The sequence below is a fragment of the Microcebus murinus genome, chromosome 2, assembly GCF_040939455.1.
Source record: "Microcebus murinus isolate Inina chromosome 2, M.murinus_Inina_mat1.0, whole genome shotgun sequence".
Taxonomy (NCBI): domain Eukaryota; kingdom Metazoa; phylum Chordata; class Mammalia; order Primates; family Cheirogaleidae; genus Microcebus; species Microcebus murinus.
The window spans coordinates 90,343,646-91,497,078 of record NC_134105.1 but is presented as its reverse complement, the minus strand read 5'-3'; the positions used below and the strand labels follow the sequence as shown (position 1 = coordinate 91,497,078).

The following is a 1,153,433-nucleotide window of genomic DNA, read 5'->3' as shown; positions in this document are numbered from 1 at the left end:
ACCAGCCTGAGCAAGAGGGAGAACCCGTCTCTACTAAAAACAGAAAGAAATTAATTGGCCAACTAAAAATATATAGAAAAGCAGCCGGGCATGGTGGCGCATGCCTGTAGCCCCAGCTACTCGGGAGGCTGAGGCAGCAGGATCCCTTGAGCCCAGAAGTTTGAGGTTGCTATGAGCTAGGTTGATGCCACGGCACTCTAGCCCAGGCAAGAGAGTGAGACTCAAAAGAAAAGAAAAGAAAAGAAAAGAAAAGAAAAGAAAAGAAAAGAAAAGAAAAGAAAAGAAAAGAAAAGAAAAGAAAAGAAAAGAAAAGAAAAGAAAAGAAAAGAAAAGAAAAGAAAAGAAAAGAAAAGAAATAGCCAAAAAGCATAGGAATCTCACTGTGGGTGAAATGGAATTTTAAAATTACTGCACTTGGCCGGTCGCAGTGGCTCAAGCCTGTAACCCTAGTACTCTGGGAGGCTGAGGTAGGTGGATCATTTGAGCTCAAGAGTTTGAGACCAGCCTGAGCAAAAGCGAGACCCTGTCTCTACCAAAACTGGAAAGAAGTTAATTGGACAGCTAAAAATATACAGAAAAAATTAGCCAGGCATGGTGGCGCATGCCTGTAGTTCCAGCTACTCAGGAGGCTGAGGCAGTAAGATTGCTTGAGCCCAGGAGTTTGAGGTTGCTGTGAGCTAGGCTGATGCCATGGCACTCTAGCCTGGGCAACTAAGTGAGACTCTGTCTCAAATAAATAAATAAATAAATAAATAAAATCACTGCACTGTAGCCCAGGAGGACAAAGCCAAGACTCTGTCTTAAAAAAGAAACAAACAAAAACCATGCACAGGAATAACAAACCCCCAAACCAAAATCAAAACTACTGTGGCCTCTGTGAGAAAATATGGAAATTGAGTTCATAAGTGTGCATGTGCACGCACGTGCGCGTGCGCGCGCATGTGTGTGTGTGTGTGTGTGTGTGTGTGTGAGAGAGAGAGAGAGAGAGTACATGCTTCGGCTTGTCTTGATAGGAGAAGAAATCAGCCTCTGCATGTGGACCTCCAGAGAGGGTAGCAAAATCCCATGAAAGACCCTTTCTATACTTCTGTTGGCTTATGAACAGTATTATTTACAATTCAGTTTGAATTTAGTCTCCTTCCCTACACTATAATTTTTTTCAAGTTATCCTTACACATACCACAGTGGGTTTTTTAATTCTACCAAGTATCAGAATCACCTGAAGGACGTGTTAATATACAGATTGTTGGGCGGGCCCTCAGAGTTTCTGATTCAGTAGGTCTAGAGTACGACCCAAGAATTGGCATTTCTAACAACTTCCCAGGAGATGCTGAAATGGTTGGTCCATGCACAATACTTTTGAACACTCTACTTTGAGACCTACAGTAAAGTTTACCATTTACAGCACGTGTTTTTGTGGTTGCAGAGAATTAAGAGGTAAACCAGTGAAAGAAAACGTGGTATTCTCCACATTCACTTTGGGCAGAAGCCAGCACAGAAGCTCATAATTCTAGGTGGTAAATAGGAGTATTAACAGTGCAGCAGATAGGAGCCAGATGTCAGCAGAATGAGCTTGGTATGAAATCCCTTTCCCCCAAATATATGCTTCAGGAGGTATGGACAATGGAACTGGCTGAGAAAATCAAACCATGCCCCCTCACACCCTCACACCCTACCCCAGCCCCCATCCTTAGCACTAACTGGTTTCGTGTCCCGACAGGAGAAAAGAGTCGAAAATGCTGACCTCCATTCCATACCCAACAAACCAACTTGTCCCTGGGCTGCTTAAGCTTCTGAGCTAACCTGCAGCTAATCTCATTTTCTTGTTTGCAGCTAGCTCAGCCACTCCCAGACCTGCTCCTTTATCTTTCCAAGGTTGGGAGGAAACCAGCTCTCACTCTAGAGAGGCATTTATGATGGTTTAATGGGCTCTTGGGAACCTCAGAGTTTGGTTATTCTCAGCAATCAGCAGGGGCGGTCGTGCGTTTCTGGGCCCTCCAGCCTCACTCTGTTCACCAGCCTTCCAGTCCGGGAATGTACCCACAAACTCGTTAGCTGACCGAAAGCCCAGAGAACTTGGGTGTGTGCCTCCTGACTCTGTGTGTGTGCATGCCCAAGGGGGAGCCGAAGGCCAGTGCTAGAAGGCCAGAGGCCGCAGGCTGGTCATTATCTCTAGGCCAGAACCTTCCTGTCCCTGAATGAGACCTTGGTGCTCTGCCAAACGGCCAGATTCTCACTCTGTATAATGAAGTTCTCACTGATTATTCTGATGTCCTAGGAGACCTGGACCCAGGGAGGTGCATCCACTGCCAACCCTGGTTCCTAGTTCCACTCTCCTGTGGAAATGAGGATGTCCCTGCAGCTCCCCCACAATCTCACTTTCCCAACATAATGCCTATCCTCAAGGGACCCTGATCCTGGGGCTGAACTGAAATGACAGCAACAGTTTAGTAATTGGACTAATGAGAGGCCCGAGCAGGGACAGACAGAGAAATTGGAAGAGTGTGAAGGGGATGAAGACAGGAACATCCCATAGCACAGGAAGACAGGACTGGATTTCAGATTAGAACCAGTAGCTTACTGAGTGTTTGGGAAGGGGAAGGGGAATGGAGCTTAGAAGATGGTTTTACAAAATTCATATTCTTTATATGAAACATGTAATTTTTCATCAGCACCAAATTATAACAGCCTAATTTCCCAAATGCCTATGTTCCAGGTACTTTACTGTTGTACATGCATTATTTCAGTTAATCTTCACAAGATCCATAAGAGATGGGAATATTTACTTTGTTGATGAGGAAGCTGAGGCCCAAAGAGGTCTACCGATAGTCATACTTATAATAAGTAACAGAGGCCGGGCGCGGTGGCTCATACCTGCAATCCTAGCACTCTGGGAGGCCGAGGTGGGCAGATTGCTTGAGGTCAGGAGTTCAAAACCAGCCTGAACAAGAGTGAGACCCCGTCTCTACTATAAATAGAAAGAAATTCATTGGCCAACTAATATATGTAGAAAAACTTAGCCGGGCATGGTGGCGCATGCCTGTAGTCCCAGCTACTCGGGAGGCTGAGGCAGGAGGATGGCTTGAGCCCAGGAGTTTGAGGTTGCTGTGAGGAAGGCTGACGCCACAGCGCTAACTCTAGCCTGGGCAACAAAGCGAGACTCTGTCTCAAAAAAAAAATAATAATAATAAGTAACAGAGCTAGGATTTGAACCTAGACAATCTGACTCCAGAGCCCAAACCCTTAACCTCTGCCATTGTGGGGAGTGATAGGAAATGAGCCTCACTACAAATAAATGTAGCACTTACTGCAGCAGTCCCCAAACTTTGTGGCACCAGGGACCGTTCTCATGGAAGCCAGGGATCGGATAGGTGGGGGTAGAGGAATGGTTTGGGGATGATTCAAACACATTACATTTATTGTGCACTTTATTCCTATTATTATTACATTGTAATATATAATGAAATAATTATACAACTCACCATAGGTTGGGGACCCCTAACTTGCTGAACATTCCTCTATGTCAGGCAGAGAATAGTAAACCTTTTACAGGTAGCAGCATCTCCAACCCTCGGAGGCAGGTACGTTTATTGTCCCTATTTTACACACTTTTTTTTTTTTTTTTGAGACACAGTCTCACTTTGTTGCCCTGTCTAGAGTGCCATGGCATCAGCCCAGCTCACAGCAACTTCAAACTCCTGGGCTCAAGCCATCCTCCTGCCTCAGCCTCCCAAGTAGCTGGGACTATAGGCACGTGCCACCATGGCCAGCTAATTTTTTCTATATATATATTTTTAGTTGCCCAGCTAATTTCTATTTTTTTTTTTTTTTTTTTTTTTTTTAGTAGAGACAGGGTCTCGCTCTTGCTCAGGCTGTCTCTAGAACTTCTGAGCTCAAACGATCCGCAGGCCTGGGCCTCCTAGTCAGCTAGGATTACAAGTATGAGCCACCTCTCCTGGCCAATTGTCCCTATTTTGTAGATAAGGAAACTGTAAAAGGTTTATAAGAGGTGAAGTAATTTTCCTAAAGCCATACAACCAGAAAGTGTCAGAGGAGAGATATGATATCTATCTGACTCCAGAGCCATTCTTCTTACCTTATTTCATGCCTCTCTTATGAAGAATCTCCCTTTACCCTGAGCTCCTATGACATATTGCTTAAGAGAAGGCTTGCTGGTGAGGCATTTTATTTTTCCACAGAAGAAGCTCCAGTGTGACATAAAGGATCAGGATCGACATGGGGTTTAGCCTGTGGAACTCAAGCCCTAACCAAGTGTGGGGGGCAAGCTGCCAGGACGTGGGGCTGGAAGTTCATTACATGCAACTGTAAGGATTCCTTCAGAGCAACCCAAACCCAGCTCACCGCCTGAGCTAGGTAGAGGCGTGAGGGAGTTGTTAATAGCATGAAGTTTTCCTCAACATTTCAAGGTTTAAAGTTTTTTTTTTTGTTTTTTTTTTTCCTGTAAGCAAATGGGGTAATCTGCACTGGTAGCTGTGTCCTTCCTGTTTGTCCTCCTGAACCAGTTCCAGCTGATCAGCCACAGGGAACCTGCTGCTTAAGCAGCTGGTAATGGACTGCAAAACAGCACGAGGAGAGCCAAGCAGGCAGGGGTCAGAGCCCTCCTGGGACTGCAAGCCAGTCTTTCAGAGAGGAGCCAGGGATTAAGGACACAGGAGCACAGCTGATGTGAGCATATCTATAATAACTATTCTCTGCTCTGGGCTTATTTCATTTTTGTAAAAAAAAATAATGAATGCCTGTAAACAAGTTCAAACTATACAGAAGAATATAAAGCATAAAGTAAGAAGTGAAACTTCCCCTCCCAGATACTCCCAGCCACCAGGAAAAGCCACTGGTAATTTAATCATTTGCCATTTATCTTTTTTTTTAAAAAAAACAACTCATGACATGTGGTGATGTTCATCTTTTCGTACCTTTTTCTGTGTAAATCTTGGTATAAATATGAGCTTAAGTTTGTTATTAATACAAAATGGGATTGATATGTCAATCTTCAATTTTATAACTAGCTCTCCAAAATTTTTACCAATTTACACTCCCACTAATGGTATATAAAAGTGCCCATTTCCTCCTACCCTAGCCAACAGTGATTTGTTCTGTAGTTAAAACAAAAACAAAAACAGCCAGGCATTGTGGTGCATACCTATAGTACCAGCTACTTGGGAGGCTGAGGTGGAAGTAACTTTTGAACTCAGGAGTCCTGGGCTGTAGTGCACTATGTTGATGGAGTGTCCGTGCTAAATTCAGCATCCATATGGTGACCTCCTGGGAGTGTGGGACCTCCAGGTTGCCTAAGGAAGGGTGAAATGGCCAAAGTCAAAAACAAAGCAGGTCAAAACTCCCATGCTGATCAGGAGTGGGGTAGTACCTGTGAATAGCCACTGCATTCCAGCTTGGGCAACTCCAAATATATATATATATATATATATATATATATATATATATATATATATGACATATATGAGCAAAAAATTTTGGAGAGCTAGTTATAAAATTGAAGATTGACATATCAATCCCATTTTGTATTAATAACAAACTTAAGCTCATTATTGTTATATATATATATGACAATATGTAAATTGTAAAAATGCCTCTCCCATTCTTTCCCTTCCCTTCTGTCCTTTCCCCTTCTTTCTGTTAAATTTATAACCGTTGACCCACGCTCATTGCACAGAAATCAGGAGTTTGTCAGTAGATAAGAAATAAGGGAGGAAGGTTTATGGCTCATCAACACGGAGGTGTAGAGATGAAACATTACTCTGTGAAAGGTGATGCCAGCACACATCAGATACGTTTACCATAGTTACTAGAGTTTATATATACATCTCATTAGCTGGCAAAAAGAATGAATGTGTAAGACTCCATGCTAAGTGTAAGATCTCATTTGATCCTCAGATAATTGTGCAGTTAGAAAAAGCACTCATTGTCTCCCCATTTTACATGATTAAAAGGAAATTCAAGCACTCTGGGAGGCCGAGGCAGTCGGATTGCTCAAGGTCAGGAGTTCGAAACCACCCTGAGCAAGAGCGAGACCCTATCTCTACTATAAATAGAAACAAATTAATTGGCCAACTAATATATATAGAAAAAATTAGCCGGGGATGGTGGCGCATGCCTGTAGTCCCAGCTACTCGGGAGGCTGAGGCAGGAGGATTGCTTGAGCCCAGGAGTTTGAGGTTGCTGTGAGCTAGGCTGAAGCTATGGCACTCACTCTAGCCTGGGCAACAAAGCGAGACTCTGTCTCAAAAATAAATAAATAAATAAAAAATAAAAGGAAATTCAGGCCAGATGTAGGGGCTCATGCTTGTAATTCTAGCACTCTGGGAGGCCAAAGCAGGAGGCTCACTCAAGGTCAGGAGTTCAAAACCAGCCTTAGCAAGAGCAAGATCCCCGTCTCTTCTAAAAATAGAAAGAAATTAATTGGCCAACTAAAAATACATAGAAAAAAAATTAGCTGGGCATGGTGGCCCATGCCTGTAGTCCCAGCTACTCGGGAGCCTGAGGCAGCAGGATCGCTTGAGCCCAGGAGTTCGAGGTTGCTGTGAGCTAGGCTGATGCCACGGCACTCTAGCCAGGGCAATAGAGTGAGACTGTCTCAAAAAAAAAAAAAAAAAAAAGGAATTTCAACAAATGTGGCTGTAAGGACACAGTGCTAGTCAAAAGTGGGAATTCTAGGCCGGGCGCTGTGGCTCACGCCTGTAATCCTAGCACTAGCACTCTGGGAGGCCGAGACAGGCGGATTGCTCGAGGTCAGGAGTTCGAAACCAGCCTGAGCAAGAGCGAGACCCCGTCTCTACTATAAATAGAAAGAAACTAATTGGCCAACTAATATATATAGAAAAATTAGCCGGGCATGGTGGCACATGCCTGTAGTCCCAGCTACTCGGGAGGCTGAGGCAGGAGGATCGCCTGAGCCCAGGAGTTTGAGGTTGCTGTGAGCTAGGCTGAAGCCATGGCACTCACTCTAGCCTGGGCAACAAAGCGAGACTCTGTCTCAAAAAAAAAAAAAAGTGGGAATTCTAAATCAGTGTTCTCTCCCCTACATTACATTCACAACTTTTATATGTGTGTAAAATATAGGTGTGTGTTTATATATATATAAACTCAAAGTGCACAATATATATAATAATTTGTGAACACATTTAGATCACACCCCATTTTATACATGTAGCTATATACTAAGTGTAATCCAAGTGTGTGCAATACCACATAAATAAAATGTGGTAGATGGTGCAGAAGGCACTAAAAGGTGGTTTAAAAGCAAAACCCCACCTAAATGTGACCTGGCATGCCTTGACAAATGCACAGGTGTGTCAGGGGCAAAAGAGGGTTGGGAAATGTTGAATTCCAAATGAGATCTCTTATAGTCATGGTTCTGGAACAAACAATGTGTAACAGGGATTAAGTGCGTGGAATTTTGTAGTCAGATACATGTGCATTCAAGTCCTACCTGAACCACACACTAGACACGTGGCCTTGGACAACTGAGTTCTCTGGGCCTCAGTATGAAAAAGAGTTAATATTTTCTATTTCATAGGATGAGATGAAATGAGATAACATATGTAAAATACCTTGCAGCATGCCTGGAACATATAAGTCTCAGTAAGTTTTAGTTTGTATTACTATTTTTATTATGCGTATGCCTATATTATTTTTAATTGTTTAGCTTCAACGCAGTGTACGGTACATAAAACTAAGCATATGACTGAAATGGCAGTAATGAAAGATTAACACAGTGATTCTCAGCTCTGGGTGCCCATTGGAATCACTTGGAGAACTGAAAAATACCGATATCTAGGCCAATGAAATCAGAATCTGTGAAGATGTTGAGAATCACTGGATTTTTTTGGGGGGGAAGAGGGACACAGTCTCACTCACTTTGTCACCCAGGCTAGAGTGCTGTGGCATCGGCCTAGCTCACAGCAACCTCAAACTCCTGACCTCAAGCGATGCTCCTACCTTGGCCTTCCAGAGTGCTAGGGATTACAGGCATAAACCACCGCGCCCGGCTGAAAAATCACTGGATTAAACAGGCTTTGTGAGTGAAATTTCCAAGAGCTAATAAGACTTAATGAGTAAGGTTATGCGAAAATCAAGGCTTTAATTTAGCAAGTCCTCTGAATCTTTGTTATATGACTGTAGAGGATGGTTAGTGTTTGGCTCTTTTCCACTTTCCCAGTAGTCCTGTTTTACATTTGGAGATCCATGCAGCCCTGGGGAAGTTAAGTCCTTCCCTGACTTCCAAACAAACAGAGCATTGACTCTTCTTCTTTCAAAGACATACATAGTTTGAACTCAGGGTCTCTTTGAACTGTGGCAAAAGTCTTAGCTTCTCTGCGTTAAGCTGATGGGATGAAGTCACATGCGCATCATTGCCAAGGCTCTGCCCTGTTTGCCATGCCTCCTCAATAGCCATCGAGGCCTCTCATGATCTGGCTCCATTCTCACTTCTCACTTTTCCACCCTATTTTCTCTTCAAATGATTTGCTTTTCTCCAGATTTGACATGCTTTCATGTTTCATTTTCCAGTACCTTTTGTACATGCAGTTCCCTTGGACTGCCATATTCTTTCTACCTTCTCTACGTGGCAAATCTCACCTGTCCTTCCAGGTCTAGCTCAGATGCCACTTTCCCCATTTTGTCCAGGCAGGGCCAGGAGCCTTGCTTGGTCCTTTCATGGTACTTGTACATGACTTCATTATAGTGCTTTTCACATGATAAGGTCAATATGTTTCTGTACCAATTTCCCCCCACCAAACCATGAGCACCTCAAGCAGGGCCTTTGTCTTTTCATTTTACTACCCTAGAGAGGCAGGATAGAGTGATCCACTACTTATTAGCTCTGTAACCCAAGGTAAAATACTTCTCTTTGCCTCAATTTCCTCATCTTACAGATGAGGACTAAAAATAATATCCATAGCATAGATGACTATTAGGATTAAACAAGATATTCCATCTAAAGATCTCTAGCAGAGTGCCTTGTACAAGTTAACTATGATGATAATGATTACAATGACAATTACTACAAGGTGCACAAGTTAACTATGATGATAAGGATTACAATGACAACTACTATGAGAACAATCAGTTTCCAACCTAGTACCTTGCGTGTTCTAAGTGCTAAGTACATATTGAAAGTAAACAAAAACCAGATTTCTTAACCTAAGGACCTCTATTTTAGTCCTAGAGAGGCAGAATGCTATTCTCTGATTACTGCTGAGTCCTGAAGACTTTGACCCCAAGGGAAGAACATAAGGAAACCTTTGAGAGAGCTTACAGCTCAGCTTTTGCAGTTCTCAATAATTAGGCCTCCTCTGAACATTCCTCCCTATGACAGCATTTTTTTTTTCTACATGCAACCCATTTTGAAAAGTTTTTCCAAATCCATTAATTTTTAGGCTCAAAGCAGCCTAATTTTTCTTTGCCCATGTGAATTGTTTTATTTTTAAAACGTCTTGCTTTACTTTTTATTTTTTCATAAAAAATTTAAATAGCGTAAAAAAGGAAAATAAAGTCATCCCTTCCACGGTCCTAACTTCAGAGGTTATTGCTTACAGTTTCCTGTATTTCCTTTCACACTTTTTTTTAGATTTCAGCTTTATTGAAGTGTAATTGACATGCCATAAACTGCCTATATTCAAATTATACCATTTGATGAGTTTTGACATACGTATAGACCTTGAAACCATAACCATAGTCAAGATAAAAAATGAACTATCCATCACTCCCCAAAATTTCCTCATGCTCCTCTATAATCCATTCCTCACTCCCCATCCACCAACCTTGTCCACAGGCAACCACTGATCTTCCTTCTGTCACTATCAATTAGTTTATATATTCTAGAGTTTTATATAAATAAAACAGCACAACATGTACTCTTTTTTCCCTGGCTTTCTCATACAATATAATTATTTTGAGATCCATTCATGTTGTTATGTGAATCAATAATTCATTCCTTTTTATTCTTTTGTATTTCCATGGTATGGATATACCTCGATTTAGTTATCCATTCATTACTGATGGACATTTGACACATTTCCAGTTTTTAGTTGTTTATTACAACTAAAACTGCTCTGAGTGTTCATGTACAAGTCTTTGGGGACACATATAAACCAGTCTGATTTGAATAACTGTTAAAACATCAACAGCAACAGCTGTGAGTGACTGAGGAGAGAACATGGGTACAGTGATAGTGGTAGCATGTGAGCTATTTCTTTTTCAGTGTGTGTGTAGCTAATGTTTGCATAAAATCTCAAACATCCAAGTATCCACATGTTTACAAATAGGAATCATTGAGTTGATTTCAAACTTAGATTTGACCAGTCCAAGTTCCTGTCTAGTATAGGCTCAGCTCAAATGTCATCACTGCTGGGAGGAATCCAGAGAGGGTCACCAGCCATCTCTTCCCTGAATACCTAGAAACACTGGCAAGAAACTCCCTGAGTGCAAGGACTTAGGTCACCTAAGGGCCTGGACATATATATTAATACACACAGATTTTTTTTTCTAAGCAATTCCTTCCCTTTTTGGAGAGTTCTAATGATTACAAAGTCTTTCCTTATGTGGAACAGATAATCGATCTACTTTTTTACCCTGATTATGCCCTCAGGAACCATATTTTCTACATGAAGCTTTAAAAATATTTGAAATAGTGACAACACTTTTGTTTCTCTAAGTTAAACAGACCCTGGGTCTTTAATCATTTGTGGTAGGGCACAGTTTAACTTAGGACAGTATTGACCAAGTCTTCTTTCTTCTGAAAAGTGGTCTGCATGGTGACTAAACATATAGGTGGGAAAATCTGCCAGATCTGCATTCAAATCCTGATTATAGCTGTACGATTGGGGAAGATTCTTAATTTTATTATGCCTCAGTTTCTTCATTTGTGAAATGAGGCTGGTAATAGCTACCATACAAGATTGTTGTAAGAATTCAATGAGAAAATGTGTATTAAAGCTCCTTGCACAGTGTTAACATCATTAAATATCCTCTAGTTATTTAAGGATCCTACTAAAGTATGGTACACTCGCCCATAGACAGAGCTCCAGGTGTGGCCCACCTAGGGAAGGTTTTTCAATTTTTTTCTTATTATATTTTAGCAGTTATATTAAAAATAAAGATCTCCCCCCTCAGGGTTTTTCACAGGCATTTCTACTGAACCATTCTTCCATGGCTCATACTTGTTCAATTGGTTTCTTGACTTATTGCAGGACACAGTAATATTCTTATTGGTTTGGGATAATTATTCCAAAAAAGATCTTTTTGGATATTAACTCTGTTATCTAATAATTTATTAAATATTGCTACCAAATTCACCATCTACAAATTTAATTAAAATACTTTCTTAAGTCCTTGATAAAACACAAAGCAGGCCAGATTCAAAGAGCCTTGAATCAGTTCACATTGACACAAACTATTTAACCCATACGACTCAGCAAACCTTATTAGAATCCTGTCACATTTTTCATCATTCCAATAATGATAGCAAGAGAGTCTGTAAATGTCTTGCTGAAAGCAAGATACAGTATAACTATTGTGTCACCATAATTTACACTTCTAGTAACACCATTCAAAAATAAAATATAGATATTTTGACATGAATTATTTTTGTTTCTCCACTACTTTTAATTTATTTATTTTTTATTTTTATTTATTTATTTTTTGAGACAGAGTCTCGCTTTGTTGCCCAGGCTAGAGTGAGTGCCGTGCTCACAGCCTAGCTCACAGCAACCTCAAACTCCTGGGCTCAAGCGATCCTCCTACCTCAGCCTCCTGAGTAGCTGGGACTACAGGCATGTGCCACCATGCCATGGCTAATTTTTTCTATATATATTAGTTGGCCAATTAATTTCTTTCTATTTATAGTAGAGACGAGTCTTGCTCTTGCTCAGATTGGTTTCAAACTCCTGACCTTGAGCAATCCTCCCGCCTCGGCCTCCCAGAGTGCTAGGATTACAGGCGTGAGCCACCGCCCCTGGCCTCCATTAATTTTTAAACTCGATGATTTAAATTTATTCGTGAAGTATCTGATGTATAATTTTTTTAACCTATTTGATTATTGACATTTAAATAAATAATGGCATGTTAGTATCTGGTGACGTTTCAAAATATGTTAACCATGACTCACCTTAGGCAAATTATCCTCTCTGTGCCTCATTTTCTTCATCCATAAAAATGGAATAACAATGTCAACTTCATAAAGTTGTTATAAGGATTAAATAAGTTTATGTATGTAAAGTACTTAGAATAGTGTGATGCACAGAAAGTATTACACAAGTGCTTATTTTCTTAGTTGTTAGCCCAAGGCATTAGTGTGTGTAGCAGACCCTGGGAGAGGGAAGGGATTTACATTGTAGAAACATAAACAACTCAAAATTGAACGTGGCCATCATTTCTTTCTGACAGACTTCTTGCTTATTCAATGTTCAGGTGCCTCTTTCCTCTTCCCTTGACCTCCCTACAAACTCAATTCCCCTCAGTTCTGTTATGCAAACAACTGACCTCTCTATCTGTTGCTCAACCCAGGGCCTTCCTTGCAGAGCTGGCCTTGTGACTGAGCACAGCCACCCTGTGAGCATTTTCCCCCGATCCAACCCCTCAGGGATGCTTTGAAATCTCTTTTCCTCTTCTTTCCTCCAATAGCTTCTGGGAGGAGCAGAGACAAACAGAGATTTATTTTCCCATCAACCAGTATTTTGTCAACTCTCTTAGAAGGCTGCAGCAGCAATAATCAAGTCTTGTTTTAAATGGCAATTTTAATTATTGTGGCTTATAAATAAACATTTCAAAATACATATGCAAACACATTTTAAAATACACATTTTAAATATATTTAAATATATTCGATCCTAGAATAAATATATTCTATCTATTTAAATATATTCTATTCTTCCTTAATATTAAATTTCATTGGTGTGTTAACTAGGTCTTGATATTCAAATGGCTGATATCTATGAAAATGAAGTTCTGAGTGCTAATCAGGGTTTCCTCATTCTGAGAAACAAGTCAGAAAGGATGTAGTTAGCTTATCTAACCACAAATACAGCACTGATTCTGCCTGGGTGGGGAAGGAAACAAAGCAGAACTTGAGCAGTGTGGCTTTCTCAGCCTCAGTGAACACCAGAACATGTCTCCTCCACTCTTTCCCAAGGGCCTGACCAGACACGCAGAAGCCTCCTGTTCTTCAGTAATTCAGAGGGCTGGTGGGAGGGTCTCCAGGGAGATATTGAACTTGCTGTTATTAAAGGCAGTTGGGGTCTTAAGTGATACATGGGAAAATAAAAGACGACACTATATTTATATCTTAAGCCATAGGACATGTCATACCAGTCACACCTGATTATACAACTAAGTGTTCCAAAACTTCATTAGCCTGAGACTACAGAATCAGGTCACACTTTGTTTAATATGCACATTTCAATGAATCCAAGTCATCTTCTCTGGAATATGAGAAGCTGATTCTTATCAGACTTCCCTTTCCTGTTTGTTCATGGCAGGAATCCTGGAAGAAAGCCAATATGATCCTGGCATTTACAGGTTTTCTCCCCAAATACATTTGCCACCTATGCTGCAGCTTCACAGCTCTAAGGACACCGGATGTCACCTGGGGACTGGCTCCTCCCTGATACTGCTGCTGTCCTCCCCCAGGTGTTTCTACCCAAGCCTGGACACAGGCTCCACCTTTCACTCCCCCAAAAGCACTCAGGACCAAAAAGTATGTGTCAAAAAAAAAAAAAAAAGCTGACAGAAGCCTTCAGGATAACAGATGAGAATAAGACTAAAATGGAAGAAAACCTAAACTGGAAGGAATGCACCACTGTTCCTTGAGTCTGTAAGCCCACACTGTCCCTAAGGGATCCTCCACCAGGGCTGGCTTCGTGAGCCCACAACCTATGCCATCACACAGGTTCCCACTTTTAGAAGGGGCCTCACACTTAATGTTTTGCTATCACCATCTTGAAATTCTTAATAATCTTTGAACAAAAGGTGCTGTATTTTCATTTTGCAGCAAGCCCTGCATATTATGGAGCTGTTTACACCTTCCAATAACCATTCTTCTCCTTAGCCCCCTGCCTGCCTGTGTGTGGAGAGATCCATCACCTCTTGCCAACCAAAGTGCCCACAATTATGCCCCTTCTGCTTGGAGTTATGGCCAACTTGAAGCACAGAATTGCTCCCGAGATGCAACCTTGCTCACAATGAAGACTTGCAAGAGATGAAATTGTCCTTCCAGTACCATAACCACAAGGTAGTGTATAAAATGCTTTGATTTTAATACAAACATAACCACTATATATTTGGGGCCATATAAACAAAACTGTCCAAATATGGTTATCTAAAGATTCAGATATTCGGTAATACAAACATAACCACTATATATTTGGGGCCATATAAACAAAACTGTCCAAATATGGTTATCTAAAGATTCAGATATTCGGTCTCATGGAGACGAAAAATCAAGCAAATACATTTTTATCTGAAGATGTTTGTTTTGGTTAAAGGGCTTGGCCTCACCTTGTACATGCAGGTGTTTGGGGAAGAGAGTAGTTCATGACACCAGAACATTCTCCTCCCCACGTGCACTCTCTGTCTCTGACTTTCCACCTCTGACTCTCCCCCTCCCACACCCCTCCAGCCATCCCACTCCAGTTCTTTAGGTAGTTGATGTTACCAGAGTCTGGTAAGTGATTTCCAGACTCTGAAAGTATCTCCCCTGCAGGAGTGCAGGGGGGTGGGGGGGGTGGGGGGGTGGGGGGGTGTGTAAAGGCCTTTGGTGATCAGCTGTAGTTTGAGCTGGGAAGGGACAAAAGCAAGAAGCAGGAGGAAATGGGTCACTGCCTGGGGTTGGCAGGAGCAACTGCTGTGCCTGAGCTTTTATTCTGGGAACGAATCTTTGCTCTCTCCACCAGTGACCCACATGAACCATCATTCCCAACAGCAATAAACTGGGGCAATAAAGTTGGAAAGAAGGGCTGACTCCACAGCTATGGGGTAAGAGTTCCCTGGCAGGAGAAGAAAGACTGAAAGATACAGTGCTTTCTTGGAGACAAAAGAAGCAAAGAGAGTCTGAGGAAAGGAGATTGTAAAAACAAAATAAAACCCTCTGAGCCTTGACTAATTGCCCCTAAATGCCTCACTCCAAAACGTTTTTTTTTTTTTTCTTGTATTGCTCTTTGTACTTTAAACACCCTTTCTGTACACGTGAGGTGCAGGCGAGAGGGAGATAGCAGCGGCAGAGCCTAATGGAGCTGGGAATCACAAAGACCGTGCGTGGAGATCTTGGACTGAATCCCACTATTTGTCGGATGAGTCCTGGAAACACCCACTGAATTGGCTGTGTCATCCTTCCCTGCAAATGACATTTTAACAAGATTCTTCTACAGCCTGAAGTGGTGACTTTGTGATCTCTCAGCCTTAGTCACGTCCTCTCTCCCACCCAAGCCCCAGAGACTCTTCCTCTTTTCCTTGGCAGTTTCAGAGTCCCAGAATATTATTTATCAGTCAGCAGCAGAGGGCGATCTGGTCCCGGGAGGATGACCTGGTCAACTCCTGCCGTGTGCCTGGATTGCTAATGACTTGCAGCTCCATCAACATAAAGCTGAACTCTTCACAAAGGAACATTGTCACTAAGCATTTTCCTTTTCATTCTTGAAAGCTCCACTGCTTTAGCTAACCCCTTCCCCCTCCCTTCTTCATTCCTGCTCTCTTTCCTCTTCTAACCTCTTGGAAGCAGCAGGAAATGAGCAAGGTCCACAGTGGAGAAAAACAAATCCTAGAGCCCTGCTGAGGGAAAGCACAGGAAAATGACCAAGAGGCATTAGCAGCTGCAGGAGTTGTAGGTAGCCGTGTGTATTTGGGTGTGTGTATGTGTGTGTCTGAGAGAGAGAGAAATAGAAGAGAGAGGGAGAGAGGGAGAGAGGGAGAGAGAGAGAGAGAGAGAGAGAGAGAGAGAGAGAGAATATGTGTATGTCTTCTACACAGCAGTACCTTTCAAACTTTTAAACTTTAGCACACATAAAAATCACCTGGAGAGCTTGTTAAAACACAGCTTCCTGGGCCTCACCCAGGAATTCTGATTTACAAGTCTGGAGTGGAGCCCAAGAATTTGCATTCTTAACACTCCCAAGGTATTTTAATGATGCCAGTGGAGGACCACGTTTTGAGTAGCACTGCTGTACACAAATGCAGTGAATGGACTGTATAGATCTGGGTCAGGGGTTTACTTGGATAAAATCCTGATAATATGACCTCCCCCAGAACAGTCAGTCCAGATCCTTCTAATTCCAGACCAGAAGATTTCATAGATCAGCCTACTGCTGTTCCCTCCCCTTGGAAAAGCAGCAGAGAAAGTATCAACAGGGCATTGTTTGGAGGGGGCTCAGTTCAGATAATAGGCTGGTTCTCCATTGACTGTTTCTTTCATCCCAACTGGCAGGAGAAGCACAGAAGGCCCCTCCTTTGCCCCTGGGCAGGGATGGGTTCTCTATCTACATAAAAATCAACAATTCTTCCTAACCCTGTGTTCAACAACTCCTGCCCAGAGGCCTCTGTCCTCTCCTCCTCTCCAGACCCTAGAACCTCCAGAGTCATAAAGGCTGGCAGAATGAGCTGGTAATCCTTGAGATACCCAAAGCCACGTAGGCTGATTTAAAGAGACTCACTCTCTTCTGTTTATACTCCCAAAGATGACAAGACAGAGAAAAGCATTGCTGTGATCTAAATGTTGATGCATGCCCCCTCCAAAATTAATCTGTTGGAATTTAATCACAAAAGTAATGGTATTAAGAGGTGGGATCTTTAGAAGGTTATTAGGTCATAAAGGCAAAGCCCTCAGGGGTGGGATTAGTGCCCATATAAAAGAGGCTTGAGGAGGCCTGCCCGGTGGCTCACGCCTGTAATCCTAGCACTCTGGGAGGCCGAGGCGGGAGGATCCATCTAGGTCAGAGTCTGAGACCAGCCTGAGTAAGAGCGAGATCCCATCTCTACTAAAAATGGAAGGAAATTCATTGACCAACTAAAAATATGTAGAAAAATCAGCCGTGCGAGGTGATGGTGCCTGTAGTCCCAGCTACTCGGGAGGCTGAGGCAGAAGGATCGCCTGAGCCCAGGAGTTTGAGGTTGCTGTGAGCTAGGCTGACGCCAAGGCACTCTAGCCCAGGCAACAGTGAGACTCTGTCTCAAGAAAAAAAAAAAAAAAAAAAAAGGCTGGAGGGAGCCTGCTTTCCCCTTTCCACCATGTGAGACAAATAAAAATTGTCATCTATGAGGAACCAGCCCTCACTGTACACCAAATCTGCTGTCTCTTTGATCTTGGACTTTCCAGCCTCTGGTAACTGTGAACAATAAATTTCTACAGTTCAGAAATTACCCAGTCTGTGGTATTTTGTTATAGCAGCCCGAACCACTACAAGTGTCAATGGATACTTCTTATCCTCTCTTCATTCTCATTTATGACATACACCAAAATCAGTGGAATTCTCATATTTTTTCACTCTACATTTCTCCAAATGGCATGGCATTCAGGTCAACAAATATCCTTTGAGCACCTATTCTGTCTAGGCCCTGTGTTAGACACTGGGGATGCACAGTCTCTGACAAATCTAGTCCTAGACCTTGCAGGGGAGAAAAATTATTTTCTCTACCCTTTGTGTTTCTTAACTAAGACTACCTGTAACAAAGGACAGATTAACGGAAGAAAAACAAACAAGTTTTTTAACACATGTATTTTCATATATACATGAAAGGAACCCAGGGAATAAATAAATCTCTAGAGTGGATCTCAAAGAAAGTGTTTAAATTTTAGGCTTAAATACTGACATTCTGGCCAGGTGTGGTGGCTCATGCCTTTAATCCTAGCACTTTGGGAGGCCAAGGTGGGAGGATTTCTCAAGGTCAGGAGTTTGAGACCAGCCTGAGCAAGATCGAGACCCCATCTCTACTAAAAATAGAAAGAAATTAATTGGCTAACTAAAAATATATAGAAAAAAATTAGCTGGGCATGGTGGCGCATGCCTGTAGTCCCAGCTACTTAGGAGGCTGAGACAGAAGGATTGCCTGAGCCCAGGAGTTTGAGGTTGCTGTGAGCTAAGCTGATGCCACGGCACACTAGCCTGGGCAACAGAGTGAGACACTGCGTCAAAAATAAATAAATAAATAAAATACTGACATTCTCTGAAACAAAGAAAAGTATGTGAGAAAAGCCCTAAAACAAGAAGGCCGGCAAAAGCACCTTATACAAAGCTAAGGTTTGTTAAGCATATTTAAGTCCATGCCTTCTCCATTCATTAAGAATCTCTAGTTGCCAGATTCATATTTATCCCTAAAGTAAAAAAGAAGAATGAAGAATTAAAAATAAAGAAATTTAGAATAACATAATTATAAAAAATTAAAAACAAAACAGTCTCTAGTAATTTAGTCTTCCTTCTCTTACTGGTGCAGAGAGGAAGAGACCCTTACAAATGGAGATTTCCTTTTTAGATGTACAGTTGGCCCTTGAACAATGTAGGATAAAATGATGGCAGGAGTTAGGGGCATCAACCCTACTCCTCACTCCCAGAAAAAATCCACATATAACTTTTGACTCCCCTAAAACTTAACTACCAATAGCATACCATTGACTAGAAGCCTTACCAATAATGTAAGTGTTGATTAACACATATTTTTATATTATATGTATCATTACTGTATTCTTATAATAAAGTAAGCTAGAGAAAAAAAATGTTATTAAGAAAATCATAAGGGCCTGATGCAGGCCGGGCATAGTGGCTCACGCCTGTAATCCTAGCACTCTGGGAGGCCAAGGCAGGAGGATTGCTCCAGGTCAGGAGTTCGAAACCAGCCTGAGCAAGAGCGAGACCCATCTCTACTAAAAAGAGAAAGACATTAATTGGCCAACTAAAAATATATAGAAAAAAATTGGCCAGGCAAGGTGGTGCATGCCTGTAGTCCCAGCTACTCAGGAGGTTGAGGCAGGGGGATCTCTGGAGCCCAGGAGTGTGAGGTTGCTGTGAGCTAGGCTGACACCACAGCACTCTAGCCCAGGCAACAGAGTGAGACTCTGTCTCAAAAAAAAAAAAAAAAAAAAAAGCAGTCTTGAATAACTGGAACCTTTTTGCCAGATTGTCTAATGTCAATTTGTTTTCAGGCACTGCTTCTTCTGTGTTTTCTTCCTCATTGTCTGGCACTGGTTCTGAAGGACTCATCTTCATCAAGTCATTTTCTGCTAATTACGCTGGTATGGTGTCTAGTAGTTCTTGAATTTCTCCAAAAGCCATATCTTGAAACACTTTACCCATCCCACCTTTCTTGCCATATCCACAATGTCTTTCATGATTTCCTTGATTGGCTCTGTCGTAAATCCTATAAAGTCAGGCACAAAACCCAGACCCAGTTTTCTCCAGTGGGAACTTATTGTTCCAGTTTTGATGGCTTTCATGGCTTTTTTATATAACAACGATGGCATCTTCACTGGTGTAATCCTTTCAGACTTTCATGGTATTCTCTCCATTGGGGTTCTCTTCTATAGCGTTGACAATCCTTTCCATAGAGTACTGTGTGGAATGAGTTTCAAAGGTCCTTACGATCCTCTGATCTAGAGGCTGAGTTAGAAGCATTGTATTTAAGGGTAAGTAGATCACTCGGAGGCCTTTAATGTAAAACTCATGGTATTGTGGGTGGCCAGAGGTATTGTCCAATATCAAAAGAAGCTTAAAAGGTAGTTCCTTAATGGCAAGGTTATTCCTGACTTCAGGGACAAAGCATCAATGGAATCAATCCAAAAAAAGGGTTCTCTTGTCCAGGCCTTCTTGTTGTACAACCAAAAGACTGGAAGTTGGCATTTATTTTTTCCTTCAAGGTTTAGGAGTTAGCATCTTTATAGATAAAGGCAATACTGACCATAAACCTGACTGCATGTGCACAAAACAGTAAGGTTAACCTATCTCTTCCTGTCTTTAATCCTGGTGCTTGCTTCTCTTCTTTACTATTTAATAATAAATGCTGGCCAGGCACGGTGGCTCCCGCCTGTAATCCTAGTTCTCTGGGAGGCCAAGGAAGGAGGATCGCTCAAGATCAGGAGTTCGAAACCAGCCCAAGCAAGAGTGAGACTCCGTCTCCTCTAAAAATAGAAAGAAATTAATTGGCCAACTAATATTTATAGAAAAAATTAGCCAGGCATGGTGGCACATGCCTGTAGTCCCAGCTACTCGGGAGGCTGAGGCAGAAGGATTGCTTGAGGCCAGGAGTTTGAGGTTGCTGTGAGCTAGGCTGATGCCACAACACTCTAGCCTGGGGAACAGAGTTAGACTCTGTCTCAAAAAATAAAAATAATAATAATGATGATAATAATAAATGTCATTCGTGGCTTCTTTCCCTCCAGAATAGGGCAATTTTGTCTGCACTAAAAACCTGTTCAGGCAAATATCCTTACTCCTCAATGATTTTCATTTTCATTTCTCTTTTTCTTTTTTTTTTTTTGAGACAGAGTCTCACTCTGTTGCCCAGGCTAGAGTGCCATGGCATCAGCCTAGCTCACAGCAACCTCAAACTCCTGGGCTCAAGAAATCCTGCTGCCTCAGCCTCCCGAGTAGCTGGGACTACAGGCATGTGCCACCATGCCCGGATAATTTTTTTTCTATATATATATTAGTTGGCCAATTAATTTCTTTCTATTTATAGTAGAGACGGGGTCTCACTCTTGCTCAGGCTGGTTTCGAACTCCTGACCTCGAGCAATCCGCCCGTCTCGGCCTCCCAGAGTGCTAGGATTACAGGCGTGAGCCACTGCGACCGGCCTCAATGATTTTCTTAACAGTGTCTGGGAACTTGTCTGCTGCCTCTTGGTTGGCAAAGCTGTTTCTTCTCTTATCTTGACATTTTTTTTTTTTTTTTTTTGAGACAGAGTCTCACTTTGTTGCCCAGGCTAAAGTGAGTGCCATGGCGTCAGCCTGGCTCACAGCAACCTCAAACTCCTGGGCAAGCGATCCTTCTGCCTCAGCCTCCCGAGTAGCTGGTACTACAGGCATGCGCCACCATGCACAGCTAATTTTTTCTATATATTTTTAGTTGGCCAATTAATTTCTTTCTATTTATAGTAGAGATGGGGTCTCGCTCTTGCTCAGGTTGGTTTCGAAATCCTGAGCTCAAAGGATCCGCCAGCCTTGGCCTCCCAGAGAGCTAGGATTACAGGCATGAGCCACCACTCCTGGCCGACATTTTTTGTATATATATAAATTGTTTGGCTAATTTCTTTCTATTTTTAGTAGAGACGGAGTCTTGCTCTTACTCAGGCTGGTCTTGAACTCCGGAGCTCAAGCAATCCTCTCGCCTAGGCCTCCCAGAGTGCTAGGACTACAGGTGTGAGCCACCGCGCCTGACCCTTATCTTGACATTTTTAAAGCCAAATCCCTTTCTGAAATTATCAAACCATCCTTTGCTGGCATTAAATTTTCTAGGTTTAGATCCTTCATTTTCCTTTAGCTTTAAGTTGTCAGATAATGACTTCACTTTTTCTTGTATCATATTAAAGTCTATAGGTATGCCTTTCTTATAGCAAACCTGCATCCACATAAAAACTGCATTTTCAATACGAGACAAAAAGGCATTTTGCAAAAAGTGCAAGGTTTTTGCACCGGTTGGTGTAGCTTCAGCAACAGCTTCACAAATTTCCTTTTCTTTTTTATAATGGCTCTTACAGTGGATTTATTGATCTTGAAATAGTGGGCAACTGCAAGCTGCAGACCTCAATCTATGGTACATATCAAGCAATTCAACTTTTTTTTTTTTTTTGAGACAGAGTCTCGCTTTCTTGCCTAGGCTAGAGTGAGTGCCGTGGCGTCAGCCTAGCTCACAGCAACCTCAAACTCCTGGGCTCAAGCGATCCTCCTGCCTCAGCCTCCCGAGTAGCTGGGACTACAGGCACGAGCCACCATGCCCGGCTGATTTTTATATATATATATATTAGTTGGCCAATTAATTTCTTTCTATTTTTATGGTAGAGACGAGGTCTCGCTCAGGCTGGTTTTGAACTCCTGACCTTCAGCAATCTGCCCGCCTCGGCCTCCCAGAGTGCTAGGATTACAGGCGTGAGCCACCGCGCCCGGCCTAAGCAATTCAACTTTTTCTTGTAATGTCATGACTTTTCTGTTTCTTAGAAGCCCTTCCGGCATCCCTAGTGGTGCTTTGTATGGATCCCATGGTGTTATTCAAGGTTTTCGATATTGCACTAAACATAATGAAAAATATGTGAGAACCATGAGAGAAACTGCTCACATGGAGATGATTAATGCCACACCATGTTTTAAATAGATACTTTCAACACTTGAGCTCACTGCAATAGCCACAGGAGGTGGCTATGAAATTATTCCTATAGTACAATATTACTAGTTAGTTTTATGCTGTTATGATGTAATACTGCCTTTATGTTTGTTAACATTTCTCTCCAATCATTGTCTCCCCCCACAACCACGCTTGACTAGCTTTAAAAAAAAAAAAAAAAAAACATTTCTCTCCACTGTGAATGGTACCATGTGTGGTCTATGTTTGCCTACTGTAAGTTTTGATAAATTTTAATATTTTGTAATAGATGTGTGTATATTTTATGGTAGTAAATGATAAGATAAACTATTATCTACATGTATTTTATGCACTCATGACATACCTTTTTCTTTTTTGTATATTTCTAGGCTATGCAGATCATCTGAGAGTTTTTTTGCAAAGCTCAAAAAAATTGCAAATCTCAAATTGTTGCAAAGGTCAAGAAAATTTCCCAATATATGTATTGAAAAAAAATCAGTATATAAGTGGACCAGTACATTTCAAACCTGTGTTGTTCAAGGACCAACTATAAATTTCTCTTACAAGAGTAACTTTTCTGAGCTTCTCCTAGGTCTGCAGTTTCTCAAAATAGCCAGCTTACAATAATAAATGTCAAAAAAGCATGTTTTGGGGTGGCATATTCTGGTCTCCTGTAGTCATCTTTTGGGGTGGTGTGTCCTTAGTTCCAACACACTCAAGAAGCCCTTAGTCTAATTGAAGAGAAAGACTAACAAGCAAATATGTAGTAAGAGGAAATGTACCAAAATGTAGTAAAAGCACACAGAAAGCAGAAAACTCTCAGGGCCATCACAGAAATGGAAAAGCAAGATTTGAAGGGTGAATGTGAGTCCACCAAGGAGACAAAAGGGCAAGGGCTTGATGGGGAGCCTTTTTCGTCTTGCAGTATGAAAAAATTAGGCGTTATGCTGAAAATTAAAGTGCAGTTGGGATCAGAGGCCCCTTTTATAGCACCTGGTACTTCAGCCCACTTGGAGCATTTATCACCACTTCTTAACCAAAAGGGAGACCAAATAGGAAGATTTCTTTCACAAAACCCAGTAAGAACTGTCAGCAGGAGGTGCTTTCCTTGCTAAATCCCCTTCACTTTAGCAAAGAATACTGGGTGGGGGTGGGGGACATTTTTCCCCCTGGAGGGTCAGTGCACCAGAAAAGCCCCAAAGGTCTGAAGCTGGGTTTCCTCTTACTGAGCAGTCTATTAGGCTCAGGTAGTTAAGGAACTAACAGCTTTGCTGTGCCAAGCTATAGAAGATGAATGAAACAGGCAGAAACCACAAAGAGGGGACCAGTTTGTGAACATAAGAAAACCACCCCTAGAGACTCCAGAATGACTCAGAAGGTCACTGAAAAGGCTATTGGTTGTGTAAATCTGGTGGGGTAAGGGACAAAGAGCACTGCATGGTTATTGCCACTGTGACCCAGTTTCTCCCCATAGGCAGGTGTGGCAGAGTGGGGTGGGGGAAGGACAAAGTTAACATGGACACCAATAGGGCTGCAAGGGGTTAGAGTTGGTATGTGCATACTTTCCAAGGGGTACAAGGCTGTGGATAGTTTCACAGGAATCAATGTCTAGATCTTCAATTTCCATTTCTGAGGTAAAATTGATGTACCTCAGAGGGGGTTTGTAGCCCTGATTTTTTTCCCCCCATCTCATTTTCCAATTTGCTCTCTTCTCACTTTACAAAAAAAAAAGGCCGGGCGTGGTGGCTCACGCCTGTAATCCTAGCACTCTGGGAGGCCGAGGCGGGCGGATTGCTCGAGGTCAGGAGTTCAAAACCAGCCTGAGCAAGACCCCGTCTCTACCAAAATATAGAAAGAAATTAATTGACCAACTAAAAATATATATACAAAAAAAAATTAGCCGGGCATGGTGGCGCATGCCTGTAGTCCCAGCTACTAGGGAGGCTGAGGCAGTAGGATCGCTGAGCCCAGGAGTTTGAGGTTGCTGTGAGCTAGGCTGACGCCACGGCACTCACTCTAGCCTGGGCAAGAAAGTGAGACTCTGTCTCAAAAAAAAAAAAAAAAAAAAAAAGTTTACTTCTTATCTTTTCCTAATCCTACTAAATGATGCATTGTGATAACCCAATCCTTCTAACTGATATACTGCTCTGGTTTGTAAAAACCTTTGGAGACATCAAAGGAACAATCCCACAGTTATTTTAGTCAAGAAATCATAAACACCACCCACTTCTTCCATCTCCTTAAGAGTCAAATTTCCAATAAAATTTCACTACTTAAGCAAACATTAATGTTTACTAATTATAAAAATGTATATCTGTTGTTGGCCAGGCTCAGTGGCTCACACCTATAATCCCAGCACTCTGGGAGGCTGAGGTAAGAGGATCACTTGAGCTCAGGAGCTGAGACCAGCCTGAGCAAGAGTGAGATCCCTGTCTCCACTGAAAACAGAAAAAATTAGCTAGGCATGGTGATGCGTGCCTGTAGTCTCAGCTACTTGGGAGGCTGAGGCACAAGGATCACTTGAGCCCGGGAGTTTGAGGTTGCTGTGAGCTAGGCTCATAGTACTCTAGCCCGGGTGACAGAGTAAGACTGTCTCAAAAAAAAAAAGAAAATGTATATCTGTTGTTTTTATGAATACTACTAATAACAGTAATATTTTTAAAACAATTACAGACTTATGGTCACTGGAAACTTTTTTTTTTTTTGAGACAGAGTCTCACTTTGTTGCCCAGGCTAGAGTGAGTGCCGTGGCATCAGCCTAGCTCACAGCAACCTCAAACTCCTGGGCTCAAGCAATCCTCCCACCTCAGCCTCCCGAGTAGATGGGACTACAGAAATGCGCCACCATACCCGGCTAATTTTTTCTATATATGTTAGTTGGCCAATTAATTTCATTCTATTTATAGTAGAGAAGGGGTCTCGCTCTTGCTCAGGCTGGTTTCCAACTCCTGACCTTGAGCAATCCACCCACCTCAGCCTGTCACTGGAAAATTTTGAAAAATCTATTTCAATATATGTATTCTTGTTATAGAAAAGTATGCATAATAGGATAATCAATAAAAAGCTTTCATCACTGGAGTTGTAACAGTTAAAAGAAAAATTAAAATAAAAAAATAAAAAAGCTTTCAATCACAAAATTATATCTGGATAAGATTATATAGAAGTAGAATCAAAATATGATTTCAAAGAAAAAATTGAACAACGTAAAATTTCTAATGTAAAGAGTGTAGTCATAGCCTGCACAGTGGCTCATGCCTGTAATCCTAGCTCTCGGAGGCCGAGGTGGGTGGATCATTTGAGCTCAGTAGTTCGAGACCAGCCTGAGCAAGAGTGAGACCCTGTCTCTACTAAAAATAGAAAGAAACTAGCTGAACAACTAAGACTATATAGAAAAAAGTCTGGGCACAGTGGCTCACACCTGTAATCCTAGCACTCTGTGAGGCTGAAGTGGATCATTTGAGCTCAGGAGTTCGAGACCAGCCTGAGCAAGAGCAAGGCGCCGTCTCTACCAAAAATAGAAAGAAGTTAATTGGACAGCTAAAAACATACAGAAAAAATTAGCCAGGCATGGTGGTACATGCCTGTAGTCCCAGCTACTCGGGAGGCTGAGGCAGTAGGATTGCTTGAGCCGAGTTTGAGGTTGCTGTTAGCGAGGCTGACACCATGGCACTCTAGCCCAGGCAACAAGAGTGAGACTCTGTCTCAAAATAAATAAATAAATAAAAATATATAGGAAAAAAAATTAGCTGGGCATGGTGGTGTGTGCCTGTAGTTCCAGCTACTCGGGAGGCTGAGGCAATAGTATTGTTTGAGCGCAGAAGTTGGAGGTTGCTGTGAGCTAGGCTGACACCATGGCACTCTAGCTTGGGCAACAGAATGAAACTGTGTCTCAAACAAACAAACAAAAAAAGACTATAGTCATGAATTTTCTAAATCAATGATAGTAACATCAAATTATTATGATATTTACATTCCTTTAAAACTGATTTTATAGTTTATTATATTAATATTCACAAAAAGCCAATAATTATATTTTACTACTCTAAACTTATGAAAAATGTTGGATGTCAACTTTAAAATGTACAAGGAGATACATGGTTTTTCAAAACTCTTGCAAAATACAAGAGCAAAAACATTTATAAAACTATGGCTCTAGGCCAATGAAACCTGTAACAGCCAAGACTTGCCTTTCCCACTCAGCACCATTCCATGACTCCAGGGCAGAGCCAGAATGGTCTTCAGCTTCCTCTTCAACCACTTTTATCCCTATTCCCAGCAACCAGCACAGGTGACTCACCTGGAGTCACACAGCCTCAGGTGGTTGTCTGATTCAGTCATGAACACAAATACCTGGGCACTCTTGGGCAAAGTACTTAACCTCTCTGTGCCTCAGTTTTCTAATATATTAAATGAGAACAATGTTTTATAAATTAAAATATTCTTCTTTTTCTACTACTGCTTGTTTGTTTGTTTGTTTGTTTGTGATAAGGTCTCACTCTATCACCCCAAATAAAGTGAAGTGGAGTGATCATACCTCACTTGCAACCTGAAGCTCTTGGGCTCAAGCAATCCTCCTGCCTCAGGCTTCCTACAAGCTGGGACTATCGGAGTGAGCCACCACACTCAGCTAATTTTTCTATTTTTTTGTATAGACAGGATCTCACTCTTGCTCAAGCTGGTCTTGAACTCCTCAGTCTTAAGTAATCCTCCTGCCTCAGCCTCCCTAATGACTAGGGTTATGGGTGTGACCCACTGCACCCAGCCTCTACTACTACTTTTTAATTTATGTAAATTGTCTTAAAAAGTGCTTAGCAATGGAAGCTACTATTGTGTGCCTGAGTGCCCATTTAATACAAAAGGAAGAATGAGAAACAGAGAGGTCAAGCTGGATGTCAAAGGTCATTTGACTGGTCATTTGCTAAAGATGGGAACCCTGGAATACAGGCATTTAGGCCACTTACCTTTAGATTTCCAGGCAGGGATTCAGAGTTTGTCCAAGAATCTGGAGGGATGGATTGCAATATCTTTTTCTTCACAGGCCTTAAGAACAGTCCATTCTTTCAGGGGTTTCCACTGAGCACTGTCCAGAAGCATCCGGAGCTCCAGAGCCAGAGTAGATGGCCTAGGCCTATACAATAAGACATCAGTCCCCAACCTTTTTGGCACCAGGGACTGGTTTCATTGAAGACAATTTTTCTACGGGGTATGGAGGTGGGGAGGCGGATGCGGTGATGCCAGCGATGGGGAACAGCTGAAAATACAGACAAAGCTTTGCCGGTGCTCGCCTGCTGCTCACCTCCTGGTTCTGAAGTTTCATGGAAGACAATTTTTCCACAGATGAGGTTGGTGGGGCGGTGATGTGTGCAGGGTTCCTAACAGGCTGCTGACCCAGTACCGGGCTACGGCCTGGGGGTTTGGGACTGCAGAACTAAGGTATTATTATACCTCCTTGTCCCAAGGCTGGGCTCCCCCAAAACAAATATGGCAGGTATCTGCTCAAATCTCCTATCACTTCTCGTTTGTTTGTTAAATCCTAAAAAATCTTAGTTTTTAAGAATCTGATAACCAGAAGGGACTTTAGAAATAAGATTGTACTTGCTTTGAGGACCAGACCCTTTCCATTAGTCATTCTTCATCAGGGTGTCAAAAAAACAGCTCTATCTCCCTCTGGTTAGATCTCCCTGGCTGGCTTTGTCGCCCTGAAACAAAAGCCAGTGATTAGGGTGGGAGGAGAGAAGTGGGAAATAGGAGGCACTTCTGAATCTACTATTATAGTAATTCTCAAACTTTTAAATCTTAGGTTCTGGCCGGGTGAGGTGGCTCACGCCTGTAATCCTAGCACTCTGGGAGGCTGAGGCAGGCGGATTGCTCAAGGTCAGGAGTTCGAAACCAGCCCGAGCAAGAGCGAAACCCCGTCTCTACTATAAATAGAAAGAAATTAAGTGGCCAACTAATATATATAGAAAAAATTAGCCAGGCATGGTGGCACATGCCTGTAGTCTCAGCTACTCGGGAGGCTGAGGCAGGAGGATTGCTTGAGCCCCAGAGTTTGAGATTGCTGTGAGCTAGGCTGACGCCACGGCACTCACTCTAGCCTGGACAACAAAGCGAGACTCTGTCTCTAAATAAATAAATAAATATTATGTTCCCTTTGATTTAAAATAATAATAATAAAGTTTTATACTTTCCTTTAATATGAAATGAAATAATGGTTTGGATTAGAATAGATGTTTTCAATTTATACAGGGATCTATCCCCCTAGAAAGACTTGGGCTCCTGCAGAGAATCAGGGCTGCAGACTTTATCTACACTCTAGCTACCCCTTTTTATCAACTCCTCCCACATACTTAGACTCTACATTCCAGACACACAGTTGGCTGCAAGAGTGTGGAGGATACCTGCAAAAATGAGCAGAAAGAGGTGTGACTCCAACACCCAGTAGTAATTAGGCCTGGGGCCTGCATATTTGTGTGGGTGCTCAGGGATGGGGGTGGGGAGGAGTAGGGTAGGGGCTGGATGAGCATAAAAACTATACATAATCAGAGGAGGAACAGGGAGGGGGTGGGGCTGGAGGGAACAGCTCCAAGAAAATGCAATGTTCCTTCCAACTCAGAGAAATAAAGGCAATCGACAGGTCAGAGATTTAAGGCCCAGAAAGGTCAGGCCAAACTGATCAATTCTCTTAAAGGAATTTCTGCTTTTTCTATTTCTATTTTTTACCTTTTTGGTGCTCTTTTCTCAGTTCTTCCTGTTCTGTAGTTTTGCTTCCTGTTTTGAACCATTCTAATTTCTCTATCTTCAATTCTGCCCAGTCCTTCTATTTTAGGTGGTTATATTGCAGTCCTGCCAAATTCACATGGTTTAAGATGAGAGAGGCCTCATTTATCATCTAGTCCAATGTCTTTTAAATTTTTTGACTGACACACAGAAACAAGTGCATTTTACACTATGCCCCAGTATCTGCATATATAAAGTATAACCAACACCAAGTTTCATGAAACAATCCTTACCTTACTACAAATTATACACTCTGATTTCAATTTCAAAATACCAGTTGCAACCCAGTAAATCGATGACACAACCTACTAATGGATCACAATTTACATTTTTAAGTACAGACTCATTTTATGGATGAACGAACTGAAACAAAGGAAATGCACCTGAGTTACTATCAAAGTCAAAATCAAAGGTAGAACTCTCAACTTTTCTTTTGTGGAGCTAAACTGAATGCAGAACAAAGGCTTTGGGACTGGAAGATTTTTAAAATATGTTATTTTGGTGTCTGTTTTTGTGTAGACTCTTGGCCATTCTTTGTTTTTGTTTTTTGAGACAGAGTCTCACTCTGTTGCCCAGGCTAGAGTGCCATGGCGTCAGCCTAGCTCACAGCAACCTCAAAGTCCTGGGCTCAAGTGATCCTCCTGCGTCAGCCTCCCAAGTAACTGTGATTACAGGCATGCCCAGCTAATTTTTTCTATATATTTTAGTTGGCCAATTAATTTCTTTCTATTTTTAGTAGAGGTGGAGTCTTGCTCTTGCTCAGGCTGGTCTGGAACTCCTAGCTCAAACGATCCTCCCACCTCAGCCTATCAGCCTGCTAGGATTACAGGCATGAGCCACCGCACCCAGCCTCTCGGCCATTCTTGATGAATTGGAAATTCAACATACATTCTTCATTCAACATACATTCAACATACATTCAAATACAATATACATCCTTCCTTCCTTCCTTCCTTCCTTCCTTCCTTCCTTCCTTCCTTCCTTCCTTCCTTCCTTCCTTCCTTCCTTCCTTCCTTCCTTCCTTCCTTCCTTCCCTCCCTCTCTTTTCTTTCTTTTTTTTAATGTACAGAAACCTCCACTGGTGCTCCTGCCAGGTGACTGAGGGAAAAACTGTCCTGTCCTTAAGCAGATCATGGTAGAGAGGTAAGGATAGAGGGAGTAGTGGAGTTGAGAGTTTAAGATAGGATTTCCTCCCCCACCTCCATCCCTGCCTCCCCTCCTTCTTTCCATGAGCAAACTGGTATGAAATACTTATTATATACCAGATTCTGTGCTAGTTTATATGGATGGGGTAAAAAAAAAATCTCTTGAGATACATATGCTCTGTAATCAGTCCATTACAATGCTACACAAGAGGTTAAGGCAGTGTGAGAAAGTTTTAAGCCTGCACCTAACCCAGATTGGTGAGGAAAGAGGTGATGGACAGGCTTCCCTGAAGAGAGGATGGCTGAGCTGACTGTAACCAAGTGAGGAAGAGGAGGATGTCTCAGGCAGAGCCCCTGCCTATGTGGGTCTTGCTGTTTCACTGGGTTGGTACAACAAGCTCCTGACCAAATTTAGCAAAACTGCCAGATATTCACTTATTTTCAACTTCTGTCTCTGGAATATGCTTCAAGTGAAGACAGGTATTTGTCCTCCCCCACCTGGCCAAACCAGTTTCCCACAGGAGAGCCCTCCAGGTGGGGCAAAGAAGACAGCCAGTACACACCTACCTTGTTTATTCTTTGAATTTTGAAATTGGTTATAATGAAGGTGGGTTGTTTTATTTTATCTTATTCTTTTTACAATTACAGGACTCAGAAACCCAGAAAGAATATTCACTGGGCCCAATGGGTAGCTCACAACTGTAATCCTGTTACAGCAAGTGTTAACGGCGGGTGGTCCCGAGGACAAACCGAGTGGCACATGGACAGTCGGAGAATCAAAGTTTGTTGAAATAAAGTCACTTAGTACATTTTGGTGATCTTTATGGTGACAATAATTACTTCCCAATTTAAAACTGATCAAGATGATATTAGAAAAGCCAAATGAAAAATTCTGATAATTTGTTGGCTTTGTTAACATTCTATCTTCCCTAAGGATCAGCAAATTCATTAAGGTCATGCTCTTTTGATTGGCTGATACTTTGTCTCAACTAAAAACATCTGAGGTCTTTCTGGTTCATTTCGTAAGACAGTGAATTATGCAAGTCGTGTAATTCTGAGGTTTTGAGGTCTTTTTCCTTTTTCTTTCTTTCTTTTATTTTTTTTTGTGACAGAGTCTGGCTCTGTCACCTAGGTTAGTGTATGGTGGCATCAGCCTAGCTCACAGCAACCTCAAATTCCTGGGCTCAAGCCATTTTCCTGCCTCAGTCTCCCAAGTAGCTGGGACTACAGGCAAGCGCCACCATGCCTGGCTAATTTTTCTATTTTTTTAGTAGAGACGAGGTCTTGCTTTTGCTCAGGCTGGTCTCAAACTCAAGACTTCAAGCAATCCTTCTGCCTCGGCCACCCAAGTAGCTGGGACTACAGGCACATGCCACAACACCCAGCTAATTTTTCTGTTTTTAATGGGGGGGCATCTCACTCTTGCTCAGGCTGGTCTCTGGTCTCGAACTCCTGAACTCAAGCAATCCTTCCACCTCAGCCTCCCAGAGTGCTAGGATTACAGCCCTGAGCCGCCAAGCCCAGCCCTGAGGTCTCTTAAATCAATACAAAATGGTAGCGTTCAGACAGAATAGGAGACTTTTATTCAATGGCTACTAATGCCAGGAATGTTGTTTTAGATATTCTATGTCATAGTTATTTTTTTTATTGTTCTATATGGGATAGGATATGCAAAGAAACCCCAAAACATTCCTGGTATTAATAGGCATATTCAAGACACTCAAGCACTCTAATAGATAAGGTTAGAGTTGAGATTTCTAATGTGGGTCCTGAACGCCCAGGGCCAATACCCTGGAGGCTCCTTGGGGGTGTTAATGAAGGTGTGAGAGCTATTTTTTCCATTTCAAAGAAGCCTAACAGAAATTGTCAATTCTTTTTAGGCTACTCAAATTGCTTTGCTTTTGTCTGGAGCCCTATTGACTCAGTGTGGTAGGCCTGGTTGTCTTAAAAGAAAACAGATTAATTAATTAATGATATTTGTCTGGCAGGCTGAAATCTTTCGAAACATTGAGATCCACCCCCCCTCCCCCTCAGAGCTACTTAGTGGTGAAAAGGTTAGGGATTTGGAATTTAATCTCTGGGCACAAAGGTTTAAACCAAAGGGATAAACCCTTTTTATTTTTTTGCTAATACATACATATATCTCTTTTTTAGTTGTCCAGCTAATTTCTATTATTTTATTTTAGTTTTTGAGACAAAGTCTCACTTTGTTGCCCGGGCTAGAGTGCCGTGGCATCAGCCTAGCTCACAAGAAACCTCAATCTCCTGGGCTCAAGCAATCCTCCTGCCTCAGCCTCCCCAGTAGCTGGGACTACAGTAGGCACCTGCCACCCATGCCAGGCTGATTTTTTGTATATGTATTTTTAGTTGGTCAATTAATTACTTTCTGTTTTTGTTTTTGTTTTTTTTTTTTTTGAGACAGAGTCTCACTTTGTTGCCCAGGCTAGAGTGAGTGCTGTGGCATCAGCCTAGTTCACAGCAACCTCAAACTCCTGGGCTCAAGCAATCCTACTGCCTCGGCTTCCCAAGTAGCTGGGACTACAGACATATGCCACCATGCCTGGTTAATTTTTTCTATATTAGTTGGCCAATTAATTTCTTTCTATTTATAGTAGAGACGGGGTCTCACTCTTGCTCAGGCTGGTTTTGAACTCCTGATCTCAAGCAATCCACCTGCCTCGGCCTCCCAGAGTGCTAGGATTACAGGCAGGCATGAGCCACCTGCCCGGCCAATTTCTTTCTATTTTTAGTAGAGATGGGGTCTCACTCAGGCCGGTTTCCAACACTTGACCTTGATTGATCCACCTACCCTGGCCTCCCAGAGTGCTAGGATTACAGGTGTGAGCCACCATGCCAACCAGGATAAACCCTTTAAATACATAAACATTCCATCCCACAACAGTGCTATTTTGTTTCAGGAAAAGAGTATGGATGAATTGAAGTATTAAAGATGTATTGACTCTGATATCTAGCTTCTTAATGTAGAACCAGTAGTCTTCAGTGGTTAAAATAATGGACTTTTGACAGCAAGGAGACACAGTTCAAATCTGGACTCTGTCACTTGCTATGAACCATTAACCAAATTATTGAACTTCTCTGAGCATCAGTTTTCTCATCTGTAAAATAATAGAAACTACCCCATAGGATTGCAGACTGGATGCCATGAAATAATGCATTTGAACCCTTTTTTTTTTTTTTTGGCATACAATAATTTGGCATACAACAATACAAAAAGATGTTTGGCATACAATAATTGTTCAGCAAATGTCATAAAATGTTTTTTGTAGGACCAGAACCTGAATGTGTCTTACACTATGACACAGGCATATGTCCTCATCCCTTACCTGCCACTACCAATGAATTCTCCTTTTTTTTCCTCCTCTGAATTAAATTGAATGTTAAATGATGTTGAAAATGCCTGAAACAAAAGCAGAGGGAAAGTGTAGACTGGGTCCAAAGGTCACTTATCAGTCTATTCATCCTGAGTAAGGCTCACTGCTAGGCTGACCACAGCCAGAGCATTTGAGCTTTTGACACAAAGGGAGGGAAGCTGAACAGAACAAGTAAATGCCCTGTTCTCGGGAAGCTCACCCTCTAATGGGGAGCCATGACTAATGCTTGGAAAAGAAAGGAGACCCAAGAAAACATATTTAAATATAAATATCGAGTATATAAGTGTGAGGAGGGAAGTCCTCCCTTGAATAGGATTGGCTGCAGAGATTTGTTTTTGATCACTGACTGGTCAAGGAAGACTTTGTGATACTCTGCCATCACTCTCCTTGAAGCACCTGGGTCTTTTATCCCTCCAATCTGTTCCCACCACCACTACAGTTGCCATATTAATTGCTCTGAAGCACTACTTTATTTTTTTTATTATTCTTTTTTTATTTTTTAATTCGTGCCCCAAATGCATTCACATGAAGCACTACTTTAAACATGTCACTCCTTGACTAAAACGCCACTCTGTTATCTATGGAATTAAGCACAGGCTTCTTAGCCTCGCCAATGTGAACTCAATTTATCACCCATTGTTCCCTGACATGTGCCAGATTGCTACAGTCATTGTTCTCCGAGTACATCCTGAACTTTTGCTGTTCTATACCTGTCTTTATCTTATCTGGAATGTCTTCTTGTCCCCTTTCATCTCAAATGCCACTCCCCCTTTTAAAGCTTCCCCTAATACCCTCCTAACTCTCTCAGTCTTCTTTCAGTCCCTGAAACTTGAGACTGAAACCCCATTTGCTGCCTAGGGTTATGGTTCTCCATAAATTTGTCTTTTACCAGTTATCAGATTATAAACTTATTAAAGGCGGGTAAAATGTCTTGTTCCAGAAGGTATCTTCTGCCAGCATCTAATATTAACATGCACTCAAGAAGTGGTTGTTGAATTGAATCAGATCTGAATTAACCACCCCACACCCCCGCATGGTCTTATTCATATCTATCACATTTATTTTCCTAACAATAACCCCCCAGGTGAAATAGAACTCATCCTTCCTATTATACCCAACAGAAAATTGAATACTGGAGAATAAAAATAATTGGTCTAGAGAGTGTTAGGGGGTTGGGGGTGTGATAGTGGCCTGTGTGGAAACTTCCAGACCAAAGTAAATCCACTGATGACTCTCCTTGTCATTCTCTTGTCTGTTTAGTCTTTTTCATCTGGAACCCTAAATGGCAACTGCAGGTCTCTGGGCTTGGGCGGAAGTAATGCATCCCTTTAACTCTCTCCTCAGATCGTTTTCAAAAATGAAAACAAAGAGGAAAAGGAAATTTAGCTCCCAGAGAAATTTCCTGCAAACTAAAATCATACACAGCTTTAAAATTCAATGTTTTTCTTCTCTGAAAATACACAAGACAGACTGTCTCTCCTGTTTTTCATCACACAAATTGCTTTGCTTGAAAGGCAAGTAGGGAGTAAATATAGCAGCAGTATCTCTGATGTAACATTCTCTGACCTGGCCAGGGCATGTCCTTGACATTGTCCTTTAAAAAGGAAAGAGAAGGAGAGAAAGTGTGTCCCTGCTACTGTGCATAAGAGAAACTCCTATTCCCAGCCATTATCAGAGCACAGGAGGACTGATGAGCATAAAGAATAAAGATAAAGAAGCAAAAGACACTGGAGATTTGTCAGGTCTCCTGTGTTTGGCTGTCTGTGACAAGTGGGCCAGAGCCAGAGCCAGTCACTCTGCAGTATTTACTGCGGTGAGGATGGCCAGATGCCCTGCCCTGGAAACCACGCGCCGCTCAACTTCCAGGTCTGCTCATTGCCTTTTGGAAAGCGTCCTGCCTAAAATGCTTTGTAGGTTACTGCATTCCACTTTCTCCTCACTCTTTCCAGAGTCTCTTTTTTTTTTCTTAAGGGAACAACTTAAAGGTAGCAAAAATGAAAGTTTAATTTGAAAATGCCCCGGAATACACATCAAAATGACAATTGTTATCTCTGGAGAGGGGTCTGGCTGGGTGGGAGAATGCGGGAGGGGCTGGGGCTGGGAGGAAGGCAGAGGGAAGAATCACTCCTCAGTCTCTGCTCTATGGTGTTGACTCTTTTACAGTGAGAATGATTTAGTGAATTCCATAAGTAATTTTTTTAAGTAGGGAAGGAAGGAAGTCATATATTGAGAAATAGCTCACCTGTTATTTACACATGAAGTTGATTTAGACATATTATGTACTCTTTTGCTACCAAGTGAAATATCTGTTTGGTAGGGTAACTTGATCATCTCATTTTCAGTGTCTAGTACAATATCTCAATCCTCTTTAAAATTTTGCACCCCTAATGTAAAATTGTTAAAATTATGCACCATTTATGCCTACCGTTTCTTTTGATTACTTTCTTATTTCCCTTTTTTTTTTATTTTTTGAGACAGTCTCACTGTGTTGCTTGAGCTAGAGTGCCATGGCATCAGCCTAGCTCACAGCAACCTCAAACTCCTGGGCTTAAGCGATCCTCCTGGCTCAGCCTCCCGAGTAGCTGGGACTACTATAGGCATGTGCCACCATGCCCAGCTAATTTTTGTGTATGCATACTTTTAGTTGTCTAGCTAATTTCTTTCTATTTTTTTAGTAGAGACGGGGTCTTGCTCTTGCTCTAGCTGGTCTTGAACTGCTGACCTCGAGCAATCCTTCCCACTTTGGCCTCCCAGAGTGCTAGGATTATAGGCGTGTCTTGTTTCCTTGATAAGATAAAAATAGAAGGACCTTGTGATGGTACCCCTGTCATGTGCGCCTTTTGAAGACCGTTAGTCAAATGAACAGAACGATATTGTGCTAGGAATCAACATGTACATTAGTATAAAGTCCTTTGCACAGTGCCTGACATAGGCTGGTTGCTCTATAAAAACTAAGACCTTTCTTTTCCTCCTTCTTGTTCAAGCAAGAGGACAGGGTTGACACTAGAGACTTTCAATTTGTAAGCATCTGGCCTAGGAAAGTTAGAGCTAGGAAATATGTTAGATATTATCTCACCAATTGTCCTCATCCTAAGATAGAGAAACTCGGGGTTATTTGTTTAATATAGCTTAGAAACCCACTGAGTGGCAGGGCCATGTATCTTAATGAATTCTTCTAAACTTCCACGGAAACCACTGGCTCATTTCTAAACTAATTAAAGGACTAAAATTACTAATTTTCAGGTTAACTGTTTCTCTCTTCTTCTCTCAGTGTGGCTGGTTAAAAATTTTATTTTACACCTAAATGTGCCTGCAGGAGTAAAATTTCAGAGGAGATAGTCTAGGGGCCAAGGGAAAATTTCACCTTTGCCCTCTGAAGGGTCACTGAAAAATCAGCTCACAAAAGGCAGATTAATTGGAGAAAAGGTTTACAAATGTTATTAAGGGAGCCTTCAGAATGAAGACCCAAAGATACAGGATAAATTATCCATTTTTATGCTTAGTTCCAACAAAGTACGGACAACCATATAGAAGTATGATTGGACAAAAAGGATATGATCTAATCATGATAGACAGAGTGGGGAAACCCAGCAAAGTATCTCTGTCTAGAGTCTTCTTGGCCTCTCTGAGCATGCATTCCTTCCCTCTGGGGATAGGGCAGGACCCTATCTGGAATGGGGGGGTCTTATGACCTACAGTCAAACAAGGTAGGTCAGATAATTTCTTTCTGGCTAGGTTTTATACATAAAGGCAGAGGGAATATTGGAGTAGTATTTTTAGGTTTTATGGCCGGCTTTGGGGAAAAGTGGTTCTTGTTTGTATGACTCACCTTGGAGAAGAGGGATCCTAGTTTCTGTGGCTTGCCTCTGGGGAGAATGGGACTCAGAGACAGGAGGGAAGAGAAAGAGAAAAATGTTTGCTTCTGAGGCTGCTTTTGAGGCCTTCATTTTGGGGTATTGTTTTCTGAGCCCCAACAATAGAAAAATGCAACAAAATCTTTCAAAATCAAAGTACTAGTCTTAAGGCATTCTGATCTCTCTTAGACCACGCTATTTGAACAGCAGGTGTGGTTCATTATTATTATTATTAGCATCATCGTCCTCTTCAGTTTTGGCTTCCCTGGGTGAGTGGATTTTCAGTAATATGTTTCCAAGGCCTGAGCAGCTTCTCTCCTCCTGAGGGAATGAGCCAGCAGCCTCGTGTCCCTGAAGAACAACACCCACCCTGGCTTCCTAGGTGGCTCTGTGTTGCAGCCTCTCAGTGCAAAGATAAAGAGGTCTTCTGGAAGGGAAGCCCTCAGCCCTCACCCTGCTGGCTGGGGTGAGCTCCAGGAAAAGTCTGCCTAATTCCCACCCTAGAAAAACAGAGCTCTTCTCTGGAATTCAAGCACAATTTAGAGAGGTCAGAGAAATTCACAGCCTGGGGCCCTTTGCCTGCCCAGTGCCAAAACAATCACACCTTCTGCTTTCTGCTTTATAGTTTTGAAAGCGCTCTGAGAGCCAGGGGATCAGCATAATAGGCGGTTCACCATTCCCATTTTACAAAGTGAAAAACAAACAAACAAACAAACGAAACCAAAAGGTGCAGAGAAAGGAAAAGACACTACCAAGGCTTAAGCACCCACAGATCCTACATACCAGCCATTTTACTTATCTTATCTCACTCTGGCAACCTCCCTGGAAGGAAATATTATCCCCATTTTATAGAAATTGACGTTCACAGGGCCAAGCAGCACGCGTCCAAGTTCACGCAGCAACAAAGTGGCAGAGCCAGAAGCTCAGGCACATCGTCCGACCTCTGATCTGGTGAGTGCACCCTTCACAGCCCCACAGGAGGAAACCCAATCTCACTCGGGGCGTCTGCATGCCCTGCGGAAGGTCACGTAGCTAGAAAATAGCAGGGCTGGAATCTGACTGTAATTCTGATCTCAGGCTTGAGGTGGATAGTCTCTGTTTTAACAAGATGCTTTGTTTGCCGGGTGGGAAACAGAGCATGTGAAAGAATATGAGATGTCATGCATAAATTGACCTGTTTAGATTAGATAACTTGGGTAGGGGGTGGAGGTGGGGGGGGTTGGGGGGGAGCGGCTTGCCGGGAGAGGTTCCTAAACTGAAACTTCACAGCACAAAAGCACAAATTAAATGAACAAGTTGGGTATGAAAGGACGTAGATCCAGGAGGCTGTGCCGACCAGAGAACTAAATCTTAAATTTCACTTCTTGGCCTTAATCAAGTCTTTGACATAACAACTTAATTTTTTTTAATAAATAATACATATCCATAATACAAAATTCAAAAGGTGCAAAAGATATGATGTGAAGTCACTTTCCCTCCCTCCGTGACCTCTTCCAACCTGATCACCACAGAGTATCCAGAAACCTTGATTCAGCCTAAATAAAGAGGACCGTAGGTACGATAATAGAAGAGGCAGCTATTTACATGGTGTGATCTGAGAAGTGTAGAAAGATCCAAGGCTTTGTTCAAATCTCTCTCCACTAGCTTGGTCCCACATTCCCTTCCTTTCTGGCAGGAAATTCCCTCCTGTGAGCGGGTAATCCTTACAGAGATGGGGACGTTACTTCCAGAACAACACAGGAGAAGCATAATTGTCAAACTCAGTAATTTTGCCTCAGGGCCTTTCTGTTCATCAACTTAATCATTATTTTCTCTTGTCATTTTTATTCTCTCTACTTTCTTCTGCACTCATCTGAAGGCCCTAAGGGACCCTCACTGAAGCTAATCTGATTTCAGGATTTTAAATGTATATTTTCCCACAAGCCCCACATTTTCCAGAAGAGCCAGCTTGACACAAACTAGATTTTGCTTTGGGTGAAATGTGAAGATTTTATAATCAAGTGGATTCCTCCTCTTCCCAGTGCCCTGTCAATGACCCCTCAAGAACATAATTTATGGGGACCCTTCCCCATACTCCCTTTTTAGAAAGTAAAATACCAGAAAGAAGGCGAAGAGGTTCTCTTAGGATTCTACCAACTCTACTGTTAGGTCTTCTCTAAGTTTACAATCAAAACAGTTAAGGAGGCAGAGCTTATACCTATTTTGTCTGTGTCTTTCCAACCCTGAACGAAACATTTGTTTAACTTTGTTGCTCTCTGAAGATTCTGTCCTGTTTCTACCCTTTTTTGGCAAACTCCTCTAACAAATTATCTGCACAGTTATCTTCACCTCTTAACTTCAGATAATTTGGTTTTAGTCTCTATTGAAAATGTAATTAAGGGCCATTATCTACTCCTGAATAGCCAGATTCAAATGCTTCTTCTTAGTCTTTACTGACTCCCAGAGTTCCCCACTGAGTTTGTTGCTACCAACCGCTCCCTAAGGAATGGTTCCTCTTTTTCTTCTTTTTTTTTTAATTAAAAAAATTACATCAACAGTATAGCAACATTAATAAAGTTCTAGATTAAAGACGGAAAAAGCCACCCACCATGCTGCTACCTCCAGAAGAGGTAAACATTTTTTAAAAGTTATGTTTATAGGGCACTAGCTCAGTACACTTAGTTCATCCTGTGGAATGTTCTGCAACATTTGAAACAATGAGATAACTCTAGAGTCATGAAAAAATATCTTCCATAATAATTACAAAGTAAAAATAGCAAATTTATAACAATAAATAGCAAGATGTATAACAATATGCATAATACAATACCATTTATATAAAATACACAAATTCCGCCGGGCGTGGTGGTTCCCGCCTGTAATCCTAGCACTCTGCGAAGCCGAGGCTGGTGGATCGTTTGAACTCAGGAGTTCCAGACCACACTGAGCAAGAGCGAGATCCCATCTCTACTAAAAATAAAAAAGAAATTAGCTGAACAACTAAAAATATATAGAAAAAATTAGCCAGGCATGGTGGTGCATGCCTGTGGTCCCAGCTACGCGGGAGGCTGAGGCAAGAGGATCGCTTGAGCCCAGGAGATATAGAGTGAGATTGTCTCAAAAAAAATAAAATAAGGCCGGGCGCGGTGGCTCACGCCTGTAATCCTAGCACTCTGGGAGGCCGAGGCGGGTGGATTGCTCGAGGTCAGGAGTTCGAAACCAGCCTGAACAAGAGCGAGACCCCGTCTCTACTATAAATAGAAAGAAAATTAATTGGCCAACTAATACATACAGAAAAAATTAGCCCGGCATGGTGGCGCATGCCTGTAGTCCCAGCTACTTGGGAGGCTGAGGCAGCAGGATTGCCCAGGAGTTTGAGGTTGCTATGAGCTAGGCTGACGCCATGGCACTCACTCTAGCCTGGGCAACAAAGTGAGACTCTGTCTCAAAAAATAAATAAATAAGTAAAATAAAATAAAATACACAAATTCAAAAGGCACAAATGATATGATGTACAAATGGTGTTGTAACATGATGGGATATGTATGCAAATTTTCTGGGAGTATGTACAGACACTGTCAATAGTTGTTGCTTCTAGAGTCTAGAGAATGGAAATGGCCAATAGGAAAAAGGATTTTCCTTTTCTATTTATACTTTCTTGGATTGATTGATTGATTGATTTGTTTACTAGGTGAATGTACTATGTTTAATTTTGTTTTCTTTTTTTTTTTTTTTTGAGACAGAGTCTCACTACTCTGTTGCCCAGGATAGAGTGCCAGGGCGTCAGCCTAGCTCACAGCAACCTCAAACTCCTGGGCTCAAGCAATTCTACTGCCTCAGCCTCCCGAGTGGCTGGGACTACAGGCATGCGCCACCATGCCCAGCTAATTTTTTCTATATATATTAGTTGGCCAATTAATTTTATTTCTATTTATCGCAGAGACGGGGTCTTGCTCTTGCTCAGGCTGGTTTCGAACTCCTGACCTCCAGCAATCCACCAGCCTCAGCCTCCCAAGTGCTAGGATTACAGGTGTGAGCCACCGCGCCCGGCCTCAATATATTTTTAATTGGCCACTTAATTTCTTTCTATTTATAGTAAAGACGGGGTCTTGCTCTTGCGCAGGCTGGTTTTGAACTCCTGACCTTGAGCAATCCTCTCGCCTTAACCTCCCAGAGTGCTAGGATTACAGGCTACAGGCGTGAGCCACCGTGCCGGCTGATATTCTGACACTTTTTAAAAATTAAGATTTCTAGTCCTCAATACTGAAGATACTGAAAGAAATTGCCAATGTGATTGCAAACCACAAATAGAAATATTGTGAAAATTATTAACAGTGAGGAAAGGACCAGAAGGTGAAATATTTTGATTTTCAAATGTGAAAAAGGACCTCTTTTAAAGATAGAGATTGACCAAACCTGCTTAGCTTAAAGTAATTGCATATCTAGAGAGTAAGACTGGGGAATAGAGCAGAGATTTTCTGTTGTTGTTATAAATGTTTGGTACTACTTTAAAATTATGTCAAGGGGGGGAGGGGAGCATGGGCAATATATGTAACCTTAACACTTATACCCCCATAATATGCCAAAATTAAAAAAAAATAAAAAAATAAAATTATTTCAATATAATACAGTAATTAAAATTTACCAAAAAATGTTCTTTATGTGGAAAAAGTGAGATCCTGAAAACTAGTTTGAAAATCTTCAATGATCCCTGGAAGACTTCAGCATGGATTATTAAAAGATGTTTTGTGAGCACTTAAAGAAATTGACCCTAGGCTAGGTGCAGTGGCTCACGCCTGTAGTCCTAGCACTCCGGGAGGCCAAGGCAGGAGGATCACTGGAGGTCAAGGGTTTGAGACCAGCCTGAGCAAGAATGAGATCCCCATCTCTACAAAAAAATAGAAAAATCAGCCAGGTGTGGTGGCATGCTTGTGGTCCCAGCTACTTGGGAGGCTGAGGCAGGAGGATCACTTGAGCCTAGGAGCTTGAGTTTGAAGTGAGCTATGATGACGCCACTGTACTCTAGCCAGACGGATAGAGTGAGAATCTGTATAAATAAATAAATAAAAGGAAATTGACCCTAGGTGCCAACATGGGTCCACTACCAGCAAGTTCATTCATTCAACAAATATTTGTTGTGCAACTTCTGGGTTCCAGTTACTGTGCAAGGTACAAAGGATAAAGCAAAAAACAAAACAAGCACATTCCTGCCTCTTGTGGAACTCTGGTGAGGAAGACAAATAACAAAAATTACAGCATAATTACAACTCATGATAAGTGCTATGAAAAAAACAGGGATTTATGTGAGCACATAATTAAAGGAATTAACCTCATTGGGGGAGGAGATTGCTAGAGAAACCCTCTGTGAGGAAGCAGCATTTAAGCTAATACCTGAAGGATAAATAGAATTTAGGTAGTCAAAGTGTGGGGAGTGCCACAGAGAATACCTGAAAACCCCATGTAAAAAAAGGCATGAGACAGCAACAAACTTGCCATGCTAGAGGAACTGAGCAAAAGCTGAGGTGGCTGGAACAGTAAACAGGAGGGAGAGTGCAAGAATGAAACTATCCAGGTAAACAGAAGCCATATCACACAAGGCAGAAACTCATGCTACTTTCTTTTTAGACGTGATTGATTACTGGACAGGTAGATCAAAGACATAAAAAGTTACTGTAGGGGAGAAAACATGATTTCTTTTTTTCCCTCTTTTTAGGTTTGTGGTTGAGATACAGACAACAAAGCTCATATTTACAAAAGAAAAACAAACAGAAGTTTATTAGCATGTGCTGTACCCATCACGTGGGAGAGGCCTCAGTTCAAAAGCAATTCTTTCTTAAAGGAGAGGCTTAGGGCCTTGTTTCAATAGTTTTTTTTTTTTTTTTTTGTGAAGAAGTTGTATTTCACATAGGTGAGGAGACACTGTCACAAAATGCTAATGGGATGGTTTCTGTCACTCATGCTCTAACTTGAGGGTCTTTGCAACAAAAGGGGGCCTGTGAAGGTGCCTTATTTTTTCTCTCTCTTTCAGGGTTCACAGTTGTTTCTGTGTCAGGCACTAAGCAATCTGATGGCTTTTGGTCCAAACAGGTATTTTAGTTGTCTCTTTGCACCTTTTAATCCCTCTTTGAAGAGCCAAGTTCAAACGCTGGAAACTGTGCTGTCTCTGGTCTCAGGATGTCGGAGAGAAAGTGAATGGTGCCAGCCATGCCTTCAAAGAGGGAGTAGGGTCTGTCAGGAATGCGGCACCCATGTGCTCCATAATCTAGACACCACTCTGCAAACTTGCAAGCTCTGTAGAGGTACTTCTTATCCTGCGTGAGTTGGTAAAGGGACAGGAAGGAGTAGCCGTTACCAGCAGTCCCGTGGCAGATCCCATAGCCCTTCTGCAGCAAACCGCGCTGCCAAATCACGTCACTGCACTCCATGGCCTCTTTCAAGTATTTCTCCTCCCTAAAAACCTTATACGCCTGCATCAGCATGTGGACCACACCTGGGGCACCATGGCACCAGTGGACCAAGCAATCGGTTTCATTGCTTAATGATGACGGATAATTCCCAGATCGGAATTTTTTGTGGCGCACATAATCAATACTGGTTTCACCATTTCTGTCAAGGTTTCATGATCCACTTTTGCTGCTGGCTGCATTAACATATAGTAGATTCCAGCCATGCCATGAGCTGCTCCAACATACTGCTTCCTGTGCCACTGATATAACAGGGGGCAGCGCTCAGTTTTTCTTTCTTCTCTTGATAAAGTCTTACCCGATTCTATAATAGCATTTACTACCTCTTTAATAGCTGACTCACACACGGTGCCTGGCCCGATCTCTATGTTCAGGTACATTAAGGCATATAGATAACCTGCCCGTCCATACAGCAGCTCATCAGGAAGGTCTGACTCTTGGCAGACAATGGCCCTCTGGAGCTGCAAAAGTTTTGTGATGCATTCCTGGGACTCACAGTCACTTTTGAGCTTATGATACATCACCCACAGCAAGGGGCCCAGCATCTCCGCAGAGGAAGGTGACCCTGCGGCCGTTCAGATTCCTAAGTGTTCTCTTTACGTAATCCAGGGACTGGAGCAGGTAGGTCTGGTCACATGTGACCCGGTACAACTGCAGGTACAGAAGGGCTATGCCTGTCCAGCCAGTGTAGGCAGAGCAATCATGTGGATCTGCTGTCTTCAGCCCTTCTTCCATCTGCTGCAGAAGATCTTTGATTTTGGTCTGGATCCGCCTTGTGAAATTATGAATGATCTTTCCGTCACTGTGAAAGGGGAGGCCGAGCTCGTCCGTGGTGGGCGAGTGGCGAGCAGAGCCCATCTCCTCTGTCGCTCCAGCGGCGAGCACCGCGGAGGCTGCGGCCTTGTAGTCCGGGAAGGGGTTGGCGAACGCACGCTCCTCCATCTCTGCCTCCCCTCCCAGGTGCAGCTTCAGTCTCTTCGACATGGTCTCGTTTCAATAGTTTTTAACGAAGAGCCATAACTAAGATGAGAATATCTTTAGGCTTCCAAAAGGCAGGAAAATGTGGAAAGGTAAATTTACAGAAAGGGTATGTCTGCTCCCAGATCCTCCGGCACCACTGTCTCTGAGCTCTGTTTCTGAGCTGATAAAGGCAGAGAGGAGGGGCAGAGTGTGTCCCTGTGTTTTAACCTTAAAATACCCAGAATTAGGCCAGGCGCCATGGCTCATGCCTATAATCCTAGCACTCTGGGAGGCCGAGTTGGGTGGATGGTTTGAGCTCAGGAGTTCAAGACCAGCCTGAGCAAGAGTGAGACCCCATCTCTACTAAAAGTAGAAAAAAATTAGCCAAACAACTAAAAATATATAGAAAAAATTAGCTGTGCATGGTGGCACATGCCTATAGTCTCAGCTACTCAGGAGGCTGAGGCAGAAGGATTGCTTGAGCCCAGGAGTTTGAGGTTGTTGTGAGCTAGGCTGATGCCATGGCATTCTAGCCTGGGCAACAGAGTGAGATTCTGTCTTAAAAAAACCCCCCAAAACCCCAGTATTTTAGAGAGGAATATTTTGGTTTCTTTCAACTCTCAAAATTTGTTTTCAGGCTGGATGCGGTGGTTCACGCCTGTAATTCTAGCACTCTGGGAGGCCGAGGTGGGTGGATCGCTCAAGGTCAGGAGTTCAAAACCAGCCTGAGCAAGAGCAAGACTCTGTCTCTACCAAAAAAAAAAAAAAATTGAAAGAAGTTAATTGGACAGCTAAAAATATATAGAAAAAATTACCCGGGTATGGTGGCACATACCATACCTATAGTCCCAGCTACTTGGGAGGCTGAGACAGAAGGATTGCTTGAGCCCAGGAGTTTAAGGTTGTTGTGAGCTAAGCTGACACCATCCTACTCTAGCCTGGGAAACAGAGTGAGACTCTGTCTCAAAAAAATAAATAAATAAATAAATAAATTTGTTTTCAGCATGATAGTTGATCGAAATGCTTGGGATGTATCAGTTATCAGCTCTACAACTAAATTCTATCCAAAATTTGCCCACTTCCCCCTATCTCCTTCCTAGATCAATGCATCACCATCTCAACCCTGGGCCACTGCTACTGGTCTTCTTGTTCTCACTTTTACCTCTCACAGTCTATTTTCTACACAGCAGCTAGAGTAAAACCTAAATCTAAAACCTAAAAACTAAAACCTAAATCAGACCATATGAATTATTTGCTTGAAATCCTTCAATGGCTTTCTATTTGTCACAGGTTAAGTTTGCACACAGCAGAGATGAAGTTTGGGATTCAAGATGTTTATTGAGGGCCGGGTGTAATCCTAGCACTCTGGAAGGCCGAGGCGGGTGGATTGATCAAGGTCAGGAGTTCGAAATCAGCCTGAGCAAGAGCGAGACCCCGCCTTTACTATAAATAGAAAGAAATTAATTGGCCAACTAATATATATAGGAAAAATTAGCCGGGCATGGTGGCACATGCCTGTAGTCCCAGCTACGTGGGAGGCTGAGGCAGGAGGATCGCTTGAGCCCAGGAGTTTGAGGTTGCTGTGAGCTAGGCTGATGCCATGGCACTCACTCTAGCCTGGGCAACAAAGTGAGACTCTGTCTCAAAAAAAAAACCAAAGATGTTTATTAGGCTTTAACGTCTGTGAAAGGGAAGGAGGAGAAATTAGGATTGGGCAGAGAAAGAAATCAATGATGCATGCACAACAAAACCTTGGCCAATCCATTATGGAGCTCTGATGGACTTTGTCTATCAGAATTGTACCATTAAAATGAGGTGGGCTTTCTACCGCTGCTCATTTAGTCTCTAAATGTAGTCTGCCCCAGGAAGGGTATGCCCTCAAGCGGTTGGGCAATTTTTTCTATATATTTCTATATATTTTTACCTGTCCAATTAACTTCTATTTTTTTTTTTTTTTTTGTAGAGATGGGGTCTCACTCTTGCTCAGGCTGGTCTCGAACTTGAGAGCTCAAACGATCCACCCGCCTCGGCCTCCCAGAGTGCTAGAATTACAGGCGTGAGCCACCAGACCCGGCCTTGTTCACTTGTTTTAACCCTAGTCAGTACCTGAAACATGGTAGGCACTCAAAAAATATTTGTTAAATTTAATTGGATGAGGTGCAGAAATGTGCATTGAATGATACTGCAGATAGCTACAGTTTTAGCTAACAGAGCAACTTTGTCCAGATAATATTTATTAGTGTATTAAGGTTAACCTGAAGGGAGATCCATAGTTGGCTGATAGAAGTCTGTCTGGTCCTGTCAAACAGTTAATAGTCAATGATTTGTATCATAAATGTTGTAATCATCCAAATTTCTGATGACACAAAGCCATGTTGGCGGCTAATATATTGGATGATGGGTTTCAGATTCAGAAGGGCCTGAAAGTCCATCAACAGAAGGGGTAAATACATTGTGGTATGTAATTCATACAATGAACTGAAAGTGAGTCAACTACTGCTATCTGAAACATGGAGAAATTTCACAAAGATAAAGTTGAGGGAAATAAACCAGACATATACAAAAGAATTTAAGTTGCATGGTTCTATTAACATATATTTGAAAACCAAGCAGAACTATTATGTGGTATTAAAACTCAGGACTGTGGTTCTCTTTATTTAGGAAAGAGGAAGCGGTTAATGATTGGGAGGGGCTTTGAGGAAGGCTTCTGAGATGCTACACATCTATTTCTTGACATGGGTGGCAATTATATGGATTTTTTTTTTTTGAGACAGAGTCTCGCTTTGTGAGAGTGAGTGCCATGGCATCAGCCTAGCTCACAGCAACCTCAAACTCCTGGGCTCAAGCAATCCAACTGCCTCAGCCTCCAGAGTAGCTGGAACTACAGGCATGTGCCACCATGCCCGGCTAATTTTTTTTATATATATTAGTTGGCCAATTAATTTCTTTATATTTATAGTAGAGACAGGGTCTCACTCTTGCTCAGGCTGGTTTTGAACTCCTGGGCTTGAGCAATCTGCCTGCCTCGGCCTCCCAGAGTGCTAGGATTACAGGTGTGAGCCACTGTGCCCGGCCAATATGGATGTTTTTATTTTGTAATAATTCATGGATCTGTGTACTCATGATTTGTGTACATTTTATGTGTGTATTATAAATCAATTTTAAAGTTAAGAGGAAAATATAGACTTGGGAGATTTATTTAATTAAAAGGTCATGTGTAATTCCTGACTTTGAAAGAGTTTTAATATTATGTCAGTTAGGATTATATTAATAGTTGCCGTTAATTTGAAGTAAATTATCATATTTATGTAGTTTCCTTTGATCTCTCATTTCACAAGGTTTTTATTAGAATGGCTGCTGAACACAGACTATAATACCTATTGCTATAGGGATGTAAGCTAAAGGATATTTTTATGTGCTGCTATTGAAATATAAAGTGTTACAGCCTTCTTGGAAAGCAATCTGGCAACAGCCATTATTTTGCATATGCAATTTCTGTCCTGGGAGTCTATACTATTGAAATAAAACCACTAGTTTCAATAAAACTATTGGAGTAAAAACACTATACGGCATATATACAAGGATAGCTGTTGCACCAGTGTTTTAAGTGGCAACACACACACACACACACACACACAAATTGTAAATACTATGCATGCCCCTCAAAAGAGTAATGGTGGCAAAAATTATAGTACATTTTGGAACATCAATGAAAAGGAATAAATTTGTACTCTACCAGTTGACTTAGAGGAGTTTTACACACACAAAAAAAATGTTTTGAGTAAAAGAGGCAAAAATGTGGTCACTTTTCAAATGACACAAAACTCTATATTGAGTATGTGTGCATTTGTATTTCTCTATATGTGATTATATGAGCACAGGGAAAAACATGAACAACTAGGTTGATAAATTGGTTAGTTGGGGTTGGGGGAGAGCTCATGGGGTGGCAGAGGAGGGGAAAAGGTGGAGTCAATGGAGGAAGAAAAATAAGAACCAGAGAATTTTTTTTGTAAGTTCTACATGAGCCAATAATCTGATATCACAAGTAAAAAATCAAATGCAATCTTAGGGGCATTGATAGATTGTACTGTGTCCAAATCAAAGGATGTAATAATCCCAGTGTGCTTTATGTTGTTCAGATACAATCTACAATATTGTATTAATTTCTGGATAACACACTAAACACAAAACCAAACAACTCCCTAGCCACTGCTAGGAAGTAAGTTGTTTTTCTTATTGTAAGATGAATGGTTAAGAATCAGGCAGACCTGGGTTCCAATTTCTTTTCAGCCACTTACTAGGCTGTGTGACATTGGGCAAATTACTTAATCCTTCTTTGCCCCAGTTTCCAAATTTATACAATGGGGATAATTACAGTTTCTATCCCTTGGGGTTATTATAGGATACTTACATATACATGCCAGGGATTGGCATCTAGAAGAAACAAAAAAAAGTGTTTTCATTGTTGTTCAAGTAAATATTTATTGTGAAAATTAGAATTTACATGTAAGCAAGAAAATAAAAACATAATCTTACCTTCCAGAGTTAACTAACCATTGTTAACTTTTGGATGTTCATGCATTTGTTCAATGTGATCTGAAAAATTACTGAGACTCGGTGATAGTTTACTTGGGACAAACTAGCAGCTACCAAATGTGTGAAGGGTTGTCATATGGAAGAGAGGTAGACATATTCTGTGAGGCTCCAAAGAACCACACAGCAAGAAGCAAGAGTTATGATGAGAGCTGTCCAGCAATGGAATGGGCTGCCTAACACTACAGGGAGCTCCTTGTTATGATAAAAAAAAAAAAAAAAAACCAAGATTTGGTTGGTACCCATTGTCAGAAAAGTTATGGAAGAAATTCCTGCGTGGAAAAGAAGTCAAGCTGAATGATCTCTAAAACTCTTGCTAACTGTAACACTTTATCATCAAGAAATACTTACTGGTTGTATACATATATTAGATTTTTTTTTTTTTTTTTTTGAGACAGAGTCTCACTTTGTTGCCCAGGCTAGAGTGAGTGCCGTGGCGTCAGCCTGGCTCACAGCAACCTCAATCTCCGGAGCTCAGCGATCCTCCTGCCTCAGCCTCCTGAGTAGCTGGGACTACAGGCATGTACCACCATGCCCGGCTAATTTTTTTTTTTTTGTATATATATTTTTAGTTGGTCAATTAATTTATTTCTATTTTTGGTAGAGACGGGGTCTCGCTCAGGCTGGTTTCGAACTCCTGACCTTGAGCAATCCGCCCGCCTCAGCCTCCCAAAGTGCTAGGATTACAGGCATGAGCCACCACGCCCGGCCTACATATATTAGATTTACAGCCCACATAAGACCATTTGTGTGGTTCTTACTTAGTAAACACTGGGTAAGGAGAACAGTTCCAAATTTATCCCATGAAAGTTAATAGAAAATTCCTAGCATGGGTCAAATACAGGATCTCTCCCTCACACAAAACCGAGGACGTGCAATTCCACCAATTAAACCCATTCAATCTGGAGAAAGGAATCAAAAGGAGGGGCAGGCTTGGAAAGCGTTTACATCTTATCTTCAGGTACTGTTTGTTTGCTTTTTTATTACTTGAGGTTTATTCCCAGAAAAAATTCCTGACCTGGCAAAAATTCATAGTAATTACTCATGGAAAAGGAAAAAGAGAAACAAACAAACAGAAAATACATTAATGTGGTTGGGAAAAAAAATCTAGGAATTCGGTGTTGGTGGGAGAGAAGACTAAAGGTTTGGGGAAGACCCACCCAAGTGCTTTTGATGTTTGACCAATTATTATCTTATTATTCTTCCTGCTATAGATACACAGCTGCAATTTATGTAACAGGATGTTTAAAAAGATTAAAGAGAAGCTGTAGTAGAGTTCTGAGGTGATAAGAGTCCCTAGAATATGTATTTATGGACGTTTAGAATATAAGTTCCGGTACATTCTTAGAATAAACCATCTATTTGTTTTTCTTTTTTTAAAAGAAATAAGTAAAATTTGTATTTCAATATGGCTGCTTCCTTCCAGCAAGTGATATAGGAATAACAGACACAGGGAGCAAATAAATAATACAGCAAAGGCAAGGTGGTGGTGGTTCAATCTGTGGCCCATGCTGGTTCTTCTTTTTTTTTTTTTTTTTTTTTTTTTTAAGATGCAAGAGCTCTTATATATGCTGGTTCTTAATTAGCTTTGAGCTTTGGGTCCAAAATGTTTTATCTCTATGTTATACAAATGTTTGGAATTTATTTGGATTCATTCTGTTCCTCAGAAAATGGATTATCCTACATTGCTCAAGCAGAAGAGTTGTGTGAAATTTGTGACTATCACCCAATTTGAATCTGAAAGTTAAAGAAAATTTTTTGCCATAGGAGTTTGTGGAACTGAAGTTGAAATGATTTTAATTGACTTTGGGCTAGAAGAGTGTTCTACACTCTCAAACAAAGAGAGTGACTCACTGGGATTCAAGACTTTCTGCCATGTGGGCTGCTACCTTATCTTATGTCATACATTGGCACTGGGAACCCAATAAAACGGCATTGGGGCATGTTCTCCAATTTCTGATGTCAGACATGAATTAATTGCTTGTTAATTTTGGTTATTTCTCCTAGCAATCTATGCTAATACCTAGTACATACTTGTGCATGTGCGCTCTCTCTCTCCCTGTATTTATGTGTGAATGTGTATATAACTTTTCTCTGCTTAAGTTGTAGACATGAATCCCTTTTCCCCTAGTACTTCAGTGTACATTTCCTAAAAACAAGGACATTCTCTTTCATAACCACAATATGATTGTGAAAATTAAGATATCAATATTGATTCAATAATATTTTCTAATCTATGAAGTCCACTCACATTTTGCTCCATTGTTCCAATAATGTCCAATATAGTAAGTGAAATTCCAGATCATACAGTGCATTCAGTTGTCAAGTATCTTTAGCCTCCTTTAATCTGGAATAGATTTTCTACATTTTGTCTTTCGTGACTTTAACATACTTGAAGAGTTATGGACACAGATGTTTTGTCATGTATTCTCAATTTGGGATGTCTGGTGTTTCTTCACGATTACATTCAGGTTATGCATTCTTAGCAGGACTACCACAGAAGTGATGTTGTGATCTGTACATAATATTAGGAGTTGACTTGTTCCATTACTGTTGAAATTAGCTTTGATGATTTGGGTAAGGTGGTATCTGCCAGGTTTCTCCACTTTATTATTATTTTTTTTTATCTTTTTTTTTTAATCCAACAAAGCCTCCAGATAATCTCCACTTTAAAACTACTATTTTTCCTTTTATATTAATTGTTAACAGGTATCTTGTGGGGAGATACTCTGAAACTATGGAAATATCCTATTCCTCATCAAACTTCTACCCACTAATTTTAGCATCCATTTATGATTCTTGCCTGAATTTATTATTACTATGATGATTGCTAAATGGTGATTTTATTTTATTTATTTATTTTAGCATATTATGGGGGGTACAAGTGTTAAGGTTACATATATTGCCCATGGCCCCCCTTCCCCCTTGAGTAAGAGCTTCAAGCATGTCCATCCCCCAAATGTTGCACCTCTCACTCATTGTGTTTGTATATACCCATCCCCTCCTCCCCCCTCCCACCCTCCCGACACCCGATAAATGTTACTCCTATATGTCCACTTAGGTGTTGATCCATTAATACCAATTTGCTGGTGAGTACATGTGGTGCTTGTTTTTCCATTCTTGAGATACTTCACTTAGTATAATGGGTTCCAACTCTATCCAGGAATATACAAGAGGTGCTATATCAATAGTGATTTTATAATTCTATCATTCCTTCTATATTTTTTAGTTGGCATTCTACTAAGAAAAAACTTTCTTTTCCCCATGGTTGGTTTGAATATTTATTTATACCAGAATGGATCCATAGATTCCTGTTTTATTCAATGGTTCTAATCTGTTGTCGACAGTATTTATTATGATGCTCAAATTGTCCGTGATTTAGACAATGGGAGTTCCTTCAAATTGTCCTTTTGACATGTTCCCCAAATTCCTTGAGCTTTCTTTATGACACCGTAAGATATCCCAGTCTTATCTTGTATATTCGTAGTACTAACCCTGAAGCCACCTTTCTCTAAGAAGCCCTAGTTCCTTTAGTGGAGAATAGTATTAATATTGAGAAAGACCTGGATTCTAGGTGTGCTAATTTGTACTGGGGTGTCATTTCTTGTAGGCCCTCTCAGAGAACAGACCACCACACACTCTCTCTCTCTTTCTCACACACACACACACACACACACACACACACACACAAACACACACACCTTCTACAACCATGTGCTCATATTGATATTTCCAATTACCATCCAGTACTGAAGAGTTCATTTTAGCCTCCTCCCTTTCCAGATTTCTAACTCCCTTCCGTCACAGTGAGAAATCTGTGGAACCACACTCTTTACTATACCCAACCACTCATACATGTTCCTTCTTTCCTCTCTGGTTCACTTCAGTGTAGTCCTTTGTCATCCTGAAACCAACCTGTACACACATACTGGTGCTAGGGCTAGAACACCTGAAGCCACTGATGTCTGTGCTACGTGGCCAAAGCTCACTCAGATGTGATGCTGCCCTGTTTCCTTTGGGGCCATAACAATGGCTGTTTTCAGTACGTGATGTCTTCAATAGAAATTCCAACTGGCAAAAGCACTCTTCACCCCAACTTTACTCCATACAGTGACACAGCCAATCTGAAAAGGCTGCTTTGAAGTCCTGATGTCTCACAAGATTTAATAAGAGACATGCCCTTTGTTTTAGTTCCCATTCCCTAGGATCAAACACAAATCTGGTTTGTGCCCAGAATCTCTTCTCTCTTCCAACCCTGTTTTGTGGTCCTCTCTTCCCTTAGGACGAGCTCTTTCTTAAGCCTTCACATATGTGGAACCTTGGCAGGCAGGTTCTCCAGGCATGTTCAAACACCAGAGTGTATCAGCTTGAATTCTCAAAACACCTCCATCACATTTATTAGTCTCCTAATTATCTGTGTTAATAGTGTAATTCAGAAACCCTCTTGAAGACAGAGGACTGTACCACAGCAGCAGCACAAAAAGGACTGCAATCCCATCCCAAGAATTTTATCTAAGGAAAAGAATTCCTTTATGATCCTCCTGACTGGAGGAAAGAGAAGGGAGCCTGAAGAGCTTTCAGTTTGAAGACTGACCTGAGCCACATTTGCTCATAATGACACTATTGTCTAGGATACCTCTTTAAACATCATAAGCAGGATGTAGATGCTGTTCTTCCAGTGGTGCTAATTGACAGCTAACATATCATTCCCTGATTTCTCTTGTTTCTAATTGTGTGCACCTGAAGGAGGACAGCCAGGGTAAGCAATGTGGCCTGTGGCTATGAGACAGAAGGGTATTAACTTATTTATACATAGAATAAGAGTTAACAACCTCGATGCCATTAATCTCTTTGCCTATCTGTTGAGCTAACTAGTTGAAGACTAGTTACATTGGAACATTTTACTACCTAATGGATATTTAACAATATGCAATTAATTTACTTGAGATAAAAATGTCCTGATTATATGAAAGATGTGTATGTAAGATTACATGCAAGACAGATAATTCTGAATTAAAGCCAGAGTTTATTAAATTTTCAGCATCCCAGACATTAAAAGCAGGCAGTCTACTGTGGGTAGTGAAATTGTTTCCTTTACTAGAATATAATTAAGCTTCATGAGGAAGGGAGCTTTGTTCTGTTCATTGCTCTACTCCCTGTATCCAGAACATATGGCTGACACATAGTAGGTGGTCAATAAATATTTGTTGAACAAATTCAAATGTTTGGTCATACAATAGGGAAAAATTAAAAATGATTAAATTGGCCGGGTGTGGTGGCTCACGCCTGTAATCCTAGCACTTTGGGAGGCTAAGGTGGGTGGGTCGCTCAAGGTCAGGAGTTCAAACCCAGCCTGAGCAAAAGTGGGACTCCGTCTCTACTAAAAATAGAAAGAAATTAATTGGCTAACTAAAAATATATAGAAAAAAAAATTAGCCGGGCATGGTGGCGCATGCCTGTAGTCCCAGCTACTCCCAAGGCTGAGGCAGAGGGATCACTTGAGCCTAGGAGTTTGAGGTTGCTGTGAGCTAGGCTGACACCATGGCACTGTAGCCCAGGCAACAGAGTGAGACTTTGTCTCAAAAAAAAAGAAAAGAAAAAAAAAAGAAAAATGATTAAATTAGGTTGGACTCGGTGGTTCATGCCTGTAATCCTAGCACATTGGGAGGCCAAGGCGGGTGGATGGCTCAAGGTCAGGAGTTTGAAACCAGCCTGAGCAAGAGCGAGACCCTGCGTCTACTAAAAATACAAAGAAATTAATTGGCCAACTAAAAATATATAGAAAAAATTAGCTGGGCATGGTGGTGCATGCCTGTAGTCCCAGCTACTCGGGAGGCTGATGCAGGAGGATTGCTTGAGCCCAGGAGTTTGAGGTTGCTGTGAGCTAGGCTGACGCCACGGCACTCTAGCCTGGACAACAGAGTGAGACTCTGTCTCAAAAACCAAACCAAAACAAAACAAATGATTAAATTAAATCATGAAGGAATTATTGCCCGATTATCAATATTCCAAACAGTAGCCGGGAGTATTAATGCTAAGGAAGGACTTGGAAAATGATTACTACTAATATGTGGCTTGAACAACCTCCCTTCCATCTCCAGTAGCTCTAAGGCTGGGGAAGAGGATAAGTCTTGCTAAGAACTGACCTAGACCCTTAAATAAACATTTGAAAATCTCACGTGATTTGGCAATAGTCAAGGGAGTGGCCTATGACCTGAAGATCCAAGGGGCACAGTTTAAAAGCAGAAGGAAAGAAAGGAAATATATTGATGTACTGCAGAGCAATTAGGAAAGTATATATTTTCCTTCTACAGGTTTAGGTTTAGGGATCTCAAATTCAAACGCTTTCAGAGGACAAGCCAATGCTGTAAATGGGTGAAACAGTTGGATATAATACAATAGGGAGGAGTAGAGACTGGGGGGAAATGCCCCTTCTAAAGACATTAAAAATAATTTTAAAACAGCTCCAACAAAAACAACAGCAAAACACCATGCTAATCAAGCTGGATTCACTTCACAGGCAGCTATCATTTGAGAGCTTTGGTTTAGATTTTATATTGTCTCTGTGAATTAACACTTGTTCTTCAGAGGTGTGTCTGTATGTGTGCACCTGGGTCAGTGTGTTCCAACAGTTCTAAATTGTCCAACCGGCTGGACAATTTTAAGAATAAAAAGGTATATTTGCCACTCGCAGTGGTGAGAAGACTTAAACAGGGATCACCCCTGAGGGGCCCATGTACCCACCTGGACTGTTCTCAGAGACTGGAACACCAAAGGCCAGGACCGGTTTGTGAGAGCTGTTTGAACATTTGAGGTTTTTTGACTAAATAACTCAGACTTGGAGAATGAACCACTGGGAGAGGCAAGAGATAGTTCCTAGGATGAGACCATCTCTGTGGGTAATGACTAGGGCCTGGGCAATGGCAGGGTGTAAATGGGAAGGGGATAATGTCTTGTTGGCTTTCCTTAAATCAGAAAAGTCCATTTAGCAGGATTACCATTGATACACTAAAACTTGGGTGTACAAAAAGTATGTATAACTTGATCAATGAGTGTCACTAATGTTGCTCTGTTCTCTAACACTTCACTTCCTCTTAGGGTGGTGGTTGGGGGGCAGGAGACTGATTTTTCTGGCCTCCTCTGTAGAGTCTTTTGGGGTAAAAGTTCACCAGGCTGAAACCATAGTGACTTGAGGAATTTGAGACTGGAATACGGACTTCACTCTTGAAGCAGTGGGTCTATGTGGCTGTGCCTGCAAGTTCCTAATTAATGAGATTAAGTGGAAGTCTTGATGGGACTTCTAGGAAAGCAGTGTAACTAGAGCACCTACCTATCATACTGCAGTGTGAGTTGTGCAATTCTAGCAGATTTTGTGTTCAGTTTGTTTTCCTCTCCCTTCATTGTGATTTCCTTAAGCTACTTGAATAATTCACTAAGTCAAATAGTCCTACACTACCTTGTGTGGTGGAGATGTGGAGAATAAGGGGATGAAACTGGAAAGAGAAGTGTGCCCTGCCTCACATTAACACTTATGCTACACCCATGACAGGGCACCGTATCCTAGAAAAGAACTGTGTCCAGGAGTTTGGGACAGCGATCTACAATTGAGCGAGAGGGAACCCATGATGGTGCTCTTGGCTGTAGGACAGCATGCCATGTAGCAGGCACCTGGGAAGAGCATGCGATTTCCAACTACTAGGGAAACAATTCACAAAGGACATAGACCAATACTCCCCTCCTTTTTTCTCCACCTACACTAGAGTAAGGAGAGAGTCCGGCTAATTCTAGCTGTAATGATGATAAGCCCTATTCTTTTAGTGTGGGTTAAAATCATATAGGGGATATGACTGTAATTATGTTGGTAAGATGTTATAAGGAAATGGAAGATGACTATTTGTTCTTCAACAACCTTTACTCAGCCAAAAACAGCTTTGCTCATCAGTATTGTTAATAGAGCGTATGAGGCTATAGTTAAAATAATATTTTCCAAACTGAAAAATTTCTGAACTTCATAATCTGAGGAGTAAAGGACTTGTGAGACAAAATATGTGACATTTAGACCTTCCTAGATAACCCAGGGCATCTGGTTGCCCTAATTGATACACATAGGCAAACTCATGGGCATGTAATACCTTTACACTCTTGAAATAGTAGTTAATTTTGACCTGTTCTAATTTAGAGGCTCATTAATGAAGGATTGAGTTTGTTTTTCTATCTCTTAGACTAAAGGTTAAAACGTAAGGTTTAAATTAGGAGATGAGTCAGAAAGGCAATCTTTTCTTTTGCAATTCTTTTATCAGTTCTTTTTCAGTTACTACAGTTTTGATAGTAATCTGTAGCAAGATGGATACAGAGCCATGGGAATGCGAAAGTTCCTCCTATTTTTTTCCTTTTGCTTTTTAATCATTAAAGGTGATTTAGGAGGTCATTAGCCAAGTAAAGACCAATCTCCTGAAATATGTTCCCAGTTTTCCTAGACCTAGATAAATGCCCAACTCCTTAACATATTATCTTCTAGTCAGCTGCTCTAATATCACAGATCAACTTGCAAAATACTGTGAGAGGTGAGCCAAGCTCTGTCCATGTTCTCTCGTGAAGGAGGCTAGCAAAGGTGAAGTAAGACCCCGTCTTAAGAGTGACGGCCATATTCCATTCTCAAATGTTTTCATTATTTCAGCCTAGTGAACTTTCACCCACAAAAGACTTTCTTTGAACAGTCTTATCAAAAACATTTTTTTAGATTGTTTACTTACAGCTAAACCTTTAAACAGGAGGCCAACTCTCAGCGGTCAGTTTCAAATAGGTTAACTTTGGACTGATAAGATTTTTTTAAAAAATCCACAAATTTCAAATAGACAAGTGAACGATGCCAGTATTCCTGACTTTACGTGCTCTTCTCAAGTATTTCCTCTTTCCCAGGGAACACCTTACGGGAAGTACTATGCGTTGAAGAGAATGACTTTAAATGAGGACTATTTGTCCAGTCCTGAGGTAAGGAGTGCAATTGATTGGGTAGTGACCAAAAGATTTGAGTTGGCATGATTATGTCTGCAGGTGGGAGAAGGAGAGAGAAGGGCAGGAAAATTCAGCACAGCCATGTTAAACATGTCTTCATGTTCCTTTATTCACATAGCACCTTCTCCTTGTGGATCACACATGCATGTTTATCTACTGCTTTTTCAGTATAAAGTTACAAGGGAAAAGCAATTACTATCTAAGAAGTCTTATTCTTGTGATTTACGGATACTCATCTGCTGGGCTTTCCTGAGAAAGCAAAGTTCAGGTGCCCATTTTGTCCAAGTAAGTCCTTCAGTATTTGAAGAACAATAAGAGAAGAATAAGGATTTTTTCTTTTTTTTTTTTTTTTGGACAAAATGGGTTGTAGAACAAAGAGAAGAGCCTTTGTAAAATGATGTTTGAAGATGATCATCTTATCTTCAAACGGCTGGTAAAAATGGCAGATTAATTGATTTTTGTAATGTCACATTTGCATGTACGCAGAACTCCCAAGTATCTGCCACACAGTCTGGGGCCTAGATATAAATAAGTAAAGAGCCATCAAAAAGCACGTGTACTTTATTCCAAAGGAGGCTTAAGTGCCCTTACCTGGTCATTCAGTTGTGTATAAATGAAAGGATCAAGTATATAAGCCAGAGAAACAGAGAGCACAAGAAATGATAGCAGACAGCAGAGTCCGTGCAGATGGTTTGATAGGCAGTGCAACAGGCCTGCAACTGGCCATTTGGCTCAGACAATAACTCTGGAGGTTATTAACAACAATAAAATTCCTACCATTTATTATTTATTGAGTGCTTGTTATGGTCTACTGGGCACTACCCTATATAATAGGTACAAATATCATTCCCAATTTACAGTTGAGAAAACCAACACACAGATAAAGTAATGTGCCAAAGGCCATACATGCAGTAAGTGACAGAAGCAATCTCAAACCTACCTCTGTCAGACTTCAAATTTTAACTCTTAACGATTTTGCTTTCTTGTCCTATACTGCAATTCTAATTACTTCCTGATATATTACTTAAAAAGGGAAATCTATATTCCATATTGTTTAATAAAGAACATAAGGCCAGGCGTGGTGGCTCACGCCTAGCACTCTGGGAGGCCGAGATGGGGAGGATTGATTGAGCTCAGGAGTTCGAGGCCAGCCTGAGCAAGAGCGAGAATCTGTCTCTACTATAAATAGAAAGAAATTAGCCAAACAACTAAAAATAGAAAAAATTAGCCAGGCACAGTGGCGTGTGCCTGTAGTCCCAGCTACCTGGGAGGCTGAGGCAGGAGGATTGCTTGAGCCCAGGAGTTTGAGGTTGCTGTGAGCCAGGCTGATGCCATGGCACTCTAACCCAGGCAAGAGTGAGACTCTGTCGAAAGAAAGAAAGAAAGAAAGAAAGAAAGAAAGAAAGAAAGAAAGAAAGAAAGAAAGAAAGAAAGAAAGAAAGAAAATAGAGAACTATGTAATATGTTTTAAGCCATTTTAAATCTAATATATATAAATTTGTTGGCATTTAAAGAGTGAGCCTCAAATTTATCTAGAAATTTCATTTATGTGGGAGAGAAAAATTAGCACCTTCATTTAATCATGTGCTGGTTCAAAGAATGTTTAGTTGTATGTATATCTTTTTATGTTGTTTCAAACATGCCTTAAAGGACCTACTTTATTTAAAATACCCTTAAGTCTGGTTTGATCAACTCAGTACGGTTTGCATGGGATTCTCCCAGTTTTAACACTAGAAAATCCCTCTGTCCTGGAAAAATCAGGATGGTTGCTCATCCTAGCTTTACAGCTCTTATGGGTGCTTTAAGGTTGCTTTTAGATAATGGTAATGGTTATCAATAGGATCTGATAGGCTCTACCAGCCATCAGCTTCACCAAGGCTTAAGTCATCTCTTGGGGAGAAAGATGGAAGTTGTTTTTTTGGGAGCATCTCAAATGATGGGGAAAATCTTTTTCCTGAAACTTCATTGAGTTTTAGTTTTCTGTCACTATTACAGTTTTTTTTTGTATTCTGATCTAAAATCTATCTCAATGAAGCTTCCACCCACTTTTCTTACCCTATCCCTTGCTATGCTATGGAATGAACTGAATTCTTTCCCCATGTGATTGAACCTTAAAAATTTAAAGAGATCTATCATGTGCCCCAATTTTTTTTTATCTTCAAACAACACATTTCCTACCTATTCAATATTTCTCATATTCTTTTACCATATGATTACTCTCTTCTGAATACATTTCAATTGACCATACCCCTCTTAAATTGTAGTTTCTAGAAATAACCAGCAGACTAGAGTGGATGATGTGTCACCTCCTTTTTTCTGGAATCTATGCTCCCTTTAATTTAGCCTAATAGCTTGGTATTTTTCTTGGAAGACATTAAGTTAGATTAATTTCTCATCTACTAAAAGTTACAAATTTTTTTCTGATGTTGTAGGCTATATTGCTTATACTTGTACAGCTATTATTTCTAGTTTGAAGTGCAGGATTTTATATTTAACTCTGTTAAACATAATTTTCAATCTCTCTCTCTCTTTTTCTTAAATCACTCACTCCCAACTTTGTTTGATTCATAGGTTTGATCAGCATACTTTCTAGGTCTTCATTTGTGTCAATGACAGAATTTTTAAAAGGACAAGGCCTTCATTAGAAACCTTTCTTTATGTTTATATTAATACATTAATTAATCTCTAGTTACAGTAATTTAATGTAATTCTAGTTAACCTAATTTACTAATAACAACACATATTTCTTTACTTTATCCAAAGCCAATATGATAGGAAAGTGAAGCCAGCAACAACAGGTATTGCTTTCTGACGATGAAGTATTTGCTGCTTCTGTCAAAATCATGGAATTGCTTCCTAAGCCACATTTTTCCACCAAAAATGATATTTCTTATTGCTATGTTTGAATATGTTCCCCCAATTTCACATGCTGGAAACTTAATCCCCAGATTCATATGTTGATTGGAGGTGGGGGCCATTAAGGGGGTAATTAGGATTAGATAATAGATAAGGTCATCAGGGTGGAGCCCCCTGATGGGACTGGTGGCTTTGTAAGAAGAGAAAGAGGAGCCTGAGCTGACATGTATGCTCTTTCCTTCCCACCATGTGATGCCCTCCGTCATGTTATGATGCAGCAAGATGCCTCACCAGATGCTGGTGCTATGCTCTTAGACTTCCCAGCCTCCAGAACTGTAAGAAAGATAAATCTCAGTTCTTTATAAATTGTCCAGTCTCAGATATTCAGTTATAGCAACATAATATAGACTAAGATACCTATTGTGACTTTCTACTTTATTTACTGTGCTTGTCACTGAGCAAGTCGTGGTTATTAAGGAAGATCAAATCTTAAAGAACAAAGATTTGCCCTTGTTAAGGATGTTCAAAAGAGGAGTTCCAAATAGGCCTAGGAATAAGTACACAGTCTTCCAAATCTATTTCTTTAAAAGGGACAACACACTATTTGGAAGTACAAGTTTTGCTGTGTTTGTTAAATCATCAGAGACAGTTTAACCCACTAGTCAAATACATAAGCTTTGGCCTGGTTCAACTCCTGGTTCTACCACTTCCCAAGTATTTATCTTGGAGTAAGTTTATCAGCGTTTAGTATAATACCTGGCATCTATTGAGAGCTATACAAAAAGAAATGTGATATTGTAAAATATATATTTGATCTTTGACCTAATTTCCTGGCCTACAACTCCTAAAGTCCTTAGACTTTCCAAAATGACATCTTTTTGTATGTTAATGAGATGACTGGTAGATGGGGACCCCTAGGTAGCTTCAGAATGGGGGCCGGTCACTGGAAAGACCAAGGCATGATTAAAGGGGTAGGACTTTCAGCCCTATCCCCCAACCTTCAGGGACAGGACACAAGCTGATGGTTAAGTTACTCACTAATGGCCAATGATGACATCAATCATGCCTGCACAATAAAGTCTTCATAAAAACAAAGGGGTTGGGTTTGGAGAGCTTCCAGATAGCTGAACATATGGAGGTTCCCATAGATGGTGTGGCTGGGGAGGGCATGGAAGCTCTGCAGCCCTTCCCGTACCTCACCCTATACATCTCTTCATCTATGTCTTTTGCAATAAACCAGTAAGCATAAGTAAGTGTTTCCCTGAGTTCTGTAAGCCGCTCTAGCAAATTAATGGAACCTAGGGAGGGGGTCATGGGATACCTTATTTATAGCCAGTTAGTCAAAAGCACGGGTACAACAACCTGGGGCTTGCAATTGACATCAATATAGGGGGCAGTCTTGGAGACTGAGTCCTTAACCTATGGAATCTGACACTATCTCCAGGTAGGTAATGTCAGAATTGAACTGAATTAGAGGACATCCAGCTGGTGTATGGGGCAGAATTGCCTGTTTGCTTGGTGTGCAGGGAAAATTCCCCACACCTTTGGTCACAGAAGTCTTCTGTATTGATTGTTGTGATGTGAGAGCAGAGGAAAAACAGTTTGGGTTTTTCTTTTTCCCATTCAAGGAGAAACTAGCATTTATTGAGCGTCCATTTATGTTAGGTACTACACGAAGTACTTAACATGTTGTCTCATTTTCCCTAAAAATTCTATGAAGTAGACACTTTTGTTATTCTCAATCCACAGATGGGAAGAGTGAGGCACAGAAAGATTAGACAATTTACTTAAGGCAACAGTGGAAGAAAGGATATACACCAGGTCTATGTGACTCCAGACCAGGATCCCAAATATAGTTCTATCCTGCTAGTCCCTGAATACAGATATAACCTTCAGTAGGCCTGATAACTTTAGAAATCTGAGTAGGAAGGATACTGATAACCAGACAGAGAGGTTTTGGAGACCCAAAAAGGCCTCTATGGCATGGTCTTACCTTGGTGATTCACCAGGGTGAGGTTCTTGTCCTCAGCCAGATAGACTTAGAAATGTAATTGGCTAACACATAGATTGTGGATTTATCTTCCAAAGTAGACTCAACCACCCAGAGGCTGGTATTCAAAACCATAATATCACAGTTTATGTATAAAATTTTGAATAGAAATAGAAAGAAATATAATGGCCAAGGGCCAAAACATTCAGGTCCTGTGACCAGCACTTGGGAAGTCAGATGGTAAGAGTATGTTGCTTACAGAGTACAGAATCAGAAACAAGGGAGTCTTTTTTGTTATATATATTTACAGGCTATGACAGAATCAAATCCATTCAACTCCAAAGCAGCTGCCTCCAGAACGCAACAGGCTAGTGCAACCTCTTACCTACAAACACTTGGATAAACAGCACCAGGATTTGCCTCTCTGAGACCCTCTTTCTTCCTAAGTTTTCAGGGCTGACTAGCCCTGCTTCTGAATGATACCTTCTTTCTTGAATTTAGGTAAGAGCATAATTTTGCCTACCAGGGAGACCATTCTTCCTCTTTACTAAGACTTTGAATACCTATCCTTTGATCCATTATGCATGGATTTCAAGGTTTAAATCTGAAAGGGCAGCTTTAGTTCCAAGTTCTTGGCGGGGGAGTCCTCTCACTGAGCCCAAAGTACTGAGAGTAGCAATAAGAAACAGGACCCATCTGGTCAAAGCTGCCTTCTTTCTGAAGCTTTTGCTGATTGGCTTTCCAGCTTCAGAAACAAAGACTGTCGCCATCAGATTTTTGCCTGTCTACTGAGAACTAAAGGATAACAAACACTGTTTCTGTAGCTACCAAAGAGACAGACTGCTTGGAGAAAGATTTACATGGCTCTGCAGACACCGTGGCTGTGCCAGCTCTGGGGGAGTCAGTGCACACGGTGTGAAGCAATTTTTTTTTCTTGGCTCTTTGCCGTAGACTCAGGCAGCTACAGTAACAGCAGCAGTTCCTACTCCCATGCAGAACTTCCAGAATGCCTGGGAGTCTTCTAATGATAACAACTAGTGAAAGAGAAGGTTACAAGTCCTCCCAGCTAAAGCAGCCAAGACTTAAAGGAGGATAGTTGCCCCTAGAACCTTAGTGCCCAGGGTAACTATAGAGATTAAGTCAAAAAAGGAATATCTCTCTGCCTGCACGTGCTACAGGACACCTTGCACAGCAGATCATGAAAGAAAGTGTGGACAAACTCTGCTCCTCTCCTTCTGTATCTTCAGGGCACAGGAAAGAGGATAAGGGTCATGCAGGAGCAGAATTATTCCAGAACTATCAGGCTGCCTCATTGGGAAAGCACAATGAGAATGGAAGCCCCTGCATTTTGAGGCCTAGTCTTCCCAGCTCCTTTCAGAAGATGGAAACAATCTCAGGTAGACCCAGAGCTCTTGGTGCGTGGACACAGAACACTAGATACACTTGATTATATCCACAGCCTCTCCTTAGAGAGATCTCTAGATGATGCTGGGAGAAAGGGATAGGGCTGATCAGGGCAGTCAAACTATAGTTACTGATTCTCTTCACTGAAGGCCAACCGGGGTTCTAGACTGCCCAGTCCACTCACTCAAGGTATTGTGATTTCTTACCATATCCCACCTCTCTCCAACATTCACATATTTAAGGAAAGCTTCCACCAGCATTCAGGGGTTAACTGAGTAGTAAGACTTGGCCCCTTTATGATTCCAGATTCCTGCAGGAGGTTTGTTTTCTGAACATTCCCCTCTGTGCACTCCCCTCTTGTCTTAATTGGCCCTACCCATTGAGGTAGATTCCAGATCTTTTTACTGTATCTTTGGCTTGGCTCAAGCCTCTGACCCCTCCACTGTGAAATCTAAAAGCAGGGAGATGGCCAAAATAGGCAGTCAGGGAAGAGCACAGGCATTCCTATTGCATCTGCTCAGTCTCTCAGCAATCCTCATGTCAGGGAACCTCTCTGGGTTACAAGCTGGGTAACGAGAGTCTCCCCTTCCTCACTCACTGCATAAGGACAGGATGAGACAGAGCAAGATCTCTCAGAGACTGTCTGCTGGGTGCTGAAAGATAGTTCTGTTGAATGTGGATGTTCTCGGAAGTTTCCATTCTGGATGTAATTCCTCAGGTCATTCCCTAGGTCTGTTTGAGCTAAGGTCTGGATGGTTATGCCCCTCAAGTGACTCCTTGCTGTTCCTCTGGTTATCACTGGCTCTCAGGGGAGTGGCCATTCATGGTTGTAACTGTAACTGTTGTCACATGTAACTGCTACTGTTGTTATTTTTAACACTTAGAGAGCTGGTATTCAGAGTCGAAGGAATTCAACAAAGCCAGGCAATAGTGATGGGCTACCACTTTGGCAAGAATTGATTGATTGATTAAAAAAACCATTTGTTGAACTTAAGCAATGCACCACTTGATGATGTGAAGGGGAACAAAGATAAATAAGAAAATGAATTCTCTCCTCCAGGAAGCTACATTGTAATGGAGATATAGGTGCATACATAAATCACCAGAATATAAATGAGGATAGAAGGACGGGTCATAGTGATAATGTCTTTACCTGGTATGATAAAAGAGCATTTTCACTTACCAGGCCATCAGGCAAATGCTTGTTGATCTGGAGTAGCTTGATCCTGTTTTTGCTGAAGAAGCCAACACCAAGATTAATAAAGGCAATTGTAACACAGTAAGCATCATGAAGTAAATACTTGGTAATGCTCTATGTGCATATAACAGGAGCTCAGTGTGTTATCACTTCCTTTTAAATGGATCTCTTTTAAAGTAGTAAAATTGATTGATCAGCATTCAATCACTTCTCTTTAAAAGCAAGAGAAGCAGAAGTAGCATTTCTCTTCCCTGTTCCTCAGGGCAACTAACCATGAGAACAAACAGGGGTCAGTACCAGGAATAAAGTTGACTCATACCCTTAGGCTTTCTCTCCTTTTAGAACCATTGAATGAAGACTTGGAATGGGATGACATTCATTCTCATAGGGCAACAGATGGAGTTGCCAAAGGAGAGAGGTTAGGGAGGGAACAGGCAGGGAACATGAGGTGAAGGGACATGAGGCAGTGACTATTGCACTGCTTTTGACAAAGTCTCTTCATCTCAGAAGAAAAGGCTGTTCTGGGAAGATCATATTCTAGGTAGAAAGATAAGTATGAGTAGAAATCATATATGTGCTGGCCCAACATCCCAGGGAAGGAGAGTAACATGTTGTGACAAAATGAATAATATCTTTATGACCTGGTACTAGTCCCTGGTTCCCAGGTCTAGAAAACTTAAAAACAAAATCATCAAGAGCATAGGTTTTAATGTATAGAATTAGCTGTAAAGAGACAAGGTGGACTTTTCCCAAGGCAGGAATGGTGCCACATCGAAAATGGTGACAGGAAGGAAAACAGGGCAAGGTGAGCTATACTGAGTTCTTGGCCTTCGAGATAAAAGAGGTCGAATTTATCTCTCTCCTCCCAGTGAGGTTTTTTGTTGTTGTTGTTGTGTGTTTTGTTTTCCTGAGACAGATTTTCATTCTATTGCCCGTGTTGGAGTACAGTGGCATGATCATAGCTCACTGTCACCTCCAACTCCTGGGCTCAAGTGATCCTCCTGCCTCAGCCTCTGGATTAGCTGGGACTACAGATGTGTGCCACCATGCCCTGATAATTTTTCTTATTTTTTTGTAGAGACAAGGGTCTCACTATGATGCCCAGGCTGGTTTCAAACTCCTGGCCTAAAGTGATCCTACTGCCTTGGTCTCCCGGAGCACTGGGATTACAGGCATGAGCCACAGCGCCTAGCCATCTCCGATGACTTCTTACAGGCATTTTTCCCTATGTCATGCTTTTGTTATCTCTTCTACTATTCATAATTGTCACTTAAGTCTCTATCTGCTATTTAAATATTTATGGTTGTTTCTGTATGAACTTTTAACTACCCGAAGGCAGCAATCATGTCTTCATACCTTCAGTGGCAACTGGCTCAGTGCCTGCTCTCATTAGGTCATTAAGAAACACTGCTGGATTTGATGTTATAGGAGAATTGGACTTCAAGGGTTGACAGCTGCAAGGTCTGGCAATCCATAGGTCTGGCCAAGAATTTCCATGAGGCAAGGCAACATTTGGCAATTACAAGGGCATTCCAGTGAAGTGAAGAGGAGTGTCAGATTTTGCAATAGTTCTGCAAATAAAATAGATTTTTCTGGAGTGGCTGAGTTCTCGGAAAAACATGTGCTGATGGCAAAAAGTAACCTGGGTCCTCACCAATATGAAGATCATGCAAGATATAACCTCTGCCAGATTCAAATAGGAAGAGGTGACATTAATAAACTTTCTGAGTTTTACATGGCATTATGCTAGGTATTATATATGCTGAATACTTTAAAAAAGTAAGATACTGTTAGTGCCCTTACGCTGAAAATCATAATGAGGAGTCAATGTGCGTGTATATAAAATAATCAGAGAATGATATGAATGTTACATTGAGTTACAAGTTGAACATTACAACATCGCTGTTGAGGAAGGTGTCCTAAAGAAGGGAGCCTTGAGATAGGTCTTGAGAGTTCTCAAATTTTTATGGGTCTTTCTCCTTCTAGCCCAAGATCATTTAAAACATAATAAAGTTTATGGTTTCATACACCCCCTCCACCTTACACCTCCCTATTAATATTTCAAGATAGCATTTAATTTGCTTGGTATAATAATGTGCCTCATATTCCTTTAGCTTCTGAGCGTGGATCTATAACCCTAACTCACAGATTAAGCTTCACTCCATTCCAAGGACTCTATCTAATTTTCCTGCTAGAATAACGTGAGGAGACCAGGTCATTAGTTCAAAGAGTCCATTTCAAAGGTAATCAGGCTTTTGAAGGGAGCAGTTCCTGTCTTATCTTTCTATTTTCTTAGACCAAATTTCTTACCAGTGACTTCTCCTCCCATGAACAGAGCTACAGCCCCCCAAATGATCTCCTTGTCACCGGGGCCTCTGGTTTCTGTTGCTAGGATTTTTGTGATCAATTAGTTGTATTTTTTTAAGGCTAGTCAAATGAAGCAGTGGGAGTGGAGAAAGAACAAACAAATCTGTAACTGGTTGTGATCGATTAGTTGTAAACACAAGTGCACTCAGACCAGCTGATGGCCAGGTATTTTGTATGCCAACTTTCTGTGCACTTGTATCTGTATAATTGTCTAATGCCAGTTTAGATCAACACCCTGAATCTTGGATTCATTTTAGACTTTTTTTTTTCCTTTTTTTGAGACAGAGTCTCACTTTGTTGCCTGGGCTAGACTGCTGTGGCATCAGCCTCGCTCACAGCAACCTCCAACTCCTGGGCTCAAGCGATCCTCCTGCCTCAGCCTCCCAAGTAGCTGGACTACAGGCATGCGCCACTACGCCTGGTTGATTTTTTCAATATATGTTTTTAGTTGTCCAGTTAATTTCTTTCTATTTTTATTAGAGATGGGGTTTTGCTCTTGCTCAGGCTGGTCTGGAACTCCTCAGCTCTAGTGATCCTCCTGCCTCAGCCTCCCAGAGTGCTGGGATTACAGGCGTGAGCCACCACGCCCAGCCTCATTTTGGACTTTTTACCATAAGTAAAAACTTTCTGCCACAGTCCTGGGGCTAGTTCTAATATAAGAATCAGAGAGAAGGCAGTACACTGGTGGCCCAAGGGTGTCTTATGTCCAGTGTGTCTGGCTAGAAGACAAAGAGTGAATGAGAGGCTGCAGCTTTGTGATGGGCTCTGCCATAGTGTGCATATGGTTTGTTTAGCCCTGCCAAGTCTCATGTTGAAATTCAATCCTCAGTGTTGGAGGTGGGGCCCGATGGGAGGTGTTTGGATCATGGGGGAGGATCCTCAAGAATGGCTTGGTGCCATTCTCCCGGGAATGACTGAGTTCTCTTAGTTCCTGTGAGAACTGGTTGTTGAAAAGAACCTGGCATCTTCTCTTCTCTCTCTTGATTCCTTTCTCGCCATGTGATCTCCACACACTGGCTCCCCTTTGCCTTCTGCCGTGAGTGGAAGCCCTCACCAGAAGCAGATACTGGAGCTACGATTCTTGCACAGACTGCAGAAATGTAAGCCAAATAGATCTCTTTTCTTTATAAATTACTCGTCCTCAGGTATTCTTTTATAGCAGCACAAACTGACTAAGACAGGCTCATAGTCATCAACTTCTTTGTGATACAAATGGTAGCCACAGAAAATTTCTGCTTTAAGTCATGAGGCAATGAAAGGGATGTTTCAGGAGGGAAAAAACAGTATAGGATGGATTAGCTAGCAGGGTGACTATCAAGAAACTATATGCCTTAGCATTTACATCAAATCAAATGACATAAGGCATACCCAGCCCAGTTCCTGGCACTAAACAAATATTAGTTTACTTGCCCTTGAATATAGATTTTACAGTTTACAAAGTGCCTTTGCAACTTGAGGGGTGGGGGGGGGCATGGGCAATATATGTAACCTTAACATTTGTACCCCCATAATACGCTAAAAGAAAAAAAGAAAAAAAAAAGAAATTTGGATAAAAACCAAACAACAACAAAACAAAGTGCCTTTGCCTACATTAAATCCCCCCCAAACCTTCTGAATCCCAAAACATGACACATCTGAAAAACTGCAAGGCTGATCTGATAGTCAGACCCAGGTTTTCAAACCCCAAAGCTAGTTCTCTTTTCCCTATACCCCAGAGATCTTCCTATTGCCGTGTCCTAGATTTAAGATGGCAAAGGCTTGTGCTAACAGTGTGATGGAGATGAAAGAATGAGCTGTGAGTTCCTGGGTATCTGGGGTTCTCACGGCCTTATTATTATATATCCTTATTTGTAAAATAACAATACTGTTTTATTTTATCTATTTTATATTATATTATATTTTATCTATTCCAAGACACATATGTTGTCATATTTTAACACCTCTGAAACCAAGACGTGACTTACAATTGATGGTGTTTTACAGTTGTTTCTGCTGCTCAGCAGTTTTGATGTAGTGATTGTCTGTCTGCTCAGGCACAAACGTGGCTGTTTTTCCGGTGGCATGACTGGAAAACTGAAACCCATGAACATTTCAGTTTATTGACTCAACTACCATTGGAGCAAGTTATATGAATCCTAGCTGTTGCCTATCAACACCTTCTGGAAAGATCAAGAAAGTACTTGTATCAAAATTTACACAATGAATGTCAGAGATTTGGAAGAAAACCTCAGAAAAAAATGGTTGAGACCTGCCTAAGGAATGCTGCATCACTAGTGCTCTGATGCAACTCTGGTAATGCTGTGTTGAGAAACACAGACATCAATGACTCAGAGTCAAAAGTGACTCAGAAGACAAACTCTGTTCCTTTATTTTTATTTATTTTTTTGAGACAGAGTCTCGCTGTGTTGTCTGGGCTAGAGTGCTGTGGCATCAGCCTAGCTCACAGCAACCTCAAATTCCTGTCTTCACCTCCTGAGTAGCTGGGACTACAGGCATGCACCACCATGCCCAGCTAATTTTTTCTATTTTCAGTAGAGCATGGTCTCACTCTTGGTTAGGCTGGTCTCAAACTCTTGCGCTCAAGATCCTCCTCCTGCCTCAGCCTCCCAGAGTGCTGCCACACCCGGCCAGAAGAAAGACTCTGAATGTGAAGATATTTTGGACTGCCTTAACTAAATCATTTCCTTTATATTTTCCTTTTTATTAATGCACAAGTGTGATATATGATAAAAATCCATGTTTAAATAAATCTAAATAAGCCCTTTGAATGAGGACATTGGGCCACAGATTAACTTATTTTCTTTCTTAGTGGTATATAATAAATGGTGTTCCTTACAAACAGTAGTATCTTAGATTCAATGAGGATAGTCATATTATATTTGCCCAAATGATTCATAATGTATATAGTCACCTCATTTTGATCATCACAATAGCCTTGTGATATTACCAGCGAATACTATCCCCAATTTTACCTATGAGAAAAATAAGGCATATAAAATAATCTACTAAGATAGCCATAGAATGATAAGAACTCATCCTAATTTCAGTCCTCTAGAATAAGCCTTAAAGTCTTCCTTTTCCCTCTAAAATTTCAAGAATTGTATCAATCTTAGAGCTACTGCTAAAAAAAAAAAAGAAAGAAAAAGGAAAAAAAAGGAGCGTATCTGGTAAGATTGAATATAATAGTTCAGAATGAATATATATATATATATATATATATACATATATTTTTTTTTTTTTTTTTTGAGATAGAGTCTCCTTTTATTGCTCAGGCTAGAGTGAGTGCCATGGCATCAGCCTAGCTCACAGCAATCTCAAACTCTGGGGCTCAAGCAATCCTGCTGCCTCAGCCTCCCGAGTAGCTGGGACTATAGGCATGAGCCACCATGCCCGGCTAATTTTTTCTATATATATTAGTTGGCCAATTAATTTCTTTGTATTTATAGTAGAGACAGGGTCTCGCTCTTGCTCAGGCTGGTTTCGAACTCCTGACCTTGAGCAATCCGCCTGCCTCGGCCTCCCAGAGTGCTAGGATTACAGGCGTGAGCCACTGTGCCCGGCCCAGAATGGATATTGAACATGATTCTCTAAAATGAATTGTCAGAGTTTTAACTACAACAAATCGCTATTACACATAGCCTAGTACTATACCTGACACATAAAAGGTATTAAATAAGTAAATGGAGTTGTATTACTCAGGAGCATTAATACTGGCTATCCCAGCATTCAAACCCTGAATTCTCAGTAGCTTAAACCACAAAAACTTATATCTTACACATGTCATGTACCTAGCAGAGGTTGGCAAGCAGTGAAAGTTGAGTGTTGCTCTATTCCTCACCTTCACTCAATCTTCTCGTTTCAACGTCCCCTCTGAAATTCATGTTGGAATTTAGTCCCCAATGTGATAGTATTAAAAGGTGGGACATTTAGGAAGTGATTAAGTCATGAGTGCTCCACTCTCATGAATGGGATTAATGTCTTACAAAAGAGGCTTTATACAGCATTTCTCCCTTTTTGTCTTTCCGTCCCTTCCCCCATGTGAGGACAAGGAACCATCTTGGAAGCAGAAACAGGGCTCTAACCATATAGGCACTGCTAGCGACTTAATCTTAGACTTTCCAGCCTCCAGAATTGTAAGAAATACATTTCTATTCTTTATAAATTACCCAGTGTCAGGTATTTTTTGGTAGCAGCACAAAAAGACTCAGAAATTGGTAATGAGACTGAGATGTTGCTATAATAAATACCTGAAAATGCAGACGTGGCTCTGAAACTTGGTGATTTATAGAGCCTGGAAGAGTTTGGAGGTGCATCTTAGAAAAAGCCTAGATTTCCATGAACAGAGTGGTGTATATTAAGGGCAGTTCTGGTGAGCTGAGAAGAAGAGAGCTATAGAGAGAGGCTAAATCTTAGAGATCACTTATGTGGTCATGATCAGAATGCTGGTAGAAATATGGACAGTAAAGGCTATTCTGATGAGGTCTCACATGGAAATTAGGAATGTGGTATTGGAAACTGGAGGAAAGGCCATTCTTGTTACAAATTGGTAAAGAATTTGGCTGAATTGTGTCCATGTCCTACTGCTACGTGGAAGGCAGAACTTGTGGGTAATGAACTAGGATATTTGGTAGAAGAAATATCTAAGCAAAGCATTGAGGGTGCTGCATAGCTACTTTTGACTGCTTATAGTAAAATGTGAGAAGAGAGAAATGAATTAAAGATAGAATTGGAAGGGAAGGAAAAAATTCAGAAAATTCTCAGCCTGGCGTTACAGAAAAATCTGAGGCACAATAAAATTTTAAAGAGTTGATTTGAGTAAGAAGCAATTCATCAACTGGAGAACACCAGACCAAAAGAGGTTTAGTGTTCCAATGACAAAATGTTAAAATATTTATTGGGAAAATGTGGAGGCAAAATAAAGAAATTATTGGAATGGTTTGCAATTACAAAATTGCCTTTTTAAGGTACTTTGTTGGAAAGTCCCTAATCACAGAGTTAGTCCCTAATCAATATGTTAGTTGATTGCTTGTGATTGGTTGGGGTTAAGTTTTAGTTTTGTCTAACATAAGCATTTACCACAAATGACCCAAGTTATGTTTTATTTATATTTACAGTTTAAGCAAGATTTAGGCTATTTTTAAGGCCTTTGGTTTGGTATGCTCGGCAATTTTTCACACCTGGTCTCCATTTTAACTTTGTTTTAACACTAGCCAGGTTGTCAAAGCATGTTTGGGAAAGAATACTAAGGATGTGGCCAAGTGACCACTTGATAAGGAGATTAGTCTCCATAGAAGGAAGCCACATGCTATTCATTAGGACAATGGAAGTATGACCCTGAAAGGCATTTCATAGATCTTTGAGTCTGCCATTCCCAACACAGGCCCAGAGTGCCAGCACCTTGAGGACAGAACAGTTTTGTGGGATCTTGGGGCTTGCTGCCCAGTGCTGCCTCAAGTCTCTGTTCCCTGTATCACAGCACTCTTGACTGCCCCAGCTGTGATTCAGGCTGCTGCTCCAGAAGGCACAAGTGGTAAACCTTGGTGGCATCTCTGTGGTGCCAACTCTGCAGGTGTGCAGAGTGCAAGAGCTGTGGATGCAGTGCTACCTCCACCTAGATTTCAAGGGCTGCCTCAGAAAGCCTCAGGACCTAGGCTGAGAGCCCCTACTAGGCAATGCCCAGCAGAACTCTGGGGTCAGGGTAACTGCAGAAAGTCCCCACAAGGGCAATATCTAGTGAGGTTATGGGGAAGGGCTACCCCTGAGACCCCAAATCTGTAGAGCCACCAGTGTGCAGTGCCAAGCTGGAAGAACTGCAGGCACTCGACTCCACCTCCTGAGAGCTGCAGTGTGGGCTGTGCCCAGTGATGCCACTGGAGTGTGCTGTCCAGGGTCTTGGGGGCCCAACCCCCACCCAGTGTGTCTGGAAGGTGGGCCATAGAGTCAAAGGTTATTTTTCTGAAGCTTCAATATTTAATGTTGTGTGCTCTGTTCAGTTTTTGGACTTACTTGGGACCTGTTACCCATGTTTTTCTTGTCTATTGCTCCCTTTTAGAGTGGGAATGTCTATCCTATGCTTATCCACCATTGTGTTTTGCAAGCACATAACTTGTTTGATTTCCACATGCTCACAGCTGGAGAGGAATTTGTCTCAGGATGAATCATACCTTGAGTTCACCCATATCTGATTTAGATGATATTTAAATTTTTAAGGGGGGCCATGTGGAGGGAGGTTCAATTTCCTTTTTTTTTTTTTTTTTGGAGACAGAGTCTCACTTTATCTCCCTGAGTAGAGTACAGTGGCATCATCATAGCTCACTGCAACCTCAAACTCCTGGGCTAAAGCGATCCTCTTGCATCAGCCTCCTGAATAGCTGGGACTACAGGTGTGTACCAGGACACCTGGCTAATTTTTCTGTTTTTAGGAGGGGTTTCACTCTTGCTCAGACTGGTCTCGAACTCCTGAACTCAAGCAATCCTTCCGCCTCAGCCTCCTAGAATGCTAGGATTACAGGCATGAGCCACGATACCCCTCCAGATTTAGATGACATTTAGACGAGACTTTGGAGTCAGATTTCAAAGTTGACACTGGAACAAGTTAAGACATTTGAAGCTACTGGGATAGCATAAGTATATTTTGTACATAAGAAGGACATAAATTTGATGGAACCTGGGGTAGAATTCTATGGTTTGAATGTCTGTGTTGCCTCCAAAATTCATGTTGAAACTTAATCCTCAGTGCAATAGTAGTAAGAGGTGGAAACTTTAGGAAGTGATTAGGCCGTGAGGGCTCCCTCCTCATTAATGGATTAGTGCCTTATAAGAGTGCTTGAGGGGGCGAGTTTGCGCCTTCTGTCCCTTCCTCCCTGTGAAGACACAGCTTTTGTACCCTCTGGAAGATGCAGCAACAAGGCACTGCCTTGGAAGCAGGAGAGCAGCCCTCAACAGACACTGGACATAGCAGTGCCTTGACTGCACTTCCCAGACTCCAGAACTGTGAGAAAGGAATTTCTATTATTTGTAAATTACCCAATCTCAGGTATTTTGTTATAGCAGCACAAGTGGACTATGAGATTCAGTAACCAAAATAACTGAGATTATACCTTGTAATGGAACCGTGTGGAACATACAACCTCTGGCGTTGCTGCGACAGGCAAAAAGAGGGCCAGGGGGAGCACATTAGCTTATACCTTCTCCAGCCTAAAAATCATACATCTCACTTCCTTCCTAGGCCATTAGCCGGACGTTGTCACGCAATCTCAACCTAACTGCAAGGGATGCTGAGGAAAGCAGGGGAGCAGTGGAATATTAGGTGAGTACTGTCTACGCCATATCAGTCCTATAATTATTTCCTTGAGGGCAAGAATATTTTATTTACTGATATTCCCAAACGTCTAGAAAAGTGCCTGACATTTAGTATTCACTAACAATCGCCGAATCAACACATCGATGAATTCATCAATGGCAACTGAAGCTGGTATGAATCTACTCTGAACAGTTTCTAGATCAAATTAGATACTCAAGCTCACGTTAATATTTCAGAAATAACTAGAGTTAACAACAAGAGGTATTTTGGAAAGAATTTATTTGAAGTTGGCAAACTCATTCTCAAATGTAGTTACAGGTTACATAAAATCTTTTTTACAGGAGCTTAATGATTCTTTAAATTGACTAAAGTGTGAGGAAAAACAACACTCAACTCTCAAAACCAGCCTGAATTTTTGGTTTCATTTAAAAAATTAATAGACCGCAGTCTTCCTAGAAACGATTGCTTGGGGAGTTGGGAACAGTTTGCCATGATGAGAAGAATTTAGATTGTGGTGATATGAAAAGGCAAAGAGTACTGAGGCACGGGGAACTATCTATTCAGTAAGTAGCAGTCCTTTTGGCTCTAATTCAATACCTGTTCTCAATTTTGCCAGCATTATTAGGAAGGTACAAAGAGTTCAATATTGGTTTTTTTCACAAAGGAATCTCAAAGTGATTATGAGATATAATTCATCATTGATTCAACAAATGTTTATTAAGCACCAAATATGTACAAAGCACAATGCTTGGTGCTGGAGATTCAAGGTGCAAAAGATAGATATAATTTCTACCCTAAGGGAACTTACAGTCTAATAGGGAAGATGGACACTGAACAGCTATTATAGTGTGACATTCATCGCAAAAATGGAAGTGCCAGGTGCCTGGCCTCCTCCTGGTTTTGAGCAGCAGAAAAGTAAAATCAGGAAAGATCTCCCCAAGAAATTGATTTTTCAACTTAAATCCAAATGATAAGAAGGATTTGGCAATGGAAAAGTGAGGGCAAGAGAATTCCAGATGGAGGGAATAGCTTGTTCTCACAATACCCTGCTGTGAAGCCACACAGGATTATATGCTTAATTGTACAGCTGGAGAAGTTGTAGAAGAAGAAAGTAACTTGTTCAAGGGATACTGTTTAACAAGGTGGTTAATTAGAACCATAGCTGTATTTCTAACCTTTCAGGGCACACAATTCTCTTTCTAAGGGTGACTGTCTTTCCCGACTGAAACAGTAGCTATGCCAGTCAACTCCTCTAGCCTATCAGGCACATCAACCAACCAAGAACTATACTGATGCAACAGATATCAACTTACAGCCTGTTTCACAGCCTGGAGGATGAGAAGAAAGAGCCCTAAATGGGTCTCATGCAGGAAGAGGGTGGTGCACAGTGGCAGAGGGGGAAGCTTCATCAGTGAGAGCCAAGCACTAAAAGCAGCTGCGTGTGACATTTCCGTCAGCAGTCCTCCCTCCTGCATTGTGTATGAGACACACATCAGATGTTCTGGTTTATGATTTCAGCTTCAGAGTACATACCCTTTGAGATCCAAGCTCATGTATCTCTTCCAGTGGCATGGTGCCTGCTCGTTAATTGGGCCCCAAAGCCCATCTGAGAGTGATAACAAACCAAATGGTGAGAGTATTGGGACTCTGTTCTCCTACCCTCAAGGAAGTCTAAAAACTTGTACATTGGTTGAGTCTCAGGCTCCAGGTGCCTTGGCTCTGTACTGGCTAGAAAGTGACAAAGCACAGGCTACCAAAGATTCTGCACAGATGCCAGAACCATGTCAGAACACAGGTCATGTACAGCTACTGTCTGCCCCTGTTTATATCAGCCTGGAGGACAGTCTTTTCTCTTTCCTTTGGAAGACACACTAGAGGCTAACTCTTGGAGGTCCCAGGTAAGCACCACTTTATCTGTTAGGTAGAGCAGACCTAAGAAGGGCCAAGTCTTTGCCTTTTCATATTGTGTTTACCTCCTGAGGCAAATTAGATTAGAAAAAATCTATTATTTACAGGGGAGATAACAGAGGAAAGTGCTTATAGGCTTTTGCTTCTTTGATTTAAGAGCAAAGATCCTGATTTCACTGAGATGTCAGCAAATGAAAAGATATGGATGCATACCAGTCAATCTCCAAAACTTTAAAAGTCCCTGATATTCTGGTCATTTTAAAATTTATTACTTCAGAGATTTCTGTTCAGTATTAGTGTTGAAATCCGTTACTTCCTTGCAAAAATGCTAGGTCATATAATCTCTCAGATTACTTCCCCAAAATATCTTGTGTTTATGAAAACTATTAGAAAATAAATGTCAAAGGGTTTTCTTTTTAAAGAACAAAATTATAATAATGATGATAATAATCTGTCCTAATTTTGATGATAGCAGTATCTGAGCATCAAGGCTGCTTGCTTTATCATTGTCATTGGGTGGCCACATTTTGTTTTGTGTCAGAAATTTTTTCATAACCAGATCTTAGACCCAATTTTGTATGATTTGAATGATGGCTTGGCTTTGGAAGGAGCACGACAAAGTTCATTAAGAGTGAGGTTAAGGCTGGGCGTGGTGGCTCACGCCTGTAATCCTAGCACTCTGGGAGGCCGAGGTGGGCGGATTGCTCGAGGTCAGGAGTTCAAAACCAGCCTGAACAAGAGCGAGACCCCATCTCTACTAAAAATAGAAATTAATTGGCCAACTAATATACATAGAAAAAATTAGCTGGGCATGGTGGAACATACCTATAGTCCCAGCTACCCGGGAGGCTAAGCCAGTAGGATCGCTTGAGCCCAGGAGTTTAAGGTTGCTGTGAGCTAGGCTGATGCCACAGCACTCACTCTAGCCTGGGCAACATAATGAGACTCTGTCTCAAAACAAACAAATAAAAAGAGTGAGATTATATCAGGGCTTCTTAGTCCATATTATTTCTCAAACCCCTGTAAGTACATATGTCAGAGTAATAAATAACCACTTCTTGTGGCAAAGTAACCCCTGGTAAAATTCATTCATCTAGTCTACAAATATTCAAAGAATATTTCTATAGTATATAGAATACTTTATTAATTGTACTGAGAAATAAGACCTGATTCCTGCCTATATCTATAATTTAGCAGAGACCATTATACACTAGACTGAACTTCAAAGTCAGAGTTTGGGTCTCTTTCAAATGCCCTTTTATATCCAGGGAGAGCACAAATTAGTCTCATGATAGGAGCTCAATAAACATTGGGTGAATGTCCAAATGTATGAACAAAAATGTACGTGACGTTACCTTTCTAATATAAGGGTATATCACATTTTTTGATAACTATTTTGTTTGTTGATCAAAATTACATCAAACATTTCTAATATCAGACATTAGTAATTCAGATTCTAGCTAGGCCTGTGGGAAGTTAATTTTAACTTTTACTTTTTATAATCAGTCTGTGGTCTTCAGGGAGTTTAACAGCATGGGCTGGGGAGAAAAGGAGGATCTTACAAAGAGAGGGATGTTTAAATTAGCACTACGAAGTTGTATTTAGAGGTTTTATTTCAAATGTGCTATTCTGAAGATAACTACAAAGTGTGTGCATGGCTTTTTTTTTTTTTGGAAAATGCCAATTCAAAAAAGGGAAAAAGCCATGTTATTTAAGACATAGTCTTTTTTTTCTAATCCTAAAATGCTTCTACCTCTTTTTTCAGAGTTAAAAGAACTCTACTTGCCAGATACTGAATTATACATTAGTAGAAAGGAAGAAAGATGAGCTAAAGATCTTGGGAATTAGAAAATCTATTTATTGTTTGGATTCTAAACACTATCTGTGTGGGCCTGGATAAATGTGAATTTTTTCATCTGTAAAATAAAGGGAGTTGAATTAAATTATTTCAATTTGAATATTTTATGATTTCATCTGACAAACTCTTTCCTTTTTCATCTTTGTTGTTATGTGGAATGCTTAATCATTTCTAGTTTTTGAAAAAAAATCACATACCACAGATGCTTAAAATAAAGTAGCTCTCTATAGAATGCCCTTTTTTCAGGTAGTCATAGCACCACTTTAGAATTATTTTTAAAAATCTAAATAAAGGTATGAAGATGAAAATAATCCCACCACTGAAGGATAAACATCTTTAACATTTTGAGTTATAGTCTTATAATATTACTTTTGTGCCTATATTTTTATGCATATTTCCTCAAAAAATAAAATTGTGATCACTTTGTATTTAGTGTTTTGAAACCTTTATTATTTTGAAAACTTTATTCTTATTTAACAATACATTGTAACTATTTCCCCATATTTACTTAAAGCATGATTGTTTTTCATGACTGTATTTGTAATTCATTATTTGAAAATACTACATATTAACTCATCTATTATTGTTTGCCATCTAGGTTATTTAGAGTCTCTATTATAAATAACACTGCAGTAAACAAACTTGTACAAAAATATGATTTTTCCTAAAGATAAATTCTCATAGCTATGATTAGTCCTACTAGCAATGTATGAATATGAGTATGCTGTATGCTGTGTTTCCAGATATCCTCGAGGTATTAGGCTTTATAGAGAAACCCTTGTCAATATGCATTGTTTGATTATTACTGAACATATTTTCTTATTTTGTTTTGGTCATTTACATTTTTTTTTTTTTTTTTTTTTGAGTCAGAGTCTCACTCTGTTGCCTGGGCTAGAATGCCATGGCATCAACCTAGCTCATAGCAACCTCACACTCTACTTGCCAGGGCTCAAGCAATCCTACTCCCTCAGCCTCCTGAGTATCTGGACTATGGGCATGTGCCACCATGCCTGGCTAATTTTTTCTATATATTTTTAGTTGGCCAATTTATTTCTTTTCTTTCTTTTTTTTTTTTTTGAGACAGCTTTGTTGCCCTGGCTAGAGTGAGTGCTGTGGCGTCAGCCTAGCTCACCGCAACCTCAAACTCCTGGGCTCAAGTGATCCTTCTGCCTCAGCCTCCCATGTGCCACCATTCCCGGCTAATGTTTTCTATATATATTTTTAGTTGGTCAATTAGTTTCTTTCTATTTTTAGTAGAGGCGGGGTCTTGCTCAGGTCGGTTTCGAACTCCTGACCTTGAGCGATCCATCTGCCTTGGCCTCCCAGAGTGCTAGGATTACAGGCGTGAGCCACCATGCCCTGCCTCAAAGGAGTAATAAAATCTTAACCATTAGAAACTGTTACATGAAAAAAGAGGTGCAGGCCGGGCGCTGTGGCTCACGCCTGTAATCCTAGCTCTTGGGAGGCCGAGGCGGGCGGATTGCTCAAGGTCAGGAGTTCAAAACCAGCCTGAGCAAGAGCGAGACCCCGTCTCTACTATAAATAGAAAGAAATTAATTGGCCAACTGATATATATATATAAAAAAAAAATTAGCCGGGCATGGTGGTGCATGCCTGTAGTCCCAGCTACCCGGGAGGCTGAGGCAGAAGGATCACTGGAGCCCAGGAGTTTGAGGTTGCTGTGAGCTAGGCTGACGCCACGGCACTCACTCTAGCCTGGGCAACAAAGCGAGACTCTGTCTCAAAAAAAAAAAAAAAAAAAAAAAAAAAAAAGAAAAAAGAGGTGCAGAATAATGCTACCAGCATATATAAAAACAATGTATTTATGTATATACTTAATATATATAGAATATCTCTGGAAGGAAATAAAAACATTAATAACATAAATATGTTACTGGTAATATTATTGACTGTGGAAGTGAGTTAAATGGCTAGGGAACTGGGGTACAAGATTTCCTTTTCACTGCCTAGTGAAAGGAATGTAAAGGAATTAATAATTTAAAAATATAATTTAATTATAAAAATCTTACTAATTAGTAGTCCAATGTTGAATAAGACTGGAGTGCCTGAACTACACATAGTAGGTATTCAGTAAACATGCAATGAATGAACAAATACATGGATGGATTAAGTGAAATGAGTGAAGAATATATATATTTTTTCAGACAGAGCCTTGCCCAGACACTCTCTTGCCCAGGCTAGAGTGCCGTGGTATCAGCCCAGCTCACAGCAACCTCAAACTCCTGGGCTCAAGTGATCCTTCTGCCTCAGTCTCCCAAGTAGCTGGGACTACAGGCATGTGCCACCATGCCCAGCTAATTTTTTCTATATATTTTAGTTGGCCAATTAATTTCTTTCTATTTTTAGTAGAGATGGTGTCTCACTCTTGCTCAGGCTGGTTTTGAACTCCTGACCTTGAGCGATCTGCCCACCTCAGCCTCTCAGAGTGGTAGGATTATAGGCATGAGCCAACTCGCCCAGCCCATTAGTCTTTATTATACCATAAGGGATAAAGAAGTATATTTATATATATGCTCATATTTGCTGAAGAGGATGATCCTGATCAATATTTTTCTGAAAAATTATGAAAGGCAGAGCAGACTTCAACTCAATATTTTTACTGCATCTCCTATTTCAGTGAAATTAACATCAAGGGCTTATACTAAGTGTAAAGTTACCTTACATTTTGTTTACTGCTTTATGTCCTAAGATAAGCAAAGCAGATACCTGCTGTGTATTCAGATCAAGCCTTGGGGACTAGCATGGATCTAAAAAGTTGACAGTTTCTTAGACTCAAAATAATAAATGGAAAACACTGGAATTCTAGTTATTCTTGTTGGGGAGGTAAAGGCTGAGTTGTGGAATTTATTACAACATAGATTCTTAAGAGTTTTGCCAGGAAAATAAAGAGAACCAGATAAAAGTGGTTTTACACCGAGCAACTCTATGTAAAATGCTTACAATAGCGCCTGGCACAGAGGATGTGCTCTTAGCTACTACTTTTTATTATCATTATTGTACTGACACCCAACCCTTTATAGGAACAAATATTTAATAGCCATACATGTACATCTATACAAATCAATCTGTATGATACAGAGAAGAAACAGCCTGTTCATAAAAAATTTTAGTGATATATTTTCAAGGATAAAAGAAAGTTAAATTGTTAAAGAAAAAATAGGCCAGGTGCCATGGCTCATGCCTGTAATCCTAGCACTCTGGGAGGCCAAGGCGGGTGGATCCTTTGAGCTCAGGAGTTCAAGACCAGCCTGAGCAAGAGCTAGACCTCATCTCTACTATATAAAAAAAAAAAAAAAAAAATAGAAAGAAATTAATTGACCAACTAAAAATATATAGAAAAAATTAGCAGGGCATGGTCGCGCATGCCTTTAGTCCCAGCTACTCAGGAGGCTGAGGAAGAAAGATCACTTGAGCCCAAGAGTTTGAGGTTGCTGTGAGCTAGGCTGACACCACGGCACCCTTGCAGGGCAACAGAGTGTGACTCTGTCTCGAAAAAAAAATAGACAGTTTCTTAGAGGCAATGTTGTTTGCTAGTTTAGCTGGAGCTATGCGTCAAAAGTTAAGAAAAGTTAGTAGCCTATTGTTTTCTAAGCACGTTAAGAATAGAAATCACTAATATTTAAGATAATAAACAGAAAACAAATTACACCATAATAATTGAGTGCTTTTCAACAATTCTGGTGTCATAAAATTTAACAGAACCAAATTCCACATATATTTTGAATGTGAGAATCCAACTTCTCAGGGAAGTCAGGCACTTCAGTGAGGGCCTATAGCATAAGCTCCTTTTACACTTTTTTCTAGATGAAGGTAAAATACCAAGAGAGAGTGACCAAGAGAAAGGCTAAATAACAGCTGCCTAGAGAACTGCCTTCGTGGGAATGTCCTTAGTTGTCATCTCTGTGTGCCTCCATTTCTGAACACCTTTATTTTTGGATACCTTCCAGTCTACAAAAACAAAAAGAGGAGGGATAAAAGGAATGGTATTACAGTTGTACTGGATAATTGAGAGATAGAAAATGTTCTGTAGTGAGTTAAAATTGTTTTGCAATCTCTTTGAAAAGGGGTAGGCAAAATTCTTCTTGAAAAGAATGTCCCAATTCCTAGTAGATATTGTTTTAGAAAGATTAACTTTTCAAGTTGGCAGGAGTTCATACCAAACAATAACACAAAAATTTCTTTCCATTATATAGATAAAAAATGAATCTTTGGGGCATTAGGTCTTTCTTCCTTAAAATATGCTGTTTTCCTCCTTCCTTCCAGTTTTCTCTCCTAAGAAGAGAAAAGAAGAAATTTCCTTTGCTAACCTGAGAAGAAGTTTTCCATATGGATAATGTATAAATTAGATCACAAAATGTTAATATGGCTATCCAATACTCTTAACATAATTTCTGAATTCTACAGATTTTCTTTTTTTTTTTTTTTAAGAGACAGGGTCTTGTTCTGTCACCCAGACTAGAGTACAGTGACGTGATGTGATTATATATCACTGCAGCCTTGAACTCCTGAGCTCCAGAGCTCCACACTGTAAGGCTTAGGCAGGAGGCCAGGAACATGAAGCCAGGAGTTCCAGACCAGCTGAGCAAAAGCGCGCCCCCATCTCTACAAAAAATAGAAAACTTAGCAGGACCTGGTGGCACATGCCTGCAGTTCCAGCTTCTCATGAGGCTGAGGCAGGAGGAGTCCAGCTGAGGCAGCTGGAGCCCAGGAGTTTGAGGTTGCTATATGAGCTATAATGATGCCACTGCATCTTCCTGCCTCAGCCTCTGGAGTAGCTGGGACTGCCACGACATCTGGCTGTTTTTCTGTTTTGTTTTGTTTTTAGTAGAGACAGGGTCTCATTATGTTGCTCAGGCTGTTCTCAAACTCCTGGACTCAAGCAATCCTCCTGTCTTGGCCTCGCAACGTGCTGGGATTACAGGTGTGAGCCACTGTTCCTGGTCTGCGTTTTTTTTTTTTTTTATTTTGAGACAGAGTCTCACTCTGTTGCCCTGGCTAGAGTGCTGTGGCATCAGTCTAGCTCACGGCAACCTCAAACTCCTGGGCTCAAGCAATCCTCCTGTCTCAGCCTCCCAAGTAGCTGGGACTACAGGCATGCACTACCATGCCTGACTTATTTTTTCTATATATTTTTAGTTGTTTGATTAATTTCTTTCTATTTTTAGTAGAGATAGGGTCTTGCTCTTGCTCAGGCTGGTCTCAAACTCCTGACCTCGAGCAATCCTCCCGCCTTGACCTCCCAGAGTGCTAGGATTACAGGTGTGAGCCACTACGCTGGTCTGCATTTTTGATAGCAGATCAACACATTAGGAGTTTGGAATGCCTGAATTTTAAAGTACAAAGATTGTATACATTTTTGCTTGAGGTCCTTCATACTTCAGCAGATCCACAAATAGCCTAGAGGAATCCTTTCCATAGATTGTTAAAACTTATGAATATGCAATGTCAAAAAACATAAGAAAGAGATGTAGGTTTTCTGGAGGAGGCAGGGCAAGATAAAGAATTTAATTTGCAAGCCAATTCTTTTTTCAAAATAATCATGCACCCCTAGGAAAGAAATAGGAAATGAAACATTTTATATAAAATTTGGAATTGGAGGTGGCCTTCCTAACCAATTTATTAGAAGGTAAATAATAATTATGTAGAAATAACTTGGCTGATAAATATGATAATTATGAAACCTTATTAATTCACATTAATTAGTGGGAAAGCTAAATTTAATCAAGAAGAGGTTTGCATTATATAACAGAATTATTATTATTTTTTTGAGACAGAGTCTTGCCTTGTTGCCCAGGCTAGAGTGAGTGCCGTGGCGTTAGCCTAGCTCACAGCAACCTCAAACTCCTGGGCTCAAGCAATCCTACTGCCTCAGCCTCCTGAGTAGCTGAGACTACAGGCATGCACCACCATGCCCGGCTAATTTTTTCTTTATATATTAGTTGGCCAATTAATTTCTTTCTATTTATAGTAGAGACAGGGTCTTGCTCTTGCTCAGGATGGTTTTGAACTCCTGACCTTGAGCAATCCGCCCGCCCGCTTGGGCCTCTCAGAGTGCTAGGATTACAGGTGTGAACTACCTCGCCTGGCCTGAATTTTCCTGACTCTTCCTCATCCCCACCCTTCCCTATGACCTCAGGATTTTGAATAAAATAAAGGAATGAAAATAGTCTAGCATTAAGAACATAGGCTATGAATTAAGTAGACCTAGGTTTAGGTCTGTTTTATAGAATCTATATGCTAAAAATTGCCTATTTTATGACTAAGCATAAGAATTACTTAGTGGCCAGGCAAGGTCGCTCATTCTTGTAATCCTAGCACTCTGGAATTCTGAGGCAGTAGGATCGCCTGAGGCCAGGAGTTCCAGATCAGCTGAGCAAGAGCGAGACCCATCTCTACAAAAAATAGAAAACTTAGGACGTGGTGGCGCAGGTCCTAATTCCAACTGTCTGCTGCTGCTGTTGGGAGAGGACCATAAAGTCTAACTTCTCACAGTGAAAGACCTCATAGCAGGGACTATGGATGCCAGGACACCCAGAATGTCCTAGAAAGAGGTGATCTTAAAACATCAACACCTCAGTGGACATATAGGAATAACATTTATCGCGTGTTGGGCTGGTGGGAGGGGGGAGGAGAGGATGGGTATATAGAAACACAATGAGTGAGATGTGCAACATTTGGGGGATGGTCACGCTTGAGGCTCTGACTCAAGGAGGGAGGGGGGACATGGGCAATATATGTAACCTTAACACTTGTACCCCCATAACACGCTAAAAAAAAAAAATTAAGCCCAGTTTCTCAGGAGGCTGAGGCAGGATGATTGCTGGAGCCCAGGAGTTTGAGGTTGCAGTGAGCTATGATGATACAACTGTACTCTAGCTGGGGTTCCAAGAGGGAGACCCTGTCTCAAAAAGACAAACAAAAACAAAAAAACTTAGTGATACTCCTGCAAGTTTTGGAGGATGGAATGGGAGTGCTCTAGGTTTTTCGTAGAAGGCCTTTGTTTAGGAGAATGTTTGCAGTGACTGGGAGTTCTTCCAGTAAATCCTGGAATTAACACATTTCGCATTCTACTGGATTCTATAAAGTGGTCTTAGTAGCCATTGTAGCCTGAATTACATACTACCATGTTATGGTTAAAGCACTCTTGGGCTCTTTCATGCATGATGTGGTCTTATCTGGGCTGATCAAATGAGTGACTAGTGAAACAAAGGGGATACATGTGATGGAGTTAGAAGGCTCCCAGATTGACTAATCTTTAATTGGAAACAGGAGCAAAAACCTATTATTGAGCATGTCTGGGTCTGATGGGAGCATGAGATGAAGATCATACCTAGTCCTCTACTTGGATGGCCACATTATGTGTTACCCATTTGCAATTTGTTTTGTGCCCCTTATTGTCCTCTTGTGTGGCATGTAACTTCTCCAGATTCTAGTTCCTGCTGTGGCTGTGTCAAGCGTACATTGGACAAGATAATGAGGTGTGGGAGCAGAGAGGAATGAGGGAGTGGTGAAAACAATGGCTATAGTATATTGGTGTACTCTGAGCTTGGTGATTTACTATACTTTTGGTTTTGGGATAACCAAGTAGACCAGCTGTCCATGGGATAGGTAGCGTAGAACAAAAGTTATTCCTCTCCTGCAAGATTTTCCATTTTCTTTCTTGCTACCAAATTAGAGGTGATAGACAGTGAGAATTATAGGTACATGTATGACTTTAAGGAGGGCTCTTCCAAAGCACAATAAAATTAAACACCCCGGTCTCAGACCATGAGTTCTAAAGAGAAAAGAACTTGCCCATTTGACTGTGGGGTCTGGAGATGAAAACTGTCTATCTAGTGCAAAGGATGAAGTGGGCAGTTTTAGTCACTGTGGCCATGGTGACTAAAATGGAGCCATGGGTCTGAGATAGGGGAAATTGTAAAGTTGTAAAGAAATCCACCTGGTCTCTTAAACTTGAATCCTGATCAGGCAAAGGTGGAAACACGAGAATCTCCACATAGGGAGGGGACTGCCAAATCTTGACCCTTGATCTGAGATTAAACTTTTCTTTGGATATCTTTTTTTTTTTTTTTGAGACAGAGTCTTGCTTTGTTGCCCAGGCTAGAGTGAGTGCTGTGGTTGGTGTCAGCCTAGCTCACAGCAACCTCAAACTCCTGGGCTCAAGCAATCCTGGTGCCTCAGCCTTCCAAGTAACTGGGACTACAGGCATGCACCACCATGCCCGGCTAATTTTTTCTATATATATTAGTTGGCCAATTAATTTCTTTCTATTTATAGTAGAGATGGGGTCTCGCTCTTGCTCAGGCTGGTTTCAAACTCCTAACCTCGAGCAATCCGCCCGCCTTGGCCTCCCAGAGTACTAGGATTACAGGTGTGAGCCTCCACGCCTGACCTGGATATCTTTTGTAAATCACCACTGGCACCATGAGGAGGACTCAGGGAAGAAGAATTCTTTTTGCCTGTCTCTTTTTTTTTTGAGACAGAGTCTCACTCTGTTGCCTGGGCTAGAGTGCCATGGCATCAGCCTAGCTCACAGCAACCTCAAACTCCTGGGTTCGGGCCATCCTCCTGCCTCAGCCTCCTGAGTAGCCTGGACTACAGGCATGTGCCACCATGCCAGGCTAATTTTTTCTATATATTTTTAGTTGGCCAATTAATTTCTTCCTATTTTTAGTAGAGACGGGGTCTCACTCTTGCTCAGGCTGGTTTCGAACTCTTAACCTTGAGTGATCACCTGCCTCGGCCTATCAGAGTGCTAGGATTATAGGTGTGAGGCACCACGCTCGGCCTGCTTGTCTCTTAAAATACTGCAGCAGAGACCATACTGAAACAGATTGGTCTGCTGCAGTGTCTTGTCTGCCATACTCTCCCAATCTGCCTGCCCATCCTTCACTTCCTAACCCCTACACAATTTTCTTATTGCTTCTCCCTTCATATTGATTAAAAATAACGTGTTAGAAGTTTTAAGAATTCTATTTTTTCTTTTGAATTAATGAATAAGGTATATGTAGAGATGTCAAGCAAATGTAGACTGTAGTTAGTGTTGTACAGGGAAATGTACATCATGTAGTATATTTTAAACGTTTCAATTTGGATGCCTAGAAGGGTATAGGACTCTTTTCCCACACTGCTCAGTACTCCTTACTAACTTATATTAGGCTGATTAACTTTTTCTTAGTCTTTGAAGGCTTTTCAGTTTGGATCCTTGATTTAGATTAAATTGGGATGGAGTTCATGAATAAGTTGATAATACACTGATAAACAGACTTAAAAATATGAATGCATTCTATTAATATGCAGCTTAGAAGTAGGTTTGGTAGCCCCTGGACCTCACCTGGGTATAGGTGTCAGAGGTACTGTGTGGAACAGGGCATCATGGCAGATTTGGGGCTCTAAGAGGTAACCACAAATTGAGTCCTTTGCTCTATTTAAGCCTCATCTTGTTTACCAGTGTAGCAGTATCAAAGTCCAAGTAGAACACTCAGATTGGCTCCCTAGGCAGCTGGATACTAAAGCTAGTCATTGTGATCTAAGAGGCCTCCTTTGCTGTATGCAGCCACCTCCTGAGTCACAGTAAGCTTGATGTGCAGGTGTTCAGTAATTCCAACTGTCTGCTGCTGCTGTTGGGAGAGGGCCATAAAGTCTAACTTCTCACAGTAAAGATCTCACAGCATGGACTACAGATGCCAGAACACCCAGAATGTCCTAGAAAGAGGTAATCTTAAAATGACGCTATTGAAAAAGCATGTCCCCAAATCTCTGCCCTCAACTTAGCTACTTAGAGATTCACAACTACCCCAAATTCAGATAAACAGGAGATAGTTCAATGCACTTGTAGTTTCAAAGGCAGCTTTGGGGCCACTTTCATAATTGTTTTAACTCTACCAAGGGTAAAAGGAACCCAGAATAGGATCTTTCTAAGTCAAGATGGCCTCAAATTCTATATATTAATCTCCTATGGTATTAATAGTTACAAATGACAATTTCTACGCACGTGTTTTTGGTGAGAACTAAATGATTATTTCTTGATGACTCCAGACAATACTTATGTGATCTTGTAAAACAGGGATTATAATAGTTCCTAGTTTATAGCTTTTCTTTTTTTTTTTTTTTGAGACAAGGTCTCTATCACCCAGTGCAGTGGTGTCATCATAGCTCACTGCAACCTCAAACTCCTGGGCTGAAACGATCCTCCTGCCTCAGCCTCCCAAGTAGCTGAGACTACAGGCCTGTGCCACGAAGCTCAGCTAATTTTTCTATTTTTTTTTTTGTAGAGATGGAGTCTCATTATTACTCAGGCTGTTCTGGAACTCCTGGCCTCAAGCGATCCTCCCAAAGTACTAGGATTACAGGAGTGGGCCATAGCAGCTGGCCAATACAGCATTTTTTTTGAGGAGTTAATAAGTTTATATGTATGAAGTGCCTGACATATAGTGAGTATTCCATAAATCTTAGCTGTCATCAACTTATTTATTACTGAACCCCCCATCTACCTAAAATACTTTATTCAAGATAGGAAGGGAGGGAAGGAGGCAAGGTGTTCAGGGGTAGGACTTTAGTAGCCAGGGTCAAGGAAGAAAATAGGTCTGGCAAATATGTAGGACCATTGTCTAGAAGGAATGCTTCCTAGGGGAGATCTTAAACAGTGACGGTGTAGGTTACAAGGAGCATGGGCCCAAACCATCCCTATTTTGGCGTAGATGAGGAACAGGAGACAAGCTATATCAAATTACAGAATAGAGTAAGGGTATGGGAACTGGACTGCCATAGATACAGAAACCCTCAGGTGATACAGCAGAAAACAAATGGAATTAGAGGATAAATAGGTCAAAAAGGAATATTCTCAGTTACTTGTTTTCTATATGGATTGTTTTGCCTTTAAGCATTATTGTAAGTTTATCATAGAGTTTATGTATGTATGTTTCTAACGTGAGCTTTTTTTTTTTTTGAGAGACAGAGTCTTGCTTTGTTGTCCAGGCTAGAGTGAGTGCCGTGGCGTCAGCCTAGCTCACAGCAACCTCAAACTCCTGGGCTCAAGCGATCCTACTGCCTCAGCCTCCCGAGTAGCTGGGACTACAGGCATGTGCCATCATGCTCGGCTAATTTTATATATATATATATCAGTTGGCCAATTAATTTCTTTCTATTTATAGTAGAGATGGGGTCTCGCTCTTGCTCAGGCTGGTTTTGAACTCCTGACCTCGAGCAATCCGCCCGCCTCGGCCTCCCAGAGAGCTAGGATTACAGGCATGAGCCACCACATCCGGCCCTAACGTGAGCTTTTTAATCTAAATTAATTTTTGGAAAATTATTAAGAAACAATGTAAATGTCCCCTACAATCAAGCCATTGTGAATATTAAAAATGTAATGTAAATGTCCCCTACAATCAAGCCATTGTGAATATTAAAAAATGTAGTAAACAATATGTACAATATGATTCCTTAAAAATATATATATTTATATGTATGTGTACCAAAACAATTCTCAAAGATCCAAAGAAGTAGCAAAGCAAATCCTTGACCACCAATATGACTAAACACGTAAAAAACTAGTAGTCAATAATTTTTGACTAATTTTTCATGTTGAATAAAGTTTTATCACAAGCAATTTGTTTTCTACCAAACTGTTTTGGCCAAATCATCTCATGCCAGCAGAGAGCCTGAGAAGCAATTGATTACTGCTACTCGGGAAGTAGCAGGACTACATTTGACATATAACATGAAATTAGATGAAGATATTCTGAATGAGAGGACTCTCAACTTAAAGAAGAATGTTTATCTCCTTTAGGTAATTGCTTAGCAAACCCTTTTTCCATACATGGTTTAAAAGCAAATTTCATTTTCCATATTCCCTATTAAATTATTATAAATTGTCAATGTGGGAGAGTATTCTTAATTGATTAAGTATTATGTTTAAAAAGAATCCTTTCCTAAAAGAAATCGAGAAAGCAATTCCATTTACAATAGCTATAAAAAAAAAAAAGATACTTAGGAATCAACTTAACCAAGGGGTTGAAAGATTTCTACATTGAAAACTATAAAACACTGATGAAAGAAACTGAAGACAACACAAACGGAGAGATAGCCCATGTTCGTACATTGGAAGAATTAATATTGCTAAAGTGGCCATACTACCCAAAACAGTCTACGGATTTAATGCAATCCCTACCAAAATACCAAAGCCATACTTCACAGAAACAGAAAAGACAATTCTAAAACTCATATGGAACCACAAAAGACCCCGAATAGCCAAAGCAGTCTTGAGCAAAAAGAACATAGCTAGAGGCATCACGGTACCTGACTTCAAAATATACTACAAGGCTATAAGACACATAGCCCAATGGAATAGAGAGCCCAGAAATAAATTCACACACCTACAGCCAACTGATTTTTGACAAAGGTGCCAAGAACACACATTGAGAGAAAGACAGTCTCTTTATTAAATGGTTCTAGGAAAACTGGATAGCAACATACAGAAGAATGAGACTACATCCCTACCTCTCACTGTATACACAAATCAACTCAAAATAGATTATAGACTTAAATGTAAAACTGGAAATTATGAAACTACCAGAAGAAAACAGGGGAAATGCTTTATGACACTGGGCTGGGGAAAGATTTTTAAAATAACACTTCAAAAGCACAGATAACAAAAGCAAAAATAGACAAATGGGATTACACCAAACTGAAAAGCTTTTACACCCACAAAGGAAACAAATTAACAAAGTGGAGACAATTTACAGAATGGAAGAAAATATATGCAAACTATACACTTAACAAGAGGTCAATATCCAGAATATATAAAGAATTTAACAACAAAAAACAACGTTGATTAAAAAATGGGCAAAAGACTTAATAGACATTTCTCAAAAGATGACATACAAGGGCCAACGTGTACATGAAAAAATGCTCAATATCATTAATTATCAGGGAAATGCAAATAAAAACCATAATGAGATACCACCTCACTCCAGTTAGAATGGCTATTAATAAAAAGACAAAAGAAAACAAGTGTTGGCAAGGAAATGGAGCAAAGGGAACACTTAAACATATTTACTTTATGAGCTAGAAATCTCACTGCTGGGTATATATTTGAAGGAAATGAAATCAGTATGTTGAAGAGATATCTGCACTCTCATGTTTAATGTAGCATTATTTACAATAGCCAAGATATGGAATCAACCCAAATGTCCAACAGTGAATGACTGGATAAAGAAAATGGAATACTATTCAGCCATAAAAAAATGAAATCCTGCCATTTGTGACAAGATGAATGAACCTGGACATAATGTTAAGTGAAATAAGCTAGACACAGAAAGACAAATGCCATATGATCTCACTAATGTGGAATCAAATTTTTAAAAAAAGAGTTTATATGCTAGCAGCAAGAGAACAGTGGCTACCAAAGACTGGAGAGGGGAGAGGGTTGGGGAGGATGGGAAGAAGTTGGTTAACGGATACAAAGTGACAATTAAATAGGAGGAATAAGTTCTTGTATTTTATTACACAGTAGGGTTGATAATGGTAAACAGTAAGTTGTTTTTATTTTTGTTTTTGTTTTGAGACAGAGCCTTGCTCTGTTGCCCAGGCCAGAGTGTCATGGCATTAGCCTAGCTCATAGCAACCTCAAACTCCCGGGGCTCAAGTGATCCTCCTGTCTCAGCCTCCCAAGTAGCTGGGACTACAGGCGCTTACCACCACACCCAGCTAATTTTTTGTTTCTGTTTTTAGTTGGCCAGCTAATTTTTTCTGTTTTTAGTAGAGACGGGATCTCACTCTTGCTCAGGCTGGTCTTGAACTCCTGCCCTCAGGTGATCCTCCTGCCTTGGCCTGCCAGAGTGCTAGGATTATAGGCATGAACTGCTGCATCCAGCTAACAGAAGGTATTGTATATTATATACTAGCTAGAAGAGAGGCTTTTGAATGTTCTCACCACAAAGAAGTAAATATATGAGGTGATGGATATACTAAATACCTTGATTTTAACAGTATACAACATATATATGTGGAGACATCAAACTGTACCCCACAAATATGTACAAAGTGTGAATTTAAAAAAAAAATCCTTTCCTGTATTGTTTATTGTTAGTAAAATGTTACCTATTTCCTACATCATAAAAATGATGAATAACAAAGGGAATGTAAATGAAGTAGGTGAATTCCAGAGAAAACACATTGTAATTTTGTTTTTTTTCCAAATAAAGCAATTGAGTAACTTACTCAGCTTGAAGAGTAACTACATTGTTATGATTTTCAAATTTTACATTTCTCATTCTATAACTAATTTCTGAAATTATAATTCTTCCCTTGAAATCTTCACAAGTTTTTCTCACTTAACAGGCTTGCAAACAAGTGTATAGCATCATCCAATCTATCAACCTTTAAAACAAATGTGAATCCTGGGAATTTTGTGATAAAGCTAAAAGCCACCGGAGAGCACCATGGCGTCTCTGGTTTTAATGTAATGATTCTGAAGGACCACCATGACAAAATGCTTTTCTCTTAAAAGATTTTTACTTGGTACAGTAAGAACCTGGGGCTTCATGATCTGGCTCATCTGATCATGCCATTCATTAAATGGGCGGCCTCAGAAAAGTTTTTTTTTTTTTTTTGAGACAGAGTCTCACTCTGTTGTCCAGGCTAGAGTGCCTTGGCATCAGCCTAGCTGACAGCAACCTCAAACTCCTGGGCTCATGCAATCCTTCTGCCTCAGGCTCCCCAGTAGCTGGGACTCAGGCATGTGCCACCATGCCTGGCAAATTTTTTTTTTCTATATATTTTTAGTTGGCCAATTAATTTCTTTCTATTTTTAGTGGAGATGGGGTCTCACTCTTGCTCAGGCTGGTTTCCAACTCCTGACCTTTAATGATCCTCCCGCCCGCCTCAGCCACCCAGAATGCTAGGATTACAGGGGTAAACCACCAAGCCCGGCCCAGAAAAGTATGTTAGCTCTTCTTGGCCTTATTACCATTTTGGTAAAAAGTGAGAGGTGTGCTAGATGATCTCCAACCTCCTCTCAGCTCTAATTTCTGATCCTACGCCTCCTAGTTTATTTCTTCAACATCTCATGGCTTAAATCAGAAAGAAAACCTGGCAGAAGAGCAAAAATTTTACCTGTATTTCATCATTTTCACCAGCTCACCCACCCGCCCCGTTTCTACTTTTCCAGCTAAGAGCTTTGGAATTGCTTTTGATTTTTTCCCTCATATGCATTTATAGACAAATTATAAATTCATAAAACCTTGCAGAGCACTTTCTTAGTTTTACCAATCACTTTTGCAAATATTTCATTTGATCAACACAACAGCTCAGGCCTGTGGGTGTTTATCTTCAATTTACCCAATTAGGGAACTGAAGCCCAGAAAAGTTCAGTGAATCAATTGCCCAGAGTAAAACGGACAGTAATTATGGGATCAGGTCTTCTAATTCCAAACTCTATACTCTTTTTCACAACACTAAAATCCTTATCAGAGATAGATCAAGGGTTTGTAGGGCCTACTGTGTCTATGATTTTGGTGGCTATCTTCAGGAAAAGGAGTACAAAATTACAACTTAACACAAAATATGACCTTGTGAACATACTGTTACGACCCCTCTCAGGGCCTTGGAGGATATATTCAAGTGAAAGGACTTTAGGGTTAAGTTTCATGGAAAATCTGCTTTTTCCATGGTTATACATTTAGTGCTTACTATATATTAGACACTGAAATAAATGCTAATTTTATTATCACAATAATTTTATGAGATAGGTATTATTAGAATGGAGAGTGAGGTTCAGAAAGGTAAAGGGCACAGAGCTAGTAGGCAGAAGTATCAAAATTGGGACTCAGGAGATCTGGCTCCCAGGTCCATATTGTGAATCTACCACACTAGGGTGCTCTATGAGCCTTCTTTTGAGGTGTCCTGGGAACCATTTTATTTTACCATTTTCCACTACATTCCATAGTGCAGGCCCTAAGAAATTCACACCTGAATGAGTCTCCTATGCTCTCCCTAACTTGATTCTCCTGACCATCTACTTGAACGCTGCTGCCACTCTTATCTTACAATGCTTAAGCACTCCTAAATCCTGGCTATCCCAGTGACCTGAAATGACCTCCCCTTCTCTGCATTTATCAGTTGTAAAAAGTAATTACTGTATTACTCATAAGCAGCACTTGGCCATGGATTCTATACAATCTTCTACTAACATATCAAATTGTTATTGGAAAGGACCTGATCCTCCTCCAATCCTCACTCCTCGTCAATCTCAGGTTCTCCATATGCAAAACGGAAACTATAGGGCTTAATTATAGGGTTGTTGTGAGAATTAAGTGTGCAGCCAAGGGGAGAAGGAGTACTTGGGGGGGCAGGCAGGGTCCTGGCATGCAGCAAGTGCTCAATAAATGTTGGTTGATTTGTTCCTAACTCAATCTCCCCTGAAAACTTGTAAGCTCTTTGAAGGCAGTGACCTTGATACATACTTTTTTGGTTATTTCTCAAAAGTCCTGGGCATCAGAGAGACTTCATGATTATTTAAACTTTGACACACTTTGGTTATCTGATCACAATGGCTCTTATGACAAAAACAGGCTCTGGAGTCTGACTTCGAATGTTGGCCACTACTAGCTCTGCAACGTCTGGAAAGTCACTTCACTTCTCTGAGCCTCAAGTCCCTTATTTATAAACTATTCGTAACAGTACCCACTTCATAGAGCTGTGAGGATGATACAAGATAATTCAGGCGAGCGTGTCATCAGCCCAACGCTGCGAGCTATAATTCTATCTTGCCCTCAACGAACCGTCCATCAACATCTGGCCTCTCCGCAGCCTCCTGGCTCCACGTTCCACGCGCACCGCCTACCCGGGCGGCCGCTCCCCCACCCTCTTACCTGCTCTTCTTTCCCGACTAGTCCTTAATCCCCACCATTCACCAACGCCACAGGCCAGGCTCTGTGGTGACAAAGTTCCACAGTCTCTCCTCAGAACCTCCTAACGGCCTACGAAATCGGGTCTACTACTCCTGCCACGTTAGAGATGAGGAAACAGGCCCAGAGGGCTTGAGTAACTTCCCCGAGGTCAGAGAACTAAAGCGCCAGGCCCGGACTGGAATCCACACACGTCCGAGTCCGCAGCCCGGGCTCTAAGGCGCCGGCCGCGGGGCGCCTTCCCGGGTCCGAGCGGCCCCGCGTCCCTTCAAATGCTGCCCCGTCCTCCTCTTCAGCCGCTTCCCGGCTCCTCGGCGCGCCCGTCGCCCCCCACATCCCAGGGTCAGGCCTCCCGGCGGGTTTTCCATTTCTCTGCCAGAAACCGAGGGGTGAGACCGACGCTCGTGCCGGAACGCGTGCAGGTCGCCGCGGGCTCCTCCGACAGGGGCTGAGAGGCCAGCCTGGCGGAGCGTGGCGGCTCGGAAGCGCAGAGCAGGGGCGCGGCGCGCGGGTCTGGCGGGGCTGCAGGTCACGTGGCGGGGAGGGGGCGTCTGCGCGCACGGGCGGGCGGGCGGGCGGGCGAGCGAACGGGCGCGCGCGGCGGGGAGCTTGCGGAGGCGCGAGTTGCAGTTCGGCTGTATGTATGGCGGGGAGGGGCCGGCGGCCCGGAGGGCCGGCTCCGCCCCCTGTGCGCATGCTCCGGCCTCCGCGGGTTATAAGGCGGCCGTGCCGGCCGGAGAAGACAAAGTGGCGAGCTGGGACGTGACTAACCGGCCGGCCAAGTGGGTGCTCGAACGCGCGAACAAGGCAGCGGGCGAAGAACGCGAGCCAGACCCCCGGCCCCGCGGAACTCCAGCCTGCTCCGCAGCGTCACGCACACGCTGGGCGCCGCGAGCCGCGCACATAACGGTCAGTTGGGTAGCAGCCGGCGGGGTTCGGCGTGGAACCCGCGGTGCCCTCTCCGCCCTGGTGGGGTAGGAGAGACCTCGGGAGCGGGGAGACCTCGCCTGTGGGGGAGGGAGGTGGCCCGACCGACGACATCGTGGCCACGGGCGGCCGCGTGGCCCCAGCGCGCCGCGTTGTTGAAGGGGACCTTGAGGCGCCGGGGACAGCGCTTCTCCCGGGCTAGCCGCGGGCCCGCAGTCAGGTGCCTGCCGCTGACTGGCCTGGCTGAGGAGTTGGGTCGCGGTGCCCAGTGACCTTGGGGATGTCGCTTCCCCTCTAGTCTTAAGCAAGCTCCCTCCAGAGATGCTGTGATCTTGAATAGGGACGACGTGGGGCTGCTTCACGTGTACCTCCAGACTCTCCTGGCCGCTTTCTGCTCCAAGGGAAGGGACTCAGGGCGGGATTATTTTGGATTCCTGGCGAGTCTGCCCCTGCCTTCTCGGCCGCTGATCCTTGTCCCACCAGGTGACTTTGGAGAGTGATAAGGGAAGCCGCATTCCCCGCAGCCGAGGCGTGACTGCAGGGTTCGGAGGGACTCCGCGGAGGGGATGTGGCAGCCTCAGGCTCCCGGGACTGGCGCTGACGGGGGCTCTTTGTCATTCAACCTGTGGCTGCCGAATGTCCGCCGCTGTGCCCTCCAGCTCCTGGACTTAGAGCGGCCCTGTTGAGACGAATCTGAAGGGTAGCGTTACACCGGTCAGATGCACGCTTTTTGTTCCAAGTACATCTTTTTTCCCCGCGTGCATTTTAACATTTCGTTTCTTTGTCGGGATATATTTGGTGCAAGAAGCAGTTGCCAAATTAGTTTGTAATTAATCTAAACCAGGAAACAAACTTGTTACTACTTTGGTCTTTCCCCGGGTTTCCATTGGGTGACTGTAGAACTGGGTTTCTACTGATAACAGTAAAATGTTTACAAGCTACTTTATTTATTATAACTAGTTTTGAAATTTTTTCAAAAAGTATTCTGGCTTTGAGATAAAATGTGTACACATCATTCCCCCAATAAAATAAGTGTGGGATTAGTAACTACTGGAATTTTGTGTGAGTTGTGTGAGAGTTTGGAAAAGTATGAGAGGAATTACGCCATTAATAAACAATTTTTGTTCTCAGCTACCAGCTCAGCGAGGTGAAGCATAAACTATGTATCTTAAGTTTTTTAATTAGGTGTTAAATAGTACCCATAAATACAATGTTATACCCTGGGGTACAACTTTGCCTTCAGATTGCCATAGAAATGATCAAGAATCCAAGACATCTAGCACTTAAAACATGTAGTGCTTAGATTTTTATTTAAACAAAAATTGCATATATTCATTTTAGTAATTCATTCTGGGTTTAGATAGATGCTGTTGTCTCATGAGATTACAGTGACCCTTGTTGAATGTACAAGTTAATGATCTGAGGAGCATTTTATGAGATATTTATAGCTGAATAGATTTAAAGATTTAGTTGGAAGCTTAACATAAAATAGCCTGTAACATCCCTAAACAGATTAACAAGGAGAAAAGGATCATACCACCATAGGATGAAACTAACTGGTTAGTGTTTCAATAGTTTGTATATCTTTTGGCCTTTTAAATATTAAGACATATAATATTAGCTCTGGAAAGAATATAATGACCAAAATAAAGGTCAGGTTCCTTTATTTTACAGATAAGGAAACTGAGGCTGGAGAGGTTAAGTGACCTACCCTTTTAGGTCTGAAAACTTGTTAAGGATTGGGTGGGAACTATGTGTGTTATTTGACTCCCATTTTTGTAAGATTGGGCACTCCTGAGTTTTCTCTAAGATTGTAAATATGGATACAAATGATCTCAGTCTCAAAATAGAGTTTTACTTTTTATTTTTTCTTTTTACCAAAGGTTCAATTAATCTGTAATGAAAATAAATTTTAGAGTAATAACTTTTCTCAATTTCTTATGTCTGTGCCTCATTCCCATAGTGTTTTCAGTTCACTTAATAATGTGCATTCCTATTATACAGGATTGGACACTCCTGAGTTTTCTCCAAGATTGTAAATATGGATACAAATGATCTCAGTCTCAAAATAGAGTTTTACTTTTTCCTTTTAATTTTTTCTTTTTACCAAAGGTTCAATTAATCTGTAATGAAAATAAATTTTAGAGTAATAACTTTTCTCAACTTCTTATGTCTGTCCCTCATTCCCATAGTGTTTTCAATTCACTTCATAATGTGCATTCCTATTATGCAGGATTCAGACTCCGTATAGATGTCTTCATGGCTGTCTGTTTTTGTTGCAGATGAGGAGGACTAGGAAGATGGAATTTGTCTTTCGAGAAACTAGTCCAGAAAGTTGTAAATTTTATATATTCAGCAATTTCTTATTGGCTACCTGGCACTATGAGAGACTTAGGATTCAGCAGTGAACAAATTCTAGGACTTGCTTTCCCAGAGTTTATAGTCTAGCTGGAAAACAGATAAATATATAACTATCACACCAGGTACTCTTTATAAACAAGTATGGAGTGTTATGATAGAGTAGGTATAGGTTCCTGTAGGAACAAATATTGTGTAGGTATGAGAAGACATCAAATTAGTATAGAAGCAACCTGGGTAGACCTCTCTGAGGAAATGCTATTTAACCTGAGACTTGAAGGATGAGTAGGAGCTAGCTAGTCAAAGGAGTGATGGGTGGAAAGAGCATTCCAGACATGAGTACTGAAACTGTAGTCAGAGTACAGGGTGCAGTACAAGAGCTGAAAGAATTTCACCAAAGCTAAAGCATAAAGGGGTCAGAGAGAATGGGAAGAGATGGAAATTCAAAAGGTAGAAGATAGAGAGCGCTGCAAGTCATTTTAAGAAATTGGGGAAGAGACTAAAAAAATTTACAGGAACACTCTTGAAAGTTACTGAAATCAGTTTAAGGATTTTCAGTGGGGATGGTAATAGCCTGATCAGAGTTTGCATTTTGGGAACATCGTTCTAGATACAGTGTGGAGAACAGGTTAAAGGGAGGCTGTTGGAGTGGAGTGAGACCACAGTGATGGACAAGATGGACAGTAGTAAGAAGATGGGAGGAGAAAGGGAAACAGGCAGGATTTGGTGGGGAACCAGATGGAGACGGGAAGCCAGAGGAGTTAAGGATATCACCCAGATTTCTAGCTTGAGCAAATGTGAATTTATTAAATGGTGTGTGTCTCTTTAATCAAAGGGGGACACTAAGAGGTGTGGCCTTTGTGTGACTAGATCAGGGCTACTCAGTTTGTAACACTTAGAGACAAAATTCAAATTCATTCCTGTTCTCTGTATTTGTTGGTGACACTGAGAGTAGTGTTTTTTTTCTTAATTGGTTCCCTTCTGAACAATTTAATATGGAAAATTTCAAAACACAAACAGTTGAGCCACATATTTCTTCTCTACCCCTACCTACTTTCCTCAGTTCCTACTGTATTATTGTGAAGCAAATCCTATATATAATTATTTCATTTGTAAATATTTCAGCATATATCTCTGAAAGGTGACTCTCAAGAAAATTATAATACCATTATCCCACCTTTAGAAATTAACATTACCAAGTATTTTTTATTTCAGCTTATTATGGGGGTACAAATGTTATGTATATTGCCCATGCCTCCCCTCCCCCCCAGTGAATATTTAAATTTTCTTAGTTTTAAATAACTGGTTGGTTTCATTTGGGATCTAAACAAGGTCACACATTACATGCATTTGGTTGGATGTCTTTTGTAATCTAGAAGGGTCCCCTTTCTCTTTTTTCCTCATAATTTATTTGTTGAAGGAATCAGGTCATCTGAGCTTTGATGAATATGTCCCTTTGGTATAGTTTTAACATGTCCTAGTTTAATATGTCCTTCCGTTCCTTGTATTTCCTATAAATTGGTAGCTAGATTGAAGACTTTGAGCAGGTTTGATTTCTGACTGAGGGTACAGGGGTGGCGGGCAGCTATAACAGGCAGGTAGTAGTGTGTACTTCCTTAAGGAGGCGTATGATATTTGTCCCTCTTTCTGCTATGTTAACAAGCTATTTCCATTATTTCACTAGTGGTTTGCAGATGGAAATAATTTAACTATGCCTTTAATTCTACTATTCTTTCTTAGTTTATTAATTAAAATACTTCTATAAAGAGTACAGTTTGAATAGCAAGGTCAAGTTAAAGTTTATATGATATATGTGATTGAAAAACTGTCTTTTTCTAGAAATGTATTTAAAGGTATCAAGGTATGTTTTCTTTAAAAGCCACTCTTTTAAGTTAAAATGTTTTTACCACTTGATGTTGACATTGCAAATGGTTTTTAGTATTTGGAATATTTTTAAATTCTGTTCTTAAATTGATGGGACTTTTTGTCTTCTCTTCTTGGAGAAGACTTCTTTTTGTCTTCTCTTCTTGTCTGTTCCCCCAGCTATTAGGGAATACCTGGTAGAATCACTACTAAATCTAAATCTCTAGCTATAACGAGATTCCAGATTTTAAATTCCCTGAGGACAGACGTTGACTGGTTTTATTGAGGATCTGCTTTTCCAGTTACTTCCTGGGCATTTCAGACTTACTGTAGCACTTTTAAAGCTCATCATCTCTGTTCTCAACTTCCCTTCATCCCCCAAACCTAGTCTTTTCTTCTTACTCTACCATTCTTTCAGGTAGCCAGGCTTAAAACCCCTGAGTCATCTTAATACTACTCTGAGTAGGGCCCCTGCCCTACCATATGCAGATAGGTGCCAATCCCTTCTACCCTTTGTTACCTTTGCTTCCACTCCCTACACCCTTTTTAAATTCATACAACTGCTACCTAGTTTAGGCTGTTGTTACAACTAATGCAGTGGCCTTTTACCTACTATCATTGTCACACCCTTCTCCAATTTGTCCTACAATGTGCTGCTAGTTCCTAATCATATCATTTCTCTAATCAACTTCTCATGGCTTTCCAGTGTCTACCAAATTAAGTAGTATTTGTGTGAATAAAATTAAGGAGTCTGTGAACTTGTTTGGGGAAAAAAAATTACATCTTTTCATTAACTTCGAACTAAAATTTAGCATTTCTTTCAACTACAAATATAGGCAACAAACCATAGTTATATTAGTAGTACCTGTGACTGTGACACCAATAGAAACCACAATCATATCATAATAAAATTGTCGTAGCTATCATGAAATTAAGCTAATCACTATTCCAAATGACTGTGGTTAGTAGACCCACTGTTAGATCTTAATTTGTTATTTTAAAAAAGCACATTATTTCCAATTAAAATATTTTGATAGTTGTACCTTTGCATTTTATTTATATACTTAAAAACATTATTCTGACAAGTGTTCCATAGGTTTACCAAACTGCCAAAGGAATCTGTAGCACCAGAGAGAGGCTAGGGACCCCAGCTCCTAACTCCTTTACTTATGTTCCAATGTGAGAATGAAGTTAGTCAGAACCCATGGTGGAACATAGCACACAGATTATGATGTCACGGGATTATGTAATCATGATATCATAGGTCAAATAAGAGTCTTTGGCTATTGACTGACTTTTATTTACTAATCATCATAAATTTTGACCTCACAAATGACAGGAAGTAAAATGCTTGTGTTATGTCCTAAGGGAGATTTGACTTTCACAAATAAAAGCAGAATAATTTTCCTTTCTATTCAGGATATATATGTTTATGTTTCCAAAAGACTTCTATTTTAAGTGCCATAAGTTGAATGGAATAGTGAATGTCTTCATTGACTTGAGATATTTTCTTGCCCTGTTTGGGTGTATTCACATCAGCAAATGCACTTAAAACTGCTTCAAACCTTGTCTTCAACAGCTTAGTGTATTATTAGTGCAGGCCTTTGTCTGGCTTAACTTGAATGACCCCTAAAGAGGTCAATGAATCTCAGGTTTGAAATACTTGCCCTGCAGATTAGAAATGTACATCATTACCTCAGTTTATTGGAGTAAAGGGAAGGGCATAGTTTAATAATTACTAACATCTACTGGAAAATAAAACACTCATTTGAAAATTGTATATTTCTAATGAATGAACGAATAATTATCTTAATGACAACAGTCTGAGATTTATATTGTCAGCAATTAAAAAGACTGAGTTTAACTGTAGTGTATTTTGAGGTAATAATGCTGATTTCTTTTTGATAGATCTTTAATGTCTAGAATGTCTTCTAAAAAGCCTTGCAATTTGAGAAGTTTCTCTTTAGATCTCATAAATTTTTTGCCTTGTACTGAAGAGAGAGAATGGTGAATAATACTCTTTAATGCCAGAGAGGCAGTACTCAATTTTAATATTCTTTTGTGGCTTGTCTGGCACTAGTGAAACAAACAAGAAAACAAAACAACTTAGTTTTCTTATTGGAGATAATTTCATAATGAAATTCAGACTCATTCAAGGGGTTTTTATTAAATAATTACTGTTGTGTACAAGAAATTATTAGAAAGAGATGAAGAAATATATATTTTAAAATATGGCTTGAAAACTTATGAGAATAAAACTTTAAAATTAAACATTATCATATCACTCTGTTGTCTCTAGTCCTCAAAGATGTTTTTTATATGAAACTATGTATGATGTTAATTATTTATAGGAGTGAATAGCTCAACCCAGCTTTTTGCAAGAAAAGGAAAAGCTTTCTGTGTTGCTTATCTTTCTCTTAATGAATTGTAATCCACTTATTCACCCTATTTGGATTCAGAATACTGGCAGTAAAGTAGATTGTAGTAGAAATACCACCTATTGTATTCAAATACTCATTTATATTCAAAGTATTAAATAACATGATAAAACCCTGATAACACACTTGTTTGTAATTTTAATCCAGCCAGTACATTGCTTCTTCAGATTCTGGAACAAGGTAGGTTATATATTAATAAATTGAAACTGCCCACATAGATCTTGTTTTGTTGACTATATTTTGGGTTGCTATAGAAAACAGAATATATACAGTTATTTATTCCAGGATATAACCTGGAATTCTGCCAAGCAGAACCCATCATTGGTGGATATAACCTCTGACTTCCCTTTCTTCATTACTACTCACATTGTTATGTTTTATAAAATGTCCAGTGGGCCTATATTTGACCAAGCAAAAAATCAGTTAACATGTGAAAGGGACATAGGACTCTCAACATAGACAAACAATAGCCAGTTTTTCAGTCCGTGAGAAGGCAGCAAAAACGAAGCACTAAAGAAGTCAATTCGAAACCAGCCTGGGCAAGAGCAAGACCCGTCTCTACTATAAATAGAAAGAAATCAATTGGCCAACAAATATATATATATAGAAAAAATTAGCCAGGCATGGTGGTGCATGCCTGTAGTCCCAGCTACTCGGGAGGCTGAGGCAGCAGGATTGCTTGAGCCCAGGAGTTTGAGGTTGCTGTGAGCTAGGCTGATGCCATGGCACTCACTCTAGCTTGGGCAACAAAGTGAGACTCTGTCTCAAAAAAATAAAGGCAAAATTCAGTGAGGTAGTAGTAGCTCCAAAAGGGAGACTGATCAGACAAATTGTGTGCCAAAAGTTGTATTCAGTAATTTTTTTTTCTTTATTAGAACAAAACAAAACCTTAAGTTTAAAGCATTTAGAGTTTTCAAAGTGCTGCCAAGAAGCATTAAGTAAGATGTCATGGAGGAAATTACACTGTGTGGCAAGGTGTACTCAGAAAAACATTAAGGATATTACCTTAGTGTTAGAGAAAATTAGAGAAAGCATCAGTTAATGAAAAGCCATTTCATTTTTACAATTTACTAAATGCTTATCTTGCATCACATTAATTTGCAAGTTTGGAATAAAATTGTGCTATCTTTATACCTTTAACGTGGTTTTTAGGACTAAAATATCCTAAAGCAATTGCCCCTTGATGACTGGCCAGTATGTCCTTTTCTCCCCAGGGAATCATGCAGTTGACTTTCTCGTCCCCTCTTTGTCCACTTAAAACTTACATTGCCTGAAATGTGATTATAATTTGAACTAATTATACATACTTTTTTTTTTTTTTTTTGAGACAAAGTCTCGCTTTGTTGCCTAGGCTAGAGTGAGTGCCATGGCGTCAGCCTAGCTCACAGCAACCTCAATCTCCTGGCTCAAGCAATCCTTCTGCCTCAGCCTCCCAAGTAGCTGGGACTACAGGCATGCGCCACCATGCCCGGCTAATTTTATATATATATATTAGTTGGCCAATTAATTTCTATTTATAGTAGTGACGGGGTCTCGCTCTTGCTCAGGCTGGTTTCGAACTCCTGACCTCGAGCAATCCACCTGCCTCAGCCTCCCAGAGAGCTAGGATTACAGGCGTGAGCCACCACGCCCGGCCTATACATACATTCTTTAAAAGTTCTTTACCTTATCCTCCTCTACTTCCATTCCCTTTACAGTGGGCCTTATCAGATTCTCTCTTATTTTTTCCTTACCTCCTTTCATATGGTTTTTGAGACACACAAAAAAAAGCCTCAATCTTTGCTAATAAATATGAGAAGCACTAGTGGTACACAGTATCAAGGAAAAGGAAACTTGTAAGTATACTAGTGACTTGTAAGTATGTGACTAATGTAATAAAGAATTGGCTCTACTAACCTCTGAAAGCTTTGAAATATCCATAGAAGTTATTTTCCAATCTCTAAACACCCTTGTCTGCCTCCTTATCACCATAAATGAGTATATTTATCCTTTATCCAAAATATTAAAGAAACCTAAACTAATTTGATTTCATAGTTTTTGTTTTAGTTAATTATGCTATTATTTTCTACAGTGTATTAAAGACATTTATGTATGTTCTTTGTTGCATGACTTTGAGAAGTACCTCAGGTGCCTAATTGAGGTGGGAAAATGCTCTGGAAATCAGGAATTCAAAGTGAGAAGTAAAAATGAATTTGCCACTACTTTTGACCAGGTGTCCACCTTTTACCCAAGAATCTTAATGCTCAGTCCTAAATAACCCACAGTCCTGTTACATTGGAGAGTGAGCCACTTTTTATTCACCTGACATGAAATACTTGATGAACTTAATGTAGACAAACTACAAATGTTGATTATTGTCTACCTTAAAATAAACCATCCTTAACATATACTGAGAATATTGGCACTTTATCTTCTTAATATTGGTGTGGTTCTTAGTTTAATACATTTGCCACAAAGTGCTATGGAAGAGTGAAAAAATAGGCCCCTTGTTACACTACAGTAAGGGAGTAGGAATTGGTAGAATCTTAAGGGCAAGTTGGCATTATGAGTACAAAACCATAGCATTTTGCAGAAATTGTATGTCTAAAAATGTATCCTAAATTTCTCATTCACCATAGTAGTGTTTATAAAAAGAAAAAACACAGAGAAGCAACCTAAGTATGCAATAGTAATTTATTAAAGTATGGTACAGCTATAGAGTAGAATACCACTATTGAAAAACAGTATTGTAGAACTAGACACATAGAAAAATGTTTCTGATATTAAATAGAAAAAGCAGGCTCTTAAACAACATAAATATACACACACATACATAAATATCCCATATATATGTTTATACTTACGTATGACTATCCTAGAAGGAAGTCTAAGGCAGTGGTCCCCAACCATTTTGGCACCAGGGACCAGTTTCATGGAAGACAGTTTTTCCACAAACAGGCGGTTGGGGGGATGATTCAAGTGCGTTAGATTTATCATGCAGTCAAACCTGTCTGCTAATGATAATCTGTATTTGCAGCCGCTCCCCAGTGCTAGCGTCACCGCCTCAGCTCCACCTCAGATCATCGGGCATTAGAGTCTCAAAAGAGCACCGCAACCTAGATCCCTCGTGTGCATGGTTTACAGTAGGTTTCTCACTCCTATGAGAATCTAAGCTGCTGCTTATTTGACAGGAGACGAGCATATGTGGTGATCTCAGCGACTGGGAGCGGATGGGAAACTTCACTAGCTCCCTGGTGCTCACCTGCTGTGCTGCTGGGTTCCTAACAGGCCAGGACAGGGATTTGGGGGTGGGGGTTCACTTAGGGACCACAGGTCTAAGGAATTTACATCAAACTGTGAATAACTTATATGAGGATGGTAGAATGACAGGTAAAATTTATTTTCACACATGTGTATCTTCTAAGATTTCTGTGATTAACATGCATAATTTTTCATCTTTTAAAACTTTGCTACTTGTGTTTTCCATCCCTCCCTCCCCTCCCTCCCTTCCTCCTTTCCTTCCTTCCTTCCCTTCCCTTCCCTTCCCTTCCCCTTCCTTCCTTCCTTCCTTCCTTCCTTCCTTCCTTCCTTCCTTCCTTCCTTCCTTCCTTCCTTCCTTCCTTCCTTCCTTCCTTCCTTCTTTTCCTTCCTTCCTTCTTTTCCTTTCTTTCTTTCTTTCTTTCTTTCTTTCTTTCTTTCTTTCTTTCTTTCTTTCTTTCTTTCTTTCTCTCTTTCTCTCTTTCTCTCTTTCTCTCTTTCTCTCTTTCTCTCTTTCTCTCTTTCTCTCTTTCTCTCTTTCTCTCTTTCTTTCTCTTTCTTTCTCTCTCTCTCTCTTTCTCTCTTTCTCTCTTTCTCTCTTTCTTTCTCCCTTCCTTCCCTTTCCTTCCCTTTCCTTCCTTCCTTTCTTTCTTTTTTTTTCTTTCTTGAGACAGAGTCTCACTCTTGCCTGGGCTAGAGTCTGTGGTGTCAAGTAGCTCACAGCAACCTCAAACTCTTGGGCTCAAGCGACCCTCCTTCCTCAGCCTCCTGGGTAGCTGGGACTACAGGCACACGCCACCGTGCCCCCCTAATTTTTTCTGTTTTTAGTTGTTTGACTAATTTCTTTCTATTTATAGTTGAGATGGGGTCTCGTTCTTGCTCAGGCTGATCTCTAACTCCTGAGCTCAAGCAATCCTCCTGTCTCGGCCTCCCAGAGTGCTAGGATTACAGGTGTGAGCCACCATGTGCCTTTGTGTTTTCTTAATAAGAAAGTAATACATGTTCATTGGAACAAGTTTTTCAACATAGGTATATTGAAAGAAGATATTATCTCCCCCTTTCATCCTCCAGCAATGTAATATCTTGTGTGTGCTTATTAGAGCATATTTATTCAGTTTACTTTTACTTACTTATTTTCTTTCTTCCCCAGAATCTAAGCCCCATGAATGCAAGGACCATGTCTGTCATTGTATACTGCTTTCACTCCAGGCACTCAAATTTTGTTGAGTTGAATGAATGGGAAAAATGTTTAGTGTGTATCCTGATATACTTTTAAAAAATGATTGTACAGGTCTATGATGTATAATTTAAAAAATCTTGCAATATTGATTGCAAAAATAATCAAATGGAATTTGATATTCAGGACATTGACAGTCGATCTTTTGCTGTCATGATCCTAACATACTGCTTTTGTATGAATCTATCTTTATTAGCTAATGAAGTACACCCCGTTCTTTATTGCATTAATAAAAACTAACCCTTGTTCTTTGGGATTATAAGTCTCATAAAGAAATTTATACCGTAGTTTGTAGTGGGATAGTAAAAAGGAAGGATGAAATGTCTAAGGAATGCAGTATGGTACTTAAGAAATTGTTATGGCCAAGAATAGAGAATTAATATGTTATTATAAGACTGTTCTTTTCCACCTTGGATGGTATATTTAATTGCTTATTGGCTTTATTTTTTTTTTTCTTTTTGAATTAGTATTCACTAGTAGCATGTGAAACTGTTTCATGCTGTGTCTCCTTGGAAGAATTAGAGCCATAATCCTAGTAATAAAAGATGTTAACTTGGGTTTCATTGTTTATTTTTGTTTGCTATTTGTCAGATGAAGTAAAAATAGTTACTATTTTTATAATAGTAAAATTTTAACAGGCATTTCACAATTTTTCATGTAGGCTTGAGGTTCAAGTTGAATTATTAAAGGGAGAAATATTTTTTATTGGAATTTGTGCATGTAGTTTGTAAATCAGACTTAAAAGTAAGTAGAAGCTTGATTTTCTTGCTTTGAAAATTCTTATTTTCAATTTAAAATGCATATTATTTTGGCTGGGCACAGTGGCTCACACCTGTAATCCCAGCAACTCTGGAGGCTGAGGTGGAAGGATTACTTGAGGCCAGGAGTTCAAGACCAGCCTGGGCAATATAGCAAGATCCTGTCTCTAAAAATATGAAAAACAATTAGCTGGGTGTGGTGGTGCATACCCGTATCCTAGGTACTTGGGAGGCTGAGATAAAGAGGATCACTTGAGCCCAGACTCACAGAGTTCAAGACTGCACAGAGCTATGATCACACCACTGTACTGTAGCCTGCCTGGGCAACTGAGCAAGACCTCACCTCTTAAGTAAGTAAATAAATAAATAACATGCATATTATTTAATATCTGTCAATAATCTTATCTTTTCTATAAGTCCACAAATTGATGAATTAATTTTGAGAGAAAGTACACTGAGGTGGGAAGAAGAAGAGGTAAATATTAAAAGAAACTGGCCGGGCGCGGTGGCTCATGCCTGTAATCCTAGCACTCTGGGAGGCCGAGGAGGGAGGATTGCTCAAGGTTAGGAGTCTAAACCAGACTGAACAAGAGCGAGACCCTGTCTCTACTATAAATAGAAATTAATTGGCCAACTAATATATATAGAAAAACTTAGCCGGGCATGGTGGCACATGCCTGTAGTCCCAGCTACTCGGGAGGCTGAGGCAGAAGGATCACTTGAGCCCAGGAGTTTGAGGTTGCTGTGAGCTAGGCTGATGCCATGGCATTCACTCTAGCCTGGGCAACAAAGCAAGACTCTGTCTCAAAAAAAAAAAAAAAGAAAGAAAGAAAGAAACCCTCAACATGGAAACCAGAACCCGCAATTGGTAGTTTCCACATACTTTCATACAAGTACAGTCTTTTTTTTTTTTTTTGAGACAGAGTCTCACTCTGTTGCCCTGGCTAGAGTGCCGTGGCCTCAGCCTAGCTCACAGCAACCTCAAACTCTTAGGCTCAGATGATCCTCCTGCCTCAGCCTCCCCAGTAGCTGGGACTACAGGCATGCGCCACCACGCCCAGCTAATTTTTTCTATTTTTAGTAGAGATGGGGTCTTGCTCTTGCTCAAGCTGGCTATCTTTTATACCCCCTCACCTTTCTTCTATAAAATTATGCTTAATTGGTTGAACAGGTGCCATAAGTCATTGTTGTACAAGAGAATTAAGAATGTTTGATACAGGCTGGGTGCGGTGTTTCAGGCCTGTAATCCTAGCACTCCAGGAGGCCGAGGCGGGTGGATTGCTTGAGGTCAGGAGTTCGAAACCAGCCTGAGCAAGAGCGAGACCCCGTCTCTACTAAAAATAGAAAGAAATTAATTGGACAACTGAAATTATATACAAAAAATTAGCCAGGCATGGTGGCGCATGCCTGTAGTCCCAGCTACTCAGGAGACTGAGGCAGGAGGATTGCTTGAGCCCAGGAGTTTGAGGTTGCTGTGAGCTAGGCTGATGCCACGGCACTCACTCTAGCCTGGGCAACAAAGTGAGACTCTGTCTCAAAAAAAAAAAAAAAAACATGTTTGATACAGATTCAGATTATTGAACATGACATTGGCTGAGATTGACAAAAGAAGATTAAGTAAATACACACGTGTGTGTATATATATTCACTTTAAGTTTGTTTAAGTTTGCATGTTATTTTGCCCACTTGTAAATATGGTCAACTTCATCAGTTCTCCATACTACTTTAATCCTCATTTCTAAAACAACTACTATATAAGAAAATTTGGATTGACATTTGTAAAATTGAGATCACAATGATAGCATCATGGGTTTATTATAGAATATTAGACAAAGTCAAGGTAAATTAATTGGAATTATACATTAACATAGGTCCAGTAAAGAAGAAATGTAAGTGAAAATTGATTCTTACATGGGTATAGTGTAAGAATTTTCTTAATGAACTTTAGTTGAAGTTGCAAATAGAAAGCCAGAATTTTCCATTTATTTATCATTTATTGAAATTGCTTTCCTGGCTTTGTTCACAGTACAACCAAAGTAGCTCTAACTGCTGAAATGTGGATTGCCAGGAAGCCATCTAGGAAAACTTAACTAGTTTCATCAAAAAAGCTAGGAATATTTATAATGCACCTAATTTGGTAGTAGCACTAAATTCCGTTCTCTGGCAATTTTCTCAAGGCTGGTTCTTTATGTCCACATGCCTTCATGTTAGTTGCAACTTTGTGTTTCTGCCTTTTCAAAAAAGTTCAGCCTTGTGGCTTACTTGTCTTAGCTGAGCAAATCTAGCTGGAATAATATTTAGCAAAGATCCTTCAGAAACTCATTCACAAGGTAAAAAAGTGTTGTACTTGAACAATATGTACATAAGACTGCAGTGCACAGAGAGAAGTGTCAGGCTGGGAATTAAGAGATATTAATTGTTTATGCTGGAGAAACCTTCCTTCTCAACCTCCTATACCTCCTTCTGTCTTATTTCAGGTGGTGAAAGGGCCCTGAGATCTAACAAACACCCTCTCTTTCATCACATATCCTGTAGCACATGATATATTTACTTCAAACGCACAGGGCTTTTCTAGATCACAGTAGAAATGAGGACAGTTAGAAATGTTAGCGTTCATCTGTTTTGTGGTGCTCTAGACTCCTGACAGATGTGCATTGTGAGCTTTCTTGGTAAAAACTTTGAACAAATCCTGATTTTGGATAAAGAATGTATTCCAAGAAAATATATGGTATTTAGGACTGTAAGAAAATGTGAGAACTATAGGGAATAAACCTGATAACCCAAGAACTCTTAGAGGAAAATAAATTATTATTTTGAATCATTGCATGTTCTTTTAACTGACTATTAATAGTAAATTTGACATCCTTGATCAGAATTATTTTATTAAGTGAGAGGCTGTATATATACATAATTTTTATCAAAGCATAAAATATGTACAGTTTAAGTAGAATTTAAGTGACAGTGAAAAATAGTAGTGCATTCTGCACCATCTCACACCATCCTTCCCTGTATACATGTGCGTCAGCTTTTTCTATAGTTAATAAATCCATGTTGTACATCAGAATTTATTGTAGCACTTGAAAAAACGTTGCTTAACCCACAGAGATCCTGATTCAGTTGAATGCACCAAGATGGTGTGCAATCTGAATAAACCACTAGGTATCAATTTAGTCACTTTTGTGATCAAATAGAATTAATGACTTAAAACAGCCATTCTCAAGCTGAGCACACATGGTGGTGCATACCTGTAATCCCAGCACTTGGGGAGGCTGAGGCAAGAGGATCGTGCTTCACGCCAGGAGTTAAGAGTCCATCCTGGGCAACACAGTGAGACCCCCATCTGTACAAAACATTTTAAAAATTTAAAAATTAGCTGGGCTTGGTGTCACATGCCTGTAATCCTGGCTACTGGGGGTGGGGTGGAGAGGTGTTGCAAAACGCTTAAGTCTAGGAGTTGGAGGCTATGATCAGGCCACTGTACTCCAATCAGGGCAACAGAACACGGCACTCTCTACTAAATAAATACATACATACATTCATACATACAAACAAACCATTCCCAAAGTGTGGTTTGTGGACCCCCTCAAGGACCTCAAGGCTCTGTCAGGGTTGGGATCCTTAGATTCTACCTTGTAACTAATCATTAAGAAAAACTAATCATTAAGAAAAAAATCACTTCTGAAGTTTTAGTGTGGTATCAAAGCAGAATATCCCCAATTATCTGAAAAAGGCTATTAAAACAGTCTGCTTTTCCAACTGCATTTCTGTTTAAGTTTCCCTTAGACCAAAACCTTTTTGAGATTTGCTGGTTAATTGGGGGCGGGAGGTGGGGTTGAAGGGAGCATGAAAGTGAGTTTTTATTTAGAACAAAAAGAGAAATAATAAATCACTCATTTTAAAAAGCCGACCCAGTGAACAACATAAAAACCCAGGAAAATAAGGTGATTTTATGAATTTGACACGTCTCTGTCTCTAATATTTTTATCCCATGATGTTTGCATACTGTCATCTTTCTTTTTAAACTGTTTTATTTAGGTATGATTGACACACAAAAACCTGTGGATATTTAATGTATACAACTTAATGTGTTTGGAGATAAGTGTACACCTGTGAAATCATGATCACTGTAAATACCATAAACTTATCACCTCCAGAAGTTTCCTCTTACCTCCTTTGGTGGTTTGTTTTGTTTTGGTTTTTTTGTCTTGTGTTAAGATAACATAGATCTACATTCTTACCAAATTTTTAAGAATTCAATACAATATGGTTAATAATAGGCCCTATATTGTATAGTATATCTCCAGGATTTATTATTATTATTGCATTACAGAAACTCTGTGCCCTTTAACCAAAACCTTCCCATTTCTCTTCTCCCTATCCCCTGGCAATCACCATTCTACTCTATGCTTCTGTGATTATTTTAGATGACACATATGACATCATTCAGTGTTTATTTTTCTGGGTCTGCCTTACTACACTTAACAAATGTCCTCCAGGTCATCTATGTTGTCAAAAATGGCAGGATTTCCTTCATTCTTTTTTTATTTTAGCGAATTATGGGGGTACAAGTGTTAAGGTTATGTATATTGCCCATGCCCCCCTCCCCCCTCAAATACCCATTCCCTCCTCCCCCTCGCCACCTGCGTGACACCCGATAAATGTTATTCCTATATGTCCACTTAGGTGTTGATCTGTTAATACCAATTTGCTGGGGAGCACATGTGGTGCTTGTTTTTCCATTCTTGAGATACTTCACTTAGTAGAATGGGTTCCAGCTGTATCCAGGAAAATATAAGAGGTGCTATATCACCATTGCTTCTTAAAGCTGAGTAGTACTCCATGGTATATATACCACATTTTATTAATCCACTCATGAATTGATGGACACTTGGGTTGTTTCCACAGCTTTGCAATTGTGAATTGTGCTGCTCTAAACATTCGAGTGCAAGGATTTCTTTCAGTTTTAAGGCCAAATATTAATCATACTCCACTGTATGTACTACGTTTTCTTAATCCATTCATCTATAGATGAATATTTAGGTTATTTCTATGTCTTGGCTATTGTGCATAATGGCACAAAGACCATTAGAATGCAGATATCTCTTTGAGATCCAGATTTCAGTTCTTCTAGATATGTACCCCAGAGTATGACTGCTGAATCAAATGGTAGTTTTATTTTTAATTTTTTGAGGAATCTCCATATTTTCCATAGGAGCTGCACCAGTTTATATTCCCACCGACAGTGTACAAGGGTTTCCCTTTCTCTACATCCTCACCAACACTTGTTGTGAGATCCACAGTCTTAAAAAAAGAAATACACATGCTATTTATTGGTAGGATGATTTGACCATGTAAATAATTAAAAACTGGAAATTATTAACTAAAATGTTTACATTTTTAGAGATTTAAATGTGAGCTAAGCAAGATCTAGAATCAATTTTTATATACAGACTTAAAATCCTTTAAGCATTCTAATTAGCAAGTTGTTAATTTCTCTTAAAAGGGTAATATATTTAACTTACTATAATGTGGGTAGGATTTTCCCTGAATGATGGGGTATGTACACTGTCAGGTGGAAGTTTGTAGAGACAAGTTTACATTTTTTTAAATTTTCTTTATTGCAGTTTGATCAAAATTACACATTTCATAATTGCTGAGTATTTGGCTAGCCACTTCCATTATTATTATTATTATTATTTTTTTTTTTTTGAGACAGAGTCTCACTCTTTTGCCCAGGCTAGGGTGCCATGGCATCAGCCTAACTCACAGCAACCTCAAACTCTTGGGCTCAAGCGATCCTACTGCCTCAGCCTCCTAAGTAGCTGGGACTACAGGCATGCGCCACCATGCCCAGCTAATTTTTTCTATATATATTAGTTGGCCAATTAATTTCTTTCTATTTTTAGTAGAGACTGGGGTCTCGCTTTTGCATAGACTGGTTTCCAACTCCTGACCTTGAGTGATCCTCCCGCCTCAGCCTCCCAGAGTGCTAGGATTACAGGTGTGAGCCACTGTGCCGGCCTAGCCATTTCCATTAGTTATATTTCTATTTTCACTGGTACTTTCTGTTTGATTTTTTTATTGTCATTTCTTCACTGTATTCAGTTTCAAAGTGGAAAAGAAGGCAAAAGAAGGTAAGGTTTCCTAGCCCTTGAATTTGGAAAGTTAACTTGGTGGTTCTGTAGGCCATAAAGCTGGAGTAAGGCTAGTTTTAAAGAGCAGGAGGTTAGCTACTTTAGAAACAAAAGTTTCAGTAAATCACCCTTTCTGGATTTGAATGTTTCCATGTGAATTTGAAACCTAAAACTAGTTTACACGTAGTAACAGATTCTTTCAAGATTGTTAATTTTAGATACTTTCTGCCTCTTTTAAATTCACAAATTGGCCGTTGTCATTTTAGGAAATGACAGTAGCTTTGTTTTAAATGTTGATGGGGACAGTGTAGGGAACATAATGAATACTGTTTCCAAGGGCTTTTGTAGCTCTTCTCTTCTGGAGGAAGGCCAGGACTTGGGGGGTATAGAGCACAACTTTGGCTTTCCAGATTAGTTTACTAGCATAATTCCTAAGAGTTATGAGAAAAGGAGAAAGGTCAGAAAATCTAGAAGGTGATTCTTGTCATCACCATCATTACCAAGAAAAATTAGGGTTATTGTTTCCTATTATCCTTTATGAGGTGAATTGAGAACTTTTCTCATCAACCTATCACTGTGTTTTTTAATCCCCTCATCACTTTTAGGCAATAGTGGCTAAGCTGATAGGAAGGCTACAGTGCACATTGTTAGGATTAAAATCTTAAACTTTAGTCCCTTTTAGCCTCTGGACTTTAGCATACAAAGAATGCATGTGCTCTCATTTCTCAATGAGACTGAATGCTGTGAAAGGGTGCCTGCTCTGGTAATTTACTTTTTGAATGGGCTCTTCTGTTTATAGCTGAGACTTGCTATAAAGTTTGAAAGGAAATAATGTGCTTAATGATATTACTGATTTTTTTCCTATTATGTACCATCAGAATTTTTCAACTAAACAGGGATAACCATTTGTTAAATGGTGGCAAAATTGTGTTAAATCTTTGTCTGGTTTTTTGAAGTGTTCTTTTTTTCAAAATTATTTTGAATACTCTTATTTCTTACACTTTCTGCTTATTTTCCCTTTTGAGTCTTTTTAAAGCTTCTTGATGTTTTAGATCTAATTTTGACATTATGGAATGAGGTATTGTTAACTTGATGAGGCAAGTCTTAGTGACTAAAAATTTTAACTGCTTTAATTGGGACAAATCATAGCTGGCAGCTAAGCTCAAAGTTCAATCACGTCCAGCACGTATTAGCTGTTCCAGTCAGAGCTTGATGTGTTAAACAGCTCTACTGTCTGTGCGTGGGTGTCGTTCCGTATGCGTAAATATTCTGAGATGAATTAATCTTTTTAGTGGTTCTTTGATTGAAAACTTTCAAATGTTCTCTTTTTTTCAGACTTTAGCTGAAGGAAAAACTCACAAAATTCATGCATGGAGAAGTTCTGTTTAACATAATTTTAGAATCCACGCTGTTTCCATTAGCAGAACTGACCTGTTAAATGGCTTTTTATTATATTCATTCCAGTAAAAATTTTAGGAAGTCCTAACTTGTAAATATTTTTATCTTACCTGAATCACAGGACAAAAATCTTTACTCTTTAAGCTGGATTATATTTTTGAGGAAATTATTCTTCAGATCCTCAGAGTGAGATGTAATCTTAATTTAAAATCATCTCTCCTGAGAATGAATGCCTCAAATGTTCTACTTCTCCCTTTCCAGTTTGCCTTATCCAAAAGACTTTCCTCCCCACTACAAAAGAAAGATACCTCTCCTTAATCCCATTTCTTCCTGTGGTTCGCTGCCCCAGGCAACCAGGGCCCCAAAGGAAGGGAAAATTAAGAGAGAATCCCATGACAGAAATCCAAAAAGAGATTAGGTCAGAAATATTGGAGAGGGCATGACCTTATTCCATTTGGACAGCAAACTACTTTCTCTGTTAGAATTAGTATTAGAAAAATGAGATAATTATTACAGAGATGATATCAACACATTTATTCCAATTAAAATGAAGGGTGATTTTGTTTGACAGAAATCTATTTTACTTGATTGGTTTGAACATGAGGATGGGCCAATTAGGTTATACGGTAGGTATTTTTCATAAATTGAATCGGTTTAATCTTTAGTGCCAAACACAGCTAAGGAGAGAGCCAGAAGAAACCATCCAGAATGAATTACAGAGAAACAAAACAATGGAAAACACAGAAGAGAAAAAAAGTAGAGCTGATGACATAATATTATACCTAGAAAACCCCAAGGATTCAACCAAGAGACTCCTTGAACTGATAAATGAATTTGGTAAAGTCTCAGGATACAAAATCAACACACAGAAATCAGAGGCATTCATATACGCCAGCAACAGTACAAGTGAGAACCAAATCAAAGACTCAATTCCCTTCAAAATAGCAACAAAGAAAATAAAGTACCTAGGAATATGTTTAACTAAGGAGGTAAAAGACCTCTACAGGGAGAACTATGAAACACTGAAGAAAGAACTAGCAGAGGATGTAAACAGTTGGAAGAAAATACCATGCTCATGGGTCAGCAGAATCAACATTGTTAAAATGTCTATACTACCCAAAGTGACCTACAGAGTCAGTGCAATCCCTGTTAAAATACCATCATCATTTTTCACAGATATAGAAAAAATAGTTTTACGCTTTGTATGGAACCAGAGAAGACGCCATATAGCAAAATCAATCCTAGGCAATAAAAACAAAACCAGATTTCAAACTATACTACAAGGCTAAAGAAATTAAAACATCTTGTTATTGGCACAAGAACAGGGACATTGACCAGTGGAACAGAACAGAGAACTCAGATATAAAACCATCCTCATATAGCCAACTAATCTTTGACAAAGCAGACAAAAACATACACTGGGGAAAAGAATCCTTATTCAATAAGTGGTGCTGGGAAAACTGGATAGCCACATGTAGAAGACTGAAACAGGACCCACACCTTTCACCTCACACAAAAATCAACTCACGCTGGGTAACAGGCTTGAACATTAGGTATGAAACTGTTAGAATTCTAGAGGAAACGTTGGAAATACTCTTCTAGACATTGGCCTAGGCAAAGAATTTATGAAGAAGACCCCAAAGGCAATCACAGCAGCAACAAAAATAAATAAGTGGGACCTGATCAAATTAAAAAGCTTCTGCACGGTCAAGAGAGCAAACAGATAATCCACAGAATGGGAGAAAATTTCCGCAAGCTACACAACTGATAAAATGGCTAATAACTATAATTTATTTAGAACTCAGGAAAAACAGCAAGAAAAAAATCAAACAACCCTATCAAAAAATGGGCAAAGGTCATGAACAGAAACTTCTCAAAAGAAAACAGAGTAATGGCCAAAAAACATACGACAAAATGCTCAACATCTCTAATCATCAGGGAAATGCAAATCAAAACCACAATGAGATATCACTTAACTCCAGCGAGAATGACCTTTATCAAAAAGTCCCCAAACAATAAATGTTGGCGTGGATGCGGAGAGATGGGAACATTCATTCACTGCTGGTGGAACTGCAAACTAGTGCAACCTCTGTGGAAAGCAACATGGAGATACCTTAAAGCGATACAAGTAGATCTACCGTTTGATCCAGCAATTCCACTACTGGGCATCTACCCAGAAGATCAAAAGTCACTTTATGAAAAAGACACCTGCACTCGAATGTTTATAGCAGCACAATTCACAATTGCAAAGCTCTGGAAACAACCCAAGTGCTCATCAATTCATGAGTGGATTAATAAAATGTGGTATATGTATACCATGGAGTACTATTCATCTTTAAGAAACAATGGTGATAATAGCACCTCTTGTATTTTCCCGGATAGAGCTGGAACCCATTCTAAGTGAAGTATCTCAAGAATGGAAAAACAAGCACCACATGTACTCACCAGCAAATTGGTGTTAACAGATCAACAACTAAGTGGACATATAAGAAAAACATTTATCGGGTGTCGGGCGGGTGGGAGGGATCAGGAGGGGATGAATATATACAAACACCATGAGTGAGATATGCAACGTTTGGGGGATGGTTACACTTGAAGCTCTGACTCGGGGGAGGGGGAGCATGGGCAATATACGTAACCTTAACATTTGTACCTCCATGATATGATGAAATAAAAATAAATACATAAATAAAAAAGGAAAGTAGATACCATGGGAAGGTTCAACTCACAACCAAGTGGAGTCTCAGGAGTGGAAAGAGAGAACGGGGAAGAAGCAATATTTCAAGACAGTAGCTCAAAATTTTTCAAGATTGATGAGAAGTTTGTTTTGTCAGCTGATTATCTGTTAGTACTGTAATCTGTATTTTCTAAATAGTTGCTATTTAAGATGTTTCTTGTTTCCTCAAATGAGAATCCTTATTTATCAAATTTGTAATATTTGTAGCCAATTAACCCTTGAAAATTGCCTCTTGTTCACTCTCTATTCTCTTCTTACAAAGTCCCATTAGATAAATGTCAGATCCTCCCATTCTAAAGCCTTTTCTCTTATAGCTTCAGAATGAAGCGTTCCCTTTCTGCTGCATTCTGCCTAATTTCTTCAAACCTATTCCTCAGGTTTACTGATTCTGTATCCAGCCACATCCAATCTGCTAGTTAACCTGTTATTAATTTCATTAACTGTACTTTTCATTTCTAGAAGTTGTTTCAAATTGACTAATCTCTTTTGGTTGTATCTTGGTATTTTTCTAATGTTTTAAATGCCTTATTTCATGCCTATAGTCATTTAAATATTCATATTACAATATCTATAGTCCTCAAGTATCTAATCTGTTAGATTGGCTTTACTCATGGCCTTTGTCTATGGGAAATCTTTGCTAGCAAAATCAAAGATGGTATATCTTTGGAAGAACAACAAAGGTTTCCCACAGATAATCTGCCAAGCATGAGCTCCCAACTGGCCTGTAGTTGTGAATTCTCAGAAGAGAGAGTCTTCTATCTATCTTCTTTGCCACCTCTGCTTTGTCTTCTTCCTCTTTCTTTTCACCATGCAGATAAAGACAGAGAAATTTGCCTGCCATCTCCTTTTACTTCTGTGTTGTCTCCTTGTGTCACAGAACAAATATTATCCCCCTTGGCACTGTCCTTGAACTTTTTTGTATTTGATCACCCTTAGCTATAATTTACATACAATAAAATTTACCAATTTTAAATGTACAGCTTGATGAGTAACTACTGTCATCATAATGATATAGAGCATTTCCATCACCCAAAAGTCCTCTCAATGCCCATTGCAGTCAGTCTCCTCTTCCCAACCATTGGTGGCCACTGATCTGTTTTGTCCCATCCAAGTGTTAACCAGGCCCAGTCCTGCTTAGCTGCTGAGATCAGATGAGATCCAGCACATTCTCATCTCTGGCCTGTATTTATTGCTGTAATATGATCTGTGTGAAAGTAACCCAAAATGGATATGCTGATACACAGGATGAGTTTTAATATGGGGTGGAAGTTGGGTTAAATAAATTAAATGAGCGCTCCATGAAAAAACAGATAAGCTACCACCAAACATTCACTCCCATCTGCTCCTTATTAATAATCTAACAGAAAGTTTCATTTTCTAACCATGCTAATTCCTTAGTACTAGGTGACTTCAAGAAAAAGGAATATTTTTTTATTTCAAACTACTGTCTTTTGATATCATAATTCAAATTTGTGAATTTTAACTGTATTGGTTAGCTTTTTGCCTTTCTTGTCATATAATGGAGAAAAAATACCAAGGATCTAAGTAATTAGATAAAAGGAAACTTTTCTGACAGTTTTTCAGCCCATTAAATGAAAATCTTATGTGTTCAGAATTATCTTCTATTTTGTAAATTGCTACATATCTGGTGAGTCAGGTACCTATTTTATAATACTTTAATTCAGCCATAAATAAGAAAAGGTAAAAAGAAAGTATTGAAGAATACATTTTGGGAAAGGGGAAAAACGTATAATGGCTGTATTAAAACCTGACGTGTTTGTGTGTTACATAAATTTTACAAGTAGATAAGTCAAGTGAGACATTTAGTTACCTATGTATAGTAAGTTGAGGAATTGTGATTTTTTTTTTTTTTTTTTTTTTTTTTTTTGAGACAGAGTCTCATTTTGTTACCCTGGCTAGAGTGCCATGGCATCAGCCTAGCTCACAGCAACCTCAAACTCCTGGGCTCAAGCAATCCTCTGCCTCAGCCTCCCAGGTAGCTGGGACTATAGGCATGCACCAACATGCCTGGCTAATTTTTTCAACATATTTTTAGTTGGCCAATAAATTTCTTTCTATTTTTAGTAGAGACAGGGTCTTGCTCTTGCTCAGGCTGGTTTCGAACTCCTGACCTTGAGTGATCCTTCCGCCTTGGCTGCCCAGAGTGCTAGGATTACAGGAGTGAGCCACCACACCTGGCTGGAATTGTGATATTGACTGCCAAAATAAGTAGGCTTATTCAAAGTACAAAGGGTATATTTACTAAAAGGGATTTATCTCAGTTGTGGTTTCCTAAATGGTGAGAATCTATTTTCTTTTAAGCTACAGAAAAATTACAGGCAATACCATGACTCTAAGACCTTTATGGATAATGTCTTTATGATGTCTATTGGACAAGTAACATTGAAAAAACAATTCATTTATTCATTTACTTGAGATCTAGGTATAAAGTCCTGAAGGAAAAAAAACACTTTTCTTCTCTTAAACAGTTAACACTCACCCATATCACAGAACACTATGAGACAAGATGTGTGGGGTTTTTTTTTTTCCCCTGCGCACACCAAGCAATACAACAACAGACACCAAATTGGAGTATATATCCAGTAATCCAACACAATTCTGAACTTAACCACCTGAGTTAGAGTCAGATCCCAGGTTAAAGGCTCAGTTCCACATGACTGCCCCCCCTTCACACGCCAATCATAAGTGGTAGGTTGTCACCTATACTTCTGACTGACCAGTTATAAATTGGGATTCCTGCTACTCACTCTTTGGATTTGATTAATTTGCTAGGAAGGTTCCCAGAACTCAGGGAAATGCAGTTACCAGTTTATTATAAAGGATACATATGAATAGCCAGGTGAAGAGGTACGTAGGGTGAGATTTGAAAGAGTCCCCAAGTGCAGGAGCTTCTGCCCCTATGGAGTTAGAGTGTACCATCCTCCCTACACATGGATTCAATTGGTTCAAGAGTTGTTTTCTTTTTTGTTTTGTTTTTGAGATGGAGTCTCGTTGTGTTGCCTGGGCTAGAGTGCAGTGGCATCATTGTAGCTCACAGCAACCTCAAACTCCTAGGCTCAAGTGATCCCCCTGTCTTGGCCTCCTGAGTAGCTGGGACTACAGGCATGCATGGCTACACCCAGCTAATTTTTCTATTTTTTGTAGAGACAGGCTCTTGCTCAGGCTGGTCTCAAACTCCTGGCCTCAAGCGATCCTCCTGCCTTGGCCACCTCACCCAGCCCTGTTCGAGTTTTTATGGAGCTTAATTTCCAACTACCACCACCCCCTTCCTGGAGATTGGTAGATGGGGCTGAAGTTTCCCTCCTGTAATTACTTGGTCCTTCTAGTGACTGAAACTATCTAGGTCCCTTACCTGAAGTCAACCTCTTTAGCATAAACTCAAGTGTGATGAAAGGGCTTGTTATGAACAAAAGACACTTCTGTAACTTGGGAAACTCCAAGGGTTTTAGGAGTTCTGTGCAAAAACCAAATATTATAAAAAAGATGCTCCTATAATCTTTATAACTCAGGAAATTATAAGGGATTTAGGAGCTCTGCCAAGAATTGGAGATAAAGACTAAAAAATGTGTATTACTTCACAAAAGAGTTTTTGTGCTGATATACTAATTTAATTTTATATCTTTCAGATATTTGGATTTGAATTGCATTTTGGAATTCATCTACACTTAAAATGCCACCGGCAATTGGAGGTCCAGTTGGATACACCCCCCCAGATGGAGGCTGGGGGTGGGCAGTGGTAGTTGGAGCTTTCATTTCCATCGGCTTTTCTTATGCATTTCCCAAATCTATTACTGTCTTCTTCAAAGAGATTGAAGGGATATTCCATGCCACCACCAGTGAAGTGTCATGGATATCCTCTATCATGTTGGCTGTTATGTATGGTGGAGGTAAGTACCCATTAAAGCGTGCTATTTTAATTTTCTTTAAGCAGCCAGAATCTCTGTACCATATAACTTTAAAAAAAAACTTATTCAGGCCAGGCGTAGTGGCCCATGCCTGTAATCCTAGCACTCTGGGAGGCCGAGGTGGGCGGATCGCTCAAGGGCAGGAGTTGGAAACCAGCCTGAGCAAGAGCAGGACCCATCTCTACTAAAAATAGAAAGAAATTAATTGACCAACTAAAAATATAGAAAAAATTAGCTGGGCATGGTGGCACATGCCTGTAGTCCCAGCTACTTGGGAGGCTGAAGCAGAAGGATTGCTTGAGCCCAGGAGTTTGAGGTTGCTGTGAGCTAGGCTGACACCATGGCACTCTAGCCCGGGCAACAGAGTGAGACTCTGTCTCAAAAAAAAAAAAAAAAAAAAAAAAAAAAAATTCAGTGAGATGTTTTGAGTGTTATTTCTCAAAGTTTTGTGTTTAGAGTCACATTTTTCATTTTTGATAACAATGGCAACTCTTGCTGTGTTTGTTCCATTATAGTATTCCAAAACAGAGATGAGAAATGTGAGGAGCCCTGATTTACTTCAACTCAAGTATCATTGAGCTGAAAGAACTCTCATAAACATGATGTGTGGGCCGGTCACGATGGCTCACATCTGTAATCCTAGCACTCTGGGAGGCTGTGGTGGGCTAATTGCTCAAGGTCAGGAGTTTGAAACCAGCCTGAGCAAGAGCGAGACGCTGTCTCTACTAAAAACAGAAAGAAATTAATTGGCCAACTAATATATATAGAAAAAATTATCCGGGCATGATGGCACATGCCTGTAGTCCCCAGCTACTTGGGAGGCTGAGGCAGTAGGATTGCTTGAGCCCAGGAGATTGAGTTTGCTGTGAGCTAGGCTGATGCCACGGCACTCACTCTAGCCTGGACAACAAAGCGAGACTCTGTCTCAAAAAAAAAAAAAAGAATGTTGTGTGCACAACTAGTTTTTCTTGTTCTCTGCTAGACTCATGAAATGTAAACATACATATAGATTTTTAAAAATTGATATTGGAAGAATTAAAATAAATCAGTCTATCTGAATAGCAAAGTTCAGGGTCTCAGGTAAAATCTGTATATGCTGTTCCTTGTGATTTTGTGAGTCCTAAAAGGATTTCATTTATTTCCCTTCTGTTTCTTTGGCATGTTGTGAAGGAAATTCAAAGAGTAAGTTGCTCACTTAACATCATTTAAAATACTGTTTATTCAACAAGCCATGATTTTGGAAAAAAATAAAAAAAAATAAAAATAAAAATAAAATACTGTTTGTTTCACCTTGGGATATCAAACCACAATTTAACATGTAAAAGTCAAATCGTATCATAATACTATTTTTTTTTTTTTAATTTGGTGAGACAGAGTCTTTGTTGCCCCAGGTAGAGTGCAAAGGCATGATCATAGCTCACTGCAACCACAAACTCCTGGGCTCAGGCGATCGTCCTGCCTCAGCCTCCCGTGTAGCTGGGACTATAGGTGTGCACCACCACACCTGGTCAATTTTTTCTATTTTTGGTAGAGATGGGGTCTTGCTCTTGTTCAGGGTGGTGTCAAACTCCTGATCGCAAGTAATCCTCCTGCTTGGCCTCTTAGAGCACTAGGATTACAGGCGTTAGCCACTACACCTGGCCATCCTATCCTACATATTAAAATACATCCTACATATTAAAATATTAATCCTACACATTAAAAATCCTACATCCTACATATTAAAATATTAATATGTAGTTGGATAGTTCACAGAGATTCCAAAGCCAAGTATATTCATTTACTATACTGGGATTGTCAGTGGCTCTTACTTATTTAGCCATGCTTTCACTTCCGTTAATCTTGTTTTTGGTGGCAGTTTAGTACTTGAGATTATTCTCATGTAGCTCTTTAATAGCTCATGTAAGGATTCTGCATTTCCACTGTAAATAACTTAGCCTTAGGCTGCTAAGATGCAACCAATTTTTTTTTTTTTTTTTTTTTTTTTTTTTTTGAGACAGAGTCTCAGTCTGTTGCCCTGGCTAGAGTACAGTGGCATCATCATAGCTCACAGCAACCTCAGAGTTTTGAGCCAAGTGATCTTTCTTCCTCAGTCTCCTAAGTAGCTGGGACTATAGGCCTTTATTACCACACCTGGCTAAGTTTTTTCTGTTTTTGGTAGAGATAGAGTCTCACTGTTGCTCAGGCTGGTCTCGAACTCCTGACCTCAAGCAATTCCTCCCACCTTGTCCTCTCAGATTGCTAAAGAATGGGCCACAACACCTGGCTTTAGTATATCCTTAAGCTGACTACAAACCAGAGATTCACATGTTCCAATTCTGTGCCATCAAAGAGCTTTAGAGCCACTTGAGTTTTGCATCAAAAGTAAGTGATGTCAGTTGTGCTAATTGCACATGACACTTTCCTTGGGGGAAACAGTTCCTTCTTTGTCCTTACCCTGTTAGTGAGATAACTAGCACATTTCTTTGAGTTTGTGTTACAATAGACCTATAAACAGTACCCTTTATATTTTTAATGATAGTTAATTAGGGCCATCCTTCCAGAAATAACTCTAAAAGACAAATTGCCTATCATGAGCCTTATTGCAGAATTTTTACTAAATGGATTATTTTGTTTTGATTGGCTTCTAAGTAGTATGTCCCCTAAGAATTTTCATCAGTAATGTTTTGAGCTATGATTGGTTTCATTTTCTTTATTAGTGCTTTGGATCAGAGATATATAACTGATGATTGTTAGAGCATATTTTGGGGGGAGGAGAAATTAATTGCCTACTTTTGGTTCATTTTTCCTTTTTTTTTTAACATGAAAGTATGAATTTACATATTTTTAGTTCCACAGTGTTCATCTTAACATTCCTGGTTTGAAATTTCAAATATTGCAACATTTACAGCGTTAACTTCTATTAATACATCACAGAGTCAACAGTGTGGCAGTATTGATCTTTGTAATTCTGATTGTACAAAATCTCATGACTAATTTATATGGAAATATTTCATAAATATTCTTTCACTATTCATTTCTTTCATCTTATACAAACTATAAAATCAAATTGTTTTCAAATCAGCTGTGACCTAATATTTTCATAAAGTGACTGTCTTAGTCTGTTCAGGTTGCTGCAATAAAATATCTCAGACTGGGTAATCTGTAAACAACAGACATTTATTGCTCACATTGGAGGCTGAGAAGTCTAAGGTCAAATTGCCAGCAGATTCACTGTCTAGTAAGGGTTCATTCCTCATAGATGGTGCCTTCTGTATGTGTCCTCATATGGCGGAAGGGAAGAAAAATTCCTTCAAGCCTCTTTTATAAGAGCACTGATTTCATTCATGAGGGCTCCACCCTCATGACCTAATTACCTCCTAAAGTCCCTACCTCTTTTTTTATTGGTTTTTATTTTAGCATATTATGGGGTACAAGTGTTAAGGTTATATATATTGCCCGTGCCCCTCTCCCCCAAGTCCCTACCTCTTAATACTCTTATATTGGGGGTTAGGTTTCAACTTGTGAATTTTGGAGGGATAGAAACATTCAGACCATAGCAGTGACTTAGAAGGTAGCAATGAATAATGTGTTATGCACATCCTGGGTTGAGCCTCAAGTCTCTCTTGGCAGTCAGTTCTTGATCTAGCACCTTAGAGAGACTGGGTCCCCTGGAATACATGGGTAAATCAGAAGACTTAATTCCTTCATACAGGCTTATTTTATGTATCTATACATACATATATCTATATCTATACCTATATAGATGGGGGGGTGGAGAGAGTACATGAAACCACAAGAACATACACTAGTATCATTATCCCTGCCAATATTTATCGAGGACCTGCTAAATACTTCACCTATGTTCATTTTTTATTCTTCCAACAACCGTATGAGATAGATTAATAATAACCTCTGAAGAACAAAGAGAGGAGAGTAGTATGATCATAATTTGAATTAGGATTCCCTGGGGTCAGAACCTGTCCTTTTAATATTAATACACCATACTACAACTCTGAATAGTAATACTAGAATATAAGTAACTTCAGAATTTTGCATAGTGTTTATAGAAATAGAATATGTCAACATATGATCATTAGTGTATTCTAAAAATGTACATTCAATATGTATTTTTAAAAATCGAGGCCGGGTGTGGTGGCTCACGCCTGTAATCCTAGCTCTCTGGGAGGCCAAGGCGGGCAGATTGCTTGAGGTCAGGAGTTCAAAACCAGCCTGAGCAAGAGTGAGACCCTGTCTCTACTATAAATAGAAAGAAATTAATTGGCCAACTAATATATATAGAAAAAATTAGCCGAGCATGGTGGCGCATGCCTGTAGTCCCAGCTACTTGGGAGGCTGAGGCAGTAGGATCGCTTTAGGCCAGGAGTTTGAGGTTGCTGTGAGCTAGGCTGATGCCCCGGCACTCACTCTAGCCTAGGCAACAAAGCGAGACTCTGTCTCAAAAAAAAAAAAAAAAAATCGACTTACTGTCTTTGAATAAGACTTTCTTAAAATTAAGATTTATAAATTTGGGGCCAGGCATGGTGGCTCATGCCTGTAATCCTAGCACTCTTGGAGGCCAAGGTGGGAGGATTGCTTGAGCTTAAGAGTTTGAGCACAGCATTAGTGAGAGCAAGACTCTATCTCTACTAAAAATGGAAAAAATTAGCCAGGCGTGGTAGCATGCACCTGTAGTCCCAGCTACTCAGGAGGCTGAGGCAGGAGGATCGGTTGAGCCCAGGAGTTTTAGGTTGCTGTGAGCTATGATGATGCCACTCTACTCTAGCCAAGACAACAGGGTGAGACTCTTTGTCTCAAAAAAAAAAAAAAAAAAAAAGATTTATAAATTTGGAAAAGGCAAATTACAGATTATAACTGTTTGTAGCAAGTAAGAAGAGAGAGCCCATTTGTTTTTGTTTTCAAAACTGATACATGAAATACTTAAAATCTTCTCCTGGTTTTTATAAGGCTTTTCATTTATTTCCTTTCTCTCATATTCAAGAAAAACTTATATTATTTAATATGCATCTATTTAGCTGAAGAAATTTAATCTGGTTTTCTTGGATAATACTCCATTTTCTATCTACTTTTTGTTTGTTTTTTTTTTTTCTTTTTCTTAGAACCTTGGTCACTCTTTGATCTATCTACTTTTGAGTTGTTAGATCCAAGGTTATATTGACTGTTATCTGACTTAATCTTCTCTTGCAAGCATTTTTTCACAGTATTGCTACCATGAAACATATTTATATAGGCATGAAACCAAGCAATTCTAAAAGATATATTTGGTTCAGTACCTGAAACATCTAGCTGTAACTAGGAATAATTTTTTTTAATCGAAATGACCTAATTGCAAAACTACTTAAACTTGGAAATAATGATTGTGTATATTTGTCTTTTTTCCCTTCTTTTTAAAAAATATGGCACAAACCACATTTATGATACTGCATAAATACTCTCAAACCCATTCAGATGGTGTTCATACATCTTATACGTGTCTATCTAAAAATTAAAACAGAGCAAACTCTTTATATCAAGAACCCTGTGAACATTCATTACTGAGGTGTTTTCAGGCTTTCTTGCCTTAAAAGAGGAAGATAATGGATAAATTCAAGTTTTGAATATTTTAGTAAAATTCCATCCATTTCTAGATATAGAACATGGACAATTAAAGTTTTCTAGTATCTTTATTTTCCAATATACATACTTAGAAATTATTATTATAGAAAGCAACATTATCATTGCCTTTTGTTTACTTCAGAGGACTTGTGATTTACTGTAATTCATGCCTTGTATAGATGTGAAGGAATAGATTCCTTTATACTACTAAAATTTGGGTTATCTCTTAGGTCCCATCAGCAGTATCCTGGTGAATAAATATGGCAGTCGTCCAGTCATGATTGTTGGTGGCTGCTTGGCAGGTTGTGGCTTGATTGCAGCTTCTTTCTGTAACACTGTACAGGAACTTTACTTCTGCATTGGAGTCATTGGAGGTGAGTTGCTATTGATTCATTTTCAAGTATTAATTTATTGCTGGCTATTTGGTATTCACTTGTATTCTTTTTTCAGATCTTTTGAGTGAAATTCTTTCCATATAGAAATTATTTGACTATCATTTTGAAGAGCTATAGACAAATTAATTTAAGAGTACTAGAAAAGAAACTTTTAAAGAAATTGCTATAATATAATAGGTGTTTATTGTTTGTTGAATGAATGAATTGAAAGAGATGATTGCATTACTTATCCTAATAGATAATGGTGTTAGATAAACAATATATAGCAACTTATTCTCTTTGCCTCTTCCTCCCAAGGAGAATAGGCTTCCATTAGAGCAAGAGAGAGTGTTAAACATAAAAGCAGAAATTATTGGATAGAATGTCCAGATAACATGTCTGAGGGAATAGAGGATATATCCGTCCCCTCTTTGTCTCAAAAAAAAAAAAAAAAAAAAAAAAAAAAAAAGAGGGGACGGATTATCAGAGTCTCACTTTGTTGCCCAGGCTAGAGTGAGTGCTGTGGCGGCAGCCTAGCTCACAGCAACCTCAAACTCCTGGGCTCAAGCGCTCCTTCTGCCTCAGCCTCCCAAGTAGCTGGGACTACAGGCATGTGCCACCATGCCGGGCTAATTTTTTGTATATATTTTTAGTTGTCCAATTAATTTCTTTTCTATTTATAGTAGAGACGAGGTCTCACTCTTGCTCAGGCTGGTTTCGAACTCCTGACCTGGAGCAATCCGCCTGCCTCGGCCTCCCAGAGTGCTAAGATTATAGGTGTGAGCCACCGCTCCCAGCCCCTAATTGATTTTTGATGTTGAATTTTGTTTAAAATTATTTTTAAAGTTGTTTTTTCCCACTTTTCCCCATCATTCAATATCTAAAGTTTTTGTGTATTCAAATTTCTCAGTCTTTTATGGTTTCTGTCTCATGTATTATCCTTATGAAGTTGTTTCCCATTGCAAGATCATGAAAATATTTGTCCACTTTTTTTAGTACATTTAATTTTTACATTTAAAAATTCTGAATGGGCCAGGCGCAGTGGCTCACACCTGTAATCCTAGCACTCTGGGAGGCCAAGGCGGGCGGATTGCTCGAGGTTAGGAGTTCGAAACCAGCCTGAGCAAGAGCAAGACCCCATCTCTACTATACATAGAAAGAAATGAATTGGCCAGCTAATATATATAGAAAAAATTAGCCGGGCATGGTGACACATGCCTGTAGTCCCAGCTACTGGGGAGGCTGAGGCAACAGGATTGCTTGAGCCCAGGAGTTTGAGGTTGCTGTGAGCTAGGCTGACGCCATGGCACTCACTCTAGCCTGGGCAACAAATCGAGACTCTGTCTCAAAAAACAAACAAACAAAAACAAAATAAAAATTCTGAACAAGTGAAAACATCTGACAGAAAAGAAAAAATAATACCTATATTCTCACATGGTTAATAAGTTGGTTCATTTTACCTTTTATTAATTTATTAATCAAATATTGATTGAACAAGAATACTATGTATGTCAGGAACCATTTTAGGTACTGTGGAGATAGAGCAACAAGTCAGGAAAAGTCATGCTCTTTATTGAGAGAAGGCAGACAGTACAACTCACAAATGCATGAATAAATAAGAAAAATATTAGCTAGGCATGGTGGCACATACCTGTAGTCCAAGCTACTCAGGAGGCTCAGGCAGGAGGATTGCTCAAGCCAGGGCTTGAAGGTTACAGTGAGCTATGATTGTGCCACTGTACTCCAGCCTGGGTCACAGCGAGACCTTGCCTATAATAAAGAAAAAAGAACAGAAAAATATCGAGGGGTTATACATGCTATACAAAGCCTTAAATGAAGTGTTATAATAGGGAAGACCTGGGCAGGCTCACCATATATGAGCTCCCTAAAGAGATGACTTTAAGTTGAGATCAAAATAACAATAAGGAACCAGTTTTATGAAAATCTAGGGGACCATAGACCCTAGAGCTTATCAGCACATGTGAGAATGGTCAGATAGGCAAGTAAGGGCCAGGGCAGAGGTTGTAGATAGGAAGTCGTGGAGGTTTGAAGTAAGGGAGTGACCAGCTTTATTTTAGCTCTGTTCCTGGACTTTCTGTCCACTCTCATTGATGACTGTTTACCTATTCCCAAGATAGGGCCACACTGTTCTAAAGATTGTAGCTTTTATAAAGCCATTTAAATATCTGATTTGGGCCGGGCGCGGTGGCTCACGCCTGTAATCCTAGCACTCTGGGAAGCCGAGGCGGGCAGATCGCTCGAGGTCAGGAGTTCGAAACCAGCCTGAGCAAGAGTGAGACCCCATCTCTACTATAAATAGAAAGAAATTAATTGGCCAACTAATATATATAGAAAAAATTAGCTGGGCGTGGTGACACATGCCTGTAGTCCCAGCTACTGGGGAGGCTGAGGCAGCAGGATTGCTTGAGCCCAGGAGTTTGAGGTTGCTGTGAGCTAGGCTGACGCCATGGCACTCACTGTAGCCTGGGCAACAAAGTGAGACTCTCTCTCAAAAAAAAAAATCCAGTGACATTTTCATTGGATTACATTAACTTAGTGCATTCATTTGGGAAGCTTTGACATCTTGACAGTTTTGTGTTTTATTTTCCTAAAACTTTGCGTGTTATTTTTAAGTCACTGACTTTTCAGGAAAATTTCACAATTTGGGCCCTATAAATTGCATGTTTTTTATTTTTTGGTGCTATAGTGAATGAGATCATTTAGTATTGTGTTTTCTGTTATAAATCTGTTTTTATCTCTGTCCGATAATTATCTACTTAATGATTTTTATGATTATAAAAATCATTCTGGTGATCTTGTTAGATTTGACAAAATAGTTATTCATCTTCAAATAATAAAAACAGCTATAATAAAATAACTAACATTTATTGAGTGCTTACTACATGTTGGGCACTGTTCTAAGTGCTTTACAAAACTTTTCTTCCTCAAACCAGTGCCCTGTGCCTGTTCTACATATTAAGAAACAGTCATAAGAGGGTATACACATCTGAGATTTCACAGCCAGTGTGATGCTGAGATTGAAACCCATATAGTCTTTATTAGAACACAGTCTATAAACCACTAAATAACATCTCCTCTAATAATGAGGATTTTTGTCTCCTTTCCATTATTTATGCCTTTAAGTTTTATTGTCTGGTTCAGTAATTTCATAGATATTTCTGAAGTATATTACAGTATGTGGGATTTTTTTTCATGTTCTTCCACAGGTTTTGGACTTGCCTTCAACTTGAACCCGGCTCTGACTATGATTGGCAAGTATTTCTACAAGAAGCGACCACTGGCAAATGGACTAGCTATGGCAGGAAGCCCTGTGTTCCTCTCTACCCTGGCCCCGCTCAATCAAGCTTTCTTCGGTATCTTTGGCTGGAGAGGAAGCTTCCTAATTCTTGGAGGCTTACTACTAAACTGCTGTGTAGCTGGATCCCTGATGCGACCAATAGGGCCGAAGCCAACTAAGGCAGGGAAAGATAAAAGTAAAGATTCTCTTGAGGAAGCTGGAAAATCTGATGCAAAAAAAAGTACAAGTGATGCAAATACAGATCTTATTGGAGGACACCCCAAAAAAGAGAAACAATCAGCCTTTCAAACAATTAATAAATTCCTGGACTTATCCCTGTTCAGTCACAGAGGCTTTTTGCTGTACCTGTCTGGAAATGTGGTTATGTTTTTTGGACTCTTTACACCTTTAGTCTTTCTTAGTAATTATGGTAAGAGTCAGCATTATTCTAGTGAGAAGTCTGCCTTCCTTCTTTCCATTTTGGCTTTTGTTGACATGGTTGCCAGACCTTCCATGGGACTTGTAGCCAACACAAAGTGGATAAGACCTCGAGTTCAGTATTTCTTTGCTGCTTCTGTTATCGCAAATGGAGTGTGTCATTTGCTAGCACCATTATCCACCAGCTACGTTGGGTTCTGTATCTATGCGGGATTCTTTGGATTTGCCTTTGGATGGCTCAGCTCCGTATTGTTTGAAACACTGATGGACCTCGTTGGACCCCAGAGGTTCTCCAGCGCTGTGGGATTGGTGACCATTGTGGAATGCTGTCCTGTCCTCCTGGGGCCACCACTTTTAGGTATAGTATGTCTCCCTACCTCTGTAGTTCTGTTATCATAAAACAGACATATAAGATTGGCAAGGTGATAGAAAGCAGAGATTGGTGAACTGTTTGACTAAGACCAGCTCTTTCTCATTTCTGTACCCTTAGTGTTGATACAATGCTTAACACACTATAATTGCTCAAATACTTACAGAATCAAATTAAATTGAACCATCAAGCCAAAAAGGGATCAAATATTGTTACAGATATCAATGGTTTTTAAAATTTGTTTATTCTTTTTTCCTTTTTTCTTTTTTTGGGTTTTTTTTTGGTTGTTTTTTTTTTTTTGAGGCAGAGTCTCACTCTGTTGCCCTGGCTAGAGTACAATGGCATCATCATAGCTCACTGCAACCTCAAACTCCTGGGCTCAAGTAAATCTCTTGCCTCAGGCTCCCAAGTAGTTGGGACTACAGGCACATGCCACCATGCCCAGCTAATTTTTTCTATTTTTTAGTAGAGAATGGGGTCTTGTTCTTGCTCAGGCTGGTCTCTAGCTCTTAACCTCAAGCAATCCTCACACCCACCCTCCCAAAGTGCTAGGATTATAGGCATGAGCCACCTAAAATTTGTTTTTCTTGATCATAAAACTAACAGGCTTACTATAGAAAAACAACTCTACCTTTAACATACTGGTAATGATTACATTTTAATAGTGGAGTTTATTTCAGTAGTAACAGTATAATAATAGCTACCACATAAGCTCACAGTGTACCAGAGACTGTCCTAACCATTTTCTATATCCTGTTGTATTTCATAAGGCTATCAGATAGGAGGACTGTTGTAGTCTGCATTTCATAAATGAAGAAATAGAAGCATCAAGAGGTGAAATAATTTGGCTAAGATTATGCAGCTAGTAAATCAATTATAATTTGGGAACTATTCCTTAACATTACTAAATACTCCATCTTTCAATTAATAGCCCAATAGATAACACACAATGAAAAAAATAATTTGACCCTCCTTATAGATGTGAATTATACTTTGGGAATTTTGATTTGGGGAGTAAGGTTACATAATAGAAGATCTGCAGCTATCTTTTGATATTGCTCTCTTCCTTCCACCTCATAACCCAATGAGTTGCCAAGTCCTGTCAGTTTTTATCTCCTATGTCTTTTTCTAATCTGTCCATTTGTCTCTATCACAACTACCACCTTTATCCAAAGCTCCTATCTCTTATTTGGGCTGCTCCTAACTTGTTTACCTATATCCACTTCAATCTCTTCAAAGTCTCCAGTTCAGAACTCTTAGAGATTTCTTAAAACTCTCCAGTTGCTTCCCATTGTTCTTAGGGTGAAGATCAAATTCCCTAATGTGGCTTGAAAGGCACTGCATGGCGTGGTCTCACCTGTCTCCCAGCCTCATTTCCTTCAACTGGCCATTTGCTCGCTCTGCTTCAGCAACCTGGCCCTTCTTCCTTCCCCTCTCACACTTTGCTTCCTCCTACCACTGTGCCTTTGCACTGCTGTTCTGCCTGGATCCTCTTCCCACCCCCCCTTTTCCTAAATAACTCCTATCTTCCTGCAAATCTCAAGGTAGTTGACACTTTAAGAGAAGCCTTCCTGATCCCACTTGCTGGTCCCAACTGCCTATTATTTGCTTTCAAAACCCTCCTTGTAACACTATCACAGTTTGTGTAGTTAAAATATTTGATTAATATCTCTCTTCTCCACTGACTGTAGATGTTATCACCTCTGCTCATCCTTGTCCTCCATGCTTAGCAGAGCCAGTGCCTGGTATATGCTGTTTAAGTGTAGAGTTTTCCAAAGTTTATTTCAGGTGATACTAGTTTGATGAGAGGCTAATAAATTTTACTCTAACAAGAGTTTCATGACTAAAAAAAAGTATGGAAACACCAAGTTTATTAAGTTTCTTTACTATAGGACCTCACAAAGCTTTTTATGGTAGTGTACATCGTGAATATTTAATAGAAAAGAATATGATACTACATTTCCCAAATTCATTTGACTTTTGAAACATTAGAGTAGAATCCTATAGCACAGTAGTTAAGGGTGCAGACTTCAGAGTCAGACTTCCTGGGTTTACAGACAAGCTATTTCACTTTATTAGCTTTAATGTCTCTGTGCTTCAATTCTTACATCTCTCCAATGGGGATGATAAAATCTGTTTAAGGATTAAACACTTAGAATGGTATTAAGGTATTGCTGATACATTTTTAGCATAGGACAAACGTTCACAGGAACACTCTTTGGAAATGCTGATAGGGAAACAGCATTTGCCTGGCTAATTGGAATAGGTCTATGGTCTTTTTTTTGTGTGTGGAGACAGAGTCTGCTTTTGTTGCCTAGGGTAGAGTGAGTGCCGTGGCGTCAGCCTAGCTCACAGCAACCTCAAACTCCTGGGCTTAAGCAATCCTGCTGCCTCAGCCTCCCAAGTAGCTGGGACTATAGGCATGCGCCACCATGCCTGGCTAAGTTTTTCTATATATTTTTAGTTGGCCAATTAATTTCTTTATATTTTTTTTTCAGTAGAGGTGGGGTCTCACTCTTGCTCAGGCTAATTTCAAACTCCTGACCAAGTGAGATATTATAAACAGAAGACCAGATAATTTTTAACAGTTCCTTTTGATACTAATTTGTCATTTGTGGGCTCTGTGATGATTGGATTGACATCTTTCTGAGTGGATCTTTCAGCTTTGTTTGGGAAAACAAACCTTGTTTACTCTTACCCACCTAACTATTTTTTTTTAACATGTTTAGGTTCTCTCAATGACAAATATGGAGACTACAAATACACATACTGGGCATGCGGTGCAATCCTAATTATTGCAGGTGTCTATCTCTTCATTGGCATGGGCATCAATTATCGACTTTTGGCAAAAGAACAGAAAGCAGAGGAGGAGAAAAAGGAAAGTAAGGAGGAGGAAACCAGTATAGATGGTGTTGAGAAGCCAAAAGAAGTTACTAAAGCCGCAGAATCTCCAGACCAGAAAGGCACAGAAGGAGGCCCCAAAGAGGAGGAGAGTCCAGTCTGAACCCATGGGGCTGAAGGGTAAATGGAGCAGTTCATGACTCAAGATATCTGAAAATATTCTACTGGCCTGTCATCTACCAGTGGTGCTTAATGCAGATAGTGGACATTTATGTGAAAATCATACCAGGTGTTCATTGATGAAATTTTTGTTTCACTCCTTACCAATAGCCTGAATTAAATATGCCATATTCTTTGGGGAGGGAGTGGTTGGTGGCAAAGGATGAGGGAAGGAAGTAGGTTTTGTTTTGTTTTGTTTTATTCTTAGTTTTCAACAGTGTCATGAAGATTATAATATGTGCCTTAAGTTTTAGTCTCTAGAACTCTTTAGAGGGCCTTAACTTTTAAAACCATTCTGTTGAATTCATCAATTTTGAGTATCATGTTAAAAGGAAAAATAACTAACTTGTTTGAGGCAAATCTAAAATTTAAAATTAATCTTGCTTCCTTGCTATTTGTAAATATATTCTCAGACATTTTCACTGGAAGATTTATGAATAGAAATATTGGTTGAAAGTTGGAGGTTTTACAAAATGCAGACTCATATCTTCTAGCAGCAGTAGTTGCCTGGCATATGTGCCTGCTAGCTATGTATTTGCAAAATTTAAAGCATAAAACTTGGGGAACATCTTGGCTGCTCTAGCCACATTGTGCTTGTTAACACCCCTCAGGTACCTTTTCTTGGGATGCTTATTAGAAGCCAAGTAAGTGCTTGAAGGTTGTTTTCATTAAATTACTACTTTTGCTCCCCTGTTCAAAGACACATTGAGTAGTTATAGATCATTGCCCTTTTTGAAATCATGTGGTATTATTTTTCAAACTGTAAAACTTAGTATTAAAATCCGTTAAGCTATATATCAAAACTATCTGTTTGTGCCTCCTCAGTAAATATAACACATATAATTAAATGTAGACAGATATTTCAAACATCAGCTAAATTCAGCCTAGGTTTTTCCAAAACCTCCGTTAATATGTGAGACTGTTGGAATTTTTTTTTTTTTCCTGGAATTTTTCCCCTTTGATTCACAGTGGTCCCATTTATATTTGCTTCTAGCTTAGAGCTATGTGTGAGATATTCAGTTTGTATGTGTTTGGTATTTTTTAAATTTTTTTCAATGTTTGCAAATTAAAGAGGGCCAGAAAAATTTGGCACCAGGCAAACCAATAAAGATAAGATTGGGAGGGAAGCTACTAAGTGTGCTTAGTTTGTTTTTTTTTTGAGACAGAGTCTCGCTTTGTTGCACAGGCTAGAGTGAGTGCCGTAGCATCAGCCTAGCTCACAGCAACCTCAAACTCCTGGGCTCAAGCGATCCTCCTGCCTCAGCCTCCTGAGTAGCTGGGACTACAGGCATGCACTGCCATGCCTGGCTAATTTTTTTCTATATATATTAGTTGGCCAATTCATTTCTTTCTATTTATAGTAGAGATGGGGTCTCACTCTTGCTCAGGGTGGTTTCAAACTCCTGACCTCGAGCAATCCGCCCACCTCGGCCTGGAGTGCTAGGATTACAGGCATAAGCCGCCACGCCCAGCCTGTGTGCTTAGTTTTGATAAGTAATTCCCTTTCTGTTTTCTGCGAAGGCCTTAAAAAAATTGTTATGCTTAGAATTACTGGATACATTCATACTCTCCACACAAACCTAAAAATTCTGTGACCCTTTTCACTTACCTGAAAAGTAGAGAAATGGGTTCACTATAAGTATAGGAGGGAGGGTGGACCAGAATGAAAACTGTAAATATTTTTTTAGTCTAATATCTTTTAAATTGAGGTAGAAAGATATAGTCATTCAATAAATTATATTCAATGCATTTAAAATACCACTGTAATTGACAGAGTGAAAGTATAGATACAATAACCTTGTATAAGGGGCTAAGTTTTCCAAATAAACTTTTTTTTTTTTTTTTTTAGAAAATGTTTCTCCCTCTAAATGTTTATTTTATTGAAGAAAATATTGCCATGTCTTCTTCATGTTCATTATCAGATTTCAGTTTGGCCCTTGCTTGTATTAAATCATCCAGTGTATATACCTTGAGATTTGTATATATGGTTTGTTTATTTTTTAATTTTCTCCCTTCCCCTCCTTTGCTTTAAGATAAGCATGGGGGAAATTTATCTACCATCTAATTGAAGTCCAGAGCAGTTAACTTTAAGGACATAATGAAAAACTCCCTTTGTATGCCTGAGTGTTATGAAAGGTGGAGGAGGAGTTTTAAGGGAGAAGCCTGCTGAGACTATTGGTAGGCTTGGCCCCATTTTGGACTCTGCCATTTTCCTTGGACCCAAATCTATACTCTTTGTACCTCTTTTCCCTTCTATAAAAATGAGAATTACTGTTGGTAAGGGAATGTAACTAAAGGAAGTGTAAAAAGAAAAAAAAGTAAAGCAAATAAGCAAGTGTAAAGAATTATTTTCCGCCATTGTGACTGTAGAAGCTACATCCACATAGTAGACCCTGCTAGTTCTGTGTTCACTAGTTGAATCTTAGTGGCATGAGGGTTTTGTGATGCAGATTAACCACCACTCATTAGAAGGAAGGGTTCTGAAGTTGCTGAATTCAGAAGCAAAAGATAGTACCAGGCATTCCCCCTTCTATTGTACTTAGCAGATATTGCTTTTTTTTTTTTTACAAATTTGATTTTGGTGCCATTTTTTCTGACAGACTGTGCTCACTTCATTAGCATTTTTTAGCAATATAGTATTTTTAAGTTAAGGTATGTACTTTTTTCAGACATAATGCTATTGCACACTTAGTAGATTACAATATAGTGTAAACATAACTTTCACATGCACTGAGAAACCAAAAAGTTTGTATGACTTGCTTTATTGTGATACTCACTTAATTGCGGTGGTCTTGAACTGAACCTGCAATATCTCCAAGCTTATATAACTGGCTCAAAGTTCAAACTATACTTCTTATCACCCTTCGATCCTGACTTTTCCTTCCTGAATATACAGGCTTAAGAGATTTATTCAAGATCAGTATTGGCAACAGAGCAAACACTAAAACTCAACACAGGCCTACTCTGTGCCATCTCTTCCTTATTAACAATCAGCTTATCATCTCTGTGTTTCAAGTCAACACTGGGAGCAACTGGGCTTTCTGATCCTGTCTGTTGTCCCTTACTGCATCTTAAGACTGACTCCATTTGAAGTTTTCAGTTCACATGGTTTCAGTGTCTGCTTTGGGAAAATAGATGTATGCATAGAACACCTGCCTATCTCCTCCTTTTCTCTGCCCCACACCCTCTGTAAGTCACAGAGAGAAGTTATTCAACTCTTAGGTAGTTACAGTGCCCAAAAAGGCGTGAGACTGTTCAAGAGTACACACTCTGAAACGGCTCCCAAGTCAAAGCAGGGGAATTATTTGAGAAACTGATAAGTTGGATAATTGCAGATCATGGTAACATAAACTGGACCACATTATCATGTTATACTCAAATCTATTGATAATTAAACTATCTTAACTAGCCAAGATAAATGAATAGTTTGTATAAAAAGTACTAATGAAAGGATGATGGTAAAACAAATTATGGGAAATTCAGAGGTATTTTATCCCTGATTTAGTCACATCAATGAAGGATTCTCTGTTTGGATTCTTAGGTTGTCTGAATTTAGTAGTCTATGTCTATATCAAGATATATATGTCAATATTAAAATGTTACCCTGTATTTTGAAAAGGAAGAAAGTTGTTAAAAGACATTTAATATTTTTGTATGAAGTAATGTTTTATTGTGTTGGATTTCTGATTGATAAATTGGGTATTGGTTGCATGTCTGTATGAAAAACGTAAATGTCTGGGTTTTACCTTCCTTAGGAAATGGTTCCCAGTATAATAAATTTAATCATCAGTGCTGGTATTCCCCTCCCCTCCCCCCACACACATACACTTTTGCTTAGAAAGATGAGGAAATTATCAGTAAATTCTCACCTTTGCAACATGGTTTGTTTTAATAATCAAGGCAGGCACTTACCTAGAAGGAATGAAGAAAGAGGTTAATGATAGACTTGTATAACTACGATCACTATTTCAGTGCTTGACAGGAAGTAACAACCCAAGCTTGCCTGGCTTGCCCAGATATGAGCAACTGGGCCAAGCTACTTCAGAGTTTAGAACCATCTGGATGGGGAGCAGTGGCAGTTCAAGTGCATCACTCCATGAAATGTGTTCCATCTTTAGAGTTTCAGATTCAGTCACCCTTTTCCTCCATTCAGTCTAGACCATAGAGGCAATATCATTAAAATGTGAGCAGTTGGAAACAGTAGCATGTGTGAGTGTAGAGTATCTTTCCCAGCTCAAGAGCATGAGTTTATTTACTTTTTTCTCACTTGCCTAGAGGAGATAGCAATAGCTAGCAAAAGAAATTATAGCCTACTGGTTGATTAACAAGGTAGGCTGTCTGGGTTCAAATTGAGGCTGTGTGACCTCAAACAGGTTACTTAGACTCCCTAAACATTAGGGGTTTTTTCTCCTATAAGATGTTAATAATTAGTATCCACCCCTAGGGTTGTGATGAAAGTTAATTGATAGGCCAGATGAGGTGGCTCATGCCTGCAATCCTGGCACTCTGGGAGGCTGAAGTGGGAGGAATGCTTGAGCTTAGGATTTCTAAACCAACCTGAGCAACTCTCTACTAAAAATAGAGAAATTAGCTAGGTGTGGTGGTACACGCCTGTAGTCCCAGCTATTCAGGAGGCTGAGGCAGAAGGATTGCTTGAGCCCAGGAGTTTGAGGTTGCTGTGAGCTAGGCTAATGCCATGGCACTCTATCCTGGGCAATAGAGTAAGACTCTGTCTCAAAAAAAGGTAATTGATATGTGACAGCGCTTAATTAAGGATAAGCACCTGACTAGAAAAAAGTTAATGTTTATGGAAAAAAATGGGCCTTTGTAGTTCCTAAAGTGGATCCTTACTTGTAGAGGATGGTTTCAGAGTGACTCTAAAGAATATTAGCCAATACACTTTTCAAGTTTGATAGAAAATAATGCTATGTGTTGTAGGATACAGATGTTCTTGCTTACAAGCATCATACCAGCCTTTAAAGTGAATTTATACAAGCATGGACATTAGTTTCAATAAACTTTTGTTTTGATACTCCTAAAAAAAAAGAATATTAGCCAAATGATCAAATTCTCCTTTTAGATCAGATTTTCCTTTTGGACTTACAAATATATTGGTCTTTTGTAAATGAATGGAGCTAACACTTCACCACATGGTTGGTGCGTGTATGTCCAGCTCTTTGTGTTAGATGTATTTGAATCCCAAAGCCCTTGGTCTTTCTACTCTTAACAATTTGCTCCCTCCATAGGAAAGAGATGCCCTATTAGTAGCAGATAAACTTTTCTCCCCAATAATTGTGATGATTCTATAAGAGAAGAAATATAAATAGTAACTAATCATGGTTAAAGTTCTTTATCCCTAGCAATGTCTTTAAATGCAAATTGAAAGGTTGATGAGATTTCATTTTTCCTACTATGTCAATGACGTAGTTTAAATTATCAGTTGGTGGCTGAGTAAATTGGTACTTTTTTTTTTTTTTTTTTTTTTGAGACAGACTCTCACTCTGTTGCCCAGGCTAGAGTGCCGTAGCGTTAGCCTAGCTCACAGCAACCTCAAACTCCTGGGCTCAAGCAATCCTGCCTCAGCCTCCTGAGTAGCTGGGACTACAGGCATGCGCCACCATGCCCAGCTAATTTTTTCTATATGTTTTTAGTTGTCCAGCTAATTTCTATTTTTTGTAGAGATGGGGTCTCACTCTTGCTCAGCCTGGTGATCTCGAACTCCTGACTTCAAGCAGTTCTCCCTCCTCGGCCTCTCAGAGTGCTAGGATTACAGGCATGAGCCACTGCTCCTGGCCTGATACAACATTTTGGGAAAGCAATTTTGTAATATGTACCCAAGCACCATGAGCTCACATGTTATCCTTTTCCCTAAAAATTCCAGGTTTGGGTATTTAAGAAAGTTTGTCTTTGTAATTATCAATTTCTTTGAAAAATCCTTACTTGGGAGCATTTAGATGGATAATTATGAAGTCCTTATGATATAAACATGGCATAATGCCATGTGAAAAAACACGAACTAGCATATGTGTACATATATGCATAATGCATATATACATGCACAGGAAAAGAAAACACACTAATTGTAATTTTGTGAGTGTGGTAAATTTAATTTTGTCTTAATGTGATGGTTACTGGCTGGACACGGTGGCTCACACCACTGTAATTCTAGCACTGTGGGAGGCCAAGGCAGAAGGATTGCTTGAGCTCAGGAGTTGGAGAACATCCTGGGCCGGCCGCCAGGGCCTCCTTCCCGCAGGCAGTGCTCTTGGAGATAGTGTTCCTGTGGTTCCTCTCCTGATCACCACTGAGCCGCAAGTGAATGTGTAGCTCAGGAAGCCGGAGTGTTCAGCACTCCCCACTCACCCACGCCACAGTGTTGTGGTGGTTCTTGAGAATTTTCTGACTGAGATCAGCATCAGGAAAAAATACACTGATGTCACAAAAAGACGGGTAGAATTTGTCCACACAGCTATTATTTGTTTGTTCAACAACAGATATTTATTGGGCCCTTACTATGTCCCAGCATTGTTCTAGACTTTGAGAATCCATCAGTGAACTAAACACAATAATATGTTTTCACAGGTGTCTTATATTCTAGTAGGGGAAAATAGGCAATGAATAGTAAGTTACAAGGAAAACAGTTGTTTTCAGAATAGAGCAATGGATATAAGGTCAGCCATCATTCATTCATGTCACCTAAATAGTATTTTTTTGGAGCATCTTCTATATGCCTGGCTCTATTTCCTGATAGAAGGGATATAGCAGTGAAAAAAATATAGGTCCCAGCACCCATAGCTTCTAGTCTAATAGGGAAGACCATGTAGTAACTGCTGTGGCAGGGTAGCACATGGAGAAACCACTAAGCCAACCTTGGGAGAGCATAAAAAGATTAAAAGGTATATTTTTGAGCAAGTTAATTTCTCTGAGCCTCTTTGATAAATGTGATAACATTATTGTGAGGATTAAGTGTGAAAGTATATAGCAGACTGTTGAGTGCATAGTAGTATTAATGTACTGAGTACATAGTAGTTTAAAAATCTGAATGTTTGAATATTCTGCAATGTAGTATAGCAAGTATCAGTTAAGTCATCAACCAGAACAGCAGTGAATAAAGAACAGCTGGTAATTGTATAGCTCACCAGAGTTTACAAAGGCCTTTCAAATTCTATCACCTGATCCATGCAAAATCCTAGGGATGTGAGTATAATTAAAAATACTCTAGGCCGGGCACGGTGGCTCACGCCTGTAATCCTAGCACTCTGGGAGGCCGAGGCAGGTGGCTCACTCAAGGTCAGGAGTTTGAAACCAGCCTGAGCAAGAGTGAGTCCCTGTCTCTACTAAAAATAGAAATTAATTGGCCAACTAAAAATATATAGAAAAAATTAGCCTGGCATGGTGGCACATACCTGTAGTCCCAGCTACTCGGGAGGCTGAGGCAGAAGGATTGCTTGAGCCCAGGAGTTAAAGGTTGCTGCAAGCTAGGCTGACGCCAGGGCACTCTAGCCCCAGCAACACAGTGAGACTCTGTCTCAAAAAAAAAAAAAAAAAAAAAAAAACACAAAATACCCTTTCGCAGGGCCTTTGTCCTGGCAGGGTGTCTCACCTGCTGTCAGAAGAGCACAACAGCAAGACTACAGACAGCTTAGCTACTAAAGCTGAAGGTTTTGCTGGGTGGAAGCTTTGCAACCGTGTAAGAATGGAAGAGGCCAAATCCGGGTGACCCCAGGGCGAATAATCGCCAAACCAATCACATGGGTCTCGTACCAACGTGAGTAAGTGGTTCCTGTCCCCAATAAATTCACAATCTAATTTACAATTCTTTCCCTTGGCTTTGAAATGCAGAATGTGGATTTTTTCACTGTGGATTTCCTTTCCTAATATGCTTTGCTGATTTCAGAATTAAAACTTTGCATTTCCTGAGCTTACTCTGGCCAGATCCCAAGAGGAAGTGGCCAGAAGCCATTAAGAGGGCCAGGAGGGGAACTGGACTGGGATTAAAAGTCACCTGGTGTGCCTACAATCTGTATGTGCATAATTATCAAGAGAAGGTTCATAATTTGTGATTCATCTTTCTTTTCCTTTCTCCTCATTCCTTTTTTTTTCTTCTAACCACCTTGAGGCCAGAAAAGCCTGAGTGCTTCTGGTCATGCTCTTTTTGTATATGCTTTTTAGAATGGGAGCAGTACAGACTTTTGATAACAGCCCTTTTCCTTTTAAATTCCAAGTACTATCTCTGTTCTCAAATGCTAGGAATGAATAAACAGGCCTGCAGTTGGGAGTTCCTGAGCTAGGCACTTTGGAGGGCGCTGCCTGGCCCCTCCACTAGCCCCTCCTGCTGCCCTTTCCCGCCCCCCCACATACCTCATCAGTTGCCAAATCACATAAGTTCAACTAGTTCACTGTTCCTCCTTTCCATCCCCTCCTTTTATTTTTCCTGCCATTGGCTTGGTTCCTAATAGCCTCCCTGACTTTCTTCTCACTCACCATTTCCAATCCAGCCTCAACACTGCTGTCAAAATGATTTTTCTAAAGAGGCCAAATCTCTCAGCATTGTTACTTTAAAAATAATAATAAGCCTCTACCACTTTTAGAACTTCAAACAAAAGCAATAAAGATAAAAATAATAAAACTCAAATCTAATCATATCATTCCTCTGTCTAAAATCCTGTAGTTTGAGGATAAAATCCAAACTAGTTGGCTCGACACGCCAGGCCCTCCTTTATCATCACTCTTCAGCCGTATCTCTTGACAGTCCTTGGCCCACACTTTGCTCTCCAGCCCAACTGAATTTCTCAGTGCTGACCTGTACCTAGAAACCCCTCCCTTCTTTCCCCTCTGCACCAACTCCTCATCCTTTGAAACTTGGTTCATGTCCCCTCTTCCAAAAAGCCTTACCTGATCCCACAATTTTATTTTAATTGCCCTTATGTCTAAAGTACAGTTAGAGTATAAATCTTTGTGTCAAAGAGTTGTACCCAAAGGTCTCTGGGTACAAATTCCAGATATGCCAATATGACTGTGAGTCCTTAGGCAAGTTACTTAACATATAGGCTTTGGTTTGTATATCTGTAAAATGGGACTAATAATAAAACTGACCTTACCAGGTCGCCATGAGGATTAGTTAAGATATAAGCCATAAAACCTTTAGCATAGTACCTGACACAGAATAAATGTTCAATAAGTATTAATTATCACTTCATCTATCATAGATACCACTGTTAAAGGATAATTTTCCAAATGATGAAATCATGACTCATACAGATATAGAATAAACATATGTTTCTTCAATTCATTAATTAAGGAGGGAATCAGTAGGATTTTACAACTGTTTCAAATGAAATTGGGGCCAGTCGCAGTGGCTCACACCTGTAATCCTAGCACTCTGGGAAGCCAAGATGGGAGGATCCCTTGAGCTCAGGAGTTCGAGACCAGCCTGAGCAAGAGAAAGACCCTGTCTGTACTAAAAATAAAAAAAGAGCTGTGCATTGTGGCCCATGCCTGTAGCTCCAGTTACTGGAGGAAGGCTGAAGCAGGAGGATTGCTTGAGCCTAAGAGTTTGAGGTTGCTGTGAGCTAGGTTGGTGGATGCCATGGCACTCTTCTCAGGCAATGGAGTAAGGCTCTGTCTCAAAAAAGAAAATTGGCCTTACAAAGATTTGTTCTCTGCTGGATAAAATTCATTCGCATTGCCATGAACAGGACCTATTTGCATCTTGCACTGTACTTAATACAGAAAACATCTGCATCTTCACCAGCCCTCCCCAAGTTAACTTTCATTTCTGCAGAGTTGTAAAATAGTCCAGCACTTTTGATCCCTATAGAATCAGATAACCTGGAACCCTAATCAATACACACCATTCCATTGAAAGGACACTCAGTAATCCTTTGCCCATTTAAAAGTCTTTCACAATTTTCCCTAGCACTACAAGGCATTGTACTCATTAGTATGCCCTGGTAAATCCCTACCAGACTCTGAGCTTCTTGAGATGGGGGTGGGGGGGTGGGGGGGGACACATCATGCAAACTGAGACATACCTTTTGATTTTAGGCCCTGGGGAAGCTTCTGCAGGAGGTGACATTTGAGCTAGGTAGAGAAAAGTAAGGCTGCATTTCTCTTGGAGAAAAGCATCCAGAGAGCTGTGTGGGGGCTATGGTAGAACTGACTGGCAAGCATTGTAAAACACAGACCATGTTCCAGGCTTTGGGCTAGGTTAGAAGCATAAAAAGCGAAATAAATCCTGGTCTTCATTTTTAAGAAGCTTTCAGTCCACTGGGGGCAAAAAAGGAAATCAGTGCTTACCACAGTGTGTTATGAAGACCCTAAAAGTCCACAGGCCAAACTTTGGAGACTCGAGTCAACCTAGGGCAGAGTGTTTCCCAAGCCCAGAGGTCTGATGAAAGGCAGAAGACAGGGGAGATCCCAAAGGGCCTGTAGGCTGCTATATAGGAAAAACAAATTATTTTCCTCTATACCCACACTCAACACAATATTTTTTTTTTTTTTTTTTGAGACAGAGTCTCGCTTTCTTGCCTAGGCTAGAGTGAGTGCCATGGCGTCAGCCTAGCTCACAGCAACCTCAAACTCCTGGGCTCAAGCGATCCTCCTGCCTCAGCCTCCTGAGTAGCTGGGACTACAGGCATGAGCCACCATGCCCAGCTAATTTTTATGTATATATATATTAGTTGGCCAATTAATTTCTTTCTATTTTTATAGTAGAGACGAGGTCTCGCTCAGGCTGGTTTTGAACTCCTGACCTTGAGCAATCCGCCCGCCTCAGCCTTCCAGAGTGCTAGAAGCGTGAGCCACTGCGCTCGGCCATCAACACAATATTTTTATGACCAATGTGGTAGGGGTTTTCTTCACACCAAGCAATTCTCTAATTTTCTGTGCACACCAACTAGAAATCCTACACCGAACTCAATTCTGACACTATCTATCAGGATATAATGTCAGATCCCACAGATTAAGGGCTCAGTCCCATAAGACTGCCACCCCCCTCAACTTCTCATGCCAATGGTAAGTAGTAGGCCCTCAGATTACCTAAAACTTCTCTTGGCTACAAATTAGAGGTTTTCATGACCCCCTTCTTGGGTTCAACAATTTGCTAAAGTGGCTTACAGAACTCAGAAACACTTTATTTACATTTACCCATTTACTATAAAAGTATTGAATAAAATTTATGGGAGCCTATTGTTTTGGATGAGCTTGTACACCAGGCCCCAAGAGAACAAACCAAAATGGAGTTACTCATGCTAAGTTGGCATACAATCAAACTGAAATTTCAAGGAAGCAGGAAAATTTCCAGATAGACCACTTTTTCCTAAAAACAGGAGATTCATAGCAACAAATTAGAAGGGGACCAGTCAACCTGAACCAGAATGATGAGAAGTCCCCTCTGCTTTGACTCTTACAAGGAATGTAACCTGATGTTAACCAATCTACGTTTTGTATTATTCTGTTTCCTCATGCCTGCTCTAGCTACCTTATAAAAACCAACTGTTTTTATAAGTCCAGCAGAGCACTTAGCTATTCTATAGATGAGATGCTGCCCGATTTATTAACTGCTAATGAAAGCCTACTACATCTTTAGACTAAATTTGTTGAAATTTTGTTTTTTAACAGTTCTGGCAACAATGAAGGGCCCTAATGGAGACTGCTGACAACCCCAAGAACATTGAAGAATGCAAGTGAGGTGCTCCTGACTCCTTTAGAGTCTTCTGCTGTCTTCCTTATGGTGTCCCCAAGGTCGTGAGTAAGTTCCTTTTAGGTCCAGCTCTTTGCCTTTGAGCTCCTGATTTTTTTGGCTTTTGGGTGCCAAGGGTTGTGCTGTGACAGGGCACATGATATCTGGGGGTTCACAGTTACTGGTGGGTTACTGCCAAGAGCCAGTTTCAAGGCAGTTGATTAACTGACAGCGATTGCAGTGAGTGGCAATTACTGCAAGGGGTGTTAGACACTATCTTTTGGAAATTCCCAAGAATTTGGGTTCTCTTCTTTGTTTCTTTCTCTTGCACACTAAGATAGGGAAAGATCGTTGGCTAAGTTGGACAAAGGAATCTCAGAGCCAAGCTGCAACCTGACTGGTGTGTATGGGAAGAATACCTATAAGCTGTTAGAGTACCTGCAACCTAAAAAATAAGACTCCTGAAAGGAAAAGCTGGTCATAGAACAGGTTATTTTGACAGTACGTCATCCATCAGCCTCAAGAAAATTTTTTTGCAAAAAGGGAACACTGTGAAAACATCACATTCTAAAAACAGGATGTTTTCACAGTGATATTTCATGACATTTTCCTCTTAGGCTTTTATCTCAGCTCTGAGAAACCCAAGATCCTAAAGAACTGAGTATGCCACCTTCTAGTATGCCTACCCTTTAAATAATGTATAAAAATTATTGCCCTGGAAGATGTAAATATTTACAAAAGTGGCAAAATTTTATCAAAGATAATTTAGAATTACAGTGGCCATCATGGAGAATGTTCCAAATAGGCAAGATAGTCCATCTAAGAGGTGCATTTAAAAATAAGGACTGCCATATTAGACAAACAGATGGGATGCCTATATTTGATATGGAGAAGCTTCTAGAAAGATTTTAGGATTCAAAAAATTATCTCTCTAGAGGCCGGGCGCGGTGGCTCACGCCTGTAATCCTAGCTCTTGGGAGGCCGAGGCGGGCGGATTGCTCAAGGTCAGGAGTTCAAAACCAGCCTGAGCAAGAGCGAGACCCTGTCTCTACTATAAATAGAAAGAAATTAATTGGCCAACTGATATATATATATAAAAAATTAGCCGGGCATGGTGGCTCATGCCTGTAGTCCCAGCTACTCGGGAGGCTGAGGCAGAAGGATCGCTCGAGCCCAGGAGTTTGAGGTTGCTGTGAGCTAGGCTGATGCCACGGCACTCACTCTAGCCTGGGCAACAAAGTGAGACTCTGTCTCAAAAAAAAAAAAAAAAAAAAAAAAATCTCTCTAAAAGTCTCCTTAGAAAAGACAAATGAAAAGTTTAAGCAACTAATTGATAAGAAAAATTGAATCTGCTAACCTGTTCACTTAATTACCATGCCACCCCAAAGAAAAAATGAAAGCTGGATAAAGTGTTTATAAAAGTTAAGGCTTCAGGTTGAGCAGATTTGTTTCTTTAACTACCTTTATGCCCTAGTCAAATTCTTGGGCTAAGAGCTATACTTGCTTAGTTAGGCATATAAAATGCTTTGTTTGCCCTATTTTTGTTAATGGGCTTTGCCCTTAATTTAGTAATCTGGTAAAAAACAGAAGCTAAATTGGAAGTAACTAAATTAGTAAATTCAAAATTTTCAGATCTTCACTAGAAAGCTTGGTCTGTCTAAAAAATGGAGGAGCTTTTGTTGCCGATAGTGCTCATGTAAACATAATAAACGTTCCTAAAACCTGCCGGACTTTCTTTAAGAAATGTGGCAAGCACAAACCCCACAAGTGACACAGTACAAGAAGGGCAAGAATTCTCTGTATGCCCAGGGAAAGTGGTGTTATGACAGGAGGCAGAGTGGCTGTGGTGGGCAGACTAAGCCGATTCTCCAGAAAAAAGCTAAAAGTACAAAGAAGATTGTGCTGAGGCTTGAGTACGTTCAGCCCAGCTGAAGATCTAGAGAATACTGACTATTTAGAGATGCTAGCATTTTGAACTGGGAGGAGATAAGAAGAGAGAGGGCCAAGTGATCCAGTTCTAAGCATCTTTTGTTTTATTATGAAGACAATGAATCTCGAGATTATGTTCATTTCATTTGGTTACAGTTGGTCTTTTGGGAAGAAATAAACTAGAGCCATCAATAAAATTCCCCATGTTGGGAAATATATGTTTAAAAAAATGGAGGAAACTATTTGGAAACTGACAAATGAAAAATCTTAAGTCTTTCCCACAAATATCAGTAAAAAAAATTTTAGTCATGTGCATGTGCAGGTAATCTTAAGGTGCTTCATTTTTGTCAGGAACACAATTTGAATAAAAATATATGTAGAGATAAACCAGTTTGTATTATTGATTTGTGACTAAAATTTTAGAATAAAAGCTATAAGATCTTTGTGTTTATCTGTATGTTTATGTATATTTAGGTATGTATGTTTGTATGTTATGTATATTTGGTAATTTTTTTTTACCTCCAGATGGTATTAGTAAACTAATTTATGAAGTCTCTTAATGAAGTTATATTCAAATTGGCATTGAGATAAATGAGTGCTAATATAAATTAAATATTCCTATAATGCTCAGAAATATAGACACTATATTTCCTTTTAGTTCATATGATCTGGGGCAAACTTTGGAAAATAAAACTAGGTTTTACAGTGTTGGTAAAATAAAAATAGAAATGTTTTCATAATTGTTAGTCTTTTTGCCTAGGTTTACTGGTCAGACAGGTCTGTGTTGTCTCTAATAGATGTTTAACACCATAAAAGTATTAATTCGACCTCAGAGTTGAATGCACTGTAAATATAATTGCTTGATTCATGTCAGTCCTGGAAGTAAAGTTTAAAGAAAAGAGAGAGAAAGGGAAGAATCATGTTTAACTTTTTAGTTTCTTTTTTCTGTGATATTTTTGACACTTTTCTGATTTGTCAACAAAAATAAAATAACTTGAGATGACGGCTGGCCTTAATGTCTCATGAAATTTTCATGAGCAGTTTAATAATGATGGTTAAAAATAAGTGAATGAATTATGTGAATATAAGTGGGATTAATGATTATAAGTCAGCTTGTCAGTAATAATTATGTGTATAAAATATGTCTACATAAAATAATTTCAAAAAACCTTTCTTGGTAACTTACAACCTTAAAGTTATGCTAAGTTAAAATTGAATAATAGATATTCATTAAGTGTCTAGATCATTTCCAAATAAGATAGAATGCTGAAACATTAGTTACTGAACATAGGTTTAAACTTATCTATTTTTGGCTTATTACAGAAGAACTAAATATACTTAGGTCTGTTGGTAAACATGTCCTGAGTCACATTGAAAAGCTGTACTATGAGGAAGCACATGTTTCTAGAGATTACAAAATGGTATTAATCTACAGAATAATGATATATGACAGTCAATTCACATTAAAGATTAAAGAACTTAAGAATTCTAATTCATATATTGCAATTAAAACTACTAGAAATAACAAGGGGAACAATTTTGTATGCAAAATATGCAAGAAAAATAAGGGTCTGGGGGAGGTGGGGTAGGGAAAATTACAAGATATAAAGGTATGGTTTTTTGTTGATTGTTAAGGGAAAAAGAGTAATTTTTGCCTTAAAGTAGAATGGCAGATTGTTTTAGAATGAAAAAGAATAAAGGGCAAAACCTGAATAGGTATAGAAAGTTAAGAAGAGAGAGAGAGCAAGAGAGAATCTGGTGTGGTCAAACCAACTAAAATGAAATTAATTTATTATAAGTGTTTTTAAAGTAAGTCTTAATATCAAAGTTATACTAATACAAAACTATAATTGGTCTTCTCTTTTAAGACAATAGGATTTCCTTGGATTGTTGATAAGAAACTATAAAAGGGATTATTTACCTTTTAAGTGATCTGTGTAAGGAGAAAAAAAGAGATCCTGTGTTTTAGCAAGAAAATTTCTGTGTTGCATATTGTCTTGTGTTAGGTCTTTTGATTACTTAAGAACTTAGTCTTCTCAATATTAAAAAAGCTAAGGTTTTTTTAAACTATGTAACTTTTCTAAATTTGCCTTTGAAAGCTTTTGTCACTTTGGTATTTTTTCATAATGATCTGTGATCCTTTTAAATCAAGTGTTTCAAACCTTTGACATTTTTTTAAAAACTTCCTCAAATCAAATTCTAAATTGTCTTTTTCTTGACTTCAAATTAACTTTGAGATTTTCAAGATGGGACCCTTGAGCATCTCAAAAGAATTTGTCCTCTCATCATATAAAAATAGAGATATTAAACCAATTAGGCTTATTTTAAATGTTAAATTATATGGGAAACATTGTCAAATGATAAGTGATGCTAAACCTTAGTGTTCCAGAAATTGTATGAAATTCCTAAAAATCTGATATGTCCTGGCAAAATGTTACCAGTTATAATTCTGTTTATTGTGTTAGAATGTTATAGATCAGAGAAATAATTAAATTTCTGTGTCAGTTATATCATAATGAAATCTCATCAGATTTTAAACCATTGCCATTTTAAGTCTTGTAACCCACAAAAGTTAATTATTTTATTCTGATACTTTCCTGAAAGCTTTTGCAAGCAACTATAAACTATAATCCTAAAGTGTTTCATCTTCAAGGAGATTTATGGAAAGGACTCTGACAAGTATAGGTTTCTAACAAATTTTGGATTATTCCATTGGACTGGATAAGAATTTTCAGAACTCTAATGAAACTGATGGGTTCATGAAACTGCTAATTCAACATTAAAGAGAATACGAATTAATTACCTGGGACTGAAGGAATAAACTGACAAGGATAATTTTTATGACTTTTTATTTAAAACATTGTTTCTTTAATGTTTGTTTTCCAGATTTAAGAAAACTTATTTTATTTTGGGACAGTGTCTCACTCTGTTGCTGGGGCTAGAGTGCAATGGTGTGATCACAGCTCACAGCAACCTCACATTCCTGGACTCAAGTAATCCTCCTGCCTCAGCCCTTCGAGAAGCTGGGACTACAGGCACACACCACCACACCTAACTAATTTTCTATTTTCTGTACAGATATGGTCTCACTTTATTGCTCAGGCTGGTCTCAAACTCCTGGCCTCAAGTAATCCTCCCAGCCTAGCTTCCCAAAGTGGTAGGATTACAGGCATGAGCCACCATGTCCAGCCAAGAAAACTTTTCTTTTCTCTTAAGCTATCTATAGCTTACAGCAAATTTGATAAAGTATACTTTTATGAACAAAAATGGAAATGTTTACTTTTTTTCCCTATCTGATCCTTCCAAAATTATAAAACTATTAGTGAGTAGTCTTATTTTTATGGCGATATAGTTGTTTGCATAAGTTCAATAACAATCTTTTCTTGTTGTAATAGGACATAATTGGAAACACTGGTTAAATTACCAAGGCTTTTACTGGAATGTCATATTTTCAGCTATAACCAGGAAGCTTTAAGGAACTAAGGTTGACTTTGTGGAGCCAATGCTAAAACTGGCCGGGCTTAAAAGGGTTTCCAGCCTTATAGCTCTGCAAACTGAAGCTGGAAGACTTGATATAGACTACAGAGAAATCATCACAACAGCTCATATACAAACAACCTTCATGCCTGTTGCTATATGGACTACTCAGAAAGTTCACTGGAATACCTGCTGCAAACTGCAAACCAAAACAATCTGCCAGATTGTCCCTGTTCTACCTGAAAATGGTTTGAGACCAACATCTAGAAATCTTCTTGACTGCCCTGGGGACTCAGAGAATGAGTTTATAGTTTGCTCTAGCCCTGCAGTCCCCAACCCCCAGGGCTCCATGTGTACCCTGTCCCCTACCCCAGTCCAGGGAAAAATTGTCTTCTATGAAACTTAGGAGGGGGAGCCAGAGCACGAGGTGAGCAGCAGGTGAGCCAGAAAAGCCTCATCTGTATTTACAGCCACTCCCCGTTGTTCACATCACTGGAACTTCATCTGTATTTTTTTTTTTTTTTTTGAGAGAGAGTCTCACTCTGTTGCCCAGGCTAGAGTGCCATGGTGTCAGCCTAGCTCACAGCAACCTCAAACTCCTGGGCTCAAGCAATCCTTCTGCCTCAGCGTCCTGAGTAGCTGGGACTACAGGCATGCGCCACCATGCCTGGCTAATTTTTTCTCTATATATTTTTAGTTGGCCAATTAATTTCTTTCTATTTTTAGTAGAGACAGGGTCTCACTCTTGCTCAGGCTGGTTTCAAACTCCTGACCTTGAGCGATCCACCCGCCTCGGCCTCTCAGAGTGCTAGGATTACAGGTGTGAGCCACTGTGCCTGGCCTCTCTCGGGGTTTTAAATACCTGTTTTCTGTCATCAGTGGAATATCAGAAGGTCTCACTGTGATTAAAGCAACAAAAATGAGATGAATAACAAAAGGAATATTTTGCCCATGAGGTTGATGTTGTGACCAGACAGCCTGGCTCTCCCAGGCTGCCTCCTTGTCCTGCACATCCCATCTAGGGCATCCCAGCCTCTGGGACCTTCCCCAAGAAACTGAGCAGCTGGTGCTGCTCAGGAAGGGGCAGACACCTTAGAGACCTGCCTCAGGACCTGCCTACACAGGAGTCAGCCCAGCCATCTACCTGCATGCTCTCTGAGCCTCCTCCCACACCTGGCACACAGCAACACATACTCCCCAAGGTATTGAGTATGGTGGGTGCTGGGCTCAGAAAGACTTGGGTTCAAAGCCTGGCTCTACCACTTACTGGCTGTGTGACTCTGGGAAGATTACTTCACCTCTCTGTACCTTACTTTCCTGTTCTGTAAGATGAGGATAATGATAGTTTTATGAGTCAGCAGAGATTAGTGCAGGACATAGGAACCAGCCAAGGTATTTGGAACAGAAAGTGACTTGAGACAGGGGTTAGGTGCTTATGGGATGGTTGGAGTGGCTGGGTGGGGAGAGGGGAGGAGGTAAGGCTGAGGGTCTGCCCCCTCTGCCTGAGCAGGAAGGAAGGTGGGGCACCTAGAGGTTGCCACTGGCACTGCTGCTCCAGCTACACTGGCGTGGCTGTGTCCAGGGAGCAGACAGGGCTCCACTGCTGCTGCCCACTGTCCCCTGACCCCCCAAGGGTGGTGACTGGACACTGGACACTGCTGCAGGAAACAGTGTGCACCTGCATGGCCCAGCCTGCCAGGAGGCACCAGCTAAAGCAGCAGGAAGGTAGCCTCTGCCTCTCTTCCACCTTCCAAATCTCACGTGAGGGTCTAAATGTTGGATCCCAATATTCATTCATCACCCTCAAAGGAGTCAGGCTGGGAAATGCAGTTTTCAGCTGTGTGCCTCTAAAGGACAGGAGATTGGTGGGGCTGGATCCGGGTGCCACTCAGGCATGTGAGGATTAGCCAAGTTATGCCTGGAGAGCACTCTGAACAGTTCCTGGCGCACAACAGCATGTGCTGAATACATATGCGCTAGGGGCTATGGTTAATATCACAGTCGCTATTGCTACATACCTGCCATGTGACTGCACTGTGCTAGGCCCTAGGAGACACCATGGCAAATAAAACAGGTCCCTACCCTGCAAAAGTGTACAGACTCAAGACTCAAGGGGAAGCATAATGTAAATTGATACATGTAAAAAAACTACATCACAAAAGCCTCAGGAGCACAGGGAGCTGTGAGAGCTGGGGGGGGGGCACCCAGGCTAGTCTTGGATGGGAGAGGTGGGGAGATCAGCAGAGACTTTCCAGTATGAGTGAAGTCTAATATGAAGCTTGAAGGAGAAGTAGAAATTAACCACATTAAGCAAAAGGAAACAAGGGTTGTGTGTGTGACAATGCTAATATCCACCTTGGGGAGCATGCACCTATAAGAAGCCCTGGAAGATGGAGGGAACCTGGCATTTGCCAGGAGTGGACAGTTCAGTCTGACCAGTGCATAGAGTGATGGGGGAGGGTAGTAGGTAAGAAATGAAGCTGGAGAGGAAAGCAGGAGCTAGGAATCCCATGGGGCATTGTGTGTCATTTTAAAGAATTTGAGCTTTAGCCTGTGGACAATGGGGAGCCATAGAAGGTATTTAAGCAGGGAAAAGGCTCACAATTAGGTTTCAGAAATATCACTTTGATGTGGTTTGTGCAACAGGCTGAAAGAGGGCAGGACTGCAGGCAAGAGAATCAGTTGTAATTCTGGGCTGGCCATAATGGTGGCCTAGAGGAGGACTGGAAGAGGCAGAGCCAATGCAGGGAGCTGAGGAGGAGGCAGAGTGAGCAGGAGGAGTGTGGGGTGTGGGCAGGGAGGAAGCTGGGGTGGCCATCAGGTTTCGGCAACAGGCTCATCTGGTAGGGTGGGGCCCCATCAGATGCTGGCACTTGATACAGGGTGGTGCCCACCCACAGGCTCCCTGTCCCTGGACTGAGTTCACAGAAAGCCCCTTCTCGTCAACGTTATGGCCTGCATGCTATTCAGTCTCACCAACAATCAGTAAGGACTTTATGTGCCAGGAATCAGGGAGGCTTCTCCCAGCCTCACCTGAGGGAGCTTAACTGCATGACTGAGGCTTTGCAGCAGAGTGGGAGGTTGAGGGGAGGCGAGGGAGAAGGGAAAAGCCTTTATGGGCCTTTAGCCCATACTCAGGCCCTTTATCCTCCCCCAGCTTCACAGGAACTTGACCCGACTTCTCATCCACGTGATAGGAAAGGTAGGAGGACATCACCAGGGCCTTAGACAAAACCTCTTATCTAAGAGGCAGCCTATTGGAACAGGCAGCCACCCCAGCCTCTTTCTGCTCAGAAAGTTTGAAAGTTCTGTGTTCCTACTCCTGTGAGATCCAGCAGGAAAGGAGAGACTCCCATGGCCCTCCACCCACAGAACCTGCTGCCCATCATCCAATAAATTCACTCCTTGGAATCAATCTTCCCAGAAGTCTCCTGTTAACAGGGAGACATTAATCCATTACTGCCTGGATGACACATTAACTTATTACTGATTCATTATACACTAGTGCAGGCAAATAATAGGATTGTCCTTCTTGGAACCTAGAAGAGATGCCTGTTTTTTAGAAAGGTCAGAAGCCCAGGGCCATCCTAGGAGGGATCTGGGTACTGGAAAATAATATAGCAACAGTATTTGCTATTGATCAGGAGTTTTACCTTCTGAATTTCTAGGCCTTCACACTTCTGCAAGGTAATTATTGTTCCCATTTTGTAGATGAAACTGAAGTTGAGTCAGGTTAAGTAATTTTTGCTCATGTAAGGTCACATGGCTTCCAGGTGGCTATACTGAAATTTGAGACAGAATCTCCTAGGCTAGAGTGCCCAACCTCAGCAACCTCAAACTCCTGGGCTGGGCTCAAGCACTCCTTCTGCACAACTGTATTAACTCCCCTGAGAGGCAAAAAAGAAAAAGAAGAAATGAATATTATATTATTTTTTTAAAAAGAAAAGAGAAGCACTCCTCCTGCCTCAACCTCCCGAGTAGCTGGGACTACAGGCATGTGCCACCATGCCTGCCGGCTAATTTTTTCTACATATTTTTAGTTGTCCAATTACTTTCTATTTTTAGTAGAGATGGGATCTCGCACTTGCTCATGCTGGTTTTGAACTCCTGACCTCGAGCAATCTACCCACCTTGGCCTCCCAGAGTGCTAGGATTACAGGCGTGAGCCACCGTGCCCGGCCAATGCTTTCTTCTTAATGACAACATAAAGCCTTTCTCCCTGAATCCCCTGCTCCCTGTGGGAACTCCTACTCCTAGGAGTAGTCAGGTCTACTAGGATGGTTTTCTCTCACACTTGTTTTGGTCGTGTGGCTGGGCCCGGGAATTGGAGCTCCTGGGAAGTGTGGGGAGCACAGAGCCAACGCCAGGCTGCTGAGGGGAAGGGTCTGCCTGGGGTGACGACAGGGGAAGTCTGGACAGGGATAGAGAAACCAACCAGGGCCATGTGAGAGTCCTTAGCTGCAACGGATCTTTTCTCATCCTCTCCCTCCCCAGCTGACACTCTCCTGGGCCCTACAGAGCCCTGTTCTTGTCCCCAACACATTTCAGAATCCCGGAATTCCTCTGAAATTCCCCCTGCCAATCTGGCTCTGAGAAGCCTCAAGATTTCCTCTTCCTCCTGCTCTGGGACCCTATCCAGGACCTCAGCACACTGGCCTGAGGCTTCCAGCCTAGGTTTAATTTCCACCAACCCTAATGCTTTCAAATCCCCAGCTGAGACACCAGGCCAGGGTACAGCCCGCAGATCTCACTCATGTGAAGCAGCTGTCTGGTGACCGTGGCAGGAGCGAGAGAAGCCTCTAGGCCCCTGGCAGCTGCCCCTCCCATCCCCAAACCTCGGCTCCCTGCCACTGCCCTGCACAGCTTTCAGGGGGAACAAGTTCTGGTCTAAACTGAGACTACTGGTATTTCTTGGGTCACAAGACTTCTGTTGTAGCCCTCGGCAAAGCTTGGTGACACGGGGTCCTTGAGTGGCAGGACTGGCCAGGCTCCAGTGCTTGGCTGCTGCCATGGATCCTAACCTTTGCCAGGCAACTAGCCACCACTAGAAGGCTTGGAGGTTGGCAGGTCCACGGAGAAGCTCCCAATATACAGTCCTGCAGGGCCAGGGCAGGGGGGGTGCCCACCACTGCCACGGCTTGGCTGGAGGCAAAGACTCATCCCTCCTCTTTCAGACCTGGCCCTGCCTCCATGGGAAACCTGTCTGAGTCCACTGGGCTGGATCTTGTCTCGGCCCCCCTCCTCCTCGGCGCCGGCCCCAGCCCTCTGGAACCGGGAACATGCCCCTCCCCACCAACCCCACCCACACTCCACTATATTCCTGGAGAAACCTACACACCCACACCCACACCCACGCTCCTGTCTACACACGGCCACTCCCAGCGCACGCAAACCGCACACGCCTCAGTCAACAACAAGCATCCTCCCTCCCCTCACGCAGACCGCCCTGACACACACGCATGAATGCCTCAGGGCCTGAAGGCCGGCTGTGTTTCCAGTTGCCAGAGGGACCTCACACCGACCTCCTTCAGGGAGCCTGGAGAGAGGGGTCAGTGTGTGGGCGCACAGGACAGTCCCTGCCCAGAAGGCCGCCTGCTTCGCGCCTTCCCTCCACCCGCCCAGGCGTGGCGGCGCGGCGCGCCCCCGTGTGGCCGGAGCGGCCCTGCAGCCCCGACACCGGGATCCCGGGCCCTTCGGTCCCGCCCGCACCCAGCGCCCGTCCTCCCACCGCGATGTCAGGGCGCCACCGCCGCTACTTCCCACTGGCCCCTCAGCCGGATGAGACTAACAGGCCTCGTTCGCACTGCGAGGATCTCCTGGGAGCCCTGACAAAGAATCCTGCTGCACGGAGCAGATGTTCACTGAGCGTCCGTTTCCTTTCTTCTTGCCCTCCCCGCTCTGGAGCTGCTGCTTTTAGAAAGTGGAAGAAAATGAACCAAAAAACAAAAACAAACAAACAACACCCCCCCACACACACACACACACTCAAAGCCAAGCTCCCAAGTAAATCACGGTTCTGATCTCCGCCATCACTAACAGAGCATTAATTGTTTACCCACATATAGTGGATGGCCTTCTGTGTGTTAAATAAAATGTATAGGAGGCCATTGGTTCGTTTGCACTGCGCTCCTGCACGGGCCGGCAGGCCAAACCAACTCGTGCTGAAGTTCCACACCACCAAACCAACACTAATTTATTTATCTGACCTTCCAAGAAATCAGGAGAAAGGGAGATGATAGCCAAATCCACAAACAGGCCAGTTTTAGCCAGCCTGGTAAGGAAGTTCCCTCAGAGTCACGAGGAAAGTAACTCTGAAACAACCAATCTGCTTTTTGTTCTTTGTTTCTGCTTTCCTCAGCTCTTTTCATGCCATAGAGCCAAACTCGCCTGCTCAACTCATTGGAACGTTCATTCTAATTTTATGGAACAAGGTGTTGACTGATTCATGAATCTTGAGTAAAAGCCAATTCAATCTATAACTAAATTTGTGGTAATTTTGTCTTTTGACACATGGAAATTTGAAAAAGGAAATAGGAGTTTAAAATTTAATTAGGGGCCCTTGCATGGTAGGAATGGGAGAGAGCTAGTATCTCTTGGAACTTTTTGTTGATAATAAAAGCAAGAACTTCTGACTCAGTATTCCCCTCCCTCATCCCCACTGCATAGCCACTGCATGGCCACCGCCAGCCTGGACCTTTGATCAGAAGAAGGCAGAGAAGACTCTGGCTGCCACTCCTCAGGGTCTGGGCAGTCAATGACCTAACAGGGAGCTGCTCGTGAGCAGTGACTTCAGATGCACTGGCCTGGATCCACTGCTCCCAAACCCCCTTCCTCCCCTGACTCGATCACCTAGGCCTCCACTATAGAGATTTTATTTACTGGGCTATTCCAATGCTGTGGGAAGGGATCCATGCTAAGCAATCAGTAACTTACAGAAGGCAATTCCCTCCCGATTCCAGCCATCCCAGCTTAGCATCTGACCCAGCTAGTGGGGCCTCGGCTTGAAATCTGACTGGGACTCATCCTCTGACCAAGCGGCCCTTTTGACACCTTGACAGCTCCCACTGCCAGAAGGCTCTTACACTGGTCAGCTCCTGCCAGACAGGGCCACAGAGCAAGGGTCTGTGTGGGTGCCAGGCCCGTGCCAGGCTGTGGGGCATACAGGATGGTGCCGAGCCTGTCCCTGCCCTCCGGACGGACCAGGTCCAGAGTGGGGGTGAGGGCAGGGCCCTGGCTCCCAGCACTCTCAGGAGTCCTGGGGACATGCACTTGTCCCACACTCAAAGTTCTGCACCACCCCCTTTGTGCTCCCTCAGGTGCACAGTAGGACAGTCACCCAGTGGCCTGGACACTGGCTCTGTAAGCAGCCTGGTCACAGGCAGGCTCATGCCAGACACTTCCAAGTTCCCTCTGAGGTATCCTCAGCCTGACCTTGACTCTGTGGGCTCCCTTCCAGCAGCCCAGCCCCCAAGCTGGAGCTGTGTTGCCTCCTGGGTGGCAGGAGCGGCTGCTGATTTGCTTGGGAATTAGCCCAGTGGTTCTCAAACTTTAAGGGTGCAAGAATCAAGGACTGTTGAAACACAGATGCAGCCCTGCCTGGATGTGAAATTTTCCTGCCCTGCCTGGAGGTGACAGACTAACAGGGAAGACAGAAATAAATGTAAATTTATACACCTAGGGAGCGCCCCAAAGGACCAGAATAGGATGCAGGGTGGGGAGAGGGGTGTTGGACAGGCCGTCCTGCCCTGCTCTGAGAGCCCAGGGGCAGCTCAGAGAAAGTGGCGTCCGCACGGAGGGTTGAAGGCAGGTCAGAGTTCACCAGGCGCAGGAGGTGCCGTGGGGAGGGCTCCTGCGAAGGCTGGGAGGGGGGAAGGAGCCACCCATCCCTCACTCCCGGGCTGCAGGTCCCACTTCCCTCCACAGCTGGCAGAGTCTGGGGAGGTGAGCGAGGGACAGCCCAGCTGTGGGACTGAGCCCTGGGTGAGAAATCAAGTCCTGGGGCCCAGTCCCAGCTGGACCATAACCTGCGTGTCTCGGCTCTCCAATGGGCCGGGTGGAATTTCAGACTCAGAGACGCCAACTTCTGTGGCCCTGAGAGATGATGCCACCCTGCCAACTTGCAGGTGGCACATGGAGGCCAGCAGGGGAGCCCCCAGGAGAGCAGGGCTCAGCACTCTCTCCTCTGTCGGGGGCATCGGGCTCCTGGATCCCCAGAGGTCTGAGGGATTTCCCAGGGCGGCGGAGGACTGAGAGATAAATAAAGGACAGGGCAGTCTCGGGAAGCTGGCCCGGCCTTACCGTGGGGTGGGCTTTGTCTCCTCCCAGCGTACAGTGGGGGTTGAGCTGTGCTGGGAGTGAGACAGTGTGGGTCCCCGTCACCAGCTGTGACACAAGCCCTGTGAGGCTGGGCAAAGAAGAGGCTGCATTTTTGGGGAAGAAACTCTGTTGATGCCATTGTAGAAAAAGATTTCCCTTTTTCTAGTTAGGACACATCAGAGTCAATCACCAGGAGCCACAGGCAAAGGGAAAAGCAGTCAGAGCAGAGTTTACTCTCCTTCTGAGACCTTTCTGGCTTTAGGCAGGGGAGAAAGTGGCATGGACAAGACAGAGGGCCAGGCCTATTTAAGGGATTAACGGTTTCATGGCTGGTTTGGGATAGAAGCAAAGGAAGGCTAAGTAGCGCAGAAGGCATGTGGAGAAGCCGCTGGTGCTGGCTGAGGTTCGTGCCTGGCTGGTCTCAGAGCAGCATCTGCAGCCTCCCGGGAGAACGAGCACCAGGGGGTCGTGATCGGTGAGACAGAGGCAGGAGTGACCGACACCAGCCTTTTTTTTTTTTTTTTTTTTTTTTGAGACAGAGTCTTGCTTTGTTGTCCAGGCTAGAGTGAGTGCCATGGCGTCAGCCTAGCTCACAGCAACCTCAAACTCCTGGGCTCAAGCAATCCTTCTACCTCAGTAGCTGGGACTACAGGCATGCGCCACCATGCCCCACTAATTTTTTTTTTCTATATATATTAGTTGGCCAATTTCTTTCTATTTATAGTAGAGATAGGGTCTTGCTCTTGCTCAGGCTGGTTTCGAACTCCTGACCTTGAGTGATCCACCCGCCTCAGCCTCCCAGAGTGCTAGGATTATAGGCGTGAGCCACCGCACCGGCCGACACCAGCCTTAAGTACAGCTCAACTGACTTTGTTTTCAAGACACTTGTATTAGTTATGTACAGCTGTATAACCCATACCCCAAAGCTTAGTAGCTTAAAATAACAAACATTTATTATTTCATACAGTGTCTGAGGATCAGAAATTTGGGAGCTAAGTTGCTGGGTTTTCTAGCTCACAGCCTCTCATGAAGTTTTAGTCAAACTGTCTTTTGGGGCTACGGTCATCTGAAGGCCTAATCGGTACTAAAGACATGGTTTTATTTAATGAACCAAAGTTATATTGGTTTTATATTGGCCCTCTGTTGTTTATTTCTTTACAGCACACTACTACTGTTGCTTCAAAAGTTTACCAATGCCAAACTCAAACTTTTATACACCCAATTGTTTTAAATGTATTTCCAATAAACAGATTGTTAGTCATTAAGAGCCTGCCTGCTTTGCAAACCCAACAAAACAGCATCCCACATCTGCTAGCCACAGATACAATAAATGCTGGTGCTATAAAATGCCCCAAACCACTGCTGCCCTTTGGCACTCACTGACCCAGAGACTCCACATGCTGCTGCCAAGGGACATCATCTAGACACCCAAGGGTGCTCTCCAATCTCCCTTTCCCCCAGGAATTCCTCCGCCCTCCTCCTCCTCTAGGTGATGGCCTCACCCATTGCCTGGAAGCTCTCAGGCTGTGACAGGATCCTCCAGTAGGCAGGCCTGTCGAAGCATGAAGCTCACTGTGTGGCAGCAGCCACCTCTTGGTCACATCTTTTTCCTTGATCAGCCCTGGAATTCACTACCCATGGCTGTTGGCTGGAGGCCTCAGTTTCCCAAAAGGAGGGCCTCTCCACAGGGCTGTCTGAGTATTCTCAAGGCTAACTTCCCCTAGAGTAAGAAATCTAAGAGAATGTAATCAAGATGGAAGCCACAGTGCTGTTATATAGCCAAGTCTCTCTCTCTCTCTTTCTCTCTCTCTCTCTCTCTCTCTCTCTCTCTCTCACACACACACACACACACACACACACAGCATCACTTCCATTTTATTCTGTTTGTTAGAAGTGAGTCACTAAATTCAATCCACACTTCAGGGAAGGGAATTAAGCTCTACCTCTTTAAGTCTCCATCTCTTGAAGGGAGGGGTATCAAAGAATTTACCGCAGCACTTTCACAAGCCTCCTCTCTCACTTCATGCTCACAAGGTCCTGTGAGGTCAGCAGGGCAGGTAAGGAGACCTGGGAGGCTGACCCACCTGGCCAAGCTCACATGCCTGGTGTGCGAGGCCTGGAGCCCAGGGCCTCAAAAACCACCACAGCCCGGGCTCACCTCTGCATGGCGTCATTCACTTTCATACCATTTTCTCTTCTTTCTTTCACCTCCTGCTCCCTGGGATAATCCTGTGAGATGTATATCAATGCTCACTGAGCCAGGAGTAACCAAGAAAGACCTGGGGTTTGAGTGTGACTTTGGTACCACTGAGCTGTGGGGTCTTGGGGAAGTCCTATCTCCTCTTTAGGCCTCCTTCTCTTCCTCTGTAAGGTGTTAAAGGATTAATATTTAAAGAAGATACAATCACACCTGTTATACATATATAGATGCAAAGCATTTAACTCATTAACTAATGAGAAAACCCTATGATATAACCAATTCTAAATAAATCTCACAAGTGTAGAGTCAGTAAGGAATGTTGAAATGAATTTACAAATGGATGCAAAACTTGAACAACTGACAAAACTGGTCAATATTTATAAGGGCGAAAAAGTATTATCTTTTCTATACTCATTTCAAGGTTCCTAGCAGTGACCCCTATAACAAAAGGCAGATTAGCAGGACAAAGCAGATTGATTGATTGATTGATTGAGACAGAATCTCACTCTGTTGCCTGGGCTAGAGTGCTGTGGTGTCAGCCTAGCTCACAGCAACCTCAAACTCCTGGGCTTAAGCAATCCTGCTGCTTCAGCCTCCTGAGTAGCTGGGACTACAGGCATGCACCACTATGCCCGGCTAATTTTTTTTTCTATATATTTTTAGTTGGCCAATTAATTTCTTTCTATTTTTAGTAGAGACGGGGGTCTCGCTCTTACTCAGGCTGGTTTCGAACTCCTGACCTTGAGCGATCCGCCCTCCTTGGCCTCCCAGAATGCTAGGATTCCAGGTATGAGCCACCGCACCCGGCCCATTCTCATTTATTTAATAAAGTTTTATGTGACACATGAGCCTTCAGAAATGAAGACCCAAAGGAGCTGGGAAATCTGTGTATTCTTATGGGCAGTTATGCAGAAGTATGACTGAAGAACAAAAGGGTTTTGTAGGAAAGTTTAAACTTTCCCTCTGAAGGTTTGATAATTGAGTCTTCTGAAAATAACTGACAATAGTCAGATTAATAGGAGAAAAGGCATATGAATTTATTAATGTGCAAATACATAGGAGACACACAGAGTACGAAACTCAAAGAAGGGCCAGATGGTGGAAGCTTAAATACCTTCCTAGTGGAGAGGAAAGTGGGGGTGTAGGCAATTTTAGAGGAAGAGTAAATTATTTTTAGGGGAGAGGAATGGGCCCAAGAACAGACAATAGCCTGGGACAAAGGTTATCTGGGAGTCTGGATGTGGTTTCAACTCTAGCCTTCTTTCTTGAAAGTTAGTCTTCTCTGTTTGGTGAGATTGTAGGGTGAGGGCCCAAAACAATTGCATTCCTTCTAGAAAAACTTCTCTTAGAAAAGAGAACTTCAGAGAAAGCCCCTGTCTGTGCCCGGGGAGAGGCAGAGGGGCAAGAGACAGGGAAGCAGAAGAAGGTCAGAGAGAACCTGGATCTGAGGCTACTTCTTTAGTTTAAAGTACTCAGCACCCCAAAGCACCATACTTTGGGGCATTGTTTTTTGAGCCCCAACAGTATGATCTAATGGTAATGAATTGGGGGGAACTTAGCAATTCCTGTCTGTTCACATTCTTCTTGGTGTCTCTGTATCTTCATTCCTTTTCTCCAGATATAACGGGGGGGGGGGCCTCTGTGGAATGAGGATTTTATGACATCTTTCAGAGAAAGTTCAGCTAAGTTTTAGGGTCACTATAGGGGGGATCAGTGGGAGAAAGTCACAGAGGGCTTCTGGCTTCTGCTGTTTTCTCAAATGCTAAGGTGCCACATTTTGGGGTAGTGTCCTGAACTCCATTATGTCCAAAGGAATAGAATCAATTGCATTCCACTGTGGAATGGACACATTTTGCATTTCTTTATATATAAATGAATTGCCTTACTATCAGTTATTTACAAGTTACCTTTGATCTCTATGGAGTTGTGAAATATCCTAATCAAAGACAAACCAAGGAGAGATAACCAGGATGGATAAGGCCACTTCATTTCAAAATCTCACAATTTTTTCTCACGAGGATGAAAGTAGGGGCATTGGTCTCTGATCCCTTCTCATGCCCCATATAACAGATCAGACGCTGAGGCTCAACTTGTGGGTGGCAGCATACTGGGAGTGGTCTCCTTCCAGTTGCCTCCTACCAGGGTCTTCCTCCTGCCTCTCCCCTTCCCTCAGCTCCACCCAGCAGCAGAAGACTGAAACATCCTCTGTCCTTTCTGGACACCAGGGACACCTTTTGAGGAGAATTGGGTTTTCGGGTTCTTCCCCGTCCAGAAGCAGGACTCTAATCCATATTGACTGGAAGTATTTAATGAATATCACATAAGAACCAACCTCACAAAAGAACCAACCTCATTAAGCCTGCCGCTAATATGCAGGCAGGCTTCAACCCATGCAGGCAGCTAACCCACTCAGAAAAAAGAGGGAAGAAAAGCCATTATCTTGAAACGCCTGGGCTTTTACCTGGCTGAACCCTGTGAAGTTATTATGGGTAATTATGGGCTATCACGCCCTATCACCTTGGCAGGACACCCAGCCCCAACTGCTTACAGTTAATACCTAGGGCAGCACATGCCCCTCTGAGGCAGGGAAGTTAAGGGCAACTTTCTACGTCAGGGGTCCTCAAACTTTTTAAACAGGGGGCCAGTTCACTGTCCCTCAAATCATTGGACAGTGCGCACTGTGGGCACTGGGACCAGTCGGCTGCTAAGCAGGACAGGAGTGGTGGCAAAAACACCTGGCAGGCAGCATGTGGCCCATGGGCCGTAGTTTGAGGATGCCTGTGCATGTTTAGTTCTATTTTGTGGGTGCCCCACTCCCACCCCTTCCCCCACCCCTCCACACAATCGTTGAGGTTTCACCCCAACTATGTTATCCCAAGTTTCCTTTTGCTACTGGGAATGCTAGAAGCCTCAAGGAGCTTTCATAATTCTTGGCTCAACTCACTCTGAGCTGGCTTCTCCTTCCCAGGGGGAGATTTTGAGGAGGTCTATAGAGCCTGAGGTAGGGGAAGAGCGGGTGGCTGAGTTGCAGGGCCAGACAGGAAACGTAACCTGCCCAGGGTCATACAGCTTGGCTGTGCCTGCACTGCAGATGAGGGGGGGGGGAAGGAGAAGCAAGAGAAACCAGGAAAGAGGGGCTCAAGGTAAACATTTAAAGCCTTGGCAGGGCTGAGCATGGTGGCTCAAGCCTGTGATCCTAGCGTTCTGGGTGGCTGAGGTGGGAGGATCACTTGAGGTCAGGAGTTGGAGACCAGCCTGACAAAGAGTGAGACCCTGTCTCTACAAAAAATAGAAAAAAATTAGCTAGGTATGGTAGCACACACTTGTAGTCCCAGCTACGAGGGAGGCTGAGAAATAAGTATCGATTGAGCCCAGGAGTTCGAGGTTGAGCTATGATCACATTCTACCCAGTGCAACAGAGTGAGACTCTGTCTCAAAAAAAAAAAAAAAAAAGCCTTGGGCAGATGCCTTTCTAAAGGACTTAAGAAGTGTGGTGGCTCCTTCAAGACTCCAGTTCAGTGAAACAAAGGGTACGTCCCCTTCACCTACCTGATATTCTGGCCAAACTCTTTGTGGTAGAGTTTGAACATGGCCACAATTCTTTTGCTGTTCTTCCCCTCAAAAATAGAGTCTATTTATGCAAGCTTTGAATCTGGCCTGCTTTTGTGACTCGCTTGGACCAGAAGAATGTAGCAGAAGGGACACTGCATGGGTTCCAGGTAATGGAGTTCAGGACACACTACCCAACATATGGCACCTTGGTGTATTAAATATTTTAAGCTGAAGGAATTGGAGAAATGGCATGTGCAGGAGTCCTGCACAGGACAGCTCTGACTGTCCCCTGTCCCTCTCCCCTGAAGCAGATCATAAGACCTAAGAAGGATATTCTGACCTTCCCCTGAGGCAGGTTGTAAAACTGCCATGTGACAAGTGCCCTCTGTATACCCAGAGGAAAGAAGCACCCTTATCTCCAAAGATGAAGGGACACAGAGAGGAATCTGAACAAACAGGCCTTGCTAAGTTTCCCCCAGGGTATTAGCATTACATCTTACACTTTTTGTCCTATCATATTTTCTGCATGACTGTCCACTCTTCACCAAACCTGACATAAGAGTGCTTAGGTTTATCTGTTTCTTTGGGTCTTCATTTCCTTATGAAATCTCTGTGTCATGTAAAACTTATATTGAACATATTTGCATGCTTTTCTCTTGTTAATCTGTCTTTTGTTATAGAGGCCTCAGCCATGAACCTAGGGATAAATGAGGAAAAGGTTTCTTCTCTGCAGTTTATATCAATTTAACAAACTGAGAAAGGGGATTTAAGACTCCAGTGGGAAAGTATGGAAAGTTGTATTGGCTTATATTTTTATTTCTTTATTGGAGATAGAATCTCACTCTGTTGCCCGGGCTAGAGTGCTGTGGCATCAGCCTAGCTCACAGCAACCTCAGTCTCCTGGGCTCAAGCAATCCTCCTGCCTCAGCCTCCCAAGTAGCTGGGACTACAGGCATGCGCCACCATGCCCGGCTAATTTTTTGTATATATATTTTTAGTTGGTCAATTAATTTCTTTCTATTTTTAGTAGAGATGGGGTCTCGCTCAGGCTGGTTTCCATCTCCTGACCTTGAGTGATCCTCCCGCCTTGGCCTCCCAGAGTGCTAGGATTATAAGCATGAGCCACTGTGCCCAGCCTCTATTGGCTTTTTAATGCTAAGGGAATGGTCAGTCTGTCTCTCTGGTAGCCGAATTCACAGGAAACTCTTTTAAAAATTATTTGTACAAATTTATGTGGTACATGTGAAATTTTTTTTTTTTTTTCCAAACAAGTCAGTTGTCTGAACATGTGAAATTTTGTTACATGCATAGTCTACATAGAGGTCAAGTCAGGGCTTTAGAGTATCCATCACCCAAATAATGTACATTGTACCCAATAAGTAATTTCTTTCTTCCTTTTTTTTTTTTTTTTTTTGAGATAGAGTCTCGCTCTATTGTCCATGCTCCACTGCCGTGGTGTCAGCCCTGCTCACAGGAACCTCAAACTCCTGGGCTCAAGCATTCCTACTGCCTCAGCTTCCTGAGTAGCTGGGACCACAGGCATGTACCACCATGCCCAGCTAATTTTTTCTATATATTTTTAGTTGTCTGGCTAATTTCTTTCTATTTTTAGTAGAGACAGGGTCTTGCTCTTGCTCAGGCTGGTCTCGAACTCCTGAGTTGTCCTCCCGTCTCCCAGAGTGCTAGGATTACAGGCGTGAGCCACTGTGCCTGGCCACCAATAAGTAATTTCTTGTTATCCACCTGCCTTCCACCTCCTTACCCTGCTAAGTCTCCATTGTCTATCCTTCCATTTTCTACATCTGTACACATTTCATAGCACCCCTTATGAGTGAGAACATGCAATATCTGACTTTCTGCATTCATAGGAAACTCTTTTGGAAGGGGGTTAATGGCAATTGTATTTGAGGGAGGCTTGCATTAGTCAGGTATGGGAAGTTCAGATAAGATTTCTTTCTGCATCTTCTGTAGCTCAAAATGGAAAAGAAGTCACAAAGCTAATAAAGCATAAGCTCCAGGGACCCTCAGAGGTGCCTCCAAAGCTCTGTACTTATTTGTTATTTTATGTTATTGTTCTAATCTTCGTCTGCCCTCCACTGCCCACAATTTTATCTAAGCTTCAGGGTCTCCCCCAGATCTGGGCCTGCCCCTGGGCTGGAGCACAGAGGAGGATAGAGGTAGATGTCTTCAGAGAAGAACACAGGGACTATGCTTTGCAGTACTTTGTGAGCAAGGAGAAAGAGTTTGGATTGTATTCTAAGGGCAATTTGAACCCATTAGAGAGCTTTATAGCAGAAGTGAGATATAAACCGGTTGACAGTTCTCAAATTTGACTCTGGCTGCTCTGTGGAGAATGGATTGCAGGGAGGCAAGAGTGAAAGCTCAGAGAGGTGTTAGGAGGCTACCAGAAGAGAAGATTGTGGAGTAAAAATGAAAACTTAAGTCCCCTTGACCAACTGAATGGACCCCTCTTTGCCAAACAGATTCCAGAAAAACTTTAAAAACTAAGCTCCTCATCCATGATGAGACAGGAGGTTTGTAATGCCTCAGTATACCCCCTTCCTCACTGTCACTAGACATTTTTCCCCTAAGAGTTAAACAGAAACCATCCTTGGAGGACAAAGAATGGAATACTCTTCCACTGCTTTCAGCAAAGTGCCTGTTGCATTGGCCATAGTCCTCTCCCTTTCACGATTTTTTTTTTTTTTTTTTTTGAGACAGTCTCACTCTGCTGCCTGGGCTAGAGTGCTATGGCATTAGCCTAGCTCACAGCAACCTCAAACTCCTGGGCTCAATCAATCCTCCTGCCTCAGCCTCCCGAGTAGCTGGAACTACAGGCATATGCCACCATGCCTGGCTAATTTTTTCTACATATTTTTAGTTGGCCAATTAATTTCTCTCTATGTTTAGTAGAGATGGGATCTTGCTCTTGCTCAGGCTGGTCTCGAACTCCTGACCTTGAGAGATCTTCCCGCTTCGGCCTCCCAGAGTGCTAGAATTACAGGCATGAGCCACTGTGCCTGGCCCCTTTCACGATTTTGACATGACAACTGACCAGTTTACAAAGCACTACTCCCTGATAAATGACCACTGACTATGAGCTGGTTCTGGGCCAGTTTATGGAGACTGTACACAAAGAGCCTTGTGTCCTATGTTTCACCTTTGGATTTATAGAAACTAATTTTACTGCATTTTAATGCTAAATCTCCACTCCAAAGTGAACATGGGAGGTATGTAACATATATGTCTGATTATGCATGTGCATAACCTCTCCTTCATGAATTTTTATAGCACCTCCTATAATCTGTTAAATATGTATATTTAGCCAATCTGTTTCGCATCAAAGTCCTGTCCCATCCTTCCTCTGAGGAAGTGCCTGCTTTCAATCTCAGCCGGTGGCTCTGCTTCCCAGCCTGCAGGTTGCAACCCATCATAAGAAATAAAGTTTTCCTTTCCAAACTTATAGATCTTGTGATTTTAAGGATGGTGTCTTGGACTAGAGTGCAAGCATTAAAAGTTATGAAAAATAGTCAGAAGTCAAATGAAAACTATGATCACACAAACATTTCACACTGTTGTAAACCAAAATGTGCCACCTAAAATATGATGGAAAAGTTACCCTTTTGTAAAAGAAATTTATATCTACAAAGGAAATCTCATTTGCAGATCTCTCCCTCTCTGTACCAGGAAGAGAAAGAAGATTAAATCATTAGAGACTCTTAAACAATAGAGAAGGCATGGACTTGAATCTGCATAGGAAACCTCATCTTCGTTTAAGGTGCATTTCTTGGCCTTCTCATCTTAACTAGGCCTTTCTCCACACCATTTTATTGTTTGTTTTTTTGAAAAAATGATGGTACTTATGCCTGAAGTTTAAACTCCCAGATCTATTCCAGAGAATTACTCATTTCTCTGGGTTATCTCCCATTTATACAGAAAGTATACATGTTATTAAAGTTCTTTTCATTTTTCTTTTGTTAAAATCCATCTTTTTGGCCGGGCGCGGTGGCTCACGCCTGTAATCCTAGCACTCTGGGAGGCCGAGGCAGGCGGATTGCTCAAGGTCAGGAGTTTGAAACCAGCCTGAGTGAGACCTCATCTCTACTATAAATAGAAAGGAATTAATTGGCCAACTAATATATATATAGAAAAAATTAGCCGGGCATGGTGGCGCATGCCTGTAGTTCCAGCTACTTGGGAGGCTGAGGCAGTAGGATTGCTTGAGCCCAAGAGTTTGAGGTTGCTGTGAGCTAGGCTGAAGCCACGGCACTCACTCTAGCCTGGGCAACAAAGTGAGACTCTGTCTCAAAAAAAAAAAAAAAATTCATCTTTTGTTACAGAAAGCTCCACATGATAATTATGAAGAACAGACAGAAAATTATTTTTTCTCCCCTGCAACATGAATGTTGATAGGGACTCTATTTGTAATTTGCCCAAATTTGAAACAGCCCCCAATGTCTCTCAATTGTCTCTCAATGGATGAACAAATTGTGGTACACCCATGCAATGGAATACTACTCAGTGATAAAAAAGAAAAAATTACTGATATACACGGATGGTATACATGGATGAATCTCAAATTTATTATGCTAAGTGAAAGTAGCCAGACTAAAAAGGTTTTATATGATTCCATTTATATGACATTCTTGCAAATACAAAACTATACGGATAACAGCTCAGTGGCTTCCACAGGCTGGGGATGAGGGAAAGATTGGCAAACAGAGGCACAGGGGAAGGTTTTGAATTAATAGGACTGTTCTATATCTTGATTGTGGTGTGGTTACATGACTATATAAGTTCGTGAAAACTAGCTGTACTATATCCTAAAAGGTATAAATTGTTCTATCTTGAACCTGAAGAATATTATAATAGATAAAAGAAAAAAGAATAAAGACTAAATTGTTCTGTGTATAAATTATACCTTAGTAAATTAAATGGAAAAACATGGCTAGGTTTAAGATACATTTTGAATGTAGAGCAACAGGACAAGCTGATAGATTGAACTAAGATGGGGGATAATGGTGACACATCCCATTGCTTGAGCAAAATATGTCCAGAAATTTGTTTATACTCTTTCCTTCAAAAGAGTATAACCTAATTTCCCTCCCCTTAGGTGTAGGCTAAATTTGACAACTCACTTCTATTGAATAGAATGTGGCAGAAGTGACAGACATGCCAGCCCCAAATATAGTACCTTGGCATTTGAGAAAACAGGAGAAGCAGGAAGTTTCTCAGACCTTCTCCTGCCATTCTCCCCTGAAGGTCAAAAGAATACTCTGACCTTCCTCTTGATAAGGGAAACCATCTTTAACTTGACATCAGCCACTGGAGATCCCCACCACTCAGGGAAGACCGGTATCAGCATAACACTAACCTATTACCTGGCGCATCAACATAATACTAACCTATTACCTGACACATCAACTAACCTACACCTGATACGCCACCCGTCAGAATTCCCCAACTTAATAAAAGTGGGACAAATTGGGTACACAGGGCTCAGAATTTGGTGGCAAGACCTCTCTGAGCCCACCTGCGAAACAAACTTTGATTCTCCAACTCTCCATGTGTCGCTCAGTTTGTCCTTGGGACCACCCGCTGTAGCACTTGCTGTGACACTCTACAGGAGATCACAGAGAGACTCATTCCAGAGGGGTCCTCCCTAAACACAGAAGAAAGGAATGAAGACACAAAGATGCCAAGAAGAGTATGAAAAACAGGCCTGGTTAAGTCCCCCTGTTTAGTTAGTACCATCAGATCATACTCTCTTTTGGCCAATCATACTTCTATATAGCTGCCCACTCATCATCACATCTAAGCATAAAAATACAATTTTCTGTTTCTTTGGATTTTCATTTCCTTGTGAAGACTCCTGTGTGATGTAAAACCTCCCCCCTCCGCTACAAAAAGGGTCTATAAGCTTCTAGATTTCATTGGGTTATTGGGCACTCACTTTTCTTTCCTGTAATGTTCCGCAAGCATGTAATCCATTCATATCCCTTTCTCCTGTTAATCTGTTTACTGTCAATTTATTTCATAGACTCTATTATTGAACATTTATGGATACCTCCTTTGGAGAAATATCTATCCTGAATTTAATTTTAAATGTAAATTTATACAGTGGCATATGTCAGCATTTTCTCTGACATCATGTAACCTGAGGAGATCATACAAACAACTGAAAGCAGTTTCATGATTTGTATATAATTGAAAACTCCTGTTTATGCAGTCTATCACTGTATCTTCAATTACGAGGAAAAATTAATTTTAGACTTGTCTTCCTCATTAATAATTGGTTCATCCTATGTTTCATATGACAACAGTGTTCTTTTATTGTTATGCTTTATTGCAATGTCTTTGTGAGTTTGGATTTTTATCGTAAAACTTTAATGACAAAGTGGACTGCCTGAGTGCTGGCAGTTCCTGTCCCCTCCAGAGCAGCCAGAGACGACAAGACTTTGCTTTTAATCGCTGATTTTTTAAAAAATTGAACTGCTAATGAATGAATATCAATGATCTTTTCAGAAAGAGCCTTTAATTAAATGCACAAAGAGCGTTTAATAAAATGCACAAAGGCAAAAAATGGTTGTAATTGTAGAGATTAGTCCTTTAAGAGATGAGAAGGGGTGCTAGGGGGCGGATGGATGCATTAATAGAACTGGGATGGGGTGGGTGTTTGGTTTGTGCAGGTGTGTCGGGAGGGGTGAGGCAGACGGAGGGATGCGGGGGCGGAGCGTGCGCATTTGCACCCAGTAGAGAGCTGGCCCCTGTCTCTGGGTGAGCAGTGCGGACTCCCACCCAGGTCAGTTACTCCCAGGGACTCTTCCCCCTGTTTACTCAGAGAAGTGGGCAGCTGCGAGCGTCCCCTCTTCTCCTTCCTTCTGCTCAGGGGAGTGGCACGTCCGAGGACCACAGGGGACCGGCTGCGAAATGGGGAGGGTCTGGCCGCGCCCCTCCGGGAGCCGCGGCGCCCGCAGGAGATTTGGGGTGTGGAGGCCTCCGAGAGAGCGAGCTCCAGTCGCGCCCAGTGTCCACAGAATGCGCCTCAGCGGGCCACAGGGGCACGGCGGGACCCGGGAGGCTCTTGGGCGATTCCGAGAGGGTCGGGTCCCCAGCCCTGGGGGGGGGGGGGAGGGAGGACTGTGCCACCTGCTAACGACTCCCTGGGCGACTCCAGCACAGAAAGCCGAGGGCTGGGCCCTAACGCTGATCAGCCAGACTCGACAGGTCCTGGTGGGTCACCCGCCTCCGGGGGATGCGGGTTGGGGATCCTCCCCACCAGTCCCCATGTCCGGTGAGGCTTCGCTTGTCCAGCGCCCCGCAGGCTGCTGCCGGCTCCCGGTGCCCGGCGGCCGCGGTCCCGCCGAGTCAGGTTAGTCCAGGACGCAGACGCAGCGGTTCCTGCGCTCGGTGCAGGCGCTGAAGAGTCGGAGCAGGAGGGGAAGGACACGTGTCCGTGCAGTGGCCTGAGCCTCCAGCCGCTGGACCCGCAGCAACCTCTCGAAGCTGGATCGGCCTTGAGCCCCAGCCCGAAATCCCGCAAAGGGCTGCCGCCAAGGTTTGCAAGCGTGACCGCACTTGCACCGCCTCCGCGGTCCCCAGTCCACCAAATGGTGGTAATCCTGGACTCCTCTCAATGCCGGGCCCTGTGGCACCGGGGAAAGTCTCCACACAGGAAGCCCGGGGCTCGTGGGTGCAGTCGTGCTGCGGAGAGGTAAGGTGCAGAAATAGTTTAATTTGAAGTCCACATGAATGCAGTGTCACTCATATCTGGGTTTGCAAAGATGTGATCGCCTGCTCAGAGTGAGTGCGAGGGTGACAGGCAGAACGACAGCTCCCTGGGCTCTCAGAGAAAGCCTCTTTTAGACCTGATTCAGGAGGAGGTTCCCAGAACTCAGTGCTTTCCGATACTTCTCCGTAGAGAAGGCTTTGCACAGTCTGGAGTTTCCAGTGAGGTTTGCAAAGTCCTTGGTGATTTTAAAAAATATTACTATTAATATATCCAGCATCAAAACCACTGGTGGTGGCGTGGGAAGCCCAGGTAACTCAAGTGTGCAGACCTGGCTGACTCATTGATGAGTGAATTAGTTGATAGCCAAGGACAACATGACCCAATGGCAGGGGTAGGTGGTAGGCGGTGAGTGGGAGTGGGTAGGGGGAGGCCAAGGTAAATGGGTGGACAAAGGGGAGTTTTGTAATTTGGCAGAGTTTGAATGGCATCCAATTTTCTTTTTCATCAGCACCAGAAAAAGTTATTATAAACCTATTATCCAGAGGTGGGAACTTGATCAGCTCAAAAATGACATAATGGCTGTTTTTTGTTGTCAACTCATCCAAAGATGATCAGAAGGCCTGTTAAGGAGAGCTAAGTTTATGAGACCTACTGCAATAAGGGAGAATATTGCCTTGACGGAATCTTAAGAGTGTCTGAAAATGAAAGGTCTGAAAGGAGATACAGATACACACACATTTGATAGCAGAAACATCTTTATTCACATTGCCCACCCAAATGATCCCCTCAGTCCAGGCCTGGGACTGGTGAGAGGGGCCTGCAGAGGGGCTGCCTCAGGCAGGCCTCAGAACCCCACACTGTGGCCCTCTGGAGCTGCGTCTTTACTGTTCCTGCCTGCCCACCCCACCCTCTGAGGTGGGTAGCACTCTGGCCCCCGAGGAGCAATCCGAGTGTTGCAGGTCCTGATTACACAGAGGTGTTAATTATGTATCATGCAAACTCTAGTCATCATATTCTAATCTGCTCTCCAAAAGGAGGAACAGGTAAGCATTATTTCACCTGACAAGAGGGAAAGATATTTATAAGGTTTTGGATTCTGGCATCAAATAGTTTAAAACCATTAAAGCTGGCTGGGACTGGGCAAAGGCGTGACTCCATAGTTCTGGATTAATGGACACAGCAAAGGTCTCAAAATGAGTCTTGGTAGGTAAATTTTTTTTTTTTTTTTTGAGACAGAGTCTCGCTTTGTTGCACAGGCTAGAGTGAGTGCCGTAGCATCAGCCTAGATCACAGCAACCTCAAACTCCTGGGTTCAAGCAATCCTCCTGCCTCAGCCTCCCAAGTAGCTGGGACTACAGGCATGCGCCACCATGCCCAGCTAATTTTTTTTTCTATATATATTAGTTGGCCAATTAATTTCTTTCTATATTTATAGTAGAGATGGGGTCTCACTCTTGCCCAGGCTGGTTTCGAACTCCTGACTTCGAGCAATCCACCCGCCTTGGCCTCCCAGAGTGCTAGGATTACAGGCGTGAGCCACCGCGCCCGGCCGTTGTTAGGTAAATTGCTTGATAAGCAAACTGTTTTCCTAGATGAACAACTTGTCTAAAAAATTGGTTTAAAGTAATTTCATAACAAAAACACTGAAGTTATTTGTTTGTAGTTTAATGCTCCTGGGCAAGAATTCTAGTTCTTAACAATTAGAGTAAAAGTATATAGCTTGGCTGGGTGCGGGGGCTCACGCCTGTAATCCTAGCACTCTGGGAGGCCAAGGCAGGCAGATTGTTCGAGGTCAGGAGTTCAAAACCAGCCTGAGCAAGAGCGAGACCCTGTCTCTACTATAAATAGAAAGAAATTAATTGGCCAACTAATATATATAGAAAAAATTAGCCGGGCATGGTGGCGCATGCCTGTAGTCCCAGCTACTTGGGAGGCTGAGGCAGCAGGATTGCCCAGGAGTTTGAGGTTGCTGTGAGCTAGGCTGACGCCATGGCACTCACTCTAGCCTGGGCAACAAAGCGAGACTCTGTCTCAAAAAAAAAAAAAAAAAAGTATATAGCTTTATTTGTAAAGGCATCAATTGATTTTAGGTCTTATTCTGGTTTTGTTCTAAGCCTTTTCAATATTCAGTAACACACCCACTAAAATGGCTGTAATCAAAATAATAAGTGTTTGCAAGGATGTACAGAAATTGAACCCATCTACACTGCTGGTAGAAATGTAAAATGATACAGCCACTTTGAAAAACAGTTTGGCAGTTCCTCAAAAAATTAAACTAGAGTTATCATATAACCCAGCAATTCCATTGTTAAGTTTCTACCCAAGAATATTGAAAAACATATGTTTAAACAAAAAATGTGTATATGAATGTTCATAGCAGCATTATTCATAATAGCCAGAAAGTGAAAATAGCTCAAATGTCCATCAACTAATAATGGATAAATGATGTGGTACATTCTCACAATGGAATACTACTGCGTAATAAAAAGGAATGAACTATTAATACATGCAACAATGATGAATTTCAAAATAATTATACTGATTGAAAGAAATCAGACACAAAATGCCACATATTATATGATTCCACTTATATAAAATGTCTGAAATAGTCAAATCCATAGAGACAGAAAGCAGATTCATGGTTTCCAAGGACCAGAGGGCATGGGGAATCGGGAGTGGTTGTAATGAGTACAGGGTTTCTTTTTGGGGTAATGAAAATGTTCTAGGATTAGATAGTGGTGGTTACAGTCATACAACCTTGTGAATATACTAAAAACCACTGAATTGTATGCTTTATAAAGATGGATTTTATGATATGAAAATTATATATTAATTTCTTAAAGTGTTTAACGAGAAGTTGGAGATCTGACAATGGGCTTTTTCCATTCATAGTTTGTTTACTAAATCCCCTATGTCTAGCCTATGTCACCCTTAACAAAAGGTGAAGAGAGAGCTAGAATCATATCTGCCCCAGGATTTACTTCTGAATGCTCTCTCTAGGCTCCAGGATCCTCTTCCTGCCATCTCTTTTGGACGTACTCTTTCTTGGCTTTCAGGACTGAGTTAGAATTTAGTATGTTCTCACAGGAAAAACTCTGGGGATAACTTCCCAAAGATCTTGTCCAATATCTACAGTTTTTCTAAACTCCTCTGTTTTCCTATATAAATTACAGTCTCTTAGATGACCCTCAGAGTCTATCCACTCTGCCTTTTCTACCTAATAATTTTACATCTGTAGTGAATATTAACATCTGAGCCATTTGCTATAGATCTGGCATCTTGGGTTACATGTTCCTGGAACTATTCTAAATTCCTTGATATAAAGTTCGTTATATTTTCTTAGGCTTTGGAAAGATCCTGATGATGATTCTCAGTGGAGTTTATAGTATATTGCTTAACCCTCATTTTGTAAGATTCTCTAAGGAAAGAGGCCAGAGTCCTGAGAGAGCTGCTCCCAGAACTTCTATGAAGCACATGGTGCAAGGATGGACTGCAGTGTGCAGCGGAGACTCTCCGCTCGGGGAGGAAGCGCTCATTTGCCCAGCTGCTGAGAGGGTGAAAGGCTGACATTTCAGGTAAGTCCCTCTCCGGGAATTGCCCTCAGCTGAAGAAACCTACCTCCCCCAACGTCTTATTGTTCTTGGTGGCAGCCTGCATCCAATGACTGGTTGCTGAGGAAGTACAAAGGACCGCTAGCCTCAGCTCCAGAGTTCACCCAGGGATTGGCTCAGGCCTTTGGTATGAGCACATTGTAGTTCAACTTCTCCCTGTGTCTGACACTGCTTTGTTTATGCTCCCACAGGGAGGTGTTCCTCTGAGATGGTATTCCAACAACAATAAGCTTCTTGCATGCAAATCTCTGTCCCAAAGTCCATTTCCTGAGGAAACTAACCCAAACCAGAGGCAAACATAAACTTAGAATAGAGAGAAGGTCTTTAGGATTAACATAGTGACCTTCCTGTTTACTATATACTCTCATCCATTAATTTCCACTCAAAAAGATACAGCAGGCCTTTGGCATGCCTAGTCTGGGACAATAATAAAACAACAATGATAGCAGCAATGCTTACAGAGTGCTTACTATGTTCGGGGCACTATTCTGAGTTCCTTAGATAAATAAAGCCATTTACTGCTCACTATAACCTTATGAGTCAGGCACTTTCATTATCTTCCGTGCCCAGCAGAGGACACTAAGGCAACAGGCAGGTTCAGTGCTGAGCCCAAGGTCACATAATGAGAAGTAGAAGTTTATAACCAAACTGACTCAAGTTGTCTCCATAAGCAGCCCTCAAAGCTTCTGGGACAGAGTTTGGGGAGAAGGGAGCAACGAAGGGGGAAGTTCAAGTGGACAGGATCTCACTGAACTTACTGGTCAGCAGGAAGTCTAAACTGAGAGTAGCAGGTTAGGGAAGAGGGAATCAGCCGCCCCTTCCCCCCACTCCTGGATGCTCTTGTAGGCTTTTAGCCTGTTTCTACGTGCAGGTGATAATGTGAGGTGGACACTGTGTAGGGTCATGAACTTAGAAACTATCCCACTCATTTTTTTAAAAAATTACCTTTTTGTTTATTTATTTATTTTTTGAGACAGAGTCTTACTCTGTTGCCTGGGCTAGAGTGCTGTGGCATTAGCCTCGCTCACAGCAACCTCAAACTCCTTGGCTCAAGTGATCCTCCTGCCTCAGCCTACCAAGTAGGTGCGACTACAGGCATGCGCCACCATGCCCGGCTAATTTTTTCTATATATTTTTAGTTGGCCAATAAATTCTTTTCTATTTTTAGTAGAGACAAGGTGTCTCTCTTGCTCAGGCTGGTCTCGAACTCCTGACCTTGAGCGATCTACCCGCTTCGGCCTCCCAGAATGCTAGGATTATAGGCATGAGCCACTGTGCCTGGCCAAAATTACCTTTTTTATTGGAGTAAAATGTATATAACGAAATTGAAAATTAATCATTTTAACCTATTTTTAAGTGTTCAATTCAGGGGCATTAAGTACATTCACAATGTTATACAACTATCACTGCTATCCATTTCTAGAATTTTTTAATTGTCTCAAACAGAAACTCTGTACTCATTACACAATAACTCCCCATTCTTTTCTGTCCCCAGTCCCTGGAAACCACAATTCTGCCTTCTCCATCTATGAATTTGCCTATTTTAGGTACCTCAAATAAGTGGAATCATACAATATTTGTCCTTTTGTCTCTGGCTTATTTCTGTTAGCATGTCTTCAAAGTTCATCCATGTTGTAGCATGTATCAGAATTTCCTTCCTTTTAAAGGCTAAATAATCTTCCATTTTATACACACACACACACACACACACACACACACACACATATATATATATCCCATTTTGTATATCTACTCATCTGTTGATGGATGTTTGGATTATTTCCACCTTTGGCTATGGATTATATCCACCTTTTGTTGGATCATATGGTAACTCTATTTAACTTTTTGAGGAACTGCCAGACTATTTTCCACAGAGGTGCACCATTTTACATTCCCACCAGCAATGCACAAAGGTTCCAAATTCTCTACACTTTCACCAACATTTGGTATTTTCTGTTTTTAAAATAATAGTCCATCCTAATAGGTGTGAAGTGGTGTCTCATTGTGGATTTATTTTTGTTTTTTTGGGGTTTTTTTTTTTTTTTTTTGAGACAGTCTCGCTCTGTTCCCTGGGCTACAGTGCCATGGTATCAGCCTAGCTCACAGCAACCTCAAACTCCTAGGCTCAAGCGATCCTTTTGCCTCAGCCTCCCAAGTAGCTGGGACTACAGGCATAAGCCACCATGCCCAGCTAATTTTTTCTATATATATTAGTTGGCCAATTAATTTCTTTGTATTTATAGTAGAGATGGGTCTCGCTCTTGCTCAGGCTGGTTTCGAACTCCTGACTTTGAACTATCCGCCCGCCTCAGCCTCTCAGAATGCTAGGATTACAGGCGTGAGCCACCGCGCCCAGCCAATATTGTTTTCTTTTGATGAAATAATCACTACCCCTTTGAACACCCAGATAATGAAAGTATTAAGCATCATTTTAACAAACATTAGCTATTCCACATGACTTCCATTCTTTTTTTTTTTTTTTTTTTTGAGACAGAGTCTCACTCTAGAGTGCCTAGCTGTCAGCCTAGCTCACAGCAACCTCAAACTCCTGGGCTCAAGCAATCCTTCTGTATCAGCCTCCGAAGTAGCTGGGACTATAGACATGTGCCATCATGCCTGGCTAATTTTTTCTATATATATTTTTACTTGGCCAATTAATTTCTATTTATAGTAGAGACGGGGTCTTGTTCTTGCTCAGGCTGGTTTTGAACTCCTGACCTTCAGCCATCCTCCCGCCTCGGCCTCCCAGAGTGCTAGGATTACAGGCGTGAGCTAGCACGCCCTGTATGACTTCCATTCTTAAAACCTATTCCTCTTTTAGGATAAGATTAGTGGAAAGGTAAATTAGATTCATTATCCTGTTTCTTTTGGCTGTATTTTACCACTAAAAATTTTTAAATTTTTGCCAAATTATTTTTTCTATAGATTTGAAGACATTCTCTAATACAATATTCAAGTTGCCTTATTTTTTACTTTGTTTGCTCACAGTTTTATAAATAAGCTGATTTTTCATCTTCCTTTTCACCCTATCCTTTTCAGATGGTAAAATTTGTGACAACAATAACCACAACAAAATCAACCCTATAAAGGTAAATTTTACATTAAACTTGCTGGGGCCTCAAGTCAAGAGAATGAAAAACATTTAAAGATGATATTTTTGACCATGTGTTATTCCTATTTTCCTACAGTATATCATAGCTTAAGCACAGCCACAAGCAGTTCATTTTTAGGTTATTTACCAAAAACACAGCAAAATGATACAGTGTTCCCTCTAACATAGCTTAGAAAGAAAAGAAGGCTCCGTAATTAAGTTTCAGCAAAAATGTGGCCATGTATTTTAAACCATGTAGCTAGAATTTAAAATCATAAATAACATGTAACATTTCAGTACTTGACAACATTATGGTATTCTAATGGAGTAAAATATATAGAGAAAAATTTGTTAACTTGAAGTGTATGATAGGAGAGGCTCTTAGAAAATTATTTTACATGAATTCACTTATATTTATTAAATGACAATAAGGAATTTGTCAACTGTATCAGAAGAGGAAGTCAAGGAAAAAGAGGGAGAGGGGAAGGGAAAGGGGAGACAAGGAATGGGAAGGAGAAGAGGAGAAAGAAGAGAAGGAAGGAGAGGAAGAGAAAGTGGAGGTGGGGGAGTGAAGGACCAGAGGAGAACCTGGCATTTGAGAAAACAGCACAAGAAGGAAGGTTTCTCTTTGTCCCCTGCCATTCTCTCCTGAAGCACGTCATTAAAAGAATTCTTTGATCTTCCCCTGAAGCAAGCGCTTTCCCGTAGAGGAAAGGAGCTCAAAACAGACACCAAGAAGAATCTCAACAAACAGGCCTAAGTTACCCCCAGTTTATTACCATTTGATCATAATCTTTGTTAAATTAAACTAATTTGGTCTGAGCACGCTTCTGTCCTTGTGTAACTAATTATAACCTAACTTAGTACTTAAACTGAAACCTTAACATAGGAATATACTTTCGTAAGGAACAGCTGAGTCTCAGCCAATCACAGTAGCCACGTTCAGGCAATCACAGGCAGCCAACTGAGCAGACCATGTTCAAATAAGGCAAACTTTAAGTTATAACCAATGAAGGTGTCTCTGTACCTCACTTCTGGTTCTTGTCTGTAAATGCTGCCCGAACATGTTGCTGGGTGCAGATCTCTGATATCCTCTGCTGGTTCTGAGGGCTACCCAATTCACAAATGGTTCTTTGCTCAGTTAAACTCTGCTAAATTAATTTTTTTGTTTTGTTTTTCAATTTCAGTGAATTTATTTTAGTGGCTTTTCAGGCCCCCGAATGAGCCTCTTTTGATAAGGCTGTCACCCAGTCAACCATCTTCACTGTGGAGTCCTAAGCACTTGATTCTGTTTTGTAGATCACAAAGATTCCTTCAAATGATCTTTCTTTCCATTCCTTCATGTTAGGTTACACATTCTGAAAGTACATCCATCTTTCTCTAATACTTAGAGGTGGCATAGTCTGGTCTCCTACATTGTGTTCAAACCAGGTTGCTTCTGCTTCTCCATTCTCATTAATGTTTTCATTATCTTCTTATTCCTCTTAGCACAGTCAGGGCATAACATATTATCTTCTAGGCCCGGGGATGGGAAATAGCAGGCTGGTAACAGGAAGAGAGAAACCATCTTCCTGGGAGTGGCAGGCAACCCAGGCCTGACCTGCATGAAAGTACAGGCAAACCCAACCCTTTGTGTCTGCTGAGAGAGCGTCTTCGCCATGGACCACACACCACCTGACGCCAGAATCTTGCATCAAAAAGGCCTCAACAGAAGCAGGAATGGGACATGAATTCACAGCCTTAGGCTGAACAGCTCTTGGAGAAAGCCTTTCCCACGATGCCAATGAAGATTCCTGAGATGACAATATCACTTCAAACACATCAGTCTCCTCTGCTTTCTCATTTATCTTGCAACTTTCCTGAAGCCTTGCTCTCTTGGTCCCTGTCTTGTGTTTCCTTGAATATGACCATAATCTGGCCTCCTTTGATGTTTCAGGAATATTATGTTTCTGTTCAGGGTAAGCATGCGGCTGAAGCCTCAGAAAAACTTCCATTTTCTTGCCATTAATACTCAAATTGAGTTGTTGGCACCAGTTTTGCAAGTGTCTTGACACACGTTATTAATGGGAGGCAAAACAATTGGCAAGGGAAGAATAGGTGTTTTACATCTAGCTTTTGTGGGAGCTTTGAATTGTTCATTTGTTGGAGGTAGATGAACTTGATTTTGTTTCCCAGGCTTGCAGAAAGAAAACTGTTATTTAAAAGGATATAAATTCAATATTAAGTGTGGGCGCATTATGCGCACAAATGGCTCCCTGGTCTTTCCTGAGTCCTTAAAGCTTCCGTTATTAAAACTTCTCTACTTCTTAACTCATCATGGAGTAGACAAAATGATATAAATTGTAGAAAAATAATTGGTGTGGTGACTGTTCTAAAATTGTTAGAAAGGTTTATAACCAATGTTATAAACCTGGGAAGATAATCAAAACTTCAGCTGGTACATTTCTGCTACTTGATGGGCCATTTGAACATTTTTTTAAGGTGGGGTCTCCCTATGTTGCCAGTAGGTCCCGAACTCCTGAGCTCAAGAGATCCTTCTGCCTCAGCCTCCTGAGTGGCTGGGACTACAGGTGTGTGCCACTACACCTGGCCCCCATTTGAGCATTTACAGATTGTTTTCATTCAATTGCCACCTTCAATGGGATATGAGTATGTTCTTGTAATGGTCTATGTTCTCTGGTTGAAGCTCACCATGCAAAAAGGCCAATACAGTAACAACAGCTAAAAGTTTATTCAAAAGTGTGTTTCCTTTATGGAGCATTCCTGGAGAAATGTCCAGTGATAGAAGTACTAATTTTACTGGAGAAATTATAAAGCAATTAAATAAGGTGCTAAGAATATAGTAGCATTACCAATATCCCCTTCCCCCATCACCTTCAGTCTTCTGAAAAGGTTGAAAGGCCAATTGGCATCATAAAACTGAAAATGGCAAAAGTGAATTGATTGTACTGCTTTACCTGAAGGTATTACTATTGACTTTGATGGCAATCAGATCCACCCCTAGTTGAAGACATAAGTTGACCTCTTATGAAAGAGTCACCGGAAGGCCTATGTCCCTCATTATAGAACCCCATGTTATCTCCTGCTCTTCTAAACTCTCATATGATTGAATGATGCAAAGCTTTGATGCATTTTGCCAAAGTGTATTTTCAGCAGCTAAAGAAAGCTTTTCATGATCCACTCTTTTTTGTTTGTTTTGTTTTTTGTTTTGAGACAGAGTCTTGCTTTGTTGCCCAGGCTAGAGTGAGTGCTGTGGCGTTAGCCTAGCTCACAGCAACCTCAAACTCCTGGGCTCAAGCAATCCTCCTGCCTCAGCCTCTTGAGTAGCTGGGACTACAGGCATGCGCCACCATGCCCGGCTAATTTTTTCTATATATATTAGTTGGCCAATTAATTTCTTTCTATTTTTAGTAGAGACGGGGTCTCACTCTTGCTCAGGCTGGTTTCAAACTCCTGAGCTCAAATGATCCACCTGCCTTGGCCTCCCAGAGAGCTAGGATTACAGGCGTGAGCCACTGCGCCCGGCCCATGATCCACTCTTGAGGATAATCAAACCCTTCATGATACAGAACCTGGACATTGAGTATTCTGGAAACAACATCACAGAAAGACTGCTCTTGAACCCCATTGGAAGGAACCATATGAAATTCTTCTCACCACCCACACTGCAATAAAACTTTGAGGCCTCAAAAACATGTAGACCTAGAGTTACCATATGACCCAGCAATTCCACTTCTTGAGTATATACTTAAGAGAAATGAAAATATACATTCACACAAAAACTTGTACATGAATGTTCATAGTAGCTTTATTCATTATGGCCAAAAAGTAGAAACAGTCCCAATGTCCATCAGCTAATGAAAGGATAAACATAATATATTCATACAATGGAAACTTATTCAGCCATAAAAAGGAATGAAGTACTAATGCATACTACAATATGGATGAACCTTGAAAATATTATGCTAATAATTCCATTTACAGTAGTACATGAAATATCCAGAATAAGCAAATCCATAGAGACAAAATTATATTAACAGCTATCAAGGGACAGAAGAGGGAAACTGGGACTAACTGCTAATGGTATGCAATTTCTTTTGGGGGTATTGGAACTGTTCTGAAATTAACTAATGGTGATGGTTGCTCAACATAGGGAATTTACTAAAAACCACTGAACTATACATTTTAAAATGGTGAATTTTATGTAATATTAATTACATCTCAACAAAATAAAAAATACTTTTGTTTTATTATTAGTGAAATAGGGTTAAGAGTGCCTTCCTCTTTCTTAACTCAGAGAAATAAATGCTGGAAGAAAAATGAGGGAATTGAAGTGAGGCAACTGATTTGTCAGTGAAAATACAATGGAAAGTTATTTTCCTGAAAAATATTTGGGCATGTATTCACCATAAGTGATAACTGTAACATGTTTCCAATTTTGCATTTATAAAATCTCTCCTCACCTTTTTCTTTAATGGTTTTTCTCCTCCTTGTCCCTAATTTCTGGTTAAAACCCTAACTTACTTAAAATCCTTCTAAGTTTTGCTTTCTAGAGTTTGCAAATAACTGTAGGGTATTTTCCTAAGGCAGACTACTTTACAACATCTCCAAATGTTCTCAACCTTTAAAACAAGAATGTGAAGTGATGGGGATTTGTAAAATTAAAAAACAAGCCACTAGAGGGCACTGTACCCTCCAAATTGCAGTAAAGATTTCTGTGAAGAAAAACTTTTTATCTTAAAGATTATGCTTCATACAGTGAAGCCCAGAGAGCTGTTTATGCACCTGATCAAATCATTCATCACCTGAGTGGCCTTAGGAAAGTCTTCCACTCTTTCTGGTTTCAGCTTTCACATCCACAAAATAGGGGCGGGGGTGGGGATAGGGGTGGGAGGCAGCATTCAGCTACATGATTTTCAAGCTCCTTTCAGCATTAAAATTCCCATCTTGCACTTGCAATGGCTTAAAACCAGGACGAAATCTGGGAAAATGGTAAACATTGTACCTGCTTTATTTTAATCACCTTCTCTAGCTCACCAAAACTGGTTCATGTTCTCACCCTCCCTACTTCTATTTATTTATTTGTTCGTTCCAGTTCTGCCTAGGCTGGACTCAAATTCCTGGGCTCAAGAGATTCTCCTGCTTCAGCCTCCGGAATAGCTGGAACTACAGGCATGAGCCACCGTGCTGGCTCTCCTAGTTCTATTTTTCAGCTAATAAGCTTAGAGTCACTTTTGAACTTTCCCTCCTAGCACCCTCTATTAACAACTTATAATAACATGATACATGAACACTCTTAGAACACTTTCCAAGTTTTACCAATCATTTTCTCTTTTAAATGTCACAACAGATCAGTTTTGTAGGTATTATCTCCAATGATCCTAGTGAAGAAACTAAAGCCTGTAAGAGTTCAGTGACTTGCCCACAGTAACACAGCTATTAAGTTATAGGACAAGGTCTTCCAGCTGGAAAGCCTGAACTCTTCATAACAATACTCCCTATCAGTGAAAGATACAGGTTTTGTGGGAGCCTGAAGTATGCACATCTATGCTGGCTGTATTAGTTTTCTATCACTGCTATAACAAATTACCACAAATTTCATGGTTTATATTATCACAACACTAATTTATCGTACAGTCCTGTAGTCAGAAGTCCTACACAGGCCTCACTAGGCTAAAATTAAGGTGTCAAGAAGTCTGTGTTCCTTTCTAGGGGCTCTAAGGACAGAATCTGTTTTCTTGACTTTTCTAGCTTCTAGAGGTCACTTCCACTTAATATATTTTCAAGGCTCATCTACGTTGTAGTATTTATTAGTACTTCATTTCTTTCTATGGATGAATAATATATTTGTTTATCCATGCATCTATTGATGGACATTTGGATTGTTTCCAACTTTTGGCTGTTGAGAATAGTGCCAAGAAAATTCCCATACAAGTATTTGTTTGAATATCTGTTTTCTTTTGGATACCTAGTAGTAGAATTGCTGGGTTATATGCCAATTCTGTAACTTTCTGAGGAACCCGAAAACTGTTTTCCCTAGCAGCTGCACCATTTTATACCCTTATCGGCAATGCATGAGGTTTCAAATTTTTCCACATTCTTACCAATACTTGTTTTTTCCCTTTTAAAAGAATTGTTTTGTAGTCATACTAGTGGGTATGAAGTGGCATCTCATTGTGGCTTTGATTTGCATTTCTCTAATAACTAATGATTTTGACCATCTTTTCATGCACTTATTGGGTATTCATAAATGTTCTTTGGAAAAATGTCCATTCAAGTCCCTTTGCCAAAGTTTTTAAATTGAATTGTCTTTTTGTTATCAGTTCTTTATATATTATGCATATTAGACTCCTATTAGATACATGATTTGCAAATATTTTGTCCCATTCTGTAGTTTGTCTTTTTATAGTGCTGACTATATCTTTTGATGAACAAAAGCTTTTAATCTTGATAAAGTTCAATTTATCTATTTTTTCTTTTGTTGCTCCTCTTGATGTTTAAGACTCCATTGTCAATTCTGAGATTATAAAGATTTATCCCTATGTTGAGAGTTTTATAGTTTAGCTCTTTTGTTTTTGATTATGAGTTAAATTTGTAGAACTTTATTATTTTGCATATGGATATCTGGTTGTCCCACTATCATTTGTTGGAAAGACATTTTCCATTGAATGGTCTCAGCAGTCTTTTCAAAAATCAATTTGCCATAGATATATGGGTTTACTTCAGGAGTCTCAATTCTATTCTGTTAGTCTATATGTCTGTACTTATGTCTGTAGCACACTGTTTTGATCACTGTAGGTTTACAGTAGGTTTTGATATTGGAAAGTGTGATTTTTCCAATTTTGTTTTTCTTTTTCAATACTGTTTTGACTAATTTGGGCCCCTTACAATTCCATATGAATTAGAAAGCCAGCTTTTCCACTTTTGCAAAGAAAGCCATTGGAATTTTAATAGGGATTGCACTGAATCTGTAGGATCACTCTGGGCAGTATTGCTATTTTAATGATTATCTTCCAACCCATGAATATGAGATGTCTTTCTATTTATTTAGAAATTCTTCTATTTCTTTCAGCAATGTTTTATAGTTTTCAGTGTATAAGCCTTTCTGCTTTGTGTAGAAAGGAATTTGGCCTTTGTCCCAGATTCCAGGAAGTGACTCTTAAAATTTCCCAAGTGATAGGAGTGTGTTTGTAATTCATGGTAGGCCCCTCAGACTACAGTTGACAGTTTATACTAAGGAGGTAAATTCACAGTGGGCCTCTTGTGAATTAATGTAATACAATGACTATGGTGGGGACTGGCAATGCCAGAAAGACTAATCATGTAATTAGAAGGTTGGGGCCTTGAGCCACTTGATAACATTCTAACCTTCAGAGAGGGGAGTGGGGCTAGAGAATGAGTTCAACCAAGTGGGCAATGATTCCATTAATCATGCCTACCCAGCAAAGCCTAAATAAAGTCTCTGGACACCAGAGCTCCAGTGAGCTTCCCTGGTTGGCAATACTCTTTGAGCATTGTCACACATCATAGCCTGGAGGAGGTATTGCTATCAGGAATCCATGGAGAACAGAGAATGACTAGAGGTTTTGCATTTTTCCCTACACTACTCTTTCCTTTGTCACTAGTGTAAAGGTCCTTGCTAACATGTGGAAAGGAATTTCAGGGCATGCATACAACCAAGTGACAGTGGCAAGTTTATTGAGTGAAAGCAGGCAGGCTTAGGAAAGGTTGTGTAAAAGTGAAAGTGCACTCTCAAGAAGGAGAGAGGGAAGTCTTTTTTTTTTTTTTTGGAGACAAGAGTCTCGCTTTGTTGCCCAGGCTAGAGTGAGTGCCATGGCGTCAGCCTAGCTCACAGCAACCTCAAATTCCTGGGCTCAAGCAATCCTGCTGCCTCAGCCTCTTGAGTAGCTGGGACTACAGGCATGTGCCACCATGTCCAGCTAATTTTTTCTATATATATTAGTTGGCCAATTAATTTGTTTCTATTTTTAGTAGAGACGGGGTCTTGCTCTTGCTCAGGCTGGTTTCGAACTCCTGACCTTGCGCCGACCTCGGCCTCCCAGAATGCTAGGATTACAGGCGTGAGCCACCGCACCTGGCTAAGAGGGAAGTCTTGAAAGGAGCAACTGACCCGAAACCCAAGTGGTTGCTGTTTTTATTCTTTAAAGTCAAAGAAGGTTGGGCAGTAAGTGTTCATTCTGTCCAACTTTGGTCTTTTGTTTAGGTCCCTTCCTTATTTGGTCAATGTTCCTGTCAGCCATCTTGGTTCTTACCTATAGTTCCCCTGTTTTCCCCTCAAGGGAGGTCAAAACCACAATGCTAATTTATCATAACCATGGTATAATGAGGTTTTGGGTCCTAATTTGACTTGGATGTGCATTCTAAAAGGATTTTTCTGTTGCCATTAGAAGATTAATCAAAATTAATCTCAATTGGCTTGTCTGTATAGTTGTGTAAGGGACTAACTGTGCTTGTTGTAGATAAATGAGAGACCAGGTTCCTCAGCTTCAAAGAGAAAGGCCATTACTCCTCCTAGCCAAAAGGCACCCCTGGGTGATCAGGGGCCTGAGTGGGAATGCCTGGGAAGATTTCCCATGGCATGATGTGGCCCTATAGGGAACCCCACAATAAAAATAATTAAAAGAAGGGTCATCCAGAAAATGCATATAAGAGCCGATCACTTGGTGTTTTGAGTCCTCTTGGAGGTGGTAGACTTCCCCAAAGAGAGAATCTGAGACATATAACAGGGTGGGAAAAACTCAGTGGTGAAACACTGTGGAGTTCCACACACAATCAGCACACTCTGATCCATTACACTAAACCCTGTAGTTTGGTTCCTTCTTCTAAAGAAAAATGGGAAATAAATCCCATAAAAAATGAGGAAAGGCAAGGAAAATGACCCCCTTCAGGCACCCCAGCTGGTTTTATGTTTGATAATTATGGCGCCTCTACTTGCAAGTATTTGTGTGAATGGAAAGATCTTACTAAGGATCATCTAGGTCTGAGGTTTCCAAAATGGGGAACTTTCAATATTCCCAACTTGGTTTTTCTGTGTACTAAACTAGAGAAATTAGGCTCCTGAAGCAAGGAAAATGAATGGAGGTCATACTATAGCTGGCACTTGGAATCATCCAAAAGAGGAAATGATAAACTTGCCTCCCTCCAGGAAGTTAATGAGAAAATATTTGAGACTGTTGGAATTAAAAAACTAGCAGAAGCTATTTCTGAAATCAGGAAGGCACCAAAAACTCTCTCCTTTTGCTTTTCCTAACCCTCTGCTCTTCCTAACTTTCTCTCTGAATTTCCTTGTGCAGACAATTTCATTTTTCCACCTCCTCCTTCCCCTATTCCCTCACCTCAAACCACAAAAGGATCAGAAATAGCTAGAGGAGGAGAAAAAATAGTAGTTGCTCCTTATAGAATAAAACCCACTGGGACAGGAGATTTAAACATATTGCATACACCCTGGACCAAATCAGAGTTAAGAGCCCTGGTATCTAGATTCCCCCACCCAACTCGAGACTCCCTTGGGTTTGCCAAAAAATTTCATTTAAAACCTATGATCCAGGGTTTTCCAACCTATGCCAGCTAACTGAATTACTGGTCCTCAAAAACAAAGCCAAAGAATGGTTTAGGGTAGCATATTGGAAGTAGCCTTTAGAAGATTTTGACAAAATAAATGCAAACGGGGGAGAGAAAAATGCAGGGAGCTTCGCAACCACCTCTTTGAGAACTACAACAGATACCCTCCAAAGTTCTAGACTAGGCAAAGGTATAACAACGTAAAACATGCCCAAATGAAACCATACCTGTTTTTTATATCAGGTTTGAAAACACATTCAAACAACATTTTAGGGATACCTCTTGAAAACTTTGAGCATGGTAAAAAGTGACACTTTACTAAATTCTGGATTTGTGCAAGGCTTAGATGATGAATTAGTGACCTTGATAAAGAGAAATAATGTGGCTGGGGCTTCTCTGCCTACTAGCAATCCAGTCACTTTAGCTGACAAATTGTCACAAATGATCACTAAGAAGCAAAACTACGCAACTTAGTAACCAAGTTGGAAGGTCACAAGGCTTCTGTTCCCGCCCCCCCCTCCACACACACACACACACACACACACACACACACGCAGATCACAAACCAAGGAGGAAGCAATTTGCTACTATTGTAAAAAGAAAGGACATCTTAAAAAGGATTGCAAGAAACTTAAATGAATGCTTGCACAAAGGGGGCTGAAGGCCCCAGAGAAAGGCACCAGAACTGTAAAATCAGAATAGGGATGCTCTGAGGGAATAGAGAGGGTTTGCCCTCTACTTCTAACAAATATCTTAGGGGAAATAGAAATATCCACAAATGGGGAAAATAGCAGAGCCCTTGTAGACACTGGTGCTATACTGTCAATCCTCAACCCTACCTTGATTAAAAACCCTCTCCCTCAGAGAAAAGCAGAAGTTCAAATGGTAGGAATTTTGAACTCCTCAATTACAGGTTTTAAATCTAATCCCCTCCAATTTCAATTAGGAGGACTTATATGGCAGCATGTTTCCTTTTTTTTTTTTTTAACCTACAATTGACCAAGGCACAAACCATTTTCCTTATAGTAGTGTCACCCTGTAGAGGATATTAGAAAAGGATATTAGTAAAGGGACTATGAGAAAGGTGGAAATCTGGAAGTCCTGCAAACAGGACTTGGATAAATGTTTATCAGCCAGCTGCATTCAGCAGGCTTTGGAATGCATAGGGAGTGTGACTGATTTTGGGCCCCTGCCCTTTTCTTTACAGCCTTATGGAATCACAAGGAATCCCGAGATAAATATGGATATGTTGCATATCACTAATAGATTTTTTTAGAATAATGTGCTCATTGGCACCAGAGATTTTCACGTATATGTTCTTTCCGAACATTCTCTCTGTATGTTCTTTGATTTGACCTTGAATGCCTTTCTCTGCAGAAATACAGAGGTTGGAGAGGTACAAGAGCTGTTTGAAACAAAAAGAGTCTCTCCTCCTCCTTCAGCCTGAGAGTGGTCTGGAGCATTCTTCATTGCGCCGTAACACTGGTAGAGACTCTGGATGATCTCTACAATTGGTAACCCCGACGTGATGCGGCCAACTCACGTGTGGAGAAGTTTCCATGGACTAACAGGGAATCCTGGTAAGAGATAGTTCTAACTCTATAAGAGGAAGGGGCCAACATGTGTAATACTAGAGGGGGATTTTATTATTTAATTGTGAATCATGGGTCAGGAACTCACTAAAGAGCAGAAATTATACTTTAAGACTCTACAACAATTATTAAAAGCAATTCAGTGTACAATGGAACCAAGGGCATTACAATGATTACTTTTGGTTTGTGAACATTGTCCTTGGTTTCCAGATGCCGGCACTCTCGATCTTGAGCTCTGGGAACAGGTAGGACGAGTTTTAAAGAAATGATTTGAACAGGGTCTTATGACTAATGTTACTGTACTAACAACCTGGAACTTAGTACCTAATGCTCTTTATCCATTATACATTACAGATCGTAAAGATCCAGATCGCTCCCTTTTAGCTAAAGTGGAGGGTGCACCTCATGAAGAAGCAGGGGAGCCTATTGATAAACTGGAGCCTTTTACTGTCTTTTGATTCTGATGAGTCAGATGAAAAGGAATTGCCATTTCCATAGCCATTAAAGAGCAGGATGAAACACAGCCACCTGTCCCTATGGCTTACCCTCCTCCTCCACCCTCCTGTGCCACTGTCAGGAGGTACTTATCGTGAACCACCTCCATGGAACCCACTCCCACCTAAAGTATTTTCAGAAACTAATTCCCAGGCACAACCCTCCTTGATGAGGACTGTCTAAAGGAAGGGTTAAAATTAGGAGACCCTGACACCTTTATGGCTGTATTCCCTGTTGTGGTAAGAAATAATAGGAGGCAATATGAAACTCTTCCCTTTACTGTGTTTAAGGAGCTAAAAAAGAGTATCCGTGATAATGGCTCTCAATCTCCATTTACCACTGGTATGGTTAAGGCATTGGGAAATAGTCATGAAATGACTCCTTTTGACTGGAAAACATTAGTTCGTGTCCTAGTTTCATCAGCAGAATATACAGTATTGCTTACGGAATATAATGACTTAGCTATTCAACAATCCTTACAAAATTTAGATAATGGAATACCAATTACTATCAAAATGTTACAAGGGAGTGGTGCCTATGCTACAGTTCAAGCTCAAGCTCAGGCTGATGCTAGACTATTTGTTCAGTGTTCAGTCTTAGCCATTCAAACATGGAAACGTATCCCTATTAGTCAAACACAGGGATCATTTGTGACTATAAGACAAGGTGCTACTGAACCTTATACAGATTTTATCAATAAACTGCAAACAGCTGTGGAAAGACAAGTGCCTAACCAGGACACCGCCAAGCTTTTCCTAATTAGCTTATAAAAATGCTAATAAGGACTGTCAAACAGCATTAGCTCCCATTCATACCTCCTCCTCAGATGTAGGAGCTTTTATTAAGGCCTGTCAACATGTGGGTACTACTACTCATTTAGCTCAAACCTTTGCCGGCATGATGCAAGGTAGTGCTTGCTATGATTGTGGAAAATCTGACCATTTAGCAAAATATTGTAAACAATCATGGAACAATAGTAAAAGGAATAATTTTGGGAAAGAAAAACAGCCTTTTAAAACCCGTCTGAAGTGTGGAAAGGGCAAACATTGAGCTAATCAGTGCTGATCTAAATTTGATAAGGATGGTAACCCCATACAGGGAAACTTGAAGGGGGGGTGCTCCCTGCAGCACCCCAAAAAATGTCTGGAGGGCATTGGCCAGTTAGGCTCCTCTAGCCCTGGTCAATGAAATACCATTGCAGACCTCTCTGCCATAATAACCAGTAGTGCAGGGTTGGACCTCTCAACAATAGAGGAGATAGTTCTTAAGGAAGAAGAAAAGGTGTACCTATTGTCACAGGAATTTTGGGGCCACTCCCAAAAGGATTTTTTGGGCTGTTATTAGGAAGATCTAGTTGGACTTTAAAAGGAATACAAGTTTTACCTGGAGTAATTGACTCCAATTATCATGGAGAAATCAAAATAATGGTAAAAGCTGTAGGCCTTCATATTTTACCAGCAGGAACATGAAGAGCCCAACTCCTTTTAATTCCCTACCTTCAGGGAAATGATCAAAATAAACAAAGAAACAATGAGAAATTTGGTCATTCCAGTTCTATTGCCTTTTGACCTGCTCCAGTAACTATGTAAAGGCCTCAATTAATAGTCACAATTAAAGGAAAACAGTTTCATGGAATTATAGATACAGGAGCAGATTTATCTATTATAGCTTCTCAACACTGGCCTATTGAATGGCCTATAATTAAAGCCCCTGTCATGGTTCAAGATGTCAGAGGTTTTCAAACACCCAATTTAAATGCCTTTCATCTTACATGTGAAGGGCCAGAAGATAAATAGGCCAATATTCAACCTTTTGTTATGGGTATTCCCTTCTCCTTATGGGGAAGAAATTTACTCAAACAATGGGGACTACAACTTTCTATTTCCCCATTTTAGGAGAGGCCACTGCTTTAATCCAGCCTTTACAACTATAGTGGAAAACAAATAAACTGATATGGATTGAGCAGTGGCCCATTAAAGCTGAAAAACTTTCACATCTCAAGGAACTCATTCAAGAACAGTTAAAAGAAAGCTGCCATAGCTTGGAAAGATACCAAATGAAATTAATTTTTATAAGAAAGGTTTCGGCCGGGCGCTGTGGCTCACGCCTGTAATCCTAGCTCTTGGGAGGCCGAGGCGGGCGGATTGCTCAAGGTCAGGAGTTCAAAACCAGCCTGAGCAAGAGCGAGACCCCGTCTCTACTATAAATAGAAAGAAATTAATTGGCCAACTGATATATATATATAAAATTAGCCGGGCATGGTGGCGCATGCCTGTAGTCCCAGCTACCCGGGAGGCTGAGGCAGAAGGATCACTCGAGCCCAGGAGTTTGAGGTTGCTGTGAGCTAGGACGCCACGGCACTCACTCTAGCCTGGGCAACAAAGCGAGACTCTGTCTCAAAAAAAAAAAAAAAAAAAATAGAAAGGTTTCCAATCCACTCAACAAGCTGAAATTGGAGCATTAATACTAGCATTAAATACCTTTCCTAACATCCCTATCAATATCATCAGTGATTCTCAGTATGCTGTACATGCTCTACAAAACCTTGGTTATTTCCTTCATTAAGGACATACCTAACAGAACTTTATTACAATTATTTATTAATTTACATGCTGTATTTTCTCAGTGATGTCATCCGATTTTTATTACACATACCTCCTTACCTGGGCCACTTACAGATGACAATAATTTTGTAGACAATATTGTATCTAGGGAGTCTTTCTAAACCCATTCTGGTTCACGGAGCTGCCCAAAAGAAACAAACAAACAAACAATATTGTATCTAACCAATTATGTCTCCTTGCCCAAGATACAACAGCCTTTCAGCAGGTACACTTAGATCATGACTTCTTTCATCAAAATGCTAAGATACTGAAAAAACTTTATCCCATTGCTGTAGCTCAAGCAAAACTTATTGTTAAAACTTGTCCTGGGCTGGGTGCAGTGGCTCACACCTGTAATCCTAGCACTCTGGGAGGCCGAGGGGGGCAGATCACTCAAGGTCAGGAGTTCGAAACCAGCCTGAGCAAGAGTGAGACCCCGTCTCTACTAAAAATAGAAAGAAATTAATTGGCAAACTAATATATAGAGAAAAAATTAGCTGGTCATGGTGGCACATACCTGTAGTCCCAGCTACTTGGGAGGCTAAGGCAGTAGGATGGCTTGAGCCCAGGAGTTTGAGGTTGCTGTGAGCTATGCTGACACCGTGGCGCTCTAGGCTAGGCAACAAACTGAGACTCTGTCTCAAAAAAAAAAAACCAAAAAAAACCTTGTCCTGATTGTCAACAATTCTCTTTGTTTCCTATAACAATGGGTCCTGGAACAAACTCACGAAGACCTTATTTTGGATGTCTCAAATACATACATGTTACTAATTGATATACATTCAGGCTTCATTCCTGCCATGCCCTTGTCAGGGGAAACTAGCCGACATGCTATCCAACATTTATTGGAAACACTCAGGTTTAGGATTAACCAAAATTATCAAAATGGACAATGGCCCTTGCTATTTATTGAAAAAATATAATTCTACCCTTCAAAATTTTAAAATTAAACGTATCACAGGTATACCCTACAATTCTTCCAGACAAGCTCTAGTAGAACATGCACACCATACCTTAAAAACTTATCTATTAAAACAAAAAAGGGGAGTATGGGACTATCACCTAGAGAACAAATAGCTAAAGCTTTATTTACTTTAAATTTTCTTAATATTGGAGATGAGGGCTATACTGCTATGGATCGTAGATTGAGAAAACATAATTCTAATCAATTAAATCAAAAGAAAGTGTTGGTTAAAGATGGATTAATAATTTATGGCAAGGACCTTTTCGTATATTGACATGGAACAGAGGTGCAGTTTGTGTCTCTCGAGAAACAGGTCCAGAGTGGGTCCCTACAAAAAGGGTGAAACTATACCATGAGCTGGAAAACACCAGACAACCCTATCCCACAGATGATGAATCTGATCCTGGAGTAACAAAGGACAACATTGACCAGGACGAGACAAGCTCCTGATGTGACCTGGGACAATTGAAGAGGCTTGATCAAAAGACGGTAACAATAATTAGAAAGGCGGGGGCTGCCCCGACAGCAGAAAATAGATATTTTTGGCATATTTGGCCATCATAGGCTAGGCTTCTGAACAGATAGGACGATGGTTGCTACTCCTTCTAGGATGGTTATTGCTGTCTTCAGCAGGTGCCATAGATTATTGGAGTCATTTATTAAACTCACCTTTATTTCATGTGCTTACATGGTGGGATGTTGGTCCTCCTTTGTCTTCTAATGACACAGGGTGGACTGGTGGTGTTTGGCTACCACTATCAGGACCATTAACGTCACATAACTGAATGGTTACATAATAATGATTCCATACTATTTACTGCCAGCGACCCTACTATTTGTTTTTCCACCTTACCAAATGTTGAGGGTTGTATACAAATTATTCCTCAAGAATATTTATATTATCAGCCTAAGAGTGGCAACAATACAGCTAATTTAGCCTTTTATCTCTGCTTTAACTGTAAATACAGCCATAAATATCTATGTTACAACTTTTACTCCTCACTTGCCCATTTGCAGACCAAAAAGAGATTGGAGATACAAATTTTATTCAGTACACTGGGTCCCATGTACAGGAGAATATCCCAGAGGATTAACTGTGTTTAATGATGGAACTTTATGGGATTGGGGTCCCCATGGGAAACTACATTCTTCAGGTAAAGAACTGGAATTTGGCAGTCCATCTAATTATTCCATTACTTGGAGTGAACATGGATTATCGGGTCCTATCTTCAACTCACGGACGGCATTCATATGAGTCCTATCCATCCTAAAATATGAAGAATGCTATTGCCATTTTTAAATCATGTATTATTCCATGGCAATTATACTAACTGCACTGGTACCTATATACTATCTTTAAACAATAATGTCAGTGATTCAGTAATGATATATACCACTCACCCTTATGTTTTCTTTTTGGAACAAAAACCTCCTAATATAACTCAACTTAATATTTATTATAATATTTCCTGTGAGAGTCCTTCTTGGTATAGTTCCTGTATCACTTTGCAAAATGTTACTAATCATATTTTTTTGTTTTTTGAGACAGACTCTCACTTTGTTGCCCAGGCTAGAGTGAATGCTGTGGCATCAGCCTGGCTCACAGCAACCTCAAACTCCTGGGCTCAAGCAATCCTCCTGCCTCAGCCTCCCAAGTAGCTGGGACTACAGGCATGCGCCACCATGCCCGGTTAATTTTTTCTATATATATATTAGCTGGCCAATTAATTTCTTTCTATTTATAGTAGAGACAGGGTCTTGCTCTTGCTCAGGCTGGTTTCAAACTCCTGACCTCGAGCAATCTGCCCACTTTGGCCTCCCAGAGTGCTAGGATTACAGGAGTGAGCCACCACACCAGGCTGCAAAATGTTACTAATCTTAATATCACTTATATATTTATAGTAAAAAGACAAGCACAAGCTTGAGTTCCTGTTAATTTTACAAGGACACGGCAAGGAGAATCTTCCTTACAGGTCTTACAATCTGCCTTAACAAAAATTAGACCCAAAGGCTTCCTGGCTACTCTTACTGCTTTCTCAGTTTCAGCTATTATTATCCTTGCTATTGCAATGGTGGCTGCTGTATCTCTTACTGAGTCAATACATACAGCAGCCATAGTGGAAGTAGTTCTAGTAAACATTACACATCAAACACAAGAAGAAACTGAAATTGATAAAGGCATACTGGCTAGACTATAAGCACTTGAAGTGGCTATAGTGGTTGGAGACCAACAATAAGCATTTATTACTTGTCAAGGCCTACAATGTGATTGGGAATATTGAACACAGTGCATTACACCCTTACCATATAACAAATCCACTTATCCTTGGAACATGGTAAAATCTAATCTTTACGGGGCCTTCAAATCTCATTTATGTCCTGGCCCGCGGGACCTTCTGTTACTCGCAGGGGGGCGAGGGGGACCGTGCCTGAAAGAGATGGGCGAGAGAAAGGAACGAGACCAAGCAAATGGTTGTCAAGGTCTACTTTACTTAGATTTTCTGCTGGTTTTATAATCATACAGAAACAAGGAAGTATGAACAGAAAAATAGAGTGGGGGGATGATGAGGCTCGAGTTTGGGCTAATCAGCCCCAATCAGTATCTTATCGAGGTTGTTTGTGTCTGGTTACCCAACCCCAACCTGGCAGGTGGTCGGGAACAATTGCAGTTAGCACACCCTGGAGAATTCCATGGTCAGCACGTCATGGGATGCATTCTTCTCATGCATTCTTCTCGGAGCTATAGCTGGAGGGTGGGGTGCTGTTTATGTCCTAGGAATTTTTCTAGGGCGAGGCCCGTGCGTAGGACAAGTCATTGGGGTGTTGAGGGTCTTAGTCTCTAACATATTTAAAATCTCAAGTACTACAATTGGAAAATCAACTACAAAGTCAAATACAACAACTCCATTCAAATTTACAAACAGTTACTTTACAAAAGCTACAAGATAGCTTTACTTAGTTAGGCCTCAAACAATGGTTTACAGGACTTAATATTAGAATTTAGGTCATGGCTGGAATTATCATATTCTTTTGTTTTCTGTTTCTAGCAATCTGCAAACAATTGATTTCTATGACTCAATGCACGGCTGTAAACAAGTAGAAGCTGGATGCTTTATGTGGCCTTCGATAGCTATCATCAAGAACAATCTGATCATATTAAGAAAAGGGGAGATGTAGAGGATGTTAGAAAAGGCATAAAGTCCTGACTATGAGAAAGGTGGAAATCTGGCAGTCCTGCAAACAGGACTTGGGATATGAATGCTTATCAGCCAGCTGCATTCAGCAGGCTTTGGAATGCATAGGGAGTGTGACTGATGTTGGGTCCCAGCCTTATGGAGTCACAAGGAATCCCAAGATAAATATGGATATGTTGCATATCACTAATAGATTTCTTTAGAATAATGTGCTCACTGGCACCAGAGATTTTTATGTATATGTTCTTTCTGAACATTCTCTCTGTATGTTCTTTGATTTGACCTTGAATGCCTTTCTCTGCAATAAATACAGAGGTTTGGAGAGGTACGAGAGCTCTGAAATGAAGACTCTTTCCTCCTCTTTCAGCATGAGAGTGTAGTCTGGAGCAGTCTTTGTTGTACCGCCATAAAACTGGTAGTAGAGATGCTGGATGATCTCTGCACCCCTCTATATCTGCTGGGATGGGATTTCCTAGAGACCCATAATGCCCACATCTTATTTTCACAGAAAGGAGAAATGATTTGCAACATGGGACACACAGAAGAATTATAAAAGCCAACATGTAATGTTATGCTTACTAAAGTTAATCAAGGATTTGAACAGGGGGAGTTAGAGCCTTTCTTATCTAAAATATCAGATTCTTTTCTCTTTTTTTTGAGACAGAGTCTCACTTTGTTGCCCAGGCTAGAGTGAGTGCTATGGCGTCAGCCTAGCTCACAGCAACCTCAAACTCCTGGGCTCAAGTGATCCTACTGCCTCAGCCTCCTGAGTAGCTGGGACTACAGGCATGTACCACCATGCCTGGCTAATTTTTTTGTATTTATATTTTTTAGTTGGTCAATTAATTTCTTTCTATTTTTAGTAGAGACGGGGTCCTGCTCTTGCTCAGGCTGGTTTCAAACTCTTGACCTTGAGCGATCTGCCTGCCTCGGCCTCCCAGAGTGCTAGGATTACAGGTGTGAGCCACCACGCCCGGCCCCAAAATATCAGATTCTTTATGGACAAGTTCGACCATGGATATTGGAAGAATTAAGTCAGCAGTTTCTATAGAGATAACCATAAATAAGTCTAAACCCCTGCCAAACATTAAGCAATACCCTCAAACAGTAAGCTTCCATATGAGTTTTCCTAAAGTAAGACCTGAAGCCTTACTAGGAATCAAACCATTTAGGACTACTTAAATAACAGACTCATAATACCCTGCACTAGCCCTTGCAATACATCAATCCTTCCAGTCAAAAAGCCAAATGAAAAAGGTTTGAGGTTTGTTAAGGACCTAAGAGCCATAAATAAAATATAATTTGTAGGTATCCTGTTGTCCTTAACACCCAGATCTTGCTGTCCAATATTCCTATCACTGCCAGTCACTTCTCTGTCATTGATTTATGCAATGCTTTCTTCAGCATACCAGTAAAGCAAAATAACCACTATCTTTTTGTTTTCACTTGGCTCACCAATGTACTGGACAGTTTTGCCCCAGGGTTATTCTGAGATTCCTACTTATTTTTCTCAAATACTAAAAGCAGATTTAGATGATATGATATTCCCAAATAGATTCACCCTAATTCATGTGGATGATTTGTTATTGTGTTCATTTTCCCTGACAGAATGCAGAGAAGACACTGTATATCTGTATATCTGCTGCAACAGCTTGCTTTGAAGGGACACAAAGTATCCAGAGATAAATTACAATTTTCTCTCCCTTAAATACTTAGGACACATGATTTCCCTCAGAGGACTACTAAAAAACCCTGAGAGAATCTCTTCCCTCATGACCTTTCCTTTGCCCCAAATGAAAAGACAATTAAGAGGGTTCTTAGGGTTAACAGGCTATTGCAGAAACTGTATTCCAAATTACTCATTAATGGCTCAGACCTTTATACCAAAACTAAAACAGACCCAACCAGACCTAATCCGCTGGGAAGAAAGGGAAAAACAACACATAGAAGATTTATAACAGGCTCTCACCCAGGTATCTGCTTTAGGCCATCCCAACTATACATGACCTAATTGGAAATGCTCTAGGAGTATTAACTCTTTATACATGACATAAATGGAAATGCTCTAGGAGTATTAACTCAAAAACATGGTGACAATCACAAGCCAATTGGTTATTTCAGCCAACAGATCCAGTAGCAAGAGGATATCCCCGCCCCACCCCCATATAAGGGCTATATCAGCTGTGGCCATTTTATGTAAGAATGTTAAAGAATTTGTCCTGGGGTCCCCACTAACCATTTATGCCCCCCGCCCCCCATTCTATGGAATCCCTCTTAAATTCTCACTACACTCAACACCTTCTGTCAGCTGACTCACCTATGAGGTGTTCTTGCTTTCTGCCCCAATATCACTTTGAACATAACCCTCCTACCCCACTCCCTCTTCCAGGTGAGACTGCAGTCTACTAACTGATATCTTACTCTCCCCTAGGGCAGATTTACAGGAAACTCCTATCATAAAAATTCCTGGGCATTCAAAAGTTAACACTGAAGAAGCTAAGGGAAATAATTTAGCTTATGCTGCAGCAAAGAATGCTATTCAAGGAAAGATGGCCTGTCCTATAGGAGAATGTACCTTCTGTCCTGCCATTATCCTAACATTCTTTCACAATACAACAGATACCAACCCCTCAAGAAAAACAAATCTGGCACCAAAAGGGAAGTGTATTTGACCCAAATAGAGAATTGTGGCTAGGTCCTAACAAGAAACCCACAGTTCCCTTAGGTGCACAATTACTTCTCCTTCAGTTCATTCATCAAATGACTCATCGGGCCCCTGAGAAAATGATATCATTGGGGAAAACATTTCTGGAAACCATCCCCTATAATAGCCCAAAAGGTATACTCTTGATGTACTATATACCCAAAATATACCCCTGGAAAGCCCTTATAAAGTCATTTTTCTGTGCATTTGAACCATTTGAAGTATGGCAATTGGATTTTATCCACATACTGCCATCTCAAAATTATAAATATGTATTGGTCTTGGTTTGCATGTTTTCTCACTGGGTAGAAGTATTTCCTTGTCAGAGGGTGACTGCCTTAGCATAGGCAAAATATTGTTAAAGAATCATTCCAATTTGGGGAATCCCTTCTGAGTAACAGAGTGATTGTGAGACTCACTTTACTGGACAAGTTATTCAATCCATTTGCAGAATCTGGTCCATAATACATTTTCATTATGCCTAGCCTCCCCAGTCCTCTGGGTTGGTTGAATGTACAAATGGCACAAAAAAAATTAGTTAACCGAGGTTTTTAACCTCCCTTGGCCAAAAGCCCTCCCACTGGCCTTGTTTGACCTTAGATCCACTCCTTTAGGAAAACACTATCACCTTATGAAATGATAACAAGAAGACCTATGAGGCTGGATGAAGGCTTATACAAGCCAGCCTTACTCACTGGGGAAATACTACATTATTGTCAAGGACTACTTAAAACTTTTAATAAATAATACAAAGCTGGTCCAGATTCTTTCCACAGTGAGCTCCCAGGGGCCAAAGACTGCAAGGATCACGGATTACAGCCAGGTGACTTTATTAGAAAATGCACCAACCAAAGGACTCCTTACAACCCCACTGGAAGGACCTTACCAGGTACTTTTAACTAACTTTTGTGCTGCAAAATTAAAGGGACTTGCTTCTTGGATTCACTTCTCACACCTAAAACAAAGACCTGACTGACCACATTCCTGACCATACCTGGACCTCTAAACCAGTCTCTGACACCTATCATTTTGGAAAAACATCTGAGGCTCAGCCAGTCTCCAAAGCAACAACCAAAGAGACAACTGAAGCAGACATTTTCCAGAGACATTAGACCAGGCCAGTCATGAACCCTGAAATAACTCTCATTTTTGCCTAACTTGCTATAGGATATATTATAGAAAACTCTGATGCCTTAACCAAGACCCTAAAGAAGTTGTTTGGGATTTTATGGATCTCCCTTGGTATAACATTCTAAATGGTTATGAATTTCCTTGTTAAAATTTAAAAAATGTTTTACCTGCTCACCTTCCTTCCCATAATTTCCTCTATTTGCCTGCTCTGCACTCCTTCTCTCTTCAAACCTGAAAACTTGTCCTGATTCCCTGCAAACCTCACCAATTTCCCTGTTGATAGAACCAACATCGTTTGGTATGACATAGATCAGGATGAAATGAAGGCCAGTGAATATTCTCAGAGGTTCTCCCTTTTCAGGGTATCTCTATTATAAGGCTCTCATCAAATGTGATGCCCTTCAGGAATATTTACCCATCATGCCTCAGGATGATTACTGAGGGGTTCTAATCAAATAGAATATTTTATAATATAGATATATTGGTGATGACAAGCTCAGGCAATTGCCTGGGTATGATGGAAGAAACCTAGCTACCTCTTGTGTAAATTGCCACACCATAAGCTGCCAGAATGACAACCAGCCCAATGCTTGTGGCTGGATGCCCTTATCTAGCACCAACCACATTGACATTATCCTTAAAGAACTATTTATGGGCCGGGCGCGGTGGCTCACGCCTGTAATCCTAGCACTCTGGGAGGCCGAAGTGGGCAGATTGCTCGAGGTCAGGAGTTCGAAACTAGCCTGAGCAAGAGCAAGACCCCGTCTGTACTATAAATAGAAAGAAATTAATTGACCAACTAATATATATATAGAAAAAATTAGGCAGGCATGGTGGCACATGCCTGTAGTCCCAGCTACTCGGGAGGCTGAGGCAGGAGGATTGCTTGAGCCCAGGAGTTTGAGGTTGCTGTGAGCTAGGCTGATGCCACGGCACTCACTCTAGCCTGGGCAACAAAGTGAAACTGTCTCAGAAAAAAAAAAACCAAAAAAAAAACTATTTACAGGAGTCAGTTGGTGGACAGAAGTCCCTGACAGCACCAATTCCACTCTAAGCCAAGGGTTCCTCTGGGAAGCCTTATGGATTACCCAGACAAGGGCATACTTAGGTGTAACTTCCACTCACTTGACACTTGTTTGGGATCCCCAGTGGTTCTGGATTGACCCTATTTACCCAAATTGCAGTGGGCCATTAGTGTACAAAGGCAACAGCATTCCTGGTGGATATACCAAAACTGGCCATGCAAAAGACAAAAATGTGACCTCATTGGAGGAACTGGAACTGGCTCAGTATAAATTGTTCCAGGGCTATCTGAGCTGATGACTAACTTTTCCTTTCCCTTCTCCCTTGCTCATACCTAATTGACTGCTTACTCTAACACCTTGGCTAATTTTAATGTACCCTTTCCCTATAATGAACATGACCAGAGTATAATAGTTTTCATTTGGTTTTGTGACATCTTCTAGCAAATTATTGAGCTGGAGAGCGGTTGTGAGAATCGCTAAATTTGTAGCTAGCTGGTCTAAAGTAATGATGGTCTTGGGGACCCTTGAACTTGCTGCTGGTATCTAAAGTGAGGATAGGCCAGGCGAGGTGGCTCAAGCCTGTAATCCTAGCACACTGGGAAGCTGAGGTGGGCAGATCGTTTGAGCTCAGGAGTTCAAGACCAGCCTGAGCAAGAGCGAGACCCTATCTCTACTATAAATAGAAAAAAATTAATTGGCCAACTAAAGATATATAGAAAAAATTAGCCAGGCATGTCAGCGCATGCCTGTAGTCCCAGCTACTTGGGAGGCTGAGGCAGTAGGGTCACTTGAGCCCAGGAGTTTGAGGTTGCCGTGAGCTAGGCTGATGCCATGACACTCTAGCCGGGGCAATAAGAGTGAGACTCTGTCTCAAAATAAATAAATAAATAAAATAAAAATAAAGTGAGGATAGTTTTGGGGGGACTGTTCCTTCAGACTGTACAGTTGCCTTAGCTCTCTGCAACCTCCTTGATTAAATATTATATATCCCTAGGTATGTTATTCTTTTGCTTGCTAATGTAAATGGAATTGTTTCCTTAATTTTCTATTTATTTGCTTTTTAACAAATACTTATTCAGCACATGCTATGTGTCCGGCTCTGTCCCTAGTGCTTTACAAACACTAATTTTATTCCTATAACAACCCTATGGAACACTCTCCTTGTTTTGGAAACTGGGTAGTGTGGCTCCTGAGTCCATATTCTGATCCACTGCAAAATACTACTACTTTATAGACCTTCTTTGAGAATTTTCCTGGGAATCACTTTCTTTACCTCTTCCCACGGCCATTCCATAGTGTGGGCCCTTACAAATTCACACACTGAACCAATCTCCTATTATCTCCCTAGCTCTCTACCATCAACCCTGAAAGCTGCTGCCACCCTTACAATGCTTAAGCACTTTTCTAAATTCTGGCTGGCATAATGACCTGAAATGCCTTCCCCTTCTCTGCATTTATCAAACATAAAAAGCAATTATTGTTCATAAGCAGTACTTGGCCATGGACTTCATACTGTTTTCTAACATTTTGAACTGTTACTGAAAACTTTTGTTGTGTGAAACAGAAGGGGTGAGATTAAAGCACATGGGACCTCTTAGGACATGCTTCCTACCCTTCCTAATCCTTACTCTTCAATCTCAGGTTCTTCATTTGCAAAATAGAAACTATAATGCCTACCATACAGGGTAGTTGTGAAAATTATTAATAAGTGGGGGGCCAGGGGGAGAAGGTGGAGAGAGAGGAAGACATGAGGGGAAGGGCAGGGTCCTGGCATGCAGCAAGTGCTCAATAAATGTTGGTTTATTTGTCCCTGACTCAATCTCCCCCCAAAACTTGTAAGCTCTTTGAAAGCAGGGGCCTTGATACATACTTTTTTTTTGGTTATTTCTCAAAAGTCCTGGGCATCAGAGAGACTTCATGATTAAACTTCGACAGACACATTTTGGTTATCTGATAATGGCTCTTATGACAAAAAACAGGCTCTGGAGTCTGACTTCGAATGTTGGCCACTACTAGCTCTGCAACGTCTGGAAAGTCACTTCACTTCTCTGAGCCTCAAGTCCCTTATTTATAAACTATTCGTAACAGTACCCACTTCATAGAGCTGTGAGGATGATACAAGATAATTCAGGCGAGCGTGTCATCAGCCCAACGCTGCGAGCTATAATTCTATCATGCCCTCAACGAACCGTCCATCAACATCTGGCCTCTCCGCAGCCTCCTGGCTCCACGTTCCACGCGCACCGCCTACCCGGGCGGCCGCTCCCCCACCCTCTTACCTGCTCTTCTTTCCCGACTAGTCCTTAATCCCCACCATTCACCAACGCCACAGGCCAGGCTCTGTGGTGACAAAGTTCCACAGTCTCTCCTCAGAACCTCCTAACGGCCTACGAAATCGGGTCTACTACTCCTGCCACGTTAGAGATGAGGAAACAGGCCCAGAGGGCTTGAGTAACTTCCCCGAGGTCAGAGAACTAAAGCGCCAGGCCCGGACTGGAATCCACACACGTCCGAGTCCGCAGCCCGGGCTCTAAGGCGCCGGCCGCGGGGCGCCTTCCCGGGTCCGAGCGGCCCCGCGTCCCTTCAAATGCTGCCCCGTCCTCCTCTTCAGCCGCTTCCCGGCTCCTCGGCGCGCCCGTCGCCCCCCACATCCCAGGGTCAGGCCTCCCGGCGGGTTTTCCTTTTTCTCTGCCAGAAACTGAGGGGTGAGACCGACGTTCGTGTCGGGACGCGTGCAGGTCGCTGCCAAGTCCCCGGGAGACGCGCGGCAGGAGAGCACGTCGGTGGACGCGGCTGTGTGGCCCCTGCTGTGGCCCCCGCGACCGGGGTTCGCGCGTCCATTTAAGGGAAGGGGCGGCGGCCGGGAGGGCCGACTCCGCCCCCGGTGCGCAGTGTCCAGCCCCGGGAGTTAAAAGGCAGCGACCCGAAGTCCCTTCAACCCAGTCGGGCGAGCCCAGCCGCCCGGGCCGCGTGCTGCCTAGAGCGTAGCCCCGCCCCCTGCCCGCCGCGTCACGCACGCGCTCGGCGCCGCGAGCCGCGCGCATAACGGTTAGTCGGGTCCTGGCTCGCGGCGCTCGGCGCTGTCCCTGCGATGCCCTTCCTGCTGTGGTGGGGTCGCAGGGACCTACCTCGGGGTGGAGGAGGGACCTCGCCTCTGGGGGAGGGAGGCGGCCCGACCAAGGACTTCGTGGCCGCGGGCAGCCGCGTGGCCCAGAGCGCGGCGTTGTTGAAGTAGGTGCGGCCATGGGTAGGGGCCTTGGCTGCGGAGAGGAATGTGGTCGGGTGACCTGGCGTCATCCCGTCGTCCCACCGGAGATGCTTTTGATCTGGCAGGACAGTGACTGGCCTGTAAAATCGAATGGGGTTGATTAGCCTCATGCCTTCCAGGCGCTCTTGGGGGTCTACCCATGGGAGGTGCTTTGGAGTGAGGGTGTTTTGTGTTTTTTGGCGTCATGGAAAGCTACCTGTCGTTAGGGTGGAAATGCTAGTAGGTGCTCATGGCGCGATGGAGAGATGTCTCACATGGTAAATAAAAGTAAAAAGTTAATGTTATCCTTTAGAGGAGGAAGAGAGGGAAAGCAGGGAGGTGGCGTGACATCCCAAAGAAAGAGAAGGGGCTGCCAGCAGCGAGGCCAGGTGGCTCGCTGATTGTGAGGGGAACGAAGAGAAAAGATAGTGCTGGCTGTCACTTGATAACAAACACAGCAGGAAGTGGCTAACAAAAACTGCAAGGATGTCAAAGTCCACGACTTGGTTTCCTGCCTCTTCTTGGAGAAGGGATCCTCATAGGAGATGTGACTCTGTCCTCAAGATATGGTGGAGGCTGTAGCTCAGTTCTTCTGCTGTTTACACGGGAACTCTGTCAAAGCAGATTCTGAAAAAAACAATTTTGAAAGAGAGAGATTTACATCTCTTTTCCATCCATTCAGCTTTCTTCAGAAGTTGTGCAAAACAGAACCGCAGGGTACCTGTTAGTGAGGGAGCTCATAGGATTGATCTTTAACTGTTACTGGGGAGATGGTGGGATTAAGTATTCTCCTGTTGTTTTGCAAGGCTGCCTCTTTTAAGTATTTAAATATTCTTTGATAAGGTTCACCTGTAAGTGTATATTGAAGTAACAAAACTTCCTTTTTTATACTTTTAGTGTCAAAAATATGCCCTCTAAAACAGCTTTGTAAATAACCATTTATCTGTGCTTAGTGTTAAGTAATGCTATGCTAGACAAACAATACTCAGTTTATTAGTGTTTTGTGGATTGTCAAGTACTCTACAAAAACAAAACTTTGTTCCTTTGAGGTTTGAGCTCAGATATAGCAGTAATAATGATGTTCAGATTCATTTATGAAATATTAAACACCTATGTATAAAGGTAAGCACTAGGGGGAGACAAATTTAAGAGTCTCAAATCTGAGATGAGAACTTTCATAATGAGAAATAAAGCTTTGAAATAAAACATTCATATGTGGTCCTAATGATCAAAACCTATGAAATATTTTCATAAAAGTAACCATAAACCATCAAACTTAAAAAACTTAACTATAAAACTAATAGTGTTAAATATTTCTGTAAGCGGTTCAGTCATACTTTTTTTCCAAGAAACGAAACCCCTTTTTCTCTGTTGGCTTCTTTATGACTACTTATTTTCCCAACGAGGCCTCAGAGAAATGGGTGTGAAGTGAATACTATCAGTGGTATGCATTTCTGTTCAAAAGCAGTAATGTAAATGACCATAACCTTAACACTAGTTTGTTGTTTTAAATGAGCCAGTACATTTCTGCTACAAACCCTGGAACAAGGTCACACATACATTAATAAATTGAAATAGTCTATATAGGTTTTGATTTGGGTAATATACTTTTTATCGCTACAGAAACCAATGTTTATAGATTATATTCTAGAATATAATCTGTAAATTCTGCCAAGCAAAACTCTCCTATATAGTGTTAAGGTCTTTGAAGCACATGGTCTCTAGCTTACCTTTCGTCATTATGACTGCATATTCTTTTGTCCATTTTTTAAATGTGGGGGAAAAAAAGGTCTGTATTTAAAAACTCATACCAGAGTAAGAAATTTCAAGTAACAAAAACAGCAATTTGGCAATATGGCAGAATTGTGTTCAGTCCATGTCTGGGTTTTGATTTTTTCCCCCATAATTCTTTTGGATGCTCTTATTTCATTCACTTTTTTTTTTTCCTCAGTCTAAATCCTAGCAATTTTAAATATAATTCTGACACTGTAGAATAAGGTTTCAATACAAGAAAATGTTACCTAATAAGACTGTGATTATATAGTTCGATGACCAAAAATTGACTTTTTTTTTTTTTGAGATAGAGTCTCACTGTGTTGCCCAGGCTAGAGTGCTGTGGCATCAGCCTAGCTCACAGCAACCTCAAACTCCTGGGCTCAAGCGATCCTTCTGCCTCAGCCTCTTGAGTAGCTGGGACTACAGGCGTGTGCTACCATGCCTGGCTAATTTTTTTTTTCTATATATTTTTAGTTGACCAAGTAATTTCTTTCCATTTATATAGTAAAGACGGGGTCTCGCTCTTGCTCAGGCTGGTTTTGAACTCCTGACCTTGAGTGATCCTCTGGCCTTGGCCTTCGAGAGAGAGCTAGGATTACAGGTGTGAGCCACCGTGCCCAGCCTTGACTTTTTAATAAATTATGATAAATCATAACTGGCAACTAAACTTAAAGTTTAATCACATTGAACATGGATTATATTAGCTTTTCCAAGTGAACTTTAATGTATCAAACAGCTCTACTGTAATTAAAGTAAGTTTAAGTGTATGTTCTGAGATAAATTAACTTTCATCATTTTTCAACTCTTAATTCAGAGAAAAACTTTTATAAATTCATGCATTGGACTTTCTATTTAATTTTAGAACCCAGATTGTTTCCTTTCAACTGAGATTGGGGCTTCTATAATTCAAATGGAAATTTTAGAAATGCACTAGGATAAGTAATCTTCAGTTTGAAATGATGATATAGTTTTCAGGAATTATCTGGCAAATCTTTAATTTCATATGTACCCTAAATTTAAAATGATCTCTCCTGAGATGAGAATGGGTGTCCCAGGACTTCTTTACCAACTCATTCTACACAAATCCTCTTCTCCCTCCTTATAAAAGAAAGACTACCTCACACATGATATAAAAACCTTTGGGGGCCTGGCGAGGTGGCTCACGCCTATAATCCCAGCACTCTGGGAGGCCAAGGCAGGTGATCTCGCTCAAGGTCAGGAGTTCAAAACCAGCCTGAGCAAGAGCAAGACCCCATCTTTACTATAAATAGAAAGAAATTAATTGGTCAACTAAAAATATATAGAAAAACAAAAATGAGCCAGGCATGGTGGCACATGCCTGTAATCCCAGCTACTCGGGAGGCTGAGGCAGAAGGATTGCTTGAGCCCAGGAGTTTGAGGTTGCTGTGGGCTAGGCTGACGCCACGGCACTCTACTTACAGGAAAGAGTGAGACTCTGTCTCAAAAAAAAAAAAAAAAAAGGGCAGGGGGAACCTTTGGGGAACAATCCAAACAAAGGGAAAAGTCTAGAATGAGTAGCTCCATGCTCCAGATAGAGAAATAGTAAAGGAGGCAGAACCTTATTTCACCCAGGCAACAAACTTCTGCCTTTTATGCCTGATTGTCTTCTGTCAATCTTAGACTTTGGAAGAGTGATAATAGGAATGTTTATCAACTCACTGCTTTGGATTCAAATGAAGTCAAATGAGTATATTCCCCAAATCAAACCAAGTTAATGGCCATTTTCTATTAATATAAACCAAATGAGCCAAGCATTGAGGTTTTGACAAAGATATATTTAAAGCACATAGAGCACAATATTCAATATGCCAGAAATTATGCCTTTCCAGCAATAAACTTACACATTTTAGTAATCAGTGTGTAAGGAGGGATTACATATTATACCAAAGTTGTTTTGGGGACAAAACAGTTGAAGACCACAGGCTTGGTAGTCACCTTTACACACACCTAGTTCTTTTCAAAGTGAATCTGAAATGTTAGGTTAAGAGAAGATAGGATGGTATATATAAATATGGACTTTATATCATTTGGGTTTTCTTTTTCCTGAAAATGAAGTAATTTTTAATCTTTAGATAAAAGGCTTTCAATGATATTCAGGATACATTACAAGTTTGGTTTTAAAATAGATTTAAATTGATAATAGGTCTTACAATTATTTCTTTTTTTTTTTAATGACCCAAGCTGTGGTAATTACAATTATTTCAATAAATCAGGCACTCTAGAATACAATGGGGAGTTACAACCGTTATCTAATGATATCTTATAGTAATAGTCCAAGAGCATAAGATCTTTTTCGAATATGGAAAGAAATTAGTCTTTCTACAATGTTAATCCCTAAGAGTTTATTCTCCTTTATAGGCTACGGTATTATTATCAGTTTCATACACTTTTGCTTTATAATGAACTCTTACAGGAAGAAATTTCTGGTGGTTTTCCCAGATATATACAACTACATTTTGTGTCATGCTTAAAACATCTGCAAAGTGTGGCACATCCAGATTGAGATTCTTATGATAAAGGGGCTTCATAATTGCTTCTTCCGTATACCTTATTGAGGTCTGTCAAATTCATAACCATTCCTGTAACTGCATCAGTCTTTCCATGTACTGTCACGACAACTTTATAATCATGCCCATGGACATTTGGATTGTTGCAGTTCCCAAACAGTTTTAAGTTTTCTTCATTGCTCAGAGATTTGCCTGCTGGCTAGTGGTTGGGCACTGCTGGAGTCAAGGCTGTATGCTGTCACCTGGTGGCGAGTCTTCAGGTACTTCTGGCTCATGGCTTTGGCCAGCAACTCCCTCCTCAAGTGGCAGGGTGAGGCGGGGCTCATCTATTATTTTATTTGACTTTTTTCCTGCCCTCCCACCATGTGGATGTTATAAAAGCCTATACTTGTGAAAGAAAATTAATTTGATAGCTCTATCTAAAAAGATACCAGGCAAAGAATATTATGGGATGTGATACAGCTATCTATAGCAGAAACAGAAACCAAGTTAGGGACCAAGTTCCTGCATCAGAGCCAGCCAGTGTCAGCAGAAACCTTTATCAAGGATGACTTAGGCTGTGGGAGATTGAAGCCCAGTGGTGTTAGGGAGACCTTGAAATGATCCTACACCAATCATATTTCTTGCAGGGTAAATAAAAGGTGTGTTCTGTATTCTCTTAAGAACTTTACTTATCCTTGTTTACTCCATCAGTGAGTGGGAATGGGTAGAAAATTGTATTTCTAAGAATTTCATGGCATAATCTTACCCCTTCTGTTGAGTAATTAAAATAGTAGGAGGGAAATCTCTGAAGGAAATGAATCTGTAATTGTCATCAGGCCCTAGAACAGCAGTGGCCTCTTGTTCAGATTTGATCCTTACCAGTTTCTGGGCTAGCACAGCTAGTGGAGAAGTTATAAATGTTAGGAAGAAATGTAAGATATGCCCCTACCTAGAATGTTCCTGGGCTATTTTTCCCACATCACTTAAGAGGACTTAAAGCAATCTGATGGGATTTGGGTTCCTGCAAATAGGGCTATTCCAGTGGAAGTTGCTGGCCCTGGGAGTATCAGTCCTGTTTCTCTGCCCAGGAAACCTGGGGAAGTTTGGAGCGAGGCAAGAGCCTCTCAAGGACCTCTTTGGAAGAAGTCTTGAATCTTCTGGAGAACAGGAACAATCTAAAGAGTTTGCCTAGGTCTCTGGTTTTTGTGGTGGTATCGCCCTGGGGTGTAAGTGTGTGGTCATGTGTGTTTTATTGAGTAGATTGCAAAATAAGTTAACATTTCTTAGATATCTGTGTATATGTATACACATTATTAGGAGTAACTAGCTCTACAGGAGAATTTTTTATATCTTGTATTTTTTTTTTTTCTTTTTTGAGACAGGCAGGGTCTTGCTCTGTCACCTAAGCTAGAGTGTAGTAGCATTATCATAGCTCACTGCAACCTCAAACTCTGAGGCTAGAGTGATCCTCCTACCTCAGCCTCCAGAGTAGTTGGGACTACTAGTGCATGCCATCATGCCCAACTAATTTTTCTACTTTTTGTAGAGAAGAGGTCTCACTCTTGCCGGCTGGTCTTAGACTCCTGGCCTCAAGCGGTCCTCCTACCTCAGCCTTCCAAAGTGCTAAGATTACAAGTGTGAGCCACCATGCCTGGCTTATATCTTGGATTTTTAAAATTAATAATCTATTTTAGATAAAGCATTTTCTGGATATTTTGGATGATAAATTCTTTTAAAAGTAAAGTACTATATATTTGTATTTGATTAAAATTCTGATACCAAATGGTATTAATTTACTTGTGTGAGTTAGTAAAGAACATAAGAGCATACTTAATATTTAAATGATAGGTTTACACAACTGAAGACCAGATGTTTTTATGCCATACTTTAAACACTGTAAAAGGAACTTTCATTTTAGTTTATACAGCATATTATAGTATATACAGTATATAACAGTATATAGTATACAGTATATAACTGTATATAATAGTATATAACAGTATATAATAGTATACAGTATATAATAACAGTATTATATACTATTAATACTATTATATAACATTACTACATATATAATAAGTATAGTATATACTTATATAAGTATAGTATTATATAATGCTACTTATATAATACTACTACTTATACTTATATATATTACTTATAAGTATAATAAGTATATAATTAGTATAAGTATATAAGTATAATAAGTATAGTATATACTTAGATAATAAGTATAGTATTATATAATACTGTTATTATTAACAGTATTATATACTATTATATAATATAACTAGTATATACTATAACTGTATTATATACTATTAATAACAGTATTATATACTATACCAGTATATATACTATTATAACAGTATATAATAGTATAGACAATATACACTATGACAGCATTAATCTGGTTATTGCAGAACATTATCCATCTTATAAATTAATGTTCATTTGCAGTGATTTTGTTTAGTAGTGCTGTACCTAATATGTACCTGTATAAGTAGCATTATAATTAAAATCATCAACCCAGTAGTCTTATAAGAGTTTTTATCCCTCCCCTTTAAATAAGAGTCTGTAGGGCCAGGCGTGGTGGCTCATGCCTGTAATCCTAGCACTCTGGGAGGCCGAAGCAGGTGGATTGCTCGAGGTTGGGAGTTCGAAACCAGCCTGAGCAAGAGAGAAACCCCATCTCTACTATAAAATAGAAAGAAATTAATTGGCCAACTAAAAATATCTATAGAAAAAATTAGCCGGGCATGGTGGCGCATGCCTGTAGTCCCAGCTACTTGGGAGGCTGAGGCAGAAGGATTGCTTGAGCCCAGGAGTTTGAGGTTGCTGTGAGCTAGGCTGACGCCACAGCACTCACTCTAGCCTGGGCAACAAAGCGAGACTCTGTCTCTAAATAAATAAATAAATAAGAGTCTGTAAACTAAAGTTTATGTGTTTTGGAACCAGACATACTTGGATTTGGATATGGACTTTGCCACTTAACAATTGTATGTACCTCTTCTTCTATAAAATGGGGCTTCATTTAATTTAACAAATATAAGTGCCTACTATCTGCCAGATGCTTTTCTGGACAATGGGAGTATATCATTAAATACAATGGATACAGTCTCTGCTCACAGAAGCACGTGCAGTTTAGTGGGAGAGAGAAGCAAACAAATTATACTACAATGTAGGTGTTATGAAAGGGGTTAAGACTAGGGTTCTATGGTGCATGTAGTAGAGATGTTTAGCCTACCTGTAGCAGTTGAATAAAAAGGAGATCTGAAAGACAATAGCAGTTAGTCAAGTGATGGGAGAGCCAGTTCTAGGCGCAAGGAACAGAAATATGTGAAAGGCAGATGAGAGGGCATGGCACTTGAAGAACTTCAAGAATTCCGTTATGGCTAGAGCCTGGTGTCTGATAGAAGTCAGGAAGAGATAAAGTGGGAGAGGCAAGCAAAGGGAAGATTAGAATAGGTTTTGAATAGTTTGTTAAGAAATTATTCTGAAGGTAGTAGTATATCTGGATGTATAGAAGGGTTTTAAGAAAAAGGCACAAAACGATGAGGCTTTACTCTCAGAAGATCACTTGGGCCGCCATGTGGAGAATGAAATGGAGAGATATGTGGAAGGCAGGGAAACGACTTATGAAGCTGTTGCATTAAACCATGGGAGATGGTAACTTGATCTAAGGGGTAGTGGCTGTGAGAGTGGAGAGGAGACAGGTTTGGGAGCTGATATTGGTTAGATATGGGGCATGAGGGCAATGAGATAAGGATGGCTCACAGGCTCCTTGTTTGGCCAGTGATTTGAGCTGGAAATATGTGATTGAGTCATCACATAAATGGTAACGAAGCCACTGAAGTAGATGAGATCTGAGCGCATAGAGTGTTAATTTAGGAGGGTGTGTGTGAGGTACATATTTAAGGCCTGCCCAGCATCCATTCTCCATTCTCGCTAGATTGCCCTCCTCCTTTATTCATTCATCAAATATTTGTTGAATATTATTACATGCTGTATTTAGTCAGGGTTCTCCGGAGAGAACCAATAGGATGGACAGATAGACGAGAGGGGGTTTATTGGGAGAATTGGCTCATGCAGTTCTGGAGGCTTTGGAGTCCCAGGACAGACCATCTGCAGGACAAGGACGCTGGGATGCCAGTAGTCTGGCTCAGTGCAAGTCCCAAAGCCTCAGAAGCAGGGAAGCTGATGGTATAATTCTGCGTCTGGGGCAAAGGCCTGAGAACCTAGGGGGACCACTGGTATAAGTCCTGGAGTCCAAAAGCTATGTAGCCTAGAGTTCCGATATGCCAGGGGAGGAGAAGAGTGTCCCAGCTACAGGAAAGAGAGGGAGACGAAATTACCTTTTCTCTGCCTTTTCTTATCTGGATCCCCAGCTGATTGGATGGTGCTACCCACACTGAGGGTGACTCTTCTCCACCGAGTCCACTGACTCACATGCCAGTCTCCTCCAGAAACACGCTCACAGACACACCCAGAAGTAATGCTTTATCAGTTCTGTAGGTATCTCTTAACCCAGTCAGGTTGACACCTAAAATTAACCATCACACATGCCAAAGGGCTAGGGATAAAGCATTATAAAAAAGGCCCTGTTTTAATACAGCTTATTTTTTTGGTGGAGGGAGACTGACAACAGCAAGAGGCAACATAGTCTAGTGCTTAAGAGCACAGACTTGGGCACCATTTGAATCCCAGCTCCACCACATCCTGAGAAAAGTTAAAGTTATTTAGCCTTTCTATTCCTCAATTTGTCCAATTGTATTTTGCCAATAGTAATAATACTTTATATGGTTGTTAAGAACATTAAATGAGTTAATCAAGTACAGTGCTTAATCCAATGCTGCCTCATAGCACTATGTGAGTGTTTACTCTTATTTAGATAGTCTTTTAAATAGATGCTATGGAGAAAAATAAAGCAAGGTAAGGAGTGGGAAGTGAGAAGTTGCCATTTGATCAAGGATGGTCCAGAAAAGCCTCACTGATATGTGAACGTTTGATTTGAAGTGATATCTGGGTAAACAAAAATTCCAGGCAGAGATAACAGAAGGTTCAGAAACCCTAAACAGCATGCTTGACATCCTCAAAAAATAGTAAGAATGTCAGTATAGTATGAGCCAGGAGGGACAAACGTAGGAGATGGAAGTCAGGGCAAATCATGGAGAGCCTTTGTAGCATTTTAAAGATTTGGCTTTCCATTCTGTCCACTCTATGACTAGACCCACCCTTTCAGAGTAGGCATATGAATTAGATCCTGCCAATCAAAGCTTACACAATGATTAGCCTAGATTGAACCAAGTATTTAAGGGTAATTCTGTTGTCAGAATGAACATTCTGTTGCCTGGAAAGAACCTGGGATTGTTATAGGAGAATGCATAAGCTTGGAGTCACTATTGTGTCTTGCCTCAACGAATTGAGGTCCTGCCTGAAAGTGGAACCAATAAATAGATATCCCTGATGGCATCATTTGGTCGTTTCATCCAACTGTGTCTGAAGCCAGAACCCCTACTTTAGATTTCTTAGTTACATGAGCCCAAAGCATTTTCTTTATTCAAATCAGGTCAACTTATGTTTTTGATCACTTACCAACCTCATTAATACTAAATAGGCTAAGAAATGAAGTCACTGAATCAAAATGAAAAAGAGTAAAGAGCCAGCATGAAAAGAAGAAAATACAGAGAAAACTCAAGGGAAGAACATATAAGAATGCATTTTCAACAATTTGAACACCGAGTAAACGATGGATGTTAAGGATACAAGAAGCTTATGAAAGTATCCAGCATAAAATAATTAAGAAATAGTATCTAGTGGTATGGCATGGAATACTATTTACCCTTAAAAAAGAAGGAATTCCTGTCATTTGTGACAACATGGATGAAGCTGGAGGACACTATGTTAAGTGAATAAGCACAGAAAGACAAATCCTGCATGATCTCACTTATATGTGGAATCTAAAAAAAGTCCAACAAATATAGAATAGAATGGTGGTTACTAGAGGCAGCGGGGTGGGGAAGGAAAGACTAGGGAGATAGTCAAAGGATACAAAATTTAAATTAAACAGGAGAAATAATTTCAAGAGATCTTTTGTATAATATGGTGACTGGTTGTTACTAACATGTAGTTAATAACAACATGTTATATACTTAAGAATTGCTAAGAGAATAGATTGTAAAATGTTCTCACCTCCCAAAATAAATATGTGAGGTAACACATATATTAATCAGCTTGACTTAGCTATTCCACAATGTATACATATACCAAAACATCATGTTATATACCATAAATATATACAATTTTTGTTTATCAATTTAAAAAAACCCTAAAGAATGTCAAAAATTTTAAAATGGTGGAATAAGGCCCTCTGAAAATCTCTTTTCTTTTCTTTTTTTTTTTTTTGGGACAGAGTCTCACTTTGTTGCCCAGGCTAGAGTGAGTGCCGTGGCATCAGCCTAGCTCACAGCAACCTCAAACTCCTGGGCTCAAGCAATCTTCCTGCCTCAGCCTCCCGAGTAGCTGGGACTACAGGCATGCGCCACCATGCCCAGCTAATTTTTTGTATATATTTTTAGTTGGCCAATTAATTTGTTTCTATTTATAGTAGAGACGGGTTCTCTCTCTTGTTCAGGCTGGTTTCGAACTCTTGACCTCGAGCAATCTGCCCGCCTCAGCCTCCCAGAGTGCTAGGATTACAGGCGTGAGCCAACATGCCCGGCCAAAATCTCTTTGTTGAAAAAACAATGAGAACATTGGCAAAAATTATCAAAATCAAAGGCTTGCAATAATCCAAAGAGAATGTATTCAAGAAAAACAGCCGAACTCTCAGTAAGAACAGCAAAGTATGTGGTGTTTTAACAAATAAAGGAGAGATTAAGACATTCCCAGATAAACAAAAACAGAATTTGTTGCCAACAAGCCTGCCCTCCAAGAAATATGAAAAAGCATGTCTTTCAGGCTGAAAGGACACTAAACAGTAACACAAATTCACAGGATGAAATAAAGAACAGTAAAGGCAACTACATAGGTAAATATAAAAGTATCAATGTATTTTTTTGTTTGAACTCTTTTCCCTCTTATCTGATTTAAAAGACAACTACATAAATTAATAATTATAAAACTTGGGATTATATAAAGATGTTATATATATATGACAATAATAGCATTAAAAAAGGGAATTGTATAGGAGCAAAATTTTTGTATACTATTGAAATCGAGTTGGTATTAATCCAACTTAATTAGATTATCTTAAATTATGGTGTTAATTGTAATCCCCAGAGCAACCATGAAGAAAATAACTCAGAAAATAAAAGAAATATCAAGGGAATTAAAATAGCACACTAAAAAAATCTACTTAATGTAAAGGAAGGCAATAATGGAGGAATAGTGAAACAAAAAATACATAAGACATGTAGGAAACAAATCACAAAATGGCAGACTTAAACCCTACCTTATCAAATTAAATTAAATGTAAATTGATTAAACATTTCAATTAAAGGCAGTGGTTGACAGAATGGATTTTTAAAAAATAGTTCAACTATATACTTTCTGCAAGAGAAAACACTTTAGATTCAAAGACACAAATATGCTTAAAGTAAATGGTTAGGCCGGCGTGGTGGCTCACGCCTGTAATCGTAGCACTCTGGGAGGCCCAGGTGGGCGGATTGCTTGAGGTCAGGAGTTCAAAACCAGCCTGAGCGAGACCCTGTCTCTACTAAAAAAAATCAAAAGAAACTAATTGACCAACTAAAAATATATATACAAAAAATTAGCTGGTCATGGTGGCGCATGCCTGTGGTCCCAGCTACTTGGGAGGCTGAGGCAGGAGGATCGCTTGAGCCTAGGAGATTGAGGTTGCTGTGAGCTGGGCTGATGCCATGGCACTCTTGCCAGGGCAACAAAGTGAGACTCTGTCTCAAAAAAAAAAAAAAAAAGGAATTTCAACAAAAAATAAAATAAAAATATAAAGTAAATGGTTGAAAAAGATAAACCACACAAACAATAGCCAAAAGAGAGCTGGAGTGGCTATGGGAATATCAGGCAAGATAGTCTTTAAGACAAAAATTTTGTAACTAGACACAAAATAGTACATTTATGATAAGAAGACCAATCCTCCAGAAAGATATAATTATAAACATATATGTATACACATACATATATGATTAACAACAGAGCTCCAAAATATATGAAGCAAAAACTGATGGAATTAAACAGAGAAATAGACAATTCAGTAATAATAGTTGGAGACTTCAACAGAACTTCAATAGGACACCTAGATGTAAAATCAACAAGGAAATGGAAGACTTGAACAGTACTATAGACCAGCGAAATCTAACAGATATTCACAGAACACTTTATCCAACAATAGCAGAATACACTTTTTTCCCAAGTACATTGGACTATTTTCCAAGATAGATCATGTTAGGCCAAAAATAAGCTTTAATAAATTTAAAATGATGGAATTACGTTCTCTGACAAAAATGGAATGAAATTAGAAATCAACAGTAGGGAAATTAACAAATGTGAAAATTAACATGTTCCTAAGTAAACAATAGTTCAAAGAAGAAATCATAAGAGACATTAGCACATTGAGATAAATGAAAACAAAAACACAAAATCAAAAATAATTATGGGATACAGCTCCAAAAAAGTTCTTAGAAGGAAATTTATGGCTGTATATGTCTATATTTAAAAAGTAAAAAATTTCAAATCAATAACTGACTTTCCCCTTAAGAAACTAGAAAAAGAAGATTAATGCAAAGCAAACAAAAGGAAGGAAATAATAAAGATTAGAGTGAAATTTATTGAACTAGAAAGTACAAAAACAATAATCAATGAAATCAAAAGTCGATTCTTTGAAAAGACTGACAAAATTAACACTTTTAGCTGGACTAATCAAGGGAAAAAAAGTCTCAAATTACTCAAATTATTCATGAAAGAGGGGACATTGTGTGTATTGAAGAATTGACCTGACCTTTGCCTTTGGCTACTGGAATGTGATCTTTAGGCCTCTGGAATGTCCTGCCTAGTAGGAGTGTCTGTGTTTGTCTGGGGACTTTGACCATGTATCATTTCCGATCTCCACAGGAACTATAGGCTACAGGTATTAGCCTATCCTCTGGACAGGGCTGGAGACTAAAGGTCAGCCACGTGGACACTATGTGATCTAGCTCTAATAAAAACTCTGGACACCAAAGGCTCAGGTGAGCTTCCCTGGCTCACAATACTCTGTGTGTATTGTCACACATTGTGGCTGGGAGAAAGTAATGCTGTCTATGACTCCATAGGAATAGGGTGATCAGAAGCTCTGCCTTTGGACCTCTCCCACACTTTGCCCTATATGTTTTCTTTCTTTGGCTAATTTTAACCTCTATCTATCTATCTAATCTATTTATTTTGAGACAGAGTCTCACTTTTGTTGCCCAGGCTATAGTGAGTGCTGTGGCGTCAGCCTAGCTCACAGCAACCTCAAACTCCTGGGCTCAAGCGATCCTCCTGCCTCAGCCTCCCGAGTAGCTGGGACTACAGGCATGTGCCACCATGTCCAGCTAATTTTTTGTATATATATTTTTAGTCGGTCAATTAATTTCTTCCTATTTTTAGTAGAGATGGGGTCTCACTCTTGCTCAGGCTGGTTTCGAACTCCTGACCTGTAGCGATCCACCCGCCTTGGCCTCCCAGAGTGCTAGGATTACAGCCGTGAGCCACCGTGCCTGGCCAACCTGTATCCTTTCCCTGTAATCACAAGTATAATAACTTTCAGTGAGATCTATGAGTCCTTCTATTGAATTATCAAACCTGAGGGTGGTTTTGAGAACCCTCTCCAACTTGTGAACTTGGTGTCAGAAGTGAGGGTGTTTCCTGTAACTGTACAGTTGGTTAAACTCATGATACATTACTACTGACCTTACAGAAATAAAAAGGGTCATAAGGAAATATTATCAACATGTGTATTACCACAAATTAGATAACCTAGATGAAATTGACACATTTCCAGAAAGGCACTACCAGATGGACACAAGTAGATATAGACAATTTGAATATACCTATAGCAAGTAAAGATATTGAAGTAATCTTTAAAAACCGATCCACAAAGAAACCTTAAGCCCAGGTGCCTTCATTGGTGAATTCTACAAAACATTTAAAGAATTAATACTGATTCTTCACAGGGTCTTTCAAAAAATAAAAGAGCAGCAAATGCCTCCCAACTTGTTGTAATGCACTATTATCCTGATTCATAACCAAAGATAACACAAGACAAAGAAACTACAGACCAATATCTCTTATATAGATGTAAAAATCCTCAACAAAATGCAATCAAATCGAATCCAGAAACATATAAAATGAGTTATATACCATGACAAACTAGGATTTATCTCAGGAATGCAAAGAATTTATGTTTCAACATGAAAATCAATGTACCAAACCATATTAATAGAACAAAGGCCAAAACCGCATGATCATCTTAATAGACACACAAAACATTTGACAAAATCCAACACCCTTTCCTGATTTAAAAAACACTCAGTGACTAGCAATAGATGAAAAACACCCCAAACCTAATGAAGGGTATGATGCTATATACATGTTTTTTGGCCATGGGTCCTGGCTCATAACTCTTAGCCCTTGTTAGTCTTTTGTTATACTGTTAGGGCACTTTAGAGGCTCCAAAGCAGGCCTCAGAAAACAGAATCTCTCTCTCAATGACCTTCTTCTCTCCTTTCACAGGTCCCATCTTGCCCTGCCTTTCTGATTATGGGTAATAGACCCTTATTTCAGAAGGGGTTCTGCCCTTTCCCTGGAGGAAAGCATGCTACACAGAGTCCAAGAAGAATCTGAACAGACAGGCCTTGCTGGGTTTCCCTACTCAGTCTGTTAGTATTAGATCATACTCTTTTTGTCCAATCACATTTCTACACAGTTGTCAATCATGATCCAAGGATACCATGGCCACCTGACTGAATTAATGAAGTTAAATTTGTGGGAAAGTACATGGCATAAACATTTTTTTTTTATGAGAATTCCAGCTGGAAAATGAGCAGAACAGTTATCAAGGAATAAGAAAATCTTATTACAGTCCAGTCTTCATACAGTTCAGCTTCCCTGCAGTGAGCACAAACTGCTGGTATAAAATGTTTGTGAAACCAACAGAAAAGATGTCTCTGGTGATCCATGCCTTTTTGTTAGCATGATATTGGGCTGGAAAATATTCACTCCTTAAAAACAGCTGGGATGCAAGGCTTTACCCATCATAGCAAATCTGTACTTTGTGTGCCTACTCCACCCCAGCACAGTTACCCCCTCCTTGGCACTCTTAATTCCTGTAAGGGCTCTCTCTCAGCTGCTGTCAGGGTCTTTCTGGGGCAATAACACCGAAACAGTGATGTTTCATCAGCATTATAGACTTTTTCTGGTGTCACATTTTCATTAATGATCACCTTGGCAAACTCATAAATGAATTTCTCTACTAGTTTGTGATCATCAGATGCTTTATCCCTACAAATCTTTAAAATTTAATGCAATGTCTCTTCTTAAATTTGAGCAACTAGCCTGTTGAATTCCCTTCAATTTTCAGTTCATCATGATCTTTGCTTGTTTCATGATCAGCAAATGATTAAGTGGCATGTGTTCACTATGATGCTGACAGATCCACTCTTTTAATACACTACTGAGGTCTTCATTTCTAGCTTTATGCAGTGTTTTTCTATTTTTCATTAACGTCTATTCATCACTTTCAACACAGAACTTCAACAGTTTATCCTGTTTCTTCAGGCCATATAGGGTGTCATTCCAACAGCATACTTTTCTGTAACATGTTTCACACATCGCTGTTCAATTTCTGCACCAGCTTGACTTTCCTTGCTATAGATAAACATAAATGCTTCCTCTTTTTCTTATTACTGTTATGCATAGGGGTATCTGCAGGCCTTTTGGACATCTCCAACATTATCTTTATACCATTGAGCAGACAATAAGCAAAAACATGCAATGAGGAATGCATGTAGGTCTTGGCCCCATGTGGGATATCCTGGGGAACTTGCTGTTGGCCTGCACGCATGCCATTTTATCACTCTTTGTGGATGTGCTTGTGTGGGCGAACCTGGGAATGCATGAAAAGATACATTGCACCTGAAGGGCTAGTGGGGTTTTTTTGCCTTTGGAGATGCTGAATAAACTGCGTAGTTTGAATGTGACCCATCACTTGGTGTCAAGTGTGGAATTTTCCATTTATGGCATCATGTCAGCATTCAAAGTTTTGAACTTTTAGAGCATTTCAGATTTTATATTTTTGGATTAGGGACACTCAACCTGAAAATGATGCTCACCATCATTAGTTGTCAGAGAAATGAAATCAAAATAACAATGTGTTACCACTTCATACAAACTAGAATGATTAAACATAAAAAAAAGATTAACAAATGTTGACAAGGATGGAAGGATGACAAGAAAAATTGAAACCCTCATCTATTGATGGTGGAGTTGTAAAATGGTACAGCCACTTTGGAAAACAGTTTGGCAGTTCCTCAAAATGTTAAACAGAGTTACCATATGACACAGCATTTCTACTGCTGGGTATATACACAAGAGAATTGGAAACTTATGTCCACAGAAAAACTCGTACACAAATATAGCAGCGTTATTCATAATAGGACAGAAGTGCAGAAAACCCAAATGCCCATCAAGTAATGAAAAGGTAACCAAAATGTGGTGTTATCTATAAAATGAGTATTATTCAGCAATAAAAAGGAATGAAATGCTAATATATGCCACAACATGGATGAATCCTGAGAACATTATACTAAGTAAAAGAAGTTAGTCACAAAAGATTACATATTATATGATTCTACTTATATGAAATGTCCAGATTGGCAAATTCACAGAAATGGAAAGTAAATAGTGGTTCCCAGGAGCTGGGGTGAGGGGGAAATAGGGTAACTGCTAATAGGTATGGGGTTTCTTTTTGTAGTGATTAAAATGTACTGAAATTAGATAGTGGCCATAGTTGTATTAATACAATTGGGTGAGTATACTAAAAACCACTGAGATATATACTTTCAAAGAGTGAATTTTATGATATGTGAATTATGTCAGTAAAGCTGTTATTTAAACATATTAATTGTGTCTACTGACCAGCAACTAACAGAAAATGATGGTTTGTTTTTGTTTTTTTGAGACAAGAGTCTTGCTCTGTTGCCTGGGCTAGAGTGCTGTGGCGTCACCCTAGCTCACAGCAACCTCAAACTTCTGGGCTCAAGCAATCCTCCTGCCTCAGCCTCCTGAGTAGCTGGGACTACAGGCATGCACCACCATGCCCGGCTAATTTTTTTCTATATATTTTTAGTTGGCCAATTAATTTGTTTCTACTTATAGTAGAGACGGGGTCTCGCTCTTGCTCAGGCTGGTTTCAAACTCTTGACCTTGAGTGATCCACCCGCCTCAGCCTCCCAGAGTGCTAGGATTACAGACGTGAGCCAGCTCGCCCGGCCAGAAAATGTTTTAAAATTACACATTTACAAGACTAAGAAAAAATACCTTGAAATAAATCTAACAAAAGTTGTACAAACTCTAAGAATTTTGTAAAGCTTTTAAAGTTTTTTTTCTATCACTGCAGGATCACTTTCTAATTTATATTTGAAGTGTTTAGATTGGTTAGCAGCTGAGCTATTTAAAAGTTGACTTCTTTCGTAGTCCATTTCTGACGAAAAAAAATAAAAAATAAAAAAAATAAAAGTTGACTTCTATGGATAGGAAGCAAGGATTTATACACTAAGCAGTATAACACTTAAAAAATGGGATTGTTTGACATGTACAGTATTAATAATGTAGTGCACCACGCCAGGTGGCCAGAAATGGCCATGGTAACATAGTGGTACAAGGTTAATTTGGACATAAAATTGAAGTTGGCTTAAGTAAATCAGAGAGGAAAGGGTACTTTCTCTAAAGTAGACTAGTAAACCTGTTCCCAACCCCTCCCACCTGCTACTAATTCATAATCTTATAGTATATTTTCTTTTCTAACTCTGCTCTTCACTAGTACTGGGTGACTTAAGAAGAAAAGGGGAATCTTTGATTTAAATCTACCAGCTTCTCCTGGTTCATTTTAAAGATTTTAACTATACTGGTCAGCTATCATTTAGGAATCTTTCTAGTTACAGAAAAGAAATACCTTAAATCCAAGCAGCTAGATCAAAGACAAACCTTATTGAGATAACTTTTCAGTCCATTAAATGAGAATCTTATATTTGGAGTAATCTTTTATTTTGTAAATTGCTATGTGTCCAATATGTTGCAGATATCACTATAGCCTTCCTAACATTTAAAAATTAACCTATAAGTACTAGAGGAAGTAAAAACTAGGTAAGTATTGCAGGATGTATTTTGGGAAAGGAGAGAAACTATAAGGGAAATACTAAATTGTGAAACTTATAAGGTGTGTATTATGTGACTTTTGCAAGCAGTTAAGTCAAATGAGTCATTTGATTATCTTTGGTATTGTAGAAAATTACTGTTATCAATTATTGCAACAGGTATGCTTATGAATTTGAAGAAAAAATACTACATTCATTGAAAAGGATTTTAGTGTACAGTTCAAGTGTTGGAGAGTTTTTAACTTGAAGCCTGTAAAAGTTATGGGCAATCCCATAACTCTTAGGCGGTTTTTCTACTGTATTCATGGAGGACAAGTAACACTGAGAAATAATTCAGGTATTTGTAACGTCGTGTTAGGGGTTTCGTGGGAGTGCTTTGTTATTGACCTACTTGATTTGTACTATGTTAATTTTATATCCTTCAGATATTTGGATTTGAAGCACATTTTGGAATTCATCTTTACGTACAATGTCACCCTCAAATGAAGGTCCAGTGGTTTATGCACCCCCAGATGGCGGCTGGGGGTGGGCAGTGACAGTTGGAGCTTTCATTTCTATCGGATTCTCCTGTGCATTTGGCAAATCTATTTCTGTATTTTACAAAGATATTGAAAATACATTTAATGCCAGCACCAGCGAAGTATCATGGATATCCTCTATCATGTTCTCTGTTATGTATGGTGGAGGTGAGTACCCACTTAGGCCTGCTCTTTTTCAAAAGCTCTATATTAAATACTTTTTGTTCTTGATGACTTTATTAGTGAAGTATTTGAAATGTTGGTTTTTGAAGCTATGTTTTTCATAGCTCTTATCCATAAAAGCTACATAGCAACTATGTGCTCTGTTTGGCCAATTAAAATATTATAAAACAGGTATCATAAAGGATAACAAAAAAATTGTGTTTTCTGTTTGTTGCTAGTGTATAGAAAGGCAATTGATTTTTGTATTTTATTATATGTCCTGTAACCTTGCTAAACTCTTTATTATTTCCAATAGTTTATTGATAGATTGTGTCAAAATTTTTAGATAAATAAAACTGTCTTCTGCAAATACTGATAGTTTGGTTTCTTCCTTTCCTTATACCTTATTTTCCTGTCTTACTGCACTGGCTCGGACATCCAGTATAATGTTGAAGAAAAGTGGTAATGGTAGGCATTCTTATTTTGTAGTTTTGTTTTGATTTTGTTGTTGTTGTCTTTCATGAGAAACAAGACACATTTAAGCTAGTTTGTAAATATGCTCTGATGTCAGAAGTTTGATCAGATTTGTTCATACATCTTGTCATAGTCATGGGTCTCCACTCCAGATGCCCATCTAAAAAATGTGAAACAGAGCAAACTTGCTACACTTATGTAGATACTATTCTAGATACATGAAGAGCCCTAGAAACACTTATAATCAGAATATTTGTAGCCTGGTCTGCCTTAGAAGAGATAAAGATCTTTTATACTTTAGTTAAAATCCATCCAATATGTTCTAGATGTATAGATGTACACTCGATGCTATTTTTTTCCATTACATAAACTTATGACTCTGAAATGATAGAAAGCAACATTCCTTACCACTGCCTTTTGTTTCATCTGTTTATTTTGGGGGCTGGGGGATTGTTGTCTTGGCACCCTTTCTTGTCAGTAATGAGGGGTATGGGTGTGAGGAGTGGGCTTCTGCTGTGTATTACTGAGTCGTTTGTTCTCTCTTAGGTCCCATCAGCAGTATCCTGGTGAATAAATATGGCAGCCGTCCAGTCATAATTGTTGGTGGCTGCTTGTCAGGTTGTGGCTTGATTGCGGCTTCTTTCTGTAACACTGTACAGGAACTTTACTTGTGTATTGGAGTCATTGGAGGTGAGTTGCTAGTGATACAAATTTAAGCATTAATTTTTCTGAGGAATATTTATAGCAGTCATGTGCCAAGTCTTTTGAGAAATTAAATTTCTTTATTAGAAAGGTATACTATTGTTATTTTTAAGAGCTATAGATATGTTAATTTAAGAGTACCAGAAAGGCAAGCTTTTTGTTTGAGACAGTCTTACTCTATTACCCTGGATAGACTGCAGTGGCATCATCATAGCTCACTGCAACCTCAAAGTCCTGGGCTCAAGCCATCCTCCCGCCCCAGCCTCCCAAGTAGCTGGGACTACAGGTATGCTACCATGCCCTGCTGATTTTTTATTTTTAGTAGAGATGGGGTCTCGCTCTTGCTCAGGCTGGTCTTGAACTCCTGAGCTCAAGTGATCCTCCTGCCTCGGCTTCCCAGAGTCCTAAGATTATAGGCGTGAGCCACCACAGCCAGCCACGGCAAGCTTTAAAGAAAGTTCTGATACTTAATTAGTGATTATGGGGCTGGTCTGAGTGCATTGGTATTTACAACTAATTGATCACAACCAGTTACAGATTTCCTTGTTTCTTCTCCACTCTTACTGCTTTACTTGACTAGCCTTAAAGAAAAACATTGATTATTATTTGTTGAATGAATAAGTTGAAGGAAAGACTTTCTTTTCTTTCTTTGGTCTTAAGAAAGCTAAAAACAGTGGTGGTAGTAGGGAAAGGATGAGTGGCAAGATGTTGAAAGGGTAGTCATCAGTTGTTCCCATTCATAACAAACCCATTCATCCAAGAAGAAATTGGAGTAGGCAAGAACATCAGATACAAAGCAGGAATTTTCTGGCAGAGAAGCCAAATACATTTTCAAGGGGTAAAGGGCAGATAGGAGAACTCTCCTTCCCCCTTTTAATAGCAAAATGAAGAAAATGAAACAGCTAATGAGTATAAAGAATATAGATCACCATTTAGCTCTGTAATTTGAAGAAAATCACCACTAATATTTTTATGCTATCTCCACTCATATGTTTTTCTATGCACATACACATAATTATTTTAGAACAGAAAGATGAGATTATGGGTGATGTTTGTAATCAGAGTTTTTAACTTAATGCATCATGCATAGTTCCCTATCTCAGTAAATATACTTTAACAGCTATTTTTTCCACTGGGTAGACCCATAATTCATTTCACCATTCTCTAGTTGATGGACTTTTAAATCGTTTATATTTTTTACTATTGATAAACAGTATTTGTATGATAGTGCTACTCTCTACATCTTTGTGAAAATGATTATTTCCTCAGGATGAATTTTTAGAAGTGTAATTATGGGGGTAAAAGGTTTTTGATATGATTAGCCAAATTACTCTTTTAGAAAGATTATACTAATTTACAGTCCCATCTACAAGATATGCGCGAATGCTGATAACAAGTATTATATTTTTGGATCTATATTTTGACTACATTAATTATGCTTCAAACATTTAAATAACATTTAAATGCTTTAAACATTTAATTCATCTAGAATATTTTAATAACCTAAGAAGGAAGGAACATAACTTTATTTGTTCCCACATGGTTATGTAGCCTGTTCATTATTTCATTTATTAGATCATCCAACAAATACTTATTGAGTTCCTACTCTATGCCAGGCACCGTGCCAGTCATGTTCCCGGCACCGTGGGGCTAGAGTCCACGTGATAGGCAAGATTCCTGCTCTTAAAATAGACCAACAAATAAATAAATAAACAAGAAAAATACCAGGTAGTCATAAATGCTTTGTAAAAACAGAGTTTTGGTGGAGAAGGATTGATAATCCCTAAAGAAAAGGCCTCTCTGATGTGGTAACTTTGAGCTGAGACCTGAATAATAGCTCAGAGCTGCCTTTGTGGACATCTAGGGGAGCAGCTAGTGTGAAGGTTCTAGGGCAACCGAGACAAGAGCACAGAGGTAGATAAGTGCCAAATAAATCAAGCAATACTGCCTCAGACTCCTGAGTAGCTGGAACTACAAGCATGCACCACCATGCCTGGCCAATTTTTTCTATATATTTTTAGTTGTCCAATTAATTTCTTTCTCCTTTTAGTAGAGACGGGGTCTCGCTCTTGCTCAGGCTGGTCTTGAACTCCTGACCTTGAGTGATCCTCCCGCCTCAGCCTCCCAAAGTGCTAGGATTACAGCTGTGAGACACCACACCCAGCCAGTTTTTCTATTTTTGAATAAATGCCACATTGTTCTAATTATTGTAGCTGTACAATGTATTTATATATCAATTAGAGTTGGTCCCACCCATTAAATATTCCCTTTCAAATATTTCTATTGTATTTATTCTCTAGGCGTGTGTGTGTGTATTGACATTATATATATAGATATATTTATTTATTTATTTTTTTTAGACAGAGTCTCACTCTGTTGCCTGGGCTAGAGAGCTGTGGTGTCAGCCTAGGTCACAGCAACCTGAAACACCTGGGCTCAAGCAATCTTTCTGCCTCAGCCTCCCAAGCAGCTGGGACTACAGGCATGCACTACCATGCCCGGCTAATTTTTTCTATATATTTTCAGTTATCTAGCTAATTTCTTTTTTTTTTTTTTTTTTTTTTTTTGAGACAGAGTCTCACTTTTGTTGCCCTGGCTAGAGTGAGTGCCGTGGCATCAACCTAGCTCACAGCAACCTCAAACTCCTGGGCTCAAGCGATCCTCCTGCCTCAGCCTCCCAAGTAGCTGGGACTACAGGCATGCACCACCATGCCCGGCTAATTTTTTGTATATATACTTTTAGTTGGTCAATTAATTTCTTTCTATTTTTAGTAGAGACGGGGTCTCGCTCAGGCTGGTTTCGAACTCCCGACCTTGAGCAATCCGCCTGCCTCGGCCTCCCAGAGTGCTAGGATTACAGGCGTGAGCCACTGCGCCCGGCCTCTAATTTCTTTTTATTTTTAGTAGAGACGGGGTCTCGCTCTTGTTCAGGCTGGTTTCGAACTCCTGACCTTGAGCGATCCTCCTGCCTTGGCGTCCCAGAGTGCTAGGATTACTGGCGTGAGCCCAGCCATCTATGTATATTTTATAGTCATTTTACCTCATTTAAAAAATAAAAAACATTGACAATTTCATAGAAATTGCATTAAATTGTCTGGACACACTGGCTCATGCTTGTAATATTAGCACTCTGGGAAGCTGAAGTGGGAGGATCGCTTGAGGCCAGGAGTTCAAGTCCAGCCTGAGCAACATAGTGAGATGCCTGTCCCTGGAAAAAGTACAAAAATTAGCTGGGTGTGATGGTGAGCACCTGTATTTCCAGCTTCTCAGGAGGCCGAGGCAGGAAGATCACTTGAACCTAGTCATTTGAGGTTGCAGTGAGCTATGATGATGCTACTGCACTATAGCCCAGGCAACAGAGCAAGACCCTGTCAAGAAAGAGAGAGAGAGGAAAAGGAAGGAAGGAAAGGAAAAGAAAGAAAAGAAAGAAATCGCATTAAATTAATAGATTTACTAGGGTAGTATTGGCATCTTTGACGATGTGTTTTTACCATCCAAAAATATTTTGGCTCACTCACTATCTTACTTTCTGAACTCACAAGATTTATTCTTTCTCTTTTTTGTTTTCAATTTCCTGTTCTTCAGAATAGTTAATACTATGAAACTAAATAAATATAGGATCTTACATTTATTATTCTTTAGTTGCTAGTGTGAAAAGAATTATTTTCATGTTATATTATAAATCAGGTATCTGCTACCTATACTTATGTCTATGAGTGTTTATTTGTTCACCTAATGATCTACTAATTATAATGGCATCTCTCATAATGATTATGATTTTGTCCTCATTCCAGTTTGTCTAGTTAATAACAAATATGTTTCTGAAATTTATTATAGTATGTAGTTTTTTTCCCTCCCTTCCAGGTCTTGGGCTTGCCTTCAACTTGAACCCGGCTCTGACCATGATTGGCAAGTATTTCTACAAGAGGCGACCATTGGCTAATGGCCTGGCCATGGCAGGCAGCCCTGTGCTCCTCTCTACTCTGGCCCCGCTCAATCAGGCTCTCTTTGATATGTTTGGCTGTAGAGGAAGCTTCCTAATTCTTGGAGGCTGCTTACTAAACTGCTGTGTAGCTGGAGCCCTGATGCGACCAATAGGGCCCAAGCCAAGCAACACAGGGAAAGATAGATGTATAGAATCCCTTCAGGAAACTGGAAAATCTGATGCAAAAAAAGGTGCAGGGGATGTAATTGCAGAATTTAATGGAAGAAACCCCAAAGAGGAGAAAGAATCTGTTTTCCAAACAATTAACAAGTTTCTGGACTTATCCCTGTTCACTCACAGAGGCTTTGTACTATACCTCTCTGGTAATGTGATACTGGCATTTGCACTGGCTACACCTTTAATCTTTCTTAATAGTTATGCCAAGAGTCAGCAGTATGCTAGTGAGAAAGCTGCCTTCTTGCTTTCTGTTTTGTCTTTTGTCGATATTATAGCCCGACCTTCTATGGGACTTATAGCCAACACAAAGTGGATAAGACCTAGAATTCAGTATTACTTTGCTGCTTCTGTTATCGCAAATGGGGTGTGTCATATGCTACTACCTTTAGCCACCAGCTACGTTGGGTTCTGTGTCTATGCGGGATTCCTTGGATTCGCCTTTGGGTGGTTTAGCTCCGTGTTGTTTGAAACACTGATGGACCTCATCGGATCTCAAAGGTTCTCCAGCGCTGTGGGATTGGTGACCATTGTGGAATGCTGTCCTATACTCCTGGGGCCACCGATTTTAGGTATAGTATGTCTCCCTACCTCTGTGGCTCTGTTATCATAAAACAAACGTATAAGATTGGCAAGGCAATGGAAAGCAGAGATTAGTGAACTGTTTGACCAAGACCAGCTCTTTCTCATTTCTGTACCCTTGGTGCTGGTACAGCATAACTGTTCAAATACCTACAGAACTGAATGAAATTGAACCATCAAGCTGAAAGGGGAATCAAAGCTATTACAAACATCAGTATTTCTTAAGATAATTTTTTTCTGATCATAAAAATAACATGGCTATTATAGAAAAATGTTTAATATACAAGTTTACCTTTAAAGTACTAGTGGTGATTTCATTTTTTCTTTTTTTTTCTTTGAGACAGTCTTGTTCTATTGCCCTGGCTAGAGTGCACTGGTATCAGCCTAGCTCACAGCAACCTCAAACTCCTGGTCTCAAGTGATCCTAACTGCCTCAGCCTCCCAAGTAGTTGGGACTACAGGCATGCGCCACCATGCCCAGCTAAATTTTTAGTAGAGACGGTGTCTTGCTCTTGCTCAGGCTGATCTCGAACTCCAAACCACAAGAGATGCTCCTGCCTCAGCCTCCCAGAGTACTAGGATTACAGGTTTGAGCCACTGCACCTGGCCTCATTTTAATCGTGGAATTTATCTCAGTAGTAATATTTAAAATATTATTAACAACAATAGCTCTCAGGTGAAGGGCTCATAGTATACCAGAGACTGTTCTAACCATTTTATATATCCTGTCATATCTCACAAGTCCACAAGATAGGACTGTTATTGTCCCACTTTATAAATGAAGAAATAGAGGCTTCTAAAAGTGAAATAACTTGCCCAAGATCACACTGCTAGTAATTAACCATAAAACTTGATGGATTATGTTCTAAGAATACCACATTCTCTATAATTAGAAATTATTCAGCCTGAGCAACATAGTGAGACCCCATCTCTACAAAATATAAAAAAATTGGCTACATGGTGGCATGTACCTGTAGTCCCAGCTACTTAGGAGGCTGAGGCAGGAGGATTGCTTGAGCCCAGGAGTTTGTAGTTGTGGTGAGCTATCATTGTGCCCGGGCAACAGAGCACTCTAGCCTGTGCATCAGAGAAAAACCCTGTATCAAAAAATATATATTAATACAAAATACAATAATAATTTGGCCCTCCTCTGGATATGATTCATGCTTTTGAGATTATGCATTATAAAGTAAGGAAGGATACATAAAGGAAGATCCACTACTGACTTTTCAAAACTTCCCCTCCCACACTACTCCCTGTACCCAATGAGGTACCAAGTCCTGTCAATCTTTTTCTAATCTGCCCATTTTTCTCCATTATAACTACCACCATTATCCAAAGCTCCTATCTCCTATTTGGGCTTGTCCTAACTGGTCTACCTATATCCACTCTAGCTGTTCTTCAATCTCTTCGAAGTCTCCAATTCAGAACACTTAGAGATTTCTTAAAACTCTCCAGTTGCTCCCCATTGCTGCTAGGTAAAAATCAAATTCCCAAATGTGGCTTTCGAGGCACTGCATGGTCTGGTCCTACCTGTCTCTCAGCCTCGTTTCCTTCAACTGGCCATTTGTTCTCTCTGCTTCAGCAACCTGGCCCTTCCTCCTTCCCCTCTCATACTGTGCCTCCTCCTACCACTGTGCCTTTGCACTGCTGTTCTGCCTGGATCCTCTTCCCACCCCCTTTCTCCTAGATAACTCCTATCCTCCTGCAAGTCTCAGCATAGTTGACACTTTAAGGGAAGCCTTCCTGACCCCACTTGCTGGTCCCAACCATGTATTTTTTGCTTTCAAAACCCTCCTAGTAGCACTTTCACAGTTTGTGTAGTTAAAATATTTGATTAACATCTCTCTTCTACACTGAACTGTGGATGTCATCTCTCCTGCTCATGCTTATCATCAGGGCCTAGCACAGCTGGTGCCTGGTATATGATAGAGGCACAATAAATATTGCTAAATGAATGATGCCCTGGGCTAGAGAGCCATATGGAATCCCATTTGAATTGGTTGTAGTAGGTCCTATATAAGTGTAGAGTAGAGTTTTCCAAAGTTTATTCTAGTAGATACTAGTTTGATGAGATGCTAATAAATTTTACTGTAATAGGAGTGTCATGCTCAAAACGAAGTTTGGAAGTATCATGTTAAATAGGTTTCTTTACTACCAGATATCACAAAGTCTTTAGGAAAAAATAATATGCCATTTCCCAAATTCATTTGACTTTTGAAACATGAGAGAAGTAACCTGAAGCACAGTAAGGATGCAGACTTCAGAGTCAGACTTCCTGGGTTTAAAGCCAAGGTATTTTACTGACTAGCTTTGTGACCTTGGACAAATTATTTAATGTCTCAGTATTTCAACTTTTACATCTATACCATCAGGATAATGATAGAATCTGCCTGTTGTTAGCATTAAGCACTTAGACTGGTGGTAAGGTATTGCTGTGAGTTAAATTTCTAGCATAGGACAAATGTTTTCAGGAATACTCTGGGAAATGCTGATAGAGAAAGAGCATTGGCCTAGGTAACTGGAACAGCTCTGTGTCTTGGACAAGACTCCTAAACCTCTTTTAGCAACAGTGTTTTCCATAGTGTATCGATTCTAGGTGATCCTTATATCTTTTCCAATTCAAATTTGCCAAGAGTTAATTATTCTTAAATTGCTAAAAATAACAGAATACTCCAGGTGGCTGAAAATTAGTGTGACATTATAAATAAAAGATCAGATAATTTTTAACAGTTCATTTTTTATACTCATTTGTCATGTGTGGATTTTTGAAGATTGGATTGACATCTTCTCTCTGAGTGGCTCGTTAGGCTTTCTTTAGGAAATGGTATCCTTGTTTACTCTAACTCATGTAACTTTTTTGTTTTTAATATGTTTAGGTCGTCTCAATGACATGTATGGAGACTACAAATACACATACTGGGCAAGTGGCATAATCCTAATTATTTCCGGTGTCTATCTCTTCATTGGCATGGGCATCAATTATCGACTTGAGGCAAAAGAACAGAAAGCAGAGAAGCTGAAACAGGAAGGTAAAGAGGAGGAGCCTAAAAAGGGTACTGAAGCAGCAGGCAGCCGTGGCTGTAGCGTATAGTCCCAGCTACTCCGGAAGCCAAGGTGGGAGGAATGCTCCAGGCAGCAGTGAGCTGTGATCGGACCCTGCTAACTAATGATGTTGACCATTTTTGCATGTACTTGTTATCTGTATAACTTCCGTGAATCTTTGTTTTGTAATCATGACATTTAACAGGGTCTTAATGATATTAAGTACCTAGAGTTTTTGTTTTTCAAACTCTCTGGGTGACTTTTCCTGGCATATCTGACATGAAAATGAGTAATATATCTGAAAATCCTTAAATGTATGGCCATGCATTTAAACAGATGGTTATGAAGTCCAATAGCACAGAAATATACTTATGTTATAAGCATAATATGATGTTAAATGAAAAAATCAGAACACAAACTAGTTAAATCAGTATATATTAACATACTTTCAGGGGAAGGAAATACAAAATTCCAAACATACTTGTGTTGGGATGATGGGTTTTTTTTTTTTTCTATATTCTAGTTTTCCTTAATGTGACTGTGATTGTTACCTTATCACTAATAAAAGACCAAAAATGAATAGATTTGAAATAGAAGGGTTCTGGCAAGAGACATTTGACTCCTAAGAAAATGCAGCTAATGACTATTACAAGCAGGTTGCTTTTTACTGCTTCTGCAAGAGTTTCACTCTGGCAAAAGGGAGATGAGTGTGACATGGATCTCAAGAGCACAGTGGTCTGAGGTCATGATTTCCTTGTGGTGGACCAAAGCTGCAGAGTGTGGAGTCCATAGGCCACCTGTGCAGCCGCCAGGGCCTCCTTCCCGCAGGCAGTGCTCTTGGAGAAAATGTTCCTGTGGTTCCTGTGGATCACCACTGAGCTGCAAGTGAATGTGTAGCTCAGAAACGCAGAGCATTCAGCACGCCCCACTCACCCACGCCACAGTGTTGTGGTTGTTCTTGAGCATTATTACACTGAAATCAGCATCAGGAAAAAATACGCTGATGTCACAAAAAGACAGGGTATGTTGGCCAAAAGAAGAAGTCGACATTTCCACATAGTCATTCAGTGCATATTACTGACACTTACAATGTGCCAGTTTCTTACAAGGCCGGTTCCAGGCATTGAGGATTCAGCAAGGAGCAAAACACAACTGTCTGCACTCCATAGATCTTACCTTCTGGTAGGGGAAGACAAACAATGAACTATAAGTTATAAGGAAACAGAAGTTTTCTGAATTCAGCATTAGATACAGGACCAACTTTGATTGATCTAAACAGTACTTTTTTGAATATATTCTATATGCCTGAATGTTGGATAGGAAGGATAGATCAGTGAACAAAATGAAGTTCCTAGCACCTGCAGCTTCTAGTGTAACCAGGACTGTATAGTAAGTGCTATGATGGGGCAGCACATAAAAAGGCAGCTGACCCAATCTTGGGAGGACCTGAAAAGGTCTCAACATATATTCTTGAGCAAGTTAGGTAACTCCTATGAGTCTCATTGACAAGCATAATAAATTGTTGTAAGGATTAACATGAAAGTACACAGCTATTGTTTTAAAGTAGTTTTAATAATGAAGTCTTGCTCTACTAACATCCTGCGGCTTAGTGAGGGAAGCCTCAGTAAGTTTCATAATTAACCAGAATGACAATGAATAAAGAAATGCTGGTCATGTTTACATAGTTCTTCAGTTTACAAACCCTTTTACATCTAATCTGTGCAAACCCCAGGTGGGTAGGTATAAATAAAAACGATGACCCTTCTAACTGCAATGTGGTATACTAGATTGGATCCTGGAACTGAAAAAGGGCATTAGGAGAAATGCTGATCTGTAGTTTAATAATAGTATTGCACAAATGTTAACATATTTCTGGTTACCTAAGATTAACATCAGAGGAAGCTGGGTGAAGAGTATACAGGAACTCTCTGCGATATCTTTGCGATATTTTCTATAAATGTGAAATTCCAAAATAAAAAGTAAAAAACCACCCATAGCACTGACTCCTTAGCTGGGCCTTCATCCTAGTGTAACAGAGTAGTTCCCCTCCTCCCATAGATTTGGAAGCACAAAATTGAGAGTGGGGAATATGTAACAGGGAACGGCATAAACATTTTTTTTCTGTCTCTTTAAACTTCCTCCACCGTTTTGAGAACTGCAACCTGCATCCCTGCCTCAGGCCAGTGGTTGGGAGGAGCAGGGAGAAGGCCTTTTTGTTTTTGCATCCAAGTTCCCCAAGTGGGCCCAGGTGGGGCTTTGTATTTGGCAGAAATATAAAGCTTAAAATAGTTAACCACAAGAGCCTACAACTGAGGGGCCCTCCCTTTAACCACTTCCGTACTGCGCTCACCTTGCCCACCGCCGGCACTCATAGTCCCCACGATGGTTTGTGCTGTGCATGGATGATGGATCTGTTTTGTTCTTGTGTGATGAGGAAAGCTTTAAAGCACTGAAAGCTTGTTCTACTTTACAGGCAGCTTTACTTGTAATGTAAATCAGAATAGGTAACATATACATATATGTTTTCATTACATTATTTTTAAATGTTCACAATTTTATTTTGATAAATGAAAAATTAGAAAAGTCATATCACGGCTGTCGGCTAAAGTCACTGTGTGCATTCATCTGTGGCTGTCGACTATAGTCGACACTCATATTGAAGTGTTTAAAAGCTCTGTATTTCTGTTTATGTTCAGGAAATCTGGAGTTTGAGATGACAAGGTCTACCGTTTTTCCTCCTTTGCTGGCAAAGTAATAAACTCCTCTTTCCTTCTCCTCAAACCATTTGTTGTCATTCTTCTGATGGGGCCTCGAGAACAAGTGCCCAATTTTCAGTAACAATAGCAGTACATCTCCTTCACCATCAGAAGAGGGCAAAGCAAAAACATTACAACCGGGCTGGGCGCGGTGGCTCACGCCTATAATCCTAGCACTCTGGGAGGCCGAGGCCAGTGGATCATTTGAGTTCAGGAGTTCAAGACCAGCCTGAGCAAGAGCAAGACCCCGTATCTACCAAAAATAGAAAGAAGTTAATTGGCCAACAAAAAATATATAGAAAAAATTGGCCAAGCATGGTGGCGCATGCCTGTAGTCCCAGCTACTCGGGAGGCTGAGGCAGGAGGATTGCTTGAGCCCAGGAGTTTGAGGTTGCTGTGAGCTGGGCTGACACCATGGCACTCTAGCCTTTAGCCAAGGCAACAAAGTGAGACTGTCACAAAAAAAAAAAAACAAAAAAAAACACACAAAAAATTATATCCTAGTGGCTAGAGCTGAAGGTTGGAAACTTGGAAATGGAAGAGGCTGAGTCCTGGGTGAATAGTGCCAAACCAATCACTGGGTCCTGCACCTAAATGCGTAAAATGATTCCTGTCTTCGGCAAATTTACAACCTAATTTACTGTTCTGTCTTTTAGCTTTGAAATTTATAATGTGACATTTTTTTTTAAACTTGTGGACTTCCTTTCCTAAAATGATTTGCTGTCTCAACAATTAAAAGAGCTTGCATTAGCTGAGCTTACTGTTGTTGGGTCCCAGGAGGAAGTGGCCATCACCATTAAGGAGCCAGGAGGGGAAGTGGGCTAGGATTAAGTCTCTTGGTGTGCTATCTCTATAATTAAGAGAAGTTTTAGGCTAAGGTGTTTTCCTCCTGTTGCTATGTTTTTATTTTCTGTGGCCTCCCACCCCCCCACACACACACTTTTTTTTATTTTAAGAAGAGGGCTTGAGCTCTTTTCTATCTGACTATAATTCTGAATGCTTTTCACATTAGAAGGTATAGAGACATTTGATAACAATTGTTGCCCATTCCTAGAACTGGGTAAATTCTAAGCATCGTCCAGTTTCTTAAATGCTAATGGCAAGCACAAGATAAGCACAGCAGAGCAAGACTTGGGCCTGCAGGGGATAGTTTTCTGAGCCAGAAGCCATGTGACAGGCACCTACCCTCCTGCCACCCACACAAGCGCCCACCTCATTCCTCCTGCATGTTTCCCATCACTTGCCAATACCCGTAGGTTGCCCTGCCTCAGTGTCTCCCCATCCACACCCCCCTTGCCTTTCTTCCTGCTAAGCCCTCACATGGCCTCACCAGGATTCCTGAAATAGCCTTCTGAGGACCCCAAGCCTCACTTCTCACCCACTACTTCTAATCCGTCCCCAACACTGCTACTGCCACAGGATAATCATGCAAAGGTTAGAAACATGCCTCACAAATATATAGTAAGCATATGACAAAGATTTATTTACCCCAGTGAAGAAACCAACACGTGGTAAATCTAGTTCAAAGGAAAATACAAGAAACTAAATGTTTATAATCAGTAAAAAACAGGATGCTGCAATAGGATTGCAAACTTATAGATACACTAAAACCACTTTTTGCTCTTTCACAGATTTGCATTCCTAGCCCCAACAGCGCCTTCATTCCGAGGTGTCTTTGTCGGAGACTTTGGGCAGAGGTCCTCTTCAGGCCTCCTTATAGGGGAGGAGGCAGAAAACCTAGAAGATGCTTCTCCCCACTCTGACTCAGCACCCAGGGCTTTTCCACTGCTATTCTTCCTCCACCCTAGAATCCAGAAAACCATCAGAGCCTTTTGTTGGGGGCATCCTGAACAGTGAGGTGATGTCTGTGTGGACTCACCTGACCCTTGACTGGTGAGCTCGTCCCTGGCCAAAGTTGGAACAGGGAGAGTGAGTGCTTCCTCTGGTTTCAGCCACTTGCTTATACCCTTGCAGTAAATGATGAAAGGCGTAACTCCCGGTTTTTGCTTGTTGTAATTGGCTATTCTGACACTTGGCAGCTCAGCTCTCTCCAAGTCAGCTGAACTCCTTACAGGGTTACATTTCTTACAGGACAAGAGAACATTTGCATCTCTGCAAGGCAAAAATGTTCAAGGGATCATGTACTGCCCCGGGGTCTGGGCCCTAAACAATTGTAAATAGATAACAAATGTTTATTCTAGATTCTAGAACCTAGGAAATTAAATAATCTTTCAGCGAGTCCATAGGACAAGGCTCCATGCAGTATGAAGTTGAAAAGACACACAGTCATCCTTTGCGTTATTGCTAAGTTTTAGATAATTGTGTGTAACGCTGCCAAAATTAGGTGCTGTCGCAATGTTGTCACTTACCTGCTGTCTCAGTTTGTTAGTGTGGTGCAGCAGCCAGACACACAGTTCTTTCGGCTTCCACCACGTTCCTCCTCCGAGTCCTGGGCCAGCTACCTTTGCAGCTCCGTGTCAAAGGCCACCAGCTTCCTGTACAGGTCATCTGGGTCATCAGCACTGGAGGGATGAGAGCAGACATGGGTTCTCATTTGTCCCCACAGAGTAGTTTGTGCCTTTTCTCCCCCACGTCACCTCCAGCCTTTCTTCCCACTGCTGCCCCCGCAGGCCCACACAAGATGCAAGGTCAGTACCCTGCCATAGAGTTCTTCGCCAGTTCCCACGATCACATAAGCTCTCATTTCTATAATAAGTCACCTGTTTCATATTGGTTATTCTGCTTCTCTGCACAAATGCTAGCTGATAAATTCTCTGACTTATTTCAGGGGCCATTTTTGGATTGTTATGTCTCCTTGTGGCTAGAGTGTAATGGTTATTAAGAGAATGAATGAATGAACCTTAAAATCTAGCTGTGACTGCCCAGGAGCATTATTTAGCATCTCTAAGCCTCAGTTGCTACATCTGTAAAATGGGAATTGTTAGGTTTGTTCCGCATGGAAACCTGAAAAGTATGTATAGGACAGAATGTGGTTAATGCAAAACTTAGGCTTGTAAAACAACAGCCACAGGAGTCTGGAGAGTCCTGGGACTTTGTAGATCTAACAGACAGCTGCAGCCAGCATCCCTTCCCCCTCCCTCCCTGATTGTGATGCAGGCTGTCCCTCTCCAGCTCTCCTCATAGGAACAACGCCAGAGCTGAAGGACGGATGTGACTGGGGCAGGGGTCCGAGGAGTTGGTTGTTTGCAAAAGAATTAATTACAATTAGCTGTTCTGGCTCACTTACTACCCCCTCAAAAAGCTCTCTATAAAACCCAAGGCTCTCCCCTTTTCTCTCGTGGACGCTTTTTCGCCTCCACCCATCTGCACCCAGGTGCTCAAAATAAACAGCATTTTGCTACTCGTGAGGCTTCATGTGTCTCTCTCTCGGCTCCGGACCTAACAGGAATAATAACAGGCGCCTCCCTCACAGGGTTGTTATGAATGTCTGTATTCCCTGAGCTCCAATCTCCAGGAAGTAAGGTACTGGTGGCAATCAGAGGCTAGGGTAGCACATCTAAAGTTACTGCAAAGAAAATGGAATTCACCTGCCTGAGGGTGACGTGGTGAAAGGGGCACTCGTCAACAAGGAAACGAAGGAAAGTGTGTTCTACCCTGGAATGCAAGCTCCACGAGGCAGGGCTTCGGCAGGTGTCCTCAAACTACTGCCCTGGGGCCAATGCGGGTATTTTTGCCCGTTTGTTTTTTTACTTCAAAATAAGATATGTGCAGTGTGCATAGGAATTTGTTCATAGTTTTTTTTAAACTATAGTCTGGCCCTCCAACGGTCTGAAGGACAGTGAACTGGCCCCCTGTTTAAAAAGTTTGAGGACCCCTGGCTAAGAGTATCCTCTCTCTGGCATGCAGCCAAGGGGCTGGGATGTGGTAGCACTCAAATATTTTTTGAATGAATGGGAGCTCACGAGATGGATCTGACATGGGGCAGGGACTGGTCCACACGGCGGCCCTGCTCAGTGGCCTCAGGTGTAGTTAGCACAAGGTGTGCCATTTAAACATTGGAAGTATCAACCAACTCCCTCAATTTACTTTTCTCCTCAGCACACAACACTTGCCCCACGTCCCCCACCCACCTTCTATCAGTCTGGAAGGACAGAGTGGGTTCAGCATGCAAGAAGGAACATTCTAAGCCAGGTAACCGATACTTTTTCTGCAAATTCACTACTTGGTGACCTGGTATACAGCCTCAAGTGAGTGAAGGGCCAGTGCCTGTCAGGCTCCCCAGCTCCATTCCACCCTGGGATGCTGACCAAACCACTGTAAGTTCACCAAGTTGGTGCTACCCAAGTTCACCCCCTGATCCCGGGGCCTGGTGGTACCCCCATCTCACCACTTGCCTCTTTTGACTTTCACTGATCACTGAAGTGTTTCTGCAGTCACTGTGGCTCTGGGTGGACAGACCCCGGCCCCAGCATGAGAAGTGGTGCAGTGCCCAGACAGCCTGGCTCTCCCAGGCAGCCTCCCTGCCCCGCACATCCCATCCGGGGCAGTCCAGCCTCTGGGACCTTCTCCAAGAAGCTAAGCAGCTTGTGCTGCTCAGGAAGGGGCAGACACCTTGGGGCCTGCCTCAGGACCTGCCTACACAGGAGTCAGCCCAGCCATCTACCTGCATGCTCTCTGAGCCTCCTCCCACACCTGGCACACAGCAACACATATTCCCCAAGGAGGCGAGAATGGGGGTGGGGGGGTGTTGGTGTCAGAAAGACCTGGGTTCCAGACCTGGCCACATTTACTGACTGTGTGGCTCTGGGAAGATTACTTCACTTTCCTGTGTCAGTTTTCTGCTCTGTAAAATGATAATAATAGTTGCATGAGTCAGTAGAGTTCAGCTCAGTTCAAGACATAGGAACCAGCCAAGGTATTCTGAGTAGAAAGTGACTTGAGACAGGGGTTAGGTGCTTATGGGATGGTTGGAGTGGCTGGGTGGGGAGAGGGGAGGAGGTAAGGCTGAGGGTCTGCCCCCTCTGCCTGAGCAGGAAGGAAGGTGGGGCACCTAGAGGTTGCCACTGGCACTGCTACTCCAGCTACACTGGCGTGGCTGTGTCCAGGGAGCAGACAGGACTCCACTGCTGCTGCCCACTGTCCCCTGACCCCCCAAGGGTGGTGACTGGACACTGGACACTGCTGCAGGAAACAGTGTGCACCTGCATGGCCCAGCCTGCCAGGAGGCACCAGCTAAAGCAGCAGGAAGGTAGCCTCTGCCTCTCTTCCACCTTCCAAATCTCACGTGAGGGTCTAAATGTTGGATCCCAATATTCATTCATCACCCTCAAAGGAGTTAGGCTGGGAAACGCAGTTTTCAGCTGTGTGCCTCTAAAGGACAGGAGATTGGTGGGGCTGGATCCGGGTGCCACTCAGGCATGTGAGGATTAGCCAAGTTATGCCTGGAGAGCACTCTGAACAGTTCCTGGCGCACAACAGCATGTGCTGAATACATATGCGCTAGGGGCTATGGTTAATATCACAGTCGCTATTGCTACATACCTGCCATGTGACTGCACTGTGCTAGGCCCTAGGAGACACCATGGCAAACAAGATGGGTTCAGCCCATCCACAAGCTCCCTGCCCCTGGACAGCGTCCGTGGAAAGCCTCTTCCTTCTGTAGGGGCAGAAAGGTGTCATACCTCTGCCTGATTCATCATAAGGGTCACCGCTAACACTTGTATAACAAAAAAACAAGAAGAGAAAAGCATAATAAATTTATTTAATCAAAGTTTTATGTGACATGGGAGACTTCAGAAGTGAACAGAGACCCAGGGAAAACCATCTGTTTTTATGTTTAGAACAGACAGCTGCGTAGAAACATGATTAGACACAAGTGTGTGATCTAATGGTTATGGACTGAGCTGGGGACGCAGCAAGGCCTGTTTGTTCAGATTCTTCGTGACCTCTCTGTGCAGCATTCCTTCCTCCCGGGTATGGGGCAGGACTCCTCCGGAATGGTCTTCAAGAGAGAAGGGAGAGGAAAGAGAGTGACCTTTCTATGTTCTGTGGCTTGCTTTGGGGAAGAGGGGTTCTAGTTTCTGTGACTATCTCAGGGAAGAGAAATTCTGGTTTCTAGAATCACATCAAAGGAGCATGGGGAGAGAAAGATGGGAGGCAGGAGGACAGAAGGTCAGAGAGAGAGAATTTCTGAGGCTCTTCCAATGTCCTTCAGTTGAAAGTACAATTATGCCAAACATAATGATGCTTTTGGGGTCAACAAGGGACTGTCTACATAATGGTGGTCACCATAATACCACATTTTTACCGTACCTTTTCTGTGTTCAGATAACTTACCATTTTGTCACAATTGCCTACAGCATTCAGTACAGCAACATGCTGTCCAGGTTTGTAGCCTAGGAGCGAGAGGCTGATAGCCTAAGTGTGTAAGTACAGTCTGCGATGTCTGCACAACCATGAAATCGCCTACGGAAGCATTTCTCAGAGCTCCCAGCATGCCCTAGCACCGCACTCTGGGGTATTGTGTTCTGAGCCCCAACACCTCCCAGCACTCTCATGGCCTGCATGCAATTCAATTCCCCTAAGCGCTACAGCTGGGCAGGCGCAGGTGGGGAGGGGAGAAGGGAAAAGCTGCAGACAATTTACACCCTGGTCCTCTCCCTCCCCGGAGCAGTAAGGGTCAGCAGCCCAATGGAAAGCCCCCCAACATGCACAACGGAGAGAGGATCCCTAAGTGCCTGTTTCCCTAGTCCCACGCCCCAGCACACACACAAAACACCCACTCGATCAATCACAGCACAACTACGCGCTAGGGCTGACAGTCCCTACATATAGTTGCGGGAATTCCTCACGGCCTGAAAGCCGCTGTTTCTAGTTGCCAGAGGGACCTCACACCGACCTCCTTCAGGGAGCCTGGAGAGAGGGGCCAGTGTGTGGGCGCACAGGACAGTCCCTGCCCAGAAGGCCGCCTGCTTCGCGCCTTCCCTCCACCCGCCCAGGCGTGGCGGCGCGGCGCGCCCCCGTGTGGCCAGAGCGGCCCTGCAGCCCCGACACCGGGATCCCGGCTCCCCACTGTTTCAGGGCGCCACTCCCATTACTCCCAAGTGGCCTCCCTCCAACCCAGATTCCCCTCCTTCTTTTGCCTCTGAATATTTCTCCACTTATATTTTAAAATCGAATATTCTGTGCATATCAAAGATTATGTATTAGTTATCTAATCCTATGTAACAAGTTACCCCCAAAATGTGGCTGCTTAAAATAGCAAATATCTGTTATCTCCCATGGTTTCTAAGGGCCAGGAATCCAGAAGCAGCTTAGCAGGTGGCTGTGGCTCACGGTCCAGATGATGGGCAGGACTGCAGTCATCTGAAGGCTGGGAAGGATTGACTTCCAAGCTCACATCTCTGTCCATGGACAGGAGCCCTTAGTTTCTGTCACTGGGGCAGCCCCTCCCTCCCCTGCCCAACACACAAGGCTGCTAGGAACACGGCAGCTGGCTTTTCTTGGAGCAAATGCACCAAGAGAAAGAGAGCAAGAGAAACCAAAACAGAAGCCACAGTATCTTTTAAAACCTAATTTTGGAGGTGACATAGTATCACTTCTGCTATATTCTATTGACCACACAGGCCAACCCTTGTGCAGTGTGAGAGAGGGAATGTGAATTTCAGGAAACAGGGGTCATTGGAGTCCTACTTAGAGATGAGCTGCCACAAAAGATATTTGTTAAATATTAGTTATGAAACAAAATACAATCAACACCCATGAGCCCATCACTCATGCAAGAACTAGAACATCACCTAATAATGCATCTTCCTGTATGTTTCTTTTCATCTACCCTTCTGCCTCCCCATGTAAGAGGTAATCACCTTGCTTTTTACAAAGTTTTGCCATCTAGACACATATGTCCAAATAATACATTTGTTTAGTTTTGGTTTTTTGGTTTTTTGACTTATAAAAATGGTTGGCTCAGGCTGGTGTGGTGGCTCACGCCTGTAGTCCTAGCACTCTGGGAGGCCAAGGTGGGCGGATTGCTTGAGGTCAGGAGTTCAAAACCAGCTTGAGCAAGAGGGAGACCCCATCTCTACTAAAAATAGAAAGAAATCAATAGGCCAACTAATATAGAGAGAAAAAATTAGCCGGGCATGGTGGCGCATGCCTATAGTCCCAGCTACTCAGGAAGCTGAGGCAGTAGAATTGCTTGAGCCCAGGAATTTGAGGTTGCTGTGAACTAGGCTGATGCCACGACACTCACTCTAGCCTGGGCAACAAAGCAAGACTCTGTCTCAAAAAAAAAAAAAAAAAAAATGGTTGGCTCTAGGTAGTTGGGTGGTGCCCCAGCCTCAGAGGTCTGAGCCCCAATTCCTCAGGACCCTCCTTCTATCTCCAAGCTTCTATAAAACTCTTCCCTTTTATTCCCCAACCCTGGAGAGGGGTAGCTGCTTCTTACCAGTCTTATTTCTGGGTTACCTCCAGTGTTCTTTATTTATCCATTCTCTTGTCCATGGATGTTTGGGTTGTTTCTCCGCCTTTGCCATTTGAACAATGACGCTAAATACTGTTAGTACATGTCTCCTTGTACTCATGTGCAAGTTTCTTCCCTGTTTACCTAAGCATAGGATGCTGGGTCCCAGAGCATGCATATGTTCCATTTTCCAAGAAATTGTTTTCCAAAGTGGATACACCAATTTATACTCTCACATGTGTTAACACTCAGGAAAAAATATCCCAAAATGAAGGCTTCAGAAACCTAAGTGTTTCTCTGACCCTCTTTTGCCCTCCTGTCTCTCAGTCCCATTCTCCCTGGGGGCTGGTCATAGAAACTATAATCCTTCCTCCCTAAGGCAAGTCATGGAAACCAGGACTTCTTTTCCCCAAAGCCAGCCATAAAACTCCAACAATATTACTCTAACTTTCCCTCCACTTTTATGTGTAAACACTGGCCATCAAGAAATTATCTGACCTCCAGCCTGAGCAAGAGCAAGATCCTGTCTCTACTAAAAAAATATATATAGAAAAAAATTAGCTAGACAACTAAAAATATATAGAGAAAAAATTAGCTGGGCATGGTGGCGCATGCCTGTAGTCCCAGCTACTCAGGAGGCTGAGGCAAGAGGATTGCTTGAGCCCAGGAGTTTGAGGTTGCTGTGAGCTAGGCTGACACCATGGCACTCTAGCCTGGGCAACAGAGTGAGACTCTGTCTTAAAAAAAGGAGAAAGAAAAGAAAGAAATTATCTGACCTACCTTGTTTGCCTGTAGGTCATTAGACCCCCATTCCAGAAAGTGTGCTGCCCCAAACTCAAAGAAAAGAATGCATGCTCAGAGAGGCCAAGAAGGATCTAGATAGACCTTGGTCAGATAGACCTAGATCTAGATAGACCAAGGTCTAGATAGACCTTGCTGGGTTTCCCCACTGAGTCTATTAGCATTAGATCGTTACAGCCCACTGGGGTTATATTGCCCCCTGCACAGAGAAGAGCCAATACACTGGGACAGCCGGAGCTGCAGTGGAGAAAGTGTTTAATATTGCAGAGTGCCAAGTGAGGAGACGGGGAATTTCTCTAATCCGTAACACCAAGATAATTTGGCAGGCAAAGAGCTAGGCAATTGGGTCTGCTAATTGGCTAGGTTCAGGGCAGAATTACCGGGTGTAGAAATTGTCTTCTTGTGCTGAGTCAGGGTGGGAGTCACAATACCAGTTGAGTCAGTTCCTTGGTACGGGCCACCGGTCTGGGTGGGTCAGCCGTTCCAACTGGAATGCGGGGCCTGCAATATATCTCAAAACTTGCCTTGGGTTTCACAAGGGTGATGTTCTATGGAGAAAGTTAAGAATCTTTATGACCATTAGCTATGTGACTCCTGAGTAGCAATTATAGAAAAGCAAGCTAGAGGACAATGGTTAGTTATTATTAACTATGCCTGTGCCTTTGCAGAGTTTAGGCCCTTACCTTGCACTTCTTTCTTTATTTGTAAAGGGCGGTTTCAGTATCCTCCTCTTTTTGCCCAATCATTTCTACACAGCTTTCCATACTTTGTTGAACTTAAGCATAAAAATGGACAATTTTCAGCCGGGCGAGGTGGCTCACGCCTGTAATCCTAGCACTCTGGGAGGCCGAGGCGGGTGGATTGCTTGAGGTCAGGAGTTCGAAACCAGTCTGAGCAAGAGGGAGACCCCGTCTCTACTAAAAATAGAAAGAAATTAGTCAAACAACTAAAAATATATAGAAAAAATTATCCGGGCATGATGGTGCATGCCTATAGTCCCAGCTACTTGGGAGGCTGAGGCAGTAGAATTGCTTGAGTCTAGGAGTTTGAGGTTGCTGTGAGCTAGGCTGATACCACGGCACTCACTCTAGCCTGTACAACAAAGCAAGACTCTGTCTCAAAAAAAAAAAAAATGGACAATTTTCCCCTGTATTGTTGGGCCTTCATTCTGAAGGCTCCTGTGTACACATTTAATAAATCTGTATGTTTATTCTCCTGCTAATCTGCCTCTTGTCTGTTATTCAGGGAACCTTCAGAGGGTGAAGGGGAAATTTTCTCTTGGTCCCTTTACCTGCAATTTGTACAAATCCTGTTGATCCTAATCCTCTCCCTGAGGCATGGGGGTGGGTTGGGGGAGGGGGGCGGCTGAGTAGTGTAGGAGTTGGGCAGTGGGAGGGCCCACAGGCCCAGCATCCCAGCCCAGCTCAGCCCAAGGTGCTTGTGTACCCTGGGGACATTTTTGGCTGGGCCCTTCTCACTTAGAAGAGGGCACTTCTTCACCTAGCTGCTTCTGTTGGTCCAGGGAAAGCCATTTATGCCCTTCGCAAGATAAGGATTTCATGTCGTGAGGCCCTTGCCAGAGCCCTAATGCAGCCCCTGCTGCACCCACACGTGTTCACGGCAGCATCTTTCCTGTCCTCCCCTCCCTCCCCCACAGAAGCCAGTGCTTCCGGAAAATGGAAGTAAATGAAAGAAACAAACTCCCAAGCAACTCACAGTGCTCTGATCTCCAGCGTCATGAACAAAGCATTAATTAATTGCTTATCCACAGAAAGGGAAAGTTAATTACCTACCATGGAAATTTTAAAAGAAAAAAGGAAACATTTACATTTTAATTAGGGCCTCTGCATGGAGGGAATAGGAATGAGCTGGTTTTTCTCAGCTCTGATTGTGGGCAATTAAAGCGAGGGCCTCTGGTCCCTGGGCACCTCCTGCTCCCACCACCCCCTCCTCAGACCTGCAGCCTGCACCCGAGGGGCAGAGCACCCCCGCCAGGACTCTGGCCATCGCCCCTTAGAGCTGCTCAAGTGCTTCAGAAACACAGGACAGGGTCCACTGCCCAAAACAACCTCCCTCTTCACTGCTGCCTAAAATGTCACCACCGGAGGAGTGGCGGATGCTGCGATGAGCAGACCTCCTCCAGGAAATCGGGACACATTCCACAGCCAGAGGGAGTACTGCCAGCCCCACGCATAACTGCCCTCGGTCATGCCGCCTTCCCAGGCCAGCCGGCACCCATGACAGATGGGGATGGAGTATGAAGGCGCAGCCTGCTCACCCCCATTTGGGACAACTCTGAAGGTCATTTGAGCTGCCGAGCTCCCTACAGGGTCAGCGGGGCTGTTCAGACTGCAGTGCAAGCAGCTTCTCCCTCTGCCCAAACTTGGTGCCATCGTCCCTCTCTTCCTGAGGTGTCACCCCAAGAGAAGTCCCTAACAAATGTCCCGATTGCTTATCTCCACCTCAGAGTTTGCCTCCTGAAGGTTCCAGCTTGTGAGATGCAGAGCTAAACTGAGCAGTGTGAGAACGCTGCGGAACGATAGCCATTCAGCAGCTCAGTCCAGCCTCCCTCCCGACACAGCAACCCCAGCTCAGCATCGGACCGGCTAGCGGGGCCTCGCCCTCTCACAGAGCGGCCCTTTTGGCACCTGGACAGCTCCCACTGCCAGAGGGCTCTTCTCATACTGGTCAGCTCCTGCCAGACAGGGCCACAGAGCAAGGGTCTGTGTGGGTGCCAGGCCTGTGCCAGGCTGTGAGGAATACAAGATGGTGCCGAGCCTGTCCCTGCCCTCTGGACGGACCAGGTCTAGAGTGGGATGAGAGCAGGGTCCTGGCTCCCCACACCCTCAGCAGTCCTGGGGACATGCACTTGTCCCACACTCAAAGTTCTGCACCGCCCCCTGGATGATGGGGCCATCAGTGCACAGTAGGACAGTCACCCAGTGGCCTGGACACTGGCTCTGTAAGCAGCCTGGTCACAGGCAGGCTTATTTCTAGGTACTTTTGATAAGTCCAGTACCCACCTGGGGCTCATCTGAAGGCATCACCAGCCTGACCTGAGGTCCCTGATCTGGGGACCAATTAAGCTGAGATTGTGTCACCCCTTGTGTTGCAGAAAAGGCTGCCGGTTTGCTAAGGAGTTAGCCAGTGCCCAGGGACTCCCTGGATGACATCCCTTTGACCCAGCTGGCTCCGGGGACCTGTTGTTGCTTTGGCCCCGGCTGCAGCTAGATGGCACTGTCCCATCATGCCAGGCACCTGTCTTGCCTGGCCAGCCTGGCTCATGAGCCCCCAGCCTGTGACTATATGGATGCAGAGGGGTCCCACACTGGACCCTAGTGCTAGACTTTGGCTAAGGCCATGGTCACAGTCCTTTGGAGACACTGCCTACCCTTCCTCTGGGGCTCAGAGAATTATTTGTTTATTCAACAAATATTTACTGAGCTCCTACCCTTGCTACTACTGCTGGACTCCATGCCAGGTGCAGGAGATACAGCTGTGAACACTGAGGATCCTACCCTGCCCTGCCTGGAGGTGTCAGACTAACAGGGGAGACAGAAATACAGGTAAATTCACACACCTGGGGAGCTCCTCAAAGGACCAGAATAGGATGCAGGGTGGGGAGAGGGGTGTTGGACAGGCCGTCCTGCCCTGCTCTGAGAGCCCAGGGGCAGCTCAGAGAAAGTGGCGTCTGCATGGAGGGTTGAAGACAGGTCAGAGTTCACCAGGCGCAGGAGGTGCCGTGGGGAGGGCTCCTGCGAAGGCTGGGACGGGGAAGGAGCCACCCATCCCTCACTCCCGGGCTGCAGGTCCCACTTCCCTCCACAGCTGGCAGAGTCTGGCGAGGGACAGCCCAGCTGTGGGACTGAGCCCTGGGTGAGAAATCAAGTCCTGGGGCCCAGTCCCAGCTGGACCATAACCTGCGTGTCTCGGCTCTCCAATGGGCCGGGTGGAGTTTCAGACTCAGAGACGCCAACTTCTGTGGCCCTGAGAGATGATGCCACTCTGCCAACTTGCAGGTGGCACATGGAGGCCAGCAGGGGAGCCCCCAGGAGAGCAGGGCTCAGCACTCTCTCCTCTGTCGGGGGCATCGGGCTCCTGGATCCCCAGAGGTCTGAGGGATTTCCCAGGGCGGCGGAGGACTGAGAGATAAATAAAGGACACGGCAGTCACGGGAAGCTGGCCCGGCCTTACCGTGGGGTGGGCTTTGTCTCCTCCCGGCATGCGGTGGGGGTTGGGCCGTGCTGGGAGTGAGACGGTGTGGGTCCTCGTCACCAGCTGTGACACAAGCCCTGTGAGCCTGGGCGAGTCATTTATTTAATCTCTGAACCTCAGAGAAAGGAAGGAAGCTGCGTTTCCACGGGGGAAACTCCAACTCCACTGCGGAGGAAACGAGAAGGGTGCGGATTTAAAGTGCACCAGGAGAGATTCCAGTCAGATGTGTGGAGGGACAGCCAGGCTGAGAGTGGTGAGCCCGAAAGGGTACGGGGGCATCTGCCAACTCCGCAGTGTCACCCCCAGCTCTGAGGGTGGAGAGGGAGGGAGGGCACAGGGTGGGCTCTGGTGGCCTTCGACATGCCCAGTGACACCGGCTGAGGCTGGCTGTGCCATTTAGGGAGACAGCATGTGAGCTGCGGGCGGGAAACTGAGGCTGGGAGTTGCCCAGAAGAACAAAATTGGGAGTTGGGAGAGGGGATAGAGCGCTCCCCTCCCTGGGCCCTGGGAGAGCCAGGTTGTGTTTTCTGCTGGCTGGGCCCAGAGGCCAGGCAGGGAGTGGAGAGGTGGCGGCACTGCGGCCCCACAAACAAGCACAGGTGAGAGGGAGACACAGAGCAGGATACTTGATCCTCCGGGTCCCTGAGCACCCAAGGACTTTTCCTCCCCTGACACCCCCACCCCATAATGGTCCCCCCACTCTCTCTGGGTGGTTCCTCTGTGGCATCTGCCACAGCCAGCAGCCTCCAGGCAGTGCACACTGGTCTGCCCAGGTCTGCTGGGGGCTGGAGGTAGGGGTGAGGGCAGGGGCAAGCCACGGCCACAGGGAGAGGCTGCCATCTGTCGTCTCTGGAAGGGCTGGGCACCAGCCTGGGAGTAGGGGAAGAGACAGAATGACCTCCTAGGGAGCCTTACAGCCTGGCACTGCCATCAGCTAGCTGGATCAAGGCTATCAAATATTCAGCAAGTGCTCAGTGGGGACAGATGGAAGACCCACAGCCAGGACCCAAGTCTAGGGATGGGCTGAGGGCAGGGCCTCTGCCTCACCCTGGCCAGGCCTGATCCCCAGCTAGTACCCAGGCAGGGTCCATTTCTATGAGGCACAGCCCAGGGGAAAATGAATCTGCGTGGAGATCGCCTCCTCCGAGACGTTCTGGCAGGGGTGGCAAGGAAATGTGGTTCTCAAGCCAAGGCCAGGCCTATTTAAAGTTTTAATGTTGTCGAAGGTCCGGAGAATGGAGGGCTAAATAATTCAGGAAGCAAATGGAGAAACGGCTGCTGCTGGTGCTGGCTGAGGTTCGTGCCTGGCTGGGCTCAGAGCAGCATCCCCAGTGTCCTGGACAAAGAGGCGAGTGGTGATGCTGGGAGACAGAGGTGGGAGTGAGCACAAAGGTACGCTGCTGTAGGACAGCTCACCTGGCTTCGTGTCCCCAGGCGCTTTCAGGGGCCTCCTCTCTCACCTCACCCCCGCCTCCCCAGGGCCCTGCGAGGTCAGCAGGGCAGGTAAGGGGACTCAGGAGGCCAACCCACCTGGCCAAGCTCACATGCCTGGTGCCTGAGGCCTGGAGCCCAGGACCTGAGCAACTGCCACAGCCCAGGCAGGAAGCCCTCACCTCTGCATGGTGTCATTCACTTTCACACCACTTTGTCTTCTTTCTTCCACCTCCTGCTCCCGGGGATAATCCTGGGAGATACATCAAGGATCACTGAGCCTGGAGTAACCAAGAAAGACCTGGGTTTTGAGTGTGACTTTGGCACAGCTGGGCTGTGGGATCTTGGGCAAGGAATATCCCCTCCCTGGGTCTCCATAGCCTTCTCTCCTCTTCTTTAGGATAAAAATGTGAACATTGATATGTGAGGTCCCTTCTACCTCTGATAGTCTCTGGTTCTAAGCCCCGATTAACAGATAAGAAAATCAAGGCTTGGCTTGCGGGTGGCGAGAATGGGGAAAGGCCTCTTCTAGTTGAGGGACCTGCCTTCTGCCTCCCGCCTCCACCCGGCTCAGCCCAGGAGCAAGAGAGTAACGTGCCCCCTTGCCTTTGGTGCATCCTGGAGGCCCATTTGGAGGAGAATCCTATTTTCTGGCTCCTTCCCTTTTCTGCACCCAGAAACAGAAAGCTGATCAGTGTTTAATGAAGCTAGGACCAAACTAATTATCAGAGGCACTTGTGTTAATAGGCACCTTTCAATCCATGCAGGGAGCTAACACACCCAGAATAAGAAGAGAAGAGAAGCCATTACTTGAAATGTCTGGGCTCCTACCTGGGCTGAGCCCGTGAAGTTATGATGGGTAATTATGGGCTATCACCCCAGTACAGCACACAGTCCCAATCAGGCAATGACAGGGTAGCGAGTGGCACCTCCAAGGCAGAGATGTCATCAAAAAGGCAACTTTCTGTTTTCAGCTCTCTCCACCTTGCTGCCTGTAAGTGCCCCCACGAGCCCCTCCACTCCTCAGTTCTGGCTCAGTCCCTACCAGATTTGTGACCCTCTCCTTTCCTTTAGGGAGAAGAGTCACTGTGCTCTGAGATTCTGTAATGGAGTATTCTAGAAGCCTTACTTAAAGAGCTTTCCTAATTCTCCGCCTGACTCACTGTGACCCGGCGGCTGCCTGACTAGGATAGAGCAGCGAGGACGGTGGAAAGTCAGCTTAGACTTGCTGATGGGCCGGATGGGGGTGGGGGGAGCTGTGAGGGCAAAAGAAGACTCTGGGAGGACCCTGGGATTTGGGACTTGAGCAGCTGGTTGGATGGTGGTAGCATCTATTACGATGAAGAAGACAAAAGGAGAAGCCTGTTTGGAAGAGGAGAAATCAAAAATTATGTTTGGCCCTGTTAAATTGGAGAGGCCGATGATGGACCTAAATGTCTAACGCTTCACAAATGGAGTATAGGGAAGGATCGGAACCAGAGATACAGAATTGAGAGTCATGGGAATATATGGCACAAAGTTTATAAATCCATAAAGTAGTGAAATCATTTAGGGTGAATATACATAGAGACATGCTGAGCATGCTGGACTGGCCCTGGCCCTGGTGCACCCAACATTTAGAAGTTGGGCAGAGGAGGAGTAATTGCAGATTGAAACCAGCTGCTCCTACTGGCCTGCACTGCCTCTGCCCTGCTGGAAGCAAAGCAGAAATGTGATTTCCAAAGTTCTTGCCCCGGCACCACAAGGCAAGCGTAGAAGGATGGGTTTGGAGCCGAGAGACAGTGGCTGAATAACTGGCACATATGTTAAAGTATTTGCAGACTGCTGAAAGCCAGTCAGAGTCGGGGGGCTTTCTCCCCCACCCACCTCCTGGCCTCTGAGAGATGAGAAGTGGCTGCCAAGTGCCATGAACATCAGCTGGAGCGTCAGTGGAGACGGAGCTGCCATATTGGGGAAAGTAGATGGTTTCATTAATACTAGCTCTGAGATTAGAACAAAGCTGCTGGGAACCAGCAGTGAAAAAACCCATGGTGAGAGCTCTTGAATGGGTCTGAGCCGACAGAAGGATGGGAGGAGTGGCAAGAGTGAGGGGCGGTCAGCATTCCCTAAGAAGAGAGAAGATGACATTAAACTTTCAGCAGTTCAGAGGGTAGAGCTGAGAGCACCACTTCCTTCTCTGAAGCCTCCTGTCCCCACATCCGGGTCTCGTGGGGAAGTGGAAGACAGGGAGGCCTTAGTGGTACTCAATCACCCAGCCCTTCCTTTCAGATCCCCTCAGGCTAGGTCCTAATGGATTCCATGTGGGCAGGGCAGGGTGGGACACTTCACAGATGTGGGCGGGGTGTGTGCTTTCAGGTGATGAGGAGCCTGGGCAAATCACTTGTCTCTGCAGAGAGCTCCCCACATCCACAATTCTCTTCCTCTGACTTAATGTCCTAAAAATTAACAAAATTGGGGGAAAGGAGCCAGGAAGTACTCCTGACCCACTGGGCCCAGATTTGTTCCTGTCAGCTCACCTCTCAGATGCTTCCCACACTCACCACCTGCCAGTCAGGATCACAGCTCCTCAGACATGATTTATAGACACGTCAACCGTCTGTCTATTGACAGGATAGCTGAGCTCAGCCTTCTCAAATCTCCAGCTGCTCAAAGCTTCCTGTGGAGGCCCTTCCTGCTTGGTAATTTGAGCCCTACTCCCAATCTATATGGTCACCTTCCCACGTTCTCTTACACAGCTTCCAAAGACTGGAAGCATTTTCAATGCTTATCATCAAGGACTGGGGAAGACACCCTATAATGCCCTGATCTGGCTTCCCATGACCAAATGAGCCCTGAGTCCTTCAGTGTAGCTAGTGCCAGTCTTGGGACAGGACCCAGGAATCCTGGACCCCAAGCAAAGCTCTGGCCACTACCCTCATCACGTATTCCTTTCCCCACAAAACTCTCTACCTTCTGTATAGGATCAGCTGTCTGGTGCCTCTTCCTGGAACTTTCAGCCTGCACTCCACATCTGATATGTGCAAAAAAAGATAATAGAACCTAAGCTCACCACTGATTTGGACAAAAGCCCTCGTGACTATTTAAACTGAAATGCATTAATAGCTCTGAATATTTCATGCCAGGTACATTAGAACAACCAGCATTATTTATTGAAGGCTGATCGCCCATCGTGGGTATTAATACACTTTGCTGCACAGTGTCAGCCAAAGAGAAATTAGCTTTAAGGGGCAAGGTGGGAGGCATTTGGTCTCCTAGGTATCCTTTTGTCCCAGGAAATACATCTTGCATGCATGGAAGTTGTGGCCCAGTGGTGTTATCCAACCTCACTCTGGCTTCTGACGAAACTTTTGGAAGGCTCATCAGGAGGGCCTTTCAGTCACCAACCAGTTTGCGAGCAGCAGTCCCAACGTTGTATCCCAGGCACGGTCGGGCCAGGCAGAGGCACAGCTTTCTCTAGCAGATATTAATGCCCCAATGTCTTGCTCTTCTGGTTTTCTGCAGAGGATGGTAAAGGAGTCATTGGTTGGGGAAGGATTTGGTTGAAACAAGAGAGAAACCCACAGCAATGAGCAGCTCTAGTCTCTCTTGCTGGCATGGTGAGTTTCTGATACTGCTCCCATTGGCCTGTTCTCTCAAACTCATGTATCAGTCAGGGTCTGTGCAGGAAACAAACCACTCTACCTATTTTAAGCTTTGAGAAATGTACAACAGAGGATCAGGTGCTTATAAAATTGTCAGAAGGGTTGGAAGAATGGGCTCTAGTGTAAGCCTCCATGGCTAACTCTTGGAGCTTCACAGAATTGACCTCTCAGTCTAATCTTCTTTTTCCCTTTATTTTTTGGTTGTGTTGATGTTAATTTACTTAAGAAAATTAAGAAACTGGCCAGGCGCCGACCTCATGCCTGTAATCCTAGCATTCTGGGAGGCCAAGGCGGGTGGATCGCTCAAGGTCAGGTGTTTGAGACCAGCCTAAGCAAGGGTGAGACCCCGTCTCTATTAAAAGTAGAAAGAAATTAATTGGCCAACTAAACATATATAGAAAAAATTAGCCGGGCATGGTGGCGCATGCCTATACTCCCAGCTACTTGGGAGGCTGAGGCAGGAGGATTGCTTGAGCCCAGGAGTTGGAGGTTGCTGTGAGCTAGGCTGATGCCACGGCACTCTAACCCGGCAACAGACTGAGACTCTGTCTCAATAAAAAAAAAGAAAGAAAGAAAGAAAGAAAGAAAGAAAGAAAGAAAGAAAGAAAGAAAGAAAGAAAGAAAGAAAGAAAGAAAGAAAGAAAATTAAGAAACTATAAAGAAAATATAGTTTGGCATTAAAACAATGTAAAAGATTTTAGTGGTATCCCTAATTTTTGTCATGAATAAATGCCTTTTCAATTCTATGGGGAGAGGTTCAATTAGAAAAATTTCCAAAGCATTTCATGGGCTCTTTTCCTCCCAGGACAATCTCACGTGGGCACTGCTTCTTGCCTTTGGTCACTTCCCCTGTGCTTCTCCCCTCAGCATTCATTCAGCCCCTCCACACGTCCAGACTGTTGACATCATTCAGATCACACCATTGGTCCTGTGCTGATTTTATTCTTCTCTGAAAAATGTCTAACATCTTGCCTCTGCTTCTAGAATGTGAAGTCCTGGAGGGCAGGCTCTTTACCATATCCTTTTATTGTATAGAACAAGTTATATTTAGCCACAGACAGGAAAAGCCACTAAAAAATAAGAACATTTTTTAGGTGGTATCAAATGGTGAAAGGGCAAAACACAGAGACAAAGAACAAAGTGGTTCATGACTCTTGACACACACTGCCATGTTGGTTTTCAAAAGGGTTGCCCCCAATTTGTGCTGCTACAGCCTTATATGAGTGTGCCTGTTTTATCCTAATTTCACCAGAATTGGGTGTTATCATTAACATTGCTTCCTAAGTACGTTTTATCTTACGAGGCTTAAAATGCTATTTCATTTTCCTATTTAAACATTTTCTCTAATCTCTTCCATGAGTTTAATTTTTATTGTAATTTTCCCCTTCTGAGTCATCCCTTTTTACTCTTGGAGAGCCAGTTGTTTTTAAAAATAACTTTAAATTAGGTGTTTATGTAGTGTAGATTTTTCACTCTTTGAATCCTCTTCATTTTAGGAGTATTACTGCATATATATTTTCTCCAAACAGATTGCAAGCTCCTTTCTTTAAAGGTAGTTCCCTAATTCAGGGCTCTACACCTGTCAATTATGTAAGTATTATACAATTAAAATAATATTAGCAACTACTGTTTTTCACTTTGTCATCTGAACGAGGCTCTTTGCATTTGTTATGGTACCCCATTTAATCTCATAGAAGAGGAAACTGTCTCTGAAAAGTTAAGCAAGAGACAGACGCTATATTTTGAATGCAGTTCTTTTTTTTTTTTTTGAGACAGAGTCTCACTCTGTTGCCTAGGCTAGAGTGCCATGGTGTCAGCCTAGCTCACAGCAACCTCAAACTCCTGGGCTCAAGCAATCCTCCTGCCTCAGCCTCCCGAGTAGCTGGGACTACAGGCATGTGTCACCATGCCTGGCTAATTTTTTTTTTTTTGATACATATATATTTTTAGTTGGCCAATTAATTTCTTTCTATTTTTAGTAGAGACAGGGGTCTCACTCTTGCTCAGTCTGGTTTCGAACTCCTGACCTTGAGCAATCCACCCGCCTCAGCCTCCCAGAGTGCTAGGATTACAGGCATAAGACACCCTGCCTGGCCTACACTTCTTTCTCAGTCTAAATTTCATGTTTGATTCACACATTCTAGGCTATCTCTCTAGTTAAACCCATCTTCCTTTAATTTTTGAGCCTTGGGCAACTCTGTCCCCACAACTTTGCACCTTCCCACCCTGCCCTTTTGCTCTTGCCATGGTTACCATGGCTACAGCCCCAGAGCTGAGTGGCCCATCTAGGCAACCTGCCTTCACTGCCTCATCTGAAGAAGAGGGAGAGGGAGGAGGAGGGGAGAAAGCAGGGAGAGGAGGTGAGGTTGAATGAGGAAAAGGAGAGGTGAAGGGGCAAGAATGAAAGAAAAGACAAGGGGACTGTGCTTTTACAACCGGATTAGCTCCTAATTCAGTTGTTAACAAGTTCACTTAACATTCACAAATCGGCCTGAGAAAGATATAAGAGGGGAGGCCTGCTGGGTATTAAAGGGATGAGGCATGTCTGTGGAGAGGAGGGGAGGAGGCAGATTACAGGGGCTGAGACACCATTTCAGGTTACTGACTGCTGACTCCAGCTCCGTCCTGGGCTTGGCCTGGTCAGGGAGCAGCTCTGGGTTGGTTCTGGGCAGCAGAAGTGACCAGAGGCTCCGAGGACTTGGTTCTCTGACTTCCACTAGGCACGTCTTACCGCTCCTTCCCACACCGGGCCTTGCGACCCTGACCCTCCCTAGCGCCGCTCTCCCATGTCCCAACCCCACTCTTGGCTGGGGAGAGGCCCACTTCCAGAGTCTGCCCTTCCCAGCTCCTGGCCTCCCTCCTGTATCCTGCCTCCATATAGAAGCTCCCTGCCTGATATTGCTGTTGTCCTTCATCCTGTCAACAAATGTTTATTGAACGACTGCTCCCTTTCAGTGATGTTCTACCTGACCAGGACAGACAAGGTCCCTGCTCTGCTAAGAACATTCTAGCATAATTCATTCTCCCCTTTGTGTGAGCCTAACCCTCCCCATCCCTCGAGGCCCAATCCCATCTCCTCTTTGAAGTCTTCTTTGTTTACTCCAGTCTTTAAATAAGTAAACAAATAATATATACAAGAAACTTTGATATATTTTCATATTTCATCTTCACACATTAGCCCTGTGAGGTGGACACCATCGTTTCTATTTTATAGAGGAGGCAAGTGATTCAATTAAGAGTCCACAGCTAGCACATGGTAGCCGTGGGATTCAAAAACAGTCATCTGACTTCAAGATTCATGGCCTGTGCATCACTTCACAACCAAGCTCTCCTTGGGTGGGAATCTCTATGGGGTCTACAGTCTCTGACACACATCAACAGAGCTGGGCCCTTAATTTGTAGAAACCAGCCCCAAATGAAAATTTAGGGCCCCTTGTTCAAAAAGCAGGTGAAAAGTATCATTAAATGTACTCAACAATAGAACCCTTTCCTTTCTTCCACAGGTTGTCTCTTGACTTGTTGTGATGTTCATTTGTTATTTAATGTCATTCTAAGTAAAAAAACATAGTTTTGAATTATTAGCATGAATTTTACTGTTCATCTTTATATTGTGCAATTTGAGTTTTGTGTATAAATATAGGAGCATTTACTTCATGTGCGGAATCAACAAAGTTGTACAATTCATATTGTATAGCTTGTACATCCAAGTGTATTTTGCTCTTACCAGAATACTGAAAATGGTGCACAAAAATAACTACTTCACTTCTAGGTATGTGTGAATCCTACCAACACTTACTGATGACTAAAAAAGGCTGAAAGCAAAAGCAACTATGGGTTGTCCTGTCTTTCCCTGTCCTATGTCATCCTGTTCAGTGTAAGTGGTCGGCTAATATAAGGAAGCAACGAGAGTAAGAAAAGAAATAAGAGGGTTGTTTGGTCATTAGTGTTTCTTAGAACTCTTTGCTTTCCTTCTGGCTTGAAGCAAGTTCTGGTTTGTACAGAAAGTATGGCCTCCATGAGCCACCAGTGCCCTGCCGTCACTTGTTCAGTCTTGTATGTAACACATCCAAGGGGTGCAGGAAATGGTACTCCAGAATATGGCACCTTAGCATGTGAGAAAAGAGCAAAAGCAGGAAGGTTTCTCTGACCTTCTTCTGCTGTTTTCCCCTGAAGCAGGCCATAAAACCTAGGAAGGTTACTCTCTGACTTCTCCCTCCCTTCTTCCATGAAGACCCTCGCATGACAGGTGTCCTAGTCTATCCCTGAGGGGGAAAATGTCACACAGAGACACCAAGAAGAATCTGAATAAGCAGGCCTTGCTATGTTCTCCCTTGCTATGTTCTCCCAAGTTTATTGCCATTAGATCACACCCTCTTGTCTTCCAAACATACTTCTACATGACCCTCCATAAAAATACACAATTCATTTCTGAAGGCTTCCGTGTCACATACAACATATATTAAAAAAATGTGTATGCTCTCCTCTTGTTAATCTGTCTTTTGTTATAGGTGTCTCAGCCATGAACCTTGCAGTGGGTGAGGAAAAAATATTACTTTTCTCACGTACAGTTGGGACTCATACTCCATAAAGTTAGATGTTATCTTCCAAACAATTGCTAAGTTGTAAATAACTTTTTGTCCAGTTGTAGTGCAAATGAATTCTGCCCAGTAGAAAAGATAGATGAAAATGTTATAGTTTTATTGCCCTGTAGGATATTAACCAAATTTTATAGTTAACTTAGCAATTTTTATTTCTCTGGTGATGTATACATATCCTTCCTTGAAATGGCTTTATTATTCTGTCTATTCCCTCATTAATGAGTTAAATAAATGCTCACCATATATTTACATGAGTCATCTTTTAACTTTTTGAAATGTATACCTTAACTTCCCCTCACCTGCAGTTTCAATTTCCTCTATGACCCCCTCATAGACAACCACATCATCTAAATACAACCAGAGAGGGAGACCACGGGATGTTTGAGCAATGGTAATTGGTGGGGGTAAAGAGGGTCTTCCAAGGTGGGCTCCTCCCATTTTACTGGGGCATAGGTCATCTTCCCACACCCTCTCCCAGCAACCATTTTGATCTGAAGCCTCTGAATTCTGCAGGCCTGGGCCTGGGTGCACAGGATGAATGAGATGCCCAAGGAGCCTAAGCCTGAGCTCTCCAGCCTTCCTTGAGTGGTCCCTGCTTCACCAATCTATCAGTTGTAATTATAATTAGGCCACCTATTCTAGCTTTCTATTGTTTCCTCCTTCCACTGGGGTAAAAGGGTGGAGGGAAAGGTGAGCGAGAACACTTCAACAAGTCAGTCAGTTCACCCACCTAATTTCCATTCATAAGGGGCAGTTTTCCTTTATGCCAGATTCCCCAGTGTGAATCTCTCTGTACCCAGCACACAATCTCTCTCTCTCTCTCTCTTTCTCTCTCTCTCTCTCTCTCTCTCTCTCTCTCTCTCTCACACACACACACACACACACACACACACACACACACACACACACCTAGCTCTACAGGTCCCTGCTCCACTTTTCTCTCTTCCTGACCTCCCTCCAAGTGCTCTTCCTCCTTTTTTCCTAAATGCACTAGGGGACTTAGAGTTAGCATGAGAATGGTACAAATGGCAAGGACCCAAAGCCAATTTGTTTTAATGTGCTAATGGAGTGCGGTGCTGAAATGTGTTATTTTTGCATACATTACTTTGTAATGCAAATTACAAGAACTGTCAGTAACCATCTCTCTAATCTCATGGGGTTAAAAAGCAAAGGGGAGAAAATTATTTGAAATGAAAACTTATTTGCCAACTCTTTTGCAGCAGAGAAACCTCATCTGTTCCCCAGGGCTGTCTTCTGCTCCCACTAAACAGTGTGAAGGCCTAGAGTCCTCTTCACTCTGACGTGAACGTGTTACTGTCATAGACAGTGGGCCTTGCAGATTACTGAGGCAGGGGTGTGGGGGGGTGTGGACAGGGCTTTGTAGAATGAAAATAAAAATAAATTGCCTTGTTTCAGTTTTACTTTCCTCTCTGTAACACCAGTTAGGATCCCAAAAGACAAGAGACCAAGGAGAGTCGTTGAAGAAAAAGTCTTGGTGAAACTGTTCTCATCTACAAAGTTAATTAGAACTCCTAACTTCAGAGCACAGCCTAATTCATTCATGTCACCGTGCTTCTGTCCCTAACCTTGTATTCACTAGCTGGTTTTGCCTTGTAGGAAACATTACTGGCCTGACATTCCTTTATCATGGGCCTTCCAAGGAGTCTGTCTCCTGGTAAAAACCTACATGTGATTTTTCACACTTGACCATAGGCATTTGCAGGACAGTTCTCGGAGTGGCCTTGAACCAACCCGCTCTTGCTTGCGGTTTATAGAATGTGCTGGCAGTGCAATCTCCTGAGATAAGGGAAGTTGGCCAGAACAGCCTGGGCTCTGTTCCAGTACCCCCTAGAGCAAGATGTCCTTCAACACTTTAGTCCAGTGTGTTATGTGACTCCAAGGTATATGAAGGCTGTCAGAAAGTATCCAGCCATTGTTAATAATATTAATGTAACAAGAACGGTTTGCACAGCATTGATGTAACCCGGCAGCCAAAGAGAGTGGACTGAAAATGCGCATGTATGAACATGATGACTTCACTGTGCTAGTCAGTGGGGCGCTAGACGTCACTGAGTGAGCTTGTGTACTGTGTGTGGCCGTCACATGCAAAATGACTGAGCAAGTAGAGCAACCAATCTGTATCAAATTTTGCATTAAGTTTGAGCATTCATCCTTGGAAACTGTTCAGATGATTCAGAAGCCCTTCAGGGACGATGCAACGTGCAGCTCAAATGAAAGTGTGGCACCAATGCTTCAAAGATGGCCAAGAATCTGTTGAAAGTGATCCACATTCTGGAAGGCCTGCGACAAGCAGAACACCTGAGAATGTTGGACGTGTATGAGTTACGTTAAGAGACACTAGAACAGGCTGGGCGCAGTGGCTCACGCCTGTAATCCTAGCACTCTGGGAGGCTGAGGCGGGCGGATTGCTCAAGGTGAGGAGTTCGAGACCAGCCTGAGCAAGAGCGAGATCCTGTTTCTACTATAAATAGAAAGAAATTAATTGGCCAACTAATACATAGGGAAAAAATTAGACGGGCATGATGGTGCATGCCTGTACTCCCAGCTACTGGGGAGGCTGAGGCAGAAGGATTGCTTGAGTCCAGGAGTTTGAGGTTGCTGTGAGCTAAGCTGATGCCACGGCACTCACTCTAGCCTGGACAATAAAGCGAGACTCTGTCTCAAAAAAAAAAAAAAAAGAGACACTAGAATTGTGTGAGGTCCCAAGGTGCCTGCTTTGAAGGGGACTGAGGCGTCATTGTCCTATGTACAATGTTTTTTGTATCTTGTATCTTCTTCAATACATGTCCGTATTGTTCATATTAAATGGCTGGATAATTTCCGGACAGCCCTCACACAACCTGGGCTGGGCTGCCTTTCAGAGTCCCTCGTCTGCGGTGTAAGTGGGTCCCATGCAGTGGCGACTCCGTCCACCTCGGGCATCTTTCTTAGCCTTGGGGGACTGGGTCGCAGTGAATCCCAGGCTTCTGCTGTCCCTTGCTGCCTATCTGTAAGTAGCCCTGCTTCATGTAATTTGCATGTGTGCACAGTGAACCTGCTTCTCAGCAGCAGCTGTGCTCCGAGTCGGGGTGGTGAGGGCCCTTTCCTCTGAGAGTTGCTGGGTAAAGCCTTTGTGATTGCTCTGAAGCTCCCTATTCCCACCTAAGCAAACTGAAACCCAGGTTGATGTAAACCGTGAAGTGAAACTTAACCAATCAGAAACCTCTAACTAACCTCTAATAGAGACGTTATCAATCAGAAACCACCGACGAACCACTAACGAGGGACTTTCCACTTTAGGCAATCAAGTATTTTTTTTTGTCTTGCCCCTCAAACGCCTTATAAAAGTTTTCCCCTCCCAACCCCATGGTGGAACCCAAACTGCTTGTGGTTTGGCACTGCCAGATTCATGAGTCACTGCCTACTCAAATAAACGCCTTACATTTTTAATGTGCCTAAGTTTTTCTTTTAACAACTTTACGTGCATTATCTTGACTAATAATCACAAAAATTGCCTTTATTACTGACAGTTATCTACCAGACACACTCCTGATTGGATCAGCATTATCGGACAATTAAATTTGGTAGAGTGGAGAGTGACTACCCTGTCATCCGTAAGATATCCCTACTTGCCAGTTGTAAGCTACAGGCAAAATCCTAAGCCCCCAACCAACTGAAAGAACTCCTTCTAGGCCAAGGGAACCCCAGAGAAACCTGAAAAATGGAGTTACTGGCCATGACAAAGTGGGTCGTCAGACACACCTCATTATACCCCCCTCCCTTTTAGAGTTAAGACACACACAACTGACCAACATTAATGCTGGAATAGAAATCACAAGACTGATGGAACAGACTCTTTGTGGCAATAAGATACCAAATTACAAACGGGACCTAAGGCCATGCCAGGCAAGGATCAAGTCGCACACCCCTATGCTTAGAGAATAAACTGTGTTCTAACTGCCACAAGGTTTTCCTTTTTCTCTAGCAGCCAAACAAGCACTGGCCTTGAGATAATTAATATTAAATCAATTTGCAGCTCCTCCAACAGACACTGACCCCCACCCCCGTTCCTCAAGCAATAACTACAGCTTTCATGGGACAAGAGACTGGTTTCAGTAACTTTCACCTGATAAGAAGACCACCAACTACAGACTGGTTCTGGCCAGGTATACAGTGGCTGTACACCTGAGTGCCTTTGTGTTCTGAAAAGACCTTTTGCTGTATGGGGCCTAAATGTAACACATTTAAATGTTTAAATGTTAAGTCTCTGCCCCAAGGTGAACATGGGTCATAAGTAACATGCATGTACTTCAATATGCATGTGTCAGGACTACTTTCATGAATATTCATAACTTCTCCTGTAACCTGTTGAATATGTATGCTTGGCCAACTCATTCAGCTTCAATTCCTGTCTTAACCCTCCATCCTTTGAAGTGTCTGTCTCTGGTCTTTGCTGGAGGCTACACATCCCAGCCTGTCAGAATGGCCACCTTGCAGGCTGTAACCCTTTAAGAAAAATAAAGCTTTCCTTCCCAAATTTATAGATCCTGTGATTTTTAAGTTAACACAAACCAGGCCACTCTTAGTCCCATCCATCAGTGGGACCCCCATCAGCTTTGAAGCCAGATCACAAGGAAGGGGTGGTGGAGTGAAGGCCTGAGAATGGAGCCTCAGGAAAGACAGGTCTGTGCATCTCTTGGGGCTCCGAAACCACTCCCCTGCACCAGCCCGCAGTGTCTCCTCTCCCATCCTAAGATCAGGGCACGGGCATTTTAAAGATGATATCCATCAAGATACACGAAGCCTTTGCAGAGTATTGTGTAAGTTTACACAAATCTGATTATCCCCCCAGTGAACTGAATTACAGTAAATTTTTCCAACAAGATTAGTGTCAAGTAGATTTGCTGAATTTATTGCCAGCAGCCTTGGCTGGAATTAGGGAAAGGGCAGCATAAACAGAGACTTCTGTCCCTTTCTTAGCCCTTTCTTTCCTTTTCCTTTCCTTTCCCTACTTTGAACCTTCTAGATCTTCAAAGGAGAGAGCTTATAAATCCATTCGATGATCTTACATCTAATGGGGCAGAATTTCACCTGTTCCCAACCACATTCTGCTCTGTCCTTTCCTCCTGCAGAATGGTAAACAAGCCTCATTACCTTAGCAGCTTCTTCTCTTTTCTCTGGAAGTTCCTGCCCATGAGGGAATAATAATTGAACTAAAGGTTGGAGCTCAGAAGAAAGTGATTTTTCCTCCCTGAGGTCTGGGCGTGGGCTGGGCGTGAATCGACCGGTAATTGGGTGCAGCCTGGGGAGTCCCTGCCTCCATCATTACCCAACTCGGAAATTTCATCAAGATCTAAATCTAAAGCCATTTCCCCTAGAGTCAACCTGCCTGGCTCTCTCATTGGCATTTGATTTTAAATCTCTCTTTAATGTGCCAGGAGATGGGGAGTTGTCATCAGTCCTAATTGCCAATCGTTGTCCTCCTCTTTCACCTTACCAAGTGGTGTCACATACCTTCGTCTCCTCTGGCCTCACCACAGCCCAGCGGGGAGGTGGATGGTTACCTTCCTCTTACAGAAGATGAGGATGAAGCTCAAATGACACTGACCCAGGATGAAATGACCCGGATGAAACCTCAGTGGGCCCTGCCTGGGTCCTGCCCACATGCCCTTGGCATTCACCTCTGCACATCCAAGGCTGCCTGCTTAGCACATCTGCGTGCCTGGCACCAGAGGTGCCAAGAAGTTGAAGGCCCCAGAAAAAGCCCTCAGCAGGGCAGCAGACTAGAGCAGGAGTTCCCAGCTTCCTCACCTCGTTGACTCCACAGCATGTCCCCCTGCTGAAGTCCCCCAGCAGGGTGGGGTCCAGTAGCCCACAGTGGTAACTGGCTTGAGAGCATCCCTGTATTGGCTTCCTTCCCTTCCTTCTCTTACTTCCCCACCCCTGATGGGTGTTTCCTGGGATCACTTCCCAAAAACTCTTTGCACTCACATCCTTATCTCTGGATCTATTTCAGGGGAACTTAAATCAACACAAGACATTTCAATTTTTGGTGCCCTAACTTCTGGCCCTGTGGTGGCAGCAGTAACACCAGTAGTTGATGGGCTTTTCTGGAGCTCCCACTGGGGAACAGCTGGGGTCTACACAGTGGGTCCAGGGCAGATGACCCATCCTCACCAGGAGGTGCAAATCCCAGTACTGGGCAGTGTGCAAGCCCTCAGATCACTGGCACCCTTTTCCTTTGCCCTGCTAGAGGGATTTGAGAAGTTCAGGAACCATGCAGGCTACAGGCCAGTCTGAATGCACATGCAATAAACATAATCCCACGCAAAGGCATTAGACAGCTGATAAGCACTTTAGAGTGATTTATTCAGCATGTTTTTATTAAGCTCCTACTATGTGCCAGGGGCTCTCCCAGATTCTAGGAAGACAACAATGAACAGGAAAGACAAGTCTGGGAGGGTCTGATGAGTAAAACAGGCAATTTCCAGAACTATACTACATGCCCCCAACAGACACGTGAAGTACACCAGCCTGAGATCCCTTTTTCCAATCTATAAACGAGGAAACTGAGACCCAGAGAAGAGCAATGACTTGTCCAAAGTCATAGCTAGATCTTGGTGGTGCCTGGGCCCACGAGAAGGTCCCACTCTGACTCCCAGCCATTGTCTTTCCGCAGAGATGACCACCATTGTCGTCCCAGAGATGATCAACTCAGCCTGACCAGAGTTAGGATGAAGGAAGCCAAACTGGGTCTCAGAAGGTGCCAGGTAAAAGGGAGAGGTGGGCTTCTGAGCGCCCCGGCAGGAGGCCCCAAGGAGCAGAGGTGGAAAGAACAGACAACTGGGTTTGGACATCTCTGGGCCTAAATTCCAGAAGGCCTTCATTGTTCACGTTAAATCCCTTCCATTGCCTCCAGCCCCCCCACCCCCATCCCCATAAACCTTGACTCAGGTTTCCTCAGACACAAATTAATTTGTTCTGAGAGAAATGCGTCCTTGTGTTCCCACTGTCATCCTGGCTCCCTCCGGCTCCCATCTGTTTCCTCCACACCTAGAAATAAGGAGACGGAGGAGGATAAAACCGAGCCCGCAGAGAGGCTGCTGCTGGCCTGACCGGTCCTCATCGAAATCTCCCCTCCAAATGCAGCTTTGGGGGCGGGGTAGAAAGCTTGCGAAGCCTCTGATGAAATTCCAGCAGCTGTGGGAGGTGGCTTTAACCGGACATGCTGAATGGGAGTCATTAATAATCCAGCATTTCATTAGGCAGAGCCAGATGTTAGGGCCGGAGGAGGGGAGGTGTGGGCAGCAGGAAAGAGGAGAGATTGGCAACCTCTTTCTGGAGTGGGGAGCACAGGTTTCCAGCTGTGGCGAGAAGAGCCCAGGCCAGAGCCTGGGATGCGAATGTGGGGACGCCCTGTCCAGACAGCCGAAGCCCTTAGCTAGAGAAGCTCAGTAACCTATTTGTTCATGCAGCCACCGGCCAAACACTTACTGTGCACCGGCCAGGAACCAGGCACTGTACTCAGTGCTGGGAAACAAGGTCAGTGAGACAGTCTTTGTGGCCAAGGGATTTATAGTCTCGGAGGGGAGACAAACGGGTTAATTAATGAGTGAATAGAATGTCGTAAATCTCTGCTGAAAGCCTGCAGAGTGCGCAGTGGGGACACGCAGAAGCAAGGGCCAGTTCTACTTGGGGATGTCTAAAAAATCTTTATGGTAAGAGGGCGAGTCTTGGAAGATGACTAGGGTTTGCTAGGCACGGAGGGAGGAAAGGCCTTCCAACATCGATGGTGGTGGTATCTACATTTACTGAATGTCTGAACGTGCCAGATGTGATTCTAAGAGGTTTACATATATATTTCCTTTCATTTAGTGTTCGCAATGACCCTCTATGGCAGGTTTTGTTGTTTTTATTCGTTTGTTTGTTTGTTTGTTTGTTTGTTTGTTTGTTTGTGACAGAGTCTTGCTCGTGGTATCAGCCCAGCTCACAGCAACCTCAAGCTCCTGGGCTCAAGCAATCCTCCTGCCTCAGCCTCCCGAGTAGCTGGCACTACAGGCATGTGCCACCATACCCGGCTAATTTTGTTTTCTATTTTCAGTTTTTTCTATTTTTAGCTAAATTTCTTTTTATTTTTAGTAGTGACGGGATCTTGCTCTCGCTCAGGCTGGTCTCGAACTTCTGAGCTCAAGCAATCCTCCTGCCTAGGCCTCCCAGAGTGCTAGGGTTACAGGTGGGAGCCGCCAAGCCCGGCCTGGTTTTATTGTTATCCTTATTTTATGTGCGAATGAGGAACCTGGAGCCCAGAGTGGTAAGGAAACTTACCTGAGGTCAGCTTGGGGAACTGAGGTGACACAGTGGGACTTGAGTTCTGAGGTAAGGGTGTGCCTTGAATGGTGAGGCCAGAAAGGTGGGCAGGGGTCTGGCCATGAAAGACCTCAGCAGCTTTAGCTGAACAGTGTAGACTTGACGCTACTGGGCAGGGAATGGCATGACCTGATTCCTGCTTTCCAAGATCACTTTGGTAGCAATATAGAGGTGGAATTGGAGACAGCAAAGCAAGGAGGCCGATTAGGAGGACATTTCAATGGTCCAGGGGAGAGATAATGAGCTTATGACTAAATCAGTGACATTACCAATGGAGAAGACGTCAACAGCAGAAGATAAAAAGGGCAGGAATTTCTGGCCACCTAAAGGAGAAAAAATATGCTTTGTAGAGTCACACAAACCTGAAGTTGAGCCCCAGTCTTGCCACTTACCAGGTTTGGCAAATGGTCCTTTTATAACTGCTCCTATAAAATGGAGAAAATAAAATAATAGGTGATCCCACTGGACTGTGTGTGTAACTCTATCATAATTTTCCACTGGCCTTCAAGCTCTTTGAGGACAGACACTGTGCCTGAATACTTGTTGCATTGCTAGCACCCAGCACCGTGCCTGGAACACAGTGGGTGCTCAATGCTCTTCTCTGAATGAGTGTGAAATGGTTTGGGTTGAGCAAAGGAAGGAGTCAGGTAACATCAGGTTTCCCCCTTGGCTGACTGATGGATGGTGGTGCCACTCACTGAGAGAGAGCGAGGGAGAGGGAATGGAAGGAATATGGCACACTGGAGGGGGAAGATCATGGACCGTGCTTCTAACAGAAATGGGCGGGAGCCTTTGCTGTGACGAGAGTGCAGGGAATGCTTGAGAGTGAGTTGGAGGCTGAGGAGGAGTGGGGAGCTTTGAAGTGCTGGAGAAGTTGTTCACACGGATGTTGAATTTTCTTAAGTTAGACACTCATTATCTCTCACTCGGACATATAATATTTCTTCCTGCTGCTGCCTCCAATTCGTCTCTCTGCTGCCAAATTGATCTCAGAAACCAGGTCACGTCAGACTCATGTGGACTCTGCAAAGCACTGAGCAGTGTGACTAATATGCTACGATTTTGTGTAAAAAGGTATATATAGGGGGGTGTCGTTGGTTGAACTGTGTCCCTCAAAAATATATGTTCAAGTCCTAACCCACAGTACCTGTGGATATGACCTTATCTGAAAATAAGGTCTTTGCAGATATAATGAAGTTATGATGAGGTCATACTGGATTAGGGAGGGCCCTAATTCAATGACTCGTGACATTATAAGGAAGAGGGAAACTTAGACACAAAGACACAGAAGGTGGCCATGTGATGATGGAGGTAGAGATTAGAGTGATGCAGCTGCAAGCTAAAGAATGCCAAGGGTTGCCATTCCTTCTGGAAGCTAGGAAGCTAGGAAGAGGCAAGGAAGGATTCTTCTCTAGAGCATTCAGAGAGAGCATGGGCCTGCCAACACCTAGATTCTAACTTCTAGCCTCCAGCATTGGGAAAGAATAAATTTCTGTTGTTTTAAGCCATCCAGTTTGTGTCACTTTGTCACAGCAACCCTGGGAAAATGATAAAGAGGAAATATCAATGCATATATATAATTGCTTATGTTCTCAATACTAGGTAATGGAAGAGCCAGCTGGCTGTTGGCTGATCTAGGATAACCACACTGGAGTGGCTGGGGGGCACTCAGCTCTGCTCCATTTGCCTCCAAACAAGTTTATCCAGCATGTTCTCAGGGTCTTGGCAGAGGTGCAAGTGAGTAAGTAGAAATAGCCAAGGATGCTTAATGCCTGTGCTTGGGCCTGGCATGCCATCACTTCTACTTCATTCTTTTGGCCAAAGCTTGGCACAGGCCAGCCCAGATTCAATGGGTAATAAAACAGACTCAACCTCTTTAGTGAGAGACTGCAAAAGACACATGGCAAAGGGTATAAATGCAGAAGCAAGTGAAGAATTAGAGCCATTGATGCAGTCTACCACACTAATATATATGCACATATACATACATAGACACATATATATGTATATATGTAGCAGGATAAAGCAAGAAAGTCATTATATTCATGTTTTTAAGATCTACTTATCTACTTTTTTTTTTTTTTTTTTGAGACAGAGTCCCACTTTGTTGCCCAGGCTAGAGTGAGTGCCATAGCGTCAACCTAGCTCACAGCAACCTCAAACTCCTGGGCTCAAGCAATCCTGCTGCCTCAGCCTCCCGAGTAGCTGGGACCACAGGCATGCACCACCACGCCCGGCTACATTTTTCTATATATATTAGTTAGCCAATTCATTTCTTTCTATTTATAGTAGAGACGGGGTCTCGCTCTTGCTCAGGCTAGTCTCGAACTCCTGACCTCGAGCGATCCTCCTGCGTTGGCCTCCCAGAGTGCTAGGATTACAGGTGTGAGCCACTGCGCCCGGCCTACTTATTTACTTTTTAAGATCTATTCATGTTTTACAGAATAAGAGATGAGATACAAAACAGTGAGATGCAAATATTTAATACTAAAACCAAAGAAGTACAAATTCTATCATATATATTTTGAGTTGCAAATAACATTATGAACTCAGAATATACATTTTTTTCTTTCTGAGAAATATGTATTTCTCAGCTCTGTTCACCAAAAAGGCCTAGAACCAGTGACAGGCTTATAGCAATGAACACTGCTACTGTGCATGTTGTGATCTCGAATACCATTTCCCACTAACAGGAACCAGGGCTGTCTGGAGAAATGGTTAATTCCAGGCGAGACCTAGAAATGTCCAACTCTGGGTGTTCTTGTAGTGTCTGAAATCCCGGAAACTCTTAAAGACTTTTGGGATGATGTCAAAAGGACACAGCAGTCAATGTGATTTGGCTCCACTAGCCAAAGCTGGGAAAACATGAGCATCAAAAAGAATAATGATAGCAATGGATCATAATGCATTAAAAATATAAAATCTGGGAGTTCATAATTATGCTTTTTAAAAAAAACTATCATTTGTCACCTTTGGAAGTTGCTGGGACAACAAATTTCTCTAAAAATCGACAAAGAGGAAAAAAAATCAATGAAGTATTTATCTTGTCTTTCTTGTAAAAATTGTGTTCAGATTAACTGAAGAGATATAGAGTTATTTTTAATAGAAGAATCACAGGTAATAATTTTGGGAGGAATTATTGAAATAGAAAACCACCATCATTATAATTCATGATGAAAATAATGAATTTAGGCAATATTATCCTTATTGGAAAATTTATCATAAATGGATCAGGCTGACATTACTGGAACCCTGTGATCAATCTTGACTTTAATAAAAGTGGCACAAATGAACATCATGTTCCCCCTGATATGAGGCAATAGGAAGAGTACAACACAACTTTCGCAGCAGTCATTCAAATAATGCTAACCAGAATCTAGTTGTCTTGGTTTATGTAAGCCTGACCCCAAGACTAGGATACACCTTAAGTACCATGTTTCCACAAAAAAAGGACCTACCCATAAAATAAGCCCTAGCAGGATTTCTAAGCATTTGCACAATATAAGCCCTACCCCGAAAGAAAATGAGACCTAGTGATGGGGGTGGCTACGCAGCATATCTGCACAACCCATGTATTTCTTCTCCGAGCGGTAAAGACCAGCAGCCCTTCTCACCTGCCCCAGGAGAGCTCTATTGCTGGACATGAGAGATTGGGGTCAGTGGTTCTAAAGGAAATAGAGTCGCAAGAAATTCAGGATGGAATTTGAGGTTTGGAGAGTTATGATGATGTTCCAGAAGAAGACGACTTAACTATATTTGAATAAATGGAGATTGTTGTACAATCTACTTAAAAAAAATAACACATCCTCTGAAAATAAGCCCTGGGGTGTCTTCTTGAGGAAAAATAAATATAAGACCCTGTCTTACTTTCGGGGAAACACGGTAGTTTATTTGGAAGGTGATTCCAGAAAACTACAGCCAGGGAGTAGGAAAGTAAGACAGGCACATTACGGGCAACTGGAGCTCCGCCTCACTGGGACACTTTGACAGATAACGCAGAACAAATTTCAGAGCTATCTCAACTGAGCGACGAGGAAGCTGGGGTATTTACCTACCAAATCTCTGGCCACTCATTGAGGGTTGCTTCTGAGGACATTAATTCTTCTGCATTTCTGGCTTGCCCATAGCACAGGTTAGTAAGCTTCACAGTGAGGAAAAAAGTCCTTAGGCAGCAAATATGCCCACATTTGGCATGTAGCACTGAATGCCCAGGGAGACAGAGAAGCATCGACAGTGTGTGTTACATTAATCAGTACTCTAGATCTAACCATTGATACAGTAGAGTAAACATTACACAGTATCACAGGAATACCATCAGCCAAATCCAGAATGGGAGAAATACTGCAGGACCAATGATCGAGTTTCTTCCACAAATTCATTAGTTTAGAATAAAAGGGAGGCGTGTAATAGATTAAAACTTAATCTATAACTTAAGACTTAACAGATGTATCAAAATGCAACGTGTCACCTTAGGACCCTGATTTAAAGAAAAGAACTGTATTTTTTTTTTTCCTTTTTTTTTTTTTTTGAGACAGAGTCTCGCTTTGTTGTCCAGGCTAGAGTGAGTGCCGTGGCGTCAGCCTAGCTCACAGCAACCTCAAACTCCTGGGCTCGAGTGATCCTTCTGCCTCAGCCTCCCGAGTAGCTGGGACTACAGGCATGCGCCACTATGCCCGGCTAATTTTATATATATATATCAGTTGGCCAATTAATTTCTTTCTATTTATAGTAGAGACGGGGTCTCGCTCTTGCTCAGGCTGGTTTTGAACTCCTGACCTTGAGCAATCCGCCCGCCTCGGCCTCCCAAGAGCTAGGATTACAGGCGTGAGCCACAGCGCCCGGCCAAGAACTGTATTTTTGATACTATCAGAAAAAAATTGAACAAGGACTTAGTATTAGATAATATGAAGAAATTCCTGGTAATTTAGTTGAGTGTAATCATGATATTGTGGCAATGCTATTTTAAAAAAATCCTTATCAATTAGAGCCTTTAAAAAATAGATGAAGCTAATATGGCCAAATGGTTAACAGTTGTTAAATTGAAGTGATGGGTGTATGGGAATTCATTATACTATTCTGCCTACCTTTCTGTCTGTTTAAAACTTTATAAAAGAGGAGGAGGTGGGGAGAAGGAGTGAGGGAGGAGAGGGAACACCAGACTCCCTGTGTTTGAATCCTGGCTCTGCCGCTTTCTAGCTAAGTGAACTTGAGCTCCCTGTGCCTCAGTTTCTTCGTCTGCAACTTAGTCTAATAACAATGTCTTATTCATAAGACTGGGTTAAGGATTAAGTGAGTTAATATCAGTTATGTGCTTAGAACAGTGGCTCAATAAATATTTGCTGTTATAACTCCATCAGGAGTGAATTCCAACTTATAAAATCCCGGGAATGCTGACTTCTGGACCAATCAAATCTGGCTAGGGGGGTACTATTAGGTAAGAACAGGACAGCTCTCCCTGAAAGCATGCCTTTGGGAGTGAACCAGTGCGCAAGGCAAGGATGGTCCCAGGAGGAGGAAAATATAGTACTGGACAGATAAGACACTTGGAAAGAAGGTGCGACTTCCTAGGTGCATTTTATGACCAGGAAAAAGGTGGCTTTTAAACTGCAAAGAGCAATTCAGACACACAATGCAGCGTGGAAGGAAGAGTGTGGCAAAGCCCAAAGGTGTACCTCGAGTGTCAGTCTGGGAGACCACTGGGGGGAGGAGTGGTGTTTTATATGATGATATATGTTTTATAAGTTAAGATTTATAACACAATAGTCCCCCTTATCCATGATCTTTCTTTCTGAGGTTGGTTTCAGTTACCTGTGGTCAACTGTGATCCAAAAATATGAAATGGAAAATTCCAGATATAAACAAATCATAAGTTTTAAATCTAGTGCTATCCTGAGTAGTGGGATGAAATCCCACCCTCCTGCACCCTCCTGCTCTGTCCTGCCTGGGACATGAATCCCCACTTTGTCCGGCATCTCCACACTGTCTACACTACCTGTCCATTAGTCACTTAGTAGTCATCTTGGTTATCAGGTCAACTGTCATGGTATTGTAGTGCTTGTGTCCATGTAACCTTGATTTTACTCAATAATGGGCCCAAAGCGAAACGGAGGTGATTCTGCAATTAGGGTATGCCAAAGAGAAGCCATAAAGTACTTCTTTTAAATGAAAAGGTGAAAGTTTTCAGCCTAAGGAAAGGAAAAAAAAAAAAATCAAACGCTGAGGTTGCTAAGATCCATGGTAAGAATGAATCTTCTATCCATGAAATTGCCAAGAAGCAAAAAGAAATTTGTGCTAGTTTTGCTGTCACACTGCAAAATGAAAAAGTCACGGCCACATTGAGTAATAGGTGCTTAGTTAAGATGAATGTATAGTGTTTGGTACTATCTGTAGTTTTGGGCACCCACTGGGGTCCTGGAACATATTCCCCTCAGGATAAGGGGTGGGGGACAACTGTACTAATGTGTTAAAGTCAATGACCATAATGATCAAGAGGTTGCTTTGATGAACAGAAAATTGTAAAACTGAGATGTTGGATGACATTTGAAATCTCATGTTTAGCTACTGTTGACTGAGTGTCTACTATTTATTAGGTGGTAACATTAGTCTGTTTATTCTGAACTTAATTTGGTTACTCAGAACAAAAATCCTGATTCTGACAGGGTGTGGTGGCTCACGCCTGTAATCCTAGTACTCTGGGAAGCCGAGGAGGGCTGATCATTTGAGCTCAGGAATTCGAGACCAGCCTGAGCAAGAGCAAAACCCCATCTCTACTAAAAAAAAAAAAAAAAAAAAAAAAATAGAAAGAAATTAGCTGGATAACTAATATATAAGAAATTAGCCAGGCATGGTGGCACATGCCTGTAGTCCCAGCCACTTGGGAGGCTGAGGCAGGAGGATCACTTGAAACTAGGAGTTTGAGGTTGCTGTGAGCTAGGCTGATGCCACAGCACTCTAGCCCGGGGAACAGAGTGACACTCCGTCTCAAAAAATAATAATAATAAAAATTCTGATTCCACAAATAAGTAGTTGTAAATCATAGCAGTGTTTAAAACCTTGCAATCTCGCAACCTTAGGATCCTCTTTACTTATCTTAATTCCAGAAGCTTCAAAGAAGAATAGTGGAAATTTCCCCCTCAAACAGAATCAGTAACAATTTTCAACAGCAGCCCAAATTCTTTATTTCAATACAAGATAAACCCCACAGCTAACAATTATGTCATGAGAAAAATGTGCTCCCACCAGATGTGCTCCAAACCTCATAGGGCTGTGGTGAGAATTTTCCAAACCATCTTGTGGATCACCTAATGCCGAACCTCAAAAATTATTGCTTACCTCTGAACATAATATACCTCAATAGAAGACAAGTCCTTCAAAATATGTTAGCAGATACCAGGAGTAGGGGGAGGAGGAAAGTGTGAGCAACCATGTAGGTGGACTAATGTTACCACCTAATAAATAGTAGACACTCAGTCAACAGTAGCTATTATTATTTCATTTTCAGGAATTGAAGGGAACCTGAGAAGTCATGTAAGCAGGCTCAGAATAGAAGAAACTTTACTCAAGTGATCCACAGAATAGAGGGAAATCATAAATGTTTGTTTTAAGCCACTAAATTTGGAGGCAATTTGTTACAAGGTAAAACGTAATACAACGTGTAATGGACACTTCATTCTTGCCTCCCTAGCGTCCATTTTCCTTTTATGCTTACAGCAGCCAATTTTCTTCCACCATTTTCAGTCCACGTGACTGTGGGAAAGCAGAGTCCGTTCCAGAGAAGGGCTTGTGAACCAGGCCTGGCCAATCAGAGCATTGCATCTGTGACAGACACCATTGATTGGCTAACTCAATTCCCATTCCCAATGCCTTCTCCCTAACCTACTTCAACGAAAGACTCTAGAGGAGCAAAATGGTTTTCCCAGCCTATCTTTTTGTTTGTTTGTTTGTTTTTAGAAATGGTACAGTAGTTTAATATCTAGAATCCTAGACAACAGATGTGAGGTATCCATTCCTACAGGAATTGGTTGTGTTTCCTACTCGGACTAAAAAAGATTTGTTCGCTTAGAGACAACAAGGCTAGCTTTGTACTTACAATGTGTATGCATATGCACACACACACATATCCACACACACCTATGTATTTATTCCTTCATTTGGTTTTCTAGCATTTCCAAGTTTGCAGTAAAAGTTTCAACACAAATTTTTTCTCCAGGGAGGGGAGGGGAGCGGATAGGTATTTTCACACTTAATGGGTGTGGTGCACTGTCTGGGGGATGGACACACTTGAAGCTCTGACTCGGGTGGGGCAAGGGCAATATATGTAACCTAAACATTTGTACCCCTGTAATATGCTGAAATTAAAAAAGAAATTAAACAAAATTATTTAAACATTTTTTTTCCTCCAGTCTGCAGTGGGACAGACATCACGCTTGTGCAACTTTAAGGAGCCCATTCAAAGCTGAGGAGAACCAGACACATGTCCTAAGGAGATACAAAGAATTGCTGATACTCTCACTGTTTCTGTGTTAAAAAGTTTAGAAGGCGGAAACTTAGTTCCTAAAACTGTATTCAGAAGACTGCTTAGGAAGGTCTGCCGGCTTCTCCCTACGGGAGATTCAGCAGTGGGTGAGCAGAGTAGGTATGGAGATAACCACTTCTTCCGGAAGGGGACAGCCTTAAGCAGAATGGTGTGGAATTCACCAGTAGCTCTTTTATGTCAGACTTTTATCAGGATCCAGCTGTATAAATAAGCCTGTTGCTTCTGAGTGTAGGGTCTTCTCATCAGCACTTTGAACATTACCGGAAACAGAAACTTTTCTTCCTTCAACTTTATCAACTTGGCTATTTATCACAACAACAGAACAAAGAGGGATAGGTCTTTTGAAATTGATGTTGAGATTTGCAGTCGTGACAATTCCCCCAGCTATTAGCGCAGACATACCAAGAGTACTATCAGTCATGGTTGCAATGTCACCTCCATGAAGGAATCATGAAAAAAGGTTTTGAAGTCTTGTATCCTTTGAAGGGATCCATGTTTATATAAAGGCAAACATTTCCAGGAGCCGTCTTCACATTTCTTCATAAACTGGTCAAAGAGGAGTCTTAGGTCCTTACTCCAGCTGGGATTGGGGATAGAAAAGTCCTTATAAATGACTTTCTCAGAAGAAAATGCAGAGCGGCGGGCAGGCGCCTCCCCACGGGCCGCGCAGGGCCCCCAGTGCGGGCAGAGGCTCGGCATGTCCCAGCCTATCTTAAAAGTAGCAGTGGCTTTGTGACCCAGTATGGCCAGTAGGTTGTAAACAAAAGTTTGCCAAGAACCTCTGGGAAAACTTTAACTTTTCTCCCAAAGAAACAATTGGTGCTAGTGCCTTCTCTTCTCTTCTCTTTGAACCTGGTCGTGATTTTTGGAGCTGTAGCGGCTATTTTGTTACCATGAGGCAAAAGCCAAGAGCATTTTCAAGATGTTGCTCCATTCCTGAACCACTAATTCAACAGCAGCAACTGCCTACTTTCAGGCTTCCTATTATACAAAAAAAAAATAAGTATTTTTGAAACACCTCTTATCTTTGTGTTGGTAGTCAAGTAGTCTGTTTCTTACAGTTGAAAGCACTCCTACAGAACATCTCACTAGCTACAATAATCATCAAAACCATAAAGAAAATATAAAGAAGAAAATGGAAATCACTACAAATTACAAATGATTTTTATATTCTTTGTAACTTTCAGTATTTTTTAAATGCCTTTTAGTAAGCATGCGTCTCCTTGGTAATCAGGGGGAAGAAATGGAGATTGAAATAATCTGAGAGCAACAAACCAAACTTCCAAGACCCAAAGGATAGAAGCAGGCTGATCCACTGTCAGGAGACAGACCAAGTGTGACCTTGTGATGTTCCTTGTCTATAAAATGGAGATAGTGTTTCCTAGGTGACTACTTCCTATGGCTAATATTAGAATAATAAGATAGTATTTATAAATGTATCTGTTGCTAAAGATTCCTTTTCTGTGCTTCCTAATAAAGTAGGCATTTAGATATGAATGGCAGGGGGTTAGTGGGTGCAGGGAAAGAAGATTGGGGTGGGAGCTTGGGCAGCTGCCCTCAGGCCCGATCCCACATTCCCAGTGCCTACTGCACTCCATCTGTGTGGCCTCTGTCCTCCTTGTGCGGGGACGGCCCAGCTCAAACAACTTTATTTGCCTCTTTGAAAAGAGAAATCCCCATGCCAGCTGCACCTCTCATCCTACTGACTGTCCTCTGGGATCGGATCCTGTTGCTGTTGGTCCTTAGTCCTTCTCACCCTCATTAGGCATGTGTATCCTGGAGGTGTTTCACAGAATTCAAGCAGTAACTCCCTTTCCCCCTCCCGCTCTCCCTGCCGCACTTTGCCCTCCCCTGCTCCCCCCTCCCTCTCTCTCCGGAGGCTAATTAGCATTCACAGACACGCTCTGTGCTCTTCTCGCTGCTCTCCGCTGCTCTTCGGGGGTTGTGTCTTCAATGTTAGAAAATGTGAATGGCAAGTGAGGTTTCTAATTCTGGAGTTTCTCCTTTGAAGTCTTTTAACGAGTCATCAGGGACTGTCGGAGGCCTAAGGACAGTAGTCACTGCAAAGGAAGGGATGCGGCGGCGGCCCCCGCTGTCCCCAGACAGGCCCGAGGAATCCTCTCCCACACTTGCCTGGAGACATCTGCAAGAAGGCTGGGCGATGCAGACTTCGTTCGCCACAGAGAGGCCCCCGCCCCACGGCCTCTCAGAGCTCCGTCCACACCCAGCCACATAGCAACGCTCGCCTCCCGCGCCCGGCACTGACCGCCCCGCCCCCATCGTGCACACGCCTGTATTCTGCTCCACACACCCACGCACAGGCCTGTGCTCACATCAGCCCACACGCCAGAGAAACATGGCAACCATAGTATCTACCCCGTGCCCACTACATATGAAGATGTCTGAACATTGTTTTCATATCACAATACTAATTCTGCATAGTAAGAGTTATTAACTACATTTTTGTGGATGAAACTGGCTCAAAGATGTGAAATCACTTGGCCAAAGTCACAGAGCTGGTAAGTGGCAGAGCCAGATTGGAATCCCAAGTGAGTCTGCTCCTTCTGCCTCGCCGTGCCAGCCCCTGCGGTAGCGGGTAGCAGGGTGCTGGCATGACCAGTCTGTGTGAAGGAGAACGCCCCACCGGGTGGACCTCTAGGGAAGAAGCTGTTTTCCTCTGTCAGGCAGTTTGATTTTCTGCAGGAAGGAAGCTTGGCACTTAAATGAACTTGATCAATGTTTTACACCCTCTTTTTCCTCCCTTTCCTACTTGCAGGAATTGAGTTTGGGTTGAAAAATAAGCTTTCACCATTGACTCCATTAGTCACTGGAAATCATTTTCAGGCAAATGGCAGAGAAAACATCCAAGGAGAAAGTCAGAGCTGAGCCACTTCCTTCATCTCCGCGCTCAGCTAAGGGCAGTTCGGGCAGTTCGAGCAGGAGCCACCCACAGGGGAGGCACGACTTTCCCCAGCCGGCAGCAGTTACATTAAATCTGCCCGAGTAAAGGGAGTTACATCCAGCCCGAGACTTGGGGAAAGTCATGTTTCAGAGGTGAAGAAACAGGCATGTTACTTAATTCACTTTCTAATAAAATGAAGTTTATTACAGGAGGATAGAGAAAAGAGCAGCACATCCAACATGTTACCCCCCGCCCCCCAGCCTTCCACAGCTGCCTCCCTGGAAGTCCTAGGATGGAAGAAATGGAAGGCATCTATCCAAGTGGCCGGTATTAGAGGAAAGTCTCCTGTGGCTCAAACACCCTTGTCACCTGCAGACCTGGCCACATGTGCACACATTCACACACACAGAGACATATATGCATAGTCTTCAAAAAGACACACAGAGCCCTGGGGACACTCCTCAAAATATGATACTGATTCAACAAGCATTTCTTGGGTTAGACTCTGTCTATAAGGAAGAAAGCAGAGTGAAAGCAAGAATCCATTTTATTTGTTGAAAAAAAATACATGATCACATAAACAGATGTTTCTGTAACAAATATATATTGAACAACTACTGCATGTGAGGCTCAGTGTTCAGGGTTAGGGATACAATAGTGAGAGAGAAATGATAAATAAAGCATAGCCTTTTGCCTTGATGTGTTGACAGCCTTTTGAGGAAGAAAAACAAGTAAATAGACAATTTCAAACCCCTATGAAAAATGCTGTAATATCAACTTCATTTAGGCTTTCATCCCTATGTTCCATCTAGCTGTCCCCAAATTGACCTACAGATCAAACACAGTCCCACACAAAATCCCTGTAGAATTTTTTGTAGAATTAACAAGCGGAATTCACATGGAAATGCAAAGGGTCTGGAATAGCTAGAACGACTTTGAAGAAGAACTTAGTTGTAAGACCAGCTCTACCTGAATTCAATACTTATTATAAAGCTAAGGCAGGACGGCTACGGTGGCTCATGCCCGTAATCCTAGCACTTTGGGAGGCTGAGGCGGGCGAATTGCTCAAGGTCAGGAGTTCGAAACCAGCCTGAGCAAGACGGAGACCCTGTCTCTACTATAAATAGAAAGAAATTAATTGGCCAACTAATATATATAGAAAAAATTATCCAGGCATGGTGGTGCATGCCTGTAGTCCCAGCTACTCGGGAGGCTGAGGCAGGAGGATTGCTTGAGCCCAGGAGTTTGAGGTTGCTGCGAGCTAGGCTGATGCCACGGCACTCCCTCTAGCCTGGGCAACAGACTGAGACTCTGTCTCAAAAAAAAAAAAAAAAAAAAAAAAGCTGAGGCAATCAAGACAGTGTGCTACTGGCATGAAGTACACCTGGGGACAGAATATGAGTGGTCACAGAGAAAAAAGAGGTGTGACAGGCAAGTGAATGCCACCGTCTGGGACTGGGGCTTGATTCTGTCTCCAGCTGGCTACAGTCTCTGGGCTGCAGAGCAGGGCAAGTTAAATGGCATTTACATGTTCCCTCGGCTCCGAGAGGCTCTCTCTGAAGGGGGCCAAGCGTACAGTCTATGCCTGAGTGGAGCACTCACGGCATCCACAGACAGAACTGCGTCAGCAGTACTCTGGGTGCTCACGGCCAGGGGAAGGAGCCTACATCTCCACCTGACAGACAGGTGAGAGAAGGGGAAAGGAAGCAGAATAGATTCACAGTGTTTACTTCACATCACACCTCTCTCTCTCTCTCTCTCTCTCTCTCTCTCTCTCTCTCTCTCTCACACACACACACACACACACACACACACACACACACACGCTCAGAGCCAGAGGACCAAGGAGGACATAGACCAGCGCCTGCTCAGATCAACAAGGATTGGCCAATTCCCTCTTCCTCGGCAGCCTGAATATCCAGCTGACCTCCCAGTGGTCTCCTGGGTCCTCTCCACTTGGACTTTCCCTCCCCCACCCCTTCCTTGGCAAGCCACGACCTTCCCTCCCAGAAGCTCTGAGGGCAGCTGTGTGGGAGAGATGGAGCCAGCCTGGTCCCAGACCTTCTCGTCATGTGTCTTAGGCAAGTCCCTTAATTTCTGTGTGTGGCAACATCCTGCCCTGGGCAGTGGGGGTAATCATCCTCGAATTCCCAGGGTTAAGGGTGTGGTGGGAATTAAACAGTTCCTCCAAGTAAGGTGCCCTAAACAGTGCCTGGCACGCGGTAGGCACTCTGCAAGTGTTGCCATTATTGTCGTCTTGTTTGTTTCACTCCCCAGACTGGGCGTGATGGAGACCGCTGTTTCTCTCTGAGGGCCCAGGAGTCCACTGGGAGGGATCAAAGCAAGATGTAGGAGGAAGTCGTGGGGCCACAGTGCTCAGCAACCCTCTCATCCACCCCGTGTGCCCAAATCTGTCTTTCCTCTCCTCCACCTGCCTGGTCCTCCACCCGCCACTGAGTTATGGAAGGGACGTCTGAGGTCTGGGAAACAGGGAAGGGGAGGGGGAGGAGGAGGTGGTGAAAGATGGAGAAGGAAAAGATGAGGAATGGAGATTTCTTTTTCTTTCCTTCTCTCTCTCTCTCTCTCTCTCTCTTTGGTCATACTTTCAGAAATGGGCCTAGATCCACTCTAGCCCTACATGTTGGTAGGAAGAACCCATTCCATATTGGGCAGGGTCCTTGTCCTCAGGGTCACACAGCCAGATGCTAGCCCAGGTCCTGGCCCATCCTCCCCCAGTGGGCTCCAGGGCCTGCCTCACTTTCCCCCACCCACTACCCACACCCAGCAGCCTGGCAGACCTGCCTCTCCGCTAAAACAGCATGCCTTGCTCCATGCCTCTCCCCAGCCCCCACTCTGCCAACTTCTCTGTACCCAGTTTTTAGACCTTAAAATGAGGATTACATTTTCAACCAGCAAACTGCAATGTTCACTGAGTTCATGTCTTTGGTAAATGTCACCCGTGGAGTCCATACCCTGCTCCCATCTCTCCCCCACAGTAATGAGCCTGTGTCCATGGGGAGAAGAAGGTCCGGGGTGCGGTGGGGCCTCCCAGTGGCTTGAGAGATTGTGTCCTTTGAGCGTCTTCCTCTGAGCACAGGGCAGGGTGTGGCTGGGGTGAGCAGGGGCTCTGCGGGTCCTCCTGCATCGTTCTGGTAACTGAATCGCAGGTGCTGAGGGGACCCCCAGACGCTGAGGCTACTTGCCTGCCCTCTGCAGTGCTAATGGCGCCTGCATCCTACTACTGGGGCTCATTTTCTCCTCTCCTCTCTTTTTCCTGGGTCAGAATGCTATGATGTCTCTCTCTCTCTCTCTCTCTCTCTCTCTCTCTCTCTCTCTCTCTCTCTCTCTCTCTCTCACTTCCCACCCCCAGGCAGGACTAGCATGCAGAAGCCCAGGGCAGGAAGTGGAATGGGAGGGAAATAATGGAGAATAATGGACATGGTTCCTGCCCTCCCAGGAGCACGCCCTCCCACACCCACACCTTGGGGAGGGAAGAAAGGAGGCTGCTCTTGCTCCCAGGGTTCTCATGATCTGATCAGGAGACAAATCCCCACCTCCAAGCACACATCTGAGGACCTGGAGGCCACACAGGAACATGCTCAAGAGCTAGCAGGCCAGCATGTGCCTGAGGGCAGCGTCAACCCAAGAGAGCAGCCAGTGGGAGGGGTGCGTGGGGGTAGGAGAGAGAGGTGGGGCTGCTCTGGAGCAGCAGCCACAGGAGGCAGGAGGAGGCTTAGCAGGATCAGCCGTGCTGCATCTGCATCCCCCCTAATGAAATATTTGCCAGAGACTAATTTCTCTTCAAAAGAAACTCAATTCTCAGGCCCTCCATCTGTGTATTCATTTCAGAGCAATTTAGTTTTCCCCGTTCTAGGGAAAGGAGGAAATACTGCAGAACAGCAGCCCAAATGGGGTTTATTCTTTGGTGGGATAGCAGGCTCCCTCCAGCTCACATCCCCAACCCTACCCTCTCCCATCGCAGGAGATAAGAAGAGCAAATGAACTCAGCTCATGCTGAGTGCTCTGCACAGACTCAAGTATTTCTGGGAACATCACTGCAAACATACTATAATTAGCCCTACTTTACCTATTCCAGGGTCAGGAGGAAATACTGCAGAACAGCAACCCAAATGTGGTGGAGAAAACTGAGACACAGGGAGGTTAAACAACTTGCCTAAAGACACTAAGCAAAGAAGTGGTGGGACCTGGTTCTCTAGATAAACCTCAAGTCTACTTCCTCTACATAGAAAAGTTGTAGCACAGCTCTCTCTGGAAGGGCATTAACCCTTTCCAGGATCCCTTGAAAAGACCGGGGGAGGCCAGGACTCAGGTCTAAGGCACAGTATAAGAGTAGAGGGGCACCTGGAGCAACTGGACTCAGAGCCACCAATAGCACTAAGGTACCAACCATGGGGCATCAGCCTAGAAGAGCCACAGGAACTGTTCTCTCTGGCCATTCATTTCTCAGACAAAGACTCCCAGTCCAGAGCAGAAGTAACCAGCCCAAGGCTGCCCAACATAGGGATAAGGTATGACTCTGGGCAACATGGCTCTCAAGAGAGTTCGCTAGGGTCCTCTCTGACCCTTGATCTCTTCACTGCTGCTCTCTGCTCCCTTCATGGTGCTTCCTCTGCCTAGAGAGTAGCTCTGACAGCATGGGACAACTGTCCTTTCCACCCTCCAGTCTCTATTGAGGGCCACTTTGATCACCCAGAGGAAGGAAGCCAGTTCTGATCTGAGATACCAGCAGGCAACAATGTTGAAGGGAGATAAGCTATTGCCCAGACAAGGCTGCTGAGAGATTTGGTAGAAGCTCAGCCCAGAAGACCCTGGAAATTGGGGATCAGAAAGAGTCACACATTAAGTGGGATGCCTCGGGTTCCTTGGTCTGTGATTTTTACAGGGTTCAAGTCTGCAGCTATTCCCGAGGCCCATTGGCTGAGCACCAGGTCTGGATCAAAGTACTTAATAGCTGTATGATTTGTAAGCAAGCTCTGTATCATTATCTTAGGAATAGAATTGGGAGGAAGGAGGAGGGAATGGGTGAAATCATACTTAACAGGTACAAAGTACACTATCTAGGTGATGGGCACACTTAAAACTTTGACTCAAGCAGTGCAAAAGCAATCTGTGTAACCAAAACCTTTGTACCCCTGTCATATTCTGAAATTTAAAAGAAAAAGTCATATGCAACAACAAAAAAAAGAATAGGATCATAATAATACTTTCCTCAAAGAAAATTATATGCTGACACTCACACTTTGGCAAGTCACAAGTTTTGCTAATCTTCTCCATCTCTTCTCCCATGTCAGGCCCCCCTCTCGCCTTCCTCATTTTTACTGGCCTTTCAACTAAGAGTTAGTCAGGTTGTAATCCATAAATTACTCAGGTACAAAGCAGTTCCTCTGCTGTCTGCCCATTCTCCCTCTCATTTGTTGCAGAAACTAAAGGAGACAAAGTACTATATAGAAATGCTTTGGTGATGGCCAAATGTTTTGCAAATGTTAAACACATATCCAGACCCATGCAAAGCCTTTTCTACAGAGAGTGTCAGGAAACTCATGAGTTCTCAACTCTTTGCCTTAACCACCAGAGGTGGACTGGAGACCTCCCCAGAGAGGGCCTACATGACATGGGCTGCTGGTCTGTTGTCCAGTACTAACTTCAGGCTCTACAAGCCAAACAACCAAAAAATAAGAACTCCCTAGTTCATCTGGCCTGGATGAGCACATCACTGCAAACCTAGTTTTTATTTTTTTATTATTATTCTTTTTTTAAATTTTATATTTTACATTTTAATAATTTTTCTTCTTTTTTCTTTTCTTAAGAACCATGGGTGTCTAGTTTTTAAATGGAGCACAGAGACTTCTGCTTCTTCCATGAAAGATTAAATGCTATCGCAATTGCCCTTATGCCAAAAATAACTAAAAAAACAGACAACATATATGAAATAGCTATTTTAAGACATTGAGTAAAAGTCAGTACGGGACATTTGCAAAAAGAGTTTGACCCCATTTTTTGATGTTTGACTACTGACGACTTTCAAATCTCATCTCTTCCCTCTTTTTTTAACCAATCTTGACAAGCCCATAAGAAAGCCACCTGCTTCCTCCCTTAGCACCAGCAGGAAAAGTTCAAAAGCTGGCCTGTGTGAAAGAACCCTCACCCTGGCCCCAACCACATTAAAAACATTAAAAGCCATTCACCCCTCCCTTTGCTCAAGTCATTCCAGATAGCTTCGATACCCGATGTGCTCTCCCCAGAAAGTCTCATTATGTGAGCAATAAATATTTTCATACCCTATTGGTGCATGTATGGTATCATCAGTCTCAACATCCAAACCAATTTTGGGTGTGGAATTGATCTATGGAGAGACCATAGAAAGGCTACATTTTAGAAATGAGACTAAATAAGTCCTAGAATAAAGGCTATTCCAAAACCACAACAAAATAAGCCTCCAAAGGAAAAAACTAACCACAAGTAACTTATCTGCCAGTAAAAGCCTAACAATTTTCAAAGAAGTACAACAAAATGCTAACACTCAATAACATAAAATTTACAATGTCCAGCATCCACTCAAAATTTACTAGGCATTCCAAGAAGCAAGAACATGTGATTCATAGTTGGAAGATAAAATCAGTCCATACAAGCAGACCCAAAAATGATAGAAATGATGAACTTAGCATATATTAATGTTAAAACAGTTATTATAAACATATTACTAATGCTTAATTAGGCCATGAAAAGGAGAGAAATGAAAAATATTTTAAAAAGAAAAATGGAACTTCCTGAGATGAAAAATATAACAACTGAGTTGAAAAATACATTGGATGGGATTAACGAATATTGGACACTAAAAAAGAAAAAATCAGAATAAAAACTATGCTGAATGATGCAAAGACAGAAAAAAGACTGAAGAATGATATTGTTCCTCAAGGATTTGTTGAACAATATCAAGTGGTCTTATTTTACATATTATCGAACATGTACAACATGTACAGGATGTACATGTAATTGGGGTCCCAGAAGTAAAGGAAAGAAAGGAGAAAGAAGAAAAAAATTATGGCTGATAATTTTCCAAATTTGACTAAAACTATACTCACAATGATCTAAGAAGCTCAACAAACCCTAAGCAGGTTAAATATAAAAATAAACAAACAAAATCCCCACACAAGAGAAATAATAATCAAATGTTGAAAACCAGTGATAAAGAAAAAAATCTGAAAAGGAGCCACAGACAAAAAGGCACTTTACTTTCAGAGAAAGTAAGATAATAAAGAATGACAGCAGATTTCTCATCAAAAACTATGCAAGGCCAGGCACAGTGGCTCATGCCTGTAATCTGAGCACTTTTGAAGGCCAAAGTAGGAGGATCACTTGAGGCCAGGAGTTTGAGACCAGCTTGGACAACGTAGTGAGACACATCTCTAAAACAAATTTAAAAATTAGCTGGGCATGGTGCATGTCTGTATCCCAGCTACTTGGGAGGCTGAGGCAGGAGGATAGCCTGAACCCAGGAGTTCCAGGCTGCAGTGAGCTATGACTGCTCCACTACACTCCAACCTGGGCGACAGACCAAGAGCCTGTCAAAACAAAGAAACCAAACAAAAAGTATCCCAAAACTATGCACACCAGAAGGCAATATTACAATATCTTTAAAGTACTGAAAGAAAGAAAACAAACAAAACACCTATCAAGAATTCTCTACTGGATGAAAATATGTTTCAAAAATGAAAGTAGGCTGGTTGTGGTAGCTCACGCCTGTAATCCTAGCACTCTGGGAGGCTGAGGTGGGCGGATTGTTTGAGCTCAGGAGTTCAAGACCAACCTGAGCAAGAGGGAGACACCATCTCTACTAAAAATAGAAAGAAATTAATTGGCCAACTAAAATTATATATAGAAAAATTAGCTGGGCATAGTGGCACATGCCTGTAGTCCCAGTTACTCGGGAGGCTGAGGCAGGAGGATTGTTTGAGCCCAGGAGTTTGAGGTTTCTGTGAACTAGGCTGACACCACAGCACTCTAGCCAGGGCAACAGAGCAAGACTCTGTATCCAAAAAAAAAAAAAAGAAAAAAAAGAAGGAAAGTAAAATAAAGATTTTTTCAGACAAAAGTTGAAAGAATTTATTTTGAGTGGCACTATACTAAAAAAAAATATTAAAGGAAACACTTCAGGCATAAGAGAAATGATGCCAAAGCAAACCTGGATTTACAAAAAGGACTAAATAACACCAAACATGGTAAACATGTGGGAAACTATAAAAGAGATCTTTCTCATTTTTAATCTATTTAAAAGAACTGTTTAAGGCAAAAATAATAACAATGTTTTGTGGAGTTTATAGTATATGTACAAATAAAATATATTGCCACAATAACACAAAGAACAAGAGGGAAGAAATTGACCTATACTACTGTAAAGATATTACACTATACTATAGTGGTATACTATTATGTAAAGATAAACTATAAGTTAAACAGGCATATGATAAATCTTACATCAACTGTTTCAAAATAAAATTAAAAGTTTTAATAAGCTAATTGTGGAGACAAATGTTATTCAAATATTTATTTCATTAGAAAGAAGGCAAGAAAAGGGGGGAAGGAAAAATAAACAGATAAAGCAAATAGGAAAAAAAAGTAAGATGTTGGACTTAACCACATCAATAATTGCCATAAATGTACATGCACCAAACATTCCAATTAAAGACAGAAATTTTCATATTGAATTTTTTTTTTTTTGAGACAGAGTCTCACTTTGTTGCCCAGGCTAGAGTGAATACTGTGGCATCAGCCTAGCTCACAGCAACCTCAAACTCCTGGGCTCAAGCAATCCTTCTGCCTCAGCCTCCCAAGTAGCTGGGACTACAGGCATGCTCCACCATGCCTGGCTAATTTTTTCTCTATATATTAGTTGGCCAATTAATTTCTTTCTATTTATAGTAGAGACGGGGTCTCACTCTTGCTCAGGTTGGTTTTGAACTCCTGACCTCAAGCAATCCACCCGCCTCGGCCTCCCAGAGTGCTAGGATTACAGGTGTCAGCCACCGCGCCAGGCCCATATTGAATTTTTTAAAAAGCAAGATCTAACTATATGTCTTCTACAAGAAATCTGCTTCAAATATGAACACTGGATTAAGTTAAAAGTAAGACAAAAGATATACCATGCAACTATATCTAACCAAAGAAAGCTGGAGTAGCTGTGTTAGCATTAGATAAAGTAGACTTTACAACACAAATATGACAAGGTATAAAGAATAACATTTTACATTGATAAAGGGTCAAGTTATTGAGAAGATATTATAGTCTTAAAACTATAATTAACTAATTAGAGAGCTTCAAAATATAGGAAGCATAACCCAATAGAATCAAAAGGAGAAATAGACAAGCCTAAAAGTGTAGTTGGAGATGTCAAAACTACTTTCTCAGTAACTGTAAAAATAGACCAAAAAACAAGCTATCAAGACACAAAAGACCTGAACAATCCTATCTACCAACTTGATCTAATTGAATTTATAGAACACTCTGCCCAAAAGGCAGGGGAATACACATTTTTTCAAATGAATACTAAACATTTACTGATAGACCATATAGTGGACCAAAAAATAAGTCACAATACATTTGAAAGGATTAAATCCATACAGAGTATATTCTCTGACTACAACATAATTATATCCAGTAACAGAAAGGTATGTAGAAAACTCCCAAGTACCTGCAAATTAAGCAATATGCTTCTAATGACCTATGGGTAAAAGAAGAAATCACAAGGGAAATTAGAAAATATTTTTAATTGGATAACAATAAAACACAACATATCTCTTGGGTGCGGTGGCTCACACCTATAATACTAGCACTCCCTACCAAAAAATAGAAAAAATTAGCTGGGGATGGTGATTTGCGCCTGTAGTTCCAGCTACTCTGGAGGCTGAGGCAGGAGGATCACTTGAACCCAGGAGTTTGAGGTTGTAGTGAGCTATGATGATGCCATTGCACTCTAGCTGGAGCGACAGAGCAAGACTCTGTCTCAAAAACAAAAAAGCAAAAACCAAAAAAACGCAGCACATCAATCTGTCAGTAGCAGTTAAGCTTTCAAGGATATTAAGAGCATCGAATGCTTATAAGTAGAAAAGAATTAAGACTCAAATCAGTGACCTAAGCTTCTACCTTAAGAAACTAGAAAAAGAACAGCAAATTAAACTTTGTTATTTTTTTCTAGTTCTTTTCTTTATTTTTGCTTCTTACCCAAAGTATGTAAAGGGAAGCAAAAGTAAAGATAAGCAAAATAAATTAATTAGAAAAGACAGAAAATAAAGAAATCAATTACTCAAACCTGATTCTTTGAGAAGATTATATTGAAAAACTTCCAGTTAGACCAAATAGGAAAAAAAAAAGAGAAAAGGCAAACTTACCAATATTAGGCATGATAAAGGAAACATCACTACAGATTGCATGGATAACAAAAAGATAATAAAAGAATAGTCTAACAAATTTATGTCAATACATTCAATAACTTAGATAAAATAGCAAAAAATACTTTGAAAGATTGATGCTTACTTAAGAAGAAATGGACTGAATATTCATGATAACATTATATAATATATAATATTCTTATTAAAGAATTTGAATTTGTGGTTACAAACCTTCCCACAAAGAAAATTCCAAGCCAGATGGCTTCACTAGTGAATCCTACCAATCACTGAAGAAAGAAATAGTATACTTTCCTACTCATTATATGAGGCCAGAATCACTTTGTTCTAAAATAAAGAAAAATTACAGCATATTGACCTGCTGCAAAAATAAAATAAAATAAAATAAAATAAAATAAAATAAAGATATTATAAGAAAAGATAACTTCAGACCAATAACCGTGTCTTCAGACCAATATATCCCAATATATTAACAAAATATTAGCAAAACAAATCCAGAAATATAATAAGAAAATAATAAAGAAAATACATCATGTTCAAGTAAGGCTTATTCCAGGAATGATGTAAGATTCATTTAACATTTAAAAATCAATATTATTAACTTATCATATTATTCAACTGAAAAAAGAAAACCATAGGATCATCTCAATAAATGTAGAAAAGCATTTGACAAAACTCAACAGCCGTTTATGATAAAATTTCTCAGCAAACTAGGAATATAAGGGAACTTCCTCAATCTAATAAAGAATACTTATGAAAAACCTACAGTTAACATAATATCTAATGGTAAAGACTGAATGTTTCCCCCTAAGATCAGGAACAAGAGCAACCTTGCTCTTCTATTTAATATTGTACTAGTGAAATAAGGCAAGAAAAATAAATAAAATGTTTCTGAATTAAACAGAAGAAGCAAAATTATAATTATTCAAAGACAACATGATCACCTATGTAGAAAAGCCAAAGAAATCTTTTAAAAAGTTACTAGAATTGAGAAGCGTATTTAGAAATGTCACAGGATAAAACATATCGACTATATGTTTATATATATACTAGCAACAGCCAGCTATAAATAGAAATTTAAGATAAGAAATACTTAGGGGTAAGTTTTACAAAATATTTGCAAGACCTAAACCTGAACACTCAAAATTACAAAATAATCCTTAGAAATTTTTAAGAAAACCTTCATAAATGCAGAGATACTCCATCTATTCATAGATCATAAGACAATATTGTTAAGATATCAGTTTTTCCCAAATTAAAACTATAGATTCAATGCAAGCCCAATCAAAACCTCAGCAAGATTTTTGTAGAAATTTACAAGCTAATTCTAAAACCAATATAAAAAGACAAAGAACAAATTTTTTTTTTTAGACTGAATGGGTCTGTGGAACAAATAACAATTTTTAAACAAAATAATATTAGAGGGCTTTAAAACTTACTATAAAGCTACACTAATCAAGACAGTTGGTATTGGTGCAACAAAGACGTATAAATCTATGGAACAGAATTAAGAGTCCAGAAATATAGTTTCTATAGATCAGGAATTCAGAGGCAGTTTAGATGTGTGGTCTTAGTTCAAACTGTCTCATGAGGTTGCAATCAAGATGTTGGCTGAGGCTAGTTATCTTAATGCTTGACCGAGGCTGGAGGGTCTACTCTCAAAATGGCCCACTTACCTGTCTGGCAGGTAGATACTGGCTATTGGTAGGAGCTTCAGTTCCTCACCATATAAAACTCTCAATAGAGTGGCTTGAGTATCCAGCTGGCTTCCCCAAGTTAGTGATCCAAGAGAGCAAAATGGAAACCAATGTTTTTATGACCTAGCATTGTAAATTTTACTCCCTTATTTCTCTAAAATTGTATTGGTTACACAGGTCAACCAATGCCATGGGAGGGTACTACACAGGGGCCTGAATACAGAAGATATTCATTAAGTTCCATCTTACATTCCAGCTACCACAGGTGCCAAGGTAATTTAAAGGAAAAAGAGTAATCTACTCAATAAATGGTGCTGGAACAATGGGATATCCATATAGAGAAAAATGAACCTCAACCTTTATTTCATGCGGTATATAAGATTAAACTTTAAATATGTCATGGACCTAAACATATGGCCTAAAACTATAAAACTTGTAAGAAGAAAACAAGAGAAAATTTGGCCAGGCGTGGTGGCTCATGCCTATAATCCTAGCATGAGGTGGGAGGATCTCTTGAGGTTGGGAGTTCAAGATCAGCCTGAGCAAGGGAGAGACCCTGTCTCTACAAAAAATAGAACAAATTAGCCGGATGCAGTGGTACACACATGTAGTCCCAGCTACTCAGTAGGCTGAGGCAGGAGGATCACCTGAGTCCAGGAGTTTGAGGTTATCGTGAGCTGTGATGATGCCACTGCACTCTAGCCAAGTAACAGAGTGAGACTTTGTCTTAAAATAAGAAAACAAAAACTGTTCAACCTTCTGTAAGGCAAAAGATTTCTTAGATAGGACCCCAAAGTCATGAACCATAAAAGAAAATAATGATCATTGTACTTCATCACAACAAAAACTTTACTCTTTGAAACAAAGAAAGAGAAAAGGCAAGCCAAAGACTGTGAGAAAATACATGCAAAACATATATTACGCAAGGGACTTACATCCTAAATATACAAAAAATTTTATAGCTCAGTAATATAAAACAAATAAAAATAAACAAAATAGTTGAATAGGCAATGCACTAATGAAGGTAGATGAATCTTTTAAAATGAGCCCTTGAAAAGATGCTCAACAAAATTAGTTATTAAAGAAATGAAGTTTACAAATACAAGGTACCACTGGGTACTACTAGAATAGCTAAAATTAAAAAGATTAACAATACCAAATGTTGGTGAATGTGTGGAAATGACTGGAGCTTTCATATATTACTGGTGGGGGTGCAAAATGCTCCAACACTTCAGAAAACAGTTTGCACACACACCCTCATCTCCCCCGACCCGAAGGCGCACACGACACACTCCTGCAGCCCACCCCTACCTGGGCTCCACTCCTCCTCCCTCTCTCATATCTTGTAATTGATGAATGTCTACAATTGTAACCAATTGTTTCTATGTAAACTCAACTAAAAGATTTTTCTGGAAAGAGTATTAATGTTCAGTAGGCTTACTAGCAGCTTAATCATTAGCAACCAGCAACTAAATGCAAACAACGTTTGCACGTCTCACTGACTGGTCCTTAGCTACCCAGCTAGTGAACAAGCATGGGAGGAGTGGGGCCAGGAGAGACCTTCCCAGGTGGGAGTGACAGAATGAACCTTGACACTCTGGCCTTGGAGACTGTCCCAGGTATCACTCCCAAGGGGGGAGAAAAACTTCAACGCTCTGCTCCGTGCTCTCAGCTACCAGCTACCGCTGCCTCCTGGGGCTCAATCCTCAGCGAGCTCAGTCCCTGGCGAGTATGGGATGGGCTTGGAAGACACTCACACTCATGCTGCTCCTGCTTTTTGGCCAAATTCTGGAGCTCTGAGAGTCCCAGAGTTGTCCCCAAGCGCCCCTCGAGTCTGAGCGAGCCACCTTTTCAGCATCCACCTCTCCGTCCCAGCTGAAAAACCCACCAGAGGAGATGCTCCATCACTTGCTGTCTACAGGTGCGCGTAGGCTCCGGCTGGAGCACCAGGTCGGGGCTGGAGATCCATGTGCCTACAGAGAACTTAAAGAGAAACTTGATCCTGCACCAGAGTGAAAGAAAAGACCAAAGTCCCCCAAATCCCTACAGCCAAAGGGTGGGAAGTATTTAGGACAGGGTACTCCCTGCCCACCCCAGCGTCCCATCCCTTCTAGGTACTGTGGCTTCTTCTCTTTCTCCAGAATTCCTAGACATCTGGTCCTCCATAATTGTCATAGTCCATCTCCAAACTCCACTTCCAGCTTTTCCTTACATTTGGCTAATATTTATAGTGGTCCCTAAAAACAGCATTACTGAAAGCATGCAGTAAGTGCTCAGCGTTTGCTTTTGTGTGACTATAGCCATAAAAGGGACTCTAGTGGAGGGGGTCACAGGCTCCAGAGAAGGCAGCATGTTGGGATGCTGTGCCTTCAGTGTCCTTCAAACAACACATAAGCAGTCGCCTGCCTAGGGTATGGGGTCAGTGCTGCCACGCATGCCTCTTTGATTGCGGGAGAGAAAAAAGCAAGCACCAATTAAGGAATGAAGAGAGAACCCAGAGCTGGAAAATATCCTCATCTTGCTCCCTCCTTTCTCTGCACCCTCAGATAACCACTGCTTTCGGCTCAAGGGCTTATTAATTCTTACCTGGGCTATTGTCAAAACTTCGAATTGCCGAGTCTATAGTTTCACTCCTTCATCTGGCCTTACAGCCCTGTCTCTAAAGTGGCAATCTGCCTCTGTCTTTGCCTTTGAGCCTTTGCAAGGTTCTCCACTGTCTTCAAGATAAAACCCAAACTTCACAGCATCCTGCTTCTTTCTGAGTTCACCCTTGGCCAACTTTCAACCTCATCTCTCGCCATCTCTCTTTACCCCTTATGCTCTAGCCAGAGCTAACTGCTTACTTGAACTTGTCTCAAGCCTTTGTTGCAAATGCTTTCCCTTCAGCCTTTGCTCTCCTTTCCCTCCAGCACACATGCGCGTGCGCTCTTTGACTGGCTGATTCCCATCCAACTCTATTTATTTATTTTTTCACTCTGTTGCCCCAGCTAGAGTGCTGTGGCGATAACCTAGCTCACAGCAACCTCAAACTCCTGAGCTTAAGCGATCCCCTGCCTCAGTCTCCCAAGTAGCTGGGACTACAAGCATGTGCCGCCATTCGTGGCTAATTTTTTCTATATAATTTTAGTTGTCCAGCTAATTTCCCTCTATTTTTAGTACAGACAGAGTCTCACTCTTGCTCAGGCTGGTCTCGAACTCCTGAGCTCAAACAACCCACCCGCCTCAGCCTCCCAGAGTGCTAGGATCATAGGCATGAGCCCATCCAAATTTATTTATTTCATTTTATTTTATTTTTTTCAGTTCACACAATATTATTTCATTTAAAAAATACTTTAAGACAGGGTCTTGCTTTTGTCCAGGGTGGTCTCCTGGGCTTGAGAGATCCTCCTTTCTCAGCCTCCCCAGTGGCTGGGGCTACAAGCGCACCTGACTGCCTGGAAGGCTTTATAGGGCAGCCAGCAAGGTAGAAACCAAGAAAACCCAGGTCAGAGCAGACGTGAGAGCAGTAGGTGGGGTCAGCAGGCTGTCTGGAGGAAGGACAGTTAGTGAATCCTAAATGGAAACAAGTTGCTCTTAAGACACTTTCTCAAACAGTGTCCATCCAACTTTAAAGACCTCCTCAGCATGACTTCCTCTTGCTGGATTTAGTTTCCCTTCCACCCTTTCCCCACCGCCCACAGCACAGAGGACATACCTCTATCATGGCACTTAGTACCCAGCCTATTCCCTGGCCCCTCTCACCTTCCCTGGGCACTAATTGTGAAGTGCTTGGACTCTGGGCAGTTCAGAACACAGCCCATGTGTGGTGAAAGGATGTGAGCTTTAGAGTGGAGCAGATCTGGGTTCAAACCTTGGTTCTTCTGCTTGTTGGCTGTGTGATGTTTGGCAAATTACTTAACCTCAAAGTCACAGACTCGTTGTCTGTAAAATGAGAATAGTAATGTCTACCTTATGGAATTAGTGTGAGGATTCAATGAGACAATGCACAAAGAAATGTCTGCCCCTCAATTCTCCTTACCACCTGCTTTTTCCTGGTCCTGGACTTCCAGCCAGTGAGAAAACTATTAAAGGCCCTCAAACTTTTCCTCTTTGAGTGCCTGTATCTGTAAACTGGTGTTAATAACACTTAGCTCACCGGTTCTTGTGAGGATTAAATGATTCAAGATATGTGTAACCAGTTTATTGAGTTACAATGCTTGGTAGGGCTCAAGCAATCACACCTTCACCTTTAACCCCAGCACGTGGACTCATTTTGTGGTTCTGGATGGAATCTCAGACATCTTCTGTATATTTTTCTGGTTACTTTCAGATAATAGTCCTGGTCACTTTCATGAATGGGAAGAAGGAAGAAAATAATTTGTTAATATTTCTGTTATAGTGCTTCCACAGGGGGCTATATTTCAACACCCCTGGTGGATACCTGAAACTGCAGACAGTATTGAATGTTATGAATATATCCTGTTTTTTCCTATATATGCATACTGATGATAAAGTTTAATTTATAAATTAGGCACAGTAAGAGATTAACAACAATAACTAATAATAAAATAGAACAATTATAACAATATACTGTAATAAAAGTTATATAAATATGATCTTTCTCTCTGTGTCAAAATATCTCATTATACTATACTCTACTATTTTTAGACCTTGGTTGATGCTGGGTAACTGAAGCCTCAGAAAGAGAAACCAAAGAAAAGGGGAGACAACTGTAACATATTTGTATTAATGTAAGGAAAAATACTTTTTAACTACTACAGTCCTCATTTCTATAACTGGTCATGTGGTCCTAACTGGTAATTTTAACTTCATTCTCTACTATTCAGTCCATATGCTCTTTGCTTTCAGGAAACATCTCGCCTAATACAGTCACCAAAACACATTTTTATCATATATTATATTTATAATTAACCTAGGCAAATAAATTCCCTTCTAAACCCACAGAGCCCAAAGCTGTGGGGCTAGAAAGCAAAAATTTCCATAGTGGATCACTAAGAGTAACAACAAGAGGAGCCAGTCCCCTTTAACCCCTTAATTTTCAGACTCAGGAATTCTAACTATGGGAACAACAGCACTATGTATTGGTCACTGATTCAGGCTGTATACAGCATCGTGGAGGACATGGCCCTAACCCTGCCCAGGGTTAGCACTTAGCTGGTCTTGTAACTGAGTCTCCAAAAGATCATTCCACCATGCTATTAGGTCATTTGCTTCAGGGTAATCAGGTACTTTGTAAGACCTGTGAATTCTATAATCAGGAGCCCATTGCCATATTTTATTTGTTATAAAATGAGTTTCTTGGTCAGGAGCTATACTTAGTTGAATGCTATAACAATGAATAAGATATTCCATAAGTTGTCATTTTGCAGCAGCATGTGGACAGGAAAGGAAAATCCATATCCAGAATAATTGTCTACTAGCGAGAAGCAGCACTGTCTTTTATGACAGAAGTGCAATAAACCTGCCACCAAATGGCTGGCTGTTCACCGTGGGCAATGGTGCCATATTGAGGGTTCAGTGGTGGCCTCTGCTGTTCACAGGTTGGATGCTCAGCAGTGGCTGTAGCCAGATCAGACTTGATGAATGGAAGCCCAGGTTGCTGAGCCATGCATAACTTCTATCCTTGCCACCATGCACACCTTGATCAAGAGCCACTGGACAAAGACAGGGGTAGTTGCAGAAAATGATTGAGAAAACAATGTGGCATCTTGGTGTCCTGATTAAGGTCCTTCTCTAATAAAGTTGCACTTTGGTGAGCATTCATGAATACATGAATATTTCCACACTTTGTGTCACTTCATGATGGTTCATTCACATACCTATTCCCCAGACTTCCTTATCACCAATTTTCCAAATGCATTACCTCTAATTCCCTAAATATCAAGTCAAACCTTTAGCCACAGAACACATCTTTTTAAAAAATTTTTAATATATATCTGTACCTCTTGCTATCTCTCCTGCCAGGCAAAATGAGCAACAATGCATACTTCTCAAAATTCTGCACATCGATGGAATTTTCCTTTACCACTAACCTCGAGATCTTCTCTGAGGGGGGCAGTAGTACAGCAACTATCTCCCATGTAATGGACAAAGCCCTGAGGAAGGAGACTGAAGGTGTAGTGCTGGCCCTGCCAGTTGAAAGCAAACTGCTCAGGTGATCTTTCCTAACAGGCATAAAGAATAAACATTTGCCAGGTTAATAGCTGCATACCAGATACCAGAGGATGTTTTGCTCCAGTAAAAAAATCACATCTGGAACAGAAACTGAAATTGGAGTCATCTTGATTAAGTTTGTGATAATTCATTGTCATTGTCCAAGATCTATTTGTAATTCTGCAAGTTGAAATAGGCAAGTGGAAAGAGGATATAGCAGGAATCACCACTACTACATCCTTCACGTTCTTATGATGGCACTAATCTCTGCAATCCTTCTAGGAACAAAATTGCTTTGGGCTTTCTGTTCTAGAGGCTTCCACTTGGCATTTCCCACCGTTATGGTCCTTATTGGTTGGGTCAGTGAACCAATATGAGGTAGAAATGGGAGTGACTCTTCTCACTGTTATCCCTAATAATTATCTTAGCAAAACAGTACTTCCTGTTCCCAAAACTTAGGTTCTGCAGTTTAGAGGTATTGGGTTCTAGGAGAATTATGTCTCCATCAAGGCACACAACAGTGATTCTATTAAACTGAAGTAGAGACTGGCCACTTAGGGTTTGTTTTTCAGAAATCTCGCCCCTCGAGCTACAAGAAATAAGGATTTCTTTTAAAGCAACCAGAAGCATCCTGCTCCTGTACTCAGATGCTGAGCTAGGAATTAAAGTCCTGCGCTTATCATTTTCTTTCTCCAAGTTCTTGAGTATGCTTAGAAGCAACTACCTATGCCCCTATACTCTATTTCGATTAAAATGTTCAGTAGGAGCAACCACTTGGTCACCCAAAACCTTGCCTTTATAGGCTTTCTTTTTTATTACAGGTGACTACAAGTGATTTAATATACCTGTCTTGCCACTGCATGCCATGATTTACCAATGTCACCTTTACCATTGGCAACAGGGTCATTAATATTTTTAAATCTAATCAGAGAAGGTCAAGATTCCTATCCTTAAGGTTCCATTTCTTTGGACCCATTTCCATTACCTATTTGATATTTTTTTTTTTTTTTTTTTGAGACAGAGTCTCGTTTTGTTGCCCAGGCTAGAGTGAGTGCCATGGCGTCAGCCTAGCTCACAGCAACCTCAAACTCCTGGGCTCGAGCGATCCTTCTGCCTCAGCCTCCTGAGTAGCTGGGACTACAGGCATGTGCCACCATGCCCGGCTAATTTTTTTTTTTTTTTTTTTTTTTTTTTTTTTTTTTTTGAGACAGAGTCTCACTTTGTTGTCCAGGCTAGAGTGAGTGCCGTGGCGTCAGCCTAGCTCACAGCAACCTCAATCTCCTGGGCTTGAGTGATCCTTCTGCCTCAGCCTCCCGAGTAGCTGGGACTACAGGCATGCGCCACCATGCCCGGCTAATTTTTATATATATATATCAGTTGGCCAATTAATTTCTTTCTATTTTTATAGTAGAGACGGGGTCTCGCTCTTGCTCAGGCTGGTTTTGAACTCCTGACCTTGAGCAATCCGCCCGCCTCGGCCTCCCAAGAGCTAGGATTACAGGCGTGAGCCACAGCGCCCGGCCTAATTTTTTTATATATATATCAGTTGGCCAATTAATTTCTTTCTATTTATAGTAGAGACGGGGTCTCGCTCTTGCTCAGGCTGGTTTTGAACTCCTGACCTTGAGCAATCCGCCCGCCTCGGCCTCCCAGAGAGCTAGGATTACAGGCGTGAGCCACTGCGCCCGGCCCACCTATTTGATATTGATACTAATGGCATTGGTTAAGGTTCCATCAGGGAAGGAGAGACACTAAGAGTTATTGTATAATAAGAGATCTATTATAAGAATATGGGTTTATAGAATTTTTTAAGAACCTGGGAAAATATGTTTCTGAATGAAGAAGTCGGAGCATCAGATAAAAGCTGCTAATTAAACTCTCAGCGCTCAGGCATGCTAGTCACAGAGCAGGATCCTAGAGAGGAGTTTATAGAAGTCTGTTGCCTCTGCATCTGGGTTTGACCTGGGCTTTCTGTCGGTCGGAAGGGCTGGAGTTGCTGAGTAAAGCTGGATGTGGAGTTGGGGAGGTAAGTGCAGCCTGCAACCTGCTGACACCCTAACCATGACAACTTTCAGAAGGTAACTGCTGCTGCTGCTGCTGCTGCTGTACTTCTCTGCCTTTCGAATCATTCACAAATTAATCTTTTGGCCGACTCTAAACCAAAACCATGCAGGAAAGAGGATTCTGGGAAATGCAGTTCCGGGTTACCCAAATCGACACAGTACAAAACCACTACTTGCCATTTATTAGCTACTTGATATAGAATGAACTTATTAAATGTCTGCGAGTCTAAGTCTCCTTCCATTGCAGCCTTTAGGCACTGTTTTGTGGGAGGACATTTCCTGGATTTCTGGAAGATGTCCTGTTGCCTCGGATCGCCCACTTACAGGTCCCTCGGCGTGAATGATGCTTCCTTCACTGGCCTCTTATGACCCCCTCTCAGACTCATGGCTTCTGGTAGTCTTTCGCTAGCTTGGATTGCCTCTCTCTTGCAGACAGCCCTCTTGGGCAGTCTACAGCTGGCTCATGGAAAACATGCAAACATCCGTGTTCTGCTAAGCTCTGAGGGGCAGCTCACTCTCAAGGCAGTCCGCTGGACTCACCGTCCAGGGCAAGCCAGCCACAGACACTCGACTTCGGATTATTTTTAGGCCTGAGTCGCTCAGTCCCTCACCGTCCACTCAATTCAAGTCAAACTCTTGGAGTTATTCTCTGAAATCCTCCTCTAAGTGAGTTACAGTAAGAAAGAATCACACCTTTGACTGTCGGGGGAAGAAATTGACCATTCTTTCCAGACAGATCTTCATTACCGCCGCCCTTTAACCTTAACTCTTAGCTCCTTCTGCCACAGTCTGGAGGTGGGTAATGAGCTACTGACCATCCCTTTTGCAAGTCTGTAGAAATAGTGTAGCGTCTTGATTTAGAACATGCGGGTAGTTTAGAATAGTTGATACCTATATTTCTTTTCCTGACCTTTAGGGCCTCTGTCCAAATTTTGAGATGGGAAGAGCCCTATCTAACATTCTGTTGCCTATATGAAGAGCCTGGCATGGTGCTTGCCAAGTGGTAGGCATTCACTAATGGAAGCAATGGCGTGTTGCCAATCATCCAACCTATAGGTCAATCCAGCCTTCGAAAACGGTTGGGATCCTCTTCCTGTAATCAGACTAAAGGAGAGTTTGTACCCTCATGCATGGTTTGAAAGGCAGTTGCCTGGTGCTCCTTATGCCCAGTCCACATATCTTTTCCAAATACAACATTTACAGCCATCGAGGCCAGTAGCTGCTGTGCCCATGCCCATCCAGACTCACACTCAGTGACAAATCACAAGCCCAAGGTAATCAGGAACCAGCTTAGCAGTTCACACTGGGAGAAGAGGGAAATGAACCCTCCCTTGATCTGGAGACCCCTCTCAGCCACAGCAGGCAGAGTGGGAATGTATAGTCGTGGGCTGAGCTGTGTGCAGCCAGCGTGCCCTGACCTGGCACCTGTCTCCACCAGTCAGTCTCTGTGCTGAAGTGGTTTTTATGTATTTTGAATATCGTCCTTGCCTGTGGGCATGGAGATACTCAAATCCTCAGACACACAGAAACACCAGCGGCATACATGTATGCACAATTGCATCTTTACATATGAGCACACATGCAGTTACTTTCCTGAAGTTTACAAGTAGAAGTTACATAAATTTGGAAAATATGAACTGATCTGAGGTGTGCCAACATATTAGGGAAGTAGCTGTCTGCTCCAAGTCTTTCTCTTGGCCTCTGTTTTAGTCATTATGTCTTCATTTCTTCGGTTGTTAGATATCACAAGTGGCATTAGAAGGGATTAAAGGGAATAGGGGCACAGCCTCAAAAATATATATATCCCCAAATGCAAGAATATAATGCAGAGTCATTATTTTCCAGATTGCAAGAGTGTATTGAGAAAGGTTCAATTAAAATACTATGGCAGCAGTTGGCAAAAGTTTTCGATTAGTATAAAGGGTCAGATAAATATTTTAGGCTTTGTGGGCCATATTGTCTCTTCACAATGACTCAACTCTGCTGTTGTAGAACAAAAGTAGCCATAGACAATAATAAACAAATAAACACAGTCATATTCCAATAAAATTTTATTTACAAAAAAAAGCAGCAGGCCAGATTTGGCCCATGGGTTTTAGTTTAAAGAACCCAGAAGCCATCAAAGCTAGCTTCACAGATTTTTCAAAGGTTGATATGGACTCCATTATAACTCCTCCAGAAAGGATAAGAATAGATTATTTGGATGTGGCATCAGTTTTGTTCTAATTATTTTGTGCTATGCTTTGGTATTTTGATGTTCTCTTTCCATGCATTTATCTCTAAATGCTTCCCATTCTTCATTCTGTTTCCTTGTACTCACGGGGTTGGGTGATTTTAGAATAAGCCTCTTTCAGATTCATCCTTTCTAAAATCCCACTTATTTTCAGATCCCTCATCTGTACTGGGGTAAGATGTGATGTACAATAGCAAAAAGAACACTTCTCTGGATCACTGGACAGGACATGACACCAACTTGCTGTGTATCTTTGGGAAAATCACCTAACATCTCTGAGCCTCCCTTTCCTCATCTGTCAAATGAGGGAGTTGCCTAACTGGTCTCTAAAATCTCTTCTAGCTATAAGCTTGTGATTTTAGGAAGTTGTAACCTCAAGCCAGGCAACTGTCTGGGCCATTAATTAGGATGTCACTCACAGACCATGAAATTACTAGGAGGCCAACAGAAATTAGCCACATGATCTCCTATAGTTGGCAACCTTCCTGAGGCCTTCACAGCTGAGGGCAGTGGGGGTACCAGCTAACTTCAGAGAATCTGAGATCCTATCCCACTAAGGGGAAAAAAGAAGACAAATGACTTCAGAAACCCTATGCTCCAGGAAAATTAGTTTACATTTCTAAATTGTCATTGTAATAGCTACAAAATGCACACAACTGTTGTTTGGAATATCAGTGGGAAACAGGATGCTAGGATGCTACGGTGGGAAGATGGTACTCTTTCCCTTCCCCATCAGACCCTCCTATATAGGCTCTTCTGGCCATGTAAAATGTACTCTTCAAAGCCCGCCCAATAAATATATGAATAGGGAATGAGGAAATGGAGGCTTTGAGGAGCTGAAAAAAGAAGTCTTCTCTGTAAGCAAGGATGAGGGAGGTCAGGGAAGGTCCAGGAACCCAGACTTTGGCTGCATCAGGGGCTGGCCACCGCCCCTTTGGTGGCTCAGAGGAGAGTTCATATAGTATCATTCCCACTCTTGGGCTCATTCCCCAGCTCATAGCCCAGTGGCTTGTGGACACAGCAGATGAGCAGGGGCTGGAGCCCTCTCCCTCCATCCTGGACACAGGCTCCAGGGCAGGGAGGGAGTGGAGAAGCCCACATTCTGGCCTCCAGGAGAACAGGCACTTATTGCCTGACTCTGCTAAAGCGGTCTCATTTGTAGCCTAAATAATTCACTCACCATTCTCTCAAGGAGCATTAATAGAAAAACAAAACCCAACCCAGCCCTCATGCTCAGGTTCCCACTGCACGGAAGGCAGGCAGGAGGCTGGAAGGCAGTCCCGAGCCGCACAGCTGGCCTGCCTTCAAAGGTTCGCTGGGCTTGGCAACTTGCCGAAAAAGACCCAGAGTTGGATTTTTCCCAGCCCTCTAGCTAAGGATGGTTTTTACATTCTTAAAAGGTTTTTTCAAAACAAAATGAAACAAAACAAATAAACATCAACAACAAAAACAAATAATATGTAACAGAGACTATACATGGTATGCAAAGCCTAAAATGTTTCCTACCAGCCCTTTCAGAAAAAGTTTGCCAACCCTTTCATCCATTCCCCAGCCTTGAAGGAGGCAATGACATCCTTTGACCACCTCCATGGCTACTCACCCCCTGATTCCACCATCAGCAGAGATTCAAAGTTGTCAGAATTCTGATATTTACAGTCTAGTGAGAATCTGGCATCACTGTTCACTCAATTACCAAAAACAAAACAAAGCAAAAACAAGAAGACAAACTGGACTGGACTGAGGAAGGGGGAATTTCAAAGTCTTGGTTCTACTACATGATGAGAGAGGGAGGAACTGAGACTTGGCCCCAAGCCATCATCTGATTCAGCTTCTCTGAGGGTCCGAATTCAGCATCATCCAGCTTGGTCTCTACTGATACTCCTCTCCCTAAGGCCCTGGGCTATCCCAATCACAGCTGTCATGGAGGCTGCAATTGTCTTACTGATAAGATATCTAAGTAGCCAATGGCTCTGAGTCTCTGAAGCCTGTGTGTCATCCCCAAGCCATCTTGGGTGTCAGCCTAACTGTGCTGACCCTCAATCCTAAACAGAGGCTCCAACCTGCCACCTGTCCTGCCTTGCAGGAGCCTTTGAAGAGAGAGGACCCTGATCAGCTCTACAGCCTACCCAGACTCTCTCCTGGAGCCAGAGCTTCTGAGAGTTATAGCTTAAAGACCTCAAAAGAGAGGGGTGCGAGTGGCCAATGGAGATGCCAGCTCAGAGTGCCCCAGATGTACCTGGGCTGAATGACCCCCAGGCTGTCATGGGACCTATTTGGGATTTTGGGGGTTGAGGGCAGAGTGGAGACCAAAATGGCCCCACATCCTAGTGTGTGGATATTCTGGATGATTTCAGACCAGAACAGTGACCTTAGCATCTCCCAAGAAAAATGTTGCTGCTGTCCAGCCAGTACTTTGCAGGTTTCAGTAACTTGAGACAAGATTAACATGGAAGGCCCAGGTTGGAATCCCAACATTCAGGCTGGCAGGTCAGCAGTCTTAAAGGTTTGGGAGCCCAGGCTGTGAGATCTTGGGCAAGTCACACCTCACCTCTCTGGGACTCAGTTTCCTCATCTGTTATTATAAAACAAGCAAACAAAAACCCAAGGTGCTTGGATGGGGGTGATTTTAAGGTCATGTTCAACCCATACCCAATGAATAGCCTAAACCAAGCCAGGCCTCTGCAGACGCTCAGCTGGGAAGTTGTTCGGGTTCATTTTTGCTTTCTTTCCCCAGATCAATCCAATCCCATCCAAATGAGATACCATGGTTCCGGCATACGAAGAGAGTGTTTTCCTTCAACATGTGAGCAGCTTGCTGGGGATTCAGGACTGATGTGAAAGAGGGAGGTCGTGGGTGGTGAAAGTGACCTCTTGTCTTTGTGCCCTGCGGCCCAAAGCCAGAGTCTCCTCCTGTACACTTTAAATTATCTAAATTGTCTGTCATCAACTCCCCAACTCGATTGGACATTCCTTAAGGGCAGGAATGTGTCTTGACCTTCTTCTGTGTCCCTGGAAGAGCCAAGCTCAGCACTAGGTATGTGTTTGGAGATCCATCCATATCTGCTGAGCTGCTTAATGGAAAGGCTCCTGGAAAGACTGATGGTGCATTTGTCATGGGACATGTGTCCAGGTAAGTGAATCCCCAAATTTGCTGGCTAATGACAGGATACCATTCTTCAGTCCATGACTCAATCAAGCCTGTTCTGTCCAGGCCATGACCCCCAAGAGCTATCGTGTGACCTGGAGAGCAAAGCAATGGGCGTAAGGTTAGAGAAGGGAATGCTTATTCCCATCCCAGCATGCCAGAGATGTCCAGGATATGCAGTCACTTAGAGGTCACTGGTCATTGCTGCTGATCCCCTCCCCCAAAGCAGTCCAGACTGGGAAAGCATGGCCTCGTGGTCCATGCAAACATAAATCAGGCAACCCTCACAAGTTGCTTCAGAGTAGCTACCCAAATTGCAAGCACAGTGATCAGCCTTATGGGCCACAAACCCAAACCTATAACATGATGACAAATATCACAGGCTTTGTGGGGGATCTCATTCTCTTCTACTCTTAAATATACTCAGAATGACTGTCTCCCTTTCCTGCCTACAGACAGGAAGTTCTATTTTATATCTAGCCCAACTTTTTCCTGCTGTAATTCCTTTTATTCTGTGCTCTATGACAATGGCTGCTGTCTTTAGAACCCTGAAGGCTGCCTTTCCTTCTCTATTTTTTAGTTTGTTTGCTGTGTGTGGTGGCAGGACAGAAAAGCAGAAGGCAGAGCTCTGGTCTGCCCCACAGTGTCATTCTTCTGTACAAACAGTGATGACAGAGTGATGCAACTGATTAACCATGACACACATGGAATTGCTAATGAGTTTGATAAAATTGTAATTAACCCTTGTTCTGTGGGGCAGGCAGCAAACCATGAAAATAATAATCCTCTTGGGTGCTGTCACAGCAGACAGAGAAACTGGACTACAAGAAGGTGGGATGAACTGTAGGGAGTTAATAGTAGTAGGAGTTGGGTGGGGGTGGAGGGACGGTCTGTGGTACAGGTGGGTGGGCAGAGTGGTTTCTGTACCTGGAATTCAGGTGGAAGCAGAGACTCCTGCCTGAATTATCTGGATAATTTTGTCAGTTCTCTACTTTGTTTTTTATAGACCTGATATATTCTGGAGGCAAACTCACTCCAGGCAAAGAAGAGGAAACTAAGGCATATGGAACATCAAGAATTTGCCCAGAAGGACACAGTGGCTTTCAAATGCAGAGCCCCTAACTCCTGTCTGCAATCAGGACAGACCCGGGAGAACCGCCTGGGGCATATTCTCATGGTTCACACTCTCACCTTGGGGCACTGACGTCCTAGACTCCCAGGGCTCCGGTGCCCCTTTTCTAGCCCAGGTGAAGGGGGAAGTGAGGGGTGGGATGAGGTGTCCACCCAGATACCTTGGTGGTTTTGACTTTCTGTCCACTGCTGCAGCTCCATCCCGAGAGGTCTGGAAGCACCTTACACTCCTCCCCCGGCAGGCAGGGCTCCATCTGACACCACCACCTCTGCAGGACGATGGAGGCTGTGGGAGCAGGAGGCGGGAGCGCAGCTCTAAACTCTCTGCGAGCACAGCAGGCAGGCAAAGGGGGTCTGTGAATGGAGTGGACGCTTCCACACACCCTCGGGTTGGAGCCCCATGTTTCCTTCATCTTTCCCCTACTCCAGGCTGCTCAGAGACGCAGCACTCAGGCTGAGGCTTGGGGACTTAATTCTATCAACTTTAGGCCCACCGATCCCTGCATCTCCCCAAAGACAGCAAGAAGTGAAGGCAGGCGACGTTGTCTCTAAGGAAACCATGTCACTAGCATAGAGGCACCGTCGTCAACATACCCCCTTGGTGTGTATGAGCAAGTGCGTGAGCTGTTCCGAGGGGTCCACAGCCCGGCAGGGCACAGCTGGCCTGTGCGTGGGCACAGTGGGCAGGTCTGCGGGTGCCAGTGGGTGTGAGAACACCAGCGTGGGTGGGGCATGGGAAAGCAGGCGGGTGTGGAGGAGCACACGTGCGCATGCGAGGGGAGAGTAAGGGTGTGGCTGAGAATGAGAGGAGGGCGTGTGGAAGAGGCCAGGGAAGGGGCAATGAGCGACGAAGCCCGCGTCCGCCGAGTGTAAGGCGAGAGGAGTCTGAAGGCGCGGAGGAAGGCGTCTTCGTATGCACCCGGCAGTGTGTGTAGGTGGTGGGGTGCACGCTTAACAGCTTTCCTTATCTATGACATGGAGACGGACACATCTGCCCTCCTGCCCCCAGAGGGTGCCCTATCATTGGAGACTCTGATCATGACAGCCCTGGGATGGGTCTGAAATGTATCCCCAACAGATGGCGAGGCCTGAACAGAGCTCCCTATTGCTCTGCGCAGGGCCTCCCTGCCCAGGGCCTGGCCTCTCACTCACCGTCCACACAGGAGGGCTTTGCCCGTGTGGTGCCGGCCACCTGGCCGGAAAAGCAGGAGCATTTGACAGTCTGAGAGCGTTCCTCGATGCGGTTCCGGTTGCAGCAGCGGTGAGCAGCGATCACCTCGCAGGTGCCCTGCTGCACGAACACTGAGGGGCCAGCAGCACGGGATCAGGCCCCCAGCCCAGGCCTCCAACCCTGCTCCCCCCACCCACCCTGCTTGTCCTCCAGCCCAACCTCCTTGCTTGGGGCAGGGCTACGGAAGAGATTTCCAATGGCGGGGAGGAGCAAGCCGGTGACATCTCCCTGCAGCTTCCCAGAGCTCCTGTTCTTCCTTCCTCCCCTGTGAGGCCACGCTCATCCCCCTTCGGCAGAGCCTGGCCCTTGTGCGGGAGAAAGATGGGGTCCCACACTGGCCCCCACCTCTCTAGCTTCCTCAGGGTGAGGGCAAGGGCCCCGGAGCTTATAGTGCGTGGGGAGGATCATCCGCTTACACAGGCTTTAGTCATCCCAGAAGGAAAACCACAGAATTAGGCCAGGAGGCTAGACTCAAGCCCCCACTGAGGGCCTCTCCCTCTGCAGAATACCTTCCGGCCTGGAAGCGAAGGTGAGCAATGGGTCTGCCCAGGCCTCCTCTGGGCTGGGACAGAATGGGGGGTGGGAGGATACACAGAGTTCCCTGGGTGAAGAACCAAGGAGGAGGAAGCTGGAACCCCTGCCTGGGAGATCTACCTGCTGTGGCACAGGGTGGAGTGGTGCCCAGCTCCCCAGGTGTCCTGGGAAACCCCCTCCCCAGGCCCCGGCACCTCCCCCAAACCTGTGGCAGTTGGAGGCTGTGAGGCAGCCGTGGCCAGGCGGGTCCACAGCCAGGCCAGGCACAGTGCCAGCAGCCAGCCGCCTGTGCTCCAGTTCCGCGAGGCCCTCTCACTCATCCTGTGGAGAGAAACGCACACCCTGCTCAGCTGCAGACAGGAGCTCCTCCGTGCCCAGCTCGAGCACCTTCTCTGGGCCATGAGCTCTAGGAAGCACAAGGGTGGGTGGGATTGACACACACACACGCATGCACATGTTGTTCACGGGCAGCTTTCAGTCTGTCACAGAGTCACTGTAGGCGTGATGAGTGCAACAGGAGGAACGGGGAGCACGAAGGGAGAGCCTGGGAGGAAGTGGCACTTAAGAGGGGTCTTGGGGGACAAATTAGATATGGCCCCATGGAGGGCTATGACATGAGAGATACAATAATGTTGACTCCCAATTTTTGAGCACTTTTTGACCCAGGCACTTGGCATGCATGCTCTTGAATCCTTCATGACTGTCCTACAAGGTAGGATTATTATTACCTACTTCACAGATGAGCAAACCAAAGCTCAAAAAGCTTGGACACAGCCTAAACAACCATCAGTAAAATACTGGCTAACTACATTGTAGAGGAACTACACAAATACAGTCCCATCCAGACAGCTATAAAAACAAACAAACAAACAAACAAACAAAAACAATGGGAAAATGCTTTATGTACTGATGCATGCATTGATATTCAATGATAATCCACTGTTAAGGAAAAAAGCAAAGTATAGAAAGGTCTGTCTAAAATGTATGAAAGGGAAGGATTATCTATGTTGCCCGAATATATATAAACTAGCTCTGGAGAATGTATAGAAAAACTATTAATATTGTTTGCCACCAAGAAGAGGAACTGGTTGGCTGGGAGATGGAGGTGGAAGGGAGACTTATTTTTCTCCTGATTTCTTTACTACTTTTTGAGTTTCCAACCATGGGAATGTAATAGCAATTCAATTTAAACAAAATTTAAATTTAAAAAGGAAAAAATAAGCCCAAGGCTAACAGAAGCCAAGTGATTTGGCCAAGGCCAGGCAGCATGTAGCTGGAAGAGTCCAGAGCCCAGCAGCCTGCCCTACACCCACTGCACTGCTCATGCCTTCTCATCCTTTCCTTTTCCTCCTCCATCCTTGATAGTTCAGGCCTCCCAAATCTATCCCAGAGGGTAGGCTAGAAATAGAAGGAATCCCAGGGAAGAAGCACAGAGTGGCTGGGAGTTGCCCAGCCACGGAAGGGCAGGAGCAGCCCAGGAGGCATCAGGGCTGCAGGCTCAGGGGTAGGCCTGGGCCACTGCCTCTGTGCTCAGCTAGCCCCTGGGGGCACTCCTGGTCTCCCACAAGTACCAGCACAGTTCTGAAAATACCAGAGGCCAAACCAATGCCAGGACTCAGCTGCTCCCTCAAATGGGGTGCATGATCTCCATCTACCCCTCTATCCCATCTTCAACTGTCTCCTCACTCACCTTTTCGGGGACCTTTCAGTTCTGTCTGCTCATCTACTGGCCTCAGACTCACGCCACCTGTACAAGTAGGAAAGAGTCTTGAGGAGTTGCAAAGGACAGATGGAGTCCATGGCCCTGCAGGGGGTGAAGGGGGACCTGGGAGAGGGCAAGGGGCTGGGCTGGGCACTGAAGCCTGCCCCAGGTGCCTGGGCAGGGGACAGTCTCTCTCTCTGCCCTGGGAATTTAGAGGGGCCCTCACAGACTCTAGGAGCATGTAGGGTAGTGAGCCTGAGGACAGTGGCCTGAGTGGGTGATGGTCCGGAGGTGCCTAAGAATCAGTGCTGTCCCATCTCTGCTCTTGGGAGGGAGCTGAGGATCAGGGAAGGAGCAGAACCTGACAGATTCCTGTGGAAAGAGGCCCCTGGGAAAGATTCTGAGGCCCTGAATCCTCTTCACTTCCTCCTCCTGCCCCCATGGCACTTGCTTCCTGGACTTGTGTGGAGCTGGCCCAGCTCTGCCCCCCTCACTCCCATTCCTGCGGCAGAGGGCTAGCAGGAGGGCAGAGGGCTAGCAGGAGGGCAGAGGGCTAGCAGGAGGCCATTCCAGGTCTCCGTGCCTCAGAGGCCACACCCCCAAACAGCTTTCCATTTCTCCCCAGGACCTCTCCTTCCTCACCCTCCAAAGAGGGGCAGAACTGAAACACAGGATGCTGGGGCCCAGGAAGGACAGAGAAGCCTGAATCCTAGCTCCCAGAGTGGGAGAGACAAGAGGACACTGTGGGGGAAGATGGAGGAAGAAGTGCCATTACCCCCAGGTGGGTGTGCTCCGTTGGAGGAGAGATCCCCACTCTGCCGGATGTATTTCTTTTCTGAGTAGGTCCTCTCCTGGCTCCCATCAGGAACCCTCATTTTGACCATTATAAACACAGCTTTGTCTTCTCTCAGGTGATCCTATTTCTCTCCGAGCTACCACATCCTCCAATCCAACTCACCCCTCTCTCCTGTGAACCCCAAGAAGTTGACAGGGAAACTCATTGAGCCTGGATCTCTGGTATTTATTGTTCCCTCCCTCAGGAAGAGCTGGAGAAAGAAGCTTCTGGGATTTGTTCTTCGGCTTCCATGCTCCTGCCTCAGTTTCCCAGCCTGTTTTCCCCAAGCTCCAATCCAGGCTATGGTGAGTCTGAGTTAGCAGCTTGCATACCAGCAAGGGTTTGAGGATGCGAACCACAAGAACCATCAGCCTTTCTCCACCTTCTCCCGCGCCCCTTCCCGGCGCCCATTCACTCCTCCAAATCCTGAGACCACACCTGGGACCTACCTGCCCCCCAGCGGCGCCCACTTCTTCGACTTGCTGGCCTGAAGTCCTCCTTGCCCCTGAGCCTGGGACCAAGACTCCGAAAGTCAGACTGCAGGAGGGAGCGGCCAGCTTGGGTGCTGTCTAGCCCGGAGCCCTGTCCCCCTCACCAAGTTGCTGCATCCCCGGGACCGCGGGGCTTTGGCCAAGCTGGCATCACCGGCAAGACGGGCCCGGCTCCGGGCACCAGGGATCTACGAGCCCGGCCCCGCCAGCTCTGCAGAGCTCAGCCGGGGTCCCTCTGAGGATCCTTCCTGCAAGCCGGGGAGCGCGCAGCCGCCGCCGCCTCCTCCTCGCCCGGGGCCTCCCCCGCTCCTCCAGCCCCGCGCGGGCGCCGCCGCCTCCTTCGGGACAGCGCTGGGCGCTCGGCCGGCCGGGTCCGCACGGCCGGGACGCAGCGGCCCCTGGCGGCCAAGGGCAGGAAGAGGGACGGAAGGACATCGGTCCCGCAGGTTCCGTTCGCCTGGGTATCTCACTGTGCCAGACCCTGGCAACTCCGAGGAAGTCCATCAAAACACTTGGCGTCTCGTGGCCCCTAGTCCTGTGGCTCAGGGCAAGGAGGAGGTGTGGGGGAAAGGGCGCTGGGAGTGAGGAGTGATTGCCCAGACCCTCAGGGTTTTTGAGCTTTGAAGATTCTGGAACTGCACTGTCCAATACAGTAGCCACACGCAGTATGTTGCTATTTAAATCTAAATTAATTAAATAAAACTTAAAATTCAGTTCCTCATTAGCACTCACCATATTTCAAGTGCTCAATAGGCACGCGAAGCTAGGCACTACCGCATTGGACAGAGCGGATGTAGAACATTCCCACTGTTGCACTAATGTCTGTTTGACAACACTCTTCTAGATATTTAGGAGGGAATAATAAATATCTCTACCCCTGGAGAGGTGCCCTCAGGGTGGAGGACTAGGGAAGTCAGGAGTGTGGGGGCCCTGGGCAGGAGGGCTGCAATAGGCTGGTGAATGGTCCCTATGGATAACATGTGTGAATCCCAACTAGGGAACAAAACTCTGAGACATAGTTTCTTCATCAGAAAATTTGTAAAGTAATAAAATACAATTGTATAATTCTTTACAGGGCTCTATTTTGCATGTGAAAATATTAGACAAATGGGAGGGAAAGGTATTCTGTGAATTTGTCTCTTAACAGAAGGGACACTCCTCCTCTTAGAGGTTGGGGTAACATGGAGGGGAGAAGCCCAGTGCTGGGCCCTGAGCCACTGGAGCTCCTCTGGCAGCACCAGCCAGTGAGCAGAGTCTCAGCTCTCAGCAGAGAAAAACACCCCACAAGTCTCTCTTCTCACCCCATCCCCCTTTCCCTCTCACTTTCTGCTGCCTCAGGGATGAGTAGAGGCCATGACCTTCTCACCAGGCTCTGGGGCAGTGTGAGGATGGAGGCGGTGTGATTTGCAAGGAACAGGAGGTGAGAGGTTCAGGGAGAGGAGAGCCTTAGGGTTCCGATATGGCTGGGGGCTGTTCTGGAGCCCAAGGAAGCCAGTGACTTCTCTCTGACCTTCTGGTGCTAGAGCTGGGGGGAGGGTCTCTGGGCCCTGGCTCTGCCTCCCACTTGCAGCCACACTTGGTGGGTGCTGTGAAGAGCAGGGCATACAGAGCTGGGTGACATGGAGAAGTGGTAAGCGAACTGTCCCAGAAACACTGAATAATAAAAATAATCAGGAGTTCTATTTTTTTCTTCAGTCTTTGGCTTCTCACTGTGATTATGCCATTTATCTGAGAGCTGGGTCCAGTTTTTCTCAAATAGGAGGGAAAACCCATAGCAGCAGCCTGTTTTTTGTTCTCATCTGCCTTTGCTGCTCTATGTATCTTTGGGTCTGATTTTTTTTTCTCTTTTGTGACTTTTTCTCTGGCTGTCTCTGCCCAAGGCTCAGACATAACATAGCAGGCATAGCAAGTTTAAAAACCTGAATGACCATTGTGGGATTTTTGTTTGGAAGCTGCCAGGAAAGCCATCCGTTTGGGGGGAACAGGTTAGCCCCAGGAGCAGAGGGAGGTATGCTCAGGAAGCACCTGGCAGACAGAGCCCAGAGGTGGAGTCCCAATCATGAACTGGGTGCCACTGGTCCCTGATGGCTACACTCAACTTGCACTGGGCCCACAAGGGCCTTGTCCCCATTTGAACTGTGGTGTGTGGTATCTCTGGAGACCTAGTGACCAACTCCCTGATAGGAGGTTTAGGGACAGAGCTCTACTGGCATCAGGTCAGTACCACCCTCCCCCAGAGGAGAGAAGACAGAAAGGCAGCCCACCAGGTGGCAGGCCCAGTTCCCATCTTCCAGCAGGTGGGCTTTTCCATCTCTTAGGCAAGCGCTTAGCCTGGCCTCTGTTTCCCCCTGGTGGCAGCCACAGAACTTGCTCGGCATTTCTGGACTGCTCTGAGCCTGGCCCTAAGAAGAGAAGTATGGGAGGGGAGGAACCCCTACCTACCCCTCAGCCATTCATCTTCTTCCTAACCCTTCCTCCCTGATCTGGAGAAATCAGCTTGGTTATTAAGACAGACCGGGTTTGGGCATCAGAGGGCTGATATGAATGTGAATCTGTCACTGGCTGTGTGACCTTTTGGGTCAAGTCACATAAAATGACAAAGAGCATCCAGTTCTGCCTCATCAGTAAAACTGACAGAATCAAACCCACCTGGGAAGGTTGGTGTGCGGTAGAAGAGACCTAATGTATGAAACGTGCTTTGTAGAGGGCCTAGTATGCAGTGAGTCCCCAGTGATAGTCACTTCCAATGTTATTTAGGTCATTAAATATAAAAAGTCCAACTTTGAATCAAAAGTATAGTTTATTATATCTCAAACACGAAGCAGTACAATTAATCAAAGTGTGTGCCTAAACTATTGACACAGTTTTGCCACCTTAATGGTAGCTTGTTTATGCCAGAAGTGAAGAAGCCTGGAGAGCAAGTGGCAATGAAATCGTGAAAGGCATTTTCCACAGCTTATTGAAAATTGAATATTTTTCCTTGTAAGAAGTGGTAGCCAGTTGGTGCAAGTTCTGGTGAATACGGTGGATGACAGAGAGTTTCTAAGTTCAGCTTCTGTAGTTTGAGCAGTGTTGTTTTTGTGACATGTGGTCGAGCTTTGTCTTGCAAAAGGATCGACCTGTCTGTCTCTGTGGACCAATCTCAGCTGCTTACTCACAAGCATCCCCATCGCTTCGTCCAACTGATTGCAGTAGACATTCGCTGTAATTGATTGACCAGGTTTCATGAAGCTGTAGTGGAGAATGCCAGCCCTGGACCAAACAGACACCATTACCTTTTTTTGATGAATATTCAGTTTGAGACTGTGTTTCGGCACTTCATCTTTATCCAACCATTGTGCCAAACGCTTGCGATTGCCAAAAAGAATTCATTTTTATCTCAGGTACCAAAACAGTATAGAAATAGTTTGCCTTTATGTCATGACATCAAGGAAAGGCAAGCTTCCAGACGATTTCTCTGCTGGTGCTCATTTAATTCATGCAGCACTCATCTATCCAGCTTCTTTACCTTGTCCATTTGTTTCGAATGGTCCAACATTATTGTTAGTAATGTTAACCCTTCCTGCTAATTTACTCACAGCGTAGATTGAGATGGACTGGCTTCCATTACAGGTTTCAGCTCATCATTATCCGCCTTGGTGTCAGGTAACCCAGGGTGGCTTATTTTCAAGATGCATTCGTTAACCACATCCTTCCCAAACACTTTGTTGATATTTCGAGCTGCCTGCACTGCATTGGTTTCACAACAACTCATATTCGCAAATAACACTTATTTTTGACTTATCCATGGTTTCACAAAAATTGCTCTAAAAACATTTTGAAAGATAATCACAAGCCAAAACATGTGTTTGCAAGACTGAGGATGTACCTTCACAATAAAAATAAAACAACAAGTGTCAAAGTGAAAGGTCAGAGATATCAAATGTCAAACTTAGTACTTAAGGTAATCAGACATTTCATACTTAATAACCTAATATGTTATTATTCTTACTAACTAGTCCTGCTGCGGTCAGGGGACCTCTAAATGTGGGGCAAAACCGGGTTCTGAGAAGTTAAGGTGGAAGTGGCAGCCCTGCTCCTACATCTATAAGTGGTTTCCATGGGAGAACAGCGTCGTCGTCAAGGAGCCTAGGAATTGACCCCGGCTCCCTGACTCAGGTGGTCGGCTGCAGCCTGCGTTGTTGCCACCCCAGACCCCCCCCCGCCCCCCGCACCAGCTCGGCACCTCTCACTCCGGCAGCCCAGCCGCAGCCAGAGATGGTGTCACACTGGTGCTTCACACCCAGCAGCTCTGAAGCGGCTCTTCTCACTCTGAGGTCATCGGCTCCAGGGCCCTCCGGGCAGGCAGGCCGGCCGCCTCGAACCGAGAGCGGGGAGACCGCACCCCAGCACCCCGTCACAATGGGGAAGTTCTGGCTGATGTCTATTCTAAACCTGAAATCAGGTTTTATTCTCTCAGCCCCCTGCAGACAGGGGACCCTCCCTAAGAAACTGAGGCGGGGCCAAGCCGGAATGGGGCGGGGCATAGGCGGGGCTGTTCCCGCGGTGGCCCCGAGCAAGAGGAAGTTCTGTCCGGGACCGGCCCAGCTGGCCCGGAGCCAATGGCCTGGAAGGGCCTGCTGGAGCGAGCACCGCCCACCCGGTGCCCTAGGGGCGGGGCCTGGTCGGGGGCGGGGCCACGGCCGAGGGCGGGGCAGTGAGGCAGCATGCTAAACCGGGTGCGCTCGGCCGTCGCGCACCTGGTGAGCTCCGGGGGTACTCCGCCTTCGCGCCCCAAATCCCCGGACCTGCCCAAAGCGACCTCTGCGCCGCCCGCCGCTGCTCCAGAAGCACCCAGGAGCCCTCCGGCAAGAGCCGGGGCCGGGAGCGGGGCACCTGCGAGGGTTGTAGAGGCTCGAGCGAGCTTCTCCAGACCGACCTTTCTGCAGCTGAGCCCCGGGGGGCTGCGACGCGCCGACGACCACGCGGGACGGGCTGTGCAAAGCCCCCCGGACACGGGCCGCCGCCTGCCCTGGAGCACGGGCTACGCCGAGTGAGCGCCCTTTGGGGCACCCAAACCAGAATGGGACTCCCACCCCCCTCCCCAGCTCGGCATCCCCGGCGCTAGGATGCGTCCCCCACGCCGCGCTCGGTGCCAGGCGCTCCCTCTTCCCAGGACCTTGGCTATCCTCCGGGCTTCGGGCCGCACCCCCTCCCAGCCCTCGCCTGTCGCGTGCAGCCTGAATCTCCTTCTTCAGGACCTTCCAGCTCATTGACTACCCTCACCCACGCCGCCCCAGGACCCCGTTCCTCCCCACAGCCCGGAGGGCGCAGGGCCCCGCAAAGGATGAGTTGGCCAGTTCTCAGTCGCGGCCCGGCGCTTTAAAGGCTGAGGGAGGAGGGATCTCAAGAAGGAGCGGGATTCCTTTTGATAGGGGAGATAGAGGTTGGGAAGACGCGCTCACTGGCTTCCCAACCCCAGCGCCCCAGTTCCCTGTCCCTCTTACTGTAGTTCCCTTCCCCCTCCACACCCAGAAATAGCCCGTGACACCGGGAGGCCGCCAGCGTCCTCAGGGGTGGGGGAGGCGCCGCCTGGGGTAGAAGGAGGGTCCCTTTTAGCCGCACCTAAGCTGGCCATCTCGCGCCGGCCGTGCGATGAAGCTGACCCCGGGTCGGAGCGGACGGCTTGCTCCCAGGCTGTGGGCTCTTTTCCTTGCATCTGCCGGCAAAGCGGAGCACCGAGGGAGACAGGGGCCCTGAGGGCGCTGAGGGCGGTGGCTGGTGGCCCCGTCCCCCTCCCGACCACCTCCTTTAGCTTCCTCCAAGAGAGGAGTTTGTGGTTACAGGGGCTCCTGCCCAGTCCAGGTGGGCTTCCACTCCCACTCTATTTCAATTCCTCTTTCCGAGTCTGGGCTGGAGTACTTCCTCGTTGCCAACGCAGCAGAAACTTTCGCTGGATAGTTTTAGGATAAGGGTGGGTGTGCCCCTAAAGGTGAGGTGCTGGAAACAAGGCACTAGCGGAGTTGACTGGGGCTAGGCGTGGGATGTTGGGTCTTGGATAGCAGGAAAGTGAAACTTCATGCCCCCATTTAGCTCTTTACCCCAGCAGCACCACCAGGGACGCCTCCCTTTCCAGGGATGGGGGAACTGAGGCAGGCAGGTGCTGCGCTGGCCTTTCTGTGAGGCGATAGGGCCTGCCACCCAGACAGTAGTCCTTGGGCCTTGCCCGCCCTCCCTTCTCCTTCTTCCTCTGGCCTGGATCCCAGGTGGCTGTGACCTTTCTCAGCTTGGCCAGCCAATAGCAGAGGATGTGTGTGTCTAAGGTGGGGGTTATTCCAGGACCTGGTCTGGCATCCAACCTGATGTGGTCATTCTGGCCCGGCAGGGTCATCAACGCTGGCAAGAGTCGGCACAATGAGGACCAGGCTTGCTGTGAAGTCGTGTACGTGGAAGGTCGGAGGAGCATTATGGGGGTACCTAGGGACCCTAGCCGAGGCCAGGTAAGCCCCCACTCTCTTCCTTAGCCTCCAGAGACACAGTGACACCTCTCCCCAGAGACTTCATGCATCTGGTTTTAAATCTGAGACGTGTGGAAGACCTGTCTCCTAAGTCACTAGCTTTCTACCTTCTGGCACAGAACTCTTACCTGGCATCGATCAGTTAGATTCTACCATATCAGTATGAATGTTTACTTTTCTGCTTAAAAGGTAGAGACTCTCATATTTATGGATGACTTAATTGATTACCAATGCTGATTTTTGCCTCTTTTATCCCCTGAGAGTGGCTTTCCTGAGGCTTTCCCTTTCTTGACACATAGTAGGTCCTATGTGAATAAGTGAATAAACCCAATTTGCCTTTAATACCAAGCACTGACTTCCTCTTTGATGTTTTATGGATGCTCAGAATCCTGTTCTTCTCCCTGCATCTCTCTCTCTCTCACCTTCAACTTTTCCTCTGTCAGGGACTCTGCTTCTACTACTGGGGCCTGTTTGATGGGCATGCAGGGGGTGGAGCTGCTGAAATGGCCTCAAGGCTTCTACATCGCCATATCCGGGAGCAGCTAAAGGACCTGGTAGAGATACTTCAGGACCCCTCGCCACCACCTCTCTGCCTCCCATCCACTCCAGGGACCCCAGGTTCCTCCGATCCCTCTCACTTGGTTAGTCCTCAGTCCTGCTGGTCTTCACAGAAGGAAGTGACCCATGAGAGCCTGGTAGTGGGGGCCATTGAGAATGCCTTCCAGCTCATGGTGAGTGGGTGACCTGGGCCAAGGGGCCCACTAGGCCAACACTCTAGTCAACTCTGTGTGGGAGCCCGGTGGCCTGAGGGGAGTGACCCCAAGAACCCACAGCACCTTTGAAAGCCTGAGCAGAGCTTGGTTCCCAGGGGAGGGAGCAGGGGCGGTTACACCCATGTCTTCCTTCCTCTCCTGCAGCATGGCGTGGCTGGTCCAGTTGAATTCTGCAGATGGGGTGGGGGAGGGAAGAGGGTGGCTGTGTGCCTGAAACCTCTTCTTCTTCCACCCCCTCTGACCCTTATGTGGCAGGATGAACAGATGGCCCGGGAGCGGCGTGGCCACCAAGTGGAGGGGGGCTGCTGTGCACTGGTTGTGGTCTACCTGCTAGGCAAGGTGTACGTGGCCAATGCGGGTGACAGCAGGTATGTGGAGGGGGGCTTTGAAATTCGCTGCAGGGTCCACATTCTCTAGGATGGGGGAATAGAAGAGAGTGGGGTGGTGGGGGTTGAAAACTGAAGATTGGAGGGCATCAGGAGGGATCACAGACAAAAGGAAAAGCCTGAAATATCCAGGAGGGGAGGAAAAATGGGGTCTGGGTAAGGAATCCTAAGGGTCATTATGGGGAGGGCCTGGAATTTTCCATGAGAGGTCTGAGGAGAACCAGGCCCAAACCTTTTTTCTCTGGGCAGGGCCATCATTGTCCGGAATGGTGAAATCATTCCAATGTCCCGGGAGTTTACCCCGGAGACTGAGCGCCAGCGTCTTCAGCTGCTTGTAAGTAGGAAGCAAACTCTCCACCCCCATTCTTTGTTGGGTCTTGCGCCTCTCTGCACCCAATGTCCCTGAGAACTCTCACACCCCCACCACATGCACAGAAAGCTCCTTCCTGGGAGCTGAGTGGGAAGGCTGCTGTACCAGCTGAGTGAGGGCTGAGCTGGTGGAAGGAGGCAAAAGGAAGGAGCCTGGGCTGGTCCAGTGCTCCCACTGCAGCCCCAGCTGAGGCAGGAGGTAGAGTCAGAGGTGGGGGAAGGGAACAGCAAAGGCCCTTGAAAGGCAGTATGGCTTCCTGTTGAAACGCATGGGCTCCGGAGCTGGACTGCCTTGGGATATGTTCTGGTTTGAGCACTTTGTTAAATATCCGACATCAACAATTCCCTCAACCTCTCTGTGCATCAGTAGTTTCTCGCTTAAGGGCTGTTGTGAGGAGTAAATGAGTTAATATTAGAGCAGTGTGTGGCACATGCTAAATTATATTTAAGGGTCTGCTATAAACAACATGGTCTGTATACCGGGGTGTGCTGTGAGCTTAATGCCCCCTGGCCCTTCACTCTATCTAGCCATTCCCCACCCTAGGGCTTCCTGAAACCAGAGCTGCTGGGTGGTGAATTCACACACCTTGAGTTCCCCCGCAGAGTTCAGCCCAAGGAGCTGGGGCAGAGGATGCTGTACCGGGACCAGAACATGACTGGCTGGTAACACTTCCCTCAGAGCTGGGGCCCGTTCCCATGGCAACGCAACCAGTCCCTCACCAGCTGTGAAGTGGAAGCTGGAGGCTGGGCCAGGCTGGGAGTTGGGGGGATGTGGTCCTGCTAATGGGTTTGTGTGAGGGTGTGCCACTCCCAGGGGAAGAGGCTTTGATACCTGGGTGATGCCTCCTCTACTCCCCCCTCCCCAGGGCCTACAAAAAGATCGAGCTGGAGGATCTCAGGTTTCCTCTGGTCTGTGGGGAGGGCAAAAAGGTAAACTCCATGGTAGAGGTGGGAGAGGGCAGGAGGACCCACTACAACTTATCTAGGGAGGTGGAGGTTCTACCTGAGGGTAGGGGTGGGAGGGGTCTATTGTTGTAGAGAGTCTGGGAGGGACTATAGCAGCAGCCCCTCCTCATTTCCTTTAGGCTCGAGTGATGGCCACCATTGGGGTGACCCGGGGCTTGGGAGACCACAATCTTAAGGTCTGCAGTTCCAATTTGCCCATCAAGCCCTTCCTCTCCTGCTTCCCTGAGGTGAGCTGTATGGGAGTCCCCTTAACCACACTGTCCCTCCTCTGGGGGTCTCTGAGTGGTTCTTATCCCTCAGCTCCCTGTCCATCAAACCTACACACCAGTCCTCTCAACCCTTTTTCCTCGCCAGGTACGAGTGTATGACCTGACACAGTACGAGCACTGTCCGGATGATGTGCTAGTTCTGGGAACAGATGGCCTGTGGGATGTCACCAGCGATTGTGAGGTAGCTGCCACTGTGGACAGGGTGCTGTCAGCCTACGAGCCCAATGACCCGAGCAGGTAGGAGTTGTATGGCATGGTGGTGAGGGGATGGCACTGGTGAAGGAAGGGGCAAAGGAAAACAGTGCCTGGGGACCCACATGTGGGTCTGTGTATCTATCTTCCCATATACACGATGGAACATGAATGTGCACATGTGCTCCTGGCAGGTATACAGCCCTGGCCCAAGCTCTGGTCCTGGGGGCCCGGGGCACTCCCCGGGACCGTGGTTGGCGTCTCCCCAACAACAAGCTGGGTTCCGGGGATGACATCTCAGTCTTCGTCATCCCCCTGGGAGGGCCAGGCAGTTACTCCTGAGGGGCTCATCTGCATTCCTTCCACCACCATCCCAGCCTCTCCATACTTATCCCTCTCCCAGCCCAAATTCTGAAGTTGTCTCCCTGACTCTTCTTTAGTGGCAATTTAACTAAAGAAGGGATGTCCACTAGATCCAAAATTTTAGCTATTGGCAAATAAAACAGATGGATAAAGATGTGTGTCTTTATTTGCTTTGGGTAGAAACCGAAAGGTAAAGAAAACTCTTTGGGGTGGTGGAAAGAACACCAGAACAGTCCTACAAATGTAGCATTCCCAGGTTCTTTCTTCTTCCTTCCACTCTTCTCACTCCATGCACTTGCCATGACTGTTCTCATTGACTACTGTGACATCATCCGTCTACTCATGTCTGTTAAGTCCGTGTTTTTCAGCCCAGACCGTTCCCGAGCTTTGGACACATACATCCCAGTCATCTCCCAACCGTCTCCTAGACAGCCCTTCGGCACTTCAACTCAACATACCTCAAACTGAATTCACCGTTTCCCCCCGTAATATGTTCCTTCTCCTGGTTCATCAGTCAATGGGCATCAGCTCCACTGCTCAAGTTAGAAATCTTAGAATTGGCCACCCTTGGCTTTCATTTCTTCCTCATCAAGCTAATGGATCACTAAGTATAGCTGATTATATATCTTAAAAAACATTTCATATTTGTCTTCTTCTTCCACGCCCACTGTCACCACGTTAGTTCTTTACTATGTCATCCTCCTAACTTCAGTGGCTCCTTATTGTACCTAGAGAAAAATTGACATTCAACTCCTGAGCATGGCATATGAGGACCTTCACGATCTGCCCACTGCTGCCTCCTCCAGCCTCATCTTTTACCACCACCACCGTCCCCCTCCTGGATTCCCATTAACTCTGTGAGCCTCTAGTAGCACCAGCTAATTATTTAAAAATCTACATATCACTTTGTCTTGAACACTTCACCTGTCCCTCAGCCCATGCATGCCCCACGACAGCGATGGCCTCCTGTGTTAGAACTGTCCATATTAGGAGTCGGTAGCCAGTAGCAGTTAAGAGCAGGGGCTCTAGAGGCCAGCTGTTTAGGTTCTGGTGCCAGACCTAACCCTAGGTCTGTAACCTCTGCGGGCCTCAATTTGCTTATCAGGAAAATGGAGATATAACAGTACTACCTCCTAGGGTTGTTGTAGTTAATGTATGTAGAGCCAGGTCCATGTAATAAGGGTTCAATAAATGTTAGCTCTCTTGAAATTGTATTCCTCATTTAGACCATAAGTTGTTTGAAGGCAGAAATTGATCTTCGGCACACAGCTCCCAGTTGACAATAAATTTTTACTGATTGAGTTAAGAGGCCTGGGAACAAAACTGCTGTAGACCTCAGTTTCCTCATTTATCAAATGTCTGAGTTGTACATCAGGTCGTTAAAGGCTATATGAATTCTAACATTCATTCATTCAGCAAATATTTGTTGAAAACCTATTTTGTGCTACACACTGGGCTGGACAGTGGGGGAAGGGACAGGTTGGAAGAACCTGGGAGGCAGCAGCAGGGAGAGACCACCAACTTTGGAGTCAGGCCTGACCCTCCGAGTTCTTGCTCTGTCACAAATCTCAAAACATCTGTGCAAACCACTTAAGTTCTCTGAGCTCAGTTTCCTCACAAGCAAAAGGGGATGGATATACTTATCCCAAAGATCTGTGATGAGTCTTAAAGGGGTTGAGGGTATTTAGTGTACCAAGCACAAGCCAGTGAAATGTTGGTAGATTTCCTCATTTTACGTTCACTTCCTCAGTCAGCCACCTTACAGGGAAGGAGACGTACATGTAGGTAAATATCTTATGTGCCCAGGTCAGTCCTGGCTGAGTGTCTCTAACCACATAGAAAGATATAATAGGAGAGGGAACTGAATTCCTAGCTGGGGATCCAGAAGCATTTCTAGGAGAGCCCCTTGAGGGGTAGGTAGGAATTGGAGTCGTGGAAATTCCAGGCCGGGAAGAAAGGGAATTGTGAGGTGGAAGGGTGGTCTGGGTCTGAACGGTCTGAAAAGTCTTCAAGGCGAGGGGATGATGCTGGGCAGTACCTGCTCCGCAGTGAGTCTAGGAGCAGAGAGTGGGCATTTTTGCACCCTCCGCCCCCTGGGCGCCCCGAGGCCGCCGTTTCCCCATCCCGCCAGGTCCCCAAGTGGGGCAGGAGCGCGTGGCCGGTTGGCCACAGGAGGGCAGCAGCGGCCCTTCCGGACCCCACCCCGAGCGCCTCTCAACTTTCCCGACGCCGGTCCTCCCCTAGGGGCTGGAAGGTGGGGCAGAGCCTGAGTCCTTGGGGTCCCGCTCCTCTGCAGTCCCGGAATCTCCCGGCGACTCCCCTCGGCCAGGCGGCCGGCGCCCACACCTCCGGCCTGCCTGCGGCTGGGGCGAGCCGCCGCTGCCCTGGGCGGGGGCCGGGGCGGGCCGAGCCAAGGGCCGCCCCCGGGCCGACCCTCCCCCTGCCCGGCCCGCCCCTCCCCGCCGCCCCGCAGGAGGAGGGCGGGGCGGGGCCCCCGGGGTCAGTCTGAGCCTCCGGCACCGGCCGCGCAGCTGGAGGCGGCGGAGCGGAAGGTACCCTGGGCTGGGGCTGTGGGCGGCGGGGCGTCCTGGGAACTCGTCCCCGGGAGGGCACTTTCCCCTCTCCACTCCCCCGGAGCCGGGGCGCGGCTGGGGAGGGGATTTGGCCCGAGCGTGCGCCGCGTTCCCTTCCTTTGGACGCGGCGTCCGGGCTGGGCAGGGGTCCGGCCGGGTCGGCCCCTTCCCGGGCTGCAGCGAGCGGCCCCCGGAACTGCCGGGCAGGACTCTGGCCTCCTGGGTCCGAACCAGAGCCCTTTCCTTCCCCTGCCGGCTTCTCGGAACCTGCCCCGCCGGGCGAGGGGCGAGGGGGCGACTTGGATCTTCGCGAGGGAGCCTCCGCCCACACACCGTGGCTCCCAGGCCTGGCGGCCCGCGTGGACCCGGAGTGCGTGGGGGTGGGAATTCCCCCAGGCCAGGAGGGTGGAATGGCGGGAATAGGGGCGGGATGTGACCGTGGGAGCTGCCGCTGTTCGGCGGGGCCGCCTTAGACGGTTCCTGGAACCTGCCTGTGTTACCGGGTAGGGAAGGTCCGCGAAAGATCCAGCTCCTGTGTGTGTGAGAGAGAGGGAGAAAGATTCTCCCCCTCCTCCCACCCTGGAAAGAAGCATGATAAGATTACTTTGGGGGTTGGGCTGGGAGATCCTAGGCTGAATCCTGCCCGCAATTCTGGTTTTAAAGTTGAGGATGAGGTATTTCCTGAAGACTGATTCCTTCCCTAGATCTCGGGGCAGGGGGCGAAAGGGTCAGCAGCATCAGCTGGCCCCTCTGGCTCATCTGGGAAATCAAGAGAACGACTGAGGAGAGGTCTGGTGTAGCCGCAGTGTCTTGTGTAGCGAAGAAGGCCCCAGAAGTTCCAGGCTGCATTCCAGGCCCTTTGTGGGGTTTGCTCCTCTTAGGGTCAGTGGGACAGTTCCTCTGGGCCTACCTCTTACAGCCAGTTGTTGTCCGTGCCATCTTGGCCTTGGCTGGGCCTGGTGTCCTGGCCTGGCCTGGGCTGCCTGCTCTTCTGGCTCAACCGGAGCCTGGAGGGCAAGTCTTCTAATTGAGCTGGAGGCTCAAGGTCCCCGAATGCACCCCCTAATCTGAAATTCTGGCCTCTGCCCCCCACCATCTATCTGGTGCCACCCAAACTGCCCTGCTGGGGCATAGCAGTGGCATACACATGCCTAAGTGGCTGGTATTCATCCCAATAGTGGCTGCCCTTGATCAGCATTGCCCACCCCGGTTGGGGCTACTCCAGCCTGTTTTTATACAGTGGGACCAGCTGAACTAATTAATGGGAGTGGGTGGGGAAGTTGGAAGAAATCCTAGTGTCAGTCACCTGGGTAGAATTCCCAAAGAACCTCCTTTTTGGATGATGATTCCCATTTTTGGAGGGGATCTGCTGAATGCCTTCTTGCCTGTCTTTTAGGGTATCAGGGAGAGCCCCTTTTGGGGTAGGGAGAATGTGGCTGTGAACTCCTATAAATTCTCTCTGACTCATGTCCACTTCTCCCACATCCCGGTTTTGTGAGTGTGTGGTGTGTGTATGTATGTGTGTGTGTGGAGGGGAGGGAGGGGCCACCCGGGATCCCACTGTTGAAGAGAGATAGCCTTGGGCTAGAGTATTTGCCTCCTAAAAGGCAGACCTAGGCCGGGCTGTGAGGTGGTGGTATGTGGGGAGTAAAAGAGTTCAGCTCAGTTTGACAGGATGTGGCTCTGAGAGAAAAAGCCAGGTTTGGGGCAGAGATCAAGTTACCATCCCCTTCTTAACTGCTTCTGGCCTGGTTGGTGCTGCGCCTGGCCCTCATTTTTCTCTCCTTTTGGGGCTCCTCCCAGCCCAGGCTCTAGCCCCCTCCCCCTTCCCAACAGCCTTGACTTCTTCTCAGCCCTGAGCCCGCCCTCTCTTCCTCCCAGGCTGTAGGCCTGGGAACTTCAGCCGGCTGGAGGTCTGCTCCCCTCCCCAGGGAAGAAGGAAGTGAAGGAAGCTCCGAAGGTGTGATGAACTGGGCAGATGCTCATTCATGTGTGTTGGGGGTGGCGGACACACAGAAAGCCAGGGAAGCTGACTCCTTGCCCTGAGTCACAGGGAGGGGTGGGCAGGGCTTTTGGGTGAGCTGGACAGAGGGAGGAAGGGGTTGTTACAGAGAATGGGTGGAGGTGAATCCCTAGTGGATTATTCTGTTGCTCTGCTGTGGTGGATGTGTGGCTCTGTACAGTGTGGTCATTGTCCCCTGCCAGGAGCTGAGTGGCCCAGTGTTGCTGCCAGGCCCAGGAGAAAGGGGGGAGGAGGGCAGACTGCCCGAATGAGAGCTGTGGGCACTTCAGGGACTGAGCTTCCTTTGTGTGACTCCAGGCTTTGGGGACCAGGTGGGGTGGGCCAGGGAAGCCAGCCGGCTACTGCCACTGTCGTCTGTCTGGGTTTCCCTGCTTCTCTCCTTCCCACCTCTGGGGTGATATGTAGAAAAGGCATAGACTTGAGTCACACAGGCCTGCTTTGAGCGATGTCCCTGCCACTTATGTGCCATGACTCTGAATACATGTCTTAACTTCACTGAGCCTTAGTTTCCTCGTTTGTCAAAATGGGAAATGCACCATCTACCTTCCAGGCGTCTAGGGAGATAATTTATGTCATAATGCCAAAAATAGTGCCTCGGATCTATAAGTATTCTTTCCCTTACGCATCTACCATCTGGTAGCTGGTGCCACTAGTCTGTGGTCTCACAGAGAGGACTCTGCATTTGAGACTAGGCAAGTGTGACTCGTGCAGAGGGACAGTCTGTTCTAGATTGGACCTTTGTGATTATTAAACTTTAAATACACCAAAATCCTGGTAACAAATAAAGTCTGACTTGAAATCCTGATATGTAAAGTAGATAAAAGCTAGACATGTCCCGGATCCCTGAGCATGTCTCTAGGTATCTGGGGTCCCCCAGTTGGTGAGTGGATTAGATTGAAACTCCTGTTTTCTGGCTCCCAAGTGGGTTCTTCCATCTCCCACTGCTGTACTTCAACCCATCTGGGAAGACGTGTCCCTGACCCAGAGATTAGGAATTTTAAACTCTGTTGCCAGCACAATTGGTTCTTGATAGGAACATGCCTGAGCAAGCTCTCCCTTTCCTCCCTTTGCTGGATGCCTCGGTTTCCAAGAAGGTTTGAGGGGCTCTAGAGAAGTGATGTTGACCTTACTGGCTTTTCCCCAAATCCCCACTGCCTTTTGCCTGCCAGCCCCAGCCATGGCTGCAATCCGAAAGAAGCTGGTGATCGTGGGGGATGGTGCCTGTGGGAAGACCTGCCTCCTCATCGTCTTCAGCAAGGATCAGTTTCCAGAGGTCTACGTCCCCACCGTCTTTGAGAACTATATCGCAGACATCGAGGTGGACGGCAAGCAGGTGAAGCCGAAGAGCCCCTTCCCAGCTTGCCTTGGGGACCGATCACTTAGAGACCTAGTGCGTCTTTCCCCACCACCCACCCACGTCCTTGCTTCATTCTCCCTGCTAGGACCAGTAAAGGTTAGGAAGTGAAATTGTGGTCTTAGGAAACCTGGATCTACCTTCTGATAGAAGGGCTACTGCTTACTAGCTCTGTAATCTGGGCTGAAACTCCCCCAGCTGCAAAACAGGATGACAGTAAGACCTCCCCCCTCAGAGAGTTGTGAGAATTAACCAAAATTACGGTGTTCACAGTGACAATTCATATACCATGCAAAGGTCAAACATGTCTTAAGATTTAAAAAAACAAACAAAACCCTAATGTGACCTAATTTGTGTGATAGTGATAAATACAATGCCTGGCACATACCAAGTGCTCAGTAGAGATGTTCAGTGAGCCTAAAGGACTGGCGGTTTCTGAGCAGACCTCTGGGTGGCAGGGTTGGGGACCTCAGGCTAGCTACTCACTGTCCTGTTTATCAGGTGGAGCTGGCTCTGTGGGACACAGCAGGGCAGGAAGACTATGATCGTCTGCGGCCTCTCTCCTACCCGGACACCGACGTCATCCTCATGTGCTTCTCCATTGACAGCCCCGACAGCCTGGGTAAGGGCACCTGAGGGAGGGTGGGATCAGCGGAGGCCTCTTGCCTTGGCTTCAGATGCGGGGTGCAGGCAGCACTGCCTCTGCTGGTCTCCTGGACTGTGGTAACCCCAGTACGGGCGAGGAGGAGGGGTTTTGGGCCGTGAAAGGAACTATCATGCCCAGTGGCCTCTAAGACTCCTGTGGGAAGATGAGGGGGCCCCCAGGGGAGCTTTCTAGCCTAAGTGGAGGCACTGATACCTGTTGGGACACGTCTGTGCAGAAAACATTCCTGAGAAGTGGACCCCGGAGGTGAAGCACTTCTGCCCCAATGTGCCCATCATCCTCGTGGGAAATAAGAAGGACCTGAGGCAAGATGAGCACACCAGGAGGGAGCTGGCCAAGATGAAGCAGGTGGGTGCAGCTGTCAGCTTGGAGCCCTTGGGGAGGAAGGCACCCTCAGAGGGGGTGCACAATGGGAAAGGGGGTGTCTCTTGGACACTTGCCCCGTTAGAGGAGACGGTGATGTCCACCTCCTGTGTGTCCGCACCCTGGTGAGGGAGACCCAGAAGGGTGCTCAGTGTCTGACAAAATTTCTGATCAAATTATTAGAGAAATATGAAGTGACTTGTCTAAATCCGCTTGGCATTTTTATTCCAGTTTATTGCCCATCCTGTGTTTGGAATTAAGACAAATAGGAAAATCTCTGCCCTCAGGGAGACAGCTTCTTGTATTTCACCTGGGAGACGTGCCCTGCGCCATCAGGGTTTCTCTGGGGAGGTGTGGGCTGACATGGGTGCAGGAGGGAGGGCACTGCAAGCGGCTGGAGGAAAGGCCAGGAGGGTGAGAGAGCTGGCTTATTCAGGGGCCTGGTGTCTCTCTGGCCAGAGGGCTAGAGTTTATTAGAGAAAGCTGCCAGGACAAGGAATGCAGGCTATCTTGCAAGGATAATTGCGGCAGGGTTTTAAAATGGGGATAGATGTCAGGTCTGCATGTTAGAAAGGTAATTCTGGTGGCTACAGAGGATGTCATGGAGGAAGGTGAGAGTGGAGGCAGGGAGGTCAGGAGGTGGCAGCGCTCACTCAGGCAAGAGAAATTGTACTGTGGGGTGCAAGGCTGCACGGGAGAGGAGGGAATAGACTGGAGAGAATTTTGAATGTAAACATAAGAGTGCTGGATTCCTGACCATGAAGCTGCCCAGGGTAGCCTGGGGTCTGGGTGCTTTGTGGGGTCAGGGCTGGAGGTATTTGTTCTAGTTTCTACTACGCTTATGGGTGAGGTGGGAAGAGGTACACAAGCCACTAGCTTCCTCTGACCCCTCATCTTCTGTCTTCTCAGGAGCCCGTTCGGTCTGAGGAAGGCCGGGACATGGCGAACCGGATCAGTGCCTTTGGCTACCTTGAGTGCTCAGCCAAGACCAAGGAGGGGGTACGGGAGGTATTCGAGATGGCCACTCGGGCCGGCCTCCAGGTCCGCAAGAATAAGCGCCGGAAGGGCTGTCCCATCCTCTGAGAGCCCCAAGGCTTCCCTTACATGCCCCACTCTCTTCACAGGGGTGCAGAAATTCCCCAGCCCCCACCCCAGCCTCTTAGGACTCCATGCTGAAGGCTCCCTTTTCAGTCCCCTCCTGCCCAGGACTGCACCTAATTTCCCCAGCCCCAAGGTGGTGGTGGTGGTGGTGGTGGGAGGCCCTGGCCCAGGCCCCTGGGAACCCAGGCCTCTGCCCCGCCCTTCCTGAGCAGAGCTCCTGAGGCTCTTGCTCCCTTCGACCTTCCCCAGAGGATGGTCACACACCAGCACTTTATATACTTCCGGCTCACAGGAGAGTGCCTAGGGTGGGGACTTAGAGGGCATAACCCAGAGTCCCAGGCCCCTGGGGTTTTCTGCTTTGGGCAGGGGCCGTGTCTCTGACTGCACTTGGTGGGGGGCATGAATAAAGACCACAGGTTCCAATGTGTGTGGCAATTTCCTGTCTTTCTCTCCCTGTCTGGGCTGCAAGCCTGGAGTCCCATCTCTCCCCATTTCCAATTTGCTTGCCAGGCTGGCCCCCTGTCTGTCAAGGCAGGACTCCCGCCAGCAGGGTGGAGTCTTAGAGTCCAGGATGAGGTCATGGCTGGCTCCGGGCCTAGGAGGCGGGTTAGGGGAGTGGTCTGTAGCTGGGACTAAACTTAGAAACCTGTGGGTGGCTTCCCTGCCACCTCCCACTGGGTTTCCTCCCTGGATGTGGGGGCTGGGTTTTCTCTCTAGCTGGGAGTGGGTGTGACAGTCCCACCCTCCCACGCAGGGTCAGCTTGGGGGCTCAGGAACCTGGGGCCAGTCTGAGGAGACATCAAGGCTTTTGCATAGAACAAGATTTTGTTTTCAGAGTTTTTCTTCCTCCCCCTTCCCCCAATTGTTAGCAGCTTGATGTGTCATTCTCCCCAGGAGGGGAGGGGGTGGAATGGCTTGGGTTTGTACACTCCCGCCCCCAGCATTCCTGTCCCTTGGAGGGGCAGCTTGGCTGGGTCTGGGGTCAGGCAGGGTTCTGGTTCAGGGTCAGGCAGGCAGTTAAGGCTTGGCTGGTGCGAGAAGGCCGGCTGCTGTGTCTTCAGAGCTCATTCCTCCACTCTGGCTCCACTTGCAGGGACAGGCCCCCTTCACCCTCCTGCTCCTGGAGGAGGAGGTAGTCGTGACTTTGGGGCCCTAGAAAGAAAAGAGGTACGCTTTGTCTTCCTTTCTTCCTCCTCCAGCACTGGCCCTGACCTGGCCCGAGGCCCTGCCATACCTGAGGTAGAGGGGCTGAGCTTGCTCAGACCTTGGAGTAAGTTCTGTCCCTGCTGCAGGTCCAGCTTGGCAGGGAAGGGGCACCCGGTGTACCCTCCATTTTCTTTACAGAACTCCAAGAATCTGTGGGGTACAGAGAAGCATCAGCAGAGGCTAAGCCTGGGTCCTGTAACATCTGTGCTATACTTGCTTAACCTCTAAATATCAGTTAACTTACAGATACAGTGAGGGTGTTGTGAGGATGGACAGATCTGAGGATTAATGAAACTATAAGCAGGTGTTTAATAAAGATACGTCTGCCCTAGGCTGGGGGTTGGGGCCACCCAGAGGGATCCCGGTGGGAATGCTCACACTTTCCAGTCGGGGTCATGGCCCAGGAGAAGGGGGTTGCCCACTATGATGAGCAAAGCCTTGGCCCGGGTCACAGCTACGTTGAACCTCTGGAAGGAAGAAGTGGCGGGGTCAAGGGAGGGAAGGGCCTAAGGAAGAAGTGCTGCCCACCCAACGGCCCTCAAACCTTGGGGTTCTTCAGGAAACCCAGGTTAAAGTCCAGATCCAGCTGCACAAAGCTCTGGCTGCTTCGCACGGTGGAGATAAGGATGACACTCCGTTCTTGGCCTTGGAATTCTTCCACAGAGCCCACCTAGATGGGAGAGAGGCAGGGCCTGAGACCAGGGGTGTCAAAGGGGTACCACAGGGACGTGTCCTGCCCAGGGAGCTTGAGTTCCAAGAAGGGTACAGAAAAGTCACCAGGCAACTATAGATCAGTGGTTCGAGTAAATGAACATTGTGACAGTGACCAGGAAAAGAGGACAGGAGGTATGCTGTGGAAGCCGAAACCTGAAGGATGAGTCCAGTTAAGGGGGTGGGGCCTGGAAAGTGTTCTGAGCAAAGAAAACAGCATGGAAAAACATGGTAACTCAGAGCAGTGTTTTTTGTTTTTGTTTTTTTTTTTTTTTTGAGACAGAGTCTCACTTTGTTGCCCAAGCTAGAGTGAGTGCCGTGGCGTCAGTCTAGCTCACAGCAACCTCAATCTCCTGGGCTCAAGCGATTCTCCTGCCTCAGCCTCCCAAGTAGCAGGGACTACAGGCACGCACCACCATGCCCGGCTAATTTTTTTTTTTTTGTATATATATTTTTAGTTGGTCAATTAATTTCTTTCTATTTTTAGTAGAGACGGGGTCTCGCTCAGGCTGGTTTCGAACTCCCGACCTCGAGCAATCCGCCCGCCTCGGCCTCCCAGAGTGCTAGGATTACAGGCTTGAGCCACTGTGCCCGGTCCAGAGCAGTATTTTTTAAACTTTCCTGAAAATAATCTCTAAGTACTTGTTAAGAATATACAACCCTGGGCCCTAACCCAGACCTCCTGATCAGAATTACCAAGAGAAGGCCTTTAAATCTTAAAGCAGTGGTTTTCAACCCTGGCTGCACATTATCATAGAATCACCTGAGGAGCTGTAAAAAATGCCAAAGCCCCAGCCCTGCCCTGCCCCTAGACAGCAGTGTTAATTGGCTGGCTGGGGTCCTGGCACTGGCAGGTTGAAAAGCTCTCCAGGCGATTTTTATCTGCAGCCAGTGTTGAGAACCACAACCTCAGAGAAAGAGTCAAGCTACTGAGGGTAGGGCTGAAGGTGACAGCATCACATGACATATCCCATAAAACCCGGAAATTGAACTTTATCCTGAGGGCAGAGGCCTCAGACCTGCCTAACCGTAAGAATGACACGAGGCACTTATTAAACATGCAGGCTTCCTGACCCCACCCTAGACCTTTAAGTTGGAATCTCCAGGAGTTGAGGCTTGAGGAGAGCCCCAGTTCCATCTCAAGGCAGTGGGAATAGGATGGGGACATGGGCTGGACAGGAGCAGAAGCCTGAGGAGGTGTCTGAAAGTGGGTAAGTGGGGGTAAACAGAGGGCAGGGAGCGAACGTGGAATAGTGTGTCACCTTCAAGTCCTTGATGTCATCCAGGCCCCGAAGCTCCTTGTCAAGTTTGGTGATGCAATAACGGATTTTTTCCACCTGGAAGGAGGGGACAGATGCCTTTCTTTCATGCCATTACCCCAATGCAAGAGTGAGCCAGGCATGAGGCCAGGGAGCTGGGGGACTAGGAGAGGGCAGCTGACCTCTGTGCTCTTCTGAGATACGGGGCCAGCAGAGGCCTGAGCTCCTGGAACCTCTGCCTGGATATTAAAGAGGTACCATCTGGGGGGAGGAGTCCCATCCTTTCTGGGAACTGAGGGCCTGACCTGCTTGCGGTATGGGGAGATGACGCCCACACTTCGAGGGCTCAGGCGGACTTTGCCCTTCTTGGAGGAGGGGGCCAGGAGCAGCTTCAGGTAGGAAGTCACTGTGGCGGCCTCTTCGGGGTTGAAGAAGGATGGGCTGTTGCCCTCACGCTCATCCTTGCCCATCACGCCGTGAAAGATGATGGGAAAGCCCTGGATGTGGGGTCAGGGGAAACGCTCAGCTGGACCTCCCTGCCTCCTTTCCCCCCAACCCCAACCCTTCCAGAGAATAAGGGATCCCAGGCCAAGGTGATCAAGGGAGGGGCCCATGGCTTCCACTCGAAGCATTCCTCCTGCCTTGCAGCTTCAGGAGGACAGAGGTTGGGGTACAGGGGTAGGAGCCCAAGCCCCTGCCCTGCTCAGCCTTACCTTTCGGGGCAGACCCTCCCAGCGGCAGAAGCGCTCTCGATCGATGACGTCAGCACAGGCCTGAAGCTCCCCTTCGTAATACAGCTGGTTAGGAATGTCCAGGATGGTGGGATGAGACCTGGGAGGCAGGAGGAGGAAAGAAGAGCAAGACCAAGGGTCAGACTACTTCTGCCCCACTCTGGGGGACCCCCACTCTACCGCTCTGGGCTCCCACACATTATCCCTCTGCCCTCCTCCCTGGATCCACATCCATCCACAACGTCTGCTGCCAGGCACTGTAAACCACAAAAAGCAGAACCAAATGTAGTTCCAAAAAGAATCTAGTCCAAGGATTTAATAGACCCATGAAATTTTTTTTTTTTTTTTTTTTTTTGAGACAGAGTCTCACTTTGTTGCCCAGGCTAGAGTGAGTGCCATGGCGTCAGCCTGGCTCACAGCAACCTCAATCTCCTGGGCTCAGCGATCCTACTGCCTCAGCCTCCCAAGTAGCTGGGACTACAGGCATGCGCCACCATGCCCGGCTAATTTTTTGTATATATATTTTTAGTTGGTCAATTAATTTATTTCTATTTTTGGTAGAGACGGGGTCTCGCTCAGGCTGGTTTCGAACTCCTGACCTTGAGCAATCGCCCGCCTCGGCCTCCCAAAGTGCTAGGATTACAGGCGTGAGCCACCACGCCCGGCCTACCCATGAAATTTTTTAAACAAAAACTAAAAAGATAGGGTAGCTGGGCACAGTGGCTCACGCCTGTACTCCCCACACTTTGGGAGGGTGAGGCAGGAGGATCACTTGAAGCCAAGAGTTTGATACCTGGGCAACATAGTGAGACCCTCATCTCTACCAAAACAATAAAATTAGGGACACATTCTCAGGTTTAAAATTTGCCGAGGAAGGATAGTACCAAAACAAATTATCCTCTATTTTCACTTATTTGATGAGATACAATGCATTAAATCCAATAATATTAAGAAGCAGTGACACAACAGCTAATATTTATTGATCTCTTAGGACAGCCTGAAACTCATCTGGGCATTTTAGAATAACAATAGGTTTATGAAAAACTGTATTCTCCCTGTTTTTCTTACTTATCCTTGGATTGCCTGGAAACTTCATCTGGGACTCACACCAGACACATCTTAGTCTCTGGCAACCGCTGACCACCCCCTAAGATAAGCCGGCTGATCCAGAGAGAAACCACCTGCTAAGTCACACAGACAGCAAGCAGCAGCCATGGGGCCAGAAAGGAGACGTCCTACCTTCCGGATCCTACAGCCTCTGAGCAAAAGGGCTGCGAGCAGATCCACCAGCTGGGGCTGCACGGAGGGTGTGCGGGCGTGGGCTAGCAGGAGAAGCAAGGGGGCGGGATACCTGTAGTTCCGTAGCAGCTTGGTTATAAACTGGGGGTCATAACCATCGGCACCCTTCTTGTACAGGGCATTGAAGGTGAGCAGCCGCTCCAACAGCGAGTACCCCAGCCCGTGCCTCTGGGTCAGTGGGGAACGCAGCACAGGCCCCAGCTGCCGAGGGTCTCCTGCCAGCACCAGCTGCCCTCCTGGATTGCCTGTTTCCTTTACTTCCATCAGCCCTGGGAAGCAGGGGTGGTGTGGGGAGAGCAGTAAGGGGCAAATTCTCCCTGAACCCACGCAGGGTGGCACACCTATAGCCCACCTGAGTCCCTCACCTGCTATGGCCACCAGACTCTCGGGCTCCATGCAGTGGCCAGCCTCATCGATGAAGATGTGTGTGAAGTGATCAATGGGAAACTGGGCTGAGACCAACCTGGGAGGTGTCAGGCCAGGCATGGGTCATACCCAGGCACCCAACTACCAACCCTGAATGCTCATCCAAGCCGGCCCCTCGCCTCACCCTCTAGTAGCCATTCTTCCCATCTCCCAGCCCACTACCCCTTTACTTACACTCACGATTAAGAGACACACGCCCCACCTGCTGGCAGTGATGAGGGTGGTAATTAAGACCGGATATTCCTGTAGCTTCTTCTTGGTGGGAAATACATACTCCCCCTTCTTTGCATCCCAGTTACAGCAGGGCTACAGATTGTGCAAGGACCAGTGGAAGGAATTAGCTTGGCTCCACGCATTCTAACCCTGACTCTGGGGCTGGGCCCCTCAAACAATTTTATCCACCTCCCTCACTCTACAGACCAAACAACTGAGGCCCAGAGAGAGGTCCTGACCAACCCAGGGTCACACAGCAAGTATCAGAACCCAGCAGAGAGCCTCCCCTGCACTCGCCATCCCGTGGCCCTCTGCACTTCCCTAGGTACCTTGATGTCCTCGGGCACCATGCGGATGTCCCTGCTGGGGGCCAGGAGGCGGTAGATGGAGCTGGGCAGGTGGACCCGGAGCCGCTGACAGAGGAGGTCAGCCCCCGAGTTGGATGGAGCGCAGGCCAGGATGTGGGCTTTGGGCAAGTGCTTCACCACCTGAGATGCGGATAAGCATAGTGAGGGAAGCAGCTTCCTGAGACTCAGCCGTATCTCAGGCTGGGGAAGTGCAGCAACTAGGCCTCCCATAGCTGAGGGAGGCAGTGACATAAAAAGGAAGTTCTGATCCCCATGTCCCTGCTAGTCCAAATAGGACTTTAATGCTGAACAACTGCTGCAGTAAATATACAAGTCTAGGATGACTGAAATGTGAATGGTACTCTAAGAGTTGTGCAGTGCCCAACTCACACAACAGTACTCAATAGCCACACTGACCCTAATCCCCTCCCTCCCTTTTGGTGGCTGCTCAGAAGCAGCATTCAGGCAACTGGAGGGAACTAGAGCCTCGGAACAACTGCTTGGTGCTGGGGAGTCAGCATGCAGGGCCCCAGGTCTATGTTCCTGCCCCACCTGCTTAATGGACTCCACTACTGTGACAGTCTTGCCGGTGCCTGGAGGCCCAAAGATGATGTAGGGGGCTGGACGGGTGGTCCCCATAACAATGTGCTTCATGGCCTGCAGCTGCTCTGGGTTTGACTCCAGACTCCGGTCATACAGCCTGGCAGAAGGGCCGGGAATGTGAATATGGAGTTATCCAGTGACCCAGGCCTCCCGACTCCATCCCCCATGCCCACACCCCAAGTAGCCCAGAGCCTCCCTGCCCACAGTCTCACTTGAGCTTCACATCTGAGGGCAGCAGCGGGACCCCACGGGAGGCCACAGGAAAGAGCATGGGCCACAGCAGCCAGCGCCCTGTCAGCTCCAGGGCTCGGTGCTGGACCCGCAGGGGCTGGCGGTTGAAGGTAAAGTTCACTTTGAAGGTCAGCCCATCCACAAAGCGGCTCAGGAGGCTTCGGGCAGGGAGAGAGAGGAGGAAAGAGATTGTTGAGTAGGGAGGCGATAAGAGGCCAGGACCCTCTCCACCTACCTCTCGGCTCCACCCTCTCTTCCCAAGACCTGTATGCAAAGCTCGCTAGGAGAGGAAGCTGCCGAGGCATCTCGGGGTGCCCCTAAAGAAAAGCCTCCTGCCCTGTCCCTGGAGTCCTACTCATCTCAGGGAGGAGCACTCTTCCTCCCCTGGCCTCAGAGAGCAGCCTACAGAACCTTCTGGCAGCTTAGAGTTCCGCAATGCCCACCTTGTAGAAAAGCTCAGCTTGACACGGTCCAATTCCACCTTGTGCACAAAGCCCTTGTAGGTGATGGAGTCCTCATGGTGTGTCTCAGAGGACAAAAGGGCAAACAGATGGTCACCCCGTAGCACTGAGGGACGGCTCTCAGTCACCCCGGGAACCTATAAGGTATGAACACAAACCCTGAGAAGCTCGACCCCTAGGCTCTCCAGACCTCTGAGGGACAGGAAGTGAGGGCTTTCTAACCCAAGACTCAGGGAGCTACGATATTCCTGCATCCCTCCTTCCTCTCCCACCAGACAGGACAGGAGTCAGGGGAAGGGGAAGGAGAAGAATCCTGCAGAGTCCAAGAGCCCAGAACCTCCAGTGCAGCTACCCTCTTGGCCTATTCTATGTTTGTTGGTTCATTCGTTCGTTCGTTCATTCATTCATTCATTCATTCATTCATTCATTCATTCATTCATTCATTCATTCATTCATTCAGACAGGGTCTTGATCTGTCACCCAGGCTGGAGTGCAATGGTGCAGTTATAGCTCACTGCAACCTTGAACTCCTGCACTCAAGCAATCCTCCCGCCTCAGCCTCTCAAGTAGCTGGAGCTACAGGCATGTGCCACCACGCCCAGCTAACCTAACTTAAAAACATTTTTTAGAGATTGGGTCTTGTTACATTGTCTAGGCTGTTCTCAAACTCCTGGCCTCAAGCACTGGGATAACTGGCATCAGCAATTGCACTCAGCCTTCTGCCTTTAAAATCTTGTTTGAAACTCACTTCCTGTAGTAATCTTTCCTTGATCAGCCTCACCCTCTCCCTTCTCACCTGCACTTGTGTGCAGAAATCCATTCTCATGTGTAATTCTGGGCTTTAATGTACACATTCAAAATCTGAGAGCTAGAAAGGCTCTAAGAATTATCTAGTCCAGCTCTGTGCTTTTTCAGATAAGGGTACTTGCTCAGAGAAAGCAAGGGACTTGCTCAAGGTCACAGAGCTGGTGGTAGTAAACAACTTCCCCGTTGCCCTGCTCCAACACCACTCTGGGCACAAGATGCCCATCCTGCTTCTTGCTAAGCCCTTTGGGGTAGGAACCACTTCATTCTTCCTCGTGTCTTGCCCTGCTGTCAGGAATAGCTCTGCTCACAGCCTGTGTGTTGGCTGGCTTGGGCCCACCTTCCCCGCACCCGATCCGAGCCCCGACCTCCAGTGTGAGCAGCCTGGGGTTCTGGTCTACGGGGTCCCAGGTCATGGGCACTGACTCCAGGTCATAGTGCCGGATGTCAAGCTCCATCTGCAGCTCCTCCAGGTGCAGCAGCAGTCGGAGCTTCACCTCGTAGTTCCTCCACTTCAGGGCTGTCTCCAGCTGGGCCCTGGAGTGATGGTTGGGAGGGGTGGGTGGGGGCAGGAACAGGGCAGGTCAGACAACCCCCATGTCCGGGAACATCCAACCTCTCACCGAAGGTCTGGAACTAAGAAAGCTTTGAAAAGCAGGGAAGACCAGAAGGGCAGAGAAAGGGATGGGGGTCAGAGGCCTCGAAGAAGGGAGCCCTGGCTCTTGCTTCCTCAGATGTCCTTGCCCCAACCTCACGCCTGACTCAGCTTTTGCATGGTGGATCTTACGGCCAGAACACTCTCCCCCAGATCCCTCATGACTCCCATCCTCACCTCATTCAGATGTCCTTCTCTGTTCAAATGTTACCTTCTCAAAGAAGCCAGGACTAACTGCCCTCTGCAAAGCAGCACTGACCCATCCCCTTACTTTGCTTTGGTTTTAATTTAGCATCAGTTTAGTTCTTTACAGCATTCATCACTCCACGAAATGTACAATAAATGCTCATTGTCCCCCACTGGAACAGGCAAGGCTCTTGTTTGACTGGTTCACCTTGACCAGTGCTTGGCGCACAGTGCGTGCTCAGGGAATGAATGAATGGGGCCTGGGAGGCTGAGGACAGAGGTGTCAGGGCAATGGGAAGCCAGTAGGGAAGGGACAGCAGGCACGGGAGAGTGTAGGGTGCAGGGAGGTGGTACTTACTTGATCTCAGCGACCTCCTTTGGGGCAGTGAAGACACTTGCTCCCTGAAGAAGCATGGGGAGCAGCTGCCTGAGGCGGGGGGGTGGGTAGTATGTCCCCAGCGCCATGCTTAATTCCAGATCATAGCCTTTAGCACTGCAGGAGTGAGGGAAGACAAGCGGTCACAAACACAGAAACATCTCACTTCCAAAGACTCTGAGAGTGCCCCTGCGGAAAGCCCTCGTGCAGTGCTTTTGCTGAAAGGTGGGCAGCAGTTTTGCCCAAGGATGTGGAGCTTACTGGCTCCTGTGGCTGCCTGCTCCAAGGTGGGACAGTTCTCATTTTTGGAAAGCGTGATACTTGGAAACATTTAAAAAGTATTATATAAGTAATACATGTTCACTAGAGAACAAAAATCAGGTAATAAACAAATTTCTTACCATCCAGGGATAACCAATGTTCAATTTTTGGTATATAGCCTTCCAGACTTTTTTCTTTGCACATTTGTATTCTACACATACGTAGTCAACAAAAAGAGCACCATGGTCTATGAAGGTCCTATTACATAGTTTGCTTTTGTAACTCGACATTTTTGTGAACATCTATTATAGCAATAACAAAAAGAGCTGCCTACACGTATTACACTAGGATTCCAGTCACACGACATGTCCCACATGGAGAAATCTACAGAGATAGAAGGTAGATGAGTAGTTGCTCAGGGATGAATGGGGCTGGGTGATATAGCTAAAGGGTACAAGGTCTCTTTTTGGGGTAATGAAATATTCTAAAGCTGTAGTGACAGCTGCACATATCTATGAATGTCCTTAAAAATCACTGAACTGTATACTTTCAATGTGTGAATTGTATGTTCTGTGAATTATCTCAATAAAGCTGTTTAAAAAAAAGAGAGATGTCTACAATGGGTTGCCTAATAATCCGCCATACAGTGAAAATACCTAAAATTTTTCATGCTGTCCTCATACCTGAGGCTCATCTGCAACTTTCTTCCCAGACAGAAAAGGTCTCTGAGCCACAGAGGGCCGAGGAGCCTGCAGTCAGGAAAGGGGTCTCTGGCCCTGTGCTCTTCCCAAGAGCCCACACCGAGGCGGTCGGGATTGTCCCAGCCCACGAACGGGCTGGAGGGAGGAGTTACCGGTCAGGTCTTTCTCCTTCCTCTATCCGGCTGGTCACCACAGGGTTTCCAGGGATCCGGGTCCTCTTGAAGGGAGCCGTGGGCTTCAGCTGTGCAGCCAGCGGGCTGTGGGCGACGGCAGCCAGGAAGCGGGCGATGTAGAAAGTGCCGGCTCCTTCTGAGCCTGACTCCCCAGGTCCTAGCAGCTCCCAGAGCACTGTGGCTGGGAAGTAGCCCACAAAGCCGGTCTTACAGTGGACGTGGAGCTCATAGCTTTCACCTGGAGGAGGACGGCCGGTGAATGGGGTTTCGAGGAGCCCTCTCACCAGCATCCTGACCCTGGGCGCTCTCCGAGACAGCCCCAACCCGAGGCAGAGCCACGGCGTGCGTCCCAAAGCACCAGCACTGCCCAGCGCAAGGCCTCGTCCACCAGCAGCGGCTCTTTCCGCCGGAAACCCACTCACCGGGGCCCAGTGGGCAAGGCAGCTCCTGGTCTCCATTGTAGAAGGCAAACTGGGGTGTCCGGCAGAGGGGGAAGAGATGAGTGAGGGTGACAGGCTGGGTTCCTCCATTCCGAAGCCTCAGGGTCAGCACCTCCTTGCGGTTCAAATCCAGGCGGATAAGGAGCTGCCCATCTCGGGCTTCATGGGGCCCCTGGACTTCCACGTCCACCCCATGTTTCCCGTGAAGATACTCAGCCCTGGGGAGAGTGGGAGTCAAGGGGGGGGCTGGGGCGGGAGGGGCCTGGACTGGGGGTTACCCCGGGGGAGGAAAGTTTTAGGCTTAGGAGGCTGGCAAAGTGCCAACTGTGCTCAGGAAACTCACCCCCTCCCTCGGACCAATGCCCTGCCCTTCCCTATTCCTTGAAGGAGGGGGCCCTACCCACCTCCCCCAACCCACTCTTTCCTTAGCCAGACAGCCTCCTCCCCCATGCCCTGCCGGCCCCCTTCACACACACACACACACACACACACACACACACACACACACACACACACACACACACACACACACACACCTGTCATAAAAGATCTTGGCTAGCAGTGACTTGTGGTGTTTGCTGATATCTGACCCCAGCTTCATTCTCCTCTTTTCTGGGAACCGCACGTCAGCCCAGCGGTCGAGTCTGAAGAACCTGACCCGAGTCTTGGTGACGTAGGCCAGATTTGCAATCTTCATTCCATACAGCATGGAGGAGAAGCCAGGGGCGGGGGTCCCAAAGCTGCCAGAAGCAGAGGAGACTGGGAAGTGAGGAAAGGCAGGGCCTGTGGGACGCGGACACAGGCGGCTGGCGGGGGAGGGTGTCTGCGGGTCACTCTGCTGGGGACACACCAGCCCCGCTGCAGAGCAGGACGGGACCCAGCAACAGAGACTCAGGCCGGGCGTGGGGGAATTTTTTATGTTTTAAGGGAAGGCAATGAGACTCCCCAAAACAAAATATAGTTGTTTTAGACAGTGGGTTGTGGATTGTGCATTTCTGAGGAGTAAAGTCCAATCATAGGCTTTAATTGGGAGGACTAAGGGAAGAGAGAGAAAGAAATGATAAAAAAAAAAAATTTTTTTTTTGTTTGGAAAACTATTTGGGATAGAAAATAAAACAACCCAGCGGAAAGAGCACAGGCTAAGGGGAAGCAGAATAAGTTGGTTCAGAGGGGAAGCTGTGGGGTCCAGCCTGTGGTGAGGAGAGAGGGGATCAGAGACAGCACAGATGTCCAGAGTGTGTGGGCAAGGTGGCTGATCAGACAGCAGTTTCCACCTGGAGTCAAAGGGTGCAGGTGGAACCAAGCAGGAAGGGAAAGGATCCTTCTCCAGAGATCAAATAGCATGGCTTTGTGCCTAGAGGTGAAGACAGGGAAAACTGGTCAGAAGGACAATAACCTCAAGGTTCAGCGCCTGGAGTTCAGTTTAGTCAACTCAACAAACACTTACAGAGGCCTGTTATGTGCCAGACATTGTACGAGATGCTGGAGGTTCCAAGATGCAAGAGACCCAGAGCCTGCCTGGAGGAGCACACACATTCCAGCCTGGCGCCCAGAGCACCGCCACTGAGGCTCCCAGGGTAGCTCCTAGGGCCAAGAAGGGGCACTGAGTCCAGCCTGGGAGCAGGGCGGGCATCTGCAAGGGCTTCCCCAGGAGACAGCGTCACAATCAAGTCCTGAGGACGAATGGGCATCACCTAGCAAAGGTGAGGGGTATGCAAGAACATGTGCGGTAAGGGGTGAAGGGGCTGCCCACTCGATCCAGCCAGGTCATCGCAGGCTATATCACCTCTTGGAGCCTCACTTTCTTCCTCTACAACATGAGGAAAGCAAGACTTGCCTTGCAGGGTAGCTGAGAGGCTTACACGAGATATCCACACTGCAGTGGACCACGTAGCCAGCCCAGTGCTTGGCACATACGAGACCTCAGTAAGGGTGAGCGATGATTAGTTTCACACTGTTTGGTTGTACTAGAGTGAAAAGCACAAGGGAGGGAGTGGCAGGAGGAGCAGAGGTGGGCAGGGACCAGAATCACGCATGGTTTTGCATGTCAGGCCAGGAAGCCTGGACTTGACCCTGACCTCCACTGACCGCCAGCAGTCCTCCTCCCTCCTTTACTGGCACCCAGGAGCCTGAGGACTTTCCCATGTGTGACACACTTCATAGACATTTTCAAGATCTGGATGACTGACACACGCCCTCAATGTTTTGTAGAGAATGAAAGCGAATCTTTGTTCATAAGAACTATGGTTAATTCCTATTTAACTTTTTTTTTTTTTGAGACAGAGTCTTGCTCTGTTGCCTTGGTTAGAGTGCTGTGGCATCAGCCTAGCTCACAGCAACCTCAAACTCTTGAGCAAGGTGCCCTACTGCCTCAGTCTCCCAAGTATTTGAGACTACAGGTATGTGCCACAATACCCAGCTATTTTTTTCTATTTTTAGTAAAGACAGGGTCTCGCTCTTGCTTAGGTTGGTCTCAAACTCCTGATCTCAACTGATTCTCTTGCCTTGGCCTCGTAGAGTGGTAGGATTACAGGCATGAACCACCATGCCAGGCCCCTATTTAACGCTTAAAGCTAAGTCAGCATGGTCACTCGCTAGGGTATGTGATGAGATCATTTATGGTTATGAATGGGTATGAACACTTCCCTGCTACCCTCTGCCTGTAGCTCTGCCCCTCTCCTTCACCCCAAGCGAATGAGAGTGGGACTATCCGGAAAACACTGAATTGGCTATGATTTGTTTTAAAAACATAATAAATCATTTGAAAGTATAATAGAAAATGCTCAGTAAATGTTAGCTACTATCATTAGTATTTATATTAGTAGTAATAGTAGTGCTAATAGTAGCAGTAGTAGTAGGAGTAGTAACAACTTACTTTGAGCCCACGCCAGAGGCTACACTGTGGTTACAGAACCACTGTAGTTGGTGGGTTTTAAGCAGGGGAGTGGCAAGATCATATTTGCATTTCAGATCACTCTGGCATCAGGACTGGAGGTTGGATTTGCTGGAGGCAAGACTGTAGGCAGGGAGATCAGTTAGAAGAAGGCCCTTCCACTTGTCCGATTAAATGACAGCAAAGGCCTGAACAAGGCAGTGGCAGACATAGAAGAAAACAGGCCAGATCCACTAATATTTAGAATGTAAATTTCACAGAATTTGGTGATTGGCCAGAGGGGGAATGGAGGCTGGGAAGAGGAAGGAGTCTAGGATATTCAGATCAATGGCTTGGCTTCAGGGACTATTCCTGAGATAGGATGTAAAGACAAGGGGAGGAGGGATTTGGAGGGGCTGACCATGACATCTGGATTTGGCCATGCTTGGTTTGAGATTACTGTGGGCCAGAGGCAGCCAGCTCCAGGAGTCCAAAGCAGAGAACTCGGGCCAAAGTCAAGGTTAGAGCCAAATATTAGAGAGTCCTCAGGTAGTAGTTTAAAATGAAGGAAGTGTTGGGATCTCCCCAGGGAGTATGAGTAGCCCGAGAACAACAGCCAGGACAACACAGGGAGGAAGGGAAAGCAGAAGAAACGGTCAAGAGAGGAAGGAAAATCAGGAGAATTCTCAAAATCAGTTATCAGGATCAAAAGTTGCTGAGGGGTCCAGTAATAAAGGAAGTGACATCAGGAGGTCATCAGTAACTTTCACCAGGGCCCTTTATAGTCCATAGTCACTAAGTCCCATGGATCGGGCATAAACTCAAATGCCTACAGAAGCCAGGTTCCACAGGTATCTTGATACCTGCAGCCCTCCCAGATATCCATTTATTCCCATTTTTAAAAGTCATCAGTTTAAGAATACTACACATGCCACATAACTCTACTATAGGAGAACAACAGTGCAGGTTTCATGAAAAGTGGCTCCAGGCTTCCTGGCACAGTGCTAGGGAGAAAAGAGGGCTTTGTGGGGACTGAGCAAACTGGGCAGTGCATGCCCTATCTAAAGGGGGTAACTGCGCATTTCCAGAAAAATGCTGCCAGCAGGGAATGTAGACCCAAGACGGCCAGATCTTCTGTCTTTTAAGAGAAGACAAAATAAAAATTTTATGTGAAATCTCCTATCTTTGGAAACTTCTGCATGAGCACACAGGCATGCAAAACTCATCTTTGCAAGTTTTGCAACTTTTACTATGGATGCTACCCCCTAAATATTTCTCAAATTATTCTCTATGTTTGTTACCACAACCCAAATTCACCTAACCCTGGTCTAAGGGGACAGTCATAAAAAACTTTTTTTTTTTAAATTGCAAACATTATTATTATACATTCTTGTTAAAAAAAGCCCGAATCCTTGTATTATATGTCTAGTCACCTATATGTCTTGGTAAAACTTTCTATTCCAAGATTGGAAACCTACAGCTATAAAAGAAAGCACCCATTTTTGATTATTAAAAATTATTTTGTATGGCAAAAAGTAACATAAACAAATTCAACTGATAAACACCAGAGAAATGTTTGCAATGCAGATGACAGGCAAAGGGTTAATTTTTATAATTTACAAATTGATAAGGAATGATAAACGATTCAATATAAAAATTAAATATTTAATTTATAGAACAAATCCAGATGACCAAAAGAGTATGAAAAACTTCTCTAAACATAGAGAAATGCAAAGTAAGGTAAAAAAAGAGATATTTTATGCTCATTAGCCTGACAAAAATGAACAATAGCTCTAACGTATATTGCTGTTATGGATGTATGGAAAAGTGAACTCATAAATTGCTGGTAGAAAAGTAAAGTGTTATAACCCTTTTGGAAAACAATCTGGCAACATCTACTGTGATTCCCTCAAAATAAGACCTACCCATAAAATAAGCCCTAGCAGGGTTTCTAAGCATTTGCACAATATAAGCCCTACCCCCAAAATAAGACCTAGTGATGGGCGTGGTTATGCAGCGTCTCTGCCACAACTCATGCATTTTGTTGCAGAGCAGTAAAGAAGATGAGCAGCCCTTGTCATCTGCCCCATCATGACAGCTACTATCCCAGAGGTGAATGGAAAGGTGTGGGCAGCCGCACCAACAAGGTTGGCTCCCCCTGTCAGGTCCTGCCATCCTGTGCATGCTGCAGGCTGAGGCTTTGAGGGGAAAATAACACATCCCCTGAAAATAAGCCCTAGGGTGTCTGCAAGCTGAGGCTTTGAGGGGAAAGTCTCCTCAGTGAAGTGAGGAGTACTAGGCTCCGTTTTAGGTACTGTGTGTCCCCAGGGGGAAGAAGGAAAGCTGTGGCTGCCATTTGTGATGCCATTTATGATGATGTTCCAGAAGATGACTTAACTATATTTGAATAAATGTAGATTGTTGTACCAAACTTAAAAAAAATATATATATATATATATCCCCTGAAGCTAAGACCTAGGGTGTCTTCTTGAGGAAAAATAAATATAAGACCCTGTCTTATTTTTGGGGAAACATGGTATAAACATTTACAACACAGGTATCCTTTAAAATCCTTAAGTCCCATTCCTGTTCTGGATTGTATTCCATGGAAAGAGAAATACCAATGTACAAGGACACACATGCAAGGATACTTACTACAGAGTCATTCACAGTGGCCAAGAATAGGAAAGAAATAAAGCAAATGCCCATCAACAGAGATGTCTGAGTAAGCTGTAAACACTCATATCATGGAATATTATGCGGCCAATAAAAAGAATGTGCCATATTTATTCAAATGGCTAAAATTTAAAAGACTGACAATAACAAAGATTGATAAAGATTTAGAATAACCAGAACTCTCATGCATTGTTGGTTGGTGTGTAAAATGGTAGAATCACTTTGGAGAAAGGTCTGATAGTTTCTTGTAAAACTAAACATATGCACTCTCTATGACCCAGCAATTCCACTCCCAGGTATATCCCCAAGAGAAATGAAATTATATGTCCACAAAATGATCTGCACAAAATGTTCCTAGCAGCTGTTTTCAAAGTAGACCTAAACTGAAAACAATGTCCATAAACAATGAATGGTTATATACACTGTGATTTGTATGCATACAATGGAATACTACAACTCAGTGATAAAGATGCCTTACACAAGAGTATGGTTCCATTAAATGAAGTCCTACAACAGATACTCTTGTGAAAAAAATCAGGGCAGTGGTTGCCTATAGATGAGGACTGACTAGGAAAGGGCATGAGGGACCTTTCTGGGGTGATGTAATATTCTAGATCTCAATAGGGGTTTTCACACAGGTATATGCATTTGTTAAAACTCATAGAACGTACATAGAACAGTACTTAAAATTTATACATTTCAGCTGGGCATGGTGGCTTGAGCTTGTAATACTAGCACTTTGGAAGGCTAAGGTGGGAGGATCATTTGAGACCAGGAGTTCCAGACTAGCCAAGACCCTACAAAGTATAAAAAATTAGAAAATTAGCTGGGTGTGGTGGGATGCTCTTGTAGTCTTAGCTACTCAAGAGGCCAAGACAGGAGGATTGCCTGAGCCTAGGAGTTTGAGTTTGCAGTGAGCTATGATTGTGCCACTGTATTTCAGCCTGGGTAACAGAGTGAGACCCTGTCTCTAAAGAAAGAAATAGTACAACCTCTATGGTTGTATGGAGATTTCTCAGAGAAATAAATATAGACATACCATTCAACCCAGCAATCCCACTACTGGGTATCTACACAAAGGAAAAGAAACTATTTTATCAAACAAGACTCCAACACTTGAATGTTTACTGCAGTACAATTCACAATCATTAAGATGTGGAATCAACCTAAGTGCCCATCAATTCATGAGTGGATTAACAAAATGTTGTATATATATACCATGGAGTACTACTCAGCCATAAAAAGGAATGCATTAATTTCTTTTGCAGCAATTTGGATGGAACTAGAGACCATTATCCTAAGTGAAGTATCCCAGAAATGGGGAAAAAAACCCACCACATGTACTCTCTAATAACTTGGAACTAATCAATGGGCACAGAGAGAGGTAAAAGGCATTGGAAGTCAAAAAGGGGGGAGGGAGGGGTCATAACCTACCTAAGAGGTACAATGAATACTATTTGGGTGATGGGCACACTAATGGCCCTGACTTAAGTATTATAAAAGCTATACATGTAACAACAAAAACATTTATACCCCCTTAATATTAAAAAAAAGAAGAAGAGAACAAGAAATAGGCTGGGAGCAGTGGCTCAAACCCAATCCTAGCACTCTGGGAGGCCAAGGTGGGAGGACTGCTTCAGACCAGGAGTTAGAGACCAACCTGAGTGAGAGCACAAAAAATAGAAAAATCAGCCGGACATGGTGGTGTGTGACTGTAGTCCCAGCTACTTGGGAGCCTGAGACAGGAGAATTGCTTGAGCCCAGGCCCAGGAGTTTGAGGCTGCAATGAGGTAGGATGATGCCACTGTACTCTAGCCCAGGGCAAGAGAGTGAGACCAGGGCTCAATAAATACATAAATAAATTTTAAAATTTAAAAAAATAAAAAAGATTTGTACATTTCATTGTTTTACTTAAAAAAAATGAAAGCAAATTTTGAACTCTACTTAATGATAATCATGCTGAAGTATTAAAAGCACTCATATCTATAACTTACTTTGAGGTACGTCAGAAAAATTAAGATGGCTTGCTAAATGGATAGAGGGATGGATTGATGGGCAGATATGTGTAAAATGTTAGTTTAGAAATCTAGGTGAGGGTATACGGGTGTTTACTATACAATTATTTCAACTTTTGTTTATATTTGAAATTTGTCATGGTAAAATATTGGGGGAAAATATCCCCAACAACGCATTAGAGGTTAGACATACATATGAGACGATTCGGAGTGATTTCCATGACACAGTTGAGTAAAAAAAATTGGATATGGAATACATGAATTATATGATCCTTTTTTTTTTTTGAGACAGAGTCTCGCTTTGTTGCTCAGCTAGAGTGAGTGCCATGGCGTCAGCCTAGTTCACAGCAACCTCAAACTCCTGGGCTCAAGTAATCCTGCTGCCTCAGCCTCCCGAATAGGTGGGACTACAGGCATGCGCCACCATGCCCGGCGAATTTTTTTCTATATATATTAGTTGGCCAGTTAATTTCTTTCTATTTATAGTAGAGATGGGGTCTCACTGTTGCTCAGGCGGGTCTCGAACTCCTGACCTCGAGCAATCCACCTGCCTCGGCCTCCCAGAGTGCTAGGATTATAGGTGTGAGCCACCGCGCCCGGCCAGCAGAGAGGTTTGACTACACAATAAATGTAATGCACTTGAATCACCCCAAAACCATCCTTCCCACCCAGTCCGTGGAAAATGTGCCTTCCAATGAAACTGGCCCTTGGTGCCTTTTAAAAAGGTTGGGGACCACTGATTTACTGTATACTGTTCTAAGTCCCTACGTGCATTATCTCATTTAATCCTCACGACAACACTTTGAGGTAGCAACTATTATCATCCCATTTTAAAGAAGAAACTGAGGTGCAGATCCTCACTCACATTGGGCCTCTAGTCAAGCCATCCTCATCTCAGCCATTCCCAGCTACTCGTATCACTGTGCTCCTCTGCAGACTTTCCTGCTGCTGTGGACATCCTCAGTCTGCCTTGCCCTGCTCTTGGCCCTTGTTGTTTGTTGAGTGAATAATGACTAATCTTTTTAGACCCAATTCAGAAAAGCCCCAAAGCTAGGGGAATGGTATTTCAGAACATATTATCAGATTTGGAAGTGATCTTAAAGGGACATCTAGTTCCACGTTTTGGAACTATGGATTGCAACTCTCACTAGTGGGTCAAGACCAGGATTTTTATAAGACTGAAATAAAATAGAATACAAATATCAGAGGCAGGGAGTGAGGCTATGTATCATTTCAAGGGCATGTATCATTTTGCAAAAGTTATATACACTAGGCCACACGGTAAAATGTGCTTTTTCCTGTGGGTAGAGTGTCCACCATACCACTTCCCATGCCAGAAGCCAGAATGATACTTTCTAAATCCCTGATTTTATCAGTCTCATATTTTGAAACTTTCTGTGCTTTCCCATTTCTGTTACTACTAAAAACAAAACAGAACACCTCACAATGCCTCCCCATGGCTCTGCTGATCCAGCACCCCTCTGGCCTCATGTTACCAGCTTCTCCTGAGGTTACCCCAAGCCTCTGAAGGTGCTGCTTGCTCTGCCTGGAACACTCTCCCCTTTCCTCCTACATCTGCTAACTTTGGTCAATGTCTCAAGATTCAACTCAAATATCACTTTCTCCCAGAAACCTCTAACTTCTAGAGTAGGTCAGGCCTATAAATTATATACTTTCAATGCATACTGGACTTTTTCTTATAAGCACTCAACTGTAATTAAACTGTAATTAAATAATTATCTATAATTAAATAATTATCTGTTTAATTGCTGTCTCTTTCCTTAGTTAGGTTCCTTCTGTGTAACTCTAGCAACTCACACTTTTGCTTTGCTATTCATAGGAGGCACTCAGCCAATATTTGTTAAATGAAAGAATGAATCTCCTGTCCAAAGTGAGAATCATCTCTCAGAAACCTCTCATGACACCAGTCCTTACTCCATACAACGGACTCCTAATCATTATTATACTAATGAGAGCTACGACTTACAAAGCCTGTGCAAAATGCTAGACACATAGTGCAAACTCTTTGCCGACGACAGATCATTTTGGCCTCACACAACCCCAAGAGAAAGGCATTACTTTACATACTCTTACAACTGAGGAAATGAAAGATTTAGACAGTTGTTCCAAGTTAAATGCAACCACTAAGTGGCAAAGCCAGGATTTGAACTCCAGCTATCTTATCTTTATCACCACACTAGCACCTGTAATACTGTATTGCATGTTTGTTTACACATCTGCCCTAAGAGATTATACTCTTTAGAGGCAGGAACCAAGGCACAGACACATAGTAGAGCCTCGTTAAGTGCACTTGCTAAATGAATAAAGAAAGATGGGAAAAGGCAAGACCCGAGAACAGAGCATTTCATAACATAAACAAAATAACCTCGTTGGAAGGGACCTATCCCCTCCCAGTGTAGGAATCTCCCTAAAACTCCTGAAGAGGGTGACTTGCTATACCCCATACTATAGTCCATTCTGTTGTCAGTCAACTCTGCTTACTAATTGAATTAGATTCTTCAAGCATTTATTAAGCATCTGCTACATACAAAGCTCTTTGCTAGGGAGTGAGAGCAGATGCAAATATGACTAAAGGTAGAGGATCTGAGAGCCTGGTATCCAGGGAGACAACCACGTACTAAAGGGGCAGAGTGTAATGCGGCTAAAATCAGGCTATATCCACAGTACGAAGAATGAGCTATGAGAGCCCAGAGGAAGAAGCAATCGATTCCTATTGGGAGGATGAGGGTTGATTTCACAGCATTCCAGCCTGGATTTAAAGGATGCATAGAAAAGTTCTTTCTAATCCAAACAGAAATCTCCCCCACCTGGTGAGGGTGTGTGTGTGTGCAACATGTTGACGAAACCTACTTCTGCCTTCTGGAGTGAAATGGGAGTATAATCCTCTCTACCACAATAGTGTAACATATTCTAGGATAACTACCTTGTTCTCTCTGATTTTTCTCTCTTCAAGGGAAACATTTCTGTTTCTTTGACTGAGTCTCATGATAGAATATGAACCCACGGAGTCCCTTCATCCTCCTCCATGTACTAAAATTTTATCTACCCTTCAAGGCCAAGGTCAATGCCACCTTCTCCATCACATTCCCTAGTAATTACAGGGGAGTGCCACTTTTTTTTTTTTTTTTTTTTTGAGACAGAGTCTCACTCTGTTGCCCGGCCTAGAGTGCCGTGGCATCAGCCTAGCTCACAGCAACCTCAAACTCCTGGGCTCAAGTGATTCTACTGCCTCAGCCTCCCAAGTAGCTGGGACTACAGCCATGCGCCACCATGCCCAGCTAATCTTTTTTTTTTCTATATATTTTTAGTTGGCTAATTAATTTGTTTCTATTTTTAGTAGAGATGGGCTCTCCCTCTTGCTCAAGGCTGGTTTCGAACTCCTGACCTTGAGCGATCCTCTAGCCTCAGCCTCCTGGAGTGCTAGGATTACAGGCGTGAGCCACCGGGCTGCCACGAGTGGTGTCTTATTTGCATAAAAAACAAGTGCAGGCCGGGCGTGGTGGCTCACGCTTGTAATCCTAGCACTCTGGGAGGCCGAGGCAGGCGGATTGCTCAAGGTTAGGAGTTCAAAACCAGCCTGAGCGAGACCCTGTCTCTACTATAAAAATAGAAAGAAATTAATTGGCCAACTAATATATATATATAAAATTAGCCGGGCATGGTGGCGCGTGCCTGTAGTCCCAGCTACTCAGGAGGCTGAGGCAGGAGGATTGCTTGAGCCCAGGAGTTTGAGGTTGCTGTGAGCTAGGCTGACGCCACGGCACTCACTCTAGCCTGGGCAACAAAAGCGAGACTCTGTCTCAAAAAAAAAAAAAAAAAAAAAAAAAAAAAAAAAAAAAAACAAGTGCATACAGTAAATTCACCCATAATGTACAGTATACATGGTTTTCTGTATGCAATCCAACATAGCCAGCTTTTCCCTACTACTGAAACATACCGTTATCTTTGGTTTACAATGGACAGACTCTCACCTTGAACAAACTTTCTTTAGGCTCCCCTAAGCCCTCTTCTTGACTAGGCCTTAACCTTGGTTCCCCCTACCCTCCAATTGTAGGCCTGCCTCTGTTGGTTTTAGCAAGAATACTGCTGAATCAGTTTAGTGAGATTCTCTCCACCCTTGATACATGATCACTCTTAATGTCTGATCAAGTTCCTCATCCCCCATCTTGGATATATAAATCCTTAGTCTGCTAATCTGCCTTTAATAAGAATCCTGCTGGGTCAGCTTAGCAAAAATCTCCTCACTCTTGATGTCTCCTTAGTCATTTTCTATACATTCACCCCCTCACTCTGCTCATTGGCTATAAATCTCCAGCTGTATTTGCTGTAATCAGAGTTGAGCTCCATCTCTCTCCCCTAGTGAGTGCAACAACAGCCCTATTACAGTAGTCTTTAGTAAAGTCTTCCTTACCGTTTTAACAAGTGTCAGAATTACTTTTTATTTAACAGCCCAAAGAAGTAGGTGACATGTGTTCAGAGCCACGCTGTACTCTGTGGAGACAGGTGAATTCATGTCCATGAAGTGCTGATATGATGTGATGCAATGGCAATGGCTCTTTCTTTGCTTTCCTCTACCATTTTCCTGTCTCTAGTATAATCCTCCTTTTAATTTACCATGTATTATAATGTATTGTATACATGTATACTGTATGCATAGCATAGCCTCTATTGCTCCCCTGGAATTGTGTAGTTTTCATCTTTACGGTCCCAGAGTGCCCAGCGTGATGGCACAAAACAGGTCTTTTTTATCTTTGTCCTTTCTTTAGATATTGCTCAAGTCTGTTAATGCCCCTCTAAAAAGGTGATATCCATGGCTAACAACGGTATTCCAGACATGATCTGGTCAATATGCAGAATCACTACCTTCTCCCCACACCCCATACCATGCTTCTAGTCACTCAATCGAAGACTCCTTTAGCTGTTTTATCAGCCATATCTCACTCATACTGGCCTCCTGGTCTGCTAAAATCCACGGTCTTTTTCAGGAGGTCTGTTATTAAGCCCAAATTCCCACCACCCCATGTTTATTTGTACAAGTCTTTACATTTATCCCTGTTAAACGGTTTCTTGGTTTTCCGACTGAGGCAGCAGCCTGTTGATAAAGGTGTTTTTGAAGCACAATTCTGTGGTTTGACAGAAGTCTGATTTTTACTTGGGTGGTAACAGGAAAAGGAGACCAAACAGCCTTCAGCCACAGGGTGAAAGGGGCCTCCAGGAAGCAGTGCCTGGCCCTGGGTCTCCATGGAGAAGCCACAGGTGCTAATGGAGGTTTGGTACATACGTAGTTTGCGTCTTTTTCTTCTTTCCAGAGCTCCCTGAGATTCTCCCTCCTACACTCGGCCTCTTCAGCTCTCCCAGATAGTGGACCCCCCCAAGACAGCAGCCCCTCAAAAAGGTGAAGGGGGTCCCCGTAAAGCCGCGCCAAGGCTTGCAGCCCCCAGCAGGCAGCTCCTTCCCCGCGCTCCCGCGATGCCTGGGCCCCCTCTGGAGCCTCCCCTCCCCCACCGCGAGCGCTGTCCCCAGCCTGCGCGAGCGGCGCGTGGGCACAGGACCCCGCTTCTCGCCCCGGGCCTGGCCGCCGCGGGAGCGGGCAGCCCGAGAGGATGTCCGCTGGGACTCGGCGCAGGGGCCCAGAACGGGCGGGCTCCGGGCAGCGCTGGCGGGGCGTGGGCAGGCGCAGGAGGCGAGATCTGCACCGCCCCAGAACGGGCCCGAACCGCTGGAGGAGCTGCGTCCCTCTGCGCCCCGGGGCGGGAAAGGTGGCCCCGGCGCGCGAGTCGTGGCGGCGAGCTGGGCCCGCGCGATTCAGGGCCGGGAGTGGGCCGGCCCGTACCTGATCTTGAAGTCGCGGTTATAGATGGTCCGCAGCCGCTCGCGATCTGTCTCCATGTCCAGTCCCCGAACGACCAGGAAACTCTCGAAGCACTGGCCCGTCTCCCGGAGCTGCCGGCAGCTGAACTTACTGGGCATCGCGGCGGCGGCTGCGGCCCAGACAGGAGGGTCCGTGGAAATGAAACTGAAAGTCGCCGCCGCAGCTAGAAGTTGGCGGCCCTGAGATAAGGGTACAACAGGGGAGAAGCCCCTTAACTCTTTACCGCTGATCCTTCGGGCTCCCTTCTCCCCACCAGGCTTCTCTCCTCTTTTCCTACCTGAACCTTCCCTTTGGTTTCTTCGTCCTATCCCCTCCCCCTCTTTGCATTAACTCTTTCCTAAGGCTTCTGACCCCTCCCTCAGGGCCCTCCCCTTACCCCAAGCTCCCTCCCCTGGCTTCTAGCCAGTATCAGAACGTGGCTACCGCTTGGGGCCCCCTGAGCAGCCTGGGAGGACCTCCGAGCCTCAGCTAGGGCTACTCCCACGCCCACCCTCCTTGGGACTTGCAGAAAAGCAGGGGAGCAAAGGGCAGGGCCTGGGACCTGGGTTGGCTGTAACTGGACTAGGGCAGCTCATCCAGCACCTCCCCCAGCCTTTCAGGGACATATACCAGTACCAAACCGCGAGGCACCCCCGCTCCCGCCCCTATTTTCCCTTCTCGGGCTTTCAGACACAGGGAGATAAGAGTCAAAGAAGTTTGGGGGAAAGAACTAAGCGTCTCTGAGATAAAGGTGTGTATGTGTGGGAGGGAGGGACAAGGGGCTCTGCCAGGACAAAGTTATTACTTTGCTCCACCAAACAGGCCTCATTATGTGGAAAGGCTGGTGATCCTTACCCTTGAGCCACATATTTGGGCACTTAATTGCATTCCAGTTTGTATTGCTCTTTAATGTTTACTAGTATGTAAGGGTGGCCATCATCATCAAAATATTAGCTTCTTGAAAGCAAGGTACTGTTATGTTAGGCAATAAATGGTTAATAGCTACAGCATCAGTACTGGGAAGAAAAGTAAAAGACCAGTGTGCTTCAGAAGAAACTGTTTAGACAAACTAAAGGGGGTGGGGTTACCACAAAAACAAACACACAATAACAAGCCTTTGCATCTATTTATCTTCCAGAATGAAATAACAAAAACACAAACTAGAATGGGACAAAGATAATAAGTTATATAAAAAAAGTTTTAAATCAAATATACCAGGGTTCCAAATATATCAAAGCTAGTGTTGTTCTCCAAAGTTTACCAGTAGGAGGCCACACACTCAATCTAAGGAATTGAAGACTGTCCAGAACCAAGTTATGCTCCAGCTGCGCTACCCTTGTACCTTCTCCCAGGCCAACAACCAACTAAAGCCAGGAATAACACTTTAGCAACAGGAAATGCAATGTCAGTGGGAACCAGAGCTACAGGGATGGGGGAAAATACAGCAGGGGAAAACTTTATGTCTTAGAAAGTGATGATGCAAAGTAGAGGAAAAAAGTAGGAAATTTACCTACAGATTTTACCTTTTTCTCCCTCAATTACCTGATGAGGCCCCAGAGGAGTAAAGAGGGTGAACCCCTTAAAATTGCCGTTACTTACCATCTCAAAAACCTACCATTTACCATACCCAAACTGAATGTCTGGATCCAGTCTGACCAGCAAATCTGTCTCCATTATTCTCAGACACATGACCTCCCCCCTAATCTGGTCAGGCTTCTCTCCTGGATGTTCTCGAAACATGCACAAGCAGCTGTAGTATATAGTAAAAACCTGGGTAAAAATGTGATGCTGTGTGGCTTTGGTTACAGTGGAACTTCTTGTAACCACTTTTATCTGGAAAAATCTACTTCACAAGGATTGTTCTTGTCATTTCCACACATGCTGTTGTGGATGTCTACAATGGTATTCTTTCCCACCTTTCACATCCAGCTCAGGTCTCACCTCCTTGAAGCCTTCCTTTATTCAGTCTGCAATTGTAAGAATCTGACTTCAAAGTAATAAAGTTGATTTTAGTATGAGTCCAAACAGTACTGAATGAAGGGTGTCTGAAATTTACCTGTGGCCAGTAGTATCACTAGAATAAACCCATATCCTCCCAAGATCACTGAAATACTAAAATTAGTATACTGTGACAGGTACAGTTGATCCTCCTTATTTTCAGATTCTATTTTTGCAAATTCACTTACTAAAATTTGTAGCCCCAAAATCAATAGTTGCAGTATGTATATAGTCATTCATGGACATGCAGAGCAGTGAAAAATTAGAGTTGCCCAATGTGCATGTTCCCAGGTAAAGTTGAATACAGTGATGCTCTGCCTCCTTGTTTCATATTATAAACAAGTGCCCCTTTCGGGGTCTATTTAGTGCTGAGATTTTTTTGTATTTTTGTACTTTTTCCTGGTGATTTTACTGCTTAAAATGGCCCCCAAGTGTAGTGTTTAAGTGCAGTCTAGTGTTCCTAGCCATGAGGCTTTACAGGGAAAATTCCTATTAGATAAGCTTCGGAGTATCTGCTAATTCAGTGTTCCAAGTGACTAACCTGAATAATGAGAATCAACTGTATATCTTTATACATAACAGAATGCTTTTTGATATCTTGGATTTGAAGAGGTGTGAGATTGATTTCTGCCCTCAAAGGGCTTAACACTGACGCTATATATTTATATATACCCTATCTAATCAAAGGAGAATTTAAGTTAGCTCAACTTAAACTATAGAACCAACCAGTTTTGCCCTATATTCACCAACCTTCCTTTCTTTGGTTTTCCACATAGTAGGTAGCTGAAAACTAGAAAGTGGTCATGAGAATCTGGTTCACTTGATAGTTCTATATAAAATTGTAAATTGGCATTCACATATTTATCAGTCTTTTTTGAGTTTGGAGAGAATGTACCAAGGTTTGCCAAATAACTCATGAATCTAGATGGGTCCAGCATCAAAGTTCTAGATTATAAAATGAAGAACAGGCACTGGCACTAGGCAACCAACAGAAGGCCAACCACTGAGGCTCATGAGTCAACTCCTATCCCATCTGGCTGGGAAACCTTTGTCCTAGGATACCATAGGCTGACTTCAGCAGCATGTGATAAAATAGACACAATTCAAGCAAATATTCTGCTGGGGGAGGTTAATAAGTTGGGGTTTCTGAAGGACCTTGGCAAGGACAGTTGACTTTCACCCAACTATACAAGTAACCAAGGGATTTAGATAGTCATGAGATTAAGAGTTTAAACAAGTCTGCCTGAGCTAAGGAAATAAAAGGATAGCCTGGGGGCAAGATGACAGAGTTAATAAGTTAAAGGCAAGAATGTTTAAATCTATTTGTATTACAAGTAGAATGAGGACAGCTAAATGGCCTCGAACAGGAGTTTGTGCTGGCCGTGGATGGTGAACCACACAAACTCCCTCCGGTTTTCTATGGTAAACCAGGATAAAAACCTTTCCCACAAGTCTGTAGCTAAGCCAGCTAAAGAGAGGAAAGCAGCACTTAGAGTTAAGCCAATATGAAATATTAACAAATTCAAAGTGCAGGGATTCTTTCATTTCTACTTCCTGCCTAGTGACTACAACTGTACTTATTATCCCTTGCTTTCTGAATGACAGGTAGAGAAGATAACCAGATTTTCCTTTTTGACATTAAGAAAACAAAACCTGGTAGCCTTTGAAACACTGGTAGCCTTTGAATAAAGAGCAATATGATCCACAGAGACATTGCTCTTCTCTTAAAAAAAAAAAAAAAAAAGCTGTTCTTTGCAAGTCTTTGGATGTTCACTGAGTCTATATTAGTTGAATAGGAACCAATTTAGGAAACCCTAAACATTCTCAACAAATAAGATCAAATATAGTTGAGTATCTTACCTTGGGAACAAAGGCTGAAGAGATGAACCAAAAAGGAGAGACTCAGACAATTTTAGAACAAAACAGGTATATTTCTATTGGACTACCTGATACAGAAGATAGTGTGGTATGGATGGATAGTATGAATGACAAATAATACAAATATATTTTATTTGAAATAAACAAAAATGCTTATACAGCTCAATGGGTCACTTGGAAACAAACTCTTGTTTGACTGTATTACTGAGAAAAACAAAGTTTAAGCAGAAACACCCTTCTTTTTTGACATGTATTTGGAGATAGATAAGAAGACACTACTTGGTTTTTTAAAAAACTGACCTTCCCTTAAGGCCTGGTCATAGAGTGTAAACAATGTAAATGAATCCACCATTACCAGCTGTCATATCATATCTATGTCACCTGTGTATTCTGAGATCACACACATACCTGCCAATATACCTGGGAAGGGTTGCTATATATCACAGTTACACTTGAGTTCTTGGCAGGCAGGACTGAGGAAGAGTAATTTGGAACAAGTTTTACATCTATTTAGAAGAAATCACTAGTATTCCCTTAAATAACAGGTTACAATAGAAAGATACTGCCTGGACGTTATCCTTTTCACTTTGGTTCATTTTTAGTTTTTGTTTGTGATTTACATAGTTGTTTGATTCACTTGCTTATAGCACAATCCTGCCACAAAGTATTAAAGCACAAGATACTTATTCCTTCAACATCTGCATTTTTCAAGTTTTATACTCTACTATATCCACAGTATGTTAGTAGTTCTTAAATGTTTAAAAAAAATAAATGGGTAAAACTCTTCTAAAAATGCAGATGTCTACAACTACAATGGTACTAGATGGGAAGAAGACAATGAGGGAAGGGAACAAAGCAAACATGTTCGTGTGCAGGGAATGTGGTTCAAGTCTTTGGATTTAAAAACAAGTTCCCCAGAAAAGCTGGCTATAATGGAATTTCCAGAAAATTTCCTCCCCGCACCCCCCCACCCTGACACCCCACAAAAGGACCTGAAAAGTCCCAATCCAAACTTTGGAAAACTACAGTTATAAGATGCTAATAAATGATGATCAAAGCAGTTGGAGGAAGGAGGATGAATGTGTCTTCAATTTAGGTATAGTTTATATAGCATAGCCTCTTTAACTGCTGTTGGTGGGTAAGCAAAAACCACTGAAGTACCAGAAGTTCTTTGAAGGACAGGGGTAGAAAGTACTGAACATATTACTTTATCTAAATCAATAACAGGGCTTCATGGCTAGGAAAATTTTCTAAACAGTAAAATGACTCCAGGATAGATCTCTCTCTCCAACATTAAGTGTAGCAAAATTAACAAAAAAAAATTTACAAGTAGATATAGTGATAACAGAAAATTACAAGGCAGAGAACACAAAAGAATCAAGACAATGTTATAGGTTCAACAGTATTCCATGAGGCTAGAAAACCTATTAACTTTGAAAGCCCTAGCAAAATATCACTCTTGTTTATAAATCACTTATTTATCATATGACCATACGTTGAATCCTTTTCTTTCCACATACTGAAGAATCCTACATTCAGCCTTTAAGCATTCTGCATTTCTTTGCCAATCTTGTAGCTGAGTATCTTGTTCCAGTCGATTTTGGTGCGCGTAACTGGAAGCTGCCGGCGCAAAGCCTTGAATGTGGTATCTGACATTGTTTGATAGTTTTCACTAATTGCTGTCTGCAATAGATAATTGAAAATGAGTTGCTCAAACAGAAATGGGATTGGTTGTGAATAGCAAAGTAATGCTGTAGTCAATGAATATGAATATGCTTGAGTCCCCTATGAAGGAGAGATAGGATATATTTCTAGTGAGTTCCTCTCCAATCTCTGAAGTAGGTCAAGAAGCTCACCTTGGCTGGGCGTGGTGGCTCATGCCTGTAAAGTAATCCTAGCACTCTGGGAGGCCGCGGTGGGAGGATCACTTGAGCTCAGGAGTTGGAGACCAGCCTGAGCAAGAGCGAGACCCTGTCTCTACTAAAAAAATATAAAGAAAATAGCTGGACAACTAAAAATATACAGAAAAAATTAGCTGGGCATGGTGGCACATGCCTGTAGTCCCAGCTACTTGGGAGGCTGAGGCAGGAAGATCACCTGAGTCTAGGAGTTTGAAGTTGCTGTGAGGTAAGCTGATGCCAGGCACTCTAGCCTGGGTAACAGAGTGAGACTCTGTCTCAAAACAAAACAAAAAAACAAAGTAGCTCACCTTTATTATTTCTAAAACTAGAGCTATGGTCCTTTTAATCCTAAAACCCTGACTGTAAGCAGAATGCCAAGTTGCTGCAAAGTCTCTACACTTAGTAGCACTGAACAGCATGTATATCTACATTAAAGGACACAGGTCTAACAAACTATGTTAACAGCAAAATAATAAGATAGTAGAACTAGAAAAATGAGTTCCAAATCTTCTTACCTGATACTCATTTTCTGCATTCTCTATGATTTTAATAAACTCCTTGGCAGTTTGGACTTCATTCTAATGGAGGAAGAAAAAGAGGAAAATAAGAATTTTTAAAAATGTATAAACAGTCAATAAAAAGATACTGAAAAGTAAATCTATCTTAACTAACATTTGTTTAACAATTTCTGGTTTACCAAGTGTTCCCATGCACTTTACCTGCTTTGATTCCCACAACAACCCTGTGAAATAGATACATTGTAATCATCACCTCCATTTTGCAGATGAGAAAACAGAACCCTCTTAAGGGACTTGACCAAAATTATACAGCTTTTGAATGACATATATGGGATCTGAATCAGATCCTCACCAAAAAAACCCATGCTCTTTCCACTTTACCACAATATGCTGAAAAGACATCAAGTCTTCAAATCTTGATTCCTTGAAAATATTTATTGTTTAAAATGATATGAACAATGCCCTCAGACATATCAGTCATATATGTAAGCTCATATCCTTTATTTGCCACTTATGATGTTAAAGCAGCCAATCACATTTTGTATTAATACATGATTCAGGTACAAAATGAAGCTCTCTCTTCCTCTCACCATTACATATAATAGAATTCAAGGGAAGGTGGCAAGATTTAATGACTAGAGCAGCAGTCACAAGAGAGACTGTGAAGAAGTCAAAACTATTTTCCATTTTTACAATAGTACTAAGACAAAGTTATTTGCCCATTTCACTCTCACTCTGTAATGCTTGTACAATGCAGTTTCCTGGAGGCTACATGACATATGATGACTTTATCACTTTGAGGGCTAACGGAATATATGAGGCAGATATGAGAATTCTTCTGTCTTCTATTAAGCCAGGCATTACACAATTTGTGAAGACATAAATTATTGCCATTCCTCTAGTTTTTTGTTGTTGTTTGGAAAATATAGTTACTCATAAAAATGTTACTTATGTTAACAAGTAATGAGTTTGTTTTCAATATTTTTAACATTTCTCAGTTTTATTTATTTACTTTTTGAGACAAGGTCTCACTCTGTTGCCTGGGCTAGAGTACAGTGGCATCCTTATAGCTCACTGCAACCTCAAACTACTGGGCTCAAGTGATCTTTCCCCTTTAGCCTCCCAAATAGGTGGGACTACAGGCATGTGCCACCACATCCAGCTAATTTTCTATTTTTTGTAGAAATGGGGTCTCGTTTGTTGCCCAGGCTGGTCATGAACTCCTCAAAGGATCTTGCACCTCAGTCTTCCAAAGTGCTAGGATTACATGCATGAGCCACTGTGCCTAGACCAATTTTTAATTTTTAAGAAGGTGAATTTTGATAGATATAACACACATAAACAAAAGCTCTTTACAGGTACTCAGTAACTTCTGAGACTGTAAAGAAGTAATGATACTATGAAAGAAAGAAAAGAAATTATGTCTCGTCTTTCAAGGTATAGAACAAAATACTTTCTAATTGAATACTCCTAAAAATGTTGTTTCTTTAATGATAGAAATGCAATCCTATTAGGATTTAGTTTGGCAAACTTTCCTTGCTTCTGGAATTTATTGATTCTGGTATTTATTACTGTCCTTAAGCAAATTTTATAATTGGGAGAAAGTGAGAATGAAGGAAGTTTCTCTAAAGCCATAATCTCTATTTTGAATCAAAGACTGGGTGGACTAATATAGCTGGTTGGTAGTAAGAGGGACTAATAGAGGCTGCCAAAATCAAAGTGTTGAAAACAAACTGAATTTCTACTGGCAGAATCAGCACTCAGGCTCAAAATGAATTTTTTTAAGAAAAACAAGACACAAGTCAGACATTAAATATTCCATACTCACCGAAACAGTTACTGAATCCTGTACATCTTTATGACTAACCAACTGAACATTGCCATCTTCATAATAGTGAACCTGTATGAGACAATGTTTTAGCAAGTTTATGTAAACTTCATATATATCTATTGCTTAGGATACATCTGTGCTATAAGCCATAAGATGGTAAGCCATCTTTATGAACTCTGAACAAATTAATATAACCAATGGTAATTCGCAATGGTGGTTATTTTTATTTATTTTGTTAATTAAAATCCACAGAACACTTAATTCCTTCTTTCCTTCCCAATGAAAACTGATAATTATAAGTTCAACAAACATATTATGTGCTTATTACACTCCAGGCACTGTACTAAGCATTATGAACATAAAAATGAGTAAGATCCCACTCCTAACAGTACTAAAATAATTAAAATCATTGAACAGTTTTTCTTTGTGAAAACCAATGAGTTTTAATTCATCCTAATACCTGACACATCTCTCCATCAATATTGAAAAGTAGATTCGACCAGGTGCACAAAAAGCTTAATTAAGGGTTAAAGACAAGATTGAAAAATTAATATTTTATTGGTAAATTAGACTACCAAAGTAGATTTGTTAAGTTAGATTACCAAAGTAAGAAAAAAGCAGTTCTGAAAATGTAAGGTCAAATGAGATGCTACAATTATCAAAACACTTAGCAAAAGGAGGAGTACATAAAACACAGACTAACATATCAATGACACATAAGGCTTACAGGAAGTTTTGGCAATTTACAAGATAAGTTCAATCACCCTAACATGGCTACCAACTGGCCATATACAATAAGATGAGGGTATCTTTTTGTTAAGTGCATTTGAACACGGTCTTGAAAATAGGAGTTGTTACCTAAGGGGACAAGGGAGAGAAGGGTATATAGCAAGGAAACAAAATGTATTAAGAGAATGGAATATAAGTGGTTTAGTTTAGAGAAGAGCAAAGACCTCATTGCATGTGTGTAACAGACAGTGAGGCAGGAGACATTGCTAAGAAGTAGGAGACAGACTGTGAAGAATAAAGCACCTTATAAACCATGTTAAGAATTTAGACTTTATCCTATTACCAGTGATGGGAACTCAGGAAAAGGGCATGTTTTAGAAAGATTACACTTGTGCTATGAAGAAAATAAAATGAAAAGATCTGAAATTGGGGGCCAGAACAGTAGTTTAGGTAATGCTGTTTCCTACATCTAGTGCCATGGTCTTAATCAGTTGGTGTTTTCCCAAAATTCTTATGTTGAAACCCAATACCCAATGTGACAGTATTAAGAGGTGGGGACTTTGGGAAGTGATTAGTCATAAAGGTTCCACCCTCATGAATGGCATCAGCATCCTTCTAAGAGGCTCAAGTGAGGACTCTTGCTCCTCTCCCACCATCTAAGAACACAGTGCTCACCCATTCCCATCGTGAAAGGGCACAGCAAGAAGTCATCATCTATGAGAAACAAGCCTCACCACACACTGAATTTGCTGGTGCCTTGATGTTGGACTTCTTAGCCTCAAGAAGTGTGAGCAATAAATTTCTGTTGTTTATAAATTTCCTAGCCTAAGGTATTTTGTTATAGCAGCCCAATGAACTAAGACATCTTAGTTTTTTGAACAAAAAGGAATGTTAGAGATAAAGTAGAAAAGGGGAAGAGAGGACTAGTGATCTTCACTACTACAGCTATTATTCATAGCTTAACTATGTTAAGCTAAGTTAACTATGTTAACTATGTTAAGCACTATGCAAAACACTTATCTCATTTAGTCTTTACAAAAACTCTATGAGATAAAGACTACTACTATTTTTTTTATAGCTGAGGAAACTGAGGCTGTAAGCAATTAATAACTTACCCATGATCACATACCTACCGAGAGGAAGAACTAGGATTTGAATTAGGTCAAATTCTAGATCTAAAACCTTATCCAACATGCACAATACCTTCTAATGCTATGTTTCGTCAAAAAGTCAGAAATTCTTCAATCTGGGTAGAAATAAAGTGCCTCACTAGGGGCTTATCCTTTTGGGATATCATTAGAAGGAGATAATTAACAGCCTAGCTTCATTTAGGCAGAATCCACAGTACTATTCACAATAAAAGGACTTCCCTGTGGGCAACATGAACTACTATATATCCATGTTTAAGGGACAAAAACAGGTATCTTCTTTAATGGGGACAAACAAGTAGCTCCATCTAAATGGGAATGAGATTTTAGATTTTCCATACTCTCTCCAAACCCTGAAATTTCATCTTTTGGCTTTCTAAAAGAGGTTAAGGAAGGAAAGAAGGGAGATGATAAATGACTCTAATACTTACATGCAAAAATCAGAATAGCAAAGATGTGGGCAAAAAAGATTGGACTAAATAATGACGACACATAAAGGCTAAAATCCCAACAGACAAGGACAAGGATATTCAAAATACAGGTTGGTCACACCTAAACACTAGTTTTATTTTTCAACTAAGAAACTAGAAGTCAACGGGCTCAAAAGAACACTGGGAAGGGGAATGAGTATAAATAGGATGGGGTATATTTAAAAAAGGGGGGGGGAGAGTTAGATAGATACCTGGCCAGAGAACAAAGACTTAATATATTTCTCAAAATCCATCTAAAGAAAGAAGGCATGCAGGGCACATTCATTTTTGTCCAAGAACAAAGACTATGCAATTGGTATGAATTTCCATTATGTTTCTTAAGAACTAGGACATGGATAGGTATATAGGATAAGGCCAATAAGTCTGTTTATGAACTCACCTGAAAATTCTAAAAATATTAATTTCATTATCTAATACACTAATGATATAATAATTGTTAGAAATTAAGTTTAAACTCTGCCTGTTCCAAAACAAAACCTTTTCTAGGCCTCATCTGCTAATATGAAAATGGTTCAGTTAATACAGAGTTCAATATGACTGTTATCAACACAAATCCTCAGACATTGTTGCCTTCTCAGAACTACCCTTTTGCCTATAGACTAGCCTAAATATCTTAATGATTCTTCCAAATAATTCTCCCTCCAATTTTTAAAAGACATATGAATGAAGTAAGCCTTCCCTGAAAGTCTGATCAGAAAATATGTGCTTAGAAAGGTATAAATGAGGTTCTGCACACTGGGGTCTCTTATAAAACTTCTACTAGAAATTACCACCCTTTGTGATGAATGCTCTTACTTCATAGGTTTGCATTGGCAAAGCTAAAATACAAATAACTATTTCTGCCTGTAAATGAAGTAAATGCACTCACATAACTTTATGGTAAGCTACCAGGTTAATGCTGATGCCATACAAAAGTTTTAGAGCTGTGGCCACTTATTCCTGAGCTGCGAACTGGTACCGGTCCATGGCCTGTTAAGGACCAGGCCACAGAGCTTCCCTGTCCACTTCCCTTGTGGAAAAATAGGAAGTGGGGAAGCACACAGCAGGAAGTGAACGGCAGGAAGCCAATGCCCCATTGCTTGCATCACCACCTGAGCTTTGCCCCCAGCCCCCACGGCCTTTCATGAAACCAGTCCCTGGTGACAAAAAGGTTGGGACCGCTGGTCTAGAGCATTAGGCTACTAATAGAGTCGGTTAACAGAAACAGAACAGTATACTGTTTTAGCAGACCCCAAGCTAAAGATTTAAGGGAAAATAACTTATTTGGGAGCTAATCTCAGGAAGCTTGATCAGGGGACTGAGAAAGTGAGACATGAAAGAGAAAGTAGCTTTACAAGTGCATTAATGAACAGGTTGCAGCTGTGGGCCCTGGGCTCTGGAAGACTAAGTAGAACATGCTTCAGAGTTGTCTCACTTGAGGAGTGAGGAAGCTGGCATATTTATTTACTAACTCTTACATAACACTGAGGGCTGCTCCCAGAACTGTGAACACTTCCCCCAGAACTGCTTCACCTGGGGGATGCTACTTGTAGCAGGAAGCTAGAGGTATGTATGAAAAGAGGATGCAGACAGCATTTACTAACTACGGATCTGATTAAGATACACCATTAAAAAAGATCACTCTTGCTAATTGTTATTAAAGCAAGAGTTAACATGATATAACATGGGTACAATTAGATACAGATCTTCATACTTATCTGTAACTGTTTAATCTGACCATAAGAGTTAGTCAGGCTTAAAAATTAAATCACCCTGAATTTAGAAAGTGAAATCTCTGCTAAGATATTAGAAGGTTTCAATCCAGATAGGCATCGAATGAGTTAAGAGGTATCTTATTCAGCTGCTTGTCTGCCCTGACACCAGTATTAGAAATCTACTCTGCCTGGCTATTTATACTCTAACAAGATGACATCTGGCCATTCTCTCCAGTTCCTGTTTTATTCAGTTTAGTTTAATTTAGTTTTATTTATTTTAAAACCTTCTGTCAAAAAAACAAAAACCACCAACAAAACCATTCATATAGCTTTTCTTCAGAAGTTTTATATACACACACACATAAATGAGATAATATACATAAAAGACCCTAAGTTACAGGGTCTTAGGGTAACTGCTATTTAGTAACTTCTTTTTTTTTTTTTCTTCTCGAGACACAGTCTCACTCTGTTGCCTGGGCTAGAGTACTGTCATGTCAGCCTAGCTCATAGCAACCTCAAACTCCTGGGCTCAAGCAATCCTTCTGCCTTAGCCTCCCGAGTAGCTGGGATTACAGTCATGCGCCACCATGCCAGGCTAATTTTTTCTATATATTTTTAGTTGGCCAATTAATTTCTTTCTATTTTTAGCAAAGACAGTCTTGCTCTTGCTCAGCCTTGAGCGATCCACCCACCTCGGCCTCCTAAAGTGTTAGGATTATAGGCATGAGCCACAGCACCGCGCCTATATAGTAACTTCTTATTACTTATTTTATTCTTTCCTAAAACTGCTATTTGGTAATTTCTGGAAAGATCTTACATTATTTTTGAAAGAAAAAAATAACAATAGTCATGTTGCAGTACACTCTACATGACTATTCTTTATCAACCCAGAATAGCTCTGTTTATTCCCCAGGAAAAGGGTTTCTGTTTCTATTCACTGCCTTTGATCTTCCTTTGCATCTACATATAGTTTGTCCTTATTTTTACTACTAGAACAAATATCAACTTGCATGTCTGTTTTAAAGACGTGAATTTTAGCACACTGCCACACTAGGAAAAAAGTGTTTTTCCCTGGGGCCATGGTGTTTTATTAAGAAAATAAAATAAAAACTTCGAAAACAAAACGATCCTTTCTAATTTAATGAAAAATTTATTTTTTATTATTTTCTGTACATGAGTTATACGTAACTTGATAAATAATTCTCATAGCCTCCAAGGTGAAGAGATGTGTGAATTACAAATGCTTCATGAGCATGGCTCAAAACTAGCATGAGTTAAATACAACCCACATGGCAGTTCATGGGTTAAACCACAGTCTATAAACATGTTGGAATCTCACCTGAATCTTAAGCACTCCAACCACCTGGGCTGTAGGTGGTGTAATGGTGAACTTCCACTCTGATCTCCAGCGACCATTCCTATTAAAACACACATATACAATCCTTCAGAATTAGCAATAATCAATAAGAAAGGTGATTTGTCACTGACTCAGAAAGCTGAGGGAAAAGAAAAAGAGTCATTTCCAGTTTGACAAACTCAAGGCTCCATTTACTTAAATATAAATCTGGATCCAAGAGGTCCGCCCATAGACTTTTAAAAGTTATTTTGACTTCCATTTTTCCTTTTCTTCTCTTGAAGTAGAAAACTCTGCCTATTCTGTTCATAGGCGACTATTCCAAAAATGGATGGATAGGCTGCTGAGTTATGCAATTAATTCAAGTATTATTAACCCTAACCCAAGTATAACTTGGATTTTCAACTGAGCACTTTATTAATTACTTGTTCTCACTCAGTAAGAGTTTGTTTGTTTTTTTAAACATGATTATAAAATCTTAGAATTGGAAGGAGTTTAAATGTCTAAATCTCTCATTTTATAGTTGGGGAACTGAAGTCTATAAGTTAAATAATTTATTCCAAGCTAGTTAGATTAAAAACCATGTCTCAACTGCTGGTTTCTTTCTAATATAAATTAGATACAAATAGAAGGGAACATCTGTTTCTTACCAGAAGTTTTTAGGTTGAAACTGGTGGCTTTCAATACATGCAATAATAGTCTGTTGCCCATCTATAGTTTTAGCATAAACCTATTATTGGAAAAAACATAGTTAGACTCCAAAAACATATTTAATCTAAACAATAAACACTGTACAAAAGTAGTGTGCTAAATCCTGGAGACAAAGAATTAGACAGAATGAGATTATGACACAACAGAGTTCATGGGATATGAACACAGCAGAACATGTTAGGTAGCAGACGTAGTAGTACAATGAATACAGAAGGAATTATTGCTCTTGGTTTAGAGCACAAGGGAGGTGCCATTTAAGCTGGGCTTTACAAGACAGATGAGATTATGATAAGCAAAGGCTGAGAATAAAGATGAGTAAATAGTGTAAGCAGGAAACTGAGGGCTTGTTTAGTTAATGGCAGTTCTCTCAGGTTAGAGGGTGTGTGATGTAGACTAGTGGGAGACAAAACAGGTCACGTAATAGCAGGCAATGGAGAGACAGCAAAACAAGGCCAAAACTAATATTTTGGGAGAATAATCAATATTGGTGTGCAAGGCCGGGCGCGGTGGCTCACGCCTGTAATCCTAGCACTCTGGGAGGCCGAGGCGGGCGGATTGCTCGAGGTCAGAAGTTCGAAACCAGCCTGAGCAAGAGCGAGACCCCGTCTCTACTATAAATAGAAATTAATTGGCCAACTAATATATATAGAAAAAACTAGCCGGGCATGGTGGCGCATGCCCGTAGTCCCAGCTACTGGGGAGGCTGAGGCAGCAGGATTGCTTGAGCCCAGGAGTTTGAGGTTGCTGTGAGCTAGGCTGACGCCATGGCACTCACTCTAGCCTGGGCAACAAAGCGAGACTCTGTCTCAAAAAAAAAAAAAAAAATTGGTGTGCAGGATAAAATGGAAGAAAAGCTGAAGGTTGGTTAGGAGGCCACAGAATTAACCTAGGCAATAAGCTAGGGTGGTGTCTACAGGAATGGGAAGGAGCAGTTGCATACAGAATGCACAAGTATGATAAAAAGTTTAGCAATATACTGCAAATGAAGGGCAAAGGAAAGAAGGAACCAAAAGATGACTAGAAAGATGGTGTATCATTAACAAATTGGAAATCTAGATGGAGATGTCTAGTTAGTAGTTAGAAATACCAACTCTTCCTTAGTGTGGGAGAAGTGAATGGGAACGCAATCGCCAAGAGAAAGCAAAGAAAAGAAATAGTGATTTATAGCTGTGGTCCACAACCTCTAGGCCAGTACTGGTCGGTGGCCTGTCAGGAAACAGGCCTAAGCTCGGTACCACCTTTACCTTCACCTTCACCCACAACACCCCACCACCCCCTACCCTTGGTCCATGGAAAAATTGTCTTCCATGACACGAGTCTCTGGTGCCAAAAAGTTTGGGGACTGCTGCTACAGTCACAAATACGTTTTTACATGTATTTTCCACTTATTCTAATAAATCTAGTGAAACACATTGTTATCTACAGATGATAGAGGTGAAGTTCACAGATCTTCTTGCCTAAGGTCACTCAGAAAGCAAGTGGTACAGGCTCAATCCAAACCCACTGTTTTTGTGACACAAACATCTGTTACTCTCCCTACATTAAATGGACTATGAGCTTTCAAGAGAGAGAAATGTTTCTTTGGGGAATGCCTATATTTACAAAGGCAGGGAAGGAAAAAAATAAGTACAAACAGAATAATTAGAGGGTGCTGACATAGAAGCCTAAGCAAATCATAATTTCTAGAAGCAGCTTGTTGGCCTCAGTGTGAAATGCCATACAGAAGTCAAAGACTAAGAAAAGGACACTGCCATCAGGTAATTCAGGAACCATTAGTAACCTCAGAGAACAGTTTCTGTAGAATGGGGAATAAAGTGAAAATCCGAAGGGTTCAGAAGTGGATAAAGGAAATGGCATTAATAGGGGAAGAATGCTTGTTGGTTTGGTGGTGATGCAGAGACAGAGATGAGAAAAGGGAGAAAGTGGAGGAGAAAGGGCAAGGTAGATAGAGGAGATAAAGAAAGAGAAATGACTCACAGGAACTATGACTGAGGAAAGTTTTTTCCCCTTAACGACAAGAGAAACATATCAGAAGAGAAAATAAAGTCACAAGAGGATGTCTGGAAGCACATGGGATAGTATGAAGTCAAGAATAAGAACCCTTCTTCCTCAGATTTAAGTACAATTGAAGCAAGGGAAGATTTCTGACTGAATAAAAGAGATAAAAGACTTCACGTCAGTCTTAATCTTAACAAAATGTGAGGGATTAGATGTGCATCTGGGGACAATGAGAAATGTTTGGAACATGCTATATAGAAAATGTGATAGGGAATAAGAAGATGAAATTATAGACTACTAAGCAGGACAGCTAAGGATATAGAACACTTAAGTACAGTAGCCACCATCAGAACAATTCCATGACTACTTTCTGTAGCTCCTTTGATAGTTAATAGAAATGACAATAACTGAAAATAATTGTTATGTTTACTCTGTGTACAACATGATGTTTTGAAATATGTATACACTGCAAATGGCTAAGTAGAGTTTATTAACATGCATTACCTCATATACCTTATTTGTGGTGAGAACACTTAAAATCTATCACAGTGGTTTTCAAGTATACATTAACTAGAATATCAAGGACACAGTAGGGTTACTTGGTGCTGGGGCTTATTGAATTAGGAATGGATAGTAATAAACTCTGAATAGGTAACAAATGGTAAATTGAAAGTGTATTTAGGGTTTAATAGTCAATTTCTTTTTTGTTTTGTTTTTAATTGAGACAGGGTCTTGCTCTCTCATCCAGGTTGGAGTGTAATGATGCAATCATAGCTCACTGTAGCCCAAACTCTTGGGCTCAAATAATCCTCCTACCTCAGACTCCTGAGTAGCTGGGACTACAGGTGTGTGCCACCATGCCTGGCTAATTTCTAAAATTTTTTTTGTAGAGATGAGGTCTTGCTATGTCACCCAGGCTGGTCTCAAACTCCTGGCCTCAAGCAGTCCTCCTGCCTCGGCCTCCCAAAGGGCTGGGATTACAGGCATGAATCACCACGCCTGGCCTAAATAGTCAATCTCTAAAAGGCAGTGTTATCATGTCTCCCTTTGCAATACTGGCTTCCAGAAAGGAATTCTGTACTTATCCACCATAATGGGTTTTCTCCATTATTTTTTTTTTTAAAAATCAAACATATGATGACATCTAACATTTATGCATAGCTTACTTTGTGCGAGGCACGATTCCATGCACTTTATATTTTATATACGTTATTAATTCACTTAAGCCTCACGACAATTCTATGAGGTTAAAAACTATTATTTCCGGTGGCTCACGCCTGTAATCCTAGCTCTCTGGGAGGCCGAGGCGGGCGGATTGCTCAAGGTCAGGAGTTCAAAACCAGCCTGAGCAAGAGCGAGACCCCGTCTCTACTATAAATAGAAAGAAATTAATTGGCCAACTGATATATATATAAAAAATTAGCCGGGCATGGTGGCGCATGCCTGTAGTCCCAGCTACTTGGGAGGCTGTGGCAGAAGGATCGCTGGAGCCCAGGAGTTTGAGGTTGCTGTGAGCTAGGCTGACGCCACGGCACTCACTCTAGCCTGGACAACAAAGCGAGACTCTGTCTCAAAAAACAAACAAACAAAAAAAAAACACTATTATTTCCAGTTTACAGATGAAGAAGTTGAAGCACAGAGATATTAAGTAATTTACCTAAGTTCACACAACTAGTTAGTGGCAGTGCTAGGAGTCAAACTAGTTAGTAAGGCTTCAAACTAAGTAAGTGTGCATAACTAATATTCTACATTTCCATGTAACTCATCATTACATATTTAAAATATTCCAGTTAATAACAATGTATTTTATTACTTGAAAACCACTGTGATAGATTTTAAGTATTCTCATCACAAAAAAGGTACATGAGATAATGCATGTTAATGAGCTCTATTTAGCCATTCCACAATGTGTACATATTTCAAAACATCACATACACACCATAAACATATACACTGTCAGTTAAAAATAAATTTTAAAATGCAAAAATAAAATATTCTAATCAATATTTTTCTTAATGTCATAATTTATTTTTATTTTTTCTCTTCCTCCTGTGAAGATAAAAGTCATAATTTTATAAGGAGAAATCAAGTAGAGCTAAGTTCATCATTTTTTGAGTCAAGAGGTAGTAAAAGATAATCAAACTACTCTTGATTCTTAAAAAATTGTTTAGTTCTAATAATTTTGATTATCCAATGAAAACACCTAAATTATGCAGAAGTAGCTTTTTGTAAAAATGGCTACATGGAAAATTCATAAATGTGAGCAACAGCTCTTCTGACAATCTTCATTTATCATTTTTTCCCATGTTGAAGCTTAAGACCTTTTTTTGATGGTTATAAGAGGCAATTTCTCATGAGTATATAGAACCAATGTGAAATAGAATACACTGAGATTTAAATGTTTTATGCACTGGGATTTTAAAAAGGAATTTCTCATATAAAATTTTCCACTTATTTATACCCCTTTCAAAAATGATTTAGGGAATAAAATGCAGAGACCACAACAAAGAAGAAAAAGTGATATTTGGCAGGCCAAAGCCCCCAAAAGGTAAGGTAAACAAAATATAAGAAATAAAACCCTCTAATTATGAAGTAAGTAGATACTTAACAGTACAGAAGCCGTTGGAATAATGATCTTTCACATAGGCTCTTAAAGCACTATCACAGGATTCTCTCCAAGACTTCAGACTTCCATCTACTTCCTCTGGTTGGGGGTCACTGGCTTCTTTCCGTAAGTGATCAAACTTAAAGGAAATTTTGTTTCTTGGATCTAAAAATCTGCTATTACCCAGGTCACCGTGCTCTGTAATTAAGACCTTCCAAAGAGTAATTACAAACATTAGTAACTCTGTAAAAAAGACAGTTTTTATCACATTTTCCTAAATAAACACATAAATACAAATTCTGAGGAAGACAGTTAACTTTTCATTTAGTCAGATTTCTTTCATATTGATTTTCAACCAAATATCATTTTTATTATTATAAAGAATATTATATTTATGGGTAAGTCAAACTTCTCCCATCTTAATAATACACATCATTTCTTGGTTACTATCTAATATATAAGATTTATGTTGCAACACAGTTGCAACTTTTATATTCTTTTTTTCACCTATTTTTCCAGAGTCATTATACTTAGTATTTAAAATAGGTAATAGATTCCACCATGGTTCAAAAATGAAAAACACATAAAGTGGAGTTTTTATCACCCCATCTCCAAACCATCAAATAAGTAATAAGTAGTGTAAATTTAAAGTAGTCTAAATTTCAGTAGGAATGCCTGTTTTTCCATTAAATATGGTGTCTCCTGTTATTCTTATCAAGGAGAATTAGAGACAGCTGAAAAACCTGTAAAACTCAAATCCTTTTATTTTCACTGTTCTTTTTGGAGACCATTCTCCTTTCTTATCAAAGAAACTACTAGTGTTATCATAGAGAGGAAGAATTCGCTAATATGTAGGATATTTACAAAAACTATGAAAACTAAGACATGAATTTATTCAGCACCTGGTTCAGACATCTGCTTTGGTTTCTAAGATCTCTATGACCTGCTAGGCATATCCTATCTAACAGGCAATTATTACCTGATCTTCATATCCTTCTATCTTCACAGGCGTGAACTGATCCATGTTATACTGGGCAAACGCACTGTTTTTTTAAAAGTTAAAAAAAAAAAAAGGAGGAAAAGAGAAAATAATTATGTGTAAATAAACATGAAAGTAGTTCACATCACAGTAAAAGGGAATACTACATGGTGCCTTTTCCCTTTCTCCCCAGACATCCAGTGTTAACATAATACCTTTTAGCTTTCTGAAGGGATCACTCTGCAGAGATCTTAGAAGCTCCTCAAACTCTGAAATTACCTTTTCCTGTTCACTCCTAAGCTCCAAAAAACCTTAGATAATTCCAAAGTACTTTTCGTTGTTGTTTTAGAGATGCGGGTCTCTCTGTGTTGGCCATGCCAGCCAGGGCTCAAGCAATCCTTCTGCCTGAGCCTCCAGAGTAGCTGGGACTACAGGCACACACCACCATGCCAGGCTAATTCTAAAGTTTTAAAGCAATCTGATTACTGTGAATCACCAAAAGCTTTAATCATTTAGGCCCAAACTTTCAGTAATTCAAAGAATCTTCAATACATATATTATTTTGGAAATGACTTTTTAATTTATAGCTCTCTGAGGTAGGACAGGGTAGGAAAAAACATCATTAAATGACAGAGGCATTTGACCTGGGAAGAAAGTGGAAGATGAGCACAAGTCAAGTCTCAGAGTAGAGCCTAAGGCACAGAGCACAAGTCATTTAAAAAAGGGGTATGCATAATAAAGTACATGCCTCACATTATTATTTATTTTTCCAGTGCTCGATTTATAAAATCAGTATTTCTTTTTAAGAGACAGGGTATCCCTCTGTTGCCCGGACTGGAGTGCAGTGGTGTGATCATAGCTCACCACCAGTCTTGAACTCCTGGGCTCAAGCGATCTTCCTGCCTCAGCCTCCTAAGGAGCTGAGACTATAGGAACACACCACCACACCCAGCTAATTTTTTAATTTTTTTTTTTTGTAGAGACAGAGTCTTGCTATGTTGCCTAGGCTGGTCTCCAATTCCTGGCCTCAAGTGATCCTCCCCCCTCAGCCTCCAAAAGTGCTGCAATTACAGGCATGGGGCCACCACACCCCACAGAAAATTCTGCATTTTTAATGGCTCTCTAATACATTTTACAAAGTAAGCTAAAGTAAAAGGTGAAAGATATAAATAAGCTGCACTGAGAGAGCATAATACACTTATATTATTGAGAAGTATCAGTCTTCTCACAGAATTCCCAATTTCAACCTTCTGAAATACCTGCTAGACCACTAAGTCTTAATTTTAAATTACATGCCCACATAGCAGAATGAGTCTCAAACACACTAACTCTTCAGAAAAGAGTACAAATTAATTGTTCATGGAAAGTAAATTTTTTAAAAAAGCTTAAGGAGTAGGAATTAAATAATATTCCATTCCAGTGTATGTCCTAAGACTGTGGTTTACAAACACCAACACCAAAATTTGCTTACATTTCATTCCATCTTAAGTAAATAGCTACTCAAGCTAAACTTGAGGACATCCTTGGCTTTTATTTCTCTCACACTTTATATCTAAACCATCAGTAAATCTTGTAGGCTCTACTTACAAGCCTATTCAGAATCTGACTCCTCCCCACTACCCCCACCTGCTACCACTCTAGTCTAAAACTCTACCATCTATCCTTAACTACTCTAATAGCCTTTGCCTCCCCTACACAGGAGCCAGTGATTATTCTAAAATATGTCTCATCATGTCATTCTCTGCTCAAAACACTAAATAACTTTCTCTCTCAGAATAAAATTCACTCTTTAATGTGACCTAATACACCCTACTTATTCCAGAGGTGCTGGAATCGTCAGGGAATGGTTATGGTAGTCAGAAACATAGGTAGAAATCCAGGAGAGGGTATATTCTAGGTCTTTCAGGCTTTCTTCATTTTATATAGACAGAAGGCAATAACGATGTTGATTACTGAAATAACATTTACTGAGGGCTTACTAGGAGGACTATGGCCAAGGGACTGAAGCACTTCAATATAGATATAAAACTGAACTCTTCATCCCTATGAAAAATCAAATATTTGGGCCCAGGAAAATTCTCCTTTAACAAGAAGGTTCTCCAAGAACCTAGAGTTTATAAGAACCAGAATATTTATAAATACAAAGCCTTAGTGTCAGTGCAATTGAAGCAACTAAAGCATATGAACTACATACCAACTTCTATTTAGTCCTAATTGGAAATGGGATAATAGGCTTAGATTGTAATCATGCTTGAGTAACATTTAACCCCTACCCCCTTCAGCAGTACCTTATCAAGTGAAGTACACAGATTTATTTTGGGTACCTTTCAAGGATAAAACTAAGACCAACATGGCAGGCAAATTGAAGAACTTGTGAGACAGGGAATTCCTTATTACTGGAAGCTTTCAAATTGGATAACCATATGCTCATAGAAGTAGCTGAGATTCTTTCAATGAAAAAGAAAGGGTAGAGAGGGGGTTGAACTAGCAAATCATGAATGTTTTCTTCTATGACAAAGTCTATGAATCTAAGAGAAACCAGCATTAGTGTATCTTTAATGTGTGCCTAGCTTTCCTAAATCAATGCATTATAATTTGGATATCATCCAAGATAACAATTACAATGACACTGCAAATTCCAGGTTTCCCAGAATCTAGTCCCAAAATGGCTTCCAAAAAAGCAGGATGGACCTTATCCCCCCACCCCCTCCCACCAATCCCACACCAGCCATTATCCAATTCTGGTTTCCTCTTCACATAGGAACTCTGGGCCAGCTGCATAGACAATAACTGAAATAGAACTTTGTGTTGAAGAGTAGAGGAGAGTAGTGATGAAGCCAGACAGATATCAGGGGGCCTTGAAAGTATATAGAATTTAGATTTGATTGTAGGAGATAAAAAATAAAGCACCACTAAAATGTTTTTGAGGCAAGGACAAAATGAAAATGTTATTTTCGAAAGATAAATTAGCTTGACAGTGATAAGGAGTCAATAACAAGGTGGATTAATCATGCCTTTATCCTATGGTTGGTTAACTCTCACTATTAAAGCACTTATATCTGCTATCATTTGGCAATTTGTGAAACAACATCATTCCTCAATAGCAGCTTAATGTTTCTATAACTAGCAGTTAAAAAAAATTCAACATGAACTAGAAAAACTATAAAAGAAAACCTAACTACTAATGTTAAACCATTTTAATGGGGCAAATCTTGGCAAAAACAAAAGTAAATAATTTCATATATGGCCGGGCGCGGTGGCTCACGCCTGTAATCCTAGCACTCTGGGAGGCCGAGGCGGGCGGATTGCTCGAGGTCGGGAGTTCGAAACCAGCCTGAGCGAGACCCCGTCTCTACTAAAAATAGAAAGAAATTAATTGACCAACTAAAAGTATATATACAAAAAATTAGCCGGGCATGGTGGTGCATGCCTGTAGTCCCAGCTACTCGGGAGGCTGAGGCAGGAGGATCGCTTGAGCCCAGGAGTTTGAGGTTGCTGTGAGCTAGGCTGACGCCACGGCACTCACTCTAGCCTGGGCAACAAAAGTGAGACTCTGTCTCAAAAAAAAAAAAAAAAAAAAAAAAAAAAAAAAAATAATTTCATATACTATAATAAGCTTTGAGAAAGTAAACAACATTTGGGGAGAACATGTTTTCTCCAAGAAAAAAACAACAACTAAAATGCTAACATCAAGTGCTCTATTCTGATGTATTTTAAACTTAGCTTTCAGGATACTTGTTTATTGTCATCACAGTTTATCCAATGTTAGAATAATATCATAAGTGGATTTAGAAAGATACTTACTGTGCTGCCCCTTCCCTGAGAAGATTGTCATTATTAAGTAGTAGCCGAACATCTGAGGAGGAAAGAATGTTAAAATGTTCAGTAGAAGACAAATTTGAGAAATTTTAGCAGATTTCTAGATTAAATTTTTTAAATTCAGCCTTTGCAAGATTAGTCTTTGGGTGTACTGTATGTGTAGAAATTCTAAAAATGAAAATGAACAGATGTTAATATTCATAGATTTGCCATTAATGTGTACTGTAATAATTCAACAATAAATTCTCAAGGAATTTCAAAACAAATGAAAAAAATGGTTGATAGAAGGCTACCATTAGGACTGTTAATTTTGTATCTAAATGAATCTTTTAAAATGAGCTTAGATTAAGAATCGCAGGTTCTTCTACAACATCAGATCAAGAAACTCAGGCACAATTCAGTCAGTGGCAATGAAATTCTTCAACACATTTTTCTTTTGGAGAATCTAATGTGATGGTCTACAACATTTTAAAAAAGCTGTGTGTCAAAGAGTCTAGTCACTTTTCTTTTGGAAGAAGACAATCTTTGTTACTAAGAAACTACCAAGCATTAACTCCAAGAGGGAAGGCTAATTACAAGGCATAGGTCATTGCAATAAGCTTTGAGGCTCTCAGAGCTTCTGAAAGAAGGGCCTGGCAGAGGCCAATGTGTGCCAATAAAAACCAGCCCTCATGCCACTAGTATCTTGTAAATTCCTAATCCAATGCTTTGCTATCGGTTATTCTCATGATACTCCTATAAAGTATATTCAGTTGTTAGAAATAAAACAACAGACTTCTAATTACAAAGGACATTAATTTTGTTAAGTCAAGAATTTATCTGAATTATAAAGTTTAAGAAGAATTTTCTAAAAGTTCAATTATTGAAAATTTACATTTGGTCAATGTGGAAGAAAGACCAGAGTAAGGCTGCATTTGTTTCCTTTGCTGTTAGAGCTCAAAATCCACAAACAATTTTATAAAGAATATCTTGGCCAGGTGCAATGTTCATGCCTGTAATCCTAGTACTTTGGGAGGCCGAGGTGGGAGGATTGCTTAAGCCCAGGAGTTTGAAAGCAGTCTGAGCAATATAGTGGGATCCTGTCTCTACAAAATATAAAAAAAATTAGCCAGCATGGTGACATGTGCCTGTAGTCCTAGCTACTTGGGAAGCTGAAGCAGGAGGAGTGGTTGAGCCCTGAAGTTTGAGGTTGAAGTGAGCTATGATGATGCCACTGCTCTATAGTCAAGCCCATGAAACAGAGCAAGATCCTGTCTCAAAAACAAAAAAATCCTTCTTGAAGTAAATGTTTATGTTTGTATGTTTCTCCTAGTTACTTTTTCTCTGCATCATTAATTTTACTAGTGAAGATTACTGATTGTTCCACCTGTGGGACTCTGGACCAGGTACACAGGAATATCACACAGTTCCTCTCAAGTAGTTAATCTTCTAATATAAAACCAGAATTTCAAAATATATGTTTGCTCAACTGAACCAAGATGCAACAAAGATCATGATTTTACTTAAGAGATCTTTGAGATGAATTAATGTAATAACTAAAAAGAGGAGTATGATGATTGATTTAATCATGAAGTTTAGGATGCCCCATCTATATTTTTTAATCTTATTATAGTTGTGCTAAGGCCGGGTGCAGTGGCTCACGCCTGTAATCCTAGCACTCTAGGAGGCCGAGGTGGGCGGATAGTTTGAGCTCAGGAGTTCGAGCCCAGCCTGAGCAAAATTGAGACCCTGTCTCTACTAAAAATAGAAAGAAGTTAATTGGCCAACTAAAAATATATAGAAAAAATATAGCCAGGCATAGTGGCGCATCTCTGTAGTCCCAGCTACTCGGGAGGCTGAGGCAGGAGGATTGCTTGAGCCCAGGAGTTTGAGGTTGCTGTGAGATAGGCTGATGCCATGGCACTCTAGCCTGGGCAACACGAGTGAGACTCTATCTCCTAAATAGATAGATAGATAGATAGATAGATAGATAGATAGATAGATAGATAGATAGATAGATAGATAAGTAAGTAAGTAAGTAAGTAAGTTAGTTAGTTGTGCTAAGACAGCAAATAGTATGGAAGGTTGTAAACGAATTAGAATAGTGGTTCCCAAACTGGCTGTGATTCAGAATCACCTGGTAAAGAACTTGATCAGGCCCGGTGCAGTGGCTCATGCCTATAATCCTAGCACTCTGGGAGGCTGAGGCGGGTGGATTGCTCGAGGTCAGGAGTTTGAAACCAGCCTGAGCAAGAGTGAGACCCCGTCTCTACTATAAAATTAGAAAGAAATTAATTGGCCAACTAATATATATATAGAAAAAATTAGCTGGGCATGGTGGCACATGCCTGTAGTCCCAGCTACTTGGGAGGCTGAGGAAGGAGGATTGCTTGAGCCCAGGAGTATGAGGTTGCTGTGAGCTAGACTGATGCCACGGCACTCACTCTAGCCTGGGACACATAGCGAGACTCTGTCTCAAAAAAAAAAAAAGAACTTTATCAAACACAGACTGCCTGATTCTGCCTCAGATGTAATGAATGAGAATCTTGAGGAGACAATAAAGCTGAATCTGTACATTTAATAAGCTTCCCAGATACAGTCAGTTCAGCACCACTAGTCCTAGAAAGTGTCCTATTCTACTTCCTGAGTGAAAGCACTGAAGAAATTTAAGCTATGATTTATGATAAAAACAAAACTATGAAAATAATTTAATATTGTTTCTACATTTATTGATATTAAACTACCTTAAATCTTTTCTCACATTAAAATAGGCATCTTAATTTATGGGTTAAGAGCTTGCTTTTGACTCAGACCTCAGTTTAAATCCTTATCCTGACACTTAGTAGGTGGGTGACCTTGGACAAGTTCTTTTAATCTCCTTGAATCTTGATTTCTTTAGCTATAGCTATAACATGTCATAAGAATTAAAAGAGACAGCAAACACTCAATGAATAGCAGTAATTAAGAAGGGATTAAAATAACTAAATACTTATCTTTACTCACCATTGAATACTTCATTAAATTCCCCTGGGGGTGCATGAGTGATGAATTTAGCAGCTATGCGTACCTAAAAAGAAATAAAATTGACAATAAGAAAATTCTGAAAAGTCATATATAAAAGAAGAAGGGATTAACAAATTACAAAATTTTCATCATATCCCTTAAGGAAAAAAAGTTCTGTTTAAACCTTTCCTGTATAAGGAGCCTTTATATTTTCTTTTCACAAAACACCCCAAATTTATTACTATCAATATAGGTGTATTCTGATTTTGGAATATACAAGATGTTTTGATCATTCTGAATTTTTCTTTAAAAAGCCGAATAATCAGTTTTTGGTCAAAATGTACAACATTCACAGAAAGAGAAAGCAATTATCGTGATTATGAACATTTAAGTGAAACACATCATTAGCAAGTTAGGTAGTATATCAATATCAAATAGTGTTTATCCCAATGTTTCAATATTAATAAACTGGCCGGGCGTGGTGGCTCACGCCTGTAATCCTAGCACTCTGGGAGGCCGAGGTGGGAGGATCCCTCAAGGTCAGGAGTTCAAGACCAGCCTAAGCAAGAAGGAGACCCCAGCTCTACTAAAAATAGAAAGAAATTGGCGGGGTGCCGTGGCTCATGCCTGTAATCCTAGCACTCTGGGAGGCTTAGGTGGGTGGATTGCTCAAGCTCAGGAGTTCGAAATCAGCCTGAGCAAGAGCAAGACCCCCGTCTCGACTAAAAAAAAAAAAAAAAAAGAAAGAAAGAAATTAATTGGCCAACTAATAAATATAGAAAAAACTAGCCAGGCATGGTGGCACATGCCTGTAGTCCCAGCTACTTAGGAGGCTGAGGCAGCAGGACTGCTTGAGCCCAGGAGTTTGAGGTTGCTGTGAGCTAGGCTGATACCACAGCACTCACTGTAGCCTGGGCAACAAAGTGAGACTCTGTCTCAAAAAAAAAGAAATTATCTGGACAACTAAAAATATACATACAAAAAATTAGCCGGGCATGGCAGCGCAATCCTATAGTCCCAGCTACTTGGGAGTCTGAGGCAGAAGGATCGCTTGAGCCCAGCAGTTTGAGGTTGCTGTGAGCTACGCTGACGCCACAGCACTGTAGCCTGGGCAACAGAGCCGACTCTGTCTCAAAAAAATAAAATAAAATAATTAATTAATGTAACTTACAAATTAAAAGAGCAAAACCATGTATGTCACTAATTAAAAAAAAAAAAAAAGGCTGGGTAAACTGGCTCATGCCTATAATCCTAGCACTTTGGGAGGCTGAGGTGGGAGGATCGCTTGTAGCCAGAAGTTCACAACATAGCAAGACCCTGTCTGTACATAAAATAGAAAAACTAGTCAGGTGTAATGGTGCACACCTGTAATCCCAGCTAATCAGGAGGCTGAGGCAGATGGATTGCTTGAGCCCCTGAGTTTGAGGTTGCAGTGAGCTATGATGACACCACTGCACTCTAGCCTAGGAAGCAGAGTGAGACTCTGTCTCAAAAAAGAAATAAAATAAAATAAAAACAAGACAAAGATGACTCCTATCATCTCTACTATTCAACATTGTACTAGAGATCCTAAAGAATGCTATGGAAAATATTTCCTCTGTTATTCATCCTCCTACCCTCTACTACCACTCTCCCTTTCTGGATATCCTATTATAAATGGCTGCTAAAATGTTAGGTTCTAACAGCGTATCTTGTTTGTTTTTTTTTTTCTCCTATATTTTTTGTCACTTTATGCTTTGTTTGGGGAGAATCCCTCAGCTCCATTTTTCAGTTCACTAATATGCTCTTCATCTGTGCCCATATTGCTGTTCGCACAATTATTTTGGTTGTTCTATTTTTAATTTTCAAGATTTCTGGTAATTTGTATGTATGTATGCATGCACAATCATGTCTATGAGAACATTAACTACTTATTTTAAAGTCTTGTTCTATTGACTGTTTCCTAAAAATTTAGATCTTCTGTCTGTTGTGTTTGTTTCTTCTCTTTCATGGTACTGATTTTCCATTAAGTGTTTGGTTCTCCTCTTTGAATTTAATTTGGCTTGCCTATTGTGTTACCTGTAGCTTGTCTCTAGCACTTGTAGGGGAGGGGAGCTCTTTATCAGGGTATGTGAGTAGTTTATCCTCTGAGTGAGTGCCCAAGGGCCATAAGTTCCTAAGGGCACTGCCCTGCCTTTCTGGTCCCAATGCTCATTCTCAGTTCTGTATTAGGAGGACAAATGCTGTTTCTGTCTGCAGTTTACCCCAAATGGGAGAAAAGGGAGAAGCCAAGTGGTCCAGCTGGCTAGAGAACAATTCCCCAATTAATCTACTCCAAGACCATTCTGGGTCCCTTCCTTCATGTTCCTTAAATTGATGTGAACTCTCCAGAATAGCTCCAATCTATCAGGCAATGCTTATATATAAATATTTGGAAGTATCTATATATAATAATGATATTAGTAATGATAACAAATAGGACTGACCTCAAATGGATCTCTCGGTATAGTTCTAACTTACTAAGAGAAAAAGAATGTTGAAAATTCTCTAATATTTGATGTGATAATGAGCATGAAGATGATTCAACTCCCTCATGTGGGGCAAAGAAGAACACAATGTACCTAACAATAAACTGAGTCTTACTTCCAGATAGATATCCTTTATTGATTTCTTCATTTCTTTCAAACAATCTTAAGTTCTTGATGACCCCCATCAGATTCAAGCCATTCTTTTTTTTTTTTTTTTTTTTTGAGACAGAGTCTCACTCTGTTGCCCTGGCTAGAGTGAGTGCCATGGCGTCAGCCTAGCTCACAGCAACCTCAAACTCCTGGGCTCAAGCAATCTCCTCCTGCCTCAGCCTCCCGAGTAGCTGGGACTACAGGCATGCGCCACCATGCCCGGCTAATTTTTTCTGTATGTATTACTTGGCCAATTAATTTCTTCCTATTTATAGTAGAGACAGGGTCTCGCTCTTGCTCAGGCTGGTTTCAAACTCCTGACCTCGAGCAATCTGCCCGCCTCGGCCTCCCAGAGTGCTAGGATTACAGGCGTGAGCCACCGCGCCCGGCCTCAAGCCATTCTTAACCAGGAAAAAATTATTTTCAAGCGTCTTTTGAAAATAAAGCTGGGACTGAGAAAAGAATTCGAAAAAACAGAAACATTTTCAATTTTAGTATCCCTAGGTTTATACAAATGATCTTATTGTGACTTGGCTCTCATTCTAAAAAGGACAAAAAAAAAAAAAACAAAAAAACCTGTTCCATAGTGAAATTATTGAGTCAAGAAAGGCCTGCTGATCGACAGAGCAAGGCAGAATGGAAAACCTGGGTTCTAATAATTGTCTCTGTTGGTCTATTAGCTAAGTAGATTTGTGATTCTGGAAACATTACTTTTTTGGTCTTGAATTTTCTCAATGTAACTGAACTAACCCCCTCAAAGAGTTAAATTAGAAGATCTGCAAAATTTCTTTTAGCTATAAAATCCTACATAATTTTTTTAAGACTTGGAAGACAAAATGTGGTATGTGAACTACCTGGAAACGGACATCACCAATCCACACCACAAATATACACGTTAGAATATTCTTATTCAAACATAAAAGTATGATGCTGGGTACAGTGGCTCATGCCTATAATCCTACCACTTTGGGAGACTGAGGTGGATGGATCACTTGAGCCTACCAGTTAAAGACCAGCCTGGGCAACACAGCACCCCACCACTACAACAAAATTTAAAAATTAGCTGGGTGTTGTGGCATGTGCCTGTAGTCCTAGCTACTTAGAAGGCTGAGGCAGGAGGACCCCTTGAGCCCAGGAATTTGAGGTTATATTGAGCTATGATTGTGCCACTGCACTCTAGCCTGGGTGACAGAGTGAGACCCTGTCTCAAAAAAAAAAAAAAAAGTTTGAGAACCGCGCCACAACATGATAATTACATGTTATTATTTTTGGGGGATGTAAACTGATAGATATTTACAGGAAATAACTCCATAAGGATCTATTAACTGAGCAAAAATAAAAAGAGAGATTCTAATTAGGAAGAAATGCTACTCAACTCATGAAAATTATACTATACAGGACTAACAGTTACAATTTGGATTTCCAACTATGTATATTTTCCTTGACACATATACTTAAACATATTTCTGTACTTATCAACTGTTGGTATCAATCACTTATTTAAGAAATTAGTAAACCTATTTTAAAAAATAAACTTTTTTGATTTGTGGCAAATCTGCCAAGTGGGCTATGGTTGCCCATAATCCTTACATAATTGGGAAACTCCCCTCAGTAAAGTGTGTGGTACTCCAAAATACATATATACATATTCACACATTAAGAAAAAAAGCACCTTTCCTAAAAGGAATAAAGCCACAGCCATATTTTATATACTATTTATATAACAATGTTTGAATGTATAAATAGTAAAAGTTATCAAAGTGAAAATTCAAGATTCTAATATTCCCAAGTTTCCCTTAAATTTTCAAAAGTTACAAAATCTCATGGAATTGGTACAACTAAAAGAATAGCAGTTTGGATAAAAGATGAACTGACACTGCATATAAAAAAGTAATAGTTCACTCATTCAGCAAACTAGGAAGAGAAGTATCAGTAAATAATGACTGAAGACTGAATAAGACATTGTCACTGACCTCAAGGACCTGACACCTAGATAGTTATGTAGTAAGCAGGCATTAAATGCAGAGTGGGGCACAAAAGAAAGTACAATCAACTCTATATATGTACACAGAAAAGGGGGGTGGCCTTCAAAGTCAATGATATTTGAGCTGGTTTCGAGGATGAGTAGGTAAAACCAGGAAGGGCATTAGAGGCGAAGAAACAATATATATAGGCCGGGCGCGGTGGCTCACGCCTGTAATCCTAGCTCTCTGGGAGGCCGAGGCGGGCGGATTGCTCAAGGTCAGGAGTTCAAAACCAGCCTGAGCAAGAGCGAGACCCCGTCTCTACTATAAATAGAAAGAAATTAATTGGCCAACTGATATATATATAAAAAATTAGCCGGGCATGGTGGCACATGCCTGTAGTCCCAGCTACTCGGGAGGCTGAGGCAGAAGGATCGCTCGAGCCCAGGAGTTTGAGGTTGCTGTGAGCTAGGCTGACGCCACGGCACTCACTCTAGCCTGGACAACAAAGCGAGACTCTGTCTCAAAAAAAAAAAAAAAAAAAAAAAAAGAAACAATATATATAAACTCAGACAACTTTATAAGAAACCAAATGCAGACATTAAAATACCTGCAATGCTACTCATCACACTAATTTCTTTTCTGTTTTGGAAAATAAGGTTTAAAAAATATATTTCCCTGGTGGTCTAGTGATTAGGAGTTGGTGCTCTATTCGCCACAACCCAGGTTCAATTCCCAGTCAGCAAGCCAAAATTTTTTAAAACAATAAAGAGTTATCATTTTTATTAATAAATACTAATCATGTATATAAACATGTAATAGATTTATTATCATTGTTTTAAAATTAGTTACTTTAAAAATTTCTCAAGTTTTAATATCTAATAGATATAAGCCATATAAATAAAAATTCAATTTTTAGAAGTGTAAAGGAGTCCTCAGAGCAAAAAACTTTGGAAAGTGCTCTATTTGTTGACATGGATAGGTGTTTGGTATGTTGAGTGAAAAGGATTTTCACTCCTTTCCTGGTATCTTAAAACTATATATAGGCCGGGCAAGGTGGCTCATGCCTGTAATCCTAGCACTCTGGGAGGCCCAGGCGGGTGGACTGCTCAAGGTCAGGAGTTTGAAACCAGCCTGAGCAAGAGCAAGACCCCGTCTCTACTATAAATAGAAAGAAATTAATTGGCCAATTAACATATATGTAGAAAAAATTAGCTGGACATGGTGGCGCATGCCTGTAGTCCCAGCTACTTGGGAGGCTGAGGCAGAAGGACTGCTTGAGCCCAGGAGATTGAGGTTGCTGTGAGCTAGGCTGATGCCACGGCACTCACTCTAGCCTGGGCAGCAAAGGGAGACTCTGTCTTAAAAAAAACAAACAAAAAAAAAAAACTACATATATTTACACATATGTATAGCTATTAAATTTTAACTAGGTCTATACCTCTAGTAGTGGTATTACAAAAAAAATTTTCTTCCTTTTTTTTTTGCTTTTCAAAAAGCAAAAAGTTCAAAAAGTCATACAAAGAATATAAATTACTAGAATGAGGAAAATTTTCATAAAACATTATAAAATTCAAAGTCTGTTCCATGGTCTACAAGGCCTTCTACAATTTGGCTTCCCCTTCTCTAAGTGAATCTTCTACCACTTAGCTCCTAGACCCACAGCTATAGTCCTGCCTCAGGGCTATAGTATTTCTTGTTCTCATTGCCAGAAATACTCTACCACATGATTCACTTCCATCTTCATTCAGGTCTTTGTTCAAATATCACCTACTAAATAAACTACCCTTCCTTGAATTCCATATATATATTAACTTCTGTACCCTCCCTACGATTCACAATTCTAGCCCCTTTACTCTTTTATTTTTCTTCAAGGAATTTGCTACACTGAACATATACTTAAATGTTTACTGTTCAACACCCCCCAAAGAAGTCCAAAGCACAGAGCAGGAACTAGTAAACTGCTAATGTAAAGGGCAGATACCAGTAGTAAGTATTTTAGGGCTTTGTGGGTCACATAGTTTCTTTCTCAACTGTAACCAAATGAGCATGATTGTGTTCTAATAAAATTTTATTTTAAACACTGAAATTTGCATTTCATGTAATTTTCACATGCCATGAAACATTCTCCTTTTGATTGTTTTCGACCATTCAAAAAAACATTAGCAGGCCAGGTGTAGTGGCTCATGCCTGTAATGCTAGCACTCTGGGAGGCCAAGGCAGGAGGATTGTTTGAGCTCAGGAGTTCAAGAACCCCTGAGCAAGAGCAAGACCCTGTCTCTACTAAAAATAGAAAAAATTATTCTACAAATAGCCAACAGATATATGAAAAAGTGCTCAACATCTCTAATCAGGGAAATGCAAATTAAAACTACAATGAGATATCACCTCACGCTTGCTGGAATGGCTATTATCATAAAGACAATGATAACAAATGCTGGTGAGGATGTGGAGAAAAAAGAATCCTTGTACGGTGTTGGAATGTAAATTAGCACAGCCATTTGGAAAATAATATGGAAGTTCCACAAAACTAAAAATAGAATTACCATATGACCTAGCAATCCCACTTCTGGGTATATCTCCAAAGCAATTGAAATCAGTATGTTAAATAGATAGCTACACTCTCATGTTCATTTCAGTATTATTTACAATAGACAAGATATGGAAGCAACCTAAGTGCCCATCAATGAATGAATGGATAAAGAAAACATGGTATGCACACAGTATAGCCTTAAGAAGGAAATTCTGTCATTTGAGACAACATGGATATAACTGGAGGGTAATAAAGTAAATTTAGCCAGGCAAAGACAAATACTACATGATATCTTATCTGGAATCTAAAAAAGTCAATCTCATGAAACAGAGAGTAGAAAGGTGGTTACAAGAGGCTGGGGGGTGGGGGAAGGAATGAAAAAGGGAAGATGTTGATCAAAGGGTACAACATTACAGACCAGAAGAATAAGTTTCAGTGCTCTACAAAGTTTCAGTGCTCTACTGCACAGTTAAATAATAATGTATTGTGCACAGCTCTGGTTTCACTGAATAAAACTTACTATCTTTAGGAATGTTTTTTAAAATTTCAAATAAGCTAAATATTATTTTCCCAGTTTAGAACTGGAGGCACTAGAAAGACTCAGAATGATTTTAGAAATAAAATTTTGAATGTATAGTTTATTATTATCAGCCAAAGCTAAGGCTTGAAAACCATAGACACGCCTTAAATTAGGATCAACATTATAAAAAATAAATAGTGGCATTTCCAAGTAATATGTTTTACATTCACTCTTTCAAAACTCAATATAAGTAGTCTTTAGAAATTGTTTCCTCTAATAGTAACCAATTATAAGTTTTGTCAGATATAGACAAGTAGGGAAAGCAGACAAGGTTAAGTAGACCAATTTTACTTTTAAAAATTCTACCAACTCTAGGGAATAAATGTTTTTCTGGCATGTCTTAAACACTTGAATATTTACTGAAGTAATTACATATATAACACATACAGAGTGGCAAAGACTCTCTCCTTGACCACACTTTTTTTTTCTCAAAATATTAAGGGGGTTCAAATGTTTAAAGTTACGTGGATCATTTTTGGAATGCTGAGTCCTGGCTATAGGTGTGCCTGCCACCCAAATAATGTTCATAGTATTCATTGAATGATCTCCAGTACTATCCAGATTGTTGCAAAAGGTACTAGTTCACCTTTTTATGACGGATTAGTACTACACAGTATACATATATCACATTTTATTAATCTACTTATGAACTGATGGGCACTTGGGTTGATTCAACATCTTTGCAATTGTGAATTGTGCTGCAATGAATATTTGAGTGCAGGTGTCTTTCTTTTGAAGAGTCTTCTTTACCTTTGGGTAAATACCCAATAGTGGGACTGCTGGGTTGAATGGTAGGTCTACTTTTAGGAGGAATCTCCACACTGTTTATCATGGAGGTTGTACTAATTTGCAGTCCCACCAACAGTGCATAGCATCCTTTCTCTCTGCAACCACGACAACATCTATCGTTTTTGGACTTTTAATAAAAGCCATTTTAACTAGGGTAAGGTGATCATTGTGGTTTTAGTTTGCATATCCCTGATGATTAGTGACATTGAGTGTTTTTTCATGTTTACTGTTCTTCTTTCTTCTTTTGAGAAGCTTCTCAAAGCTTCATGTTTATTTACTGTTCGTCTGTCTTCTTTTGAGAAGCTTCTTCAAAGCTTCTCAAAGCTTCAAGTCTTTTGCCCATTTTGCCTATAATAGAGTTTTTTTCCCATGCTGACTTGTTTGAGTAATTTGTAAACTCAGGTTATTAGCCTTTTACTGGATGTGCAGCTTGCGAATATTTTCTCCCATTCTATAGGTTGTTTATTTGCTCTGATTGTTTCCTTAGCTGTGCAGAAGATTTTTAGTTTAATCAAATTCTATTTATTAAGTTTTGTCGTTGCCATGATTGCCATTGGAGTCTTAGTCATAAATTCTTTGTTTAGGCCATTATCTAGAAGAATTTTTCCTACATTTTCCTCTAGAATTCTTGTGGTTTCATGTCTTAGATCTAAGTCTTTTATCCATCTTGAATTAATTTTTGTGACTGGTGATAGGTAGGGGGTCCTGTTTCATTCTTCTTCATGTGGCTATCCAATTTTCCCAGCACCATTTATCAAATAGGGCTTCTTTTCCTCAGTGTACATTGTTGTCTGCTTTGTCAAAGATCAGTTGACTGTAGGCAGATGGTTTTATATTTAGGTTCTCTATTCTGTTCCATTGGTCTATGTCTCTAGTTTTGTACCAATCCCATGCTGTTTTGGTTAGTATAGCCTTGTAGTATATTTGAAGTCTGATAATGTGATGTGCCAGATTTGTTCTTTTTGCTTAAGATTGATTTAGCTATTTGGGCTCTTTTCTGGTTCCAAACAAAGCATAGAATTATTTTTTCTAGATCTGTGAAGTATGACTTTGGTAATATAATGAGGGTTGCGTTAAATTTGTAAATCACTTAGGGACATTTTAACAATGTTAATTCTATCTATTCACGAGTATATGTTTTTTCATGTATCCTCTGCAATTTCTTTCCTTAAGAGTTTCATCATTTTCCTTGTAGAGATCTTTCACCTCCTTGGTTAAGTATATTCCTAGGTATTTTATTTTCTTTGTAGCTATTGTGAATGTTACTGAATCTTTGATTTGATTCTCAGCTTGTTATTAGTACATAGAAATGCTGATTTATGTACACTGATTTTGTATCCAGATACTTTGCTGAATTTATTTACCCATCCCAGGAGAGTCTTGGTGGAATCTTTGGGGTATTCCAGATACAAGATCGTATCATTAGTGAAGACTGATAGTTTGACCTTCTCTCTCCTAATCTGGAAACCCTTAATATTCTTCTCTTGCTTGATTGCTCTGGCTAGGACTTCCAGCACTATGTTGGATGCAAATGGTGACAGTTGGCATCCTTGTATTGTTCCAGTTCTTAGGGGGAATGCTTTCAACCTTTCCCCATTCAGTATGATGTTGGTTGGGAGTTTGTCATATATGGCTTTTATAATTCTGAGATATTCTTTTTGTGCATAGTTGGTTCAGGGTTTTTATTATGAGAGGTTGCTGGATTTTGTCGATGCTTTTTCAGCATATAGTGAGATGATCATATGGTCTTTGTTTTTGCTTTTATTTACATGGTGAATCACATTTATTGATTTATGTATATTGATCCATCTTTGGGTCTGAAGTCCACTTGATCCCAGTGGATTATTTCTTTGATGTGCTGTTGAATTTGGTTTCTTAGCATTTTATTGAATATTTTTACATCTATATTCATAAGGGATATTGGTCTGTAGTTGTCATTTTTTGTTGTGTCCTTTCCTGGCTTTGGTATCAAGGTGACACTGGCTTTGTACAGTAAGATGGGGAAGATTTTCTCCTTCTCAATATTATGGAATAATTTCTGTATTATGGGTATCAGATCTTCCTTGTAGGTCTGATAGAATTCATTTATGAATCGATCTAGTCCAGGTCTTTTCTTTTTCGGGAGGTTTTTTATTACTGTTTTGATCTCACTGTTTGTTACTTATCTATTCAGCAGTTCTATTTTTTCCTGGTTGAGTCTTGGGAGGTTGTGTGTTTCCAGGAACTTGTCCATTTCCTTTACATTCTTTAGTTTATGCACATAGAGATTTACATGGTATTCATGATGTTTTGTACTTCTAAGGTATCAGTTATAATGTCACCTTTTTCATTTCTGATTGAGCTTATTTGGGTCCTTTCTCTTCTGTTCTTGGTTAACACATTAACTGCCATGTGAGTTGTATTTAACTCACGCTAGTTTTGAGCCCAGGGCCTTGTGAAGCAAAGGCTCCATAAAAAAGGCTAAATAAAAATAGACAATGGACTGGATGGGTCATGGTTTGCCAACCCTACCACAGAACACAGAAAACAATAAAAAATAATAAACTTTCATTACATCAGAAAGGATCATTATGTTTTCAAAGTTTTATTCTATTTTTGTTATAAAACACTGTAGCCTCAAGGAAAAAAATGTTTTTTCTAGTGTGACAATGTGTTAATCTAGGAAGAGGAATGTCAATTTTATTTTTTCAAAGAACCAACATTTTGTTTTGTTAACCCTTTATATATTTTTTTCCAATTCCTTTAGTTCTGCTCTGACCTTCATTATTTCTTTTCTTCTGCTGGCTTTGGGTTTGGTTTGTTCTTCTTTTTTCCAGTTCCTTGAGGTTTGACATTAGGTTGTTAATTTGTGATCTTTTTGATATAGGCATTTAAGGGTTTAAATTTTCCCGAGTAATGCTTTTGCTGTGTCCCAGTGAAAATTAAAAAAAAAAAAAAAAAAACACAAAAAAACTTAAGTCTTATCTTAGATACAAAATAGCATTGATATATACACAGGAGGGAAAGGACCCTATTTAGTTTAATTAGCAGAGTTGCCTATATGTCTAGATCAAGAACTAGAGAAATAGAAAAGTCTGAGATAAGACACTCAGATGAGTCAGAAAAAAAAAAGATTAAAATGAGTGAAAAGATCACATAAACAACTTGTTGTTTAGGACCTTAAATGTGTTGAAATAGTCAGAACTAGGTTAAGAAATCAGGAAAAAGTCCACACCAAACACCTTGAGATTCATGTTTTAGCAAGCAATGATGCAGATGCCAAGTTCAAAAGGGTAGAGTTTGGCAGTGAGAACCTATGCTGGATGGAAACAGAAGCAGTGGGAAATAAGGATTTTTGCCTTTAAGATCTGGTATATATCTGGCATGTTATGGCATTCTAACTTAAAGGTATATCTTTTTATCAATTTTATTTTTTCTTCAAAATCACTGGAGTCAGACCTAGTTTCACATGCCAGCTTTACCACCTAATTTTGGGGTCTCAGTTTCTTCATTTGTTAAGAATAATACCTGCTCAGATCTAAGACTGTTTTAAGAATCCAATGAGGTAACACGAGATAGACTTAGACATAATAACTTAATGTTTTTCCTAAGCAAATGCCTCGATGTTACTGAATTTGGAGTAATGAGTTATCTTAAAAAATTTAGATCTTTGTGTTTAGCAATTTGTTCATTTACTCAAAGCAAAACAAAAACCAATTCCTTTGGTCCTAGGCAGTAGGGTGGATACTAAAGACAAAGGCAAAAAGGAGAACAGTGAAAGAAGTAAGCCAAGAAATTCTTTTGCCTTAAACCAGTGATTCTGAACATTGACTGCACATTAGAATCACCTGGGGAGATTTAAATATATTGATGCCTGGGCTCTATCTGCAGAGATCCTGATGTAAAATAGATCTGGCATAGGGCTTGGGCATCAGGACTTCAAGAGCTTTCTTAGGTGATTCTAACATACTGCCAAGGTTGAGAGTCACTACCTTAAGTTAATATAAAGTGTAAATCATAATGGCGAATATAAATAACTTAAGACAAACACACAGTAAGCACCTTAGCTTTCCAATCTTAGCATACTTTACCACTGTTAGCAAAACATTTTATACAAATGATAGCCCTCAGTAAGGATGTGTCAACATTTAAAAATAACTATAATGCAAAGCAGCAAAACTGCCAAATCAGTAGTACCAATAATATATGGCACAGAACTCAACAGGAAGTAGATGGATATGAGCTGGGTTGGTGAAAGACAAATATAAGGAAAAGGAGAAGCTGGGCTCTGCAAAGGGCTTTAGATATTTGTGGGGTGGGGAGGAAAGCAAGGGCACTATAAGTGAGAGAATAAGAAGAACCAAAAGGGGGGGTCTTTTGTAAGCAGATCAGTTTGGCAGAATAGAGGAATTGGAGATAATAAAAGAAAGGGTGGAGTAAGATAAAATTAGTCTGGTATGCCTTGATAAACTAATATTAAGTATAATTTTATTCTGTAGGTCATAAGTAATGGACACCTGCTGAAGCTTTCTGAGTAGGAACCTCCATTAATAAAATTTAATCTGTCATCAATGCACAAGTACTGGTGTCCTCAATATGGCTTCACAAAACCTGGAAATCAGACTGCCCTGTGAGAGGTAACTATGAAATCAAGACAGATGGTATCATAGCTAGATTCATTCACAAATTCATTCATTCAAAATATCTGAAGACCCAGTATGTTTTAGGCATTGGTTTTACTAGCATACTGTCCTCATGTAGCTTACAGTCTAGTGGGTAGTGACAATATATGAGATTGAATAACTAAAATATATATTATAATAGTGACAAATGCTAAGGAGTAAACATAAGGAAAGGAAGGGGGTATGAAATGTTAGGATATGGAAGTGGATAGGATAACCAAGTAACAGGCTTCACTGAGGAGGTGACTTCTGGTTAAATGAGGGATAGAGAAGAGAACTTCAGAGAAAAGAGCAAATGCAAAGCCCCTGAGGTGAGAATGTGTGGATGGAATAGAGAAGACCAGGGGAAGAGAAGGTAAGAGATAAAGTCATAGAGGTAAATTGCAAGGAGGTAAATTCTTAGAACATGTAGGGACTTGACAGAGAAAGAACTTTTACTAGGGAATGGGCAAAAACCTACCAAAGGAGTACAATGAACACTATCTGGGTGATGGGCATACTTATAACCCTGACTCAAGTGTAACATAATTGATTCATGTAACCAAAAGCATTTGTTCCCCACTCCCTGTAATATTTTGAAATTAAAAAAACAAAACAAAACTTTTATTCTGAAGAAGATGGGAAGCCACTGGAGGGTTTTGAGCAGGAGTGACATGTTCTGACCTACTTTTTAACTAGATCATTCTGAGTGTTTCATTGAGAACAGACTGCTAAGGGGGAGGAGAGTTGGGAAAGTGTGATCAACAGTAGAAGCAGGGAGACCAGACAGAAGGCTATTGTAATAATCTAGAAATCATAGTGGCTACCTCCAGGGTGGTTGGAACAGGGTGTGGGTGAGAAATAGTCAAATTCTGGGTTTATAGTAAAGACAGCCTACAGGATTTCCTAATGTGGATTGTAAGAGAAACAGGAGTCAAAGATAACACTCAATTTTGGGGCCTGAGCAACTGAAAAATGGAGATGTCATTAACTAAGGGGGAAAGACTGCAGAAGCCGCAATATGCAAACGTTTGATACTTAAAGGCTTCCTTCTAGCCCTATCCCTGCAAAACTCTCCTATTAGTAATGTGACAGCATATGAATCTATCCACAGAAAAAATGTTCACTGCTGTTACACAAAGACCTGACTTGGTCTTGGTGTTGGAGAAAAATGCCATTAAAATTTTAGACCATATGGTTAATTTCCCTGGTCCTAATTTCATGCTCAAACTGTTAAAAAAAATTTGTAATTTGAAGGCAGGGCACAGGGGTTCAGGCCTATAATCCCAGTACTTTGAGAGCCTGAGGCAGGACAACTGCTTGAGCCTGGGAGTTCCAGGTTGCAGTGAGCTATGATTGTGCCACTGCACTCCAGCCTGGATGACAGAATGAGACACTGTCTCTAAAACAAAACAAAACAACAACAAATATATATACATATAAAATTTTTTCACCATGTGCCTGACCTATCTGTGAAAAAGAATCTAGTTCCTTCTATATTTAGTAAATTAGTTATTAGTCTATTTTTATACATTAGTTTCATCAGCCCAGCTAAAATGAATTTGTCCCTGAGAGAGAGAGAGAGATTTGGGTTTAGTATGCTGATGCTTCTGAGTTTAACAGGCAGAGGACCAAGATTTGCACCACTGCAAGTTCACTAAGATAAGGATTCCTGAGATGCCCAAGAATTATTGGGAAGCTTATTAAAAATTGATTCCTTACCACCAGTTCCAAAAAATTCTGATTCAGTAGGTCTAGGATAGAACCCAGAAATCTGCTTTTGAAAGACACACATTGACATTCTGCTGCAGGCAAGAATGTTCTAAGGTATTGTCATACCATAAAGTTCTTAAGAGAGGAAGCCAGTCCCCTTGGCCTTGTCACAGGTACTTTCATGATCTTTAAACTTCTAAAGCCATGTTTCTCAACATATCTTTGTAACACAGTGTAAATACTAGAATTCCTGGTGGCTTGCTTAAGCTCAAAAGAACACTAAGCTAATTCAGCAACAATTATAATGCAGCCATGACCAGAGAACATCAATGTCATTGTGTCTATAAAAGCATCCATGTTACTACATCAATAACTTGGTTGCTGTTTAGGACTGTGTCATATTTCAGCAGAATACTAACTGTCTACTATCTACTCAAAGGAATCAAAATGGGTAAGAGCAAAGGGTCTGGAAGCAGACTGTCAGCATTGTATCTGCTCTACTATTTATTAGTTCTGGATGCTTGGTCATATTTTTTAACCTCATATGTGCCTCAGTTTTGCTCTATGGCAAAATGGGGTTAATATAAGTATCTACCATGAAGGGATGTTTTAAGATGAATACATGTTAATACATAAAAGTACTAGCTCATAATCAGCACTTACATGTTATCTAGATGCAAAACAAAGAAAGAATCCACAAGGCAAAGTTCTCTCATGTTCCAATAAACCCACTACCTTTCTTTGGTGCAGTCTGGCATTATGCTGGGTTTTTTTTCTTTTTGTTTTTTGAGACAGAATCTCACTCTGGTCCCAGGCTAGAGTGCCATGGTGTCAGCCTAGCTCACAGCAACCTCAAACTCCTGGGCTCAAGCGATCCTCCTGCCTCAGCTTCCCAAGTAGCTGGGACTATAAGCATGTGCCACCATGCCCGGCTAATTTTTTCTATTTTTCGTTGTTTGCTAATTTCTTTCTATTCATAGTAGAGACGGGGACTCGCTCTTGCTCAGGCTGGTCTCGAACTCCTAAGCTCAAGCAATCCTCCCGCCTCCGCCTCCCAGAGTGCTAGGACTACAGGTGTGAGCCACGAGGCCTGGCCTGCATTATGCTGTTTTCTTGCTTTTGTAGTATGTTATACCATGGCCTACCTATAGTGTGTCATTTCAACCACTCAACCAAACGTTCCATCTCACTGACACTGCCCTAACAATCATATGTGCAGATATAGCAAAGATAAATTTTACATACTGCTTAAGGTTTTGTAATACATTATATTTGTGAAGAATTTGTGGTAAACCAGCGAGAATGTAGGAAGGAGAGGCTGGAGGCAGAGAGAACAACTGAGAATTTTAAAAACAATTCAAGCATAAGAAAAGGTCAGGAATGAAGACAATGATAGAAGGAACATAAACAGGTTAGAGATATTGTTAAGTGACAAGTATATTTGGTTGTTGGTACATGCACAGAATATAAAATATACAAAAGGAATTGGTAATATTGGCTGCCTCTCAGGGAAACTGGGTAGCTGGAGAACAGGGTTGGGAGGGGACTTTTTACTCATGCCCTTTCCTACCATTTTAAGCCTGTGATTGTAGTCCCTATACAACTAAAGTAAAAAATGTTTTAAAGTTAATGGAAATGGAATAACAGAATCTGACAACAGGAAGAAAGAATTTACAGGACTTGAATCCCGAATGAACATGAGAGGAGAGGCTAAAGGTGAAAAAGATGATGCCAGTGTTCTTACTGTGCAATTAAGAAAATAATGGTTGGATAAACGGAAATGCAGTGGTTGGCTGGAGGTTCTGATGACAAGAGAAAATAATAATAGCAAATGGATATTGGAATTATCATCTAGTTCAAAAATTCCAAAGTAGTCATTTGTCCTCGGCATCATGTCTAATTTCCCCTATTCAGGGTTTTTATATTCATAAACATATAAGGACTTTATTTAATTTTCTGGCAAGAAGATGAGAGAAACCTGTGCACAAGAGAGAGAAAAGAGCAAATAATATCTGGTCCCATAGTGTGTGTTTTTCTGAGCAGTTCTTTTCCTAAAAGAGAGGATTTACAGCAAATGAAGAAACACTTTCATTAGGGGCTTTGCAAAGTTTGAAGTATATGTACATGGTCATTTTGGTATCTATAAGGCTTTGCAGTTTTATGGGACCTGTAGGAAAATGCACCCTGGGGGATCAAATGTTCCCAGCAGTGGCATGGCAAAGCACCAGCGATGGCAGCATATGCTCAGACACAATGCACAAAGAGGCATCCAAAGTGTAGTTAACATTCATAAACACAAGAAATATCTACAGATTACCAGAAATAATTGGGGGTAGGGGGTGTTTTATAGGGGATGAAGGAGGGTGAGCTGGGGAAATATGAGAATTAATGAAGCTGTGATCTCTTTCATACCAATACATAGTACCTACACTGTGTACTTGGTACTAGGCTAGGCACTAGATAAAAAGATATGGTTTCAGTTACCAAAGAACTCAGTCTTGTTATCAGGGCAAATGTAGGAAGCAAACAATGAGAGAACCTCCCAGAACATTTCAATGTTTCAATTTTTAAAATACAAATTTTTTTATGCAGTTCAAAAAAGTTCACTAAACTTCCTTGGGTCGGTTTGATCCAACTTCCCCCCTCCACTTTTAGAAGAAAACTGAGGCCCACTCATACATACTAAGTGATTTTTCCAAAACCACACAAGTGGCTAGAAGTACAGCAGGGAAATGCCAAATCTTCTAACATTCAGAATTATTTGTTTCTTCTACATCACAATACCTCATTTATACCTCAATAAGCAGATGCCTCTATTCTGGCTTTTCATTTATGGTTACATGGAAAAAAACTGTAGTGACAAAAGCATGGCTCCAGAATCAGACAAACCTGGGATCTAAATTTTCTGACAAATTACACTACTTTAATATTAAGCTGTTCCTAATAGTTAAATGTTCTGGAAGAAATTATGATAAACCTATTCTTTTTTTTTTAATAGAGACAAGGTCTCACTATGTTGCCCAGGCTGGTCTTAAACTCTTGGCCTAAAAGATCCTCAGCCTTCCAAAGTGGTGGGATTAGAGGCATGAGCCACAGCACCCAGCCAATAAACCTATACTCTTTTTTTTTTTTTTTTTTTGAGACAGAGTCTCACTTTGTTGCTCGGGCTAGAGTGCCATGGCGTCAGCCTAGCTCACAGCAACCTCAAACTCCTGGGCTCAAGCAATTCTCCTGCCTCAGTCTCCCAAATAGCTGGGACTACAGGCATGTGCTACCATGCCTGGCTAATTTTTTCCATATATTTTTAGTTGGCCAATTAATTTCTTTCTATTTTTTTTTTTTTTTTTTTTAGTAGAGACGGGGTGCTGCTCCTGCTCAGGCTGGTTTCGAACTCCTGACCTTGAGCGATCCTCCCACCTCCGCCTTCCAGAGTGCTAGGATTACAGGCATGAGCCACCACACCCAGCCTAAACCTATACTCTTAACAAAAGATTGGGCATCTGAGTTTGCACCTGCTTATTAGGCTTTATGTTCCTGTTCCAGGATTTTGTAACAGATTATATGAATACTATTCAGCAAAGCTAACTCAAAAGAACAGTAATATTATTAGGTAATATTATTACTAATCAATGACTTGTTAAAAAACAGCCACACCAAATAAACTTTAGGGCTTACTTCATCCTAAAAGGGTAACTAGTAAATTAAGGAGGTAATACATAATCAAGGAAATGGCAGTTCAAAAGTATAAATATTTTTCCTGTGTTGTAACAGAGCCCTCAAATTTCTGCATCTATTTATACCATTTTCTACATCTCTACTAAATAATTTTGATAAATCTGTTTCTCAAAAAAATGCCTTCAAATGGAAACCACTGTCTATACCACAAGCATGTACTTTTTTTAATATAAAAAATTGTTTATTACTGAAAACATTGCCTAAACTGAAAGTACAACTTCTCAATTCTGGTATTCTAGAAATTGTACACAAATATTCTACTAGTTAGGTTGAAAGGAAAAAAAATGCCAACCATATTTTTCAGCCCTAAAATTCTCTTTGCATTCATGTCTTAAAAATGCTGAATTAGGCAGGGCACAGTGGCTTAGTCCTACAATCCTAGCACTTTGGGAGGCAGAGGCAGGACTGCATGAGGTCAGGAGTTTGAGACCAGGAGGGAGACTCTCTTTTGTCTCTACAAATAATGGAAAAATTAGCAGGGCGTGGTGGTGGGTGCCTGTAGTCCCAGCTACTCTGGAGGCTGAGGCAGGAGAATTGCTTGAAAGCCCAGGAGTTTGAAGTTACAGTGAGCTAAGATTTCACCACTGTACTCTAGCCCAAGACCCTGTCTCCAAAAAAACCAAACCAAACAAAAAACAACAATGCTCCATCAAGCCAGGTGTGGTTGCTCACACCTGTAATCCCAGCACTTTGGGAGGCCAAGGGTTTGAGACCAGCCTGGGCAACATATGAAGACCCCCCTCTCTACAAAAAATTTAAAAATTATTTGGGTGTAGTTGTGCACACCTGTAGTCTCAGCTACTTAGGAGGTTGAGGCAGAAAGATACCTTGGACCCAGGCATGTGAGGCTGCAGTGAGCTATGATCATGCCACTGCACTCCAGCCTGGGCAACCCGGTCTTTAAAATAAGAAAAAAAAACAAAACAAAAAACCCAAACCCAAAACTGCTGAATCATGAAATAAAGAAAACACACAATTCAAGTAGTTCATCTCAAATTTCAAGCTTCCTAAGTGTGATATCTATGTCTTGCTAAGCATTTAGAAGTAACTGAAGAGTCAAGCTCATTCTCAGAAACTGTGAACTCGAGGGTACAACTAAAAGCACTTATTTCTGCAAGTTATTACACTTTCAACTTCCTGTTTTATTTAGACAGCTCATCATGACCATTTCAGGTAATGATGAAGAAGTTAAAAAAACCCAACTTCCTCTTTATAAAGTGATAAAAACTTCAGCAGTTAGTTATGAGAATGGATGATTTTACTAGCTTGTACATAATACTTGCAAGGAAATCATAGACCATCATCACCAAATTCACCTCATGGTTTACTGCTTTAAAAAATGTAACAAAGATAAAAAGCAATATTAAAATATATTTGGCAACAAAAATAATATGCTAGAAGATAAGAAGAAACTGGTCACAGATCTTGTTATAAAACCAAGACTATTGATGTTATTAATTAAAACACTGTAATATCTAAAGCTATCTTAATTGGCACTTTGAAATTCACACATATTTTCCCAAGTTTAACTAAAAAGGTATTCTAACCTAATGTCAAAGACAAAAATCCAACAACCCTGGTAATTGTGTATGACTTGGGAACAACAAACTTCAAAAGTTTATTATCTAAATTCTTTGTGAAATTTAGTTAAAATAGAAGAATTTTTTTTTTTTTTTTTTTGCTTAAGATAGAAGAATTATCAGTTGGGCTAACAAATATTAGCCTAGTATTTTCACTGTATTTTAATCTTATTTGAATCATAACTGTTTACCTCAGAACAAACATTTTATTATAGTTTTCTTTCTAGCATAAGCTCACAGGTCTTTTTTTCCAAACTCTTAAACATTTATGACAATCAGTTTATAAATAAGAGAAAAACTAATGCTGAAGTGTTGTTCAATGACTGGTAAGTAGAGCAATTCACCATTTCAAAATGGCATGCCATATGTAAGTATATCAAATTATTGTGTACATCAGACTCTTGGATCATACAGTCCCCTCCCCCATCCCAATCTCTTATTTAAAAAAGAGCCAAGACAGGTTTACAGAACACTCAAGGGTGCACATTTTGCAATAGGCACCACGGGAAACAAAAGACATAATTCTTGTCCTATAATAAGTTACCTAGAGAGGTCATTCTAATTTCTACCGGCCCCCTAAAATCACGTATTTACTGAAAAGCCTGTTACGAAAGGTGTGCAATTGTCAGGAAAAAAAAAGTTACTACACCTGAGATTATGCTTTTGTATTTAAGACACTTTTCAAGAAATAAATACACAAACTGTACACTGACAAATCCAGCTATAATCAAAGACTCCACAGCGGAGTATCAAAGAAGGCAGGATGCTTTGTTCAGACTTGAATGTGTTAACATGAGATTTATGTGTTATATAAAACCTTCTGGAGATTAAGAAAATCCATTGGCTATTACTGATTTGATAACAAGAAACCGAAAAGTAGTTTTCAAAAATTACAGTTAAGAGGATGTAAGACCGGGGTCGGGGTCCGGACGGGGGTGGGGGTCGCGGTATATGTACACACAATCAATCAACGGAGTGTCTATGGGGAAAAGGCTGGTGTCCAAACTCTGAAGCAAATGCCCTGAGGCTTACACATTAATTATAGAGAAGAGGCAATAAACAGTACGTGAGAAAAGAAGTGGATGTGCAGTGAGGTGGACAGCACTTAGGGACCTTTCTCCCTGTCGAGGAGTCGTGACAGCAAAATCACTTCCTGAGGAAGGAGGAGCAAAAGGGAAGTTAAGAGGCCACCCTGACCAGGAAGTGACTCGCCCTAAACTAACCCCAATCACACTTAAAAATGGGGGGATGGGTGAGCCCCAACAGCTAAAGGCGGCAAAATAACCGCTTTTAGATACGCCGCGACATAATCAACGCCCTCTCTCATAATTACAAAAAGGAGTCCACAGTTACCATTCAATAAGGGAAAAGTCTTTTCTCTTGCAGGAAGGCCACTGGGCTGTGCCTCGGGCCCAGAAGGAAAAGAAGAGAGTTGAGGAATGGGAAACTGGGGCCACCGTGAGGCAGAGGAAAGCCCCTTAAGAGCGAAGCGTCCCGACTGCAGAGACAATATGTCAGCACAGGCCAAGAAGCTTCTTTTTCCTGGGGACACTGCCTGGCTTCCTACCGCAGCCGGGTCGGGCCCCAGTTCCCTATCGGGGGAGGAGGTAACAGAGAGAGGCGGACCCCTTACCTTCTCCTCATCCGACACCCGATCCTCGAAGTCGGCCATCTTGGGCTGCTCTGGCCCAGCCCGGCCGCAGGCGCGAGGCAGGCCGGGAAGGAAGCAGAGTGATGGAATCACCGCGGGGGCAGTCGGAAGGACCCGCCCGGAAACGCAGATCAAGAGGGCGCCATGTCAGTTACGCGTGGGGTGACAACTCCCAGCGCCAGTGCCCTGGGACGTCGGCTTTTCCTTAAGTGACTTGAAGTCTAATCTCTTTCTCACTGAGTTACAATCATTTCCCCATTCATCTGTTGGACGCTGGCAGCTCGTTTCGACTGTTCTTGGCGCCTGGGCTCCATCCGACCCAATAGCAGTTGCTACTCCTATAAGTTTTCCTGGTACCAGTGATTTCCATGGCAGCCGAGTCCAAAGCACTAAGAGCTGCTCGGCCTCTGGAACAATCGGTGGCTTTTCCAGTCCCAGGAATGGGGTGAGTGGAAGCAATAACGCTTCACTCCGGGGTCACATCTCAGTCCAGTTCCTTCAGAGCAGACGCCGCAATCTGTCCTTCCCCGCCCCCCGAAGGAATAGGTAGCCCCAGTCCTAGGACTCGCTTCTCCACCTTCCAATCTTCTCGGTTCCCGTTTCCCAGGACTCTCAGCCTTCACGGAGGCCAACTTCAGATCCGCCACTATCCCAGGATTCCCGACTCCGGGTTTCCTGCCCTTCCCTCCCAGCTCCTGGCGCCTGCGAGAGCTGCAAGATGGCGGAGCGCGGCGGCTTCGGTGAAGCCGCAACTGCTGTATCTCTTTCTGCACCTGCTCCTGGCAGGAGCCCGCCGCTAGGCTGGAAGGAGCGGCTGCGGGCCTGGCTGGCAGGGGCTGGGGCCTCGTTGTGGTTCGTGGCTGGGCTGGGGCTGCTTTACGCTCTGAGGGTCCCTCTGAGGCTGTGTGAGAACTTGGCAGCGGGTGAGAGGACCAGACCTCCCGGGGACGGGCCAGGGGCCAGACAGGTGCCGGGGGCAAGGGCCAAAGGGCAGAGATTCTCGGTAGTCGTCGAGGGCTTCGGAAAAGTCTGTGATACGCGACCAAGTGAGTTATTTTTCTCTTGGGCCGCAATCCCGCAGCTGATTATCAAACTTGAGCTGCAGCTACCGGCTCCTCCCTAGATCTCTTAAGATCCGCCCTCTCTCTCTCAGATCCTCGTTTACCGGAGAAAAAGCCACCTGACAAGCTGTAAGCTTGACAGAAGAGACCATTCTCAGATTTAGATACAGAATTTATATACACCCCCACCATTGGTAAAGTCCTTGAAAATCATTCTTTTGAGACTCCCGCTGCCCACCTTAAGAGAACTCAGAACACGAAGATGAGCACATCTGTAATTCAAGGATTTCAAAGACAGAAAATGCCGTGATCTTAGTAGACTATTGTTTTAAAATAGTTCTATTAAGAAATAGTTTTTGTGGTATTTGTGTGTTCCTTTAGGCTTTATCTTGAATAATAAAATAGAACAGTACAGTAAGTAAAGAAAGACACCCCCCCCCACCCGCCTCTAAACAGCAGTGGGTTTGTTCATTAGTTCTTTTTGACATTTATAGAGCACTTTCTATGTAGTCTGGACTGAAGATACAAAGATGCATAAGAAGTGATGACCGCGTGGATTCTGAAAATACTATACTATTATTTAGTTGTAGACAGGACAAAGTGGACGGAACCAGGGCGTCTTACCTTGTCATTATAATATTTCACTCAAGCCCTGAGAAGCAAGCTCTGAACAAGATGGAAGTATTTATTACTGTTTCTTGAATACTTTGGCTGTCTGTACAATGGTTTATTTTTCTGTAGCAAAAGAAGGCAATGTCCCCTTTCCTATAATATGAGATAACAGGAAAGACTGTAAGATCATGTTCTGAGATATTTTGGATTTTTTAGAAGATAGGTACGATGTAAATTCACATATAACTAGTACACTAAAACAGGCCAGACTGAAGAGCTAATTTGGTGGCTCTCTAACAGGTGAATGAAGTGTTTAATCGTGGTTTGTATGCGCAATGGAATGTTATTCATTGATATTTATTTTTCTACATGTTAACCAGATTCAACATTTAGATGAGAATGGTTGACTATTATAGATTTTTATTTCTTTCTAAAACTCAAAGTATTTATAAAACATTTGTTTGAAGTAGAGAATCTGATCCAGAATTTCAGTAAGTCAGGTGCAAAGAGCTCTCAGTTTGTTGTTTTTCTCTTTGAGCTATTTTGCCTCTCTAGCTGACATCCCAAGTACTACACTGTTTCTTTCCCTCTAATTTGAAACACTGGTTTGTATTTCACCAAAATAATTAGGGAGTATTCAGTCTCCTTTGTTGAGCTGCTTATCCTTATGGAGTGGCAAAAATTCTTGTCTGAGTTATGATTTATAAATGCTTTTATTCTCAAAAGCAAGCTGATTTTCAGCTTTGCTTTGCTGCTTATTTAACCAGCAGTGTAAAATCCTGCCTTTACATGTGTGAATGCATTTTTAAGATATGGTAAAATGTTCATTTAAAGTAGTTTTTTAAAAATTACAACTTTATCAAATGAATTTCACACTAAATATTAATACTACTTAAATGTCCCTCCACTTAGAAAGACACCTGCATATTTGTAACTTACTTTAAATTTGTATTTTTTAAACTTTGATTTTTTTTTTCTTTTGACAGTGGCAGTATTTTTAAATTCATTGACACCCAAATTCTATGTGGCACTTACAGGGACATCTTCTTTGATATCAGGACTAATATTTGTAAGTAGTTTCCATTTCCTTCATTCATGTTTTGTTATTTATCTAAATATCTGCCCTGTTATATGGTTACAATAATTATAAATTATAATTACAATATAGATTATAATATAGATTGGCATTTCCAAAATGTCTTCAGCATTTGAAAAGAGAATTACCTATTCAACAAGTTTGGGGAACACTACTTCTCCCTATCAACTTGTAGAGATTTGCATTATTTATTTGCATATTAAGGACTTATTATATACCGTAGTGGGGAAGGGGATGGGGATGAGGTATACGTTAAATACTTGCAGGGCCTAGGTTGGTAACAAAGATGAATGAAATGGGCAGAATTTAAGAATTAAATTCCTTATGGGCACGCTTGAAGCTCTGACTCGAGGGGGGAGGAAAGGCAATAGCAATGTATGTAACCTTAATATCTGTACCCCCATATTATGCTGAAATAAAACAAAAAAAATTTTTTGTGGGTAATCTGGACAGCGCATACTCCTTCTGAAAGGGGCTACTAATTATTGCCCTGTAGACTTGTGACTAGTATTACCAGATCTCCCAATTTTTCAAATGATTTAAAGAAAACTTATATATACAGGTTTTATATAAATTTTTCAATATTTTAATATTGACAACATTGAGCAGACTAAAATTTGTATCTTGTATTCAGCTTGTAGTTTTTCCTAGCCCTAGTTTCCTCATCTGTGAACTAAGGATAATAATATCCACTTTATAGTATTATGAAGACTAAATGAGACAATATGTGTAAAAGTTTGTATTAATAACATCGTAGCTGGCTCAAAGTGAGCATTTAATGAATTTTGGCCATTACTATTCTGAGATGTCCCACAATAAAGAAACGTGCTAAACTTTAATTCAACTTTTCCTTGAACAAGATATCATTTTTATTAAAAAATGTGTTTTTAAAAATTTTGTAATCCCCATTAACATCCCTGGGATCTAGTGTTTCCTAGTGTACTCTTTGGAAAAATACTGCTATAGATAAAAATCTTAAATTATGTGCTATGCACAGCCAATGGATTTTTCTGTTCTTTTTTCTTATCTCTAGGTGGTGCTCTCCAGCTATAGTAGGAAGAGTAGTATTTGTATTGGACCTTTTTAAAACTAGGGCCTAACACTGACCATTTTGTTAACATGAAATGCCGGACAAGAAAGAGATTTTTCTCTTGGAAAAAAAATAAGCTATTGAGGAATCCAGATTAAAAGCTATATGTTAGTATAAGCTTCACAATTTATTGATTTATAAAACTTACTCATAGTTAAGCATATTTTAGCATATTTAGTCAATAGCATAAAAAGTCTAAATAAAGAAAATAAACTATCTTTAAACAGCTGATGTATTGGAAAAACATTGGTTTTAAAACGAGAATTTTGAATCTTGACTCTGCCACTTACTAGCTGACTTCAGGCAAGTCGCATAAACTGTCTAAATCATAATTTCCTCATTTATAAGAAATATGATTTCTAAAAGCTTTTAAAATATTTTTATAACTCTTTTTAAAACAGGGGTTTTAAATATATAAAAATTAGGAAATTCACGTAGCATTTTAAAAGTTAAATTTTGTCATTACCCTTGCAATACTGATGGATTTTTATTAGCAAAGGTTGTTGTTTTTATAATTTCTTTTACTGCCTAGACTTATCCAACTGGTATACACATGTACTCAGATATAAATATACAATGAGGTATATTTGTGAAGCAGTCTAGTGTAATGGTTAGAAGCTCTGAAGTCAGGCAAAAGTGAGTAACTTACCAGTGATGTGAGCTAGAGCTCATTATTTAAATTTGGAATGTGTGTCTTCATCTCTAAAGTCAGTTGTTGTGAGGATTAAATACCATAATGCACGTAAAGGGCTTGGCACAATGTTCGGTTCTTAGAGAGCTTCTGGTAAGCATTAACAATTATTCTTATCATTGTTCATTTATGTTAAAAAGTTGGCTTAAAAGTTGAAAAAGCCTCTAGCTTCATATTAATTCCTTTCTTTTTTTTTTGAGACAGAGTCTCGCTTTGTTGCCCAGGCTACAGTGAGTGCCGTGGCATCAGCCTAGCTCACAGCAACCTCAAACTCCTGGGCTCAAGCAATCCTTCTTCCTCAGCCTCCCGAATAGCTAGGACTACAGGCATGCGCCACCATGCCCGGCTAATTTTTTCTATATATATTAGTTGGCCAATTAGTTTTCTTTCTATTTGTAGTAGAGACCAGGTCTTGCTCTTGCTCAGGCTGGTTTCGAACTCCTGACCTTGAGCAATCTGCCCACCTTGGTCTCCCAGCGTGCTAGGATTACAGGCGTGAGCCACCACGCCCGGCCTCATATTAATTCTTTAAAAAATCCACCTCTACTTTATATAGTGAAGGGCCGTATTTATTATTGCCCTCATGGTTACTGTTCTTGACAGTATTTATCCAATGTTTTTATCCAAGATTTATCCAATATAAATCTTATCTTTTCTGTCACATAAATAATTTCTGCTTGTGTAATTTCTTCTGGTTGTTTTAAAGAAGTTTCATCCACTTCTTAGGAAAACATATGGTAGAAACCAAACCATGGACAGACACATTTGGTGGTGATTAATTTCTTGCTAACTCAATAAGAATAAGCAGAAAGAAAAGCCATTTTAGACTGAGCGTAAAACAATAGTGTCATGATAGAAAAGAATGCTGCACCTTGATTTTCTAGCACTTTCCTATAAATGTTGTAGCATTTAGTCAGTGGGCCACAATGTAGTAAAAAATGACTGCATACTTTTGACATCTGTGTACCATATTTGTTCTATTATTTACTGAGACAAAAAATAACATTCCTAGAGGTTTGAAAACTCTGATTGTTTTGTAATATGCTCTGTTTGTGGTCATAGTAAAACAATTTAAAAAAATTACAATCTCTTAGGCAGTTGTGGATGTGTTTATTTGTTCTTTAAATAAATAAAGTAATACATTTGTCCAATACATTTGGCAGGAAACTAGTCTCTCAGTTGGCTTTTTGAGGGAAATGTTCGATAAATAAGAGGAAGAAGATATTAATTTTATAGTCAAGAAATATTATTAGAAAACTACCTAAAATTGTTAAAATGAACATAATGAACAATCTCAAATTTCATTCAAGAAATATTTATAGAGAGCCTTTTATGTGTCGAACAATGCTCTAGATGTCGGGAATACCACGGTAAGCAGATTCTGGCCTCATGGAATTTGGTCTAGAAGGTGATTAATGACAATAATTCATTCACTTGATAATTGTTTATTGTGTGGCCTACTGGGTGCCACACACTATTTCTAAGTACTGGGTTTACAGCAGTAAACAAAACAGAAAAAAATCCCTGTGCTCATGGAGTTTACATTTTATTAGGGGAATAGATAATAAAAGATAAATAAGTCTCCCAAATGTTCTTATTAATAGTGATGAGTGCTAAGGAAAAACAATGAAATAGAGAAGGGCATATAAAGTGTCAGGGGAGAAGGTTGAAATTGTATCTGGGGTAGCAAGGGAAGGTCTCACTGAAATGACTTTTTTTGTAAAGACCTAAAGGAAATGAGTAAGCAAGCTATGCTGCATATGTTACTCAATGGGAGTGTACCTCAATGGGAGTACCTCAATGGGAGTGTGCTTGGGGACTTGAGGAAGAGTAGCAGTTATTACAGGTGAAAAGATTACTCTGAAAGGAAAACATAAGATCCAATGGAATTGCACAACACAGTTGTCTATTCTGTTCTATGGAATCAAGAGAAGTTCCCTAAGGAACTGTCATTTAAACTGAAACCCACATGAGCCAGGCAAAGGAAGTTTGGAAAGTTGGAATGTCTACATATGAAAATTTCTGCTAATTTGGCAGAGAACTTTTGGTTCCTTTTTTTTTTTTTTTTTTTTTTATATTTTTTTTCTCTTTTTGTTAAGGAACCAAGTTTTCTGCTATGGTTCCTTTTTTAATAATAGGGATAAACTATGGAAACACAAATAAGTGAATATCCTGATTTTTAAATGATTTAGTATGGGAATCATCTTGACTCTTAATCTGTGTATTAATAATATTGCCAAATATTGGAGTAATACTTTTTGGTTCAAAAAGCACTTTTTTATCATTCTTGTTAACCACGTTTAATAGACAAGGACACTGAAGTTCTGAGATATTAGAGATGAAGTGACTTGCCCAAAGCACACAAAAAGGTATTTCACTTTTAAACATAGCATGTGTTATTGATGAATCTTGTGTTTGTGTGTTTTGTTTTGAAGGAGAGTGTATTTAAAATGCTGAATTGAACAGGGACATTTTGAGAGAATGTTTTAATTTGAGCTCATTCACCTGCTGATCAATTATAAGTGAAGGATGTTTTCTGCTTGTCATAGATATTTGAATGGTGGTACTTCCATAAGCATGGCACATCTTTTATTGAGCAAGTATCTGTAAGCCATTTGCGACCACTGATGGGAAGAACAGAGAGCAGCATTTCAGAACCAGGTTCTTCTTCCAGCAATGGAGAAAGTGAAACCAGCAGGCAGAATTTGTCAGGTGATTACTTTTCTAACATCATTTTCAGAGATGTATAGTTAAGATTGAGATTGGCTGTGGAAAATACAAAACTGAAAACAGTGCTATGGTTCGAATGTTTGCATTCCCCCCAAATTCAAATGTTGCAACTTAATCAACAATGTGATGGTGATAGGAGGTGGAGCCTTTGGAAAGTCATTAGGTTATGAGGGCAGGACGCTCATGAATGTGATTAGTGGCCTTATAAAAGACACCCCAGAGAGCTGCTTGCCCCTTCCACTATTAGAGAACACAATGAGAAGTTACCACTATGAACCAGAAAGCAGGACCTTACCTGACACCAAATCTGCCAGTACCTTTGTTTTGGACTTCCCAGCCTCTAGAATTCTGAGAAATAAGTTTACATTGTTTATAAGATGCCCAGTTTATGGTATTTTGTTATAGCAGTCCAAATGGACCAAGACCCAGAGAAAAGTTTGTCTTTTGTGTAGATATAGGTAGTCCATGGCTGGTATAGAGAGCAATGATCATCAGAGACTAAGACCCTTTATATTTTTTTAGCCTGCCATCTCCAAGTGTATTTTTTTTTTTTTTTTTTTTTTTTTTTTTTTTTTTGAGACAGAGTCTCGCTTTGTTGTCCAGGCTAGAGTGAGTGCCGTGGCTTCAGCCTAGCTCACAGCAACCTCAAACTCCTGGGCTTGAGTGATCCTTTCTGCCTCAGCCTCCCGAGTAGCTGGGACTACAGGCATGCGCCACCATGCCCGGCTAATTTTTTATATATATATCAGTTGGCCAATTAATTTCTTTCTATTTATAGTAGAGACGGGGTCTCGCTCTTGCTCAGGCTGGTTTTGAACTCCTGACCTTGAGCAATCCGCCCGCCTCGGCCTCCCAAGAGCTAGGATTACAGGCGTGAGCCACAGCGCCCGGCCTATCCAAGTGTATTTTTCACCTTGTAATTTAAAAATTATTGAGGACCTCAAAGAGCTTTGTTTAAATCTAGATGATATCTATCAATACTTATCATATTAGAAATTAAAGCCAAAATTTTTTAAATATTTTAAAAATAACAATAAACCCATTGCACATTAACATATTGCTGTAGACTGAAATGTGACCCCCAAAATTCATATGCTGAAATTCTAACCTCCACTGTAACTGTATTTGGAGACAGGATTTTTAGGAGGTAATTAAGGTAAAATGAGGTCATAAGGATGGGGATTGACCTGATAGGATTGATGGCTTTGTAAGAAGAGGAAGAGATCTCTCTCCCCCTCTACCTCTCCCTCCCCATTCCCTTCTCCCTCCACCTCCTCCCTGTCTCCCTGTCTCATCTCTCCACCCCCTCCAGCCATGCAAGGACACAGAAAAAAGGCTGCTGTCTACAAGCCAGGTAGAGAACCTTCACTAGAGCCCAGTCATTCTGATATTCTGATCTTGGACTTCCAACCTCCAGATTGTTAAAAAATACATTTCTGTTGTTTAAGCCACTCAGTATATGATATTTTGTTATGGCAGCCTAAGCTTACTAATACAGATTTTGGTACTTATAAGTGGGGTGCTGCTGTAACAAATACCTGAATATGTGGAAGTGACTTTGGAACTGGGTCATGGGTTGAGGCTGGAGATTTGAGTTGCATGTTAGAAATATGATTGTTAAGGGCAAATCTGGTGAGGTCTGAGATGGAAATGAGGAACATGTTATTGGAAGCTAGAGGAAAGGTTATCCTTGTATAAAGTGGAAAAGAACTTAGCTAAACTGTGTTCTAGCATTTTATGAAAGGTAGAACTTGAGAGCAATGAAATTGGATATTTAGCTGAGGAGATTTTTAAGCAAAGTGTTGAAGGAGCAACTTGGTTTATCCTGACTGGTCATAGGGAAATGTAAAAGGAAAAAGATGAATTGAAAAAGGAATCATTAAGCAAAAAAGAAACAGAACTTGAAGATTTGTAAAATTCTCAACCTATTGATATTGTAAAAAATAGGAAAACTTATTCTGACAAGAACACTAAGGGTATGGCTTAACAACCAATTAATGTGTGTACCTCATGGACATAATTAGTTCTCTCATCAGAAGCCAGGATTAGAGTTGGTTTTATACCAGCAAACACTGCCCATTTTAACTAAAAGGGACAGAGAAAGCAGGACAGAATGAAGGAAGGCTTTTTGACCTCTTGAATTCTCTAGGACCCAACTATAGAGCTATCTATTCAGCTGTGAATGTGTATTGACTTAAAAAAAAAGGGGGGGGGGGAGAATGCCAAACCCAGGGTTGCCACTCCTACCACAGGCACAGGAGGCAAGGATGTTTCCTCCTTGGTTTCAAAGGGGAACCAGTTTCTGGGGCCATATGACTCTGCCCAGTGCCTTAGGGGCCAGGACACTCATAATATCACTGGGGCGGGGCTGTGCCATAGAGCCATGAGGGTTACAGTTCCACTCCAGTGGGTCTGGAGGGCAGAGTATCAAACCAAAGAGAATTATTCTCAAGCTTTAAGATCTAATGGAATTTGCCTTGCTAGGTTTTGGACTTGCTTTGGGATCCATCACCCCTTCTGTCCTTTGGGTTTCTCCTTTTTGGAATGGTAATATCCATCTTATGCCTGTCCACCATTGTACAGTATATTGGAAACACATAACTTTCTGATTCCACAGGTTCACATCTGGAGAGGAATTTAGTCTAAGGATAAATAGTACCTTGAGTTGCACCCATATTTGATTCAGGTAATATTTAGATAAGACTTCGGATTTTAGAATTGATGTCGGAATGAGTTAAGACCTTGGGAGCTATTGGTATGAAATTAATGTATTTTGTATGAAGGACATGAATTTGGGGGGGGGGCAGTGGAAGAATGCTATAGACTAAATGCTATACCCCTAAATCCATATTTTGAATCTCTAATCTGCCATATGACTCTATTGGAGATAGGGCCTTTAAGGAGGTGATTAACGTTAAATAAGTGTGGAAACCTAATCTGATAGAATGGATTCCCTTGTAAGAAGAGGAAGATAAAATCAAGTTGTTGACAAGGTTAAGAAAAGAAGAAGAAGAAGAAGAGAAAGAGACACCAGAGCTTTCTCTCTGTGCCATGTGAGAACACAGCATGAAGGCAGCCAACTGCCAGGCAGGAAGAGAGCCCTCACCAGAACTCAACTTTGCTGGTACCCTGATCACAGACTTCCAGCCTTCAGAACTGTGAGAAAATAAATTTCTATTGTTTCAGCCACTGAGTCTGTGGTATTTTGTTATGGCAGCCTGAACTAATACATGTATTACAAAAAATAATTGTATTTCCTACAACAAGACAAAGTTTAGTCAGAAGACTGGCATTGTTTTACATTTGTTTAACTCTGTTTAATGTCTAGCTTAATATAAGACTGCTTATTCTCGGATCTGTTTCCTCATTGTTTGTTGTGATATGCTGTTTTGATTGAAGTATATAAAGAAAATCTTGTCTTGCACAGATTTGTAGTTGGAAAAGGGAGGAGCATTTTAATAACCTTCTTAGAAAATTGTGCTTATCCTTTTTTGATACTATACCCAAACTTGCTAAGAGGTACTTCTGAAAGTTTAGTTGCAGTGTTCAGTGTCTGAACTTTTCATGCTCTGTTAAGTTAAACTCCACTGGTATATCTTGCATTTAGAATGGATGTGTTACTTATGCATAATTTTATAGCATCATGCATTGGTTATTTGGAAGATACTTGTTCACTGAGTTATACATATCTTAAATATTGATACATTTTAATACATAATACAAAAAATCATGTTTATTAATATCATTACCAATCTCACAGAAAACTCTTTAAGTATTATAAATTACTAGGTTCATGATAGCAGGCACAAGTTTTTCAAAATTCTAATACATATGTTTTGAGCTTTTAAGCTCAGATTTTATCATTGGCAACAAATATTGTTCGTTTTTTTCCTTGAAGTTGACAGACTCACTTTGTTCATTTTTAAGAAAATGTCTGCCAGGTACCCATCTAAATAACCATAAGTTTGTCTGTGACTCTTTGAAGTGTAAGTGGTGTTCTATGACAAAAGTGGCCAGTTCAGCTTACAAAACACTAGCTTTTACTGGAGATAACCATCATACTTGGTATAATGTTTAAAATAAATTTGACTTTTTACTGCAAGGATGTGGGAGTGAAGAAACTGATGATGCCTAATACAATTTGATGTCACTGCCTTGACTCTTGCAAAAGCAGTAATCCCCAACCTATTTGATACCAGGAACTGGTTTCATGGAAGAGTTTTTCCACGGGAGGGGAGGGAAGGAGATGGAGCTCAGGTGGTAAAGCCCGGCCCTGTTCCTAACAGGCCATGGACCAGTACTGGGCTGCAGCATGGGGCTTGGGAACCAAAGTGCTAAAGAACTAGCAGTTTTACCCACCATTGATTTTGCACAACCAGTTAAACTTTGTAGGATAAGTAAGACAAGTGTGCCAGGGGCACAAAATTTAAGGAAGCCCTCATTCTCAGTGTCATACAACTGAGTTCACGTCAACATAGTTTAAAAGGCAAATAATGTCTTAGAATTTATTATGAAGAGCTGTTACTTTGCAAGTCCATGAATTACTTTTCAGAACTGATCTAAACAAAGATCTGTTATTTATTTTTCTCCTTATAAACTTTTGATGACTAAGGATAATAGCTAAACTCCTTAATATGGCATATAAGCTCCTTCATCAGTTTCCCCCAGTCTATTTTCTGACCTCACTTACAGGTCAGCAAATAGCTCTCCCTTTTACCCCTTACCCTGTACTCTAGCCTAGCCATGCTGTGTGGTTTTATGGTACTTCCTCTGCTTGGAATGTTCTTCATTTGGTAACCTTCTACTTATCTTTTACAGTGATTCAATGTAAGTTCAAATGTCACCTCCTTTCTAAAGCCTCCCCTGATTTCCCTAGAGCAAAATTAATCACTTTCTTTTTTCTCTTGGAATAAAACATATCTCTACTATAGCACTTACCATAGTTTAGCCCATTGTTTACATGACTAACTCTCATGCTATGTTTAATTCAATTAAACAAGTCCAATTCCAGATGCTGTGCTAGGTTCCAGGAATATAAAAAGTTTTATGAAGTTTTAAGAGATCATATTTTAAAGGGGAAACTAAAAACCAAACAGATAATCACAATATAATATGGTAAGTGCTATAATTGAATTATGAGCCAAATGCTATGGAGATAGAAATAAGGGAATGACTAGGTTTAATTGTTTCTTTTTTTTTTTTTTACCTTGATATGAAATAGTTTGAATATCATAATTCTGTTTCTTAAGAGCATGCTTTATTTGTCTTTATAACATCTGTGGCTAGCACTGTGCTTGGCATACGTAGATAATACATTTTGGTTAAATGAAGATTTAACTGCATTTGATTAAACTATCTCATTTTTTTCTTTTTTTCCCCTTGTTTTTCAGAATGCAAAGTATGGCGAAATCCTCTAAATCTTTTCAGAGGAGCAGAATATAGCAGGTAGCACATTTTGCTTTCAGTATAAGTATGGCAGTGGTCTTAGAGTAAATGTGTTATGGGAACATTTATTTTTATAAATATATCTCAGCTTTTCTAGTTGGAGATATATAATAAGGTAAAATGATTAGCTCAAGGTTTTGTTGGTAGCATCTTGACTGTGTTTACTTTTATAACCATAAAAAGCATTGTTTCAAACTATGTTTGTGATACATAAGTTTATATTAGGCCCCTGGTTTATGGCAGAAAGCCTTTCATTAATACAAAGAATTTGTGACATTAAGAAAACATTACAGGTGTCAGCATATTCTGTGCATATGTGCTCAGTTTCAAAATTTATTTGAGGATTCATTTAAAAAAACAGTCTGAATGTGAATGTAAACTTTATTTGTATAGCATAAAGTATTTTTATATTGATTTTATATTGCTATTTCCTATCCATACTACTATGTCAGACATAGTAGTACGGATAGGAAATAGCAATAATAGCAAAAATATTGAAAAATCAATATTTTTATATTGATTTTATATTGCTATTTCCTGTCTGTACTACTGTGTCTATTTCTCATCCAGTTTTTACTCCAAATGAGAAAACATCTTTTGAAATTATGACCAAAGATACTTCAAATTTATTTATGTATGTATGTATTATTTATTTGTCTATCTTCCTTCCCTTTTTAATACCCTGCAGTGAGAATCACTTTTATTTTGAGGAGGGCTGTGTTTTACCTGGAAGTAAACTGGGGCATGTTATTTAATTCATTGAACAAGAAACACTATGTATCTGCTATTTAGGGGCAGTATGCAAAATGATGGAGATAAAAATGATTAAGCAATAACCTCTGTGCTTAAGGACTTAATAGTATAAGATAGTGATATCCTGGGAATTGAAAGCTAGGCTTTTATGAAAGATACCATGTAGCCTGTACTAAGAGATTCTGCAAGAAACAGGTCCTTGAAACTCTTGGTGTGTTTAATCAAAGTTATTGAGGCTATTTCTTGTTATATTATACAGGGTTCACTTCATGAAGATCTTTAAGAGTAATTTCTTAGTATTAGGAATACTTATGCTTCTTCTGACTGATTAGTTTGTCTCAGTGTAAAAGTCTAAGTTGTATTGATAAACCATTGTGTGGTTCTAGAAAGCTTACACCAGCAGTATGTGTGGGCATGTCCCACTTAACCCTTGATAACATTATCTTTGCCAATTTGATAGGCAAAAAGTAAAACTTATTTTAATTTGCTATTTATTAATTAATAATGAGATTTGACATTGTAAAATGTATTTATTAGCCAGTTTGTTAACTTGCTGTTAATTTATTTTGGGGTTGGAGAGGTATGACAGTTTAAATATTTACTTTAGTAAAATCTGGAAAAAGGTTTTCTTTGTTTTTATACTTTGAAAGTCTTTTCTCATCTTGACCTAATAAAAATTCACCTATGTTTTCTTCTAGTTTCTTTGTAGGTTGACTTCTAATACTTAATTATAACTCTCTGAGAGTTTATTTAAGCATAGTTAATAAGATATATCTAAGTCAAATTGTTTTATTCCTTCAAATCCAATTTTCAAAGCAGTGTTTATTGAATATTGTTTTCCTGTTTGGTTTTTGATGTTTTATTATCATATTCTAAGTAGTTTGTGTAGGTTATCTCCTTTGTTTTACTGATTATAATAAGATTTTAAAATATCCCAAAATAGAATTTGTAGCAATATATTTTTGAAAGTTAAATAGTGTCTATTGTAGTAGACATGCCCTCTCATGTCCAACTTAAATATTTTTTTGTGTTTTGGTAAAGATACACTTGGGTGACTGGTAAAGAACCACTTACATACTATGACATGAACTTGTCAGCTCAGGACCATCAGACCTTTTTCACCTGTGACACAGACTTTTTACGTCCTTCAGATATAGGTATGTGTTATATCTGTTCATGGTTTAAACAGTGATCAGGATAATTTTTATTTTTATATAGAGGTATTTATTATAGTGCACAGAGTTATTTGGCTTGGAGTTCTTTGCATTATTGATAAGAAACTCAGGTTAAATTAAAACGAATTGTGATTGTAAACTAGGTTGATATACACCTTTTCTTCTTATAAAGAATTTAAAATATTTCATACTTCTTTATTACTAGAAAAACCTTTCAAATCAAATACTGCAACTGCTTTTGCAGGAAAATAGTGTACCTTGTTTTGGTCTGGGAAATGAACACTTGCAGTTTATATATAAATGAAAATAGGACAGTGTTTAAACATTGGGGAATGACATGTAGAGAAAAATGCAGTTATTTTGTTTTAGTCATAAGTTAGAGATGCATATAGTGGTAGAAGATCATAGAAATCCCTTTCATCTAGCATATTGCCCAGTATATGTAAATATTAATATTTATTTTTATGTTTGGTTCTCTGTAAGTTCTTATCCATAGAATTGAGTCTCTTAAGTGTATACCTTAAAAATAGGGATCTTTGTCACAGCTTTTCTTCTACTTTGAATGCCCTCACCTACTGTATGTATCTATCTGATGAGTTACTTTTTATCCTTTAATATCCAAATTAAGTCCGGGTATGATGGCTCATGCCTATAATCCCAGCACTTTGGGAGGCCTGAGTTTGAGACCAGCCTAGGAAACAGAGTAAGACTCTGTGTCTCTACAAAAAATAAAAAAATTAGCCAGGTGTAGTGGTGCCTGCCTGTAGTCCAAGCTACTCAGGCTTGAGTCCAAGCCTCAGCAGAAGGATTGCTTAAGCTCAGGAGTTCAAGGCTACAGTAAGCTATGATTGCACCACTGCGCTCCATCCTGGGCACTAGACCAAGACCCTATCTCTTAAAAAAAAAAATTCAAATTAAAAGTCACACTCTTTAGGAAACCTTCCTTGGGATCTCTTGTCAGAATTAAACGCTTTCTTTTCTACGGTTCTACAGTACTTAGCCCAAATCTGTATTAAATTATTTTAGTTAATTTATTCAACCATAAACATTTATTAATGTTATCACTCTGCTTTCATGTTTGCCATCCCTAATTGGATATGAAACTTTAGAGAGCAGGGACTATATTCTCTTCATCTTTGAATTCCTATCATATAACATGTTGCCTCGTATACTGTAAATATTATTCTTTGGCCAGGTGTAGTGTTTCATGCCTGTAATCCTAGCACTCTGGGAGGCTGAGGCAGGAGGATCGCTTGAGGCCAGGAGTTTGAGACTGGTCTGCGCAAAATAGCAAGACCCTATCTTTACAAAAAGTAAAAAATTTAGCTGGGTGTGGTAGCATGCGCCTGTAGTCCCAGCTACTTGCAAGGCTGAACCAGGAGGCTTATTTGAGCCCAGGAATTTGAGGTTGCAGTGAGCTATGATGATGCCACTGTACTTTAGACCGGGCAACAAAGTGAGACCCTGTCTCAAGAAAATATATATATATATATATTCTTTGATGAAAGTATGAATGAATGAAAGGCTTAGGTGTCACAGATATCTTAATTAATTTCACTGATAATAGGTAAAACTTGTATAGCACTTAACTATGTGCCAGGCATTGTTCTAAGCAATTTATAGAAATGTACTAGTTTAATCTTCCAATCACTTTATGAGATGATACTATTATCAGCCCTATTTTAAAAATAAAGGAACTGAGGCAAAGAGGAATCAAGGGACATGCCTTGAGACACACAGCTAATAACCAATAAAGTTGGGTTTCAAACTCAAGTCTGACTGTTAAATACTATGCTGTCACTACTTCTACCCACCACACTAATAGGTAGAAGAAATCACCAATAAAGGTCTGAAAAATACGCAGGTTTCCACCATTGTAATTAGTTCATTGTGATACATCTTTGCTGGATTAATTGTGTTAAGGGAGGGGTGGTACCAGGAAACCCAAAATCTTGGTACGGTTACATAAAATGGTTTAATTCAAATAGAGGAGAAAAAAGAATTGTTTTATGTTTATATGCTTAATATTTATATTAATAGCAAAAATGTAGATGTTGGGGAAATAACAGCAGTATAAAATCAGTATTATATGTCAACTTTAAGGATTGAAGTGACTCTGGAAATTAGGTCTCACCTCCCTCTCTCTCACAGACAGAATTGCAAACATCGGCAGGCTTTTCCAATAGCAACCATGGCTATTCACTAAAGCTGTGATCTTAAAACATTTTTGTTTGAATATCTACTAAAAGAATTTTGGAAAGGGATGTGTCCCTTCACACATTTTTAAGTTGATGTCATAAGGTTAAATAATAACAAAGAATGTCATTTTTGACATATTGCAAAATGTAGACATTTAAAAATAAAACTAGTATACCCTATATTTCAGTGTATGTCATGGGATCAAATGATTTATGTCCGCCACTATCCACTGAAAAATTCATGAACAAATGTTCTTCAGCATTAGTAATTTTATATAAGTCCTTTTTCTTCTTGAACGCATAATCTATTTTACTATAATTTTATTATAATAAATTTTATTATAATTATTTAATTATAATAAATTTTATTATAATTATTTTATTATAATTAATAAAATAATTTTATTATACTTTTATTTTATTATAATTATTATAATTTTAATTATTTTAATATAAATAATTAAAATTTTTGTGTAATTTTATTATAATTATTTTATGTTGTAGAAAAGTATGCTATCACACTTGCACACTTTTCCACAATAAAAATTTTTAGTAATTTTTTTAAATTTAAATTTCATTTGACCATGAGGTTCCAAATGTTTTTCTATACTTTAATTGTATTTTTGTCAAATCCTTAGAGCTACATATTTAGTTCTTTAAATTTTGGAAAATACCTTCCATATAACCTAATTGACTGGGTGAGTCTTCATTGTCAATCTGTCAACCAAATCAGATTTACTTTTCTGACAGAGAAGTCTGACTTCATTTTTCAAAGCAAATAAACATGTTAACATGTATCCCCTTGATAACCATCTGTCTTCTGAATTCAGATTCCAAGATACAAAGATAGAAAAATCTTGGAACTTTGCCTAGGACTTATCATTGGCCAAAATAATTGCCTTTATTATTCTTTACTAATGCCGCCTTTGCCTTACCATGAAAGGATCTTCCCTTAGGAGCAATTCATTCTTTTATAGTAAGTGGGGAGGGGTGCTAATGGAACTGATAAAAATTGTTACCACCACCTCCCCACTCTATAATATACTTGAATTCAGAGCATTCAGGAGCAAGAATACTCTATTTCTAATGCCAACCCTCATTGTTAAATGAAGTAAGTAAAAGGCAGGAATCCCTAATACAGTGTGTCTTGATTACAAATGGCTGCCCCCAAACGTTGAATCCCTTTGGCACCTGGGATTTTTACACCATAGGGCAATGCGCCTTGGAAAGATTCAGGATAGGTGAGAAGTAAGTCTTCCTTTTGTGTTAGAAGGGAACATATCTTTGGAGGTAGAGGTGTGAGGATTGTGGTTAAGTAGGAAAGGGAAACCAGTATAATGCATAGACCAAATGGAGAAACAGTCTTCAGGTAGATCAGTTGTATTAATAGAAAACAGTCATATAAAGTTGAGGCTTTAGAAATGGATTTTCTTAAAACCATGCACTCCATTTTGCTTCTTGCAAAGTTACATGTACGTCTAGAATGTATGTATAACCTCAGCTAAAGACTGAACTCAAAGACAGACTTTGCCTGTGAATGATGATCCAGAAAGGGACTATTGTGCTCGCTTTGGCAGCACATATACTAAAATTGGAACAATACAGAGAAGATTAGCGTGGCTCCTGTGGGAGGATGACATGCAAATTCACGAAGCATTCCATATTTTAACTCTTTTAGAATTTGTCTATCAGGTTTTCCAGTCCTCACTGGAAGAAAATAAGTAAATAAATAATAATAAAATTAAAAAGAAAGGGACTATTGGTTCTATATTGATTTTTCAGACACTCACATAAAGGTAATGATTTATATTAGTAGTTTTATATTCAGAAAAGACAAATGTGTATATACGTATGATGTGGCAAATTTCTCTTGACTTATTGTCATCAGTAATCACTAAATTAGGAGATTTTGTTCTCATCCTATAGATTTATCTAGGGCAGAAAACAAACATACCCACAAGGGCCAGCCAGTGGTGTTTTTTGGATTATTTGTTTTCATTTTTAACATTTAAAAATCAGGAGATTTCACATTAAAATCCGAATTTACACTTTTTGAAAGTTGGAAAATATGGCAAAACTGGACCTGCAATTCTACTTGGCAATAATCAGCTACATGTGAGTTGTGGCTCTCCCTTTTAGACAGTGAATTTGTTTTTAGCTCATTCATTTATGTTTAATGCCTGGCATCTGTAGGCATTTACATTTGTAACCCTTGACTTTGGGAATAACTGCTGGTCTCTTTCATGCTTGTTAGCATATTAGAATATTATTTAACTTGAAAAAATAAATAAATTTGAATTGATAATTGCTTTTGTTAATTATGTTTTGAACATATCAAGGGCTCTTAAAGAGGACAATTGAATACTAAATAAATAAGCATTTTGCTTTTAATTATTCATAAGCCTTATTTTAGAAAAAAAAATATATTTTCCTCCATTTTAATTCCCCTTTCCCCTTAGACATAAGGCTGCTTTGATTGTGAAGAATACTCTTGAAAGGCTGGTAGAGCATATGAAAACATAAGAAAAAGTGCTTAAAGGTGAATTGAATGACCTCACTAGAAATAAAAAAAAATACAAATGAAAATGAGATAGTTTTCATGTATTAAAAGAGAATGAATATCAATTCGCTCTCTTAAATTAGCAAAGATTGATGATACTGTGTTGGTAAGGAAACAAGGAAACGGTCACTCTCCTATACTACCTGAAAGAGTATAAGTTAATACAATCTTCTTGAAAAGAGTTTGCTATATATATATATATCTAAAATGTTATAAAAGATACATACATTTTAACTAACAGTTCTACTTCTAGAAAGGAAATATTTGGTCAGATATGCAAAGATAGATACTGAAAGATTATTATCAGTGTTTTTATATTAGCAAAAAATTGGGTATAACTTAATTGTCCATCAAAAGAGAATTGGTTAAATAAATTATATATACTTGATATACTACTCTACTAAATAACCATTTAAAATGTTGATAAAGATTCAGTGTCAAAATTGGACTTGTAATTATTACATATGTCATAGAAGAGAGCCCTGTCTTCAAAAATCATAAGTCTAATATTATACTTTATTTTTATGTAATATTTTAGTGTTTCAGCAAGAAGATATTCTTTACCTGGCCAGCATCAGATGGGTGCTGACTTGCATCAATTTGTCATGTTCAGGAAGCATTAGCTGTCAGCTACCTGGTGACATGTTTGATATGAGAAATGTATTTTTGTTAGACAAGTGGAATATATTGACTCCTTTTCTAAGCCAAGACTAATATTTTGTTTCCAAAGGAAAACTCAAACATTTTCCACATTATTCTTTCTGGACAGTTGTGGGTTTTGTTCCAAAAGCAACACTCATAGATTCTCTATCTTATCAAAGTTGAAATTGGCTAGATAGTTTCACAAATATACTTTATTTGTTTGTTTAATTTTTAAGTAACTTTACTTGGTTTGAAATCTTCATTTGGTACAGTAAATGGTAACAAAACTAATATTGTTTTTCTAGAGAAATCCTAACTTAAGGTTTTTTTGAATCCTAGTAGAGGCTGACATTTTCCAGAGGTGTACTATATTCTAAATTAATCCTCTTTTTTTGCCCTTTGTATACAAAATGCAAATCCAAACATAATTTCTAGAGCAAATCATTGGTTAGACAAAGACTTTGTTTTTAATTTTTTTATTTTTAGCAGTTCCATTAGAACCTTTTTAGAATAATAAAAGTAGAGCAGGAATATTTCATATTGATTGTAATCTGATGTCACTTAAACTCAATTTTAACATGCATTTAGACATATAAATGTTCATGTATCATGATATAATTAATTTGGTTAAGTACCTTATATGTTATTCAAATAAATCAGAAAAAGAATATATTTATTTTTATTGTATGTGAAGCTTCCAAATTTGACATAAATTTCTCATAAGGTTAATGTGAAATAGTAACCCAATTTCTTTTTTCATTTGTTTAAGAACATGTTACTTAAAGCTTTGTTTACTCCTCAGCTCATTCTTCATATGTTTTGTGTAAGATTATTTGTTTACCATCTCATCTACTCTTTGAAATATTTTTCCTACAGTTATGCAGAAGGCATGGAGGGAAAGAAATCCTCCAGCTCGAATCAAAGCAGCCTATCAAGCTTTAGAGTTAAACAATGAGTAAGTTTGAAATACATGGAAAATATGTTTGTTTTTTAAGAAAACTCAGGGAAATGATTTTCCTTTTGTCTGTTCCTAAGACATTTGGAGTCATTAGCAGTCCCCTTTTCCTTTTTGCATATTAGAGATAAAATTTGCAGTATTACCAACATCTGCACTTTGCTTCTGAAATTGTAAACTTATATATGCTTTTGAATAGAAATTATACTAGAAATACATTTAAAAATGAGAATACCAATAGAGAATGGTGATAATAGTTGAAAGGGTACTTAATACATATGCCACCTGTTTTAATTGTGTTTTTCATTTTTTTTTGCAATCCAGAGATCTTTTATTTTTTATACCTAATTATGCCATGAATTCATAGGGAATAGGTTCCAGCAGCTCAGGCTCCTTTCCATTGGTTCTCACAAAGTATGCTTCTCTGGGTGGGACAGGCTGGCACTTCACTTGAACCCAGGTACCTTTCTCTTTGGCTTCCTTCTTTTTCTTATCATTTTCCTTCCTGAGTTTCAGAAAGCTGTCTCGGCTCTTAGAGTGCTTCATATGCTCAATACGCACATTAGCACATTAATCCTCTTGGCAATAATCTTGCCCTTAACTTGTTTGTTTATAACCATGCCAACAGCATGCTGGGTAACATTGTAGACTCTTCCAGTTTTGCCAAGGTAACATTGGTGGGGCATACCTTTTTGAACAGTACCCATTCCCTTGATGTCTACAATGTCACCTTTCTTTTTTTTAAGGCTAGTCAAGTGAAGCAGTGGGAGTGGAGAAGGAACAAAGGAATCTGTAACTGGTGATCAATTAGTTGTAAACACCACTGCACTCGGACCACCATATCATCTTTCATGTAGATTCGCATGTATGTGGCCAAAGGAACAAATCTATGTTTTCTAAAAGGCCTAGAGAACATATATTGGGTGCCTCTTCTCTCTCCCGTTGTGTTCGTCATTTTGGTGCATTACTGGAAGATGGCAGCTCCGGCCAAAAGGTTGTTTTTTATTTAAACCATTAATTTCAAGCATTCATTCAGTCTTGAGAACTTTAGTTCTTATCTAAAGTTTCTCTTGGAGGCATAAGAAGGGGATTCAAAATAAGTAAAACATAGATCTGTCAACTTTATTTTTTTGCATGTTAATAGCATTTTTTTTATAGTTCTTTGTGTGAACTTTACATATATATGTGTATGAGAGTGTGTGTGTTTGTGTATTTTTTTTTTTTTTTTTTGAGCTAGGATCTTGCTCTGTCACCCAGGCTGGAGTGCAGTGGTGCAATCATAGCTCACTGCAGCCTCGAACTCCTGGGCTCAAGAGATTCTCCTATCTCAGCCTCTTGAGTAGCTGGGATTGCAAGTGTGAGCCACATCACCTGTCATTTTATCTATTCAATATATTTTGAAAAGATAAAATGTAAAATCATAAGGCAACTTAATATTTAAATGGGACAGATCAATAAATATTAATCTAATACAGACTAAATAAATGCCAAGAGTAAAAATATGATCCCAGGTGGGGTTAATCAAGGAATGTGTACTGGATAATGTGAATTTAGAGTTGTACCCTAAACTCCCCTTCCAATAGATACATTATTCTTATTAAGAAGGCCTTCCCAAGGTGGAACAAAAATGGCAGAGTAGGTAACTCCCAAAGCAGTGAATAAACTGGCAAAAACTGTCAGAATCAACTTTATTAAAACTCTGGAAGCTAATCAAAAGTTTACAGTAGTATGAATGTTTAATCGAGGGAAAAAACCACCTGAATTTCTATAAGAGAGCTTTGTGATGTTTTATTTACTCTGGCCCCATCCCCTGTTCCCTAGCTCAGTGGCAGCCTTGGAAATATAATAGCGCACATTCCATTCCAGGTATGGCTTTTTAGTACCAAAAGAAGCAGAATGGGCCTTATTCTCAAAGAACTGTGGTTTTTATTTTGATCTGTCAGATGATTCCATGAAGGACCAGCTCAAGCCTTTATTTCAGCTTACTCAAAACTCTCCCAGGAGTGACATAACTACACTGGGGGACAGTCGTTGAAAATATTTAAAGGCAAATGCATTAGCTGCTGCTGCCTGGGGCAAGGAGTAAAAGCTAGGGCAAATAATAGACAAACCAGAAAGGTTATGAGCAAAGGCTGGAGTATGAGACACTTTGGGGAATAAAGGCTTTGAAAAGTTCCCTCAGTTTTCTGGGAATCTCAAAGGCCCCACACATGGCCAGAGCTGGGCACATGCTCAGAAAAGACTCGAGAAGGTCTCAAGCTCTCACATCTGGCTAACCTTCAGGTTCTGAACAAGCAGGAGGTGAAGGCTAAGGCAGAGTTGTAAGCTGCCTGGTTGAATGATGAAGATGTGCCCCAGCTGACACACGGTGCATCTGTGAAGACTTTTGCTTTTTGTATTTTGTTTGTTTTTGGTTGCAGGTGTTTAAGAAAATCTCCCTCTAATCACTAACTGACCACTAGGCTAAAAGAGAACAGACTTTACTGGTCATATATGACAGAGAATATAGATTTTATAAAATTTGTTCAGAAAAGTCAACAAACTAACAAATAACAGTAAGTAGCAACAACAAATCCTAGGGAGTAGAGATGATCTGATTTCCAGAATTGCCAGAATATGATATTAAGGATTTCCAGTTTATAATAGAAAATTACAAGTCATGCAAATAAATAAAATTTGGCTCATACACAGGAGAAAAAAAGAAATTAATAGAAACTGCTGCTGAGAAAGCTTAGTCTTTGGACTTTATAGACAAAGATTTTAAATCAACTATTTTAAATATGCTCAAAGAGGTAAAGGAAACCATGAGGATGATGTATCACTATTAGAAAATATCAATAAAGAGGAAGGAATAATAAAAAGGAACTAAATAGAAATTCTAGAATTGAAAAGTATAACTGAAATGAAACATTTACTATAGGAGTTCAACAACACACTTGAGCAGACAGAAGAAAGAACCAGTGAACTTGATTTAGGTCAATTGAGATTACCTAGTCCGAGGAGCAAGAAAAAAATTAAGGAATGAAGAAATATGAACTGAGTCTAAAAAACCTGTGAGACGGCCGGGCGCTGTGGCTCACGCCTGTAATCCTAGCTCTTGGGAGGCCGAGGCGGGCGGATTGCTCAAGGTCAGGAGTTCAAACCAGCCTGAGCAAGAGCGAGACCCCGTCTCTACTATAAATAGAAAGAAATTAATTGGCCAACTGATATATATATAAAAAATTAGCCGGGCATGGTGGCGCATGCCTGTAGTCCCAGCTACCCGGGAGGCTGAGGGAGAAGGATCACTCGAGCCCAGGAGTTTGAGGTTGCTGTGAGCTAGGACGCCACGGCACTCACTCTAGCCTGGGCAACAAAGCGAGACTCTGTCTCAAAAAAAAAAAAAAAAAAAAAAAACCTGTGAGACACTATCAAGTATACCAACCTAGGCATAATGGGAGTACCAGAGAAGAGAGAGAGAGAGAAAGGGCAGAAAGAATATTTGAAGAAATAATAGCTGAACACAAATACTAACACACCAAATCCAACAGCATGTTGAAAGTGTTAACACCCTGACCAAGTGGGATTTATTCCAGGTTACAAGAATAGTTCAACATATGAAGGTTGATCAGTGTAATACTCCACATTAACAGAATGAAAGAAATAAGCCACATGATCATCTCAATTGATGCAGAAAAGGCATTTGACAAAATTCAACACACTGGCTGGGCGTGGTGGCTCACACCTATAATTCTAGCACTCTGGGAGGCCGAGGTGGGCAGATTGCTCAAGGTCAGGAGTTCAAAACCAGCCTGAGCAAGAGCAAGACCCCGTCTCTACTATAAATAGAAAGAAATTAATTGGCCAACTAATATATATATAGAAAAAATTAGCTGGGCATGGTGGCACATGCCTATAGTTCCAGCTACTGAGGAGGCTGAGGCAGTAGAATGCTTGAGCCCAGGAGTTTGAGGTTGCTGTGAGCTAGGCTGATGCCACGGCACTCACTCTAGCCTGGGCAACAAAGTGAGACTCTGTCTCAAAAAAAAAAAAAAAAATTCAACACCCTTTCATGATAAAAATGTATGAAAATCTATTAATGTAATATATTAACAGAACAAGGGACAAAACCACATGAACATCTCAGTTGATATAGAAAAATTTTTGACAAAAATCTAACACCATTGTATGATGAAAACATTTTTAAAAACTAGAATTGGAAGGAAATTTCCTCAAGAGCATCTATGAGAAACCCACAGCTAACTATATACTTAATGATGAAACACTGAAAGCTTTCATCTTAGATTTCCTTCTAAGATCAGGAATAAGGCAAGGATGTCTGTGCTCGCCTTACATCTGTTTAACACGATACTGGAGGTTTAGCCTGTGTAGTTATGCAAGAAAAAAAAAAGGGATCCAAATTGGAAACTAAGGAATAAAACTCTATTTACAGATGATATTATCTTAAAAACTCTTAATCCACAAGAAACTATTAGAGCTAATAAAAGAGTTCAGCAAAGTTGTGAGAAACAAGATGAACATATAAAAATTGTTGTATTTCTATGCCTTAGCAAGGAATAATCTGAAAAGGAAATAAAGAAAACAATTCCATTTACTATAGCATGAGGAAGCTTAAATTACGTAGGAATAAATTTAATCAAGTAAGTGTAAGATTTCTGTACGGAAAACTACAAAGCATTGTTAAATAAGTTAAAGAACTAAAAAAATGGAAAGTCATCCCATGTTCATGAATTAGAAGACTTAACATTGTTGGGTTGTCAATACTCTCTAAGTTGATCTACAGATTCAGTGTACTTTGTGTCACAATTCTAGTTACCATTTTTGCAGAAATGTACTAGGTGATCTTAAAATGTATATGGAATCACAAGAGACCCTGAATCTTGAAATAGAAGAACAAAGTTGGAAGACTCACAGTGCCCAATTTTATTTTTATTTTAATTTATTTTTTAATTTTTAAAAAATATGAAATGCTTCATGAATCTGTGTGTCATCCTTGCACAGGGGCCATGCTAATCTTCTCTGTATCGTCCCAATTTTAGTATATGTGCTGCCTAAGCAAGTGCTCAATTTTAAAACTTAGTACAAATCTATAGTAATTAAATCAGAAGGATAAACACCTAGATCAATGGATTCAAATTGAGAATCCAGAAATAGACCCATATATCTATGGTCAGTTGATTTTTAAAAAGGGTACCAAGACTATTCAATGGAAGAAAGAATAGTCTTTTCAGCAAATGATATTGGAGCAACTAGATAGCCATGTATATAAAAGCATGAAGTTAGACCCTTAACCTCACACCGTAAATAGTAATTAATTTAAAATTAATCAAGAATCTAAATGGAAGAGCTAAACTATGAAGCTTTTAGAAGAAAACATAGGGGCAAATATTCATGACCTTGGATTTTGTAGTGGTTTCTTAGATATGACATGACACCAAAACACAAGCAAAAAAATAAAAATTAGATAAATTAGACTACATCAAAATTAAATCTTTTGTATATCAAAGTATACTATCAAGGGAAAGAAAATAGATTTGTGATTGCCATGGACTGGGACAACAGAGAAGATAGAGAGTGACTGCTTAATAGATATAGGGTTTTGGCAAGGATGATGAAAATGTCCTGGAATTACATAGAGGTGATGCTTGCACAACTTTGTCAATATGTTAAAAATATATTAACATACACTTTAAAATGTTTTAAACTGTGAAATTTACTTCATAAATTTTTAAAAAAACATTCCCCAAATTAAGTTCATTAGGTATTCATATAATTCATTTCCTATATCTTAACATTTTTAAACAAATGCAAGAAAACTTTAAGGAAAAAAAATCTCTTCACCATATAGCTATACTGTAATTTAAAATTATGTTTATATTTTATTCTGCTGCATCAGTTTATACCCATCAAGATCTTTTTTTTTTTTTTTTTGAGTCTCCCTTTGTTGCCCAGGCTAGAGTGAGTGCCATGGCGTCAGCGTAGCTCACAGCAACCTCAAACTCCTGGGCTCAAGCAATCTCCTGCCTCAGTCTCCCAAGTAGCTGGAACTACAGGCATGCGCCACCATGCCAGGTTCATTTTTTCTATATATATATATTAGTTGGCCAATTAATTTCTTTGTATTTATAGTAGAGATGGGGGTCTCGCTCTTGCTCAGGCTGGTTTCGAACTCCTGACCTCGAGCAATCCACCCGCCTCAGCCTCCCAGAGTGCTAGGATTACAGGCGTGAGCCACCACGTCTGGCCCCCATCAAGATCTTGTAGAAAGCATTTTTATTATGGTTATTTAAAAGCATTTTAATTGGGTTTTGGAATGGCAATTGGGAAGCCTAGTGTTTAAACCAACAGTATATTTAATGTTTCAGAAGAATCCAGTGTACTTAATGGAGAAGTCTTTATTAATTAATGAAATTATTATATGCTTTAGGATATTATTTGAAGGATGCTGTAAATGGTATGATTTACAGCTTCCATATGTGGAGGACCCTCTTGTCCTTAGTTGATGATAGCTATTATATCTTGCCATCATTTTTGTTTCATGCTTGGCCTTTTACCTTTTTTTTTTTTTTTTTGAGACAGAGTTTTACTCTGTTGCCCGGTCTAGAGTGCTATGGCATCAGCCTAGCTCATAGCAACCTCAAACTCCTGGGCTCAAGCAATCCTCCTGCCTCAGCCTCCCAAGTAGCTGGGACTATAGGCATGTGCCACCATGGCCAGCTAATTTTTTCTATATATATATTTTTAGTTGCCCAGCTAATTTCTATTTTTTTTTTTTTTTTTTTAGTAGAGATGGGGTCTCGCTCTTGCTCAGGCTGGTTTTGAACTCCTGACCTTGAGTGATCCTCCCACCTCGGACTCCCAGAGTGCTAGGATTACAGGCGTGAGCCACCATGCCCGGCCAGCCTTTTACTTTTATCAATAATCTCTTTCTTCCTGCTTAGATGGGCACTATTCAGTAGAAATATAATACAAACCATATATATAACTTTAAATTTTCTAGTAGCCACATTTAAAAATAGAAAGAAATGGGTGAAAATAATTTGAATAAGATTTTATTCAGCTCTAATCAAAATATTAAAATATTTTAACATATAATCAATATCTTTAAAAAACTATTAATGAGTATTTTGCGTTCTAAGTTTTTACAATCCAGTGTGCATTTTACACTTAGCATCACATTTCAGTTTGGACTAGCCATATTTCAAGTGCTCAGTAGCCACATATGGTTAATGACTAAAATATTGGATAATGTAGGCTTAGATAATCAGAAATAGGACATTGTCCCCAGAAGAGACGGACTCGAGAGAAACTTTTTGTTTTCCTTTTTTGTCCCCTCCAAAAATGAATTAGTTTATCTTATTAAGCCAGTTGTTAACTTAAAAGATACAAAGAAAACTGTGTTTTAGTGGGGTAAAGAAAAGAAAACTTGGAATAAGCATGGGTGTGAGGAGTGAGAGTAGGTATGTTAGGAAGGTCTGGAATTCAGAACAAGGGAAATTATGCTGCATACTATTGTGGATAAGTCCAAGAGAGTATGGGACAGCATACAGAAGAAATACACAGAGAGTATGATGAAAGAATTTCCTCCTCTTGCCATGTTCAACATCGATGGAAATCTCTTAGAATCACTTTTAGAATTATAGGCCTATGCAGATCTTCAGGCAGTCCTAACAAAATATTATGGTGAGTCATATGTGTTTTAGTTGATAGCAAGGTTCCCTCTCATACCTTTGAGAAAAAAGGTCTAGTCCTGGAATATATTTCTGAGTCACATGTTAAAGGTGCCTAGTTGGCCAGTGGACTATCTTTACTCTCTCCCTTGCCTGTTCCTATGAAATTGATATTACCAAGTGTATAGAGACTAAGCGCAGATATGACCACAACAGTATATAGTCTCCTGAACTACTATTCAGATAACTCTTTACTTATCTTGTTTTCTCCCCACTTTCAAAAAAAAGAAAACACAGGACATAGGGTCAGAGAATAGAAATAGAAATAAAAATATAGGAAATAAAGAGCAAACAGGAAAGATAAGACTGAAAAAAATCATGGAATCAGACATAAAGAATATACCAACATGCCCCTAGTAAATTAAAATATTTAATGAAGTTTCCTTTTTTTTTTTTCAGAGATGGAAAGTATAGGTAAGGCTAGGGAAACATAACGTAGAGCAAAGGGATGTACCCAAGAGAAAATAGTTGTTTTACCATTTTACTTGCCTTGCTTGCTTTCTTCATAGGTGTGCCACTGCATATGTTCTACTGGCTGAGGAAGAAGCAACAACTATTGTAGACGCTGAAAGGTTATTTAAACAGGCACTCAAGGCAGGAGAAACAATTTATAAGCGGTCACAGCAATGCCAGCACCAGAGTCCTCAGCACGAAGCTCAACTGAGTAAGCAAATTTGAACTGTCTTTTAGCCCTGTAATCTCTGTAATTTGCTTTTGTGTGTGTGTGTGTGTGTTTTGTTGTTTTTTTTTTTTTTTTTTTTTTTTTTTTTTTTGAGACAGAGTCTCGCTTTGTTGCCTAGGCTAGAGTGAGTGCCATGGCGTCAGCCTAGCTCACAGCAACCTCAAACTCCTGGGCTCAAGCAATCCTGCTGCCTCAGCCACCCGAGTAGCTGGGACTACAGGCATGCGCCACCATGCCCGGCTAATTTTTTTTTTTTTATATATATTAGTTGGCCAATTAATTTCTTTCTATTTATAGTAGAGACAGGGTCTCGCTCTTACTCAGGCTGGTTTCGAACTCCTGACCTCGAGCAATCCGCCCGCCTCGGCCTCCCAGAGAGCTAGGATTACAGGCATGAGCCACCACACCCGGCCTGTTGTTTTTTTTAAGACGGTCTCACTCTGTTGCTTAGGCTGGGACGCAGTGGCATGATCAGAAGCTCACTTCAGCCTTGAACTCCTAGGCTAAATCAATCCTCCCACCTTAGCCTCCTGAGTAGCTAGGACTATAAGCACATACCACCACACCTGGCTAATTTCTTTTTATTTTTTGTAGAGCAAGGTCTCACTATGTTGCCCAGGCTGGTGGTGAATTCCTGGCCTCAAGCAGTCCTCCTACCTTGACTTCCCAAAGTGCTGGGATTAAAGGCATGAGCCACTGCTCCCAGCCTCTTTTATGTTTAAAACACTAAACAACAATAATAAAACAACTTAATACTTAGAGATTAATTTTCATAAACCTAATCTATTCATGATTACCTATAATCCGGTAAGACAGAAGCATGTTTTAGCCAGAGAATGCTGAAAGGGAAAAGATCTGCTGTGGTTATTGAGAGTGATGCTGCTCTGAGACTTAACAGTAATTTGTTTCATATAATTGGGCTGGTCATTAGAGAAACACAATTTGAAAATATTCAGCATTCAGGAGAGCCTTCTAGCCCTCTAGTGATGATAAGTACCTATTATTTTTATTCTCATCCTTAGTCTAAGCAACAGTAGAGGCACATCATTTGGTTATTCTTCAAACTATATACCTGCATATAGTGGCAGAGAGCAGCCCCATTCACACCATCTGATTCTTAGCACAAAATTCAACCTCATACTTGGCACTGAGTCTTTCTTTGGTAGATTTTTCTCCATGATGTATTTGGGATCAGGAGGGCCATAGCAACTGAAGTCCTTTTTTTTTTTTTACCATCCTTAGCTATACTCTCCCAGTTATGATTGAGACACTTTTACTAAAGATGTTAGCATCAGCAGTGCTGCTGCTTCATGCTATTTTTGTGGGCAGAGCGTTTTAGTTATTTTGGCAGATACTGGGTAATAAATTGAAATGTTTATATAATGCATTATCTGCTGGCAGTTAAATTCTAAATCTTTTGTTTGTGGAAATTAAAATTCAGATAATGTTTTCTCTGTAAGCTAAATACTGATTTATACAGTATGTTTCATTAATGCATGTTTTTCTAATACACAACTGTGGAAATATATAATTTTATAGCCTGAAACTAATGAAACTACATCTGTAAAAAAAGTCATGCCATTTGTCATTGTATAATCTCAGATATGGTTATGAGATAGTTACAGAAATATTTGTTAGCTCTTTGTAGAAGTAGTTTTATAGTTTGTTAATTACTAGCTGTTAAGAAAAGTTTATATTGGCCGGGCGCGGTGGCTCACGCCTGTAATCCTAGCTCTCTGGGAGGCTGAGGCGGGTGGATTGCTCAAGGTCAGGAGTTCAAAACCAGCCTGAGCAAGAGCGAGACCCCGTCTCTACTATAAATAGAAAGAAATTAATTGGCCAACTGATATGTATATAAAAAAAAATTAGCCGGGCATGGTGGCGCATGCCTGTAGTCCCAGCTACTTGGGAGGCTGAGACAGAAGGATCGCTCGAGCCCAGGAGTTTGAGGTTGCTGTGAGCGAGGCTGACGCCAAGGCACTCACTCTAGCCTGGACAACAAAGCGAGACTCTGTCTCAAAAAAAAAAAAAAAAAAAAAGAAAAGTTTATATTAACCATGGAAATTTTGTTTTGGACTTTTTTTTTGTTTTTCAGCTAAAAAAATAGAGAATGCTAAAATAATTATACACAAACTGAAAATATTAATAGTAGGTTAATATTATGTTTTCCTATTAATGTGTTTCTTTTCTGTTAATATTAAAGTGAACTTGCTAATTATACATGAATTATATATACTAAGATTACCTATTATTAGAGGCAAAAGTAATTCAATGTATATTTTAAGCTTGTAACACAGAAAACTCCAAACAATACACAAAAATAGGACTCCTATTCAATTTTTTTGTTTGTTTGTTCTTTGTTTTATTTTTCCCATGCCCACCCTCCCCCCTCGAGTAAGAGCTTCAAGCGTGTCCATCCCCCAAACGTTGCACATCTTATTCGTTTGTTTGTATATCCCCTCCTTCCCCCTCCTACCCTTCTGACACCCGATAAATGTTACTCCTATATGTCCACTTAGGTGTTGATCCGTTAAAACCAATTTGCTGGTGAGTACATGTGGTGCTGGTTTTTCCATTCTTAAGATACTGCACTTAGTAGAATCCCATTCAGTTTTCATCACTCAAATTTAACAATCAATATTCTTCCACTCTGACACAATTTAATTTTAATTGAATCTTCCAGGGTAAGTAATTAAAATTAATGGGTAATATGTTAATGAGATAGCAAGCCATAATACAAGAGTGATAGTTGTGTCATTTTTTGTTTTTCTAAATAGGGAGAGATACTAATGTACTAGTATACATTAAAAGAAGATTGGCAATGTGTGCAAGAAAATTAGGAAGAATAAGAGAAGCAGTAAAAATAATGAGAGATGTAAGTAAATCTTATGGCTACACTACTATATTTATTCCCCCCAAAAAACTAAAAATGTAGTTCAATTTGCCAGTTATTTTAAAGCAGAATCACTGCTTTTTAATTGGTAGTTTTTATAATAAGATAGTTATTGAATATACATACTTAAGGGATAGGTCTTCATAGTTTTGTTAAGAAATGAGAATTTCTACTTTAATGAATTTGGCTGTTCTCTATTGAGCTCCTTTGTTATGATTTTAATCTTTTTTTCCTTTTAATATACAGTTGATGAAAGAATTTCCTCCTCTCACCATGTTGAACATCCATGAAAATCTCTTAGAATCACTTTTAGAATTACAGGCCTATGCAGATGTTCAGGCAGTCCTAGCAAAATATGATGGTGAGTCATATTTGTCTTAGTTGATAACATGGTTAAAATATTCTTTTTCCAATTATGTAATTATAAATATAATCATATCCTAATATTTCTCTAATTTTCTCTTTTATTCTTACCAGTCAGTATTTAGTATGCATAAGTATGAGTTGCTATTTAATCTTTCTTCTGTCAAGATTTGTTTGTTTGTTTATTGAGTGCCTAACATGAGCGAAGTATTCAGAATACAACAGTGAACAAGAAGACATGAAATTAGCCCTCATAGGATTTATAGTTTAGTGAAACATACAGACAAATGAGCAGCAGTTACATTGAAGACAGGATATTAGGTAAGATAAATGGAACAGTATGGGTGCTGTGCACATAGGAGGGTTCCTCATTTGTTTTGGACTGTCAAGGAAGGCTAGCAGAAGTTGTTTAGCGTATGTACTTGTAAGAGGAATTCAGAATAACATTTTTACAATGCTTTTTAGTTATAAAGCATAGTTTATTATCTCATCTGATCCTTACAGTAATCCTGTGATGTAGTGGATGAATATTTTTACTGCTTTCAGTTACTAAATGAGGAAACTGGAGTTCGAGAAGGTTAAATTATTGAGTAAGGTCTCCCAGTCAGTAAGTGGTAAACCTGAACTTAAAATCCAAGTATTCCGTTTCTTTGTTCATTAGTCTTCCCATAGTAACAATTCAATATATATTGGTTATTTTTATTATTAACTATTAATATAACATTGTCAGTCTATTACAAATGGAGTTGGGAGTATTTTAAAGCCACATAACCTTTCTCTTCATTCTGAGTGAGGCATCAGCTTTTAACCCCAAGCTGAAAACTTTGGGTTAATGTTTTTGGTCATATCTTTCACTATAACAGAACACATATAAGTCACTTACTCACACTTGTCCTGTTGTAGATTCCTACCCATTAGCTTGGGAATCCCTATGACTTAGAAAATTTGAAATGTGTTATACTTGGAAAGAGAAGTTCATTTCTTTTAAACATCTGGAATTCTTAGAAAGTGCTTCAGATTAGTATAGGCTCATGGAGAAATTTGTAAGAAATTCTTTCCATATGTAACTTACTGGATTGATGGCTTGGTTATGATACTTGTGATGAACAAGCTTAGGGACTAAATATAAAAAATCAGAATAGGACCGATTCATGAAAAATAAAGCTAATTACATTCTGTGCCAATAGGGGTAGAAGAAAAAAAAACCTAAAACTAATAAAACATAGTTAAGTTAATATGCTTCTGTTTTCATTATTTTCATGAGTCCTGATTTTTGCCTTTCTAGAATCCTAAAGAAGTTGAAAGCAAATTTACTTCTTTAGTCCTTCATTTGCTACTATAACTCTGGAATCAAAACCAGCAAGAGAGTTCTTTGGTCTTATTCTTCTGATAGTATTATTTGGGTCATTCTTTTAAAAAGGCTTTATGTAATTAATTTATTTCTAGTTTCAGATTAATTATTTTTATTTTATAAAAAGTAATCATTTAAGAAAATGTAAAAAATATAAAAATTTAGGAAGAAGAAAAAATAAAAATCATCCTTGGTTGAATCAACCTGGATTTAACTACTGTTAAATATATTTTTCCAATCTCAGCTTTTCTCTATGGATCAGTGCAGGTTTTATATAGTTCTAATTATACTATGTCTTTTTCATTGAATAGTCTTATTATAAGTAGATTATTATAAACATTTATTGAGCACTTTCCACCATTGTGCAGAGGACTTCAAAGACATAATTTAATCTCTGCCAGAAAACTACCATTCTCTATTGTAAGAAGAGAAAACTGAGATCAAAGAAGTTGCTACTAGCTTAAGGATACATGGCAAGTAAATAGTAGAATCAAGGTTCAAATTCAGGTTTTTCAACTACATGTCCAGGTGCTTCTACTGTATTACATCTGTTGAATTTGCACTATGAATTATTCTTATTAAAAATTATATTAAGATTTTTTTTGTAATTCTTACCTATGAATTATTACTACAGATATAAGCCTTCCAAAGTCAGCAGCTATCTGTTATACAGCAGCACTATTGAAGACAAGGACTGTTTCAGATAAGTAAGTGTTGTAAAAACTACAATAATTTGGAAAGCCTGCTGAATTCAGTATTATGTTTTTCCTCCACTGACATTAAACCATGTATTTTTTCCTCCCTAATTCCTTCTGAATAACTCTTGATCTTCTAGGTCTTTGAGGCTTCTAAGTATGTGTAGTGGAAACCAGCAAGGTTTTTAGAGCTAAGTAAATCTGGGTTCCTATTCAAACTCTATAACATTCCACTTATAGGACTTTGGGCAAGTTAATCATTTTGAGTGTCTTCCTCATCTCTAAAATGAGAATAATAACACCATAGGGTGGTTGTTTGAGGATTATGTGTATTAAATACCTAAAGCAATATCTAGAAAGAAAGTATGCATGGTAAATAGTAACTATGATGATAATGATAAGGGGTATGGTAGGGAAATAGGTTTATGTTATGTGTTCTTAGATGATAATTCTGAGTTATTTTGCTTTCCTTGTATTTTTGGCTGCCTTTAATGAATTCTCTTTATTCTGCAGATAAAATATTCACAAACCAACCAAATGATGAGCATTTTCTTTTACCCTAGATTACTATACCTTGATAGGAATTAGAATGGAGTATTTAGTCTGTTTCCTCTCAGATGAGAATTTGATAAGAATGTACTTCTATTTCATTAAATTCTCTGGATATCCCTGTGTAGCATTTATTACTTTTCCCAAAGTGTGTCTTCAATGGACTTTTGAAGGCTTTCTTTACCTAAGTTTGAAGATTTTCATTCCTTATGCTGCCTTTTCTTATATGTTGAACCAGAAGGCTTTACTTTCATTTTTAGTAGTCATCTGGCTTTGTCTTTGCCATTGCCAGAAACTTCTTTGATTCAGGGGACTATATTATCATCTAAATCCATAAATTCTCTACTTTTTTGGTATATTCATTTCCTTGTTTTGTGATTTTCTTACAGATTCTCTCCAGAAACAGCCTCTAGAAGAGGGCTAAGCACAGCAGAAATTAATGCTGTGGAAGCAATTCATAGAGCTGTGGAATTTAATCCTCATGTTCCAAAAGTGAGAAATTTTATGATGAAAATGCTATTTTTATTTAAATTCATCAAATTGATGACAGTGTGTAGACCATAGTTTGGGTTGCCGTAATTTGGCTCAATTGTTTTAGTCTGCTATACTTTGATACTTATTATTATCCTTAAAGGCATTCAGAAAGGTAGGTAGCAGCAGTGGTTAACTACATGCTTTGTAATTGCTATCAAATATAATTTGAACTGTGTCCACTTAGCTGTCCTTTTACTATAGTTATAGAGAAGAAATGATCAAATAGCTTGGTCTTAATAAAAGATCATTCATATTTCAGATCGCTAAATCAAATTTCCTGTTACTGTAAAAGCTTTTTCTAGACAAATGCCTGAATTTTGAACTAGGGCTGGGTAGACAAAAACTGAAGACAAATACATTCAAGTAATTAATAATAGGAAACAGATGTAGAAGTTCCCAGAAAAACTGGTGCTGAGTTGGTTTTTATTTAGTCCCAGATGAATCTATATACTTGTTTCTTTTGTCTTTATATTGTACATTTTGCAGTCACACAAATTATTGTTTAATCTTTGTGTGTTATCACGCAAGATTAAATTTTGGGTTTTACAAACAATGTCCCATGTTAGGAAGCATAGACTATTAAAGAATAGATGCCCTTGCTACAAATGTAATTATAGCTTTGATACCAGTATAGTGTGTATTAATAGAATTTGGAAACTAGAGTAAAGAGCTACAGTAAGGAGATTAATCTCTCAAAGATAATCTCCAAGAAGAGAAAGTTGTAAGCCTGTTAGAATAAGTAAAGATATGATTAAGAAAATTACTAAAGTCAAAGAATGAGAGTCAACATACCATTCTTTCATTAAGTGACACTAGTCCTACCTCCCCCCCTTATCTGTGATTTCACTTTCTGCTGTTTCAGCTACCCATGGTCAACCTTGGTCTGAAAATAAATGGAAAATTCCAGAAATAAACAATTTATAAATTTTAAATTGTGTGCCATTCTGAGTAGCATGATGTTATCTTGTGTTGTCCCCCTCTGTCCAGCATATCCATGATGTCTAGCTACCTACCTGCTAGTTACTTAGTAGCTACTTGGTTATCAGATTGACTGTTGTAGTGTTGTAGTGATTGTGTTTAAGTAATGCTTATTTTACTTAATAATGACCCCAAAGTGCAAAGTGCAAGAATAGTGATGCTGGTGGCATATTGGTGGGCTTTTGGTTCTGTGTTTGTTTTTTTTTTTTTTTTTTTAAGAGACATGATCTCCCTCTGTCATCCAAGCTGAGTACAGTGGCATCATCATAGCTCACTGAAACCTCCAACTCCTGGGCTCAAGTGATCCTCTGCCTCAGCATCTTGAGTAGCTAGGCCTATAGCCATGCACCACCACACCTGCCTAATTTTTCTTTTCTTTTTTTTTTTTTTTTGAGACAGAGTCTCGCTTTGTTGCCCAGGCTAGAGTGAGTGCCATGGCATCAGCCTAGCTCACAGCAACCTCAAACTCCTGGGCTCAAGCAATCCTACTGCCTCAGCCTCCTGAGTAGCTGGTACTACAGGCATGCTCCACCATGCCCAGCTGATTTTTTCTATATATATTAGTTGGCCAATTAATTTCTTTCTGTTTTTAGTAGAGATGGGTTCTCCTTCTTGCTCAGGCTGGTTTCGAACTCCTGACCTCGAGCAAGCAATCCGCCCGCCTCGGCCTCCCAGAGTGCTAGGATTATAGGCGTGAGCCACCGCACCCGGCATGTTTGAGAAGTTTTAAAAATAGTTTTCAGGCCAGGCTCAGTGGCTCATGCCTGTAATGCTAGCACTCTGGGAGGCTGAGGTGGGTGGATTGCTCAAGGTCAGGAGTTCGAAACCAGCCTGATCAAGAGTGAGACCCCGTCTCTACTAAAAAAAATAGAAACAAATTAATTGACCAACTAAAAATATATAGAAAAAATTAGCCGGACATGGTGGGCATATGCCTGTAGTCCCAGCTACTCAGGAGGCTGAGAAAGAAGGAATGCTTAAGCCCAGGAGTTTGAGGTTGCTGTGAACTAGGTTGATGCCACGGCACTCTAGTCCAGGCAACAAAGTGAGATTCTGTATAAAATAAAATATAAATAAAAAAAATAAAATAATTTGCAATCTTAGATAATATTATTTGATCTTAGATGCCTAGAAGAAGCTCTAGCAGGATAGGATCACCTTAATCCAGTTTCAGGGATTGATAATTTCTAAGGCACCCAGATGACATGAAATTGGGCTGCAGTTCATTAAAGTTTTATTTTATTTCTAGTTCACCCTTATTTCTAGGATGTAGCCTTTCATGGTCCCAATCCTATTGGGGAGGTTTTACTAGAGCTCTTACTCTTGACAGGCCTTGGACTCTAACTTTTGTTGTCTTATCTTTGTGAAATTGGCAAAAAGGCTGAAAACTTCTTAGCCATCTCATCCAAAATTGACAAGTCCTCCTACAGTAAAAGAAGCTCCATATGTGCCTTGCTTTTCTGGATTTCTGTCTTTTTTAGATTGCGCCCTGGTAATTCTTTACTCTTCGTTAATTCTCTGATGTATTCAATTAGATATTTGGCTCAGTTTTTCTAGTTATCTGGGAGGACTGATCTGAATTTCCTGTGTCCCATTGCTGGAAGCAGAAGTCTGTAAATAATTTTAAATGAAATCCTTGGTTCTCATACTGCCCAGTAGATTCGCAACCAGACTGCCAGTGTCTGAATTCTGGGGCTACCATTTCTTAGCTGTATGACTTTGGACAACTTATTTAACTTCTCTGGACTTGAGTTTCTCCATCTGTAAAATTAAGATAATATTTTGTTTCTCATAGATTTGTTAAAAGGATTAAATGAGTTCATATCTTTAAAAGGGTTAACAGAGTGGCTGACACATAGTAAACATTACAGAAGTGATGATTATTACTGTTCTTATCAGGCTGAGATGGTAATTTGTTCCTTGTGGGAGAAAATAAGCAGTAGTTATTGATCAAAACTATTAAAATGAAATGCACCATTAAGATGTCTAAAATTTTTATTTAATTCTACTCAAAATAACAAAATTTGAAACTATCTTCTCCCTGTGGTTGTAGACTTGTTTTCTGTCTCAAAAACCATGTTATGCAAAATGTATTCTCAGCAGTAACAATTCTGATGATGTGCATTGGTTTTCAAAATTACTGTCTGAGGCACTTGGGTGGGGGTGATGCTAACCGTTTCCCTAATAAGAAAATTAAATTGTTGTATAGGTAACATAAATTAATGTCTAGATTGAATCTGCTTTAGAAAATCTGTGATGCTGTTAGGGATGCTCCTTATTGCTGATATGGAGAAAGTTTTAGTGGTCTGGATAGAAGGTCAAACCATTATAAAATTCCCATAAGTCAAAGCCTAATCTAGAGCAAGGCTCTAACTCTCTTCATTTCTGTGAAGGCTGAGAGAGATGAGAAAGCTATGGAAGAAAAGTTTGAAGCTAGCAGAAGTTGGTCTATGAGGTTTAAGGAAAGAGCCATCTCCATAACATATAAGTGCAAGGTGAAGCAACAAGTGCTGATGTAGAAGGAGATGAATGTTGTTTTCATGCCTACTGACACAGCATACATTCTGAAGCCCATGGAATAAGCAATAATTTCAACTTTCAAGTCTCAATATTTAAGAAATACATTTCATATGCCTGTAGCCTGATTCCTCTGATGGATCTGGTCAAAGTAACTTCTATATGCATTGGGAAGCCAAAAAATTTCTGTTACTTGCTTTATTGTGATTTTCACTTTATTGCAATGGTCTGGAACTAAACTCACTGTATCTCCAAGGTATGACTGTACTTACAATGGGGAATTCATGATATATAAAATATGCCTCACTAAAACTGTTTATATATCTGTATATATACCTATGTATGTATGCACACATACACTTTAACATGTTAAAATCATTTTTATTTATAGGTAGGAATTTACCTATTTTCCTCTCAACTAAATATCAAAGCAGATGACAGTTCAGTTGTATCAAAATATCCAGCTAAGCAGAGTGGTGCTATAAACTTAGATTATTGTTTGTGGACAAATACTTTAAGCTGAGTGTTATCAAACACTATAAATAATTATTAAGGAAGGTTTTTTGGAGAAATTTTAAGCTCTACCAAACTAAATAATATCACATTTAAATAACATTAATGTTAATATGAACTGGGAGAGCTCTGGAATTTGTGGCTGTCTGTTTTTTACTAGGCTTTTACAAGTGATGAAGTATATACAGACCTCTTTCTTTCTCTTTCTTCTGTTTTGGTTTCTATTCCTGATTCTCAGCTGGAGGCAAGCAAACATAAAGGGCATTAGACGTTTTCTTCTTCAAACTTCAACTGTGGGTCATGATAACTTATTTAACTTGATAAACAGTGACATTTCAATATGTATTTCTTTAAAATTTTCTTTTATTCTCACAAATTTATTATGCATATTTGTCAGATGGTTGTATGAGTCTTAGCAGTAAAATGGCAAAGGATAAAGCTGCTTTAGCAAGAAATATTTTTTGGCAGCTTTCCACATAACTGCAGCAGAAATGGCTATAGGTTTAGAGCTGTGCAATTTGTTAAAGCTGGAAACTATTAGAAAGTGCAGTAGAGAAAGATCATATAAATCTCTTCAGGCTATGAATTTGCATTTAGTTATTTCATTAATATTGATTGCATGTACAGGTTTTTTTATTTTACTCAATGAATTTTAGTAGATAGTACTGAATTTTAGTATTATAATACTGATAATATCACAGTAAAAAATTAGCATATTTTTATGGTTTTCAACTTGCTATGGCTTTGGTTTAACAGATTTTTTTTTAGTTGTCAAACAAAGATATAATGCATCTTTCAGTTACTATAGGAATTGTCAGTCTTTGGATTTTCAGTAGAAGATGTTTCAGATATTCTAAGTATTTCACAGCATCCTGTTTCATTCATTCTAGTCTCTCATATCTTCATTATCCAACCATCCAGTAGTTTTATATACAATATAATTCACATACCATAAAATTCACTTTTAAAGTACACAGGTCAGTCATTTTTAGTGTATTGACAAGGTTGTAAAATTACTACTACTATGTAATTCTAGAACATTGTCATTACTCCAGAAACAGACTGTGTACCTATTTGCGGTCACTCACCATTTCTCTTTCCCTCAGTCCCTGGCAACCACTAATTTACTTTCTGTCATTATAGATTTGTTTATTCTGGATTTTTCATATAAATGGAATCCTACTACATATGGCCTTTTGTGTCTGACTTTTTTCACTTTGCGTAATGTAACATGTATTGATACTTAATTCCTTTTTATAGCTGAATACTTTTTATTGTATATAGATACTACATTTTGTTTATTCATTCATCAATTGATAGGTATTTGGGTTGGCTTCACTTTTTGACTAGCATGAATAATGCTGTTACAAACATTAATGTGCAAGTATTATGTGAACATGTTTTACTTCTCTGGGGTATATACCTAGAAGTAGAATTGATAGATTGTAAGGTAATTCTGTGTTTAATTTTTTGAGAGACTGCCAAACTGTTTTTTAAATTGGCTGTACTATTTTACATTTCCTCAGCAATATGTGAGAGTTCTAATTTCTCTACATTTGTGCCAATGCCTGTTATTATCTGTCTTTTTTTTTTTTTTTTTGAGACAGAGTCTCACTTTGTTTCCCAGGCTAGAGTGAGTGCGGTGGCGTCAGCCTAGCTCACAGCAACCTCAAACTCCTGGCTCAAGCAATCCTCCTGCCTCAGCCTCCCAAGTAGCTGGGACTACAGGCATGTGCCACCATGCTCGGCTAATTTTTTCTATATAAGTTGGCCAATTAATTTCTTTCTGTTTATAGTAGAGACGGGGTCTTGCTCTTGCTCAGGCTGGTTTCGAACTCCTGATCTCGAGCAATCCGCCCGCCTCGGCCTTCCAGAGTGCTAGGATTACAGGCGTGAACCACCGCACCCGGCCAATCTGTCTTTTTGAATATAGCTATCCTAATGGGTGTGAAGTGGTATCTTATTGTGGTTTTGATATGCATTTCCCTAATGACTAATGGTGGTGAGCATCATTTTAATATGCTTATTGGCAGTTTGTATTCCTTCTTTGGAGAAATGTCTGTTTGAGTCCTTTGCACATTTTAAAATTGTTTTTTGTAGAAGGTGTTCTTTAACATTATTATAGTAGATTATTGACATTCTTTTTTTTTTTTTTTTTTTTTTTTTTGAGACAGAGTCTCGCTTTGTTGCCCAGGCTAGAGTGAGTGCCGTGGCGTCAGCCTAGCTCACAGCAACCTCAAACTCCTGGCTCAAGCAATCCTGCTGCCTCAGCCTCCCAAGTAGCTGGGACTACAGGCATTCGCCACCATGCCCGGCTAATTTTTTGTATATATATTAGTTGGCCAATTAATTTCTTTCTATTTATAGTAGAGACGGGGTCTCGCTCTTGCTCAGGCTGGTTTTGAACTCCTGACCTTGAGCAATCCGCCCGCCTCGGCCTCCCAAGAGCTAGGATTACAGGCGTGAGCCACAGCGCCCGGCCTGACATTCTTGATTGTGATCCAAAACCATTGTGAATCTCCATATTTGAAAATGCCATTATCACATGTAATTTTACTCATGAAATGTAAATATGAGAATGAGTCATGGACCTTTTTGAGAAAAGGATGCTAAAAGATCTGTTAGGCTTATTTATTAAGTCAGTTACTCACATGTGTACACAAGCCTGAGAGCACATGATACAAATTTGTGTTTTAACTAAATGATGGCTGTTATAAATCATGGATGTTTAATGTTCTCACAGATAATTGAAATTATATGATTGAAATTCATGAATGTCAACGATCTACTGTAGATGTACAACACTTGACATATCAGTTAGAATAATATTATCTAACTTTAATTGAGGATCTAGCGATAGCCTGGTGTAATATTTTATTGAAGTATTTTTTTGTTGTTGTGACAGAGTCTCACTCCATTGCCCTGGATAGAGTACAATGTCATCATCATAGCTCACAGCAACCTCAAACTCCTGGGCTCATGTGATCCTATTGCCTTAGTCTCCCGAGTAGCTGGGACTACAGGTGAGTGCCACCACACCCAGCTAATTTTTTCTATTTTTGGTAGAGACAGGGTCTTGCTCTTGGTCAGGCTGGTCTCAAACTCCTCATGACCTTAAGTGGTCCTCCTGCTTCAGCCTCCCAGAGTGCTACTATTATAGGCATGAGCCACCGTGCCCAGCCTAAAGATTTTTTAATACGCATACTACCACCAAATTCTTTTAAATTTTATTATTTTATATTTAAATTTGAAATAATTACTTTAAAAGACAAAACCACAAAATAAAAAGTTCAGAAACATATCCACATATATACTTTTGTCAATTGAGTTTTGGCAAAAGCACCACTGTAATTCAATGGAGGAAAGGAACCTCCTCAACAAATTGTACTGGAACACCTAGATATATAAATGGGGAGAAAATCATGAATTTTTCTCATAGCATACACAAACATTATTTGAGATGGATCACTGATCAGAATATAAAGGCTTTGCCTGGGCACGGTGGCTCAAGCCGGTAATCCTAGCACTCTGGGAGGCCGAGGCAGGAGGATTGCTTGAGCTCAGGAGTTAGAGACCAGCCGAGCAAGAGTGAGACCCCGTCTCTACTAAAAATAGAAAGAAATTAGCCAAACAACTAAAATAGAAAAAATCAGCCGGGTGTGGTGGCACGTGCCTGTAGTCCCAGCTACCCAGTAGGCTGAGGCAGGAGGATCCCTTGAACCCAGGAGTTAGAGGTTGCTGTAAGCTAGGCTGATGCCATGACACTCTAGCCCAGGCAAGAGACTGAGACTCTGTCTCAAAAAAAAAAAGAATATAAAGGTTAAAACTATATAACATCTAGAAGAAAACATCTAAGAATATCTTTGAAACTTTGGGGTAAACAAAGATTTCCTAGGACCCAAAAGGCACTTATAAAATTATAAGAGAATAAAATCATAAATTGGACTTTATCATAATTTTAAAACTGCTCATCTTAGCAATAAGAAAACAAAAAGGCAAGCCACAGATAGGAAAAAATATTTGTAATATGTTTGTCTGGCTAAAGACTCATATCCAGAATATATAAATATAAAAAAACAATATAAAAAGTAGGCAAAAGCCTTGAACAGATACTTCACAAAAGAACATATTGGGATGTCCAATAAGCACATAAAGAGATGTTCAACATCATTAGTTATCAGAGAACTGCAGTATAAAACCACAGTGAGATACTGCTTTACACCTACCAGAATGGCTAAAATTTAAAAGATTGATAACATTGGTTAAGAATGTAGAAGTTAGAGCTTTCATACATTACTGCTAAGACTAAAAAATGGTGCAACTACTTTGGAAAACTGTTTGGCAATTTCTGATACAGTTATATATATGCCTCAGTCAATGACCCAGCAATTCTACTCCAAGATACATACCCAAGAGAAATGAAAACATATATCTACAAAAAGACTTGAACATAAATATTCATAGCAGTTTCATTCATAATAGACCCAAACTGGAAACAACCCAAATGTCTATCAATAGGTCAATAGATAAATTGCAATATATTTACTCAGTGGTATTCAGCAATAAAAAGAAAGACCTACTGATACAAACTAAATATGGAGAAAGCTCAAAAATATAATGTACAGATGAGTACATACTGAATGATTCCATTTATGTGAAGTTCAAGAAAAGGCAAAAAGTGATTTATGATGGTAGAAATTACAGTGGTCACTCATCAGGTGATTGAATGGGGAATTAACTGGAAAGGAGAACTTTTTGGGGTCATGGAAAATATTCTATGTCTTGAGCAAGAGAATGGGTCTCAAGTGGGCATTACTTATCGATATTTGTCAAAACTTAGTAAACTGCATATTTAAAATCTATGCATTTAAAATTATATCTCAGTAAATAAAAAAGAATTTCACTTAGCATGGAAAATACTTTGTAAAAGTATGATGCCTTCTGATTAAATGAGATAATATATATAAAGTGCTTAACACAGTGTCTGAGTATCAGACATGTCAGGCAACACTATTGATCATCATGGTGGTCATCACTTTATAATATTTGTGACCATTTTCTCTTCTTGTTTGAACTGTTCCAGTATGTACTCTATCCTTGTGAATACTATTTTAGTGCTTATAGCCTTAGAATGTGTAAGGCTTGGAGGTTTCTTTGTTGAGATGAGGTCAAGGTGAAGATATTGAAACTGTTAGAAATTAACTAGTTTGAATTAGTTAATACCCTGAGGATAATTTATTTGTATCTTACAGAAGAAGCCCTTAGGATAAGAGTAAAGTAGAACATTAAGAAAAAAAACAATGTTTAATAAAAAACATGTTTAATAAATCTCTATAACTTGAGTACTTATTTAGGAATATGTTATCTGTAGAATTAAAGGTTATTATTTCTTATTTTACAATGAAACTGTTCTTAGCGTTGTGCTGCCAAGAAACAGGTTGTACCTGGAAACTTTTAAGTACAAGGGGAGTTTTAATAATAAATTAATATGTAGAAAGTAAAATCTGTTCTAGATGATCAGAAACTGAAGCCTGTAGAATATTATGAGTCTTACTCACCATAGAAGATAGTAGCTCTTTAGCAGCAGGCTTGCATTTAATTGGCCAAACTACCTATGTTATATAAGCATACATTAAGAGGGAAACTGGCACTCAATTGAGATTCTTAGTGGCACAGCAGGAGTAAAGGGAGAGAAGGAAAGTAGTGTTGAAGTCTATCACCCAAATTTAGGGCACAGTAAGACCTTTGCCTTTCATTAAGTTGTACTATGGCCTAAATAAAAGAGTTGAGATATGAAATGCTTGTCTCTTTTTTTTTTGAGACAGAGTCTCAGTCTCTTGCCTGGGTTAGAGTGCCATGGCATCAGCCTATCTCAGAGCAACCTCAAACTCCTGGACTCAGGGGATCCTCTGCCTCAGCCTCCTGGGTAGCTGGGACTACAGGCACGCGCCACCACGCCTGGCTGATTTTTTCTATTTTAGTTGTTTGGCTAATTTCTTTCTATTTTTAGTAGAGATGGGGGTCTCACTCTTGCTCAGGCTGGTCTCTAACTCCTAAGCTCAAGCAATCCTCCTGCCTTAGCCTCCCAGAGTGCTAGTATTACAGGCATGAGCCACCGTGCCCAGCCTGTCTCTCTCTCTTTTTTTTAACTATGAAGTACTTTATTGTGTTTTTAGAAAAAAAAATCCAGACACTAACAGTTCTCAACATTTGAACAACAAAGTATGTGGTTGAGGAGTTTTTGGGAGTTGGGGATACTAAGATATTAGGAAGAAATGTTGGTATCCTGCTTCACTATAGATGGATGGCATAGGCCATAAATTTGAGACTTCTGGCTGCTAAACCAGTATCAAAACCCAGTGGAATGACACTTCCTTCTAGAGTTTATTTTCCTTCCTGCTGTCTTCCCTATCCCACAGAAATGCTACCATATTAGTGGCAGCTAGCTTAGGCTCCAGTCTTCACCTTGAGTAGGACAGGGAGTGAAGCAAAGGTCATCCTGGGTTTCCATGCATTCCCTCTTCCTCTCCAGGTGGTTCTTCTGTATTCTCCTCTTCTCACTCTCCTTCCTTCTCTGGCGGCTTTTCTGAAGGTATCACTGTCACTTCAGAAATGTTTATCTCTTGAGTTGCAGCTCTGCAGGATGATTTGGAAAGGACTTTTCTTGTAGCAAATGTCCTTTCTAGCCTCCTTTCCTTCTCTCTTCTGTATAACTCTTTTCCTTTGCTCTCGAGGCTGTTAAGTAGTATTATGTTTTCTTTTAGTTTATTCACATAGCAGTTCTGTTTGTTTTCTATCTGGGAACTGTTTTTAGTCTCTCCCAGTACATATCCATGTGGACTCTTTGCATTCAGCTTGCCTGTCCAATCTCATAGAATGTGCACTGAGAAAACTAATTGCAGAGATAAATTGGTTCTTTGTGTGCATGACTGATCAAGAGCAAAGTACCTTAATTTCAGATGCCTTCAGAGAGATTTTTCTTTAACCCCTGCTTTTAAGAGGAAGATTATAAAGCATTATCATTACTTCAGGTCAGAATTATATTGCTTTTGGTCAAAAGCTGTTGTAAGATTTACAAAGTAATAGAAAAAAGTAATCTAAAGATAAATTATAAAGATCAAAGCAGTTCAAAATTAAAGTAAATTTGAGCGTAAGCATAGGTATGGTTTTAGAGTCATAAAAGAAACCATCAGACCATATATCATTATGTCTTTTTAACCATAGCTTCCAAACTAGCTTTAATTTTTATATTTTCAGTGAAAAGCAAGAGACTAAGATAGTTATTTGAGTATATTGTTCATACTTGAAAACTAGTTAAAATTGTCATGAGCAATTTCAGATTTATTACACATATAGCAATAGGATAATTTAGAGGTAGTATGGAAGGTCTTACAGCACATACTAGGTACTAGCTTTCGTTTATGTCTTCAGCTATGTTTTATTTGCTGATAATTTCCCAAACTGTGCCTTTTAACTCTGGCTTCCTTCTTCATCCATAGACCTGCATTTCCATCTAGTTGTGGAAATCTTTACCAATGATAAGTACCTTGGATACTTTAATGTGTCTCCAACTGAATTTTTAAAATTTATTTTTAAGTCTTTTCTCCAAACTGCCAAACTGCCTCTTCTTTTTTATTTTCTATATTTTGATTTATGGCTTCATTATCCACTTCTCATCATTAACTTTACCTCTGCCCTTTCCAAATTACCAACTAATATTGTAAGCTTTGAAATATTTTTCAGATCTAGCCATCTATTCCATCCCAACTGTCACTGACTATTATATGCCTTCATCACCTATCCTTTAAAAAATATTATTGTTATTATAATAAAAGTAATGGATACTTTTTTAAAAATTCAGATCCTTCAGAAGTTTATAAAGTAAAAACTTTCTTGTTCTCTCCGTTTCAAATCTACTTCTCTGAAGTACCACTATTTATGTTTGGTGTATATATTGCTAGACATTTTCTATGCATTTCTAAACATACTGAAATAATCTTAAATACCATCTCTGGCATTGACTATTAAAATAGATTCCTCACTGGTCTACCTGCTATCAGCCCTTCTCCATGCTGGCTATTGCCAGCATTATCTACCTAAATAACAAATCTTACCGTGTTTTAAAGGCCTGCGCTTGTTCCTTATTGCCTATAGGATAAGGACAAACCCCTTAGTCTTAGTGTTACACATAGAAAAGCCCTTCACAGTATCTACTCCTGGCCCAGTATCTACTCCAACCTTACTCCTTGCCACTTCTTCCTTGCTCCTTATCTCTAGAGTCACTGTTTCCTGGATTGGTCATTTCTCATTATATCTCACTACCATTGTACATACGCTCAATCTCTCCTCCACCCGGAAAGTTTCTACTCATCCTTCAATACCCTGCTCATCTGCTGTCTCCTTTATAAGGAGTCTTTCCTAGTTTTCCTAACAAGAGATAATGACTTTCTCTTCTCTGTTCCTTCATTACATCAAACATATCTTTTTGTTTGTTTGATTGGAGTTTAAAAAAATTTTTTTTTGATCTATTTATATGTCTCTCCCTTAGTTCCATGTAACAAAAGCAGGGCTCTTGTCTTAGTCATCATTCTATGTTCAATTCTCTGACTAGTCCATAATAAGCACTTAATAAATATTGGTAAATAGACATGTCTGTAGTTTAGAATAGCTGCTTTAAAAGCTTATCTAAGTTAAAGAAAATAAAATTTTACACTCCTCATTTCTTGAAATTTTTAAGCCATTTTCCATAACTATTTTTCAAGTTTTTCTTAAAGATACTATTTTTTTTTTACCTTTAAGGATGGTAGGGTCGGGCGCAGTGGCTCACGCCTGTAATCCTAGCACTCTGGGAGGCCCAGGTGAGAGGATTGCTCAAGGTCAGGAGTTCAAAACCAGCCTGAGTGAGACCCCATTTCTACTATAAAAAAAATAAAAAGAAATTAATTGGCTAACTAATATATATATACATAAATTAGCCAGGCATGGGGGCTCATACCTGTAGTCCCAGCTACTCGAGAGGCTGAGGCAGTAGAATTGCTTGAGTCTAGGAGTTTGGGGTTGCTGTGAGCTAGGCTGATGCCATGGCACTCACTCTAGCCTGGGCAACAAAGCGAGACTCTGTCTCAAAAAAAAAAAAAAAAGTATGGTAGCACAATTCCATCATGAACTTATTTCTTAACTTATATTATAAAATAACTCAGCTTTTAGTGGAATACTATATAATAATTAAAAATATTAGATCTGAATGGAGACAGGAAGAAATGTACAATGTGTATTATGAAGTAAAAAGTGAGTTACATAACAGTTCGATCTTATTTTTGAGAAAAATGGAGTCAGTATATTATGCATAAAAATAAAATCCTGAGAAAAATAAATAATTATCTTTATTATTTTATTCTCCAAACATATATATTATTTTCTATTGCATAACTCTGTTGTGTTTCCATTTTTGTACACTGAGGTTGTACTTTTCTAATCAGAAAAAAAGAAAATAAAAGACCAAAACAAAACAAATTACCCCTCAGTTTTTAATCTTTTATATTCTTCTTAGAAGAGTAAAGTCTGGGTAGCAGAATTTTTGTTGTTTTGTTTGTTTTTAGTTTATCCAGAAAATTATAAAATATCTTTAAGTCAAAACTAAAATGTGAGTTTGAAGACATTTTAACTCTATATATCAGATCAGTTCAATTAACAAGTATTTTAGTGCCTACTTTGGGTTGTACAATATTGTAGTAGAATATGAAAGATATGGTTTCTATTGGGCAATAAGTTACAGCCTTTGCTAAGTAGCAGAAATTCCTGAGTAATAGTTTGCAAAGGAGATAAAATAAGTATTAATCTTATAATTTATTTTACGTACATTTTCCTTAAACTGAAAATCTTCCCTTATATTTTGGGGTTAAAAATTAGGAAATGAAAAATTAGTTTGCTTTAAAGTTAATTGGAAAGGATATTTGCTGGTAGGTAGGACATGAAAATAAAAAATAAAGTAGCATACGGAAGATTTTAAAAATGATTAAATAGCAAAGATTTTTAATATAAAGTCCTAAAGTATCATTTTCTAATAAGTGTGCCATACGTGTTTACCTCCTAAATTGTCACTTAGATTATTAGATAGTGAAAATTTAGTTACATAGTTGCTATTCAAAAAATGCTTTTCTTGACTTACCAAATTGATATTTTCTATAAGTTTTACTGAATAATTGTTAACTGAATATCTTTGATTATATCTATTGAATGGTTACCAATATACTAAATATCATGTTGGGGTTTAAAGCTTCTGGGTTCTAAAGCTCATTGAAAACAATTAGGCATATTTTGTCTCCTTTATCTATAAAATGAAACAGAATTTTAATATTAAGGACTTGGTTTAAGTATTAAACAGTTTTCTTCTGAAAACTAGATAGTCTTTTTTATGATGGTGATTCCACTGTGTTTGCCACATTTTCTTTGCTTCCTACTGAAGAAGCTCTTAGTGCACTTGCAAAGAGCATAAGGAGTCATGTCAGAGGTCATCTATTTGAGTCCATTTTCCCACAGCTGCCTGGTGCGAGTGATCTTTTACTGTGTTTTAAAAAAATGGGCAAGGATTAGAGAGGATTAGAAAGAATATTACCCTCCTGAATATAGGCCCAAGGCACTAAGGGGAGAGAACCCAACCAGGCAGCAAATGGGCTTTGCTTGACCAGGACACAACCTCTGTTGCATTCCTTTAAGAAACTGAATGGGAAATGTTAAGTCCCCAAACTGGATTAGTAAATAATCTCATAGTTTGTGACATCTGCTAAAATAAATCGATGCATAGACTGCATTCTTACACTTTGAGGACAGAGCCAAAGACATCAAGAGTAAGAATAATTAATGAAAGATGGGTGTTAAGCTCAGTAATTGTTGAAAGCCATTTTAGATGTATTAATATTTGAAGAGTACATACATATTGATTAATAACCTATGGCTTAAATTTTGAAACCATTACATCTTTTTGTTTTTAAGATTCTTCCTGGAGTCATTGATTATAGCAGTTTTACAAAGTGTTTCACAAATTCAGCTCTTTAATTTATATTATCTCATTTGTTCATATAACAACCTGGGGAACCAGCATTTGAAATGTGCAAATATATCTTGTGAGACACTCTGGAAGGTTTCTGTTTTTATATTTTATTACAGAAGTTAATGTGATTTGGACCTTATGACATAATTTTATATCAAGTTGTTTGGAATGAAAGAAGTTATTTCAAACTTATTCTAGAAGGGGAAGTGCATTCTGGGCCTCAGTCTTTGGAGAAAGTATTTAGCTAATTAAAAATTTTTTTAAAGGTGTTGTTTTAAGTTGACTATTTTAGTAAAGTAGAGTAAATTGATGTACAAATGGTCAATTTTGTAGCTTTCTTCATGTAATTAGTATTATACATCTGATTAGTACAATAACTATGATTATACCGCTTTTGTTACAAATTATAATATTAGGACAAGTATTTTCTTCAAGAGTTTAAGATAGAATTTAGTTTCACATGTGAAGAACCGACAGACTATGACTTCTTTAGCAGGCACATTAAATGCATTTTGCTCTTTGCTCTCTTGGTTCAGTGCCCTGTGTTTGTGAATATATCCTCCTGTTCTTCTCACCCCACCCAAGTCTGCTCATCCACATTCTACTCATTTTTAAATATCAATTCAAATTCCATTAAGTGGTTTATTTTTAGCCCCTAAATCATCATACATCCTAAACATGGAATTATCATATGACCCAATGATTCTACACCAAAATATTTATCCAAGAGAAATGAAGACATATGTTGACACCAAAACTTGTACGTAAATGTTTATAACAGCATTATTCATAATAGCCAGAAGGTGAAAACAACCAAATGTGTGTCAACTGATGAATGGATAAACAAAATATATATTCCATACAGTAGAATATTATTTGGCCCTAAAAAAGAGTGAGGTACAAAGACCAATACATACTGCAGCCTGGGTGAACCTTGAAAACATCATGCTAAGTGAAAGAAACCAGTCACAAAAGACCACATATTATATAATTCCATTTGTACGAAATACCCACAATAGGCAAATCTGTAAAGACAGAAAATAGGTTAGTGGTTGCTTAAGGGGAGTGAGGAGAAGAGGATGATAACTAAAAGGTACAGGATTTCCTTCTGAGGTGATGAAAATGTTCTGAAGTTGTGGTGATAGTTACACATATCTGTGAATATACTAAAAATCATTGAACTGAATTCTTTAAATGTATGAATTCTAAGGTATGTGAATTAATATATCAATAAAGCTATTAGATAAAAGCTAAATTAAAAAATGAATACCTCCTATGCATATTCCTACATACTATATACATTGTTTATACCTCTAATATAGCACTCACCACAGTCTAATTATAATTATTTACTTAAGAAATCTGTCTTTCCCATTATGAAACTCCGGAGAACAGACAGGGTATTCTTTGGTATTCCTTAAAAAGCTTAGTGCTTTGAACACTGTAAATATTAATTAATTGAACTTTCTACAATTAAGTTTTTTCACCTGTAAAATAAGAGAAAAAAGAATTGAGTTGTCACAAGTATTGTTCCAAAATTATATTTTATAATTTTTACATTTAACTCTTTTTTGGAAAAATAAATGCTCTCACATTATTTCTTCAGCGTGAGTTTCCATTTTGTATTTAGCAAGATCACACATAAGCCATTTGTCACCTTATTTTTACCTACAGAAATATTCTGGGTTTTGGAATTTGCATATATAAGCATTTTATACAGATGTTATCAGTAGAACCTTCATGTCATTTCAACTAGTTAAAATTTTTTTTATCAATTTGACTTCATAACATTTTGAATCCATGTTTTTGTGGGTATTTGAATTTAACACCATTTTTCTTTTTTCTGTTGTGTGTATATGTGTTATTCTTGCAGTATTTACTAGAGATGAAAAGTTTAATTTTGCCTCCAGAACACATTCTGAAACGAGGTGATAGTGAAGCAATTGCTTATGCTTTCTTTCATCTTCAGCACTGGAAGCGAATAGAAGGTGCTCTTAATCTGTTACAGTGTACATGGGAAGGCAGTAAGTATTCTTTTCCAAATATAGCCCTAATTTCTTTATTCATTGCATTCATAGGCAGGTTTTTTAAATGAGATTGTCTGAGTTACCATAAGGATTTGTTGTTCAGATTGGTTTCAAAGTGAATTCAGTGGCATTATATTTGCTTTATTGGTAGAAGAAATAATGTATTCATATTGATGCCACATTTTCAAAAAGCCAAACGAGAAACTGTTATGGTATTCTATCATATATTCATTTAAGTTACATATTTGTAAGAAAAGAAAATGAAAAGTTAGTTCTTTGGCTTATAAACTTTTTAATGTGTGGTTGAGCTATTCTTATATTTTAAAAATTGGTCTGGTTTGGTTTTATTTTCAGATGTGCACAACATGAAACTGTTTTCCTCACAACTAAATAACTCTGTTCATTTTATTGTAAAATATTTATAACATAATATTGACCATTTTAATCATTTTTAAGTGTATGGTTCAGTGGCATTACGTACATTTACAGTGTTGTACAACCATCACCACCATCCATCTCCAGAACTTTTTCTTCATCCCAAACTGAGATTCTGTACCCATTAAATATGTGACAATAACTCCCTAGTTCTTCCTACCTCTTGCCCCTGGCAGCCACTATTCTACTTTCTGTCTCTATGAGTTAGACTACTCTAGGTACATCATGTAAGTGGAATCATGCAATATTTGTTCTTTTGTGTATGGTTTATTTCACTTAGCATAGTATCCTCAAGGTTCATTCATCTATGTTGTAGATGTGTCAGAATTGTATTACTTTTTAAAGCTGAATAATATTAATATTTCATTGTATGTATATACCACATTTGTTTATCTGTCAGTTAACATTTGCATTGTTTCCACCTTTTGGCTATTGTGAATAGTGCTGCTGTGAACATTGGTATACAAATATCTGTTTGAGTTTCTGCTTTCAATTCTTTTGGGTATATATCCAGAAGTAGAATTGCTAGATCATAAAATTCTATGTTTAATTTTTGAAGAACCATAATAGTGTTTTCCATAGCAGCTATATTATTTTACATTCCCATCAGCAATGCACAAAAGTTCCAGTTTTCCCAGATCTTTGACAACAATTGTTATTTCTTTTTGGTAAGACCCATCCTAATGGGTGTGAAGTGGAATCTCATTGTAGTTTTGTTTTGCATTTCCCTAATAATTAGTGATGTTGAACTATTGGCTATTTTTATATCTTCTATGCAGAATAATTTGGACTGGTTTTATCTAACTACCACATCTTTTATTTGTTACTTCTTATAACCTCCAAAAAAGTGAAGAAACTTCAGCCGGGTGCAGTAGCTCACTCCAGTAATCCCAGCACTTTGAGAAGTTGAGGCAGGAGGATCCCTTGAGCCCTGGGGTTTGAGGTTGCAGTGAGCTATGATGATGCCCACAGCCCTCTAGCCTGGTTGACAGAGCAAGACCCAGTCTCAAAAAAAAAAAAGAAAGAAAGAAAGAAAAAGGAAAGAAAGTGAAGAAGCATAATCAAAATATTTTCTCATTTGGATTTGTACAATAATTCTCTAGGAAAGTATACCACAGCTATTGATAAAAATTCAATGCTCATTCACTAAAATTGTTTAACCACCTGTTCCCAAACTTTGCATTGTGGCACCTTGGGATGTTGTAGCAGTTCATAAGAGTGATGGTGGTCATTTGAAAATGAAATAAAATTATTTTTCTCTAATTTATATGTATTTTTTTCAAATTGTTGCTAAATTATTAGAACATAAATGTTTTAAGTTGTTTGGACTCACTACTTAATAAGTGGAATTATTAGATATTTCTTTGAGCCTAGGGCATTATAAAAAACTTTTGAGAAATGAAGAGAAATTTGAGAAATGTGTCCTTTAATCAAGAAAATTTGGGAACCCCTGCATTAACCATTTGCTAAGGGCCAGACACTGACAATATAAAGATTAATAAAACTGGGATTAGGTACTCAAGGAGCTGAATGTCTTTGAGTAATTAGACTTGCTTTTTCTCCAGTAGGTAAGCTCCTCAAAGGTACTCTACTCCTTTCACTTTATATGTGTCTTCACTGCCTGGCATTCTGCTTGGCACACAGGAAGTTTTCAAGCATATGATTTATACTGTATTTCGTGAATCTTGACAAATTATTTACTAGTGTTATCACTGATTTGCTTATGACTTTGGACAAATAAATACTCTTTATTGTGGCAAAATAAAATCTATATTTTGACACAAGCTTATAGAGCCAACCACTGAAGGAAAAATAAAAACCTTATCACAATTTTGATGAGTACAGCAGGTCCTCAAATAATAATATTTCATTCAATATCATTTTGTTACAATGTTGATGAGGAAAAATATTGATTCCCAGACAGGGCCACTGATGGTGTGGAGTTCACATGTTCTCCCCATGTGTTTGTGGGTTTTCTCTGGGTACTCCAATTTCTTCCCACATCTCAAAGATGTACACATTAGGTTAATTGGTATGTCCAAATTGTCCAAATATGAGTGATGTGGTGTAGGTGTAAGTGCACCCTATAATGGAATGGCATGCTATCCAGGGTTGGCTTCTGCATTGAACCCTGAGCTGCTGGGATAGGCTCCAGCCACTCTCAACTCTGAACTGGAATAATTGGGTAAATAATTATCTTACTTGTTTTTATAATCTTTCTTAAATGTGTGTATAGCTCACATTTATTTCAATGTTTAATATTAGAAGTGCTTTGATCTTTATTTACAAGTTTGGTGATTTTTTTTTTTTTTGACTAGAAATATGCCATAGGAACTTAACTCTTATTTGGCCTATGGTAAAATGGATTTTATTATATTAATATATTGTTTTGCTTAAAGTCGCAGTTTTTAAGAACCTACTGATGGTGTTAACTGAGGACTTAGTGTACTTAGCTAATGGAATAGATCAATAGGATTTCTTCTTTAATAAATCTGCAAGAGTTGGTGATAATCTAGATCAGGGGTGGACAAACTTTTTCTATAAAGGGTCAGATAGTATTTACTATTATTTAATTTTAGGCTTTGTGGGCCATACTGTTTTCATCACAACTACTCAATTCTTATAACACAAAAGCAGCCTTAGACAATATGTAAATGAATGGCATGGCAGTATTCCAATAAAATTTTATTTATAAAAGCAGATAGTGGGCCAGATCTGGCCAAAGTGCCATACTTTGATAACCCCTGATCTAGATTAAAGATCTACTCATTGAAAACTTTGGTGAACCTCATATGTGAAGTTAGGAGTCACTGAGAACTCTTTTAGGTTGCCAAAAGTAGTGGCCACAACAAGTATACACATGGTAATTTTATAAATATTCCTGTAAGAAGTGGAATTCATACCTCTGGAGTTGACATTTATGGTTTGTAATAAGGAGAATAAAACAAAAAAGGACCCAGCCCGTCTTATCATCTACTGCTCCCTTTAGTTTTACTCCAGCCAGACTAGACCATTCATTGTTATCTAAATAAATCTTATTCTTCCCCTTATTCATTCTTTTGATTACTTTGTTTCTTCCATCTAAAATGTCTCTCTAAAAAAAAATAAAATACTCTGTGAAAATAGTCTCTATGTGAAATATGTCTCCAAAATAGCTTTGATCTGTGGTATAGGATGGTGAGATGGAATTGAATGTCAACACATGTATTTTTTTCTCAGCTTTTAGAATGATTCCATATCCATTAGAAAAAGGACATCTATTTTACCCTTATCCCAGCTGCACAGAGACTGCTGATAGAGAGCTGTTACCTAGTAAGTAAATATTTCAGTTTTCCTAAACTTAAAAGTAATTATTAGATTATTTTCCATAGTATTCTCCATTTTTAAAGTGCCTTTGGTTGAAATTCAGGACACTGTTTAAATACTGTTGTAGCCACTTCTGGGATGTAGTTGCATAATTCAATTCATTTCCACATACTTACTGAGTAAAACCCAGCGCTACATGCAATGAAGCACATCAAGATTAAAGATATTCATGGTAGCGCATGCCTGTAGTCCCAGCTACTCGGGAGGCTGAGGCAGTAGGATCGCTGAGCCCCGGAGATTGAGGTTGCTGTGAGCCAGGCTAATGCCACGGCACTCACTCTAGCCTGGGCAACAAAGTGAGACTCTGTCTCAAAAAAAAAAAAAAAAAAAAAAAAAAAGATTAAAGATATTTAAAAAGCAGTTATCTTATAAACATTTAGAAAAGAAATAATACCAATCCTTCACAAACTTTTAGAAAATAAAGGAGGGGGAATACGCCCCAACTCATTTGATGACAGCAGTATTACCCTTATATCAAAATCAGACAAAGATATTATAAGAAAAGAAAACGATAAAACAATAGCACTCATGAATATAAGCACAAACATCTTCAACAAAATCTTAAGCAAACTGGATCCAGCAACATATAAAAAGGATTATATACAATGACCACATGGGATTTCCCTCACAAATGCATGGTTGGTTTAACATCTGAAACTGTAATCACCATGTTAATAGAATAAAGGACAATAGATGCAGAAAAAACATTTGACAAAATCCAGCTCCAATTAATGATTTAAAAAACACTCAAAGCCAGGCACAGTGGCTCACGCCTGTAATCCTAGCACTCTGGGAGGCCAAGGTGGGCGGATTGCTTGAGGTCAGGAGTTCGAAACCAGCCTGAGCAAGAGCGAGATGCCGTCTCTACTATAAATAGAAAGAAATTAATTGGCCAACTAATACATATAGAAAAAATTAGCCTGGCATGGTGGCGCATGCCTGTAGTCCCAGCTACTTGGGAGGCTGAGGCAGGAGGATTGCTTGAACTCAGGAGTTTGAGGTTGCTGTGAGCTGGGCTGATGCCACGGCACTCACTCTAACCTGGGCAACAAAGCGAGACTCTGTCTCAAAAAAAATAAAATAAAATAAAAATAAAAAGTAAAAAACACTCAAAAACTACAAATAGAAGGGAACTTCCTCAACTTGATAAAACATCTATGAAAAAATCCACAGTTAATATCATACTTAATGATGAAAGACTGAATGCTTTCCACCTAAGATCAGGAATAAGATAAGGATGTCTTTTTTCACCACTTCTATTCAACATTGTACTAGAGATTCTAACCATTGTAATGAGGCAAGAAAAATAAATAAAAGGCATTCATATTGGAAAGGAAGAAGTAAAACTGCCTTTATTCACAGATGGCATGATCCTCTATGCAGGAAATTGTAAGAAATTCATAAAAATACTACTGGAACTAATTAACAAATTCAACAGAGTTGTAGGTTATAAGACCAATATACAAAAATTAATTATATATCTGTATACCAACAATGAACAATCTGAAAATGAAATTTATAAAATTATTCTAACCACAGTAGCATCAAAAAGGAACAAACTACTTAGGAATACATTTTAAAAAAGAAATATAACACTCGTACACTAAAAACTACAAAGTATTGCTGAGAGAAATTAAAGAAAATCTAAATAAATGGAGACACAATCCATGTTGATGGATTACAAGACTCAATATTATTTAGATGACAGTTGTCCCCAAATTGATCTATAGAGTCACTACAATTCCTATCAAAATCTCAGAATGGACTTTGTGAAAAATGACAAGCTGATTCTAAACTTTATACGGAAAGCTAAAGGACCCAGAATAGCCAAAACAATCTTTACAAAGAAGAACGAAGTTGGAAGGGCTACACTTCCCTATTTGAAAAAGAGCAGTCAAAGAATTAGGAGGAGAACCAGAAATATATAGGGTTATGATTGCTGAGAATGTTTCAGTCTAGTTCTTGACTTCAGGAAGCCAAACTTCTCAAAAGAATAGTCTACACTTTGTTTCTCAGCTGCCTTATTACTCTTTTTCTCAGTGAGCTGGTAAATTCCTGTTTTAATTTTTTTTTAATGATTTAACTGAGAAGTAAGCCTGCTGCAGGTTGCAAACACTACTACCATATTTCCTTATATGATGTAAACTTGTGCCAGTTTTTACAATACTGAGCCATTAGAACTGACATCTAGGAAGGAAAGTTGCAGTTTTACAATCATTAAACTTACTGAGCTGAGAAGTTCAGATAGATGAAAATTTAGGAGGAGAGATTATAACAAGTTGAGTATGCTGGTATTTTTCTCCCAGTGTCTTTTATTTTCCTCCATCTGCTGAGATAAGTGATTGCTGCTTTCTCTGAATTCTCAAAATGCTTTAGTGTGCTTCTTAATCTCCCCTTTTAGATTGTAAACTCTTTGAAGGCCAAGACTCTCCTTGTTGTCCCTGTATCTCTATAATGTTTGCTACAAAAATTGATATTCAATAAATATTCTTTGAGTTAGTAAAATTCATTTGTTTATTCTTATAAACAAGTCTTATACATTGTAAATACTGAACAAAAATGTGAATTATCAGTTCCCTTTTCCTCCTTACCTATTCTGAACTCCTAGGCTGCTCACAGGCTAATAGAAAGACAGACAGACAATGTGTTAAGTGCTGTATGTATGGAATAGATTATAAGAAAGCTTGATGTGGGAGGATCTCTCTAGGAGGTCAAGAGTGATTCTCAATTTTCTGAGTTGGGTGCCTTGGGAAATGGTAATCTATCATACAGCAGGATGAGAGGATGAGCAGGTTTGGGAATAGGAGTGGGAAAAGTAAATAAGTTCAAACTTTGACTATGTTGCCTGTGTAACATCTCATCCATTTACACATATGTACATGTATATGTATATGTCTTTATATGCTTAAATATTTTGTTATCTACTTAACAGATATACATAAAAGTCTTTATATTTTCCATCTCTAAATAATATAAAATGTGGATATAATATATATTTGTAAGTGATACATACATTATAAAGTATATATATAATATATAAATAGTAAATGTAGGCATACTTGGGGTATAAGTAATGGAGAGCCACTTCAAACTAGCTTAAACATAAATGGGAACTTGTGGGAAGACCTCTGGGATATCAAAGAATTCAAAAGCAACAATTACAGTTGGACCTCATAAGGGGCTGGAACCAGGAACTAGAAGGTCATTAGGATTTCTAGGAGTCAGTTATCTGTATATCTCTATCTTTGGCTGCCTTTTTCAGTCTCACCTGTTCTCACTTTCTCCCTCCCCAGACTCCTCTCTTTTCTTTGTAATATCATTTCTGCTTCTCATAGTGTATCTGCTTCATTCTTTTATCTTTCTCTTTTCAGGTTGGCTTTCCTTTCATAGACAGCCATGTGGCCAAACTTGATGCCCCTATGGCTAAGTGTTTACATGTCATCAGTTTAGGCACACAGTACAGAATGAATAATATCTCAATCCTACATCTATAACTTCTGGGAGAGAGAATCACATTTATCCAGGTGTTCCTTCCTTGTCCAATCAGCTGTAGCCTAGAAACAGGATCATATTGCATAAACAAATTTGTCAGGAGTTTTAATAACTTTCTGTACATCTCACAAAATAGACTTTGGAGTCATCATTTTCCAAGTAGCAAAAGAAGTCCTAGGCACAAATGAGATCACTAAGGGAAACTGTATAGAATGAGAAGTGAACTGAGTGTGGAACCAGGGGTCACAGAAATGTCAAAAGAATGGATGGCAGGAGAAGAGTCGAAGATTCAGTGAAGGAGTGATCAGAGAGAAAGGACAAGAACTAAAACTAGCTATCCGAGAAACTAAAAGGAGGAAGAAATTTTCAAGTGATGAGGAGAATCTGAGCTATTAGGTAAGGTAATTACTGAGAAGAATTCATTGACTTTAGCAGTTAGGAGGTAATTAATAAGAGAAATTTCATTTTCCTTTCTAGGGTAGTGATAGTAGTACTTGTTCTTATTATTTTTCTATTTTAATAGGAACAAGGGTATTTAGGGCAAAAGAATTGATCTTAAATTATGGAACATTAATAAGCCTAAAATAATATCCCTCCTTTGTAAAGCATTACAAAAGTTGTCTAATATGAGGCCAACTTTTACACAGTAATATGAATAAAATCAGGGTTATTATCATGTTGTCAGAGCCATAGCCATAAGACCAGACAGTTTGCTTTTTGGCAAGCCTTTTTAAATTCTAACTCCACATAGAATGCAAACTCCAGGAGGTAGGAGAGGAAGGATATGCTGGGGGCAGGGGGGGGTTGTTTGATTATATTGTATGTTAGAGTATTTTTTCTGTCTTTGACTATGGTAGAATGAACAAATTTTTAATAATGTGGAGTTTTAATACCCAAGAGTACTTAATGTTTTTTGTTTTTAATTTTCCTTCAACCTTGATATGACTTATGGCATTCTGGAATTTGCTTATGGACTTCATAAGTTCAGACTTGAACTATTCCCCTAGTTCACATAGCTATTTAGTCATCTTTTATGCCTCCTGATAAATTTTTCTCTACAAGCCAGTGATGAAATTTGAACTTTCGTTCCAAGGGAGTGTTTCTGTGCTATTCAGTCATCCATTATATTGATATATTAGCCAAACATTGACTGACAAATGAATCTACAGAAAGCAATCCAAAAAGAAATAATTAGGTCTCTCCTACAGTATAAAAATCTCATATTTTAGGAAATTTTCTTGCAAAACCTACGCAGTTTTCTGTCTTATAAAGTAGGAATCATATTCTCTTAAGGTTATTGAAAAAAATTAAATGAGCTAATATAAATTAAAGCACTTTAAACCATAAAATGATACATAGTTTAGCTAATATTATTAATTTTACTGCCTTGTATGTATTTCCTGTCTTCTCAAATACCAGGGTTTAATTTTCTTGGTTTGAAGTTGGAAAGAAGTAGTTAGCCTCTCGTGGCTGGAGGACAGGGCAGAAAAGGACTGCTAACTGATTCTTTGGGTGCTGAAAACACATTGTTCTCTACACTTTCTAATGTTTATAACTTTAAAACATTCAGTTCTGGTGTGCTTTTAGTTTAATCATGGCTCAAAGCTCTGACAATTTTCTGCATTTTTAATGAGTTTCATTTTTGGTATATAGTTTCTGAATATAAGACAAAAATGTCATAGCTATTGAAAGTAGCTTAGGTGTAATCTTCTCTGTGAATCATTATGTTTAAAAAAGTGAAATTTATAGCTGACCTTGGTTCAGCACTGAATTAGTCATCCCTTACTAATGCAGGATATTATATCAGGAATTCCTGGGTTAGTATCCAGCCCTGAGCAGGCAACTTCCTGGCCTAATAAAGTCCCAGAATAGCTCTCAGTTTAACAGACATTTACTGACCACCTACTGTGTGTCAGGCACTATAATAGGCTCATCTCAGTATTGTTATTTAAGTATTTTCAAATTTCAAATAAAATGCAACTACTTGGGTATAATTGACAATGAAATATCCAATCACTATAAAAACAATATCTGAGTAAATGTGTAAATGTGGTAAAATAAGACAAGGGACTTCATTTGTAGCCAGAACCTAGAGCTTTGGTTTTCTAGTTCAATTTTTACAGTGCTTAATGAAATGCCACATATAGAACACATTAATAACTACATAAAATTATTAAATGATGATGGTTCTTGGAAATCTTCAATGACACGTTTGTTTCTTTATACTAGTCTTTGAGCTCCCAAAGAATAAGAATTAATAGCAATTCACATTTATTAAGTTCTTACAGTGTTCATTATAACAACTCCATAGCAACTTCTAGATGGTTTAGCAACTTATTCAAGATCACACAGCTAATGTAAGTGACAAAGCTCTTTTTCAAAACCATCTCAGCATGACTTTATAATCAATGTTCTTTCATCCTGTTCCCAGGCCCCAGCACAGTCATCTAGCTGTGTGGATATGCTGTTGATGTGGAATAAATAATGGATAACTTTCTTCTATCTTGCTTGGCCAGAGACTTCTTGTGCTTTTTTGCTATTTTTTTTTTTTTAAAGAAGGGGTCTCCCTCTGTTGCCCAGGCTAGAGTACAGTGGCATCATCATAGCTCATTACAACCTCAAACTCCTGGGCTGAAAGCAATCCTCTTACCTCAGCCTCCCAAGTAGCTGAGACTGCAGGTGTGCGCCACCATGCCCAACTAATTTTTCTATGTTTTGTAGAGGTGGAGTCTCACTATGTTGTTCAGGCTGTCTTGTGCTTGTTTTTTTTTTTTTTTTTTAATTTCCTTTTTAGTTTTTAAAAATAGATTTCATTTGAAAATATTATGACTGGTTTACACTGTATTGTGAAATAAAATTCATTCTTACCTTTTCTCCCTTTCAGCCTTTCATCACGTTTCTGTTTACCCAAAGAAGGAGCTTCCTTTTTTCATCCATTTCACAGCAGGACTGTGTTCTTCTACAGCAATGATAGCCCTTCTCACACACCAGTTTCCTGAAATCATGGGTGTTTTTGCTAAAGCTGTAAGTATGATCTCAAGGACTTGTATAGAGTATTTGTAAAACACACAAGAAACCATCTCTGATCTACTTGTGCTAACCCAGTTGAGAAGTAGAAGATATTTGTTATAGTAAATTACAGGAATTGATTTGTAAAGTTGCTGACATACATATGTCAAACATGTTTTTTATGTGTGATTTGAGCTATACTTCTGTTGCTTAAAAGTTTAAAGAATGCAATATAACATTATAACAATATAACATTATAAAGTTGGTTCTTGTAGATCACTTTGGGTGATAAACATAGCACTTGTTACTAGCTAAAGAATAATCCAACTCTTTTTTACCATTATTTCATTTTCTTTGGCATTAAAAAAAATTCCCTATTTTGTAAACAAGCCTTTTGATTTTTCCATTTAAATGAAATCATTAGTTCTAAGGATTTCTGAACTTTAAATTCAAGAACACAACTAGGATGGATAGTAAGTAGGTAAGATGGGACAGATAAGACATTGCCCTGGGTACAGAATGTGCCTATCTATATACACAAAGGTTCTCCCAGTTATTGTGTCTGTGTGTTCTTTTTGACCTTCCCTAAACTTGAGTATAGAACATGTATAGACCTTTATTTTCATTTTACCCTTTAGTTTTGAACTGCTTCCCAATTTTCTGACCCAGGAAAAAACGTAAGGACTGATATTAGAGTATGTATCCCATGACTCTTCCACATAAACTTATTAAGTAATATCACTGGCTCAAAATTATCTTACCAAAGATAATTCCCTTTAAGTCTCTATACCTTTTTAAAACTATATTCTTCTTGTACATCTTTGAATTTTTACCAAGTAATAAGAGTTAAAACACAAGAAGAAACTGCTGACTCATTATATTCCCAAATATAAAAGCACTGAGAACCACAAAAAAACTAGTCTTAGTAATGATTTTCTGTATTTTTCTCTATATGCCTCCATTCTAAATCCCTGTTTCCTCACAATTTCTTTTCTTGCCTTAAGAATAGTTTATTTTGTGCCTTAAAGATTAGTTTGGCTTTCTTCTGGCACCAGTGGTAAGAGCACTGGTTTTCCTTTTTCCCTGAAGGTCAACCATATAATGTGCTAAGTTGCCACTGGCTGTAGGCCTAGGAGTCTGAGTTTGTATTTGATTCTGGGTCAAGCTTCAAGAAGAATTACTTTCCACTATTGTTTAGGAAGTATAGATATTTGGGTTGGAGATTGACTATTCTATTTCCTTTCAGTGTAAAAAGGAAGCTTAATGATCAGACCCATAACTCTGTTGTTTGCAGTGGTGCTGATAGTTGAGTGAGTACCTCTCAAACTGAAATGACCTTACTGTGTAATCTGGCATTGAAAAAAGATGGAATAAAAAGGGAATTTCATCCATTTAACAGCTGGAAAAAAGTGTGCAACTGTGTATTTGAGATCACAGGCAAGCAATAGGAGAGATGATTCTTGGGTTTCTCTCAGGGCACTGGGTTGGGAAGGAGGTATAATAGAGCAGGGAGGGAGATCTAGAATCTGGAATAGATATGTAGCATTTGTTAGAAGCATATTTCCATGGGGTTCTGACTAAAATTAATGTGGAGTGTACTCAACGGATGCTCTATCCATCATTGCTAGTATACAGTGTCTGCTTTTACCTAAGAGGTCACTAATGGCACCAGAAGAGCCTTTAGGATTACATAGCATAAGTTCCTTAGCACTCCGTTAGCAGAGTCTGAGAATGAATAATTACATATTTGAAGTGGAAGCTTCTTTTTTAGACCAAAAATATTGATATACTGTGATTTTAGCTGATGAGCAATAAATAAGGATTTATTCACTATCCTTTGGTATTTGTAGAGTTGTGGTATATAGTGTCAAAAATGTGCCTGACAGTGAATTTTTATAGCCCATTTTATCCCTGTAGCCTTTATAAGTACATTTAAAAGTTTTTTTTAACTAAGTATTTACTGAAAGTACTTGCAAATCAATAGTTGTTCTGCAGTTCCAAGAGCAGGTTCCATTTAACAGTTAATGGAAAATGATTACAATATAAGGTGGTGTCCAGCTTATGAACACAACACATATATGCCTTGTCAGACAAACAGCAAGGGACCTAGAGGCTCAAATTCGCCTTCATAGAGTGTGGTATACGAACTAGGAACACTCACCATCATCCAGGAGTTTATTCAAAAGGCAGAACTTCAGGCACCACTCCAGACCTCCTGAATCAGAATCTGCATTTTAGCAAGATCCTCAAGTGATTCTATATGCACATTTAAAAGTTGAGAAGCCCTGCTCTATTCTACACCTAATATGAGGAATTTAGAACACCTGGATAGTGCCACCCTGTCACGGTGGAGAAGGGGCAGCATTGTGGAGTGTTAGAGCATAAACTCTGGAGGCAGACTGCTTTGCTTTGAATTCTGGCCCTGAAACTTACTGGCTGTACAGCCTCAGGTAAGTTACTTAACCTTTTCTACCATAAATTATAAAATGAAGCTAGTACTGCCACTCATAGGCTTTGGTGAGGATTAAATGAGTTTGAAATATATCGTGTTTAGGACCATGTCTGCGCACAGTAAAAAGTAGGTAAGTGCTGGCTGTTGTTGCCTCCTTCATTATCATCATCATCACCAAAGTGCAACAATAGTGGGAAATCCTACCCTCTTCATGTTTTGCGGAAATATGTCCTACAGTAAGCTCAAAGTGCATTTTTCCATAGAAACTGTAGTATAAGTGGTGGCTGAGTGTCATTTAAAAAATACTATTAGTGTTATACTTCTGGTACATTATGCTTATTTGAAAGTGGAGATAGATATGTTTCATTCATGCTCCAGGTACTTCAGTTCTTGTAGAACAGAACCTCTTGGTTAGCTGCAAACTGCCTGTGTTAGGATTTTCAATAAAGTCAGCTATTTGGTGGCTTAAGTAGAAATTGATGACGAATATTTGAAACATACTCATTATTTAGTAACAAAAAGTAATTTAAGAAAATTTCCTAAGTTTCTTTGTTGTTACTATTTTCTCTTCCTTATCTGATCTTTTTGTGTTAGCTCACATACTAGAGCAAATTCAATTGTGATTTCTTAAAATGTATTTGTTATAAAAGTTGCTTTTTTGTGAAGCCAAGCACTAGGGACTGATTTTTAATAATTCTCACCATACATCAGATTTACATAAATAAAAGGGAATGAACTAGAATGGCTAGTTTTTAGTGCCTCTTCTTTTGCATGGTGCAAGGCAATGTGGAATAAGACTTCATTTTCAGCAACTTAGGATTGTTCCCCCTTGATTTTTCTCCTGGCTGAGATGAAAACTGAGTCTGACATTAGACATAGAGCAATGAAAAAAAGTTGCATAAATCCCTGGAGATGTGGAATGTGCTGATATCAGAGCTGATATTCTCCAAGGCCAGAATTCCTGAAAAAGGAAAAATTGCTTTTAAGTGGTAGGTCATTTTCTCACCTGCTTTGAAGCCTGCTGGGTTAAATATGAGAGTTCAAAGTGAGGGTAGCCAGCAAACCAACTGAACTGGAATCTGATTCTGCTTATCTGAAAGGAGCTTCTTTATTTAAGAGCAGCATTGCTCTCTCCTTAGAGAACCAATCTTCATCTACTCTAGCCCCTTTCATTTCTTTCTTGCAAGAAAAGCTTTCTTTTTAGTAAGCCTTGGGAGGGTGTTATCACAACAGTGAAAAGACTCAAAGATGGTCTTTGGGGATTTCACTAACTTACTGATGAATTCAGGCTTGTGGCATGTGACTTTAGTGCTTTGAATTCAGAAGTGTGTTTGAATATAAAAATCCCTGTTTGAGTTTTAACTAAACAAGGAAGCCTTTGCAATGTTGATAGAAAAGACATGTTACAGGTAAAGACAGTATCAAACAGATTCCCAAATAAATTGTCTCTTTTACTAGGGCAAAACTTTGTTGAAATCTGTTTCACTAAACGCATATTGTAGCTGTGCTTGGGTGGGAATGGGCCCTGTTTTCACATATTTCTACTAATCTTTATGTGGGAAAATGTGGTTGGACATGCCAGTGATGAATTTCTGAGCAACTCATAATTGGCTGGCTCCACTGTAACTAGGGCCTTACAGTCTGCTTGATTAATTCTTTAAGGACTACATTAGCCAAGTTGTATGATTTCCAAAGATATAGAAGGTCAGATGTTACACTAACAAAGGACCTCTCTACAGAATGTCTCACTGGTGTTTCTTCAGCCCCTTCCCAAAAATAATTAAAAATTTTCTTCCCAAATTGCATTTTTAAAAATAATAAGCAGATATAAATGCCAAGTGTCTTTTACTGAATAATGAGCAAAACTTTTGGGAAGATTGTTCACTGTTGTCATTTTTTCCAGGGCAAAGATCATCTTCAGAACTAGGGGAGTTGAAAGACAGTTATAACTATATGTTAATATTTACTAATAGAAAATATATGGTTATTTTTAAAGGTTCTTAGCTTTCCATTGTCATAACCAGTGATATGAAAATTGTTCATGGGTGAAAGACTTTTTTTTCTATTCTCCATCTGACTTCATTAATACCAAAAACCTATAATAGTTGTATACCTCTTTATTAAATACATAAGGCCCATTCAGAAATTAAACTGACATTTAAGTATATTTCTTCATTTTGTTTAAAAATGGATTATTTTTCAAAGCTATGAGACTTCTTAAGTTTATAAGAACTGATATAGTTTTGAAAACTTTTGAATTGTAGCTAAACTTATATTTCTGTAAAATAATTTGTAACTGTGCTATTTCCATAATAATGCACATCTGAGGCATTTCCTGGAAACAATACAGATAATAAAATGAGCCTATTATGTAACAGGTCAAAATTTTTATATGTCTACACTTTTGTTCCATTGTTGGTGCTCCTAAGTCTCTTTTATACACACACACATACACACACACACACACACACACTCACCTTCTCTCTCTTTTAATGGTGAGAAACTAACCTAAAGTCTTTATTTGGGCAGCCTGGCATATCCAATTTTGATTTTCTTTATTAACTGAGATATTTGTATAAGAGAAAAGATGTCCTCTACTTCCTATAACGTTATGTTTCATAAAGAACCAGACTGAGAAATTTGTGAAATTGCTAATATTCTTCTTTATCTAAATTCTCTAAGTACTAAACTCTTATTTTCAAAGGTGGGAGGGGAGGAGAATGAAAGTTAGGACAATATACTTTTTAATGCATGTCTATATTCTTTCCCCACGGTTAAATTCAGTCATAAAGTTTGTAGAAAACACCCTTTTTCCTATTAACATGTGCCTGTCAAGTATCAAATTCACTGAAGTGCTCCCTGAATTTGTTTGGCAGTATATTTAATCATTTTTCCCCCTCAAAGTGAAAGTCTTAGTGCTAAGGTTTAGGATATCCTGTCACTAAACCTTATTTAGTAGGCAAATAAGCTGCCTGAGAGAACTGCTACTAATATATTTATTGCATAAATCATTAGCACTTGAGGCACATGTACTGCTTAGCAGTTTTTAGAAGAGCTGTGGTTAGAAAGTGATGTAAATTGCTCATTCTAAACCTATTACACTAGTGATATTAAAATTCACATTAGGAAACATGCAGATCTTTGTTTTAGAAAACATCCTTGTCTTTTGCAGACCCAGCATAGTCCTCTAAATGTAGAAAATAATGGGATACAGAAGACAACAATTATAATCTTAAGAAATAGTTCTTAGCATTTTTCTTGAGTTTTGCTCCCTTGCCCTAGCAATCAAATTTCTAATGCTCAAAAGAATTAAATTAGTAAGACTACTTAATATAATTCTAAATAAGAGTAACTTGGACTTTGGTTAGTTCTTATCTTTTTTTAAGAGTTTATACTTATATTCTCATTTATTCTTACTTGGAGCCATTGAAGGACAGATTATAATCTTCTAACATCATAGATGGGAAATTTGAGTTTTCAAAGTTAAGTGATATGCCTAAAATTACACAATAGATATGATAGCCTGTTACTTTTAGCTATGATATATATTTTTGGTTTCAATAATAAATCATATCACAACTTATACCAAAATGAGTACAAAAGAATAAATTTCAAACCAGATATAGTAATACTGAGGGAATATAGAATGAAGAGTTGAGATAGTCCAGTGGCTTGCTAGAGAAGTCTTCCTATAAGAGTTGGAATTTGGAGAAGAGTTTTAAAGAGGCTGATGTAGATTGTCAGAAAAAGAGAAAGGGTAATTAGGTTGGAGAAATGCTTACTGAAAGGCAAGGATATTAGTAGGCAAATAAGCTGCCTGAGAGAACTCTTCACAGTGTAAGTCTATTTGATGAATTCTGAGGCTTTTCAATAAAGAATGCACATTTGCTTTTCTGTCTTTCAAACTGGTTCCTTCCAGTTTCATTCCTCTTCTTGCTAGTTAGCTACTTAAGAAAGAACACTGTTTGGTTATTTCCATCACATACATTACGGTATAATGGACTTTAGCCTAACTGCCTAAAATGTATAGTAATACTAAGGAAACATTAGACCCTTGTTTGTAATAATTCAGGGAGAATTTGATTCTCAGAAATTATACTCCCTCCAAAAAAAGTTTTAATATAAAGTGTAAATGTACATCTTATGTTTTAATATCAGTCTTCTTTCAAAATCAAAAGGCAAGTTTAGAAGGATTATGGGGCAAAGTTAAACTGAACATAATAAACTTTTGGTCTAAAATATAACTTGTGGGATTTTTTTTTTTTTTTTTTTTTTGCTAAAGTGGGAATTTTAGGTAGCAGATATATTTCTAGTAGTTGTATCAATAGATAGGAAACTTGGGTATGTTCCTTAATGCTAACAAAGCCTCAGTAAAAAATTAGATTTTAATGGTATTCTATCTGAATTTGAGGAGAAAATTATCTTTGTTCTGTAATAACATTAAGATTGCCTTAAGTCCATCTTGACAGTAGCCAGCTTCAAGAAAAGAAATTATTTGTGCTTTAGGTGATCTCAACAAAATTAAAAGAACTGATATTCAGAGAATTCAGACCACATAATCACCTTCTGATCTCATCAGAATTTCAAGCATTTTGGAAATAAGACATATATGTACTGTTCAAAGTATAGAAAAGGGCTATATTTCCAGTAAGTATCCTTGCATATGACCAGTGTGATGTACACAAAAAGAAACAGTTTGGGGGACAACTTAAGAAGGAAGCATATTCTCACACTCTTTGTTAGGAACATGCCAGCTCTTGTCCTTGTCTGTTCAATATGCTGGAGTATATATTTCTTTCTGGAGCCAGAGTTCAAGTTTTTACTCCTAGGTAGCAGCAGCTTTACAATTATATTTTAATCCCTCAGTGCTGTTAGACTCCTATCTACAGTACAGCCACAGCTGTTCTTGGCAGGCAAATACATTGCTGTTTTTCCTTCAGTCACAGTGAGATAGAAAAATGTTCTCTGGCTGGGGTGTGGATGAAGGCACTTAACTAATCTTATACATAATTCATCCTTGGTTGCTGGGGTACTCAGAAGTTGAAATTTTGCCCTCTGATAAAATTCAGCTGGATTTTTAATTTACTTGACTTTGATCCTTTTGGGGGTTTACCCTGTATTGGGAGTCCAGGGATTCTAATTCAGCTAAGCTCTGGCTGTGAAAACCATTATTATTAATTTGCTCTTGGTGAATTTTAGCTAGTGTAATACCACCTTTAACAAAACAAAACAAAAACTGCAGTAGAACGTGCAGTTCAGGGAGTCCTGGATACCCTGAAAAGAGTCTTCTTTCAATATTGGCTTATTGAATGAAAGCACTCCAATAGGGTTTATCTTAATTTGTTCTTAAACTTTAGGTTTTTTTAAGTGCCTCCGCATTTTAAAATATGGTAATAATTGTTCTATAACATGCTATAATATGGTAATACTTGTTCTATAACATATACTAAGTCTTTTAGTTTTGAATTCATTGGGTACCTTTATGAAGTATAAAATATAGTCCCTGTTCACTAGTAGCTCATAGTCTAGTGGTAGAGAGTTTGAGATGGGCAAGAAGATATACTAGTATAATGTAGAGGCTACTGCCACAATAGGTTAGTTCACCCTCAAATATTTATTCATTTGACTGGAAGTGACTACTGAGTTATTTTCACATGCCTTCCATAAAATATAATGACCCAAAAAGTCAATCTAAGGCCAGAAACAGTGGCTCACGTCAGTAATCCTAGCACTTTGAGAGACCAAAGTGGGAGTTGAGTCCAGGAGTTGAGTCCAGGAGTTCAAGACTAGCCTGGGCAATAGCAAGACTCTGTCTCCACAAAAAATAAGAAGAAAAATTAGCCGGGCATGGAAGTGCATGGCTGTAGTCCCAGCTACTTGGGAGGCTGAGACAAGGAGGCTCTCATGAGCCCAGGAGTTTGAGGTTGCAGTGAGCTATGATGATGCCACTGCATTCTACTGCATTCTAGCCCTGGGCAAAAGAGACTCTGTCTCAAAAAAAAAAAAAAAAAAAAAAAAAAAGTGTGTGTATACATATATATATATAATTGTATTTAGAGAGAGAGAGAGAGAGAGAAACTCACAGAGTACCCTTACTTTCAGAAGAATTTATTGGTTAGGATTCCTTTAAGTCCAATAAGAAGATATAGAAAGAGGTATTTTTATTTTGTTCTTTTTCAAGTATGCAACATGAAGTACTTTCATCTTTATACCTAACTGTTGAAGTTCATGTTTTCACAAATAGTGGTATTTATTATAATGTTTATATGAATAGTTTAGAATTTATCAAAAAATGAAGAGCTCCACAATTCAAAATTTAATGAATGTCTCACCTCAGATTCACATAGTAATTTCCATAAGACAAAGTCTTCTATGCTCATATATTTCATCTTCTTTTATTTCCTCTCCTAATAATGACAGATTAATAAGGATGAGGGACCATCCTGGTTTTGAAAATGAAATAATGTGGTGTCATTGTGAAGCAAAGGGGACTAGTAAGAGTTTGGACCAAAATTACTTGGCTCTATGGACATGTGAGAGAGAATAGGAAAGATCTACCCAGAATTTCCCAGACTTCACTTGTTAATGTCAAAGTTACATTTGGCAGTCACTGATTCTGAAAACAGGCATGTATCATGTTAATTTAAAAACTAAATAAAGGATATTGAGATAAGGCAATAAAATAAGTTTCCTTTAGCTTTTCTTCCAAGCTGAATTTTGCTGATCAATTCTGCATCCTTGACAATTCTACACCTTTACTACAGGGGTAACCATCAAGATTATTTTCAAGTAACTAAAAAATATTTCCAATCTTTATTTGGCTGTCTTAGTAAAGTAATATGTATTAGCTGGATCACTGGGGATATGACCTTAAAATACATATTTTGAAATAGGCAGTCCTTGAGTTTATACAAATTAGGCATGTAATCAATAAATACAGTAAAACAATGGAAGTATATGGAGTAGAAGAGTAGGCCCAAGGTTGTACTATAGGGTTGAAGGATATACTGATTTAACTCAGTGTTGCAGCAGAAGAAAGGAAGTAAGAGTATCTGAACAATGAGTTGGAGGCAGAAGACTAGGGATCAGACTTTGGAATTTACTTGATTGGTGACTGTTACTTCTCTAGCAGTCTATATCTGAGCTTGTCACACCTAGTGGAATAAGCAGAAATTATTATTCTTTGGGTAGGTTAACAAAATATACATCTCCAGATGGTGAGTTAGATTCATGATGGCATCTTCTAATTCAGAGGTCTAATATGTAGCACATGGGTAAGGAGGCACATTCATATATCTGGATGTTAGGGAGCCCACTCTGATCCATTTGCCTGCATTCCTGTTCATACTAGTGATGGTGTCTGCTAATATCAGGTCCCCAGAGAAAGATGTAAACTCCAGCTCCACTGAGTTCCTGCAAAGTTACCATCTACTTCTATAGGACTTGGATAAAGATAATGAAAAGTTACTTAACTTTTTTTTTTTTTTAACTTTTATCTTTCAGATGGCATTGAGAGTAACCAAATCTCTTTTTTGGCCTCAAGTTCTATATTGAATTTTTTAAATTGCTTTTTGAGCAATTACTTTTCCCTTGTTGCTTAACCAGTCATACAAGTTGAGACTTCTGGTCTCTATGCCTATTCTATAATAGGTGCTCTGGGAGAACAGATGAAAAATAATAAGTCAGTTAGATATTTTATGAGTATTGAAATCCCTTCCATTCAGAAATGTAAATAAAATAACCAGCATGAGCAATCAGCTTATGTCAGATTCCATGGGTTTATGTTACATAGGGAAATTATAGTGCAACCTGAAACATGCTTCTTAATGAATTCATAGTGCTGTCATAGTTGAATGTAAACCCTTGAGCTTTTCTTTTGTGAAGGGTTTCAGAAATCACCTTTTATAAACTGCCTAGGGGAGTGGGGAAAACTAAGATGATACTAACAAATGCTATCACTGTGTAGTGGCTACCTCCCTTCCAACACCAAATTGTGCCAGTTAAACCTAGAACACTGCTCACCTTTTGGCTTATGTGCTTAAAACATATATACTACATACTATACTACTCAATGTGCTTAAAACATATATACTACACTGGATCAGACCCACAGTCCAATATACTTTTTCTGAAAGTGGCACCAGAGAACTGCTCTGGAAGAACAGGATTGTCCTTGTGGTTTTTATTCTCAGAAGTTAGGGAAGTCTGGTTAAGAAGTATTGCAGAAGACTAGTAAATAGCTGTTTTTACCTTCAGCAAATGCAGGAAGCCAGACACCTAACTGGAAATCATGAAATCAGAATTTGTCTCCTTCTTTGGCTGCTGCTCCTTATAGTATACTAGAATTATCTCGTTTATTAGTGAACTTGTATTTCAGTCTCTTAAGGTCTTTGCAGCTCTTCTCCTATTCACTGTTGTCTCAGATATATTCATGAGATATGATGAATCTGCTAGCCACAAAAGTCCAATATACCAAATAGAATAGAGGGGACCAGTCGAGTTTTAAGGGAGTAAAGGAGAGAAGCCTTTGTTTTCTATTTTAGATTATTCCCTTTTCACATTCTAATTTCTTAAGGGTTTGGCTTGATTTATGCCAGATTCTGGGGCTATAAGCCTACATTAATGTATCACAGTTCTGGAGAGGATATTTGATATCCCTTTCTTAGTCCAGAATCTCAAATGATAAGGAGCTATAGTTAATGATATGTATGTAGTATTTTGTTGAACTTTACAATATAGATCTCTTGTAGTTCCTGTATCTATAACAATTGGATTCATCCTTGTGCTTTTCCATAGATGCACTGGTATTTACTGACGTAGATCAATAGAGGACTCTGAACTATTTGACGGTCTGGGTACATACAGTCATCTCACATTATTTAAGTCCTGATCTCAGAATTCTAATTTCTCTGTATTCCCCACTGTATATAACGTGTACTTGCTTGAACTTCCTTATATATTGCTTATACATTCTACTTTCAGCACATACCAGTTCCTTCTATTTAAATTGCCCTCTCAACTGTCCTTAACCAATTCATGCATTATCTTTTAAAAATCTACCTCCTGTAGAAAACCATCTCTAATTAATCTTATTTACCTAATTCCTTTATTCTGAGACTTCTGTTTCCCACTTCATTGAACTGTTTACATTGTAAATTGTTGCTTGTGTACACTGTCACCCAACAAGCATAATGATTCTAGGAATAATGATCTTCCTCCATCCCCTTGTCTTTATTTATTATACACAAACATTTTGAAGGCCTACTGATGACCTTTACAATTTCCCCAGAGTTCTGGTCCACCTTCCATACCATTTCCCTTTACTTCATGGTTACATTCCTAGAGAAATAGGGCATGTGGTCAGGGCTTGGCCTCCACCTCAGCATGTGTGTGGCAGCCTGCTGAACAGACCCCTGCAATTGAGAAGGATTTAACCCTCGAGTTTGACAATCTCTGCATTCTACTCAGACACCTTCAAGAAGTAGATGTGATCACTCTAGCCTGGGCAACAAAGTGAGACTCTGTCTCAAAAAAAAAAAAGTAGATGTGAGACCAGGAATACACCTGGAGATGAGAGTAGGGAAATTTCCACTGAAAGCCATGTTAGCTTTTTCCTTCCTTTTTACACAAGACCTATGAAGCTGCTGTCATCAACAGCTCACTCGACACTCTCCTGCTCTGCCTCTTTTCCAGGAGTCAGGCTTAGTTTAAGAAAAAGCCTCTTGCTAGAAGCCATGACCTCGTACTTTTATCCCCTCCATCTGGTGTGTGGCCTCATGGGGCTGTGCTGCTATGCAGGAGGTGAGCAATGGAATTCTTTAGATGATGACTTCTGAGCCCACATGCGGAGGCAGTGGGGGTGGGAAGCAGGGAGAGCAGTGAGAGCCAAGATCGATGGACCAAAAAGTAAGGTTTGCTCTGAGAGAAGTCCTGACTATAGGTAGACTTTTCATGAGGTATTCTTCCCCTAGCTCAAGCAGGGGCCCAGGTCAAGGAGCTATAGCATCCCAGGTCTATGATTGATGAACATTGTATTCCTGCAGTTTTCCCTTCTGCCTTCACAGTTGGGGTGCAGGAGTAGGATAGGCAGGGTATACAAAGGCTTGTGCTGTCTCTAATGGGATACATTCCAGGATTGAACAGGGAAGAGTTCCCCTTGCACACATCGTCTCTTGGAGCTGCATTTTCTTAATGTCTTGCACATAAACATCTAGATTTTGAATGAGGGTGGGAAGAGGGGTTGAGAGTTGCAAAGATTTTTGATCAAGTGAAAATCTGTTGTCTGCCTCCTCTCACAGGGGTTTCTCTGTAGGGTAGATACTCCTTGATTTGGTGTAGATGAATTGCTAGTCTCAGCTAGAGGTCCATGGATTTTGGCTTCTACTGGGCCATGGGTAAACATTTGGATTAGGATAAGATGGTTTCTTTTTTTTTTGAGACAGAGTCTCACTCTGTTGCCCTGGCTAGAGTGCCGTGGCATCAGCCTAGCTCACAGCAACCTCAAAGTCCTGGGCTCAAGCAATCTTTCTGCCTCAGCCTCCCAAGTAGCTGGTACTACAGGCATGCGCCACCATGCCCAGCTAATTTTTTCTATGTATTTTTAGTTGATCAATTAATTTCTTTCTATTTTTAGTAGAGACGGGGTCTTGCTCTTGCTCAGGTTGGTTTCAAACTCCTGACTTCGAGCTATCTGTCTGCCTTGGCCTCCCAGAGTGCTAGGATTACAGGCGTGAGCTACCACGCCTGGCCAGGATGGTTTCTTAGCATGCTTACTCCCTGTTTTTACTTTCCTAACCCAGGAGTTGACAGCATTTTGACTCAAAGGAAATTCTAATAAATACTTTTAAAAAGCCCAAAGTCTTAATAATTTCCTCTCTTGGCTTCATATGACTACTTCTACTCTGTCTACACATTTAACATCATTTTAAAAGAACTAGATAAAATTAAAACAAAAATTTTAATGTTAATCTGGAGAGGGGAAAAAATAGAACTAAAAGCCAGAGTTGTTTAAATGTGTAATACTAGGTATAGTGATCACATGGTGGTGGTGGTGACAGTGCCAGAAATGGTAAAAAGGGGATTTGTTGATGAGGTGCGGAAGACCTACAGTGGTTATTCCTTTGTAAACTCTGCTTTGATATACTCTCCTGGTAGTCCTAGACTCCTGTAGGGCTTGAATATTTTGTATCAATTTTTGTTTTGAAGGTGCTGGGACTCTGGCACCCCCAACCCTGGGCATCCTCAAGCTTTGAGGAGAGTACACAGGATTTGAAGTCAGAAGGCCTAGGTTTGAGTTCTGGCTGCGCCACTCACTGTCCATGTGACCTTGGGCAAATCACTGAACCACATCTGTAAGGTGATAGTAACCTTTACCTCAAAGGGTTGTTGTGAGGATTACATATATGCTAAAGCATTTTGTAAATGAAAAAGCGTTTTTGAGAGCTTGTTTTTGGAAGTTCTAGCAGGGGAGTGCAGCTACTTGCATACCCTTAACCGAACCTGAAGACCGGTCCTCCTCTAGCGGGGAAGGTCGTCCTCTTCCAATGAGCACACAGCTTCGGGAGGGATGCACATGGAACAGTGAGGGAGGAAGGGGACACCTGCCTAGCCAGCCAGATCAGCCGAATCAACCCTGGCAATCAATGGGGTAACAGATGTCACAGCCAGACTGCCCTCACATCTGAAAATGCTATCGTTATTCTTGGGGAAGCCCCAAGTTGTCAAATAGGACAACTGTAGATGAAATTGTCTTCCTTTTTTCTTCATTCAGCTTAGCCTTTCTGTTTGGTCAGGCCTGCTTATGGGGCTGGTGGGATTGAAGTCAAGTCACCAGATTTTGGCTTCTTTGGTCAGAGAGAGAACTCCCATGTCCAGCTGCTATATCCATGAGAAAGGGTAATTTTAAAACCAGAATATTTCAAAAATAGGGGGCCAAAGGGAGAATGCTTACTTTGCATTCTTAATCTAGGATGACTAACACATCTTAAATAAATGAAGAATAGCCACAAAGATGCTCAGAGATAATTTAAGCCATAAGTGGGAAGTGGGAAAATGAGCTTATAAACTCTCTTTTCTATCCCTCTTACCTTTGTCGTCATATTACAGACATACCACTAGCTATTGCCTGAAACTTGCCCACCCAAAAAGAATAATAGCTTCTGGGAAAGCTCAGTTCAATGGAGCAAATGTGACATAGTTACCCTAATAAAGCCATTGCTTGTTCTCTTCCAGTGCTTCTCTTAAGGAGACCATCCTGGAATTCAAAGCTACCCTGTTTTCTAACCCAATAAGTGTCAAAAACAACAACAGGTCATTAGCAGCAAGCTTAGCAATTATACCTCATGTAGTCATAGGAGACTGCCCCAGCATTCACAGCATATAGAGTGCAAATCTCACTATCTATGGCATGAACCAGCTTTGAGAAGTTGTACAGTCTCTGCCACTGTGCTTAGTTGGTAATTCTCCACCATTGATCTCTTCTCTTCATGCCCTTTCTTCATTCTTCCCCCCACTATCTCCGAAACCAATCAGCTGCCTGCATGTTGATAATGTAACTTTGTAATATTCCTTGGTTATAGCTGGACTCTGTTGGTATGATTTTGAATGACTGGATTGAAATCTAGTTGCTTTTTTTCTAATTGTTGGGGAGAGAGGAATGCCTAGAGCTCCTGTGCAGCCTAGGGAAGCTAAGTGTGGATCCACATACGTCCACTTCATGTGTGTGTGTAACCTGATGGTTGTGCTCAGGCTGACAAGGAAGGCAAAGAGTGAAAAGGAAGCAACTCTTTCTTGTTTTCCAACATTGCTTCCAAGATGCCCAACCCCCGTAGTAGCAGGCAGTTCCCAAGTGGAGGATGGGGGCAGAGGCCTTCACCAAGGCCATCAATAACCAGGTGTGAGGTATGGGTCTCTGTGTAATGTGAAGCTCTCCCGTATTTCATTTCTGCACCCAGGGGGCGGCTCTGCAGGATTGCTTACGGAGAGCTCTGTGTCTGGCACCTCTCTCCAGAAGGCCCAGGCGCCCAGGGTCCCACCGACCTGCCCAGGAATGCACCACATTGTTCTCTGGTGCTGTAATTTGGCTGCAGGAGCTAGGCTGAATGCTTCCCAGAGATGAGAAACATACTCTCCCTGGTGTACTCCGCTCTCCCTGGCTAGCCTGGGCTTCTGCCCTATGACCACTTAGAGCATTTAAATAAAAACCTCAGAAAGGCCGAGGGAAAAAATCCTCAGCCTTTCTGTTATCTCTTTTCTATTAAGAAATGTAAAGACTCCTGTCCTGACTGGGTCTGAGAATTTGGCAGAGACTTAGTGGTTGGTGTTCTTGATAAGGGAAGTAAAGGAAAGGAGAAGAAATTACTCTTTGCAACAGAGAGGAATAGAAATGAGGCAGTGAGTTAGATCTGTAAGACATTTTACAAACTGACTCTCAGGGCCATGGCAATGTTTGATTCTCTTAATTAAAGTCCCTGATTTCATTTTACCAGCATCACTCTAAGGAAGAGTGTGGGTTGGAGCCATTATTCAGGGCCAGTAATAATAAAAGTTGGCTCTTATCTGGAGAGCTAGGTTAAAGTGGGCATTTTTACTTTTACATAAGAAAAACTGGGTACAGGCTGTGCAGCTGAGGTACTTCAGTCATGTGCCTTCTCTAAAGGATTCTATAGTAAGATCCTTAAGGGATAGAGATAGTATCTTTTAAGTAAACTTTGTATCTAAATAGCACTTACTGCAATACATTACACCTAACTATTTATTATAAGAAGAAATGAGTACCAACAGGAAGGAGTAGAAGAGAGGAGAGGGCCTAAGACACTGCTGATATGAGGGACGGACCTCTATGAGATAGAGGAGGAATGGGAGAGAGGGTGATTAGAAGCAGCATGAAGGAACTAAATGGAGCCCTGACTGCACCAAATAAAGTTCTCATTTTGCTGCTTGTTCCAAATAAATTAGTTTCTGTTTGTATAGTGCAGAATGGACGCCAGTTATCTAAAGCCAATCGGAATGCTGAGGCAAGCTAAGGACTAAGAGGAAAAATTAACTGCTTGGCCATGATTCCTTCTTGGGGCCACATGGCCTCTGAGGTGGGGCTCAAATGGACATCCTTTCTCTCATTTATCTACCTCAATTTTCAAACTTCTCACTCTTCTGGACAGACTGCTCTTCTCTTAACCATTTATAGGAAATTGTAAAACTTGCATTTTATGAGCTACAATTTGGAGCTCAGGGGAAAGCATAGAGAAGTATGAGATGCCAGAAGAGGCCTACTTCCTTCCACAGGGTGAGAACCAAAAACCAAAGAATAGATAACAGGGCACAGGTCGATCTAACTTGGGTTGATTTCCCACGGAAGGCTTATGCATCACTTATGTGGTAACCTGGACGTTCTTGTGAGAGCAGGGGCTGGCTGGGACCTGAGGTTCTTCCCAGCAGCCCGGCATACAAGGCAGCAGCCTTTTGCAAATTCATTCAACCCTATTCTTGAGTGTAGACTGACCATGACCGACCCCCTTACCTCTCCACTACCCCAAAGCTTTCCTCCTCTTAATCCCAGCTCAAGATGTCAGAAGCTCCTTTTCCCCTCCCATTCCCCCCTCCCTAATCCTACCTTTGGCTCATCAGTTAACCAGTTGACCCCACTCTGCAAGGAAGACATTCCCCTAGCCTGACTCACTCAGTCCCATTTCTCCACAGGCATCCCCTCACCGCAGACCACAAGGGCCCTGACTAGCTCATGTTTTGTGTTAATGGTTGTGAAACCGGAGCAAATCCCCTCACCAAAAGAAAAACCACCCTAGACTCTCCCACACAGGTCTCAGCAGGTTACACAAATATTAGTCCTATCATCCAAATAAATCTGTCCCCGTGGCCTAGAGCTATGGCTCCCCCAACCTCCTGCTGCCTGTGCAGAGTGAAGCTGCTTCACAAACATATGAGGACCCAAGGGATATTGGAGAGGAACTTGGGAAATGAAAGGAGGCTTATATCCAGAATTCCTTATGTAGGTCCCTTAATCTACAGCCTGTCAATACTTTACAGTCCTAAATTGAAGGTTCCTAGAGAAGTCATAATGGGGTAGGATAGTCAGAGGCTTTGGTGAAGAGTTCTGTTGGCTGGAGTTTGGGGCATAATTAAAACTCAATATCTGAGATAGGTATATATCATCATTTTACAGATGAGAAAATGGAAGCTTGAAGAATTTAGATATCTTGCTCCAAAATATCAAAAACAAGCAGCACAGCTATGATTTTAAGCCAAGTCTACCATAACTGCAAATTTCTACACCATTCTGCTGCTTTAAAAAATATCAACAGCCAAGAGATAACCTCTGACCAAGTCACATAAAAATAGGACATCAAGGTTTTTGGGACTTCATGTCCTACCCTCCAGCTTACTATCTGCTATCTCTGGAGACTCCACTACTGCATACCTAGTTAAGTAACAGGTACTTACATAGAAGGAACCCTCCCTATTTAAGCCAAATGTGGAGTGAACAATAATAATCACCAGGACTTGGAGAGTCACTAAAGATTTGTTGAGTAAATGGAGGAAGGCTGCCTTCTAAGCTGTTTACCACTTTGGCCCAAGCCCCAGCTGTCCTTCCCACTGTAGCCACTGCCTCCTGCTCCTAGCTTCAAAGGCTAGGATCCTCTTCTAAAGAATTACTAAAGCCAGTGATCCCTACCTGCTTAGTATACACTTATACCTCATGTGGCCCCTTGAGAACAGGCCTGCTTACCGTCACCCACCTTCCATGAGTTGCCTATCTTTTACTTAGTGTTTTCCAAACTTGGCTAACCTCTAGAATAACACATGGGGAAAAAAATCCCAAGGCCTAGCTAGACTTACTAATTTATTCTATCCCAGGAATGTTCTAGGGTGTTGTTCTAATGATCTGTTAGGCATGGGAACCACTGCATAACATCTCAGTTTCAATAGGCAACAAAGTGAGCAAAAGAAGCATACTGTCTGATATAGATTGAAAAGGGGGTAGGGGGAGAGAATGAATTAATGTGTGTTTGTATAGTTATATGATTTTTCCCCCTACAAAACACAGCAGTTTATAAACATAGGAGCATGTGAATGGAACCTTGTCTACTTTGGCTAACTCTTGTCTAGCAACCTCAGGCTCTCAATAATAAAGGAATGTTGTAGCCTCGTCTTTCTTTTGGGGTACCAGGCAGTCTGCTCAAACTGACTCCAAGGAAAGGACGTGTGGTTTCATCTCTGTCCCATCTAACCTCAGCCAGGTAGGAAAAATAAAGAAGCTCTCTCCAGGTACCCTTCCTCTTGCACATCCAAGAAATGTCAGGAAGCCAGTGCAAGGGAAAGGAAAAGGGAGCCTTAACTGGGTACTTTAGTGCAACTCATACACTCTGAAGAACCCCTACCTCTTCTCTCCATTCATACCTCCAGAGGAGGAAATCAGGGAGCTGTTCAGTTTCTCATATCCCCTGTCAACTCCTTCCCAGGGCTAAGGAACTAGTCAGGACACCATGGTCCCTCTAGATTATTCTCCAAGTCCTTAAATAGAAGCTGTAGCAGCCCAGGATTGAGGGTGGAGGCAGGTGTGCATGCAAGGATCTTGTGCTTTTGAGTTGGGAGTCTTGAAGTGGAGGGATAAGTGAGGTATCTATGTGTTCAGGTCTGGTCCAGCCACTCTGCCTTCTTGGGGGCTTTGCAAGTGTGGACGTCCACAGTGTTTCTGCACTCCTTGCAACGCACAGCACAGCACCAGTGGAATTTGCACTCACACTGAGTGACACGGGTGACTCGAGTTGTGTCGTACCCTCGGCCACAGCACATGATTTCACAACCATCTGTTCCTTTTGATGTCTTGCTGCAGACACGGCCTGCAGTGCCTAGGGAACCTGGGTTGGGGAAGAGAGGGAGTGAGAACCAAGTTACCTCTTACTTGAGCTCCTCTGGGCACCCTTACCCACATTCTCAGAAGGAAGCCATAAAGTATCCCTTTTTCTGAAAGTACACCTACTACCCAAAATGATCATCTTCTCACCCCGCTCTGCACCAGGCTTATTTCTTCCCACCATGAAGGCTCTCCAAAGGCCACTGACTTCATCTGTAGTTCCCTCCCTGCCAATATACATTTCTATATTCTCTCTAAAATTAAAATGTTCATAATTGTTAAATCTAGGTTTCTACTTTATGTTTGAAATTTTCCATAATAAAAAAAACTTAGCCTGTAATTTATCTCTTCTAAGAAGTCTTGCTACAATTCTAATTCTACTACCATTTGTTAGTATTTTGGCCCTTAGTTTATATTAAGTTGTTACTATACAGGGAAGTAGTATAGCATGGCCAGTAAAAGCATGGGCCCTGATGTCAGATTGTCTGGATTCAAATCCCAGTTCTGCCACTTCTTAACTGTGTGATGTTGTAAAAATGAGATATTAACTAAGTTTCTCATATGAAAATGGGCCTTAGTTTTCTCACATGAAAATAGATATAATAATAGCATCTAACTTAGTAGATTATTATATCTATAATCTGCTCAACTGAGGAGGTGAACTGATTAGCATGACTGGCTGGAGGCATATACCTAAGGAATTCCTAAGGAATATCCCTTACATTATCCCCTTACAGTGGGAACTCTTGAAGGGTAGGGGTGGTATTTCCCCCTTGCATAGGAAATGCTTAGGACTTCATTCTGACTAGTTCAGCAAAAGAGATCCTGCCAACAGATCATAAAATCAATAGAGTTTTGTGGATAGGTTGGATCCTAGAGCATAACTACTCCATCCCTTTCCCTTATTAATAAGGATGCAGAGTGGGAAGTGACTAGCATGAGGTTAAAGAAGGATAGTTAACTTATTTCTACAGCAGTAGTCACCACATTTTACTGGGATATGGAATGAAAATGCTAGAACTTCTATATTTGTTATTTTATCTCATCAATTTAAAATATATATTATATATATATGTTTTATAATATACATATTATTAGGGACATGGATATAGCTTATAAGTAGATATACATATAATGCAGGCACATGCACAAATTTTTTTTTAGTGATGGGAGTATACAATCTAAAATGTTAGGAGACCACTGCTCTAGAGTGTGGGCTGACTAGGTCTACTATATATATTATTTTCCTTACTCCAAGGGCTGGGTTAAGTCCTTCTCTTATGTACCAAAACCCCCTTTACATTCTGGAGCTGTCCTGTCTAGTGTAGTAGCTACCAGGCAACCACATGTGATTTTTTTTTACATCTAAATTAATTAAAATTAAAGAAACTAAAAATTTTAGTTCCTTGGTTGCACTATATTTCAAGTACTCAGTAATCACATGTGGCGAGTTGCTACCGTATTGGAGAAGAGAGATGAGAACATTTCTATATCACAAAAAGTTCAGTTGGACAGAACTGCTTTGGAGGGAATTCCTGGCTCCATATTCCCTTCTGGGATGACTTATATTCTTTGAATTCTAAGCCTCACTTTGGGTCTTATGAGACCTAATGTTATGCCTCTGGGAAAAACCAACACACATATGACATCCTTTCTCCTAACTCCTAAGATCCTTCCCCAAATGTGCATGGTATGGTACTATAGGCTTACACTTCAGATGTTATGAAATGATTTCTAGGCATCCAGGGAGTAACCCTCTGAGTTAGACCATGGAGGAAGAAAATATACCTACTGGCAGCAAATCACTAGGAGAATCAGAAGGGCTCTTCAACCTTTTTTCTTCTAGTACTCAACAAAGTATACAAACTACTTTCTCTGTTACTTGGGTAGAGCCCCACCCTGTTTCTGTGCCAGTTTTGCTCTGAGCCACTTGACTCTCCAGGAACGACAGTGAATGGTGAAAAGAAACAGCACCAAAGGCAGCTAAGGTTTTTGGCTCCACCTTAACCAAGTCCTGACTGTTGAGTCTATAGAAAAGAACCTGGGAGCCCATGACAGTAACCAGGGGGAGAGCAGTTATGTTGCATTGCATGTTGTTTCTAGTTTAACCTATCTGAACGAGAAATATAAGCCATGATGATAACTTCCAGTCCCTTGGTGAAATACCATATTACCTTCCAGCATCCCTAAGAATTCCACCACAGATATCTAGAACAGATCAAAAACAACCATTTGCTGCTTTCATCCAACCATTTGCTACCAACTATTTGTTGCTTTAACTGACTTTTGTAGGTATCTCCTCTTTCCTTTCTTCCCAATTCTATTTTAGAATCTTCATCTATTTTAGAATCTTCAGTAGCAGCACACTGGATAAAGCCTTTGAAAGACATCTTTCTAGCTTTAATCTCCCTACCAGAAACATTTACTCAGTCAGATTGATCATACTCTTCCCTGGAACAAGTCATGTACTTTCCCACCTGCCACTTTCTGCTCAGAGAATATCTTCCTACTTTTCTCTCTAACTATCCAGATACTCCCACACTTCAAGGAGCAGCTTAAATTCTACATTTACAAATAAACTTTTATTGATTTCTCTAGTCATTTCTCTTTATGGTTGCATCTATCTACCCACTGTATCTCATTTCTTTAACTAGACTGTAAAGACCCAAAAGCTTGGGGCTGTATCTTATGCTTTAATGTAGCCTACACATTGCTTGGAACTGAACACAGGTGACTAAACATTCACTGCATAGTACCTACTGTATCACAAATGCTGGTGATGCAAAGAAGCAATACTTGACCTCACGTCTGAAGGCAATGAATGACCTCCTCTCCACTTGGGTAGGTTTTCATGTGGGGAGAAAACTGACTTCTCCCATAGCATCCCCTGCCCTAACTCCTGAGACCAAACAGAACTTGATTCACTTGATTCGCCTGCAGTAAGAACTGGGACCCCATGTCCTTGCTTGCCTTCCTTACTCACCTGCAGCCTTGTCCAAGACGCAGTAGTCTGGGGAGTTGTCAAAGTAGACAAGATCAGTCCGGGTGGCACGGCGATAGCCTTGGCGAGCTGCTGTGAAGTTGGCACCGTCTTGGGTGGCCGTCACCTGTACAGCCCCATCATAGCGCCGCCGCAGATAATCACCTGTGCGGCGGAAGTCTGAGAGTGCACGCCAGCAGGTGCGCAGGGTACAGGAACCACTCACACCATGGCACTTGCACTCCAGTTTTAGAAACCGCCGTACAGCCTGAGGGGAAGGGGAAGGCAGGTAAGGAAGAGGCAGCTTGTTCAGGGCACTTTTTAGTCATTTGTAGGGCCCAAAACATGAGTTCTCTGAAATCTCCTGGCCTTGGCCCTGACTGGCTGGTTGAGCCTTGGTCACTCCCACATCAGATATCACCCATTCTTCCTGATCAAGTTCAAAAACATCTTCCAGGAAATTTTCCTGGACCAACAGTGCTTTCCTTTTTATGTAGCCCAACGGACTTTAAAGCCAAAGGATTCTTTCTGTTCATGATTACAGTACACTTGCACATCATCTAGTTTTCACATGTTTTAGAGTGCCAGGTATCATGCCTTCTACTTTTATAGTGTGCCATTTTCCAGCACAGTACTTGGCCCATAAAAGGTGTTCAAATACTAGTAAACTGACTAAAATAAGCTCCTATTCTCTCAGTCTTTATGAAGGCAGTTCTTTTCCTTCTTAAAAAGTTACTTTCCTTCTTTTCTCTACCTTTTCCAACTTTCCACCTGTGTGAAGATTCTTTGTGCATCTGGTTGAACCTAGGCATTCCCAAGCTTCCTCGCACGTAGCACTCCTGTCCAGGATGTTGGGGCTTTTGGAAGTGATCTAGAAGCCTTCAGCTCTTCCATCATATTTTGTCCATGGTCACATACTGGTCACCCCCAGCAAATATGAATATACATAGACAGACATGAGTACTGACCGTGCGACCACAGCGGTTGTTATGTAAGTTCATGAGGGCCCGGGCATCCTTAAGCCTCTTCTCCTTGGCATCCACAAAGGCCTTGGCAAAACGGACACCATAATGGATGTTGTCACTGCAGCCACCCCAGTCAAAGTCCCCACGTTGGTCATGATGTCGGCCACGGGTGTAGGGGTCACAGCTGCACACACTCAGTTCACCCTGGCTGCAGGCACGAGTGATAGCATGTACCACCCCTGCTGATGAGATGGCATATACAAATGCTGCTTCCCGGCTACCTAGAGAAAGAAAGGTACAGGTATATTTCAGAAAAGAGGCCCATGTCTGTCCCCTTCTTCAGCCCACACAACCTCTGAGTCTGAAACTTCCTCTCCTCACCTTTTCTTTCCCAGAGCTACCCCCTACACCCCATTTATTCAAGGTACCCTTCCCTACCAAGAGCATCCCCTAGAGTATCTGACCTCTTCCCCTTAGCCTTCAACTCTCTGCCTACTTCTTTGTGCATCTGACCTCTTTGGCTGACCTATACTCTTGTTTCTTTCTAAATTCCCTGTGTCCATCCATTGAACAGTTTTATGGTGAAGCATCCCCTCCCACTGAATGCCAGAACTGGCTGAACTGAGCCCGTCTTAGTCCACATTCCAGGCCTTTTCAGGCCCATCCTGCTGGACAGTTCCAGAACAATGGAGACCCCAGGGGAGCGGTCAGCCTGTTTGGAGAGGCAAGCCACCTTCCCTGCCTGCTCTCCTTTCCTCTCTTGGGTACTGGTACTGATGAATTATCACCCCTGTATGCCTGATACTTCCAGATTCCCGTCTCATTGCCTTTTTCCTAGTTTACTTCTAGCCCTGTTTAGTTTCTTTGCTGAGCTGGGGCCAAGCCACTGACTCTCCAAATATTTACATATCACCTTTCTGTTTATCTCTTGTTACCATTACTGTAGTGTTGGGAGGGTTGGGGTGACAATAGTGGTGGTGGTAGTAAGAACAGAGGATCTGTTCCTAGACCTCAGCTTTATAGTATATAGAAGACCCACAAGCTGGGGATTGGAGGTTGGGCAGGGAAAAGGAGGGATAAACGGAATGCTTTACCTTTGTCCTATAGTCCCAGCACACTGAAATTTAGAGGAGCCCCTGCCTTTAAATCTAAGATACTGAGGTTCGGTTCCCAATTGTATCCTTAGCCCACAGTTGTTTCTCTCATCATGAAGTAGTGTGGGGGGAAAGGGGTTCAGGGGAGATCTTGCCTGCCCATCCTCCTCACCACTCCAAGCATAGAAAGGGAGGGAGCTGGGGCAGAGTGGAAGAAGCCCCTACTTCTGAGCATGACACGGCCAAAGACAGTGTGGTCCCGGTCCAGCGTGGTGCAGTTCCAGCGGTGGTGGCGGAACTGGTGCTGACACTCTCGGATCCATTCTCGGGCACCCTCGCCCACCGAACGCATGATGTCTGGGTAACGCTGGCACAGCTGCCGCTGCCGGCTCACCAAACCAGGGATATTGTCACAGATCACTCGGGCACCCAGTGCCCCAATGTACCTGCAAGGTGGAGATGGCCCTGTCAGAGCATCCTAGCCCTTTTTCTGCATCAAGAGGTGAATAAAGAAGAGGGAAGTTTGTCATCCAAACCTTGGAGAGATTCCCTCCCCTCTCCCCAACCCACATTCCCTAAAGCTGATGGGTGGAACCATTTCCCACAAGCTCTGAAGAAATAGTTATGCAGTTGCAGAGAGAGTAATTGAGTGTTCTCCCACCATCATCAGTTCCCCAGCCAAAGGCCAAAGTGACACATACTCCCAGAACACAGGCTTGGCCTGTATCACATACTAAGAAGCTGTGGGCATGTCACACAAACCCATTGCCTGTTAATTTAATAAACATGAAGAGCCTCATGGAAAGATAAACTAACAAAACAAGGGTCTGAGACAACACTCTTACACCTACGTGTAAGAGGCACATCCTGTATGACTGGTCCACGAAGACATGGTTTGGTAGTAGAGGGGTTGGGAGACAAAAAGGGGCTGGTGGGAAGAGACATAGTGGGCAATTTTGAGTAATCTCTACAGGGGATTACTCAAATTACTCAATGTTTACAGCTCTAGTAAGACCCATATAGCTAAAAAAATCTTCATTCCCAATTTTGAGATCTGGGGAGAAAGACCCCACTCCCATTTTCCTCCCCATACCCTTTATTTCCAGGCCCCAGGGCCTTTCTTAACTAATCAACCTTTGAAAATCATCTTCCCCAACCTATAAGGCAAGATATCCTGGATGGATCTGCACGGGCAGAGGGCTGTTTGCAATGGGAAACCAAAGTCCAAATTAAAGTAATAGGGTGACTCTCCCCTTTCTCTCATCCCCAGTCTGCCCAATATGAACAATTATAAGATCAATTGAGATGGGCTACTAAAGGATTGGTGTGTTGCTAGAGTCATTCTCAAGTTTCCCAAGGCAGTATTTTCTCTCCACTTAAATACTCTTAGCCTGTACTTTACCACAAGCCTCAGGAAGAACATTTCAGAGAGAAAACAGGAGAGGATTTCCCTTTTCTCCCTAAGAGGCCACTAAATGAGATCTGACCCATTCACCTACTTCCAGCTCATCAGCCCAGCTTCACTTCTCATTCCCTCTCTCTAACCCCTTAGCACCTTCCTTGATTTGCTGGGCATTCTCTGTTCTCCTGTCCAAAACACATCCAAGGGATGTCCTCTCTCCCCTTCTCTGAACAGGTGGGGGCCCTGGAGGGCAGTTGCTGCTGCAGACAGAAAAGATTTGGTTTGAGCTATGAGCGAGCCTGTGGTTTGGGAACGGGAACAGCCCCAAAATGGGCCTAGAAGTGGTTAAGGAGAAGGGAGGGAAGCTGGTGGAGGGGGGAGAAAAGTTAAACTGCCCTGGGCTCTGTGCCCCCTCTGCCCCCTACAGACACACACTGCATTCCCACAGCCGGCCCTCACCCACAGACTGGATCACCACTGGTGACACCAACTCAAACAAACACAAGGAGGGCTGATGCTTGCCTCTTCGGGAACTCAGCAGGGTTGATGGGGCCCATCTGTCCCGGGGGAGGGTTGAGAGGGCTGGCCCTCTGCTAACAAATCCCATGGAATCAGCGTCCCCAGCACTGTCCATCAGGGCAACAGCTTCCAGGAACAAACAAAATAAACACCCCAGGCTGGGCCAGGCCGGAAAGGGCTGCCTGACGCACAGCCCCGAGTTACACCCACTGCTGTGGTGCTTTGTTTGGAGAATCTACACAGTTGGAGTTGGAGCTCCTCCCTGTCTCACCACCGTTCAGCTTCCCCAGTTCAGCTCCAGAGTACTGCTCTAGGCAGTGGGTGTTTGTTTTTTTCCTAGGGCTTGGGGGGTGGGGGGTGGGGACTGGATGGGAATGGGAGACCAATAATCCAACCCTCATGAGACAGTCTGGAGTGGGGCAGGCCCAGCTTTGGCAAAAAGACCTTCCTGTGGTCTGACTTCAATCCATTCTGCTACAGCCCACATAGGTCCTTTTTGTTACATCCTCACTGAGCATGGGAACATACGTTCAGTATCTAAGTTGGGAAGATAATTTTCTCTACTACTATCCTTACCCTACTAAGTAACTACTTCAAAACTCTACAAAGCGTGGTGCTTGCCTGCTGTGATCAATGTGAGAGGCCTCCAATATAGCTAAGCCTGAGGTTGACCCCCATCTCCCTCTTAGTTCAATACATGTCTGCAAAATGTCTCCTATGTGCCAAGCACTGAGCTCAGATGTTAGGGGCACAAAGATGTTTAAGGTATCTCCTAATTCATGGTCTGGCAGAGGGTGCCAGATGCCCCTGACTCTCTAGATTTTTTTTTCCCTTCTAGAAGCTCTTCACTTCCTTCCAACCTCCTGCCCCAGAATGCTTCTTTTCACCTGTTTTTGATCAACTCACATACCTTCCTTTAACAAAGTGACTCATATGCCACTCTAACCTCTTACTACTCAGTGTGGTCCCCAGAACAACAGTATCTGCACTACCCAGGGAGTTGTTAGAAATACAGAACCTCAGGCACCACCCCAGGCCTACTGAGTCAGATCTTCATTTCCTCCTGTGATTTGGAAGCACTGTTCCATGAAGGGAGAGATTTTGTCTGCTCATGTCAATATCCCAGTCCTGAGAACTGTGTCTGGCACATAGTAGGTATTCAATAACTATGTGTTGAACAAACACCTAACTTCTCTGATTCATCCCCAACTCCTTTGTCCCCCTAGCCAGCCATAAACTAAATTTAAATTATAGCTTCACTCCTTGTCGACACTGCCAGCCTATGTGCAGATGTCTTATGTTTGTGTATTTTTAATGAGGCCAGGGATCCTCCTCCTTTTATGTACAGCCCCTAGTGTGGTGGGTTCAGCCCACCACATATAGCACTTCGAACACAGAGATAAAACTGTTAGGCTCCCTGACTATGCTCTTAATACCACAGCATTCGTATAGTACTTTACAGCCCACAAAACATTTTTCTGCACAAAAATCCCATGAGAGAGAGATCTCCAATTTTCTAGCTGAAGAAACTGAGGTTCAGGGAGACTAAGTGATATTGCCCAGCTCTGTCAGGGTTAGTCATAAGAGAACCAGGATGAACCAAGGTCATCTGACTCCAAAGTCCAAGCTCATTTTCATTCCAGAGGCAAGAGAAGCACACAATGCTTACCTAGGAGTGGACCAATCTGGCTCCAAAACTGGTGTGAACTTAAGCTACTTTCTTACCACTCCTGTCCTATATCTCACTTTCATTTGTGAAATGAGGATAATAATAGAACCTACCTCACTGGATTATTTTGGATTGACAAAGATGATGCTCACAAGGTGCTTGGCCACAGTGCCTGGAGTTTAGTAAGGGCTCATTCAATGGCAACTGTTGTCAGTAACAGTAACACTAACATCATAATACTGCTCTCCCATGTTTCTCTCCCTTTGTGAGCCCATGCACACAGTCCTGCTTTTATGATTCCCTACAAACAACCCCCTGCAAAATGCGAAATGGAACAGGAAAGCATATGACAGGAGCCCCCTATTTCTTGTTCTGTTTGTCATAGACTAAGAAGAGACTACCTGTTTCCTCCTCCAGCTAAGGGTAGAGAGAAGTGAAGGGGCGATTGAGAGTAAGGGGAAGAATCTTGGGCTATCAGAAAGATCCGACTGTTATCTGATAATAATGATGGCTTCTGCTCCAGAGTGGAACACGGACACACACAGAGTCAACAGGCATCTCTTCCAAGGATTGTACAGAATATTAATCTTGCTGGTTTTTTTCTTAAAGGATTACACTTTGGGGGCCTGACCTGCCTTTAGAAGGCAGCTTTTTACCTTATCCCTGAAGTGATGACCACTGAGGCAGGCATCTGATTCTGCAGCTATGACAGGTGTGGGGCAAGGAGGCTAAAACAACCTCTGTACCTACTCTCCATCCTGGCCCTGTTGCTGCCTTCCTCCATTATATAGGGGCTGCTAAGTCCCTCTGTGTGTCACCCGCCTCCCTCCATAGCTCTTTCACTTAGGAGTTTTTCCAAAATCTTTAATATGAACCACATGGGGGGAGGGTAACAGAGGGAGAAAGGAATGGAGAGAACAAGCAGTCAAGGGTACAAAATGGGAACTAGAGGCCGGCACAGAGGCTCACACCTATAATCCTAGCACTCTGGGAGGCTGAGGCAGGAGTATGCCTTGAGGCCAGAAGTTTGAGACCAGCCTAAGCAAGTGCAAGACCTTGTCTCTACAAAAAATAAAAAAATTAGCCCAGCATGGTGGTTCATGCGTATAGTCCCAGCTACTCAAGAAGCCGAGGCAGGAGGATTGCTTGAGCCCAAGAGTTTGAGGTTGCTGTGAGCTATGACGACGATGCTGTATGTACTCTAGCCCAGGCTACAGAGCAAGACCCTGTCGCAAAAACAAAACAAGGACTAGGAAGAACTCCACTTGAGTTTATAGGACCAGTACCAGAATGCTGAGATTACCAGAGTGACACTTCCTCACCAACACCAGTTGGTCCCTAAAACTACATCCCAAACTAGTAAGAAAGCAATCAAGAGTCCCCAGAAGCAAACTGTCATCTGGGCCAGATAAAGATGGACAGTGGTCACTTCATGCTCTCTAATCAGGGACCCTGAAGACACAAGTCCCCAGCAAAACCAAGCCCATGAAGGTAAAAAAGGTAGCTTTGATCTCACGCTGAACTTTGAAAGGCTTTTCTCCTCATCTCCCTTCTTCCCTTTCCCTTTCTAAAGGAATGTTTCAAGTCAGATGTAAGATATAGGCCTCCCTGCTCCCCCATCCAGAACCCCCCTCCTTGCCTTCCCCAACACTGCAGAGATTAAAAAAAAAAAAAAAGATCCAAAAGAGAGATTTTTCTGAAACAGGAAAACAGGGGGTGGGGGTTGGGGATGGAGAGAGAGCATCTTGAAATGATAGGAATCTGCAGCCCAAGCTGGCTGGCCCCTCAGCCAGCTACCCCTCACCCTTCCAGCCAAGATTCCAAGTCAAGAGGAGAAAAGCCACAGGGTGCAAGGGGAGAAAAGACCACACTTGGGGGGAGGCTGGTAGCACAGAAGGAGGAACAGAGTAAGGAAAGGACGGGGACACTTCTCAGTCCAACCCTCCCCCTTGCCCTCCCCACCAAGGTAGGAGAGGGCAGCTCCTCCTGAGAGAAGGTGATGAGAGCCACCATCCAACACTGGTGGAACTCTTGGGTGTAGGGTGGGTGGGTTGAGTGGATTCTGAAAAGAACAGACAACAGATGTCTGGTGGTTTTTTAATGCCTTTTTTGCCTCATCTGGCCTCTTGTGAATTGTCTGGAGTCTAAGGCCTGCAAGAAATCTGAGGAGAGGGTCTCAGTTCTTTAGGACTCCAAAACTCTCTGGCACTTGGAGGAGAGAGATTGGAGATGGGGTCATCTGGAGAAGAAAAGGAAGAAGGGAGGGAGACATAAAGGTTCCAAGTGACATCCTCAATTGTGGAGGCTGGAGACAAATGCCTAGATTATGCAAACCCAAGTGTTTTGTTTGTTTTAATTGTGGGAATTAATGGGGTAGTTTGTGCCTCAATTCCATTTCTAAACGTCACTCTGGGTGCTGCTGCCTCACCAGAGCCTTCCTGCATTACCAGGGAGTGTAGACTAGTGAGAGGCCCTTGCCTGCTGCCCCCTTCTCAGGGGGTGACCTTAGGCGAAATCGGGGGCCCTGTAGAAACGCCACTGTAGACCCCCAAAAGACTATTGGTTCCTTGAACTAACCCTGAGAAAAACTTGGAAGGCAGTTTCTACCCTAAAGAGCTTGAGCTGAAATAGAGGGAGAATAGCACTGGGGAATCTAGGGAGCCTCGACCACTGGGCGTCCTTGTTCCAAACGCCCAGCACCCTCCTCACCAGGTGGGCAAAACGGGACGCCTTACCTTCCTGCCCCACTCACCCGTCACCCTGAGACTTCAGTGACGGTCCTGCCCAGATTGTCTCTAACTCCTTCTAAATGACAGCGTGGTCCCCTGAGCAGCCCGTGCTGGGTTATATATTCCCTCCTGGCGCCTCCGCCGGCCTCTCCAACCCAGCGCCTGACCGCCCCCATCCTCCGCCCCAATCTAAGAGCCACACTCACCACCAGGACGTGTCAACGCGGGCCGGCAGCGTCAGCAGTAGCAGCAGCAGAAAGCAGGCAAGACCTAGACGGACTGAAGCCCGGGAGCCGTCGATAGCCGCCGGTCTGGGCTCGGGCTCAGGGACAGGGACAGGGGCGCGGGTGCGCCGAGGGGGGAGCTGCGCAGCTTCCTTCGCACCACCCGGCCTCAGCATAGCTCCCCACGACTCTGGCCGTGCAGCCCGCAGGGGCGTGGACGGGGAACCGTCTGTGGTACTCAGGCTGCTCCTACCTCACCCCCCTGGGTGGCCATGGGTTTGCGGGCGGCTAGGGACCTACGGTCACTTGGAGTCCAGGATAGAGGCGCAGGGTCCCAGAGAGGGGCGCACGTTGAGGTATCCGAAAGCTGACGACGGCGCGCAGAGCCTGGGATCTGGGGCGCGGTGCCAGAGCACTGAGTGCGGTGTCAGGGGCTCTGCGGCGCCGAGTGGAGCTGCGGGCAGAGTGTGCGGACAGCCCCTTCGGCCGCGGGCTCTCATTGGACGGGGCGGGGCGGGGCCGAGGCCGGGGACACGCGCGGCCCTCAGGGCGGATCCGCCCGCGCCGGCCCCTGGCGCTCAGCTGCGCCCTAGGTGTGGCGGCCGCCTCCGCCCCTCGGCGCCCCCGCACGCAACCGCGCAGAGCCCCCACCTGCTCCAGCGTGCTGCGACGGGGTGCGGTGGCGCCCTTCTGCGCCCCGAGCGCTCTGTCCCTGCCGACACCGCGCCACCGGGTCCTAGCGCCCTTCATTCGGCAACCCCAACTTTTGTGAGTGATAACCAAGCGTACGGAGTGAAAGGGGTCTGCACTTTCCCTCGTCCCTAACCTACTGTGACACTGGAGCTGAGCACGGAGGATGCACCCAATGCCTCGGGTCCTCTCTTTCCATTCTTCCGCCTCTGTGAAATGGGTAGAATCCTTGACCGAGAGTTGTAGGACAGTCAACTACCTTTTCAACACTGCCTACTGGGGCGCGTGGGCAGCCGGCTTCAGGTAGGGGATTCTTTCATCTGGGGCCCGAGCTGCTTCCGTTCCGCTGCACCTCCTACACCTCCTAACGTTTAGAAGCGACTCCAGCCCGCCTGCCCAGCCCCGTGCTTTCCCAGGCCTGGGGACCGGGATCGTTGGCCGACGCGGAGGGGGCACACCTACGGGCTCCCCGCCCCTTATGGCCGGACTCTGCAGAGCTGTCTCGCCCCGCTCTCCCTCTGTGCCTCAGTCCTCCACCCTCTCGGGCGGGGCTGAGACTATGAAAGAATCAGAAACAGCTGGGCGGCTTTCCCGCACCAGAGGCCGGGGTGGGAGTCCTGCTGAGAGGGTGGAAACCCTGGAGCCTTTCTCTCCTTCGACTCCAGCCTTCCTTCTCCCCGCCACTCCCCCGCCCTCCCTCCGCCCCGCACACCGCCTAGGAGCAAGGTAAATCTGGAAGGGGTGGGCAGGTGCTGTCTGCTGAAAGTGACTCCCCTCTCCTCCCACCCCCTGCACCTCCCAAGCTGGCAGGTAGAGCCCCTGCGGGCAGAGTGGCCCTTATCCAGACGTAAAAGTTCTTTTTAAAATCCTGGGCTTTCCACCTTCGAGACTTCCCCTGGGGTCTGGCCCCAGTCCCTTCAGCCTCAGTTTCTCCCATGTAGCAGGTGTCTTTTGTGCCCCTCACCGTGATTTATGTAAACTATATACTCCTGGTGTACAGCGTGTTGGTAACTTCCCACGCCCCCATACTCACAGTCAGTCCTTGGCTGGGGGGCGGGGGGGGGGCGGTGGTATTAGAGATACCGCCAGAGTGGGAGTGGGAGGGAACTGGGCGCAGCTGGCTGCCAGGAGGCTGCAGACATCACAGAGGCAGAGATAGCAGGAGAAAGGTGCAGAGGAACCTTTATCCTCTCTTCCCACCTCTCACTCCTTTTATCCTCACTTTCTGATAAGGGGCTGAGTGTATTCATTAATTCAACGAGTATTTATTCCCTACCATATGCTAGGACTAGGACTATGCTAGGCACTGAAGACTCATCATTGAACAAAGCAAAGCAAAACAAAACAATTTCTGCCCTCATGGAGTTTACACTCTATTGGGGGAAGATAGACAATAAACAGTAAACAGAAGTAAAACAGAGTATGTTAGAAAGTGATAAGTGTAGTGGGAAAAAATAGAGCACGGTGAAAGGGATGGGTCACAATTTTAACTAGGATGATCAGGGTAGACCTTATTAAAGTGACATTCAGCAAAGACTTGAAGGGGGTGAGGAAACAAGCTAGGCGGATTCTTGGTGAAGAGCATCCCAAACAAGGGAAGAGCCAGCACAGAGCCCCAAAGGCAGGTGTAGGCTGGTGTGCAGAGGCCGGCTGGGGCCAACCAGCTGCAACCCAGTGAGCTAGGGAGGAGGAGAGTTCAGATAAGTAACAGGAGCACTCCCAGTCAAGGAGGGATAAGGTGCCCCCCCCGGGGGGGGGGCGTGGAGTGGGGGGACTAGGCTGGAATTGGATGGCAGTGGGAGAGGGTTGAATACAGAGAGAGATCTGTATCCCTTCTGGCCAACCAGCTGACTCTTTTCCCTCCCGTTCTCTTTCTTTCAGTCTGGTGGGCTCCAACTAGCCTTGCTATTTTTTTAGAAAGGCACAGACTCTATGCTGAGTTTCTCTTAGAGGGACAGGTGGGAGAGGAGTGAGGCCAGGCTCATTCCTGGCTGGGCCCCTTGGACCACTGTTTCAACCTCCTCCCAGCCATTCCCCACCCCTACTTGGGCAGCAGTCTTGGAGCTCCAGCAGCCTTTCCCAGACTCCCCTGTGTGTTTAGATCTGGGTGGGACTCTGGCCCTGTGTTTATTTCTACATATGGGCCTGGGGTTATGAGGCGGGGAGCTAGAGATGATCACATCAGCCCTAACCTTGGGTGGACTCACCCACATGGGCTCCAAATCACTTCTGAGGCTCCCTTCTTTGGCTTCAGCTGTCTTCATAGTCAAGTGGGACTGTGTCTTGGCACAGCATAGATGCTCAACTATTAAAGCATGTTTCTGAGCTGAAGGGGGCCCAAGAAGCATCAGCAGCTCTGAGAAGGAGGGAAATAGGTGAGGGAACAAGACTTTTCTCCAAGGCGTACAGGCCACCTCTGTCCTAGAGTGGACAACCCAGGATGGGGCTTTGCTCCTTCTTCTTCCCCTCCCCTCTACGTCCCCAGCTCCCCACAAAGAATCTCAGGCTGCAGGAGACAGCTGACTCAAGAGCTGCACTCAACCACTTAACTAAAGAACAAATACGGAGCCAGAAAAGAGGTTTTCTGGGATCTGCCACTTTGGAGCTTCACATCTCAAAATAAACTTCCAGTCTCAAGGTCCTAGACACTGCTGGAGAGCTCAGCTCCTCACGCAAGGGCCTGTTGTGGGGCTTCCAGGCAGAGGGGTCAAGGCCAGAGGCTCAAGCCAGCTCCTGACCTGCTTTTCCATTTTATCCTCCACTCCCACTTCGAGTTATGAGAGGCAGAGGGAGGAGTCACTGATTTGAGAGTCAAGTGTGGTCCGGAGGGCCCTGCTTGGAGTTAAGTCAGCATGTATTGAGCACCTGCAGTGTGCCCAACACTGGCCAGGGTATCAGATGGATGCAAAAGTTTCTTCCTCTCAAGGCTTTTTCATGCAAATGCAATAAAGGGTGGCACACTAGGCTCTGCTGAGGTTCAAGGCTGCATGCTATAGATACAGTGGGTAGATTCAGCAGACACCTGAGCTAGAATCCCAGGTCCCCTGAAGGTTGCCAAATCCCCCAGGGCCTCTAACAGGACAGCTTCCAGCCAACAGAATCCAGTCTTTCCTCTTCCTCCTGGTGGCACGAGAACCTCCTGTCTTCTCAAAAGTAGGGGCCCGAAGGAGAAGGATCCTTTCTCACCCTTGACGTCTCACCACATGCTCTGCTGTCTGATGGGGCAGAGTTAAGATTCATCTTTCCCCCTGTTCTCAGCTATGAGTGGCTGGATGGCTTTGAATTTTTACTAGCCTTTGGCTGGGAGAGCAGATGAGCTATGTAAGGGGAGCTCAGGGTGTGGGTAAACAGCTCTTGCCTTGCGCTGGTCCATCCCCCAAAATGCCCCCCTTCCCTGGGCCCTTTGGCCATGACCTTCTCTTTTTCCCCCGGCTGATGGGTGGGAGGTGGTGTGGATGGTAATGAGCAGAGAGAAAGGCCAAGAAGGGGCTGGGGGAAGGTTTGGATGGGAGTCAAGGAATTCCTGAGCCTGCTGCTTGCACAAGGGGCCCTGAGACGCCTTTCCTGAGATTTCTTTGCAAACCAAGGCAGGTCTCATTTGAAATGGGGCCAGGTTCACACAGGTCCCTAATGCCCCACCTCCTGCCCTGCTGCCTATGCAGGTGTCTGGGGAAGTGAAGGGAGCTTGGGAATAACCCAGGGACTTTTAAGGTGGGGAGAGTGGGGATCCATGCTTTGTACACAGCCTGCCGGCCTCTCCTTGGTATTTATGAGCTCCCAGGCGGGGAGTGGAACGTGTCTCAAAGAGGCCAGACTAAGCAGGCTTTGGAGGGAAAGAGCATCTAGCCCCAAATCAGGAAAAGGGGCGTAAGGGGCAGGACCCCTTTCCTCTCAGCTGGTAGCTGAACAGGGGCACACTGCTCCCCAGGGGACCAGGAAGAAAGGAAGAGAGGGATCTAAGGGAAAAGAGGAAGAAGGAGAGGAGGCTTGGGGAGGCGGGACCATGGGGGCTGGGCATGGGGAAGTGGGGGCGGGATCTGGAGCCTTTTAGCACTTTGGCTGTAATCAGACTGGAGCCAGGCGGTGGGCGGGCTGACGGCCATCCTGGGCGGGTGGCCCAGGTTCTGTGAGGCCAGTGGGTGTGCTGCTGGGATCCTGGGTGGTCACTGACCAGCCTCTCCCAAAGGGAGGGTTCCTACTTTGCCCCTGCCCCCCCTTTCCCAATCTGCATGCAGCCATAGGCTAAGCACGGAGCTCTCTTTCTCCCCCCCACCACCTGTCCTGGGCATCAGAATGATCTGGAAATACAATTTGCTTCCAATGGACAAGAATCTACAGAGCCCACTCTCTGCCTTCTTCCAGCTCTGCCTTCCTCAGTTCCCTCTGCCTCTTGTTCCCTCTCATGCTCTCCCTGAGTCTCTTGTCTGGGTCTCTGTCTCTCTGGGTCTCTCTGTCTAGCTCATGTTTTTGTCATTCTCTGTCCACTCCTCTCTCTCTCTTTGTGTTTCTCTCCCTATATTCATTTGTCTCTGTGTATCTAAGTCTTTCTGCTCACCCCCCAAGCCTGCCATCCGAATGTCTGTCTGTCTGTCTTGGTCTTTTTGAATCCCTGTCTCTTGTCTATCTCTCTGTCAGCCTGTGTCACTCCCTGTTTCTCTCTCCATCTTTCTCTCCATGTCAATCTGACTGTTTGTCTTGCTCTTTCACTCTCCCTGTCTACCTCTCCATGTCTTTTCTGACTCTGTGGTATGTGTGTGTGTTTGTGTTTGCACGTGTGCACACACATGTCTCCGTGTTTTCCTCAGTGTGTATATCTTTGTTTCTCTTTGTCTCTCTCTCTCTTGCTCTCTGTTTCACACTTTCCCTTTGCAACTCCTGCAACACAGTGCAAAGTGCACTAGGGCAGAAAAAATCAGAAAACCTAAGTTTTTTTCCCTTCAGTTCAGCCATACACTATTTGCACAACTTTGTGACTTTCCAACTTCAGGCCTCAGTTTCCCCACTGGTGAAACAAGCAGGGTAGAGATCTAGATCCCTCTGTGAGAGCCTCTTTCTGTCTTTATCTATCTTGTTTCTTGCAGCACAGCCTATTCTGTAGTTCCCCAAGGCCCCTGCATCTCTGCTTCTTAAATTTGACCCTAAAGTTAGGATTCCAGCATCCTAGAGACTTCAGTGGGGAGGGGTCTCTGATACTGTCAGATGGGAGGTCCCCAAAGGAGATTCCTCACTCCTTCACCCCCTTAAACATCAGGGGGGACAAGGTCCCTTTCTGGAGCCATGTCTGGGATACAAACCAGATTAGCTCATCTCTCTAATCCTCTTTGTGCTGGGGCCTCTGCCAGGCAGGGACACCCACAGCGAAGAGCGAGGTTGTGTGTGTGTGTGTGTGTGTGTGTGTGTGTGTGTGTGTGTGTGTTCAGATTCTCGGAGAAAGCAGGACACTCAAGGTTCACCTCCCTTTGTTACCCCGCTCTGCCTGGAAAGCCCAATTTAGCAGCCCTCTCTGTGCAAGAAACATCATCAGGCTTGGGCCAAGTTTTTCCACAATCACGGTCTGTCCCCAAGTCCCGCCATTTTTCTTCTCTATGGCCTCTCTAGGACGGGACTAATCATACCATAATCATTCCAGCCATCCCCCTGCTCCTGAACAGCCCAGAACCTCCCCCTCCCCCACTAGTAACGCATAGCCCCTGTGTGTGTTCTTCTCCAGTCATCGCAGAGGGGTCTTTCCATCCCTTCTTGAAAAGCCAGGAGTGTCAAGCAGGGCACAGGGGACCTCGGGATGGGGGGAGATCAGGCTGTCCCTGGGCTTCACTCTCCAAGTTGGAAGCCTTCAGCCCTTCTGTGAAGTTTCGTTTGGAGAAGTCTCCCTTAGCTGATAAGATCAAAGCATTCCCTCTGCCAAATCGTTACCTTATATTTGAGGCAATTACAGAATTTATTGTGTCAATTAGCCCGGTGTCCAGCTGCAGCCGTGTATCGCTGTCAGTCCTGCACGTCCAGAGAAAGGGCCTGCCCGCCCGGCCCGCCCCGCCAGAGAGGGGAGCTGTCCCGCCGCCTTCAGCAGGGGCGCGGGCTGGAGGGCACCGGCGCGAGTGTGAGCACAGGGAAGCGGCCGGCCGCCCTCGGCGCCCCTGCGGAATCGCCCTTTCCCACCGGCGCGCCTGCTGTGGCCCGGCAGAGCCTGCAGAGAGCCCGGAGTGAGGGCGACGCTGCTCAGGCCGGGCCAGGGCCCCGGCTGCGAGGGGGAAGACGCCGAGCGGGATCCAAGACGCCGGCCCCTTCCAACTCTCCAGTGGGGGACTCGCCCTGTGGACCGGGCGCCCCGCCGTGGCGTTTGCAGGAAAGGCACTGCGGAGTGAGCTTCACCTCCGAGGGACCCCCGCCTTTCCGACCGGTGAAAAATCTTAGGAGTGGGCGCGGCACGAAGTGGGTGTTCCCAAGAGTGCTGGAGTGTGTCGCCTCCTTTGCTTCTGCCCAGACCACAGGGTCGGGTGGGGGAATCCCCTACAGCAGTGGTTCTCAAAATTCTGGTCTTAGGACCCCTTTATACTCTTAAAAATTATCGAGAACCCCAAGGAGCTTTTTATTTTTTAATTTTTTAAAAATTTCAGCATTAACCTGGGGTGCAGATGTTTAGGTTACATATATTGCCCTTGCCCCACCCGAGTCAGCGCTTCAAGCGTGTCCATCCCGGAGAGCCGGCGCCACTGCACCGGTGAGGTGTGAATATACCCATCCCCCCCAACCGCCCCATCTGCCTGACTCCCAATGAACGTTATTACTATATGTGCACTTAAGTGTTGACCAGTTAATACCAATTTGATGGTGAGTACATGTGGCACTTGTTTTTCCATTCTTGGGATACTTCACTTAGTAGAATGGGTTCCAGCTCTACCCAGGATAATACAAGAGGTGCTGTACCACCATTGTTTTTTGTGGCTGAGTGAAACTCCATGGTATACATATACCACACTTTACTAACCCACTCATGTATTGATGGGCACTTGGGTTGTTTCCACATCTTAGCAATTGTGAATTGTGAATTGTGCTGCTATAACATTGGAGTGCAGATGTCTTTTTTATAGAATGTCATATTTTCCTTTGGGTACATGCTCAGTAATGGGATTGCTGGATCAACTGATAGTTCTACTTGTATCTCTTTGAGGTATTTCCATATTGCTTTCCACAGAGATTGTACTAATTTGCAGTCCCACAAGCAGTGTAGGAGTGTTCCTATCTCTCCACATCCACGCCAACATTTATTGTTTTGAAACTTTTTGATAAAGACCATTCTCACTGGAGATAAGTGATATCTCATTGCAGTTTTGATTTGCATTTCCCTGATAATTAGCGATGTTGAACATTTTTTCATGTTTGCTGGCTATTATTCTGTCTTCTTTTGAAAAGTTTCTGTTCATGTTGTTTGCCCATTTTTTGATAGGGTTGTTTGATTTTTTTCTTACTTATTTTCATGAGTTTTATATAGATTCTAGTTATCAGCCCTTTATCGGATGTATAACATGCGAATATTTTCTCCCATGCTGAAAGTTGTCTGGTTCCTCTCGTGACTGTTTCTTTGGCTGTGTGGAAGCTTTTTAGTTTGATCAAGTCCTATTTATTTATTTGTTTATTATTGAGACAGAGTTTCACTTTGTTGCCCAGGCTAGAGTGAGTGCCCTGGCATCAGCCTAGCTCACAGCAACCTCAAACTCCTGGTCTCAAGGGATCCTACTGCCTCAGCCTCCCGAGTAGCTGGGACTACAGGCATGCACCACCATGCCCAGGTAATTTTTTTCTCTATATATTAGTTGGCCAATTAATTCTTTCTATTTATAGTACAGATGGGGTCTTGCTCTTGCTCAGGCTGGTTTCCAACTCCTGACCTTGAGCAATCTACCCGCCTCAGCCTCTCATAGTGCTAGGATTACAGGCGTGAGCCACCACGCCCAGCCCCATTTATTTATTTTTGTTGTTGCTGTGATTGCCTTTGGGGTTTTCATAAATTCTTTGCCTAGGCTGATGTCTGTAAGAGTTTTTTCAACATTTTCTTCTAGAATTCCTAGAATTCTTAATAGTAGTTTCATGCCTCAGATTTAAGTCTGTTATCCACCATGAGTTGATTTTTGTGAGAGGTGAAAGGTGCGTATCCTGTTTCAAGTCTTCTACATGTGGCTATCCAGTTTTCCCAGCACCATTTATTAAATAAGGATTCCTTTCCCTGGTGTATGTTTTTGTCTGCTTTGTCAAAGATTAGATGGCTATATGACGATGGTTTTATATCTAGGTTCTCAGTTCTGTTCCATTGGTCTATGTCTCTGCTCTTGTGCCAATAGCATGCTATTTTAGGGACTTGTATAGCTTGTAGTATAGTCTTGTAGTATAGCTTGAAGTCTGGTAAATCGATGCCTCCCAATTTGTTCTTTTTGCTTAAGATTGCTTTTGCTAGACGGCGTTTTCTCTGTTTCCATATGAAGCGTAGAATTATTTTTTCTAGATCTGTGAAAAATGATGTTGGTATTTTAAGAGGGTTTACAATCTATAGATCCCTTTGGGTAGTGTAAACATTTAATAGGGATTGCAATCTATAGATCACTTTGGGTAGTATAAACATTTTAACAATGTTGATTCTGCTGAACCATGAACGTGGTATGGCTTTCCACCTGTTTATATCTTCTGCTATTTCCTTCCTCAGTGTTTTGTCGTTCTCCTTGTAGAGGAGGTCTTTTACCTCCTTAGTTAAATATATTCCTAGGTATTTTATTTTCTTTGTTGCTATTGTGAAGGGTATTGAGTCTTCGATTTGGTTCTCAGTTTGACTGTTGCTGGTGTAGAGGAATGCTACTGATTTCTGTACATTGATTTTGTAACATGAGACTTTGCTGAAGTTATTTATCAATTACAGAAGTCTTTTGGTGGAGTCTTTGGGATTCCCTATCAAGACCATATTGTCAGTGAAAAGTGATAGTGGATCTCCTTTTTCCTGATTTGGATACACTTTCTTTCTCTTGCCTGATTATTCTGGCTGGGACTTCCAGTACTGTGTTAAATAGAAGTGGTGATAGTGGGCATGCTTGTCTTGTTCCAGTTTTAGGGGGAATGCTTTCCCCATAAATGCAACACCCTGGCTGTGGGTTTGGCATATATGACTTTTATAATTTTGAGATATGTTCCTTCTATGCCTAGTTGGTTGAGAGTTTTTGTCATGAAAGGGTGCTGGATTTGGTCAAATGGTTTTTCTGCATCTATTGAGATGGTATATAATCTTTATTTTTGCTCTGTTTATGTGGTAAATGACATTTATTGATTTATATGTACTAAACCATCCTTGCATCCCTGGATGCAGCCCACTGGTCATCATGGATTATTTTGTTGATGTGCTGTTGAATTTGGTTTGTTAGTATTTTATTGAAGACTTTTGCATTTATATTCATAAAGGATAATGACCTGTAGTTTTGTTGTTTTCCTTCCTGGCTTTGATATCAAGGTGACATGGCTTCATAGAATGAGTTAAGGAGGATTCCCTCCTTCTCAATGTCATGGAATAATTTTTGTAGGATGGATACTGGCTCTTGTTCATAGGTCTAGTAGAATTTGACTGTGAATCCATCTGGTCTAGAGCTATTTTATTTTATTGGGAGATTATTTTATTACTGCTTCGAACTTGCTGCTTGTTATTGGTCTGTTCAGGAGTTCTATTTCTTCCTGATTGAGTGTGTGGAGGTTGTGTGTTTCCAGGAATTTGTCTTTTTCCTCTACGTTTTCTAGTTTATGTACATAGAGATTTTTGTTCTTTTAACTGATATTTTTTATTTCTGTGGTATAAGTTATAATATCTCCTTTTTCATTTCTGATTGATCTTATTTGGGTCCTTTCTCTTCTATTCCTGGTTAATCTAGCAAGAGGTCTATTCATTTTGTTTATCTTTCAAAGAGCCAACTTTTTGTTTCGTTGATCCTTTGTGTTGTTTGTTTTGGATTTCATTTTGTTATCTTCTGCTCTGAGCTTTGTTATTTCTTTTATTCTGCTGGCTTTGGGTTTTGTTTGCTCTTCCTTTTCCAGTTCCTTGAGATGTGACATTAAGTTGTTAACTTGTGATATTTTTGTCCTTTTTTTTTTTTTTTTGAGACAGAGTCTCACTTTGTTGCTGGGGCTAGAGGGCAGTGGTGTCATCATAGCTCATTGCAATATTGCAACATCAAACTCCTGGGCTCAAGCAATCCTCCTACCTCAGTATCCCAAGTAGCTGGGACTACAGGTACATGCTACCATACCCAGCTAATTTTTTTCTATTTTTAGTAGAGATGAGGTCTCACTCTTGCTCAGGCTAGTCTTGAACTCCTGACCTCAAGTGGTCCTCCTGCCATGGCCTCCCAGAGTGCTAGGATTACAAGCATGAGCCCCTGCATCCAGCCCTTTCTGTCTTACTGATGTAGGCACTTACAGCTATGAATTTACCACTTAGGACTGCTTTTGCTGAATCAAATAGATTTTGATAGCTTGCATACCCTTTGTCATTCAGTTTGAGGAATCTTTTGACTTATATCTTAATTTCATCATTGACCATTCAGCAGCAGATTGTTTAATTTTCATGATTTTATGTAGATTTGAGTATTTCTCTTGAAATTGATTTCTAGTTTTATTCCACTGTGGTCTGAGAAGATACATGGTATGTTGTCAATTTTTTTAAATTTGTTGAGACATGTTTTGTGGCCTAAGATATGATCAATCTTGGAGAGAATGTTCCATGTGCTGATGAGAAGAAGGTATAGTCAGTAGTTTGGGGTAGAATGTTCTGTAAATGTCTGTTAGTTCTATTTGTTCTAGAGTCCTGTTTATGCCTATAGTGGTTCTTTATTTTCTGCTTCAGTGATCTGTCCAGTTCTGTTAGTGTGGTATTGAAGTCACCAGCAATTACAATGCTACTATTAATGTCTTTGCTTAGGTCTAGTAGAATTTTCTTTATGAATGTGGGAACTCCTGTGTTAGGTGAATATATGTTTAGGTTTGTTATATCTTCTTTTTGAATTTTTCCCTTTACCATTATATAGTGACCATCCATCTTTGTCTTTCTTTACTGTGTTGATTTAAAGTCAATTTTATCCAATATGAGAATGGCTACACCTGCTTTCTTTTGGTTTTCATTTTCATTGAATATTTTTTTCATCCCTTCACCTTGAGTATATGTGAGTCCTTGTGGATTAGATATGTTTTCTGGAGACACCAGATACTTTGGTTGTGTTTTTCCATCCATTCAACCACCTATGTCTTTTGCGTGGAGCATTCAGACCATTAACATTGAGTAATAATATTGACATGTGGGATGCTGTTCTGTTCATCTTGTTGGGTATACCTTATTGCTTAGTTTTGCCTTTTGTGCTATTGTTTTATATGAGCTGTGAGTTTTAGCTTTTGGGTGATTTTACACTGGTGGGTATCTATTATGCCAATCCATGTATAATGCAGTTCTGAGTATTTACTGGAGGGCAGCTTTGGTCATGACAAATTTTTCAATGTTTGCTTCCCTGGAAAAGTCTTTATTTCTCTGTAAATTATGAAACTTAGTTTTGCAGGGTATAAAATTTTCAGCTGGCAGTTCTGTTTAAGAAAACTGAAATGGGGCCCCAATCCCTTTTGGCGTGTAAGATCTCTGCTGAGAAGTCTGCAGTTAGCCTGATAGATTTTCCTTTGTAGGTTAGTTGTTACTTTCATCTTGCTGCTTATAGAATTTTCTCCTTCATTTTGACTTTGGCCAGTGTTGATTACTATGTGTCTTGGAGATATCCTATTTACTGTGAATGTTCCCATTGCTCAATGGCCATCATGTATCTGGATGTCTGAATCTCTGGCAATACCAGGGAAGTTTTCCTCAGTAATTTCCTGTAATAGGTTTTCCATGACTTTTTCTCTTTCTTCTTCTCTCTCAGGGATAGTTATAATTCATATATTAATTCACTTCACATAGTCACATGTTGCTCTAAGTGATTGTTCAGTCTTCTTTATTCTCATTTCTGCATCTTAGAATGACTAGGTTAGCTCAAGAGCCTTGTCTTCAAGCTCTGAGATTCTTTTTTCTCCTTGATTTAGTCTACTGTTGAAGCTTTTGGCAGTGTTTTGAAATTTCCTAAATGACTCTTTCATTTCTTTAAGTTCTATTATATACTTTCTTATGTAGTCTAGCTCTTTAGCAACTTTTTCATTTTTTTTCATTGATTTCCTGAAATATTTTTTTGGCCTCTTTTTGTTGGTTTTCAACTTTCTCTTCAATTCCATCTTACTTGCTATCCATATTCTGAATTCTATTTCTGTCATTTCAACAATTTCATTTTGATTGGCGTTCCCTATTGTAGCTCCATTATGATCCCTTGGGGGTTTCAAACTGTTTTGTTTTTTGATGTTTCCAAGATTCTCCTGCTGGTTTCTTCTCATTTGAATCCTTTTCTCTTGGCTCAGGGCTAATACGTTTGCAGGGCATCTGTTCTCCTTTGCTGGGAACTCTTTAGTGTCCTACTCTGGAATGTTGATCCAGCAGGGGAGGGGTAGGTGCACTGAGAGCCTGTAGTGCAGCTGTTCTGTTTTGTTCTGCTCCCCTGTGATTGTCACAGTTCAGTCGGTGCTGGATGATCTTCAGATGGGGTGGTGAGTTGTTCCCCAGATCATTGTTGGAAGTTCTAGTTGGGGGCTGGTTGAGATTGTCTCCACAGAGGCTGGCACTGACTGGGAGGGGATTGCTCCTCCTAGGGTCTCTCCATGGAGGTGACAGTGGCAGCAGGGGGAGGCTGTCTAGGAAGTCGTCATGAGTTTCTGGGCTGTGAACATTTGCTTGAACCAGATCCAAGTGTAATGGCAGCTCAAGGCTCTGGGGGAGCATTGGACCTTGGGGCTGTTCCATAGGCCCATTGACAGTGGTGGAGACTTGGGGGTGGGGTCTTGGGGTCTTAGGTGCAATGATGCCCTGATTCTCATATTCTTTTACATTCAGTCTGTTGTGATATTACTCAACATATAGCTTCTGGAAAACTCCACTGTATACTTGTGAGAGAATGAGGGTAAGAAGGACAAATAACATCTTAGTATTTACTGTGAACCTCTTTGAGGACCACTGCCTTAGCTACCTTATCCATTACTGTGATTCTAGATCCCCAACTCAAAGCCCCTAATTTTGACATGTCTTCTGAGTTCTCTGATCATGTCTGTCATCATACCCTCACCTTTCCCTTAACCATCTACCCTTTCAAGACTTCCAAGTTCATGTCAACGTGACCATCATGCCTTAAGACACTATACTCTCCATTGTGCAAAATTATAGTAATGGGACATTTGCCCCTTCACTTTTCACATGCTGAGAAGTGTCACAATTCCTAGAATGCTGAATGTGTAATAAATGATTGTAGGATGACTAGAGATAATTCTTGGGTCAGAGTTCTCCTTCTTTCTGATGAAATCTCCTTCTCATTCCTGCATAGCAACCTGAGTTTCCACCATGAAAAGATACCATTCTGTGATTTATTAAGTTTGTCATTTGCTTTAGTAAGCTTGACATTTGCTTTACTTTTAAAAAGATCAGTTTGTTTCGTTGCCACAGCCAAGTAAACCTTGGCAGTGTCCACGTGGTGCTCACTTTGTGGGCACACAGGAGCTGTGGAGACATGGCTACCTCCACCTATATTTATTTTAGGCTGTCCTAGACAAAGACTTTCTGCAGGGGCAGGGATGCCACTGAGAGCCCCTACAAAGGCATTGCCTAGTGGAATTGCGGGCACAGGGCAGCACCTGGGACTTCAGACCTGTAGAGTCATCAGCATGTAATGACAGCCTTGGGAAAGCCATAGACACTGGACTCCAACCCATGAGAGCCACTGTGGCCCAGCAAAGCTGGGGAGGGTGGGGCTGTCTGGAGCCTGGCAGGGTCCAACCCCCACCCCAGTGTGTCTGGAAGGTAGGATACGGAGTCAAAGAAGATTATTCTCCAGTCTTAAGATTTAATGTTTGCCTTGTTAGGTTTTGGACTTACTGGAACCTGCTACTCCTTCCTCTTTCTTATTGCTCCCTTTTGGAATGGAAATATCTGTCCTATACCTATACCACCACTGCATTTTGGGAGCATGTAAGTTGTTTGATTTCATAGGCTCCCAGCTGGAAGGAAATTTGCCTCAAAATGCATTTTGCTTTGAGTCTCACCCATATCTGTTTTTCTTTTTTTTTTAGACAGAGTCTCACTTGTTGCCCAGGCTATAGTGAGTGCCGTGGCATCAGCCTAGCTCATAGCAACCTCAAACTCCTGGGCTCAAGTAATCCTTCTGCCTCAGCCTCCCGAGTAGCTAGGACTACAGGCATGTGCCACCATGCCCGGCTAATATATATATATTATATATATATATATATATATATATAATATATATATATTAGTTGGCCAATTAATTTCTTTCTATTTATAATAGAGACGGGGTCTCGCTCTTGCTCAGGCTGGTTTCGAACTCCTGACCTCAAGCAATCTGCCCGCCTCGGCCTCCCAGAGTGCTAGGATTACAGGCGTGAGCCACCGCGCCCGGTCCATATCTGTTTTTCAATGGAACTCCAGGCTTTAGACTCTGACGTAATGCTAGAACAAGTTAAAACTTTTGGGGCTATTGGGATGAAATGAATGTATTTTGCAAGTAAGAAGGGCATGAATTTTGGGGGACCAGAGACCAAATGGCTGAATGTGAGTTTGAATGTGTCCCTTCCAAAATTCATGTTGAAACTTAATGGCCAATGTGACAATATAGACAAGTTGGGCCTTCAGGAGGTAATTAAGTCGTGAGGGTGTAGCCCTCGTAAATGGGATTAGGTGCTCTTGTAAAAGGGCTTGTGGAAGTGAGTTCATCCTTTTTGCCCTGCTAACTTTTGTCATGTGAGGACACACTGTCCTTCCACTCCAGAGGACTTAGTGTTCAAACTACCTGACCCTCTCTAGACAATAAACCTGCCAGCACCTTGATCTTGGACTTTCCAGCCTGCAGAACTGTGAGTCATAAATTTCTGTTCTTTATAAATTACCCAAACTGTAGTTCTTTGTTGTATTTTATTATAGCAGCTCATTAAGACAGTCTTTATGTTTAAATTTGGTTTCTTATAGACAACATATATAGCTGTTTTAACTTCCCAATTTGATAATTCCAACATTTCTGCCATATCTGAGTCCAATCCTGGTGCTTGCTTTGGCCTTTCAAACCGTGTCCTTGCCTTTTAGTATGCCTTGTAATTTTTTCTTGATAGCCAGGCATAATGTACTGGTTAAAAAGAAATGCTGTAAATAGGTCTTTAGTCATGTTGTGGTAAGGTGTGAGGGGCAGAGGAAGCATTCTATAGTTGAGTAGTGCTCACTAACTTCACAAATGCTTCTCAATCCTCCCACCTGTTAGGTGGGACAGGATGGTTAGTGTGGGCTGGAGTTGAGTATTCCTTTCCCTAATATGAAGTCTCCAAAATGGTTGGTGTTGGATATTTTCTTTCCCCCAGTTTGGTTAGGCTCTGGAAAAAAGCCCAAAAGTTTAGGCTTTGGTAAAAAAGTTTCTCTTAAGGGCAGGCCTTAAACATAGAATGGTTTGGTGTATTTAGAAATGGTTACTTTTCCCCTCTCCTTACCAGAAGCACAAGGGGATATTTTTCTGATACTTACTGCGAGAACCTGGTCATGCTCTTAGAGGTAAAACTCATGAAATGTGGGTTCCCTCATAACTAGGTCCCTCTTGGAGTTTTTAATTCTCAGGGTTGACCATACTGAGCCTCCAGAAATTCATTGATTACCGTTCAGGTTTCCCTGCTGTGGTTCCCACTCATTGGTTTCCGCTCTGCTAAATTGTGATTCTCTGTATTCACCTGTCTCTCCAATTTTGTAATATATTTTGAAATCAGGAAGTGTAATGCCTCTATCTTTGTTCTTCTTGCTCAAGAACACTTTGGATATTCTGGTTCTTTTGTGGTTCCATTTGAATTTTAGGATTCTATTTTCTATTTCTGTAAATAATACCATTGGGATTTTAATAGGAATTGTATTAAATCTGTAGATCACTTTGGGTAGTATGGACATTTAAAAATATTAATTCTTCTAATCAGTTGACATGGGATATCTTTCCACTTATCTATGTCTTCTGTAGGTTCCTTCAATGTTTTATAATTTTATTGTGCAATTCTTTAACCTCTGCTTAAGTTTATTACTGTGTATTTTCTTCTTTTTGTTGATATTGTGAATGGGATTGTTTTCTTAATTTTCATTCTGAATAGTTTGCTGTTTGTATATAAACATGTGATTGATTGTTGTATGTTAATGTCATATCCTGCAACTTTACTTAATTCATTTATTAGTTCTAACAGGTTTTTTTGTTGAGAGTTTTTGCATCTATATCCATTAGGGACATTGACCTGTAGTTTTCTCTTCTTGGAGTGTCTCTGTATGGTTTTGATGTCTGCGTAACGTTGGCCTCATAGAATGAGTTCTGAAGTGTTCCCTCTTCTATTTTTTGAAAGAGTTTAAGAAAGATTGGTAATAATTCTTTATAAAAGTTTGGTAGAATTCACCTGTGAAGCCATCTGATCCTGGGCTTTTCTTTTTTGAGAGATTTTTGATTACTGATTCGATCTCTTTATTTGTTATCAATCTTTTCAGGCTATCTATTTCTTATTTTTTATTTTAATTTTTAATTATTATGGGTACATAACAGCTGTATATCTTTATATAGGGTACCTGTGATGTTTTGACACAGGCATACAATGTGAATTAATCAAGTCAGGGTAATTGAGGTATCCATCACCTCAGGGATTTAACATTTCTTTGTGTTAGGAACATTCTATTTTTTTTTTTTTGAGACAGAATTTCACTTTGTTGCCCAGGCTAGAGTGAGTGCCATGGCATCAGCCTAGCTCACAGCAACCTCAAACTCCTGGGCTAAAGCAATCCTCCTGCTTCAGCCTCCCAAATAGCTGGGACTACAGGCATGTGCCACCATGCCCGGCTAATTTTTTCTATGTATATTAGTTAGCCAAATAATTTCTTTCTATTTAGAGTAGAGACAGGGTCTCGCTCTTGTTCAGGCTGGTTTCAAACTCCTGACCTTGAGCAATCTGCCCGCCTCGGCCTCCCAGAGTGCTAGGATTACAGGCGTGAGCCACCGCGCCCAGCCTGTGTTAGGAACATTCTAATTCTACTCTTTTAGTTATTTTAAATTATACACTAACTTACTGTTCACTATAGTCACTTTGTTGTGTTATCAAATATTGTTCATTCTATCTAACTCTATTTTTGCACCCATTAGCCATCCCCACTTTATACCCTTCTCCCCACTACCCTGTCCATCCTCTGGTAACTGTCATTCTATTCTCTATCTCCAGAGACAAGTGATTAATTGTTTTTAATATTTAGCTCCCACATTTGAGTAAGAACATGTGAGATTTGTGTTTCCATGTTTGGACTATTTCACTTAACATAATGTTCTCCAGTTCCATCCATGTTATTTCAAATGGCAGAATTTCATTCTCTTTTATGGCTGTATAATATTCCATTGTATATATGTACCACAATTTCTTTATCCATTCTCCATTAATGGACACTTAGGTTGATTCCAAATCTTGGCTATTGTGAATAGTGCTGCAATAAACATGGGAGTGCAGATATCTTTTCAACATACTGAATTCCTATCCTTTGGATGTATACCCAGTGGTGGAATTGCTGGGTCATACGGCAGTAGTTCTATTTTCAGTTTTTTGAGGAACTGCCATACTGTTTTCCATAGTGGTTGCACTAATTTACATTCCCACCAGTGATGTACAAGGGTCCCCCTTTCTCTACATCCTCTCCAACATTCATTATTTTTTATAAAAGCCATTTCAACTGGGGTGAGATGATATCTATGGTAGTTTTGATTTGCATTTCTCTGATGACTAATGATGTTGAGCATTTTTTTCATATACTGGTTGGCCATTCATATGTCTTCTTTTGAGAAGTGTCTATTCAGGTCCTTTGTCCATTTTCTTAATTAGATTATTTGATATTTTCCTATTGAGTGGTTGGAGCTCCTTATATATTCTAGTCATTAATCCCTTGTCAGACAGGTAATTTGCAAATATTTTCTCCCATTCTATGAGTTGTCTCTTCAGTTTGTTGATTGTTTCCTTTGCTGTGCAGAAGCTTTTTAGCTTGATGTGATCCCATTTGTCTAATTTTGCTTTGGTTGCTTGTGCTTTGGGGGTATTACTCAAGAAGTCCTTGCCCAGATCGATGTCCTGAATCATTTCCTCAATGTTTTCTTTTAGTAGTTTCATGGTTTCAGGTCTTAGATTTAAGTCTTTAATCCATTTTGATTTAATTTTTTGTATATGGCAAGAGATAGGGGTCTAGTTTAATTCTTTTGCATATGAATATCCAAGTTTCCTAGCACCATTTATTGAAAAGACTGTCCTTTCTCCACTGTATGTTCTTGGCACCTTTGTCAAAGACAAGTTCACTATAGATGTGTGGATTTATTTCTGGGTTCTCTATTCTGTTCCATTAGTCTAGTTGTCTGTTTTTATGACACTACCATGCTATTTTGGTTTCTGTAACTCTGTAGTATAATTTGAAGTGAGGTAATTCCTCTAGTTTTGTTCATTTTTCCTCAGGATGGCTCTGCCTATTCTGGGTCTTTTGTGGTTCCATATAAATTTTAGCATATTTTTTTTTATTTCTGTGAAGAATATCATTGGTATTTTGATGGGGATTGCATTGAATCTGTAGATTGCTTTGGGTAGTATGGACATTTTAACAACATTAATTCTTCCAATCCATGAACATGGAATATATTTCCATTTGTTTGTGCCCTCTTCAATTTCTTTCATCAATGTTTTTTAGTTTTCATTATGGAGATCTTTTACTTCTTTGGTTAAGTTTATTTCTAGGTATTTTATTTTATTTGTAGCTATTATAAATGGGATTACTTTCCTGGTTTCCTTTTCAGATTGTTTGCTGTTAGCATATAGAAATGCTACTGACTTTTGTATGTTGATTTTGTATCCTGCAACTTTACTAAATTTGTTTATCTGTTCTAATAATTTTTTGGTGGAGTCTTTAGGTTTCTCTAGATATAAGATCATATTATCTGCAAACAAGGATAATTTGACTTCTTCCTTTCCAATTTGGATGCCCTTTATTTCTTTTTCTTATCTGATTGTTGTAGCTAGAACTTCCAGTACTATTTTGAATAATAGTGGTGAAAGTGGACATTCATTTTCTTACTGATTCAGTTTTGGATTGTTGTATATTTCTAGAAATTTGTCCATCATCCAGTTTGTTGGCATGTAAGTGTTCATAAAACCTTCTATTTCTGCAATATCATTTGCAATATCTTCACTTTCATTTTTTATTTTATTTATGTTAGTCTTCCATCTTTTTTTCTTAGTCTCGCTAAGGATTTGTCAATTTTGTTTTTAAAAGATTCAAAAAATAGGCCGGGCATGGTGGCTCACGCCTGTAATCCTAGCACTCTGGGAGGCCGAGGCGGGCAGATTGCTCAAGGTCAGGAGTTTGAAACTAGCCTGAGCAAGAGCGAGACCCTGTCTCTACTCTAAATAGAAAGAAATTAATTGGCCAACTAATTATATATAGAAAAAATTAGCCGGGCATGGTGGCCCATGCCTGTAGTCCCAGCTACTCGGGAGGCTGAGGCAGGAGGATCGCTTGAGCCCAGGAGTTTGAGGTTGCTGTGAGCTACGCTGACGCCATGGCACTCACTCTAGCCTGGGCAACAGAGTAAAACTCTGTCTCAAAAAACAAACAAACAAACTAGCAAACAAAAAAAGCGAAAAACAGGCGGGGCCGGGCATGGTAATGGCTGGGAAGCCTAGGGGGCTGGGCCGGAGGGAGGCGGAGGAACCGGTGTCCGCTGCGGCTTCCGCTGCTCCAATCCGTGCCGTGTGGCCGCCGTGGGCCTCGCCTCAGCCATGATGATCCACGGCTTCCAGAGCAGCCACCAGGACTTCTCCTTCGGTCCCTGGAAGCTGACGGCATCCAAGACCCACATCATGAAATCAGCGGATGTGGAGAAGTTAGCGGATGAATTGCATATGCCGTCTCTCCCCGAAATGATGTTTGGAGACAATGTTTTAAGAATCCAACATGGCTCTGGCTTTGGGATTGAGTTCAATGCCACAGATGCGTTAAGATGTGTAAACAACTATCAAGGAATGCTTCAAGTAGCCTGTGCCCAAGAATGGCAGGAAAGCAGGACGGAGGGTGAACACTCCAAAGAGGTTATTAAACCATATGATTGGACCTATACAACAGATTATAAGGGAACATTACTTGGAGAATCTCTTAAGTTAAAGGTTGTACCTACAACAGATCATATAGACACAGAGAAATTGAAAGCCAGAGAACAGATTAAGTTCTTTGAAGAAGTTCTTCTGTTTGAGGATGAACTTCATGATCATGGAGTTTCAAGCCTCAGTGTGAAAATTAGAGTAATGCCTTCTAGTTTTTTCCTGCTATTGCAGTTTTTCTTGAGAATTGATGGGGTGCTTATCAGAATGAATGACACAAGACTTTACCATGAGGCTGATAAAACCTACATGTTACGAGAATATACATCACGAGAGAGCAAAATTGCTAGCTTAATGCATGTTCCACCTTCTCTCTTCACAGAACCTAATGAAATATCCCAGTATTTAACCAATAAAGGAAGCAGTTTGTGAGAAGCTAATATTTCCAGAAAAAATTAATCCTAACCCAGAAGACTCACAAGAAAGTACACCTGCAAAATAGAATGTGATACAACATATACTTACTGTGGAACTGACTAGATACCTTGGCTATTTGTAGGGGGGTATTTTTATGAGAATTAATTGCCTTGTTTAATGTGCAGATTTTCTGTAGCCTTAAAGGAAAAAACAATAATAAAAGATTGTCACAGGCAGGTTCCACTTAACTGCTATATGTACTGTCTGTCTTCAAATTCATATTCCAGAAGTTTTGTTTTCTGGAGTTAAATTTGGATTTTTAAATTATGACAGTGGGATCTCAGCAGTGGTAACGTATGTGTGTGCCATGAGTAGTGAGCATGGTCCGCATGGATCATGAAGCACTGTCTTTTAACATGACGAGGTTAATTTAAATCACTGAATCCCAATGCCTTTGACTTTCATAGGAGTTTTAACTTGCCATCCAGGAAATTAGTCTCATAGTTTAGTGATCTTCACCTACAAAAGTTTATAATATAGTTTTTTCCTAATTTTGAATTGGCTTTGAAATTGAAAGACAGTTTTAAACGTAGAACCAGAACCAAAAAAGCCTAGTTTTTTGGAGAACTTAAGCTATTACGTACATGGAAACATATGAACGTGGTTCTCTTTCCTCCATCTTTAGGTGCTTTTTCTTATATGTAGTTCTATTTGTACTGATATTTTAAATTTCCATCTTTCATGCAACCTCAGAATGAATAAATCCTTAAATTTGATACTGGTCCTAAAAAGTTTGAAGAGTTTATTAACAATTGTTTTTTTGCAAATATTACATCAACCCCTAAAGCAACAAGATTAATTTTCTTCTTAAAATATTTGGGGATAGGTGTGGAGGAAGAGGGGGCATAGTTTAAAATATAAAAGCCTTTTTTTCTATTTTGAGATTCATGTTTGTCACATTATAGGGATCCAGTAAAATATAATTAATTACCACAGGATCTAGGTATTACAGAAAGTACACAAAAGTACATTTCAAATCCATTTAGTTATTTTGATGATCACCCTTTAAACATATTTTGTTATTTCTAAATGGTCTTCAAAAAGTGAGAAATTATTATAAAGAACCAAATAAGGAATTATTTGGGTTTTTCTGTTTGTTTTGTTTTGAGACAGAATCTTGCTCTGTTGCCCAGGCTAGAGTGCCATGGCATCAGCTTAGCTCACCGCAGCTTCAAACTCCTGGGCTCAAGTGATCTTCCTGCCTCAGCCTCCTGAGTAGCTGGGACTACAGGCGTGTACCATACCTGGCTAATTTTTTCTATTTTTAGTAGAGATGAAGCCTCATTCTTGATCAGGCTGGTTTCAAACTCCTGACCTCAAGTGATCCTCCAATCTTGGCCTCCCAGAGTGCTAGTATTATAGGTGTGAGCTACCATGCCTGGCCAGGAATTATTTGAAATGGATTTTTAAAAATAATTTTTTGATGAGCAGCCAGGAAAAAAACCACTCCTTTTGTTCTGACTTGAAATAACTGTTGTACATATTTCCACTTGATAGATAAATCATTAAATAAGAATGCTTAATTGAAAGTATTATTAGCAAAGCTCTTCAGATATTAGCCTGAAGATAAATTTTAGTAAAACAAATAACACTTGGATATTCATCATTGTTCAAATTCTGGTATATTGTTGTGAGCCAATGGGCAGGGTATGTTTTATTAGCTAAATTTGGTCACAAATAGTTTTGGTATTTGTCTGCCTTCTGTATCACCGCTAAGGTATAGGAAATCAGGATTTAGTTAGCTTTAAAAAAACACATGGTATGTGCACTGTATATTAAAAATACCTCTATTTAGAGTTTGAGGTTGCTGTGAGCTAGGCTGACGCCACGGCACTCACTCTAGCCTGGGCAACAAAGCGAGACTCTGTCTCAAAAAAAAAAAAAAAAAAAAAAAAATACCTGTATTTAATGCTTTCTCTTAGTACAGAAAAGTATATATATGTATATACACACATGTGTTGTACTCAGCTTTCTGTTTTTTTTTTTTTTTTTTTTTTTTTTTTTTTTTTTTTTTTTTTGAGACAGAGTCTCGCTTTGTTGCCCAGGCTAGAGTGAGTGCCGTGGCGTCAGCCTAGCTCACAGCAACCTCAAACTCCTGGGCTCAAGTGATCCTTCTGCCTCAGCCTCCCGGGTAGCTGGGACTACAGGCATGCACCACCATGCCCGGCTAATTTTTTTATATATGTATCAGTTGGCCAATTAATTTCTTTCTATTTATAGTAGAGACGGGGTCTCGCTCTTGCTCAGGCTGGTTTTGAACTCCTGACCTTGAGCAATCCGCCCGCCTCGGCCTCCCAAGAGCTAGGATTACAGGCGTGAGCCACAGCGCCCGGCCTCAGCTTTCTGTTTTATTTGCCATGCAGACTTGAACAGAACAGACTATTCACGTAAATTATAAGAAATGAAAAACTTGTAAGAATATTCATGAGTTGGAGTTTCTGGGCAACATATTATGTGTATCTACGCCCATGCACGAATATGCGCGTGTACACACACTTTTTTTTAACTTGTTGATTCAGATGTCTTGGTCCCTGAGTAGTCGTAGATTAGTTTGAGAATCCATTGTTAAAAATTATAGGAAATTAAAAGAATTGACCTTTTTTTTCCTTTTAGAGGGTGGGAGGAGGGTAGGATGAATGTGCTTCTGAAAATTTTATTAGTTTATTTCTGTGGAGAATACCAAGAAAATGTGTATTTGCCCATTGCTAAATATGACATATGCCATTTTATATTTATTTGGAAGTGTCTTTTTGTAAAAGGAGAATAAACAAGCAATTACTGAAAAAAAAAAAGCAAAAAACAAACTCTTAGTTTTGTTGTTTTTTTCTATTTTTAATTCTCTATTTGATTTATTTCTTCTCTAATATTTATTATTTCTTTCCTTCTGCTAACTTTGGGCTTAGTTTTTCTTCTTTTCTTAGTTTGTTCTTCTTGTTCTTAGTTTGTTCTTTTTCTAGTTCCTTAAAGTGTAAACTTAGGTTGTTTTGTTTGAAATCTTTTTTCTTTTTTAATGTAGGCATTTCTCACTTAAACTTCCCTCTTATTACTCCTTTTGCTGTACCCCATAGGCTTTGATATTGTGTTTTCATTTGTTTTGAGATACTTTTAAATTCCCTTTGAATTTCCTGTTTGACCCAATGGTTGTTCAATTGTGTGTTAATTTCCACATATTTGTAAATTTTCTGGTTTTCTTCCTATTATTGATTTCTAGTTTCATTCCACTCTTGTTGGAAAAGATACTTGGAATCATTTTGATCTTAAATTTGTTAAGACTTGTTTTGTGATCTAACATTTGATCTATCCTGGAAAATGTTTCATGTGTGCTTGAAAAGAATGAGTTTTTCTGCTGGTGGGTGAAAAGTTCTATAGAATTCTCCTATATCTGTTAGCTTTATATAGTCTATAGGATTATTCAAGTCAGGTGTTTTTTTATTGATTTTCTGTTTGAATGTTTCATTCATTATTATAAATGGGGTATTGAAGTTTCCTGCTATTACTATATTGCTGTCAATTCCTGTTTTCTGATCTGTCAATATTTGCTTTATATATTTTGGTGCTCTGATGTTGGGTGCAAAATATTAATATATTTATAATTGTTACATCTTCCTGTTGAATTAACCCTTTTATCACTGTACAATGACTTTTGTCTCTAGAGACAGTTGTACACTTAAAATCTATTTGTATCACTTGAGTATAGGTTAATCCTGCTTCCTTTTGGTTACCATTTACATGGAATATCTTTTTCTGTCCCTTTGCTTTCAGCCTGTGTGTATTCTTAACCACTAGGCCACAAGTTGAACTGGCCTATATTTTTCTTTAAATCTAAAGCAAGGCTCTTGTAGACAGCATATCACTGGATCTTGTTTATTTTTTTCTTTATCCATTCAGCCTCTGTATGCCTTTTTTTTTTTTTTTTTTTTTTTTTTTGAGACAGAGTCTCGCTTTCTTGCCTAGGCTAGAGTGAGTGCCGTGGCGTCAGCCTAGCTCACAGCAACCTCAAACTCCTGGGCTCAAGCGATCCTCCTGCCTCAGCCTCCCGAGTAGCTGGGACTACAGGCACGAGCCACCATGCCCGGCTGATTTATATATATATATATTAGTTGACCAATTAATTTCTTTCTATTTTTATGGTAGAGACGGCTCAGGCTGGTTTTGAACTCCTGACCTTGAGCAATCCGCCCACCTCGGCCTCCCACAGTGCTAGGATTATAGGCGTGAGCCACCGTGCCCGGCCTCTGTATGCCTTTTGATTGTTAATATTAATCAATATACAAATAAGGTAATTATTCATAAAGGAAGACTTACTATTGCCATTTTGTTAATTGTTTTCTATGTTGCAGTTGCTTTGTCTCTGTCTTTCTTTCTTGCTGTCCTCTTTGTTATTCAATGATTTTTTTTTTTATAGGAATTTGCTTTAATTCTGTTCCCTGTATCTTTGTGTATCTATTATAGGTCTTTTCTTTGTGGTTAGCTTGAGGATTGTAAAAAATATCTTGGAGTTATAACCTTCTACTTTTAGTTGATAACAGCTTAACTTCAATTGCATACAAAAACATTGGAATTTTACTCCCCTCCCCACCACTTTGTGATCCTGTAGGCTGAGTTTGCTTGTTCTTTATATTGGGTGTCCATTAACAAATTTTTATCTTATATTTGACATTAAGATTAAAATTAATTTATACACCACCACTATAGTGTTACATTTTAACATTAATGCCTTAAACATTTCTTGTAGGGTAAGTCTATTGGTGATGACTCCCTCAGTTTTTGTTTGTCTGAGAAAGACTTTACCTCTCCTTCATTTTTAAAAGATACTTTGCTTGGTACAGTGGTCTTGAGTGATGGTTGTTTTTTGTTTTTGTTTTTCCTTTTAGTACTTTGAATATATCATGCCACTATCCCCAGTCTACAAGGTTTCCACTGAGAATAGTCGTATGGAGTTTCCCTTATATATGATGAGTTACTTTGCTATTTTCAAAATTCTCTTTGCCCTAAACTTTTGACAATTTGATTATAATATGTTTTGGTGTAGCCTTTCTTGGGTTGATTCTGTTTGGAGAATATTTGAGCTTTATGAATCTGGATGTTTATTTCTCTTCTAGGGTTTGGGAATTTTCAGTCATTATTTCTTTAAGTAAGTTTTTTTGCTCCTTTCTTTCTCTCTTCTACTTTTGGGACTGCCAAATACATATATTGATTCCCTTGATGGTGTCCCATAAATTCTGTAGACTTTCTATAATCTTTTTCATTCTTTTTCCTCCCCTGACTAGATAAATTCAAACTACCCATCTTAAAGTTAACAGATTTTTCTTTTTTTAAAATCAAGTTTGCTGTTAAAGCTCTCTATTGCATTTTTTTCTATTTATTGCATTCTTCAGCTCTATAACTTCTGTTTGGTTATTTTTTATAATTTCTATCACTTTGCTGAATTTTGAGTTTTATTCTTGTATTGTTTTTCTGGTTTCATTGAGTTGCTTGTGTTTTCTGGTAGCCACTGTGCTTCCTTAAAATAATTATTTCAAATTATTTGTCAGGCAATTCATAAATCTCTATTTTTGGGGGGTCAGTTATTGGAAAATTATTGTATTCCTTTGGTGGTATAATGTTTCCTTGATGTTTCATGTTTCTTTAGCTTTCCAATGATGTCTGTGCTTTTGAATTAATAGTCGCCTGTTCCAGACTTTATGGACTGGCTTCCGTAGAGAAAGACCTTCACTTATGAATGCATTTGAGGATGTGATCTAGGTGGAGTGTGGTGGCTCTAGCTTTGGAAGGGTGCAGTGTCAGCTCCAGCTTCATGGTAAGTGTAGCAGCATAGTCCCTGTGTAGCTCCATCAGATGAGGTCACCATGGCCAATGACTTTTGAGGTACTCAATGACGAAAGCTGCGGGTGTCCATGGCAGCAGCAAGAGCTGTTTGAGTCCTTGGTGGCAAATGATGTTGTGTTCTTCCTGTTCTCTTTTTCCACAATGAAGTAAATTCATGGCTGTGGGGATCCCTTTTCATACCAGATCTAGGGTACGGGTACACACATGTTGGCAGTGGTGCCAGTATCTGATACACAGGTGCACATAGAGCAGCCATGGCTCTCTGATCTTGGGTACAGGTGTGCCCACTACAGTCATGGTGCCAGTGTCAGAGGTGTGGTCATGCATGGAATGACCTTGGTTCCAGAGTCTGGGGCATTCATGCAGTTATGGGGTGGGTGATTAGTGGTCCCAGCAATTGGGAGCATAGCATCTCATTCTCCAGGTTGCATAGCAGTATGGACTCCAGACAGATGTCAGTCGGGGGTCAGCATTGGTGAAGACTGCAGGGCTCCTTGATGGTAAAAGTTGTGAGTATTTGTACTGGTGGTGAAGGCTGCTGAGGTCCTCTTGGTCTCCATTTGTCCCACAAGGGGATGTTGCATCAAGGAGATCACTCTTTGTCCCAAGCTGTGCTGGACTGGGGGATGGGGTGGAATAGGTAAGATACTTTCTATACTTTTTAATGTGGCTATCCTTGGTTTGTGTGCTTCCTAGGTTGTTGTAGGTTTTTCATTGTACTCTGGAGCTCTCCCAGATCTATTTCAGTTGGTATGTAGTTGCTTATTCTTTGTTTTTCTCAGGGGGAAGAGCACTGGGACCTCCTAGTCCACCATCTCAGTAATGTCACAGGAGTTCTATTTTCTTTTCTGTTTTTGAAACAGAGTTTCGGTCTGTTGCCAAGGCTAGAGTGCAGTGGCATCATCATAGCTCCCTGCAACCTCAAACTCCTATGCTCAAGTGACACTCCTGCCTCAGTCACTCAGGTAGGGACTGCAGGCATGCACCATGACATCCAGCAAATTTTTCTATTTTTCATAGAGACAAGATTTTGCTCTTGCTCAGGCTGGTCTTACACTCTTGGCCTCAAGTGATCTTCCCACTTCAGCCTCCCAGAATGCTAGGATTACAGGCATGAGCCACTGCAGCTGTCCTGGACTTCTAGTTTCTTAATTGATTTCAAATATTTCTTCTTTTTTAATATAGGCATTTAGCCTTATAAATTTCCCTCTAAATACTGCTTTATATGTGTCTCACAAGTATTGCTATGTTGTGTTTTCCTTTTCATTCAGTTCAAAATTATTTTCTAATTTCCCCTTTGATTTCTTCTTTGACAAAGGTTATTTGGAAGTGTTTTATTTTCCAAATATTTGGGGATTTTCCAGTGACCTTTCTGTTTTTGATTTCTAATTGAATTCCATTGTGTTCAGAGAACACAATTTGTATATCTTAAATCTTTTAAAACTTATTGAGACATTTTAATTGCCAGCACTATTGTGTATCATGCTGACTATTCTGTGTATACTAAAAATAATATATATTCTGCTGCATTTAGGTGAAGTATTCAATAAGAATATACTCTATGTCTTTATATTTAATGTGGATTTCTTATAGTCAGCATATATTATAGTGTTGATATTTTAAAAAATGCTATCTGATAATCTCTGCCTTTAATTAGCTTATTTAGGTCATTAAAATTTTTTTTTGAACAGAGTATCACTGTCACTCAGGCTGGAGTGCAGAGGCCTCAACACAACTCATTGCAACCTCAAACTCCTTGGCACAAGTGATCCTCCTGCCTCAGCCTACCAGAGTGCTAATATTATTAATATTAATTGAGCCACCACTCCTGAGGCCATTTACATTTTAAGTGATTATTGATATGGTTGGCTTTAAATCGACAGTCTTGCTATTTTTCTATTATATGTTCTTTGCTCTTCTCTCCCTTTCCTTCTTTCAGATTGAGTAGTTTTTATGATTCTATTTTTATCTCCTTTTTTGGCTTATTGGCTTTGTTTTGATTTTTTTTTTTTTTTTTTTTTGGTGGTTGCTTTAGGGCTTATAGTGTACATCTTTAACTTACTGTGGTTTACCCTCATGTGATGTTCTTCTGACTTATATACAGTATAAGAATCTTACAACAGTATATTTCCATTTCTTCTCTCAGACTTTGTGCTATTGTCATACATTTTATTTCTATATATGTTTAAAATCTCACAATATATTGTGATAAATTTTAAATGGATTTAAAGAACAAGAAAAATAATTTTTCATATTTACTCAAATGGCTACTATTTTGGTACTCTTTATTCCTTTGTGCAGATCCAGATTTCTGCTATCATTTTCCTTTTGACTAAACTATTTTCTTTAATATCTCTTGTGCTGCAGGTCTATTGATGATGAAACCTTTCATCTTGTGGATGTTTGAGAAAAGTATTTTGCCTTTGTCTTTGAAAGGTGTTTTCATTGTGGATAGAATTCTTGGTCGACAGGTCTTTTACCCCCTCAGTACTCTACCGCTATCTTCAGGATTGTATCGTTACTAATGAGAAGTCTGCTGTTATTTTTATTCATGTTTATTCAATAATTTCTTTCCTCTGGTGTTTTATAGGTGTTCTATGATTGGTTTTAAGCAATTTGATTATGATGTATATTGTATTTTCTTTCATGTTTCTTGTAGTTAGGTTCATTTCAATTTTTGTGTGTGTGTGTGTGTCTGTCTGTCTGTGGATTTATCAGTTTCATCAAATTTGGAAAATCTAGCTGAGCGCAATGGCTCATGCCTATAATCCCAGCTACTCAGGAGGCTGAGTGGGGAGGATCGCTTGAGGCCAGGAGTTTGAGACTAGCAACATGGGCAACATGGTGAGATCGAGTCTCTAAAAAAAAAGAAGAAGAAGGAGGAGGAGGAGAAGGAAAAGGAGAAACAAATTTGGAAAATCTTGGCTATTATTTGTTCAAAGATTTTCTCTCAGGATTCCCAGTTAAATTTATATGAGGTCACTTGAATTTGTCCAGAAGCTCACTGGTGCTTTGTTCATTTAAAAACTCTTATGTTCTGTGTTTCATTATGGATAGTTTTTATTGCTATTTCTTCAAGTTTAACAATGATTCCTTCTACTGTGTGCAATCTGTTATTAATCCCATATAATATTTTTTTAAATTCAAATACTGTAATTTTTATCTCTAGAAGTGTGATTTGGGTCTTTTTTGCATTTTTCATGTCTCTAATTAACAAACTCAGTCTCTTTGAACATATAGAGTTCAGTTATAATAGCTATTTTAATGTAATTGTCTACTATTTCTATCATTGTGTTATTTGGGGGTTATTTTCAATTGATTGATTTTTCTTTTAATATTTGCCATATTTTTCTACTTCTTTGCCTGCATGGTGATTTTTGATTAGATGCCAGACATTATGAATTTTACTTGGATTCTGGATATTTTTGTTTTCTGATACATATTCTTGAGCTTTCTTCTAAGCTGCAGTTATTTATAAACAGTTTGATCCTTTTGAGTCTTGCTTTTAAAATCTGTTTGGGTGAGAACAGAGCATCATTTAGTCTAGGGCCTATTTTGACCCACTATCGAGGTAAAACTCTGAGTATCTATGTATGGGTTATAAATTATGAGATTTTTCATTTTTGGCTAAGAGAGAACAGAAAATACCCCCAGTCCCATGAAAGTTCTTATTACTATTCCTTCGAATCCTTTCGAGTGCTTTTCTCATTGGCCTTGAGTGGTTTCCTCATGTGTGTGCTGATTAGTACTCAGTTGAAAGATTCCAAGGGAAGCTTCTGAAGATTTCTGGTGGTCTCTCTTACTGAAGTTCTTTTGTCTCCAATACTCTTCCCTCCCATGACACCCAGCTTCATCTCAACTGGATCATGTACTGGGATTCCTCCTTCCTGCTGGGGCAATCATAAGACTCATTTTGTTTCCCATCTTTGTCTTTTGTTGTATGACATTCAATTGCTTTGGAAATTGTTATTTAATATATTTTGTTCAATGTTTAGTTTCTTAGGTGCAAGAATAAATCTAACCCCATTATTCTCTCTTGGTCAGAAAGCAGAATTCTCTAAAATTGAAAAAATATATATCTTTTGACTCCATACTCTTTCATTACATCTTCATATGTATGATGCATTTATAATCGTGCACACTGCATTACTATTTTCCTGACAAAGGAGAAATTTTATTTTGGCTAGGAATTAATGAGAAATTAACTGCCTGCTTATAATTTTACACATCCAAGAACTAGAATAATTTTCTGTAGACTAGTTCAGGCTCCACACATTTAAAACTTGTTTCTCCTCCACTTCCCACTTTACTTTTAGTGCCAGGTGCTTTAGGGTATATTCATAGGATACAAGCTTTGGCACTGCTCCTTCATGTCATTATGTCAGGTAAGGCAGCACAGGGATTGATAGGAGTATTCCTAGAAGCTGTTCCTATACCGGCATGGCTATCAAGTATACATAGAGGTAACTGCAAACCACGTAAATATATTTCCGTCAAAAAATAGTCCCCCATTCAACTTATTTTAGCTGAATTGCAAAAATGCCTGTGGCCACCATTTGAAGACCACCCAACACGGGGGAAAGTGTGATATAGGAAAAAGAGTGAAAAGAGACAGCAGTGTTAACTTATTGCAGTTTAAGTGTCTTATTTTTGCAAATTTTGTAAACATATCACTTGAGCCCTTCAGGTTTTGGAAGGGGCTGGGCTGGTGATAGTCCTTGAAGCTTAAACTTCATTAGCTTCATGGTAAATGTGCCTGTGCTCATGATGCCTCCTCCATTCAGGCTCCCAGTGGCCCCTCAGAGTCCCAGCTCTTTGCCTGGGCAGACCATGCCCTTCCCTGTCCAGTTCCGCTTACTGCTCCCAGATCCACACTCCCATCCCAGACTTCTAACCAGGGACCCCATGCCTGTTGGCAACGTGGTGCATTGTATATGCTGTTCTCATTGCCTGGAATTCTCTTCATTGCCTTCTTCGCCTGGAGCATCTACCAGAGTCTCCTTCAAGGCCAGGGCAAGTATCCCTTACTCTGTGAGACCTTCCCTGACTCTATTGGGGATTAACTGTACAGCCACAGCTTGTTCCTGTATTTATTGTAGTCCACATAACACTATGTTTCATATTGTCTCTCCTACCAGCATCTAAGGCTTCTAAAGGACTGTAACATTTGTTTCTCCACCCTAGTGCCTACATCAGTGCCTGGCACCTAGTAGGAACTGTGGCATGGATGTTTGAATGAATGAAATTTCTTTTTTTCCTTCCAGAGCGCTGGCTCTTGCTTACATATTTGGCTCATTAAGCATTTTGTATCTTTTTTACTTTATTTTTTGAGACAAGGTCTTCCTCTGTCACCCAGGGCTAGAGTACAGTGGTGTCATCATAGCTCATTGCAACCTCAAATTCCTGGGCTCAAGTGATCTTCCCGCCTCAGCCTCCTGAATGGCGGGTACTACAGGCACACCTAATTTTTCTATTTTTTGTAGAGACAGGGGTCTCAATCAGGCTGGTCTCCCAAAGTGCTAGAATTACAGGCATGAGCCACCGTGCCTGGCCAAATGTTTTGTGTTTTACAGCATCAACAGTATAGAAAGAGCAAGACATTTTTGAAGCATAATTAAATGGATGAATAAATAAATATTGATAGTCATGCTGGCCTCTCTTTAACAGTTACCGAGCATCTACTATACGTCAGTCACTGTTCTAGGAGCCACATTATACTAATAACTTTCACTTTTTGAGAGCTTCGTTATGCCAGGGACTAGTTAAAGTCTGAAATTTGCTCATTTAAGGCTTACAGCAATGCTGTGATATCTGTTATTCTCTCCCCTTTTATGTAGTCGGGGCTTTTTTCAGTTTTCCAGGCAGGGTATGCTGCTGTGCTCAGGGCTTAGCAGGGAGGCGGCTGGGCGCGGGGCGGGGAGGGGACCCTCCCGGTCTGCGGGCCTCTGAAGTGGGCGGCTCCTGACTGCAGGCGGGGTCCTTTCCCGGGAGCTGGGCGCGGCAAGGCCTTGGAGAGAGTCGCGGCATCTGGAACGCCAGGGGGCGCGAGGAGTCAGCTTCCCGAGGACGGGCGGGGCGGCGGGCGCGGAGGAGCGGGGCTGGCGCGGTGCCGGATCGCTGCGTCGGAACCGCGCGGACGCGCCGCGCCGCCTGCGTGCCGCCCTCTCACCCACAGCGCCGGCCGGCAGCGGAGCGGAGGGGCCGCGCAGTGCTTACCGTGGGCCGGACACGGGCCTGCTTTCTCTCCTTTAATTCTCGCAAAACCCTGGGAGGAAGGTTCGCATGTCATTTTTATTTTACTGATGCCGAGAGGGAGGCTAGCAGAGGTCCATCCACTTGCCCAGGGTTACAGAGAGAATGGCACAGCTCGTGTTCTTGACTCCTTTTCTTGCCCAACTCCTTGTGTGTACAGAATGCGGATGTGCCCCCATCCGTGCAGAGCGGTCTCCTTCTCCCTTCGGTCGGTTTAACTTAGGTGCTTCCTAAGCCTCTGGGCCCACAGACTTCCAGCTCTCCTGAATCTGTCAGGGCCCCACCACCCGTTTGGGAAACTTGCTATATCTTGCCCTGCCTGCCCTGAGATGTCACCTCTGTAAGACTTGTCCCCCCACCACAGTGTCAATTCCAGCCCTTAGCATGAGGCTTGACACAGAGTTGGTACTTAATAACTATATGCTGAATAAATGAAGGGCAGGCACAGCGTGCATGTGCGTGTGTGTGTGTTGTGTTGGGGCGGGGTGTGGGGGAACGTGGGGAGGCGCAGGGCAGGGAGCAGAGCTTTCCCATGGTGAGAATAAGGCCCACATAGAGAATGAGGGAGTGAGAGATGCCAAGATCCGAGTTAGAGCAGAAGGAAAAGGAGCCCTGAATAGAAGCCTTGTGTGTGGCCCTGTGGCGCTGACTCACCAGGACTCAGGAGAGGGAAAACATGCTAGGGATGAAAAAGGGGCCTGTGTGTGCTTTGGTCACCACCCCCAAACCGCCCCACCACCCCAAGTCCCTTTGGATCAAGGTCTTCCTGAGGACATCGTGTCTGCTGTGAGGCACAAACAGTTCTGGAAGGCTTTGACTGGGGCTGGGGTGGGCTAGCGGAGAGGAGGAGTGGGAGGGTGGGCACTAAAGAGAAGGGGGACGGATAAGTCTTTTGAGAATGCGAAAGGCCGTTCTTGGGGCAGCTGTGTGTTTCAGTTCAGGTGGGGAAGGAGGAGAGGACAGAGGCAGCCTCTCCTCACGCATTCAGCCGCCCCACCCTCCACGGGCAGGTGTGGCAAGTTAGAGAGTCCTGAGCATGGAAGGCAGAGATGCTCCTGGCTTCAGCGGCTTCTTGTCCACACCTGAGAAACAAGACACCTTTTGAGTAAGTGCTTCCCAAGGCCGATGTGAGACAAATGGAGGCACAGCCTGGGAGTGGAAGCTCCACCACATCCGCCCCACTCCCACCTCACCCCAGCTGTCAAACCTGTTCAGAGATGAGGACAGGATTTTTGTGGCAACAAGCGTGGCAGGCAGCCCTAGGCCTAGGCAGAGGGCAAGGCCTGGAATATGGGGCAGCCCAGGTGAACGAGATCAAAACCAGACATTGTGGAGAAGCAGGTGAGAGAAGGAAAGCATGCCCTGGGAGCAGCCAGGGCTGGGCTAGGATTACTGGCTTCAGGTCGGCTCAGGGAGGAGCAGTCTGCGGAGGCAGAATGAGGGCGCCAGGCTGACTTGACAGTCTGGGCTCTGCTGTGAACTAGACATTACACTGGGGCAAGTCACCTGGCCTTGCTAGGGCTTGTTCTCATCTGCAAGATGAAGAGCTACAATCAAGGGTCTCTAAGCTTCCCTTTAGCTCTAACACTTGATGACTCCACGCGTGCAGGCAAATCATCCTTCTGTCTCCATAGTAAAACCCAGTTGCTTCAGTCAAAGGTCTCAAAAGAAAGCTAGCTAACCAATGCATTTATACAGGTATTTGACTGACAATAAGCTAATATTCTAAACTCCCCAAATGGAGGATTACTGTTTTGAGGCTGTAGTGTGGCCAGTGGAAGGAGAGTGGATTTGGAAGCCAAATAGAAGAGGGTTTGAGTGAGTTCCCAGCTGTTGACACTGAATCTCAGCCCTGTTCTGCGGCATCTTGAGCAATTGACTGTGTCTCAACAGGACTTAGTTACCTTATCTGTCAAGCAGGGATAATCTACCTCTTTTAGTAGTTGTGTTGATTAAATGAAGTAATGTGTAAAATACCTGATTTGAGAGCTTGGCACCATATAAATACTCAGAAAATGTGTATGCCTTATTTAGAGGACTTAGTCATGACCAAAAGGAACAGAATAGACTCTCAGAGATTAGGGTGCAGGAGGCTTACTTGGGACTGCCTTTGGGATCCATACCTAGGGAATGAGGTGGGAAGGGAGCAGGATTGGGCAAAGTAGTGCTGCAATTTGCAGTCTCAATAAAGGTCTCAGCCAATCCTACAAGGGGTTTTGTAGCTGGGATGACCCTTTAGAATCCTTCCAATTTGGGACTAGGGGGCCAATATAAACTCCACGTCCATCTGTCTTTGGGTATGAGTTGCCCATGGAAGGAGATGTGACCTTAGTCAAGTTTATTTTCTTTTAGTTAAGGCAATTCCTATAAGAGGTTATAACCAAGGGCCACTTATTGTCAGCATTCCCTGTACCTAGGGAAATAAATCCTTTGTTCCTAAAGGGTTGCCTACATGGCATATCCTGGTGTCTATCACACTGAGTTACCCTGAGTAGGATTCTTGTCAGATTAAGTAGGTGACTTCCCAAGGATAAAGCCAGTCTTGTTTTGACACTTCCCAGTAATTTCTGAGAGCCAACGATTTCACAGTGGTGTGTACTGAGCCATATAATACTCGCTGTGCCCCTCGTCTAAAAGCAACACCCCTGCAAGTGTCCCAGAGGCTTATTTGATTCTTTGCAAAACTTAATTTACATTTCTCTCATTTGCTCATAGAGATTTAGAGGGTGCGAAGAAGGGCAATGGGGAGAGGACATTTATGGGTAATGTGGTATTTTGGCAAGCAGGTCCGTTTTTAACCTGCCTTTTGTATGTTCCTAAGTTTTCCCTACAAGTTATCAGAGAATGTTTTGCAGAGTGTGCGGCCTAGAAGCTCATTCTTAGACCAGCCCCAACCCTTTCAAAAACCACACCTGGGTGTCAGTATCCCTGAAACAGGACTCAACTCTTGGGTACTTCTTGTGCTTCTGTCACTGACCTCATCCTAGACTCAAGATAAGCCAAGAAAAACAAAACAAACACAGGGAGATACTATAAAACTCAGGTAAATAATGCTTTGGAGAGAGGAAAAAAGACATTTACTCCTTTTCCAGTTAACTTTTTCCTGCCCACAAAGAACTTTGTCACCTCTGAGCCACCATAGTGCTTTTGCCAGGGACCACCTTCAATAACTCCCTATGGTTTCTTAAACTTACTTGCATTATTCTATCAAACATGTCTCTGGAATCATTATATAACTTAGTTGTTAATGTTTTGCTTTCCCAACTAGATTGTGAGTACTCTGAGGGCAGGGAACAGGTTTAGACTTGTACCTTTCTTAATAGCTATTTAATAGCTTGGTTTCTGGTTCATCTTAGATACTTAAGAAACATATGTTATTTGAGGGGAATTAATAAGGATGTTTTTTTTTGTTTTGTTTATCTGACCTGATAAAGGTCTCCTAGCAATGGGTCTTATAATCTACTCCTGGGGTAGTGGGGGAGCAGTAGGGTGCCCTTAAGGATATTCTAAACTTCCTCTATCTTAAGAATCACCCAAAGCACTTATCTAGAGCTCCGCCTTGTCTTACTGAGTCAGAATCACCAGGGGAGGGGCCTGGGAATCTGTATGTTTAACAAGAGCCCCCACCCCCAGAGTTCTCATGTGGGAAACACTGGTAGTGAAAGAGAAAAGCTCTAGGGTTTGAGTCCTGGCTGTCACTTACTAAGGGCCCTTGTACAAATTTCTGGTCCTCAACTACACTAGGTATATAGCATTATCTCACAGCACCCTTGTGAGTATTAGTAAAGTAATATGTATGTGAAATCATTAGCATGAATGTTTGGTACTCAAGCACGCTCTGGACTCTTAGTATCATTGATATTCTGGCAAACCAGTTTCAGGAGCTTAAGACATCTCAAGTCAGATGCAAACAAGTTGTTGTGACAGAACAGGTGAGGGCTATGAAGCACTATTTCTCAAAATGTGAGCCTCAGACTACCTGCATCAGCCAGACCTCTCAGCTCAATCCCCAAGAATCCTTACTTTGAGCAGGTTTCCCTGGTTATACTAAAGCACAATAAAGTTTGAGAACCAATACCCTAGTGTCCTTTCTTCTCCTTGGCTTTTACTAAAGAATTGGCCACTCACATGCAAATAGATGGGTGGACAGGCTTTCAAGTTTTCTTAACTAGTTTCATAGCAACTAAATTAAAAATTACTCTATGTTCATTGTCCACCTCTGACTCACTGTTAGGAAAACACATCCTATTTTGAAGCCAACATTTCAAAAGACATTTGAAGTTCTGTTTCAAGGACTAACCATCAGAAGTGCTTGTTATCAATTTGCGCACATGGACATGCGTGTGCACGCAGTTGCGCGTGTGCACACAAATCGACTAGGCAGCATTGCTGACATGCTGTTATGGGAAAATGGAGATAGCTAGTGTTAGCTGAAATGATCATTAATTGGCTTAAATGCTAGAAGCTTAAGATATGAAACATCTACACTGTTTGAACATCTTTTGTACTTCAAGGGATTTTCAAATGCTTTTGTCTGGCTATAACTAGCATTAGCTAAAAGTGCAGCTACAAGGGCACTGGACTAGGAAACAAGGGATGTATTAGTCATTTGTTAAATGAGACGGCAGGACAAGACCAGACTTTCTTAAGCTGGAGCATGTGAGTCATGGATGGCTTCAGGGTCTCTGGACCTGTGAAGCCATCAACCGTATTTTGCATATAGGCAAATCCATTTTTCTGGTGGTAGAGTCTATACCTTTTCTAAGATTCTCAAAAGGTCCAGAACCACCAAATGGTTTCAAAATACAGACCGGATTATTTTAAAGCCTTTTTTCCAGCTCAAAGATCCTAAAGAAAACCAATGTCCTAGTTCCTCATGGGGTCTAATCGAGATGGGTCATTGACTTCATAAGGTTTTTCAAAGCCATGATCAAGTGTTCCCTCTACACCACCCTCTCCTTCCCCAACAAAATACGCCCAAATTGCGCAACATTTTTCACTTTGTACAAACAAGACTATTTTTCCCTCAGACAGTAAGATTTCACTTGTTTTAATGTTGTTTGCTATAAAAATGTATGGAGACTTCTGCACGGTGTATTTGGCTTTACAAATGTTAATGACTCATTAATGCCTGTGTTATATCATTGCACATGATTACAATCTGTTGACCAGTAACATAGCTTTTCCAACATGGGTTAATACCAAAATTGTGAATCATGGATATTTTTACTTAGCACACACACACAATCTACAGCAAACTTAAATCCTAATCTATAATATCTATTAATAACTGGATTATTGGATCCATTGCAGGATTGTGCTTATTTACCTCAGAAGATAGGCAACTAGTAAAAATACACATTTCTTTTACATATCCCCACCCCCATATTACACTGTAAAAGAAATACGTTATTCAGTGCATTTCCTAAGAAATAAACTTCCTTATAGTATCTCTCTTTCTATATATATATCTATCCCAAAACAAAGGAAGAGCACAATGCACCTTTTAAGATTACCATTTAAAGCAAGAGAGATAATAACACTCTGGCACTATAGCCCCCTGTCCTGAAAAGTTAGCTATTTTATCAACACTGTTCATTTTGGCTATGCACGGGAATAAAGTTCAATGCATGATTGCTTTGGGCAGTTTAAAATACCTCCTACATCATTTTGGTAGATGTCCTGGGCATTAGTAGCATTTTAATTTTTGATGTATTTGCCTTGATCAAACCATGAGCTGTGGGCGTCACCAGTATACTCCACTGTGATTTATACCTCCCCTTTCCCCATCAACTCATATTGGATTAAAAGGAAATAGACTTAAATTAGAGCAGGAGGTCAGAGACTGCTGGATAGATGCTGGCTAGGAGAATGTATTTGAAGACACCTCTTCTTCCTTGTGGACATAAAAATCATACACTGAGCTATGCTGTGGACAGTCTTGTTTGGAAGAGGATAGTCATTATATTCTATGGACTCTGTCAGCTATAGTAGCCTACATAGTTGGAAAATCTGGAGGTGTCTGTCCAAACTTGCTATTATAGAAATGACAAATTTCTAGAATGAAAGAGTTCCAACTTAGGAGCTTGCAAGGTAAATCCAACTGCAAAAGTGTTTGTTAATCAGCAGTGTTCAAACATTTTAAAAATTTGAAGAGCTGGTAACCTTGGTCTAGTATCATTGCACTGCAGCAAACAGCTGGTGTTGAACGGGGTGCCCCTTTTATTTATTACTTTTTAGAGACAGGGTCTTACTGTCACCCAGGCTGAAGTGCAGTGGTGTCATCATATTATAGCTTATTGCAGCCTTGAACTCCTGGGCTCAAGTGATCTTCTCACTTTAGTCTCCCAAGTAGCTAGGGACTACAGGTGTATGCCACTACACCTGCATCATTTTTATATTTTTTGTAGAGATGGGGTCTTGTTATGTTGCCCAGGCTGGTCTTAAACTCCTGGGCTCAAGCAGTTCTCCCACCTCAGCCTTCCAAAGTGCTAGGATTACAGGGGTGAACCACCACACTCAGTGAGGTGCCCTTTTAAATGGGGCTTGGGAACTTCAGTTTGCCACTACTCCCACCTGTTTTATACCACTTGAGTGGCCTGTTTCACTCATTTTTATAACTCACTCAAATTGAATTTTGTGACATGGGGTTAGTGTCTCTGTCCTTTTATGATGCTGAAGACCTTGCAATTTCCTTACTTCCCTGTGAACAAGATTCCTCCTTTGATTGGGTCCCAGCCACATTTAGTTGTTTTTGGTAGGTTATCTTATTTGTTTTTTTCTTTTTTTTTTATTAGTAGGTAATCTTAATGTGCAATTCTACTTGTCCTTTATGCTATATTGCAAACATCAAAGATATCATTACACTAATATTTATGTAAGTGTGTGTATATTAAACATGTAAAGGGGTATGTATCTATACAGATATATGTATACTTCCATTTAGGCAAGAGTTAATTTGGTTCCACAGATACAGACACTAAGTGCTGGCAGCTTGGAGAATAAATGTAACAATTTGGTAAAACGTGTATAATTCTGACTTATAATATTACAAAGAGAGTGAATTTTAAGTTATTGCTTTTTGATTACAGAGTAAAGATTTCATTCTGTTGCAAAACTTTTATACAGAATGAATAACCATTTCCTATTCAAGTAATAGCAATCAGAATCAGAAGTTCCTTACACGACAGTAGATGCTTGAAAGACACTTTTTAAATGGAGATGTGATTTCATTCTATTCAAGATTTTATGCAGGAAATTTGGAGTGACTTAATTTTTCAAAAGTACAAGAAAATCAGCACCCCAACTGCTTAGTGCTCAGGAGGGTTTCTCAAGCGCTCTATAAAGCTCAGCTTTGTGGTGAGTTCACACCCACCCTTAGAAGGATTCCCATTCTACTTATGCAGCCTTGTTTCAGAACACAAAGCTTGCATTAAAAACAGTAAAAGAGGATTAAAAGCAGTGTTGGTTTTTTAACATTCAGAATTCACAGAGGATCTCATTTTGCAATTAAATGATCCATTTTGTGTTTTCGCTGCAGAATCACATTCATATGGCAGTCATATATCAGGCACTTTTAAAACATATTCATCTGGAATAAAAATCTGCATGAACCACTTCTGCATAATTCAAAATGAGTGTTGAGTGATTCTAGTCCCAAAATAGACAGCAAATCACCACCTGGTACTCAATTAGCTTTCTCTATCACAACATGACGGTGACTGCTGAGCTTGAGATGTCTTTGAGGTGCCCTTTTATTATAGCTTCAGTACAAAGATGTGAGCCATAAAAATCCAAACTACTCAGTTCCTACTTAAAAAAATACAAAAAGGTGAAATACGCTAAATGTATTATACAGATGGGTTCAGCTACTATCAAAATAAATAACATAATCTGACTCAACAGTCTGACTCTGAGCTTTTGGACGAAATTTGATGGAATGTCAAATGTGAAGACTCCCTCCTAGGGACTAGCTGCTGGTAGGCAAAAGTATCTCAACATCCTTGCCATTGGCTACGACAGCATTGGAAGAGCAGCTGCTGGCAAGGTCTTCTGTGGTGGTCAAAGAGGATGCTTGGGAATGAATTTTGGTCAGTGGAGTGGTAGCAGATGGAGAGGGGGTGAGGCCAGGTTTCTTGGGTGGGATAGGTGGAGGGTTTCCTCTCTCAGCTCTTGGGATGGTAGGGGACTTGATTCCTGGAGACAGGGGACTTAGAGGACTGGACACTTTCCCTGGAGTAGGTGAATGGCTGGTGTCACTTCTTGGATTGGCAGTGTTGGCCAGATTTCGATAGTCTGTGCCAAAGGGAGAGCTGTTGGGAGAGACTGGCTTGATTGATCCTTGTTGGCTAGTGAATCTGGAGAGCACCTGAGTGACTGTGTTTCGGGCCAGCTGCTTGGCAGCAGAATTGTCTATGAGGGTGGGGGACAGGTCCCTGGATGGAGGACTCTGTAGACCACTGGCTTGCTGGTCCTGATCTGCTTGGGACTGAAATTTGTGCCGAGCTGCATGGAACCGCTGGTTGATACCCACTTGGTAGGATGACTGGTAGCTGGGACTGCTAGCTGATGACCCCAATAAACGCTTAGTTAATACTGGTGAAGAGCAAGGAGAAGATGTTAGAGAGGAGGAGGCTGTGCTGCTGGGAGACAGTGAGCTCCCACTGGAAGGGAGGTGACTGGGCATTGGGACTGTAGTCTCAATTCCCACAGGACACCCACCATTCTCCACTGGTTTCTCTTGGACCAATGCCACAGATTTTTCCCGTGGAGGCACTTGGTTTTCTACACTGTTGCCTACAATCAGCTCCCTGGTAGTTTGTATCTCTGGTTCACAATGGCCATTGGTTTTTGCATAAGAGGAAGTAGGAGTGGTGGGGCCAGGCAGCCCGGTGTTTGTCATCTTAGCTATGTTGCTCCCGTGGGTTCTTTCTGCCTGAAAACTCTCTGTTTGGCAAAATACAGACACTAGCATGAGAGGTTCAGTTGCTGTGCCTTTGGACATGGTTACTGTTTTCTTTAGTTGTTCATCAGGACTACTGTGTTGATGAGAAGCCTCTAGGTCCTTCACTATCTTTTTCAAACTTTCCATTTCTTCTTTCAGAGTTTTGGTCCGGTTCTCTTCTCGGTTCAGTTTTGCTCTCAGTTGTTCCCTTTCAATGTCAAACTCAGACAACTGCTTCTCCACCTGGGCCTCAGTCTGCAAGCTTCGCTTTCTCTCAGCGGCCAACTCTTCTTCCAGTTTACTCACCCGGCTCCTCTCCTTCTCCAATTTCAGGCTCAGTTCTCCTGCTTTTTGTCCCTCCTCAGCTGCCTTGCTAGTGGCTTTCTTGCACTCAAGCACCAGCATGGATGAGAGTTGCTTGTGGCGGGAGCGCTCCTCTTCCAGCTGACTAGAGAGCTTCTTCTGTTCTTTTTCAAACTTTTTCACTTGGGACTTTTCAAATTCCAACTAAAAAAAAAAAAATGCCACCACACATCTTGATTAGAATAAGAAAACAAGCAGATATATTGAAAAACAATAATCAAGTAAAGTGTCCTGCTTAGCTGTTCCCTGGTATATAGGATTAACATGTATGCCATGGTGTTTAGCTCAAGTATTTCTGAAGTATTAGAATACCTACCACCAAAAATGCACACATTATGATTTAATCTTTCTTTGATGATTTAGGAAACATTTCTAGCTCTTGTACTGTCTCAGGATTATCAGTGGGAATATAATATATCATTGTATTTTAGGTATGTGGAGAGTATACAGCACTAGAATCAATCAAAACAGATAACAGAAAGCAATATACACAAGATTTTGTGATAAATGCTCTGCAAAAAAAAAAAACCTTTTGCAGTTTCAGTAATAATTTTCTGAAATTTTCTGGTTTTAAAAACAAACATAGTTGCATCTGAATCATATTTTTTACACAAATGTAGTCTGTTCTACTCGTCTTCTTAACCCTATTTAAGGCATGGAGACTTTGAGCTAGAGGGAAAGAACTGAAGGAACTCTTTTAGTCAGTGGTTTCCAAACACCAAGAACCATTAATAGATGGGGAAACCAACTTGGTGAGCCATGACCAGAATTAATAAAAAAATAAAATAGAAAACATCAATGTGTACTTTAGGCAGTAAGGGTTATGTATCATTTCATGAGATTTTGTTTCAGGCACGTGTGCATGTGTCTACATATACTGGACTATGGTATAAAATGCATTTCTTACTGGGGGTCCTAAGTCAAAAAGTTCAAGAGCTACAGCTCTAAGTTAGCATTCCCCAAAGTGTATTCTATGGAGCAATAGTCCTAGAATGAGTGATCTGTGTCAAAAAAAGATTTTATGACAACACAGATTTGCTAAACACAGAATACCCTATCTTTTTTTTATATATATATATATATATTTTTTTTTATTTTGGCATATTATGGGGGTACAGATTTTAAGGTTTCAATAAATGACCATTTACCCCCCTCCCCCCAAAAGTCTGAGTCTCCATCATGACCATCTCCCAGATGGTGCACATCTCGCTCATTATGTATGTATATACCCGCCCCCCTCCCCCCTCCCACCTGCCCAATACCCTATTACTGTAGTACCTATGTGTCCACTTAGGTGCTACTCAGTTAATACCAGTTTGCTGGAGAATATATCTGGTGCTTGTTTTTCCATTCTTGGGATACTTCACTTAGTGGTATGGGTTCCAGCTCTAACCAGGAAAATATAAGATGTGCTATATCACCATTGTTTCTTAGAGCTGAATAGTACTCCATGGTATACATATACCACATTTTATTAATCCATTCTTGGATTGATGGGCACTTGGGCTGTTTCCACAGCCTTGCAATTATGAATTGTGCTGCTATAAACATTCGAGTGCAGGTATCTTTTTTGTAGAGTGTCACTGGATCATTTGGGTAGATGCCCAGCAATGGGATTGCTGGATCAAATGGTAGATTCACTTGTATCGCTTTAAGGTATCTCCATATTGCTTTCCACAGAGGTTGAACTAGTTTGCAGTCCCACCAGCAGTGTAGGAGTGTTCCTCTCTCTCCGCAACCAGAATACCCTATCTTGAAGACTCACAATATATTTTTGCATACTGAAGATTATAACCGATTTAAAGTTAGAAACCTGTTTAATTTTGTTTAAACTGGATTAAATTATTTAATCCGGTAGTTCCCAGTCTTATTTAGCCATAAAGTCCTTTTTTTTTGAGCAACACCAATTAGCATCTGCAGAATAATCTTTGAGAAATGCTATTCTAGGTAAATGCTGCTGTGAATCCCTCCACCTTGATTACCTGTTGAGTCAGCCTCTCTCTTTCTTTCTCTAGCATGTAGGTGACATCATCTCCTTCAGCTGTATCCTGTGCATGCCTCTGCCTTTCTTCCTCAAGGTCTAGGATCACCTTTAAAGAATTTTTAAAAGTTCATTTTCAATATCAAGGAATCATAATATAGCCAATACTATGTGCCTAAGTACCTAGGATAGTTTAGGGATTGAATAAATCAGTCAATCAATCAATCAAACAAACAAACAAACCCAGCCATGGCCATCAAGGAGCACACTGTCTGGTAAAGTGAAAGACATGAAAGCTATGTGCTAGAAAATTAGATATTTACTTTACTTGAAGTATGTACAGAATGGTATGTAAACAGAAGAGAGTAATTAGCTGCAGGAGTTGAGGAGTTTTCAGAGAATGAATAAAAAGTCCAGGAAACTGGAGGCAGTTTGGTATGACTAGGGGCCAGTGTAGGTGAAGGAACAAGACAGGATCACAGAAAGCTGAAAGCTGAGGTTCTCCTCTCAATGCTCAAATCACTACAGGAAGGCACCAAAGGGGAAGCCTGGAATCAAACATTTCAGATAGGTCACATCCTAACTGTGCTGCATTTAATTAAGATATGCATTTTATATAGGTAGGTAAGAGGCCAAAAGACTCTCTTGACTTCATCCTACATGTAAGAAGCCTCAATAATAGATCGTAAATGAATATTTTTCATAAGGCCTCCCCCCTTTTTTAAAGGGATGGGGTCTCCTCTGTGGCCCAGGCTGCAGTGGTACAATCATAGCTCATTGTAGCCTTGAACTCCTAGACTCAAGTGATCCTCTTGCCTCAGCCTCCTGAGTAGCTGGGATTACAGGAGTGACACCTGGCTCATAGGCCTTTTTCCCTTTTTTTTTGAGATAGAATCTTGCTCTGTTGTCCTGCAAACTCCTGGGCTCAACTGACCTCCTGCCTCAGCATCCGGAGGAGCTGTGACTACAGGCACACACCAGCATGCCTGGGTGTTTTTTATGTTATTTGCAGAAATGGAGACTCACTATGTTGCTCAGATTGGTCTCAAATTTCTGGCCTCAAACAATCCTCCCACCTTGGCCTCCCAAAGTGCTGACATTACAGGCGTGAATGAGCCATTGTGCCTAGCTCACAAGGCCTTTTAATTAACCTGCCTACCTCTATTTCACTTATCCTGGTGCCAAAGTATTAAGCCCAATTTTAAAGAGAATACAAATTTAATGAAACATTTTCTACATAATTCTGCCTAGAACTGCAAAACATTCTGAATGGCAATGGAATCCTTAGTAGCTTCTGCTCATGCTTTAAAGGTGCCCTGGCCCAGACCTCCAGGGCAGAGCATTGTCATCTCAATGGCCATTTCTCATTATTTCGCCTCACTGACAATTTTAATGAATGGAGACAGAAAATTTTCTGGGACATGAAATACTCCTTTAAAAGTAAAAATTAGCCATATGCAGTGGTGCACCTATATTTCTAGCCACCTTGGGAGGCCTCTGAGGCAGGAGGATAGCTTAAGCCCAGGAGTTACAGATTACAGTGACCTGTGATCTTGCCATTGTACTCCAGCCTGGGCCACAGAGTAAAATTCTGTCTCTAAAACAAAACAAAACAAAAAAACGACCCAAGAAAATGGTTTGGTAGACTTCTGGTTTCAAAAAAAATCTAATTTTTCAATATAATAGAAAGACAGGCTTTTGGCTAAAGGCAATAAGTCATCTCCTCTCTGTTTTAGGAGCCCTCTAAAATAAAAAAAAATTAAAAAATGGAATGAAAAGACTAAAAACCCACCAAGAGAGAGACTTTAGCAGATAAGAAATTTTAATAACACTTTGAAAAAGGAACGAGGCCAGAGGAGTGGTAACTCCTTTAGTATGAGGGAAGAAGCTGTTTTGCCCTGCAGGGCCACAAACAGATGGAACCTGCAAGTGGCAGGTATTGTAGACAAGAAGTTAAATGTAGGATAGAAAACAGGAGGTTTGGCTCAAAGTCTCTATTTTCAGAAGAATTATTTGTCTCCTCACCCTGATTACTCCACATAGAATATTTGCAGCCAGGCATCTACTGCCCAGGCATATGCCAGATTCTCATCCTCTGAAGAAATAGAATGTGACAGGCTCAGGATTTGGGAAAACCAGATATAATAGAGAAGGGGGGTGAGAAAAGAGGACTGTAATTTGTTTTGGGAAGATGGTAAGAGGTAAGGAGAGGAAAAGGAGGTAGAGTATAAGATAATTAAATTTGTACCCATCAAAATAATATAAACATCTAAAATTGATAAAGGAAGAGACAGCAATCAATATATTATTTAGAAATATGGAGGTTATCTACCAAAATAAATGGCTAAAAGATAAAAGTGGTTGCCTCTGAATATTGGGGAAAATGGGGAATGGGAAGAGGTAGATTAGAGAACTCTATTTTTCATTATAAGCAGAGTAACCATGTAATTTACTGTTTAAACCAGAACATTTCTGAGAGTCAAAGGGGGTATTGTTAATAACTATGCCAGTGTGATAGGCATAAACTGGGACTATGACCGCCCTAATTATAAGCTTCTTGGTACTGTCTGATTTCTAACAAAGTCGGCATTCCACTTTGACAAACCACTTAGAATAGATAAGCACTGAGTTTCAAAAATTTAATACTCACTTAAAACATTTTACATTGAAATGCAGTATTAAGACATTTTGAATTATTTTTAACTTATTCCTCTCTCAATCATGTAGAGCCACAAATTGTCCCAACACTGCACTTTTCATGAGCATGAAAGCTAGCCAGCCCCTTCAACACAACTCAGTTACCTCATGTATGAAGTAATTAAGGAAATAAAGGAAGGAAATAAAGCCTGCCTATCAAATAAAGATATTGTGAAGATTTTATTAGCCCCTCCCCCAAATTTAGGCAACCAACTCCAACCCATTGACACCTTTTATTTTATTTTATTTTTTTGTGGTAGGGTATTGCTCTGTCTCATGGACAAGAGTGTAGTGGTGTCATCACAGCTCACTGCAACCTCAAACTCCTAGGCTCTAGCAATCCTCCTGCCATAGCTTCCTGAATAGTTGGGGCTATGGGTGCACACCACCACACTCAGCTAATTTTTCTATTTTTTGTAGAGATGGAGTCTTGCGCTTGCTCAGGCTGGTCTTGAATACCTGGCCTCAAGCAATCCTCCCACCTCAGCCTCCCAAAGTGCTAGGATTCCAGGCATGACACCAGGTCAGGCCCATTGACACCTTTTAAATTGGAGCATAAATGTTTTTAGATTACTTTATTCTAGACCAGAGGTTAAACTTTCCTGGGTCTTGGGAAACTCTGAGAATTTGATTAAATCTATGGAAAAATGCAATTTCTACAAAAATGCATAAACTTTTGTCATTCTATATATTTTCTGGAGGGTCATGGAAGATCTGAGGCCCATTCATGGTTAGGATGCTCCAATCTGGCCTTTCATTTGAACTCTGTGAAGGGAAAGAAAAGATCATAGACAAGACCCAGAGCCTAGGCAATTTATCAGATGCGATTTAAGCAGATGGCTCTAATGCTGGTAACCATTAAAGTAAGGTCCACCAAATTTTGCAGCTGCTAACCCAATTTTTCAAAATATTTCCTACCAAATGTACTGTATCTCCCTTGTGGGTATAAATTTAAACTGATAGTTTTTAAAAACATAGATTCTAGCCAAGCATCTTTTATAGGCCGAATTTGAGCAGTAAATGACAATGAGGAATAAGTTCATAAGCACTAGAATTCCAGTAAGATGAGGTATAGGAAAGCACAGGTTTACCTTCCTAACTTAGGAGCTGTCAGATATGGAACCAAACACACACACACACACACACTCACTCTCTCTCTCTCTCTCTCTCCTAATAGGGTAGAACAGCTTTAAGGTAAACAACCTTAGGGATTGTTTATGGTTTCATGAATAATAAAATGCAATGAAACTCAAAACTACGAATAAATGAAAATAATATATTGGCTTGTATGTTTATAGTCAGGTAAATTCTCTCTCTGTGGGATACAACATTCCCCAAATACCTGTTAATCTTTCTATTTATCACTTAAGTAAGCAAATAGAGAACACTCTGTTCAGCTACAAGCTTGGCCAGACCCCAGTTTGTTGCCAAAGTTTGGATGATCAAGAGCTGAAAAAACATACCAAGTGTTTTGGAGTGACATATCAAAAAGGAATGCCATCTTGAAGTGTCTGGCACATTCCCTAAATTTAATATTTGGAATAACCTGTGTTTTCTTTTCTATCTCCTGGCTCCTATGTTAGCTAAGGGGCTTTTTGACACCCATGAGACACTCCAATTGAATTGCTGTGAAAGCTGGCAGCTGACATGAAAGTATCAGGCATTATTTATAAAGTTTTTATAAGGATTTATGCAGCACACATCAACTGGGGTGAACCTACCTTTCGGTGCCTGCTCTCAGCAGCGGCTAGCTGGGACAGCATGCGCTCCTGCATGTTCTTACATTGCTTCATCACCACCTTAAGAATAGAGAGTGGGTTTGTGCAGACTGGCTGCTTTTCGCCATCATTTTTCTCCTTCAGTGTTTCAAAATCTCTCTGCAGAGCCATTAAAGGATCACTGATGTTATATTTTCCATAGCGCTCTTCAATGAAAGTATCTCTGTGTTGGGCCTGGGAACAAGAAAAAAATAAGTATTTGTTTTTAAAAACTACTGAGGAGTTGGATTTGTTATCTAGTAGTTAAAATACATTAAAGGTGGTGGTGTTATAATAGTATAAATGTAAACTGACTATAAATCAGATTGAGCCAACTAAACATAAAAATAACATACAAATAACATCAGAAAGGTGGCATGGTATGATATTAACATGAACAAATCTATACAAATACTTGTATAGAACTATGTGTTAGACATTATTCTAAGCATTTATAGTCATATTAACTTATTTAAAATGTACAACTCTATCATCTCCATTTTGCAGATGAGAAAACTATTACAGAGAAGCCAAGTAACTTGTTCCTGGTTACTTACATATAGCAAGCTGTCAGAATTGGGATTTAAACCCAGGCAGCCTGGCTCCAAAGTCTGTGTCCTTAACCACCATGTTTACCGCCTCTGCTTATGTCTGCTTATGAATGTTCATATTACCGGCAAGTATATCTTATCTTTCTTTTCTGTATTATAGCATTTGCATTTCTAAAATGTGTTAAGCATGACAACTTTAAGAGTTTACATATTTAGAGACCCAACAAAGTGCAAGCAGATACGTAAAGGATACTAAAAGTGTGATCACATTTTAACCCAGGACTACTTGTGATCTGTACATATGAAACTTTACTCAGTTGTTGATGGGTCAAGAAGGTAGAGGCATTCACAACCAGAGGTGCAGACAAAATGCCTTCTACCTGCTGCCATATTCTACCCCCTTCTTCTCTCCGTTTAGCTGTTCCTTTCCATCCTCCTTTCTGTTTCCTTCAGAGCTGATGAGCTTTGGGGAAGAGAGAAGGTGAAAAGGGGATGTGGGCTGATACTTGGAGACTGGTCTAGGGTTTTAGGTCTGGGTGCTAAGTCAAGGGTCTAAAGATTAGGAGGTAGGTGGAAAGATTCCTAGGCTTCCCTCTTTTCTTATCTCTGCTAGGAAGAGCTTGAAGTACTAGTTCATATGAGCATCGTATATTACATACATGTTGATATTAATAACATTAATTATTACTTCATTACACAGACCTTAAAAAGTTTGAGAAATTTTATAATAAAAAAAGAAGTATTAAGACAGGGTTGAGGAAACCTCAAAAATCACAGGGAAGTATTTATTATACTATATAATTTAAGCTTTCAATTGAAATATAGTTATGAAAACTACTAGCATTTATACACTTTTAAAAACTACTTTATCAGTAGTTATGTTTTCTTAGAACTGCCATCCACAAACAGGAACCCATTTGAAAAGAAAAGGAAATTCACAATTCAATGGCTATCCTTTAATTTAAAAGAATTCTCAAGAAAATAAAGCAAACATGGGGTTTCTTTAACACAGAAGTATGAAAATCTTATTCCTTCTTCTTCACTGACTGTCCATGTTTAAACCTAGGAATTACTTAGCCATGCTACAATTTCATGTTGGTATCAGTCGGCAAATGTTCAAAGCAGAGTTAGAAGCCGTGGGTTTTACTTTTGGCTTGACTACAACTATCTTAAGGTATGACGTTATGGGAGTATTTGGATGATATTTGTATATTGGCAACATGAAGAGGGAAATCCATTTGTTTAAGTTACTAACAACCATCTTTATAACATCATTACGTGTGTATATGAGAAAATTAAAGTGGGGAGGGGGTGGTTGAAAGACAGAGTCCAAGATCAAATTCTACTTTTTTCAGCTCCAAATTAAAAAAGTAATTCTTGGTAAAATTTCAAATTAACCTCTAGTCCATTCAGGATGGAGAAAGAAATGATCAATTCCTGAATCAGCTATTTTTATTGTTATTTGAAATCATGGTGACAGTAAAACAAAAAAGCTAACTACATTAAAAAGCAATGGTGTCAAACAACAATGGACTCATCAATGGTTTCCTTTTACTGAGAACATCTGTTTCTTTAAATTCAGGCCTCTTTAAATAAAGGCCCCAGCTTGGTGGCTCACACCTATAATCCTAGTAATCTGGGAGGCCAAGGCGGGAAGTTCACTTGAGGGGCAGGAGTTTGACACCAGCCTGAGCAATAGTGAGACCCTGTCTCTACTAAAAATAGAAAAAAAATAGCCAGCCAACTAAAAATAGAAACAAAAAATTAGCCGGGCATAGTGGCAAGCGCCTGTAGTCCCAGCCTCCCAGGAGGCTGAGGCAGGAGGATCGCCTGAGCCTAAGCGTTTGAAGGTGCTGTGAGGTAGGCTGATGCGACTGCACTGTAGCCTGGGCAACACAGTGAGACTCTGTCTCCAAAAAAAAAAAAAAAGAAAAAGGATAAATTCACCTATAAAAATATGAAATTGATAACCTAGAATTCATGAAAGCATCTATTTGTAGCTACTGATGTCCTAAGGCATTTTTAGGCCATGTTTAGAAAAAACACTTATACAGAGGAAACAAAAGTTTCTTTAAGCAGTTGAAATACTACTTTTCTAGCTATCATATTTCTTATTCATTATAACCATTTCTGTATGGTTAGTGATGATAAAGAAATGATTATTAGTACTGAAATTGGTTTAGGGGGCATAAAGAAAACCGAAAAAGGAAACCTGAATATTTTTATGATCTTTCCCTTTTTAGAGTACTATGGAGAAAAGGGGATGGAAGAGTAGGAGTTGGGACTACAATTCATGACCTTGACGTCAGATCTGCTGAGAAGCTGTCTCTCAGGTTTGAGTACTATATAGTTAACTAATCTTAAAAATATAACTTTTTAAAACCCACACTGTGATTACCCTGTATAATTAATAAGCATCACAGATTTATGAGTAATAGACAAGGAGTTTCTTTGGTGAGGTCTCAGCCTGAGAACAGTTGTTAGGCCGTCTGTTTTCTCTTGAAGTACTTCATAGTAATTCCATAATCGCTTGCATAGTAATTACAAGTTATATAAAATAGATGGCATTGCCTGTAAAGGAAAAGGATCTGTGGGATAATCTAAAAAAGGCTCCTTGTCAGACAGCAATTCTTTTAAGCACATTCTAATAAGAAGCCAAATATAGGAAAGGTGAATTTACTATAGCAAACACTGGACTGGAAAATGGGAGATGAAATATGGTATTTTTCAACTCACCTAATGATTCAGTCTGGTGAACTATATGAATGACAGGCTTATCAGTGTGCAATTAATAGCAGTAATAAAAAACAGGCTTGAAGAATGAAAAGAAGAGCTTTCATGGAGGTGCATAATAGTTATCTATTCTGACGTAACAAATCACCCCAAAATTTAGCAGCTTAAATAATAGACATTTTAAAAAATCTTATATAGTTGCTGAGGCTCAGGAATCTGGGAGGGGCTTAGCTGGGTGGCTCTGGCTCACAGTGTCAGGAAATCGCAGACAAGCTGTTGTCCAGGGCTGTAGTAATCCAATGGCATGACTGGTGCTGGTGGATCCCTTTCCAAGCTTACCTATGTAGGTGTTGGCATAGGCTTGGTCTCTTGCAAGTGGCAGCTTCTCAAAGAGCAAGAGACCCCAGAGATAGGGAGGCCAAGATAGAAGTCCCAATGACTTTTAAAACCTAATCTTGGTAGTAGACAGGCACAGTGGCTGGTGCCTATAATCCCAGCTACTTGGGAGGCTGAGGTAGGAGGATCAATTGAGGCCAGGAGTTCAAGACCAGCCTGGGCAACATAGCAAGATCTCGTTTCTTACACACACAAAAAAACCCAACCTAGAAAACCTCTAATCTTGGAAGTAACATACCATTACTTCTGATATATTCTATTAGTCACACAGACCAACCCTAATAAATTTGGGAGGGGACTGCTCAAAGGTGTGAGTATCAGAGGTAGGGATCATTGGGGACCATCTTGGAGGCTGACTATCACAAGATGAATGACTAGAGATGCTATCACCATCATTTATATCTGAAGTCCAAATTTAAAGACCAAGCACCTATACTTAAAATTGTTAAGGCTGAGTTTTAACTTTAATGATATTTTTAGCTATTGTATAAGAACATTTAAATCATCTTAAATTTGAGTTGGGGGGAAGTTTAGTGATAAAGCTACAGTCAATTTACTGAAATTTCATTATTTTTACTTCAATGACAGTGTATACTTTAACTGAACAAAATCCCTATATTGTCAGAAAACATGATAGTCTTTAATTTCAGACAACAGGAAAATAATTGGCTAGTTAGACAAATTCAATGATAGAGGGTATTATCATAGCAGACAAACACACTAGCCATCTAGTACTCATTTATTTCTACTGTCACCAGCTGAATCAAACACACCACTACCGAAAGTTTAAAATCATATAATACCCTTGGAGTCTGGCTACTTGCTCTCCAAAAGTTTCAGCTGTGTTATTCTCAAAAAAGAAATATGAACTAGTCAGCTCCTCCCGACTTCCCAATGTTTGTGTGTGTGTATCTGTGTGTATATTCCAATCTTAAAGTAGGAAATCAGTCTCTCTTTATTCTTTGGATGATCATTACCACCACCATGAAAAGTGGTTCCAAATCTAAAAGTAAAGAATTAAGGCCCATTTAATTGGGGGTTTATAGTCAACGACAAGTTTTTATTTCAAGACTCAGGCTGGCACCATAACTGGATCAGGATGTATTTTTGCTATCTATGAGGCAACTCTGAAGTAATACTTTTTTTTTTTTTGAGACAAGGTCTTGCTTTGTTGCTGGGGCTAGAGTGCTGTGGCATCACAGCTCACTGCAACCTCAAACTCCTGGGCTGAAGTGATTCTCCTACCTCAGCTTCTTGAATAGCTGGGACTACAGGTGCATGCCCCGATGCCCAGCTAAGTTTTTTAAAATTTCTTTGTTGAGATAGGTCTTGCTATTGCCCAGGCTGGTCTCAAACTCCTGGCCTCAAACAATCCTCCTGCCTCAGCCTCCCAAAGTGCTACTCAGGATTACAGGCATAAGCCACCACACACAGTGTGAAGTGATACTTTTTGAAGTCATGAGCAATAAGGCCGGGCGCGGTGGCTCACGCCTGTAATCCTAACACTATGGGAGGCCCGAGGCGGGTGGATTGCTCGAGGTCAGGAGTTCAAAACCAGCCTGAGCAAGAGCGAGATCCCGTCTCTACTATAAATAGAAAGAAATTAATTGGCCAACTAATATATATAGAAAAAATTAGCCGGGCATGGTGGCACATGCCTGTAGTCCCAGCTACTCGGGAGGCTGAGGCAGAAGGATTGCTTGAGCCCAGGAGTTTGAGGTTGCTGTGAGCTAGGCTGACGCCATGGCACTCACTCTAGCCTGGGCAACAAAGCAAGACTCTGTCTGAAAAATAAATAAATAAATAGATAAATAAAGTAATGAGCAATATAAATGTTGTGTCTTAAAAAAATCTGACTATCTCTCTGCCAGGGATCAGAAACACAAAGTACATGATTCTAAGACAGTTTTTGTTAATGTTACCAAAAGTATGTTAAAAGGAGTCATTTTCACTTGTAAATTCAATCTTTTAATTGTCAAATAATTCACACCCTACAGTCCCTAATAAACGTACTTCCATTTGCTGCCTGAGCAAATGGAGATAAAACCACCATTCTGGATAAAGGTGATAACAATAAGAAAACCTTTGTTCTTGAAATTCCTTACTATTGCTAAAAGAGAACTAGAGTTTAATGTTTGATAATACTGATAAAAGAGGGTTTGGCCTTATTTAAATTAAATTTTAATTTTTGGAAAGTGGTACAAAATTTAACATGACAATAAAGAGAAAATTTTCATGATTTAAAAATATTTCAACTGACTTTGAAATAGAATAAACTTTAAAGAGTCCCTTTGGAGTCAACTTGCAATCACAGATATTTATAAAAACAATTATTTATATAAAGGCAGATAATCATTTATTGTTATTTGACTAAAACGTACTAAACTCTATTTAACACTAAAAATGGCAAATAGCTATAAGTGGGGCACTTCTAGCTACTAGGCTGCCTGGCGATAGCATAAGAATACAGATAAACAGCATAATGTAGCTGCTTCAACATTCTAACTCCCCTCCTATGAAAAGTTCTAATCAAATTGAAATAAAATGTGTTAGATTTTTATTCCTTTTGTTCTGTTTTATTTTTCAGTCTAGGTATGTGGGTTGAAACAAGTTATGTAAACATTCTGGACTGGGTCCACATGAATAACTTTTTGAGATGGGGAAGAAAATGTGTGTAGGAATTTAACAAGTACTGAACAAATTAATGAACTGATAAAAGGAGAATGCTCTGAATATAAATTAAGAATTCTAAACTATAATTTTTGCAATGGTTTATTGTTTAGAGCAGTTTGGGTTCACAGGAAAATTGAGTACAAGGTGCAGAGATTTTCCATATACACCCCCTGTGCCCACACATGCATCATCACCACAGTGGTACATTTGTTCCAACTGAAAAAAGTATAATTTTTAATGATGCATTAGATACTAATCTCTTTTTTAAGGAGACCACATATCTCTTAAAATATAAAGAGAATATGCATATCTTATACCATACACAAAAAACAGACATGGATCACAGACCTAAAGATAAAATCCAAATGTCCAAAAACCAAATGAAAAAGTGCTCAAGTCTTAGTGATCAGGTACATGTATAAATTAAAACAATAACAAGATACCACTATACAGACACTAGAATGGTTAAAATTACAGACTGACAACATCAAATGTTGGAAAGGATATAGAGCAAATAGAACACTTACATATTACTGGTAAGATTATAAAATAATACAACTACTTGGCAATTGATCTGGAAATTTTCCAGAAAGTTAGACAAATACCTACCTATAATTCTACTTCTAAGTATTAATCCAAAAGATGTGAAAATACTTATCTACAAGAAGACTTTTACACAATTGTCCAGAGCAGCTTTTCATTTATAATAACCCAAATAGAAATATTCAAATATCAATCAACAGAGTAGAATGTGGTGCATTAATACAATGGAATACTACTCAGCAAAAGAACAAATTGCTGATACATGTAATGACACCGATGAACCTGAACATCATTAGATTGAACAACAACAACAAAGCCAGACATAAAAGAATACATTCTTTATGACTTTGTTTAGATAAAGTTGTGGAATAGATAAAAGTCAACTATGGTAAAAATAAAAATCAGAACAGTGGTTTCCTATGGGGATGTGGATAACTGGCTGGGAAGGGACACAAGGGACACATACATTTCTTATGTAATGAGAATGTTCTGTGTCTTGATAGGGGTGTGGGTTACATGGATTTCTGCATTTGTCAACACACACTGAACTAAAGGTGTAGGATCTATGCATTTTACTATATGTAAATTATACCTCCAGTTCAAATATGTAAAATGTATATATAATGAAAGTTAAAGGGAAAATTAAGTTATATGTAGTATATGCTTTATATATAGTTTTCCGAAACAGGGAAGTTCAAATCAAAGTAATTTTAATAACAGCAGAAACAAGAGAGGTGTTAACATTACTTGCCAAATAGTGCACTATTTTACATACCTAACCTATTCCTAACAACATTTCTCTTGAAGTAGACATCACTATTATGTCCATTTTATGAACTGGACATTAACATGTGACTTTCCCAAGGTCATAAAGCTAATTAAGTAATGAAGAAGAACAATAAATGGTATAGTAAGTACTAAATATATTAGCTGAATGAGTAATACATAACAGATATTCCCCCAGGACTTTGTAGGGATGAATTTCAATTTATAAGGTGTCTTGATCAGTAGCTTAAAAATGAAATAGAACAGAACAGAAAACAATGCAGAGCACTGAATGTTATAAGGTGAAAACTGTTGAGGTACTTTTTTTCCAGCATAAGAATATAGGTATGTACATGTGTGTGTTTATGTGTTATTGTGTCTCGTGGGTCATAATGCAAAGTCTATTTTTTACTATGTGTTATTGTCAAAAAAGTTTGAAAAACACTAGAATAGAATGAAGAATGGAAGAAGTCTGACTCCTGAATCTATGATTTTAAACAATTTAAGCTATAATAAATATATAAATTCTAATAGAGTGGTATTACTGTTTTATTTTAAACTAACAAATGTCATAAAGTCTACAAACCAGGAGATGTTTGGGCTAACATCAAATATATAAAATGTAAAAAAACTACCCCCCCCCAACCTATATCTCTATATTATCAGGGTTAGACAACCAAAATATCATTGGAGAAGCCTGGGAAAAATTTCTGGACTTTTATGGATGATTCACAGGTATACGTGCTTTGAATGCTTTTACTGAATACTTAATGTTTGTTGTATATTATGTATGCTAAGTGACATGAGTGACAATATGGGAATATAGATTTGACTACATAAGATACAGTCTTCTGGCTTCGAGGAACTTAAAATTTTCCAGACAAGTATAAGGCCTAACAGCAGCAATGAACAAGCAGCCTCTACATGTTTAAATGTTTTCTAAACAATATCATTCACGTTCAGAGGAACACCAAGTACAATTTATTTGACCAGAACTTTCTAAGACTCAGACTTTACACTCATAAGGAATAGGAAGGAAAAGGCCAACCCTGGAAATGGGTGGGTTCTGGCAGATAAATGAGACTATGAGCAATTTAATGAATTACAGGAAACACCATGAGGTTGGCAGGGTGGGGGTAGGGGGGCCCACACAACCCAAAACTCTCTCTGAAGTATTACACAATGAGATCCAGCCCACATACTATAACTGTGTGTATAATACTTTGAACTTGAAAAGCTTCTTTATTAGTGATGTGCTTAGGCTCTTTTACTCACTATGTATTAACAGTGCAGAAACTAACTTCAAGGTTAAAATATTTAAACAGAACTCACTAAATAAGATGTGAAAGGATATCTTCATCTTTCTCTAGCCAGGGAGAGACAGGATTTGAAGCTGTATAACTATGGAATGGGTCTTAACTCTAAAAACTTGTTTGAAGCAGGGTTCTTAAACCACAAACAGACTGATACTACAAGGAAACATGGCAAGAAACAAGTTACTTAAATGTAAGGTCCTGGGAAGAGGTTCTTAGCTTAGCTGAGCAATAGAAAGTGCTCACATTTAGAATCAAGTTAACAGGAATAAGAAGTTTGTAGAAGTGGACAGGGGGGTGTGTACAAACAGGGTAGAATGATAAAGGGAACTAGTAATAGTTTGAGAGCAACACCATGGTAAGTAAGAGCAGTATGCCAGGGCAGGTGAACACAAGCAAGAAAATAGTGTAATCATACATCCTAATGACAGAGTAGAACAGAGCATCTACAATGACATAGTAAGAGACAGAACAGGCCCCACGTCACAAGTCAGAGGACAGAAAGGTGGCAATTATCATTGTAGCCTTGTGTGGAGGTAGGCAGCCAGCTGACTGTTCAGTTTCAACTAGCGGTTATATAGGTAGATTGGGACTGAAATTAAGGAAGGAACATTCTCCTTTATAGATTAAAATGGGGCGAGAGTAAAGCAGCTAAGACTGAAAGGTAAAAGGTGGGCTGTTAGTGCATTGTGGGGTGTTTAATAATTTTAAATGTGAACTGGCAATGGTCATCACTACAGTAAAGCACTGAATATATGGTAAAATCAAACATGCTAAAAAAGTTGACCACTGCAACTATTAATATTAGTTCCAAGTAATCCTGATGTAAGATTGCCTTTAACTTCCTAACAGAAATATATTAAAGGAGATTGGAATATGCATGGATCAGAAGAAGAGGAATTATCTTTGGTGACATGAGCTTTTCTTTTATATTTGGAAGGGTGCCAACACCATATAGAAACTTTAAATGTCACCAGACAAGAACAGGATAACCAAGACCCCTTTTCCCATTTTAATCTCACAAGGAACAGATAAACTGGTTCTATACTAGGCCTCTAAGACTTTGTTTCAGTACTTTCTTCCTTTAAGGATTTCTATCAATAGGTCTGGTGTTGAGAAGGTAGACGTTTGTCTATAGATGGAAGACATGGCCAGAAAAGGAAGGATAAGAGACTGAAAGAGAGATTTTATTAATAAAGGAGAAAGAATTCAGAGTTATCGGTTTGGCAAGTAAACAAAGAAAGGGGATTGGCCTGGTGCGGTGGCTCACGCCTGTAATCCTAGCACTCTGGGAGGCCGAGGTAGGCGGATTGCTCGAGGTCAGGAGTTCAAAACCAGCCTGAGCAAGAGCGAGACCCTGTCTCTACTATAAATAGAAAGAAATTAATTGGCTAACTAATATATATAGAAAAAATCAGCCAGGCATGGTGGCACATGCCTGCAGTCCCAGCTACTCGGGAGGCTGAGGCAGTAGGATAGCTTGAGCCCAGGAGTTTGAGGTTGCTGTGAGCTAGGCTGACGCTACAGCACTCACTCTAGCCTGGGCAACAAAATGAGACTCTGTCTCAAAAAACAAAAACCAAACAAACAAAAAAAAAAAAAAAAAAAGAAAGGGGATGATGAAAATTTTGTGATAGCCAAAAACAAAACAAAGCAAGACAAAAAAATGAAAAAAACAAATCCCAATATAAAAACAAAAAATCACAGGAGAAAATGGGGGATCAGTGAATACATTCTGAAAGATGAAGAGAGGACATGTGTAATTTAGACAGATTCTCTTAAAGGTCCTTAGCTGAAAAGTTTGGGAAATAAAATTTTTTGTGTGCATCTAGATAGATGAAGACAGACAAGCAATACTGTACCATTTCAGAAAAAATACTGTACTATTTTCTCTGATACTCACAAAGCTCCCATTACTAACCAGTCAGGGAATGTAGATGATCACATCCCAATCTGACTTGAAAAGGGTATGGAGATTAAAGGTCAGTTGTAAATTAAAATATAATAGGAAAGGATTTTTAAACAATTTTTTTCTTAAGATGCATACAACATAGTGAACAAAGGTACATATCCCAATTGTTTGGTATCCTTTACTACAAATGTGGAAACAAACACAAAGCAATGATTTCCTGTCTAAAGAACAAATTGTTCTGTTTTAATACAGGGTGACATTTAAATAATGTCACTGAATGGGAACTATCAACAGCAAAAGTTATGAAACTATATTATTATAGTTAAATCTCTTTTCTAAAAAATAAATGGCAATCTATTTTGAGTCTTGAATATATTCAAGTTAGACTTAAAGGGCCTAAGCTCATTCTATTATATGACAAATACTTAGGAAATACTTATTTGGTTCTAGATACTTGGGATGTAGTGCTGAACAAGACTAAGTACATGCCCTTCATGGAGCTTACATTTAGTGAAAAAAAATAGTAGACATAAAGAAAACAGACAAATCCTCATAATTTGTGATGCTTATCTGCACAAGTAGATAAAATTATCATATCATCACTAATCTTGTACAGATAACAGAAAAAGAAAAATCACATTAAGTACGATTCCATTCTACAAAAATGTACTGGGTACACTTACATGAGGGAGTTCTATGTATGAAGGAGAAGGAAAGGAAAACGCTATTCCAAATGACATTTCAAGCAAGGCTAGGAAAGAATGAAAATGTGTAATTTGGGTCTAGAGGTAGAATGGCAGGAATGAGACTAAGTTTGGGCCAGTCTGTAAATGCCTTGAATGTGATGCCTTTAATTTTGTAGGCAGCAAGGAGCCACAAGAAATTTTTAGAGAAATAATGACAAGATCAAATTGATACTAATGACAGGCTACAAATCTAAGACTAGAAAAATAATATCAGGTAGGAGGCTAGACCCACAGACTAGTTGAAGACAATTAGGATCTAAAGTCAAAATATAGAAGGGAGAAGGAGACCATACTGAAAGGGTATTTTGCAGGTAGAATCAACAGGTTTGGCACCTGATTAGATATGAGGAGTAAAGAAAAAAGAAGACACACAGACACTTTGAAGTATTTGGCTTAGATGAGTGGACAACTGGTGATGCCATTAACCAAAACAGTGAAATAGGCAGAAGAAATAGGCTTTTAGGGAAGGATGTTGAGATTATGATATAGGATATTTACGTACATATGTGGAAAAGGCACTTGGATATATTGGTCTAGGGATAGGAGAAAAATCAAATCTAGTTATTAACCACTTATTAAAATCAATGGAACTGATGGAATCACTCAGCAAGAAAGAGAGTGAATAAGTCAAGATGTAACACGGCTTAATAACAAAGTCCTGGGGAATATCTGTTTATGTATTTTTCATTCAGCTAACATATTCAGTGTGTATTATGCACCATTGTGCTATGCTAGGTGCAGACACAAAGCTGCAAAACAGAATCAGTAAAATAAATGTATACCAAAAAGGATGACCCAGTGGATAGAAGCAAAAGATTACATGCACACATGGCAACGTAATGGACCTCAAAAGCATGCACAGTAAGTACAAAAAGAAAAAGAACAAACTATATAACACAATATCATTTATCATTTATGCAAATCAATATACACAAAGCAATATACATTTTATAAGAACATATACAAATAAAAAATATAAAAGAATAGTTGTTTATGGAGACATGAAATGAATGGGAGTAGAAACTGAGGATAGAAGAAATTTTTAAAAATATACAAAAACCACACAAAAATGAGTAACATTTTGGTTTCTTTAGGATTTTAAAAGTCTAAAGGGCAAAAAACAACATTATTTCAATATGTTTAAGATAAGTGCTATAATAGATTTTTTGTTTTTTTGAGACAGAATCTCACTCTGCTGCCCGGGTTAGAGTGCCATGGCATCTGCCTAGCTCACAGCAACCTCAAACTCCTAGGCTGAGGCGATCCTCCTGCCTCAGCCTCCAAAGTAGCTGGGACTACAGGCATGCGCCACAATGCCTGGCTAATTTTTTCTATATATTTTAGTTGTCCAATTAATTTCTTTCTATTTATAGTAGAGACGGGGTCTCTCTCTTGCTTAGGCTGGTCTCGAACTCCTGGCCTTGAGCGATCCTCCTGCCTCGGCCTCCCAGAGTGCTAGGATTACAGGCCTGAGCCACAGCGCCCGGCTGCTATCATAGATTTTGGATGGTATACCATGGAAACCATGGGAGAGGACATTTTAGCCAGTCATAGAAGGCATCAAATTTAGAGGTATGTGGAAGGAAAAAAAAAAAAGACAAAGGAATCTGAGAAGGACCAAGAGTATCACAGAAACCAGGGAAAGTTTAAAAGGGAGGATGGTCAACATTATCAAATGCTGAACAAAGGAGGTAATCTAATTAAAAGTATTAGAAGTTACTTGTGACTTCAAAACATGAAATTTCAGTATAGTAGTAGAAACAAAAGGCAAATGAGAAGAGAAACTAGAGGCAGGAGTACAGATGACATTTAAATATTTGAATGTAAAAAGAGGGAGAAAAACAGGGCAATAGCTCAAAAGGAAGGCAAGCTTGAGAGGAGGGTTTTTTTTTTAAATATAGAATGAAGAGACGGTTTCAAATAAGCTTTGGGCCAAAGACAAGAGGTACCATTAGTGAAGAAATTGGAGCATTAAGACAAGGCTAGGGGTAACTGATGGAGTAAGGCCATGAAGAAATAGGGAAAGGTGGGAGCAACAGTACAGGTAGGAATGTTAACCATGGAATAGGGCAGTATAAGAAAAGAATGTCTTAGGCCCGGCACGGTGGCTCAAGCCTGTAATCCTAGCACTCTGGGAGGCCGAGGCGGGCGGATTGCTCAAGGTCAGGAGTTCAAAACCAGCCTGAGCGAGACCCCGTCTCTACCATAAAAATAGAAAGAAATTAATTGGCCAACTAATATATATAATATAAAATCAGCCGGGCATGGTGGCTCGTGCCTGTAGTCCCAGCTACTCGGGAGGCTGAGGCAGGAGGATTGCTTGAGCCCAGGAGTCTGAGGTTGCGGTGAGCGAGGCTGACGCCACGGCACTCACTCTAGCCTGGGCAAGAAAGCGAGACTCTGTCTCAAAAAAAAAAAAAAAAAAAAAGAAAAGAATGTCTTATTAACTGGATGAAAAATCTCTAGAAGTTTCTAGTCAGTAAGAAGAGACTTCTGAATTTAATAATCATACAATTACTTACTTCTACAAAGGAATTCAGTCTTTTATTGAACAAACAGCATGTTACGTATTGGACTGGATTAAAAAAATTTTTTTGAAGTTAGTACATATCTTAGAACTCACTGGGTAATGATGGAATTCTGAGGTAGAATTTTTTTTTTTGTTAAACAATGGAACATTATGAACTACATATATGAAATTGAAGGTGGGAAAAATACTTTTAAGGGTTGTATGTCTCCTGCTATGATAACAACATTTCTTGAAATTTTAATTATGTAACTGCTCATGCATATGCTATCAGCTTTATTTAGTTTGAGTCCGTGACGTGTAAAGAATCTGCTTTGGAAAAATAATCTTTAGGTGTCCTGTATAAAAGCAGAATTTGAAAATACAGTGAGAAATTTATTATTTGCTTTTTTAGAAAAAAATCTGGGATAGGGAGGCAATAAGCTCATGTTTTCCCTAGGCATGCTATGCTGTTTCTACTTCCTTAACTATATTTTAAAATTAAAAGATTTATGTGAGAAGTACAGTATAAACTACCTACAAGTAAAGATAACAAAAAGTAAATGTTTTCCCCAGCTCCTTGATATCCTATTGCTCATACTGTATTTCTTACAAATATAATTTTTATTTTAATTTCATCATTATTAAATAAATATTTTCTCATCAAAATTTTAACTATATAGATAAAGCTGAAGTTCTTCCTCACCATAACCCAATCTTAATTTCCTCTCAAAAAGTTCTTAGTATGATGGGTATCTTCCCAGACCATTTCCAAGTATATACATACATTTTGTGTGTGTGTGTGTGTGTATAAAACCTAATTACTTAGACATTATTATTGTGTGAAACTTGTCTGCAACTTGTTTCTACTTATTATCTTAGAGATTTTTCTAAGTACATAGCTTTTTTCCCCCTCATAAAAAACCAACCATAATTACATAATATTCCATAGTAAGGATGACAACCTTAGTGTCTATTAGTGAGGTTCTGGTCAAGTAAATTATGTTATAATTATACTGTAGAATAGTATGGAACCATTAAAGAGAATGAGAGAAATATGTATGTATATAATATGGAACATTCTCCAAGATGTAGTAAGTAAAATAAATAGGTTGCAGAACAGTGTGTATAGTACAAAAAAAAAAAAAAGTAATAAGTTGCAACTGGTGAAGCCAGAAATACATCTCACACAAAGCTGCTTCCTTCCTTCCCCTTGGTTTGGTTCCCCTGAGAATGATAAGAACTCCCAAAATGGTTTGCCCTGGAAAGGGGAGGAAGTTAGTAAGAGGGAAGTACCAGGTTCAGGGGTAGAGTACTCAAGAAGAAAGTCAAAAGATGCTAGAAAGGCTATACAAATGTATTGGTTGTTCATAAATTAGGTATTTTTTAAAAGAAGACTGCAATCTTAAGTAAGTAAGTATCGTTGTTCCATTCAGAAAAATATTGAACCCCATATATGACAGCTAGCTCTTAAAAATAATTGTCTGGTATCAGCTATTATTTGCTATGCAACTTTTTGTCAAATTGTGGCATTTAGGGGTTCAAGAATGAAGGTGCCAGAAGAATAAGCACATTTTTCATTTAAATCACATCTTCCTGTGAGCTCTGGATATTTTTATGCCTTTGAGGAAAGAAATAAGGAATTCAGCTTATAAAATGCTGCCTATTTAGAGAACACACAGTTCTCTAACAGCTGGGGAGGGGCTTCAGAAAAGATTACAGCAGGGAGGAATTTCATTGCATGTATTTGGCCTGTAACTAAAACAAATAAAAAAGGGAAACAGCTTATTCCTGTTATTTTGACTTCCTCTTATTGTGTCTTCCTTGCATGTGTTAGCCTTGTGATTTGGTATGAACCAGAGGTTATTTCTAGTTGCCCCCATAAAAAGAAGAGAAGCAAAGACAAACAGGTTGCTTCTAAAACAAAAAACCCATACTCCCATCATTTAGTATTTCAGTTCAGCCAGTTGTAGGAATAATTTGGAAGATTAGAGAAAATCATCATATATGTTTACTGAAAATTTTTATGGAAAGGAGGCATTTAGAGAATGACCTGGGAATTTTATTATACTGGAAATTATTTCCTTAGAAAAGCATAATAATATTAATATATCTAACCCATAAAACATTCTTTCATATATGCACAAATTTGCTCATTGCAGCATTGTTTAAGACAGTATTAGAAAAATGTAAACAACCTAAATGTCCATCAATAAGGTCCATCAATGGCTACACATACCACCATGCCTGGCTCTGTATTTTTAATTTGATAGATATTCCCAAACTCTACTTAATGAGCTGATGATAACAATGTAGGAGAGTGCCAGTTTCTCCTCTGCTTTACTAATACAGCTTGTAATGAAACATATTTTATCTTTTATGGTCAGATTCAACAAGCTGAATACAGTTAATCTGAAAAATAATAATATTTGGAATTATAAGATAAGAGCTCCAATATCTGCATATAAAATAGGCAGTATAATATCTATAATACTTCACAAGGTTATAAAGATAATTCAATAAGATATCACATATGGAAACACTCTGAAAACTGTAGAAAGCTATATACAATTTTATACAGGAATAAACTTTGAGATCAGCTTATGACCCTATACCTTAGTAAAATTCTTTTGGAATTTTATAAAGATCACACCTAAATAAATCTTGTTTCCAGTCTCAGGTTCTGGTAAGATATAAAATATAGCTGCTATGCAGCAAATTAGGAAATTATAATAAAAGAAGTGCTTTAGACAAGTGTTTTACAAACTGTAGATCATAACCCATTAGTGGATCATAAAACTAGTTTAGTGGGGTCATAATCAGGAGTTAAAAAAAAGAAGTAAAACAGAAAAGAAAATATTATAGTACAGTATGGTATAGTAAAATATAAAGTTAGTAAATTTTAGTGAAATATTTGTTTTAGTTAATATACACATGTGGATGTGTACATGTGTCCTGGAATGTGGCAGAATGTGAAATGTATGGTATAATAAAAAGATATCTTTATTAAGCCCCCCCCCCCCATAAAATCTGTGATCTTTTGGGAATTTAAAATCTGTGATAGTTTGGGAATTTAGATTGATTTTTCAACCAGAAACAATTGAGTTATTTTGGATGGGTTGGAAATGAGTAATAATGTTAACAATACTAGAAATAACAAAAAAAGAACAATTTAACTACAGTTCTGATTGGTTCTAAGATTTTTTTCCTACAAAGAGAGTAATATGTGGCTAAAGTATCTTCTTAGGGGAAGAATGTTAATAAACAGAGTTCTGAGCAAGAATTTGTTGTATAAAATTTTTGTTATTTAAAAACAAGTGTTTATGACATACAAGTAAGTTATACAAAAACAGAAGTACTGAAGAAAAAATTAAAATATGCATATGATTTCACTACCCAGAGTTAATCACAATTATCAAACTATAAATTTCAATGTAATTTGCTTGAGTCTTTTATATGTTATTCTTATGATTGAGATTAAAGGATATATTTAATTTCATGCCTAGGAACACTAGTATGTCATTAAAAGTTCTTCATATGCACCATATTTTAAATTGCTACATAATATTCTACCATATGGATGTACTACCAATTTATTTAGCCATTAACTGAGGATTTACTTTTTCTAGAGAATTAATTGGGAGTAGATCAACATAACTATGTTATGATGGGCTATTTGGGGTTAATTAAAAGTAATTACTAGAAAATGCTTTTTTGTAAATGGATTTTTACATAAAATCATGTCAACTATGGCAACTCTCCTCAATAAAATATCCTGAGATTAGTAAATTCAGTAAAAGAAAAACATTGAGGTTTTTTATCCAAAAGTATACCAACAAAGTGACTATAGTCAACAATATTATTGTATACTTTAAAATAACTAAAAGAGTGGAATTGGAATGTTTCTAATACATAGAAATCATAAATGCGTGAGGTAGATGGATATATTTCAGTTACTTTGATCTGATTAATACACAGTGTATGCCTATATCAAAACATCACATATACCCTATAAATGCATATATTATGTACCCTTACCTAAAAATAAAAAATTAAATAAACAAAACAAAAAATATAATAGAGAAGCAATACTATGTCTACCTATTCTGCAACAACTGATTCTGGAGCAGCATTCAGATATAAGCGATGTCACCTATAAATACAATCCCCTTTAAAAAAGGCAATAATATTCTATTAGAAGGTGAAAAAATACATATATTGTTTATATTTTTGTCTTTATAAAAATTATTTATCACAAGAAGCCAATAAACTATTAAACCTAATAAAGATAAAGGATAAAGCTGCTTTAAAGAGAAGTTCATAAAAGCGGCAGAGGTAGTTTTTGTTTCTTTTTTTGAAATGTTTATAATTTTTAAATTATTATTAAGTTTTGTTACTAGGTAAATAATTACTGGACTCTACTAAAATAAGCAAAATTTTAAAAATTAAATAAAAAAATTTAGTTTCTAAAAAGCAGCAGAATATAGCTGGCTATCACTCTACTTGATTTCAGAGGTCATTAAAAAAGAGGATGAAGTTTTCTTTCAGACAATATTTCAGACACACAGCAAGGACATAATAATCAATTAGTCATTCAATAGATACAGAAAAAGCATATGACAAAACCCAACATCCACTCTTGATAAAAACTCTTAGCAAAGTAGATATAGACAGAAATATCCTCAACCTGATAGAGAGCAGTTGTGAAAAATCTACAACTAACATCATATTTAATGATGAAAGACTGAATGCTTTCCCCCAGATCAGGAACAAGACAAAAATATCCTCGTCACTTCTACTTGACATTGTACTGGAGGTTCTAACCAATGTACTATGAAAAACCAATAAAAGACATCTAGATTAAAAAGAAATAAGTAAAATTGTCCTTATTTGCAGACATAATTGTGTGTAGAAAATCCAGTGAAATTTATTTAAAAAGCTACTAGAATAAGTAAGTTTAGCAAGGTTGCAGGGTAAGATCAATATGCAAAAATCAATTTTATTTCTGTGTAACAACAATAAACAACTGGAAATTAAAATTAAAAAAATACCATTTATAATATCATCAAAAATATAAATACTTAGGGATAAATCTGATAAAAATGTGAAAGACCTATACACTAAAGACTAAAAAGTACAAACATCTTGATTACATTAAAGAAAATAAAAAAAGAAAAAAAAAAAAAAGACTAAAAAGCATTGCTGAGAGAAATTAAAGACCTAAATAAATGGTGAAATATACCATGTTCAGGATTGGAAAATACAGTACTGACAAGATATGAATTCTCCCCCAGTAGATGTATAGATTCAATGCAATCTCAATCAAAATCCCAACAGGAATTTTGAAGAAATTGATAAGCAAGATTCTAAGTTCATACGGAAATGCAAAGGACCATGAATAAGCAAAACAACTTTCAAAAAGAACACAAGTTGAAGGACTAACACTACCTGATTTTAAAGCTTAGGTAAATATGGCCATAGAAATCAAAAAGACAGTGTGGTACTGACATAAGGTAGACAAACAGATCAACAGGACAGAACAGAGTCCAGAAATAAACCCACAAGTCAATAGATAACTAACTGTGACAAAGGTGCAAAGGCCATTCTACACAGGAAGGATAGTTTTTTCAACAAATAGTGCTGGAACAATTGGATATTCATACGCAAAAAAAAAAAACAACGTGATACCCATGTTACACCACTTAACAACATTAACTAAAGTTATATTATAAACCTAAGTGTAAAATTGAAAACTATGAGACTTACAGAAAAATAAAAATAGAAGAAAACCTTTCTGACCTTGATTTAGGCAAAGATTTCTTAGATACGACAGTAAAAGCAAAATCCATTTAAAAAATGGATAAAATGGGCTTCATCAATATGAAAAACTTGCTGTCTTTTCTTTTTTGGTCTAGAAAAGATACACTTTTTTTTTTCCTGGTCTAAGTTATGACTTTCCCAGCTTGGTGGCTCACACCTGTAATCCCAGTGCTTTGGGAGGTATCCGAGTCAGTAGGATTGCTTGAGGCCAGGAGTTTGAGACCAGCCTGGGCAACATAGTGAGACTTTGTGTCTACAAAATAAATTTTTAAAAAATTAGCCAGGAATGGTGGTGTATACCTGTGGTTCTAGCTACAGGGAAAGCTAAGACAGGAGGCAATAGAGTGAGATCCTGTCTCCTAAAAAAAAGAGAGAAATTATGGCTAGATTAAAAAAATTTATTTATATAAAATTTATTTTTTAATTGACAATTGTTTATATTTATGGTGTACAACATGATATTTAAATATATATACATTATGGAATGGCTAAGTTGAGCTAATTAACATATGTATTACCTCACATACTTAACATTTTTTGTGGTAAGACACTTAAAAGTTTACTCAGTGATTTTCAAGTATACAATATATTGTTATTAACTATAACAGTTAAATATCTTAACTGTAAAAAGATACAGTCAAGAGAATGAAATAACCCACATATTGGGAGAAAATATTTGTAATGCCCATTTGATAAAGGACTTATATCCAGATATATAAGAAACTCTCAAAATTACAAAAGGAGAATACAAATAACTCAATTTAAAAAGATGGGCAACTCTAGCCTGGGTAACACAGTGAGACTCTGTCTCAAAAAAAAAAAAAAATTAGGCTGGGCGCGGTAGCTCACGCCTGTAATCCTAGCACTCTGGGAGGCCAAGGCGGGCAGATTGCTCAAGGTCAGGAGTTTGAAACCAGCCAGAGCAAGAGCGAGACCCCATCTCTACTAAAAATAGAAGGAAATTAGCTGGACAACTAAAAATATATAGAAAGAGTGAGCTGGGCATGGTGGTACATGCCTGTAGTCCCAGCTACTCGGGAGGCTGAGGCAGTAGGATTGCTTGAGCTCAGGAGTTTGAGGTTGCTGTGAGCTAGGCTGACACCACGGCACTCATTCTACCCTGGCCAACAAAGCAAGACTCTGTCTCAAAAAAAAAAAAAAATTATATTAAATTAAATTAAAAAAATATAAAAAGATGGGCAAAAGACTGGAACAGATACTTTACCAAAGAAAATAATACGGAAAGCAAATAAGCACATGAAAACATACTCAACATCATTAATCAATAGAGAAATACAAATTAAAACTAATGATATATTGCATATCTATTAGAATAGTAAAAAGACTGGTCATACTAAATGTTGGTGAGGATGTGGAGCAACTGGAACTCTTATACAATTGTGGAATGTAAAATGGTACAACCACTTTGGAAAAACATTTTGGCAGTTTCTTAAAAAGTTAAATATAGGGCCAGGCGCGGTGGCTCACGCCTGTAATCCTAGCACTCTGGGAGGCCAAGGTGAGTGGATTGCTCAAGGTCAGGAGTTCGCAACCAGCCTGAGCAACAGTGAGACCCCGTCTCTACTAAAAACGGAAAGAAATTAATTGGCCAACTAAAAATATATAGAAAAAATTAGCCAGGCATGGTGGCGCATGCCTGTAGTCCCAGCTACTTGGGAGGCTGAGGCAGTAGGATCACTTGAGCCCAGGAGTTTGAGGTTGCTGTGACCTAGGCTGATGCCACGGCACTCTAGCCTAGGCAACAAAGTGAGACTCTGTCTCAAAAAAAAAAAGTTAAATATATATCTATATAATACAGCCATTCCATTCCTATTGCTTTATCCAAAAGAAGTGAAATCATACATCTATACAAAGCCTGTACATGAGTGTTCACAGCAGCTTTATTTGTAATAGTCCAAAACTAGAAAGAACACAAATGTTTATCAACAGACAAATGGATAAAACAACCTGTGGGACACTAATCAGTAATAAAAAGGAATAAACTATTAATACACACAACAAATGATATGGGTAAATCTCAAAACAATTCTGTATGATTTTACTTATATAAAGTTTCAGAAAACATAAAGTAACTTTAGGACAGAAACAAGATCAGTGATTTGGGGATGGGGGAGAGGAGTGGGAAGGTTAGGCAGAAGAGGTTATAAAAGGGAATGAAAAAAATTTGGGGGGGTGATGAATATGTTTGTTATCTTGATTGTGGTAATGGTTTCATGGAGGAATTCATATATCAAAACTTAGCAATTTGTACATATCAAATATATGCAGTTTATTGTACCTCAATTACACCTCAATAAAGCTATTTAAAAAAATAAAATATAGGCATGGTGGCTTATGCCTATAATCCCAGCACTTTGGGAGGCTGAGGCAGGAGGATCGTTTGAGGTCAGGAGTTTGAGATCAGCCTCAGCAAGAGTGAGACCCTGTCTCTACTAAAAATAGAAAGAAATTAGCCGGACAACTAAAAATAGAAAAAATTAGCCGGGTGTAATGGCACATGCCTATAGTCCCAGCTACTCAGGAGGCTGAGGCAGCAGCATCACTTGAGCCCAGGAATTTGAGATTGCTGTGAGCTAGGCTGATGCCATGGCTCTCCAGCCCAGGCAACAGAGCAAGATTCTGTCTAAAAATAATAATAACAATAATAATATGCCAAATCAAACAATATAGGATTAAACAAAGAAATAAATGAAAAAAATCAATTCTGCTAACGAGGCTTTCACATTATCCCTGTATTTCCTGTTTTCATTATAAAAAGAGAGAGACTATAACATAACATCTGTTCCATGCCCCAGAGTACACTGTTAACCTTTGCTATCTCAAAATACATGCCTTTGGTTGTGGGGGAGGGGAATGAATCAATTCAAAACTATCAATTCCCATTAGAAAAACAAGCTAAAGTGCAGCACCACTAATAACAAAGATGTAACTGAAAAGAACTCATCAGGCTTATGAAAGATTATCAATATTTTTTGTTTTATGGAATAGAACTTTGTTTCTAAATGGATGGATGGACTTTGAAACCTATGTTCTAATAATAACTAACAGTAAATGAGCACTGAGCACCTCCATTTGTATTTGTTATCTCATTTAATCCTCACAATAACCATACCATTTCACAGACAAAGCTTGCAGGGTAAAATAACTTGTCTAAGATTACACAACAATTAAGTGGCAGAGCTCAAACCTAAGTCTGTTTGATTTGAAAGCTCTTTCTCTTAACAGCTACACTTAATTGAATGTTCTGGTTGATAGTTTTATAGAGTGCCTAGTAATCATCTTTTTTGAAAAACTAGGATTATATGTATGGATTTTACACAGAGAGAGTAGGAATAAAAAGTATCAGCCACTCCAGATATAAAAAAGATTAAAATGTGGCTGCAAATGGCCACTGATTAATTCATTAATTAACATGTTTCATAATAAAGGGTATGAATATAAACCAAAAAACCTTATAATTCAATAACTTAAAGTTCTGTTTGTAGCCTGATATTCCAGTTCTCATCCAGGCAGAAACTGGATTTCTCTAAGTTACAGCCTATATTCATGTGATCCTTATCAAAGATCTAAACTATCCACTACATTCCTAAAAGTTCTTCCTAAAAATCATCTATTAAAATAAGATCATTTTTGGCCAAAGAATTGTTAGGTCCAGGCTTATGGATGTCAAAGAATGTTTCAATATGAATCCTTTAAGACACTCAAAGATCTGTTATCAAGTAAGCTAATAGCTGATTTTTTTCAACTGTAAACACTCTTGACAGCTTATCAGTATAGGACAATATATGGTAATTGCTAAATTCAATTTTACCTTCCTTATTTCAAACAAGGAGATTAAATAATCTCCTCCCATAATAGGTACAAAGCCATGACCAAAAGCAGATGTCAGACTCAACTTCTGGAGAATTTATGATGTTCTTGAGACACAGTATCTTTCATGGCAACTGTTATTTTTATTTCTATGTATTTGGAACTGTAATAAGATCTTTATAGTTATTTCAAGAATATTTTCAGCAAAAGTAAATATTTGTTGTTTAAACACAGACATATGAGTAACATTTAGATTTTTTTATTTTTTAACCCCTGGTTGCTGAAAATATGTATAATAGTTAAACCTACAGCATGGCATATTACATAGTCTTATACTCCAAATCTACTTCTAACTTTGTCATGTCTACAACATTTTTGCCTATAAATCTTCTTGCTTGGGAAATTTTGCAATGGCCTTTGGCCCAAAACAACAAAGTTTTATCCTAGGCTTTAAAAGAGTCATACCTGTTTTATGATTGCGGCATCAGTGGAAAGGAATTCAAGACTCCTTAAGCTAATTCTACATAAAAGTCATAATACTTTATTATTTGTCATTGCATAAGCAATTTAAAGGATGTTTTAAAATAAAATGATACCAATAAATGCAGGGTATATTTTATTTAGTCATAGCCAAGTGTGGTTTTGCAACAAATATAAGGTGTACAGCTATAATATGTCCAATGTGTAAGATTCAACAAAAATTATTTAATCTAAATTTTATTAGAATAAATAATCTAGAATCTATTTTCTAGATTTTTAAAATGGCCATTGATAAATGTTCTTTCATCCTCCTCTGGAGCAGTCACAGATTATGCAGGGAAGCCATTTCCTAGATTGGCTTGGAATTAATGAACTAAGGCTCTTCTGCTAAACTGTGTTGTCCCACTCCTGGCTTCCCCCAGACAGTTCAAGAACAATGTAATTTGCTTTAATTGTAGATGGTATTCCTATAATGTTCTCATTCATGAAATTAAGGTGGTCAAAGGGAAATAATTTTCATAAAGAATGTTTTTCGCTGATATGATTCCTTCTAAAAGAGAAAATCATTTTACCTAAAGTTCAATTAGGGACAAATATAGTATAAATGGCCTCTGTAACAGTAAGGCTTCAAATATACAAGATGCTGAAACATTATTTTCCATTGGCTTTCCTAGTTCTATGCCAAACATGTCTTGGCTGCAAACATGTCCTGTCTGCAACAGAAGAATGAGGAGGCTTTGGGGGAGAAAAAGGACATAACTAAGGATATGTCTTGAAGGGTATAGCTGAAATCTGGCACTTTGTAGAAATTTTGGAAAATGAATAAAGCTCTTTTATAATTCTAACTCTATAGGTAGGATCTACTACAAACTATGGGAACTTTATAATATATCCCTTAAGAAACCCAACCCTTTCCAGAGAAGTGACAGTGAGCCATATGGTTTTCAGAGATGTAAGGTTGATGAACAGATTTTATGTTCTGACAAAAATCTATTTTTAAGGTAAGGAGGAAAAAAAAAGATAAATTTTACTGAAAGCAAAACAAAAACAGAAAAACGATCATAGCTATTGAGGACAAAGACCAAAACCTTTTCAACCCAGGATGAATTAAAACTAATGAATTAAAAACTAATATTAAAAGGAAGAAAATTAGTAAGCTGTCACATTAGTCCAAAGAGTCCAACAGGTGTTTGTTGTTAAGCAAAAGCTATAGAAATAATACAGTAAAATCTTGATATATTACAGAACCAAAACAAATAACAACAAAAAGCAAAACAAACAAAAGCTACCACATAAGAGTTCATTTTAACCTTAAGAATCTGGTATAGCAGTACATTTTCTCAAAGGATTGAAACAATTTTAACCCCAGCTGCCACTTAGTTTATCTAACAATAGACTGCTTAAAGATGTGTCACTTCTGGTGAGGCTATTCATTTCACCTAAAGTGCATAAAGTTTAAGCCTCAGAGTAACTTTATCACATATAGATCATGTGCAGACTAAATACAGCACTTGTGCCTGATTCTGAATGGTATCTTATATCAAAATGCTCCCTCACTTATAGCTCCTGCTTCTCAAACTGCTCTTTCAAACTGGCAAAAGCTGCCTATAGTAACCAAAATTGGATTCATGCAGAAAAAATATATTTTAGGAAAACATGTGCAACAAGCACCTAAGCATCTGTTAACACTAAAACCAGACGGCAGTATATGTTGCAGAGCACATAAGAACAGCCTTTAAAATTTAGTAATTCACAGCATTCACTTTGAATTATTATGGCAATCTTTTAAAGCAACACACCACAATGGCACAATCATTTCATTTGTTTGACACGTGTTTATTGAGCATCTACATGCCAGGCACTATGCTGGGTGCTAAGGATACAGTGATTAGTAAAAAGACACATAAAGTGCTATAGGTTTGTATAGTTTCTAGGGCTGAAAAGCAGGAGGTTATATTGCTAAAACTATAAAAGAGAAAATAAGATCATCCTCTGATTTTTCCATTAAAGGCAGCCATCCTCCCACCACTACCCTTATGAAGTAACTGAAGCAGATAACTGGGGGAAGGAAGGGAGAACAACAACAGGCAATTAGGGGTGAGGATTAGGAATGAGCTCACACTTTTCCCAATCCTTATTTTTCTTGTCCCTTCATTGATCAGATAAACATGGGATAAGAAATGGGAGAGTATCCTGGGATTAAGGAGGTTTGGACTACTGGTAATAATAGGACTAGGTTGTGAGGAATATTAATAGAATAGAGTTTTTGGGGACTCACAGGGAGGGGTAAAAAAATCATCAATCAAGAGTAACAAAAGGGAAAGGCCTGTGAATGTGGCAAAGATGAGTCACCAACTGGAGTGAACATTTATATGTTATATATGTTGGCAAGACAGTCACTAAAAAAGTAAGCCCTATTGAGAATGCACTAGAGACACATCCATTCAAATGACTGGCAACCACTAACGGCTCCTTAGATATGGGGTGCATGATAGGCACTGACAGCATATAAATAAAAGGAAAAGAAGAAATGCATCCTACACCATTGGAGTATTTACAATGTCATCCATCATGCAAATTGTAAAGTGTCACATATAAATCTAGCTATTAATCATTTATTCTTACTACAGACAAGGAAGCTTTGCTCCAGACAGGGTAAATGACTTAACAAAGGTCACACAGTTATGCTTAGTGGCATGACAGGCAAAAACTCAGATAATGAACTATAACATATGTGACCAGGCATATGTCAAAGCCATAAACATGTGATCTCCAGGGAAGCCATGAGACAGACTCTATCCCCACATATCAGAAGCGAACTGCCTAATGTACTCTGGAGAAACAAAATCACTAGAGATTAATTATACATTACAAAGCTATAAGAGAAAACAGAAAAGTAGTAGTTTCCATGATTAATTACTTTGAGGCATATCTAATTAGACAGAAGTGTCCGTTTTTTTCAATCAGCCTTAAAAGATATAAATTAATATCACTCTAAACTTAACAGTTACAGAAATAACTGGCTTAGATGTTATTTTTAACACAATTATAAATTCCAGAGAAATCCAAGAAAAGACTACTCAAATATGACTAACTGAACACACATACTCTAAATCAGTGTGGGAAGAGAAAAGAAAAACTAAAGAAGAGAAAAGATAGAACTTTTTGTATGAACTCTACTGAATGGTTATTATCACTACACAGGAAATCACTGATTCCTTAAGCCTTCAAGAATGGTAGTGAAAGCACATGTACTTACCATCAAATTGGTATTAACTGATCAACACTTAAGTGCATATATAGTAATAACATTATTTGGGTGTCGGGCAGATGGGAGGGGGAGTAAGGGATGGGTATATATATATGTAATGGGTGTGGTGTGCACTGTATGGGGTATGGACGGGCTTGAAGCTCTGACATGGGTAGAGCAAGGGCTATATACGTAACCTAAACATTTGTATCCCCATAATACACTGAAATAAAAAAAATTATGTAAAAAAAGAATGGCAATAAGAGAATAATCTTTGTTGCTATATAAAAAAAAACTTCAACAGAACAGCTTCATATGAACACACATGAAATATTAATACAAACGTCCCTTTTATTCAAGAAAGACCTAGGTTAATTTTTAAAAGAGTAGTAAAGCACTTTATAAACCTTTTATTAATGAATTTTAAGATGTATACCAATATAACCTCTTATATAAAAATCTTCTTCAATATTTACTCAGTTACACTTTATAAGGACTTTATAAGGACTATACTTTTTTCAGCATGCTCAAGTCTCGCCTTCTTGGGCCATTTCCCCTCCCCTTTGGGGCTTATCATCTTCCTACTACTCACATAAATACCCTTAATGTCTTTCTTTCCCTATCCAAATCTGCTCTCAAGATAGAATGGGCAAAATCCTTACCAAGGTATAAAGTAGTCACGACACTTGAAAGGAATATACCCCCTTGTATTTTTTAAAATAGATTTTATAGTTTCCATATAATATACATCATGCCCAACACATGTACAACCTCCTCTACCCCTTGCATTTTAACAGATATCAAATACTTAAACAAAAGTAAGAAATCTTTTTGTTTTTTAGAGATGGGGTCTTGGTATGTTTCACAGTCTGGACTTGAACTCCAGGGCTGAAGCAATCCTCCTTCCTTCTGGGTAGCTGGGACTATAGGTGGGTGCCATCTTTTCTACCAAAAGTAGAATTCTTAGTCTGGGGTCCAGGGAATCCATAGATGTCTTCAGGGAATCCTTGATCTCCCAAATAGCATATCCTGAATTTTTTTTTATTATTTTAATTTACTTTTTCTTTTTTTTTTTTTGCCATTAGCCCAACCATAACTGCATGGACATATCTTGAATTTTGATATTTGAAATTATATACATTTTTTTTGGAAGTCAGTCTCATCAAGTTCTAAGGGGTTAGCAGTCAAAAACAGCTAAGGCCCACTAAAGTAAATGAAATTCAAGGTCTAGACATCAGGTAGAGAGACTACAGGAACGATTTTTGAGGATAGACAGCCTTCACCAGTATCCCTAAAATCATACCACAGAGGTGGCTGCCTATAGCAAGTATCAATATGTCTCTCTTCAACTTCAATGGGAACTACAGAAATACCCTAGTTAAATAAATTACAACCAATGAAATGACTTTCAAATGTATGATAACCTCTCTCTCTCTCTCTCTCTTTTCTTTTAACATACCTTTAAAGCTTCTATAACAAGGTCCCTTGCTTCAAGCTCTCCTTCAAGAATACTAAATAGTGTCAGGAGTTCAGGCTTGCTGAGTTTTTCCAGATTCATCCTGAAAGCCTAAAATAAAGACAATAATCAGATAATCTTCAGAGAAGAGTTAATTTCATATAAAGAAAAAAATAAAGTGAGACAGACAAGAGCAATTACAGCATAAAATGCTTTAAGAAAGGAAATGGTTACAATTATAGAGAAACATAAGCACTTTCTGGAATTAATCACAAACTGAGCAGTAAGAGAAAATAAAATTCACTTTATTGATTTCATCACCACTCACAAAGATCAATTTTTTGTCATCTTTCCTCCAGATGTATTTACAAACAAATATCCTAGATGGTCTCAGAAAGAATCAGTCATTAATTTTGTTCACCAGAAGTTCAGGTAAAATTGTGTTACAATGAAAACTATTTCACTGAAAAATTGTTAGACTATGAAAAGATTTCCCAGTTTTAGATAATCAAATTCCAAACTGTATATAAAACATTCTGGCATCCCTCATCAATTGGTTGAAATAAAATCTGAGCAAAGATAATGTTTGGTGGGAGTATGGGAGAAATTTTTATTTTAAATTGTCTACTTTTGCAACCACTATCACAATTTTTATATTTTGTATAGTAAAATAGACTTAAATGCAAACATATATAAATCTACTTTTAAATGAATTCTTAAAATATATTGTTTAAACATTGTACTTGGTCAGGTTACTACAAACAGAATTTATTTGACTTATTAACAAGTTCACATTTCTATGAGGATTTGCATGTTCTGAGACATGTTAAATGGCAAATTGCAAGGCACAAACCCAATCCTTTCCACTAAATTTTCTCACAAACCAGATACAGACAGAAGTTGGACTGCTATACAATCTTTGAAAGATCTTCTGATAAGTGTATATTTCTAACCTCCAAAGTAGAACAAATACTATTTTCTCTCTCCCACTTTTTACTTCTAAATTGCCACTCTCATACAGTTTTCTTTAAAGTGAATAACAACATGAGTAGTTCACACACTCTCCAGTAATTCTTCACTCTTTTTAAGTTTTGGAGGCACACAAAAGAGTCATTGACTCCTTCCAGAGCTACTGCTTTTAAGTGAAGAACATGTACAAAATGGCATGTTTCACTTTGTTGTTAGATTGTGTTCCAGGACATGTAAACTCAGTTCTAACCACTAACTTTCTAACTAGTGAATTTTACCAACTAGTAATGATTCTCATTTTTTTTGGATTAGAGCTATGTCTCATAAGTTATTTTAAAACTAAAAACTGAAAAAACAAAACAAAACAAAAAACAGAAAAATCCCAACACACCTAATAAAGCTACAGTTCATACAGATGGTATACTGGAAAGAGGATGTGGCTTTGCAGTCAGATGCCACACCTGCATCTTTCTAGTTTTGTGACTAGGCAATCTTCTGATTCTCAGTTTTCTAATCTGTGAAAGAGGGATGATGGTATCTAACTCATAGGGTTGCTGTGAGGATTGAGTTAATAAATGTAAAATATCTTACCACGCCCCAGATACCAGCTAAATAATAGTTTGATTATTAATAACTACTATCCTCTCTCATTTCCCAAAATAATTTAAGAAAGGAATTATCAAAATTGTGGACAGATAAGATCAATGCCCTCAGAAATACCTTCAACTGCCCTTTTGTAGTTGGGAAATCCTTCTTGGTTCCATTCTAAGCTTCTTGGTAAAAAATCTAGTACTATTTGTTAGAGAGCTCAATTAAATAAGAGGTAAATATATATATAAAGAGCTAAATCAGATTGTACCTAAATCAAAATGTTTTATCTGCTATGATAAATATACATCCTCATAAAAGAATAAAATTGAAACAATCTTCATAGTCACTTTAATTTTAAAGCAGTGCCACCTAGGCAAGAAGAAATTCTATTCTTTGTCAATGACATAAATAATAATACACTTACTTGTTATCTCCATGTTTGTAAATCACTTCTGCACAAAGATTTTAATATTGGGAACATTTTACTAATATGTACCAACTCATTTAGTGTCTACATGAAGTGAATATAATACAAATATTACACAGGAGGAAAAAAAGCTACCACTATGTAACTCAAGAAACAACAGATCTATTTTTGCATATTCTAATAATATTTTCTTATAAATATTAAAATTTAACAATTCCTTCTGTTCCATCCATCTGAATCTTATCTCAATATATAGGATGTGGCAACAAATTTTTGTCTGATATATAAATTAAAAGTAGTAAAACTGCATTACATTTTAGGATGGCAGTGATATTCTCCAAAGTGAGGTGAGGTGGGGGGATGTTGATACTGACCTGATAACTGGCAGAGTCACACTTTAGTCCTCAAGTATAAATTCTTAAGGTTTTCTTCAGTTAAAATTTGGGAAAATTGACAAATATATTTACAATGCCATCAGCATGGCAGAAAAGTGTCCAATGCTGCAAAATAATAAGAAATTTGTTGTCCATGTGACCATACTGTAAACAATTTGGTAAATCCCATTAATGTCAACTATCATAATAGCTGGTGAGATTTGACAGCTATAGGTTGACACCAACAAGAAGGAAGAAAATAGTCAGTTCTTCAAATTGAAATTGAAAAATATATGAAAAATATCAGGAATCTGACTTCTTTCTTACAACTATGACTAGAGAAGGAGGGGGGCGTTTGAGATCTTTTAAAATTTAAGATGTCCACTGCTACTTCAAACACTAACTTCTGAATGTCACTAGAAGAAATGGACTTCCTTTCCCTGAATTAACAAAAGCCTATTTGCTTAAATCATCATGGCTTATGCATACTTAGATAGAAGAATATCATTACAACTGAAAATTTCAAATTTCCTAATTCATATAAGGAAAATTATCCTCACTTCCTGACAATCCATAAACAAGGCACCTTCTCACCACCTCAACTTTGTCTATAAGTCTGATTACATGTCCCTAGCTTCTATTTTTTTGCATTTATATCCAAATATTAATGTTTGTGTTTCCTAGCAGTATATTAGACCCAGCCGTAAATTTTATTTGATAAAATATAATTTTTATCCATATTTTAAGGCACTGAGTCTGAAAGCCATGAATTGCTGAAACCTAACAGTCAAGTAGGGACAATGTCAAAGTGGGAAGTAACAGCAATAAATTCCTAGTTGTTTCATTCAACCAAGAATCAGTCATTAAACTAAGTATGACTCTCTCAACTTAGGAGAGTAAGTATGGGTTTGTTATGCAGTCAAGAATATAGAACCCTCAACATATAGGCAAATAATTGAATAAGCTATTCTAGCAATTATTGCCCAATATGTAGGGAGTATTATGTGGCCTAGGATTTTCAGAAAAAAGCTGTTTCTAACCCCACATTCATTATCAGAAATATGATTGTAAGACTTTTGGCATGCCACATTATAGTCTACAGACTCATTCCCTACTTATCTTCCAAATGAGCTGTTCCTTGTCATTGTCATCTTTCCTTAAGTGACTTTGAAAGATATGATTATTTCAACTAGATGTTTAGCTCATTCCTTCCAAGACTCAATATTTCTTAGAAAAGTTGTAGACAAGTTGTCTGGATATATTATCATATACTTTGGTATAGCTAGCTATAGTTAAATTAAGCTTTATAGTTTTCTCAAATAACAATATATATAATAAAAAAGATAAAGATATACATATTTTAATACCCTAGAAAAATAAGCCCATTTATGGGCTAAGTATGAAACTTATTTTTATGTTATCAATAAGTGATTTCAAATGAGTTTACCCAGCATTCCATTTGGTCTATTCATATGCTTCATCCCACCAAGTCAGGGACAATGAGTCTTTCTAGATGAACTCTCAGGTGCCAACAGTCAGAAGAGTTAAGGGTATTAAGAAGCACTCCCAGGCCAGGCGTGGTGGCTCACGCCTGTAATCCCAGCACTCTGGGAGGCCAGGCGGGCAGATTGCTCGAGGTCAGGAGTACAAAACCAGCCTGAGCAAGAGTGAGACCTCATCTCTACTATAAATAGAAAGAAATTAATTGGCCAACTAATATATATATAGAAAAAATTAGCCAGGCATGGTGGTGGATGCCTGTAGTCCCAGATCCATGGGAGGCTGAGGCAACAGGATTGCTTGAGCCCAGGAGTTTGTGGTTGCTGTAAGCTAGGCTGCCGCCATGGCACTCTAGCCTGGGCAACAAAGCATGACTCTGTCTCAAAAAAAAAAAAAAAAAAAAAAAAAGAAGCACTCCCCACCCCCATTGTACCTCCTTAACTGTAGTGCTGATTTTGCCCTGAAGTATGTTGGTGTGGCTTGGGCTCTGCTCATTTTATCTTGACCCTTTCCCTTCTCTCGATAATACCCAAGCTCCACTCATTCTGGTTCTGGTTGTGCTGCTTCTTTCTTGAAAGAGTCCCAGCTTCTGCTTTGGAATTCTGAATTAACTCCCTAAGATAACAGGCATTTTGCCTTTTTACCAAAAGATTCAGTGGCAGAAAAAGAAACAAACACCCTAAATAGCTTGTGTGTATAACTAAGTAAGCAGTAGGGCAGGGCAGGGCAGGGCAGGGTGGAGTACAAGCAAGATATTTGTCTGTCTAGTATGTGGTTGTGAGTATATCTTTATGAGGAACTGAAGCCTTTCTTTCTCTCCAAGTGGTGGATGATATGGGACATGAGAGAGAAAATAATATTTTTATATGAGTGTTAGTCCTGACAGAAACACCTCAAAAAAATCTATATACCACCTGGAGGCTGGACACGCTAGAAGCTCTGGCATAGCGGGGTGGGGGAGGAGGGGCAGGGGCAAGATATGTAACCCTAACAATATTTGTACCCCCATAATATGAGGTAATTAAAAAAAACCTATTCTGATTTATTAAAAAAAATCAACCAGGCTAATATTTAATTTTAAAGTTATTTTAACTAGGAGATCACTCTTGCAAAACTAGATAAAAATCGCTATTATATAATTAGATATCAAATTTAAGAAATTTTTTCACAGGCTACAACTGACTCAGATTTAGGTCATTCAGTAAGTTTTTATTATTTGTAATCAGATATGACCAAAGATGTAAAGGAAATTTGCTCCAATTATGTAAAGACTCTTTCACATGCATATAAACAAACTCAAAATATAGGAGGCTAGTTAATTCTTAAAACTCAAAAAGACTGACATACAAAATGGGTGTTTTTGATAGCTTTCCATTAGATAATGTTCTTCCTTAAAAACCCAGTATATATGAAATATTAATAAAAAGAAATTGTCACATTTATAAATCTAAATATGGACAAACATGCACTGCTATTTTAAAAAATGTATTCAAAGCAACCTCATGTCAGGGAGTGGAAGGTGTTGACACATTACCTTGACTATCTCAAAAGATTTAAGATTTCCCACCCTCTGGCACTTCTGGTTTTTCAGAAGGGTTATTTATGCATTTGGGGTAAGAGAGTGACAACATTCCAAATGGTCCCTCTCATTCCTCTTTGGCATTTTAGGGTCAGGCTAGGGAAGAAAAACTTGTCAACATGTTATCAGAAAATAATTTTCTGATCAAGAAAGCCAGTCTTCTGTACATTTTTTAAAGAAATCTGTTTTTGCTATTATTATTTTTGCTATTATTTCAGAACAAAAGTTCTAAAATCAAGGTATAAAAACTAATCTTATTTTATTGAATTCTATAATATTAAGCAATATAAGATTTATTACCAATATCTCAAATCAAGCTTGTCTCAGTTGAAGGTAAGAGATATTAATGGAATATTTGGATCCCTATATATAACACATGTGTCTGGGGAAACTGAGTTGTGCTTCCCCAAAATTCATATGTTGAAGTCCTAACTCCCAGTACCTCAGAGTATGACTCCATTTGGAGACAGGGTCTCAAAAGAGGTAATTAAGTTAAAATGAGGTCATTAGGGTAGATCCTAATTGAATATGACTGCTATTCTCATAAGATGATGAAATTTGGATACAGATGAGTCATAGGCAGGACGATGTGAAGATAACAGGGAGAGGAGAGCCATCTTTATAAGCCAAGGAGAGATGTCTCAGAAGAAACCAACCCCGCAGACACATTGATCTCAGACTTCTGGGCTCCAGAATTGCGAGACAATCAATTTCATTGTTTAAGTCACCTAGTCTGTGGTAGTTTGTTATGGCAGCCCTAGCAAAGTAATACAACATGCTAACCACTTACTACTTTTAAAAACTATTAGAAAAACTAATCTACTCTAATTGTATGTAAGGCATCTAAAGCTTTCCCTTTACTATGAAAGCATCATAACAGACTATTTTTCAGAATGCATTGCTTTGTCTTATCAGTCTGCTGTTTTCAGCCATACTATAGACAGCATTATATAAAACAAAATGGTTTTAGAATATTTTTAGAGATTGTCAATTTCAGGATCCTTTGAGGAAGGATGTTTTGAGTTATTTTGAAATATAATAACTTAGAAATTACAACGATGCTACGGGATCAAGATGCTTGTTTATCCAATACCGTCAATATATACTTTGAAGTAGGTTTCAAGGGACCAGTTCTGTAATTAAGCTAATATTCTTTAAGGTCAACATTTATAATACCACAGTATTCTATTCGAATATACAGTATTTCATTCATATTCGAAGCAGATTCTAGGATACCAGATTATCTGGATTTATGTTTAATACAGAAATTAGTAATGATATAATTTTACTATCAACAATAATCACCACCACCTCCGAATTCTATAGCATAGTTTCCTCAGAATTCAAGCAATAATAGTAATAATGAAAAAAGATAAACATTTATTGAGCTAAACATTAATATGTGCTAGACAGTGTTGTTCTAAGTCAGGGGTCTTCAAACTTTTTAAACAGGGGGCCAGTTCACTGTCCCTCAGACCATTGGAGGGCTGGACTATAGTTTAAAAAAAACTGTGAACAAATTCCTATGCACACTGCACATATCTTATTTCGAAGTAAAAAAACAAACAGGCAAAAACACCCGCATGTGGCCCGCGGGGCCCGTAGTTTGAGAATGGCTGTTCTAAGTACTTGACATGTAGAGGTATTAACTAATTGAATCCCCGCAACAACCTTAGGTGACTAATGCCATAATCATTACCAATAAATTCTTCTTCATCACCATCATTAGTCCCATTTAACAGATGGGAAAGCTAAGACTCAGAGGCTGAATAACTTGCTCAAAGTCTCACAGCTATTATATGGCAGAAATGGGATTTGAACCCAGATAAACTAACTTCAGAGGCTTCCTTGGTAACCACTGCTACTTGGTAACTACTATTGACATCTGATCTTTGCATTTTATCTGTGTTAGGAATCACAAGGTAGAAAAAAATCTCAGCTAAAACATTATTCACAAAGTTGGAAGGGTCCTCAGAAATAATCTAATTCGGCACTCTCATTGTATAGATGAGTACACTAAGGTCAGAGGTATTATGAATACAGTTAAACAGAACTAGGCCTAGCACTCATATCTTTTTCAGATCCTGTCTTATCCATTTTCTGAGACACCAAGACAAGTATCAGAGTTTTGTTTAGTTCTAAGACTCATGCATATCTGGTGAATCTGTGTGTGTGTGTGTGTGTGTGTGTGTTTGTATGTCTTTCATTGTCTTTCTCTCATTGTCTCTCTTATATGTTGCTAGCAAGATTTATATGAATATTAAAGAAAAGGAGGAGTAGCCTTATGCCCATAAACAAACATTCAAACATATTTCTCCCCAAATGAGGGCATTAGCACAAAGCTATTAAAAACAGGTCTGTCTACCAGGATATCTGTTTACACCTTCTGAAGTATTCTCATCTGAGACAAGACCAAACCAGAAGAACTACATTAGTTAAGCTACTGGAATTAATGTTAATGAAAATAAATAATAATTTTTATAAGATTAAAATTTTTTCATTGAAAATTTCAAAACAGATATGTCTTTTAACATCAGATTGAATATTACCAGCAGATTGAATCATTCCAACGATATTTGTTAATTGGCTTTAGTTTAAATGAAATTATAACATGATTTCAATTAAACATGTATCTGTCTCTATCATTTATCTGTCCATTAGTCCACTAAATTTTTGCTTTTCTAAAATAATGCCACCATGATTAGTAAAATAACAAGGGAACAATATCATGTAGATTGATTTTATTTTCAGTAAAATGATTCAGGGGCCACAATTCTAGAGGCAGCCTGGAATGCAAAAAGCCTTCAAATGCTAATATAGGATGAAGTCATTGACTTCCCTGGGATTCCAAACTGGGAGGAAACTTAAGGGATTAACCATAAACAGTTCAGTTATTTATGCTTTGGCTATGACCATAACCTGACTCTCACTAAAGTACAAAAACCTCCACACAAGCCTCTAATAGGAATATCAACTGGTGATGTTTTTCTTCTATATGTTGCCTTCTAAGTCAGATGACTGATTAGAAAAAATGTTTAACAATTTGGTATCATTTGAATATGACCAAGAACAACTTAGCAATTGTTTCCTTCCAAAGTTCTTCGGGTTTAATAACTCTTCTGGGAAATAGTATGTTGTAGTGGAAAGTGCACAGATTTTGGAGGCCAACAGAGCTGTTTTACATCCTGGCCCTGCCACTTGTTCTTTAATCCACTTAACCTTTGGGCTTTTTAGTTCTTCATCTATAAAATGGGGATAATAATACATATTGTAACATGGTTTAAATGAGTTAGTGATTGGTCAGTTTTCTCATTTCTCATCCTAGAAGAACATACATTTAGTTTCATCTGCAAGGATAATAAAGTTTTCCTTTGTTCAATGGGTCATCAGTGTCTTATCATTCATGTGTCTAATTTACAAATCAAAACAAGTTTACTTCTGATTTGGCAGATTGATCTGCTCCAAAAACAAAGAAATGGCTTGGCCAGTTCCTGGGAAAGTCAGCTTAGGGACATGTTCAACACATATCCAGGCCAATGGTATTTGTGCACTACTTGGGAAAAGGACATTCTTCTCCCTAGATTAGCTTTTTGTGCCTTCAGCATATAGGTGAAAAGCATGCTTTTGCTTCTACTGAATTTTACAGTTTTTAACCAAGTCACAATTCTAACTTGTAATGACCAAGAAATGGGTTTTTAAAAAATATCACAACTATTTTTTACATTAAATACACAATGGATATCTATGTTCATAAGTCAGGAGCAGTTTTCACATTCAATTATATCAATTCATCTGTTTACATATCTGTCCTCTGTCTCATAAGACTCTAAACTCGTCTGGACAACTACTTTGTCTGTTTAACTTGCTGAAACTTAGGACCTAGCAGTCTCTGGTTCAAAGGGATACTAAACAAATGCTGGTTGGAAAGAAATGTAGGGTATACTTTCAATTCCACCCAACACAATTGGACTTTATCTTTAGAAAATGAGAAGCCACTAAACATTTTTAATTAGGTGAATATCATAATGAAACAGTACAGAGCTGACCTGACTGAAGAGAAACTGGAAGCAGAAAGAGCAGTTGGGAAAAAAATTTAACAGTATGAGGCAAAAATGTGTGAACTAAGATGGTGACAGTAAGAATGGAAAAGACTGATACAAGAGACATTATCAAGAAAGAATTTATTTACAGCTACTTGATGACTGGTTCCATTTGGGGAGACAAAAGGAGAAATAATCCCAGATCAGCTGAGGTTTTGAAAGTGGGTGACTAGAATGATGATGCCATTAATAGAAATAGGGATGTTACAAAAGGAACTGGTTTTGGGGGGAAATGATGACTGTGATGTGAGACATGCTGAATGAGAAGTAATTAGACCCCCAAGAGGAACATGTTAAGAGAAGGCTAGTGTGGTGAGGGCTTAGAAGTGGAGAAGCCTTTGGGGATAGAGCCTTTTAAGGCAATTCCTTCTGTGCCCTCAATTTAGGACAAGAGGCAACAGGAAGAAGCTGATATATGGTACTAGACCAGATCATTTTTGTACCCTCATATATTAAACCAGTTAAGAACTAGATTAGTTCTGTTATTTCCGTAGCACCTGCTATAATAGAAAGGGCTAGTTAGCAGAAGCCAAGAAATGAAGCACTCCTCCCCCTAAAAAAAAAGTTAGTGTGTCTCTATTTTTCCTACAACTTAACCTGCCAATTATCCATCTTTCTCTCCTTTATAATTCTTCTCCCCTATTAAAACAATCTGTCCCTCCCTTCTTTATATTCTCCTTCTCTGTCTCTCAACTTTCTATGTGGGTAGACCCAGAGCACACTTTAGCCTAGTCCTTCCCAGCAGCTTTGCACAAAGGATCTATGCAGATGCTTCCAAGGCTTTAGAGTCAGGAGGCTTTTTTTGTCTATAAACCCCATCATCCTGAGCTTTTCTATTTTCCTTTCTAGTTTCCATTAAACTCAGTAACAATTAAGGGTTATAGTCTTTAAATTTAGTAACAATTGAGGGTTACATTCTTTGTGGCTCCAGAAGCCAGAAAGGATTCATTCAACAGCAAAGAACACATTTTGATTGAAAACTTTAGCTTTTTATCTGAAATGTAGAATTTGGAAATAATTGGCAAAAAGGAACCAAATTACAATGTATTGCATTCTTTACTTCAATGCCTGCTAACAGTGCTGTTTTCTTCAACCCATAAACCCTTGCCCACACCTTCCCCCACCTCCACTGACTATCTATGTTTACTTCTCACCCCAGTTTTGGTTGTTTCTATAATCAATTGCTCCTTACTTTTGGGGCAGCAGGAAAGGCTGTCTTCAAAAGGCAAAAATCTCTTTTAATCAAAATTACCATTAAAAATCCCTTAAATCTCACAGAAGGTACAACTCTGCACAGTAATCACAGTATCCATAAAACTATATGACATTCAGGAAGGTGCTACTTAAGAGAGAAGAGCTTGGAGTGGAGCAACTGACAATTCAGAAGGAAGCTATATCCCTTGCTTTTCTTTTTCCTCAGGCCAAAAACTCAAGAAAGATAATATGCATGACAAAATTATTACACATACAAACTGCAAGATAGACATACACTCTCCTAAAAATCGATGGCTCAGATGTCTGGGATTATGACATATGCAAGCTTTGTTTCCCTTTACTTAGGGTTAGCTATATATTGAAAAATTTAAAACAAAACCAATCAATAATTAAAATCAGACATTAACTCTTCACCTTTGCTAAGATGCTAAAGGAGTAAAAGAACATTTAATATTAAATTCTTTAACTCATGTACCAAGTGCTAATAATAATAAAGGTAATAACAATACCTATCAATTATTGAATGCTTTTTATATGCTGGGCACCTTGCTCTGTAGGGGGTGTGTGTGTATTCATATAGTCCTTAAAAACCTCTAAAAGTTATTTCCATCTTACAGCTGAGGAAACTGACACTGAATTATCGTGAAGATAGAAAACTGCTCTTGACCTGAGAAATGCAGTGAAACAGCAGCAAAGTTGGGATTTGAACCCAGGTTTGCCTCTAATATCTATTCTATAAATAACCACACTCTATAGCATCCTTATAAATAAGCCATTTTCTCATCAAAATGCTTTGAATTGAGTTTGGAAGACTTGATTTTTATTTAGTTATTAGCGGCAAACATTAAGGAAATAAAAAATGGCCTTTAGTAAAAGGCTGACAAGCTACTCCTGGGGTCACCCACCATAGACTGGACACATTTCCTCTAGAAATATATCTCTGCTTCTTGTCTCATGCCACCCAACACTAATTCAATGGCAACCCCCATAAAACACCATTCTGCTACACTGAGAAAAGCCAAGAATTCAAATCCCATTCTGCAAATTAACTGGTAGTACTACAAACGTGATTCTGCCAAGACACAAATCCATAATAGACTGAGTATATTATGCCCACTATCATCAATCTATATGATTATATTTAGGGACCCAAGACTGTTTGGTGCTTCTGTTCATATATTTAGTGCTAGTTTAAAAGCACAAAATCAGGCCGGGCGCTGTGGCTCACGCCTGTAACCCTAGCTCTTGGGAGGCCGAGGCGGGCGGATTGCTCAAGGTCAGGAGTTCGAAACCAGCCTGAGCAAGAGCGAGACCCCGTCTCTACTATAAATAGAAAGAAATTAATTGGCCAACTGATATATATATAAAAAAATTAGCCGGGCATGGTGGCACATGCCTGTAGTCCCAGCTACCCGGGAGGCTGAGGCAGAAGGATCACTCGAGCCCAGGAGTTTGAGGTTGCTGTGAGCTAGGCTGACGCCACGGCACTCACTCTAGCCTGGGCAACAAAGTGAGACTCTGTCTCAAAAAAAAAAAAAAAAAAAAAAAGCACAAAATCAACTAAAAATCCATTTTAAAAAATCCCAAAGTACATCAATAACTTGTCAATCAAATCCTCAAACTATTCTTAAACAAAAATCACACTTAAACCTAGTGTGCGCTGCTGAATTCACTTCATTCCTATCAGGTCAGAGTCTTAGAAAAATAAATCCTAAAATGACTGGCACTAAGTAAGTTCATAAGTCTGGTTTAAATTTCATAATAGCAAAATTATATTATCTAACCAGCAAGTATTTTATTTACAGGAAATTCAGTATATTAGTCACTTAAGATACTGGAGTTTCATAAGACATCAGATAGGGAAAATCAAGTTAAATGAAGACAAAAAAGTAGATTGATTGACTTTACACTAATAAATTGTGCCACATCTTATCAGTGCATTATCTTTTTTGTCTACCCTAGGGTAATACCTTCAAACTAAGTTCAACAAACACTTTTTAAGTCATACCATATACTAGGCACAACGACTAAAAAAAATTATGATCTGCCTTCAACAAATTTATAATTCAATGACATAGATTAAACATAGACATAAAAATCCTCTGTATATAATATTTTTCTTCATCTAACATGACCAAACAAGTGTTGAAAAAGTTAGAGGAAAAATTTTCAAGACCCCAAAGTGTAGCAAACAGCGTTTGCTTATTGTGCCAAATAATATGATAAAAGAGCATTATTTGCTTTTACCTCCCTATTAAGGCCCTGGCAATCACTTTCTTACCTTCGTTTATTTTCTGTTCTCCTCTCATGTAATAAGATATATCTTTTGGGGCTTTGCAGTTCTGTTTTCAGTTTTTTCTGTTGCTATTGATGGGGGCCCATGTCTTATCCTCCCCATCCCAGTACACTGTGTTTGCCAGAGAGACCCTCCATCCACAGTTTCTTCTTTGTATTTTCTTATTGGAGATCTGGAAACAATCACTGAGCAGATCTGTGAGCACTGAGTGGCTCTGAAACCTTCAAATTTAACTATTCAAAAACAATTACCTTCAAGAAGTCTAATCAGGAAGGTAAAAGACAACAGCCATTATAATCACCCTCTGTGAGTCTAACTCCTTGCATCTCATTGCTATCAACTTTGGCTGTAGATAACAGCTGTGAGATGGCATTTGGGCTTGAAAGCAAAAGAAACAATGCTAAAAATATGGCAAATTTTAATATTTAGAAGTACTAGCCAGAGATGATTACTGGAGATTCCATGATACTAACATTAAGCCAAAATCATCAATATTTTTGCACCTGATGAAATGAAGACCTATTTGACAAAACCTTTATGAGCACACTACAGAGACTTTTTGGTAGTTACTTATGTGAATAGCTACCTTTCCTTTATCCAGTCTTAACTCTGAGATTTAAAATTTGCTCTTACTTTTCATCCTCTAAATTTTTGTAGATGATGCTGGTATTGCAAAACCAATCAACAATATCATATATGTATGTTTCTCTTGGGAGGAGGAACTCACTATAAAAGAGGGATTAGAGAGTAGTAAAAGGCCACAGGACCAGATTAATCATAAACCTAGATGGCTGAACCTGAATTTTCTCAAACACTTCCTGCCTTTTGTTTCAACTTGCAGTATACCTTCAAGGTTAACTACAGTCTCCCTGAGCAACAGAGCAGCCCACCCTAGACAGGGACATGCTCATTCCTAACCGAAATCTATTTAGTTACTCAAATATACTGTTTCCTTTGAAAACATGCTGTTATTCCTTGACCGTCAAACAATATACACTGCATTCCTGCCCACACAATGCCAATTCTGCAGATATCCAACACGCCCACCTCACTGTGAAATATAAGAGGATGGTTTTTCATCAAGTTCTTGGGGAAGGGACAGGGTGAAAAGGAAAAATGAAACACAACACAAACCTAAAAATCCCGTAGAAGGTGGGTTTTCCCACAAGGAATAGAGAGCAGACGTACGGTACAAAGGGTGAAGGAGGGAGGGGAGTTTACTATTTCTCCTTTTTCCAGAGTCTAAAAAAGTCCCGAAGCAGGGGAGGTCTGGCCTCCCCACGGAAGAACCGAGGATCCAACCGGCTAGGGGAGGAAGACTGAGCATCAGAGAATGGGGGATGGGAAGAGCTGAAGTGGGGTAAGGCCGCTTCGTCGGTGGAGCTGGCTGTCTTAGGTCGGGGCTTTGATTTTTGCTTCGACCCATCCTTCTCTTTTGGGAAACACTGATTTTTATCTTAAGGAGGAAACAAGCCCGGGTCCCACACTAGCAAGCAGGGACAGGTGTAGGGAGGGACGTCTGGCCTCCCGGGGGTACAAAACGGGGGTGGGGGCGGCAGCCTAGAGAGTCGGAACCTGTGAGTCCTCCGCCAAGGCTGAGGCGGAGCTGGGCAGGAGGAGGCTTTAAATGAGAGGTGTCAGGAGGACACCCCTTTTCTGAGGGGTTGGGAATCGACGAGGGACAAAAAGTAGCTGCGAGGACCCTCGAAGGATGAGGAGCCGCCTCCTGAGGGAATACCGGGAGGTGGAGGAGACGGCCCCGCCCCCTCAGGGGATGGGCCCAGTGGCAGTTGGGACGCCGGCGGGAGGCTACCGCTGCTCCTATCCTTGCTTTGCCCTCGAGAACCCGGCCTCACGGTCACCGCCAAGCCCCAGCGCGAGCGGCTCCTACCTTTCCGCGGCGCTCCGGGCTCCGCTCCCCGCCGCCTCCGCCACCCGCTCCGCATCCACAGCCCCGAGGCCCCGCCCCCTCAACCGCCCGGCGGGGCCATTGGCATTCACCAGGGCCAATCGCCACCTCGCCTCTCCCGCCCTGGCCCCAATCCGTGCCGGCTGGAGGCGGGGCTTCTCCAATGTCATTCAGGCTCCTCCCGGGGCCCCAAGATCCCTTTTGTTTGGGGAGAGCCAGGCTGGGATTGAGCTCTCGTCACTTCCGGGAGGAAGCGCCCACCTCAGTCCCGGGCTTGAGGGTGGGCTCGGGTCCTCCCGCCCCGGTCCTGCAACTTTCCACCTTCTCTCTGGGGGCATGCCTGTGGCGAGTGCTTCGTGCTTTACCCTGACTTTATGGGGAGCTCAAGAACGGCGGGCTCTGGTGGCCTGATGAATTAGATGTTATCCAGAATGTTAATAAATGAAGTGAGCTTTGGCGTCTGCTTTAGAATTCGTTGTTGAAAACCTGGTAACGTGGCTTCCTTGCTTCCTCTATTTTTTCCTGGACCTGCCTGGGAGTGTGATGCTGGAAGCAAAGCGCAAAGATGAAACACCCGAAGACCACCTTTCTACTCTTTTCATGTTATGAGCAGAAGTGGATACTAGCTCTGGAGCCCTGGGGGTGGAGACACACGATAGTACCCGAGAGAGCATAAACCTAGCTGACCTGTCTTCCCTGCAGAAGTCGAATAATTGCAGATTTGTGTGTCGAAGTTTTTCTACACTATTCCTGGCACACAAGAGGACTTTCCTGTGTCCTTGGCTTCATTATACCATGGGACTATGGCGTTTGCAGCGAAGCTGAAACAAAGGACAGTGTAGAGGATGCAAGGAATGTCTGTCCTCCTGTGAACACAGGAATGCAGATCTTATTGGTGACAGCAAACCAAATAACCCAGTGAGGGAAGATGATACATACCTAGTTGCATCCCTACCCAAGGTCAAAGTTTCTGAATTACTTTTCCATAGATTACCCCTCTGCTCACAGATTGCTTCAGCTGGTTACATTAATAATAATCGTATTATTTAAAATACAATATAATAAATATAAGACAAATACTTATAATACATAAATAATGTATTACTTTTAATATACTATTCCTAATCTTAGCGTTTATTATTAGTAAGACAGTATTAGGGACCTAGTACTCACCTAAGCAGACATAGTTCTCAAGGCAGATGCAGCCTGCCTGACGCAGTTTACAGTCTAATGGAGAGACATGGTTGATCTGTGCAATCATAGCTTGAAGTAAACCAGAATTCATCATGTTATCACTATGCCATGTACTTTCGTATAATGGTATTTTATTAATCTTCAGTACTGAATGATAAATATATCATTGTATCCAATTTACAGATGAAAAGAAAGATCAGAGAAGTCATATAAGGTCACCGAACTAGTAAATAGTAAAGAAAGAATTTCCAATAAGGATGTGTGACTCCAAACCTGTGTCATAATCTGCTCACTGAACACTGGGTCTCCACAAGGAGGACCAGCCCAGAGAATGGACATGGATAATTGTAAAACCAGCATTAAGACCAGAAAAATAACCACATGCCACCCCTGTTGATTGTGGGCTTGGAGAGTCATCTCTGAAATGAAGGACAGCAAGACTGTGTGCTGAGGTGCCCAAGTGCTTTTGGAGTAATGACATAGGAAATACCAAACTTCAGGAAAACATCATACTTTGTGTTCAGAAGACTGACAATCTGAAAGAAAGGTAAGATGAAGGGCCAGGCACATAATAGGTGCTCAGTAAATACTGACTTGAAACAAAATGTTTGAAATGCTTAAAAACATGTAGTGTTAGATGGTGGAATAGGCACAACAACTTGAAAAATCCCATTTCCTCCTCCTCCCTTTTGCTCTGCCTGTGTGTGTGCAATGAGGAAGTGCCTCATTGCCTGCCAATGAGGCAGATGTGGGAGAACAGGCTATTTTCTGCTGGCTTCTGAGTCACTCTAAGAGTTGTCCCAGTGAATCAACTCCTCCCTTCTTCCCCTCCTTCCCTTCGTAGCTGTTAACACACCACCACCCATTCTATTCCCAGGCTGACTGGCTGGGAGTAGTGCCCTGTGATTTACTTCCTTTATAGCTATGAGCAGCTCCCCTGACCCCCTGGGTTCCCTTCTGCACATTCCTGAATGAGTGTGGAAGGACTCAGCAAGAATGACATCATCCCTGCCTTGGAGAATTCAGAGTCCTGAGAGTGTTCAGATTGCTTGCCTTTTAATTTGTCTCCCCTGGAGGTAGTGAACAGGCAGGGTTTGTGAACCTCCTGTTATCCTTCAGGCTGCACAATGAGAGAGTTCTGGAGTTTTGTGATTCTTCAATATATTAATATAAAACTTGTAAATAAGTATAGAGTCTAGTGCACAGGTATACACAAAGGCAGAAAATGGGTTTATAACAATATCTTAAATTTGTATAACACAAGACATTTTATCTATCATCTCATCAACTTTCCAGTATAATATTTATTAAATGCCAAGTGTGTGTCAGGCAAAAACTTAAAGTACTAAAAAATTATAAATTGTGTCGATTTTTTTGCAAATAAAAAACTTTCTAGGTCGGTGTTCCATATATGTTTATTGCTGGTTTGAGGAGGCAATGGTGGAGTAAAAGAGGGCTAGACTAGAAGTAAAAAAATCTGGAGTCTGGTTCTCACTCTGTTGTAAACTATACTAGTTTCCCTGGGCTGCTGTAACAACTTACCACAAACTTATCACAAACTGCATGGTTTAAAACAACAGAAATTTGTTATCTCTCAGTCTGGAGGCTCGAAGTGTAAAATTAGGGAGTCGATAAGATGACTTCTTTTTGGGGGCTCTGAGAGATGATGCATCCCATGCCTCTCCCCTAGTTTCTGGTGGTTCCCAACACCATCCCAATCTCTGCAGTACATGAACATACTTGGCAAAGTAATCTCACTAAACTCCATTTAACTTCATTTGTAAATGGGATGAAAGTAATTGACTAATTCCTAAAAATCATTTCAGTCTATGATTTAATATAATTATGCATGCTAGATGCATTTATCAAACTATTACTCTATGTGCCAGGCACTATGTAATTGCCTTACATAGTCCATCTCATTTAACCCTTAAAAGAATCCCATGAGATAGATGTTAATGTTCCCGTTTCGCATATGAGGAAATTGAGGCACAAAGAGGCCCATGGTTATAGAATTCATAAATGATGAACATAGATCTGATTCCAAAGTGCACCCTCAAAATTATGGTGCTCTATCATCTCTCCATTATGCTAGGTGGGTTATAAAGATGGGGAACGCAACAAATATTTTAAAATTTGATTTATGGAATACTTGGAGGTGAGTAGGCATCTTTCTGGAGTTATATGTATAGTTCAGACTGATTTTAAAACAAGGGAAAGCAAGAGGGGAGGGAACAGTGGGTGGCAATGAAGGCTTAGCAGGGAAGAGGAGAACCTCAGTTTCCTCCTTTGTAAAATGAGATAACAGTCTCTGTCTACACCACCAGGTGGTTGTGAATAACTAAACGAGATGAAGTACATGAAAGTATCTGGTAAACTCAGTGAGGGATTATAAGAAACTACCTGGGAGATCTTGCTAAAGCTCTTCCTCCTCTGAGTCCCAGCCCTCCAACTAAACATCCGAGGCTCTATAAGGCTCCTTCTATTACTAGCTGTGACCCATTGGGACTTAACTAAGATGCTGAGTGAGCTAGAGGTAGAAATTGAAGTAAATTGGAAAAGTGATCTGACCCGTCTTCCCTACGTCCTTTTCGTTGAGCTTCTCTTCCCCCTCAGGTCCCACCAGAAAATTGGGGGTCGCAGTCTGGAAGCCAGAGAGGGCTCTTTAGCCCGGGACCAGGCTGAAGCCGAAGGGAAGGTGTGCTCTCCACTGCTCCCAGCATTTTCTCCCAAACTCCCTGCTGGGTAGTCCTTAATTGTTCTCTTCTTGCTTGGATCTGCCCAATCTGGGCGACTAGGGCTTCGGGAGAGTTCAGAGATTTCTGGGGGTGGTTTAACTGTGTTCCCGGGCTTATTGCTCCCCCTAGTGTTGAGCTGTGAATCCTGCAGCTGCTGGCTTCTCCCTGGGCCATCTCTCAGGCCTCCCTCCCGCCTGACAGTTTTTCCTTTTATGGGTGTGGGCAGAGAGCACAGCAGAGAGGGGACTCCAAGGCCTGGCAGTTCAAAAAGCCACCCCAGAGATATATTCTTTGGAATATGTAGGGTCCAGCTGGGCTATGAGGGAGCTGTAAAACTCTCATCTTGGAGCTCACTGAGGGGAGATCCAGAAGGGAGACGGAAAGAAATCTAACATTGAGTATCTAATACGAGGTATCAGGCATTGTGCCGGTGGCTTTATATATTTTACATCTATAATCCTTGCATATACAATCATTGTAGCCATCCTGAGAAGGAATTATTATTACTTCTAGTTTTGGGGGAGGGGAAGCAGGTTTAGTGAGGTTAAATGTCTTCCCCAAGGTCACATAGTAACAATAACAATGATAACAGCATCAGCCAATTATTTACTGCCAGCTGCACATCAGGCGCATTATTTATTTTAATTCTCATAGCAACACTTTTTTTAAATTTCAGCATATTATGAGGGTACAAATGTTTAGCTTATGTGTGTTGTCTTCCCCCACTTTGCCCCCACAGTCAGAGCTTCAAGCGTGTCCACCCCCCGGATGGTGCCCATCGCACTCATTATGTATGTATATACTCATCCCCTCCTCCCCCCTCCCATCTGCCCGACACCCGATAAATGTTATTCCTATATGTCCACTTAGGTGTTAATCAGTGAAACCAATTTGTCACAGCAATACTTTAAAGTAGTTATTATTATCTCACTGTAATGATGAGGTAACTGAGATTTAGATAGTTTAAGAAAGGAATAACTGAGAAGTTTGCCTGAGGTCGCAGAGCTAGGTCCTCTTGACTCCAATTCCATGTGGTTTCCATTCCACCATTGCCTCATGGAGCTGGTGGGTGGTAGATGTGGGACCCAAGCCCAGTCCTATGTGACTTAAGTGTTCTTTCCGTTACTGGGGCTGCTTGAACCTGGGCCATGTGGTCCTTTGGATCTCCCAACCTGAGACAGAATGGCTGTGAAAAGCCAAGGTGGAAGTCCAAGGCATTCTGGGGACAGTTTGCTCAGGGAAACATTAACCAGAGCGGCACCCTGGGAATTGTACAACAATATTGCTGTTAGGGGCCTCAGGAAGAGCACTCAGAGGACCCCAAGTCCTGTCTCCCTAAAATCATTCTGTATAGAACTCACATGTCCCCCTGAAGCTTATAGGCCAGGATGGGGAAAGCTTACAGTGGCCTAAAAAGAATGGTAGATGGGAAATTCCTGCAAGTAGATAAGATAGAAAAGTCCAGATAGAAAATTACTGGAAATAAGCCAGGCATGGTGATGCATGCCTATAATCCCATCTACTCTGGAGGCCGAGGCAAAACGATTGTTTGACCCTAGGAGTTCGAGACCAGCCTGGGCAACATAGCAAAGTCTCATCTAAAAAAAAAAATTACTGGAAATACATATATCAAATCACCCTGCAATGTTCTCAAGGATTTGGATAATTTTTAACTCCTCCCCTCACACCCAAAATACAGATTAGTCATAAGTCCCTGGAAGAAAGTTTTAGGTACTTTTGGGAGAGTCACAAATTTTTCTTTTACTCTAATCTTTTAAATTATTAAGTAATTATTAAATTGTCATCATGAACACCAGGTGATAAACTGGTTGATATTATGCTTGTTATTTTCCAAGTGTAAATTTCATATAGGCAGACTGGTGGGAAAAGATACCAGCTGGTTACTATTTTTTAAAAAACTGATTTGTAAGTTAACTTATTAAAGATTATCTCTTTTCCTTTCTTCCAGATCCTCCACTTTCTGTCTCTCTTCCTCCTACTCCTCCTCATCCCTAAAAGTCTGGAGCCATATTTCTTTTCTGTCCCTGTTGGCTGTTCAGACAAAGCTCTGGGCTGATTAGCCTTGTCAGAAGGGCTCAAGTTGACCCAAAAGTAGGTCCCTTTTCTCTTTCCCCTCTATTTTCCCTTCTTCCCTACACATGGCCTGACTTTAAGCAGAAAATAATTTCTGTGCTAGGGCCAGAGACATAGCCCTGGCTTGGCCGGGCTGCCCTACAGTTTCAATTTGATGAAAGCCAATTACACATTTCCTCTGGTCTGTTATTTCAGCTGAAGCACCACACAGTTGGCTGAATGGGTCCTTGTTGCTCACAAAAGGGAGAAATATTTGTAGGGAAAGTAATGGCCCGGTTATGGCTGCACCGTCATTTCTAGGCAATTTCCTGGTAAATGGTCCTTTGGAGTAGTCTGGTGCTGGAAGCTTCTATGCCCTCATTTCCTGCTTCATGGCTCCTGCTGAGCTCCTGCAGGGCTTAGTCTCCCCTGAACAAAGTGACCAGGCAACCCAGAATTTCTGCTTTCTTGGGAGGAGTTTGTATATTTCCCCTCCCCCTTTTCTTTCTGCCACCTTGCCTTCCTCTTGTCCTCCCTTTATTTCTAAAACCATCACTGAATGTCTATTAACATTACAGTGATAAATAACACATAGCCCCGGACCTCAGGGTACTCATAGTGTCGAGGAGAGGTAGATTTGTGTAACTCACTGACCCAAGTAAGGACTCCTGCTTTCTGTAGCCACACTTTCCAAATAAAATAACTCAAACCACTATCCTACATCACCATTGGACTCCAGGTGTAAGGGACAGAAAATTTTATACCATATGACCAAAAGCAAAAAGGGTTTTTATTGGCTCATGCCATGGAAAATTCCAGGAGTAGTCTGATTTTAGATGAGGCTTGGACAGTCTTCTCAAAAATGTTACCAGGTTTCTATCTTGCTATCTCTCAGTTCTGCTGCCTATGTGTTGGTTCTGTTTTCAGACATGCTTTCTTCCTCATTTGGTGACAAGCACGGTAGCTCCATCTTCATATCTTGTCATATTGAATAAGGAAGTGGACCTGCCTCTTTCCCAGAAGTTTGAGAAAAATCCCGCTGTGTCTCCTTGGCTCTGCTTGGACCACGTGTCCATCCCTGAACCAATCACTGTGGCCAGGGGATGTGTTGCTTTGATTGGCTAGATCTAGTTCATGTGATCTACATATAGATGAAGAGTGGGGGTAAAGCTAGAACCTCAAACAAAAATTGGTCAATGTATCTATCTATCTATTTATTACCAGAAAAAGTGGGGATGGATATTTGGGAAGCAAATAATAAGTAGCTACTATACATTTGAGGGTTTGTTTCACATTTGCTCTCATTCTCAGATCAGCTTCTCTGTTGCCACCTGGCCCTTAACTTTGCCCCAATTCCGCCTTGGCCTGGACTTCCCTTGCTGCTGAAACTCTAGGATGCCTGGTCCTTGTCCTTTGTTGCCCAAAGCACCACTAACAAAAGACTGTCGTGTGTAGCAGCTTTCTACTTAGGATTTTGGGGTGGGCCTAGGTATGGGCATTATTTAAAAGGTTTCTAAAGACTAGAGGTTTTCAAATTTGAGGATGTATAGAATCACCTGAAGGTCTTTTAAATCGTAGATCACTGGGCCCCAGCTCCAGAGTTTCTGATTTAGTAGGTCTGGGGTGGGGCTCAAGAATTTGCATTTCTACTAAGTTCCCATGCTTTAAGAACCACTGTTTTAGACAACTTATTAATATTATGCAAATATGTCAAGGTTTCTCTCAAACTTGCCCAGAGGAAAGAGACTTGAATTAAATTTATTAAAAATTATCTCTTGGTAGGGATATTTTATAGGAAATGAAAATAGACGATTGTTGTTAAACTAAATACAAGAAAAAAATAATTTCTGCTTCAAAATCTTGAAATGCTTGACTGACAGTCAGCTGACAGCTATCTGGAAACTAATTTTCCATAAAAAGACTTTGCTTTTAATGTTTATCAGATAATTGATTAAACATTTGACCAGAAATCGACATAATTTACATCATGCAAAGAAGTTCGGTTACAGTCCAGTTTTGTTAACAATTCTTCTTTTAAAACAGAATTTTTAAAATTTAGTGTCAGTTTATACTGTTCTTAGAAAGTTATGGACCATTCCTATCTCCAAGAATTCCATCTTGACTTCATTAGTCCTCTTCCTTCACTAGTTTTCTAGGGTTTCTTCTCGCTGGATCTTGCCTCCCATCTTCTCTCCAGTGGATAATCCCCCTTGTAAAGTACCATTCATTCAACAAAAATATGAGTATTTGTGTGCCGGGCACTAAGGTTACAGTGATGAACACAATGGCTATGGTTCCTGCTCCAAAATTCCTGTAACTTTGTCATGCAGAGCAGTTTAACTCCTTATTGCACAAACCTTTTTCATCTCAGCTCTCCCCAGGGACCCTCACTTTTCATAGACAGATAAGCCTGAGAAGTCACTTTCTTCAATGAATGAATGAATCGATTTGTACTGTCCTTGGAGATCAACTGGCTCCAACTGGCAGCCAGTTTCTGTGATAATATTTTTTATCTATTTTCCTGTTGCATAGGCAAACAGATAATGGGAATATTGTGGGTGAAGCACAGTGCTAGATGATTGACTAGATGTAGCGTCCAGTGGCACAAGAGAGAAGAGAATCTTCTTCAAGAAAGAGCTGCTTGACTCCTGTATAACATAGTAGGAAGCCAGTAACTTTAGGGGGAGACCTACTAGCTTTGTGACAAGGGCACATCACTTAAGTACTTTGAGTTTCAAATTCCTTGACCATAACATGGAGAAAATAATAATATGTTTCACAGGGTTGTAGTAAAGATTAAATGAGATATCAAGAGATATTAATACCTTTTAATTCCTCAGTCTATCACTGAGTCCTGTTAATTTTACCTCCTAAATATCTCAAATCTATTTCTACCACCACCATCACCTTGGTCTGTCCATTATCTTGTCTCTCTCCATGTCAACAGCACTAGCCTTCTAACTGGCCTTCCAGCATTCCTTCTAGCCCCCTCCATCCCATTCTCCACCCAGCTGATTTTAAGAAAACACAGTCTGATCATGTCGAATCCCTTTTCTCCCAATAACAACCTTTCAGTGCTCTTAGGATAACCTGATTTAAAAAGACTTTGTTATTTGACTGCTGCTTATCTCTCCAGAATCATCTAGAGCCACCCTGTCCCTTGATCTCTCTGCCCCAGCCAACTGATGACAAAGACTCTCTTTTTGACCAAACTTTAGTCAGGCTGCTAAATGAAATAAGCCAGTCACAGAAAGACACATACTGCATGATTCTGCTTATGTGAGGTACCTAAAATAGTCAAACTCATAGAATCTGAGTGGAATGATGATTGCCAGGGGCTAGGGGAGGGGGAAATGGGGAGTTACTAATCAACGGGCATATAGTTTCAGTCAAACAAGATGAATAAGCTCTAGAGATCTGCTATACAGTATTGTACTTATAGTCAACAATAATGCACACTTAAAAATTTATTTACAGGGTAGATCATGTTAAGTGTTCTTGCCACATTAGTAATAATAATAATAATAATAAAGCAGAGAGTGGGGTCTTTATGTTCCAGGACCTTACCTCTACTTCCAACCCTCCCCACACCTTCTCTCCAAGACCATTTCCTGCTCCTCATTCTCACCTTCAAGCCTCTCCTCATCGCTTTGCCATCTCACTCATGCCTGCATATGAAACTGCACCCCTAGGATTTGCAAAGGCCATCTTTTTGACAAATTGTGTGGATATTTCTAGGCCCTAATTTGTGGCCCCCGCAGCCTTAGGCACTGTTTTCCTTTTTCTCCTTCTTCTCTTCGTGGCCATGACCACATCAGGCTCCCTTGGTTGGTGTCCTGCCTCTCTGCTCCTTCCTGCTCTTTGTGGCCAGTTCATTCTCTTCCCACTCTACACACTCCCTTGGGTGAGCCACCTAACCTGGTGGCTTAGTTACCATTTCTACTTGGATGACTCCCAAATCCATGTCTCTTGCCCAAGCCTCTCTCCTGGGCTCCAGACTCTGATAGGACATCTCCATGGTATCCATGGGCCTTTTTTCCCCTCACCCACGTCCTGCCTATCACCAAGTCCTGCCAATTCTGTCTCCTTGATCCATTATTCTTTCCACATCTCCATTCACTACCTTAGTTGGAGGCCCCTCCCTCCCTCCCATGGATCCTGGCAACAGCCTTCTGTCTGAGTTTCCTATGTCTGTTTCTGCTCTTCCCCTTCAATTCATTTCTGCATGGCAGCCTTAGTGATTTTTCTAAAGTGAAAATTCAATCAAGTCACTTCTCTGCTTATGTTCCTAGGAAGTCATGGGTTTTCCATCAACTTCAGGATAATATACAAACATGAGCATGCCAGCCTCATCCCTTCTTGATCTGGCCTCTACTTACATTTCTAGCTCTACCTTTTGCTACTTCCCTGGCTCCAGGCAATGCTAAGCCCCACTGAACTACTTACATTTCCTTACTGCATTATGATTTATTTCTTTGGCTTCAGAACTTTTTGATCTGCCATTGTGCCTGAACTGCTTTTTCTTTGTTCTTCTAGTCCAGCTAAAATAATCTTTCTTCTAGACTCTCCTTAGATGTCACTTCCTCCAGGAAGCTTTCTGTGATCTCTTTAGGCCTGATTAAGTGCCACCCCCACCTCTATCCCATTTATTTTCAATACACCCTGTACTCCCTGTCCTTTTACTTGTATCTGTGTCTTCCCCATAATGAAGTCTCTGCTCTTCCTGAGCGCAGAGACTCTGCCAGATTCATACTTGTATTCTTAGTTTGTAGCATGATGCCTGGCACCTAGTAGCCATGAATAATATTTGTTAAGTGAAAGAACAAGAAAAAGGACATTGAAGCCACACTGCCTCAGTTCAAATATTGGCTCAGACACTGCTATCTGTGGAATCTTGGGCAAGCTACTTAACCTCTCTATGCTTTGGTTTCATTACTTTAAAAATGTTTCTTACCTCATGGGATTGCTTTGAGGATCAAATAAGTTAATGTTTATATGCCTAGCATAAACTAAGTGCCATATACATAGGATAATTATTCTAATTTATGACCAAGTATAGATACTTGCAAGAGTGAAAGGGATGCTATTAATAATTATGCCAGGACTACAGGGGTAAATCAGGACTGTCTGGGCAAACAGGGACATTTGGTCACCCTGCATATAAGGGTTCATTTGGTAAATAAATCTCTTCATTGTTGTTGATTTTGTTATTCCCTATCTATTTAACTCTGGTAATTAGCAGTAACTCTTCTGACAATAAAAGCCCATGTGTTTTCCTTCAGAGATGACAGAGAAAGGAAAAACTGGGGAGACAGTGTCCCAAGGGACAGAGTTGGTAGGGCAGCGTTAAGAAACATAAATGAAGTTGAATTCTTAGCCTCTGGGTATAGAAAAACCAGGAAGCCTTCCTAACCCCCACTGAAGCCTGTGGGCTTAACAGTAGAAGGCCCTGTGGCTTCCTGATGTGTAGTATGATTTCAAGGGGTCCAGCCTTTCCTGGAGCCCTTTCTTGGGGGGCAGATTTGTGAGTGAGGCAGCCTGTGCCAATCTGCTTGACATGCTTTTGCCGTCTGCTCATTGAGTTTGCTGCTTTCTCTCAAACTGTTCAGAAACATGTAGTTCCATTTGCTTCCCCAATAGGGAGTGTTTTTTCATTACCTTAAAATAGTTGTTTTTATGAACTGGGATAAACACCTGGTGGGCAGGAGTTTTATTACATGGTCATTCCAATTTGAATTCCATTATTTCTCCTGCTTACCTGGGGAGGAGAAAAATACACCTTCTCAACACAGTTTTGCTTTTTCTAGTTTCCCAGACAGATACACCATCAGATAACAGCACCTCTGCAGCTGGCCCATCTACCCAGAATACCAATTGCAGGCAGTTCTGGTGGTGACTGTGATACAGGAGGGGGAGGGGCAGGGGGCGAGGAGAGCAGCTTTCCTTATCTTGAAATACTGAAGCCTGTCAATCTAGGAACGTGCCACCCAGAGTGTGTACCAACTCCATTCTCCCCGCTTCTGGGCAAGGAGTGGGGTGGTAGTGGAGAGGGGGAGGGGTATGAGTTAACATTTGTAGAAAGAACAATTTCCACAAAACATGTTGGTAATACACTTAATAATACAGGAGGGGGAGGGAGAATTGAAGATGTTTTTGGCTGTTAGTTATTCCATACTTCATTCATTCAACCAATGATATATAAAGTGCCTACGATGTGTCAGGCACAATACATCAATGTATATGAAGCATACAGCAGAAAAGGTAGGCTTGAAATTATGTGTGGTAATTTATCTCAGTTTTGGACATGTTGAGCTTGAGATATAGATTTTCCATTAAGCATTTGGATAAAGCTGTCTGGAGCTCTGAGGAAAAGTCTGTGCAAGAAATATAGATTTGGTAACAACCCTCAAATAGGTGGTAGTTACACCATTAGCAGTGAGTGAAATAATTAAGGTTATATGAGGGAGAAGAGCGTTAAGAATGGACCATTGGGCAACTCCTGTGTTTCAAAAGGCAAAATAAAGAGTTCATAAAGAAGATTAAGGAGGACTGTCCAGAGATGTAGCTGGAGAAGCAGAAGAGAGGGATAAAGCTATTTAGATTTTTTTCTATTTCCATTTTTTGAAAACCAACCCTATTGAGACAAAATTAACATACAACCAATCATTTTGAGTGTACAGTTCCCAGATAGATACCCCATCAGATATCACCACTTGAGCAGCCAGAAGGCAGTTCTGGTGCAATTTGGACAAATATATATCCTCATGTAACTCCACTCAAGTCAAGATATAGAAAATTTCCATCATATTAAAAGTCCCTCCCCCTCCAAGCTTGTAAGGAACAACCAACACCAATTCTTGAACTATTCCAAAAAGTTGAAGAGGACAGAATTCTTTCTAACTCATTCTATAAGGCAAACATTACCCTGATACCAAAACCAGAGAAGGATACAACATAAAAGGAAAACTATAGGCTAATAGCCCTGATGTACATAGATGCAAAAATTGTTAACAAAATACTAGCAAAAAGAATCCAACACATCAAAAAGATAATACACCCTGGTCAAGTGGTATTTATCCAAGGGATTAAGAATGGTTCCACATATACAAATCAATAAATATGATATACTACATCATTAGAATAAAGAATAAAAGCCACATGATTTCAATAGATGCAGAAAAAGGCATTTGATAGAATTTAACACCCATCCCTTCATGATAAAAATTCTCAACAAACTGGGTACAGAAGGATCATACCTCAAAACAATAAAGTCCATATATGACAAACCCACAGCTAACATCATACTGAAGTGAGAAAAATTGAAAAATTGAAAGATCTGGAACAAGATGAGGATGTCTACATTCACCACTTCTATTCAACATAGTTCTGGAAGTCCTAGACAGAGAAATTAGGCAACAGAAAGAAATAAAGGACATCCAAATTGGAAAGGAAGAAGTCAAATTATCTTTGTTTCCAGATGATATGATCTTATATCTAGAGAAACCTAAAGACTACACAAAAAACTGTTAGAACTGATAAATAAATGCAGTAAATTTGGTGGACACAAAATCAACAGAAAAAGCAGTAGCATTTCTGTATACCAACAGCAAACAATCTGAAAAATAAATCACAAGAAAGCAATCCCACTCACAATAACTATGAAAAAAAAAACCCTAGGAATAAATTTACTCAGAGAAGTAAAAGATCTCTGCAATGAAAGCTGTAAAACACTGATGAAAGAAATATGAAGAGGACATATACAAAAAGGAAAGATATCTCATGATCATGGATTAGAAGAATTAATATTGTTAAAATGTCCATACTACCCAAAGTAATCTACAGATTCAATGGAATTTCTATCAAAATACCAATGACATTCTTCACAGAAGTAGAAAAAACAATCCTAAAATTTGTGTGGAACTGCAAAAGACCCTGAATAGCCAAAGCAATCCTGATCAAAAAGAATAAAGCTGGAGGCATCACACTATCTGACTTCAAAATGTACTATAAAGCTATAGGAACTAAAATAGCATGGTACTGGTGTGAAAACAGACACAAACACCAATGGAGTAGAATGGAGAACCTAGAAATAAAACTACATATTTACAGCCAACTCATTTTTGACAAAGATGCCGAAAACATACATCGAGGAAAGAACAGTTTCTAATAAATGTTGCTGGGAAAAACTGAATATTTATATGCAGAAGACTGAAGCTAGATCCCTCTCATAATATACAAAAATGAAATAAAAATCAATTAAAGACTTAAATATAAGACCTGAAACTATGAAGCTACTAGAAGAAAACATTGGGAAGACATTTAGGACATTTGCCTTTTAGGCAAAGATATAATGGCTAACAGATCTCAAAAGCACAGACAGCAAAAACAAAAATAGACAAATGGGATTACATAAAGCTAAATAGCGTCTGGATAGCAAAAGAAACAATTATCAGTGAAGAGATGCCCCACAGAATGGGATAAAATATTTGCAAACTATCCATTCAACAAGGGATTAATAACCAGAATATGTAAGGAACTCAAACAGCTCAACAGCAAAAAACTAAATAATCCAATTAAAAATGGGCAAATGATCTAAATAGGGACTTCTTTTTTTTATTATTTTTTTTAAATAGGCACTTCTTAAGAAGACCAAGAGGTGTATGAAAAAATACTCAACATCACTAATCATCAGAGAAATGTAAATCAAAACCACAATGAAATACCATCTTGCCGCAATTAAAATGGCTTTTATAAAAAAGACAAAAAAATAGCAGATATTGGCAAGGATGCAGAGAAAAGGGAATTCTGATGCACTGTTGGTGGGAATGTAAATTAGGATAGCCATTATGGAAAACAGCATAGAGAGTCTTCAAAAAAAAAAACAAAAAAACACCTAAAAATATAACTATCATATGATCCAGCAATCCCACTACTAGGTATAGATCTAAAAGAAAGAAAGTCAGTATGTCAAAGAGATATCTTCACACCCATGTTTATTATAGAGTTTATTTACAATAGCCGAAATATAGATTCAACCTACGTGTCCATCAATGGATCAATGCATAAAGAAAATGTGGTGTATACACGCAATAGAATATTGTTGAGACAAAAAAAGAATGAAGTCCTCTCATTTGCAGCAATATGGATGACCCCTGAGGACATGTTATGTGAAATAAGCCAGTCAAAGAAAGACACATATTCCATGTTCTCTTCATATGTAAGAGCTAAAAATGTTGATATCATGCTGGTAGAAAGTAGAATAGAAGTTACCAGAGGCAGGGAAGGGTAAGGGTGGTGTTGAATAGAGATTGCTTAATGGCTACAAAAATGTAGTTAGATAGAAGGAATAAATTCTAGTTTTCCATAGCAGTAGGGTGACTATAGTTATCAATAATTTTTTTTTTTTTTTTTTTGAGACAGAGTCTCACTTTGTTGCCCAGGCTAGAGTGAGTGCCATGACATCAGCCTAGCTCACAGCAACCTCAAACTCCTGGGCTCAAGCAATCCTCCTGCCTCAGCCTCCCGAGTAGCTGGGACTACAGGCATGTGCCACCATGCCCGGCTAATTTTTTCTATATATATATATATATATTTTTTTTTTTGCATTGATGGATAAAATCCTTGATTTTATTTTATTTTTATTTATTTATTTTTTTTATTTCGGCATATTATGGGGGTACAGATTTTAAGGTTTCAATAAATGCCCACTTCCCTCATTTTTCTATATATATTAGTTAGCCAATTAATTTCTTTCTATTTATAGTAGAGACGGGAGTCTTGCTCTTGCTCAGGCTGGTTTCGAACTCCTGACCTGGAGCAATCCGCCCGCCTCGGCCTCCCAGAGTGCTAGGATTACAGGCGTGAGCCAAGTTATCAATAATTTATTGTATGTTTCAATATAGCTAGAAGAGAAAGTTTGGAATGTTCTCAACACAAAGAAATGACAAATGTTTGAGGTGACAGATATGCTAATTACTTTGATTTTTATCATTACACATTGTATGCATGCATCAAAGTATCACATGTGTCCCATAAATATGTACAGTTATTATGTATCAATAAAATATTTCCTGTGCCTCTCCCTAGTCATCCCTCCATACTGCCTGCTCCAGGCAACCACCAATCTGATTTCTATCACGATAGATTAGTTTTGCCTATTCTAGAATTTCATATCAATGGAATTACACAGTATATATTCTTTTGTAAACTGCTTCATCAACATCATTGCATGGGTCAGTAATTTGTTTCTTTTTATTTCTGGGTAAACTTTCCCTATGTGAATATACCATGATTTGCTTATCAACTCACCTGTTTATGGACATTTGGGTTATTTCTACTTTAGGATGAATATGAATGAACCTGCTATGAACATTTGTATATGAGTCTTTGTGAGCTGGGCGTGCTGGTGCGTACCTGTAGTGCTAGCTATTCAGGAGGCTGAGGCAGGAGGATTGCTTGAGCCCAAAAGTTAGAGGTCACAGTGGGCTATGATCATGTCACTGCACTTCAGCCTGGTCAACAGAGAGAGAGAGAGACCCTGTCTGTAAAGAAAGAAACAAAAACCCAAACAAATAAACAAAAAAACCACACACGCACAAAAATCCACAAGTCTTTTGTGTATATGTATTTATAGATTTTGTATTAATTAAATACCTAGGAATAAAATTGCTTGGCCAAATGCTAAATGTATGTTTAACTTTAAAAAAAATTGCAGAACTTTTCGCCAAGGTGGTTGTACCATTTTATACTCTCATCAGTAATATATGAAATTTCAAGATGCTCTATATTCTCACTGAACTTGATATTGTTACTATTTTTAATTTGTAATCATTCTAGTAGGTGTGTAGTTATACCTAATTGTGAATTTATTTTGCATTTACCTGGTAACTAATGAGTGAACATCTCGTCATATGCTTATTGGCTATTTGCTGGGTTTATTTCTGGTCTATTTGGTTCTATTTGTCCATCCTTACTTTAATATCACATTGTATTGGTTATGGTAATTTATAATGAGTCTTGAAGTCAGGTGATATTAGTCCTCCAACTTTGTTTTTCTTTATTTTAAAACTGTTTTAGCTATTCTAGACCCTTTAAATATCCATATAAATTTTAAAATCAGTTTGTCAATTTCAATGAAATAAATCCTGTGGGTTTTTTACTGGAATTGTGTTGAACATATCAATCATTTTGGGAAATGTTGTCATCTTAACAATATTGTGTCTTCCAACTCATGGATAAAACACATCTCCCCATTTATTTAGATGTTCTTTAATTTCTCTCAGCAATGTTTTCTAGTTTTCTGTGTATGCATTTTGCACATATTTTGTTTAATTTATCCCTAAGCATTTTATGTTTTTGATGCAATTTTATGGTGTACCTTGGTTTTTCATGTTTCTTGTGCTCACGAAGTTTCTTAGATCTGTGGGCTTATGATTTTCAAAAAATTAGGAAATTTAATGGATTATTTGAAATTATCTCACAGCTCACTAATACTCTGGCCATTTTTTTCAGTCTTTGTTTTTCATTTTGGATACTTTCTATTGCTATGTCTTGAACTTTACTAATTTTTTCAATGTCCAATATGCTGTTATTATTAATCCCAATTATTCTGATTTTTATCTACAAGTTTAATTTGGGTCTTTTAAAAAATATCTTTCATGTTTTTACTTAGCAGATCCAATCTTTCCTTTACCTTTTTGAACATATGGGATATAGTTTTAATAACTGTTTTAATGTCTTTGTCTACTAATTCTATCATCTATGTCATTCCTAGGTCAGTTTTCATTGACTGATTTTTCTCTTCATTATGGATTGTATTTTCTTGCTTATTTGTGTGTCTTGTAATTTTTTATTTAATTCCAGATACTGTGTTTTTTACCTCGTTGGACACTGGATACTTTTGTATTCTTACATTCTATTTTATCTATCTATTTATTTGTTTTTAGTCTTACATTCTTGAGCTTTGTTCTGTGATATAGTTAAGTTACTTGGGAACTATTTGGTCCTTTTGAGGCTTGCTTTGTTAGGCTTGACCAGAATCACCTTTACGTTATGGCTAATACTGTCCCATAAGGCAATACCTTTCTGAATATTCTACCTGATGACCTGTAAATTATGGGGTTTTCTACTCTGGCTACTAGGTGAACCCTGAGGCTTTTCCCCTCTGCTCTCTTCAAGTGTGATTCTTCCTCAGCCTTAGGTAGTTTCCTCACATGAGTGTTCAGATCAGTGTTCAGCTCAAAACCCTCTGCAGATACCTGGCGCTCTTTCTCTGTGAACCTGTCTCATCTGTGATGCTCTGCCATGTGGACTCTAGCTAATTTAGACTCTTCAGATTCCCAGCATGATCTACTGAACTAAGGGAGACTTTTGGATTCTGCCCGCGTTTCGCTTTCCTGTGCTGATGCCTGGAAACCTTTTCCCATTCCAGTCCGAGACAATCATAGGGCTCACCTTGTTTGATTCCTTTTTCTTAGGATTAACTGCCTGTGCTGCCTGCTGCCTGCTGTCTGAAAACTGTTGTTTTATATATTTTGTCTAGAGTTTTAATTGGGCCCTGTTACTCCATCTTGATCAGAATTATTAATAGAAGTCTTGATGCTATTTTAAATGGTATTAAAGTTTAAAATTTTTTTCAATTATTCATTCATGGTCTATGGAAAAATACTTGATTTTTGATATTTGACTTTGCTAAATTTACTTATTAGTTTTCACATTTTTATTGTAGATTCCTTAGGAGTTTCTATAAGCACAATCATGTTATCTGTGAATATGAAAATTTTACTTCTTCCTTTGCAACTTGTATTCTCTCTCTCTCTCTCTTCTGTGCTAGAAACTATACAATGTTGGATAGAAGTGGAAAGCGCAAATCTTCTTGCTTTGTTCATGCTCTTGGGAGGCAAAACATTTAGTCTTTCACTGTTAAGTATGATGTGAGCACTGGTTTTTACAGGTTCAAGAAAGTCTTCTCTATTTTTACTTTGCTGACAGCCTTACCATAAATGTATTGTATCAAATGCTTTCTCCCAGCCTATTGAGATGATCATATGATTTTTCTCCTTTATTATCATAATGTGGTAAATTACAGTGATTGATTATCACTAAATCAATCTTACACTCCTGAGAAACTCTACTTGATTATGATATATTATCCTTTCAAAAATTCTTTTTATATATTGAGTATTCTAGTTAATAATGTTGTATTAAGGATTTTTCTAGTTAATAATGTTGTATTAAGGATCAATGTTCATGAGAGGTTTTGGTCCAATTTTATTTTCTTGTAATGTGTTGTCAGTTTGAATAGCAGGACTCATGAAGCAAATTGATAAGAGTTCCCTCCTCTACTTTCTAAAAGAATTTGAGTTTGATTGGTAGTATTTCTTCCTTCAGTTATATGTGGAATTCATCAGTGACCCTGTTTGGCATGGAGTTTTCCTTGTGGAAAGTTTTTAAATTTGAAAATTCAGTTTATTTAATAGATAACGGGCTATTCAGATTTTCTACTTCTCTTGTGTCAGCTTTGGCAATTCATCTTTCAAGGAATTTGCTCCTCATGTTCTTTTAATATCTATAGAATCTGCAGTGGTTCCCTTCTTTATTCCTGATATTGGCAACTTGTGTTTCTTTCTTTTTATTAATTTGTCTAGCTAGACGTTAGTTAATTTTGCTGCATTGTAAAACCCTACAATCTCAACGACTTACAACAATAAACATTTATTTCATGTTTATGGCTTTTGTGGGTTGACTCTGGCAGCTCTATTCTAGGCTGTAGGTTGTGTTCAGGTCTGTTCCATGAGTCTCTCATTCTGAGACTCAGGCCTATGGAGAAGCAGCTACCTTGGGCATTTGCTTCACATGGCTGAATGCTGGAGTACAAGAAGGCAAGTAGAAACTTGCAAGGTCCCTTAGAGTCTCTTTTTAAAACTAATTACATTGTCACTTCAATTCATATGTCATCAACTAATGCAAGTCCCATAGCTTAGCAAAAAGCCAGTGGGGACTCGGAAGTATAATTTGTCTGTAGCAAAGCATGCCAAGCCAGGAAGGGAAGGAGAACTTTGAACAAATAATATGATCTACCACAAGGAATGCCACAGAATCCAAGAAAAAAGGAAGTGGTTGTTCTCAGTGTAAAATGCTTCTTAGGTATCAAATAAAACAAAAAAGATAAGGATAAAAATTATCCTTTCTAGGCCGGGCACGGTGGCCCACGCCTGTAATCCTAGGGCGGATTGCTTGAGGTCAGGAGTTCAAAACCAGCCTGAGCAAGAGCAAGACCCCGTCTCTACTAAAAAGAGAAAGAAATTAATTGGCCAACTAAAAATATATAGAAAAAATTAGCCAGGCATGGTGGCGCATGCCTGTAGTCCCAGCTCCTTGGGAGGCTGAGGTAGAAGGATTGCTTGAGCCCAGGAGTTGCTAGGCTGATGCCATGGCACTATAGCCCAGGCAACAGAGTGAGACTCTGTCTCAAAAAAAAAAAAAAAAAAAAAAAAAAAAAAAAAATTATCCTTTCTTTTCACTGATGAGTTTGATTATAGAGATTTATATTGATAGTGGTGGTTGGAGCCATGCTAAAGTAGAAAAAGGGGTGACAGGAAAATGGAAGAGAGAAAACAAAGAATGAGGACTACATTTTCTAAAAGCTTGGCTTAAAAGGAAACAAGAAAGGTACTGTCATAATTAGTGGGGAGCATAGGGCCTGCAAATGTGTGTGTGTGTGTGTCTGTGTTCAGTTAGTAATACTTGCACATGTTCACAGGCTAAATCAGAGAAGCTCATAAAGAAAGGGAAGTTGGGCTTGGTGCGGTGGCTCATGCCTGTAATCCTAGCACTCTGGGAGGCCGAGGTGAGCGGATTGCTCAAGGTCAGGAACCAGCCTGAGTGAGACCCCATCTCTACTATAAAAAAATAGAAAGAAATTAATTGGCCAACTAATATATTTATAAAAATTAGCTGGGCATGGTGGCACATGCCTGTAGTCCCAGCTACTTGGGAGGCTGAGGCAGGAGAATTGCTTGAGCCCAGGAGTTTGAGGTTGCTGTGAGCTAGGCTGACGCCATGGCACTCACTCTAGCCTGGGCAACAAAGTGAGATTCTGTCTCAAAAAAAAAAAAAAAAGAAAGGGAAGTTGAAGATACCAATTATGCCAGTTATCAATTTACTGCCTCTCATCTCCAAATACAGTATTCATTGCCTGTTCTATGGGAGTGGAGCTGGACCCAGACCCGGTGAACATTTCTCTGTTGCCAGCTGGCACAATGTTAATCTTTGTCAGTGGAGGGCACTGAAGGGACACTGGGAGGAAAGAGGTTTTATTCCTGGTTGCGGTGTGTTCCTCTTGGCAGACTCCTGCAGCTGAGCACCAGCAGCATGTGGTGACCAGCCAGACACATGGTAGGCAGCAGCACATGGCCCTTCCCTACGGGCAGCTTCTCCTGGCACACCAGAATATGGATTCCCAATGCAGCATGCTTATAGGCATTTTCCCAGCAGGCTTTCCAGGGCAAGATCTCAAGGATGTCCTCTGGCAGCCCAGGTAATCTTCTGGGTAGTGTGCTGCAGAAATGGCCTCAGCAAGTTCCATAGCACAGAACTCCCATGTGGATGGTTTTCTCAGGTACCCCAGAGGGTGGCTTTCTCATGAGTTCTGTTGGCACAGCATCTCAGCAAAACTCTGCCATCCAGTAGGTCAAGGCCATACCCTTTCTGATGTGGACTGGATATCAATCAGGCTAGGGGGCAGGGTCCCTTCTAGATTTATCTCTTCCTTGGGTGCTCTGTCCCAGCCCTAGAGGTAGGGACTGCTCCTTATAGTGCATATTTGTGTATTTTATAGAAATATTTCTTTCCCATTAGAAATAATCCCTTGTTATGATTAATAACTTTTTATATTAAAATTTCCCTGTTCAAATTAGGGTAGGATTCCTGCCTCATGAGTGGACCCTGAGAGATTCACCAGTAAGAGAAACGAATAGAAAATTCAGAGATGTGGAGGACATGGAAGACACATATTTATGAAAGAAGGGGATGAGAAGTTGAGGGAGCTCTTGGCTTTGATTTTCTCAGTGAAGATGAGGATGGGCTATCTGCTGACAGCAGATTTGTAATAGTCCTTTGTGACCCTTTCAACAGACCAATTTGTGTCAGAGTGTACGGTTTTCTCTACCAAGATTCAGAAGCCCAGGCAGAAGAGCAGGGCAGGCAGTTGTAGAACTGACTCAGGGTCAGGGTTTTCTAGGACTTGTGAGTGGAAGGAAAAGGGGGCTGGTGGGAAATCATTCAGGTTATTGCCCAGAGGTCTAGCTCGGGGTTTAAAAGACTGAGGCCTGAGGTTGAGGGGAGAGGCAGGATAAACCGTGAGGCAATGAAGGATCAAAGTGCTGGAACTCAGTGAGGCCAAGGGACGGTGAAGTGGGAGGAAGAGAATAGAGTTGGAAGGATTGTGGTCCAAGTTTAATTTTTTTTTTTTTTACTTTTGAGAGAGTCTCGCTTTGTTGCCCAGGCTAGAGTGAGTGCCATGGCGTTAGCCTAGCTCACAGCAACCTCAAACTCATGGGCTCAAGCAATCCTCCTGCCTCAGCCTCCTGAGTAGCTGGGACTACAGGCATGCGCCACCATGCCCGGCTGATTTTTTCTATATATATTAGTTGGCCAATTAATTTCTTTCTATTTATAGTAGAGACGGGGTCTCCCTCTTGCTCAGGCTGGTTTCGAACTCCTGATCTTGAGCAATCTGCCCACCTCAGCCTCCCAGAGTGCTAGGATTACAGGCGTGAGCCACCGTGCCCGGCCCAAGTTTAATTTTTGAGAAGTGGTGGAAGCGTGCTGGTCATAGTCCAATTGCAGCCTTGAAAAGTGTCACTGAAAGTAGAGTAGAAGGTTATGTGAAGTGATCGGGACAGTTGGGGGGAGGGTGTCAGATGGATTGGCTTCAGCAGTTTGTCTCAGGATGACAGTGGGAGTTAATGTGTAGAGGTGAATGGGGTGAGTCCTCATCTGCTATGGGCCAGGGCCAATGACCGCAACAAGAAGAGGTAGCGGGCAGTGAACCATTCAGTATGGGGAGGGCTTTGAACAGAGATACAGGAGTAATGATGTGGAGCCGGTGGGGGAAGCTGGGAGCCTGCTAACCCCAAGTGCCCTGCTCCTGGCTGGGAAATGGAACTCATGTGGGAGGAAGAGCAGTCTCCACTTAAGAGGGCTTCAAGAGAACCAGTGTCCTTGGGGTAAAGCCAGGCTTTAGTTATGGTTTGGAGGAGGATGACACAGTGAAAGTTCTTGGAGGGTGCCGTTGATGTAGAAGAATTTGTTTTTAGTGGAGTGAGGTTACCAAGGACACAGGGGAAAATATTCAGCAGGAAAACTGACAGGAAGGTAGATAAAAGTGATGTCCCAGTGAAAGTGAAAATGCCAGCGAAGGGACTGAAAGTGCAGAGACAGAGTTTTCATCCATGTATCACAGTGTCAGGCACACAGTAGGTGCTCAATTAATATATCAGAGAGACTAATTGAATAAATAAATTCTGTTCCCAGTGGCTGCTTACTTTGACTCTCTGGGACTTCATTTTTCCATCTGTTTACTGGGAATACTGCTACTTTTGTCTTCCTAATTCTGAAATTTACAGCAGTTTTCTCTCCAAAGTCCCTGTTCTGTTCATCTGGCAGGGTGGGTGTTTTATTACTCTGTCTCATTTCACCCAAGCAGGGCAGGGAAAGTCAGGGCTTCATCTCCCTCTGGTTACAACTTGGGAGAAACTGAAGTTCAGAAAGGGCAAAGAATTCACACAGCATCGTAGATTCAGATTTACCATAAGGCTAAGAAAGAAATAGGGGTACCGTCTCCGATTCCAGTTTGAAGCCACCAGCCTGTACTGTGGCTCCCAGAGCAGCCCCAGCAGGGTGGCACGTGGGACTCAGGGAGAGCTGCAGTCCAGGGTGGGCGGCGGATGGTTAGGCTGTGTGCAAGGCAGCCTCCAGCAGGTGGGGGTGTGGAGTTGCAGAAGGCTGGCAACCGCGCGCTGAACGGGAAGTCTGGGACCCTGTGTTGCTGCCACCCTCGGATGTGGACGGGATCATGTTTGCCTTATGCTGAGCCAGGCTACCCTCTCAGTCTCCAACCGTGACTCCAGAGCCCTGGGAAATGCAGGTAGCAACAGCAGATGGATGGCCCCTGCCCCTTTCTCCTCTTTGCCTCCAGCTCTGCATCCTAAAGTCTTGATAACGGGGAATGTTGCCTAATGGAACGTGGCTGGGTTAGTGGGCTCCAAGTCCCTGGGCACCCACCTTCTAGCCGTGCACACACAGGCCACTCACCAGGCCTCTGCGAGTGGGTAATAATGGTGCCCGCCCCACCAGCTTCTCAAGCTTTTGTCCTGAAATATATGTGAAAAACTTGGCAGAGTGAAGACTCTAAAAATATAAGCATTTATTATTAATGATTAATGGGTAGTTAACAGCAAAAATATGTTTCTTGATCTATTCTAGAGGAGGGAAGAGGAACTCTAGGGAAGGTATAGGGTGAAGATTTTCTTGTTTGTGGAAGAATGGGCCCTTTTGACTACATGTTTTCACCTCTGTGAGGTCACACAGTAGGGTGGAGGGTAAGACTACCAATTTGCCATGGAACATTCCAAGGAGGTTGTAGGCGCTCAGAAAATAGCACTCAGAAATATGACTATCATAAAAATGGTAGTCATAAACCACCATCTGTTTTAAGTACCTACTATGTACCAGGCACATTACATATGCTATTTAATTTAATCATCACAACAGCCCCTTAGGACAGTATAATGATCTACTCTAACTGGAAATGGAACCTCAGGATCTGAGAGGTAAGTAATAGCAGAGTGTTACACAGATAGTAAGTAGTGACAGCAGGATTTAAACCCATGTCTGTTTGGCTATAATAGCCCATGTCTTTCCCACTGTAATGTGTAGCCTCCTACTTCACTAAATCTCTAAGACCCTTTCCAAGGACCTGTCTTGTGCTGGTTACTTCAGAATCACTCAAGGAACTTGTTAAAATGTATATTCTTGAGCCCTACTGCAGGGGGAGCCTCACCAATGATTTAGGTTTTTCCTTTTCTTTTTCTCTTTTCATTCTGCGTCCCCCTCCATTACTTTAGTTGTTCAACAGAGTCCCAGTAATCAGTATTTCCATTTCTCAAACAGCTTATGCCTTATTCCTTTACTTGAAAATACCAGCAAATGCAAATTCATTTTGTCAAACCAGGGATCCTTAAGTTTCTCTAACAGAGTATTATGTAATCAGCAGCTCCTTTTTGTTCCAATAACACACCTTTATCTCCCTTATTTCGCTGGGGTACAAGAGCTATCTTTGGATGCAGACAGTTCACTACTAGGGAGAAGCCTCCACTTGAGGAGGACTTAGTTCTAGGAGAGAGATAGAAGCAGAAAGCAGGTGGATTCCTGGGATTATATTTACCTAATCAGTCAATAAGTAATTATTGACTAATCTGTGCCAGGCACTGGGCTAGGTGTTAGGGCTGCAGCAATGCATAAAATAAAGCCCCTGTTCTCACGGAACTTTAGGTAAGTGGACAGAGAAGGCCTTTCTGGTGAGAGGTCATTTGTGCAGAGACTTAAGTGAAGTGACAGAGTGAACCATGAATTTCTTGGGAAAAGCATAGTAGGCAGAGGGAATAGCAAGTGCAAAGACTCCAGGTGGGAGTTTCCTGGGAGTATCAAAGAAACAGCGAGAAGGCCTGTTTCCAGCAAAAAGCCTGGCGTGCAGTGTGCAAGGAGGACTGAGGTAGGAGATGAGATGGGAAAGGTACCACTGGCTGGATCATGGCCTTCTAGGCTGCTGTGAGAATTCTGGGTTTGTTCCAAGTAAGACAAGAAGCCGCTGGAGGGTTTTATGCAGGGAAGCAACATGATCCAATTTAGGTTTTAGAGGATCACACTGAGTGAATAGACCCCAGGAGACAAGGTGCTACTTGAATCCCAAGGCAGCTCTGTCTGTCTGTGTCTCTCAAACAGTTTTGTAAGATTCTACCCCTCATCCCTCTACTATGGTGGCCAAGTGAAGAGAGGTCAAGCTATGAGCCTCCAGCAGTCCCTCCAGTCCTCCTGTTCACTCTCTGTCATAGCACCATGACTCTCAGTAGTGGCAATGGTGGATATGGTAGTGGTGGGGACGTTGGCCACAGTTGCAGTGTCTGGATACCAGATCAGCCAAGTCAAAATGCCAGAATAAAGCAATTTTGACTTTAGGAACAAAGTGGCAGAGCCACTCATTTACTCACTGACTCATTCACTCATTCTTTTAACTTTTGTTGAGCACATACCATTGTACCAAGCACTGGAGAACTAGAAATTCTAATAAAGGTCACTAAGACATAAACTCTGTCCTAGAGGGAACTCTTGAAGTAATTACTAGCATTTATCAATCACTTCTAATGGGTCAGACACTGATTTAAGTGCTTTTTATATATTGCCATTTTTTTTTTTTTTTGAGACAGAGAGTCTCGTTCTGTTGCCTGGTGTACGGTGATATCATCATAGCTCACTGCAACCTCAAACTCTTGCCTCTGCCTCCCCAGTACCTGGGACTACAGGCTAATTTTTCTATTTTTTGTAGAGACAGAGTCATGCTATGCTGCTCAGGCTTGTGTTGAACTCCTGGCCTCAAGTGATGTTTCCACCTTGGCCTCCCAAAGTGCTGAGATTATAGGTGTGAGCCACTGTACCTGGCCCCTTTCCATATTTACTACTTAAAAATTAATGTTATTAGGTAGGTATTACCTTACCATTTTAAAGATGAAGAAATCAAGGCACACAGAGGTTAAGCAACCTATTCAAGTTTACTTTAGCTATTAAGTGAACTGAGATCTGAGCCCAGATAATCTAGCTCTGGGGTCTAGATGACTCGGCTCCTTAGACAAGAAGGGAGATAGCTAAACACGTAATTATAATGCAGTGTGATAAGTATTCACTAGAGCTACTGGGAGCCTTGGACATTATTGAGGGCCAAGGCCCAAAGCCTTTTCAAATTTCGAGTCCTGTTAATGCCACTGTAGTATATAACTTCTCCCCATAAAATGCTGTGAAGTACAACTAAGGTTTTTAAGTGATGTTTCCAGATTCTTAATAAAAGATTAAAGTAATTTATAAAGCTATTTTCTGGCAAAAACCATCCCTTTCTTGGACTGCTTCACTCACTCATCACTTCCATCACTAGCTAATAGGGTTTTGTTGGGGGCAGTCCATTCTTCATAAAGGAAAAATAAAAATATATCAAGTAGAAGCCAACCAAGCTGGGTTGGGCTGTGAAGGCTTGGGGGTGAGTTGGGCTCAGCTCACTCTCTATCTCAGCTATTTCTTCTCTGTGGGGACCTCAGAGCTGTCTGGGATCAAATTTGTGTCTCAGTAAAATGTCCAATCAGTAGTTGGGGAACTTTGGGGTCTTTTGGGAACATTAGAAGCCACAAATCTTACATCCTAGAATGCCAAGGGGTTATATTACTGGATTATCAGGTGCTAGGAGAGCACAGCCTGAGCCACAAACTAACTCTGGCTGGAGAGAATAGAAGGAAAGCTTCAAAGAGTAGGTTAGATTTAAGCTGGGCTTGGAAGACACATTGGCATTCAAGAGGCAGTAAGGGGAAGGAAGGAAGTCCTGGTAAAGGAAAAGTTTGTGTAAAGGGTCTGGGGAAGGGTAAGTCCTTCTGGGATCATTCCATCCTAAAACACGAAATCTTGCAGGTAGGGCAGAATCTGAGCTGCAGCCTCTGTCACACTTTTCCCATTTTGTAGGATATAATAATAAATTATATTTTCACTCATGAATTCTCTCTCTCTCTCTCCCTCTCATTATCTGTCTCTCTCCAGATTTATTGAGGTATAATTGACATACAGTAAACTACACATATTTAAAGTTTATAATTTCATAAGTTTTAAACATACTCTGGAAATCATCTCCAAAATTAAGACAATGAACGCACCCATCGCTCCCTGGAGTTTCCTTGTATCCCTTTGCAATTCGTCTTTTCCACCCTCTTTTGCTACTTCCCTCTGGCCTCAGGCAACCATTGGTCTGCTTTCTGACACTTTAAATGAGTTTGCATTATCTAAAATTTTATATAAATGGGATCATACAGTATGTATTCCTTTTTGACAAGCTTCTTTCATTTAGTATAATTATTTGAGACTCATTCATATTGTTCTGAGTATCAACAGTTTATTCTTTCTATTTCTGAATAATACTCCATTTTATAGATATAACAAAATTTATTTCTCCTTTTTTGATAACAGGCTTATGGATTGTTTCTAGTTTTTGGCGATTACAAGGAAAGTGGCTATGAACATTCTTTTTTTTTTTTTTTTTTTTTTTTGAGACAGAGTCATGCTTTGTTGCCCAGGCTAGAGTGAGTCCCGAGGCATCAGCCTAGTTCACAGCAACCTCAAACGCCTGGGCTCAAGCAATCCTCCTGCCTCAGCCTCCCAAGTAGCTGGGACTACAGGAATGCGCCACCATGCCTGGCTAATTTTTTCCATATATACTAGTTGGTCAATTAATTTCTTTCTATTTATAGTAGAGATGGGGTCTCGATCTTGCTCAGGCTGGTTTCGAACTCCTGACCTCCAGCAATCCACCCGCCTCAGCCTCCCAGAGTGCTAGGATTATAGGCGTAAGCCACTGAGCCGGGCCTGCTATCAACATTCTTATGTAAGTCTTTTTCTGGACTTATGCTACCTTTTCTTTTTGGTAAATATTGTCAAATATGGTAGATATATGTTTAACTTTTAAAGAAACTGCCCAACTGTTTCCCAAAGTGGTTGTACTGTGAAATTTCCAGTTGTTCCATATCCTTGCCAACATTTGTATGGCCATTAAAAAAGTTTTTTAGCTATTCCAAGGTATTCATGATACCTCATTGTGGTTTTAATCTGCATTTTCCTAGTGACTGACTATTTTGAGCATCCCTTTGCATGTATTTATTTTCCATCTCTTCTTTATTAACGCATCTGTTCAAATTTTTAGCACATTTTAAAAATTGGGTTTTTTCCTTCTGTTGAGTTTTTAAAGTTTTTTATATATTCTAGACACAAGGCCCTTATCAGAAACATGTTTTGCAAAGAGTCTCTCAAAGTATGTGGCTTATCTTTTCATTTTCTTAGCAGTGTCTATCAAACAGTAAACTTTTTAATTTTGATGAAGTCCAACTTATCAATTTCTTCTTTTATGGATTATACTTTTGGTACTATATCTAAGAAATCTTTGTCTAACCCAAGTTCACAACATTTTTCTTTTATGTTTTCTTTTAGAGGTTTTATAGTTTTAGGCTTTACATTTAGATCTATAATCTACTTTGAGTTAGTTTTTGTATGTAGTAAAAAAGTTTATTTTTGTTTTTGATATGGATAGCCGATGATTTCAGCACCATTTGTTGAAAAGCTATCCTTTCTCCACTGAGTTGCCTTTGTACTTTTGTCAAATATCAGTTGTCCATATTTGCATCATTAGTTCTTTTTTTATTTTTATTTTATTTATTTATTTAGTTTTCTTTTTTAAAATTAGTTATTTTTTTAGAAGACACAACCATCTCTAAACCCAATGAATCAGATCAATTGTTCATTGTGAGGACTTGATCCTTCATAGCCTTGGATGCTGTCTTGGGATTTGTGGTTGAGTCCAGATTCACAACATGAATGAGGCATTGACTTAGGATCAGGATGGAATTACTTCTGTAAGGCCAGAGGACCTTTGTGTTCTGGACTGTACTCTAAACCTTGATATTGAGCTCACTTTCTAGGACAGGAAGGACAGAGGAATTTCTGTTTTCCAATTGACTGATCTGTTCTCCTAATTATCCTTAATGCCACATCTGGCTTTTCAGTGGGTCCCAGCTAGCTTCCTTCTTTTCTCCCCTAAACTAAAGCCTTAATGACTTTTGGTCAATCTAGCTCCTGTCCTGAGGTACCAGAAATATGAGCTTCTTAGACCAAGGATGGGCGATCTCATTTTATCAAAGACTATAGACCTGGTGGGAGGAAATCAGTCAAAGGTCACCTAATAAACCACCTTAATTGAAGTGATTTGGTTTCCTTACAGAAGTATAAAAGATTCATTTCAGTAGCTTAAATTTTTTTCATTGAGATATAATTCACATAACATAAAATTTACCCTTTAAAATTACACATATCAGTGGTTTTTAGTATATTCACAAAGTTGTGAAACCATTACCACTATCTAATTCCAGAACATTTTCATCACCCTAAAAGAAACCAAATACCCATTAAGCAGCCACTCTCCACTTTTCCCTTCTCCAGCCCCAGGCAACCACTAATCTACTTTCTGTCCCTATGCATTTGCCTATTCTGGACATTTAATATAAGTGGAATTATACAATATGTGGCCTATTGTGCCTTGCTTCTTCATTTAATATAATGTTTTCTATGTTCATCAATACTGTTGCTGGTATCAGTACTTCACTCTTCTTTATGGCTGAATAATATTCCATGGTATGAATATACTGCATTTGCTTTATTCATTCATCAACTCATGGACATTTGGGTTCTTTCCACTTTTTGGAAATTATGAATAATTTTTCTATGAACATTTGAGTATGTGTTTTTATGTAGACACACGTTTTCAAATCTCTTGAATATATACCTAGGAGTGGAGTTGCTGGTTTATATGGTAACTGTTTAACTTTCTGAGAAACTGCTAAACTGTTTTCCAAAGCAGCTGCAGTATTTTACAATTTTACCAGCAATGCATAAGAATTCCAATTTCTTTATATCCTCTCTGACACTTGTTATTGTCCATTTTTAAAATTACAGCCATGCTAGTGTATGTGAAGTACTATGTCACTGTGGTTTTGATTTGCATTACTCTAATGACTAATGATGTTGGATATCTTTTCATGTGCATGGTGGCAACTTATATATTTTCTTTGCAAAAATATCTATTGCAGATTCTTTGCCTATTTTTAATTGAGTTATCTTTTTATTGTTGAGTTGTAGGCACTCTTTATATATCATGAATACTAGTCTCTTTCCAGATATATGATTTGCACATATCTCTCCTATTCTGTGGGTTGTCTTTTCACTTTCTTAATAGTGTCCTTTGAAGCATAAAAGTTTTTAATTTTGCTGAAAAGTCCAATTTATGTATTTCTCTTTTGTTGCTCATGACCATCTGCTTTTTAAATTAAACACAGAAATCATAAAGCTTTTCCATTAAGTACAACAAATAATAAAACTACATATCTCAATTCCACATTGTAGCAATTTAAGGGGTAAAATTGATATAGAAGAAACGGAGAGAGTGGGGGAGACTTTTTACTTGGCTTTTGACTTCAAAGTATGGTTGAATGTTAGCCACTGCCTTGAGCATTGAGTGCTTAATCATCAAGGATAACTAACTCTTTGGGAACTGCCCTAATCCTTAAGGCTTTAGTAGCTGTTCTCTGGAAGGGGTGAAGCCACAGCTACCAACAGGGAGCTTACTCTCTGGACTGCAGCAATGTTACCTCAAGGTAATATACCAGAAGTGAGTATGAGGATAAAGTGTCAGAAAGAGGGAGCGCTTTGGAGTCAGACTGTTGGGAGTATCAGTGGGGTTCTCTGGAACCAGATGCTGAGACAGAGTTAGGAGTACAAAGGAGAATAACATCTGTGAATGGAAAAGGAGGAAGTTTGGCGAGGAGGTGCTCTCACCCGTGATGCAGACCTGGCAAAGCCTCTGCCAGTTCAACAGGGTAGTTGGGCAAAAATTGCTTGCTAGAAGAGTTCCACATTGGGAGAAAAGGGACAGGCCCTAGCACCACCATCTTTCTCTGCCTTTGGCTGGGGGCTGCCCCTAAGAAGAGCATGAGTGTGGCTCAAGCTAAAGTTGTCCCTGATGGAACTAACTGCTGGGAACAATTAAAACCAATATTCCTGGCATCAGGGAAGTGAGACCTTTATTGAAGGGACAATATGAGCATGGAATCTCCATGTCTCCCTACAGACAGACCCAAGGTTCAAATTCCAGCAATGTGTGATCTTAGGCAAGCACTGTGCCTCAGTTTCTTCATCTGTAAAATGGAGAAAATGCCTTCCTTACAGGGTTGTGGGAGGACGAAATAAGATAAGGATGAATGTAGTGCCTGATACAGTACAAGCCACAAGCATTCGGTAAGTGCTTTTCCCTTTCCCCCAGATGGAAATAAGCCAAGGGAACATTCTGTTCTCCACACCAGTTCCCACCCTGCTCTTTATAAACTTCATTTTCTTTCATTTTCCAGTAGGGGACCAATCCTCTATGGCAGTTTCCTGATCCTCTGGACATGCTGCCTCGGGGTCCCAGGGCCTGTGGTATCCCCTGACTTGTTTCTCTCCTGACGTTCTCAGCTTTGAGACGCAAAGACCTCCTTGGCTGTTGGCCCTCCCAGGCAGAGTCCACTGGCTGCTGTTAGGACGGGGTGGGGCGATGTTTCCTGGAATACAGCACAAGTGAGCGAATTGCACCATCTCTTTCAGCTGCCTGTGAGTGCATTCCAGTGAGGATTCCAGTAAGAAGAGACCATCGTGTTCCTCTTTCCAAGTGCCTTGTTAAAAGCCTGAGGACAGAGTCCCCCTGCTTCACTTACCCTGGGAGGGGAGGCAGCGCCTGAATGGGAAAGAGGAGGGCGTGCGCTGTGTGAGTCACGTTCCTTCGTCGGGGTCCTCTGACCATGGGGACTCCCATCTCCAAGGCCAGTTACCTCCCGTGTGTCTGATTTACTGGGGAGTCTCAACTCGTTGGGACACAAACGTGAAACAATTTTATTTCTTCCAGTAACTGCCCCCGGCTGTGCCGTGCCAGATCTCCCTTTCCGGCCGAGGAGCAGCTCCCTTAATGGCGTCTTGGTCTGGTTCCATAACTTTGCAGCCACTTTCGGTTACTACAACAGTCCCATTCCAGTAATTAAGATTCAGTCTCTTATATTTTTAAAAGTTTCATCACAAACTCAATTCAATGCTCTTCGCCCCCCTTCCCTCCAGCACAAGCCAGAGTTGGGCCCTGGCTGTTTGGAGCAGTGGAGGGACCGGGGGCTGGCTTGAAGGTGCCTCGTCTTCTTCTTTGAGGCCTCAGCATCTCTGTTTGGGCAGAGGTGGGAAGGGGAGGAAAAGGCCTCTTCACAGGGGCGTCTGTCACCCCTTCCTGGTCTTTCTGCCCTGTAAGACGCTGGAGATCTCACCCAGCCCTCCTCTATCACTGAGGACAGCTCAGCCCTCCTCCCTCCACCCAGCTGCACCTCCCTTTGGCTTCACCACTTCCCTTTGGCCCAGTGACCCCTTCTTTGGCTTGGCTATGGAACTCTTAATTCAACAGCCACCTGGGCAAACCCTCAGCTCCTGCCCTTCACTGACTTCCATGCATCTCCTCTTGGAGCCACAGGGCCTGCTGGCATCCTCTCCCATACCCTTCGAGGGCCACACAGACCTGAGATGGGAGCGCTGCCCCACCTTCTTCCCAGTCGTGCTGCAGCAGGGCCCTTCAAGCCCTGCTGGGTGGGCTACAATGGTGGGCCTCCTGCTCTCAGAGACTCCAGGCCTCAAGCGGGTACCAGTCTCTGCATTCAAGTGTAATGCCAGAACTTAAAGTATGTACACTGAGTACTCTGCTTTCTCTCCCACCATGGGGGGACAGAACAAAAAGGATACTGGGCTGCAGTCCCAGGCTCCCAGTATGGCAAGGACTCTTTGACGATGCTCTGTGCCGCTGCAGCACAGAGCATTGTGCTGCATCACGATGCAATCACTCATCATCGTGGTGAGTCTGGATTCCCTCTCCTTTCACCTTGGGGCAGAAAGCACCCCCATTCTCTTCTCCACAGGGGAGAGGAGGGCCTAGGCTATCCCCACAAACACTGCACTCCTTGCAAGCCTGGTGACTCTCCCTTCATCTCTCTCAGTTCTGCTCCCATCCTGACTGGAGGTGGGCTGGGCGCTGGGTCCATTTTGGGGGTGCTGGTGCCTCTGTCAGCTGTGTATGGAGGTGGCTGGCTCCATCTGCTGGCTATTTGCTGGTAACTCTTTGGGGTCACTTGGCTCTTCTTGGCTGCAATTCTAGCGTGATGAGAAAACACATTAGGGCACATCCAGCAGTGTACAATGATTTCCTGTCTCTTCTCTTTCAAACCGTGTAAGCTGCTCTTCCTCCTGCAAGGATCCCTTGATGAAATCCCACCAGTCTGACATTCCCCTTTGTTGTGCACCCTCTGCACACAGGCTCCCAGTCGGTGGTGGGTTTGTGTGCCTGTGAGTGAACCGTCTCTTGAGTGGTGTCCCTGCATCTCGAGAATAGCTAGTGTTTATTGAGCTCTTCCACGCGTGATCTACTGTCCTAAGCATGTCACACACGCCATCTCGTTCATTCTCACAGCACAATCCAGCGAGCTAGCCACCATCATTACCCTCGTTTTACAGATGAGGAAACCAAACTGAGACATGAATGTTCAATAGTGCTTCTTAAGTTTTGTAGCCAGAAAGTGGTGTAAAATGGTGATCCGAATCCCAAGCTCATGCAGTCTGCCAATATTCTGCTTTGCCTACTGGGTTTTACGCTGTGGTCTTGTGCCTTCTTGCCCCATCACCCCTGAAGCCTTAAATAAGTATTTGTAGCTCAGAGTGAAGCGCTTCCCATAATAACTTTTTGTACAGACTAACAGAATTGACTCAGCTGGGGCTTGTGCGAGAGCTGAACTAGCTCTGGTGAGACTGTGGTTGCCATGTAAATGGGCCCAACTGTGTGCTCATGTTGAAGTCATTAGCACAGAGCCTTTGAACAAAAGGCCTGGAGCTCTCTCATCAAATCCTCCTCTAACATTTTAAATGGATTTTTCTAAGAGAGGTCTAGAATCCTGACCACATACTCTAGGAGAGTCCACCTGAGCAATTCTTTTCATTCAAAAAATGAGACTCTCTATTATTTGTATAATATATATATATATATATATTTCTATTGTCTCCTAGATATATTTGCAACCACTCTGAGCAGAAAGGTGTTATAATCATTCTCCTTTTATGGGTGAGGGAACTGAGGCATGGAGGTTAGCGACTTGTCTGAGGTCACACAACTTGTGCGTGCTGGAACTGGGACCTGGACCCAGATGTTTTGCCTCCACCTTTCATGCTGCAGGTGCATCCTTAATACCCTTCACCAAGACCCTCAGGCTCGGCACCCTTACCATGGGCTCTGTTCACCAGTGGGCATTTCCTTTCTTCACTTTCAGCCATGTCTCCGCCCCTTGGACTTGTCTCTCCCACTGGCCTCTTCCCATCTCTTCATTGACATCCTCTCATCTCTCCCAAGGGCTGGAGGTCCCCCTTGAAGTAGGGGGACTGGGCCTTGCAGCCTTTTGATTGAGACCCCAGCCCCCTGAAGAGGCTGTTCGTTGCCTTTATCACCCCTAGTCATGGCGGATGTTATTTATTGTCAGATAAACGTATTTGCAAATAAAACAGAAAATGAACAAATAAACGCAGTCACAGAGCTGTTAAAAAAAACCCTGCCGGCTTGCTCACTTGAAGAAAAGCCTGCACAACTAATTAACCCAGGCAGGCCTCCGTGGTGTTTGGAAACAAGCTTGGAATTAATATCGCCCTTCTCAGCTGCTGGAACCAGCCTCTAAATCTTTTATTGGGCAGTAGCAAGAGAGAGACACAGAGAGTTATAGAGACAGTGAGAGGCCAACATGGAAGACAGAGAGACAGAGGAAGATAAACACAGTTATCCATCTGCCTCCGTACCCATACATATCGTCTTAGCTAGACTCTGGGTCCTAGACAGACAGACTGACAGACCGGCAGATTGTGTTTCCTCTTTAGAGTGAGAGGTAAGAGGAGAAAATAGAGCCTTTGTCTATCTGAAAGCACATTTTGTTTCTATACCACTGAAGTCAGGGAATCAGAGGCTCCTGAACTGGAAAGGGCTTGTGAGAGGTCATCTAATTCAGTGGTTTTTAAATTATTTTTAGCAGCAAAACCTTTTCCTGAAATGAAATCATAAGCAGCAGCGCCATGTATAAAGCAGATAAAAGCGGAGCTGCCCCAGTTGGAGCCTGTGGCTCCTCCAGTCTCCTCCCTTCTCCCTCTGCAGGGCGGGCCCTGTTTCTTCAGGCTCCTCTGGGCTCTGGGGGCCCAGTTGGAGAACCAGAGCTGCCTCTGTGTGCAAGGCTTGGGGCGTGTGCCTGGTTCTTCACTGGGTTCAGGCTTGGGCTAATTTGGGGGCCACCCAGAGAGGCAGTGTGGTAGAAGGGATATGCCAGCTGGCGAAAGAGGTGGGTTACCTGAGGGGGCACCCACTCTCTCGCCCCTGAACTCGTCGAGTTCCTGAACTCTGACATGTACTTTCCATGGGGTCCTCTGTTGGCAAGAGCCGGGGAACTGGCTTGTTCACCTTCAGGTAATGATGGAGTCTCAGTGCATGAGCCTCGTGAGTCAACCGCCTGACCCACATAGCTTTGCATAGATCCACATCAAGTTAGGAGGTGACGCCAAGAGGATGGGAAGGATATCTCCCTTCTCTGTAAGAGTATGGAAGGTGTCCAGAAGGGGACTGCCCTGTAGACCTTCGTGTATGCCCTGTAGGGATGACTAATGATCTACAGGGAAATCGTACATTTTTTTCTTATAGGGGAAGGAGAGGCAGTAGTCTGAGGCTGGAAACCACCCAGATGGGTGGTGCTGTGGGGCTTTGTCTGGTCTTCTCTGGGGAGGTTGTCACTTGCTTCCGAAAGGCCTATTCTCAGCACCAAGAGCAGAGCCCTGAGGCTGGGTGGAAGGACCTCTCTTGGAGTCAGTGGTGGATGGGGAGGAAGGATGGACAGAGGGAGACCAGGCACTGTGTTTGGAGCCTTCCTATTTCTGATTAACCCTGAGTGTCCTTGGCTCAGGCCTAGACAACAAGGGGGCACAGCAAGGAGGAGAAACACAAATCAAGAAGTAATGCTTTTTTTGAAGGAGGAATTATAAATTGCAATTTAATCACATAATCACTTTGACACTCTCAAGCAAGCTAATTTCTTCCCTTGCCTCATTTCATCCACTCGGTGAGATGAATCTTAATGAATAATGTCCTATGAATATTTAATTTTTGATCAATTTGAATTTTCTCTGGCATACCTGCTGGAGACATAAATCAGTTCCCTTTCTGCCCAGCAGAGCGAATTTGGACAGCGGCCGGAGTAGATCTCTGCCCATGGCTGTAGAAGAGGCCAGCCTAAAGATTTTGGGGTTCTGGTTTGTCACCATCTCAACATGGTGACTCAGACCTCCCTAGATGTCATCCCTAAGCTGTGTTTTCTGATACTGTTCTGCTAGCACATGCCTGCAGCCAGTGGTTGTGTGGGCAGATGAGATGCATCTGAAAATGACTTTCAACAGATGCCTCTTCTTCCTCCACTCTTTTTCTTTAATGATTTGAAGAAGCCTCCCTCTGACACTAACTTTATCCTTCCTGGTCCCTGGGGACAAGTCTTATCATTCAAAAGATAAGTATCTAGAGAGAAAACATTAAGAGAAGTACTATTCTCAGCTTCTTGAGAAGGCTTCTTTCATGAGATAATAAGTGATATTTATACAGTGTGTTTAGAGTTTGCAAAATGACTTCACATACCCCTTTACTTTATATGTCTGAAGACATCACTATGTTTGATTTCTCCTTCTTGACTGTGAGGTGAGGAAATGGGGCTGAAGAGAGTTCTTTCTTACCCTGAGTCAAGAAGGGTAAGTACTAGAACTCATGCTCTTGGAGACTTGCTAAGTTCAAAACTAGGAAAATGGGTCTAAACTGATCTGTCTATAAAGAGGGATTGGGTATTTTGGATTAGGGACTGGAGGAAGAGAGGGAGGTATCCTGAATAGGCAAGTCAGAGGTGGTCTCAATAAAGAGTTGATGACAACAATGGTACTTATTGAGAAAATAATTTCTTAAAGGGGATAGGTAACATGTTTAAAATGTATTTTGGACATGTATCCATATCCTGTACAGTTGTTTTCCTGGGGCTTCTACCCATGAAAGCAATGGGTTTCAGGGCTTCAGGAAGGGCAGGAGCCACCTCAAACAAAGAGGTCATCGTTTAATTTTAAATCTAAAAGCCAACTTCTTGTTTTTGAGTCCATCAGGACAAAAAAGTCTTGAAGGTAAGATTTTGTGTAGAAAAGAAATTTCTAAATTCATTAACCTCCCAACAACATGACCATAGAATTTCCCTATAAACAATAGGGTAGAGAGAATTCAGACTGCAGTGTGATGGAAATCACTTGAGAAGCTCACCCCTTCTCGCCTGAGGGGTGTGGGGGAAGAAGAGAGAGGTGGAGGAAGGACAATAGAGTCAGAGTGCAGTGTCCTTTTATTTATTTACTTATTTATTTGTTTTTTACCTAGCTACCATTAAGAAAGGGTCAGGGTAGTGGTGGAGTGTCTAGGGAGAAAATCTGGAAATGTGAACATTTACTCTGAAGAAACAACCATCCCAAAAGATGTCTATACCTCTAACCACTAGTTTCCAAGATTAACTTCTTGTCTTAACTCAGGTGTCTACAACATAAGATTTGAGACTGAGATTATATGCTAAAGCTTTCCTGAATGGGCAGCATGAATGAGGGAAATAAAGGAAAATGAGGCAGGGAAAGACAGAAGTGAGTCACAGCCTCACAAAAGAATCCATTTGGTGGTTCAGACGTGAGACTTATTCCAGATGGGCCATGAGAAACCATCACACCTCAAAATATTCTGTCTGTGTGTTGGGAAATGGTTTGAATTTATCTCCTGCTTTGAAGATATCTCCTGCTGTTTGAATTTATCTCCTGCTTGGTTCTTTCCTGCCTTCCAATGGTCAACATTTGCCCCATGGTATATTAACTCTACTACACTGTGAGGTAGTGTTACCAGGTCCTTCTGGGAAGATTTTGAGGAAGTTAGTGAACAATGCCTATGCCATAGGCCTTTTGGTAGCTTAAAATATGTCCACCAATGCTTTCCCCTACTCTTTTCTTCAAGAGCTAGAGACTAATTCCCCTCCACTTGAATGTGGACTGGTCTTAGGGACTTGCTTCTAACGAATAGGATAGAATGAAAATGACATTGCATGATTGCAGAGATTAGGTCATAAAAGGCACTGTGTCTTCCTCCTTGTTTTTAAATTACTGTTGACTCTTAAATATGTGGGTTAGAGATGACCCCTATACAGTAAAAAATCCATATATAACTTTTATTTTTTATTTTTATTTATTTATTTGAGACAGAGTCTCACTCTGTTATCCAGGCTATAGTGCTGTGGTGTCAGCCTAGCTCACAGCAACCTCAAACTCCTGGGCTCAAGCAATCCTTCTGCCTCAGCCTCCCGAGTAGCTGGGACTACAGGCATGCGCCACCATGCCCAGCTAATTTTTTCTACATATTTTTAGTTGACCAATTAATTTCTTTCTATTTTTTAGTAGAGACAGAGTCTCACTCTTACTCAGGCTGGCTTCAAACTCCTGACCTTGAGCGATCCACCCTCCTCGGCCTCCCAGAGTGCTAGGATTACAGGTGTGAGCCAGTATGCCTGGCCCACATATAACTTTTGAGTCCCCAGAAATTTGACTACCAATAGCCTACTGTTGACTGAAAGCCCTACTGATAACATCAACAGTCAATTAACACATATTTTGTATGTGATATGTATTAGATACTATATTCTTATAATAAAGTAAGCTACAGAAAAGAAAGAAAATACTATTAATAAAATCATAAAGAAGAGAAACTATATTTAATATTAACTAAGTAGAAGTAGATCATTATGAAGGTCTTCATCCTCATCTTCATGTTGAGTAGGCTAAGGAGGAGGAGGAAAAAGAGGGGTTGATCTTATCATTTCAAGGGCGACAGAAGTGGAAGAAAATTCACGCATAAGTGGACCTATGCAGTTCAAATCCCCGTTGTTCAAGGGTCAATTGTACTTGCTTTGACAGAAACCAGTTTCCATTGTGAGGATGTTCAAGCAACTTATGGAGAGGCCTACATGGTGAGGATCTAAAGCCTCTCACCAACAGCCATGAGAGTGAACCATTTTGACGGCGGATCTTCCAGGCCCTGTCAAGCCTTCAGATGATTGCAGTTCCTGTCAACATCCTGACAGCCATCTCAGGAGAGAACCTTGGCCAGAACCCCCCCACTAAGTCCCTCCCACATCCTTGACCTACAAAACCTGTAAGATAATAAATGTTTATTGCTTAAGCTACATGTTTTGGAGTAATTTGTTATAAAACAATAGGTAATAACACACCTTTATCTGAATCTGGGAGTAGTGAGAGGAACTTGAACCTTCATGGGTCCTGTAAAGTCAGACCTGAACACCAGAGCCTTGTGTCTTGCCATGGAAGGCACAGTGGGGTATCTGCTGAAGCCCTCACCCTGGAGAAGGCTGAGATAGCTAGTCTTAGGAGATGAGGCAATGGTGGCAGTTGCTGGAGCTACCCATTGAGCACGTGGCTGAGGGGAAAGGCAAGTGGGGCAGATCTGGTGAGATTCATATACTGGGTCTGATACACTAGACTCTTATTCCATAGTCCTACATTTTCCACTAAGATGAAGTCGCCAGGAGCACAATAAAGCATGTCAGAGAGAAACAAAGAAGCCACAAATGTTTTGCATATCTGCATAACAATGTGAGTAAAATTGAGACAACTGTGTTTGTTAAAATAATAAATTTCCATTAGAAGAGTTAAAACAATATGGAACAACACAAAAATCAAAGCAAGCATCACTCAACAACCGGTAGTACAGAGAGAACACTGTTGTATAGCTTGATATTTTTTATGCTCACTCTTTACATTGACATCTACTCTTGCCAATAAATGTAGTTAAACTTATCTTTCCATCAAATATAGTAGACTATATGTTCCATAAAACTCCTCCAGGGACAGTATGCCCCCAAATGATGGTATACAGAGAGAAAAAGACACACACACACAGATATATATATATATATATATATATATTACATATAAAATTGTATATTATTACATATAATGTATAGTATATATATTCCTTCCCCCTTTAAAAATGCATGAATGCATGGCTGAGTTGGTACAAAATAAGGGGAATTTGTTAGAAATAAGGAACAACAAGGAAACATGAATTGAAAAGAATAAGTGACATATAGAGCTAGTTTTTGTCTTAGGGCCTAATTGGATTTTAATAAGTAATATGGATCATACACATGAGAGCTGGGAGACATAGCTCAGGGATCAAATAGGTTGGATCCACATGCAAAACTGGTTACCCATGAAAGGTGAAACTCTCGGTAGATGAACCAGAAAAAACACACTCCATGGGGTGGGGGGTAGAGAAAGAGAGAGAGAATAGATACTTGGTTGTCATCTTTAGCTTTTGACAGAATAGAAAAAAAAAACAAAGAAAGATTTTCTTGGAGAATTCCCAACCTTATATTTGAACCCCATTATGAAAATTTGAAGTATCCTGGATTGCTGATATCCTCAGGGCTTGAAAACAACAACAACAAATCCCCCCAATAGAACGTTCCTTAAGCCATGGTCTCAGAGAATTCTTACAGAGACATGTTAAAGGACATAGACTTCACAATCAAAATTCAACAAACACTTGAGGAAATAAATTACCTTGAGAACAACAAATTTCTGAAATATGTACTGATCTGGACTTATCTAATGTAGAATACAAAATAAATATATTTAATTTGTTTAGGAAATAAAAGAGAGTATTAGAAGTATAATACTTCTAATTACAAGTATTAGAAGAACAAAAGACTATCAGAATAACCTAGTTCAATGTAAAAAAGAAAAAAACTTTTTGAAGAAAAATATAACTATTGAAATTAATAACTAAATAGATATGATAATAATTTAGACACAGCTGAAGAGAGAATTGGTGATATGGAAGTTGCCCTGAAGAATGACCTGGAATACAATAAAGAGAGACAAAGAGATAAAAGAGTTAGGAGATATGAGGGATAGAGTAAGGAGATAAAACATATATATATAATTGGAATTTCAAAGAATGGCAGAGAGAGTCGGAGTAAAGCGCTTACAAAGGTAATGACTGCAAAATTTCCAGTCCTGATGAAAGACATCAGTGCTCAGCTTTATTTTACTTATTTTTTTGTTTTTCTTGAGACAGGGTTTTGCTCTGTTGCCCTGGGTAGAGTGCAGTGACATCATTGTAGCTCACTGCAACCTCAAACTCTGGGCTCAAGCAATCTTCCTGCCTCAGCCTCTTGAGTAGCTGGGACTACAGGTGTGCACCATGGTGGCTGGTTGATTTTTCTGTTTTTAGTAGAGACGGGGTCCCATTCTTGCTCCGGCTGGTGTTGAACTTCTGAGCTCAAGCAATCCTCCTGCCTCAGCCTCCCATAGTGCTAGAATTACAGGCATGAACCACCGCGCCCAGCCAACTCTCAGCTTTAATAAGCCTGGTGAATCCCAAGCTGGATAAAGGAAAAGAAACATATATATTGCAGAAAAACTGAAAACATTACAGATAAAGATAGGATCCTATGAGGAGTCAGAGAGAAAAGACAGATGACCTACAGAGCAATGAGAATTCTATCCATAGCTCATTTCTCGACAGCAACAATGGAAGCCAGAAGACAAACAAATGGTAGCTTTGAAGTATTAAGTGAAATAACTATTATACTAGAATTCTACTCCCACCAGAATTATCTCTCAAACATGAAGGCAAAATAGGGACAATTTGAAATATTTTTAAAAACAAAATTGACACGGTTGACTACTACGAGACATTTACTAAAGGAACTTATACACACCAGGGAGAAGAAAAATGTTCCTAGAAGGAGGTTTGAAATGCACGAATAAGTGGTAAAAAAAGAAAATGGTCAATGTTTATATATATATATATATATAGAACATATAAGATAATAAGCAAATTTATTATTAAACTAAAGATTATCATTAAAGTAAAAATCATGTCATAAGTAAAATCATGGATAAAACTACACAAATTGGCTATCTTTGCATAGAGATTGAAATAGGAAAAATGAAACTTTTCTGTCTTTTTTAGATATACATAGATGTGTGATAAGACTATAAAGGAAAGAAAGAAAATGATGAGCACAAAATTCAGGGTAGTGGGTGACTGGAGTGGGGGAAGGATGGGAGAGGACAGGGCACACAGAGGGCCTGGCTCTGAAGGTATTATAAACATTCTACTTCTTAAGGTGGGTGCTGAGTACTTGGCTGCTAATTTTTGATTATGGCTATTCTTTAAAATGTAAATTCTATTACATGTGCTTTTTATTTTTTATTTTTTATTTTTTTAAGAGACGGGGTCTTGCTATGTTGCCCAGGCTGGAGTGCAGTGGCTATTCACAGGCGCGATCCCACTACTGATCAGGACGGGAGTTTTGACCTGCTCCGTTTCCGACCTGGGCCGGTTCACCCCTCCTTAGGCAACCTGGTGGTCCCCCGCTCCCGGGAGGTCACCGTATTGATGCCGAACTTAGTGCGGACACCCGATCGGCATAGCGCACTACAGCCCAGAACTCCTGGGCTCAAGCGATCCTCCCATCTCAGCCTCCCGAGTAGCTGGGACTACAGGCGCGCGCCACTGCGTCCGGCTACATGTGCTTTTTGTATGTATGGTATAATAAATGATGCTGTGACAACCATTGCTGCAGCATGTGTTATTTCACACACAAAGTGAATTCCTAGAAAGATTTTAAGGAAAAGGGCAAGTTTTTCTTTTCTTTTCTTTTCATTTCAGCATATTATGGGGGTACAAATTTTAAGGTTTCAAATAATGCCGGAAAAGGGCAAGTTTTAAGGAAAACAAGTTTACTTTAAAACTTACTGCCACCCTCGCAAAGATGCACCAAGTTACCTTTCTACTAACAGTGCATAACGGGACCTGTTTCCCCATCCCTTTTTGTGCATGTTTTCTAAAACTTCGTCCTATCGCACGTGCCAGCAAGGTGAGCTAGGCTTATTTGAAGAGAACTAGAATGTGATGAATGATTTATGAAGTAGGTGGTATAATTAATCCCATTTTATAGATAGGGAAACCGAGACTCACTGAGGTTGAATGACTTGTCCAGGACCACATTGTGACCCAGTCTCTTAACTCTGTGTTCAGGTCAGTGGTCTTTTTGCTATATCCCGCCAAACTCTGTGGAGCCTGTGTGTTGGAACAGTGTGCTCCTGCACATGGAAATCTTTCCCTGTCCAGCCATATCAGAAAAGAAAGGAGGAAGAAGGTGCACACTGCAGGGTTCTGGAGGTAGAATGGGGGCAGGGAAGAAAAATTTTCAGTATTTATATCCTCAAACCTGAGAACCATTCCCTTTGTTGGCCCCTGCTATTTAAGCCCCTGATTGTAAACTTTGGAGACAGCGGGGTGGAGGTCTGTTTAATCAGCTTGGTGTCTGGCACATGGAAAGTACTCCCTAAATATCTGCTGGCTTTTGAATAAACTCTAGTTTATATATTTGTCACCAAGTATGGAGGGAGAACTGTCCCTTTGGCTGGGCCAGTCTTCTTTCTCTGCATGAGCTGAGTCTGGGACAGGGCAGCAGAAGGGAAGAATTGGTCTTCCAAGGTCCCCTCCTGCTGAAAAGATAAGGGTTTGTCAGCAGGCACTGCTGCAGTGAGCTGCCCCCACCCCCAGTTCCCTGCAAGGTACATTGGCTTTCTTTTCTCCAAGTGATTAGCAGGGAGATTGGCAGGCAGTAGTGGCAATGGAAGTTTAATGTTCTGGAAACCCAGTCTTTTTCCTTTTTCTCGGAGATTTTCCCTGGTGAGCCGGGGAAAGGTCTTGCAGCTTAACAGGCAGACAGGGATGGGGCCCAGGAGTTTTGCCATCAGAGACTGGAATTTATCACTATGACACCAACCCAGGCATGGCTGCATTTGTGGGGGAGATGAGGTTGGTCAGGGGAGGGAACTGTTGTCCTGCCCTGGGGTCATTGTCTTTGTCAGGGCATTGAGATCCTGCCATGGTCCTGAAATCTGACAGACCCATTCGTCCTGTGGGTCCATTCTGCCCAAGGCAGGCCAGAACTTTGGCTCCTAGATTTCAGCTACAGCGAATGGAATCAATCGCTCTTGCAGCTCTAAGCTGGTACCCACCACCTGGTGGGTGCTAAGTCCTTGTGTTACAGAGGAAGTAGCAAAAATGTTTTATGTTTCTTTAAAGCATCCCCCACTCCTAAGAACCTACATCCCTGTCTCAGGCCAGCAGCCAGGAGGGACTGAGGAATGTCTTTTGTTCTTTGTGCTACTACAGGAGATGGCTCAGAGGAACTGCCCACAGCAGACAGGGGTCCTGGGCAGAGGTCACTGGATTGTCTTAGGCACAGATGTCTTAGGGACAGTGGAGATGGGACATCAGAACATCAACTGTAGTTGAACAGCAATTGCCTAACGCTGAAAACCCACCCTTTAAAAGCTCTGTATTTCTGCTTATTAGGAGGGCGATGGCATTATAGACAGGAGTCTCCATTCTTCTCATTTGTTGGCAAATTAATAAACCCCTCTTTCCTTCTCAAACCACTTGCCCTTGTTCTTCCGATGTGGCCTTTTGATGCAGCCTCCAGGACAAGTGTGGCGCTTTCGTAGCACTTGTGCCTGTCAAACAGGGGACTTGCTGTAGCGGGAAGAGCTGACATGCCCGTCTACCTCGCTGTCTCTTCCACCCACTGCAGGATGCAATAGACAATGTCTTTCCTCCTCCACATTTGCCCTTAATGTATTTGAAGAATGTCACTTTTTAGTTTTGTCTTTTTCAGGCTAAATATGCTCAACTGTTGGTTAAATGATATGACATTGTTTCCAGGCATCTCACCATCTCCGCCTCCCTTTTCTGGACACACTTGCTGGGTGATGTCTCTCTGATTTGCTGTATTCTGTATCCCAGACTCAGCGCTTGAGACGTTACAAGTCTCTCGGCAGTGTACTGTCACGGTTTAATGGCACAGGCTTTGCAGTTAATGCTCATCTGGGTTCAAACAGTTGGCTCTGCCCAACTACCAGCAGTGGGATTGTGGCAGAGTGCATCTTCCAAAAATGGCTACCACCGTATGCTTTAGCCCACGTGTTCTTCTTGGGATGTGACATCACTCCTCCCATTGAATGGAGGGGACATAGGCCTCTGGCTCATGATGTCATTAATCATAAGGACATAGGCCTGTGTCCCCTGCATGGGAACCTGGGCCAACCTTTGCAAATACATGGCCAATACAAGATGGTATAAGTGACGCTGTGTGACTTCTGAGGCTAAGTCATAAAAATGCCAGGCACTTCCATGTTGTTTTCTTTGGTTGTGTACTCTTGGAACTTGGTCACCGTGCTGTGAGGAAGCCCAAACTGACCCAAGTGAAGAGACATATGGAGCTGCCATAGGTATGTGCTTTGGCTGATAGCCCAGCTGAAGTCCTCATCTGTTAACCACTGGCATGTTTTGAAGAAGTCTTTGAGATGACTCCAGCTCTAGCCTCCATCTGATTACAGCGTCATGAGTGGCCTGAGGTGAGAATCACCCAGCTGAGCCCAGTTAACTCTAGAATGATATAATTGTTTTGAATCCTTAAGTTTAGGAGTGATTCAGTATGCAGCAACAGATAACTAGAACAGTGATCTTAGGCTTTACTTGAGCTGCCTGAGCCTCAGTTTCCTCATCTGTGAAATGTGGATTCTGACATCTACCTTAGAAGATTGCTATGAAAATTAAAAGACAATGCATGTAAAGTATTTTGCATGTGTTTGCCACACAATAATTATGCAACAAATAATTACTGTGATAAATGACTTGATGAGTGAGATAGGAAGGGGACCGGGACTGAGACCTGAGGATTAGGTAGAGACAGAAGAATGGGAAACTGAACTTGTACTGGGGCAGCCTCTGGAGAATAAGCTGAGAGCTGAGCCACAAGTTCCAAATGTGCAGTGCGCTGTGATAAGATTCAGGCAGCCTCCGGCAAGAGGAAGACCGGTCCAATCTTGGGAATCTTTTGCTTCTTGGCCTGTGTGATGCACGCAGGCCATCAGCATTAAGACTGGAGATGAGAAGGCAAGACTTTGATCAAACTTTGTTTCTGGGAGAGCTTGGGTGGTGCACAAAAACCTTTTGCTGTAAGATTAAGCAGAATTGGGAATTTGCCCACAGCAAATCCTAAAGGTGAGGGGTTGTGCAAATATCCCAGGAATTTGAGGTAGCAGCTGACAGAATTAACAAAGAAACAAGGTGAGGAACTGGGGAGGAGGCCTGATTAAATTCTTAGGCATTTTCTTGTGGTTTGGCCCCCTGCTTCAGAGGGTCTCAGCTCTTAGCTCTCAGCACCTGAAAGGTGTATCTTGCTGAAGCGAGTGTCTGAAAAAGTCAGGCAGCCATTAACTGTTAGATCTTAAAAAAGCAAAACTAACCACACCCTCTCCAAAGAAACCCACCATCACAAAACCCTATATTCCATCTCCACAAATAATACATATGCTCATTGCAGAAAAATTATGTTTTATAAGAAGCAAAAAGAGCAATATAAAAATCACCCAGTTTCCTACAGCCCAGAGATAACCTCTGTTAACATTTCGGTGTACATATATAGCTTTCCAGATGGTATACAAAAGATACCATACTGTTTGGTAACCTTTTTTTTTTATTGCTTTAATGATATGCCCTGGACATCTTCCCGTGTTATGAAATATGCAACTACAGTTCTGAGCTTTTCAAATGGGGACATATAGCAGTTTGCAAGGGGTTCTATGAAGCTGCAGGAAAACTGTGGTTCTTCACACTAGAGCATCAATTTTATTCAGTGCTAAGTCACTTAAAATATTATTTTTATATTAAAACAAACCCAGTAGAGTACAAAATTTGCATGAATTTTTAGAAGATATGAGACTTTAAGGAAATATCAAGCTTGCCTCATTCTTTTGTGCTATCAATTTTTTTTTCTTTAGAGACAGGGTTTCACTCTGTTGCCCAGGCTGGTCTTGAACTCCTGGGCTCAAGAGATACTCCTGCCTTAGTCTACCAGGTAGTTAGGACTACAGGTGCAAGCCACCATGCCTGGATGTATCATTTTTTTTTTTTTTTTTTTTTTTTTTTTTAGACAGGATTTCACTCTGTCACCTGGGCTAGAGTGCAGTGGTGCAATCACATCTCACTGCAACCTCAGACTCCTGGGGTCAAGTGATCCTCCTGGCTCAGCCTCCCAAGTAGCTAGGACTACAGGTATATGCCACCATGCCCAGCTAATTTTTTTTATTTTTTGTGGAGATAGGGTCTTGCTATATTGCCCAGCTGATCTCAAACTCCTGGCTTCAAGTGATTCTTCCATCTTGGCCTCACAAAGTACGAGGATTATAGGCAGGAGCCACTGTGCCAGAATGTATCATCATTTTTAATGGTAGTTAATCATTAACTTATGGGGATCATTTGAATTGATTGAGCAAGAGGAGGGGGGAAGAGAAAAATGACAATTTAGGGGCAATAAGGGTTTCCAGGGTCCTTCCTTGAGGTTCAGAGTCTCTTGCCCAATGGGAAATGAGATAATCTGGAGAGCAATGTGGGCATCTGAAGTCATGGGTTGGCCCTTAGATTCTGGATCTGGTGTGTGGCTTTTCCAAGCTGTGCCATCCCTAATCTCTTCAACCTGGTGGCATAGAATAGATTAAAACTGGGGTAGCACAAGGGTAGGGAAAATGTGTGTGTACCTGGCATGGTACTCAGAACTAATCCAGTCATCCAGCTGAACTGTGCACAGAGCTAAGTTCTGTCCCAGCCCTGCTATTAACAAACTCTGTGACCATAGGCAATTTACTCCTCTCTGCTTCATTTTTGTCATCTATAAACTAGTGATAAAGGTAGCATCTTGTAGGGTTGTCGGGCACATTAAATGAGTGAAGTACAGTACTTAGAGTACCATTTGGGACATAGTAAGTGTTCAGTATATGTTAATTATGATCACAATGTAATCTACTATTGCATAAGCTTCTCATGGTAAACATGTCCCACTCTTGTTTCAAACTGAGCTTGTGGCTAATTAAAACTCTTGGGTCTTTTTCATTGGAGTTGTTATCAAGCTTGTATTCTCTGTGCTGTTATTAGTTTTTAACTGCATGGCTTATTAATGTTCATTGTCTCGATTCTGAGCTATTATTTTAGCTTGTTGTAGTTATTCATCAACTAAATCTTCCTTTTGAGAGTCAATTGGGTTTTAGGTCCTAATGGCATTTGTAATTTTCTTGTCTCCATTTCACAGATGGTGAAACTGAGGGGAGGGAACTACTACCTTTTGAGTGAGTCCTTTATACCAGATTTCGAGCTAGGTACTTTGCATAGGGCATCTCAGTTAATCCTCAGAACAATTTAAAGAGACAGGATTAATTGTTTCCATATTACGCATGCAGAAACTGCAGCTCAGAGTGGTTAAGCAAATTGCCCAAAGTTGCTCAGCATTTTCCCTCTGCAGCATACTATCCCCTAGTTTTGGGTCACCTGTAAACCTACATGTCAAGGTTGTATTCAAGCTGTTGGAGTAGATATTTTACAGGACAAAGCCAAAGACAGAGGCAAATCACCGGAGAGTCCCTTCTTGGTGGGTCTATGACTCTTATGTCAATCTCTGAATCAATACTTTTTGTATGGGATCATTCAGCCACTGAAATTGGGATCAGATGCTGCTATTGGACACTGAGGTGTAGAGCATCTTAAGAAGTCACAAAACACCCTCCTTCCTTCATATCTTTAAGGGAGAGTCCCTTACCCCAGCTCTTTCCTTGTCCCCTCTCAGCTGGAGTCTGAATGCTTATAAAGTCACATGTCCTTAATCAATCCCAGAAAATATTCTTTTTCAAGCTGAGTGTGAGAAGCTTTATAGAGCATCCTGGGAACAGTCAGCAGCTGCCTGTGTTTACTCTTGCTGTTGATTAAAGCCGACAGCTGGAGCACCAGGAGCCCAGACTACAGGCACAGGACTGCTGACAAGAGGGGAAAGGGTCGATAGCAGCGGCTCAACCAAAGAAAACCCAAAGCCTTCCTTCCCACTGTCGCTACCCTAGACTTGACAGAAAAGCAGACAGGTCAAGAGAAGAAGAGGAGGGAGATCGTCCAATGCAGGTTTCTCCCAGGATGGGCTCTGCCCCATTTTGGATGGAAAGAGGCAGTGGAGCGGGAGTTGGCATGGAGGCTGGTGCCGGTGGGCTCCAGGACTGTGCCCAGGGGCCTGTGGGCTGCAGCATTAATTTCACATTTCCCTAGGGGATGAGGAAACAGTGGTGGCTAGAGCCCTGGACACTCTGATGAACTCTGATCCCCACTGATTCAGGGATACCTCTAGCAGAATGAGGGAAGGGGGAGTCAGGAGAGGGTGCCTCTGCTCCCTGCCCAGGGAATGATGTTCCCACTTGAGCTGGAACTCCCAGTGCCCATCTCTACAGCTACGCAGTGGCAGGTGTTCTGCAGTGGGACATTTGGCCCTGGAATAAGCTTGATCTCCTGGCTCCTCCACATGACTTTTCTGGAGGAGGGGATGATTAGGGTAACAACTCCGTGTCTTCTGTTGCTGTCCTTCACATAGCTGCTCAAAGTCTTCAGGGCCTTCATTCCACTTGGAATAAAATCCAAAATGCTCACTATGGCCCTGCAGCCCTGCACGCTCTGGCCTCCACCCCCCTCTCCAGGCTTGTCTCCTACCACATGCCCACAGCAGCCTCCACGCTGCGCTTTGGCTTTGAACCTGCAAGCATGCTCCCGCCCCAGGGTCTTCACACTCTCTGTTGCTCTCTCTTACAGTTGCCAGATTTAGCAAATAGAAACACAGGATGCCCGGTTAAAATTGAATTTCAGATAAGCAATGAATAACTTTTAGTAGAAGTACGCCCCATGCAACATTTGTTTACTTGAACTTCCCTTGTAACTGGGCATCCTGTACTTCGTCTGGTGAGCCCGGGCACCCTCTGCGGCTCTGCTCCTGCAGACACTCCTGTGGCTGTCCCCCACATCCCCACCGAGGCCTTGCCTTCTGTCCCACCTGCAACAGCAACCCCCCCTTCCTAGCTCTACCAGGACCTGGTGCGAGATGGTTGACTTGTTCATCCATTTGTTGGCTTTATGTCTCCCTGGCACACGTAAGCTCCACCAGGACAGGGATTTATGTCCTCACCATGGGATCCTCAGTCTCTGGACTCTGTGCTCCACGAACGTTTGCCGAGTGATCGAATGACCTCCTTACCGTGCTTACCTTTTGTGATGTGACCCTTCAACGGCTCTGGTGTCATCTCAGGCTAGTCCCCTTCCCACAGGGCACACAGTACAGGCCTTCTGGCTGAGCCTCAGACATGCCAAGCTCATTCTGGCTTTGGAGACCTGGGACCTGCTGCCTGGTGCCAGCCCCCCCTGCTGTCTGTGTGGCTGCTCCTTCTCTCCTCCCGGGTCTCAGAGAGGGCTTCCCCAGCTGCTCTGTCTAAAGTGGGCCTCTAACCCTAGATCTTTCATTCACATGCCTCTTTTATTTCCTTTAAAAAACCTTATTGCTCTTGGAAATTACTTGTTTAATGATTGAGTGACTTCTTCCTTGTTTGTCCTCCACCCAAGAATGTAAGTTCCATCAAGGCTTTGACTATGTGTGACTTACACATCACTGTATCCCAGCACCTAGCCCCACGCCCGGTATATGATATGAAATCAATACATGTATGTTGATGAGTAAGGGAGTGATTTGGAGGTGGGTGATGAACCCCAGATTTGCAGGAGCATGGTAACTGCAGTGAGGGAGGTGGCCCACAGTGGAGGGGGACTGAGCTCAGGAACCAGCCTGCAGAGGGACAGTCCATGAAGCTGGGCAGCACCTTGCCCCATGGTGACCGAGTGTGCTTCATTTCCAGGGCTGTCTGTAGATGAAGGAGTCTGGAAAGGGCTTCTCAGCTCCCTCTTCTCTCCTTGGTGAAGCTATCTCCTTCCAATTGGAAGCTATCTCCTTCCCATACCCGCTGTCTGGGCCACTTCAGACCCAGACAGCGGGTATGCCTCCTCCATGCTTTCTGTCCCTTGTGAAGCTGACTGCAGACAATGACAAGACCAAAGGGATTGTGATGCCCATGGTGACCTCAGAGGCTGCTGTGGAGCTGCAAATGATTGTGGAGGACCTGGGCTGTCTCATGAGACAGAAACCAGCTTCTTGTGTCTTCAGTCATTGAGCTTTTGGTGTTTGTTATTGAAGTTTAGCCTATGCTAGTCAATATGTGGCTGTGTCCGCTGTGTCCAATATATAGAAGTTACTCAATAAATGTTTTGTTGTATTCTCAATAAATGTTTTGTTGTATCTTTGTTTGAAGACTTGTTGTAACAAAGGAAGATTTGTTTATTCCTGCAAATGGAACAGAATTGTACAAAATAACTAAAGGGAACCAGCTGCTTTCCCTTACTAGCCCAGATAGCACTCATGTCCTTCTTAGCTCCCTAAGGTCATCCAAGTCTGTGCATGAGTCTCTCTCTCTGGGCTTAGCAGGGGTCAAACTTGTAAAGTGGTGTCCTTCAAGGCACAAACAAAGAGGAAATTGTGAGAGATCCCTACAGTCAGAGAAAGGCAGCGAGGATGATCTTCCACTTGATCTGTGTCACCCTGGAGGTAGGGCTGCAGCATGATTGACTACGTAAAAGATCTCTGTGACTGATTTCTAGAGACTCCTCTGATGGAAATTCATCTTAACAGGTTGGTGCCAGATCATCTTGGCCCAAGTGTTTTACGTCGCCCTTTTTTTTTTTTTAAACTTATATTCCCTCTTAGACTGGTTTCCTGCCTCCTCCATATTGAACGACCCTTAGAATCCCTATAGCCTGAGGCTCCGTTGCACACTCTTAATTCCATCTCTATTAAGAGTTTTTGCACAAGGCTTAACAACTTCTTGCGGAGTCTTCATCTACCCTTAAAATGGACCTTGATCTCACTCTCATTGCTACCACTACACTTAGGCATGGACAAAATCCCTCTTTGTGTGGTACAACCAAGAGAGATGAGATTTTTTAAAAAAGAAATTTGCAATCAAGGAAACAAAACAAATGTAAGAGCAGAGACGTGAAAGGGTTTTGAGAGCATTGATTTCCTGGCTGGCACGGCTTACAGTCTGCCAGTGCACAGATGAGTCACTTAGCAAGTATTCATTGGGTCCCTTCTGAGGTACTGCACTAGGCACAGGGGATTCAAAGGTGAATCTGGGGAAGGGTTTGGCCTCAGAGAGCTCCCAGTATATATGTAAAACAAATAGAAACGAGCTTGCAAATATAAAGTGATAAGTACATTAGTGGAGGCATATAATGGTGGGATTTTTTTCAACACAGTTAAGAAGGTCCCAAATTCTGTCACCTCCCAGGTGCTGTCTGAGGAGCCTTGCCCCGAAGTTTCCCCATTCAGTTTTGGGCACTACATTCATCTTGCTTCTTCCTTTGCCAACTATTGCAGGAAAGGAAAGATTACAGAAGAAATTGTGTGCTTTAGTACCATGGCAGCACTACACATTGGATTTGGGGGACAGTCCTACATCTATGGATATTATTCTTTTAAGTAAATGTGATTCAATAAATGCATAGCTCCATGTGCTTTAATTGGCATACCTTTATATGACTTTTCTTGTAAACAAATATAAGTCAGAAAAAAAAATCCCCCAAGTAGATTGTATCCCCCCCTTTTTTTTTTGATTTGGAAAATATGACTGCTTCTATATGTGAACCAAGGTATAATAGAAAGTAGCCCTTACCCTGGAACACCTGCTTAATTCTAGAAGAATCTATGGCCCAAGCTGTAACTAGAAGTCCCCGAAGTGCCCAGCCGTCGGGTTCCCTGGGAGGAACAGATTCCCAAGGTCACCAATGTTCTCTCCTAGTGGCTGCTGTCTGGCAGGGAAGGAAGGAGCCCTGCTCAGCTCTAGAAGAGACACTTGCCTTCAGGTCACCGTCCAGAGGGATCAGAGAACCTCTCTGAAAAGAGCACCATTGGTCTTTGCTCTCTGGATCCAATTCTAGGCTGAAAGGAAGAACAGAGCAGGGTTGGGAGACAGAGAACCGAAGGGGCCCTGCCATGAGGGTGGGTGAAGGTGGGGTTGACACTTTTCTGTGGACACGACAAGGGGGTCTTGAGGCGCAAGGATTGTGGGGATATCGACACTCTCTTCTGTGTTGGGCTGTGCTTCTGTTCTTGTTCTTCTGTCTTCTGGTGACTTTCCAGAAGGGTGATCAGGATAAGGTAGAGGAACTACAGGTGACCTGGGAGCGGGGGTGCTCTACAGGGAGATCCGTTTATTTCTTAGGCTGGGTGCTGAGCTAGCATCTTCTAGGGGCCGATTCTCAGAACTAGCTCTCAACTCCATGCATGAGAAGCAGAAAAAGAAGTGGAAATAAGTTATCCATTTTAGAAAGGACTCTCATGGGGACACTAGAAAGGCCCCTACTGTCCCCCTTTACACAGCACCCCTCCCCCAACCTACTGAGAAAAGTCCTAGTGGAAAATACCTGGGGTTTAGGGTACAGGATCTGGAGCTCAGTTCTAGTCCTGTTGCCCGCTGGCAGGGTGACATAACTTCTCTGAGGCTTGCTTTCCTCATCTGCAAAATGAGGAGTGAACTGAGGTAATGGGTAAAAACTGCCTCTAAACATCAGCGTTGTACAAGTGACATCTAATTCTACTATAGGTTAGTGGTGGCCTTGGGTTGCACATGGAAATACCATCCTTCGTGGCATAATACTTGAGACTCTGCCAAGACCATGACATTCTTCATTGTCTTTTGTTTTCCCAGGGTCCCAGAAGAACTGGGAGATAAGAAGGGGCTTTCTTATAAGAGTCTTATAGCCTTATAGGCCTCTTATAGCCAGGGTTCTCCTTGTCTCTTGTTGAGAACATCTCCTTTCCCCTGTTTGTTTCCATGCAAATGCTCTTCCCGGCCTGCCATGCCTTGCCTGCCTTGTCTGCTAGACTGTTCTTGACTCATGGCCCAGGACAAACATTACCTGCTCTCCCTAACTTTCTCTGACTCTCTGAGAAAATCAATTTCTTGCTCATCATGTTCCTGTAGAATGTTGTAGAGGCCTCTGTTGTTGTCTAATCAAGTCTAGTTACAGCTGTTTCCTACATTCCTGTCTTTTTTCATTAGACTGTGAACTCTTCCAAGTCAAGGATTATGTTTTCTTATCCTGGGCTGACGATATAGATATGCTCAGGCATCTTTGTTTTCATGGCTGCACCACTAAGGTATGGCTTGAATCCATTCCTGTAATATAGAAGAAGAAAGGGTTGATTGGAGGGAGGAGCAGGGAGGTGTGTAGTAATGTTTTCCTCTGGCTTTTCAAATGCCTGGAGGTAAGAAGAGAAGGAGGTGGCATGGGCAGGACCCGGTCATTCTTTTTTTTTTTTGTTGTTAGAGACTGGGTCTTGCTGTTGCCCAGACTGGAGTGCAATGGCATGATCACAGCTTACTTCAGCCTCCAACTGCTGGGCTCAAGCGATCCTCTTGGCTCAGCCTCCTGAGTAGCTGGGACTACAGGCCCCCACTACCACACCCAGCTAATTAAAAAAAATGTATTTTTGGTAGGGATGAGGGTCTTACTATGTTGCTCAGTCTGATCTTCAACTCCTGGCCTCAAATGATTCTCCTGCTTTGGCCTCCCAAAGTGCTGGGATTATAGGCATGATCCACCACTGCTGGCCTTGTGTCATTTGTAAGACTCAGTAACTTGCTCAGAAACATGTACTCATAGGAGAAAAAAAAAAAAAACTGCGTAAAATAAAGAATGGACTAGAGCTAGAAGACTTGGGTTCAAGATTTGGGTTCAAGTTTATTTACTGACAGTGGTATCCTGGACATATCCACCATTCTGAGCCTTAGTTTCCTGCTCTGGGAAGAATATACTTGTCTTATGGTTTTATGGCAAAGACAGTGCAGGACTACCTATTTACCAAATCCTGTCTCCTTTCCTTCTGAGCACCCAGCCTTCCTTGGAATTAGATGAGCATGTGGCTCCGTCCTGGCAAGTGAATGTGGGTGGAGTTGACGTTCCTCATTTCCAGGCCTGGAGCTCAGACACCACCCCTGGGATTTTCCACTCTCTCTTTCCCTGTCTGTGCAGGGAACGAACTGTAAGAAAGGATTTGGAGGTTCTGGGGGATGGTAGTGCCACAAGATGAAAGGAGTCTGGGTCCCCGAAGTCTAGGAACGATGAGTTTCCCCTCCTTTCTGCCTACCTACGTTGGACTGTGATGAGAACAAGAAAGTCTTTCATTATATTAAGCCTCTAAAATTTTGCGATCATTCTTTTTTTTTCTTTTTTTTTTTTTTTTGAGACAGAGTCTTGCTTTGTTGCCCAGGCTAGAGTGAGTGCCGTGGCATCAGCCTAGCTCACAGCAACCTCAAACTCCTGGGCTCAAGCAATCCTGCTGCCTCAGCCTCCCGAGCAGCTGGGACTACAGGCATGCACCACCATGCCTGGCTAATTTTTTCTATATTTATTACTTGGCCAATTAATTTCTTTCTATTTATAGTAGAGATGGGGTCTTGCTCTTGCTCAGGCTGGTTTCGAACTCCTGTCCTCGAGCAATCTGCCCACCTCGGCCTCCCAGAGTGCTAGGATTACAGGCGTGAGCCACTGCGCCCAGCCTTGGGGTCATTCTTATAGCAGTTAGCCCACTCCGACAGGGTTTAAATGGATAAAATTCCTCAGAAACTTCAAAATGCTATACTAATGTTCCTGGTTATTATTATGGCTTTTATTTTAGAAATTCTTTTGAGTGCACAGCTGGGGATTTTTTTCTAGGTCTTATATAATCCCTGCATCTTCTCAAGGATGGAGAGGGGACCAGGGGAGGCTACCGGAAAACTTATAGTGGTCCGACCACACAGAGGCGTGCGTGACTGGGTGCCAGGGGTAAGACTCCTTCCTGGAGGCGGAGCCCTGACCAGCTATTCCATCACGTGAGGAAGAGGAAGACTATCAGAACAGACACTGGGTGGCAGAATCCTCACAGGGGGCCATAGATGGGGCTGGGGCCTGCTCTCTGAGCAGCGGCTGCTTGAGGGCTAAGCTACTCCAGGGCTAAAAAAGGAGGTGAAATCGGATCCATTGTCAGCAGGCCCTGAGAAGCCTGCTTGATCATGTGAGCCTTTTAGAACTCTGTTCCCTTCACACACAGCTGCTCCCAGTGTTTAATCATGCTTGACTTTTAACCATAGTCTTCTGACCTGGCTGAGCAGAGGCCTGAGAGAAGACCAGAACACCCTGCAGATACTGACTTGTCCTGGGATGTGGGCAGAGAGTGGGGTGTGACGTGGATGGATCCAGACACCAGCCTGCTGGGCTGTTTCTCCAAGGAAGCCATGAATAATCAGGGCCACACTCTGGACTCACAGAAAGACAGAGGCAGGAAGAGGGCTATGCTCACTTTATTAATCACCCGTCAAGGGCCAGATGCTTTATTTACATGCACTCTTTTAATTCTTACAACAACTCTGAGATAGGTATTAATATGTCCACTCTTATAGATAAAGAAATCGAGGCCCAGAGAGGTAGAGTAACTTGCCCAGCATCACACAGCTGGTAAATATTAGAGCCAGGATCCAAACCTCAGTCCCTCTGACTTAAAAGCCTGGGTCCTGACATTGTACTTGCAGCCTTTCCAAGAAGGTAGAGGTACAGTCCCTCCCCCAGGTCAGGGCTGAGAAAAGGGACCCCTGGCTCAGTCCTGGGATTCCTCATGTGGTGGCTCCTTTCACTGGCAGGTCTGTCTACTGCGAAGCATTAGCATTAGTTTCTCCTGACTTTGGGAGAAACTCCTTCCTGTGAGCATGTAAAGCCTCAGGTCTACAGGCAGAGGCCACCGGGATAAAGGAAATGGGGCGGGGGTGGGGGAAAGTGTTGGGGAGAAGCAAAGAGGAGAAAGAAAAGGAGAGAGAAGCAGCTGAGAAGGTGCACCATGAAGAGGAAGGAAAAGGCAAGGGGGGCGGAAGACCCTGCCTCCTTGGAGGTTCTCACATTGAGTCAGGTGTTTTCGCCTTGGGGAGGGAAGTGGCGGCTGCCCCTGGGGTGCTCAGGTGTCCTTCAGTACCTGAGCACCTATGAGGCTTTGATGCCTCTCTGGTACCTCGCTGGCCCCCAGGGCTAACCTGAAAGCCCCCAGGTTAGCTTTCAGTTGAAAGCCCAGCTGCTTTCAACTGAGCAACCGGCGACTGATCATGCAAGACCCAGCCTTGCTCTCAGTCTTTCTGGGGCTGCACAGGCCCCGTCTTCAGCACGAGCCTGCTTTTCTCTGGAAGGTGTTCAGGATGTGTCTGGAGGAAGTCATCCCTTCCAGTGTGGACACGCCTGGCCTAGAAGGCCGGGGTGGATGCCGCCGCATGGTTTTCTGGCAGGCCTGCTGGGCCCATCTAGCCAGCTCCCCTGAGGGGTGCCTGGCGTCGTGATGCTGCATCTCTCTGTCCAGCTGTCATTCCATTGATGTTTGTGTCTAACCCATGGAGTGTTCAACAGCAGCCAGCACCACTTCTCTGATCCTGACTGGGAGGAGAAAATGCACAAAAAGCAAATTGCTTCTCCAGTCACAGATCTCTGGCTCAGGAAGGCTCTGGGCTGGGTCGGAGAACAGCTGGAGTCCTCCCGGGAGCTCCCCTACCCTCCAGCCTCCCTGCCAGCTTGCCCAGACCCTTTCTGTGGGGCTCAGCTCCAGGGAGGGTAATGAGATTCTGGTTAGTGGCTTGTGGAAAAGATGCACTTTGGGTATTTTTCTGAGACTTGGAGTGAAGTAGGAGGAATGAGCAGCAGCTGGGCCTCTAGAAATACACCCTGGTGACCCGAAGATGTGCCCACGTGTTGGCATTAGCGGGGGACAAATCTTCAGGCACGGTCTCATTAAACCTCCTTACATGAGAATTCCTCTGTCGTAGAAAATTGAGATTCTGCATGGTGTTTTAAAGTTAATCTGTTAGAACCACTTGTTTATTTTACTTTCAAAATAACCTTTTTTAGGGGAAGGATCGCCTTTAGTCATGCTCCTAATTTTAAGAGGCTCTGCTGAATCTTTTTTACTGATTGAATTATAAGAAGACCAGTGAGGTCATAGTCAGTAGATTAATTATAGCAAAGCTGGTGAGAAAATTCATCCTCCTTTGATAAACACAGCTTAGCTACTTTAAGTGAACAATTTTCTACAGCAAACATTTTAGCACATGTTGTCTCCCATAGAGAACGTCAGTGGTGTCTATTGGTTGCAAGTCAACAGTCCTTAGGACTCTTAAACCATTCAATATTACAAAAGTTCTTCACCTTTTTGTTTTGCTTTGTTTTTAGAAATAGTCTTAGATAGAAATTCAACTTTATGATGATAAGATATGGAAAAAAGTATGGATTTAACATAAATTTTGTATCTGATATGTAAATATTTTCTAACCTTTTTCATTTGTCTAAACAGAGTCCCATGCTAACCCAAGGTTTTGCATCCTCAAAGCACTTAGGTCAATATCTTCTTTACTTCATGTTTTTTCTTAATGTTTTTTTCATTAGCTGCCATTTAATCAAGGTTGAATAAAAGAATCTGGGGATTATCATACACCGTGTATATATATGGAATATATATGTGGAAAAATATATATGGAAAATTCCGTATCAAGTTGTAATGTTTGCTGAGTGAGCTCTGCAATCTAATGGGATAGATTTGGAAGGAGCTGGAAGCTTGCCTTGGAAGCAGGAAAAACAGTGGGGCAGCTTTCCTCGGATTTGGTTCTCTCTTGTATACCACCTGAGACCTCTAAGTCTGGAGCAAACCCTGGGAGAACATCAGTACATAGCATCCTAGAATTACAAGGGACAATCGGGTAATTTTTGTCTAATCCTTGTCCAGTGTGTGATTTTGTATGAGCCATATCCCTCATGTGACTTCCTATAAGCACAGCACTCACGCTGGTGCCTGGCACACAGTGGGTGCTTAATGAATGTTGAATGATTAGATTGATCAATGACCAACCCCACCGGTGGAGGCAGAGCTCACTGTCTCCCAAGTGGCCTGCAGTGTCTTGGTCCCAGAGAATGTACCAATTCTCTCTTTTTACATGGATTCTCTAACTATAATGAGCTATGATTCTGGCCACCGGGGCCCTGGCACTCTTCCCTGGGCTCAGGCATTGAGTGACTCTGGCGACAATTAGAAGCAAATTGCTCCCAAAATGCCCTGGTTGTTCATACTGGAGATGGAATAGTACTTGGATGACAGGCTAGACATACTCTGGCTATACTGTGTTGGTCACTCCTTAGACCAGTGAGCTCAAATTGTCCCTACCATCATCACCTCATGTGTTCTCCTGGTGTCTTTGGGAAGGGCAGAATGGTTCCGTTTCACCAGATCAGGAGTTGGCAAACTTCTACTGTAAAGAGCCATATGGCAAATATTTTAAGGGCTGTGGGCCATACAGTTTCTGTCACACCCACTCACTTCTGCCTTTGTAGTGTGAAAGCAGACCTAGATAATAAGTAAACGAGTTTGGTTGTGTTCCAATAAAACTTTATTCATAAAAAAAGGTGGTGGGCCAGATTTGGCCCAGATTGGAGCCATACTTTGCACTGGCCGGGGAGGTCCAGGCAGCAGGGAATGCGTCTGTTTTTGTCTTGAGAGGGAATATACAGTAGTGGTTAAGTGCGTGGTCTGGGATCCGACAGCCTGGGTCCAAACCCTGTGGGGCTCAGCTCCGGGAAAGATAATGAGATTCTGGTTAGTGGCTTCCTAGCTCAGTGACTATGACCATGTTGCCTAATTTCTCTTTGCCCGAGGGTCCTTACCTGTAGATTGAGGATAATAACAGCGTCTACCTCACAGAGTTATTGTGAGAATTAAGTGAGATAATATGACACTTTGAACATTTATGCTCATACATGAAAAGCATTCAGTGAAGGCTAGCTATGATTAATTTGAACTCCAATACTTAGCACAGCGCCTGGCACAATGAATACTCTCAATAAAAATGTATGTCATGAGCCTGAGGCCCAGGAAAAACATTCTGTGTGACGTCTCTAAGGGAGGGAGCAGCACCGCGTCACGAAGTCACTTGGCTGTCTTCCAGACTCCATCCTGTCCTCCGGAAGCCTTCACCGGCACAACAGGCTCTTATTATGAAGACTTCACATTATTTATAGTCCCTATAAGACAATTTTTTATAGGTTCCTTGCCTTCACTCTCCCAACCCTGAAAACTGCCTTCCCCAAGGGATGAGGGTTAGGAAAAATCCTTCCAATTTCTAGGTACTCTGTGTGTGTGTGTCCCTGCCTCCTGTCGAGGGTGTGCTGGCTTCACTGCTCTGCCGCCTTGACTGCCTAGACGTGGTGGTGGGGGGGGGTGTCCAGCCAGCGAAGACTCCCATTTCTGGGAAGGCATCGAGGATGAATTTCACACCCCATTTAGCTTTCTGGGGCTCACCGGCTTCGCACCTGAGCAGCTGCTGCTGATCCTTTCTCCCTGCCGTTCTCAGTTACTGTCTGTTCTGCAACACTCCCCTCCCCTCTCCTTCCCACAGGGCCGGAGGGGTGGGGCGGAAGGCAGGGTGGGTGGGCTCTGCCCCTGCAGTCGTGGGCAGGTATTTCCTAGGCCCGGGGTGACTGAGGAAGCCTCGGCAGCTGGCAGACTGGAGGAAGGAAGGGGTGGGAGAGAGCCAAGAGCCAAGGATGGCAGGGCAGTGGAATCTATTTCTAGAGGGAAAGGAGGGGTGCGCACACCCGGGAGCCGTGGGAAGGACACAGCGAGCTCATGGAGGCTGCACGTGTACCGCGCTCAGGGGACGCTCACCCAGAGAGGATGCTCTGTGTGTGAGGCCCAGGCCCAGGTGGGCACACTCAGCTCTCCTGGAGGTGTCCCCTGCGCCTTACCGCAGTGAAGGACCAGCCCCAGCAGACGTGACGGCACATCACCCCAGGAGAGGGGAAGGAGAAAGACCCTTTCCTCCCAGCTCCCGGTCAAGCCTCTCCAGGGCTGTGTGTCAAGGGATAACAAGGTCTCTGCTCTTTTTTCTAGGTGGAAGCCGATCATCCCTCACTCTCAAAGGTCACTAAAGGGGAGCCGGGAGCTGGTGAAATGCCAGAGAGCTTTGCTCTAGGGGGCCGTGGTTGCTACAGACCAACTCAGCTTGGTTAGGCTAAAGTTTTTCCACCCTCCTGGCAGCCAACTCTTTTGGTAAGCAGTTAAGTCTACTGGCCAAATGGCTTCTGGGTGGACTTGTTTGCAGGGCCCAGACACTGGTTGTCCCCTTAAATGTTGCACCGTCAGTGCCTCACTTGCCTTACCCTGGCCCCAACGCTCCTCCTTTGTGAGCCAGGAAGGCCGCAGCAAGCCCACCAGATGGGCTCCCAGAGGCCCTAGGGTGTGGGGCCGAGGGAGGCCCAGCAAAGGCGAGGCTGCCGCAGTGGGAGGGGGACCGCACCAGGGTGGCAGTGTGTGGACACAGCCTTTGCTTTGGTTCAGGGTTGTGTGAAGTCATTACAGGGCCAGGGCTGCATGACCTCTCCATGTTCTGGTCACTGGCATTTCTTTATTTCCTTCTAAAATCTCAGAAAAGCAAGGTGTTGGCAAGAGAATGGTCTAGGGGGCTTTGAAGATAGGGACTGTAAATTTGGGTTTTTCTTTGAAAAGAAAATGGCTTGCATTTTGATCCTTGGTGCCATACCAGAGGGACTGTTAGCAGCTCAGCTCAGTCTATTCTCCCTCTTCAGCAGGGCCTCTTAATTTGGCGGCACTGGATGTTGGGCGGGCTTTGGGAAGTCTGTGAACACCCTGAGATGCCGTGTAAGAGTCTGTGCTTATGTGTGTGCATTTTTATAGGTGGGGCCTGTGGCTTTTATCAGTTTCTCAGAGAGGTCAGTGGCCCCAGAGGTGTTAAGAAACAGTGATTATTTGTCTATTGAAGCAGAAAATTGTCTGGGGAGTCCCTTATTTAATGGTGGAGCTTTGTCTTTGGGGTGAATGGGAATGAAAGACTGGAGCTGGGGGACTTGTTAGAGCCATCTGGCCTGTATCTCTGAACCTCGGGAGAACTTTCCTCGTGGGGTCTTTTAGAGTGTTTGTAACATTTACCTTTCCCTAGATATCAATATTTATTATTTTTGCCCTTTGTCTCTTTGCTACTAAAAAAAAAATAGAACAAAAGAAAACATTAAAAATCAACTAACTTTAAGAGAATGAGAAAGCAAGCCATAGCCTGGGAGAAATATTTCCAAAAGATGTTTCTGGTAAAGGACAGTTATCTAAAATATACAAAGAACTCTTAAAACTTGACAATCAGAAAATGAAAAAAAACTGATCAAAAAATGAGCAAAAGACACCTCAACAAAGAATATATGCAGATGGCAAATAAGCAAATGAAAAGATGCTCAACATTATATGTCATTAGGGAATTGCAAATTAAAACAAGATATACTACTGTACACACCTACTAGAATGGCCAAAATCTGGAACACTGACAACACCAAATGCTGGCAAAGATGTGAAACAACAGGAACCCTCATTCATTGCTAGTGGGAATGCAAAATGGTACAGCCACTTTGGAAGACAGTTTGGCAGTTTCTTCCAAAACTAAACATACTCTTAGCATACGATCCAGCCATTGCACTTCTTGGCATTTGCCCAAATGAGTTGAAAACTTATGTCCACGTAAAAACATGCATACTAATGTTTATAGCTTTATTCATAATTGCCAAAACTTAGAAGCAACCAAAAGTGTCCTTCATAAAGTGAATGGATAAACTGCAGTACATCTAGACAGAGGAATGTTATTCAGTGCTATAAAGAGATGAGCTATCAAACCATGAAAAGACATGGAGGTACCTTAAATGCATATTACCAGGTGAAAGAAGCCAATCTGAAAAGGCTACATACTGTATAATTCCAATTGTATGACATTCTATAAAAGGCAAAGCTATGGAGAAAATAAAAGAATCATTAGTTGCCAGGGGCTAGGGAAGAGGAAGGGATGAATAGGCAGAGCACAGAAGATGTGCTATGGGTGGAGAAACTATTCTGTATGGTACTATAATGATGGACACATGTCATTATACATTTGCCAAGACCCAAAGAACGTACAACCCCACGGGTGAACCCTAATGCAAACTATGGACTCTGGGTGACGATGATGTGTCAATGTAGGTTTACTGATTGGAACAAACGTACCACCCTGGTGCAGGATGTTGCTAGGGAGGGAGGCTGTGCTTGTGTAGGGGGAAAGGAGTATATGTGAACTATTTGTACTTTCTGCTAAATTTTGCTGTGAACCTAAAACTGCTCTTAAAAAGAACTATTAAAAAAACCAACCAACTAAAAAACATCAAACCGAAAGAACCACCAACTTTTGAAGGCTGTGTGTTTTCTTTAGGAATAGGGTGGGAGGGGTGGGAAACAGAGGTGCTATGCTGTTCCCAAGTGGGTCAGGGCTGAGGAGGCTCTGGCGACTGCTGGAAGCCAGCCAGTGGGTTGGTTCTTTGCAGCAGAGGGAAGGAACAAAGACAGAAAAAGGGGAAATTGGCCCAGGACAGAGCTGTGCACCCAGAGGTAACAAAGAGTAACAAAGAACCCCTCAAATAACTTCAAGGATTCTTCCACCAGTTGAATGCTTTCTTTTTGCCAAGTGCTCTGCTATGCACCCTACAGGCATTACTCATTTAATGCTCACAACTCTAAGCGGTAGGCAGGGCTGATGGTAAAAATATTCAAACACTGGTATAACCTGGGCAGTGGCCAAACAGAATGGAGGCAGCTGGAGCAGGGTCCCGGAGGCCCCTCTTGCGCCAGGCACTGACATCTTTAGTTGCTGGGTTGTGAGGAGGACTGGGCAGTTGTAGGGAGAGGCCCAGGTAGCTGGGGGGGGGAGCTCACTGAGGCAGGGGTGGGGGAGGCTCCACCAGGGGTTCCCAAACTTTAGCCTGTGTCAGAATCACCTGAAAGGCTTGTTCAAACACGGATTACTAGAGCCTGTCCTCAGAGTTTCTGATTCAGTAGGTCTGGGGCGGAGCCCAGGTATGTGCATTTCTAACAAGCTCCCAGGTAAAGCTGATGACGCTAGTCTAGAAACCGGATCTTGAGAACTACTGCTCTTTATTAAATATTTCAATATCTTTTTTTCCTCCTTGTTAAAGAAAGCTCAATATCTTTTCTTTTTTTTTCTGAGACAGGGTCTCGCTTTATTGCCCAGGCTGGAGTGCAGTGGCATCATCATAGCTTACTGCAGCCTCGAACTCTGGGCCTCAAGTGATCCTCCTGCCTCAGCCTCCCAAAGTGCTGGGACTATGGGCATGAGCCACTGAGCCCAGCCCAAAAAACTCAACATTTTAATAACTGGCACAGCCCTATTTGAATATCAGGCCTGGGAGTAAGGACTACTTTCACTCCCATTTTACAGATGCGCAAACAAAGGGGACTTAGCAAGATGCAGTAACTTGCTGTGGTCATACACCCAGCAGATGAGGCCGGGGGCTTGAATCCAGTCTCCCTGACTCTGAACACTCTGCTTTTCCCTTCAGGTTCCAGTTCGCCAGCACCCAACAGGCCAGCAGAGGTCTGAGCAAATGGCTGAGCACCTCTGGAGCTGCAGGTCTTGGAGTGGCTGGGGGTGAAGCCAGGGGCACCTCGGAGCCGAGCCCACTCTGGTTGGGGTTCGCCCTCTCTCTGCTGGCCTGGGGAATGTTCCCGAGAATCCTGCGTGGCTCGGCACTGTCTTCCTTGGCCCCCTCCCTCCCAGGCAGCAGCTGTGAAGTTGACGAATTACGCTAAACTGTGATGCCTCCTTGGGAGCCTGTTCCAGGACGTGCTGTGATGGCTTCCCGAGAAGGCGACAGGCACGTGGTCTGCAAACGAGCCCACTTGCTCCCTCGCTCAGCACAGCAGCTGCTCCGAGGCAGTGTGGGCTCTGAGCAGCCGCCGGGGGAGCCTATTAAGAGCCACAACACCGTGAAAAGCGCAGCAGAAACGCTCCATTAAATCTGGTGTGTGTGTGGGGGCCGCTTAACAATGGGACCTGCTCTGGGAATCCTAGCTCTGCTCAGCCCTGCCTCGGTTGGTCTCCAGCCTGGCTCTCCTTCCCTCTGCCCCTGCTGTCCCTTCCCAAAGGAGCTTCGGGCTTGAGCATCTGAGTTCCTGGCTGCAGCTGGTAAAGCTGTGGCTGGAAAGGTGTGGTGAGGGCCCAGGCAGGAGCGAATCCAAGAGAAATGTTTTCTGCCCCGTCCAGGCTGGGGATGGGTGTGCTATTCCCTGTGGGACATGACGTTGGTGAGGATGCTGACGGCATGGGCAATCTGGGCTTAGGGAACCCTGCTTTGGGCTGGCCTGCTCTGGCCCCTTTCCAGCTGTAACTGTCCCCAAAGGGCAAGAAATTCTTGGGGCCAGGAGGACACACCCACCCAAGGATTGTGACCCTTTTTCTACACCCCACTTCTGGTGCCTGGGGACCTGCAATTCCCTGCCCAGTGGCCCCACACCTGCTGCTAGTGTCTGTGCAAGCTTCCACCCAGCACAGCCTTTGAGGAGAGGACTGGCTGTGGGTGTGGACGGAGCTTGGACATGTGGGCTACGTGTCCACGTGTGTGTGAGTTTCCTCGAGGGTGAGGAAGAGCCGGGGCGGAAAGAGCTGGGGTAGTTTGGGGGCTGGGAGTCGCCTTTCCCCGCAGCTCCATGTGCCAGTGCAGAACTCCAAGGGGCCTGGGAATTCTAAATTTAAACTATCCAGGCTTATGAAGGTATATTTGTCAAGGTAGGAGGATAGAGTGTATTTTCGTTAACAGTTTGTTATCTTGATTTACAATTTTAACTTTTGTGCTCTTGGCCCTGTTACGTGCGTGTGGGGGCCAAGTGCAGGTGGTGTTGAGAGCGGCCTCAAGGCTGAAGCCAGCCAGGCCAAGGGCCAGGCTTTCCCACTCCAAAGCCAAGTGCCTGGTGAGAAGGCAAATTCTGCATAATTTTCCAAGCCCCGTAGAAAAGACTCATTTTCCTTGTGGACTCTTCTGCCTTGGCGTGAGAATGATGAAGATGAGGGTGCTGACGAGCTGGCAGGAGCCCTGCGAAGAGCCTCCTGGGTAACCCATGGTCTTGGGAGGAAAGGGCCCCGATACAGGTAGACCCTCCTTGACCTTTGACCACACCCTTGACCTCAGCAGCTTGTGAAGGGAGAGACAGACATGCTGCTCTGGCCCTCACTCGCTGGTGCTTTCGTGGTCCCCGTCCCTTCTCCTTCCTAGTTGTTCTCCCCGAGTGCCCCCCACTCCCCAGAGCCAACAATGCACCATGAAATTGGGCAGTAACTCTCAGGAGAGGATAGGCCGCCAGGCGAGGGAGCCGTGGAGTTTTTTGCGAGGGTCCCCTACCATGATGAAGGCCTCTGTTGGACTCAGCAGTGCTCAGAGCAGTGCTGCTGGGAGGGAGGGGAAAGGAGAGTGATCTTTGTGATTTCCAAGAGGCCTCGCTACCAGCAGGGAGTGGGAGGAGAGGAAGGAGCAGCACAAGTCTGCTTCTCACATTTACCAGGGACCACAAATTGACCTGAAGGACATTCCTGGATCTCTGTCTCCACTTCATCTCCAGCTCTATCCATCTATCATCTACCAATCTGCCATCTGTCATATCTCTTTTATATCTCTTTATCCATCTATCCTATATGTCAATTAATCCATCATTTGTTGTATCTATCTGCCTATGTTTGTTTTGTCCAAATATGAGTATTGAACATACTTACCGAGGGCTACTATGTTCTAGGCTGTTAGCTATATTATTACCTCATTTAATCCTTATGAGAACCCTGGGAAGTAATATTCTCATTGTGTAAATGGGGAAACTGAGACTTTCAGAGGTGAAACAATGAGCCTAAAATCACATAGGTCGGAAATGGCAGAGCTGGGGCCTGGGTCCGTGTCATCCAACATTGAGTTTTGTGCTGTTTCCACTGAGGGAAGATAATTCCTAGATGCATCTTTTTTTTGTTTTTTCTTTAATCAGGAAGAGAAATGCTACCTCCAGTGTTTCCTTATCTCTCTCCGGCAGCGTTCCCAGGGGTCTGGTTCCCGGCTCCAGCTCCAAGGGGAGCGATGGGTGTCAGGCTCCGACGTGTGTGTCCTGCCGCTGGCGTGCTGTGCCGTCTGGGTGTGCCCGGCAGTCGGGCTGCACAGGCTGGCTTTGACAAAGTGACAGAAGCTGTTAAAACAGCTGTTTGACATTCCCTGCTGCTTTTTAAAACAAAAACAATCAGCAAAGAGATTGAATGAAATGCAGAAAATACTCTTGTTTCGTGCGGATAAGGATGTTTTTACTTAGAGAACATTTATTTTCTCTTTTCCTTTCTCTATTCTTTATTTACCCTCCCAATCATTTCCCTCCCTCCCTCCTTGCCTCCTTCTTTCGAATCCTTCTTCTCTTCCTTTCTTTTTGCCTTCCTTCCTGCTTTCCTTCCAATTAAAAAAACCTTCCTGCTTCTGTTTCTATGCCTTTTTTCCATCTAGATTTTCTTCTCTTGAAAGAACTATCTCTCTGTTTCCCATTTTTCAGATTGTCCATGCCTCTGTATTCATCTTTCTAGTTTTGGGTGCATACCATCCCAAATATGTAGTTTTATGAATTCCAGTGTTAGTCATATCATATCCCAAGGTGTCTTCAATTAAACCAAGGTGGGGACAGGGAATTCCAAATCAAAATGAAATAATTCCTCCCTGCCAAGCCATCATTTAATTCAGATAAATAAAATATGCATGAAAGGACATCTGGCAGTCACTGGCAGTCCCCTTTGGCCGCCTCCATTGCCTCCAGCTACAGGAACTGGGGGAGTTGTTGTCATTATTAGATTTTAACTTTGAGACTGTGGCCCACCTCTGTACTGTGATTTTATCATGGTTCAAAAGCACCCTTCTGTTCTGTCCAGTTGTTCCTTGCACAAACTCCTTCCTCACAGTAAGAGGAGTGCCGGGTTTCTAGGCATACACAGATAAGAATAGGTATGTTAAACACACCCAACTTAGTCATTAGATGCAATTTGACAATGCTTCACATGCAAGATGGACCTTTATATCTGCAGCCATTCTTGGTCCTTAGATCACTGGGCCTTTTCTCTGGATTCCAGGTCTTCACTCCCATGCACATTATCTGCCCCTGTAGTCCTTTTAGGTTCTCTTGAACCTAAAAGCTGCTCTATGGACTAGATTAAGACTCACCCCCAACCTCCATCTCTCTTCTTAATCCCTTTTTTCCTCTATTCTCTCCAGACAAAGCTGTTTCCTTCAACTGATGTCTTCCTGGTTGTGCTTTATAGTTTGTTCTTTTTTTTTTTGGATAGAGTCTCACTTTGTTGCCCAGGCTAGAGTGAGTGCCGTGGCGTCAGCCTGGCTCACAGCAACCTCAATCTCCGGGGCTCAGCGATCCTACTGCCTCAGCCTCCCGAGTAGCTGGGACTACAGGCATGCGCCACCATGCCCAGCTAATTTTTTGTATATATATTTTTAGTTGGTCAATTAATTTATTTCTATTTTTGGTAGAGACGGGGTCTTGCTCAGGCTGGTTTTGAACTCCTGACCTTGAGCAATCCGCCCGCCTCGGCCTCCCAAAGTGCTAGGATTACAGGCGTGAGCCACCACGCCCAGCCTTATAGTTTGTTCTTTGTGGCTCCTCATCCCTTGTTCTAGTTCTTTTTCTCTCCTAAAATTTTTCCTTCTCCTTTCCTTCCTCTCCTTCTCCTAAATTCTTTCCTTCTCCTTTCCCATCTCACTTCCTATTGTCTTATTATCCATCAAGGCCCCTGGGGTTCATCTCAGAACTTTGGGATTGTGGGTTGCCTATCCATCACCACCATGTCCGTGGGACGACTTTGGATCTACATCTGGAGATGGCTATGAGAGCTGCCGGGATGGCAAACGCAGTCAGATCCATGGCCAGAGGCAGGCCTTTCATGCTGTCCTCTCGTAATAGGATCTGCAGATGTACCAGTCACAGGACGGAGAGTGTTTGAGCCTCTATTTGGTCCCTACATGGAGGAGAAATGGTGATGGCTCCAGTCATGTAGAGTTTATAAGAGAGCCCAAGGAAGAGCTGAGTTATGCATATACAGACATTTCTCCAACCTCACCCATCAGATAGGTCATTCCTCCTCCTTTGGGGATAGCCAGAGGGAGTGGAAAGAGGATGGAGAGAGTTTTACTGTTCTCTCCAAGGAGATGAAGTGTAATGCAAACATAAGGTGTGGAGTAATAACTGGCCCACTAACATTTGGGTTTTGGACAGGGAATAGAAAGGGGTTGTCACAATTCTCAGGGGGCTGGGATCTTTGGTGCCCTCCCCTAACATTTCATAGTCCAGGCAAGAATAGAAATTGAGGCCTCCCAGCCTGTCTTGCTGACTCCATCTCTTCCTCATCCATCCCCCATGAATTGTGCCCACTTGTCCAAGCTTTGCCCATACCATCTCCCAGTCATATCTTTGGCCACTCCTTAAGTGTAGGGGTACACACATTGGTGGCACTGCCTACCCTTGGGAACATGGATCTAGGAAGAGGCCTGTGAAGGGCAGGGGATTCCAGTCTCCAGGGTACACTGAGTGTCCTCTAGAAGGAGGTGATACGTTCCTGTGGGCATGTCTCCTAACCTGTGGACTCCTCACCTGTGCGGAGGGGCATAGAGGAGGCGGAGTGGGCCACAGCAGTCTCTAAACTGTGGAGTCAAGGGCAGAGGTCCTGGTTACCCCATAGATCCTATAGATTTGATTATCCTACACCTATCACTACTTTTTGCTTATTTCCTGTTCCTGGAGATGTTCCTATCTGGAGATGCCAAGGGCAGAACTGCAAACACAAACGGGATTAAAGACCTGGGACCTTGTCTTTAGTTTTATCACCTTTCTGATTCCAGCCAAGAATGTGTCGTGATTCCAAAACACACTCAACAACGATGTGCTGGGTCTATTTTGGTTTCTGCATTGATTCACAATGAATAAAAATTAAGTTGGTACTAAATTTTATGAACTCATTTTTTTTTTTTTAATTTCTCCTCTTTGAGCTTTAACTAGATAGTGCCTGTGGATGTTGAAGGAAATTTTAATTAGCATCTTACTACTGCAAAGAGAGGAACCTTGATAATTGCCCGGCGACTTCAAGCTGGAGCCTTCTCTCACCTTGCCTACGCATGTTCTACACATCCTTCAGCACTCTGCTCAAAACTCATTTTTATTACAAAGTCTGCCCTGGTCACTGCGGCCCTACCTTTCGCTTATCTGAACATCTAGATATGTGCCAGAATAGGACATCCCCACCCTCGCCCCATCCCAGCTTGCCTTCTGTTGGTAATTAACTTCCATGTTGACGCCTCATTTTCCTGCTAGGTTCTCCAGGTAAGTAACTTGAGGGTAGGAGTAACATCTCGAGGGGGTTCTTTCTGTTAAGCAGGTGACTTTCCTTATATTTTAATGGGTACCCAAGTATGAAGGAAAGAGAGAAGTGAGAGAGTGAAAACACAAGTAGCAGTTACTCACATAGCTCACATGCTATAATGGAAGGAAGAGCTGTTTCCCAAGGCCACCGCCATTCTCAAGCTTTAGGGGTCCTCAGGCTCAGAAGTGTGTACTAAATGCAGCCTTACTGCCTCAGAGACTCCAGTGATTCTGTTGCAGACCGAGATTTGAGAACAACTTTCCAGGGGCATGACTTGCAAAACCAACTCTACTGGCAAAAAATATCCCATGAATTTTTAAAAACAAATTTTTTTAATAAAAGGGAAATTTCCCAATGCACATTGAGACAATACAAATAGACTAAGTTCTGTTTGCACACACACACAAAAATGTTACCAACAAAAATACTTGTAAATGTCAAATGCAAAATTGGCTACTTAATTTAAGCTGGTAGGTTTCATTCATTTATAATTAATCCTAGGTTTATTTTCAGCTCTGGCCTGTTTGCATTTGACCTTCCTACCTGTCTTCCTGCTCTCTCTTGTTTCTGTAGTTTTGCTCATTAACTGTTGCATTTTCCAGCCCCGAGGAAGACTCTGACTTCCCGGGTCAGGCGTCCTCGCTCTGGCTGTTCGGCACATGGTCCTGCCTTCCGCCTGCCGCCTGAGCGCTTGACAGGCAGAAATATGCTCTCGCCCCACTGCTTTAATCAGGGTTTAAGACACAGAATAAACATTTTACATTGTCTCATATCCCCACAGTTATTTAAAAATCCAAAGTATAAAGTAAACAAATAAATGTATGGTTTATTTCATCTCCCAACAAACTGAAAACAGCCTCTAGACCTCAGATACAAGGTTAGAATACCATCCTTTGAAGTCAAAGAAAGAGAATGAGGTTAGAATTCACGTAACTAACCCACCATAAGTTTGTAAATGTATTTTCAGTGAATTTAGACTCATTTGCAAATCTCTTTAAGAAATAAAGATGTCTCCCACGTTTTCCCAAATTAAAATGTGATGTGAAGAAAAGTCGTATAATTAATTGTAACATATTTAAGGTGATGTTGTCAAACAGAATGTTGGGTAGTGTCTTGAGTCCAGATAAATGGAAACACCAATAAAACTTTTTTGAGCACATGCACCTGCTATTCCCGTCTATTTAGTAGGTATATTTTTAGAACAGAGAAGGGAGATGCTCAAATGGAACATATGTTCCAGAACAAGACAAAATTTCTAATAGGAATACTTTCAAATTTTCATTTCCATACTTGGCTTCTTAACCTGGCCTGGTGGGTCTTAATTCATTTATATTTTGTCTCAGATTTCTTGTTCTTTACTAATTTTTGGCACTTTTGTAACTATTCTGATTAACTGTTGGTTTAAATCCCATTCTAAGATTGGTCATTGAAACTAGTTTCAGTTTCCACTAAAAGGTTCAACTCCCTTTTCCCTGGTTGCATACTCACCACAAGGGAGCTGTTGGCCCAGCCCCTGCAAAGAGGGGATTCCTGGCAGGTTCTTGGGAAGAAGGCCGGGTAGGCAACTTTTACCTTTAGTTCCAGAAATGCAAACCCCTTAAGAGCTGATGTTTTCTTGCATCCTCAAAGCAGGGTGTACAAGGAGAAGAACCACATTCGGAGGCAAGTGTTGACCACATCTCAGCATGGGCAGCCGCCTACTGAGCCTGCATCCGATCACCAGGCAGTAAACAGTTTACAGAGACCTGAACTAGTATGTCTAACTAGAAGACGAGAGCAAAGGGTACACTGCCAACCAGACAATAAACTAGTAGCAAACATTTGAATAATGAGAACTAATAATTAGTTATTATTAATTATGATTAATGATTATCTAAGAATAACAACCAGGTATTGTTTTATGCATTTTACATATAATTTTAATTCTCAGGATAATTGTATGAGATATGCACTACTATTATCACCATTATATACAAGGAAACTGAAGCAGAGAGGAATTAAGCAACCTGTCCAAGGGCACACAGCTAGTAAGTAGCAGAACTGGGATTCCAACTGTGTCTGATTCCAGGGTGCAGATTTTTTGACCAGGATGTTATACTGTTTTCTGTGTATTGCAGAATAGAGAAAAGCTGACATTCAGAGTTGTGACAAGGCCTAGGATTAATGACCCTAGACACTGGGCTTAGATAAGTACCATAACCATCCTGGCCCCAAAAGATGCTGGGCTGATGCCGCTGACACAGGTGCTGCCCTGGTTAGGATGGGCCCTGGAACCAAGCAGGCCTGAGGCCACAGATAGAGGACAGCAGTGCCCGGCACAGATCTGGGAAGGACATAAGCCGACAGCCTCTTCATTTCCTTACTTCGTTTTAACTTTGTGCAAAACAGCTGCTCTTTGCAGATGTGTAGTTTGACAGATTGAAACCAGAGGTCAAAATCACCCAAGGACAGTGTGACCATTTCTATAAAGAAGGGTCTTAAAAGATGACAATTGGTTGAAGAATAGGAGGCAGGCTAGGGGGCTTGTCTTGAAGCTGTTTTATAGAGGTCATGGTTTTATTTGAAATGGTATGTTTGTTTGGGGTAGATGGGGGGCTGATGGAGATTTAGGGGAACTTAAATACCTTCCCTGAGACATTTCCTGGTTCTGCCACTGGTGTGAGCTGAATGTGGCTGTTATTAATATGTTCATAAATTCCATTACATCTGTGTGCGTGCAGTGAGGTGGCATCCGGCACCCTCAGAAATATAGGATAGTGGGCACTTAGAGCTCCAAATGGCCCTGGAAGCAGGGGCATGGTCAGCGTGTCTGAGACCTACCCGGCTGAGGGCTGAACGGGAGGAGCTCAGGATTCTGCACTCTGGGTCGGGAGTGTGCTTAGTAATCAAGAGTGGATAAAATTCCATTAGAGGTAAATGTTGTCAGACAGCAGGCTGGAAAGATATATTTTAAGCTGAGAAATTACTTAATAAATTCAGACCAACACTCTGTGACATTTCCCACAAGACTTTAATGCTGTTTACAAATTCCAGAGAACACCCTGAGTCATTTCTGGCATGGGCTTATGATTTATTTCAAAAGAAAATGGGACAGAGTGTGTGGGTTTGTGTTTAATGTGAAAAGGGATTTGGAGATGAAAAGTCAACTGGCATGAAAGATTGCAGGGCAAATGCAAAGCAGCAGAGCATGTGGGTGGCCCTGGAGCATGTAACAGGGTGTTGAGAAGGGAAGGGGCCTCTCACCGCTCCAGTGCTAATCAAATAGTTGCATTTGCACGGGCCAAGAATGCATTTAAGTAGATGGGTTAGGAGGCGATGCTAAATCTGGGGTTTCTTAAACACTTCAATCACAAAGACTTTCCCATGAAGAACAGGCAGAGCTTTGACCCTAAGGAGTGAGGCCGATTATATTTCACTCTCCACAAAAGCCAACATTTAGACCATAAATGGTCTTCATTTGCAGCAAGATGGACTTCAGTTAGACCAAAGGAAGATATTCATAAAGAAAATAAGACCTTGGACTAAGAGCATGCAGGAATATCTGGGGGCAAATTGTCCATGTCTGATGCTCTGTGCTTCTTGGAAATAGAGGGATGGATTGGGTGACCTTGTGATGTAATCTTCTTGTGGGATGGAAACCACACTACAGGGGTCAGAGAAGGGATCTACGCCCAGTCAGCAGCTGACATGGGTTCGGGTATTGGGAGATGAGGAAGGCAGCAATGTGGGGCCAGGTTGGCAGGGTAGGAAAAAGTGAAGAAGGATCTTTCTTCTCCCTTTCTGTCTCTCTCCCTGTCCCCTGGAAACTCCTAGCCCCATTCATCTTGTTTGCCATGGAGTATGTGGATTGAATGGGAAACGAGGACAGTGACATCCCCAATCTCTCTTGGAGAAAAAAAATGACATTCCATTTGGTTTTGGAAAATACACAATATTCCACTTATAAAATATTCAATCACTGTCATTAATCCTCCCGCCTGGGCCAGCCCTGCCTCACTTAGGCTCGAGCTGTAGACTTTGGCTGTGGCCACAGGCTCAGGAACCTATCAGACTTCTTGTTATGAACAATATAATTAGAGGCACAAGGGTCCTCTGTTCTCAGATTTGAGCTCTCCAGGCAGGAGGCTGAGTCTGCCCAGTGTCTCCAAAGCAATCTCCAGGCTTAAAGTCAAAGGCCTCTAATCAACCTGGGGCCTCTTGCAACCGGGGCTGAGGATTTATAGAGAAGTTCTAGGCCTTGAGAAATTAATTCCTCTTAATGAAACAAAGGGCACTATCCCACTGTCCAGAGCTCATCCACCTTGAAAAGTGGCCCAGCTTTCCTACTGCTGGGCTGCCCTACCATTCTTTTTCTTCCTCAGACTTTTCATTCTGACCTTCCACCTCTCTGTCTCTTCTCTTCCTTTCTTACTGTTTTCAACTTTATTTTTCCCCAGCTTGATTAAAGTACAATAAAAAATGTGTATATGTATGATGTCCAAGGTGTAGCTTTGATACATGTGTACATCATGAAACAATGGAGGCGTGCTAGTTAATATATATGCCACTTCACATACTTATCATTTTTTGTGGTGAGAACATTTGAGATCTAATCTTTTAGTAATTTTCAAGTATATAATACATTATTGTTAACTTTTGTCACCATGCTATACAATGGATCCCCAGAATTTATTCATCCTGTCTAACTGAAACCATTTAACTAACATTGCTCCATGCCTCCCCACCCCACCACCACCCAGCCCCTGGCAACCGCCATTCTGTTTCTGCTTCTGTGAGTTTGACTTTTTCAGAGGCAAAGATGTGAAGAAAAGGAAAACCTTGTATACTCTTGGTGGGCATGTAAATTAGTACAGCTATTGTGGAAAACAGTATGGATGTTCTTCAAAGAAATAAAAATAGAGCTACTCTATGATCCAGCAATCCCACTTCTGGTTATATATCCCAAGGAAATGACATCAGTTTGTCAAAGAGAGATCTGCACTCCCATGCTCGTTGCAGAACTATTCACAATGCCCAAGTTATGGAATCCATCAAAGTATCCATTGACGGATGAATGGATACAGAAAATGTGGTATACATACACAATGGAATACTATTCAGCCTTTAAAAAGAAGAAAATCTTGTCGTTTGCAAAAACACAGATGAATTCAGAGGACACTATGCTTAGTGAAATAAGACAGATGCAGAAAGACAAATACAGCATAATTTCACTTCTTTATTTATTTTTAGTAATCATAGAATCCCAATAAGTCAGAGCTGAAAGGAGCTTTAGGAACTATCAAGTCCAATCCTCTTACTTGACAGTGGACGGAACTCTAGCCCAGAAAGGGGAAGAGGCTCCCAGATCGCCGAGTAGATATTTCCCTGCAAATCGGGGACTCCTCGACCTGCTGTACTGTCAGATGATGAACTAAGGCCCTGAGACGGGGCAAGCCAGCAGATGGCCACTCAGGCCAGCTCCCAGGGCATAGTTTTCTGTGCGTCGCTCTGCTTTCTGCTGAAAGGATCCTGTTGCAAGCCTTATCTTCCTACCCAGACGCCCAGCCCCTTGGGCATCAGCCTCTTGTGCTTCCTGAGCCCTCTTGGCTCCCTTCCCGTCTTGGCCATCCTAGGATGCATCTTCCAGGACTTACCCCAGGATCTGTGCTCTCCACCCTTGCCTGGAGACTCTGTACTCTTGCCCCTCCCAAGCCCGGGACCACCCGCCCTCCCTCCCCACTCACTGCCTACTGGAGACACCCCCAAGTGTCGCTAGTGCTCCAGATTGACTAGGAGTTGGCTTTTGGTGAACATTTTAGGAGGGAAACTCCAGCATAAAAAATAGGAAGAATGGCGAATATATTCTTCTCTTTGGGGGAGTAAGGTACCAGGTAAGGATGGTACTTGGGTCCACCAGATTCCCCTCTCAGCCTGACCCCAGAACCTGAGGGATGGTTGTTAACATTCTTGTTGCTGGAACATTTCATTCCTGCTGGAGAGTCTGCTCACCCCAGCTTGGGAGGAGTCTGTGCGTCACTGTCCTCATTACATAGCAGTTGGCCCCAGGCTCCTGCTGAGGATGGGGATGTCTCTCTTGGGCAGCCTGGACAGATGCCTTTGATGGTCCCCACCCCTCAGGGCCCTCTGGTTGCCACCCAGGCCCAGGAGTCTTAGGGCCACCCAGAATCACAGAGCTGAGGAGCTTTTAGGAGCTACTACTCCTTCTTGTCAAAGAGCAGGAAGATCAAGTATCCCCAAGTCCCAAGATTTCTTAGTGACCCAGCCAGAGGAAGAGTGATTGCCTTTGCCTTTCAGGACGTAAGGGGCCATCATCAGCACAACCTCCATGACATCATGGCTCCACGAGGTCAGCAAAACAGGCAGATCATCCTGCTCTTCCAGATGTGGAAAGAGTCCTGTCCAGTGCTCTCAGACCAGACTCCCTGGTCCCTCTTGGGTTTGCAGTATTCCTTGGAGGGCTGCTGAGGGACCCGGCAGACATCACCACCAGCTTCCAGACCAGCACTGCCAGGACCTTTCTAGGGTAGCCTGTCCCTTTCTGTGCTTAGGATCTTGGCTTCTTCAAGGGCTTGCATATGAAATGGGTGGCTGGTCCATGGTGGCTGGAAATTACAAAGTCCTTTCAGTTGTGAAAAGGAATGAAACTGCTGCGTATTATTCTGAATGCCTGTAGAGTTGCTTGGGGATGAAGAAGGAGAGTGGGTGGTTTGGGTACGGAGAGTGACCTACCCTCAGCTGCTCGCGATGTTCAGTTTTGTTCTGTTTTTCTCCTGCTCCTCTCAGCATTGCAATTCCATGACTCTAAAATGAAACATTCTGCTGTCCGATTGTAACCTTTCTGATGAAGGGGTTGAGCTACGGGCTCCAAGAAAAAATGAATCGCAGGAGCTGGGTGAGCCTGCACACTGGCCAGCGGAGGGCAGGACTGGGGGAAGCAGCCGGAACCCACAATCTGCTTAGGTTTGATCAACTGACACAGCCCACCTGCCAGCTCAGCCAGCCCCTGGAGAGTCACAAGCAGTTTTTAAAAATTCCAACGAGAACAAAGCTGAAGCTAAATAAGCCATGGCAGCCAGAACAGAGCTTCTGTCTTATCGCAGAAAGATAATTGCCAGAGCCGGCTTTGTCCTAACGTAGTGGCAGCCGCCTCTCACAACGTCTTCTGCAGCCAGGATGTTCTTTAGCAACGAAGGGAACAAGTCACGTGACCCTGCTAACAAGGACTTAGGGATGGATGGGTGAGGTCACAGCTGGACCTTCCACAATAAACATTTTCCTTCTGGAAGCAACTCCTGTCCTAATACCAGCTCTGGGCTTCCTGCGATGTCCTCTCATAAATGATTCAGACCCCACTTTTTAAGAGCATTAACGCTCTCTCTCTCTCTCTCTCTCTCTCTCTCCTTCACCCAGGAGCAAAAAACAGCAGCCTGATGCTGGAATTTAATACCCAGTAAAGCTTTCAGGTTCAAGAATAAAAAGGCAACACTGTAAACAGCATACAAACCCCACATCCAGCAGCTGCCAGTTTGGGCAGGGCTAAGAGGACGTGGGGAAGAGGGAGTGGAAGTGCCACCATGTCCCCATCTGGGGTGTCCTGCAGAGGCTGCAGCAGGGGACAGGGAGTGGCTCTGTGAGGCCCCTGGGATGCAGATTTCCTAGTTCTCTATGAGCCTAGGGCCAGCTGATTCCCTCACTTCTCACAAAGGTTAGAAAACCCTCCCCGAGGCTGGTGGTCCCGAGCCCAGGCGACCGGGAAGACTTCTGTTACGATTCCACTGCCCACAGTTTGCGGGGGGAGCAGCACGAATTCCTCCAGGCCTAGACGAATGTTCCCCTGCCCATGAGGAGGCTGGAGTCCTGTGTCTCTGGCTCCCGTTAGTAGGAAGGGCCATCTCTTCTCAGTGTCCCCATAAGTCTTAGCCATGCTTTACTGTCCAGCCTGGACTCCATTCCTTCATAAAGCTTCGTCCAATACTCTAGCCCAGTTTTCTGAAGTCCAGTTGTAGTAAATTTCTATAACCAATAATAATGATGAGGAGGAGGAAGTAATTATAATATTAATAATAATGATAATAGCTAATGTTTACTAAGTGTGTATTTTGTGCCAAGTTCTCTTCTAAATGTTCTTTTGTGTTAATTCAGTCTGTTCTCACAGTAGCCTTATGCGGTAAATAATAGCATTGTCCTCATTTTGCTGGTGAGGAAATGAAGGTACTGTTCGTTTTTGGCTGTGTGTGTGTGTGTGTGTGTGTGTGTGTGTGAGCTCTTCTTCCCTACACAGAACTCTCAGAGGGAGGGGGCGTGTTACACAACGTGGAGAGTGGGCGTTCAGGGGCTCTGCTAGGCAAGATCTGATTAATCTTCACAGCAGCAATGTGAGGTAGTCAGTGTTCTACCCGTTTTCAAACAAGGTGCAGAGAGGTTTAGTAATCTGCTGGCTGATCTCAAGTTACACAGCTTATAAGTGCCACCGTTGGACACAGACAATGGGCATCACGTGTCTTCTATAATCTGGTGGTTGAATGTACAATCTTACCACCACCACTTACCAGGTGTATGACCTTGGGCTTAGTCTCTCTGCACTTTAGCCTCATTACCTGAAAAATGGTAGGTAGAAGTACCTCCCTCTAAAGTTGTGGAAGAGATTGAATGAAATAAATGCATGTAAGGAGCTTGGAACAGGATCCCTCGCACACTGTAAGCAGATAATAAATATTGGTCAATATTATCATGGCTTAATGCAAGGCAATACAACAAGCTTTTAGTGAGCATCTATGATGTGGCTCAGGACCAGAGGTTGTATTGGGTGCTTCCCTGTTTTTATTTCTCTTCTGCACTCTCCACAGTTCCTTGAAAACCACTAAGCACATAGTAGCTGATCAACAAATGCTTTGTGATTGATTTCTGCAATAGAGCTTGGGAGTAGGTCTCAAAAGAGCTCTTCTGCCTGTCATTGTGACTGTCACCATTCGTCAGTCTTTATCTTCCTCTTCCTCTCTGCCGTAACTAATTTTGGAAGAATGAGTGGCTGTGTGACAGTACAAAAGCCTGCTTTGGGAGTCAGATGACTTGGAGGTCTGGTTTAGGTTTTTTTTTTTTTTTTTTTGAGACAGAGTCTCACTTTGTTGTCCAGGCTAGAGTGAGTGCCATGGCGTCAGCCTAGCTCACAGCAACCTCAAACTCCTGGGCTCAAGCGATCCTCCTGCCTCAGCCTCCCGAGTAGCTGGGACTACAGGCATGCGCCACCATGCCCGGCTAATTTTTTTTTATATATATATCAGTTGGCCAATTAATTTCTTTCTATTTATAGTAGAGACGGGGTCTCGCTCTTGCTCAGGCTGGTTTTGAACTCCTGACCTTGAGCAATCCGCCCGCCTCGGCCTCCCAAGAGCTAGGATTACAGGCGTGAGCCACAGCGCCCGGCCTGGTTTAGGTTTTACACTAACTTTGACCTGGTTAAAAATCTTTGGGCCTCAGGGGCTTGGCTTCAATAACATCTCCTGTCTCTGCCCACTTCAATTCTTAGGGAAAATAAGCATCAAGGAAGGGGAGATCTTGCATTGCTCACCAGCTGCTAACATTCGTATCTCAACTTTGGAACTTGGCAGCTATTTTAAATTGTTCTCGGCTAAAGAGTAGACTAAATGGGTTGTATGGGTTGTGTGGGCTAGCCCATCTCTCTGCTCCTCACCATGCCTGTGCCCATGTGGGGCACACTCTGCATGCCTCCTCTCCTTTCACACCCCTAGGTCGAGTCAAGGAAGGACACTGTGAAAATGTGTGCGTGCACACGTGTGAAGCAGCTGCTGTAAGAAAAGTCCTGCTTCTTAGCCGGCCATTGACACCTTTGGCTGCAACTGTTGGGAGGGAGGAGGCTACCAGTTTGTAAATGTTCAGAACTTCTTATTTAAACTTTGCTGAAGTTGGTTAAATTACATTAACCTGCTCTCTGCCTGCTAGGGGTCCTGGTAGGTGAGTGTGCGGGGTGCAGGGTAGGGAGCAGTCACACCATATGCTTCATCTGGGAAATGCAGTCTGGCGCAGGCAGGAAGTTGAGTGGAAAAATCAGGGCAGAAAGGGACGTTGCCTTTGCCCTCTCTATCCTATCTGAGCCTTGCCCTTCAGATACGTTGTCATGGGGACAGAAAGCAAAGCCAAGGCAAAGAGCTCCAGGAATTGTCATGGGACCCCACAGGTTCAATGCTTACCTGGGAAGTAGGAGTTGGAATCACTTGACTGGAAAAGGAAGAGCACGAAGTCATTCTGGAAATTCTAGCTAAATTATGTGACCTCCTAACATCTCCTTCAGCCCACTTGGAAGTTACTCTTTGGGATTTTCAGTTCTCTTTGGAATACTACTTACAGAAAAAAGATCTGCTCTCATTCTTTTGACTAGCTGCAACCAAACCCTTGGTTGAAAAGGAATTAGATGTACCTGGCCAAGGACGACAGAAGGATGTGGGGGAAGAAGGCGGGGGGAGGAGCCCCCTCCTACTTCTCTCTGAGGGCAGGAGCAGTCTGGGGGCAGCCAAGAACTCTTGTCTCCCCAGTCTGGATTTGTACTTCATTCTGAGACTAATATCCTAAGGAGCATGTTGAAAAAGGATGCTTCTAAGAGTTGCCTCATACCTGCCAAAAACACGGTAGTGAGTTGGCAGGGCAAAGTCCAGTGTGGAAATGCATGAGGGAGGCTCTAAGGTTCTCTTGTGAAGTGCCTGGAGTACTCTTTGTCCCAGCAGGTAGGCCTGGGGTTCGAGCCTTCCTATCCTTCCACAGGGATCAGGGGGTTGCAAAAGGAAGTAGGAGGGAGGACGGCAAGAGCTGTGGAACTCGTGAATTGGCCAAGGAGCCTGCGCTAGAACATCCTGGGCAGCAGCCCCGGGGGCACCTTCTAAACCAACCCCTGACTGACAGAGTTAGCTCCACGACAGGCTCCAGCTCCCTCCTGTTCCAGGAAACCTCCCAGAACCCACCAGCCTCGCCCGCCCTCTCACCCCTGTACACCCCCTAATCTCAGCCCTTACGATATTCGATAGAAATTACCTGTTGACACTTTGTCTCCTCAGCTAGACCAAGAGGCCCTCGAGGGACTCTGTCTGCTCGTTCTGTCCGTCTGTGCCTGGCAGGTACCAGGGGCCAGTACGTGTCGGTGAGTCAATCAAACAGAAAGCACTTGGCACACAGTAGGCACAACACAGGTGCTATCTCCCTTCCCTTCTGAGTATTGTCACAATTGACTTCGGACCCTGAGAATGAAGACTGCTGACTTTAAAGCAGTAAAACTTCGCAGCCCCTGTCGGTTTCTCCCAGGCCCCTCCCACCTTTCTTTCCTTCCACAGCCCCCAGTCACATGGCCTGTCCCCAGGGAACAGAGGATCTTGTGCGAGGCCACCTAACTGAGCTCAGCATACCCACACTCTGTGTGAGAAATTCCAAGGCTGAGAGGGGGGGTTCCTCCCCTCCAGGACGCTGACTAGGCTGTTCCCCTCCATCAGCCTACGCTGCCGCTGGGGTTGGCTGTGCAGCCCCCGTCCTCAGCCTCCCACCCTCCCAGCACCAACCCAGCTCAGATGGAGCAAGGCAGAACCACTCGGCTAAGAAATTATCTCTGCTTCCTGCCAAGGAAGGAAAGCAGGATCAGGAGCCTCTTCCTTGGGGGCGAATTATTTAATCACTTGTCTTTCTCCTTGAATCAATGCAACTAATGAACAACTTCTGCCTCTTCCTCCTTTCCCCTCTGCCTCCCTTCTCCCCCATCAGCCTCTTATTATTCAAATTTCCTCTTCTTGTTTGTGCCCTGTGTCATCAAAGACTTTACCTGGGGAAGGCTGGGCCCTTGCTACCCAGCTCTTTTCTTCCTCTTCCTCCCGCCCCAGCCTCTCTTCCCCTCCAGGTCACAATCAATCTGTTCTGGAGTGACACCAGCTTTGGGGGACTGTAAATGGCAGAACCTGCCAGTGTTAAATAAAGGAAAGGCCCTTGAGCTACCTCTGAGAGGGAGACTTCAGAACAAGGAGTTCGTGTGAGAGGAGGGAGGGGGCAGCAGCAGTCATTTGTCATGGCTAAATGGAAATTTATTGCTATAATCCCAGGGCTACAGAAAGGCTTCAGCTATACAGGCAAAAGGAACAGAAACTCTAGCAAGTGCTGGAAAAAACAAGCTCTGTGCCTAAATCAATCTGATGGCTGGTGGTTCTTACCTCCAAGGTGTGGCGGTGGCATTGGGGCCCTGGCAGCACTGGGGCATGGGTGGCCTGAGGTCAGGTGGCAGGAAGGACTGGGCTGCTCATTTCTTTGACAGCCTGGCTGGTGTCAGTTGTGAACAGCTGCTGGCCAAAGGCCAAAGTGTGAGTTCACCTGCCTGCCCCTCCCCTTTCCATGGGAGCGCAGGGCAAATACTCCATGCACAGTCTGCCCACACCTCGGAGAGCGCCATCAACAAGGGCTGGCACTTGCCTTGGCACCATGGAGGATGTAGAAGAGTAAGGTATATCTCCACCCTGCAAACTGCTTCTAATCTACTTAAGAGAGAAATTCAGCACCACGATGCAAGTGGAGAAACATACTTGTTTGATGTTGGCTGTGCACGAACAGGAGTGTGGAGCAGACAGGGCTCCAGGCGAGCTAGGAGTCCATTCATCTCTCACTCTAAACTTGTGCCACAGTTTCACAAAGTGCTTTCATACCAAAACGTATCTTATTTTGATCTTTTGATTCTTATGCCAATATTTCTGTTATGGGCAGTTATTAGTTCACCATTTTAAAGATGGGGCAATTGAGGTAGAGGAAATGTAAGCAGTAAGTTGACTTGAACGCCAGTGTTCTGACTTTGTGTTCCTTACTCTTTTTGTTGCGATAGGTCAAGGATTGAAAGAAGAGGAGATAAGACTCAAAGTAGGTAGGATTTAGATTAGTGAACAGCAAAGGGAATGCAGTTTCAGGTAGAAGAAATAGCTTGAGCAGGAAGCCTGCTTGGCACCTGGTGGAGGCTTAAGAGTGGTGGATGAATGAAAGAGTATACAAGTGGAGTCAAGAATCCCCATGTCCTGGGATGGTGGGAGATGGACCAACTCGTATACAGGCCATGTCACGTGGAGCAGTGGAGGAGAAGGCTGAACGAGTAACATGTGGCCAAACTGTGGAGGCCTGGGGACCCGGGCAGAGGAGTTTGGGTTGATGTGATGGGCATTGAGAGAGCCACTGAAGTTCTGGAACAGGGGAACCTCCCGTGAAGGCAGGAGGGACATGCCTAACCCTGTATTTCTCATGCCTAGCAAGACAGCCTCGCCCAGGGCACAGAGGCAAGGAGGGCAGAGTGTGGCATTAAGAGTCAGGAGCTTCTAGATCTGCAGCTCCTAGATGCTGGGCAAGGCTGATAACCTCTCCAATTGTCAGCTTCCGCATTTCTTCAGAGCTCAGCTGACACATCACTGCCCAGATACTTTAAGTCAGGGCCTCTGTCACACTTCTCCATGGCACCCGCTACTTCCTTATGCCACTTGTCACAGTTGTAATTAGTTGTCTAATGCCTGCTTTTGCTGTGGGTCTAGAAGCTCCATGGGGGCAGGGGCCGTACCTGTCATATTCAATGTTGAATCCCTAGCACTGAGCACAGGACTGGAAACAGTTCCCAAGAAATATTTGCTTAATGAATGAATGTATTTTTACATGGCCGTAATAAACTCACAGAGCAACTGGGAGGATTGGGGTCATGTAATGAGTTCTGTGTAAAGCAGTGAGCAAATGGGAGAGACTCTTTTTTAGTGGGACTGGGATGTAGACCATTTAGAGCAGGGGTCCTCAAACTATGGCCTGTGGGCCACATGTGCCCCGCCAAGGACATTTATCCGGCCCACCAGGTGTTTTTGCTGACGCTACCTGTCCTGCTTAGCAGCCGACTTGTCCCGGGCCCACAGTGCGCATGTGTGGAATGTGCGCTGCACTTTCCAATGGCCCCTCAACGGTCTGAGGACAGTGAACTGCCCCCTGTTTAAGAAGTTTGAGGACCCCTGATTTATAGAGTGCAAAGGGAGGGACAAGCTTAGTGTCAGTTTTTCAGAGTGGTATGAGGGTAGAGGGGGTTGAGGGTGTCAGGGATGTTTGGAAGAATGACAAAGTGCAGTGCCCAGCTACCCACATACAAAATGGAAGGGAGACAAAAACTCTTACAGCTTTCAGCCAGAACGACTAAGAGAATGGGAACGCCTCCACGGGCAGTGGTGAAGGCTGCCAGGACAGCCCTCTTTCTCAGGGGTTCTGCTGGCCTCCCATTCTTTCTCTCCAAAGCTTAGGCTCTTTGTTCCTCTTTGTCTTTTCCTTGTGTACCAGCTCTTCCTTCCTATCTCTGAGCCCCCATTTCTCTGTTGCTATCGCTGATGCACTATAATTCTCTGTTTGGAGTTTCCTTTACCCCTCTTTACGTTCTTTAGTGACCTTCCCTTCCTTTGACCCCATCCCGTACCCCCCAATTCTTCCTCTGCCTCTCTCCTCTGCCTTTAGATCTCTCTGACCTCCTCGCTCTTCATTTCTGCTCTCTGCTCGGTGCTTTTCCCCTCTGAATGTTTCTGTCTTCCTGCTCGTTTACCACCAGCTGTCTGTGGACTCTGTCGCTTGCATCCTGATGCTCATTGAGATCTGTGAGGTGGATCGGTCAGCATCGAAGGTTTCTTCTGGTTCTTCTCTCAGTCCTTCCACCTCTGCTGTCTGCCTGGTGCCCCCATTCAGTTCTCCTTCCTCCCTGAATTCAGAGACCCAACAGAAGCCTCCCGATCAGCGAAGTTGGCCCCAGTACCCGACTCAGTCCTTCAGCCTCTTTTATGTTTCTTGCTATTTATTTCCTTATCCCAATTGAGCAAGCCTGAAGCTTTCCCTCACCTGGATTCAGTGCCCCACCCTCCACCTAGAATGCCCTTAGTCGTTGCCATATTGGAGGGGCCTGGCTCTTGACAATGGGGCAAATATCTCACTGTCACTTTGCATCTTAATTTAATGCCCTGCACATTTGTCTTCACAGCAGCATGCCTGTCCAGAAAGCCGTCAGGGGCCTAGACCTGGCTGGTGACACTCTCTTCCAGTCCATCTTAGCGTTGCACAGAAGCAGGCTCTTCGTCAACAATTTTTGATGCTGATGTTTATGGTGTCACCGACGAAGATGATGATAAGTGAGATAAATCATGGCCATGTTTCTGGAACAGTGCCTGGCACAAAGTAGGTATTCAATAACCATTAGTAGACTCTTAATCTGAATGGTAATGTTGAATGTTTTTCAAGACTCATTTTTTGATTATAAATAATAAAACCTGACTCAGAAGGGCTTAAGGATGAAGGAAACTCTGTGGGGTGGAGATGAGCCTAGAGCCAAGGGCAGGACATAAAGCTGGGCTTATTAGGGTCAGGAGCCAGGAACTAGAAAGTTTTCAGGGTCTGGGACAGCTACTGTCCAGGCTATGGGGTCTCATCTCTTTTCCCACAGGCACCGTTTCATTCTTCTCTTTCTTGACAGACAAGCGTTCTCTACTCTTCTGTGTATAATGCAGAATATGGCCACCCCTGACCTGATTAACTGTCTCTCTGAGCATTAGTGGCACCAACACATCTTCCAGTTCTTCAAGTCCGTGTCTATAGAAGAGAAATGTGATTGGCACAGCTGAGGTTAAGTGCCCACTCTGGACTATTGGCTGTGGATGGGGACAAGAGTACATTCCACAAGCACAGGCATAGGAGTGTCCCTGGCTGAGTGACAGGAGTGATCCTTAAAAAAGTGGCATGTATTGGTGGAGCGATGGGGGCAGGGCCTACTCAACAGGAAGTTCCTCCTACACTGAAGACAGAAGAAAGGATGCTGTCTGGCAGATTTGATACACCCGTCTCAGTTCACCTGAGCACTCTCATCCAATTGCCTTGGACTTGTGGATCCTGGATCCTTCACTCTGTGAAGTCTGCCCCTAAACTGGTGCAGAACTCAGCCTGTCCAACATGCGGAAGGCAGCCCCAGGACACCCCTTGACAGCCTCCTGCAGGTCCAGGCCCTCGCTGGGTCCCTCGGGTCAAGCCTGAGCATCAGCCCCTTCACAGCAGCTGATTACAAAGGTCAAAGTTCTTCAGCTGCTGGCAAAGATAAAGAGAAGCATCTTCCTACACTGGCTGCAGCGATGGATGGGTTTGCCCTTCTGCAAGAGATTATTTTGGCTCAGATAAGGAGCCCAAGCGGCTGGAGACCCAGCAGATTTTCTATAATCTCTTTCCTAAGATTTGAGCTCAAGCAGCTTCAATCACCCTCCCCATCTGCCCACATCCCTTGCAATATCTACTTTGTTAATTCTTCTGAGAAGAAACAAATGTTTGGGCCTCTTGGGGGCTGGGGAGCTCTGGATGCTTGGGAAAAGCAAAGACCACCTAGTAATGAAAGACTGTGCTTAAAAACTCAGGCCTAGAGTAGATGGAACTGAGTTTATATCCTAGTACCCTACTCAATAGTTAACGAAGCCCATTTTAAAGAAAATTATATTTAAAACAATTGTGGGCAAAATAAAAAAAACTTGTGGATTTCTTTACATTGACTTTATGGTCTCGTTTTGTTTTCCTTTTATATTGTATTTGGAGAAATACCCTATTCTGAGGCTAAAATGGGCTAATCCATTTGAGCACTTAGCCTGGCCCCTGGCAATATAGTTAGCACCCTCTAAATTGTAGCGATTACTGCTGCTCCCCAAAGTAATCACCAGATCTCAAAAGAGAAGGACTTTTGAAAATAAGAGTTCAGAGCTGGAAAACAGCCACATCCTAATAATAATTGTTTCACAGAGGCTGAACCAGTTTGCAGTTCCACCAGCAGTGTAGGAGTGTTCCTATCTCTCTGCATCCATGCCAACATTTATTGTTTGGGGACTTTTTGATAAAGGCCATTCTCACTGGAGATAAGTGATATCTCATAAAGCGATACAAGTAGATCTACCATTTGATCCAGCAATTCCACTACTGAGCATCTACCCAAAAGATCAAATGACACTCTACAAATGGGACGCCTGCACTCGAATGTTTATAGCAGCACAGTTCACAATCACAAAGGTGTGGAAACAACAATCCACAACAATACATGAGTGGATTAATAAAATGTGGTATATGTATACCATGAAGTACTACTCAGCTATAAGAAACAATGGTGATATAGCACCTCTTGTATTTTCCTGGATAGAGCTGGAACCCATTCTACTAAGTGAAGTATCTCAATAATGGAAAAATAAGCACCACATGTACTCACCAGCAAATTGGTATTAACGGATCAACACTTAAGTGGACATATAGGAGTAACATTTATCAGGTGTTGGGCGGGTGGGAGGGGGGAAGGGGCATGGGTAATATATGTAACTTTAACATTTATACCCCCATAATATGCTGAAATAGAAAAGACAAAACAACTGAAAAAAAAAAGATGTGATTACATTAAAATGAGGCCTAATCCAATCTGACTGGTGTAAAAGAGGAAATTTGGACACACCCAGAAAAAAAAATGTTTCACAGGTGTAAGGGGGAAAGGAACTGTGCCTTAGGCTAGGTCTTGTAGAATTGTCACTTGATGGGGAGTTTCTGAGATTTTGGGGTGGGGTTGGGGTGGGGCAGAAGGAAAGTGAGGAGGGTGGACAAACCTGATGCTTCCAATGCTTCAGCATCTAGAAAAGTACGTTTGAAAACCAAGTGCTAAAATCGCACATTCCATTTGTATTGACCCTTTCCTATGTGGTTTCTCTCACTGTTTTAGGATTCGGATGGCAGATGGCATTCTGTCTATCCCCTGCTTCTGCAAAAGGTGGCCTTCTGGCCCTGGCCTGATACTTCAGAGCCCCTTTCTTGGAGTTGGCATATTCTCCCTCATTCTTCATTCGTCTGTTTCCTGTTTTACACTGTCAGGAAGTTTTTTTCAAGTCCCCTGAGGACTGGGGTTCTCTCTGAGTCTCCTGAGACTGTGGGGGCATTTGGAAACACTCCAGATTCTTTGCTACCTCTTGGCGAGAGAATTGTTTTGTTGATTCCTTAATTCATTCAGCTATCCTCCTGACACGTACAAAGGGCAGGGCTCTGTGTCAGGCAATGGGCACCCAGACTTTTATGGGACACTCAGTCTGCCCCGACCCATTGAGCTGCCCAGAAGGAGATCCGACACTGAAGTCTTTCCTCTCCAGATGGTAAGGGAGGGGGCCCCACGCCGCGTGTTCCTTCCTGCTCCTAATCCCAGTGGCTGATTTTCTAATTGAATAGTTTGCACACAGAGTTAAGTTTTCTCAATATCCTTAGTGTCTGCCTGGCTTTTCGGGCTGGGGATAATATCCCTTTGTGTGCTAATCGGCTTTCCGGGATCATCCATGTTCTCCAGCTCCTCAGATGCAGCTCACCCTGGAACCTCTTTGGCAAATAGAATCCTGACATATGCATGAATGATTAACTCTGGCCTTTTAAATTTGGCCAGGGTGCTTCCCAGCCTGCTCGGTCTCTCCATCCTCAGGAAGTGGCATTGCAGGCATGAGGAAGAGCAGGACCTTTGCCCCAAGCCCAAGGGCAGCGGGTACAGGGTTAGTTAGAGGTCAGTTAGGTTAAGAGCTCTGGCTTTAAAGCTCTGTCTTTATTAACTGTAAAGCTTCTGGCAAGTTCCTAAATTCTTTGTGCCTTCGTTACCTCACCAACAAGATAGGGCTAATATTAATAATTCTGTGCTATTGTAAGAATTAAATAAGCTAATGCAGGCAAAGCACGGAGCACTGTGTCTGAGCCAGAGTAAGTATTTGGCAAATAATAATCACAGTAAAAGCAACAACAATAATTATTATTAATTCAAGGTGCATGGGGCAGCAGGGACTCTACCTAATTTTGGAGGGATTTGTTGGCAGCCTGTAGGAAGATGACTGGCCCCTCTGCTGCAGTGGAAAGAAGGAAAAGGGAAAACTGCATTTACTAAGATAGACATGGTGCTGGTGCATTCCATACGCTCTCACTGAACTTTCAAATACCCTCATGGATGGGCACTACGGTTCTCTCCAGAGAAGGAAACTGCCAGAGGCTCTAGTGACCTGCCCCCGGATCACACGGGCAGGTATGCCAAACAAGATTTGAAACCATTCTTATCTGACCCCACCTCGTTCCCTGTCTACCCCAGAGAAGGGAGACTCTTCACTGCCAGCAGAGGAGCAGAGAAGAGTAGACATGTTGATTGTCTACTCGGGCCTGGGCGCTGCACACACATCATCTGCCTCAACTGCCCAAGTTGTTACCACCCAATTTCGTAGATAATAAACAGTGGAGCTCAGAGAAGGCAACGGCTTGGGGCAGCAGGGATGGGGCCTGGGTCTGTCTGCCTGCCAGGCTGGCGTTACCTCCTCGGTGGCTGGCCTAGCTCTGCTCTGTCGTGAGCTGTCCCTGTGACCATGGGAAGGTCACTTAACCCATCTACCTTCCAGCTTCTTTACCTATAAAACGGAAGAAAAGAACATTCGCCCTTCCTGCCTCTTAGCGCCAAGAGAAGGCTCAAATGAGGTAATGGATGTGAGAGGGCTTTATACACTGGAAAGCACTGTGTAAATGGAAGGGTTATTACCATCGCTCCATAAAAAAACCTCCCATACGCCCCATGTTTTCCATTTCCCTCCTGACGCTGTTGCCTGGCTTTAGCGCTTTTAGAGTCTGCCAGATCATCCTCCTGCCTCCTGGCACCAGAGAGGAAGGTCCTTTGGCCTCTCTGGAGCCTCCCTGTACCTCTCAGAGCGGAATGGATCGCCGCGCCCTGGCCTGGCCTGCAGGTGTGATGCAACGAGCCCACCATGGCTCTGTGCCAATGACCGTGCTGTCTCGGGGGCCTCCACCCCCTCATGGGGCTGCCAACACCAGCCCAGGGCAGGGCGCTGCTGGGACCTCAGGAGGGTTACATGTGCTCCTAGAAGACCCTGGCCCCCCACTGTCCCCACCCAAGGCACTCAGATTTTTCATTTCAAGTTGTTTTCAATGAAGGCTCAAAAGAAATAACCTCACACATGTTAAAGACTCCTTTTATTTTTATTTATTTATTTATTTATTTATTTTTTTTAATGCTATCAGTCAACAGGGATAAAGACTCCTTTTAAAGTACTTTTCTTTAATCCTCTCTCTTTCTTCCCTCCTTCCTTGCCCTCCTTCATGGGCAGCCTGGTCTCCCCCTCCACACAGCCCCATCCATCAGCTTGGGAGCTAACCGAAGCCTTCTCACTGGGCTTCTTTCCTTCGTTTGAGAGGTGATCTGAAGTCAGAACTGGTACAAGAGCTTAAATTTTGTCCGATAGGACCTTGCCATTTTACAGATGATGAAACTGAGACCAGAGAAGACAGCAATTTTCATTCAAGCACATTCTGTTTCTAAGGATTTGGTGAAATGTGGTGGGAAGGGGTAGAGGAATGGTGGGACAGAAGGGTTTTCAGATTCTTCTCATTGGAGAAGCCCTAATCTGATTGACTTTGCTGCCCAGTACCACTCCCTGGCCACTCCGAATACCAAGAAGCAGTGACCTGAAAGTGAGCAGGGAGATGTGTGCATGTGTGGTGGGCGAGGTGGATAGGAAGTGGGGAGTGGGAGCGGATGCTAAAGAGAGAATTCATCGAGTATAAGCTGGGCTCCAAAATGACCGGTGGAGAAATGTAAGACTTGGCCATACCCTTTCCTTTCTAGAATATTCTATGCATACTCCTATCCAGAGGGATAAGTCCTGGATATGATCCAGGAAACGATCTTAGGCGTTTGCCTTTCCCTGAAACTGTGTAATACCTGTCTGCTGAATCTAGTTTCTAAGCTGGGGAGAAGCCCCTCGATGCCTAGCAGGTTTTTGGCTCTCAGGAAGGGTTAAATAACCATCATCATCAGTTGCAGCATAAAGGAGTAACCTGCATGAAATTCCATTTTTCTACCTGCTCCCATGATCAAAGAAACAGAGCAAACGAGATTATCTTCTCCCTGCCCAGACACAATCTCATTGCCTCCGCTCCATCAACCGCATAACCGTGAGCAGCGTTATTGCCATCTCTTTATAACAGATGTGAAACAAACCTTAGGAGATGACTGAAGAATTGCTGTTCAAACCCAGTTGCTAACTCTGAAGTGAAATGAATCAAAGCCTTTTTTTTCTCTGCCTCCAGGCCGAGGCTCGTTCCCCAGCCTGGGAGAGCAGAGGAAAGTTTCCTTCGGCTTTTCAAACAGACACTCAGGTCCTGCTACGGCGTCTACTATTCCAGGCCCTAAAGTAGGTAAGTGGGGCAAAAAACAGAAGGAGGGCCCCGCCTGCACTAGGGCTCTATGGACATAGCCTGCTGCAAGCAGGGCCAGATCTAGATAGGGGACCCTGGCAGAACAATGATTTGGTTCCCTTCCAGTTGGCTCAATTATTTATAGGCAAGGCTGAGAGCTTTGAGGGAAAGGGGGGAGCAGGGACTGTTGGTGGCAGGTCGTGTCCCTTCTCTGTTGTCCCCAGCTGTTTAGTGCTGGCCCCAAATGTGGGCACCCATCCTGTAAAATAAAAGCCCCACAGTTAAGGGCATGGCCTAGAAAGCATCTGTGACCAGGACGTGCCCTGCTTTGGCCCCCTTTATTCCTGAGCTCTCGTCTTACTCCCCACCCCCCCCGAAGCCCCATCCGCTTCCCAGGGAGACTCAGCAAAGTAACCCACCGACCCAGCCAGCCGTCTTCCGGAGGGGTGTTCTGGCACACACTCTCTAGCTTCCTACATCGCCAGGGGCATTTGGATTCTCTTTGCAGACTGCATCTGGGGTGGTGGCCTGGCTGGTCCATCCTTGATTCTGTTCAAGCTACACAGGTCCTGCGCTTTGCTGGGTCTGCCCGGGAATTCCAATCCTTGCTTTGTGGACCCTGACTCCCATTTTCTCTCTTGAGACTGAAGCTAACTTACTTTTAGCCCTAGTTTGCTCCATCCCTTCTTTCCCATCCCCCTTTGGCTCTTCTCCCCACCCTTTTGTCATTGGCCTACCCAGGCCCCAGTTTGGTTTGAATCTTTATTCTCCTGTTCAGTTTTCTCTTCTTCCTGCCACTAAATACCCTGTTGAACTACAGCTCCACTCTGGCCATGATGGAGTAACTGGGCCACCGGCTTCCCAAGGGTTGGTGCTCTGCTGCCCCCTGGGGGTGCACACTCTACTGGCTGTTTGGAGACTTGTGGCTTCCACACCTGGTATTGACCAAGGAAAAGCTTTGAAGTCAACATTCTTCCAGCACACACTTTCCCTTCTTCCCATGACATCCCCTTTCCCTTCTTACAGCTGCTTCCAAGCTCACAGATGTTTTCCCCAGCTGCGAAGCCCCCTCGGTGCCCAGATGAGAAAGCCTTGGTTTTCCTTCAAGCGTGGGGATTGGAATCTGCAGAGAGAAGGCTGGTCCCTCCCAGATTGCCATTCCTTTTATCTGCAGAGAGAGGAATTATTGTAGATTTACTCCAGCGCGGGCTGTACTAGAACAAACACACATGTGCGTGTAATACCCACATGCCAAAAACTTGATTTCGGCAAACAATCAGACCCTGCTAATTAAAATGTCTAATCCATTTAGATGAATGCAACGATTCATTTAGCCAGACAGTTATTGTGCAATGTGAGTACTCCTCCTTTGCATTCCCATCTAGTTGGATGGAAGACTCATTTCCTGGGTGGGGGCCACACCTTGTGATCTTTGAAATGGATTCCTTTGCTCAGCTTAGCTCAGTGGAAGACCTCCCACCCCACCTGTCACTGGTGACACTGGCCCCCTGCTTCCAGGAAGCATTGGTGTATCAGCTTGTTTCTGGTTCAAGCCCTGCTGATGGAGAAACATGCAGTGTGGGTCAGATTTACCCCCTCCCTGCAAGGCTGCCTGTCTGCAGGCACCTTCCCGAATTCTCTGCCTGAGATGGAAGACTTGAGGCTGTTATTGTCTCCGATGCTCCTGGTCCTGCCATATTAGCCATGTTATTAATAGCCTCAGGGCCAGAGAAAGGAGGAGAGAATAATCGTGCTACAGTTTGAGTTTGTCCCTATCAAACCTCATGTTGAAATTTGGTCACCAATGTGATGGTGTTGGGAGGTTGAGCCCAGTGGAAGGTGTTTGGGTCATGGGGCAGATCTCTCATGAACAAGCTTCATGCTGTTCTCTGCATAATAGTGAGTGAGTTCTGGCTCTCATGAGACTGGACTACTTCTCAGGGGAACAGTCCCTCGACATGGACAGAGCAGGTTATTATAAAGGCAGGACATCCCTAGGGCTTTGCCTCTTAGCACATGTTGTGTCCACTTCTCCTTTGACCTTCTCTGCCATGCTGTGACACAGCACAAAAGTCTTCACCAGAAGCCAGGGCCATACCCTTAAACTTCCCAGCCTGCAGAACCACAAATTAAATAAACCTCTTTTCTTTATAAAACACCCAGCCTTAGGTATTCTGTTATAGCAACACAAAATGGACTAAGACAGAGAGTAGAGGAAGAATCAGAGGGATAAAAAGAGAGTAAGGGATTGAGATACAGAGAAAGAGAAGAGGAAATCTTTCACCCACTCACTTCGAGTGTGCAAAAAATAAACGTCCCAGACACATGCTGCCGCCACCAGCGTGCAGACCAGGAGTGAAGGGCTCCCTCCTGCCCCTCCACCTGGTCTCCTTGCTGCCTCCTGACTCCAGGAGGGCTTGCATTTGGAAACATTTACTGAGTGTCTACTCCATGTAAAGCCCTGAGGTAGTCGCTGGAAAGAGATTAAAAACAGGAATATGACTAAGTATAACATAAGTAAACAGTGAAGAGTGCCATGAGAGAGGTGTGTGAGGCTGCAGCCGTGGTCTAGGGTGCCCATGCGGTCTCACAAGGCATCAGGAAGTCATAACTAGACAGAAAGGAGGGAACTTCAGGTGGTGTTTGTGTAGCAAGAGTGCTATTTTCACTGAGATTGAAGGGAATCCGGGTTCTTGGGGGAGGGAACCTGAAGCTCATTAACTGAGAGGGGGGTTATTTAAGAAAAAGAAAACAAAATTGTGAATACAGAATCAGGTCTAAATTGAATATTTATTTCAAATAAGAAAATAGGTCATTGTAAATTATACATTTCAAAAGCTGACAATATCACAAACATCAAAAAGTCCAGAAACATAATAGGATTAAAACATTCATGGGCTGACTGGCTTACCTCTGTGGCACTTTCTTCCTACATTTTTTAGTTGCATATTCTTTAATGTTTCTTCATATAACAACAAGTTTGGCATATTATTTTCTAAAAAGAGAATAGGAAGATAATTCTGTCTTCTGGCACAGTTGATCAAAATTTGTTTTGTATATGGATCGTTAAGATTCATAAAACATGAGACTCCACACACAGATGTACTGTTTTTGTGATTATGCTGCAGGTTTATGCCCTGCAGCTCAGGGATTCTGCTAAATCCCAATGTGAGGAGCTGTTGGGCATGTTCACAACACAATACTGCCTCTGGCCCTGCACCTGTCCTGACGCCAGGTGAATTGGCACGGTTGGGAGAAAATGCACTCCCAGAGTCATTTCTACATCGGGACAGCTAGCAATACTTAACTCTATCCCAGACTGTGGGCTACAGAAATCTAAAGAACCCAATTCAAAGCTTTCCCAATTCAATTTCCCCTTGGCTGAGTCCCTAAATGCCCAGAGCTACTCTGGCACCACCGGCATAATGGGAAGTGTGGTGAAGGAGGAAGGCTGGAATGGGAAGAGATACTTGCTTTAACTAATTCAGGTTAAAATATATGACTTTACAAAAACATAAGATCATGTGAACACCTTGCAGGACCCTCCCAGAACCTTAGAAGGGGTCTCAGAAGTGAGGGCCCCAATGTTCAAGGTTTTATTGGCATCAACATAAATTTATCACTGCTTAGATTATAAATTTGTTTGGGATGGTGATGTACATTACAGGGGAGATGACCTCCTCTCTACTTGGAGCTTAGGAGAGTGTTGCATAGTAATTAAGTGCATATATTTTGGAGCCAGTAGTTCTGGGTTTAAGTTCTGGCACTTTAGGAGTTCTATGATATTGGGCAAACTGCTTAAACCTCAGTCTTCTCACCTGTAAAATGGTAATAATAATATTGATAATATGCACATGAAGGGTAAAGCACGTATCAACCAATCCATAAATGCTGGCTACGTTTTATTTCAGAGAGAGAAGCGATATCTGTCAGCTTCTGGAGTGTCAGAGTGAGGGTAAAGGGGAGAGAGTTTGGAAGGAGGAGATATTTGATCTGGATATTAAAGTCCTGGTAGGATCTAAACATTCGAAGTGGGGGTGCATGTTACAGCTGAGATGTGTCCAGTTTGAGAGGAGTACAGGGTGCCAGAAAGAAAGTCTGACATGCATTTGACAATGTAGTTTGGGGCCAAGGAGGGTGGCAAATACGAGACTCTGGACTTTATTTCCCGTGATGCAATACAATCAGATCTATAATTTTGAAACCTGAGTTTTATGGCATGGGAGAGGACTGCTGAGGAGGGAGAACGTAGAGTCAGCAGAGCCATTAAAGGGTTACTGAAACAGTCCAGGCAGGAGGTGATGAGCAGGGTCAGAGGTACACACACACACACACACACACACACACACACACACACACACTCCACACGCACACAAACACACATCCAGGAAAACAGGCTCTACATTTACGGCATGGTTACGCTGTGTCTCTCTGAATTGTTTACCCCATCTTCTGTTGGGATTTGACAGATAGCAGACCAGACCAGCCTGGCAGAGCTGTTGCTGGTGCCAGGCTGAAGCTGTGCCCTCCTGGACATGCACTGGGTTCTTGCATGACAGAATCATGCTCCGTGGGCCCAAGGGGTTACTCTAGCGCTGGCTGCAGCTGGCTGACCTGTCTTCACATCTGAATAGGCTCTTTTCTGGGAGCTGGAGGAAGCTGCCAGCAAGTGCTGGTCTCCAGCAGGCTGATGGGCAGTGCAATTTATTTTATGCTGAGATGACACCAGGGTGACAATGCCTCTTGCAGGAGACAATTTGGTTTCTGTAATTGCTAGCCTGGGGGCAGGGGAAGAGGTCCCTCTCTCAATTCAACACCTGCCGGAGTAGCAGAGATGGCAGCAACAGGCTCCTTTGCAAAAAGGTTCGGAGATCTCTCTCCTGTCCACCTGCCCTGGAGACTCTCAGCCCAAGATCTTGTGCATTGGCTTTTCTGAGCCAGGCAGGAGCCAGGGATGAAGTGACTTGGGGACTTAAGCATTAACCAGCCTGGATATGGAATTTTGCCCAAAGGATTTTACCTCATTTGAATCTAGCACTATTCTGGAAATTTCTGTCCATTGATTCACAAGCCTGTTGCAAATCCAAGAAATCATTAGTGGTCATTCTCACACATCCATTTGCAAGGTACAAAAAATGGTGGCATAGATTGCTTCAGATCTGGTAAAATGGAACTTAAGAGTTCCCCGTTATAGATTATTTTCCCCATGAGAAAATATCCCCTCTCCTACTTGTCTATATTTGCATTTTTATTGTAGTTGCACAGTGCCTAATACAGTTTTTGGCACATCAATTAGTACTAATTTGTTGACTGACTGAATGTATTCTGAGATGAATAATAATTTGAACCAGGTAATTAATTTCTATTATTTTACTGTGAGGAGGAGGAGAGATGATTAGTATGTGTCTTCATTCATTCATTTATTCATTCAACAAATATTTATTGGGTGGTTGCTAGTGGTGTCCTAGGCCCTGTCACTGTGTGCTGGAGATAAACATCAAATAGGTTACAGCTCCTGCCTCAAGTAGTTCCAGCTTTGTGGGAGACAGGTCAGCACTTACCACGCTGCTGGAGGGAAGTGGCGGGTGCAATGGGAACACATTTCAGGGGCACTTAACCCAGGCAGGGAGTGCAGGGGGTGGTGGTCAGGGACAACTGTTGATATCTCACCTGGGACTTGGGGGAAGAGTGGGAATTAGCCAAGTGAAGAGGGCGGGGAGGTGAAGGAAAAACCAATCCATGGTCAGGAAACCAAAGAGCTTCTGGTCTAGGGAAAGAGCTGGACACAGAGAAAAATGTGATTGCAATAATGTGTAAGTACTAGGATTGGGGAAAAGAATGGGTGCTTCAGGGAGCTTAAATTTCTTTAGAGACAAACAAATAAATAGATTCCAGCTAGCTCGAGATGAAGGACACCATGTTTGTTTATGATGTCAATGTGAAACCTGAACAACCAGGGCATCTCCGGGGTTACCACTAGTAGGTCCTCCTGGATCTTGTCTCCACGACAATGTATGCCATGAACTCCAACTGCCTGATCTCTGTGTGACTGTGCTCATGTCTTCAACTTCCTAGGATGAAGGACCTGACTGGCCTAGATTGGGTCAAGTGTCTCTACTTTTGGACGAATCAGGCATAGACAGGGAACAGGAGGGTGAGTGGACACAGCCAGTGGGAAATTCCTGTGAATTCTAAAAGCAGCCTCTCCTTCACCTCTCTCTCTCTCTATCTATCTCTATCTCTCTCTCTATCTCTTTTCTTCCCCCTAGAGTGTAATAGGAAGGGAGGACACTTTGCCAAGAGTAGGTGCAGCAGGGAGGTTGGAAGTCAGAGAAGGTTTCCTAATGTCTCCACTGAGTCCTTTTAGGTCTGGGAGAAATTTAGCCTTTATTTGCAAGGCTCATCGGGTTCTTTTTTTCCATGCCAGTCATAGAAAAAAAGAAAATCCCTATTAATAGACCTTTCACAGCCAGCTCTAGCACTGCTGGACGGCAGTGGGTCCTCCAATGTCTCTGACAAACTCCAGAGATGGCAGAGGCCGGAGAATATTCCAGGACCATAACTTGAGGGGGCTGGAGGGAAGGAGGAAGGTGTGCATGGAAGGGTGGGGTAATGAAGAAATGAGTGGGGTAAAGAGAAATGTGCTATTGTCCTCAGTCTAATTTGGGTTTATCCAAGTGAATAATTTTCTCAGGCAGCCAGGAGGAGCTGTAAGCCCCCGAGACTAAGAATTCAAGCTATAGTTCTGACAGCTTTAAAAAATTGGAATCAAGCTCTGCCTTGGGGCCGGTGAGGTCCTTCACTTCTTCATTCTGCATCCAGGCTGGGAGCAGAATTCCCAGAGGCTGAGGGCTGCTCTGCTCTGTCTTTGCAGATTCACAAAAGGGGTGGACGAGTCTGTAGCCATGCACACATCTTCCCTTGCTCACCAGGGAAAGGGCTCCATACTCCCTGGCCTGGAGAGTGAGAAAGAGTCTGGCCCCAAATAAACATCTCTGCCCACTCCGCTCAGGCAGGGCATCTTCTGGCCTTTTCCTCATCCCCCCTGGGTGCTCTTGGCCAGTTGGGTGAACAATTGCTCTCAGCCTCTTAGAATCCTAGATTCATAGACAGTCAAATCTTGAAGGCATCTCAGATACCTTTTATCTATCCTTATATATTATAGAGAAGGAAGGTGTGCCCAGAGAGGATGAGAAATTCCCAAGGTTAATCAACTGATTGAGGACAGAACTGGTACCAGAATGAAGAGTTCTCAAAGCCCATTGGAGCCATCACTTATGTTGCCTCTCACACCTCTGCTTTCTGCAGGAGGACTGAGTATGGTGGCACCCAGACCCACCTTTCCTTTTTGCTGTCACCCTCCCCAAAGGTCAGAGTTGGTTTCAAGCCAGCATTGGAGGGAAGGAATGGCTCTCACACTTCCCTCTCTCCCATGAAGCTTATTCCTTGGATAAGGAGCTTCTGGGTCCAAGAGTCAGACCCAGGCTTTGCTGAGGAAAAGGAGTCTCCCAATTTTAAGGAAGTGCTGCTTAGAGCTTTATCACCAGTTTGAGGATCTCCTGGCCCCAGGCCCTGACCAGCACTGAGGATAAGGGTGCTATTAGCAGAAGACCACTCAGCATGTGTGAGCTACAAAAGAGAAAAGAAGTGAAGTGCTGGGGTTAGCCCATTGGTCAGCTTGGGCAATTCTGTTTGGACAGGGTGGTAATAGCAGTGGTCCTAACTCCTGGAAATCCTTGTCATCCAGGAAGAAGGTGACCTATTCAAGGTCAGCCAACAGGCCCTTCACATGAGAGAAGATCTGAACCTATCAAGCTCTCTTTTCATGGAGAGCTTCTGCTGCAGAACTTGAAATGCCAACCTCACAACTCTAAGGACAATGATTTTTTTCTTTCTTTCTTTTTTTTTTGAGACAGAGTCTAACTCTGTTGCCTGGGCTAGAGTGCCGTGGCATCAGCCTAGCTCACAGCAACCTCAAATTCTTGGGCTCAAGTGATCCCAGGGAGTGCCTCAGCCTCCCAAGTAGCTGGGACTAGAGGCACGCGCCACCACGCCTGGCTAATTTTTTCTATTTTTAGCTGTTTGGCTAATTTCTTTCTATTTATAGAAGAGGCAGAGTCTCTCTCTTGCTCAGTCTGGTCTTGAACTCCTGAGCTCAAGCAATCCTCCTTCCTCGGCCTCCCAAAGTGCTAAGATTACAGGCGCAAGCCACCATGCCCGGCCCTTTTTTTTCTTAAATATAGAGACAGGGTCTCACTCTGTTGCCCAGGCTGGACTTCAGTGGCACAATCATATATCACTGCAGTCTCAAACTCTTGGGCTCAAGTCATCCTCCCACCTCAGCCTCCCAAGTAACTGGGATTACAGCATGAGCCACTGTACCTTGTTACAATTTTATCTCTTTTTTGGAGAGTGGTTCTTTAGAGAGATATAATGATTTTCTCTTTTTTGGTAAGGTACAAGGGGGAGTGATCAAAGAAAATATTTGCACCGTCACTTAGCAATCATTTGGAGATTTGAAAAAAATACTAGAAATTTTTATTTAATTGGTCTTCTATGCCGCTTGAGTATTGGGCATTTAAAAACTCCCCAAGTATTTTTAACACACAGCCAAGGTTGAAAAACCACTGATCTTAACTAAGACCACACTAGAATGTAATTTTAATGAAAGCAGAGACTTGGACTCTTTTGTTAACTGCTGTATTCCCAGCACAGACAAAGGAGCCTGGAAGTCTTGCTCAAAAAGCAGTTGTTGATGAATGAATGAATGAATAAATGAATGATTCCTTTGTACATCAGTAGGTGTATACTCATCATGTCATCAACTCTTCCTGATTGAAGGGCAGGGAGAGACCATCTCTGTCTTGGACAGGGTAGGATGGAGCAGGTTGTGTCTGGGCCCTGGCCAACACGCAGTTAAAACGATTTAAGTAGCACAAAACGAAGCCTGTTGGCACATGGGAAGAGCTCTTGGGTCACAGCGCCTGTGAAAGAGGCTGGGTGGAGAACGTGATGACAACTTTGTGTTTAATTAACTCGGCTACGGAGGCATCAGGAGTGGAATTTCATGGAGGCTAAGATTACCCACCGGATGGGGAAAGGGTCAGCTCAGATCAAAGGAAGCATCTGGAGGCGTGGAATAAAGCCTTGCTGGGAAGCAGGCAGAAGATCTTTCACCGCCTGGAGTTTTTATGAGGCATTTGAGACAACTCAACTCTGAGAGGCCCAGAGAGGGTCTGTTGTGCAGGCTGCAGCCCCACCTGAGAGTCTGAGGGCTCTTCCTGCAGCCAAGGTACCGTCTCCATGGAGACCTGAGGAGCTCATCCTCCCTCCCCTTCCACCTTCCACTCTGTGTTGTGTGGGGGCCAGATAGCTGGTTCCAGGGGGAAGAATCGACACAGAACCTATGGAGAGGGCATGAAGGAACAACACTGGGAGAGGAAAGGGCATAAACTGAGGGCATGAGTGTGAGGGGGATACAGGGCACACACGTCTCGGGGGCAGAGCGGATCTGTTCAGGGGGCAGCCTTGTGAGGGCAGGCGTTGTGGAAATGTTATAAAAGATGGAAGAGACATGCAAGGATGGGGAGGATGTGAGTGTGTATATATATATATATATATATATATATATATATATATATATATTTTTTTTTTTTTTTTTTTGAGACAGAGTCTCACTCTGTCACCCAGCTAGAGTGGTGTGGCATCAGCCTAGCTCACAGCAACCTCAAACTCCTGAGCTCAAGCAATCCTCCTGCCTCAGCCTCCCAAGTAGCTGGGACTACAGGCATGTGCTACCATGCCTGGCTAATTTTTTCTATATATTTTTAGTCGTCCAATTAATTTCTTTCTATTTTTAGTAGAGACGGGGTCTCGCTCTTGCTCAGGCTGGTTTTGAACTCCTGACCTTGAGCGATCCGCCTGCCTCGGCCTCCCAGAGTGCTAGGATTACAGGTGTGAGCCACCGCGCCCGGCCTGTGAATGTATATTTGAAGTTGTCAGGACGGAAGGTTCAGAGGCCTCGCCATGGTAACAGGGAGAGGGAACTAATATCTGCCGGGGACCTGCTCTGTGGTGGGCAGTATGGTGTGTTATCTCAGTTAATCCTCACAGTTCCTCTGTGAGGTAGGGAGCGTCAACTCTGTCTTACAGATGAGTACAGTCAGGCTCAGAGAGATTGAATGATTTTCCTAAGGTCACCAAACCAAGTAAGCGGAGAGTTGAATTGCACATAAATTTGCCTGTCTCTGAAGCATGAGTTTGGAGAGGAGAAGCATAGATGGAGGACGCCCTAACTTCACATCTCGGTGTTTAAATAGGCTAAGTCCATATTGATACAAGCAAAGCAGGTGGCAGTGTCTTCCTTCCAATTGCCGGTTTCCGTAGGAAAAACAGACTTTCAGGAGGATATGAACTACTTGCAGGGGGAAACACAGGTCCAACGTGACTTTCCAAGGTTTTGCCTTCCAGATTCTCTTAAGATAGGACATGCCCCTAAACAGGCAGGGCAGATCCTTCCAAAGCCCAGGAGTTAGGGCAGAATTACCAGGGTGTTAGGAAAACTAACTGCCTGCTTCCCTTTCTTTTCATCTAGAAATGTGAAGCAATTGCTGGTAATTACTGGAGTGGAAAGAGCCCAGGCCCAGGAGACAGAACGTTTGAAGTCTAGGCTTGCCTCTGCCGCTGTCTCTCCAGCACCCCTTTCTCCTTTGGTTAACAGAATCCCTCTTGCCTGTGGGGAACTCACTCTTCGAGGTTTCGATGGAGCTATTTCATAGTCATTGTCGGTAAGGGTGCTGATTACTGTCTGTCTAGTCAAGTGTAGAGATGAAGAGACAGAGTCCTGGCGGTGTTTGAACACCTGGATCCCACTGCATTGGATTCTGCACGTTTCAGTTATATGAACCAACAAGTAACAGATTGTTTGCAAAGATGACTCCAGTAACTTCACCCATCTCTGTGTGCATGCTCGTTTGCCACGGGACTCCTCCCATAGACAGGTAGCATCTAGTTCCCCCCCCCTTGAATCTGGGGGTGCTCTTTGACTTGATTTGACCAATAGAATGTGGCAGAACGGACACATGTGGCTTCTAAGCTTTCCTTTCGAGAAGACCTGCAGTTTCAGTCTTCATGCTCTAGGAACCCTAAGACTACCAGGCTGGGAAGAGGCCTGGTCTAGTCCCTTGAGATTGGAAGGACACATGGAGAGAGGGGCCCGGCAAAATCACCAGCTCAATGAAGCCACAGTGAGCCCAGGCAAGACCAGAACTAGCCAGCCAACTCACAGAATTACGAGAGATGATAAATTGCTATTACTTGAGTCACTAGTTTTGGGGTGGTTTGTTATGCAGAAATAGATAATTGATTCATGAAAAGACAGTCACCAACTTACTTTGTGACCTTGTGTATCAATCATAGTTCTTGATGTCAAGCAAAATAAAATCAGCTTTTGCTTATTTGATCTATATAGTAATTTATCTAAAGGATATTGTACTGTCAGGAAGACTGAAACACCATGGTTAGAGCTACTCACCAGAAACATGCTCCTAAATTTGCCGTCATCAGCATCCTTCCGTGGCCACGCCAGGTGTTCAATCACATTCAACTGTGATGCCAGAGAGAGAATCTCCTGCTATTCTTGTTTCTTTGCATCATCAGGTTCTGATTCAAGGCATCCAGGGTGTTGCTTCCGACTGGACAACACTAGGCCATGTGTCTGCATCCTCCCTACAGGGAATCTGGGGAAGTAAATATCTGTCATTTCAAGCTGTTATTAATATCAGTAAGCAGACTTGTAAGTTGGTAGACTTTTCCAAATATAGAAAGTGGGCCGAAAAGAATGCCCAATGTCCTGTATTTATCCCTTTTTCTGGACCAACATCAATGTGCACCCTTCTTTCCATATTCGTATTTCTGAAAGAAAAATTTTCTTCCTAATAGAATTTGATTACCTCTTAACAGCTTATCTTCTCCCCAGATTCTCATTAGATATGGCAGCTAGCTTCAAGTTTAGGATCTGTGCTTGATACCTATTTCTCCTCTAGCTCCGGCATGAATTTGCATTAATATTCTGTAACGTACAGAATAAATTGTGAACCTAATTACAATGAACATGCCCTATATCAGCAGTCCCCAACCTTTTTGGCACTAGGGACTGTTTTCATGGAAGACAATTTTTCCATGGACCAGGGTGGGGAAGGGGATGGTTTTGGGATGATTCAAGGGCATTGCATTTATTGTGTACTTTTTTCTATCATTATTCCACTGTCATATCTAATGAAATAATTATGCAACTCACCATAGGTTGGTGCTATAGGCTGCCCTATATGAAAACATGAGTGAGAGGGAGAAGAATGGAGAGTAACAATTGTTGCAATACATAAATGTATACATAACATGGAAGGTAATACACATAGGTTCTCCTGTCCTTGTTTTCACAATAAATGCTCAGGCTGGTCTCGAACTCCTGAGCTCAAACAATCTGCCCACCTGGGCCTCCCAGAGTGCTAGGGTTACAGGCATGAGCCACCATACTCGGCCTTCAGTTGGTTTTAAAAATTAAAAAAATGTATATTAGGACGGGTGCGGTGGCTCACACCTGTAATCCTAGCACTCTGGGAGGCCAAGGTGGGTGGATCACTCAAGGTCAGGAGTTTGAAACCAGCCTGAGCAAGAGTGAGACCCCATCTCTACTAAAAATAGAAACAAATTAATTGGCCAACTAAAAATATATAGAAAAAAATTAGCTGGGCATGGTGGCACATGCCTGTAGTCCCAACTACTCGGGAGGCTGAGGCAGGAAGATCGCTTGAGCCCAGGAGTTTGAGGTTGCTGTGAGCTAGGCTGATGCCACGGCACTCTAGCCCAGGCAACAGAGCAAGACTCTGTCTCCAAAAAAAAAAAAAAAAAGAAAAGAAAAGAAAATGCATATTACATAATGAAAAGCTTGAAGGCTGGGAAGCACAAGGGCTAGTTAATTAATACAACAGCTCAAAAATATCATCAAGAACCTGGGCTCTTCCCATTTCTTTGCTCCACCCTTCTCGGTGTCTTGGTTTATTTCCCTCTGTGTTTGTAAGTTGGCTGCCCCCCTGGCTGTAGGAACTGCATGCAGCCAGATTATGTCCAACAGAAGAGGAACTATTCCTTCCTTAGAGTCTGTGTTTTGGAGGAAGGAATCCTATCTCAGAAATATCAACCAGACTCCTGTTAGAAAGGAGGAAGGGGGCTTGGTGAGTAGTTGTTGGGTGGTAAGTGGACAAGGTCTGCTATAGACTACAACTCTCAATCATGATGACATAAGTCAGGCACCGGGCTGTCAAATCAAACTAAAAACCTTACTGATGTGTCCATCTCTTTTTCTTTTGAGACCCCATGAGCTAACATACCAAAGATCCCTATGGGTCTATACTAGTCAGGGTTTTCCAGAGAGACAGAACCAATAGGATATATCTCTATATAGATATATGAGAGGGGATTTATTAGGGAAATCAGCTCATACAATTATAGAGGATGAGAAGTCCCATGGCAGGCCATCTGTAAGCCAAAGACCCCGGGACACTGGTAGTGTGGCTCAGTCCAAGTCCCAAGGCATCAGAACCAGGGAAGCCAGCGGTGTAACTCTCAGTCCTAGGCCAAAGGCCTGAGAACCCAGGGGGCCGCAGGTGAAAGTCCTGGAGTCCAAAGGCCAGGAAACCTGGAGTTGCTGCCCAAGGACAGGAGAGGCAGTGTGTATCCCAGGTTCAGCAGGTAGATTGAAATATTTGCCTTTTCTCTGTTTTTGTAATCCCGAGGGCCCCAGCAGATAGGATAGTGCCTGCCTATGTGGAGGGAGAATCTTCTCCAGCTCGTCCACTCAGACTCATGGGCTAATCTCCTCTTGAAATACCCTCAAGACACATCCCAAAATGATGATTTACCAGGTTGCCAGGTATTCCTTAATTCAGTCAAGCTGACACCTAAAAGTAACCATCACAGGGTCAGACCATTCTGATTATCAGGCTGCTCAGCGTCCTATCGTGGCAGCCAAGATCAACGTGCATCGGGCAGTCAGTGCTCTTCCCAGGCCTGTGCTACCTCGTGGTATTCCCGATCCAATCGAAATCGTGCATCTCATTTCCAACTACTGTTTCTCTCTACCAGCATCCCTCGCTGACAGAGAGTAGCCACTCTAGCTTTTTATAGATGTTGGCACTCCCTCCCTAATGTATTTACCATTGCCTTGATGAAGGTAGCGGTTTTTGGGTCCTCTTGGGAGACATAGTTGGGAGGGGGTAAGCACTTATGATGAATTTCCTCCAACATTCCTGTCTCCCTAGGTCTTTGAATTTACTTCCTCTAAATTATACCTTGTAATTTTCTGGTATCTCAGCTGCATTTAGTATAGAGCACTAATGAGTCCAGGTTTCTGTCAACCCACCCAGCAAACAATTAAAAAGACTCCTGGATGCTCAAGCTAGTGCATCAGATGCAGAATCATTGGCAGATGCCACCGTATCAATAAACTCAGCTTGACCTAAAATTATTGTTTTCCCTTGTTGGCCTAGCACCCTCAGAATCTACTCCTTCAACTATCCCCCCGGTCTCTGCTAATACAATTATCAAAGTCATGTACTTTTTTCTGTAAGCCTTTTCCTTTGGATATTGGATGTGGACTTCATTCCCTACCCCACTCTGTCCAGGGACGTATTGAGATAGTTGTAGGAATGGAGACAACGAGGGTAGAAGGGTGGGGCATGGAGAGAATGGGCTTCTCCTTGTAAGGTAATACCCTCAGTTTAGATTGTTGTGGGATTTTTAAGCAAGGTGGGAATAGGTGCATGAGAAGGGAAGGAGGGGCTGATTTGGCTGACAAGGGAAATAGGAATCAATGAAGTTTAGAAATTCAGTGCTTTTTGAGTCATCTGAATCTTCCTATAGTTCTCTGTTCCAGCTCTTAAGTCTGCCTCTATTCAATGTTCTAATTTTCACCTAAGCAACAATGTAAAGCTGCACAGTAAACTAATCTTACAATTCGGCAACCTGCAGGATCAAATTTTTTTTTTTTTAGAGACGGGGCCTCACTTTGTTGTCCAGGCTAGAGTGAGTGCCATGGCGTCCTAGCTCACAGCAACCTCAATCTCCTGGGCCCAAGTGATCCTACTGCCTCAGCCTCCCCAAGTAGCTGGGATAACAGGCATGTTCCACCATGCCTGGCTAATTTTTTATATATATATTTTTAGATGGTCAATTAATTTCTTTCTATTTTAGGTAGAGACGGGGTCTCGCTCTTGCTCAGGCTGGTTTCGAACTCCAGCCCTCAAGCTATCCGCCCGTCTCAGCCTCCCAGAGTGCTAGGATTACAGGTGTGAGCCACTGCGCCCAGCCAGGATCAAATTTTGTGTTCGATTTTTGTCTATTTCAGCATCATGGCTTAAGACAAAAGAGATTTTTCTAGTACAGACATAAAAATCTTTGGTTTTTATTTTGTGTCCTGAGTTGAGAACTTAAGAATTGTGTTTTTCATTTTTTAGTTTCAAAATCTATCCAGCCCTATTAGAAGCATTTTATCCTATATCTCTTAAATTTCCCATGCTTTTTATATTATTCCATAGTAGCAATTGCTTCATACCCTAAACCTTAACTTCAATAGGTATTTCATTCCTGGTGACCACAAGTAAAAAGTTAATGGTTTGTCACTGTTTACCAGGCTTTGGCAGAATCACATCTTTTACTCATAGATGAATTTTCACTTGCATTCAGTCCTAACCATGCCAAATAAACCATCCCAGATTCTTGCCAATTTCTGGAGGGTCTGTTTCTGCCCAACTCTTGGTACTATTTTTGGCATCAGTAAGATTTTTATTTGCAAGCAACACAAAGAAACTGTGGAGAAAAATAAAAGATGGATTAAAAGGATATTAAAAGGATTAAAAGGTAGCTCACTGAATCAGGATTTTTATAGCCAGGAACAACATCCAGCACTATGACTCTGGAGATAAAAATCTTCATCTATCCCCTTTCATTGAGTTACCATCTCCCAGTCACAACCTGGGCCAGGAGTGTCCGGTTGGTGGGTCAAGAGCCTATGCCTTGGCTGCAAAAGAAGCGTGGAAAGGGATTATCTGGCATTTTTGCCCTCTATTATGGGAGATGGGCTTCCCACCAAAGTGGAGAGTTGCCCAAACAAAAGCAGGAGTTGAGCTGCTGAGCAGCCAAAGCAGATGGTAGATATCCACTAGCCCTTGCACAAGTCACTGCTGTCTCTGTTTCTCAGTTTCCTCATCTGCAGAAAGAAGGCTTTGGACTAGATGGTCACTAAAGTTGCTCCTGGATCTGCCATTCTGAGGCTCTGCCACTCCCCTTTGACCTCTGTGGAGTGGGCAATTCCAGCTCACACTGTTCTAGCTAAGAGGTGATGAGCCCTTGCACTGCTCCTAGTCATACGGTGGAGGGGGTGGGGGACGGGGTGGGTGGTGGTGGTGGTGGCCAGAGGCTGGCAGCCTGAGGGCGTGAAGGACACTCTTCCTGGCTCCTGGCAGCTGTTGTGTGGAGCCCTCGTGCAGCTGTTTTTGTAGCAGCTTCCACACTGATGCAGAAAATAGAAGCAGTGTCAGGCCAGCGCTGTGAGTGATCCAGAGAACAAAGTCATTTTTCAAGACACTGCCCTGTTTGAACACTGGGTGTCGGGGTGACAGATTTTGTAGACACTTTATGGGGAAAAAAAAATCCATCCACCACCTTGAGTGATTTTTAAGCCTTTAGACATATTTGGCAAGTGTGAACACTTTCTCTTTAATCAATTGCTTCTCTAAGAAGTGGCTGTGCTGAAGGGCGAGAGCCGTGTGTCTCCTCCCCCACCTCCGGCTCCCTTTCCAGCGCATTGGTTTTTCAATAGGAAGAGGCAAAACTTTCTCCACAATCCCCGACATGGTGCCTGCATATTAAAAATACACCAGCTTTCTTTGCTGTTTGCCTGCGGATTTGTTTCATTTCATACCTCACTGAAGCCTCCTCTCTGTTCGGAACGCACTGTACCCAGTTGTAAGAGAGGAGGGAGGGGAGGGACTGGAGAGCCCGTCGGTTGTTTTCTTAGCAAACTCTGAGAAATGTTGAAATTGGAGTTTGAACTTTGAATGAACAGAAACCTGAGGGCTTGAGGAGGAATTTTAATTCACTGGTTTGCCTGGAGCTTTGGTCTCGACCTTTCCTTCACCTGAGGGTGGTATCCACCAGCCACCTCTCGAAAGGTGGGCATTGGGATTTGGGGTCCGAATCCCCACTACTCTTGAGCCCGTGTGCAGCCGGCGACCAGAAGCATATCCATATTGCCTAAATGGGGGGAGCAAATGTTTGCATAATTGAATATGAGATGCCACGTCAGACGCCAAACCATTTTTCTGTATTCACCGCCTGCAGTAGGCTAATTGCGTCCCTCCAAAACTCATATCCACCCAGAACCTCAGAATGTGACCTTATTTGGAAATAGGGTCTTTGCAGGTGTAGTTAGTTAAGGATGTCAAGATGAAATCATCCTGGACTTAAGGCGGAGGTGGTTTATAAGAAGAGGAGAGGACATGGAGAGATGCAGAGAGAAGGCTTTCTGAGGGCAGGGACAGACCCTGGCATGCAGCAGACACAATAAACGTGTGTAGAGAATGGACGGAATGAGACCTTGGCTTCCTGCAAAGGCTACACAGCAGGTGCCACCAAACTTTGGAAGAGGGCAGCTTTCCCCAGTGATCCCGCACGCGTTTCTTCTCTTCCGATGTCATTGCTGGCCTCTGTGGTCGGCTGCTGACTGTTAACACGTCTCTGCTTCCGTGCTAACGATCATCGTGGTGTCAGCTGGTCCCAGTTCAAGGTGAGGCTCTTCCCAGGATCATCCACACTCATGAGAGAGAAAAGCCTCACACCTTGGGAACAGGTGGGGGGGGATGGGCAGGTGACCTACTGGTCCTACCTGGGAGATAGAAGACACAAAGGTGCACTGGCTTCTTGTGCCCCTTCTGAAACGCTGCACGTTCCTGGGAACGATGGTCCATGCTGGTTCTCTCTCCCTCGGCACTCTGCCCACTGCTGCTTCCCCCGCAAGCTCCCCCCACTTTTCCCCATCCCCCACCCCATTCCCTGCTAACCACCAAATGACCTGGATCATTTGGATGTAAGAAATACTGTCTTTTGTCCCCGTTGGGTTAGCTTTTTATTGGTGGTGTTGTTTACTGCAAGAGAAAAATGCTAGGAATCTGACTGAATTGAACCATTTTATTTTCTTTAAATTGAAAGAAAATAAAGGAAGAAAAGAAAAGGTTGTGTTCAGACGACGTTCTGGGCACACGGCAAGATGAGGTGGCAAGCGAGCATGGCAGACCATTCTGTGGACTGTGCAGGCTCCCAGCCCTGGGACGTTGCAGGCCTTCCATGCACTGTGGACCCCCAGGCTTGGGTGGGCCTGAGGGGGTCTACCGGTGCACTTGAACAAAGGCGGTGTGGAGAACTGCCACCTGAGCAAGCCGCTCACGTGATGGGGCCTGGGAGGAGGCAGCTAGAGAGGGCAGGTGTCCCTGCCGGTAACACAGACTGCTCGCTCTGTGCCCTCACGGGGTTCTCCTGCAGCCCTCGGGGCCCTTCCCTCCCTCTGTCCCACCCAGCACATGGGAGGTCGCCCCACAATGCTCGGCTGCTCGGTGCAGGGGCTGAGGGTAGCAGGGATCTGTGGGGACATGGCAGATTCCATTTTGGAGGCCACATACTCTGAGGCAGAGGATGATTTATGAGGTAGGCTAGGATTCTCTTGCTTCAGCTCCCCCTGGAACTCCCTGGAAGGTTCTGGTCATTTTATTTCATTTCTAAATTACCATATTGTCCTTCACCCTTAGCAAATGGTCCTGGGATTTAAAAGGGAGCTGCTTGGATAGAGCCATTAATCACAGAGCCTGGAGGGGTCTTGGGGAGAGCTCTCTTCTCTCCTTCCTTGCTCCACTTAGATTGCAGGATTCTCCGTCCTTTAAGAGTCCTGTTCAATGACTTGGATTTCATTCTGAGAGTGGGCCGGGCTTTGTATGGGGAAGGCTTTCAGGAAGAGGGAGAATGAGAAACTGCTTTAATCAGTTCCTGCTGCTATAACAAAATACCACAGACTGGGACATTTATAAGTGATAGATATTGATTTCTCACAGTTTCAGAGGCTGGAAAGTTCAAGATCAGGGTGCCAGTGGATTCAGTGTCTGGCGAGGGCTTGTGATTTCTTGCTGTGTCCTCACATGGCAGAAGGGGCAACAAGGGACTAGGTTGCTTCTTCAAACCATTTTTAATAAGGGGACTAACCCCATTCATGCCAGTGGAGTGATTGTGACTTAATCACATTCTAGAGGCCCCACTTCTTACTACTATCACATTGGGGATTAGGTTCTAACGTATGAATTTTGGAGGGACACATACATTTAGACCACAGCAGCAAGATTGTTCATTGATTCATTCAATATATATTGAGTACCTACGTTATGCCAGCCTCTATCTTAGGCACTGGGGAATATAGCCACGAACAACACACACAACAATATGCCCTTAAGGAGCTTACATTCTAGTTCTAGCCTGACTTACACAGTAGGTATGTTGTTTTTTCTTTTCCAGAAGGCAGAGGCAAGGCAGGGGATAGAGAGATTTTACCACTAAACTGAGGCAGAAAGAGACTCAGCGAGACCGCAAGCCAAGTGTCTGCCTTACCGCCAGACAGCCCTGTTTCTCAGTGGGGTAGCCTGGGGAGATGTTACCAAACATGCCTCATTTGATCAACAAGGTTGCTGTCTCTCTACTCAAAGCTTGCTGGGGGAGGGTGGGCTGGATGGCAGCATGGCCAATTACTCCAGCCTCTGCAGGCCACGGGCGAGGCCACGTGTCATCCTGGGAGGGGAACCAGAGCAGGAGGGAAGTATGAGTGTGTGTATATCTATGTAACAGGAACAGGTCAGCATGTGCAATGTGAAGCTTTTTATTTTCACACTGGTTTTCTGAGGTCTGAGCCTCTGCTAGATGTGGAAGATTCTGTTCGGATTTGAGAGGTGGTATCCTCTGCAGAGTGAGCGCTGGGACCAACTTGTTTCGATAAGGGCTGCCGAGCTTGCATTATTCCTCAAGGAGAGGCAAGGAGCAGTATCACACCAGCTTCCAGGGGGCTGTCCAAGAGAGGGGCCAGGAAGTTGGGTGGGAAGAAAGGAGAGCAGCAGGGTGGAACAGGGAAGGGGAATCCACATATCCCAGGGCGCGAGTCCAGTAGAGCCAGGACTCAAACAAATTAGAACGGACAACATTTCTGAGTGACCTTCACAGAGCATGGCTCTCTCTTCTCTGCCTTTTCAGGAAAGCCAGGATGTCCAGTTTCTTGCATTCAAGCACCAGCCAAGCTCGGGTCTTGTGAAGGGTGTGGAAGAGTCTCCGGCAGAGTGGACATAGACGCAGAGCTGTCAGGCCCCAGGGCTTGCGGGGCTGCCCTAGAGCGTCAACAGGAGGGAGAAGGCGGCAGGAGGGTCATCGGTCTCCAGGGAGAGAACTCTCAGGCCTGGGCCCCGGGGACCTGTGCTTGGCTGTCTGACAGCCCAGACATCTGTTGGGGCTGCTGCACAGCCGTTGTTAGTTCTGGTCAGGGGCCTGACTCACAGCAAGCTCCTAGGTCTCCAAAAATAGGGCCTGGATTTGATCTGCGATTTGCAGCCTTTTTTAAAAAAGTTTTTTTTAAACAGAGAACTACCTTTTAAACAAAGTTTTACAAGGAACCCCAGTTTTAAAAACAATCCACAGCAGAACTATTTTGGTTGAAGCGGGGCAGGGACTGGAGTCTCAAAATGCCCTTGTTTGGCCTCTCTGTGTTTACTTTTCTTTGGTAAAGTAAAGCTGCCCTCCCTGGCACCTGTAAACTCTCAGTTTCCCCTCTACAGATGATCAGTCTATAGTCTTCTGCGAGCATGGGGGCTGGGTGCAGCCAGGGTGCCCAAAGGGGAAGGGTTCCAGAAGCTACTGTTTCGTTTTAGTTTTTTTTTTTTTTTTTGAGACAGAGTCTCACTTTGTTGCCCAGGCTAGAGTGAGTGCCGTGGCATCAGCCTGGCTCACAGCAACCTCAATCTCTGGGGCTCAGCGATCCTACTGCCTCAGCCTCCCGAGTAGCTGGGACTACAGGCATGTGCCACCATGCCCGGCTAATTTTTTGTATATATATTTTTAGTTGGTCAATTAATTTATTTCTATTTTTGGTAGAGACGGGGTCTCGCTCAGGCTGGTTTCGAACTCCTGACCTTGAGCAATCTGCCCGCCTCGGCCTCCCAAAGTGCTAGGATTACAGGCGTGAGCCACCACGCCCGGCCATCTTTTTAGTTTTTTGAAGTGTTTTTTAAAATTTCAAAATATTAAGGGGATACAAATGTTTCAGGTTACACAGATCACTTTTGTAATGCTTGAGTCCCAGCAAAAGGTATGCCTGTCACCCAGGTAGTGCTCATCGTAGCCATTTAGGTAGGTTTTTGCCCTTCCCTTACTCTCCCTGCCCCCCTTTTTGATTTCCACTGAGTTTTACTTCCCTCTGTGCACATGTGTGCTCATCAGTTAGTTCCAATTTAATAGTGAGCACATGTGGTGGTTTTTTTTTCCATTCTTGAGATACTTCACTTAGGAGAATGGTCTCCATTCTTAAGATACTTCACTTAGGAGAATGGTCTCCAGTTCCATCCAGATTGTTGCAAAAGGTATTAATTAATCTTTTTTTTTATAGCTGAGTAGTACTCTATGGTATACATATACCACATTTTATTAATCCACTCATGCATTGATGGGGACTTGGGTTGATTCCACATGTTTGCAAATGTGAGTTGTGCTGCAATAAACATTCAAGTGCAGATGTCTTTTTGGTGAAAAGTCTTTTTTTCTTTTGGGTAAATACCCAACAGTGGGACTGCTGGATCAAATGGTAGGTCTACTTTTATTTCTTTGAGAAAACTCCTTACTGTTTTCCACAGAGGTTGTACTAATTTGTAGTCCCACCAACAGTGTATAAGCATTCCTTTCTCTCTGCCTCCATGCTGGCATCTATTGTTTTTGGACTTTTGATAAATGCCATTCTATAATAACTGGGGTAAGGTGATACTTTATTATAGTTTTAATTTGCATTTCCCTGATGATTTTTTTCTTTTCTTTCTTTCTTTCTTTCTTTCTTTCTTTCTTTCTTTCTTTCTTTCTTTCTTTCTTTCTTTCTTTCTTTCTTTCTTTCTTTTTTTGAGACAGAGTCTCACTCTGTTGCCAGGGTTAGAGTGCCGTGGCGTCAGCCTAGCTCACAGCAACCTCAAACTCCTGGGCTCAAGCGCTCCTTCTGCCTCAGCCTCCCAAGTAGCTGGGACTACAGGCATGTGCCACCATGCCAGGCTAATTTTTTGTATATATTTTTAGTTGTCCAATTAATTTATTTCTATTTTGAGTAGAGACAGGGTCTTGTTCTTGCTCAGGCTGGTTTTGAACTTGTGACCTTGAGCAATCCTCCTGCCTTGGCCTCCCAGAGTGCTAGGATTACAGGTGTGAGCCACTGCGGACGGCCGATTTTTTCATGTTTATTGGCCATTTGTCTTTCTTCTTTTGTGACACTTTTGTTCATGTGTTTTGCCCACTTTTTAATAGTGTTGTTTTTTTCTAGCTGATTTGCTTGAGTTTTTCATAGATTCTGGTTATTAGCCCTTTATCGGATGTGTAGCTTGTGAATATCTTTTCTCATTCTGTAGGTTGTCTATGCGCTCTGTTGATTATGCAGAAGCTTTTTAGTTTAATCAAATCCCATTCATTAATTTTTGTTGTTGCCATGATTGCCATTGGGGTCTTAGTCATAAATTCTTTGCCTAGGCCAATATCTAGAATGTTTTTCCTACATTTTCCTCTAAAATTCTTATGGTTTCATTCCATAGATCTGAGTCTTTTATCCATCTTGAATTCATTTTTGTGAGTGGTGAGAGGTAGGGCTCCTGTTTCATTCTTCTGCGTGTGGCTATCCAACACAGTGCTGGAAGTCCTAGCCAGAGCAATTGGACAAGAGAAGAATATTAAGGGTATCCAAATTGGGACAGGAAAGGTCAAACTATCACTCTTCACTGACAATATGATCTAGTATCTAGAAAACCCCATAGATTCCACCAAGAGTCTCCTGGAATTGATAAATAAATTCAGCAAAGTCTCAGGATACAAAAATCAATGTACATAAATCAGTACTAATATACTAATAACAGTCAGGCCTAGAGTCAAATCAAAGACTCAATACCATTCACAATAGCTACAAAGAAAATAAAATACCCAGGAATATACTTAACCAAGGAGGTGAAAGATCTCTACAAGAACTGTGAAACTCTGAGGAAAGAAATTGCTCTGAAGGATGTGATGAGCATTGTAGGGGGGAAAGGATTACCTCTATCCCTTCTTAGGGAGAGGCAAAGAAACACACTGTAACCAAAAAAAAAAAACTGTTAATGGGAGGTGAACAGGTGGAAGGGGGGAGAAGGGGAAGGGCACGCACTTTCATGGTGGGTGCAGGGCGCACCACTCAAAGACTGGACACGCTTGAAGCTCTGGCAGAGCGGGGTTGGGGGGCAGGGGCAAGATATGTAACCCTAACAATATTTATACCCACAGAATTTGGGGGAAAAAAAAGAAATTGCAGAGGATACAAACAAATTGACAAAAATATCATGCTCATGGATAGGTAGAATAAACATTGCTTCTTAAACAGCTTCCTACCTGTTCTCCTTGTTTTAGCAACTTCTCTTCACCTCCACTTCCAGAAACATTTGATGCTGCCAACTCCAGGGCATTCTGAGGATCCTGTGGTATGTATCAGGTTGACTTTTAGCTTTCCTCACTACCCTTAGTGACTTAGATTTCTTGGGTCTGTCAAGTTCATTATTCTTTGCCCATCCACTTAGCAACTTCCAAAATTTGATTACTATTACTATTTTCTCCTTTCTCATTTTGCCTTTTCCTTGTGGGTTTTTCCTTTTGTAAACAACCCCTTTGCTGTAGTTGTAGTGAGGTTTGGGGGGGGAGTAAAATTAGATGTGTGTTCAGTTCACCACCTTTAATAGGCAGTCCAGCCATTTCCTTTTATCATTAAAAAAAGACCTTTCCAGTTTCCCACTAAGCAAAACCCCAAGTACCCGGCACAGGCTGTGTGCATTAGCAGGAAAGCTGCTATTCTCCCTGTTTGATGGCCCATTGGTCCCTGCTCTAGGCCCAGCATGTTGCTGTCCTGATGATACCCTGTCAATCACACTCCCTCCCCCTGTTGTACTTCATCACCTTCCCTATTCCCATACATCATGCTTTCCACTTAGATGCCCTTGGGCCCTGTCAAGACACCTTTAATCCATCAAGAAAAAAAAAATCAATGAGTACCAAGATAGGTCTGTGAGTATGGGAATCAGCTTTCCTGAGTCCCAAATTGGGATTTTTGTTCTGGTCCTATATTAAAAAGATTGCTTTTCTGATGTAGTTTAAATACTAACATTTTTGAAATTTAGAGAGCACCAGACTGAACACTTGAAATCCGGTTTGTCCTAGAAAATGTGGCTTCTCATCATTGTATCTGGGAGGAAAAGCAAGAAAAGTCTCTTTTCTCAAGGAACATATGATCTAGCTTGGTTTGGGAAATGAAAACACTCAAAAAGACAACATCAGGCATTTTGGCAAGTGCCAGATAAGTAACACAAAGTGCGCTGGGAGGTTTGAGGACAGGAAATCCTGGAGGTGCTGGGCTGGACAAAAAGAGAAGGCTTGCTGGAGACGGGCTTTAAGGACGGGCCTTGCAAACTGCCCATGGAGGTGGAGAAGTTAGGAGGAGCACTGCCCTTGTTGTCCACTCTGCCCCTGCTTCATTTCACCTGCCGTCTGTCTATTACCCCACATCCGCCGGTCACCCTCCACCATCTGCCTGGGCCTCTTGGTAATTCCTCCTCAACCTTCAAACTCTCTTGGTATCATTTAGGATTAAGTTCAGCTTTAAGGAAAAGAAACATCAAATAACTGTAGCTTAAACAAGAGGGTTTCTTTCTTTCCCAGGAAAAGTCCAGAGGGATCCATTTTGGGACTGGAAGGGAGATTTTGTTCGGAGAAGTCTTCCTGGAGGCAGGCTCTTTCCAGCTCCCTGTAGCTCTCATCCTAATAGGTCAAGATGGAGGTTAGTGCCCCGCCCATCTCACCCATATTCAAGGCGGCAGGAGGGAGGAGGGAATCAAGAAGAAAGGGGAGCAATGGATGCGTGCTAGCTGTCTTGTAATGTAGGTTCCCAGAAGTTGCTGCATATCACTTCTGTTTATGCCTGATAGGTCAGAACTTAGACAAGTACAAATTATGTTGTCATCGATAGCCTTTAGTCTGGGCGGCCAGTTACTACGGAAGAGAAGAAATGAAGCTAATGGGAAAACTAGATGTCACGGCCACACTGTGGCCATCAAACCCTCTCGGTCCTCATCTGGCCGCCCCATCTAATTGTCCTCCTCTTGTTGGTACGCTCCTCCATCAGACGATCTTTGTCTGTGTGGCCCTTGTCACTCAGAGTTGATGAATGTCAGAGCTGCCAAGAAACTAAAAGTTATTCAGTGGAGCCTTTTCCTTGAACAGCTGAAGAAATGAAGGTGCAAGGAGGGACGTGACTTGCCTAAGGTCAGTCACACTGCAGAAAAGTTGCAGAATCATTACGAGATCACCAGGACAAAGGTTTGTACAAATTGAGCACCTAAGTGGTGAGGGAATGAGAGAGAAATAAAGTGTTCAAAGCCAGGTCAGCTGACCAGGGATGTCTTCTGGGCAAGATGAGGGTTGGAATGAGCCTGGGGAAGGATAAAGTCGTTTAGAAGGGAAGAGAATGTTTCCAGAAAGAAAACGGCCTAAATAAAGTCACAGAGTCAGGTGAGAGCATTTTGTTAGGGCCTACGAGCCTGAACAAAATGGAGGGTATGTAGTCAGCTCTGCTGAAAAATTAAACTATGAGTTGAGGGAGGGGATAAGCGAGCATTGGTTGAATGGGGTTTGAACTGCACCCAAGAGCTTGGAATCAATAAAGAAATATGTCCATTTTGGGCGTTTTAGGTTTAGCAGAATCTGGTTCAGTACTGTCTCTATCCATCTGTCTCTGTCTTTCCCGTCTTAGTTCCCAGCTCGCTGCTTCTGTGTCTCATTTGTTTCCTCTCTCTAGCCTCTGGCAGTAGCTTTTATGCTTACGAAATGTTTCCTGTAATCCCCTTAATAACTGTTGATGGGTTTCCAACTCTGAGCCCAGGCTCATCTCCGATCTCCACACCTCCGAGGTCGGTACTCCCTGAGGCTCCCTCCTGTACTTTATGAAAACAGAGTCCAGGCTGTTTTTCCTCTGGTCTGGATGTTCGAGACAGTGGGAGACACTGGCAAGTCTGGATAGTTGTCCCTTCCTCCGTGATGGGGTTTGGGAGACATGCTCAACCCCACAGTTCCTGTGGACTAAGAGCCTCTCCTGCTCCCTCAAAATCCATCAGCTCTAAAGTTTATGATGAATTCCCTGTCCCTACTCCCAGAGGTAGCTGCCAAAGAGACAGGTTAAAAGCCTGTATTTATGGCAAGTGACACTTCCTGAACAAGATGTTGATTAAGGAGCATGTTGGGTTCTGACAGTTCCACAAACTCCAGAGGCTGAGCAGCATGTGAAGACCTTGTGTGGGTTAGGGCATTCCACCACCTGCCGACGCCTGTGGCCCTGTGGGGTAGTGGGAGGACCGGTGCTGTACTGATGGTAACTCACCCTGGCAGACTGTTAGATGTTCAGGAATGTTACAAGCTAGTTGTTAAACTACTGGGGGCTTCAGATTGGCCACGGTGGGCGTATTTACACCATGGAAATGGGCAGACATTATAACTCAGTGTTTGTTTTTTCCCCCTGGAGAACTGGTTTACCAGCAGTCCACTGAGCCATCCTCACTCTGGGCACTTTGCAGGAAAAGTGACAGCAGTCTGAGATCCTGAGGCTTTGTCCAGGGATCTGGTCTGGGTGGAGGAATTCCTGGCCTGGTTGGGGAGAACTGCTTCACCTGAAGGTGGGAAGGTCGGTATTAATATTAGGAGAGGAACAGAAAAGTAAGTGAAATTAAGCCCCCATTCCATCAAGCGAGGCAGAGCTGTGGCCAAGCTTCTGATCTTGTTCGTGAACTCAGGACAGTGGGAAAAATGTATTCACAATGACTCTGCTTGTTTACAGTGAAAAAATTAGCTCAGATATACTTGTTAGTCAACATATTCCTCTCTTGGTTATCTTGTCTTCCACATCCATGCTTCTTTAGTGCTCATTTTCTTTTGCAAAGGGAAAGGGGGGCTTTGTAATAAAAACTCCAATATATAAATGTCTAAACAAGTTATGACCAGCATTTAAGAGCAGGTTGACAACGTGCACAGTGCTGCAAAAAGCTAACTCATGTCCTATTATCAATGTGAACCACAGGACAAGAAAATGTCTAACCTGTGAAGCAAATACTCAAGTGCATCAGGTCAACCAGGGTGTTTTGCACACTGGTGCCCCTACTTATAAGCATAAAGTGAAAGTTGCTTCTGCACCCTCAAGTGACTGTTTTGCCATTAATTGAACAGTAAGTGGCAGGGGGCCTCTTGGGTTTATACTGGGCATTAGCCTATTGGTGAACATTAAGCACTGCAGATTGTTTCTATGCATGGCTATCGCGGTGCTTGCTCGAACACGGAGAGAGAACATAGATCCTCACAGACACATAGAAGGAAGCCTTGGAGAGTCAGTGGAGGAGACAGACACCCAGAGCTACGAATCTAACTGCTGGAAACAGACCCAAGGAAAGTAATGCAATTGCCATTAACCAGAGTGAATGGCTTGGCTGATGGATGCCGACAACGCGTGGAGGCTTGATAATTGCCTGCTCATCGCAGGAAGAGTGTGACGCTCTCGTTCCCCTGCAAAGTATTTATTTGTATGAGATGAGATCTGACTGGGGAATGCTTCTCCTTTTTCTGAATTATTAATGTCTAATAAAAGGTTATAGCCAAATTCCCTGACAACCTCACATGTGGAAATAAAACCATCATTTTTAACACAGCTGCCATACATTTTCCCTTCACGATCGAGAAATACAAGAAAAAAGGAAAAAGAGTTAGAGTTGTGTTCAGTTCACTGGGGCGTTTCTCTCGCCACTGGCCTCCCTCCTTGGAGGTGCTTTTTTATGGGGGGTTCCTGGTGTTTGGCCCTTCGCACTAACAAATGCAGCATCCGGCTCTTTCTAATCACTCGAGCCTCAGAGCTGGGCGCCCACTGGCGGGCTGGCTGCCGTTGTGATGGGCTTGTGGTTTGGAGGCAGCGTGTCAATCAGCCTGTCTGCCAGTCAGTCAACACGTTTTTATTTATCTCAGTGGGTGCAGAGTGGCCTATTTGATGCCTGGGACACGTGGTCTCCCTGCCTGCAGTCTCTCCCCCTCACACCCTCCTACTCACAGCTGTCACATTAACGCTTTATCAGATGCCATTCTGATCTTGTTGAACCCTTGCTCAAACACTCTTAGTGGCTTCCCGTTACCTTCAGAGGGGAACAAATCCATGTAGCATAGCCTAGCATGCTGGGGAGCCTCACTCTAATCCACCTGCAAAACTTTAGCTCTTGTATACTTTGCTTGGGGTCTTCATGACCCCAAATGGAACTACTTGTTCTTTTTACACATCTTGCAACTTCCCACCTCTGTACCTTTGCTTACGCTGTCCCTGGTCTCATTTCTGTGTGTGCAGTATCAGGTCATCCTCCCAGCTCCCAGGCCCAGCTCAAAGGCCACCTCTTCCATGAAGCCTTCTCTGGTCACCTCAGCCAGAAAGCACTCTGATAACACACTAGTTGTACCTCTCTTTGGCACATCAGTTCTTATCGTGTCGCTCAACAGTTCATGAGGCAGGTGGGTGTGTGATGAAGAGTGCAGAGTCTGGAAGCACACCCAGAATTTGAATCCACCTCTGCTGTTTAGAGTAGCTATGTGATCTGAGTCTCAGTTTTTTCATCTCTAAAATGGAGAGAAGTCTAGTAACTATTTTATGAGGCTAATTGCAAGAATTAAATGGCTTAATCCATGTAAAGCACTTAGCATAGGGTCTGGTAGATAATAAGTATTAATATCATAGAAGCATTCACTGTCATTATTTTTTTAAAAAAAGAAGAACATTAATTTACAATGGCTGTAATTCAGTAAACTTATCAACAAACTAGGCAAGACTGATGGTAGCACTAAAAGCCTATAATAATAATGATGACATAAAGAAGGTAACATTTACAAAGCATTTGCTCATCCATGATTCAACTCTACCAATACTCATTGAGAGCATTCTATGCACCAGGCACAGTGTCTCACTTTAACCCTTGGCACGAGTATTATTAATATTTTCTTCATTTTAAAACATAAAACACTGAAATTTAGTGAGGTTCAGAGACTCACCAGGGGGGACTTAGCTTGGACGAACTGGGTCAGGGTCTTCTGATTCCCAACCACGCCAGGCTTCTGCTGCTGCCCCCGTCTATGGTCCAGGCTGCTATCTTGAGGTGTTTGGGTCCTCAGGGGAAGGAATGTAGAGCCACTGTGAATCGGCAAGAGCCTGCTATGTCCTGAGAACCAGAACCACACACCACAACCCATGACCTCAGATCTTACCGAGTGAAAGTGTCAGACCAAGGCAAATGTGGGCAGTGAAGTATGGTGGACTATGTATGGGCAATCTGCCCTTCAGTCCACTTCTGGGAACACTTGAGGCCAGATTGCTTTGTTTCTACCTCCCAGGTGACAGTGTTGTGTGTGTAAACTCTAAGAATATCAATTTTTTCATTATTAGTGTAATAAAAATCAATTAGCTAGGCATATCTGCTGCAGAAATCCCCAAACAAATCAATTACATGTTGTCCAATCATGCATGTCAAAGCCAAACAGAAATGTTTTGGGATCGTTTGCAATTCTGGATGATCTGACCCATTGCTCTTCCCCACCTGGTTTGGAAATAGAATACTTGGTTTTCTAGGTGCTCAGCCCTCAACTCCCAGATGCATTTACCCTCCCTCCATAGGATGCCCCCCCACCCCATGATTTTCCATTCAGGAATTAGTTTGGAATGTCTCTGTGACTATGCATGTACTATGCATAGTCGTTTATGTCAGTATGCTTGATGCAGCATGAAAGCTCCTGGAAGGCAGGGCTTGGATTCCTTTTTTTTTTTGAGACAGAGTCTCACTCTGTTGCCTGGGCTAGAGTGCCATGGCATCAGCCTAGCTCACAGCAACCTCAAACTCCTGGACTCAAGTAATCCTCCTGCCTCAGCCTCCTGAGTAGCTGGGACTACTGGCATGTGCCACCATGCCTGGCTAATTTGTTCTATATATTTTTAGTTGGCCAATTAATTTGTTTCTATTTTTAGTAGAAATGGGGGTCTCACTCTTGCTCAAGCTGGTTTTGAACTCCCAACCTTGAGCGATCCGCCCGCCTTGGCCTCCCAGAGTGCTAGGATTACAGGCGTGAGCCACTGCGCCCGGCCAGGGTTTGGATTCTTGTAATCCTCTCTGTAAGTGGCTCAGCACAGTGCACAGTAAAGTATGGATGGTGAGGACAATGTCATGACTGTGTCTGGAGCAAATTAAGTTTTCTAAATTATTCAGGCCCAGGCTCCTAGGATTTTGATGATCTGGGCTCAGGCCCCAGCACTCTGGACTTGTGTGTCTCAGTCGGGATCCTGGCAGGAAACAGTGGGAACTTTCACAAGAAAGAGGCCATGAAGAAGGTTTAAAGAAGGGGTGTGGGGAAGGTTAAGGGAAACCAAGCAGGAATGGTGAAGCTCTCTGGAGCTGGGAACGGCAGGGACACTGCCACCCCTCTAGGCCTGTGGGACAAAGGGCAGGACTGATTGTCACAACCTGGAGAGGCCAGTGGTACTCATGGAGAAAAATGCCACCTGGCAGGACCTATGGCTGCAATAGAGGAGCAGAGCAGCAGAGTCACTGCCAGACCATGGCCCCATAGGAGGGGGTGAGGGGAATAAAAATCCCAAGAGAAGAGTTCTCTTTTCTCCTATCCTGTTTTCTTGTCATTGCCTCTCATTGGCCCAATCCAACCAAAGCCCAAGGCTCTGGGATCTTCCTGCTGCAGGCCCGGAGGTCAGCTGCTAGGGGCCGAGCAGCGGGGAGAAGGGTGGAGAGTGGGCCTGTTCCATGTCCACCCTTGGAGGAGGTAACAAACAGATACTATCTGGCCTTAAATATTTTTTGATTCTCAATTCTCAGTTATTAATATGTAAGATGGGGATAATTATCTAGCCACAGAGTCGTTAAATGTGAGAATTAGAAGACATTGTATAAATGTATGAGGTTGTGAACATTTTTTTTTTTACTTGCTTAGTTGGCTTTCATTTGTTTGGATTAATTTGACAAAAGATAGATCATGAATCAGATACAGGTCTAGAGCAAAGAGAAAACTCTAGCAGGCACCCAGCAGGCCAGGGTCACCCAGGCCAGTCATTGCTGCTATCTCCACAGATTAGGGTAAAAATTTTGAATTTGCTCTTGATTCATATTGAAATAATCTTTTTCTCTTCGCTGCAATTTATTCAGGTTTATGGAGCACATAAAGACTTACAAAGGCGGCCTTTTGATGTAGTTATGCAGCTATAAACTTATACAGCTGTAATAATTGCATTTTAATGATTTCTTTATATTGCCATAATTGGTAGAGTTAATGATCGCGTCAACTGGACGATGAAAAGAATGCTCCTTGCAGGCAATCCCTTTCTCATCCTCTCAGGCTCTCTGGAGTGTATGAAAAGATAGATGTTTCCTGATTCCCCCTCACCTACAGCGAATGGACCCCAAATTGGTAATCACTGAACTTCCTGAAGTTCTCCTTGGAAATGCTTCCATTTGGTACACACATTTAATTTGCCCTTGTTTTGGGAGCAAACTTCTCACTTCTTTGTCCAGAAGGAGCCGGCTGGCACATTGTCTATTCCTCTTCCTCTTGCTGCTGCAGTTTCTCTGCACAGTAGTTTTCCATTTCAAGCTTCATTACTGAAGAAAGATCTGGGAAATAAAAGGGTTTGGGGCTGGTGTACGCACGTGTGCCTGTTATTTAATCATGTCCCAAGTGCTGAGAAAAACGTCCCTTTGAGATCAGAGCTGGATGAAAGATCTCGATTTTAGCTGGAGGGGAAAAGGGGAGCTAAAAATCAGCTTGACTGAAAATTCTCATAAAATTTGCAAAGCCCTGAAACTGGAAGTTCTGCAGTGCAGAGGCACTGCCATGCAATGTAAACAGGGTCAGTTAGGGCCTCTTGGAACTCTGCTGGCGCGGGGGCTACTGCCAGTCAAGCTAATGTTGGGCTTGGGATAGGGGTGGAGGGAACTGACCCTCAGAATAGAGATCACTTTGGGCAAGATTAGAAAAATAAATAGCCCCTTTCCTCCCACCTTTCCCATCTGCTTCTAGCAAAGAGAGAAACAGGAGGCCAGTTAAGTCCCCTTACCCCACCCCAACCCCCTGTGTTGATGTGCAGTGCTGAAGTTCTGGACAGCTCCTGTCAAGTTCGTTATTGGTGATAGTGGTGGTGGCAGTGGTGGGGTTAGTAAGGCTGGAGTCACAAAAGGGGCTGTGAAGATGAAGTGAGGGGTGGGTATTCTGAGCAGAGCATAACCAGAGTTGGCTGATGCTCAGTAAGTAGCAACTATTGATTGACTTGATTGTTTAAATTGGTTCTCATGCATTGGCATTAAATTGACTCATGCATTGCATGAGTCAGTGTCAGTTGACTTCCTGATTTTCCTAGGCTTTGTGGTAGCTAATCTGAAAAGTAGATTTATGCTCCAAACACTTACCAGCCCATGGTGCAGAGAGGAAGCATTGGCACAGCCAGTATGGCAGAGGAGGCCAGCCTGCCATGAAGCCAGGGAAGTTTCGTAAAATGGTTAGTCCTCATGAGAAGGCCTGGGAGTTGGCTGCAAACTGGTCTTGGATAGGGAGGAATCTCTCCCATTCTAAATGCCGTCAACCAAAGAACCTGCTTCTGTATCCCCTTAGATTTATGGGGATAAAAATCCTCTGGGTGGATCTGCCTTTGGCCTCCAACTTTGAATTGGGCTGGAATGAAAGAAAGATTTTCAACAGGACCATCCTGGTTTTAGTTTGAGTCTGAGTCATTTGTTCCTAGAAGTGTAACTTGGACCTTCTTAAAGGCTTTCTCTTCCACTTTCTATGCCCCACACATCTCCTTTGCTATGTCTGAAACATCATCTGAAGACATCGGGGCTAATGTTCAGCCTTTAGCAAGTCACTGCTCCATGGACGACAGGAGAGTACTACGCTATGCTATACCTTGGTGTGACTTAACTCGACTGGCGTTTTTTAATCATGACAATGAGAGGAGGTCAGCAGCACTGGAAGAGGAGGAGGAAGAAGCTGATGTAGGGAATGGGGAAATGAACATGATTTGGTAGGCTCAGAGCACTGGCCTTTGGAGGAGATCTTAGATGAGGAATTTTTCTTGGGGATAAGGAGAAGGATGCGGAGTTGAGGGAACCAAAGACACATGTCATCTACTTCGGCGATTCTTCATCAGTACATCTGCTTAGTGGCAGTCCATTTTCTTAAGTGAATTCTTGTTGCTGTCTTACTCTTAATGCGATTGTGTCCGGATTCATCAGTGGGCAGATCTGTTATGTATGATAGGGCAAGATGGCCTGGGATTATGGTGCAGCTAGAGGGCTTTAGGTTAGATCTGTGCAGACAACTGATTGACTATAAAACAAATAACATTGTGTTGACCTTTAAGGTTTTCACAATCATCTCATCTGGGCTTCACAAGGACCTGGTGACGCAGGTAGGAGAGGGGAAGGGATCTTAAGCTCATGGAAAGCCACTGCCTTTGCCATGGAACTCAGCAGGTGAGTGGCAGGGCCAGGAACTCGGATGTTCAATCTCTCTTATACCAGTGTCAGCAGCTAAGACAGAAATTTCTCTTATTGAACATCTTTCAGTATAACCCTGTTTGTGAGGGGAATGAACAAAGTGGCTTTGGAAGGGCTTGGTCTCTGAGTTGTTAATTATTCAAGGCAATCTACTCAGAACAAGGATGCAGGATTCTGAGAAGGTAATTGCTGGAAATCCCCAAGAACCCCACAGACTGCAGTCAACTGGCCAATCAGGCTCTTTCCAGCCCAGGACTGTAGCCATTTGGCATCTTCTTCAAGTGTACATGACTGAGAATCAATGGCGATGAGGCACCTTCCATTATACTGCCTTCATTTTTCAGAGACTCAGGCATAATAAATGTGATAGAACTGTCTGCCAGATGAGAATTAGGACTATTTGCCACTGACACAACTTCCTCCCTGCCCTTTGCCAATGCAGGAAGAGATCCAGAGAGGGAGCGGAAGGAGTGAATCGCTCAGTTCAGGTGCAACAAGGAATAAACTTGACAAAGTCTCCTCTTTTTGTGCTTTTCCAGCTGCTGGATTCTCTTTTGGTTTGACTTGTGACAGCATGGCTGTTCTAAACTCCTGGCCATTTTGTATCTCTTGGAATTACTCTCTGTAATTCTCTTAAGATTTACTTCTTTATTTTTACAAAATTAAAACATCCTCATAAAATCATGAAGATCCATCCAACTTTCATCCACCCCAACCATGCTATCATTCACCTGTATAATTAAGTATCCATTCATCCAACCATCCATTCATCCAACCATCCATCCATCCATCCATCCATCCATCCATCCATCCATCCATCCATCCAATAAATATGTAGCACTCACTCAGAAAATCACCATATCAGGTGCTGTGGGAGACCTAAAGATAACTAAAATTCAGTCTCAGTTTTAATCAGGGTAAAAATCAGAAGAGAGAGACCACTTTAAGAATTTACAGCAGAGAGAACTTTGTATAAGAAACTAATAATAGAATAGTTGGGAAGCAAAACAGGAGAAGATGTGAGAATGCATAGACTAGCAACACTTGGAAGACCCCACCACCCCCAGGCTGGGGAGACAAAGGGAGGGTGAGATGTCACCAGAGCCCAGGGGTTGGGGTCACTAGGTGGAACCATGGTGGATGTGTCCAGTGGGACATGGAGGAGTGACAGCTGTTGCAGAGATGCTACTACCTGAGACAAAGGGGGTGGGGGATACCCTAACTTCTCCCTTCGTCCTGCCCTCTACTCTCCTGACGGTACCTGCTGCTGTCCGAATCCAGCCAGAAGCCTGGGAGATGCAACCTGCAGAGGCCAGGTGCCCCTGTCCTCAGCATCAAGTGGGATAGAACACAGGAAGGGTGAAGAATAAATCCGAGGGCAAACAGTCTAGTGCTAGCACAGCCCCAGGACAGGGGGTGGGGAGGGGGAGTCCAGGATCTTCACTCAGACCCCAGTAAAGTCTCTCTGTTTTTAGAATGGCTTCAGGGAGGAAATTGGAACTTCGGTAAAATATCCTAATGATCCTTTCAGAAATGTAGTGAAAGACTGAGTGTTCTTTCCAACATGACTACCCCCGATGGCACCCCTGCCCTGGGCCCAGTGCCCAGGAAGTGGTTGCTTGTGATCCTGGCCGTCGGCCGCCACGGCAGGCCCTGTGCACGCCACACTCCCATCCGGCCAAGTCAGTTGTGCTCTTTCACATGATCTTGCACAGGCTGGAGTTATTCTCTCTGCATGAAGAGTTCTCTGCTCTCTTAGAGAGTTCTTATTCATTCTTTGTAACCAGATCAAATGTCGCCTCTTCTGTGATGACTCCCTCTGTCCTGCCTCTGTGTTCCCCTAGGAATTTCTTCCTATCTCCGTTACTGCACCCTGCATAATGTGGGTTCATGGCTAGTTGTCAGTTTGCTGGTGTCTGTCTCTTCCATGAGTCAAGAAGTTCTGGGGAACAGGGGCCACATATTAATCAGCACTCATCTACACGCAAGTAGAGGACAATGTCTGGCATGAAGTAATCAATAAATATTAGTTGAGGATTGCATGTATCATCCTTGTAGATGTCCGAAAGCAAATAGGTGGATAATTAAAACATCTCTTCTCTGAGGGCCTCAATATTCCCCCCCTCTCTCTAGGGTGATGACTATGTTATTGAGGTGGGTGGGGTAGTTGTCCACGTGAATCTCCAACCCTGGCTTTCCCATGCATGAGACCCTAGAAATATCCTTCTGGAAAGAAATTCCCAGAGGAATTAGGTCTGAGGGCTGTGAACAGCTACTGGTACCTTCCTACTGGTACCTTTGATGTTTTATGAATGTGTCTTCTTAGCCCAGCCCAGCCCAACACAACTAGGCAGAGCTTTCGTCTGTTTTGAACAGCTCAGACAGCTTTTAAAGCTTGATCATTTGAGTGAATTTTTAGACATAGAAAACAGGATCTTTTCTCCCTCCCTCCTCCATATTTCATCCTTTCTTTTTTTCTGCCAAATGAGAGACCTTCTCTGCCCTGCACATGGCCTTGCCCAGACTTTGGAACCTTGGGCTGCTCTAGCAGAAAAAGGCACTATTGGGTTTTCTCTTTCAGGGCACCTGATCCCCTTTCAGAGTTCCAGAGCTTCTGAGCTTATTGACTGACCTCAGTCTACTCTATGGAGCCTCCTCGGCTGCAGGGGCAGAGGGTCTGGCTAGGAACTCCTGTTGTTCAGGTGCAATGTCAATATCAACAACAACAAACATTCTTCCTCTTCAAAGTGTCAATCTTTTTCTTTTCTTTTTCATCTTTAATGCATCCTCAGGCTGTTCTGTAGAATAGAAGGAGATGCTGATAAATATCAGCCCCTTTTATGGTGAGTAAAATGAGGCCAGGAGAGGAAAAAAATCACAGTAAGAGGCAGTGAATAGAACTGGATGTAGAGGTGGGGTCCTGAGTCTCAGCCCAGTGAGTCACCTGAGTCTTTGGAAGAGTTAAAAAAAAGTACCTGGGACTGATCACAGGTGCTGTCAGGTGAGGAGCTTGGACCCAGACATGGGACCGATGAGGACCCCTTACCTCGGCTGGTGACTGAGTGAGGGGACAGAGTCCCTCTGAGGTTTCTGCACAGCCCCTCCTCTGCACCCACCTTCTCTTGCCTGCCGGTGAGAGGTGGGATTTCAGTAGAGAAGCTAAGATTGCCATTGGGACTAGCAGCTGGCATATCTCTGAATCCTCGTCTAACTCATTTTTGTGGCCTTGGACAAATTACTTCATCTATATGAATGTTGGATCTCTCATCTGTAAACGGAGAAAATTCCTACCTAAAGGCTGTTTTGAGGACTAAATGAGATAGGGAGGTTGGCCATGTGCCTGACATATAGTAAACACCCAACAGGGAGTATCATGGTGGTGCTGATTTTTATTATACCAGCTCACTCCCTCTTGCTTGCCCCTGGCCCTGCCCTCAGCTTTTGGCTGGGCTGTCCTCCTGGTCACACCAGCACACCAGGCCTCTGGGAGGAAGGGCAGGCGTGGTCATGGGAGGCCGGCAGCCACCCAGGCCAGACTCACAGGTTGCCTCCACTGTCTCTAGTTTCCCAGCCTGTCTCTCTGTAATTTCCATTCCCAGCGGTAGGGAGATCCCCTGGGAAAGAGTTAAGAGGAGGAGGTCTCAGGAGTGAAGGGGAAGGCTGGACTCTGTGGACAATGGCAAGTGAGGGACAAGAGCTGGTTCATTCAAATGGGAGGAGAGGCCCAGGGTCACCCTTGAAATGAGTGTGTACGTATGGAGTAGGGAGCGGGGTGCAGGGAAGACGGTAAACACTGTTGCTCAGTCAACTTGGAAATAGGAAAAACCATTAAGGCAGAAAAGGATGACAGAGAACTGAGCGATGGGGGTGGGCCATATCCAATCCTCCTGACCAGGAGAGAAGCAGCTGGCCAGAGCCAGGGCCTCTTCTCCCCATGCCCTTTCCTTCTGGGGATGCCCCACTAATCCCACCGTCTTCAGGTCAGTTCTGCTCCTAACGTTATAAATTTCTCTCATTTCTGTCTTGGCAGGAAACCACCTCACTCTCTGATATTTTCCAAGGGTCCTTGCCCTGCAGGGGATCTGGCTCCTGGTAGAATCACAGGCACCTGCCCTGGGTCATTATCTCCTGTTAGGGGCTTCGAGGTGGCCCTGGTCCCTCATGCCATTTTGTGAGTAGGCCTCCTGGACTGAGGCTGGGAGCCTCACTTCTCTCTGCCACGGCCTTTGTGCCCTGTGCTGTTTCCCTTCTGCACTTTTATTCCTGGGGTTGCTTGGGTGGTTAAAGCTGAGCTTTGCTGCTGAGCAGGGCCAGCCTTCACTGCTGTCTGCAAGATTGGATCTGGCTGCTTGTGGACGTTTCCAGGCCGTTTGATGAATGGGTCCATGTAAATGGGGTGGCAAGAGGCTGGCAGGGAGGGCTGGGAGGAGACGGAGGGCGGCTCTCCTTGTCCTCACTGAAAGGTCTGGAAATTTCTGCAGATGTGGTTTCTCTCCCCTTTCCTACCCCAATCTTCAGGCTTCCTTCTTTACTGTCACTTCCCTTCTGCTCCTCCACTTCTAGCAATGTCTTGGTGGCTCTCAAAATCACAGGTGTCTTCAGAGATGCATCTAAAGAGTGTGCCCTAGAGACCCAGAGGTTGGTGGGCCAGGATACTCCCTGACATGCACTTTCACCTAGATTGCAGCTGGGGTCAGGGAAGGGCTGGGGTGGAGCCATGTATTTGCAGGATGATGAATCATGCTCCAGGGAGCTGGCTGACTGGTCCTCCGGGAATATCTGAATTTGGGGCTGTCTTCAGATTTGGGGCTGTATCTACATTGGCTGTGGAAATGGGTGGAGAAAGTCCCAGGCTGGGGTGTATATGTGGCAGTGTCCACAGTTCTCCTGGCATTGTGCTGCTCAGATACATGAACATCCTCAGGGTTGTCCATGCTACGCCTGTCTTTTTATGAAGCAGCAGTTTTCACTGATAGGGATGCTTGGCAAGTAGATGTACAAACTCCGATCTTTCTAGAATGATCTATTTCTAAAAACATTAAACCGCTTCCCTATTACGCCCTCAAGAGTTGTGCTGATCTAACCCACAGGAAACTCCCAGATTTGAAACATCACTAAAATCCATCCCAGGATTAAAAATTTGGGTCTGTGAGCAATAACCTCCAATGACCTTGCGTCTTGTCTGATAATCCAGGTGTGAAGGAGGGGTGTGGGGCCGAGGAGGAGGCAGGTCTGATGAGAGACCACCTGACAGGTGAGTTTCAACAGAGAGACAGGGAATCCAGCTCTTGTGATTCTTGGAGGCCAGATAAAGCATGTGGCTGTCATCAAGTATATTTTCCCCTACGCTGTTTTTTACAGCATTTATTTATTTATAACACTCTGTCATCTGAAAAGCAATCTCATGTGGCTTTATTGTATAGATGTTACTAAAATCATCCTTGAGCTTTCAATCATTAATGTAAAATGTACAATATAGACTGGGACTGCAAAACAACTATAAATAGATACATAAATTGAACCAGAGCTCTACTTTTTAAAGCTTTTCATTTTTAGATAACTTCTCACTTACAGAAAAGTTAGGAGAATGCCACAAAGAACTCCTGTTTAGCCTTTGCCTAGATTCACCAGTTGTTATCATTTGGCCCATTTGTTTCATTATACGCTCAGGTACTCGTGAAAGCAAGAGCAACCCCCTGGCTGTTTGGCCCAGGGTTGCAGGGCTGGAGGGAATGTGCCACTATAGGCAAGGTGGTCCTGCAGAGACAAGGGACAGAGCAGGCCAGCAGAATAGCAGAGAATGTGCCAAACTGGCTACTGGGGTAAGTTTCCAGAGGGATAGGGCCACATAAAGCCCAGTTTGGCCACTTCTAGTTCTGTGGTCTTGGGTGAAGTGCTAAACCTCTCTGAGCCACCATTTCCTCTCTGGTAAATAAAGAGAGTAATGTCTATCTCATCAGGCATTTTGTAAAGATGGAATAAGCTGGTATGTGCAAAGGATCTTACAGCACCTGGCACATAGTTAGTGCTCAGTAATGGTGATTATTAATAGTAACAATGAAGACAATTAGAATAACAGCAAGCATACCTCCTGAGGCTGAGATTTGGAGCCAGAGGCCTGGACCGGCTTGATGCAGCAGGCAGGCTGGCGGGTCGAGCCTGCAGCGGTGGGGAGGGCTCGTGCACAGACCTGGACTCATGCTTCCCCGCGCATAGTGGGGACACTGCCGGTGTACGGAGGACCTCACAAGGAATTCTTCCGCAGAGAGAGCCAAGTTCCTCTGGCCAAACTCCAGGGGTTGGCGATCTTGGGTGAGGCAAGATTAAAACTGACAGCCATAGCATGCCCCTCCCTTGGCCCCACGAAGGATGAATGGAATATTTGAAATGCTGGAAGCCCTCCTACATGGTAAGTTCAAAGAACAGAAAGTGTCTCGCTTCTCTGAGGATTCCAAACAGACTTTGCTAAAATGTAATTAAGTTCCAAGTCCCTGGAAATCAATCATGCTCCCAGGAACTAATACTTTGGCTTGTTGATTAGAAGTGAGGGGCGCCAGGGGCAATTACTCTCTGAGAAGCAAATTCCTGGCTCAGATAAAGAGCCAAGGCAAGAGAGCTGGGGTGGGAGTGAGTGGGGCTAGGGGAGGGGAGGGGATGAAGCAGGTTCTGGAAGCTGTGGCTAATTACACTGTGATCTGTGTCTTTGGGCCGAAGTTCTCCATTGACTACCAAGCAAACTGCCTGATCTACACCTGAGTCTCAGGAGGTATTCCTTGCCCTGGGGGGAGGCTGGGTGGAAGTGATTGCTGGATCCCAGGGCTCAGCGAGGCCATCGGTCACTGTTTAGTCCATTCCCCTCCTTCCAAGCCTGATGGAGAGCACAAGGGGGGACAAGACAACCTGCCAGTCAGCCACCCCTGCCAAGAGGCCCTCGATGCCAAGCCCTGCCCTGGGCACTTGCTCCCAGTCCTTGAGGAGCTTACCTCGGGAAGAAGAGGTGACACTGAACAGGAACGCAAGCGCCTCTAACCAGCCACATGCCTGTGGTCCAGGTGCCCTCCGGCCTCCGTGCCTCACCAGTAGAATGAAAGTTTGGACCACACGGTCCGTAAGGTCCCTCCCAGCCCTGACACTCTTCTCCCCAACTCTCTGCTGCATGGGAGGGGACGGAGGACAGCCTGGGGGTAGAGAGGGTGAATGCAGAGAGAAATGGGGGAGCAGTAGGGATATGGATTGAGGGTTGAGGACTGTGTACAGACTCAGAAAACTCAGTCTGCCGAGCGCGTGATGCTGGCTCTGCAGCCGAGGATGTTGGATGGGGGAGGCGGAGTGAGCCCCGCTGTTATCTGAGTGCTGTCAGCCCCGCGCCAGACGTCTCTCAAATCAGAAAACCAGGCCCGGCTTCATTCGGACCCAGACCGGGCTGTCTCAGACGCCCCCTCTCCGGCTCATCCCCACGGGGACAGAGACGTGCCGAGGGGAGGGGGTGGAGAAGAGGGGTGGAGGGCAGTCAGAAGCCCCTTCATAAGCAGTCGCCTCCCTGTCCTTCCCCTGGGGTCTAGGGCAGCTCCAAGTGGGCTCCAGACCCGAAGCCCGCTGAGTGCCTGTGAGTGGCCCGTGGCAGGGCAGGCGGAGGCAGAGGAAGGGACCAGGGTAGACAGAGGCCGAGCCCAGTGTCAGCGGAGCATCTGCCCAAGGCGCCCGGCCGTGGCCCTCTGCGCTCTACAGCCTGGGAAGTGGAGGGAATGGAAGGGGTCTGAGAAGGGGGGCGTGAAGGCACAGGGAGACACTTGACAGCCTTTGCTATAAAGAATGTAAAACGAAAACGACTGTCATTACCTCCATGGCTGTCGCCCTTGAGCCCGGCCTTCTGAGACCTGTCTCCTGGGAGCTGTTAGCCCACCCTGTTTGTCAGGTAGGGCGCGGAAAGGTGGCAGCTCCCACCTTCGGCAGTTTTCTTTCTGGGGTTTCTCACACAATTTGGGGCTGGATATTCTTTCCTTGCAGATGAAGCCACGGAGTTTGTCTAGCTGAAGCGGCTGGCCGAAGGGATCAGTTAAAAGCAGGGACTTGGGAGTCACAAGGACTTTGGTTTAAATCCCAGATCACCCACTTATTATTAGCTGGGTGACTTAAGGCGATTTCTTTACAATTAGAGACTCATCCCCTCATCTGAAAAATGAGGACAAAAATAATACCTTCCTAATAAAGCTGTTGTGAGGATTAAATGGATCATCTATGTAAAGAGCTTAGCACAATACACGGTTTATAATAAGAGGCTGTTACTACTACTGATACTATTATCACTAAGTTCTTGGCAGAGCCAGATCTAGAAGTGAGGTTGCCTTACTCAAGGGTAAGTGCTGTTCTGCAACTTCACCTTGATCTGACTCTTTTGAGTTCCTCAGAGGCAGGGGGATGGCTGGGATGAACCCTGGACCTTTGGGCTCCAGAGCCGTTCTCCTGGTGCCTGCACTCTGGACTGTTTACCTGGGTAGTTCTGTACTCCCTATTCCATGTGTCCTCCTATCACACCCACATCTGAGTGAGCTGAAGACCTTCCGACCTCGCCTTCCCCATACAGCAGCTTCGGGAGAAGAGCCCTTGTCCCCACATGTCCCTCTCAGCACACCTGAGCCTCTCTCTTGACCTGACGTTTGTGCCGTGCCGGTGAGGGCTGTTTGCTCTCCTAAGCCGAGCTGCCAGTGGCCAATTTTCCATGAATCATAACCGCCTCACCCCATTAGGCAGGATAATTAAAATCGGATGGTGGGGCTGTTTGCTCAGCGCCCACAGGAACTGACAGCTGTCCTGACTCTCCAGAGAACCCCAGTATCCACCCACAGCTGCAGCCGCCTCTCCCCAGGAAACCTGGCGTCATCCCCCTACCCCGGGGGCTTGAGAAGGCCACACACTGTCCACAGTCCCTGTGTTATGGAGCACAGGTTGAAGGATGCCAGCCACCCAGCTTGCTGAGAGCTGGTGGTAACTGGTGCTCACTGGCATTAATTTACAGCCAGTGAATGCTTCTGGGTGCTGGACCCCATGCCACGCACACAGATGATCTCTTTTAGTCCTCACAGCAGCCTTCTAACATTGCTACTGTTGTTAACCCCAATTTACAGATGAGAAAACTGAGGCTGTGAGAGATTAAATAAAGTGCTCAAAGTCATACCTGGTAGGAGAGCTGGAATTTGAATCTGGGCAATGTAATCCAAAGCCTGTGCTCTTAATTGCCTCTTCTTGGTCTGTGTGTGGAAAGTATGGGTATTCAATAGTTTTTCTTCTTTTTCACTTTCTTTTTCTTCATTCTCCTGAACAGGATTTTATCTACAAATACCACCCAGGCAGCTCCTGCTCCTGGTGCTGAAACCTTGGTTATTTTGCAATTAACAGAAGGTTATAGATCCCCTAGCTCTCTGACTATACCCTGAAGACAATTAAATGAAGAAAGCTAAACATGCTGAGGGAAAAATAATCCTGGGTTATGAAACCAAGTAGAAATCACTTTGAGGCATCTGCTGTTTTTGGATTATCCATGAGTGTAGATATTCAAGAGTCGGCTGTATTTTTATGCGCAACTTAATCTGCACCTTCTAAACTTCTGCAGTACAATTTTGGACAACAAATTAGTTTTAGACGAGAGACTCTTGCTCCTCCTTGAAAAACAGTCTTCCTTTAAAATTATCCTCGCTGCCAGCCATCAGGGCTGACAAGAAAGCAGAGAATTAAGCTGTTGATACAAATCCTGGCTCTCGGCTGTCCCTCATTTGCTCATCACAGATTCTCTTTGTATCTCCCCCTTCAGGGGCCGTCCGAGCAGGGAGGAGGGGCCCGTCCGGCGTCATGGCAGGCTTCAAAGCTTTGCTCAAGCTTTCCTTTCATCCTCCTGGAGGCCTTCGCTTCTTTGAGGCGCCCTCAGCCAATTCTGGAAACGGGGCCAGCTCAGAGGGGCCTCTGAGCATCTGGGATTGAGCCAGCAGCTTCTCCTCCAGGCAGAGCGTCCTGGCATGAGGCCACACCAGCAGGGCCTGGGCACCTACCTGCTGCAGTTCCCCCTGTGCCCAGGCGGCCAGTGGGGAAAAAGGACATTTCTCCATGGACCAAGAGAGTACAAGGTACGATAGGCACCTACGCCAAAGCAGGCTCATCATTAGGCGCTCTGTGCACCTTGTCTCACCTAATCGACCTTCGTTACAGCTCCTGGCAGAGGGGCTGTCCCTCCCCTCTGTGGACAAGGAAACTGACACTTGAGGAGCTTTCCACTCTTCCAAAGTCACGCAGCTCGTGAGTGGTCCTTTTGGGATTTGGACTCTGACCCAACTCCAGAATCTGTGTTCTTTTACTTACGCTGGGCTGCCACTCGTCTGCGCCTGCCATCTCTTCTCCATCTGGGGGGCAAAAGGGCTCCCATACTGCCTCTCAACTTCCTAGAAGGGAAGAAAATCATATAAGAAACATTATAGAACCAACTTCCAAAGGAGATGACATTGCCGTGTAACTTTGAAGCATAAGTTGTGGTTCCATTTGTTTTGTAATAGTATGAAAGAATCGCAAAATTTTTGTCAAGTTAGAAAATACAAAGAAGAAAGAATGCTTTGGTTCATTTGACTGATAACCATCAGTGCTGGCACATCTACCCAGCCGGCATTTGCCCTTCCGCCTGCGTGAATTTGTTCTTTCATTATAGCAAATCAAAATACTAGCAAACACCTATTATGTGCCCGTGACTGTTCTAAGACCTTTTGCTTCACAACTTACTAGTTTCATCATTAATTTATCCTCCATAACAAATCTATCAGGTTGGTATTATTACTCAATTTACAGATGAGGTAACTGAAACACAGAGTAGTTAAGTAACTTGTTCAAGGTCACACAGCAAGTAAGAGGCAGAAGTGGGATTTGCACTTGGGCCGTTTGGCTCCAGAGTATGCTCTGACCCATGCCCATAGAGACTCTTCCATGGCTTTGTATCAGTCTGTGCCCACATTTCTTGCTCTCCTTTGGTTGTATACTCTGTCGAGTGTGACCCTTCAGCTTAGGTACCTGCTTGGTTATCATACTATGTCTGTGCTAGCATGTGTGTCTGGAGATCGCTGTTGCACTGATGGTGGAACCGTGGAGCACCAGGGGCCTTGGCTTTCCCTGGCGTGCTTGCCCCTCCACTTAGGAGGAGCGTTTGCTGCTTTGACAAATGCCTATTCACTGCACAGTCGGTGCAGCCACTGGCCTAAGGGCTGAGAGGTGTGGAGGCAACACAGAGCCCACTGGGAACTCTCCTCTCTGCTGTCCCTCCTTCCAACTCCATCCTTATCAGAAGTCAAGGAAAATTGACTTGACAGGGCAGCCTTGAATGGAAAAATGATGACTCCGTGGCAGTCTGAGAGGGTACGCGAAAGGCACAGCAGCCCCCGGCGTTGGCTGCAGTGAGGGGCTGAGTGTGCTAAGGAGTCCCGGGCAGCTGGGGACTCCAGATAACGATCCTCCATCTCTGCAGCCTTAGCTCTGGCGGGACAGGGTGCTTCAGATGGGCTCCAAATCCAAGTCACTTCTGGGCCCTCCACAGAGCCTGGTGCAAAGACCTTTAGTCACCACACTTAGGGTAAGCAAAGTTGCCCCCTTGGTCATTGTTGGGTGCTAGGTTACGAGGATGAGTGCTCAGGATGCCTCAGGGAGGCTTGGGGCCTCAGCCAGGGTCCCCAAAAGAAGAAGATGGATTCATCCCAGATGGTTCCAGTGAAGAGAGCTTAACAAAGCGGTGATTTACAGAGGTGTGGGCAGTGTTAAGGGAAGACACACAGAATGGTGAGGCACCCAGGGACTAGCCACGCACTAGCCCCGATGCTGGAGGGATGTGGGGAGGGAATGGTGCCCCCAGAGCCACTGTGCACAGGAGGCCGCCCCGAGGAGCTGCAGCTGTGCAGGGCTAGAGCCAGAGACGTGGCCCTGGAGGAGGCGGGGCCCGGGAAGGAAGTGCCCAGCCCTTCTCTCCTCCCGCCCTCCGAACTCTCCAGTGCCTCCCACTGACAAACCCTCCTGGAGGCACTGCAAGGGAGCCTGGTGACATAGTCCTGGGGCCAGACGGACAGAGGAGGGGTGCAGAGAGGGGTCAAGATGTGGCCCTTCCTGCCTCTCCTCTCTCCCCCCTCGCCCACTGGCAGGCAGCTCTAGCTTCTCTGCAGGAGGATGAACGATGCCGGTGCAGGTGGGAGCAGCCAGAGCCTCGGGTCTCGGCCTAGTTTGGGGGAATCAGTCTCTCCCTCTCTCCTCCTTCTTTCCTCCCTCCTCATTCTTTTCTCTCTTCCTCCATTTAGACTCAAATTTAGAGGCCCCAGTTGTCCCTGTCTGGTTTTAGGCACCAGGCACCACTTCTCCCTTCTCCTTCCAACTCACTGAACGAAACTTAGCAGCAGGGCCAGTCCCGGGCCAGCCGGAGCAGTGGCAGCTCCTGAGCCAGGATGGGGAGCTGCTGTGAGCCGGGGTGTGGGGGGCTGTGGCCTGGAGAGTCAGGCCCTGCTGCCCAGTCCCCAGTCCCCAAACCAAAGCCACAGCCTCCATGCAGCAGGTAGCGACCTACCTACCGCAGCTCCCGGCCCATCCCCCCACTGTGGGGAAGGAAGACATGTGGTCCTGCCTGTCTACAGATTTGGCTCAAAGAGATATTGGGGGAGGTGGTCAGAGTAGGACTATGGCCTACATCTTTTTGCAGCCTAGGAAGAAGTTGAGCAAAAGTTCCCTGTTTTCCAGTGGCTAGCTCGATGCTAGCTTTGATAATTCATTGCTTTGATAATTCATTCAGTAAACATTTCTGGAGCACCTGCCGTGTGCCGGCACTGTGCCAGCCCCTGAGGATTCAGAGACGGCCACTGCTTCCGACTGGTGCGTGTGGCTGTATTTTGCCAACCTGACCTCATTCCACTGTGTTCCATGCAGGCTCTCACTGATGTCAGGTAGTGGGACTTGGCTTCCAGTCAGCCAGATTTTGTGCATGTGGGTGAACAGGGGGAGGGGAGAAATTTCCTATTTCCTAGAAATTGAGTGACTTTGGACAAGCCAACCTCGCTTCTCCCTCTCTCTCATTTCTCTACCCGTGTGGAAGTCATACCCAGCAACCCTCCCTTGGGGGAATGATGGCTTTCCCATCCCATGGGCTCCCAAGGGGGCTGTCAGTCCTGATGTCCTGCCTCCCACCACTGGAGGGGCCCAGGCTGGCCCATCTTGTGCAGCAATTCATGGGCATGGAACCCCACAAGTGTCAGTGGGTTTCCCTGATCCTTTCCCTACTTCCCAAACCTGCCTTCTGTAGCTGTCCCCATCTCAGTTGATAACAATTCCCTCATTCCTGTAGCTCAGGCTAGAAATCTTGGAGTCATTCTCATCACTCTTCTTTCTGTCAATCTTTCATGTATGTCATTTGGGCTCCACTTTAAAACATGTCCTAAATCTAATCACTCCTCCACCCTAGTGTAGTCAAAGCCACCATCACCTCTCCCCTGGGTTGGTGCCACGGTCTGCTAGTTTCAATTCGTGCCCCTTGCAGTCGGCCCTCAGCACAGTGAGCCTTTTAAAATGCAAGTCAGGTTATATCACTTCCCCGCCCTCCAACCCTGGGGTGACAACCCATGTCTCTTTCTACAAGGCCATACATAAAATGTGTCCCCTCCCTGCCCCGCCCATTATTTCTCTGACCCTGTTATCTCCACTTCCCCCCGCTCTCACTCAGCTCTAGTCACACCGTCCCTTCTCTGTTCACCATCATGCCAGCAATGGTCTGCCTTCAGACACCCGCACTGCTCGCTCCCTGGCCTCCTTCAGCTCTCTGCTCAAATGCCGCTTTCTCAGCGAGTGCTTCTCCACCCACCCCCAGCGCAAATCTAATAATGTGCCACTTGGCACGCCTATTCCCTTTCCTTGTTTGCTTTTCCTTGCAATCATCACTATATAGTACACTGTGTTCTTGCCTGGTTTTTATTTCTTCCCCACCCTGCTTCCAATAGGGTGTCCTATTCTATAAGGGCAGGAGTTCACGCTTGTTTTGTTTATGGCTGTCTCCTTGGTTCCTGACCGCAAGAGGTGCTCCCTAAATCCTTGCTGAATGAATGAATGGACTTGACTCATGTGCCCTGGGAGAGGGAGTCTCTCTCCCTGGTTCAGGGAGGCCCTCAGAATGCAGGGATGGGGCTGTTCTCTCTCCCATGTGTGGAGAGCCCCTCCCTGAGAGTGTGGCTCACAGGCGGAGGGAGCACAGACGGGGACACCAGTCCTGAAGAAATTGCTGGACTCCCTGGACCAAGCCCACTCCACCCCGGCTTCCCAGTCCCCCAGTCTGAGTTTGAGTTGACCACTTGCAACAGAATAAACCCTGGCCAAGAAAGATCCAGCTCTTGGGAACGGTGGTGATTGAGCCAAGAGACAGAGCCGAGACACTTGGTGGGGGAGCGAGGCACAAAGGTGAGGGCTACGTTCTCTCGCCCCGAATGGGCCGGTCAGGGTAGTCTGGCTATGAAAGAACCCTTCTGAGAGCAGAAGCTGAATGTCCTCTGCTCTGCCCTTTGCAAATCTACTGAAGGCGATCTTCCTCCCCGGGACTCCGGTCACGCGGGAAGGAAAAGTAAGACTGGGAGTCCCTGCCTGATGCCAGCCTGGCGAGCTTTCCTGGGTCACTGCAAGGGGCAAAATGGAGGGGTGCCCTGGGCACCTGAAGGAGCTTTGAACGTGATGTCTGACAGCCTCGGCCACAATGTTGGACCTGCCGTTTTCCAGCTGCGTGACGTTCAGTGGAGGCGGTAGTGCCCTGTGGTTGTTTACGCAGGCTCTGGGGGCAGGCTGCCAGGGTTCGGTCCTGCTACTTACTGCGTGCTTAACCTCTGAGCCTCAGTTTCCTCGCGCTGAAATGGGATCCACAGTAGTACCCACCGAGTGGGGTAGTTGTAAGAACTTAAAGAGTAGAACATGTAGAGGGCTCAGAGTGAGCTAGGCCCATGCTAAATATATTATCATTGGAAGGATCATCCTGGGTCCTGGAGTGGTTTCCGCTCCGTCTCCAAGGGTGACCCCATTCCAAAGGCAGGGCCATCTCTTCAGGGTCGCATCGACCCTGTCTGTGCACGAGACTGGCCGTTCTCTCCCCTCCCTGCAGTCACGGGAGCAGAGGGTGCCCCCAGGGCCAGCCGTCGGCTCCCCACCCCCTGGCTGAAGGCTGGGGCTGGCTTCCCTCACTTAATTTGGAGAATTTCCATAACCCTTTTAGCATATTTTGCTTGGACTAGCTTATTTACGCCAACCATACATCTTATCACTGTCATAAATTTTTATTCCTATGGACATGTCTAAACTTATGGGTTGAAATAACGTAATTTACATGCTGTTTAGTATGCAGATTGGGTTAATCTGCTTCTGCAAATTCACCGCCAGGCCTGTGCAGCCGCCAGGACCTCGACCGATTTGAATATTGCACTTTATTTTGTGTGGGGCGGCGTGAGACGCTTGGATCACAAGCCACCCCTGCCTGCGCCTGCCCTGCACATAGCCCCCACCCCACCCCCAGCAGCGGCCGCCTGCCCCTCTGCCACCCCCACTGACACTCCACCTCAGGGTTGAGGAGCCACCAGGAACCGGTGAACTCTTTCTATCGCAGGCTGCATTCTGAGATAAGGATTTCAGCATGAAATCCTTATCCTGGAGCAGCTTTCCCTTGTGGGCACGTGGCCTGAGTCCCACTGGGGACTCTGGGAAATGGTTCTGAACGTGACTCAGAGTTGTCCCACCCAAGGGGTGGGGAGCCAGGCTTCCCATTCTCTAATCCTTGCGTCAGTGGCTGAGGGGTGCTCCTAGGCCCCAACTCCCCCACGCCCCCATCCCAGGCACCTGGGTTGCCACACGCGCAGGCCGAGAGGAACCTTCTGGTGAGGGTGGTAGGAACTCGCAGAAGGATGCCCTTGGCATTTACCTGAATAAAGCGTGACAAGGAGATATGGGTGGGGCACCCTGTTCACAGCCTCTCTGCCCTATTTTTACTCCTGTTCATTTCCTCAGGGAGGCTCTTGCTAACCACCTCTTGCTAACGCCCTCTCATGCTCTATCTCCTTCCCCTACTTATTTTTCTTTACGCCACTTATCACTACCTAATATATTATGCATCGCTTTGGGTTTTTGTCCAGATCATTTTAGGGAGGGGAAAGACAGCAAACAAATGTTTACTGTATCAGGCAGTCGTACCTGTGGCACAGGAAGCTAAAGCAGGGGGAGAAGACTTGGCCCTGCCCCATGAGGACAGGTGGCTATTTCACACGGGACAGGGGTGCATGTCAAGGTGGCCCTCCCTCAAAAGACGTCATTGAACTGAGAGAGAACTCTAGGAGGTGAAGGAGTGAGCTATGCAGAAGAGCTTTCCAGGCATGGGGACATCAGATACAAAGGTCCTGGGGTGGAAGCCTGCTTGGCTTATTTGAGGCCTGGGTTGGGGCTTGTATACCGGTAGTTTTAAAAGATCCTCAAGAGATTCTCTGGATCCTAGAGCCCATCCAGAGATTGAGAACTATTATTCTAGGCTCATGCTTACACTGAACTCCTGGACTTCACTCTTTGTTTGCTAGGACATAAAAAAAAAAAAAGTCAGCTCTTTTGTTAAGAGCTCAGGAAAATTCTGAAGTCTTAGGCAGAAGTGTTTGGGAAAAAAAAAAAAAAAACAACCCACCAATTAGAAGAAAAAAAAATCTGTGCAAAAAGATATTTGGCAAAGCATGATGTTTAATAATGGTCATTTAGAAGCAACCAAATGGAATATTATGCAGCCAGAATAAATGGTTTTGCAGACAGTACAGTAACTTGCAAAAATGTTATGAGAGAAGGTTAAGAAAAAAAACCAGTATGCCAAATTGTGTCTACATGATGAGTGCAACTATGTTAAAATTATGTACACACATAAATAAAGGACTTTAGGGGAACAAAGAAAAATGAAAGCGGTTATGTGTTATCGTAATGGGATAGTGGATGATGTTGCTTTTCCTTTTAAATTACTTCTTGGTTGTTGTTAAGGTGTTTGCATAGTAAGTAGAAGAAAAGAGAAATGGTGATGTTGCTCCAAGCACACAGCCAGGTTCCCTACCTCCCCAGGAAATGCCCTTAGGTTTTTACCCTCATCATCTCTGCAACCCTGGGATCAACCTCTGGACTCACTGGGGAACCTCTTTCCTAAGTGCCTAATACTTGCCGGCACTGTGCTGGCGACTGAGCTGGGACTGGAGCAAGGGGATACATACACTGGTCATTGCTCTAGGGGCACTCACTGTAAAGAGGGAGAGATTGGCATATAAGCAAACACAGTAATTGTAAGGTAATGTCATGAGCATGATAATAAGGGCATGAGCAAAGTTCTGTGTAAACTCAGATAAACCTGCTCCAAGGAAATCCAGGAAGTTTGAAAAGGGGAGGGGACATTTGGTCTAGGTTTTGAAGGATAGGTAGGAGTTCTCCAGGTAGAAAAGGGATGGAGGTCAGGTGAGGTGGAGAGGAACAGGCACTCCAAACAGAGTGTGTAAGGACAAAAAGCCATAAAAGCCATAGAGTATTTAGGAAATGGCAAATAGTTAGGTTTGGGTGAAATATACTTATTTATTAATTTACTCAACAAGTAATTGCTATTTGTTGTGTGCCAGACATTGGGCTAGATGTCAGGGAGATCAAAAATTATGAACCTTGTCTATGCCTTGAATACTGATCATAATAACAGCAGATATTTATTGAGTGCTTCCTGAGTGCTTCATATGTATTGGCCCATATATTCCTCCTAACAACCGCATGAGAGGGTACCATTCTTATTCTCATTTGCAAATGATGAAATTGGAACTTAGGTTATAAGGATTTGCCCATGGTCACACATTTATATACCGTGGAACCCCTAGAGCTTACACCACAGTGAAGGAAACAGATGATTACAAAGCAGAGTGATAACTCCAAGATGGAGGTAAGGAAGCTCAGGGTAGAAGCTTAGATGCAATCAAGGTAGACTTTCTGGAGAAGGTAATATAAGCTGACTCTCAGGGGAAGAGTAGGCAGTAGACATAGAGAGTGGCGGCGGGGGAAGGGAAGAGAGGGGTTTGCAGTGATGATGGATGATGAAGCTGGCGAGGTTGGTTAGGGCGAGTTTAGGAAAGCCTTGAATGTCCCACTAGGGGGTTGAGAGTTTATTCTGCAAGCAAGGATGAACTAACAAGCTTTTTAGGCCTGTTTTTAATCAGGAGGCTGCATCACTTGGGCAATGATTCAGCCACACCAACTGTGAACTCTCAATGACTTGGGCTAATGGGGAGAAGAATGACATGGATAATCTAAAAATAATGGACAATTGGAAAAAGGTTCAGCCTGCTGTGGAGTGCACCAGGTCATGATTTTCTGCGGTGGGGGAGCAGCTGACTTGCCTCGTTCATTCTAGCCCCTCCCCTCTGGCTGATGTGAAATCTGCTTGCTCTTGAGAGCACCTGTGGCCTTCGTGTAAGTCTCGGCATCACAGGGCGCTGGGGAAAGAAACTCTCCTCTGGCCAAGGGTGGCAGAACAAAATGTCACTGGGTCCCAGATATGCTAATGTTTTCCGCCACTGCATCTCTAGGATATCCACGGGACCTGGAAAGGTGGCAGTGAGCTCACTGTCCCCCAGGGGCTGGGGTTGCTGGGTTGGCTGGAGCTGGGAGAAACGTGAGGGTTTTAGAGAAAGCTCTGGCTTCAGAATGAAGGGTGCAGAGTGATTAATGTCACAAGCTGCGTGGAGCAGCCATTCGAAAAAGCTATAGAAGCTGGAGCAGCACAGGAAGACTTGACCCTGAAGCCCACGTGCCTGGGAGATGGGATTATTTTTTTGTACTTTTTTCCTGTGATAACGCAGGGACGTTCTGTGAGTAGAAGCTGGGGAGCCGTCAAGTCGGTGTTTGGTGGCTGTAAGGGGAACAGTTTTGATCCTTCTCTGAGAAAGCTGTCTCGGGGCCCAGGCAGAGATCACATTACTTTGTTAGAGCTGTTAGTAGCTAAATTCTTGGCCAAATTGGAAAAGGGACCTATAAATAACTATAAAACCTTGAACTAGCTCTGCCACCTTCTGTGCTAGGTACAGTCCTGGATGCAGATTACCAGAGGCTTGAGGTCAAGACTCAGCTCTGGAACTAACTTGGACAAGCCACACCACCTCGCTGCACCTGTTTACTTCCCTGTGAAATGAGACGATTGGACTAAATGATATCTAAACCACTCTTGGCCTCAATTGTTTCCAATTTGTGGTTGACATTTTATGGATAGAGAAATCAAAGACCACTGATGATAAAGATTGCAAAGTGCAGATTTGCTCGTAACAGAGAAAGCTTCAGAGAGCTGGTCAGTGCCAAGGCAGGCTGCAGTGGTCTGCCTGGGATGCCGGGAGTAAGGAGATGCATTGTCTATAGGGCATTTTAAAACAACAATGAAAGCAACAAACAGTCAGTCTGCTTTTTATTATCACCATGCACTAACAATTCTAAGCAATGTCAGAGATAAACTCCTCTTCACCTGGGTGGACTGTTGGAGTTGGTCTTATATCTTTCACTCTTTCTTTTCTAATTGTAAAAGCCACACATGCTTACTGTAGAAAGTTTAGGAAATGAACAGTCCAGACAGAAATAAATACTTCCTGCAAATTCCATCACTCGGACCACTACAACCCGTAGTTGTAGTTTCAGGGAACTCGCTGGAGAAGTCCCACTTGAAGCTCAGTCTTGCTTGGGCTCCCTGTGGCACCGGCCCTGTCTGGGCCTGGTGGAGGTGGGACTTTCTGTTCCTGCTGAGGCCCCGTCTAGCCTGACAGGAGCTCCTGTCTCTTCCTCAGTCAGTTCCCTGTAGCTCTGTGACCTTATGCCGGTTCTGTTCTTGGCCCCTGTGCTGTAATCTCTGGTACTTTGTCTTTTGATTTTCCCCTGAAACCCTTGTTGCTCACAGCTGGCAACATTCACACAGTGGATGCATGGTCACACGTGTACACTGTGTCTTCATTTATTCCCATAAACTCATTTCACACTCATTTCACGCTCTAATCTATACCATTTGATTTGTGTTCAAGATTCCAATGCTACTGAGTAACTCACAGTATATTCATTTGAATTTCATGTGTAACTTGTAACCTCTGCTTCCTCAGGCTACATGAGTCCAGGAGAGGGGGAGCTGGAATGGAAGGGACAAAAATAGAGTCACTATTCACTGATGTGAATTCACACCGTTCACAGTGAATAGTGATTATTCGCTGATATTTTTGGTTTATAGCACCACACAATATTGTAATGTTGTAGTGAACAGTCATCATTTCTTTGCGTTGCTCAACAAGCAGCATCCCCGTTCTAGTTTTAGGACATTCCCCCTTGTGTGCAGACTGCTCTTCTCTCATGACAGAAGCCAAAAGGCAGATTCTTTCTCTCCCAGCCCAAGGAGCATGAGGGAGCCAGCTTGTGACTGCAGTTCAACCAGTCAGCCATTACCATCTCACACGTTGGGTACTGCGGGGAGTCTTGCTAAGATTCAGAAACAGCTCAGCCATTATTTACAGCGGCTGCAGAGCCTTTGAGATCTGGCACGCAGCTGCGCTGGTTTTGAGTGTCTGTAGGCTGCAGTGGCCTATGGCAGCAGAGATGCCATCCTACCCAGATGAGTCCCGAAGAGTGACCTGAATTGTCCCCGCTGGCCATCCTGGATTTCAGACGTGTTTCCAAGCCTGGTTCTCCAGCTTTCTGTTGATTCTGTGAGCTATCTGGTAGTCTTCAGAAATATTTCTTTGCACTTAACACTAGCCAGTATAGTTTAAATAAATAACTCTAATTTATACCGTTTGGTTGGTGTTAAAGATTCAAATGCTACTTAGTAACGCACAATTTATTAATTTGCATTTCATTTGTAACTTGTAACCTCTGCTTCCTCAGGTCACATAAGTCCAGGAGAGGGGGAGAGGAATGGAGGGGGCAAAAATAGAATCACAATAGTATCGGCCTGGCTCTACCCTTAGCTGCAATAGTCGGGAGCTCAGGTCCTTCCTCCCGAGATCCTCCACAATAAAATTTCTGTGATTCATGTAGCCCTGCGGTCTCCTGCATCCCTGACCCAGAGGTTTCTGGGGCACTGCTCTTGCACATCCTTTCTTCTTCCAAGGCTCCTCTGTCTGGGAGCTACCTGGCTTGCAGGAATCACATCTGCTAATCAACTATTAAGCCTGGTTCTTCTCTTTGATGAGATCCAGCTGTTTCAGCTATTATCCTGGGCTTTAATCTGGGCCGCAGAAATGTCCATGCTTTCAGTGGTCACCTCATGGTGACCTGCCTAAGTTTTTTCTTCCTGTCTGCCTAAGTTTTTTCTTCTCTGTCACTCCAGTTCTACCCATCCCCAGGGAAATGGTTTTCAAGTGTCATGCATGATCTTCCATCAGGTCACATCCAATATGATCTAAGTGCAAGTGAGGAGAAGACTGGGAGGGGAGCTGGTCTGGAACTGCACCTGCCTATGGTGCTGGAGCAAGTGGTAAGCCGACCCCTCTGCAGGTGCTGGGAGGAAAGCCAGTGCAGCACCGAAGGGACATGTTGAGGACAATGAGCCCAGAAAAATCCTGCCTCAGGCTAGACCGGAAGACCAGAGTGTGGTCTTTTCCAAGCTAGCAGGTCTTGCAATATCTCTAGGAACCCAGGAGCCAGCGATGAACAGGAGTGTAGGTAGGCAGATGGGAAGCAGTGTCCTAGACGCTCAGCTAAGGTTTGAGACTAAGAATGCAGAAATGAATAGCTCCAGGTTGGGGGTGGGTGGTGTGGCATAGAACTAGGACACATCTGTAGAAAAGTATTTTTCTTAAACCATATCTGTATTTTAGGTGTTCCAAGTCTAAATATTCTATGGTTAAAAAAGTTTGGGAATTATGGAATTCTAAATCCCTCTCCTGGAGATTCATGATTCACATTACTATATTAAAGATGCTGAGCCCTGCCATTACAAATAAAATAAAACCTGTTATGCAGGTAAACAAGATTGTTTAGGCAGAAGAGACTTTCTTTGTTAAAAAAACTAATTTTTTTTTTCAAATTCATGAGCATTTAAAGTAGCAGCCAGCTGAGTCATAAAATTGCCTTCTAAAAAATTATGATCATTTTATAATTATAAAACAGTATCTATAATACATATAAATGGCTTTAAAATGTGGCAATACATTACCTTAAGAAATAGAATCTTTTTGATCCCTTAGAAGTCCCCTGTGTGTCCTTCCTGGTTCACATTTCTCTCCTCTCTCTAGAGGTAACTTCATCCTGAATTCTACCGCTTGTGTATCCTCAAACTGAAAATTGTTTGGTTTCCTCTCTTTTATATATTCTACCAATCTGGAATCATTCTCTTCATAATCTTCTGTGAGTTGCCTTTTTTCATTAAACATTATGTTGGTGAGATTCATCTATGTTGATGTGTTCTATAATTAATTCATTTTTATAGCTGTTCAATATTCAATTGTATGAATGCATCACAAGCTATTTATCCATTTCCTATAGAACATTTGGAGTACTTCCATTTTTCTCTTTTTGTTATCACCAATAATGCTGTTGTGAGCATTGTACTTACTCCTGCGTGTACAAGCAAGAGTTTTTCTATGATCTATTTCTTAAAGTAGATATTGCTGGGTCATATCACAATGAGTTGCACACATAGCCAACTCTGTTACAAACTATTTTCCAAAGTGGTTGCACCAGTCTATACTTCCACCTCTGTTCACATACAACCAATGCTTGTTTTTTCAGAATTTCTATTTTTTACAACTGAGTGGGTGTGAACAAATATCTCATTCTGGTTTTAATCTGCATTTCCCTGATTTGTTATTCCCCACCACTATTCTCCCTGTCTTTTTCCCTTGCATGACCTGAGAAACAGATTATCATTGAAATTAAAGTTAATACAATGTAGGTTACTAAATAGCCTTTTAGCTGAAAGATAAAAATACAAATAATACAATTCATGTTTCTTTGTTATAGGCAACCTAGGCTAACTTCAATAGAAAAAGAATTTGGGGTAAAGGTATCATTGAAAATATTGTACCTACAGGAAGGCTGTAGGGAAAGGGCTAGAATCAAGGAAGACCAGCAGGACCCACAGTGGGATTCACTGTGGGTTTTAGACGCAATACTATTGAATGCTGCCACCCTGAGAGTTCAACTCAATTTCTCTCTGTACTTTATGCCATGGAATTTGGGCATATCAATTTCATTTATTACAGACCATTTTTTAGTTCAAATTTCAGTCAATCAAGCAAACTGTCAGAGCCATTTCTAACTACTAAAGCTAAATATAGAATCTCAGGAAAGTGTACATATATTAATAAATTCTGCCTTATCCAAGGCTATGTACATCCTTCTAGGAATCCACTCCTACACATATTTCCCGGATTTCTAGTAAAATAAACAAGCAGAAAAATGCAATTCTTTTGGCGTATATAACCTATGTCCTTTGCATGAGACTTTTACTGAGATCTAATTCTAGTTATGAAAGTAGAAGTAATAGGTGTATATTGGGGTGAGTCTTGAGGAGTATGGCAATCCCTTGAAAGGCACTGTCTCAGGGGAGGTTCTCATAGCAAGGGTTGACTAGATTTCTTGAAAGGGGAAAAAGTAATTGCTCCTGTTAGCAAGGGAAGCTTGGAGGATTTGGAGGATTTAGTTTCTTAGATTCTTCCAAATCTACCAAACTGTCTCCATTCAAAGTCTCAGGTTTCTACTTCCTAGTCAAGTCCTAATTTTCACATAGGAGAATTGATGAAGCTATGAATTAAACTTATATTGTAACTCCACACCACACACGGTAACATTTGGAATCTCAATTTCAGCCATATCAGTCTTGTGGCTACAACAATTCAGGGATGATTGTAGTGCTGCCACAAACACTCCCCAGTTTCCTGACCACGCATTATGCTGAAAGTTCAAATCTTTGAATTTATCATTTTCTTTGTGTAAACTCTCCTGTGTTGTCAGAGATAGCTAGACTACCCCAGTCTTTATAGTCATCGTCATAACAGTTAAGTAGCCACTTGGCCTTCCAAAGCCTGGCCCTACATTCCAAGCAACCACAAGTGATGATCTGAGGAACTGTGATGGCATTGCAAGGCATGGATTTACAGTGTCCCATTTTCCATGTGTAGTGAGATTATCGTTTCACTCATACTCAAACAGGTCAGCAACCCAGTCCCAGAATTCCATTCTTGAGTTTCCCTTTCTGCAGGTAATCCTGACTCCAAGTACTGTTATCAGTCAGGGTCTAGTCGGGAATACAGAACTCACTGTAGGTATTTTGAATAAAGAGAATTTAATAAAGGGAATTGGATATGCATATTTTGGAAGGGCTGAAGGGGCAAAGAGGAGCAGAAAAGGTGCTGGAAGAGTAAAGAGGAAAAAGGAGTGATACCTAAAGATTAGAAGCTGCTGCTGCCTCTAAATTGGAGCCCATTAGGAGCACCTGCTGCTGTGCTAGTGGAGAAACTCTCTCACTCAGTTCTGGGCCCACAAAAAAGGTGCTGTCTTGACCAGGGTTGGAGCCACAGAAAAGATGTTGCCTTCACCCATGCTTCAGGAGTTTGGGCTCTCCCTATCTTTGCCGTCGCTACAACAACCAGCAACTGCCACACTGTTGGAGCCAAAAGTAGGAAACCTCCCTCTTTATTCACTCTGATCTTCTAACAGTAACTTCAAATTCCCATTAATGGAATAAAAAAGGAAGGCAGCTGACAATGGAAACTGAGAAATGCATTTTGAAGACTTTCAGTCTTACTACTATACTACTTCCAGTAGTATAGAACAGTATTAAAGAGCAGGTGTGGGCTGAGAAAGATGAGTAAATCATAAGTAAATCATGAGTAAATCAAAGTGCTTGGCCTGTAATGTTCATTCTTATGCTGAATTCGTTAGTTTCTTTTAAACATTTTATTACTGATAATTTTGAACATATACAAAAATAGAATAATTTAATGGGCTCCCATGCTTCTATCGGCCACTCAGCGATTATCAACTCATAGACAGTCTTGTTCTGCTTACATGCTCTCCACTTTAACCCTCCACTAAAGCTCTCCACTTTAGCCCCACTTTATTTTGAAGCAAATCCCATACATCATATAATAATTTCTCATATCATTAATATTCAGTAAATACTTGAATATCTAACTTTCTTTTAATGTCTTCTCACCCTTTCAATGGTTTGTATGGATTAGGATCCAAATGGAATCCATACATTTGTACTAACTGAATGTCTTTAAATTTCTTTTTTATTTATATTTTCTCCTCCATTACTCCTTCCCCTGCCCCCCAAATTTATAAATTTATATGTTTAAGAAGCTGAGTAGTTTGTCCTATAGAGTTTTCCACAGTCTGGATTTTGATCATTGCATCTTCATGGTATAATTTAACACGTTTCTCTGTTTTTGTATTTCCAGGAAATTGGTAGATGCATAGAGAAGCTTGGTCAGATTTAAGTTTGATATTTTTGGAAAGACTATCATGAGTTTTAAAATTTATTTGAAGATTTAAAAATGTATCTTTTTGCATTGATTTATAACTTAATTTTGTTGTGCCTAAAGAACCCTGTTTGTATGTACCAATTTTCTGAATTTTTGAGGCTTGCTTTATGGTTATGTATAAGATAAATTTTCATCAATCTTTCATGAATATATTAAAAGAATGCATATTATCTAACTTATGCTTTTAGATTGTGAATTAATAATGCTCATTGGAACTTAGCTGTGAAAATTCTCTGAACCTGAGTCTAAGGTGCCAAATTCTCTAGATAGAATTTGCATTTGCTCTACTCATTTTGGGATTATGAGCAAATTGAGATCTCTTTAACCTATTACTGGATTTTTAAAAACTTTTCAGATGTATGAATTCCACGCATAATCTACCCAAGTTGGTGTCTCTTCCTTTCTTCAGTCCCGAGACTAAGGCAGGCAAATTCCCTCCTGACTCCCTTTGTGGAGTTCTTTCCTCTAGTTCTTCCTTTCACTGAGCTTTTGTGGTCTCAGATTCATGCAAGGGTCTTGGATTCACTTCCACCTTTCTATAGACCCCAGGCTCTTTTTCCTCCAGGAAAAACCCATTGAAAAGGAAATTCCAGGTTGCCAACGATGAGCAGGTGTCTTCAGGGCAATTGGCTGCTCAGCACTCACCTCTCCAACATCAAGTTGATCTTTTGTGTCTTAAGTGGCTTATGAGGATTTTCCTTGTTATCGTGTTGCCTCCACTATGCTCTATGTGTTTAAAAACATATTTGAAAATATTTCACACAGCCTTCTTGGGTTCTTTGTGCCTCAATGGTTCTTCAAGATATCTGGTCCGAAATGGTGTCAGAAATGGAAACCAAAGGCTTCATTTTATTTTCTGCTTAACTGCTGACACCCTCCTGAATACTTTTCTATCAACACAGTTTGGGAGGTGCTGTGCCGTGGCAAGCCAGAGTCCAGTTTGGTTTAAGGGAAGCTTTCTGTTAGCATGCCTGGAAGATGGACTGTGCCGAGGAGGCGGTGAGGTCTCTGGAGGTTTTAGAGTGCAGATAAGATCCTTTTTGGTAATTTTGGAGAGCAATTTATGCACCAGGGACAGAAGAATGGAGAGATAAGAAACATGGCTATCTGTTAAACAATTTTTTGTTATTGGTGGTTGTCCTAAGGATGTATGTGGTGGAAGAAATGCACTAACATTTGCTGAGTGCCTATTGTATACGTGGCACATATTACACTAGAAACTTCCATAAATTTTCTAATTTATCTCTTAGGACAATCTTATTGTGGTAGGTATTGTTATCCCTAATTTATAGTTGGTAAAAGTGAGGTTATAAGAAAATAAATTTCCTAAGGTCACATATTAAGTTACTGAGCCAGAGTTAACATTTGTCAGTTGGCTTCAAAGCCAAGGTGCTTTCCTCTACACCATACTGCAGAGGGTCCCTGCCATAGGACAGTGGAGACGGATGAGGCTGCCACAACCCTCTCCCAGGTGGCTGAGCAGATTCTTTCCTGCCCTTGCTTGAAGCTCCTCCCTGTTCCTCTGCTCAGTCCCCCACCATTCAGATTTTCAATTGCTGTTTGAAAGAGAGAATTATATACAACCCCAAATCAATTTGGGCTAAAAGAAAGGAGCGTTTCCAAGTACATGCCACTGGGGAGCACATAATGGCATCACTTTGATTTTTACTGCAAATGCTTAGTGATAAACACAGTAGTACATATACTATCTTGTTTAGCAATTTAGATATTCTCTGCTAGCTCATTAGGCCCTGTCACCTGCACGCACACGGCTGTTTCCTGCGTGGGAGTGATTCTCCCACCTTAGCAGCCTGCTCTTCCCAAGACAGATGTTGCTGGAGTGGGGCCTTAGGGAGCTGCTCCTCACACCGAGGCAGAGATCTGGGGAGGCAGCTCTTTGAAGGAATTAATCGTGGTGTGGGTGTAATAAACAGGCTGGCTCCATTTTTGATGTCTGACTGCTGACAGCTTTGTAGCCCACCCTCCTTTTCTCCTTCTTCTTCCATGTGGGTGGGCTTTTAAGAAAGCCAGGGTGCTTCCTGCTTTGGGACCAGTGTTCAGTTCAGACCATGCAAGCCCAGGCCCCGAACACAGCCCCACTCCATGATCACCATAAACTCCAACTCAGATGTCCCTTGTTGCTCTCTCTCAAGCCATGTTTGATCCTACTTGGAAGTCTATCCTGCTCTTCCCAGAGAACCTTATATTTGAGCAATAAACATTTTCACACACTCTTGACATGTGGGTATAGGGCAACATCGGTCTTGACATTTGGAACCAAATTACAGGTGGGGAGAGGTGGCCCATTCCGCCTCTGTGGAGTAATCACCATATATAGTCATGGATCTCTTAGTGATGAGGGTATGTTTTGAGAAATGCATCGTTATACAACTTCATCATTGTACAGATATCATAGACTGTACTTACACAAACCCACATGGCACGGTCTACTACACGCCTAGGCTATATGGTATAGCCTATTGCTCTTAGGCTACAAACTTACACATGTTACTGTACTGAAGACAACTGTAACACAATGGTAAGTATTTGTGTTTCTAAACATAGAAAAGGCACAGTAAAAATACAGTATAAAAAACTAAAAATGGTACACATGTATAAGATACTTACCATGAATGATGCTTGCAGGCCTGAAAGTTGCTCTGGGTGAGTCACTGAATGAGTGGTGACTGAATGTGAAGGCCTAGGACATTACCATACACTACTGTAGACTTTATAAACCCTGCACACTTAGGCTATAGTAAATTCAGAAAAAAATAAAGTCATTGTGCTATGCAGTTATGATGGCTACAACATCACTAGGAGATAGGAATTTTTCAGCTTCATTTTAATCCAATGGGAACGTCATCATATATGAATGTGGTCTGTCACTGACTAAAAAACATCATTGACTGTTGGTAAGAGAAAGATTAAGGAAGAGATGACCGGGACCCAGGTTTCTGAGTTCTTGGCTGTCTGCGTCAACCACTGACAACTCTGGAGTGTTCCTTAAGGCAATGTGTACAGAGGGCGAAGCCAGGTCAATGCCCCAGTTTCATCACCATGAGGCTTTGGCACCAAACCTTACCTGTTCTTCCAGCATGCCGCAGGGACAGCTCCCTTTGTCTGGGCTGGAGGCAGTTCAGTACCAAGAATCAAGAGAGGTTGAGACCCGAGCCTCATTCTCCTTAAGTCCATACTCAAATGTCATCTGCTTATGAAATTACAGAAAATAAATTTTAGAATAAAAATTGTATTTCTTCTTTTCCAGTCTGGATGCTATTTATTTAGCCTAATTGCACCTGGCTAGTACCTCCAGCACAATGTTGAATAGGAGTAGGGAGAGCAGAAATCCTTCCCTTGTTTCTGATCTTGTTCCTGAGAAAAACATTCCATTTTTTCACCATTTACTATTACACTAGCTGGAGTTCCCACTGATGCCCTTTATCAGATTTCCTTCTAAGTTTGCTGAGCATTTTGTTTTGTCTTGTTTTTTTTTTTATCATGAATGGGTGTTTTGAAATTAGGCAAATGAAATTTCTGTAACTATTGAGATGATAATATGATTTTTCTTTTTTTATTTTTCTTTAATTTTTGAAACAAGGTCTTGCTCTGATGCCTAGGCTGGAGTGCAGCGGCACGATCATAGTTCACTGTAACCTCCAACTCCTGGGCTCACGCTATCCTTCCACCTCAGCCTCCCAAGTAGCTGGGACCACACACACATGCCATCGTGCCTGGCTAATTTTTTAAAAATTATTTTTGTAAAGACAGGATCTCACTATATATTTCCTTGACTGGTCTCAAATTCCTGGCCTCAAGTGATCCTCCTGCTCAGCCTCCTGAAGTGCTGGGATTATAGGCATGAGCCACTGTGCCTGCCTGATTTTTCTTTTAGACTATTAATATGGTTACTACACTGATTTTGTTTTTCATTTTTTTCCCATGTCAGATGGGTAATGCACTGATGTAACAAGGTTTGAAGGAAGCACATCTTACACATGAGTATGAAAACCCAACCATCACACTTTGATTTTTTGTTAAATGGATCTTGCATTCTAAAGATAAATATCACTTGGTCATGATGTATTAGCCTTTTTATACATTGTTGGATTCAATTTGCTTACATTTTGTTAAGGATTTTTGTATTTATATTTATGGTGGAAATTAGTTTATAGATTAGTCATCTTAGAATAACCATCTGGTTTGGGGATCAGGGTAATGCTGGAATAATAGAATGAGCTCAGAGCACTCCCTCAAATTTTATTTTGTGGAAGAATCTATGTAGAAAACATATATATATATTTCTTAATTTTGGGTAGAATTCTTTAGTAAAGCTGTTTAGACCCAGAGTTTTCTTTATAGGAAGGTTTTAACTACAAACTCAAATTTCCTTCATAAATACAGGGCTATTCAAGCTATTTTTTCTTGAATGAATTTTCATAGTTTGTATCTTTAAAGGAATTTGCCCATTTTATCTGTTATATTTATTGGCATAAAGTGTTTATAGTATTTGCTAATCTCCTTTTAATGTCGGTAAGATCTATAGTTATGCCCCTTCTCTTACTCGTGATGATATTAGTAATTTGCTCTCTTTCTCTCTCTCCTGATCAGTTTGTCTAGAAGATTATCACTTTTATTGATATTTTTAAAGAAATAGGTCTGGTTTCATTGTTTTTCTCCATTACTTTTCCCATTTTCTATGTCATTGATTTCTGCCCTTATCTTTATTATTACTTCCTTTTGCTTTGGGTTTGCTTTTATTTTCAAGTCTATTAAGGGGGAAGCTTAGTTATTGATTTTAAACCTTTCTATTTTTCTAATATAAGGTTTCAATGCTATAAATTATCCTGTAAGCCATGCTTTAGCTTTAACTTAAAAAGAAGAAATTTTGATATGCTGTATTTTCTTTTTTTTTTTTTTCCCAGTCAAAATATTTTCTGATTTCCCTTGCAATTTATTTTTTGGCCCATGGGTTATTTAAAAGGAAATTGCTTGGTTTCCAAATAGTGTGTCTTTTTTATATATTCTTCTGGTATTGATATCTGCTTTAATTCCATTGTGGTCAGAGAACATCCTGTGGATGATTTTAATTCTTTTAAATTTATTGATACTTGTTTTATGGTCTAGAATATGGTCTATCTTGGTAAATATTTAGTGTATGCACTTGAAAAGCATATGTTTCCTGCTGTTGGATAGAGTATTTTAAAAATGCCAGATCAAGTTGTTGATAGTGTTGTTCATGTCTTCTGTAAATTTATTTTCTGTTTATTGGTTTTATCAATTATTTAGAGAGCAGTGTGAAATCTCTGACCACAATTGTGGATTTGTCAATTTCTTCCTGAAGTTTTGTTTCTGCTTTGTACATTTTAGAGCTCTGTTATTAAGTGCATAAATATGTATTATTGTTATGTGCTCTTGGTTAGTTGATTTCTTTATCCCTGATAATTTTCCTTGCTTTGAAGTCTACCTTCAAAATGAAGGTAGAAATTAATATGGCTACTCCTGCTTTGAAATTTGAAATTAATATAGCTACTCTTGCTTTCCTTTAATTATTGTTAGTATGTTATATATTTCTCTATCCCTTTACTTTTTTTATTATGGTAAAAACACTTAACATTAAATTTACCATCTTAGCCATTTTTATGTGTATAGTTCAGTAGTGGTAAGTATATTTACATTGTGCAACAAATTTCTAGAACTTTTTCATCTTGCAAAACTGAAACTCTATACCCACTAAACATTAATTCTTTCTCCCTCTTCTTCCCTGTTTCTCTTTCTTTCCTTTTAATTCATATGTGTCCCGATATGTACAGGATTTCTTACAGACAACTTATAGTTTGGTCTTGATTTTTAAAAATCCACTTTGATGTCTCTGTCTTTTAATTGGTATATTTAGACCATTCAAATTTAAAATAATTATTGTTACAGTAATATCTACCAAATTTGTAACTGTTTTCTATTCATTGTACTTTATTTTTTTAAAAAACTTCCACTGTTTTTATAGAGGCTTCTCTGGTTTTGATTAAGCATTTTGTATGGTTCCATTTTCTCTCTTCTGTTAGCATATCAGTTATATTTCTTTAAAAAATGTTTTTTTTAGGCCGGGCGCGGTGGCTCACGCCTGTAATCCTAGCACTTTGGGAGGCCGAGGCGGGCGGATCGCTCAAGGTCAGGAGTTCGAAACCAGCCTGAGCGAGACCCCGTCTCTACCAAAAATAGAAAGAAATTAATTGACCAACTAAAAATATATATACAAAAAATTAGCCAGGCATGGTGGTGCATGCCTGTAGTCCCAGCTACTCGGGAGGCTGAGGCAGAAGGATCGCTGAGCCCAGGAGATTGAGGTTGCTGTGAGCCAGGCTGACGCCATGGCACTCACTCTAGCCTGGGCAACAAAGTGAGACTCTGTCTCAAAAAAAAAAAAAAAATGTTTTTTTGTTTTTTCCTTGCTGATTTTCCTAAGTTCTAAACAACCCTATCAAAAAATGGGCAAAGGATATGAACAGAAACTTTCCAAAAGAAGACAGCATAATGGCCAACAAACATATGAAAAAATGCTCAACATCTCTAATTATCAGGGAAATGCAAATCAAAACCACAATGAGATATCACTTATCTCTAGTGAGAATGGCCCTTATTAACAAATCTCAAAACAATAAATGTTGGGGTGGATGCGGAGAGAGAGGAACACTCCTACACTGCTGGTGGGACTGCAAACTAGTTCAGCCTCTGTGGAAAGCAATATGGAGATACCTTACAGCGATACAAGTTGATCTACCATTTGACCCAGCAATCCCATTACTGGGCATCTACCCAAAAGAACAAAAGTCACTCTATGAAAAAGACACCTGCACTTGAATGTCTATAGCACACAATTCACAATTGCAAAGATGTGGAAACAACCTAAGTGCCCATCAATACATGAGTGGATTAATAAAATGTGGTATATGTACACCATGGAGTACTATTCAGCTGTAAGAAACAATGGTGATATAGCACCTCTTGTATTTTCCTGGCTAGAGCTGGAACCCATTCTACTAAGTGAAGTATCCCAAGAATGGAAAAATAAGCACCACATGTACTCACCAGCAAATCGGTATTAACTGATCAACACCTAAATGGACATATAAGAATAAGATTTATCGGGTGTCGGGCAGATGTCGGGGGAGGGGATGGGTATATACGCACATAATGAATGCGATGCGCACCAACTAGAGTATGGACACGCTCGAAGCTCTGACTCGAGGGAGGAGAGGGGCAAGGGCACTATATGTAACCTTAACATTTGTACCCCCACAATATGCTGGAAAAAATAAAATTAAATTTAAAAAAATGTTTTGAAGTAATTGTTCCAGAATTTGCAATATATATTTACACTACCCTGAGTCCACTTTTAAGTGATATTATATGACTTCAGAGACAGTGTAAATACATATTATAATGGGGTACTTCCTATTGCTCCCTTTTATTCCTTATGTCATTGCTGCTATTCATTTTACATATCCATGAACTATAATCATCCAATGCATTGTTGCTATCATTATTTTGAGCTAGCAGTTATCTATTAGATTAGATAGGAGTAAGCAAAATAGTTTATTTTATCTCTATTTATTCTTTCTCTTATGCTCTTTCTTTCTTTATGTGGGTCCAAGTTTCTGACCTATATACTTCTCCTTCTCTCTGAAGAATCTCTTTTGACATTTCTTGCAAGGCATGTATACTGTTGACAAATTTTCTCAGTTTTTCTTTGCAGAACACAGAATTCTAGGTTTGTTTGGTTTTTCTTCTCTTAACATTAGATATTTTAATTCACTCTGACAACTCTGCCTTTTAATTCCTGTATCTAAACTGTTTACATTCAAGGTGATCATCAGTGTGGTTGGGCTTTAGTTTGCCACTGTGGTATTTGTTTTCTATTTGACCCATTTGTTCTTGTTCCTCCACCCCAGCTTTATTTGTATTTTACTGACTTTTAAAAATTAATTACATACTTTTAAATGATTTCATTTTATCTTCTTTATTGCCTTATCTATTGTTTTCCTTTTGCTTTCGTTTTTCAGTGGTTGTGCTAGGGTTTCTAGAATATATTTTTAACTTAACACAGCCCACTTTCTAATACTATTATGACATTATATATAGTATAAGAACTGTACAACAGTATACAGTTCTATTTTTAATTTTGCCTCCTGGTCTTTGTGTTTTTGTGCTTACACATTTGACTTTTACGTATCTTATAAACCCCCAAAGTGTGTTGTTGATATTTTTACTTTAAACAGTCATTTATCTTTTAAAGAGATTTAAAAATAAGAAAAAACATCTTCTATATTCATTCTCATACTTACCATTTCCAGTGCTTTCCACTCCATTGTGTAGATCCTAATTTGCATCTTGTGTTTTTTTCTTTTTTCTATCTGAATGTTTCTTCACATTTCTTACAGTGCTACTCTGCTGGTGATAAATTACCTCAGTTTTTGTATACCTGAAACACCTTTATTTTACCTCCTTTTGTTAAAAGATATTTTAACTCTGTATGGAACTCTAGACTGACAGGTTTTTTTCTTTCAGTTCTTTAAAGATGCGACTCCGCCATCTTCTGACTTGCATTGTTTCCGAGGGGAAATGTGTTGAAATTCTTAATTTTGTTCCTCCCTATGTATGTAACCTCTCCCACTCTTCCCCCCTTTGGCTTAATTTAAAATGTTATGTCTATCACCAGTTTCCAACAGTTTCATAATTATGATGTTCTTTGATGTGGATTTCTTCATGTATCCCCTGCTTAGGACTGACTTGTCTGCTTGGACCTGTGGGTTTGTAGTTTGTTTTTATAACATTTTAGGACAAATAAGAGGACGTTTTCATAGATCAAGTTCCCTGGAATCATATTTTTGGTGGAGATTTTCATGCAGGAGGTTTATTGGGGTGTGCACTGCGGAACACCATCTGAGAGAAGCAGGATTTGGCACAGGGAAAATTTGAACTGTAATGCAGTGGGAAGAGAGATCCCAGCCAATCCTATTGGGATCTCTGGAGTGGAAATGGCCCTTCACAGTTCTGTAGTATTCAGACAAGGGGGCCAAACCTCAGGTAGACTGGTTATCGAGCGTGGGCTACTGTCAGGAAGGTGGCATAACCTTAGTCAAGGAAGCTCCCTTTGGCCAAGAGAAATTTCTGGAGAAGTATGCAGGTATAAATTATCTATAGTCAATATTACTGGCAGTTAGGGGAATGAGTGTCTCTCTCCAGAAAGTGAAATGTAGGTGGTACAACACAATATCCTCTGTAGAAGTGTTTCCTCATAGTATGTAATGAACTTGACATCATCAGTGCTAGGGGTGATATAGACCTCAGTTTCTGCAGTGGACATTACTTCTACCACTATTTTTGGCACTTGCATCAATGATGGTCTTAAATTGTTACTCAGCTGTTTCGTGTATGTAAGTCCTCGATGAAAGTGTAAGCTGCTAGAAAACAAATTCCATTTTTAACACTCTGTAGCCCACAAATTGACTATCAGAGCATTTTGCTCATATACTAATGAAGTAATAACCTCCAAGAGAACCCTTTGGAGCACTTCATCCAAACTCTTCATTTTACAGTTGGGTAAACTGAGGCTTAGAGAGGTTGCACAACCAGTAAATATCTGACCTGAGGACTAGAACCCAGATCTCTTGACCGTTAATCCAGTGCTCTTTTCACTGTGCCTGACTATATCATGGTGAGTCATCAGTAATTAATACATAAATATGATTGGGTATTATATTACTAGGCCTCTAATGAATAAATATCTCCAAGAAGAGTTTAAGTAAACATGAATGGCCTTGCATAGATGTCTTAAGGGAATGTAGGCTTTGAAGAAGACTCAAAGATTCAATTATACAATAAATTATGAGTGAAACAATTTATATTTGTAAACAAATATAGATTTTAAGTGCCAATACTAGGGAAAAGACTGTATGTACAGCCAGCCATCTGTATCCATGCATTCTGCGTCTATAGACTTAACTAACTGAGGATTGAAAATATTCAGGGAAAAAAAAGGATGGTTGCATCTGCATTGAACATGTGCAGACTTTTTCTTCTCATTATTTTCTCAACAATACAAATACTATTTATATAAAATTTACATCGTATTAGCTATTATAAGTAACCTAGAGATGATTTAAAGTATATGGGGAGGATGTGTGTGGGTTGTCCAAAAATACTACACAATTTTATAAAAGGGACATGAGCATCTGTGGATTTTCATATCCACAGAGGGTCCTGAAACCAATTCCCCACAGATACTAAGGGATGACTGAAACCTGACATGTTAGCACTGATTAACTCTGAGTTGTGAAATTAAGAGCAGTTTTTTTTTTTTCATTTACAGTTAAACTTTTTTTTTTTTAACAATAAACATAGATTAACTGTTGACTTTAAATGATGCTAATCAAATATCTAGTCCAATGAGCCATTTCAGGATTGTGCTGTCCTTCAGCATCCCTGTGACAGGTTGCCTACCACCTCGGCAGCCAACCTCATCCATCTTGGGACGTCAATACCTCTCAGAATATTATGCTGAACTGGAATCTCTTTCCCTAGAGTTTTTGCCGTTGATTCTATTTTTTCCTCGTGGTCATTTATTGGAGGTTTTATCTTAATTCTAGACGAAAGGTCTTCAGATGTATGGAGACAGTTAGCCTATTCTTTTTCTAGCCATACATCTTCCATCTTTTCCTATTCCCAACTCTAGGGTATCTGGGAATATCTTTAGTCACTGAGAACCACCCCAAATCATACCCTGACGGGTCTCTAGGAGCACCAAACCGAGAAAGACTGTTAGGTGGATCCAGAGTGGCCACTGCTGGGCTATTTACTCACCGAGCATTGATCAAATGCTCGACATGTGTCATGCTGTGGGCTGGGGGCTCAGTAATGAAGGTGAAGATGCTTCCCCTGGGATTCACAGTCTGGAAAATGAGAGTATGACCGATGATGACCATGTAGCTTAGTGAAGCTGTGAAAAGAGGTCAACGGGAGCACAGGGTTGTAGCCCTCTCTCCCTAGGGGAGTGCAGAGAGCCTCACAAAGGAGGTGGCAATGGAGCTGTCTGGAAGGGAGAGAACAAGTTTGCATCGGTCCAATATAGAGATAGACACGTTGAGGCCACCACCTTTTCCCAATGGGTTATGCGATGAGTTCCTTCATGGTTCCTGCCCAGTCACAGAGGGGGTTGGCTAGTTCACACCTTGGGCCAGGTGAGATGTGGCAATGGGAGCAGGGCAGGGGCCGTGAAGCCACAGGGAAGTGTAGAAATCTAATAGATGGATCTCTCGACATTTTCTTCCCCTTGCTCCCAATTCGAGCAAATAGTTTTCCCAATTTGAGCAAAAGAAGATGAGAGACTAGAGCCAGCTTTTCCCATAATGCTTGGTAAATCAGGTTCAGCCCAGAGTGTGGCATTCAGCCAGACCCTCTGAGCTAACTCTCTCAATCATTTCCTCCCATGCCACCTCATTCTCGGAAAACCTGCCCATCCACAGCCTGGAAGGGGTGGCTCTAATTATTATGTGCCTTCATCTCTTAATACCTGATTATACTAGTGTAGATTCCTGGCCCTGGCTGAGCAATAAATGGCTCTTTGCAAGGACTATCAAATGGGAACACACAGACCAACCCGTTAATTTGGGGGAGCTTTGCTATGAGGTTCCATCAACGGGGGGTGAGGCCACAATTTCAGGGCATTCATGATGGGCCACATAAAAGTGGGATCATGAGCACAGAAACTGGTCTGGGGAGGGAGAAATATGATGATGACAGTGTGGAAGATGTGAAAGACATGCATCTTGAGGTGAAAAGAAGATTGAGGGAGAAAGAGAAAGAAAGGGAGCATGTCAACTCCCATTTCCTCTAAGGATCATTGGATTATTTTTTAAACGATTTTGTTCTATGAGCTTCCTCTGGATCCTTGAAATAAATTCCATTTTATTCAGATTAGCTTGAGTGATCATCTGTTCTTTGCAACCCAAATCTCTCTCAGACATCTCATTTACCCAGCTTACCTCTCTTAACTACTGTTTGATGGCCAGTATAATGAGGTTGAACCACTGGCCCTTTCTCTCGACCTCCTATTGTCCTGATCCAGAAGCAAGAGTTCGCTTTAAGACCAACTTCCGTGGGGACTGTATTTGGCTGATAATGATTCACGCTGTCAATTTAGAAATGTGGTCTTGGCTATCCCTGCCTACTTTCTGGGCTCTTCAATCCATTTGGTCTCACAATATGTGGGAAACAATGGCAGCTGCCATCAGAGTCTCACTACCTTGGCTTTGAGAGCTGTGGCAGTCTCCCTTTTCCCCTGGCTGTAGCCTTAGGGGGCTGCGGATTTTCTCAGAGGGTAATGGCTTGTGCCCCCACTGCAGCACTTGAGGAATCAGAGTAGCCGCCTACCATGTAGGACAGAGATAAAAATATACGCAGTGTCCCTTGAGCGATATTCAACTTTATTTCTCCTCAGCCCAGGTGGTTCCAATTAATTTGCAAGCATTTACCGAGCATCTACTGTGCATCAATTATCTCATCTTTCCTTTCCTTCCTTGCTCCTCCTATGACTCCTATCCCTCAATTTATGTTCCGGGAACCTTGTCTTCCCCAATACTCCCTTGGGTGACTGGCTTATAGCTCTACTTTATTGCTGAACTTTCTCAGAGAACCATCCTCAGTTGCTATCTCTACTTCCTTAACCTTTCACTAACTCCTCATCTCTGTGTCATCTATCGTCTGCTTTCCCTATGATCCGATTTGGTTCTCTGAATTGTCCTGTGTCTTTACGACAAATGCCTCTCTTCTTAAGTTAGTTGAGGTGACTTTCTGTTTCTTGTAACTAAACAATTTCCAAGACATTCTCATTTCCTCAGCTCACCTCTCTGACCCCCACAGAACACTAATATACTCTGACTCAGGGTATTTTCTCTTCATGCCTCCAGAGGAATGGGAATTTCTCTGACCAAGAGGATCCAGAAATAGCCAAATCTTGCTTTGCCTTAGCCACGTATTCTCCCTTGATGTTCCCGAGTTGGCTCTATGCATACATGGCAAATTGCAAACCATGAGCCACTCCGTTATTGGGTGGGCTTGGGCTTGATACCTCCCTACAGAGATTTTGAGTAAAGTTGATGAGAGCATGCATCTTGTGCTCGAGTCCAGGGAGGATCTCTCTGCAGCTGGTCTTCAGGCTTGGGTGGGAAGTGCCTCAGTTACTGCTCCTGAGACAGGAAGCAGAGAAGAGAGGGCCAGTTAGTGGCCTGAAATCTGCCCAGTAAAATCAGCTTTTGACTCATTCTCTCCTGGGGTCTAGAAGAGGGAGGCATAGGGTTGGTAGTGGAGACCTCACTCTCCATAGAGGTATCAGAGTGAATTTATTATGAAAATTATTTTCCTCCAGGGTGTGGAGATAAATAGGCAAGTAAAGTGCAAGAACGCAGTCTCTTAAAGTGTGATACTATCTATGGACTATAACCCATTTTTAGTATTATATGTATATATAGATAAACTCTTTATGTGCACTTCAGTTATTCTTGCTCCAATCAAATAATTGTTCTCAAAGTAATTTGGTATATAACTGTTGTATCATTCATTCATTCATTCATAAAATTGTCACATCATTTATTCTTTCATTCAGCAAATGTTTATTGAGACAGGCAGTAGAGATAAAAATTGAATCTTTAAGGCAAGTTCCTTTTTAGGAGCTATAGTCTATGGGGTGGAATCAGGAGTGGGAATGACAGATTTATAAATAGGTAAGTGCCAAAAGGTGTTTAAGAGAAGTCAGAACAGTGTACAAATGAGGGAGGCTCTGAGCAGCCAGGTAAATACTGGAGGTTCCACTTCTAGCCAGCTGGTACCACAGCAGGCCTGGAACAGAGCAGTGACTACATCCCACATTGCCTGTATTGGGGGGACCCGAGAGATCTTCTAGTTTCAGCCTTTCAGTGAAGGGATGAAGAAACAGACATCCCCTTCCCTGTAGCCAGTCCAATCTTTGCTCTCTGAGGCAACCAAATTGAGGAGAAGATAATGTTCCCTCCCTGCTGAAATCCTTCAGTGACTCTCCATTGTGCTTAGAAGAAACTGAGACTCCTCCCCTGGGGTCCTCCCCTACCCACTGTTCTCCTCTCCTACCAGTCCTCCTGCCTCTACAGCTGGGTCCTGCGGGCTTTGCAGTTTCTTGCAGGCATCAGTTTCCTGTCTTGGGACCTTGTCTGTCTGTAAGCCTAGCTGACCCCTACTCACGCTTCAGGTTATAACTTTAGTTAATTTTCATCTTTGAAGAGCCCTTCCCTGATCCCTCAATCTAAATTATATCTCTATCCCATTCTTCCTCAGAGCAACTTCTTCTTTTCCTTTATATAACAAGCTACTTATTATAATAATTATTTAGTAGAACATTCAAGTGGCTACTTCATATCTGTTTTCTTTCTCTACATTGTGAATTCCAAGAAGGCAAGACTCTTGTCTGTTTTGCTTACCAGCAGCATAGCAGTTCCTGGCTTATTGTTAGTGTTTAACAAACACATAGCTGTTGAATGAATTATGAGTTGCTGTAGCTTTCATCTCTGACATCTGCCCCCAAACTCATATTCCGGTTTCATACTTCTTCTTTTATGCATAGGCATATTAAAGTCTCTGTCTATACTTAAGTTGTTCCCTACCTAATCGGATACAGTTATTCTCAAATTCATTTATCCATCCATCCATTCATTCATTTAACCATTATTTATTGTGCACCTTCTAATTACAAGGCACTATGCCAGTTACTATATAAGATTAAAAGATGAATAAGACATGGTTCTTGTTCTCAAGACATTTATAACTTAGAGGGAGATTTAGGAAGTTATCAGATGGCTATAGAGGAGGATGGGTGTTAGGAGCCATGATCGGCATAGTCAGTGGCAACGAAGGTGCAGAAGGGGTGATAATATTTCTGACTAGAGATTTCAAGAAGCTTTTATGGAGAAGATGGCATCTGAGCTAGGCTTTGATGAGGGGGAAGAACTTAAACAGTTAGAGGTGGTAGAAGCAGCCTCCCAGATGAAAAAACAGAGTAAATAAAGTATGGAAGCAGAAAAACACAGGGAGTGTGGAGGGACCCCCTGAGTGGTCCACAGCCTAGAGTACCCACAGAGAGGCTATGGAAGGCAAGAACGGGGCAGGCGATATTTTCATCTTCATTTGATACCTGCTGGGAGGTTAGCAAGGATTTCTGGACAGAGGAATAAAATAAGAGTTAGGAGGGAACACTGGAAAGACCTAACTGCCTGCCTGTATGATTTTAAGTTAGGCTGATTTTCCTCATTCAATTAAGAGATAATCAAACAAATCATGGAGGCAGGAAGAGTTCAGGCAGGAAAGATATGTATGGGAGCTGGAGTAGATGGGGAAGCCCTGGGGAAGAAGTGGACATGCCTTTGTCTTCAAACTCGGGCACTGATTTATGGGCATTAAAGGGGTCACACTGTAAGTTATGATGGCCACTCTCATCCTTGGACTAAGAGGCTGCTGGATCCACAGCTAAAGTATACTATTTGTTCAGGCTGCCATAACAAAATACCGTAGACTGGGTGGCTTAAACAATAGAAGTTTATTCTCACAGTTCTGGAGTCTGAGAAATCCAAGATCAAGGGGCTAGCTTACTCAGTTCCTGAGGAGGGCTCTCTCCCTGGCTTGCTGACGGCTTCCTTCTTGCTGTGTCTTCACATGGCCTTTCCTCGGTGCATGCCTCTCTCTTCCTCTTCTTATAAGGCCACCGATCCTATTGGATTAGTACGCTACCCTTATGACCTCATTTAACCATATCCTACTAAAACCCCTATTTCCAAATACAGCCACACTGGGGATTAGGGCCTTAAGACATGAATGGGGGACACAATTCTGTCCACAGCATGCAACAAAGCAGCCTCTGGATCCTTTAGAATCAAAGATCATGGTGGCTTCTAACTCAGTGGTTTCAAGCGGTGTTTCAAGGAGCTCCTTCTGGTCCCTCCTGTCCCCCAGGGACAAAGGACAAATGGCTCTACTTTACCTACTTTCTGTATTGAGCCTCCATATAAATTTTCTCTGCAGCCAGGGTTATGTGGCTAAAAAATACATTAGAAAGCTCCTGATGTACTTTGATGACTTGACTTTACCAGAGAAAGGGGGTTTTCAGGTTCAGGAAGGCAATGAGACTTGTCCACAGCCACACAGTAGGGTAGGGACAAATTCTAGTAGCCAATGAGCAGAGCTACAATCCTGTGTGCAGACTCCTAGTCCAGTGTTTTATCCATTGTTCTTCTTAGAGTCCTCTAGACCCAAAAGGGGAAGCCCTGGTTATCCTCATTGTGGGCATGACTGATGGGGGCCCTCCTGGCACAGAGTGGCTGTTTAACAAAGATCTTGTCCGGAAGCAGAATTAGTGTCCTGGGGCTCCAGCAGGGCACTGATGTTTTATTTGTTCTTCCTTTCTCATCTGGCCCGCAGGCTCAGACTTGTATAATGAGTTGGCAGGAGTTAGGGACTATTAAATAATTTAGGTGTTTTCCCTAAATAAGTGTGCCCAGAAACTCATGCCATAAATGCCTAAGTGTTGCTCTAATGTGCTGCTATCAACCACTCAGGAGAATCAGAGGAGGTAAGTGGTTTCCTCTCTGGAGATGAGAGAGAAAAATCCATGCCACCTAGGGAAAGGTTGATGTGCTGAGATTTTTCAGATCAGCTTCAATCCTTCAAGAAGCCAAAGACACATAATAAAGACATGAAACAAAATTGTTGGGACAAAGAAGGAACCTGTCTGGTATTCCTTCTGAGTCCAGGATACCCACAGCTGTGGTACAAAAGTCATATCTGTGGAAAGAGAATTCACTTTTAAAAATTCCATTTCCCTAAATATTTAGCTAAAAGGAGAGTGTGAGAGAGTGGCAAAGAGTGCCATGCATGGTCCCTGTTGTAAGGGACCTCGCTTGCCCTCATCCACGGAGACATACCAACCAAAGCTGTGCACTGCTACTTTAAGATACAGGTCAGCTGGGGGCCTTTCCCTTGGGCCACCTCCCTTTCACACTTCCCTCACCATCCTTGGGTTGCAACTTAGATGTTCTGTCTTCTCAGAGAGGCGTTTCCTGACCACCTTGTCTTCCCCATTGTCACTCTCAACATTGTTCCTCTCAACATTGTTACTCCCAACAAGTGCTCTTCAAAGCACTTAGCCCAGGATATAATTATAGATTTATATGTTTGCTGTTTGCCTCTTACAGACTCTAAGCTCCACTCAAGGGCTGAGCTAACTGCCAGGGCATTATGGGTGCCCCATCAGTATCTGGCATCTCATAGGCAATCAGTGAATATTCACTGAAGGAAGGAATGGTTTATTTCCCCTAATGTAAAAGTTTTGCTGTTCTCTTTGTTTTGTTGAGGATCAACTTGCCTGTGTCTTCGCGTTATGTTTGTGTGGATGCAGAGAGAGAGGAACACTTGTGTATTGTTGGTGGGATTGCAAACTAATACATTCAATAATCTTGATAGCTCTAGGTTTGCAGTTTAGAACCAAAAAAAAGTGAAGGAGTGTGAAAAGTGATTTTAGTCCGTAATTGGCCAATGAAAGATCAAATCCTGGAATGGAACTTCCTGTGATAAATTCACTCATTTAGTCTTTCAACAATGTTTATTGATCAAGTACTAGATAACTTGCACTGTAAAATGCAAGGGATACAGCACAAATGAGAGAGAAATGGTCTCTGCCCTCATGGAGCCGACAGAAAGAAGTAAACCAAAATAAGCAAAGTTGTTGAGAGAATAAGCAGGAGGATGAGATGGAGTATAGGCTATGTTGAGGGGGGCCCAAGAAGGCTGCTGTGTGCCAAGACCTGGAGGGCAAGAAGGCACTGGCCGTGAGAATCATAGGCACAGAGAACAACAAGTGCCAGAGCTTCGAGGTGGGGATGAGCTTCGCACGTTGGAGCAACAGAAAGGAGACGAGACTGGCCAGAGGAGGGTGAGCAAGGGGGAGTGTGGACGGGGAGGAGAATGGCCACGAAAAGCTCTAAACCATGATAACAAGTTTGGATTTTTTTTTTAATAAGAGCAATAGAAAGCCAATGGAAGATTTTAAACAGAAGAGTGACATGATTTGGTTTATATTTTAGAAAGGTTGCTGGATAGAGAATGGGTAATAGAAAGGTTAGGATAGAACCAAAGAGACAAGTGAGTCCATTGTAAGAGAGAGAGAGAAAGAGAGAGAGAGAGAGAGAGAGAGAGAGAGAGAGAAGACAAGGGCTTGACCTTGGGTGGTGGCAGTGGGATCTTGGACACTTGAGATTTATTTGAGTGTGGAACCGACAGGTATCAGTGACGGATTGAATTATAGAGAGTGAGGGAGAGGGAGAAATTGGGGATGACTCTAGTTTGAAAAATGGCCCTTTCCTTGAAGTCATGCATCTTTTCAATTTGCTACTGACTTGATCCACCCCGTTTCCCTTTGTTACAAACCATTAAGGCTTTCACTGTTCTCTCCTTGGCGTTGCTTAGTCTCCACAGTTAGCATCTTAATTCAATAATGTACAATCTGTATGGCTCACGTCCTGATCTTCACAGCTCATTGAGCCCCTTTCAATGGTCTGCAACACACATGAATTAAACATGGCGGGCAGAGTGAGGGCGGCTCGGCGTGGCAGATATCCTGGCTGTCTTAGCCAAACGTCTGAATAGACTCCAGGGCTTATCACTGCAAAGTAACGCTGACAGCCACTGTCTCAGCAGGTATTTCAGGAAAGATGGAGAAAGTAAAATGTCTCAAAGATAAAAAGATTTTAGGAAATGAAGGAAGAAGAGAGAGACAAAATCTGAAATACCTAGAGACTGCCCTCATCAAGGATCTTAACTAACTTGAGACACTGGAATGATAAGGTGATCGGTATTTTATTAAGCTACCCTGTGTATGTGACATGCTCAAAGGAAAAGGGAAAGATAGAGGGAGCTAGGGGTGGAGAAATGACACTAGTAATGGGAATAACGTGGCCACTACTTATTGAATTCTTCCTGTCATGCGTCATCCTAAGCTCTTCAGGCAATACATACTATTTAGTCCTCCTTATGACACCCCTATGAGAATTATATCCATTTTGCAGATAAGAAAATCGAGACTCAAGGAGGTTTAGGTAACTTGCTTACAGACAACTAGCTAATAATTGTTAGAGCAGGGATTTAACCCCAGATTAGCATGACCTGTGAAGCCTGCACACTTAACTGTGCTACGTTGTCTTCCTAAAACTGGGAAGGACTCGATGGGAAGCAGAGGAGGGGGAGATGGAGAGAGAGAGAACATGCCTAAGTGGACAAAGGTACTTGATATTGCAAAAAAGTAGTTGACTGAAATGAAGGGGAATCTAACCTGAAGGAAAAAAGTAGATTAGTATGTGACATGAAAATGGATCAAATCTTATGAATTTTCTAGAGCTGAATATGATATGTTAGCAGCCTCTCATTCTATTTCCCTGCTGGCTGTAGCCTCATAACTTCTGTCTTTATTGCTGTTTCTGCTCCCAGCTATGAAACTCTCTACCATGAGATGAGCCAACAGCTCCCTACTCCTCTGGCCCAGAACAAAGCCCCCCTCCCCTGGGAGTGGCGGGGCTGGGAAGGGGTACAGCACGGACCCTGATTCCCTAGTGAAATGATTTGTGCCAGATGAAGGACCCCAAAGGAATAGTACTGCGCTGTAATTAGCCGAGATTTGTAACTTGGCACAAAACTGCTTATGTTAGATGTTCAGTTTCCCTGTTCTTGCTCCAGGTTTTCAAAGAAATTCACCTAGCATCCTCATCACTCTTGCATGCCAGGGAACATTGTAGGAAAAGGCTGTTTTCCTATTTGCAGAAAGAGGACTAGAGTAAATGAAGGGTCATGTCCTCTTTATCTATGTCCTGAACTCACTGCTCTCTGTCTATGAATAAATACTTATCGAGAACCAACTAGACGACAATGTATTGACTGGTCTCTATTAGTTTATATCATTAGTGTAATCAATATTGACATGCCACGCCCTGTAGCAGACAGCAGAGCCACACGGGGATGAACCTGTCAGATATGGACCCTGCCCTCATGAAGCTTCCAGAGTCCTGGAGTAGATAGATACTGAATAATAAATTACAATTGCTAAGGTATACTTGCAGTATGGGAGAAATAATAGGCATTCTAATATTCTGGTGCCACAAGATCTCAGCTTGTGCCTACCTCTGTGACCATGGGTAAGTAATTTTTAACCACAGCGAGCCTCAGTTTCCCCACCTACAAAGCAGGGATCATTCATTCAACAAACGTTTATTGAAAACCCCTGGGATTCCTTGAGCTTGAGCAGCAAGAGGAAACCTCTCTGGAGATGGCGTTTGAGCGGAGACCTGACTGGCGTGAAGGCATCAGCGTGTGAAGGGTGGGGTGCGGGGCAGGCTTTCCCAGGGGGGCACCGTGCTGGCGAAGGCCGTGCGGTGGGAGCGAATACAGCCCTGTCCTCCACAGCGCACAGGCAGAACAGCATGAACTGCTGATCCGAGGCTGGAGTGTTATTGTTTTTGTCCTCAGTATTTTTAGACACAGTTATGATTCTGACACAATATGCCCTACTCTTAAGGAGCTTGCTTTGTAATCGGAGAGGCAACATCTGGAATCTTTAGAGAAGGGTGTAAGAGGGTGGATAGCAAAGTGCCAAGTGAGACTTAGAGAGTCTGTATTGTGGAAGGTGGGGAAGGAGAGGCTAGTGCGGGAGGGGGTAGGTCTGTCCTCTTTGTCGTGGGGGACATGCCAAACAGTGACGAGGGGGTGGGCCAGAGGTGCCCCAGGCAGTGGAAACCACAGATGTTGCACTGCAGCCGTCAGCCTCACTTTGTTCTGTTGCTAAGCCTGCCCAGGAGTGGAAAGGCCCCATTGCAGCAATGGTTTTGACTCCATGTGGAGCCACTAGGCTTGGGAAGAGCCCGTGTGGGGTGTGGGACGGCAGAGGATGGGTCCAGAAAGAAGTAGGAGGGAGAATGAGAAAACCAAGGGGGCCAAAGCAGCAGCCCCAATTAATTAGGAACCGGCTTAGCTGCTTAGACAACCACAGGGGTGGTTGTCAGGACTCAAGTTCTCTCCTGTCTCCTGCCCTTCCCAAAGCGCTCAGATGACAGGGTCCATGGAGCTGGCTGTTTGATTCTGGCTTCATTTCAATTCCCAAGATCGATTTCCTTGCTGTGACCTGTGTTGGAAACCATATGGGCATCTCGGACACCCCATGCCCACAAACCAATAAATACAGATGAAAACAAATCAGCTCAAAATACATTCTCTCTGTCTCTTGCAGGCTGGGCCCTGGCGGCAACAGCTGCAGAGGAGGCGAGGAGCCTGACACTGCAGCCCTCCTGGCTGCCTCCCAAGCTGCGAGGCTTTTAGGCCTTGTTTTGAAGGGACCTACGCCACCCAAGTAGGCCTTCTCATCTCTGGAAGGATGCCAGAAAGCATCGGCCATTCTTTGCTATATAGTATCAGGGACTCCTGAGTGTCTCCCAGGGGAGTTGCGGAGTTTCTCTCCAACAGTATGTAGCCCAGTCACTCGGGGAAGGGGGTGGGGGGCAGCAGACCTTCCAGCCTTTGGTCAAACAGAGTTTGCTGTCAGAGCAGAGGTGGTGTGAGGAGAGTGGCTTTGTCTCTTGACGACTGATTGTCCCAGGCAGGGGGAGGGGGCAGATTTAGGTTTCATGCACAGACTATTAGTTCTCAATAAAGAAAATCTCCGTTCACAGATGAGCCAAGATAGGAGGGAACCTTTCTGACGTAAATTAGGCACAAAACCAGACAATTTAGGTAAGAGTAGAACCAGCTTTCCTGTGAAACTGTAATCAAAGAAGAACTGGCTATTTATTGGTGCTACTATGTGGATTCAAGGAGATGGACAAAATGGCCCCCAAATCAACCCACAAGTATTTATTGAGCACTTACTGTTTGTCAAGTACTCTTCATCCCAAGTCTCTTTTCTCTAGAGACGTGCTGCTACTCTTCAACAGGGGCCAGAACACTGTGGCCCTTGGGCCAATTTTAGCCACATGCTTTTGTCAATAAAGTTTTATTGGAATACAGCCATGCCAGTTCATTTACATATCGTCTATGCCTGTTTTCACACAACACTAGCAGAGTTAAGTACAGTCATGCCTCACGACAGGGATACATTCTGAGAAATGCATTGTTAGGTGGTTTCCTTGTTGTATGAATATGTATATGAAAACCTAGATGATATAGTCTATTACACACCTAGGCGATACGATATAGTCTTTTGCGGTTAGGCTACAAACTTGCACATTATGTTATTGTACTGGATACCGTAGAACATTGGAGCACAATGGTAAGTATTTGTGCGCCTAAACATATCTAAATATATTAATACAAAAGGTACGGCAAAAAATACGATATTATAATCTTATGGGACCACCATCATGTATGTGGCCTATCACTGACTGAAACATTATGTGGTATATGACTGTAATTGTGACAGAGATTGTATGGCCCACAAAGCTGAAAATACTTACTATTTTGCCCTTTATAGAAAAAAATTGTCAGCCCTTACTGTCAAGCCTTTTGTCTTGATAAAAAATTCCACAGTGAGGTGGTAGTTGACAGGAGAGATGAGTAGAAAGGGAGAAGGCAAGTGATATGTGTTGAATTGATACAGAAGCTAAGAGCACAAGCCCTGGAATCAAAAGGACTGGGTTCAAACCCCAACTCTATCACTTACTACCTGTGCGTTTGGGGCAAGTTACTTAGCCTCTCTGTGCCTTAGTTCCCACACCTGTGAAATGGCTCTGACAACTGTATTTATCTTGTAGGGTAGTCATGAGGACAGGGGTGATTAAGGTGAGCACTGCTTAATGTACAATAGGTGCTCATCAGGGAGAAGCTGTTATTTTTACTATTAATGCTGTGTACCAGGCAGTAGACTAGACACTGCGTGTATTTCATCTCACTTAATCTTTACACTGTTCCTATGACATCAGTATGATTATTTCCATGTTACTGGGAGGGGTCTGTGGTGCAGAATGTTGCTTTAGGTCACATGACTGGCAGGTGGCAAAGTGGTCTTTGTGAATATACATCCTGTGGATCCCTCAGGAGTCCCAGTGGGTGGGGCCCAAGGAGAGCCAAATCGCCTCTTGGAGCTCATGTCAGCACCAGTCCCATCTCCAGGAGGACGCTGAGTAGGCACAGAAGGGTGGGGACTTTCAGAGGGGGAAAGCAGAGCTCCACCAGCCTGTGGAGGAAGTGGGTCTCTAGGTAATTTCCCTGTGAGATACAAAGCAGAAGTGGCCAGAGCCCCAAGAATCCTTGAGTTGACAAGGTTTGCTTTGGAACATGGGATGGAATTGCATGGTTTCCTCCATTTCCTGTCACCTTCCCCTTTAATTTCTTCATGTCAGCTGGAACTGGACAAGGAGTACCTGGGTTGGGGAGGGGAGAGCAGAGCAGAGAGGATGATGATGTTTATTAGTCACAGTGGACAGAGAGCGGGGGAAGGGAGGGTGGCAAAGCTACCATGTGGTGTCTTAAGGCACATCATGCATATTTTAAGGCAAACTCCAGAAGTTTTATTCAGTTACCTGGGTCTATTGATGTCACTTGGACTGGATCAATATATCTTGCTGGAGAATTCAGAGGAGAAAAAAATCTATGTGAGGCCTACTCTGTAGGGAGAGCACGTTGGTGCCAGAGGGACAACTCCGTGAGGAGAGTGTTAAGCAATCAGGAACTGATGTCCCCGCCGTGTCCCTGGCTGGAGCATTACCCTACCCTGGAGATGGGGTAAGCAATGTCAGGCGGAGTGCACACGAGGGAAGCTGTCATACATCCACACACAAAAGGATCCAGCATTTATTGAGCTCCAGTGGTATGCCTGGCTGCATGCTGGACGCTAGAGTGACAGAACTAATGCGACACCATGACTACCCAAAAGGGACACGCTCTGGGTTTGTTTTGCCCAGGACACTGATAAGACAGGGGTGTGGAGCTGTCTCTTTCGCCAGCAGCCCTGGCAATGCTTTAGGGGGTGGTGAAAAGATAGTCTGTCTCTCCAAAGCCAGCTCCTCGTCCACTCCCAGGGTGCAACGCAGCACCCAGCGCTGAGTCATCAGGGCTGTTTAGCCTCACATTATTTATTTTTTCCGTGTCCTCGTTCCTCATCTCCTTTTTTTTTTTTGCACCCACAAGTGAGAGGGCTTCATTAAGCTAATTAAAAAGGTGCCAGGGAGAAAGCATGACAGAAATCCACTTGGGCTTTCCTGAGTCACATGGGCGGGGACATCGGCTCTGCTTTCCTTTTCCCCAGTTCGAGCCGCCTCTGGTCCTGTGGCTGTGGTGGTGGAGGGGTGGGGGAGAGACAGAGACCTTTCTGGAGCAGCTGAGCCTAAGCCCAGGCTGCCAGGCCCTGAGGCAGGCTCCACACCCCTCTCTGCCCCTCCTTTTCATTCTTCCACTTGCACCAACTTCTAATATACTGCACGAAGCACAGTCTGAAAATTGCTGCTGGGCTTTGGAAGGAGCACGCCCATGTAGACCCATTGCTTGAGAACCCTTGTAGAAGAAGATGCCACAGATTCCTTGGCCAATATGTGGAGCACCCACAGGCAGGGACAGGCCTTTCTTGCATTTAGTCCAAATCTTTCACTGTTGCCCAAAGTCATGTATCTCTTGGAGAGGAACAGATATTTGGCATCATGGTCATTGTTCTTGCTTGTGAACAACTCAGAAGGGCTTTTTCAGCCTGAGGATTTGCTCTATTCCTGATAGGACATAGGCTTTGTCCCGCAGGGACAGTAATGCACAGCAACCCCCTCCAAAGGCAGAACCATGTCCTGGACCTACAAGGTGCATGGAGGAAGGAGGGGTAGTCCTTGCCCTAGGACAGCTGCCTGCAAGGAGGGTGTGGGCTCAGGGCTGCCTCTTGGTGGCTGAGGACAGTCATGTTTTTTTTCTCTGCACTGAGGCTCCTCCTGGAGAGAATGATCGCCCATTGGCTGCCAGCCTTTCCGAATTATTACCTTCAGAGCACTGCCCATCCAGTCCTATCCAGCCCTATCCAGCCCTATCCAGCTCCTGGTCCCGAGGCAGGCAGTTGCCGGACTGCCTCTCATGAAGGGGCCACACGCCCACTCCAGACCTCTGCACCCAAGACTCCTCAAAGTCCTCAGCTTCCCTTGGTGGTTTCTTTCTTTTCTAAGGAGGAAGACAAAAGGAGGGAGGGAGGGAGGGAGGGAGGAAGGGAGAGAGAGAGAATGTGAGAGTGAGCATAGGTCTGAGCTGTAAATTTCTGTGCGCTCTTTAAAGCAAGGTACTCAGACACTGGGTACTACATTATCATTATTTCAACACATTATTATGGAAATTTAAAAACATGCATAAAAGTTGAAAGAATTTTACATTGAAGACATGTATACCCACTACTCGTTTTCTTACATTAGCTCTTTACTCCACTTGCCCTATCACATCAGTTTCTCCATCCTTCTAGCCACCCATTAAACCATATCAGCTCCCACATCAACTGAATCAGAAACTCTGGAGGAGGGGGACCAACAATGTGTGGTTTAACAAACAGTCTGGGTGATTCTGGTGCTCATTCAAATAAGAAAATCTCTTAAAATGTTTGGTGCATTTCAAGATAAATGGAAGATATTGGTATAATCCCTCCTAAACAGTTATTTGAATAATTATTTATTGAGCAATTACAAGGTTTGAGGCTTTATTCTTGATGATAGAGACACAGTCTTTCACAGCCTGATAGACTCAAAGTAGAGGAGACAGAGAGGGGAGGATAAGAGGGAGAGGAGGGGAGAGAGAGAGAGAAGGAGAAAGGCATATAGACAGGAAAGCAAGAAATAAAGCAGAATTGAAAACTTTTTATGTGGTTATTGGCATTAAATTTTGGAGGGACTTGTAATATCAAGAGGCTCACAATGTTCGCCAGTGGGATTCACTAATTTGTCACGGATCAGGGCCGGCTGTGTGTGTTTCATTCTTCCTCCTTTTCACTGGGAGTGATTACTTCAGTTCCATTGTCCTTGTCCTACCAGGTGTGTAAGCACAGAGACTGCTGTCCAGGGTGCTGAAGCCAGAGCCCAGCAATCTCTGCCAAGGACTGACCCAACACAAAGCAACCCTAACTCTAGGCCCGACACATTTGAGGCTTCCAGGAAAAATTTCAGAAGTGGCTTTCTTGGGATTTTCACAAAACAAATAGTTTTCTAGATTCCATCAATGCAGAGAAGGAAAAGGAAAGAGAGAGGAGTGACAGAGTGAAACTGAGTTTCATTGTACTTCATTGTTGCTTCACATTGAGTCAGGCAAATAATTAGGCCTAAGCAAGCAGAACTATCTGGTAGTCAGTGAGTGATGTTTCCTATAAATTGAAAGAATTTAGCTAAATTGTTCTGATATGTAAGCAAAATGCTTTGTGACACTTTGGAGCAGTGATTTTTAAAGTGTGGTTTCTAAATCAACAGCATTAGCACCACCTGGGAACCAGACCAACTAAATCAGAAACTCTGGAGGTGGGTCCAAAGATCTGTGTTTTAACAAACCCTGCAGGTAATTTTGGTGTTTGCTAAAGTTTAAGAACCTATGCATCTAGAGCAATGGTTCCCAATGCTGGCCGCACATTAGAATCGTCTAGAGCTTCATAAAATATTGAGGCCAGCTCCCCCCAACCCTTAAAACATTGATTCAGAATCTGTGGGAACAATGTTCAGCCTTGGGTATGTTTTAAAAGTTCCATGAGTGATTCCAATGTGCAGCCAGTATTGAATCACTGCCTTAAAGTTTTATTGGGAACACAGAGAAATATCCACTGGGTCAATAGGGGGCTACAACTCCCAACACAATGACTTCTAGCTATCAGCCTTGGGCTGCCAGGCCCTGAAGGCTTTCTGAGGATCCTTGGAGACTGCCTGGACCCATCATAGCTGCACAAAAACATGACACTGATGTGAAGTAGGAGGGTACTGAGGACATTTGCGTAGAACTGACATAAATAAATGGGACGGTAAGGGATAATTGATGGCATTGTTTATATCAACACTATGATATTCCAGCTCTCTGATGAGGCCACCACATTTTGATCCAACTCTGATTCCCCCACCATCCCACTTGGTCCCCTGATTCTGGATGAGTAGAGAAACATAGCCATGTAAAGTAGAAGTCGTGCAACCAAGATGTAGAAACTTTTCTAAGACATCTTGGGGAGTGAAGATGGGGAGCTCTCAACACATCACCTCTGTTTTTTGTTATTCAAGACATATGAACTCACATTTCTTGCAGGATGTTGTTGGGTCTCCAGTGGGACAGGCTAAAGGGAAAAAAGCTAATATGTGTAACTGCGCTTTGCAAACTGTAAAGAATTATAGAAATGTAACATAGGATTGTAATTTTTCTTTTTATATTAATTATGATGCAAGTGGGAACATAGGAGCAGTGTGATCTGATTCTAGATGAATCTTAGTAGCATTTCTGCTAAATTAGAATTCCTGAGGGTGGTGGACTCAGTTGAAAGTTTAATGTTTAAGACCAGCCAGGGCTTCATCTCCCAGTACCTTCTCTGAATTTTATAAAATGACCCAGATCTGAGGACCTTTAACATCCTATAAGATTATATCTGTTTTAAGGGCACCAAAAAATAGTATTTTAGAAGAAATTAGGACAGGTTGGGGCCATTTTGGGGGCTAAAATACTTTTTATTTGTCTCATTTGTTTTTCCCTTAAGCCTCAGAGACACTTTTAATCAGCATTTTAGAAACTGGATGTCTTTGAAAGAAGTTGAGATTTCAGTCATAACAGGGGTGGTGTTGGAAAAGTCTTTAAAATAAATTTATTTCATTTCTCTTTGAACATATGCCAAAAGGTATCTCTTTGCTCTAGTACAAAGCTATTTGATAGACATTGAAAACTGCTCCTTTTCAAAGTTGCTTCTAGAGCTTCCATGCTATTCCCCTGCATTATTTACCATGATGAGTACCTAAAATAGCATTAGCTTGGCAAATATAGGGCAAGGGGAGGGAGCTTGGGTTGGGAAGGTAATTACCCAGCCCATCATGGAAGCCATGCCTGAGTAAAGTCGAGCTGCTTCTTCGGGCACCATTCAAACGGGATGAGATTTCAGATCATTTAATCTTGTAGGCTTTGGATCATTCCAGGAGAGGTTAGAGTTTAGGCAGGCAATATCACCATCTTATCTGCACTGCTTTGGGTAATAAAATATTGAGACCAGGTCCCCGCCCCTTAAGCAATTGATTTGGAATCTGTGGGAATGATGTTCAGCCTTCGGTGAACAAAATTCAGTGGAGGCGGAAGATGATGGGGTAGTGTCGTTCATACCCAATGCTAGGTCTTGACATCATGGTGAGAAAGAATTTTGTCCCTAGTGTCCCTCTCTTTATTCCTTGCTTTTGAATACCTTTCCATATCCTCTACCCCAGAGCCAGCACTAGGATGAGGCAAGCAAGGCTCCTAGGGTAAAAAATTTTAAGGAGGCACCCACTCCCAGGTTTATTTAGGTACTGACCCTGCACTTGCATGAGCTCACCTCACCCTAGTCCAGGCCCTGCTCCACCCACCCAAAACACCTAGTGTTTACACCCAGTGTCCAACCAGTGCCCACATGTTTCTTCCATACCTTATCACCATGAAAACCACCTGGCAAACTAATGCATGCCAGTGTGTTGGGAGCTTACTGAGCTGTTCACTCTCAGGAATGTTCAAAGAGGATTTGGGGAAAGCCAATATTTGACTCAAAGAAAGGCCCGTTTCAACCATGGTGATCTCTCCTTGCTCCTAACTACCAGAGCATTCCCTGTCTGTGTCATCTACTAGGCACTTGGAATATCCCCAGTGAAATTGCAGGCTCCCCCAGGGATACTTCTGAATACCCCCAGGGTTCCTACTTTGTTTTGTATCAAATGTGAACTCATTGATGTGCTGATTAACCGAGAGCCTAAGGGTGAAAGTTCAGATATCAACTGGGAGATATATTTGGGGAATGGGCTCTTTCTTGAGCGAAGATGTGCATATAAATAACCATCACACAGGACAGAAAAGGGAAGCTATAGGAAAGGCACTGTGGTAGGAAGAGAAGACCGTCCCTGTATTGAGGAGTTAGAGTATTTTGTGCAGGAAATGAACTTTGAGCACAGTCTTAGAGAATGGGTACAATTTGGAACTGCAGAGATGAGGGTATTGGCATTCCAGGCAGAAGGAACAGCATAAATACAGACATGGAGATCAGAAAGCACAAGGTATAAAATATGGACTAACAAGATGTTCCATTTGACTAAGGAAAGAATTCATGGAGGATAAAGTTGGGAAAAAATGTTAGAGTGAGACTACGAAGGGCTCTGGACAAAGGCTCTGGATGGTTCCTGAGAACTATAGACTTTATGGACACCGAGTGATGTGACTGGGTTGAATATGTTCAATTCAAGGAACGTGGGGAAGGTCTTGTTCACCTATAATATGTCTTCCTTTAGCTCATTAGAGCTTAATTTGAGTTTCCATTAGAGATTAATGCATTAGGAGTAAGAGGTCCTGCAGGGTAGACAGCTCCTGAATACAAACATTTATTCACACTTTAGTGAAAAGTAGTAAAATGGCCACTTTCCTTCTAATAACTCATAAAAATTGGGCAATTGGGCTATATTTCTGAAAAGAAGAACTGTCTACAGAGGGCAGGCTTTGATAGGGTTCTCCATAGGGTACTTGGGGCAACAGCCTAGGACCAAGAAAATGACTGCCACACAGGAGGCAGCTGCGGGGTATAGATAATAGATATCAATAATGTTAACTAACTTAAAATTCACGAATCAATTTTACCTGCATGATATCATTTAATCCTCTCCAACAGCTCCAAGGGGGAGGTGAGACAGTGGTTATTTTATGGATAAGGACGCTGACTCTCACAGAGCTTTCTGCCCAAAGGTCAGCTGGCAGGGTCCGGATTTGAACTCATCTCTAGAATCTAATCGCTCTTTTTACCATTCTGCAAAGCTCACCCATCTCACACGCCCTCAAAGGTCAGCCCTTCAGGGAGCTAACCCTTTGGCTCTTCTATTAAATGCTGTCATGTATCTGAGACTGTAAGCCTCAAAGCCATGGACGTTGACAGATCTGTGAGAGACAAAACCAAGGAGCTCCGCTGGTCCTAGTTCTTGGCCTTCCATCTTTGAACATCTATTTATTTTCCACTTGTCATTGGATTTTCAGAATAAATGAAGTAGAAAGAAAGGATATGGGCAGTTACAGAGGGTAAAAAATATTACTGGTTTTATACAAGACAACTGAATATTTAATATTACGGTTATTGTTTAGACATGTTACTGACACAGGTAAGGAAAGGACTCTGAGTCAAACCATTGCTAGAGTCTTGATCGTGCGGCTGTTTACACTGCCTGGCCCCCTCTCCCTAAGCAACTCATTTCCTATTGAGTCTCCACTTTACTCTTCTCCCCATGGAGATTCTTGTATCCTGAGACTGGAGCAGGAAACAGATGCTTGGGGCTCTTGTGGCAGCCCCAAGGGACACGTCAGCAAGCTCGGAGTTGGTGTGTCAGGGAGAGAAGCCCTTCCTTCGGTTCATCCTGGTGCTAAGGGAGGCGGAGAGGAAGGGATCTGCCAACACAGAGAAAAACAATGACTCACTTCTACGGTAACACAGTTGACAGAGTGTTTGCACCCAGGTTATCTCACCGGGTTTTCATGACAACCTGTGGAAGCAGGCTGAGCAGATAGCACCTTGAGGAAACTGAGGCTGAGAGAGGCAAAGTGCCTCTTCCAAACCATTTAGCTGGAGAATGTTGAGGCTGGGGCATGAACTCAGAGCACCTGAGATTGGGTCCATGTGTTTTCTGCTACATCACCCTGCATCTCTAGAGAGTGGAAATTGCCCAGACGCAGAGAGCATTCCTGGCAGTCCAATTTCAACCGCCTACAGCCATTTCTTTTTATAACATTGGCAGGGTGCACCCTTAGTGCTAGGCTTGAAAGTTTGGCTCGGGGGTACCATCTCCAAGAAGCTCTCCTTCTTGACCTTGCCCTCTCAGCCTAGGTTTAGTGGCCCCTCCATTTTGCTTGTCACCCTAATCATTGTTTTGTTGTTATTTAGACAGAGTCTCACTCTGTCACACTGGCTAGAGTGCAGTAATGTTATCATAGCTCACTGCAACCTCAAATTCCTGGGCTCAAGCAATTCTCCTGCCTGAGCCTCCTGAGTAGCTGGGACTACAGGTGCACCACCACACAGGGCAAATTTTTCTATTTTTGATAGAAATGGACTCTTGCTCTTGCTTAGGCTGGTCTCAAACTCCTGGCTCCAAGCAATCCTCCTGTCTCGGCCTCCCAGAGTGCTAGGGCTACAGGCATGAACCACTGCACCTGGCCTGTCACCCTAATCTTTACCTCGATTATAGCACGTATTACTTTTGTTCACTTGTCACTTATTTGTTTGCTTGGCAACAGTTAAGCTGTGAGCTGCCCTGGATCTGGGTCATACTCATTGTCTCCCAGTGGTGCTCAGGGCAATACCTGGAATGTCGCTAGTGGGCAATACAATACAATGCAATTGAAATGGAAGGAAATCAAGCCAAATAGTAGAGGGTAACTCTAGCGGTACTTGTATGAGTCCTTCTCCTCCTGCATGGAGTTGGGCTCTCTTTCCTGCTCAACATGTTCGTGCACCCCACTCCCCACTCAGAAACAAGGTCTTGCTCACCCTGAGATACAAGTGACTGAGAAGACTCCTTGTTGGGGTGTTTGCATTTGAATCAGTGGGTGCTGCCAATGTAGAATTTCCAGCACTGGGAACCCCGTTTCTTGGCAGTGGTGGTTGCAGCGGGTGTTGGAGAAGGAAGGCTGAAGCTCCCCTGAGCACCATGTAATGCACAGCGGCCAGGAAAGGGTGGCGTCTCTCATCTGTGAGAGCATGGGGTGAGGTGCACCTATCAGAACATCATGTGCATGTGTGGGTGAGCGTGTATATGCACTTGTGCATCCTTGATCTCCTAGAACAAGAAGAAAAAAGAGAGACGATAAGCAACACAGGATCCATTTCTCCCCTGGAGGCAAAGCCATCAAAGGAAGGGCTTGGAGGGAAGAAACCTAATGCAGTTGGAGCCAGTCACCTTCTTCCTGCCTCCCCATCCTCCGTCCTTTCTCCCCTATGACACAAGTGGGAGGATCCTGGCTGGAGCTTGTAACTGTCTTGCATCTGGGCAACGACCAAATCAGATTACCATCGGGTTCCCAGATGAGTCCAAGAAACGTCTACAGTGTTGAGGGCAACACAGGCACAGCGCAGGCTGGAGGGAAGGACTGAACGATAACCCGGGCAGGGAGCATGACACGCCATCCGTTCACGCCCCACGGCACCATCAAATGTTAATGCCCACAGATCTGTGCTCAGGCCCCTCACTCTCCCGCCCCTCCCAGTACGCACACTCTCCCGCGCATTTGTTTACTATTGGGTCAATAACAAACCGCCGTGTCAGGCACTGGGAGGAACACTGTGCGGGCTGGAACTTGCTCTCCTGCCCCGGGACTTCACCTGCAGCTCTGCTCCTGACACCGGTCTCAGCTGTGCTCAGGGTATAAGTTCCTGAGGGTGGGATCTTATTAAGTTATAATTGTCTCTCTTTCTCTCTCTCTCTCAATACCTCAGGCAATACTTTACCTACAGGTAGGTCTTACACATACATTTCTTGAATGAATAAACACACAAGTAAATTAATGAATGAAGTACAAGATATGACCTCTACCTCGAAGGAGTTTACAGTCTGTTGTGGGAAAAATAGCTCAATCAATGACGTCCAAGATGCCTTCCAATTTTATGATTTTGTTTTTTATCAAATAGCTACAATACAATGCAGAGTATAATGCATTGGATACTAGCATATATATTATCACAGGAGAGAAGAAACTCAGTTTTCATTCATTGAATTATTGAGTATCTGTAGTATTCCAGGCACTTCTGAATTATTACCTCCTTTCAGAGTGCAGTATAGTTTAACGATAACAGTAGATACGTTCACAGAGTGCTTGCTCTGTGCCAGGCAATATGCTGAATTTGTATGAATGATCTCACATAATCCCCACAAAAAGATAGGTAGCATTTTTTTCCTATATTAGAGATAAAGAAACTGAGGCAGAGGGAGAGTACATAACTTGTCCAAGAGGGTTGGTGTCAGTTACTGGCCACGTAGGAGTTTAAACTCCATCTGTTTGACATCAATAGCTGGGATTTAATCACTGTCTGGGATGAGTATGGGCTCTGGGGCTTGCACTATGGCTGCTTCCCACACTCACTTTCTGGCTGTGTGAACCTCATCTTGGGAACCTCATCCTCAGTTCCCAGACTTGCAAAGCAGGGAAAATGACTACCCCCTGGAAAGACTGTTGTGAGGATTAAATGAGATAATCTGTATATTTGCCTGACACACAGTAGGCAGCAATGCATGCTAGTTCCCTTCTTTTCAAAAATAAGACAACTTTAGAAAAATGAATCTGCAAATAACCACTTGTTCTTCAAACCTGCCCTGTTGGATAACCCTTCTCTGCCCCTGGCCAGATTCTATAGCTTTTCCAGTCACTTTCAGATATTAGAAGTTTTATTTACAGGTATAAAAAAGGCCAGGTGGATCTAAATCAATACTTTCATTTCACATCCAATTTAAGCTTTTCTCTTTCTGTCCAACTCGGCCCTACCCATGCTGGGGAACCTGCGGTGGGGCGGGGTGGTTGTTTATTTCTTTCCGCTCCCTGTTGCAGCCCATCCCCCCTACGGGTCACTGCCTGGGCTGCTGCAGGGCTGGGTGGGAGGGAGGGGGAATAAGAGGAAAAGGCGCATCTAGCTGGCCCTGTGGCAACTTGGTAGCAGGGCCCTGTGTGTGCTCTCTGGGTGCCCAAGTGCTGGCTCCTTCGCTCATGGGGTGCTTTTGTGGGCTCTTCAAAGGTTTCCCTCACGGTTCTCTGACACTGGGGTCTCTGGATGACCTCTGATGACTTACCTTAAGCTCCTTCTCTAAGGTCCCCCCAGCTTCTTTGCTGGGGTCACTTCGCCCCAGCAGGCAGCCCTCTAGGCACTCCTGCTCCTGTTGTAGCGTCGCTTATCCCAGGGGAAGCCCCCCAGCTGCAGGACGGGCAGCTCCAGCTGGCTCCTGGCCTTCCGACTGAGCCGGATGAGGCTCCGATGCCAGTCTCCAGTCTTCCCGCCCCCCAAACTCCCTAGAACGTGGTTCAGTTCTGCAGAATCTCTTGCCCTGCTTTGCTTCAGTGCTACAGATTTCCTGCTGCAATTTACAGACAATGTGTACCTTCTGAGAGTGACTCCCTCTAAGACTGAGGGCAGCAATCGGGACTCCTTCCTAAGCTAACAACTCCAGACGAATCCCCTCTCTGAATTGTCCTTGATTAATCTTTGACCTTCTGTTATATAGGGGATCGATGGGGTAACAGGGTGAGGGGCACAGATCAGATTTCCCTATTTCTCAGTAAACCCTACGGACGAGATGAGTGTGAGCACCCTCTTTAGAATGGGTGGGCACTTAACCACCATTTCCCCCAGCTTTGGGGCCTCAGCCCAAACGCCAAGACATGAAAGGGGCTGCAAGTTAACAAGCTGTTACAGTCCCCATCCCCTGCTCTCTCTTCGGTTTCTAATCAGGGGAACAATGCACACAGTTTCAAAAGTCAAGTGGTATTTCAAGATTAATAACAGAAAAGAGCAGTTGCCCCTGCTATCCATCATGACTCGGAGTCCTGCTTCCCAAAAGCAAACACTGCCAACTTTTTCTGCTATTCCGCTTGATAATTAATTACTTCCTTATTTCTAAATAACATACATGTATAACCACTTCTGGATTTTAAAAAAAGATGATATTATCTATTGTCTTCCTAACACAGAGGAGGAGAATTTAGAGCTTTTACTACCCTCCCCCCTCCCTCACCACAAATATTGCCTTTCCCCCACCTTCCTAAGGCAGTTCTTTAACAATTTTTGATTAAACAGTGTATCTGTTATTGTTGCTCTTCAAATGTTAACAGTCAAGCCACATAAGGCAATGATTACTTTTCTGCTCTTAAATAACTTTTTGTTTTCCCTGGGATCAATCTTTGCTCATTTTGTTTGTTTGCTCAATATGTAATATATAAATAATTCATCGTCAGACTCCTCAACAGAATTATCAAACTCCCTCAGTCAAGTTGAGCAGATGAGCTCATTTGTCTATCCTAATATGTCGTTCCTGGGAAGAAAGCCCTCACCCAGCCCATCCTCCCTGGGCGATTGCCCTCTGAGCCCATTACGCTGCTGAGAACTTGGGATTTCCTTCTCTGTCATCCCGAGAAATCCTTCTTTCAACTATGTTAGCTCTTCTGTTTCTCGGATGTGATATCTTTTCCTTTCTTTCTTTATCATTATTTTGTTTCATGATGGTAGAGCTTCCTGAGAAAGCTTCATGGTAGATCGATTTTTTTAGACCTTACTGAAAATATCGGACAGAATAAGAGAAAGTTTGGCTGGGTATTGAATTCTAAGTTAGAAGTACTTTTTTTCTCTTAAAATGTTAAAGATATTGGTTTATTGTCTCTTAGCTTCCAATATTTCTGTTGTTACATCTAATGCCATTTGATATCTGATATTTTGAATGTCTTTAATGCCATCCAAGATTCTTCTCTTTGTCCTGTTCTACTGAAATTTTATGATCATGTGACTTGAGAGAGTTCTTTTAAAATTTAGTACACTAGGCATGTGTGAGTCTGTGTTCGCTCACTCTTTCTCTGGAATTCCTATTAACTGGATATTGGACATCTAGATCAATCCCTATGTTTTTAAACTTTCCATTTCTTTGTCTTCTTGTTTTACTATCTGAAACATTTTCTCGGTTTTTCCCAGTCTATTAAAACATTTAGGCTGGGCACAGTAACTCACGCCTGTAATCCTAGCACTCTGGGAGGCCGAGGTGGGTGGATCGTTTGAGCTCAGGAGTTTGAGACCAGCCTGAGCAAGAGTGAGACCCCATCTCTACTAAAAATAGAAAGAAATTAGCTGGAAAACTAAAAATATATAGAAAAAATTAGCCAGGCATGGTGGTGCATGCCTGTAGTCCCAGCTACTTGGGAGGCTAAGGTGGGAGGATCGCTTGAGCCCAGGAGTTTGAGGTTGCTGTGAACTAGGCTGACGCTACAGCTCTTTAGCCTGGGCAACAGAGTGAGACTCTGTCTCAAAAATAAAACAAAACAAAACAAGAACAACTTTTATTTCTGCTGTTAAGTTTTTAATTTCCAAAAATTCTTTTGCGCTCTTTTAGTTTTTGTAGTACTCTGATCTTGTTCCATGAATGTGATATCTTCTCTTTGGGGAAATTATTTTAAAAATTTCTGTTTTCTACATTGTTTCTGTTTCCTTCAAATTTATTTTTTCTATGTGTTTCCTCAGACACCATCTTCTATTAATAGTATTTGGACTCTTAGCTAAACTCCATGTTTTCAGGTGACTCAGCTCTGCCCTCAGTTGTGCCTGGTGTCCTCAAGTTCAAAGTCTTATTCAAACTTCTCCAGTGCATAAACTTTACTCAAGGTTTATGTGGGCTAGTGGAGGTACAGGTGCATGGCATCTTGGACTGGGAGTGGGTCTGGGGTTCTGGACTTCTTACATAGATTTGTAAATATCCTCATGTCTTTCTTTGTCCCCTTTGCTCACACTTGTCTTCAGGGTCTCCGGAGGTTGTCTAGTCTCGAATCTTGTTATGGTTTTGTGATAGTGTCCCAGCTTGATGTCCCCAGACATGATAGCCTTTCTGTACCGTGTTATATCAGGCAGCACAATCCTAGGGACATGGGGGTGAGGGGAACTGGGAGGAAGGCAGGGATGCGGGGAGAGCCAACCCAACCATGTATTACTGTGCCGGCCACCACCCAGTGCAAGAGCCACTGATTCCTCAATCTTGCAGGACCAATTTTCAAATATGAGTAACTGTACTTGCGTACAATCTATGTGAGGGTAGGAAGAGGGAAGAATTTCCTTCCTAGTCCTTTAACCCCCTGGGTCAAAAGTTCACCCCATAGGGAGTTAACTTCTCTGTAGTTCTGGTTGTTTAGGATGAGCACTAAGCAAGTCCCATAGCACCTGCAGGGCAGATGGGAGATGAGGTGTTTTTGGCTCGTGCCTGCATGAATCCTCTTGGCTGCATGCGTGGGTCGTGAGGAACATGTGGGGCAAGGCAAGACCAGGGGCTTTGACATGACATAGAGGAGGCATTTGACACAGGTGGGGACCAGCTGGCCTCTCATTAGCGTCCCCCCATGGGAACTTGGGTCTCTCCACCTTGCTAAATCACCTCTTTTCCATCTGTTCTCCAGGTTCTAAAATTATGTGATATTTCTCATGTGCTATGATTTCTACTTCCGTATTTTTTGTCCATGTGGATTTATATTTTTCATGACTGAAATAATTATCAGGCATTTTAGGAATTTGTAATTTTGAGAGGAAATGGCTGTAAACTTGTGCATTTATTCTGTCATGAGTCAATGTCCATGGCAACCTATGGGAAATGATTTTTATGAACACCTCACTGTCTACCCTTCTATTAATCTTGATACCTAAAGTTCCACAATTGTTTCTTCTTGTCCCTGGAATGAAAGGAGTCCCTTTTGTCTCCGTGTGGTGGGATCCATCATTGAGCTTTCTTGGTCACAAGCTCCAAAGGAGAAGGGAGAATCTCTTTCACATGTGGGATAGGGAAATCCATTCTGAGACAGTGGAATCTTAGCTGGGACTCAGAGCGTGTGGATGAGTTTCATAGGGGGAAACGGGCTGTGGGGGCGGTAGGACTTGCCAGGCATGATGAAGAGTAGGAAGTAAAGAGGGAAAGGGGGAAAGAACACAGTATCTTCAAAGCCTGGCAAGTAGCTCTGATGAGGTTGGAAAGGCTGGTCATGGAGGGCCTTGAATGCGTGCTTTGTCCCGTGTGCAACGGGAGTGTTTGAGCAGTGAGTGACCCAGTCAATACTCTGGGAAGACTAACCCAGTGGCCATGGGCTGGGGTGATGGAGGAGGAAGGTCTGGAGGCTGCGAGCAACTTGAGGAATGTGGTGAAAATTTGGAAGAGATATTGAGGGACAGATGTGGAGGACTGTCCCCAGAGAGGCCACCACGGTTTGCTGAGCCGTGGTGAGGCCTGAGCGTCACCGGCTCCTCCTGCCAACTCCTCTCCTTTTACGAGGATCAGAGCAAGGGTCCCCTCTTCCAGGAAGCCTTCACTGCCACCCCCTCCCTAGACTGAGTCAGGGGCTCCTCCCCTGCTGCCGTGGTGCCTGGTCTTGCATCTACTGTAATACTCCTTGCATTTTGCTCAAAGCATTGAACTGGTTTGAAAGCTCCTTGCACACAGGGCCTCTGTTCTATTCAACTGTGTCCCTGGAGATCAGCACAGAGCCTTGTCGATAGTAAATGCTCAATAAATCTTTGTCGAATGAGTAGTGAATAAGCCTAGGGGCGCCCCACCAAGATGTGTTTGCTGACTTCCTGTGGCAGTGGTCAGCATCTGTGAGCAGGGGCTGGGCCGGGCTCAGGGGCCGGCACGGTGCTTCCAAGCAGACCAAGACATTGGGGGTCCAGGATGTCAGAGGGGGCAGCGTCAAAACAGACCCACGAACTCAGGCTGGATCAGGAGGCAGCCCTGGAGACACAGGCGACAGCTGTGCTTATCAATAGCATCTGTGTGTCACAAGGCGTGTTTACATTCTTGTGCTGTGACCCTCACAACAACCGCGTAGGTACACAGGGGCTGTGTTATTGTGCCCACCTTACAGGACAGGCAGCTGAGGCTCCGGCCACGGAGGGCTGCTGAATACCAGAGGCAGGGCTCAGACCCACACATCCGACTCCTCTTCCAGGCAGTCTGACTTTGTCACACACACCCACGCTGACATGGCACACAGGCTCAGATGTCCCGCTGAACACAGCCACACGCAGCAGACGCACACTCTAAGACACGAGGCTTTAACAGCGTCTTTCATTGTGGGTCTTCCAAAAAGCCACGTCTCTCAGGCTGTCAGACTGCATGAACTGCTGGAGAAGGAGGGAAAAAAAATGAAAGCATCTCCTTGACAGCTCCCATTGAGTGAAATATGAGGTGAAATGAAACAAAATAAAATGGAGAATGAGCTGGCAGGGATTTTCCATCTGACGGAGACAACTTGCACGCCATTGGCCTGATCGTCCATTCACCACTGCCTCGGTGGGGCTGACGCTCACACTCACCCGGGAGACGGTCTTTTTGGAAAACGCTCAGAAGAACAGTTTGTGTCGTGGTTGAGGCCTCTTGGATCCTCTAGCTGTCCAACGCCTCACACTCGGTTCCATTCCAGTGTGGCCCTGTTCCCAGAACATCTCCTCTTCCTGGTTCCTGTTTGCTATACGGTCTGCGCGTTCTCAGAGCAGCCCTGCACGCCCAGGCCTTGTTCTCCGCCTCCCAGCAAGCCCCCTCATTCCAGAACACTCAGTTATCAACAGCAGCCATTCCTCACATCACCCTGCATTTCCAGATTATCCGATCCGAGCTCACTTCCCCCATTCGTAACTCAGGCTGCCATTCTCAGGACACGCCCCCACTCTCAGAATCTGGCACCCAACTCAAGGGGCATTAGCACAGGTGTCCCAGATCACTCTGCCTGGCCGCTCCCCATCCTGAGCCCAGCCCTGGTTTGTGGGGACCTTGGTGGCTTTCCTGGTCACCAGAGCCCCCCTCCCCCAAACCAGACTCTTCCCTTTCCCATCGTCCTCCATCCATGGGTGAGTGAGAACCACAGAGCAGTTTGCAAGGCCTGGGGTATGAGAAGCTGTGAGGTCACTGAGAATGAAAACAGGTGCAAGCAAATCAGCTCATGCCTCCAAGAGGGCCCTTCGGCTATCTTTGGAAGCCTTATTTCAATCTGAGTCTACCAGAGCGCTCAGCCTCACTTCTCTGCCTTCTCTACCCCTGCCTGCTGCTGTGGTAGGGACGGGAGACATGGCCACGTCCCACTAGTTCTAAACTGTATTGGAATGAACTTCCCGCCTCCAGCTTCCCTCTTCAATCTGTGCTTCTCATATAAATTCGAGTCATCCTTCCTGAGTGCCATTTTAATTTCATTAGTTACTAATTTAAAAATCTGTACTGGTTCCTAATGATCTCTCCTTACAGATCCTTCTCCATGTGTTACAAAACATCCACTCTTTGCTCTCCTTCCTATAACTACTCTCCTGCACTTGACTTGGGAAGGATTAGCTATTAATCTCGCACTAAAGTTGTGACCTTGGAAAAGTCTCACCTAAATTGGGGGCAATCATTCTTACCTTTGAGGGTTGTGATGAGGTTCAGTTGAGGGACTGTGTGTGAAAGTGTTAAGCACATGGTGCCCAGTGGGTCTGTCACCCTGTCATGCTCCAGGCTCTGTCTGTGCCTTCCCTGCCCAGGCCCCTCAGTGCCCTGCCTCCAACACAGGGCTTCTCTCTCCTGGCCTCATGCTTCACCATCAAGAAAGAGGAACCCACTCAAACTAGCTCAAGACAAAAAGAGAGCTCACAGCAAGGATACACAGGTACCTCCTAGAGCATGGAGCTCGAGGAGGGGCAGGGAGCTGGAGGCTCAGACCCCATCTAGGCATGGCATGCAGGTGGCAGAAGTGCCCCTCCCTGTCCCACTCCCCATGCTCTGTCAGTGCTGGTGCCTAAGACCAACTCACGCTAATCCTTGGGTCCCAACTGCAAACCTATGGGTGAAAGAATCTGATTGACACCACGTGCCTGGTATTATTCCTGTGTCTTTCAACTCTGCTTTGGTCCTCTTGCAGATGTACCCACCTTCACCCTCTTCTGTCCTCATTCTGTACTATTTCCCTTGGTGACCTCACCCACATCCATGGCTTCAGAGACCACATGGATGATTCCCAAATTTACAAACCATCCTAGACCTACCTCTCTTCTGAGCTCCAAGACCCTGTGGCCTACTTGATTTCTCCATTTTTTGTCTCAAAGACATTTCTAATTTTATATGTGCAAAACTAAGCTCATGCCCTTTCTACCCACCTTCACCCCCACTCCAACCCCATCCAACCTGGTACTTTCCCAGTGTCCACGCATCATCGTCTTCCCAGCAGGGATCGCTCCGCAATCGTCCTTGACACCTTCCCTTCCTTGGGTCTCTATGTCGAGTCCATCATCAAATTTATAGATTCTACTTATTAAGTATCTCTTGCATTGATCCTCTTCCCTCCGTCTTCCTTGACATCTTCCTAGTTCAAGCTACTGTCACCTCTTGCCTAAATTACTACCGTAGCTCCTTAACTAATCTCCCCAAGCTATAGTACTTTGCCCTTTCTCTAACATTCTGACCCTTCTCTATATTGAACCAGAAGGAACTTTTCTTTAAAAATGCAAATCTGATCAAGCCACTTCATTCTTTAAAACCCCTTCATGGAGTCCCCTTGAGTTTAGAATAAAATCCTAAATCTTTGACATCCTGCCTTTTCTGGCCTGCCTGTCCCTCCAACTTCATCTTTTGTTACTCTCTTTACTCTCCCATTTCTGCCACACTGGCTTTCTTTTAGTCAAGGCCATTGAGGACAAACTCAGTAGAAAAAAAAGTTTCTGGGCAACCACTCAAAAAGGAGTATTGTTAAATGTCCAGTGGTAGTACCGCATACTAATTCCTCTCCTTACTTCTTCTTGGCCTTGTTTTCAATTTCTTAAAAGTGGCAAGCTCCCTCCAATGTTGGACCTCTACCCAGAAAACTACACCCTTCCCCCTCCCATCTTTAAATCCTACTCATCCTTCTGCTTTCAGCCAAAACACCACTTCTTCCAAGGGAAGATGTTCTTGACCCCCCAACTTTGTGGGTGAACTTTAACAAGCACTCCCAACATCCTGCCCTGTAACTGTCATCCACAGCACTATATTATCACAATTGAATGTCATAATTTCATTGTCATTTGAGTAATGTCATTCTCTGAATGTAGTTTATTTTATTTTATTTTTTTTTTTAGACATCCTATAGACGTTTGATTGAATGTAGTTTAGATGAAAAGAGGTCATGTCTATGGTTTGCTCATTGCTGTATTCTCACTGTCTAGCACCGTGGCTTGCATTACTAGGAGTTCGATCATAATCTGTTACCTGGATAAACAGCCCAGCTTGGGTTGGCTCCATGCCTGGGTCCACCACCTGAAGCCATGGAGGTTGAAATCTAAGGGAAAGTGGACAAAATCTACCAATTTTCCATGGGCAACAAGTACTGACAAGGGCTGGGAAGCTACTCTACAAATTGGATGCCATATGTGTTGAGGTCTTACATTTGTAAGAGTCTGGGTGTCTCTCTGGATTTTCAGCTAGTATGAGAATAAAGAGAACATGGTGGAAGTTATACTGTTATTCTTTATCTCCATTGGTACAATGAAGGTTTATTCACTCATTTGACAAATATTTATTGAACACCTACTATAGCCTGGCATGTAGTAGAAATCTATAGTGATATAGAAATCTATAGCGGGAACCATATAGGAGCTATTTGGTATAACCCTGCTCCCATATGAATTCTGGGCCTGTCAAGATTTCCCAACTTGACAGCCTGATGGTTAAGAATATCTTCTTCCTATGGGTATAAATTCATTTTCTTCTCCATTCTGAGGATCATCCATCTTTAGCCAGTAACACTCCCCAATAGGTGGATTCCTGCTGTACTGCCAAGCTCCTGTCTTGTGAGCAGCAGAGACAAGGACAAAGCTGCATCAGCTCAAACGTCAAACCAAAAGGTCACCCCCTACAAGCTCCTGCTCAGGGATTCTCCAGCAGTCTGGGTGGAGGGCGCTTTCCACCAGGGTTACCGATCTTGCGTGTTCTCCGAAGGCAGGTAGGAAGGAAGGAAAGAAGGCGGGAAGGCAGATAGCCTTCTTTGTTCCTGGCCCAGACCTCTGCTCACTCTCCTACCTGCGATTCCTATAATAAACCTTCCTGTGAAGCGAAGATGCTCAGAGCCCGAGGCTTTTCTTTTCTGCGATGGTGTCTCGTTTGTCTTCCCTGTCTGAGGTAAACATCTGTTGAACCAAACTGATAACAATAGAGGGGCTATTGACGCGGTGCAGGGACATCATCCATCCAGATGCTCGGGAGCCTGGTCCCGGGGGTGCTGCCTGCAGGCCGGCGAGGGAAGGGCCGGCGGGCAGGCTGGGTGATGGGCTGGAAGGACTCCTCAGTCACTCAGCCCCTTCGCTCTTGCTGCTCCCTTGTGCTTGTCACTTCCCATTTGTTTTCCCTTTGTCTCGAGTCAGTTCATATTACTCAGCTTCCCTATCCAGGCGTGATGTTACCTGGTACCGTTCCAATTCCGAACCCGCCTGCATATTAATCTTGACAAAGCACCTGTGGTTTCTCTCATCCTTACTTCAGCTGCTAATCCAAACAGTCCCATCTGTGCTCCGTATCGGCGTGTTTGTATCGAAAGAAGAGTTGGGAGCAAGGCTCACGGATTCGCATTTCCATTGACCACTGGCCAAGGTAAGCGATTTGTCAGGTAATTGATATGCAGGTGAGGGAGGCCACAAAATCTGTGCGATGAGCCACAGGAGTTTTACCTTCTGAGGCTACTTGGCTCCCTGCTTCCTGTAAGGGATTTGTGCATGTGCGTGCACAGGTATGTTTTCTCATTTGGGACTGTTTTCCAAGTGCTCGCCTTGTGTGGGGGTCAGGTGTCAGAGCTGACAGGGACCTGGCCACTTTTGTCTTGGCAAGTGTTTGTCAGTGTGGGGCCTGGAATACCCACGTGGGAAGCTCCTGGAGTGGGGAAGGTAGAGGGCTTCTGTACACCTAGTGAGTGTGAGTGTCTGGGAGTTGGGCTCAAGTCTCTGATTTCACAAGCTCCCCAGGCAATTCTGATGCAGCCCCAAGATTGACAACGACTCGGATCAAGGCACTGCTGCAGCCTGACGCAAAAGAGCGTTTCCCAACCTCAGCACTCTTGACAGCTGGGCTAGATGACTCCATTGTGAGGGGCTGTCTTGTGCATTGTAGGATGTTTAGTGGCGTTTCTGGCCTCTACCCACTAGATGCCAGCAGCAACCCCTCCCATAGGTGTAACAGCCTAAGCCGTGTCCAGGCATTGCCAAGTGTCCACTGGGGGCAAACGCACTCCCAGCTGAGAAGCACTGATGTAGAAGACAGCGCAGAGGAGCTACAGTCAGACAGAAAGACATTCAAATCCGGGCTTTGCCACTGACTAGCTGCCAAGGTTTGGGCAAATTACTGTGTTTCCCTGAGCCTCAGTTTCCTCATCTGTCATTTGAGGAAAATAATGATGCTGACCTCCAGGCTTGCTGGGATTTCCTGAGCCAGTGCTCAGCAGAGATAAAGGTCTGTCTTCCCTCCTGGAGAGGACAGCAGCTCTAGATGGCAGGATGACCAGGGTTGGGGACAGGGGGGTAGAAAATTTCTCTCTTCTGTGGATAAGGAGGCATCAACAAATGGAATACAAGAGTTACTATGCAAAGAATGAAACCATTTGTGTTCTCAGGGGAAATTGCAGAGGCCAGAGTTGGGGAGACAAAGCTACAGGAGCCTTGGGTGTGCCCAGGGGCCCACTGTGGACCTTTCTCCCCCTGGCTGTGGCTGGCATCCATGAATGATCCCACTGCCTGTGTGTGATCCGCAGCCTTGTGGCTTCTGTGACCAGCTCTGCAGCCTGCTGTGTGCATCCCAGGTTGCTGATGAGCCTGCTGGCCTCGGGCATCTGCCTGTGCTCCTTCCTCCCCATTTTCCCGCTGCCCAGCGGGGGCCATGCAGCTGCGGACCCCAGGGTTCCTGAAGCCCCTGCCCCTGCCAGCCTGCAGTCTGTGGGGCACAGGAAGGCTGCATTGTCAGGAGCGTATTTTTAGCTTGCTTCCCGCCCTGAGCTGCCCCAGCCCCCTGATGCCTATTTTTAGCACCCAGCAGAGGGCTGGGCAGCTTCTCATGTTCAATGAGAAGGTGGTGATTGGCTCCTGACTGGCATGTCACTTTGCCAGCCCAGCCAAGTTGGCCCAGCTTCAGGCAGGATAATTACAGCAGTAAATTCTAGATTTCACAGCCTGAGCTTCGCTGAGGCTGCGGTGATCACCATTCAGGAGAGTTCATTTCCCTGCGCAAGATTTGAAAACCCTCTGATACCATAATGCTCGAAGTCTAAGGAATGAAAATGAGTCTAGGCTTCCAGGAAATATTGAATAGCTGAGGAGAGAGACAGAGGAAGAAATGAAAACCCAGAGAGCCCAGAGGAGAGAGAAAGAACTAAATGCAGAGGCAAACAGGACTGAAGTCGAGAGAGATACAGAGAAAGGTTTAGTGAGGGGCGCACGGCACAGAGGCACAGACCAAAAGAGAACAGATGAAAGAACGGGAGAGAGATGAGAGGAAACAACACAGCCTCAGCACCCAACACTTACGGAAGGTGTCCAGGGTGCTGGGCGCAGACCTGAACTCTTTATGTACATTATCTCTTTAAGTTTTTACGCCCATAATTCTCGATTGTTATTATCGTTATTTAGAGGGAGAGAGTGCATGAGTAACTTTCCCAGGATTACACAGAGTTGAGTGATGGGCGGGATTCAGGCCGTGTCTGACTTCAGAGCCCGACTCAGCCTGTGTGTTCCAGAGCTGGAACAGCCGCACGTAGGAACCAGCAGAAGGAGATGATGGACGAGATGCCCATCGCTGCTACAGAGACTGGTGAGCCGTTTGAGGCTCATACCTGGTCTGTTTTCATGGGAAGACAGCTCTGAAATGGATGCCATTGATCGAGGTGTCAGTGTTGAATTACAGCATTTCCCCAAAATGTCACGCCGATAGGGTCCCTGTGCCACTGCCGAAGCTGCCCAGCAGGCTTCACGCCAGCAACCAGAGCCATCACAGCCCAGTTATTTTCACTGCTTGGAAATACTGTCTCCCCCCATGTCATCAAGCTAATTCAACAGGCCAACTTTTCTTAGGAAGGAGGTGGGGGCAGGCGAGCCGGCAATCATACCTTTGGATTCGTCCATTGTTATTCACATCCTGATCTACCCATGTGCCTGCTCTTCTCTGGAACTAGGAGACCCACTAGCCCCACCAAGGGTGGCGGTGATAAATGCTATCTATGCAGAGGAGTTATTCTTGCTAATGATCTCCGTCTCAGAAAAATCTCAGCCCCTGATGGAGACCCCCAGTTCATCTTTCTATATTTCTTGAGGCTTCAACCAACAGAAGCAACAAGAAAGCCTTTTCCAACAGCAAGGGACTGCCTGTGTCGACAGCAATCGTAAGTCACCCCTTCTGTTCCAGGCTCTTACCCCTCCCACCCCTATGTAGTCATCGGTCTCCATAAATCTGAGCAGGTGGAGATTTATACAGGAGCTGTGGCTGTCCCTGTCTGTGGGTTCCTCTGATTATCTCTGACATCTTCCAGAAGAGAACCATGGGATTACATGACAGCATGTTACATAACTCAATCAGAATACAGTCATCGCCAGGTTGGTGCTTCAAGGTGCAATGTCTGTTAGAGATGCAGAGAATGGAGACCAGATTCTCCACTAGTCTGGAGATGTGTTAGGGCAAGGGGAATGTGGGGACAATTTTTGAGGCCCGATGGGCTGACAAAACAGCTATGTCGTTTATTGCTATCTTGGGACCTTTGCAGACTTGCTCTTTCTTTTGAAAGGGGCAGATGCCTTCTAGAACACCTTCCTTGGGGGAGGTGACAGGGCACATGGGGAGGCAAGACACATGGATGCATTGGTATGACAAACAGTTATTGCAATATTAAGCCACTTTCCATACTGTAAGTGGTTGAGACCATAATTCACCATCTGGTGTCGCCCAGAGTGGGCCACAATGGTGGGTAATGAGGTCTGGGAACAGTGGAGAGGAGATATGGGAACCCCCAGCAGCTGCTGAGCAAACTGAGATCAATTGTGGGTGTGTGTGCAGCCTTTATTCCCCCTCCAGGGTGGCCTGGTGTTAATAAGGCATTCAGCAGGGACAGGGTGGGTAGGGTTGGTGGCAGCACTGTCAGGGCCTAGGACAGGCCCCCAGATTTAGGCCATGCGGGAAGCGTAGGCATCAGGGGCACATCCAGCCATAGTGTGACTTCTGCACAAAGCTCGTGGCTGGGGACGTCCTGCCTAGCAAGTGAACAGGAAAGTGCTTGGAAGAGTCTGATGCAGTTGCCTGTGTCCAATCATAGACAGAGAGGGCCGTCACCTAACTAGCGACAGCTGCATCAAACAAAAGATCACATCAATAACTTTTAAAAATCAACAAATGCATAAGATGCTATTGGAACGGTGTGATGAATAATTTGCAGGGCAGCTTGCATCACTTGGTAAGCAGTTTTAGTTAGAGACGGAAATAGATTCTAAAATTCTTTATTTATATATTGACTTATGTGCTGATTTATGTTACTGTACTGGCTATTAAATATTTTGAATATTACCCTTGCACAGATACATACAGCCCAAGATATAGTTCAAGGTCAACGTAGCAGACACAAGCCCAGGGCCCTGAGCCAGCGGTAAGGACCAGCGGGGAGGCAGAATGATCATGGAGTTGGGGGTGAGGTGTACGGCCATAGTCAGAGAAGCCTTCGTGGGAGAGGAATTTCAAGTCAGGCTTGAAGGGTCAGCAAGGGCATGCTGGGGAGGAACATCGTGTGCACGCACAGGGGAGCAGACACTCTGCGCAAGACACCTCCCCCTCTTGCAGAGGGCAAAGCTTGGGACAAAGGGACCCTGGGGGCCTGCCAAGGATTGCACCAGACACTGGACCCCCCAACGGCCCTTTGAAATCTGGGAAAGAAAAGCCGCCTTTGAATCCTTGAAAGGCTGGGAACAATTAGAGTGGTTTCCGTGATGGTGAAGAAGGAAATGGGAAAAGGGAGATAGTGAGAGAATCTTAATTAATAGTTTCTTGTGGCTTATTCCTGCTTTGATCACGAGGCTGATATTTCTGCAGTCTATTACGAACTTCATTAAGTTTATTTGCCTGCCAAGTGCTTGCCCTTTCTCCAGTCCTGTCCTGCCAGAGATAAACGACTCCAGTGGCTCCACTGATCCCTTCTAAGCTTTGCCTCAAACCACCGGCTGCCGGAGGACACCTGAAGGGAAGCAGCAAAGCAGCAGACTCAGGGGAAACCAACGAATCAGGCAGTCCTCCCAACGAATAACGTAGTCCTCGCAGCTAATCAGGCAGTCCTCCCAAGTCAGCCTTCTGCCACTATGGTGGATGGCAAGGTAGTGTTCGTTGCTGGGCTACCAATCAGAATCGGATTCACAGTGCTTATGCACACCTGTTAGGTTCTTCATAAAGTTGGGAGTGAATCCATATAGTGGGCCTGAGGCTGTATCCAGGCTAGCGAGTTGTACCGAGCAATCCGTCCTGAGAGTCGTGGAATCTCTGCCTCTGAAGGCATTGGAAAGGTCACCTCCATCCGCCCATCCGAAGCTTGAGTCCCCTCTGCACAAGTGATTGCAGATTATGCTTGAACTCCTCCAGTGACAGCAAGCTCATTATTCTACAGACAGCTCATTCCATCCTCAGACAGCTCTAAGTCCAAAATCTGTTCCCTCTAACTTGAAACTTACGATCCTACTATTCTCAATTGAGTTGATAAATTTGAAAAGATAAAAACTAATTTATCTTTCACAAACCTCATCATATATTTAAGGAGAGATTCTGCCATCCTAGGAGTTTTCTCTTAAATCTGGCTAAACATCTTCAACTTCATCACCAATTCTTCACATGACCTAATTCTGCAGTCCCCAACCCCTGGGCCGCAGACTGGAACCGGTCTGTGGCTTGTTAGGAAGCAGGCTGCAGAGCAGGAGGTGAGTGGAAGTACAGTGAGCAAAGCTTCATCTGTTTTTTATTATTATTATTATTTTTGAGACAGAGTCTCTGTCTGTTGCCTAGGCTAGAGTGCCGTGGTGTCAGCCTAGCTCACAGCAACCTCAAACTCCTGGGCTCAAACAATCCTCCTGCCTCAGCCTCCTGAGGAGCTGGGACTACAGGTGTGCACCACCATGCCCAGCTAAAAATGTTTTCTATTTTTAGTAGAGATGGGGTCTCACTCTTGCTTAGGCTGGGCTTCATCTGTGTTTACAGTTGCTCCACCTCACCACATCAGCTCCGCCTCCTGTCAGATCAGCAGCAGCATTAGATTCTCATAGGAACATGAACCCTACTGAAAACTGCACGTGCGAGGGATTCTAGGTTGCGCCCTCCTTATGAGAATCAAATTCCTGATGATCTGGGGTGGAGCTGAGCTGGTGATGCTAGCGCTGGGGAGCGGCTGCAAATACAGATTATCGTTGGCAGAGAGGTTTGACTGCACAATAAATGGAATGCACTTGAATCATTCCAAAATGGCCAGCCACCACCCTCATCCCCACACTTACCCCCATCTGTGGAAAAAGTGTCTTCCATCAAACTCGTCCCTGGTGCCAAAATGGATGGGGACTCCAGACCTAATTCACATCTTTAAATATGTCATTCCCAGAATTAACAAAATACCCCAAATATGGCCACATTAGCATAGGACAGAGCAGGACTATGACCTCTTTCATTTTAGACATTATACTTCTACTACTGCAGCCAAAATCTCACACCTGCTTGTGTGCCAGCCACATTACTCTATTAATGAATCTTCTGAGATTGAAGCATGGGCCAATCAGGTGTGCTATAATGTGTGCTAGTTTATCAGAGCCAGGAAATAGCTTAATGTAATGGGTAATATAGTATTCCATGTTATGGATGTTGATAGCAGGTAAACAAACCCCGAAAGCTCTGCCAATTTAACCAGGCGATTGCGGCTTAATAAACTCATGCTAATTTTTTCAGTGGTTTCAACTTATATCAATTAATCCATTAATTGGTTATGTTTAAGAGAATGACTTTAAGAATGTTCTGAGTATGTTCAAACCAGAACTAACAGGTAACTTGTTTGCCATTAGGACAATCACCCAAATAATAAGCTATTAAATGCACATTAACATATAATAATTGTGTAAAGAATAACTAAGCAATTAATTAACATTTAATGTAATTCACAGTAAATTAGATAGCAAGTCTTATTAAATGTCAATTAGCCATATTAGCTACTGACACCTAAATGATTCAACATGCTAATGCTAATTAATTTCTTATTTCTTACAAGCTTAATGACTTAACAAAATGTATTTACATATTTAGAGATTCTTAAAGTAACCAGAGAGCCAGATACAAGAGTAGCTGTCTGAATGGTGGTTTTGGGAAAAGAGATTAGGGTAAAATTAGAGATTGTTTGATTTGGGGCCTCTTCTCAGCATCCTTCTTTATTGTATTTCTCTTGGAGAATTTTATGGGGGGAACAGGATGCAAAGAGCGTATTGGGAGGTGATCCCAGGAGCACTGTGAGGGAATGGGAAATAAGCGGGAGAAAGGACAGAACCTACAAAAGGTGTCTGCATGGCTGGTTACCAGGGTGGGCAACCAAAGCTCACTCCTGTAGGGACCCCGGAGAGATCAGGGGAAGTGAGAGGCAGCATTATTTCCCAGAGGGACAAGAAAGCTGCTGTGTTTTTGCACTGACTCCCATCTAGGAGATGGTTCTGACTGTTTTGGTTAACTGAATTGACCCACTGCTTTTGTGCCATCAAAGTTCAATGTGAATATTCTTTAAGGGCATTCATTAACTTGGTCATTAAAATGTGTAAAGCCCAAGCTACAAGGAAGCCAGGACTGTGGTTGAGCTTCAGAAACCCTTGGGACCAGGGCCCTTCATGCTAGCAGGATTCTTCTTCCCTCTCTATTCTCATCCACCCCAAACTGTCTTTCTCCACACAGCAGAAACGTGGCCTCAAGCTCTGAGTTTTACATCTTTGAGCTCCAATCCTTCAGGACGAAATGGTTCTGAAAGGCTCTCAGTCTCAAGACTGGAAGCCCAGGGAGGGGACTTGGGCCCCTTGGGTCAGGTGCCCACAAATGGACCAACCCAGTGGCACCAGCACCCACTGTGCTCATGCTTCCAGGAGAAGAGCAGCTGGGTGCTGGCCAGACAATCCCACTGACATCTGTGACACCTTCCAGGACCAGGCCCTGCACTGGAGGGTGGGCCTGCAGAGATGAGGATGTTTTCCTTCTGCTCACATTGCTCCCAGCCAGGTGGGAGAGGTAAGCAGGTAAGGAGCGACACACAGGGCAGTGGGACAGGTGTTCAGAGAGGTCATCCCAGGGAGGGACTACCCAATTATGGAGGGGGCCCCACCAAGTATCGTAAGAGGTAGGGGATGGGAGTGGTGCCTGAGATGAATCTCTTAGGAGTTAGCTGCAAGAGAGGTAAAGGCAGGCCGCCCAGCTGAAAGTGTCGGAATCTGAGGAAATTCTGCAAGACTGGCTCCTGGTGTCCCAGGGCAGTCAGCCTGCTCCATCCACCTCTTCAACTCAAGCCGGACACGATAGCATGGACAGGTCACACTAAGAAGGAGTGTCCACTTATAGAGACACAGAGTCAAATGCTTTAGATAATATCTTTTTAAAATTCTTGGCATTGAAAAAATGCCTTTCAGAATAAGAAAACTTTCTAGTGAGTGAATCCGTTTGAACTCTAAAAATACTATCATCTATTGTTCTCATCGTTCTTAACTCTATGTAAGTCACATGGGCCAGTTTCTTTACTGATACATTGAATGCTCATAATAATCCCTATGATGTAAGTGTTCTTATTCCCAATTAACAGGTTGAGGACACTGAAACTCTGAGACTGAGTAAATTGCCTAAGGTTTGAACCCAACCTTTGAGTGGTGGAGCCTGTCTTCAAACCAGATCCAACTGACCCCAAAGCACATATTCATTTATTCATTCATGCAACAGCACTATGTAATAGGCACTGTGCCATGCCCCAGAAATATAAAAAGAGGACAACACTTTGCCTGCCTTCGAGGGGTTACAGACTGGCCCCAGTGGTGAGAAAAGTGCTGAGATACAGACAGGCACGGAGTAGGTGCGTGCACATGGAAGGACACCGAAGTCAGTCAAGGGTGGGGGTCACCCAGAGGTTCAGATCTGAAGAATGAATGGGTACCAAGCAGGCAAGGGGGTGTGGCAAATGTATTTTAGGCAGAAGGAAGAGCTTGTACCAAGGCCTGGGTGAGAAAATAGGCAAGTAGTCTGGTGGGGAGTGTGGTGGGGGACATTGAGAGGTGAGAATGTGTAGGTACACAGGGCTTAGATTATGGAGCACCTTGAAGGTCCTGGTGAGCAATTGGACCCATGTCTGTGCCATCTTCACCAGGGGCCCCAAGGGTTCTTGACTGAGTTCTAGATTCTGGAGGGAGGGCTGCAGTTGGTTGGCCGGGCTGTGGGAGTTGACACAATGAGCAGAGGAATCCTGCCTGAGTTTGGGAGCCCTCTTCTTCATGTTGGGAAGTGGTCTTTAAGATGCCCATCCATTGCATGTGCTCCCTTTGGCCAAACATAATCATAAGGAAGTAAAGAAAAAGACAAGCTCATGCTGTATAACAGCAACAACAAGTACACTTTGGTGCAAGTCTTGGCTCTGCTATTTACAAACTGTGATTGGGCAAAGTTCTCAGGCGCTTCCTTCTCTGTGAAGTAGAGGGCTTGGCAGGGCTGTCATGAGAATTAGATCAGATGGATAGGAAGTGTCTGACCCATGGAAATAAACCCAACTGGCTCTCTTTTCCACAACCCCTCCAACATTCAGAAATCACAATACATAGACACCAGTGTTGTCTACATACATAACAGGAAAACTATGCAATTGCATCTTCAAATATTTGAAATAAGAATTGTTCGCCTATTAAGCAAACAATTTCTCAGGCTAACTATCACCTTTCCTTCCAATAATTCTTCATATGACATGCTTTCTAGACCCCTACCATGCTGAATGTCCTCTTCTGAATAAATTCTCATTGGCAGTGATTCTCTCCCAAAGTGTCTTGGTTGGAACTGGATCAGAAGTCGGGGTGCAGTCTGAGCAGAGTAGAGCACAGCGTGGCCAACACAGCCCTTGTTCTGGGTTTCATGATCCTGTCAGAGCAGCCTCAGCTACCATTCTCTTCTGAGCAGCTTCACCTAACAGGAGGTGCATAGGGAGTTGGTGACCAATTCTTGCCTTCTCCTCTACCTTTCCTGCCCCTCCCCAGGTAAAATACACCTACTAAACTGCTAGATCTTGAAGAGAGGCTCAGTTTTGTATAGTTCTGGCTACAACTCAACACCAATGCACATTATTGGGATCTTATGCAAATATAGAGTCAGTGCAATATGATGGAAAGAGAATCAACCTTGGAAGTAGTTGGCTCTGGGTTCAAATATCAGCTTGGAAATCTACTGGCAGAAAAACTGTAGGCAATTTAGTTAACATCATTGAGCCTTAACTTTGTCAGCTATAAAATGAATCTAATATGATTGTTGTAAGAATGAAAGGTTATGAATGGAAAGCATTGGCACACATAGGCATTCAAGAAGTCTTTGTCTTTTTCTGTATGTGGCCCTAGGTTCCTGGGATATAAAGATGAGGCTTAGTTTTTCACCTAGAAAAGCATATAGCATAAGAAGGGAAGCAGACTTGGTTCAAATAAAGCGTACTATATACAGTGATAGAGGTAAGCACAGGAGCTTTAAGACTGGCATGTAGTGGCTTCCCAGTAAGCATTTGATGAAGGAATAAATATCTCTGCCATCAAGCCTAGTACCCCAAATCTTGTACTTATGCAATTGATTTTGAAGGAATCTAAAAGCAGTGCTTAACATTAATCTGGTTAAGTTGATTTAATTGGTTTTAACTATTGTTTCGGCTTGTCAGAATATTTTTAGAGTCTTTGATCTATCCCACAATACATTAGATATTGTATTTAAGTTTGCGTCACAAAAAGGCATGGTGTTTCACTAAATTTATCAACAAATTTTATGGCCAGGATGGTCCAGGAGAGAGACCTGTAGCAGCCTATTAAAGAGTTCCCTTCAAGTCTTCCTTTGATCCTAGGATACCTGGGCATAATACCATACAAGCTATTAGAAAAACACTCTGTACATGTTGCCGGAAGTCCCAGCTTTTTGTGGGGCCAGGTGGCCCTAACTTCTAAGCAACAGCAGCTCTCAATCAGCATCCCAGTGAAACCACAGGTCAAAGGAGCTGGACATACAATCTCACATTGCCATCACCTTGCAGAGCACTTTCCACTCTCTCTCTTTTTCTGATCCATCTGCCACACTGCTCCCAACTGACTCTGTAATCTACTTGCTTAAAACCCTGTTGAGTAGGGTTGCTTGATACATGAACTCCAAGCTCCTTAATTTAATATGAAAGATCCTCCACTGTTTAGCTCCTGCTTGTTTCTAACCCTTATTTTATGACACTCCATTCTTCATCATTTAAGCTCTAGAACCACTTAATTGGTCATATTTACCCATATATCTCAATATTCCACTGCCATTTTATTTGTCCAAGTCATTCCTTCTATGTAGGATGTTTTCCCCTTTTCCAGTCCTCTTCCCTCATTTATTCTACTTAGTCTTCCAGATCAGGGGTCATCTCCTTTGCCCACACCCTGCATCTGAGACTGGGTTAAATGGCCCTTCTTGGCTCCCTAGACACACGTGCATAATCTAGTACTGCTGCAAGTTATACATTGATGCTGATCATCTGTCCTGGTAGATTCAAAACATCTTGCTTGGAAGGACCAAGTTTCAGTCACCTGAGAATTTTCAGCTACTATCTCGGGACCTGGTACGTGGTAATTATGCAATAAATGGCTGTTGAAATGTGCTTGTGGGTGTGTGGGTGTGTGTGCATTCTCAGATCATTTCTACTAAGTTCTAATGATTTCCCTGAGAGTTCGAATAGAGATAATATTGGGGTGGAAACTGAAAGGCTAGTGAGGTTGAGTCGCTTGCTTAAGCTCTCTAGGCTGGGGTTATAGTCCAGCTGGGACTCCTAGCCCATAAGTTCCACCATTGGGCACTACTGTTTCCACAACCTCTTTCTTCAATACCCAGAACTGCATGTATCTATGGCCCTGGCTCACCTGGGAGTGTTCAGGCACTATTTTGGAGAGAAGAGGCGAATTTGCACTGGGATGTAGATGACAGGTCACTCACTGAGTTTATCTCTGGCAAGGGCATTTTCACCCTAACAGAGGACTCCTGGAGGCGCTTTGCTTTAGCCCATTGGGACGTAACTTTACTGATAAGATTTCAGACACTCTGGCAACTTGTACAAGAAGCACCACCAAGAAATAGATCTGTTAGTGACAGTGAAATCACACAACACAGATAACTGCCTTCTCCAGCTACCTATAGGGTCAATTCAACATGAGAGAAATTCTAGGTGGCTCTGTGGGACTGGCCAGATGGTAGGTTTAAAGGTTAAGAGCATGTGGCGGGGACTGATGGGGAAGGAAGGGAAGGGTGATCTGGGGAGGGCGGGAGAGAACCCAGGTATACAACCTTTGACAGCAGAAGTCAAAAGTTATGCCCATCCCCCAACAGGTTTACAGAAAAGACCAGCTACTGACAAAGCCCCCACCTGTTGAATCCAGGCTGCACTGCAGTGCTCTTAAGGACACTGGGCTCTACGGAGCTGTGTGCCGGAAGTCTCTCATGCAGACAGACTGCTTATGAGGCGGCCCCGGGGGTCTTCAAGCAGGCTTTGACCTCAGCTTCTTTCCCATGGCAGAAAGTTTGATAACGGCCTGGGGCTACTTCTAGGTTTGTCACCAGAAGCAGCTTTAGTCCTACGTGACTGTGGTCATGATGTTAACAAGAAACAGAAGGCTACACCTTGGGGCTGGCCATCAGCCTCAGGTAGGAAGCCAGGGCTCAGAGCCCACGGAGCCCAGCCCAAGAGAAAGCGCTACATATACTCACCAGCAAATTGGTATTAGCTGATCAACACCTAAGTGGACATATAGGAATAACATTTATCGGGTGTTGTGCAGGTGGGCGGGGGGAGGAGTGGATGGGTATTTACATACACAACGAGTGAGATGTGTACCATCTGGGGGATGGTCACGCTTGAAGCTCTGACTCGTGGGGTGGGGGGGGCAAGGTCAATATATGTAATCTTAACATCTGTACTCCCATAATATACTGAAATAAAAAAGAAAAAAAAAGACGGAGTCAGATGTTCAGCCTTATTTAGAAGGTGCCTGGCAGCAATGGGGTTTGCGGAGAGAATGGGGCGATAAGAGCCCAGGACAGAGCCTGTGTCGATCATTCAAACCAAGGAAATTATATGGGACATTACCCTCGTACCTCCAGGCTGGCAAAGCACCTCAGGGACTGGCTGTAAGATGAAGACAGATTGCCTGAGCATAGCTTCTCCTCTCCTCGCCACCCCCCACACCCGCCAACCCCAGTGATTGCCCAGTTCCCTGGTCTCCCCAGAGGTGAGTCACCTTCAGGTCATAATTCAAGTGTTAATCTCCACATGGTGCACGCTGAATTTCTCCCAGCAGGAGACACTTCTGGTGCCTCACAAGCAATGCTGGCTCTGCACGGGAGGCAGCTGGAGTGGGTGAGCTCACCCGTGTGCAGCTCCAGCCTGGTTTCCACCCTCTCAGCTGGCTGGCAGACACGCGTCCTCCTTGCAGCTCAGCCCCTCATGACCACCTTACGTTTGCCTCTAAAAAAATCTGGAAATTGCGGGAGCTTCCTTGTCAGGACCATGAAGAGCTCTGACCCCATCCAGCCTCCTTGGAAGTGCAACCATTTTTGGAGCTAGCACTCCTGCTCCATGGGGCCTCCCAGACTGTGCTTTAGCTGCCTGCACCCACACCCACCCCCTAAGAAGGGGTGCTTGCCAAAGGAGCAGGGCTGGAATTTTCCTTGCTCTCCACCCCCAAGTCCTGTCTTTGGACATGACCTATGGTCCACAGGGCCCAGGAAGTAGTGTGATTTTATGACTAGGAAAAGAATCTTCCATCTTACTGGGGATCATTCATTTCCTCTCCTTTCCTATTTACTCTTTCCTGCTTTTCCTGCCTCAGTTTCTCTGATGAGTGTGGCCAACAAACTTTCATGGGCCTAGATTCTTTGGAGAACAGGTTGGGCATGAAATGTGCTCATTACCATTTTGGAAGGGGTAGGAGAAGGTGGAAGGTGGTAGGCACAGTCATGGCTTGAGATGAGAAAACACTCCTCAGGGATGGGACAGATGGGCGATCGGCCCTGATTTCTTTTTAAGGACTCCTCATATCCTGCCTGTGAGCACAACAGGGCTCATGCAAACCAAGCACCAAATGTGTGGCACCTCCTAACTAGGGAACACACGTGAGGGGATGGAAAGATGTTAGAGAGGCGGAAGGCAAAGTGGAAGAGTGAAGAGCCAGTTTGCAGGATCAGAGCCGGCCAACCTGCAAATAAATGCCTGTAGTCTGTGGGAGGAATGAGAAGGGGATGTGGGAGGCCTGGGAGTAGGAGTCTGAGCCCTAGAACCAGGTCAGTGGTCCTGCCTAATATTTACTGGCCAAGCACTTTACACGTGCTCTACACGTGCTGCCTCCCACAGCCCCAGCAAGGACAACCCGAGAAAACCATCATCATGCCCATCATTGCTGATAACACATCAGCATGATAATAATAAGCCTCTTCACCTTTGTATATGCTCTCCCATTTACAAAGCACTGTCATATCTATTTTTGTTTGTATTCACGACAACCTCGTGAGAGAGTCAGGGAAGGAATGGCCATTTCCGTTTTACAGATTTAGTCGTACGTTTCTTGAATGCCCACTCTATGCGGAGGAGTATTCCCTCCACACAGGAGTCTGTGGTTTAGGCGATGTCCTCCGCAGAGCAGGCAGGGAAGACCCAACAACAGAGATTCATGAACACAATGTTCAAGACCTCAGGCCACTGCTGGGCCTCAGATCCCCATTGGAAAATGGAAGTTAATGCGTTAAAATCAAGACACGGACATAGACTCTTCCCATTTCTGTGATTAATCCCAACTGTGGCCTTATGTAATGGTCCCCACAACCATTTGATATAGCACGTAAGCTCAGAAAGATGAACAGTTCCTCAAAAGACAGACAGCCGTTAATTTAGGTTAGGTGGCCTGGCAAGGGCGTAATGCAGGTCTTTTTGATACTGGTGCAGTGTTGTTTTCACTCTGTCATGCTGTTTCCCAAACAGTCAAAAGCCATTTTGGTAGACCAGGCTGAATGTCCTTAGGATGTTTGCCCTTGTAGGGCCAGCTTTAGTTACAGTACCCTTTATCCCTTCTTCCCCTTACCCACTGCCACTGCCTCCCCAGGTGCCCAGAGTCCTTGTGGTGCCCCAGTTGGCCTCAAGCCCTTTTTAGGCCACCCCAGCAAGCCTCCCTCTCTGGCAGGCCACTGGGCCCCGGGTCTGGCTCTCAGGGAACTCAGGGAACTTGCTGGTGCTGTGATCCAGGGCCTGGCTGAGTGGCAGCCACAGTCATTACTGATGTATGAGTCTGGGTCTTACAGAGGGTTGCTCTTCTGCCAACCCTGCCTCCCCCCCACTGTTATTAAGCCTCAGGACTGGAGCTTTCGGGGCCTTACAGATGCACATCAGCTATGGACAGAGATTTCTAAAGGATTTTTGCTTTGTTTTTGTTTGCTTCTGCTTATCATTATTGGGTTTTAAGACTCCAGATGTCTTTGGAGCTCACCCCTTGATTGCAGATGGGAGCAAAGTAAATGAGACAGACTGCTTGGGGAGGACAGTGGCGATTAAGGATTAAGATGAGTAAATGGGGAAGACAGACATCTTACCCTCTTGCCAGACTAAATTAAACATCTGTCTTGCCTCATGGCTCTTGCAGCATCCTAGAGAAGATTAAGAGGGGTGGGAGAGAGGATGTTTTGTTGTCAGTAGTACTTTTTAAATGGTTTTCATCTAAGTCTTGGACTTTCTAGAAAAGCAATCACAACATCTGAAAATTGTAATAATTGTGTCCTTGCTTTTCAATATTTACTACTCGTACCTACCTTGGCTAGTTACTTAGCCATTCAGTGACTTATTGCCTTATCTGTAAAATGGGCATAATAACGACACCACTGCATAGGGTTATTGTGTGAATTAAGTGAAAACTGAAAAGTGCTTGGTGCAGTGCCTGGAATACAGTAAGCACACAGTCAAATTCTAGTCATTTTTATTATTATTGGTACATCTTGCCTTATTTAATTAGCTGAGGCCAGCGATAAATAATAGTGGCAATAGCAGGCATCCTTACGCTGTTTCGGAAACTAATGGGCCTGTGTCTAAGATGTTGAGAACAAGTGTGCTATCAGTGTGAGACCAAAATTTGTTTCTTAAGGAAATCTCTCTCCCTTCATAGTTTCTGAAGAGGTTTTTAAAAAATGTAAACAAAAAAAGATTTTGAATTTTATTTGAATTTGGAGTATCTATTAAGATCATAGTTTTTCTCCTTTGATCTATCAATAATTTGTCCACATAGTAAATTATACTAATATATTAGCCAATACTGAAGGCTTATTTTTTGCATTTCTAAAATAAGATTTACTTAGTCGTGGTGTATTTATTTTTGGATTTTATTGATTTACATCATCGTTAGGATTTTTACCAGCATTTTCATAGATAATGTTTGGCCGAGCCCTTTATGCCCTAGTTCATGATTTAGTTTTAGGATATGCTAGATTCATAAAAAGAATTTAGAAGTTTTTTTTAAATCTTTTGCCATGCTCTGAAACAAATTAACTAATATGGAAATCTTCCTTTTTTTTGAATGTTAGAAAGAAATAAAAGTCTCTGGGTCTAAGACCTTTATGAGAGATTTTTACAATTTCTGCCCTAGTTATTGTTCTGGTCAGATTTTCTGCTTTATAAGGCAATATTAGACATTCATCTTTTAAAAAATATTGTTCATTTTACCTGAATTCTCAACTTTACTAGCATACTGTTGTACATAATATTTTCTCATTTAGCTTCCTTTCTATCTGCGGTAACACTTCATGTATGTATCTGTGTTTTCTCTGTCTTCTCACTGATTGCACCTGCCACACATTTGTCTAATTGTCGATATTTTCAACAAATCATATATTGGATATATTTAATAATTTTTCTTTTTAATTTTCATTCATTTTTTGCTTTTGCCTCTGTTAATGTTTTTCTTCCCATTTTACTTAATGTCTATCTTGTTTTTGGCTTTTCTAACTTCTTGAGTTGAATGCTAACTTTGTGTGATTTTCCTTGTTTCATAACTAAAGCATTTAATTCTATGTGTTTCAAAACTTTGGCTATATCCCATACATTTTAGTATATGATATTCTTATTATTTTCTAAATAACTGGTAATCATGGTTTTGGTTTCCCCATTGGTCTAGTAGTTATTAATATTTAGGAACTTTTCTTTTTAATTTCAAAGTGGTTAGAGGCTTTTCGTGTATGTTTAATTTCTTTCTTTTCTTTTTTTTAGGAGATGAAGTCTTGCTGTAGCACCCAGACTGGAATGCAATGGCTCGATGATAGCTCACTATAACCTTGAACTCCTAGGCCCAAGTGATCCTCCTGCCTCAGCCTCTTGAGTAACTAAGACTATAGGTGTGCCCCACCAAGTCCAGCTAATTTTAAAAATGTTTTGTAGAGATGGGGTCTTGCTATGTTGCTCAGGCTTGTCTTGAACTCCTGGCCTCAAGTGATCCTCCCACCTCTGCCAATTTGTTTGTTCTTAATTTCAATTTCACTATAGTGTTATCAGAGTTAGTGTCCTATAGAAGTTTTGCTTTTTCAAATATACTGATATTTTCTTTAGGTCCTAATATATTGTTTGTTTACTAAGTATTCCATAAGCCCTAGATTGTGGGCACAACATAATACTTGGATTTTTCTTTGTTTCTTTTTTGGTTTTTTTAGAGATAGGGTCTTGCTCTCTCATCCAGACTGTAGCACAGTGGCCCAATCATAGCTCACTGTAACCTCAAATTCCTGGATCCTTCTGCCTCAGCCTAACCAGTAGCTGAGACTGCAGGTGCATGCAACCATGCCTGGCTAAAATTTTTTTTCTTATATTTTTTGTAGAGATGGGGGAGTCTCACTATGTTACCCATGCTGGTATTGAACTCCTGGCCTCAAGCAGTCCTCCTGCCTCAGCCTCCCAAAGTAGCTAGGATTACAGGCATGAGCCATCATGCCCAGCCAATACTCAGATCTTCATATTCTCGTTTTTCCAAATTTCTTATTTTTATTTTTAAACTTAAAATATAAGTTTTTCTTTATAATTATAGTACTTATTTTGCTTTTTGTTTCAGTGCAATAATATTTGGCACATAAAAGGTCTTTAGTGTTATACCTTCATTGTCAATAATCTTTTGCCAATAAAAATCTCTAGGAGTATAAATTAGTACAGCTTTTGGGGAGGAAGGCAATTTGGCTGTTATATATCTAAATTTTTAAAATGTGCACATCCTTTGATTCAATAATTTGAATTCTAGGTGTATGTCCTTCAAAAAACTTGAACATGTGCACAGAGAAAATACGTGTATTGCATTACAGTTTATAAGAGCAAAGACTCATGCATACAATCAGTAGCTGCAACACTAGAAAGATGGCGGAGCAAGAGGAAAGGAAAAAACTCCCTTTGGTTTCAGAAAATCTCCTGAAAAAGAGAAAGGTTTACTGAGTCCTCAAAACCACCCAGGCAAAGCAAGCATTTTTGGCAAAGAAGGAGCAGAGGAAAGGAAAAGAGCCCGGGTTTAACTGATTGGAATAGTTTCTACATGATTTCTGGCGGCAGCAATTCGACATGGTGCGTCTCAGACAACTAGAAGTGAAACCTCATGCCTTGGAATTGCTGGATAAACATTCCTTGGCTTTTGTTGTACTCATCCAAAGGATTAATGGAGTGAGTTCACTGGTGCAAAAGATCATTGCAAGACTTCGGCTAAAGAAAATTTTCAGTGGTGTCTTTGTTGGAGTCACCCCACCCCTCAGAGCCTAAAAATGCTGCGTATGGTGGAACCTTATGTGAGCTGGGAATGTCCAAGTCTGAAGTCTGTCTGGGAACTCATCTTGAGACGTGGGCAAGCCAAGGTCCAGAATAAGACCATCCCCCTGACAGGTAACACAGTGATCGAAGAGTACCTGGAGAGGTTTGGTGTCATTTGCTTGGAAGACCTCATTCATGAAATTGCCTTCCCAGGGAAGTATTTCCAGGACATCTCATGGTTCCTGTGCCCTTTCTAACTCTCAGTGGCTCGTCATGCTACCAAGAATAAAGTGGGCTTCCTCAAGGAGATGGGCTCACCTGGCTATCGGGGTGAACGCATCCATCAGCTCATCTGCCAGCTGAACTAGACCCAGAATATCTGAAAGCATTGGGAGCATGTGCTTTTGGGTTTTGGAATTATCAAGTATCTTCAGAGAAGATTATTTTCTGCTTTATCTTCAAAAACGAAGGAAAGTGTCGAGGAAAAGACAGTAGGTTATGCTCATGGCCAGAACCTCTCGACACAGTCCAGTTCCAAGGAAAACTTCAGTGTTTCCCACTTTGGCTGCTGCCACCTCTGAAATCAGCACATACCATGGAGAAAGGAGTCCTGCTTTGTCAGATCTTCTATCCTGAATTTAAACGTTGGTGAATGAATAGCTCAAGCATGTGTACAAGGATCCCTAAGACTCCTGCAACAGTGGTCTAAGACCAAGTGCATACTTGAATCTTAAAGAATATTGCTTATAAACTTGAGCTATTCCTTCAGCAGGTCATTCCAACATTCTATCAGGCCTGCAGTGTGTAACACAACTAGTGAATCCCATGGTTATAGCCCATGTCCTATCCTATCCACATCTCCTGGATGCTTTCTGGTGGGTCCATACAGGTGACACAAAAATCTTCAGTGTGTCCACTTCCATATGACCATGCACAAGCCTCTACCCTACATCTTCCTGTCTTCAACTGTCTCTAGGTTTTTTCTTTGCTTGGCCTTTGACTACTGGCCAGGCCATTTGCCACTGCCCAGGTATCTGTGCATATCCTCACCTCAGGCTGCTTTTCCTGCCATGCAAAGTGCTTCACCAGGCAGACCACTCACAGCTCTGCTCACTGAGAAGATTTTCATTCACCACTCTCAGTGTGGCTGCTGCGTTTTTGGCTTGTATTCACGTATCTGCTATCTGCTCCCATAGCAATTTCAACTTTGCTCAGGATGGGCCATCGTTTTGTCTGGGCTTCTAAGAGCCACTGTAACAGGTAGTTTGTTCCATTTCCTGGACTCCTTAACAGGGTGTTGAATCTCATTTCCCAAGAGAGTACCCCAAGTCCATGATCCCTTGTCTATCCAGTCCTATGTGCCCTTGAGCATGAATCCCAAAAGTCCAATCTCTTGGATACTCCCTTGGCTCCCTTGGAGTATAAGCTCTTTCCTCCCTTAATGGGCCCAGTACTTCTCTAGCTGGTTATGCTGGAATTTACCCCTAGTTACCAGAATGGCAGCCAGGAGGGGTAGGGACAGCTCCTGCAGAGTGGTCCTTTTGCCTTGTATGAGAGAAGCCTCTGTCATATGGGGGAAGGCACTACCAGCTCTTGGTAGGAAAGCACATGCCATTTTGCAGCCTCTGAGGTTCAAGGGAGTCTGTAGAGACTCAGTCCTCTGAAGTCTCCACTCAGAGGCCCCAAACCACTTTTGGGGTCTCAGGTTTTCCCAGTATGGGCCCTGCCTTGGCTGAGTCTTTAAATCACCTTTGAAACTTCACGACCCTAACAACGAGATCCTGAGTTGTATCTATTTTCCACTACAGGAGACAGGGACCTTTATCAAAGAAGCCCTTGTTTCTCAAACTTAGTTTTTCACTGTTAATCACACTCAATTGCTCATGTGTTTCTGTGAGACATCAATGCAACTCTCTAATAACCAGCCAAACTCATTGACCTTGTGTGCCTTGTTCCCCCATAGCTCTTCAAAATGCCAGGATGTTCCCCTCCCTTGGGATGTTTTTCCAAGTCACCACTGATGAAAATTTTAACAATTGGACCATTGTCTTGTGCCACTCACTATCGATGGCTCCACATACCACTCAGGAAGGTCCTCCCTATCTGCCAAGCAGTGAGTAATTCGATTTTAAAACCCCATTCATCTCAGTCCTTGTTTTCTTGGACCACTTCCACTATCCCGTGTGTCATTTTCATGATAAAATGGGGTTAGACATACAAAAGAGTAATTGGAGGCATGCTCATAAAAGATAAAAGGGGGAGATCTGGAGTAGGCAGGAGAAGCCTTCAAATCATGATGCAGGTTTGACACCGAGGAAGAAGAGGAGGAAGGAAGGGAGCTTGGGCAGGAGGAGCCTGGGCTTGTGCTGTAGCTCCAGGAAAGCCTCAGCCAATGCCACAGGGAGATCTGGTACAAAAATTGCTCAGAGAAGAGTCCTGCCCTGGGCAGAAATGGCCAGACTCTAGGAGCCCCTCTGCTCAGTGATTAGCTGGCTGCTGCCCAAGGACAGCATGACCTTGGCTCAAACACTGAGGTAGGCCTGAAGGTGCTAAGGCTGGAGGATCTCACCAACTCTCAGAAATGCACCTCAACTGCCACAACTGTGACACATCTCATGGCCACAACTACGATTTAACAACATCCCCAAAGTCATCTATTTGCATGTGATTACGTGAGCATATACATGCATAAAGGTTTAGAAATATACACACCAAATACTTAACAGAGATTACCTTTTAGCAATGGGGCATTAGTTGAAGAATAGAAGGAAGCACTTTCACATTTTTCATATATTTCTGTATTGACTTAATTTTTATAATAATCCAGTCTCATAATAACTTATATGATAAAAATAAACAAAAATCTAAAATTAACCTTTGCATCCCAGTTAATCTCTTTTCTTAAATTTGGCTTTAACTTGTGTTAACATTCTGCTTTTGCTTTCTTTTATTTGCATTAACCTGATGTATCTTTACCAATCCTTTTATTTTTCATCTTTCTGAGCTATTTTGTTTTAGATGTCTCTCTTGTAATAATTCATTAACAATTTGAAACGCAACCTGAGACTCTTTTTTGTCTTTTGAAAAGAATTTTTGACCCATTTATTTTTATTGTTATAATGGATACATTTGTTTTTACTGCTATCATCTTGTTTGATGCTCTAGCAGTTGGGTTCTTGTTTGCACACGACAAGAAACAGACTCTATCTAACATAAGCAGAGAAAGAGAGTGTTGGAAGGATGTCTGGAAAGAGAAAAGCTGTCTCTGATAACGAGCAGGAATGATGGAAGGCAAGACAGAGCCCAGATCATGCCACAGACTGTGGCGGGACACTGCAGCTGGCCCCTTGCTCCCGCAATGCCTGCACTCCACTGTTTCTTGTTACTTTTGCTGTAGAGCTGGACTCTCGACCTCACAGCAGCCACCCCCAAATAATCTCCGACTGTGCTTACACTTTGTGCCACTCCCTCAACTTTCAAAGCCCCAGGCTGGAGCATCTGACTGGCTGAGCTAAGATTGAAGGCTGGGCCTGGGTGCCAGGAAAATGATGATCTGTCCCCTCAGCTTCGGTCCTAGGAGTCAGAGACCTGCCAGATGCTGAGCAGCCAGGAAGAACACTTATCTATAACATGTGCATTTGTTGTTATGACTTCTTTTTTATTTTTTGGTATTTGGACTTTTTTTTGGTCTTTGATTCTTATCATCCCCATTGTTTGAAAGCAGAGGCACCATGTTGAATTCTCCTAAACTTTTATAAAGCACTTTTTAGTTTTTTTTTAGTTTTATACTTTTTGTATTTCACTGAGTGTTTTAAGTCAACAGTGAAACATTCTCTTTGGGTGTCTCCTATTTAAGATCATTAATTCTAACAATCTCTTACTCCTTGCCCCTTCCTAATTCATTCCAAAATGCCTATTGTCTTCTTTTTCCCTCCCTCACTTTTATCTCCTCATCGTTTACCTCTAAATTCTGGGAGGATTTCTGAAATTTGTCTTTCAAATTATGATTCCACTTTCTACAATAAAGGTTCTCCTTTTTACTATCTCCAAAGTGGACTCTAATGATTCACATGCACACATACACTTTCCTTCCAATTTTTCCATATGTCATCCATGTCTCTTGTATTTGTGCTATTTTAATTTCATCCTGTCCTGAGTTTTGTTTATATTACTTAGAGGCATTATATTTTGCACTCTATTAAAGATGTCAGATAATTTCTGGAAATTTTTTTTCTGCCTCCAGTTGTATATCATTTTCAGAGGTATAAAAGCAGAGCAACAAAAATAGTTGCATAAATTATTTAGATATGGCAATGACATAAAAATTTTGCAAGACCTGATATATCTGCCATTCCCTGGCTCCTAATATTCCTAACATTCATCCTAGTAATTATTTGTTTCACATTGGCATCTTCCATTAGACTGTCAATTATACAAAGGCAGGATACTTGTCTATTTTGTTTACTTCTGAATTCCCAATACTTAGCACAGAGCCTGGCACATGGTGGGTACATAATAAATATTTGTTAAATGAATGAATAAATGCAAAATTACAATTAGCAGTATGTACAGCTACCAAGGTGTTTCCTATTGTTAATTTCAGCTACTCTTTTCTTATGTGTACTAATAGTGTCTACCAGGAGCCACAGAATGACAGATATAATGTGTCTTGCAAACTATTTAGGTCAACTGTATTTTGTAAGTATATCAGGGCAGACTATATTCTATAACAAATAACTCCAAAATCCCAGTGTTTTGACACAGTCAAAGAGTGTTTCTCACTCTCACTGAAGTACAATGTGTGTTGGTGTTGGCGAGTGGGGCAGGGTCTAGGCCGTGGACCGCCTACTCATAGAGGGACCTGGACTTCTCCCATCTGCTCCTCCACCACCCTCATCTCCATTCAGTCTGAGAACGGAGAAAGAGGGTGGAGGAGATTTTGATGGGCCATCCCTGGAGGTGGCCCCCATTACTTGCACTTATATTTTTTGACCAGAGCTCAATCCTATAGCTACATCCAGCTGTGAGGGAGGCTGTAAGGTGCAGGCCCTCTGCGGGCCCAGGGAGCAGAGGAAAGAAGCACAGGCGTTGGTGAGCATTAGCAGCCTTTGCCAGGGGGAGGCAAAACCTCCGTGGGGTATAAGGTTAGACCTGGGAAAGTTTTTATAATTCTAATTCTGCTTGACTCTCTGAAAGCAGAGACTCCCTCTAGATTCTGCCATTAAGTTGTCCATCAGTTTTAGTTTCAATGTTGTGAATTTTCATCTTTATCTATATTTCTATGAGTCTTTTAGTAGAAAAGTTGATAAAGGCTTCTCTGGGGAATGTTAGCCAGGTGCGATTTTTAACTGGAAGGTCTCCTTGAATCCTTCCTAGTAGGTGTTTTATTTGATGTTATTTTGGTTTTGACCTAAATAAGGGATTGTACATTTATTTCTGTTAAGGTGCATTTTGTTAGAGGTAGACCATCATTTCAGCCTGTCAAGGTTTCTTTGTATCCTCGCACTACATCCTGTGATTAGGAGGGCCTGGAATCCCCAGGGATAATGCTGGAGTTTCTCCAGGAGGCGCTGCCCGGATACTCCAGATCATTTCTTGTGGGGCAAATAGAGATTGGGGGGCAATATGGGGAGGGCCAGTCTCTCTTTTATGACTCGGTGGCTGGTTGACCAAAGTATTTGTAGTAAGTCTTCCAGCTTGTAGCTTAGCTGCCCATCACCATCTCTTGCTTTGGTCCCTTCTTTTGCTTAGTGACATTGTTAAAGGGCTGCAGAGAGAAAAGGCAGGGAAAGAGGGATGAAAGCACCTGTCGCTGGGCCGTTAAAGCCAACCTATGCACCTTTCCCACCATTCTGCACCTGACTACACTAAGGACAGGTTGCTGGGATTATTTATTCACTTCTGTTTAGATGGGAAGACTGGGGTCCTCGCCCTGGAGGCTCTGGTTGGACAAGTACATTTAAATTAGGAAGCCAATGCTGGGTGTGACGGTTAATTTTATGTGTCAACTTGACTAGGCCATAGGACCCAGATATTTGGTCAAACACTAGTCTAGATGTTTCTGTGAAGGTAGTTTTGAGATGGGATTAACATTTAAATCAGTAGACTTTGAGTAAAGCAGATTACATTAGTGATCCATAATGTGTGGGGCCTCCCCCAGTTAGTGGAAGGCCTTAAGAGATAAAAGACTGACCTTCTCCAAGGAAGAGGGAATTCTGCAAGCAGACTGTCTTTGTCCTTGAGCTGCAACATCATTAACTATTTCCTGGGTCTGTAGCCTGCTGGCCCACCAGGCAGATTTTGGATTTGTCAGCCTTCACAATTGCGTGAGCCAATTCCTTAAAATATTGTATCTTCCCATACCCCCCTCCACACATACACATATACCTGTACTCTCTCTCAATCTTTATCCTTTCCCATTCTATGGTCCTGATTCTCTGGAGTATTCTCACTAATACACTAGGCAATCACCTCCTCTCCTCTAGGAGCTTCTATCTTCTGGGAGACAAAAGCACCATCTCTAGATACCTCTCTTTTTCTTCCTCCCACCTGTTTTTCCTTAGAGTCACCCCATGACCCACCCTCCTCCTCTTCTTCCTCCTCCTCATCATCTCTGTCATCATCACCCCCATTTATGAAATACTTATGATGTGCTAGATTTTGCAAGGTGTTTACATACATTGTATAATTTATTCCCCACAATAATCCTGAGATTGAAATTATTACTATCCTCACTCTACAGATCAAGACATTATGACCCAGAGAGGAAATATTATCTGTCCAAGGTCATGTACATACTAAGTTAAAAAATAATTTTCAAACCTGGGATATCTAACACCAAAGCCTCTAGTGAGCAATCACGATACTATGGTATCTATTAGAAACCTATGTGCACAGGTATTATATGAATCAAAATGTAACATATAATGACCTCCAGAAGCTGTGTCTACGCCAGAGCCAGTGTTTGAGAGCATTGCAAACACAAAGAAGTTAATGTAGTTCAGGATAAGGAACAATCTATAGAGCTGATTGGATGTGGGGTCAGGTTCAGGTTCCATTACACTTCCTACATGTGTGAACTTGGACAAGTCTCTTAACCTCCATGTGTCTCAGTTTCCTTATCTGTAAAATGGAAATAACACTACTTCCCTGCAATTTCTTGAGCATTAATTGAGACAAAATATGCAAAAATACATGTTTTTAATGATTAGCTGTTAATAGGCTCTCAACAAACGGAAGCAATCATTCATTTATTTTAAAAAGGACAATTAGAAGCATGGAAAAGAAAAGCTGGAGATGTGGGGGTGGGGACCTCAACAGCCAGGAGTACAGTGTCTATAGGAACTTTGTGCTTCTTGTTTTAGAGGTTCAGGGTCAGTGACTCACTCAATTACTGGCTGCCAGGGCAAGGAGAGATTTTCGGCAGTGCCCTGCTGAGTATCAGTGCAAGAGAGAGGTAATAGCAGTCATATCAGGTTGCTCTGACCCTTTAAGTGACAGCATTCTTGCTGCTATATTGACTGTCACTTTTCTTGGGCTCTTAAGTCACATGCTGGACAACCCTCTCCTGGTCTCATGCTTTACAGCTTTGACCCTCAATAGAAGGAGAGAAGGAAAATATCCCTGAATATTTATCATTGCTTCTGTTCCTGCAAATATTCAGGAAGATCTACAAGGACAGTCACGGGGATGGCTGAATGACCCCTAAAGGACCTGGTTGCCCTTCTTTTGGTCTGATGAAGAGGGATAATGTTTATTGGCACTATCAATGGGCCCTATAGAAGGATTCTAATCACTTAACTTCATTAAAATCTCACCACCAAGTCTATTCCATCCTGGGGCTATTAATGAAAGAGAAGAGTCATTTGCAAATCTGAGCCAATGTGAACTGCCCTGGCTTCCACTGTAGAAGATGCAAGTGCCTCGTGTCAGCTAGGTGGCCTTACAGAAAACCCAATCTCATAATCAAAGTCTCTGTAATTCAGCCTCAATTACTCCATGCTGTTCCGCTGAACCAGCCAGCTGCAAAAAACATCCTGCATTTGGTAAATTACCCATCTCCCTCTAAAGAGTCTCACTAAAGGAATTTCACTCCATTTTCCATATGCTGTTTCTCTCTTTTTTTTCCCTGAGAGATGATTTCCAAATTGGACTACTCCTTTCTCATGCAACCTTGAGGACCCCAGTCAGTGCCCAAGGAAGGAAGCATTGCAGAAAGTTACATGCCTGTAGTTCACGACCTTTGCATCTGAACAAGTGTCCCAGTGACTGGGATGAGGATCGAGTGGGTATATTTACCTAAATCCCTGGTCTATGAGCAGCCTATTAAGTGTCTGGGGACTTTGGACTTTGACTGATCTCTTTGGGTTGGTGTTCCTTCTGAAAGACAGGATCATAACATTAGCCTCACTAGGCAATGAAACAAACACCAAATGTGATGTTTATTTGTCTGGTTGTTGTTTTCTCCAAGGTGCTGGGTAGCACCTAAACTATGCACTGGGATCTTAAGAAAAACTTGAGAATTCTTTTTTCCTCTCAACCTGACTGGTTTCCTCAAAAGGTCAGGAGTATACAGGATCGATAGCTGGGTCCAGGATGCAAAAGGACAAAAAGGTACAAGATGGATCAGGCCAAGTTTAGCTAGCAAATCTTAGTGAGAAAACCATGCAATGAGGACCAAGAGATACTGGCTGAGTTCCAGACATGCTGGGAGACCTCAGACCAGAGAGATTCTAAAATATTTTACACTCAGTTTCTTTTTCTTTTCTTTCTTTTTCTTTCTTTCTTTCTTTCTTTCTTTCTTTCTTTCTTTCTTTCTTTCTTTCTTTCTTTCTTTCTTTCTTTCTCTCTCTCTCTCTCTCTCTCTCTCTCTCTCTCTCTCTCTCTCTCTCTCTCTCTCTCTCTTTCTTTCTTTCTTTCTTTCTTTCTTTCTTTCTTTCTTTCTTTCTTTCTTTCTTTCTTGACAGAGTCTCACTCTGTTCCCTGGGCTAGAATCCATGGCATCAGGGCGTCAGACCAGCTGACAGCAACCTTAAACTCCTGGGCTCAAGCAATCCTTCTGCTGCAGCCTCCCAAGAAGCTGGGACTAAGGGCATGTGCCACCATGACCGGCTAATTTTTTCTATATAGTTTTAGTTGGCCAATTAATTTATTTCTATTTTTAATAGAGACAGCGTCTCGCTCTTGCTCAGGCTGGTTTCGAACTCCTGACCTTGAGTGATCCACCTGCCTTGGCTTCCCAGAGTGCTAGGATTACAGGCGTGAGCCACCATGCCCGGCCTACACTCAGTTTCTTTATCTGTAAAATGGGGGAAATTATACTTGCCCCACAGAGTTGGGAGGACAAAATGAGATGCACTTTGTGAAATGTACTTTGTAAATGCTAACATGCTTTACAAATATAAGTTATTTTTGGTTAAAATGAAATATTAGACCAAAGCTTTGCTTGCTACATTCCTCTCACTTCTGCTGATCCCAGCTGCTTAGGGCAAATCTCTTGGCCCCAAAGTCAAATGTCAGAAAAGGTCCCCATTGTGCTTTGTGAATTGCAAAATAATTCCTTCTTCAAGTAAAAGAGGCCCATTCTTTTTTCTCTCTCTTTCTGCATGGATAACAGTGATAACTCAAATTAATAGATGTATGAAGCTTTTGCAGTTTAAAAATCTACTTTCAATATGCTTCCTTACATATGCCTCACAACACTACTTGGGGGATACCTCTGTATGGGTGACTGCCCATTGGATACACAAAGATACTCTATTAGTCTGGGTTCTCCAAAGAAACAGAACCAACAGGATATATATATATATATATATATATATATATATATATATAACATATACATATATTATAGGCAGGAATATATAATTTTATTATACTTTGCTTCATTGCACTTCACAGACATTGCATGTTTTATAAATTGAATGTTTGTGGCAACCCTGTGCTGAGCAAGTCTGTATCAGCATCATTTCCCCAACAGCATGTGCTCACTTCATGTGTCTGTGTTGCATTTTGGTTATGATCATAAGATTTCAAACTTTTCATCATTATTATTAAATATATCTGTTATGGTGATCTCTAATCAGTGACCTTTAACATTACTACTGTAATTGTTTTGGGGTACACAAAGCACACCCATAGAAGACAGTGAATTTAATCAGTAAATGTTGTGTGTGCTCTGACTGCTCCACTGACCCACTGTTCCCCTGTCTCTCTCCCTCCACTTAGGCCTGCCTGTTCTTTGAGACACAACAATATTGAAATTAAACCAATCGATAATCCTACAATGGCCTCTGATTGTTCAAGTGAAAGGTACAGTCGCATGCCTCTCACTTTAAGTCAAAAGCTAGAAATGATTCAACTTAGTGAGGAAAGCATGTCAAAAGCCAAGACAGGTCGAAAGCTAGTCCTCTTGCACCAATTAGCCAAGTAGTGAATGCAAAGGAAAAGTTCTTGAAGAAAATTGAAAGCAACTCCAGTGAACACATGAGTGATAAGAAAATGAAGCAGCCTTTTTACTGATATGAAGAAAATTTTAGTGGCCTGAATAGAAGATCAAACCAGCCACAACATTCCCTTAAGCCAAAGCCTAACCCAGAGCAAAGTTCTAACTCTTCTTCAATTCTATGAAGGCTGGGAGAGGATGAGGAAGCTGCAGTAGAAAAAGTTTGGAAACTAGCAGAGGTTGGTTCATGAGGTGTCAGGAAAGAAGCTGTCTCCATAATGTAAGGGTGCAAGGTGAAGCAGCAAGCACTGACGGAGGAGCTACAGCAAGTTATCCAGAAGATGTAGATCTTCATTGATGAAGGCGGCTATACCAAACAACAGATTTTCAATGTAGACAGAACAGCCTTCTATGAGAAGAAGATGCCGTCTAGGATTCTGACAGCTAGAGAGGAGAAGTCAAGGCCTGGCTTCAAAGCTTCAAAGGACAGGCTGACTTTCTTGTTAGGGGCTAATGGTGACTTGCTGGTGACTTGAAGTTGAATCCCAGTTACCATTTAAATTCATAAGGCCCTTAAGATTTACACCAAATCTACTCTGCCTAGGCTCTGTAAATGGAACAATGAAGCCTGGATGGTGACACATCTGTTTACAGCATGGTTTACTGAATATGTTAAGCCCACTGTTGAGATCCACTGCTCAGAAAAAAAGATTCCATTCAAAATATTACTGCTCATTGACAATGTATCTAGACGACCAAGAGCTCTGGTGGAGATACACAAGGAGATCAATGCTGTTTTCAGGCCTACTAACACAACAACCATTTTGCAACCAGTGGATCAAGACATCACTTTGACTTTCAAGTCTTATTATTTAGGAAATAACATTTCATAAAGCTATAACTCCCATACATAGAGATTCCTCCAATGGCTCTGGGAAAAGTAAATTGAAAACCTTCTGGACAGTCTTCACCATTCTAGATACCATTAAGAACATTCATGGCCGGGCATGATGGCTCACACCTGTAATCTTAGCACTCTGGGAGGCCAAGGCGGGTGGATCATTTGAGCTCAGGAGTTCGAGACCAGCCTGAGCAAGAGCAAGACCCCATCTCTACTAAAAAAAATAGAAACAAATTAATTGGACAACTAAAAACATATAGAAAAAATTAGCTGGGCATGGTGGTGCATGCCTATAGTTCCAGCTACTTGGGAGGCTGAGGCAGAAGGATTGCTGGAGCCCAGGAGTTTGAGGTTACTGTGAGCTAGGCTGATGCCACGGCACTCTAGCCTAGGCAACAGAGTGAGGCTCTGTCTCAAAAACAAACAAAAAAAAGAATATTCGTGATTCATAAGAGGAGGTTGAAATATTAACATTAACAGGAGTTTGGAAAAAGTTGATTCCAACACTCATGGATGACTTTGAGGGTTTCAAGACTTCAGTGGAGGAAGTAACTGCAGATGTGGTGAAAATAGCAAGAAAACTCAAGTTAGAAGTGAAGCCTGAAGATGGGACTGATTTGCTGCGATCTCATGATCAAACTCAAATGGATGAGGAGCTGCTTCTTAGGGACAGGCAAAGAAAGTGGTTTCTTGAGATGGAATTGACTCCTGGTGAAGATGCCGTGAACATTGTTGAAATGACAACAAAGGATTCAGAATATTACATAAACTTAGTTGGTAAAGCAATGGTAGTTTTTGAGAGGATTGACTTCAATTTTCAAAGTTTGATGGCTAAAGTGCTGTCAAACAGCATCATACACTAGACAGAAATCTTTTGTGAAAGGAAGAATCAAACTCCATTGTTGTCTTATTTTAAGAACTTGCCACAGCCACCCCAGTCTTCGGCAACCACTACCCTGATCAGCCAGCAGCATCAACATCGAGGCAGGAACATCCACCAGCAAAAAAGATTATGACTTACTGAAGGCTCAGATGATCGTTAGTATTTTTTAGCAATAAAGATAAAAATAATATTATAAAAATAATATATATTTTTAAATTAAGGTATGTAATTTTTAGACATAATTCTTTTGCATACTTAATAGACTACAGTATAGTGTAAACATAACTTTTATATGCACTGGAAAACCAAAACATTCATATGACTCATTTTATTGCAATATTCACTTTATTGTGGTGGTCTGGAACACAACCCACAATATCTCTGAGGTGTGCCTGTATATATTAAATAATATATGTATATATGTGTTTATTTTAGAATATATTATGTTACATATAATATATTAGATAATACTATAATTCTATAATCTGGATAATATTTTATATATTATATACATAAATATATCCAATAGGAGATATATAATATTATATGTCACTTGTAATATAATACACATTACAATTTAATAATACATACAAATGCATTATACTATATAAAATATAGTATATATAAATACATTATATTAGATAATATTATATATTACATATATGAGATATTGTATATAGATGATATATACACATAACAGCAGATATCTATATATTTATACATATAAATATTATATAGATATTATATATATATATCTCTCCCCTAGTTCTGTTTATTGGTATTATACACACACATTTATATGGAGAAAGAGAGAGAGAGATTTATTACAAGGAATTGGATCACACAGTTATGCAGGCTGAAAAGTCTAGGATCTGCAGTTGGCAAGCTGGAGTCCCAGGAGGACTGATGGTGTGGTCCAGACCAAATCTGCAGACTTGAGAACCAGGAGAGCTGATGATGTAAGTTCCGATCTGAAGGCAAGAGACAACTATTGGCCCTGCTCAAAGAGAGTAAATTCTCTCTTACTCAGCCGTTTGTTCTATTCAGGCCTTCGATGGATTAAATGAGACCCACTCATATCGAGGAGGGCAATCTTATTTCCTCAGTCTACCAATTCAGATGCTAATCTCATCCAGAAACACCCTCACAGACATGCTCAGTATAATGTTTAATTAAATATCTGGACACCCCGTGGCCCAGTCAAGTCAATACATAAAATTATCATGGAAGCTCAGAGCCACGCAGTCTTTAAGTAGTAGATCCAGGACCTGAATGCAAGTTTTCTTACCATAAATCTCTGTCTTTCCAGTACTGTCGCTCACACTGCACTGCCTCCCTATGATCACACTCAGGTTATTGGTAAGAGTGGACTCAGGTGAGAGAGTACAGAGTGGTTTGCATAAATCAGCCCCCTATATTAGGAAACTTGCCATCCTGAGGTAGCATCAGCTGCATAGCTTAGCAGTTACCCTAGAGCCACATTAAAGGGTGAGCATAAATTCTGCTCTTAGGGAACTCACATATAATACACAAGATGAAGTTCTAGTCAACAAAGGTCTCCATAAAACTGTGGTCTGGGGTTATGTTTGTTAGTGGTGATGATGATCATCATAGAGTTGGGGAAGGAGCTGTATTAATCTAGTAGCCTTCTTGGAGGAGGCAGCCCTTGAAATTTAAGGAGAGTAGGTGGAGTGATAAGTACTCTAATTCAGGATGACTAGAATTCAAAGAAATGGACTGGGAATGGAGGCAAGGAATGTGTTTACCTGTTGGACTGCCTATGGATTTTTCTATTTCATTCTACCTGTAACATAAACTTTATTATTATTATTATTACTTTTCTGAGACAGAGTATAGCTTTGTTGCCCAGGCTAGAGTGAGTGCCATGGCATCAGTCTAGTTCACCGCAACTTCAAACTCCTGGGCTCAAGCAATCCTCTTCCCTCAGCCTCCCGAGTAGCTGGGACTACAGGCATGTGCCACCATGCCCAGCTAATTTTTTCCATATATATTTTTATTTGTCCAGCTAATTTCTTTCTATTTTTTTTCAGTAGAGACAGGCTCTTGCTTGAGACTCCTAAACAGGCTAGTCTCAAACTCCTAAGCTCAAACAATCCACCCGCCTTGGCCTCCCAGAGTGCTAGGATTACAGGAGTGAGCCACTGCTCCTGGCCAACATATACTTCGAATGGACCCAATACCTATAAGCTTATAGTTACATCATATGCTCTTACATAATATGTTTGCAAAGCTCTTGGATTTCTATTATTTTTAAAAATCCAATTCTCACAGCAGTTTTATCAATTAGTATCTTCATCTGAGCTTCCCAGAAAGTAAAGACTGAGACAAAGGTTTACGAAATACTAATTTATTAGGGTATGCAATCCCAGGAGCAGGAGTGAAGGAACATGAGAGCCAAGCAGGGAAAAAGAGAGCACCAATGTATGTATGCATTATCGAGCTGATTGCTGTGACATGTGACTGATTGCTTAATTTCATGGTGTAGCTGTCTGAGAAACTGTATAAATTACCTCTCAGAATAGTCCATCTGGAAGAAAAGAGGGGAAATTATCTATAGATTCCCTTCTCCCATTACTCAAAGGCTGACTCCTTGGAGGCCATCACACTTTCGGGCATCAAATGTGTGGGTGCCAAACAGGACCCTACAGCGTGCTAAGCCTTGGGAACAACAGGAAACCCCTGTTGAGACAAAATGCTTTATGTGCAGGCATACATTGAGATACTGAAAGATTGTGTCACCTTGAAGTCAGTCAAAGCTCAAGCAGATCAGTTAATACAGTGATGACTGAAACCAGAGAAAGGAGACAAGATAAACCCAAGAGGATCCAAAGTGGTACACAAAAGGTGTCTGACACAGTCCACCCCTTGCACTACTCAGATCTTCTTGTTCTCCTGATTATATCAGACTCCTGTTTTACAATGTGAAGCCACCATTTTTGAGAGAACAAAATGACCTCAATGTTTCCCAGAGAAATGAGATACAAGTCCAATTCATCAGGGTTTTTTTTCAAGACAGTGACCATGTGCAACCTCTGAAGAATGAAAAGCAAAATGGTTAGTGAAATAAGCTCTAGTTCCCATTGCTAGCTATAGTTCCAAAATATAATTGATACTCATGACCTCCCTCCACTATCATCTATTCTATCTAGTTTTCTTTCAAACTTGGCCAACATTTCAGTTGGTATGGATTGCTCACCAGTTGGGGTGACCCAGACTTCCATACCCAAGAAGTCTGAGACCTTGTGGAGTTGCTGCCCATTTGCTGTTATGACTTGTCACAGAAGCACTAGAGATTTCCAACATATTCCTCCTACCACCAACACCTGCCTCCATTATGTAGAATCAAATCTAACTCTTCATGGTAAGCAGGCTTGATTATTCTCACAAATTCAGGAATTCTATTTTTTTGTCTGCTAGTCCATTGGCATGAGGACCTCAAAGTGAGCAAGCAGTGTTAACAATTTCAAGTTCATTGTAGTCCTTGCTGTGCTATTGAATGGAAGCACACTTCACAGTCACTTGATAGACAGGACCTCTAATGTAGGAAAGCCTAAGGCTGTAGAGTGGGTCACTGGGAGTGAGAATGAGAGGGCCAATCCTGCCTCCATCTCCTGGTTCCTGGACCCATGTATCCAGCTATTGGGTCATGTAACACTAAATAGCTGCCTTTGGTTCAATGCATATACCACATTCTGTAGGAGAGTGCTCTAAACTTTTAATTATTTCCAAGCTAGAATTTCAGATGAGCCTTTAACATTTTATTCCCTCAATCTACTAGACTAGCATTTTTCCAGGTAGGCATGAAGGGGTACATTGTAAGAACAATGAATCCCATGGTCCTGGACACATTGTTACATCTCCTTTGTTGTAAAATAAGTCACTGGGTCTTATATGATGTCGTGTGGGTTACCATGTTGGTAAGTTTGGCATATCTAAGCTCTCAGTGCTGATATTCGGAAGGAATTGATGTATAATATGGATTTCTGCCCCTTCAGAGTGGAAAGAGTCCAATGTAATTGACCCACAACAGAATGCCTGGCTAATCTCTTTGAGGAATTGTACCATATCAAGGGATCAGCACAGCGGCAGTCTATAGATCAGCTTTGGTGAGTGGAATCCCATGACCTCCATCCCCGACACCATGGTCACTTTGTCACTGGGCTCATTGTGCTAGGACTAAAGTGGCAGAGGAGAGGCTTGTAGACAATTACATGATGCAGCACCCATTTACCTGATTGTGAAGCACCTCTGTGGCGAACGCTCTCTGGAGGGTGTGAACTCGAACACAAAAATCTGCATTCTTTAATTCCATTCCTTAGGCTGTTGTCTCCCAGTTTTCCAATCTTATTTCTTCTCAACCCCAGGTTAGCCAGTTAATCCATTTACCAATGCCAAGGAGTCTGCACATGTGTGTGGATGGATGGATAGATAGATAGAGAGACAGATAATTTCAGACCACTTTTCCCTCCATTCAAATGGATGAACAAGTGTACTGCTCCTAGATCTACCTTCTGGGATGATTTCCCTTCCCCATCACATTTAGGGCCATCCTTTAATGGGGCTATAATGGTGGCAGCAGTTCATTTTCAGTTAACACCAATATACTGTGTTGAGTCATTTGGGAATCTGGCCTGAGTTTTCTCCACCTTCATCAGTTGGTCATAGGGAAAGCTCTATGAGGATATAGGTTTGAATTGAGGGAGGGACATCAGTGCACTATAGGTTAATGACATTGGACTCTGGATCACATGTCCATGGGATTTATTTATGCCTTTTGAGCTTATGTGGGTCTGATTCCAAAAATATAATTTCTATTAGATAGTTGATTATTGCTGTTCACCCAGCCTTATTACTTGGTGGATCTGATAATTTTCAGCTCATCATGGGTAGCTAAAGTCACATAATCACTTGGTATCCCAGGGTCAGGCATCTAGTTTCTGCTAGGGAGCCCAGTAGCATACCAAGAGCTGGTTTTCAAATGGAAAGCAGTTCTCTGTTGTTGAAGTTATAGCCTTTTTCCAGAACCATAGAAGCACCTGTGTTCACCATGGTTGTGTCAAACACCATAGGACATGCTGAGTCATACATCGCCAGTGGCAGGTAGGTTATTCTGCCACTGGGGCTACTGCAGAGCTCTCTCTTGTTCTTGGCCCTGTTTGAAACTGGCAGCCTTCTGAGTCACTCAAAATTTTGGTCAGAGCAAAATGATATATTTTATCCTAAAATCCAAAGACTACCAGCATTGTGCCTTTTTCTTAATGGCAGGAGGCGCAAAGGGCAGCAACTTGACCTTTGCCTTAGAGGTAATATCCTGGTGTGCCCCAAACCACTGTTCTCCTAAAACTTCACCAATATGTCAGGCCTCTGAATTTCCCTGTGGTTCCTCTCTCACCCTGTACTATGCATGTGTCTTCTTAGCGGATCTGTAGTACTTGCCATTTCTGTTAGCAAGTTGTCGTTAATAGTGGACTATAATGATGAGCTGAGGAATTCTGAGATGATCATGTGCACTATATTGTGATGGAGAGAAGGAATGTTAACACAGCCCTGGAGAAAGACAATGAATGCATACCGCTGCCTCTGTCTTATGCAGGCAACTGCTTTTGATTCTCTTATTGATGGGAGTTGTGAAATGTACATTTAGCAGTTAAGTAGCTACATATTAAGTGCCAGAGGCTGTGTTAGTTTGTCTTAATAAAGATATCACATCTAGCACAACAACTATGATTAGGGCTACCACTTCCTTAAGTTTATGGTAGTCCAGCAGGAAATGCCTTAATTCATCTGTTTTTTTTATAGGGACCACACAGGTAAATTAATTCAAGATATTACAAGATCATCACCCTTATATCTTTTGAGTTTTTGATGGTAGTGATAACCTCTGGAATTTCTCCTGGGCTGTGCATCTGAATGCTATTTTGGTCAGTGAAGAAAGCGGGGAGTTGGTGAATTTCAGAGGCTTCCACTTGGCTTCCACATTACTAGCATAATGACCCTTACTGCACAGATCAGAGAACCAAGGTGAGGACCCTGCCAGCTATGTTTATCCTAATTACACACCTGGAGACCAGGGATATGACCATAGAATGTGTCTGTAGATCCAATAGACCCATTGTGAGATGGACTAGACACAGGATTCTATTTATCATCTGGTCTCCATAAATTCATTCTCTAACATTACGATTGTGACGACATTTCAGGTCCTGTGGTCAGAACTCATATTGAACAGTGTCAGAACTCATATTGAACAGTTCTTAAAAAGTCAGGGTATTTCCTGACTATATACTGGCAAGTGGCCACATGTCCCTGTTGGAGAGGGTCAGAGGAATATTTACCACATATACTTGCAATTGCATTGCAGGGTCCTTCCTAGAGGAAATCCTGTCTTCTCTTCAATCAGTGGACTCTGGGTTTATGTACTGCCTTAGATCAAGAAAGTAAGTGAGGGACCACGATTTTCCATTTTATGGCTGAATTACTATTTATTTTTTTTATACACAAGTTGAGAAACACCAGAGATGACTCTAGAAGCACCTTGTGATGTGCTGGAGCCAATTCATACCAGTTCTCGAGAACTGAGTGTGCATATCTCCTCCCAACTCAATGTTTAGTGAAATCACATTGGTAGCTTGAAAACAAGAGTATTTACACCCTGGAATTTGGCAAATGCAACAAGTGAGGGTTGGCTGGTCTTTTTCAGAGGCTGGTTGTTAAACAATTGCCAGCATACCACCACTATGACCGCAGATCCCAGGTGTTCAAAGCACCTGCTTTTGACTCTGACCTTGCTACTCATTACAGTAATTATGTCCACTATGTCTCTGATAGTTAAGTGCAGCCCTTACCAGCCTTAGCTTAATCTTACCAAGCTTTATCATTCCCTAGCTGAATCCTATCATGCTCAACAATTCTTTAATCCTATCAAACTCATTGATATTAGGAATCTCAGTTATATGGCAGCATCTTTCACTAGCAATTTCAACTTTACAGAAGGAAGCTGCCACTAAGCCTCTCAAAGATGCTAGTGCCTCCCTCATCCCAGTATTCCTCGATGCCCTAGCGAAGAGGCTGTCCTCTGGGCCATCCTGGAGGACAGGGTCAGGTGGTAGATTCTCAGGTCTCACATAGTGCATCCATTCTAATATTCCCGCTTTCCTGAGCCTTGTGATTTCTTCTTCAATATTCTACCAAAGTAGTTCCAAAATCCCCACCTAATTTCCTACAGCCCATAATCATGTCCAAGTTTCAAGGAGTCATCCCAACAGTTTGTAAGAATAAGCTATAGGTATCCTTGCAAGAATATAGGTGAGATCCCTCACATCAAAAAAATAATTCCTGTCTTATTTCTATCTTTCTATTTGACTCCTCTTCCCACAAAGATCCATTTCTACACGTTTCCCTGGTTCCTGACAGTTCATATCAGCAAGCTTCTGCAGTTCCTTCAGCCTGTAAGCTATTTCTTCCCAGACCTGGTGACTGTACTTCCTTGCTTGAGCTGCGCTGAGATCTGATCATGGTTTTGTTTTGTTTTGTTTTGTTCCTGGAGGCATTGAGGGATAGCAGAAGATTTTAAAGAGAACTGACATTATCTCACAAGCCTCCTGTCTCAGGTAAAGTCATTACATGGTCTCCAGGCAAGAAGAGGATTTCTCCCCTGGCAAAGGAGATGGAACTGCTCTTGCCAACTTGCAGGGTTCAGGGGAATCTGAAGGTTTAAGGTTCTTAGGCTTGTCCACCCAGATGCCCCCATTCTTGGTTTCACAATCCCTTTCTTCCTATCTAGCTTTGACTCAAATCTAAGAGCGTGGAGGTTGTGCATACATTCTTCTTGGCAGTTCTAGCATCCTTGCAGTTGGATCCCGGGCTTGATTTCCAGCACTGCGTGTTCTGCAGCTTCAGGAAACGAGAGACTCTTTAAAGCTGCCTTCGTGCTTTTCACATTGTGCCTGGAATTGGCATTTAGCTTTCTTAAGCTTATCATGTTCTTTAGCAAAGGCTACCAATGCATTTAACAAAATCCAGCTCACTCCATATAATTATCAATGCTCCCATATTTTTCAAGTGCCACAGCCATCACACATTTCAATAGCTCATTCTACGCTTCACCCCAATTAACATGAGGTTAAGAGTTTAGTATTTTTATACTACCGTATGCTACAGATTATTATTACCCTCCTCACTAAAAGCAATGAGCTCCATATTGCCATTAGACTCTGGATAATTTATCTACAAAATCCCATCTCAAGGGTTTACTTTGTAGGGTTGCTCCTGATACCAGCTGCCTTAGCCTGGGGTCCCTAGAGAACTAGGGACTGACCAAAAGACTTATGTGCTTTTACTTTATTTGGGAGTGTCATGCCGGGGAGAAAGAATGAGATCAAGAGGAAGAAGCAGGGAAGAATGGAGAGTCACCATGAGGATGTGTTACCAACTGGCAGCTGCTAAGTGGGATGATTACTTGACTTCACAGGATAGTCCTCCAAGAAGTTATGTAAACTGCATCTTAGCAAAATTCATCCAGGGAGAGAACTGAGGAAGAATTTATTCATGAATTCCATTACCTAGCAGTCAAAGCTTTCCCCCATGATGCGTTCACTCCCCTACATTTCTGGGTTGCATATATGTGGGTACCAAGCAGGGGCCAGAGAATCTCCATGCCTCGATGTCAACAGAAAAGCCTTGAGGTGGGAGGCAGGAGTGGTGCAGAGAGGGCAGGAGATAAAGCACTGTTAGGTTTTGCCTATGTATGTAAGTCAGCTGGAGCCCACATAAATCTGGAAGCTTCAGTGGCAAGTGAGACAAGAGACAGGTGCGGCCAGTAGGACCTGAAGGGGTTCATAAGGGTATCTGATACAAGTAGGTAGACTGGACTGTAAGCTCCTTGAGGGTAGGGACCATATCTTACTCATCTCAGAATCCCTAACATGATTCTTGGCACCTAGTTATATTGATCAATAAATATTTGTTAATATCAATTGAATGAGTGGTGCTGGGGCTCAGAAACCAACACCCTAAAATATGGCACTTTGACAGGCTGAAGTGAAGAAGCCTCAAAGTCTCTCTGACCCCTCCCCAACCCTGTTCCTGTCTCTCAATCTTTTGTCTCTACTAAAGCACAGGATGCAGCTGTTTTCCGAGGTTCCCTTATTTACCTAGAGTTCAGATCCGCCAAACAAGAAAATAATTACCTCTGGTTCCCTCCCTGAGTTTTCATTAACTGAACTCACATTGCAGGAAGAAAGACTGAAGTCTATCAACACACCTGGACAGACTTTTGTCATAAATCATTGTGTGCTCTGCAGGCCCAACAGATTTTGTTCCAGGCCATTGTATGTTCTTCAAACTTATTAAATTCCCCTAAAAATCATTTCCTCGCCCCCTAAAATCATCCACACTTTCCCATCTCCCTTTCCCCTATGAAGAAAGGTTTATAACCATATGTAGCTTATTGCATGGGGGGGTATTCACTCTGTGATTTTCCCCTGTGCACACTAATAAATTTGTATGTCATTTCTCCCATTAATCTGCTGCTCGTCTGTTGATTTTATAATAAAATTTCCGGGGGCAAAGGGGAAGTTTTCGTTTGGTCCCCCCAGTGACATTATTTTTTTCACTTTCCAGATGCAGAAACCAAGGCTCAGAGAAGATCATTGAGCTTTCCAAATCCAACAGACATAGTGAATAGAGGAGTAGAGGCATCAACTCGGATCTTCTCTCAGCCATGCTGAAGGCAATCAACCTCAATTAACCCTGCAGTAGATATTCCTTGGGAGACTTAAAATTCTATTCAGCTTTTTCCAAGACAGCTCCTTCCAGAACTCAGTTTATGCCGATAAAAAAAAAAAGCATTGGAAGGTAAATTGGCAACCACTCATTGTTTCAGATGATGTTTTCCAAAGCATAAGACTGTCCCAATCAGACGGGCTGATAGCAAACATAATGAACTTCAGCTGAGACCCTATCAACCAAGAAATTCCTGGGCTGACTGTGTTCACATGACCTTCAGACCGGGTAGTCTGCAGGAGTTGTTCCTGTAGGGCTGACTTTGCACCCCTTGAGACCCTTCAGATGCCCACCTGACCTCATTTTCCTCTCTGCATGATGAGCGAACCACAGGCTCCTCCCTCTTCTTTCTTGCCCCATGAGCATTAATCAACTTCAGCCTTCCCCCGGACCTGGCAGGGGAGAAGCAACACCTATTTCTTAATAAACTCAAACTGTCAATGAATATGAAAGATGAGTCTGCAAAAGCTTGGAGCATCCCAACTTTCCAGCTTGCCAAGTGCAGGGAGGGAAACAGGGGAAGAAGTCAGGAGGGGAGTGCCCCCCAGGACAGGTCCCTGTGGATGGTGCGGAAAAGTCAGCTGCCTTCTCCTCCTTCCCTCCTCCTCCCTCCCCTGGCTGCTCCCTCAGTGACATCACTGAGCCTGCAGTAGAGTGAGACTATTTAGCTGTCTCTTTTCTAGCAAGACAATTTGGTGTGTGGTCTGCGATGCCCACACATTTTCCCTTGCAATGAGTGGTGGGTGAAGAGTGTTTTCCAAGTCGGATGTTGCAGTGCCATAAGTAGAAACAGATCTCCCAAAGCCCCAGGCACTTTTTCTGCCTGAGCCGGGAGATCAGCAGGCTCCTGTGTAGATGCCCAGCAGATTCCCAGCGTGCGGACTTGCAGCATTTTGCCCACTCATGGGCCCTCACCATTCATAGCAAAAGCTCCATTAGGTGATGGACTTCCACTTGTGTGACTGCCAGGTTAGTCATGGCATTATACTTCCATGAAAGATGACGTTGAGATATTTGGAATCTGTACATGTAACTATTTAAATGCCTGGGGTGCTAACTGTTCCCCACACCTTCCCACCCCCAAAGTCCTTTCCCCAAGGAACTGGTACTAATAAGTACCATTTACAGAGACTTTCAGAAGGCAGGGCACTGTGCTTAGCATTTTACGGGTACTATTTCATTTGGCTTTCACAACAATCTATTTGATAGGTTGTTTTTAACAGTCATAAGAAGGAGCAATATGAAGCCCAGAGAGGCCTAATGATTTGTATAAAGTTGTGCAGTTAGTAAGTTGCAAAGTCAAACTCAAATTCGGGTCTGTAGACTCTAAATCCTATTCTCTTCCTACAACTTCAATCCTACATTTTTAGGCAAATTAATAAATGAGCAACCATTTACTGAGCACCTACTATGTACCAGGCTCCGTGTTAGGAGCTTTCACATTCATCTAACAATCTTGTTTTATAGGGGAGGAAACTGAAGTACTGGCTTGTTAGCTATGGGCAGATGGATTCAACTCCTTATGACTGTAAGACCTTCCTTCCTTCTTCTCCCCTCCCTTCCCTCTCCCTCAGTCTGTCTCTGTCTCTATTTCTTTCCCAATTAGTCATGTATCGATGCTACCAAGGTTAGAATCTTCTCTTACCATTCTTAAGAAATAATTTATGCATTGTGCCTACCTCAGTATTTGGCACATGGGAGGCAGTTGAATCATGGTAATCCCCACCCCCAAATCACCTAGAGAAGTTTTCATCACTCGTTGCTTCCCGCCTCTGGTAAACAGAAAAAGACGGCTCTTTTCCAGCTACCTGGTGGGGAGAGATTCTGTCTCTCCCAACTTGGCTCGCGTTTCCTCTGCCTGGTCTAGCCCAGCCCTTTCAGGGACAGTCAGAAGAGCTGATGGCATCATGTCAGCACTGGGGGCTCCTTCTGGTAGTTTCTGGATAATTAGTGAACAAGTAAACTTTGTAGGATCTCCACATACAGGCCTGATTTCCTCTTCCTACTTATTTTTCCCTTCCTTCTTGTTTTGCAAAGAAAGGCCCCTGCTGGCCTTTTAAGCCCAAGAAAAACTTAACAAACACTTGCTGCAAACCACCTTGCTTTTTACCGTGCATCAAATAACCTCCCCCCTCTGGAGATTTGTGTTCCGATCCCTGCAGAGGAGCAGTGAGAGGAAGCAGGATGTTGAGTCTCATTAAGTTTCCTTGCAGTGCCGGCCCTCCTTCCCAGAGGGGATGTGATGCTCTCTTCATAATACTCAGCCCCTCGCGCAAGTTGGCCGCTCCTTTCTCTCAACTTACATTCTTAGCTAAGAATGTGTTCACAGGGATTTTTAAAAAGCCTCCCCAAATACCTGTTTCCTGACTTTCTCAGAGCGTTTCTGAGATGGCACAAGGCTGTGTCGGCTCTGAAGTCAGCCTCCTCTTGCTAATGAGGCTCGCTGGGCGCCTCTCCCAGCGCTCAGCTCTGCCCTGTTCCCTTCCCCCTGGACTGACCCCCCTTCTCTGCTGAGGCCTGTCCCCACTGGAGCTGGTGGCAGCCGCCTAGGCCTCGGCGCAGATACCTCCCTGGGTCGCCTGCCCAGGTCAGAACCCAGCGTGGGTCTCCACACTTTGGCTCCCATCTCAGGAGCTCTTTGTCCAATCCTAAGAGCGTCTGTGGCTTTGCCATCCCCCAGGTCTGGTACTGTCCTGCATAAGTTGAGGTATTTCCGGTGTAGGTCTCCTGAGTTCAGAAATCTATCTATTTCGATGAATTCTATGGTGCCAAGTATTAGACCCTGGTCTTGGGGTCCCCCCTGGAATAATAAAATAATTGATCTGCATAGCTTGGGCACTGTTCTAAGTACTTTATGCATTTAACCCTGTAAAAACCCTGTAAACTATAAACCATTAGTGTCCCTATTTTAAATATGAGGAAACTAAGAAGAGACACAGAGAGATTAAGTTAGTTTCGCAAAGCCACATAAACTAGGAAATGGTGGGATTATAATCCAGTCGCTCTCACACACTTAACTTTGACATTAAGCTTCTCTGGGCAAGTGAGTACCTGGGGCTAAGCTGAGCAACGGCCTCGGAGAAGGAAGTGTCTGATTTGCTTGGCCCAGCCTTTAGGGCCGCTGTGTGATCCCCCTGCACCCCAGTTTTAGCGTTCTCATTTCCCCTGGCTTCCCGCAGTGGAGTGTCTGCTCCTGCCAAGAGAAACTCTCCTGTCCTCCCTCACAGCCACAGGCTCCCTCACCGGGCTGTGTCTGTCACCCGCCACCTCTTACCCTGCACGCCTTCCCTGCTCCCTCTGCCCCAGCTGAAACGCCACCTTGCTTTCCTTCCACAATGCCCCTAAATCATCTACCCCAGGAAAACACTCTTGTCTCACCCAGTGCTGCCCATCTCCTGATCAAATTCATTTGTGGCCCTCCTGCGGGGCGGGGGTGAGGCAGGTGGGGAAGCCAACTGAGAGAACTTTCTAGGTGGTGACACTGGAGACCATACTTCAGAGGGAGTCTGGGTCTGAGGTGAGATGTCCTCCCTAAAGTCCCAGGAGTCCATGACTCCATTCACTTCTTCATTCTTCTATGAGCGGGGCACTGAACTGAGAGTGTGGGAATGCTAATACAATAAGACACAGGGTTGTTTTTTTTCCCCCTAAACTTACATGCAATGTGGCATCAGGTTGATAGTACATGTACATTACAATGCTCAGAAGCAAGTCACCAGAGTCCCATTACAGACAGAAAATGCTCAAGGGTCCAGATATGGGGGAGGTCACCTAGGTTGGGGTAGAGAAGGAAGGCGCTCAGGGATGTGTTCATTTGAAGAAGAGGTTTTCAAGGCTAAGAGACAGCAGGAAGATGAGTGCAGAAGGAATATTTAGGATTGGATAAAGGAATGTGGGCAGAGTAAACATGAGAAATACAGCTGAAAATGTAAATTGTGGTCAAAATAGAACTTTACGTGTTAGAGAGCATACTTAAGAATGAATAATAAATAGTAGAGAATAAGGAGTCTGGATTTTATAGTGCGTGCAATGGGCAGCCTTTGAAGGTTTCTAAGGTGGGGCGAATGATCAGCAGTAACTCCAACAGCCACGCAGAAGAGTTGAGCCATTAGGCCTTTGGGGTGTGACTCGAAGCAATGGAATAATGGCCTAAGCCAAGGTATCAGCAGCAGAAAAGGGCAGGAAAGATTTGCCCTCTGATTGCATAGAAAGAGGGAAGGAGGAAAGATGAGTGCAGGACAGCAACAGGAATAGGAAAATTGGAGAGAATGGAGATTTTGGCAGAGAGGTAGAGAGGACTGATAAAAAGATCTGTTGGGACATGTTGGGTTTGAAGTGCCCAGAGAACCTGCAGGGAGTCATCAGCACACAATTTGGGATTATGGCATAAATTGGTGCAGTGTAGGTCTGGTGGTCCCAGTAGAGAGGGGTACTCAGGGCCATTAGGGATCGTTGCTGCTACCTCCCACCCAAGCCAAGGACAGATTTACCCAAGGACAGACATTTTCTGGATCTGCTTCTCATAAGCCCATTTTATCCACAAACACCACTGTCTGGGGTTTCTACCTCAGTTAAGAGACTTATTTTTTCTTCTGTTGGGGCTCAGAAAGCAATACCCCAAAGTGAAAGCCTCCAAAGCAAAGTGTCTCTCTGATCCCTTCCTGCCCTCCTGTTTCTCACTCCTCATTCTCCCTTGAGTCAAGCCATAGAAACTGGACTTCCTCTTTCCCAGTGCAGATCATAGAAACTAGAATCCCTCTTCTCCAAGGCAGGTCATAGAAACTAGAAATCCCTTTTCCCCAAAGCCAGAGATAAAGCTGAAAATATTACTCTAACCTTCCCCCACCTTTCTGTGCAACAACTGGCCATAAAGAAATTAAGACCCTCATTCTGGAGAAGTCCTACCCCAAACCTGGGAGGAAGGAATGCTCCAACAGAGAGATCAAGAAGAATCTGGACAGACCTTGCTAGCTTTCCCCACTCAATCTATTACCATTAGGTCATAACCTTTTTGTCTAATCACATTTCTACGTGGCTGTCCCTGCTTCATCAAACCTAAGCATAAAATCAGATAGCATCTCTAGAGTCCTGGGGTCTTCATTCTGAAGATTCCTATCTCATGTCACATAAAACTATGATCAAATAAATGTATTATGCTTTTTTTGTTGTTAATCCATCTTTTGTGATAGAGGTGTTGGCTGTGACCCTTATGATGGGAAGAAAGGGATCATCCCCTTTCTCCTTTCTACCTTTGCACATCTTGGTGGTCAGCCTGACCTCTCTGCCAAGGTCCTGGACCACAGGGGAGGAAGCTCCTGGATGGAGATATGACATCTACCTGGTATTTCCTCCATCTCCCACTCACACTGTTGTGGTTGTTTTGTTTTTTTTTGTTTTTTGTTTTTATGTTACAGTGATTTTTTCCAATGTATTAGAATGAAAATGTCTCCCAAGCTGTTCTCTACTCTTTCATTAATTAAATCCAGAACCCCTGCCCTTCACCAGAACAGTTCAGAATTGGGAACATCTGTTTGCCTCTCCATTGACATTGCCGACCTTGATACTGATTGGAAGGAGGGAGAGCCTTCCTCTTGGAGCTGTTGTCCCATAGTAAAGTAAACATGCTATTGATTTTCCAAGCATGTTCAGTTGGGAGTAAGTAAATCCTCAACAAATGCATCCTTGCTGAGCATCACTCACTCCTTCACCTTTCTTCAGCAGTTCTCTCATGTCTTTGGCACCCTTGAGGAGTGTCAGTAAAGTGTCCAGGGGTTGAGAAAAACCAGTGTGGGAAGGGAAGAAGAAGAATGGGAGGGGAAAAAAACCTACTGATTTTCCTGTTCAAAAACAATTGTAAACATTGTAGAGATATTCATCATTCACAGAATATTCTTTTGATCCTCAATCTACAAAGGGAAAAAAATCAGTTTAGTCCAAAAGCATTTACTGAGCATCTACTAGAAACCAAAAAATTAAAAGCTCAGGAGACATGAAGATGCATAAGATACAGGCCTATCCCACAAAGAGCCCAAAATCGCAGTAGGAAAGACAGATATGTAATAAAAAAAATAGGATCCCATGAAGTACATGAAATGGTCCAAGTATGTACAAGGTTTAGAACTAGAACAAAAATTCTTCCATCTGATATAAGGGGGATACCTCAGAGGTGGGCTCCTTAACAGGATTTTGAAAACAGAAAAGATAAATGAGATCAAGGACATTCCAGGGACAGGATACACAGGTCCAAAGGCATGAAATAACATGTTACATGTACAGGACCATGAGAAGTCACGTCTTGCTGGGGAAAAAGTTAGGGATAGGTGCTCCACGATGGGTAGGGGAGGGTCAGGAAACCTCCGGGAGAGGTAGGCAGGGACTAACCATGATTCCATGAAGTACCTTGTACGCCTCACCAAGGAGCTTGGCATTTATCCTAAGGGTCAAAAGAAGACAATCAGAGATTCTAAAGAAGAATCTAACTTTACGTTTGTAGGCTCTAGGAGAAAGATACGAGTTTGGTTCTATATATGTTAAATGTGAAGTTCCTATTTAAACTAATAAAATGTAGATATATCTAAATTAAACTCTCCAAATAGTTTATGGGGCTATACAGGGCTGGAATGCAGAGGGAGGTTTGGGGAAGAGAGGGAATCATTGCGTGAGTGGTAGCTGAGCCAGCACAGAAGATGAGCTCCCCTCCGGGGAGTGCAGGGAGTCACGGACAGAGCTCTGGTCAACACCCTGGGGCTCGTCAACATTCAAAAAGTGGGCAGATAAAGGGAAGCCCATGAGCGAGAGCAAGAAGAAGTATCCTGAGCATTAGAAGATGACAAAGATAAAATGGGCTCAGGAGAGTCAAGACACATTTCAAGAAGGGGCATGGTCATCAAAATTGAGTATGGAGAGGTCAAGTAAATGTATGGACTGGAAGGTCTCCTGGACCCAGCAAATGTTAGAATCTGTCAATGCAACAGTCTCAGTGGAGGACTGGTATGTGGAAGCCAGAACAAGGTAGAGTGAGAGCTGAATGAGAAATGAGAAAATGAAGGCAGCATTTGGTGTCTTCTCTTTTAAAAACTGAACTGTAGAGAGAGGTAGGGAACATTGAATCAAGGGAGTTCGCATTTGTTTATTTTAAGGTTTGAGAGACTTAAGCATATCGGTGTGACTGTAGGAAGGAATCAGTCTTGAAGGAGAAGATGAAGATATAAGAAAGAGAAGAGATAATGGGGCCGGGCATGGTGGCTCACGCCTGTGATCCTAGCACTCTGGGAGGCCAAGGCAAGAGGATTGCTCAAGGTCAGGAGTTCAAAATCAGCCTAAGCAAGAGTGAGACCCTATCTCTACTAAAATCAGAAAGAAATTAATTGGCTAACTAAAAATATATAGAAAAAATTAGCCAGGCATGGTGGCGCATGCCTGTAGTCCCAGCTACTCGGGAGGCTGAGGCAGAAGGATTGTGTGAGCCCAGGAGTTTGAGGTTACTGTGAGCTAGGCTGATGCCACAGCACTCTAACCCAGGCAACAGAGTGAGACTCTGTCAAAAAAAAAAAAAAAGAAAAGAAAAGAAAAGAGAGAGAGAGAGAGATAATGGAAGGAACAAAGTTCCTGGTCCCTGAGGAAGCAAGCTGTAGGTTGAAATGAGATCCAGCACACAGAGGAGGTGTGGCCTTGGACAGGAGGAAGGGCAACTCTTCCTCCAAAGGAGGTAGAAAGCGGGTAAAGCCATTGACAAGATAATAGTTGTGAGAGTGGAGGAAGAAGACAGAAAGGAAATGAAATCGATTCTTTTGAGGTTAATGTGAGCTGATTGGGTGAAATCACATTACAACTTTGTGACCTGACATCATTGTGATGGAAATCTCTATACAACAAAAGCTTTCCAAGCTCTGGCTAGTGGCCCATATATATGACAAAGCCAAATACTGTGATCAAAAAAATGGATAATTCTTGGAGGCGGTATCAAGAGACATTGCCAATAATGAAAAAAGTGCTTCAAAAGGAAAGTACAAATGATTTCCAAATGGAAGCTGGTGGTGTAATTATTGTGCAGGTAGATGCCCCTAACTCCACATCTCCTGATTCTTTCCCAGTCTCCTGTATGGCTCACTTAAAAATTAACCCTAGGTAAACATGCTACCCCAAAGGCCAATTGGGCACAGTCTGTCTGACAGTTCATGGATGGGTAATTGAAACTATCCCCTGCATGCATTTTAGCCATTCCCTGACCTTAACAGATGCCCCATTCCTAATGGAGGCTCTATCTGGAGATCAATTCTAGGATCAAATACTGAGAAATGAGTTAGGCACAACCAAAGGACTTCTCAATTTATATTGAGAGTTAGGGGGTTACTGTATCCTCCTGGGAACTGTACCATTTCCAATCCAGAGGGTAAAGTCTGACTTTGCTCCCCTGAGCCTCCATCTTTTATCATTTTTCCTTTCTTAGCAGCTAGATCCTCTTCTCCCCTTCAGGCAAGCCACCTTCTAATAGCTACCCTTCACCTGTCATGAAAATTCACTTTCAGCATGGGATCTGAAATTACATTAGTCATTTACACCTTAGTGTAAATCTGAGGAACTGTGTTTACCCTCCAAGGGGCATAGTTACACAAAGTCTCCCCTTTTAATTTTATTAAAGGTGTTGATTCCTCTTAGAAGGGGTTGGGCATTCAGAAGTAGGAGAGAAGAGGGTTTGAGAGACTGAAACATTTCTTAGACTATGGGAACCTCCTGTAACTTTGTTTATGGTTGATTCTGCTTGAAACTGTGGCTCCTACCTGTGATGGGGCCAGTGGGTGTCACTGGAGTCCCCACCAGGCATAGACCATGAAGACTCAGCCTCTGTGACCACTGGCTCTTCCTTCATACAGCCCTTGTTGTAACATCCCAAATCTTCCCAAACAGGGCAGGGCACTCAGGCATTTTCCTGAGGTGACAGCCCAGCAATGGCCAGAGCCTTTGACTACTGCTGCAGGTTTTCCTTCTTTGTAGTTCTTTGTTGTTGGAAAATGGATGCAACTTAACATAAATACTTGGAGACAATACAATTCTTCGTTAGCAGAAACACGGTTTTGATTTATTGCCTTTCCCCAAACTTGATGACGACCCTTTTCTCCTGTCCCCTTATTGGAGCCAGTGGCAGTTGTGTGGCCCAGGCCCTTCTGCTGGACCTGAACACCTCTGGATGCCAGTGATTTAAGTATCGGAACAGTAGCTTTGCGTAGACCATTTCACTCAAGCTTCATCTTCAGGCAAACAACCATGTCTTGAAAAAGTCCTGTTTCTCTAACCTTGTTCCGTGCATACCTCTAGATCAAGGCATGAAAAATAGGAGCTGACATCACGTGGATTATTTATATAGATAAAATCCCACCAGGCTGCCCATGATGTACTACAAACACTTGCTATTCTGCGGCCCTGGCCCTAGGAAAACCAATTGCAGTTGACACAGTAATCAGTTGCTCCCGAGGAGATGGTTCCTTTAAAATTTTCAGAGGCTCCAGTGAAAAGACCATGGAGTTTTGAGCTCAGGGTCCAGCCCCTGGGATCGCTGTGATTCAGCATCCCTGAAGTAAAGGTTTCACAAGCACTAAAATCAACATCTGAAATAGAAGCTTGGTGAGACTAAAGCTTTATTTCACTTCCAAATAGGACGTGTCCCTCTGTCCTTGAAGGGGACTCTAGTGCTAGGGCAGCCAAGAATGATGGAGAGCCTGCCCCAAAATGTGGGACCTCGGGGAAACAAACTTACACAGCAAAGTAAAGTTTTTGATATTTTTCCTGATTATAAAAGTGATACATGCCCACTGAGGAAATTTAAGAAATAAAGAAAGGCATAAAGAAGAAAATTAAAATTATTATACTCATCATTCCATCTACTCATATCATTCTGGCGTATTTCCTTTGAGCTTTCTGTATATTTTACAAAATAGAAGCCTATCATGTATACAATTTTATATCCTGATTTTTGTGGTTTACATTATATCATGAATATAACAAGTTAAAGTCCCAAACTCATCAGGGTATAAACATGGAGTGTGTTTGCTTTTCCAATAATTCCCTATTATTGTGCCATATCAAACCCCTCTCTCCCACTGGGGAAAAGACACCCTTGACAATAGCTCAATCTGATTAGCCTAGTCTTTCACATTAAAAAGAATTCAATCTCATATACAATTGATTCTAAACTCCCCTAAGATTTCTTCCTACCCACAAGGGGTAGACTGGACTTGCAGCTTATACTGGAAAGTAAAGAGAGGGCAGAGACAATAGCCTGTGCTTTTCTGTACATCTGTCTCTCTTCCCTGCCCTTGCCCTTCTGCTGTAAAAGGATATGACGGGGAGAAAAAGGAAGAAACAAACCCAAAATCTACCTACATGACTGCTCTTGGCAAGCTGCTGCTCCTTCCTCTTGGTCATCACCACCACCCTGACTGTCAGCCACCAAGTCCATATGGATGGACAGGGGAATGATCAAATAAGGCTCACTAATAAAGGGCTCATCCCAGTGGTACCCTTTTTGTCTCAAACATCAGCATCCCTACCATTCCCATATGCTCTCCATGGTCCTACTAGGAGGCCAGTGGGTATAGCAAATGTCTACAGGGCTCTCAAGGTGGTGTTCTTGCCCCCCCATCACTTGGCCATATCACAAAGCCTCCCCCTACCCTCTGCAGTATCTGCCCCCAGCTATGACAGAAGCCAGGAATGAGATGTCAGGCTCTCCCTCTTGGAGACACTCTCATTTTTAAACCATTCTCTTAGGACCCAGTCTTTTGGGTTGAAGATGAGGATAAGTTCCATTTTCTCTATCTCACCTTCCATGGGGAGATAAAGAGTGAATAAACTTTCTTCACAAATGCTGTTCTCCCTAAAAATGTGACTTTTTTTGTATCTCTATGATAAAAAGCTACCAAATCAGTTCATTTTTTGTCAACTCTGTCAGTATAAGGAGTCTCAAGATTAAGATTTCCTTTAAACTCAGCCCCTATAATGTTTAATTACTTTGTTTTCAACAGTTCTCTGTCTCTGCTGTAAACTGCACTATTCCCAAGGGTAAAAGTCTCAGTCAGTGTCATCCTATTGCAAAGGCACTTTGGAAACATTTTTTCATGGCTCTTTTATTCCATCATGTAGATTACCATATTGCTATGCATTTAGGTTGTTTCTATTTTTTATATTATGAACAACGCTGTGATAAACATCTTTGTTCACATTTTAGGTAGTTTTCTTAGGATTATAGCTAACAGTTATTAAGCATTTTGGCATTTCGTTAAGCACTTTACAAGCATTATCTTTTTAGTTCTCATAAGACATAGGAACAATTACTGGTGATGGATATACAGAATTGATTCATTTATTAAACAATAATATTGAGCTCCTTGCATATGCAAGGCTTTGTTCTCAGTGTCCTCATTCATCTCTGCCTTCCTTGACATTGGTTCACTGCTCCAGTTCTGAACCTTGCTATGTGACCTTAGGACTGGGTGAAAACAGGGCAGGGTAACTCCCCACAGAGGCTGAGCAAATCCCTCGATGCCAACCTTCTGGACTCTGGCCTTAGATGCTCCCTTCTTACCAGGAATAGAGAATAAAGTTCAGGTCATGCCAAAAGTCATCAGGCAAAGTCCCGGGAACTGGCTGCAGTGTCTCAAGGCCCTAGCGGAATCAGACGTGTAAGCCCTCTCCAAGGTGCTGAAAACAGCTGCACTTAACTGTGTATGCACAAAAAAGGATCACTGACCCTATGTTTGGTCATCACCTCTGAAGGCTTAGTAGGACAAATGCTCTACCTTCTAGTCAATATTTAAATGAATAATGGAACATAGTTCTTGAATTCCCCTCCCTTCTCCTTCTTCCAGGACAAAGGGGTACTAAGCTGTAGAAGTAGTATTCATGTCCTATTTGGAGTAACTCATCCTTCCTGGGGATGAAGGAATGGGTAAGGTATCTTAAGATATCTGAATGCTTGAAATCCTTGGTTAATATTGTGTTAGTTATAGGTGTGTAAGGGGAGAAACAGTGGGAGGAGTGGGATATGCCCTAGCTGCTCTGGGTAATTTTTGCTTCCTATCAACCCTACACTAATGCTTTGTCCTTTTTTACTGAGAAAACAGTAGAATTTAGATAAGAGGTATGTATATATTATAGTAGTTAAAAGCTTGGGTCTATAGTCTTATAGTCTCAAGTTTGAATTTTGCAACTGTAATAAATTTGTTTAATATTGTTGCAATCTTGGTATCCACTTTTAGGTCTAACTTATTTGAAACCTAGTCACCCTTGATCTAGCTAAAAGTCTTCCTCCATGTATAGTTGATTGTGATACAGCCTCTTTGTTTCTCATTTCACTGACTCCAAACCCAACATACTTCACACCTGCCAACCAAGATACAATCCAGTGGTTAATACCAGAGTCATATAATTAAGCTCCTCCCTGTCTGTGTTTTCTTTAAATTAACCAAATCCACAGCCCTCACTGGAATGCCTAAGGAATAATGCCCATGGACCATAATAAAAGCATAGTCCCACAGGTCTTCTCTCTTTCCCTCTTTTTCTATTTCTCTATCACTATGCATCTACTTGTTGGGCTCCCTGCCACCTCTAGACTTCCTGTCAGTCCCTCATCAGCACCCCTAACATTTCTGGGATTGATGTGTAATAAATGTCTTCTGTTTCATGGATTTTGGTTTTGCCTTCTCACTATGGCTCACCTGACACATACACCTGGACCTAACTTTCCTCCATCAGGGCTCTCCTAGAGCATGGCTGTCTTGTCTTATGGATATTCTCAACAGAGAGACCTTGAAAATAAATTAAAAAGAAACTATAAAAATAAAAATTACAACAATATTTCTTTATGTATCAGTTAGGATTAGATATAGCTCCAGGCAGGAGAAAAAAAAACTTGCATGGGATAACAGGGATTATTTTTTCAGGGGTAAATTCCGAGGTAGGCAGTACAAGACTGTGGACCTCCTCAAGAATGTCACTGAGAGCCCAGGTTCCTTTGTCTTTCTGCTATGCCTTGTTATCATGTGGTTTTCATCCCTGGAGTTACAAAATGGGTGCTGTAGCCCCAGGCTTCATGTCCATATTTCAGGCTGGAGTAATAGTTAAGAGGTATGGTAGATGAGTCTGTCTCTTTAAAAAAATGTTCCAGGAGATTCACCCAGGAACTTCACCTTACACCTATTGACCAGCATTTCTTATTGCAAGAGAAAATATGAAAGACAATATTTTAGCTTTCTAATCTCTACAGTAAAAAAGGCAAGGGAAAAGACAGTTGTGAGTGCCTCATATCTATGTGACCTTGATTATATTTTTTGACCTACAGAAAGACTTTCATTCATACATCTATAAAATGGGAATGATGTTGCCTACCTTGTAGAATTATTTCAAGGATCAATTGAGATAATGAATGATAAATCCTTATACAGTGCCTGCCATCTCATAAAGCTCTCTACAAACTTTTTTAATCAGTAAGTTAGACCAATGTTTATAGACCATGAAGAGAAAGAAATATACAATTCATAATAGGGTTGCAGCCTCTTGCCCTAGGATTTCTTGCTTAGCTGGGAGTTTGGCTGAATTCTGAGAACTGATATTGCTAATCTCTATTTATTGATGGCAGCCAGCAGGAATCAAGAAACTACCAACAATCTTGATCCCCTCTGCAGTGGTAGGTATTGCACACAGAATATTTAAGAATGCACCATCATTTGGCACGATGTTTGTGACTGTCTGCCTCACTGTCATCATTGTGTCCCTAAAGAGTTGTGAGTAAAGAGATTTGGTTAACATTTTTGGATGTGGAGTTGGTGAGTTTCGATGTGTGACCTCGTTCTGCCACTCCTTATCAATGTGACCTTGGGGTGAACCTCTTTGGACTTCAGTTTACTCATCTGTAAATTGGGGATATAACAATTCTTCTCCACCTCACAAGATTTTGGAGATCAAATGAGGGAGTGGCAGGGTTGTGCATCAAAGAAAGTGATGGCTTGGTGACTCTCATCTGGGAGAAGACACCTTCTTTCTTATTAATACCTTCACCTGAAGAGACTCAGCCACTCCCATCTCCTCTAGATCTGGGGACATGGGCCCAGATGCCAATCGGGCAGTTTGTCTTCATCCCTCTCCTTCCATTCTGTGACCACTCGCTGCTGCTCCAGGACATTTATGCTCTTCAACTCTCTCTAGAGTGAGGCTCAGCTCTGGTGTGCATGGCAAGAGGACAAGAATGACTACAAGTGCGGGCAAGAGAAAATTAATTTTGTTGAGACCTAATATGTGCTGGGCACTATTCTGGGTGCTCCACCTATGCTATATATTTCAACTTTCAAATCCCTTTTAAGATATGTTTTATACATATATAAGCATATATATAATTTTGAAAATGAGAAAAATGAGGTTCCAAAAGTGAGCAACTTGTCCATGTTTACACAGCTGGTAACTAGCCAGAGTGGAATAGAAATCCAGCTCTTCAGCTAAAGATATCATTGAGTGTCAAGTAGAGGACAACTTGTCCAACATTGTCACACTATAGATGACAATTCCAAGAGCTATAGCAATGATAGGACTTGCTCAAGGTCGCACAGTGATGTTATCCAGGCTAGAACTGGGTTCCAGACCTCTGAATGGCCAAAATAATAATTTGCCTACTATGTGATCATCATGCAGTTCTGATGGTAGAATTTCAGACACCAGCTAAGGGGTGGGAGTGGATCCCCAGGGCAACAGGACAACTTACCCACCAAAAATCATACCAGAAGGCCCTGCAGCTGGCAGTGCGGCAGCTCCTATTGGATTGAATATTGACAGAGATTCTTCTGCACCCTTTGAAAATATATCTTATAAAGGGCCCTGCCAAGCCTTGCTTGAGAGTCCAATGAGGATCTTGCGGGAGGAGGTAAAGAGAGGGGAGAACAGAAGAGAAATGAAAAGCAAGAGAGAGCAAAACAAGGCAAGGAGAAAATCAATGCCTCATTGCAAGCAGGTGGGAGCTGTGGTTGTGATGAATATTTACTGTGTAGCGGTCTAATGATTTTAGAAATGTTTTTTCGACTGTACTGAGCGCTTGTGGGATTGTTTTTCAAGAAATAAAATACATTAAAGCTCAGTCATTAAGAGCTTGAAGGAGGAGGGAGTGCAGGCTCCAAGCCCATTAGCACACCCTGTCGTTAAGTAAAGGCCTCATTCCTAATGCATTTTTAATTTATTCTGTTTTGTAAAATAAAACTTTAAACTGCTCCTTGTACCATCAAATTTGTAGGCAGCTCCCAAGCCTGTCCCCAGCCATGAAGCTCTGCAGCGCTGCAAGTTGGTTGCAGCTGAGTTTCAGGCCCAAGTGCTCTCCTGCCTTGGGCTTCCAGGTGGTTCTGCCTGGTTCAGCTCTTTGCAGAAGCCCTGCCCAGTTGCTCCTTGCAGAGAAAGCTTTTCACTGCTGCTGGCATTATTGGAGATGGGAGGGAAGAATTTCAGGCTGAAAGGGATTTAGCTCCTTTGAGAACCTGTGGGGAGAGGACAGCAGTGAGGCCTGGGATCTGGTACCTGTAACCAAGGGATGTACCCTCCCTGAGGACGTTGGAGGCCCCAGGAGAGCATTCCTGCCTGAGAGGTAGGAAAGGCAACATGAACTCTGTGAACCTGGAATGCATTAGTGCACCTAGTCCTCTCTGCTGCCCTATGAAGGAGGCATTTTTTAAATTATACAGATGAGAGAATTATGACTTGGAAAGGCTAAGTCACTTTTTTAAGGTCAGATGGATTGATAATAAGTGACAATCTACCTTCTGATTCAGGTTAGTCTGACTCCAGAGCCAGGCTTTGGGGAAGGCAGGACAAGAGTTAATCACATGGCCATGATCCTTTTCTAACACTCCTCTTAGAGTGAATTTAGGTTTAAAACTTGCATTGCCTCCTAAAAAAGACAGAAAAGCTACTTGTCTGAGGCTTGGCTTACCGAGAGGATTTGGACTTTTATTTTTCTTCCCTATTTAATGTCTTCCTATAAATCTACCCCCTTCTTCCTTCAGACCTCTGCTCTAATGTCTCCTTATCAGAGATGTCCTCCCTGACCACCCCACATCAGACAGCCCTCCCACCACCACCCTGGAAACTCAGGGCAAGGGGTCCCCTACCCTACTCCAGTCTTCTCCACCGTGCTTTTTACCACCAGACCTAGCATATTTGCTTGTTTATTTGCTTATTTTTGGTCTTACCCCCAGACTGTAAGCTCTGTGTGAGCAAGAATTTCATCTCTTTCCATACATCTAGAAGAGTGTCTTGCATATACTACATTCTCAATAAATCATTGCTGAATGAATGAATGAGCTTCCTAACTCTGGGGCCCATCTATCTCACTAATAATTAACTGGTAGTGATTTGTGGGCAGGAGTAATTGATCTATATCAGCTTGAGAGGATTGTACAAGAAGCTGATATTTCCAGGAGTGAACACCCTCAAAGTAGATTCTCTGGATTCTCTCGATCCACAAGGTGCCTCAAAGATTAGCGAAACCAACCCTCTCATTTTAGAGATGAGGAAGTGGTCCAGGGAAGTAAGGTGACCTTCCTAAAGGCACAACACTTGTCAACCCAAGGCTTTCATTACCAATCTGATTCTCTTTATACATACCAGGAAAGCTGCCCGGGGTGGGGGGGGGTGGTAGGACCCTAATCTCTGAGGGCATGTGGGGCATTTTCAGAGAGCTGAATATCCTCGAGTGCTTGTGGGAAACCAGGGTCAGTTCTACAGTTGACAAAGGTCATCAGGTTAGGAGGAGTGAGGGGCTGAGACCCTTGCTGAACCAGGCAGAGCTAGGCAGTTTGGCTGTGTGCCCCTTCTCCATCTCTGCTTGCTAATACTACCCACCATAGCCCATACACCTGGCTGGCTGTGGCTACAGGTGCAATAGGAAGTTGCTTTCTTGGTACGATTTCTGAGGCTCTGGGAAGGACCTCCTACTCCGTATCTGCTTTTCCGGGAAGCTGAAGGTCCTCTAATAGACTACAAAGCCTGCCGCAACCACAGTGAGAGAAGCAAGCTTTCTGGGAGAAGGAGGAACATACTGGCTCAAAGTCCACTCAAAGGGATAAGTGACTAGTAGAAGGTCCACGCACTGATTCCCTAAGAAGTGGCAGGTAAGCATGCTCCTGGAGTAAGGGTGGGAGGACCATTCTCTCTCCCTGCAAAGCTGCTACACACTCCAGACAGTGCTTGCTCTCCTGCTGTCCTGACAGAGACTGCTGCCGGGTCTCCCGTCACCACCCTTGGGCTCCCAGGAGGTATCTGGCAGCCTCAGAGGAGCCACTTCTCTGGGAAGAGACTTCTTTGCAATTAACTATGAAGAAGAAACATACATTTATTAAGCACCTATTTGTGTCCAACATTATGTCAGCTGCTTTCACATAATTTTTCAGCCACAGAAGACAAATGAGATTATTCCAATTAAAAGACGAGAAATCCTAGGCTCAGAGAGGTACATTAACTTGAGCTCCTGCAGGCAGGCTGGCCAATCCAGGAAGCTCTGATCCTCAAGCATCAGGTGGGGCTGCCTCTTGGACCAAGCTGACTGCGGTGACTGGGAGTGTGGTGGCCAGCCAGGGCCTCCTTTCGGGTGCTTTGACCATCAGGACAAGACTCCGTCCTGGAGAATCTCTCAGGGAGTTGTCTCTGTGACATCCTTCAGGGAGCCAATCTACAGGCTACAGGGAGGAGCACTGCTGAGAAAATTGTCTGAAACAAAAGCAATTGCCACCCCCGCTTGTTAGTGTCATGGTGATCCATGAGGCCAGCCCAGGGCCCAGCGTTCCCAGCCCCTGATCTGGGAAGATGCATAGCAATGGGTCAGATTACCAGGCCTAACTTAATTGCTGTTTTTAATCTTCATTACCATTGAGGAAGGAGTGGGAAGACCCTTAGAGTTTCATTTTCCCCATACCAGAAGGTGACTGTCAACCTCGGCAGGGCCAAGTCCAGTACCCGGTGGCCTTCCCCCCTCTGCCAGTGCCACCTGGACTCTTCTACTGGGGTAATGCAAGAAGCTTCTTCCTCACTTTCTATGAAAAAATCCTTTCTTTTTGTCTTGATAGCCCTACCCCTCCCTACTCAGGTATTTTTCAGCTTGGCTTTCGCTTTACTTTGTTGCTATCAGTATTGGATACTGATACCAACAAATCATTTTTTTATTTCCATGACACTTGCTACACAAAGGTTTGTTGATAAAATAACCCACAAGTGCACTATGCTGGGGGTAACTGGGTGGGGAAGTGGCCTCCGTTAGCAGCCAGCCCTGGGCCCTGGCTGGCCTGCCGGGGAGTGCAGGCTGTTGGAAACGTGGCCCTTTGAGCTCCGGAGTCCAGCCTTGTGGGTTCAATTGCTTTGCAAGAGGAAGGAAACTATAAATTTGGAAAAATACAGCTTATAGTAGGGACAACTGGGACAGAATAACTACAGGACATTGTGTGTCAATGAGTGAGGAAAGGCTGGGGTATAGTGGGAAGTAGGTATGAGAGGGTGAGGGACTCGGTGAGATCAGAAGGGAAGTCCCGGATGAGCCCAACTCAGATTGGGAAGCGAAGACAGAATGCTCAGGTCAAGTGAGTCTGCCTGGGAAGTCAGCTTGCCTGTTTCTCTGCCTCTAGAGGGTGTAGCCTGTAACTCAGCACCGTTGTTGAGAAGAGGGGTTCCCTGGGATCACAGGAAACCATCTGATCTAATGGCCTGCATTTTCTTATAAGGAAATGAAGCTGCCCTCAGCCCCAGATGAAGTTATTTGTATGTCACAAAACTACCCTGGGGCAAAAATGGAGCTGGAGCCTGACTTTCTGAACTCACAGTTCAGTGCTCTTCCATTTAACAAATGCACCTACCCATCCATTCATCCCTCCATCCACCCAACAGTTCTCTCCGAAACTTAAAGATCTAGAGTTCTAGCATACTCTGAACCAGGATTTCTGATCAGATGGTTGTTTTTTTATAGTTGGCACCAAGTTACTTTCATCATCTCCTGGCCACTTATCCAATATAGGCCCAGGGCACCTCCCAAAGGAATTTCTTACCATCAGTGAATGAATAAACAAAATGTACTATATGCACGCAATAGAATATTATTGAAGCACAAAAAGGAATGAAATATTGGCACATGCTGCAGTGTAGATGAAGCTTAAAAACATCACACTAAGTGACAGAAGCCAGACACAAAAGGTCAGATATTGTATGATTACATTTATTAAATATATGAAATATCCAGAATAGATAATCCATAGAGACAGAAAGCAGAGGCTAAGGGGAAGGGGAATGGGGAGTGACTGTTTAATGTGTACAGAGTTTTCTTTTGGGGCGATAAAAGATGTTTTGGAACTTGATATAGATGGTGGTTGCCCAACATTGTGACTGTACCAAATGCCACTGAAATGTACCTTTTAAAATAGATAATTTTTTTAGTGTCCTATACCCTTGTAGGATGATGATAATTAACAATAATACATTACCTAGTGTCAAATAGCTAGAAGGAGGATATTGAATGTTCCCAACACAAAGAAATGATAAATGTTTGAGATGACGGGTATGTTAATTACCCCGATCTGATCACTATACAGTACATGTATCAAAGCATCGCCATGTACCCCCATGGATATGTACAATTATTATTTGCGAACTAAAAATAAAAATAAATTTTTTAAAAGTTTAAAAAATGGGTAATTTTATGTTATGTTCATTTTGCCTCAATTACAAAAACATAGGACCTTCAAGTCCTGGACTGAGCTGCAGCAGGGGAAGGGAGAGCATCCGCTGGGTTGCAACCAAGCAGCTCTGTGTGACTGCTTCTGGGCTCGTGAACAGGGTGATTTCCCTACAGAAAGGGCACCCCACCACCAAGAGGGCCTGCCCCTAAGGGATCCTGACTCCTGTGGGCCCTGTGGCTCCAGGGCCCCAGCAGGGGGATCTGATGTGTGCTCTCTCCCTGGTGGACCCAGATCCTCCTCCATAGCCTCGCCAGACTCCAGGCCACAGTGAGCCAAGTGAGGAGAGGCTGCAGACCTTGCATTTAAAACAGAAATCTGAGTCTGAAAAAACTCTCGACAGCTTTAGATGTTGTCGCTGTTTTTAATAGATTTTTATCCCATATGCATTCAATTATTATCATTGTCACCAGTACATGGGGGAAATTTCAACGTTCCTGTTAAAAATGTCAAGTTTATTAGACACTCACTCAAAGCTTAGTTAACTTGGTTGTTTTGTTCTCTACTCCCCCGCACTTTTATTTTATTTATTTATTTTATTTATTTTTTTGGTTGTGTGTGCATGGCTAGCCTAAAGATATGGGCAGATTTTTTTCTTTTCTGGTTTTAAACCACTTTAATGAATTCTGCAAGGGCTCATAGCTGGAATGAGTGGAAGAGGGTCAGTGCCCCACCCCCCCAGGTTGGAGGGGAGGGGGTACCTGCCGGTGCTGTCCAGGCTGCCATCTGCTGGGCCTGCCCCTCGAGAGAACAATTCTTTTCTCTCCAGTCGATATAAACTGCAAGGCTCCTAGCCCTGGAACTTTCCATTTTCCTTTTGTATGGGGGGGGGGCGTTGTTTCTCTCTCCCTGACAAATGGTCTCCTCAGAGAGTTCAAATGAGTCATCATCGACCTTGGGCCTCTGAAGAGGCTCTCTGTTTAATGTCCACAATCACCCACTTTGAATGGTGACTTCTCCTTTATTCTTCTTGCCTTTTCTAGTACAGAGATTAAAAAAAAAAAAAAAGTTGTCCACTGAGAGTGAAGAGAATCAAGAGATGCTATTCTTTTCTTGCTTTGGTTCAACTGCCAGAGAGTGCATTAACTACTTCTGGGTACCAGAGAATCAGCCAACTTAGGCAGCCAAGAAGGATCCAGTGGTCAGTGTTACACCTGCAATTGCTTCGCAGGCCAGGATCAGAGAAAGAGGGGCACACACCAGGCACCCTCCTCAGTAGGCTTTTCTAGCACTTAAAAGTCTGCGCACTGCAGGGTCGATAGCTCTGTTAGCTGCCCTGCCCTCCACAAGAGCCATACAATCCTTAGTGCATTGGTGTGGAATGGTGACTACCAAGATAAGCTCTAGGAGAGGAAATCGGTGACTTTAGGCTGACTCATCAGATGTCAGTTCTTTATTTTAGATTTCCCTGGAAATCATGATTTTCCTTCTACTTCTACTTTGGCAGCTAATCCAATGCTCTTTTCTCATTTATTAAGTTGGAGCCCTAGCTAATTCATTTTCAACCTTTGTTCTTTTCTAATGTAAGTTTCAAAACTATAAACTTCACTCTATATACTGAGATAGCTGCATCCCACAAGTTGTGATATGCAGCATTTTTATTATCAGTCGTTGCTAAATTTTAATTTTGATTTTGATTTGCCCCATGGATTGTTTAGAAATGTGTTTTCATTTTCCTAACATGAGATCTTTTACGGGTTCCCTTTGTGTTACTAATTTCTAACTTAAGTGCATAATTGCCAGCTAAGTGATCTCTTAAAACTATTATTTCTTGAGACTTACTTTATGCTCTAGCAGCTAATCATTTTTTAATATATATTCCTTAAGTCCTTGAAAGGAGTATATTCCCCATTTAGTGGATGCAGTATTCTATATGTGTGTCCATTAAATCAATCTTTGAATTGTGTTGTTCAAGCCTTACTAAACATTTTGTCTGCTGGATCTGTCAATTACCTAGACAAGTATGTCGTAATCTTGCCTCTGATGATGGGTTTGTCAGTATCGAGCAATTCCATCAAGTTTTGCTTTATAGGTTTTGAGGCTATGTTGTTAAATATATGCAAGTTTAGAATTATTGTATCTTTATGGCAATTTAAAGCTTTTAGCATTGTGTAATAACCCTCTTTATATTAGTTAATGCTTCACCTTACAATGTATTTAATCTGATATTAATATAGCCTCACTAGCTTTTTGTTGTTAGTATTTGCCTATGTGTCCTTTGTCATGAAATTACTTTCAATTTTTGTGTCCTCACATTATATAAATCACTTGGTTGGATTAAAAAATCTAGTCTGGCAATCTTTTTCTTTTAACTAGAGAGTTTATCAATTTATATTTACTGTCATGGCTGATATATTTAGATTTATTTCTACCATTTTATTTTGTGCTTTTTATTGGTGCCACTTTTTCTGTTTCTCATTTTTTTCTCCTTTCATGCCATCTTTTGGATTGATTGAAGTGCTGTTAATATTATTATTCTTTCCGTTTTTTTCTCTACCAGTTTGAAAAGTGTTTTCTGTGTTTGTTCTTTTAATGGTTATCCTAGGTATTTTAACATGCAGACTTAATTTAGTAATGTCTAAAATTATTAAGTAGCTTTATCTTCCTCCTAAACAATTTAAAAGCCTTAGAATGCTTTAATTCTCATCACCCCTCTTCTAGCTAATGTATTTTAATATTATTTTTCTCTAGTATTTTGAGTTATAGCTGTTTGTAACCTCACAATCCAGACAATATTACTGTTGCTTTATTCAGTTGACGTTTATTTAGATTTACCTACATATTTCCAGTATCCTATCTCATCATTCCTTGTTTATCTTAGACATTCCATCTGAAATAATTTTACTTCTGCCAAACGTACTTTCTGTAACATTTTTGCTCATGAGAGTCATTTATCTGGCAATGTACTTATTTCATCCTTCTTCTCAAAAGATGATTTGTCTAGGTATGGAAGTCAAGCCAGTCATTCTCTCAGCACACTGAAGATATCACTCAACTATTTTCTGGCTTCCGCTGTTACTGTTGAAAAGCCAATCCATTGGTCTAATTAACATTCCTTTGAATGTGATCTGTCTTTTCTCTGTGATTTTCAAACAAAGTATAAATATTCCTCACTTTAAAATGCATGAATCATAAATGTACAGTCTGCCGAATTTTTACAAAGTGAATACACCCATTTAATCATCACCAGATTTTAAAAAATGAAAATAAAATGTTACAACACTCTAGAAGTCTCCTTCTGTTATTTTACACCTCCCCAAATATAAAAACTGTTTTCATATCTGTCTTCATCGATCTGGTCTGGCTTTTTCTTTTTCTCTTTCTCTTTTATGTTTTACAGATTCACTCTGCTTTGTGCAGGTGAAGATTTCGTTGTACATATCTTGCTCAGCGTTTGTTGGAACTTTTGGAACTGAATTTTGATGTCCATTAACAGTTTGGGAAAACTTTAGTCATTAACTCTTTCACCAATGCCTATTACTCATTTCTTTATTATTCCAGTCAAGTAAGTAAGCATTAGAATTTCTCACCCTATCCTTCATATCTCATCCTTTATTTCATACTGTTTATCTCTTTGTTTCCCTGGGCTACGTTCTGAATTTGTCTTTCAATTCACCAATTCTTCCTTCAGCTGTGTTGAATCTACTGTTTACCATTGAGTTTTTCACTTAAATTATATTTTTCATTAAAGTTCCATTTGCTCTTTTTTCAAACATGCTTAGTCATTTTGTATAGCTTCTTCTTCTTTGCTCATTATATTCAGGCTTCTTTTTTTTAATACCTGGAAGCACATTATACACACTTATGTTATAGTCTGTGATAATGCTAATGTCTGAAATGTTTAGGATTCTGATTCTGCTATTTCTTTCTGTTGGATTTCACTTATACTACTTTGTTGCCTTATATGTTTTATAATTTTTATGATAATTTTATGTTTCTTAAAACTTTATCTGGGAAAATTATTTGAGGCTGCAGGTGAAATTGCATTCTTCCAGAAAAAATTGTGGTGGTATCTGCCATGCACTTGAGAGTTGTACCAACCAATGCCTTTTGAGATTAAATTTTCTGCCTGACAATTTTGGCCACAAACTCAAATGAATGGTTAAGATTCTTAGGGAAGTTTTTTTTTTGTTCCTCCTGCCAACACGAATTTAAGACTTAAAAGTTTTTCTTGCTGTTCCTTTCTACATAGTGGGTTTATTTTAATACAATTTTTATTTTAGAATAGCTTTGGATTTATAGAAAAGTTTCAAAGATAATTACAGAGAGTTCTATGTACTTGCATCTACTTTCCTCTATTGTTAATATTTTACATTTGTAGGACACATTTGTCACAATTATGAAACAATATTGATAGATTATTATTAATATTAACTAAAGCTGATAATTAGTTCAAATTTCCTCATTTTTTGCCTAATGTTCTTTTGCTGCCCCAGGGACTCCTGGGGGATACTACCTTTAGTCATCACATCTCCCTAGGGTCCTCTTAGCTGTGATAGGTTCTTAGTTTGTTTTAAATAACCTTGACAGTTTTGAAGAGAACTAGTCAAATATTTTGCAGAATGTCCTTCTATTGGGATTTTCTCATGATTAGACTGGACTGGGTGTGGGGGAGAAAGGCCATAAAGTGGTTTCATTTTTCATTTATTCTTCCACTGAAATACAGTCATTTGTAGTCTCATCTTTATGCAATCTGGGTGGGTCTGGAACTTTATCTCCTGATTTCTGAGCCCTCAGCAGCCACCGAGACAGAAGCTTGAAGTCCCCAGGGTTTGGCAGATATACCCAGAGCAAGGGCTGGCTGAGGCTCCTGCTCACCCCCCAGAGTCTTGGATTTCACTTTAGTTTTGGCCTCTGCAGATCCTTACTTTCTTACTAGTTCAGCAATTCATATAAGAAAGTATTCTTATGTAATTCATCCAGAGTTTTATGTTGTTTTCGTTGGGACTATTATTCAGGAGACCATACTGCTAGAAGGGAAAGTTGCCAGAAGAGTCTCTGACCCTACTTAAAGCTTCAGCCTCATATCTCACCATGTCTCACTTTCCATTTGTTTAAAAATGTATATTGAGCACCCATCATGGGCTGAGCTTTTTGTTAGGCACTTAGAGAACACGTGTCCAGCCTCTGCCTGTGTGTCTTTTACACGGTGGGAACCAGCAGGGAAACAGCATGTGCTCTTGGATGAGCCAAGAGCGTAGAGAGCAAGGAAGAGAACGCTGAGAGGTGACACCGGAGCAGCAGGCAGGGATAGTACAGGATAGCACAGGCATCGAGCCAGGGAAGGCTTGAAGGCCGCCCTAAGAATGTTAGCTTTTATCCTAAGAGCACTGGGAAGCCACAGACAGTGTTTAGATTCAGAAGTGTGATGGTGACCCAAGGGGAAAAGAGCTCTCCGGGTGCCAGAGCGGATGTGTTAGAATTCGGGTTGAAAGACCAGTGAGGAGGCTGCTCCTGCAGCCCTGATGACACAGTGGAAATAGGAAGCAGCAGAATCTGAGAAATATTTACGCGGCAGAATGTGTAGGGCTTGGTGATGGTTTGGATGTGGGGAATAAGAAATGGAGAGGATGAAGGATGATGCCAAGTTTCTAAACAGAACAACGGAAGGGAGGGTGGAGCCACCACCTGGGAATGGAACACTGAGCACAGAGGGTGCAGGTTTATAGGGTAAAACTAGTGTGTTCAGCTTGTAACGTGTTTACTTTCAGGCACTTTTGAGGCATCCAAAAGGTGTTGTCATGTGAGGTGAGACAGAGTCCAGAGCTCAGCAGGCTGTGCTAGAGACATAAACGTGGGAGTCCTACTGCTGGTCCTCAGGCAGAGGGGGAGGAGGGAGAGAGGCTGTCAAGACTGAGAAAAAGGCAGGGGAGGGAATAGGTCCTTACTCACCCAGGGAGGGGACCCGGGGCACAGAGCTTCGTGGGATTCTTCCTCATCGTCTTCCAAATGCTAACAGAGGGTACCTTTGGTCTGGGATGTATACAGCACGATACAATGACAAAGCCTTTTCCAGGATGTGATCTTATCACTGAAAGCTGGCCTTTCCCTTCCTGTTTGGTTCCGCTCCCTGCCTGACTGCAGTCACAGTATTCCTTCTGTGCATCCAGTGCTCTAAAAATCTCTTGCTCCGAACCTGTGTCTTAGGGAACTAAGGCCACAACCAATGAGGAGAAGTCTTCAGGCAGAGCTATGGAACCTGGATCTGATGGCAAATCTTGTGGCCTTTCTGTCACACCCCAGAGCACCCTTGAGCCCTATTCCCTTCAGCAAGGCGAGCTGATTATTTGCAGATTTAGGCAGCTGGTTCCTCCGGGGAGAGTTGGAGGCCCTGGGCTGTCCCCAGGAAGGAAGGGTGTGTGTCTGTGTGTGTGTGGAGGGGTGGGGGTGGCAGGGAGTGGGGGTCACACAGCACAGATATCCAAGGATCTCCAAAGACAAGTTTTGCCTTGCTGATCCTTTTCCATGGGCAGACTGCCCCCAGGCCAGCAGGCACATGTGAGGCGAGACAGCCCATGGCCTGAGAAGCCGCCCCCACTGGGTGAGGGGGAGCTCTCGCCGGCAAGGGCCCAAGCTAAACAAACCTCTAGAAACTAGTCCTGCGTTGAGTTCCAGTCTTGGTGGAAGCATGTGATGCACTCGGGCACTGGAGGAAAGTGGGCCTGTGCTCCCTGGGTGGCGTCCCTGCATCTGGCAGGGAGAGCTGGGCAGGAAGTGGGCTCTGCAGATACAGGGCAGGACGCCTGCCCCAGCCCCATGTCCCCACCACGCTGACTCGCCCCAGAGTCTAGGCTGGTCCAGTCACGCAGCAGACAGCTGCTGAGCACCTATCACACGCCAGGCACTGCGGGTTTTGGGGGTCTTTCCCTCTAGACTAGAAGAGGGGATAAGACAAGCACCAGAAAGGAGTCATGGAACAGAGCGTGAGAGATGTGCCGAAGAATGCAGAGAGTTCCAAAGATGTCCAAGGACACTGTAGGTCCTCACCCTCTCTTTCTTCCTTTGTTCAGCAAGTGTTTGGGGGGCCCAAGAGTGCTGTGATCGAAAGTGTGGGCTCAGGCTAGACCACCTGTGGTATATTGCCGGCTCCCTCTTCCACCATCTGAGTGACAACAGTGAAGTCACTTAATGTCCCTGCGCCTCGATCTTCTCATTTGAAAACTGAGGATGATACTAGTATTGATCCTATTGGATTAATGGAAGGATTAAATGAATTAAAACATGTAAAGTATTTACAGTGTTTCCTGGCACATAGCCAAGCTCAGAGCCAAATGCTAGCTATGATGATGGTGATGATAACAACCAGGACAACTATGATGCTGGTGGAGTGACAAGCACAGGGGATGCAGCCAGGAACACAATGGACAGGCAACGTCCCCAGTCTTCTCTAGCTTCCCTGAGCAAGGGAAGGAGAGAGGAGTAGGAATCTAGGAAGGATTTCTGGAGAATCTGACCTGGAATTGTGCAGACTTTGGAGCCGGGAGATGGAGTTACAGCATGTTTCAAGCCAGTACAAATGGCTGGAGGTGGAAAGGAGGGACAAGCAGGTAGAGAATGGTGCCTGGTGCTTCTGTCGGGGAGTTGTACAGAAACAGGTCAAGGTGTTAGGACTTTACTCTTTGCTCAAGCCTGTACCTTTCCAGCCCCTTTTCTTGCAGCAGGGACAGACAGTTAATGATGCAATGAGAGCCAATTCCTTATCTGGGACAATTAGTTTAGGACCTACTCACCCTCTTCCAAGCCAGCAAGCATCAGCTTGGGTTGGAGGTGACACACTGTAAAAGCTACTGATCCCCACACCCCACCCTGCCAGCTCCAACAAAGAATGAGAAATGGAGCCCCTACAACCACCCCACACCCCGAGGCCCGGCCTTTCCTGTGTGCTGCCTGAGCCAGGAAGACCTGATTTTGTCTGTGGGCTCTCCAACTTCACCCCTAGCCACCCTGTTTAGTGGGACAGGATTTCCCAGCTTCTAAAGGCCTCCCTCTCTAATGTGACCTCTCTAATGTGGGGTGACAGCAGAGGCTTTGGATTCAGACTTGTCCGCATTTGTACCCTGGCTTTGCTGTATATGGTCTAAACCTCTTTGAGCATCAATGTCTTCATTGGAGAATAAGGATAATAACAGCACTGCCCAGGTTAGCGCTGAATGTCAAACGAATAAACACCTATGGAGAATGTGGTGCAGAATAGATGCCAGCTTCCTTTCCCTTCCTCCTGGTTCTAAGCCTCCTGGGCTTCCTTTATACTTCTACCAGCTAAATCGCCCTTCACTTTTAGGCCTGAACATCTGTGGGGAACAAGGGTCTGTGGGCGCTCAGAAAGGGAGGGGAACAGCCAGCCTTTGCATAATTTCTACATCTCCCAGGCCTGCCCGTCACCGGCAACAGGAGCCCAGGGTCGGGGACAGAAGCACGAGGCGCTACAGGAGGGTTATCAGGGCAAGATCTGCCTTGGGTAAAATGGCCAAGTAGGAAAATTATGCCCCATGTCTCCCCTTCAGTTCCTGTGTCCAGATGATTTTGTTCTCTTCCTTGGGATCAGGAAAGGATCTAGATGGTTATTTAATCTCAAGGACTGGCTAACTGAAAAGGTTTAATTATTTACCCATCCCAGGGCCATTAGCCTACGGCAGAGTGAACCGTCCAAACTATCAAGTAAACACGAGTGTGGATTCTGAAGGCTTGTACTGGAAGAGTATTTGGGAGCGAGGCAGACAGAGGGCCACCCCGGTCTCCTGAGAGCACCCTGGATTGGGGGTGTTTCCCATACCTTGAAAGAGGGCTGCAGAGGGTGTCCTGCCCTCTAGATCAACCAGTCCTTCTTCAGGCACAATTCCCACCCTGTGGCAGCCACAGAACGGGCCTTGCAGACCTCATACCGCAGGAAGAGTTGTAGGCAGGGGCCCAGCCGCTGCTGTCTGAAACCCACAGCCACTGTTGTAGCGAGGCGTGCTTCCTGCAGGCTGCTCCTGCCTCCTGACTGCGCTCACCAGGAACACTGAGGGAGACCCATTCCTGGGGGGCTGGTGACTTCTTTATTGGCTGATTTTGGCTCAAGCGGCTTTGCCAAGCCTTCCTCAGACTGCTTGGCAGTCTAGGACACTTCTACCCAATCTGCTCTCCCTCTCCCCTTCACTCGGGGTCAGACTTGCATCGTGGTCTAAGTGTCTCCCAGCCTCCCCACACCCCCACCGTCACCATCATTTCCTTTCACGTGGGCATTTTCCCCGACGGAATCCTCGCACCTTTAATCTCGGAGGACCTGGACTGACACACGCCTCCATCCCTGCTCCCGCAACGCACTGTTATTGCTGTACCTCTAAACCTACGTCTTCACACATGCCTGCCCTCGCTCTTGGTGAGGAGTTCTGCAGAATGTAAGCAGGAAGTAATGTCTTCTACTGCGTTTGTAGGGGCCTCAGCCAGAAAACAGATGCAGCAGAAGACTATTTATCCAGCATGTCCAGGCCCCACCCACCTTTGATAAATGATATTTCAGCAGTTAAGAAATGTTAACTCTTACAGCACATAGAGCTCTGAAAATCCGAAAGAAAGCAAAACTAAATATATTTTGGCCAGTGAGATAAAGTATTTGAGATGTGACATAAAGTGTGATAGGACATAAAATAATTTAATGAGTGTATATACTTTGTAGAACCTATTATACAAGATGAATATATCATGCGAATTGATTAAATATCACTTGAGAACAATTTCACGCTCTCAGTTCGTAGCCCGCCCACCTCCGCCCCAACAAGCCTCCTACAATGGCTCCGAGGGATCCAGAGGCTGAATCCAAAAGCAGCCAGAAGGGTGACATGGTGAGGGGTAAGCTCCTCTGGAAAACAAGGCAGGGATGACTGGGGAGGGCAGGACTGAGCCCAGAGCAGCCCCGGGCACAGAGTGAGCAGTCCCTGCAGCTATTCCTCTGCCTCCGGTGCTGCCTGGAGCAGATGTGTGGGTGCAGCCCGGAGCCATTAAACACATTAAAGACCCAGCGCATGACCATCTCCTCCTCAAAGTCCCCCTGAATTTCCAGCTCGAGTGCCCCAAGTTGCCCCCAGCTCACTTCACTGGTGCCTTGCACGGCATGGGCCACTCTCCTTGTTCTGTGGCTCTTTGCATCTGCTTTTCCTCTGATGCTCCTTGAAAGCCAGGACCATACCAGACCTGCCACTCAGGGCTTCCCACAGTGACTCACCTGGAAAAACTCACAGCAGAGAGGAAGTCAGATGGCTGAGCAAAAACCTTCCACACAAGGTAAAATCTCCCTGCAAAGTCTCCGTGGATTTGAACCTGCTGGCATTGGCTCTTGTTCTAAATTTCTGAAACCTGGAGAAAACTTGAATATCATGAAGGAGAATGCTATTTGATCTTATGAGCTGTATTTTTTTTCATCCAGCTTTGTGCTGTAATTAATTATCTGCTGAGTCCTTGGATGGGGATGACATTCAGATGCATTTAGACTAATGAATTGTTGTTGTTTGCAAATGATACAGTTGCTTGTGGTTTAATGAATGAATCCTAATAGACTCTTATGATGGACATTTGACTCTTCAGCAGGGAAGGGGTGCTGACAGCCTTCCTTTTGTTTGTGCTTTTGCTCCTGGAGCCTTCCTGGCCCTGTACCAAAGCTCAGGAAGCTCCCTGACAAGTCCGGCACTGGTTACTTGCTGGAAAAGTCTGCCCTCCAGCTAGCACCTTGCACCTGGGGCTGGAGGGAATCCTAAGAAAATGCACTCCCTCCCTCTCTCCTGCAACCACCTGAAGGTGCAGATGGTGATGTTCTGCCTATGCTTCTAACTGTTGAGATTCCATCAAGAACTTAAGTACAAGAGCCTATTACTTTATGAAATAGGACTGCTCTAAAAAGTTATATATAAATCTGATTGTGTTCAGGGAAGAGATGGGCAGATTTGGTCAAATTGGATTTTAAATGTATTAGAGGCTTTCAGTGTTTCAGAGAAGCCTAGGGTGATGCTTAGAAGAGCAAGGAATCTTATGGAGAGAAAATGACCAATCCCAAAAATTCTGCTTGGTTCACTTCATCACATTATTGGCCACCTACTATGTGCTGAGCATTGTTCCAAGGACTGGTAATACACAGAGGAAGAAGCCACTTGCTGTGCTTTTGAAGGCCTGGAATGTGCTCAGGACTCAGCAGGGCCTGAGTGCCAGGAGCCTACCTTTACAGCAGGCCTGGGCATCCATCAGAGCAGAGGCCCTGCCCTCTGGCGTGGCCAGCTGTCTCCCCGGGCTGTGTGAGCACACTGATGCCTGCTCCTGGGATCTGATCGAGCTGTGTCCCTCTCCTTCTGTTGACATCCCCCTGCGTGTATGATGACAATGACATAAGAAACACATAGGGGAGGAGTATTAGGGAGGCTTTGATGGAGGAGAGGAAAGCACAGTGGCATTATTGAGGGGAAAGTTATTCCAAGCACCGGGGGTGGGAAGAGCTTGCCATCTTCTCAAAGGCACAGTCTTTTCTTTCATCCCCAGAGGCAGCTCGTCTCCATCTTCCTCGCCTGCCTTCTCTGCCTTTGTTCCTGCTGCCTCCAACCTGTGGCTCCAGGAAAATCAAGTATCTCTAAGGTCAATTGTGCATGGCCGTGGAGAAAGCATATTAAAGTGATATTTTCTCTGAATTGCAGCTGGCAGGGGCGGGAGGCTACTTTACATGTGTCGGCCTCACGGCGCACAGGGAGCGGCTGTGTTAAGCCCTCGCGACGGCTCTCCAAGCCACCAGGCAGCAAATGGATTTTGGTTCCGCTTTAATTTCCAACGAACGGCCATGCCCACGCCACATCCATCAGCAGGAGACGACTCCGCCGCATTAACAGCCTTGTTGAATGGCTGCCTCCCTGCTTATCACACCTCGGCCTGATTAAATTGTTATAGAAAAGGAAATGTTTTTGCAATAAATATCTGTCGGGACTTTCAATCAGGTTCTGCTGAGTCATGGTTCTTTTCTTTTCAATTAATGAAGCTTTCATAGGCACTGGCAGGGCTGGACTTCGGGGAGAAGAGCAGATCGGTGTCAAGAGCACAGAGATGAAGGAAGAATAGAAATGTAAGTAACTCATTGGGCAGGAGCTTTCCAGGAGTGGAGCTGGAAGTCTGGGAAGAAGTCAGAGGTCCCCAGATCTCTGTAGGCCTTGGTGAGTGACGTTCCTGCTCCATGCTGGAAAAAGGAAAAAGGTATGAGCCTCGGGGGGGCCGTGCTCACCTCATTGCATCCTCTTGAGCCTTGTCACTTCACCGGCCAAGTCAGGTGCGTGCGGGTGTCCAGAAGGAAGAGAGAGCCAGGGAGGAGGCACGGTGCCATGTGCTTGCAGGATCTTTGCAAGTGTGGACAAAGTGTTTACCGTGTGTCACGCCCTCTTGTAGGTGCTTTCTGTGCCTTAACCCGTGTAATCCACACCAGGAACCAATGAGGTCAGGATTATTGTCTCTACTGCACAGATGTGCAAAGAGGGAGACAACAAAGAAGTGAAAGGAGTTGACCAGTTCTCACAGCTACGTAGGCAGCAGAGCGAGTTTGCCCCCAGCATCTGGCTCCAGGGCCCTGCCTGGAACCTCCATGGATTACTGCCAAGCTTAGTGGGGTAGGGAACACTTTTGAGCACCTGCCTACTCAACTATGAGTAAATATGTTACACAGTATTGGAAGCAGAAGGTAATTAGATATGGGTCTTGCCTCAAAGGAACCTGTGATACAGTTGGGGCAGGAAAAACACACCTGCAAAATAGCTCAAAAACAATTTAAAAGGATCCCCTTAACAGACAAGCAAACAAGACAAGAAAATAAACTATACACATATGTAAGCACCTTTGATCTCAGAAAGCAAAAAGTCATCATCCTCTGCACACCTGGGCCTTAGTGGGGATAAGAAGCCTATGGTTAGGCTTGTGGTGGGAGAAGAGGGTTTGCCCCAACTTTGTGATCAGAATGGATGTGCAGCTAATCCAGGGGGGCTTCCTGGGGGTGGTGAGAATCAGGTCAAGCTCTGAAGACAATGATGGGTTTGGATGGAAGTGAGCAAAGGGAGGGCAAGTCACTGTCAGCTCCCTCCAGCTTCCCCCAGGGGCCAAGGGGAAGCCGCTGTAGACCAGGCCCGCTGAGGTTGTGCGTGCCTGGTAGAGACTCTGTTGACAGCACTGGTGATGAGGCTGCAGAAGGAGGGAAGGGACCCTGCCCCCAACTGTTCACTGGCTGTGATGGGACGTCAAGTTGATGCATGTTACGTTCTGACCATATGGAATAGAAGCTGAGCATTTTGACTCAGTATGAATCGCTCCATGCCTTCAGAACAGGGAGAGGAAGGAATGAATAAACTTTCCAAGAAACTAATTAACCCACAGACAGTTCGTACTGTTGTTCTAATCCAGACAGAAAACCATAATGGACACATAGTTCAGAGACAGCTCATCGGGACACAAAGTAGACCAGTTTAATCATCTTTCTCTGGCAGATAATGAAGCTGTTTCATTTTATTTTGGCTTATATCATGTCGGGCTCCCCAGGCCCAGTGAGTAAAGGGAGGCATCTTGCCAGGGAGAGAGAGAGAGATAGAGAGACCATTGATCTCTGGAAGCTAGTCACCACACCTGGCCTTCATTATCACAGCATTAAAAGCCTGTGATAAGAAACATGTTGTGGAAAAGGGAGAAAGGAATGGGCTTACACAATCTTCAAATGGCCAGGTGCAGTGGCACGCACCTGTTGTCCCAGCTACTTGGGAGGCTGAGGCAGGAGGATCGCTTGAGCCCAGGAGTTCAAGGCTGCAGAGAGCTATGGCCATGCCGCAAATAGCCACAGCACTCCAGCCTGGGCGAGGGCAGAGAGAACCTCAAGCTAAAAAGTGAAATCCATGGCCCCGCATACCAATCAGAAAGAAAGAAGATGACTTGCTTTGTCATTGAATCATAACCTCGGTGTCTCCCCAGATGTCCTGGCTCAGCTATCAAAGCCATTGGGGATTTAGGAAGGTTGCAGCCTTCTGCCAGGGAAGGCAAGTGGCCCAGTCTGTCTTCCAGGAGGGGACACCTGAGGCCCAGAGCTTGGGCCTGGCCCCGCCATTCTGTCACGTTCCCTGGCCCTGGTGCGGGAAAGGCATCCACTCCGGGCTTTCTGTCCTACCTACCTGGCCACTGAGCTCTGGCGTGCATCCCTCGCCCCAGGCCTGCTGACACTTCATAGCAGCTCTGCAACCCCCCAGCTCTGAGCCTCAGTTTCCTTATCCAGAAAAGGGAGGCAGAAAAACCCATCTCCCAGGTTGTTGGGAGGATTCTGTGAGATAAAGGGCCCAACACACTTTGTAGGGAGCTCACAGTGAGTACTTGGGAAGGGCTGAGTATTAAAGTAAAGACCCTCATCACTCCCAACAGCATCCGCCTCCCTTCTAGAACCTTCCTTGCAGACTTCCTGATGCCCAAATCTCTACTTTTGTTATTTACGCTGCAATAGCCACAGCCCCCTCTGAATGCCTGTCAGGTCAAGGGCAAACTCCCCAGCCTGGCCTTCAAATCCCTTCTCCTACAGCCTCCCTTGTCCTGCCAGCTTTGTCTCTCACCACCTCAACGTTTGAGGCTCCTGCATGCATCTGCCTGGCCTTTTCACTCCTCTGCTCTTATGCTGATCTACTCTTGCATTTTAAAAATTGAGTAGGTACTCAATTTTTATTGACTACACTGATGATGATAATGAAAAGAATAGATAACATTCATATTTGACTCCAACTTAATAGAATATACATATAACATATACCTAATTGAAAAGGGGTTCAATTTAACATTTCTTGAGCATCTGCCAGGTGCCAGGTGCCAGGTATTGTACTAGGCAGAAGATGAGTGTGAAACAGAAGCCGCCAGGCTCCATGGCAGGTCTGTAAGGGGGATGTTTGGGGGTCACGCTTCTTCCCAGTTCCTCACTTCATTTCCCATGCATGAGACCGTCTCCTGGTCCCCTGGGCCCGGCTAGCCCTGCGTGCGCACACAAAACACAGATGCTGAGATACAAACCGCTGCACACGGAGGCCCAAGTGCACGCAGTTAATGTGGCATAAATTAGTCCACAGAGGTATGCAGATTCTGTGTGGCCTGTCCTATCAGGCAGGGTTACATGACAACTCCTTGAAGTTGTGACTCTGTTACCCTTCACAGGTTCCTGGGCAGCACGCAGTGACACACACAGTTGCTTTCTGTTTGCCCTGATTCCTACGCCCTCCCCCACCCCCCGCCATTCGGCCATTCAAGCTGTGTTTCTCTTGCTCAGACCCCTCCCTTTGTCCTCCTTTCTAGCCCCCTCCCCCAGGTCTCTGGCTCTTTCTCCCTGTCACCACCAGCAGTCAGGGTTAAGAAGGAGCTAGGACTGGCGTTGGCAGCATCTCTGGTTCCACCTGGCAGCTAGTTCAGGGTGGGTAGCTGTCGGGTACAAGGGGGACTTGCCCAGTAGCCCACGGGGCAACCCAAGCTCTGGCAATTTGAGGAGGAGACAAGAGTGAGCTACAGTGGCTGACCTTTAATGCAGCAGTCTCCACGCACTGGGTGACCGGCTGGTGGGACGGAGGGTGGGAGTGAAGGCTGCAGCCCCAGCAGCTCTTCCAGGAGTGGTTCCATGGGGGGCCACACATGGTAAACCCCACCACAGTGGAGCAAAGTGTCAAGATGCTGCCCCAGCGCAAGCTGGCATCAATGCCTGGCAGGGAACCAGACTCCAGGGGACATTGGGCCTATCATTTAACCTCTGAGCTTCTATTGCAACATCTGTAAAGTTAAAATAATCCCTTCACAAGGCTGCTGTGAAAAGCCACGGCTCAGCACCTGGCACGTAGGCGGTGGTCAAAAGTGTTTGTACCTTGAATAATCCTTGCCCTGCCCACATCATGGGATGGTTGGGAGAATCGAGAAAGTGCTTTGTAAACTGCAAACTGTATACAAATGGCAGGTACTCTCACATTAGAATAGCGGTCTGCAAACTTTTTCTGTGACAAGCCAGTCAGTAACTATGTTAGGTTTTGTGGGCCACATCGTCTCTGTTGCAGCTACTCAACTCTGCCAGTGTAGCAGGGATGCAGCCATAGACAACAGGTAAGTGAACAGGAGTGACTGCACCAATAAAACTTGATTTCCAAAGGCAGGCAGCAAGCCTGTGCGCCATAGTGTGCCAATTCCTGTGTTAAAAGTTGGGGGCTGTGGGGGGGGGCTCCCCCAGGCTAAGTGACTGAGACCTACTCCTCACTGCTCTCTTTTGTATTAATATCTCCATGGGGAGTATTCAGCATCGATCCATCCACTGGGAACCCCAGTCGTCATGAGCCCCACCTCCCAGCAGGGAACTTGGAAGTGGGAAAAGAACACAGGAGTTACCCTCTACCCACCCGCCAGTGTTTTGTGCATCTGCAGAGCTGGCCTGGGAAGGGCTCAAGGAGGGTCAAAGAGTACAGCCACTTGTCCCAGCAGGAGCCCATCTGGAGCAGGGGATGCACAGCCAAATGGCCACAGGGCACAGCGGGTAATAAAAATGACAGGAGCCTCTGGGTCCAGCCCCGTCTATCTTAGCTTTTCCCATTTTGTATTGAAGTATGGTATAGAAGCATTGCTCTGCTATGAGAACACAGCAGTGCAAACAGGACAATAAATAGCAACTGATGTTCAAGGTCAGAGAGCAATAGGGCATGGTGAAGACTGAGGTTAATTGGACAAATGATGCCCCATGGAGGGGGCAGGGGGAGCTGCCACTCAGCTCCCGCCACATGTCGCCAACTGAGAATTGGGGAAAAGTGTGAACGGCTCTTCCATTTTTTAGAACAAACTATAAACCCAGATTTTCTTGCAAAATCTCCTGATTTTAAATATTGAATCTATTAAAACAAACATTATACGGGCCAAAGAAACCAGATCTTGAACATCTAAGGAGCTTATTTTGCACTTCTAAGCCTCCAGATCTCTGGAAACAAAAGCTTCAAGGTCTGTTCTGAAGAACGCAGGGCTGTGCCAGGAAAGGTTTCTGAGGGAGAAGCCTGGGAATTTTTTATATCCAGGGTTTCTTAAACTCAGCATGTTCACGTTTGAAGCCAGACAATCCTTTGTTGGGGGTGGGGCTGTGCTGTGCATCGTAGTGGGTTTAGCAGTGTCCCTGGCCTCTGCTCACTGATGTCAGTAGCACCCCCTCCCCAAGTAGCATCCCCCTGAGGGGCACAATCTGGGGCTGAGAACCACAGAGTCAACCCCTCCAGGGACAGAGAGAGGAGGCCAGGAGAGGACAGCCCTAAGATACAGGCTTGCCAAGTAGTAGTGCTTCAGCACCGATGAGTGGGCAAATGCTTTTAAATTAGCAAATTTTAATTTAGACTTAAATCTCCATTATTGCCTGAGGCTCGAGGAAAATTGGCAACCGTTTAAAATTATTAATTGGAGCCCAAGGAGAATCAGTGGAGGGTGAAATGCAGAAAAAGGTCCAGATAACGAACCAGGCTGGAGTGATCAGGGTAGAGGGTCCAGGAAGGTGGGGCAACAGCTGGCGACAGATTGATTGACAGGCAGCCATGGCTGGCTGGGTACAGGGAGTCCCGCCAGGGAGCCCGGCCACTGTGCCGGGGTGCAGCTTGGCAGCGGCAACTGCGACAACACAGGACCCAGGAAGGAGGTGAGCAGCCTGGAGCCAGAGCCCAACGAAGTTCCACTGGGAACATGACATGGCAGGGACAGAGGCAGGTAGGGGTGATTCCCCAGGTTGGTGAGCATTTTTCTAAAGTATTAAAACACCCGAGTGCTGTGCTTCACAAAGACGAGTGCAGTGAATGAATCGATTCTTCTCTCTCATTAGACTCAGAAAACCATAATAAATGCCAGTATCTTCTCTGACCGGTGGCTAAAGGTCTGAATGTCTTCAGGGTTAATCTCTGGCTGCAGGCACTGGAGGCTGAAAAACACGGAGGAAGAGAGGCAGGCATTTGAGAGAGATGCTCTGATGGAGGCGGTGAGGGGGCACGGGGGTGGGTGGGCAGGAGTGTCTTTAAGAAGTGGAGGGGGCTGAGGAGGGTCCTCTGGGGGAAAGATAAGGGCTGAGAGAAGTCCACAGTCAGAGGGACAGGGACATGGGGGTGGGGGGCTCTGGATGGCAGGCCAGGGTTGGAAGAAGACACCCCTGTTTGGAGGAACTGTGGTCTCAAGCCTCCCCTTAGCTTTGATCTTGAGGAAACTCCTGGTAAATCAGGGTTTTTCTTTTTCAGTTTCTTGCTTGGACACTTGAGGTCAAAAGAATACAGCTTAATTGGCCAGGACAGAAGCATCCCCGTGGCCCTGGCTCTGGCCACCAAGGGCCTCCCTGGGCAAGGGGAGGTGAGGACTGGTCTGAGCCCCGGCTGTGTTCTGTGGCCTCGGCTGCCCACTATATGGGGACATGAAAGCCCACCTTCTGGCCTTTTAACCAGACAAGCTGGTGACCAGCAGTCCTATTTTATGGTTTTAAAAAAACTGAGACACAGAGAAGAAGTTGCTCACTGCAGGCCACCCAATGGGCAAGTTGCAAGCCTGGGTAAGTTCCCAAGGGTCCCAACCCCTAGTTCAGGGTCCTTTGCACATTCCATGTTGCTTGTCTTAAGGGAATAGTGCCTGTGGATGCAGAGTTAAATGAAACGAGACAAGCCTGAGCTCAGGATTGTCTGTGGGGAGTAGCTGGGACTGTGTCAGGGGCCCCAGGGCTTGCCTGGGACTCTTCAGCAAGAAGACACAAACACTGCTCTGCATTCTACCCGGCAAGCCCTGCACCCCTCACCCACCCACCGCTGCCTCCACCATGTGCTCACTGACCTTATTTCCCTTTGACAAGGCGCGCATGGTCTTCAATAATGCAGGCCCCCACCTAACACAGGCCTGTCACCCAAAAATAACTTGAAAAGCAGACAGAGGGAAGCAGATAAGCATTCAAAATCATTTATTTATAGCACAGAACACAAAGCCGTCAAAGAGACTACAGGCAAGCGACAGCCACAGCACCCTTTAGGGGGCAGCTGGAGGCCTCTCCCACCCCACAGAGCTGCCTCAAAAATGTGCCTCCAAATCTGGCCTGCTGGGGTGGTTCTGCCAAGAAGTAGAGGATAAGGTGAGAGACAAGGGTGAGGAGGGAAGGGAAGGAGCAAGACCTCCGTTGAGTATTAGATTAGAGAGCTTCAGCAGAGCTTTTTTGGGAAGACCCTGAGATCCTCATCACAGGAGGGGCTTATGCAGAGGCTGGGGCCCCATGTGGCCATGTTGCTAGAATCTCTGCATGGGCTGGGAGGTTTGGGTGAATCAGCATTTTCTAACTCTGGTTATAGCTGAGCAAGGCAGATTTTGCTTGCTCATGCTCTGTTCCTTCTAGGGGAAGAGACTCCTGTGGCTCTGTACCCCTCAGGCCCACAGCACACAGCAGTCAGTCCACAGTGTGGCCCAGACACTGTGCGCTAGACAACCTATAGGGCCTTTCCAACTCCAGGAGCCTGCCATTCCAGAATGTTCTATCCTAGCATTACAAAACAGTCTTTAGAAAAGAAACATCAAAAAAATGTGTTGCATGAATAATTACTTCTGAAGAACAAAAGGGATGAGAAGCCAGAGAATTTCAGACTTGTAGAACAGAATTATTTCTGCAGAAATTTTAATAATAAAGTAATAAAGGTGCTTTTATAGCTCAAAGTGCGTATTTTGTTACTGAAAGCCAAAAATAATACACTGGTTGATGGAAACTGACAACACCAAACTTCAGCACATATGACCAGACCTAAATCAACAAAGCTCCATCTAGCCCATCAAAGTCAACGGCAGCCTGGTTTCCAGCCACAGATAGTCAGCAAATGCTTGCCAGGCCGGTGGACCGGCCAGACACTACCCGGTTCCACACCATTCACCACGGGTTCCTTGCCTCACTTAAGATGATTGCTCCTGATGTCAGCAGTGGTAAAACCAATAGCGGTTTGTGAAAGCAAACTGTAATCCCTAATTGATCAATCATGAGACATCCAATTCAATCCCTGAAAATTTGCAGAATGGGAGAGGCAGAACTCTGCAAGGATGATCACTGCACTGACGCCTTGGCCTGCCAGCAAGTCTAGGTCAAGAACTCCCTGTGTGCCTCACACTGTGCCAGGAAGACAGCAGCAGGAGAAGACAGAACCTTCTTCTTAGGGAGCTAAAATATCCTTGGAAAAGAAAGATGATTAGATTACTCCTTTTAACCTGCATTTTAAAAAATAACTTATTTTGAAATAACTTCAAATTTCCTGCAAAGTACGGTACAAAGGATTCCTGTGCTGTGTCCCTTCACCCAGATTCCCTGAATTTGCTTTTCATATGTGTGTGTGCTGATTTCTTTATCTACGTTTATCTATACCCATTGCCACCAGCTGCAGACACGATGTCCTGTCACTCCTTAATACCTCCTTGTATTTCTCCAAATCAACGGCCTTCTCCACTTAACCACCAGACACCCCTGACAATCAGAAAGTCAACACTGGTACAAGACCACCATCCAATCCACCACAGACTCCATGCAACAACGACGCTTTCCTTTGGTGGCATTGAGTCCAAAATTCCATCAAAGAACTCACCTTGCATTTGGTCACCATGTCTCTTTAGCCTCCCCTATCTGGAAGAGTTCCTCAGTCTCCCCATCTCTCATGTCTTCTACCATTTTTAAAGAGGACAGGCCTTCCACTTTCTCTAGGACATTCCTCAGCAGGTGGTTCTGTTATTTCTTCCAGGCAGAGTCAGGTCAGGATGTCCTGGCAGGAATACTGCACAAGTGACACCAGGGTCCTCTGGGCGCATCACACTAGGGGGCACACGATGTCAACCTGTCTGGCTGCTGTCAACGCGGGCTGACTCCCTAGTTACGTTGCCAAGTTCTTCGCCTTAAAGTCCCCATTTCCCCATTGTAATGTATTAGTATTACGTATGGTGTCAATCCCCTGTTCCTCATCTCACCTCCACCCACCAGCCTCAGCCTCCACTGACGACTCCTGTCTGAATCAAACACCACCGTGATGGTTGCCAAACGGTGATTTTCTATTTCCATGATTTAATTCTCACTTATTTGGCATTACACTTTAAAAGAGCTTTTCCTTCTCTTCTATTTATTTACTTATATCAATGTGGACCTACGGATTCCTATTTTGTTCAGTGGATTCTATCTTCACTATCATTATTTGTCTTAGTGCTCAAATTATCCCAGATTTAGCCAGTGAGAATCCCTTCAAGAGGGCTTCTGTGTCCTTTTAATGTGTCCCCATCACTCTCAGAGCAACTTTACTTTCTGGCACAAAACATGTTCCACGATCATCTTGTTCTTTCCCTGTCCCAGCCTGACATCAGTTGTTTTGCTAAGCAGTACTGGCTCCTTTTAATGGCGGATGGTATTTAGACACCACGGTCAGAGCGTGTGGTATGCTCTCTGTTGCTGTGGTGTCATTGCTTCTAGGCCTGTGCAGTAGACAGAGCTAGGGAATAAATGGATTGTGTAAATATGTGCACACACACATGCATTCATGCTATTTGTGATTCCTCCAATTACAATCCAACCCCTTAGAGTTCTTATCAGCCTCCCCCTTTTCATATTTGTCAGTACCAGCTCCAAAAGTGAGAACCCTGGCTTTCATTATCCTTAACATACGTACTTACTCGCTTAGTCTATTTACTCTTAGCTAAATGTAGCCCATCTCCCGAACATGCTGGCCATCTCCTCTGCCTGCCACCTGCACCCACCTCACATCCATGGGTGCAGCAGGGACTCTGCCCAGCATGTCTCTTCGTGGCTCCCCTCTCTTACGGCGAGCAGCAAGTCACAGGCCTGCTTCTGTATTGTATTGATAAGGGAGGGGACAACGTGGAAGGGAGGGAAGATGGGGAGGGCTGTTTATGCCTTTAAATTTGCTTAGTACTTGAGCTTGCAGAGCCTTGTAAACATTACTGTTTAGAATGCCTTTTTATATACATTATGTCCCCTAACCACATTTCATGCATGAGAAAACAAACAAATCATCTCAAAGATTAAATGACTTACCCAATGTTAACACAAATTGTTAATGGCTGACCCCAAACTAAAATCAGGAACTCAGATTTCTAACCCAGGATTCATTCTACCACATAACAGAAGAGACCATCACACACTTAGTCTCAAGTCCTAGAGCATGTGGCATTGGTATATATTTGTCACCTTTTCCACAGTTCGGACTGTCTGTTTCATTTATTTAGCTTTTTTTTTTTTTTTTTAAATCATGCAGTGTTGGCATTTGTAGGTTGTGCAGAATAATGAGGACAGGTAGTGAGTATGAGACTAAAAATCATGAAAAGGAAAAAGCTAACCAGGGTAGGCACTAAGATGACCCCCAGTGATTCACACACTTACATAGTCCCCTCCTCTTGAGTGCAAGCACAGGCCTGTGACTTGCTACTAGCCAATATGGTATGGCAAAGGGGCCAGGCTGTCACTCCCATGATTACATCTTGTTGTGATACATGACTCTGTCTTAGCGGACTCGGGGGGACAGATTCTCCTGCAGGCATGAAGGAAGGAAGCCACCACCATATGAGCCTTTGAGGAGCCACGGGGCACAGAGCTTCAGGCTACCTCTAGGAGCTGCAGGCAGGTCCCCAATGATCACCAGCAAGAAAACGAGGGCTTCAGTCTTACATCTGCAAGGAACTGAAATCTGCTATGTGATCTTGGAGGGGGACCCCAAGCTACCTAGAGGAATGCAGCCCAGCTGATACCTTGATCTCAGCCTTGTGAGTCCCTGAGCAGAGCACGCACTTAATCTGTGCCTGACTCTACACCCATGGAAACCAAGCTAATAAATACATGTTGTTTTAGGCTGCTCAGTTTGTGGTAATTTGTTATGCAGCAATAAAAAGTGAATATACTCACCACTTCTCACTGGATGTTAATGATAAGATACAATTATGTATTTTATAGTTTCAGTGATGAGGCTATGTGGATTTATGCATACATTGGTGTTTAAACTTGTTCCCGGTATGTCTGCTAGATGAGAATGCTAATTTATTTGACTACCCGTATGTCAGTATCACTCTAGGAAAAAAATCCTAGATTTTACAGCATAATCACTCACTGGTGCTTATCATATGCATCCCATACATTAGAGAGGTAGTATAGAGCAATAGTGCAGGGCACAAATTGTGCAATCAGACAGCCTGGGTTCAAATCCCAGCTCAGCTACTTTTCGGTTGTGTTCTGGTTATCTATTGCTACATAGAAAGCCACCCTAAAATGTAGTGGCTTCAAATAACGGCTAATGTATTTGATTACAATTCTGTAGATCAGAATTTGGATAGGATTCAGCTAGATGTTTAATCTGTTCTAGGAGGTGACAGCTGGGGTCCTTTAAGCTCCTCAGTGCTCCTCCATGTGGCATCTGTCTCTCTGCATTTGGTGAGCTTGGGCTTCCTCACAGCATGGTGGTCTTGGGGGGTTGGAATTCTAATATGGCAGCTAGGTTCCATGAGGGAATGCTCCTAGAGGTCAAGAGTGAAAGCCACAGATCTATTAAAACTTGGCCTTAGAGATTACATAGCATCCTTTGCAGCTCATTCTATTGGTGAAAGCTAGTCACAGGATTTGGGTGAGGTGAGGGTGGGGCCTCGCTTTTGCACAGGGTGAGTGGTAAAGAATACGTGGCCATTTTTAACCCACTACAGTTTGGTTAAGAAGTTATTTTACCCTTGTCAAGAAATAATAATGGTAACTACCTCATAAAGTAGTTGTGATGATTAAATGATTTAATACGTGCAAGGTGTTTATTAGAGGGCCTGGACATGGTAACTGATATATAAATTGTTTTTATCAGCAGATTTAAACAAAAATGTTATTTCTCATTCTGGACTGTCAGGTCCCAGAGAGCATGTATTGTATTTAATATTATACATCTTTATCCTTCTCAACCCTTGCTTGGCATGGCACTTTGGATATGCTAGCTTAAACCACATTGAATTGGCCAATATTTGACAATCTTTGGCATACGGAGATGGTTATTTCATATGGTTCAACCTTATAGTATGTGACCCATAAATGTTTATTGAACAAATAATAAGGACTTGGTATTTATTTGAAGTTTGTATGTAAGCAGTTCAGTCCATCAATTCCATCCTGCATCTTTCTGTTGAAAGTCAGCCTTACACATCCAACAACCTTCTTGAAGTTTCCTCTTGGGTGTCTAGTAGGCATCTTAGTCCAAAATGTAACTCTTCACTTTTTTAGAGACAAGAGTCTCTGACTGTCGCCCAGGCTGGAGTGCAGTGGCACAATCGCAGCTGCCTCAAACTCCCGGGCTCAAGTGATCCTCCCACATGCTGAGTAGCTGGGACTACAGGCTTGAGCCACCATGCCAGGCTAATTTTTCTAACTGTTTTTTTAGAGACAGGGTCTCACTATGTTGCCCAGGCTGGTGTCAAACTCCTGGGCTCAAGTGATCCTCCTGCCCCAGCCTGCTGAGTCAATGGGGTCACAGGTGTGCATGAGCCACCACACCTGGCTAAATGTAGCTCTCACTTCCCATGCCCACCTCATATCCCTCTCTTCCCCCAGTCCTCCCCATCTCAGTAAAGGGCATCACTATTAAGGTAAAAAAAAACGCATTCCTCGATTTCTCTCCTTTTCTCATAGCCAGTTCATAAGCAAGTCTTGTTGGGCTTCTGTCAAAGGATACCTGAAATCTGCCACCACCAGCTCCACCCCGTCCCAAGGCTCCAGTGTCTCTCACCTCATTTTCCTATTGATCCCTTGGGTCCATTCTTGTCCCCCACCTCCCATAGCCTAGTCTATGCCCAAACCCCAGACAATGATTTAAAAATAAAAATCAAATCCTGGCACTCCTCTCTCATGACCTGTTCCTGACCACCTCTCTGGCCTCATCTCCTGCACTCTCCCTCCGTCCACTCCTCTCTTGTCACACCAGCGTCTGCTGCTCTTTAACATGCCAAGCTCATTCCCTCCCCGGCTCTACTGCCCGGGATGCTCTTCCTTCCAGACAGTGTCACGGCTAATCCCTCACTTCGTGTGCCTCTCCGCTCAGCTCTCAGCTTCTCAGACAGGGCCCCGCACCCCACAGGCCTCCCCAGCTAGAGTGGAAGAGGGAAGACAGTTGTCTCTGACTTGTTTGTCATTCTATATGTGGTGTCCAGTGCAGTGCCTGGCACAGTAGACACTCAATATATAGTTAATAAATTAATTAATAAATTGCATTCTGCACTGTTCATCCTTCTTTCCCTCCACCTATGGATTCTAATCCTCTAAACCACCCCATCAGAAAAAAGGCATTCCTGTAACCACACCTAGCCCCACCCCAACATGCAGTGTCTCCTGAATGGAGATGGCTCTGAATCTAGAGATGGGACAAAGACCTTGGAGGGCTTGTGCCACCCTGGGGGCTGAGCCCAACTGTCCTGCTTTCTGAATTCCCTGTCCTATCGCAGCAAGACAGCTGCTGGTGAACAGAAGGACACTAGGAAGGTGGATGACTATGCCTTATTCCCCAGGAACTTCTGCCTAAGGAACATCTTATATTCAGAGCATCATGACCTCTGCCTGCCTGCAAATCATGCCCTAACCTGTCAGCCGTACTGTCACGAATTATATATATATATTCACAGCAAGCATTCCCTCTCACACACGGGAGGGTCAGCCTTTCTGTTCCATCCAGACCTTCAACTGACTAGATGAGGACCACCCACAATGAGGAGGGCAATCTTCTTCACTCAGTCTACCCACTCAGATGCTAATCTCATCGGCAAACACCCTCACGAAGAAGCATACTCAGGATCATGTTTGACCAGAGAGCTGGGCACATCATGGCCCAGTTAAGTTGGCACCCAAAATTAAATACACACACACATATATTGTGCTTGTATGTGTGTGTATGCATATTCAAGTTGACACATAAAAGTATATATAATCATTTTAAGTATATCTTCAAGGTGACACATAAAATTATATAAACACACATACATGCATGTATGCACTAATATGTATTCACATATATGTCATATTTTTCTCACTCAGGGTCTAGGCCATAGAGAGGAAGAAGAAATCAAGCGTTTGATTTCTTATCAATCAGCCCGAAACTCCAGTTCTATCTTATGAGAACGCTCCCATATAAACACTGATAGAATAACTTGTATTCAACCTGATTTCAGACTTACTTCTTAAGTTTTTGTTTTATTAAGGAATTCACTCTCATCAGGGATCTTGGCACTTAGACTGGTATTAGCTCAGTGAAGTGTTTTTAAATTCCTGGTAGCTGTGAGAGATCCTCAGGGGATCCAGAGCCCCTGGGGAGGAGATCAAGAAGACCCCTCTGTATAGTATCAGCGATTGCTCACCTTGCTGTGGTGATTCCTTCTGCCTCGGGAAATGGCTCAGGGGTGTGGGCAGCACCATTCATTCAACACATATTTACTGAGCACCAACTATGTGCCAAACATTATTCCGGGGACTAAAGGCACAAAAATGAGCACAACAAGGTCTCTGTTCTCATTATAATTTGGCTGGGGGTGGGAAGATAAGCAACAGCCACCTAAACAGATACATACGCAATGTTTCAGGTGGTGACATGTTTTAGACAAAAGTGAAGGATTGTCTGGGGAATAGAGAACAATAGCAGGGCGAGAGGAAGCTTATTTTGACAAGGTTATCAAGCAGATGTCTCTCACACAAAGAGAGCAATAAAGGAAATGGACCAGAAAGCCATGAACTCATCTAGGGTAAGAGCTTTCCAGGCAGGAGGAAAGCAAGTGCAAAGGCCCTGGGGTAGGAGAATTCTGAGTATATTCAAGAAGCATCAAGGAGGTCCCTGTGGCTGGAACGAAGAAAGTGAGAAAGTGGTAGAAGTGACATCAGGGAGGTGGTGGAGGGTCAGATGTGTAAAACTTTTAAGCTGTGGATAGAAACTGGAATTCTACTCTGAGTAAGAGGGGAAGCCACTGGAGAGTCTGAGCGCAGCCTAGTCGTGATCCAGTTTGTGTTTTAAAAGGCTTACTATGTTCAGGGCAGACTATGAGCAGCAAGGGTAAAAGCAGGAAGACCAAGTAGGAGGCTGTAGCAATGGTCAAGGTAGAGATGATGAAGACTTGGAACATGTGGGTAGCTGTGGAAAGGGGAGGAAGTCAGTGGAGCTCTGGTATGCCAGCTCTCTGTAAAAGATTAAAAAATAAAAATAAACGCTTTGATTTGTAGCATTTGCCAATTTCTGTGGTGTAAATAGTCCCACCATAGCTGACTTCAAGTACTCAATGTTTAACAACCAGCTTGCGAATTTCACAAATATTTAACAATCAGCTTTCAGCTCACTATTGTGGGAAGCGGTTGGGTGAGAACATATTTCGATAGTAGAGATAACGGGGGTGCTGATGGGTTCGATGTGGGTTGTGAAAGAAAGGAAGGCATCTAGGTTGACTTCAGGATTTTTGGTCTGAGCAAATGGAAGGACAGAACTCTCTTTATAGAGATGGAGCGAAATACAGGACAATTGGGTCTGAGTAGGAGTGTCAGGAGTTCTGTTTGGACATGCTCTGTATGAGATGCGAATTGGCGTCCAAGTGCAGACGTCTAGAAGGCAGAGTTTAGGGGAGGAGTCTGGGTAGCATTTGCAGGGAAATACGTTCTCCTTGCCCAAAAGGGCTCCGTTTACCTGGTTACTGCACTGTGGATTCCTTTCCACAGCGTATACTCATATAGGGGAACATTTTGGAGCTTCAGTTTGGGGCTTCCAGCTAGGACTGTGGTTTCCATCCATGGGTCACCAAAGAGAAGACAGCAAATGCCTCAGTTCAGGGAGCGACCAGCCAGGGCTAGACGCTACGTAAATAAGACCCAGGCCCTGCCCTCCAGAGGTTAGTGTGCGTTTGAGGAGACACAAGAGAATGACACCAGACATTCTGTAAAAAGGTCTAGGTTTTGCTGACCCTACTCCCAATTCTTTGTACAATGAGAGGACAAGGAGAGAGGGAAGCTGATACAGTCAGCCGGACTCAAAACTAAGCCTGAAAGGAGGGGAAGCATCTGCGTAGGGAGACAAGGAGAGAAAGGAAATGTCACGGTGTTGGGTCTATGGGAGCAAAAAAGCCCGCTGGGGAATGTGCATGCTCTAGGGAGAATAATAATAATAATAATCACCATAACAGCACTTACTGAGCATTTAAAATCTCCCAGGCAGATGAATGTCTAAGCACCTTACATATTTTAAGCTTCTTTTATAATAACAATACTAAAAGGTAGACACTATTACTCCATTTTACAGATGAGAACACTGAGGTACTGTGGTGCCAAGGCAAGTCAGCGATGGAGCGAGAACTCTAACCCAGGCAGCTTGACCCCATGGCCCTCACGCTTGGCCAGCAGGTCAAGGGAAAATGGAGGGGGGCCTTGGCTGGAGCCCCAGGTTTGGCTGTGCTCAAGCAGACCAGGGGTCTGGGTGTGGGGAGCAGAGGCGGCCCCAGCCCTCCAGAGAGCTCTCAAGGAGTTCCATCCTCCGGACGCTCCCAAGATGAGTGAGGACACGCACTTGCCATGCTGGCCCTGAGCACAAGAGGGCTGCTGGCCGCAATGACGTCGCGCCCCTTCCTTGACTCTGGGGCTCTGAATCATCGCTTTTTAAATCCACCCATTTTTTTAAAAGAAGAAATGAATTTGCTCAGTTTTATTCCTCATTTTTGGATAACATACAGAAGCCACTTAGAACGTAATATTAACACTGTACATCAATGTCGGGCCGCTCTAAGTGGCGCATGTCACATTTCAGCCGTCTGCAAACTCTAAATGTTAGATGAGCGTGGCTCCTCCTGACAGCAGAAGCCGGAAAATCCAATGAGAGGGATTCCTGGGAGAGGGTGCGGTTCCTGGCGGTCTCTCTGTGGGGATATCAGAGAACGACCCCCACCCCCATCGCCCTATGTGGCCACGAATGTTAGCCCCACAGCGTGGCAAAAACCTGTTATGTGTCTCAGCTAACCTCCCAGGTGTGCCAATGCCCCCAGAAGTCTCGTCCTTAAAAGACAAAGGGGTCATGTCAAGGGTCTTAAGGCCAACCCCCGTCTGGGGACAAGCTGCCATATTCCCCCGACATGCCACAAACACTGGTTGTTGTTACTCTCCCTTCTCCCTGCTCCTCCCCTCTCCTGCTCCCTGGCTCTCTCTGTCTTCCCCAGCCCTGGAGTGGCAGGCGCACCTCCCCGATCTGCCTAGCTCTTCCCAGGTGGAGATTCGCTTTCCACCCTCCCCTCACTTTGCTCTCTGTCTCTGGCACTGCTCTCCTTGGCCTGGAACCATTTCTGAACTCTTGGGTTATTAATTTTTTCTTGAGTTGTAATTTACACACAGTAAAGTACGCACAGCTCAGTGGACAGCCCACGCACTTTGACATACGTACGCACCCACGTCCCCACCGCCCGTCGAGATACAAACCATCTCCAGCACACCGGAAGGCTCCCTTGGGCCCCTTCCCTCGATGAATGCGTAACCACTTTTTGATTTCTACTTTGTCTTGAATTTCATTTAAGTGGAATCCTGCAGGAGATGCTAGCTCCCCCGCCATGGGGCTGCTCAAAGGAGGAAACTCTCCGGAGGGAGGCCAGGTAGGGATCTGACTCACCTGCTGGTGCCCCTCACAGGAGGCCTTCAGCACAGGGGTATCGTGTGTCTGCGGTTGTCCCGGGTGCACTGGCCCGGCTCCTGCAGTGTCCCTGGAAGGATGAACTGCACTCCTGTGTCTCCAGACCCTCCCTGGTCCTCTGGGCTGGGTCCTGCTCCAGGGAGCTTCTGCTACATCCTTGGCAAGGCTCTCAGAGATCCCTGCTCGTCCCAGATGGCCTCAGTGTCCCTGCCATGTGGCCACAGATGCTAGGTGTGGAGAAACAATCCAAACCATCCTTCTGTCTATTTTTCAAAATGAGGAAATTAGGACCCGTAGCGTGGCTCAGCTGGGACTACAAGTCAGTCCCATTGACTATCTCGTGCTCTTTCTACCACGACAGTCTACCTCCATGGCTTTGTCGCCTAGTTTTCTAAGGCAGTTCTGCTTAAGTCCCGTCCCCCTCCCTGGCCATTTCCACTGATTGTTGAGGCTAGCACAGCTGCTGTAGGTCCTCCCCGGAGGTAGGGCACAGGAATGATAGACACCTCTACCCACAAATGTATTTCTCCTTCCTGACACTGGAACCTGGAATTCCTTACACTGGGATCACGCACTTCACCCTGCAGAGAGAGAGGGCAGGCTCAGATGCAAACATCCCAAGGATGGCAAATATTTCTGAGTGATGATGGCCTTTCATTCATTTTTTTCCCAACAAAACTCATAAGGCCTACTAATTGTTGACACTAAATCTCTACTCGGCAGCAGAGGTTTGAAGAGGAGGGGAGGGAAGAGCCAGATGGCCCTGCAGAATGGGAAAGCAGAGGTGATGTCGTGAAAGCGGAAAGACGCCCAGCAGCACCCACTGAGAGCCCCCCAGTCCCCACAGTGTTGCCAGGTGGGCCCTTTCCTCAGCCCTCTGCAGACCCAGCTGGGCAGTGCTGTTGTCCCAGGGAAAAGTAGACTCAGCGAGGCAACCAGGCTCCAGGGGCTGGGGGAGAGGCTACTAGCACCCAGCACAGAGCTGCCCTGTACTCAGTGTCCCCTCTGGGCCCTTCTGTCCTCTGGACTACCCTGGTCCAATGGGGGAAACAATCTTGGTCACTGAGGAGTTTCCATCTGATAGGGGAGTGAGAACTCTCAAACAAGAGTGAGGAACTTTAGGCCATATAGACATAAGTTACCTGCAGGTGTACACAGCATAGATCGGCAGCCCAAAGCGCTCGGGTTAATTAGTTTGCATGTGCCCATGCACGTGCCCGAGCCACTGGATGGGAAAGGCCCGAGGGGGAGATTTTACTCTGCCCTCACTGACCTTACAGCCAGGGGCTGGACTGGCAGGCGCAAGGCTAACACACCTGTCTCCCTCTCCCAGACAGAGCAGGCCGTGGGGTGGTGTGGTGTGAGCCCAGGTGTGACCCCGCTCCTCCCATCTCCAGTGGCCTGCCCACCCCACCCCACCTTCCCCACGGTGCTTCCTGCCCCACAGAATCCTTGGCAGCAGCTCTGTCCACTCTGCCTCGTCCACTTGGATACCTCCTGCAGACGTCTGCTGGGTCATCACTTGTCCCCACCAGCTCCTGAGACAAACCCAACAGGAGTATAAGGGAAATACTCCGAGTACCTTTTGTTATTCCAGATCCCATGGCAAAAAAATAGTGGTAGAGATGAGACTCCAATCCCCATTTGTGATTCTAAATCCAGGGATCCTTCCCAGGATGGGGCAGCAGAGGCCTTGGTGAACAGTCAGTGGGAGGGGGCACTTTGAATCTAGGGCTTTGGGAGCCCCTCAGATGCCAGGGTGCCACCTCCTGTGAGGCAGAATGAGTTTGGTTCCAGATCTTATAGGCTTGTGTGGAGATCTCTGTAGCTGGAGGGGGCTACATAAGAGGAGTTTGAGGGACAGTGACAGCAGCCAAGAGAGAAATGAAGTAGCTGCTAAGGGAGAGGAAGTTTGGGGAACAAGCAGAGAGACAGTAAAGGGATGTTTGGGAAATTTTGGCATTCGATGTACAATGTGATCTCCTCCGTCTCCCCACCTAACCTCCACGGAAAAAAAGACACTATTCATCAACGGATTGGATTTGAGTATGTGGCGTGTGTGTGTGTGTGTGTGTGTGTGTGTGTGTGTGTGTGATGCAATACCTGCGGAGGCCAGCCTCCTGTGGGGGTCACCTAAGGATAAGCAGGGTGTCCTGAGCAGGCCCAGCGTGTGACAGTGAGCACGTGAGCCTGACAGCCTAGCCTGCCCCAGGCTCAGCCTCTGCTCTCTTCCCGCCCAGGGTCTCATGCCTTGGGTCATCATCTGACATACTGCTCCGGAGGGGCCAAGGTGAGATGAGGCCTGGAGAGTGGCCAGGAAGAGGTTCCGAGGCACTTGCCAGGTCACACCTAAAGGCAGAGAGCAGGCGCCGCAGCGATGAGGAAGGAGGAAGGTGGCTGAGAGCCCCTGCACCGGGCTTTGCTGATTTCTCATCAGCTTTGAGGAGGAGAGGAAGAAAAGAGGATTTCCTCTTCCTCCCCTTGTTCAATGAGCACTGGAACCACTCAAAGCTCGGTCATAATCCTCACTGCCTCCATCTGCCAGAGGTGGGGGGGGTGGGGAGAGAAGGAAAGGAGAACTTCACGGATCCAGCCCTCTCAGAGCTGCTGGCCTGAGGCCTCTCCCTCCCTGCTGGTCCTCTGTAAGCCGTGCACCCCAGGGGTTCTGAGTTGGGACAGGAGCAGGAGCCAGACCCAAGGCCGGCCTGAGAGGCACTGACTCGGAGGGAAGCCAGGCTCTGTTTGTGTTCTCTCTGCCTTGGCCAGAGGCCAGAGATGGGGCTGGTGGAGATGCCGGACTTGCAAAAAAGCCTAGAGCCAAGAGATTCAAACAATTACTGAAAAAGGAAACCACAGTTTCAATTATCCCTCCAAATTAGGGGGTTTCTTTGTACTTTTCTATCTATTCTTAGCTCTAGATATACTTTTTTTAAAATTTTGGACAAAATGCAGAAGTGAGCCAAAGCCCTGTAGAGACCGGAGGCCTTCTAACACAAGATGCAGACGGCTACCTTGCCCGAGGCCTGACCCTTCTGAGAGTGACCCCATCCAATGACTGATGGAAACAGGTATAAAAGCCCAGCCATGTCAGGCCAGCTTGAACGCTTTATCTCCAGTTTCCTCTGGGATCAGCCAGGTCTGTCTTCAGTATTGCATCAAGGACGGACTTGTCCTTTGCCCACACCTACTTCGCGACTCCCTACCCCTGGTGTTGATTCCAGGGTCCTCGTCAACACCAATCCCGAGAGCTAAGCTCCAGCTGAGCTTGCTTCCTCCGGAGCCTAACAGGCCACATAGGATTCTCAGGATTTGTAATGAGCGCAGGGAAGGAAATAAACAAGACTGTGCGATGGACGGCCCGCACGGGGAACGGGGTAGCAATGGCGGTCTATTCTAGGTAGGACAGCTGTGACATTTGGCTCGACCTCAGAAAAGGAACTGGTCCTGTGAAGAACTGGAGCAAAAAAGTTTTCCAGGCAGAGGAAACAGAAGAATCCAGGTGTTAAAGGGCTGGCACCCTCATGGTGTCAGAATGCAGAGGGAGGTGGGTCATAGACAGTTCCCTAGGAGAGAGGCTCTTTGAGTAGAGGCCTGGAGATGCATTGGTTATTTCCAGGCACACGAACAGGGGCTGGGGGAGAGGACACCCTAGTCCCAGAGGAAAACATAGATAAAGGCTTCGAGGTGAGAAAGGAATCCACTGGGTGGAAGGTGAGATTCATCTGTGAGAATATAAGAAAGTGGAGACAGAAAGATAAGTTGGAGCCAGAATTCATGGCTGACAACTCCTGTGTGTGTGTGTGTGTGTGTGTGTGTGTGTGTGTGTGTGTGTGTGTGTGTAATGTTCTGAAAAGAAAAATAGAGGACATTGAGTGGGAGACCACCTGGAGGAGCCAGCAGGAGCCAATGACAGCTAGACAAGGAAACTGGCATGACACATGAAAAAGGAAACCAATCTGAAAATATTTTAGGGAATTCAAACAGAAGGTGGCTGATTGGGGCTGAGGAGAGAAGTAGGTTTTTCTGGTTTGATTGTCTGATGGTATCAAGGTGGGAGACACAGAAAGGGGAGCAGATCTAGGTGGGGAGGGGAGGAAGAGATGAGTTTTACCATGGCCACACACCCATGTAGTGACAGGAAATTCTGCACAGAAGGAGGGTGGCAGATAATGATCTGGCACATGTTTGTTTATCAGTGATACTTGAGGCCCTGAAGGGAGGTGAGAGCCCTTGGGAGAGAGCGAGCCCTGCGGGGAGACGGGTGGGCTGGGATATAGGGAGCAAAGGAGAGAGGCCAACTGGGTTTTGCTGACTCTCAGGACCCCTGGGGAATTTGCAGCCAGTCTTCACTGTCCATACTGACCCTCCACTCTAGACGTAAGACGAGTTTGCTCCCTTCCATTGCAAAGCATAGCTGAGACACCACTTGGACCCAACACGAGGAGGGAGCGCAAGAACACTATCACTTTGCAAGGCCCTCAGAAGCACGGAGACAATCCATCACCCATTAGGAACAGCGTCTCCCCGCCCTCGTCACATCCAGGGGGAGTCACACATTTTCATGTTTAACATCCCTACCGTCTTAGAGAAGATAATCTCCAGGGCCCTGGCTTTCTCCACCTGGCTGACGCTGGCTTTCCAATTCTGTCCCTTGGAGCGTGAGAGGCTGGTGAATAGAAAGTCCCCTGACAAGGGAAGACCTTTAAAGGCACTGTGAAGGGAGAGGCCTGGATCGGGCTCCCCTGCCATTCCCCACTCTCCTTTGAGAAGCCTGTCGGGACCCGCAGTAGGAAGAGGACTTTGGAACCGATAGGCTGGGCAGGCTGACTAGCTCTGGAACCACATCCTTTGGAGATATTGGAGGTAGAGAAGGGTCTAGATTCTCCTTTAGTGGATTCTAAGTCGCCTAGGGCAGGGCCTATGTCTGACCCATTCACCTCTGTCCTCAGCGGCTGGCCAGAGCCTTGCCATTGCCAGTGCGGTGGTTAATGCTACTGTTGAACAAGTGAGTGCAGCGTGGCATCTTGAGTTACGATGCAGCCCGTGGCAGATCTGTCTGGAAGCAGGTGTATAGACTGAAGGACCTTCTGCATCCTCTCCCCACCCCTTGCTTTCAGGCTGAGGAACCCCGACCTGTGCTAGAAGCATGCTTCAGAGAGCTGGGGGTCTGCTCTTCAGGCTAGGGCTGAGGGTTAGGGCTCCCAAGGGCAAACTCCCAGTCATGGGTCTGGAGCACTTCTCTCCACCTGGACCCAGAGGACACCCTCCTGGAAGGTGTGTTTGCAGGGCAACTGTTTTTTTCTTAGGGTTAAATGGGGAGCAATGGCCTATGTCCAACTGGGACAAACTGGGCCTGCCTGAGGAAGATTGTCCTTTACTAGGTCCAAGTTCTCGTTTTTTCCATCCATCCATTAATTCATCTTTCATTCATTCAACCATTTTACTGAGCAAGTTCCATGTGCCTAGCATTGTTCAAGTTACCAGGAAAACAACGATAAAGAAGATAAAATGATTTCCTGTCATGGAGTTTTCAGTAAAGTCTTGAGAGTTATTTAGATATAAAACTGAAAACTCATTTGAGATGAGATAAAATAATAAAAGGGAATTTTTGTGGAATGATGCACATAACCTAGGCCAGCTGAGAACAAGAAGTACAACCAAGCCCCAGGAGAGATTGCCACTGGGACCTGCAGAATCAGCCACCAAGGTTGTCCTTGAGCCTCTCTGGGTGGACGCTGTCTCTCCTCTTCTCTCTGCAGTAGCTCCATTGCCCCTTTCTTGCTGCAGAACTGCGTACTCGACCTCAGCACGGTCATGGCAGGAGGGGGCTGCCCCAGCCCTGACCTTGCAGGTTTCCCCAGCTCCAGACCCCTACACCAACCTCTTGAGCCTCTGTCCTAATACTGGGTCACTTGGGGTTAAAATGTCCACCCTAGTCCAATCCTCTGTGGCCCAGGTGGGCAAGGACTGATGGTTCAAAAGCACAGTTGGAGTGACTGGGAGTAGATAAAGGGGGTAGGGGGAAAACGACTGACATTTTTTTATTCATCTCTCCACTTGATCCCTAACTCAGTCCATGAAATGATGGATCTCCTTTGCTGAGGCCTGCCCCCTCCTCCTGCCCCAGAAGAATGGGAGCCTGGGACCACTTAAACCAGGCAAAGGACACTAGGAGGAAGCCCCATCAAGGCAGGATGAGGCCTCTTTCTCCTGCCTTCAGCCTATGGAATTGTTCCGTAATTAAGGGGAAAAATGATGAGTGCAGAGACAGGGAAGTCCCCATACTTTATCCTTATTGCCATTGAATGAACAGCATAACACATCATGTTTTATTATAACTTCATAATAATTACAGTTATTACTGAATTCATGTATATGGAAAAGGCAGAAATCCCATCACTGTATTAATTCGTGAGGCCCTTCAATGGGATTTATTGAGCAATAAGTGAATCCCAACCACTTGGCATGAAACAGAAGCCTTTCCCCAACACAGGACTCTATAACTACCATAAAACTCAAATAGCTCTCTTCGCATGGGACTGAACCTCTTCGTCCATCTTTTCTCCTCCTCCAGGCAGCCTGTCCAGATATGAAGGGTTTACACACTGCTAGCATGTATCAAAGGTCATGGATGTCTGCCAAATGTTGAGATAAATCTTTTTTATTTGCACAGGGCTTTCCAGTTTTCCAAACATGGCTACAAACACGATCTTTCTGTTTGAAAGGTCAAACAGAAAACTCTTTTAACTGGAGATATAAGGGCATCAAAGCCATTAGGAGACTTTGTTCTTTGTGTGTGTGTCTGTGTGTGTGCTGTGTGTGTGTGCGTGTGCGTGTGTGTGTGTGTGTGTGTGTGTGTGTGTGTGTGTGTGTGTGTGTGGAGGGTGGCAAATCAATGTAATGCAAAAGCCCAGGCACTTTCAAAGACATTACTAAGCAAGCCCTTTGCGATGCCCACATGCAGTCAAGGGAAGCCCACCTGTGAGTGCCTGCTGCTCAGGGCTCTAGAAATGAGTGGCAAAGCAGGGGCAGAGGCAGAAGGAGGAAGAAAGCCTAATAATTAGCTCAAAGGAAAGAGGACTTGGGAGAACTGAGACAACTATTGGCTATCCAAAGGGCTGTTTCGTGCAGGCAGCAAAGGATTTCTCTGGACTCAGAGAGTGTGGGTGAAGGGGAGGCAGACAGAACTAGGATCCAGAGGTAAGACTTAGTTTGTCCCAAGGGACAACTTTCAGGTGGAGAGATCAGTCCAGCTGCCAACAGGGCATCCTCAGTAGTGTTGGGCTTCCTGAAGTTTGGGGAAATGGTTTGTTGGTTTATTCAACCAGTACTTACCTGTTACTCATTGTGTTCAGGCAGTGTGGACACCACCATCCTCATAGAGCTCACAGGCAAGTGGGGGTGTTGGACAATAAGCAAGTAAGCAACAACCAAAAGCACAGTTACAAGTTGTGAATCGACCTATAGAAGAAGGGAAAAGGAGAGTCTGGGAAGGAAGGGAGGGGGGATGGCAGGAAGGAGAAATGAGAAGGAGGGACCTTTATACCAAGAGCCTGTTAGTGCTAGATAGGCTCAGATGTCTCATTCTGTCCTCAGGACCTCAAGGTCAGCGTTGTTTCCCTCTGTTTTCGTGGATGAAGGAACCAAGATTCAGTGAGGTTAAGTGGGTTATCCAAAGTTACTAGGTCACTACGCACCTTCTTCATAAGTGCCCCTGCTGGAATGGAGCCCAGTCTGCCGGATGGAAGTGGGTCGAGACGGTGCAGGAGGACTATGGAGCATGGTCCCCTGCTGGGTGGAGTTCAGGCCACATGGCCGCTGAAGTTCCATCTGGCCCTGAGATCCTGCATAGCCTCCTTTGTGTGCCTGGGTCGCTGCCACAGCTCACAGATGCAGATCCCAACAGGGAGAGAATTGTAAGGTAAAGAAAGTCGGTCGCTCTTCCAAAGCTTAGATTCCCTCTGCCACACCTTTGTGGAGCAGCCGTGTGGCCTATGTGTGGGCCTCTTCAGTGGTGGGGGTCACTGTCTCCCTGGGAGCTCGCCCCACCTGTGCAGCTCGCACAGGGGGAGTGTCTTTCCCTGCATCAGACCCGACTCTGTCTCACCTTGGATCACACCTGCCTGCTAGGGCACGCTTCCACATGGCCCCCTTTCCACAGGGTTTCAAATCCCCAAACTCTTCTGAATCCAAAAGAATGACTGGGCTTTTGGGGTGTAATTTCAGGTCTACTAAGTTCTTTTCTGGTTTAGTATTCTTCAATTCAAAGATAGAAAAAGAGGAGAACCCTGTCTGTCACCCCATGTATGTACCTGCTATTCTGCTGAAAGGAAGCATGGAGCTGTCCCCTCTCTTCAGAGCCCAGTGGACTGGACAGTCCCAGAAGCAAGCATCTGCCCCAGGGTTGGCTGTTTTCCCACAAAAGTTGTTCTCATTGCCCCACTGTCCAGTGTGCCTGCTGGGATTTGTGGTTCTGCCTAGAAGACCCTTCCTATCACAGTCTATTCGTCACTGGGCTCTAAGAAGTTAGCAGGTGAGCGGTGGAAGGATGCTGGGTATATCCCAGGACTCTGCATATCCCAGGCTGAACATTGATGCCCGTGTGGCAAGGCCAGAGTGTCATTTTTGCATCAGGAGGTGATCAGCTGTGATGGCCTCCAGGCTTCTTCCAGTTCTAGAAGTCTGTGAATTACTCCCTCACATAGAGAACTGGGAAGTAACTAGAGTGCCTCGGCCCTAGGCAGAGACCTAGCTCTCGTTCTGCATGTCTGCAATGCCTTATCCAGTGGCACCAACTCTGATGGAAAGGCAGGTCATTGTAATGGCAGTAGATGTTCCTAAAAGCTCTTGCCACCTGGGTGCTGGTGGCTTTGTTTGATGAGGGTTTTGTTGTTGTGATGATTAATTTTATGTGTCAACTTGACTGGGCCACAGGCTACCCAGATATTTGGTTAAACATTATTCTGGGTGTGTCTGTGAGGGTGTTTCTAGATGAGATTAACATTTGCATGGATAGACTGAGTAAAGCAGTTTGCCCTGCTCAGTGTGGGTGGGCCTCATTCAAGCCATTGGTGGCCTGTGTGGAACAAAAAGGAGAAATGTGGGAGCTGGGGCATTAGTCTTCTCTGGCACCAGGACTGGAACTTACACCATGGGCTCCCCTGGTTCCCAGGCCGTTGCCCCTGTCCTGGCCTACACCACCAGCCCTCCTGGGTCTTCAGCCTGCAGACGGCAGGTCCTGGGACTTCTCAGCCTCCATAATCGTGTAAGCTAATTTCTGATAACAAATCTCTTTATATATGTATTCTATTGGTTCTATTTCTCTGGAGAACCCTGACTAATACAGTTGCGGTGGTGGTAGGATAAGGATGTTTGGAAATGAGGGAGAGAAAATAATTACTACGTGTCTGTACATGTGCCAAGCAGTTTACCAAACACTTCCCAGAAGTTACTTTATTTACAGAGAGCCCAAGCAAATTCTTCAGCATGTTGGTATTATTTGTTTCTTATTCTGCATGCTGGTTGCAGAAGCGTGTTCATTTTTATGAAAATTCATTCAACTGAATACTTAGGACATGAGACTTTTTTCTCTATATATGTTATTTCACTAAAAAAATTTTTTTTTTTTGGAAAAAGTTATGTCATTCTCACAACCATTTACAATGCGGGTGCTGCTATCATTTTACAAATGATGACATTGAGGCATAGAAAGGTTAAGGAACCTGCCCAACACCACACAGCTGGGAATGGCAGTGCTACACTGGCAACTGAGATCTCTCTGGCTTCAAAGCTGGTGCTGGCTCCACACCCCACACTGCTCCCCAGACTGGGCACGGGAGGGGTGATTCCTCAGGCACCCTCAACTCCCCCAGGCCACACTTGCACACGCACATGCACACAAAGCCAGTCCTGAGCCAGGGGGGCCAGGGTAGAGGGAGGGAGAGGCCACACTGGGTGGTTACAGAGCTCAGTAAGCACAACCCTGTCCTCAAAGAAGCTTCCAATCTGATCAGGAGACAGACCAGCATGATAGCACAAGGCTGTGCATTCAGGGGATGGGGACAGCGCCAAGCACCAGCCAGGCAAGAAATTTGCCAGCCTCTGAGTTTGGGTGCCTGGAGGAGAGCTGCTTTCAAAGCCCTCTGGTGGAGGGAGCCCAGATCTGGGGCTAGATCTCCTTTAACTCCTTTCTGCTCAGGGCTGCTGCCAAGGTGGCCGATGGGCTCTGCTTCCCTGACGGCATTGCGGGGTGGTATGACTGGATTAATTAGGCTTTATTAATAGGCAAGCACTTCATGAATTGTAATTAAGCAGACATGCATCTAGTGGCAGCGGTGGCTGAGAGTGGGAAGCAGTGGTTGGGGAGAATCTGAAGCACCATTAAAAATGAATACCTTGGCTGGGGACTCAGCGAGAAGCCAGCCCACCCACCTTTGTCAAACAGTCCGCCCAGGGCTCTGGTGTCTGAGATCCTGATTTATTCAAAAACCATGCCGTGAGCCTCCTATATCTGTAGTACTCTCTGAGACTCAGTTGTGGGTGAGGGTGCAGAGGGTAGAACGGGCCAAGTGCCTTGCCCTCTAAGGAAGCTAGAAGGGGATAAAGGCACAGTAGGGGAGGCACAGAAGCCAGGAGGGGCAATCACATGCAAGGGCTGCTTCTTGAAGCAGTGAGTCTCACCCTGCCCCAACTCTCTCTTACTCTTTCTCTGCTTGGCCTTTGCATGCCTTGGGGTCAGGGCAGCCTGACCTGCAGGAACTAGAAAAGCTGAGCAAGACAAGAGGTCTTTTTGTACCAACAGGCTGCAAGGGCTACACTGGCAGACAGCCGAGGAGGCAAGAGCAGACACGGCCGGAGCTGGGCCGGAGCAGCTGCACGGGGTGCAGCCTGGGAGACGGAGAAGACAGGTCGCTCAGCAGAGACGGGGGCCTGGAACCAAGTGTTTAGGCAGAGGAAGGCATATTTAGCTTATGGGAAAACAGTGCAGAATGATAAAGTGGATGATGGAAAAAGAGGTCTGAGCAATGAAATCCTCCCCTGTTGTTTGCAGCCCTGACAGCATGACAGATGCTGAGGATAAATTTTCATCTGGCCTTTTCTAAACCCATCCTGATTTTCCACTTGGCCTCAGAGAAATATCCCAGAATCACTTTTTGCCTTTTGGAATTTGGGGATATTTTAAATTTACCTCCATTCTGCCTCACAAATGCATCTTTTCTGTGTACTCTGCGATACAGCCTGCCAAATGAGGCTGGTTATAGAATGTTCTATGCACCTGCCATCCCAGGCCTTGTTAATGCTACCTCTTTATCCTGAAATTCCCTTTCATCTTTCCACCGATTCAACCTGCTGATCCACTAAAGTTTAATTCAGGCCCCTTGGAAAAGCTGTCCCTGAAACCACCAGTCAGACTGAGCTACAGACGCTTTCTCCCGCTTTCCTGGGTTGTGAAGAGAAAAGCCCAGAGTCAAAGGCCTGGATTCAAGTCCCACCCCTGGTCTCCTTGGGCAGCGAGTCACATACTGGCTCTCAACCTCAGTTTTCTCATCTGTAAGTGGGAAGATGATAACATCTTCCTCACGGGGTTGTGAAGATTAAATGAGATGGGGTTTATGAAATGCTTTATAAATTACAAAGTACGTGTCCACATAAGAACCTACTTAGCACTTTGTCTTAGTTGATTACTTGTCTGTCTCTTTGGTTTGATGGGAAGTCCCGGGTCTTATTTCTGCCTGTGCCCCAGCACCTGCTTCAGCAGATGCTCATTGCTTGTTGGTTCAATGAATAAATGAATGAATGAGGCAGAAGATGAACACTTTAAGTTAGGTGGCTGTGCCTGTAGTTTCTTTCCACAGGATCTTGGGGGCCTGCGTCTTGGCCAAGCAGTCGCCCCAGGCAGAGACAGAGTGAAATGAAATGTTTGGGGTGTCAGGAAGTGTGTACCAGCCTCCAAGGCCCCTGTGTGTTAATTAGTATAATTGATGATGGCACCAACTGGCTCATTAGCTGATGGAATTAATGGGGATCATTTGTCACCCGAAGGCAGCCATTCTGTATGGCGCAGGCTGTTGGGGAGGTGGGGAGAAACCACACGTTCTCTGCCCTGGGGATGGGCTCCTGAGCTTCTGCCTGTTCTCAAAAGTCTTCCCCCTGCTTCAGTGTTCCCCTGCCCAGGGGTTTTGCCACCATTGCAGAGCCTAGATTCACCTTAATTCAGACTAAACAATTGCTATCTAAGCACAACGATATATGGGGATTTTTTAAATAATGGCTTTGAGACTTCTATCTTTCCCCTAATCTTTTCTCCCTCCCTAGCCTATGACCAAGGCCACACTGGCCTTGTCTTCACCTTGGGCTAGTCACATCTGTCAGCTCTCTGGAAGCTCCTACGGGGTCCATCTCAGATGATCTGGTCTCTTGCCACCAAGGCCAATTTAGGGATAAGTTTGAGACAAAGCAATTCAGATCCCACTTTGAGACACACGGGCTGTCTCTTCCCCTCCAACTCCTTGGCCTCAGGTCCAAGTACTTCTTCCTTTGGGCTAATAAAGAATTACCTCCTGCAGCTGGAGTCTGAACTCTACTTTCCTTATCTGAAGGCAGAATCAGAGCGCCTGGATCTGTCTTTTTTTGTGTGTGAGAAGCCCAGAACACACATTCTAGGCAAAAGAAAATGCTGCTTGGAATCCCTCGGCCCCTGGAGCTCACAGCTGTGCACAGCCGTTCGTAGGATGATACTGAAACTCTTGACTCCTTCAAGGGAATGTGATGGGCAGATAGGAGCAGGGCCTCTGGTGGGGAGTCAGAAAAAATCACATAAATTATGCTACAAAAGCACTCAACTAGCCCTGCATATTTCCAGCAATAAAGGGTCGGCCACCCAGAAAGGAATGCCTACCACAGAGCTCGACCCAAAAGCTATGAAGATAAAATGATGGAATAGACTTGCTGGTACATTCCAGGTAACATTTCTGGCACAAGAATGTTGTGTTAGTATGTGTGGAGGGGCCTCATAGCTACCTTTTTGAGTGTGTATGTTGGGTTTACATATGAATGTGTGTTTGTGTGATATAATGTGTGCTTGTGGCTAGTGTGTCATTCTGTTTATGCACATCAGTGTATCTCCGTGCAGGGGCTGGCCGCCTCTGGAGTGTGTGTGTGCCTGTGGGTATTGCATATCTTTCTGTGTTGGTGGCTGCATTTGTGTTGTTGTGGATACATATGCATATAGCCTTCTATCTGCATCTCCGAGTGTGAGTGACTAATGAAAATAGGGAGGGCAAAACATCTGATGGGTCTAGAATAAATTCTCCATTTTGCTTTATCTGGAGCTTAGAGTTCGGGGGATTGAACACTGACTGGATACATCCACTAATACCCCATAGTGCCATAATCCTGGAATGGTTTATACCAGGAGTAGTACTGTGGTGGCGGAGGTAACCAAGGAGTACATTGTGCGTGTGCTTGTGATGGGGAGGGTACACTGTGGTGCTTATTAGAGCAGAAATTGTCCCTGTGGACCATTTCATGCATGAGTAGCACCAACAGCAGAGAGCCTGGGGCCCATGAGGTCCAGAACAGCTCTGGGAGAAGGCAGAGACATAGGGTGTGCAGGGATATGTATGTGTGTGTGTGTGTGTGAGATCAGGGCCACCACATTGCCCAATTCTAGGCCCACCATTTCCATGTCTGCTGTGGGGTTCCAGGAGGTGCCGTGCACACTAAACACGATGTGAACAGTGCCCTCTGCAACTGTGGGACACAGAGGCCCTAAGAAGGATGGAAGACATAGGGTTCCTTCTTACCATGTCCCTGTCCCCAATCCTTGCATCTCAACCAGACCAGCTCCTGCCCTGAGCCAGTGTTGCCACCCAGGCCTGTCTTGCTCCAGCTCCCTGACCTGAGGCTGGGCAGGAGAAAGCCCAGGGACTCATTTCCAGTGGCTTGGCTCCCCAGGGTGTGGAAACACAGCCAGAAACCAAGTCCTTTTCTCTTGGAATGTTGCAGTGACTTGTAATAAAAAAGTGCTTGCTACTCTATAGGGAAAGAAATCAAATGAAAAGGAGGGAGGAGAAGGCAAAAAAAGAAAAAGAATCTAAAAACTGATTTTTGCTTTGGAAAGGTCAGTAGTAGGAATCGGCTTCTTTGCCAGCACAAAGCTGGTGCTAGAGCTCAGCAGCCTTCTCTCAATCGATTGGACACTGATCACCTCATAAAATGGTGTTGAGGCAGTGGGGGCCAAGGTGGGGGCCAAGGTGGAGGCCGCTGGAGGGAGGTGTGCCTGTTACCAGCACTGAGCAACTCAGGGGCGGGACTGGTGGCTGAGCCCCATGCTGCCAACCTGCCCCTGCCCAAGCTCTCCTGCTACCCCTTAGGAGCCAAAAGCAGCCCACTCCTGATTTTCAGGGTCTGTGCTCTGTGCATAGCTGTCCTTACTTACGATTATGAGTTAGGAGCACCCTTCCTTGAGCAGCCTGGGCCCCTGCAGTCAGGCCACCCACCACAGTCTTCCAAGGCTCAGGCCACTCCACTGCAGAGTTGAATGCAAGGGACACAGGCAGCCCCCAGGAAAGGCTGGAATTCCAGAGGGAGAAACACTGCATCTACCATTGATTGGTCAACACAGCCCCTTGCGAATTGTGTTATTTTTCCAAAAGAAGTAGAGGTGGAGTTGAGGGAGGGAGAAGTTGGAGGTGGGAGTAGCAGTGACCTTCATCCCAGAATCCTCTGTGCACGTGCTCGGCCTGCACTAGGGCCATCTGGTAAACCCCTTGCACCCTAAAGGGGATGCACAGCTTTGACATCTTTAGCCAGCCCTAGCCATAAAAAAGCACAGTGCAGAACAGTCGACAGGCTCAGAGCTGTGAGGGGCAGGAAAGGGGGACAGTGACACTTTCAAAGAATGGAGGACACTGTTAACATGTCAGTCCAATTATGGTAATGTGCTGGGGTAATTGGCCCTCCAAGGGCGCAGGGGATGCACACGAGTACAGTAATTGCAGGTTCACTTTGCTCTGCATTCTTTATCCTGCTTTGGTGACTAATTATTAGTATTTAGCAAGTGGATATTGTCATCTTCAAAGCAGGTGCAGCTGTGGCTCAGGCACTAGAGCTGGGGCCAGCTAAAGGTCAGCTTCTGCTTGGGGATAATTAATTTGTCTTTTATGGATCTGAAATGTGCTCCAAGCTTGTCTCTTCTTTTTTGCTTCCAAACAAACAAACCAACCGAAGGGAAGGGGAATATACCTTGCAGTTTATTGCAGTGCCCTTTCCATTAACAGGCCAGAATTGACAAATGGGGGTAAATAACTAGAAGGGAGTCATTTGTGAACTTCTGTCCTTCTAGGGAAAGAGCCAGAAATTGATCCCCCAGCCAGGATCCACGTGAATAAGAAAGCCAAATGGTCTGGGGTGGCCAGCAACAGGTGAGTAGAAACTCCGGGTATCCTACTTGTTTGTTCGTTACCACTTACTTATTGGACACTAGGACACACTGTTACTAAAATGATTTAATAGTTTGGAATTCAAAGCGGAAGGAGAATAACAATAGCAAATAGCTATTGAGTAGCCACTGTGTGCCAGATGCTATACTCATGCACATTAAATGCTTATTTTGGTTCATCCTCACCACAGCCCTAGGAAACAAGTGCTATTATTACCCCCATTTTATAGTTGAGAAGCTGAGGCTCTGAGAACTTAAATAGGTTGCTCAAAGCTGCAGTAACAGAGCTGACACTTAATCCCTGCTCTGTCTGATGCCTAACAAAACCCCTTCCTTTAGTGCGGGGCTGTGCTTAGCTCTCTGATCTGCAAGGGCAGCAGCCCTCACTAACTTTGCTACATGGCACACCAGAAGTCCAGGCTTTTTTTTTTTTTTTAATTTTTCATCATCAGAGCCTTCTGGTACACTCAGGAAGCCAAAGCTGGAGTTAAACATTATTCTGTGGGTATGAAGCTCTGTAGAATTTGGTCAGGGATAAAATAGAAATCAGCATAGATGGAGAAATAGGAAAGGAAGTGGTCCCATCCTGGGTCCTGCCTCCATAAGTCTCCTCAATGAGACCGGCCCAGAAAGCCCTTTCCCGAAAGCCCCCCTTTCTCAGCTACTGAGATCACTTAAATTCCCACTTATTTTCATCACCTGTGTTGCAAACTGTGATCGTTTCTTATCCGTATGTGTCTCCAACGAGGACCCAGAAGCATTTAGGTGAGGGAACTGGCCCCCTGTGCTGTGGCTGCTCCTGGGGCACTTGGCGTGCCCTGGGACACAGGAGGTGCTCAGTAACTCCTGACTGAATCAGAGTGAGGGGGCAGTGGGCGAGCCTCTTCCTCTATTGGTTGGGTTGGCAGCGGAAGACCCCTTGTTTCATGTTGGCAGGGAAAATGGAAGACAATTTAAGAGAGAGAGGTATGACCCTCTCACACATATACATTTTTAATTCAGAAGAGTGCATGGAAGTTTCTTATGATCCACCTGCACTGTAAAATGGAATTTTGGTCATATCGGATCATTCTAAGGAGTGGCTGGCAAAGCGAAAGAAGCAAGTATACAGGAGGAACTTGCAAGAGATGGGAGTAGATGCTTGAAGAGTTCAGATTTGTGCCCAAGGCTTCCTGCTATGGCAGAGCAACAACATTTTGTTTCTGTGGTTTTGCTGCAGCCTACATATTGGTGCAGCCAAATGAATTCTCTTCTTTGCAACCTGACCTCCTTCTTACTGTGAAATGATCTCATTTCAAGGCTAACCACAAGAGGTTTGGCTGGGCATCCGGCATGCCGTGTGCCTGGCATTTGCAAATCTTCATGCAAAGTGCAAAGTTTTTTTTTTTTCTTAAAGACAGTAAATAATCCTGTCCAGAGAAATCTTGGAAAGGTCTGCTCCCAGCCATGAGGTGAAAGAAAAAAAAAAGCAATCATTCTCCCCACCCTCACAACCATTATCTGCCGCTCTTCTCGAATGCTAAAGCTTAAGTCGCTTTTAATTTTAGATCAGGAACAATCTGATTTGGGGCCAAGGTCTTTTTTCACTGTCCTTCAAAATGTATTAAGCTGTGGTGTTTTTCCACCTCCAGCCTGCTCTGTTTCAGTTTCTTGAGTGCCAAAAGCTGAAGCTCCTCCAAGAATTCGACCCACAGCCAGGGTGCAGTGAGACTGCACTCTGCAAAGAGCATCCTCTTCTTGCCTACAGCAGGAAGCCCAATAATCGTGAGAGAGAGAGAGAGAGAGAGAGAGATGGTTCATCATCTGCCCAGGGTTGGGGGATACTCCTTGTTTCTTTGGCAAAGTGTGATGATGTCTACATGACTGGCCAGGCAAATGACCAGACACCAAGGCAATAGGCAGAGATCCCAGAAGCTCAAGACACTACTGCCCACTTCCCAGCCTACCCCTCTGTGCCTCCTTCCCCAATCCTTACTATTACCACAGAAAGGAGCAGGCCCCCTTTCAAACCAGGCTGTTCCTTGGTCAGGGCCATCTTGCTCCCAGTCTCCTGTGCCACCAGTAGATACGAGGCACATAGGACCTTTGTCCCAAGCAGAGGGATTGGTCATGGGGTAGATGCTGATGCCCGAACCTCACTTTCAGTTCTGTGGACAGAAGCCCAGCTGCCCACTCAGCGTGGTCTGTGAAGCCTTAGCTCTGTCTCCTGGGATGTTCTGCTCCCAACCTGAAACTCCATCCACCATGAGACATGGTGGGGGCTGAGACACAGAATAGCCCATTTCCCTAAGCTGGCTCTATCTTACTGTGGACATCAACATTCAACCTACTGGGTGGGACATCAAGCTTCTGATTTTGTTCCTTCCAGGTCTTCCACATCTCAGTGGGCAGATCTGATTCTAGACTTGGGCCCATTCCAGACTCACCCAACTGCAGTTCCTAGAGCAGGCCCCAAGATATGACCACGTAGCGGCTCCTGTGCAACACGGCCGGGACATCATGCTGGCCTTTCACGCTGGCTGGAGTCTTCTTGATAACAGAGCTGTCTCCAGAGCAAGGCACCTGAAATCTGCTGAAATTGTCGTTGGAACCCCAGTGTTCCCCATCAGCATATTCCCTCCCCAGGCCTCCGACAAGAGGAATGTGTCCGCGGAGGGTGGGGGATGTGAGGAAAGGAGCGCGAGTTAACAGGGAGAGGACAGAAACGGGAAGAGTTTCACTCTAAGGCACTGCTGGGCCCCTCGGGATCCCAGGCTCTGCAGAGCCTAGGAAAATGACACAATATTTATGTTTTCACTTCCCTCAGCCACAGCCTTTCTTGGGAACATCTGACAAGGTTGTTGGTGAACAAGTGTATCCAGTGTGCAGCCAGACAGCCTGGCAAGGTGCTAAGAACAGCGGTGGCGGCGGCCAATGGAATGGCCTCGTCTCACGGAGGAAGCAGCCCCTCCCCGGCACCCTTGCCTGGCGCCATGCTGCCCACAGGGCGGAGAGTCAGCGTTTGGAAAGCGATGAATGTTTCTGAGCTGCACAAATGAAATGCCCTGAATCCTGTCTGGGAGGGGATGCAGGGTGATCAGGATGGGATTGATTCAGGAAGGAGACTTGCTTTCCTAACCATCGGAGCAGGTTTGGGTTTGAGTCAATGTAACTGTGTCTTTGGAGGGACCACCGTGACTTGCCCTGTCTGAAAGAGGTGATTTAAGATTCAATCCGCAGGGGACCCTTGCTCTAGCCCTTAGCCCGTGCCCCACAGCCCTCTCCCCACAAGGGCACTGTTGGGAGGGAAACAAGGTGGTATTCCTCGATCCTGATCTTCATCCGAACTGACGTGTCATCCCACATATGCCCCTTCCTTCCTTTTTTCCCCTCATCAAACTTCATTAGAATCAACCCAGAGTAGTGGAAAGGGCACTGGGACTGAAAAAAGGAAAAAAAAAAGTGAGATGTGGAAAATTATCTCCACTCCATCCCCAAACACAGGACTGCGGGCAATTTGCTCTTCTCTGCTGGATTAGGTCTCTGTTTCTGTTTCATGGTTCTGTGCTTTCAGGATTCGATGCCTAAATCGTGATACCTGGCTCACCTCTAGTCAGTAGTCTACTTTCCAAAAATGCCTTCTCTGTCCAGAACTTTGCCTAGGACATCTTAAATCCTAATGTGGTTTTGGGAACCAAATTGTAAGTCCCCACTAGATCACAAAGCTCTCTCCTGAGATTCATCTTGAAGAATCTTTGGGCTGTCTTTTCTCCTATGCCTCAGACTTCCCCTTCATTTCTTCTTGGGTGTGAGCTTCCAAAGCTTTCTTTGGACTTTCTGCAAAGGAAAATGTTTCATTCATTCAACAAATATTTACAGAGTGCCTTTTATGTAGCAGGCCCATGTAGCAGATGGCTATTGCTACAACAATGCTGCATAAGAAACTACCCCAAAACATCAGTGACTATCAACAAACACAATTGTTTTTCTTGCTCACAGAGCTGCAGGTTGGCTGGGATAGCTCTCCTTCAGGGTTCAGGATTGCGTGCGGGATTGGGTTCAGGTATGTTTCTCAGGCCTTCATTTCAGGTTGGAGGAATAAGAAACAACAGCTCTGTAGGGAAGCCCTTCTTACAGCAAATGAAAGTATGAATAGCTCCAAGAAATCAAGCCAAGCCCTTCAAGCAGGTTTAAAGCCTCTAGTCAGACATAGTGTTCTCTACTTCCACTACTGTATCACTAGCAAAGCAAGCCATAGGGCCACATTGAAAGTCAGCAAGGTAGGGCAGAATACTCCACTCCCAGTCAAGCCATGCAATGCAGGAAAAGAAGGAAGAATTAGGAACAAACAAGACAATGTAATATATAGCACAGTCTCTGCTTTCATAAAGGTCACAGTCTAATGTGAGTGACAGATATTAAATATGCAAACAAGCAAATTAATGTATAATAAACTGGGATAAATGTTAAAAAGAAAATGAATAACGAGGGATGTTCTTGTAGTCTGGGTGGTCTGAGATGTCATCTATGAGGTGGTGCCACTTAAGCGGAGGTTTGAAGGATGAAAAGGAGCCAGGTATGCAGTAGAGGGCAAAGAGCTGTCCAGCTGGTGGGAGTGGCTTGTGCAAAGGCCCCGGGGAGGCAATGATTTTGACACGGTTGAAGAACTGGAATAAGATCCAGTGTGGCTAGAGTGTGGTAAGGGAGGATAAAATGGTGTGAGCTGAGGTTGAAGATGCCTGCAGGGGCCAGATCATGCAGGGGCCTGACTTGTTACTGCTGTCCCCCAAATCTACCAACTATTGCTCTTCCGTTTTATTCAATGCTGCTTGAAACACACACACACACACACACACACACAATTCCTCTTTGAAGCCTCCTTAGGTTGATCAATGTATGTGAGTCACTTTATATTTCTCTATATAAAAACAACAACAAAACAAAAAAGCCTTTCAGTCTGTGTGTTACAGGGGTTTGTGCAGGGCCAGGATTTAGATAGTCTGGGCAACTGGTAGAGGCTCCTGCCCTGAGAAAAGGAGGATTGGAGAAGTCTCCTGTCTGAGAGGCATCCTATAGGAAGACAGAAGCAGGCCTGAAAGGTGACGCCTGATAAAGTTATGAAATGGTAAACTTCTTCTTTTTTATTTTTTTGAGACAGAGTCTTACTCTGTTGTCCAGGCTAGAGTGCAGTGGAGTCATCATAGCTCACTGCAACCTCAAACTACTGGGCTCAAGTGATCCTCCTGCCTCAGCCTCCCAAGTAGCTGGAACTATAGGCACATGCCACCACATCTAGCTAATAGTTTTTTTCTTAGAGATGGGAGTCTTGCTATGTTGTCCAGGTCAGCCTTGAACCCTTGGCCTCAAGCCATCCTCCCACCTTAGCCTTCCAAAGTGCTAGGATTACAGGTGTGAGCCCCCATGCCTGGGAGAAGGTAAATTTCTGCATATGGTTTTTAGCTTAGCCTTTAAATCTGCCCTGGCACAGGGGACTTTTTGGAGTGATAAAAATGTTTTATATCTTGATTAAGGTGGTGTTAACACAGTTTTGTCATTTATCAAGACCCATCAAACTATATACTTAAAATGAATATATTTATTATATGCAAATTACACCTTATTGAAGTTAAATTTAAAGGTAAAAAAAAAGCAAATTAAAAAAAAAAAAACCAAAGTAAAAACCCAGCATTGGCCCACTTCCATGTTTTCCTGCAGAGATGAAAGTAAATAAAAAAAAGAAAAAGCTTTCGATGTACTTTGAGATACTAGAGAACAGACAACTGTCTGTACTCCAGGACCCTTTGGACAGGAAGATGGAAGGGGAAGGGAGGCGCTCTCCCCCACCTTGCCGCTGGGAGACCTTGAGGACTGGAGGGTGGGACCTGGCTCAGGTGGGAAGCACTGCAGAGGGCTGCCGGTTGTGCCTGGTAGATGATGCAGGACCTGCTGGGGGGACCCTGCCCAGCAGAAGTGACAAGATGGAGATGGCGTGGTGGCAGGGGTGTGCACTGGCCTGGCGGAGCCCAGGAGAAATGGCAGTGTATATGACTGCGCTGTCCAGTAGAAATATAATACCTACGATAAGGGCAAACCACAGGTGTTAACTTTACACTTCCTAGTAGCCACATTAAAAAAAGCAAAACAGAAAAAAATTAATTTAACTCGGTATCCAAAATATCATCATGTCAACATGTAATCAATACAAAAAACAGAGTACTGAGACACTTTACTGTTTTTGTATTAAGTTTTTTTTTTTTTTTTTTTTGAGACAAAGTCTCGCTTTGTTGTCCAGGCTAGAGTGAGTGCCATGGCGTCAGCCTAGCTCACAGCAACCTCAAACTCCTGGGCTGGAGTGATCCTTCTGCCTCAGCCTCCCGAGTAGCTGGGACTACAGGCATGCGCCACCATGCCCGGCTAATTTTTCATATATATATCAGTTGGCCAATTAATTTCTTTCTATTTATAGTAGAGACGGGGTCTCGCTCTTGCTCAGGCTGGTTTTGAACTCCTGACCTTGAGCAATCCGCCCGTCTCGGCCTCCCAAGAGCTAGGATTACAGGCGTGAGCCACAGCGCCCGGCCTGTATTAAATTTTTGAAATTCAGTAAGTATTTTATACTAGAGCATGTCTCACTTTGGATTAGCCACACTTCAAGGGCCCAATAGCCACATGTGGCTAGTGGCTATCCTTCTGGACAGCCCAACCTACGGGCACAGAAGCACCCATGTGACAAAATTTATTGTATGTGAAGGCTCTGCCCACCCCATTCCACTCAAGAAAAAAGCCAACAACTCTGAGAGTCTCCAGCCATACCAGGAGCAGGGAGTCCCTAGGGGGCAGAGATCCCAGCGGGGCAGGTAGAGGTGAGAACCTGAGAAATAGAGCTATTACCATGAATGAGAGAGCTTGGCGAGCTCAGATTACATATGTATTTTTAAAAGTCTACTTCTGGTGCAAGCTTAAATGCTCTTTTAACTATGAGCATCACAGAAAAAAAAATCAATTGTATCTTGTCAACCCTCTTGCCCTTTGTGCTTCTATTTACCTGTAGTATGCATGCTACATTTCAAGACCTCATTTTCATTCAAGCCACCTATAACTCTTTCTTATTTCATCTTGTTTATTCCTCCATCCCAACTAGCACACTAGAATATTTTAAAGCCTAATTTCTGCAATTCGTATTATAAAAACAAGCGGTACACTCTTTCTGTGTTTCAAACTACATGTGCCCTCCCTCCTCCTTATAGGCCCTCCCCTTCTACCTTGTCCTGGATGACATGTTTCACCTGGTTGAGAATCATTTGCATTTCACTGCTTAGATGGGATTAAAACAGTCTCAGCTCACTTACTATCTGTTAAATGAGTTAATGCATCCACAAAGCTTAAAACCATGCCTGGCACAAAATAAGTGCTCAAAAAGTGCCATCTACCATCTAATACTAGGACTTTAGTGACTCAACAATTCAACAGATATTTCTTGGGTGCCTGCCCTGTGCCAGGCACTGTCCTAGGTCCTTGGGAACAAAAGGAACAAAATAGATCCTCACCCTCAGAGAGTTAACATTCTAGCCAGGAGGATACAGTAAACAATCAACATGATAAATATGTAGATTTTTCTACATATTTGTTGGAATATGTAGAATGTTGGAAGGTGGTAAGTGCAGTGAAAAAAAAAAGTACAGTAGCTTAAGGGGATCGGAGGGTACGGGGTGGAGAGGCACGTGGCATATTAAACCTAGTGTCCATAGTAGTCAGTCCTTATTGAGAAGGTATAATTTGAGTAAAGGCTTGAAGAAGGGGATTAATCAAGTGGAACAGCCAGTAGAAAGGGGCCAGAGCTGGGATGTCTTATGTGTCTGAGGAATAGCATCTTGGTCTGTTCATGCTGTTAGAACCAAATATCACAGATCAGGTGGCTTCTAAACAACAGAAATTTATTCCTCACAGTTCTGTAGTCTGGGAAGTCCAAAATCAAGGTCCTAATTGAGCACACACATGTGCCAAGCCATGTGCAATAAGCTAGGGACCCAGCTGTGAGCAAAGACTAAGGCAGTCCCTTTCTGGTGACACTCACAGACTCATAGGAAAAACAGACATTAAACAACAGCTATAGGCTGGGCGCGGTGGCTCATGCTTGTAATCCTAGCACTCTGGGAGGCCGCGGTGGGTCGATTGCTCAAGGTCAGGAGTTCAAAACCAGCCTGAGCAAGAGCGAGACCCCATCTCTACTAAAAATAGAAAGAAATTAATTGGTCAACTAAAAATATATAGAAAAAAATTTAAATTAAACATCAGCTATAAATGATTTATCATACAATTCTGAGCATTCAAAGTGCTACACAAAGAAATACTCGGAACTACAAAAGCGGTTAACAGAGTAACCTAATTTAGTCCCCTAGTCTAAAGAAGTGGTATTTAAATTGACCCCTCAAGGATGAGTTGAAGTTAGATGAAGAGAGGGAAGAATTTTCTGGACTGAGATAGGACCCTCCTCTGGGACTTTCCTCCTATTATGCCACCATATTTTCCCGAGGATCCAGACAGCAGCTGGGATTTAGAGGGGTGGTGGTAGTCACTCATTTGTTCATTCATTCATTCATTGGCATTACATACCTATTTGATGCTGGGACATAGCAGTGAACAAGCAGAACCACCCCACTAAAAAATTCTGCCCTAATGAGGAATGTAAGTTCTAGTGGAAAAGACAGTGTAGCAGAGGAAAGAGCAGTCTCCCCTCCTCCCATAGATATGGAAGGGTACTATTGACAGGGGGAATATGGAACAGAAGAAATGTCTTGAAGAAAAGGCAAAAATGTTTTCTGTCTCTTTAAAACATCCCCCACTCCTTTTGGAGAACTAGGACCTGAATTTCTGCCTTGGGCCAGCATCAGGAGGGGCAGGAAAGTGTCCTTTGTTCTTTGTACCACAGGAGATGGGATGAATCAAGGCAGAGGCCATGAGATCTTCTCAGCCAAAGAGGAAGACAGAAGTGTGGGATTGATCAGAACCTTTAAAAGCTCAGTACTTCTGCTCAGAGACAGGGCATTGGTATTAATACTTTGAGACAGGAGTCTACTAACCTCTTCATTTGCAAATTAATAAACTCCTCTTTCCTTCTCCTCAAACCATTTGTCCTTGGTCTTCTGATGTGGCCTTGGAGACAAGTGCAGAAATTTCGGTGACAGCAGACACGTGTGTAAGTAAAATATGATGGTAATAAGTATGGCAAAGAAAGCACAGGGCCTGTAATCCTAGCACTCTGGGAGGCCGAGGTGGGCAGATCGCCCAAGGTCAGGAGTTCGAGACCAGCCTGAGCAAGAGCGAGACCCCGTCTCTACTATAAATAGAAAGAAATTAATTGGCCAACTAAAAATATATAGAGAAAAAATTAGCCGGGCCTGGTGGCGCATACCTATAGTCCCAGCTACTCAGGAGGCTGAGGCAGAGACTTGCTTAAGCCCAGGAGTTGGAGGTTGCTGTGAGCTAGGCTGACGCCGTGGCACTCTAGCCCGGGAAACAGAGTGAGATTCTGTCTCAAAAAAAAAAAAAAAATTAAAAAAAAAGGAAACACAGGAAATGCGTAAAGGAAGTGTCAGTTCGGGGCGTGAGGGAACAACATGAGATGAGGTGGTCAGGGTTGAGGGGGTGAGCCTTGCCATATCCGGGGGGAAAAGCATTCCCTCCAGAGGGAACGGCAATTGCAAAGGCCTTGAGGCAGGAGTGAGCCTAGCAGACTTGAAGGGAAGCAAGGAGGCCAGCATGGCTGGAACAAGGCAAGCAAGGAAGAGATGAGCCATGGAGGCCACAGGGCCAGGTTTTATGTTCCCTGGGAGGCCATCTGGGGACTGGGGCTTTTCTCTGAACAAGAATTTCGAGCAGGGGGTGACATGATCTGACACATGTTTTCAAAGGATGACTTCAGCTTGTTGTTGAAAATAGACTGTAGAGGTTGGTGCAAGGGTGGACAAAGGAAGACCAAGGAAGAGACTGGTGACTTGGACTAGAATAGCAGTGAGAAGTGTTGGATTCTGCATATATTTTAAAGGTAGAGCCAATAAGATTTGTTGATGGATTAAATGTGGAGTATGAAAGAAAAAGGAAGCAAAGAGGTTTTTGTTTTTGTTTTTGTTTTGCTACTTACTGGGATTGCAAAAGCCATAGGAGGAGCAGATTTAAAGGAAGAAATCTCTAGTTTGGGGACATGTTAAGTTTGAGACAAGTTCAAGATCTCCATTAGACATCCAATGGAGACAAGACATAAGGGTTCAGGGAAGAGGTCTGGAAGGAGATCAAAACAACACAGGAGTTGTCAGATATTTAGGGCCAGAGGACTAGGTGAGATCATCTGTGGAATAAGGGAAGATGGGAGAAGAGACAGGTCCCTGGGGCCTTCCAACACTGAGGAAGAACCTGCAAAGGAAAACTTCAAAAGGAGCTGTGATCAAAGCGACCCTGCATGGGCCAAACTTTGTTCTTTACCAGCTCTTCCCCTCCTCCATGCTAGCCTCCTCTACATCTAATGCCTGACACATGCACACACATGCAGACACACACTCGCATACGTGCAACTCAATTTCCTGTCTCCTTTGGGCTCTCTGGCCCCGAGAAGAGCTGGAAGACTGTGTAACCCCTTCCCCAATCATGCCGTGTGAGGGGCAGCCTCAGACAAGAGCAGGAAAGCTATCTCCCTGGAGATCAACACCCTGAAATGTTATTTTCATATCCCTTTCCTATTGTTGATTCTACTGATCACTGATAACACTGCTGACCATGGGAGAATCACAGAGATAAGATTTCCTGTATAAATTCATAACAATATGAACTTGAAAAATAGTATTAGATTTTGAATACCAGAAAAATTATGGAACCCTCATGCCAAATGGATGAGTCATCTCATCCAACCCCTTGCCTCTGGGGACACCTGAGCTTGTCTCAGGGGATCAGGCTGCTGTCTATTCTGTTCCTGGCATCCCAAAGAGGGGTCAGGTGGGGAGACCTGGCAACCTTGACCATGTGCCACATACCAGTCACTGGCCATAGCCATAACTATCTTCCCTCTCATGCTGTTCTTCCTGATCTTTCAACTAAGGTTCTGTTGCTGCCGGTTAAGGCCAATCTCTCTTGCCTTGTCCTCTAATAAAAACAGCCTGTTGAATGGCGATTGCCATTCGATCTTTCTGCGGCCTGGCAGGCTGGTGGGGCATCATACTGGACATCACCTGCTCTCCTGTGTCCTGGTGTCCTCAGATCCCAGCAGCCACAAAGTGAGCAGGTTAAAGGTCTACCGGCAATTTTCTGCTCGGTCTTCTGATTTCCTGCCATGGCGAGGGCTGCCCAGTGTCACAGCCAATGGGGCCAACCTTGAGAAAGCTGGGGAGGACTGGGGAGGGGAGTGGGCCCATCCCCTCTATGGAGAAGCCAAAAAGGAACGCCAGGGCGTGGGGAGACCAAATGAATACAATCTACTATTAGATGAAAGTCAGAACAAAAATGAGCAGCCGGGGAAGCCCGATGCCAACAGCATCTCCTCATTCTGATGTTCCACCCGAACCCCCGTTTTGTGCAACCACTGTAAGCCTATAAAGCAGCGGCTTTGGAAGCAAAGAACAGCTGACGGAGGTGTCAATAAGCCAATTTGTGGCTTGTTAGAGTGTTACACTTGTTTATCGGCATTTAACGAGACAAGACATTGATGTTAACACAGTGGGAGGGAAGTTGCCTGGACCAATAGTATCCCTTGCTGAAAATTAATTTAAACTCTCTTTTCTTTGTGCCAGAAATGGTAGAGCTAATTCATTACCAAAGTGTTGAAATGCCACTGAAAATGAGTTAGGGCAATAGGGAAGAGTCGTCAGCAGCTCGACAAAAATCCCAATTTAGCTTTCTTTTAGTATCTTCTAGTAAATGAGACGTCGTGAAAAAATATGCTTTATGGCAGGGAACAAAGCAACAAGCATTTGTTTAATTTGGGGGGTGGGAAGGGCTGTAGGGCGGGGAAGGGAGAATTTCATGCACGGATTTTTAGAAAACCGTGAGAGCTGCTGTTGCCACAGCCCAGTTGGCAGCCGCTCTGCACCGATGGAAACTCAACAGTCTACTTGGGACCTGTTGGCTTGAAGAGTCCAGGGGTGTGGCCAGGCCAAGCTCTTTTATCCAGTTCCAGTGAAATCTGTGTTCAGATCACTTGCAAGGTCTCTGCTCCATGTGCTGGGCTCCGGTTGAAGTTGGGCACTGTGTTACTCATCTCTGATTCATGCTTCCATTTAGCAGAGATGGGTGGGTCACGTGACCTGACTTGTAGCGGGTTCTTGGTTTTTTCTCCTTGCTGTATGTTCCTTTGGCCGCTTTATTTTCCCAGAAAAATTTCAGATGTGAAGATGGCAACTCATCAGGACCTAACCACTAACAAGACTGAAGTAGTCGTTTGGCTCAGGACAAACTCTTTGTCATTCCATTCTCTATGTGCCCACATTCTAACCAGCACAGGAAAGATCGAGAGGGAGTCACAAGGCCACATTACTCTGGGCTGATGGGGTCCCCTTCAGAGGGTCCCCCTTCATCTCATCTATTCCAGGGAGAAGGGGGGAGGAGGGAGACCTCTGCAAGAGCTTCAAGGGAGGGGGCCTGATTCTGACATCTTTCTGGGTGATACAGGCTTGTGTCATTAGGCCAAATTGTTCACCCCTTTCTCTCCATGCCCTTTGCCCTGTGACTTTGCAGTTCTTTCCATAAAGGAATGGAGCATCTTTCCCCACTCCTTAACTTTGTCTTTGGCCATGTGACAGGGAGCCCAGGTTTTAGGAGGCATTGCATGTTTCTGTTCACCTTCAGCTGCTTTTGTCACCCCCACTGGTCCCAGAAGGAGGATAGAGATACATGGTACAGAGCTGTGTCCCAGCTGCCCCCCCAAGTCTGGCCAAGACCAGCACTGCAGGTGACCCACAGACACATAAGCTAAATAAGTGCTTACTCTTACACACTGCTGAGTTCTAGAGTGACCTCTTACCCAGAAATAGCGAGTAATAATGCCACTTTCAAACCAGAAAAGAGATTCTTATACATAAGTGGACCGATCCTTTGGAAGGAAAGACTGACCTCTACTTAGGGAATTATCTAAAAGTGAGAGAGTCAGGGCATGTTTCCCAGGTTGAGATTACCTTCTCGGGGTGGACTGGGTCACAGGACTGTCACCAAGGCCTCCTTTCTGCCTCTACTCCCTGGGCCACTGGAGAAAAGCCTCAGTTTCACATGGAGAGGCCCTGGAAGAACATTCTCCCTCCCCTTCCAGAGTTCTAGTACCTGTTTGCCACAGCCTCTCACCATCTCAAAATTAAAACAAAAACAAACAAACAAACGAAAACAACTCTGTAACTGTTAAGGACCATTCCAAACAGTAGTTTGGAACTCCTTTGGGCTCCTTATCCCATTAATGATAGGAAGATAGGCTTTCAGATTAACACTTCCAGGATCCAAGGGCCAGAGACAGGGGAGTCTCTTTGTTCAAGGGCAGTCACCTGCCCAGACAGCCTGTCCTTCCATGCCTTCTAGCCCACTGACAGAACTGAGAGCTCAGGCCAGCATGGAAGGATGATATGTCTTTGTCAAAGCCATTGTAATATAAGCACAGGTCCCAGCAGCTTGAATTGGAGCTGTTTGGGGATAAATACCTAGATTATTCATTTTTTTCCTGCTCATGAAAGGCCAGCAATTGCTACATTTCCACTAAGCCTGGTTGGCATATGGCACAGAGCCTCCTTTTTCCTGCTGTTTATATAAATGGACTCACCCTGCCCAGACTCTCTGCTGCAAATGTGTGATTAAAGGATTATAAAGGTGATGAAAATAGTAATCACGTCTGTTTTCAGACAGAGCCATCCCTCAAGGGGCCCCAGATGGCTGTGCTCTTATTCATACCTGTAAGGAAAGGGAACCTAGTGGGCACTTTCACAGTTGGTCAATAGGGCCCCAGAAAGAGTGGGAGAGCAAGCTGCTCCAGGCTACCCAGCCCATTAGCTTCCAGCTTTGAGGGGTAGAGGTGGGGGGTGGCTGTCAAAACAGAATTTAGAGCCTGCAGACACCCAGATCACCAGATCACCGAGACTGGAATGGGGACGTTATCCATTGCGGTAAGTGAGCAGCTTAGGGACAAACCTAGCAGCAATGGGAGGTGGGCAGCCTAGCAGGCAAAGAGAATTATTTGGAAAACATGTCATGGGGGCTAGACGGACGTCCTAACGTCCCTGGTGGTCAGCACGAGGGAGGTCCAGCAGACAGTGTCTACTTGTTGATCAGAGCACAGCAAAGGGGATCTAGGGGCACACAGCGTACAATGGCTCAGAGGGGAGGTTCTGGAATCAGCCTCAGGGTAGGGTTCTAGAGCAGGGCTGGGCTCCCAGAGAGGAAGGACTCAGAAGAACAAGGCAGGGCCCAGGCCCAGAGGAGCTAGGGGTGAGGCAGGTTGTAAGGGAGCCCAGCCTGGTCACCAGAGCCAGGCAGAAGTCCCATCACAGGTGACTCAAAGGCCAGAGCAGGCCCAGCAGCCAGACTGATTGGCGCTGAGCCACCAAAACCATCCTTTAGACCCACTTTGTGGAAATAAAATCTTGTTCCAGCACCCAGGGAAAGGCTCACTGTGCTGTTGGAGGATGGTGAGGGAGGTGGGGGCAAGCACTGCCAGGGCCATTTAGGTGCAGGCTTCTGGAGGGCATAGGCAATCTGGATTGCCCCCGGCCAGAATTCTGCCTTGCATATGGAAAAACAGTATTAGGACAGAAGTCCTGGGTTCTAGCGCAGCCTGCACCACTGCCTCACCATGACACCTAGGCTGAGTAGCCTACCTTGGCTCTGCCTCAGTTTCTCCACCTCCCTAACTCTGTCCTTCACATCATTGTTATGAAAAGCACATGAGATAGCATATGAAATTGCTTTGAAAAAATATAACAATAAGGTGTTTTCAGTATTATTTATGTGACATATACAGCATCTTCTCTCAAAATCAAATGTTCCAGGCTGATTTGCCAGTGTGAGGACTCTCTAGTCCTTTTGCTTCCTTGCCTGATCCCCTAGTCCTGGCTACTTCCTTGTCCATCGTCCCCCAGCAGAGGCTTCAGTGACCCTGGAAGAAATAGAGCCACAGCCCATGAGAGTTTGCAGGGAGCTAGGGATCATCTGGCCAACTTTTTCATTTTAGCAGTGGATACTAACACACACTGGAGATGTTCCCTGCCCAAGGTCACACTGCTAGATAATGCTAAGCCAGAAAGCACAGTGGCCACGGTGGGAACTCAGGACATGGTAGCCTCTGTTATTATCATTCTAACTATGCCATGCTTTCACAAAGCAATTCATTTTGCTACTTATCAATAACTTTGATACAAGGTTTGCTGTAGTAAACAGTGAGAATTGAAGAAGAGGGAAGTGATAATTAGTGTTACAAAGGACATTTTAAAATTATCCAATGTCACCTTAAATGCCTTAAATGCCTCTTCCAGGAATCCAAAGTTGATCAGGAGCCCTTCCCACGTTCTCACTGCATGTCTTTATCTCATCCTTATCCCACCTTGCCAAACCGAAATTGTTCCTTTACTTACCTCTCCCCTTCTAAACTGTAGGTTCCTCCAGGATAAGGACTGTGGCTTTCTAAAAGTTGAATCCACAGGGCTTAATGCTTAACCTGCGAAGCTGTAAATTTTATTATAGGTCAGCAATTTGTATGGTGCTTCTTAGATATTCCTAATTTCTTTGAGCTCATGGGCCCAAAAAGTCTTAGTGCTCAAGGACATCAGTTCTCACCCCAGTTCTTTATGTATAATCTGTATGACTTTAGTCAAGTCACTCACCTTTGAGCTCCATTTTCTAAAAAATATGGGCTATGTATGGAAGGCAATTTGTCATTAACTATCAAATTTACAAATGAATCAATCCTTTAACCAAACAATTCCTCTTTTAGAAATTTATCTTCGGATACACTTGCACATATCCTACAGATATACCTGCCCACAGGGTATTCATTACAGCTTTATTTGTAAAAGTTAACGATTGAAATAACTTAAATAGGCTTGTTAAATAAACTAATTTCCATAACACAATACTATGCAATCACCAAAAAGAATGATGTAAGTCTGTATATACTGATATAGAATAAGCTCCAATATGTATTAAGGGAAAAAATGCAAAGTGCATAAAATGTGTAAAGTAAGATTTCCATTTGTGTAAAGGAGGGGAAAGAAAACATGTGTGTGCTCGCTTGTACATGTATAAAATATCTCTGGAAGGTTACTCAGGGAACTGGTGACATTTGGTTGAACCATGTGAAAATAAAGAATATATTTTCAAATAATGCCAGAAAGAAAGAAAGAGAAAGGAATAAAGGTCCCAACCAACCTATTCATCAGTTGTGAGAAGCCTATGAGATGGCACCTAGGAAGGGTCACTGTCAGTAGCAGGGTGTGGGGCCAGCGGGAGGACTACGTGGCACCAGTGGGAGGACTATGGCAGCTCCCAGGCCTTGGTCCCCAACTCACTTCTGATTTTGGAATGATAGCTTTCTTTCCCAATTGAGATTCTGTTGTGATCACCCATAGCAGATTCATAGCACAAGCCTCCAGCAGAATTTAGACAAAATATTTTCACTCTCCACTACCAGAAATCTCTAGTGAGGTAGAGAGGCAGGCAGAGCTCTCCCCAAGAGAGTGTAGGGCTTGGGTCTGGAAGGGGCCTCATTCTGCTGGGGTCCAAGGTCAGCTACCTGGAGCACTTTCTCTTCCTGTCTTACAGTAAAAAGCCCATGTGGGCTTTATGGCTCCAACACGTGTATAGACTGTGGCAACCTGGACCCCAGGGAGGACTCAGGAAAGGCTGGTCCTGTAGCTAGTAGTTTCCTTTGTCTCCTTTATCCCCTTGCTGGTTCTCTTTCTAAGGTTTTATTGCTTTTAGAGTTAAAAGGAATATTCAACCCTAAGGAAAACTGTGAGCTACTGGCCCAGGAAACCTGGGCTTGCTGTGTTTCTAATAATTGGCTGTCTGACTCAATATAGAAGACAGTGAAAAGAACCACTGACTCTCAATCCTTTCCCCCTAGATGCCTTAATTGCACCATTAGTCACTTAAGTGTTAAGCGTTGTCATCAACATGTGGATCCTCTCTTTAAATTTACATTTTTCTGGGAAGGGTAATTTTCCTTGGAAGAACTAGCTTAGAAGAACATTCATTCATTCAATGATTATTGAGTGTTTATTTATGCTAGTCATTCTACTGAGCACCTGGACATATATGCAATGAAATGACCATTGACTTTATGAATGAATAGCATAACAACAATGATGATGGTAGCTAACACTTTCTGAGTATTTATTATGTGGCAGGCACTCTTCCAAGCTCTTCGTAAGCATTTGCATTGAATTCTTATAACAAATCTGAGATATTGTTATCCCCATTACTTGGATAAGGAAACTGAGGCCCAGAGAAGTTAAGTAACTTTTCCAGGGCCCCACAGCAGGCAAGTAGCGGGTATATAAACTTTCTATCTAGCAGATATTTTTCTAGAAGAGGCAGTAGCAAGGAGTTGCAGGCCTGGGTCTATCTCTTTGTGTTGTGGAGAGAGGGGAGGCGGTCCAGGATGAGATACCAGATGATCATCAGGCCCAGGTCCTGTGCTGGTGATGTTGGGAGGAGCTCATAGCTGCATAAGGATTTGAGGAGACAAGAGGAGACTAATCAGTGAACAGGAAATTGCATGGAAACCTGTCTAGGTGACTGGTTCCCAGTAAACAGAAGGAGCCAACCTAGGAAAGGGCCTGGGCTGAGTTAAGATTTTTAGGGCTGTGAAAAAAACAACTTTTACCCCAAACCAACATAAGCCTTGGGATCCAGGTAGCCCAGAGACCAAGGAAAATGAGAGAAATAAATCTGTTTTTTGGCAGCAGTGCGGAAGTGGAGCAAGCTAGCAAGGAAGGAGAGTGTGACCCAAAGGATCTGGCGACATGAGGAGTCAGCCAAATTAGGGGTGAGACAGGGAAGGCCTGAAAATCCTGAACCACACTTCAATGTCAAGCTCAGCCAAGTTAAAAGGAATTGAGAGTGTGCTTTGGGCCTGGATGAGTGTCCCCAGGCTCTTCCTAAGTGGCTCAGAGTTGGATTAACTGACAGGCCAGAGACTCAGTCCAGTACATCGGATTCAGGCTGGTCAAGAGGCACTTCTCGGGCCCCATCCCTCCTCATGCAAATCCTGGATATGCTACTGAAAAGGGAGATAGTCTCTTCCCAAAGTGCTCCCTGGGACATGGAATTGAGCCCTGAATAATAGCTTTATTCCCTTTCTAAGTTCCCTGCCAGTTCCCCTGGCTGAAGCAGAAGCTGTGTGCTTATGAGGGAAAGCCAGCCTCTCTCTCTCTGGCCTGGACCTTCTTGGAACAGGGAGCTTGGGACGATGGAAGCAGGAAGAAGCCTGGGAGTGGAGCTAAAATGAACTCACCTGTCACCAAGCCACATTCAGAAGCAGACCTGTGGCACTCATTTGAGGGGTGGGAGTGGAGGGGGAAGAGATGAGCTTTAGTCTATTCCAGAAGAAAATGAAGCCTCTTTTTTTTCCCCTTCCTGATTAGCATTTTTATTGCGTCCCTCCTATTTGCTCTGCCTGCTCATAATTAAATACTGCCCATGGTGTCTCGTCTATCTTGGTAATGTTCTCTTAGACACCGATGAATTGGATTTTCTTTATGGACTCGCTCCACTAATAGAAAATAAGGCTCAAGTTCTGTGCCTCCCCTGCAGGGTGGCTCAGCTTCAGGAGGGTGTCTGGCACGGAGGTCAAGAGCATCCTCACAGTGGTCTCAAGGGGTCTGATCTGGGGTCTTAGAAGGAAAATGAAAAACGTACTAGGTCTGCCTGTCCTCGGAGCAACACCAATGAGAGACGACCCAGGATACGAGGCAGCTGCCTCCGTTCTGCTTGGGAAGGCCTGCGGCCCTGAGGCAGGCAATGATCCTAGAAGGTTAGAAGAGACGGATGGGGGAGAGGGACAAAGTTCTCTAGAAGGAGGCTAGCTTTCAGCCAGCACTCCAAACAGAACCCAAATGAGGCTTGTTCTAATCCCCGCACCCCCATCTGCCTAACTCACCATTGTCCTCTTCGCCTGACCTCTGTCTAAGACCCACAGTCATGGCCACGGCCAACCCTCTAGCTTCCCTCCTCCCCCTCCCTCTCCCTGTATCCTCAGTAGCAACCATTCTATTTCCAAGGAGCTGCCTTACATTCTCCACCTCTGCTCTTTAACTAAAGCCCAGCTGTCTCCTTGAATCATGTCCAACTCAGGCCACAAAAAGGAGTGCATGATTTGAATTTGAACCTTCCCAAGTGCAGATTTATCAGTCCAGACCAGTGGTTCGCAGGGTGTGGTCCCTAGACCCGCAGCATCAACATGCATTTAAAAATGCAAATTCCTGGCTGGGCACAGAGGCTCACGCCTGTAATCCTAGCACTCTGAGAGGCCAAGGTGGGAGGATGGCTTGAGGCCAGGAGTTCAAGACCAGCAAGAGCAAGAGCAAGATCCCCATCTCTACAGTCTATACAAAAATTAGCCAGGCATGGTGGCACATGCCTGTAGTCCCGGCTACTTGGGAGGCTGAGGCAAGAGGATCACTAGAGTCCATGAGTTGGAGGTTACAGTAAGCTATAATGACACCATGGCACTCTAGCCTGGGGGACAGAGGGAGACCTTGTCTTGAAAAGAAAAGAAAAGAAAAGAAAAGAAAAGAAAAGAAAAGAAAAGAAAAGAAAAGAAAAGAAAAGAAAAGAAAAGAAAAGAAAAGAAAAGAAAAATGCAAATTTCTGGGCTCCACCCTAGATCTAGCGAATTGGAAACTCTGGGGGTGGGGCCCAGCTTCCTGAGGATTCAGAAGACCCAGTGGTTCCGATGTACGCTCACATTTGGGAGCCACTAATCTAAACCAGCTTTCCACAGCTTTCCCTCTGCGGCATCTTCTCTGTTCCCACACCATCTGTGTACTTGCCTCCTCCTACCAATCCTACCAACCGCTGACTCTAGACCACTTCCCTACCTGCCTCAGACCATTCTCCGGGGAGATGTGTTTGTCCCCTTTCCCATCCCCACCTTGCGCCTACTCCCTGGCATTGTTGCCTTTTCTCACAACTTCAGCTGTCACCTCTATGCTGGTGATTCCCATTTGCATATTTCCAAAGAGCAACTAACTCTCCCCCAAGTTCTAGATATACTTCTTTCTGACCTTGAGTATACCACGTGTCTCACTCACCCATCCTAAACAGAACTCCCCCAAACTGATGTCTGTGCTTCCTTATTTCAGTTCATTCCCCGCCCTGACTCTTTGCACTGAGACTTCTCAGATTCTTCCATCTCTTTCAATGCTCGTTCCCTCCTCCTGCACACACACTTCCACAGCCGGTCACCAGGGACCGTAGATTCTGCTGCTCCCATTCTTGGCTGGGTCTTTTTCTTCTTTGCTAGTTCCACAGCCCTAGTTCAGCCCCCCTCCTATGTCCCACTTTTCCCACCCTTCTCTCTGCTTGCCAGAGTTGTTTTGCTAAAACGCAGTGCTTGCTGTGAGGTCCCTCAACCCTCAGCACAGAACTCACACCGGGCTTTCCCTTGCCTGGCCTTTCCCGCTCCATCTCCTGCCACTTCCTCTTGGCCTGCACTCCCACCGTTAGACAGGCTGCGCATTTGCACGCCTCTGTGCACTTGCTCATGCTCTTGCCTTTGTGCAGAATGACTTTCTGTCTCAAGAACTCCTCACGCTTACAAATGCAAGTCACTGTGCCCTGCCTTGCACGCACTCTTCCCTCTTCTCCTACCTCTGGGCTCCCAGAGGATGTTGCTCCTGCCCTTGTTATAGGGCACATGCCTTTGCATTGCTCATTTTGTCATCCTTCCAGGGTTGTGAGCTTCTCAAAATTCTCTACTAGGCCTCAGTCATCATTGTCTTCCCATAGCACAATTCTTGGCACATAGTTGAAGCTGTATAAGCTATATAAATTCTTTTTGTTTGCTTCATCCAGCTAAATAATAAAAGACTTGAGACTTGCAAACATACAATCACCTGTATCTACTGTAACCTTCTTGTCCCCACTCCCTTACCATCCAAGCAAAGTGGTGATGGTTGGAGGAAGGGGCCATCTTCCCACACCCCGCTCAGGCGGCTCTTTGACATTGGCCTCTGCACTTGTTGTTCATCTTATGTCTCAAAAGTTCTCCTGCATTAGAACGGTGGAGGAAATGAGTATGATCTGCCCCTTGAGTCCCACCTAGAGATGGTCCCATCCACTGTAGCTCAGTCTTGAGAACTTCTGATTCTCTCTGCTCACTGGACTGCCCTGGGCTGTGTGATGAATCTCCCTCCAGCAGAGAAAGGAGGAAAGAGGAATGTCCCACAATCCCCAGTCTCCCTGTCAGGATCTGCCCCTGGCTGGACAATTTCCTGAAATCTCAGAGTGGTAGCCACATGGACATGTGCTGTCAGGGGGCATTCTCTGTGGCTCTGGATCCTGAGCTGCCCCCAGAGAGACTCCTGCATCCAGAGACCAGCAGCCTAGAATACAGTCAGCTTTCGGTGTTTGTTGAATGAGTAACAAAATGCTGAGGAATGAAAAATACTCTCAGAGTGCCCTCCCACTGGGGTCAGTCCCTGCCTTTCCAGCCCTCTAATTTCAGCATATCGTTGTAAAAAGGAGCTAAGGCAGCAAAGAGGAAGATGGAGAGAGACTTGGAAAGAACATTTCTCCCTGGTTCTCTCTTCTGTTTGCCTCTGAAGAGGCCCTCTGCATCAGGAAACACTCGCAGGCTTCCCAAGTCAGCAATCCCTCCTCTTTTTGCCCTCTGCCCTGGGTTTTACCCCTCCAGGCTGTGGACAGAAAGAGGTAGACAGACTAGCTTGGAGACAACTTTAAGTGAATTCAATTACCATAGCAACCAAAACCACCAGAATGGAGATTAGGCTCCAGACAGCAGCGGTCCGGGCATCCAAGAGAGGCAGCAATCAGAAGGCCATTGCCGTGAGGCCGGGGGCTGGGGGAAAGGGGTACCTCAGCTCCTCTGTCCAGCAGCCCCCAGTCACCTGTACTTTCCAGACTCCACAGAGCTTTCATCTAGCAAGGAGCAGGCACCCATTCCTGCCTGGGGCTGGAGATCCTGGAAGGGGTGTGGAGGTTAGAGCAACGAGCAAGTGCTGGCCTCTTGTTTCCTAGTGTGTCCTTCTGTGGAAGGTCAGGGTGCCGGCCTGCCTTCTGCAGCTCCCTGCAGCATAATATTTAAGAGTAGCAGCTCTGGAGTCAAATCACAGCTCTGCTATGTAATCTGAGGCAATTGCTGAACTTTTCTGCACCTCTGTTTTTTCATCTGATAAATGGAGAAGGGGAGAAATGGAGATGGTGAGACCTGCTTCAGAGGAGTGTTTCATGGACTATAAAATAAGAATGCAGGGGAAGCCTCAGCATAGTGTAAATTCCAGGCAAGAGTTTCTGTCACTGTGTCATTGCTGCTGTTATTAATTTCATGATGAGGATGATGATTCCTGACTCCAGCTCCTCCTGGCCCTTGTCTATTGCCTGCATATGAACACCACCTTTGTCAGGTTGGGGTGCCCAGCCTGAGGCAGGCAGAGAAGATTCTCAGGAGGCTGAGAAGTTGGTTCATAGTGGTAAGTCCCCTCCTGCTCCAGAAGCTAGCTAGAATCCCAGAGGACTGCATGAGCCACTTGACAAACAACCAGAGGCTTTGCTCTCTGAGGGACTTCACCTGGTCCCACCAGCTGTAGTCAGTCTGGAGAATCTCTGTAAGCACCAACCCCCGGACAGCCAGGGGTCTTATTCACCTACTCGTTTTCCCCTAAAGGTGTTACACAAGTCTTTGATCATCTAAGCCCAAAAGAGGTGTTGCCTTCCCTGGAGCTGGAACCCTCATCTGTAAAGTGGGGATAAAAATAAAGGCCAATTTCATAAAAATAGTCAACCTGCTCATGTAGCACAGAGGATGCAGGTAGGTAGGTACCACCTTTACGACCCTTTTCTCGTGTGTTCAGGCTTTATTTCCCACGTGGCATGTGAGCGTCCAGAGGGCAAAGATGACGGTCTTTATTTAAGCAAAGACTTGGGACGGTGGCCAGAGAAGGTGTATTCTGGTCCACCTTAGGACATGTGCTAATTCATTCCTCAAACAGTTCGTGAGCACTGGTGACCTTGCGCCAGCCACTGGGGATGCCGAGACAAATAAGACTTCTGGAGTTCTGCTTGGCAGTGAAGAAAGACCTCAGAGAAACACAACACAGTGTGCTAGTTGACAGGGGGAAAGTGTGGAGAGGACACTTGGGGCAGAGCAACTAAGCCCACGTGGGGCGGGGGGCTGGGCATGGGGGACTGGACATCAGAGAAGCCGGGCATCTGGGTTGGTGCAGAGGGAGGAAAGCAATTTTGCCCAGGGGAGAACTTGGAGAAAAGACTCTGCAGGCAGAGAGAACAGCAGGTGCAAAGAGGAAGTGGGACAGGCCTGGCGTGTCTGGGGGAAGGTGAGAAGTTTAAGGATGACAAAGCACATCCACACACACACATGTGCATAAGTGTGTGTGTACACGTGAGCATGTGTGTGCACACGTGTACACGTTGGGGGACGATAAGGGGATGGAAAGATTGGCAGAGGATGACAGTTAATCTCTCCTCTTATCTCTTGACTGCAATCAGTAGTTCTCTAAGCCTCTAGATGCCATGGCCTGCTATGCTGAGATTTGCTCAGCTTTATTTTGAAAATTAATTCCCCTATAACCAAAGGAGTTGCTGAGCTTGTTTTAGGTGAATCGCAGCCTGATTCTGGTATGCATTGCTCTCAGGTCTTGAATGTCCTCAGCTGGACAGGTCCCTCCAGCCCAACATAAATAGCTCTGGCTGGAAAGGACCCTGAGAGAGAACTCTGACCACCCTTGCCTCTGGGAAGGACTGTACCTGCACCCCAGCCAGCTCTGCATTCCTGTGCCCCAGACTGGCACTGTCACCTGCCCAGGCAGCACAGCCTGACCTGGGACCCTTTTGGGTTGTTCCATATCCAGCTAATCAGAGTCCTGATCATTTTTACCTCCAATGTATTTATCTCATTCCCCATCTTGTCCATATCCAGTACCATTGCCCTAGTTGAATCCCTCTTCATCTCTCTTCTGGAATACTGCAATAGCCTGCTAATTGGTCCCCCTGCTTCCCATCTGGTCCTCCTCCAATCTATTATCCATACTGCTGGGCCAGAGTGCTTTTTAAAACAAGATCTGACTGCACCATGCATCTGCTTGAAGCCTTTGAGTGGCACTCTGTGGCTTGCAGGACAGAGTCCAGCTCCTTAGCGTGTCACATGAGACCTCTATGGAGTGGCTTCCTCTGCCATGGCCCAGATGTGCCCTGTCTCTGGCCGAGATGTTTCAGACCCTGATATCTTTGCTCTGCCTGGTGTTCACATCGTCCTCTTGCCCATTTGGTGGATTCCTGCCTCTTTCCAGACTCCACTCAGATGTCATCTCCTCCAGAGCCTCTTCCCTGACCACTCAGGCTGGACCACGTGCCCCCTCCTTGTGTTTCCCTAGAGTCCATGCACACCCCTGTCACACGTGCTAGCTCCACCACCACTGTGGCTGTGTGATGCTTGCCTCTAAGTCTTCATCCGAAAAATGGGAATAATAATAGTTCTATCTCATGGGATTATTTTGAGAATTTGTAGCTCTAACTTCTTTTTATCCCTAAGGCTTCACTGAGCCCAGATGAAGTTTTAGTAAGCCTAAGCATCAGTGCAGAGCAGACTCACTGTCTTTCTCTTTAAACCATGAACTCTGCCCCAAGAAGGCAGAGCCTGTGTTTATCTTGTTCACCGCCATGTGCACAACACAGCAATTAGTAGGCATGTAAGAAGTGTGTGTTAAGTGAATGAATGAGTTGTTCAAGAAGTGTTTGTTAGCTGACATTAGCGGATAAAGACCTATCAGTTCAAATAAAATGTTTATTGAATGCTGGGTTCCACTGTTCACATGTAGGTGGGGCAGAGGACACAGACAAGGCATGCTCATGTGTTCTGGCCAAAACAGCACCTTGAGTGGGGACTTAAATTCAACTCAGTAGCACTTGGATAGGGTAAAACGGGAAGTAAAAAGAATCTTCGAGAGAAAGAAAATAGAGAAAAATAGTCTGTAACTCACTTCCACCCTGTCCCTCATCACCACCTCACCAATGCAAGCAGTGTTGTAATTCACTAAGAAGGCTGTTGTGTGTTTGTTTTTCTTTTTTGTCAACTTCATTAATGAGAAGTGAAGAGGGAGCCTGCTAGCACTGAACTGTATTTGCAAAATTGACTCAGGCATTACTTAAGGAGTCTTTAGCTTACCACTTTGGAGATTTCAGTCTCTCTGGGTAGGATATAAGGAAACCTGGGACTTTGGAGAACTTCCAGCTCTTTCAATATGCCAAGATCACCAGGTTCAAAGGACCCAGGAGTAGAAAGTGGAAAGTGAAAATGCAGAAGTAAGCAAGGATTTGACAACAGCAGGAGACCTGTTGAGATACGTTTATTCCATTCTGAGGGCAGGCATTGGGACCTGTAGAATGATTTCAAGCAAGGGGCAACAGGGATGGGTATGTTTTGAAAAATTGCTCTGGCTGCTTTGTAGCAAAGGAATGGAAGCACCCACCTCCACAGTTGGGTTTCCATTTTTGGAAAATTCCCTCCCTATCACTAGTCCAGGCCAGAAAGCATAGCCCTGGGTCCCCTGCCAGTCTCTTGGTATCTGACACTCAGCCTCTACCCAGGTCCCGAGGAGAGAACGGCTTGTCGACCCTGCTCTCAGGAGACACAGCCCTGGGCACACAGGGCTCATTCCGTTTGTGGAAGTCCCATCTGAAGTATGTTACCAGGGAGTTCAGGGCCACAAGATTATAGCCAGAGAGTTGACTGGCAAAGTCAGGAACAAAGACCCAAGGCCTGAGTCAGGGGACAGGAGTTTCTGCTTGTGTAACCTGACTGTCAGCTAGACCACCCTCTCTCCTCCCATGAACAGCACCCCCAGCTCTTCCAGCCTTTCTGCGGGGGTCTGGGGAAGGGCGCATTGTCCAATAGAACTTTCTGTGATGATGAAAACGTTCTCTATCTGCACTGTTCGATGTGTTAGCCATAAGCTACATGTGGCTGTTGAGCACTTGAAATGTGCCCACTGCGATTAAGAAACTGAATTGAGGGATTGACGGGAAATAGGGAGTAACTACTAATGAGCGCAGGGTTTATTTTGGGGTGACAAAAATGCTCAAAAATTGATTGTGATGATGACTGTACAATTCTATGACTGTACTAAAAACCTTTGACTTATACACTTTAAATTGGTTAATTGTAAAGTATGTGAATTATATCTTAATAAAGCTGTTTTCAAAATAAAACTATACAGTATACAAAAAAAAAAGAAACTGACTTTTAAATTTTATTTAATTTTAATTAATATAAACCTTTAACAGTCCCATATGGCCAGTGGCTATCACAAACCTAAGATGTGAGGTCCTTGAAGACAATTCTATCAAATGTCGAGCAAGTAGGACATTCTTAGAAGTGATTCTTCTTTGCTGTGCCCAGAGGCTGTGGGGCACAGGGGGAGATTTTGAACAGTGGCATAGTCAGATGCAGTAGGGTTTAAATCCTATCTGTGCCACTGTATCGGTCAGGGTAGGCTTGCTACTTTATCACATATCACTCACATTTCAGCAGTTTAGCAGAATAGAAGGTTATTTTTTGCTCATTTCACAGTCCAGAGAAAGTTCAAAGGGTTCTCTGCTTCACAGTGTCATGCAGGGACCCAGGCTCCTTCCCTGCCCTCTTCTAAGCCCTTGAAATTCTCTCCATTCAGCCGATGCATGGAGAAAGAAAGAACGCGCTAGATTGCCCTGGATGTTTTTTATGGGACTGGCCTATATTATCTCTCCAGAACTTAGTCAGATGGCCAAACCTAACTGCAAGAGAATCTGGAAAATACAATCTAACTGTGCTGATGGAAAAGAGGAACTGAATTTGAATAGCAGTCTCTGTTACACTAGCTGTGTGGCCTTAGGTCTTAGTTTTCTTGCCTGTAAAATGGAAATAAAATAAGAATTGATGAAAGGTAAATGAAGCAATGTATGTGAAAATGATGAACCCAGTTAGGATTCATGACTGTGCCTCTGGCCTCTCAGCTCGGGCCTCATCCTGCGGTTGGGCAGTAACCTTGCTGACACAAAGCTTGCAGGTGGAGACACCACTCCCAGGCATTTTAGGGGTGCCTCTTTCTACCCAAGGAACAGGACAGACTTTGGACAGCATTCAGTAAGCCCTTGAACTTGCCTAAACCAGGGACCATTCCTGGGCACAGGTGCAGGTACTGGCCAAACGTTCTATGTTCTTAGCATCCTGCGGGGAAGGAAGAACTTCTCCCCTAGAGAGATGGATTTTGTTGGCCATAACAAGCATGCAACTACTGAAATATTTACAGATGAAATTATATTTGAAATTTGCTTCAAAATTATGGGGGTTGGGAGGAGTATGTGAGTGGAGTATAGATAAAAATGATTAGCTATGAGTTGATAACTATAAAAGATAAATGATAGGTTCATGAGGAATATATTATACAATTCTCTCATCATTTGTACATGTTTAAAATTTTCTATAATAAAGAATTTTAAGAGCCATGAGGATCCACCTTTAACAAGGATTTTGCAGAGAAATCCAGAAACCACTTATGACTTTGCAATTTGGGCACAGTAGCTGGACTGCTCTTCTTTACTTGTTGACTCCACTAAAGCAATTGATGATTTTGTAGCTGGGTCTCCCACAAACCCAGTGAGGCAAAAACACTCAACCTCAGCCCAGAGCCCTAAAGAAAAAAGGCACCTGAGTATGAGTATCATAGATATGCCATGTTGGAAGGGACCTTGGTGATCATGAGCTGTGTCTGTTTACCAGGGAGGTTGGCACATAAAATTGGTGCCCAAATTTCCTTATTACAACACTTTTGCGACAGGTGGAGAGTTGATTTTCTAGATGGAGAGTTCAGAAACAGCCCACCTTGTTGCTTATAATTGCATCAGTAGAACCAGTTTTATGAGTGGACAGGACTCTGTGGAGTCAGGAAGAGCCTCCTAGGCCCCCCAAACTGTCCCCATTACTCTGATGAATGCCTGAAGCCCCATCCACTCTATTTCACTGCCTTGCATTAAGGTGCATTCTGTTAAAATGGGAATACTGTATGTCTGGATGGGATAGTCACTTACACGTTAGTTTAAATAATTTTATCAGATCTTGCTGATGCGGAAGGAATGAGAGAAATGGGCACTTGAAGCTCACAGCTGCACAAATAGGGTTCCACGAAATGGAGAGAGGGACCAATGGAAAAAAGTGTTTAGGGACAAACTTCTCTGATTTTAAAAATGTCCTAAGGTCCAATATGAACAATAATCACATGGAAAGAACTCAGGCGACCAGACTAAACTTCTTCACAAACAAGCACTGTTTATAAAGTTGTGCCTAAGATTTAAAAGAGCTAGTTTCAGACATGTGTAGACTCAGTTGCAATATTACAACGGCCAACATTTTTATTTATTATTGCCTATGAGATATGTATGCTTTATCTAACTCAATCCTCATGAAGCCTATGAGCTGATGCCATCACTGTAACCCATTTTGCAGGCAAGGGAGCTGACTATCAGAGAAGTAAAGTGGCTTGCCCAAAAGTCACAGTCGGTGAATGACACAGCCAAGACGCGAAGTCAGTTCTGCCAAGAGCCCAGGTTCACACCACTAGGCCTCCACTGTCCCAGATTTGCTGATGTGGTTTTCAAACATTTTATACTTAAAGTCCAGCAACTTTTGGTCTTCGCAGCTCCTTGAGCCACGCTAGAGATTTTGGCTAATGGGTTTTTGGCAGTCCTCCATACTGGTTTTATGGTGAGCAGTCACTGCTGCAGGCAACCAGGGACATTTCCAACTGCCTATACCCTGGCTGTACCCACAAAGGTGATATTCTGGGTATGTGATTGACATTCTGCCAGAAAGGAAAAAAAAAAAAGAGAGAGAGAGAAAAGAGTTCCCTGAAAACCAATCTGGTTCAAGAGAAGACTGGTCGGGTCTCTGCAGGCAGCATTGACTGAGGCTCACTTTGTAGATCTGGAAAGCTTTTCCTTCCCTCCCCACTGGAAGAGGAGGGCTTTGGGGATCTTTTCATCTAGGATCAGCCAAAAATCGAACACCCTTGTCTTTTCTCTTTGTCCTCATGCTAGTGCTTAAGATCAATCAGATAGGACTTGGAGACTGACCAGTCAACAAATTTATCGCATATTCTCAGTTACACACAGTCAAGGGAGCCATGGGAATGAAGGTGGAAATAAATTCATAATGCAAATGTACTGATCATCTGCAATGTACCAGGCACTGATCTAGGGTTCAGAAATAGCTAAGACAATGGTCCTTGCTTTAAACAGCTTAAAGAGAGGGATACTACCATGCAGACAGCTAAGACTAAACAGGTCATAAGAGCCATATCTGAGTTATGCAGGAAGGACTGTGGAAGTCCAAAGTGGGAATGGTTAGTTCACCCTGGGGTATGAGGGAGGAGTTTACCAACATTTCTTCTGTGACATTTGTGTTGGGTATTTAAGGTTTAAGGCCAAGTAGAACTTTGCTAGGAAGTCAAAAGAAATAGGACGTGGTAGAGGGCATTTCTGGAAGAGGGTACAGCATATACAAAGGCATGAAGGTGTGAAAGGATGAGATTTTTGTCAGGTAATGGAGAAAAGGTCTAAGTGTTAGAAAGAAAGGAGTGAGGAGTGAGTGGATGAGTGAGTGGAAGAAGGTATGGCCAGAAAGGAAGTAAAGGAGACGAAATGATCAGAAGAGGGTATTTTGAGGAAAGGATTGACGGCAGAAGGCTGAGAAGGAGGGTGGGGAAATGAAGCATCGAGATGCCTGTGCACAAAGATGGAGATACGCGGTGGATAGTCACGGGGTCAGGGAGAGCTCAGGAAGAAATCGTGAGCATCTGAGTGAACCTGAAACCCTGGGCTTGCATAAACTCTCCAGGGAAGAGTGCAGATAGAAAGGAGCCAGCAGCGGAAAACAAAGGCCATTGCACCTAAGAGCTATATCCCCAGGCTTCACCCACCCTTCTCCAGATTTTCTAGCAAGAAACTAAGCAAACAATTAGTTTTTTTCCTCCCAGTACCTGACTCCCCTACTCATACCTAGTTTCCTCCTTTCCTTCCCCTCCTCTTCCTTCCCTGGCCTCTACCTCTAGGAGGTCTTGATAAGCAGAAAACCCTCCACCAGAGCTATGCCTTCCCCAGGATCTGCCTCAGTTGGAGCAGGGGCCAGACTGACATAAGGTCCACGGGAAGGACTGTCACAGCTCCACTGGAGCCCAGCAACTGTGATGGCTTCTCAAGTGCCATAACTGGCCTGAGTGTATTGACTAATGAGATGACCACCCCTGCCACCACTGGCCTCCCAAATGGAGTTAGGGCTGCAGGAAGTGAGGGTTCTCCACCATCAGGAAGGGACCAGAAGTACCTGATGGCTGTGCCCATTCAGCCACTAGGGCCACCTGCACATCCTGGCCTGGCCAAGCTAGACATCCTAGGCTGATACCCAGAAGGTGACCCCCTGGCTTTCTGGGATGGGGGCAAAACTCCTGAGAATTGATATCATTACCACCTACCTCACCCTGGAAAACTAGAGAACACCAGACACCACCAAGCCTTGGAACCTCCCAGGCAAACTTTACCCTGAAGAAAACTCAGAGGGCACACCCCAAACCTAGACACACTAAGCCTCTACCTCACATTCAACCCTACAGAGGCCAAACACAGGCGAGGCCAAGACATCCAGGTCAAGAGTGGCCTCTTAGGACAGACCCTCCCTCTGACTGAGGAGGCCACTCTACTCTCAGAAGAGGGAAAAACCAGCATACTGGGCGAGGGGCAAAGGGAGAGCTCAGGGCTTCCCCCAGCTATGCAGCCTCACATCCCTCTGGAGTGTCCCTCTCTACCAACTACCTTCGTCTTCCTATCTATAAAATGATGGTAATACGAGCAGTGCAGGGGCACTGAAGATCTAGCATGTGGCGGCTCCTCCACTTAAGGCTGATACGCTAAGCCTGATGTAATCCAAAGGTTTGTAACATTGCTTTGGATCCCCTGGACAGCCCTCCTCTGCTCAGTTGCTCAGAAGTCCCCTTCCTGATGACAGCCTTCTGGGTCCCCATCTCCTTTCCTAGGTGCTCATGAGCTGAGGTGAAATGAACTCTGATGGCAACCGAGTACATGCTCACATGCCCGGCTGTGGGGATAAGGATGGGAGGCAATGGCAGGATCACAGTAAGAGGACCCCAAACCCCAGGGGAGACTCGAGGAGAATGAGAAGCCAGCCCTCCCGAGTCCCTCACTGGAGCGTCCCTTTCCTAAGCCTTGCTGGATGTTCCTGGGTAGATAAGGGTGGCTGGTGTCATGTGGAGAGGGAGGGTCCTAGAACTTACTTCTCCAACATGAAATTGGCCCCCAGAAAATGCCCCATGGGCTTCTGACATGGTCGAGCCCTTCCCCACCCCCATCCCTACAATACCCTTCTATTCCTTTACCAGAAGCACCTTTTCTGGGGCTTAGGGAATTAGCTATCTCAACAAGGTGGACTTGACTCTTTGTGGGCTGGCATTTTTATCGTCACATGCTTGGATGTGTGTCTGTGACTATGTGTAGTCTGTGTGCACGATCCAGCAGTTCTATCTGCCTCCTCGGGCGGATTTCTTTGCACTTCCTGAGTGCACCACTCATACCTTGAACAACAAACACAACCAACAATTATATCGTACTGCCCATGTTCCAGGCACTGTTCTAAACACTTCATCTGTGATAGTTCATTCCATCTTCACAACAACCCTAGAAGGCTGATAGTGTTATTTGTTGCCATTTTAGAGATGAGGAAGTCACGGCACAGAGAAGCTAAGTCCCTTCCCCAAGGTCACACAGCTAGTTAACAGCAGAGGCAGGTTCAAACTCAGGCAGACTGATCTCGAAGTCTGTGCTTTTTACCTGCATGGTAGAAAGCCTGCAATCCTTAGAAGAACAGCCCCACCCCTCAAAATTCCTGCTCTGGTATGGGGCGGATTAGGACAGCTATAAGCAGTGAGGGTGGGAATGACCTTTAAGGACACTCTGAGGCACTGCTTCAAAGGAGCCTGAACACAGCAGCCCTGGGAAACAGCCACGCAAACACACGCAAGCCCGGCATGTCAGCAAAGAGGCGGCTGACTCTGAGCTGGGCTGCCTCTTACCCTCGCAGTCCACACGGTGACAAGCTCTGCAAATAGCGGCCAGAGCCACGGGACTAAAGAGGAATCCTCATGTGTGCACAGCTTGGAAAGGACACACACACAGGGAAAGAATAGTCATCTATAGGAGCACTGTCTTTAAATAGAAAAGATAGCCTGAAATACACCGAGCTCCCGGGTGCTCACACACACAGGCACACACGGCCAGGGCCAGCGGAGCGACTGAACAAACGCCTCGCCTGTGCTGGTGGCAAGGGGAGGAAATCTAGTGCCCTGGCAGCTCCTGACTTTCAGTTCCTATTTAAAATGTCTGAATTGGGAGCATCGACAAGCTCCCAAATTAGCTTTTTAAATAGAAGCTGAGAGTTAAAGGAAAAGCGGCCGTGTCATGGGGGAAAAGCAAGTGAAAATCCCGGCCAGGCCGGGCCAGAGGCAGAGAGGGGGAGGGGGAGCACAGGCAGTGCTGGGAGGGTGCGCTGGAGGGCCGGGTGTCGCTGGGAGGGACGGCACTCCTGCGCAGTGGCTCCTCCAGCTGCCAGAGCTGAGGGACCTCCTTCCTCCCCATCACTTGCTCTCTCTTATTTTTCCAGGTCACCTGGTTGTAGGAAGGGCTGGTAAACAGGAACCGCACTGGCCTGGACTAGAAACCCAAGTCTTTCAGACTTTCCTCTGAAACTTCAAGACAGACAGGAGAGAATACTCTGCAGCTACTTCACTCCGGCAATGATGTACGAGCCTGGGAGGAATGAGTGGAGGAAAGGGGGGCTGTCCAAACCAGGGTCCTGTCTTCAAACAGGGCTTACAAAGCCCAGGAGGCCACAGCTGTCCCATTAGTTGACCTCTTCAGGGAATAAATGATGTCCCCAGCTAACTGTCCCCCAAAGCCTCCAAGCTTTGAGGCAGACCCATCCCCTGAGCTGTTCTCAAGATGCAAAACAATGGTGGGAACGTACAGGAGTTCAAACATGGGCAGAAATAAAATACTGGGTTTTAACTCTTCTGAGTTGAACATGGGGCGGAGGACAGAAGGAAAGTGCCCCTCCTGAGACCAGACCACCCAGGCTCTGAAGTACCTTCTCCCAGGGGACAGAGCAGTTGAGGTGTGCGGCAGTGAGAAAGTTAGCTCTTCCCCAGAGGGAAGGGAAGAGGGAGGTGGGAGAAGTGCCAGGGCCTTCCCTGAATTCTTCCCCTGTCTGCCAGGGAGTGGCAGTGTTGTTAATCATTATTACTGTATGCAAATCTCGGGACTCCAGGCACATGCTAATGAAGCCCACGCCCACCTCTTGAAGGGCCAATTGTGCACCTTTCAGAATGACACTCTGAAGGGGGCTTTGGGGAGAGTGTGAGAGTGAGTGAATGCGGGGCTCTAAGCTGCCAGGGTCCCGCCCACAAGGGCTCTGACCACAATTTACGACCCCCCACCCTTGAATCTGGAACAGGGCTAGGAGTTCTCACAAGCTAGAAGCCCTGTTCTGGACTCAGAGAGGTCCTTTTCCAGCCCCGATCTAGAACAGCCCTTTCAAGTCCCTCGCGGTCACCGCACACTTTGCATTTCTCTAGGTTTCTGTCGCCGCACGCACTTCCCCACCTCCGGAATTGTGATCGCTCGAGCCAAGCGTTCGGGTCTCCGCTGAGGCACGGAGCTGCCTCGCCTCCCAAGCGCCAGGCCATGATCCGGGATTCCAAGCACAGAGGCTGAGTGAGACGCCGGGAAAGCCGGAGCCGCCTGTCCACCCAGCGGCGGGGACTGCGCCCTCCGCGCCACGGCCCTGAGGGTGGGAATCCAGGCCGGACACCCTGCCTGTGGGCACATGCAGACCTCCCACTCCTCATCCTGGGTAGATGAGGCACAGGGCAGTGGGGACCCATGCGCTCCAGGGAGGGATCGAGGGACTGGGCCGGCTCCAGCAGGAAGGGGAATGGTGCGGGTGTGAGAGTTCACGCTGCCAAGTCCAGACTCTGGGTTCTGGGTACTGGGAACATGTGGCGGGACATGAGGGCGAATCCTGACCTTCCAATGGTGCTCTTACGTAGGCTAAGGGCAGAATATCCCCCTGAGACCTCTCCAGCCGGGGCACACCGAGCAAAGAGCCGGGGGCGAGCCAGGAAGCTTGCGCGGCGGCGGCGGGCTCCCCTTCCGAGGTGGCCGGGCTTGGCTTGAAGCCGGTGCTGCTGCCGTGTGGACAGTCGGTAAGAAAGAGACACCCAGTTAGGTGAACACACCCCACGCGCGCACACGCCGGCGCTCCCTGCCACCTCTTCTCCGGTCCCCAGCCACATACGCCCCCGAACTCACGCTCACGCCTTACTCTCCGCTCCTCCCCCACCCCCAAGCCAAGCTCACCTTGCCACGCTCCCCCCGTGCCCACCCTCGCCAGCACAGGCGCTCACACCCGCGTCGGTACACTCGCCACCTCCAGGCACACCCTAGGATTCCTCCACTCGCCCCGGGAGACGCACCAGGCTCTGCCTCATCTCCCCACCCCCGCTCACGCGCGCGCCCCTCTACACACACACACGCACACACACACACACTCTCACATACACCCTCGCGCGCGGAGTCACTCCCCCTCGCACGCCCTCGCCCTGGGCACCCTCCCGCGGCGAGACTCCGGGTCCTCCTCCTCTCTCGCTCCGCTGCCTGGAGACTCGCAGCTCTCCGGCCGGGCCTGGGGCCGCTCGGCCCGCGGGGATCGGTAGGGAGCCGAGGGCGCAGCCTCGCCGCCTCCCCCGGACTCTCATCTCCGCCCCGCCCGCGCCGCGCCCCCACAGCCACCCCCTCGGGAGAGGGCCCTCGGGAGAGGCAGCCCGCGGCCGGCCGGGCTCCGGTCCGCACGGCGCCGGCAGGGCGGGGGCAGGGAGCGAGCGAGGGAGCCCGCGAGCCCGCGAGCGGAGCGGCGAGGCGGGGAGGGGACGCGCTGCCGAGCCGGGGCTGGAGCGGCGGCGGCGGTGGCGGCGGCGGCGGTGGCGGCGGCAGCGGCGGGGGAGGGAGGGCCCCACGGACGGACGGACGCACGAACCGACCGAGCGAAGGAGGGAGCGAGAGAGACTTCGCTGGCGAGGAGGAGCCGCGCAAGCGGCGGCTGCTGGGCGCTTCCCTGCGCTGCTGGGCGCTCGGCGCCTCCGCGGCCCCCGGCTCCCGGCCGCAGCTTCCTCGCGCGCGCGGGGCGCGGGGCGCGGGGCCCGGGCTTGCTTCGCGGAAGGTAAGAGGGACGCGACCGAGCCTTCTGGAGCCAGGAAGTGCGAGGAGCGCTGCTCCCACGCCTGTTGCTCCAGCTGCCCACGCGGCACCCTCCCACTCCCGCGCTCGGGTGGGTGGGCGCTGGGGCGCCGGAAAGATTGGGGGTGGGGCGCGTGCGGCGGGGGAGCAGGCAGCCGGCCTGGGGGCGTCGGTTCCCTCCGGCTGTGGAGCCACCTCCGGACAGCGAGGCGCTGTGAGGTTTGGGGGTGGGGTGTGAACCTCTGCCCTCTTTCCATTGGCCTGCCTTCCCTCGGCGGGTGCCGGAGGCAGGTGGCGAAGGCTTGCTCGGTCCCTGCTCTTTGTGAGGGGAGAAGGAGAGACATGGCTGAGAGTGGAAACCGGGAGCGGTTTGGGGCGCTTCGCAAAGTTCTCCAGCCCCGAGAGCCGGCGATGTGCCTGCCAAAGGCTGGGGGCCGTCCGTCTGGTCCTGCCCGACGCTGTTCCAGCCCGCGAGCTCTGGGAAAGGTCTCTACGCGACATCAAGGGCCATCACGGCCCTGGGGAGGGGAGTTCAGAAAGACTCACTTTATGAGGTGTTTACGCTGGGGCTGGAGGGCGGAAGGGGCTGGGCAAAGTTACCTGGAATCAACTCAATTCCTTTGCTTGCTTAGTGTTGACATTTGAATCAGGTCCAAGATGTTCTGCTTTTATCCCGGGCAGCCCTGATATATTAGCAACAGGCAGAGGTTCCAGACCTGGAATTCTTACAGCAAGGAAAAAGGTTCCGTGTATTTAGGAGAGAGCGTCTGAACTTTCTGGGGCCCTAAGCACAGTGTGATCTGCTTGTAAGGCCAGGCGTGCGTTGCTGTATTTTGCATGAATGTCCGTGATGGTTAAATTTATGCCTTGTTTACCGTTACTTCAAGGGAGACTGGATGTTCAATGTCTGTGGAAAGGGCTCCTGGCCGTGCACGAATTCAATACAAAGCATGTGTACATTTCCCCATGTGGACGTGTTGGCACACGGAAGGGAACTGATGTGTTTGTTTTTCCTTGTCGCTACTTGAATGCAACAAAATGCAAGTACACAAGGGACCCCCAGAGGAAGAAAGATTAGTAGCTTGTTCCCTTTTGCTGTTGAGGAAGCTAGAGGGAAAAAAAGAGTTCAGGAAAGTGCCCTGGCCAACCTAGGAGTGGCACTGTCAGAGAAGAGGATCAGTGTGTAGATTCCAGGCCTGTGCCCCAAGGATCCCCAGCCTGGTTCACCCTGTCAATTTTATGCCTACCTACCCAAATCTTGTGGATATGGGAGAAACCCCCTAGCTCATGGGCACTTTCTCCTGTCCCCAGACTGGCCCCATTCTGGGCTAAGGGATGTGATGTAAGATTGTGGAAAGTAAGTTTCCAGAGACTCCCCACTGAGGTCATTGAAGGGCAGACTGGTGACATGATATTTTTGCTACCTTATGCCTATCCTCAACTAGGTATCAAACCCCAGGACAGGCTATCTGGTCACTCTGCCCACTTTTGGCCCTCTGCCTCCAAAACAGAAGCTGCTTAATAGGGCAGCTGACTTTTTAGAGCAGGGGAAAACATATTTTCCTTTTTCAGGATTTTCTACCTTTTTCATTTTCAGAGCTCACCTGTTTTAAATCTCTTTTCCAGCCTTCCCCCCACATCTTTCCCACTGTCAAACTCTTCTGCCAAAAACAAAAATAGCTTCAGATTTTTCATTCGTAAGGCGTCCACGTCCTAGTAAAACCTTGGCATTTGAGGCATGTGCGGTGCCATTGGCTGGAAATGGGGCCGCACTGTTGTGCCTGTTGCAAGAATTCATACCCAGGCTGGCTCCGGGAGGCGAGCGCTGTGGTGTGAGCCATGGAGAAGTCCTGCTTGAGTCAGATCATACCTGCAGGGTTGCGTGTCAGGCATGGCCAGTATGGCCTTGGGCATGGTATCTGCTGGGATACTTGTCCTCCCCTTCCACCCCTCCCCACAAAGTAGCAATGGGGTAATTGCTCCTTTTTTGGTACTTTTTACCAGGGGACAGGTTCTGAGCCTCTGGAGACAGCCTGGTGTTTGCCTGGCCTTCTTTAGGAAGATTGTCCTGGATTAGGAATGGGGTAAAGGTTTGGCCGTGGGACCAGAGGCTTTTATGATAGATAGAGAGGGGTTGTTTTTTCCTTCCCCTGAGCTCTCAAGTATTCATCTGAAAGCAGTTCATAAAATACTCATGGCCCTCGGAAGAGAAGAGATTGGTGTGGGGTAGAGAGGGCAGCATGATAGGGCTCCACTTGGCAGGGACATTAAGGCTTAGGAGTCAGGGTAGAGCGGCACTTAGAGAATGGAAGAGTAAGGGCAGCATCCTCTTAAGGGGCAGAGCTGAGAGTCTGGCCAAGCAGGGTTCCACAGGGTACCCCCTTATTCAGTGGTCTCTTACTCTTTGCCACTTAGACCCCTCAGTGTCCTGCCTCTCTGAGCTCCATTCTGGGATAAAGCAGGGATATTAAAAGTCAGAAGTCCAGGTCCCCAAATCTAGGAGCCTGGTCCCCTTTACTCTCTAGGAGGGTAACCAGGGGCTCTGTGGGTGGTCTATGCCTTGGATTGCCTTGGGTTCCAAGTGACACAGGCTATGTGCCCTGTACTGGGTGCCAGTCTAAGCAGGAATTCCCAGAACTCCATTTGCTAAGATGAGGCTCAGGCTAACTCCATCCCCACAGCAACAAGCCCAAATGCTTTGCTTCCCTCTTTGCATGGGCAAGTGTCATGAAGAGGTCTCAGCGAGACTTGAGCTAGAGCCTTGATGTCCTGGATCCAGTAGAGTCAGGGATTATTTGAGCCATACGGTCCCTTGTCACTTTCTTGTCCAATTCTCTCATTTGACAGACAGTGGCTTGCTTTCACAAATTCAAGATAGAACTGAAACTGGAATGCAAGGCCTCATGAGCCCTTGCTCTTCGCTGCCTGGGGAAGGAGGGGAGGGGGTCGGGGGAGTCTCTGCATCCTGCTCTCTGCTGTAGGGAACATCAGTATTTGGCTGCACCTATATCAGGAAAGCCATTTGGCAGTGAGCCGATTAACAGTCTATTGGAAAATGGTCAAATCCCATAGAATTAGCCACTTTGAAGGTACCTTTCTGAGTCTCAGTCTGCTACCTGTAATCTGTGGCAGAAACGACTACATCACAGAATTCTTGTGAGAATAAATTAAATGTTGTGTGTAAAAGTACTTAGGAGCCTAGTGCCCAGAGCACTGTTAGTGCTCAGTAAATGTTAACTAAGTCTGAATTGGAATAATCTGTGACCAGGGTTTAAATTGTGGGCTCGCTTCTCAAACACCCCTTGTCCCTTAGAAAACCTAGTTAAGTGTCTGCTGAAGAACTACAAAGTCTAGTCCTAAAGAAAGTATAGTTAGTTATAAGGGTAGATTTCTTGAAGAAAGATATAAAATGCAGGACAGACATAAAATGTGTTCCCGAATCTTCTATCAGCAGCCGGTGGGTTACCCACTGCTATGGATGAATGATCCCCAGTCTTTCCTCAGCTCCCTCGGTTCCTATAATAAAGAGCTCATTGGCCTTGTGCTGTTTTTCTGTTCTCTGAGTGGTGACGCTTATGGGAAATGTCATTGTCATTCCTGTTGTCTTCAATAGCAACTGAACCAACCTCCCTTTATTAGGGAGCAGAGGGAACCTATGAAAATTCCCCTTAGCATGCATATGGGGAAACTGAGGCAGAGATCGACTCCTTGAGAAAAACGTGACTGGGTACATTGAGTCAGAGGCGGACACTTGAACTGGATTCTCTTGATTCAGATCTGTCTTCAGAATTTACTGTTTGGAGAGAGAACACCTACCCTTAACAACCCCTGAAATACATTAGCAAGGCATGGAGTAAAATTGATGGAATGCAAATAGTGTCTATAAACCCAGGGTTCTCGGCTTGAGTATCCACTAATGCAGTGCACTGTGCTACCTCCTGGGTTGTGATATAAAAGCTGGGCCATCATGGCCTTTCCCCTTAAAGATCTTAGTGTGGGATAGGGAAATCAGGAGAGAGGCTATGCTGTTGAACTCCTCATTGAGACCGCTTGGGTTTAAATTGCTCTGCCTACTTATCACAACCTTTAGACAATTATTATAACTTTGTATGCTCCATCTTTCTTTTGTAGGCAAAATAAGGTCTATAGTGGCATCCACCCAACGGGGTTGCTGGTGGGATCAGTTGAGATCCATGTAAGCACGTGCACTATGCCTGGCACACAGCACTCGGCGAACCGCCTCAGATGGAATCCCTATTCTCCACTTTTGGGGTGTCAGACTGCTACATTTCAGTAGCTTTAGCTTTCCTTATCTATGGAATGGGGGACACAGTAGATTATTCTTCCTGGGGTTGCCATGAGGATTAAATGAGATAATCCATGGGAGACAGTCTAATAGCATGTATAAAGTCAATGCTCAAGTATTGTTAGCCATTATTACTAATAAGACATGTATAAAGTATCTGTAATCCTGGCCGGGGGCTGATAGGTGCTAGAGAGGAGAGGTAAACAAAGTGCTAAGAGCCCAAAGGAAGGAGAGAATCTCATAGCCAGGGAGAGAAGGAGGCATCACAGAGAATAATGAATGGTAGGATCCTAATAGGAGCAATGAAGGTGACAGATATTCCCATCAGCAAGAGGAGTAGTCCAGAGACAGACCTCCCCAGGGTCTATCCATGAACCCGGCTTGCTAGGATGGGTGTTTGGGCCACTGGGCTGGAATTTGAAGCCAGAATCCATTTGTAGGAATGCTAGAATACTGGGCCAAGGAGTTTGTACTTTATTTTATAGGCTGTGGGGTAAAACATGATCAGAATCTTGCTTTAGGGAGATTACTGCAAACACAATGGGTTTTAGGGCAATAGGAGAAAGGAGGTGCTAGTAAGAGTGACTTTGGGCCTTCATGAAAACAGTAAGAGCTACTGCCTCATTATTTGGCAACTCTTTGGAGAAAGATGGTCAAAGTGACAGGCCTGTGGTTAGGGATACCATGAGCAAAAGGTGAAGAACAGCTTTTTGCAAGGAGGTAGGTCCTTTTTAAACCTGTCCCGTTGTAGAGGCATCCAAGTAGAAAAGTCCAGTGCCAGCTTGGGAGTGAGAGGAAGTAGAAATCTGAAAAACATAGAAGAGTTGGAAGTCAGGAGGAGGTGAAGCAGCTTTGCAGACAGAGATGAAGATCAAATCCCACTACCCGTCTTTGGGTAACAAAAAAAAAAAAAAAAAAAAATATATATATATATATATATTCCAAGACTCACCTCTGCCTTGTTTATTTAAACATAGAGTCAAAACAACTGAATCCCAGAGGGTCTAAATAATTCTGAGTTAGGATTTGTTCTGTGTGATCAGTTTAGGATTAGTGGGGATGAATGTGCCAACCCCAAGCAATTTCCCGTTGCTGTTACGTGTGTTTCTGTGTCACCACATGCCTTCCCACAGATGGTATACATTTGGGGACTGCAGAGTCATTTCACTATCATCTTTAAAAAGCCAAATTTGGGAAGGTAAATCTGTTTCCCAAAGCCAAATATAATTCTCCATGTCACTGTTCCCTCCATCCAGCCAGGTGATGGGGAAGTGTGTACACAGTGTGGTTCAGGGAGGTGTGGGTGAAGGGACAAGGTGTCCCAGCTCTGGAAAAATATCTGAGGGTGGAGTGGGGGCCAGGTGAGAGAGGCTGGCATGGGAAGGAGTATTGTTATATAACCCAAGGGAGATACAGAGGGTGGGCAGATGGAGACAGGAGGCAAGGAATCTAGGGATGGCAGTAAGCGTGGATAAGCTTCCTCTGAGGGAGAGGGACAATGCATGGAAGTCAGGTGAACCAGGAGTCCAAGACACCCCTCACGGGGTAGGGAAAGAGACCTTGCTCGGCCTTACGACCTTTCCCATGTCTTTCCATCATGGCCCTGAGGAATGAAATTGGACACTGGGTTGCTAAGGCAAGGAGTGGGGGCCAAGTGTCCCACACAGTACCTCTCCACCAAGGACAGCCTTCGCTGTGGGAGTTGGGGAGAAAGCTTCACCAGGCCATGGCCTACTGTGGTCACCTGCCATCTCAGAGAACGTTCTAGACATGGGCAGCCCTAGCCTCCTCCTCACCAGGGAGGAGTAGAAAGAATGTGTGCACCTGATCTCCTTCATCTGCACCCCATTCCTGATTACCCTGGTGGGTGAAGAATGAAATAAAAATTAGCATGTTTATCCCACTTTTAAATTCGTTTAATGAGAACTCATTTACCCTCTCCCAATTTAAATTCATAATAACGCCATAACCTTTCAAAGCTGATTATTACCCGTGTCTTCCCAGATCTTCCTGCTAAAGAGGCCTTCCCTCCAAATGCTCCTGAGCCCTCTTGGAACTTGACAGTGTGTCAGGCAGTCAGAAACATCTGGTGATCTCACCCTGCTGCACTGCCCTGTGCTAGGTGCTCTCTCTACCTGGGGAGGACAGAAAAGCATCAGGTCCCTTCTCCGTGGTGGTGATTTCAGCTTCATTAGTTTGCTTTGGAGAGTTTTGCCGTTTCACTCACCAGTGACCCTTCCCCGGGTCCCATTTCCTACCTGTGAATCCATATGGGCTCACCGCTTTCTCTGCCCTCCCCTCCCGTTTCCCAGGGGTCGCTGAACTAACTCCAAGCTGGTGTGCAAAGTGTCCGCGCAGCTGCCGGCCCAGGAGCTGGAGTGGCCATGGCGGCCGGAGTCGCAGCCTGGCTGCCCTTTGCCCGGGCTGCGGCCATCGGGTGGATGCCGGTGGCCAACTGCCCCATGCCGCTCGCCCCGGCCGACAAGAACAAGCGGCAGGATGAACTGATCGTGCTAAACGTGAGCGGGCGGAGGTTCCAGACCTGGAGGACCACGCTGGAGCGCTACCCGGACACGCTGCTGGGCAGCACGGAGAAGGAGTTCTTCTTCAACGAGGACACCAAGGAGTACTTCTTCGACCGCGACCCGGAGGTGTTCCGCTGCGTGCTCAACTTCTACCGCACCGGCAAGCTGCACTACCCGCGCTACGAGTGCATCTCCGCCTACGACGACGAGCTGGCCTTCTACGGCATCCTGCCCGAGATCATCGGCGACTGCTGTTACGAGGAGTACAAGGACCGCAAGAGGGAGAACGCCGAGCGGCTCATGGACGACAACGACTCGGAGAACAACCAGGAGTCCATGCCCTCGCTCAGCTTCCGCCAGACCATGTGGCGGGCCTTCGAGAACCCGCACACCAGCACCATGGCCCTGGTCTTCTACTACGTGACTGGCTTCTTCATCGCCGTCTCGGTCATCACCAACGTGGTGGAGACGGTGCCGTGCGGCACGGTGCCGGGCAGCAAGGAGCTGCCGTGCGGGGAGCGCTACTCGGTGGCCTTCTTCTGCCTGGACACGGCCTGCGTCATGATCTTCACCGTGGAGTACCTGCTCCGGCTCTTCGCCGCGCCCAGCCGCTACCGCTTCATCCGCAGCGTGATGAGCATCATCGACGTGGTGGCCATCATGCCCTACTACATCGGCCTGGTCATGACCGACAACGAGGACGTGTCCGGGGCCTTCGTCACGCTGCGCGTCTTCCGCGTCTTCCGGATCTTCAAGTTCTCCCGCCACTCCCAGGGCTTGCGGATCCTGGGCTACACGCTGAAGAGCTGTGCCTCTGAGCTCGGCTTTCTGCTCTTCTCCCTCACCATGGCCATCATCATCTTCGCCACTGTGATGTTTTATGCCGAGAAGGGCTCCTCGGCCAGCAAGTTCACGAGCATCCCTGCCTCTTTTTGGTACACCATTGTCACCATGACCACACTGGGGTAAGTCCGCTCTCGTGGACGAGAGCAGGGCAGAGGTTGGATGGCCGGGGAAGCTTTGGGCGTTGTCAGCACTGGGGACAGGAGGAAGGGGACCTGTCACCCGGGTTGTGGGAGCAGGTGGAGTGGCAGCATCTGAAGGGGGAAGCGCTCCTGAGTGTTCTGTTTGGGGGTGGTAGCTTGCTCAGAATTGAGCTTTCTTTTTGAGGTGGGGCGTGTATTTTATACAACTTGGAAAAATTAAGCCACCACTCTTTTTTCAGCCTTGCATTGTGTGTGTGTGTGTGTGTGTGTATGATGCCTCAGCGTGGGGTGATAGCTGCATTTTTATATGTGTCTGTGCGTATAAGGGCTGCCACCAGGAGAAAGACAGGGCAGTGGGTGGGGAAGAAGGGGGCTGGGGGAGGTTCTGTGAATGTTGGAATGAGGGTTCAGATTTCCATTAAGAGAAGACGCCAACCACACACTTTTTGGATCCCTCTATGTTTCTTCTTTGTATAATAGTATATTTTCAGGCCATCTTCTCTTTTGCCTTACTTTTCTTCTCTGCTACCACCTATGCTCAAGGGTGCAGTAGCCCTGAGCAGACTTTCTTGGACTCTGAACTTGGGTTTTCTGCAAAGCAAGGCACCTGATTTGTTTTTTCTCACTAAAGGAGGAACAGTCTTGCTTTCTTAGCCTAAGGCAGTGGTGGAATGACCTGGCCTACCTGGGCGACTGTGAGATGGTCTGACTGGATCATGTGGTCAGACACAGAAGCAGCAATATCATCAGAGGGAGGGACAGGTGCTCTGTGAGGTCACGGTGACTCTGTCTCTTCCATCTCTCCAAAGTCCCCTTTTTAGCTGAGGCCACCAAAATGTATTTATGGTGCTGGGATGTGAACCTTTCCATTAAAGGAAGGGGGCTCAGGAAGGAGATTACAGCTGCACCCTAACAGGATTAGAGCCAATAAAGGCAGCTTTATGGAGACATAGATTTGTTAGGGGTTTGCGCTTTAGCTGTTGGAAGCCGTTGAGGCTAATAATGCAAAATCCCTCCACAATTCATATGCTAGGTCTATATTTGCTTAGGTCAGGAAGCGTTATATTGCTGATGGAGAATTCATGAAGCTTTTTATTCGGTCTTTGACAATTTGGTTGGTGGCATCCTGATGATTCGATTTTTCTCCTGGCCAAAATCCCATGGTGGTGGTGTCAGTTTTCCCATGGTGCTGTGGGTGCTTATTGGGAATGACTGAGCAGGTGACAGGACCTTTTAAAATGATTACATTTGTCATTCTGCCACAAATGAGAGGGAGGAAGTAGCAAGAGGGAGAGCAAGGGTACCTCATCCATTTGTGAGGCCACGTTTGATTGGGGCACTCCCTTTACCTCTTGTCTGACAGGGCCATCCTGCCCCTTCCTAGCACTCCAACTCTCTCTCTCTCTCTCTCTCTCTCTCTCTCTCTCTCTCTCTCTCTCTCTCTCTCTCTCTCTGTGTGTGTGTGTATGTGTGTGTGTTCAAATAGCTGCTTCCCCAGAGTAGGGAAGAAAGTTTGGTCATTTGACCTTGTTTCTCTTGGCTTAGGTGGCAGATGTGATCTTTTTGGCATAATGGCACAAACTGGGCTGCAGAGCCGGCCACTGTCAGGAGGAGTCATCTTTATGCCTTCTAAGCTGACCCGGACATCCCTTTCACCTTCCTGGAGGGGACCTCACCCATGGCCAGGCGCCCCACCCCCACTGCTGGTCAGGCTCCTGATGTGGCTCTGACTGCCCTTTGCCCTCAGGTGTGCCTCTTGGGTCTCATGATACCAGAGGGATGCTTTGGGAGTGTCCTGGGGGAAAACAGGGCATGTTGATGAGTGAGAGTTAGAGTTCAAATGGGATTGTCTTAGAGGAAGTCAATGGAAACTTCACTGGCCACCTGCCCATTACTCTTTATTAGTAGTATAACAGCATAGGATAGTCTACTATGTGTCAGCAGTGTGTTAAGCACTTTGCAGATATTATCTCTCTGTCTTTGCAACAGCCCTATAAGAAAAATTCTATATCCTATGAAGATGCAGAAGGTGAGGCTCAGAGAAATTAAGGAAATTCCTGTAGTCACATAATCAGTGGTCCCCAACCTACTTGGCACCAGGGATCAGTTTCATGGAAGACAATTTTTCCATGGATGGAGGGTGGGGGGAGGGGGGGAGGGGGAGGCGGAGCTCAGGTGATGCCAGCGGTGGGGAGCAGCTGTAAATACAGATGAAGCTTTGCTCCCTCGCTTGTCATTCACATCCTGCTGCGTTCGGCCCCCAGTTCCTAAGTTTCATGGAAGACAATTTTTCCATGGAAGAGGGAAGTGGCAGCAGGGCTCTGCAGCCTGGTCCCTAACAACCACGGACTGGTACCGGTCTGTGGCCCAGGGTTGGAGACTGCAGACATGGCTGGTACGGAGAAAAGCTTCTTTTCAAATACCAGTCTGGCTGTCTCCAGTGCCCTTTCTCCTTTCACTCTAGCACTCCACTTGTCCCCATGCCATCAGGGCCCTTCAGTAGAAATCAGACCTTCAGGGTTATTACATTTTTATTATGGCCTTGGGGTATAATATTCTATTCTAGTCATATTGCAAGTCAAGAAAGCATTAGCCCAGTGAGAATTATATGCCAGGCACTGTATTAGGTACCCAGAGATTTTTATAAATAAAATATTTCCTTCTGGGCAATTTATATACTGCCTTAGAAATTAATGGCTGCTTTTATAGCAAAATCCAGCATTTTACTCTTGCTGGGGAAATTGCTGATTTCCTTTGGCATTCACCCTGTGGATCAGGGGTCAAGTCCAGCATCAGGGCAGACAATCAGGGCCTCACATTTGCTTTCTTGGGGAGAAAGAGGCAGCCTCTGCCAGAGAGTGAAGGGAAGAATGTCTGCCCAGGAGAGAGGCATGCCTTCCTGACTGTGGGCCAGTGGACTTCCTCGCTCCACCTCTAACAAACAACAAGTTTGTTTTACCTACTCTGTACATGAAAATGTCTGGCCTCTGGGAGGAGAACCAAGTGGGCAAGAAAGGAAGCCATTAGTAGGATCTTCCTTAAACTCAGATAAGTAATGAGAAAGCAGCCTTCTTTCCCTCCACCGTGGCTGGTGTAGCTCATTGCTGGGTCAAGCTATTTTGACTTTGACCTGAGTTGGCAGTTGGCACCATTTCCAGGCTCATTGCTTGGCTGTATATAGCAGGTGCTTGGCAGAATGCTTTTTAATGGATGGGCCAGTATGAATGGGGCACCTTCTCCATTTGCTTGTTCTGATGGTGTTCTCAGTCCCTTCTAGACCTACCTGTCCTCTCTCGAGGGTGGATCCAAGATTTGAGCCTGCGTTCCCGGCTCTGTGTGTGTTATACCCCAGTGTGCCCGCCCAGGAGGGAGGAGAACCGTTTTTACTCTTGTCAGATCATCCCCTGTGCTGCTCTGCAGGGCTGTGGGGCTCTTCCTGCCCTTACAGGAGGTGCTGACTCGACCCTGGAAACCGTTCCCTCTTCCCTGGCTGGTTTCTGTCCTGGCCACATTCACTGGCTAGTTGTAGCCTTGTTCAGCCATTCCAGAAAGCCCATCGTTTTCTTACTCTACACTGGCATTTGAGCCCCAAGTGGCCATGGAATACCAAGGACCAATATTCTGCCATGGTCCAGTTGCTTCCAACAGCTCCCAGCAAACACCTCCCTCTTTTGTCCAGACCCTCTCTCCCTACTCCTTCCCCAAGTTCCTGTTTCCAGTCTGGAGAGAGTCTGTCTCCAGCTCCTTTGCAAAGCAAGGCCAGCTGACGTGCTGAGAGCCGACATGCCAAATGAAGGCGTTCCTCTTCCTGGCTCAGTTTGCCATCTCTGCCTGTTTTCCCAACACCTCGCTGATGAGTTACTCAGGTGTCCTCCAGGGAGGGATCTCCTGTAGCCAATTATTACTGTTTATTTAATACCTCAAAATACCTTAAGCACACAAGAACAATAACAGCCTACCTGCTGTCAGGCCTTGAGGCTGGCTTTCCTTTGCAGCCTCCTGTGATGGGAGGGAAGACCCCCCCTCACTGTGCCCAGGTTCTGCCTTGAGCCCCCTTGACAGTTGAGTTTCCTAATGCACCATTCAAGGATTAATTTCTGTGCTCATAATTGATGCTATAAATAAAATAAATCCCCAATTATCTCAGTTAACAGAGGTAAGGGATAACATAGAGCTCCTAATATTAAATAAGACCAACATAACTAGTTTGGGAATGTATTATGTGATGTAAACTTTTTCAAAGCAGATTTTTCTTAATTTTGTTTGACTTTGCTTGGCATCACTATTGGCCTGGGCTGCCTGAGCCAGTCCGTGGGGGGAGCTTGAGTGGGGTCGGGGGGAAGAGGGGAGCGGGCAGGAGGAAAGCATTGTAAGCAAGCCTCCACGAGGGCCCTGGAGGGCCAGCTTCAAGCCCGGATGGGATGAGGCTGCTCTTGAATATCTTAGGGAAGGGCACGGAGCAGTGTCCGTGCCTAATGAGATGGCCCGCTGCTGCCGGTTGGCTCAGTTATGTAATTGAGACCGGCAGCCTATCTGTCACCCTGTGCTCTGAGATGAGAGAGCTTTTGACAGTGTCCAACAATCACTTTAACGAAAACAGAATCGATTTTTACTTCCTCCAAGCACGAAGCCGCCTCCAGGTGATTTGCATTTCCCTTTAAAACATAACCCTGGAAGGGGCCTGCCTGAGTTTCCAGGAGGCCAAGGCTGGGAGACTGGGCCTGGGAGATCAATACAGGCACCCCATGGAATGGGGTACTTGATCGGGCTCCCCCCAGTGCCAGAGTGGAGCCAGTCTGAGATCTGTTTTTCTTAACCCTTCAATCCCTGAAATTCTGTCTGCACCTCTATCCACTGCCTCTGAGGCCCGTCATCTCTTCTCCCAATGCCCAGGTTGGCCCTGGACACTGGCTAACAGCAGCCACCTGCATAGAGGTGGGTCTGTGCCCAGGGGTCTCTGATCCTCTGGCACTTACTGGGAACAAATTACCTCAAAATCTTTTCTTTGTTGACATTTCTTAACTGACAGTTCTCTGGGGCTGAAATTCCTAAGAGAGGGTACAGAACTGCATCCCAACAGGAATCTTTCACTTGTTCAGCATTTATTAAGTGTCTCCTGTGCTCCAAGCGGCATGGCAGTCTCTGAGAATGCACAGGCACTATGATTGCATGTCAGCCCAGTGTAAGGTACAGGCGAAATGAATTGAATGAGACTCAGTTCTCCTCCATTGAACTCAAACACTCTTCCTGGTGCTCCAGAGACTACCCCTCACTCTGCTCCTATGTCTGGCTGACCCCTGTCATCCTTCAAACTCAGCCCTACACCACCTCCTCCAGGAGGCCTTCCTGGACCTCCTCTTGCTTCCCATTGCAGCTCTTGCATTTTTTCTGTCTTTTCATTGCCATATTTTGTTAACTTCAGCTGTTTGTGTGCCTTTCCCCCCAGATGTGAGCTCTTGAAGGGCAGATCTCTGTTCCAGAGATCACTATATGATTCATGCCTAGCACAGGGCCTGATATATTATGGCCTTCAATAAATATTTGTTCATCAAACAGGTTGTAGCCCAGCTTATCCAGCTTCAGTTTTCTCATTTGCTAACTATCTTGCCATGTGAGAACCAACTAAGGTGCTGTCCAGATGTTAGCCATATTGCCGTGTCAGACAGGATATTTGTGAGCAGAGTGGAGACGGCGAGGCCAGGCAGGGCGTTCTGTAGTTTTGACTTCAGCCTTAGCAGAGCTGGGACTTTTCTTGAAAGGAAGGTTTGCATCCATCCCTTGTCGCTGCTCTTGGCTACTTGGCTACGTACCTTCCCTCCCCCACCCCTCCGTCCCCCTACCCTCCCCCCCCCACCATAGACTTGGGCCAGGGAGGAGCAAGAAGGGCAGCCATAGATAAGTCCTCTTCCCCATGATGTTCCCCTCCACTCTATTACCTATTCAACAAATATTTAATGAGTGCTTCCTAGGCACTGGGAATACAGCAGTGGAGAAAACAGTCTCTGATCTTGTGGAGCTTACATTCTAGTGGACAGGACCAGACGGTAATTAACAAATAAACAAATAAATCCATCATATCAGGCTACAGAAAAAAATAAAGGATGATGTGACAGATAGGGAGTGCTGAGCGTGGTGGCCGGGTAGAGCAAGAGGCAGTGCTATTTTATATCAGGAGGTCAAGAAGAGCCTCTCAGGTGGGGTGAGATTTGAGCACGGATCTGCAGGAATGTGGGTAGCTTGCGGAACAGCATTCCAGGCAGAGGGAACAGCAAATGCAAAGGCCATCAGGAAGGAGGGGCCTTGGTGTGCTCTTCTTAGAAATGTAACAAGGTCCAAATGGTCAAGCTGTGTGAGCAGGGGACAGGGCAGTAAGCGAGAGATGAGGCCAGAGAGGCAATGGGGGAAGTAGCTTATGCGGGATCCTTGTGACCATGGCAAGGACTTTTCCTTTCACTGTGCTTGGCATGGGAAGCCACTGGAGGGCTTTGAGCCACTGTCTTATGTTGTAAAAGGATCACTCTGGCTGCTGGGTAGTAAATACATTGTAGGGGAGAAGCTATCACAATAATCCAGACAAGAGATGATGGCGGCTGGGGCCGAGGGTGGTGGCAGTGGGGATGGGAGACAGGGGCAGTTCTGCATCTATTTGAAGGTGGAAGCAACAGGAAGTTTTCTGGGGAAGTGCTTGCTGGTCCTGCTCCTACCAAGCCAGCTGGAAACATCACTAGCTCCCATAACAGGGGATTGGCTCAGAAGACACAGTCCTAAACACCTTCTTACCCCTGGGAGAAGCCTCTCAGAAGAGGCCTCAGGGCCTTACAGGATAGTTCCAAGGCACAGGGCCACCAAGACCTCAGCACGGAGCAAATAACGCCCAAGAGCCCCAGTTGTAGCAGCAGCTTCTCAGAGTAGGCCTGGTGCTGGCAGGAAGCAGGGAGCACCTGCACCTGGATAGAACTTTCCTTTCGCCCCAGGCAGTATGTACGGGATACCTGGCAAGCGGCTGGGTGTGGTGCTCCCTGCCATGAGGAGGACAGCCTTTCTTGTCTCAGAAATGAAACAGAAAGGCCACTCTAAACCCAGCAGCTGTGGTAGCCGCAACATGGAACGGGCCGGAGGGCTTCAGGGCTCGGCAGAGGGAACGATTAATTCACTCTGGTGGGTCTGAGCCTTTGGGGTGCTTCACACTGGGAGTGTTACTTTGGATTTGTCTTCCCACCCTGCAATTTAAATTGCTACAATTTTTGGAAAGGGAATTCCAGGCTGGTGCCCATTTCACAGCTCTCTTCTGGAATCCCTCAAAATCAATCTCAATTTCTCTTTCTCCTCTCTGTTTAGTTTTGTTTGGGTTTCCCTCTTTAAGCATAAACGTGATTCTTCCTGAGGAGCAGCAATTATTCTGCCTCAAAATAGTGTACATAAAAGGCAGCATGGCCCTCCCCCTCCACAGAGAGGGGAAGAACCCCTCAGTAATTACTTGAGTGTTTTTGTTTCCCTCACCCAGGAGAGAGCTCCTGTCCCAGGCCATACAGGGCTTTTGTCCACACTTTGTCACAGCTGGGAGCTCTTCCCTGTCAGGGAGAGGAGCAGAGACTGTTAGCTGTGAGCCCCCCCCCAACTCCCCCCAGCTGTCCTCAGGCAGGTGGCCCTGCACACAACAAACCACTTCCAGGAAGCTGATACTCTACTGAGTAGTCTTAAGTGGTTATCCCCTGGTGATATCCAAGTTCATTTTTCTTTTCTGGGAAACAGGGTCCAGGCCCCCAGCAATCTCTTGGAAGGAATCCACAGTGTTGACCTCAAACCAACTTCTAATGGGGATTTGTCTGTGATGAGAAAGTTGTTACCACAATGCTTTGGGGCATCCAAAGCTCTCTGCCAAAAGGCTCAGCTGCCTTGGCCTCCAGAATGAGTTTGGGCCCCTGCCTCTGTCTAGTCTGCTTTTCTCAGGCCAGAACACAGGCCTCCTCTGCCTATCCTACCTCCCTCTGCCCAGCTCGATGCAGATGATGGGTGGGTGCGAGGGTGGGGCCTAGGGAGGGAAGAGAGCTGAGCCTTTGCTGACCATGACTGGATGGAGGAAGATTGCATTTAGCTCATGTAATCATATTCTGGGTGTCAGTACTGGAATGAGTGTCATTTAAGTGAATCAGAAAAATCGTTTTAATATAAGTGCCACCTCACATACAAGCTAGTTGATGGAGAGATGGATGAGGCTGGGGACGGCTCCTTTGTAATGCGATGCTGTAAAATCCCATCACCTTCATTATTTCCCACCGAGCCAATGCATCATAATACCCATGAGCAGCAGAACAGCTTGAATTTAATATACAGAAAGTCCAATCAAACAATAAATGGATGGAACTATATAAAGAAACCATTTTCTGGGAGGCTGGCTCCATTCTCTGGGATTCAGCTCTCTGACATATGAAATGTGCATCAATTTTCCCCAACTAATGCAGCTGCTGAATCACCACATAAGATATTTTGTTTGCTTCAAAAGTGGGAAAGGGGAACTTTCCCCCCTGTATTATTTGGCTATCAGCGCAAAACTGCAACTCTCATTTTGTTTGATTTGCATGCAGTGGTGCCCAGTGGCACAGCCAGGCACCTTCCGATATCAGTAAGACTGAAAGCATGGCCCCCGCTCTGTCCTAGAACCTTATCAGTCCTAGGGGAGCTTTGTTGTCTTCTTTAAACAAAAACAAATCCTGGACACCAGAGTGGACTATTTAGAGGGCTGGGAAATCTGCCCTTCTCAGTCATCGGGGAGAAATAGTCAAACCATGAGGCGGTGCTGAAACACACTGAATGCCTGTGATGTTCTGATTGTCCAGAGCCTCACCTTTGAGGTCGTGTAGGTAAATATTTCATTCTGAACTGGATTTCTCCCACTGGCATAGTCCTCCATCTCCTGTTCCATCCCTACTACCCAACGAGTTATTGAGAAACTGTAAACGCAAATACCAACTGATCTGCCAAACAGAATTAAAAAGTCATAAGCTGCTTAAAAATTATATAATGCATGTCAAAGACTGATGGAAATAATGTTTTTATGCTTCTGATGTGGGATTCGTTCTAATGCTATTTTTCCAATGGCATGGATAACCAAGAGTTAACCATAATTATAGGCTTATAGCTGCTGAGAAGGTATCATTAGTTTATTTTTACTTCTTTCTGGACATGCTTACTTAAGCAGAAAAGAAAACTAGGAGAATTAAACTAAACTATATCAAAACCATGGACAGCGTAAATCTTGATTCAATTCAACAAATACTACTCAACATCCAGTATTTGCAAGGCACACTAGTAGGCAGTGTTGGGGACATATTTAATAGAAATAAATAACCCATTGGCCTGTCCCTAAGAAGCTGACAATATAGCAAAGGATTCAAATATGTTCATGAGGGTGCACATGAGAGAAAAAGTCATGTGCTAAAATGATCAGGAGTGTTTGGTACAGAATAAATGCTTAATAAATATTTGCCGATGAATGAATGATTGGTTTCATAGAGAAGGTGATATTTCAGCTACATAAACATTAGTGAGTAGGATTTTTTGTTATGTGGAAATCGGAAATCCAAGCAAATTAATAAAGGACATGGTGTTTGGGAAGCTTAACCAACATTCTGGTTTGCTAGTGTTTAGGGTATGTGAAGAGGAAATGGCTAGAGATATGCAGGAACAAAAGATTTACTAGAGGTGCATAGGACCTAGAATATTAGGCTGAGGAATTCATCTGGTAGGCATAGGGAGCCACTAAAGGTGGTCTAGTGATGCATTGATTAGGAAGATTTATTTGGCAGCTGTCTTCTGGATGAATGTTGGAAGGGATTCTTCTGGATGAATGTTGGAAGGGAGCCCTTGGACAAAGGACAGTCAGCCTTATCCGTCAGCCAGAAGACTAATCCAGGTAAGAGGTAAAGAAGGCCTGACTGGCTCTGGGCATGGTGTCTCACACCTATAATCCCAGCACTTTGGGAGGCTGAAGTGGGGGGATCTCTTGAGGCCAGGAGTTCAAGATCAGTGTGGGCAACATAGCAAGACCCCATCTCTACAAAAAACAGAAAAATTAGCCAGGCATGGTGGTGCATGCCTATAATCCCAGCTACTTGAGAGGCTGAGGCAGGAGTCATGAGCTCAGGAGTTTGAGGCTGCAGCAAGCTATAACATCACTGTACTCCAGCCTGGGTGACAGAGTGACACCTTGTCTCCAAAAAAAGGAAAAAAAAAAAAAAAGGGAAGAAAGCCTGACTTAAGACATTGGAACAGAAGAGAAAGGACTAGAATGGAAAGATGTTCAGGAGAAGGAGAAGTCAAAAGGAACTCTTGAATTGTAAGATTGGCTGATTAGAGGTATGGACTTAGAAAGGAACAGATTGGCCAGAAGGTCAGGGGAAGGTAGAGAGAACAAACTTGGCTTTGGACCCGTGGTGTTTGCAGTTAACCCCAGGCATCCTTGAGGTGGCTGGCAGACAGGTGGAAAGATGGGTCTGGTTGGAGCTTAGCGGGGAGAACAGGGCTAAAGAGCCCATTTCCAAAATCATCAGCTTAAGCAGGAAAAATAGATGAGATTGGTCAAGGAAAAATGGAGGGAAGGAAGAGAGCAGAGCCTTGGGGAACATTTCCTGTGCTGTGCCCTACTTCTCTGGCACCTGCACCCATTAGGAGTGTTAGTGCCAGCTGTGAACAGCTTTGCCGAAGCTTCCAGTCTCTGTGTTTACCTGTGGAAGTTCCCTTTCATACTGTGTTTCTGCTGGAGCTAAAAGGTCATATTGGTTTTCTGAGTAAGACAAGGGTTTTTTTTTTTTTTTAGGCTCTTACGATGACAATTAAATAAACAGCACCCACCCAGGAAAGCAGAATTTGTTTATGGGCTGTGCTAAAAAAAGAATTAATGAAGGGACCCTTCCATTGGCATGTGGATAGGAGATGGAGTCTAAGGACCATCTCTGCCTGGCCAAGAGCGATGCTGGTTCAGAGTGGTAAAGCCTTCATGGTTACCAATGCCTTGGTCCTTGCAGTGCCAGGTTTTTGGGCAGAGCTTCCAGGGACTTATGACACTTCTCTTCCCATTTATCCCTCCTTCTCCTTGGATAAGAATGTCCGACGAACCCCTGCATCATTGGGAACATACTCTGACCCACCCCCCTCTAGGAGATGCCTGTCTTGGGCCCTTGGTAAGCAACTAGGGAAAGTGAGGGTTCGGTAATTAAGCAAACATGCATGGAGCTGTCAGTATGAACAAGACATAGTTCTAGTTGCTATTAGGGGCTACAAAGAGAGAGAGGGGTGGGGACTAAATCTTGTGAGATGGGTGTTAGGTTCCCATTCTGTATATGAGAAGGCTGAGTGCCCAAGTTCCCACAGTGTAGTGGCATTGGTGGATTCAGACTGAGGTCCTTTGTCTCCATTAGCTTCAGCCCAGAACAGAGTTGCCAGTTTTCACGGAGCTATCTTTCTGGGCTCAGACGGGCAGCAGGCATGAGTAAAGGACAGACAGAAAAGTGTGAGGTGAAGGTGGAGGAGGCAGGGATCAGGGAAGGCTTCTTGGAGGCAGTGGCATTTCAGCTGGCCCTTAAGAGATTGTGGTGGAAGAATTAAATGGATTCATCATTTGATTTTTTTAGTCAGCAAACACTGTGGGTCTACCATGCACCAGGCTTTGTGCTGGAGGCTGAGGATGTATCTGTGAACAGAACAAATTCTCCGGAGCTGACAGTCTAGTAGGAACAGCACACAATCAACAAATGAATGTGTAAAATGAGAATGAGAGGTTGAAATAAAAGCTACAAAAAAAGAGATGAAGCTGGTAAGGAGAGAGAGAGTGAAGGCCACTGGCCTGACACATGGAAAGAGCTGAGGGGTCACAGCACAGGGTACAAAGGGTACAAAGGGACAGCCACTCTAGCCTCTCCCCAAGTGGAAGTGCCCTCCACGATTGGTTGAGAGAAGGAGAGAGGCTGGCCCCAGGATAGAAATGACGATTTAATAGCTGTGTTTGAGTCTCTTTAGGGCTGTTATCTAGAAGGTGGAGAAGCAGCTGGTAGCCATCTCCGTGAAGACTGAATGAGAAGATATAGGTTCCTCCTGACACATCAGAGACTACTATCATTATCCTTAACAACAACTAATATTATTAGGCCTTTACAGTGTTCCAGGTACTGTGCTAAATGTGAATTATTTATATGTATTTAATCCTCCCAATAACCATATGAGAGTGGTCTTACTAGTACCTGTACTGAGGAAACAGGCCTGCTCAGAGCCTACTGCTGGTCGGTGGAGAGCTGGTGTTCAGGCCGGCACTGGTCTGACCTGTCACTGTCACCTACGTCTCTATCATAGAGGCACTTGAAATGTGTTGCCTGGGAGGTGTAAAAATCTCCTTCCATGGCCTCTGGCTTGGGCAGATGAGAAGAAGACACAAGGGCCCCCGATCTCCTAATATACCAGGACCAACGACTCTTGGGCAGGCATCCTCAAACTATGGCCCGTGGGCCACATGCGGCCTGCCGAGGACATTTATCTGGCCCGCCGGGTGATTTTTGCCGCCGCTGCCTGTCCTGCTTAGCAGCCGACTCATCCCGGGTCCACAGTGCGCATGCGTGGAATGTGTGCCGCACTCTCCAACGGCCCTCCAAGGGTCTGAGGGACAGTGAACTGGCCCCCTGTTTAAAAAGTTTGAGGACCCCTGCACTAGAGTCTGTTGGCAAAGGTTCTGCGGGTGAAGGGTGGACACAGAATGTGCCGAAGGAAAGGTCAGAGTCAAGGGAGACAAGGTCAGTGGGCACATGAGGGTGGGGATCAGCACTTGTCTGGGCCAACAGGGACATGGATGCATGTGGCAGGCAGGCGGTGAGTTGACCAGCAGGCAAAAGGAGGGAAGACAAAAAGAGGAAATGGGAAATTTTAATGTATTATGAATTTTGTGTTTCTGCTCCTCCAAAAACAAACAAACAAAAATAATTGAGAGGGGAAATTGTAGATACACATAGTATGTAAATATCTTTTATAATAACTTTTTAAAATCTCATGCCATCTTCTCCTCTGGAGAGATTCTGGTCCCAGGCGGCCTTGCTGCTAATGTCCTGGTCTGAGAGTTGGTGGCATCTGTACCCACCCCACAGTGGCCTTTGGGCATCACTCAGCCTTGCAGCTGGCCTCCTCCCAGCCCACGAGGGAGATGGCAGCCCAGCCAGCTGCGCTGGAAGGCCGGTCGCACAGAGTTGGAACCGAGGGAAGCAGCTCCGAGGAGGAGCCTGTCAGAGCACAAGCTCCTGACAGAGCACAGGTCCCTCACAGCAATCTGTGGCCACTTTAGGTTCCAGGAGATGGAGTAGGTGGGGTGGGGGGTGAAGGAACCTCCTGGGGAATGTCACCCCTGGGTGTCACCGGTGCTGCCTTGCACCTCCTTGAGGAAGCCCAGTCACCAAGTGTGGATCTCATCAGTTGTGGTCCTCACCTTACCTTCTGCGGGCTTTTCTGACATCGCCGTGGCTGTTGGACTCATCCCACCCTTTCGTGCCATTGCTGCACCGGGAGATAGGAAGAGGAGCAATACACCATCTGTGACCCTAGATTTTTTTTTTCATTATTCCCTTCTTCTCCAGCCTGTTTCTCTTCTACCTCCAGAAGGTGCTGGAAGTTCTCTGAAATTTTTGCACCTGAGGACTTGTGTCCCTGTCTTCTGAGCCAAGTCCCCTCTTCCTCCCCTCTCTCCCCACTCTAGCAGAAGCTTGTCTCAAGCAAGCAAATGGGTATTATGTAGATTAATAAAAAATGTTCTGCAGCCCAACTGGCATGCGCAGAGCTTGGGCAGGCTTACAGAGAGATTAAGAAGCATTATGCCCACCCCCTCCTCCCTACCGCCACATACCATGTTTGACTTTCCGAATATGTCCATGTAAGGTCAGCTTCTCATCTGAGAGCCGGGTCTGCTGTGCTCTTGTTCTGAGCTAGGAGCTTTATGCCTGAGCTGGCTCATTCGGGTTGACCAAGTCCTTCAGCTGGAGTGGGGCACTGAGGGACTGTGGAAAGATCCCTGGGTGGGGGTCAGGAAATGTGGGTGTGGGGCCTGCTCTGGCAGGCTGTGTGGCGTAGGGCAGGTTACTTCCTCTTTCTGGTCCTCAGTATCCTCTTCTGAATGATGAGGAGGTTGGATTTAATGAGTTTTCATCTCCTAGCCAATTGCACAAGGCTTTAATCTCTCACTCTTACAGGGTGAGCTGGTCATTAGCCCAGCAGTGTGGATAGTCCGTAGCCTGGAGAACCCGTCCCTAGCAATGGCGGCCTTCCTGATTCCAGTTCTTTTCCTCCAAAGAGGCAGAAGTTAAAAGGGTCTTTGGGTAAAGCAGCCATCAGAAATGCAAGCCTGCAGAGAGGCCTGGGAGGGCCTGCTTGGAGACTCCCCCAGAGTGCGTGGCAGGGCACCAGATGGTGAGCCCGCATGACACACATCAAGGTCGGCAGTCCTCAACCACACAGAGCAGAGGTACTGAGCTTGGAGAGACCAGGGACTGTGAATTCAGCTCCCTGGGCACCTCTCGGTTGGGCCAGAGGAAAGGAAGGCATACGATGTTAACCTTGGGACCAAGAGGCTTCTTAAAGGATGAGATCAGACAGGCACTGAAGCCCCACAGATCCTAGGTTTAGAAAGAATCTAGTTCTCTATCCCTCTTTGGAGCTAGGCTCCCTTCAGCACCTCCCCAGCAGATGGCAACAGGTCTGCCTGAACATTTCCCCTTTCTGATGCAGTCCGTTCCATGGTTGGAGGGAGCCCGTGACCACAGACCCCCTCTTTGTGTTGAGCTGAATTCTTCCTCTATACTTCAGCAGGACAAGAGCTTTGGGAACCCAGAAGTTTCTGTTAGGAAATAGTTCTGTAAGGCAGGTATCATTGTGATCAGGGAAGTCACTCAGGGGCTCAGCGTCAAGAGGACCTGAGACATATCTGTCCTGGCATAGACTTAGAGTGACCCAGGCACCACCCTGGCAGACCCAAGCCTGTCGGAGAGAGGAGGCTTTCTGGGTGAGCCACCACTCAGGGTCCTTAGCAGGCCCTTTGGGGTGAGCAGCGAGGAGCTTTGCAGCATGGATGGGTGGGTTCTGGCAGTCAGTGGGGCCCCCACCCCTCCACTGTCTCCTGCCACTCCAGCCCTACTGATCCCTCCACCAGGAGCCGGTTTCCTACATGCCCCACTCCCATCGACAACTTATTTTTCTTCTCCAGTTATTCTGTTGGTCTGTAAATGACCCTTTCCTTCTCCACCTCCCCATTATTTTATTACATGAGTTCCCCACAGGAATGCAGGGAAACCTATCCATTGCTGCTAGCATTGTGTGGGCAGCATGGCTAACATTACCTTGAATTATCTGAATGAAACCAACCATTAGATGATCACAGAGGGCTGGGGAGAGGGTAAGTGAGTGGGCTTTCTCTGGGCTTTGAGCATCTACCTGGCTTCCCTTCCAGTGTACAGAGGAGCCGTTGTCAGGGTGGTGGCAGAGAAGAGCAGCTTGGTGGGACGGGCCTGGGAGTGAGTGTCTGAAAGCCTGGAGTGAACAGCCCCTGCTCACACAGGCAGCCCTTGCCATGCCTGTGAGTCAGGTGGACCCCACAGAAGGGGCTCAGTGGACATATACTGGCCAACTGCTGCCTTGTCGTGGTGCTCTTGGTTCACTTCAGACAGAGGGAGAAGCACCTGCACACGTATGGGCCAGACACACTGACGGATGAAATTTGAACCAAGCAGGATTGGAAAATGAGTCAGGTGCAAGGTTTGTGCATTTCGTGGCACGAAGTAAGGGAGGATATGCCCAAATTTGGAACGGGGTATGTCATTCTGGGACATTTCCTATCCAGATAGGGGTTGCAAGGGGATTATCAGATCTTTTCCATATGGAGAAATCATGGAAGACATAGAACTTATAGGACTGTGCATATCATGCGAGAAAGTTGGTTTGGAGAGCTGGAAGGGGAAAGTGTTTCAGGAGAAAGTGAAAGTTATAGGAGAGACTCAGAAACAGGCACTATGCTCAAGGCATGCGTGTGTGTGTGTGTGTGTGTGTGTGTGTGTGTGTGTGTGTGTGTGTGTGTGACAGAGAGAGAGAGGCCCTGCTGACAGTGAGGGGTGAGGGAGGGAAGATGGATTTCTCAGGACAACCTGGGATGTTGTTGACATCGGGGAACTTCTAGGTACCTGCTCTCTTTCTGCCATCCAGAGTCCCTCTGTTCCCAGCTGCTGAGTGGTGACCCTTCCTTCCACACAAGAGGCACCATCTTGATCCAGGGATGAGTCTTCTGCTCCTGAGATGAGCCTCTTACCCACCTCTCCTTTTGCCCAGGAAGCAACTCTGTGCCTGGAGAATCCAGAGAGAATTGCTGGGGGGCCTTTCCTGAACCAGAGAGATTCAGCAGCCCTTGGATTTGCAGTGCTGTTCACATACACAAAAGTGTCGGGCAGAGAGCAGGGTAGGGGCAGCAGAACTTCTGACTGCAGACACGGATTTGTCTGCTATTGCCCATTTCCTTTATTCATTCAACAAACATTCCCAGTGTGATGACCATGTATTTGGGCCTTTAGGGTGATGAACAGCTCACCCAGTGTGGTCACCAGGTGCAGAGTGGACCAGAGGAACTTGGGCTCCTGGCAGAGTTAAAGACTGGGCATCTGGGGGGATGAGGAGAAAGGGAAGGGAAGCCACCCTCCTGGTGCCCCAGCCTGCAGGATTCCTCTCTCAGCAATGGTGAGCCCCTCCCTGAGGGGAACGATACCCCTTCCTTTCCCTGACTTTGCACAAGTAAGAGTCCGTTCTGTTCTCCATTCTATTCTCGAGTCTACCTCCTAGTAACAGCTAGAATTTCAAAAATATAAATGTTGATTCTGCTCCAAGAGGAGCCCCTCTGAGTTTGTGCACCTTCCCTGCTCTGCGGTTGATAGTGTTTTCCTATTTTGGTCACCTGGCTGTGTCTTTGACCTTGTTCCTCTGGGGCTGGCCAGGCTGCTTGAGGCAGGAGGTTACTGCCTGGGGGCTCTGCTGCCCCCACCCACCGGGCCGCCTCGGGAACTGAGGGGACTGTGTGTCTGCGTGCCTGCAACCCATTCTTGCCCCTCTGTGTACTGCAGCCCACAGGTTGGGAAGCCTCCTTTTAGCTCCGGTATCCGCTTGCCTTGGGTTTCGGTAGGAGTCATCCCTACCCACCTGCTGCTGTCAGGATCCCAGCTGGGCCATATTCAGTGAAAGATATGCTTTGGCCCAGCCCCTTGTGCCAAGCCAAGGAAGACAGTGAAATCCCAGGGCCCAGGATTGTGGTCCACAAGGATTCTCGGACCCTTTCCTCACTGCTTGGCCCTGGCTGGGCGCCCAGGCAGCCATACTGGCATATAAGTACCCGTTTCCCTCCTTCTGCTGAATCGCAATAGAGTTGTAATCAGAAGGCAATTCAGAGCCCATGACTGGTGGCTGGGATTAAGGAATGGGATAAGGGATGAATTCTTCTCTTCCTTGTTATGGAGGGCTAATTCCCTCTGAACCCTGAGAGACTGCCTCAGGAAAGGCAGTAAGATGATTCTGAGAGAAGCTGAGGCTTTGCTTAGGCAGGAAGCGCTTCAAAAGAGAAGAAATCTCTGTGTGCGTGTGTGTTGGGACAGCCTGGGAGAAGTGGTGCAGCCTGCCTAGGCACCTCTCAGCCCTGGAAGGCTGTCTGGCTGGAAGGTCCTCCACAACCTTTGTATCTAGCACTGCTGGCTGTCAGGAAGTCCCTCCTGAAGTCTAACCTCAGTCTCTCATGATGACACACTTAGTTCACTGCCTCAAGTCACACCTCACTGGAACTAAGGATCTGCTAGTCAGCCCACCTTCTCCATGTAAGAACTCTGACAACTGGGACCTCGGTGAGGCTGTTTATTTGAATAATAATGGTTGGAAAACCCTCCTACAGTGGGCCAGGCAGTGTTCTAGGTGCTTTATATTTATTCATTCACGTTCACAACAGCCCTATTGAGTAGGCATTATTATTATCCCCACTTTACAGATGAGAAAACTGAGGCACAGAGAGATTAAGTAACTTGTGAAAAGTCACACAACTACTCAGTGACAGAGAAGGGTTTCAAACTCAGCCATTCTGGCTCCATCCACCGTACCCACTACACTAGACTGCCACTCTCATGCTCTTATGTTCACAGTATTGTCCTTTGGGACTTACTTTCTTACACCTCCACCAGTTCCTTTGTGAGGGCTCTGGAATCAGTTAGCTCTTACTGTATAACAAGCCACCCTAAAAATCTGTGGCTTAAACCGTAAACATTTACTGTTGCTCATGATTCTCTGGGCTTGAGCTGACCAGGCGGTTCTCTTGTTCTGGTCTGGCTCAACTGATCGCCCCAGTCATCTGTGGCCCGGCTGGGGATGGGTGGGGATGGGTGGTCCAGAATGGCCTCACTCACATGTCTGGCGGCTGGCTCGAGATCACCTGGGGCAACAGGGGTGACCTGGCTGCTGTCTCTCATCATCAGCAGGCTAGCCCACTTCCCACAAGCTGCACGGTAAGTCAAGTCCTAGTGCACAAGCTCTTCTCAAGCCTCTGCTTGTGTCACGGTGGCCAAAGGAAATCACATGGCCAAGCCTAGACTCAAAGGGTAGAGAAATAGATTCTATCTCTTGATAAGAGGAGCTGCAACATCACGTTGCATGGTGGTATGAATACAAAGGGACGGGAAGGGTTGGGGACTATTTTTGCAACCTACCACAGGGTCCTTACTGTGAACCATGTGGACTAAATTTTATAGTGGGAAATATCAAAAAGGTATGAACCGGGTGCAGGTCCACTGGGGGGCCAGGTTGTTTCCGCTGAGGAACTGAAGCCAATACAAACGCAGGGGCTCTAAGTCTCGAAACGTGGGATGCAATGGAATACTGTGGCTGTTTGGGTCAGGGTTGGGAAGGCAGTGAATGGGCAGAGAAGGGGTTTTCCTCTCTGACGCACTAAATTCTTCCTGTCTTAAGGCCTTCTGCAGCTCACCCCGCTCCAAAGGGGAAGAAGCCATGGACTTGTTCATTCCTGAGACTGTGATTGCAGCCTCAGCGGCACCCTGAGCTACCTGGCCAGGCCTGACTTCTCAACGGAGGCCTCTGCGGTGGGTGTGGGTTAGTAAGAGCATGGGCTCGAAGGCAGACAGCCTTGGATCTAATCTGCAGCTCTGCCTCTTTCTTACAGTGGGACCAAACAGAAATCCACCCATGAGCCTCGGCTTCTGCTTTTGGCAAATGAGGATTGCTGCAATGATTAAAAACAATGATGTTTGTAAAGGGCATAGAACAGAGCCTGGCACACGTGTGGGCCCAATATTAGCCATCACCGGAGCTTGGATAAGCTCTCCTGCCCTCATACATGGGCGGCAATGGCCAGATGAACAGAGCCGTCACTGGTAAATAACTCTTGGCTCACCCAGGAATACCAGATGGTGTGCCAGCAACCCGGGCCAGGGAAACTCAGGGCAGAAGCTGTAGGCAGAACAGAAGTGGGGCTGTAGCTGCCGAAAGGTTCAGCTCTGTGGGTATCACTTACGTGGGCGTGGAGGGATCTAGTTGATCCCCCTCATGTTAGACATGAGAAAGCCAAAGTGACAGCCCCAGTTTCAGCCAGGCAGTACCACAGTCGGACTGTTTCTTGAAGGATGCCCATCCCTTCATGTCATGAAATCTTCAAAGGCCTCCCTCTGGCTCCACTTAACCCTGGGTCAGTATCCTAGTGGATCACCTCCTGCTCCCATCCCACGGTGCACATGGTCAGCATAGGGGAGAGAAAGAGAAGGTATTCAGGCAGTACGTGTGAGGGGGCAGGGAGGAAAGGAGCTTGGTGACTGCCGGCAGCTGCCAAGGAGCTGGGCCTTTGCAGAGCATCCTGTGCCCTCCTGCACTCGGCAGAGGTCAACTCTGGCTTCAGATGCCAAGCAAACAAAATAAAGGGCCGTCCCCATCACACCGGCCTCCATCCTTCCCTAGCTTGGAGCTGCCTGGAGTGAACGAGGAAACAATTATTTATCAGCGATGAGTTCGTCAGGAAATTGGACACATTGAACAAAGCCCAGGAAACACTGTGCCAGCCAGGTCTGATGGGGGTGACGGGGCTTCTCGGAGCACAATGGCCTTGCTGGCACTGATGTTAGTTTTCTGAGGGACAGTGAGGATGCCCGCTGCATTTACGATGAGTGCAGGTGGGCAGGCCCCTCTGTGGCCAGCCAGAATCCTGGCTGCCAGCCCCTGGCGGCTGAACCAGAAAGAGGCAAACGAGGCCAGGCTATAGCCCAGGTCCCTGGACAGAGAGGTTCACTCTATCCGGGGACAGGGACCTGGACCTCCGCCTCGGACCAGAGCACAGAGTCAAGGCTGCTCCTATCTAGGCACCTCCAAGGCTCTGGCAGGGAAGGGGGAGGCGGGCAAGGTACCACCCGGAACGGGGGCTTCCCTGGAGTGGAAAGCTGGCTTTCGCATGGGGTTCCCCATTCACTGTCTAACCTTCCCCACTACCAAGGCCCCAGGCTGTCCTCGGGCTCCTCATTAAGAAATAGAAAGATGAGTGCCAGTGGAATGCACTCTGGAAACACTCTGTTCTGTTCTCTCCCCCATCCCCGAGGACTTAAGCTCATTCCCGTCTTAATAAGAGAAGGAGTTTAAGAGAAAGTGTTCTCCCGGTTGAGGCAGACGTGTCTGTGTGCACTTCAGTGAAGTCTCTCCCTGTCTCAGCCTGGGTAGTCGTCGTGGGATGTCTCCCCCTCTCCCCTCTGTCCCATGCTTTCCAAAGAATCTTCCAGTGTCTTTACCTGGCCACTCTCTGGGCTCGGGGAGGGGGCTGTAGAGGCCTGTGCTCCTGGGAACCCTCTAGGCCTGCCTGCTGCTGTGGGGAGGGGAAGGGTCCCTGCCTGGCTGGTCTGCGGCTCCTGTGGTTCCCCCACCCTCTGGGGACCCTGTTTCTCTGTTGGAGGTTGACCGAGCGCGGCTCTCAGGTGTGCTAAGTGGGGCTTTATCAAGTGCTCGGAGTATCAGCGTCCTTAATAAGAAAAGACCTTTGGCTTTGAGGTTTTTTCCTCTGGGCTCAGATTTCAAGCCCTAGATAGCTAGTAGGGCCCTGGAGGATTTGTTTGGGGTCTGCTGTGAAGCCAGCTTGGGTAAAGGAGACAGATCCCAACTACAGGTGCGGAGGGCTTTGGTCCAAGATGGCAAAGGGAAGAGTTGCGGGAGCTGTGTGGCCACCTGACTGGTGACTGTTTCATGTGCCTGGGGCCTCTGAGGAAGAGGCTGTCTGCTGGAGTTCCACTGTGTACCTGCCGTGTCACAGAGCACCCTGCGGGGACAGCGGCCTCACAGAAATTGCTTCTGTTCGCTGGTCACAGCTGCTGGTGTCTTGGGTTTACTGCTATTCCCAGTTGTTCCTGTCCCCACCGGCCCCAGGAAGCTTCAAAGAGTGAAGTTAAGGTGTCTACACCTTAGTTCCCAGGAGCCCCTGGAAGCTGCAGCCCCTGTGCCCTGTAGGAAGGAGCGAGACCCCTGCCTGATGACGGTGGGCAGTGATGGATGGGGTGAGCTGCCTGGGGCCCAGGAAGTAGCAGGAGGACCAGGCTGGCAGGAAGGGAGGATGGTGGTTCGCCTCAGGTGCCTTTTGTGGAGTGTTTACACCAGGAATGACTCTGATGCTCATGTCTCTGTTTATAGTTGTCTTTAGCCCCTGGAAAGAAATCTTCATCCTTGAGACATCACAGCGAAGAAGGCTGAGGGTTTGTGAAGAGTTTCGAGGGAGCAGTGGCCATGGGAGAGTGAGTGCTTCTGGAAGCACCGGCCAGGCAGTCCACCACGGACCGCTTGGCTTGACACGCAGAGGCAGTAGCAGTGAATTCGACACACTCTCTATTTAAGCAAGTGGACAGAGTCCAGCTCTTGGAATTTCAGAACAATCACTCTGCCTCACTGTTATGCAGTCTGGCTTGCTCCATGAGTGTGTGCACGCGCGTGCGAGTGTGTGTTTCCCTTCTCCTGTATAGATCTGTCATTGGGTGATAAAATAGAACATGATGAGTGTCATTCTAAAGCAATTACAAGCAAGATGCATAATGGCAGAGCTGGAGAACATGGCATATGGCCTCCGGCAGCTTCTGTGTGAAAACTAATTGGGTGATTTTCCCCCCACCACCACCCTGAGACGCCAGATCAGGCCTCACTCATGTTGAGGAAGAGAAGACAGTCAAAGCCCCCACATCCCACCTGGTGGATGCAGGACCCCAGGGGGGCAGGAGGGGGGTCGGTCAGGGGCTGTGGTGTGATACTGGCCACTGAGACAGATGCCAGATGGGGGGCCTGCCAGCTCCAGAGGGATTGATAATGGGGACAGCAGGAGTGCCCCCAGAAACCCAAGGCTGAGCAGCCTGAGCCTAGAGAGTTTGGGGAGCTTTGAGGAGCTCAGAGAGTGAAGGATCAGTGGCCATGTGTTTTTATTTCATCAGTTCTGATGTCTACTTACTGTCCTTGTTCTAGCTCTAGAACACTCCAGCTCTAGCTGCTTCCTGCTCCCTCATTCCCTCTGCCTTTCTGCTCTGTTCATACATCAGAGAGCCAAATGAAGCTTGCAGGGTCTCCATTCTGCTGTTTGTCAGTGACCAACTTTTCCTACTCGTCTTGGGGAGTGGCTCTGCTTCTGAGCACTGCAGATTGGCTGTGATGCTCTCTCCTGCCCTGGATTCAGTTGGGCGGCTTGCAGGGGCTTGAGGAGGTTTCCTGGAACAGATCAGTGATGGAACTCCAGCAGGGATAAACCCGGTCAACTTGGCTGCCCCTTATGCAAGTTGGATTAGGATCCCCACTCCGTCACACACTGAAGATGAAAAGAAAATACTTCCCTGCCCCACCCCTCCTCTCCCTGTGTACGTGTGTGTGCATGTGTGTGTGCAGGCACGTGTGTGCTTCTGCCTCTGTGTGTGTGTGTATCAGGTGGTTTGGTGTTTTGAGGACTGCCTATCTCCAGGCTGCCAGGTCACTGGGCAGAGTCCCCAGGAGCTCAAGGGTCCTGATCCATGTCTCCTGGAAAAGTACCAGTGACCCCTGCTGTACCCTGATTTGCAGGACAGTGGAGAATAGGCAGTCTGCTCTGCCCAGGCTCTCTCCAGGGCTGGCTTCCACTGGAGGAGTCCTTTTCCCTTCTTTCCATCCCACTGACATGTTCTAGCAGTGGTTGGGAAACTTATTTTGTGAAGGGACAGAGAATAAATATTTTAGGCTTTATGGGCTCTATATTCTCTGTCAAAACTATTCAACTCTGCTCTTTCAGCACAAAAGCAGCCATAGACAATAGGCAAATGAATGAGCATGGCTATATTCCGATTTTATTTACAGAAATAAGAAATGGGGCAGATTTGGCTCAAAGGCCACAGTTTGCTGGTTTGCCATAAAGAGTGGAGAGAGGAGCCTGACACCAGGTCCAAGCCTCTGTAGATGCTGTCCTTTCGGGCCCAAGTGACATCTTGCTTTAAAATGAAAACATAGCCTGGACTCTTCCATGCTCCACTCTCTCTTCATGGCACATGCACATACATGACTTTTTTTTTTTTTTTTTACTTATAATCATACCATTTTAGAACTTGGAACTGAACCTTAAAGGTCAGGTCATTTCATTCCACCCACTTATTTTATAGACAAGGAAAACTAAGACACAGAGAAGTTCAACTGCCTGCCTGGGACCACACCACTAGTTGGTGGCAGGTGGGGTCATACAAAGCCTGGCAACTTCAGGACAGGCCCTTCCTCTCTGCCACACTGCCTTGTTCCCAGCCCATCATGTCCCTAGTGTGGGGCAGGGTGAAACAGAGCCAACCACCAAGAAATCACAGGTTGGGCTGAGTAGCAGCACCTTGTGTGTGTTAATGGTTGTCGGGGACTCTAGGGAGTTGGGCAGCAGTCCTGTAGAAAAAACTGTGTTGCTCTCTGAAAAGTGACTTTGGTAGCCATCTGGTGGGGGAGTAGGAGGGCATTGCACCTGGTGCTTTTTTCACTAGTATAAAAATGTGCTGGGCAGGGGGATCATTAATCAATGTGCTTTGTTCTAGATGCTTTTCTCCCCTTCTTGTGACCCTGGGTATTGGAGGCCCAAGGCCCCTACTCTTATCCTCTCTTAAACATAGCACCGAATACAGCAAAATAAAATTGTTACACTTTTGTTAAGGAAGATAAAGAAGAAGGAACAATCCTAGTTGTGAGTTAGTTTCTTCTTCAGAGACTTTTAAACAAGATCTTCACTTGTCTTGGCCTCAGTTTCCCTATTGGTATAGCAGGGGAAGGTGTCCAGGCGCAGCAGGGAGGAGGAGGGATGCTGTCCTCATTTGCAGAGAGGGGAAAGCTCAGGTCCTGCGGGAGCCCAGGGGGAGAGAGGCCACTGTCCTGGCATCCCGAGGCCTGTGCCTGTCCTTCCTCGGGTAAGCCAGGGACCTCAGCGAGCCAACCCTGGAATGGGTTGAGGGGCTGGGGGAGGGCTGGGGAAATGAGCTGAACCCAGGCCTGGTGTTCAGCTGCACCTGCCCTTGAAATTAGAAAAACTGTGTGTCAGGAAAAGAAAAGTGGGACTCGAGAGCCCAGGCCTGGAAAGACTCCCAGAGGGTGCTGAGCTCACAGCCCAGACCCTCCAATCAATAGGGCATGGCTATTTATAGCATCAGCCCGAGAGAAACTTAATTATGATCAAAAGGAGCTATTTAATACCGTGCTTGCCGAAGACGCAACCTCTTGTCAGTGGAAATTAATCAGCTGCTGCTATGGGCTCCTGCCCCCTCGGGCTCCAGAACTGGGGGGGGGGGCGCCTGGGGGGAGTGCTGATGACGTGGGCGCCTCACAAAGTCATGTAACATGCAGCGGTCTCCCCAGGGCTTCAGAGGTCTCCCCAGGGCTTCAGATGCACCGAGGTGAGGAGGATCCACAGTTGGCTCAAGTCCAGCCTCTCTCTTAAGGTGGTCCTTGACTACTGCTCGTAAGCGCCTCCCTTCTCCCGAATTCCTACACATTTGCAGTCTGTCCTACACGTTTTAGACTGGTTGGGACTCAGTGTGCCCCTTCCTACCTTGGTGGCTTTAAGCTTCAGTTTCCTCACCTGTAAATTGGAGATGATAACAGCCACTTCCTCATAGGGTGATTATGAGGGTTACAATCAGTTGCCACGTGGCATCTCACTCAGCACTGTGCCCGGCACGTGGCAAGCGTACCGTAAGTGCTGGTTGCTGTTACTGCTACCGCTGCCTCTTGTGTGTTGGTCTCCTCTGTCTCTCCAGCCAGGTAGTGAGTTTCTCAGGGGCAGAAATGGCGCCCTTATACTTGAGATGGCCCCTCCGTGCCTAGCACAGGGCTGGCCATGTACAGGGTGTTTAATACATGTTGGCTATTTAGTGTGTTTCATTCAAAAGCTGAAGGAATTCATTCTCTCATTGATTCCTTCATTAATCTATTCTGAGAGCCTTTATTGAGCCCTCATGCATCAGGCCTTGCAGCAGACATTGAAGATGTGAAAACCATTAAGCAGATGCTGCCTAGTGAGGGAGATGCGGGTGTAAACGGGTCATTATGACACCGCATGAGGGCAGATAGAAGTGTGGCCACAATCCAGCCCAAGCAGAGGAAGGGGATTTACCTTCTGCGGATGCCACTAGAGGCTTCCTGGAGGAGGGGGTATTTAGGGTTGGACTAGAAAGGTAACTACAGGAGATGGGAGGGACATAGAGATCGAAGCAGAGAGAAGAGTATGTGCAAAGAAAAGCCTGGAGTTGGGAAAGTTCATATTCAAATCATTTGCAGAAATCTTGGCCAGAGCCTAAGGACAACCCCAGTGCCACCACCAGAGCCTCTGTCTAGGTCGACATCCAAGGCAGAAGGGCGGGCATTAGCGGTGAGAGAGGAGGAGGAGGACTGATGTCACAAACCGTGCTCTGTACCAGTGCTTTGGTTCAAAGGACACAAACCAATTTCCTCCCTAGAGAAACCAAAGGAAATGTCCTGAATGATGGATTTAGGTTAGAAACCCAGAGGAGGGAGATGGAATTCTGATGGAGGCTGCTGGAGGAGAAGTCCAGGGTCTCCTGCTTAGAATAGACATTGAAAATTAAAGATATTCTCCCTTCTCTGATGATCAGCCCTGTAGAAAGAGAGCATGGGCGCTGGAGGCAGACACCGGGCTGGAATCCCAGCTCTGGCACTTCGGGGAGCTGAACAGGTACAACTCCTCAATATGATCAGAAAGCAGCTCTGCTTTCAGCTCCCACTCTCACTGTGAGTTTATTCAGTTGAGCCAGTTCTGCTGCCCCAGATGAAATCTGGGCCAAGTCCCATGACTTTTCAGGTCACTTTTAGGCAACACCAACAGTCTCAGTTGTGTATGTCCAGTGTACTTATCACAACATTAAACTCCACTTACAGGGAAGGTGAGTCCCTGGCTCTGCCCGCCGCAGGTGGAAATGGGGTGGGGAGAGGGGCACAGTTGGATCTCTTCTTTCCCCTCTGTTAGTCAGGGTTCTTACAGGATGCAGATGGCTCACAAAAGATGGACGGTGGAGGGGAGGCTCGTGGAAGGACTGTTTACCAAGGTGTGAGCACAGTTTGGGAGAGCAGAGAATCCCTTGAGCTGCAGGTGCAAGGGGAAGAAGTTACTAGAACTAGGAGACAGGAGCTATAGGGCTGGGCCACCTGAGGGGGCTACCTTCTTCAGGAGAGGGATGCAACAATCCGTGGTACCCCAGCAGGGAGGGAGCAGAGGGTACACTTCTTCTCTCGCTTCTTAGCCTGCAGGGCCTCCCACTGGGGGGCCTGGGAGCCTGTTATGAAGTCCATAGAGGTCAGCGTCCCCGGGCCCAGAGCTGGGGGAGAGTAGACAGTGGACCTGGAGAGGCAGGGGAAACACTCTCATTGATCCTTTCCCCTTCTCCCAATTGCTAAGCATGGTCTCCCAAGGTTGGAACAGTGGCAAGGGAGGAGAGGAGGGCAGGGCGTGGAAGTTCTCACTTCAGTGATAGTGTCATGGACTGCTGCCATGCTCTCTGGGCCTGACATGTGTGTAAAGCTGACTCCTCCTCCCCTGAGAGGCACTTTTGGAATTCTTTGGAGACCCTTGCCCCATGCAATCGTGAGGAAGCATCTGGAGTTCCTTCGATGCATGTGAGAACCTCTCCCTGGGTGGGTGCTCAACTCCCTTCTCAGTCGTAAGTGTTGGGCGTGTTCTCCACTTCCTTCTGGGGACTGCCACCTGCCAGGCAGCCTTCTAGGCTGGCCATCTCCCAAGTGTATTCCACTCAGGTTCACTTTGCCTGGAAATCCAGGAGTACTGTACTGAGCTGTCCGATTTGCCTGAGAGCACATCACTTTCCCTTTAGATCACTGGGGCATGAATCAGACACCAGTTTTCTGTGTCTCCCAAATGCAGAGGGCCCAAGTGAAACTCCCTGAGAGGTTGGTTTCCTTGCAGCTCCTCACTCTTGGTTTGACCTGAAAGGGGAAGCACTCGTGGCACACCTTAACTCTCTTCAGTGGTCATGTGCCCATCTCCATCTGGACTGGCGGGGGTGGTGGGCAGCTCACATCCTGCATGGTGGCCTTGCGCCTCACTGGAGAATGTGCGGTGGCTATTGATGTAAAGCCTTGTCTGAAACTGAGAGTAAGCAAGTCTGATGTCTGGTTAACACCAGCTTTGTGACTTTAAGTAGGTTGCTTCACCCCTCTGTGCCTTGATTACCTCATCTATACATCAGGGATACAGAATCTCATCAGATTTTGTGAGGAGTTGATGAAACTGTTCACATGAAGCATTTATAATAATGCCTGGAATATAGGATGTGTTCAATAAAATGTTGGCAGTAGTAGTATTTTCTTTTCTATCTGATTGAGAGGTGGCTTGGGGAGGGCCTCCTTCTGCAAGAGGAAGAGCTGAGGGGCGGGCACCAGAGTCCTCCTCTCTCCCTCGCTGGAGTGATTAGGAAGCACTGAGCTCACATGTCAAGAGAAAGAGGCAAGCGTGGAAGTTTCTGGGTTCTCTGATATTTAGCATGAAGCATGACCTGGGGAAGTCCAGCCTTCAGCATCTCCCTCTGGGAAGGAGTGAGCTTCCTCCTTGGCCTAGACATGTGATGGGAAAAGCCAAGGAGGACGTTCCTTCCTTTTCTAGCCGCCTTGGTTATGAGGAGAGAAGGAAGGCAGGGAAGTGGCAGCTGGGACCCAGAAACTTCCTACCCTTATTGGGATGCCAGAAGCTGCAAGCTCTGCTGCAGGATGGTGCCACTTGAGCTGGGGCGAGATGAATCATTCTGTCAGGGATGCCCCAGGCCCCAGAGTTCTTCCGCACCAGCCCAGGGTTTCCTTCTCCTCTTCCTAGACCCTACATGGTGGGCATGCAGACAGGGGGCAGGGGGTGCTTGTGTGGAGGAGGCTCCCAGGTCTGCCTTGCCCTGCAAGGCTGGGGTGGGGGTAAGCAAGGACCCTTCTGAAAGCAAAGACTCCCAGACATGCAGCAAGCAGCCACCTCCTAAGAGATCCTGGCTGAGAGCAGCTCTCACCTCACTTTGACTCCTGAGCCCCTGAGGCTGACACCCAGAGACTTTTGATAGTGGCCATGTCAGTGGAGCAAGCCATGTTCCTGGGATAGTCCACCATTCCTAGGCCCGTACACAGGTGTGCCCTGGCTGACTGCATCCCTGCCAGGCAGCATTTTGTCAGTGACTTCAGTGAGGACGTTCATGCCTCCTGCCTTTCATGCTGTTCCTGGAGCCTGAAACATTCTCTGCTCCCTACTGAGTCCCCTGCTGTCTTTCTGGAGGGACTCTGCTCTTTGACGATTTCTCTGACTCTCTTTGCTGTTGCTTCTTCGTCTTCTCACCCCATAACCTTGGGTGTTCCTTTGGAACATTTCCCTGGGTCTCTGTTCAGATGTAACCTGCTCGAGAGGTCTTCCCAGACTACTTTATCTACAACAGCCTAACTCCAACCCTGTTTTGTTTTTCTTCTTAGCACTTATTCCCTCCTAGCATGATTTTATATATCTATTTGGTTGTTGTCTGTCTCTCTCCTTTCTCTAGAATGTGAACTCCATAGGGCAGGCAACTTTGTTTTGTTCTGAATTGTATCTTTAGCACCTTGGCCAGTGCCTGGCACATAGAAGGCGCTCAGTAAATGTTTGAATGAATGAAAGAATGAATGAGTGCCCTGCTCCTCATCCCTTGAATGTTCCCACACTCAAGGTGGTCAACACAGATGCCATCTTCAACCCACCCATCCAGCCACCCCCATGTACATATCTACTCTCCTTCTGATTATAAGCAATTCCCAATTCTAAAGAAATTAGGGTCTTATAGACTGTGTCATCCATAAAAGCTGCCGAACAGGAGACAGCGGGAGGAACTTAGGTATGGGCAAGGTGGTGCAGGAGAAGGCATGTGGACCTTGGACTTGGACTGATTTGACTTGAATCCCACTTGGGCCACTCACCAGCTATGACCTTGGGCCTGTGTTATAAACAATGAATGTATGCAAAGGATCTGGCATAGTGCCTGCACATAGTAGGTGCTCAGTAAATGCAAGCTGTTATTACTATAGGTCTTTACTAAGCTGTAATGATCGAGCAGAACAGCTATCACAGGGCATCCTGCCTCCAGTCCGGAGACTGGGGGTCCCCTTTGTCACTTATTCTCTGCCACCCCTAGATCTCTCCACCATAAAGCCCTGTCACCTCTTCCTTCAAACAGCCTCAAGGAAGAGCCCTTCAAGGCCCCTGCAGCCAGTGCCCAGGTCAGGCCCTTCTGCTGTCCTGCCTGGGATTTCGGCCCTGCTACCCTCACATGCTCTCTTAAAATCCTCCTTCATCTGCCTGCCTTTCATTCAGTCCCACTCTTATTTCACACTCCTCTGATCCAGCCAGACATCCCTGCATTCAATAATTGATCCATTCAGCGTTTGCAGAGCACCCACTGGGCACCAGGCACAGTGCTGGGCGCTGGGTCCAGGGAAGAGCAAGGCAAGACACCTGTTGTCAGGGATTGTGCCGTCCAGCAGGGGTGCAGATGCCGCATGCGACCCAATGCAGGGAGTAAGCATCGCAACAAGGGTAAACAGAAGGCAGTGTTGTCAAACAGCGGGTTACCAGCCCATTAGTGGGTCATGAAATTAACTTAGTGGGTCACAACCAGCATTTTCAAAAAAGTTAAATAGAGCAGAATGGAACTATCACAGAATGCACAACACTCATACTTAGGGAAAATATTATTGCTTAAAAACTTTTGTTTCCATTTTATATATTGAGTGTATGTATGTGTGATATAAAATATATTTCTTATATTGAGTCATAGTAAAAATATTTGGAAAATACTGACATAAGGTATATGGGAGCACCCATCCTTAGGAATCAAGAAATGTTATTCTTAGAAGGAATAACATTTAACTAAGACCTAAAATATTAGTGAAAGTTCATCAGACAGAAGGGTACGAAGATAAGAGGCTGTTCTAGGCACAAAGAATCACCTAAAAATGCTAGGGGTGGGGAAGGAAGGGAGAGAAAGCAAGTAAAGGGACCAAAAAGAGAATTTTTTTAATTGTCTCGCAAATAAAATAAGTGCATGCCTCCCTCCATACCTTTTGTGGTGTAGGTCCTCTCCCTTCCACTCCCCTCTTGTTTTCCTTACTCCTGCTAAACCTGATTGTCTTCCCCACCCAGCCTAAGGCCCTTGCCTACAGCCCCCTCTCTGGCTCTCAAGTTCTTGCCGACCGCCCTCTGAGGGGCCTCGGTGCCAGTATCCAGCCCTTGATTTCTCTGTTTCTCGCAGTTCTGTTGAGTTTTAGAATTTAGGGTGCCTTTTGGCAACCATGTCTCTTTTGAGTGTCCCAGTGGCCACGTAGGATCAGCAGGACGTGCTGTATTATCTCCATTTTACAGAAGGGAAACCGAGGCACAGGGAGGTCCAGCACAGGCCCTAGCTCACCCAGCTGTGAGTGATGGAGTCAGAATCAGACAAAGACGTTTCATTTACATCGCGTTGGGCCTTGAACCTATGATACTTGCACCAGTCGTTCAGCCTGCTCATAAGCCGCTTTGGATCGAAGGCTGAGTGTCATACTTGTACATCTCCCACAAGGCTAGACCCAGAAATGCTTGTTGTGATTTTCTGCCCACGATGGAATATGGCATTAGGCCTCAGAAAAAGGATCCTCATAATAGCAAAGCCTTCTACTTTTGTCTGTTTTTCTCTGCTTGCACCTGCCCCTTCTTATCTGCCTGCTGCTTGCTCCTCCTCCTTCTCTTGCCTCCTAGCAGCCCTTGGCCTCCTCATCTGTTCCTGCCTCATCTCTCCCCTTCCCTCTTCCCCACCCTTCCCTGTCCCTCACTCCCCTGCAGGACACAGTTGGCTGCTCACAGCTGTGACAGGGGACCGTGCCCAGCCCTCTGTCCTCAGTGGGGAGGTCGGACCGGGGCAGTCCCCCCGGGGAGTGCAGCAGGTCTGCTTACAGAGGAAGGAAAGCAGAAAGGACCCTGGCCATGGACTTTCAGCTAATTGGCCTGAGGATTTCTAAGCTTCTCTGGGGAAATGGCCCGTTGTAGCTGGGCAAGAAACTCTCTCTAGCCCTGGAGGAAAAAAGTGGAAGAACATAAGAAAGAAAAAAGAAAAATGTGATTGGCAGAATAGCCCTGCAGGCTGTGGGGAAAGGAAGAAATAAATTCTATCCTTAAGTGTGGCCAGAGTCCTGAGCACCTCCCTGGCACCTCCCAGGGCTGCTGCCTCCTTGTGCCACCTCGGGAGGCTGGCTCTCTGCCCTGTGAATCACAGGCTCTGTGGGGAGTGATCTGTTCGCTGCTTAGCACTCGTCTGTGGCTGCTTTTCCAGGAGGTGGAGTAATTTGCAGATGGGAATAGCACTCATCTCTGGCAGGGGAGCCCGTGGCCAGCACTGGCCCAGTGCCTTGATATAGATCTTTCTGTAGAGGCTGGGCAGACAGGGAACACGGACGAGGCCATACACATGACAGAGGCACAGTCAACCCCCTTTTTCCAGGAAACATGATGGGACAGTGTCCCCAGAGCAGGCAGACAGGGCTTGCCATGGTCATCCTTGTAGCCCAGGGCACACCAGGAGCTCACTAGGTGTTCACAGAAGGAATGAGTGGTGGCTGAACAGGGCTGCTTGGAGGCCAGGCCATTTCTACCTGTGCTTCCTTACTTCTCCCTGTCTGCTCACGTACGTACACACACAGCTCCCATTTGACAAGTGTCATTGCACTCAAGACAAGAGTTCCAGGGGAAAACAAAATACTATAAGCAAATTAATCAAATAATTATTATCCCAGCTGTGGATTTTATAGGTCCCTCTGGCAATTCTTAGACAGCTGGTCTACCAATGCAGGTCATTTGTTAACCATTATGAGAAATCTGGAGTTCTTCCAACCTTCTATCATCCCTCTTGGAAGCCCCAGACAGGAGAGCTCCCACAATGAATCCCCCTTCTCCTGGTAGCTCTTCTGATTGGCCATCGTCCTAATAGTATTGACTCAAGGACAAATGATCTCATGTGTCTGAAAACTGAGGTTTAAGTCCTGGTCTCACCAATTATTAGCTGTGTGATTTAGGGCAAGTGATTTAACCTCTCTTTCATTGACAAAATGGGAATAACAAAAATACAGTTGTCACAGGAATAAAGTAAAAATTGAGATGATATTTCAGAAGGTATACTATAAATTTTAAAGTGCTATACAAATGTCTTATTTATATATTGCAGGAATCTTGTTTTTCTTTTTACTGCTATATCTCTAGCACCTATAATTGTGTCTGGCACACAGTAGTCACTCACATGTTGAGTAAATTAATAAACGAATGGTTATGCAGAACACAGAAATTGGCAAATTACCTCGCTTACCTGAAACACAGCCTAATCACACTCTGGGGAGAAAGGGACTAGTCCTTAAACCAGAAAACAATGCATAAAATGGTACCAGTAAGTCCTTATCTATCAAGAATTACTTTGAATGTAAGTGATTTAAATTCTCCAATCAAAAGGCACAGAGTGGCTGAATGGATTAAAACAACAAGACTCAAATATATGCTGCCTACAAGAGACCTACTTCACTTTAAAGGGCACTCATAAACAGAAAGTGAAGGGATTGAAAAGATATCCCATGCAAATGGGAACCAGAAGAGCAGAGAAAGGGATGAGTCCTAAATCTGCCATTGTATCTATAGAGCCTAACAGAGTTCCTGACCCAGGCAGTCCTTCCTTACTTATTAGTTATTGATTGGCTGATCGACTGATGGGACGTATGAATCTCCCAGCAGAACAGCTGCCTCCTCGGCCTTGCCTATCCAGTGGGGCCCCTGTGTCAGGTGGGGTGTGGGGACCGACAGCAGCTCTGACAGGATGTGGATAAGCCCTTTGCAAACATGAAGAGCAACATAACCTTCAGAGTTCTCACTTCTTGGTATTTAATAATGATCTGCCAGTCTCTAGGGGAGAGTTGAAAGGAGGAGGTGTTGTTCTCAGCCCAGTGAGGTAAGAAACAGGCATGCCTAAGCCAGAGGTGTCTGGAGACTTGGGAGTGATCCTGGCAGGCCCTGGGCTGGAGGCCTTGAACAGTCAAGAAAGGCAACTGCTTCTTCCAGGGAAGGCATGAAGGACTCAGACAACCTCTCCCATCTTGTTTACGCGACAGGTACCATGCAGAGTACTGACTATGGTCAGCACTTGGACTCGCTGCTTTGTTCAGTTTCTCTCCATGGCCTTCCCTCTTGCCTACTACTTGAACCATAGCTCCGATCAGGAGTGGCAGGGCCCTTCCTGATCATCCCCAAACTCTCTGATGGCCCATATTCACACTGGAGATTATGGGTCATGCCTCCTTCGTGTGTCCACTGCACTCTGAGCATGGATCCACCATAGCCTCATGACACTTTGCTGCACTTGCATGACTCCATGGGGCAGGTGGGTTGACAATTTATTAAGAATAACAGCTACCTTTTATTGAGTACCTACTATGTGCCAAGTACCAGGCTGGGTGTTGTACACATTTGAGCACATTTAATCCTTATAACACCCCAGTGAGGTAGGTAGTATTCTCCCCTTTTCTCCGATGAGGAAGCCAAAGCTTGTCCAAGGTCATGAGGCTAGTCAGTGACATGGTGGAGCCAGGACTAGATCCCAGTTCATCTGATGCCGAAGCCCTTGTGCCACTCGTACAGCAGCATGGGGAGGAGCCGTGGGCCAGCCCACCCATAGGCCTTGGAGGAACTGTATCGGTGTAAGCATCAGGCATTGTGGGAAGGTGATTTCTTAGTAAACATTGTTCCCCAGCACTGGTGGTGGCCAAGGACTTCATTCAGAGTTCCTGCTTGGCAGAAAAACCAGCTGCCAGAAGACTCTTGAGCACAGAAGCCGAGGCAAGACCCCAGAACCTCAGCTCTGAGTGGGTGAGGAAGGGACGGATTGAGACCTGGCAGGGAGACCCAGATTGATCATTTCCATACAGATGGCTGCCCTGGGCCAGCCAGAGCAGCTGCCCCGCTCCACTCTGAGCCTCAGTAAGCTCATCTGTGAAATGGGTAATGACAGTGCCTGCTTCACTGGAGTATTGTGGGGATGGATGGGGATAGGTCACACGTACAAATCTCTCAGCAGTGTCTAGAACTGGCCGTGCTCCTTTAATGTAGGAGCTAGCCATAGAAAGGCCCGTGGGTTATGCCCTTGACCGTGAAGGCTGAACCATGAATCCCAGACTGTGATAATATTCCGGTGTGGCTGTCTCCTGTGAATTCCCCTGGAATCCCTCCTGTGCCCACTAAGCCACACAAAGCTGCCACATACTGTGTGCCAGGTGTGTGCCTAGCACAAGGGCAGCAGGAGAGGGGCGGGTGGGGCACTCTGCCCACCAAACCGTCTGCCCCGTGAGGGAGGAGCGCCCTGGGGTGCTGCCGTTTCCTCCTCCTGAGCTGACTCTCCATGTGGGCGTCCAGTGTGTGTCATTGGGGGGCTGCTATGGTTTGGGACATAGCCCCGCCCCCTACCTGACTTCTTTCCTTCCACAAATACCTACTGAGGACCTACTACGTCGGGCACAGCTCTGGCACTGGGGCCCCGGCCCCGTCGTCATGGGGCTCACGGTTGAGGGCAGAGGCAGGCACGCGGATGGTTGACAGCACAGTGTGATGCGTGCAGGGGTGGGCGTGCCTGGGCGCGTGCTCTCAGGCCTCCTGTAAAGGCAATGGCAGAAGCGTCCATGCTTGTTTTGGCTTCTCTTCCCTTGGAGCATGATCACTTCCAGGGAGTGTCTCCACGTGTCCAAGAAGGAACATTTATTGAGTTCCTTGTATGTGCCAGGCACCGTGGGGCATGCACAGAGACCAGTGAGCCGGCAAGAGAGGGCCGCGGGAGACGACACGTGAGCAGATCCGTTACAGGGCAGCTGTGTACATGCCTTCACACAGGCTGCTGGGAGGCTGGGCGGGTGCCCAGGAAGGGCGGCTGGGGCTCACCCTGTGCCCAGGGCAGAGTCAGCTGGGCTCTACCCTAAAAGGGTCTATCGCAGGAACACAGACAGAGGGAGTGTTGGGCGCCTTGGGAAGGGCCTCCCCCTTGGGGCCCTACTAAGCTGCTCTCCCACCATAGCAATCAAAGGCTTTGATTGAGGAGTCAGCTCCATTTGGCTTTGCAATTGTATCCTAACCTTTCATTAATGGGAGTGGCATGACAATGGCAGGTCTATAAGCCAAGCAGCCTCAGCCATGGCTGCCTCTGAGAAGGCTTCCTATGGCCTGTGCCCCATTCCTCTCTCTCCCCAGCATCCTTGGCCAGGCCTCCCAGGTGGGTCTCCGTGAGGGACAGAGGGACACAGGCCTCCCGCCACCTCCCCTGTGGTCCACCTTGCCTGCAGAGGCAGCTGCTCGATTGCATTTTTAATGTAGTTTTCTCCTCCTCTTTTGTATTTACATAATAATAAGTCTAATAAATAGTTGTCAAGAAGATGGATGAGGGCCCTGTCTTTATGTTTTCCTGACAGATTTAGTCCTTTATGAACCTCGCCAAAGCAGAGGCTTTTCTGCAGCTAATGAAAGGTAATCACTGTGAGGCCCCGGTTGGGTTTAGCTTGGAGTAATTGGAAAGAACATGAAACTTGGAATCAGAGTTTCTGGATTTGGGTACTGGCCATGCCACTCCTGGGCTGAATGAACTTCCTGAGCCTCAGTTTCTTTACCTGTAAAGTGGGGGTGAATAACACCTGCCCTGCCTGCATCACAAGGTAGAGGGGTTTGTGAGAAAGCACCTTGTAGATGCGAGTTCATCCTCCGAGTGCAGTGAAGGCATCTGGACAGGCTCTTGCTCTCACCGGCATCTCCCCTTCCCAGCTCTGGCCTGTCACGTGACACACAGGAGTGGTGAGCAGGCAGCATGCTGTGCAGATATGACCCCTCTCCTGGGAGAGAGGGAAAGGGCTGTCCCAGGGACAGCTGAGTAAGTGTCAGGGGATCTGGGTTCTAGCTTCAGCTCTGCTTACTGTCTCACTGCGTGGCTTGGGACAAGTCATTCGCCCTCCCTGAGCCTCGGCCTCCTCCCCTGTAAAATAAGGATACTCCATGAGCCAGTGTCTAGGTTTCCACCAGCTTGAACCACGTCCAGTCTGATGGGCAAGGGAGAGTGAAATGGTGCTCTGTGTCAGAGGAGGTGTCGGGGCAGGACCTGTGGGCCAGGCGAGGCTGGACATGGTGCTCTCCGTGGAGGAGAAGGGGCCGAGTGGAAACAGATGGAGTCCAGGCACCTCCGCCCTGTTTGCAGCCTACTCTTCACAGCCGAGACCTAGCCAGGGTCCTCTGGTGCATCTGAGCTCACGCTGGGGTATAGCTTTCTCCCCCTTCCCTTCTCCAGTAGAACAGCCCTGAACGGTGACTGCCTCCCCTCCCCTCGGCCAACACTCATGTCCACTCCCGGGGTCGGGGGGCCCTCCTTCCCGACAGCTGAAAGCTTGCCTCTTCCCCGTGTCTTCCCCACGAGCACCTCCTCCCGTCGGCACTGCATGCCCTCGGTGGCACACACCTTCACAGAGCTCAGCTTTGGCTGCTCGGCCAGTGAGAAGTGAGGACTACAGCGATGAAAAGCCTTTCCCCTTGTGTGCTAGGAAGAAGGCAGCGAAATCCAGTTCTTCCCTTCGCTAGCTGACCTTGACGGAGTCATTCGAATGGGGCCAGAGCCTCGTTTTCTCATCTAGGAAATGGAAATGCTGTATATTATATTATATATAACCCTGACTCAAAATGGAATTTCCACCACCCTTCCTGCTTTATTTTCTCCCTAACACACACCACCCTGTGTCTCAGTTTGTGTTCCCCTGAAAACAGAGGCAGGGCCAAGTCTCGGCCTGGCGATCCCAGGCTGCAGGGGTGTGGACTGAGACATCACACAACGGTGGTGCTGAACGATTAGAGAGGGGTGTGCCACAGCGCCCCACAGTCAGCCACACCCTTTGATTCTCTACTAGATGCTTTTCTTATTTTACCATCTGTTTTCCTCCCCGACTGCACACAAACATAAGCCCTACAATGGCAGGGATTTGTCTCCATTTGTTCACTACTAGGCCTAGGACTGTGCCTGGTACCTAAAACATGTTCAGATGAATGGAGGAGCAGATTAAAAGGAATAATGCTCATAAAATTTTTAGTGCAGAGCCGGGCTCATAGTAAGTGCCCAGTGAACACTTGCTTTTCCATTATCAAATTACGTGGACATGGCTTGTGCCCACCGGGGTTTAGGTGGGCAAAGGGCAGGGGTATTTTTCTCTCACGCTCCAAGTGCCTGTGGCAGAATAAGCTGGCAGATGGCAGGAGCCTGTGCGAAGCAGCAGCCCCACGTGAGGCAAGGTGATCTGATGGTTATTGGCAGCAGGTCAAGGGTCTGGTCCGCAGGCCCTCCATCCACACGGCTCTCGTGGGACGACTGATGGGGCCTGTTGGGTCCCGCCCCAGGGAACACTTGTCCTTGCTAATTGTGTGTCAAAGGAAAGCTGTTTCCTATGTCAAAGGCAGTTTCTGCTCTTCTGTCAGAAACTCAAAGCCTGAATTCCGGTTGCAAGCAGGGAGACAGTACACCTAGAGGTCCCTGTTCCCAGAGCCAGGTCTGCTGGGTCCCCCGGCCGGCTCCCCAAGGCTCGCAGCCGTCGGAGCAGGCCTGCCCCTGGCTGCCTGTCATCTGCTGGGGATTACCATGCCATTTGTTCTAATTCTTGTTGACATTTCATTTCACACGCTATTAAATGAACCTCTCCAGAAGGGATGGCAGAGAAGTTTGCTTTAGTGAGAAAGGAAAAGTAATGTGTACTCGGGGATAAAACAAGACGCTGATTTATTTCGGTGGTAAAACCATGAGTAGATCTGGAGCCAACGCCCCCACCCCCAAAGCTGGGGGGAGGGTTTGACCTGGGCTCTCCCAGGTTGTATGTTCCCAAGGACCTGTTCAGCCCTGCTACATGCAGAGGCAGCTGGGGTGGGGCTGGGGCAGCAGGGTGGCCTCAAAAGGGGTCCCACAGGCAGGAGGCACCAGACCCCCTTACACGTTGTTGGCTTCCCTGGGTGCCTGGCGGTCAGTGAGAAGAAGCAGAAAATGTGTTCTTTTTGCATGAGGTTGGTCAGTAACTCTGCATAGACCCTGCTTTGGCTTTTAACCTTGAAGTAGCTATAGCTGCTCCTCCTCTGTGACAAGTTTGTCCGAGTGGGACACCCTTCTCTCCTCCTTCCCCTACTGCCTTCCTGCTCGCCTTTGAGAAGCATTTATTGAGCATCTACTTTGGGCCAGCTGAGAACAGCAGGATATGAGGCAAACAGTCTTTTCTCTCGTGGGACTGCCACAAAGAAGAGAGGCACGAAGTGTTTGGTTACGAGGGCTCAAAGCGTTGGCTGTACGTTGGGAGCACCAGGGCGTGCATGTAGGGTGGAGGTGGGGAAATGAAGCAATATGAAGACGTGGGTCTCACCCCAGAGGCTCTGATGTCATTGGTGAGGGGCGTGTCCACACGTTTCCCTTCCCCGCAGATGACTATAGTGTACGCCAAGTTTGAGAACAACAGCATGGCTCTCGGTGAATGCCGTGAAGGAGGCTTCCAAACTGTAGGGGCCTGGCGGGTGGAGGTCGGAGAAGGGTTCCTTGAGAAAGTAGTGTTTGGCCTGAGATCAAGAACTGGGCTTTGCAAATTTTAACGAGTCTCCTACAGATCTCCTGAAGATCTTGCTAAAATGCAGATCTGGACTCAGTGGGTCTGGGTGAGGCCTGTGGTTCTAATAAGCTCCCTGGTGATGCCCGTTCTGCTGGTCTGGGGGCCACATGTCGAGTATCCGTGATCTATGGAATGATTAGGAATTACCTGGGCAGTTGGGGTGTGGGTGCAGCATGAGGCCCTACATGTGGCTGGGTGGCCCCGCCCTCAGGCTCTGGGCCCCCAGGGCTGAGATGTGACCCACTTCCTCCCACACACAGCACATCTGACCCTATCCTGGCTTGAGATTCCTTGACTCTGGGGCACTGTTCAGAGAAAGGGAATATACCAGAGCCCTCTGTCCTCGGGCTGCCTGACCCAAGGCGCACTCACCTGGCCGCTCTCATTCCCAGGCTTTTGAACTCGCCACTCCTTTACCTGGAGCACGGTCCACTCTGCGACATTGTGTGGTGGTTAGAAATGCACACAGGAGCCAGACTGCTTGGCTCTCTGTGCCAGCTTCATCATTACTAGTAGTGTGGCCGAGCAAGTTACTTCACCTCTCTGTGCCTCAGTTTCTTCATCTGTGAAATGGGGGAATGGAATATTAAATAAGTTAATGCCTGTAAAGTATTCAGCACATCACTTCTTTCCTTTCTCATAGGTTAAAAAAAATAAACTGAAATAAAATGTTTAACACAGTTCCTGGCCTGTACTAAGTTCTCAGTAAATGTTGGGCATTATTTTTAGCTATTACTCTCTTCTGCTTTGCTTCTCCCCTACCCCATACACACACACACACACACACACACACACACTTCTCTTGCCTGAACACCTGCCCATGCTGCTTTGAGAACTTAGTTGGAGAAGCTTCCCTGACCTCATCCCTCATGGCTTGCTATGTGCTTATCACACGGCCCTGTCTATCTGACCCTTCTCCTCTTCTCAGGACCCAGAGACACCTCCTCTTACTTTGAGTAAAAGCCAAAGTCCTTGCCCTGGTTAGCATGTCCCCCACCCCCTCCCTGGTGTTATGATGTTCTTCTCTCACTCAATCTGCTCAGTTCCAGTGGCCTATTCTTCTAATTTGCTATGCATGTTCCTGCCTCAGGGCCTTTGCACTTGCTGTTTCCTCCCCCTGGACCACTCTTCCCTCAGATAACCCTCACTTCTTTCAAGTTGCTGCTGAAATGTCCACTGATCAAAGAGGCCTTCCTTTAGTGCCCTGGATAAATTTCCCACTTCACCATAGCTCTCTTTCCCCTTCCCTTGCATTACGCTTCACAGCGCTCGCCTGTCTGACGTATGTCTTTCTTATTGATTATCTAGCTCCCCAACTCTCCAAGAATGCAGGGACTTACCTGCATTATTTCCTATTGCTTCCTGACTCCCCGCCTGGCACAGAGGTGCTTTATAAATGTCTGTTAAAGAAATGACTGAGGCTCGGCTCCGTGTTCTTACAGGAACTGGGATAGTGTCTGGCAGGAAATGGGGGTTTAATACATGTAGAATGCGTGAACGCGTGTGTTGAGCACGTGAATGAGCCAGCATACCCTAGACTCAGCTCAGACGCTGGCCTGAGCGGCTTACTTACCTTCCTGGTCCTCGATGTCGTTGTCTGTAAGTGGAGGGCTGGCTTTGATGGTTTCCAAGGTTCCTTGCATCACTAACAGCGATTCTGCGCTTTTATGAGGGCTCACGTCAGTGAGGAGACCTGTCTGGCTGGAGTGAAATGGCCTCTTGGCGGAAAGTGAGCTGAAATGTTGGGAAGACAGGTTGGGGTCAGACTCAAGAGGGCTTTGAATGCTGGGCTTTGGACTTTGACTTCCTTCCAAAGCCCCCTGAGGGCTGCTGTGTAGGAGAGTGGCTTGCCGAATGCCATACTTTAGAAAGACTAAACTCAGCACAGCAGGCCAGATGGAGGGGTAGGGGTGATTATTCTACACCTCTGTCCCGCCCTGTGACTCAGTTTCTCTGCCCAGAGTGTGTGTCCAGGTTTGCCAGAGCATGTAGGAGAGGCTGGTAGACCCCAGCTAGAGGCCTGCCCCTTCTTGAACATTCCTGGGAATGAGACTGAGTGGGCAGCAGGCCCCGCCCTGTTGTCTTCCCTGGTCTCGTCCCTCAGATGGCTGCACTGTCAGTCCCGTCTTATGTCTTACGCCTGCAGGCACAGACTTGCTATGATGAGGGAGAAAGGTTCTGAAAGGCATGAGTACCAGTGTGGAACAGCCAGCCGGCCTGTCCGGGGAGTCTGCTTGAATTCCATTTGTATAGCAGACATCCCTTCAGCCTCCCGCTAAAACCGGCAGTCTTTGTCGGCCAGGCCTCCCCCCGCCTTCCCCCTGGGAGTCTGGTGCCCCCGGGCATGGTTGGTGGAATGGAAAAGCGCTCAGGCTGGTCAGTTTTCAGCAGGGTCAGCGTGAATGCTAATGCTGCCTGGGGAGGGGATGCCTGGGGTGGCCAGAGAGGTCACTGTGCCTGCTTCCAGGACTGGACCCCAGACTCAAACTCACCATGCCCAGGATGGACTCATCCCACCTCTCCTCTCCCCTCCCTGCAACCTGCTCCTTCTCCCTGGGTCCTCATCTCAGCAAATAGCCCATCGCCTGTCCAGATATAAGCCCACCCTGGGCCTTCCCCAAATGAGTTCTCCCCCTCCCTATACTCAGATCCATCTACATCTGCCTGCTGAGTGTACCTTCTAAATGTGTGTACACATTCACTCCTTGTTTTCTAATTCAGACCCTTGTCATCTTTCAGGCAAATTATTCCACTATCCTTGCAACTGGTCTCCCGGTCTCCAGTCTCGCCCCCATTCAGCCATCTCATGAATTGCAAGAATCATTCATTAGCTGTCCATTCATTCAACAAATATTCATTGAATTACTCATATGTACCAGAAACTGCGGTACATGGAGACACAGCAATGAACAGAAAAGCCCACAGCATCTAGCAAGGGAGACAGTGCCCCCAGATCACCCGGATAATGCTGTAATTCCAGCGGGCAATAGAAGTACTGAAGCAGAAAGGGAAGGAGGGCTGGGAGTGTTGAGCAGAGAGCTGTAATCTAGTCAAAACAGGGAGCAGGGAATGTCTCCTTAAGTAACTGACACGCAGGACAAAAGGGTTAATAGTAGGACTTTGGTGGCCCCTCAGCTACACAGTGAAGCCGAGTTCCTTGGCAGGGTGGCCAGGGCCTTCCCTTCATTTCTGGCTGCTTCTTACCACCCCAGCCTCAGCTCTGGCCTGCCCCACTGCGTGCCTGGGGCCACCAAACCCACCCTGTCCACCCTCCATTTCCTTGTGCCCAGCACATTTGCCCTTGCTGTTCCCTCTACCTGGAATGCCATTTCTACCCTCTTTCCTGGCCACTGTACTTATCCTTTAAGACTCAGACCCCTCCTCCAGGAAGCCCACCTGATCCTCTGGGCCAGCATTGTGATCCCGTCTACCGTGTTGTGTTCTTATCTGTTCAGGGGTCTGCTTCTTCCATGAGACCCTTATTCCTCCCTGGGAGCCCTCTGCTCGCTGGTACTGGCACTTTGCAGGGACTTGGTAACTATTATCAAGCTGAACAAGCCTGAATGGGGACCACATTAGCCACTCAGGTTCCCAGCAGTAGATTGAAAGCTCCCCAAGGACACAGCCAGTCTTCAGACTTGTGCTCTCCCCATCTCTTTACTGAAATGCAAGCATTATTATGGAAACACATAAGGGGCAGATACATCTGTGCATGCCTGCGAGCATGTGTGTGTGTATTTGTGTGTATAATCAGCAAATTCATGGGGACCACAAAAAGCACAATTTATCAGGATAAGATGTTTCCATGTTTTCTGCATGAATTATACAGAGCAGGCCTGTGCTGTGCATTTTGCTATTTTTATAAACCAGTCTTGCGGAGTTTATTTTCCTTTAGCACATTTGTTGGGATAATTACACGGGGGCATGTGTGTGTGTGTGTGTGTGTGTGTTTGTGTGTGTGTATAATTGTAAAGTGGATTGGGGGTGTCCTGTGCTCCCTGTGGATTGGAATGAGGCCGAGGTCAGGATTCCAGGAGATTGCTCCCACACTCTCTGGACCTGCAGCCAGCCCTGTTGGCCTCTGGGCCCCTTGTCCACAACCTGAACAGGGAAAGTTTGCCCTCAGTTTTGCAGCAAAGAGGCGGTTCTGCTCTGGTGCCAAAATTAGGTGAGCTAATGCCCGTAAGGACTTAGTACAGTTCCTGGCACACTTAAGCATTCAGCAAAAGATAGAGGCTATCACCGTCTTCAGCATAATCATCATTAGTATTGTTGCCATTTAAATTTTTTATTGTATCATTATTATCATCACCAAGTGTATCACCAAAATATTAAAGATTTGCATCTCCCACAGGAAAAGGACATGTTTTTCTCTCTGAGCAATCACAACTAAATAAGGATACAATATTAAAATCATTTCATTTAGGTAGATATCACTCTACCTAAATGAGTAAAAACAGGCAATTCAATTATCTGAGAATAAGGGAAGCAGGTGGTTGCACACATACTCCAAAAGCCAAGAGAGTGGGCTCTATAATCGATTCAGAAAGCTCTCTGCTATCAAGTCGAGGAGCATGAGGTGGGTCGTGCTGGACTCGTTTAAAAGGGTTTGTTTGATGACATATCCAAAGGACCTTGTTATAAGGAGTTGAATGTATAACAGGTCCCAGTGGCATGGACTCTAGCAATGGCATTTCAATGAAGATCCTTCTTGTGAACTGGGAATCTACTTAAAAGCACAGGACTCGTGTTCATGTACATATTCTGCATTCAGGTATACCAAGTGGAGGGATGGATTTGGCTTTAAATTTGGTGACCTCCAGTGATTCCTCAGTTTAGAGTCAAGAAGAAGTGACATCCATCAGCCAATTGACTTGGATAAATAAACCAAGAAGAATAGCTAACAGTTATTGAGCATGAACCATGGGCCAAGCATTAATTTACATGTTCTATATGTATTAACGTGTTGAATAATCACAGCAGTCCCACGAATTAGGTACTATTACTTTATCTCCATTTTAGGGATCAGGAAACTGAGGATAGCAGTTGGAGCACTTGCCCAAATTCACACAACTGGTAGATGCCCAAACCGGGATACAGACCCATCCACCTATTATCTGCATCACTGCCTGCACTGTCCACACCAGGTACAGGGGTACACACACACCATACACGCATACACACACACACACACACACACACACACACACACACACACGTGCACACATCTGGTGTCAAATTTAAATCCCTTTTTCTTTCTAAGAATGATATTGGCCTTTCCGGAACACACACAAGTCTAGCAGGGTAGTGGTCTGGGATTAATTTACAAATTCCCCATGGGTTAATTTAGATGATTACATTCACCTGGGCTGGGGCTGAGGCTCTTGCCGTAGCCAGCTTCTCCTGGCTCTGGTTCCCCTGATCCTACTGGTCATCAGCTGCCCTGATTTCTTGGCAGGCAAAGGTTTTCGAGGGACATGAAACCTGTGCTTGGTCTGGTTCTGCCCACCACCTGAGGCTGTGCCTTTGACTCAGATGCCACTCATCAGGCCGGGGATGAAATAGGTGCGTGGCGGGGTGCCTAATTCTGCTCCCTTGGGCAGCCTTACAGCTGAAGCTTCCAGCCCACCCCTGGCAGAGCAAAACCAGGAAGATAGCCCTTCCTCCTGTGCCCCTTGCATCACTTCCAAACTGCCCTCTCACCCAGCAGTGGCCCTTTTATGGGGCTGGGAAACACTGGTTAGTTGGGAAGATGGCTGTGATTATGGCATGCTCTCACCAGCACAAAAGATGATATCCACCTGGGCAAAGCGGATCCCATCAGGCCCCAAAGCACTGACATGCTGTTTTCATAGCTGCCCAGCCTTCCCTGCCTCTCAGGAGACCAGAGAGAGAGAGCGTGGGTATGAAGGGGTGGCTGAGGGATTCTCAACCTACCTGGGCCCTGCCTGGCCAGTCCACACTGGCCAGCTCCCGGGACCAGCCAGGGCAGCCTTGGCCTGTCCTGGGAACGTGGTTTCCCTCTCACTCGGCCCCTCGACTCTGATATTGCCAATTCTCTGCTACTATGGGAGGGTATTTCACAGCCTGGTTAGTCCCAGTCAGCTCTCCATATACCCAGGCGCATATGGGCTCAAAGAATGAAAATTCCTCTTCGCAGCTGCCTTCAGAAGTATATAATCAAGAGGTTAGATCTGCCTCTTAAAAAAATCATAAAATGCATCAGAAACATCAGAGCCAAACAGAAAAGAATTTCAGTGATTTACACCCCCCAGTCACATGGTTAGATGGAATCGTCCACGTTGTTTAGGACTGGGGCTCCTTAGCTTCCAGTGGTCAGGGCGGCCGCCTCCTGCCATATGGAGGGAAGAGCAACACGAAGGTCCCTGAACCCCATTATTGCCAGTTGCTCTACTCTCCCTCTTTCTCCATGAACCACTGGACAAGCCAGTTGTACTTCTGGGACTTAGTTTCCTCATCTGTAACACAGGAATAACCCCATAGGATTATCGTGATGGTGAATGAATTAAATGGAGTGATGGCTATAAAGTGTATAAAAACTCACCAAATCTTAACTTTGTTCCCTTTTCTAAGAGCAGCAGTGTATATAAGTGTGGGGTTCTCAGGTCTCTCTCTTCCTTGAACATAGGAGAGCTACTGAGAGTAGGGGAGGAAAATGAGGGGGAAGGAGGCCTCAGCAATATACTTTGTGGATTCAAAATTAAGAGTTGTCTGTAATCATATTGACTTGTTTCGTTGTCTTTATGGGGGAGTGCATTGGCTTAATTCCCATTCTACAGATGGGGTAGACGGAGGCCTAGGCTGGAAAAATGTAGTCAACGTGCTGCAGTCCTGGCACAGGGCTAAGCTAAGGAGAGCTGACAGCTGGACTGGCCTGGATGTTCCCCAGAACATTCGCCTAGAAGAGGGAAGGAGGGAATTTGTTTCCCACACGCCCCAGGCCACAGAGGGTGGAGAATGACAGCTCTGCTGCTGCCTCCTCCTTCGGGGTCCCCAGTTGAAGGCAGGGGCCCAAGGAGCTGTACCAACATGGTGTGGCTTGCCTTCCACGCACATCGTCTGCTCACCAGGCAGCAGGGCTTTCCTTGCGGGTACAGCCTGGGTCTCTGCTGCAGATATTTCAGCAGCAGTACAGGTAGGTCCAGCTTAGAGGGGATTTCCATGGGGACCTGATGCCTGCTCTAGGTGAATTCTAAGATCTTTTTCAGTGTTGTGATCCTGTGACCCATGAAGGCCCAGTGGGCATATCCAATAATAATAGGAGCAACATACACGATATGGCCGAGCACATGTGAGACAGAGGCTCTTTTAAGTACATCATAGTGTTCATTTTCTTTAGCCTTCATGCAAACCGGTAAGGTAGGTACTACCGTCATCCCCGCAGAGATTTCCTCCACAGAGGAGGAAACTGGGACTTAAAGAGATCGTGCCTTCCTGCGATTACGAGCTGGCAGGTAGCAAAGTCAGGAGTTTGACCCACGTATGTGTAGCTCTAACTACGCCCCGTGGTCTCCCTGGAGCCCTGGGGCAGGAGTTAGGGTAGGCAGTGTTTTCCTCGGAGAAGACCCCTCTCCCTGGGGTCTACTCCTCAACCCAGCTGTGGGACTGAGCAGTGCCCCTGCCCTCAGAACAGCTCTCTGGCTATCTGAGAAACAGGAACTAAAAGTGAAGTCGAAAGTTAAGGTTGGCTTAGAGACCCCATCTCCAAGCCCCTGCCTCGCACCTCCCAGTTGCACAGGGGGGAGATGGCAGCCTAGAGACTTGAAGTGACTTACCCAGAGCCACACAGGGAGAAGCCCGGCTGCCGTAAACTCAAACCTGCTGGGGCCTCTGGGAGGGGGTATAAGGGTAAGCACTAAGCTCGTGGAATGGATCCAGGAGGAGTCGTTCCTCCTCAGTCTGCTTCCATCTACGCACATTTGTTCCCTGCTTCCTGCCTACAGCACCGCATCTGGGTTGAGCGCTGGAGAGGTGGGGAGAGTTTTTAAAGTGCTAGGCAGTGCAAACAGGTCAAGTGCTTTAATCCAGATTACTGAAGTGCTTTTATGCCATGACTGGTAAGTACAAATTGATAAAGCACAGACTCCATAGGGGAATGTGGAGGGAATGTCTAGTAAAAGTCATTAGAATTCTGTAGGTTTGATCATGGAAGGCTTCCTGGAGGAGGAGTTTTAAATTCAGGATGAAGAAAGCCCAACAGCTCTGAATGGTGAGCCTTGGCCTGCCTGCCTGCTTTCCCACATGCATGCCGCTCTCTTGACCCGGTCCTGCTTCCTGGATGCCTCTCCAGCCCCCATTAGAGCCCATCCCTTGAGCGGCTTCCCCTGACATCCTAGGAAATGCTGCTATAGTTTTTGTATGTTCTTCCAGGATTCATGTGGCATGCAAGGGGGAAGCTTTCCCCTTGACTCTGCCCCCTACCTCAAGCCCCTTCTTAAACTAACATTCACTTAGTACTCACTGAGGGACAGTTTCTGTGCCTCATGCAGTGATTGGCACATCATTGGTATTCTATAAATGTTTGTTGCTGAATGAGAGCCACGCAGCTAATAAACGGCTGGGCGTGGATTGGAACCCGGTGCTCTGAGCCCCTGGAGCAGCACTCTGGACCCCAGCCCGCACCATCACCCCATATCACACTCCGTTCTTTATAAATCTCCAGACCACCCGTTGGCAAACTTTTAGCCTGAAGTGCCATTCCTGGTGGGGACTTTCTGCAGGGCCAGCGTTTGGATGGCTGTACAGGATCGGGAGTGCAGAGCTGTTGCAAAACAGGGGAACCACACGCTGCAGCACGGGCGAACTTTGGGGACACCGTGCTACGTGAAATAAGCCAGTCACGAAAGGACAGACATTCATGACTCCCCCTCTATGAGGGATCTAGAGTAGTCTCGTTTGTGGAGTAGAATGGTGGCTGCCAGAGCCTGGGACACGGGGAATAGGAACTCGGTGTTTAGCGGGTGCTGAGTGTCAGTGTGGGAAGACAAAGCAGTTCTAAAGATGGATAGTGGTTATGGTTGCACTACATTGCGAATGCACTTAATGCCACTGAGCTGTACACTTTAAAAAATGGTTAAAAACAAACAAAACCTAAGAGGCACAAGTGAAGAAGGTGGAGCTGGCCACAGGCTGGCCTGTGGCAGGTGGAATAATGCTCCCCAGTGGTGTCCACAGTCGAATCCCCAGAACCTGCGAAGACGTCACCTTCCCTGGCAAGGGGAGTTGAGGCAGCAGACGGTATTAAGGTTGCTAATCAGCTGGCCCGAGGACAGGGAGACCATCCTCGGTTATGCAGGTGGGCTCTGTGTAATCGCACCGGCCCGCAAAGTGGAGGAGGGAAGCAGAAGACATCTCAGAGTGAAGCGACCTGAGGGCCCGCCCTGCTGTTGCTGGCTTTGCAGGTGGAGGACAGGGGCCACACGCCAGGGATTTGGCCCGGGGAGGCCCGTTGCAGACCTTATCTCCAGACTTATCCAGAACTGTAAGATAATACATTGGTGCTGTTTGAGCCACTATGTGTGTGGTAATTTCTAACAGCAGCAATAGGGACCTGACGCAGTCCTGGAACAGGGGCATTCGGAGCTCAGGGCTTCCTGCCACCCTGGTGAGCTCACCACTGGAAAGGCCCACGTCAGGCTGGGCCATCCCTGATGCTTGAGGGATGTCCTTGGTGGGAGACAGGAGATTTTATTCCCTGCGACAGATGAGTCACTGCAACTGTCCCCGACTGTCAAGCCCGACAGTAATAAGAGTCGTTCCAGCAGGCAGTTCCACAGCACTCCATGCCACCTGCTGCCCTAGCCTTTGTTTTGTACTAGCTTAAAAGCTCCTCATAATAACTGAGTGAGGTCGTTACTGTTTCGCTCCGTTTTACAGATGAGGAAACTGAACTCCAGAGAGGTTAAGATACTTGCTCAAAGTCACGCGCAGCCTGTAAATGGCACAGCTGGGGATTGATCAGGATCTTTGCTTTCAGCTGCCACACCAGGAAAATGGTGGACTCTCCTTTCTGTGGGACCAGTTCCTCGAAGAAGAAAGAGTCTGACTTTAGGAAGAACTCTGTGGGGTTTTTTGTGGGGGTGTCCTTCCTCATCTAGCTGGTTTCAGTTGTTTATTTTGGAGGGTGTGAAGGCTATGTGAAACATTACTAAGGCTTTCAAAGTCAAAACAATACAAGTTGTTCTCAGAGACGAATCCTGCCCTCCCATGTCTTCTCCTTGTTCCCATCCCTCCTTTCTTTCCACCTCTTCCCCACCTACCTCCTGCAGACGGCTCATCTCTTAAATTCATGGTTTATTCTTCCTGTGTTCCTTTTGCACAAGTGAGTAAGATACTTGTGTCCTTCCTTATATCCCTTTCTTTCTTATGTGAGGGTTAGCAGGCTATAGATGCTCTTTTGCTTGTTGCTTTTTAACCTAACGGTATGTTCAGGAGACAGTGTGCTGGGCTCAGCTTCTTGCATCACAAAGATGGGTGTCCTGGGGGGGCAGAGCTGCGTAAAGAGCCCCTCTCCCCCCAACACACTCGTGCTTTGGTCTAAAGCAAATGAACACAGTGTCATGACCTTTCTCACCAGCAGAACTGAGCTGCCTGGGGGTGTGCTCTGCAGTGGCCTGCCTTTCGGACATTTCCAGCAGGTCACAACCGAGTCCCCTTATATCTTTGCCATCCTTATAATAAGGAGAGAGACAGGAATCCCCACGTTGCTGGAGGAGAAACTGAGACTCAGAGGGGCTTTTAAGTCATTTCCTCAGTTACATGATGATTCAGCACGGAGTTAAGCCAAGACTCCTGTTTTCTCTGTTACACTCGGGTGCAGTCAGCGGTGCTTTATGGAGACGGGTTACTGAGAAGGGGAGTAGGGGGTGAAATCCAGCCAAGAACCGAGGATCAGAGGAGGCAAGGGCCCCAGGAAAAAGACAGGCAGGAGCCAGAAGCCCCTTGCCCAGGTCCAAGGATGGCTGGTCTCCTGAGGCATGTGCTAGTTATTGATTCAGTTATCCAGCCAGCCAGCGTTCTCTGCGGAGCGGCCTGTGCCCTCCCGCAGGGAGAGGACCTGCGTGAACACTCTCCCATCCCACAGATGGACAGTGCCAGTCTGGGGTCACACTAAACAGCGAGGGCCCCCTGCCTCTGCGTGTGCTTGAGCTCAGCAGTCTGTGGGAGTAGGGAGTGAATGAGCCCTTTTCTTGGGGGCCCCTCCAGCTTGAGGATTTTGACTACTCACATGAGGACGCTTTCCTGTTCACTGTCACCTCAATTTTCAAGCCAATATGCTATGAGTACAAAACCCAGGCCCAACACAACTTACTGCTTAAAAAAAAAAAAAAAAAAAAAAACAACCAACAAAAAACAGTGAATTGCATCAAATCGCCTCACTTTTGTCCCGCATTCCAGCAGCCTTTCTAAATCTGCCTACCTAATTAGCTTCTTCTGCTAACCCAAAATATGATTAAATCTGTATTAAAAATATCTGTGCAGAGTAGGATCAGACACACCTGAGCATTTTCTAAATTTAGCAAAGGACAATAGGCCCTGGGTTACTTTAATTGGGTGCCGGGATTTGCTGCAGGAATACATTTTAATTTGGATTTCCAGAGCGTTTCTCTGTCTCCTGCCTTTAAATTGCGTAGCAGGGGAAGGGGGAGCAGGATGGGCCCGTTCATAACTGCCGTCCCTCCCGACTCATCTCGGAGCTGAATGAACGGTGCGCGTCTGCTGGGGGAGGGGCGGGTAGCGAGGCAGGAGCAGGATGGGAGAGGCCGCTGTGGGATCCCTGCAGCGTCCTCTTCACCCGTCTTGCCCTGCAAGCCCCCAACAGTCCTCTCTGCCATGGGGGAGGCACCTGCTCAGAGGCGAGAAGTGGCCATACAGTTGGGACATGTACCAAGGAGAGGACGATTTCAACTGGGCTCCCAGGCTCTCTGTGAGTTCCTTTGCTGAGAGACGAAGTGCCACTCATGATAATGATGTCCTCCCCACCAAGAGGTGCCAAGGTGGGCTTCTGACAAAGGGTTTGAATGACTTTGCTGACTGTGCCTATCCCCCCCCCCCATGGCCGTGGAGGGAGGAGGCCGGGACTCACAGCATCTGGAAACCACCTGGGTGCAGTCGGCCAGTGGCGCTCAACAGAGAGCAGTTTACCAAGAGCTGGGGGTACCCAGCCGAGAACCAAGGCCTGACTGCCCAAGGACCAGAGGTGGGACAAGGCGGGCTGGCTGGCTGGTGCAAGGATGCCAGTCTCCCCTCAGGGTCCTCAGCTCCCTGCTGGCATTATTACACCAGGTGCTTGCAACTGATTTTCAATTTGCAAAGCCAAACAAATTTGCATTAATCAGAAAAATCCACAGGAAAGGCTGTTTAGATTTTAATGCAGCTGCCAGAGCCATTTGGATTCCAAGTTTGCAGGAGGCTCTATTAACCCTGATGCCATCACAGGCTTGTTATCTCTCCTTTGAAACAGTCGTGTCTGTGGAGCAGAGATTTCCTCCCTGGTCCCAGGCTGTGTGGCCTTTTCCTCCTGAATTCTGCAAGGCAGGGATGGGAGGAGGTGGGAGGACATATAGGAGGGACTGTCACATCCCACAGTGACATTGCTCCCAGGAAGGGCTGTGCAGGGAGTGGTGTGAGGTCTACATGGGGCGGCCCTGGGGCAAGGACACTCACGGTCACCTGCAGCTTGACTCTGCTCCTCTTCTGAGAACCCTGGAGTTGCCCCCACAGCAATGTCTGCATTCCTGGCTGGCCCCTGCCTGCCACCCTTTCTACTTGGGGGCTCCCTGCCTGCACACTGTGCCCAGAGGGTGAAAATTCATCTTAACTTCAATGTATGCAAATGCAATCAAGATGGTGAGTTTGTCTCCACGCCAATCGCACAGGGCCTTCTGGAGCTGTGCGGGAGTGGGCGCGGCAGCCAGGCCCCACGCTGGCCGTGCCGCGCTGCTCTCCACCCAGCGACTGTGGTGGAGCCACAGGCATGCCGCACCCCCAGTTTCTTGTGCAAAGGAGAGAGAGGCCTGTTCACCTTTTAATACACGATGACCCTCTCCCTCTATGCCATTCATTCATTTAACAGCTATTGATGAGCCCCTATGGGACAGGCACTATTCTAATCTTTTGGTGATATAGCAGTGAGCAAAGTAGAATAAAACTCCTACCCTCATGGAGCTTGTATTCTAGTAGGGGTTGATGACCTAGAGGTACGTAAGCAAAAAATAAATATCAGGGGTTGGCACATGCTCTATGAAGAAAACTAAAGCAAGGCCAGAGGGCGGAGGGTGGCAGAGGCCTGGTGGTTTCCATGCAGCAGGCAGGGGTGGCCCTGTGACAGGGGAGCAACCATCTCCAAGAGGCCGGGGAGTGAGCCACTCATAGGTCTGGGAGGAGGACATTCTAGACAGAGGGTGCAGATGTGCCAGCAGGAGCAGGCCTGGGTGTCTGAGGACCATTGGAGAGGGAGGAGGAGAAGGTCATGTGGGCCTCAGAGGCCCCCATGGTCTGGCCGCAGCCCTTCTGCTGTAGTGGTGACAGCACCATTGTCATTTCTGGCTCACTTTTCTATTGAGCTCTTGTCCCCCAGGTTGGGGTATTATTTGTACCTGTCTCTCTAGTGTCAGGCGTGGATGCACATTGCCCGGCATGGATGTAGTAAGGACTCAGTGAACGCTTGCTGGATTGATGGAAGGAAAAGAAGGAAGGAAGAGGGAAAGAGGATGGAAGAACAGGGGAAAAATGCAAGAGAAATGAATATGAGCACTGCCACTCACATCTCAACCTGGAAGGGCCACCCCTGGGTTCTCTCCCTGTGCCTGTTTGGGAAGTAGTGACCTGCCCTTTAACCTTAGCGCTGTCAGCTACACAGGAGGACACTGGCTGTCAGTCACATTCCCCACTCTGCTCTCAGTAACTCAGTGGCTTATAGCCGCAGGCTTGCCCATACAGGGAGGGGGTTTTAAAAGTAGATGATAAAATCATGTGCCCTCCTTACCTATGGGTGGGAACGCCGAGGCCTGGAGGTGAGGCCCCAGAGAGAAGACAGAGACCCTGCCCAGCCCCCTCAGCCTCCTCAGCCTGTAGGCATCCGTGGAGGGATGCCGCCAATCACTGAGGAGGGGAGTCTTGGAAAGTGTGGGTAACGACACTAGGAACTGGGGAGGGCCTGTTGGCAGGTGTGAGCTCAGAGGTTGGGTGGCCCTGAGAGATGAGGAGTGCTGTTGTAGAACTGGGGATGTTTCCAAGTCTAGCTGAAATGCCATTGTCTTGTTGTTCTTCCCTGTTATTGATAATTTGAACAATAGGCAAGAATAGAAGGAAACTTCTGGGCCTAGGGAGCTCCTTCTCCGAGTACCTAGAGCTGGTACCCAGAGGCAGAAGCATGCGAACATCTTCCAGAAACACTCCTCAGATCTGGCCTGGTCCCTGAAGTGTCCATGCTGTTGGCAAAGCTTTGGAATAGGAAGGAAGTCAGCTTTGGGGCCACTTTGAATCTTTGGGCTTAAAACACTTGGATATTTGCTTTTGGCTGCCTAGCAAAAAAAATGAAAGTAAGCTCAACCTGGCCAGACAGCAGGTTGCTATTAAAAAAGATTATACTGTGAGTTGGCCTAAGAGAGCGGGCTCTGAGATCAGATGCAGCAGCCCCTAAGTCTGCGCTCTGACATCACCATGTGTGACTTTGAGCACACCACTTAACCTCTCTGGGCTTCAGAGTCCTTAGCTGGAAAATGGGGGGATAATGGAGTTTCCACCTCACAGAGGTCTTGTGAGGGTTAAGTGGGACCATAGGCATTACATAATAATCAGCCCATAGTAAGTACTTAATAAATGCTAGTCGCTGCCTTCTGAGGGAAGATAAATGAAGGAGTGAAGGGAGATGTATGTTTAGAAAAGAAAGGACAGCAGGGGAAGAGACCAGGCATCTTTCAGAGGGAACACTTCTCAAAGCAGGTCAGCCTCCGAGAATTAGAGCAAACTGCTGTTCTTGACTAGAGTGATGATCCAGCAGCGAGGCGCACGCAGCTGCCTGCGTCAGCCCGAGCGATGAGCAGGAATTCAGAGACGCACGTCTGGTCCGGGTGCAGCTTCCTCCCGAAGTGCGGGAGGGAAAGCCAAGCAGCAGGGGAACTGGGGCTTCAGCCAGGTGTCCCAGCCTGGGTCTGCAAGGCCCCCTTCCCCACTCTGGCCTGTTTTCCTTCCCAAGAACGAGGGGAGTGGACTGGATGGCCTCTGGGTCCCCCCATGGCTCTTACCTTGTGTCCTTCTGTGGGACAGGCACCTGTGAGGTGATGAAGAGATCAGGCTCGGGACTCACACCTTGATTTGAACCCCAGACCTGCCAGTTCCCAGATGGGTGACACATTGCTTAACCACTGTGCCTTACTTGCCTCATCTTTAATTATAGGATGGTTGTAAAGTTCAAATGATATAATGCATTCAATGGCAGTGACTTTGTTAAATAAAAAAAAATAAAAAAAAATGATATAATGTATATAAATGCTTAACCGTGTCTGGTACATAATTGCTCAATAAATCGTAGCTATTGCTACTGCTACTCTAGTTATTGTTCTTATGCACCGTCACAGAGCTGTGTGACCCACCCTAAGATCCCCTCCAACTCAGTTTAGGGAGCTGTTATGTCATGGGAGCCATGAACTATGGAGATGAATCATACATAAACCATTTGGTATTAAAGTTACATAAAATTCACTGCAAAGTTACCCTGATACATCCTTAATGGTATGCATAATTGTTTCAGAGCTGTACAATAATTAGGCATAAATGGTAAGCTAGGCATGTAAATGAAAATAATTAGTGTATACAATAATTAGGCAAAGAAGGCATTTTAGTGATCAGCAGGGAGAAGGGAGGATACTAGGGCTGGGAATGAGGATAGGGTAGAGGGATGCCTGGGCCCTATGCAGGGTCCCTGGAAGCCTGTCCTTTGTCCCATGAGGGAGGGCTGGTCCCATTAGCCGCCCTACCCCAGGTTCTAATACTAGGGCCCGACACACCACGTAGGCAGGCACTCTTCAAACACTGGACTTGCCCCGAGAGAAGAAAGAACACGACCAACTGCCCCTGGGAGTTTCAGTGTGCCAGGGTGGGAAGGGACTCCTTCTGTTGGGACAGTCAGCGGCCAAAACAGCGCGTGGCACGTAGAAGGCCCTCACACATATCTGTTGTGTGAGTAGGAATGTCTCTGGGGCAGGTGCTTGGAACCGAGAAGCAATGGGGAGATCGGAAAACTGGGGGGGAAGGCAAGATGCTGGTGAGGAGCACAGCTGACATGTGGGAGGGGCATAGAACAAAGCAGCGAGGAATGCGGGTCCCAGAGCCAGACTCCTTGGGCTGGATTCCCTGTGTGGTTAGCTGTTCTATGCCTCGGTTTTCTGCTGTGTAAATTGCAAACAGATTGTGATGAGGACTAAATGAGGTAATATAGTTAATACATGTAAAGTGCTTATCCCAGTGCAGGGTACGTAGTCAATGCTAAATAAAGCCATTTATTGGCCGTTATTATGGGCTTTTCTATCAGCATTTGGTGTCTTAGAAAGCCTGGCCACATTGCTTCTCTGTAACTTAGCAGCAGAGAAATGGGTAGATGGGAGTGGGTGGCAGAAGGCAGTTCTAAGACACAGGACCCTTGGTGGAGAGGCAAGACATGGAGCTTTCATGTCTCTCATTCATTCATTCAATATGCATTTATATTTACTGAGCCCCTAGCATGCCAGGCCCTGTTCTAGGAGCTAGGGGTTCCCCAAAGAACAAGATAGGCAAGGTCCCTGCCTTCTTAGAGCTTGAATACAATGGGGTAGACAGTAAATGTAAGTTATAAAATAGACAGTATGTCTGTTGGCAGTTAATGCTAAGAGAAAAATTAAGTGAGGAGGGGGAATAAAAAGAGCTTGGGGTTGGGACGGAGGGAACCAAATTGGCCCAAGAAAGAGCTGAGAGGTTGCAATCTTTATGCATCTTCATATGTGTGTGTGGATACTTAGTTTGCGGCTTTTGTGTGATGAAGTTTTCAATCCCAGGCCAGCCAGAAGTTGCCTTCTCTCCACTAACCAGCCTGAATTTGCTCGGGAATGTGTTATGCTCATTGTTTTACAGGTAGAAAAACAGGGTTTGAAATGACCTGCCCAAGATCACATAGTTAGGAATCAAGTATTGGCCAGATCGCCTGTGTAAGGCCAAGAAAACTCATATAATTATTAATAGTATATATTTGGGGTGTTTATCAGTGAAAACACTATGCTAAGTACATTATTACACTTTTATCTCCTTTAAGGCAGGTGTTATGATCCCATTTCACAGATGAAGAAACTGAGGCCCAGAGAGATTGAGTAACCTTCCCAAAGCCACACAGTTAAAACCCAGGTCTGCTTATGTCCGCCTGATTCTAGGACCTGCCCTGCTAACCACTAAAATTGCTTTTTTAAAGATACTGTGATGCTTCCAGAGTTTAATGAGGAATTTGAATGAGTGTTATGCTGTGGGTAAGAGCTCAGGCTCTAAATTTGTATTGCTAGGGCTTACATCCTGGCCTGGCTGCTTACTAGCTGAATGTCCCTGAGCAAGTCCCATAACCTCTCGGGGCTTGTCTGTACAATGGGGATAGTAATAGTCACCTCTCATAGTCCTATAGTGAGAATGAAATTTAACCCATGTACGGCACTCAGCACGGCACCTGGCACAGAGTCAGCACCGTGTGTGTCGGCCGTTAGCATCAGGAAACGACCTCTTGGCGCCCAGCCCCTCCCTCCACTGACCAATTAGAGGAGTGCCAAGGACAGCCCAGGCAGGGGAAGTGTGGCTTGGCTGGCATTTTCTGGGGCTGGGATCTGGCCCCTCAACTGTTGTTGACAGCTCTCCCTCTGGATCAGATGAGCCCTCTTTCTGGTCCCTCTTGGTACTAGAATGTGACTCAGCTGCCTGTGACCGCATCCCCCAAAGACGCCTGTAAACGGTGCCAGGCAGAGACCCTATTGCAACTGCTCATGCTCAGCATGTCTCATGGCACCTGGCATGACATGGGCACATGTTCTAGGCTTGCCGAACACCAGTGCAGCCTATGCCAACGGCAAGGCATGGGCAACTCCAGGAGTTGGGAGCGAGGCTGGCCAGCACCTTCCTTGCCCTGCCTGGTTTCCCCCAAGCCAGCTGACCACAGATGTCATATGAGGTGAGGGACCGAAGCATACCCAAACCTTTGATGCTGGTCCCTGAACATGTGGAGTGGCCCAAGATGTGGAGGCAAGGACAGCAAAAGCCTCTATTTCAAGACTCCTGACCTGGCTCCACAGTTCCCTGTCTCTAAGACGTATTCACTTACAGAGTGGATGTACATGCAGGGTCTGGCTTCCCTCCCAGGGAGGAGACAGTACTGAGAAAGGAGGATGCTCTTGTCCCTCTCAGGGTCATAGCCAAAAGCAATATGATTTCCCCTCCAGGGAAATTAAAGAGTCAGGTGCAAGGGAGCCTGTGTCTAGAGGGAAGAGAGGTCAGGCTGGTATTTCTTGAGTGTCCTGAAATAGCCCAGAGCTGCAGCAGCCCTGACCTCTGCCCCTCCCAAACCAAGACCAGCCAAGGGCACCTTTGCCCTGGCCCTCCCGGCTGACAAAGTCCTGGTAGGGAGGCATTTTCTAAGCACAAGGGACCTTTGGCCACTCTGCTGGGATGGCTCCACCCTGCTATGCCCCTGGATAGCCCCTGAGCCCAAGCTTCCAGCCTATGGCTTGGTCTCCCACCCACATGGTAACAGCCGCAAAATAAAAACTCCACTGCCTAAAAAACAAACTAGAAATGTGGTTTGTTTGTTTGTTTGTTTGTTTGTTTTAAGCCCCATCTCTGCCTCTCTTAATGGATTGTTCTGCAGGGCCTGATGTTTCCCAGAATCTCCTGTGATCCCTGACTGTTGTTGTGTTTGTGGCTTTATTACAGCAGTTAGCACATGCTATTGTGGTTATTAGTTCGTATGTATAATCTGCCCGTCTAGGCTGTGGGTCTTCAGAGGGAGGCTGCTTGTGTCATTCACTTTAGCTTCTGCAGTCCCACACTCAGTGCCTGGCACAGAGGGGCCTGGCGGACGTCTGTGGAGTGGATATTATGAGTGGAGGGTAGCACGATGCACAGCCCTTCCTGGCCAGTGCCAACACGAGCCATCTGCTTGCCACTGCTCATGAGCAAAGAGGAGCTTGGTTAGCGTTGTGCTGATGGTCATTGCCCCTGGGCACATTGGAGGGATAGCCCATGAGTTCCGCCAGGATTTAAAATCCCAAACCATGTCATTTGCCCTCGGTCAGACACCCCCAGGCCCTCTGCTCAGCCCCTTCTGCCCAGTGCTGCTTGAAGCAGCATTTCTGTCCACCCCACTGCCTTCAGGAGGAGGACTGAGGCAAGGAGAGGTCATTTACCTACCAGCGTGGTGGTCCCAAGTCACCTGACCGTTAGTGCCCTGTGCACCAAGCCCCCTGCACTCCGCTGAGGAGCTTAGAGCTTCTGAGGAGGTAGCAGGGCCCTGCTGGATTTTTCATTGATGCAGAACTATGTGCAAGCTCTTTAGCTGACAGCACAGAAATAACTTTCCAAGATGTTGACCCAGGTGTTATGACGCCGGGGATTAGAATCCTGGAGATGGGAGTGAAAAGGTCACACACGCATTCCCCGCCAGCAGCCCAGCTGCCCGCGTTGGAACTCTCGGGTCAGGCACGACCGCATATCAAGGTCCTGAGCCTGGAAGCCTCGTAGGGATGCAGCCCCGAGGCTGTCAGAGAACCGGAGAAGTCATTTGGGGGAAGTCATTCTGGGGCACAGAAAGAAGGAAGAGTATATAGGACAATCCAGGGGCACATCTCAGCTTCTCCGGCTCAACCCTGTATTGTGGAATCGGAGGGTTGGGACCGTGCTGGACAAGGGGAGCAGACAGAAAACCGCCTCTGGGAGCGTGCAGTGTGGCTGACACTGTGCTAGGCTGTCCATAGCCTGTATCCACCCGGATGAGCCGTGCCCTCTCCACTCTACCACGTCGGTTCTCAAGACTGGGTCTGGCCCGAGGTCAGGAGGGTCCTGGAGAATGTGCCTTGACTCTTGGAATGGCTGGCTGAACTGTAAGGGGCCTTAGAGACCGTATATTCCAACTCCTTCATTTTGCTGGTGGGGAAACTGAGGCTGAGAAGCCAGGCAGTTTGCACATGGTCACACAACTAATGAGGACAGAGCCAGGGTAGAACCAGGCCTCTTGACTAGTGTTCAGTGTTCATTCGAAGCATGCAGAGAAGATCAGACTTGAGCGTATGTGCCTGGTTTATATCCAGACTTAAGCCTTAAGGGCAGGGGCATTATCAAAACAGAAGAGGCACCAATAAACATTTATTGGATACTTTACATTGCTATCTCATTGACTCCTCACAACTACCATATAAAACAGAGACTATTCTCCTGTAGATGAGGGCAACTGTGGCTCAGAGAGGTCAATAACTTGCCTGAAGTCACACAGCTACTAACTGCTAGATGCAGAACTCAAATCCAGATCTGACTTCAGAGCCAAAGTATATCTCGTAAGGTTCCAGCATGCTTTCCATATGCCAGGGACCGTTCCAAGCCCTTACATGTATCGACTTAATTAATCCTGCTAACAACTTATGAGATAAATGCTGTTATTATCCCCACTTTAAAGGGAGGAAGCTTAGGCACAGAGAGGGTAAGTATCTTTCCCGAAGTCACACAACAAGAAAGGAGTCGAGGCAAGATTTAAATCTAGACTTTCTGACTCAGAAGAACTCTCTTTATAGGGTATTATACTCCGTAAACATTTGTTGAATGAATAAAAGTACAGGAGTAAAACATCTTTAACAGTGCTCTTAGCACCTGGTGGTCTGGCATATAGAAAGAATCCCTCCTTTCCCGACCACAACTGTATCACCTCTCCTCAAACACAAATTGAAAACCACTTAGCTGTGCAGGAACTGGCTGGAATCTCAATTTTACCTTGCATTCAAGGCAGAGACTCAAGGCAGTTCCTCTTAATGTCTCCCTTCCTTCCCTCCTGCCAATGCCGCCCTGCTCATGAATTAAAGATGCTGCCTGTGGCCATGGGTTCGTAATGGCACTGCCTCTTTTGTGTTCATCTTGGACAAATTAGGGCTGCCTGCAAGCACTTTGGGGCTTCAAGGCAACAAATAGTTGCAGACAGAAATGTCTACAGAGTGAGTTTTTCAGCTGCCTTGAGGAGAGCACACCCATGGCTGTTACAGAAACTTTACTTTTTTTTTTTTTTTTAATCACTGCTTACCCATAAGTACTTCCCTGTTATCACCACCATCATAATGCCTCCTATTTAGGCATTGGCATTATCTCCCCAGGAGCTCAGAGCCCTGGTTTATCCTGTTGATGTTCCTAGCAGTTCTGGGAAAGGCGAGACCAGGGTGCCTTTGAGTTCTAATGCAAGGAGGAAGAGTTGACGATGAAAATAAGCAGTGACTCCTCCTATCAAAGGCCTCGGAGAATTCGGGGGGTTGATGGTACCAAGAAGGAAAAACATCACTGGGAACAGTTGGGAGCCTTGTACTCTGAGCCTTTTACTCTGTAATTAACCAGCTCTGTAACCTTGGGCAAGTCACTCGCCCTCTCTGGGCCTCCTTAAAATGAGAAGTTGGAACCTAGATTTTGAAGATGCAGCAGATGAAAGTGGTTAGGAGCACTTTATTCAGAGGCCTGGCCTTGAATTCTAATTGTGCCGTATACTACCTGTGTGTCCTTGGACAATGTTCTGCACATGGCTGTATCCAAGTTCAAGTTCAAACCAAGAAAACAGACTGCTCTGAATATTTGAAACAGAAGGAACCTAATGCAGGGAATTGGTGACCAGGTGACAGAAGAGTGAGAAGCCAGACTGGGGGTGCAGAAGTAACCAGAAATTAGTAGGAAGCCACTACTCCCAGGGAGGAGGCTGGATTACAGGACCCCTGCGGTCAGCACCACTCAGCAAAAGGTTGGATTGTGGTGGTTGTCCAGAGGGAGTCACCTCACACAGCAGAGAAGAAAGAGAAATACTCTGGCCTCTCCCCTGCTCCTGCCCCTCAGTCTTCTGCCAGTGCCTCCTATCCGGGAACCCAGCGGGAAGCCAGCTGAGACAGGCCCCTGGGAAATGTAGGCACGGATCTGAGGGCCAAGGGGTGCAGGACCGCACGCTCTCTTTGCCTGACCCTTTGCTCTGTACAGGGGATGATGACGTCACCTGTCCCATCGTGTTGGTGTGAGCGTTATGCATGCTGGGGGGCACGTTAACTGTGGATTCACAACTACTAATTATTAAGATCCTCTGATTCCTTTCTTTGTAATTGACAAGGTGCGCACGTGTGCGTTGAGAATGCTGCTCTTCCTGTGGGTAGGGGATTCTGTTCTCAGAGCCAAGTGAGAAGGGAAGCATGGAAAAAGGTCTTTCAGTCAATCAACGGTGAAGACCACTGAATAACAGGTACTGTGCTAGACCCAAGGGACACAGAGATGGAGAAAATGTGATCCAGGCATGGATTCCAGATTGAATTGCAGTTCATGCAATTAAATGACTTTTAAAATAATTTTTAAAAATGATTTACTAGACCCAGGGTTTCATCCAAAGAGAGCCAGACTGGAGCTCATGCTTCCCAGCTTTCCTGCTCATCCCGCTCTTCCTTCCCCTGCTTTTAGCCCTTAATTTCCCTGCCTTATCTTGACCTGCTTCATGAGCTGTGAGCATCCAGAGTGATTTGGGCCTGAGCTGTTTGTGTATCTGACTTCTCCCCCGCACTGGTCATTCTGTTTGCTCCCTCGTGCTCTGTTCTCCTTGCCTGCTCTGTGCCCCGATTCATGGCAACCCCAGTGCTCCTTCGGGCCTGGTGTCAGCCAGTGGGAGGCCCAGCAGGAGGCCTGGAGGTAGGAAGAGAGAGGGCGGGGTATTTCCTTCTACTTCCTCCCGACTCCGGGCATGACTCCATGGCCAGTGCTCCTGCCAGACAGCCCCTCGGCCCTGTCCCTTCAGGCCATTGCTAGTCCCTTGTTGTCTGCCTTATCCTGCCCCCACCTCTGTGAATGGTCCCTTCAAGAGAGTCTCCCGTGCCCTCTGAGCTGGGCTGTGTTAACCTGGCCCCCACCCGAGCTCCGCCGAAGGATCAGCTGCTGGAGGGAGCCGCGGCAGCTTCCTGGAGGAGGTGTGAGGGCGCTGTGGAAGCAGATTCCAGCTGCACTTGTTTCAGCTGTAGCCTGGTACGAGTTACTCAACACCTCTTGAGCTGCTGTCCTCCATTGGTTTCCAGAGTTAAGAATAATGGATAATAAGATGATAAGAGATAAGAATCCCTACATTGTGTGGTCCCTATAGAGGTTGAATGAGAAATAAATGAGACAGCTTGTGAAGACCGCTTAGCAGAGTGGCTGGCATATAGTAGGAGCTTAATCATGTTGGTTTTCCTCGTTCTTTCAGGCCCTGAGCCTGTCTTTTTCCTCCTGGAATTCCCACTGCTGGGTGTGCTGCCCAGCACGGCCCTGGCACGTAGCACTAAGCAGTGCGTAGGGTTTGAGGGACGAAGGAACTGAGATAAGAAGGTTACTTCCCAAAGTCTCCCTCCTGGGGCAAGGGAGGGACTGAGTCAAAATAAGAGGTATCATGTCAGTGGCCTATCCTCTAGGAGAGGAGCCCTGAGTGGGAAGGTCAAGGCAGCCCCGTCATGGTCACAGAAAGGAAGAGGTTGGTTGCGTGGGGGTGCTGGGGCACACGTGGGCTGCTGGGTGGCTCAGCTGGGAGTGGACCTTCAGTGTGAGTGTGGAGTAGCAGAGGGCGTGGGGTGGATGAGGAGGGAAGTGGGAAGAGCCCAGGTGACTTCAGCCCAGCAGAACGCACCAGCCCTGGGCAGGGCCCACCAGTGGGTCTCCAGCTGCCCCTCCGGCTCACACTTGGCCTGGGGTGTGCAGCAACAAGAGACTGTTTCAGAAACAGCGGAGGGAAGAGGAGGAAGCGCCCAGCACTGGGAGGCTCGAGTGCTGCCAAGCAAGCTGGTACTGGAATTATTTGCAGTCCATATGCCAATTTGCTTTGTCATTGCCTGGCTATTTTTAGAAGCCACTGGCGTATCTAGGAAACCAGAATCTGTTGACTGTGTTTCTTCAGTGCGGGGAGTGTGATTATTTCTCAGAGATGCTACAGGAATGTGTGAGGTCGGGCTGTGGGAAGACGACCTCTCCCCCCCCCACCCCGCCCCGGGTCAGGGCTCACGTGCAGATGGCGCCCACACGGCTGCACGCCCTGCCCTCCCGAAGCGTTTGTTTCCGCTCCGTCGCTTGTGAGTCCAGGGTCCAGGTGACCTTTCCCAGATGGAACATCGGCAGGGAGTGGAGGCCTCAGTTTTGGCTACCAGCTGGAGGGGCCAGGTGGGGTCCTCTCCCGCGCCCTGGTGTTCCTCGGGGCATCAGGAGGACATTTGTCCAGTGACCTGGAGGCACAGCTGTCCTTCATTCCCTGCTCCTAAGGGGGAGTAAGAAACGGAAAGGAGAAGGGATGATATAGCAACAGCTGGAGCTCCTAATGGGAACCTCAAAATATTCCCCATTTCCCTCCATCCAGGCTGGCTCCTTTAGGGCTGTGTCACTCATTCAGACGCTGCCTAGAGCCCAGAGAAGTGGGTGGCACCTGTTTCAAATCAATTCAAGTCCCAGCTATCCAAAGATGCCATCTTAGGAGGGACTGGGTACCAGGTTTTGCCGGTTAATCCTTTGGTAAGGCTGTTGCTGAGGGGACTCTAGCAGGGGTTTGACTAGAAGAACTTTAAATTGTAAGATTTTGTATCTGCTAACATGTAAATTTGCTCGGCCTGCTTCAGGGACATCATCCAATCTGGATTAGGGCCACTCTGATAAGGAACAAAATGAGGCTTTGGAAATAAAAACCAAACTCTTTACCAAGGCCTCCCAGGCCTTATCTGATAAGATCCCTGCCTCCTTGCCTGCCCCATCTCGTGCCATGCCCCCTCGCCCTCAGGGCTTTAGCCCCTCTGGCTGTCTTTCCGGTCCTTGGGCATGCCAATCTTATGCCTGCCTCAGGACCTTTGCACCAACTGTTGCTTCTGCTTCCCCACAGGGCAGCCTCTTCTCGTAGTTCAGGTCTCGGACAAATGTCTAAAGTTGCCACCCACCCCAGCCATATGCCACCAGCAGCCTCCATTGGGCCCCGTTACCCTCTTACTTTATTCATGGACCTATCATTGCCTACATTTATCTTATTCACTTGCTTCAATGCCTGTTTACTGTCTGTCTTCCCCATCTAGAATGCCAGGGATTCTGTCTCACTGCTCCATTCCCTGCATCTGGAACAGTGCCTGGCACTTAGTAGGGGCTCTATAAAGTTTTCTTGACTAACTGGTGCAAATGTAAGCTCCGTGTGAACAAGGACCTTGAGTATCTGGTTCACCAACATACTGCAGGGCCCGGCACATAGTAGGTACTCAATAAACTTCTGCTGAATGAATGAAGGAGGCCCAGTGGTGAAACGGTCCTCTGAGCTCAGGCTCTGGGGCTAGAGTAGCTCAGCACCAGGTCCTTTCATATGATTTTATCATCTTTCTCTGCTGCCCCTTGGACAACTAACTCCTCTATTTACTCTTCCTCAGCTGCCTCCCCCCTACAGTGCCTTCTACACACACAGCCACTTAAAATGCAAACATCATTTTAACATGAGGTGGCAAAGTCTTGAGAGTATAACCCATGAGCAGAAAAATAATCTCATGATTTGTAGAAACCTGCTCCATCACCACTAGTTGTGTTTCCTAGTTCATCATTCCCTGCCTCCAGCCTGGAAAAAAAAAAGTACTTCCTATTACTTCCTTTGGGGAACAAAGGAAATTAAGCTGTTGTTTTTGCTTGTTTATTATGTGGGCCCCATTCAGCCTTTCAGTTTCATATTAAAACTACTTTCTATCACCACTCTTTCCTGCTCTCAGTAGCAGCTCCCCTCTGCCCTTCCTAGAATTTCTCTGTGCCTCCAAAGCGCCGGGGACTTACCACCAGCCCAGAACTTACTGTGATGTGTGGAGAGTATCCGTGTTCCTCTTGCTCCCACAGGTCATGAGCCACGTAGTGGTGGGCACTGTGTTTTTTTAATCTCTGTCTCTCCAGCACTTAGCACAGTGCTAATACATCCTTAAGAAGTGCTGGAGAAGCCTTCCTCTCTGTACAAACCCCATTCCCATCGTTCCATTTACTACATGCTTTTTAAACCCTGTTTTTCCAACGTTTCCAAGTTTTCCAAAGTTTCCAAGTTTTCCAAAGTTCCCAACTCTGCTCCCATAGTCACCCAAATGACAGTTTGCTCAGTTCTTCCTTTCTTAGGGCTCATTGTTTTCTCAGACAACTACTAGCATTGACCTCACTGTCCATATAGCCCTTTACAGTTTACAAAATGATTTTCTTGTGCATGATCATTTCATTATATCTAAGCCACTTGTATCTCCATTGGGCTCCGGTCAGATTAGAGTTTCTAAGTAAACACTTACTGAGCACTTACTATGTGCCACAAATGGATTTGGGTATTTTAAGTTTTAGTCTTCTAGGAGCCTCATCATATGAATTCTGCCAAATACACAGGGTGGAACCACATCACAAAAGCACAGAGGCAAATCCCCAGTGCCCTGTATTCCCAGTGCCTTAGATTACCATTCCATAGTGAGACCCCCTTGGGTTCTGGACCAGCCTTCTCATAAATGTGCCCACCCAGATTTGTCAAAATTCAAATGCCCTATGCAGAAATGGGCAAGTACCCTGTATTGTGACTTGTCAGGTGGAAAGGACAGATGGTGTAGTAGAGGAAAGTACGGTTGTCTGGGATGGAGACTTCAGAACTAGTCCTGGTATTGCACAGGGCTGTCTTTCTCCACCCCAGTTCCCTTATCCTTAGGATGAAGGTAATTCTACCTGCCCTGTTCCTCCCAAGGTCATTAAAGGATTATGTAAGATTTTGAGTCCCAAAGGCCTTTTTAAGGAGAAATACATACATGAGGGCTCCTTTTCTTGCCTGTTAATGGCCCTCCCCCACTCCCACACACGTACGAGCGTCTGTTGCCTAGGAGGCAAGTAGGCATTTTCCTCACAACCCACTCCTCCAGCCAAGCTAGGGCCCCATTATTTGGTCTCAGGTCTGTAAGCATTTGAATTAATAGCAACAGTGAGCATTTACTGAGCACCTATTAGGTGCTGTTCTAAGCACCTATTAAGAACTATTCTAAGCACTCCACGTAATTGTAGTTTAATTCTTGTAATGCAATTATTATAACTTTTCTAGAAAGTGGGTTCTTTTACATAGATGAGTATGGAGCCTGCAAATAAAAACAGTGCTACTTTTTCATTTCTAGTCTATATGCATTTTTATTTCTTTTTCCTGCCTTGCTGTACTGGCTAGCGGCTTTCAATACGATGTTGAATGAAATGGTGAATAGAAGTGGCGAAAGCATACATACTTGCCTTTTGACCAGTCCAAGTGGGAAAACACCTAGTCTTCACTTAGGTCATTAAGTAGGAAATGTCCGATTTTGAATCAAAAGTCTAGTTCACTCTATCTCAAACAAGCAGAACAGTTCATTCAAGTATGCGTCTACACTATCAACACAGTTTTGCCATCTTAATGGTAGCTTGTTTATGCCAACAGCAAAGAAGTCTGGAGAGAGAGTGGTGATGAAATCACAAAAGGCGTTTTCCACAGCATGTTGAGAATTGAATATTTTTCCTTGCAAGAAGTGGTCCAAAGCCTGGGAGAAGTGGTAGTCAGTTGGTGCAAGGTCTGGTGAATACGGTGGATGACAAAGAGTTTCCAAGTCCAGTCTCTGTAGTTTGAGCAGTGTTGTTTGTATGACATGTGGTTGAGCATTGTCTTGCAAGAGCATTGGCCTGTCTCTGGTGCCCAATTTCAGCTGCCTAATTGCAAACATCCTTATCATTTCATCCAGTTGGTTGCAGTAGACATCCACCGCAATCAACTGACCAGGTTTCATAAAGCTGCAGTGGGTAATACCTGTGCTGGGCCACCAAACACAAACCATTAGCTTTTTTTTAATGAATATTCAGTTTTGGACTGTGTTTTGGACTGTGTTTTGGCACTTCATCTTTATCAACCATTGTGCCAACTGCTTGTAATTGTCAAACAGAATCCATTTTTCATCACATGTAACAATACAGTATAGAAATGGTTCGCCTTTATGTCGTGACAGCGAAGAAGGGCAAGCTTCGAGATGATTTCCCTTCTGATGTTCATTTAATTCATGCAGAACCCATCTGTCCAGCTTCTTTACCTTGCCGATTTGTTTCACATGGTCCAGTATTGTTGGAATAGTAACGTCAACCCCTGCTGTTAATTCGTGCATAGGTTGAGATGAATCCACTTTCACTATAGCTTTTAGCTCATCATTATCCATTTTGGTCTCAGGTAATCTACATGGCTCATTTTCAAGATTAAAATCAGAACAGAACTTCTCAAACCATCGATGTACTTACTGTGTGTTCATTAGCCACATCCTTCCCAAACACTGTGTTGATATTTCAAGCTGTCTGAGCTGCATTGGTTCCATGACAGAGCTCATATTTGAAAATAACTCAAATTTTAGACTTATCCATAGTTTCACAAAAATTGCTCTAAAAAAAAATTTGAAAGATAATCACAAGCCAAACTGCATTTGTAAGAATGAGGATGTACCTTCACAATAAACATAAAACAAGAAGTGTCAAAATGAAATGTCAGAGATATCAACTGTCAAACTCAGTACTTGAGAAAATTGGACATTTCATACTTAATAACCTAATGTTACATTTAATAGCTGCAGGCTTTTGGTAGAAGATCTTTTTTCTAGTTGAGGAAGTTTGTTGAGAGTTGAGTTTTTCTTTAGTCATAAGTGAGTATCATATTTTGTTAGAAGCTTTTATACATCTATTGAGATGATCATATGGACTTTCTTTTTTAATCGATTCATGTGATAAATTATACTGAAGATTTATACAGAATTAGTATCATCTCTTCTCAAAATGTTAGGTAGAAAATTATCAGTGAAGCTACCTGTACCTGGAATTTTATTTGTGGAAGGGTTTTTAACTAGAAATGCAATTTGTTTAATAGATATAGGCTATTACTTCTTATCTATTTCTTCTCGAGTGAGTTTTGGTAGTTTGGTAGTTGATGTCTTTCAAGAAATTTCTCCATTTCATCTAAATTTCAAACTTACTGGCATGAAGTTGTTTATAATATTCCGTTATCTTTTTGAAGTGTATAGAAGCTATAGTGAAGTTCAGTCTATCATATCTGATACTGGTAATTTTGTGGGTTTTTTTAAATCAATCTGGCAATTTTTAAATTTCATTCATCTTTTTAAGGAAAGAACTTTTCCTTAATTGAATTTCTCTTTACTTTTCTGTTTTCTATTTCATTGATTTTAGACTTTTCTTCTTTCTAATATGAACATTTAATGCTATAAATTTCTTTCTAAGCATTGCTTTAGCTACTATATACCACTGAGTTCAGTATGTTGTGTTCATTTTTTTCAGTTCAAAATATTTTTCTATTAATAATTTCCCTTGTGCTTTTTATTTGACTCATGGGTTCCTTAGAAATACATTGTTTAACCTCCTAATATTTGAGGATTTTCCAGACATGTTTTTAGTTTTTATTTCTAGTTTAATTCTATTATGATCAAAGTAAAGACTGTGTGATTTAATTTCATTACAACATGTTGAGATTTTATTTTATTTATTTACTTTTTACTCACTGGTTATAGCAGCAGAGACTTGTTTTATAGTCTAGTCAGTGATTTATATGTACCTGAAGACAATGTGTATTGTGCTGTTGTTGTGTTGACACACAATTGACAGTGTTCTAAAACTGTCAATTAAGAAGGTTGATGAGATTGTTCCAAATCTTTTACACTCTTACTGATTTTCAACCACTTTTTCTATCAATTGCTAAAAGAAGAATGTTTAAATTTCCAACTAGAGTTTTGGTTTTGCCTCTTTCTCCTTACATTAACATCATCTTTTGCTTCATGTGGGTGTTATTTTCTTTTGATGACTTGGCTTCTTTATCATTTTATCTCTTGTAATATTCCTTATTCTACAGCCTACTTTGTCTGATATTGACACTCCAGTTTTGTTTTGATCAGTGTTTTCCTGATATGTCTTTTTCCATCCTTTCACTTTTAACTTACCTGTGTCTTCATATTTATAGTGTGTGTCTTGTAGACAGCATATAGTTGGGTCATGCTATTTTAAAAATTCAATATTATAATCTCTATTTTTTAATTGAAGTTTTTAAACCATGAATATTTAATGTAATTATAGATATAATTGTGTTCAAGGCTACTCTCTTATTATTCTAATTGTCACATATGTACTTTGTTCCTGTTTTCCTCTCTGCCTTATTTCATATTAAGTATTTTTATGATTCCCTTTTATCTCCATTACAGGCTTATTAGCCATATCTCTGTTTTGTTTTTTAGTGGTTGTTTTATGGTTTACAATATACATATCAAAGTCTGCCTTTTAATAATATTATATCATTTCATGTATAGGTTAAAAAAACTAACTATATATTTTATTTTGTACCTCCTATCCATTGTGATACAGTTGTTATACATTTTACTTACACTATTTATCAGTCCCACAACACAGTGGAAATATTTTGCTCAAAACAGTCAACATTTTTAAAGATATTTTAAAAATGAGTAAAAATGTATTTTACTTTTCCCACATATCTACTCTGTCCAGTGCTTTTTATTACTTTGTATAGGTCTAGATTTCCATCTATTATCATTTTCCTTTTTCCTGGAGAACTTTCTTTAAAATTTCTTATTGGCAGATCTGATAATGATGACCTATCTTAGCTTTGATCTGAAAAGGTATTTATTCTGTTTTCAATTTTGAATGATATTTTTCTGTACATAGAATTTTAGGTTGACAATTATTTGTTTGTTTGTGTTGCTTCCTTTTAGTGCTTAAGGCTGTCATTGTCTCCTGGTTTGCATAATTTATGACAAGAAGTCTGCCACCTTGCCATTGTTCCTCTGTATGTAATATTCTTTTTCCACTGGCTGCTTTTAAGATTTTCTCTTTATTGCTGGTTTTCAGCAATTTGATTATAATGTGCCTTCGTGTGGTTTTCTTTATGTTTACTAGGAGTTCAATTCATTTCTTGAATCAGTGAGTTTATATGTTTCATCAAATTCTGAACATTTCTGACCATTTCTTTAAGTATTTTTTCTGTGTTCCTTTTTTATATGTTAGATTACTTGTTATTATCCTACATGTCACTGATGCTATGTTCTTTTTTCCCTCCCCTCACAGTTTTTTTTCTCTCTTTGCTGTATTTTAGATATTTTCTATTGCCATTTCTTCAAATTCACTAATCCTTTCTTCTGATATATCTGATCTGCTTTTAATCTCATTTATTATATTTTTCATTTCCGTTATATTTTTACATTTCTAGAAGTTTTATTTGGGTCATTTTTCTATCTTCCATTTCTATTGTCATGTTCATGTTTTGCTCTACATTCTTGAACATAGTGGTATATTTTTTATAATAGTTTTAACATTCTTGTATGCTAATTCCATCATCTGTCATTTCTGAGTCATTTTCTATTAATTGATTTTTTTTTTCCTGCTCATTGGTCATTTTTTTTCTTTTTTGCATACCTTATTTTTTTTATTAGATGCCAGACATGGTGAATAATACTTTGTTGGGTAAAATTTTTGTATTCTTTTGCTGGACTTTGTTCTGGCATACAGTTAAATTAATTGGGATCAGTTTGATCCTTTCAAGGCTTGTTTTTAAGATTTCTTAGGGTGAATCTGGAGCTACCTTTTGTGTAGGGCTAATTTAGCCACACTACTAAAGTGATGCCTTTCTGATGACCCTACCTGTTGTTTTGTACACAGTCATGCATTGCTTGTCAACAGGGATATGTTCTGAGAAATGCATCATTAGGCAATTTTGTCATGGTGTGAACGTCATAGAGTGAACTTACACAAACCTAGATGGTATAGTCCACTATACTTGTAGGCTATGTGGTGTAGCCTGTTGCTCCTAGGCCACAGACTTATACAGCATGTTACTGTACTTATTACTGTGGACAGCTGTAACACAATGGTAAGTATTTGTGTATCCAAACATAGAACAGGTACAATAAAAATATGGCATAAAAATTAAAAACGATACACCTGTATAGGGTACTTACCATGAAAGAAGTGAAACCTCATCTCTAAAAAGAAGAATAATAAATTAACCTTAGCTTACTGTAACTTTTTTACCCTATAAACTTTTTAATTGTTTAAAACTTTTTGATTCTTTTGTAATAACTCTTAGCTTAGAATATAAACACATTGTACAATTATACAAAAATATTCTCTGTCTTTATATCTCTATTGTATAAGATGTTTTCTATTTTTTAAATTTTTGATTTTTTTTTTTTTTTACTTTTTAAACATTTTTATTAAAAACTAAGAGACAAACACAAACATTAGCCTAGGCCTACACAGGGTCAGGATCATCAATATCACTGTCTTCCACCTCCATGCCTTGTCCCACTAGAAGGTCTACAGGGGCAAAAACACGCATGTAGCTGTCATCTCCTGTGATAACAATGCCTTCTTTTGGAATACCTTCAGAGTCGACAGCCTGGGGCTCTTTTACAGTTAACCTTTTTTTTTTTTTTCATAAGTAGAAGGATACTCCAAAATAACAATTAAAAGTATAGTGGGGTAAATACATAAACCAGTATAGTAAATACATAAACAAAGTCATCCATTATCAAGTATTATGTACTGCACGTAATTTATGTGGTATACTTTCATACAACTGTCTGTGCAGTAGGTTTGTTTACTCTAGTGTCACCACAAACACATCAGTAATGTGTTGCACTGCAACATTAAGATGGCCACAGTATCACTAGGCAATGGGAATTTTTCATCTCCTTTATAATCATGAGACCATCATCATGTATGCAATCTGGCATTGACCAAAATGGGATGCAGCACATGGCTGTATTATGAGGTCTGTTCACTCTGGCTCGTGGGAACGTGAACTCTTCCCAGGCCTGTTTAAGCCCTGGAAATCGTTTGGCTTCCTGCTTTTTGATGGTTGTTTCCCCAGCCTCATGGAGTTTCATTCCTTATATGTGCAAATTGGTATTTAGCCACAGATTTAAGGGGATCCCTTTCAGATATCCACAGCTCTTTCTGGCATTCTACCCTGAATAGTCTAGTTGCCTCCGTCTTCTAGAACTCCAGGAATTCTGGTCTCTGTTTAGGTTCCCCTTCCTGGTGCTACAGCCTGGAAATTGGGTCTAGGCAGTAAGGTAGGGAAATTGTAGGGGCCCCTCCTTGTTTGACTCCCCTCTCTCAAGGATCATGGTCCTATATTGCCTGTTTGTTGTCCAGTGTTTGAAAATATTTGTTGCATATATTTTGTATGATTTTCTAGTTGTTTAAGACTGGAAGGTAAATCCAGCCCTTGTCTCTTTATCATGGCTGGGAGAAAGGTGGCAGTATATGCTTTCATTATTCTTATTTTAGGGATGAAGAAACTGAGGCACAGAGAAATTAAGCAATTTGCCAATATAACATGATTCTTGAGTGGCAGAGTCCAAATTTGAGCCCAGATTGGCAGTCCTCACTAAGCTATCGCTCGGTGAGGCCAAGGATCTTGCCTGTCTTGTTCACTGCTGTATACTATGCACCTGGCACAGCACCTGGCACATGGAGTTGGGGGAGGAGGTGCTCAGCCTTTCTACACCCAGGTTGTGTTTAGGTTTATAAAATCGCACCCCAGTGGTCCATGCTGATTAGCAAGTCCTGTCTTCTCCAGGTCCTAACAAATAATTCTTTACCTACTCCTCCACACACCTTGCAGACACCTCTGTGTGTAAGCAGCAGCTGCTGCTTTCTGTTACCAAATCTGCTATCTGGCTCCCACATTGAAACATATCATTTTTAATCATGTACTTTCAAATCAGGAAGCCAATTTGCATTACAAAAGTCAAATTCCTTTCCCTGGTGGTGGCTGTGCAAAAAACTGGGCCTTTTTTCTAGTCTCGTCTAGGGTGGAAATTCTGGACAAGTAGGAGCCCATCTTAGCCTGAGTCAGGACCACATAGAAAGGAAAGAAAAGGTCATCTGGCATACAGCACTGCCCTCCCAACCCCCCTGCTCCCTACCCCACATTCTTTGGGATGGTGGAGGAAAGGGAGCCAGAATTCTTTCAGTGGTCCCCTCATCCAGAACCATAGGTCTATTTCAGATGGTGCCAGAGCAATTGATTGAAAATTATGTGCCCACTTCCACATCTGCATAATTTTGCATATTTATTTAATAGACAAACTCATTTAGATTCTCTGATTCCCTCTCTTTCCCTTCTGCTTTTGCTGTATCATATAGGTCTGGCTCCCCCTGGCAAAATGACCAGTTTTTCTGGTCTTTGTTTGTCCAGGGGAAATGGGCTCTTTCTGGGAGACCTCTGGAAGCTGTCCTGGTCCAGCCTTCCGGAATTCACTCCTTTGCATCACAACCCAGGCACTGTGGCAACGTCTTGGTCAGCTGAGGTCTGTCCCTGGCTGGGGTGTGCAGAGGAAGTGGAGGGGTGAGGGTGGGGGTTGCTCGTCAGGAAGATTTCAAGGGGACAGGTTGTCGGCTGCCCTGCAGATGAGCATCTCACCAGGGACGAGCTGCTGTCACTGTGGGTAATTGGATTCCTGCTCCCCAGCAGGACAGGCACCGGTAACCTTTAGGATTAATTACTCCACTCGACCTCAGCCGCCCGCTTTGGCTGGCTGTCCTCCCCGCTCTTGATCAGAAAGCCCTGGGGGCCCAGTGTCAGGCACTGAGTGTGGGACAGGAGGGTGAGCCGGAGACTTCTTGACCTGAGTCCTGAGAGATCGCTCACATGTGCTTGCAGAGGCTCTCGAGAGCGATGCTGTGCTTCACCTTCAAGGCCAGGCCCATTCCGTGCCCCCGGGTGGGGTCGAAAGAACGTTTCAGTGGATGGCGCTGTGAGGTCAGCAGCCATTCTAAAGAGGAATGCCAAGTTGTCAACTCCTGTCCACCAGGGCCTCAGAGAAGGTGGCGATGGCTTTCTCCCACCTAGGAGAAAAAGGGAGTTTGGGAGTCTCTTACAGCAAAAGACGATAGCTGTGGCTCCCAGGGCACTGAAAATTCATTCCTGCTGTGTTTTCCCCACAACGTAGAGCCTCAGGTAGGGAGGCAGGGAGACACTGCCTGGCATCGTCTGTGATCAGCTGTGACAGTAATGGCTATGAGGTGGGCGCTCCTCACGACAGCCCTATAAGGGGTGCGGTATCATGATCCCCATCTCATAAATGTGAAAATTGGAGCTGAGAGATATTAGCAGCAGAGAGACTACACAGCTACTAACTGGCAGATCCTTCGAAGTATAGAGTGTCTGTTACGGGAGCCAGGCTTCCCTGATGCTTGTCCTCGGAGGTCTTGACGATAGCACTTTTACATTTACATTTCTGGATTGGGGGCAAGAGGGGTGGTGGCCATGGTGATGCTAGGTTCTGTAATCTTTGTCGTATCTTGGCACAGAAAAGAACTAGCTCTCGTGTATCTTTCATACAAATCACATGAGTGTTACAACCTAGAAGGGCCTTTTGCTTTCCATGGTACCATTTGCTGTTTGTATCTCCCTTCTCACACTAATAATCCGTCAGTCAGCAAATGCACATTAACATGGACTAAAGAGTCCCTGTGACCCTCAGTCCCTTGGCCAGACTGGGAGAGGGACCGTCCCTGTGCCCTCGGTACATAATCTTCATTCTGCACAGCTCCAGCAGTTGGCAGTGAGCAGTGTGTCATGATGAGACTTTCCTGGAAAGCCTGATTGGCCACTCATTTGTTTCCGCTGCCACCTCCCCACCCCCCAGATGGCAATGGGTGTTGCCATGACAACATAATGGGAAGCAATCACACTTATTGTGGGGCAGGAATGTTGACTTGCATGAAAGAGCATGTGTGTGGGGCTGAGGAGAAGATGAGAGAAACATAGACCTTCTTGTGCCCAGGAAGAAAGGAAGTTAATTCAGAATCGAGGAGCCTGCCTTCTGAATTTTAAATTCCCACCTGATGCCGATGGAAACTATTTATTACTTGCCAGCTCACATTATTCTCCTACTGTCACAATTTGACCAAAAAAAAAAAAAAAAGCACAGAACTAGGGCTTTGGACTCATTCTGAACCAAAACTTAGCCTCAGAGATAAGAAACTCCTTGTTCCTTCAGTGGTTTGGGGTTTTTTTAAATTTTTATTTCTTTCTTATCTTCCCTCCTCCTCCTCTTCTTCACATACCTCTCCCCTGCAGCAGGACATCCAGAAAGCTGGGGCAGGCAATGGATGACATTTCCATGATAACCTAGGAGAAGAGCTCTGATTTCCTCATTTTTGAGATAAAAAAAGTGTTGAATTTTTCAAGGAAAGACTCGAGAATTTATCAGCACATTGGCAAGTCAGGGGGGCACAGGAGAGAACTAAGCTGGGTGGGTATGCTGGGCAGGAGGCAGGAGAGAGCCACTCTGGGTGGGAGGGGGAGCACCCGGCTCCAGCCCAAGACCTGACTTTGAACTTCAGTTCCGCCACCCCCTGAGCCTGGTTAAGAATAAGAGCGCTAGAGTGGTGAGACCCTCTGGTCCCGTTCCTGGCCCTGCCACTCACTAGCTTACAAGTGCAAACTCGGGCAAGTTACCTAATGCTTATTTGCTTCAGTCTGGACTGGAGGAGGATTCAATGAGCTAATTCTGAACACTCCACAAGTGTTAGCTGTTATTTTTACTGTGCAACTGGAGCAAGTTATTTTACCTCTCTGAGCCTTGATTTACTCACTATAAAATGGGAATTATATTTGCCTCACTAGCAAACATTTGTGAAGATTAAATAAGCTCATGTGTGGGAAAGTGCCCAGCTGCTTCCCAGACATACGATAGGTGCTAAGTAGATGTCAGTTAAATCTCGATCTATTCCAAGGAGAAGGGAGGAGAGTGGATCTTCAGACTCTCAGCCACCCATTTTGTCCCATATCACACAAATACAAGCCTCTAATATGCCTCTGACAGGCAGTTCTTCATTTTCTCATCATCAGTCATCACGTATTTGCCGAACGCTGACCCGGGCTGGATGTCGTGGGATGTCCAGCAGTACAGAGTGTCCTGCCTCAAGGTGCTTTCTGGGAAGCCACGGAAAAGGAGCAAAGCAAGCAATACAATTACATCTGCACTCATTGTGCACTGCGGGTCCCCTGAGCTGTGAGCCGTCTTGGGTCCACAGGAAGGACTCTATAGCCATTAACTGAATGAATGAATGAATTTGAAGTAGAAAGACAATGAAATACTAAGACAGGCAGTGTGTTCTGGGGACATTACAGACAGGCAGAATCCAGTACTAGAATGGCTAACAAGGTGGGTATAGGAGCTGGGATTTGAGCAGGCTTTCAAGGGACAGACAGAATACCTGCAAGCCGTTTGCCTTCACAGTTGTCTGCTGCTTAGCACAGAGTGTCCAGAGGGCCGGGCTCTGCAGCTCTCCCTCCCAGTCCACGGCCCTGTCCTAAGCCCCAGTAGGTGCCACTTACCCTTGCTATGCCCACAGCACTATGTGTACACAGGAGGAATCCAAGGGACATATATTAATCGGTCATCTACTGCTGCATAACAAAGTGCCCCTAAAACTTAGCTACCACAAAGAACAAATGTTTATCATCTCTTTTGTCTTTTGTGGGCCAAAAATCCAGATATGGCTTAGCGAGGTGCCTCTTGCTCAAGAACTCTCAGGTGGTTGCCGTCAAGGTGTCAGCCAGAGCTGCAGTCTTCTCAAGGCTTGACTCCTAGGGCTGCTGGCTGCTTTCAGTCCCTCACCACGTGGCCTGCCTCTTGTCATGGCAGCTGGCTGTTCACCCATGAGAAAGAGACAGCTCCCCCACCTCCAAGATGGACACCACAATCTTTTTATAATCTCAGAAGTGGGATCCCATCACTTCTACCAGATTCTATTAGTTAGAAGCAAGTCAACAAGTCCAGCCCATACACGAGGGCAATAGACAAGATGTGAGTACCATGAAGACCGCAGTACACCAGGCTGAGTCCTTTCCTCCTTTGTTATTTTGCACATGCATAACAAAAACATTGTGTTCTGAGTCTTCTGGGTCTGGAAACAACATCTGGGTTTCCCTGCTACACCCCAGTAGCAAGTCTGTTCTAACAAGATCAGTTCGTCAGTCTCTGTTGAGCACTGGTGCCCTGTGAAGTGTGGCAGGTGACGATAGCTGGCTGAACATGAGGGGACAGAAGCCCGGTGTGTGTGGGTAGGAGGGCAGAGAGGGAATGAGGTCAGAGATGTCATCCCAATGAGCAAATTCTGGACCAAACCTGCAGGACAGATGATGCTGGCCTGAAGTGGCAATGGGTAACTTAGTGGGGGGGGGGGCAGTGAGAGCAGTGCAGAAGGAAGAAAGGTGTCACGTGGGAGGGACAACAAAGTCTTCAGGACTGTTGGGATGTGGGAGTCAGGGGAGCATGGACAGCTTTGGAAGCACTTACGAGTCTAGGAAAGGAAATACTCCCACCAGCACACCACCCATTTGGGTATGGGGCTCCCATAGCTACTCCGAGGCTCACAGCCCCAAGAACACAGAGCTTGGAAGTGGAGAGAGCTTAAAATAGAAGCCAAGACATTGGGTTCTCCACCCAGAGAGTTACATGGCTGCTAACAACTCACTCCAACCCACTCCCCCTCACATAGCTGCAGGGCCCTCATCTGTAAAACAAAGAGCCCTAAAAAGTGGTTCTGTCCCCTCTGGCTGCATGTTAGACTTGCCCAAGGAGCTTTCTAACTGCAGCAATGCCAGGCCCCAGCACGAGGGACTAATTTAAAGGGCCCTGGTAGGGTGGGGGGAGGGCCAGGAGGTGGGCATTAATGCTCCTTTAAACTGACCAGGTGATTTTGATGCCCCGATGGGGCTGAGAGCCACTGGGCCACATGCTAACCAAGGCTGCTGAGGCAGGGACAGTTTCGCGTGTGACTCGTAGAAGGGCTGCACGCCGCAGTGCCTGAAGACTGTTACACACCTGCCTCTGCAGACTCCTCAGGCAGAATCTCCTGGTGAGAGCGTCTCCAAGTGGTTCTGATGCTACAGATTAAAGGTCCAGTGTCTGGGAAACACCAGACGTCCTTACCCCGTACCGGAGCTAGAAAACTTGAGCGTGTTCATTCTGTCACTTGCTAAGAGCGTTGTTATGAAGGCACTGAACCCCTCTGTTCTCTCGTCCACTGAGAATCAGAGCAGTTCCTCGCAGGGCTGTGACAATCAGCTGAGGTGTTGGCACAAATGGTGTCACTGTTTTCACTGCTGCCCTGTGGCCCCAGAGTTGCGGGTGCGTGTGTCCCATCAGCGCATCCTGCTCTGTGCCTGTTTGGGTACAGCACCCAGCACCCAGTGCCTCGCAGCCACAGACGCCTAATCACAGGGTGCACGTGGAGATAGCGCAGGCCTGGGCCTGCTCTGGAGTGTGCCTCAGAAATCCACTCAGGGAACAAGACCACGCAGTTTCTAAATCAGTCACTCGGGCTGGTTTAGCATGAAAGGCTCTGATGAGCCGGGACTGATTCATCCATTCTTGGTGTTCTGGGGCAGCACAGGGAAGAGCTCCCTGAGAATGCCACGGAGGACTTCCGGCGGCGTTAAGAGAGCCTGCCTCCCCCTCCATCACCGACAGGGCTGCCCCCTCTGCAGGTGGCCTGGAGTGGCGGTAGCCCGAGTGCATCCCGAGTCTGCCTCCTCACAGCCAAGCCTCTGTCCCCTCCTGCTCTGCTGTGTGGGGTCGCCATGGTGACTTCCTGTCCCCAGCATGTCAGGGCCCTATCAGAGCCAATCGGCGGCAGGTGCGGATAAGGGTCTCTAGGCAGGGGCGGCTGTCACGCAGCCTGCCGACGCCACCAAGCTCAGCATCGATTCTCGCCTGTGCCAGTGCCCACAGAGGATGGGAGGCTGCGGGAGGAGGGAGCCCTTTCTATATTTAGCTCCTGCACCGGGCACGTCCCGGTGGACAGCTTCGAAAGAGGCTGACTTGCAGCGCAGCATGGGAAGGTTTAACATTCCTCAATTAGGCACACTCTACACGGGGCTGTTTTTGCCCATTGAGAGGGTTCAAACAGGTAAAAGGGAAAGCAAGAGGGAAGAGAACAAAGCTAAGATGATTTATGGCAACGAGGGCTCCTCCACCCACCCACCCTGACCCCATCCCTGGACCTCCCAGGCAGTGGAGGGAGGCTGGCGGGGCAGGCACTGGAAGGGCTGCAGGGGCATCGGCTTGGAGGATCCTCTGCGTGTTTAGTCGGCCTCCTAGAGCAGAGGCAGAGCCCGGGGCAACTGAGCCTTTGCCCCAGGGTCCCAGAGTTGTGGTCCTTTGGAGGGACTCTGCCCTTTGAGAAGGCTTGGTGGGAACTTGGGTCACTGGAAATCGATGTTAATGGCCTGACAGCTGGGAATTTGTCCTGAGTGCCCCATCCCACCAAAATAACCCTCCACAGACACATGAAAGGGATCCAGCACACCAGAGGAGCCAGAGGGCTGAAAATAGTTTATTTGCCTGAATTCACCAAGCAATTGCACATCCCTCTGCTTTGCTTGCTTCTGCCGCCCAGGCTGTGGCCCTTCCCGTGGCCTGGACTGAGCTCCGTGGCCTGGGGCACCATAAGAGAGCTAAGCAAAGGAGATTGAGCTTCTGGCCTCCCGAGCTTCTACTCCCATGAACACAGGCATGAAAAGACCTAAGGACAGACTCGGGGAGGCGCGTGCAAATGAGCATAATGTGAAGTGGCAGAGCAGCAGCGCATGGGGCCGGGGGATTGTGACTAAAGGCAGGTGACTCCACCTGGCTCCAGCCTCCCCCCGGCCCCCACCAGTCAGCTTGGCATTCTTCAAGGATATCAGCGATGCCAGGCGAGGGCTTCAGTGCCAAGATAATTCTCATTGTTCAAATTGTGCTCGAATATGGCCGTAGATGCAAATGACCCTGCTGCTTAACCAGCAAATTCAAAGGCAGGTCAGAACGCCATGGCTTCTGTCCTGAAGCCATCACTCTGTAGCATCGCTGTGAGCCTGCAGAGAGAAGCGGCTTTTAGAGGCCTGAACCACAGTTGGCCTGGGACATCCCAAATGGGTGCTGTCTCCAGGAGGCTCGGCTTTATGCTAGCAGAACCTTTGGGAAATCTTCCCTCCCTCCCCCCCGCTACAACACGTGCCACGTCGCATGACCTCCCCCTCCCGCCTGCTCAGACTTCCCTGCCCTACCTTTAACCTGGTGGTAATAAGTAGGCGCCAAGGAAGGCTGCAGAAGGCAGCCAGGTGCTGGAACTGGAACTTCCCTTCTGCCTCCTCTGGTCTGATGGTCACCAGGCGCTCAGGGGACAATGGGCCAGGCCGAGTGTATATCCCAGACTGGAGTCAGAGGGAAAGGGTCCCACTTCTTTCTCTGGGCAATGCACTCCTGCCCCAAAGCATACTGGATGGAAGAATCCTTCTGGCCTTCGGGGTCTGTTTTTGATCTCCTGAAGCCTGCACTTATATGTGTAAGCATTTATACATATATGTATGTATGTTGATTGTGTATCCACATGTCTGTACATATGGAATTATGTATCTTTAAAAATACTTGTTGAGCACCCACTGTGAAGAAAGCACTATGCTGCTCTCCCAAGTGTGTTGAGAATGTGCAGGGCGGTATACGAAGATAATAATCTTGTTATTTACTGAGCACCTTAGTGTGTTCAGGCCCAGTATCAGGTGCTTGACACCCAGTGCATCTCACGTACACCCCACAACAACCTCAAGGTGAGTACTGTTATCCCCATTTCACAGATGAGAAAACTGAGGATCCGAGAGGTTAAACTTGCCCAAGGGCACAACGCTGGAAAATAGCTGGCAAAGCTTAGATTAGAACCCTAAGGATTTCCTGGTCCCCGAGCTCTGAACCACTTGTTCTCCCATTAGTGAGCAGTGAGCACACAAGACAGGCTCATTCACAAACCACATCATTACAAAGCAGTGAGGAGGCAGGGGTAGGAGCAGAATCTCTACACAGGAGTGCAGCGTTAGACACGGTGTCGCTGTGAGCGTGGTGTTGGGGACCTGTCTCAGCCACACTTCCTGTGTCTGCATCCGCACTCACCTTTGTCCCAGGGTGCCTTTTCTTCTACTAAATTGCTGTCTGTTTCTCTTGGGTACGGGTGTTTTACTAAATCACTTGCCCTTGCCTGCTCCTTCCTCCACCCCTTTAGTCCCTGCACGCTGGAGTCTCCGACTTGCGGGACAAAGTGTCCCACATATTAGCTTTACAGAGACCAGGACCCACTATGGGATTGGCTTCCCCCCTGGCTGCTACTTTGAGCCCCAGGTCTCTCTTGGGCCCACTGGCCAGGTGCTGGGAGCAGCAATCCACCTGTGTTCATTCACCTGCTGCACCTGAGTGAGGCTGGGCTTCTTGAGAGATTCTGAATCCTCAAGCATTTTCGTGCTTTAGTAAGTAGAGCACCGGCGGGGAATCGGGGCCCAAGGGATCTTACTCAGCTTTGTAGCTGTCTAATGGACTACTTTGGGGTCCTCTACTTCCCCTGGGCTCAGTCTCAGCTACAAAACAAGGCTCCACCTTCATTCAGATGATCTCTAAGTTCCCGTCTGATCGGCACAGACACTCCGGAATTCTTGTAAGGGCCGGGATTCCTGGGAACCATGCAGGTGAGAACCATGGCGGGAGATGCTGCTCTCAGGGACTGGCTGGGTATGGTCAACATGGGGTGCCTGTGGACAGCCTTCGCTCCAGGCAGGAGGTCAGGCTGGGGCTCTGGGGACCCACATCTCCCAGAATAAAGAAAGCATTCTTCCTTAGCCCTTTCCCTAAGTACCGAGAACAAGCGTGCCCACACAGAGGTAGTGCTCTGCATGAGCATTTGTTGTCCTGACCCATTTTCATGAGATCTCGTTCTCTAGTCTGGGAGCAGCTCATCAAATTCATCATATTTATCTCGGGTCCCCAGTGCCTAGCCAGGGGCCTGCTGCTGCACAGCAAGTCACTAGGAATATTTGTTGAAGAAATAAATGAAAGTTTTACGCTGGCCCTTAGAAGGCAGTCTGAGTCTTTGGCTCCAGCCGGAAGGCATTTATGCTAATGAGTGTCGATCTTGCCTTTCCAAGTAGTAAGTAACTCCTTTAGGAGGGTAGCCTGACTTAATTCTTCTGTATCTTGCATAGGATCTCACCAATTCTGGGCACATAGATGTGCTCAATATAAACTTGTTAAAATAAATGGAATGGAATACAACACATCACCCTTTGGACTTCAGGGGCAACTGCTTAGATTCTTTGGGGCATGTCACTATTTAGCCGTAATTACCTGATTTTATATTAGTGCTGGGAACCAATCTGATAAGATTTTGCTCCTGGATAATAGCTAACAATAATAACCACCTTATACTGAATGCTTAATACATGACATTGCTATGATAAATGTTTTACTTCCCTCCTCTCATTTAATCCCAATAATAATCCTTCTATATTCATTTACTCAATCAGGCAGTATTTTTTGAGCATTTACTATTTGCCAGGCACTGGGCATACAGTGGTGTACAAGATAAACACAGTTTTATTTTCCCTGTTATGCACATGAGGAAATAGACTCAGAGAATCTCAGTAACTTGCCTGCAATCTCAAAGCTCATAAGTGGCAGATCTGCATCTACACAATCGTTTTCACTTCACTACGTCAGGGAAATGGTCCCCCTCTGCAAACTCAAGGTTGTTGCTAGTCTGCAGGGTGGAGGTTGCTCTGTGGTTCACAGTGCTTTATGCAAATGACTATCTGGCAGGTAAACACACTTGTCACCAGTCCTTGAAATGCACTCTCTAGAGGGTTGGGGGGGGCTCCTATACCATAGTCTCAGACAGCATCATCGGGGCTTTCCAGGGGGAAGTAAAGAGGCTTGAAGTGGGAGGGGTCTCTGGAGAGAGATGGGAGGTGGGTGAGGGGCCCTGCAGTACGGCTGGTGGCCCTGATGGATGCCTGCTCTGGCCATGCTGCACAGGGTCCCTGGGAGGCACTACATGGGTGTGGTGGACCCCCAGGGACCCACATGGAGCAGCGGAAGGAGTCTCAGACTGCTCCTCTGTGAGCATCACTCCCACCCTTCCCAGTCTCTGGGGTGCACCCACAACTAAGGGCCAAGCACACACACACCCCAGATGTCAGGCAGCTCACCTGGGGGTACCCAGCTCTTCTGGTTTTCTCTGTCTCCCTTTTCTACTGCCCTGCACACCCCCCCCCCAAACACACAAACACACACTCGCATAGACCTGTGTGCTCACCATTCCAAGAGAAAATTAAAAACAGCTTCCCAGGTCTGACTCCTAAGGGGTTGTTTTCTAGTGCACAATTAATGAAATTCGGTCTCCTCTCTATGCCAGACCCACTGTAGTTGGCCAGGGAGAGTGAAGCCACAGAAATTGCCAATTGGGATGTGTGGTCGGCACTAATCTGGGCAGGCCTTTCTGCAAACACCTCACTTCCATCACCCAGAGCGAGAGGCAGAATGCCAGGGCCACCCCATCCCCCCTCCCCCAGTCCTAGGCTTGGGCCAGGATGCAGAACATAAAACCCTTTCAGTCAGATGCTCATTGAGCAAAAGGAAGAGAAGCAGTGGATGGAAGGGGAGAGAGCACGGCATCTGCAGAGGGATTAGTATGGACTAGACCTTGCGCACTTTGCATTCACTGTTTTATTTAGTCCTCACAGAAGCACCTGCGGGATCACCATTACTGCCCCGTTCTCCCAAGGGGGCACTCAGGGCTCTGTGGAGCCACTTGTTGGAACAATGATAAGCTGCGGATTGGGCAAAAACGGAGGGAAGAGACTGAACAGAGGTGTGCCAGGGGCGCCTGTGGCCACTGTGGCGCTGCACTTCGGGCAGATCATCAGCTGGAAGCCCTTTGGAGGAGAAGAGGGCCCTGCTCCCTAACGCAGGAGGTTTGGAGCGAGGTGTGGAGGGCACTACTGCCACGGCTGCTAGGAGGGTGGGCAGGACTACGCCACCCTGTCCTTAGCATTAGCAGCACAGCCAGTATCACTGATGGCAGGAAAAAGAACAGTTGACGAGGTGCTGAGCCCTAGCAAAGCTTGGTCCCTAAATAGGGGAGTACAGGGCTTGTCATGTTAAGCTGGTCTGTGTCCCGCAGCTGAGGGCTGGGGACAGCTGTGGTCATGGGAGTGTGTCCTCTGCCCCACCTTCCCCTGGCTCTCTGTGGCCTCAGCGAAGTGGTCTGGCCCCTACGCTGTGTGGTCTCTGCTATTTCCCTCTCGGAAGCCCATTCTCCCCTCCCCTTGGACACAGAGCTGGGGGGGAGGGCGCAAAGCCTGTGCTTTGTTTACACTCAGTAAGAAGCTCACATTCACCGTTCACAGCACCGCTCTGCTCAGACTTTCAGTCCGCCAAGCACTTACCGCAAGTCTCCTTGTGCCGGACGGACCCCAGAGACCCAGGCACGGTGGAACAGTCCTGGCCTCAGGACGCTCACAGGCTCCCAGCAGAGATGGCCACGTGCACGCCCAATTACGGTCTCGTGCAGCCAATGTCAAACAACGATCAGAACGGCAATGGCAACTTGACACGTGCCAGCCACGCAGAGGCGCAGGCTCCGAGACTAGGGAGCAGGTGAAGGAGCAGTCAACCCTGGCAGGCAGGTTCAGGGAGGGCTTCTCGGAGCAGGTGGATGGGCTTTTTTGAATTCATTTTCATTTCCCACCCAGGAGTACAATCGTGGCAAAGAAAAGCTAGTACGTTAAGAGCTAAAGTGAATGGAGCCCTTCACTCTCTGAGCGCTCTGCAAAGATTAATTTACTTAATCCTCACAGCCCCCTGAGGAGCACTGTTGTGGGCCCTGTTTTACAGACAAGGAAACCGAGTCAGAGGGGGTAAGTAGCATGCCGGGGTCACAGGTAAAGCGCCATGCTGGGATGTGAACCCAGGCAGCCCAGTTTCACAGCTGCTCTTGTAACGATGCCCAAGGACTGAGAGGCTGGAGAGGAGACAGATTGTGTTTAATGGAAAGAGGGTTGTAGTCGGAGATGGGAGACCTCTGGTTTTCCAAAATATTTGGTGGTCTAAGGCATATTTGGAACTAAAAAATATTTTCTCCTTTACAGCCGACCTGTCTTTATCCATCCTTCAGATTCTTTATGGAGATAAAATACTAGGTGTATTTTTCTGTCTTGGAACTGGTTCTGGGGACTTACTCCTGCCCCTTCCCCATTTGACATATGCACATAAACCTACCAGCACCTGCACCTGCACCCAGCCTCCCCTCACCCACACACGGATGATCTTGCCTCTTCTGTGCCCCAGACTCCTACACGCGGACCCACCTGCCTTCCACTTGTCTCAGTCCACTCCTCTCAGACCTGCACGCACAGCCCCCGCTGCTCCCTCATGCAGGCACACACGTACCCGGCTACACACACGCCCACCCTGCACTCCCAGATACTGCCTGCCACACTCACGGGGCACCACCCACCCACCCAGCATGCACAGATAAGGCCTGTGTCCCCGACTGCCCCACACCTAGGCACGAGCACCTCCGCAGGCACCAGGGAGGAAGCCATAAACCCAGATGCAGAGTCTGAAAGGATGTTTGGTACTGAGGTTCTGCAGTTTTCTGGGGCGAGGAGACGAAAAGAGAGCAAACCATGGAGGGCTGGGAAGACCCCATTCCCCTCTCTAGGCTCTGCGGACCACCGGGGGCAGGCAGGCAGCCAGGCCTGAGGCTGGGGGCTTCGGTGCAGTGGAACTGTCGGATGGCCACGGCAACCCCAAGGAATCCCACAAACGCCAAATGCTGGCGAGGAAGTCCTCGGGTCACTGGGTAGGACAAATGCTGCAGGGGGCGGGAGGCTGCTGCGCATTCTTCCATTTACCCAGCGTGCCCCGGGCCCCTGCTCTGTGCCTGCTGCATGCCAAGCACTGGGGACAGTGGACAGGACAGACCCGAACCTGCCTCTGGGAATCTGCCTGGTGGGCAGGAGTGGTGTGGTGACCATGTGAGTAACGGTAGTTACTGAGCCCTTACGGTGTGCCAGGACTGTCTTGACTCACACGTGTGTTCGTGCGTTTAATCTCCGTAACAACACACGAGGAAGATACTAATAGTATTCCCACTTAATGGATGGTGAAAGCAAGGCAGAGAGAGGTTAAGTAACTTGTCCAAGGTTTCACAGACAATAAGTGCAGGCCAGTGTTGAGCATGGCAGTCTGAGAGCCCGTGCCTGTTAACCGGTATTGACGCTAATGCTTGTGAAGGAGGACGCCACCCCCCATTCTGGCATGACACTTAGAGATCACAGAGCATTTGTAACATACTTCTTTAGCTCATTTGAGCCTATCAGCTGTCCTCTGATACAATAGGTCTCATTGTACCCATTTTACAGATGAGGAAAATGGAGATGAAAAGTTTAAATAATGTGCTACCTGCTAGACAGCTAGCAACTAGCAGAGGAAGGATTCAAGCCCAGCTCTGTTGGGTCCAGATGGTGTTGTACAGTTTCTGTCAATGCCAGGTCCACTTCTCTCTTCTTTCTGGGCCTCAGTGTTCCCATTTGTAAGACAGGAAGAACCATGCCTGCTCCCTCCTGATTTTCAGAGAATATGTAGTGTCGTACCAAGTGAATGGTATTAAAAATAAAATAGTAGCTGAAGTGAGTTGAGATCTTCTGGGTGAAGAGCCAGGAGTGGGGGTAGGTCCCCTCCTAGTCTCTGTCTTGTATTTTTACCGCCTCCAACTTGGAGCCCAAACCTCCATGTTTTGCAGAAAGGCGGGCGGACGCTGGAATCCTGCAAAACTCTGGAACCCAACAAGCCTGGGTTCCAGTTCTGCCGTGACAGACACGTGCTCGTCGCATCCTGGGGAAGTCCCTTCACTTCTGAGCCTCTGTTCTCTGGGTACCACGGGGCTGGTCACACCTGCTTCCCGGGGCCGTTGCGAGGAGACATGAATGAATGTGTGTGGAGTGTGTGGCCCACAGTAAACACTCACATCCTGGTAGTCATTTAAAATTATCCTCATTATTTTTATCTTAGTCCTGGAAGTGCTCATGCCTGAGGGAATGGCAGAACTGCTTCCTGAACTTCTTCCTCCTGGCAGTTAACCAAGCTTTCTTCGAAGAAATCCTTTTCCACACTCGTGGCCCCAGATATGGGACTAGTCATATTCCTACCCCTAGGAGCTGCGGGAGGCGAGGACATGCCAGCCGGCTGGCCTGGGAGGAGCTGGCAGCTTTCCCTCCGAAGCTTCCTGCCCACCCACTGGGCCCAGGGCCTGTTCCCCATTCAGCTGCCTGCCGGGCCCCCTCCACCCCCCGCAGAGGGCGAACCAAGCATCCTGAGCATATGGAGAAGGGGTTACTGGCAGCCCCCTGACTCATCCTGCCGCTGAATAAGCCGGGAAGGTGACTGATTTAGGGAACATGCCAATTTGCTATCAGGGCCTGATCACTGGGACGCAGCTCCCCAGGGACAAGAAAATGAAAAATATGACTAAACTGTCCTCCCACACGGGCTGTCATTAAAACAGTGCTCGCTGTGTCACAGATATTTTTGCTTCGTCTCCAAATAATTTGTTCTTCCAACTTTAAAAAATTTCTTTAATTTAATTTCGATTACCCCTTCCCCCACCTCCCCATTTGGGATGCACTTTGCTCTGTGAGGCCAAGGGGACATGAAGTGTGTGTTCCTGTTGCCCAGGGGCCTCCCCGACCCTCAGATTTGGTGAAGGTAGAAAAGCCCCAGGCAGTCTGGTCCACAGCCTGGTCCCTTCCTCTTCCTGCCCTTGCTCCTGCTCCTCCTCCCACCCCCTCCTTCCTCTTCTCCCTCCTCCCTGCTCCTCCTCCCCTCCCTCTACCCTCCCCTCCTCCCCAGTCCTCCCTTTCTTCTCCCTCCCCCCTCATGCTTGCTCCTCCTGCCCTTCCTCCTCCTTGCCCTTCTCTTCCTTCTCCCTCCTCATTTTCTTCTCTCCCCTCCTCCTTAAACCTTCTCCTCCCCTATTCTTCCCCCTTTCCTCTTCTGCTCCTCTCCCTGCTTCCTTCCTCCTCTTCTCCCTTCTCCTTCTTCCTCCTCGTCTTCTTTCTCCCTGTCTTCTTTTTCCTTTCCTACCCTCTCTCCTCCCCTTCCTCTTCCTCCTCTTCCACCTCCTCCTGCTGCTGCTCTGACTTCCAACTGGGGAGGAGTCTCTTTGGGTATTTGTTTAGGAGAGAAATCCTCAGACAGGCCAGGCAGGCACAGGGCCAGAGTCCTTCCTTGTAGCCAGAGCAGCGTCTCTCCACACACTCAGGGCCCAGGTGGTTCCTGGCCTGGTGACCCTGCCCAGCCCTTTGTCGGGGCAGTGTCCATCAGCCCCAGCTAGGAGCTTCCCTCGTTGCCACTGTGCAGCCCAGTCTGGTAACCATCGGCCCTGCCATCGTTCACTCCTGGGAAGAGAGCCCATCAGTATTTGCTAAGTGCCAGGTACTGTGCTAGGATCTGAGGGCAGGGCCAGGAGAAGACCCAGTTCCTGCTCCTTCAGTGACGGGTCGGTGGGTGGGTGGGGACAGCATAAACAAACACATATGCATGTCATACACAAATGACTAAGATAACTTCAAGCCAAGTGCTATGAAGGAGATGGAACCAGGTAGGGTGAGAGAGAAAAACAGCTCTAGCCAGGGTCACGAGGAAGGGCCCTTCCGAGCAGGTGACGGAGGGGCCCGGTGCTAAGGACTCAGCACCACCAGGATCCAGGGGGAGAGCCTCCCGGGTGAGAAGAACACACAGCATGGCCAGGGCTGGGCGACGGGAATGAGCCTGGTGTGTCTGTCGGAGAGACAGGTGGGAGGCCATGCGGCTGGAGCAGAGTGAACAAGTGGGTGGGGAGGGGCACGTGGGGTTGGGAGGAGCTGGCAGCGGGGCCACAGCGCCCTGGCTCGTGGGCTGGGCGAAGATTTGGGATCTAGTGTAGGTGCAGGGGAAAGCCATTGGAGGGTTTGGAGCAGTCGGGTGATTTGATCTTGTACATGCTGTGTGAAGGGTAGGTTGTGGGGGACGGAGGGGACTGGAGAGCCAGTGGCAGAGTCTGAGTCTGCCAAGTGTTCCCACACCCCACAGCCCCTGCCCCAGCCTTCTGCAGAGTTCACAGCTTCCTGCTCAGAGCTACCCTGTACTTGTGTGGCTGCCAGAGCCCTCTTCACACTGCAGGATTGTTTAGTGAAGTTATTTATTTGCCTGCCTGTTTCCTGCTCAGGACTGTGAGCCCCCAGAGGGCAGAGACTATCTTCTTTCACACCGCCCTGTCCTAGGTCAGCCCAGGAAGCAGCTGTTCAGGCAGCGTCTATGGGCACAGAGCCTTCCCTTCTGGTCATCACTTTAGCTAAAAGCCGAGCTGTCTAATCATGTTTGCAAATCAAAGGTGAGCAAAACTCACCTCCTCCGAGAAGTCTTCTTAGGTTTTAGAGGATAATTTGCTGTGCATTGTGTAGGATACTGTCCCAGATCCCCCCCACCTAAGCCCGAGGGCTCCCTGTTTGAATTCCATACCTCCCTACGTTTTCAGAATCTGGTTTTCAGAATGTCTTCCTGCCTACTCCCCTTTTGTTCATTAATTGGTTTGGTAGATAGTTATCATTCGGTCTCAGCATAAATGTCAGAGACAATTAATTAATTAATCAATTAAATGTCAGAGACCTCTCCTGATTACCAGCCTAGGGAGCCCCCACTCTATCACGTTATCCCTCGTTATTCTCTGCACGGCGCCGTATTATCTTTCACTCACATGCTTATTCATTTATTGTATAATCTTCCCACGTAGAATGTTCTACAGCTCCAGAAAGCATGGCCTCGTCTGTCTTGCTCACAGCTGCCTCTCTTGTGCCCAGAAAAGTACTCGGTACATGGTGGGCACCCAAGACTTGTTTTGTGGGCAAATGACTCCGGAGCTCTTACTGTGCATGAATTGACACTGTAGGCACCAGGGCCCTTTCCTCAGAAGGGGGACCACCTGCGGAGGTCCCAAGGCTCCCACGGTGCGTGGCTGGCGCACAGTCCGGGGCAATGCCCGGCAAATGATACGCTCGCTGTTGGGGTGACAGAGCAGACAGCGAGGGTCTAGGGGGTGAGCGGCCAGGCAGGCTTCAGTGAGAGCGTGAGAACCGAGGTGAGCTTTGGGCGCGCACTCTCACTCACAGCCAGGCCTGTGCCCGCGTTGCTGCTCCACCTGAAACGCCGTAGTCTGTCTGCTTCATCACACCTTGTCGATTCTGCTTAGCTCTTTGGATGCCAGGTGACCCTTCTTCGGGAAGCTTTTCCCTGTCCCACATGCCTGAGCCTGTGAGACCCCAAACTTCCCTCTCTTGTGAGACTTACCGCACAGCTTTGGAATTGCTTTTTATCTGTTATCTCCCCTGCCCCCAACACACACACACACACACACACACATGCATTGAGGGCAAAGACGGTGTCAGATTCATCTGCAGTTTCCCAGATCCTAATACAGTTCCTAGAACATAGTAGATGCTCAGGAAGTATGTGAAAAATAAACAAAGAAGAGAGCTTTTCTTCCCTGGTGGACAAAGAACTCCATTAGCTCAGTTACCAATTCATTTGTTTGCTCAGCAAATATTTATTGAACATTTACTATGAACCAGGCACTGTTCTAGGCTCTGGGGATACAACTGTCAACAAGGCAGACAAAAATCCCTGCATTTAGGGAGTTTACATGCTAGTTAGGGGACAGACAAAACAAGATAAACTTGTGAGTTAGATGGTGACCAGTGAGAGAGAACAGTAAAGCAGAGAAGGGAGATGGGGGGTTGGGTGCAGCAGTTAACAGGTTAGTCAGGGCTGGTCCCCTGAGATGTCGGTGGGGATGTCCTCAGTGAGGTGAGGGAAGTCACGTGGAGTTTGTGCACTTGGGTACTAGGTCCTATCCGTCTTCCAAGACATCACTCCAGCAAGTCTCCCCTCTGTCTTCTGCATCACTGAATTCTCCTCCCTAATGGACCATTCCCGTTGGCACTCAGACATTGTTATTTCTTCCTTCTTAAAATACCTTCCTGGCCAGGTGCAGTGGCTCACACCTGTAACCCTAGCGTTCTGGGAGGCTGAGGCAGGAGGACTGCTTGAGCTGAGGAGTTCAAGACCAGCCTGAGTAAGAGCGAGACCCCATTTTTGCTAAAAATAGAAAAATTAGCTGGGTGTGGTGGCGAGAGGGCCTGTAGTCCCAGCTACTCAGGAGGCTGAGGCAGGAGGGTCGCTTGAGCCCAGGAGTTTGAGGTTGCTGTGAGCCAGGCTGATGCCACGGCACTCTACCCAGGGCAACAGAGTGAGACTGTCTCAAAACAAACAAACAAACAAAAACCTTCCTTTTTACCCCTCTTCCCTGCTAACAAACCCTCACCGTTTCTTTCCTTATCTTTGCAGCAACACCTCCTCGAAAGAATGGTCTGATTCATCTCTTCTCCAGTCTCTTTCTTTTTTTCCTTTTAACTCGATAAACATTTATTGTGTTGCTTGTGTTCCTGGCACTTCACAGACACTAAGCGATTTAATCCTTATAACAACCCTGTGAAGTAGTGGCCTCAGATTATGAAATGGAGCAGAGAGAGGTTTAAATACCTTGCCTACAGTCAGTAATAAGTGGGGAGCTGGGATCTGACCCCCAGCAGGCCGGCGTCCACAGCTTTCAGTCACTGCTGTGCAGCCGCTCGGGGCCTTGCTCCCTAAAACCCGAGTGCAGCACTCTCCTGGGACTCCTGTCGGGGTCACCATGACCTCTGTGTTGCTTCGTCCCACAGTCAGCCCTCACCCCTCCTCTTACCTGGTAGGTCTCCGCAGCATCTAGCCAGCTGGCCACTCCCTCCTCCTCAACACACTTTCTTCTACGGGCCCTTAGGACACCACACTCTCTTGGTCCTCCCACGTCACCACCCACTCTTTATCAGTCTCTTGCTGGCTTCTCTTCCTCTCCCCAACCTCTCCTGGGCAGGGGAGCCCAGGACAAGATCGCTGACCCTCTTCTCCATTTCCACTCACTTTCTGGTCATCTCTTCTAATCTTGCAGCTGCAAATAGCCCGCACACCGGCTCTGTGTTTACAGTTCCATCGCAGACCTCTTTCCCAGACTGCAGACTCATATACCCATCTGGGTTCTTCGCATCTCCACTCAGGTGGCTAATAAACATCTCAAACTCAGGGGGTCCAAAACTGAATGTGTGGTTTCCTCCCCTGGGCCAAGCCTGCTCCACACCTACATCTTCCCTGATGGAAAACTCTGTCCTTTCAGGTGCTCAAACCAAAAGCCCCAGCGTCACCCTGACTCCTCTGTTGACCTCACACTCCACCCAACCTCTCAAGACACCTTGCTCACCAGCTCCACTCCTGCCGAGCCGACCCTCGTCTCTGGGTTGCTGTGCTGTCTTCCCAACTGGCCCCCCACTTGCATCCTTACCCCCTGCCCGCTCATCACAGCAGCCGACACGACCCTCTGCAATCTGAAGTCAGAGTATGCTTTCCTCCGCCCAGAACCCAGTGCCGGCCCCCCATTTTACCCAGAGGCAGAGGCAATGGCTTCACAGTGTCCTCCAAGCAGGTCCTCTGTGACCCGATTCGCATAGCCTCTCTGGACTCTCCTCTTGGTCCCTCCCTGCCAGCCGTTCTGTTTGCTGCCCCTCAGCATTCCAGAAACACTTCCCCTTAGGACTTCTCCCTCGGTGTGCCCACTGCCTGCAGTGCTCACCCCAGGTATCCTCAGGGCCACCTCCCCCAGATGCCACCTCTGTATGAAAGCCCCGGACCTCCCCCTCCTCTGCCCTGTTTTCTCCTCCATAGCACTTGTCACTTTCCGACATATGGTATGGATTACTTATTTAAATGAACCTCCCCTCTCTGGAATGTGAGCTCCACAGGAGCAGGAATCTCTGCTTTGCGCAGTGATATTCTAAGCATCTAGGACAGAACCTGGCACAGAACCGGTGCTCCATAAATGCCTGTTGAGCGGTTATCTGGGAGAAGGCATTGCAGGCAGTGGGGCCGGCGGGTGCCAGAGGCCCCATCCTGTTCTCCTCCCTGCTTGAGTGGGGTCAGGGTCCGTCGTTCTGCCCGTGGGGCAGACCCCCTGGCAAGGCTGGGGCATCTGCTCCCCATATTTTCAGGGCGGGCAGGCCTCTGGTCATTCACAGCGGTTATGTTTGTGTTTGAGGCTGGTCCAGGGCAGAGCGGCAGGTTGCTGAGCACAGTACAGCGAACCCCAGCCCTGCAGCCCTGTCGCCTCCCCTTACCCAGATAGACCTGTGACCTCACATGGACGCAAACACGCACCCTGGTCTGAAGAGATCCCAGTGATAAACCGATCCCTACCTGCCTCCCACGTCCCCCCGCAGACAAACCCAGAGAAAGGTCCCATGCCAGCAAAGCTGCTGGCAGCGAGTGCCAGGGCAATGGGCGGAGAAGGGACTTCAGGCAGCTGCAGGGGCTCCCAGGCTCCCAGGCTCTCGGCTGCAGCCCCGCCTTGCTGGAGCCCGAGTTCCACTTTGGTCGGCTCACCACTTTCTTCTTCTCTTAATGCACGTTTGCCTCTTTCTCTTGCTCCGTCTCCATCCTTCCTTCTCTCTGCAGCCCCTGCGGAGCTTCCTGTCTCTGCCTGTGGGTTTCCTGACTCACTGTTTTCCTCTAGCTTCTTCTGTGTGTCATTTGCCTCTGTCTCTCTCTACTCTTTGCCCTTTTCCTACGTTCTAGCTCTTTTCCATAGCCTCTCCCTTGCCATTTTCCTCTCCCTCCTATTTCTCTCCTTCCTCTACTGTAATTACCGCAACCCCCTCCCACCCCGAGCAGCTTCTGCTCTTGGCCTGTCCCCTCCCATCCCTCGACAGGTGTCCACTGGAAAATCCCACACCCCTCCCGCCTCCCCCACAGTTAGGATTCCATCAGTGACACTGGCCTCTGGGCCAAGCAGCGCCTGCCACCACTCCCTGCCCTCCCAGCTCCTTGGCCCTCTCTGGCCCTTACTTAACTCTGGCAAGAACCCTGGTCCACCTAGCCAGGGGTACCTTGTGCCCACTGCGTGGCTTGTCTGGTGGCCCACAGCCAGGACCTGGGACTTTTCCCTCTGTGCCAGGGCTGCCCCTGTAGCTGGCTCTAAGGCATGAGGTTATTCTTTAAGACTCCATGTTGATTTTCTGAGTCTCCTGTGTACATGGGTTCCCTGGAGAGCCCTCTCCCAATTACAAATCTTTTCCCAAGCACCTTCCCACAATTTTCCATTCCTGGATGTTCTAAAGTGATTCCTTCTCAAGTTTAAGTCCTTTCCTTCTTTCTCTTTTGCAGCCAGCATATCCAAAAACTTTATAAAACTTAAAGCCAGCCCTTTGGTTTATCTGCTTCCATTCAGCCAGTTTTGAAATGTAGCTTACTTGCTGGCTTTTCCGTTTCCTAACCAGTAAATGTTTGCCTCTGCTTCCCCACGATGGTGGAGTCAGGGCGCCTGAGGAGTCCTTTGCCTTGCGGAGTTGGTTTAGTTTGGAAATACTGGTAAGTCCTGTAGGCAGCTAGCTAGGCAGGCACAGCCTGGCCCCAGAGGAGGTCGGGAAGAGTTAAGTATTTTTTCTTTCCTCTCTCCTTTTCCCCTCTTCGTCCCTCTCTGGTAGGACCAACACCAGTTGTTCTCTTATTTTTCTGAGTGTCCCCTTCCGTCTCTGGAGAAACTTCTCCCCCATCCTTCCCTACTTCCTCCTGCCAGAGGGATGTTTTCTTACAGGGTTGTCGATTATTCAATTGTGTGAATAGGAAGGAAAGCATGACACACAATGGCGAGTGAGCGCTGTCACAGGCCTCCTCCTGGGGCTGTGTTTCCCATCAGCTCTGGCCTCTTTGTCTTTCTACCGACCACCATCTCCACCAAAAACTCCACTTTTGCTCCCAGACAAATGCTGGCAGGAGCCTGCTGGCCTCTCTCTCCACCTGTCTTGCTCCCCTCCCTGGCACTCTCACAGGAGGGGCCCACCTGCTTAGACAGCTACCGGGCATGAAGCAGGAAACAGGCCTCTCCTAACTGCTGCAGGGGTTTCCTCATAGCATTGTGGCCAGGCATGACGGAGAGCTCACTAGCTCACTTACTACCTCTAGGCAGTAGGCTTAGGGGTTGAGAATGTGTGTGTGTTAGGTAGGGTCACTTTGATCAGCCATCTACTGGTCGTGTCACCTCAGGCATGTTTACTTAACCTCTCTAAGTCTTAGTTTTCCTTTTTGTTAAAATGACAATGAAGAAAGTACCTTTGTCAGGATGTTGTGAGAAGTCAAGGAGATAATGCAGGCAAAGTGCTTATCACAGTGCCTGATGCTTTGTAAGTGCTCTGCAGGTGTTGCTGTTTTATTATTATCTCCCAAGGCAGCCTTTGCATGGCTCTGAACTGAAATTGACCTCCCAATAACTTGAAGAGGCCCTGGTTCTGCAGTGTGGAGCTAAACAAAAAGCCCCTGGTCCCTCTTGCCTAGGACAACCCTTCAAATGTTTGAAGATAGCTTTCATGTCCCTTCTAAATCTTCTCTTCTCCGATTTAAGTGTCCCTAGTTTCATGACCTAGTCCCCATATTTTTCATGGTTTCCAGACCCTTTGCCATCTAGGTCACTGTCCTTTGTACACTCTTTTCAATGCCTTTCCGAAAATATAGCAGACAGAAGTGAAGGTAAGACAATGAATTTGGTCTGACCCGCCCGAGTGCTATGGGACATTGCCCTTGATCTGGGTACCATAACAGTCCAAGCTTTCCTTAGTTTATGTTGGCATGTCTGCTTGTTTATTGGTTGTCAAGGTGGCCTGTGACCAACTAAAAACTCCTACCTGATTTTCATATGAGCCTCTGAAGCCTAATGTCATCATACTTGCCAAATTAATCTTTAAACTAATGTAGGATTGATATGCATCTGCTCAATAGCATTGTATTTGTTTTGACCCCTACTGTGGGTTGAGATCTTTTTTTAATTTTATTATTTGAATATATATTAATAATACTCTTTCATATCTAGAAATTAAAAACATAACAGGGTAAACTGTGGGAAGTTCCCATACCACCCTTGCTCCCCATTTGCCTAGCCTTCTGTCCCCCCACATAAGCAGTGACCATGTCATTCTTAGTTCCTTATGTCTCAGTCTGGAGTTTCCTTATGTAGGCATAAGCAAATACCAATACTGGTTCTTCTATTTCACCCACTTTTTACTCAAATGGTAGTACATAGTCCACGCTGCTCTGAAGCTTGGTTTTTATACCTAACAATGTCTTAGACCCTTTTGAATCTACAGTCTTTTGTCTGACATAGTTTCATGACTACCAGCCTTGTGACATTTGTACATATGCTAAGCATGTCATCAATGTCTTTATTCAAATTGTTGGTGGAAATGTATAGAGGCCAGAGATCTGTCACTGTGGACATGCCGCAAGCTGATGCCCATGTATAAATCAACACTCTTGTGTACAGTGTTCTTCCAGTCACTGGAACAACTAACTAGGTTCATTCTCAGCCCACCTTCCTCCTTCCTATTCACAACGATAATGTCTAAATCCTTCAACTATCTCACTGAAGAACTAGGTGTATAGAAGCTTCCTGATTTATCAATCTAGAATAGTGGTTCTCAGTTAGGGAAGATTTTTACCATAGGGGACATTTGGCAATGTCTGGAGACATTTTTGATCATCACAACTGACTGTGGGGAGGGGGGCTACTGGCATGTAGAGGGTAGAGGCCAGGTGCTGCTAAAGGTCTCACAACACACAGGACAGACCCCCGCACACACACACAACAAAGAATTATTAGGCTCAATGTCAATAGTGCCAAGATTGAGAACCCTTCGTTTACAACTTTACCAAATTTTTTTTAAGTTAAAAGATTAATTTGGTGTCACTTGGTCTTAATGAAGCCATGCTTCTAAAAATTACCACTTTTCAAAAGTTACATTAACATGCAATTCTTTCTTGGCAAGAGAGAATCCTCCAATTGAATTCAAACATCCTCTAGACCTGCGGTCCCAACCTCCAGGCCACAGCCCAGTACTGGTCCACGGCCTGCTGGGAAACGGGCCACACATCACTGCTTGAGCTCTGCACCCCGCCACACACGACACCCCATCCCCCCTCCCCCAGTCAGTGGAAAAATTGTCTTCCATAAAACCCATCCCTGGTGCCAAAAAGGTTGGGACCACTGCTGTACACTCTCCAGTCTCAGTAAAGTCATCAGATTTGGGGGGCTGCTCTTCTTGTGGGGAGTAAGTTCCTCCAAGGGTGCCCTGCTCCCTGGAGATAGCTCAGGGTGAAGGCTTCCTCTCTGGTGTTTTCGCTCCTGCTTCCTAGGACTGCTCACACCCCTAGTGACAACTGCAGTCTGGCTCCTCTCCCTCCATTGTCCCCCCCACCCCCACCAGGAATGGCACAGAAGCTGGAAAGCCGGAAAGTCACGGGGAAATGTCAGTACTCAGGGAACAGGCACAGGAGGGTAGCTCTCTTTCCCTCTTTAAATGTGCCATTTTCCACCTAGGGAGGTGTCAGTGTCCCCAGTTTAGCATTTCAAAAACCTTGACAAATGGAGGGAAAAAAAAAATAAACAACTTCCCACATCTCTTCAGAAGGCTGAGTTTTAGGAGAACTGAGTTGAAACTTTAAAGAAGGAGCTACTGGTGTCCAGCAGAGCCCAGAGCCCCAGCTCCCCAAGGAGACTGGGTGGCCGGTGCTCCCAGGAACGGCCCACCTCCACATTCGCCGAGCGCCCACTCCATCCACAATGCTGTTAGGGTCTTACTCATTCAGGGATAAATAAAGCATAGACCCAGCTGTTGAAGAGCCCACAAGAAACAGCCTGTTCAAATGGGGAAAACGTGCACTTGGGACAGATCTGCATCGGAATCCCACAGAGATGGTGAGACTGTGTTAACCAGACGTAAAACTTAATGCCTCAAAGAATCAGCTCCTCGTCTGTAAGAATGGAGATAGCGATGCCTACCTCATAGTTGAGAAAACAAAAAGAATGAGCATCTGCAATGCCTCGTGCATGTAGTAAGCCAATATTGTAGTTATTATTGGGAACTCTCATATCCTAGTACAGATATTAGACATGCAGAATCTGATAAGCACTAAATAAAGGCTCAAGCAAAGGACTGTGAGTGCATAAAGGAAGGGTCACTGACAGAGTTGAAAGTGTGTTGAAGAACCCTGAACACAAGGCCATCGGGAGACCTGGCTTTGAATCTCTCCTCTGTCACTCAGTAGCGGTGTAAACATAGACGCTTGGCTTCATTTCTCTAAGCCTCTGTTTTCTTATCTATAAAATGGAGATAATAAGACCCGCTTAAACAGCAGTGAATGTTAAATAAATGCTTGTTGACTCCATGGTTGAATTCCAACCAGGGAAGCTTCTTGAAATAGGTGGCATTTGAGCTGAACCCTGAAGAATGAGGAGGATGTTCATAATGGCAAAAGAGAAAGGGAGGACCTCTAGGGTGAGATAAAAGCTGAGCAATGCAGGGCATCAAGACTGTTTGTGAGGCCGGGCGAGGTGGCTCACGCCTGTAATCCTAGCACTCTGGGAGGCCGAGGCGGGCGGATTGCTCAAGGTCAGGAGTTTGAGACCAGCCTGAGCAAGACCGAGACCCCGTCTCTACTAAAAATAGAAATAAATTAATTGGCCAACTAAAAATATATAGAGAAAAAATTAGCCAGGCATGGTGGTGCATGCCTATAGTCCCAGCTACTCTGGAGGCTGAGACAGAAGGATCGCTTGAGCCCAGGAGTTTGAGATTGCTGTGAGCAAGGCTGATGCCACAGCACTCTAGCCCAGGCAACAGAGTGAGACTCTGTCTCAAAAAAATAAATAAATATAAATCAAAATTTAAAAATTTAAAAAAAAAAAAGACTGTGGAACTCTGCGGGAAGCTAAGAACATAAGCTTGTGTACCAGACAGATCTTGGTCAAGTTATCTAAGTTCTCTTAGCCTCAGTTTCTTTATCTGTAGAAAGTAGCCTGCAAGGTGGATGTTAGTATTCAGTGAAGTCATGTAGGAAAGCATGAGCTTAGTGCCTGGCACATGGCAAGTGCTCAGAGGACAATCGCTGTCACACCCATGGCTCAGGGCTAGGGCTTGGGGCTGGAAGGTTCAGATGGGCCAGTTGTCAAGGGCCTTATACGCCAGGCCGAGGAGGTAGCCAGTTGCTTGGGCAATGGGAAGCTATTAATATGACCAGATTTTGAGAAAAGTGACATGACCCAAACTGTTTTAGGCTAACTCTTGGCAACAGTGGAGGGGAGGCTGTGAAGGAGGGTGCCTGGAGGCAGGAAGACCAGTTGGCCCACAAAACTGGGGCACAGTTCAATTTTTACCATTTATTTACTCTGAATTCTGAGTAAGCCACAGAGGTTCGGCAAGGCCCCAGGCTCACAGCTGGGCTGGGCCGAGGTCCTGGGATGGAAATGAAGAATTCCAGCCCCTCCCTGCTGGACGCTCTTCCACCACCCTCACCCAGCCTCCCTGTGACAGCTGCGGCTCCCACCCCCAGTCCCTGTTTGGAGCAGTGATTAATACAGGTTTAAAATAATCTTTGTCTTCTCCCTTTGTCCGCCCCCAGCACAGCCGCTGCTCTCCTCCCATCCCCCCACCCCCTCGCCCTCTGTGCTGAGCTGGCCACACCTTAGAAACCAGCCACAGCGCAACTCAGGGCCTGGGCACTGCCTTCACTCCCACACGGTCACCTGCATGCACACCCCAGACCAGGGGCAGGTGACAGAGCTTCCCTTCCAGCCCCTTCCTGGCCCTCAGGAGGGCCCCCTCCAAGGCCCTCTCTTCCTTGGAGGTTCTGGGTCCCGGGGCAGGGAGAGACCAGCAGTAGGTCACGTCTCCTCACAAACACTGACCTCAAGAAGTGCCAGTGGACCCTGATGGACACCCAAACTGGATGCAGGAGGCCCTGCCTCACTCCAGTGTAGAGTTATAGTCAGTACTTCTAGATTTACATAGAACACCCCATGCCTCAGTTTCCCCATTGGTCCCCTGACTTCTTTTCCTTCCCAAAGAAAAATATTTTTACTTCCTCCTTGACACTTTTAAGTTGGGGACACAGCAAATCATCCCATTATACAGACAAAGAAAATCAAAGAGGCTTCCCCTAAGTCAGAGCCAGAAACTTAGTGCAGGGGGCCAGCTCCAAAAACCATCAGCCAGCCTGTCCTGAAGAGGCCACCCGCCTGCCTCCCTCCAAAGCTGCTGGGTCTCCATTCATATTTCTTCAATACAACATGGCATTCCTACTCTCCTCCTTTCCCAGGAAAAAACCTGATCATTAATAGTTGCTCCCTCAGAGCCGTGTGACTCTGTGCCAAGCACAGTGCCTCTGTCTGGCACCAGCCCTGTGTGTCTCTACACAGGAAGGGTGTATGTGCATGGATTAGGAAAAACAGCAGGTAACGGGCTGAGATGAGTGGCATTGAAATGTCCACTTGCAGAGTGTTATAGTAGAAAAGGGATGCAAAGATTTCCAGTCTACTTCCCCTGTTTTACAAAGGGGGAAACTGAGGCCCAGAGAGGAAAAGGAAGTGCTCAGAGCCGCACAGGTGCACAATGATGAGCTGCCTTCTAAGCTCATCAGGTGCAGAGGCTGCTGCCACGACTTCTCCCTCCTGGTGACATCGGAGGTGGCATAGCGTAAAGAGAATTCATTTTCCCAAACACAATAGCCAGAGGCAGAGGGGAAGGAAGAAATGTGTCAGGTGACGGGGAAGCCGGCCTGGAGTTAAACCTGAGAAAGCAGATGAGCGAGCGAACCCCGTGCCGGCAGCTGGTGGGACTCAGCCCGCCTGGCCTTGGCCAGGTGCTCACTTGGCTGCCGGGCTGAACTGTGCATCTGAAACCACAAAAGGCACTTCTCTGCTCTGTCTGGTGGGAGAGAGCCGATGAGCTCACGCCTGAGCTCAGACAGAGCTGACAAATGCCGAGTTAATCCCGAATTGCTTGCTTGGGATTTAAAAAAGATGGAGGTGGGGAAATGTTGTCACTTTGGGTAGGGAAGGGAGACAGGAGTGTGTTTGATGGCCTGGATGGAGTCGGGCTAAATATTTAATGTTCTTGACAGAGACCTGGAGGGGGCCGTAGCTTTCTCCAAACAGTGGCACGCAAGGCTCCCGGGCTGGGAGGCAGAGGAGCCAGCAGCTGAGACCGGAGAGCTGCTTCCAGCTGCTTCTTGGAGGAAAGGAGTGGAACAGAGAAGGTCGTGTCGGAGAATGTGACGGAGGATGTGGGAGCAAAGGACCAGGGCAGGCTGAGGCTGGGGGAGGGGGCTGGGGGCTGGGGCCGGCCAAGAGCTCCCTTTATTAAAAAAATAACGGTTCATTCTTTACATTTGGAATAAAAACCTGTTGTAATTACCTAGCAGTGGGAAAGCAATTTCCAAGCAGCTTTATTGTTCTGCTCCCCAACCAAATGTGCAACGAAACATCCACCAGGGAATAGCAGGAGCAAGACACACCACAGTAACTATGATATTTAAATGTTTCCACAGTAGAAATTTCAATAAGGTTTAAATGAGCCATAAGTTGATTTCTCTCTGGATTATTTTTTTTCCTCCTCCTCCTTTATTACTTAAGACATTGTGCTTCGAAACCGTATTTATATGGCACTGGCAAAGAGTCCCAGCAGGACACCTCCAACTTTATCTGTTGCCACTCAGAGCGCCTCTCTCCTGATGTCTGCCCCGGAAGAGATGGGCTCCTTCCGTCCCCCTGACTCAGCCTAGGCCACGGGGGTCTCACTCACATCCCACCGGCGCCATGGGCGGGCTCCACCCTGGTTCGCTAACCTCTCCTTGGGCCCCCGCGTTGTCAGTTGTACCTGTACAGTAGTACTTGCCAATTTATAACTCAGGCAGAGTAGATAGGTCTCCATACCTCAATTTCTAAGTCCTTGAGGACCACGACCATGTGTCAGGTCTCCCCAGGGGATCTTGGCAGTAGGTCATGTCCGAAATCAGAATGTTTAGCACCTCCCCACATTATTATTATATGTATAATTCTTAGAGTACCAAGCAAGCTCTAGCCTTGGTGAGGGATACAAAGGGTAAAAACTATGCCACCAACTGATATACATTTAATAATAGCTAAAATGTATGTAGTGCTACAATAGGCCAGCCACTTTCTCTCTCTCTCTCTCTCTCTCTCTCTCTAAATATATATATATATATCCCAACAACCTTAACAGGAGTGGTTACCACTATAATAATCCCATTTTTCAGATGAGGAAACTGAGGTACAAGGAGCTTAAGTGACTTGCTTCATAGGCAGTGTTAGAGCTAGGACTGAACCCAGACACCGTTGCCAAGCCTCCCTACCATGCTGCCTCGCCAGCCTGTCCCTGGATTCACCTGCTCTAGTCCACATTGCAGAAACATCGACTCTTGTTACAAATCAAGTATTTGAAATCTTCTGGATGAGCCCACACTGGAATAGATGAGTGGGAAGCTGGTAGTGGTACCTTCTTAGAGACCTTGAGGAACTACAGAGACAATGTGTAGGGATGAAAGCCCCTCCTTCTTAGAAGCAGGAAATTGCTAGAGACGACCCCCTTGAATTCATCGTCTTTCCCAGACTCTACTCGCATGTAGACACCCAAGTAAGCTTCTCTCTGCAAGGCTGAGGTAAAGCATGTTCCACCTTTCACACCGTGTGGCTCTTTTCAGCCCCATAGTACATACAGAGCTGGGAAAGAATGAAGAGCTCTGAGCATGGATCTTAATTTCAAGCTTTGAAATACAGGCCATATCTCAGAATATTTAGCCAGAGAAAAGCCTTCATGCTGAGTTTCCTGCTCAAGTTTATATTTCAGGGACCATTTGAGTAATCCCTGGAAGCTGAGAGTCAAGAGTTTAAATGCATTGACTCAGAACCTTCAGTCACATGCAGAAACCCAACCCACCAACCTCCAAGCCAGGACCCTACCGATGAATATTTATGGTGCTTGTATTAGTCAGGGTTCTCCGGAGAAACAGAACCAATAGGACGTATAGAGAGAGAAAGAGATTTATCACACAGAATTGGCTCTTGTGACTATGGAGGCTGAGAAGTCCCAGGATCTGCAGTCGGGAAGCTGGAGACCCAGGAGAGCCGACATGTTCCAGTTCAAAAGCCAGCAGCCTCGAGACCCAAGAAGGGCTGATGTTCCGGTTTGAGTCTGAAAGCCGGAGAAGATAGCTATCCCCGCTCAAGGCAGTCAGGCAGGAAGAATTTTCTCTTATTTGTGGAAGGCTCAGTCTTTTTGTCCTAGTCAGGCCTGTAACTGAGTGGCTGGGGACCCCCCATTTTGGGGAGGGCAATCTGCTTTACTCAGTCTGCCAATTCGAACATCGATCTCATCCAGAAGCACCCTCACGAACACACACAGAACAGCGTTTGACCAAATGTCCAGGCACCCTGTGGCCCAGGCAAGTCAACACAGAAAATTAACCCTCCCCGTGCCCCTGCCCGGGTGTGGCTGACTCTGCATTCTCTACCCCTTACCCTTCCTGCTGTTCTAGGAGGCAGGGAGCGCTCAGAGTATCCCATTAGCTCCACTAATGAGGTTGCCCTCCCCTTGGCCTCCCGCATCTGTTGGCTCTGGCAGCCAGCTGTGCACGTTTAAGCACAAATACAAGACGGCTCCCTACCCCTTCCTGTCCCCCGCCCCCACCACCAGGCCCCCACCACCAGGGAGAATGGAGCAGAGAAGCCAGGGATCGGGAGAAGGGTCCATACATGGGCCCTGCCTAGTCTGTGGCCTCAGCCCCCAGCCCAGGCACCCTGGGGGTGCAGGGGCTGGGGTGGAAGCAGAGTCCCCATGTCTCCCCTTTGCTCAGCTGCTGAGCTCATGCTGACTAGAATCCTGTGTCTTATTAGGCATAATAAGGCCATATTGTGGCTGGCAGGAGGGAAGCGCATTTCACACTCTGGGAAATGGGACTCGGCAGAGAGACAGGAAGAGGTTTCACATACATGCTTCTTTGCCTGCTAGTCTGAAAGTTGGCGGTGGCACCAAGCCAGAGGAGATAAGTACAGACTTCCCATTCCAGTAACCCAGAGGCAAGACAGCGCTAGGGTTCAGATGGGGGCTTTTGGCCCAGGCACCCCTCATCCCTTGTCTGTCAGCTGTATGACCTCAGGTAAGTCACTTAGCCTTTCCGTGCCATAGCTTCCTCATCTGAAAAAATGGGAATAACTCCATGGGATGATTTTTATGAGAATTAGATGAGTTAATATACATGAAGTGCTTAGAAAATGCCTGGCACGTAGTAGGGCCCCGGTAAGTGTTGACCATTATTATAGTTCATCAGCCTCCTCCTTTTGCTTCCTGAGATTTGGAGATTTGGTTTTCTGCTACTTGGGTATCCACAGCAAACTTAAAGTCTGAGGCTGGCCCCTACTAGCATCCAAATCGGGTGTGCTCTGGGGTGAATGTGCTTCAAGAATAAGGTCAGAGACTCTTTCCCTCTGCCCCTGCCACCTATCAGGAGGCTGACGGTCAACCGCCATGGGCTGGGCGGGCTGGGGAATAGTACACGAGACGCTCCAGTATCACGCCTGTTTCCTGGCATGGATAGCAGGAGCAATGGCTGCGGGGCCTTGCTGTGCAAGACAGAGCCCTATCTGTGCCATCCTCATCATTCCCCATTCTTTTATGCCCCTCCCAGCCCTGAAACCCTTAGGAATGCATAGTCTTCCTTGGGCCTTTCTGCCTGGTTCCAACCATGTCAGAAGTAAACGGTCCCTTCCTGTAGGCAGCTCAAAGTATCCCCTCCGTGCCACCCCATCTCCAGGGCCCCACCCTTCTTCTTCGGTGTGTGCATATAGGTTTGGGGTTTCAAGCTTGTTTTGTTTTTTTGTTTTGAGACAGAGTCTCACTCTGTTGCCCAAGCTAGAGTGCCATGGCATCAGCCTAGCTCACAGCAACCTCAAACTCCTGGGCTCAAACAATCCTACTGCTTCAGCCTCCCGAGTAGCTGGGACTACAGGCATGTGCCACCATGCCCAGCTAATTTTTTATATATATTTTTAGTTGTCCAGCTAATTTCTTTCTATTTTTTTAGTAGAGATGCGGTCTCACTCTTGCTCAGGCTGGTCTCAAACTCATGAGCTCAAACGATCCACCCGCCTTGGCCTCCCAGAGTGCTAGAATTACAGTCATGAGCCACCACGCCCAACCCAAGCTTGTTTTGATACAGGCAAATTTAAGACATAGGGAAACCTTATCTTAACTCCACTGTAGATCATTGGCACTCCAAACAAGGACAACTTATAAGTACCCAACACAGTGCCTGGCACTTAGTGGGGTGCTCAATGTGAATTCACTGAATAAATGTGAATAAATAAATTCACAAAATAAATTTTATTTTGCTAAATTTGCCTGAAGAACCTCTTTCTGGAATAGACAGTGTCTCTGAGACATCAGTTTCTTGGGGACAGAATTCTACTAATACTTCTTTGCATCCCCCAGAGCATTTAGTACAGTGCCTGGCACATAGTTGGTACTTTTTCTAAATGTGTTTGAATGAATGCATAAGTGAATGAATGATGGAGCTCTGAGGCAAGATCCCAATCAGTCCATCTAGATGTGGAGACATGCTGTGTGGACACAGAAAGATGATGAGGGTCCCCATGAGGCAGGCTCGATGGGAGAGGAAGGACCAGGGAATTAGTCTCATCATCTTGAAGGGGCTTCTGATCTCTTCCTACTCCTGGGCAGGAGCTGCAGATCCAGCCCCTCCCTCTTCTCTCTATAAATTTCCAAACTTTGCTCCTCTTCCTCCCCTCTTCCTGACTCATCTGCCTTGGGAAAAAGCTGGGCAAAAGAGGGAAAACAAAATCTATCTCTTTGCCTAACCCTAGATTGTCTGAAAATAATAACTAATTCAAAGAGCACTTTTCTGTGGCCTCAGAATAAGTCCTGTGTTTTAGAGCAGACAGAACCTGCCTGGTTTTGTTTTGCTTGGGCTGGAGTCAAGATCCACTCTCAATTCCTGGGCTCCCACCAGTTGAAGTCAGGGTAGGCAGCTTGGGAGCAGAGATGTCAGATGGGGTGGGGTTGCATCATGGGAATTAAAATCTGTCTACAGAGGGCCTAGGAAGTAGATTAGCCACACACTGGGCCAGATCCAAAATAGCCACCTAGCAGTGTTGAGGACTTCATAGGTGCTCAGCAAATGCATACCGTTTGATTGCTCTGGGCTTTGTCATACAATTCCAGGTAGTGTTTATAATTATAGAATGTCCTAGCTGAAAAGTTTCATTTTACAGCTGGAAACTGAGACAGACAGGCAAAAGGACTTACTCAAAGGCAAAGCATAAGTTGGGGAAGAGGGTTCAGACACCTGGCTAACTCTGACATTTCAGCATAGTGGATTTAGCTCATGGGCTATAAACTTGACCTAAGGAAGAAATGGACATTTGGGGGCTAGTTTCCCTGCCAATTAAAGAGTGATTTTCCTGGGCTGGGTGTGGTGACTCACGCTGTAACCCTAGCATTCTGGGAAGATCACTTGAGGTCAGGAGTTTATGATCAGCCTGAGCAAGAGTGAGACCCCATCTCTACCAAAAATAGAAAAAAAATTAGCCTGTATCAAAAATAGGAAAAATTAGCCAGACATGGTGACACATGCCTGTAGTCCCAGCTATTTGGGAGGCTGAGGCAGGTGAACCCAGGAGTTTGAGATTACTATGAGCTAGGCTGATGCCACAGCACTCTAGCCCAGGAGACAGAGCAAGACTCTGTCTCAAAAAAAAAAAAAAAATGAATTTCCTAAGTCTAAGTGTTTCGGATCTTTCCCGCCATGTCTGGTACCTACATCCTGACCAGAGCAGGCAAACGGCAGACAAGCTCATTGGCCCTGTTTTTCTCCTGCCTCTGTGACAATCCATCAGCCACAATTTCATGTTGAATGGGGCTGTGAGGAACTTCAAGGCCGAGATTATTACATTTTGTACATTACACTTCTGCCAGAGAGCTAAAAATACCCTCCTGGTGGTTGCTAAGTGCAGGTCTAATGGTTTTCCTTAGAGAAAAGAATGGAATTCTAGTTTCTCTGAATCTGGAGGCCCTGTGTCCGGGGAAATGAAGACAAGGAAATTATTGGAGCTGGTTGTAGAGCATCCCTGGGGGAGGAAAGGCTAAGAGACAGCCCCAGAATTCATTCTCCCTGGTGTCGGGGAAAATCTCCAAGGACCAGTGACCTCAGAGGTTCTGGATCCCTGGAAGGAATGCAAAAAGGGCTGTCGTTTTCATGGAAAATTCTCCCAGGCCTAAGGCTCCCCTCTGCTTGGGGACCTGGCTTTCTGAACTCTCATTCTTAGAAATCTTACTCTTTCATTTATATAGAATGGCCAGTCCCCAAAGTAGCATCTACAACCTAGATATTTGAGGAGGGTCTTAGAGACAGCTCACCTGCCTTCTCAGAGACCTGAAAATGGATCTAGGGCGTCTCCTATCTGGTAAATTACAGACTTACCAAGAATATATTATCCCAACAGTGCCACTTCCTCTCACCTGACACAGCCCTCCTTCTGACTACAAACAAAAACACTTAATTTACTATTTAACCAATACATCAAAACTCCTAAATCCAATGAAGAGGCTTAATCTCCCCAGACAGGTCCTCTTGGGGGATCCATACATTCTAGCCATTGCCATCTCCTAGAACAGCTTCAATGCTCTTCCTTTGAAAAAGTGTCCAGCCCCAGGTCACCGTAGCCCACATGGCCCCTCTGGAACTGGAATGTCTCCTTGGGGCATTTGATTCATTTGCTAGAGGCTGTTGCCATGGTTTCATCCTCCGGATTACCTTGGACATTGAATTCATGTGAATTTGCCTTTGCTAAGGCAAAGGCTGCTGAGTGGCCCTGGAAGTAGGTGAGGAGTTGGTTGGGTTGCAGGGGAAGCCAGCCTGGAGCGAGATGTTGGAAGCAGCATTTTAGCAGGTCCAGGGTGGAGAGGTCCTGGGGGCTAGTTAGCCATCGTTGGGACCCATGTGGCTATCAGTGGATGCCAGGCTGAGCTGTATACTCAGAAGAAGAAAAGATTGTGTGTGTCATTATTGGGGTGTTGGCTTTCTCATGCTCATTTTTTTCAAGGGGACACTGGTGAGCTCACCCCCTAGCTTAGGCAATGCTTACAAATGCAAAAATTCATCTTAAACTACTTTCTTGGAAAAAAAGATAGGAAAACAAATCTTTATGAGTAAGAATTATAAGATTGCACTTGACTCATTATACTTGGCTCCACAATGTTTTCTTTTGTCACTAAAAATCAGTCCTGCCCTTCCAAAGTGGAGCTGTCCCCTCTTGGTAGACTACAAGCACTTTAAATGCTAGATGAGAGGCTCCAAAGGCAATTCCAAACAACAACAAAAAAAGGAACTTCCAAAAGTATCTGAAGCAAGGCAGCAGCTCAGTCCCAAGGTGACTGTTTTGAAAAAACAACACATTTGAATGTGTATGTTCTGTATGTTTGTTAAAACAGCCTCCTGGGCTGCAACTCCTTCTCACTGGTCCATGCTCGAGCACAGGGGAGCAATGGGGTGACTCATTCAAAACGGTGGATAATCACAAAGCGCACAGTTGTGTGACTTTAAATGTGTGCTAGGATATGTAGCTATTGTACATATCTTACAGCATGTTTGCCTTCCTAATTACATTTCGCGTCAACCAGTATGGAAATGAGCTGCCCGTCTGTGAGTGTAAGCCAATTAGTGGCTGGGTCAGGCTGCTTGGAAGCTTTCTGAATATGTGGAGCAATGGGCAAACTCTCACAGGATTTAACATTTCTACAGATGACTCGCCCAGCGTGTAATCCACCTGGGTAGAATCGAGTGTTGGCTGCAATCAGATTCATTAGCAGCCCAGGAATTAAACCTACCACCCCCACCCCGCCCAGTCATCCTCTGTACTCCCCTGCTTGTGCCAGATATTTCATGAATCTGGAGTACCAGAGGCTGCCAAGCAGGCAGCTCTGCATCGGTGGCAAAGGGGCTAATCTATATTCACATATTAACCATACTTCCCAGTGAATTTCAATAACTTAGAAATGGGCATTTAGCAGCTGGGAAAGAGAAGGCATGTTAAGTGCTCAGAGCAAGTCTATAATAAGCATCTGCTTAGGAGAGACCTTCTCCAGCCAGATGTCCGGTGCCGGATCAGGGCCCTGGGCTAGATCCGCAGCTGCACGTTAAAATACACTTAGCCTGTCTTTCCAGGTGGAGTGAGCAGCATTTCTTTCCCCATGGAACAGATCTGGCCAAAACAGGCCCTCTCTTATTCGTAAAGTATTATAGAATTTGCAAGCCAAACTTTCTCTGTTCACAATCCCTTGCTCCTAAGTGGGGCTACTGACTTAAAACTCACTTCTTCAGAAGTCTACCCAGTAATTCCCACCACCTGTCACGCCGCATGTGCCTCATACCACATGCCACGCCATTACGTGCCATGGTTAGATGCTGCTGGGCAGGCAGTCCTAAGGAGAGCATGTGCCACCTCTGTCCTGGCTGGATTTGCACTTTCTTGAGGACAGGGTCTCCTCTTGTCTGAGTGCCCTCGTCCTTTGTGCCACGGCTCCCCACGCCCCACCCCACGCCCCACCCCGTGCACAATGCACACACACCCTGGGAGGGGGCAGAGGCCATTCAGGTGACGTAGGCTGTGACACTGCACACAGGCCCAGGACTGGCCCAGCCTTCTTACTTGAAGCTTCACGGGGCACTGGCAGCCAAAGAGGCATCGGACAGAAGTTGGTGGGGAAACTTCTCTTTGGACTCTGGGAAACCCAAGCATGGCTTCAAGTCCAAAGGGTCAGAGGCAAAAATAAAATCCAGGCTGCAGAGCCAAGAGCTGAGGGGAGACAGCATCAGAGTGGGAGCAATGCCTTGTACTGGACCGGGCCCAGAGTAAATGCCCAGCCTGCCTTTGCAGAATGAATGAGCGAGTGAATGAGGAATTCTCCCCAAAACCACAGGGACACCTGCCTTTGTAAAACTGGTAGGTGTACTAACTGGGCACATGGAGCTGACAGGCCAACTTGAAGAGCCTGAAGTGGAATTGGTAATAATCTTCTCTCTTGTGGGCTGTTTTCCAAGAATCCCCCAGCTCAATGCTCTATAAATGTGCTGTTGTTTATTGTCTGGCACTAAGATTCTTCTTGTCCCATTATTTCTCACTATCACTTTCTTTAGCTCACCCAAAATTTTGCTACCCTTCCATAAAAAACACTTTCTCCCCCACCCCCAAAAAGAAGCAGCAGAGCCCTTGCAGCCTCCTCGTGTCCCTGTCATGACTTTCCGAAGGAGTCTTCTACGCCAGCATTTCCCCAAGTGTGCCTTGCAGAACGTCACTCCATAGAATGTTAATGATAAAAAGGTTCACAGGTCAAATAAATTTAGAAAACATTGGATTTAACAAAATTAAACAAGTTTCTTCAATGTAGGGCTTCTCAGTCTTTAATGTGCTCATCTGCATTCCTAGAAGGGGAAATGCCAAATTTACTTAACCCCAGCACCCTTTTATGTGGCACTTCTGCTTCTTGCAGGATGAAAGTTCTGCTCAACACACTTTGGAAACCTAAGGCCTTTTCTTCTTGTTTTCTTAAATGCCCTGATTCCCTTATCTGTAAAATAGGGACAATAAAAGAACCCACCTCAAAGGTTCATTGTAAAGATCAAATGAATTAGTGTATGTGAAGTGTTTGCAATGTGCCTAGCACTTATTAAGCATCAAACACAAAGTTTTATTGCCTTTATAATTATCTTTATTATTATTATTCCTTCTGGCTCTTTTTAATCTACCTCTGGTCTTTTCCACTTTATGGAACTTGCTCTCTTGACAGCACTGATCACTTCTCAGGCCCCAGATCAGTGGTCCTTCCTTGTTCCTTCTCTCCTTGGCCTCTCTGCAGCATCTGATGTTCAGCCCCCTCGGTTTCCTGCCACTTTACCCTTCCCTCCTTGGACTTCTCTCCTACTGCTCTCTCCTGCCGTCTTTCTGCCATTCTGGTCATTTCTTCTTTGTTCCTCCATTCCTCTACTTTATGAACTTAAGTTATATCCAAGAGTGATTCCTTGGCTCTTTTTGCTCTTTCTCGATACTCTCTCCTTTGGAAATCATATCCGGTTTCAGAGTTTCATCTGCTAACCTTGGTGAAGGCAGATGGTGTGCAAATTACTTCCCTTCCCCAACTTCTCTCCTGAACTCCATGCTGTCCTTTTTTAACCGTGTGTCTCCGCCTTAATTCCTTATAACTCCTCAAACTTGATGTGTCCAGAACTGAACTTACAGCTTCACCCCTTCCATGTTCCCCGTTTCTCTTAGTTCCACTGCTGTCCTGCTCTGTCACCAGGCTCGATTCCGCCCTGCCTCTTGTCAGGTCCTTCCAATTGCACTACCGTCTGGCTCTGCAGTCGGTTGCCTTGTCACATTCTCTCCGCGCATTTTCTCTGCCTCTTCCATGATTCCTTCCTTCATTATTCCTTCATTGCCTTGATCATCATAACGACTTCTTAACTGATGTCCCTGCCACCGTTCATTTCCCACTGTGCTTCTAGAATACTCTTCCAAAAAACAATTACCATTATTTCTTATCCTCTGTTACTCTCTACCACCTACAGAACCAAGCTGCAACTCGAGGTCATTCACGGAACAGTCTCAGGTATCCTTCCAATCTTACTTCCCGTTCCTTCTCTTCATAAACTCTTCACTGCAACCCACAGGATTTCTCAATGCGCCTCATGTGCCCCCCACTTTCCTCTCCATTTCAATTGCAGCTTTCTCCATGAAGCCACATAATTGCTCCGCCCAGAGGTTCCCTTTTCCTCTTCTGATCTCCCATTGCAAGTACGTGTCTTTGTGACATCTCCCTACTGGAGAGGTTAGGTCCCTTTAGGACAGGATCTAGACATAGATCCTCTATGTCTGACTATTCTGTCTCCTATCCCACATATACTTCCATAGGATAGTAGCTCAATAGATATTTCTTAAGTGAATGAAAAGATTTACAAATTGATGACTAGATGGATGGATAGGTGGTTGGATGTAGGGCCACCTCTTCTTTTTGTGTCTTTCTTTTGTCTTTCACTAAGTACAATCCCATGTACCATCTTCAACAAGAAACCCCATAGCATCATGCTTATTGGCTTATATGGCTCCCACTCTGAATCTTGGACTTGGTGTTTCCTTTGCCCTGATCAAAATGCCCTTAATAAGTGACCTAGCTGATAGCGCTCCAAGCAGTGTCCCCCTTTGGATCCCTGATGCTCATGTCTTCAAGATGGCACTGGCATCAGCTGACCCTCTAATTAAGGCCATAAGCCTTTGTTATCCCCAATAATTTCCTTCACTGTCAACATGCTCATCTGTCCTCTTAATGCAGACTCAGTCTGTTTCTGTGGCATTTTGACTCTGGTGCCCAGCATCAGAATGAGGAGTCAAAGTCAGACTGGCCACTCAACATCCACCATGCCCAGAGCCCTCAATTAGGATTCCCATAGCTGTAAATCTTCACAATGAAGACCCGCAGTCTTCTAGGAAAGTGTGTGTGTTTACTTGTGAGAAGCTAATTTAGTGTCTAGGGTGGGGGACATGAAATTATGAAAACAACTTCTGTGATCTTGCCTGCAGGGGTTTGAAATTTCCACAGCTACTGAGAGATAAGACACTAGTGGTTAAGAGAACATGCTCCAGAAACAAGCAACCTGATGCAAGTGCCATAGTAGTTAGGGTCCAGTAAGGAAAAAAAGGAGCTACCCTAAGTATTTCGAACAGAGAAGATTTAATAAGGGAGTTGGTTATACAACTATTGGAGGGCTGGAAGAACAAAAAAGGGAACACTGAAATAACCCAGAGTTAATTAACATAGGAAGTAGCCACCAATCTAGGACTGGGAGGGCAAGACTCAGGAGTTACCAGAACCTACAGCTTGGAGGAGATGGTGCTCAGACCTTAGAGAATGGGGTGCCACCTGGCTGCTGCTGATACTTCAAAGGTGCACACAGGCTGGTTCTGAAATGCCCAAAGAGTGGCTGAAGCCAAGATCTATGGCTATGGCTACACTGACAAGAACAGGAAAAACTAGGAAAGAATTCCTTCCTGCTCCCTTTCTCCTGCTTTGCAATCTCCTTCTAATGCCTGCTATTAGCAAAGCCTGACAGAAAGCCAGTTATCAAGGGAATCCAGAGAGTCTCAGCTTAGAAGAGAGAATAGAAATGGGTAGAGCTGTGGCTGTAGGTAAATAACTGGCATAATCATTTACTGGGTCTGCAACCTTGGGTGTTAGGGGCTGATTGTTCAGTGTCACCCCCGTCCTGTAATCGGGCCACGACACTTGGGCAAGTTGCTTATCTTCTCGGTGCTTCAGTTTTCTCATCTTTAAAATGGGAGAAACAATCATGCATACTTCATAAGATCATCATGAGGCTTAAATGAACTAATGCATGGAAAGTACTTAGATCAGTGCTAGGTACATAGCAAGTGCTTGATAAATTTTAGCTATTATTATTTTTACCAATATGTATTTGAGTAATCTCTTTGTTTCCCATCACACCCCTTCAAAAAACACACATAATACAATTTTCCTTGACATGTATTTAATATAAACACTATATTTCAGTTCCTATGTGTAGGTGCATGTATGTTCATTCTTTAGGGAAGGCATCTTCACATATACACAAATACACACAGAGAAAGTACAGACTCTACCAGATACGAATCCCAAACCTGGTTCCACCATTTACTGGCTGCATGTTAACCTTTACAAATTCCAATTTCCTCATCTGTAAAAGCAGGCTAATGATACTCCTTGCAGTATTATTAAATGAGGTGATGCACATGAAACCTCCTGGCAGTGAGAGAATACGGTGGGTGTTCTCTGTGTTGGTTTCACTCCTCTCTTCCTTCCTGAGCACAAGGAGCAGTGGGTTGCTTGGAGCTCTGAGTACCCTGTGACTGTCCCTCGTCCAGCTACACCAATACTGTGTGCAGATGGGCACTCGGAAGTGTCATCATTGTGGATGGGAATGAGAGAGATCTAGGAGTAGTCTGGGACAAGACTGGGCTTAGCACAAAGTGAGTTCTGGTCCCAGTTCTGTCTTCTGAGCACTCATTGATCTTTGTTCACTTTTGGTCTTAGCTTCTGTTTCTGTTTCCAGTCTGTAAGCAGGGACTACCAGATCTCTGGAAGAATATATGGCCTTAGCCCCAACTTATTCAAGGTCCCATAGTGGTACCGAGAGGGAAGAAGGTGAGGTGATGATGTGACAAGAGGAGAAAGTTCAGGCTGCAAATTTGGAATAGAGGCAAGGAAGGAGCCCCATATCTGGGATTCCTGGGGGTCCTAGAGGCAGGGGAGGGAGCCTTTAGGAGCTCTGCTTCTGTCTGATAATTCTAACAACTTGTATAGTTCCAAGTCTCATGAGCTCACTTTGAAAGGTCTAAAGTATAGAGCAGACTTTTTGAGAGGATACATTATGATAAGGAAAAGGAAGGAGAGAGAAGTGTTCTGATGTCAGTCAAGCATGCGCTGGTGTCCCTGCAGTGAGAGGGCCCATGGGCAGCAGGATAGATAGCACACTGGAGGAGGCATGGCACAGAGCTCAAGGGCACAAGCCCTGAAGTCAAGGCATCCCAAGTTCAAATCCCAACTCACTACGTACTGTTTGTATGACTGTGGGATAAAACCACTTAAATTCCCTGGCCTCAGTCTCTTCAACTGTAAAATGGGGATGACACTTCAAAGGGTTATCATGGAGTTGAAATAAAATATATCCACAAAGCACTTTAACAAAATATTTGGTAAATAGTAAGTGCTTAATAAATGGTTGTTGTTATTATAATCAGCTGTTTATAATACTATAAGAGTCTCCCCTTATCCTCAGGGGCTACATCTCAAGACCCCCAGTGGATGTCTGAGATGGCAGATAGTATTAAACCCCATATATACTGTGTGTTTTCCTATACATACCACCTATGATAAAGTTTAATCTATAAATTAGGCACAACACTCTTGCTCTTTGGGGCCATTATTAGTAAAATAGGGGTTATTTGAACACAAGCACTGCAATACCATGACATTTAATCTGATAATTGAGAAGGCTACTAAGTGACTGATGGACAGGTAGCATAGAAAGTGGCTACTCTGGACAAAGGCTCATGTCCCAGGCAGGACAGAGAGGGACAGCATGAGATTTCATCATGCTACTCAGAGCAGCACGCAATTTAAAACTTATGAATTGTTTATTCCTGGAATTTTCCATTTAACATTTTCAGACTGTGGTTGACCACGAGTAACTGAAACAGTGGAAAGCGAAACCGTGGATAAGGGGGGACTACCGTAACAGCAACCACATACGGAGTGCTCAGTGTGCCAGGCACTCTGCTGAGTGCTCCGTGCTCCTATTTCATTGACATGTGGGGACAACCCAGTGGGGTAGGGGCTAAGATCATCCCCCTCTGACAGATGGTGCTCTGTGGCTTGGAGTAGCTTCCTTGGGGTCACCCAGTTTCTGCATGTTGGAGCCGGAATTGGAACCAAGGTCTGCCTGACCCCATAGCCTGTGCTCTAACCCACCAAAACACTGTGTTGTATACAGTGCTAGGCTCTTCACTGTCTCCTAAGTCAACACTTTAGCAAGATCTGTTTTCCAGTGTGATTAGAAGAGCTCCATTGAGAGGACAGAGCCCGGCCTGCACTGCTGCCACTGCGTGGGAATAGCAGTGAGCAGTGTTCCCCTGGGGCAAAGGGGTGCTCTCAGAGGGCCCTAAGGCAGACTTCCCTTCCAACTTCCCAGTCTCACCACAGTTATGGCCCAGGATTGTGCTGTGCATATTCAGAAAATACTCAAAACATGTCGATCTTACAAATCTATCCAAGAGACAGTGCTGTTTTCATTCACCTCCTAAAGGAGCTATGTTTAGTTCTATTTGGATTAAAAAAAAAAAAAAAAAAAAACATATATGAAGCACCTACCCGATGGCTTAACTCATTGGATTTCCCACCCAAAGATATGCCTAGAAGATGAAGGGCAAAAGCACGTATGGTGTGACCACGGAAGGCAGTCATGGACGGAGGGGTTACTGTGCGCTGAGCACTGTTCTAAGCACATGTTGCTGTTACCGACTCATTAGCAGCTATTGTTATCTCCTTTCTACCCATGAAGGAACAGAGGCACAGAGAAGTTAGGTAACTTATCCAAGGTCACACGGGTGACTAAGTGGCAGAGCTAGGACGCAAAAGCAATAAAAATAATTTTTTAATTAGCATTCATGGAATTTCTTTTTTATGATGTATATTTAAAAGTTTGCAGTGTCCTTCAAAGGGCTTCCTTAGGAGGCTGCATATCTAATCCAGTGATGTTGGCATTTTTGATTGGTTGTAGAATTCCTCTCTGGAAATGGCCATTAGGGCCGATTTAGGAGTCAAATAAGAAAGTCGGCCTTAATACGTTAGAGTCGCACATTGTTTTTGACTCAAAATAGCACTACTTAGCTTCTCAGCCATAGCGTGTGTGTGTTTGTGCGTGTGTGTGTTTAAAGAAACAAGAACAGAGAAACGCAGAAAGATAAAATGGTATCTGCTTAATTTTGTTGTGAACCTAAAACTGCTCTTAAAATAGTCTCTTAAAAAATTAACACTAAAAACTAAAATGATCAAAAGGATTCTACTTAAAAAAATCTGCACCCACAAAATGAAGAATTTTCACAATTGAAAACATATAAATAAATGTCTTTAAGGACTCCCAAAAAGGAGTCCAAAACTGTTTTGAATGATAGCAATATAATTGGAATGTGTTGGAGTTGTTAGAATCTCTACTCTGAAGAATTCTCTTTTGGATACATCATTACTATGTTCTTTTAAAAATACTTATTTGCAGTAACACCTAAAATTTCCCAGGGCCCTGACCCTGGTAGTACACACGTGCAGCATTCTGGTGGCACATGTCCCTGACAAGGTCCCCGCTGGCTCACTTTCTGTGGAGCCCTGGACCCTTTGGTCATCAGTTAAATGCCTCTTTTAAAGGTCATCATAAAGTAAAACATATAGTTGCAGTCAGTACCTGCCCCCTACCATAGCTCGGCTTGAATAGCTAAAGGCAAGACCTTGGGATTAAAGCAAGTTCTTGGAATTATGTGTTAGGAAGTTATTGTGTGATTAAATAAGAGACTACGTGTGAAAGCAAGTAGCAGCATACAGTGGGTACCCAGTCACTCTGACAAGGAAGCTGGTGAACATACCAGCTTAGTCATTGCGTGCATGGTTCACCCACCTCTACGGGATCACAGGGCCTTAGAGTTCAGCACCATGGCCAAGGACACTTTCAGGATGGAGATGGGGTTGTTGAGTTGCTGGCTGTTCCTGGGACCAGTCTGCTCCCTACCGCTGCCACCCCATACCTCTTTCCTATTCCCTATCTCTTGCCTGTGCCTCTCTTGTATGTGAGCATTCTCTCTGTTGCTCTCTGACAGTATTTGTCTCCTTCTATGTCTTTCTCCCTCTTCCCTTTCCTTCCCTCCCCCCACCATGCGCTCTCTCTCTCTCATGCGCACACACGTGTGCACACGCACACACACTCATGCCCGCACACGCACACACATCCATGCATGCACACGCACACAAACATGCACGCTATCCTGTGACTCCTTGGAAATTCTTGCCCTTTTCTCTTGACGTGCCTGCCTGTGAGGTCATGGCTGGGGACAGTGAGTCAATCTGACGGGCATAGTTTGGGAAACTGCTTGACTTTGCTGAGTCAGGAGTTTCTCTTGAGACACCTTCTGTGGTCGCAGGATTCCTCCCAGTAGAGCAAAACTACAGCAGTAGCGAGGGCTGATTGGGTCTGGGGGGATGAGGAGAGTGAGGCAGGTATTTCCCAGCTACACAGAAGGAAGGCTGGGTGCATGGAAGTCCTCCCTTTGCTCTTCTTTGTTTGCAGTATTTCCTCCAACCCTTAAAAAGCCAGATAACTGGGTCCCAGAATAATTATTAAAATTCACATTTTATGGAAATACAAAAATAAATAGAGAGAGAGAAAAGAAAGAAAGAAATTTGAAAGTTGTTCACACCAAGCTAAGTTCTAAAAGAAGGGGCATTATCACGTGAGGTTCCCCCACCCCAGGACCCTCACCCAGATTAGAATGCAGGGCTACCCCATGAACCTTCCAAGTACCCTCCACTGCTCCCCCAGGTGGGCTCTCAGGGCCCGCTGAACGTGCTGCTTCCAGCCCTGATCGGTGAGTGCCATGTGGGACTGAGAGAAGACCATGTGTCCTTCTCTCCTTCTCCATCTGGCCATCCAGACACCCACCCTCCACCACATCTAACCCCCTCACTCTATCCCCACTGCCACTTTTTAGTTAGCCCTCCTCATTCCTACCCTGGATTATTTCAGTTAACTTCAGTGGTAGATAGTATCTCTGCATCCTGCCTCATCCACTCCAGTCCAACCTCCATTTTTTATTTCTAAAACACAATTTGATCCTGTTGCTACCTGGCTTTAAACACTTTATTTATTTACTTACTTACTTGCTTATTTAGAGACAGGGTCTCACTCCAACCCCTGAGCTCAAGCGATCCTCCTGCTTCGGCCTCCCAGAGTGCTAGGATTGCAGGCGTGAGCCACCACGCCTGGCCTTAAAACCCTTTAAATGTCTCCCCATCACACGCAGGAGCAAGTTGAAACTTCACCATGAGCACGAGGGCCTCCCTGAGTCCTCTGTGACCTGCCTTTCTGGCCACATTGCCCTCTGCTCGCCCTTGCAACCCTGCCAGAGCAGATGAATGACTATTTTTGAAAGCACAATGTTATTTAATGCCTCTGCGTGTTTGCATGTGATGTTACCTCTTGGAATACCTTTTCTCCTTTATCCTCCCAGGAGACTTCCGTTCATCCTTCAAGTCTCAGGTTAAGTGTCTCCTCGTTGGTGAAGGCGTCCTTTTCCCCAAACCTTCCTTTGCAGCCCCACCTTGATGATTGATGTAAATTCTCATCTTTCCCATCTAGACTATAAACTGATTTTCTTTTTCTGTTTCCCAAACACATAGGATAGTTATTGGCTGACACACACCTGGTGAAAAATAAATATTTAATGAAAGAATGAACTTGCAATTAGGCAGTCTCGGTGACCTGGAACATGTCATATAACCTTTCTGAGACTTAATTTCTTTATCTATAAAATGAGGATAATAATGCCTACGTTGCAGGGTGGTTGTGTAGATTTTATGAATTAAAGTATGTAAAGTACCTAGCACTGCCCAGCCATTGTGGCAACTCAGTAAATGTATTTTCCTTGTCCTTTCTCTTTCTTCTACTCTTTGCTATAATTAGTCCAGCCTATTCTAATCACAATATGCAAAGACAAAAGAGAAATCCCAAATGTCCGATGCCAAGGTGCCCAGGTGGGAATGGTCACCTGTTGCACATCTGGTAGGAACCAAGTGTCCTCATACCTCAGCCTCTTTTGTCACCCAAGATCAGCCAGTCCCCTGGTCAGTGTTTAGTGAAGGTTGACTAAGATCTGGCAACAGTTAGATGTGAAGACTGACCAGGTGCCAAGCACTTGTCCAAATAACTTACCTGTAATGACTCATTCAGTTTCATACCAACCCTGTGGTATAAACTGTTATTGCCCCCATTTTACAGAGTAGGAAACTAAGTCAAGGGATGTTAGGGTTGTATGTCTAATAAGTAGTAGAGTAAGGATTGAACCCAAATAATATGACCTTAGAGCCTACGTTTTAAACTCCTGCACAGTTCTGTCCAACACTGATTAAGGATATTGTGAGAACTAATAGCCCTAGATCCATGAAAGAGCTGATCCCTTGGTTTCTGAGACTTGGTGATACCGTTTATAGACTCATCATATTAGAATTTAGGGTAAACTCCAGTGACCCCATTGCTTAGTTTATGGTTTTGCACTGTAAAACTTATTGTTACCATTATTAATTGACAAATGTTATTAAGGCAGTAGAGGGTCTCCAAATTCCCAAGTGTTTGGAGCATTAGCATTAACTAGCATTTACTAGGTTTTTAAAAACAAAGTTCTATTGATACTTGGCTATGCCCATGAATTTACGTATTGTCTATGGCTACCTTTGCACTACAATGGCAAAGCTGAGTGGTTGTGACAAAGGCTTTATGGGCTGTAAGCCTAAAATATCTACTACCTGGCCCTCTGTAGACAAAGTTTTCCAACCCCTTCAGTAATACTGTGCTTTGAGCCAGTGCCCTCTTGTCAAGGCAGGCTGGAGAAATCCCAGTGATCCAGATACCTGGGCAGAGTCTCCAAGGGATGCTTCTTTCCCAGCCAGTGCCAGGTAACAAAAGCCCTCGTTCCTGCAGGCCATGGGGGCTGCGTCCCCTCCTTCAGGGAGTCTGTGCAGCCCAGGGTGGGGAGGAGCGGGTGGGTGCCGTTCAGAAGGTCCGAGCTCTGTGGATGATCATTGGGCTGGATTTCTTCTGCTGGTTTTGGGGTCTCTAGCATGACTCAAGCCACAGGAGCCCAGATAAAGTGGCAGAGCAGAGCAGTCAAGACAAATTTCCTGACCCCACGGAGGCTGCTGGAGGCGGCCCACTGATGGATGGCATGAGGAAGAATTTCTCAGTTGCCGTCTAATCTGTGCCTGGGAAATAAATTGCTCTTGTCACTGGTGTCTGCCCTGGCCCTGCAGGCCCCTCTTCCCTGCAGAGCTCTCCCTGCACCCCCACCCCTGCTCTGCCTGCCTGGAAATTCTGCCTTCAGGAGCAGGGAAGGAGAGGGTGAGGGAGATACAAGAGAATGACGCATTCTGTCCCCCTCCCAATGGGCCCCTTCTGGCACCAGCTTCCTTCCGTGAACACAGGAGCAGGGTCCTGCAGTGGGCCTGGGGCAAGACTTAGGAGCCCAGTTTTCTTATCTGCACAGTGAGAAAGAAGGCTTTTAAAGTGATCTCCAAAACATTGTTTTTCCAAGTTCCTGAGACTGGGCTAGGGGAGGCAAAGGAAAGGGATTTGTACAGCTGAAGTCCAGAAGAGTCCCAACATCTAAACATAAAGTGCTTTCATGTGCCTAAGTCTTTGGCTGGAGTTGGAACACATCTTCACTGGAACCCAGGGTGTAAACTCAGGTTATAGTGGCCTCCACAGAGCCCCCCCTGGGAAACTCTCCCTGTATCTTTTTAATGGAAGCCCCCACCCCATTGTCATCTATTCATATTCTCTCTCTCTCCCTCTCTCTCTCTCCTTTCTGCCTCTTGGCTTTACAGCCACCGTTTAAGATCCTATGAGTCCCTTTGGAAATGGGAGATGGTGAGATAGCCTCTGCTAGACAGCTCCTGCTTGAAAGAGGACTTCCCTTGAGACCCACAGAGGGACTTTCTTGCTGGGAGCTCAGTATTCACAGAGATGTCCCATTGATGATCTAATAAGATGGGGACAGACGATAGCTAAGATCAGGGCTCAAAGTTTTTTTCCCTCTGATGGAGGGACCTGCATCAACTGACAACCGACATCTGGTCAAACCAGGAAGGCTTGAGGGAGGAGGTGGTGTTCCAGTAGCTTCCTGAATGAGAAAGGAGAGCTCACTTGTCATGGGGCAAGGACAAAACAGGGGTCACCTCCCTGCTGAGGCAGACACAATCACAGACTCATCCTGGGAATGAAACTGGATCTGTCACTACGATTTCACAGCTGCGGCTCAAGGGTAGATATGGCTGAGGAGGGAGCGTGGGAGCGTGGGCCATGCATTAGTAGCGCGGATAGGGCTAAATCCCACGCCAGGGGGCCAGGCTGGGGAAGATGGCTCCAAATTCCTCTCCCACTCCCCAAACACCTCTTCCCCAAGGGACCGGGTGCACGAGGTTGGTGTTTTTATCCCAGGTAGAACTGTCAGAGGCACAGTTTTTGTTAGCCACCTAGCAAGTATTAATCACGCACCTAAGTTGTTAGAAGCCAGTCAAACAGACATGGGGACAAATCAGTGCTTCACCATTTACTAGTTGTGTGGCCTTGGTTTAACTACTTATTCTCCCTGAGCTGCTGTTTCCTAACCTTTTACATGGAATTAACAATAACTACTTCTGAGGGTTTTTGTGTGGTTTAAATGAAACAATGTGTGCAAATTACCTCTTAGAGCACTGGCACTAAATAGATGCTCAATAAATCATTTTGTTCACCAACTATCTTTTAAGCGTCCACCTCAACTGTTGTTGGTAGTACCTACGACTATGGAACTTAAGTCAACTTCGGCTGTGGCTGCATCAGAACAGCACCAAGGAGGATCTCCTCAGGATTGTTCCTGCTTGCCCTTAGGGCGCCTTCCTGGAGAATGCACAGGCTTCCTTCCCAAAAGGGGTTGAGGTGGGGGAAAAGCCCCGGGCCACCCTGGCATCATCAGTAGGGTGGAGTAGATAGGAGCTCCAAACTCTCATCCTATCAAAGAGTACCCACCTGCCTGGGCTACTGTGAGGAATAAGCGACTCTGTGCATGGAAAGAGCTTAGAACAGTGGTTGCCGCGTGATGCAGGCTGGATGAATATTCACTTTCATGGTTTTAGTAGGGCCTGGCTTTCATGGAAACAAAGGGCGCGTGGCGGGAGGATCTCCTTGCTCTCCATTTCCACTGAGGAGTGAAATCACAGTGTGTAAGATATAAGGCAGGCTCAAGGAGGTACTTCCTAACTGTACTCTGTAAAATCCACATATTATGGCTTCTGGAAACCACTGTCCAGCCTCCAACAATGCCCAGGGCTGAAAGAAGGCAAATATTTCCAAGCAGATCCCTGGCACTGCTCCCCAGCCGGGCCCCGTGTCCTTCAGGGTCTCCCCAGTGGTTGCAGGGGGCTCAGCAAAAGGACAACTCCAAACTCGCAGGGCCTTGCAGAGTTGGCCCACCCCCCCTTCCCCTCAGCGCCAATCCCAGCCCTTCCCTGGCCCATTGAGATCTCTTCTCTTCTTAGATGGGGTGATGCTAGGCTCAGGTGACCCACAGAGCTTCTCACAAGGGGCCATGCAGGCCGTGCACTTGGAGGGCCTTGGGAGAAGACGACCTCTAAAGGGTCAGCAACGCAGCTCCCAACGGCGTCCTCCCTGCGGGAGCCTGCAGCATGGCATCAGCTCGCCAGGGCCTCCTAGGTCACGCCAGGGAGTTTCGATCTTCTTCTAAGAGCAGTGCGAACCAAGAAACATTTTTAAACAGGAGACAGACGTGATCAAATTTGCTTTTTGAAAGGTCACTCTGGCTGCTGTGTGGATAAAGAACTGGACATGAGGAGGAGGGAGGAAGGGGGGCTAGAGGGAGGGCTACTGCACTGGTGGTCCCAGAAGGCTACCCTGACAAGGTGACATTTGAGCAGAGATCTGAATATAGTTAGCCGAGTGTTTATGCCAGGCAGGGGGAGGAGTTAAGTGCAAAGGTCCTGAGGCAGGAGTGTCCTAGTTTGATGAAGGCCTGGCGGGGTGGGGGTGGGGGACACAGTGTGTCTGGAGTAGAAGTAGCCAAGGGAAAAGCGTGGGCGTTGGGGTCAGAGAGGCGATGGGGACTGGATCATGGGGGCCTTAGAGTAGAGCAATGGGGCTGAGGGGTTTTTCCTGGGATGTGGGACTTTCAGTGCTAAAACCAGCAGAACCAACCTCTCCATGCGGTACTGGTGACACAGCGCTTAGGGCACACAATATTTTTAGGGGTCCACAAAAATGTTTTAATTTTAATTCTTTTAAATCATAATAAAAATGAATAAAATAATAATGAATATTCAATAATGAATCTAACCTGGGTTATTTTTATCTTTATGCCCATGCTGTTTTAAAGTCGGATTTTTAATAATTTTGTATGCAGGGAGAGGACCACAAAAGCAAAGGACCTTCAAAAATCCTAATGCAGCACCCAAAACCAGGATGGTTATTCACCCCACCGTGTAGGCCTTTGGAGGGGCTTTGGCTCAGGGTTGGTTGAAGTTACTCCCATTTTACAGAGAGGAGAACTGAGACCCTCAAGGGTCAAGGTAAGGCAGCCTCTGAGAGGTGTTGGTGGGCTGGCCTAGAAAGGGGTGAAGTAGGGTCAAGAAATAGTCCAGTGGTGGTGTTCACACGACTGGGTGATCGTTTCAGTGAGTGGGCAGGGGTGAGAGGAGGCAGAGGACTATGTGACTTGAAGTCCACTAATTTGGGCAGCCACATGCTTAAAGGTGTCTTTCTGGGAGGTGTGGAACATAGTAGCCAACGCCCTTGGGCAAGCCACCCAGCCCTCGAGTGTCAGTTTCCCATCTCCAAAGTGGGGGTACTGAAAGCCGTCTCATAGAGTTATTGTAAGAATCAAAAGACTTTTGAAAATAATCCCCATAAAAGTACCTGGTGCACAGTCAGTGCTCATAAACATGTGCTGAACCTTCCCCAAGGTCCAGATCATTCATTCATTCATTCATTCACACATTCAGTCACCAGATGTTTAGTTTACCACCCTTCCCTCACGGAATTTGTGTTTGGAGGGAGGCATAGACGGTTAAGAAGTGGAAATCATGTATCACCAGGCGTAAGGTATGCTGTAGAGAGAAATCATATGAGAAGATGGAGAGTCCTAGTGAGGGCCCTTTAGATAATGGGGTCCGAGAAAGCCTCCCAGAAGAGACACCTGTGGACAGGTGAGTTCACCTGAGAAAGGAGGCATGCCTAGGAATATCCCACCAGCAGGAGAGGAGAAGACAGTGGAGTCCCGTGGAGCCCTGGGCCCAGCGGTTGTCAGAGGCGTAGATTTGCTGAGGAGACAATGGTTACCACCGCTGTTCTTCCAACAGAGGGTGGCCAGCACCCTCCCTGCAATAGTGATGGGCATTCACTTCCCCCTGCTGTGCTGCTGGCAAAAGGAGCCTCAGGAGCCCAGCCAGGAGAGGAGGAGGACAGCGCTCCCCCACCAGCCCACAGGAACACGGCGTCTCCACCCCCATTACCTGGGTCAGCAAAACTGGCCTTCCCCAGTGAGCAGATGCGGAGCGGAGCGGTGCAGACGTCTCCATCCTCCTTCTCACACCCAGGGCTGCTCCCGCAGGCTGCCTCCCCTTTCTCTGGGGGCTGTGGGGCCCAGAGCAGCTGTAAACAGGGACGATGATCCTAGAAACCATCCAGGGCTGCTGTGAGACGTACCCAAAGCAGCGAATGTGAAAAGCGCTTTGTAAACTGTAAGACGTTATACAGATGTTCACTTCGGATCTGCAAACGAGTCGATGAGGGAGAAGGCGCAGGATGAGTGCCGGGGCACTGCGTGGAGCAGAGAAAGTTGAAGGGGGAGGGAGTGGCCACACGAAGCACCCCAGGGACTGTAACCCACACAGAAAGATAGTATGTCAAAGCTACATGAATAAACATGAGGCGCCTTCTGACTCTTAACTGCCTTAATTGTGCTCCAGTTAACAAGGTAGACAGTCAGCTGCTGGTTTCTCCCAGGCGGGAGGCCCCTTCTTCCTGTGCTGCTTAGCTGCTTACCCAGAGTACACGGGACAGGATCCCTCAGGGGGCGTCCCCCTCCATCCTCCGTCCCAGCCTGGCCCCCAGCCCTTTCCTGCTCACCTTGACACCCAGTGAGTGGCACAGTCACTTACTTGGAGCTGGAGCCAGTGCTCATAGTGAGCACGGCCAGATGTTGGGATGGTCTCAGTGCTGGCAAGTGTCACCCTTGGCAGGTGGGGTGGCAGCTGGCTTCTTGGAGCTGACCGCAAGCTGGACAGAGGCTTGGAATCCACCATGTGCGAGGTGGGCCTGGCCTGAGGGAGGGAGAGAGAGAGAGAGAGAGAGAGAGAGAGAGAGAGAGAGCGATAGCGCACAGGCAGAAGCCAGGGATTGAAGGAGAGCTGAGGTTACCAGGCGACCACCAGCCACCATTTCAGACTCGCTCATGCCTACTGCACATGTCCTGTGAGCCCTGCACTGTGCTGAGGTTTCCACTCTCTCACCCTGTGCAATCCTCCCGACAGCCCTGTGTGGTCAGTATTAGCAATGCTGTTGTAGAGGCAGGAACACAGACCCAAAGACAGTAAGTGACTTGGCCAACGTCTCACACAAACACACGGCAAGGTCCCCAGGCTTCTAAGACCAAATTGCATGGTTGTATTTTCTTTCTGAAACTTCTAAAAATATCTCCCCACACCACATCAGTGCCCCACCCAGAGCTGATGTGGAAAGCAGGACACCCCCCCCCCAACCGTGTCCTCTCATTTCCCATCCTGAGACAGGCGGGGTGCAGAAACGATCCCCTTGGCTGTTAACCAGGCAGGGTTCTCGGGAGTGCCAGGCGGTCTCCGTCCAGGTCTGATCGCCCTCCCCCTCCACCCTGGCTTCTGGTTGGGGTTGGCCAATGGGAGTTCTGGCAAGAGCGTGGGGGAGGAAGGAGGGTGGGCTTGGGGCACTGCCTAGGCTGCCTTCCTGTGGGTCACCTGGGTCTGGCTGTGTCCCACAGTGGCAGGCCATAGCTCCTCTCAAGGTGGGCCCATGTAACGATTCTCTTTTCCTGGTTCCCCTCATCCTGTTCGCCTAGAGTCGGTAGCAGCACTGCCGTACGTGCTCCGGCAGATCGTGCTACCCTCTGTGGATCTGGTGGACGGTGCCGCGTGCCTGTAGGCAGCCCCTTTATAAACCAGTGCCCTAATGTGAGGGTGCCATCTGGCTGGGGTGGAGGGATGCATCAGGAGGTTCTGGGAAAGGTCAAAGGTGAGGTGTATGGTCCTCCCAGACTCATATGAAGGGAAAAACATGGATTCTGACCCCACTCCACAAGGATATCTACCTCAAAGCTTCTCAAATTCCAGTTTGGAAGGGGATCCCAGCAGCCTCCTTGCTGTTGGAAGACCCCTCCTCAGCCTTCCCAGGCCGGCCCAGTATGCGGTCATTAGCATAAGACACAGACTCTGCTCAAGGCGGACCACCAAGATGTAGCTAAGGTGTGAAAAGTAATTATAGATTGGTGATTAGACTCACTGTTGGGTTTCAGTTGCTGGAACACACCTCCCTGACCCTTGGAGGGTGGTGAGATTCATTAGCTTTTGGGTAACAGGCACCAAGAGCTCTCATACTCAGGAGGGAGATGGTCAGGCTTGCCCCAGCGAGGGAAGTGGACTGGACTGGGGAGGCCTGGAGGCTGCCCAGCTGGACATCCTGGGAAACTGCAGTGTCGAGGAATAGCCCTAGCCTTGGGGCTCCAGAACAAGGGGGGGGTTGGTGCTGTATCTCTGGTCCTGAGGTTTTGTCCAGGTTTGACCTCAGCCTAACTCCCCCCATGGGCCTAAAATCTCAGCTTCACACAGTGGCCCCCAGGGGTGGTGAGAGCAGCCTGCCAGGGCAGGGTAGAGGCTGGGCATAGAGAGGAGAACACAGAGGCTGCAGGACTGACAAAGCCACAGAGTTGCAAGCACCTAGCTCTGCCCACGACACAATGTCAGATGTAGAGGGCCCCTGAGAAATGTTAGTGGGGTTTTCCAGGTCCTTCCAAGTTCACTAATGGCACAGATTGGGCAGTGTGGCCTAGTTTCACCCCTTGCCCAAGAGGAGTCCAGCATCAGGAGGACAGGGTTCGAGCCCCAGCTCAGCAGCTAACTACTGGGGTAGCACAGGTAGTGCTTTTGGTAACTCAAGACCTCAATCCCTTTATCTCTCAAATGGAGGAGACACCTGTCTTGAGATTAATGGGAGAAGGCATTTGCAAATGTGCAAGGTATGTTAGTAAAAGCAACTAAGAGCAGGATGTCTTTGTCACTGGGGGTCACCCTGTACTGTTACCCTTGTACACCCACTTCCCAGAGAACCAGCTCCTGCCGCATCTTACCCCGTGCCTGCCCTTCCTTGCCCCTCTGCCTCCCCTACTGAACAACCAACACTCCTCCCATGTGTCTTGGCTTCCCCTGTCTCTGTCTCTGCCTTTGAGCTCACCAAGCTTTAAGCTGAGCACCCCTGGCCACAGCAGAGGACATGGTTGCAGCCCAGAAGATCTTCCTGATGCCTCCATCTTCTCAGGGAGGCTTGAAAACACATTTCCTAGCTAGGGTGCCACATTTAGCAAATAAAAATACAAGGCAATTTTTAGTATAAGTATATCCCAAATATTGCATGGGGCATACTTATACTAAAAAAAAAGTATTCATGTTTATCTGAAATTCGAATTTACCTGGACATCCCATATTTTATCTGGCGTCTCTACCCCCAGTCAAGAAGGCTCCCTAATAGAATCAGCTGCCTGGTGCCTGCTCTGCTGAGTGGCTGTGTTCAGAGCAATACAACGTCCTTAGTGATGACCCTCCACAGGCCAAAGGCTGTCCTTTGGGGTAGGAACATCAGGGGCCCCATGAGTTAGCAGGCACTGTACCTTCTGTTCCTTCTCTGACCCCAGGAACCTTCACACAATTACCCATTTGGCAGATATTCAGAGAACATCTCCCTCATCCCAATCTCTGTGCTGAGCACTAGAGTTATTAATACAGTGGTGACCGGAAAACAAAGTCCCATCTCTCATGACCATCATGTTTGGAGCAAGGGCCGAGTGTCAAGCGCCGTGGTAAGCACTTGAGAAGCCATCTCATGTGATCCTCACAGAAACCCACGAGGGCGGTATTTTACAGATGAGGAGACCGAGGTTGATCATTTACCCATTCATTCAACAAATAATTTTTGAGCACCTCCTAGTGGCCCGGCACTGTCCGTGGTGCTGGGAACACCCCGCCCAGGGAGCCACACTCCAGTGGGGAGGGGGAGAAGCAAAGAGTATATTGCAGAGTCTGTGAAAAGGTGGTGAGTGCCGTGAGAAGTGTAAAACAAGGAACAGGGCTCTGGAGTGCCAGTGGTGGGCCTTGTTACTCAAATTAGGGGGTCAGGGAGGCCCCTGACAAGGTGACATCTGAGCAAAGATAGGAAGGAAGAGGAAAAGGAGCTCTTCGACCCCAGGGGGTGCTGGTTCCAGAGGGGGCTCCCAGGCACTCTGCACTTCTGCCCAGCAGACCTCGGTTGAAGGTCTGCTCCCTGCCTATGTCCCTTTCACATGCACGATTTCATTTAACCCTCACATCAGAACAACCCTGAAGGCAAGTTTTAATATCACACTTTCCCAGAAAGGGAAGAGGAAATGACTCAGAAAGATGAAATGACTTGGTTGTTCCGTTCCCAAGTCCCCCGAGCATAATGGGAAGCATGCGGCTCCGACTAGCTGAACATCCTTGCACAACTCACTTGACTTCCTAAGCCTTGATGTCCCCACCTGAAAAGTGGGGTTTGTATTATCACCTACCGAGGGTCAGTAGATAATGCATGCAAAGCGCCTCACTCACTGCATTTGTGCTGTTATTCTAAGAAAAAATGTTTCAGTCCTCAAATCACCCTGGAGGAGCAGGGTTAAACAATGTGGTGCGGAGGACTTGGGGAGGAGGGTGCTGCAGGAGAGCGCGGGGCTGGGGAGGGGAGGAAGGCCGGGGCAGAGCGAGGCTGGAAAGAAAACCACCGCTAGCCAAGCCCACCTGCGTGAGAACGGATGGTAAATGTTGCTTAAACCTAAGTGGCGCGACTCAGTGATTGCAATTACACTGGTATGAGGTTATGACTTCAGCAATTTTATTTTTCTTTTGGAGGCACTGGCTCATTTTTTATGCATGCACAGGAACTAATTGCATCCCGGAGAACGCTCTCCGCCTGTTGGTCTGGAGGTGCGCCGCCATATGCTTGGTGTGTGCGTAATTAACCCAGTGCAGCTGCACTCCCCTCTGTCTGGATTATGGATTCGATTTCAGTTTCACTCTCAGGCAAGAGGCCCACAATTCATATTTATTAAAATGATTACCCCTTAAAAGAGGTGCTGGGGACAGAGCCCAGCACCAAGCTGGAAGCCTTGTGGGCCAGGCTCGTGCAGACCATGCCTGTTGCCAAGCAAGCACAACTCGGGCTGGGTCCCTGCCGGCCCTCAGAAAGGAGCCCCAGCCAGCCGGGCGTGCTGCTGAGCAGGCCCCGCAGAGAGCGCTGGGCCACTTGGAAGTATTGAGGCAGTTTTCCTGGCATCTATGACGTTTCTGTTCCAGGACTTGCTCTGCTTGTCCGGCCCCCACCCCCATCTTCTCCCTGCCAGCCTCTGTCAAATCATGACAGCCACAGGCCACTCAGACTCTCTTTCCAGATAAGAGCTATCAGCACCTGGAATAGGGACTTAGACATAGTAGGCACCTGATTAATATTGAGCAAGGCAGGTGGTTAGGATAAAAAGAGGGCGAAGCAATGCTCCATCAATCCTCCAGAGTAGAAACCTGAGCCTGTGACCACCACAAGGGTCAATTGTCTAGGCAGTGGCAGCTGCAGAGATTGATGGATCAGATTCTCCTGGGGGCTTCAAGGCATGGGGCAAGAGGAGGCCACAGGGAGCCAACCAGGGAGCTGGCCATCTTGGTAAATGTCCTTAGCACTTTGCTTCTCTCAGCACGCAGGCAGTGGCTCTGGGGAGAGCCACAGAGCCATCACCCAGAGCCTTCCCAGGGTCCCCATCGAGCTGTGAGCCACTCTTGGTCCCATGGGCACAGCCCCCTCGTGGTGGTGACTCACTGCACACACAGACACTGAGCACTCGCATCGTGCCAGGCTCCCTGCTAGGTGCTGGGATGGGGACTACAAAGAAGAATGAGAGACAGGCTTGGTCCCCGAGGAGCTCCTGTCTTGTGGGGAAGACAGATACATAAATAAATGGTTGCAACACAATGGGACAAAGACTGTGATGCGGGGGTGTTTACAGAGGTTTGAACACAGAGAAGAGAGTGACTGAATTTGCCAGGAGGAGTCAGGGATGAGATTGTTGAGATTTTCATTGAGTCCAGATGAGTTTGGGGGCAGAATGGGAGTAGTGACATTTCATTGCTTCCACAGGGATATATGAGCACCTCTATGCTAAGCAGGAACCTGCCTTCTAGAGGGAATACACACCTTGCACTCACCCAACGAGCATTTATTGAGCACCTACCATATGCTAGGCACTTTGTTAGACTCGGATGATAGAAAGATGATTAGGCACAGTTGCAGCCCTGGTCTACAGGAGAGACAGGCAGACAAAAAAAGATGCATTGTAAGGCAGTGGAATATGCCCATCACAAGAGGGGCCTTTTCAATGTACAGAGAGAAAGGAACAATTAGCTAAGTGGAGTGGGGAGATTAGCAGCTCAGGGAAGACTTCCTAGGGGTGGTTATGTCCAAGATGGGTTTTGAAGGATGACTAGGAATTTACAAATAAAAGTTGGCAGGGATGGGGGTTATAAGGTCAATGGGAATGATTATAAGGGAATTATGAGGACATGAACAGCTGGGTCGTTCTGGAACTCAACAATAGCACAAATGAGAGATACACAAGGTGCCCCAACATTGAATACAAAACTCCTAAGTCCCAAGTGACTGTTGTGGAGAATAAACTCTACACAGGGTTTCTTTGCATGTGTCAAACATACTCAGTTCGGTCTTAGCAGTCGTGGCTTGTACCCCAGTTGGATGTGCCATGTGGGCATTTGAACATGGAGCCAGACTTCTTCTGCCTCCAGCAATGTCACTGGTCACTCTCCCAGTCCCTGGGCTGAAAATGTTCAGGGGCCACTCCCTGGGCTTCCCATGAGTTGAAGACAAACATGAGGAAGTCACCTGGTGCAGCGGCTCCCAGCGTGTCAGAACCACCGGAGGCCCTTTTACATACTGCTCCCTGCCTGTCTGCTGGGGGTCTTCACTCGGTGTGCCCGAGCCTCACCCTGGGGGTCCTCAGTGTGCCCAGGCTGCACCCCAGGAGCTGGGTGTCTCGCGCTCCCCACGGTAGTTGTAATGAAGCCGTTGATCAAGTGTGCCCCTACGCGGCTGTCCCTCTTTTCACAAGGAGAGTAGTCCATGGGTATGTTTCAAGGGGACGTGAGGCCTGGGAATTGGCCTCGAGAGGCCCCCAGATGGTGCTGCAGCCTGCAAGGATCCCCGAGGGAACAGAGGCCGGAAGATGTGTCCCCAAGCACACCGGGGTGGGGGTGCTGTCTGTCAGGTTGTTTAGTCACTGATGATGATGCTATTCTTAGCGCTCAGGCAATTTGGGCTTCTCTAATCAGGGAGCAGGGAACAGGCCAACTGAGGGTGCCAGGAGATTTGAAATTCTATGCAGGGCTTGTTAGGACTGGACCAGGCAAGATGACATTCTTGGGCGGGGGTTGGTTGGAGGAGAATCGGATGTTCTCCAGCTCTGCACAGAAAAGGACAAGAGTTGAAGGTGCTCAGATGCAGCAGGAAGAAACTCAGTGAGATGTCTGAGGAGTTATAGGCTCTCTGGTGGGTTTCCCAGGCAAGAAGGCAGACTCTCCTCCCAAAGCCTGGAGCTGCATCAGGCAGGGAGGCCCGTGGGAAGATGTGCAGGGCCTGTGGGGAGGAGGCGGGGGCTCAGATCAGGAATCCCATAACGAAGAGGTGGAAGCACCATATAGGAAATCGAGACCTAAATCAGGGGACAGAGGGCTCAGAGAAGGAGCCTAGTTACAGGGAAATTAGTCCAAGCAGGGAACCAGGCCACCAGGTTTTGAGGAGAACCAGTAGGCAGAAAGACTCTAGGTTGAGCAGGCTCTGGCCAGGCTAAATGACATCTTTGTATGGATTAGAAAAAGTGCTTCTCTTCAGCCCTACGTATGCAGCCACACAGCTTTCAGCCCCTACTCAGCCGCACAGTTGCACACGACAGCCTTGAGACTGAGCTTCTAAGTGGACTCCTCTGCTCCCCTGTCTAGAAACAGGTTGTTCCCAGAGCTGGGTCTGGGACTGCTCCTGCACATGGCAGCACCCGCAAGGGTAGAGGGACTCAGGGCACAGGACTAGGCTGAAGCCACAGGTGTTCCTTGCCAAGTGGAAGGTTTCCCTGAGTCCTTGGGGAGCAGGAGGCTCACTCGGGGTGAGGGGAGGAAGCTGGGCTGGGTGGGGGCCCCGAGCCAGATCCCCTCAGTTCAGCCCCTCCTCCCCGCCTCCCGGGGCTGGGTGCAGTTTCTGGGTGCTGCAGCGGAACAGCGGCCTGCCGGGTCACGGCCTCTGTCTTCTGCTCACCAGGAGAAGGGGAAATGAGAGAGCCACTGAGCTGTTGGTGCTATCATAGCGAGCGCCCACTTCGGGAGGTTTTCCATGTCTAGACGGTGTTCAGGCCCAATCGATACGATGCCAGTCGCCAAGGGCCGCCTGCACCTGGCCAGGAATAGACAAGCAGGAGCACAGTGCGCTGCCCGTCCCCCCACGGCGCAGAGAGCGGCTGGGGGTGAGGAGGGGACGTGCAGAGGAAGGAGGGAAGGAAGGGGGAGGAAAGGATGAAGACCAGACTGGAGCCTGGAAAGCAGAGGAGAGGGGAGAGCGTGGAGGGGGTCCCTGGCAGCCTCTCTGGGTAAGGCAGCCAGCGCTCCCTGTAGACAGCGCATCTCACGCCCCTGGCGTCGTTCTGCGCTGATGTGTGTCCACCTGGCTTCATCCTCACGCTAATCTTACAATGTCAGGACTCTTACTATCCATGTCTTACAGACAGACATGGAAGCAGGGAGAGGTGAAATAATTTGCCCAAGGTCTCAGAGCTAAGGAGGGGCAGAGCCAGGACTTCTGCAGGGCAGGCCAGCCCCAGCAGCCACATGCCACACGGACTGTGACCCAGCCGGTGCGGCAGTGTGAGTGCAGCCCTCCCAGGCTTGTGCCATGCCCAGGGGATGGAATCCTGGGTTTCTGAGGCCTTTGGGTTTGGTTCCAGTATGTGTGAGCCTCTTTTTCACAGCTCTACTGACAGATACCTGAGAGTCGCCTCAGGGCTGTACTTAGCTCCCAGGGAGGCGGGGACAGGAAGGCAGTTAGGCATCAGGGAAGCAGCAGTTAGCCCACACAGCCCTTGCCATGTGAAGCTCGCACTGGACTTTCTGGAATATAGGAAACGGCCTGTAGACCCCATCTGCAGCCACACCCCTCTGAGGACTCCGGGGCCTGGGGCAGAGCCCCAGCACTCTCCAGCACAGACCGCTTAGACACGAGCCCTGGGTGCACACGCCGGGTCTAAGACACGCTTGTTGCTGAAGACCCACAGGACACGGCCTCCCTTCCCACTGGGTGCGTCCGCTGCACAGCGGGGAGAGCCTCTGCCAGGTCCCCGTGGAGCCGGCTGCCAGGAGCAGCTTGCCCAGGTCTGTGCCCGGGTCTGTCGTCTGGGCCTTCAGTTCTCAGGACACACAGGTGCTCATGAAACAGGTGGCACCTGAAGGTGTGAGAGGTGGCAGAGGCGCTGTAGCCTGCCTGTGCCTCACAGGCAGCCTGAGGAAGGAGTGCCCCGGGGAGGAGGGCCAGGCCGGGGCGCCGTCATCCAGGGCAAGGAGGGGCTGTGCGATCCCAACGAGGTGGCGGCCGGGTCGGTCAGTCCGGGGCAAATGACGTGAGCTTCTGCTGCCCAGCTTTGCCTGCGACTTCCCCCTTCCTGGGGATCCTGCCCACAGCTCCGGGACTCCCTGCCCTGCCAGAGGAAAGCTGGAGGCCCCTGTTCCCACCATCCTCCCTCCCCAGCTGCTGTGAACAATTAAGCCCAGGACAGCCATTATTACCTAGTGCTGAAGGGCCTGTATTGATTAAGGATAATTACATTTACTCTTTAGCAGTGCGGGGCCTGCTAGGAATATTTTTTGTTAATTTACTGCTACTTAACCTCAGGAATAGAGACTGATATGCCAGCCCCACCTGGATCACCTCCTGCACACACATACACACACACACACACACACACACACACACACGGGCACACATGCACGCACATCTTCATTATTACTGAATTACTGTAAATGCTCATCTAAAGCCCGAGACATTCTGGGCCGCCCTTCCTGCAGTGTTTATTCCAGAAAAGAACATGGGAATGGTTGAAGGTAGTTTATTTTCCTTTGGCTGTTTTTATCTTGGACAAGAGGCATTAGAGGAGCCCAAATTGCCCAAAGTGTGCACACACGTGTACAAACACCTACACCTATACTCTTGTCTTCCCTTCTCCTCAATAAATATATTTTTATACCTGGATTCTAGGACGAAAGGTGATACAGAGGTGTCTCTTCTATGCCTGTGATATAAAAACCCAGATCCAGTGAGAAGCTGGCCCTGGTGCCCTCCGTACCTGGTGGAGTGCACCCTCCCCCCTCTCAGCCCCTCTGGCCTGCTGGCCCTGCCTCTCTGACCTCACTTCTCACTCTTGGCACTTTATTTTGATCAAGCACCAGCCCAGCTTCCCCTGTGGCCCAGTCCTAAGTGCCTTCTTCATTCTATAAACATTTACCAAGACCAGGCGGGCACCAGGCTTGGGCTAAGGATACAGAGGCAAAAGGTGCCCGTAGGTGGCTCTCAGTCTAGTGAGGGAGGCCAAACCGGAAGACACAGGCGCCACCCGTGCTGTGGGTCCAGAAGGCCTGGGTTCACACCTGGGTGCCAGCACTCACCAGTGCCACTCTACTACCCAGGGCGAGTGGCTTCTCTAAGACTCAGTTCCCCCAATTGTAAAGTTAAGACAATAATGACCCCTACTTTGCAGAACTGTTGTGACAGTACATGAGATCGTGCCTGTGAGGTGCTCAGCACTGCCTGGCGTAGAGCAAGTGCCCAGAAAACAATCATCGTGAAAACAATCATAGTGAATGTCCGACGAATGTTGACTGTATACTAGGCGGATTTCACACACACTGTCTCCTATCATCCTTAGACCCTTATGAGGAAACAGAGGCATGAAGAGGTACGTAGTGAGCCGAGAGCCAGCCCCAGCAGCCTGGCTCCATGCCCTTGTGCCTAACCACTGTGCTTTCCGTGCCCTCCCCACCCCACGGCAGGTGAAACCGCTGCCGTGCTTTGATCAGCAGTGGCAGCAGAGAGCATCGGGTGCTCAGAGGAAAGGCACCTTACGTAACCTGGGGGGAATGACATCAGGAACAAGCTCCTGAAGGAGGATAAATGGGTTTTTCTGGCAGAGGGAACTGTGTGTTCAGAGACCCAAAGGTGAAAGAACACAGTGTGTTTGGAGAACAGCAAATATTTCAACATAAGCAGATGATAGCTGGGTGACCATATATTCTAGTTTGCCTGGGACTGTCCTGGTTTACACCTATTGACCCAGCTTAATTATAAATAGTCCCTTGTTCACTCTCAGACAATCCCAGTTAGGTTGATAAATTACATGGTCACCATAATTCTAGCGTGCTGGTAGTTTACAGGGAAAGGCAAGGAGTGAGGCCAGAGAAGTAAAAACGGGGCTTTGCTGTTTGCTGACCCGACTAAGGACGCACTCCCTTGGGGAGTGAATTCTAGGGATACAAGGCTAAAGCCAACAGACCTTTAGCCTGCGGTGGTCCAGGGACAGTGGTGTTGCAGGCACTATTTCAAAGTGGAATCAAAGGCTTTGTTGGCAAGAGGCAGTAAGGTTAGTGGGTAAGAGCGTGGACTCTGGCACCAGGCTCTCATGGTTCAAATCCCAGGCCAGCCACTGATTATGTGACCTTGGGTAAGTTATTTATTTCTCTTTGTCTCTGGGTAAGGTATAATAATAGAACCCACCTCCCAGGGCTGTTGTGAGTATTCCATACAGTAAACCTGTAAGGCAGTTGGAGCAGCCCCTGGTCGGCAGCAAAAGTCAGGGGGACTCCTTGGTCTCTGGCTCAGGTAACTGGAATGGAAGCTGTAGAACAGGAGACACAGGGATGGGAGACAGTAAGCCTTGCTGAAGGTACGCTGGATTTGAGGTGGCCGGAGTGAGTGGAGGTAGCACATAGGCAGCCAGACATGCCGAGTCAGGCATTCGAGGAAGGTCCAGGCTCAAGATGCCAACCTTGGCATCACCTGAATGCCGCTGGGAGTGGATGGAGTAGGAGAGAAGCACCTCAGGGAGCACCAGCCTTTTAAGCTGCGGGTAGAGGAGCCCACGAGGAAGCCGAGGCACTGTCAGAAAGGCAGGAGAGAATTATTTCCCAGAAGCCAAGAGAGAACTGAATTGCAGCAAGAGGGGAGTTTCAACAGGGTCAGATGCTGCCAAGGCCGGGCAAAGGCTCTGCTCTTCAAAAACTGAAGGACACCTGGTGGATATAGCAGCAGAGCCCATCAGTGACCTCGTGGGCACATTTCACTGTGGATGGTGGGGATTACAGTGTGCATGGGGAGCAAGGAAGCCGAGGGCACGCTGTGGGCTGCGTTAAGGAAGCTTGGCTAGGAAGGAAAGGGGGTGCGGGCTCGGGAGAGGTGCACTTGTCTGTAAGAGCAGCGGCCTTGAGCTTGGGAGAGAAGAGTGGAGATGGAGAGGCTGCAGGAGATGTCAGATAAAGGCTCAATTGATGGCACAAAGTCCTTGAGGAGGCAGGAGGGGACGAGGCGCTGGGTGCACGAGCAGGACCGGCTCTGACAGGAGGAAGGCTGCCTCTCCAGTGCGACGGAGGGGGAGAGATGAGAATGAAAAGGAACACAGACAGCTCTGTGCGCTGTGTGTGTGCCGAGCGCAGAGAGGCGGGTAGCCACCATGTTCTCTGGAGCATCAGAGGCAAGATCTTCTGTCTGAAGTGGAGGGGTGGGAGTCAGGAGGCTTGAGGAAAGGGGTGGACATTTGTAAAAGCTGGGTGGAGAATGAAAAAGGTGTTTCCTGGGGCAGGTAGAGGACAGCTAGTGGTCCGGGCAGAAGGCTGTTGTTCGGGTGGTCCATGTGGACCCTGGGGTGGTGACAGGGCTTGGAGTGAGGTGAGAGCAGATGCCACGGTTTTCAGTGACCAGGAAGTTGGTCAATGGCAGGGACGAGGAAGAGGATGGCAGTAGTACATATCTAGCATCAGAGAAGCAGGATGCTTTTTGTTAGCTTGATAATGAAGGAATAATCCTGAAGTGGCGCTGGGTGTCAGGTAGGGAGCCTCCCCGCCTCCTAGGAAGGTGAGCGTCCTTCCATAGACGCCTGCAGGCACACGGCGTTGAACGCAGAGTCTGTGTCCAGTTTTTCTTCACCTCATTTTCTTACCCCCCTGGCAGGCCCAGCATAGGTCACGGGTCGTTTTCAAATGGCAGTGGTTGAGTGAGTGAGCGCCCTGAGCAACGGACCCCTCGCCCCATCCTGGGGGCACCTCCACCCGGAGCCTGCCTTCCCTGCCCTGGCCCTCGCCTCGTCCTGCCCCTGAGAGTGCTGGCTTGGCCTCTGCTGTGTGCATGCCACCTCTCTTCTCAGGGTCACGTGGGGAGTTGGACGTGTTTGCTGTCACTCCTAGTGTAAGCCCAAATCCCAGAGATCTAAAACCTGCCTGGGCCCCAGCTCCACTCCTGGACCCCATTTATGCCAACATACAATGATTGCTACATCGTGTCCAGCACTTGGGTTTTTGGTATCTCTAAATAACAGTGCAATATGTAGCCAAAGGAGCAGTGGAAACCCAGGGCAAGGGGAACACAGGTTCAAATTCGAGGAGCCTATACTCTTACAGCGATAGTTCTGGTCTCTCGATCTGGCCTATTTTGTCCCTCTCACTACCTTCTTCCTTCTCGGTCTGGCACCGATGGCTTGATCCAAGAACCCTGAAAGGCAGGGCAGAAGGTGCTTCCCTGGCTCCCAGAGGGCAAAATGAAGCAAGGAATTCACCCAGGCAAGGAGGACCACGGCTCATCTGTTCCCAGAGGCCACCCAGATGCCCAGGGAGCAGAAACAGATGGGCTTTATTTCTAGCGCCCCTTGTGGGCCCCCGAGTCCTGCCCCACTTTCTGAAAGCAGAGAGCTTGGGGCCCACACCATCTGGCCACAGTGTAGGGATGGGGCAGCTTTTGCCTTCTTTTGCCACTCGTGATGAAAAGCCAGGGGGACGCAGCCCTCCTCACGTCCACGTTTTCCAGGCCAGGCAACACATGCGGTGGGGCCTCCACTGGGGCTGGGGTCTGTTGGGCCCTCACGGGTCAGGCCTGTGCTCAGGGCTCTGGGCTATGGGAACAACAAGCCCCAGAGGCGGTTCTGACTCCACAGACCCCAGCTAGCATTTTCCTGAGCTCAGCTCAAGCTTCCCTGTATGATTTGGAACAAATCTATAACTCAGAGGGCAAAAGACAGTGAAAGCAATGCAGAGCCTCCCAGTTGAGCTCAATCCAGACCATGTAATAATGAGCATCATTTATTCACTCGTTCAGCAAAGCATGGAACTCATGCCTATAAAGATGCTAAGGATGCCGAAAACGAACATAACATAATCTTTGCCCTCAAGGTGCTGTTTATACTCTTACTCTCTGTGTCATAACTGATCGCAGGGACTGCCATGATCCAAGGACCCAAAACAGAGCGGGTAGGGAGTAGGGCTGGGGAACTGGGGGTTTCTCCTTCCTGAACAGAATCCCTGAGTTTGTAGTTTCTCCCAACTTTTTCTCCTCTCCGGCAGCGGCCCTTGTTTCATCCCATCTGCCACATGTTCTCAGCTCACGTAGACAACTGAATTGGAAAGGCACCTGCCAAACAGCATCATCCTGCAGATGGGGGTGGGCACCACTCGCGTTGGCAGACTCTGCTCTATGGAGCTGCTGAAGGTCCCTGTCCAGGGTGAAGACCCTTCTTGGAGTCATTTTCTGCCCTGCTCACTAGTCATCCAGGCCTAGGCTGAAATCTTCTTCCCAGTCCTCCCAGACTCAGCTGGGTCTTTTGCAACCTGGACACCTCTCAGTGGCATTAACTCCCTGGTCACAGCCTCACTAAACCTCCCCAGGGACAGTGGCACCCGGATTCCCACTCTCGGGCCCTGACATCTTTGGGGGTCCCTCCTGTCCCCCATGGTTGCTCCTCAGAGAGATACTAAAATGCAGCAGCTGAACTAAAGGCCACACAGTCATCTGGGCAGCACGGGCCTCGCAGGCTAGGTGGGGAGTCTGGACAGCTGAGGCCTCTCTCGAGCCCAGCACTGACTCACCCTCACCATCAGCTCTTCTGCCAGGAGTTCTGTGAGTCCCATGTCCCCTGTGAATGCCCTGCTTATCAAGAGCGGCCCTGAATCAGAACACCTGGGCTCCTTTCTGGTTGGCATGTGGGCCCCAGACCCATGCCCATATGGCATCCCAGGTGCTTTGCTCCCAAGCTGCCCGCTCTCCCTCCAGGAATGTTGCCATGCTGCAAAGTCCCAACGTGCCCCGGCCTAGAGGCAGCAGCTGAGGAGCAGGAATTGTTGGAAATGGCATATCTGGGCCAAGAGTCATCCCCGGGGCCCCAGGGTCCGTACTCCCGGGGCAACTTGGGCATAGCCTCCTGCCAGACTATACTTCTGAGTTCTTTCTTCTCTCCTAAAGAGCCCCAAATAGCAGACACTGAAATAAGACATTAAAACAGAAAGGGTAAAATGCCCAGAAAAGGCCTGATATGCTGGAGGTAGACAGGCATGACAGAGCAGGAAAGGCTGGGAACTGGCATGGCTCGTGCCCTTGTGGGGCAGCCTTGTTTTGCAGCAGGCTTGTTAACCCCTTAGAATTGTGCATTTACTCTTCACATCAAGCCCACAAGATAAGTAATATTATCTTTGTGTATATTATAAACGAAGACACCTCGGAGAATTTCCCTTGCCCAAAGTTGCATAGAGACTAAGCTGAGCATGCTGGTTCTAGAGACAGAAGAACTTTTCCAAGAGAGGTGTCCAGAAAGCCTCAGAAAGTAGCAGGCGAAGAGTTAGGAGCAATTAAGTTCTCTGATATCTACCTGCTAAGAAATAGAGAATGGAAAAGCAAGTTGACTTGTCATCTCATGGACCCTCCTGCCTGTGGGATGGAACTCAGGCCTGGAGCGTACCGCAAGGAAAGTTCCGACTGCACAGGGAGAGAGAAACCCTATGTGCCCAGAAAGTGCACGCGTGTCTCAATCTGTGAGCCAGAGGGGGCCGCACAGGTGAGAGGATTTGAAGGGGCTCATGCCACAAACCGCCTGCCAGCCGGGGCCGGGGAATGATGCCCCTGCAGCACAGGACGGCGAGGAACAGTGACGGGGCCTCTGACTAATTAGATGACTGCAAATATCATTCTGCTAAAAGCAGAAGAGCTGATAAATTTTTTACTTGATCCACTAATAATTTTATCTCTTAAAAGGTAGAACAGACAAATAAGGGAACTGAGTCCAGACTTCATTAAGATCCACAGAAAAGAATGAATTGTTGATATTAAGAATGCTTGTGGGCCAGGCACAGTGGCTCACGCCTGTAATCCTAGCACTCTGGGAGGCTGAGGTGGGCGGATCACTCAAGGTCAGGAGTTCGGAACCAGCCTGAGCGAGACCCTGTCTCTACTATAAATAGAAAAACATTAATTGGCCAACTAAAAATATATATATATAAAAAAAAATTAGCTGGGCATGGTGGCACATGCCTGTAGTCCCAGCTACTCGGGAGGCTAAGGCAGGTGGATCCCTTGAGCCCAGGAGTTTGAGGTTGCTGTGAGCTAGGTTGACACCACGGCACTCTAGCCCGGGCGACAGAGTGAGACTCTGTCTCAAAAAAAAAAAAAAAAGAATGCTTGTGTTATCACTCAGCTACACCAAAACTTAAAAAAATGAAATTAAAAAAAAAAAGGAATGCTTGTCTCAGGACAAGGGCTTTGACTATTCTGTTCAGTGTGGGGTCCCCTCTGCCCAGAGCAGTGCCTGGCTCATTATACTTGCTGCATTATGTGTGCAGTGACAAAAAAGAGCAGGGATGGGAAGCTGAAGCCGACAGTCACATCATCTGAGCATGACCAATAGCCAGGAGAGGGGACACTGGCCACCCCCAGACAGAAGCCTGAGGCTTTATAGAGGGAGAGTCTAAGGAGTGCAATGGAGTTCAGTTCCATGGCCAGAGGGGCCAAAAGGGAATACAGATTAGGCAGGTCAGGGAGATTATAAAAGTGAAATGTCTATATTTCAGTCACAAACCCCATCTGTCCAAGTAAAAGGAGAGACGTCAAAAGCAATAATTTATAAATTATAAATGAAATTTATAGATGAATGGGGGGGGGGAGGCTAGAGGATAATAAATCACTTTGAGAATCTAATGAAAACTATAGACCCTGTCCCCCGGGGGAGAAAATGGACATCTATACAGTAATTTGTATATGATTTCAGAAGGAATTGGAGACCTAGTGTTAAGAAGATCTAATATAAAGGAACCAATGAAGATACAAAGAATCCTTCAAAGAGGTACTGGTTGGAAAAAGTGGGGGCCCATCAAAGAGGGTAGGGCTTCATAACATAGGAGGGGTGCCAGGAGGTACCACACTCTGTAAGAACAATTTCTGGAGATCTAAGCCCAGTGTTTGTGCCTCCCAAAAATTCACATGTTTCAACATAATCCCCAGTGCTATAGTATTAAGAGGTGGGGCCTTTAAGATTTTATTTGAATGTAATTAGTTCCCTTATACAAGAAGCTCAAAAGAGCTTGTTCAACCCTTCCATCACGCAAGGATGCAGCAAGGAAGACGGCCATCTTTGAGGACCAGGCTCTCACTGGACCCTGAATCTACAGGCACCTTGCTCTTGGACTTCCCAGCCTCTAGAACAGTGAGAAATAAATACTGGTTGTTGATAAGCCACCCAGTTTATGGTTTTTTTGTTACAGCAGCCTGAACAGACTGAGATACTCAGAATAAACCGTTTTTTAAACAAACAGTTCCAGACAACAAAAAAGTACTCTTGGTATTTCTGTAATTATTATTGCTAAGAGGAACGATTTGTAATCAAACTCACCTGGTTTGAATTTCAGCTTAGTAAACTTCAGCAAGCTCTTTAATCTTACCAAGCCTCAGTTTTCTTATCTATAAAATGGGGATGATATCTATTCCCAAAGGGTCATTGTAAAAAAATAAATGAGATAATGCTCAATTGGATAATGCTGGCACATTTGGTTCAATACATATTAGCACCATTATCATCATTATTCCCTGCTTGTAATGCCCTTGCTCTCCTTTTCTATCAAACACTTAAATAAATGTTAGCTTTTAGTGGTTTTGTTATTTTTAAGTAATGCATGAAGCAGGAAAATGAACAAGGTAAAGGACTGCTCCTTGGGGGAAATGATGTAATATTAGCTTTGTTTGAAAGAAACAGCTAACAAAAAAGAATGGGGGGCTACTGAGGGCAGGAACGGAATATACAGCATGTGTACCTGCTTGGAAGACAGTGACTCAGGAGAAGAATGAAGAAAATAGAAGCACCTGCCTCTTGTTTTGCTTCTGTCTTTTTCACCAAAGGGAACAAATTTGATCTGATGTGTAAGTGTATATCTACCATCCATAAATGAGGTCAGGACTCCAGGTGCTGGATGTTTCAGGACTGAAAGAATTTGCAGGTACAGTGGCTGAGAATTTGTTGGTGATTGTTCAGAAAGCATGTGGAACGGAGGAGATGCCCAAAGTCTGGAAACATCTTCCTTTTCAAAAAGCAAGGTGCTTAATAACAGTCCTTTATATATTTTGGATATTAACCCCTTATCACATGTGTCATTTATAAATATTTTCTCCCATTCTGTAGGATGCCTTTTTACTATGTTGGATGGGCAAAAGCTTTTTAGTTTGATTAAATAGCATTATCCTGTTTTTGCTTCTGAAAAAAAAAAAAAAAAAAAAAAAAAGCAAGGTGCTAGAAAGAAGTTCTGAGTTGGTCAGCCTGATGTCAAACTGATAAAATTCTTAAAAGATGGAGTGGTAAATAGATTGTGTGCACTTAGAAAAAAAATAGATACCCCAAAGCCAGCAAGGGATGACTGAAAATAAATCGTGCAAAATTAAAATAATTTGCTTTTCTTAGTAAGTCATTTCTTTTAGAATGTCAAAGGAATACAATTGGCACATAGTTTGGTTTCAGGAAAACATTTAATGGAGTCATTCTTTATCACATTGTGAGTAAAATGGAGAAATGTGATCTGTACAATATAATGTGACTTCAAAAATGCCCTGAAAAATGCAAGTTGTTTTCCCCAAGTATCAGAGAATATCTTAAAAGGTGGTCTGTGCACAGGTCTCTGTTTGGGGCCTTGTCTGTTCAATGTTTTTATAAGCGACACAGTAAAAGACAGAAGCCACGCTAATAGACACATAGATACCACTTACCTGCGAAAGTTCAATTTCAGGGTGGGTAGAGCAATAGGATTCAAACAGGTCTCCATCACCTGAAATGATGGTGAATAAAGTATAATGGAGACACAACAGAAGAATTCCGAGTATTTTACCTAGATACTCCACCCTCAGGAGCTGGAGCACAACGCCCCACTCCTTAAGAGTGAGCTGCAAGTAGTGACTTCCTCCCCGACAGTGCACTACGGAAAGGGGGGGGGAGAGTAAGTTTCACTTTGCAGTGGAGAAGCCTGACAAGCACAGCCTCAGCCCAAGTGGCCAAGGCTGACCCCAACAGCGATGAGTCGTGTTGACTGTATGTGCCCTTTATATGATAGGACCAGAGTTGTCTCCCTCCCAAAAACCCAGTGCTGTTAGGAGAAAAATATCAGACAAATCCCAGTTGAGAGACATTCTACAAAACACCTGGCCAGTACTCTTTAAAACTGTCAAGGTCACAGGCCGGCCACAGTGGCTCACGCCTGTAATCCTAGCACTCTGGGAGGCCGAGGCAGGTGGATTGCTCGAGGTCAGGAGTTCAAAACCAGTCTGAGCGAGATCCTGTCTCTACTAAAAATAGAAAGAAATTAATTGACCAACTAAAAATATACATACAAAAAATTAGCCAGGCATGGTGGTGCATGCCCTTAGTCCCAGCTACTCATGAGGCTGAGGCAGAAGGATTGCTTGAGACCAGGAGATTGAGGTTGCTGTGAGCTAGGCTGACGCCACAGCACTCACTTTAGCCTGGGCAACAGAGTGAGACTCTGTCTCAAAAAAATAAAAAAACAAAACTGTCAAGGTCATAAAAAACACGGAAAGTCTGAGAAACTGTTGCAGTCTAGAAGGGTCTAAAGAGACATGATAACCAAATGTAATGTGGTATCCTCGATGGGGATGCTAGGTAAAAAATAATGAAATCTGAATACAGTATGGACTTTAGACCGTAATATATTGATATCGGTTCATTAATTGTGAGAAAACGCACCGCACTCTAATGTAAGATGTTTGTAATAGGGGAAACTGGGTGTGAGCTGTACGGGAACTCTCTGTACTGTCTTCACAATTTTTCTATAAATATAAAACGTTTGTAAAATAAAAGAATTCTATATAAAACGTAACAGATTATGAGTGCAAACTCCTGCACTTAGCACTGAAAAAAATGACTTATGATGTTAATGTTTCTTGTGGGACATGGAAGTTAAACACTGCTCGTGGGAAAGACCCCTCGGGCTTTTAACTGACCGCAGTCTCAATGCGTGGCGCTGGCTGTGACAGAGCCAGTGTAATCCTTGGCCGCGACGATGCCCCCTTAGAGTCTAGGCCAGGCGACGCGGGGGGCTCTGCACTGCTCACAGCACAGGACAGGGCTCAGCTCTGGAGTCAGAGCTTCCTGCTTCACACCCAGCCCCGCCACACGCTGGCTGTGCCATCCCAGTCGAGTCACTTTGTGGCTCTGCTGACAGTTTCCTCATCTGCAAACCGGGCTAATGACAATAACTACCTCACAGAGCCACTGGGCAGAGCAGGACCATGCATGACGCGTAATATCTACTCAGTAAGCGGATCTCTTTGGGCAGCAGAGGCCGCCTGGGGCGGGGCACGTCTTGCACCTTGATTTTCAGGGCAGGCGTCATACCCGGAGGATGGTTGGTGTCTCTGGCACAGCATGAGATGAGGGAGTGACGAGGGACTCAGGACCTTTCTCTTAGCAAAAAGCTGGGGCCTGGAGAGCTGTTGTGTCCGAGAGCACAGCAAGGAGGAAAAATCTTTTTTTTTTTTAATTTTATTTATTTATTTTTGCTTTAGCGTATTATGGGGGTACAAGTGTTTAGGTTACATATATTGCCCATGCCCCCCTCCCCCCTCTAGTAAGAGCTTCAAGCGTGTCATCCCCCAAACGTTGCACATCTTACTCCTTGTGGTTGTATATACCCATCCCCTCCTCCCACCCTCCCGACACCCGATAAATGTTACTCCTTTATGTCCACTTAGGTGTTGATCCGTTAATATCAATTTGCTGGTGACTACATGTGGTGCTGGTTTTTCCATTCTTGAGATACTTCACTTAGTAGAATGAGTTCCAGCTCTATCCAGGAATATACAAGAGGTGCTATATCACCATTGTTTCTTAAGGCTGAGTAGTACTCCATGGTATACATATACCACATTTTATTAATCCATGAATTGATGGGCACTTGGGTTGTTTCCATAGCTTTGCAATTGTGAATTGTGCTGCTATAAACATTCGAGTGCAGGTGTCTTTTTCATAAAGTGACTTTTGATCTTTTGGGTAGATGCCCAGTAGTGGAATTGCTGGATCAAATGGTAGATCTACTTGTATCTTTGGTAGATCTACTTGTAGCTTTGAGGTACCTCCATATTGCTTCCCACAGAGGTTGAACTAGTTTGCAGTGCCACCAGCAGTGTAGGAGTGTTCCTCTCTGTCTGCATCCACACCAGCATTTGTTGCTTGGGGACTTTTTTATAAAGGCCATTCTCACTGGAGTTAAGTGATATCTCATTGTGGTTTTGATTTGCATTTCTCTGATGATTAGAGATGTTGAACATTTTTTCATATGTTTGTTGGCCATTATTCTGTCTTCTTTTGAGAACTTTCTGTTCATGTCCTTTGCCCATTTTTTGACAGGGTTGTTTAATTTTTTCTTGCTGATTTGAGGAAAAGTCTAGATCATTAATTCACTGAGGCCCTGGGCTGTCCCTAAGCCTATCTGGATCTTTGCTTCCTTATCTTCAAAGTACAGATAAGGATGCCTTTTGGTCAATTTTGTAGGGTGACTGAAAGGGCAAAATGAGTTCACAAACATGGGAGTGCCTTAAATGAAAAGCAGCTGTGGTTAATAAGCATCTGTTGTTATTGAAATTATCTTAAATGTATACGCCCTCTTGTGCCAGTTCTCGGGGTGGGGAAAGGGCAAGAAAGCATTATTTGAAATGCTTACATTTTTTAAACTGCAGAGCTACTGGGGGCAAGTCAAGGACACAGGCTTCTCTCGGGGGCTGTTGTCAGAGAGGAGCAGGGGCCAGACTGGAAAGAATGCACAGGCCCTGGAATCAGAGGTGAGGTCTTGGGAAACTTACCCAACCTCTGTGAACCTCAGTTTCCCATCTGTAAAATGGTCATCATAGCATCAGCCTCACCGGTTTGCTGGGGGGTGATGTGCGTGAATGGGCTCACACATGGTAAGCACTTAGTGGTGGCTGCTTCAGTAACCTGCCCCTCTGGTAGCTGTGGAGAAATGGGGGGGTTCTGAGTGCCCCTAACATTGGGCCTGTCAGGTAAGACGGTCACTGCCCTCAGAAGTTTCTGGGGGTCAGAGGAGAAAAAGCCCAGCCTCATAGGAAACAAACCTAGAAGGCACAGGGAAGCAACTTAGAGAGCAGCTTGCAGAGTCCGAATCAACAGAGTGCAGACTGAGACTAATACTCCATCCCAGACACTTTTAAAAACATTTTTTATCGCGATCTCACCAGTGGAGAAGATTCTGGGTAAAAAAAAAAAAAATCAGAGCCCAGACGAAGTGAGACTACTGGGAGGGAGTGGAGTCCAGCCAGTGAGAAGAGAGGTGGGAGTCATTGCTGGACTGCCCCATGGTCACTATGGCTTGGAAGGAAACATGGGGCATGGGGTCCCCGAGAAGGCAGGTGGCCCACACTGGCAGTGCCCAGTCAGAGGCAGAGGAAGTACAAGGGACTTGGTCCTTCATGATTCATGTTGACTTGTCACATGTCTCAGATGATCAAATGTCTCTTGTCCAAGATCCACCCATGTGGACTTCAACATCATTCAGAACATAAAACCATGCATTATGCCAAAATTTCCATACCCTAGAGATTTCTAAAGATGTTACCACATGCCTTTGGAGAAAAAAGCAACAGCAATGTATTCAAAAATTTTTACAGAGCCTGGAGGTACAATAGACAGCGACAGATGGATCTGGATTTACATAAAATGACACAGACACAGATTTTCTGAATCTTTGTTGGTAAAATCAACAACAACTAAAATGAATCTCCTCCCTGCACCGCCACCTAACCGCCAACCATTGCCAAGCAGAGAGGCTTCCGGCAGGGGCAGCACAAAGATCTGATGCAGAGTTTCCAAAGGTCAGGAGCTAATCCCTCATTAGGTTTGGCTGAGTCCCTCCCTGCCAGCACTGCCTCTATCCCTGTAGGTTGCTTTGGAGGCTGATCAGCTAGAGTTTCTCTGAGAAACAGCTCTCAGCTTAACTGTTAGATGGACTGAGCACACTTCTAGCCACAGGGCTCCAGGTTGCTACCTGTTCCTCCAAGTTGGTTTGAACCCACTGGATGATGATGAGTTGGCTTATTTATACTCAGAACAGGGCCCCACATTTTAAGAAGGGTTTTATGACAGACTAAAGCATGTTCACTGTTGGGCATCCTGGCTGGTGGGGGGCCTGGACCATGTCCTGCTGGTTGTCTTCAGCTATCTGCAGGGTTGTCGTATAAAAGATGTAATAAACTTGCTCTGTGTGTCCTCGGAAGGCAGAGTAGCAACCCAGGTTTGCAAGTCAAAGAGAGGCAGGTTTGGGGCTCAGTTCTGAGCAAGACTTTCACAGTTGGTGTCTCTGAATCTGATTGCATGGAAAGTAGTCAGTTCGTCATTATTGCAAAGGTTCAAAGACTAGATGGCCACCTATCAAGATTGCTGTAGAAGGGTTTCACTTTGGATGAAAGATTGGGTTAGAAGATCTCTAAATTCCTTTGCAAGTTTCAGATTTATGTGTCTGTGTTCTCAGTAAGTAGAGAGAGCAGAGACTAAGGATTATTCCTTAGCCAGAAAGCACTGAGATGAGTATGTAGGATGGGGAAAAAATCTGTACATTTAGTTCATTTTGTGTTTTGGTTTTCAAGCTCTTGTGTTTTGGCTTTCAAGCTCTTCTTTGCAGAATGGGAAGTAAATAAAAGTCTTAGCCCCAAGACCAGACGTGGCTTCTGCCGTGGTGTTTAAAGACATCTGCCCCTTACAGTAAAGTTCTCTCTAGTGGGCAAACTCCAGTGGGCATCAGGGGCTACTTTTATTCCCTGGACCTTATCCTCTTTTCCAACTTTAAGTTGGTTACAGGAACAGGGCGAGCACTAGCTGAAGATACCCAATCCCCTCTGTGGGTCAAATCCTTGACCTGACCTGACCTATGCAAAATGACAGAGTAGGTAAATGGAGTTAGGCCCATCCGAGTGACCATCTCAAATGACTCAGAGTCCTACTTCCCAACTTGCCAAGGAGGCATGCCTGCATACCTGATTAGGTAACTGATCTTCCTCCTGCTCCTAGCCTGTGTGCCCAGGGCTCTCCATTCAGACCCTAACGGTCCATTTCCCTCCTAAAATAATCCCTGTTCAGTGCCACTTCTTGTTGGGTTTTCTTATTTCTTCCTAAGCTTCTTTATTCCATTTACTTTACTCTTTTTAAAGATTTTCAACCACCATTGCCCACCACCATCTTCCCTGTTTATCTGCCTCCATACACATCACTTATTAGCTGGCTATTTGGGGAGATACCCCCCCACACATATATTAAAACATTGATAAAGCAAGTGATATTGAGAGACTATTTTAGACTTCTGGCCTTCATGTATGGGTAACAGAAGGTGGAGTAATTGTGCCAGAAATCAGCACCACCAAGGTTTGGACAGCATTCTTCTTAATTTGCTCTCTTTTCCTCATCCAACAAATCCCGGCTGGCTTGCTGCTCTTGCCCTGACCTGCCTGAAATTCTTATTTTGAACATGATTCCTAAGGAATTGAGGACTTGTTACCAGCTTGAAGTATAATTTCAAGCAAGCCACCTTTCCTTTCTGGGCCTCAGGCTCCTTGTCATCGAGCCTTTGACTGCTCCCATGGGCCACAGTGGAAAAGGCCATTCATTAAGGATACACTGGATGCCGATAAAACAGGTGCAAGGGTTCCAGGCTGCTTGCAAGCAAGGGAAAGGTCTGCACTAATCATCCCTGAGTCAAAAAGGTTTCCAGCATCTGTCAAGATCCAAGTGTAAAATGGACACTATAATTGGGCCCTTAGTATCTCTAGCAAGTTTGCTTGACACTTCCGCAGCGCAGTGCATGGATCAGACATGGTGTCAAGCAGTGAGCTTGTTAATGTGCAAAACAGAGAGGTGTCAAAACTGGCAAAAAAGCAAGCCTCCAGTTCTTCTCAATCTCCATAAAAACAAGTGAATGCAGATGCTCGGCTGCCACCAGGAACGAGGGACCAAGGCCAGTTTGGCAACACTGCCAGTGTATGGTCCTGCTGCTTTCCTGGCTGTCTCCCCTCTTGCCTCCCACCTGCCCCTGAAACTTTAATTACCTCCTGGACCCAGTGTGATGTCTGCTCGCTGGTGGTGAGCCGGAGGAGGGAGGAGAGATGGCTCCCGGAGAAATACAAAAGCTCATCAGCCTTCACAGCAACCATGGGGGACAGAGTGGCTGTTTTTAGTTATAAAGACATCTTGGTGGGAAGATTTACCAAAGATGTATTTATTCCATTAGAACTACACCTCCCTTTGGCCTCATTATCTCCAGCACCACATTTGTCAGTCCGCCACTGCGTTCTGGAAGGCGACACAGACAGAGACTCCATCTGAATCAGAGCTCTGAGTTTTTGGATGGAGCAGTTGCGAGTCTAGGGCCTGGGCCTCCTTCATCACCCTCCCCTGCACTGTCTTGGAAATAGGTCCAGCTGCCATACCCTTTAGAGAGAGGGCATGGGGTTGGAGATCTTCTCAGAAAAAAAGAAAGGGAGTGAGAGGATGGAGGAATATTAATATATGGATAAAACTTACAGTAGAGATGATTGGCAAATTATAGTAATGTTTAGTAGAGATGGTTTTGGTTAATAAAACTCTCCCTAGAAGCTTTTCCGGAACTTAGTCAGTGAGGACTTCCTGGAGCAGGCGAGACCTGAGCTGCACCTTGAAGAGAAATATAGAACGAGAAGGCAGGCAAAGGACAGGATGAGCAAAAAACGACAAAGTCAGAGTGAATCAGGGTGTTCAGGGAAAGAGATTTGAGCCTGTGGAGGGAGAAACTTAGCCTCCTTCAACCTTCTGTTTCCCTGAGGAGGAAAAGGCGGAGCCAACACCAGAGCAAAGTGAGTTTCGGAACCACTGAGGTCGGGAGTGGTGCTGCCTGAAGGAATCCATCCCGATTTCTATGAAGTCCTGTTTAATCATAAAATTCATGTAACCAATGTGTATTTTAATGTAATAAGCAATGTTTTCCACATCTTCTGGTTTAACAAAGCAGTTCTTAAACTTTCCAGTCTCAGAAAAACTATGGAGGATCTCAGTGAGCTTTATTTATGTGGGATATATATGATATTAGAAATTAATGCTGTGGAACTTTTTAAATATTTAAAAATATTTATTAATTAATTTTAAAATGACAAATCCATTGCATGTTAGCATAAATTTTATAAAAAAAAGAACTATATTTCCAAAATGAGAAATATAGTTTCTCACATCACATCTGCATTCAGTCCGTTGCTATCCGTGGCTTTAGTTGAAGTGTATGAAGCAAGCCAGCCTCAGACAGCAGGGCCCCCAGACTGCGGCTGGGCAAGGAGGCCCCAGGGCCCAGCGTTTAAGGAGGCGCCCACTCTCGGGTTCTGAGAATACAGGGCTGGTTCTGAGAGTGGGTGGCGGCTCCTTAAATTTTACACTTAGGGGGCCCTCACTTGCCCCACTAGCTGGAATCCCAGCTGATCAGGCAGATAAATCATTGGAAAAGCCAGCCATACTTTAGTAGCCTTGTCAGGTACTGCTGGCTATTTTTTTTATATACCACACCAGAATACAAGGGGTGAGTCAGCTATATTGTGCAATCTGAACCATGCCGATGTACTTTTCATGCCCTGTTACATTAAAACCTATTGATCACCCTTCCTTTGGATGGATCTTTACACATACTCACTGATCCTTTCAAAGGGTCTTAGGACCCCCACAAACCATGCTTTGAAGGCTGCTGGCTTAAAGATGCATCAGGAACTGCAAGGAGGTTGTCACAGCTGGAATATAGGCTGAGATGCAGAGAGTACTAAGCACAGGGGGCTGGAGAGCTGGGCCAGGGCCAGGCCTGAGCAAGCCTTGCATGCCACTTGAAAAAGCCAGCCTCTATCTCAAAGGCTGTGAGAAGCCACAGAAGAGTCCTAAGCAGGGAGCCATGGGACCAGATTTGCATGTTTAGATTTATTCATTTGTTCAGCTGATATTTACCAGGCTCCTATTGTGTGCCAGGCACTGGGAACAACAGTGAACTGAGAAGGTGTCTATCCCTATGGACCTTATATTCTAGTGGGAAGCAGGTAGGAAAGATAGCCATCCTGGCGTAGAAGGAGGGACTGGAGGAGAATTAGGCCAGGGAGAGAAGGGTTCGGGCAGGGTTCGGGCAGTTGTCACACAATAACCCAAGGAAGAGACAACGGTGGCGAGGGGACCCGCAGTAGCAATGGGGTAGGAGAGAACACTGGAGAGTAGGCACAGCACCCAGAACACGGTAACCAGTCTCCACCTCAGGCAGTCAGCTGCGCTGGATGTTCTCTCCTGCTAGACTCCCACCGGCCCTGGCTCCGTGATCTGCCCAGCCCTCCACGCCCTGTGCTGCACACCACTAAACTGCTCTTCCACCCCGTTCTCCCTGCCTGCAAGGCCCATTCGCATATCCCCTACCCATCACAAACTTGCCCACCTAGAGAGTCCCCACTCATTCTCAAGACCCGCTCAAGCATCCCCTTTCACTTTAGGTCTCCCCGCCCAACCACACACAACTGCACACCACCAGATGTGATTGGTCCTCTTTGTTAGTTTCCACTTTCCTCACCACGACTCTATTCAGCACTCACAACACTGTAATGCAACTATTTGTTCACGTGGCTTTCTCTCTTACTACAGAGAAAGCCACAGGGCAGCAGAAAATAGGTTGAATTGTCTTTGCGGCGCTGGTTCCTGAATGAATGCTAAGACCTCAACCACGGGGCTCTATGAGGAAGGAAGAGAGCCAGGATCAGAGCAGGAGAGTGGCTCTCCCCAGCCACTCTGCCCAGCATCAGGGTCCGTGGGAATCCAGTGTGGAGTGCAAGTGAGACCACAGAGGCTGTGAGCACCGTCAAGCTCAAAGGCAAACAGGAGGCAGCACCTTGCTTGCAGGGGCCTCATCTGTTCCGAGCAAGAACCTGGCAGTGACTGGTGCGGCCAGGGTGTGACAACAGCAAAGAGCAAGACAGAGTGTCCGGACGATAGGACAGAGAGCTGAGCGGAGTTTGTGGAGGGGCTGTCTCCGTACCCCAGTACATCAATGCCGATGGCTCATAACAGATCCCAGAGCTTACCTGAGAGAGGAAGCAGTGAAGACAGGTCCTGGTCAGGATGGGGCTGAGGGTTACTGAGCCTTCCCAAGTGGAACACCTCAGAGCCCTCCAGCCAGAAGGGCTCATCCAGGCAGCAGCTGACAACACCTGGGGCACACAGATGGCATTTGTTGTTTGGGAGGACACTAAGGGAGCTGGCCCAGCTAGGGCAGAGGGTTTGTTTGCACTGGCAACTAATGGGAGATGGAGTTGCATAGTATAAACACACTCATTTTTTACTATTCCAACAAGAGAATTAAGAAGCTAAAACCCAGACAGAAACCCATAAAATGAGATAGCCACAGGTAGATGGGAATAAAAACTAGGTCCTATCCCTGTTCACACAGCCACGGGGAAATTGTGTGAGTGCCAAGCTCTGTTAGGGAAGGAGAAACCCTTTGACAGATCTTGCTGCCAGCGCAGGGCACGGCCCTGAGCCCAGCAAATGTAGACGGAGCCACCATCGCTGGGAGAGCTGCTTCCCACGCCAGATATGCCCCATCAGTGGCACTGCTCTGGGCAGAGGGGGCAGCCTCAGGCACCCAAACGCTGCTCCCAGAAGCCCCTGAGCAGACAGCAGCTGCCTGCCTCCCTCTTGCAGGAATTCTTAGCACGAAACAAGGAAGTAGAATAGAACAGCCTTGAAACTGCAAATCTCTTTGCTTACTTATTCTCTATCCCAGAGCTCTAGAGAAAAGATAGCAGAGTCCCTGCTGGGTCCCCGTTTCTTATTCCTCTGCTGAGCCCTAACTGATCACCAGGGGGTCCAGAGTAAGGTAGTGCCTGCATTCCTTACCTGGGCAGCAGCAGAGAGACATGGAGAAAATGGATAGACTTTGGAGTCACACAGGCTCTGCCAGTTACAGCTGTGTAACCTCTCTAAGCCTCAGTTTCCTCACATATAAGATGGACGTAATAATAGTACCAGCCTCATAGAATTGTTACTAGGAGTGCATAAGACAATGCATGCAAGCCCAGTGCTTGCCACTTGCTCTGCGAGTCAGCTGTTGCCACTGTGATTATTACCTATCCCCTGCCCTCTCTGGGCTCAGGAATCCCAATGCTTAACTTGCAATGTAGGCAGGTATCAAAATTCTGTCTGCTCAGTGTCCTGGACCCCTGGCAATAGCTCCAAGTCCTGTGCAAGATGAGTCCCTGCAGTGTGAACCCACCAAGGGTCAAGGAACAAGTGCTGGGTCACAGATGCAGGGGTGCTCACTAGGGCTCAGCCCCCAGGCCAGCACCAGTTGTCTTCTCTCTCCTCATGGCATTTCCCATTTCCTGCCTCAGTTTTCACTCATTATGAGAAAGTCCAGCTGTCATCTGTGCACACATCTATTCTTTCAGCAACATATACTACATGTGCATGTCTCCCATCTCTGCTGTGTGCTTGGGCAAACCACAACCACTTAATCCCTCTGTGCCTTCGTTTTCCCATCTGAAAACCGGAAATAACCACACAGATTGAGCAGCCCCAATCCAAAAAGTCAAAATCTAAAATGCTCCAAAATCCTAAACTTTTTGAGTGCTGACATGGCACTCAAAGGAAATGCTCATTGGAGTATTATAGATTTGGGGTTTTTGGTTTATGGTTAACCGGTAAGCATGATATAAATATTCCACAATTAAAAAAAAATTCCAAACACAAAATTCCAAAAAAAAATTCTGAAACACTTCCGGTCCCAAGCATTTCAGATAAGGGAAACTCAACCTGTAGCACCAGCCTCCTAGGATTGTTGGAGATTAAACCAAGTAGTTCACGTGAAACACTTAGAACAATGACTGGCATATTTTAAGGGATCCTTAAATGTAGCTGTTATTATTATGGCCATTATTATTCTAGAAACTTCATGTGTCCCATGAGTAGGGATTTTGCTCCCAGAGGCCACTGTCCTATGAAAACCCCGAATGAACTCATAAAGCCCTTAGGAGCTTTTTTTTAGTTAATTAATTCATAGTTCAGAAACTATGAACTCACTGACATAATAAACCACCTGTGAACAGCCATCTGACTCAAATAATCATTAGAAATAGAAAGAGTAAAAGCCCTGAACTGAACCTGAGGGCCTGAGACCTGAATGTCTCTGCATGTCTGTGACAGGTGGTGGTGGGGTATGTGCACATGCAAAGGAAGTGCATGTGGCATGACAGCAGACACTTATCCTACACTTAAAAGTTGAAAGTCAGAGCTGGGTATGGTGCACACCTGCAGTCCCAGCTACTCAGGAGGCTAAAGTGGAAAGATCACTTGAGCCCAGAAATTTAAGACCAGGCTGGCCAACATAGCAAGACCCCATCACTAAAATAAATAAATAAATAAACTTTTTTTAAAAAGAAAGTTGAAAGGCAAGGTTTTATGGTCCCATGGCTGCACGCTCTAAAAGAAAACACAGCTCATGAGGAATGAGAGACTCTAAAAATGAAATTATCACAATAAAAATCACATATAATTCCAAGAAGGAAGAAAAATGGGTCATCTAAGAAGTCAATGTGGTTTACCTGGGAGACCTCTAATAAACCTCCATTTTAAAAAGTTGAAAAATATATTTGCAGCAAATATTGGATAAATGCTTAATATCTTTAACATATAAAGAGCTCATACAAATCAATAATAAACCCCTAAGGCACAATAGAAAAGTGAGCCAAGGATGTAATAAACAATTCACTAAAGAAGAAATAAAGCTGGCATTCCAACAGATGGAAAATCTTCAGTCTTACTAACAAACAAAATGAAAATCTAAACAACTATATAGCTATTTTTTACCCTGTAAATTAGCAAAGATTTTGATTCTGATTTTTAATGAGTACCTGATGTTGCTAAGGGTGGAAAACACTCCCATTCAAACATTGCAGATGGGATATGGCACCCAGGAGAGTCACTTCTTGGATCTCTCCTAAGGAAATCGTGCTAGTTTAGAAATACTGTTATTAATACAATTATTTACACAAGTAAAAATTAGAAAGAATCAAAATGCAGCCATGTAGAATAATGTTTATGATGATTTCAGATGGCAATGTGGGGAAAGAGCAGGAAACAATATTGTACAGATAATAAATATATTAACAACTATGATTTTAGAAAAACAGTAAGATTATTTAAAAAACAAAATACCAATGATGGTATCTTTGGGTGTTGGAACAATGAATGATTTGTTTAGTTCTTTCCGTGTTTCTGCTTGGTGATCAGATTTTTGGCAATGGGTATGCATTACTTTTATTATGCATTGATTTAAAAGTACTGGAGGTGTGGAAAGAATAGGAAGAGAGTTCACGTAATGGAGGACAAATTCAATAGCCGAGTGCAAGCCTGTGGTCTGATGTCAGGAATCCTTAAAGCTTCCAGTAGACGTGGCATGTGGACAGTGCTGTGATCAACATGAGGAACATGCACTGTGTCCTCCTCAAGAACATGAACGTGACAGGGATGGGTGTGCTGCCTGGGAAGTGTGTGCAGAGTTTAAGGGACACCTGAGCACCATGGGCCATTGTGCTGCAAAGTGAGAGGAATCCTGGACCCCAGATCTATGGGTCGAAAGATTCTAACAGCATTAGAGACATCTGTGGTCACCAGCCTAGCCCACTCTTCCCAAAGCCTGGACTCTGGACCACTTGACAGGCCTCAAAATGACTCTAATTAATGCTTGAAGCAATTCAGGTGGTATATGCACATGGAGGGTTTTTTTTTTTCCTTTTCAATTTTCTTTCACTCTTTCCGATGATACCAAACAGAAAGTCTTAATTTGCTGCTAGGATATCTTGCCAATCTCCCTTTCTAACAAAGCAGGAGTAAGCCTCAGGCTCAGTACTTTAAGCAGAGAACAGCTCTGGCAAGAATTTAACCATGCAAGTGTTGTGTGGATATGGCACAATCACCAGGGCAGGAGAAGAATGAATGGAGTCTGGTAAGCACTGAACTAGTCCAAAACCTTGGGCAGTTGGAACATAAAGGGTCAGGGGGCTGGGGTGGCTTGCTGTAAGTCAGCCAACTGGCCAGTGCCAGACCAAGCCTGGTCTCCCCGCTTCAGCTACAGGCTCTTTCCCCAAGTTGTACTGCCTTCCACAGAGCTGTCAGTATTTCTGTACCTTCCTTTGAACAGCAGGCTTAGTCCTCTCTTTCATTGTTATTTATTTCTTGCATGAGCTTTTTTTTTTTTTTTTTTTTTGAGTTGGAAGGCATGGGATCATGCTATCAGCACAATTAAAAAGTGTTTTTAGTTTGTCTCTGCACTTTTGCCAAGCCTCAGCTTTTCCTAAAAACCCAGCATCTTCTGCATCCTTCCCTGGAGGCCACCCTACACCCCAGTGCTGAGCTTTGTCTGCTTACAATTAAACAGCATTTTGCTTTTGCTTTTGTTTTTCAAATGTGAACTTGTCAGAGAAAGCCTGGCATGGCCACATTAGGATCTTTAGATGCTTCTTGATTGGGGTTATTTGTGCTTGTGTAGTCAGAATTTCCCCACAAAATTTCTGGCTTTGGATTCACACCTCAGCTGTTGCCTGGGCTGCTAACTAACTGAGTGACCTTGTGCAAGTCATTCAACCTCGCTGCATGGGTAACAGCCTTGCCCTACTTAGCTCTCAGGGTTGCAGTGAGGACCAAATGAGCCAGTAGTCACAAAAATGCTTCGCAGGGAGTAATGCACCCCACAATGAAATGTGTTATTCAGCTCCTATTTCTCTTTTGATTTTTCCATCAAGGAGAATGCTCTTCAGATTGGAAAGAGTAAAACCAGCATCATTAAAAGGAAAACTAAAGCTCAAAATAGGAGCAAAGATAGAGAGTATTCACTCTTTAAAGTTTGGGGCTTAATCCCGGGGGCACCTTAGAACCATCGAGCCTGATCTGTAGGGCGGTGACGCGAGGTTGCGTCCGGGACCAGAGGAGGTTCAGTGGAGAGAGAACGGGAGGGACAGTGAGGGATTTGGCCACTGTCACACATGAGAAACCATTGAAAGAAATTGGCAGTTTAGATAAGAAAAGGCTCGAAGGATGGCACACACACCATTGCCTGCTTAGAATCAGGGCTTCCTCCAAGAACTTTACAAATTCTGAACAACTTTCCTCATCCCCTAGACTGCCCAGCCCCCAAGGACAGTCCTCAGGACCTTTGAGGGACATTTGCCATCTCCCTAGCAGCCCCCTCAGCAGTAACGGGGAGGCTGCAGACAGCCCATGGAGCAGTGAGACCCCCTGCTTCTGTGATTCCAGCCACAGCTCACTCCCTAGCTGGGTCCCCGCCATCTGTTGGCTCAGACTGTGCCTCCACACTTGCGAACCATGTGACCTTGGGCAGGGGCTGTGTCTTGGCTTTCCCATCTATAAAGTGAAAATGATATCTTACTCATAGGCTTGTTGCAAAGTTTAGATAAGATGACATAAAATTCTTAGCACAAAGTATATTTGCAAAAGATGTTAGGGGTTTTTTTAGTCTCCTCCACTTCCTATATCCCTATATATCCCTATTTCTGATTATAAAAAGAGGACTGGTTCAACAAAAAATTAAACATAGACTTACCATATGATCCAGCAATTCCACTCTGGTTGTATACATACCCAAAAGACTTGAAAGCGAGGACTCCAGAAGATAATTGTACACCCACGTTCGTAGCAGCATTATTCACAGTCACCAACAGCGGGGAGCAGCCCGTGTCCATCAACAGATGAATAGATCGGCCAACTGTGATATATACATACAATGGGATATTATTCAGCCTTAAAAAGGAAGGAAATTATTGTGTATGCTACAGCATAGATAAACTTTGAAGACATTGTGGTAAGTAAAATCAGCCAGACACAAGGGACAAATATGATATGAGTCCTCGTATATGAGGTACTTAGAGTAGTCAAATTCATAGGGACAGCAAGTAGAAAGATGGTTGTCAGGGGCTGGGGGGGAGGGAGGAATGGGGAGTTGTTGTTTAATGGGTGCAGAGTTTCAGTTTGGGCAGATGAAGGAGTTCTGGAGATGGATGGCGGAGATGGTCGCACAATAGTATAAACAATGTCACTGAACAGAACATCTAAAAATGGTTAAAATGTAAATTTTACATTGTATATAATTTTATCACAATAAAAAAATCAGTTACCTGACAAAAAAGATACACCTTCATTTTCGGTCTTGACACAATTTCAGAAATATTAAAATGTGAAAATCATGTAAATCTTTAGAATAACGAGAATATGGTTTTTTGTTTTTTGTTTTTTTTTTGAGACAGAGTCTCACTTTGTTGCCCAGGCTAGAGTGAGTGCCGTGGCGTCAGCCTGGCTCACAGCAACCTCAATCTCCGGGGCTCAGCGATCCTCCTGCCTCAGCCTCCCGAGTAGCTGGGACTACAGGCATGCGCCACCATGCCTGGCTAATTTTTTGTATATATATTTTTAGTTGGTCAATTAATTTATTTCTATTTTTTGGTAGAGACGGGGTCTTGCTCAGGCTGGTTTCGAACTCCTGACCTTGAGCAATCCGCCCGCCTCGGCCTCCCAAAGTGCTAGGATTACAGGCGTGAGCCACCACGCCCGGCCCAAGAATATGGTTTTTAACACCAAAAAAAGAAAGAGAGAGAGAGAGAGATTGCTTAAGCCCCCACACAAAAAGGAGAGCAGAAGTAAAATCCATGGCTCATTGTCAAGGGCATGGAGAGCCCTGAGGGGGAGATCTCTGCCAGATTGTTGCCTGTAATTGCCTAAAGAGAAGCCCCACCACTCACAGTTCTGGGGGACAGTGTAGACAGTGCAGGAGGCTTCCTGACTCCCGTACATCACCACACGTGCACACACACACCCCTCAGAGCCAGCCACTGCCCTTCCAAACAGCAGAGGGGCTGCAGGATGCTCAGGGTCCCAGAAACTGCTCCCTGCCGCCTCCCAGGAGCAGCAGAAGGCCATGCCTGTTGGCAGAGATGACAGGAGCTCCGGGTGCAGGGCACCTGGCCGCTGGTGTTCCAGGCGGAGAGGAGCCCAGCTGGGCCTCCAGGCAACAGGGAGAGCCGGGAAGCCCACCGCTCGGTGCTTCCAGAAGGTATCCTGAGCCCCATAGCCTTCACCTTACCTCCTGGAAAACACAAATCCCAGAGCAACCCTGTGGTCCAGGAGCAGAACTAGCCACCCAAGGCTTCCTGGGCAAGTGGGTAACCAGGCATTTCTGAGTCCTCTCTCCAGCACTGCCATGGACCCAGGACAGCTTAAATGTCTTCAGTTAATGATGCCAAAGAAACCCCCAGGCACATTCAAGGCCTCTGGACTGGGCTGTCCTCACACCTGGAAAGGAGGCCACACCAGCTGCGTTTTCCAGGTGCCACATTTCCTAGCTGCTGAGACCCAGGACTCCTGTCCTGGAACCAACTCCACTGCCAGCGAGCTGTAAGGTAACCGACCTCTCTGGACCTGTAACACCCATCAGTAAAATATTGAATCTGTTCCCTGCCCCTGGGGCCACTGCATTAAAAAATCTCCATTCCATTCCACAGGCATTTATTAAACACCCACTGTATGAAGACAGGGTGCCAGTCTCTCAAAGGCTTATAAGGATGAAAACACATCCTGTCCTTGGAGAGTGTATTAGTTTCCTAGGGCTGCCGTAACAAAGTACCGCAAACTGGGTGGCTTAGAACAGCAGAGATTTATTCTCTCAGTTCGGGAAACCAGAAGTCCAGGATCAAAGCGTCTCCAGGATTGATTCCTGTCTGGAGGTTCTGAGGAACAATCTGTCCCTCCCTCCTAGCCTCTCTCCCGCTGGTCGCCAGCACTCCTCGCCGTTCCTTGGCTTGTAAATGCTTCGCCCCAGTCTCTGCCTCTGTCTTCACATGGCCTCCTCCCTCCTGCAGCCAAGTTTTTCTTTTCTCATAGTAACATCAGTCATTGGACACCACCCTCCTCTACTGCGTCATCTTAACTTGATTACATCCACAAAGACCCTAATCCAAATAAGGTCACCTTCTAAAGGTGGTCACCTTCACACCAGGTTCTAGGGATTAAGGCTTACGTGTATCTTTTGGGAGAACACCAGTGAATCTAGAAAGCTTCCAAAAGTGTGAATGAAAACAATGTAGCAAAGGAGAAGAAGCAAAAGCTTTAGAACTGGACTGAGTTGGGCTTTTTAACTCAGCATACTCAGAACTTCAGTGTGCTCAACTGTAAAATGGGACAGGCAGCAGGCACATTGTAGGCACTCAGTAAGTAGTAACTGATATTGTTATAACTGTTATTATTGTTATTGGCTGAATGACAAGACACAATTGGTGTAGCATAGGAGGGGTTCAAGCAAAATACCCTGGAGCGAGATTCTGCCAGATTATAAGAAACAGGAATAGTTTAATGGAAAAGACATTTTTTTTTTTTTTGAGACAGAGTCTCACTCTGTTGCCCCGCCTAGAGTGCCATGGCATCAGCTAGCTCACAGGAACCTCAAACTCCTGGGCTCAAGCAATCCTTCTGCCTCAGCCTCCCAAGTAGCTGGGACTACAGGCATGCGCCACCATGCCCGGCTAATTTTTTCTATATATTTTTAGTTGGCCACTTAATTTATATTTTTTTTAGTAGAGATAGGGGTCTCACTCTTGCTCAGACTTGTCTCGAACTCCTGACCTTGAGCCATCCTCCCACCTCAGCCTCCCAGAATACTAGGCTTACAGGCATTAGCCACCACGCCCAGCCTGGAATAGACATTTTAAATGACATTTGAAACAGGCCTTGAAAAGATGGACAGGACTTTGACAGGTAGAACTATCAGAGGAGGGAATTCCAGGAAGTGGGAGCGACATAAACAAGCGTTGGAGGCAGGAGAGTTTCTAGCATGTTTGGAAAAGAGCTTGGAGTTCCGTTTGGCTGGAACATCGGGAAATGAATAACGAGTAATGATAATTGAGGTTGTAGAGGAGCATTTGGACCACAGAGCATGAGGAGTTGGCATTTAATTCATAGGCAATGGGGAGCCAATGAATGTTTTTTGGAAAGAGTGACGCCATTAAACCTGCATTTAAGAAAATGAATCTGGCTGAAACGTGCAGGATTAGAGAGCTCTGCAGCCTGGGAGCAGGGAGAGATGACGGCCTGGACTGGGAGGAGATCCCCGTGGGAGGTGAGAGCTTTCTGAGTCCTGGATAAATAGTAGAAGTGGACTGTGGAAAGTGCACTGGGGCTCAGTCACAGCTTGGCTGGTCACCTTGGACAAGTCATGCATGCTCTCTGGTTACGGTGGCCTCATTGTAAGGTGCGTGATCCAGTGATGGGTGCTGGGAAATCTTCCCATGGCTCAACTCTCAGCCTAAGGAGACTCCCGCAGGCCCATGAATCTTGCAGGTGCCGAGGGGTGTCTTGTGCTCCGACCCTTGCCCCATCCCCTGCTCCCTTCCCCGCCCCTCTGGAAGACCAGAGCCCAGTCAGGCTCCTCCAGAGCTGTGAGCAGTCTTAATTGTTGCACATTAACTTTCACCTCGATCTTACTTTAGAATTCTGTGAATATTTATGAGCGAGCTCTTGCTTAATGAGGAGCAGAGCGGAGACATTAATGAGCTTTCTTTCCTGGTTGGGTTTAGGGATTTTTTTGGTGTTTGTTTCACATCTGTTATCTGAATTCCAGCTACCTTGTGTCTTTTTTTCCTCCTGGTTCCTCAGAGGTGAGAAGACACACTGCAACTTTTCACTGCTGCCATCCAGGCAGGATCTAAGCACACAAATGCGAAAGCTGAAGCAGTCCCACACTCTCAGGCGGGGGAGAGGGTAGCAGAGGGAGTGTGCATTTGTGTGTGCACACGTGTGAGCGTGTGCGGGTAAGAGGCTGTGCACGCACATGCGTGGCCACACATGGGGATGTGTGAGCTCTCCTGAGAGCAAGAAGGCCCAGCCCGGTTCACATGCAAACAAAAGCCACGAAAGCCACTTCTCTCTCGGGGAGGAGAGAAGAGATGAGGCAATCCCTCTTTCTTTTCTTGGGTCTCTTCTTTGCAGGAAAACGGTGCGACCTGTGGGGCTGGCTGGTCCTCCTCTGGGCCCTGTGCCTCAGGTGCCATCTCAGGACCTCCCCAGAAAGGGACAGCATCTGTGGCTTGCACTCCCGCCAGCGTGAGCCAGCCAGGGCGGGGCTCTGAGACAGGAGGCCCCGACAGCCCTTGTGAAACCCAGGAGAAAGTGAGGAGGCTGCTTGGCCGCGCCAGCCACGGCTTGGGGCAAGAAGGGAAACTTAGGGGACAATACACAGGTGTCGCCCCCACCCCGGAAGTCTGCAGAGCATCAGCAGTCCCCTCACTCCATCTGTTCCCCTGGGACATGTAGCCCAGTCTCTAAGCACCTGCAGTAAAGGCCTGGCAATTACGAATTGATAAATCAATAAGGAAAAAGCAGAGACGGCTCTCAGACAGGTGAAAACCCCTCCCTGGAATAATGTTGTTTCTCCCCGGCTTCCCCTCGGCCTGTTAGCCACGAGGGACTCGCCAGCTCTCTCCACCTGACTCCCACCCGCTCTTAGCCTCTGATCCGATGTTAGCCACATTGCACGTCAGGGTATATTTGGCCAACGCCAGTGGGAATTTGTTCTCAAGGATTCCTGCTGGGGAGGAGGCCCCAGGTCCTGGCACAGGCAGATCTTCTCCGGTCCTCCAAGTCCTGCTCCTCCTTCCCCTCTGCCCAGAGATCACCCTTGCTCCAAATCTCCTCCCCATCCCAACCGCATGTTTTGTAGCAGCTTCACTGTCTAGAATCCGCCAGCCCAAGAGAGAGGTTCGTGATGCTCAGCTCTAGACCCTGGCCGACAAGACAGCTGCCTCATAACAGTGGGTGTGTGTGTGTGTTTGTACACACGCACACGTGCCTGTAGGAACAGCTCACACCTGGCATTAGGCTAACCTGTCAGCCTTGATGTGGTTAACAGATGCTGGAGAACTAACATCAAAGAAAAAAAACTGGCTTTTTGGCATAAAAGTCAAACTAATCACAGCTCCGTATGAGTGCTCTTCACTATTTATGTCCAATCACATATGCACGGTGGCTGTTTTGCACATTACTGATGTGATAGATCATTTCTATTGCAGGTTTCGCTTGATTACAACACTGAATTCTGTGTCCAGGTTCTCAGCTTTCTATCACTCACGAAGTGTTGTGATCTGCTCCCAACTTTTTTCATACAGTTGAGTTTTGTTAGGAATGTGAGACATGGTCTTTTTTCATTGAAAAATGCAGAGGACCAGAAGACAGAAAAGGGTGGAGCAGTAGGAAGAAAATAACCATAGTCTGATCACTCAAACTCAGCCACTATCGACATTGTGGTGTTTGGTGTTTATCTTTTCTAGTCATTTTTCCTTTGCGTAATTTAATTAGATAACTCCCCCAGAGTAAGTCATCTGGGTCAGTATCTGGTCTGTGCTATAATAAACAATGCTGTGTTAAGCATTTTTATGCGTTTACCTCTGAACGACATCCAGGTGAAATTTGGGGTCCACTTTTGGTCTTGGACATTTTAAACCTCTTGATGAACATTGCAAGTCACTTTTCCAAAGAGTTGCACCGGCTGGCCGTGTATGAGAAGTGCACGTTTCAATGCGTCCACCAGAACTATTTTCTCATTTCTTTCCCTAATTTTTACTAATTTGATGGAATGACAGTACTTCCTCGCTGCCTTAATTCACATTTTTTAGTAAATAGTGGGGTTAGAGATTTTTTCATGTGTTTATTGCCTATTTGCGGTGTTCACAACATTCAAAAATTAGGGGAAAAGCATTGATTTGTGCATGGATGTGCGTGTCTGGGTGTGCAGGGAGCTGCGCTCTGTGTGTGTGTGCAACCGTGCAGGTGTGTCTCAGAGATGAGATGCTCCCATTTGTGTGTCTGTAGGTATGAACACTTATAGTTGTGACATGTGTTGATATTTAGACTCCCTGGGCCTCAGCTTCCTCATCTGTAAAATGGGAGTATGGAGTATCCATAGCGCCTACCTCATTGACTGTTGTAAGGGTTAAGGCTGATGACTCATGAGCTCTTGGTGCCTGGCATGGAGTTAGTGCTGAGGAGGCTTAGGTGTTACGAGTCCCACGGTGGCTCCGGCCTCCCTCTGTCTTCCCCTCACTTCCTCCCTGGGGTCCTGGGAGGAGCTGCTGGCAGTGGAAGTAGGGGCTGAACAGCTTCCCAGGGAGGGATTTTTGGTGTGTAGGAATATCCAGGAAAGCCCAGAAATGCCTTCCCACCTTCTGTCTCTCTGAGGAGCAGAGCTTATGAACTGCACGTATGATGTGTCAAAGAAAACCACAGCTGGACAGGAGTTGACGTAGTAAACGCATTTTATTCAGGACTGTTGCAATCGGGAAAGAAACCTCAGTGTGAAACTCTGCTCGGTGCTGAGTACAATGAGGAAAAGTGAGAATTTAGCGCCAGTGAGCAGGGTGGGGAGTGTAGGTGTGTGACAGTCACTAAGAGGAAGCATCAGGAGTGGGGGGCTCTGGCTAAACGGCCTCACAGGATTCTGCTGAAGGCAGGCCTGGGGGTCAGACCTCACCAGGGATGGCAGGGAGTGAGGAAGTCATCAGATAACCAACTTAGCAGGATTCTTACCAAAATTGGGCAATACAAAGACAAACACAGAAGTCCAAAAGTCAAGGCCTAATTGGGAACAGGGTTCAGAGAAGCCTGACTGAGGTCTGGTCAAGGAGAGACTTTTCATCACATGAAGGGAAATGACCAATCAGAAGGAGCCAGGGAAGGAAGGACAGCATCACTGTGCTATTAGAAATGAAATTTTCGAAGGGGCAAAGGGGCTGGACCGGGCAGCAGAGGGCTGGCGATGGCACAGGAGGCAGTCCCCAACGTGCCCAGTGCAGTCTGGGCGCACCCCCCACCCCCACGGGTTCCAGTCCAGGCTCTACCTACAGTGCCCTGGGGGGTCCAGCAAGCCACCACACCCGCCTGGGCACGCTCTGTCTCTCCTGCCAAAGAAAGAGGGCCGCTGCCTCCTCGCAGGCAAGAGGAGGCCACACCCACCAAAAGTCTGCCCGCTGCTTTGTGTTCTTTGTCACAAAGGTACCACGGGAGCCAAGGTACAAACTAGCCAGGTATTATTCTGCCATTCGATAGAAATGTCAGGGCACCAGGCCTCCCTGATACGGCTGAGCAGACACCTCGCAGGGACGCAGGTGGAGAAGATGAGTAAGCACACGCCTTATTCAGGCAGAGCTGGTGCCGTGGACCTAGACGGCCATGGGGGTGCCAGGCTCCAGCCCGGCACCTGCGCCTGTGTCCCCTACGCCAGCAGGACATCCGAAGAAACGGGGGACTTTATGCTAGTCTCAGCCTTCTGCCAATGACGTCCCCGCTCCTAAAGCTGGTCTTTACCCCAGCAATCGGGGTTTCTTTGGTGCTTGGGTCTCTGCTTTAAGCGTTTGTTAAAATGAGATTAATCGGAATGATAAGAAAATAAGATGACGCAGGCACCTCGATTACTCATCTCTCAGTGAAAGCCTCAGACGGCGTGTGTCTAGTGACGCCCACCGCGGCAGCGGCCCCCTGCCTGTTTGGCACCGGGGGCTGTTTTCATGGAAGACAATTTTTCCACAGACCAGAGTGGAGGGGGGGGGGATGGTTTCGGGATGATTCAGGCACGTTGCGTTTCTTGTGCCCTTTATTTCTATTATTATTACATTGTAATAGATAATGAGATAATTATACAGCTCACCATAGGCATAGGACCCCTGCACCTCGGTATAGGCAGAACTCACGCTAGACCAGGTCTGGTTCACAGGGATGTCACGGTGGATGCTGTTTTCTCTTCTCATGGTGTGGCATCTGCAGCAGTCCCCCTCCCAGACGTCCCCAGCAAACTTGGGGCTGCCGCGTCTAGGCCCTGCCTCAGTTGCTGCTGCTACCTCTGTCCTGGAGCTTCCTGTGCCGCAGTGTAATTTATCAGTTTATTTGTCGGGCTCCTCCACGCGTCTGCACTTGGCTAAGATAAGCATGGTGCCTTCAGTGTTTCATCTCTCTGCACCTGGTGTCAGTGCAAGGCCTGGCCACGGCATACGTGAGGACATGTCTATTTGTGTCCGATGGTTACATATCTGTCTTGGATTGTGGGCTTCCTGAGGGCAGGACCATTTCCATTATTTGCCTTTGTGGCTGAAGACCTGCCCTAGGGCCCAGCACATCACAACTGCGCAGTCAGCAAATTGCGTAGAAGCTCAGAGAGATTGCCAGTGTGGCGGTGGGGTGGGGACCCTCAGCAGAAGGAGGTGTTGTGTATAAAGCACTTAGCACAGTGCCTGAAAAAGCATGGGCACCCACTGAACACTATCATCGTTACCTCGGGCAAGTCACTGGGTACCTCTGAGCCCGTTCCTCCTCTACAGAATGGGAGGGGAATCCTAGTGCCACAGGACTCGAGGGGGAGCGAAGGGTGGCCATGGCAAGGCCTGCCTGGCTGGGGAAAACCAGAGCAGAGCCTCTGCACCTGGCACAGGTGTGTGACCCGGTGGCCCTGCGGTGGCTGGACAAACCTGAGACAACTAGAGCCTCGAGCTGCTCACCTCTGGCCACAGACGGCCACCCTGTTGACCCACCGTCCTGAACAAACATTGCGGTTTTCCACACGTGCTATGACGGGAAGAGGGTGCAGAGGCTCTGGCCTGGGCCAGGCAGGCCCCGCTCAGGGAGAAGGGGCTTGGCTTCGGCTCTGATGCTCAGCCTCCGCGTTGCCATGGCTCCTTTCTGACTCTTCATGTATTTTTTAAAAATACATAATTTCCTAAAGGGAAATTAAATTGGATTGTGCATTAATTTGAGGGACTGGAGACTGATAGGGCTGGTACCAGAACTGCTGGCTTCTGATCCTTGCTAAAGTTCCAAGAGTGACCTGAGGGGCTCCTGTGACCACGCTGTGACTCCTCCCCACTCACTCCCCCCACTCGGAGGGCGCCTGAGCCTCCAGGTGAGCTTCCTGCCTGCTCTTCTCCAGGGGAGAGGGGAAGAGGCTCCCAGAAGCCTGAGGTTAGTCACGTGAGGGTGCCCACTCCTGCCCACTCCTCCACCTTGGGACCTGACCCAGCTGGCCCTGTCCCCACCAGCTCTAGATGCAGGGCTCATCCTGGTGGGCAGGGGCAGGGGATGCTGAGAGCGCATCTTCCTGGATGCCCCCAGAGCTGAGCAAGAGACATCCAAGGGATGGGACTGCAGTTGAGTGAGCAGCAGGGACTGGTCTCAGGCTCCTCCGCCACCCTGTCCCCAGCAGCCAGAGCGAGCAGGGCAGGGGCCTGGGCTCAGATACTCGTGTGAAGCGGGGCTGGGTTTGAGGCCTGGTTTGACTGCTTACAAGCTGGTGACCCCCATGAAGCTATGAAGCAAATGCATCCTAGTTTCATCTTCTACGAAAGGAGGATGCTAGGAGAATCTACTTCATTGGGCCCTTGTGGAGATTAAAATAAAGGTCCAAGAGAATAAAGTGCTTCGCGCAGTGCTTGGCATGCAATAAGCACTCACAAAACATGCACTGCCCTTATTTTTCTGATTGCCTACTTTGTGCAAGGACTCTGCCCCTGCTCACACTGGACAAAAGCCACTTTACAGTCCAGTGGCTCCTTCACACTGTGGCCCCCAGCACTTATACCGTCCCGCTGCCCCGTGTTTGGTGGGTCCCCAGGAACCCCACCATCACTCTGCATTTCCCCTAACGCCCCATGCAGGGTGCAGCACCGAAATCCCTGAGGAGCTGAGCTGGAGGGTGTGGAAACCAGCTCCACCAGCACTGGCCAGGGACCAGGAGTTGGTCGTGACCCTCATCCTCCTTCTTTTTACCCCTGCTGGCCAAGACCAGCTGGACAGGCCCTTCCCTTCACAGCAATGGCATCTCTCCCTGAGCATCTGCCAGGAGCCATGGCAGCACCCAAAAGTCTCATCCTGTCCAGCCCCACTCCGGTCCTGTTAGCATCGCCCCCAGCCTTCAATGACAAGACTGAGACTCGGAGAGACTGACCTGCCAGGCATTACACCACAAGTAGCAGAGCCAGGGACGTCTCACCTGTTCTTAATCACCACTCCGCACTGCCTCTAAGTCTGCTCTAGGCCAAGGAAGCAGGCAGGTGGGGAAGAAAGAAAAAAATATCTGACCCTAAATTCTCTAGGCCCCAAGCTCTCAAAGAAAATTGCTAATGTTACTCACCTATTCCCAGTGAGTAACATCTCTCCAGGGGAAGTTTAAAATAGAACTTTAGTCATCCCTTAATGGAGCCAATTGATTTTTAAAAATAATTAAACCTCAGCCTCATGTAGGCAAGTCTGACTATGGGTGCTAATGGGAGAGAGCAAAGGTACAGATAGTCCCTTCCCTACAAGTGGGTGATCCTAAGAGTGCATGACTTGGGAATTCAATGGGCAGTGTTCACCCAGGGACCTGCAAATGCATACTCAAACCTCTGGAGTGACTCACCCTCTCACCCTTCCATCAACCACCCCTTAGCCAGTCCCCCCAGCCAAACCTAGTACCCAGTTAACAGAGGGAAGGACAGCTCACAGATAACCTAGTCGTCATTCATTCAGTGTATTTCTTGAGTCAGCATTCCCAGTTTGGGTAGCAAGTAGTAAAAATATATCCACTTTCATATTTGTGTAGTATTTTCTGGTTTTGTCTAAATTCCTTGACGTCTCTTATTCCATTCTACCCTCACTATAACACCATGAACCAAGGCCATATGAATAAAACACTGAGCCCGGACCTGGCACATCATCGTCCCGCTCGGTGTCAGTCCTCTGTCTCTCCTCTGTACAAGTAATGCAGGGATCACGGAGCCTGTTGAGCAAGAGGGGAAAGTAAGGCACAGATAGGAAGATGATTCGCTGAGCTCACATGTCTGGACAAAGACAGAACCAGGACCTCCCTCCAAATCACACTGTTCGGATCCCCCTCCCCTTACTCAGCAGTTTTATACAGATAAAACCTAATAAAGTGCAATATATATTTTTTTGAGACAGTCTCGCTTTGTTGCCCAGGCTAGAGTGCCGTGGCGTCAGCCTAGCTCACAGCAACCTCAAACTCCTTGGCTCAAGCAATCCTTCTGCCTCAGCCTTCCAAGTAGCTGGGACTACAGGCATGCACCACCATGCCTGGATAATTATTTTTCTATATATATCAGTTGGCCAATTAATTTCTTTCTATTTATAGTAAAGACGGGGTCTCCCTCTTGCTCAGACTGGTTTCAAACTCCTGACCTTGAGCGATCCACCCACCTTGGCCTCCCAGAGTGCTAGGATTACAGGCGTGAGCCACCTCATCCAGCCTGAAGTGGAATATTGACCGTAGTGTTGGGGAGATGCCACAGCAGCTAGGCGTGTGCCAGCCTGCCTGAGGCCCTGCAGCCAGCCAGGTGACAGGCAGAGGCTAGAGGGACTGTACATCCTGAGACCAATTATTTTAGCCCACAGTTATCGGCCTCCTTTTACAGCTGCCGCAGCCCCTCGCAGCAAAAACCCCAATTTGTTGGATTCCCAGTGAGAGTTCCTGTTCTTTGCCCTCCTCCCCGGAAAAAAGAAAACAGACTCTGGAAAAAAATATGGCCAAGTTTTACACTTATGTTATGCTACTTAGTGGAGTGCTCCTTTGCCTTTTCTGTTATTAAAGCCTTGGGCTGACAGCCGCAAACCAGCTCCTTGGGGTCCTGGGAGGCTGCTCCATCCTCACCCTTCACAGGCATGACTGTAAGAAACACTGAATTTGCTGTTCGCTCCAGGGCTGGAGAGAGGCATTTTCCACCTCCCTGGGCTCAACTAATTGGCTATAGATTCTCACCGAGAAGAGGAGTAGCACTCAGACACCTGCCGTCTCTCCAGCCAGAGTGGGAGCTTGGCGAGAAGGTCGAGATGTGTCAGCCTGTGCCCAGTGTGGGCTCCTGGGCGCAGCTTTTGGGCAAACAGGTGGATGGAGACCCAGCACAGCTTCTTCCTCTGCCCCTAAGAGTCCCAGCAAGCGGGGCCTCTTTCTCAAGGTGTTCTGCCCCAGCATGCGGGACCTGCCCTCCGCCAGGTAGCTCAGGGCCCATTCTATAGGACTAAGAACTGAAAGAGAATAAATAGTCACTGGGTACAAGCACCTAACCTAGCCCCAAATCAGAAGAAGGGAAATAAGACCCAGAGGAGACAAGACACACAATCACTCACCCCATTTATTCTAGATGGAGCCACAAATAGATTCAGGAGGCCCCTCACACACTGACCCCTTGATCATCTCCTGATCCCTGATTGTCGGCAGACAAGAGCCGGAGCAGGTCATCCATCTCTGATCCCAGTAATATCCTGTCCGCACTGGGCGATGCTGGACTAGGAAGCCGCTTCTTGCTTGAAATTTCCGGTGCTGCTTTTGGAGCCCAGGAGGGGGCTATAGAACCATTTGGCTGGTCCAGATATCAATCAGTGAACGAAGAGGGCCCTAGAGCAGGCTGGGCAGAGTGAGGAGCCAGCAAGAGGAACTATGTCTCTCTGGAGCCAGTGAACATCCCGAGGGCAGGGTGGGGACCCTGTTGTGATCATTTTTGAGTCCCCGGCACCCAGCCCAGTGTCTGACAGGCAAAGGCCATCAATTCACATTGTTTTACTCCTTGATCAAATGAGGTTGGTGCACGCGCGTGCATGCAAACGAGCAGACACAGAAGAACCGTGACACAGTTTTTTCAGGTCTAGAAAAATAATTCTTTCTAATGTTGAAACAGAGCCAGTAAGGCCAGGGCATTGGATTCTGTAGTCCCCTTGGGCTCTTAATGATTAAAACACAGCTACCACCACTTCTCCTTGCCACCTGCATAAAGCCACCTCCCCGGTGTGCCCCGCCTTCTACGGCAGCCCAGCCCCCACCCACAGGCCCTGCTCCGCTCCTCCGCCTGCCCTCCTCCACCGCAGCTCCCTGTCCCTCTTGCTGTAGTGCTTGGAAACCAAGGGCAGACACTTAAAGCCAACACACAGGAGGCACCTCTGGCCAGGCCTACCTGTGGTTCTCCCAGTCCTTCGACAGCCAGGGGCTGCAGAGCAGAAGTACTTCTTGCAGAGCTGACGCCTCCTCTTGGAGATAGGGACTTTGCTGGTCTTGGCAATCTCTAGCCACCCCCATTCGCCAACTTTGCTCATCAGACTTTCCAGAATGAGCTGCAAGGAGAAGCTCTGGCGGCAGAGGGAAGCAAGGCCTGAGAGGGCCCATATGTGCTCCCTGTTTTCCCTGAACCCTGCTGCCCTTAGTCAGCAGCTGCCTTGCCCTCGACCGACTGGGGAACAGGGTCAGGCAGCAGACCGTAGTTTGAAATTCAACTGACTCCTTTTCCTTGGAGCAATACCTCTAAAAAGGAAGCCCATGCATTGATACATCATCCTGGCACAGAGGAAGGATGGGTTTGTGGACCAGGAAGCATTTGACCAAGAAACATAAGTTTGGGGAAACTTAAGTTAAGAAACATAAGTGCTGGCCAGGCGCTGTGGCTCACGCCTGTAATCCTTGCACTCTGGGAGGCCGAGGCGGGCGGATTGCTCGAGGTTGGGAGTTCGAACCCATCCTGAGTGAGACCCCGTCTCTACTAAAAATAGAAAGAAATTAATTGACCAACTAAAAATATATATACAAAAAATTAGCCGGGCATGGTGGCGCATGCCTGTAGTCCCAGCTACTTGGGAGGCTGAGGCAGGAGGATCGCTTGAGCCCAGGAGTTTGAGGTTGCTGTGAGCTAGGCTGACGCCACGGCACTCACTCTAGCCAGGGCAACAAAAGTGAGACTCTGTCTCAAAAAAAGAAACATAAGTGCTTGCATTCACTGATCTCAAGAAATAAATGAGTTCCTGTCAATACAAATAAACCAAGTACAAAGATGCTGAGAAAATTCAGAATAATGAAGTGATGGATGTCAGGCCAAATGAATCAGGAAAGGTTTTGTAGAAGAAGAACTGTTTTCTTAGAACCTGAAAGAGGTAAAAGAATGGAAGTAACATTTGTTGAGTTCCTACTTCTATGTGCTAGGCATTATACGAGGCACATGTGTTTTCTTGTTTGTTTCTGTGTGCTGCATTCTGGCTAGTTCCTTCTAACCTGCGGTGCACTAATTTTCTCTTCAGCTGTGTTTAAACCCATCCATTGAGGTCTTAATTTTGTTTGTTGTGCTTTTTAGTTCTATAATTTCTATTTGGATTTTTTTCAAAATTGCAAGGTCGCTTTTTAGTTTCTCTTCCCTAACAAAATTTTCAAGCTTGCCTTTTATTTCTTTGAATTATAAACATAGTTGTCTGTGTCTGATAATTCCAAGACAGTCATGCTTCACAACAGTGGGGATATATTGTAAGAAATGCATCATTAGGCAATTTCATCATTGCACAAACATCATGGAGTGTGCTTAACCTAGATGGTATAGCCTGCTGGACACCTTGGCTACATGGTGTAGCCTCTTGCTTCTAGGCTACAAACCTGTATAGCACGTTACTGTGCTGAATACTGTAGGCAATTGTAACAAAATAGTAAGTATCTGTGTGTCTAAACATATCTAACATAGAAAAAGTAGAGTAAAAATGCGGGATTATAGTCTTATGGGATTATCATTATATATACGGTCATCATTGACTGAAACATCTTTATGTGATGCGTGACTGTATTTCAATTCCTTTTGGATCTCTTTTTATTATCATTTCTTCTAGTTCTCACTCATAATGTCTTCTTTCCTTATATGCTTTGTTGTTTTTGATTCAATGCTGGTCAATGTATTTGATTTTACCTGTTTCTTTTCTTTCCTTTTCTTTTCTATTTTTAAGAGAGATGGAGTCTTGCTCTTGCTCAGACGAGTCTCTCTTGAACTCCTGTAATGGGAGGGGTATTTACTCCTAGTTTCATCTTTACCCTGAAGGCGAAGCCCTTCAGAACCTCAGCTTTGACTAGGGAGAGAGAATATATCCAGGCTTCCCACCTTGGAGGGGAATGAGGAATCTGCAAAACCCAAAGCTCATTTTTGCCACTGTTAGTTCTGGATTAATTTCTTTTTAAAGGCAAAGTGGTGTTGAGTACTGGATTACCTCTCTAAATTCTCACTTCCTCCAACATATGGCCCATGATTCCTCATTACTTTGTTACCTCTTTGATGATTTTAAGAAAAATGTTTGTTATATTTCATCCAGCTTCTTGAATCGTGCTCAGCAAGATGGTTTATTCAAAGTTCTTAGCTTTCTGTTGCTGGAAGTAGATGTCCCTTCTTTCATTTTTCTCACAACAACCAAATAAAGTGAGTAGATATGAATATTCCCATTTTACAGATGTGAGTTGGAGATTATGCTTTTTAGTTCTAGAATTTCTATTTGGATTTTTTCAAAATTGCTAGGTTGCTTTGTAGTTTCTATTCCCTAACAAAAGTTAGAGATTTTATCCAGATTTTACTCAGGGGACTTGAGTGTTGAATCAAGATTGTTCTGAGCCCAAAGCCCATAATTTTCCACTATAGCATGCTTGGGAACGGAAAGGAGGAGCAGAAGAGCTCCTTGGAGTGTCCGTGAAGGACATGTGCCAGAGTGCAAAGGGAAATGGGGGGTTATGCGTAGCTGCATCCACAAGAGCAGAGCTTCTGCATGAAAAAGAATGTCCTCAGGGGGAAATGGCAGGCCAGGCTGAGCAGGTGCTGCCCGCTGGTGCAGAAGGTCTCTGTTGAAAGAGATGTTCCCCTCTGGAGTGACCCTGTTCTTGGGGACACAGGTGTCCCCCCTGGAGCTGGAGGCAGGTGAGCACCCCAGCAGCGGGAGCCCATGTCACAGCAGGTGTGCGCCGCAGGGCAGAGCGTGCCTCCTCATGGGAGACAGGAGATGGTGGCTTGTGGAAGGACCTCGGAGGAAAGCAAGACTGAGGGTTTAGGATGGGAACTACAAAGCCCTTGCTAACCTCATATTCCTGCCTCTCCTCTTCCTGCCACCAGGAAATTACCCAACAGCCTCTGCAGAATACCTTGCTCCCAGACTTCTGAGTTTAGGAAAACATAAACACATTCTGTAATCCCTTCCCCCCACAAGCCAGTCGTTTCAAGGCTGCGGAGGGAGAATTCTCTTCAGCTGTCTCCCCCGTGCCACGGTCCCTACCTCCTCGCTCAAACCTTCTTCTCGAGGGAAGTTTGCATCTCCCCTGAAGCTTAAGGTCTCTGCTGAGCCAAGCTCTTTAAAGGGAGTTGATTTACGCCCCTCTAGGAATTTTTTTTTTTTTGGACTTGGTAATATTTCTAAGATTAATTTTCATACCATCCACACAGGAAGCTCATTAAAACGCACTGGGTATGTGTTAGCCTGACTGCGACAGGCTCAGGAAGGACCCCACCAGCTGGGAGACCAGAGAGGGCAGACTGGCAGTACGTTTGGGCCCAGGGCAAGGACAAGGGGACAAGGCTGGCACTGGGCGCTCGCCCACCTGGGGTGTGGCGGCGGGGCTTTGGCTGGCCCTGGAAGAGTTCCTCCCCACCGTGTCCCCACGCGCCCCTGACCAGTGGCCTGGCTGAGATGTGTGCATTCTCTTCTTGTGGATTTTCTTACTTTATTTTTCCCTGTTGGGGTTGGTGTTCCACTGAGATTAATGGTCAACTGAGTCATTTTTAAAGAGGCCTTTTGACAAAGAGAAAGCAAATAAATTAGCCCTGCCTGTCAGCTTAGGCTGCCCTTTCCTGCATGCCACCCAGCTCTGCTTTGTAGCCAAGAAGGCCTCTGTCCTTTATTTGAGCCACCCGTCACCCTGCGGCAGGCTGGGAGTGTGTCCCCATGCCTCAGCCGCACCATCAGCCACGCACACAGGGCTCTTGGGGGGCCCAAGGCGGGAGGAGGGCAGCGCATGGGGCAGGGAGGTGGGGAAAGGCTGCGGAGCCTTTGAGGAGCCTTGGCCTGTCCGTGCGCAACTGTTCTAGGGACGGCCTTCCTCCCTCACTGAAGGGTGGTGGCTGAGAGCCTGGCCTCTGTTGGGGGAGGGGCAGACTGCCTGGGCTCCCGTCCCAGCTCTACTGTTAATTAGCTGCATGATTTGGCGATCATTCCTTAACCTCTCTGAGCCTTGGTTTCCTAATCTGCAAAATGGGGATAATCAAAGAATTCATCTCCTGGGCTTGTTGGGAGAATTAAATAAGCTAATACTCACAAGATACTTGGACCAGTGCCCAGCACATAGTAGGCATTACATGCATTATGATTACTCATACGCTCCCAGTGGCGCAGCAGAGCACCCGCCCCATCTCCTTTACTTGGAGGGCAGTTGTATTTCCTGCAGAGGCTGCCGCTGGGACTGCCAAGGAAGCCACGCCGAGGCGTGCGACTGACCCCAGCATGCTCCCTTTCCTGCACACGGCAGCCACGCTAGGCCCAGGACATGGAAGGTTAATTGAAGGGCAGAGGGCAGGAATATTACAAAAGGCGGGTTCAGAGCAAAGAGGCTGCACTGCAACATAATATGTGTGCAGTCACATCAGGGTTTGGGGGAGGCTGGCAGATGGGCCCCTGCTAGCCTCGTAGCAACCCCCAAGCCCACCTGCCTCCTTTCTGCCTGCATGAGAATCTAAATCACATTAAATATTGACCAGCAAGGGGTGCATGCTGCCAGGACTGATGGAAGGCTCTGATTACCAAGGAAACACGGGAGTCCTTGGCCACAGCATTGCCCTGTCACTTCGGTGGCAGCAGGAAGGTGAGGGCGGAGCAAGGGGAGATGCCAAGGGCGTGGGGAATATGAAAGGAGACCTGGTCCACAGGGACGGGGCTGGCAGCTTCTGCCAAGTGGTCGCTGCCACCCGCCCTGTTTAAGCTCCATCACAGAGAGGATGTAAAGCAGCATGAGGCACAGGCTGCCCTCAAGGAGCAGGAGTCCAGCTGGCAAGATGAGTCCCCCACAAACGAAAATATTACCGAAGCCTCAAGGGATTTTTGCAGGGCTGTTTATCATATGTGCAAAATGAGCAGGGGCCTCAGGAGGGGGTTGGAGTAGAAGGTTCTTCTTTTAACTTGTTTTTGTTTTGTTTTTGCTTTGCTTTTTGTTATGGCGAATTTCAAGCATATACAGAAGTGGAGAGGATGATAAATGAAGCCCCGTGTACCCACCTGGCTGGCTTCCACATGCTGCCCATCCTGCTTCTCCTCACTTGCCTTCTTATCTTTTTGCCTGGAGTATTTTAAAGTAAAATTCCACATATGTGTCATTTCATTCATAAATATTTTAGTATGCATGAACCAGATGATTTTTAAGGTTTCTTCCAGCTCTGACCTGGTGTGAGTGGATGTGTGATGGTGAGTGTCAGAGGGTTTCTCTGAAAGGATGAGGAGAAAGTTCTGTGTCCATGTGGGGGCTTGGTGTATGTGAAGACACACGCACACGCACATGCACGTACACACATGCACGCACACAGACACACACGCAGACACACGCACACACATGCACACACAAGCACACACATGCACAAACTGCAGCCCTAATTGCCCCAAAACCATTCCTAATGATGCTGGCAGATGTCAGCCCAGGCAGAGCTGGGTGGAACAGCTTGGACATGGGGATCTGAAAGAAGCAGAGAGAGAAAGAAAATCAGATAAGCATCTGTTTATTCATAAAATATGTAATGAAAATCCTATTACGTGGCAGCGCAGTGGAGAAGCAGACGTGACCCAGGCAGACAAAACCTGGTGGTCACCAGCTCACAGTGGGGCTGGGGGAGGCCAGAGAGCAAACGGGCTGGCCAGCACAGTGCGAGGGGCTGTGCTAGGGTGTCGCACCGGAGAGCATCTCACCCAGAACTGCAAGACACGAAATAGAAAAAGGGGCAAAGACTCAGAGAACCAGAGACTAAAGATCTAAAGAGGACCAGGCTCCTGTCCCCTCCAGGCAGGTGCCAGGCCAGATCCCTGCTGAGGACTGCAGGAGCAGCCTCCGCAGCCTCAGGAGGGGTCCTGTGAGCCAGAGTGCAGCACACAGCTCCATTTCCACCTTCCAAAGCAAAAGAAATACTTTGGGGGAATTATTGAGGCTCAGTCGAATTTACTGGGCTGAATCAAACCAAACCCAGAAGTTCTGGGCCCGGGGCTGGGAGCTTCAAGGTATGCAAGGACTCTTGTGGGCTCTCCGCAGTTCACTGGAAACAATAAATTGGCCCCAGGCCCTGGAGCTGCGTTTTAAGTACCTGACATGAGGTTAGGTAGTAGCGTTGGGGACCCAGGAATTTAGTCCTGCCCCAGGCTCTAAGGGAAGCCCGCCTTAGAAATAAGGACCGAATGTGGTCCACCACCCTAACAGCGTCCTTTAACAGCCCGCTTTGCGTCCAGTATTGCACGGTGCTGACGTCATACAGAAATAAAGACCCTATCTTCAGAATGGTGACGTTAGATGCATGATGTACCTCCTGAGTGCCTAGCACTGTGCCAGGCCTGCTCTCGCGAAGCTGCTGTCTGGTAAGTGAGCAGAGACTCAGATCCAACGTCACGTCCACGCTGCACTGCGGGGTCTTGAGCACGCAGTGACTGTTCCCCCAAGGAGGCGTCAGTCCGGAGTTTACAGCTGCAGGAGCCGAGGCTTAGGAACCTAAGTCACTGCACGGAAGTCACACAACCAGGGAGAGAAAGAAAGCAGCAGACTCCCAGGCCAGGGCCTTCTGACTCCAGAGCCTCCATTCTCTCTGTGACACCACGTTGTCCCCAGCTTAGGGCCTGCCAGGGCTCGGGCAAGTGTGAAACAGCCACCACAAGTGCGGCCCAGTGAGCTGCGTGAGGAGCCAGGCGGTGCCTTAGGGTCTTGGAGGAGGGCTGGCGCGCTGGCGCGCTGGCAGAGGGACGGATGTACTCTGGGGTTCCGGGGCAGAGCCGGGACTTGCAGGCGCATGGCACAGGTGAACCAATGATCTGAGCGGCCCAGCCATGGCCCGCTTTGTTTCATGCAAGAGTGACTAGGCTCTGCCTGCCACTTGACAGTTCATGAAGTGCGTTTACAGACTTGACTTTTATAACAACCTGCCAGGTTATTGCTGTTCCATTGTTCAGATGATGAAACGGAGGCCCAGGAGGCTTGTGGTGGCCTGAGGTCTCTCAGAGGGTAGCCTGTGCCAGGTGGGTGCACCAGGGGGACAGAGCTGAGGCTGAAAGGCTGCGGGGAAGTGGATTCCTGCACCACGCAGGGGCTGGGCCTGCCCCCTGTAACACCCTTCCGGACCCTGTAAAGAGACTGAGACTTAATGGAAGAGGGAGAACTTCTGGTCTTCTGAGGATGGGGCTGGGAGACGAGGGGAAGAGAGGACACCTGAGATGGCAAAGGGCAGGACTGGAGCAGCACAGGGGTAGGGGTGCCAGGTAAAATTCGGGGGGATGGTAGTGGAAAGTAGAGCTCTGAAGAGTGGAGACACCTGGTGGCCATGGTTAAGGTCAGAGGGTCAAATCACTTAGCACTCAATCTGGCCTGGCTGGGACTAAGACTCCTCTCATCCCTACGTCCTGCCTCTTCCACCTCCTGTCACTACCTCGGCCACAATTCCACTGGAGGCCCGAGGACAGAATCAGAGGTGTGCATCAGCAACAAAGACTGTCCGCAGGAGTTTGTCTGGCTTCCCAGCCCGGCTTCTGCGTTCTAGCACCCTGTCACCTCCATGGACTTTGACCTTGACCCTTCATTGCCTTTGGAGGCCCTGGCCAGCCCTGCATGGGCTGCGTGGAGCCCTTCCCACGCTCCCCCAGTGCCCAGCCCTCCCTTATACAGTGTGCGCCCACTTTGCCACTGACCAGGGTTTGTCGTGGCTGCCGCTCCACTGTCAAGTTGAGGCACGTCACCCCTTTCTGAGGAGGGCTTGCTGGCCCAGGGTGGCAGAAGGCCGACAAGCTGCCCCGGGGGAAGGCCGTCGTGTGAACATACGGAGAAAGAGAAGCAGATGGTGCAGGCCTGAGGGACAAGGGCTCTGAGGGAGCAGTATGGCTTGACCAGACGCACATGCTGTTCCTCGTGTCTCTTTCTTGTCAACCTCCACTCCCAAGAGTGTGGAGAGATAAATGGGGAGAAGCTCCCTGGGGTCTGAGATTGAGGAGAATGGACTGAGCAAGGCCCAGTTTCCAGAAGTGTTTCAAGATTGGACCAGGGCTTTGGACCTGCCAGGGTGGCTCCCGCCCCAGCCCCAAGGGTGTCCTGGGTCAGGGGATGTGCCCTCTTAAATGCTGAGGGGCTTGTCCCCAGGCAGGGGCGAGTGACTTCACAGCCTCTTGGGTCTCAGCCCTTCTCCCCCGGGGTACAGGGGTCCTTGCAGACCACACTCTGAGCAAGGGCCCCCACAGGGCGAGGAACAACCGACTGGATATCTAGGGAGAGTCACCGTAGATGGCCACATCCCAGTCTCCATCTCAGTGTCTTCCCGCTGACCAGTGGTGAACTTGGCTACATCTCCTTTCTGGTTTTTGTGCGCAGGTGGCTGGCTGGCACTCCCTGCCCTTTCCTGTCTGGTTTGAATGTGGGTTTGCTGTCTGCTCACCCTCTCTATACTCGTCCGTGTCAGGGAAGGGTGGGAGCTTGGCTGGAGGTGTGCATAGGGGCTGCCCCACCTCCCAGGCCTGAGTACACCCCAGGGTGCTCCCCTCCACCCCCATGGCGAGTCAGTTACCAAGTCCAGCAGGTTCTGTTTCCTAAATAGTACACATCTGCCCTCTCCTCCCTGTCCCCCCTGCCATTGCCTTGATTCAGGCCTCATCCCTTCCTGCCTGGACTGGTGCCCTGGCTCCTAACTGGTCCCTGCTCTTGCTTCATCCCATCCAGTCCTGCCACCACGCGGCTTTCAGGGTGATCTTTCACAGGTGAATATTTGACATATTAATCCTCCACTTAAAGTCCTTCGTTGACTCCCCAGTGCTTTCAGGAGGAGGTTCAAAGTGCTTGGATTAACCCAGGAGGACCTTCATGTGGCTGCCTCTCCAGCCTCATCTCCCACCTACCTTCACTCCAGCCAGTGATTTCCCATGGTTGCTTCACAGCTCAGAAATCGGCCTGTGCCACCGTCTCCAGATCTTCTGACCGCCTCCAGTTTGATTTAGAGGTCCCTCCTTTGTGCTCATACAGGACCCTGCATACGTCCTTCTCGTAGCATGGTGACATTGGGCTGCCATCAGGATTTACTTTTCTGTCTTGCCTATGATGTCACAAGCTCCTTGAGGGCAGAGGACATGCCTGTCTATTTGGCTTTGTATTCCCAGCACCTAACAAAGTGCCAGGCGCAAGGTAAACACCCTGCAGATGTTTGGTGAATCAATCAATCCAGAGGAATAGGGTGGAAAAGTGTGGGTTGGTGCATGTGTCCGTGTGTGTGTGTGTTAGTGGTGATGTTAGTGTGTGCGTGTGGAGTGAACGCAGTGGGCAGGGCATCCATCTGGACAGCTCTCCCACTCGATGTATGACCTTGTCCCAGTTTCCTCTTACGTGCACTGGCTGGTCTGAGGCTGTTTGCCACACCCCTTTCCCCTGACGTTCTACAAGTCTGCAGATCTATGACCTGTGAAGAGAGGATGGTTTATAGCAGTGGTTCTCAAAGTGTGGTCCCCAGATCCAGATCACCAACATCACTGTCTTCAACATCACAAACTTCACCTAGGAACTTAGAATGCAGAGTCTCATGTCTCGCTCCAGAGTTACATAATCAGAAATCTGAGACTGGGGCCCAGCAATCTATGTTTCAACAAGCCAGGCAATCCTGATGCACACTAAAATTTGAGAACCACTGGTTTAGAAGAACATCTTTGTCACCTAGCGCAATTGAGGTGGCAGGACAAGGAGATTATGGCCACAGACCAAGAGCGGTGAAGAGCTCTTAGCCAAGAGCATGCAGGTATGACTGGCCGTGACTCCGCAGGGCACCAGAGCTCCATGGCAATGGCCTGTAGGGGCCACACACCCCTTCTCCCAGGACTCTGTGCTGGCAGAGCCCAGAAATGTCTCTCAGAGAGCCTTCCAGCAGGGTCTCTGGGCTCACACCACTTTGACAGTTTCTCCATTGTCTTGAGGCTGTTCTTTCTAAAGTGGATTAGCCAGGCCCTTTGGCTCATTTCTGTCTTCCTGCAGCAGGGTGAGCGAGAAGGAGCAGTGCTCTGGAGTCAGACAAGCCCCCGTGGAGCCCTGACTTGGATAAGCTGATGATCCTGAGCACATTACTTAACCTCTTTGAGCTCCAGTTTCCTCCTCTCAAAAATAGAGTTAATAATACCTCATAAGTTTATTGCAAAGATTGAATAGTCCATATTGATGCTAAATTAAAATAAACTGTAGGCCAGTGGCTCACGCCTGTAATCCTAGCAATCTGGGAAGCCCAGGCAGGAGGATCACTTGAGACCAGGAGTTTGAGATCAGCCTGAGCAAGAGCAAGACCCCGTCTCTACAAAAGTAGAAAAATAAGCCAGGTGCAGTGGTGGGTGCCTGTGGTCTAAGCTACTCGGGAGGCTGAGGCAGGAGGATCGCTTGAGCCCAGGAGTTTGAGGTTGCAGTGAGCTAAGATGCTGCCACTGCCTTCTACCCATGGTAACAGAGCAAGTAATAAACTGTTACTGAACTGTCACTGTGATTATTACTAGATTGCCCTGCTCTGACCCCATCTCTCCCCTCGGGGTTCACCTGTAGCTGGGGTCTTCAGAGAAACTTCAAGGTTCCAAAATGCCAGCCATCCTTTTGGCTCCTGGCCCACTGCTGGGGCACACTTTCCAGGTGAGCCCAAGAGAGCACCTAGCTGCAGGGACACGAGCAGAGGTGTGTGTTGGAGGGCACGTGTGGTGGAGGGGGGTATGGAGCTTCCATCTCATTTCCCAAGTCCCTCACCCTGAGAACCGACAGCATAGTGCTAGTTACTTGCAGAACTATGGCGAGGCTGCTGCCCTAGATCTATTCACTCTGAAGTTTCCTCCTCCCTGGCTCTCTAACAGGACTGCTGCCTACCGCGTTGGTTCCTCAGGGGCCACAGCTTTGGGCCAATGTAACTTGTAGTTATGTGTAGGGACTTCAGAATCAAACAGACCTGATACATGTCCCAGTTCTGCATCTGGCCAGCCAACTGACCTTGCGCATATTGCTTAACCACTCTGTGCCTCAGTTTCCTTATCTGTAAAACGAGGATAATAATAGTATCTACTCTTAGGAGTAGCAAATGAGGAGTAGCAAATGTTAGGAGGAGCAAATGAAGTAGTGTATGTGCAGTACCTGACACACTGTGAGAGTTAAAAAAAAGAAAAAGAAAAAGTTACAGCAGTGCTGCTTCGAGGGAGATGATTTGAACATGAAAAGAGGCTGCACAGGTGTTTCAGCCCAGGCTGGTGTTTTTGGTGTTCTTCAGGGTGGTCTGCCATTGTCCTTGGCCCTGGACATGGAGGGCCACAGAGCTCTGAGTCCCTGGAACTCACTGTGGTGGCCCAGCCTGCTCTGAGAACTCTCCTCATCCTGACCCTACCCAACACGACAGCTTCTTTGCCCCAGCCCCATCCCCAACACCAGGGACTCCAGGAAGCCAGGTTGGGGCATCCCGGTGGAGAAGGTGGGTGCGGGAGTGGGTGTGGCAATGAGCCTAAGACATCCCTCTCGCAGGAACTCATTAAGGATGTGTCTCTTCAGTTGAGCTACCAGCAGCTGGGCCCTAAATGGACCGGGCCCTGGTCTCCAGTAAAGAACAGCCTCCCCTCCAGACGGCCAGCCTCAGGCAGAATCAGACCAGGGAGCTCGGCTTGCACTTATCTCTTGGCACCTGGAGGAGGAGATGAAGGGAGCAATTAATTGTACAAGGCGGGTGGTTTGTGCAGCTTAAGTTCAGATAAAAAGTTTAATTATCCCTAAGCCCTAATACAAATTAATTAGCCTTCCATATTAGGAGGGTAAGCTTCCTGGCTCCTGCCTCAGCCCAGACATTACTGTGGATTACCGAGGGTGTGCTGGGAGGGAAGGAGCCAAAGAGGCATGGAGTCCCCAAGCTGCCCCGGCTCCAGGCAGACGCCTGCCTCCCAGTGGGGCCTGAGTGTGAGCCCTCAGTCTGGGGTGGACCCCACAGCTCACCCATGCCTGGGATATCACCTCCAGGAAGGGCTTTCTTGTCCCTTCCTATCCCCACACACACAGCTAGAATGGGGTGGGGAGGAGAGTCCTTATTTGCATGAGTGGAGGAAGACAAAAAGGAAATAAGGCTATGGGTTTAAATTTTTTTTCTAGGCCATGACTGTTTCTGTTTTTTCTTTTCTTTCTCCTCTCTTTCTTCAAAACTCCACAGAGAAAATAGGCCATAGATGCCATTAGGACTGAGAGACTCACCATGAGCTCCCCACCTCCCAGTCCCTGCCCAGGTGGGCCCCAGGAGGGCTGTGCCATAAGGGCTTGGGCACCAGGGTTATTATGCTCACAATTAGCTGCTGTTCAGTGAGTGTTTACTGTGTAACAGGCATGTAGTCTTTGCAACAACATTGAGTTAATTACCCATTAACTCATACATTCAGCAAACATTTATTGAAGTGCTTTGAGCAGGGAAATGACATGCAAGGATTTGCATTTTAAGAATATGCGTCTTGGCCGGGCGCTGTGGCTCACGCCTGTAATCCTAGCTCTTGGGAGGCCGAGGCGGGCGGATTGCTCAAGGTCAGGAGTTCAAAACCAGCCTGAGCAAGAGCGAGACCCCGTCTCTACTACAAATAGAAAGAAATTAATTGGCCAACTGATATATATATATATATAAAAAAAAAAATTAGCCTGGCATGGTGGCGCATGCCTGTAGTCCCAGCTACTCGGGAGGCTGAGGCAGGAGGATCGCTTGAGCCCAGGAGATTGAGGTTGCTGTGAGCTAGGCTGACGCCACGGCACTCACTCTAGCCTGGACAACAAAGTGAGACTCTGTCTCAAAAAAAAAAAAAAAAAAAAAAAAAAGAATATGCGTCTTTGTGAATTAAAAGGGAACAAAAGTGGAAGTGAAAAGTCCAGTTAAGAGGATTTTGCCGAAGTCCAGTCTAGAAATAACGGTGGTCTGGATGCAGGGTTTCTTTAATAAACACTTATAAAGCTCTTACTGTGTGCCAGGTTGAGCACTTTTACCAATAGTATCTCATTTAATCCTTCACAACAACCCTGTGAGGTAGGTACTATTATTTTTTCAATGCCAGGAAACTAAAGACAAAAAAGTTAAGTATCATGCCCAGAGTCACCCAGCTAACAAGTGACAGAGCCAGGATTTGACCTGAGTAGTCTGGCACTCAGAGTCCACACAATGCTATACTCCTGCCACTGAGGCAGGGGAGGTGGAGAGAAGTGGGTGAGTTCTAGCAAATTTCTCCACAACCAGCCTTTCCCAGCAACCCCCCTCCCCTCACCCTGCCACCCCACCCCCACCAAGGAGCAGGACGTGAAGGACAAAGCAGGGGCGACGGAGAACAACCTGGGCTCCAGCCCCAGTAGTTCTGCCTCTTACTGCTTGAGTGACCTTGAACAAGTTACTGTCCTCTCTGGACTTCAGCGTCTCATCCCTAACGTGGGTTAGCCCTTCCTGGTAGGGCGGGCTGTTGCGAGACCCACTGATGCAGATAAAGATAAAGCCCCTAACACGGGCTCCAGCACATCGTGCCCTTCCATTCTTCCATTCCCCATCCCCTCTTCTTCAGGCTGAATGTCCTTGTTCCTTTGATTGTTTCCCCTGAGAGGATTTCCAGACAGTTCACCATCCTGGCCTTCCTCCTCTGGACGTGACCCAGTTAATTAATGTCCTGTAGAATAGACAGTGCTCAGAACTCAACACAGCAGCCTAGACAGGGTCTGCGTCAAGGAGCAGTGTGACCACCCACTCCCTTTCTCCAGACACGGCACTCCCGTCAATCCAGCCTCATGCCATGTAGGGGTTTAGCAGCCTCCTTACCCTGGTGGCCCATGTCGAAGTTAAATTTCCCAGTGGTTTTTAGCATAGACTCCTTAGAGCCAGGTCTCTCCCATCAGCTGTGCAAGTCATTGATTACTTGAATCAAAATGGTGGAGTTGTAATTTATCTTTGTTAAAATTAATCTGGTTGGTTTCACCCATGACTAACACTTGCTAAAATCCTTTTGACTCCTAACGACCCCAATTCATAGTAGCTCTGTCATTTAGAAATTTGAACAACTTACTTTAAAACAATCAGCAGTGGCAGCCTTCTCCTCCTCTTCATCATCATCATAGAATCCAAATGAAAGAAGGTTAAGCAAAAATAGTAATTTGTTAGTAGGCAGAGTCAAAGAAAGGATGAAACAACTAATCCACAGGAAAGTGAAAGTTAAAGCTGGTCCTCAGGAAGCATTAGAACAGGAACTCAAACTCCATTACTTTCCTCTCCATCTGTCATCTGTCTCTACGCACCAGCCTTCTTCCTTCCCAACTGCATGGCTTTGCCCATGGCAGAAAGCATGGCTGCCAACAGCTCCAGAGCATTCATTGCTTGTCGCAGCTTCAACTTCTTTGAAAGAGATTGATCTGGTCTCAAACGTAAAATCCAGGGACTGGGAAAAGGCACTCCACATCACTGGCCATTAGGAAAGTCCAAATCAAAATCACAGTGAGATATCACTCTACACCCACCAGAAAAGCTATAATCAATAAATAAGTGTTGTCTCAGATAAGGAGAAATCGAACCCCTCAGTTGTTGCTGGTGGGAATGTAAAATGGAACAAACACTTTGGAAAACAGTTTGGCAGTTCCTCATACTGTTAAACATAGTCTACCATATGACTCCTAGAGAAAAGAAAACATATGTCCGCACAAAAACTTGTCCACAAATGTTCACAGCAGCACTGTTCAAAATAGCTAAAATGTGGAAACAACCCAAATGGCATCAACTAATGAATGAATGGACACAATGTGGTACATCCATACAACGTAATATTACACAGCCGTAAAAAGGAATGAAATACTGAGGCATGCTATAACGTGGGTGAAACTTGAAAACATCATGCTAAGTGAAAGAAATCAGACACAAAAAGCCACATATATGATTCCATTTATATGAAATGTCCAAAACAGGGAAACCTATAGAGACAGAAAGTAGATTAGCGGTTGCCTAGGACAGAGGACGGAGGGGTGGGGTATGGATGGTCACTGACGGCTAATGGGGGCAAGGCTTCTTTTAGGGGTCATGAAAGTGTTCCAAAATTAGACTGTGAGGATGGAAGCACAGCTCTGTAAATACACTAAACACCACTGAAATGCACAATTTGAGTATATTTTATGGTGTGTAAATTGTATCTCAATAAAATTTTTTAAAATTTAAGTCAAGGAAAGGAACTCATTGACCCAGCTTGAGTCAGATCCCCTATTTTGAACCTAGTAACTGTGGCTAGTGGGAGTGGGAGTGCCAGGGAACGTTTGTAGGAATACGGCAGCTCCTACGTGGGATGGGGTGTCAGCAGGCAAAACAATAGGTACCCACCACAGTGGCTATTTCTAGAGAATTTACAGTTACACGAACAATGAATTAAGTATTTCTTCTGAATTATTAATTATGGCAACAAGACTGGGGATATAAAACCCATTTTATAGATGATAATGGCTCACGTTAAATAAATTGCCCAGGGTCACTTAACTAGTTGGTAAGTACTGTGGGGCTAGGGTTCAAACCCAGGTCTGAAGCCAGTGTCCTCTCTCAATTATTAGGCCATGCTGCCTCCCTCTGGCTTTATACAAGATGTTGAAAATACTGGAACATACCACTGGAGACCTAACTTGAGATCCATTCTTTATTTCATTTACTTATTTGCTCTTTCACTAAAGGAGACCCTTCTAACACGAAAACCATGCACTTGCTTTCCTGGCACAGGACCACTGTCAGTAATCTTTAAGAAGTGTCAGAAGATGGTTATTCAACTCCTGCTAACCACATTGCTACCCACCCCACCCTCCTCCAGCTTGTCAAGGGTATAAAGAACTGGGACAAGAACACATCTTGCTGAAATCACAATGCAGTGGGTCTGCAGCAATCTCCTGATCCACCAGCCAGATAACCTTACTCTCAAAACAAGAAATAAGGTTAATTTGGTAAAATGTGTGCACGATGAACCATACAGTTTATTTGCCAAGTGCTCACAAAGTGTCCACTTAATAATCTGCTCTCGGCTTCTGCCAGAAACTTGATGGCAGAATTGATGGATGCCAAGCCCACTGGTCTGTGGTTTCTCAGAACTCCTTTCCCCTTCTTTACAAATACCGGTACAACCGTTTGCTATGTCTAATCTCTTGGCACTTTTCTGCTGCACCATGATTCCTCAAGGATCATGGGCAGTGGTTCCACAGCCCCATCTGCACGTGCCTCGTGTCTCCCAGGGCGGATTCCCGTGGGCCTGTGATGTAAATTCGCTGCGAGCACTTGCCTGGGCTCCCCTCTCCTACTTCAAGCTCCCGATCCTTCTCGTGGGCGTCTGTCCCAGCCTCTCCAGCACGTTCTTCTCTATGGAGAAGGCAGCTGAGCCCATGGGAGTGGGGTTGCTGTGCTTTCTCTCTGTCACCTGTCACCAGCAGTGGGCATAGCTTCTCTCCTCCTTCTTTCTTCAGATATATACAACAATCTTTCTGTTGTCCTTGGCATTTTTCACCAGCCTCAGTTATTCTGAAATGTGCTTGTTCTTCCTAGCTCCGGCCACACTTCTGTTTCATCCTCGGCCGTGTGCCCTCCAGCCCCACTTTCAGTCGCGCCAGCTGGAAGTCCCAGCTAACATGCTACAGCGCGCAGCCCCCTCGTCTTCATCACTGCGATTATCTGAACTTGGGACAACCAACTGTGGTTTTAGAGTTTCCCATTAACCGAGACTATGGTTTCCAGAATGCCTAGGTAAAAGTAACAGCATTTATTGTTTATAGAGCTGTGTATGTCACAATAGGATTATGACATAGGTCACTGATAGTATCTTCATTCTATAAACAAGGAAACTGAGGCCCAGAGTAACATTCCTCCAAGGTCACACAGTTATTTTATGGTGGAGCTGGGTGGGTCTTGAACCCTGGTCGTCTAAGTCCAGAATCCACATTCTCAACCACTTCACTGGAGGCCTCCCCTGAGCACCATGCAGAGTAGGAAACCCCAGCCACAAAGATCCAGAAGGAGCTTTCGCAGGCCTTCATGGCAGTGCACGTCCAAGACAGCGTGAGCCAGGAAAAGGAGAAGGAAGGCAGCCTCGAAGCAGGAGCCTACTTCATAGGGTATTGAGAGGGTTAAGTGAGATGATTCACTCATTCCTCAAATACCTGTCAGCCTCTGCCATGGCCTCCACAAAGCCCTCAGGTGTTTAGGAGGGAAGGACTCATACTTCTGAAACAGGTTACACCATCCCCTTCTGTGTCCTCTCTGGAGACCCAAGACACCTCGGCCCCCCAGGACAAGTGAGTTGGAGCCTCACTATTTCAGCAGCAATGACTCCTGGTCGCCCTAAGCTTGTTTGGGCTGCAGACACCCAGAGTGCACAGAGGCGGGGAAGATGGTGTTTCTGGCCTTGGCCAAAGGAGTCATCACAGCTCTTTGCTTAATAAGCTCTTTGCTTTAAATTATCTCAATAAAGAGGAGACTAAACACTTAACCACTGTGGAGAGTGTCTTATTGATTGGAGGAGAGAGGCTCTGGCCTGCCTGCCCAGGACTGAGCAGGATCCAGGCCAAGCTGGTCCCAGGGGGCAGCTGCCAGGGTGTGAAGTACTTAAGAGAGTTTCTCCAAGCTCTGAGAGGAGCCGGCACAGTTCCAAAGTGGCCACACAACTTAAGGGGCTGAGTTTCAGAGCTCAGGGTTCCCCTCTGAGACAGTATGGTTAGTGGAAAAGAGATAAAAGCAAGAGGAGGGGGTTTTAATCCCAACTGAGCAAATGAACTCAGTCCATGTCATGTCTCTGAGCCTCAGTTTCTGCATCTGTTCAATGGGGATAAGAATACAAAGTTCGCAGTGTTTGTGGGGCTCCTGTGAGATGAATATGTAAATGTGACTTGCAGGCCAGGTGTGGGGACTCACGCCTGTAATCCTAGCACTTTGGGAGGCTGAGGCAGGAGGATCGCTTGGGGTCAGGAGTTTGAGGTTGCTGTGAGCTATGGCAATGCCATGGCACTGTAGGCTGGGCAACAGAGTGAGACTCTGTCTCAAAAAAGATTTTGACTTGTAAATTATAAATCTCCACATGACTAGGACGTAAGTTTGTTATTTGTTATTATTGGTGTCTTGTATGAGATCATGTTGCTCTTCGGCTGGAAGCTCATCCATGGCCCCTCGAGATAAAATGCGTGCTCTCCACCGTGGCCCACCAGACACTGCGGGATCTGGCCCCACTGCCTCCCCAACCGACGTTGCCGTGACTCTCCCCGTCACTCATGTGCCCAGTCCTGCTGGCCCTTTGACAATTCCCGGAACAGGCCAAGCTCTGTCCTACTCCCTCAGGGCCTCTGTGCTTTCTGTCACCCCTGCCGCACGCACCCGTCCCCAGCTGTTCTGCATGGCTGGATCCTTTGCTTTCAGATCTCAGCGTACATGTTAGCTCCTCGGGCCCTTCCCGGCCACACGCCTGCCACCTGACACAGCACCGAGCTCTATTCCCTCAGAGAGACAACCACCAGCCACAGTGTTGTTTATGTATTCACTTATTTGTTTATGGTGTTCCCTTGTAGGACATTCTCTCCATGAACATAAGGACATCAGAGTACCTGGCATGTGGCAGGCACTCTAACCAATTGTGGAATGAATAAATGATGAATGATTGGCAGGGAAGCCGGACTTGTTTCCCGAATGGCCCCTCCCTCACACCCACTCTCTCTCTCTCTCTCTCTCTCAGATATGGAGACATGGTGCCCAAGACAATTGCAGGGAAGATCTTCGGCTCCATCTGCTCCCTGAGTGGCGTCCTGGTCATTGCTCTGCCAGTTCCTGTGATTGTTTCCAACTTTAGCCGGATTTACCACCAGAATCAGAGAGCAGATAAACGCAGGGCACAGAAGGTAAGCCTGGGACGCTGGGCTGGGGAGGAGGTGTCAAGGGCAGGAGCAGCACCCGGGAGGCCCGGACCTGGGCTTTGCGCAGCTGGCAGTCAGCTTGCCAGGCCCCGAGCTGCTCGGAGCGTCACTGCACACACAGCCCCTGGCTTTGGAAGCTGAGGAGCTTCATGTCCCTTCCCACTCGCCGGCCTCCTGACAGCTCCAGAATGCAGTGAGCCTCAGGTGTCTGCAAGCTGACTGTCCCCTTTTGGGTATCCTATGGCAGCTCCCCGGTCCCCGGCTCCACCTCCACCAGCACTCGCACCCCCCAGAACTTCTCCCTCCCAAGCCAAGCACTCACTGGGAAACATGATCTCTTCTTATACAAAACCTATGGCAAAAAATAAAATTAATAAAAGAAAATGAATACTGTGAGAGAACATTCTGAGGTCCTTGAGTTCAGGGACAAATGGCACAATGGGCTTTAGTAACCTCCAGGGTATTGTAGGGTTCAGGCACATGGTTGATGATGGGCATAACCATCAGTCCTGAGAAAAGCTTTAAATTATGTCCAGTATATGCTACTTAGGACGGCAGGGAAGGGTGAAATACTGTCACTTACCCACAGAATGAGGAAGGATGTCTGAAGGCTTTGGTACCCAGGGAGAAGCCTCCTTTCCCGTCTGGCCTTCAGCCTTCTCTGTAGAACAACCCGGCTCAGCCAGCTCTCGTCCAGTGCATTTTTTTTTGAGACCAAGTCTCACTCTGTTGCCTTATTAACAAGTCCCAAAACAATAAACGTTGGCGTGGATGCAGAGAGATAGGAACACTCCTATGCTGCTGGTGGGACTGCAAACTAGTGCAACCTCTGTGGAAAGCAATATGGAGATGCCTTAAAGTGATACAAGTAGATCTACCATTTGATCCAGCTATCCCACTACTGGGCATCTACCCAAAAGAACAAAAGGCACTCTATAAAAAAGACACCTGCACTCAAATGTTTATAGTAGCACAATTCACAATTGCAAAGCTGTGGAAACAACCCAAGTGCCCATCAATACATGAGTGGATTAATAAAATGCGGTATATGTGTACCATGGAGTACTATTCAACTATAAGAAACAATGGTGACATAGCACCTCTTGTATTTTCCTGGATAGAGCTGGAACCCATTCTAGTGAAGTATCCCAAGATTGGAAAAATAAGCATCATATGTACTCACCAGCAAATTGGTATTAACTGATCAACACCTAGGTGGGGCCGGGCACAGTGGCTCATGCCTGTAATCCTAGCACTCTGGGAGGCCAAGGCAGGCGGATTGCTCGAGGTCAGGAGTTCGAAACCAGCCTGAGCAAGAACGAGACCCTGTCTCTACTATAAATAGAAAGAAATTAATTGGCCAACTAATATATAGAAAAAATTAGGCAGGCATGGTGGTGCATGCCTGTAGTCCCAGCTACTCAGGAGGCTGAGGCAGGAGGATCGCTTGAGCCCAGGAGTCTGAGGTTGCTGTGAGCTAGGCTGACGCCATGGCACTCACTCTAGCCTGGGCAACAAAGGGAGACTCTATCTCAAAATAAAAAAAAACAATAACACCTAAGTGGACATATAGGAATAACATTCATCAGGTGTCAGGCAGATGGGAGGGGGGAGGAGGGGATAGGGGTATATACATACATAATGAGTGCAAGGCACACCGTCTAGGGGATGGTCATGCTTAAAGCTCTGTCTTCAGGAGGTTGGAGGGGCACGGGCAATATACTTAACCTTTTTTCTTTTTTTTTTTTTTGTGCACTTTTTGCATTCCTTTTTATTTCAGCATATTATGAGGGTACAACTGTTTAGGTTACTTGTATTGCCTTTCCCTCCTCTTCTCTCCCGAATATACTTAACATTTGTGCCCCCATAATATGCTGAAATTTTTTAAAAAGTATATATTTTTAGTTGGCCAACTAATTTCTTTCTATTTTTAGTGGAGACTGTGTCTCACTCTTGCTCAGGCTGGTTTCGAACTCCTGACCTTGAGCAGTCCTCCTGCCTTGGCCTCCCAGAGTGCTAGGATTATAGGCGTGAGCCACCGTGCCTGGCCCATCCAGTGCATTTTTAAGGCATCTGGCTCGTGGAGGTTCTTGGGCAGTGACTCTTACCAGGATTCCTACCAGGAAAGAATGTCTGTGGGGGAGTCCTTCATTTCTCTTCTGATCTTGGCTAAAATGTGATGGCCCTTCTCTAGAGCCTCAGTCCCCAGGGCCTGTGGTCGCAGCCTTTCCAGGGACAGTGGACAGGAGGGCACCTTGCTGAAAGATTGGCTTATGGATACTTGGGTTTTGTCTCCTGATTTTCTTCTTTCTTTCATTCATTTATTCCAGACATTTATTGGGTGCCTAGGATGTAGTAGGCCCCATGCATTGCAGCTGGGTTACTTCTTTGCCACGTGGTCCCTGCCAGGCGGCCTTTTGTGTGCCCTGTGGTTGCCTCCTCCCTGCCTTCCTGTCCCCTCTGCCCGAGCTGAGTTGTATTTTGATATCTTGACCTGGTCTGTAGTGTTGCCAGTCTGAAGATTAATCCTCTGGCTCTGTGCCGTCTTCTCTGTCCCGTCCAGACCTGTCTCCTACCCCTTCACCCAAGGTCAGGGGTTCCCCACCCCCATCCCCTACCAGCTGCCCCAGAAATGGAAATCTTATCTCTTGCCTTGTTCAAGTCAGCTGACAAATGTGAACAATGTCTGAATTCATTATGCAATCCTAAAGAAACAGGCAGGGAGAAACTGGGATCTTCTTTTCAGATCCAGGAGCTGAGACCCCGAAGGGCCAGAGATCCTATAGCACCCCCGCCCCCCTCCCAAGAGGCTAGGGCTGATGCAGGTTTTAGCAGAGCAGCGAGGTGAGGTTCACAGGAATGCTGGGTCCACATGCTCGCCTGTGGGTGCGCATGCGCAGGGACAGCCCGTCGCAGCTGCGCTCTAGGGAGCTCCTGCACTTACCTTCCTCCCGTGCCCACGTCTTCACCTACTTCTAAGAGCATCTCATCTGCTTTTTGCCCCTGCAAAGAATATAACAGTAGACATTTCCCTGGGTGCCTCTTTTTTTTTTTTTTTTTTAAGAGGCATAGTCTTACTATGTGGCCCGGGCTAGAGTTGAACTCCTGGGCTCAAGCAATCCTCCTCCCTAGTAGCTGGGACTACAGGTGTGCACCACCATGCCCCACTCTCCCATGGGACTTTATGAAGCTCATCTGGTGTGATTAAAATCCAGAAGAAATAACTTCAGTTTATCCTCCTCTAGCTGCTAAAGATAAGTCTCCCTCCGTTCTGGCTCCCTCCCTGTCCCCTTCCCTTTCCCTCTTCTCTGTCCCCTTGAAATCAGAGTAAATATTTACAGTGTTTTCACCTAGCCTGGATACTGTTTCTCCTCACGGTTGCTCAGCTCTGTCTGCTTCACCTTGGGCTGCTGTGAGGGGGGAAAAAGTACTTCCAGCTTCCAGTCCTGAATCTGCCACATGAGTCAAGGCGGGCAGGTCCAGAGGGAAGTGGAGAGGTGGGACGGGAGAGTCAGGGAAGCCAAGGATGGTTCTCAGCCCAGACCACACACCTGGGAGCTGCAGTAGCCACAGAGGAGAGCTCCATCCCACGTGCCCTGGGTGGAAAGGCTCAGAAGGAAGTTAATGTCGTCATCCTCTTCTCATCATGACTGGCTTGCTTGGGGTCATTACTAAGATAGGTCTGCTGCTATTTGCTTCAGAGACTGTGTCTTCTGGACCAAATGAACTGGAGATCAGGTGGGCTGGTCTAGCAGTGGCCAGAATGTCTGGTGGGGGACGTTTGGCCCCCATCTCCAGTTCTGGTGCTTGCCCATATTCTTTTTTTTTAATGGAATATTTTACTGAGATAATTGTAAATTCACATTCAGTTGTAAGAGACAATACATACAGATCCTTTGTACCGTTTGCTCAGTTTCCCCCAGTGGTAACATTTTACAAACCTGTAGCACAACATCACAACCAGGGTGTGGACATCACGACAGTCCACTAATCTTATTCAGTTTTACTTGTGCTTGCATACATGTGTATATGTGTCAGGTTTTTATGGTTCTGTCACCTGTGCAGGTTCATGTGCCACCACCACAGTCAAGATACTGGTCATCCCCAATGCCACGAGGATCCATGTGTTGCCCTTTTATAGCCCCACCCCAACCCTGCCCTGTCCCTGACCCTTGGCAACTATTTCTCTGTCCTCCATTTATCAAATGCCTTCATTTCAGAAATGTTATATAAATAGATGCATACAACAGGTAACCTTTGGGGATTGGCTTTTTTCATTCCATATACTTTCTGGAGATTGATCTAAGCTGTTGTGTGTATCAGTAGTTTATTCGTTTTTATAACTGAGCAGTAATCCCATGGTATGGACATACTAGTTTGCTTAACTGTTCGCCTGTTGATGAATATTTGGGATGATTCCAGTTTGGGGTTATTCCAAATAAAGCTGCTGTAGACATTCATGGGCAAGTTTTTATGTAAACATAAGTTTTCATTTCTCTGAGGTAAATACCTAAGAGTACGATTGCCCATTATCTCTTTTGGCCTTACTGTTTCTTCCTTTTTCTCATTCTTCTGCCTCTCCCAAGGAAAGAGACACAAATAACCACAGCCAAAGGACACCTGCCGGCCAGGCAGATAAAAAGGCTTAGTTGTGAGAGGCTTCTCAGAGACTGATAAAATTATGTCTTGCACATAGATGGTGCCTAGAACTGTATCCAGGGCAGTGGCCTTCTTCTTCCAGATCTCTCCCCCAACGCCGGAGTTTCCACACCTGTTTTAAATGCAACTTCCTGGGATTTGCTCATCAAGTTTAGAAACCTGCCTTAAAGGAGTTGAAACTCAGGGACAGAGAATAATGTTGTGGAAGCCACATTTGACCTGGAAGTTGGAAGTCCTGAGCTAAAGTCTTCCTAGTCCACACCTTGACCTGGATAAGCCACTTACCCTCATGCCCTCCATTTTTTGTCTTTGAAATGGCCCAGAACATGATCTCTAAGCTCTCTTTTAACTCCCACACTGTCCTTCTGGCCACGGATGACAGTGAAGCCAACCAGTCCACCCAAGGATTGAGCCTGTTACAATGGCTTTATAAACATGGTCATCCAACCAACTATGTGTGGTCATCTTCCTTCCTCAGCCATCACAAGCTTTGTGTGAACACCTGCTCAGTGTGCCGCCCTGTGCTGGGTACAGGACATAGAAATATGCATAAACCACAAGCCCTGGCTCTCTGGAGCTCCACGCCAAGCCAAAGAGCCCCACAAAATTTCACGTGCTGGGGATGGTTCTGTAAATACATTGCAAACCTCTTTATCCTGTGTGGGAAATGATTAAACGATACGGTGCATTTGATATGACAATCTATGGTTTTAATAGAGCCCAGGGTAAGATAAGATTAAAAGAAGTGCCACAAAGGAGAACAGGAGAATCTTTCATCTCTAGAAAATAATGAAGGCAGACCCCAGATATGAGAAAAGTCTGGCTCTAAGTGGTTCAATCAGATTATATAAGGCTATAATGAGCTTGACACAATTGGATTTCCACATGACACTCGCAGCACCCAGCACCCAAAGCAATATGGGCCACATCCTCAAATGGTGAGGAACTTGCTTGAATGTAAACATCCAAACTAGGGAAGGGTTGGAGCAGGATTTGTGGGGCGTAGAATTGACCTGGACCTTGCCTGCAGAGTCTTTGCTCAGAGAGAGGAGGGATGGCAGGGCTGACTTGCCACCGCTCGTTCTGTTCCTGGTCCCCTTTCTTGTTTTCTGCTTCATCCAAAAAACCATTCTTCCTCAGATCTATGGGCAGGTCTTCCAGACTCACATCCTTGTCTTATCCCCATAGTTAGAGGCCAGGGGAAGGAGTTGAACTGTCCCTGCAAGGAGAAGGCCACTGAGAGCCTTCCCAGAAAACAAGAGATACAGTATGTCCTTTGTTCTTCTGTTGACAGCCTGAACTCTTGTGTCCATGACCTTCTTTTAGCAGATTAGCCAGCTGATTAGCCACTTGGAGAAGGAGTGATAAGAAAAAGAAATAATCACAATTTCCCAAGGACTCTTCTCTTGCTCAGGGTCTATGCTGAAGTTGCATGTGGACTTGCCCAGAGGCAGGGGGAGCGACCATTCCACTCTAGGATGGGTCTGTGATCCTTGTGGGCTCTTCTGCTTCCAGTAGCAAGAGCTTGATGCCTGGTCTAGAGCTACAGGACGCGACCTCTGGCTGCATTTTTAACCCAGCAGGAACTCCTCTGCCTTCTCCCTCTTCTTGCCCAGAGACTCTTCCCTTAGCCTCTCTCTTTGGCTGTGCCACTGTCATGGTGACAGTGATTATGGTCATCAGGAAGGAAAAGAGCAGCCAGCATGTGCAGTGTTCAGCCTGTCCTATTGCCTTCTGCAAGCAAGAGAGAGAGCTTGTGTTGAGACACCATGCAGCCCTCCTGCAGGGGACCTTCTCTGCTGTAGGCTTCCCAGGTTGGAGCTGGGAGAGTTTCACTGGCCTAGTTAAAGCCAAAGTGGAGTGTGGACATGTGTTCCATCCTCCCTTCTCTTACACACACACCAGTCACCTTTCACAGGCACCTACACTCATTCCCACCGAGACGCATAGGTAGGTAGACAAATATTGACATGTCCACGCATGAATCCACTCCTAAAGAGAGACATACAATTGTATATACGTTTATTGACTTAAAAAAAATGAGAACCTACTGTTTGCTAGGCACTGAGAATATGTCAGTAAACACGGCAAAAACTCCTACCTTCAAAGAGTTTACATTGTAGTGGAGGAAAGAGACAGTAGCAAGATAAATATATATAAAACATACACTATCAGCCAGGCATGGTGGCTCATGCCTGTAATCCTGCACTCTGGGAGGCCAAGGTGGGAGGATCGCTCAAGGTCAGGAGTTTGAAACCAGCCTGAGCAAGAGCGAGACCCCGTCTCTACTAAAAATAGAAAGAAATTAATTGGCCAACTAAAAATATATAGAGAAAAAATTAGCTGGGCATGGTGGCACATGCCTGTAGTCCCAGCTACTCAGGAGACTGAGGCAGGAGGATCGCGTGAGCCCAGGAGTTTGAGGTTGCTGTGAGCTAGGCCGATGCCACAGCACTCTAGCCCAGGCAAAAGAGTGAGACTCTGTCTGAAAAAAACAAAAAAAAACCCCCAAAAACAAAAAAACATATACTATCTTAGTAATAAGTGCTAAGGAAAAAAATAGAAATCAGAGAAGGAGTTTTTTTTTTTTTTTTTTTTTTTTGAGACAGAGTCTCGCTTTGTTGTCCAGGCTAGAGTGAGTGCCATGGCGTCAGCCTAGCTCACAGCAACCTCAAACTCCTGGGCTCGAGTGATCCTTCTGCCTCAGCCTCCCAAGTAGCTGGGACTACAGGCATGCGCCACCATGCCCGGCTAATTTTTTATATACATATCAGTTGGCCAATTAATTTCTTTCTATTTATAGTAGAGACGGGGTCTTGCTCAGGCTGGTTTTGAACTCCTGACCTTGAGCAATCCGCCCGCCTCGGCCTCCCAAGAGCTAGGATTACAGGCGTGAGCCACAGCGCCCGGCCAGAGAAGGAGTTAAGAAGTGTTGAAAAGCATGCATCCTTGCTTTTCTCATAATTCACTAATATCTGAGGACCTACTGTATGCGGGGACCTGTACTGGCCCCTAGGGGAGAATCACATACACTCCTTTAAGGAGTCTGCAGTCTCGTTAGTGATAAGAAATATTCCAGTTGAATAGCACAAAGCATCCAATACTAAGTAGATAAAGGTCATGAAACCTTTGGGAGGAGAGAGAACCTGGAGGAGTGGTATTTCTCCCACCAGGATCACACCCAGGCCAGAGAGATGAGTGGAAACTCTTAGGAATTCTGACCGTGACCAAGCTGCACAGAGGCGGTTGCGCGTGTCAGACCCAGTCCTTGGTCTATAACCGGAGAGCACGAGGCTGGGAAGAAGCAGCTTCTTCCCCTCCATCAGACGTCGCCTGGGAAGCCAGCCTCCCTAGGCTAGCCCATTGCTTGCTGGATTTGCCAGCTTTGCTGTCCTTTTGTGTCATGATCTCCCTTACCCTTTCGTTGTCTCTGCCAATCACAGAAGGCCCGCCTTGCCAGGATCCGTGTGGCCAAAACGGGCAGCTCCAATGCCTACCTGCACAGCAAGCGCAACGGGCTCCTCAACGAGGCGCTGGAGCTGACGGTAGGTGCCTGGAGGACCTGGGCTGGAAGGTAAAGGGGCAGGAGGGCCTGTTTTCTCTCTCCAGGGGCACAGCACTCCCACTCCGGAGCCCCACTTTGAACCCTGAGGAGGACGTGTTTCCAGACTTCCCCAGGTAGCCGCTGCCCTGCCCACCTACCTCTCCGGGGCACAGGATTATCACCACTGCCCCTAAGCCAGCTTTAGACCAAGGGCCCCGGCCCAAAGGTCAGCATACTCTATGCTGACCCTACAAGTTGGTTTGTTCAGATTTTTCTGTTGCCCTCCTACCTTCTGTGGAGAAGTGAAGGAGCTGGAGCAGGGTGGAGCCACCAGCTTTATACTCAGCCTCCCTTCTTTTCTCACCAGGGCACCCCAGAAGAGGAGCACATGGGTAAGACCACGTCGCTCATCGAGAGCCAGCACCATCACCTGCTGCACTGCCTGGAAAAAACCACTGTGAGTCCCAGCCCATGGCCACCTCCTTTTGCATCCCTGACCCCTGACCCTTTCTTTCCTAAGGCTGTCTTCACATCCTCACTGGCCAGAAGTTGAAGTCTGCCCGCTTCAGATGTGAAAGGGGGTGATAAGACCTGTCAGCGCTCAGGAGGAAGGCCCCAGAGTAGAGCAAGCTCACCAGCCCCACGGCAGCCTCCCACACCCTACAGAGTCCCCACGGCCCAGTTCTTGATTTTTTGAGGGCTGAGGGCTCTGCCCGTCAGCTTCTTGGTTCTGACAGCATCACCCTTCAAAGCAGGGCTGAATTGGTGCACGACACTAGAAAAGAGTGTGAATTTTTGTCCCATCTCTGGGGCTAGGTTGATGCAATCTGTGGGTCCCTTTGCTCCCTACGTTCCTTTTGGAAAAGGAGACAACAAATGAAGGAGGGAGTGCACATATGTCTCTAGCCAGGATTTAGCAGCACCACCCCATCTCAGCCGCCTGCGATTCCCAGGGCATTCCGATTCTGAAAGGCTGATTGTTAAAGCAGAGTCATGGTGTAAGGGTGCCACAGCTGGAATGTGCAATGACGCTTGTGCCTCACAGACAGACTGAAAGGAAGGGCAGTGGGACCAAGCCTGGACCCTTGGTAAAAGGGGCTAGGAAGAGGGGAATGGAGGAGTCAGGGTAGGCAAGCCAGAGAGAAACAAAGTGAGACCTTTCCCTCTTCCTTCTGGGACCTCTCTCCAGAAAAGCCTAGAGTCAGGGCTCAGCACACTGTGGCGGGAACTTTCTAATCCTGAATGCTCCATACTCTGGCCTCCCAGATTTGGGGGGAAGAGATGTTAGATGACTTTTAACCTGAGCCAAAGGTGGACACCATGGATGGCAGTTGAACCCAGTGAGGTCTTCCAAAATGGGAGGGTGCTCTGCAAACCCTAGTTTCCAAGATTTATTTTCAAGAACTATATATAGAGAGAATTTCTCTTAACATTACAAACTTGCCAAAGGCATAGGCCTGGACCCAACTGCCCTTTCCAAGTCGCATGTGCTGGGTGGAATGTGTAAATTGGAGGGATATGGGTGAAAATATTTGGGAATGAAGGGCCGGAATGTTGGCACTGAAGAAATGGATTTTGGAATTGGGGATGGAATGCTGGCATTGAAGGGGTGGAATGTTGAATCTGAGGGAAAGAATGTCAGACTGGGATTAAAGCTATGGAATGCTGGATTTTACGGGAGGAATGTTGGACTCAAGGGATGGGATGTTGGGATAGGGGAGGCAGAATGTTGGGATGGAAGGAGCAAATGCCAGGTTTGAGCAGAGTCCTGTTGGAGCCAAAAGGTGGAATGTTGGGGAAAAGGGGAGGTAGAATGCTGGGAACAAGGGGTGGAATGTTGGACTCAAAGGGCGGAATGCTGGGATGGAAAGATTGTATGTCAAACTGGCTTGGGAATGCTGGAATGTACAATCAATGGTGTTTTTATCTTCTGTTGGCATGTTGTCCTGTAGGGGTTGTCCTATCTTGTGGATGATCCCCTGTTATCTGTACGAACCTCCACCGTCAAGGTATAACTTTTTAAAACTTCAATTGATGTTTTTCTCTCTGATTCTTCTAAGTCTGTGGATTCTTCTCTTTTCACTCCCTGGCCTGGTTCTTTGCATGTGCTGTTGATTCTTCCGGGCCTTAGCCTGCCTCTGCTGTCACACCCAGTACCAGCTCAGGCTTCCAGTTTTTTGTGCTGAACTCCCCAACTGTCTTTCTGATTCCTTCTTTGGACCTCCCCAGGGGCTTGGGAAGGGTGGCGGAACATGGGACCAGTGTTGGTGCCCTGCAAGTGTCCACATGCCCCGTCTGTCTCTGCCAGCTCCCCAGCTCCCTAGGGACTCCTGGTGTTGGCTGGCAGGGCTGGGGTCTTTCTGAACTCTGTTCTCATGCTGCTTCTCTTCAGACTTTCTCCTCACTCTTTCCAGCCTTGGCCAGACCATTAATGCTATAGATGTGTAGTCACCGTTTTTCTTAGTTATCCTGAGTTCAGCTACACCCCATCCCGGTGGCCCCCAGTCAGGAGACTGTTAGCAGTCCCTTTCCATGCTTACTCTTAACCTTGGGAATCTTGTGTCTCCAGGTATATTAAGGACCCATATCCCATAATCAGGGGGGGAAAAAAACAATAATTAAAAGAATTCCTATCTCTGACAGTTTGACCCACTGGCCTTCAGGAGCAATACTCTCCCAATTCCGTGAATAACTTAGCACCTGTAAAAGATTTTATTGCACCCTTACCAAAGTATCATAAGGATGTTACCCACTAAATCCAGAAAAGACCACCTAACATACCCACTGCCCACAGTGATTCCTCATCTGCCACCTCTGGCAGATCTCACAGAAAGCCTGGAAGGTAAAGTCCTTGCTTCTAGCTCTGACGATGCCACTGCCTCCCTCCATGTCCTCTGTGTCCCCTCAGCTCAAAGCTGCAGAAGAGGCACATGTCATGCCATGATTTAACAACTGCAGTAGTCACCCTCCAATCTGATGGCCAGGGCTGCCAATACGATTCTCTCTCATTCCTCATTGGATGCCTATGGGACATCACCCCCCTGAGAGCTTATCAGTGATCCAGGCAGCTGGAGCCCTTCCTTCAAGGCCCAGAACAGAGACAGGCAGCCACACAGAGCATGGGGACGCGTCCCCTCCTCCCTACCTCTTTTCCTACTTCTTCTCCTCTGCCTCCCACAGAACCATGAGTTTATCGATGAGCAGATGTTTGAGCAGAACTGCATGGAGAGTTCAATGCAGAACTACCCATCCACGAGGAGTCCCTCACTGTCCAGCCACCCAGGCCTCACCACCACCTGCTGCTCCCGTCGTAGTAAGAAGACCACACACCTGCCCAGTTCCAACCTGCCAGCCACCCGCCTGCGCAGCATGCAGGAGCTCAGCACGCTCCACATCCAGGGCAGCGAGCAGCCCTCCCTCACTACCAGGTGGGTGGCTCCCCTCCCCACCCCCGAAGGCTTGCGTCACTCCATTCACAGCATTAGGAGAACGCTGAGGGTCCTCTAGCTGCCCCCGCATCTAACGCATCACCTACCTGCCTTCCTCCCCACACCTTCCTTCTCATTCTTGCAGGTTAACCCAGAAGCCCTTTATATACTGTGGGAAGATACTATAGCAGCAGTTTTAGGCTGAAAGTGGTGTTAGATATCAGAAAAAAAAAAAAATTAAAAAAAATATAGATAGATGTCCCAAAATGACCTACCCTAGTGCAAAGAATGGACCAAGCATTTTCTCAAAGAAATAATTTTCATAATTGTGTTACTCACGGCTTATCCCAGGCTGATTTTGAATCACAGACTGACTTTTCCCTCCTTTCTCTGCTTATATTTAGGCCACCTCCCACTACCTCCAAATGAGTTGCAGAGAATTCAGGGAAAGCAAATGCCAAATGCCACAAATGATAGGTAAACAACCACTGGGGGGAGGGAGATGTGCACTCCGAAATTCAAAGCCCAGTATACATGACTTTGTAATTGTCAGTCGTTTAGGAATAATAATTAGAATGGATAACTACAAGCTGATTACAAAAGGCAGAGATAGAGGGACAACCAAATCTCCTCCCAGTTACTATCAGCAGGGAATGTAGGGGTTCAAGGAAGCTTTGGGATGCTAGCAAACAGGAACTATCATCAACTCACTCTTTTCTATCCCAGTCGCTCCAGCCTTAATTTGAAAGCAGACGACGGACTGAGACCAAACTGCAAAACATCCCAGATCACCACAGCCATCATCAGCATCCCCACTCCCCCAGCGCTAACCCCAGAGGGGGAAAGTCGGCCACCCCCTGCCAGCCCAGGCCCCAATACGAACATTCCTTCCATAGCCAGCAATGTTGTCAAGGTCTCCGCCTTGTAAAACCACTGGACAAAGGGCCAGAGCGGTAGTGGGGAGTGGAGGGGGCTGGCATGTTGGTGGGTGGCCACTGGGACCACCCCCTCCCCCTTACCCCACTATTTCTGCCTGCCCCATTATACCCCTAGCACTGAGACTTGTGCCTGGAAGGAACAGGAGGCAGCAAAGGGGCACCTGAGGTTCACGCTGCTGGCGTGGACACAGCCCTGTGGCACCGCATCTCACTGGGGCCAGAGGAGGGGAGGGAGGGAGGTGGGGCTGGGCTGGTGGGGGGTATAGGCTGTGTGCCAGGACAGGGCCTGGAGAAGGGAGCCTCAGACCAAATAACAGTTGTTTTCGGAGACCCCAGTGAGGACAATATAAGACCAAGAGCAGCACAGAGGCCAAGCTGTCACTTGCAAAACAGGAAGAAAATATAACACTGTGTATTTAAGCACCTTTTTCAAGGCTCTTAATGGATAATATTTATTCATGGGAAAAGGTGGAAAACAAAAACACCAACAGATTTTTGTGAAATGTTTTTCTTCATGGACCCAACACCTTTGAACCAAAACAATGCATTTTGTGAGGGCTTTTTTTTTCTTTTCTTTTCTTTTCCTCCTTTTATAGCAAAAGCTTTTAGGCTAAGAAGTCAGTTATGGCTGAGTTCTCTCTCCATTCCCCCAGGTGGGTGAGGTCAACTGAGCCTGGGCCCCCACTGCCCAGCTGACCTGCGCAGAGCTGCCAAGTGACCACACACCAGTCCTTTCCCTCTGTCTGTCCCTGTCTCCGTCTCTGTGCCTCTCCGCTTACTCCCTGGCTGTTTCTGTGTCCAGCCGTCTGTCTCTACATGGGTCCCAGTGATCCTGAGACATGTTAGTAAAGCCTTCTCACTGCCAAGCACTGCGGACTTGTGCTGGGAGTTATATTTGTGTGAAGCAATTGTGGAAGAGGAAAGAATGGAGTGAAAAATGGGGAGATGAGGGGTAGGGAAGTTTACCTTAGAGAACAAAGGTGCTTCCCTTGTGGTTGGAACCACTTGTGTTTGCAGTTTCAGTTTCTGGGGAAGAAAGGGAATGACCAGATTTATCACACTGGGATCGTGAAACAGGAAATAGCCAACACCCGAGGAGCAGCCAACTCTGGTGTGTGCCAGTGAGGAGAGAACGGAAGATCCCAGGGCCCGCGGCGGCAGTCGGGCTCCGTGGCACCTCGCTATGTACCCTTCTTTCAGGACCCACCGCAAAGCCCATCCAGAGCTCTGCCACGAGGCCCCATGAGCGGTTTCCTCCAGAGAGGGCAGTGGTACGGGGACTGAGGCAGCTCCCACATGGAGGCTGTGGGAGGTTAAGCCTGCGTGCCTCGTGAAGGTTGCTCCACAGCGTGAAAGCAAGCTCGAGATTCTAGATGGTTCTCACCTGGTATGAAAGATGCCTTGAGATCTGAGGAGTCTTCAGGCCTGGTCCTCCCTGAAGATAGCTGAAACGGGGGAGAAGCCTGATCACCTCTGTGCAAGTGAGAGAGCGAAGATTATCTCCTGAAAAACCTGGACAACATATCTGTTCAAGGGGCTTGCACCCTGGTGGGGCTGGGAATGGCGTTTCTGGAATCCTAACCATTGTTCACTGCATTAGGCAGAGCAGGTGGGCTTCAGGGTTAGTGACAAGCCCCTTCCCACCCTCTCCGGTTCCAGGCTACCCTACTGCAGGCTCTGTAGCCTGGGCTCTGAAACACTTGAGCTCCTTGGAAGCTCCTTATCCATCCTACAGCTGCTTAGTGGTTAGCTGTTTAATTGTAGGCCAAGAATTTCTCTGCCCACCACGGTCATCTAAATGAGTTTCACTAGCCAGGACCCTAAAAACACTGTTTCTGGGCTTCCCTATGACCCCAGCTCGATTGACCCTGTAGGCAGGGAAAGTCAGCAGGTTTTGAGGTGGCACCTTAGCAGAGGTGGGCAGCAGGCAGAGGAGAGGGAGCCTTTCTTTCTACGTCTCCTTACGCTTACCTCCCTGACCACGGACTGAGTTCTTTCTCTGGGTCTTGCTTCAAGGATTGCCCGTTAATGTGGGAATGGAGCGGTTCTTGTCCTCTGAGCTTATGGTCTAAGAAGGCAGAAAAGCTCACAACAACAGAGGAATATGTGTGTGCACACACACAAAACCAACCTAAACACATCGGGGACTACTTACTCACATCCATTCATTTCATACACACGCCTCACACAGAAGACCAGGCTGGAATCCACTTAGAAGGCAGGCAAAGGACTAGAAAAGGATTTTTCTCTTAAAATAATGGGTAATAGAACAATGATAGGAATGTCTAAGTATCTAAGTTACATATCATAAGACCCAAGGGAAGAAAGGGATAAAGCGGTAAGCAGGAACATGGTTGCATACATATACAAACTGCCTGTGCTTAATTTAAGAGCAGGTCATCACAGGGTTTAGAATAGTGACTGATGCAACCAAGGATCTGTTTGATAGTGCACCATGGGAGCATTTAGTGGTTCCCACAAAAATTAATAAATTTTAAGTATCATGTCCCAAACAATTTCCCATGTTTTTTATTGACCCTAATGGACTGAATGTTTTATGTTCCTTCAGTTTCATTTTCAAAGCCCACATTATGCCAGTTCCTAAAAGACCATTAGACCATCCCCTTCCTCTCCATCCCCTACTGTAGCCTTAGCCAGGGATACAGCATCTAGCTCACCTCTGGCCAACCCAGGAAAAAGATGTTAACCCAGAAAAATGGCAGATCTACACAACAGAACACAACTAGGCTACACTGCTACAGAGTATTTGTAAGTAAACACAAGGTCCAAAGCGTGCTGAGTCAGTTTAATAAGTCTAACTCATCAACCAGCCACTCGGAACCAGGATATCAGGGTTTTCTGGGGGCCAGGGGCCTTCTGGTATGATGACTCTTGAGCTTTCATAGTTCATGAACCACTTCACCATAATAAGAGATTTCCCCAAACCACCCTCCCATTCAGTCCCACTCAGCATTAAGGGGTGGGAGGAAAGGAAGATGAAAAAGAAACCTAATAGCTACGTTCAAACGTCAAATGAATGGAAACAGAAGAAAGTATTAAGAGTATATCAGAACTAGGAGAAATTAAAGACTGCCTAATTCATTCTACAGCATAGAAAGCTGAGGCCCAGAGATATTAAATGAGTTGCTCAAGGACACGCAGTCGTGTAATGACAGGGCTGGGACCAGAACAAAGATCCCTTGGCTATTAGTATAATGCTTTTTCCACCATGCCCACTGCCCCTCAGAGCAATGCCATAATTGGAGCCATAGTCTTATGTAAATGTCAATACTACTTGGACACAGCCCTTGGAAATCACCTGACTGTACTAATACAAACCATATCATTTGGAAACCACTATTGTCTAGGTAGAACCAGCTATGGAATGTCAATTCTGTCAGAACAGTGAATAGTTAAGTTTTTTCAGTCAAATGTTCTCTCTTCTCAATGAAGAGAAGGATAGGACAATGACATTTCAAGCATACCTTTCCTAGTCCTTCTGGTCTTTACTACAATCTGTGATGGTAGTAGGTAAAGTAACTAAATTCCTACTTCAAAGAGAGGAAAATAGGTGGAAAGCTGAGTGACTTATCCAAGTTCATGTAGCACATTAGTGGCAGAACTATGATTGCAATCCAGGACTTAGACATCTTGTCCTGGGATGTCTCCTCCACATCATATTGCATTGCTCTGAGGCTTGCTTTTAATCCCTGGATTTCAAGGGTGGTGATCAGGGGGAGGAAGCATTCCATTCCGAACCACCCTGAACCAGGATTTCCAGAAGCAAAGTCTGTTCTATTTCTCCTTCATCCTCTATTTTAATAACTAGTGCCAAGCTCAGGACTAACTGCATAGACTCCCTTTCAAAAGACCAATAGATGGTCTCAATGACAGTTGAACACATTAGTTTACAGTCACACAGAATTTGAGCAGAAATCAAAGTGGACAGTTAATGCTGATCCATAATTAACAAAAAAGTAAACTCGTGGATGTGCTGAGGACTTTATCCAGTTTTCAAAGTAGGATTCCTGCAGTTCAGGATCATGTCACTTATTAGAATGTAGGCAAGGAAAATGTACATTGAAACATTATGTACCTAGACTTTTTCCTTGTCTTTTTTATTTTGCAGAAGTAGTAGTTGAAATTGAGCTAACACTATTAATGAATTTCAGTCATCCAGGCTCCCTCTCTTCAATTACCAGGTAACTATAAGACAGAAAGATCACAATGCTGTTAATTTAAGGCAATATTAGTTTTCTTTCTATACTGGTTGGCATGGTAACCGTGACAAACTTTTATTTTCCCTTTCTGATTTTCCTAATGAAATCTCATTACTTGCAAAGCTTTAACAATGACTAGATGAAGGAAAAACACTGTTACGACCCATGACCCTTGGAGCCCAAAGAGCATCATGAAGAAAATCATTAAAACTAAGAGAAAGTGGCTATCAAAAAAATGAAACAGCTTTAAAGAGGTTCCTTTTAAGTCTTGTTTTCTATTCAGAATGTTCTATGTTTTTTCTCATCAAGTGTGGGATGACATTTATCTTAGCAGATTACTTAACTACACTGGATGATGCCATTCTAACCAGTGTAGGGCACTGATCCAAGTCCTGGGGGCTCCTTGGACCAATGGACTATTTTACAAACCTGGGAGGTGGGAGGGATGGTATATTTTTGATAATCAGACATTCCAATGTAGTGTTTTCCTTAGAGGTCACCCCCCCCATTAATGTTATCGTGAAAAACATCGTGTGTTCTTTTCTATTTTCGTATAATAAATGGGCTTTGCTTACCAACATCATAATGGCAAAGAAGAAATATACTGTATAAAACTGCAGGAAGATAAACATGTGAAAACTTTCTATGAAAAAAAAAACTCTTGAGTTTTCTGTCGTCTTCTTTTGAAACTGTAGTGCATATGTTAAAACATGTATATCATTTACAGTATTGAGTCGTGTGCCACTGCTGTACCTGATGTATCCAATCTGGATTAAACAAATTATGTGCCACAATCCCTAAAATGACTATGAATGTTTCTTTGAATACCAGTTCTCCTTTCCTCACAAAGGTCCTGCTATACACTAGAAAATAAGGGTAATTCAAAGGGAGGCTTTCTACCTCGCTAGAGAAAAGTCACAGGATCTCACAAGGGAATTAAAGGCCTAGTGTACTGTTCCTGCCCGTCCCCAGTGTAAGCACCTCCTCCATGACATACCTGACAGTGCTTGCCTGAGTGTACCCTTTATCTATGCATGTTCACTGTCTAACAGGTAAAGCATTCCATTGCATTTGTCAATAGCTCTATTTTGAGGCCCAACTCCATGTTATTGAAAGAAAATCTGCCTTCATGTATCAGTACTGGGGCTGCTGAGGCTACATAGAGTATCTACTCCCTTGTCTAAAGCAAGGTCTCAAACTACAAAGAAAAGTCAAATGCTGTATAGGACTCAGGTGATGGACACCCTTAAATACTCTCACTTGATCACTACACATTATATACATGTAAAAAATTTCACATGTATCCCATAAAATTATACAAATTAAAAAAAAGGTTTTAGCACTGTATAGGTTAAAGAGCTTGGGAATCAGATAGCAGAAGCTCGAGTTTAGGTTCTATCACTTAATTGTATGACTTCATGTCAGTAACTTTCTCTTGTCTTCAAGAATTTGTTTCTTCATCTTAAAAATGTGGGATTGGGGTGCAGTGGGGCCTTCCTGTAGTCCAGCTGCTCAGAAGGCTGAGGCAGGAGACGCCCTCGAGTCCAGCCTGGGCAACATAGTGAGACTCCATCCCTACCCCCACTCCTTAAAAAAATTATCTTAAAGATCTGTTCTAAACTTAACAATTCTGATTTAGGTGATGAGAGCAATAGGCACTCTCATGTTTCACCATGTAGCAACTACAATGTGAATCCTTTTAATTTCCTCACAACAACCAGATCCAAATTGATGAAAACAGTAACAGAAAGGGACCGTTAAGGTAAACGTATGATGCCCAAAGGCCCTTGAAATTGGCTGTAAATCATTTAAATCTAATCCCTGATGCTTACATCCTTATCACCACTAGGTGTCACTACAGATCCACAGCTCAAATAATCTGGTGGAAAGTAACTGGAAACCAGATGGGCATTGAGCAATTTCATCTTGTTTCATTAAAAACCAAATGTCAATTGGAACGTATATTCTTGGTCACAGAGGTACAAAATAATAAACATTCTTTCAAAACAAGGGAATAACCTCGTGATGAAGTTCCAATGGCATCCTATGGCTGCCAAAAATTTATTTTTTAAAATTAAGATAGATTCATTTATATTTAAGAGGGGGGTACCCTAGAACTTCAGACTACTTCCTTGTCTCCTACAGGTTGATCCCAAGTACTGATTCATGTTCAATTGTGTTTAGTATTCAGGGGCTGCAGTTTACCTTTAAACCACGTTTTTATTTTTTATTTTTTTTATTTATTTATTTTTGAGACAGAGTCTCACTTTTGTTGCCTAGGCTAGAGTGAGTGCCGTGGCGTCAGCCTAGCTCACAGCAACCTCAAACTCCTGGGCTCAAGTGATCCTTCTGACTCAGCCTCCCGAGTAGCTGGGAATACAGGCATTCACCACCATGCCCGGCTAATTTTTTTTTTTCTATATATATTAGTTGGCCAATTAATTTCTATTTATAGTAGAGGCGGGGTCTCGCTCTTGCTCAGGCTGGTTTCGAACTCCTGACCTTGAGTAATCTGCCCGCCTCAGCCTCCCAGAGTGCTAGGATTATAGGTGTGAGCCACCACGCCTGGCTTAAACCACATTTTGAAAAGGTTAATATTAACACTTTAGGAAGTATTACTTTTAATTATTCATAAATTTGATTATCCTTTTCCCTAATTAGAAAATATTTTCAGAATGAATCATATAATAACTACATCTTATAATTGGAAGGGACTCTAAAAATCTTCTGGTACAACTTTCATTTTGATGAGAAAACTGGACTCTGAGAGATTAAATAACTAGTACAGTGTTAAAAGTACCATGTTTCCCCGAAAATAAGACCTACCTATAAAATAAGCCCTAGCAGGATTTCTAAGCATTTGCGCAATATAAGCCCTACCCCAAAAATAAGACCTAGTGATGAGTGTGGCTACACGTCGTATCTGCACAACCCATGCATTTTTGTCGTGGAGTGGTAAAGACGACGAGCAGCCCTTCTCATCTGCCCCATGAGAGCTGTTGCTCGACATGAGAGATTGGAGCCAGTGGTTCTAAAGGAAATAGAGTGGCAAGAAATTCAGGATGGAGAGTTTGGAGAGTTATCATGACGTTCCAGAAGAAGACGACTTAACTGTATTGTTGTACCATACTTTAAAAAAATAACATTCCCTGAAAATAAGCCCTAGGGTGTCTTCTTGAGGAAAAATAAATATAAGACCCTGTCATATTTTTGGGGAAACACAGTAGTAGCAATCTCAACCAGGACCAATACTCTTTACACCACCAAGTGTTTTCACGTGAATTTACCTCAAACCCCTCTAAGGTTCCTAAAAGATTGAGGACATGCACCTAGACTGACAATTCCAAAAAATATTCCATGCTAAGTCACGCACAAATAGAAGCAGATTCCTTCCACAACTACCACTGTAACTACCTCTCTTATTTGGAAAGGTACAGTTTGCCTGGTCAATGCTTATGGAAATTGAAGCAATTAGTATTTTTGTATGTTATGCATGTGCTCACCTCCAGCTTATTTTTCCGTGGGAGGAAAAAAGCAAACGCAAAATAGAGAGAATCCAATTAATTTGAAAACTAATGGGTAACCTCATCTCTAATTAAGATGCAGTAGTACCCTAATTAAAATCCCCTAGCAATGACAAACTGTGAAGTTGGCTATATTATTGGAGAAAGGGTAAAAAAAAGAGGTAAATTCAATTATATAGCAATGGCAGGATCTTATTTAAATGTCTAATTAAAATCTCTACTTCTTAATGACATACTGGACCCAATTATGGATTTGCTATCTACAGTGTTAACTAATTCATTCTAAGTTGGAAATACACATACAGTACTGATACATGTAAGTAAAGCCTACCATTGCCCAACCCAGATGACAGGAATCCAAGTTAAACAGGAGTTTAGGATTGTCTTATGTGAGTATTGGGGAGTAAATGACAATAGCTATGGGTGTTTGCTGATAGCCCAGAGAAAGTGTTTATACTGTCTAGACGAGTATGTACACAGGAAAAGAAGGGCTTGCATTTTAAAAAGTGACGTGAATATGCATCTTTATACAGAAGGGGTTCTCTCACCAGAAATCCAGTTCACAGAAAGCTTTAGGAACGAAAAGCTTAATCATAAAAGGACTTCCAAAGAAAAAAAGAAAGAATATTAACTTCCCTTACATTTTTCCATATCATGATTTATAGCTGTACTATCTCAGAAAAATGACAGCTCCGCTTGGATCCAACCATTAGAGGCAAAAAAAAAAAAAAAAAACACACCTGGGAAAAATTTTCTAGAAGATACAAGATTAGGACGCACTGAGAAGAATACGAACAGAATGAATTCCAGCTTCCACAAAACACTTAAAACTAAGAGCTAGAACTTTTCCTTAGCCTACAAGTAGAGGTCAGTTCTTAGCCTGGGTTCCATAGATGAGCTTCAGAGGGTCTAGGAACCCCTTTAAATTCCATTCACAATTCTGTTTACAAAATGAGAAATGTTCTAGGGTCAATCCACAGCTTTCATTCAGTTCATTAAAGGACACCTGAATCAACAAATAGAAGACTGCCAGTGATGACTCTTAGCTATTTAAGTTGGTAAAAATATGGGTAGCTTTCACAATCTCAAGAGCAAAAGACATTCAAAAGATAAACAATCAACATGTCAACATGCTTAGCTAAATCTGTTTTTGCTGGAAACAAGTATTTTTACTGGAAGCAAATAGGATCAAACCAAGTACCTAATAAAAGACAATCTAAAGCAAAATTCCACACACACACACAGAAAAAACACACTCAAATAAAGCAATGTTTAAATATTCCTTCCTGGATTTCTCAAAAAACTAAAAATAGAACCACAGTCCAATCCAGCAATCCCCACTGGGAATCTACCCCCCCTAAAAAAAGAAAATCAATAAATAAAAAAAAAGATACCTGCACTGGTATGTTTACTGCAGCATTAGTCACAACGGCTAAGATATGGAATCAACCTAAGTGCCCATCAACAGAGAACTGGTAAGAAAACGTGGTATATATACATGATGGAATACTATTCAGCCATAAAAAAGAATGAAATTGTGTCTTTTGCAGCCACACGGATGGAACTGGAGGCCATTATCTTAAGCGAAACAACTCAGACAAATACCACATGTTCTCACTTATAAGTGGGAGCTAAGTAATGGTACATATGGGAGCAGAATATGGACAATGAAGACTCAAAGGGGGTCAGGGAGATGGATTGGAAGTTGCTTGGTGGGTACAATGTGCATTGCTTTAGTGACTATGTGCTAAAGGCCCTGATTTCACCACAATGCAATGTATCAAGGTAGCAACACTGCACTGTATTCCATGAATATATATGAATAAATAATAAATGGAAAATAAATATTCCTACTTGCCTAAACTCAGAAGAGGATTTTCTCAACTATCATGCTACAAATTTCTATAAGAATGCACCATTATGGAAGGAAATGCAGCCCCTGCCTTTTGTAAAGAACTCCACAGCAAACTAACATTACTTTTCAAATCTCAACTGTTTTTATTTTATTTTTTTTAAGTAAGCAGTGGTATATATGTCATCTTTTTAAATGTTTCTTTTAGGAACAGCTTATAGAAAATGGCACCCTGGGACCTTCAGCTCTATGTCCCAAAAATTCTCTTTCAAGAATCTGATGAAATTTCTTTAAAAACTCTTAAAAACGAAGATAATATACCTGGCCTAAATTAAAACAATCTGAAAATAGTTGTATCCTGGTGGAAAGTTTGAAGTCTTTTTCCCAAGTTCCTCAGAAATGCCACTATATGCCACTGTACTACCGGTCAAGGATGGATATCCAAAGTTATCACTTGTTGATAGTTCCTGATAGTCTCAGGAGTATCCCTATAATCACTGGTTACCACGCATCATTTCTTGTAGATAAATGGTATTCATGTGATAGGCTGCCATCCAACTCGGATGTCTCTGAGCATTCCAATAATATGACTGAGATGCAGCAGCATAATACTCTTGCCATGCTCTGTAGTAAGCTCTCCAGTACTCCTCATAATCCTGATAAGTATCAGAAAAACTCGGATGTGTTTCCCCATGACAGTCACACCAACCATCTTCCTGGGGTTCTGTCTGCAATCGATAGGAAGATCGCCTGGGTAGGTTTCTCCGGCTCTGCTTAGCTCTCTGGCTAACCCCTTCTTTATGCCTTGCTTTTATCTGGATTTCAGGTGATTCCTGATATTGCTCTAGACTGGGGGTGTCATTTCCATTCAGAGATTGTTCCAAAGAGATATGACCCTCCACAGGAGCAGATTCAGAATCTTTCAGCTGAGTATCTGAAGAACCTTCCAAGTATGACTTATTTCCTTTGCTCTGGGAAGAAGTCCTCGAGCTGTAAGAATCACTGTCACTCTCAGAGTCTCCAGATTGGCTACTACTTGCCAATATCTGGACTCTCTCTTCCATAACTCTATTTCTCACAAAACCATTTTGAGGATTCACAGTCTGATCCTCAGGACCTGTATAGTGCCGGATGATTTCCACAGGTTTCTCTAACCCCTCTTTAATATAGTGTTCATAATCATCTACCAATTCTGCAAAGGTCAAAGTGCATGGATGATGGGTTTTAAAGGAAGACAGACAAGGAATTTTGGGCAGTGACACAGGCAAAGCTTCTGTGACCTGGTGCTGACTGCTGGTAGAGTTCTCAACAGGGGTCTGAACAGATTTCTTCAATTGCTCTTCCGACCGTACACAGCCAAGTTCTTTTGGAGACATTGCTTTTTCCATGATTCCACACTCTGAGTGGCTTTTCACAGGAAGCTTTTGTTTGGTATTAGTTTTTGATTTGACAGACTGTGCAGATACAGAAGTATTTCTAGAGGAAGCCAAGTGGTTACCATGAGCTTTCTGAGTTTGAAAAGTTCTCTCTATTTTTTGAATTTGCTTTTTCAGGGGTTGGGTAGGCACACTTGCTAAGCCATAGGTATGCACAGCAGCTTGAACCTCCACATCCCAATCCAAACATTCTTCCATCAGACCAGGAGGAATAGGATCTACATACACACACAAAAGAAAGTATTAAAATTCTCAAGCTATCTAGACCAGTTTTCTGAATATTTCATAAAGTTTTCCATAGTCAAACAAGTTTAAGAAACAAAATATGCAAACAATATGCTAAGAAGCTTAAGAAATATATATTTTAAAAGACCTAACCAATCCTTCATTAAAGAAATTTGCCTGCCAGGTGTGGTGGCTCACGCCTATAATCCCAGCGCTCTGGGAGGCCAAGGCTGGAAGGCGCTCAAGGTCAGGAGTTCGAAACCACCCTGAGGAAGAGTGAGACCTCCCTACCCCCCATCTCTACTAAAAATAGAAAGAAATTAGCTGGACAACTAAAAAATATATATATACACACATATATATATACATATAAAAAATTAGCTGGGCATGATGGCGCATGCCTATAGTCCCAGCTACTCGGGAGGCTGAGGCAGGAGGATTGCTTGAGCCCAAGAGTTTGAGGTTGCTATGAGCTAGGCTGACGCCACAGCACTCACTCTAGCCTGGGCAACGAAGTGAGACTCTGCCTCAAAAAAAATAATAAATAAATAAATAAATAAATAAATAAATAGAAATTTGCCTGAAAATATATATAAGATTCATCTCATACTCACAAGCACTACCACCCTTACTTTCATTAGGAAAAGAGTTTACTCTAGTTCAGAAAAGAGCTTACTCTAGGAGTGCCATACAAATCGGCACCAATTCTCCCATCTTTTCTCTCCTCCCTTTCCCTAGCCCCTCCCCTTTATCTTACTACCGCTAACAGCAAAACAAGGTATTAGAAAATGGATCGTGCTCCCCAAAACTTATCAACTAGGAAATACAACTGCAACTCTGTACACCCAACTGAAGCTGTCACCCTATACTCCAACAGGCAGAAATCACTGCCCTTAACAGTAGAAAGAAAACCTCTATGGGGAAAAAAAGGCTACATGACTGTTTTTAAAAGTTCCTGGCTTCAAAATTTCCTATTCCATCCAAGTGTGACAATTGCCTCTACCTGTACACTCAGACCTTTCCAAAGTGTGATCAATTTTTGTCTTAGGCAGACAAGATATTCTGAGTCCCTGCTTTCCAAAGTTCTGGCTTGTCTGTTGCTATTTATGTTCCATGTATCTGAACCCACTAAACCTCTGAGGTCTGGATTCTTCAGTGAA

At 43.9% G+C, this 1,153,433-nt stretch overlaps 13 protein-coding genes, 3 long non-coding RNA genes, 4 other non-coding genes and 5 pseudogenes across 42 annotated transcripts in view; 11 read left to right on the top strand and 14 right to left on the bottom strand.

Annotated features, from left to right (window-relative positions):
• Nucleotides 1-38,210: 38,210 nt before the first annotated feature.
• SLC16A1 (solute carrier family 16 member 1) lies at nucleotides 38,211-140,239 on the top strand. 6 transcript variants are annotated; one of them, XM_075999988.1, is made up of 7 exons: nucleotides 38,211-38,429; nucleotides 58,394-58,465; nucleotides 75,533-75,613; nucleotides 123,036-123,296; nucleotides 129,140-129,283; nucleotides 132,511-133,377; nucleotides 136,119-140,239. In XM_075999988.1, exons 4-7 carry the CDS (start codon nucleotides 123,080-123,082, stop codon nucleotides 136,391-136,393), a joined length of 1,503 nt encoding a protein of 500 aa, XP_075856103.1. In that variant the 5' UTR covers nucleotides 38,211-38,429; nucleotides 58,394-58,465; nucleotides 75,533-75,613; nucleotides 123,036-123,079; the 3' UTR covers nucleotides 136,394-140,239. The 6 variants fall into 6 exon arrangements, with proteins under 6 accessions (XP_075856103.1, XP_075856104.1, XP_012633898.1 ...); XM_075999989.1 differs by lacking the exons at nucleotides 38,211-38,429; nucleotides 58,394-58,465 and adding an exon at nucleotides 46,883-46,997; XM_012778444.3 differs by lacking the exons at nucleotides 38,211-38,429; nucleotides 58,394-58,465 and adding an exon at nucleotides 69,237-69,404.
• On the bottom strand, nucleotides 42,146-45,309 carry LOC105878741 (lanC-like protein 2 pseudogene; annotated as a pseudogene).
• Nucleotides 140,240-148,095: 7,856 nt separating the features above from the next.
• Nucleotides 148,096-154,036, top strand: LOC142875698 (large ribosomal subunit protein eL42-like; annotated as a pseudogene).
• Nucleotides 154,037-174,979: 20,943 nt separating this feature from the next.
• Nucleotides 174,980-193,092, bottom strand: LOC105878777 (developmental pluripotency-associated protein 2 pseudogene; annotated as a pseudogene).
• LOC142869821 (U8 small nucleolar RNA) lies at nucleotides 176,271-176,404 on the bottom strand. Its single transcript, XR_012918373.1, has one exon. It is a non-coding gene; the product is annotated as a U8 small nucleolar RNA (small nucleolar RNA).
• A 15,265-nt stretch (nucleotides 193,093-208,357) lies between the features above and the next one.
• LOC105878745 (monocarboxylate transporter 1-like) lies at nucleotides 208,358-239,658 on the top strand. Of its 3 annotated transcripts, none has more exons than XM_012778455.2 (5): nucleotides 208,358-208,561; nucleotides 227,661-227,921; nucleotides 228,936-229,079; nucleotides 232,956-233,822; nucleotides 236,712-239,658. In XM_012778455.2, the coding sequence occupies exons 2-5, from the start codon at nucleotides 227,705-227,707 to the stop codon at nucleotides 236,924-236,926; spliced, it is 1,443 nt and encodes a 480-aa protein (XP_012633909.1). In that variant the 5' UTR covers nucleotides 208,358-208,561; nucleotides 227,661-227,704; the 3' UTR covers nucleotides 236,927-239,658. The 3 variants fall into 3 exon arrangements, with proteins under 3 accessions (XP_012633909.1, XP_012633912.1, XP_012633915.1); XM_012778461.3 differs by lacking the exon at nucleotides 208,358-208,561 and adding an exon at nucleotides 228,358-228,383 and having other exon boundaries at nucleotides 227,793-227,921; XM_012778458.2 differs by lacking the exon at nucleotides 208,358-208,561 and having other exon boundaries at nucleotides 226,362-227,921.
• Nucleotides 239,659-245,158: 5,500 nt separating this feature from the next.
• LOC142876878 (uncharacterized) lies at nucleotides 245,159-253,143 on the bottom strand. The gene is made up of 4 exons (XR_012923723.1): nucleotides 253,051-253,143; nucleotides 249,540-249,773; nucleotides 249,237-249,404; nucleotides 245,159-245,595 (listed from the first exon to the last, which is right to left on the bottom strand). It is a non-coding gene; the product is annotated as an uncharacterized LOC142876878 (long non-coding RNA).
• A 26,389-nt stretch (nucleotides 253,144-279,532) lies between these two features.
• Nucleotides 279,533-280,343, bottom strand: LOC109730383 (acyl-coenzyme A thioesterase THEM4 pseudogene; annotated as a pseudogene).
• A 27,961-nt stretch (nucleotides 280,344-308,304) lies between these two features.
• On the bottom strand, nucleotides 308,305-311,477 carry TAFA3 (TAFA chemokine like family member 3). The gene is given in 5 exon segments (XM_076010991.1): nucleotides 308,305-308,356; nucleotides 309,554-309,696; nucleotides 309,698-309,746; nucleotides 310,541-310,694; nucleotides 311,363-311,477. Coding segments are annotated over 5 exon segments (513 nt in total).
• Nucleotides 311,478-318,860: 7,383 nt separating this feature from the next.
• On the top strand, nucleotides 318,861-324,152 carry PPM1J (protein phosphatase, Mg2+/Mn2+ dependent 1J). 2 transcript variants are annotated; one of them, XM_012778490.3, is made up of 10 exons: nucleotides 318,861-319,217; nucleotides 320,550-320,664; nucleotides 321,126-321,413; nucleotides 321,711-321,823; nucleotides 322,091-322,175; nucleotides 322,755-322,873; nucleotides 323,077-323,140; nucleotides 323,296-323,403; nucleotides 323,531-323,682; nucleotides 323,832-324,152. In XM_012778490.3, exons 1-10 carry the CDS (start codon nucleotides 318,892-318,894, stop codon nucleotides 323,977-323,979), a joined length of 1,518 nt encoding a protein of 505 aa, XP_012633944.1. In that variant the 5' UTR covers nucleotides 318,861-318,891; the 3' UTR covers nucleotides 323,980-324,152. The 2 variants fall into 2 exon arrangements, with proteins under 2 accessions (XP_012633944.1, XP_075856101.1); XM_075999986.1 differs by having other exon boundaries at nucleotides 318,864-319,217; nucleotides 321,126-321,323.
• Nucleotides 324,153-326,395: 2,243 nt separating this feature from the next.
• On the top strand, nucleotides 326,396-332,501 carry RHOC (ras homolog family member C). Of its 2 annotated transcripts, XM_012778500.3 has the most exons (6): nucleotides 326,536-326,552; nucleotides 328,455-328,533; nucleotides 329,766-329,929; nucleotides 330,452-330,572; nucleotides 330,832-330,962; nucleotides 331,887-332,501. In XM_012778500.3, the coding sequence occupies exons 3-6, from the start codon at nucleotides 329,774-329,776 to the stop codon at nucleotides 332,058-332,060; spliced, it is 582 nt and encodes a 193-aa protein (XP_012633954.1). In that variant the 5' UTR covers nucleotides 326,536-326,552; nucleotides 328,455-328,533; nucleotides 329,766-329,773; the 3' UTR covers nucleotides 332,061-332,501. The 2 variants fall into 2 exon arrangements, with proteins under 2 accessions (XP_012633953.1, XP_012633954.1); XM_012778499.2 differs by lacking the exon at nucleotides 328,455-328,533 and having other exon boundaries at nucleotides 326,396-326,552.
• Nucleotides 332,502-332,884: 383 nt separating this feature from the next.
• MOV10 (Mov10 RNA helicase) lies at nucleotides 332,885-360,398 on the bottom strand. 7 transcript variants are annotated; one of them, XM_012778465.2, is made up of 22 exons: nucleotides 356,895-360,398; nucleotides 356,579-356,796; nucleotides 346,037-346,177; nucleotides 343,698-344,515; nucleotides 343,144-343,379; nucleotides 342,701-342,959; nucleotides 341,569-341,703; nucleotides 340,738-340,906; nucleotides 339,548-339,702; nucleotides 339,086-339,262; nucleotides 338,823-338,970; nucleotides 338,253-338,411; nucleotides 337,913-338,016; nucleotides 337,650-337,747; nucleotides 337,337-337,553; nucleotides 335,968-336,085; nucleotides 335,560-335,751; nucleotides 335,258-335,332; nucleotides 333,829-333,954; nucleotides 333,663-333,751; nucleotides 333,313-333,434; nucleotides 332,885-333,230 (listed from the first exon to the last, which is right to left on the bottom strand). In XM_012778465.2, exons 4-22 carry the CDS (start codon nucleotides 343,868-343,870, stop codon nucleotides 333,136-333,138), a joined length of 2,847 nt encoding a protein of 948 aa, XP_012633919.1. In that variant the 5' UTR covers nucleotides 343,871-344,515; nucleotides 346,037-346,177; nucleotides 356,579-356,796; nucleotides 356,895-360,398; the 3' UTR covers nucleotides 332,885-333,135. The 7 variants fall into 7 exon arrangements, with proteins under 7 accessions (XP_012633919.1, XP_012633917.1, XP_075856098.1 ...); XM_012778463.2 differs by lacking the exon at nucleotides 346,037-346,177 and having other exon boundaries at nucleotides 343,698-343,901; XM_075999983.1 differs by lacking the exon at nucleotides 346,037-346,177 and having other exon boundaries at nucleotides 337,337-337,747; nucleotides 343,698-343,901; nucleotides 356,994-357,141.
• A 182-nt stretch (nucleotides 360,399-360,580) lies between these two features.
• Nucleotides 360,581-405,110, bottom strand: CAPZA1 (capping actin protein of muscle Z-line subunit alpha 1). Its single transcript, XM_012778497.3, has 10 exons — nucleotides 405,057-405,110; nucleotides 383,233-383,296; nucleotides 380,236-380,287; nucleotides 376,432-376,495; nucleotides 375,457-375,663; nucleotides 370,789-370,868; nucleotides 370,124-370,202; nucleotides 364,720-364,791; nucleotides 362,889-362,951; nucleotides 360,581-362,155 (listed from the first exon to the last, which is right to left on the bottom strand). The coding sequence occupies exons 1-10, from the start codon at nucleotides 405,093-405,095 to the stop codon at nucleotides 362,015-362,017; spliced, it is 861 nt and encodes a 286-aa protein (XP_012633951.1). The 5' UTR covers nucleotides 405,096-405,110; the 3' UTR covers nucleotides 360,581-362,014.
• A 30-nt stretch (nucleotides 405,111-405,140) lies between these two features.
• On the top strand, nucleotides 405,141-485,510 carry ST7L (suppression of tumorigenicity 7 like). 5 transcript variants are annotated; one of them, XM_012778486.3, is made up of 15 exons: nucleotides 405,537-405,997; nucleotides 407,734-407,816; nucleotides 412,174-412,336; nucleotides 417,745-417,799; nucleotides 419,594-419,709; nucleotides 426,004-426,082; nucleotides 434,322-434,476; nucleotides 437,272-437,369; nucleotides 437,634-437,748; nucleotides 439,736-439,808; nucleotides 440,735-440,837; nucleotides 457,811-457,961; nucleotides 461,619-461,711; nucleotides 468,142-468,281; nucleotides 481,924-485,510. In XM_012778486.3, exons 1-15 carry the CDS (start codon nucleotides 405,793-405,795, stop codon nucleotides 482,071-482,073), a joined length of 1,779 nt encoding a protein of 592 aa, XP_012633940.1. In that variant the 5' UTR covers nucleotides 405,537-405,792; the 3' UTR covers nucleotides 482,074-485,510. The 5 variants fall into 5 exon arrangements, with proteins under 5 accessions (XP_020137942.2, XP_012633940.1, XP_020137938.2 ...); XM_020282353.2 differs by lacking the exons at nucleotides 405,537-405,997; nucleotides 481,924-485,510 and adding an exon at nucleotides 405,141-405,519 and having other exon boundaries at nucleotides 468,142-468,818; XM_020282349.2 differs by lacking the exon at nucleotides 481,924-485,510 and having other exon boundaries at nucleotides 405,538-405,997; nucleotides 468,142-468,818.
• LOC142869723 (U6 spliceosomal RNA) lies at nucleotides 423,487-423,593 on the top strand. The gene has a single exon (XR_012918296.1). It is a non-coding gene; the product is annotated as a U6 spliceosomal RNA (small nuclear RNA).
• On the bottom strand, nucleotides 431,039-431,141 carry LOC142869708 (U6 spliceosomal RNA). The gene has a single exon (XR_012918282.1). It is a non-coding gene; the product is annotated as a U6 spliceosomal RNA (small nuclear RNA).
• A 114-nt stretch (nucleotides 485,511-485,624) lies between the features above and the next one.
• On the bottom strand, nucleotides 485,625-499,635 carry WNT2B (Wnt family member 2B). The gene is made up of 5 exons (XM_012778492.3): nucleotides 499,153-499,635; nucleotides 492,853-493,073; nucleotides 491,537-491,814; nucleotides 490,572-490,836; nucleotides 485,625-487,592 (listed from the first exon to the last, which is right to left on the bottom strand). Exons 1-5 carry the CDS (start codon nucleotides 499,344-499,346, stop codon nucleotides 487,363-487,365), a joined length of 1,188 nt encoding a protein of 395 aa, XP_012633946.1. The 5' UTR covers nucleotides 499,347-499,635; the 3' UTR covers nucleotides 485,625-487,362.
• A 20,058-nt stretch (nucleotides 499,636-519,693) lies between these two features.
• On the top strand, nucleotides 519,694-520,796 carry LOC105878756 (TIP41-like protein). The gene has a single exon (XM_012778498.2). It carries the CDS (start codon nucleotides 519,814-519,816, stop codon nucleotides 520,561-520,563), a length of 750 nt encoding a protein of 249 aa, XP_012633952.1. The 5' UTR covers nucleotides 519,694-519,813; the 3' UTR covers nucleotides 520,564-520,796.
• Nucleotides 520,797-537,723: 16,927 nt separating this feature from the next.
• CTTNBP2NL (CTTNBP2 N-terminal like) lies at nucleotides 537,724-966,027 on the bottom strand. Of its 3 annotated transcripts, none has more exons than XM_075999978.1 (6): nucleotides 966,024-966,027; nucleotides 592,349-592,371; nucleotides 577,410-577,517; nucleotides 548,396-548,626; nucleotides 543,979-544,086; nucleotides 537,724-542,140 (listed from the first exon to the last, which is right to left on the bottom strand). In XM_075999978.1, exons 3-6 carry the CDS (start codon nucleotides 577,506-577,508, stop codon nucleotides 540,659-540,661), a joined length of 1,920 nt encoding a protein of 639 aa, XP_075856093.1. In that variant the 5' UTR covers nucleotides 577,509-577,517; nucleotides 592,349-592,371; nucleotides 966,024-966,027; the 3' UTR covers nucleotides 537,724-540,658. The 3 variants fall into 3 exon arrangements, with proteins under 3 accessions (XP_075856093.1, XP_012633941.1, XP_012633943.1); XM_012778487.2 differs by lacking the exon at nucleotides 966,024-966,027 and adding an exon at nucleotides 579,768-579,893 and having other exon boundaries at nucleotides 592,349-592,419; XM_012778489.3 differs by lacking the exon at nucleotides 966,024-966,027 and having other exon boundaries at nucleotides 592,349-592,390.
• Nucleotides 592,653-632,572, top strand: LOC142876877 (uncharacterized). Its single transcript, XR_012923718.1, has 5 exons — nucleotides 592,653-594,107; nucleotides 597,038-597,089; nucleotides 624,451-624,519; nucleotides 624,865-625,024; nucleotides 632,326-632,572. It is a non-coding gene; the product is annotated as an uncharacterized LOC142876877 (long non-coding RNA).
• On the bottom strand, nucleotides 748,440-748,543 carry LOC142869911 (small nucleolar RNA U13). Its single transcript, XR_012918456.1, has one exon. It is a non-coding gene; the product is annotated as a small nucleolar RNA U13 (small nucleolar RNA).
• LOC105878783 (ribosomal protein uL30-like pseudogene) lies at nucleotides 806,108-806,874 on the top strand (annotated as a pseudogene).
• On the top strand, nucleotides 928,680-1,146,039 carry KCND3 (potassium voltage-gated channel subfamily D member 3). 2 transcript variants are annotated; one of them, XM_012778502.2, is made up of 8 exons: nucleotides 928,680-928,897; nucleotides 935,533-936,710; nucleotides 1,128,270-1,128,432; nucleotides 1,136,550-1,136,651; nucleotides 1,137,018-1,137,107; nucleotides 1,138,603-1,138,659; nucleotides 1,139,831-1,140,078; nucleotides 1,140,805-1,146,039. In XM_012778502.2, the coding sequence occupies exons 2-8, from the start codon at nucleotides 935,605-935,607 to the stop codon at nucleotides 1,141,004-1,141,006; spliced, it is 1,968 nt and encodes a 655-aa protein (XP_012633956.1). In that variant the 5' UTR covers nucleotides 928,680-928,897; nucleotides 935,533-935,604; the 3' UTR covers nucleotides 1,141,007-1,146,039. The 2 variants fall into 2 exon arrangements, with proteins under 2 accessions (XP_012633956.1, XP_075856092.1); XM_075999977.1 differs by lacking the exon at nucleotides 1,138,603-1,138,659.
• LOC105878763 (uncharacterized) lies at nucleotides 1,079,427-1,090,678 on the bottom strand. The gene is made up of 3 exons (XR_002222073.2): nucleotides 1,090,538-1,090,678; nucleotides 1,081,166-1,081,224; nucleotides 1,079,427-1,079,610 (listed from the first exon to the last, which is right to left on the bottom strand). It is a non-coding gene; the product is annotated as an uncharacterized LOC105878763 (long non-coding RNA).
• Nucleotides 1,146,040-1,150,734: 4,695 nt separating the features above from the next.
• Nucleotides 1,150,735-1,153,433, bottom strand: part of DDX20 (DEAD-box helicase 20) — a 12,708-nt gene continuing 10,009 nt past the window's right edge. The window contains exon 12 of the mRNA XM_012778509.2: nucleotides 1,150,735-1,152,266. Coding sequence (XP_012633963.2) covers nucleotides 1,151,107-1,152,266 — 1,160 coding nt within the window. The 3' untranslated portion in view covers nucleotides 1,150,735-1,151,106. The remainder of the gene's footprint in view (nucleotides 1,152,267-1,153,433) is intronic.

Bases quoted from the DNA above. Each gene is read 5' to 3' on its own strand.
- MOV10 (XM_075999983.1), bottom strand. From the start codon at position 356,715: ATGCCCAGTAAGTTCAGCTGCCGGCAGCTCCGGGAGACGGGCCAGTGC. The intron at 338,412-338,822 runs GTGGGGCAGGAA...TCCGCATCTCAG, and splicing joins TAGTGGAGTCCATTAAGCAG to GTGGTGAAGCACTTGCCCAA. The intron at 333,231-333,312 runs GTATGGCAGGGC...TTTTCTTTCTAG, and splicing joins GCTCAGCCCCTCTACCTCAG to GGCCCCAAAGTCACGACTAC.
- RHOC (XM_012778499.2), top strand. From the start codon at position 329,774: ATGGCTGCAATCCGAAAGAAGCTGGTGATCGTGGGGGATGGTGCCTGT. The intron at 329,930-330,451 runs GTGAAGCCGAAG...CCTGTTTATCAG, and splicing joins TCGAGGTGGACGGCAAGCAG to GTGGAGCTGGCTCTGTGGGA. The intron at 330,963-331,886 runs GTGGGTGCAGCT...CTGTCTTCTCAG, and splicing joins AGCTGGCCAAGATGAAGCAG to GAGCCCGTTCGGTCTGAGGA.
- PPM1J (XM_012778490.3), top strand. From the start codon at position 318,892: ATGCTAAACCGGGTGCGCTCGGCCGTCGCGCACCTGGTGAGCTCCGGG. The intron at 322,874-323,076 runs GTAACACTTCCC...CCCCCTCCCCAG, and splicing joins GACCAGAACATGACTGGCTG to GGCCTACAAAAAGATCGAGC. The intron at 323,404-323,530 runs GTGAGCTGTATG...TTTCCTCGCCAG, and splicing joins TCCTCTCCTGCTTCCCTGAG to GTACGAGTGTATGACCTGAC.
- SLC16A1 (XM_075999988.1), top strand. From the start codon at position 123,080: ATGCCACCGGCAATTGGAGGTCCAGTTGGATACACCCCCCCAGATGGA. The intron at 129,284-132,510 runs GTGAGTTGCTAT...GTTCTTCCACAG, and splicing joins CTGCATTGGAGTCATTGGAG to GTTTTGGACTTGCCTTCAAC. The intron at 133,378-136,118 runs GTATAGTATGTC...TAACATGTTTAG, and splicing joins CCTGGGGCCACCACTTTTAG to GTTCTCTCAATGACAAATAT.
- KCND3 (XM_012778502.2), top strand. From the start codon at position 935,605: ATGGCGGCCGGAGTCGCAGCCTGGCTGCCCTTTGCCCGGGCTGCGGCC. The intron at 1,136,652-1,137,017 runs GTAGGTGCCTGG...TTTTCTCACCAG, and splicing joins ACGAGGCGCTGGAGCTGACG to GGCACCCCAGAAGAGGAGCA. The intron at 1,138,660-1,139,830 runs GTATAACTTTTT...TGCCTCCCACAG, and splicing joins TACGAACCTCCACCGTCAAG to AACCATGAGTTTATCGATGA.
- CAPZA1 (XM_012778497.3), bottom strand. From the start codon at position 405,095: ATGGCCGACTTCGAGGATCGGGTGTCGGATGAGGAGAAG. The intron at 383,297-405,056 runs GTAAGGGGTCCG...ATTTCTTTTTAG, and splicing joins GGGTGTCGGATGAGGAGAAG to GTACGCATAGCTGCTAAATT. The intron at 362,156-362,888 runs GTAAGAAGATTT...TATCTATTGCAG, and splicing joins ATGCAGAAAATGAGTATCAG to ACAGCAATTAGTGAAAACTA.
- ST7L (XM_012778486.3), top strand. From the start codon at position 405,793: ATGGCGGAGCGCGGCGGCTTCGGTGAAGCCGCAACTGCTGTATCTCTT. The intron at 426,083-434,321 runs GTAAGTTTGAAA...CTTTCTTCATAG, and splicing joins GCTTTAGAGTTAAACAATGA to GTGTGCCACTGCATATGTTC. The intron at 437,749-439,735 runs GTGAGTCATATT...TTATTACTACAG, and splicing joins AGTCCTAGCAAAATATGATG to ATATAAGCCTTCCAAAGTCA.
- LOC105878745 (XM_012778455.2), top strand. From the start codon at position 227,705: ATGTCACCCTCAAATGAAGGTCCAGTGGTTTATGCACCCCCAGATGGC. The intron at 227,922-228,935 runs GTGAGTACCCAC...GTTCTCTCTTAG, and splicing joins CTCTGTTATGTATGGTGGAG to GTCCCATCAGCAGTATCCTG. The intron at 233,823-236,711 runs GTATAGTATGTC...TAATATGTTTAG, and splicing joins CCTGGGGCCACCGATTTTAG to GTCGTCTCAATGACATGTAT.
- LOC105878756 (XM_012778498.2), top strand. From the start codon at position 519,814: ATGATGATCCACGGCTTCCAGAGCAGCCACCAGGACTTCTCCTTCGGT.
- CTTNBP2NL (XM_075999978.1), bottom strand. From the start codon at position 577,508: ATGAATCTGGAAAAACTCAGCAAGCCTGAACTCCTGACACTATTTAGT. The intron at 548,627-577,409 runs GTATGTTAAAAG...TCTTGTTCCCAG, and splicing joins TTGTTATAGAAGCTTTAAAG to GCCCAACACAGAGATACTTT. The intron at 544,087-548,395 runs GTAGGTTCACCC...AATTCTTTAAAG, and splicing joins CTGAGAGCAGGCACCGAAAG to GTGATCCTAGACCTTGAGGA.
- WNT2B (XM_012778492.3), bottom strand. From the start codon at position 499,346: ATGCTGAGGCCGGGTGGTGCGAAGGAAGCTGCGCAGCTCCCCCCTCGG. The intron at 493,074-499,152 runs GTGAGTGTGGCT...TCCACCTTGCAG, and splicing joins CGCGTTGACACGTCCTGGTG to GTACATTGGGGCACTGGGTG. The intron at 491,815-492,852 runs GTAGGGGCTTCT...TTCTTTCTCTAG, and splicing joins TGGCCGTGTCATGCTCAGAA to GTAGCCGGGAAGCAGCATTT.